Source organism: Rhamphochromis longiceps, linkage group LG15 (genome assembly GCF_057381845.1).
Source record: "Rhamphochromis longiceps isolate RC_006_pf linkage group LG15, R_longiceps_female_GT1.1, whole genome shotgun sequence".
NCBI lineage: Eukaryota > Metazoa > Chordata > Actinopteri > Cichliformes > Cichlidae > Rhamphochromis > Rhamphochromis longiceps.
Genome location: NC_140571.1, coordinates 11,802,662 through 12,787,591, shown reverse-complemented (window position 1 = coordinate 12,787,591; position 984,930 = coordinate 11,802,662). Strand labels below are relative to the sequence as shown.

Sequence of the window (984,930 nt, the reverse complement as noted above, 5' to 3'; positions counted from 1 at the left end):
TGATTCTGTCACAGTGATTTTTGTCACAGGTGATTCTTCTCTTGATCATCACCATATCTTATTTGAAAAAGTGGAGTCAGTCAGTAATGTAGAATCAGAATCAGAATCAGAATCAGAAAGGGGTTTATTGCCAAATGTTGAGCAGGTTTACAACATGTATGATCTTTCTTTACAAGGTTCAACTGCAAAGGCTGCCTGTTAACCTCTGGTCACTGATTTAATTTAAATGCAGTATCTGCAAAGTCACTGGGCATTTTAACATTAGATCTCATTCATACTTTTAAATACTTTTCTGCCTATAAACGGAATGAGCAAAAACAAACAAACAAACAAACAAACAAACAAACAAACAAACAAACAAACAAACAAACAAACAAACAAACAAACAAACCCAAAACCTAAACAATTACTTTGGCACATTTGTTTTCTTAATTTGTGATCATGTATAATATGTTGTTTTATTACACATTTATACACACCCACATTTGTATTTGACCTAAAATATGCTTCACATTATTGTGAAAAAAACAATGCAATGGAGGCTGCTTATACAGTTGCTGTATGCGTGTACTTAATATACTTAATACAGGTATATTTAATGTAGATACTTAGATGCATTCTTCTCCAAATTTGTGGGAACCTAGTTTTGAAAGGTAAACTGTTATTGGATTGACTGTTATTTGATTAAGGTGCTATTGATATGAACAATTTTAATTGGTCTGAATCACGTGCCTGTCACGTGACCCAGCAGTAGGGGCCCAGCAGTGTACAGTAGCAGGCTGCAGGCAGAGGAAGAAGCAGCGGTACGGATCCAAGGTAGGCACTCCACTGACCGCTGATGTTTCTCTGGCTTTGTTGGACTCATGGTTTATATTGTTTAGCCACTTTGTCACTACACCGCCGAGGTGTGTGGTTTTTTTTTCTCAACAGATGTGTCCTAATATTAAATAACTATTGCCATAAATCGTTTGCTAATGTGCTAACCGTAGCCTGCTAGCGAGTGCCAGCGGCGGGTGGACGGAGCCAGCCTGGCGCTGATAGCTGACCGCTTAGCCGGTTAGCTGTCTCCGGTTGTTGTTCATGGAGAAGAAGAAAAAGAAGAATCGTGACAGACAGCGTTAGTTACCCGCATTCCCCAGCATCTCGGATGGATTAGCGTTACAGCCCAGCGCCAGACTCTTGAAGGGAGGAAAGATTAATCCCGCGACTGGAATGTTTTGATGATCAGTGGAGACCACAGAGCTCTCGGTCTGGATCCAGGTTCTGGCTAGCTATTGCTAATAGGCAGGCAGCTTATGGTGATCGATGTTTTTGGCTAATTTTCCAACGTTTTACGGGCTTAAACAGTGATTATTTGGTTGTCAATAACCATTGTATCTTTCTTATGTTATTTTTACGAATTGGCGTGGTTTAATGGCAGATGGCTTTTTCGAGAGGCACCTATTATCATGGCCACTGGTTTAGATTTAGTGATACTGGAAATGGTGGGGAAATCTCGGGATCTTGTAATCACCGCTGACTTAATCTTAATGTCGAGTATATTTCCAAACAGCCATTCTCATTCAGCTATTCTTTGTTGGGCTTGATTTTTATTGTCTCTGTATTAATAAATAACGTCCCGTTGTGCCTCTTCGGTCTGTCTTGTCTGTCTGACCTGCCCGGGTTCATTTTAAAGCTGTTATTCTTTTATTTGTTCTTACCTCTCTGTTACGGTCTTTGTTGTTTACCTTTCGTCTATTTTGTTTTTTAAACGTTTGGCCGCGAGAGGCCGCCTTACTACAGCTTTGTAGCCTAATTAAATGAAAGCTAAAATGATACCTGGCTCCTATAAATTATTAAGCGGGTAGTTAAATGCCCTTCCGCTGAACAGGATAGTCCTCAAAGTAAAATTGCTGCTCGAAGAGTAAAGGCAATTTTTAGCCCAGCGCATTAATATTTAAATTAACGGCAGTGGGCAGCAAGTGAGCGCTTTTCCACAGCTTGTGTTGTGACACAATTCTCTTGATTTCTTAAATACATTTTTATTTTATTTTTCATGTTTTTCTATGTTATATATAAACGTCGTTTTGTGTATTACCCAACAGTGCTCTATGGAATCCCCGAGGCCGGTTGAAAAGGCGGGCAGGCTGACGTAATGACGTTACCGGGAGAAGCGGCTCTCCTGTGGGCTGTCAGCTGATGGAGAGGAGTCCCTGCTTCTCCTCTCTCAGACACAAACTGGGATCAGATGAGGAGGATGTGGAGCACAGAAAGGAGACAATGATGATACTTGGAATGAATACCTGCCTGTTTTATAAGTTTACAAGATAAGGCGCGTTTTTGTTTTTTCTTTTTTGGGGGGTTGATGCTTGTTTTGCTCAGCTGATAGGAGTCTCAACTTTACCCTGGTGGATATCTAAATATATTTTTAGGCACTTTCATTTGGTGCCTTCTCTCCGAAACAGCACGTACTTGGTAGCATCACATCAAAAATGACCTGAGTGCCTTTTTTTGTGTGTGTGCCACCTCATTTGGCTACATAACATCATTAATCCAGCAATGCTAAAATCCACTTGTTTTTTGACCTCACCTGTGCTTTCTGGGGAAAGTTTTTATTGATCGCCTTTAGTCACTATTCCAGATCCCCAAGTAAAAGCACCAGTACTATGCACCGTTGTCGCTGTCTCATTTCTGACACGGAACTGGTAACCTCAAAGGAGGAGACGTGCTGATAACAGTAGTTGTCCTCTCCGAAGAACCTCCCTAAGGGCACTTTTTATTCTGGGAGTGTAGAGAGCTGCAGGCATGTTCGCTGCTGTGGAGCATGGCCCACTCCTGTCCAGTGACTCCAACATCTTATGTCTGTCCTGGAAGGGCAGGGTGCCCAAGAGTGAGAAGGAGAAGCCGGTATGCAGAAAGCGTTACTATGAAGAGGGCTGGCTTGCCACCGGGAACAGCCGAGGAGTGGTTGGGGTTACGTTTACATCCAGCCACTGCAGACGAGACCGGCCCACCCCACAGAGAGTAAACTTTAACCTCAGAGGGCATAATAGTGAGGTAAGAGGTTCAAGTGCAATTGTTTTTGAATAGGACTGTTAAGATGTCTATGTTAATGCTTCATCAAACAGTCTTTGAAGCTCTTAAAGGCCACAGTCGTGTTTTGGAAGCTGTTTTAAAATGTCTTATAATCAAAAATGTATCTCAGGAATATTTAATTAGTAAATCTTCTATTTATTTATTTTTCCCACAACTTCACGCTACTCTGATATTTCTTCCTCTTCAGTTAAACTTAATAAAGCAAATTTTCAAAATCATTATTTTTAAGTGTTTAAAGCAGTATTTGAGAAGTTTCAGTAAAAGTAGACTAGTTGATCCCCTTAGAAAAGGCTGCTTAGTCCAACTTATTTTAGCTCGTGAGCCACATACAGTTATATTTGTGGGTTGTATGGAGCTCAAGTGGGTCGAACCAGTAAAATCACTACATTAAAAAACAAAAACAAAAAAAGACACCTCTTCACATTGTGGGAGGCTGAGGGTTTTGTGTTTTCCTGCAGTGGTTGATATTCATTAACCGTAAGTTGCCAGTTAGATCAACTTTTTGGTTGCAGTCAAGATATGTATACAAGATATGCATGCTCTTCCTAGTCAATACATTCTGTTACTCCAGACAGGCTTTATTCCTATCCCTCAGTATAGTAATAACCCTCAAAGATTCCCACAAAGAATGCATTGAGGCAATTTAGTTGAACCAAAAAGACTGGATGACTGTCTGAGTCAAATGTCCCAGCAATATTAAATACTAATAAGGATTTTTTTTCTCACACACACAGGACAAGTGGAGATTGAACACAGGTTGCGTTTTCTATTTAGTGGGTTTAGCTGTTTGGAGTGAGGTGCAGTGTCAGCACTCTCCAAGGCAGCTGAGGGGAGAGTGGATGAATCCCTACACGGTGTGACTGAAGCACAGCAGTAATGCCATTTAACTCTGACCACTTAAACATTCAGCTGTTATCTATATAGTCTATCTAAATAATAAGAAAAACATTTACACCAGATGTTTTTGATATTTCTGATAATCTCATTTGATGTCTGCATCTTCCTTTTCTGCACTCACGGAGTTTGGCACTGCACTATTCATTTGTGCCCACAATTTATTTCACACTTAACTCTCAGATTGCTTGCTTTTAGGATGTACATGTTTTTATTTTATTTTTTATTTATTTATTTATTTTTTGATCAAGATTTGCACATTTTTACTCTTTGACCTCATTCCAGCGCTAGTAATGAGTAGTAAAGGTCCTCTCCAGTTCCACGCTTCCACGTTCCACGCTTTGATATAAAGCAGTAAATAAATGCTTTGGGCGATGTGGAATCCATCACTCACGCACTCTATGCATAATTTGGGGTTTCTGACATTGGTGGAAATTACGCTGCTTAATGAATTCTGTCAAGTTGTGACAGATCGGTTCACTCACTTGAGTCATTTCTCATCTCAGTTGTGATGAAGAGAGGGCAGATTGCAATACATATTATAATACAAAAGAAATGACCCCCAGGAGCACGCTATATACGCTGTACTTGTTTGTTTTTTTTACTTTGCATTCCTTGCACCACTTGACTTTTTTTAATTTTATTTTTTTTACTGTCTTTCAAATTAAACTTGCAGCATTGCATTTACATATGTATTAATGTGTATTTATTTATTATCACCTTTTATTTAAAGAGGTTCATTCTTGTCAGTGCATTTGCCATAACCCTTTGTCTATAAAAGCTGCTCTTTCAGCATCAAATGCCGTTAGTCCCCTGACAGTCCTGTCCTTTAAACGTCAGCTTTGTCATTGAGAACTTGTCATTGCTGGTGACGAGTGTCCTTTCATACAAATTGGCTCAAGTCATGTTAAGAAAAGCACACGGACACAGAAATGGAATATGAACTCATCCTATAGGAGTTTAGTCCTGCCAAGATCAATACTCGTGTCAGCATCTTTAAATTTGGCCATTATTCCTGTTGATGTATAGACCTCAGTGTTCAGTGATCTTCCTAATGTAAGTGAGCGTCTGAATGGATGTGTGTTTTGGACTTGTCCCAATATGGGCATTGTAGTAAAGTAAAAGACGGATCTTAAGCTGTCAGACATCTGATAAGAAGAGGGCATGTGGATAATGGACTGTAGTGTGTGGCAGTGCCAGTGCCTGGGGTACCCTTGGATTACACCTGAGTTTACCTATAGTACAGACCTTGGCACTGCAAGCTACTTGAATTAAAAGCATCTTATGATGTGGAGAAGCTCCCCTATTGTCTTGCTGCAGCACTTTTTTTTTTCTAAGTCTGTTGTGATGTTCAGGTACTGAAAAGGTTTTCTGGGTCCTGTAATAATCCCAGTAAACATATGTCCTCCTCCACCTGCTTCACTCCCTTCCAACCAGCTTGAGAAATAATTACAACATAGCAGCTTCAAAAGGAGCAAGGTGAAAAGTGGGATCCTTTTGTTGTAACTCACAGCCACCTTTTCACAGAGGCATACCAATTTGTTTTCTGTTGAGCCATTTTTTTTATGGTGCTTGGTTGCTTAGTAAAAATGCTAATAACTATATGTGACTGTTTAGACAGCCTACAAAAGTAAAGCTTGAACATTTCAGCAGGGGTTATTAAGCATTTTGTTCCCAAGTCACATCTGTATTCATATCTGTGGAAAATGGCTTCCGTGCAATCATTCTAGGCACTTTGATAACACATTTGCAGCATCTGGAGCTTTCAAGGATCCTACTTTAAAAAAACAAACCAAATCAATTAATGTATTTTTTGGTTTGCAGTAAGCTTCATCAGCATATAGGTTCCCTCCATCACCTTATTGGACACAAATTCCAACCAGCTTTCTTCCTGCTTTCTGCCTTGGAGTCGTGTTTGGTTTCCAAGTGCCCCTTTAGTTTGTTTGGCTCCACGTTAACATGGCAGATAATGCACTTGATTAGAGGGCTGTTGACAAGATCCCCTTTTTCATATTTAAGAAAAAACCCTGACTTCCAGTACATGACAACTGACTTGCCAGCATTTAGAAGTTTAGACTGGTTTCAACTGGTTTTCACGCTTCGTTATCCTCACACTTATATATATATATATATATATATATATATATATATATATATATATATATATATATATATATATATATATATATATATATATATATATATATATATATATATATATGTATATATGTGTATATGTATATATGTGTATATGTATATATGTGTATATGTATATATGTATATATATGTATATGTATATGTATATATATGTATATGTATATGTATATATATATATATATGTATATGTATATGTATATATATATATGTATATATATATGTATATGTGTATATATATATATATATATATATATGTATATATATATATATATATATATTATTTTCAAAAGTGGTGGATTTGTACTCTGTTTTGATTATAACAGCAAAAGCCTAGATTGATTTAAACCCATTCAAAGATGAAAATGAATGCCCTTGTTCTAATGGACTTGGGTGGCTTAATATACAGGCATGTATGGCAGCAATAGGGGTGTACCATTTCTTTTCAGTATCATAAACATAAATCATCTATGTTCATCCATCTGCTTTCTTCTGTGTGTCGGTGTCGCGATGGCAGCAGTCAGACCTTGCGCCCCTTAGCTGCCTCCTCCAGCTCTTCAGTGGGGACACGATGCATTACCAAGCCAGCTGAGAGGTGTAATTTCAGTGTGTCCTGGATCTGCCCTGGGGTATCCTCCCAGTTGGACATGCCCAAAACGCCTCACCTTGGAGGCACTCATGAGACATCCAGGTCTCCTCAACTGGTACAATTCAATAGGGAGAAGTTGTGACACTTCTATTTAAAATAATGGTGAAAAAAGCAGAATTTGCCCTTGAATGTTCTGATATTATTTTTATCTAGTTATTTTAAGAGAACGCTAACCTTTAGCAGCAGCTGTGTCAGCTCCACCACTCAAAAATAAGGCTGAAAATAGATAAAAGTGCTACATTTTACATCTTTTTAGACAACTGTATTTGTGATGGTGAAAAATAATCCCTCTGGGCTTGTGTGAAAATAGATCAATGCTTCTCTTGACGATCTAATGCTTTTATCCCCCCCCCTTCTTCTCCTGGTACAGTGCATTCAGATGCTGAGCAGAGCGAGCAGCTAATCACTAGGCGTCCATTCATTCTCCATGAGAGCTGAACATCAGAGACAGGCTTGACAATGACTGTCAGCATGTTGACAAGAAAATGTTGGCCACAGCAGAGGTTTTGGGCAAATTGTCTGTCAGTGTCCTGTCATCTGCCAGCTGTGATAGTTGTCTTACGCTAGAATCATATGTGCTTAGCTGTGCGAGGAAGTTTTAAGTCTTGCATTGAGGCAGTTCCGTGTTTTGTTTTTTAACTCAAAGTATAATAGGGAATATTTAAAGTGACTAATGTTAGTCATAAGAATGTAATATATCCTAAACAATAAATTTTATGATTATTGATATCTACTGATTGTTGACTGCAGAAACTTGTTTCAAACCTCTGAACTATTCACAAGAGACTTATGGGTGTATTCTTGCCCAAACATAGGAGTCCCACCTCTTAGTTTCCCCTTGATAACAGGTGTAGACTTTTCTCTGGGGGAAAAAGTCCAACAGAGACAGAAGACACCATGACACAATCATTTGTTTACCACACTGAGCTCAGAGTGCAACGTCTGTAACTTATGTACTGATCCATACACTGATTTGTATCTGAGCAGTTGTTCCATGCTCTGGGAGTACACTATAGCAGTGCTTGGTGGTTATTTATTTGACACTTTACGCAAATGTTGAAGAAGCTATATGGAGGCATTAACCATGTATAGTTTATGTCCTGGCCAGATTGAGCTGGTTTGCGGGCCATATTCTTGCTCTTATGTGTTCTAGTTTGTCTGTGCATTGTTGTTCTGCTGGTACAGATTTTGATTGATCAACTTGGGTAAATCAATCCATTTGATTAGGCCCAGCAGTATTTGTATGTTCCTTCACTTTCTTGCATTTTCGCTCTGTGTCACATTTTCATGTGTTAAAAATTCCTCCCTGCCAAAGCCTCATAAATAAACTAGTTTATATTGCTGTTGAGGGCCTGTGGAAGAATTAACACCTCTTTTTAGATGAGCAGGAAGGATTCTGTTATTCAGTGTTTTTCTAACACTTCTGTTAAGACTTAAATGGGAACCTCACAACTTTACAACAGCTTTATTTTTGTCAGTAACTACAAGCTATAGTGTTTCCTGGTCTTGTCTCTTCCTCCTTTCATAATCACCTTCCCTGTGCTGGTCGCTACCTGACTTTATGGAGTGTGTCTTCTTCTGCTCTCTCCTTATGTGACCTCTTGACATTGAAAGGCCAGCTCAGGTTTGCCAAGTTTCACTGAATTAAAATGGTCCCTCCAAATGTGCTTAGTGGAAATGGCTTTAGTGCGCTAATCCATCCTTGGAGAGGACTTGTTGCGTAACGACTGTTTCCTCAGATCCAGGTGTACTTTTCTGTTCACTACAAATTTTCCAGCGTGGCCTGTGCAGTTCATCTTCAGCAATATTTGTAGTGAAGGATCAGACAGACAGACAGACGCAAAGTTTCGTACACTTGTCTTTGCAGAATAATAGAGCCTTATTCTGTCCTTCTGAATAACTAGGTAGGCTAAAAGATATTATACACTGTTTATATTATGTATGCTAGTTTATTAAAGCTCCTTATTACAAAAAATTTAACAGCCTATAGCAGCCTTTACCAAACGTAAGAGTGTCACAGCTCTGTTGGAAATCTGAAAACCTTCAGCCCCCACAAAAACTTGAATCACAGTAGTATTTTGTTCTGTTTTCGGGGATTCATTTTGATCCTTGTCAAATAAATGAAGAATAACACTTAAAATATAGCCTTTGTTTTATAAGGTATGATCACTTTAAAAATGTGAATATTTAAGCATAAATATTCAGTTCATTTTTCTTTGGTTTTAATTGTTTGCAGCTTGCAGTTCATTGACGCTGGCTCACACTTAGGGACTCGTCTCTCATTCAGTCATTCACCACGTTAGTAGATACACCAACAGGACAGAATAAAATCCAGTAAACTGGACTTTTACACCTTTGTAAATGTTCTGCTTTGTCTGTGTTTGTGTTATTTGTGGATTTATTGCATTAAATCCAGTCCTATTTAGTGTCTGATCTTACTCAACATTATTACCAAATTTGTCTGCATGAAATGAGATGCATGATTATCAGACTTTAAGGCCTCAAAACTACACAATGTAGAAACACCCCCAAAGAAGGAGGGTGGGTGTATCATTTAATCTCTCTGGCCCATGGAAATTAAGGCCTTTTAGTACTTGTTCAAACCTATTGTGAGGTGCCTGCAACTGGATATTTTTTGTGCCTGTTTTGGTCACTATTTTCCTTTTTATTATTCTGCCGATTGAGGAACACCAGTGGTGTGAGGGACTCTGGTATCACTCAGATTACTTATTTTCTATTATTCAATGCAGTTTCCCTAACGGTACTTTCAGGAGTCTTTACAGCACACATTAATAATAATTGTAAATGCTATTAACTTATTATTATTTATTAAGGTTTTATTACACACCTGACTTGCACATAATGAGCTCAGATTCTACCTCTTTTGATGGATTTGCAAATCACTCCTGCTAATTCTTGCCTTTGTGTCAGCACAGCACAGAGCTTTTCTTTAACTGATATTGATATCTGATTTTCTAGTCTTGGTGGGCGGGGATCGGTCCATCAGGGACTCCGCTCCTGCCCACCGCCAGGCACACATTGTACCTGGTGCCTCCTGGAGGTGGTGGGCCTGCAGGAGGATGGGCCCATGTCCCTTTTTCGGGCTGTGCCCGGCCGGGCCCCATGGACTAAGGCCTGACCACCAGACACAGGCCCGGGCACCCTCCCCGGGCCTGTCTCCAGGACGGGGCCCTGGTAATCCTATTCCGGGCAGGGTGAACTGTTCCCTTGATCCTGCACCCAGGACCAATTTGCCATGGGAGACCCTACCAGAAAAGGGGTTAACTCTACGAAACCGAACCTGCTTTTGATTGTCGTGACCATTTGCGAATAAGGGAACTGCCAAAAGTAGCTTCTCCTAGTTCTTTTTCCTCTCTCCATCCTCGATGAGCTCTGTGTTACCCATAAGTCAACTCTTCATCTGGAAGGAAAAGAGGGAAATCATAGACCTGGATGGTGCTCTTATCTTGGATGCATGAAAAAAGTAAAATAATGACTAAGTGTAATATATTAAGGCTCTCCCTTTCCTCAAACGTTTTGCAGAGACAAAGTTATTTGTGCATCAGACATGCATTGTCATGGACTTGCACTCACACCTTCACCACTATGGCATTTCGCTGTCATAGTGTCCCCTCAGTTGTGCTGACACCAGTGCCTCCTGAAGCTGTTGCTTGGTTTGATTTACTCTTCTCAGCGAAGTTGCTGTGGTCAGTTATGCTCCCTTTCCTAAAAGCATATCTGTACTTAAAAGGCATGGGATGACCATCAGCTACAATGGACCATCTATGTCTGCACAGGAAGAATTCTGGTGCAATATTAAGCCCTCAAAATGCTTTGGATGTAATTTTCACGCAACCATCTCACATATATCTGACACAACAGTAATGGGCAGCGTAACCACTTGTGTTTAGAGAAATGCATTTATGCACCAAACTCTGACTGGTCCAGTGATTGTATTTGGCTCTTAATGCTCCCAAAACTGATCCCAAAACCATCCAGATGAGCAGCATAGCAGTTATAGAAATGATCTCCATCCGAATTAACTCTAGTATTAGTTACACTTTCCACATTGCATGCTTACATGAAAAATTTCTGTAGATTGGATAAACTCTTCTGCCTGAACCAGCTAGCCAACTAATAAAATCATAGTTTCTCTTCCACTGCATCCTACAGGCTGGTCCAGACTTCCCTGCAAAGCCACTGTACTACAAGGGCCCAAACTGCACATGTATCCTCCAAACAGACAAGAGAGTAGTCTAACAACTATCCTTACTTGGTGTCTCCAGCTGTCCTTGCACAAGTCACCAAAGGAGTATGCACACCTAAAAATGCACATCGCATGGCGATTTGAGGTCACTGGGTATGCTTGTTCAGTTGCCAACAGGAGGCTGAGGGTTGGTCAGTACAATACTAGTACAGAGGAAGAACAGCAATGTCAAAAAGTCAGTTGCAGGCATGGACACTAATTTGTTTCCCATCTTGAATTAACAACTAGTCAATGTTAATGTCTTTGTTTACTTTGGGGGAAAATATCCATGTGATTGGAATGTTTTAAAGGGGTGTTGTGATTAAGATCCAATCAAGAAGTGTCTGCGTCACAGCTTTAAAAACAATCTGTTTCTATCTCATCAGACTAAAACTCAATCCCAGAGCTTTTAGTTGAATATGGGATCAGCAGCCTTTCAGAGAGTCTCTGATTTAGGGGTCCTAGAATACTGCAAGAGTGTAAAAACAGCCCTGATTGTAGTAGATATAGAGCTATTATGTATTTTTGAAACAAAAACTTGTAGGTGTTCTCTACATGATGATGCTAAAGCCTTTGAGTGATATATATATATATATATATATATATATATATATATATATATATATATATATATATATATATATATATATATATATTTTTTTTTTTTTTTACATGTCATTCCAAAGTTCTTTAATATCTCTCTGAGCTTATTGGCGCTGATTACTGTCTGTTTGAGCATATAATGCACTGTAATTAAAGAAGTTTTTTTAACTGTATGTGTTTGCACATGTTGATGTGCCTTTCCTGTGACACCTCAGGCTCCTCGTGGTCCTGCAGCTCCCAACGCTTATCCTGTCTGTCTCTATGTGATGTCTGATCTCCCTGATCGCTGCATCACATGAGGTGCTCAGCTGTCCCCCCTCGCAGGATGGCTCACCAGCTCACACTAATCTCCACACTGAGCTAAATTTACAGACAAACAGTTTATTCTCACCTCTGTGGGGCTGTGAGTGGGAACACACGTGAGACACAGCATGTGTAAATCCAATGCTAATTTATCCTTTTATGTTTTCCTTTGACCCTGCTTTGTAGTTGCATGAATGCTGTTAGCTTTATGCAAACTAGAGCTCATGCCTAATCTAAAGCCACAAGTCTCCTCCAGTTGGGACTGAATTATGTTGTATAATACCACGTGGAAAATCCCTTTTGATCGCCAGAGGTTGCAGACAGTGCATAGATGGAGGAACACCACAAATCTGTGTTTTTTTTTCCCCCCCCAATGAGATCCTTGTAATGTGTTATCTTTGACAATACTGGTGCAGAAGCCTATTAGTTTTGCACCCAGTGAATGCTGCTGCATGAATGATTGCTGTGCCAGAATGATAGATGGCAGGCTAGTTTTAATGGTCTGTGAATGCGGACATCTCAGAATGATGTGGAGACCTTCAGCTGTAGACCTGCAATAGGATGACTGTCATTGCTACAAAGACACAGAGGAAAAGGACAAACTAGAACATGCAAAATCTGGCTAAGAGGACACTTTAATGATGCATAGCAGGGACAGGACATTGATTAAAAACTACTATCTGCTCATTAAGCTTTAGGGCCATGCCTTGTATATTCATATAAATTGACTGATTTGACTTCCAGACTAATAAGTGTGACAAACAGGGTATTACTCAATAAGAAATAATTGATAAATATTGTGATGTTCCCTTGTGCATTTTATATCTTTTTTCCTGGGTTTGTAAAAAAAAAAAATATATATTTTTTTCAAAACAATTGGAGCTGCTGAGCCTCACTCATTAAATATATGCCCTGACTACATGATGTTGCTCCAATAATCTTTTTTCCTGAAGCCTGATCATCCTAATTTTTTTTTTTTTCCAATGCCTAAAATGCTGCTTGAAAAGTCCATAGACTATAGCAAGATACTGTTTGAGGAAAGTTTTGTGATTAATGATCATTTGTGTTAGATGAATTCTTAAAGAAGTTCTTAATTAATAACCTGTAAGTCAGCATTAATGGCATTAGTGCAAGAAGATAATAAAGTATTCAAGCAAGTGTAAGTATGATTGATTGTTTCTTTTCTTGATGGAATATAAAATGGGGACGCACAGTTAATAGCATCTGTTTCATTGATGGATGGAACTGTGAGTGTGTTGCACAGAGGTAAGGAAGTGTTGTTTAAGGGTTGGCAGCATTACTGGCTTATCCAACTCAGACCCGCTGATCTATTGGACTTGCAGTCAGAGAGCTTGAGCACCACTAAAACCCTGCTCGGTGCTGCGTGTGTGAACGTGTACGACCCACGTGCTTCACTTAGCGAGAGCAGAGCGGCTCCCTTCTTAGGATTACTCCTCCGGGGAATAGGCTGAGTCACGCTACAGAACAGAAGACAAATGGAGACACGAAGAGAGGAGGGGGCAGGATGGAGAGTGTGATGGGCACCTTTTAAGATGGGTGACAGAAACGTGTTATGAAGAGTGTTTTGTATACTGTGCTCCTGCAGCTCATACCCAAGCAAATTACAATCAGTCTTTACAGTACTAAACTCAGGGCAAACGGAGAGACATATGTTTGTGTCAACCTGTAAGACTCCTCTTTTATTATTTTCCTGTATACATCTCTTTTCTTCCATAAACGCAAAAATGCTGTAATGTCCCATTTTGAAATGTGCCATTCAGTTATAAGGTGACATTATAACTGAATCTCTCTGTCTGTAATATTCAAGATATTAGCGGCTCCTTTGTGACTTTTTCAAAATGAGGTTAACCCACTTTTTGAGTTATTTCCATCTTTCTTGATGCTAAATTTAGTTCATTGAAATGTGGGAACTTGGATTTTAGGCATTCAGCTGATTCTAGAGTATAATGTCTTAATTAAAGGCACTTTGTTGTTTTTCTCATGTTATCTGTAGGTAAGTTGACACAGAGCCATGGCTAAATTCACTGTCAGTGAAGGAGTGAATTAGTACATTTTCTTATGTCTTGTAAAATAATGGCTGTCAAAGGACACTGAACAGTCTTTCTGATAATTTTATCTGATTGTTTGTTTGTGTTTTTTACCTCACCTCTGCTTTCAGGTGGTATTGGTGCGTTGGAATGAGCCTTTCCAGAAACTGGCCACATGTGACACAGATGGAGGCATTTTTGTTTGGATCCAGTATGAGGGCCGCTGGTCTGTGGAGCTCGTCAATGACCGAGGAGCTCAGGTGAGAGACACAAGTAGACAAAATGTAAATCGGTCCTTTTAACTAGTTTTAAAAAATTGTAAGAAATTATTGTGTAAATAATGGGTAAAACTATATGATAGAGTTAATGGAAGCAAAGCAAGCAGTGATAATATAAAGCAATATAATGTCATTGCAATAAACCTGTAATACTTAAAGTTACAGTGTGTAAAACCCCGCCACTAGATGTCAGTAGATTTGAAATCGCACTCGACTGAGTTGTCTTTTTTAACCCCCTCCAATTCAAATGCATAATTATAGCTACGGTGGCTGCTGTAGGACAAACAACTCTGGCCACAGTTCATCTATAGTGAGTGTAGGCTGTTAAGCCGCTGTTTACCTCAGGTATTTATTGGTGCCCATTTCTGTTTACACTGGAGGAGGCTGTAAAACTTTGCGATACCGAGTTGAGTCGTTAGGAATGTCTTGAACTTTTCTGTTGGCGCTGTTGTTTTTGCTGGTGTTCGTCAGTGTTAGTCAAACTTTCTGCAATGACAGAGGGCGTATATAATCAGAGCGAAAGTGTGATTGTTAGGACACTCAAGTGTAACATTAGCTGGCATAATATTAGGTCATAAGCAGATGTTGTTGTTATTGTTGTTGGTCAGCTGTCTGGACATGTGAGGCTTGCATTTCTATTCTGCTAAGAAAAAATAAATGTGACAATATTGAGAATAAATAAGCGTATTTGTGCATGCTTATGTGTGAGGAGGGGAGGAGGAAGTGGTTAAAGTGACAATGAGGGGGGGAGAAAGAGCAGCAGTGGTGGTGGAGATGATGAGAAAGAGAATATAAAAATATTTATGTCCAAATGTTAAATGGTGGCCACATATATAAAAAGTGATTAGGTGGAACAGCAATGTCCATTTTGGCCACTGTATTGAAAATGGTGGGGCAACATGGCCGCTCACAAACTAGTGTTAAATGGATTTATTATAAATGTATGAAATTGAGTTTGTTGGAAGAAGTAATTACACGCTAATCAATGTATATTTGTTATTTTTTAAATCATTTTTATCAAACCTCAAGTGGTTTTATGTGTTTTTACTGATGCTGCACATTAATTAAAAATTAAGCCTGCCAAGCAAACATAGGTAGGTAGGCCACATCGATCAAACATTGTCATCATTCCTTGAGCTAAGACTTGACACATGTTGACAGCATCTTTTGTGATTACTTGAGTTATTATTGGAGATGACAATCTGAACAATAGCCACACTTTTATATGGTCTGTGCTTTTTAAAATGCCATCGCTGCTCTGCTTTTGTCTGAGAGGTTAAAGTTTTTTTTATATACATTATTTGAGTTGAGGGACACTGTTTTGTCATAATTAGTCTCTAGATCAATTGCATTTGAATAGAAGCAGAGCTTCAAATTTGGAACCAGAATATTTTAGAATTCTTCCTAAAAAATGATTTAAATTAAAAATATAAATCATTTACAGAATCATAAGCTGCTGCTGATTCTGTGTGCAACAGCTGAGGTATATACTATTTATTTATTTTATCTTTTTTAAATAACTCTAACATTTCTTATCTGTCCCTTCTAGGTGAGTGACTTTACCTGGTCCCATGATGGGACCCAGGCTCTTATCTCCTATCGTGATGGCTTCGTCCTGGTGGGCTCTGTCAGTGGGCAAAGACACTGGTCCTCTGAGATCAACCTGGAAAGCCACATTACCTGTGGTATCTGGACCCCAGATGATCAGCAGGTAACACACTATACAGATTTTGAACATAGGATATGTTCACCTGGCACTTACCCAGTCTTCTAATGCAAGTAGAAGTAGAAATGTTAGGTTGCCATTTGCCACTTGTAGACAGAAACCCTGAGAGCTGAATCTGTGAGTGACAGCAAGCTTCCACTGTCTTGAATGTGTTGTTGTCTTTGTAAGGCTATATTTTTGTTTTCATGCCGTTAAACTGTCAGCACAGGTTGGATGTCAGCAGACTTTCAGTCCGTGTATGTGTAACTGTCCTTGTTTATCACCATCAACCCATTTATGTCCATTTCTCGCAGTTTTTTTCTCTGTGATATGCATTTGTTTTGTTTTTCTTTCTTGCTGTTGTCTCATTTTTCTCTCCTCTTTCAAGTGTGAGTCTTTGTTCTTGTGTCAGTGTCCACATTAATATTGTTTTTTTGCACTTGCGCCAGGTGTTGTTTGGTACTGCAGATGGACAGGTGATAGTGATGGACTGCCATGGGCGCATGCTGGCCCATATACTGCTGCATGAGTCAGACGGTATTGTCAGCATGTCGTGGAACTACCCCAGCTTCCTGGTAGAGGACAGCAGTGAGAGCGACACAGATTCTGATGACTACCCCCCACCACAAGGTATTCTACTCAAAACTTCTTCTTCTACCTTCTGATCAAGAAACATACATTAAAACCAAATGTACCTGGTTAATTTCCTGCCTGATTCTCTCTGTGACACATCACATCTTTCAAAGAATAATAAACCTTTATTTAGTCACACTATTTGTCTCAAAATTTAATTAATTGAGTAGAAGTACATCTTCTTGCTTTGCCTCAACAAGAAGATCTCTATAGGGAGATATCTTACTCAGCTATGCAAGTTATCATTGCTAGCAGTCTTTAAACATGGTTTGCAAGACAAGTTTATCTAAAGCAAGAACCAACACCTAAAAAGGAGCAATGAGTCCCAAGAAGACCCAACATTCAGTATTGTCTGAATCATTGCTTGGAGAAATGTTCAGTTTGGAAACTGGCAGAAAGGCAAGGATGACAGCCAGGTCGAAATCCACTTCAGCAGGGCCACAGGTAGAATAAGCCTTCAGGTCCAGCAGTAAACCATCATTTATGCAAGCTAGAGCCCACTAAAGTAAGCTCTTACTTTATCATAGGTTTGTTCATATGAGGGTGAGCTAGGGGTCATACATACTCTGTATAAATGACCAATAAATATACTTAGATGTCACCCATTGGTTGGTTGAGTCCTCTGTTATGAAACCTCAAGCTTCATAATGGGACTCAAAATTTTTCAGGGAAAATCTGGATCTGACTGACAAACCAAGCGACACTGCATGCTCAGGCTGAAGTCACATGTCAAACAATGGGCCCACCCTAAAGGTTTTTCTGCTTTGTCCTCATTTTGTGCTCCATTTGGGACTGTAATTGACAGAACCCCATGCTGAATAAATGGTGACCCCATGTTTACTAGGGATCAGAGTCGAGAACCGGTTCCTGGGAGTACCGGGAATCAATAAGATTCTCTGTAAGAGAATCACTAATGAATCGAATCGATAATTGATATTGATAATGGAATGCACTGACATCACTTTCCAGAAGTTATGTTTTATATACAGTCTGTGCTTCGGATACCAAAAGTGGACCACTTCTCCAAAACCCCTGTAGGTATTTTCATATAAAAACAGATTTCTGCACCTGCATCTCCAAAACAAGTGAAACTGATGGTTTAATATATCCTTGTTGCAGTGCACAGCTTGACATTGCTTGACAAATGGCAGTAATTTTGCCAGTGGCACTGATTGGCTAATCATTAGCCTTCCTGTTGCGTACATTGGACTGATTGCCTTTTAATCAAGAAACCGCCACTTCATGTCACCAAGCCAGACAAATCAGTCAACTGTGGAGTGAACAAATTCAAATGTCTGGAAGTAGCCAGGTCACAAGCACTTCTGCAACCCATGCTTCAGTCTTGTCTCCTTAAATGGACCTCTGTGACCCAAAGTAGCTTTAAAAAAAATAGTTCTTGGCTTTTCTCAACATGTATAAGTGTGTTCGGTAAAAGCATTTAAACTACAGCTGTATGCTGCTGGTCCAGTGTAAGCTGTTTAACGAAGCATAAGAAGCACAAGCCAACTAAAAAACAGTTTTCCACTGGGACAGAAAATATCTAGTGCATTGGGATGTAAGCTGTCTGTCAAGGGAATTGTTGCATCTGGTCAGCCTCCTCTCCTGCTGATTTCCGTGTGCACACCAGCCAGCGTAACAAACTGTAGAGAAAAAGAGGCAAAAGAAACAAAACAGGAACCAATAAAAATTAGCTTAATTAGTCCCAGTTGCTAGGGATATATTGGTGAGGGTCTATCCTCCTCCCAGTGGTCTATTAAATTTTTTTTCCCCTCCTTCTTTCACCACAGGCCAGGCTGAAAACTGCTTACCTAAGCTGGAACACAGATCAGGCCCTAACTCACTAATTAAACCATTCAATATGAATTGATTGGCCCCAGTAGAAATGATCTCTTGAGTCAACAACTTGAGTGACGCACAAGGCTTGTCAAATCTTTGTCATGATACATGATGATAACCCATTATCATCGCACAGCACAGTACACTGCAGTTACAGCCCCATTTTGTATCTGATTTAAAGCAACACCTATTTAAAATCCTATCTGTGGGGATGTTGCAACAACAAAGCAGAAGTGGACATTTTATTTATGGTACTATTTGGGTCATTGCAGGATTACATTAAAGTACGGAGTCAAGGATATTTCAATGAAGATGTATGAGTGCTCTCTGAAGGTGTGTTATTTATAGTAATGTTAAAAATTGGTATATACTCTTGAATAATGTCCCTAAATGTCAGATGATTCAAACTGAAGTACCTTACAGTTCTGTTTTTGAACTAGTTTGTTCTGTCACTTAACGTTTTGTTTCAGTCGTTTTTGCACTTGTTTTTGATGTGAGGCTAAATTCTAGTAGTGGGTAGAAAGTTGGTTAAAGGAAAGCTGTTGTGTTGTATTATTGGAAGCTACTGAGAGCACAGACTTGTATATTTTTCACACGTTCCCCACTGATGGGCACAAATTAACATTCTTTTAAAGACCAATGTACAGACTTTAGTGGCGTCTAGTGGTGAGGTCAAAGCTAACAGCTAACACTTTCCAAATCTATCGCGGTTACACCATCCACAACCATTGTTTGGGCTTTCTTTTCTGGCTGACTCTGAAGCTCAATGGGCTCCATGGAAGAGGGCACACTCTTTATGTATATAGAAAATGCTTATTCTAAGCTACAAACACATTATTTATACTTTTAGGCAAATACATACAAATGATAAAAGAAGTGTAGTTCTCCTAAACACGTGTCTATTAAATCTAAAAAGCATTGTGATTGATAGTTCTGATGAACAGAACAGCTGTTCACAATGCCTGGCTAATATGTTTGTGAATGGGTGGATGACTGGATATGTAAAGCGCTTTGGGGTCCTTAGGGACTAGTAAAGCGCTATATAAATACAGGCCATTTACCATTTACCATTTGTGTTTTGTTTTTCTTTCTTTATTCCTAGTGCACAGCCAGAAACCACTGCTGACAGTCAGCTTCACCTCTGGAGACATCAATCTGATGAACAGCTACGACGACCTCTCCCCCATCCTCATCCACACTGCTCTGAAAGGTTTGTGTGCGTTTGTTATTAATTTTGTTAAGTCAGCAGTTCTCTAGCTGCTTTGGCCTTTGCTCGCTTCATTGTGTCCTTCATTCACTTGTGTTAATTCTTTTTTTTAAATGATGTAAAAATGTGTAAAATGATGTTGCCCTTCATAAACGTATGTGTACTACTTTGCTCTGTGTTGTAGATGTGGTGGTCCAGTGGTGCTCACAGGGGGATCTACTAGCAGTGGCAGGGATGGAGAGGACCCTCCTTTCCACTGACACCTCCTGTCCTCCACCCAGCAGGAACGCCATTGTCAAGTTCTACAATGTTCGAGGCGAACACATCTACACACTGGATACACCAGCACAGGTGACTTATGAGTGTCATCCTAGAAAAATAGTTGTTCTTATATTTAGTAATGCAGGTTGTGGTTCGAGTGGCCCTTCAGTTTGCAGAAGGGAGGACTACCATAACCAACTATAGTTTAAGTGAGTCAGTGAGCCGGGGTAGGAACAATATGAGATGGGAAGGCCAGGGCTACTTAATTAGCAGATAGTAATGACACAAGATACTACAGGGTTTGTACGGGTGCTTGAAATCCTTGAAAATGCTTGAAGTCTAATATTGTCTTTTCAAGGTTTGAAAAGTGCTTGAATTTCAGATGTGGTGCTTAAAAGTGCTTGAAACTGTATTTCATTCACCACAAATAACTATCTGACCGAATAGTTTTCTTACCAGATAGAGAAATAAAATGAGTCGCAAAGTCTAAAAGCAAAATTTCTCTGCCTGGGCTGCCTACGACCTCTGCATGTCAGTGTATTTCAATGTGTGACCCCGCCCCTCCCCCGGACAGTCGGGGATGAGTGCACTAACATGCCTGGAGATTGTTGTTTCCATCAAACACTCCTTAAAACGCCAATGGCGGAGTTTGCGCTCTCGAGTCACATGATAGGTGAGTAAATAATTTTCGAGAATGTGTACATAACACGTGCAAATTTTTAAAACTATTCTTATTATTTTGTGCTGGAAAAGCATGAAAATTGACCTTGGAAGTGTTTAAAAAGTGCTTGAATTTGACCCTGAAAAATGCGTATGAACCCTGATAATATTCTTTCCAGGATCACAATGCTTTTTCAAATTCTTCATTCCATATTAAGTGTTGACTCTAACAAAAATTGTCTCGGATTCAATTTCTGGAAACTGTGAAGTGAACTTGACTCGTGAAACAAATGTGAAAGTAGGGGGATGATGAAATGAACATACTATACAGGAAAATGTATCTTTGTTTAAAAACGGAGATGTTAATCATTGATGTATACATGACAATGTTCGTTTTGGAGATTGGCTCACCTGTTAAGGACGTCAGAGGGTACATACATTCATTTTGATCATTATAGTAAGATTTTAAGATTAAAGATTTTCATTTATTTTATTTTACGCGAATAATCAGCCTGCATGACAGACTTCGGTAAACATTCACAGATAATTTCCTTTTGTTTTCGGTTTTTATTGAATGAAATCACTGTTCTCAGGAATCACTCTGAGGATTTCACTCCAGCAAAGAAGTGTTTTGCAGTAATGACATGATTTGCTTTACATTAGCCTTGTGAAAGCATATTATTCATTCTCAGATGTGTCTTCCCCTTCATACTGTAGCGCCCCATCACTACGCTCTGCTGGGGTCACCGGGACTCTCGTCTGTTCTTGGCATCGGGCCCAGTGCTCTATGTCGTGCGAGTTGAGCACCGCGTTGCCACACTGCAGCTGCTGTGCCAGCAGGGCATTGCCACAGCGTTAAAGGAGGAAAAAGACGTTGCCAAGCTCACAATGCCTTCCCGGCTCTGTTCTTACGTCACTGCCGCTTTTGTTCCCACCATCAAGGTAACACAGGCCAGGAGGGGTTTATTTCTATTAAAACCATAAAACACCATGTGAATAGATTTAATAGTGGTTTGGGAAGAGCTGTAATTAGCATAAAAGTTTTTAAACTTAACTGTACTTTACATTTCTAGCCTCCCATCCCAGATCCAAACAACATGAGAGATTTTGTGAGTTATCCGACAGCTGGAAACGAGCGCCTGCACTGCACCATGAAGCGTACGGAGGATAACCCTGAAGTGGGAGGGCCTTGCTATACTCTGTATCTGGAGTACCTAGGAGGTCTGGTCCCTATCCTCAAGGGCCGAAGAATAAGCAAACTTCGGCCTGAGTTTGTTATTATGGATCCCAAGACAGACGGCAAAACAGGTGAGATTAGTTTTTTCATACCTGTAACGTAAAAAGAATAATTTTCCAAAGAAGACCTGAAATGTTTGTTAGCTTCTAAATGCAATAACTACATTTTTATGTTGGTTCTAAAATAAAGAATACAGTAAGATCGTAGAGATAAGAACTAAAAATGTATCTTTGATTCTGAAATTCAAGTAGAACTGCAAAAGATGAACCCCGACACAGTTCTGACATTGTCCAGTAGTTTTCCAGACGTTCTTACTTTGCGAGTTTTAGTCACATAGGGCAGACTGGACCCATGTTAATTAAAAGCTGCTTAATGGGGCCTCTTATGGCCCCTGGGTTGCTCATAAATCAACCCTCTCTCTCCCCACGCAGTGATAAATGAAGCCAGCCATGAAATGGTTCCAGACCATTCACACTTTTATGTTCATCAAATAAATTAGTTTGACCTAAACTGGAGCAGCAGCTGTGCTTTGCAGACTCCTTGTGACTGTGGAAGAGGAGACAAAGTGAGAACGACTGAAGAAATGAATGTTTGAGAAATGGTAGAAAAATGCTTTGATAGGATGATAATGATGGTGATGTTGTGGCAAAGCTATGACAATTCTTGCCTCCGGGTTGCTCAAGTAGATTTGAAAATGCTTCCTGCAGTTTCAACATACCTAAAAAGAATACCAAAAGGCATTCATATTTTATCATTCTTTATCCAGCCCATCTGAAAAAGCAACATTACTAACAGTTGAGCAGTGACTTAACTGAGAGAACAAATGACACGTTGTTTTTGGTTGTATTGATCTGAACATTTCATCAAAAGTAACATCTTAAGTGTCATTTTCATATTTTGTCTCCACAGATGAGATATACAGCAACAGTCTGATATCAGCCATGATTGACAGCTGTAACTGTTCAGACTCCAGCGACATTGAGCTGAGTGATGACTGGGTTGGCAAGAAATCGCCAAAGATATCCAGGGGTAGCAAGTCCCCCAAACTTCCCAGGTAACTAAACCCCGGCTTTGTGTGTACAGGAGCATGTTGCATCAAGCCACTTTGTCTCTTCTGTTTGACACTTGGATCTTTTCAGTGATTTAGGTGAAGCAGACAAGAGGAGATTAGTTCTCTGCAGGTTTTCAGTTTTAAACAAGCGGGAATCAAGTGATCACTGGCATGCTGAAGAGTCTGATACAAGAAGCATTTATATGACAGTGAATTCATTTCAGAAACATGTAAACAGCCACATTAATTCTGTTTAAGATTTTATGGCATTGAAACTAATTTTTTCTGAGTTTTTTTGTTTTAACTGTTAAAATTTATTTGAATGCTCCTTTTCTTTGCTGTTTGCTTTTTGGTTTCTCTGCATGCCTAAACCTTCTTCTTCTTTTTTTTATTTGCCACTTTCTCTGTAGAGACTTAGTTTGTCCCTTTACCAACAGGATCAACATTGATCCCAGAAAATCTCCCAAACTCTCCCGTGCTACGCAGGAGATCTCCAGGTCACCTCGGTTACCCATACGTAAACCCTCAATTGGGTCTCCCAGTCTAACACGGAGGGAATTTCCTCTAGATGACATCACTCAGGTAAACATCAGGTTATCGTAGCTGAGTGAGAAGCTGGTAAGGGATCACGTGCTGCCTGTGTGTGCTGTGAAGCACGACCGATGGATTTTTACATAAAATGTACTGTTGTAAATTTCGGAATGTGTCTAATATATTTATAGAAAAATGCATCGTTTTTTTTTATCTTGCAGCAAAATTACCTTGCTCAGGTCACATCCAATATTTGGGGAACAAAGTTCAAGATAGTGGGGCTGGCTACTTTTTTACCCACCAATCTCGGTGCAGGTAACAAATCAACGTGTTGGATAATTAAACATTAATTCCAGTTAAGTCTAATTTGTCTGTTGTCACTTTTCTTTTCCTAATTTATTTATTTTTATTGTGCCTCTCACTCCTTAGTTATCTACAAGACAAGCCTCCTCCATCTGCAGCCCAGACAGATGACCATCTACCTGCCAGAGGTGCGGAAAATCTCCATGGACTACATCAACCTCCCTGTCTTCAGCCCCAATGTTTTTAGCGAGGATGAAGATGACCTGCCTGTTTCAGGCCCTACTGGCGGTGCTGATGACAACCCACCCTGCACTGTCAACATCCCTATTGCCCCCATCCATAGTCCAGCCCAGGCCATGTCCCCTGCCCAAAGCATTGGTCTGGTCCAGTCACTCCTAGCCAATCAGAATGTTCAGTTGGATGTCCTAACCAATTCCACGGCAACCTCTACTGGAGGGGCTGCTGGTGGGTCAGACCAAAGCCAGGACACCATCTTGACAGCCCAGTACACAGTACCGACCAGGTACTCGAGTCCTGGTCAGGTCATATTTGGGGGACTGGAAGTAGGTCGCCTAGTGGTTGGACCGCCACCTTCTCATCATCCTTCACAACAACAACAACAGCAACAACACCCAAGTCAACATCAACAACAGCAACAACAACAGTCACTTCAACACCACCAACAACAAATTCAGCACCATCAACAGCAACTCCAACAGCAGCAGCAGCAGATGCTCCAGCACCAACACTTACAACAACAGCAGCAGCACATTCAGCAGCAGCTCCAACACATACAGCAGCAGCAGCTCCAGCAGCACATACATCTACAGCAACAGCAACAACTTCAGCAGCAACTGCAGCAACAGCATCAACTGCAGCAACAGCAGCAAATGCACCATCAGCTGCAAGCACAGCAGCAACAGCAGCACCATCAGCTTCAGCAGCTTCAAATTCAAATCCCCGTTTCCTCGATGTCTTCAGGACAGCCTTCGGGTGTACCTCTGCACCAGCTACAACCTGGGGCCTTGCATATCCAGATTCCTCATCAGTCTGCTGATTTAGTGGTTGAGAGAGCAGTAGGGGGCGAGCACGAACACTTACTGAAGATCAAAACTACTCGGTCACCTCCACAGCTGGCTGAGGGTGACACGGTGGTGTTCAGTGCCCCTCTAGAGCTAAGCAAGATGAACCCCCCACCCCCCTACCCTGGGACAGTGGCTGCTGCTGTGGCTGCTGCTGCTGCTGCCTCGGTATCAGCTTCCGCTGCATCTTCCAGTGCTGCGTCTGGATTAGGAGGGGGCGCCAGTGGAACTCCTCCCGCTGGAGACCTTTGCATGAAGAAGGGTGAGTTTCCACTTCATCCTTCAGGCCAGCAACAAGCTCAGTATCCAACACCGCTGGGCTATGAGAGGATAACGACATTTGACAGCAGTGGGAATGTGGAAGAAGTATGTCGTCCTCGAACACGCCTGGTCTGCAATCAGAATGTCTACACGCTCCAAGGACCTGGCAGCTCCGCCACTCTCAGGGTAACCTCGTCTTCATCCTCCTCCTCAACTGACAAGAAGCTGCAGCTGCCCTACACCTCTGCTACCCTGAACAGACTCACTGCACCTCGCTATTCTATACCCAGTGGAGACCCGCCTCCGTACCCTGATTCAGCTAATCAGAACAGCTCTGCTGGCAGGAATCCCGGACAGAGGCTTGACAGCAGTTTGATCCATGCCACCCTCAGGAGGAACAGCCGAGAGGCAGCCCTCAAAGTTTCCCAGATGCTGGAACCACCTAGACCACTCCCTCCCAAGGCGAAAAACAGTACTGCACTAGCAGCCTCGTTCCAGCAGAGGGTGCCAACAGCCTTATACACCTGTAGTCAGTGTAGCAGTGGATCTAGTGTTGGAGGCACTGCCCCAGGGAGTGCTAATGGAATAGCGGGAGGAACTATTATCAGACAAGATTTTCCTCCAGGCAACGGAGCACCGCACAGCACAGTCATTGTTCATTCAAACAGTGCTACTCCTCTGGCCTCCCAGTCCTCTTATAATCTGATGAGTTCACTTGAAGTGTCTGGAGCTGCAGCAGGGGTAAGCGGCAGAGATAGGGCTGATTACGTTAATTCAGCATTCACAGAGGATGAGACACTGAACCAATCATTGAGGCATCTGGCACTAGGAGGAAGTGATGCATCAGGGCTGGTGGTCAAGCGCCCACCTCCCTATCAGTGGGATCCAGCATCCACAGAGGAGGTGTGGGTTCCTCAGGAACGGACAGCGACTTTAAACTCCACTGCCCCCCCTGTACCACACAAACCACCTCCCCTTATTCTTAGCCCAGCTCAGCACTTGGATGTAACCAGGCTGCCTTTTGTCCTTTCTCCAAAGTCCCCCACAAGTCCTAGTGCTGCATCATTCCAAGCTGCTGCTGCTGCAGCAGCTACAGGCTACCAGATCTCGCTCCAGTACCCCCCAGCAACTGCCTATTCTGGAGCCCAGCTCCAACCCATCCCAGGTTCTCCACGCCCCTGCGCCTCACCAAAGGAGGTGGTGGCACCTTTGCCCTTTTCACAACAGGATGCAACCCTAGTGTTACCACCAGGTTATTCTGCAAATCTGGCCAACCTAGCCTGCTGCCCCCTCCCACCTATGTACCCAGGAGGAAGTGCTTGTGCTGGGCTTCCCATTCCTCCCATTGCCCTCCACACACCCTGGGGTACTTACAATTCTTGCCCACCTATGACCAGTCCTGCAGTGCCACTACCACCCAAAGCCTCCCACCTGGCAGTAGACAAAAATGTTCTCTCACCACCACCTCCTCTGCCACCACCACCTCCGCCACCACCAGCAGAGCTGCAGAGCCATGGGGGATTACAAGAGACCATGACAGAGGCTGGGGAGAGTTTTCAGGAGGTGCTCTCCTTGACTGAGAGCCCTGTACCGCAGCGATCGGAGAAGTTCAGTAAGAAGAACCGCAAGCGCGTGGACGGTCGGGCTGAGGAAGCTAATGTGCCGCCACTGGCCGAAGGGAGCAAATCCAAAAAAGAGGGCAGAGCCCTGGGTGATTTCAATTCTCTCATTTCCAGTCCACGGTTGGGAGGAAGAGACAAGAAGAAGATCAAGGGACAGAAGGAGCAACAGTTGAAGGCTAAGAAGCTGAGTAAAGCCACTGCCAATAGTGAGTTCCAAGATAGTTCAGAAAGTGAGCCAGAGCTATTTATCAGTGGGGACGAGCTGCTCAATCAGTGCCAGAGCAGTAAAAAGGGTTGGAAGAGTAAGAGGAACTTGAGGGCTGCCAGTGAGCTGGATGAGATCAAGTGTCGAAAAGCCAATGAGAAGGAGGACAGAGGGCTTGGCAGCCAGGGCTTTGTGTATGTCATGGCCAACAAGCAGCCACTGTGGAATGAAGCCACGCAGGTATACCAGCTGGACTTCGGTGGCCGTGTCACCCAGGAGTCCGCCAAGAACTTTCAGATTGAACTGGAGGGGAGACAGGTGATACTTTTCTTATATAACTTGCAGAAATAATAAGTACACACATTCAACATTTATTGATTTAGAGCATTTCTCCAACAGGATTGAACCTTTTTTCCTTTCAACCTGCATGAACGTTTTTTTGTTTGTTTGTTTTGTTTTTCCTGTGTAGGTGATGCAGTTTGGCAGAATTGATGGCAATGCCTACATCCTGGACTTCCAATATCCCTTCTCTGCTGTGCAGGCCTTTGCAGTAGCTTTGGCCAATGTTACTCAACGCCTCAAATGAGATGTCTCCTCCCTATTTACCCTGAGTTGTGGGCTTTAGATGCAGTCTGTTGAAGGGGGTACAGCTGTTTCATTTGAGAATCATAAACTCTTGGATTGGATTCTGGAGACGAGGACTAAAATAAGCCCTGGCCATAGAGAGAAATACAATCACGCTGCACTACACAATGCTGCCACTAGTGTTGGTGCAAAAGCATCGATTGCATTTATGAAGGATGCCGTCAGACCTGCTCCGTTCGGCAGTTGCCGGCACCCTGCAGTGCATGTAGGGCCAAAGAGCTGAGCTTTGGTAAATCATCATGCAAATAAATGCTGCTTTAGCTAGGAGAAGCTTATAGATGTGATAACCAATTGGTTAAGAGAGAGAGAGAGAGAGAGAGGAATTGCTATGGTGCAGTTTTCAAAAGAAGCAGCAGTAATACTTGAAAAACACACTCTGGAGATCAAACTTGTTATCCCTAGAGCGCACAGGTACTACTGGGCACTGAAATCCATTGCTGTACAAACCTTTAGTGAAACAGTTACCACTTTATTATACTGCTTTTGCTTTTAGGATTTTCTTAAAAGACTAAACACAGTGGAGGGTAGGAGGGTCTTTTTTTGTTTTTGCTCTCTGCCCTTTCCTTTTGTTACTGTTGCAGCCTGTCTGGGCTGGAAATGAGGTTTAGATATATGCATTATTTTGGAACACTACTAAGAGTTCATGCTTTTCACTTTTGTGAAAAGTGGGCCACTGTCACAATATCTGAAAGGTAAAGACCTGCAGTCCACGTGCTGCTTTGAAGGAAGAAGAAATGTTACTCTAATTTATATGTACATGTTGTTTATCGATTCAGATATAAATCTTAACATTATTGTCATTGTTGTGTTACATAATCCTCACACAGCTTTCTTACCTGATTTATTTGGGAGACTGAGTTTGAATATTACTGTGTAGTCAGGAGAATTCAGGTCATAGCAGTGTACAGACGTATCCTGTACTATCCTGTACTGGTGACATGGGCGCCAAAGAAGTGGCCAAGGCCGAGACTGAACAATTTAAGCTCTGGCATGAAGTGATTTGTCACCTGATGTCACTTCTGTGAAGTGAGTATGTAGTTGTTGTTGTTTTGGGGGGGCTGTCCCTTCTCTTAAAGACCACACTAAACATCCTAGTAAGGTACATGAAATATTTTTGTATATTTCACTTATGCCATTTCATACTCTTTTCAGAACTCATGTAAATACATATCAGTCAAATGTACAATGTTGTAAAGAGACTTAGGTGGCAGATTTCTGTTTACACTTGTCTCCACTGTGTGTAAGTGTAATTCCACATGTGGAGGAGAGCTGTAGTACTGTTTTAACTAAGCAGCCAGGACCATAGAGAGCAGTTAAGTTGATCTTACCATCACTGAAACTCTAAAGTCTGGTCTCCGACGGAGAATGAAGCTACGAGATCTGCCCGTTCAGTAAGCTGACTTTGAAATCTGAAAAGCTGTTTTGTTTTGGGGTTTTTGTTGTTGTTGTTGTTGTTGCTGTTTGAGGCAGGGAAGCTTTTGTTTGTGATCAGCTAAGGACAAAGAGCGAGGCCAGCTGGAAGAACTATGGGCAGCAGTAAATTATTCATTCACGGTGCAAATATGTGCATTAGATGACAGCCAAAAATCACAGAGAGAAACGGGAATGTTGAGTGCTCAGTGAAATTGGGAAGGTGTGATGGCATACCACCTCAAATATTTGTGCCAAAATATAGACTTCTGAAAATCTCAAGCTGAAACAAACAGGCCTATTGGGAAGTGTAACTTCTTTACTTTGGACCAGCTCTGCTTGGTTTGATGAGATTATTAGATTTTTTTATTTTATTTTTTCTCATATTTAAAAAAGAAAAAAACAAAACAAGCATGTCTGTTGGGAAGTGGGTTGTAGAGATGTGGACTGAGGAGAAAAATAAATGGTCTCCTGATCTTGAAAACGAGCATGTCGTAAAGAAAACTTTTTTTTTTTTGTTAGTTGTGCAATATTTTCTTTAACAAAAAAACCTTTGTCATTTCTTGTGACCACAGTTTGTTACCTTTTTACTTTAGCATCTCAGTTGCTGGTCTGTACATCTTTATTTATGAGATTGTTCCTCAATGTAGATCAAGTATACATACTGTATATTGTGAAGTTTTTTTCCCCCAAACATTTCTTTGTGTTGGGGGGGGGGTTTACAAGTATAGCCCAAGTTATGAGATGGAAATGCAGGGATTGGGTTTGAGGGATGGGAACAGGTGACTTTTTGATGTTTTGTGAAGTTTGCATTGGTGGAAAAGATGTGAATGAGTAAGTGCCCGGTTTATTGTAGTTTGTAGACTAGTTATGTAGAGTGTAAATGTCAAGTCATGGTGTGTCTGTATTCAGCTGTGCAGTCTACCAGCCCCATCAGTGTTGAATCTATCCTCTTCAACCATGTGTGGTCATGACTTCCTGCACATACACACTCATTCATTGTTCACAGGAGTTCACAAGTGTAAGCCACTGAGTTCACGTTCAGCGTTGCTAATGGACTTGGTTAAGGGTTCACTTTAAACTGATGATGACCTGTTGTAGATATTGTAGAATTTGGCTTTTCTCTAGAAAAGATCTGTGCTTTGTATTTGTAGCTGTAGACTTAAATGACAAAAAAAAAAAACTTGGGGAAAAAAGTCAGTCTGACTTGGTGACTGAACGTTTATAGTGAATGGATAGTAAGGCATGCCATGTAAATTATTTTATAATTGTATATGTCACGCATCTTTTGAATAAAATGTCATTGTTTCAGAAAAACACTGGTTTTGTCTTAAATATACATAAATATACTGCAAAGCTCCAAGGAGCCAGACTTTCTTGTAATTTTTTGTGCTCTTAAGCAATAGTCCTCCAGGTTTCTGAAGGTTCTTCCAAGTTGTTGTTGTTGTTGTTGTTGTTGTTGGGTTTTTTTGGACATAGGCTGCTTTTTCATTCATTTTCAGTCCAGTCCTTGTACCTGACAATTTTCAGAGGGATGTTTGTTTGGTTGATAAGCCACTTAACACTTATCTATGGATCATTCAAGCTCAAAACAGGAACCTAAATGGCGGGATGAACCAGTGTTGTGTCTATATAGCAAACAACTTAGAACTTAACATTTGTTCTTTGCTATCTTTAGTTACTTTGTTGCTATCAGCCTGCTGGAAAAAAAAAAAATTCTTTATTGAATCTGTAATTTACCACAAATGGTTTCCAAAGTACTATTAGCCCGAAACGTGATATATCATAGGATGGTGTGTCCTCAACACATTTAAGGAAGCTGATGAAGTGGGTGGCCTAAAAACACTCTACAGCAGATGAACGGTATCTGAAAGTCGTGTCCTTACAAGATGGGAAAGAAAATCCAGGACCTGAGCTAGCAGCTGACTCTTCAGTTGATCCATCAGTTCACTGAATCCACATTAGAAATGGTCTCAATGAAAAGGTGACTATCAAGAAGCCACACTTAAGAAATGAAAACATAGAGAAAAGGCTGCAGTGTGCCAAATTAAACAAGAACTGGACTGCTAATCAGTGGCACTGTGTATTATGAAGTGATGAATCCAAATGGTTTTGTTGAAATTATCAATATGTGCAGAAGAGTTCACGAAAGAGGTACAACAGTGAGTGTTCACAGCCTTCCATCAAACACATGCCAGACCTCAACATTGAATACTGAGGCAAACGTCCACATGGTTGAAATCAGATCTAAGCAGCTGCTGAACCAGTATATACAAGGTGGTTCTGTTATCTCAGACAGCAGACACTTTGAAAGTGGCGAGTGCGACACACCTGTACAGCCATCACTGATAGTACCAATTAATATGACTTTTACTGCTGAGAAAAGACAAAGAACATCGTAATTTTGACTAATTTAATACAGTCTGAGATTCTGCTACTGAGATGTGTATAAACCTGTGGACGTTCCCAAAGCACAGCTTCCTATAGCACAGATAAAAAAGAACTTAATTCCTCTTATTAAAGGAGACTTTATCAATATTTTAAAATAGAAGAAAAAGCCTTGAGTTTAATCGCACACTTCATTTACCGTAATTAATATTTATGCGAAAGCGCGCATAAAAATTAAGAATTTACCTCATGTTTTGTCGTATTTAGATTTGTACTTGCAGTTTTTACCTCATTTTTTGTCATATTATTTTTTTATTTTTTTTATTTTTTTTGTTGCATTTTACAGTTTTTAGAGTTTATTAAACTGTGTATGTGCTTAAATGGTTTGGCTGGTGTAATGCCAGTTTGTAGAATAAATTAAATTAGTTATTTTGTCTTTACGTTAAGGGGAAAAAACCCCTATATTATCTATATGTTTGAATCCACCCATTTTTCAGTGATTGCTCGCACCTCCTGTCAATCAGTGTGACTCAGATTGCGCTAAGACGCAATAAATTGTTTACTAATTTATTTTATGCAACCGTGGTCTATGGGGGTTGTTAGAGCTAAAAGACGGCTCCACAGACACTTCTTACTGACCAATGTAGCTTCCTGTTAACAGCCTCTGTCCATGGTGCTGAACTCTGATCATGTGACTGTCCTCTACGTTTCCGCCCCCCGCTCTTCTTTTCTTGTTTTAACAGCCCTTTTTTTTAAGCCACACAAACAAAACGGCTTGGGCTGCACTTTTAATTTACGCACGTAACAATACGTGACAGGTGACTGCGCCTTTTACTGAGGCCCCCGGATTGTTTACTCATCGCCATTTCGGGTGTGATAATAATAATAATAATGGACACCGACTACTCGTCCGGCCTGGAGAACCCTCTGTACAGCGAGCTCAAGTATTTCTGTAGGAAAATACGGGAGGCCTACAATGAGCTCAAAGAGGACCTGACACCTTATCGCGATGACCGCTTTTATAGGTAGGCGCCTCTAGCTTAAATATACACACATGCATGGTGGGTTTACTTTCATTGTGTACGTCTGCGTTTTAAATCAGAAATATCTTACATCTCTGTCGTGACGCCAGCCATCCGTCTTTTTTTCGTTTAAAAAAAATGTTATACAGAACCAGTGGTTTTCTAAACCATAAGGCAGGAGAAATTCAAATAAATGGGGAAAACGGGAAAGGCTGAGTCCTTTGCCGACATACACTTAGAGCACATATGTTAGCTAAATCCGCAATTTAAACGCGGTACGATTTCTACCAAAGGCAACAAGTGCTACCCTGTAGAAATGTATTTCTTTAGATGTATTTTAATGTCGGTTAAAAGCCATATTTAATTGTACAAAAGCAAATGGTTGGTTGTATGATTCGTGAGAGATATAATTTTCATCACTCCGGTTGTTAGAAGTCAACGCTCGACATGCGATGTGTTCCCACTACGCCTGCGCGAAACTACAATCAGCCGTCACTTTGAAGATATTTAATCACACGCCTGAATAAAATAAGGCTCTGTTACCATAGATTAAATATATCGATGTAATGTACAACACTAAATTAATTTAGTGTATGTAACGCTTTGCATAGTGTTAAGGTACTAAACGTTAGTGAGCTGATAAACAAAGGAGGCAATGGGATGCTCCTTCACTCCCAGAAGCCTCCTTTTCACGACCCCTTTCCCCTGTCTGCTGCCGTCACGAGACTCCGCCCCTCCCATTCCATGACGTTGCATTCCAGTTGTCGTGGAGTGATGTTGATACGCGGATGTGGATTCACTGCGAAATTTTCACGGGTTTTCACTTGACCAACGTCGCTAACCGACAGAAATGGACATGTACGGGTAAGATTTGTCCAGCCGAGATCCTCGAAGTACTCCACTAGTACTTACAAGCACGAAAAGTAGCGTTAGAGGCACTGTGTGGCTCTGCTGGGATCAACCACTGCTAGCATGAAGTAGCATGGGAGCTAATCACTGTTGACATATCCGTCTCTGAACAGCCTCTGAGCTAACACCGAAACCACTAAGCAAATATTCACCACCAGGTTTCGTTCGTGCTACTTTCTTCGTGTGGATGTCTTACTTAGTGTGTGATAACCCCAGTGACTGTCTCCCCGTGACAGATTGGCTCCCATGCGGCTGTACACCCTATCTAAAAGACATTTTGTGCTAGTCTTCGTGGTCTTCCTGATGTGCTTCGGCCTCACAGTCTTCATAGGAATAACAGGTATGATGACAGTGATCATTCAAATGTAGACGTTAAAATAAACCAGCCATCGCCTATCTTTTCCTGTTTGAGGTTAGGTTAGGTTTCTGGGATGTTGCACTGATTTAACAAGTGTTTTATTTTGTAGGTCCAAGGATTATTGCTGAGCAGGAGCACAATGGTGACCAGTTCCTTGCAAAAAACGTTTCTGTTAAGGTGAGGCATTTGTTAGATAGAAGGATATGCATCGGCAGTTCTGCACTAAAATATTTGAGGACCGTTGTTGAAAAGTCAAGGAAATGCCCATTACTTTGAATTTGATGGAAAATGTTGATAAGAGAGTCACTGCTTGGAGAATTAGACTCCTTTTACACAACGCTTCTTAACAATATTGATATTGTTTTGCTGTGGTGAAACTTAAATGTCCCAAAGATAGACTGCAAAAATCTAGTTTTAGATATTTTCCCTAGTGTCTTTTTATTGTGCTATTTCATGCAGTCACGGAGAACTTGGTGATTCGCTTAAATTGGAATTTTAAAGGGATAGGATTAAATGGCTTATAAAGTGAAATGATTCATCCTCTCCACTCATAATTTCTCTTCTTGCTGCAGAGATGATCTTCTTAAGGCTTTGAGATTAACCATCAGTTGGTTTGCATTAACCAGGCTTTATTATTATTATTAATTATCATTAATTAATCAGATTTCACTCTACAAATTCACTTTACTGTGTTAGTATAGGTTATAATCTTTATTTGAAGAGCTCTTTAAAAATGTATGTCAGTGCAGCACCTTGATAAGAAGCACATTTTATTACATCACCTTAATGTTCATAGTTCAACTGTGTCTTTAACAGCGTGTCGTTGAAAGTTCACAACTTATCAGAAGGTTTTAGGGGTTCAATATCTTGCCCAAGGATACTTTAGCGAAGCATGTTATTGTTATGTTTGTTTATTACATTGTCATTGATTGTAGCAGTTTATTTTGTTTTATGTTGGTCTGAGAAAAGCGTTCTCATTTGAGCGTCCCCTTTTGTGAAATTTTTTAATAATTGAAGTTTGCTGATAATAGTAATAATAATAATAAATGTATAAACAGATTGTGCCTTTCTTTATGTGTTTTCAGACTGGGCCCTTTCATCTAGTTTCTTCTCCCCTGACCACCTACAATCAGCAGCTGTGGCTCACATGTGTGATGCAGGCTGAAAACAGCAAAAGTAAGAGACCACAGATTGAGCTTTTTACAGTTTTGTGTTGGGGTGGAGACAGCTTTCTCTTTTAGTATAATATGCGTAACACCACGTAACACTACTGTTATTTGTGCTGTCAGTGAGAGATTTCAAGCAGCCCTTTGAGATCAACGTTGAGTTGAAGGGAGTGATGCAGGATGCCAGCGTGATGCACATCAACAACGGGCGCATTAAGTCACGGATGCTGCACTGCGCGGCTGCTGTAAGTATCGGTCAGCCTGCTCTCACAGCAGTGTGTGTGTCAGAGAAGACAATTTTAGATGCACATTTAAGAAGTAGTGCAGATGGTTATTGAGCATGTGTTGTTTTGCTTTTTTCTTTTTGTCTCACCTCACAGAATTGCGATGAGATCATTGTACTGCATCTGGGCTACCTGAACTACACCCAGTACCAGGTTATGGTGAGCTTCAAAGGCCTTGAAAATATCACATATGACATCAAGGTTAAGTTTGTGGTAAGTTAAAAAGATCCCAGGTTTTTTTTGTTTGTTTGTTTGTTTTTTAAATTGCTCAAGGCCTCAAGTAACTCGCATGCTTTTGAACTCCTCTCTCTCTTGCTCCCCTGTTTTTCCCTCTTCAGTGGAAAACATATAATTCCACCTTCTCACAAGTGGAAATTTGGTTCCGGTTTGTCTTTGTGGTATTGACCTTCATGGTGACCGTAAGAACATGATAATTTTTTTTCCATTCAGTTTGATCTGCACATTCTGTCCTGTTATAGCACTTAAAACCAAAACCTTTTTCCAGATGGGATAACTAATGGTACTTTTTCCTGTTTGTGCCAGTGTATGTTTGCTCACTCACTGAGGAAATTTTCCATGAGAGACTGGGGGATAGAGCAGAAGTGGATGTCTATTCTTCTCCCTTTGTTGCTGCTCTACAATGGTAAGTTTCTCTTCTCACTTGAGGACACATTTTACCTGTCACTTACACACCTGGAGCCGATTGCACCAACTCAACAAACAAAAGCTGGAGTTTCCCAGGGCTGTCTTTTGTCTTCTATTCTGTTCATAATTTTGACAGACAGCGTTTCTACATGTGCCCAAGGGGAAGGAGGGGATCGATTTCAGTGGTCTTGCATCTTATCTCTACTTTTTTGTGGATGAGCTGGTCCTGTTGGCTTCATTGTGTGACAACCTCCACCTTGCACTGGGGCAGTTTGTAGCAGGGATGAGGATGAGGACCTGCAAGTCTTGAGGCTGTGGCTCTCAGCTAGATAGGGGTGGTGGGAGATTGATAGGTGGATTGGTGCATGAGTCTGCCGTGATGCAGTATATTATGGTGACAGTAGAGATGAGTGTGATCTACCGTTCTACCTACCCTCATGTATGGTTATGTATGGTCACATGCTGTGGGTATTCAAGTACAAGTGAGGGACATGAGAATTCTCAGAGTATTGTCTGGGCTCTTCCTTAGAGATAGGGTCAGGAGCTAAGTCATTTGAGAGGAGCTAAAGAAAGAAGAGCTGTTGGAGTGGCTGGACAGAGGGTGTAAAGTGCCCCCTCTGGATAAGTGGGAGAAAATGGATATAACTAAATTAAAATACGTTTCCACTTACAAACATTATATCTGAGTTGTACAGACTAGTTGCCATTTATATATATTTTTTTTATTTATGCATGTGTATTTAAAGTTGTAGAGAGCTGACTCTTACAAACAGGTGATATGAAGCGTGGTGAACACGTCACCTGACACATTACAGAAACATAAATCATCCAATAAGAACATTTGGGTAATAATTTCTATAAGAAAACATACACCTCTCTGTGTACACACTCAACAGTTTGTTTGTTTTCATCGTTCAGATCCTTTCTTCCCGCTGTCATTCCTGGTGAACAGCTGGTTTCCAGGGACCTTGGACACCTTCTTTCAGGCACTGTTCCTGTGTGCTCTGCTGCTCTTCTGGCTTTGTGTTTATCACGGCATCAGAGTCCAGGTGGGTACAGTATTAATCTGCAGCTTCAGTGATTTCCTTCCATTTTTAGCACACCAACATGAATCTTTTATCTTGGTGTTTTGCTTCTGCAGGGTGAGAGGAAATTTCTGACTTTCTACCTGCCTAAGCTGGTTATCGTCGGTCTTCTGTGGCTGTCAGCAGTTACTCTGGGCATATGGCAAACGTAAGCACGACCTCCAGACAGAACCCAGCTCATTGAACTTGTGATTTATATGCATACCGAACAAGCAGACTAAGCTTTACTCCATCTGAATTTTCAGGGTTAATGAACTCCAAGATCCCACCTATCAGTACAAAGTGGATATAGCGAACTTTCAGGTAAGACTGTTACCGTTAGCACTTCTTTAAACAGCTTCTTATAAAGTGAAAGCTGAAGAAATTTCTTATCCAGTGTGTAATGTTTTATCTGTAATTTGTCATTTAAAAGACTAAAGTTTATAAATTTTTGTTCATTTTAATTTGATTAATGTCCTTATGGATAGATATTACATAGAAATAGCTTCAGGTCTACTTTCATTTATTTTGAGCCCTTTGTTATTTTTTTAAAGGGTATGAAAGTCTTCTTCCTGATTGTCGTCGCCCTCTACATCTTATACTTGATATTCCTGATTGTCAGAGCTTGTTCTGAACTTAAGAACATGCCTTACTCAGGTATCAGAGCACACCACAACTCTCAGCGTTCGATTCGACTTCAACTTTTAATGTAAAAGTGTTAACCAGCTGTCTCTTCTCGATCACCAGATCTCCGGCTCAAGTTTCTGACAGCGCTGACGTTTGTGGTTCTTATTATAAGGTATGTTCAACAAAGAGCAAACTTTTTTTTAAATGTTTTCACTATTTCTGTGTTTCTGATTAACCTCTCTTTCTCCCGCAGCATGGCTATTCTCTACCTGAGGTTTGGTGCTAAGGCTCTTCAAGACAACTTTGTTGCTGAATTGTCCACCCATTACCAGAACTATATCCTTTGACTTGTATTCATTTGTGCTCATTTTCATCACAACTTGGCATATTTATTGGTTCATGAGGTGGAGTGGGTTGTCCTCTAAGGCCAGTGGTTCAATTCCCGCGTCCTCTAGTCTACATGTTGAAGGATCCTTTGGCTAGATACTGAACCCTGATTTGAAAAACATGCTGGATGTGTGTGTGAATGAGGCTTGTAGTAAAGAAAGTACTATGAGTGTTCAAATAGTGCTATATAAGTACTAGTCCATTTGATCATCACTGTTCCTTAATTCAAAACATACCAGCTGAATTTTTGTCCTTCTATGGCCTGCTCAACTTTTACTTGTACACATTAGCATTTGTGTATTCTCCTTCGAAAAATGCACTTTATGGTGAGTTAGATAGAAGTTTCTTTGTTGCTCATTTATACCAGCACGCTTTTTTTTTTAAATTCAAATTTTATGTTGAATTTCCCAGACTCCCAGTTGAAGGATAATCCAGCTTTCTCCATGCTAAATGACTCAGACGACGAAGTGATATACGGGTAGGTGTTTTATCTACTCGCCTTTCAAATCCTTTTTAATTGTGCAGAGTAAACTCAGTGTAAGCATACTAGACCCCCTGATATTTTTCTTGTTTTTTTTCAGGAGTGATTATGAAGACATGCCTTTACAAAACGGGCGTGCGATCAAAGCAACTGCCAAGTACCAGGATGAGAGTGACAGTGACTGAGGTATCTCTGACTGTGTCCACGTTGGAAACTCTTGTGCACATGTACAAAAAGGATGCACATGAATTTATGTACTCCAAAGTGTACATAATTATATTTTTAAAACGGTTCATGTCTACTGAATGTACTGCTTTTGGATGGTGAGGTATGATGTAGCCACTCAGACTTTTTTTCTTAATTGAAAATAAGGGAAACAAACACTTTGTTTTAATCTATAAACCGCCTACCCTCACCTACCCATTGCCAGCCTTTTTTCTCAACTTGATGATTAAAATTATCAGGAAAAAGGACTCATATTAACCAGGGATGTTTCTGTGAAATCATCATTTCTTCATAATTTCTTTTTCCTTTAAAAAAAAAAAAAAGCCTTGTATTAAACAACCGTTGTCTTTCTTGTGTTAATGCCATTTCTTTCCACTCTGGGAACAATGGGAAGTCACTTATCTGGTCAGAGCTGAGTGACATTTACAGGTAATGCTGCATCTGCTGCACATGAGATACAGTGTGGCTCGCTTGTCCTGACACGACATGTAAACAGGGAGTCTGCTGTCTTCAAGACGCTGAATACAGAGAGCCTTAAACTCGACCGCTGGTACCACTCACTATTTCTATTTTTGGCAAAGCAGCTATATGTAAATGCACTTTTCAAGAATTTTATTTATCTTGCCAAAAAAGTGATGACACTGTATTTTGTGACACATTGCATGTATTTTCTCACAGCAGTATAATGGACTACAGACCTATCATGTTAAATGTTTCTTTATCCCAGCATGTACAGTAGTTGTTGGATTGTTTTGAAGCAAACTTTTTTCCCCCAGCAGCTTTGCCCATATTTCCTTACAATGTGGGAAACTGTGCCATTTTTTTCAGTTGCCTAAAGCTGGAGGTCAAGTTGACAAATTGGCCAAAAAAATTTATTTCTCTTCTCTGTAAATATATATTTTAACCAAGATGGTGCCTTGTCTCTACATCACCCAATTTTCTTCTAAATGGGACTGCAATCTTAAGAATTGTAAGTGCTTCAAGATTAGTGTACATGTCTGATTCTTTCGGTGCAAGTGTAGCTTTTGTTAGTTTAAGGTGGTTAAACTGGGTGGTTTTTGGTGTTTAAAAAATACCTGCAATATTTGTTGCTTCAAAAGATAAAGCTTGTACATGTAGCAGTATCATGTCATGTTGTGTAAATAAAACTATGTACATAAGGCATATCTGTTTTAATAAATCTCTCTTAACACACAAGATGAACATATCAAAATCCCAAAACAAACAGCAGGAGTTCTCAAAAATGTGGACACAATCACTGGGTTTGGTGATGTAGGTTCAGATGGCGAGCCCGAATACACTGACAATGCAGTACACAGACTTGTTCTCCCATCTCACTGTACAGCTTCCTGTTGGGTATAACATTACATTATATCAGTAAGTAGCGGAGTTAAATTTATACATTCAAACAAAATAAGGGGTTAATTTTCTCACAGAAAACTAAAAATATAAATCATGAATCAGTTATTAAGATGATCAGTTCCTCTGTATTCATCTTTACTGTTCTGAGCCCTGATTAAGCCTCTACATCAGGGGAGTCAAACTTAATTTAGATCTGAATTTGTCTTTTAATTAGCAAATCATGTGCAAAACATGATTAACAGCCTGAGATATCAGTTGTTCAGTTCTGTTTTAGTTCAAAAGTTTTAGTATTAGGACATGATAAAAATAACTGGGTCCTTAGCAGCTTCTAAAATGATGTAAATACAAGTTCAGATGAAGAACAACTGATGTGCTTCTCCATGGTATTACTGGAATTTGTCCTCCTCAACATTGTAATAACGAAACTGCCCAAACCTGCTCGGGCAGAGATTTGGGCATCACACTTGCTGATCATTGCAGTTGCTGATGATCAGTTAATGAAGTGTATTTGATTATTATACTATTGATACTATTACACTCTCTTAAAGCATAAATAAATGTATGCAGCAAATATGTACTTAGTATTTTACATTCTCCTGTTGCACTTGCGCTTAGTTTTTATTAAATCACTGTATTGCTGTTCATCTGAGGTTGTACTGAAATACAATCTAAACAGTCACACGCACAGTCTGGGACGCAAATCCTTTCATTGATAAACCAATAACTTAAAAAAAGAACACATTCTACATGAGAAATACACAAGTGTTTTTGTCTTTACCATCGGTAGAGTTGTCCCAGAAGCATGTGCTGGCTGTTTGCATACCTGCTCCATTTTTCTGCATGATGACACAGGTTACTAACAGAACAAGAGAAGATAATAAGATTTAAAAAAAAATACATTGGGAAATTCCTTTGTTGTAGCAGCATGAAATAATACTAATTTGAAATAAAAATAAAATGCATACAATAAAGTCAAATGTGTTAAAAAAAAATCCAGATAAAACTGAATTAGAAATCCAGTAAAAACATATATATTGTTTTTTAACGTCCACTGAAAACCACAAGAGACACAAGGTGGTTATTTCACGGGTAGGAGTCCACATACAAATATATTTGAAAGGCTTTCCCAGCTTGCTGAGCTGACTGAGGCACTGCTCCACTATACTGGTGGTCCACTGGTTCACTCGGTTGTGCTGGTAGGCATTTCCTCCTATGGTTGCTTCCACCGACTATACAGACATTTTTTTAATCATTAAAAAAAACAAAGTAATCAACACAGTAATCAAACAGCTTACAATAAGTCTTATACAGCTATTATTATTTTTAGAAGGTAATAAAATCAAGACTTTTAATAAAGGTTTTCCTCAAGGAGTGAATATGGTAGGGCAAATTAGTGGAGTACTGTATAACTGTTCAGCTAGAGACATTGCCTAGCAACCGCTACCGTGCCCTTAGCAACCGGTCATTCCTACACACAAATTTGAAAGCCAAGGCCCGACAGAACCTAAACTCGAGCTTTTTGGGGGTGAAACTAAAAATACCAACACTGCCAAGGGTTGTTTTTAAAAAAACAACAACTTTTTTTTTTTTTTTTTACCTCTTTTATGATTGTGCTCACGTCTTCAACGACGAACCCAGCCTGTTGAATGAAAAAAGCGCCGTTAAAGCTAGCAAGGCGACACAGCCTTCTAACCACACTTTCAGGGAAACGTAGTCTGCACGCGAATTCAAAGTATGTGACAGGAAAAACGTGCAACAACAACTAGTTTCTATGAACAAACCCACCTCTTCTTCGATCTGATAGTCCATGGCTTCGGCCTCCCGGAGCAACCTAGATATATCACTTCCGGTAGGTTTCCTTCACAATAAATGCGTATCGAGAAGAGAGAAAATTGTACAGGGAGTTATCAACAGGCGTTAATTCATCAGAAAACACAAGTATTTACAGAAATAATATCAAAGAAAGAAAGAAAAAAACCAAACATTTTTTATAAAAATGACGAAAAATGACATTATTATTATTATTATTATTATTATTATTATTATTATTAATTTTCATGATGCTTCAAGTCCATTTCTGGATGGGAGCATGTGTTACTCTAAAACCTTTTCATACCGTTCAGCGGTAATCGTACCCACAAATACATTTTCCTTGTGGCACGATATAATGGGAAAATAAACAGGTTATGCAACGGTATAAGGAAGAAAAGTTGGAAGCACGTCCTTTTGATTTTAAAGGCAGCAACAAGTCTCAAAAACGTTGGAACAAGGGCAAGGAAAGGCTGAAAAAGCAAGTGGTACTAAAGAGGAATATCTGGAGGAACATTTTACAACTAATGAGGTTAAGTGACAGGTCAGTAAAATGACTGATTATTGTGTTAACTTTACATAAACTGCTTTTGCAAACTTGTTTTCTATAGTTTTCCTATAGTTAATCCTACTTTTTTTTATTTGTTTGTTTTTTGTGTGTTTTCTAACCTAAGGGTGTTTTGCTAACTGTTAAACAAGCTAAAGTGTAAAAAATGTATTCGCTTTTCTTTTGTTTGTTTGTCATGTTTTTTTTTTTAAATAGCACTGGGGTTAGTTCGTTAAAGTAATACAAATGCAGAAAAGATAAACCAAGACTTTCAACCTCCAGCTGCAAGTTTTCTCAGACTTGGCCAACTTCACCCTTCTCAGAAATAGCCAGGAAAGCCATTACCCTGTCAGGCTTTGGGAAGAGTCATTTCACACCAAAGTTACAAAAATGCAGAAATAATTGTAATTTATTTAAGCTAGTTTTGTATGTCCACTTCCATGGTTAGAAACTGCTGCAAATCCAGTGTCAGTACTCTACAGTAGATTACTGTGGTCTAGAGTAGACTTTGTGCAGTTTTCTGTCTGTACACCTGAGGGCGGAAGTGTGTCTTTGTGTAACCTTAAACAATCATAGACGTGTTTATTTGATTTTCGTCGTTTCATTTCAACGCACGTTAATGGTATTATAATTCTTTCATCTTGTAATTATCATATTATGAAAACAATTATAACGCCAAGAAAGTTATAAAAATGAATTGAAGACGCTCCGTCTCAACGACCGCTGATTGGACTGCAGGCGACCACGTGATTTTGAATCTCATTAACCGGCATGCGCTGACCGGCGTTTCAGAAACTAAAGTGTCGTCATATATGTGGCGCCGTTTAAAAACTGAAACATGCCGACCATAGTTATATTGTGATGTTTCGGAGGTAAAACGTCAGTAAAACATCGACCTGTCCTCTACCATTTGTTAGAAGGCGACTGTGTTCTTCATTGTAACCATGAGTTAGAGTTGCAGTAAGCAGAATGAGTCGTTTCTGTCGTGCGATATGTGGGTATCGCTTCTCGGCCTTTTGGCTAAGATCAAGTGTAGTATCTGTTCTTATCAGTTACAAGGCGAGAAGCAATGTAGGATGGCGGCGACGTCGGCCAATTTTTCGGAGAGGAATACATGGTCGTATGGAACGAGGAATACCTTGAGATTCGAACTAATGGATAAAGAAAAGGATTTCCATGACAGAATTAATTTCGGACGAAGGATTCTTTATGATGCATTGAAGGTACAACCAGAGGAAATCTACTGCCTCCAGCAAAGCACGGCAAGTAAGCACTATGACGTGACTTTTTGTACGGGAGAGTACGCGGAGGAGGTGAGAAAGAGATGTGGTACAGAAGAAAATGAAGAACTAAAAAAATATATGGTAACCCCGTTATACAGGAACGATTATAGGATTTTAACGGTTTTTTTTTTTTAAATAATTTAAATAATTTAAATTCTCTATGAAAAAAAAAAAAAAAAAAAAAAAAAAAGGAAAAAACATTTAAATATTTGTTTTCCTGTTGTATTTTAAAAGGGGATGGGAGATAATAAAGAAGTAATCCTTTTAAATGGGGTGGGCTTATGAAAATAAATGGGATGATGATGATGTTGTTATATGTCTGAGTATCAATAAAAATTTTTCCAAAAGAAAAAATCTGTTCTTATCAGTTTAATATCTGATACGTCCCCTACCCGGGGACCATATATTAAATTGATTTTTGGAGCAGGGAGATGGAATAGGGGCTTGCTCCGTCCACTCCACGCATCGACCTGGTATTGCAGTATTTCTAGGAACGGTGCACCCCCTGAAGCTGTGAAAAACAAATGTCATTTGACTCAACAGTTTGTGCAAAGAAATTTCTTATACGCTAGATATATGCGTGCGTCTGCATATCTGGACATTGTCTTCGTGTAATCTTCCAAGGTTAGTCAGACTGAAATGTTGCGACTTAATATTTGTGAATGACTTACATTTAACTATTACCAGAATTACTAAATCCTGCCACTTGGACTGACACGTGGCTGGACACACACTTTCTATGGGAAATCAAAAAAATATGTCGTTTTGAACTGCAGTTACACTATTCTGGCTCCAATCCTGCAGTTACCTCTGTTGTCCACTAGAGACCAATAGAAGTCTTTAAAAACCGGAGGCTGCCATCTACAAGGACTCATGTTGATTATAGGTTTAACTCTTCTCTTTCTCTACATACTGCAGCTTTCTGTCCTCTGTGGCTGTAAATTACATCGTTTGAAAAAAAAAAAAAACACCACACAATTTTTTCTTGGCTTTTTAGCTAAAATCACCTGTATTGTCTGTTGTTTCCATTTGTGGATGGTTAATAGTGCAGAAGATTGTTTTTCTGTTTTCAGGATTACATGAAAACATTTTGGAACAGATCATTTTTGTATATAATAAATCTTAGGATAGTATTGGTTTTGATGATTTATAAAACAGCTGTGTGCCGTAGCCCTGGTAGTGTGGATCCTTAGTGTGTAAAGAGTAGATACCTCATGTAATATGTGTGAATGAAAATCCATGGACTTTATAAGAGTCCTCCATTTATGGCTATGATCCTAACAAACAAGATTAATACGTTTCTTTCTCCTACCAATCTTCCTGTTTCCTAAAGGAACACGCATGCACAATATATATGCACCAGGATGCAGTGGCGTGTCTAGAAAATTTTTGTTGGGGGGGCCAGGTAGGGGCACAGATTTGGAGAAGGGTGGCAGATGTAATTGGCAGATAATGTTAAAAACAATTCTACCAACCGTTCACCATAATTCAATAACCCTGTAAACCTAATAACCGTAACCTTATTAGAATGAGATTTTAACCACTACGGTGCAAAGTGTTTAGATACTGTGTTGATTAAGTACAAGAGATACAATCAGTCAGTGTTTATTCAGCATTCAAGGACATCAATATTTGCATAGTATTTTTACTGACATGTAGTGCACATGTGTTTTGGGCAAAAACATTTTTGAATATTAAAATACGAACATTTTTAACATACAATTGGCAAATTAGCCAATTCCAATGCAAAACCAATGCCTGTTAAAAAAAAAAAAGAAGATAATCTTCTCACAAACTGGTGTTTGATTTTGAAACAGGAAAAAAGTGGAGAAACAACTGAAAAGACTAACATTTGAATAAAACCTGAAAGCAAGTAAATACTTTATATGCTGCCTTACTTTGGTAATATTGAGAACAACACTGGCTGATGATGAAATGCAGTCAGCTGGCATGGTGACACTGCCAGTATTAACCTGCAGGGCTGGACTGGGACAAAAAATTGGGCATTTTCACTACAGATTGGCCCACCAGGTATTAAAGCCATAAAGCCTTTGAATGAAAACAAATGCTGTTGTGACAGTGATGTACAGTCTTTTTGGTATATGTATGATTTCCATACATTTTACGTCAGATAAAAACTTTCTTCACAAGATTCAGATAATTATTTAATAAAAGCTAGATATTTTAAATGAGAATAAAAAAGAAAAGTATTTCTTTGTGCCCACCTTTCCCTGTTAATGCCCTACCTGGCCCCCTGGCAACACTTTGCTAGACCCGCCCCTGCACAGTTACCAGCTGTCAGCTACATAAAAAAAGGATCCTGGTGTTATTTATCTCTCAGAAACAGTTCATAACTTCAACTCATTCCTGTCACCTAAAAGGTAAACCTGTTTCTCCATCACCTGTTCAGCTCTGATGATTCAGTAAGGACATCTCCTGGTTTCATCTTCATGTTTCCCTCTCACCACATATCCAAACCGACATCATGACCAGCAGCTTTACAGCTTTACAGCTGTGGCTCCAGCAAACATTCTAACTAAATAAATTCTAACAACAGCTGATCAAGCTTAAACGTGCTGCTGCTGTTTAGCGCGACATCTGCTGGTTTCCTCTTTCTGGCTCAAAGTGGGTGATAAACAAACAAGAGAGACGATCAGCTGATCATTGATCAGTTTCATGATTGAAGTAGCAACAGGAGAGAGAGGAGAGATAATGAGAGGAGAAGAGGCAGCTGTGCAGCGTAAAGACAGAATAACTCCAGTTTTGTGTCTTTTTCCATCCTAGCTGAAGTCCGGGACAAACTGCGTCTCTTCTCAGCTCAATACCAAACGCGTAATATTTTCTCTGAATGAGGGACCATTCCATTTTTTAAGGAGCTGTTGGCAACTCTACTAACTAACCTTATGAATAAAATAAAGTTCACTATCAGTAACATCATAGCAACCGAACATCTGTATAAACTTGTCATGCTAGCTCACACAGTATGAGGTATTGTAACTGACTGTAAAAAGTCAGCACAACGAAAATAAACTCCACCTAAACTTGGTTTATATCTGACCCAGATAGACTGCAGGTCATAACTTCTTACCTGAAGTTCAGTTCACCTGACACTCGGACTGGTGGCCGCCTCGGGGCTCTCCTCCTGCTTCCCCTTCCCTCATTCACCTGCTGGCCTCTGTGGAAGCCCTGCCATAGCCACCACCAAACAACTGAGTTATTTTTACACATCGACCTGCATCTTATAACTCATAACTCTTATGTTAAGTGGGGGAACTTGCACAATCGGTGGCTAACTAAATACTTTTTTGCCCCACTGTACACTCACTGGCCAAATTTTTGTTAGATACACCTGTTGAGCTGCTCATTAGGTCAAATACCTAATCAGCCTATCACATAGCAGCAGCTCAGTGCATTTAGGCATGTATACATTAATAAGATGACCTGCTGAAGGTCAAAGGGGATTTAAATGACTTTGAACATGCATTGTTGTTTGTGTCGGACAGGCTTGTCTGAGTATTTCAGAAACTGTACAACCATCTAACCGGTTTATAGAAAATGGTCTGAAATGGAGGAAATCTCCTGTGAGCAGCACTTCTCTGGGAAAAAATCACTTGTTGGTGCCAAAGATCAAAAGCGGAATGAGCAGATTACTTACAGCTGTAAGGAAAGCAACATGAACTCAAATACCCACTTACTTCAACCAAGTTATCAAGAAGAGCACCGCTGAAAGCACAATACGTTGAACCTCGAAGCTGATGGCCTAGTGTCACCTGCTGGATAGAGGTGAAAACACAAAGCAAACAATGTCTCTTTCATCTGTTTCACAGCATGCACGGGAACTGGAAACTCGCCGAAGGGAGGCAGAGGAGAGAGAGCGGAGGAAGCAGAGGGAGGTGCAGCTGGAACTGGAAAGACAGCTGAAAGAGGCTGTGATGGTAAAAAAAAAAGTTTTCCACTTGACACCAATTATGTACAGAGTCTTTTCTCCTTGACTTTGATCTTTGAGAACTCCAGCAAAATGTTGACTGTCATTATAAAATTCACACCTAGTCTTTAATGATTTGGAAAAATGGTTATGACAGTCCAGGAAAAGGTAATTCAGGAATAGGTCAGTTTATACCGCTCTGTTGGTGCATCTGTTTATGTAGCTGTGTGTGTGTGTGTGCATAGATAAAAGACAGCATGCAGGCTGAGATGCAGGTGAAGGAAAAGGAGGCTGAACAACAGAAGAAGAGGATCAGGGAGCTGGAGCTGACACAGCAGCAGCTGGAAGTTGCCCTTAATATGGAGATCCAGGCTCGGCTGGAGGAGGAGAGGGCCAGACTGGAGCTTGAGCGGTAACAATGGATTTCTAACTCTTATTATGGCCCTTTATTATTTTATTTGTGATGGAGATCTGAGATATCCATGAGAAGTATTAACATTTTCAGTTGCTTCTTCCCTTTTTCCCCTCCTTCAGGTTGCTGCAGGCTGAAGATGAAAAGAGGAAACATTTCCAGCTCCTCCAGGAGCAGCAACGTACAATGCAAAACCTCAGCCCCATACAGGAGCTGTCAGATGGCAGTCCCGATGAGGACACCCCCTCAGCCCTCAACTCTGCCTCTCAGGAGCTCCAGGATCTGCAGGCATCTCGCCAAAGAAGTCACCAGCGTCTGGAGGTGAACAAGTTTGTTTTGACTGGCTTTGTGAGCAGCATCTTATTTAGTGCTCTTCTAAAACAACACTGATGAAGATGCCTGCATGATTTTTGTTTCCAGGAGGTCCAGGAGAGGCTGAGGAATGCCAGTCAACAGGTACGGCACTGGAACATCCAGCTGAACCGACTGATGACCCCCATTACTCCTGCAGGTGCGGTATTCACTTTGCCTCTTTGCAGCACAGACTTCTGGAACAGAGTGTTAGTATAGTTAATAACAGTGTAGACCAGGGGTGTCAAACTCAAATACACAGTGGGCCAAAATTCAAAACTGGATCAAAGTCGCGGGCTAACTTTAATATTTATTGAAATATATTTATTCCTCCAGATATAAGAATGAATCTTTTCTTATGGACTCAAACACATTTTGCTGAAAAACTGAATATGGAACAAGCAAAGCTTAATACTAAACAATATATATTAGCTGTATAATACCAGTAGGCCAGCTCTAATAGTAATTTGGTATGGCTTCGCGGGCCAAATGTAATTAGGTTGCGGGCCAAATTTGGCCAGAGTTTGACACCTATGGTGTAGACCATATAATCTGTCAGATAATTGCATTAAAATGCTACAAAAGGCACCTACCCCCAAACATGTCAAGAGATTCATTCAGTGACTTGAATGAAAGAATCTGACTCACCTCAAGTTAATTAAAATTAAAAATAAATCTTATTATGATTTAAACACGGAAATCTTAAAACGAAAAATAACCGCATGCACAGTTGTTACAGGCTGCAAACATGTTTTATACTGCTTTGAAGTCTGGGACAGCATCATAAGAGGCATAACTGATCTCACCATAGTCCCATGAAGACTCAAGATGAGTGTTTTCACGACTGCCATCTTGGTGTTTTGAAATCAGGCATGATGAATGAAGGGAAGAACTGTCTGTTAAGGTTCTCAGTCGTTCAGGTCATCGTAGTCTAAGGAGCTTGGAAAGAAAAGCATCTGGACTTCTTTAAGTTTCTTGAAGAGCATTTCACCTCTCATTCAAGAAGCTTCTTCAGTTCTCTGAAGAAATTCTGAACTGAAGAAGCTTCTCAGATGAGAAGTGAAACATCTTCAAGAAACTTAAAGAAGTCCAGATGCTTTTCTTTCCAAGCTCCTTAGACTGTAGTTAAACTTCACACACTGGACTTGTCAGTCACACATCCTTCGCCAGTAGGCATTCCCAGAATGATCTTTCCCCTTCTGACGCTTAGAATGACCAAATATGTGCAAAATGGACAATTCCACATGCCACCATGTCAGTCTTTTATTAAATATGACATGAAACAAATGACTGAGCCATTAAATTTGTCACAAAGGTGTTCACCTAATTCCAGGCAAATGGAATAGACTTCTATGGGACCATAAGTCTTTTTGCACTTTGACATTTGTTTTACTTTTCAGATCTGTAACCTATAACTTTTATACTGTATGTGTTTTGATCATAGGAGTCTACGGGGACTTACTTACTTTTAGCACGTTTAGCAGTTGATGTTGGCTTCTTTTTTCAGTACTGGAGCTTCCTGCTCATTGAAGACTTTTCTAAAAGGAAATGCTTAATCCAAAATGGTGTTTTAAGGGCTTGGATTAATGTCAATTTCAGCAAATATTCTTTCTTATGTTAAAAGAACATGGATCTCTGTCAGTGATAACTTCTGACTTTATAACTCAAATTTTAAGAGAGAGCTTCACTGCTAAGCTCTCATCTGTGTGGGTGTCACGGTTCGCTTGAGGACTCACACGCAGGACTCAGAGGCACAGTCTGTATTTATTACAGTTCCACCAGGTGTATATACAAACAGTGCAGGGGATAGTGCTATATACAAAGCGGTGACAGGGAAAAGGCTCTGGGGAAATCCAGGTAGGGAAAAGACACTTGCTCCTCTTCTGACTCTCTCTCCAAACACCGCTCGGGGGATGCAGAGTCGGGTCCAGGGGATCTATGTACAGAAGGAAACACACGTTAGAGGTTTTGCACAGGGAAGCAAAAGAGAACTTGCTCAGAGCCGGGCTGCACTGACGCGAGTCACACACAACGATCCAGTGATGAGTAGAAGCCACTCCCTGGCTTAAATGCTGGCTGCACTGATGAGGCCCAGGTGTTTCCTCCTCAGAGGGGCGTGGGCCGAGGGCGTGAACCCACCATGAGTTCCGCCCTGGCGAGAGAGAGAGAGAGAACACTACTAGTCAGCGGCCTGCTGATCCCCTGGCCGTGACAGTGGGGTTCAAATCCCTTATTCAGATTAAGATTTTATGTGACATTACATTGGCAAAAATTAAATTTACTTGAATAATGTGAGTATTGGAGTAAGTACTTGAGTAGTTTTTGAATAACTTTAATTTTGTAATGTGCATATTTTATGAATAATGATGTTTCAATACTTTAATCTACTGAATAAGTAAGAATTAGACTTAATAATCTTTTTACTTTAAAAAGGGAAATTGTGTACAATCTTTTATTCTCCAAAATGCACATAATAAAAATGTTTTGGGGAATGTATATGCTTTTTAAAAACCAATTGCTTCTTACTTGATGCATGCTATAACTTTCAGCAAAACTGAACTAAAATTTGTTAACAAGCTTACCAAATAAGAAATGTTTTGTGAATTTTCTTTGCAGAGCGACTGGAAAGCCGGCTGTTATCAAAGCCCACATGCCCTAAAAAGGAGGACGCGCTGGCCAGTAATGAGTTCATCACTAAGTTTAAGATAAGAGTTGATCAGAATAGAGGCGATGATGAAAGTCTGGAGCATCAGTTGGAGGCTGCCAACCTGTCTGATGAATCGTTCGAGGCCCAGACAGAAGTCAACGGACAAATATGATCACAGACATTTTAAAAACGCGAGTTGAGAGTTAAGGGGGAAAATATTGTAATAAGTATATATTTGAATTGCACACTAAGATATAAAGTGATGGCAGCGAGCACAGTGTTGCAGGATTTAATTAAAAACACATCTGACTAAGACCAACTGAAATTTAGAGTTGTGTATAATAAAGTTTATTCATGATTAATAAAACAAATCTGTAATAATTTTCTTTCTCTTTTGTCCATCTGAATCTCGCTACAGCTTAAATAAAAGAAAAGAATGTGTTTTGAATATATTAAACTATTCTCTCTTTTTCTTTCTTTCTTTTTTTCTTGGTGGGTTTTCTTTTGCAATCAAACGCAACATTATACAATTATATAGTATAGTAAGAAATATCCTTTAACTTAATTTAGTATTTGTTTTTTCATTTTTGTTTTTATTGTTTCCCCTTCAGTTTTGTGCTCATAACATGTTCTAATCTGACATATTATGCAGTAAATTATTTTTGCAATAACTTAACAGGCCATTGTGGGAGCCAACATTCACTTATCAAAGACATATTTGTATATTCTGTGGGCTGCTTTATGGTTGTGTCATTTAGAAACATAAGCCACAACAGACTTCCACTGGAGAGTACTTAAAAATGTATTTTTATGTAAAGATATTTTAATAACTACTATATTAAGGGAGAACCTATTGTTACATGGATTAATTGTACAAACTGTAGAGAAATAAGTTTAAGCGTGCAACTTTTTATTCATTTTTAACTGTATTAATGTTTTTATGTTAATACAGCCGCCTCATATCTGTTTCCTCAGTGTTTTTTAAACCATGTACTCCATCTATGAGTAAGAACATGAATAAATTCCTTTCCAAATTTGTAGTTCTTTTTTCCAACACACAGATGCAGGTATTCTTTTGCACCAAGGCGTTAAAGAAATGCTAAGAAAAAATGAAAATACTACGTTGCAACCTGTGTGTGTGTGTGTTTATATATCTGTATCTATATAGATATAGATATATATGTGTATTCGTACCCTTTTTTCATCATCTAGTTTCCTGTGCCAGATCTTCTACTGATCCACTGAGGCAGACATGTAAAAAACATGAACTAAAGCATATTTCTGTATATAAACAGGACTTTAAATCTTTATCAACAGCTACTTTAGAGGAAATTCTTCAATAAACTGCAACCAAAGGCTCAACTCAGAGGACAAAACCCAACCTGTTATAAATAGTGTGACACCAAACTTTCTCTTGTGTAAAGTTACAAATAGGAGTAATTATCCACAGAAGCTTTTATACATAATGAAGTTATAATTCGTCCTGTAGAAATTGTACATTTAAGCTATATAGTTCCCTCTGTGATAACTCTGCTATGAATGCCTCTTATTAACTTTTATGCTTTTACAACCCACTATGAGCAAACACTCAGCAACAGTGGGAAGGGAAAACTCCCTTCTTGAAGGAAAAAACCTCTGGTAGAACCTGGAAATCTGTCTAAACTAGTTGGGGGTTAGAGCAACGGATGCAAGTCTTCAGATCATTTGCAGTGTGACTGTCTTTGTGCACACTTTGACCTGATTCAGTTTTCTTATTTGTCAAAATGCACCATGGGTAAAAAAAACAAAACAAAACAAAATAGTAATGAAGGAGAATCCTCAGCAAAGATGAATTAAACAAGTTTTATTTTGATCCAATTTTACTTTAAGTAAAACACATCTTTATTTGATGACTTTAATGTCATCAAATAAAGACAGTTTTGATGGAGCTCCTGACCCAGCCCAAGCTCTCTATGAAGACGAGGAAAAACTCCCCAGGGGGCCAGATCGATGGGAAGAAACCTCGGGAAAGCCCATTCAAAGAGAGATCCCCTTTCCTGGGATGGCTGGGGCGGTTACAGGAAGTCCGAAAAAGCTAATTTTTTATTTATTTATTTTTTAAGATTGACCCATTCCTGTCCAACAGAAAAAAGAAAGGAGGTTACCACAATGTATCACACTTATATGATAAGGTGTGAATTGTGTGTTTGTGTGTGCTATCTTAGCCAGGGGTGAAGCTGGAGCTCCTCCAGTGTTGGGCGCTTCTCCGGGGCTATAGTTAAACATGCCTCCAAGAAATTCTGGCATTCTTGAAAGAAAGAAAAGATCAAAAAGATGAAGATGATAGTTCTAGTGATCCAAGACATCAGTGAATCTGGAAGTGTGAAGTTTTCTTACCTGTGGACAGACGCTTTTTGATGCTCAGTTTCTTTGCGAGGAACCTCTCGGTACTAAAGTGCCGTGCATGAAGCGCTTCATACAACACCACTCCCATTTGCCACACCGTGGTGGGTCCACACCTGTAGCAGCTCCTCCTGTACCACTCGGGAGGGGTGTGAAGAGGAGTGCCTAACAAACAGACACAATTACAATTTCTTCTAAAACAAAAGACACAAATTGCTACATCTGTGAAAAGCAGGAGCAGAATATGTTACCATAGAAGACGCGATACAGAGATCGCTGTTTAACAAAGCAGCTCAGTCCAAAGTCAATGATGCGAACTCGAGGCACATCGGAGCCGGTCTCAATCAGAATGTTTTCTCCCTTGATGTCCCGATGAAAGATGTGTTTATCCTCAAGTTCCTTTACAGCATCAACTAGTTGCTTCAGAATGACCTGGAAAAGATGAAAAACACAATAATGAGTTAATGCTTTTCTGCCTTGATTGAATGCTGTACAGTCTAAGGCTCTCCCAGTCAACCTACCTTGGCCTTGTCCTCTGGTAAGGTTCTTCCATATTCTGCTTTGTATTTTTGCAGGTCCACAGCGGGGACAGGTCTCTCCAGCACCAGGATCAGCTCTTTGCCAAGGTCGAACCACTCCAGCAAGGACACAGGTGCTGATATTCCCACTGACCCTTCTGCTTCACCTGCAAGTTTAACCATAATGGCCACTTCCACCGAGAGCATCTTCCCGCTTTCATCCTGAAATATTACAACAAAGTGGATGATGAGGAACGCCGCATTCAATCCAGTAATGTAAAACTAATTCAAGTGTTGGACGCTTACCGCCACTTTGCAGTAGACTTTATTTTTGGGAATGTGTTTGATGGCAACCTAGAAGACACAGAGCATTGGTGAGCATTTCCTCAGTATGACATAATGAAAGGTGGAAACACAGCAGACGTTTCAGTTTACGATATTATCCATTATCTGCGTTACTGCCTGTCTTACTACCATCATCTGAACACTTACTGGAAAACGATCTTCTATCCGGTAGCCAGAAAACACTGCTCCGCAGCCTCCTTCTCCGAGCTGGTGCTCCTCCACATATCTGGCTTGGAATTCACCTGAACAGACAAAACAGCAAATCTTGTTTTATTACAGCTGTGACACAAATTACTCTCCTCTGTAGCCTAAATGTTCCTTTTGCCCTTCCCCTGAATATAAAACCCAAGCTGCTTGCTACTTACGTTTTTGGTCTGCCACTGATTTTTTGTCCTGGTCCACATTCCTTTTTTTTTTCTTGGGTGACTCTCTGTCGTCTCCCGTGGCCTTTCTTTTGCCATTTTTTGCGCACACCTGTTTGTTGTTCAAGTCTGGAGATGTGGAAAACACCAAAAGCATATCAGCTCACTGGATGATAGACACAAACACTAAACACCAATATCTTAAACCTAGCAACCACACTTAATCTACCCCCTTATTCAACTAATTAGCCTACCTTTACCAGAGTCCAACGAGGAGGATGCTTGCTCCTTGTCACCGCTCATATGGTCAAGAAGTTTAGCCCTCTTTGCTCTCTTTGTTGTGTCCTCTTCATCTTGCACAACCTTGCGCTTCACTCCTTTGACCACATCTGAGCTGGTGGAAGGACCAGCCTGCTCAGCGACCCTCCTCCTTTTCATTGGGGTCTTCTTTTCAGGACTGGCCTTTCTTTTAGCAGTCCTGCTCTTACAATCTATAAACGACAACAACACAGTGGTGAAAAAGAGTCCCCGACATCAAGACTGGAAGCAGTTTGATGGCAAAGAATTTGAAATTGCTTTTGCTTAAATGATCACAAGTTTAATCTTGGGATGAAAAAAATAACTGATCAGTGCGAGTTGATACTAGGTTTACTAAGTCTTAGATCTTGATGGCACTTGTTGGTCTGTTTTTACTGTTGAGTCCAAGAATAAACTTATTACATTATTTTACCAAAAGACCGGTAACCTTTCTTTGATTAGACATCTTGTATTAAAGCTATTTTCAATTAAACATATGATTCAATTGCTCCAAAAATGATTCACACAGTGTCAACATTTCTAGGATTTGGATTTTACCAGGATTTGATTTTATTATTTTACTTACCTTGATCTCCCGAATCTTTCTTATCGGCTGGAGTGGCAATTTTTCTTGTTTCCTTTTTCATTGTAATTTCGGAGACCCTTTAAAATCGAAAATGTAAACCGTAATGAGCTAAGATTGAGTTAATATTCCTTCAAATGTGCACCCTTCAAATGCTTGACTTTTCTAACTGAATTCTGTAAGTGAGCTTTATAAGTAAACTCTGGAAACTACGGCAACACAACATAGAATCTTGCCTTTCAGTGACTTCACTGACTGCCAGTAGTTCAAAGTAGTTTACAGAAAAACACTGGCAGACAAAGCCATAATATTTCTTATAATTCAATCATTTCATATCAATTAAACAGTTTCTTTCATTATCTTTCATCATTTGTATAAAGACCTCATCTATGGATGACAGTATGAAGATTTGTGGTTGACCACACACATTATAATAAACACAGTGTCAGCTACATTGTCATCTGATTTAAAGTATTTATTATGTACATTTAACTGTCATGGTAGTGAGTCTGTGACCCAGTGTTTTGTGTTTGTTCATTTATATTCATTGATTATTCTTATGTATGTTTTTGGTTCTCTTTATTGTTTTCTTCTTGTGTTATATTCTTAGGCTTTAGGTTTCTGTTACTTTGCCTTGCCCCTGTGTCCCACGTGTCATGTCTAGTCACTCTTGTTTCCATGTTCCCCAATTTCTCCCCAGTCAGTCATGTCTCTGTGTCAACTCTGTGTCTTTGTAAAAGTCTCTTGTTTGCTGTTTTACTTTGATAGTCATGTGTGCTATGTTAGTGTTTTCATGTCTGTGAAGGTTCTCAGTCATCTAGGTCATCGTAGTCTAAGGAGTTTGGAAAGAAAGCGTCTGGACTTGAAGTTGCTTGAAGATGTTTCACCTTCTCGGATGAAAAGAACTTAAACTTTGCTTGAACATCTTCAAGCAACTTAAAGAAGTCCAGACGTTTTCTTTCTAAGCTCCTTAGACTATGTTAGTGTTTTCAGTTTTCCTTCCCCATGGTCTTGTTGTTTGTGATTTCTCGCAGCTGTGCTCTCATCCTGTGTCTTATTCCCTCATTTATCCCTCTGTGTATTTAAGCCCATTGTTTTCCTCTGTTTGCTGTTGGGTTATCTGTGTATCATCCATGACAATTTAATGAAATAGCAAATGCAACTACAATTTCAATGAGATTCATTCCTGGCATTCTACTGCGGTGGCTGAAAGTAGACACCAAGCATTATCACTGTAACTGATGTAAATATTGGACTTGGAGGGGATTCGTCTGATAGACTGATGCAAACATTACTGTGAGGAAATTTTTGAATCTCCCAATTTTCTTTCTTTCTGAAAGAAAGAAAGTTGGTTACTGTATCACATTTGTATGGCAAGATGTGAATTCAGTATGCGTGTGTGTTTGTGTCAGAGAGGAGTTTATCTGAGCCAGGGGTAAAGCAGGAGGTCCTCCAGCATTGGGCACTTCTCCAGGACTTTGTTAAAACTTGTTTTCAAGACGTCTGAAATGAAAGAAGGACAAGAGATATCGAGATGATAATTCCAGTGATTCAAGCGATCACATTGATTTTCTGCAAAATTTTCGTTTTGAGAGTCATTCGGCTGGGCAGGGGGTATAACACATCTGCAATGCAGCAACATCTGCTCTCTGGGCCTGTGTGAGAGTGTTATCTCAATGGCGGGAATGAGGATGTTGGAATTTGGCATCTCAGGCACCAACTCATCTCTTTCCTTAACCGGGCTCACCAGAGATTGGTTTCAGCCTCTCTCCATGCTTTAAGGAGGTTGAGTTGATAAATCTGACTGGCCCCTCCCCTGTCTGACCCTATCTCTTCATAGTCAACACCAATGTTCTCACCGTGTGACCATGAACGGTCCTTACCACTTGGCAAGTAATTTCGAGCTAGAAGAAGGGAGTAAGACAAGCACTTTATGTCCCTGTGAAAATACAACTACATTTTATCAAATATCACTAAGCAGTCCTTACCTTTAAATACAGCCTGGTTTCTTTCTCTTTCTTTCTATATCTCTGAGTGAAGTTAGCTCTCATTCTTTCTCTTCCTGTGAAATACAGCAAGTAGAGCTTTAGATAGCAACACACTGTAACACAGTTAGTGTTTGTTGAGGTGATAGAAATGCTGCATTTGAAATTACCTGACACAACATTTTACTCCCTTTTATGTTCACTCCTTTTTTTCTGAAGTACCGCAAATTATGGGCACGTGGGGTTGTTCTGGTGTTGTGCTAAAAATAAATAAATCAACACTACAGTACATGGTTTGTTCTTTCATCTCTTTTTATGCGACATCCTCTACTGATTAAAACGCGACTGCCTTTCACTGTTTAGGCTCAAATCTCATTGTTTGAAGGCCTGCAGTGACGTGAAATATTAACTTCCCCCAAATGCGTTAAACCCAAAGTAACGAGTTTGTTTTGAAAATATACGGAGTGGAAACTACAGATATTTGTAGTTTTGCACGTCTTTCTTCCTCCACCAGAGGCCATAGGCGCTGTCGATCTTGTATGTCCTCCTGCAGCAACATCTCTGCGAAGCTGATGCCTTCTTGCTTGCAGGTTGAAGAATCTTTGGTGCGCCTCCACAATTCTTCTTTAATTCGCCTCTGTGTGAATAGAATAATGATGTTTCTGTTTCTGCCATCAACTTGTTTCCCTAAGCGGTGGACAATATCAACAGCCTCTTCTAAGTTCAAGTCAGGGGCAATCTTCTGAAGCGTTTGCAAAACCTTCACTCTAATGTTTTCGTCTTTGTCTTCCTTCACCCCTTTCAGTTTTAGGCACCACCTCATTCGGTAGCGCTCTTGTTCTCTCACTCTTCTTTTCAAGTCTTCGTTTTCTTTAAGCAGCAGTTCATTCGCATTTGCCAGTTTAACAACTTTCAGTTTGCAATCAGCTATCTCTGCAGCGTTAAACTCTACAGCCTTAGCCAAGCTGGCAACCATAGCTGCACTTTGTCTGTTTTGTTCCTTGATATCCTCCAGTTGTGCTTCAAATTTTTTGTCAAGTCCCATAATGGCTTCAAAAATAGTTTTATTGGAGATATCATCTTCCTTCGCTGAAGATTTTGTTCTTTTCTTTCCTCTGGCGGTTGTTTTCGTCTCCCTGTGAGGTGTCATGCCGAGCAGATGTCAGAATTGAGTTCAAGCAAAGTTGACTCTTTTGGTGATTACAGTTTGTCCGGGCGGGCTGTGCGTCTTATTTCATCTGCAGACACGTCGTTGGATGAGGAACAGCTCATGTTGGCATCAGTGGCAGTCAGGATGGCGGCATCTTCCAGAGGGAAGGTCAGGTCGCTGGTCTCTCTGAGCAGGACGCTGTCCACCAACAAGCCCGGTTCCACGGCTGGAGATTACCCTCCTCCGGCTGAAGCCCCCGCTTTTCCCCCGAACAGCGAGCCAGCCGCGGCGCCTCACCCAAAAGCAGCGGCTGCTCCGTGCTCCTCTTCCCCAGTCAGGGCAGCCAGTTTGTGGGCATGGGCAGAGGACTTTTGAAATACCCCAACATTAAAGAAATGTTCACCATAGCCCAGAAGATCCTGGGTTACGACCTGCTGTCTCTGTGTCTGGAGGGCCCCGAGGACGAGCTGCAGAAAACCCCAAAGTAAGTGCCAGATAAATGTCTGGAAAAGGACAATAACTGCAGGTCCTGCCTTCTTAAATGTGGCCATTTTATCTTTAAAAAAAAAAAAAAAATACTGCTACAGTAATATTAATTTATATTTAAAATGTGCGCACATTATGTATGAAGGTGTGGATGAATGATGCTTGTTGTAAGAAAGCATTTTGAGTGCCCAGTAGAAGAGCATCTTTCAAATGCAAAGTTTCTCATTTCAACTTTAATTACTGCACATGATTAAGGCGATAAGAGTAAATAAGGCTTCCAACAGTGGTTATTTCTTATTATCATATCTTATTTTTATTGGTTTTATCAGTAGATTGTTGTTTCACTCCCACCAAAAACATCACCGTAAATAATCTTCTGATTCTGAATGACCATTTAAAAAAATAAACAAATTGTTCTGAGTTAATTTCAGTTACGGATGTATCAGTGACGTAAATGATATATTGGTCATAATCGGGAGGCTGTTACATTTTTATTTTTTTTTTTACTTGTTTTGACTTGTCTTTCTGGGGCGATGAACTTTGCAGAAGGTAGAAAGATTTCTTTTTGGGGTTTTTTTGTGCATTTGTTAGCAAGAAGAGGCAGTCGCTTATTAAGCTTAACGCAGGAATGCTTTACAAACATTCAGAGATGGACTTACACACTTGCTTTACTTCTCTCGGGGATAACTTTGTCGGAGATGAAATGCCAGGTTGCTAGCGAAGCTCCAAATGCTATCCAGACCACCGACAGGTCCCGCATGCCACAGCCGCTCTATCACGTGATGCATACTGCTCCGACGTGCTAACGTTCTGAGGTGAGTTACGGCATGTTGCAAGTTTTGCGAGGTGATTTCGTGATATTTAATGGATCGGATTACATTTTTTATTTTTCTCCGATATCCGATCCAGTAATTTAGGTCAGTATCGGACCGATACCGATACGTAATATCGGATCGGTCCATCTCTAATTTATATAATGTCAATACTATCAAATTTATTCTGATTTATGTTTATTTATGTTCTTAGGGCTGCGCTCTTCTGGACAGAGATCTCTGATGTTGTTCCTGGGATCTGCTGGAGCCGCTCACCTAGCTTGGGAGTCACCAAACCGAGTGTTCCAATTACCACTGGGACCACTGTTACCTTAACCCTCCACATCTTCTCGAGCTCTTCTCTGAGCCTTTGGTATTTCTCAAGCTTCTCGTGCTCCTTTTTCCTGATGCTGTGCAGGGTGTACCCTGCCTCTCGCCCTATGACAGCTGGGATAGGCTCCAGCGCCCCCCGCGACCCTGAAAAGGATAAGCGGAAGCAAATGGATGGATGGATGGATGGATGGATGAATTTCAAATAAGCTCAATGTTTGTTTATTGTGCTTTAGTTATTTGTTGGCATTAGTTTATTTGTAAAATGATCCCATGCAATACAATTCTACTGTACTGCATTCTTTTTTGTTATTTTTATTCATCAGTCATCAACAACAAAGTTTGTTTTGTTTGTTTGGGGAATGTATTTTTTCGATCTGTTAGTTTTTGCAAATAAAAAAACTTTTAGTTTTTGTATTTCTATTTCAGATAACAGAGAAGCATATTTTTAACATAACTGCTGTGTACTGTAAACAATCGCTTTCAAGCACATTCACAGATCATTACGTTGTGGTTTATGAGCACTAGTGCTAATCATTTAAACAAGTAAATGCCCTGCATTTGTATAGCGCTTTTCTAGTCCCTAAGGACCCCAAAGCGCTTCACACTACATTCAGTCATTCACACACTGGCGATAGCAAGCTACATTGTAACCACAGCTGCCCTGGGACGCACTGACAGAGGTGGACACTGGCGCCACCGGGCCCTCTGACCACCACCAGTAGGCAAACATGGGGTTAGTATCTTGCCCAAGGATATTTGGCATGCAGCCAGGAGGCAGCCTGGGATCAAACCACCAACCATCTGATTAGTGGCTGACCTGCTCTGCCACCTGAGCTACAGCCACCCAATAGTAAAATACTTAAAACACATTCAAGTATTCTTGACAGAATTGCAGTGTGCAGAAAAGACACTGAGTAAATACTGTATATTTCCTTCCCATGAGTATTATGTCAGTCAGTTTGATCGTCATCATTTTTACAAATGATAGAAAAATATATACCATAATAATACAATAGCTACAATAAATCACACCGTGTTCTTAAAAATGGTTGTAAAAGAATCAAACATTTATCACTAGTGTCCTTATCCTCACACTTCTATATTTTCCTTCTGCCTTAAAAATATGTTTCTGAATAATCAAAACTAAATGTAAATGAAGATGGTGTAGAAGCTCTAAACTAGCTTCAGTATAGCTTTATATATATTTTTTAAACTGCATGTTAACTACACTTTTTTTTAAATGATAAGTTAAACTGCTGTTGGACAGTTAGACCTGTGAGTAGTATCTATAAAATTTCTGTTATTAAGAATAGCTTGCAGCAACATATAATACTATATGTTGGATAGTTTGGTTTATGTGATCTGTTCGGGCTGATGTGAGTAAATGAGATGTACATATTTCAGTGCTTTCCTCTTTATGCCTTTAATAATGAAGATTAAAAAGGATTTAAAAATGGAGGATTTAGTGTTTAATAGCACATTACAGGGTTTCTTTTATGGGTCTTTTTTTTTTTTGCATGTGAAAGTTTCTAAAAAAGCAGAAGTACTAATGAGGAGGTTTTTGTCACTGTCTAAATCACTGTGGTACAGCTGCACTGGCAGAGTCATCCCATGTCTGACAGTAATACACTGCAGAGTCTCCTGTCTCTGCTCGCTTGATAATGAACTGGTAATCAATGTTTGATGAGGACTTAGAGTTGAATCTGTCTGAGGAGAATCCTGTTCCAAAGCTGGGTGAGCTGCTAGAATGATAAAATCTTAGAACATACTGAGGAACCGTTCCAGGAACTTGTTTATACCATCTAACAGAATTCCCATCATCTCTCTCTATGTTACAGTTGAGAACAACTTCTTGACCTGGAGAAACTGTGTGGACAGCAGGTGTTTGGGTCAACACAATCACTGCATCAACATCTGCCAGGAAACACAGAAAAAATAGAAGTTTAAAGTTTAGCTCTAAATATGGACTAAAAAATGGAATAAGAAGATCTTACATGTTAGAGCAGTGATGAGAGTGCAGAAGGTCCACAGCATGTTGTCAGTGTGAGGTGTAAATGATCTTTACTGTTTAGAGATGTGAGTAGGAGAAGAGAGCTGGAGCTTATAAAGAGGAGAGGCAAACTAAAGGAGGAGGAGATTAAAGAAAACTACTTTCACTCATAGATTAAATGATTCATGAGCAGTTTCACATTGTTGTTCATTGTTGTTTCCGATTCATATTCATCATTCATGCTCAAGTCTGTCATAAAATAATATTCTTGAAAAAGTTGTTGTAGCTGTTAGTGTGGCTCTCATTTTGGCCTTCTGTTGCTGTAGCCCATCTGCTTCAAAGTCAGATGTACGGTGCTCCCAAACATGCTCTTCTGCATAGCTTGTTTTGAAACATTGCACCAAAAACTGCTGCTCGCTGGATATTTTCTCATTTGAGTCCTCCATCCCTGTAAACCCTATGGCCGAGTGGTTAAGGCGTTGGACTTAAGCTCCAATGAGCGCATGCTCTCATGGGTTCAAACCCCACTCCTGGTATAATTTGGAGCCTCATGACTGGTAAACTGAAATGTATCTATGGGAGCAACAATGATCAATAGGAGTTTTTAGGAATTTGCTGTGAGCAATATCCCCCCACCCAGTCACCCCCAAAAAAGCTGGGATGAAAGACAAATGAGAGTAACCATGAGTTAGAGTTGCAGTAAGCAGAATGAGTCGTTTCTGTCGTGCGATATGTGGGTATCGCTTCTCGGCCTTTTGGCTAAGATCAAGTGTAGTATCTGTTCTTATCAGTGATAAGGCGAGAAGCAATGCAGGATGGCGGCATCATCGGCCAACTTCCATGAGAGGAATGCATGGATGCAAGGTACAAGAAATACTTTGAGATTCGAGCTGATGGAGAAAGATGAGGAAATCCATGACAGAATTAATTTTGGACGGAGGATCCTATACGAGGCTTTAAAGATACAGCCTGAGGAAATCTACTGCCTTCAGCAGAGCACGGCAAGTAAACATTACGATGTAACCTTTTGCACGGGAGAATGCGCGGAGGAGGTGAGAAGGAAGTGTATTGGAGAAGAAAACGAAGAATTGAGAAAATACATGGTAACCCCTATGTACAGAAATGATTATAGGATCCTAACTGTTCATATGTACAACCCATGGGTTTCTGAAGAGACTATTAAGTATTTCTTGGGAAGGTACGTTACAGTACTACCAGGAGTGCGGAAAATAAAGGATGGCTTAGGCCTATGGACCGGAAAAAGACAATTTCGAGTCAAATTAAATGTGGATATGGCCACCGAAGACGGGTATTGCCACCCGCCCGCGGTGTTCTCTATTGGAGCGGATAGGGGCTTCCTAGTGTATGCCGGGCAGCCCCAAGCGTGCAGAAAATGTGGTAGCACCGGACACAATGCGGACAGTTGCGAACAAATGAGGTGCAGGAGTTGCGGAAAGATAGGCCATATAACAAAAGACTGCAAGGAGCCTAGAAAATGTCACTTGTGTGATTCGGAGACGCACATGGCAAGAGACTGTACTAGGCCAAGGTCATATTCTGAAGCGGCAAAATCTGGAACTAAAGACGGATATCATAGAAAAACGGACACAGAAACTGATACTGAAAGGAGAGCACAGGAGGCGCCAACGGCTGCCGAAGATCAGACTAATGAGGAGAGAGATGGGAGCAAGGAAGGTGGAGCAGAGCAGAGAAAGGAGGAGGGAGGAAATCCACGTGAACTGGATGCCGAGAGAGAGAAACAAGGGGAGGACGGACAGGTGTGGGAAGTAGTAGCGAAGCCTCGGAGAAAATCAGCTAAGAGGCGGAGAAAGGTGAGCTCGGGCGCTTCTTCAGAAGAGACTAAAATGAAAAGTAGAGAGGACAGAGAGGAACGGACCGAGGAGGTGGAAAATGTGGAGGGACATGTTCTGAGAGGTACACAGACTGAATGTATGCACACGCCTTTAAGTGACTTAACTAGTGATGGGGATACGGGGGAAGAGGCCGAAAGTGAAGAAAAGTCGGAAGATTCCTTTATAAAAAACTTGCTGGCGCAAGTTAATATGGAGAGTTAAAAATGGGGATTTCGGAATAAAAGAAGATTTTTTAGGTTACTTAATGCAGTTATTTAATTTTTTCCTCCGGACTTTAATTATAAACGTATTCCCATGTTTTTGTTTGGTAATGATTTGGTTTTGTTGTTAAGATATGGGAAAATTCCGAATAATTACTTTAAATGTAAGGGGGCTTAAAAACGCCCGAAAGAGGAAAATGGTTTATGAATTTTTGTTACATTATAATTTTGATGTTTGCCTACTGCAAGAAGTACATCTAAAGGATGAGGGGGATATTGACCTTTTTACGGAGGAATGGAGAGGAGGTGAATCGGCTTGGAGTATAGGGGGGGTACACGGGACTGGGGTCGGAGTGTTATGTGGAAACAAAAGTATAAGGATAAAGGAAAGTTACACGTTAATACAGGGAAGGGTGATGGTTGTAGATGTGGAAAAAAGTGGAATGCAAAACCGGATAATAAACGTGTACGCACATGTGGATCCAAAGTTGAGAAGAGAACTACTCTTAAAAATGGATACCTGTTTTATGACAAAAAAAAATATTCTGGTGGGAGGGGATTTCAACTGCACCTTGGAGAAGGAAAAATCCTCCCTCCCCTTCAAGACTTTCATAAAAAAATATGGTTTGATAGATGCAATGGCTACACTACAGGGGAAACAAGTGGGGCACACATGGAAGAATACAAGAGGGGTGGAAAGTAGATTAGATTATATATTGGTAGACAAAAAGTGCAAAATAAAGCAAGGAAAACTAATACCGGCACTGTTCACGGATCATCAAATGGTAGAGGTGGAAGTGGAGATAAAAGGAACAGATTATGGAAAAGGTTACTGGAAACTAAATAATGAAGTACTTATGGAAAAAGAATATAAGAAAAAATTTGCAGAGCTCTTCCCCTTATGGGCAGAGACGGAGAAGTTATACATGAATAAACTGGATTGGTGGGAGGATGTAAAAAATAAAATAAAAAAGTTCACAGTGGATTACTGTACGGAAAGGTCAAGAGCTAGGAATGAGGAATTCCGCACGCTGCAAAAAGAAATAGAATATACTTACGCACTACAAACAAAAGAAAAAAATAAAAATAAGGACGAGAAAATAGAAATTTTAAGATCGAAACAGGAAGAATTACTTGAGAGGAAGGCAAGGGCTGAAACATATAAATTAAAACAGGAGGAGTATGAGGAGAACGAGAAATGTTCCGCTTTTTTCTTCAAAAAGATGAAAAGTAGGGAAAAAAGGGGAGTCATAACAAAATTGGAGAAGGATGGGAAAATGACGGAAGGGAGAGAAGATATGTTAAAGGTGGCGAAGGAATATTATGAGGAGCTGTTCAGCAAAGAAAATCTAGAGGGAGGGAAAGGGGATTTCTTCTTGAAGAAAATAAAGAAGAGACTAACGGGAGAAGAAAGGGAAAAGCTAGAGGGGGAAGTGACGATAGAGGAGGCATATAAAGTAATAAAAGGAATGAAGGCAAATAAAGTGCCGGGAATAGATGGTTTAACAAAGGAATTTTACGAAACCCTTTGGGGGGTGGTGGGGATACATTTGGTGGGAGTTTTTAAGGAAATCATGGAGGGAGAGGCGATGACAGAGAGTATGAAGATGGGTGTGGTTTCCGTATTATTTAAGAAAGGCAACCCACATCAACTTGATAACTATAGACCGTTAACCATGTTATGTGTGGATTATAAGATCTTGAGTAGGATATTTGCAAATAGACTTGCAGGAGTAATGTCGCACATAGTGGAGAAGGATCAAACGTGCGGGGTACGGGGGAGGCAAATTACCTGGAATGTGCAATTACACAGAGATATACTTACATATGTGAGGGATAGAAACTTGGCAGCAATATGTGTGAGCTTGGATCAGCAAAAGGCCTTTGATAGGGTAGATCACGAATTTTTGTGGAGGGCAATGGAGTATATGGGGCTGGGAGGGACCTTTATAAAATGGGTAAAGAATTTATATAAGGGCATAAACTCGAAAATAAAATTAAATGGATTTCTTACAGAAAAGGTGTATCAAACAAGGGGTTTGAGACAAGGATGTCCATTATCTGTTGTGCTTTATGTACTTTATGTTGAACCTTTGGCCTGTGCAATAAGGGAAAGCCAAAGAGTGAAAGGGATAATGATGCCACGGGGGGAATGTTTAAAAATATCACAATACGCGGACGACACGATTTTATATTTGGCAGATGACGATAGTTTAAGGGATGTGATAGAAATTTTAAATGCTTATGAAAAAGCGACGGGATCTAGGATAAATAAAGAGAAGACAAAGTATAAATATTTGGGGATATGGGAGGGTAGAAGAGATAACATCTGTGATTTTACTTTGTGTGAAGGTCCAATGGATATTTTAGGAATCTCTTTTGGAAACAAGGAAGGCGATGAGTTTTGTAATTGGAGAGAAAAGATGAACGCGGTGGAAAAGAAGTTGGGTCTTTGGAAAGTAAGAAAATTATCAATCTCGGGGAAAGTTTTGGTTATAAAGAGTGAGGTAGTGCCGAAATTACTACATTTGGCCTACGTGTTCCCGATGCCACAGATATATAGAGCACAAATAATGAGGGGGATATTTAAATTCATATGGGGGGGTTACGAGTATGTAAAAAGACTACAAATGTATCAAGAAATAGAAGATGGTGGGAAGGGGGTACCAAATGTCCCGTTGAAGTTAGATACAATGTTTTATACAAATGTGTGTACATTATTGAAACAGACTTATGTGCATAAATGTCAAATATTGCTATGGTTTTGGTTGGCGATACCATACCGTTTTTTGATAGGGTGGGAAAATAAGGGACCTAAGGCGGAGTTTAGACCAAAATATTTTCAGAGGATGGTGGGATGGGGAAAGAAACATCCGGAATGCAAAGAGGTGGATACAGTATTAAACCATAAACTTCTATACAAGAAAATGGTACGGAAAGCCAACCAAAATCAGGTACCGGTGAGTCCAGAAGTGTGGAAACTCACACAGGATAAGAGTTTTAAAAATGTCATAAAGGATTTTAATTGGATGCATTTACATAAAAGGCTACCCGTGAGGGTTACTATGTACGCACATAATTTGGGAAAACAGAAAAAGTGTCCGAGGGACAATTGTATAAAAGAAGAAACAATTGAACATGTACTATGGGGATGTGAATACGCAAAAAAGGTATGGGAAGGGGTAAAGGGGAAGTATAAAGGTTTGGGGACGGTGACTTATGAAGAGATCACCTTCTTTGGGACTAAAGGTACAGAAAAAGAGAGATATAAAATACGTTGCATGTTGTTATCAATTGTTAAACTTAAGTTGTGGAGGGCAAGACAGAGTTGTATAATGGGGGGATACAAAGAGGGGGAAATTGGGACGATCAAGGCTATAGAAAGGGAATTTGAAAAGATATATTGGCATGAACTACAAAAATGGGGAATAGACACAATTAAGGACAGATGGAAAGATTTCTCTCCTTTTTTTGCTCTGAAGGTACCCAAAAGGTGGTGGTAGGTAAAGTGTAAGGAAAGGAGGAAGGGAAAAGGAGTAATGATAAGCTATACGTCAATGAAAATGTCATATGAAAATGTTAATCAGTTTGTCATGAACGAATGTGGGGAAAAATGGAAATGTAAACTTGTTATTGTAAAGGAAATGGTAAAATGTTTTTGAATGATTGTGGAAAGAAAATAAAAAGAAGAAAAAAAAAATCTGTTCTTATCAGTTTAATATCTGATATGTCCCCTACCCGGGGACCATATATTAAATTGATTTTTGGAGCAGGGAGATGGAATAGGGGCTTGCTCCGTCCACTCCACGCATCGACCTGGTATTGCAGTATTTCTAGGAACGGTGCACCCCCTGAAGCTGTGAAAAACAAATGTCATTTCACTCAACAGTTTGTGCAAAGAAATTTCTTATACGCTAGATATATGCGTGCGTCTGCATATCTGGACATTGTCTTCGTGTAATCTTCCAAGGTTAGTCAGACTGAAATGTTGCGACTTAATATTTGTGAATGACTTACATTTAACTATTACCAGAATTACTAAATCCTGCCACTTGGACTGACACGTGGCTGGACACACACTTTCTATGGGAAATCAAAAAAATATGTCGTTTTGAACTGCAGTTACACTATTCTGGCTCGAATCCTGCAGTTACCTCTGTTGTCCACTAGAGACCAATAGAAGTCTTTAAAAACCGGAGGCTGCCATCTACAAGGACTCATGTTGATTATAGGTTTAACTCTTCTCTTTCTCTACATACTGCAGCTTTCTGTCCTCTGTGGCTGTAAATTACATCGTTTGAAAAAAAAAAAAACACCACACAATTTTTTCTTGGCTTTTTAGCTAAAATCACCTGTATTGTCTGTTGTTTCCATTTGTGGATGGTTAATAGTGCAGAAGATTGTTTTTCTGTTTTCAGGATTACATGAAAACATTTTGGAACAGATCATTTTTGCATATAATAAATCTTAGGATAGTATTGGTTTTGATGATTTATAAAACAGCTGTGTGCCGTAGCCCTGGTAGTGTGGATCCTTAGTGTGTAAAGAGTAGATACCTCATGTAATATGTGTGAATGAAAATCCATGGACTTTATAAGAGTCCTCCATTTATGGCTATGATCCTAACAAACAAGATTAATACGTTTCTTTCTCCTACCAATCTTCCTGTTTCCTAAAGGAACACGCATGCACAATATATATGCACCAGGGTGGCCGAGTGGTTAAGGCGTTGGACTTAAGCTCCAATGAGCGCATGCTCTCGTAGGTTCAAACCCCACTCCTGGTATAATTTGGAGCCTCATGACTGGTAAACTGAAATGTATCTATGGGAGCAACAATGATCAATAGGAGTTTTTAGGAATTTGCTGTGAGCAATATCCCCCCACCCAGTCACCCCCAAAAAAGCTGGGATGAAAGACAAATGAGAGGTACAGTCTTACTGTACATGTTATATGTAGAACCGTTGGCTTGTGCAATTAGGGAAAGCCCAGACATAACAGGAATACAGTTACCGGGAGGAGAAACATTAAAAATTTAACAGTATGTAATTATCATATTATGAAAACAATTATAACGCCAAGAAAGTTATAAAAATGAATTGAAGACGCTCCGTCTCAACGACCGCTGATTGGACTGCAGGCGACTACGTGATTTTGAATCTCATTAACCGGCATGCGCTGACCGGCGTTTCAGAAACTAAAGTGTCGTCATATATGTGGCGCCGTTTAAAAACTGAAACATGCCGACCATAGTTATATTGTGATGTTTCGGAGGTAAAACGTCAGTAAAACATCGACCTGTCCTCTACCATTTGTTAGAAGGCGACTGTGTTCTTCATTGTAACCATGAGTTAGAGTTGCAGTAAGCAGAATGAGTCGTTTCTGTCGTGCGATATGTGGGTATCGCTTCTCGGCCTTTTGGCTAAGATCAAGTGTAGTATCTGTTCTTATCAGTTTAATATCTGATACGTCCCCTACCCGGGGACCATATATTAAATTGATTTTTGGAGCAGGGAGATGGAATAGGGGCTTGCTCCGTCCACTCCACGCATCGACCTGGTATTGCAGTATTTCTAGGAACGGTGCACCCCCTGAAGCTGTGAAAAACAAATGTCATTTCACTCAACAGTTTGTGCAAAGAAATTTCTTATACGCTAGATATATGCGTGCGTCTGCATATCTGGACATTGTCTTCGTGTAATCTTCCAAGGTTAGTCAGACTGAAATGTTGCGACTTAATATTTGTGAATGACTTACATTTAACTATTACCAGAATTACTAAATCCTGCCACTTGGACTGACACGTGGCTGGACACACACTTTCTATGGGAAATCAAAAAAATATGTCGTTTTGAACTGCAGTTACACTATTCTGGCTCCAATCCTGCAGTTACCTCTGTTGTCCACTAGAGACCAATAGAAGTCTTTAAAAACCGGAGGCTGCCATCTACAAGGACTCATGTTGATTATAGGTTTAACTCTTCTCTTTCTCTACATACTGCAGCTTTCTGTCCTCTGTGGCTGTAAATTACATCGTTTGAAAAAAAAAAATAACACCACACAATTTTTTCTTGGCTTTTTAGCTAAAATCACCTGTATTGTCTGTTGTTTCCATTTGTGGATGGTTAATAGTGCAGAAGATTGTTTTTCTGTTTTCAGGATTACATGAAAACATTTTGGAACAGATCATTTTTGCATATAATAAATCTTAGGATAGTATTGGTTTTGATGATTTATAAAACAGCTGTGTGCCGTAGCCCTGGTAGTGTGGATCCTTAGTGTGTAAAGAGTAGATACCTCATGTAATATGTGTGAATGAAAATCCATGGACTTTATAAGAGTCCTCCATTTATGGCTATGATCCTAACAAACAAGATTAATACGTTTCTTTCTCCTACCAATCTTCCTGTTTCCTAAAGGAACACGCATGCACAATATATATCCACCCGGGTGGCCGAGTGGTTAAGTCGTTGGACTTAAGCTCCAATGAGCGCATGCTCTCGTGGGTTCAAACCCCACTCCTGGTATAATTTGGAGCCTCATGACTGGTAAACTGAAATGTATCTATGGGAGCAACAATGATCAATAGGAGTTTTTAGGAATTTGCTGTGAGCAATATCCCCCCACCCAGTCACCCCCAAAAAAGCTGGGATGAAAGACAAATGAGAGGTCTGTGCCAAGGTCGCTTAGTCTTACTGTACATGTTATATGTAGAACCGTTGGCTTGTGCAATTAGGGAAAGCCCAGACATAACAGGAATACAGTTACCGGGAGGAGAAACATTAAAAATTTAACAGTATGTAATTATCATATTATGAAAACAATTATAACGCCAAGAAAGTTATAAAAATGAATTGAAGACGCTCCGTCTCAACGACCGCTGATTGGACTGCAGGCGACCACGTGATTTTGAATCTCATTAACCGGCATGCGCTGACCGGCGTTTCAGAAACTAAAGTGTCGTCATATATGTGGCGCCGTTTAAAAACTGAAACATGCCGACCATAGTTATATTGTGATGTTTCGGAGGTAAAACGTCAGTAAAACATCGACCTGTCCTCTACCATTTGTTAGAAGGCGACTGTGTTCTTCATTGTAACCATGAGTTAGAGTTGCAGTAAGCAGAATGAGTCGTTTCTGTCGTGCGATATGTGGGTATCGCTTCTCGGCCTTTTGGCTAAGATCAAGTGTAGTATCTGTTCTTATCAGTTTAATATCTGATACGTCCCCTACCCGGGGACCATATATTAAATTGATTTTTGGAGCAGGGAGATGGAATAGGGGCTTGCTCCGTCCACTCCACGCATCGACCTGGTATTGCAGTATTTCTAGGAACGGTGCAACCCCTGAAGCTGTGAAAAACAAATGTCATTTCACTCAACAGTTTGTGCAAAGAAATTTCTTATACGCTAGATATATGCGTGCGTCTGCATATCTGGACATTGTCTTCGTGTAATCTTCCAAGGTTAGTCAGACTGAAATGTTGCGACTTAATATTTGTGAATGACTTACATTTAACTATTACCAGAATTACTAAATCCTGCCACTTGGACTGACACGTGGCTGGACACACACTTTCTATGGGAAATCAAAAAAATATGTCGTTTTGAACTGCAGTTACACTATTCTGGCTCCAATCCTGCAGTTACCTCTGTTGTCCACTAGAGACCAATAGAAGTCTTTAAAAACCGGAGGCTGCCATCTACAAGGACTCATGTTGATTATAGGTTTAACTCTTCTCTTTCTCTACATACTGCAGCTTTCTGTCCTCTGTGGCTGTAAATTACATCGTTTGAAAAAAAAAAACACCACACAATTTTTTCTTGGCTTTTTAGCTAAAATCACCTGTATTGTCTGTTGTTTCCATTTGTGGATGGTTAATAGTGCAGAAGATTGTTTTTCTGTTTTCAGGATTACATGAAAACATTTTGGAACAGATCATTTTTGCATATAATAAATCTTAGGATAGTATTGGTTTTGATGATTTATAAAACAGCTGTGTGCCGTAGCCCTGGTAGTGTGGATCCTTAGTGTGTAAAGAGTAGATACCTCATGTAATATGTGTGAATGAAAATCCATGGACTTTATAAGAGTCCTCCATTTATGGCTATGATCCTAACAAACAAGATTAATACGTTTCTTTCTCCTACCAATCTTCCTGTTTCCTAAAGGAACACGCATGCACAATATATATGCACCAGGGTGGCCGAGTGGTTAAGGCGTTGGACTTAAGCTCCAATGAGCGCATGCTCTCGTAGGTTCAAACCCCACTCCTGGTATAATTTGGAGCCTCATGACTGGTAAACTGAAATGTATCTATGGGAGCAACAATGATCAATAGGAGTTTTTAGGAATTTTCTGTGAGCAATATCCCCCCACCCAGTCACCCCCAAAAAAGCTGGGATGAAAGACAAATGAGAGGTCTGTGCCAAGGTCGCTTAGTCTTACTGTACATGTTATATGTAGAACCGTTGGCTTGTGCAATTAGGGAAAGCCCAGACATAACAGGAATACAGTTACCGGGAGGAGAAACATTAAAAATTTAACAGTATGTAATTATCATATTATGAAAACAATTATAACGCCAAGAAAGTTATAAAAATGAATTGAAGACGCTCCGTCTCAACGACCGCTGATTGGACTGCAGGCGACCACGTGATTTTGAATCTCATTAACCGGCATGCGCTGACCGGCGTTTCAGAAACTAAAGTGTCGTCATATATGTGGCGCCGTTTAAAAACTGAAACATGCCGACCATAGTTATATTGTGATGTTTCGGAGGTAAAACGTCAGTAAAACATCGACCTGTCCTCTACCATTTGTTAGAAGGCGACTGTGTTCTTCATTGTAACCATGAGTTAGAGTTGCAGTAAGCAGAATGAGTCGTTTCTGTCGTGCGATATGTGGGTATCGCTTCTCGGCCTTTTGGCTAAGATCAAGTGTAGTATCTGTTCTTATCAGTTTAATATCTGATACGTCCCCTACCCGGGGACCATATATTAAATTGATTTTTGGAGCAGGGAGATGGAATAGGGGCTTGCTCCGTCCACTCCACGCATCGACCTGGTATTGCAGTATTTCTAGGAACGGTGCACCCCCTGAAGCTGTGAAAAACAAATGTCATTTCACTCAACAGTTTGTGCAAAGAAATTTCTTATACGCTAGATATATGCGTGCGTCTGCATATCTGGACATTGTCTTCGTGTAATCTTCCAAGGTTAGTCAGACTGAAATGTTGCGACTTAATATTTGTGAATGACTTACATTTAACTATTACCAGAATTACTAAATCCTGCCACTTGGACTGACACGTGGCTGGACACACACTTTCTATGGGAAATCAAAAAAATATGTCGTTTTGAACTGCAGTTACACTATTCTGGCTCCAATCCTGCAGTTACCTCTCTTGTCCACTAGAGACCAATAGAAGTCTTTAAAAACCGGAGGCTGCCATCTACAAGGACTCATGTTGATTATAGGTTTAACTCTTCTCTTTCTCTACATACTGCAGCTTTCTGTCCTCTGTGGCTGTAAATTACATCGTTTGAAAAAAAAAAAAACACCACACAATTTTTTCTTGGCTTTTTAGCTAAAATCACCTGTATTGTCTGTTGTTTCCATTTGTGGATGGTTAATAGTGCAGAAGATTGTTTTTCTGTTTTCAGGATTACATGAAAACATTTTGGAACAGATCATTTTTGCATATAATAAATCTTAGGATAGTATTGGTTTTGATGATTTATAAAACAGCTGTGTGCCGTAGCCCTGGTAGTGTGGATCCTTAGTGTGTAAAGAGTAGATACCTCATGTAATATGTGTGAATGAAAATCCATGGACTTTATAAGAGTCCTCCATTTATGGCTATGATCCTAACAAACAAGATTAATACGTTTCTTTCTCCTACCAATCTTCCTGTTTCCTAAAGGAACACGCATGCACAATATATATCCACCCGGGTGGCCGAGTGGTTAAGTCGTTGGACTTAAGCTCCAATGAGCGCATGCTCTCGTGGGTTCAAACCCCACTCCTGGTATAATTTGGAGCCTCATGACTGGTAAACTGAAATGTATCTATGGGAGCAACAATGATCAATAGGAGTTTTTAGGAATTTTCTGTGAGCAATATCCCCCCACCCAGTCACCCCCAAAAAAGCTGGGATGAAAGACAAATGAGAGGTCTGTGCCAAGGTCGCTTAGTCTTACTGTACATGTTATATGTAGAACCGTTGGCTTGTGCAATTAGGGAAAGCCCAGACATAACAGGAATACAGTTACCGGGAGGAGAAACATTAAAAATTTAACAGTATGTAATTATCATATTATGAAAACAATTATAACGCCAAGAAAGTTATAAAAATGAATTGAAGACGCTCCGTCTCAACGACCGCTGATTGGACTGCAGGCGACCACGTGATTTTGAATCTCATTAACCGGCATGCGCTGACCGGCGTTTCAGAAACTAAAGTGTCGTCATATATGTGGCGCCGTTTAAAAACTGAAACATGCCGACCATAGTTATATTGTGATGTTTCGGAGGTAAAACGTCAGTAAAACATCGACCTGTCCTCTACCATTTGTTAGAAGGCGACTGTGTTCTTCATTGTAACCATGAGTTAGAGTTGCAGTAAGCAGAATGAGTCGTTTCTGTCGTGCGATATGTGGGTATCGCTTCTCGGCCTTTTGGCTAAGATCAAGTGTAGTATCTGTTCTTATCAGTTTAATATCTGATACGTCCCCTACCCGGGGACCATATATTAAATTGATTTTTGGAGCAGGGAGATGGAATAGGGGCTTGCCCCGTCCACTCCACGCATCGACCTGGTATTGCAGTATTTCTAGGAACGGTGCACCCCCTGAAGCTGTGAAAAACAAATGTCATTTCACTCAACAGTTTGTGCAAAGAAATTTCTTATACGCTAGATATATGCGTGCGTCTGCATATCTGGACATTGTCTTCGTGTAATCTTCCAAGGTTAGTCAGACTGAAATGTTGCGACTTAATATTTGTGAATGACTTACATTTAACTATTACCAGAATTACTAAATCCTGCCACTTGGACTGACACGTGGCTGGACACACACTTTCTATGGGAAATCAAAAAAATATGTCGTTTTGAACTGCAGTTACACTATTCTGGCTCCAATCCTGCAGTTACCTCTGTTGTCCACTAGAGACCAATAGAAGTCTTTAAAAACCGGAGGCTGCCATCTACAAGGACTCATGTTGATTATAGGTTTAACTCTTCTCTTTCTCTACATACTGCAGCTTTCTGTCCTCTGTGGCTGTAAATTACATCGTTTGAAAAAAAAAAACACCACACAATTTTTTCTTGGCTTTTTAGCTAAAATCACCTGTATTGTCTGTTGTTTCCATTTGTGGATGGATAATAGTGCAGAAGATTGTTTTTCTGTTTTCAGGATTACATGAAAACATTTTGGAACAGATCATTTTTGCATATAATAAATCTTAGGATAGTATTGGTTTTGATGATTTATAAAACAGCTGTGTGCCGTAGCCCTGGTAGTGTGGATCCTTAGTGTGTAAAGAGTAGATACCTCATGTAATATGTGTGAATGAAAATCCATGGACTTTATAAGAGTCCTCCATTTATGGCTATGATCCTAACAAACAAGATTAATACGTTTCTTTCTCCTACCAATCTTCCTGTTTCCTAAAGGAACACGCATGCACAACATATATCCACCAGGGTGGCCGAGTGGTTAAGGCGTTGGACTTAAGCTCCAATGAGCGCATGCTCTCGTGGGTTCAAACCCCACTCCTGGTATAATTTGGAGCCTCATGACTGGTAAACTGAAATGTATCTATGGGAGCAACAATGATCAATAGGAGTTTTTAGGAATTTGCTGTGAGCAATATCCCCCCACCCAGTCACCCCCAAAAAAGCTGGGATGAAAGACAAATGAGAGGTCTGTGCCAAGGTCGCTTAGTCTTACTGTACATGTTATATGTAGAACCGTTGGCTTGTGCAATTAGGGAAAGCCCAGACATAACAGGAATACAGTTACCGGGAGGAGAAACATTAAAAATTTAACAGTATGTAATTATCATATTATGAAAACAATTATAACGCCAAGAAAGTTATAAAAATGAATTGAAGACGCTCCGTCTCAACGACCGCTGATTGGACTGCAGGCGACCACGTGATTTTGAATCTCATTAACCGGCATGCGCTGACCGGCGTTTCAGAAACTAAAGTGTCGTCATATATGTGGCGCCGTTTAAAAACTGAAACATGCCGACCATAGTTATATTGTGATGTTTCGGAGGTAAAACGTCAGTAAAACATCGACCTGTCCTCTACCATTTGTTAGAAGGCGACTGTGTTCTTCATTGTAACCATGAGTTAGAGTTGCAGTAAGCAGAATGAGTCGTTTCTGTCGTGCGATATGTGGGTATCGCTTCTCGGCCTTTTGGCTAAGATCAAGTGTAGTATCTGTTCTTATCAGTTTAATATCTGATACGTCCCCTACCCGGGGACCATATATTAATGTAGCCTGGCTAAATTAACCAGCCCAGAACACAGATTATCTTTGGGGTTCTTTTAATCTGAATGATAAAGTAAGTGCTCAGAAGAAAATAACAAGGTTGTAAAAATAAAGAAATAAAATTGTTACAGACAGCTCCTATCCAGTAACAGCTTTGTGCTCTGGTAACCCACTGCTACTGCAGGTTATTTCCCCAACTTTATCAGCATCTGGAACTCAAGGACATCTAGCGTCATTTCGTGTCTGATATAAACCCAAACATAAATAAAACAAAACTTGGCAGTGCAAAAATAACTGTAGTGGCTTCTCAGTGCATTAATCCAGCAGAAAACGGAATATGGATCCCTCTGAGACGAACGGCGAAGTTGGTGGCAGCTACTCCTGGTGCCTTAACTGTTGCACACTTTGCGTTCAAAACAGATCACGCAGCGAAAAAAGGCATTGCACACCCACATAACACCAATGCAAGCTAGCACTCGTGCATGTCTCCGTAGATCCCCATGATCCCTTCCGCTCTCAGAGGTACCCCAAAAGAAAAACAGTGCCATCCAGTGGCATGTCCCATAATATCGAACTTCCACCCGGCTACATACTCCCCTGCTTAAGAGTCAACGTCCCCGGTGACTCAATTGGTATATCTCAACTCATGCACTGCTTCCTTAAAGAGAGCAGTACCCAAATTAGTCAACAACTGAGACAGTACCTCAGGGCTCAAGGTGATGGCATGACATGCTGATACAGGGACATGGTAAGGGTTTGAATGCACCCGACGGGGCACTGGTGTTGGTGGAATGACCCCAATATCCCTGTTAGTTTCAGTAGCAACTGTCTCTGGTGTGGACACCTGCTCAGAGTCAGATGGTACAGTAACACGAGCATCATCAGTGTTTACAGACTCAGAAATGTCACTGCTTTGAACTGCTTCATCAGACCCCTGCTCTGCACTTGGGTATGAGGTTTCTCCGAACAACACATACTCAGGATCTGGATCTGAACAGCCTGTTTTCTCTTCTGTCCTAGGACTCACTACCACAGGGGATTCATTATTTTTCTTTTTCCTGGGTGCAGGAATTGGGCCAATACAAGGTCTAAGGTTAGCTCTGTGAACCCGTTTTACTGGCCCACCCTCCACCGGCTCCACTGCATGTGTGCTGCCCTGGACTTCGACAACCCTATAAACCACAGGGCTCCAGGCGTCCTGAATTTTGTTCCTGCCTTGGGGCCAGTGTCGCAGATAAACTAACTGACCTACTTCAACAGGGGGGCAATAGACTCGGGTTTTGTCCAGCTCAAGCCTTTCCGCTGCTTTCTGCTCCGTGTACTGCCTTGCTCTGTTATGTGCTTCATTTAAGCGCTGCTGATGCACAACCAGCCAGTCATGTCTCTTATCAAGCACCTGCTCCTGCCCCAGTAAAGCATCTACAGGAAGGTGGGGGTGCACTCCAAACATGAGGTAATACGGCGAGTGCCCTGTGGTGGCATGGGGAGTCACATTGTACGCATAGACCAATTCTGGCAAATACTCAGGCCAACGGCGTTTCTTGTCAGGTGGGAGGGTACGCAATAGGTCATGAAGTGTCCTATTGAAACGTTCACATTGTGCATTACCTTGGGGATGATGTGGTGTAGTACGGCTTTTTTTAACCTCATATAACTTGCACAGTTCCTGAATCACATCACTTTCAAAATTTCTGCCCTGATCAGAATGTAACCTCTCTGGTACGCCATACCTCATGAACCACTCTCTAAGCAAAATCTTAGCAGTTGTATCAGCTTTCTGGTCGCGTGTGGGGAAAGCTTGTGTGAACTTGGTGAAAACATCTGTAACCACCAACACATTTTCCCGTCCATCTGAGGCTGGCTCCAACATGCTAAAATCTACTGCAACCACTTCAAGAGGTCTAGTGGCCAAAGAAGGCTTGACAGGGGCATGAATCTTGGGCTGTGGCAACTTAGTAAGCACACATCTGTAGCATTTCTTAATCCACTGGTCCACTTCTTCATACATACCAACCCAAAAACATCTCTGTCTTAACAGATTCTGGGTCCGCTCCACCCCCTGATGCCCCATCTGATCATGCACACTCCCCAGTACAGCTTCCTTTAAACAAGCTGGCAAAAGGAGCTGCTGACACCTCCCCAAATGTCCATCCTCAATGACCCGATACAACAATCCCTCCAACTCCATGATACGTGACCACTGCCGGAGCAGAGAAATCACAGACTTAGCCAAACCTCTCCTCTGCTGGTGTGTGGGTTTCTTCTTTTTGTCCCAAAACTGCCTAAAGGACTTGATAGTAGGGTCAGAGCACTGAAACTGTCGCAACTCTTCCTTAGAATACCCTGGCAGAGTGGGTGTATTCCCTTGGGAATCAGTAAAATGGGTGTCTTGCTCAACTGCTGTGACCCGGGCCTGCCTCACCTGACAACATTTTACACCTGCACTTACTAAGTCCAGGCCTAGCGTTGTCCCTCTGCTGACAAGGTTACAGATGGATATGCATCCATCAAACTCCTCCTCATCTCCTGCAGGCTGGGGCTCCCCTGCTAATGGCTGTCTAGAGAGGGTATCGGCTGCTGTGTTACACCGACCAGGACGATACTGCACCTCAAAGTCAAATGGCGCTAACTGGGCTACCCAGCGCTGTTCAATGGCTCCCAGCTTTGCTGAGTTCAGGTGGCAGAGGGGGTTGTTATCTGTCACAACTGTGAATTTGGAGCCTAAGAGATACCCCCTAAACTTCTCAGACACAGCCCATTTAAGGGCGAGGAGCTCTAATTTCATGCTGCTATAGTTTCTGTCATTTCTCTCTGCATTTCTCAACCTTCGGCTGGCGTATGCTATAACACGTTTCCTGCCACCCTGCACCTGATAAAGAACTGCTCCCAGTCCTAAACTGCTGGCATCCGTCTCAACAACAAATGGCAGTGAGAAATCAGCATAAGCAAGTAGGGGGGCACTCGTGAGCTTCTCTTTCAGCTGTTCAAATGACTCTTGACAAGATGGCGTCCACACACTTTCCAGCAAGTTTTTATATTTAGCTGGACTGTCCTTCTTGCCCCATGCATTAATCAGATCATGCAAAGGACCTGCCAGCTGCGAAAATCCATGGAGAAATCTCCTGTAATAACTGCAAAAACCCAGGAAGGATCTCAGCTCTTTAACTGTGGTGGGTACTGGCCACTGCCTCACTGCAGCTATCTTGTCTGGGTCCGTACCTATCCCTTCAGCTGAGATCTGGTGACCCAAAAAGCGTACACTAGATTGGAGAAAATGACATTTCTCCACCTTAACCTTCAGCCCAGTTTCCCTGAGTCTCTGCAACACTGTCTGAAGACGTGTCAAATGGTCTTCAAAAGTTGATGAGTAGACTAATATGTCATCTAGGTACACGAGCATGATCTGAAGGATTAAGTCACTCATAGTGGCCTGCATGAGTCTTTGGAAAGTGGCTGGACCGTTACACACACCAAAGGGCAATCTGGTATATTCAAACAACCCAAATGGGGTTGTAAAAGCAGTCTTGTGCCTGTCTCTTTCGTGAACTGCCACTTGATGATAGCCACTTGCCAGGTCGATAGTCGAGAAAAACCTTGCACCATGTAATGCATCAAAGGATTCATCTATACGGGGCAAAGGAAAGGCATCACGTCTGGTCTTGGCATTTAGCCGCCTGTAATCGACACATAACCTCAAGCTGTTGTCTGTCTTCCTCACCAGCACAATGGGCGATGCATAGGCACTAGTGCTTTCTTTGATCACACCCTTTTTCAGAAGCTGGGTTATGTGTTCTCGCACCTCTTTGTACTGTGTTGGAGGTATCCGTCGGTAGGCCTGAGTGACCGGGACATCATCGACTAGGTGTATCTCATGACTGATCTTCTCTGTATAACCTAGATCTTCATCCTTGAAAGCAAAAACATCTGCATACTGAGCCAAAAGTGCAGCTAATTTGGTCTGTTCCTCTTGGGAGCCACTAATGCTCAGCTGCTCTATCAGCAATTTCAGTTCACCATCAGATTCTTTAGCCCCTTCCTTATTCAGTGACACTTCCTCGTGGTCAGCAGAGATACGATTAAACTGCACCTCAGCTGCATTTTCAACACACTCCACTACAGTAAGCATACCAAGTCTGGTCCGGGGAGCCAACCACACATCTTCCTGAGAGAAGTTCACAACTTGAACTGGAAACACGTGCCTGTCAGTTTCAACAAGAGTAGGAACAACAACCAAACCACTGGGAACGAGCGTGTTGGTTGGCTCAAGTAACATTAAGGTCTGGTCATCTGAAACTTTCCCAAGCCCTCTAGCAAATACTGTGGCCACGGATGATGCTGGCACGTGTACAGTATTTTTACCAGCTAACCGGGCGATGGATGACCTCTCTAATACTTCGCAGGCTTGCACCCTCTGAAAAGCTTCTCCCCAAGCAGCATTTAACTCTCCTCCGAGAGTTGAATCAAAACTAGCAATGGCTAGCTCCTTACATCTCTTTATTATGTTCATTCCAACAAGAACAGGGGGGGATCCCTCTAGTCTGCTGGCACCTTTTCCCACCTGCTGTTCCACATCATTTTCCTGCACCTTAACTTTAGCTGACATTAGCTCTTGGTCCTGTGGCCCTCCTGGTTCTGGGGCGGGGTCCCTGACTACCAAAAACCCACACTCCTGCGCTGTTAACCCCATGACCTGCACATCCAGCTCAATGTAACCTATATAAGGAATTGGCAATGAGTTAGCTGCAGTCAATTTAAGCCATTTAGCTGTAGGGGTTACATCATCATCTTCACCCATTAGGTGTTGTCGGAAAAATGCCTCTGAGATGGTGCTAACCTGGCTCCCTGTATCCAAAAGGGTTCTAGCCTTAATCCCTCCCACCTCAATTTCAACTTCAGGACATTTACCAACTGCTCTGTCAAAAAATCTCTCACGAGTTAGGGTCTTTGAGCCAGTAGTCTCCCCTCGAATTGCCCGGCTCTTGGCAACCGAGGTGGCTAGTTTCCCTGACCAGGTGCAGGAACAGAAACTGGAGAAGCTCCTTGCTTAAGGGTTTTGCACTCCCTAGCAATGTGTCCAACTCCCTTACACTTGAAACAGATGGGCTTCCCATCATCAGTGAACTGGAACTTTGATCTGGGAATCCCACGTTTAGGGGCCCTTTCTCCGGATGTAACACTCTCCCTAACCACACTGAGTAACTCCCCAATAGCCTTGCCCTGCTCAGAAACCACCTTAAGGATTTCATCTAGAGTTGCAGATGACCTATCTGGAGCTTCACGGGTACTCTGATCCCTTGCAACCGCACTGTCACTTAATATGGGCCTGCTCTTGGCAACTCTGGTGCCACTAGGTTTTTCTTCCATCGACCGAGCAATTGCTTCCTGACGTACATCAAAAAGCGTAGACTCTGACTTTTCCCTCACCATCTTGCGAAGCTCCCTTCGCAGAGTGGAGTCTCTTACTCCCTCCACAAACTGGTCTCTAACTGCCATCTTTGTGTCTCGTACTGCATCAGGCCTTTGTTTAAGGGCTAAGCGGAGGATCTGGGACAGAGCGTGTGAGTACTCAAAGAAATCTTCACCTTCTAGCTGGAAACGGCTAAAAAAGGTTTGCAGTAACTGTGCTACACTGCGCCTCTCACCATAAGCTTCTCTGAGAAAACAAAATATTTCTTCGGGTTCAATTTGCTCTCCCCCAGTACATAACTTGATCTCTTCAAGTGCAGAACCCCTGAGGAGGGAAAAAATGAAGTCAACCTGATCATCATTACCCAAGCCTCTAGTTCTGATACCCCTCTGTACTTCATCAATAAACTCCTCTACAGAACGTCCATCTACGGTTGCATCCCCACTAAAGGGTTGAATAGGTCGCTCTCGCGGCAGATATACATATGACCTACTTGCCCCGTCACTCAAAGCAGTTATCCTGGCCATAGCCTGGTCATGTTTGTTACTCAGTTCTGACAATTTTGCCTGAAGCTCAGTGACAGGGTCCCTTGCGGTGGCCCCCGCCAAACCCTGGTCATCGTCACTGTTTGTGTCTGACATAATGAAATGTCTGTGTCCAGATTAGTCTTTGGTCAGGATGCAGAAATTGCCTTAGCAGTCTATTCAGCTAGGTGCCACTGATGTCCTCTTCTCCTCTGGAAAGAATCCTTCCCTCGATCGAAATCACCCTCTTCTGGAAAGACTGGCCACTGCTCCTCTGCACACCTCTGGTATGGCCTCAATCGTCCGATCCTTTCCAATCCCTCGCGTCGCAGGTGACCACCACTACAGTTATTTCTTGCACCGTAAAATAACCTACTTAAACGGAAACCCATAAAAAACAAAATCGCTGAGCTGCCACTTTTGCAGATACCCCACTCCTGGTACCAAATTGTGTAGCCTGGCTAAATTAACCAGCCCAGAACACAGATTATCTTTGGGGTTCTTTTAATCTGAATGATAAAGTAAGTGCTCAGAAGAAAATAACAAGGTTGTAAAAATAAAGAAATAAAATTGTTACAGACAGCTCCTATCCAGTAACAGCTTTGTGCTCTGGTAACCCACTGCTACTGCAGGTTATTTCCCCAACTTTATCAGCATCTGGAACTCAAGGACATCTAGCGTCATTTCGTGTCTGATATAAACCCAAACATAAATAAAACAAAACTTGGCAGTGCAAAAATAACTGTAGTGGCTTCTCAGTGCATTAATCCAGCAGAAAACGGAATATGGATCCCTCTGAGACGAACGGCGAAGTTGGTGGCAGCTACTCCTGGTGCCTTAACTGTTGCACACTTTGCGTTCAAAACAGATCACGCAGCGAAAAAAGGCATTGCACACCCACATAACACCAATGCAAGCTAGCACTCGTGCATGTCTCCGTAGATCCCCATGATCCCTTCCGCTCTCAGAGGTACCCCAAAAGAAAAACAGTGCCATCCAGTGGCATGTCCCATAATATCGAACTTCCACCCGGCTACATTAAATTGATTTTTGGAGCAGGGAGATGGAATAGGGGCTTGCTCCGTCCACTCCACGCATCGACCTGGTATTGCAGTATTTCTAGGAACGGTGCACCCCCTGAAGCTGTGAAAAACAAATGTCATTTCACTCAACAGTTTGTGCAAAGAAATGTCTTATACGCTAGATATATGCGTGCGTCTGCATATCTGGACATTGTCTTCGTGTAATCTTCCAAGGTTAGTCAGACTGAAATGTTGCGACTTAATATTTGTGAATGACTTACATTTAACTATTACCAGAATTACTAAATCCTGCCACTTGGACTGACACGTGGCTGGACACACACTTTCTATGGGAAATCAAAAAAATATGTCGTTTTGAACTGCAGTTACACTATTCTGGCTCCAATCCTGCAGTTACCTCTGTTGTCCACTAGAGACCAATAGAAGTCTTTAAAAACCGGAGGCTGCCATCTACAAGGACTCATGTTGATTATAGGTTTAACTCTTCTCTTTCTCTACATACTGCAGCTTTCTGTCCTCTGTGGCTGTAAATTACATCGTTTGAAAAAAAAAAATAACACCACACAATTTTTTCTTGGCTTTTTAGCTAAAATCACCTGTATTGTCTGTTGTTTCCATTTGTGGATGGTTAATAGTGCAGAAGATTGTTTTTCTGTTTTCAGGATTACATGAAAACATTTTGGAACAGATCATTTTTGCATATAATAAATCTTAGGATAGTATTGGTTTTGATGATTTATAAAACAGCTGTGTGCCGTAGCCCTGGTAGTGTGGATCCTTAGTGTGTAAAGAGTAGATACCTCATGTAATATGTGTGAATGAAAATCCATGGACTTTATAAGAGTCCTCCATTTATGGCTATGATCCTAACAAACAAGATTAATACGTTTCTTTCTCCTACCAATCTTCCTGTTTCCTAAAGGAACACGCATGCACAATATATATCCACCCGGGTGGCCGAGTGGTTAAGTCGTTGGACTTAAGCTCCAATGAGCGCATGCTCTCGTGGGTTCAAACCCCACTCCTGGTATAATTTGGAGCCTCATGACTGGTAAACTGAAATGTATCTATGGGAGCAACAATGATCAATAGGAGTTTTTAGGAATTTGCTGTGAGCAATATCCCCCCACCCAGTCACCCCCAAAAAAGCTGGGATGAAAGACAAATGAGAGGTCTGTGCCAAGGTCGCTTAGTCTTACTGTACATGTTATATGTAGAACCGTTGGCTTGTGCAATTAGGGAAAGCCCAGACATAACAGGAATACAGTTACCGGGAGGAGAAACATTAAAAATTTAACAGTATGTAATTATCATATTATGAAAACAATTATAACGCCAAGAAAGTTATAAAAATGAATTGAAGACGCTCCGTCTCAACGACCGCTGATTGGACTGCAGGCGACCACGTGATTTTGAATCTCATTAACCGGCATGCGCTGACCGGCGTTTCAGAAACTAAAGTGTCGTCATATATGTGGCGCCGTTTAAAAACTGAAACATGCCGACCATAGTTATATTGTGATGTTTCGGAGGTAAAACGTCAGTAAAACATCGACCTGTCCTCTACCATTTGTTAGAAGGCGACTGTGTTCTTCATTGTAACCATGAGTTAGAGTTGCAGTAAGCAGAATGAGTCGTTTCTGTCGTGCGATATGTGGGTATCGCTTCTCGGCCTTTTGGCTAAGATCAAGTGTAGTATCTGTTCTTATCAGTTTAATATCTGATACGTCCCCTACCCGGGGACCATATATTAAATTGATTTTTGGAGCAGGGAGATGGAATAGGGGCTTGCTCCGTCCACTCCACGCATCGACCTGGTATTGCAGTATTTCTAGGAACGGTGCACCCCCTGAAGCTGTGAAAAACAAATGTCATTTCACTCAACAGTTTGTGCAAAGAAATTTCTTATACGCTAGATATATGCGTGCGTCTGCATATCTGGACATTGTCTTCGTGTAATCTTCCAAGGTTAGTCAGACTGAAATGTTGCGACTTAATATTTGTGAATGACTTACATTTAACTATTACCAGAATTACTAAATCCTGCCACTTGGACTGACACGTGGCTGGACACACACTTTCTATGGGAAATCAAAAAAATATGTCGTTTTGAACTGCAGTTACACTATTCTGGCTCCAATCCTGCAGTTACCTCTGTTGTCCACTAGAGACCAATAGAAGTCTTTAAAAACCGGAGGCTGCCATCTACAAGGACTCATGTTGATTATAGGTTTAACTCTTCTCTTTCTCTACATACTGCAGCTTTCTGTCCTCTGTGGCTGTAAATTACATCGTTTGAAAAAAAAAAATAACACCACACAATTTTTTCTTGGCTTTTTAGCTAAAATCACCTGTATTGTCTGTTGTTTCCATTTGTGGATGGTTAATAGTGCAGAAGATTGTTTTTCTGTTTTCAGGATTACATGAAAACATTTTGGAACAGATCATTTTTGCATATAATAAATCTTAGGATAGTATTGGTTTTGATGATTTATAAAACAGCTGTGTGCCGTAGCCCTGGTAGTGTGGATCCTTAGTGTGTAAAGAGTAGATACCTCATGTAATATGTGTGAATGAAAATCCATGGACTTTATAAGAGTCCTCCATTTATGGCTATGATCCTAACAAACAAGATTAATACGTTTCTTTCTCCTACCAATCTTTCTGTTTCCTAAAGGAACACGCATGCACAACATATATGCACCAGGGTGGCCGAGTGGTTAAGGCGTTGGACTTAAGCTCCAATGAGCGCATGCTCTCGTAGGTTCAAACCCCACTCCTGGTATAATTTGGAGCCTCATGACTGGTAAACTGAAATGTATCTATGGGAGCAACAATGATCAATAGGAGTTTTTAGGAATTTTCTGTGAGCAATATCCCCCCACCCAGTCACCCCCAAAAAAGCTGGGATGAAAGACAAATGAGAGGTCTGTGCCAAGGTCGCTTAGTCTTACTGTACATGTTATATGTAGAACCGTTGGCTTGTGCAATTAGGGAAAGCCCAGACATAACAGGAATACAGTTACCGGGAGGAGAAACATTAAAAATTTAACAGTATGTAATTATCATATTATGAAAACAATTATAACGCCAAGAAAGTTATAAAAATGAATTGAAGACGCTCCGTCTCAACGACCGCTGATTGGACTGCAGGCGACCACGTGATTTTGAATCTCATTAACCGGCATGCGCTGACCGGCGTTTCAGAAACTAAAGTGTCGTCATATATGTGGCGCCGTTTAAAAACTGAAACATGCCGACCATAGTTATATTGTGATGTTTCGGAGGTAAAACGTCAGTAAAACATCGACCTGTCCTCTACCATTTGTTAGAAGGCGACTGTGTTCTTCATTGTAACCATGAGTTAGAGTTGCAGTAAGCAGAATGAGTCGTTTCTGTCGTGCGATATGTGGGTATCGCTTCTCGGCCTTTTGGCTAAGATCAAGTGTAGTATCTGTTCTTATCAGTTTAATATCTGATACGTCCCCTACCCGGGGACCATATATTAAATTGATTTTTGGAGCAGGGAGATGGAATAGGGGCTTGCTCCGTCCACTCCACGCATCGACCTGGTATTGCAGTATTTCTAGGAACGGTGCACCCCCTGAAGCTGTGAAAAACAAATGTCATTTCACTCAACAGTTTGTGCAAAGAAATTTCTTATACGCTAGATATATGCGTGCGTCTGCATATCTGGACATTGTCTTCGTGTAATCTTCCAAGGTTAGTCAGACTGAAATGTTGCGACTTAATATTTGTGAATGACTTACATTTAACTATTACCAGAATTACTAAATCCTGCCACTTGGACTGACACGTGGCTGGACACACACTTTCTATGGGAAATCAAAAAAAATATGTCGTTTTGAACTGCAGTTACACTATTCTGGCTCCAATCCTGCAGTTACCTCTCTTGTCCACTAGAGACCAATAGAAGTCTTTAAAAACCGGAGGCTGCCATCTACAAGGACTCATGTTGATTATAGGTTTAACTCTTCTCTTTCTCTACATACTGCAGCTTTCTGTCCTCTGTGGCTGTAAATTACATCGTTTGAAAAAAAAAAAACACCACACAATTTTTTCTTGGCTTTTTAGCTAAAATCACCTGTATTGTCTGTTGTTTCCATTTGTGGATGGTTAATAGTGCAGAAGATTGTTTTTCTGTTTTCAGGATTACATGAAAACATTTTGGAACAGATCATTTTTGCATATAATAAATCTTAGGATAGTATTGGTTTTGATGATTTATAAAACAGCTGTGTGCCGTAGCCCTGGTAGTGTGGATCCTTAGTGTGTAAAGAGTAGATACCTCATGTAATATGTGTGAATGAAAATCCATGGACTTTATAAGAGTCCTCCATTTATGGCTATGATCCTAACAAACAAGATTAATACGTTTCTTTCTCCTACCAATCTTCCTGTTTCCTAAAGGAACACGCATGCACAATATATATGCACCAGGGTGGCCGAGTGGTTAAGACGTTGGACTTAAGCTCCAATGAGCGCATGCTCTCGTAGGTTCAAACCCCACTCCTGGTATAATTTGGAGCCTCATGACTGGTAAACTGAAACGTATCTATGGGAGCAACAATGATCAATAGGAGTTTTTAGGAATTTGCTGTGAGCAATATCCCCCCACCCAGTCACCCCCAAAAAAGCTGGGATGAAAGACAAATGAGAGGTACAGTCTTACTGTACATGTTATATGTAGAACCGTTGGCTTGTGCAATTAGGGAAAGCCCAGACATAACAGGAATACAGTTACCGGGAGGAGAAACATTAAAAATTTAACAGTATGTAATTATCATATTATGAAAACAATTATAACGCCAAGAAAGTTATAAAAATGAATTGAAGACGCTCCGTCTCAACGACCGCTGATTGGACTGCAGGCGACCACGTGATTTTGAATCTCATTAACCGGCATGCGCTGACCGGCGTTTCAGAAACTAAAGTGTCGTCATATATGTGGCGCCGTTTAAAAACTGAAACATGCCGACCATAGTTATATTGTGATGTTTCGGAGGTAAAACGTCAGTAAAACATCGACCTGTCCTCTACCATTTGTTAGAAGGCGACTGTGTTCTTCATTGTAACCATGAGTTAGAGTTGCAGTAAGCAGAATGAGTCGTTTCTGTCGTGCGATATGTGGGTATCGCTTCTCGGCCTTTTGGCTAAGATCAAGTGTAGTATCTGTTCTTATCAGTTTAATATCTGATACGTCCCCTACCCGGGGACCATATATTAAATTGATTTTTGGAGCAGGGAGATGGAATAGGGGCTTGCTCCGTCCACTCCACGCATCGACCTGGTATTGCAGTATTTCTAGGAACGGTGCACCCCCTGAAGCTGTGAAAAACAAATGTCATTTCACTCAACAGTTTGTGCAAAGAAATTTCTTATACGCTAGATATATGCGTGCGTCTGCATATCTGGACATTGTCTTCGTGTAATCTTCCAAGGTTAGTCAGACTGAAATGTTGCGACTTAATATTTGTGAATGACTTACATTTAACTATTACCAGAATTACTAAATCCTGCCACTTGGACTGACACGTGGCTGGACACACACTTTCTATGGGAAATCAAAAAAATATGTCGTTTTGAACTGCAGTTACACTATTCTGGCTCCAATCCTGCAGTTACCTCTCTTGTCCACTAGAGACCAATAGAAGTCTTTAAAAACCGGAGGCTGCCATCTACAAGGACTCATGTTGATTATAGGTTTAACTCTTCTCTTTCTCTACATACTGCAGCTTTCTGTCCTCTGTGGCTGTAAATTACATCGTTTGAAAAAAAAAAACACCACACAATTTTTTCTTGGCTTTTTAGCTAAAATCACCTGTATTGTCTGTTGTTTCCATTTGTGGATGGTTAATAGTGCAGAAGATTGTTTTTCTGTTTTCAGGATTACATGAAAACATTTTGGAACAGATCATTTTTGCATATAATAAATCTTAGGATAGTATTGGTTTTGATGATTTATAAAACAGCTGTGTGCCGTAGCCCTGGTAGTGTGGATCCTTAGTGTGTAAAGAGTAGATACCTCATGTAATATGTGTGAATGAAAATCCATGGACTTTATAAGAGTCCTCCATTTATGGCTATGATCCTAACAAACAAGATTAATACGTTTCTTTCTCCTACCAATCTTCCTGTTTCCTAAAGGAACACGCATGCACAATATATGTGCACCAGGGTGGCCGAGTGGTTAAGGCGTTGGACTTAAGCTCTAATGAGCGCATGCTCTCGTAGGTTCAAACCCCACTCCTGGTATAATTTGGAGCCTCATGACTGGTAAACTGAAATGTATCTATGGGAGCAACAATGATCAATAGGAGTTTTTAGGAATTTGCTGTGAGCAATATCCCCCCACCCAGTCACCCCCAAAAAAGCTGGGATGAAAGACAAATGAGAGGTACAGTCTTACTGTACATGTTATATGTAGAACCGTTGGCTTGTGCAATTAGGGAAAGCCCAGACATAACAGGAATACAGTTACCGGGAGGAGAAACATTAAAAATTTAACAGTATGTAATTATCATATTATGAAAACAATTATAACGCCAAGAAAGTTATAAAAATGAATTGAAGACGCTCCGTCTCAACGACCGCTGATTGGACTGCAGGCGACCACGTGATTTTGAATCTCATTAACCGGCATGCGCTGACCGGCGTTTCAGAAACTAAAGTGTCGTCATATATGTGGCGCCGTTTAAAAACTGAAACATGCCGACCATAGTTATATTGTGATGTTTCGGAGGTAAAACGTCAGTAAAACATCGACCTGTCCTCTACCATTTGTTAGAAGGCGACTGTGTTCTTCATTGTAACCATGAGTTAGAGTTGCAGTAAGCAGAATGAGTCGTTTCTGTCGTGCGATATGTGGGTATCGCTTCTCGGCCTTTTGGCTAAGATCAAGTGTAGTATCTGTTCTTATCAGTTTAATATCTGATACGTCCCCTACCCGGGGACCATATATTAAATTGATTTTTGGAGCAGGGAGATGGAATAGGGGCTTGCTCCGTCCACTCCACGCATCGACCTGGTATTGCAGTATTTCTAGGAACGGTGCACCCCCTGAAGCTGTGAAAAACAAATGTCATTTCACTCAACAGTTTGTGCAAAGAAATTTCTTATACGCTAGATATATGCGTGCGTCTGCATATCTGGACATTGTCTTCGTGTAATCTTCCAAGGTTAGTCAGACTGAAATGTTGCGACTTAATATTTGTGAATGACTTACATTTAACTATTACCAGAATTACTAAATCCTGCCACTTGGACTGACACGTGGCTGGACACACACTTTCTATGGGAAATCAAAAAAATATGTCGTTTTGAACTGCAGTTACACTATTCTGGCTCCAATCCTGCAGTTACCTCTCTTGTCCACTAGAGACCAATAGAAGTCTTTAAAAACCGGAGGCTGCCATCTACAAGGACTCATGTTGATTATAGGTTTAACTCTTCTCTTTCTCTACATACTGCAGCTTTCTGTCCTCTGTGGCTGTAAATTACATCGTTTGAAAAAAAAAAATAACACCACACAATTTTTTCTTGGCTTTTTAGCTAAAATCACCTGTATTGTCTGTTGTTTCCATTTGTGGATGGTTAATAGTGCAGAAGATTGTTTTTCTGTTTTCAGGATTACATGAAAACATTTTGGAACAGATCATTTTTGCATATAATAAATCTTAGGATAGTATTGGTTTTGATGATTTATAAAACAGCTGTGTGCCGTAGCCCTGGTAGTGTGGATCCTTAGTGTGTAAAGAGTAGATACCTCATGTAATATGTGTGAATGAAAATCCATGGACTTTATAAGAGTCCTCCATTTATGGCTATGATCCTAACAAACAAGATTAATACGTTTCTTTCTCCTACCAATCTTCCTGTTTCCTAAAGGAACACGCATGCACAAGATATGTGCACCAGGGTGGCCGAGTGGTTAAGGCGTTGGACTTAAGCTCCAATGAGCGCATGCTCTCGTGGGTTCAAACCCCACTCCTGGTATAATTTGGAGCCTCATGACTGGTAAACTGAAATGTATCTATGGGAGCAACAATGATCAATAGGAGTTTTTAGGAATTTGCTGTGAGCAATATCCCCCCACCCAGTCACCCCCAAAAAAGCTGGGATGAAAGACAAATGAGAGGTCTGTGCCAAGGTCGCTTAGTCTTACTGTACATGTTATATGTAGAACCGTTGGCTTGTGCAATTAGGGAAAGCCCAGACATAACAGGAATACAGTTACCGGGAGGAGAAACATTAAAAATTTAACAGTATGTAATTATCATATTATGAAAACAATTATAACGCCAAGAAAGTTATAAAAATGAATTGAAGACGCTCCGTCTCAACGACCGCTGATTGGACTGCAGGCGACCACGTGATTTTGAATCTCATTAACCGGCATGCGCTGACCGGCGTTTCAGAAACTAAAGTGTCGTCATATATGTGGCGCCGTTTAAAAACTGAAACATGCCGACCATAGTTATATTGTGATGTTTCGGAGGTAAAACGTCAGTAAAACATCGACCTGTCCTCTACCATTTGTTAGAAGGCGACTGTGTTCTTCATTGTAACCATGAGTTAGAGTTGCAGTAAGCAGAATGAGTCGTTTCTGTCGTGCGATATGTGGGTATCGCTTCTCGGCCTTTTGGCTAAGATCAAGTGTAGTATCTGTTCTTATCAGTTTAATATCTGATACGTCCCCTACCCGGGGACCATATATTAAATTGATTTTTGGAGCAGGGAGATGGAATAGGGGCTTGCTCCGTCCACTCCACGCATCGACCTGGTATTGCAGTATTTCTAGGAACGGTGCACCCCCTGAAGCTGTGAAAAACAAATGTCATTTCACTCAACAGTTTGTGCAAAGAAATTTCTTATACGCTAGATATATGCGTGCGTCTGCATATCTGGACATTGTCTTCGTGTAATCTTCCAAGGTTAGTCAGACTGAAATGTTGCGACTTAATATTTGTGAATGACTTACATTTAACTATTACCAGAATTACTAAATCCTGCCACTTGGACTGACACGTGGCTGGACACACACTTTCTATGGGAAATCAAAAAAATATGTCGTTTTGAACTGCAGTTACACTATTCTGGCTCCAATCCTGCAGTTACCTCTGTTGTCCACTAGAGACCAATAGAAGTCTTTAAAAACCGGAGGCTGCCATCTACAAGGACTCATGTTGATTATAGGTTTAACTCTTCTCTTTCTCTACATACTGCAGCTTTCTGTCCTCTGTGGCTGTAAATTACATCGTTTGAAAAAAAAAAATAACACCACACAATTTTTTCTTGGCTTTTTAGCTAAAATCACCTGTATTGTCTGTTGTTTCCATTTGTGGATGGTTAATAGTGCAGAAGATACTAAGTTGAGAGAGCAGCCGCAAAGAAGAATCGCCTCTGTGCCCATTCGGATGGAGGAGCCGGGTTCGCACATAGAAAGGTCTAAGCAGCAACAGCCTGGCTCTCCGGGAGAGGTCGGTGTGGAAGGAGCAAGTTGGGGAGAGTCCCCTCTGAGCACCGGAAGCTTGTGAAGGGATGGGATGGTTTTTTTTTAAATAATTTAAATTCTCTATGAAAAAAAAAAAAAAAAAAAAAAAAAAAAAAAGGAAAAAACATTTAAATATTTGTTTTCCTGTTGTATTTTAAAAGGGGATGGGAGATAATAAAGAAGTAATCCTTTTAAATGGGGTGGGCTTATGAAAATAAATGAGATGATGATGATGTTGTTATATGTCTGAGTATCAATAAAAATTTTTCCAAAAGAAAAAATCTGTTCTTATCAGTTACAAGGCGAGAAGCAATGTAGGATGGCGGCGACGTCGGCCAATTTTTCGGAGAGGAATACATGGTCGTATGGAACGAGGAATACCTTGAGATTCGAACTAATGGATAAAGAAAAGGATTTCCATGACAGAATTAATTTCGGACGAAGGATTCTTTATGATGCATTGAAGGTACAACCAGAGGAAATCTACTGCCTCCAGCAAAGCACGGCAAGTAAGCACTATGACGTGACTTTTTGCACGGGAGAGTACGCGGAGGAGGTGAGAAAGAGATGTGGTACAGAAGAAAATGAAGAACTAAAAAAATATATGGTAACCCCGTTATACAGGAACGATTATAGGATTTTAACGGTGCACATGTATAATCCCTGGGTTACAGAAGAGACCATTAAGTACTTCCTGGGGCGGTACGTTACAGTGCTCCCAGGGGTACGAAAAATAAAGGACGGGCTAGGCCTATGGACTGGAAAAAGACAGTTTCGGGTAAAACTTAAAATGGATATGACAACGGAAGATGGATACTGCCACCCGCCTGCAGTGTTTTCCATCGGAGCAGACAGAGGTTTTTTGGTGTATGCAGGACAGCCACAAGCATGCAGAAAATGCGGCAGTACGGGACATAATGCAGACAATTGTGAGCAGGTGAGGTGTAGGAGCTGCGGGAAAAATGGCCATATCACAAGAGACTGCAAAGAGCCTAGAAGGTGTCACTTATGTGGCTCAGATACACATATGGCAAGAGATTGCACTAGGCCCAGATCATATTCGGAAGCAGCTAAAGCAGGGACCGAGGTAGAGCGGTATGAAGAAACGGATATAGGAACAAATATTGGGGAAAGCGCACAAGAGGCGCCACCAGCAGAAAGGAATCAGACTAATGAGGAAGAAGGGGGGGGGGGGAGAGGATGGGGCCGAACAAGGAGAAGAAGAAGGCGATAAGATGGGGGAGAAAAATGGGGAGAAGCAGTGCGAAGAAGGACAAATATGGGAAGTGGCCGCTAAGCCACGAAGAAAGTCGGCCAAAAGGCGTAGGAAAGTGAGCTCGGGAGTCCCTCCAGGAGAGACTAATTTGAAAGAAGGTAAAGGAGAGCGGATGGAAGAGGGAGGGGAGATGGGAGCGTATGTGTTGAGAGGGACGCAGACTGAATGTATGCACACACCAATGAGTGATTTAACGAGTGATGGAGACGTTGAAGAAGAAGAAGTAGAAAGTGAAGAAAAATCGGAAGATTCATTTATAAAAAATTTGCTGGCGCAAGTCAACATGGACTAATAAGGGAGGGGAAAATGGACGACAGAGGTTTTTCTTTCTTTTTCTTTTTTGGCTCTAATTTTGTAAAGTTTTCCTTTTTTTCAGGGGATATGAAGATCAAAAAGACAACTAGGAGATGGTATCTGTTTTTTCTTTTGTTTCTTTGTTATAAAATTATTAAGTGCCCTCTGCTTAGGTGTATAGATACCCCTTTTTTTACTACAAAATGGTGAGGTTCCGAATAATTACGTTAAATGTAAGGGGGTTAAAAAATGCCAGAAAAAGACAAATGGTATATGAATTTCTGTTGTTTTATAATTTTGATGTATGTTTATTACAGGAGGTACATTTGAAGGACGAGAAGGATGTTGTTATTTTTTCGGAGCAGTGGAGGGGGGGTGAATCGGCATGGAGTATAGGAGGAGTATATGGGACAGGGGTGGGAGTGTTGTGTGGAAATAAAAGTATAAAAATAAAAGAAAGTTATACGGTGATACAGGGAAGAGTGATGGTGGTAGATGTAGAAAAAAACGGGGTCCAAAGCCGGATAATAAATGTGTATGCACATGTGGATCCAAAACAAAGAAGAGAACTCCTTTTGTCGATGGACACTTGTTTTATTACAAGGAAAAATATTATAGTGGGAGGGGATTTTAATGTATCTTTAGAAAAAGAAAAATTTTCTCTCCCATTAAAGACATTTATAAGACAATACGGGTTAACGGATGTTATGGGCAGACTTCTGGGGAAAAAAGTAGGGTATACATGGAGGAATACAAGGGGGGTACAGAGTAGGTTGGACTATATTTTGATAGATAAAAAGTGTAAAATTAAAGGGGGAAAAACGATTCCGGTTCTACTCACGGATCACCAGGCGGTAGAGGTGGATTTGGAGATAGAAGGGATGGAATACGGGAAGGGATATTGGAAATTAAATAATGAGGTGTTAAAGGAAAAAGATTATAGGGATAAATTTTTAGAGATCTTCCCTTTATGGGTGAAAGTAAAAGAACTTTATGGAAAAAAAGGGGATTGGTGGGAGGATGTAAAATGCAAGATAAAAAAATTTTCGATAGAATATTGTACAGATAGATCTAAACGTAGAAAAGAAGAATTTAATATGTTACAAAAAGAGATAGAACATATTTATGTTATACAAAAGGAGGGGAAGGAAAAAAATGTAGATTTGAAAATTGAAGACTTAAAGGTGAGGCAAGAAGAGTTATTAGAGAGGAAGGCAAGAGCAGAAACATATAAATTAAAACAGAAAGAGTATGAGGAAGATGAAAGGTGTTCCGCATATTTTTTTAAAAAGATGAAAAGTAGGGATAAAAGGGGGGTTATAGAGAAATTGGAAAAGGATGGGAAGGAGATTATAGGGAGGGAAAGCATGTTGGGGGTAGTAAAAGAATATTACGAGGATTTATTTAGAAAAGAAAAAGTAGGGACAGAAAAAAGAGATGTTCTTTTGGGGTCATTAAAGAGGAGATTAGTAGAGGAAGATAGGGAGTTTCTGGAAAGGGAAATAACGATGGAAGAGGCATATAAGGTGGTAAAGGGAATGAAGGTAAATAGGGTACCAGGAATAGATGGATTAACGAAAGAATTTTATGAGGTATTTTGGGGAGTGATAGGGTTACATTTGTTGGAGGTCTTTAAAGAAATATTAGAGGGGGAAGAGATGGCGGAGAGTATGAGGACGGGTGTGATTTCGTTATTATTTAAGAAAGGGAATCCTCATTTACTTGATAATTATAGACCTCTCACTATGTTATGTGTAGATTATAAGATTTTAAGTAAGATAATTGCAAATAGATTGGTAGGGGTAATGTCGGATATAGTGGGAAGTGATCAAACGTGTGGGGTGAAGGGGAGACAAATTTCATGGAATATACAATTACATAGAGACATACTTGCATATGTAAAGGATAGAAAAATGGCGGCAATCTGTGTAAGTTTAGACCAACAAAAGGCATTTGATAGGCTAGATTACGAAATGTTGTGGGAGGTAATGACTAAGATGGGCTTGGGAAAACAATTTATAAGGTGGGTGAGGATCCTTTATAAAGAGATATATTCAAAAATCAAATTGAACGGGTTCCTCACGGAAAAAGTTCATCAAGCGAGGGGGTTGAGACAAGGGTGCCCGTTATCGGTGGTACTCTATGTATTATATGTTGAACCATTGGCTTGTGCAATTCGGGAGAATAAAAGAGTGAGGGGGATAATGATGCCGGGGGGGGAATGTTTGAAAATATCTCAATATGCGGATGATACTATACTATATTTAGCGGACGACGACAGTTTAAGAGAAGTTGTGGAAATATTAAAAATATATGAAGAAGTTACAGGATCAAAAATAAATAAGGAAAAGACAAAATATAAGTACTTGGGGACGTGGGAAGGTAGGAGGGAAAATATTTGTGATTATACTTTGTGTGAAGGTCCTATGGACATTCTAGGAATTTCTTTTGGGAATAAGGAGGGCGATGCTATTTGGAACTGGAAGGGGAAGATGGCAGAGGTGGAAAGGAAATTACGACTATGGAAAATGAGGAAGCTTACAATTACTGGGAAGGTGTTAGTGATAAAGAGTGAGGTGGTGCCGAAATTATTGTATCTAGGCTATGTGTTCCCGATGCCACAAGTATTTAGAGCACAAATAATGAGGGGAATATTTAATTTTATATGGGGAGGTTACGAGTACGTAAAGAGAGTACAAATGTATCAGGAGGTTGCCGATGGGGGAAAAGGGGTACCGAACATTCCGTTAAAGTTAGATACGATTTTTTATGCAAATGTGTGTACGCTGTTAAAGAAGCCATATATTCATAAATGTCAGATATTGTTATGGTTCTGGTTAGCTATTCCATACCGGTTTTTAATTGGGTGGGAAAATCAGGGGCCGAAGGCAGAGACAAGACCAGAATACTTTCAGAGGATGGTTAAGTGGGGAAAGAGACATATAGAGTGCAGGGAGGTGGATACAATACAAAATCATAAACTTCTGTATAAAAAACTGGCGAGGAATGCTAACTACAACCAGGGGATAGTGAGTTCGGAAGTTTGGGAATACGCACAGGATAGGAGTTATAAGAATGTTTTGAAAGATTTTAATTGGATGCACCTACATAGGAAATTACCTGTAAGGACTACGATGTATGCACATAATTTGGGGAAGTTAAAAGAATGTCCGAGGGATAATTGCACAGAGGAAGAAACGATTGAACACGTCCTATGGGGGTGCAAATATGCAAAAAAGGTATGGGCTGGAATGAAGAGGAGGTATAAGGGACTAGAGGCTTTGACATATGAGGAAATAACTTATCTTAGGCCTAAGGATAAAAAGAAGGAGGAAAATAAAATACGTTGTATGTTGTTATCAATTACAAAACTTAAGATATGGAGGGCAAGACAGGGGTATATAAGGGGGGGGTATGAATGGAAAGAGATGGGAACAATAAAGGATATAGAGAGGGAATTTGAGGGGATATATCGGCATGAATTACAAAGATGGGGAATAGACACGATTAAGGACAGGTGGAAGGATTATTATGAATGATGTAAAAGATGTTTTTGTGAAATATGAAAAGTATTCAATGGAATGTTGAGCAAATGGAAATGTAAGAAAAAAAAAAAAAAAAAAAATCTGTTCTTATCAGTGATAAGGCGAGAAGCAATGCAGGATGGCGGCATCATCGGCCAACTTCCATGAGAGGAATGCATGGATGCAAGGTACAAGAAATACTTTGAGATTCGAGCTGATGGAGAAAGATGAGGAAATCCATGACAGAATTAATTTTGGACGGAGGATCCTATACGAGGCTTTAAAGATACAGCCTGAGGAAATCTACTGCCTTCAGCAGAGCACGGCAAGTAAACATTACGATGTAACCTTTTGCACGGGAGAATGCGCGGAGGAGGTGAGAAGGAAGTGTATTGGAGAAGAAAACGAAGAATTGAGAAAATACATGGTAACCCCTATGTACAGAAATGATTATAGGATCCTAACTGTTCATATGTACAACCCATGGGTTTCTGAAGAGACTATTAAGTATTTCTTGGGAAGGTACGTTACAGTACTACCAGGAGTGCGGAAAATAAAGGATGGCTTAGGCCTATGGACCGGAAAAAGACAATTTCGAGTCAAATTAAATGTGGATACGGCCACCGAAGACGGGTATTGCCACCCGCCCGCGGTGTTCTCTATTGGAGCGGATAGGGGCTTCCTAGTGTATGCCGGGCAGCCCCAAGCGTGCAGAAAATGTGGTAGCACCGGACACAATGCGGACAGTTGCGAACAAATGAGGTGCAGGAGTTGCGGAAAGATAGGCCATATAACAAAAGACTGCAAGGAGCCTAGAAAATGTCACTTGTGTGATTCGGAGACGCACATGGCAAGAGACTGTACTAGGCCAAGGTCATATTCTGAAGCGGCAAAATCTGGAACTAAAGACGGATATCATAGAAAAACGGACACAGAAACTGATACTGAAAGGAGAGCACAGGAGGCGCCAACGGCTGCCGAAGATCAGACTAATGAGGAGAGAGATGGGAGCAAGGAAGGTGGAGCAGAGCAGAGAAAGGAGGAGGGAGGAAATCCACGCGAACTGGATGCCGAGAGAGAGAAACAAGGGGAGGACGGACAGGTGTGGGAAGTAGTAGCGAAGCCTCGGAGAAAATCAGCTAAGAGGCGGAGAAAGGTGAGCTCGGGCGCTTCTTCAGAAGAGACTAAAATGAAAAGTAGAGAGGACAGAGAGGAACGGACCGAGGAGGTGGAAAATGTGGAGGGACATGTTCTGAGAGGTACACAGACTGAATGTATGCACACGCCTTTAAGTGACTTAACTAGTGATGGGGATACGGGGGAAGAGGCCGAAAGTGAAGAAAAGTCGGAAGATTCCTTTATAAAAAACTTGCTGGCGCAAGTTAATATGGAGAGTTAAAAATGGGGATTTCGGAATAAAAGAAGATTTTTTAGGTTACTTAATGCAGTTATTTAATTTTTTCCTCCGGACTTTAATTATAAACGTATTCCCATGGTTTTGTTTGGTAATGATTTGGTTTTGTTGTTAAGATATGGGAAAATTCCGAATAATTACTTTAAATGTAAGGGGGCTTAAAAACGCCCGAAAGAGGAAAATGGTTTATGAATTTTTATTACATTATAATTTTGATGTTTGCCTACTGCAAGAAGTACATCTAAAGGATGAGGGGGATATTGACCTTTTTACGGAGGAATGGAGAGGAGGTGAATCGGCTTGGAGTATAGGGGGGGTACACGGGACTGGGGTCGGAGTGTTATGTGGAAACAAAAGTATAAGGATAAAGGAAAGTTACACGTTAATACAGGGAAGGGTGATGGTTGTAGATGTGGAAAAAAGTGGAATACAAAACCGGATAATAAACGTGTACGCACATGTGGATCCAAAGTTGAGAAGAGAACTACTCTTAAAAATGGATACCTGTTTTATGACAAAAAAAAAATATTCTGGTGGGAGGGGATTTCAACTGCACCTTGGAGAAGGAAAAATCCTCCCTCCCCTTCAAGACTTTCATAAAAAAATATGGTTTGATAGATGCAATGGCTACACTACAGGGGAAACAAGTGGGGCACACATGGAAGAATACAAGAGGGGTGGAAAGTAGATTAGATTATATATTGGTAGACAAAAAGTGCAAAATAAAGCAAGGAAAACTAATACCGGCACTGTTCACGGATCATCAAATGGTAGAGGTGGAAGTGGAGATAAAAGGAACAGATTATGGAAAAGGTTACTGGAAACTAAATAATGAAGTACTTATGGAAAAAGAATATAAGAAAAAATTTGCAGAGCTCTTCCCCTTATGGGCAGAGACGGAGAAGTTATACATGAATAAACTGGATTGGTGGGAGGATGTAAAAAATAAAATAAAAAAGTTCACAGTGGATTATTGTACGGAAAGGTCAAGAGCTAGGAATGAGGAATTCCGCACGCTGCAAAAAGAAATAGAATATACTTACGCACTACAAACAAAAGAAAAAAATAAAAATAAGGACGAGAAAATAGAAATTTTAAGATCGAAACAGGAAGAATTGCTTGAGAGGAAGGCAAGGGCTGAAACATATAAATTAAAACAGGAGGAGTATGAGGAGAACGAGAAATGTTCCGCTTTTTTCTTTAAAAAGATGAAAAGTAGGGAAAAAAGGGGAGTCATAACAAAATTGGAGAAGGATGGGAAAATGACGGAAGGGAGAGAAGATATGTTAAAGGTGGCGAAGGAATATTATGAGGAGCTGTTCAGCAAAGAAAATCTAGAGGGAGGGAAAGGGGATTTCTTCTTGAAGAAAATAAAGAAGAGACTAACGGGAGAAGAAAGGGAAAGGCTAGAGGGGGAAGTGACAATAGAGGAGGCATATAAAGTAATAAAAGGAATGAAGGCAAATAAAGTGCCGGGAATAGATGGTTTAACAAAGGAATTTTACGAAACCCTTTGGGGGGTGGTGGGGATACATTTGGTGGGAGTTTTTAAGGAAATCATGGAGGGAGAGGCGATGACAGAGAGTATGAAGATGGGTGTGGTTTCCGTATTATTTAAGAAAGGCAACCCACATCAACTTGATAACTATAGACCGTTAACCATGTTATGTGTGGATTATAAGATCTTGAGTAGGATATTTGCAAATAGACTTGCAGGAGTAATGTCGCACATAGTGGAGAAGGATCAAACGTGTGGGGTACGGGGGAGGCAAATTACCTGGAATGTGCAACTACACAGAGATATACTTACATATGTGAGGGATAGAAACTTGGCAGCAATATGTGTGAGCTTGGATCAGCAAAAGGCCTTTGACAGGGTAGATCACGAATTTTTGTGGAGGGCAATGGAGTATATGGGGCTGGGAGGGACCTTTATAAAATGGGTAAAGAATTTATATAAGGGCATAAACTCGAAAATAAAATTAAATGGATTTCTTACAGAAAAGGTGTATCAAACAAGGGGTTTGAGACAAGGATGTCCATTATCTGTTGTGCTTTATGTACTTTATGTTGAACCTTTGGCCTGTGCAATAAGGGAAAGCCAAAGAGTGAAAGGGATAATGATGCCACGGGGGGAATGTTTAAAAATATCACAATACGCGGACGACACGATATTATATTTGGCAGATGATGATAGTCTAAGGGATGTGATAGAAATTTTAAATGCTTATGAAAAAGCGACGGGATCTAGGATAAATAAAGAGAAGACAAAGTATAAATATTTGGGGATATGGGAGGGTAGAAGAGATAACATCTGTGATTTTACTTTGTGTGAAGGTCCAATGGATATTTTAGGAATCTCTTTTGGAAACAAGGAAGGCGATGAGCTTTGTAATTGGAGAGAAAAGATGAACGCGGTGGAAAAGAAGTTGGGTCTTTGGAAAGTAAGAAAATTATCAATCTCGGGGAAAGTTTTGGTTATAAAGAGTGAGGTAGTGCCGAAATTACTACATTTGGCCTACGTGTTCCCGATGCCACAGATATATAGAGCACAAATAATGAGGGGGATATTTAAATTCATATGGGGGGGTTACGAGTATGTAAAAAGACTACAAATGTATCAAGAAATAGAAGATGGTGGGAAGGGGGTACCAAATGTCCCGTTGAAGTTAGATACAATGTTTTATACAAATGTGTGTACATTATTGAAACAGACTTATGTGCATAAATGTCAAATATTGCTATGGTTCTGGTTGGCGATACCATACCGTTTTTTGATAGGGTGGGAAAATAAGGGACCTAAGGCGGAGTTTAGACCAAAATATTTTCAGAGGATGGTGGGATGGGGAAAGAAACATCCGGAATGCAAAGAGGTGGATACAGTATTAAACCATAAACTTCTATACAAGAAAATGGTACGGAAAGCCAACCAAAATCAGGTACCGGTGAGCCCAGAAGTGTGGAAACTCACACAGGATAAGAGTTTTAAAAATGTCATAAAGGATTTTAATTGGATGCATTTACATAAAAGGCTACCTGTGAGGGTTACTATGTACGCACATAATTTGGGAAAACAGAAAAAGTGTCCGAGGGACAATTGTATAAAAGAAGAAACAATTGAACATGTACTATGGGGATGTGAATACGCAAAAAAGGTATGGGAAGGGGTAAAGGGGAAGTATAAAGGTTTGGGGACGGTGACTTATGAAGAGATCACCTTCTTTGGGACTAAAGGTACAGAAAAAGAGAGATATAAAATACGTTGCATGTTGTTATCAATTGTTAAACTTAAGTTGTGGAGGGCAAGACAGAGTTGTATAATGGGGGGATACAAAGAGGGGGAAATTGGGACGATCAAGGCTATAGAAAGGGAATTTGAAAAGATATATTGGCATGAACTACAAAAATGGGGAATAGACACAATTAAGGACAGATGGAAAGATTTCTCTCCTTTTTTTGCTCTGAAGGTACCCAAAAGGTGGTGGTAGGTAAAGTGTAAGGAAAGGAGGAAGGGAAAAGGAGTAATGATAAGCTATACGTCAATGAAAATGTCATATGAAAATGTTAATCAGTTTGTCATGAACGAATGTGGGGAAAAATGGAAATGTAAACTTGTTATTGTAAAGGAAATGGTAAAATGTTTTTGAATGATTGTGGAAAGAAAATAAAAAGAAGAAAAAAAAAATCTGTTCTTATCAGTTTAATATCTGATATGTCCCCTACCCGGGGACCATATATTAAATTGATTTTTGGAGCAGGGAGATGGAATAGGGGCTTGCTCCGTCCACTCCACGCATCGACCTGGTATTGCAGTATTTCTAGGAACGGTGCACCCCCTGAAGCTGTGAAAAACAAATGTCATTTCACTCAACAGTTTGTGCAAAGAAATTTCTTATACGCTAGATATATGCGTGCGTCTGCATATCTGGACATTGTCTTCGTGTAATCTTCCAAGGTTAGTCAGACTGAAATGTTGCGACTTAATATTTGTGAATGACTTACATTTAACTATTACCAGAATTACTAAATCCTGCCACTTGGACTGACACGTGGCTGGACACACACTTTCTATGGGAAATCAAAAAAATATGTCGTTTTGAACTGCAGTTACACTATTCTGGCTCGAATCCTGCAGTTACCTCTGTTGTCCACTAGAGACCAATAGAAGTCTTTAAAAACCGGAGGCTGCCATCTACAAGGACTCATGTTGATTATAGGTTTAACTCTTCTCTTTCTCTACATACTGCAGCTTTCTGTCCTCTGTGGCTGTAAATTACATCGTTTGAAAAAAAAAAACACCACACAATTTTTTCTTGGCTTTTTAGCTAAAATCACCTGTATTGTCTGTTGTTTCCATTTGTGGATGGTTAATAGTGCAGAAGATTGTTTTTCTGTTTTCAGGATTACATGAAAACATTTTGGAACAGATCATTTTTGCATATAATAAATCTTAGGATAGTATTGGTTTTGATGATTTATAAAACAGCTGTGTGCCGTAGCCCTGGTAGTGTGGATCCTTAGTGTGTAAAGAGTAGATACCTCATGTAATATGTGTGAATGAAAATCCATGGACTTTATGAGTCCTCCATTTATGGCTATGATCCTAACAAACAAGATTAATACGTTTCTTTCTCCTACCAATCTTCCTGTTTCCTAAAGGAACACGCATGCACAATATATATCCACCAGGGTGGCCGAGTGGTTAAGGCGTTGGACTTAAGCTCCAATGAGCGCATGCTCTCGTAGGTTCAAACCCCACTCCTGGTATAATTTGGAGCCTCATGACTGGTAAACTGAAATGTATCTATGGGAGCAACAATGATCAATAGGAGTTTTTAGGAATTTGCTGTGAGCAATATCCCCCCACCCAGTCACCCCCAAAAAAGCTGGGATGAAAGACAAATGAGAGGTCTGTGCCAAGGTCGCTTAGTCTTACTGTACATGTTATATGTAGAACCGTTGGCTTGTGCAATTAGGGAAAGCCCAGACATAACAGGAATACAGTTACCGGGAGGAGAAACATTAAAAATTTAACAGTATGTAATTATCATATTATGAAAACAATTATAACGCCAAGAAAGTTATAAAAATGAATTGAAGACGCTCCGTCTCAACGACCGCTGATTGGACTGCAGGCGACCACGTGATTTTGAATCTCATTAACCGGCATGCGCTGACCGGCGTTTCAGAAACTAAAGTGTCGTCATATATGTGGCGCCGTTTAAAAACTGAAACATGCCGACCATAGTTATATTGTGATGTTTCGGAGGTAAAACGTCAGTAAAACATCGACCTGTCCTCTACCATTTGTTAGAAGGCGACTGTGTTCTTCATTGTAACCATGAGTTAGAGTTGCAGTAAGCAGAATGAGTCGTTTCTGTCGTGCGATATGTGGGTATCGCTTCTCGGCCTTTTGGCTAAGATCAAGTGTAGTATCTGTTCTTATCAGTTTAATATCTGATACGTCCCCTACCCGGGGACCATATATTAAATTGATTTTTGGAGCAGGGAGATGGAATAGGGGCTTGCTCCGTCCACTCCACGCATCGACCTGGTATTGCAGTATTTCTAGGAACGGTGCAACCCCTGAAGCTGTGAAAAACAAATGTCATTTCACTCAACAGTTTGTGCAAAGAAATTTCTTATACGCTAGATATATGCGTGCGTCTGCATATCTGGACATTGTCTTCGTGTAATCTTCCAAGGTTAGTCAGACTGAAATGTTGCGACTTAATATTTGTGAATGACTTACATTTAACTATTACCAGAATTACTAAATCCTGCCACTTGGACTGACACGTGGCTGGACACACACTTTCTATGGGAAATCAAAAAAATATGTCGTTTTGAACTGCAGTTACACTATTCTGGCTCCAATCCTGCAGTTACCTCTGTTGTCCACTAGAGACCAATAGAAGTCTTTAAAAACCGGAGGCTGCCATCTACAAGGACTCATGTTGATTATAGGTTTAACTCTTCTCTTTCTCTACATACTGCAGCTTTCTGTCCTCTGTGGCTGTAAATTACATCGTTTGAAAAAAAAAAACACCACACAATTTTTTCTTGGCTTTTTAGCTAAAATCACCTGTATTGTCTGTTGTTTCCATTTGTGGATGGTTAATAGTGCAGAAGATTGTTTTTCTGTTTTCAGGATTACATGAAAACATTTTGGAACAGATCATTTTTGCATATAATAAATCTTAGGATAGTATTGGTTTTGATGATTTATAAAACAGCTGTGTGCCGTAGCCCTGGTAGTGTGGATCCTTAGTGTGTAAAGAGTAGATACCTCATGTAATATGTGTGAATGAAAATCCATGGACTTTATAAGAGTCCTCCATTTATGGCTATGATCCTAACAAACAAGATTAATACGTTTCTTTCTCCTACCAATCTTCCTGTTTCCTAAAGGAACACGCATGCACAATATATATGCACCAGGGTGGCCGAGTGGTTAAGGCGTTGGACTTAAGCTCCAATGAGCGCATGCTCTCGTAGGTTCAAACCCCACTCCTGGTATAATTTGGAGCCTCATGACTGGTAAACTGAAATGTATCTATGGGAGCAACAATGATCAATAGGAGTTTTTAGGAATTTTCTGTGAGCAATATCCCCCCACCCAGTCACCCCCAAAAAAGCTGGGATGAAAGACAAATGAGAGGTCTGTGCCAAGGTCGCTTAGTCTTACTGTACATGTTATATGTAGAACCGTTGGCTTGTGCAATTAGGGAAAGCCCAGACATAACAGGAATACAGTTACCGGGAGGAGAAACATTAAAAATTTAACAGTATGTAATTATCATATTATGAAAACAATTATAACGCCAAGAAAGTTATAAAAATGAATTGAAGACGCTCCGTCTCAACGACCGCTGATTGGACTGCAGGCGACCACGTGATTTTGAATCTCATTAACCGGCATGCGCTGACCGGCGTTTCAGAAACTAAAGTGTCGTCATATATGTGGCGCCGTTTAAAAACTGAAACATGCCGACCATAGTTATATTGTGATGTTTCGGAGGTAAAACGTCAGTAAAACATCGACCTGTCCTCTACCATTTGTTAGAAGGCGACTGTGTTCTTCATTGTAACCATGAGTTAGAGTTGCAGTAAGCAGAATGAGTCGTTTCTGTCGTGCGATATGTGGGTATCGCTTCTCGGCCTTTTGGCTAAGATCAAGTGTAGTATCTGTTCTTATCAGTTACAAGGCGAGAAGCAATGTAGGATGGCGGCGACGTCGGCCAATTTTTCGGAGAGGAATACATGGTCGTATGGAACGAGGAATACCTTGAGATTCGAACTAATGGATAAAGAAAAGGATTTCCATGACAGAATTAATTTCGGACGAAGGATTCTTTATGATGCATTGAAGGTACAACCAGAGGAAATCTACTGCCTCCAGCAAAGCACGGCAAGTAAGCACTATGACGTGACTTTTTGCACGGGAGAGTACGCAGAGGAGGTGAGAAAGAGATGTGGTACAGAAGAAAATGAAGAACTAAAAAAATATATGGTAACCCCGTTATACAGGAACGATTATAGGATTTTAACGGTGCACATGTATAATCCCTGGGTTACAGAAGAGACCATTAAGTACTTCCTGGGGCGGTACGTTACAGTGCTCCCAGGGGTACGAAAAATAAAGGACGGGCTAGGCCTATGGACTGGAAAAAGACAGTTTCGGGTAAAACTTAAAATGGATATGACAACGGAAGATGGATACTGCCACCCGCCTGCAGTGTTTTCCATCGGAGCAGACAGAGGTTTTTTGGTGTATGCAGGACAGCCACAAGCATGCAGAAAATGCGGCAGTACGGGACATAATGCAGACAATTGTGAGCAGGTGAGGTGTAGGAGCTGCGGGAAAAATGGCCATATCACAAGAGACTGCAAAGAGCCTAGAAGGTGTCACTTATGTGGCTCAGATACACATATGGCAAGAGATTGCACTAGGCCCAGATCATATTCGGAAGCAGCTAAAGCAGGGACCGAGGTAGAGCGGTATGAAGAAACGGATATAGGAACAAATATTGGGGAAAGCGCACAAGAGGCGCCACCAGCAGAAAGGAATCAGACTAATGAGGAAGAAGGGGGGGGGGGGGGGAGAGGATGGGGCCGAACAAGGAGAAGAAGAAGGCGATAAGATGGGGGAGAAAAATGGGGAGAAGCAGTGCGAAGAAGGACAAATATGGGAAGTGGCAGCTAAGCCACGAAGAAAGTCGGCCAAAAGGCGTAGGAAAGTGAGCTCGGGAGTCCCTCCAGGAGAGACTAATTTGAAAGAAGGTAAAGGAGAGCGGATGGAAGAGGGAGGGGAGATGGGAGCGTATGTGTTGAGAGGGACGCAGACTGAATGTATGCACACACCAATGAGTGATTTAACGAGTGATGGAGACGTTGAAGAAGAAGAAGTAGAAAGTGAAGAAAAATCGGAAGATTCATTTATAAAAAATTTGCTGGCGCAAGTCAACATGGACTAATAAGGGAGGGGAAAATGGACGACAGAGGTTTTTCTTTCTTTTTCTTCTTTTTCTTTTTTGGCTCTAATTTTGTAAAGTTTTCCTTTTTTTCAGGGGATATGAAGATCAAAAAGACAACTAGGAGATGGTATCTGTTTTTTCTTTTGTTTCTTTGTTATAAAATTATTAAGTGCCCGCTGCTTAGGTGTATAGATACCCCTTTTTTTACTACAAAATGGTGAGGTTCCGAATAATTACGTTAAATGTAAGGGGGTTAAAAAATGCCAGAAAAAGACAAATGGTATATGAATTTCTGTTGTTTTATAATTTTGATGTATGTTTATTACAGGAGGTACATTTGAAGGACGAGAAGGATGTTGTTATTTTTTCGGAGCAGTGGAGGGGGGGTGAATCGGCATGGAGTATAGGAGGAGTATATGGGACAGGGGTGGGAGTGTTGTGTGGAAATAAAAGTATAAAAATAAAAGAAAGTTATACGGTGATACAGGGAAGAGTGATGGTGGTAGATGTAGAAAAAAACGGGGTCCAAAGCCGGATAATAAATGTGTATGCACATGTGGATCCAAAACAAAGAAGAGAACTCCTTTTGTCGATGGACACTTGTTTTATTACAAGGAAAAATATTATAGTGGGAGGGGATTTTAATGTATCTTTAGAAAAAGAAAAATTTTCTCTCCCATTAAAGACATTTATAAGACAATACGGGTTAACGGATGTTATGGGCAGACTTCTGGGGAAAAAAGTAGGGTATACATGGAGGAATACAAGGGGGGTACAGAGTAGGTTGGACTATATTTTGATAGATAAAAAGTGTAAAATTAAAGGGGGAAAAACGATTCCGGTTCTACTCACGGATCACCAGGCGGTAGAGGTGGATTTGGAGATAGAAGGGATGGAATACGGGAAGGGATATTGGAAATTAAATAATGAGGTGTTAAAGGAAAAAGATTATAGGGATAAATTTTTAGAGATCTTCCCTTTATGGGTGAAAGTAAAAGAACTTTATGGGAAAAAAGGGGATTGGTGGGAGGATGTAAAATGCAAGATAAAAAAATTTACGATAGAATATTGTACAGATAGATCTAAACGTAGAAAAGAAGAATTTAATATGTTACAAAAAGAGATAGAACATATTTATGTTATACAAAAGGAGGGGAAGGAAAAAAATGTAGATTTGAAAATTGAAGACTTAAAGGTGAGGCAAGAAGAGTTATTAGAGAGGAAGGCAAGAGCAGAAACATATAAATTAAAACAGAAAGAGTATGAGGAAGATGAAAGGTGTTCCGCATATTTTTTTAAAAAGATGAAAAGTAGGGATAAAAGGGGGATTATAGAGAAATTGGAAAAGGATGGGAAGGAGATTATAGGGAGGGAAAGCATGTTGGGGGTAGTAAAAGAATATTACGAGGATTTATTTAGAAAAGAAAAAGTAGGGACAGAAAAAAGAGATGTTCTTTTGGGGTCATTAAAGAGGAGATTAGTAGAGGAAGATAGGGAGTTTCTGGAAAGGGAAATAACGATGGAAGAGGCATATAAGGTGGTAAAGGGAATGAAGGTAAATAGGGTACCAGGAATAGATGGATTAACGAAAGAATTTTATGAGGTATTTTGGGGAGTGATAGGGTTACATTTGTTGGAGGTCTTTAAAGAAATATTAGAGGGGGAAGAGATGGCGGAGAGTATGAGGACGGGTGTGATTTCGTTATTATTTAAGAAAGGGAATCCTCATTTACTTGATAATTATAGACCTCTCACTATGTTATGTGTAGATTATAAGATTTTAAGTAAGATAATTGCAAATAGATTGGTAGGGGTAATGTCGGATATAGTGGGAAGTGATCAAACGTGTGGGGTGAAGGGGAGACAAATTTCATGGAATATACAATTACATAGAGACATACTTGCATATGTAAAGGATAGAAAAATGGCGGCAATCTGTGTAAGTTTAGACCAACAAAAGGCATTTGATAGGCTAGATTACGAAATGTTGTGGGAGGTAATGACTAAGATGGGCTTGGGAAAACAATTTATAAGGTGGGTGAGGATCCTTTATAAAGAGATATATTCAAAAATCAAATTGAACGGGTTCCTCACGGAAAAAGTTCATCAAGCGAGGGGGTTGAGACAAGGGTGCCCGTTATCGGTGGTACTCTATGTATTATATGTTGAACCATTGGCTTGTGCAATTCGGGAGAATAAAAGAGTGAGGGGGATAATGATGCCGGGGGGGGAATGTTTGAAAATATCTCAATATGCGGATGATACTATACTATATTTAGCGGACGACGACAGTTTAAGAGAAGTTGTGGAAATATTAAAAATATATGAAGAAGTTACAGGATCAAAAATAAATAAGGAAAAGACAAAATATAAGTACTTGGGGACGTGGGAAGGTAGGAGGGAAAATATTTGTGATTATACTTTGTGTGAAGGTCCTATGGACATTCTAGGAATTTCTTTTGGGAATAAGGAGGGCGATGCTATTTGGAACTGGAAGGGGAAGATGGCAGAGGTGGAAAGGAAATTACGACTATGGAAAATGAGGAAGCTTACAATTACTGGGAAGGTGTTAGTGATAAAGAGTGAGGTGGTGCCGAAATTATTGTATCTAGGCTATGTGTTCCCGATGCCACAAGTATTTAGAGCACAAATAATGAGGGGAATATTTAATTTTATATGGGGAGGTTACGAGTACGTAAAGAGAGTACAAATGTATCAGGAGGTTGCCGATGGGGGAAAAGGGGTACCGAACATTCCGTTAAAGTTAGATACGATTTTTTATGCAAATGTGTGTACGCTGTTAAAGAAGCCATATATTCATAAATGTCAGATATTGTTATGGTTCTGGTTAGCTATTCCATACCGGTTTTTAATTGGGTGGGAAAATCAGGGGCCGAAGGCAGAGACAAGACCAGAATACTTTCAGAGGATGGTTAAGTGGGGAAAGAGACATATAGAGTGCAGGGAGGTGGATACAATACAAAATCATAAACTTCTGTATAAAAAACTGGCGAGGAATGCTAACTACAACCAGGGGATAGTGAGTTCGGAAGTTTGGGAATACGCACAGGATAGGAGTTATAAGAATGTTTTGAAAGATTTTAATTGGATGCACCTACATAGGAAATTACCTGTAAGGACTACGATGTATGCACATAATTTGGGGAAGTTAAAAGAATGTCCGAGGGATAATTGCACAGAGGAAGAAACGATTGAACACGTCCTATGGGGGTGCAAATATGCAAAAAAGGTATGGGCTGGAATGAAGAGGAGGTATAAGGGACTAGAGGCTTTGACATATGAGGAAATAACTTATCTTAGGCCTAAGGATAAAAAGAAGGAGGAAAATAAAATACGTTGTATGTTGTTATCAATTACAAAACTTAAGATATGGAGGGCAAGACAGGGGTATATAAGGGGGGGGTATGAATGGAAAGAGATGGGAACAATAAAGGATATAGAGAGGGAATTTGAGGGGATATATCGGCATGAATTACAAAGATGGGGAATAGACACGATTAAGGACAGGTGGAAGGATTATTATGAATGATGTAAAAGATGTTTTTGTGAAATATGAAAAGTATTCAATGGAATGTTGAGCAAATGGAAATGTAAGATGGTGTTGTAAGTAAAAATAAAAAAGAAAAAAAAAAATCTGTTCTTATCAGTTTAATATCTGATACGTCCCCTACCCGGGGACCATATATTAAATTGATTTTTGGAGCAGGGAGATGGAATAGGGGCTTGCTCCGTCCACTCCACGCATCGACCTGGTATTGCAGAATTTCTAGGAACGGTGCACCCCCTGAAGCTGTGAAAAACAAATGTCATTTCACTCAACAGTTTGTGCAAAGAAATTTCTTATACGCTAGATATATGCGTGCGTCTGCATATCTGGACATTGTCTTCGTGTAATCTTCCAAGGTTAGTCAGACTGAAATGTTGCGACTTAATATTTGTGAATGACTTACATTTAACTATTACCAGAATTACTAAATCCTGCCACTTGGACTGACACGTGGCTGGACACACACTTTCTATGGGAAATCAAAAAAATATGTCGTTTTGAACTGCAGTTACACTATTCTGGCTCGAATCCTGCAGTTACCTCTGTTGTCCACTAGAGACCAATAGAAGTCTTTAAAAACCGGAGGCTGCCATCTACAAGGACTCATGTTGATTATAGGTTTAACTCTTCTCTTTCTCTACATACTGCAGCTTTCTGTCCTCTGTGGCTGTAAATTACATCGTTTGAAAAAAAAAAACACCACACAATTTTTTCTTGGCTTTTTAGCTAAAATCACCTGTATTGTCTGTTGTTTCCATTTGTGGATGGTTAATAGTGCAGAAGATTGTTTTTCTGTTTTCAGGATTACATGAAAACATTTTGGAACAGATCATTTTTGCATATAATAAATCTTAGGATAGTATTGGTTTTGATGATTTATAAAACAGCTGTGTGCCGTAGCCCTGGTAGTGTGGATCCTTAGTGTGTAAAGAGTAGATACCTCATGTAATATGTGTGAATGAAAATCCATGGACTTTATAAGAGTCCTCCATTTATGGCTATGATCCTAACAAACAAGATTAATACGTTTCTTTCTCCTACCAATCTTCCTGTTTCCTAAAGGAACACGCATGCACAATATATATGCACCAGGGTGGCCGAGTGGTTAAGGCGTTGGACTTAAGCTCCAATGAGCGCATGCTCTCGTAGGTTCAAACCCCACTCCTGGTATAATTTGGAGCCTCATGACTGGTAAACTGAAATGTATCTATGGGAGCAACAATGATCAATAGGAGTTTTTAGGAATTTTCTGTGAGCAATATCCCCCCACCCAGTCACCCCCAAAAAAGCTGGGATGAAAGACAAATGAGAGGTCTGTGCCAAGGTCGCTTAGTCTTACTGTACATGTTATATGTAGAACCGTTGGCTTGTGCAATTAGGGAAAGCCCAGACATAACAGGAATACAGTTACCGGGAGGAGAAACATTAAAAATTTAACAGTATGTAATTATCATATTATGAAAACAATTATAACGCCAAGAAAGTTATAAAAATGAATTGAAGACGCTCCGTCTCAACGACCGCTGATTGGACTGCAGGCGACCACGTGATTTTGAATCTCATTAACCGGCATGCGCTGACCGGCGTTTCAGAAACTAAAGTGTCGTCATATATGTGGCGCCGTTTAAAAACTGAAACATGCCGACCATAGTTATATTGTGATGTTTCGGAGGTAAAACGTCAGTAAAACATCGACCTGTCCTCTACCATTTGTTAGAAGGCGACTGTGTTCTTCATTGTAACCATGAGTTAGAGTTGCAGTAAGCAGAATGAGTCGTTTCTGTCGTGCGATATGTGGGTATCGCTTCTCGGCCTTTTGGCTAAGATCAAGTGTAGTATCTGTTCTTATCAGTTTAATATCTGATACGTCCCCTACCCGGGGACCATATATTAAATTGATTTTTGGAGCAGGGAGATGGAATAGGGGCTTGCTCCGTCCACTCCACGCATCGACCTGGTATTGCAGTATTTCTAGGAACGGTGCAACCCCTGAAGCTGTGAAAAACAAATGTCATTTCACTCAACAGTTTGTGCAAAGAAATTTCTTATACGCTAGATATATGCGTGCGTCTGCATATCTGGACATTGTCTTCGTGTAATCTTCCAAGGTTAGTCAGACTGAAATGTTGCGACTTAATATTTGTGAATGACTTACATTTAACTATTACCAGAATTACTAAATCCTGCCACTTGGACTGACACGTGGCTGGACACACACTTTCTATGGGAAATCAAAAAAATATGTCGTTTTGAACTGCAGTTACACTATTCTGGCTCCAATCCTGCAGTTACCTCTGTTGTCCACTAGAGACCAATAGAAGTCTTTAAAAACCGGAGGCTGCCATCTACAAGGACTCATGTTGATTATAGGTTTAACTCTTCTCTTTCTCTACATACTGCAGCTTTCTGTCCTCTGTGGCTGTAAATTACATCGTTTGAAAAAAAAAAACACCACACAATTTTTTCTTGGCTTTTTAGCTAAAATCACCTGTATTGTCTGTTGTTTCCATTTGTGGATGGTTAATAGTGCAGAAGATTGTTTTTCTGTTTTCAGGATTACATGAAAACATTTTGGAACAGATCATTTTTGCATATAATAAATCTTAGGATAGTATTGGTTTTGATGATTTATAAAACAGCTGTGTGCCGTAGCCCTGGTAGTGTGGATCCTTAGTGTGTAAAGAGTAGATACCTCATGTAATATGTGTGAATGAAAATCCATGGACTTTATAAGAGTCCTCCATTTATGGCTATGATCCTAACAAACAAGATTAATACGTTTCTTTCTCCTACCAATCTTCCTGTTTCCTAAAGGAACACGCATGCACAATATATATGCACCAGGGTGGCCGAGTGGTTAAGGCGTTGGACTTAAGCTCCAATGAGCGCATGCTCTCGTAGGTTCAAACCCCACTCCTGGTATAATTTGGAGCCTCATGACTGGTAAACTGAAATGTATCTATGGGAGCAACAATGATCAATAGGAGTTTTTAGGAATTTTCTGTGAGCAATATCCCCCCACCCAGTCACCCCCAAAAAAGCTGGGATGAAAGACAAATGAGAGGTCTGTGCCAAGGTCGCTTAGTCTTACTGTACATGTTATATGTAGAACCGTTGGCTTGTGCAATTAGGGAAAGCCCAGACATAACAGGAATACAGTTACCGGGAGGAGAAACATTAAAAATTTAACAGTATGTAATTATCATATTATGAAAACAATTATAACGCCAAGAAAGTTATAAAAATGAATTGAAGACGCTCCGTCTCAACGACCGCTGATTGGACTGCAGGCGACCACGTGATTTTGAATCTCATTAACCGGCATGCGCTGACCGGCGTTTCAGAAACTAAAGTGTCGTCATATATGTGGCGCCGTTTAAAAACTGAAACATGCCGACCATAGTTATATTGTGATGTTTCGGAGGTAAAACGTCAGTAAAACATCGACCTGTCCTCTACCATTTGTTAGAAGGCGACTGTGTTCTTCATTGTAACCATGAGTTAGAGTTGCAGTAAGCAGAATGAGTCGTTTCTGTCGTGCGATATGTGGGTATCGCTTCTCGGCCTTTTGGCTAAGATCAAGTGTAGTATCTGTTCTTATCAGTTACAAGGCGAGAAGCAATGCAGGATGGCGGCGGCGTCGGCCAATTTTCATGAGAGAAATACATGGATGCAAGGTACAAGAAATACTTTGAGATTCGAGTTGATGGAGAAAGAGGACGAGATTCATGACAGAATTAACTTCGGACGAAGGATCCTTTACGAGGCTTTAAAGATAAAGCCTGAGGAAATCTACTGCCTCCAGCAGAGTACGGCAAGTAAACATTATGATGTAACCTTTTGCACGGGAGAATGTGCGGAGGAGGTGAGAAGGAGATTTCACGGAGAAGAAAACGAAGAACTAAAGAAATATACGGTAACTCCTTTGTACAGAAATGATTATAGGATTTTAACGATCCATATGTATAACCCTTGGGTTTCGGAAGAGACAATTAAGTACTTCTTAGGAAGGTACGTCACAGTACTACCAGGAGTGCGCAAAATAAAGGATGGCTTAGGACTATGGACCGGAAAAAGACAATTCCGAGTCAAATTAAATGTGGATACGTCTACCGAGGACGGATATTGCCATCCACCCGCGGTATTCTCCATAGGAGCAGATAGGGGTTTCCTAGTGTATGCTGGGCAGCCCCAAGCGTGCAGAAAATGTGGCAGTACCGGACATAATGCGGACAGGTGTGAACAAATGAGGTGCAGGAGTTGCGGGAAGATAGGCCACATAACTAAAGACTGTAAGGAACCTAGAAAATGTCATTTGTGCGATTCAGAGACCCATATGGCAAGAGACTGTACTAGACCAAGGTCATATTCTGAAGCGGCAGGAAATGAACATTACAGAAAATCGGATGCAGAAGCTGATATCGGAAAAAGAACACAGGAGGCGTCAACGGCTGCCGAAGATCACCTTAACGAGGAGAGAGCTGGGAGCAAGGAAGGCGGAGTAGAGCAGAGGAATAAGGAGGAAGGAACATTACGTGAATCGGACGCCGAGAGAGAGAAACAAGCAGAGGACGGACAGGTGTGGGCAGTAGTAGCGAAGCCGCGGAGAAAATCAGCAAAGAGGCGGAGAAAGGTGAGCTCGGGTGCTTCTCCAGAAGAGACAAAAACGGAAAATAAAGAGGATAGGGAGGAACGGATCGAGCAGGTGGAAAATACGGAGGGACATGTTTTGAGGGGTACACAGACTGAATGCATGCATACCCCCTTAAGTGACTTCACTAGTGATGGGGATACGGGGGAAGAGGCTGAAAGCGAAGAAAAATCGGAAGATTCCTTTATTAAGAACTTATTGGCGCAGGTTAATATGAAGAGTTAAAAATGGGGATACTGAAATAAAACTCCTATGGTTTTGATTTGTTTTGGTTTTGTTTTTGAGACCCCTTTTTTTTATTTTATGTTTTAAGACATGGGAAACTTTCGAATAATAACATTAAATGTAAGGGGACTTAGGAATGCTCGGAAAAGAAAAATGGTTTATGAATTTTTGTTGTATTATAATTTTGATGCCTGCTTGTTGCAGGAAGTACATTTAAAAGATGAGGGGGATGTTGATCTCTTTACGAAGGAATGGAGAGGAGGTGAATCGGTCTGGAGTATCGGGGGAGTACATGGGACTGGGGTAGGAGTGTTATGTGGAAATAAAAGTATACGAATAAAGGACAGTTATACTTTAATACAGGGAAGGGTTATGGTTGTAGATGTGGAAAAAAGTGGGACACAAAACCGTATAATAAATGTGTATGCATATGTGGATCCCAAATTAAGAAGAGAACTTCTTTCAAAAATGGACACTTGTTTTATGACAAGGAAAAATATTTTTGTGGGAGGGGATTTCAACTGTTCACTGGAGAAAATAAAAACTACGCTCCCTTTTAAGACCTTTATAAAAAAATACGGTTTAATAGATGTAATGGCCACACTACAAGGGAAAAGAGTGGGGTACACATGGAAGAATACAAGAGGAATGGAAAGTAGATTAGATTACATCTTGATAGAGAAAAAGTGTAAAATAAAACAAGGGAAAATAATACCGGCTTTGTTCACAGATCATCAAATGATAGTGGTGGATTTGGAGATAGAAGGAATAGATTATGGAAAAGGATACTGGAAACTGAATAACGAAGTACTTATGGAAAAAGAATATAAGGAAAGGTTTGCAGAGCTCTTCCCTTTATGGGAGGAGATGGAAAGCTTATATAAAAATAAATTGGATTGGTGGGAGGATGTAAAAAACAAAATAAAAAAGTTCACGGTGGATTATTGTACGGAAAGGTCCAGCGTAAGGAAAGAGGAATTTCGTATATTGCAAAAAGAAATAGAATATACTTATACACTACAAAATGAAAAAGGAAACAACAAAAACATGGACGAGAAAATGGAAAGTTTAAGATTGAAGCAGGAAGAACTACTTGAAAGGAAGGCAAGGGCTGAAACATATAAGATAAAGCAGGAGGAGTATGAGGAGAACGAGAAATGTTCGGCCTTTTTCTTTAAAAAGATGAAAAGTAAGGAAAAAAAGGGAGTTATAATAAAATTAGAGAAGGATGGGAAAATGATAGAAGGAAAGGAAAATATGCTTAAAACGGCGAAGGAGTATTATGAGGTCTTGTTTAGAAAAGAAAAATTAGAGGGAGAAAAAGGGGATTTTTTCTTAAAGAAAATAAAAAAGAGATTAACGGGAGAAGAAAGCGACAGTTTAGAAGGGGAAGTTACAATAGGGGAGGCATATAAAGTATTAAAAGGAATGAAGGCAAACAAAGTGCCAGGGATAGATGGATTAACAAAGGAATTTTACGAAACTTTCTGGGGAATGGTGGGGATACATTTGTTGGGAGTTTTTAAGGAAATCATGGAGGGAAAGGAGATGACAGAGAGTATGAAGATGGGTGTGGTTTCTATTCTATTCAAGAAAGGTAACCCACAACAACTTGATAATTATAGACCGTTAACTATGCTATGTGTGGATTATAAGATCCTGAGTAGGATATTGGCAAATAGACTCGCGGGAGTAATGATGCAAATAGTGGAGAAGGATCAGACGTGTGGGGTTAGGGGGAGGCAAATGTCTTGGAACGTGCAACTACACAGAGACATACTCACATACGTTAGAGATAGAAATTTGCCAGCACTATGTGTGAGCCTAGATCAACAAAAGGCCTTTGATAGGGTAGATTATGATTTTTTGTGGAGGGTAATGCAGTATATGGGTTTGGGAGAGAAATTTAAAAAATGGGTAAAAAATTTATACAACGGCATAAGTCTGAAAATAAAAGTAAATGGATTTCTTACAGAAAAAGTGTATCAAACAAAGGGTTTGAGGCAAGGATGTCCATTATCTGTTGTTCTTTATGTACTGTATGTTGAACCTTTGGCTTGCGCAATAAGGGAAAGCCAGAGAGTAAAAGGGATTCCGATGCCGCGGGGGGAAGTTTTAAAGATATCGCAGTATGCGGACGATACAGTATTATATCTGGCAGATGATGATAGTTTAAAGGGTGCGATAGAAATTTTAGATATTTATGAAAAAGCGACTGGATCAAAGATAAATAAAGAGAAGTCGATGTATAAATATTTGGGGACATGGGAGGGTAGAAGAGATAATATCTGTGATTTTACTTTGTGCCAAGGCCCAATGAATATTTTAGGAATCTCCTTTGGAAATAAGGAAGGAGATGAGCTTAGCAATTGGAAAAAAAGGTTAAGTGCGGTAGAAAAGAAGCTGGGCCTTTGGAAAGCAAGGAAATTAACAATTACGGGGAAGGTTCTGATTATAAAGAGTGAGGTGGTGCCGAAGCTATTACATCTGGCCTATGTGTTTTCGATGCCTCAGATCTACAGAGCGCAAATAACCAGAGCGATATTTAAATTTATTTGGGGGGGTTATGAGTATGTCAAAAGAACGCAAATGTATCAAGAAATTGAAGATGGTGGGAAAGGGGTACCAAATGTCCCTTTGAAGTTAGATACAATGTTTTATGCAAATGTATGCAAGCTATTGAAACAGAACTATGTCCATAAATGTCAAATATTGTTATGGTTTTGGTTAGCGATTCCATACCGTTTTTTGATAGGGTGGGAAAATAAGGGACCAAAGGCGGAAACTAGACCAAAATATTTTCAGAGGATGCTGGGATGGGGAAAGAAACACGCTGAATGTAAAGAGGTGGATACCGTACTAAACCATAAACTTTTATATAAGAAAATGGTATGGAAAGCTAATTATAACCAGGTACCGGTGAGTCCAGAAGTGTGGAAATGTGCACAGGATAAGACCTTTAAAAATGTTTTGAAGGATTTTAATTGGATGCATTTACACAAAAGGTTACCCGTGAGGATCATTATGTATGCACATAACTTGGGAAAACAGAAAAAGTGTCCGAGGGACAACTGCGTAGAAGAGGAAACAATAGAACACGTACTTTGGGGATGCGAATACGCAAAAAAGGTATGGGAAAGGGTAAAGGGGAAGTATAAAGGTTTGGGCATGGTGACTTATGAAGAGATTACCCTTTTCAGGGCTAACAGTATAGAAAAAGAGAGATACAAAATACGTTGTATGTTGTTAACAATTGTAAAAATGAAATTGTGGAAGGCAAGACAGAGTTGTATAACGGGAGGATATAAAGAGGGGGAAATAGGTACGACTAAAGCTGTAGAGAGGGAATTTGAAAAGACATACTGGCATGAACTACAAAAATGGGGAATAGACACGATCAAGGATAGATGGAAAGATTTCCCTTCCTTCTTTACTGCGAAGGCACCTAAAAAGTGGTGGTAGGTAAAGAGTAAGGAAGGGAGAAAGGGAAAAGGAGCAATGAAAAGCAATAAGTTATATGAATATGTTACATGAAAATGATTGTTTTGCGATGAATGAATGTGGGAAAGAAATGAAATGTAAATATGTCTTTGTAATGGAAATGGAAAAAGTTTTTTGAATTGTTGTGGAAAGAAAATAAAAGAAGTAAAAAAAAAATCTGTTCTTATCAGTTTAATATCTGATACGTCCCCTACCCGGGGACCATATATTAAATTGATTTTTGGAGCAGGGAGATGGAATAGGGGCTTGCTCCGTCCACTCCACGCATCGACCTGGTATTGCAGTATTTCTAGGAACGGTGCACCCCCTGAAGCTGTGAAAAACAAATGTCATTTCACTCAACAGTTTGTGCAAAGAAATTTCTTATACGCTAGATATATGCGTGCGTCTGCATATCTGGACATTGTCTTCGTGTAATCTTCCAAGGTTAGTCAGACTGAAATGTTGCGACTTAATATTTGTGAATGACTTACATTTAACTATTACCAGAATTACTAAATCCTGCCACTTGGACTGACACGTGGCTGGACACACACTTTCTATGGGAAATCAAAAAAATATGTCGTTTTGAACTGCAGTTACACTATTCTGGCTCGAATCCTGCAGTTACCTCTGTTGTCCACTAGAGACCAATAGAAGTCTTTAAAAACCGGAGGCTGCCATCTACAAGGACTCATGTTGATTATAGGTTTAACTCTTCTCTTTCTCTACATACTGCAGCTTTCTGTCCTCTGTGGCTGTAAATTACATCGTTTGAAAAAAAAAAAACACCACACAATTTTTTCTTGGCTTTTTAGCTAAAATCACCTGTATTGTCTGTTGTTTCCATTTGTGGATGGTTAATAGTGCAGAAGATTGTTTTTCTGTTTTCAGGATTACATGAAAACATTTTGGAACAGATCATTTTTGCATATAATAAATCTTAGGATAGTATTGGTTTTGATGATTTATAAAACAGCTGTGTGCCGTAGCCCTGGTAGTGTGGATCCTTAGTGTGTAAAGAGTAGATACCTCATGTAATATGTGTGAATGAAAATCCATGGACTTTATAAGAGTCCTCCATTTATGGCTATGATCCTAACAAACAAGATTAATACGTTTCTTTCTCCTACCAATCTTCCTGTTTCCTAAAGGAACACGCATGCACAACATATATCCACCAGGGTGGCCGAGTGGTTAAGGCGTTGGACTTAAGCTCCAATGAGCGCATGCTCTCGTGGGTTCAAACCCCACTCCTGGTATAATTTGGAGCCTCATGACTGGTAAACTGAAATGTATCTATGGGAGCAACAATGATCAATAGGAGTTTTTAGGAATTTTCTGTGAGCAATATCCCCCCACCCAGTCACCCCCAAAAAAGCTGGGATGAAAGACAAATGAGAGGTCTGTGCCAAGGTCGCTTAGTCTTACTGTACATGTTATATGTAGAACCGTTGGCTTGTGCAATTAGGGAAAGCCCAGACATAACAGGAATACAGTTACCGGGAGGAGAAACATTAAAAATTTAACAGTATGTAATTATCATATTATGAAAACAATTATAACGCCAAGAAAGTTATAAAAATGAATTGAAGACGCTCCGTCTCAACGACCGCTGATTGGACTGCAGGCGACCACGTGATTTTGAATCTCATTAACCGGCATGCGCTGACCGGCGTTTCAGAAACTAAAGTGTCGTCATATATGTGGCGCCGTTTAAAAACTGAAACATGCCGACCATAGTTATATTGTGATGTTTCGGAGGTAAAACGTCAGTAAAACATCGACCTGTCCTCTACCATTTGTTAGAAGGCGACTGTGTTCTTCATTGTAACCATGAGTTAGAGTTGCAGTAAGCAGAATGAGTCGTTTCTGTCGTGCGATATGTGGGTATCGCTTCTCGGCCTTTTGGCTAAGATCAAGTGTAGTATCTGTTCTTATCAGTTTAATATCTGATACGTCCCCTACCCGGGGACCATATATTAAATTGATTTTTGGAGCAGGGAGATGGAATAGGGGCTTGCTCCGTCCACTCCACGCATCGACCTGGTATTGCAGTATTTCTAGGAACGGTGCACCCCCTGAAGCTGTGAAAAACAAATGTCATTTCACTCAACAGTTTGTGCAAAGAAATTTCTTATACGCTAGATATATGCGTGCGTCTGCATATCTGGACATTGTCTTCGTGTAATCTTCCAAGGTTAGTCAGACTGAAATGTTGCGACTTAATATTTGTGAATGACTTACATTTAACTATTACCAGAATTACTAAATCCTGCCACTTGGACTGACACGTGGCTGGACACACACTTTCTATGGGAAATCAAAAAAATATGTCGTTTTGAACTGCAGTTACACTATTCTGGCTCCAATCCTGCAGTTACCTCTGTTGTCCACTAGAGACCAATAGAAGTCTTTAAAAACCGGAGGCTGCCATCTACAAGGACTCATGTTGATTATAGGTTTAACTCTTCTCTTTCTCTACATACTGCAGCTTTCTGTCCTCTGTGGCTGTAAATTACATCGTTTGAAAAAAAAAAACACCACACAATTTTTTCTTGGCTTTTTAGCTAAAATCACCTGTATTGTCTGTTGTTTCCATTTGTGGATGGTTAATAGTGCAGAAGATTGTTTTTCTGTTTTCAGGATTACATGAAAACATTTTGGAACAGATCATTTTTGCATATAATAAATCTTAGGATAGTATTGGTTTTGATGATTTATAAAACAGCTGTGTGCCGTAGCCCTGGTAGTGTGGATCCTTAGTGTGTAAAGAGTAGATACCTCATGTAATATGTGTGAATGAAAATCCATGGACTTTATAAGAGTCCTCCATTTATGGCTATGATCCTAACAAACAAGATTAATACGTTTCTTTCTCCTACCAATCTTCCTGTTTCCTAAAGGAACACGCATGCACAACATATATCCACCAGGGTGGCCGAGTGGTTAAGGCGTTGGACTTAAGCTCCAATGAGCGCATGCTCTCGTGGGTTCAAACCCCACTCCTGGTATAATTTGGAGCCTCATGACTGGTAAACTGAAATGTATCTATGGGAGCAACAATGATCAATAGGAGTTTTTAGGAATTTTCTGTGAGCAATATCCCCCCACCCAGTCACCCCCAAAAAAGCTGGGATGAAAGACAAATGAGAGGTCTGTGCCAAGGTCGCTTAGTCTTACTGTACATGTTATATGTAGAACCGTTGGCTTGTGCAATTAGGGAAAGCCCAGACATAACAGGAATACAGTTACCGGGAGGAGAAACATTAAAAATTTAACAGTATGTAATTATCATATTATGAAAACAATTATAACGCCAAGAAAGTTATAAAAATGAATTGAAGACGCTCCGTCTCAACGACCGCTGATTGGACTGCAGGCGACCACGTGATTTTGAATCTCATTAACCGGCATGCGCTGACCGGCGTTTCAGAAACTAAAGTGTCGTCATATATGTGGCGCCGTTTAAAAACTGAAACATGCCGACCATAGTTATATTGTGATGTTTCGGAGGTAAAACGTCAGTAAAACATCGACCTGTCCTCTACCATTTGTTAGAAGGCGACTGTGTTCTTCATTGTAACCATGAGTTAGAGTTGCAGTAAGCAGAATGAGTCGTTTCTGTCGTGCGATATGTGGGTATCGCTTCTCGGCCTTTTGGCTAAGATCAAGTGTAGTATCTGTTCTTATCAGTTTAATATCTGATACGTCCCCTACCCGGGGACCATATATTAAATTGATTTTTGGAGCAGGGAGATGGAATAGGGGCTTGCTCCGTCCACTCCACGCATCGACCTGGTATTGCAGTATTTCTAGGAACGGTGCACCCCCTGAAGCTGTGAAAAACAAATGTCATTTCACTCAACAGTTTGTGCAAAGAAATTTCTTATACGCTAGATATATGCGTGCGTCTGCATATCTGGACATTGTCTTCGTGTAATCTTCCAAGGTTAGTCAGACTGAAATGTTGCGACTTAATATTTGTGAATGACTTACATTTAACTATTACCAGAATTACTAAATCCTGCCACTTGGACTGACACGTGGCTGGACACACACTTTCTATGGGAAATCAAAAAAATATGTCGTTTTGAACTGCAGTTACACTATTCTGGCTCCAATCCTGCAGTTACCTCTGTTGTCCACTAGAGACCAATAGAAGTCTTTAAAAACCGGAGGCTGCCATCTACAAGGACTCATGTTGATTATAGGTTTAACTCTTCTCTTTCTCTACATACTGCAGCTTTCTGTCCTCTGTGGCTGTAAATTACATCGTTTGAAAAAAAAAAAACACCACACAATTTTTTCTTGGCTTTTTAGCTAAAATCACCTGTATTGTCTGTTGTTTCCATTTGTGGATGGTTAATAGTGCAGAAGATTGTTTTTCTGTTTTCAGGATTACATGAAAACATTTTGGAACAGATCATTTTTGCATATAATAAATCTTAGGATAGTATTGGTTTTGATGATTTATAAAACAGCTGTGTGCCGTAGCCCTGGTAGTGTGGATCCTTAGTGTGTAAAGAGTAGATACCTCATGTAATATGTGTGAATGAAAATCCATGGACTTTATAAGAGTCCTCCATTTATGGCTATGATCCTAACAAACAAGATTAATACGTTTCTTTCTCCTACCAATCTTCCTGTTTCCTAAAGGAACACGCATGCACAACATATATCCACCAGGGTGGCCGAGTGGTTAAGGCGTTGGACTTAAGCTCCAATGAGCGCATGCTCTCGTGGGTTCAAACCCCACTCCTGGTATAATTTGGAGCCTCATGACTGGTAAACTGAAATGTATCTATGGGAGCAACAATGATCAATAGGAGTTTTTAGGAATTTTCTGTGAGCAATATCCCCCCACCCAGTCACCCCCAAAAAAGCTGGGATGAAAGACAAATGAGAGGTCTGTGCCAAGGTCGCTTAGTCTTACTGTACATGTTATATGTAGAACCGTTGGCTTGTGCAATTAGGGAAAGCCCAGACATAACAGGAATACAGTTACCGGGAGGAGAAACATTAAAAATTTAACAGTATGTAATTATCATATTATGAAAACAATTATAACGCCAAGAAAGTTATAAAAATGAATTGAAGACGCTCCGTCTCAACGACCGCTGATTGGACTGCAGGCGACCACGTGATTTTGAATCTCATTAACCGGCATGCGCTGACCGGCGTTTCAGAAACTAAAGTGTCGTCATATATGTGGCGCCGTTTAAAAACTGAAACATGCCGACCATAGTTATATTGTGATGTTTCGGAGGTAAAACGTCAGTAAAACATCGACCTGTCCTCTACCATTTGTTAGAAGGCGACTGTGTTCTTCATTGTAACCATGAGTTAGAGTTGCAGTAAGCAGAATGAGTCGTTTCTGTCGTGCGATATGTGGGTATCGCTTCTCGGCCTTTTGGCTAAGATCAAGTGTAGTATCTGTTCTTATCAGTTTAATATCTGATACGTCCCCTACCCGGGGACCATATATTAAATTGATTTTTGGAGCAGGGAGATGGAATAGGGGCTTGCTCCGTCCACTCCACGCATCGACCTGGTATTGCAGTATTTCTAGGAACGGTGCACCCCCTGAAGCTGTGAAAAACAAATGTCATTTCACTCAACAGTTTGTGCAAAGAAATTTCTTATACGCTAGATATATGCGTGCGTCTGCATATCTGGACATTGTCTTCGTGTAATCTTCCAAGGTTAGTCAGACTGAAATGTTGCGACTTAATATTTGTGAATGACTTACATTTAACTATTACCAGAATTACTAAATCCTGCCACTTGGACTGACACGTGGCTGGACACACACTTTCTATGGGAAATCAAAAAAATATGTCGTTTTGAACTGCAGTTACACTATTCTGGCTCCAATCCTGCAGTTACCTCTGTTGTCCACTAGAGACCAATAGAAGTCTTTAAAAACCGGAGGCTGCCATCTACAAGGACTCATGTTGATTATAGGTTTAACTCTTCTCTTTCTCTACATACTGCAGCTTTCTGTCCTCTGTGGCTGTAAATTACATCGTTTGAAAAAAAAAAACACCACACAATTTTTTCTTGGCTTTTTAGCTAAAATCACCTGTATTGTCTGTTGTTTCCATTTGTGGATGGTTAATAGTGCAGAAGATTGTTTTTCTGTTTTCAGGATTACATGAAAACATTTTGGAACAGATCATTTTTGCATATAATAAATCTTAGGATAGTATTGGTTTTGATGATTTATAAAACAGCTGTGTGCCGTAGCCCTGGTAGTGTGGATCCTTAGTGTGTAAAGAGTAGATACCTCATGTAATATGTGTGAATGAAAATCCATGGACTTTATAAGAGTCCTCCATTTATGGCTATGATCCTAACAAACAAGATTAATACGTTTCTTTCTCCTACCAATCTTCCTGTTTCCTAAAGGAACACGCATGCACAATATATATGCACCAGGGTGGCCGAGTGGTTAAGGCGTTGGACTTAAGCTCCAATGAGCGCATGCTCTCGTAGGTTCAAACCCCACTCCTGGTATAATTTGGAGCCTCATGACTGGTAAACTGAAATGTATCTATGGGAGCAACAATGATCAATAGGAGCTTTTAGGAATTTTCTGTGAGCAATATCCCCCCACCCAGTCACCCCCAAAAAAGCTGGGATGAAAGACAAATGAGAGGTCTGTGCCAAGGTCGCTTAGTCTTACTGTACATGTTATATGTAGAACCGTTGGCTTGTGCAATTAGGGAAAGCCCAGACATAACAGGAATACAGTTACCGGGAGGAGAAACATTAAAAATTTAACAGTATGTAATTATCATATTATGAAAACAATTATAACGCCAAGAAAGTTATAAAAATGAATTGAAGACGCTCCGTCTCAACGACCGCTGATTGGACTGCAGGCGACCACGTGATTTTGAATCTCATTAACCGGCATGCGCTGACCGGCGTTTCAGAAACTAAAGTGTCGTCATATATGTGGCGCCGTTTAAAAACTGAAACATGCCGACCATAGTTATATTGTGATGTTTCGGAGGTAAAACGTCAGTAAAACATCGACCTGTCCTCTACCATTTGTTAGAAGGCGACTGTGTTCTTCATTGTAACCATGAGTTAGAGTTGCAGTAAGCAGAATGAGTCGTTTCTGTCGTGCGATATGTGGGTATCGCTTCTCGGCCTTTTGGCTAAGATCAAGTGTAGTATCTGTTCTTATCAGTTTAATATCTGATACGTCCCCTACCCGGGGACCATATATTAAATTGATTTTTGGAGCAGGGAGATGGAATAGGGGCTTGCTCCGTCCACTCCACGCATCGACCTGGTATTGCAGTATTTCTAGGAACGGTGCACCCCCTGAAGCTGTGAAAAACAAATGTCATTTCACTCAACAGTTTGTGCAAAGAAATTTCTTATACGCTAGATATATGCGTGCGTCTGCATATCTGGACATTGTCTTCGTGTAATCTTCCAAGGTTAGTCAGACTGAAATGTTGCGACTTAATATTTGTGAATGACTTACATTTAACTATTACCAGAATTACTAAATCCTGCCACTTGGACTGACACGTGGCTGGACACACACTTTCTATGGGAAATCAAAAAAATATGTCGTTTTGAACTGCAGTTACACTATTCTGGCTCCAATCCTGCAGTTACCTCTGTTGTCCACTAGAGACCAATAGAAGTCTTTAAAAACCGGAGGCTGCCATCTACAAGGACTCATGTTGATTATAGGTTTAACTCTTCTCTTTCTCTACATACTGCAGCTTTCTGTCCTCTGTGGCTGTAAATTACATCGTTTGAAAAAAAAAAAACACCACACAATTTTTTCTTGGCTTTTTAGCTAAAATCACCTGTATTGTCTGTTGTTTCCATTTGTGGATGGTTAATAGTGCAGAAGATTGTTTTTCTGTTTTCAGGATTACATGAAAACATTTTGGAACAGATCATTTTTGCATATAATAAATCTTAGGATAGTATTGGTTTTGATGATTTATAAAACAGCTGTGTGCCGTAGCCCTGGTAGTGTGGATCCTTAGTGTGTAAAGAGTAGATACCTCATGTAATATGTGTGAATGAAAATCCATGGACTTTATAAGAGTCCTCCATTTATGGCTATGATCCTAACAAACAAGATTAATACGTTTCTTTCTCCTACCAATCTTCCTGTTTCCTAAAGGAACACGCATGCACAACATATATCCACCAGGGTGGCCGAGTGGTTAAGGCGTTGGACTTAAGCTCCAATGAGCGCATGCTCTCGTGGGTTCAAACCCCACTCCTGGTATAATTTGGAGCCTCATGACTGGTAAACTGAAATGTATCTATGGGAGCAACAATGATCAATAGGAGTTTTTAGGAATTTGCTGTGAGCAATATCCCCCCACCCAGTCACCCCCAAAAAAGCTGGGATGAAAGACAAATGAGAGGTCTGTGCCAAGGTCGCTTAGTCTTACTGTACATGTTATATGTAGAACCGTTGGCTTGTGCAATTAGGGAAAGCCCAGACATAACAGGAATACAGTTACCGGGAGGAGAAACATTAAAAATTTAACAGTATGTAATTATCATATTATGAAAACAATTATAACGCCAAGAAAGTTATAAAAATGAATTGAAGACGCTCCGTCTCAACGACCGCTGATTGGACTGCAGGCGACCACGTGATTTTGAATCTCATTAACCGGCATGCGCTGACCGGCGTTTCAGAAACTAAAGTGTCGTCATATATGTGGCGCCGTTTAAAAACTGAAACATGCCGACCATAGTTATATTGTGATGTTTCGGAGGTAAAACGTCAGTAAAACATCGACCTGTCCTCTACCATTTGTTAGAAGGCGACTGTGTTCTTCATTGTAACCATGAGTTAGAGTTGCAGTAAGCAGAATGAGTCGTTTCTGTCGTGCGATATGTGGGTATCGCTTCTCGGCCTTTTGGCTAAGATCAAGTGTAGTATCTGTTCTTATCAGTTTAATATCTGATACGTCCCCTACCCGGGGACCATATATTAAATTGATTTTTGGAGCAGGGAGATGGAATAGGGGCTTGCTCCGTCCACTCCACGCATCGACCTGGTATTGCAGTATTTCTAGGAACGGTGCACCCCCTGAAGCTGTGAAAAACAAATGTCATTTCACTCAACAGTTTGTGCAAAGAAATTTCTTATACGCTAGATATATGCGTGCGTCTGCATATCTGGACATTGTCTTCGTGTAATCTTCCAAGGTTAGTCAGACTGAAATGTTGCGACTTAATATTTGTGAATGACTTACATTTAACTATTACCAGAATTACTAAATCCTGCCACTTGGACTGACACGTGGCTGGACACACACTTTCTATGGGAAATCAAAAAAATATGTCGTTTTGAACTGCAGTTACACTATTCTGGCTCCAATCCTGCAGTTACCTCTGTTGTCCACTAGAGACCAATAGAAGTCTTTAAAAACCGGAGGCTGCCATCTACAAGGACTCATGTTGATTATAGGTTTAACTCTTCTCTTTCTCTACATACTGCAGCTTTCTGTCCTCTGTGGCTGTAAATTACATCGTTTGAAAAAAAAAAACACCACACAATTTTTTCTTGGCTTTTTAGCTAAAATCACCTGTATTGTCTGTTGTTTCCATTTGTGGATGGTTAATAGTGCAGAAGATTGTTTTTCTGTTTTCAGGATTACATGAAAACATTTTGGAACAGATCATTTTTGCATATAATAAATCTTAGGATAGTATTGGTTTTGATGATTTATAAAACAGCTGTGTGCCGTAGCCCTGGTAGTGTGGATCCTTAGTGTGTAAAGAGTAGATACCTCATGTAATATGTGTGAATGAAAATCCATGGACTTTATAAGAGTCCTCCATTTATGGCTATGATCCTAACAAACAAGATTAATACGTTTCTTTCTCCTACCAATCTTCCTGTTTCCTAAAGGAACACGCATGCACAATATATATGCACCAGGGTGGCCGAGTGGTTAAGGCGTTGGACTTAAGCTCCAATGAGCGCATGCTCTCGTAGGTTCAAACCCCACTCCTGGTATAATTTGGAGCCTCATGACTGGTAAACTGAAATGTATCTATGGGAGCAACAATGATCAATAGGAGCTTTTAGGAATTTTCTGTGAGCAATATCCCCCCACCCAGTCACCCCCAAAAAAGCTGGGATGAAAGACAAATGAGAGGTCTGTGCCAAGGTCGCTTAGTCTTACTGTACATGTTATATGTAGAACCGTTGGCTTGTGCAATTAGGGAAAGCCCAGACATAACAGGAATACAGTTACCGGGAGGAGAAACATTAAAAATTTAACAGTATGTAATTATCATATTATGAAAACAATTATAACGCCAAGAAAGTTATAAAAATGAATTGAAGACGCTCCGTCTCAACGACCGCTGATTGGACTGCAGGCGACCACGTGATTTTGAATCTCATTAACCGGCATGCGCTGACCGGCGTTTCAGAAACTAAAGTGTCGTCATATATGTGGCGCCGTTTAAAAACTGAAACATGCCGACCATAGTTATATTGTGATGTTTCGGAGGTAAAACGTCAGTAAAACATCGACCTGTCCTCTACCATTTGTTAGAAGGCGACTGTGTTCTTCATTGTAACCATGAGTTAGAGTTGCAGTAAGCAGAATGAGTCGTTTCTGTCGTGCGATATGTGGGTATCGCTTCTCGGCCTTTTGGCTAAGATCAAGTGTAGTATCTGTTCTTATCAGTTTAATATCTGATACGTCCCCTACCCGGGGACCATATATTAAATTGATTTTTGGAGCAGGGAGATGGAATAGGGGCTTGCTCCGTCCACTCCACGCATCGACCTGGTATTGCAGTATTTCTAGGAACGGTGCACCCCCTGAAGCTGTGAAAAACAAATGTCATTTCACTCAACAGTTTGTGCAAAGAAATTTCTTATACGCTAGATATATGCGTGCGTCTGCATATCTGGACATTGTCTTCGTGTAATCTTCCAAGGTTAGTCAGACTGAAATGTTGCGACTTAATATTTGTGAATGACTTACATTTAACTATTACCAGAATTACTAAATCCTGCCACTTGGACTGACACGTGGCTGGACACACACTTTCTATGGGAAATCAAAAAAATATGTCGTTTTGAACTGCAGTTACACTATTCTGGCTCCAATCCTGCAGTTACCTCTGTTGTCCACTAGAGACCAATAGAAGTCTTTAAAAACCGGAGGCTGCCATCTACAAGGACTCATGTTGATTATAGGTTTAACTCTTCTCTTTCTCTACATACTGCAGCTTTCTGTCCTCTGTGGCTGTAAATTACATCGTTTGAAAAAAAAAAAACACCACACAATTTTTTCTTGGCTTTTTAGCTAAAATCACCTGTATTGTCTGTTGTTTCCATTTGTGGATGGTTAATAGTGCAGAAGATTGTTTTTCTGTTTTCAGGATTACATGAAAACATTTTGGAACAGATCATTTTTGCATATAATAAATCTTAGGATAGTATTGGTTTTGATGATTTATAAAACAGCTGTGTGCCGTAGCCCTGGTAGTGTGGATCCTTAGTGTGTAAAGAGTAGATACCTCATGTAATATGTGTGAATGAAAATCCATGGACTTTATAAGAGTCCTCCATTTATGGCTATGATCCTAACAAACAAGATTAATACGTTTCTTTCTCCTACCAATCTTCCTGTTTCCTAAAGGAACACGCATGCACAACATATATCCACCAGGGTGGCCGAGTGGTTAAGGCGTTGGACTTAAGCTCCAATGAGCGCATGCTCTCGTGGGTTCAAACCCCACTCCTGGTATAATTTGGAGCCTCATGACTGGTAAACTGAAATGTATCTATGGGAGCAACAATGATCAATAGGAGTTTTTAGGAATTTGCTGTGAGCAATATCCCCCCACCCAGTCACCCCCAAAAAAGCTGGGATGAAAGACAAATGAGAGGTCTGTGCCAAGGTCGCTTAGTCTTACTGTACATGTTATATGTAGAACCGTTGGCTTGTGCAATTAGGGAAAGCCCAGACATAACAGGAATACAGTTACCGGGAGGAGAAACATTAAAAATTTAACAGTATGTAATTATCATATTATGAAAACAATTATAACGCCAAGAAAGTTATAAAAATGAATTGAAGACGCTCCGTCTCAACGACCGCTGATTGGACTGCAGGCGACCACGTGATTTTGAATCTCATTAACCGGCATGCGCTGACCGGCGTTTCAGAAACTAAAGTGTCGTCATATATGTGGCGCCGTTTAAAAACTGAAACATGCCGACCATAGTTATATTGTGATGTTTCGGAGGTAAAACGTCAGTAAAACATCGACCTGTCCTCTACCATTTGTTAGAAGGCGACTGTGTTCTTCATTGTAACCATGAGTTAGAGTTGCAGTAAGCAGAATGAGTCGTTTCTGTCGTGCGATATGTGGGTATCGCTTCTCGGCCTTTTGGCTAAGATCAAGTGTAGTATCTGTTCTTATCAGTTTAATATCTGATACGTCCCCTACCCGGGGACCATATATTAAATTGATTTTTGGAGCAGGGAGATGGAATAGGGGCTTGCTCCGTCCACTCCACGCATCGACCTGGTATTGCAGTATTTCTAGGAACGGTGCACCCCCTGAAGCTGTGAAAAACAAATGTCATTTCACTCAACAGTTTGTGCAAAGAAATTTCTTATACGCTAGATATATGCGTGCGTCTGCATATCTGGACATTGTCTTCGTGTAATCTTCCAAGGTTAGTCAGACTGAAATGTTGCGACTTAATATTTGTGAATGACTTACATTTAACTATTACCAGAATTACTAAATCCTGCCACTTGGACTGACACGTGGCTGGACACACACTTTCTATGGGAAATCAAAAAAATATGTCGTTTTGAACTGCAGTTACACTATTCTGGCTCCAATCCTGCAGTTACCTCTGTTGTCCACTAGAGACCAATAGAAGTCTTTAAAAACCGGAGGCTGCCATCTACAAGGACTCATGTTGATTATAGGTTTAACTCTTCTCTTTCTCTACATACTGCAGCTTTCTGTCCTCTGTGGCTGTAAATTACATCGTTTGAAAAAAAAAAAACACCACACAATTTTTTCTTGGCTTTTTAGCTAAAATCACCTGTATTGTCTGTTGTTTCCATTTGTGGATGGTTAATAGTGCAGAAGATTGTTTTTCTGTTTTCAGGATTACATGAAAACATTTTGGAACAGATCATTTTTGCATATAATAAATCTTAGGATAGTATTGGTTTTGATGATTTATAAAACAGCTGTGTGCCGTAGCCCTGGTAGTGTGGATCCTTAGTGTGTAAAGAGTAGATACCTCATGTAATATGTGTGAATGAAAATCCATGGACTTTATAAGAGTCCTCCATTTATGGCTATGATCCTAACAAACAAGATTAATACGTTTCTTTCTCCTACCAATCTTCCTGTTTCCTAAAGGAACACGCATGCACAACATATATCCACCAGGGTGGCCGAGTGGTTAAGGCGTTGGACTTAAGCTCCAATGAGCGCATGCTCTCGTGGGTTCAAACCCCACTCCTGGTATAATTTGGAGCCTCATGACTGGTAAACTGAAATGTATCTATGGGAGCAACAATGATCAATAGGAGTTTTTAGGAATTTGCTGTGAGCAATATCCCCCCACCCAGTCACCCCCAAAAAAGCTGGGATGAAAGACAAATGAGAGGTCTGTGCCAAGGTCGCTTAGTCTTACTGTACATGTTATATGTAGAACCGTTGGCTTGTGCAATTAGGGAAAGCCCAGACATAACAGGAATACAGTTACCGGGAGGAGAAACATTAAAAATTTAACAGTATGTAATTATCATATTATGAAAACAATTATAACGCCAAGAAAGTTATAAAAATGAATTGAAGACGCTCCGTCTCAACGACCGCTGATTGGACTGCAGGCGACCACGTGATTTTGAATCTCATTAACCGGCATGCGCTGACCGGCGTTTCAGAAACTAAAGTGTCGTCATATATGTGGCGCCGTTTAAAAACTGAAACATGCCGACCATAGTTATATTGTGATGTTTCGGAGGTAAAACGTCAGTAAAACATCGACCTGTCCTCTACCATTTGTTAGAAGGCGACTGTGTTCTTCATTGTAACCATGAGTTAGAGTTGCAGTAAGCAGAATGAGTCGTTTCTGTCGTGCGATATGTGGGTATCGCTTCTCGGCCTTTTGGCTAAGATCAAGTGTAGTATCTGTTCTTATCAGTTTAATATCTGATACGTCCCCTACCCGGGGACCATATATTAAATTGATTTTTGGAGCAGGGAGATGGAATAGGGGCTTGCTCCGTCCACTCCACGCATCGACCTGGTATTGCAGTATTTCTAGGAACGGTGCACCCCCTGAAGCTGTGAAAAACAAATGTCATTTCACTCAACAGTTTGTGCAAAGAAATTTCTTATACGCTAGATATATGCGTGCGTCTGCATATCTGGACATTGTCTTCGTGTAATCTTCCAAGGTTAGTCAGACTGAAATGTTGCGACTTAATATTTGTGAATGACTTACATTTAACTATTACCAGAATTACTAAATCCTGCCACTTGGACTGACACGTGGCTGGACACACACTTTCTATGGGAAATCAAAAAAATATGTCGTTTTGAACTGCAGTTACACTATTCTGGCTCCAATCCTGCAGTTACCTCTGTTGTCCACTAGAGACCAATAGAAGTCTTTAAAAACCGGAGGCTGCCATCTACAAGGACTCATGTTGATTATAGGTTTAACTCTTCTCTTTCTCTACATACTGCAGCTTTCTGTCCTCTGTGGCTGTAAATTACATCGTTTGAAAAAAAAAAACACCACACAATTTTTTCTTGGCTTTTTAGCTAAAATCACCTGTATTGTCTGTTGTTTCCATTTGTGGATGGTTAATAGTGCAGAAGATTGTTTTTCTGTTTTCAGGATTACATGAAAACATTTTGGAACAGATCATTTTTGCATATAATAAATCTTAGGATAGTATTGGTTTTGATGATTTATAAAACAGCTGTGTGCCGTAGCCCTGGTAGTGTGGATCCTTAGTGTGTAAAGAGTAGATACCTCATGTAATATGTGTGAATGAAAATCCATGGACTTTATAAGAGTCCTCCATTTATGGCTATGATCCTAACAAACAAGATTAATACGTTTCTTTCTCCTACCAATCTTCCTGTTTCCTAAAGGAACACGCATGCACAATATATATGCACCAGGGTGGCCGAGTGGTTAAGGCGTTGGACTTAAGCTCCAATGAGCGCATGCTCTCGTAGGTTCAAACCCCACTCCTGGTATAATTTGGAGCCTCATGACTGGTAAACTGAAATGTATCTATGGGAGCAACAATGATCAATAGGAGCTTTTAGGAATTTTCTGTGAGCAATATCCCCCCACCCAGTCACCCCCAAAAAAGCTGGGATGAAAGACAAATGAGAGGTCTGTGCCAAGGTCGCTTAGTCTTACTGTACATGTTATATGTAGAACCGTTGGCTTGTGCAATTAGGGAAAGCCCAGACATAACAGGAATACAGTTACCGGGAGGAGAAACATTAAAAATTTAACAGTATGTAATTATCATATTATGAAAACAATTATAACGCCAAGAAAGTTATAAAAATGAATTGAAGACGCTCCGTCTCAACGACCGCTGATTGGACTGCAGGCGACCACGTGATTTTGAATCTCATTAACCGGCATGCGCTGACCGGCGTTTCAGAAACTAAAGTGTCGTCATATATGTGGCGCCGTTTAAAAACTGAAACATGCCGACCATAGTTATATTGTGATGTTTCGGAGGTAAAACGTCAGTAAAACATCGACCTGTCCTCTACCATTTGTTAGAAGGCGACTGTGTTCTTCATTGTAACCATGAGTTAGAGTTGCAGTAAGCAGAATGAGTCGTTTCTGTCGTGCGATATGTGGGTATCGCTTCTCGGCCTTTTGGCTAAGATCAAGTGTAGTATCTGTTCTTATCAGTTTAATATCTGATACGTCCCCTACCCGGGGACCATATATTAAATTGATTTTTGGAGCAGGGAGATGGAATAGGGGCTTGCTCCGTCCACTCCACGCATCGACCTGGTATTGCAGTATTTCTAGGAACGGTGCACCCCCTGAAGCTGTGAAAAACAAATGTCATTTCACTCAACAGTTTGTGCAAAGAAATTTCTTATACGCTAGATATATGCGTGCGTCTGCATATCTGGACATTGTCTTCGTGTAATCTTCCAAGGTTAGTCAGACTGAAATGTTGCGACTTAATATTTGTGAATGACTTACATTTAACTATTACCAGAATTACTAAATCCTGCCACTTGGACTGACACGTGGCTGGACACACACTTTCTATGGGAAATCAAAAAAATATGTCGTTTTGAACTGCAGTTACACTATTCTGGCTCCAATCCTGCAGTTACCTCTGTTGTCCACTAGAGACCAATAGAAGTCTTTAAAAACCGGAGGCTGCCATCTACAAGGACTCATGTTGATTATAGGTTTAACTCTTCTCTTTCTCTACATACTGCAGCTTTCTGTCCTCTGTGGCTGTAAATTACATCGTTTGAAAAAAAAAAAACACCACACAATTTTTTCTTGGCTTTTTAGCTAAAATCACCTGTATTGTCTGTTGTTTCCATTTGTGGATGGTTAATAGTGCAGAAGATTGTTTTTCTGTTTTCAGGATTACATGAAAACATTTTGGAACAGATCATTTTTGCATATAATAAATCTTAGGATAGTATTGGTTTTGATGATTTATAAAACAGCTGTGTGCCGTAGCCCTGGTAGTGTGGATCCTTAGTGTGTAAAGAGTAGATACCTCATGTAATATGTGTGAATGAAAATCCATGGACTTTATAAGAGTCCTCCATTTATGGCTATGATCCTAACAAACAAGATTAATACGTTTCTTTCTCCTACCAATCTTCCTGTTTCCTAAAGGAACACGCATGCACAACATATATCCACCAGGGTGGCCGAGTGGTTAAGGCGTTGGACTTAAGCTCCAATGAGCGCATGCTCTCGTGGGTTCAAACCCCACTCCTGGTATAATTTGGAGCCTCATGACTGGTAAACTGAAATGTATCTATGGGAGCAACAATGATCAATAGGAGTTTTTAGGAATTTTCTGTGAGCAATATCCCCCCACCCAGTCACCCCCAAAAAAGCTGGGATGAAAGACAAATGAGAGGTCTGTGCCAAGGTCGCTTAGTCTTACTGTACATGTTATATGTAGAACCGTTGGCTTGTGCAATTAGGGAAAGCCCAGACATAACAGGAATACAGTTACCGGGAGGAGAAACATTAAAAATTTAACAGTATGTAATTATCATATTATGAAAACAATTATAACGCCAAGAAAGTTATAAAAATGAATTGAAGACGCTCCGTCTCAACGACCGCTGATTGGACTGCAGGCGACCACGTGATTTTGAATCTCATTAACCGGCATGCGCTGACCGGCGTTTCAGAAACTAAAGTGTCGTCATATATGTGGCGCCGTTTAAAAACTGAAACATGCCGACCATAGTTATATTGTGATGTTTCGGAGGTAAAACGTCAGTAAAACATCGACCTGTCCTCTACCATTTGTTAGAAGGCGACTGTGTTCTTCATTGTAACCATGAGTTAGAGTTGCAGTAAGCAGAATGAGTCGTTTCTGTCGTGCGATATGTGGGTATCGCTTCTCGGCCTTTTGGCTAAGATCAAGTGTAGTATCTGTTCTTATCAGTTTAATATCTGATACGTCCCCTACCCGGGGACCATATATTAAATTGATTTTTGGAGCAGGGAGATGGAATAGGGGCTTGCTCCGTCCACTCCACGCATCGACCTGGTATTGCAGTATTTCTAGGAACGGTGCACCCCCTGAAGCTGTGAAAAACAAATGTCATTTCACTCAACAGTTTGTGCAAAGAAATTTCTTATACGCTAGATATATGCGTGCGTCTGCATATCTGGACATTGTCTTCGTGTAATCTTCCAAGGTTAGTCAGACTGAAATGTTGCGACTTAATATTTGTGAATGACTTACATTTAACTATTACCAGAATTACTAAATCCTGCCACTTGGACTGACACGTGGCTGGACACACACTTTCTATGGGAAATCAAAAAAATATGTCGTTTTGAACTGCAGTTACACTATTCTGGCTCCAATCCTGCAGTTACCTCTGTTGTCCACTAGAGACCAATAGAAGTCTTTAAAAACCGGAGGCTGCCATCTACAAGGACTCATGTTGATTATAGGTTTAACTCTTCTCTTTCTCTACATACTGCAGCTTTCTGTCCTCTGTGGCTGTAAATTACATCGTTTGAAAAAAAAAAAACACCACACAATTTTTTCTTGGCTTTTTAGCTAAAATCACCTGTATTGTCTGTTGTTTCCATTTGTGGATGGTTAATAGTGCAGAAGATTGTTTTTCTGTTTTCAGGATTACATGAAAACATTTTGGAACAGATCATTTTTGCATATAATAAATCTTAGGATAGTATTGGTTTTGATGATTTATAAAACAGCTGTGTGCCGTAGCCCTGGTAGTGTGGATCCTTAGTGTGTAAAGAGTAGATACCTCATGTAATATGTGTGAATGAAAATCCATGGACTTTATAAGAGTCCTCCATTTATGGCTATGATCCTAACAAACAAGATTAATACGTTTCTTTCTCCTACCAATCTTCCTGTTTCCTAAAGGAACACGCATGCACAACATATATCCACCAGGGTGGCCGAGTGGTTAAGGCGTTGGACTTAAGCTCCAATGAGCGCATGCTCTCGTGGGTTCAAACCCCACTCCTGGTATAATTTGGAGCCTCATGACTGGTAAACTGAAATGTATCTATGGGAGCAACAATGATCAATAGGAGTTTTTAGGAATTTTCTGTGAGCAATATCCCCCCACCCAGTCACCCCCAAAAAAGCTGGGATGAAAGACAAATGAGAGGTCTGTGCCAAGGTCGCTTAGTCTTACTGTACATGTTATATGTAGAACCGTTGGCTTGTGCAATTAGGGAAAGCCCAGACATAACAGGAATACAGTTACCGGGAGGAGAAACATTAAAAATTTAACAGTATGTAATTATCATATTATGAAAACAATTATAACGCCAAGAAAGTTATAAAAATGAATTGAAGACGCTCCGTCTCAACGACCGCTGATTGGACTGCAGGCGACCACGTGATTTTGAATCTCATTAACCGGCATGCGCTGACCGGCGTTTCAGAAACTAAAGTGTCGTCATATATGTGGCGCCGTTTAAAAACTGAAACATGCCGACCATAGTTATATTGTGATGTTTCGGAGGTAAAACGTCAGTAAAACATCGACCTGTCCTCTACCATTTGTTAGAAGGCGACTGTGTTCTTCATTGTAACCATGAGTTAGAGTTGCAGTAAGCAGAATGAGTCGTTTCTGTCGTGCGATATGTGGGTATCGCTTCTCGGCCTTTTGGCTAAGATCAAGTGTAGTATCTGTTCTTATCAGTTTAATATCTGATACGTCCCCTACCCGGGGACCATATATTAAATTGATTTTTGGAGCAGGGAGATGGAATAGGGGCTTGCTCCGTCCACTCCACGCATCGACCTGGTATTGCAGTATTTCTAGGAACGGTGCACCCCCTGAAGCTGTGAAAAACAAATGTCATTTCACTCAACAGTTTGTGCAAAGAAATTTCTTATACGCTAGATATATGCGTGCGTCTGCATATCTGGACATTGTCTTCGTGTAATCTTCCAAGGTTAGTCAGACTGAAATGTTGCGACTTAATATTTGTGAATGACTTACATTTAACTATTACCAGAATTACTAAATCCTGCCACTTGGACTGACACGTGGCTGGACACACACTTTCTATGGGAAATCAAAAAAATATGTCGTTTTGAACTGCAGTTACACTATTCTGGCTCCAATCCTGCAGTTACCTCTGTTGTCCACTAGAGACCAATAGAAGTCTTTAAAAACCGGAGGCTGCCATCTACAAGGACTCATGTTGATTATAGGTTTAACTCTTCTCTTTCTCTACATACTGCAGCTTTCTGTCCTCTGTGGCTGTAAATTACATCGTTTGAAAAAAAAAAACACCACACAATTTTTTCTTGGCTTTTTAGCTAAAATCACCTGTATTGTCTGTTGTTTCCATTTGTGGATGGTTAATAGTGCAGAAGATTGTTTTTCTGTTTTCAGGATTACATGAAAACATTTTGGAACAGATCATTTTTGCATATAATAAATCTTAGGATAGTATTGGTTTTGATGATTTATAAAACAGCTGTGTGCCGTAGCCCTGGTAGTGTGGATCCTTAGTGTGTAAAGAGTAGATACCTCATGTAATATGTGTGAATGAAAATCCATGGACTTTATAAGAGTCCTCCATTTATGGCTATGATCCTAACAAACAAGATTAATACGTTTCTTTCTCCTACCAATCTTCCTGTTTCCTAAAGGAACACGCATGCACAATATATATGCACCAGGGTGGCCGAGTGGTTAAGGCGTTGGACTTAAGCTCCAATGAGCGCATGCTCTCGTAGGTTCAAACCCCACTCCTGGTATAATTTGGAGCCTCATGACTGGTAAACTGAAATGTATCTATGGGAGCAACAATGATCAATAGGAGCTTTTAGGAATTTTCTGTGAGCAATATCCCCCCACCCAGTCACCCCCAAAAAAGCTGGGATGAAAGACAAATGAGAGGTCTGTGCCAAGGTCGCTTAGTCTTACTGTACATGTTATATGTAGAACCGTTGGCTTGTGCAATTAGGGAAAGCCCAGACATAACAGGAATACAGTTACCGGGAGGAGAAACATTAAAAATTTAACAGTATGTAATTATCATATTATGAAAACAATTATAACGCCAAGAAAGTTATAAAAATGAATTGAAGACGCTCCGTCTCAACGACCGCTGATTGGACTGCAGGCGACCACGTGATTTTGAATCTCATTAACCGGCATGCGCTGACCGGCGTTTCAGAAACTAAAGTGTCGTCATATATGTGGCGCCGTTTAAAAACTGAAACATGCCGACCATAGTTATATTGTGATGTTTCGGAGGTAAAACGTCAGTAAAACATCGACCTGTCCTCTACCATTTGTTAGAAGGCGACTGTGTTCTTCATTGTAACCATGAGTTAGAGTTGCAGTAAGCAGAATGAGTCGTTTCTGTCGTGCGATATGTGGGTATCGCTTCTCGGCCTTTTGGCTAAGATCAAGTGTAGTATCTGTTCTTATCAGTTTAATATCTGATACGTCCCCTACCCGGGGACCATATATTAAATTGATTTTTGGAGCAGGGAGATGGAATAGGGGCTTGCTCCGTCCACTCCACGCATCGACCTGGTATTGCAGTATTTCTAGGAACGGTGCACCCCCTGAAGCTGTGAAAAACAAATGTCATTTCACTCAACAGTTTGTGCAAAGAAATTTCTTATACGCTAGATATATGCGTGCGTCTGCATATCTGGACATTGTCTTCGTGTAATCTTCCAAGGTTAGTCAGACTGAAATGTTGCGACTTAATATTTGTGAATGACTTACATTTAACTATTACCAGAATTACTAAATCCTGCCACTTGGACTGACACGTGGCTGGACACACACTTTCTATGGGAAATCAAAAAAATATGTCGTTTTGAACTGCAGTTACACTATTCTGGCTCCAATCCTGCAGTTACCTCTGTTGTCCACTAGAGACCAATAGAAGTCTTTAAAAACCGGAGGCTGCCATCTACAAGGACTCATGTTGATTATAGGTTTAACTCTTCTCTTTCTCTACATACTGCAGCTTTCTGTCCTCTGTGGCTGTAAATTACATCGTTTGAAAAAAAAAAAACACCACACAATTTTTTCTTGGCTTTTTAGCTAAAATCACCTGTATTGTCTGTTGTTTCCATTTGTGGATGGTTAATAGTGCAGAAGATTGTTTTTCTGTTTTCAGGATTACATGAAAACATTTTGGAACAGATCATTTTTGCATATAATAAATCTTAGGATAGTATTGGTTTTGATGATTTATAAAACAGCTGTGTGCCGTAGCCCTGGTAGTGTGGATCCTTAGTGTGTAAAGAGTAGATACCTCATGTAATATGTGTGAATGAAAATCCATGGACTTTATAAGAGTCCTCCATTTATGGCTATGATCCTAACAAACAAGATTAATACGTTTCTTTCTCCTACCAATCTTCCTGTTTCCTAAAGGAACACGCATGCACAACATATATCCACCAGGGTGGCCGAGTGGTTAAGGCGTTGGACTTAAGCTCCAATGAGCGCATGCTCTCGTGGGTTCAAACCCCACTCCTGGTATAATTTGGAGCCTCATGACTGGTAAACTGAAATGTATCTATGGGAGCAACAATGATCAATAGGAGTTTTTAGGAATTTGCTGTGAGCAATATCCCCCCACCCAGTCACCCCCAAAAAAGCTGGGATGAAAGACAAATGAGAGGTCTGTGCCAAGGTCGCTTAGTCTTACTGTACATGTTATATGTAGAACCGTTGGCTTGTGCAATTAGGGAAAGCCCAGACATAACAGGAATACAGTTACCGGGAGGAGAAACATTAAAAATTTAACAGTATGTAATTATCATATTATGAAAACAATTATAACGCCAAGAAAGTTATAAAAATGAATTGAAGACGCTCCGTCTCAACGACCGCTGATTGGACTGCAGGCGACCACGTGATTTTGAATCTCATTAACCGGCATGCGCTGACCGGCGTTTCAGAAACTAAAGTGTCGTCATATATGTGGCGCCGTTTAAAAACTGAAACATGCCGACCATAGTTATATTGTGATGTTTCGGAGGTAAAACGTCAGTAAAACATCGACCTGTCCTCTACCATTTGTTAGAAGGCGACTGTGTTCTTCATTGTAACCATGAGTTAGAGTTGCAGTAAGCAGAATGAGTCGTTTCTGTCGTGCGATATGTGGGTATCGCTTCTCGGCCTTTTGGCTAAGATCAAGTGTAGTATCTGTTCTTATCAGTTTAATATCTGATACGTCCCCTACCCGGGGACCATATATTAAATTGATTTTTGGAGCAGGGAGATGGAATAGGGGCTTGCTCCGTCCACTCCACGCATCGACCTGGTATTGCAGTATTTCTAGGAACGGTGCACCCCCTGAAGCTGTGAAAAACAAATGTCATTTCACTCAACAGTTTGTGCAAAGAAATTTCTTATACGCTAGATATATGCGTGCGTCTGCATATCTGGACATTGTCTTCGTGTAATCTTCCAAGGTTAGTCAGACTGAAATGTTGCGACTTAATATTTGTGAATGACTTACATTTAACTATTACCAGAATTACTAAATCCTGCCACTTGGACTGACACGTGGCTGGACACACACTTTCTATGGGAAATCAAAAAAATATGTCGTTTTGAACTGCAGTTACACTATTCTGGCTCCAATCCTGCAGTTACCTCTGTTGTCCACTAGAGACCAATAGAAGTCTTTAAAAACCGGAGGCTGCCATCTACAAGGACTCATGTTGATTATAGGTTTAACTCTTCTCTTTCTCTACATACTGCAGCTTTCTGTCCTCTGTGGCTGTAAATTACATCGTTTGAAAAAAAAAAACACCACACAATTTTTTCTTGGCTTTTTAGCTAAAATCACCTGTATTGTCTGTTGTTTCCATTTGTGGATGGTTAATAGTGCAGAAGATTGTTTTTCTGTTTTCAGGATTACATGAAAACATTTTGGAACAGATCATTTTTGCATATAATAAATCTTAGGATAGTATTGGTTTTGATGATTTATAAAACAGCTGTGTGCCGTAGCCCTGGTAGTGTGGATCCTTAGTGTGTAAAGAGTAGATACCTCATGTAATATGTGTGAATGAAAATCCATGGACTTTATAAGAGTCCTCCATTTATGGCTATGATCCTAACAAACAAGATTAATACGTTTCTTTCTCCTACCAATCTTCCTGTTTCCTAAAGGAACACGCATGCACAATATATATGCACCAGGGTGGCCGAGTGGTTAAGGCGTTGGACTTAAGCTCCAATGAGCGCATGCTCTCGTAGGTTCAAACCCCACTCCTGGTATAATTTGGAGCCTCATGACTGGTAAACTGAAATGTATCTATGGGAGCAACAATGATCAATAGGAGCTTTTAGGAATTTTCTGTGAGCAATATCCCCCCACCCAGTCACCCCCAAAAAAGCTGGGATGAAAGACAAATGAGAGGTCTGTGCCAAGGTCGCTTAGTCTTACTGTACATGTTATATGTAGAACCGTTGGCTTGTGCAATTAGGGAAAGCCCAGACATAACAGGAATACAGTTACCGGGAGGAGAAACATTAAAAATTTAACAGTATGTAATTATCATATTATGAAAACAATTATAACGCCAAGAAAGTTATAAAAATGAATTGAAGACGCTCCGTCTCAACGACCGCTGATTGGACTGCAGGCGACCACGTGATTTTGAATCTCATTAACCGGCATGCGCTGACCGGCGTTTCAGAAACTAAAGTGTCGTCATATATGTGGCGCCGTTTAAAAACTGAAACATGCCGACCATAGTTATATTGTGATGTTTCGGAGGTAAAACGTCAGTAAAACATCGACCTGTCCTCTACCATTTGTTAGAAGGCGACTGTGTTCTTCATTGTAACCATGAGTTAGAGTTGCAGTAAGCAGAATGAGTCGTTTCTGTCGTGCGATATGTGGGTATCGCTTCTCGGCCTTTTGGCTAAGATCAAGTGTAGTATCTGTTCTTATCAGTTTAATATCTGATACGTCCCCTACCCGGGGACCATATATTAAATTGATTTTTGGAGCAGGGAGATGGAATAGGGGCTTGCTCCGTCCACTCCACGCATCGACCTGGTATTGCAGTATTTCTAGGAACGGTGCACCCCCTGAAGCTGTGAAAAACAAATGTCATTTCACTCAACAGTTTGTGCAAAGAAATTTCTTATACGCTAGATATATGCGTGCGTCTGCATATCTGGACATTGTCTTCGTGTAATCTTCCAAGGTTAGTCAGACTGAAATGTTGCGACTTAATATTTGTGAATGACTTACATTTAACTATTACCAGAATTACTAAATCCTGCCACTTGGACTGACACGTGGCTGGACACACACTTTCTATGGGAAATCAAAAAAATATGTCGTTTTGAACTGCAGTTACACTATTCTGGCTCCAATCCTGCAGTTACCTCTGTTGTCCACTAGAGACCAATAGAAGTCTTTAAAAACCGGAGGCTGCCATCTACAAGGACTCATGTTGATTATAGGTTTAACTCTTCTCTTTCTCTACATACTGCAGCTTTCTGTCCTCTGTGGCTGTAAATTACATCGTTTGAAAAAAAAAAAACACCACACAATTTTTTCTTGGCTTTTTAGCTAAAATCACCTGTATTGTCTGTTGTTTCCATTTGTGGATGGTTAATAGTGCAGAAGATTGTTTTTCTGTTTTCAGGATTACATGAAAACATTTTGGAACAGATCATTTTTGCATATAATAAATCTTAGGATAGTATTGGTTTTGATGATTTATAAAACAGCTGTGTGCCGTAGCCCTGGTAGTGTGGATCCTTAGTGTGTAAAGAGTAGATACCTCATGTAATATGTGTGAATGAAAATCCATGGACTTTATAAGAGTCCTCCATTTATGGCTATGATCCTAACAAACAAGATTAATACGTTTCTTTCTCCTACCAATCTTCCTGTTTCCTAAAGGAACACGCATGCACAACATATATCCACCAGGGTGGCCGAGTGGTTAAGGCGTTGGACTTAAGCTCCAATGAGCGCATGCTCTCGTGGGTTCAAACCCCACTCCTGGTATAATTTGGAGCCTCATGACTGGTAAACTGAAATGTATCTATGGGAGCAACAATGATCAATAGGAGTTTTTAGGAATTTGCTGTGAGCAATATCCCCCCACCCAGTCACCCCCAAAAAAGCTGGGATGAAAGACAAATGAGAGGTCTGTGCCAAGGTCGCTTAGTCTTACTGTACATGTTATATGTAGAACCGTTGGCTTGTGCAATTAGGGAAAGCCCAGACATAACAGGAATACAGTTACCGGGAGGAGAAACATTAAAAATTTAACAGTATGTAATTATCATATTATGAAAACAATTATAACGCCAAGAAAGTTATAAAAATGAATTGAAGACGCTCCGTCTCAACGACCGCTGATTGGACTGCAGGCGACCACGTGATTTTGAATCTCATTAACCGGCATGCGCTGACCGGCGTTTCAGAAACTAAAGTGTCGTCATATATGTGGCGCCGTTTAAAAACTGAAACATGCCGACCATAGTTATATTGTGATGTTTCGGAGGTAAAACGTCAGTAAAACATCGACCTGTCCTCTACCATTTGTTAGAAGGCGACTGTGTTCTTCATTGTAACCATGAGTTAGAGTTGCAGTAAGCAGAATGAGTCGTTTCTGTCGTGCGATATGTGGGTATCGCTTCTCGGCCTTTTGGCTAAGATCAAGTGTAGTATCTGTTCTTATCAGTTTAATATCTGATACGTCCCCTACCCGGGGACCATATATTAAATTGATTTTTGGAGCAGGGAGATGGAATAGGGGCTTGCTCCGTCCACTCCACGCATCGACCTGGTATTGCAGTATTTCTAGGAACGGTGCACCCCCTGAAGCTGTGAAAAACAAATGTCATTTCACTCAACAGTTTGTGCAAAGAAATTTCTTATACGCTAGATATATGCGTGCGTCTGCATATCTGGACATTGTCTTCGTGTAATCTTCCAAGGTTAGTCAGACTGAAATGTTGCGACTTAATATTTGTGAATGACTTACATTTAACTATTACCAGAATTACTAAATCCTGCCACTTGGACTGACACGTGGCTGGACACACACTTTCTATGGGAAATCAAAAAAATATGTCGTTTTGAACTGCAGTTACACTATTCTGGCTCCAATCCTGCAGTTACCTCTGTTGTCCACTAGAGACCAATAGAAGTCTTTAAAAACCGGAGGCTGCCATCTACAAGGACTCATGTTGATTATAGGTTTAACTCTTCTCTTTCTCTACATACTGCAGCTTTCTGTCCTCTGTGGCTGTAAATTACATCGTTTGAAAAAAAAAAAACACCACACAATTTTTTCTTGGCTTTTTAGCTAAAATCACCTGTATTGTCTGTTGTTTCCATTTGTGGATGGTTAATAGTGCAGAAGATTGTTTTTCTGTTTTCAGGATTACATGAAAACATTTTGGAACAGATCATTTTTGCATATAATAAATCTTAGGATAGTATTGGTTTTGATGATTTATAAAACAGCTGTGTGCCGTAGCCCTGGTAGTGTGGATCCTTAGTGTGTAAAGAGTAGATACCTCATGTAATATGTGTGAATGAAAATCCATGGACTTTATAAGAGTCCTCCATTTATGGCTATGATCCTAACAAACAAGATTAATACGTTTCTTTCTCCTACCAATCTTCCTGTTTCCTAAAGGAACACGCATGCACAACATATATCCACCAGGGTGGCCGAGTGGTTAAGGCGTTGGACTTAAGCTCCAATGAGCGCATGCTCTCGTGGGTTCAAACCCCACTCCTGGTATAATTTGGAGCCTCATGACTGGTAAACTGAAATGTATCTATGGGAGCAACAATGATCAATAGGAGTTTTTAGGAATTTGCTGTGAGCAATATCCCCCCACCCAGTCACCCCCAAAAAAGCTGGGATGAAAGACAAATGAGAGGTCTGTGCCAAGGTCGCTTAGTCTTACTGTACATGTTATATGTAGAACCGTTGGCTTGTGCAATTAGGGAAAGCCCAGACATAACAGGAATACAGTTACCGGGAGGAGAAACATTAAAAATTTAACAGTATGTAATTATCATATTATGAAAACAATTATAACGCCAAGAAAGTTATAAAAATGAATTGAAGACGCTCCGTCTCAACGACCGCTGATTGGACTGCAGGCGACCACGTGATTTTGAATCTCATTAACCGGCATGCGCTGACCGGCGTTTCAGAAACTAAAGTGTCGTCATATATGTGGCGCCGTTTAAAAACTGAAACATGCCGACCATAGTTATATTGTGATGTTTCGGAGGTAAAACGTCAGTAAAACATCGACCTGTCCTCTACCATTTGTTAGAAGGCGACTGTGTTCTTCATTGTAACCATGAGTTAGAGTTGCAGTAAGCAGAATGAGTCGTTTCTGTCGTGCGATATGTGGGTATCGCTTCTCGGCCTTTTGGCTAAGATCAAGTGTAGTATCTGTTCTTATCAGTTTAATATCTGATACGTCCCCTACCCGGGGACCATATATTAAATTGATTTTTGGAGCAGGGAGATGGAATAGGGGCTTGCTCCGTCCACTCCACGCATCGACCTGGTATTGCAGTATTTCTAGGAACGGTGCACCCCCTGAAGCTGTGAAAAACAAATGTCATTTCACTCAACAGTTTGTGCAAAGAAATTTCTTATACGCTAGATATATGCGTGCGTCTGCATATCTGGACATTGTCTTCGTGTAATCTTCCAAGGTTAGTCAGACTGAAATGTTGCGACTTAATATTTGTGAATGACTTACATTTAACTATTACCAGAATTACTAAATCCTGCCACTTGGACTGACACGTGGCTGGACACACACTTTCTATGGGAAATCAAAAAAATATGTCGTTTTGAACTGCAGTTACACTATTCTGGCTCCAATCCTGCAGTTACCTCTGTTGTCCACTAGAGACCAATAGAAGTCTTTAAAAACCGGAGGCTGCCATCTACAAGGACTCATGTTGATTATAGGTTTAACTCTTCTCTTTCTCTACATACTGCAGCTTTCTGTCCTCTGTGGCTGTAAATTACATCGTTTGAAAAAAAAAACACCACACAATTTTTTCTTGGCTTTTTAGCTAAAATCACCTGTATTGTCTGTTGTTTCCATTTGTGGATGGTTAATAGTGCAGAAGATTGTTTTTCTGTTTTCAGGATTACATGAAAACATTTTGGAACAGATCATTTTTGCATATAATAAATCTTAGGATAGTATTGGTTTTGATGATTTATAAAACAGCTGTGTGCCGTAGCCCTGGTAGTGTGGATCCTTAGTGTGTAAAGAGTAGATACCTCATGTAATATGTGTGAATGAAAATCCATGGACTTTATAAGAGTCCTCCATTTATGGCTATGATCCTAACAAACAAGATTAATACGTTTCTTTCTCCTACCAATCTTCCTGTTTCCTAAAGGAACACGCATGCACAATATATATGCACCAGGGTGGCCGAGTGGTTAAGGCGTTGGACTTAAGCTCCAATGAGCGCATGCTCTCGTAGGTTCAAACCCCACTCCTGGTATAATTTGGAGCCTCATGACTGGTAAACTGAAATGTATCTATGGGAGCAACAATGATCAATAGGAGCTTTTAGGAATTTTCTGTGAGCAATATCCCCCCACCCAGTCACCCCCAAAAAAGCTGGGATGAAAGACAAATGAGAGGTCTGTGCCAAGGTCGCTTAGTCTTACTGTACATGTTATATGTAGAACCGTTGGCTTGTGCAATTAGGGAAAGCCCAGACATAACAGGAATACAGTTACCGGGAGGAGAAACATTAAAAATTTAACAGTATGTAATTATCATATTATGAAAACAATTATAACGCCAAGAAAGTTATAAAAATGAATTGAAGACGCTCCGTCTCAACGACCGCTGATTGGACTGCAGGCGACCACGTGATTTTGAATCTCATTAACCGGCATGCGCTGACCGGCGTTTCAGAAACTAAAGTGTCGTCATATATGTGGCGCCGTTTAAAAACTGAAACATGCCGACCATAGTTATATTGTGATGTTTCGGAGGTAAAACGTCAGTAAAACATCGACCTGTCCTCTACCATTTGTTAGAAGGCGACTGTGTTCTTCATTGTAACCATGAGTTAGAGTTGCAGTAAGCAGAATGAGTCGTTTCTGTCGTGCGATATGTGGGTATCGCTTCTCGGCCTTTTGGCTAAGATCAAGTGTAGTATCTGTTCTTATCAGTTTAATATCTGATACGTCCCCTACCCGGGGACCATATATTAAATTGATTTTTGGAGCAGGGAGATGGAATAGGGGCTTGCTCCGTCCACTCCACGCATCGACCTGGTATTGCAGTATTTCTAGGAACGGTGCACCCCCTGAAGCTGTGAAAAACAAATGTCATTTCACTCAACAGTTTGTGCAAAGAAATTTCTTATACGCTAGATATATGCGTGCGTCTGCATATCTGGACATTGTCTTCGTGTAATCTTCCAAGGTTAGTCAGACTGAAATGTTGCGACTTAATATTTGTGAATGACTTACATTTAACTATTACCAGAATTACTAAATCCTGCCACTTGGACTGACACGTGGCTGGACACACACTTTCTATGGGAAATCAAAAAAATATGTCGTTTTGAACTGCAGTTACACTATTCTGGCTCCAATCCTGCAGTTACCTCTGTTGTCCACTAGAGACCAATAGAAGTCTTTAAAAACCGGAGGCTGCCATCTACAAGGACTCATGTTGATTATAGGTTTAACTCTTCTCTTTCTCTACATACTGCAGCTTTCTGTCCTCTGTGGCTGTAAATTACATCGTTTGAAAAAAAAAAAACACCACACAATTTTTTCTTGGCTTTTTAGCTAAAATCACCTGTATTGTCTGTTGTTTCCATTTGTGGATGGTTAATAGTGCAGAAGATTGTTTTTCTGTTTTCAGGATTACATGAAAACATTTTGGAACAGATCATTTTTGCATATAATAAATCTTAGGATAGTATTGGTTTTGATGATTTATAAAACAGCTGTGTGCCGTAGCCCTGGTAGTGTGGATCCTTAGTGTGTAAAGAGTAGATACCTCATGTAATATGTGTGAATGAAAATCCATGGACTTTATAAGAGTCCTCCATTTATGGCTATGATCCTAACAAACAAGATTAATACGTTTCTTTCTCCTACCAATCTTCCTGTTTCCTAAAGGAACACGCATGCACAACATATATCCACCAGGGTGGCCGAGTGGTTAAGGCGTTGGACTTAAGCTCCAATGAGCGCATGCTCTCGTGGGTTCAAACCCCACTCCTGGTATAATTTGGAGCCTCATGACTGGTAAACTGAAATGTATCTATGGGAGCAACAATGATCAATAGGAGTTTTTAGGAATTTGCTGTGAGCAATATCCCCCCACCCAGTCACCCCCAAAAAAGCTGGGATGAAAGACAAATGAGAGGTCTGTGCCAAGGTCGCTTAGTCTTACTGTACATGTTATATGTAGAACCGTTGGCTTGTGCAATTAGGGAAAGCCCAGACATAACAGGAATACAGTTACCGGGAGGAGAAACATTAAAAATTTAACAGTATGTAATTATCATATTATGAAAACAATTATAACGCCAAGAAAGTTATAAAAATGAATTGAAGACGCTCCGTCTCAACGACCGCTGATTGGACTGCAGGCGACCACGTGATTTTGAATCTCATTAACCGGCATGCGCTGACCGGCGTTTCAGAAACTAAAGTGTCGTCATATATGTGGCGCCGTTTAAAAACTGAAACATGCCGACCATAGTTATATTGTGATGTTTCGGAGGTAAAACGTCAGTAAAACATCGACCTGTCCTCTACCATTTGTTAGAAGGCGACTGTGTTCTTCATTGTAACCATGAGTTAGAGTTGCAGTAAGCAGAATGAGTCGTTTCTGTCGTGCGATATGTGGGTATCGCTTCTCGGCCTTTTGGCTAAGATCAAGTGTAGTATCTGTTCTTATCAGTTTAATATCTGATACGTCCCCTACCCGGGGACCATATATTAAATTGATTTTTGGAGCAGGGAGATGGAATAGGGGCTTGCTCCGTCCACTCCACGCATCGACCTGGTATTGCAGTATTTCTAGGAACGGTGCACCCCCTGAAGCTGTGAAAAACAAATGTCATTTCACTCAACAGTTTGTGCAAAGAAATTTCTTATACGCTAGATATATGCGTGCGTCTGCATATCTGGACATTGTCTTCGTGTAATCTTCCAAGGTTAGTCAGACTGAAATGTTGCGACTTAATATTTGTGAATGACTTACATTTAACTATTACCAGAATTACTAAATCCTGCCACTTGGACTGACACGTGGCTGGACACACACTTTCTATGGGAAATCAAAAAAATATGTCGTTTTGAACTGCAGTTACACTATTCTGGCTCCAATCCTGCAGTTACCTCTGTTGTCCACTAGAGACCAATAGAAGTCTTTAAAAACCGGAGGCTGCCATCTACAAGGACTCATGTTGATTATAGGTTTAACTCTTCTCTTTCTCTACATACTGCAGCTTTCTGTCCTCTGTGGCTGTAAATTACATCGTTTGAAAAAAAAAAAACACCACACAATTTTTTCTTGGCTTTTTAGCTAAAATCACCTGTATTGTCTGTTGTTTCCATTTGTGGATGGTTAATAGTGCAGAAGATTGTTTTTCTGTTTTCAGGATTACATGAAAACATTTTGGAACAGATCATTTTTGCATATAATAAATCTTAGGATAGTATTGGTTTTGATGATTTATAAAACAGCTGTGTGCCGTAGCCCTGGTAGTGTGGATCCTTAGTGTGTAAAGAGTAGATACCTCATGTAATATGTGTGAATGAAAATCCATGGACTTTATAAGAGTCCTCCATTTATGGCTATGATCCTAACAAACAAGATTAATACGTTTCTTTCTCCTACCAATCTTCCTGTTTCCTAAAGGAACACGCATGCACAACATATATCCACCAGGGTGGCCGAGTGGTTAAGGCGTTGGACTTAAGCTCCAATGAGCGCATGCTCTCGTGGGTTCAAACCCCACTCCTGGTATAATTTGGAGCCTCATGACTGGTAAACTGAAATGTATCTATGGGAGCAACAATGATCAATAGGAGTTTTTAGGAATTTGCTGTGAGCAATATCCCCCCACCCAGTCACCCCCAAAAAAGCTGGGATGAAAGACAAATGAGAGGTCTGTGCCAAGGTCGCTTAGTCTTACTGTACATGTTATATGTAGAACCGTTGGCTTGTGCAATTAGGGAAAGCCCAGACATAACAGGAATACAGTTACCGGGAGGAGAAACATTAAAAATTTAACAGTATGTAATTATCATATTATGAAAACAATTATAACGCCAAGAAAGTTATAAAAATGAATTGAAGACGCTCCGTCTCAACGACCGCTGATTGGACTGCAGGCGACCACGTGATTTTGAATCTCATTAACCGGCATGCGCTGACCGGCGTTTCAGAAACTAAAGTGTCGTCATATATGTGGCGCCGTTTAAAAACTGAAACATGCCGACCATAGTTATATTGTGATGTTTCGGAGGTAAAACGTCAGTAAAACATCGACCTGTCCTCTACCATTTGTTAGAAGGCGACTGTGTTCTTCATTGTAACCATGAGTTAGAGTTGCAGTAAGCAGAATGAGTCGTTTCTGTCGTGCGATATGTGGGTATCGCTTCTCGGCCTTTTGGCTAAGATCAAGTGTAGTATCTGTTCTTATCAGTTTAATATCTGATACGTCCCCTACCCGGGGACCATATATTAAATTGATTTTTGGAGCAGGGAGATGGAATAGGGGCTTGCTCCGTCCACTCCACGCATCGACCTGGTATTGCAGTATTTCTAGGAACGGTGCACCCCCTGAAGCTGTGAAAAACAAATGTCATTTCACTCAACAGTTTGTGCAAAGAAATTTCTTATACGCTAGATATATGCGTGCGTCTGCATATCTGGACATTGTCTTCGTGTAATCTTCCAAGGTTAGTCAGACTGAAATGTTGCGACTTAATATTTGTGAATGACTTACATTTAACTATTACCAGAATTACTAAATCCTGCCACTTGGACTGACACGTGGCTGGACACACACTTTCTATGGGAAATCAAAAAAATATGTCGTTTTGAACTGCAGTTACACTATTCTGGCTCCAATCCTGCAGTTACCTCTCTTGTCCACTAGAGACCAATAGAAGTCTTTAAAAACCGGAGGCTGCCATCTACAAGGACTCATGTTGATTATAGGTTTAACTCTTCTCTTTCTCTACATACTGCAGCTTTCTGTCCTCTGTGGCTGTAAATTACATCGTTTGAAAAAAAAAAACACCACACAATTTTTTCTTGGCTTTTTAGCTAAAATCACCTGTATTGTCTGTTGTTTCCATTTGTGGATGGTTAATAGTGCAGAAGATTGTTTTTCTGTTTTCAGGATTACATGAAAACATTTTGGAACAGATCATTTTTGCATATAATAAATCTTAGGATAGTATTGGTTTTGATGATTTATAAAACAGCTGTGTGCCGTAGCCCTGGTAGTGTGGATCCTTAGTGTGTAAAGAGTAGATACCTCATGTAATATGTGTGAATGAAAATCCATGGACTTTATAAGAGTCCTCCATTTATGGCTATGATCCTAACAAACAAGATTAATACGTTTCTTTCTCCTACCAATCTTCCTGTTTCCTAAAGGAACACGCATGCACAATATATATGCACCAGGGTGGCCGAGTGGTTAAGGCGTTGGACTTAAGCTCCAATGAGCGCATGCTCTCGTAGGTTCAAACCCCACTCCTGGTATAATTTGGAGCCTCATGACTGGTAAACTGAAATGTATCTATGGGAGCAACAATGATCAATAGGAGCTTTTAGGAATTTTCTGTGAGCAATATCCCCCCACCCAGTCACCCCCAAAAAAGCTGGGATGAAAGACAAATGAGAGGTCTGTGCCAAGGTCGCTTAGTCTTACTGTACATGTTATATGTAGAACCGTTGGCTTGTGCAATTAGGGAAAGCCCAGACATAACAGGAATACAGTTACCGGGAGGAGAAACATTAAAAATTTAACAGTATGTAATTATCATATTATGAAAACAATTATAACGCCAAGAAAGTTATAAAAATGAATTGAAGACGCTCCGTCTCAACGACCGCTGATTGGACTGCAGGCGACCACGTGATTTTGAATCTCATTAACCGGCATGCGCTGACCGGCGTTTCAGAAACTAAAGTGTCGTCATATATGTGGCGCCGTTTAAAAACTGAAACATGCCGACCATAGTTATATTGTGATGTTTCGGAGGTAAAACGTCAGTAAAACATCGACCTGTCCTCTACCATTTGTTAGAAGGCGACTGTGTTCTTCATTGTAACCATGAGTTAGAGTTGCAGTAAGCAGAATGAGTCGTTTCTGTCGTGCGATATGTGGGTATCGCTTCTCGGCCTTTTGGCTAAGATCAAGTGTAGTATCTGTTCTTATCAGTTTAATATCTGATACGTCCCCTACCCGGGGACCATATATTAAATTGATTTTTGGAGCAGGGAGATGGAATAGGGGCTTGCTCCGTCCACTCCACGCATCGACCTGGTATTGCAGTATTTCTAGGAACGGTGCACCCCCTGAAGCTGTGAAAAACAAATGTCATTTCACTCAACAGTTTGTGCAAAGAAATTTCTTATACGCTAGATATATGCGTGCGTCTGCATATCTGGACATTGTCTTCGTGTAATCTTCCAAGGTTAGTCAGACTGAAATGTTGCGACTTAATATTTGTGAATGACTTACATTTAACTATTACCAGAATTACTAAATCCTGCCACTTGGACTGACACGTGGCTGGACACACACTTTCTATGGGAAATCAAAAAAATATGTCGTTTTGAACTGCAGTTACACTATTCTGGCTCCAATCCTGCAGTTACCTCTGTTGTCCACTAGAGACCAATAGAAGTCTTTAAAAACCGGAGGCTGCCATCTACAAGGACTCATGTTGATTATAGGTTTAACTCTTCTCTTTCTCTACATACTGCAGCTTTCTGTCCTCTGTGGCTGTAAATTACATCGTTTGAAAAAAAAAAAACACCACACAATTTTTTCTTGGCTTTTTAGCTAAAATCACCTGTATTGTCTGTTGTTTCCATTTGTGGATGGTTAATAGTGCAGAAGATTGTTTTTCTGTTTTCAGGATTACATGAAAACATTTTGGAACAGATCATTTTTGCATATAATAAATCTTAGGATAGTATTGGTTTTGATGATTTATAAAACAGCTGTGTGCCGTAGCCCTGGTAGTGTGGATCCTTAGTGTGTAAAGAGTAGATACCTCATGTAATATGTGTGAATGAAAATCCATGGACTTTATAAGAGTCCTCCATTTATGGCTATGATCCTAACAAACAAGATTAATACGTTTCTTTCTCCTACCAATCTTCCTGTTTCCTAAAGGAACACGCATGCACAACATATATCCACCAGGGTGGCCGAGTGGTTAAGGCGTTGGACTTAAGCTCCAATGAGCGCATGCTCTCGTGGGTTCAAACCCCACTCCTGGTATAATTTGGAGCCTCATGACTGGTAAACTGAAATGTATCTATGGGAGCAACAATGATCAATAGGAGTTTTTAGGAATTTGCTGTGAGCAATATCCCCCCACCCAGTCACCCCCAAAAAAGCTGGGATGAAAGACAAATGAGAGGTCTGTGCCAAGGTCGCTTAGTCTTACTGTACATGTTATATGTAGAACCGTTGGCTTGTGCAATTAGGGAAAGCCCAGACATAACAGGAATACAGTTACCGGGAGGAGAAACATTAAAAATTTAACAGTATGTAATTATCATATTATGAAAACAATTATAACGCCAAGAAAGTTATAAAAATGAATTGAAGACGCTCCGTCTCAACGACCGCTGATTGGACTGCAGGCGACCACGTGATTTTGAATCTCATTAACCGGCATGCGCTGACCGGCGTTTCAGAAACTAAAGTGTCGTCATATATGTGGCGCCGTTTAAAAACTGAAACATGCCGACCATAGTTATATTGTGATGTTTCGGAGGTAAAACGTCAGTAAAACATCGACCTGTCCTCTACCATTTGTTAGAAGGCGACTGTGTTCTTCATTGTAACCATGAGTTAGAGTTGCAGTAAGCAGAATGAGTCGTTTCTGTCGTGCGATATGTGGGTATCGCTTCTCGGCCTTTTGGCTAAGATCAAGTGTAGTATCTGTTCTTATCAGTTTAATATCTGATACGTCCCCTACCCGGGGACCATATATTAAATTGATTTTTGGAGCAGGGAGATGGAATAGGGGCTTGCTCCGTCCACTCCACGCATCGACCTGGTATTGCAGTATTTCTAGGAACGGTGCACCCCCTGAAGCTGTGAAAAACAAATGTCATTTCACTCAACAGTTTGTGCAAAGAAATTTCTTATACGCTAGATATATGCGTGCGTCTGCATATCTGGACATTGTCTTCGTGTAATCTTCCAAGGTTAGTCAGACTGAAATGTTGCGACTTAATATTTGTGAATGACTTACATTTAACTATTACCAGAATTACTAAATCCTGCCACTTGGACTGACACGTGGCTGGACACACACTTTCTATGGGAAATCAAAAAAATATGTCGTTTTGAACTGCAGTTACACTATTCTGGCTCCAATCCTGCAGTTACCTCTGTTGTCCACTAGAGACCAATAGAAGTCTTTAAAAACCGGAGGCTGCCATCTACAAGGACTCATGTTGATTATAGGTTTAACTCTTCTCTTTCTCTACATACTGCAGCTTTCTGTCCTCTGTGGCTGTAAATTACATCGTTTGAAAAAAAAAAAACACCACACAATTTTTTCTTGGCTTTTTAGCTAAAATCACCTGTATTGTCTGTTGTTTCCATTTGTGGATGGTTAATAGTGCAGAAGATTGTTTTTCTGTTTTCAGGATTACATGAAAACATTTTGGAACAGATCATTTTTGCATATAATAAATCTTAGGATAGTATTGGTTTTGATGATTTATAAAACAGCTGTGTGCCGTAGCCCTGGTAGTGTGGATCCTTAGTGTGTAAAGAGTAGATACCTCATGTAATATGTGTGAATGAAAATCCATGGACTTTATAAGAGTCCTCCATTTATGGCTATGATCCTAACAAACAAGATTAATACGTTTCTTTCTCCTACCAATCTTCCTGTTTCCTAAAGGAACACGCATGCACAACATATATCCACCAGGGTGGCCGAGTGGTTAAGGCGTTGGACTTAAGCTCCAATGAGCGCATGCTCTCGTGGGTTCAAACCCCACTCCTGGTATAATTTGGAGCCTCATGACTGGTAAACTGAAATGTATCTATGGGAGCAACAATGATCAATAGGAGTTTTTAGGAATTTGCTGTGAGCAATATCCCCCCACCCAGTCACCCCCAAAAAAGCTGGGATGAAAGACAAATGAGAGGTCTGTGCCAAGGTCGCTTAGTCTTACTGTACATGTTATATGTAGAACCGTTGGCTTGTGCAATTAGGGAAAGCCCAGACATAACAGGAATACAGTTACCGGGAGGAGAAACATTAAAAATTTAACAGTATGTAATTATCATATTATGAAAACAATTATAACGCCAAGAAAGTTATAAAAATGAATTGAAGACGCTCCGTCTCAACGACCGCTGATTGGACTGCAGGCGACCACGTGATTTTGAATCTCATTAACCGGCATGCGCTGACCGGCGTTTCAGAAACTAAAGTGTCGTCATATATGTGGCGCCGTTTAAAAACTGAAACATGCCGACCATAGTTATATTGTGATGTTTCGGAGGTAAAACGTCAGTAAAACATCGACCTGTCCTCTACCATTTGTTAGAAGGCGACTGTGTTCTTCATTGTAACCATGAGTTAGAGTTGCAGTAAGCAGAATGAGTCGTTTCTGTCGTGCGATATGTGGGTATCGCTTCTCGGCCTTTTGGCTAAGATCAAGTGTAGTATCTGTTCTTATCAGTTTAATATCTGATACGTCCCCTACCCGGGGACCATATATTAAATTGATTTTTGGAGCAGGGAGATGGAATAGGGGCTTGCTCCGTCCACTCCACGCATCGACCTGGTATTGCAGTATTTCTAGGAACGGTGCACCCCCTGAAGCTGTGAAAAACAAATGTCATTTCACTCAACAGTTTGTGCAAAGAAATTTCTTATACGCTAGATATATGCGTGCGTCTGCATATCTGGACATTGTCTTCGTGTAATCTTCCAAGGTTAGTCAGACTGAAATGTTGCGACTTAATATTTGTGAATGACTTACATTTAACTATTACCAGAATTACTAAATCCTGCCACTTGGACTGACACGTGGCTGGACACACACTTTCTATGGGAAATCAAAAAAATATGTCGTTTTGAACTGCAGTTACACTATTCTGGCTCCAATCCTGCAGTTACCTCTCTTGTCCACTAGAGACCAATAGAAGTCTTTAAAAACCGGAGGCTGCCATCTACAAGGACTCATGTTGATTATAGGTTTAACTCTTCTCTTTCTCTACATACTGCAGCTTTCTGTCCTCTGTGGCTGTAAATTACATCGTTTGAAAAAAAAAAACACCACACAATTTTTTCTTGGCTTTTTAGCTAAAATCACCTGTATTGTCTGTTGTTTCCATTTGTGGATGGTTAATAGTGCAGAAGATTGTTTTTCTGTTTTCAGGATTACATGAAAACATTTTGGAACAGATCATTTTTGCATATAATAAATCTTAGGATAGTATTGGTTTTGATGATTTATAAAACAGCTGTGTGCCGTAGCCCTGGTAGTGTGGATCCTTAGTGTGTAAAGAGTAGATACCTCATGTAATATGTGTGAATGAAAATCCATGGACTTTATAAGAGTCCTCCATTTATGGCTATGATCCTAACAAACAAGATTAATACGTTTCTTTCTCCTACCAATCTTCCTGTTTCCTAAAGGAACACGCATGCACAATATATATGCACCAGGGTGGCCGAGTGGTTAAGGCGTTGGACTTAAGCTCCAATGAGCGCATGCTCTCGTAGGTTCAAACCCCACTCCTGGTATAATTTGGAGCCTCATGACTGGTAAACTGAAATGTATCTATGGGAGCAACAATGATCAATAGGAGCTTTTAGGAATTTTCTGTGAGCAATATCCCCCCACCCAGTCACCCCCAAAAAAGCTGGGATGAAAGACAAATGAGAGGTCTGTGCCAAGGTCGCTTAGTCTTACTGTACATGTTATATGTAGAACCGTTGGCTTGTGCAATTAGGGAAAGCCCAGACATAACAGGAATACAGTTACCGGGAGGAGAAACATTAAAAATTTAACAGTATGTAATTATCATATTATGAAAACAATTATAACGCCAAGAAAGTTATAAAAATGAATTGAAGACGCTCCGTCTCAACGACCGCTGATTGGACTGCAGGCGACCACGTGATTTTGAATCTCATTAACCGGCATGCGCTGACCGGCGTTTCAGAAACTAAAGTGTCGTCATATATGTGGCGCCGTTTAAAAACTGAAACATGCCGACCATAGTTATATTGTGATGTTTCGGAGGTAAAACGTCAGTAAAACATCGACCTGTCCTCTACCATTTGTTAGAAGGCGACTGTGTTCTTCATTGTAACCATGAGTTAGAGTTGCAGTAAGCAGAATGAGTCGTTTCTGTCGTGCGATATGTGGGTATCGCTTCTCGGCCTTTTGGCTAAGATCAAGTGTAGTATCTGTTCTTATCAGTTACAAGGCGAGAAGCAATGCAGGATGGCGGCGGCGTCGGCCAATTTTCATGAGAGAAATACATGGATGCAAGGTACAAGAAATACTTTGAGATTCGAGTTGATGGAGAAAGAGGACGAGATTCATGACAGAATTAACTTCGGACGAAGGATCCTTTACGAGGCTTTAAAGATAAAGCCTGAGGAAATCTACTGCCTCCAGCAGAGTACGGCAAGTAAACATTATGATGTAACCTTTTGCACGGGAGAATGTGCGGAGGAGGTGAGAAGGAGATTTCACGGAGAAGAAAACGAAGAACTAAAGAAATATACGGTAACTCCTTTGTACAGAAATGATTATAGGATTTTAACGATCCATATGTATAACCCTTGGGTTTCGGAAGAGACAATTAAGTACTTCTTAGGAAGGTACGTCACAGTACTACCAGGAGTGCGCAAAATAAAGGATGGCTTAGGACTATGGACCGGAAAAAGACAATTCCGAGTCAAATTAAATGTGGATACGTCTACCGAGGACGGATATTGCCATCCACCCGCGGTATTCTCCATAGGAGCAGATAGGGGTTTCCTAGTGTATGCTGGGCAGCCCCAAGCGTGCAGAAAATGTGGCAGTACCGGACATAATGCGGACAGGTGTGAACAAATGAGGTGCAGGAGTTGCGGGAAGATAGGCCACATAACTAAAGACTGTAAGGAACCTAGAAAATGTCATTTGTGCGATTCAGAGACCCATATGGCAAGAGACTGTACTAGACCAAGGTCATATTCTGAAGCGGCAGGAAATGAACAATACAGAAAATCGGATGCAGAAGCTGATATCGGAAAAAGAACACAGGAGGCGTCAACGGCTGCCGAAGATCACCTTAACGAGGAGAGAGCTGGGAGCAAGGAAGGCGGAGTAGAGCAGAGGAATAAGGAGGAAGGAACATTACGTGAATCGGACGCCGAGAGAGAGAAACAAGCAGAGGACGGACAGGTGTGGGCAGTAGTAGCGAAGCCGCGGAGAAAATCAGCAAAGAGGCGGAGAAAGGTGAGCTCAGGTGCTTCTCCAGAAGAGACAAAAACGGAAAATAAAGAGGATAGGGAGGAACGGATCGAGCAGGTGGAAAATACGGAGGGACATGTTTTGAGGGGTACACAGACTGAATGCATGCATACCCCCTTAAGTGACTTCACTAGTGATGGGGATACGGGGGAAGAGGCTGAAAGCGAAGAAAAATCGGAAGATTCCTTTATTAAGAACTTATTGGCGCAGGTTAATATGAAGAGTTAAAAATGGGGATACTGAAATAAAACTCCTATGGTTTTGATTTGTTTTGGTTTTGTTTTTGAGACCCCTTTTTTTTTATTTGATTTATGTTTTAAGACATGGGAAACTTTCGAATAATAACATTAAATGTAAGGGGACTTAGGAATGCTCGGAAAAGAAAAATGGTTTATGAATTTTTGTTGTATTATAATTTTGATGCCTGCTTGTTGCAGGAAGTACATTTAAAAGATGAGGGGGATGTTGATCTCTTTACGAAGGAATGGAGAGGAGGTGAATCGGTCTGGAGTATCGGGGGAGTACATGGGACTGGGGTAGGAGTGTTATGTGGAAATAAAAGTATACGAATAAAGGACAGTTATACTTTAATACAGGGAAGGGTTATGGTTGTAGATGTGGAAAAAAGTGGGACACAAAACCGTATAATAAATGTGTATGCATATGTGGATCCTAAATTAAGAAGAGAACTTCTTTCAAAAATGGACACTTGTTTTATGACAAGGAAAAATATTTTTGTGGGAGGGGATTTCAACTGTTCACTGGAGAAAATAAAAACTTCGCTCCCTTTTAAGACCTTTATAAAAAAATACGGTTTAATAGATGTAATGGCCACACTACAAGGGAAAAGAGTGGGGTACACATGGAAGAATACAAGAGGAATGGAAAGTAGATTAGATTACATCTTGATAGAGAAAAAGTGTAAAATAAAACAAGGGAAAAAAATACCGGCTTTGTTCACAGATCATCAAATGATAGTGGTGGATTTGGAGATAGAAGGAATAGATTATGGAAAAGGATACTGGAAACTGAATAACGAAGTACTTATGGAAAAAGAATATAAGGAAAGGTTTGCAGAGCTCTTCCCTTTATGGGAGGAGATGGAAAGCTTATATAAAAATAAATTGGATTGGTGGGAGGATGTAAAAAACAAAATAAAAAAGTTCACGGTGGATTATTGTACGGAAAGGTCCAGCGTAAGGAAAGAGGAATTTCGTATATTGCAAAAAGAAATAGAATATACTTATACACTACAAAATGAAAAAGGAAACAACAAAAACATGGACGAGAAAATGGAAAGTTTAAGATTGAAGCAGGAAGAACTACTTGAAAGGAAGGCAAGGGCTGAAACATATAAGATAAAGCAGGAGGAGTATGAGGAGAACGAGAAATGTTCGGCCTTTTTCTTTAAAAAGATGAAAAGTAAGGAAAAAAAGGGAGTTATAATAAAATTAGAGAAGGATGGGAAAATGATAGAAGGAAAGGAAAATATGCTTAAAACGGCGAAGGAGTATTATGAGGTCTTGTTTAGAAAAGAAAAATTAGAGGGAGAAAAAGGGGATTTTTTCTTAAAGAAAATAAAAAAGAGATTAACGGGAGAAGAAAGCGACAGTTTAGAAGGGGAAGTTACAATAGGGGAGGCATATAAAGTATTAAAAGGAATGAAGGCAAACAAAGTGCCAGGGATAGATGGATTAACAAAGGAATTTTACGAAACTTTCTGGGGAATGGTGGGGATACATTTGTTGGGAGTTTTTAAGGAAATCATGGAGGGAAAGGAGATGACAGAGAGTATGAAGATGGGTGTGGTTTCTATTCTATTCAAGAAAGGTAACCCACAACAACTTGATAATTATAGACCGTTAACTATGCTATGTGTGGATTATAAGATCCTGAGTAGGATATTGGCAAATAGACTCGCGGGAGTAATGATGCAAATAGTGGAGAAGGATCAGACGTGTGGGGTTAGGGGGAGGCAAATGTCTTGGAACGTGCAACTACACAGAGACATACTCACATACGTTAGAGATAGAAATTTGCCAGCACTATGTGTGAGCCTAGATCAACAAAAGGCCTTTGATAGGGTAGATTATGATTTTTTGTGGAGGGTAATGCAGTATATGGGTTTGGGAGAGAAATTTAAAAAATGGGTAAAAAATTTATACAACGGCATAAGTCTGAAAATAAAAGTAAATGGATTCCTTACAGAAAAAGTGTATCAAACAAAGGGTTTGAGGCAAGGATGTCCATTATCTGTTGTTCTTTATGTACTGTATGTTGAACCTTTGGCTTGCGCAATAAGGGAAAGCCAGAGAGTAAAAGGGATTCCGATGCCGCGGGGGGAAGTTTTAAAGATATCGCAGTATGCGGACGATACAGTATTATATCTGGCAGATGATGATAGTTTAAAGGGTGCGATAGAAATTTTAGATATTTATGAAAAAGCGACTGGATCAAAGATAAATAAAGAGAAGTCGATGTATAAATATTTGGGGACATGGGAGGGTAGAAGAGATAATATCTGTGATTTTACTTTGTGCCAAGGCCCAATGAATATTTTAGGAATCTCCTTTGGAAATAAGGAAGGAGATGAGCTTAGCAATTGGAAAAAAAGGTTAAGTGCGGTAGAAAAGAAGCTGGGCCTTTGGAAAGCAAGGAAATTAACAATTACGGGGAAGGTTCTGATTATAAAGAGTGAGGTGGTGCCGAAGCTATTACATCTGGCCTATGTGGTTTCGATGCCTCAGATCTACAGAGCGCAAATAACCAGAGCGATATTTAAATTTATTTGGGGGGGTTATGAGTATGTCAAAAGAACGCAAATGTATCAAGAAATTGAAGATGGTGGGAAAGGGGTACCAAATGTCCCTTTGAAGTTAGATACAATGTTTTATGCAAATGTATGCAAGCTATTGAAACAGAACTATGTCCATAAATGTCAAATATTGTTATGGTTTTGGTTAGCGATTCCATACCGTTTTTTGATAGGGTGGGAAAATAAGGGACCAAAGGCGGAAACTAGACCAAAATATTTTCAGAGGATGCTAGGATGGGGAAAGAAACACGCTGAATGTAAAGAGGTGGATACCGTACTAAACCATAAACTTTTATATAAGAAAATGGTATGGAAAGCTAATTATAACCAGGTACCGGTGAGTCCAGAAGTGTGGAAATGTGCACAGGATAAGACCTTTAAAAATGTTTTGAAGGATTTTAATTGGATGCATTTACACAAAAGGTTACCCGTGAGGATCATTATGTATGCACATAACTTGGGAAAACAGAAAAAGTGTCCGAGGGACAACTGCGTAGAAGAGGAAACAATAGAACACGTACTTTGGGGATGCGAATACGCAAAAAAGGTATGGGAAAGGGTAAAGGGGAAGTATAAAGGTTTGGGCACGGTGACTTATGAAGAGATTACCCTTTTCAGGGCTAACAGTATAGAAAAAGAGAGATACAAAATACGTTGTATGTTGTTAACAATTGTAAAAATGAAATTGTGGAAGGCAAGACAGAGTTGTATAACGGGAGGATATAAAGAGGGGGAAATAGGTACGACTAAAGCTGTAGAGAGGGAATTTGAAAAGACATACTGGCATGAACTACAAAAATGGGGAATAGACACGATCAAGGATAGATGGAAAGATTTCCCTTCCTTCTTTACTGCGAAGGCACCTAAAAAGTGGTGGTAGGTAAAGAGTAAGGAAGGGAGAAAGGGAAAAGGAGCAATGAAAAGCAATAAGTTATATGAATATGTTACATGAAAATGATTGGTTTGCGATGAATGAATGTGGGAAAGAAATGAAATGTAAATATGTCTTTGTAACGGAAATGGAAAAAGTTTTTTGAATTGTTGTGGAAAGAAAATAAAAGAAGTAAAAAAAAAAAAAAAAAAAAAAAAAAAATCTGTTCTTATCAGTTTAATATCTGATACGTCCCCTACCCGGGGACCATATATTAAATTGATTTTTGGAGCAGGGAGATGGAATAGGGGCTTGCTCCGTCCACTCCACGCATCGACCTGGTATTGCAGTATTTCTAGGAACGGTGCACCCCCTGAAGCTGTGAAAAACAAATGTCATTTCACTCAACAGTTTGTGCAAAGAAATTTCTTATACGCTAGATATATGCGTGCGTCTGCATATCTGGACATTGTCTTCGTGTAATCTTCCAAGGTTAGTCAGACTGAAATGTTGCGACTTAATATTTGTGAATGACTTACATTTAACTATTACCAGAATTACTAAATCCTGCCACTTGGACTGACACGTGGCTGGACACACACTTTCTATGGGAAATCAAAAAAATATGTCGTTTTGAACTGCAGTTACACTATTCTGGCTCGAATCCTGCAGTTACCTCTGTTGTCCACTAGAGACCAATAGAAGTCTTTAAAAACCGGAGGCTGCCATCTACAAGGACTCATGTTGATTATAGGTTTAACTCTTCTCTTTCTCTACATACTGCAGCTTTCTGTCCTCTGTGGCTGTAAATTACATCGTTTGAAAAAAAAAAACACCACACAATTTTTTCTTGGCTTTTTAGCTAAAATCACCTGTATTGTCTGTTGTTTCCATTTGTGGATGGTTAATAGTGCAGAAGATTGTTTTTCTGTTTTCAGGATTACATGAAAACATTTTGGAACAGATCATTTTTGTATATAATAAATCTTAGGATAGTATTGGTTTTGATGATTTATAAAACAGCTGTGTGCCGTAGCCCTGGTAGTGTGGATCCTTAGTGTGTAAAGAGTAGATACCTCATGTAATATGTGTGAATGAAAATCCATGGACTTTATAAGAGTCCTCCATTTATGGCTATGATCCTAACAAACAAGATTAATACGTTTCTTTCTCCTACCAATCTTCCTGTTTCCTAAAGGAACACGCATGCACAATATATATGCACCAGGGTGGCCGAGTGGTTAAGGCGTTGGACTTAAGCTCCAATGAGCGCATGCTCTCGTAGGTTCAAACCCCACTCCTGGTATAATTTGGAGCCTCATGACTGGTAAACTGAAATGTATCTATGGGAGCAACAATGATCAATAGGAGTTTTTAGGAATTTTCTGTGAGCAATATCCCCCCACCCAGTCACCCCCAAAAAAGCTGGGATGAAAGACAAATGAGAGGTCTGTGCCAAGGTCGCTTAGTCTTACTGTACATGTTATATGTAGAACCGTTGGCTTGTGCAATTAGGGAAAGCCCAGACATAACAGGAATACAGTTACCGGGAGGAGAAACATTAAAAATTTAACAGTATGTAATTATCATATTATGAAAACAATTATAACGCCAAGAAAGTTATAAAAATGAATTGAAGACGCTCCGTCTCAACGACCGCTGATTGGACTGCAGGCGACCACGTGATTTTGAATCTCATTAACCGGCATGCGCTGACCGGCGTTTCAGAAACTAAAGTGTCGTCATATATGTGGCGCCGTTTAAAAACTGAAACATGCCGACCATAGTTATATTGTGATGTTTCGGAGGTAAAACGTCAGTAAAACATCGACCTGTCCTCTACCATTTGTTAGAAGGCGACTGTGTTCTTCATTGTAACCATGAGTTAGAGTTGCAGTAAGCAGAATGAGTCGTTTCTGTCGTGCGATATGTGGGTATCGCTTCTCGGCCTTTTGGCTAAGATCAAGTGTAGTATCTGTTCTTATCAGTTTAATATCTGATACGTCCCCTACCCGGGGACCATATATTAAATTGATTTTTGGAGCAGGGAGATGGAATAGGGGCTTGCTCCGTCCACTCCACGCATCGACCTGGTATTGCAGTATTTCTAGGAACGGTGCACCCCCTGAAGCTGTGAAAAACAAATGTCATTTCACTCAACAGTTTGTGCAAAGAAATTTCTTATACGCTAGATATATGCGTGCGTCTGCATATCTGGACATTGTCTTCGTGTAATCTTCCAAGGTTAGTCAGACTGAAATGTTGCGACTTAATATTTGTGAATGACTTACATTTAACTATTACCAGAATTACTAAATCCTGCCACTTGGACTGACACGTGGCTGGACACACACTTTCTATGGGAAATCAAAAAAATATGTCGTTTTGAACTGCAGTTACACTATTCTGGCTCCAATCCTGCAGTTACCTCTGTTGTCCACTAGAGACCAATAGAAGTCTTTAAAAACCGGAGGCTGCCATCTACAAGGACTCATGTTGATTATAGGTTTAACTCTTCTCTTTCTCTACATACTGCAGCTTTCTGTCCTCTGTGGCTGTAAATTACATCGTTTGAAAAAAAAAAACACCACACAATTTTTTCTTGGCTTTTTAGCTAAAATCACCTGTATTGTCTGTTGTTTCCATTTGTGGATGGTTAATAGTGCAGAAGATTGTTTTTCTGTTTTCAGGATTACATGAAAACATTTTGGAACAGATCATTTTTGCATATAATAAATCTTAGGATAGTATTGGTTTTGATGATTTATAAAACAGCTGTGTGCCGTAGCCCTGGTAGTGTGGATCCTTAGTGTGTAAAGAGTAGATACCTCATGTAATATGTGTGAATGAAAATCCATGGACTTTATAAGAGTCCTCCATTTATGGCTATGATCCTAACAAACAAGATTAATACGTTTCTTTCTCCTACCAATCTTCCTGTTTCCTAAAGGAACACGCATGCACAATATATATGCACCAGGGTGGCCGAGTGGTTAAGGCGTTGGACTTAAGCTCCAATGAGCGCATGCTCTCGTAGGTTCAAACCCCACTCCTGGTATAATTTGGAGCCTCATGACTGGTAAACTGAAATGTATCTATGGGAGCAACAATGATCAATAGGAGTTTTTAGGAATTTTCTGTGAGCAATATCCCCCCACCCAGTCACCCCCAAAAAAGCTGGGATGAAAGACAAATGAGAGGTCTGTGCCAAGGTCGCTTAGTCTTACTGTACATGTTATATGTAGAACCGTTGGCTTGTGCAATTAGGGAAAGCCCAGACATAACAGGAATACAGTTACCGGGAGGAGAAACATTAAAAATTTAACAGTATGTAATTATCATATTATGAAAACAATTATAACGCCAAGAAAGTTATAAAAATGAATTGAAGACGCTCCGTCTCAACGACCGCTGATTGGACTGCAGGCGACCACGTGATTTTGAATCTCATTAACCGGCATGCGCTGACCGGCGTTTCAGAAACTAAAGTGTCGTCATATATGTGGCGCCGTTTAAAAACTGAAACATGCCGACCATAGTTATATTGTGATGTTTCGGAGGTAAAACGTCAGTAAAACATCGACCTGTCCTCTACCATTTGTTAGAAGGCGACTGTGTTCTTCATTGTAACCATGAGTTAGAGTTGCAGTAAGCAGAATGAGTCGTTTCTGTCGTGCGATATGTGGGTATCGCTTCTCGGCCTTTTGGCTAAGATCAAGTGTAGTATCTGTTCTTATCAGTTTAATATCTGATACGTCCCCTACCCGGGGACCATATATTAAATTGATTTTTGGAGCAGGGAGATGGAATAGGGGCTTGCTCCGTCCACTCCACGCATCGACCTGGTATTGCAGTATTTCTAGGAACGGTGCACCCCCTGAAGCTGTGAAAAACAAATGTCATTTCACTCAACAGTTTGTGCAAAGAAATTTCTTATACGCTAGATATATGCGTGCGTCTGCATATCTGGACATTGTCTTCGTGTAATCTTCCAAGGTTAGTCAGACTGAAATGTTGCGACTTAATATTTGTGAATGACTTACATTTAACTATTACCAGAATTACTAAATCCTGCCACTTGGACTGACACGTGGCTGGACACACACTTTCTATGGGAAATCAAAAAAATATGTCGTTTTGAACTGCAGTTACACTATTCTGGCTCCAATCCTGCAGTTACCTCTGTTGTCCACTAGAGACCAATAGAAGTCTTTAAAAACCGGAGGCTGCCATCTACAAGGACTCATGTTGATTATAGGTTTAACTCTTCTCTTTCTCTACATACTGCAGCTTTCTGTCCTCTGTGGCTGTAAATTACATCGTTTGAAAAAAAAAAAACACCACACAATTTTTTCTTGGCTTTTTAGCTAAAATCACCTGTATTGTCTGTTGTTTCCATTTGTGGATGGTTAATAGTGCAGAAGATTGTTTTTCTGTTTTCAGGATTACATGAAAACATTTTGGAACAGATCATTTTTGCATATAATAAATCTTAGGATAGTATTGGTTTTGATGATTTATAAAACAGCTGTGTGCCGTAGCCCTGGTAGTGTGGATCCTTAGTGTGTAAAGAGTAGATACCTCATGTAATATGTGTGAATGAAAATCCATGGACTTTATAAGAGTCCTCCATTTATGGCTATGATCCTAACAAACAAGATTAATACGTTTCTTTCTCCTACCAATCTTCCTGTTTCCTAAAGGAACACGCATGCACAACATATATCCACCAGGGTGGCCGAGTGGTTAAGGCGTTGGACTTAAGCTCCAATGAGCGCATGCTCTCGTGGGTTCAAACCCCACTCCTGGTATAATTTGGAGCCTCATGACTGGTAAACTGAAATGTATCTATGGGAGCAACAATGATCAATAGGAGTTTTTAGGAATTTGCTGTGAGCAATATCCCCCCACCCAGTCACCCCCAAAAAAGCTGGGATGAAAGACAAATGAGAGGTCTGTGCCAAGGTCGCTTAGTCTTACTGTACATGTTATATGTAGAACCGTTGGCTTGTGCAATTAGGGAAAGCCCAGACATAACAGGAATACAGTTACCGGGAGGAGAAACATTAAAAATTTAACAGTATGTAATTATCATATTATGAAAACAATTATAACGCCAAGAAAGTTATAAAAATGAATTGAAGACGCTCCGTCTCAACGACCGCTGATTGGACTGCAGGCGACCACGTGATTTTGAATCTCATTAACCGGCATGCGCTGACCGGCGTTTCAGAAACTAAAGTGTCGTCATATATGTGGCGCCGTTTAAAAACTGAAACATGCCGACCATAGTTATATTGTGATGTTTCGGAGGTAAAACGTCAGTAAAACATCGACCTGTCCTCTACCATTTGTTAGAAGGCGACTGTGTTCTTCATTGTAACCATGAGTTAGAGTTGCAGTAAGCAGAATGAGTCGTTTCTGTCGTGCGATATGTGGGTATCGCTTCTCGGCCTTTTGGCTAAGATCAAGTGTAGTATGTGTTCTTATCAGTTACAAGGCGAGAAGCAATGCAGGATGGCGGCGGCGTCGGCCAATTTTCATGAGAGAAATACATGGATGCAAGGTACAAGAAATACTTTGAGATTCGAGTTGATGGAGAAAGAGGACGAGATTCATGACAGAATTAACTTCGGACGAAGGATCCTTTACGAGGCTTTAAAGATAAAGCCTGAGGAAATCTACTGCCTCCAGCAGAGTACGGCAAGTAAACATTATGATGTAACCTTTTGCACGGGAGAATGTGCGGAGGAGGTGAGAAGGAGATTTCACGGAGAAGAAAACGAAGAACTAAAGAAATATACGGTAACTCCTTTGTACAGAAATGATTATAGGATTTTAACGATCCATATGTATAACCCTTGGGTTTCGGAAGAGACAATTAAGTACTTCTTAGGAAGGTACGTCACAGTACTACCAGGAGTGCGCAAAATAAAGGATGGCTTAGGACTATGGACCGGAAAAAGACAATTCCGAGTCAAATTAAATGTGGATACGTCTACCGAGGACGGATATTGCCATCCACCCGCGGTATTCTCCATAGGAGCAGATAGGGGTTTCCTAGTGTATGCTGGGCAGCCCCAAGCGTGCAGAAAATGTGGCAGTACCGGACATAATGCGGACAGGTGTGAACAAATGAGGTGCAGGAGTTGCGGGAAGATAGGCCACATAACTAAAGACTGTAAGGAACCTAGAAAATGTCATTTGTGCGATTCAGAGACCCATATGGCAAGAGACTGTACTAGACCAAGGTCATATTCTGAAGCGGCAGGAAATGAACAATACAGAAAATCGGATGCAGAAGCTGATATCGGAAAAAGAACACAGGAGGCGTCAACGGCTGCCGAAGATCACCTTAACGAGGAGAGAGCTGGGAGCAAGGAAGGCGGAGTAGAGCAGAGGAATAAGGAGGAAGGAACATTACGTGAATCGGACGCCGAGAGAGAGAAACAAGCAGAGGACGGACAGGTGTGGGCAGTAGTAGCGAAGCCGCGGAGAAAATCAGCAAAGAGGCGGAGAAAGGTGAGCTCAGGTGCTTCTCCAGAAGAGACAAAAACGGAAAATAAAGAGGATAGGGAGGAACGGATCGAGCAGGTGGAAAATACGGAGGGACATGTTTTGAGGGGTACACAGACTGAATGCATGCATACCCCCTTAAGTGACTTCACTAGTGATGGGGATACGGGGGAAGAGGCTGAAAGCGAAGAAAAATCGGAAGATTCCTTTATTAAGAACTTATTGGCGCAGGTTAATATGAAGAGTTAAAAATGGGGATACTGAAATAAAACTCCTATGGTTTTGATTTGTTTTGGTTTTGTTTTTGAGACCCCTTTTTTTTTATTTGATTTATGTTTTAAGACATGGGAAACTTTCGAATAATAACATTAAATGTAAGGGGACTTAGGAATGCTCGGAAAAGAAAAATGGTTTATGAATTTTTGTTGTATTATAATTTTGATGCCTGCTTGTTGCAGGAAGTACATTTAAAAGATGAGGGGGATGTTGATCTCTTTACGAAGGAATGGAGAGGAGGTGAATCGGTCTGGAGTATCGGGGGAGTACATGGGACTGGGGTAGGAGTGTTATGTGGAAATAAAAGTATACGAATAAAGGACAGTTATACTTTAATACAGGGAAGGGTTATGGTTGTAGATGTGGAAAAAAGTGGGACACAAAACCGTATAATAAATGTGTATGCATATGTGGATCCTAAATTAAGAAGAGAACTTCTTTCAAAAATGGACACTTGTTTTATGACAAGGAAAAATATTTTTGTGGGAGGGGATTTCAACTGTTCACTGGAGAAAATAAAAACTTCGCTCCCTTTTAAGACCTTTATAAAAAAATACGGTTTAATAGATGTAATGGCCACACTACAAGGGAAAAGAGTGGGGTACACATGGAAGAATACAAGAGGAATGGAAAGTAGATTAGATTACATCTTGATAGAGAAAAAGTGTAAAATAAAACAAGGGAAAAAAATACCGGCTTTGTTCACAGATCATCAAATGATAGTGGTGGATTTGGAGATAGAAGGAATAGATTATGGAAAAGGATACTGGAAACTGAATAACGAAGTACTTATGGAAAAAGAATATAAGGAAAGGTTTGCAGAGCTCTTCCCTTTATGGGAGGAGATGGAAAGCTTATATAAAAATAAATTGGATTGGTGGGAGGATGTAAAAAACAAAATAAAAAAGTTCACGGTGGATTATTGTACGGAAAGGTCCAGCGTAAGGAAAGAGGAATTTCGTATATTGCAAAAAGAAATAGAATATACTTATACACTACAAAATGAAAAAGGAAACAACAAAAACATGGACGAGAAAATGGAAAGTTTAAGATTGAAGCAGGAAGAACTACTTGAAAGGAAGGCAAGGGCTGAAACATATAAGATAAAGCAGGAGGAGTATGAGGAGAACGAGAAATGTTCGGCCTTTTTCTTTAAAAAGATGAAAAGTAAGGAAAAAAAGGGAGTTATAATAAAATTAGAGAAGGATGGGAAAATGATAGAAGGAAAGGAAAATATGCTTAAAACGGCGAAGGAGTATTATGAGGTCTTGTTTAGAAAAGAAAAATTAGAGGGAGAAAAAGGGGATTTTTTCTTAAAGAAAATAAAAAAGAGATTAACGGGAGAAGAAAGCGACAGTTTAGAAGGGGAAGTTACAATAGGGGAGGCATATAAAGTATTAAAAGGAATGAAGGCAAACAAAGTGCCAGGGATAGATGGATTAACAAAGGAATTTTACGAAACTTTCTGGGGAATGGTGGGGATACATTTGTTGGGAGTTTTTAAGGAAATCATGGAGGGAAAGGAGATGACAGAGAGTATGAAGATGGGTGTGGTTTCTATTCTATTCAAGAAAGGTAACCCACAACAACTTGATAATTATAGACCGTTAACTATGCTATGTGTGGATTATAAGATCCTGAGTAGGATATTGGCAAATAGACTCGCGGGAGTAATGATGCAAATAGTGGAGAAGGATCAGACGTGTGGGGTTAGGGGGAGGCAAATGTCTTGGAACGTGCAACTACACAGAGACATACTCACATACGTTAGAGATAGAAATTTGCCAGCACTATGTGTGAGCCTAGATCAACAAAAGGCCTTTGATAGGGTAGATTATGATTTTTTGTGGAGGGTAATGCAGTATATGGGTTTGGGAGAGAAATTTAAAAAATGGGTAAAAAATTTATACAACGGCATAAGTCTGAAAATAAAAGTAAATGGATTCCTTACAGAAAAAGTGTATCAAACAAAGGGTTTGAGGCAAGGATGTCCATTATCTGTTGTTCTTTATGTACTGTATGTTGAACCTTTGGCTTGCGCAATAAGGGAAAGCCAGAGAGTAAAAGGGATTCCGATGCCGCGGGGGGAAGTTTTAAAGATATCGCAGTATGCGGACGATACAGTATTATATCTGGCAGATGATGATAGTTTAAAGGGTGCGATAGAAATTTTAGATATTTATGAAAAAGCGACTGGATCAAAGATAAATAAAGAGAAGTCGATGTATAAATATTTGGGGACATGGGAGGGTAGAAGAGATAATATCTGTGATTTTACTTTGTGCCAAGGCCCAATGAATATTTTAGGAATCTCCTTTGGAAATAAGGAAGGAGATGAGCTTAGCAATTGGAAAAAAAGGTTAAGTGCGGTAGAAAAGAAGCTGGGCCTTTGGAAAGCAAGGAAATTAACAATTACGGGGAAGGTTCTGATTATAAAGAGTGAGGTGGTGCCGAAGCTATTACATCTGGCCTATGTGGTTTCGATGCCTCAGATCTACAGAGCGCAAATAACCAGAGCGATATTTAAATTTATTTGGGGGGGTTATGAGTATGTCAAAAGAACGCAAATGTATCAAGAAATTGAAGATGGTGGGAAAGGGGTACCAAATGTCCCTTTGAAGTTAGATACAATGTTTTATGCAAATGTATGCAAGCTATTGAAACAGAACTATGTCCATAAATGTCAAATATTGTTATGGTTTTGGTTAGCGATTCCATACCGTTTTTTGATAGGGTGGGAAAATAAGGGACCAAAGGCGGAAACTAGACCAAAATATTTTCAGAGGATGCTAGGATGGGGAAAGAAACACGCTGAATGTAAAGAGGTGGATACCGTACTAAACCATAAACTTTTATATAAGAAAATGGTATGGAAAGCTAATTATAACCAGGTACCGGTGAGTCCAGAAGTGTGGAAATGTGCACAGGATAAGACCTTTAAAAATGTTTTGAAGGATTTTAATTGGATGCATTTACACAAAAGGTTACCCGTGAGGATCATTATGTATGCACATAACTTGGGAAAACAGAAAAAGTGTCCGAGGGACAACTGCGTAGAAGAGGAAACAATAGAACACGTACTTTGGGGATGCGAATACGCAAAAAAGGTATGGGAAAGGGTAAAGGGGAAGTATAAAGGTTTGGGCACGGTGACTTATGAAGAGATTACCCTTTTCAGGGCTAACAGTATAGAAAAAGAGAGATACAAAATACGTTGTATGTTGTTAACAATTGTAAAAATGAAATTGTGGAAGGCAAGACAGAGTTGTATAACGGGAGGATATAAAGAGGGGGAAATAGGTACGACTAAAGCTGTAGAGAGGGAATTTGAAAAGACATACTGGCATGAACTACAAAAATGGGGAATAGACACGATCAAGGATAGATGGAAAGATTTCCCTTCCTTCTTTACTGCGAAGGCACCTAAAAAGTGGTGGTAGGTAAAGAGTAAGGAAGGGAGAAAGGGAAAAGGAGCAATGAAAAGCAATAAGTTATATGAATATGTTACATGAAAATGATTGGTTTGCGATGAATGAATGTGGGAAAGAAATGAAATGTAAATATGTCTTTGTAACGGAAATGGAAAAAGTTTTTTGAATTGTTGTGGAAAGAAAATAAAAGAAGTAAAAAAAAAAAAAAAAAAAAAAAAAAAAAATCTGTTCTTATCAGTTTAATATCTGATACGTCCCCTACCCGGGGACCATATATTAAATTGATTTTTGGAGCAGGGAGATGGAATAGGGGCTTGCTCCGTCCACTCCACGCATCGACCTGGTATTGCAGTATTTCTAGGAACGGTGCACCCCCTGAAGCTGTGAAAAACAAATGTCATTTCACTCAACAGTTTGTGCAAAGAAATTTCTTATACGCTAGATATATGCGTGCGTCTGCATATCTGGACATTGTCTTCGTGTAATCTTCCAAGGTTAGTCAGACTGAAATGTTGCGACTTAATATTTGTGAATGACTTACATTTAACTATTACCAGAATTACTAAATCCTGCCACTTGGACTGACACGTGGCTGGACACACACTTTCTATGGGAAATCAAAAAAATATGTCGTTTTGAACTGCAGTTACACTATTCTGGCTCGAATCCTGCAGTTACCTCTGTTGTCCACTAGAGACCAATAGAAGTCTTTAAAAACCGGAGGCTGCCATCTACAAGGACTCATGTTGATTATAGGTTTAACTCTTCTCTTTCTCTACATACTGCAGCTTTCTGTCCTCTGTGGCTGTAAATTACATCGTTTGAAAAAAAAAAACACCACACAATTTTTTCTTGGCTTTTTAGCTAAAATCACCTGTATTGTCTGTTGTTTCCATTTGTGGATGGTTAATAGTGCAGAAGATTGTTTTTCTGTTTTCAGGATTACATGAAAACATTTTGGAACAGATCATTTTTGTATATAATAAATCTTAGGATAGTATTGGTTTTGATGATTTATAAAACAGCTGTGTGCCGTAGCCCTGGTAGTGTGGATCCTTAGTGTGTAAAGAGTAGATACCTCATGTAATATGTGTGAATGAAAATCCATGGACTTTATAAGAGTCCTCCATTTATGGCTATGATCCTAACAAACAAGATTAATACGTTTCTTTCTCCTACCAATCTTCCTGTTTCCTAAAGGAACACGCATGCACAATATATATGCACCAGGGTGGCCGAGTGGTTAAGGCGTTGGACTTAAGCTCCAATGAGCGCATGCTCTCGTAGGTTCAAACCCCACTCCTGGTATAATTTGGAGCCTCATGACTGGTAAACTGAAATGTATCTATGGGAGCAACAATGATCAATAGGAGTTTTTAGGAATTTTCTGTGAGCAATATCCCCCCACCCAGTCACCCCCAAAAAAGCTGGGATGAAAGACAAATGAGAGGTCTGTGCCAAGGTCGCTTAGTCTTACTGTACATGTTATATGTAGAACCGTTGGCTTGTGCAATTAGGGAAAGCCCAGACATAACAGGAATACAGTTACCGGGAGGAGAAACATTAAAAATTTAACAGTATGTAATTATCATATTATGAAAACAATTATAACGCCAAGAAAGTTATAAAAATGAATTGAAGACGCTCCGTCTCAACGACCGCTGATTGGACTGCAGGCGACCACGTGATTTTGAATCTCATTAACCGGCATGCGCTGACCGGCGTTTCAGAAACTAAAGTGTCGTCATATATGTGGCGCCGTTTAAAAACTGAAACATGCCGACCATAGTTATATTGTGATGTTTCGGAGGTAAAACGTCAGTAAAACATCGACCTGTCCTCTACCATTTGTTAGAAGGCGACTGTGTTCTTCATTGTAACCATGAGTTAGAGTTGCAGTAAGCAGAATGAGTCGTTTCTGTCGTGCGATATGTGGGTATCGCTTCTCGGCCTTTTGGCTAAGATCAAGTGTAGTATCTGTTCTTATCATTTCGCACTTGATTCTTGGTCTTAGGCTAGGACTGCGACCCTCTCCTTTGGGTGTCTGGGCGGTGAAACCTTGGTTATTTATTGCAGCGCAAAGGTACGTGGTTTTTTATAGAAATTATTTGTTTGTATTGAAAACGTTTCCTTTTTAATCTTGTTGTGTGTTTGTAGCAGGTGTTTTTTCTAAGCCTTTGGTGCCTCCGCAATGGCTGGGTATGCCAGTATGCGGAGGCACCACTGTGTGCGCTTCAGTTTAATTGAGAATGTTGGAGAAGTGCCAAAGATGTCCAGGCTGGATTTCTCCAGGAAATTGATTCAACAGGTGTTGGGATTTTCACCAAACGACTTGAATTGCATTTTGACCCTCCCTTTTAACAGGGGTTTTGATGTAAGTTTCAGCTCAAGCGAATTGTTGGAAGAGTTTTGGAGAAGATTCGAAAATTTGAGACCACAATTTGAAATTTTCAATGTGGAGAAACTGACAGACAATACTATGAAAACAGTAATAGTTAAAATGTTTAATGAAACGGTGAATGCCCAAGACATTTGTGTGTGGTTGGGGAGATATTGTACGGTGAAGGGTCAGCCGAGGAAGGTGAGAGATGTGGATGGAATATGGAATTGTGTATGGAAAGTACCAATACAGCAATGGGAAGATCCCCAAGGGTTCCGGGGTTTAAAACATCTCCCGTCCATGATAGTTTTGGGAGATAATAGAGGCTATATCCATTACCAGGGCCAACCAAAGCTCTGCCGGAGGTGTGGGGAGCATGGGCATTTGATAGAGGCATGCGAGGAAATCATCTGTGGGAAATGTAAAGAGAAAGGGCATACGTATGCTGATTGTAAAAATGACCGTAAGTGTAACTTGTGTGGAGGGGAAGGTCACCTCTTTAGGGACTGTCCGCGGTCCTTTGCAAATAAACTTAAAAAAGGAAACCAGATTAATGAGGGAAACCTGATTGCAATGGTAAACGAGGATGTCTTGATTGATGCAGCTGGGACAGATATTTTAAATCAGTTCCCAGCACCTGAAGACGGAGGGGAGGAACAGGAGGAGGAGGGAAAAGGGGAGGAGCATGGAAGACCTGCCCAACCAGAACCCTCAGAGGAGGGGGAGAGAGGGCAGGAGGAGAGTGGAGTTCAGAAAGGAGTAAGTGGTGAAAGTGAAAATGCTCAAGGGCAGCCCCCCCCTGCCCCCCCTGTCCCCCCTGGCCTTCCTGATTCACAGGTGGCAAAGAGGACTGCAGCAGAACTGTCTTCTGGGACAATTGTTTCAGGAAAGAGAGGGAGGCATGAAACACCTTCAGGGAGTTCCTCAGGGGAGGACTCCAGGGTCTTCCCCTCTGACTCACCAAATGAGGTTTCCTTCCTTAACATAGTTCTGCAGTCAACGCCAAAGGAGCGGATGGTAAATGCAGCTCTGCGACAAAGGCCGTCACCTAGAGTACGAAAAGGGAATAGAGTGGCGGTCCCCCCTTCGGAACCCGGAGAGGTGAAGGAAGAGTTACACTCACAAGAAATAAATTGATGGTATGCCCCCCCAAAGTTTGGGTTGAGCCTTTGAAGAGAACAATCTTTCCTTAGTTTCATAATGACTAGCTTGTGTTCTGTATTAATCTTCATGGCTCTGACCTTCTCATCCATAAATGTCAGGAGTGTTAGGTCTAAAGTAAGAGCCCAAAGTGTTCTATCCTTCTTGAATAGTGTAACATCAGATGTTATTTTAATACAGGAATGTGCTATACCTTTCCTAAAAGCATATGGTCAGTGGCAGGATATGTGGCCACAAATGTCCATCTGGAGTGGATCAAATGAAAATAAAAATGATGGAGTAGCCATATTGGTGAAAAACCCTCTGGTGTCGGTGAAGGGAAGTACTGTAGTAAGTGATGGAAGAGCACTTGTTGTTAACCTTATTTATATGGAAAAGGAATTTAAGCTCTTGAACATTTATGGCCCAAATGACAAACACGAAAGATATGATCTTTTAGAGGCTTTGCAACCCCACTTGTTGGGAAAAGCGCCTTTAGTGTTTGGAGGGGATTTTAACTGTATTTTAAACAGGAAAGATAGAAAAAGAGCCACACAAGATGTGAAGATTGATAAGACGTCACTTTTACTACAAGGTTTAGTCAGAGACTTTAAATTGATAGATTGTTTTCCAACGGTTCATCCAATGGAGGAGGGTTTTACTTGGTATAGTGGAAACGGTGACAGGGCCTCTAGAATTGATTATATCTTTGTTAGAGACTTTTCACCAGTAGAGGCCACTTTGATGCCCGTCTTTTTTTCTGACCATCTGATGTTAACTGTTAAAATTTCCCTTGAACTAGATATAACAATGGGGAGGGGAGTGTGGAGGTTAAACTGCTCCCTACTGGAGGATCAGGATCTGCTCAGACAGTATAAGGAGAGGTATACTGAATGGCAGACTCTCCAGGATTTCTATGCAACACGGGTCTCATGGTGGGAAATGGTGAAGTGTAGGACTCGGTCCTTTTTTAAACAAGCAGGAAAGAGAAAGAAGGCCGCAAAAGACAGGTGTATGAGAGGACTACAGAAAAGGTTACAGAGGTACCATCTCTTAAATAGGTGGGGTTTACACTTCTACGAAGAAATTAGAGAGGTTAAAAAAGAAATGCAGAAAATAGCAAATGATAAAAGTATGGGAGTCATACTAAGGAGTAGAGAGAGAGCGAGAGAGGAGGGAGAAAAATGTACGAGATACTTTTTCAAAAAAATTATGAACAAACCTGGCTCTGTCTCTCAGCTAAGAAACAGAGCTGGAGAAAAAGTAGTGAGTACTGAAGGTATAATAAAAGTGATTGAAGAATATTATGAAAACCTGTATGGGGAGAAAAATGTGGAGGAAAGAGTCATTGAGCAAACCCTGGAATATATTGATAAGATTGTTGAGTCTAGTGATATGTTAAGTCAACCTTTTACTACAGCCGAGTTAGGTCAGTGTCTTAAGAGTTTTAAAACTGGAAAATCCCCTGGTTTAGATGGCCTGCCGATTGAGTTTTATCTGACATTTTGGGATATTTTAGCTACTGATTTACTTTCAATTTTTACAGATTTTAGTGAATTAGATAAGCTGCCTGAAAGTTTTAGAATGGGTTTAGTCACACTCGTTCATAAAGGGAAGGATAAAACTCTCTTGGAAAATTGGAGACCGATTACGCTTTTAAACTGTGACTGTAAATTATTCAGCAAGCTTCTAGCAGAAAGGACAAGACCGGTTTTGGACCAGATAATCCACCAAGACCAAGCATGTACTGTAAAGGGCAGGAAGATCACGGATAGTCTGGTGTTGATTAGAGACACGATTTGTTTTGCTCGAAAGAGAAACAAGCGACTGATTGTTTTGAATTTAGACTTTGAAAAAGCCTTCGATAGAATATCTCACCGGTACCTTTTTAAAGTTTTGCAGAAGATGGGTTTCCCAGAAAGGCTTATATCCTGGTAAAGTTGTTGTACACAGATATAAAGAGCAGATTTGTCATGAATGGGACCCTGACGAATGCAGTTCAGGTGAACTGTGGTTTACGACAGGGATGTCCCCTGTCCGCTCTTTTATATGTTATTTGTATTGAACCCCTGGCACAAATTTTGAGGAAAGATAAGAGTATAAACGGGATGAACATACCTGGGAGTGGGGGGCAGGTGGCAAAGTGTGTACTGTACATGGATGATATTAGCATCCTGTGTACAGACATATCCTCGATGAGAAGGACCTTTGAAGTTACGGACTGGTTCGGAAGGGCTTCGGCCTCTAGACTCAACAGGGGCAAGACTCAGGTACAATTCTACGGGCCATGGGAGACTATAGAATTGACTGGACTTGGAATAAATGTGACACAAACCGACCAAAAAATTTTAGGGGTTAGATTTGATAAGGATGGTGGAGGAAAGGCAAATTGGCCGGGAATGATAGGAAAAGTGAATCAACGATTAGGCCTATGGAGACTGAGAAAGCTGACTCTTGGAGGGAAGGTTTTAGTAATTAAGGCAGTGATTTTACCCTTGCTTCTTTTAGTCAGCGCAGTCTTTTTGCCACCAAAGGACGTATTGTTAAAACTAGAACGAGCCATCTTTTACTTTCTATGGGACTCCAAATGGGAGAGACTTAAAAGAGGGATAATGAAGAAATTAAAGGAAGATGGTGGCAAAGGAGTCCCAGATCTGTATTTATTCATGGGAAGCCTCTATACAAGTAGCCATATGAGACAGGCTACGAGTCCTAATAGTAATCCTCTGACACAGGCATGGGTTAGATTTTGGTTAGGTAGCTACCTAAGACAAAAGAAAATCCTGCCAGTAGATCTTAGAGTCCCCGTCTCCTTTGATGTTCCTGAAGCCTATGTAGAGCTGAAATCCTTTTTAACCTCCTTTAAATTGGAAGATCAGAGTTTGGACATTTTAACAAAACATCATTCTCTCATTTCAGTTGTGCAGGAGAGGGGAGAGGTGGTCCCAGTCAGAGGCCTCCCTATTGGAGAGGCCATAGAAGTGTGGCGTCTGACAAACCATCCCGTCCTTTCTAACAGGCTCCAGGATGTGTCCTGGATGGTGGCTCATGAGATTCTCCCAGTCAGGGCTGTCATGCACTCCAGAGGAATGTCGACAACAGAAATGTGTCCCCGACCGGGTTGTGGCGCGCCTGAGACGGTGAGGCACCTACTCTGGGAGTGCAGTGCTGCTATAGACCTGTGGGACATGGCCGGCTCCTTAAATTTCCCGTACTTACCAGCAAGGGAGGTCCTGACAGCAAACCTAATCCTCTATGGGGTGAGCCAAGGAGTGAAAACGCAAAGAAAAGGCTTTGAAAAGCAGTGGCTCGCCCTTGCTGCTATAAAAGACGCCATTTGGACCTCCAGAAACTTGTTGGTGAGCAAGCACACGCAGATCCCCCCCGTGGCTGCTCTCCGAATGGCAACAGCAACAGTAAAAGAGATCTGTGCCAGAAATACTAAGTTGAGAGAGCAGCCGCAAAGAAGAATCGCCTCTGTGCCCATTCGGATGGAGGAGCCGGGTTCGCACATAGAAAGGTCTAAGCAGCAACAGCCTGGCTCTCCGGGAGAGGTCGGTGTGGAAGGAGCAAGTTGGGGAGAGTCCCCTCTGAGCACCGGAAGCTTGTGAAGGGATGGGATGGGTTTTTTTTTAAATAATTTAAATTTTCTATGAAGAAAAAAAAAAAAAAAAAAAAAAAAGGAAAAAACATTTAAATATTTGTTTTCCTGTTGTATTTTAAAAGGGGATGGGAGATAATAAAGAAGTAATCCTTTTAAATGGGGTGGGCTTATGAAAATAAATGAGATGATGATGATGTTGTTATATGTCTGAGTATCAATAAAAATTTTTCCAAAAGAAAAAATCTGTTCTTATCAGTTTAATATCTGATACGTCCCCTACCCGGGGACCATATATTAAATTGATTTTTGGAGCAGGGAGATGGAATAGGGGCTTGCTCCGTCCACTCCACGCATCGACCTGGTATTGCAGTATTTCTAGGAACGGTGCACCCCCTGAAGCTGTGAAAAACAAATGTCATTTCACTCAACAGTTTGTGCAAAGAAATTTCTTATACGCTAGATATATGCGTGCGTCTGCATATCTGGACATTGTCTTCGTGTAATCTTCCAAGGTTAGTCAGACTGAAATGTTGCGACTTAATATTTGTGAATGACTTACATTTAACTATTACCAGAATTACTAAATCCTGCCACTTGGACTGACACGTGGCTGGACACACACTTTCTATGGGAAATCAAAAAAATATGTCGTTTTGAACTGCAGTTACACTATTCTGGCTCCAATCCTGCAGTTACCTCTGTTGTCCACTAGAGACCAATAGAAGTCTTTAAAAACCGGAGGCTGCCATCTACAAGGACTCATGTTGATTATAGGTTTAACTCTTCTCTTTCTCTACATACTGCAGCTTTCTGTCCTCTGTGGCTGTAAATTACATCGTTTGAAAAAAAAAAACACCACACAATTTTTTCTTGGCTTTTTAGCTAAAATCACCTGTATTGTCTGTTGTTTCCATTTGTGGATGGTTAATAGTGCAGAAGATTGTTTTTCTGTTTTCAGGATTACATGAAAACATTTTGGAACAGATCATTTTTGCATATAATAAATCTTAGGATAGTATTGGTTTTGATGATTTATAAAACAGCTGTGTGCCGTAGCCCTGGTAGTGTGGATCCTTAGTGTGTAAAGAGTAGATACCTCATGTAATATGTGTGAATGAAAATCCATGGACTTTATAAGAGTCCTCCATTTATGGCTATGATCCTAACAAACAAGATTAATACGTTTCTTTCTCCTACCAATCTTCCTGTTTCCTAAAGGAACACGCATGCACAATATATATGCACCAGGGTGGCCGAGTGGTTAAGGCGTTGGACTTAAGCTCCAATGAGCGCATGCTCTCGTAGGTTCAAACCCCACTCCTGGTATAATTTGGAGCCTCATGACTGGTAAACTGAAATGTATCTATGGGAGCAACAATGATCAATAGGAGTTTTTAGGAATTTTCTGTGAGCAATATCCCCCCACCCAGTCACCCCCAAAAAAGCTGGGATGAAAGACAAATGAGAGGTCTGTGCCAAGGTCGCTTAGTCTTACTGTACATGTTATATGTAGAACCGTTGGCTTGTGCAATTAGGGAAAGCCCAGACATAACAGGAATACAGTTACCGGGAGGAGAAACATTAAAAATTTAACAGTATGTAATTATCATATTATGAAAACAATTATAACGCCAAGAAAGTTATAAAAATGAATTGAAGACGCTCCGTCTCAACGACCGCTGATTGGACTGCAGGCGACCACGTGATTTTGAATCTCATTAACCGGCATGCGCTGACCGGCGTTTCAGAAACTAAAGTGTCGTCATATATGTGGCGCCGTTTAAAAACTGAAACATGCCGACCATAGTTATATTGTGATGTTTCGGAGGTAAAACGTCAGTAAAACATCGACCTGTCCTCTACCATTTGTTAGAAGGCGACTGTGTTCTTCATTGTAACCATGAGTTAGAGTTGCAGTAAGCAGAATGAGTCGTTTCTGTCGTGCGATATGTGGGTATCGCTTCTCGGCCTTTTGGCTAAGATCAAGTGTAGTATCTGTTCTTATCAGTTTAATATCTGATACGTCCCCTACCCGGGGACCATATATTAAATTGATTTCTGGAGCAGGGAGATGGAATAGGGGCTTGCTCCGTCCACTCCACGCATCGACCTGGTATTGCAGTATTTCTAGGAACGGTGCACCCCCTGAAGCTGTGAAAAACAAATGTCATTTCACTCAACAGTTTGTGCAAAGAAATTTCTTATACGCTAGATATATGCGTGCGTCTGCATATCTGGACATTGTCTTCGTGTAATCTTCCAAGGTTAGTCAGACTGAAATGTTGCGACTTAATATTTGTGAATGACTTACATTTAACTATTACCAGAATTACTAAATCCTGCCACTTGGACTGACACGTGGCTGGACACACACTTTCTATGGGAAATCAAAAAAATATGTCGTTTTGAACTGCAGTTACACTATTCTGGCTCCAATCCTGCAGTTACCTCTGTTGTCCACTAGAGACCAATAGAAGTCTTTAAAAACCGGAGGCTGCCATCTACAAGGACTCATGTTGATTATAGGTTTAACTCTTCTCTTTCTCTACATACTGCAGCTTTCTGTCCTCTGTGGCTGTAAATTACATCGTTTGAAAAAAAAAAACACCACACAATTTTTTCTTGGCTTTTTAGCTAAAATCACCTGTATTGTCTGTTGTTTCCATTTGTGGATGGTTAATAGTGCAGAAGATTGTTTTTCTGTTTTCAGGATTACATGAAAACATTTTGGAACAGATCATTTTTGCATATAATAAATCTTAGGATAGTATTGGTTTTGATGATTTATAAAACAGCTGTGTGCCGTAGCCCTGGTAGTGTGGATCCTTAGTGTGTAAAGAGTAGATACCTCATGTAATATGTGTGAATGAAAATCCATGGACTTTATAAGAGTCCTCCATTTATGGCTATGATCCTAACAAACAAGATTAATACGTTTCTTTCTCCTACCAATCTTCCTGTTTCCTAAAGGAACACGCATGCACAATATATATGCACCAGGGTGGCCGAGTGGTTAAGGCGTTGGACTTAAGCTCCAATGAGCGCATGCTCTCGTAGGTTCAAACCCCACTCCTGGTATAATTTGGAGCCTCATGACTGGTAAACTGAAATGTATCTATGGGAGCAACAATGATCAATAGGAGTTTTTAGGAATTTTCTGTGAGCAATATCCCCCCACCCAGTCACCCCCAAAAAAGCTGGGATGAAAGACAAATGAGAGGTCTGTGCCAAGGTCGCTTAGTCTTACTGTACATGTTATATGTAGAACCGTTGGCTTGTGCAATTAGGGAAAGCCCAGACATAACAGGAATACAGTTACCGGGAGGAGAAACATTAAAAATTTAACAGTATGTAATTATCATATTATGAAAACAATTATAACGCCAAGAAAGTTATAAAAATGAATTGAAGACGCTCCGTCTCAACGACCGCTGATTGGACTGCAGGCGACCACGTGATTTTGAATCTCATTAACCGGCATGCGCTGACCGGCGTTTCAGAAACTAAAGTGTCGTCATATATGTGGCGCCGTTTAAAAACTGAAACATGCCGACCATAGTTATATTGTGATGTTTCGGAGGTAAAACGTCAGTAAAACATCGACCTGTCCTCTACCATTTGTTAGAAGGCGACTGTGTTCTTCATTGTAACCATGAGTTAGAGTTGCAGTAAGCAGAATGAGTCGTTTCTGTCGTGCGATATGTGGGTATCGCTTCTCGGCCTTTTGGCTAAGATCAAGTGTAGTATCTGTTCTTATCAGTTTAATATCTGATACGTCCCCTACCCGGGGACCATATATTAAATTGATTTTTGGAGCAGGGAGATGGAATAGGGGCTTGCTCCGTCCACTCCACGCATCGACCTGGTATTGCAGTATTTCTAGGAACGGTGCACCCCCTGAAGCTGTGAAAAACAAATGTCATTTCACTCAACAGTTTGTGCAAAGAAATTTCTTATACGCTAGATATATGCGTGCGTCTGCATATCTGGACATTGTCTTCGTGTAATCTTCCAAGGTTAGTCAGACTGAAATGTTGCGACTTAATATTTGTGAATGACTTACATTTAACTATTACCAGAATTACTAAATCCTGCCACTTGGACTGACACGTGGCTGGACACACACTTTCTATGGGAAATCAAAAAAATATGTCGTTTTGAACTGCAGTTACACTATTCTGGCTCCAATCCTGCAGTTACCTCTGTTGTCCACTAGAGACCAATAGAAGTCTTTAAAAACCGGAGGCTGCCATCTACAAGGACTCATGTTGATTATAGGTTTAACTCTTCTCTTTCTCTACATACTGCAGCTTTCTGTCCTCTGTGGCTGTAAATTACATCGTTTGAAAAAAAAAAAAACACCACACAATTTTTTCTTGGCTTTTTAGCTAAAATCACCTGTATTGTCTGTTGTTTCCATTTGTGGATGGTTAATAGTGCAGAAGATTGTTTTTCTGTTTTCAGGATTACATGAAAACATTTTGGAACAGATCATTTTTGCATATAATAAATCTTAGGATAGTATTGGTTTTGATGATTTATAAAACAGCTGTGTGCCGTAGCCCTGGTAGTGTGGATCCTTAGTGTGTAAAGAGTAGATACCTCATGTAATATGTGTGAATGAAAATCCATGGACTTTATAAGAGTCCTCCATTTATGGCTATGATCCTAACAAACAAGATTAATACGTTTCTTTCTCCTACCAATCTTCCTGTTTCCTAAAGGAACACGCATGCACAACATATATCCACCAGGGTGGCCGAGTGGTTAAGGCGTTGGACTTAAGCTCCAATGAGCGCATGCTCTCGTGGGTTCAAACCCCACTCCTGGTATAATTTGGAGCCTCATGACTGGTAAACTGAAATGTATCTATGGGAGCAACAATGATCAATAGGAGTTTTTAGGAATTTGCTGTGAGCAATATCCCCCCACCCAGTCACCCCCAAAAAAGCTGGGATGAAAGACAAATGAGAGGTCTGTGCCAAGGTCGCTTAGTCTTACTGTACATGTTATATGTAGAACCGTTGGCTTGTGCAATTAGGGAAAGCCCAGACATAACAGGAATACAGTTACCGGGAGGAGAAACATTAAAAATTTAACAGTATGTAATTATCATATTATGAAAACAATTATAACGCCAAGAAAGTTATAAAAATGAATTGAAGACGCTCCGTCTCAACGACCGCTGATTGGACTGCAGGCGACCACGTGATTTTGAATCTCATTAACCGGCATGCGCTGACCGGCGTTTCAGAAACTAAAGTGTCGTCATATATGTGGCGCCGTTTAAAAACTGAAACATGCCGACCATAGTTATATTGTGATGTTTCGGAGGTAAAACGTCAGTAAAACATCGACCTGTCCTCTACCATTTGTTAGAAGGCGACTGTGTTCTTCATTGTAACCATGAGTTAGAGTTGCAGTAAGCAGAATGAGTCGTTTCTGTCGTGCGATATGTGGGTATCGCTTCTCGGCCTTTTGGCTAAGATCAAGTGTAGTATCTGTTCTTATCAGTTACAAGGCGAGAAGCAATGTAGGATGGCGGCGACGTCGGCCAATTTTTCGGAGAGGAATACATGGTCGTATGGAACGAGGAATACCTTGAGATTCGAACTAATGGATAAAGAAAAGGATTTCCATGACAGAATTAATTTCGGACGAAGGATTCTTTATGATGCATTGAAGGTACAACCAGAGGAAATCTACTGCCTCCAGCAAAGCACGGCAAGTAAGCACTATGACGTGACTTTTTGCACGGGAGAGTACGCGGAGGAGGTGAGAAAGAGATGTGGTACAGAAGAAAATGAAGAACTAAAAAAATATATGGTAACCCCGTTATACAGGAACGATTATAGGATTTTAACGGTGCACATGTATAATCCCTGGGTTACAGAAGAGACCATTAAGTACTTCCTGGGGCGGTACGTTACAGTGCTCCCAGGGGTACGAAAAATAAAGGACGGGCTAGGCCTATGGACTGGAAAAAGACAGTTTCGGGTAAAACTTAAAATGGATATGACAACGGAAGATGGATACTGCCACCCGCCTGCAGTGTTTTCCATCGGAGCAGACAGAGGTTTTTTGGTGTATGCAGGACAGCCACAAGCATGCAGAAAATGCGGCAGTACGGGACATAATGCAGACAATTGTGAGCAGGTGAGGTGTAGGAGCTGCGGGAAAAATGGCCATATCACAAGAGACTGCAAAGAGCCTAGAAGGTGTCACTTATGTGGCTCAGATACACATATGGCAAGAGATTGCACTAGGCCCAGATCATATTCGGAAGCAGCTAAAGCAGGGACCGAGGTAGAGCGGTATGAAGAAACGGATATAGGAACAAATATTGGGGAAAGCGCACAAGAGGCGCCACCAGCAGAAAGGAATCAGACTAATGAGGAAGAAGGGGGGGGGGGGAGAGGATGGGGCCGAACAAGGAGAAGAAGAAGGCGATAAGATGGGGGAGAAAAATGGGGAGAAGCAGTGCGAAGAAGGACAAATATGGGAAGTGGCAGCTAAGCCACGAAGAAAGTCGGCCAAAAGGCGTAGGAAAGTGAGCTCGGGAGTCCCTCCAGGAGAGACTAATTTGAAAGAAGGTAAAGGAGAGCGGATGGAAGAGGGAGGGGAGATGGGAGCGTATGTGTTGAGAGGGACGCAGACTGAATGTATGCACACACCAATGAGTGATTTAACGAGTGATGGAGACGTTGAAGAAGAAGAAGTAGAAAGTGAAGAAAAATCGGAAGATTCATTTATAAAAAATTTGCTGGCGCAAGTCAACATGGACTAATAAGGGAGGGGAAAATGGACGACAGAGGTTTTTCTTTCTTTTTCTTTTTCGGCTCTAATTTTGTAAAGTTTTCCTTTTTTTTCAGGGGATATGAAGATCAAAAAGACAACTAGGAGATGGTATCTGTTTTTTCTTTTGTTTCTTTGTTATAAAATTATTAAGTGCCCTCTGCTTAGGTGTATAGATACCCCTTTTTTTTACTACAAAATGGTGAGGTTCCGAATAATTACGTTAAATGTAAGGGGGTTAAAAAATGCCAGAAAAAGACAAATGGTATATGAATTTCTGTTGTTTTATAATTTTGATGTATGTTTATTACAGGAGGTACATTTGAAGGACGAGAAGGATGTTGTTATTTTTTCGGAGCAGTGGAGGGGGGGTGAATCGGCATGGAGTATAGGAGGAGTATATGGGACAGGGGTGGGAGTGTTGTGTGGAAATAAAAGTATAAAAATAAAAGAAAGTTATACGGTGATACAGGGAAGAGTGATGGTGGTAGATGTAGAAAAAAACGGGGTCCAAAGCCGGATAATAAATGTGTATGCACATGTGGATCCAAAACAAAGAAGAGAACTCCTTTTGTCGATGGACACTTGTTTTATTACAAGGAAAAATATTATAGTGGGAGGGGATTTTAATGTATCTTTAGAAAAAGAAAAATTTTCTCTCCCATTAAAGACATTTATAAGACAATACGGGTTAACGGATGTTATGGGCAGACTTCTGGGGAAAAAAGTAGGGTATACATGGAGGAATACAAGGGGGGTACAGAGTAGGTTGGACTATATTTTGATAGATAAAAAGTGTAAAATTAAAGGGGGAAAAACGATTCCGGTTCTACTCACGGATCACCAGGCGGTAGAGGTGGATTTGGAGATAGAAGGGATGGAATACGGGAAGGGATATTGGAAATTAAATAATGAGGTGTTAAAGGAAAAAGATTATAGGGATAAATTTTTAGAGATCTTCCCTTTATGGGTGAAAGTAAAAGAACTTTATGGAAAAAAAGGGGATTGGTGGGAGGATGTAAAATGCAAGATAAAAAAATTTACGATAGAATATTGTACAGATAGATCTAAACGTAGAAAAGAAGAATTTAATATGTTACAAAAAGAGATAGAACATATTTATGTTATACAAAAGGAGGGGAAGGAAAAAAATGTAGATTTGAAAATTGAAGACTTAAAGGTGAGGCAAGAAGAGTTATTAGAGAGGAAGGCAAGAGCAGAAACATATAAATTAAAACAGAAAGAGTATGAGGAAGATGAAAGGTGTTCCGCATATTTTTTTAAAAAGATGAAAAGTAGGGATAAAAGGGGGGTTATAGAGAAATTGGAAAAGGATGGGAAGGAGATTATAGGGAGGGAAAGCATGTTGGGGGTAGTAAAAAAATATTACGAGGATTTATTTAGAAAAGAAAAAGTAGGGACAGAAAAAAGAGATGTTCTTTTGGGGTCATTAAAGAGGAGATTAGTAGAGGAAGATAGGGAGTTTCTGGAAAGGGAAATAACGATGGAAGAGGCATATAAGGTGGTAAAGGGAATGAAGGTAAATAGGGTACCAGGAATAGATGGATTAACGAAAGAATTTTATGAGGTATTTTGGGGAGTGATAGGGTTACATTTGTTGGAGGTCTTTAAAGAAATATTAGAGGGGGAAGAGATGGCGGAGAGTATGAGGACGGGTGTGATTTCGTTATTATTTAAGAAAGGGAATCCTCATTTACTTGATAATTATAGACCTCTCACTATGTTATGTGTAGATTATAAGATTTTAAGTAAGATAATTGCAAATAGATTGGTAGGGGTAATGTCGGATATAGTGGGAAGTGATCAAACGTGTGGGGTGAAGGGGAGACAAATTTCATGGAATATACAATTACATAGAGACATACTTGCATATGTAAAGGATAGAAAAATGGCGGCAATCTGTGTAAGTTTAGACCAACAAAAGGCATTTGATAGGCTAGATTACGAAATGTTGTGGGAGGTAATGACTAAGATGGGCTTGGGAAAACAATTTATAAGGTGGGTGAGGATCCTTTATAAAGAGATATATTCAAAAATCAAATTGAACGGGTTCCTCACGGAAAAAGTTCATCAAGCGAGGGGGTTGAGACAAGGGTGCCCGTTATCGGTGGTACTCTATGTATTATATGTTGAACCATTGGCTTGTGCAATTCGGGAGAATAAAAGAGTGAGGGGGATAATGATGCCGGGGGGGGAATGTTTGAAAATATCTCAATATGCGGATGATACTATACTATATTTAGCGGACGACGACAGTTTAAGAGAAGTTGTGGAAATATTAAAAATATATGAAGAAGTTACAGGATCAAAAATAAATAAGGAAAAGACAAAATATAAGTACTTGGGGACGTGGGAAGGTAGGAGGGAAAATATTTGTGATTATACTTTGTGTGAAGGTCCTATGGACATTCTAGGAATTTCTTTTGGGAATAAGGAGGGCGATGCTATTTGGAACTGGAAGGGGAAGATGGCAGAGGTGGAAAGGAAATTACGACTATGGAAAATGAGGAAGCTTACAATTACTGGGAAGGTGTTAGTGATAAAGAGTGAGGTGGTGCCGAAATTATTGTATCTAGGCTATGTGTTCCCGATGCCACAAGTATTTAGAGCACAAATAATGAGGGGAATATTTAATTTTATATGGGGAGGTTACAAGTACGTAAAGAGAGTACAAATGTATCAGGAGGTTGCCGATGGGGGAAAAGGGGTACCGAACATTCCGTTAAAGTTAGATACGATTTTTTATGCAAATGTGTGTACGCTGTTAAAGAAGCCATATATTCATAAATGTCAGATATTGTTATGGTTCTGGTTAGCTATTCCATACCGGTTTTTAATTGGGTGGGAAAATCAGGGGCCGAAGGCAGAGACAAGACCAGAATACTTTCAGAGGATGGTTAAGTGGGGAAAGAGACATATAGAGTGCAGGGAGGTGGATACAATACAAAATCATAAACTTCTGTATAAAAAACTGGCGAGGAATGCTAACTACAACCAGGGGATAGTGAGTTCGGAAGTTTGGGAATACGCACAGGATAAGAGTTATAAGAATGTTTTGAAAGATTTTAATTGGATGCACCTACATAGGAAATTACCTGTAAGGACTACGATGTATGCACATAATTTGGGGAAGTTAAAAGAATGTCCGAGGGATAATTGCACAGAGGAAGAAACGATTGAACACGTCCTATGGGGGTGCAAATATGCAAAAAAGGTATGGGCTGGAATGAAGAGGAGGTATAAGGGACTAGAGGCTTTGACATATGAGGAAATAACTTATCTTAGGCCTAAGGATAAAAAGAAGGAGGAAAATAAAATACGTTGTATGTTGTTATCAATTACAAAACTTAAGATATGGAGGGCAAGACAGGGGTATATAAGGGGGGGGTATGAATGGAAAGAGATGGGAACAATAAAGGATATAGAGAGGGAATTTGAGGGGATATATCGGCATGAATTACAAAGATGGGGAATAGACACGATTAAGGACAGGTGGAAGGATTATTATGAATGATGTAAAAGATGTTTTTGTGAAATATGAAAAGTATTCAATGGAATGTTGAGCAAATGGAAATGTAAGATGGTGTTGTAAGTAAAAATAAAAAAGAAAAAAAAAAATCTGTTCTTATCATTTCGCACTTGATTCTTGGTCTTAGGCTAGGACTGCGACCCTCTCCTTTGGGTGTCTGGGCGGTGAAACCTTGGTTATTTATTGCAGCGCAAAGGTACGTGGTTTTTTATAGAAATTATTTGTTTGTATTGAAAACGTTTCCTTTTTAATCTTGTTGTGTGTTTGTAGCAGGTGTTTTTTCTAAGCCTTTGGTGCCTCCGCAATGGCTGGGTATGCCAGTATGCGGAGGCACCACTGTGTGCGCTTCAGTTTAATTGAGAATGTTGGAGAAGTGCCAAAGATGTCCAGGCTGGATTTCTCCAGGAAATTGATTCAACAGGTGTTGGGATTTTCACCAAATGACTTGAATTGCATTTTGACCCTCCCTTTTAACAGGGGTTTTATGTAAGTTTCAGCTCAAGCGAATTGTTGGAAGAGTTTTGGAGAAGATTCGAAAATTTGAGACCACAATTTGAAATTTTCAATGTGGAGAAACTGACAGACAATACTATGAAAACAGTAATAGTTAAAATGTTTAATGAAACGGTGAATGCCCAAGACATTTGTGTGTGGTTGGGGAGATATTGTACGGTGAAGGGTCAGCCGAGGAAGGTGAGAGATGTGGATGGAATATGGAATTGTGTATGGAAAGTACCAATACAGCAATGGGAAGATCCCCAAGGGTTCCGGGGTTTAAAACATCTCCCGTCCATGATAGTTTTGGGAGATAATAGAGGCTATATCCATTACCAGGGCCAACCAAAGCTCTGCCGGAGGTGTGGGGAGCATGGGCATTTGATAGAGGCATGCGAGGAAATCATCTGTGGGAAATGTAAAGAGAAAGGGCATACGTATGCTGATTGTAAAAATGACCGTAAGTGTAACTTGTGTGGAGGGGAAGGTCACCTCTTTAGGGACTGTCCGCGGTCCTTTGCAAATAAACTTAAAAAAGGAAACCAGATTAATGAGGGAAACCTGATTGCAATGGTAAACGAGGATGTCTTGATTGATGCAGCTGGGACAGATATTTTAAATCAGTTCCCAGCACCTGAAGACGGAGGGGAGGAACAGGAGGAGGAGGGAAAAGGGGAGGAGCATGGAAGACCTGCCCAACCAGAACCCTCAGAGGAGGGGGAGAGAGGGCAGGAGGAGAGTGGAGTTCAGAAAGGAGTAAGTGGTGAAAGTGAAAATGCTCAAGGGCAGCCCCCCCCTGCCCCCCCTGTCCCCCCTGGCCTTCCTGATTCACAGGTGGCAAAGAGGACTGCAGCAGAACTGTCTTCTGGGACAATTGTTTCAGGAAAGAGAGGGAGGCATGAAACACCTTCAGGGAGTTCCTCAGGGGAGGACTCCAGGGTCTTCCCCTCTGACTCACCAAATGAGGTTTCCTTCCTTAACATAGTTCTGCAGTCAACGCCAAAGGAGCGGATGGTAAATGCAGCTCTGCGACAAAGGCCGTCACCTAGAGTACGAAAAGGGAATAGAGTGGCGGTCCCCCCTTCGGAACCCGGAGAGGTGAAGGAAGAGTTACACTCACAAGAAATAAATTGATGGTATGCCCCCCCAAAGTTTGGGTTGAGCCTTTGAAGAGAACAATCTTTCCTTAGTTTCATAATGACTAGCTTGTGTTCTGTATTAATCTTCATGGCTCTGACCTTCTCATCCATAAATGTCAGGAGTGTTAGGTCTAAAGTAAGAGCCCAAAGTGTTCTATCCTTCTTGAATAGTGTAACATCAGATGTTATTTTAATACAGGAATGTGCTATACCTTTCCTAAAAGCATATGGTCAGTGGCAGGATATGTGGCCACAAATGTCCATCTGGAGTGGATCAAATGAAAATAAAAATGATGGAGTAGCCATATTGGTGAAAAACCCTCTGGTGTCGGTGAAGGGAAGTACTGTAGTAAGTGATGGAAGAGCACTTGTTGTTAACCTTATTTATATGGAAAAGGAATTTAAGCTCTTGAACATTTATGGCCCAAATGACAAACACGAAAGATATGATCTTTTAGAGGCTTTGCAACCCCACTTGTTGGGAAAAGCGCCTTTAGTGTTTGGAGGGGATTTTAACTGTATTTTAAACAGGAAAGATAGAAAAAGAGCCACACAAGATGTGAAGATTGATAAGACGTCACTTTTACTACAAGGTTTAGTCAGAGACTTTAAATTGATAGATTGTTTTCCAACGGTTCATCCAATGGAGGAGGGTTTTACTTGGTATAGTGGAAACGGTGACAGGGCCTCTAGAATTGATTATATCTTTGTTAGAGACTTTTCACCAGTAGAGGCCACTTTGATGCCCGTCTTTTTTTCTGACCATCTGATGTTAACTGTTAAAATTTCCCTTGAACTAGATATAACAATGGGGAGGGGAGTGTGGAGGTTAAACTGCTCCCTACTGGAGGATCAGGATCTGCTCAGACAGTATAAGGAGAGGTATACTGAATGGCAGACTCTCCAGGATTTCTATGCAACACGTGTCTCATGGTGGGAAATGGTGAAGTGTAGGACTCGGTCCTTTTTTAAACAAGCAGGAAAGAGAAAGAAGGCCGCAAAAGACAGGTGTATGAGAGGACTACAGAAAAGGTTACAGAGGTACCATCTCTTAAATAGGTGGGGTTTACACTTCTACGAAGAAATTAGAGAGGTTAAAAAAGAAATGCAGAAAATAGCAAATGATAAAAGTATGGGAGTCATACTAAGGAGTAGAGAGAGAGCGAGAGAGGAGGGAGAAAAATGTACGAGATACTTTTTCAAAAAAATTATGAACAAACCTGGCTCTGTCTCTCAGCTAAGAAACAGAGCTGGAGAAAAAGTAGTGAGTACTGAAGGTATAATAAAAGTGATTGAAGAATATTATGAAAACCTGTATGGGGAGAAAAATGTGGAGGAAAGAGTCATTGAGCAAACCCTGGAATATATTGATAAGATTGTTCGAGTCTAGTGATATGTTAAGTCAACCTTTTACTACAGCCGAGTTAGGTCAGTGTCTTAAGAGTTTTAAAACTGGAAAATCCCCTGGTTTAGATGGCCTGCCGATTGAGTTTTATCTGACATTTTGGGATATTTTAGCTACTGATTTACTTTCAATTTTTACAGATTTTAGTGAATTAGATAAGCTGCCTGAAAGTTTTAGAATGGGTTTAGTCACACTCGTTCATAAAGGGAAGGATAAAACTCTCTTGGAAAATTGGAGACCGATTACGCTTTTAAACTGTGACTGTAAATTATTCAGCAAGCTTCTAGCAGAAAGGACAAGACCGGTTTTGGACCAGATAATCCACCAAGACCAAGCATGTACTGTAAAGGGCAGGAAGATCACGGATAGTCTGGTGTTGATTAGAGACACGATTTGTTTTGCTCGAAAGAGAAACAAGCGACTGATTGTTTTGAATTTAGACTTTGAAAAAGCCTTCGATAGAATATCTCACCGGTACCTTTTTAAAGTTTTGCAGAAGATGGGTTTCCCAGAAAGGCTTATATCCTGGGTAAAGTTGTTGTACACAGATATAAAGAGCAGATTTGTCATGAATGGGACCCTGACGAATGCAGTTCAGGTGAACTGTGGTTTACGACAGGGATGTCCCCTGTCCGCTCTTTTATATGTTATTTGTATTGAACCCCTGGCACAAATTTTGAGGAAAGATAAGAGTATAAACGGGATGAACATACCTGGGAGTGGGGGGCAGGTGGCAAAGTGTGTACTGTACATGGATGATATTAGCATCCTGTGTACAGACATATCCTCGATGAGAAGGACTTTTGAAGTTACGGACTGGTTCGGAAGGGCTTCGGCCTCTAGACTCAACAGGGGCAAGACTCAGGTACAATTCTACGGGCCATGGGAGACTATAGAATTGACTGGACTTGGAATAAATGTGACACAAACCGACCAAAAAATTTTAGGGGTTAGATTTGATAAGGATGGTGGAGGAAAGGCAAATTGGCCGGGAATGATAGGAAAAGTGAATCAACGATTAGGCCTATGGAGACTGAGAAAGCTGACTCTTGGAGGGAAGGTTTTAGTAATTAAGGCAGTGATTTTACCCTTGCTTCTTTTAGTCAGCGCAGTCTTTTTGCCACCAAAGGACGTATTGTTAAAACTAGAACGAGCCATCTTTTACTTTCTATGGGACTCCAAATGGGAGAGACTTAAAAGAGGGATAATGAAGAAATTAAAGGAAGATGGTGGCAAAGGAGTCCCAGATCTGTATTTATTCATGGGAAGCCTCTATACAAGTAGCCATATGAGACAGGCTACGAGTCCTAATAGTAATCCTCTGACACAGGCATGGGTTAGATTTTGGTTAGGTAGCTACCTAAGACAAAAGAAAACCCTGCCAGTAGATCTTAGAGTCCCCGTCTCCTTTGATGTTCCTGAAGCCTATGTAGAGCTGAAATCCTTTGTAACCTCCTTTAAATTGGAAGATCAGAGTTTGGACATTTTAACAAAACATCATTCTCTCATTTCAGTTGTGCAGGAGAGGGGAGAGGTGGTCCCAGTCAGAGGCCTCCCTATTGGAGAGGCCATAGAAGTGTGGCGTCTGACAAACCATCCCGTCCTTTCTAACAGGCTCCAGGATGTGTCCTGGATGGTGGCTCATGAGATTCTCCCAGTCAGGGCTGTCATGCACTCCAGAGGAATGTCGACAACAGAAATGTGTCCCCGACCGGGTTGTGGCGCGCCTGAGACGGTGAGGCACCTACTCTGGGAGTGCAGTGCTGCTATAGACCTGTGGGACATGGCCGGCTCCTTAAATTTCCCGTACTTACCAGCAAGGGAGGTCCTGACAGCAAACCTAATCCTCTATGGGGTGAGCCAAGGAGTGAAAACGCAAAGAAAAGGCTTTGAAAAGCAGTGGCTCGCCCTTGCTGCTATAAAAGACGCCATTTGGACCTCCAGAAACTTGTTGGTGAGCAAGCACACGCAGATCCCCCCCCGTGGCTGCTCTCCGAATGGCAACAGCAACAGTAAAAGAGATCTGTGCCAGAAATACTAAGTTGAGAGAGCAGCCGCAAAGAAGAATCGCCTCTGTGCCCATTCGGATGGAGGAGCCGGGTTCGCACATAGAAAGGTCTAAGCAGCAACAGCCTGGCTCTCCGGGAGAGGTCGGTGTGGAAGGAGCAAGTTGGGGAGAGTCCCCTCTGAGCACCGGAAGCTTGTGAAGGGATGGGATGGGTTTTTTTTTTAAATAATTTAAATTCTCTATGAAAAAAAAAAAAAAAAAAGGAAAAAACATTTAAATATTTGTTTTCCTGTTGTATTTTAAAAGGGGATGGGAGATAATAAAGAAGTAATCCTTTTAAATGGGGTGGGCTTATGAAAATAAATGAGATGATGATGATGTTGTTATATGTCTGAGTATCAATAAAAATTTTTCCAAAAGAAAAAAATCTGTTCTTATCAGTTTAATATCTGATACGTCCCCTACCCGGGGACCATATATTAAATTGATTTTTGGAGCAGGGAGATGGAATAGGGGCTTGCTCCGTCCACTCCACGCATCGACCTGGTATTGCAGTATTTCTAGGAACGGTGCACCCCCTGAAGCTGTGAAAAACAAATGTCATTTCACTCAACAGTTTGTGCAAAGAAATTTCTTATACGCTAGATATATGCGTGCGTCTGCATATCTGGACATTGTCTTCGTGTAATCTTCCAAGGTTAGTCAGACTGAAATGTTGCGACTTAATATTTGTGAATGACTTACATTTAACTATTACCAGAATTACTAAATCCTGCCACTTGGACTGACACGTGGCTGGACACACACTTTCTATGGGAAATCAAAAAAATATGTCGTTTTGAACTGCAGTTACACTATTCTGGCTCGAATCCTGCAGTTACCTCTGTTGTCCACTAGAGACCAATAGAAGTCTTTAAAAACCGGAGGCTGCCATCTACAAGGACTCATGTTGATTATAGGTTTAACTCTTCTCTTTCTCTACATACTGCAGCTTTCTGTCCTCTGTGGCTGTAAATTACATCGTTTGAAAAAAAAAAAAACACCACACAATTTTTTCTTGGCTTTTTAGCTAAAATCACCTGTATTGTCTGTTGTTTCCATTTGTGGATGGTTAATAGTGCAGAAGATTGTTTTTCTGTTTTCAGGATTACATGAAAACATTTTGGAACAGATCATTTTTGCATATAATAAATCTTAGGATAGTATTGGTTTTGATGATTTATAAAACAGCTGTGTGCCGTAGCCCTGGTAGTGTGGATCCTTAGTGTGTAAAGAGTAGATACCTCATGTAATATGTGTGAATGAAAATCCATGGACTTTATAAGAGTCCTCCATTTATGGCTATGATCCTAACAAACAAGATTAATACGTTTCTTTCTCCTACCAATCTTCCTGTTTCCTAAAGGAACACGCATGCACAACATATATCCACCAGGGTGGCCGAGTGGTTAAGGCGTTGGACTTAAGCTCCAATGAGCGCATGCTCTCGTGGGTTCAAACCCCACTCCTGGTATAATTTGGAGCCTCATGACTGGTAAACTGAAATGTATCTATGGGAGCAACAATGATCAATAGGAGTTTTTAGGAATTTGCTGTGAGCAATATCCCCCCACCCAGTCACCCCCAAAAAAGCTGGGATGAAAGACAAATGAGAGGTCTGTGCCAAGGTCGCTTAGTCTTACTGTACATGTTATATGTAGAACCGTTGGCTTGTGCAATTAGGGAAAGCCCAGACATAACAGGAATACAGTTACCGGGAGGAGAAACATTAAAAATTTAACAGTATGTAATTATCATATTATGAAAACAATTATAACGCCAAGAAAGTTATAAAAATGAATTGAAGACGCTCCGTCTCAACGACCGCTGATTGGACTGCAGGCGACCACGTGATTTTGAATCTCATTAACCGGCATGCGCTGACCGGCGTTTCAGAAACTAAAGTGTCGTCATATATGTGGCGCCGTTTAAAAACTGAAACATGCCGACCATAGTTATATTGTGATGTTTCGGAGGTAAAACGTCAGTAAAACATCGACCTGTCCTCTACCATTTGTTAGAAGGCGACTGTGTTCTTCATTGTAACCATGAGTTAGAGTTGCAGTAAGCAGAATGAGTCGTTTCTGTCGTGCGATATGTGGGTATCGCTTCTCGGCCTTTTGGCTAAGATCAAGTGTAGTATCTGTTCTTATCAGTTACAAGGCGAGAAGCAATGTAGGATGGCGGCGACGTCGGCCAATTTTTCGGAGAGGAATACATGGTCGTATGGAACGAGGAATACCTTGAGATTCGAACTAATGGATAAAGAAAAGGATTTCCATGACAGAATTAATTTCGGACGAAGGATTCTTTATGATGCATTGAAGGTACAACCAGAGGAAATCTACTGCCTCCAGCAAAGCACGGCAAGTAAGCACTATGACGTGACTTTTTGCACGGGAGAGTACGCGGAGGAGGTGAGAAAGAGATGTGGTACAGAAGAAAATGAAGAACTAAAAAAATATATGGTAACCCCGTTATACAGGAACGATTATAGGATTTTAACGGTGCACATGTATAATCCCTGGGTTACAGAAGAGACCATTAAGTACTTCCTGGGGCGGTACGTTACAGTGCTCCCAGGGGTACGAAAAATAAAGGACGGGCTAGGCCTATGGACTGGAAAAAGACAGTTTCGGGTAAAACTTAAAATGGATATGACAACGGAAGATGGATACTGCCACCCGCCTGCAGTGTTTTCCATCGGAGCAGACAGAGGTTTTTTGGTGTATGCAGGACAGCCACAAGCATGCAGAAAATGCGGCAGTACGGGACATAATGCAGACAATTGTGAGCAGGTGAGGTGTAGGAGCTGCGGGAAAAATGGCCATATCACAAGAGACTGCAAAGAGCCTAGAAGGTGTCACTTATGTGGCTCAGATACACATATGGCAAGAGATTGCACTAGGCCCAGATCATATTCGGAAGCAGCTAAAGCAGGGACCGAGGTAGAGCGGTATGAAGAAACGGATATAGGAACAAATATTGGGGAAAGCGCACAAGAGGCGCCACCAGCAGAAAGGAATCAGACTAATGAGGAAGAAGGGGGGGGGGGGAGAGGATGGGGCCGAACAAGGAGAAGAAGAAGGCGATAAGATGGGGGAGAAAAATGGGGAGAAGCAGTGCGAAGAAGGACAAATATGGGAAGTGGCAGCTAAGCCACGAAGAAAGTCGGCCAAAAGGCGTAGGAAAGTGAGCTCGGGAGTCCCTCCAGGAGAGACTAATTTGAAAGAAGGTAAAGGAGAGCGGATGGAAGAGGGAGGGGAGATGGGAGCGTATGTGTTGAGAGGGACGCAGACTGAATGTATGCACACACCAATGAGTGATTTAACGAGTGATGGAGACGTTGAAGAAGAAGAAGTAGAAAGTGAAGAAAAATCGGAAGATTCATTTATAAAAAATTTGCTGGCGCAAGTCAACATGGACTAATAAGGGAGGGGAAAATGGACGACAGAGGTTTTTCTTTCTTTTTCTTTTTCGGCTCTAATTTTGTAAAGTTTTCCTTTTTTTTCAGGGGATATGAAGATCAAAAAGACAACTAGGAGATGGTATCTGTTTTTTCTTTTGTTTCTTTGTTATAAAATTATTAAGTGCCCTCTGCTTAGGTGTATAGATACCCCTTTTTTTTACTACAAAATGGGGAGGTTCCGAATAATTACGTTAAATGTAAGGGGGTTAAAAAATGCCAGAAAAAGACAAATGGTATATGAATTTCTGTTGTTTTATAATTTTGATGTATGTTTATTACAGGAGGTACATTTGAAGGACGAGAAGGATGTTGTTATTTTTTCGGAGCAGTGGAGGGGGGGTGAATCGGCATGGAGTATAGGAGGAGTATATGGGACAGGGGTGGGAGTGTTGTGTGGAAATAAAAGTATAAAAATAAAAGAAAGTTATACGGTGATACAGGGAAGAGTGATGGTGGTAGATGTAGAAAAAAACGGGGTCCAAAGCCGGATAATAAATGTGTATGCACATGTGGATCCAAAACAAAGAAGAGAACTCCTTTTGTCGATGGACACTTGTTTTATTACAAGGAAAAATATTATAGTGGGAGGGGATTTTAATGTATCTTTAGAAAAAGAAAAATTTTCTCTCCCATTAAAGACATTTATAAGACAATACGGGTTAACGGATGTTATGGGCAGACTTCTGGGGAAAAAAGTAGGGTATACATGGAGGAATACAAGGGGGGTACAGAGTAGGTTGGACTATATTTTGATAGATAAAAAGTGTAAAATTAAAGGGGGAAAAACGATTCCGGTTCTACTCACGGATCACCAGGCGGTAGAGGTGGATTTGGAGATAGAAGGGATGGAATACGGGAAGGGATATTGGAAATTAAATAATGAGGTGTTAAAGGAAAAAGATTATAGGGATAAATTTTTAGAGATCTTCCCTTTATGGGTGAAAGTAAAAGAACTTTATGGAAAAAAAGGGGATTGGTGGGAGGATGTAAAATGCAAGATAAAAAAATTTACGATAGAATATTGTACAGATAGATCTAAACGTAGAAAAGAAGAATTTAATATGTTACAAAAAGAGATAGAACATATTTATGTTATACAAAAGGAGGGGAAGGAAAAAAATGTAGATTTGAAAATTGAAGACTTAAAGGTGAGGCAAGAAGAGTTATTAGAGAGGAAGGCAAGAGCAGAAACATATAAATTAAAACAGAAAGAGTATGAGGAAGATGAAAGGTGTTCCGCATATTTTTTTAAAAAGATGAAAAGTAGGGATAAAAGGGGGGTTATAGAGAAATTGGAAAAGGATGGGAAGGAGATTATAGGGAGGGAAAGCATGTTGGGGGTAGTAAAAAAATATTACGAGGATTTATTTAGAAAAGAAAAAGTAGGGACAGAAAAAAGAGATGTTCTTTTGGGGTCATTAAAGAGGAGATTAGTAGAGGAAGATAGGGAGTTTCTGGAAAGGGAAATAACGATGGAAGAGGCATATAAGGTGGTAAAGGGAATGAAGGTAAATAGGGTACCAGGAATAGATGGATTAACGAAAGAATTTTATGAGGTATTTTGGGGAGTGATAGGGTTACATTTGTTGGAGGTCTTTAAAGAAATATTAGAGGGGGAAGAGATGGCGGAGAGTATGAGGACGGGTGTGATTTCGTTATTATTTAAGAAAGGGAATCCTCATTTACTTGATAATTATAGACCTCTCACTATGTTATGTGTAGATTATAAGATTTTAAGTAAGATAATTGCAAATAGATTGGTAGGGGTAATGTCGGATATAGTGGGAAGTGATCAAACGTGTGGGGTGAAGGGGAGACAAATTTCATGGAATATACAATTACATAGAGACATACTTGCATATGTAAAGGATAGAAAAATGGCGGCAATCTGTGTAAGTTTAGACCAACAAAAGGCATTTGATAGGCTAGATTACGAAATGTTGTGGGAGGTAATGACTAAGATGGGCTTGGGAAAACAATTTATAAGGTGGGTGAGGATCCTTTATAAAGAGATATATTCAAAAATCAAATTGAACGGGTTCCTCACGGAAAAAGTTCATCAAGCGAGGGGGTTGAGACAAGGGTGCCCGTTATCGGTGGTACTCTATGTATTATATGTTGAACCATTGGCTTGTGCAATTCGGGAGAATAAAAGAGTGAGGGGGATAATGATGCCGGGGGGGGAATGTTTGAAAATATCTCAATATGCGGATGATACTATACTATATTTAGCGGACGACGACAGTTTAAGAGAAGTTGTGGAAATATTAAAAATATATGAAGAAGTTACAGGATCAAAAATAAATAAGGAAAAGACAAAATATAAGTACTTGGGGACGTGGGAAGGTAGGAGGGAAAATATTTGTGATTATACTTTGTGTGAAGGTCCTATGGACATTCTAGGAATTTCTTTTGGGAATAAGGAGGGCGATGCTATTTGGAACTGGAAGGGGAAGATGGCAGAGGTGGAAAGGAAATTACGACTATGGAAAATGAGGAAGCTTACAATTACTGGGAAGGTGTTAGTGATAAAGAGTGAGGTGGTGCCGAAATTATTGTATCTAGGCTATGTGTTCCCGATGCCACAAGTATTTAGAGCACAAATAATGAGGGGAATATTTAATTTTATATGGGGAGGTTACGAGTACGTAAAGAGAGTACAAATGTATCAGGAGGTTGCCGATGGGGGAAAAGGGGTACCGAACATTCCGTTAAAGTTAGATACGATTTTTTATGCAAATGTGTGTACGCTGTTAAAGAAGCCATATATTCATAAATGTCAGATATTGTTATGGTTCTGGTTAGCTATTCCATACCGGTTTTTAATTGGGTGGGAAAATCAGGGGCCGAAGGCAGAGACAAGACCAGAATACTTTCAGAGGATGGTTAAGTGGGGAAAGAGACATATAGAGTGCAGGGAGGTGGATACAATACAAAATCATAAACTTCTGTATAAAAAACTGGCGAGGAATGCTAACTACAACCAGGGGATAGTGAGTTCGGAAGTTTGGGAATACGCACAGGATAAGAGTTATAAGAATGTTTTGAAAGATTTTAATTGGATGCACCTACATAGGAAATTACCTGTAAGGACTACGATGTATGCACATAATTTGGGGAAGTTAAAAGAATGTCCGAGGGATAATTGCACAGAGGAAGAAACGATTGAACACGTCCTATGGGGGTGCAAATATGCAAAAAAGGTATGGGCTGGAATGAAGAGGAGGTATAAGGGACTAGAGGCTTTGACATATGAGGAAATAACTTATCTTAGGCCTAAGGATAAAAAGAAGGAGGAAAATAAAATACGTTGTATGTTGTTATCAATTACAAAACTTAAGATATGGAGGGCAAGACAGGGGTATATAAGGGGGGGGTATGAATGGAAAGAGATGGGAACAATAAAGGATATAGAGAGGGAATTTGAGGGGATATATCGGCATGAATTACAAAGATGGGGAATAGACACGATTAAGGACAGGTGGAAGGATTATTATGAATGATGTAAAAGATGTTTTTGTGAAATATGAAAAGTATTCAATGGAATGTTGAGCAAATGGAAATGTAAGATGGTGTTGTAAGTAAAAATAAAAAAGAAAAAAAAAAATCTGTTCTTATCATTTCGCACTTGATTCTTGGTCTTAGGCTAGGACTGCGACCCTCTCCTTTGGGTGTCTGGGCGGTGAAACCTTGGTTATTTATTGCAGCGCAAAGGTACGTGGTTTTTTATAGAAATTATTTGTTTGTATTGAAAACGTTTCCTTTTTAATCTTGTTGTGTGTTTGTAGCAGGTGTTTTTTCTAAGCCTTTGGTGCCTCCGCAATGGCTGGGTATGCCAGTATGCGGAGGCACCACTGTGTGCGCTTCAGTTTAATTGAGAATGTTGGAGAAGTGCCAAAGATGTCCAGGCTGGATTTCTCCAGGAAATTGATTCAACAGGTGTTGGGATTTTCACCAAATGACTTGAATTGCATTTTGACCCTCCCTTTTAACAGGGGTTTTATGTAAGTTTCAGCTCAAGCGAATTGTTGGAAGAGTTTTGGAGAAGATTCGAAAATTTGAGACCACAATTTGAAATTTTCAATGTGGAGAAACTGACAGACAATACTATGAAAACAGTAATAGTTAAAATGTTTAATGAAACGGTGAATGCCCAAGACATTTGTGTGTGGTTGGGGAGATATTGTACGGTGAAGGGTCAGCCGAGGAAGGTGAGAGATGTGGATGGAATATGGAATTGTGTATGGAAAGTACCAATACAGCAATGGGAAGATCCCCAAGGGTTCCGGGGTTTAAAACATCTCCCGTCCATGATAGTTTTGGGAGATAATAGAGGCTATATCCATTACCAGGGCCAACCAAAGCTCTGCCGGAGGTGTGGGGAGCATGGGCATTTGATAGAGGCATGCGAGGAAATCATCTGTGGGAAATGTAAAGAGAAAGGGCATACGTATGCTGATTGTAAAAATGACCGTAAGTGTAACTTGTGTGGAGGGGAAGGTCACCTCTTTAGGGACTGTCCGCGGTCCTTTGCAAATAAACTTAAAAAAGGAAACCAGATTAATGAGGGAAACCTGATTGCAATGGTAAACGAGGATGTCTTGATTGATGCAGCTGGGACAGATATTTTAAATCAGTTCCCAGCACCTGAAGACGGAGGGGAGGAACAGGAGGAGGAGGGAAAAGGGGAGGAGCATGGAAGACCTGCCCAACCAGAACCCTCAGAGGAGGGGGAGAGAGGGCAGGAGGAGAGTGGAGTTCAGAAAGGAGTAAGTGGTGAAAGTGAAAATGCTCAAGGGCAGCCCCCCCCTGCCCCCCCTGTCCCCCCTGGCCTTCCTGATTCACAGGTGGCAAAGAGGACTGCAGCAGAACTGTCTTCTGGGACAATTGTTTCAGGAAAGAGAGGGAGGCATGAAACACCTTCAGGGAGTTCCTCAGGGGAGGACTCCAGGGTCTTCCCCTCTGACTCACCAAATGAGGTTTCCTTCCTTAACATAGTTCTGCAGTCAACGCCAAAGGAGCGGATGGTAAATGCAGCTCTGCGACAAAGGCCGTCACCTAGAGTACGAAAAGGGAATAGAGTGGCGGTCCCCCCTTCGGAACCCGGAGAGGTGAAGGAAGAGTTACACTCACAAGAAATAAATTGATGGTATGCCCCCCCAAAGTTTGGGTTGAGCCTTTGAAGAGAACAATCTTTCCTTAGTTTCATAATGACTAGCTTGTGTTCTGTATTAATCTTCATGGCTCTGACCTTCTCATCCATAAATGTCAGGAGTGTTAGGTCTAAAGTAAGAGCCCAAAGTGTTCTATCCTTCTTGAATAGTGTAACATCAGATGTTATTTTAATACAGGAATGTGCTATACCTTTCCTAAAAGCATATGGTCAGTGGCAGGATATGTGGCCACAAATGTCCATCTGGAGTGGATCAAATGAAAATAAAAATGATGGAGTAGCCATATTGGTGAAAAACCCTCTGGTGTCGGTGAAGGGAAGTACTGTAGTAAGTGATGGAAGAGCACTTGTTGTTAACCTTATTTATATGGAAAAGGAATTTAAGCTCTTGAACATTTATGGCCCAAATGACAAACACGAAAGATATGATCTTTTAGAGGCTTTGCAACCCCACTTGTTGGGAAAAGCGCCTTTAGTGTTTGGAGGGGATTTTAACTGTATTTTAAACAGGAAAGATAGAAAAAGAGCCACACAAGATGTGAAGATTGATAAGACGTCACTTTTACTACAAGGTTTAGTCAGAGACTTTAAATTGATAGATTGTTTTCCAACGGTTCATCCAATGGAGGAGGGTTTTACTTGGTATAGTGGAAACGGTGACAGGGCCTCTAGAATTGATTATATCTTTGTTAGAGACTTTTCACCAGTAGAGGCCACTTTGATGCCCGTCTTTTTTTCTGACCATCTGATGTTAACTGTTAAAATTTCCCTTGAACTAGATATAACAATGGGGAGGGGAGTGTGGAGGTTAAACTGCTCCCTACTGGAGGATCAGGATCTGCTCAGACAGTATAAGGAGAGGTATACTGAATGGCAGACTCTCCAGGATTTCTATGCAACACGTGTCTCATGGTGGGAAATGGTGAAGTGTAGGACTCGGTCCTTTTTTAAACAAGCAGGAAAGAGAAAGAAGGCCGCAAAAGACAGGTGTATGAGAGGACTACAGAAAAGGTTACAGAGGTACCATCTCTTAAATAGGTGGGGTTTACACTTCTACGAAGAAATTAGAGAGGTTAAAAAAGAAATGCAGAAAATAGCAAATGATAAAAGTATGGGAGTCATACTAAGGAGTAGAGAGAGAGCGAGAGAGGAGGGAGAAAAATGTACGAGATACTTTTTCAAAAAAATTATGAACAAACCTGGCTCTGTCTCTCAGCTAAGAAACAGAGCTGGAGAAAAAGTAGTGAGTACTGAAGGTATAATAAAAGTGATTGAAGAATATTATGAAAACCTGTATGGGGAGAAAAATGTGGAGGAAAGAGTCATTGAGCAAACCCTGGAATATATTGATAAGATTGTTCGAGTCTAGTGATATGTTAAGTCAACCTTTTACTACAGCCGAGTTAGGTCAGTGTCTTAAGAGTTTTAAAACTGGAAAATCCCCTGGTTTAGATGGCCTGCCGATTGAGTTTTATCTGACATTTTGGGATATTTTAGCTACTGATTTACTTTCAATTTTTACAGATTTTAGTGAATTAGATAAGCTGCCTGAAAGTTTTAGAATGGGTTTAGTCACACTCGTTCATAAAGGGAAGGATAAAACTCTCTTGGAAAATTGGAGACCGATTACGCTTTTAAACTGTGACTGTAAATTATTCAGCAAGCTTCTAGCAGAAAGGACAAGACCGGTTTTGGACCAGATAATCCACCAAGACCAAGCATGTACTGTAAAGGGCAGGAAGATCACGGATAGTCTGGTGTTGATTAGAGACACGATTTGTTTTGCTCGAAAGAGAAACAAGCGACTGATTGTTTTGAATTTAGACTTTGAAAAAGCCTTCGATAGAATATCTCACCGGTACCTTTTTAAAGTTTTGCAGAAGATGGGTTTCCCAGAAAGGCTTATATCCTGGGTAAAGTTGTTGTACACAGATATAAAGAGCAGATTTGTCATGAATGGGACCCTGACGAATGCAGTTCAGGTGAACTGTGGTTTACGACAGGGATGTCCCCTGTCCGCTCTTTTATATGTTATTTGTATTGAACCCCTGGCACAAATTTTGAGGAAAGATAAGAGTATAAACGGGATGAACATACCTGGGAGTGGGGGGCAGGTGGCAAAGTGTGTACTGTACATGGATGATATTAGCATCCTGTGTACAGACATATCCTCGATGAGAAGGACTTTTGAAGTTACGGACTGGTTCGGAAGGGCTTCGGCCTCTAGACTCAACAGGGGCAAGACTCAGGTACAATTCTACGGGCCATGGGAGACTATAGAATTGACTGGACTTGGAATAAATGTGACACAAACCGACCAAAAAATTTTAGGGGTTAGATTTGATAAGGATGGTGGAGGAAAGGCAAATTGGCCGGGAATGATAGGAAAAGTGAATCAACGATTAGGCCTATGGAGACTGAGAAAGCTGACTCTTGGAGGGAAGGTTTTAGTAATTAAGGCAGTGATTTTACCCTTGCTTCTTTTAGTCAGCGCAGTCTTTTTGCCACCAAAGGACGTATTGTTAAAACTAGAACGAGCCATCTTTTACTTTCTATGGGACTCCAAATGGGAGAGACTTAAAAGAGGGATAATGAAGAAATTAAAGGAAGATGGTGGCAAAGGAGTCCCAGATCTGTATTTATTCATGGGAAGCCTCTATACAAGTAGCCATATGAGACAGGCTACGAGTCCTAATAGTAATCCTCTGACACAGGCATGGGTTAGATTTTGGTTAGGTAGCTACCTAAGACAAAAGAAAACCCTGCCAGTAGATCTTAGAGTCCCCGTCTCCTTTGATGTTCCTGAAGCCTATGTAGAGCTGAAATCCTTTGTAACCTCCTTTAAATTGGAAGATCAGAGTTTGGACATTTTAACAAAACATCATTCTCTCATTTCAGTTGTGCAGGAGAGGGGAGAGGTGGTCCCAGTCAGAGGCCTCCCTATTGGAGAGGCCATAGAAGTGTGGCGTCTGACAAACCATCCCGTCCTTTCTAACAGGCTCCAGGATGTGTCCTGGATGGTGGCTCATGAGATTCTCCCAGTCAGGGCTGTCATGCACTCCAGAGGAATGTCGACAACAGAAATGTGTCCCCGACCGGGTTGTGGCGCGCCTGAGACGGTGAGGCACCTACTCTGGGAGTGCAGTGCTGCTATAGACCTGTGGGACATGGCCGGCTCCTTAAATTTCCCGTACTTACCAGCAAGGGAGGTCCTGACAGCAAACCTAATCCTCTATGGGGTGAGCCAAGGAGTGAAAACGCAAAGAAAAGGCTTTGAAAAGCAGTGGCTCGCCCTTGCTGCTATAAAAGACGCCATTTGGACCTCCAGAAACTTGTTGGTGAGCAAGCACACGCAGATCCCCCCCCGTGGCTGCTCTCCGAATGGCAACAGCAACAGTAAAAGAGATCTGTGCCAGAAATACTAAGTTGAGAGAGCAGCCGCAAAGAAGAATCGCCTCTGTGCCCATTCGGATGGAGGAGCCGGGTTCGCACATAGAAAGGTCTAAGCAGCAACAGCCTGGCTCTCCGGGAGAGGTCGGTGTGGAAGGAGCAAGTTGGGGAGAGTCCCCTCTGAGCACCGGAAGCTTGTGAAGGGATGGGATGGGTTTTTTTTTTAAATAATTTAAATTCTCTATGAAAAAAAAAAAAAAAAAAAAAAAAGGAAAAAACATTTAAATATTTGTTTTCCTGTTGTATTTTAAAAGGGGATGGGAGATAATAAAGAAGTAATCCTTTTAAATGGGGTGGGCTTATGAAAATAAATGAGATGATGATGATGTTGTTATATGTCTGAGTATCAATAAAAATTTTTCCAAAAGAAAAAAATCTGTTCTTATCAGTTTAATATCTGATACGTCCCCTACCCGGGGACCATATATTAAATTGATTTTTGGAGCAGGGAGATGGAATAGGGGCTTGCTCCGTCCACTCCACGCATCGACCTGGTATTGCAGTATTTCTAGGAACGGTGCACCCCCTGAAGCTGTGAAAAACAAATGTCATTTCACTCAACAGTTTGTGCAAAGAAATTTCTTATACGCTAGATATATGCGTGCGTCTGCATATCTGGACATTGTCTTCGTGTAATCTTCCAAGGTTAGTCAGACTGAAATGTTGCGACTTAATATTTGTGAATGACTTACATTTAACTATTACCAGAATTACTAAATCCTGCCACTTGGACTGACACGTGGCTGGACACACACTTTCTATGGGAAATCAAAAAAATATGTCGTTTTGAACTGCAGTTACACTATTCTGGCTCGAATCCTGCAGTTACCTCTGTTGTCCACTAGAGACCAATAGAAGTCTTTAAAAACCGGAGGCTGCCATCTACAAGGACTCATGTTGATTATAGGTTTAACTCTTCTCTTTCTCTACATACTGCAGCTTTCTGTCCTCTGTGGCTGTAAATTACATCGTTTGAAAAAAAAAAAAACACCACACAATTTTTTCTTGGCTTTTTAGCTAAAATCACCTGTATTGTCTGTTGTTTCCATTTGTGGATGGTTAATAGTGCAGAAGATTGTTTTTCTGTTTTCAGGATTACATGAAAACATTTTGGAACAGATCATTTTTGCATATAATAAATCTTAGGATAGTATTGGTTTTGATGATTTATAAAACAGCTGTGTGCCGTAGCCCTGGTAGTGTGGATCCTTAGTGTGTAAAGAGTAGATACCTCATGTAATATGTGTGAATGAAAATCCATGGACTTTATAAGAGTCCTCCATTTATGGCTATGATCCTAACAAACAAGATTAATACGTTTCTTTCTCCTACCAATCTTCCTGTTTCCTAAAGGAACACGCATGCACAATATATATGCACCAGGGTGGCCGAGTGGTTAAGGCGTTGGACTTAAGCTCCAATGAGCGCATGCTCTCGTAGGTTCAAACCCCACTCCTGGTATAATTTGGAGCCTCATGACTGGTAAACTGAAATGTATCTATGGGAGCAACAATGATCAATAGGAGCTTTTAGGAATTTTCTGTGAGCAATATCCCCCCACCCAGTCACCCCCAAAAAAGCTGGGATGAAAGACAAATGAGAGGTCTGTGCCAAGGTCGCTTAGTCTTACTGTACATGTTATATGTAGAACCGTTGGCTTGTGCAATTAGGGAAAGCCCAGACATAACAGGAATACAGTTACCGGGAGGAGAAACATTAAAAATTTAACAGTATGTAATTATCATATTATGAAAACAATTATAACGCCAAGAAAGTTATAAAAATGAATTGAAGACGCTCCGTCTCAACGACCGCTGATTGGACTGCAGGCGACCACGTGATTTTGAATCTCATTAACCGGCATGCGCTGACTGGCGTTTCAGAAACTAAAGTGTCGTCATATATGTGGCGCCGTTTAAAAACTGAAACATGCCGACCATAGTTATATTGTGATGTTTCGGAGGTAAAACGTCAGTAAAACATCGACCTGTCCTCTACCATTTGTTAGAAGGCGACTGTGTTCTTCATTGTAACCATGAGTTAGAGTTGCAGTAAGCAGAATGAGTCGTTTCTGTCGTGCGATATGTGGGTATCGCTTCTCGGCCTTTTGGCTAAGATCAAGTGTAGTATCTGTTCTTATCAGTGATAAGGCGAGAAGCAATGCAGGATGGCGGCATCATCGGCCAACTTCCATGAGAGGAATGCATGGATGCAAGGTACAAGAAATACTTTGAGATTCGAGCTGATGGAGAAAGATGAGGAAATCCATGACAGAATTAATTTTGGACGGAGGATCCTATACGAGGCTTTAAAGATACAGCCTGAGGAAATCTACTGCCTTCAGCAGAGCACGGCAAGTAAACATTACGATGTAACCTTTTGCACGGGAGAATGCGCGGAGGAGGTGAGAAGGAAGTGTATTGGAGAAGAAAACGAAGAATTGAGAAAATACATGGTAACCCCTATGTACAGAAATGATTATAGGATCCTAACTGTTCATATGTACAACCCATGGGTTTCTGAAGAGACTATTAAGTATTTCTTGGGAAGGTACGTTACAGTACTACCAGGAGTGCGGAAAATAAAGGATGGCTTAGGCCTATGGACCGGAAAAAGACAATTTCGAGTCAAATTAAATGTGGATACGGCCACCGAAGACGGGTATTGCCACCCGCCCGCGGTGTTCTCTATTGGAGCGGATAGGGGCTTCCTAGTGTATGCCGGGCAGCCCCAAGCGTGCAGAAAATGTGGTAGCACCGGACACAATGCGGACAGTTGCGAACAAATGAGGTGCAGGAGTTGCGGAAAGATAGGCCATATAACAAAAGACTGCAAGGAGCCTAGAAAATGTCACTTGTGTGATTCGGAGACGCACATGGCAAGAGACTGTACTAGGCCAAGGTCATATTCTGAAGCGGCAAAATCTGGAACTAAAGACGGATATCATAGAAAAACGGACACAGAAACTGATACTGAAAGGAGAGCACAGGAGGCGCCAACGGCTGCCGAAGATCAGACTAATGAGGAGAGAGATGGGAGCAAGGAAGGTGGAGCAGAGCAGAGAAAGGAGGAGGGAGGAAATCCACGTGAACTGGATGCCGAGAGAGAGAAACAAGGGGAGGACGGACAGGTGTGGGAAGTAGTAGCGAAGCCTCGGAGAAAATCAGCTAAGAGGCGGAGAAAGGTGAGCTCGGGCGCTTCTTCAGAAGAGACTAAAATGAAAAGTAGAGAGGACAGAGAGGAACGGACCGAGGAGGTGGAAAATGTGGAGGGACATGTTCTGAGAGGTACACAGACTGAATGTATGCACACGCCTTTAAGTGACTTAACTAGTGATGGGGATACGGGGGAAGAGGCCGAAAGTGAAGAAAAGTCGGAAGATTCCTTTATAAAAAACTTGCTGGCGCAAGTTAATATGGAGAGTTAAAAATGGGGATTTCGGAATAAAAGAAGATTTTTTAGGTTACTTAATGCAGTTATTTAATTTTTTCCTCCGGACTTTAATTATAAACGTATTCCCATGTTTTTGTTTGGTAATGATTTGGTTTTGTTGTTAAGATATGGGAAAATTCCGAATAATTACTTTAAATGTAAGGGGGCTTAAAAACGCCCGAAAGAGGAAAATGGTTTATGAATTTTTGTTACATTATAATTTTGATGTTTGCCTACTGCAAGAAGTACATCTAAAGGATGAGGGGGATATTGACCTTTTTACGGAGGAATGGAGAGGAGGTGAATCGGCTTGGAGTATAGGGGGGGTACACGGGACTGGGGTCGGAGTGTTATGTGGAAACAAAAGTATAAGGATAAAGGAAAGTTACACGTTAATACAGGGAAGGGTGATGGTTGTAGATGTGGAAAAAAGTGGAATGCAAAACCGGATAATAAACGTGTACGCACATGTGGATCCAAAGTTGAGAAGAGAACTACTCTTAAAAATGGATACCTGTTTTATGACAAAAAAAAAATATTCTGGTGGGAGGGGATTTCAACTGCACCTTGGAGAAGGAAAAATCCTCCCTCCCCTTCAAGACTTTCATAAAAAAATATGGTTTGATAGATGCAATGGCTACACTACAGGGGAAACAAGTGGGGCACACATGGAAGAATACAAGAGGGGTGGAAAGTAGATTAGATTATATATTGGTAGACAAAAAGTGCAAAATAAAGCAAGGAAAACTAATACCGGCACTGTTCACGGATCATCAAATGGTAGAGGTGGAAGTGGAGATAAAAGGAACAGATTATGGAAAAGGTTACTGGAAACTGAATAATGAAGTACTTATGGAAAAAGAATATAAGAAAAAATTTGCAGAGCTCTTCCCCTTATGGGCAGAGACGGAGAAGTTATACATGAATAAAGTGGATTGGTGGGAGGATGTAAAAAATAAAATAAAAAAGTTCACAGTGGATTACTGTACGGAAAGGTCAAGAGCTAGGAATGAGGAATTCCGCACGCTGCAAAAAGAAATAGAATATACTTACGCACTACAAACAAAAGAAAAAAATAAAAATAAGGACGAGAAAATAGAAATTTTAAGATCGAAACAGGAAGAATTACTTGAGAGGAAGGCAAGGGCTGAAACATATAAATTAAAACAGGAGGAGTATGAGGAGAACGAGAAATGTTCCGCTTTTTTCTTCAAAAAGATGAAAAGTAGGGAAAAAAGGGGAGTCATAACAAAATTGGAGAAGGATGGGAAAATGACGGAAGGGAGAGAAGATATGTTAAAGGTGGCGAAGGAATATTATGAGGAGCTGTTCAGCAAAGAAAATCTAGAGGGAGGGAAAGGGGATTTCTTCTTGAAGAAAATAAAGAAGAGACTAACGGGAGAAGAAAGGGAAAGGCTAGAGGGGGAAGTGACAATAGAGGAGGCATATAAAGTAATAAAAGGAATGAAGGCAAATAAAGTGCCGGGAATAGATGGTTTAACAAAGGAATTTTACGAAACCCTTTGGGGGGTGGTGGGGATACATTTGGTGGGAGTTTTTAAGGAAATCATGGAGGGAGAGGCGATGACAGAGAGTATGAAGATGGGTGTGGTTTCCGTATTATTTAAGAAAGGCAACCCACATCAACTTGATAACTATAGACCGTTAACCATGTTATGTGTGGATTATAAGATCTTGAGTAGGATATTTGCAAATAGACTTGCAGGAGTAATGTCGCACATAGTGGAGAAGGATCAAACGTGCGGGGTACGGGGGAGGCAAATTACCTGGAATGTGCAATTACACAGAGATATACTTACATATGTGAGGGATAGAAACTTGGCAGCAATATGTGTGAGCTTGGATCAGCAAAAGGCCTTTGATAGGGTAGATCACGAATTTTTGTGGAGGGCAATGGAGTATATGGGGCTGGGAGGGACCTTTATAAAATGGGTAAAGAATTTATATAAGGGCATAAACTCGAAAATAAAATTAAATGGATTTCTTACAGAAAAGGTGTATCAAACAAGGGGTTTGAGACAAGGATGTCCATTATCTGTTGTGCTTTATGTACTTTATGTTGAACCTTTGGCCTGTGCAATAAGGGAAAGCCAAAGAGTGAAAGGGATAATGATGCCACGGGGGGAATGTTTAAAAATATCACAATACGCGGACGACACGATATTATATTTGGCAGATGATGATAGTCTAAGGGATGTGATAGAAATTTTAAATGCTTATGAAAAAGCGACGGGATCTAGGATAAATAAAGAGAAGACAAAGTATAAATATTTGGGGATATGGGAGGGTAGAAGAGATAACATCTGTGATTTTACTTTGTGTGAAGGTCCAATGGATATTTTAGGAATCTCTTTTGGAAACAAGGAAGGCGATGAGCTTTGTAATTGGAGAGAAAAGATGAACGCGGTGGAAAAGAAGTTGGGTCTTTGGAAAGTAAGAAAATTATCAATCTCGGGGAAAGTTTTGGTTATAAAGAGTGAGGTAGTGCCGAAATTACTACATTTGGCCTACGTGTTCCCGATGCCACAGATATATAGAGCACAAATAATGAGGGGGATATTTAAATTCATATGGGGGGGTTACGAGTATGTAAAAAGACTACAAATGTATCAAGAAATAGAAGATGGTGGGAAGGGGGTACCAAATGTCCCGTTGAAGTTAGATACAATGTTTTATACAAATGTGTGTACATTATTGAAACAGACTTATGTGCATAAATGTCAAATATTGCTATGGTTTTGGTTGGCGATACCATACCGTTTTTTGATAGGGTGGGAAAATAAGGGACCTAAGGCGGAGTTTAGACCAAAATATTTTCAGAGGATGGTGGGATGGGGAAAGAAACATCCGGAATGCAAAGAGGTGGATACAGTATTAAACCATAAACTTTTATACAAGAAAATGGTACGGAAAGCCAACCAAAATCAGGTACCGGTGAGTCCAGAAGTGTGGAAACTCACACAGGATAAGAGTTTTAAAAATGTCATAAAGGATTTTAATTGGATGCATTTACATAAAAGGCTACCCGTGAGGGCTACTATGTACGCACATAATTTGGGAAAACAGAAAAAGTGTCCAAGGGACAATTGTGTAAAAGAAGAAACAATTGAACATGTACTATGGGGATGCGAATACGCAAAAAAGGTATGGGAAGGGGTAAAGGGGAAGTATAAAGGTTTGGGGACGGTGACTTATGAAGAGATCACCTTCTTTGGGACTAAAGGTACAGAAAAAGAGAGATATAAAATACGTTGCATGTTGTTATCAATTGTTAAACTTAAGTTGTGGAGGGCAAGACAGAGCTGTATAATGGGGGGATACAAAGAGGGGGAAATTGGGACGATCAAGGCTATAGAAAGGGAATTTGAAAAGATATATTGGCATGAACTACAAAAATGGGGAATAGACACAATTAAGGACAGATGGAAAGATTTCTCTCCTTTTTTTGCTCTGAAGGTACCCAAAAGGTGGTGGTAGGTAAAGTGTAAGGAAAGGAGGAAGGGAAAAGGAGTAATGATAAGCTACACGTCAAATGAAAATGTCATATGAAAATGTTAATCAGTTTGTCATGAACGAATGTGGGGAAAAATGGAAATGTAAACTTGTCATTGTAAAGGAAATGGTAAAATGTTTTTGAATGATTGTGGAAAGAAAATTAAAAAAAAGGAAAAAAAAAAAAAAATCTGTTCTTATCAGTTTGGGCGAGAAGCAATGAAGGATGGCGGCATCGTCGGCCAATTTCTCTGAGAGGAACGCATGGACGTATGGAACAAGAAATACGCTGAGATTCGAACTTATGGAGAAAGATACGCAATTTCATGACAGAATAACCTTCGGACGAAGAATCCTTTTTGAAGCCCTAAAGATACAGCCGGAGGAGATCTTCTGCCTTCAACAGAGTGCTGCAAGCAAGCACTATGATGTGACCTTTTGTACTGGAGAGTATGCAGAAGAAGTGAGAAAGAAGAGTATCGTGGAAGAAGATGAGGAACTGCGGAAATATACGGTGACCCCTTTGTATCGGAACGATTATAGAATTTTAACGATACATATGTATAATCCTTGGGTCACGGAAGAGACTATCAAGTACTTCCTGGGGAGATACGTTACTGTCCTCCCAGGAGTACGGAAAATAAAGGACGGCCTCGGCCTATGGACTGGAAAGAGACAATTTCGCATCAAATTGAATGCGGATATGGACAGCGAGGATGGATATTGCCATCCGCCTGCAGTATTTTCCATTGGAGCGGATAGAGGCTTCCTAGTTTACGCAGGGCAGCCTCAAGCATGTAGGAAATGCGGAAGTACTGGACATAATGCGGACAAATGTGACCAGGTGAGGTGTAGGAGTTGTGGCAAGCTTGGTCATATAACAAAGGACTGTAAGGAGCCCAGAAGATGCCACCTATGTGACTCAGACGCACATATGGCGAGAGACTGCACTAAGCCCCGGCCATATTCGGCCGTGGTGAAGACTGGACTCGTTGAGGAAGATCGCAGCGAAGTGGAAATAGACTCTGACGCCGGAGAAAGGCCACAGGAGCCGCCACCAGCTGCTGGAAATCAGGCAAACGAGGATAAAGCGGGGAGCGCGGAGGAGGGGACGGAGCGGCGAGAGGAGAAGGGGGAGAGGAGTCCCGAGCAAGACGGTGAGAAAGAGAAGCAGGGGGAGGATCCCCATTTGTGGGAAGTGGTCGCAAAGCCACGGAGAAAATCTGCAAAGAGGAGGAGAAAGGTGAGCCCGGCCGCCTCCTCGGAAGAGGTTAAGATAAGAGACCAGGAAGTTAGGGAGGAGGTTTTGGAGGAAGGTGGGAACGTGGAGGGGTATGTATGGAGAGGAACACAGACTGAGTGTATGCATACCCCGTTAAGTGACGTGACAAGTGACGGGGACATGGAAGAGGAAGGTGAGAGTGAAGAAAAGTCAGAGGACTCCTTTATAAAAAACTTATTGTTACATGTTAACATGGATAGATAAAGACTATGGGAGAAGAGCAAAAATTTATCAAGTGACTTATCGCAACCCTTTTTCTTTGTTTTTTTCTTCTTTTTTTTCTCATTCTTTTTTTGTTTAATCCTGCTCTTAGTGCTCTACTTGCCCTTCTGTTTATGGTATGGGGAAAATACGAATAATTACTTTGAATGTTAGGGGGCTAAAAAAACGCCCGAAAGAGGAAAATGGTCTACGAATTTTTACTATGTTATAATTTTGATATTTGTTTGGTACAAGAAGCCCATCTAAAGGATGAGGGGGATGTTGTTGTGTTTACTGAGGAATGGAGGGGAGGGGAAGCCTCTTGGAGCATCGGGGGGGGGGTACATGGGACTGGAGTCGGGGTGTTATGTGGGAATAAAGGTATCCGGATAATGGAGAGCTATACGGTAATACAAGGAAGGGTAATGGTGGTGGATGTTGAAAAAAAATGGGACCCAATGCCGGATAATAAATGTGTACGCACAGGTGGAGCACGGGCTACGTAGGGACCTCTTCCAAAAATTGGACACCTGTTTCTTGACTAAAAAGGACATTATTGTGGGAGGGGACTTTAACTGCTCTCTGGAAAAGGAAAAGTGCTCCCTCCCCTTTAAGACCTTTATTAAAAAATATGAATTAATAGATGTAATGGGGAAACTACAGGGAAAGCAGGTGGGGTACACATGGAAGAACTCAAGGGGGGCGAAAAGTAGGCTAGATTATATTCTTGTAGGAAAAAAGTGTAAAATAATAAACGGAAAAACTATACCGGCTCTTTTTACAGACCACCAAGCTGTGGATGTGGAGCTTGAGATAGAAGGGCCTGACTTTGGAAAAGGGTACTGGAAGTTTCACAACGATGTGCTTGCTGAAAAATCCTACAGGGAAGGTTTTATAAAAATCTTCCCTTTATGGGTAGAGATGAAAAGCTTATACAGCAATGTTGTGTTTTGGTGGGAGGACATAAAGAAAAAAATTAAAAAGTTCACGGTCGATTATTGCTCAGAGAGAGCAAAGTTTAGAAAGAAGGAGTTTGACATACTACAAAAAGAGATAGAACATATTTATGTTACGCAAAATAAGGGAAAGGAAAAAATAAAGGAAGGGTATTTGGAAAATTTAAAAATAAGACAGGAAGAATTGCTCGAGAGGAAAGCAAGGGCTGTAATATATAAACTAAAGCAGGAAGAGTATGAGGAAAATGAGAAATGCTCCTCATATTTTTTCAGAAAGATGAAGATAAGAGATAAGAGGGGGGTTATAAGGAAATTGGAGAAGGATGGAAATGTGATTAGGGGGAAGGAAAACATGTTAAAAATGGTGAAAGAATATTATGGAGAATTGTTCAAGAAGGAGAACTTGGATGAGGGAAAGGGGGAGTTTTTTATAAGATCCCTAAAGAGAAGGTTACTGGAAGATGAAAGAGGCAAGTTGGGGGGGGGAATTGACAGTAGAAGAGGCACACAATGTGATAAAGGCAATGAAGGCTAATAAGGTGCCTGGTATAGACGGCCTAACAAAAGAATTTTATGTGGCTTTCTGGGATATGGTGGGGATACACCTTTTAGGGGTTTTTAAGGAAATCATGGAGGGAGAAGAGATGTCAGATAGTATGAAAACGGGAGTGGTGTCCATACTGTTTAAGAAAGGAAATCCAAACCATCTAGATAATTATAGACCATTAACTATGTTGTGCGTGGACTATAAAATCTTGAGTAAGATTTTGGCAAACAGGCTAGCAGGAGTCATGTCACACATAGTAGAGATGGATCAAACTTGCGGGGTACAGGGGAGGCAGATCACATGGAACTTACATCTACATAGGGATGTACTCACATATGTAAAGGAGAGAAACATAGCGGCAATATGCGTTAGTTTGGACCAGCAAAAAGCGTTTGATAGAGTAGACCACGCTTTTTTGTGGAAGGTAATGGACGGATTGGGCCTAGGAGGGGTTTTTACAAAATGGGTAAAAGTCCTATATAAGGGCATAAATTCAAAAATAAAAATTAATGGTTACCTCACGGACAAAGTACAACAAACAAGAGGATTGAGGCAAGGGTGTCCACTATCGGTGGTGCTCTTCGTGCTTTACGCTGAACCCCTGGCTTGTGCAATAAGGGAGAGTCTAGTCGTAAAGGGGATAACGCTGCCACGGGGCGAGAGCTTAAAAATATCTCAATACGCGGACGATACGATATTATACCTGGCAGACGACGAAAGTTTAAGGGGAGTGATAGAAATCTTAAATGATTACGAAAAAGCAACAGGATCGAAAATAAACAAAGAGAAGACGATGTATAAATATCTTGGGAAGTGGGAAGGGAGAAAGGATAACATTTGTGATTTTATGTTGTGTGAAGGTGCTATGGACATATTAGGAATTTCTTTTGGGAACAAGGAGGGAGACGCCTTATGCAACTGGAAAAAGAAGATGACTGCAGTAGATAGAAATTTGGGATTATGGAAAACAAGAAAACTCTCAATTTCAGGGAAAGCGTTGGTCATAAAGGCTGAGGTGTTGCCAAAGTTGCTACACTTGGCCTATGTTTTTCCGATGCCGCAGAAGTATAGAGCTCAATTAATGAGGGGGATATTTAAATTCATATGGGGGGGTTATGAATACGTAAAAAGGGTGCAAATGTACCAAGAAATAGCAGATGGTGGGAAGGGGGTGACAAACGTCCCATTGAAGTTGGATGCAATATTCTATGCAAGTGTTTGTACACTATTGAAAAAGACATATATGCACAAATGTCAAATCCTGTTATGGTTCTGGTTGTCGATACCATATCGGTTCTTAATAGGGTGGGACAACAAAGGCCCTAAAGCGGAGACTAGGCCGGAGTATTTCCAGCGAATGGTAAAGTGGGGGAGGAGACATACGGAATGTAATGAGGTGGATACAATTGTAAATCACAAGCTACTATACAAAAAATTGGTACAGAAATCTAATGTCAACTTAGTAATGGTGAGCTCAGAAGTGTGGGAACGGGCTCAGGATAAGAGTTTTAAGAACGGATTAAAGGATTTTAATTGGTTGCACCTGCATAGAAGACTACCAGTAAGAGTCACAATGTCAAGCTCTCTAAGTTTGTGCAGCTTCCCCGCTTGAAAGGGATTGATGCATCTACCACAGGTGTTTAACTGGGTTTCACTCAATGACCAGGCAGATCTTTTGTTTTCCTTTTCTTCAATCTTCTTTTCGGCCACAGTCAGCCATAGGTGAAAAACCTTTAAATACAAACCAAAAAACCAAAATACAAATTATGTTTGTTATCACACATCTGCAAATATTGTAAACAATCCCAAACACATTTTCTTTTTTAAACACATCAATGCAGTGCGCAAGCTTTGTAGTACAATATTTACTTGAGTATTTTTAAATGCTCAAATTATGTAATTCACTAGCAATTGTACATACACCTTGAGAAATACTGCTTTCTATTAAAGTGCTAAATTAAATAATCAATCTGCATTAGAACTTGAGCAATAACAATAGTATTTATAACCAGCTTCTCTTAACCATATGCAAGCATTAACAGTCTTCCATATGCAGACCAACAATAAACAATGGTGCCGCTCGTAAACAGGCGACCAACTCACGGCACAGTGCTAATGCTACGTAAGCTAGCGGCAGCCGCGATTCTTTAGCAACTCGCTTCAAAGTCTTTTACCATAGTCAGCAACCATTCCCTTACCGGCTGCCTCCCTGGCTTTGTAGATACTTCAGTTCCACACAATATTCATGTTGGCAACAACTTATTGAAAGAATTATGCTGGGCTTTTCCCGAAAGTGGCAACTTCCTGTTGCTCCCCAGTTCGCCTTCTTTTCCTTCCCGACAGAAACCCAGACACAAGATTAGTTCCGCCCTCCAGTCTGTCACGTTTACTTTTTTTCCTCAGGGCTCTCCACCTCCTACTCGGTTTGACTTGACACCTCCCACTCGATCTTCCCTTGGAACACAGGAGATCGCCAAGTTCACAAGCAAACCGCAGTTTAACTCATCCCATTTAAGCATGACACTGACGACTTGGTCCCATTTTGCTCCTCCACAGGTAACAGAACAACTAGACGTCTGACGTCTCTATGAAGGATGGTAGCTTGAGCCACTGGAGTCGCTCCTCTTGAACTAGAGCTTAAGTCCTCCGCCCTCAAGGACTTAGCCACAGAACCACTGTAACTTGGGCATACCCGGACATTGACGTCCCTCACAATACCCTTTTTGTCTGGATTAGTGCTGACAACTATGCCCATTTTGAAGTGCCCTCTCAGCGCATTCTGATCACTTAACCAGACGACATCTCCAACAGTGACATTTCTGTGTGCAGTGTGCCACTTGCTCCTTACAAACAAATTAGGGCCAGCAAGTTGGCTCCAGGACCTCCAAAACTTGCTCACTTCTGCCTGGATTGCTTGAAGTCTCTTATAGGGGTAAACGGAAAAGTCAAACATCTTGAAGTCCCCACTTTGAGATGCTCGACCAAGCAAAAGACTGTTGGGTGTGACGTAATGAATGCAACCTTCCCGACTCTGTACTCTGGCATCAATCGGGCGCTCATTTGCAAGGTTAGCTGCCACATGAAGAGCTGTCTGGAACTCACTGTAACTTAGCCCAGACTCCCTTCCAAGACTCTGGAGTGCTCTCTTCACAATGCGCACAGCAGCCTCAGCAGCTCCATTTCTATGTGGGGAATCAGCCGGATTTACTTTCCACATCCACTCTGTTCCATTCTTTGCTGCAGTCTCCTCCAAGACAAACTTATTCTGACTTTCCAAGAATCCGTAAAGTTCCTTCAAGACAGACTTTGCTCCTACGAAATTAGTACCTGGGTCTGACCAGATCTTTCTTGGATGTCCTCTAATTGCTGTAAATCTCTGGTAAGCCATTAAGAAGCCTTCAGTCGACAAGGAATTTACTAACTCCGTGTGAATCGCTCTGCTGGCCATACAACAGAATACAACCCCCCAAACCTTTATCATGACTCTTTTCTTGATGTCATCCTTCACTTGGTAGGGTCCAAAGAGATCCACTGTTGTGAACTCAAAAGGTAAAGCAGGTTGAGTTCTTTCCGGAGGTAAGTCGCCCATTATTTGCCGGCAACTCTGTGCTTTTGCTTTCCGGCAAACCACACAACCATCCACAACTTTTTGAGCAATCCTTCTCCCTCTTATGACCCACGCTTTCTTCCTCATTCTGAGCAGGGTCCCAGCAACTCCCTCATGACTCTCATTGTGGGCCTCCCGAGCCAACAGTGTAGAGATCCAAGCATCATAAGCCAAGATGGGAACACTAACCTGGTCTTTCTTAAAAGCTTGCACTCGGCCGCCACAAACAAAGAGCCCAGAGCTTGGGTTTTTGTATACAACCAGTCTATCTGTAGTAGTGCTTGGGAAGACAGCGCTGTCTTGTGCTGCAAGGAAGATGTCTCTTAGGGCATCTTCACGTTCCTTCACCGAAATTACTCCTGCCAACGGGACTGCCTCCCACTTTGGGTCATTTGCAGATGGATGTCCCCCAAGAAACTTTCTAGCTGCTCTCCAAGTCCAAGCAACTGATCTAACTAATCGAGTTAGGTCACTGAACCGCTTGACATCTAAAAGGTTCTTGATGACCGACCCTGCAGGTGGTCTTCGCTGCTCTCCCTGGGCCTCAGCAGCCCAACTTCGCTTTTCTTCTTGCCCTTTTATCTCGGCCCTTGTCAAGGCAGCGACAAACGCCTTTCTTTGCAGCTTATTGACGTTTTCTTTGGCAGTGGCGGCTAACTCTTTAGCTGACCTGACTGGCCACTCGCACACCGGCAAACTCAAGAACTTTGGACCATTTTGCCATTCTGAGTCTTCATCTAGATCCCTGGGACTAGCTCCTCTTGTGACTACATCCGCAATGTTCTGAGGGCCAGGAACCCACCACCAATCTTGAATCCTTGTGCTGCTCTGTATTTCTCCAATCCTATTTGCAAAAAAGGTCTGGTACCCATAGCTCTCCCGCTGTATTGCCCCAATGACGGTTTGGCTATCGACAAAGTGATACCACCTCTCAACCTGAATCCGGCTTTGCGCCTCAAAGTATTTCTTTAGGCGTGAGCCAAACACTGCCCCACACAGCTCTGCTTTGACAACATCCCCTTTGTGGTCCAATGGTGTTAACTTAGCTTTGGACTCCACCAACCTGATGATTGGGCCCTGATCTGAATTCCACCTTAAGTACAACACTGCCCCATAGGCTTGCTCACTTCCATCGGAGAAAGTAATTGCCCAGGGTTCTTCGGTGAAGCACGGGGGAGTTAGCGCCCTTGCAAATGTGACTTTGCTGAGCTGGGCATACTCCTCAAAAAGCCTAATGGCGTCCTCCCTCAGGGCATCTGAGAGCGCCATATCCCAAGTGTCCTTGACCAAGCAGCTTTCTACTTTTGTCTCTTGGAATGCCCTGCGAACTAAGATTGCTCCTTGTTGCTTTGCAGTAGTGACCAAACCGACTGGGTCATACAACCCTGACACTTGGCTGAGAAGCTCTCTTCGCGTCAGTGGGTTTGGCGTGTGGGTCTTAATCTGCTCCTGGGCAAGGTCTTGGCCAACTCGCATCTTTTTCTTCCTCTTGGAGAAGTTGATTGCTACCATGACATGAAGCTTGTCTTCTTCCACTATGTAACCCAGACCAAGAGCTTTGTTTTCTTCGTCACGCATTTGGTTTGGTAGGACAATGGTTTTCATTCTTGTTTTCTCACCCTCGTCATTGCGCTTCCTCCTCCCACTTTGACCAGACAAGACCCAAGGTTTCAGCTCAAATCCTCCAGCCTTTAGGATCTGCTCAATGTTCTCCGTAATGACTTTTAGTTGGTTCATGTCATTGTGAGAGGTAAGGATGTCGTCGACATAGCTGTCTTGCTGGAGTACACGACGTTCCTCCTTGAGGTGGGAAAAGGTAGAAAGGCTGGCAGTTTCACGCATTGCCAGCTGTGCAATGCATCCTGCCGGTTTATCTCCAATGTTCACCCTTGTGATGGCATATTCCTCTAGCTCGTCATCCTCAGAGTCCCGCCAGAGGAACCTATGCAGATGCATCTCTTTGTCCTCTAACCAAACTGAATTGTACATCTTTTTTATGTCACCAAGGGCTCCGTACACTCCGCCCCTGAATCTGAGGAGAACTGCTCGAATCTGGTTGAGGACATCTGGACCCTTTATTAGCAGGTCGTTCAAGCTCACACCTCTAAACCTCTGGCTGCTATTCCACACAAGCCTCACTGGAGTTGTAACAGAGTGGGGATTCGGAGCAATGAGGTGGCTCACGTACCACACTGGCCCATCCCAGTTACTGATCATGTCCTTGGACAACTTGACTGCGGCTCCACGCTCCACCATGTCATGCACCTGAGCGGCATAAGCAGCTTTCCATTCAGGCTCCTTGGCCAATTGTTTCTCTGTCCGGAGGAATGTGCTCTCAACTCCTTTTTTGTTATCTGGTAAGGATACTGGATCTTCAGCCCAAGGGTATCTGGTATGCCAGTGTGGCTCGTCGCTGTGGCCATCACCCGTGACATAGGTGAGTCCTTCTCTTATTATTTCAAGCTCTCTCTCCTCGGCCAGTGTCATTTCTTTCCCACCTGGCTGGCAATTTCCGCAACGACAACCCCCACACTTTGGCTCACATGCAGCACCAATACTATCCCACTTCCACCACTCTAAGAATCCTCGACTGGTGGTTGAGGTACTTGACCTCTGAAGCTTAGCAGGAACATGCTTCCTTGTTGAAGACTGGTCCGAGGCCTCGCCAATGAGCTCCTCATACTTGACAGCTGCTGCTCTCATTGACCTGGCAAAGTGTGTCTTGGACATGTGGGCAGAGACAGTAAGCTCCTCGAAGAGCTCAGGGTGAGTTCCCCCAACTGTCTTTCCAAGTGGCCCATCCCATAACACAAGGTCACCGATGACTCTGCTCCTCTGAGGCGCTAGCCGACCTTCTTTATGACTTATAAGCAGATGAATGTCTTTCGGTCTTACAAGATCGTTGAGTGGTATATCCGGAAAGAACCTTTGTAGCTGACTCGGTGTGACATGTTTGTGGACTTCTGCTATGCTGTCGAGTCCATAGCAGACCAGTTGGTGTGACCTAAGGGTGCCTCTAGGCGTTCTGACTCGGATCTTTAAAAGATACCGCCTTGTTCTCACGTGCGTTTTCATTGCCCCTACTCCATGAACAACCAGAGTGATTTCTTCACTTCTTAGGTTAAGACTGCTTGCAGCCCTGTGGGTTATATAGTTGGTGTCAGAAGCCAGGTCAATTAATGTCCCAATCTTTTGCCCAGCATTAGCTGTGACCTCAAGGAGCATCATGATTACTGGCAGCTCTCGAAGCCCACCTCCAAATAGGAGGCTTGGCTGCTCCTTGGTGGTGCTGCATGCCCTAGATGCAGTGTTTGAGAACGCATCCCTGCATTCTCTTGCCAGTTCAGGTGACAGTTTTCTGAGGAACTCCTCCTGATCCTCCGTACATTTCCTGCTGACCTTTCCTCCCTCTGGATCAGATCTATTTTGCTTCCCTGCTGCACTTCCCTTCCTCACCTCAGCATTAGGGCATAGGTAGTAATGGTGCTCCGCAGCGTGTGCTTCTTTGCAGCCTGGGTTTTTGCACAGATAAGTGGGTTTGCAGTATGACCCTTTGTCATGAACGTCGAGACAACTCCAGCATGCGCCTAGTTTCTTAATTGCGGCCTTCTTTTCTGCAAGCTTTAATGTCTTAAATTGCCTGCAGAAGTAGAGTTTCTTTTTATGCTTTCCATCACCGCAGACCACACACCCTTCATCACTACCTGATTTGGTGAATTTGGTTCTGGAATGTTTCAGCTCCACTCTTTCTCGCTTACTTGGCTCTTCCTCTCTCAGATGATCAAGCTGTTCATATATGGTTTCTTGCTCTTTGAGGAATTCCAGAAGACTATCAAATCGTTTTTCTGGGGTGACCGTGTTTCTACTGTCAGCAACATAAATAAGCCACTCCTTTTTGAGTGTTTCCGGAAGTTTACTTTCGATTGACTTTGTCACCAGTGGGTTTTTTATGGCCCCCGTGTCACCAAGGTCAACCAGGTCTTGAAGTGCCTTCTCCACAGCTTGAATTAATTCCACTATTTTTCTTGGCTGGTGGCTCTTGACAGCTGGCATTCTCTGTAACTCCTCCACTATTTCAATAGCAATTGATGTTTGATTGCCGAACCGATTCTCCAAAACACGAAAGATGTCGTCTGCAGTGTTGTAAGTGGTGAGTCGAAGTTCTCTCGTTATTTTCTCATCCACACTATCAAGTAGCTGAAACTTTTTGATCTCTTTCGAACCAGATGGCTCCGCCTGCCCCTGAAGAACCTCCCATTCCTTCTTCCATCTGTGGAAGTCTCGTTTATTTCCAAGAAACTTAGGAAGTGCTGTTGGTTTCAGCTTGATGATTGGCATGGGGCAGCTGGAGGTAACTGGCAATGATGACAGGTGATCAGCATCCTCCTTTATTCTCATCTCCAGAAAGTCAGCTTTTCTGGAAACCAGCCTGGGGACACAGAGTTCCAGCTTCTGTATATTGCTTTGAAGATCTCTCCGAATACCTGATGGGATCCAATGCTTCCACTTGCTATACCTCTCCTTTGCCACTCCCACCAGTTCTTTCAGGTGGCCAAGAATGAAATCATACACTTCATAATTACCGTCAGGCGCAATGGCAGCAACATGTTCACACTCAGCCTCTGCTGCCTGTAGTGCTGTGGACAATTCTGCACTTCCAAAGTTGGCCCAGAGAGCCTCTCTGACTAGGGTTTTTATTTCCTTCAGTTTTAACTCACATTCACTTGCAGTCTTTGCTAAGTCGGCTCTCGGCTGTTCTGTCAGCACAGCTGCTTCACTTGTGTCAGGCTTTGCCTCTAGCTCCGTGATGAAACCGGCATCTAGATCATCATTGGCCTCCATGACTTTCTCTGCTTCCATTGTCAGTCTATTGAAACTGTCTTTGAGTTCTTCTTCAGTCATATCCTCATGCGTCCTCGTAATGCTATTAACCAGACGAGAGAATGATCTCTTGGCTGTTGCCCTCACTCCTTTGAGTTGTTCAACTGACTTTCCAGCAGCTTGGTCTGCCATTTTTGTGTGCTCAGCTTGAACTGGGGTTTATTTACTAATGGGAATGGCACATGCAACTTGAGGGATTCTCCGAATTTCCTCTTTGCACTAATTATTCCCTTATCCCAGGACTAAAGGTCATTTTTCCCAGATTTGATTTCCCGGTTTTTCACTGTCAAGCTCTCTAAGTTTGTGCAGCTTCCCCGCTTGAAAGGGATTGATGCATCTACCACAGGTGTTTAACTGGGTTTCACTCAATGACCAGGCAGATCTTTTGTTTTCCTTTTCTTTAATCTTCTTTTCGGCCACAGTCAGCCATAGGTGAAAAACCTTTAAATACAAACCAAAAAACCAAAATACAAATTATGTTTGTTATCACACATCTGCAAATATTGTAAACAATCCCAAACACATTTTCTTTTTTAAACACATCAATGCAGTGCGCAAGCTTTGTAGTACAATATTTACTTGAGTATTTTTAAATGCTCAAATTATGTAATTCACTAGCAATTGTACATACACCTTGAGAAATACTGCTTTCTATTAAAGTGCTAAATTAAATAATCAATCTGCATTAGAACTTGAGCAATAACAATAGTATTTATAACCAGCTTCTCTTAACCATATGCAAGCATTAACAGTCTTCCATATGCAGACCAACAATAAACAATGGTGCCGCTCGTAAACAGGCGACCAACTCACGGCACAGTGCTAATGCTACGTAAGCTAGCGGCAGCCGCGATTCTTTAGCAACTCGCTTCAAAGTCTTTTACCATAGTCAGCAACCATTCCCTTACCGGCTGCCTCCCTGGCTTTGTAGATACTTCAGTTCCACACAATATTCATGTTGGCAACAACTTATTGAAAGAATTATGCTGGGCTTTTCCCGAAAGTGGCAACTTCCTGTTGCTCCCCAGTTCGCCTTCTTTTCCTTCCCGACAGAAACCCAGACACAAGATTAGTTCCGCCCTCCAGTCTGTCACGTTTACTTTTTTTCCTCAGGGCTCTCCACCTCCTACTCGGTTTGACTTGACACACAATGTATGCCCACGATTTGGGGAAACAAAAAGTTTGTCCAAGGGAAAATTGTAAGGAAGATGAAACGATTGAACATGTATTATGGGGATGTGAATATGCAAAAAAAGTGTGGGACGGGGTAAAAGGGAGTTATAAGTGCTTGGAAAACGTGACATATGATGAAATCACCTCTTTCGGGGTTAAGGGAGTGGGAAAAGAGCAATATAAAGTACTTTGTATGCTGTTATCAATTGTAAAGCTTAAATTATGGAAAGCAAGACAGGGTTTCATAACGGGGGTGTATAAATGGGGAGAAATTGGAACAGTTAAGGCAATAGAGAAAGAATTTGAAGGTATATATTGGCACGAACTAGAAAAGTGGGGAAGTGACACAATTAAGGATAGGTGGAAAGCTTTTTTCTTAAACCCACCCAAAAGAAGGTGGTAAGTGACAGGGAGCGAGATAGTAGGTATGTGTTGGTTGTTATTGTTTATCAAAATGTTCTTTGCTTCGTGTGTTGGAAATCGGATTTAGCTCGGGAGAATGCTCTTTGGGATGAAAAGAAATGAAGAAATGTAAATGTTGTGAGGAAAAAAAAAAAAAAAAAAAGATGTTTGAGCTATTTGGAATATGAATGTAAAGTGTGGAGATACTTTGAAAAGAAAAAAAAAAAGGAAAAAAAAAATCTGTTCTTATCAGTTTAATATCTGATACGTCCCCTACCCGGGGACCATATATTAAATTGATTTTTGGAGCAGGGAGATGGAATAGGGGCTTGCTCCGTCCACTCCACACATCGACCTGGTATTGCAGTATTTCTAGGAACGGTGCACCCCCTGAAGCTGTGAAAAACAAATGTCATTTGACTCAACAGTTTGTGCAAAGAAATTTCTTATACGCTAGATATATGCGTGCGTCTGCATATCTGGACATTGTCTTCGTGTAATCTTCCAAGGTTAGTCAGACTGAAATGTTGCGACTTAATATTTGTGAATGACTTACATTTAACTATTACCAGAATTACTAAATCCTGCCACTTGGACTGACACGTGGCTGGACACACACTTTCTATGGGAAATCAAAAAAATATGTCGTTTTGAACTGCAGTTACACTATTCTGGCTCCAATCCTGCAGTTACCTCTGTTGTCCACTAGAGACCAATAGAAGTCTTTAAAAACCGGAGGCTGCCATCTACAAGGACTCATATTGATTATAGGTTTAACTCTTCTCTTTCTCTACATACTGCAGCTTTCTGTCCTCTGTGGCTGTAAATTACATCGTTTGAAAAAAAAAACCACACAATTTTTTCTTGGCTTTTTAGCTAAGATCGTATTGTCTGTTGTTTCCATTTGTGGATGGTTAATAGTGCAGAAGATTGTTTTTCTGTTTTCAGGATTACATGAAAACATTTTGGAACAGATCATTTTTGTATATAATAAATCTTAGGATAGTATTGGTTTTGATGATTTATAAAACAGCTGTGTGCCGTAGCCCTGGTAGTTTGGATCCTTAGTGTGTAAAGAGTAGATATCTCATGTAATATGTGTGAATGAAAATCCATGGACTTTATAAGAGTCCTCCATTTATGGCTATGATCCTAACAAACAAGATTAATACGTTTCTTTCTCCTACCAATCTTCCTGTTTCCTAAAGGAACACGCATGCCGAGTGGTTAAGGCGTTGGACTTAAGCTCCAATGAGCGCATCCTCTCGTGGGTTCAAACCCCACTCCTGGTATAATTTGGAGCCTCATGACTGGTAAACTGGATGGAATCTATGAGAGCAACAGATGTGATTTTTAGGCATTTGATGTGAGCAATATCTTTCCCACAAAAAAGCTGTGATGCTGAACCCAAAGGGAAAATTGTTAAATGGTTAATGGAAAAACTCCAAGCTTTTGGATTAATTAGTAAAATTAATGGCTATAAAAAGAAGCTCACTGTTAATAAAATGAATACATTAAAATTGGGAGGGGTCACCTCTCTGAAAGGCAGTTACACTCTTTTCAACATAACATTGCAAAGAATTTGGGTATTTCATTATGTGTGTGTATGGAATTAAACAGAAAAAGACTAAATCAATTCTTACAAAGCAGCTTGAACTCAGCCGGGCTTGTTTTTGTTAGCTGGCTTGACAAATCCTAAAACTCAGTCAGAAGTGGTTCCTCAACGTTCTTTTTAAACAGTTTTCCTGCTTCCCACTCTGTGCACAATCAGAGGGGTTTTTCTGTATGTTTCGGGGTGCAATGTATAACTAATGTAGAGAAACTTAGCTTGCGTTAATGATACTAAATAAATCTAGTTACTTCATCCAGTCACATTACAAAGAAAGAAAAATAAAGATGCCACATAGTGATAAAAGAGACTATTTACCCTCAAATTATTTTCAATTTAAAATGCTTTAAAAGGGATTATATGACCTTCAAAACACAATTGTATTATTTTGATTTACATTAGAAACAACATCCCAAAATTTTCAGAAGACAGTTTTAAATATTTTTAGACCAACTTTAATCCAAATATGGAAAAAAAAAAACCCTCAAAGTCACTGTTAAACAGCAAGCAGCTGTCAATTTATTTAACTTCGGATCCTTGCTCCTTTCATATCAATTATTAATAAGGGGGGGAAAAAATGCTGCTGCCAACACGGTAGCTTTGATCTGCAATTTAAAGAAGGCAAAGAAAAAGAAAACATATTCTGGAACCTGTTATTAAAATGTATTTAAACTCCTTGAGCATTTTCACAGTAATCCACTGTAGTCTGCAGTTAAAACACTGCAAACATTTATCCAGAGATCATGAGCAGTCCATGGCCAAAAAGTAGCACTTCTCCTGACAGTTTGCGTTTATTTCTGTGTGATGGGGAATGAATTCTGGTCCATCAACTCTCCAACTCTCTCCTGGAGTGTTTGAACCACCTCTGCAAGAATGAACACGTGCGTGTCGTCAAGATCCTTGAGGATGAATTTCTTTCCCAAGGCCATCGTTTCATCCAGGTACAGGAGAAATTGTTTCATGGCAGGATCACTGCAGGAAGAGAAAGTTAAAGTTTCGGCTACTTAAAAACAGATTTCTGTGAAGCTAACTACAAATATTTCTTGGCAAAGTTACAACCTTACCATTCAACAAGGACACCTTTGTGCACGTTGACCATATTGACAGGTGCAGAGAAATGGACAGTCGAAGCTGATTAAAGAGCTGAACACCTGCAGCACAGTAAACAAACCGACAGCTGAAGGCCTCAGGTAGAAGCAGCTTTACGGCAGCTAAACCATTATTAAGCCACCAAACAGTCAGATAAACGCGTCACATGTTTTCGGACATTTTAATAATACTTTTATTACCATTACAACAAAGAAAATACTTGTAAACGTTCCAGTACAGCGTATGCTAGCTCTTTGTTTTAGCACCGGTTAGCATTTTGCTGCTACCACTAGCTCAAAATAGCATGGCCACAGGCATGTTCTGCTACATACCACGATCTTAAATATCTAAAAGAGCAAACTTCATGTACATACCTGTCTACAGTTAAGCGAAGGATTAACATAAAGCAACAAACAGCCGTTTATCTACCCGAGATCTCCAGCTGTTCCTGTTAAGTTTTCAAGGCATTGATGGGTTATGTAAGGTGTGCGCCAAGGGACAATCTTCTGATGTCCAAATATCGCGTTAGCGTGTTTTAAAAGTTTTTGCTGCTTCTGTGCTGCTTTTCTGTGCTTGGTAAAAGGTATCATATCAATACCGTGGGTTTAAAAAACTACGCTGTGTATAGATGAGTGAGTATTATGAAAAAAATAATGCAACATTCGTACCCAAGTGCATAAAATCCATTACAAAAACTGCATCATGACATTGATGCAAAATGTAAGTTAAGATCCAGTATAAAATACAGTACTGTGCCATTTCCCTCCTTCTGTCACTAACAGGAAAACTATGACAACTTGATACATATATATATATATATATATATATATACACAAACACTCAAAACCACTTATAAGGTACAACTGCTCTGCTGCTCCTTAAGGCAAATATCCAATCAGCCAGTCACGTGGAAGTATTTTAGTGCACTTAAGCGTGTAGACATGACAACCAAGATGACCTGCTGAGGTTTAAACTGAGCATCAGAATGGAGAAGAAAGGTGATTTAGGTGACTTTGAATGTGGGCTGATTGTCGAGTACTTCAGAAATTGCTGGTCACTTGAGCTACAACCATCTCTAGGATTTATAGAGACTGATCCAAAAAGAGAGAAAATATCCAGTGAGCAGGAGTTCTCTGGGTAAAAATGCCTCAGAGGAGAATGGTCAGACTGTTTTGAGCTGACAGGAAGACAACAGTAACTCAGATAATCACTTTTTTATATTCAATGTATGCAGAAGAGCATCTATGACTGAACAAAACTTTGAACCTTGAAGCAGATGGGCTACAGCAGCAGAAGAATAAGGTAAGAATAGGAAACTAAGGTTTCCAAGGCTGGTTTAATGGTGTAGGAAATGTTTTCCTGGCACAATTTAGGCCCCTTAGTTCAACCCATTTATTGTTCTGGACCATGTCCATCCTTTTATGATAACAGTGTACCCATCTTGTGATGGCCACTTCCAGCAGGATAAGACATCATGTCACAAAGCTCATATCATGTCATACTGGTTTCTTGTAGGTGGCAATGAGTTCACTGAACTCAAATGACCTCCAGTGACCAGATGTTAATCCTCTTGAGCACCTTTGGGATGTGGTATATTCCTATCATGGATATTCAGCTGACAAATCTGCAGCACCTGTGTGATGGTATCATGTCAATATGGGCCAAAATCCCAGAGGAATGTTTCAAGTACTTTGTTGTATTTTGTACTTTGTATATAGAAATGCATAGACTCATAAACCCTCAAACGTTACACATTTATTCATTTCATTGCCAGCATTTAGGACTGCTAGTGGCAGTGGGGGCTGCAAACACATGTATTAAAATTAATTTGCTTGATCGGTCCCATACAACTGCATGTGCAATCTGAACTAAATGTATGAACTCAGGTCCACTTGAGGTAAGGCTTGGGAAAGAGTATGTTTTGGCACATAAGATGATAATCACACTATAGTTAGAGTAAAACAAATACATATAAAAATAAAGTCTTAAACCTTTGCTCTGGTCAAAAGTCGAGTTGCATGAGTAGCAACAAAATGTCAGTGCATTTTTAAGTAAATACAGTAGATAATGAGCATTGTGTATCCCATGATTAGCTGGTAATAAATCTAAAATAAAAGGAAATCTAGATAAAATTTCAATGTGCTTAATTTACTTGTAAACATAAGTTATTTTCTTTATAACTTAGCTGATGTAGCATTAAGAGACCTATCTCAGTGGATGACTTAAAAAACCCCAACAACAAAAAACGCACCCTGCTATCGTTATCACAACTGACAGGTTTCCACAAATTAGCTATACTGCAATCGCATTTGTGGTGCTTTATGTGAATGTGCAGTTATTTCTCTGTTTGGTTTGGAGTGTAGTATACATTTCAAGTATACAGCAGGTGGTCTCAGTGTCATTGTTTTCATAGATTTCTGTCAGTGGGCGATGTAGCTCTGCAGAGCGTCCAGGATGAACTGGAGGCTGCGTTTGTATAGAAACGAGTCCTTCCTCTCTGGTTTGCAGATGTTTAGGTGATCTACGTCCACTTCAATGAGCTCACCAATCCCGAGATCTGAAACCACAACACGATGAGACGCAAGACACTGCTTCAACTATGTGTTGTTGTTTTTTTAATATTTAAGCTGTACATTTCAGACATTACAGTATTTGGAGTTACATACTTGCTGACTGCGTTGGTACCACAAGTATCTTGATCATGGGTCCAATGTTTGTCGGTAGAGTCTCTGCAAAGCTCAGCACCTTGAAATCCTTTTCTTTGGCCAGGTTCAAGAAGTTGTCATTCAGGCTGCGCAGAGCTGGTGAATCTTAAAACACACACATCAATTCACATTAGATGCTGAAAGAGTTCCATAGACCGCAGAATTCATCATATTCACTGACCTTTACAGAGTTCTCTGACTTCTATGGAGGGGAAGAGAAGATATCTAACATTGACAGAGTACTCTGCCATGAAGGTGCCGTAGTGAGGAACACTATAAAACATAATCCCTTTGGTGTTCTGTAATAACCCATGCATGTCTGGGTCCTGTAAGGCATCCAGCAGCATTTTCTTTACAAGCAGTCCTGCAAGAGAAACCAAATGCAAGAGGATAGATTAGTAATTTTTGTTTTTCAAATTGGATTCAAGGGATCTGCATAAAAGTCCGACATGCTTGTGGAAGGAAAGATGTGGGAGAAATACCTCCCATACTGTGGGCTACCCAGACCACAGGCCTTTCTCCAACTCCCGCCAGCTTTAACTTCTTTAGCAGCTCCTGACTTCTGTAGGCTAGAGACTTCCTGGAGAGACAGATAGTCAACCCTTTTTAATCTGTTGGAGTAATTAATCCAAGGGTACCCGACTTTGCAAAAATATTCTATTTTACCAAGAATAGCACCTTAATCACATGTAGACCTATAAAGAAACTACAGACTTATAGTTGTTGTTTTTTTTACCTCTGATTCTCAGCAGGACACTGGGCCATCCAGTCACTTAGATGACTGTCATACTCCACCGACAGCACTCTAAGATTTGGACAGTCAGCAGCCAACCATGACTGACAATAAACAGTGATAAAACAACACGGAAGAACACTGAGATAAATCTTAAGCTGTGTGAGACCTCAGAAACACTGGAAAACACTGAAACAATCCATTAATGTAATGAGAGGAATTAGGTGCCTTTGTTACCTTTGGCCAGCACTCTGTATAGTCATCTTCGCGTTTGGCTGCCTCCTCTTCCTCTAATGCATTGCGGTCCTTCTGCCTCCACGTCTTAAAAGCTGCCCCTAGAATCCCGTGGATGAACAGCACGTCTGCTTTGATTGGCTGACTGGAAATTGAAAACATTGTCAAAGATGACGGTTGGGTTATAACAATAAAATAATATGACGTTAATGCATTATGTAATAACTGAATTTGTTTTCCTACTTGCTACGTGTTTGTGGGTGCAGGATATAGACGCCATCTGGGTATTTCTCTTTTACTGTCTCCCTGTCCAGGTTTGCAAGAGCGCGAGCTGCGTGAGACGCCTGCATGATGTGAGGGCACTGCATCATCTCAGCCAGGACAGACACCCAGCCTGCAAGTGTTTTATGGGTAAAGTAGGGGGAAAAAAACAGGAAAGTGTGAGGAGTACGATAACATTTATAAGTTGGGGTGGATAACTATAAAAGTAAACACATTTTTTGTGATGGTGAAAATCGAATCTCTAATTGAAACAAGCACAACATATATTTTAGACCTTACTTTCATAACATCTTTAGCGCACCCAGTCAGGATTACACATAATCAGAGCTGTCTCCAGTTTATTCAGATTAGTTACAGACTTACCGGACTGGGCTATGGCCTGATGGGCACCTTCATTGAGAGCCAGGTTTCCGATGATGCGAACAATGTTCCTCTGAATCTTCATAGAGTCTGTTCTGAGCTGATAAACCCTCTGGAGAAGCTGTAGACCTCCGTTGGCAACTATGTGGTCACAGTGGCTCCTTACCTGCAGATCACAAAGTATTAACCACAAGGCAACATCCAGACAGCGGGCGCATAGAATTGACCTTAATACACTGCTACAATGACCACAATGAGTAGTAAGTAAATAATCAAGCCACCGACTCCAGACTAAATCACCTTTGGATGCACAATGATGATGATTACCTTTGAGTGCTGTACCAGTGCCTGCAGACAGAAGGACTCCACCTTCTCAGAAGGAACAGAGGTAAGGCTCTGGGCATAAGGCAGCCCATTGCCACCAAAACTCCACAGACCACCCTGAACAATGAAGCGCACGTGTTAATGACAGGATATAGAAACTAGCTTCTTCTTTTTTTCTTTATCACATCCCAGTGACTGTTTTTAGTTTTAGACCTGGCCTTCCTAATGACTGTACATGTATGTGTACATCTGTGATTGTTACCCTTTGTGCTGCCAAGGACTGAGTGCTCTCTCTCAGGGCCAGTGAGGTAAAGTACCGAACACATTTGTCCACCTCAGTTTGAGGCAGAGATGCCAAAAGCTGCCTCAGTCCGTCCTCCGCTGACAAACCCTGAGAAGATCACAGCACATCTGTGAGGTAGGCATTCAAATGGTAACTATCCTAAAAAGTAGATTTGAGTACCTCCTCCAAATCAGGCAGTGCAGGTGGGTGACGGAAAAACCTCAGGTCTACCTGAGGCATCCGGGCCAAGCCCACTGCTGTCCGATGGTCTATAACCTGGGCTGCCGTCTGGTACTGGTAATCTGGATTATTCAAAACAGGTGTGATCTAAGACCAGAGCAGGTCTCTGTTGTGTATCAAATTAACGTGACAGGAAACTTTTAGGGTCCTTTACCATGCCAGTGGTGATTGTCTGCAAGCTCCTGAACAGCCTCTAGTCTGATGGCTTTGTTAGCTGACTGTGTCTTCTTCAGCAGGACCCACAATGCCACCTCATGTGGGTCAGCATCCACATGACTGAAGTGCTCTAAGACACAAAATTACGGAACAAACTGACCGTCTGAACATTTACAAAATAAAAGTGGAGACGTGTTCTACTAATTCCTCTAACTGGACCTTTTAGCAATTCTAACTACAACTAAAAGGTTAACTACTAGTGTCTACTGCACCACCTTTTAGATTACTACAAGAGCTAATGAGCTACAGTACAAACCTTGCAGGAGTGAAACTTGTGTCATCAATTTGGCAGCTATTAATTTGTAAAAGGTTAAAGTAAACAAAAGTGAATGTAACTTTTTGTCTGCGGATTTAAAACTACAGGTGGCTAAAAACAAAACAAAAAATCTCAGACTTGTTTATTCCACTCACTTTTACAAGATCCACACCACTGTAAAAGCTATGTGGCATTCAAAACAGGATGTGCATGTGCAAAGGCAGGTGTTTCCTTTGGTCTCTGTGCACATATGTCACATAAAATTGACTAAATGACTACAGTTTTCTGAGCATAAACACTTGCCCTGCTATTGGCAATAATACTTTTCAGTTCAAGAAATATTAGGGGCATTATCGTGTATCTGTCTATGTTATTGGTGAATTGGTGTTTGTTAGTTTCTTACCATCGAGTGATTGCAGTAAAAGCCTCGAGGATATTTCCACAAACCGTCTTGCTGCTTTATGAAGTTCCCTCCTTGCTTTGTGTGTAAGTCCTGGAAGAGATGCAGAAAAAAACAACTAGCCACTACTCTCTTGACAAAATTTAGAACTGCATTTCTATAACATTATAAAGACAACAGAAACCATTTAGAAATGCTTCCCTGTAGAGGTGGCTAATTAATCAAATTTGAGTCAGATTAATTTATATTTCCATTTTTATAATAAAGATTCTGTTTTTTATCTTTCACTATAAATCCATCTCATCCTTATAGCATTTGCACCTCCCCGAAAGCCTAAACACATTCCCTGCTATACTGTTGTGTGTTAAGTTCACATGTATTTATTTTAAGTTAAAAGTGAAGTAGCGCATTATGAGTGATTACTGCTTAAAATGATCATGATCATATGTTTCGGCATAGTCAAGCCGCTTATATTTGAGTTTATAAGTTGATTGTGAAAGCTTCCACTAAAAAGGTCGAGGAAGTAAAATCACCCAACACCAAATGGCCCAAAGTCCTGGCAGGAAAGGGAAGACAGGAAGAATGAAGGCAGATGTCACTGCCCCACTGAACATAAAAAACTCAACAACACTTTCTCATACAAGAACAAAATGGGGCCACTCAGCATATTTGTCAGATAATGCCCTCCCACAGTAGGGAAGAAGGAACATGTCCAAAACCCAGTAAATTTAAATTAAAAATCTAAACAGGTCTTACTACATTTATAGGCTAGTGGAAATATATAAATAATTTATACAGCAAAAGAGGTTAAAATGACAGATTTAGTACAAGAAGAAATACTGCAATGCCAAATGGGAGATGCTACATTTGACCTTGTGTATTTTCACAACAAAACGTGTAATTCGTCCCAAAATACGTCCGACACTAGATGGAGGTATGTAGAAACAGAATGTGAATATTTTGATGCAGTGAGAAAATGTAGAACTACAAACACAGTCGTACAACAGGCAAAAACATCAAATATGAGACTCCGTGATGCATTTATAAATGTACTGTTTATTCTGGGATTGTCCTACAAACACCAGCCAGGGTTTGGTGAAAAGTTGTGACTGAGTCCAGCAACAAAAGATATATAATGTGTCATGTTACCCATGAGGTTGTTTAGGATAGCATTAATTACCTCCAGTTAGGTTGTCTTTTTCATCTGAAGGAGTGGCCCTCAGATAGATGTACGACTTGTTCTTCTCCTGAAGAATTGCACTAGTGTCAATGGTCACAGCCTTATCCAAGGCTATCACCTCATAAGTAATAAAAAGACAGCCCCTGCAGAAAGGAGCATGTTTAATAAGCTATGGGACAGAGATCATTCTTCTCTCACACGCTGCATAAATCATTCTTTTAATAATGTAACTTACCCCAAGACAACTGCGCCAGTTACTTTAGCAACTTTCCCTAAATGCCAGCGAAGAGGAAAATCTTTATTTTCAACGTGTTTATTGAAATTTATTGTACAAGATTGCTGATTTGTCTAATAACTTACTTAAATCTTTCCACTGAAGCACTTTCTTCACACTAGGCGGCCCAGCTGTGCTCAGCCTCCGACAACGGATCCAGCGCAGAGCGGCTGCGGACATCCTTCCCCTGTGTGCCCTCCCAGATGTGCGTGTGTTAACCAGACTGCTGTCCAACCTATCTGACCAAGTCACAGACGTGAGGACAGTGTCTGATAAGGCACATAACGGTATGTCAACGCAAAAACGACCCGATAATTACATTTAATGTTATCATGTCAGTTTAAACACTTAGCAGTGCTAACATTTAACTCGTGACAGTGCTAATGGTGAACTAATCTAAAGCATTAATATAATCAAAGACCATTAGCTAAACGTTAGCTAGCCACACAGATGGGTGTAACTGACAGCTGGGCTAAAATTACTTGAGTAAATAACATAAACACCGGTAAGTCTCCGCCATAAAGCCAAAGCTGGCATGAACACCCAAACGTAATCCGGGTGAAGCTAAATGAAGCCTTAGCTGCCACTAACTTGGTGGAGATTAGTTAGCATTTGGCTATGATTGTTCTAGCTCTGTGCAAGGCACCCAAACGGCTAATGGAGTAACCCGGTGGACATGTAGTGGATTAATGTCCATTTCTGATAAGCGAGTTTACCGTATTTATCGATGGACACGTTTTAAAAGAACTACGATAACGTCCTCCAAGACTGCAGCCGGTGTAAATAAACACAACATAAATTTGTCCCACAAATAATACGTCATCCACTGCAACAGTTTTTTTTTTATTGACCGCTTTAGAGGTTCGGTGTGTGAACTGCAAGATTACGCAAAAACGACAGTGTAAAAAGTAAATATGTCACGGGGGGGAAGAGGAGGGGCGAGAGTAAGAGAGGCATCAAATAAAGACGGTAATACTGTTACAATGCGATATTATAAAATCAAAAATGTTTATAGCCTTCTTGTTGCGGGAAGGATAAATTGTGGTCACATAAAGTTTAATTTCCATTCATGAAAATAGGGAAGTGTGGCTTCTTATTGGAGAACTGCAATTTATGGATGTGAAATTTGGCAATATCAGCAAACTGATAAGAATAGATGGGTTAGAGGAGGGGTGTCAAATATAAGGCACAGGGGCCAGAAATAAGCTGATGAACACTCCAATCGGGCCTCACTGGACAGCTTTAGGAAATGCGAAGAGAGTCTGTTTTAGTTTGACTTTTAATATAATTTTGTATCACAGATTTATCTTTACTGCTAAATACCTCCTATGTGGCCACACCTAAGTAATTAGGTAACAGATAATAAAAAAAAATATATCAGAAAAGTTCCTTTTCTTCACTACAGAAATTAATGGGTTTTTTTTTAACAATGGATACAAATAAAGGACGTGTTCTGTGAATAAACAAAAACTTTGTGTTTTGTAATCACAGGATTGACAAAGATATAGCTACCAGAACCTTTTCTGTAATTTTACACGTTTATTTCTTACAATTTAATTCTCATACATATAGATTTCTTTCATTCACTACAGCAGTGGATGAATCTTTATTATGTAGAAAAAAACTGAGATGTTCTGTTGAAATTGTGCTTCTTTGTCAAATATTAAGATAATATTCAATAATCGAATAACCCATTATGAACGGACAGAAAGAAGAGTTTCATTGGTCTGGCCCACTTAAGATCAAAGTGTGCTGTATCTGGCTCACAGTTTAAAATGAGTTTGACCTCCTTTCTCTTTCTCAGTCAAATATGTACCAGATTTATTTAAAGTGAAAATTTGACAAAATGTTATTAGAACTAAAACCAGTAATGTCTTTTCTACAACTCTTTTCCATAAGTACAAGACAAAAATATATATAGGAGGACATCTGTGGGAAGGTCTGACAAAAAGAGCAAAATATATCTATCTAAACAGAAGTGTATTTTTTACATGCAGTAACAGTTATTACATGTTTTTTACATTTTATTTGCATTTTTAACATATCATAAAACTTTTAAAAACTTAAACACAACTCAAAACATTGTTCTTTCTTCTCAAAACTGATTTCTTTAACCAAAACAACACGCACATACCTTTACATTCCTACAGAACATCAAAAACCAAATTCAGAAATTCAGGAAACTACTATAAAAATTATTTGTGTATTTTTGGCCATGAAGCTACATATTTAAATCCATGCAAATGTGTAAGAGTAAGTTTATTTTTTCTTGTTCTGGTGAAGTGTAGGGAGTTTTGTCCAAATATAGCATTTACAGTTCTACATATATCTCAACACCAGTGTTACCTGTTTCATGTAGTATATGGCAAAACTCAGTAATTCCACCATGTAATGTTAGTACAGTGAGAAACATTGCCAAGAAAATCAGTGCAGAGATACAAAAAGGTAACAAAAGAAGTATTTATTGGTTACTATAATACAAAATGTCCCACTGAGCAGCTGCACACATTTCACTGGAAATATTGGCATGGCTGAGCCTTCCTCTTCCTCCTCGTCCACGATGGCCTCCGCTGCCTGCTAGTCTTCCTCTTCTACACTTGAGGCCTCTTTTATACTCTGACACATGACTGAATTGTTCTTCTAGTTGAGTTTGAGGAGGTGCATGACGAGTGAGAGGAACTGGTAATGATTGTGTTGCCTTTTGAAGGCCAGTGTTTTGTAGGTGAAAAAAGCGTGTTGAATAATGGATTTGTGTGTCAGAAATGTGCAAATCTTGGATTTATAATGATATTTGAGTGAGACCAGTAAAATTGTGCTAAGAGTTTGGCATTTTGGAGTCATGTTTTTAGATTTGGTTGTATAGTTCTTTTTTGTGTGTATTAAATGTGGTAAACTAATTAATTTAGTTTCCATAGTAGGTTTGTTTGTTTCGGTTTAGTTTTTAGTTTGCATTGTTTAAAATTTTTAAGTTTTAGGTTAGCTTTTATTATTATTTTTCTGTCTGGCTTTAGTCAGCTGTAAATACCTTAGCGATTATGTGTTTTGCCATTACGAGTGCTGCTCATCGTTTGGTCCTGTAAAGTTTAAGAGCTGTGTAGGGATTGTGTCCTTCACCTTTCAAACTTTACTGTTGTACACAAGTTCCTTCTTCAGGAAACAACAGTTAGGACAGTAATAAAAATGACAGCACAGCTGCACTGTAAATATAGCAGTCTAACACAGCTATTACTATTATTGTATTCTGGCTTTTTTTTACTCTAGAGTGCATTACTGTGGAACAACACTATAGTCTTGAACTGTTGGTAGCTCATATTTGAGTGAGTGCTAGGTTGAACTGCATTGTAAGGTGACTACCTTGACTTTTATGAAGTGTGCTGGAGAGGTTTCATGAAAATCAACATAGTAGCAGTTCATAGTACAATGGTTCAGACATTTGCTTGCCATGCAAAAGGTCACTGGTTCAGTTTTAGCTGGAGATTAAAAGCCCATTTGTGCTTGTACCAAGGGAGCAGCTGAAAGTAGCTATAGGTGGAGTGGTAAAGGACAGAACCCATTACATTTTGAGATTGCTCAGTATCCTTTCTTTATACCCAGAGGCCTTATTGGAAGAATTATTCACTTTTTTTAATATATTTTGTGTCAGCTTATGTGAAGAAATGGTTGTCCTGCCGAGTCCCTCCAGACCTGTTGCAGACCAAAATGTCTGCACTGAAAAGCCTTTTTGAGTCTTGCTTTATTGCATTAACTTAAGAGCAGAGTCCAGTAAAATACATTCAAAACATACAGAACAAAAATTCTTATACCTAATGCCCACATTTTCTCACATGTCACATTCGCAAGTGCTGTTCATGCAAACACATAAACAAAATCATCTTGAATATGTGATTCAGAAAATAAAAAACATCAGGTCCATTTAACCAAGTTTTCATCATGAATTTGATAAAACATCAAATAGTCTAATGCACTTTATTAACTACAGGCTTACACACACTTTTTATTTATCTTTTAAGCTTCACGTGTACAATCATTACATCTTTTCTTGCATAGTTATTATACGACCTGCACGGAGAAAGCATATGTCTTGCCTTACATTATAAATAATCACCAGTGACAGGATGCAACACCATTCAAATAACTTTTTACAATTTCTTTTTTTGTATAAAAGTATCTAATGATGAAAGGCAAATATGTTTATAAATATATAGCAGATTTGCTAAAAATTATGTAATTTCAGGAAGTTATTGTGTTAAGCAGGGCACTTAGCTGAGCTTGGCCTCTTTGTTTTCTCCACTCCAGCTCCACCTGATCATAAAAATCATTATAGATTTAGTCCAGTTTGGAAATCCATTCATCTCCCAATTAGTATCAGCCAGTGCTGCTTTCACTCCTCTTAGGTTCGGGTTTCCTGATAAGCTCTGATTATGCTCTCATAAGCTGGAGGTGGGGTCTGCGTAGCATGAAGACCTCTGACACTGTTCCCCCAAAATGACTCTGGTCTTGGTGGGGTGGCAGCTGGCTGGGCTACGCTTTGAGCTGATCCAGTTGATGTAGTCAGAGGTGGTGTACGTGGCAGTGTGGTTTGGCTCCCCTCCTCTGCCTCTCTTGCAATTTGGCTGCACTGGAGGAGCGGGTGGAAGGTGGAGCCCCTGAAGCTGGATTTATGCGCCATTGCGTCAAAGTGATCTTGAGAGGAAGTCTGGCGGTGAAAGGTGAAAGCAGCTGTCACTAAGCTGTTGTTGCTTCGCCGGTCATAGCTGCTGCTGCGGTTAAAGCCTGGACGATGGCGGGAAGAAGTGTGCGAGCGGCGATGCGGGCGGCGGGTGATGCTGGCAGAGCCTGCTTTGTGTCGGGAAAACCAAGTAAGCATCACATAAACTAGGGCGCCCAAGAGAAGGCCCACTGCCACAGAAGCACAGAAAGCTATAATCAGGTGGTCTGTGAAGAGAGAAGCATACCATTTAAAAAAGGATCATTATAAAATGATCTGTGCTGTAGTATCTTTTTTATATCGCAAATATTCCCATTACAAGTCTGTGAAAAAGTGTTTGCTCCCTTTCCTGCTTTCTTCTTTGTTTATATGCTTTAAATCATTAAATGAAATTGTAATATTAGACAAAGATAACCTGAGTAAGTATAAAATGCAGTTTTAAATTATGGTTTAATTTATTAAACCATCATTTTGTTATTAATCAGTTAATTCATGATTCCCTGTGTGAAATCATGAATGAACTGTGATTAGCCAAATTTTTTCAGAAGTTCACTTCAGTTTCACAAGCCACTCTTAGGTTTGATTACTGCCAGACCTGTTGTATCAAAGAATTACTTAAATAGAACCTGCCTGACAAAGTGAAGCAGGCTAAAAGATTTCAGAAGACAGCACATCGTGCCAAGATCTAAAGAAACAGCTGAGAATCAAAGTCATTGATATCTATCAGTCTGGAAAGGGTTATAAAGCCATTTCTAAAGCTTTAAGGCTGGGAATCTGAACTTGGAACAGCGGTGAACCTTCCTATGAGTGTCCGGCCTACCGAAATTAGTCCAAGCGCACATACATAACTTATGGAAGGAGGTCAGAAAATAACCAGGACAAAATCTAAAGAGCTGCAGGGTTCACATGTCTCAGTTACACTTAGAATTCATGACTTGGCAAAAATGGCATCCAAGAGAGAGTTCCAAGGAGAAAACCACTGGTGACCAAAAAGAACACAAAGGCTTGTCTTGCACTGCCAAAAAACATCTTGGTGATCCCCAAGATTTCTTGAAGGCTTGAGTACCTTTACATCTGGCATACAACTAACACATCATTTCATAAAAAGATCACCACACCAACAGTAAAATAAAATTCTAAAGGAGAATGTCTGGCCATCAGTTCATGCCCTAAAGCTCAAGTACACTTGGGCTATGCAGCAGAACAGTGATCTAAAACACATCAGCAGGCCCACCTCTGAATAGACAAAAACAAAAATGTAGGCTTTGGAGTGGCCTGGTCAAAGTCTTGACTTAAATCCCATTGAGTCTTTTTTGACATGACCTTAAAAAGGCCATTGATGCTGGAAAATCCTCCACTGTGGCTGAATTAAAACAATTCTGCAAAGAAGAGTTTGCCAAAATTCCACCACAGTGATGTGAAAGACTGATTACCAGGTATCACAAATACTTGCTTGCAGTTCTGTGTGGCAAGTGTGGAACAACCAGTTAATATTTCTACAAATGCATATAAAATTGACAAAAAGATACATTTAGATACATTTTTTGATGCTCTCAATACAACATCAGAAATTAATTTGGATCTAAATATCCTTCTGGATCCACACAGTCAATTAATGCACAGGTTGGAGGGTTTTTCAGCTTTGGTGAAGTTATACATCCTCACTGCTCTTATGCACATGCAGTGCATCTAAATATCCTTTATGGTCTTTTTTTTAATAATCCACTGTGAATGCAAGGGATTTAATGTGTGCTAGGAAGAAACTGAGAATTGCCAGACGTGTCTTGAAATATGGTGGCCCTTGACAAAATAATAATAGGCTTTCCTCTGCCTGTGTTTAACAGATTGAGCGTCTTGGAGAAAACAAACCAACTGAGTTTCATTTCCACACACGCACACACAGACAAAAAATGAAAAGCTGTTGACATATTCTTGCTCTGTGCTACTTTGCCTTGGATAAAGCCAACTGAGCATGCTTGAGAGAAGGAAGAGAATGTAGCAGATGAGACAAATACCACTGGACTTATGCCAGGAAAAGAAATCGGGTTCCCCTCAATAAAATGTTCAAAAAGTTTGAACCTGCTTTGTTACTAGACCACATTTCCACAAGTTTTTTTTTCTCTAATTTTGGAAAATGGAGGGCAGACGCTAGTAAAAAGTCATCTGGAAATACCATTAGGGAAAACTGAAAAAAAGAAAACATCAGCAGCAAGTATGTCTGTGAAGGTTCTCAGTCATCCAGGTTATGGTAATCTAAGGAGCTTAGAAAGAAAAGTGACTGGATTGACATTAACATTGATTCAGTAGGTCACATGATAGGGTGAGGTTTCACCTTAAAACTCAGATAATGACCTACACCTTTGTTCATTTGATGAGGCACCTGATCAATAGTGGGTCAAGTACCCTCTTAAGGGAAAACTCCCACTAGGGCTTAAATACCTGGGACTCTCCACCATTTGGTTTTAGAACAGAAGAAGATTCTCGAATGAAAGGTGAAACGTCCTCAAGAAACTTAAAGAAGTCCAGTCGCTTTTCTTTCCACGCTCCTTAGATGAGCACCAAACAGATCGAGCATTCTTAGAAGTCTGAAAAGGTTTCTTTGAATATTCAAATTTGGATGATAAAGCTTGGTTCAAAAAGGCACCAGGCCCGCATATTACATCTATTCTAGGAGGCGATTCAAGCTTGAATTCCTGAAGGCACCAATCAGAGCAACCACATGAAACACACCAGCTAAAAGAGAAAGAAAACTCAGAAAACTCAGAAAACTCACCAACGTCGGCAGGCTGAAGCATTTCCAGAAGGAAATTTGTGTTGTTCGCAGCCATGACTTAATCTGCTTTGTCAAAGGAGAGGAAGAGAGACTGAAGCTCAGTTCAGTCTGTCTGTTCCTCGTCTTCTCCCTTCTCTCCTGTCAATTCTTTCCTGTCCTTTTTTATGATGGGTTTTCCTGTCTTTCTGTCCCGTCTCTTTTCCTGTTCCCCCTACTTTCTCCCTCTTCTCCTTTGCTCACTTTCCCTGTCAGTAACGTCCGACTTCCTCAAAAGGAGACTCAGCCCAGACGCTCGCAGGGCTGGCAGCTAACTCTGACAGTCAGCTTGTTTATGGAAGCGGAAAACTACACTGTCACATTTCCTGCTTTTCTGCTGGAAATTAGCAACAGGAGGGGCTTATCTACTCAGGACAGAGATCCTGGAGGTATAGAGACGGGGTGTTTCTGTAATCACTTCCTCTCTCATCATTTCCTTCAGGTTGATTAAAGTAGAAGAAGGATCACCACTGCAGGAGTTAGTCCTTCAGCTGTTACCATATGAGAGTCTATTACAATCACAAATATTTTTCTTCCTTTCAGAAATGATAAATATTTCAATCTCTTCTTTTTTTTCTTCCGTCACAGAGACCCCAGGCGACAAGCCACCACCTTGCACCAGAAGTTACATTTCTGGGGCTGTAAGGGGCATTGAAAGGCAAATCTCCAACTGAAAATGGTGATTGTAATTTTGCACGTGTCTTTAACTGCAGCATTTGTATTGGTAAACTCAGTGTTTCTTCGGTGCCTCTCTCTCTATCAAAACCAAAGTTGCCTGAATTTGAGAGATTCATTAAAAAAATGTAATTTGATAAGAAAGAAGAGCTGCTCAGCTGCTCTTTTGATACACCAACATTTTTATTTCAAGTTCTTTTTTACCGCCTTCTCTCAACAAATCAGGATATAATGCACTGAAATGAATCTCTGTGTTTTTGATCCCACGCTAAACTAAGGAAAAAGAATAGCAGTCAAATCTGCTGCAAATTCATCAATTCAGTCAGGAAGAACGATGCCAGTAGTCACATTGGTATGCCTCTGAGGTAGACCGGCCCCTTTGCTCCAACAGCAGCTTTTTATTTTACTTCTCCGAGTTGACCCCTGATCTCAGCTTTCTCTAAACATTCACTGAGTCAATGGTTTTTTGTTTTTGTTTTTAAAATACACAATTATGAGCATTTTACTCAAAAATCTCTGAGAGTTTATTGTGTTAAGAGAGCTTTAACCTTCTTACTGGCAAAGAGAGAGTAAGGGAGAGAGACTATCCCAACCAAAGCTTGAACTTCCTTTAATTGTTGGCTCGGCTGTATGACCTGTTGAAAATAGTATGTCAGGCCATTGTTTTCTGATATAGAGAAGCTGAAGGCCAATAAACCAATATGTTGATATGTGGCGGAGACATTCTTTAAGCTTTTATAGCTTTTGTTCATGGCATTTATCAAGTGTAGCAGGGCGGAGTGGTGGGAAATAACTGTGCAGTCCTTAATGTCTTAATGTCTAAAGTAAAGAAATACACATCCAGAAGTACTTCAAAGATTTAGGTAGCAAGGAAAAATGCAGATTTTACAGATTTTTAAAAATTAATATTTTATAAACCTTCAAAGCTGTGGCTTGTATCAATGTGCTTTTCTGGAGCATGTATAAAATTAGTAAAATAAAAATAAACAGGTGATACTGTTTTGTTTTAAAGACATTGCATTGGTTAGAAATTAATGCACCAGGGAGCTACTCTCTGTGTTTCTTCTGTCCCCGCTTTGATCAGTAGATGGAGCAATACTCCAGGGTAACTTCATATCTCTTTATGTGATCTGAAAGTCAGAGAGCATGTCTGCTGCCACCCTGTAAACATTAAACATCTGTAAACATTAAACATCAGTCAAAATGGGGGGAAAGAGTTAGAAAAACATCTCTGTTAGCTAATTAGCAGACACAAATGATAAAAGGGCTGAGGTTATTTATCTTTAATATTTGCACTGTACTTTTGAATGTGTGATGCAGTCTGTTTGCAGACCTCCACATAATGATTATTCAACAGTATTGCACTCAAAAAAAGCCATGCTTTCTGCATCTTAATTAATAATGGGTGGCAGCCCTTTAAGGCAAGTACATTTTTACACAATTTTCATGAATTAATTACATAAATAATTGTGTCCTTTTTGCTACAGAAAAACATGTAAAAGGCTTCTGAGTTGAATACATAACATACATCAGTATAACTGGAAAGATTCACTCATGTTTCAAACATGTTTCGTGGTAAACAACTTTTCAGATACAATAATTCAGGACCCATAATAGATTTGCAGAACAGCGTTTCTCTCTTAGCATGTTGATTTTTGCCATGCATACAGCAAACTTTCTAATGAGATTTCAGAAAACTGCTGACTATGCATGAAAGAGATTACCATGCTATCAGTCTTGCTCCCAGCTCTCTGGCTGTGCAATGATTAGATAAGAAAACGGATCTTAAAAGGGTTACTCTTGGATGGTTTCCTATTGACCTGAGTGTTTTGTCTCTGCTCTCCTCTGCTGCAGCATTGTCGACTTTCTCTTTCGCTGAATCTGTTTTGGTCCACAGGGGCGCTGAACGGTAGAGGTCACCTCGAGCTGAGCTGTGTAAAAATGTAGGAATCAGCAGTCCATTCCTGCTGCAGAGCAGCCGGCCAATCCAGCGAAATCCCACAACATTTCAGTGCACTGACGAGTCAAACGGCTGATTCTGACACATGTACATTTATTGGGAAGGAGTTCCTATATAGCTGATACTGAATTCACCAAGGTAAATCTTTTGCCCCATATTTTCTATGGCAGTAGCAATGGCAGGCCTGTAATTTGAATGGATTATTGTTTTGTTTTGTTTTTGCCTTGTCTTACACTGTGGTTTAGAACATTTTTTAGTAGGTTTACCAGTAAAACACCAATTCATCTTGTTTGGGGGAGTTATTTTGAGGATTTCATGTTCTTCCACATCTTCTCTCCACAGCTTTTTGGCTGAAAGACAAATATTTCCCCCCAGTAAATATTATTTTTACACAGTCACTGCAGAAAACAAACAAAACAACAGCACGCAACAAAAGCTTCAAAAAGGCTGCCGAGATGTTGCAGAAATCTAGACATCCAGACCTGCAGATATACTGTGGAAGGCAAATCCTCATCCTTAAAATCAGCCCTTTTCACCTGCTGCCAATCATTTAGTGAAATCAAAGAAGCTTCAGTCGATCATTTATTAGTTTTTCTGTTTTCAAGGCGTCCTCATCTGTGTCTGCCTTTGTGGAATGACGGTCTGGACGGAGCTCTGTAGCTCCCTCTTTTAGTTTTCTAAGAGCTCTCCTGAGATGATGATGAAAGGACTTGTCTAATGGGATTACACATCGCAATAAGTGCTCAGAGCCCAGTGGTTCATCGCACCTCCCTCTTGCATTTCAAAGAGTGGCATTGATCTGTTGTTGGGTAGTATATCTTGGACATTGTGTTTTAAGGGAGATGCTTTATTGCTTGATTCACAGAGGTTTGTTCTTAATGTTCTTTGTCATTCCAGCCCCAAAATATATGTGTGATTCCTTTAAAACTACACTTAAAATGAAATGTCCTTTGGTTAGGATACAGCTCGCTTATTTTCAAGGATTTGATCTGCAAAAGACACCAATCCCCCCCACCGCCACCCGCACCCCATCCAACCTTTAACCTGAGCACACTGTAAAGGTGATGTCATGGGATAATTCACAAAGCAATGAATTAAGTAGCAACTGAAACTTCTAGTTTATATTGAAATCAAGCAGCATTATGTCATACTTTTGCACACGTGTGCACATGTTCTCTGTATGCTTATGTATATTTAGATTTTATCATGCTAGAGATGGTCTACCTCTATTAATACCAGTGAAATAACAATTTTTCTGTTAGGAAAAATGATTAATAACAGGGTTCCAGTGTATTCCTTTAAGTAAGGAGAAAAATATAGACAATATATGATCATCTAGTCATTGTATTATTTTATTTATTACAATGACTTCATATTAAAAAACTGTATTTTTAAGGTGCAACCCAACCCAAATGTGATTTATACAACAGGTTGGAGCTTGAAATTCTTTCCTTAACCATCAAACAAAGCCAACAAATTATTATACTTTCTGGATTTTTAAGTGGTAGAGCCATTTAGCTCATTTTCAAAACAACATGCTTTCAAATATGTAAGTGATTTTGTTTTCTATGCATCATTAACGCTAATTGTTTTAATCCATTTTGCCTCCATTTTATCTTCAGTAATTTAAGAGCAGTTAATCTTGGTAAATAGCATCCATTTTCCACCACTAATAAAGCAAATACATCAGTCCTTCTGTCTGGCTGAAGGCGTAGTTATCACTCTGGAGTGAGTGCACAAGTTTGGCTTTAACCATTTCAACAAATTAATGCTCAAACCAATATTACCCTCAAATTGAGTCTGATAAATTTTCAGTATCCTTAACATGTATTGGTGCTGACAGGTTTGATTCTTTAATGTCAGCCCTTTTTAAAGTGGGATTTATCTTCCATCGCACATTTTCTGTGACTCATTCTGTTTTTTCTTGTTTCTTTCTTTTGCCACTCTGCAGACACGCACATTTGCCCAGCTGAAGCCAACTTCCCATGTGGAAGAACCAGAAGGCAGGAGAAGAAGCCCTATCCTGAGGTCTGAGATGGAAGCGTATTCCTTTTGGTTGGACAGCAGGTGGCAGTACATGCAGACCACAAAGCTATACAGTCTGCAGGAGTAAAAGGCTCAGGGAAGGGAGGGGGGCCTCTAAGATGTTCAGTGCACAGACACACATGCATGCATGCTCGCATACACATCCAGTTTGCACTTACATCATCATTACCAGGGGAGGAGCTCTGCAGAATGTGAGGATTGCAGACAGCTACTGTAACAGGGATGACTTCAAAAGAAACAGCAACATTGGCATGATTCAGTCTTGACACACTGCGGTCAGTGTGAAGACTCTAAACTGCTGCAGTCCTGGTCAGAGCATGAGGATCTTGCCAGGGTGATTCACAGGAGCTGGGACGTGACTTTAGTGACCTCAGCACAGCAGCATGGCATCACCCAGGCACTACGGACACTCTGCTCGGGATATTACCAACGTGATGCAGAAGCTGCAAGGTAGGAGCCAAATGCTTACTCACAATGCTCTAACTTGGTTTTGCAGAGTGTTTAGAGGTGACCTAGAGCTTGGTATGACACAGCAGAGCAGAATGAGGTAGAGACAGCGTGGAAAAATCTGTCTTCCATCTCATCCTCATGACATGAGTGTCCTGATGTGTAATGCTGGAATTCAAGTTCATATGGCTGATAAATGTTTGGTATGAGAAGGGCATAAATCAGTGGAATGTGCAATGTCACTGCATGCAGTGTAAGAAGTACAGTAGAAATTTGGGGTTATAATCAGTTCTGTTTTATCTCACCTTCAGGCCCTATCAGTGCTTTGGTTTATTTTAAATGCTCTGAATCTTTTTTTTAAATCAAGATGGAGAAACCTGCAGCAGTTAGAGCTTATTATTTGACATATAATTTTTCTTTTTCATTGGGAAAAAAACTTGATCAAATGGTAATGAGTAAATGTGTGAGAGACAGCATTATTGCCCCATTCTTGTTTGTGTTTTGTGTTTGTTTTAATTGCCTGCTTGCTCGCTGTGTGTTTGGTCTGTCTGTGTTAGTGATTGCACACATGGAGTGCAGTGTGTGTGTGTGTTTGTGTGTATATATATGTTTCTGTATGTTGATTGACAGGGAAGCAGACAATAGCAAAGCTAATCCTCAGAGAAGCTGACAGGATGAAGTCTATTCCTCAGCCTAACTCGGCTGTAGTAGCAGGACTCCTCATAATGGACAGTTATATCCTCAGCTTGCTGGCACAGTTACATCCAACCTGGCTAATTTAAAATAATCAGCTTAAAGTATTTTTTTTTAAATCTTCTCTAACCTCTAACTTTTATTTCTTCTTTAAAATTTTATTCTCTATTCTTTAAAATTTTATTTTATTGTATTTTTTGGAGCAGATAACTAGCATTTATTCCCATTTGCTAATAATGAAACAGCATGGCTTTAACAGTTTCACAAGCTTCCAGTGGGAAACGGTGTATCTCAGTGTGCCGGGATCATGTATCCTTTGCTGACAGGATCAGATTGATGACGCTTGCAAAGTAGCAGGAAAGTCAGGTGACACTAGAGCTGAGATCCAATATGGCTGCTCACTGTAAGGCTTCTGAGGTGGCAGTTTCTGTGAAAGCCGAGAACAGCATCAGCAGCCACGTGGTTCCCCTGCATCACTGTGTGCAGGTGTGGATGCACACTTTGAATCTCAATTGTACGCTGATGGATCTAATTTTAGAAGCCTCCCCTCGAGCCGTCTCTCCAGTGCAAAGACGGATTGATGCAGACACGCATTGAGTGCGCATTTAACCATTTGCAACAATGAAAGGGTGTCATATGATCCCATTATTTATTCATACTTCTTAGAATTAAAACAAATTAATCCGCAGGGAGACACCCCGATTTCAAAGAGGTGGATAATGTTTCATCGGCATCTAAATGGTGGTGTTTCTAGATATCTGGCAAGCTTCTACTACTTATAGGTATAGGATTCTTATTGAATGCTGTAAGGATGTAAATAACATGACAGTGGTTTGTTCCAGCCACAGACTTCTGACTGGATCCTACTTTTTTTGTGTGTCAGCTCCAGTTAGTGAAACTTTTATCTCATTTTAGCAAACGGCCCTTTTACCAACTGTTGCTTTAATGGTTTCACAAATTGTAAGCATTTCAGATAAAATTGTTTCTGTTGCTGTGGGTGTCTTTACAAATGGAAAGACTGAGGGTTTGTGGGAACAATGCTGCTCTAATGTAGCCGCAGTAGCCGTTACCACAAAAATACAACGCGTAGATCATCTTTGATTCTGCTGAATTTAGTATGTGCCTATTATATTCGAGTCTGATATATTGCCTGTGGTTGGAATATGCATCGTTCTTACTAAATGTGTTGAAAAAGCAAAATCTGTACTTGATCTACATTCACCGGCCACTTTATTAGCTACACCTGTTCAGCTGCTTAACATAAATGTCTAATTTATCAAACATGGCGGCAACTAAAAGGATTTAGGCATGCAGACATGATCAGAACGACTTGCTAATGTTTAAACTGAGGATCAGAATGGGAAAGAACGGTGATTTGAGTATCTTTGAACGCAGCATGGTTGTTGGTGTTAAAAAATGGCTGATCTGAGTTCTTCAGAAAATGCTGAATTTCCCCACAAAACCATCTCAGGGGCTTACAGAGACTGGTCCAAAAAAATAGAAACTATCCAATGACTAGCAGGAGAAAATATCTTGCTGATGGCAGAGGTCAGAGGAGAAGACAGTAACTGAATACAAACAAGATATGCAGAAGAGGATTTCTGAACACCACGTTGAAGCACATGGGCTACAGCCACAGAAGAACCCAAGAGGAGCTGCTCCTATCAGCTAAGAACAGGAAGTTAAGGCAACAATTCAAACAGGCTCACTAGAATTAGACAACATATGATTGGAAAACATTACCTAGTGTGATGAACTCTGATTTCTGCTGTGATATTCAGAGGGTAGGGTCAGAATTTGGAGAAACAACACGATAGCATGGCTCCATCCTGCCTTTTACCACTGATTCAAAGTACTCTTAATATTATAATAGTGTTGGGGGATATTTTCTTGGCACTCTTTGGGGCCCTTAGTACCAACACAGAATTGTTTGAATGCTACAGCCTACCTGAGTATTGATCCGGATCATGTCTATGCCTTTATGTGTACACATCTTCTCATGCACCGTGTCACACTGCTCGATCACATCAAGTTAGTTTCTTGAATATAATAATGAGTACAATGTACTCAAATGGCCTCCACGGTCACATTTTCTCTATCAAGATGAGGGCCTTTACTGTGTGGTGGAACATACACATGCACATGCTTGCATGTGCAGCACACATATCTGCAGCAACTGTGTGATAATCAATTCAATATGGACCAAAATCTCTCAATACTAGCAAGGTATACCTAATGAAGTGGCCGGTCCCCTTTACAGTTGCCTCTGTACATGTACTTTCTCCAGATATTTAGGTTTAGTCCAAATTTAAATCAGGAGTATTGTCTTTCCTTTATAATGGGTTGAGTCATGGAACTTTTTGATTGTACTCTGTAGTTTTTTTTATTCTTTCTTTTTTCATAACATGTAGCTCTCATGTATCTCATATGTTCTCGCCTCTGAGTACAGCATCAAATTAGCTTGTTGACAGCGGGCAAGCAGAATCTAATTTCATTTGTTTGATGTGTTCTGGTTGCCGTTCATCTCCTGGGAGGCGAGAGCTAAACCTGTGATAATATAATCAAGATGTTTTGTAGGAATCAAAGAGGAGCACTTTTCTTTTTTTTTCATTAATCTGCAGATGAAAGTGAAACACAACATAAAAACGTGTTCTTTCCAGTATTATATAGTTCTGAGCTTGTACCCTAAGACAGCTGTAGATGAAATGTATGGAGCCTTTGTTCATGACAATGTGACTCTACTGGGATAATTGTTATGTTCACATGTGTTTGAGGGAAGAAAACTCGGTTAGTTGTATAAATATATCTAATCTAATGTCACTTGCATATCTTGTAAACCGCGATTAGTTTAACATATTTCCTCATCATCTCGAGGGAATATAACAATCTCAAATCGCCATGTTTTAAACCGTTCTCCCTCAAGGCTCAATTTGGCGACCGCTTGAGAAGAAAGAAACGGCTCAATGCAACATCAAAACAATCAAAACTTTTGCCCCAGTTTTGGGCTTGTGTTTTTCTCCCTTTAACCAGCTCTTTTGGTGCACCTCTCTGTCGCACACAAAAGGGAAAAAACCCCAAAAACATCGCAATTAGTGACACCATATGGCAGAGAACGGCAAGGCCGCTTTGAACACCTCCCAGCCTGAACTCATCCATATGCTGTGGAATTTGCCTGTTTGTTGTCTCTCATTAACGAGAAAAGCGATGCGCTGTTTTTGCTATTACAATTTCTCACCTGTTTTCTCTGTCGTGGGCGGAAGAGGGGTACGTCCACGCTGCCGTCTGCCGGCCCATCAAGTGGACAAGTTTGCTAAATCTCATTGAGGTGGGTGTGCACACCTGCATGAGTTTTCTCTGCATTGTGTAATTTTGGTAAAGGAAGATGCTTAGCAGGGGGAAAAAAGGCTGAGAGGGTAAAGTGCATAGGCAACAGAGAGGCAGCACATCTGGAAGATATGAGCCCCATACTGAGAGTTTCAGATGGATGAAATGGGAATGAGAGCGACAGCGGGAAAAGCAGGAAAATGAGGACTGGACCAGCAGAGTTGTTGGGGGTGGAGAGAGAGAGCGAGCCCACACACCAGCTTTTAAGCTCCTAGTTGCTAGTGGGCCTGGCACAGATCCTTGGGTTGGCACAGGGCCAGCTTGACATCCTGTTGCCAGGGGCGACATTATGATGCGGCCGCAGCCAAGGAAGGCCCGAGCAGACGGTCACCTTGAGCCATGCCAGCCTCCTGTTTAGCTGTGACACCACTATTTATCGTCTGTGACTCTGCACACCGTGGCTTCACACACACACACACGTGTCCACATTTACATAGACACCGAAATAATCGCTGTGTTAAAAATAGCTCTAGTGCAACGTTTTATTTTTGTAATTTTTTAATAAGACTGGGTGTCAGCAGTTTAACTGAGCAGTTAAACAGACCCAGAGGAAGTCTTCAAGGCCACCAGAGCAGAACTGTGGCAGAGCGTCTGCTCGGGAACAACGCTGTAGCGTGAGTTGTTGTTTGTTCTGCTGCTTCTTCTTCTCCTTGTACTTCCAGATTGTGTTTGTGACTCGTTGCCATAAACGGCAGTCGCATGACAGCCAGCACAGGGCTTTTTTTTCTCTTTTTCACCCTGTGGGCTTATGGGGCATGTCTGGTTCAGGCTCTGCTTCTGTAACAGCACGTTATGCTTGATAAAAAGGTGTGTGTGTATGTTTGTCCCTGCACTAATGGGTATCTGTGTTCAGACCATGCAAGCTTCCCAGTGGCAGCTTCTATTGCAGATCAGATCATAATCTCTTTTAACCTGACAGTCAGTGAGGTTTTGAGTGACGTATCACAAGATTAGGTCACTGAGGGTCCCTCCTGTACAATATGTACGGTGGGTCACACTCATCCACTCTAGACGCTCTTTTAAATGTCACTCTTTCACGAAGGTCAGAGTGTATTCCTGCGTTATTTAAGTGAAGAAGAAGAATTACAATATAAAAATCTTTCTCTAACTCTAACATTTTATGCAACACAGGCAGCATTAAGTGACTCTAAAGATATAATGAAAGGAGTATTTATGTTATCTCAAACTATTAGGTGCTGTAGCATGGGGCAAAATCACAGCTTTAGGCCACACCGATTCCACGATACAGTATCTTCTTTGATGCTGTCTGTCAGATTGAAGCTTCAGATAGTTTTGATGGACGTGCCAAACAATGTCTTAACAGATAAAATCCTGACACCTGAGCTTTTGACCCCGAGACACATTCAGCCTCTTTCTGTAATACTCTGAGTCTCATGCAGGCTCTTATCTCTCACCCACAGACACCTCTGTCCCCCTTTTCCCTCCATCTCATTGTGATTGGATAGTAGAAACTTTTGCCTCTGGCGGTAAATTTAGCGCTTTTAAATAGAGGTCAGATAGTGAATCCTTGACCTAGTAAAGGTCAGTCAGGCAGATAATGTGGTAATAAGTAAGTAATTTCCAAGTTTTCCTGTTTTCTGTGTCGCTCACAGAAAATTATGAAAATAAAAACACCTCATTTTGTTTTTAAGAAACAGACGCAACTCTGCCATCTGACACAACAAGCCCTTTTTGCCTGTTGCAAGAATGCGTAATAAGGAAAAAAAACAACAAAATTCAGGTGAAAGTAGAAGGAAATTAAATGTAATACCTTTACAGATATGCACTGTGAATGGGACAGATGGTTTTAGTGAAGTAAAAGGCGCTCGGACATCTGCCAGATGCAAAAAAGAATTGGTTTAGGTTCACTTTTAATAACAAAGAAAATTTGCCCAGCTGGATGGGCATAAATGCGCTCAAGTGGATATGTGCAACAGGATTTTGCAGATGATTCTGGCTCTGTGCCAGGCAGCATTTTTATTTCACAGCAAAGACGAGCATTATAACTGAATTCACTGCTCTGGCCACAGTGATTTATTTAGTGTGCTGACGCTAGTCCTTTCACTTTACTCGTCCCTGTAATGTGCGGTGAGCCACTGAACCTGGATAAAGAGCTTAGACTGTCTGACCCACTCCCGCACTCTCCCACACACACACACACACACACACACACACACACACACACACACACACACACACACACACACACACACACACACACACACACACAATCATCACATACATTCATGGAGAGCAGCAGAGAAACATCAAGCAGAAAATATTTTTTCAAAGCCAAATTGAGTCTTTCTAATGCTCTTAGTGCTGCTGAATGGTGTTTTGATACGACCCCCTGTGCCTCCAGTGGAATAGATGCTTTGTATTAGCCGCTTGTTTAGTCTGATTGTGTGTGTGATGTTAAAATTTTGTTGTGTTCACCTAAATGTATTTCGCTGTGATAAAGGCCTTGATAAAACAAGACAGAAGGCTGTAGCTCACGGACTAACACTGATTCGCTGCAGGATGTGTCTGATATTTTGCAGCTCCTCTGTCAGAAATGAATCAAATTAATATCTGAAACAAATATACTGTCTACGCTAAGAGAGATGACCTGTTTAGACTTTTTTGTCTCATTTGATTTTTACATATTTCTTTTTTAAATTCCTTTAGTTTGTTTTGCTGTATTGCATTTGCATTCTGATCTGCCTTCATTGCTGTTGTGTGTGTGTGTATGTGTGTGCGTCAGTACCGCAGGTGCTAAAATTGCTGAAATTACTGTATCAGTGGCCTGGCTTTAATGAACACTGTGATATTTGGACATTTTTGTCAAACGACAAAGTGCCTTCTCTGCACATCTGCTACTGAAAAGGGAGTGATGGTGCTTGAAAGAGGCAAGGGGTTGTTTTGATAATCACTTTGACTTGTTCCCCCCTTCTTAGTCCTTTTAATGTGGTATCATTATTACTGAAATGTAATTAGGTATGCTAATTGGCTGACATTTGGACTTCCGTCTCAGCACTTACGTCGAGTCTGGTAAAAATGTGTTGTAAATGAAGTGGGATGGCGAATGGAGAGGCTGAATGGACGTGAGGGTTGAGTGGAGGTGCTGAGAGCGTGATAGATGGTGTTATTGAGTGCTCGGGCTGAAGTACTCCAGCGGAAGTGCAGAGAAGGTTTTTTTTTTTTTTATAAATTAGGAATTGTTGGGGTGAAAGAGAAGAGCTGGAGTCAGGAAGTGGATAAATAAGCTGTTGGAAGAAGCAGGGGTAGAAAAGCCTCTAAACCCTGTGAAATCAGTGCAGTGGGATGGGTGTGCATGCAAGTGTTGCAAAATAGGTTGTGTGTGTGTGAGAAAGAGTGTGTGAAGCAATTATAGGGTACCTCTGCGGCGTACAACAAAGCCATCCATTTAGTGCACGATGGTGTTCACAGGCACGATCCATTAATGTTGTGCTGCAAGACGCACTATTTTCAGAAATCTAAAAAAGCCTCATCATATACACACACATTCATAGTGACTGTCGTTTAAGCAATTAATCCAGGTTGGTATGCAGCTGTTAGATGAATTTAAATGTCCACCAGCTTGAATAATATGAAGATAATATGATTAAATCAATGTATTACTACATTAATACTTGACATCAGAGTGTGTGACCTTGTACAGTAAGTATGTGGAGTGCCCGTCCATATGTGATCGGCCATAATCATGGCTGGTGAGTTGTGGAGTCATTAATAGATTAAAAGAGATCAGAAATGCTTTGAGTGCAGAGCGGGGTCATCTGAGAGGCTGAGGTTTAAAGCTGAGCTTGTTCTTTCTGTCCTCTTCTCTTGCTTTCTTTTGTCTGTACGTTGCCTTTTGGGTAATATGCATTCATAAGAAAAAAAACCCCATCAACTTCAAATACTTAAAGCTTTACTTATCCACAAGGTGGCGCTGTGTCTCTGTACAGTCATGAAGGGCTAAATAAGAAGTCTTGTTTGCTCAGAGAGAAAACCCAAATATCCTTAGGGTGAATGCATTATATGATGAGCAGACACGGCGTTATTCCACCTTCCAGGGGGGCGTTTGTTTTCCTTTAATGGCTGAAAAGAGACTGTTCCTCCTCTCCTCAGGAAGCATCGCACCCTGCAGGCATACCTGTGTGAGCGCTGGGCGCTGACCCACGTCCAACCTCCACAACCTCAGTGAAGGATCTGGTATTTTCTGGGGCTGCCAGGGGCTCCAACAGGGATCCAGACCAGCTGAGGTTCAGGCTGTTTCAACCCCCCCACTATCATCTTTTTTTTTTCCTCTTGGAAAGACTGAAACACTCCTGAGATCTGCAGCCTAAAGGAGTCTGTTGGTTTATTCTTGTACATACAGTATATGTGAAAGTGATTGTCTCCATTCAGCTTATTCTGTTCAACATGTGTGTGTGAGCCTGTGTGCACCTGCTCACCCTGTGGTTCTCTCAGCTCCCGTGGTGAAGTCTAATAAGTCCCATGAATCCTCACCATGTTGTTTTGGTTTTTGCCCTGGGGTTGTTTTTCTTAACAGTTTAGTTCACCAGAGAAGTTCTGCTTCCACATTTTTCACTGTTAAAAAGGAAGAATTATCTAAAAAAAACAAAACAAAACAAAAAAAACTAGAAATACTGAGCTCAAAAGACTTGGACTTTCAGCGTGGCTATAGCTGGTCATTATTTAGTGCTGGCTCTTTGTAAATTTACTGCTTTAAAGTGGATTAAAAATTGCATTAATTCTCGTTGATTGATTCTTTTTGGCGGGTTCAGCACCTCGGATAGTTCCCTCACACTTCTGAGTTCGGGTGTAGCTGTTTAGCAGCACCTTGAACTTGGCATAGAGGCTGGAGTAAATGGAAACACACTGTGCATCGGTCAATATATTCTGTTTTATTATTTACATCATTGATAATGCGTGGGCTCTCTAGAACAATAGATCTTTGCCTGGTTGCAGCGCAGCATGGGCCAAAGGATTTTCTTGCAGTAATGTTATTGAATTGGGATTGCGAGTTTGTGCAGAGTGAAACCCCCAATGGATTTTGCTTTCCACTGGCATAAATCATCTTTTCATAGTTTAGAGAAAGCTGGTAAAGGCAATGCAAATGTAAATATGAAAAAAAAAAAACAGGACTGCATGAATATTTCTTTGAACTGTCGTTTGAGCTAAAATGCCTGCACAGTCCGTCACACATACACAGCTCTCCAACTGTATGTTCAGAAATGTAAAGCGCGGCTTGACAGACACTCGTTTCAAAGAGTCATCCAGAGGGATAGGCTCACGTTATGACGGCCAGTTCCAGGGCTGTTAGAGGGAGGAGTGTCAGCGGTGTGATTATCAGCAGACAGATAGCGGATGACAGCTGCCATCGGTTATTGATGACTTTTTTAATTAAAATCCCTTATGGGGGGAACCCAAAGAACAAAAAGGGAAAATCATACAAATGATGAATGGTCCTTTCATCTTTAAGGCTGATATAAGATGCACCGGGCTCTTCAGCATGAATATTGCTTTCCAGGAAACTCTCTGAATATGGTTTCAAAAGGAACTCTGCAATTTTAATTTTGCCAGAGCTCACACTGGCTGTATGTTTTTGTGTCTGTGTGTGCGCGTGTATGCCTGTGGTTGTTGGAGGAGATGGGGAACAAACAGAAAAGGCTGAATGCAGGAGAGCAGAGGTCAGGCAGAAACTGAGATAGGAATCAGAGTGTGAAAGAAGAAGGGGTCAACATACACTGGGGACATGCACACCCAGCTTTATGCAACATCATGAGAAGATGTTAAACCATAGGGAATGGCACAAGTTAGCTTTTTGTTTAATTCCCAGTATCGTCTTGGGATTTCTCGCACTCAGGGAACATGCCTTTGTAAAATGAACTCTCAGTAGTTGGACAAACAGTGCACCCATTGTCTAATGTTTTCTTGTTGCCTTGTTTAGCAGTAAAAGTTTTACCAGCAGCAGCAGCAGTGCAGTTTCCACAGCATGACTGAATCAGAATGAAAGTGGTGGTCTTCTTTGTTCTGGACTTCGCTATATTGTTCTTGTCCGAGACGCTTTGTGGACTGTGTACATTTCATGTTCTATGACAATCCAAACCTCGTCCCAGATATTACATCCTCCTGTATTGTTTTCCACTCCTGTTCGGTAGTCGCTTACCCAGAGAGAAAACAAACAGACTGTTTGTGACTGTGGTTGAGATGAAAGTGGCTCTTTTCTTTTTTTCTTTTTTTGAAGGGAGTACAGTAGGAGATCAGACAGGATGACTGTCAGTGATAGTCTGCTCCCCTGAAGGCTCTATGGAGTAAAGAAGCAGCGTGCCTCAGAGCACCGCATGGTATCTGTATGGATGACAGAGGGGAGAGCGAGGAGGGGAATTAAGAGTGCCAGCAGCACATAGGGAATTCCTGCACGTCTGTCCCCGCGTTGCTTTAGTGTTTGTGTGTTTGTGTGTGTGGTGCTGTCACAGAAGAGCTCCCGCTTTTCCCCTGCTAACCTGCTAAATGGTCTCCTTTAACCCACCCACCACCGCTAAGTCCTCCCTTTCCACATGCGGATGGGGCTACTGTGACATCACTCATTCCCACGCACTCTGATTGGCTAGCCATTGGAGGGAAGTAATTTTTTTTCCTGCAGCCTATAGCGAAAAATTGAGAGAGAGAGAGAGAAAACGTGGGAGGGAAGGACACAGGTAGAGAGGATATGAGAGGGGAAGAGAGAGAGGGAGACTAAGCAAAAAAAGATTGATGCTGAGGCAAGCCGGCACTGCGCAGCACTCTCTCACACACATACACACACAAACAGTCATTGCATCACGCGTACTCTCGCATCACACTCCCAAGCTGCTTAACAGGCAGGAAAACCACTGAGTCTGACTGAGTCTGCAGCCCGCTACTGCAGGACAGGACAGAGGACGGCAAAACGTAAAGGGCGACAGGCGAAACAAGAGGGTGGTTCTTTCCTCCCTGTTTTACCTCAGCGCAACAGTTCCACTGCTGTCATCCCAGGAGGTCCGGTGCTTCAGGGAGCTCTTTAAAGACACCTCCCCCCGAAAAAAAGGGGGGTGGGCAACAAGGGCAGGAGCAAGGGCAAGTGTTACCTCTCCCAGAGGTGGTCGTTGATGTCCTCTCAGTGCCCCCATGAAACAAGCACAAATTGAGGCATAATCCGGGTTACAAGATGGCACGGCAAGTAGGGGGCGAAGCCTCCCCGAAAAAGAACACATCCCTCAACCTGGTGGCGGGCTTCTACCAATACCTCCGGGGTAAGTGGGGCAGTTTGTGTGCGCGGCTGTGTGCATGTGTGTGTCCTGCTGAGACAGATAGAGACTCCAAAAAGAAAGCAAGTGCACAAAATGTGTATTTTTGCATGTGTGTAGGGTGTGTGATTTAGAACGGCACTGCAGCATGGACCGTACGTGCCTGCTGGACATATGTGTATGTGTGTGTGCATAACTATGAATGATTGTGTGCATTTTGCAGTGCAGTTTTCTTCCAAAGAGTTCCCTGAAGGATGCTTTTGTTTTTTTGTCAAAGCTGTGAGTGTGTGAATAAAGTGAAATGGGCAGACGTCTGAAGGGGGCGTTTCCACACTGGCGGAGTCAGCGAGTGAGCCTGTGTGTGTGTGTGTGTGTGTGTGTGTGTGTGTGTGTGTGTGTGTGTGTGTGTGTGTGTGTGTGTGTGTGTGTGTGTGTGTGTGTGTGTGGAGGTCTACAGCTGGTGAAACAAGCATACCCAGCAGACAAGTAACAACTCACTGCAGGTGTCACAGCACAGAGGGCTGACTGTCTGACCTTATCTCTCTGTCTGACCCTGTGGCTATCTGCCTCTCTGCTCATTTGGATATCACATATTCAGCATTCTGTCTGCCAGCTTGTCTCTGGATAAATCACATTATCAGTCTATACTGTTGAGAAGAAAGGAAATACTCTGAGATGTCTGACAACTGGTCTCTTTGTTTGCACCAAGTTTGCATTCTTTTCCTTGACTATATCAATGATAATTTGTTAAGGTGATCTTCGCTGTGAGAAATCAGGGACTGTGTATGAGACAAGTGATACAGAAGGTAATCAAGTGTGTTAAAATGCTGCTGCAAAGGATGGCTGTTTCCCATTGTTATATTGAAAGAAGATGAGCGTGTGTGCTTAAGAGTGACTGCGTTTGTGCGGCAGGTTCAAAGTCACCTCGTCCCTGAGACTGAGAGGCTGGCACCACGCACATGCAGGCCTGTTCTCCGTCACGCATGTTCCTGCTCAAGAATGTGGAGGGAGGGAACATCTTTCCCCATTCTCATCCAATATTACCGCCCATCAATATTTGATTACTCTTGGACCCAATCAAAAGATTAATTTGTAGAGCAGGAAGCTGCTCAGTGGCACGTATGACTATGTGTGAGTGTATATGCATTATGTATGAAAGGTACCTTCCCTCAGACACAGACACACCTCTTCCCTTTAGCGTCTGTCCACAGCACCCAGTGACACACTAACCAACTTGAGTGCAATCAAGGCGTCAGCATATTTCATTAAGGTAGAGGAAGGCACTGTGTCAGACGTCCTTTCTCGCTGATAACGTGCTTATCTCAAGGATATTGCTCTGCAGCAAAGACGGGACACACAAAAACATCAGTTGCATGCGTGTGATGGGATGCTTTGAATCCCAGGTAGATTGTGTGGTTTTGTACACTCTAATGGTATAAGTGTAGCAGCTGCACATTAATTTCTCTGAGATAACCTCATTCATGTTCAATTTTTTTAATACATGGGTTGCACATAACATTGAATTTTGCTGACACAAGATATCACGAAGAATAAACTATACATTAGTTGGTAAAAATCCAGCAGAACACACACACTTTCATACTATAAATGCACAGAAAATTGTATATATGCTTGATTTATTAGGTTTTCTCATTAAGGTTAAGTGCCTTTTTAGGGGACATTGTCAGCAGACGTATACTATTGATTGGGTCTTTCCAAAAGGGCCTTCATTACGTTAGCTGCCATAAACAAGACCAATGCATTTGGGGTAATGTCGCGTTTGTGTATTTTGATCACAGCCCTGAACAGAGCACCAGATTTCATGTTTAAACTGTACTCAGAAATGACTAGAACGTGGCAGATAAGAGGGAGAACCACCGGCCTCCTATCATTTAAAGGGCATTTTCGAGAGCACAATTTTCTGTCCTCAGCAAGAGGAGTTCAGATAATGAAAATGCCATCTGTAAATGTCAAATGCCTTCTCTTTGTACATTAGTGTAAGGTATGATTTGGTGTGACTGACACATTAGAGAGACAGGAAGATTATCAGAAATAACAAGAGGCAGCCATCCAGCATCAGAAACCCAAGCGACTCTCACAATAAACAATGAGAAGATTGTGTTTTTAATCCTTTCTTTGTTTATTATTGCGCGTGACTAATAGTGATGCTCTGGGCTCTGATTTACAGATGAGCAGGAAGCAGTGCAGAAAAGGACATTCACAAAATGGATCAACTCCCACTTGGCAAAGGTAAGAAAGTCTGGTTGTGTTTCCCTGCTAGTGCCAGCATTGTGTTATCCATTTACACAAAAGCTGGTGCTGGTGTTTGTTTTAAAACTCCCCGATTTCCATGTTTTTCCACTGTGAGTGACTTTACTACATCCTGTGTGCATGCGCTGACATTTTCCAAGAGCTGGTCATGGGACTGCTTGTTCCAGCTCAGACCACACACGGTCCTTCATTCTTGCATGATTTTTTTGCTCCTTGTTATTCTGTCAGTTTCATATAGCTACTAGCAAGGATTTACTCTCACTCTAATTATCTATTTCATATTACAGCATTTAATACACTGTATGTCTTTTTCCCCTGCAAGCTAGAGTCATTAATTTACATTTTAGTAATCTCGCTATCTCAATATGGGCCAATTTAGATTGTTTAGGATAAGAGTTTTTCATTAAAGCATGCTCTTCATTTGTCCACTCAGTGGACAATATGTCTTTGCCTTATAGTAAACAAACACATTTGATGCTACTGCATGCTGAGGGGCCTGTAATTATTGCATTATACTACGTTAGGCTCATCAGTTTCGCTCATTAATGCTTAAATGGTATGTCAGGAATGGGCAGACAAGGCAAATATGGCACAGTGCAACACAATTAAGTGTTACTCCAATCAGTGACGCTCCTCTCAAGGTTCCCTATTTGATTACGACAGCTGTGGAGTTCTTGAACTGCGGTGACGTGGAGCTGAAAATTCATTTGAAGAGCACTCAGAAGGGAATAAACCGTGACGTAATATTAAATAAGCACGTCTCAGGACTGTGCCAGCAGAAAATTACACACACACAGCCCAATATTTAAATGCTGTGAATTTTTTATAAGATTCAAGGTATAACCACATACTTTATTTATCAAGCCTGCAGTTGACCAGAGCTGCAGTCCCTTTGTTATTTCATTGTGATTGAACATTTTGGAGAGGCATTCCCACGAAGCTTTGAGGGGGTAGTTCAACATTTTTTTGGTCAGATGAGTAAATTGAGAAAATGAACACATATCCCACATTTGCATTATAAATATGTAGATGAGTAGATCTAGTAGCTTATCTTCTTTTTTGGCTTCTCCTTTTATGGATCACCACAGATCATCTATCCTTTTTATCCTTTTCTGCCACACCAACCCTCTGCATGTCCTCCTTTACTATATCCATGAACTTTCTCTGAGGTTCCTCTTTTCCTCTTCTCTGCCAGCTCCATTCTCAGCATCCTTTGCTCAATATATCCACTATCCCTCCTCTTCAGACAGTAAAAAAAGTCCAGATATGTATCGATTCAGGGATGTGAAGCCTAGGAGACAGTGCCAAAGCAGCCAGTGTCTTAATTTTAATACATTTACAAACACAGTTAAACCAGGTGGTTTCTAAAATAAATAAATAAGTGGACGTAAAAAAAAAAACCTTAGCTGTCTAAAGCTGACCATTTTTAACACAGGAGTCCAGGGAGACTGACCTCTTTTTGCAGTTTCAAGTGGCCATTCACAGGGCTGTAATTTTTGACACTTCAGCAATGGGCTCATTTTTCATCCCCGAGGTTGTTGCTTTGTCCTACTTCTATATTTACTCTAAGAGCCAAAGATTGGCATTTATTTCCTCACATAGCTTTCAGCAAGAAGGCCGGATGTCTAACTAATCTTTTAACCTAAAGTGGAAAAAGATCATTTTTGCTATATCAACACTCATGCACTAAAAACTCAATGAACTGATCCAACAAAGATCCCGGAGACTTCATTAAAATTCCATTTAAATTTGCCTTAATTAATGGATTCGGGTAATTAATAGATTAGTCATACCATCACACTTCCACTGGAAGAGAAAACCATATTTGTTCCTCATGCTTTTCCCTCTGCCGACTTGATCAAATTACGTATGTGATGTTCTCCTCGCTCATCACGAAGCTGCTTACACTTCCACCTGATGCCTGACGTTACCATAGTGATACTGATTGGCCTATATTTGTCTTAAAAATGTCTTGGCTGTCATAGCGGCTTGGTGAATTTTCAAAGAGCGTTGTGATGAGCAGGGGGTAAAGGTTCACCAACTTAAAGGTGGTGCAAAAAATAAAGAGAGCCATTTCTGGAAGTCATCATTCTGCAGACTAGTAGAGATTATGTGGTATCTTATGGACTCACTATCACAAGAATAGCTAATCATACGCAAAAAGTAGTGTGAAAGTGAGACAGGAGGATAGAAGACAGAGAAGCTTTAACAGTTGGTTTAGCTTTACTCTCACAGGGATAAATCCTGCCCTTGGCTATGCAGATGATTAGGCCACTCCAGTTATCACAGGTCTTTAATTCACCGCCTAAAGGTATGTGATTAATCGTTAGGTGAGTTGAGCCATAGCATGAGGGCTTCCTTTTGCTATCACCGCCCTCCCCCTCACTTTACTACTCCACAGGTATAACAAAAGAAGTCTTACGGGCTCCGACAAAGACTTTCTATGAGAGGGGATGTATTGGAGCTGGTAATTTATACAGAAGATGAATGACTCTCATTAGTTCACCAGATTAACTCGCCAAAGATATGAACTATAAGAGAGCTGCAAGGTAGTATTTTTCCAGGGGGTGCATTTCATTTAGATAAAGGTTGATGTCGTTTAGACCCACACAGCAGTCACACTCAACTTGCAAAATTGCTCTCCTCACAGTGTATTTTATGTTGCACCCGGTCGTGGAGTGACACATGTGGAGGGGTTTCAGTCAGCGGACCCCAAATTTCCACTCTGACAAATCCTTTCTGAGAAGGTTAAAGCTTAATTACAGAGTGGCCAGTGTGAACTGCGGAGGTCTCGCCGTCTTTCAGGCGTTTTCCCGGGAAAACAGCTTTAGTTCAGCCATCAGTGAAGCAAGTGTTCTTTGAGATTAAAGAAGGAAGAGAAATGAAGCTCCCAGCTCCTCTCTTGGTGTTTACTCTCGGGTTAGAGCGAGGGGAGAGGGTGATACATCCCGTGCACATGAAGTTCAGAGACAGCAAATCATGGCATGTGGCATGTGCTTCAGCTAACTAAGCTGCTGTTATGTTTTTCAAAGTATTAAAAATTTCAATCAGCTAACTCTGCTTGTGGTGTCCTCTTAAATTGTTAAGTTGTGTTTATTTTTATTTTTTTAACGGCAGTGTTGCTTTCTTTCATTTCATTTCATTTCATACTTGTGTTTAGGAGTCATACAAGCTTGTTTTACATTGTGGACCACATACAACCCATTTTGATTTTAAGTGGGTCAGACAGGTAAAAAACAACAACAATTTGTATCAGTGTAAAGATGTTTAACTACACATTTAATCCCTGAGATGTCTCAATATAAAAAAGTGTTATTTCAACAGTATCTCTGTTTTTCTTCATGATAAAGAAAACTGTTGTATTAAATGCAGGAAATGTGCCAGCATGACTCTTTGGGCTTAAACTCTAAGAAGTAAATATGTAAAATTACAGAAAAATTCTGGTAACTTATTGCCTAAATTGCCCTGTAATTATAAAGTGAATCGTTTTTATTATTTATTTTTCTGTTAACACATTAAAAAAACTCCAGGCATTTAAATTAAAAAGAGACATTAATTGTTTGTCTATTACATATTAGTATGAATGGTGAAGGATGAGGTCTTTATCTGCTCGACAAGTTGTAAATTCATGAAAATATATTTAAAAGTCCAAAATGTATGTTAGTCCTTCTTTTTAGTTGTCCCACTTCCTGTTTTATTTTTAGAGCTGTCCTTTGCTTAGTTTGTTTCCATCGTCTCGTCTACTGCGATTTAGTACAGCTGTGTCCCCAGCTGTTTCCACTTCCCCGATTGCTCTTCTGTGTGTATATAGACGCTCTCTCTCCTTGTCTTTGATCAGTGTCTGTTCTCCTTGCCCCAGTGTTGGTTCAACCTTTTGTTTCTGTAGTTTATTTTTTTGATGTTCCCCTTTTTGGATTATTGCAACCAGCCAATAAACAGTTCATTTAAGATTGCTCGGTTTGCCTCCACATTTCTGCATCCTGTAAGACTCCACATGGTCAGCAGCACAGTTGATAATGACAACAAGAAAGGCCCCAGCCAATGTATTTAGACCCACAACCCCGTCGCTGTGAGATGACAGTGCTGACTTTGCACAAGTCCTGCATGATTTTAATTGAAATGTTTCTACATGAGTGATTTTATGTGCCAATAATTCCCTGTCAGAATACCATCATCCTAAAAAGACTTTGCCAATAGGCTTCAAGTTTTTATTGTCCCTTCAAATTGGATGTATTGCAGCTCAAACTGAAACCTCTAAGTGTTCTCTTTGTTTCTGCCCCCTTCTGTGTCTTTCATGCTGTTGATCTTTTGGGATCCAGTCAAATGTACCAGGGGAATAACAAGAGAGCACAGACAGACGCACATCCTCAAACTCCTCTGCTCACAATCAATTACGACCCAGACGCTCATGTGTAATTAGCTCATTAAGTTCGTGATTTATTTTTTTTACCGCATGTTGCCGAGCAAAGGGAATGAATATTACTTTCTTTTTTTGTAATTAGTCTGAAATTTCCTCATTAGCTTTGGGATTATAATGAACAAATAGGTAAATTTGGCTTCAATTAGCTCATGGTATAATTTATCCCTCTGAATGGGATCTTTTTTAAGTGCTTCTTCTGTCAGGCTATGATACGGGCACAAGTGCTGTCTGAAAACCCTAATATCCAAAGCCATGAAACGACGTTAGAAGAGGAATTAGTGAGAAGCGCTGCTGCGTTTGCTAATTAAATTTGAAAGACGTGAGGTTAGTGTCCTGTCTCTCTCTGCCTCTGTCATGTTTTTCACTGCCACTCCTTCTACTCAATTAAACCCCTCTCTCATTTTCACTTTGTTGGGGTTGTACATATATTTTCACTCTGGCTGCACACACACTCTTGCGCACATCTCTACTTTTTGCCTTCCCTCTCTTCACTCACTCCCTTTGCTGCTAATCTCCCTGTGAATGGTTCGCTCGTCTGAAAGCTCCCCCTCCCCTCTAAAGCTCTCCTCAGCCCCAGCATGTGACTGTGCTTTAAGAGAAATCCTTGATGTGGCGGCGGCGAAAAACTGAGATATGTGGATTTCCTCAAGTCTGGAAGTCTGTGTCAGGTCAGGGAGGAAGTCAATGGGAAGGATACAGTTTGAAATCATCAGCATATTTTAGGATTTGAAGAAGCCGTTCAGAGTCCTCTGAGCCGGCGCTTATGGATGAATCCAGCTGTCAGTAATACACGGCACCACCAGACTCTGTTTGGGCTCCTAGCACAGTTTTTTTATGAAGATTTCCTTTATCCATGTCCCACAAGTTTAAATGAATGTCTTACAGTTTAACATATGTATTATGTTAGGGTTATGTATGCACTATGCAGCTTTGTGGGGGATAATGTGCAGAAAAATACTTCTTACCTCAAAGTTTTCTGTACATTGCTAGACCTATTAGCTCTGTAATCCTGACTCTTTGCATTCCAAGAAAACTGGGAAAGCTTTGTGTGACATGAAACACTTATGTAAACAGTGATCCCCCCCCCCTCTTTTTTTTTTTTTTTTTTTTGCACAAACGGTTACATAAATTCAGTCGCTTGTTTAGAAATATCTTGCCTGGAAAAATTGTGTTATTATAAAGTATGCACCTGCCTTCAGACGAGTGTTTTCAAGTCTTTCTCAATGTTAAAAACCACAATGTTTCTAGTTTAAGCATTGCACTTAAGTTTACTTATTTCATATGATGTGTGTGTTTTCTTCTGTAGCATGTCCCTCCCCTGGTGATGACCGATCTCTTTGAGGACATAAAAGATGGTGTGATGCTGCTGGCCTTGCTGGAAGTCCTTTCAGGACAAAAGCTGGTGAGCCTGTGGGTCATTTCTACATCATGGGATTTGGCTACAAGCTTCAAACACGTCCTCTCCTCTGATCTCTCTGGATTATATTTTCTACTTTCTCACACTGAACCGGCTCAGGCTGATGCAATAAAAGAGAAATACAATAATTTTTGAATGTTTGTTTGTCCAGTGGGCTGCAGACTTAATGCAGTGAATGTGAAATGAGCCAGAATTATATGGAAATGCCTATTGACTGACTTTTATTAGGATGTTTGAATTGAGTGGGAAAGCCCAGATTAACAAGGACAGATCAGAGTTCACAAACACAGACAAAGACACACACGGCTTGAGGATTACATTTGACCAATACTGCCTAAGGTCTAATCTGCCTCTGTCCTATTGATCCGTTTGTTTATAGTCTTTGATTGGAATTCTGAGTCTCATTATTTCAAAAACGTTTATGCTATATTTTTTTCATCTATGCTTTATTGTCTGTTTAAACTGTGCTAATTTCTTATACATGTACTGATACATTTTACCCTCCCGTTTTCTTTCCCTCTCAATATCTCTCTTGCTTCCTTTCCATATCCATTGTTCTCCCTTCTCCTTCCAGCCATGTGAACAGGGCAAGAAGCTAAAAAGGATCCACTGGGTCGCCAACATTGGTACAGCTCTTAAATTCCTTGAGGGTAGAAAGGTAAGAGTTCGCCGCCTTCTTTCTATGTGTTTTTTTCTCTCTTTTTTTCTTAACCTTCCTGCTCCTCTCCCTGCTCATCTGGAGCCTTGTGGGCGCAAATATTGAATCTTGACCTCGTGTGACCGGCTTCTCTTTCCTTCTCGCCTCTCATTGTCTTCACATTCCCACATCCTTTGGGTATTCTGAAATTAGTAGATTCTCTCGATTTATATTTCCACAAAGACTTTGTTTGTTAAATGTAATTCTGTCTTAACTACTTCATTACATTTAATTGTTTGGCTCCCTCTAAGAGATGGAGAAGAATGTCTCTCTCTCTTCAGCTGATTACCACTACACCTACTGCACTCCATGTTATTAGCACTTAGCAAATTCCTTTTCTCTGCTTCATTGGCAGAATTGCATCAGAAAAAACGCTCAATATGGTTTTGAATGTAATCATCTAAATGCATCAACTGCCCCTCCATGAGATTAGTAAAACGTTCTCAAAGTGTCGCCTGGCTCGTCCTTGGATATACATAAATAAAGCCATGAGTATGAGCTGACGTCTGCGGGGACACTGACTTGTCTTCCTCGAGTGTGACAGGGTTAAAACTGTAAATCCTAAACCAGTAATCTGCTGTCTGGAGATGAGACATCAGTGGGCACTCTGCTGCGTAAATCGGAGAGATGAAAATTAAACGTAAATATGCTCTCTGTGTGTGAAGCTGATGTACACACAGAGCATATTTACATTTTGCTTTAGATTGCCCATGTCTGCTCCGCGATTGTGTCTCGTGTCTGTGTCATAGAAAGTAAGTGTTTGCTGGTGTAATGATGTTTACTGATGTTTGGAAACTGTTGAAACCCTGTGATGTAAAGCCTCCCTTCTGGGAAAGTAGAGAAGCTGTCTAAAATGTAAATGAAAACTGGATGCAAAATCAGACCCCAATCATCGGTGATGACCCTGAACCTATGACGATATTCCCTTCACTTCTTTTAAAACATTGTTCTTGACAGTCAGGGATAAAAAAACATATTTCTAACTGACACAGATTAGGCATTCAGATCATGTGATTAGGGTTAGTTAATAAAGTCTCTGGTTAGGGTTTAGTCATTGAAAGCTGTGGTTATGGTTAGGGAAAACGACTGGGTTGGGTTGCCAGATCCTGAAATTGTTATGTCGGCTGTAACTGTACATAGTACATACCACAGCCTGTAAGAAACTCTGAGATAGTTGCACAAGTCAGTGCATGACTCCCTTAAATTGAATTGTTAGAATGAAGAGTTAGGGTTTGGGGTCATCACTGATGGTGTAGTAAACACCACCATGGTCATTTTCTCATTTTGATTTCGATCCCAGCAACAAGTTTCACAAAACCTTGGACTGTGGCAACAAAATGCACATAGAAATAAGATTCTTAAAAAAATGTAGTAATAAATTATTATTTTAATGAGTAATAATTGGATGTAAACGAGTGCCACGGAGAGATTGAGACTTTCTAAAGTACAGACGGCGAGGAGTAAAAAAACTGAGTGTCAAATATTTAAACAATAAAAGAAGAACTCATAGTCAAATTATTAAAAAAATGGTTGAATTTGGTTTTCATGATTTAACATGTTGCCTTTGACGTGTTATTAATATAATAAATTTAGATGATTGGTTACCTGTGATGGACAGGTCACCGCTCCAGTGTTTACCCCACCTTGAATGCAAACATCTGGGGTAGGTTCCAGTTTACCTGACCCTGAACTGGATAAGCAACTTAGAAAATGGATGGATAGTTTGTTAGCGTTTTACGCAGCTTCACAACTTTTTAGTTTTGCTATTTAGAGTTTAGTACAATTTATCCAAAGAAACACAACTACTGCTACTGTATATGCTTACTGCTGTCATTTTATACTGGTGTGTTTTCAGTGTGGTCACGCTATACCTCTGTTAACCACTCCAGCCTTGCATTACTGTTTTGATTTGCCAGGATAACCTGCTGTGTTTTTTAATATAACACCATGTATTGCATATGTTCTTATCAGTCACTATCCCACGGTTCCCCACGTTGCCCTCGTCTGCCCCCAATCTCGTTTTTTATGCTTGTTCACATGTGTGGAGTGGCAGGTATTACCATTAGATGACCTGTTGTGCTGCGGCGCCTCAGTAATACAACCCTCTATGTGATAATATACAATACTTCATCATATCACAAGATACAGCCTCCTCTCTCTCTCGTTTCTTGCTCCACTCGGCCCCTTTCTCCCTTTCTCTGTGTCCATCTCTGCTGGATATAATCCCTGTTGCCTGTGTAGTAGTGATAGATCTCTCCTCTCAGCCAACCACTCAAGTTATCTCACCTCAGAGATGCTACAGTATCTGCCTTTTCACAGTCAATCAGGCGTTTGCTTTCAATCATCTCCAGTACTTATGAATTATCTTTCTCCCCCTCCTCCTCTTCCTGTTCCACCTCCATCTGCCTCCAGTCTGCGTACAGAGGATCTCCGGTCAGTATTCATAACATTGCTCTACTTTTTTCTTTGTGATGTTGATAAATTGTGTCAGAAACATCTGCATGCAGGAGTTCTGATGATTACATGTGATTTCTCTTAAAGATGCACTGAAATTAGCTTGAACCTGTGGCTGTTTTGTTCTCAATCTGGATGTTAAGTTCACCTGCTTTAATGTGTGTAACGTTAGTATTCGTGCAGCTTTTTATCTTTTACATCACTCTATTGAAAAAGAGATTCTCAATCGCAGTAGGACTTGAACATACTGCCTGGCCAAAAAGTCACGTGCTCTTTTATTTCATTTGACTTAATTGCTGTGGTATGGTTTAGATAATCTTATGAATGTCCTAATATTTATTTTTGTCCATAAATGCATTATGTTTGTGCCACGATCTTGTATTGATGTTAGAAGAGTCTGATCAGTTCTCCAGCACATCCCAAAGATTCTCAATGGGGTTAAGGTTTAAAGTCTGTGGTGATCAACCCATGTGTGAAAATGATGCTCCCTGGACAACTCTTTCACACTGGTGCCCTCTTTGAATCCTGCCATTTTGATCTTTAAAAACATTTATCTGGTCATTAAGTAGATTCTGCTGACCCCATGTATTTTTTGGCCACATAACATTCCTGAACCAGACCAACTAAAGCAACCCCAAATCATAATACTTTTTCCATTGTTCCAGAGTTCAACCCGTTTGCTCCCAACTAAACTAAAGCTACTGATAAGTGGTTTTCTTTACCCTGCACAATTGTTTAGTCCTAATCCCATCAGTTTCCTTCACATTGTGTATAAGGAAAATCTTCTACTTTCACTAGTAGACTTATTTATTCATTATATTTGATTTCACCAAATATTTAAGTGATCTCTGACCACAAACAAGATTTTTTCCAGCTACATAATTTCTTTCTTGAGGATGAATGTTTAAGTCATGAGATAGGATATCGTTGTTTATGAAACAAGAAGCTAGTCGTAGCATCAGTTACACCCGAGCAATTGGACAGCAGAGAAAGAATGTAATTGTACAGAGAAATGCTTTTTCTTGGTACACATGACAATAAACGCTTTGAATCTTCTTAAATCCTATGGATGGCGCTTACTTTTTCGGTTGGTTAAATCCAGATGTTGAGCTTTTTTTTTTTGCTTTTTTTTTGGCTGGGCAGTGTTTGTACATTACACTCTTTATTGTTAACTTTCTGAATAAAATTAGCTTATTGGGGTAATAGTAAAAAATGATAGATTAGTCTGCGATCTGGAAATATCTAGACCTTCTAATAGTGTAGTTTAATGCTGCTGCGTTTGGACACAGATCAAGTTGGTGAACATCAACTCAACAGACATCGTGGATGGACGGCCATCTATTGTCCTGGGGTTGGTGTGGACCATCATTCTCTATTTCCAGGTAACTTTTTGCAGCATTAGTGCGATTAGATCATCAGATTCAATGCACATAATTCAGCATTATTTTTTGAAAAACAGTGAGAAGAAAAACATGATGTGAATATTACTACTTGCTCACCACAAGAACCTTAACCTGACAGCTAACATGGCTGAGAATATCCAGTTTGCAGAGAGAGCAGATGTGTATTTTTCTAGTTATATATATATAAAAAATGAGCAATTTAAGTTTAAGGGACATAAAAAATAAGTTGATCTTTAAAAGTACTTACACTCAAAATAAACAGCATCTGCCTCAGGTAATTCAGACATGCAGAGAATAAATCAGAACTTAATACTCCACTCTGGTAGCAGCATCAGTACACATAAATGCCTGCTACTCCATCAGACATAAGGATATTCAATAAAGGAAATGTAGTGCACTAGTAAATGTACACTTTCACTTACTGACATATTGATTTGTTTTATTTATGGATTTTCTGAGTCTGCTGACTTTAGGGAACAGAAACTGTGGCTCATCCGCAGGCCTGATAGGATATTATCAGACTGAGCTCCCAATATAATAATTTACATGCTTGCTTAAATATGTCCGTTGACTCTATTCGTACAGATTCACAATTTTTGCTTTGTTCAATAAATAAAGTATGATATAATGATACCACAGATAAAAAATAATATTTAAGTAAAATGCGGCTGATGTATACAAGGATTAAAGCCACAGCTAATTTGCAGACACGATTCCTTATAAGGTTGTTAGGAAAAGATTCTCACTCACAAGATCTAATAATTAAGCAAACAACTTGGAGCACACCTAAACTGGGAAAAACTAAGAACCAAAGTAACAAACCTGAAGGAGCCGGAGAGCAGAGCAACACAGGGCATGATAAACAGGGAGAAACGCAGTTGAATCACTAACTGTGGCTAAGCCTGACTTTAGTTGGTATTCTGTTGCTTCCAGATTGAGGAGTTAACCAGTAGCCTACCAGCACTCCATACCGTGTCCAGCAGCACCTCCTCACTGGACAGCTCCACCAGCAGCACTGAGATCACCAGCCCACCCGTCAAAAAGAAGACTCTTCCTCCTCTGCAGGGTGGAGCCAGAAAGGCATTACTGAGATGGGTCCAGCAGACAGCCACCAAGTATGAAGTCTGATTTGATGGTCAAGTGTTGCTGCAGGTTGTAGGTTATGTTTTGTTTTTTCTCTGCTGTGACCTTGTAATTTTCTGTCCTTTCTAGAAGTCTGAGCCTTGAGGTGAGGGACTTTGGCCCCAGCTGGCGTACTGGTTTAGCATTCTTCGCGGTAATCAATGCTCTCCGGCCTAATCTTGTCGACATGGAGCGAGTATGGGGAAGGCCCAATCGGGAAAATCTTCATGAAGCCTTCTTGTTGGCCGAGACTGAGCTAGGGATTCCACAGCTTCTTGAGCCAGAGGGTAAATAACATTTCCAGTAGCATTTCAGAGTGACTCTGTCATTAAGTTTATCAAAAGCAAACTTGAGCCTGACCAGCAACAAACCTACAAGTAGGCATAAAATTACTATGTATTTTATTTCTTTTTATTGTCTTAACAGGGCTCTAGACTAACTTTTTGCCATGGTTGCACTGGTGCGCCTACATTTTTTTCTTAGGCGCACCAGTGCAAAAGTTAGGCACACCCAAATTTTTCAACCGCTTCACTTAACACCGCAGTTTCACATGTGCACTTTTTTTGGGGGGGGCGGGATTGCTGTCCATACAGACAATATTGATTTGTAAATGATTAACTAATAATCTTGTGCTTGTGCTTAAAGTGCTTTGGCACTCTTTGGCAATATTGTAGACAATGTTAAACTTAATCATCACATCGGCCTCCTCTGACGACCAGCACCTGTTTGCTGCTGCCTGCCGCTGAAAGGCAATGGGGAGAGGGGACACTTGGGCAGTGCATTTATCACGATTTGAGATGGAAAACTGTTCTTGAAGTACATAGAGAGAGAGAGAGAGAGAGCTGTGCATGAAGTGTGATTTTTTTTTATCGTGGTAAGGCAAAAAATAGCAAAAGTAAGAGAGAATTCATGACGATGTTTATCAAATGTGAAGCGTAGTTTGTTGATTCTTTTGCTGCTGGTTCAGTGAATTTTGGTTGGAGAGAGGCCGCTCAGAATCTAGTGCAGAAAAGACATAAACACAGCGCAGACCTGACACATCAGAATCAGTGAGCTGTCGGCTTTCAGCCCCGATGCCGTGTGGAGTCCGTTAACCTGCTCTCATTTGCTGTTTGGTGGTTGTTGAAATAGTTTTGTGAGCTTTAACCTGAGAAAATTACCTGGAAAAAGACATTTATATTTAAAAGTCGATTCAGGATTTAATGAATCGATATCGCTTTATTCAAGCTACTCACCTCTCTCTATCCACCTGCCCTGCACTTTCAAACATACACACGGACTACATGAATATCTGGACCACGATCAATCAGAGAGGTCCCGCCCCTGACTATCTTTGATTGGTTTAGACCACGATAGGGGCATAATGTGTGTCTGCTGTTGACCACACGGAGACGTTCGGAGTTGCAGAGTATTTATTTATTTTTTTGTTACTCAAACAGTTGGTCGCACCGGTGCAACCTAATATGTTTTTTAGTCGCACCATTAAAAAATTTGGTCGCGACCTAAAATAATATTTTAGGTCGCTGACTGGATTCTCTCTGCTACAAAATACAGATTAATGCAGTAAAGAGGCAGATAGGCAGTCCACTGAAGCCATGGTGCATTATACACCTACATATACCAAACACATCCTAAGCTGAAAAATGTCTTGTTTCTTCCTCTAACATGCTTCTTCCTCTGCTGCGTGGTGTTTCAATGTCACCACCACCCTGGCTTTCACCAGTACAAGGGGATGTTTACTCATTAAACCCAAATTTCTGTTACGATTTGCAGGAGAAGGACCCAAAAGTAGTCCTCCCCAAATGTCTAAAATATAAAACATATTCCTAAAAAGCTTCTTGAAAACAGACAGGGGGAACAGAAGGACAGGTAAACAAATGTTATGACAAAGACTAAGAAACCATACAGGACTATTTATACGCATGAAGGTAATCAAGGAGAGTAGAAACAGAAGGATACCAAAATACAGCTCAGTTAAATCAAGATGACGAGATAACAAGGGGGAAGTTAAACTAGACACAAGACTGAGGAGACAGTTGCCTACCATGGGGCATGAATACTGTCGGAAATGTTTGCAAGGCAAGTTTTAGAGAATAGAAATACTGTACAATACTGGGTCAGTCCTTGCATCAGATGTGCATCTCACTTTCACTGCCAGACACCATCTGCTCCCCTTCATGCCTGCCCTTCAAAATGTACTCCAGCAAATCAAGCTTGACATCAGCATAATTAAGGTGCATTAGGCCATGAGATCCAGCATGGCGGAACCCCCAAACAAAACTTGGACACTGATCTGAAATGGTGAAAATTGATTTTATTTGAGATGCCCGCTTGTCTCCTTCAGTCAAGCTGATTCTTATCAGCGGCTGATATTTTTCTCTATGAGAAAACTTGAAGAATTTACAGCCAGCTTATTTGACTTCTGATTTTATTTATTTGGTTCCCGTCTCAGATGTCGACGTAGAAAAGCCAGATGAGAAATCTGTCATGACATATGTAGCCCAATTCCTGAAGCATCTTCCAGAACGAAAGCAGAGCGGCTCCGAGGGACAGCTACAAGTAGAGGTAACCGGCTGTCTCGGTCTCGATAGCCTGTCATTGTGATCATCTTCTCTCTTTCTGCATAGTGAATGTTTGTCTTTTGTATATGTATTTGTATGTTTGTATGTGTATTATTTATAATCATTTTGAGCTATCAAAGTGCAATGTTCAAGGTTCAGGGGGAAAAGAAAAATCTGCTTGTCTAATTTTATATTTAATTGATTCAGAATTTAGTTAAAATCTCTTATTTAATGACTTGAAGCTATCTAGTTTTTAAAGTAGGTTGAAACGAGCTGCTGCAGTGTCTTGTCTGTTCTGTGTTTCGTTTTTGTACATCTTTCTCTCTTTGTGTTGCTCTTTGTCTTCTTCTCTGGTGCGTTTGTATGGTGACTGCTTTCCTGTGGTTGTTGTGCTGGACTCTGTTCTGCAGTATGATCTTGCACCTCGGGATATAGAGGAAATGTTGGAGGTAGGTTATTTAGCCACTTCGGTTCCCAGGGGAGAGTTTTCAATAATTTCCTCCAACACAATGCAATTACCACCCATGATCATTCATGGTTTCCATATAAATTTGATTAAAGCACATTTTTCTGCCTCCTCTATTGGATTGCTGTATCAGTCCCTACTGTACTTTGTAAGAATGGGATTAAACACTGATTTTTCATGTCAAAATAAAGCCTGTATCCTAATATTGGCTCTTTATCTAACCTGATGTGATATTCGGGCCGCGGGGTTTCTAAGCCATGATAACGGAAGGAAGTCCAATATAATAAGATGTGATATTACCATTTATGAATGCTACCACTGAGCGCTTTGGCTCTCGGTCCCATTAGCATGACAATGAAGGCCTCTGGCATCGGCAGTGTGCACTGATACAGCATATTTGATGGAAAGCTTGTGAATAGAGGTTGGCCTTTTTTATTGTTTGCTGTGTCCAGATGTATGTCACACCGTGTTTTGCTGTTTTACAGCACCGATAGGGTTTTTTGTTCTTCCTTACTGCCTGGTGTTTGCACGGGAGATTAATTAGCTGTGACAAAGCGTGAATTTAAAAAATAAACAGAAGCATAAACACTTGGGTAGAAAATATTTAGAGAATGATGGTGAGTAAAATATGGCAGACTGTTTCCTTTTAGAATTAACTTGATCTACTTCCATGTTCTGAGCTGTCATAGAGAATAAAGTTGGGGCTTCCTTCAGGAGGGGTGGTACAAGTGAATAGATTCAGACTGAACAGCTCTCAAACGGAATGGTCTATCGCACAAGCTTTTTAGCAGCATCGCATTATCGTCATGCTTATTTAAAATCCAATGAAATGTTCGTAGGGGGTCTTAGACAAAGTACCCTGTCTAAGCTGAGTGTTGTTGGCAGCTGTGGGTTTTTGACGTTTTGTCCTGCAGGGAGACACAGAGGATTAGGGGAACACATGTTTAACCGTGCATGCTCTGCTTTCTTGTTCCCTTCTTTCCTCTTTTCATCCCGGTCAATCACTTTTTCCACTCTGTCTTCTTTTCTTTCCTCCTTTTTTTGGGTGCACTGTCCTCTTTTCTTTTATTTCCCAATCTCCTACTCGTTCACTCTGCCACTCCTGCATGATCCCGGCCACCTAGAGAGAGCAGCGAAAGAGCCTGAGGGAGCTCAGGATGTGGCTCGACCAGCTGGAGAGAGATGCAATACAGGCTCAGGAGACTGAGGGCAGTCTTGCTCAGCAGTACCAGGTTAGTGTGAGTGTGTGTGTGTCTGTGGCGGGGTGTGTTTAAACTGGGCACACTGGGCACAGACGCTCCTATTATTAGCTTAATCAGTGGTATTAGACTGTGGGGATCAGGCAGCAGCCGTCATATTTTCAGTCAATCTGGCTTATTCCACCAAGCCTCGGGATACATTCCATATTCAGCAGCATGTGGGATATCCTCATTGTCATTGCATAGCTCGGAAAGTCTAAAGCCAGATAGAGGGACAGTTTTTAAAGGTAGAACATATGAGGATCTGATAAGATGCAAATGGGAAAAGGGTATGACCTGTGAGGGAGAGAACACTCATTATCATCCTTTTATCGAGGATAAAGAGCTGTGAGTCAATGATTTTTGCTTTTCAGCTGTTCAAAAGTCTGCGTGTCCAGTTGGAGATGAGGAGGAAGCAGGTGGAGGGAGCTTTGCAGTCTACTCAGAGGGATGGGATGTTGACTGTGGATCAGGCTCTGGTCAAACAGGCCTGGGAAAGGATCTCCAAAAGGGTGAGAGCAGCGGGATTACCCACTCGCCTCCTGTTCAGAATTGTACACAGAGCATTTTTTTTCCATTCAGAAAAAGTGATATCTAAAGATATTTAAAGCTACTCCTGGAGGTCGATGGAGTGTTTACAATGTTCTAATTCATACATAAGGACTTCAGAAGGCATAATTTGAATTTATTTTGTGCTTTGCCAGCAACTCTGAGAATCAGCCATTTTTTAAGCTTGTATGATGATTTATCGTTTAAGGTTATTTCCTTTTACCTTATTTGGGCTAACACAAGTTGTGTTTTTTATAAAGAGCTGATGACTTAGTGTCTCCTTCTTTTTTTTTATAGAAATTAAAAATTAAATTATTTGTGTGATGAGGTCATTATTTCAGGAGACATCGTCTGTTTTTATCCATCTTAGTTACTGGACTGGCATCTTCAGCTGGATAGGTCTCTGCCAGCTCCTCTGGACACAGTGGGAGCATGGCTGCATGAGGCCGAGGAAGCTCTGCGGCAGGAGATAACCATCCAGCAGGCACATGATATCACAGCCAGCACTGTGCATAGAGCTCTGGAGCAGCACAAGGTTAGTGCAGAGCCATACATAGCACAATAGAGTGTGAGAATCAAACATACTATTAGAATGAACACAGAATGTATAAATACATTTTTATGTCTGTTTTCATATCTTTACTCGGTGTACTCTGCACAGGATGTGTTGAAGAGCCTGGAAAGTCACCAGCAGGTCTTTCAGAGAATCCATAAAGACAGAAGTGTTGATGGAGTGCCTGTTCCCCCAGACCAGCTCCAAGACATGGCTGAGAGGTAAACAAAACTCCTGCTAGTCTCTCTTGAAAGTGCAGAATACAAAATTAATGTTCTTCGTGGTAATGTTTTTCTGATAAGAACAGATTATTTGAAAGAAATTTGGCACCTCAGTCGGTGTGTTTTTTTTCACAACCTTGCTTTTTGGGAAAGCAGCAGTATGAGAAGGTCGAGGTATAGGTCTGATGTCCCTGTATGAACTGTGTCTTTTTTAGGATGAACTTTATCTCTACATCTTCTAGCATCCACTTAGCAAAAATGGAATTTCTGGAGAACAAACATCACATGCAGGCCTTCCTCAGTCTGGCTGAGTCCAAACTAAAGTCCTGGATCATCAAATATGGTCAACAGGAATCTGTGGAACTGATGCTTCACAGCTATATCGTAAGCTCAGTCTCTGATTTGTGTAGTTTGATCTTCAGGGTTCACCTGCATGCTTATGTGGAAAGGATTTTGAATTTTGAATTAATTTTTGTATATTGTATAATAATTATTGGTTGATGAAGGATAGTTACCATTACATAGCACATGTATAAGATATTTAGTTCTGTTTCTGTGTATCTGTTAAGATGCTTTTCACATCTAATAACATTTTCTTTTGGAATCTGTCTTCATCAGTCATTTGTGGAGAAGCAGCGTTTCTTTGAAAACTATGAGATGTTGTTCCAGTCTCTGAAACTGTCTGCAGAGGCCTATGTGAGTGCTGACAGCTCAGGTGAGTAGCTCAAGGTGTAATATTTACTATATGTATATATAAGCATTTATTATCCTATCACTTTCTTATAATAAAGTAATTCAGTAATTCTCCCGGGAAGTCTGGGAAATGTTTATCAATATCCTGCCAGACAGTAATCTGAAAGGCGCTTTATTGCGATGATGTCAGAATCACATAAAATGTCCAACAATGCATTAAAGCAGTCCTGCTCATTGATTGGGAACATCATTATTATGTCACATTTCCAATGCATTCTCATCCTTTTAATGGAACTTTAATCTGAAATTGATCTGATACTTCCAGTGTATCCTGGCTGAGATCAGTATCTCTCAATTGTTCACTATATTTCAACTTTATTTCCCTTTTCAACAACTCACTAACCAATGAGGCTTTCCCTGCCAGCAGCTCAGTTTGCCCCTGACTGGTTTCACAATTTGATAGAGGAGGAGAGTCTGCAGGCTACAGCTAAATGAGGTTCCTCCACTCTCTGCTCTCAGTGGGGAATACGACCCCATTTGCTAGTTGGGGGGCTGCTCCACTTCTGCAGGTCTCTGGGCGCAAACTGAGCTAGCTTGTTGGTTTCATTAGGTTTCAGGGTTGCATTGCTTTAGGGTATGCAGAGCAGAGAAGTGAGGTGTGGTGAGAAATCAGGACATCTGAGGTTTGATTGGTCGACCCCACAAATGAAATGCAGCAGGTCCTGCTGGTACTGTAATTAGCATCGTGGTTTCTGATTGGCTGCCTGAGAAAAATAAGGAAAAGGGTTAGGGTACTGATCTGTTTTTTGTCTCCCATTTTAGAAGCATTGCGTTTATCTGATGTGCGTCTTTATGCCATTGTTTTGCACATACTCTAACAACTAGAGAGTTTGCATCTAAGAATGTAGCACAAGCACAGATGATACATCTCCTTGTAGTGAGTTTTTGGGGTCAGGGAGTTTTCTGCAAAAGCGTGTGCCTCCTTTTGCTTTATCGAGTGTTCCCCTGCCTTTGCCAAAGTGTGGTGATGTGAAACAAAGCAGTGAAAGTCATCAGGCACACACAGACATAAAAGGTACAGCTGCAGCTTCAAAACAGCTGCTTCAGTGCTTCATTTTCCATTTGACTCTTGTGAATAAGTGACATTATTAGCGGCAGCAGAATCAGAGGTAATGGTGGTGTTATCGGTAGCTGTCATTCTTGTTAAACTTTACCTCTCTTCCAGTGGATGAAGGCGAGATGGGAGTGCGCAGGTTTATGCGGGAGGTGGTGACTCAGTGGAGGAGTCTGTCCATGGAAGTGCGCAGCGTGAGGAGCATGCTGGAGGAAGTGCTGTCCAACTGGGAGAGGTACACCTCCACTGTGGCCTCTTTGCAGGCCTGGCTGGAAGATGCAGAGGAAGCCCTGAGCCAGCCAGAAAACACAAAACGGGTATGAGATTAGATCTTAATACTGTCTGAGCCTTTGATTTTTTTACTTTATTTTTTCTGTGAACAGATTAGGAGCCTGTTCATACACCCATTTATTTGATGGACTCAGATTTAATTGTAGCAATCAAGCCATTTTGAAGAATTTAGTTTTTTTATGTGGAAGCTTATTAGGAGTCTCCACTCAAGTATCAAATGATCCTTCAACAAGCCGCTGAGGATATTCCTGTTGTTGCATTGCCATGGTTACACAGACTCACATCTCCGTCTAGGATTAGACATCTAATTACCCCACTTTTTTATTGTCCTTCCTTTGTTTCTTTCTTTGAATCACTTTCTTTGTTCCTTTTTTGATTAGCTTTCTTCATCTCTTTCTTTGACACTCGCTCTTTGTTTCTCTTGATTTCTTTGTCTTCCAGGAGTTTTTCAGGGATCTCAGCCACTGGATGGATCAGCATGCGGCCATGAACGATGCAGGGAATTTTCTTATTGAAACGTGTGACGAGACAGTGTCACTTGATCTCAAGCAGCAGCTACTCATTTTAAACGGGCGATGGAGAGACCTCTTCCTCAAAGTCAAACAAGTAATGAATGAAAACATCTAAAAATACTGCCTGTCAGACAAAGACAGAATTGGGTCAAAACATATGTGCTGGCTCTGTTTGATTCATTTCTCAGTGTAAAGTGTAATTAGCTTCTTTTTTGCTGCAGTATGCCCATTCAGATGAGTTGGAGAAGTGGAGAAAAGAACACTTGAAGGCTATTTGGGCCCTGAAAGAGCTGCTGGACACTGCCGAAGCCAAACTCAATGCTCCTGTTCAAGTCTCTTTCCTCAGTGTTAGGGCTTTTCTTCAGGATGTGGAGGTGAGGAAAGCAAACTGTCAGTTTAACTATCAAATGTAAAAGATAATATAGCCTGACAGTAAAAATACAACCTGTCAGTAATGTTTTTTTAAGCTGGTGGCATTGCAGCATCATGATACTTTAGATTTTCAATGGGCACCTACACTTACATACATACAGTGGGGCAAAAAAGTATTTAGTCAGCCACCGATTGTGCAAATTCCCCCACTTAAAATGATGACAGAGGTCAGTAATTTGCACCAGAGGTACACTTCAACTGTGAGAGACAGAATGTGAAAAAAAATCCATGAATTCACATGGTAGGATTTGTAAAGAATTTATTCGTAAATTAGGGTGGAAAATAAGTATTTGGTCACCTCAAACAAGGAAAATCTCTGGCTCTCACAGACCTGTAACGTCTTCTGTAAGAAGCTTTTCTGTCCCCCACTCGTTACCTGTATGAATGGCACCTGTTTGAACTCATCATCTGTATAAAAGACACCTGTCCACAGCCTCAAACAGTCAGACTCCAAACTCCGCCATGGCCAAGACCAAAGAGCTTTCGAAGGACACCAGGAAAAGTATTGTAGACCTGCACCAGACTGGGAAGAGTGAATCTACAATAGACAAGCAGCTTGGTGTGAAAAAATCAACTGTGGGAGTAATCATCAGAAAATGGAAGACATACAAGACCACTGATAATCTCCCTCGATCTGGGGCTCCACGCAAGATCTCATCCCGTGGGGTCAAAATGATCATGAAAACGGTGAGCAAAGATCCCAGAACCACACGGGGGGACCTGGTGAATGACCTGCAGAGAGCTGGGACCAAAGTAACAAAGGTCACCATCAGTAACACACTACAACAGCAGGGAATCAAATCCCGCAGTGTCAGACGTGTTCCGCTGCTGAAGCCAGTGCATGTCCAGGCCCGTCTGAAGTTTGCCAGAGAGCACATGGATGATACAGCAGAGGATTGGGAGAATGTCATGTGGTCAGATGAAACCAAAGTAGAACTTTTTGGTATAAACTCAACTCGTCGTGTTTGGAGGAAGAAGAATACTGAGTTGCATCCCAAGAACACCATACCTACTGTGAAGCATGGGGGTGGAAACATCATGCTATGGGGCTGTTTTTCTGCCAAGGGGACAGGACGACTGATCCGTGTTAAGGACAGAATGAATGGGGCCATGTATCGTGAGATTTTGAGCCAAAACCTCCTTCCATCAGTGAGAACTTTGAAGATGAAACGAGGCTGGGTCTTCCAACATGACAATGATCCAAAACACACCGCCCGGGCAACAAAGGAGTGGCTCCGTAAGAAGCATTTGAAAGTCCTGGAGTGGCCTAGCCAGTCTCCAGACCTCAACCCCATAGAAAATCTGTGGCGGGAGTTGAAAGTCCGTGTTGCTCGGCGACAGCCCCAAAACATCACTGCTCTCGAGAAGATCTGCATGGAGGAATGGGCCAAAATACCAGCTACTGTGTGTGCAAACCTGGTAAAGACCTATAGTAAACGTTTGACCTCTGTTATTGCCAACAAAGGTTATTTTACAAAGTATTGAGTTGTATTTTTGTTATTGACCAAATACTTATTTTCCACCCTGATTTACGAATAAATTCTTTACAAATCCTACCATGTGGATTCATGGATTTTTTTTTCACATTCTGTCTCTCACAGTTGAAGTGTACCTCTGGTGCAAATTACTGACCTCTGTCATCATTTTAAGTGGGGGAACTTGCACAATCGGTGGCTGACTAAATACTTTTTTGCCCCACTGTACTTTATATTAGACCATCCCTGATCACATCGCTTAGAGTTTGTTTCAAATCTGTTCTTTCTTAAGCTGGTCGAGAATGACAAGCCTGACTCTGAAGTGGACCTAATATGCGTTTTCTTTTCTTTCTTTCTTTTCCTGTTGTGTTTATTTGCTGTTACTCATGGTGGATACTCATGTTAAACATGGCCAAAGTTTCAAATATGGAACTAGATGGAGTTTTTTTTTTTTTACTCTTAGCTTTATGTGATTTCAAAGAGAATGGTCATCACAGCTCTTTTTAGGAACACAGCTGCCCCACACACCAACAGCAGGTGAAACGTAACTGTTTCAAGTCCTTCCAAGCCATTTTCAGACATGTAAACTCTCTTTTCCATGTTAAAGAGGGACTTTTAACAGGACTCTGTGTCATCCTGTTATAAGCTAACTTTAGCAGCAATAAATTGAAGTAATTGTTTGTGGTGTGTATTTGTCGGTACACCTTTTAAGGTCCCAACACGGCATTTCAGTGGGGTTGTGTTCTGTTCCTTGGGCCATTAGAACAGTTTCTTTTTCAGTCCTTTTATTTTAGATTTGTTGCTGTGCTTGGGGATCATTGTCCTGTTGCATGAGCCAAGAATGTGTTACTCAGAGGAATTCAGGGTTGACTTAATGGCTATAAGGTGCCCAGATCCTGTGGCTGTAAAATGCACGCCCAAATCATTCCTCTTCCACCACACTTAATAGCTGGTGTCAGGTGTTTTGCTTGCAAATAAGCTGTGTTTTATGACAAACTATCTCCACTCTGGTCTCATCTGTCCAAAGCACATTGTTCATATGTAACTTTGCAAGCCTAAGCGATCCCGCCATGTTCTTTTTTAAAAGAGAAAAAGCTTTCCCCTGGCAACCCATGCAAACTTGTTCATTCTCTTTCTAACTGTACTGTCATGAACTTTAACGTTTCACATGCTAACTGAAGCTTGTAGAGACTTAGAAGCTGCTCTTGAGTTTTTCCTGTTGATATTCTTCCTTTTTGACATGACTGTATTTCAGACTTTGTCTGAGAATTAGTTACATACAACAGACCATAGTCTATTTTAGATGCATTCCCACTATGCTGGCAATGCTGTCCTTGGTCTTGGCAATGGTACTATCTGGGTAGAGCAAACAGAAGTAAGCTTGTGTGACGCCCACTCACTGTGAAATTCGGATAATTTTCTTCTCTGTACTCTAATGCATGGCACCAGATATCTGTCAGACTTTGTGGTGGTTAAAGGCAGCTAAAGATCTGATCTGAGAGCGTCCAGAATTTATGTCCCATAAATGCAGTTTCATCAGTTAATGCTTAGAAATGTTCATGACTGCAGTAAATAATGTCACTGGCTCAGGTCAACATGAATTGAAGCTCGAGCTCTCTTCCTCGCCTGAGACAAATCAGATAAAGTCACGCTTGAATCACGATAAAGTGAGATTTCACATCTGCACTCAATGTGCGAAAACGGCTTTACTCTCATACGTTTTTGATAAGGTGTTACTAAAAGCTGCAAGTCACTGCTTTATTGATGTCAGCATTTTTATTACTAAAACAGCTTTGATGGCAGTGCATTCACTTTAAGAACGTATGAAATGACCCTTTACCCTTGCACGTCACATCGCAGAATACCAAGCAAAAGGTTGTCGCTATGGAGACACAATACAAGTTGGCTGCCCGCAGCGCTCAGCTCCTTGCCAAGGATGCTCCACAGGATGAGGCAACCAGGGTCATGGCAACTATGGCAACAGTCAAAGGTCAACTAAGCAAGGTGAGTCTCATTTGAGGGTAAACACAAAGCCTTTTAAGTTAATACATTTTTTCACTGTTAAGCGGTCCGTTTTGTATCTGTTCAGGTGAGAGAGCGGTGCCCATCTCTGATGCGGGAGTGTCATGCCTTTCTGCCGCTGTTGGAGGAGATGGAGAAACACATCAACACTTTTTACCAGGCCTTGGAGCGAGCGAGTCGCATCACTTCTGCTGCGAGAGACCCAGAGTCACAGGCACAAGCCCAGCAAAAATACAAGTGGCAGGTCAGACACGAACACGTTAAATTTACAATAAGTGCTTACTAGATATGTTTTTATTCTTTTTTTCAGTTTATTTTTATTTTTTCACAGTTATTATGGATATGAGCTGCCAGCTCCATAAGCAGTGATCTGCATTTATAACACTACAGTCCTGTTGCTGTATCTTTTATGTATTATTGTTCCCTTCTTTTATATTCAAATCTGATGCACGCTGACAGAAAATAATAACTCCCCTCAAACGTCTTCAAAGCAATGAGCCTCTTATGAAAATTCAAGGAGTAGAAAGAAGAGATATTTGTGTTGAAATGTTGCTTACTTAAAATATGTGCTTACTTTACTCTGAGGAGCATTATTGTGTCATTTCTAGATGCAGTTTTCTGCAGTGAACCACTTCCCATCTTTACTTCTGGGGAACTCTGCATCTCTAAGATGCTCTTTCTATACTCAGTAATGTTACTGACCTGTTTCCAGTTAACCTAATTATAGCAAAGTGTTTCTCCAGCTGTTTCTTTTTTAACACCACTTACTTTTGTCACCCCCTTTCCCAACTTTTTTGAGATGCGTTGCTGCCATCAAATTAAAATGAGCTCATATTTTTCATGGAATGATAACATTATCTCAGGTTAAACTAATATTTTCTGTGTCCCATTGTGAATAAAATATGAGTCTATGACATTTGCAAGTCATTGCATTTTGTTTTTATTTACAATTTACACTGTGTCCAAACTTGTAAAAGTCTATCCATCCGTTTTCTTCCACTCATCCAGTTCAGGGACTGTCGGCTTGTCCAGTGTGCACGCTGCCTCGCTAAATTGGATAGCTAGATAAGAAAATGGATGGACAGATGGATGGATATTGGAAACACAAGTAATTTTTTTAAACTTCTTGTCTCCCCTTTTGTGACAGGATTTGTTAAACCATCAGCAAAGCTGTAAACGATGTTTATCGGTGATTGAGAGGAACCACCACTCTCTGCAGAGGGCGCTCTCCACCAGTAAGGTGCTCAGGAACTTCGACATATCGTTGCTGCAAAAGAGAGTTGTTGAAATTCAGGGCTCGGCACAGGTTAGTATTACAGTTATGCATTACATGCATTTGCATACCAGAATGCCAGTCAGAAACTACAATACTGATTATACTATAGAGATTACACAGACATCAGAAAAACACAAGGGATTCGTGCAGATTAGATTTACCCACCATGTGTGTTACTGTTCATTTGTTTGTAGGACAAATAATGTAATTACACTGTATTACTACTATCTAACCTCTCAGGCTTTGCTAAAGGAGGTTGGAGAATGGAGAAGGCAGGAAGAGGCCAACAACTCCCTGAGGAGGAGATTTGAGGAATCACGACAAGAGCTGGAGAGAGTGCTGAAGAAAGCTCAGGGCTGCTTGAGAGAGACTGGAGATGCTGAGGAATTATTAAAGAAACACACTGTAAGATTAAATCTCTAACCTCTAAGCATGTCTGTGAAAGCTGCGGCTAATCTGCAGAGGCATTTCTATTTTCTAATTACATTTTTAAGTGGAAACGGGTAGAGTGTTAACATTCTTGACTTAACTTTTACTCTGTCTTGTGTCGTGTTTACTCTTATTTTATTTTACATTACAGGATTTCTTTGGACAACTGGACCAGCGGGTGCTGAGCGTGTTTTTGAAAGCGTGTGATGAGCTCACGGACATCCTGCCACAGGAGGAGCAACAGGGGCTGCAGGAAACTGTCCGCAGGCTGCACAAACTCTGGAAGGTCAGAGGTCACCATGGTTTACCACTCTCACTAATTACTGTACACCTCTTGAGGCGCATAAGCACTACTTCATTAACTTAACCAGGAAAACCTTTGGCTTCAATAGAGTCCCTCCAGTCTGGTTCCAATTAACCTGGTTAGATAAAAATGCAACCCTCTCTGTGTTTATTTGCAGCCACTCCAGGGAACTTTTGATCAGTGACAGATACAATGTGACACTTAAGGGTAGCTTTCAGGTCTGCTATGTTTTGTCTCATCTCCATCTTTTTTACAGGACATGCAGAGTGAGGTACCATCTCACCTACTCCGTCTCAAGGTGGATGTGGAGCGAAGCCGAGTTGCTGTGATCCTGCAAGACTGCAGAGCAGAGCTGCACAGAGAAATGCAAGCCCTGTCTGGCACCTGCACCAGCGAGCGAGTGATCAAAGAGCACAGAGTGAGTCTCGGATTTAGTGGAAAATTGAAACAGATAGAACTGAAAATCAGAGAAAGACAAAATCACTTAATGTTGTTATCACTGACATTCGGGAGCCTCTCATATCTTAATTTTCTTTTTTTTTCTTCTTCCTCAGACTTTCTTCAGGGAACGCAAACCTTTAATTCAGAGCGAGAGGAGGATTAGAAACATGGAGGATCTGTGTTACAAGTTGCCTGACAACGACCAAGCTTATCGAATGCTTGACTGCACTAGAAGGGCCGTAGAAGAGGTTACAGAGCAGATAAAGAGCACCCACCTCAAGCTGGAGCAGCACCCTGATAAATGGAAAGAGTGGAATGAGAGGTAAAGATGGGCAAAAAGCACAGATTTAAAGTGATTTAAAGCAAATGCAGAACTCAGTGGTCCATTTTTATTTTAGGTTCTGCGAGCTTTCTGATTGGCTCTCATCTCAAAAAAGGCAAATGAGGCTCTTAAGAGGAACAGCAATAACTTCCCGTCATCAGGAGCAACTTGATGCTGCTGTTCAGGTGAGCTAGTGGGCTACATTTGCTGCTTTAGGCACTGAGATTAGGCTATACTTCAACTTCAGTTAACATCTAGTGCTTCCATCAATTCCAGGCACTACAGGAAGCAGTGGATACTCGAGAGGAGAGTCTGCTGTGGCTCAAGAGCCGCCTTGCTGTGCTGTCTGAAGTTAGCTCTGAAGTGGAAGTCCAAAGGCAAAGAGCAGCCTTGGCTAAACTCTCAACTGACCTGCGGGCAGTTTACTCTTCACTCTGTCAGGTATTCCAGGATAAGTGCTGAATATTCTCTTCCGTACTGAAAATTTTCATCAAAAAATAATCCAATGACCTTTTTGCCACAGCTGGGTGATGAGGGCTCTGCCATGTTCCAGTATGAGGAGCTGAGGGACGAGATTCATGGTGCTCTGGAGGAGGTTCTGAGGGCCCGAAAAGAGGCTGAGGAGCAGATAGGCAGAATCCTGGATGCTGAGGGTTTGGAGGAAGCCAAACAACTTTACCTTATTCACCAGGTATTTGTTTAGTACAAATGCACTTGTAACAACTTGGTTTCCATGTTTGAAAGTCTCTTTTGTATTTAATTTAACTGTTTAACAGTTTACATTATGAATGGTTTGAGCAAGGCAAAGCAAAATCAAGGTTGCTCACAAAATAGCATGTTGTTTTTGTGTCTGTGTGTTATAGCAACACCTAAAGCACCTGCATGCTAACAGGAGAGAGGCAGAGCTTCTGGTGTCCCACTGCCGCCAGCTGCAGAAAGGGGAGGGGCTCAGTCAATCTCTACGGGAGCTGGAAGGAGCTTTCAGTGAGGCTGACCACAAATCAGGGGCAAAGGAGCAAAGTCTGCAGGTAGGCAGAGCCAAGATATTTCTCATGTCGGCGCCCTGGTGTTTGCACGTGTGAGTGTCATTGATCATCCACACACATTCCCGCTGTGATAATTGATTAGCCTATTGCTGACTGTTATCCTGCACGTTAATTTTGTTTGTTACTTTGTGATTTCTTTGTACACTTGTCGTTATCCGTGAATTGATCAGAAAATTAAAAGTAAATGTCGGTGTATTTTAAGACAGCAGATCATCTGCTGTCGTAAAATACCCTATGCTTACAGATGAAATCAGGAGAATGGCAGTAAATATTACAGTGCCCATCTCCTTTGTGTAAATAGTGCATGTTATCATCAGGTCTGAATTTGTACCTACTAACGTTACTCTTTCATTTCTTTGTCACTTCAAGGCAACGCTGAGCTCCTGGGAAAGTTTCGAAGCAGAAAGAGAAACAGTTTGGAGGTTCATCAGCAATACTGACAATGAATTGCACAAGGAACTCCTTTTCAACTGCTTGGACAGCCTGAAAATTGAACTGAAGCATAACAAGGTGTGTATGTGCAAAACGTGCATGCATTCATATTCTGATTTATTAGCCTGTATTTGGTCATGTTGTGTAACTGCTTGTTTTTCGGTCTATAGGAACTCTTCACGGAGGTCGAGGAGTACTCTATACGAGCAGATCTCCTCTCAGAGAAAGCAGAAGACATTCAGCTTGGTCCGAAGACTCAGACTCTTCTCCTGCAGCAGGCGCAGTCCACCAGAGAAGCAATCGCACAACTTCAAGACCACCTCAACAAGAAGTATGTCTGACTATTTTCTTCTATTACATGCAATAAAGGTCTGAAATGTGGTACGGGCCTTAACCGGCAGTTTTACGAGTGCCCAATAATGAGCTTTAAGTGTAAAAACTAACTTGTGATATTAGTCTGAAAAAACCTAAAGTATCAAAATGTGAAATTGTATTTTGCCAACATATGATGTCTGTCTGGCATTCACCTGCAAATTGCATCCATGCTATTGTCTGGTTGTTTGTTTTCATTCCAATATTCTGACCTTGGGCTGTTGCCTAATCTCATGTGTCCCAGTGTTGTCCAGCTGGAGATGATATTTGTGTGGTGGGAGCGCTTCAGCAGTGAATCAGCGGCCTTCTTTCTTTGGATCAATCAGAAACAGAAGGAGCTGGACGCTGTCAACATTTTCTCCTCCTCTGATCCTTTAGACAAACACATCAGCGCTGTAGAGGTTTGTGCAGGTCTATATTTCTATCACAGCATTACATTGTATACCTGATCACAAGGTTTCCAATTGGAGGTCAGTCAAAGGTGAGGCAGTTCACTGCACACTTTTTACACAACTCCTTAAATATTTTTTATATCTTCACAAGTAAATACTCATCATATTTTTTGGTTGCTTCAGTTAAACTGGAGTCACATTGCTGTCTGGTCTTGTGTCTGTAGTTTACAGTATCACTGTGGCCCAAAATGATTAAGATTATGATGAAATGAGATTAAATTTTAATCTAACCCCAAGGGAAATTGGGTCAGTGCTGTAGCAGAGGCTGGAATTTAAAGGAAATAAATTGATCATATTTAATAAAATATAATCTTGGCATGCCTAATCCCAGACTTGTCACTCTCATGATGGTTTTTAGAAAAAAAAAAGGATACTGCCATCATCTGCCTTTTTTTTTCTTCTCAGTTTGAAAATAAATTTCTTCTTGAAAGAGCGATCTTTTATCGTCGTAATTTCCTGTATGCTTTCCCTCGTTGAATTCCTCTCTTATTGCATCTCTCCAGGCCGTGGGGGAAGCTTTAGAGGAGAGAAAGGCGGTTCTTGTCCTCATGGAGGCCGACTGCGAGGCTCTGTCCAGGTTTGTGACTTCTGGAGAGGCCGGTCGCATCCGGGCGCAACTTAACCAGACGAGACAATACTGGGAAGAGCTGAAGGGGAGAGCAGAGCAGCTTGGCGTGCAGCTCAACCAGAGCGCCTCCTACAGGCAGAGATGCAATGATAACCTTGAACAGGTTTAGAGCATCACACAATTTATGACTTTTATTAAAGGTATTTTATTACACAATACAAACGGACTTTTTCATTTTTATTATCAGGTTAAGAAAACAGTTAGTGATCTGAATGAAAAACTGGACTGTCTGATCACATGCTGCGTATCATCATTAGAGACCTACAAAGCCCTCCAGGATCACATTGTAAGAGCACAACTTGGCACCTCTTTGATACATGAATAAGTATCACTGGCTTCCTTTTCAGAGTGGCACCATGTTATTATGTTGTATTTTCAAGGGTTTACTTAATGTGCAGTTGATAACAAGTATTTTTGTGTTTATCCCAGGAGGTCTGCCAGACTGTTGAGCTTCTGAAGCCCAGGCTTATGGCCCTGTGTTCGGCCACAAAAAGGCTTGGAGAGGGCAGCCAGCTGGAGGAAGAAGTGGCTAACCTCCAGAAGCAGCAGAGAGAGTTGATGGAAAAGGCTTCAGAAAAGAAATCTATGTTAGAGAGCCTTCTAGCTCTGTGGCAGAGGTACAATAAACTGCAAAATGTGGTTGCTTTTGTCCTAGACCAGGGATGTCAAGCTCATTTTGTCTGGAGGGCCACATCAACTTTGTGTTAGTGTAAAGTTGATTAACTACACATTTATTTCCCTTTTATATATTAATAAAAGATAAAGAAGTGCAATTTCAACAGCATATCTTAGTTTTTCTACACGATAAAGTTTTCTGTCATTTGCTTGTTTATCTATTACTGAATATGAATGGTAATAAAAATCACTGTGGGGAGGTCTTTAACAGCAGGAAAAGCTGCAAAACATCTAAAAATACAGTTAAAAGTCTAAAAATATATCATCTCCTTCATGTTTTCCAAAGCTGTCCCAGCAGGCCAGATTGGAGAAATTGCCGGGCCAATTCTGGCCCCGGGCTCTTATGTTGATACCAGTGTCCTAGACCTTTTGGAAAAATAGCATTAGTACAGGAAAAAGTCAGTGTTTGTCTGGGATAGAAGAGACAAATGCTAGACAATGAGAAAATAGTGTTAATTGTTAAACTGAAGGCATGAGTCACTGTTCACTGTAATGTGTGAAGATTTATCCATTTAGTTTAGTGTTTAGAGTTTATTGTGCTTTGGTATGGCCCAAAGCAGGGTTTCGGGTGTATGTGTCCCTTCAACACTTTTGTATTACTGTAGGGTCTTTACATTACAATATAAAGCGCCTTGAGGCAACTGTTGTCGTGATTTGGTGCCGTATAGATAAACACCTACAACAGGCCTGTTTGAATATTTCAGATTTTGCCACATTGAAAAAAAAAAACCATAAAATCAAAAAGTACATTTATAAAAATGGAGAAATATGTTATAAGTCATTTTTTGAGAAACATCTGTAGTCTCCATTAGCACACACCTGCAGTTGAATAAGCAAATGCCATTTTCCCTTCTATTGTGCATGTGCTGTTTCTGCTTCTCTCTGTGCCAGTTTCCTCTTTATTCCTCTGAATCTGTCTCTCATCTTAGTGTGATGTGGAAGAGCGAGATCTTGTCTGTCCCCCTGTCAGCCAGTGCATTTCTATTCTAATTATATGCTTTCTTATCGCTTTCTTTTGTCACACAATAGTCCTTCACCGGAGTGATTGTTTCTTTTCTGTTTAAGCGTGAGGAGAAAATAATGATCTAGCCACATGCTGGCTGTTTAAATTGCCCAAGCTTTAGCGCTTCCTTTTATTTACCCAGCCGGTGACTCTTTTTGAAATGAACTCAATTATGTTTTTGCCACTAAACTTCAGCAGAGTTTATGTGTGTCTGTTTGTGTGTGTGTTCGGCTTAGTGTCTCTGCAGTTAGCCTCATCCTGTATCCTGCAGGTATATGTATAAGGGATTACTTCCAGCACTGGGTGCACTGGGAAGATATGGTTGCCCCATTATGACCTTGTCACTGATACTAGGGTTTGGTCAGATTTAAGAAAAAAAAAAAGTGAACTTGTAATTGTGTGTGTCCTAAGGGGATGCAACTTATATTTTCCTTGATTTTAATACATGCAACATCTGCATCTACAGATATGAAAAGGAAAATTTGTCCATGAAAAGCTGGCTGGACAGGTGTGAGTCTGTGTGCTGCCCAGACACCGAACTGCTCTCTGCAGATAAAGTAAAGCTTAGGAATGAATTACAAAATGTGCAGGTAAAATCTTTTTACTTTTCTGTATTTGTTTCTACAAGAAAGTTTTGTTATTTTATCTAATTTGCATTGATGATATGCCTATCCAGGAAATGCAGGTAGAGACGGTGTCACACGAGACTCTCCTTCAGGGTCTCGTGAATCTCGGCCTTTGCTTGTACCCCACGGCACCCGAAGCTCGTATCCAGGAGCTCAGTGATGATCTCACACAACTACAGGAGAGATGCGCTTCTGTGAAGAACAGCATATTACGCAGGTATTTTTTAGGGTGATTGATTATGATATAGCTTATTTACATCTGGGTTACAGTATGTGAATGGATCCTAGCATTTTTTTTAAATTTACATTTAAAACAGTCACTTCCATATTCTCAGTCCATGCTTTTCCCACCCTCACTTTTAGGATAAAGCGGTTGAAGCTGCAGTTGGAGCACTTGGAGCAGTTTGATCAGGCACTGCTGCCCCTTACCCAGTGGAGTGAAAACTTCCTGTCTCTCTTGAGAAGCTCTTCCCAGGTTGATATTGCTGATCTTGAGGCTGTGTTTATTAAGCTGAAGGTGAGAGATCAATAACTTGCTGTCAGCACTGATGTCCTTTATAGGCTGTATGTATATTGGAGCAGTTTTAGTAAACAAGTTTGCATCAATTGCTGTTGGAGCTCACATAAATGTGTCTAATTGAACAATCGTGTTGCAGGAGCATGAGGCACAGCTACAGGAGAATGCATCACTGAGAGAGACTCTCCATAAAAAAGAGTCCTTCCTGCTTTGCTCTTCCACCCCAGAGGCCCAAGAGCAGCTCCAGGCATGGAGAGAGGACTGCCTGCAACCTCTCAGTGAATCCCAACGTCTCCTGCTGCTTCGTAAAGAGTGCCTGACCGAGTTAAACACTTTCCTCGAGAAGCATAAAATGGCTGCTAAGGCCGTGCGTCGCCTTCATGAGGCTGTGGAGGGCAGAGGGAGCTGGGACCCTTCCAAAGCTGAAGAGCTGCATCGCGAAATAGGAGAGGTGGCTAAAGAAGTGGCCCGACTAGAGGCTGAAGCTGTCGGGTTAGATGGGCAGCTGAGCAAAGCACATCTGCACCTGTGTGGAGCAGAGTGGAGGGGATCTAAAGATGCCAGCCATCCTCAGGGAAGAACATCTTGCAGAGGACAGGCGGTGGCCCTGACAATGGCTCTGGAGGAGGTGCAGAGGGGTGTGGGGTGGAGACAAAGTGAAGCGGATGCTTTAGGGGCTTTGTGGAGCTCCTTCAGAGAGAGAAGAGAAGAAGTGATGAAGAATTTGAAGAAACTGTTGGACGATGCAAGACAGGAGGGCATCAGAGAGAGCTCTGTACAGGCCTTTCACAACAGGTTTGTTCATTTTAATTTTGACACTTCAGCCCAGTAAATATATCAGTATTCATAGTATCAGCACAGTTGGTAATGTCGGCTTTCAGTAGTAATAATGCTGTCAGTCCTTGCTTCATTCCTACTTTTTGCATTTCTACTGCCTACTATGAACCTTTGATTCAAAGATCTACTGTATGCCAGAGTCTATTGTCTATTACAGAAGCCAACATACAGGCAGACAAATTTAATCTCCTGGAAATTGAGATGTAATATGTTGGAAGCAGGCTACTAATCTCCATTGTTTTCTTCTGCATCTATTCTCCCAGGATGCGTTTCTTTGTCCAGCTGGAGGATGAGCTCCAGTCCCTGCAGCACTCGCAACGGTGGTTAGAAGAAAAGGGAAACCAGCTGGCCCAGAGAGACAGTGAGCTGGCAGGAGAAGCACTCAGGGAGGTAGCTCTGGTGAAGACAGCCTGGGATAACGTCAGGACGCTAATCATCAACAGGTAAGAGATTAATTTTCTCTCACCCATCTGTTTTTTTTTTTTCATCTTTTACCACCTGCTTTAAAAAAAATAATATATTTGACGTTTTCTGATTTGTTTTAACATGCAGTCAGGAACACAGTGGAGTTGTGTTAGATCTTCTTCGCCAGTTCCACCACCTGAAGTCGATCCTCACCACACTCATGGAGAGCGCTCAGGCCGTCGCTCACAATCTGCCCGACCACAACCACAGTGCTCAGGAAGCCAAAAGGACTTTCACGCAAGTCAGTAGTTTATGTTTATTCTCAGAAAAGTATTGAATTATTACATTTCTGTGCATCAGACTAAAAAAAATGACCATCACAGAATTGCTTGGGGAAAAATATACAAGGAAAAGTAATTTCTCTAAATAAATACAAAAGAAATAATTCAAGGGATGAGGGACATTTAAAAAATCCACTAACTAGAAAACTACTTGACCCAGGTGCTTCAATTTTTTATAGGTCTACCAATCTACTTTGTGATTAGGGATAGTTGCAAAGGCACCCAGCACACATGCTCTCTTCTTGGCCAGAAAAAAACTTGGCTGTGAAGGGTGGATAAATTGAATGAAAACATCTTGCTCTGCTTTCAAAACAGTCTTTGGCTGCTATACATAAAAATGAGTGCCTTATAAAACTCATAATGACAAAATGTGAAAAATGATCATCAGAAATTTGGGATATAATATATAATATTAAGAGAAATCTGCTTCTTCTAATTAAGTGAGTTTATATTTTGTACATGGTGTCATGGCTGAAGAAATTATACTGAAGTTGGGTCTAAATGTGGGTTTTTGTTTTGTGGTAGGGGTTTCATATTCGATCTGTAATCTCTGTAAAACCTTTCACCTGATATGGACTGGGTTTTTTTTTTTTTTTAAAAGATGTGCCCTGTATATGAGAAATTATCAACAAACATCAGTTCATCAACTCAAAATTATGATTTCCACAGATCTGGCATCGGGGATTGGAGTTACATCATTGTATGTTAGCTTAAGTTATCCTCATGTTCATAGAGCCATACTACCAGATACTTAATAACAATTGAATGCCATGCTTAAGTAGTTTTTTAATAGCACGATTTTTAAAAGGGCTACTAGGAAAAGCATTTGAAAAGATGTTTTTGAGAAGATCTATTGATTGGTGTGAGGGATTTGATGAGCTAACATGAAATGAACCTATTGTTAATTTTAAAGAATTTATACAGTAGTAATTTATATAGCAATCAAATTGGTAACTTTAATTGTGAGCCTTGTTATGGAGTCAAAAAGGACAGTATCCATTCCTCTCAAAGATTTTTTTTTTTCATTGTTATGACTTGTTGGAACTTTTGATGGTCGAAAGTGTTTATTCATTGTGATTTTACCTACTATAATGAGTTAAAATATCTACTACTGTTAAAACCGGATAGATCCAAGTATGATTTTATTTTTTGTATGAAAACTTATGTAATAATGTTTTTATGAGCTAAGAAGAAAAATCAGCTTTAGTGTCATTTTCTGGTAATTCAATGAGTTTTAAGTGAGTAATAATCTGTTTTCATCAAGGAAATTAGTCTGAAAAGTTTCACAGCTTTCTCTGTGGTTTGACTGTTTTTATTGTATATTAGAAAAAAACAGGAGGTGGAGGAAGAAGAAACTTGTCTTATATTTATTTAGCAAACCAAATCTCAGAAACTTACCTCCCCACTGAACAGTATCTCTCCCTCCTGTTGCCATTTCCCTTGCTGTGTTCTCTTCAGCATAAAGCCATAAAAGATGAACTGAGAGAAAAACAGGAAGACATGGACCAGCTCATCAGAACGGTCGAGGACCTGCAGAGGGAGCTGGAGAAGGTTCCCAACTGTGAAATGTCCTCCATCCAGAGAGACACAGAGACACTTAGAGAGCAGTGGCTGGCGGTGAGTAGTCTTTAGTAAAGATAAATGCACAATACTGACTTTCTGTTATTTCAGGTGTTTTGAAGTGAAATATTTTTGTAACATCAAAAAGTTTCCCAGAATTTTCCACATCTAAATAAAAAACTGAAAAAAAATCCATAAACTATAAATGGTGTTTTCCCCGAGTCTGGGCCTGAAGTACAATAATAACTATGAAGGGTATGAACAAATCTGTGTGAGTATAAAAAAACATTCATCTCTGCTGAACACCTGCACCGTCACTTTTTTCAATTATATTTTTTCTCTGCTTTTTCTTTTCTTTTATCTACATTTTCTCCTCTTTTGAGTTGTTGTTGTCTGCTCAGCTGTCGAAATGAGACAGAGAAATAAATAAGTCTAGACAGGTTATCTGCATCTCTGTCTCTCTCTCTCGCTTCTCACTTGCACATCTGTCAGACTAATTAGGCAGCGATTTTCTTCCATCTCCCTGTAAAGCATACATCCCCTGTTACAGAGAGAAAGCCAAACACAAAGGAGGTGGGCCTTCCTCTCCTCTTGATTGAGATGCATTATTCTCTTACATACCTCACATAGTGTCCTGGTCTCTCTTTTTCTCTTTTAAGATCGCAGAGAAAATACAAACCAATACAGAAAGATTAGGCTACTGTGTGAAACTCTGGGATGACCTCAAGGCCGCAGAGCATGACATCAACCAGTGGACCAGTGGATCCATCGCTGATCTAACTGACGCTGTCGCCAGTCTCAGTGACAAGGAGAAGACAGAGGCCCAGCTTGCGTCCTTTCAGGTCAGAGTACGCTGCGTGAAAGTGTGCGCAAATGAATGTTTGCTCAGATGACGGTGAATGTTATTTCATTGTCTTGCACTTTGATTCATAGGAGGAGGTTGAAAAGAGGGAGCACATGCTGGATGTTTTGGAGGAGAGAGTGGCAGATTTGAAGGCTCGAGCCAAACTGCAGGAAATCCCATTACAAATGCAGGTAAATGTATAGGAGAAGAGAAAAATAATGCAAGGTATTATTCATCAAAGATTAAAACCACAATATGTGGAACCCAGACTTCTTCTCTGATCATGTGCAGATTTCGCGTATAGAATAAGTAGACACTGAAACATCCAGTGCTGACAACCTTTTTTTTGCGCCTTGGTTCAGTCTTCCTGCATCCAGTAACCCTCCTCCTCTCATCTACACCTGTTGCCACTGCTGTTGTGCTCTTGTTGTGTTACCAGTAAGAGCTTCAGAGGGACATTTGAGAGTGCTAAGCAGTTATAAACGTTAGACGGTGTGCAGAAGCTCAGTGCATTAATGTACATGCAGCAAAACCGGCAGGATTATGTGACAGAGACACATCAGGAGGATTAGGTGACAGCCGTGGCAGATAAAAGGAGGGGCCATTTAATTGCTGTAGCCAAGGGGCAGTACTAGTGTGTCAGTCAAGCTCTGCTGTGTGTGTTTAGAACATGTTTTGTAGTGGTGTAAACAGCATATTTACACCCATGTACGTTACAACACAATTTATTGACTTACCTATTTATTTTTAGCTTATGACACCTGTGGTTAAAATATTTTTTTTCTCAGTTTTTTCTTGTTTATAAATAACCGTTCTATTAATTCGGGGTCTCTTTCGTGGCCGTCTCTCCTCACCATAGTACAGCACATCAGCAGAAGCCACATTTATCTTCATTATTCTTCCAATTAATTTGCTATGCTATACTGCCTCTCCCTTCCACTTTCCTCAGTCCTCTGCAGGAGTACTAATTCCCCCTGTTGCTGGCTGCCTGGAAGAGTGCATCAGTTTTTTTCCCCATTTATAGGGCCAGGGCTTTGAACAAACAAAATAGTGATAAATCCCTCTGTGATCTTGGACAAAGCCATGGTCCTTGATCCCTGTGTAATTTACTTTCATCTGATTTATGTGGTTCATGCTTTACTCCTAGAATTTCTGCTCCAAATTGCCTCTTGATTGACTTAAACTTTACAAATAAGCGCTCTCAGTTGAGCTGAAGACAAATAAAGTATCTGTACCTTCTACTCAGGAGGAACTTATAGTCACAAATCTATGAAACCGTAAATCAAATCTATGAAACCGTACTGGACCAATAATTAAACATACTCTTGTGTTGTTTAAATGTGACTAAAACTGATTCTCACACGTCAGGTCCTGCAATCAGATCTGAGGAAGAAAATGGCCCATGCTGAGGAGGTGTACAATCAGGCCAAGCACACTCTGACCTACTTCAGTTTCCAGAAAGAGCGACTGGAGGACCTCATGTCCCAGATGGCCCAGCGGCTGGAGGCAGTCGAGGGTTCCTTATCGGACCTCACCGAAACTACTTCCCCTGAAGACATTGGCACTGTTAAGGTATGGCATTATCAGTTCCTTCAGTAAGACAGAAAAACTCACAAAAAACTGTACAAAGTTTATTTTATTTACACACCTACAACTAGCTTATTACCTAATTAGTTAGAGGAACTAATCATAATGTGCTAATTATTGTTATTCTAGCAGGAAACTCCTCAAAAGTATTTCCCTAATAAAAATCTGAGCACCATAGGCGGTGTAGTAGGTGTTCTTTCCTTTAAGAAGGAAAGAAATGTTTACATCATAGAATTTTGATTCCTGAAGGAAAACGCCTGTCCTGATTAGTGATGCTTTTCTGGAGGACAGATGTCAAACCAGCAACAGATCAGCATCTGTTCTGCTAGAAGAGACTGTTGCCTTAGGACACATTTGCAGGATAGACACAGTACAACACATACAGAGCACATAGCTATAAACGTGCAGAATTATTTGCATAATTTCTCACTGTGGTCCATTTCCAGGACCTGCAGAGTGTCGTGCAGCAGCAGAGGGCAGACATGGACTCGGCTAGAGATGCCCTGACTGCTCTGTGCAGATCGCATCCCTCTGAGGAGCTGTCACGCCTCTCGTCTGATCTCACCTCCATTGCCAAACGAACCGAGACCGTTTCCCAACGCTGTGCCAAGACCAGAGGAAACCTGCAGGACGGTCTGCAGCTCCATTTCAACGGTAAGCGATCATCAGTTTTGCTCAGATTTTGTTTGTGGCGTTGATGATGTATCAGCTAATTTACAAAAGGTGCTTAATTCTTCCTCATTCTGATGCACCGAGCGATCTTATCTATCAGTAATAGTAAGTAGCCGCAATAACTTATTCCCTGATGAGGACAAATTAAAATTTTTAATAACACTTAAAATGCCATAATCACCCAATCAAACATTGCACTGTTACACGAAGCAGAGCCATTTGTTCGTGTTAGTAGTGCAACAGATTTGCTGTTGATTATCCTACATTTTCCCCAGAGCGCACTCAATCCGCCCACTACAGCCCACACTCCATTGACACACATGCTGTCAGGTACACTGGTGCACTCTCACTGCGCCGACACACACCTGTGCCTCGGAGAGTAATGTGGCTCTCGTCACATCTGCTCTCGAGGGACTCATTTTGGGCTTGTTGCCAAGGCAACCTAGCACTCCATAGCGTGGACACGCCCACACTTTCCATCTGCCTTAACACACTGCCTGCTCTCACACTTCTTCTTCAGGTTTCTTGACTTTAAAATGTTTTTTCTGCCATAATCTGCAACACATCCGTCTTCCTCGACTTGTCGCTGTATGTTTCTTCAGCTTTTAACTCATCTCTTCTTCCTGTTCCCTCAATCAGAGCTTGTCCAAGACTTCAAATCCTGGCTAGCGATTCTCAAGTTGGAGCTGAAAGAATGCTCTAACCCGTCAGGAGATGTTGTCCTCCTAGGAGCCAAGTTACAAAGGTTAAAGGTACGTTACTTGTTGCTCTTTTTCTCTGTGCAGATGTAAGGGCTATGAAGTGCATATTCCACTTAAAAGTTCTAAGGAGGTTGACTTTTTGATATGAGCATGCTACAGTATAAACAATTTGTATTTTTAGAAACATATATCTGTACCTTCCACATAATTTATTAGTATAAGTCATAAGTTACACTGGGCTTGTAAATAATAAACACTTTGAGTTGTTTAAATGGATGAAAACACACAAAAAAGTCCCGATCTGAAGATTTTGGCTCTTTATTTAGAGACGCATCCTATGTTCACAGGTATCACTTCAGCGGATTTCAGAGGGTGAGGAACGCCTCTCTCAGGTTTCTAAAGAGGCTGGGAAACTCCAGCTCCACCTACCTAAAGCTGGAGCAGTGCAGGTTCAAGAGAACCTCTCTGCCTGCCAGCGAGAGTGGAGGAGCTTTCTGGATGGTTGTTATCAGAGCAAGCTGGACTTGGAGGAGAGCGTTGGCCTTCTGAAAAAGTAACACCCTCATTTATGGTTATTTCTTGCTTTTATACAAACGAATTTGAATCAAATAGAAATATGGCTCTCATTAATTCTTTTTTTTTCTTCCTTCCCCTCTTTTCCCATAGTTTTGACGACTGCATGCAGGGTATAAGAGACTGGCTGAAGCAGATGGATCTCAGTCTTAAGGCTGAGCCAGTTCTTGGGGGAGAAAGCCAGCAAGGTGCCCCAGACACCACAGAAGAGCTGGAGAGGATGGAGCAACTCCATAAGGAACTGACAGAAAGAAGGTTTGTATATGAGGGTGTCTGTGGCCATATGCTATATATGTCACAGCATAAGTTACTGAATATTCAGAACAATAATATATCAATTTCTTTTGTAAGGGAATCTATTGAGCAACTCTGCCAGGAAGCCCAGGCTCTATCTGAGGCAGGCCGCGGGTCAGGAGGAGAGGTCAGAGTAACAGGCCAGCTACAGATGGAGCACCAGGCCCTACTGAAGGCAGCCAGGGAGAGGCTCAGAGGCTGCAAGGAGAGCCAGGCTTTTGGAGACACTCTCCAGGGGGTTTGGGCCTGGCTGGAGGAGATCCAGGAGCGACTGGGTACAGTCGACAGCACGATGGGGACCAAAGAGCAGTTAGAGCAAAGGCTGGAGACGGTGCAGGTGAGAGGACAACAAGACTACATCTGCATGTATTCTTTATTTAGGTAATTCACCTTTATTACAATCTAGTTTTTCCAGTGAACACAAGAGGGGGCTGTTTGCTTAAGATATATTTATATATTTTTTATTTTTATTTTTTACTCTGAATGTCTGTTTGCACAGGATATCCTGCTTTTGAAGGGAGAGGGTGAGGTCAAGTTAAATATGGCAATGGGTAAAGGTGAGCTCGCCCTGCGCAGCTATGGCGCCGCCGGACAGGAAGTGGTTCGCTCTCAGCTGCAGGAACTGGAGGACGCATGGGCTACACTGCTTGTGACAGCCATGAGTTGCCACAGGTACAACTACTCACTTTAACTATCACCTGCAATTTGTTATAAACTACAAATGATAATCTAATGAGTAAAGAAGCATTCCTACCTTTAACAAATTTTGCATGCAGTTATAGAATACATGTATGCTTTTGGATAAAGCACTTTGGTTAGCACGGTCACCTAACATCAAGAAGTTTCCACGTTTGAACCCTAACCGGGGCTTTTCTGTGTGGAGTTTGCATGTTCTCTCTGTGCGTGGGTGGGTTTCCTCTGAGTACTCCTCAAGGTATGCAAAAATATGCATGTTAGGCTAATTCCTGGTTCTAAATTGGCCATGGATGTGATGCAGATAAAGTGCTTAAAATTCAAAAAGCACTGTATGGATGTGTGGATAAATTTGGCTTGTAGAGTGAAGCACTTTGACTGGTCAGTGAGACTAGATGAGCTCAATATAAATGCCAGTCAATCCCCATTTCTCTGCCACTGAAACATTTGCCCATGAACATTTAAGAGAGGATGTTTCTGTTTGCCAAAAAAAAAAATTCTCTCTTAGGAACAGGTTATTTTCATCACCACAGATTGATGTGTCGGTGCTGTTAATTACCATTAGGTTAAATAAATAATGAGAAGTATGTGTCTCATTTTCCAACTGTGACTGATGTGTCTTAGTATGTGCTCTCGGGTGTGTTTGTGTGCGTGCGTGACGGCATGCATGTGCATCAGTTTGTGTGTGTATGTCTAATTGACCAATTATGGCCCCTCCTAGAAAAAAAATTGATCCCATTAGGGACTAAATGGTGGATGGCAAACAGTGGGTCACACGTGCGGTGTGTTTGTGTTGAAAGGGGAGAGGGATAACAGGAGGCGAGGGGTAGCAGGTGAATTAGAGGTGTGTGTGAGTATGTGGATATTGGCACTATTTGCACAGGCAGGGGTAACAGATGGCAAGGAAAATTATGGGTGTGTGTCTGTGTCCTTGTGTGTTTTGAACCTCCTGATAAAAGGGGAGAAAGGCTATAAGCCAGTATTACTGCCAGTTTGTGCTTCTTCTGCAATGCTGCAAATGTACAGGAGAGTAAAAAGGTGTAAAAAGATTTTTATGCACCAAGATTTAAATTAAGCAGTCTACACATGTAGTTATAAAAGATTTCATGTGTTTGTTTTTTTATTTTATTTTATTTTATTTTTTTGCACCATTTGTAAAAGTGTATGAGAGATCTACTGTTCTGTCTCCAGTCGATTAGAGTGGACTGTGTCTCAGTGGGGAGGATACCTTGAGAGTGCCGCCCAACTGCGCTGCTGGATGGAGGTTGTGGAGCGGGAGGTGTGTGCCCCTCTCACCCCTCAGCCAGGACCTAGAGAAAAAGCTTCACAGCTGGAGAGACTCCGTGCTCTGCTGGCTGATCTAGAAGACCACCAGATGGCGCTGTCCACACTGGAGGAAAAAGCCAGAGAACTCTTCAAGAAGACTGGTGATGCCAGCTTTAACCATGGTGCTCGCACCCAGCTGCAGGTGCAGTTTGACAACCTCACAGCTTTGGTGGAGGTACAAAACATCTGCCTTTATTTATTAATTTACAATGTAGATGACCATCAACCTCTTTCACCTTGATCAAGGCTTTCGGTAATATAACGTGTACACATTTTGTGTTTCTTCTATAGGAGAGAGTACGTCTGGCACAGGCAGTGGTGTTGGAGCACCAGAACTACCTGGAGGCCGTTAGAGAGCTCACTGATTGGCTAATGACTGCAGGGGAGGAGCTACAGCACTGGTCTGACACATCAGGAGACTCCACATCCATCAAAAAGAAACTGTCAGAAGTTAGGGTAAGGAAGACAAACATTTGTTAGTCACCTCAAGCATTTCCATTCTGTGCTTACGGCCCTTTTTCGGGGACAAATCATAAAGAGTTGCAGATTATTTCAGCCCACATAAATTAAGTGATAAAACTGTAGGGAAAACACAAGTACACGGATGCTAAATCAGTATCAGCTAAACAATCTAAAATTTATTTGACATAATCTGAAATCTCTTGAGCCACTCCATGTTAACAGCATGCGGTACATGTTGGTTAAATTGTCTTTTAGTTATAAACTTAGATTATTTGAGAATTAAAACTTGGCTGGACATCTTGTAGGAATTTGTTGGGATAATTGATGTGTAACAGGCACTAATTACACATCTATTAAAGAAGGATTAACTCTTTAAACCCAATATAGACATAATGATTCTCAGTGCAGTATCAGCGACTCTTGTGTGGAAGCAATGTTTAACTTATTTAAGAATACTTTGTCTTTGGCTCTTCTGCATGCTTGAAATGTGTGTGCTGTTCTTTGTTTTGTTTTGTTTTTTTTTAATCCACACCCAATTCTTGCGAAGATAACTGATTGCTGAATTATCTGAACCCATTTGATGAATACATTCTCACTATGAAGGAGAGCAAATTATGCGGGGAATTGGAATTGGTTCTCAGCTTGTTCCCATATCAGAGCCAAATATCTCAATCTCTCATGATGCATTTTACTGCCAATGCAGTATAATATGGTTTATGGTTGTGTGTAAAAGGAAAAAAGAAAAGGAGCAATGAATTTAATGCTAAATCTTTCCCTGCTCGATAACTCTGTGATTACAGAGGAGAGAAAATATGTGAGGAAAAATTGATTTGCATTTAAATTTTACACATGGGTACTAATTATCACATTATAAATGTGTGTCAGCAGAGCTATGCTGTGTGAAGCATTACAGTAGAAGAGGAGATATGATGTCTTGTGTACACAAGCTAGTTTTCATTTTTTATTTAGTGTCAAGGTTGATCTTCATAGCCATCTTCTCCCTTTTTAATCCCTCTATCAGCTCACTGCTATCGCATCACACTCAAGTGTTTTTCACATCATCTGCCTGGCTTTCCCTTAGAGAGTAAGAGGTGAAGATGGAAGGAGAGGGAAAAAAAATCACTAACAGAGCGATATTACTGATATGGAAATTAAAAATACAGCAAATCAGAATAACTGGTGCACTGACAGAATCAAAGAAGTAGATATAAACATGTAAGGTGATGAAGCAGGGGACATCTGATGAAAACACTATACGGCAGCTTTAAATAGACACCAGCACAGCCAGAGATTGCGGTTTCCTTAGCCACAGTTTCCGTAGCAACTTTGTCTCTTACCTACCTACCCTCTTTATCTCTCCAGGAGCGTGTGGAGTGTCGACTTCTGGAGGGCCGCGACCGCCTCAGCCGGGTACGTCGCAGCGCGGCGTCCACAGCGGAGCACACGGCAGCGGGAGGCTGCGAGGCCATGGATCGACAGCTGGGGGCGCTGTCCCACGCTCTGGAGCAATGGGAAGGGGCCGCTCTGAGGGCCCGGGATAGCTTGGAGGGGGCCCTGTCCGCTGCCGCGGCTTCCGAAGAGGAATATAACCGTCTGACCGCCCAGTTGGAGGAAGAGTTAAAAGTGTTTGATGGACGTCTGAGGGGGTGGAGCCAGGAGCTGGTTAAAGCTGAAGGGCAGAGTAACGGCGAGGAGGCTGTGGAGGGATGGCAGCTGGCTAAGGTACTATAGAATTTAAATAAACATAATGACAAGAGAGCCTGAATTATTATCTGTTCATTTTCTCACAATGGTGCATTTAAAAAAACAGCATCAATAATAAAAACTCGCTGGGGTGGGTGAAAGCTGACAGCGGCTATGCTGCCGTCCTATGATTAGCATTGTTTAATACAAAGTACACACACAGACACACACAGGACCCTCTGCAATTAGCCCTGCTTTCTCTGTCAGTAATTATCCATTCTATTTGTAAATCCTAAAAACAGATTAGTTTGTAAATCAGCTTTACTGGAATGATGAACAAGTGACAGCCACAATCCCATCACTTGGTTTCCTGCTCATTCTGTCTTCCGTGCTGTCCCCTCTACCCCTCCCCGCTTTGTCTTTTTTAACCATTATTTTCCACTATCTCTCCCTCCCAAACATTCCCTCATTGTTTCTCCTGCCTATACTCCAACTTGGTTGAACTGAAGTGTGCTGAGATGTCCTTCTTGGCTGCAGGGGTTCTTTCTTAGATGCTTGTGCTCCTCACCTCCCCTGCTGCTCTGTTTCTAACCTCCACAGGATGTTTACAGTGTGACAATTTCTCTGTATTGTCAAGGCCGTGCCAACACGTTCAGCCCTATATTTCCCCTCCGGGCTTCTTCAGCCATGCCTTTCTCCGGTTTTCCTCAATTTGGGGCTGTTAAAGAACAGAGGAGGAGTTGGGTTTTTTTTCTTTCCCCTCCTCCGCTTCTCGTTCTCCTCCTTCTCCAGCCTGTTTCCTGTGTCCGGCCTTGTTTTCGTTACGCGCTTGTTTGTGTGCGTTTGAACCAATTCTACATCTGTGAGGGCTGACAGCTGAATTCCACAGGGAGAGAGCGTGAGAGAGTCATCGGGAGGAAAAATGTGTGCGAGGGAATAAGTGGAGGGAGTGGGAGGAGGGAGAGAGAAAGAGGAGAGAGCGAGAGAGTGGGGTAGAGAAAGAAGTAGAACCGCCGTAGGAGGAGGGAGCGAGGAAAGGAAAGGAGAAGAGGGAGACGGGAGCAGCGAGTCCACAGGAGCAGGGAGGGAGGGTTGTTTTAATCGTCATACGTCAGAGAGTGAGTGAGAGTCACACAGCGAGAGAGAGAGAGCTTGTACATATTTCATGGGACAGGATTTCATGACTGTGTGAGTGCAGAATGTGAGGCACGCTGAGGCGAGCTGGAGACCGTTATCCACAGCTCCTTCCTGCCACACTCCGCCAGGAACAGCAATGCTTTTGTACAGGCAGCACTGTGAGTATGTGTTTGAGCGTCTGTGTGCGCGGTTTGAATGTGAGAAGAGCGAAAACGACTGAGGCAGGGTGTGAATAGGAATGCGAGCGGACTTATTGGAGGGTGTCATGCAGATCCGTTGGGTGCTTGTGTTTCCTTGTCACACACACACTGAGCTGGTGTCTGATTTGTGCCGTTTAGGATATACTGGAGGGCTTGCAGAGCGCCGAGCCGATGGCGGAGAAGTTGAAAGGCCAACTGAATGACCTGGTGCGATACTCCAGAGACCTCGGCTCACAGTCAGACCGGGTCACGGCGCTAATCAAACAGCACAACAGGTGAGAGGAACATTTCTGCTGTAGTGATGTGATGTGGGTGAGCGAGAATTACTCCTTGGAGTGTTTGTGGATGTAAAACGAAACACTGACTGATTAACTATAGTTTATTCATGATGCCTTTTGCTTCAAGTCTGTGTAATGAGGCCAAAAGCTGCTTTTTTCAAATGTAGATAGAAATGGCCCCAACTTGAACTTCCTAACCTAAAAGCCAACAAAGTTATCCAAACAAATGCTCAAGGAAAGGAAATTCAGAGTCACACTGGAGATGAAGTAAAAGGTTTTCTCAAAAGTGAAGACGTTATCACACAGATTATATGAAAACTGTGGTTTAATATAGAACAAAAATATAAATTAGAGGAAGAACCTGGAGATACTTTGGACCAGAGATGAGAAACAATGGATACCAAATGGAATAACAGCACTGTGTACAGTAAAAAAAGATGGGAATTTTATGAGTTTTCAGGAGATGGAACAAAATTTAACATTATGCAACCATTCTCCAACCATAGTAGGAATCTACAATTTAAAGAAATATAGAGTAATATCTGCATAGTACCAACAGAGGAAAGGAAATACAGCACATTATGTTAAAGCGAAATGGGCAAAAAAGAACTAGGTGTGTATATTTCTCAAGATAAATGGCTGCCTGTATGGAGAACACAGCAATCTACTACATCATCATGTAGCTTGAGAGAAAACTGTTGGAAGGGTTGAATAAAATTCTCTGTCACCCCCAATATTAAACATAAATTTCTAGTGTTCTCTAACAAAGCCATATTGAAGCCAATGTGATAAATGTAAACCATTCTCATGTCTTTTGGATCTGCCCTGGCATTGTGCAGTTTTGGGAGAGTGTTCATTTATTTATTGTTAAAATATATACAGGATCATCTCTGGTGTTGCATTTTGGTGATATAGCAGGAAATATTGTGTTGAGAGAAGACAGATGTTTGTTTAAAATTTTGGTAGGAGCCTGTGAAAAAGCCTTCCTGGAGAGATGGTACGACCCAGACCCACTATAACAAGACGAATGGCTGTAAATAGTGAGTGTAATATATGTTATGGAGTAACCGACTCATAAGATCAGACAGTGTTGAGAGATATGGACCATGTTTACACATCAATGACAGGGTGAGGACTGAAATATTAATGTCACAGGAACAAACTAGAGACAATCATTTCGGGATTTTTGTTATTTTGCTTTGTTTCACTTCTTTCTTTTGTGTATACCTGAAATGGAAAGGTGGTAACAATGTGTTTAAAAGTTAACTGATCAAAAAAAAAATGTTTTTGGAGGTTTTTTTTCAGCTAGGATGTTCAAATCAACCTCTATTGACCAATATGCTATATACATTTTAAGTAAAAAAAAATAAAATAACATAAGACAAACAAATAAACAGGAAATAATCGAAATATGTTGAGGAAACTGAATAAAAATGAATTTCATTTGTTTAATTATAGTATGCTAAAAGCAATAAGTGCAAACAAAGGCCATTGAAAAGGCATACTCTCCTTGACCCACTTGGATAGTGGAACAGTTAAAAGCAGTTGTTTTGGGGATCTGAGACCTACTGCTTGGGTAGAGGACATTAGGTTCTGAAAATCAATCTGACAGGTGGCCAGTACAGGGATTTTAGTACTGGTGTAATGTGTTTTCATTATCTGCTACCAGTTAGTCTCACTGCAGGATTCTGCAACTGCTGCATGATGAGATGAGGGCTGGTGCAGTAAAGGGTCAAAAATCCATCCTCGAGGAGAATAAACTGTTTGTAACACTCTTTATATGAGTGAGAGAAGGGATGCTTAGCTATGTCTGTCTGCCTAGTTTGCCTTTATGGGTAGCTCCCTGTGTACATAACAGACCTGGTGAGACCTTATTCAAGCAGTTGGCCTCTCTAATCATCTGATCCGAGTTTTTTGATAGACATGGCCACACTTTTTAAGCTCTTGAACTTTAGAACTACGTTCTGCAGTGGAAGCATGCATGTATGATTACGTTGAGTAAAACCAAGACACTTCCAATGTTAAAGAAATTGTGTTTTGCCTAAAAAGTCTGCATTTTCTTCTGTAGCTATCTGTTTATAGAGAACGGAAGTGAATTAATTCGATTTAGGTTTAAGTGCAAGGTCAAAGGTGATACCAAGACTTTTGCTATGGGCTTAAAGGTTTAGTGCTAATGGTCCTAAATGGCTAGCTAAAAATGATCACAGCTGTCTGTGTGTCATTTAGATGAAGACAGTTTTTCTGTAGAAATACACATCCTAAAATATTTGTGTGACATTGGATTATCATTTGAAAGATGCATTGTACTTGTGAAAAATAAAGCCTAACGGACACATAATGCAAAAAGGGACCTAAAATCAAATCCTGAGGTACTCCATAATTGATTGAGGCATTGGAGAAAGAGAAGCTTTATTAGCTATTAGTCAACAACCTAGCCAACCTTATCCTTTAGACAGTTTTTATTAAAAGCCTGTGATTAATACAGATGATCAAGTGATTATGATGCAACGTGCAACATAACGTATAAACAAGTTATTTGCTATTTATTACTGTACAAGTATGTGATTCTGCAGATACCTGACATACTTTTTAACTGGCATATTATATAAAAATGTGTCATTTTAATGATTCAATTAAACCTGTCCTCATAATTATTGTTGATGTCACACATTATTCCATATAACAGTCTTAAAAACAGCTGTTCCATAACACAATAACAAGAGCGGGAAAGGAAAGTTCTCCTTAATTACAGCTCAAAAGCCAGGGCTATGTTTTATAAGCTCTTTTGTGTGTGTGTGTGTGTGTGTGTGTGTGTGTGTGTGTGTGTGTGTGTGTGTGTGTGTGTGTGTGTGTGTGTGTGTGTGTGCGCGTGTGTGTGCGCGCGCGCGCGCGCTTGTGGCAATAACACACAGAGGTCTGACGTCCCTATCAGCCAGGTGAAGGTGGAAAGGTGACGGACAACAACAGAGTCACCAGTTGCTAAGCGACATTTAACCGTCTTCCCTCACTTCCACTTATTGACTATGTTTGTGTCCTTCCCCAGTTTAATTTTATGCAACGCCGAGTGTAATTTTTTAGGGAAATTAAAATTTGGTCTTTTTCTTCACACTGATACCCACTTTAGTCTCTTTACTGAGCTCTAATTGCCTGCTTTAAACCCTCAAGTGAGCCCGTGTTCAATGAGCACCACTTGTTTGTGAACGCACCGTGCAGTGCCTTTTCAAAAGAACAACAGTGCATACAAAAGAGCATGCACACACACAGCCATGCACATTCAACGCATTCATGTACAAGTGTAAACTTCTACCGTAGCGCAAATGATCTCCTTTATTTGCTGCTTCTCTGAAGATTTACTGGCAGACAATCTAAGTGAGGTCAGCTTTTTGGAAATGCTTTGGCAGCTAATTGGCGTCGACTGCTGATTGGCAAAACACCACCTTTCCTTATTCGTTTGGCTGTTTAGTCTGTAATAGACTTGGCCTGTGCGCTCTTTGCACCTGTCCTGCATTTAAGCGCTGCAGAAAGAAGAGTGCACAGACAGAATGAAAAAAAAAAAGGAGTCAGAGGAGAGGAGGAAAAGGCAATAACTCCCCTCCGCCCCACCTCCTCTTTATACCGCATGCCAGATTTTGTCTGTCACAGCAGAAAAAGTGCTTCTTTTACACCCGTGCTATCCCCACTGTGTTACCCTTTCATGCCCTCATCACACCGTTAAAGCTCAAGAGTGTCTGTGCCTGACTTTAATGCGTGTTTCAGTGCATTGAGATGCTACATGAGGACAATGTGTTTTTTGCCATGTTTTTCATACCTCTATTTCTGATAAGTAACCTTATTTCCCTGCTGTCATCCACGTCTCCCCCTTCCTCCTTTAACCTTCACACACTCCCCACAATGTGTGAAATCCAGTAATTGTTTTTCTTTTTTTTTTGTCTTACATCATGTTTAAATCTATTTTGAATGAAACTACATGTACATAGATTTTTTTTCTTTATCCCAGAGTTGAAAGAAAATAATTCTGCTGGTTGTACATATAGCTTATCCATATATGAACTTGTATCTATGTTGGTCATAACACACCTCACAATTTGGTTATGTAAATTTAGTGCCAGGGAGCACTGAGCAGAAGTGTGTGAAGGAGTATGGAGGTCAAGAAGACGGGTGGTTGTGTAGTGCGTCATGCTGGAGATTTGAATCTGAAATAAATTTTTTGTTGTTGCCATTTTATACTTTTAAATTGCCTAATATGGTAAAATACCTGAATTGTGTCTGGTTATAAAAACACATAACTGATTGTTGGTCTCATGATGTACTCAAAGCACCATTAACAAATTAAAAAAAATAAAAAATCTCATTGCCGATCATTTTGTAGCTGACAGCTGGTCTCCCACCCCCTCATGTGCCAATCAACAACATCCGCTCCCACTGGGCTGGTACTTTTGCTGCTGGGTCTTTTCTACTCTAAATCAACACACCAAGGCTCATTCACACATTCATAAAGATCTTTATTTTGTACCCTTAAGTGCTTTCTGACTATCATGCACACACTTAGACTGCAGTCGATGGATTGGGAGAAATTTTGGGGTTCAGTATCTTGCCCGTGGACACTTAAGCACAATTACTACAGGGGCTAGGGATCAAACCACCAACCTTCCAGTTAGTAGACGACCCAATCTACCTCCTGAGCTGCTGTAAATTTATTATCACGCTCCGTAAAGTTAGGAGTTGTCATCAAATTTCGCTGACATTTTCATTTTGTGTGTTCTGTTTGTGCATCCCTTTAGATTATTATGGTTTCTTGTGTTTTTAGCTATCCTTTAAAGCTTCAAATCTCAGTCTCATTCAACAAGTGATTTTATTATGCTTCAGTTACATACCTGCTGTACCTTGTGGTTAATATATTAATAGCAGAAAAATTCCTCTGGATGAAAAGCTTCATTCTCCTAAAATCCAAATTTGAAAGTGTACCTTTGATATTCTGTCAAGCCTCGCTGTGACCGCTTCCTCACATATCTCCTCCATCTCATCTCTTTCTTATAGCATCAAGCTGTCGTGCCTCGTTCCCTCCATCTTGTCACCCATGTGAACTCTTGCCCCAGTCATATGTTGCCTCTCAACCCCCCTCCCACACAGTGCCCCTTAGCGCCATCCCCCCGCTCTCCCTCTTTGCCCCAGCGCTCATTCCTTCCACTTCACCCACTTTGCCATTTCTCCACCTGCCCATTTCTCATCCCTGGCTCATCCTCCATGACGTGAGTACAGTCTGGACAGTATCAGAGCATCAGCACGTGTCTCCTTTGTTTTGATGGACACATGGGCAGTAAACACTTCCTCTGTTTGTAGCTTCGTTCTTTCTTTGTTCATTTCTCACGGGAGATTTCAACCCATGAACAACAACTTAAATGAGGCCTTTTCTTTCTTTTCTTCTTCTTTCCTGCAGTCTGAGTCTTCGTGCATCCAGGGAATGTCAAAATAAGGAGCGCTTGTTGGAGCAAAGGTTTCGTGCAGCCCTTAGAGACTTCCAGCAGTGGCTGGTCAATGCCAAAATCAGCACTGCCAAATGCTTTGATGTGCCACAGACTGTCACAGAGGCCTCCTCTGCTTTGCAAAGGATTCAGGTAAGGGATATAATTTGCAAAACCCTTATGTACAGCTAAAAAAAAATTTATTCTTCCTGTGTGTGTGTGTGTGTGTGTGTGTGTGTGTGTGTGTGTGTGTGTGTGTGTGTGTGTGTGTGTATGCGCATGTGTTTTTTAAGGGGACATATAACTGTAGTAAAATTGAAGTTCATTGTCTTCTTTGCACAGGTGTTTTTCCAAGACAGACTTACCTGATGCAGGAATTAATCACAGATTTAATCACATTTTTGTCATATTATTCCAGGGCAGACTGAAGTAATACCAGCATATCAAGCAGTTTTTTGGGGATGGAAACGTAACTAAATATTACTGTAGTCAAGTCTTTTGAGAAATAACATTTTCAATAACTTGTTTTGTGCTCATTCATATTGATGTCTCGGAGCTGCCAGCCAGTGTGGCCGTATGATATTTTTTCTACAGGCAGATTGCTTCTGTGAGTGTCTGTTGATAGTAGAGGTAGGGAGTGTCATTTATTCACTTACATAAACCAGACTTTTCCTGCCTCTCGGGGTGATGATATTAACAAGCTTCTTGTCATAAAAGCCATTTGTCTGCTCCTTGAGAAGCTGCAACCTTGCATCAGTTTGAGTCCACTTAAATCCACTCTTGCTAATTACAGACTGGTTCTCGCTTTTTATTTTGTTTCCATAGAGGCAGGCTAAGCAACAATATGGTACTACAAAGAAAAGCAAAAGATGTAGTAGTTAAACAATCAATCCTCTTTCATTGGATGTTTGCTCAAAGGGAAGCGTGTGTGAACATGCCCACTGTTGAGTGTCTGCTGGTGGGCTTGTTGGAGTGATGGGACCTGCAGTAGCCTGGATAAGCTAGAAATGGGCTCATAGCCAAAAGAGATAAGAGAAAGCTCCACAGTGGGGTCTCTCAGCCTTTCTCTTCAAAATATCTGTGTGTCTCTCTTTCTGAGAAGTCTCTGAGATTCTGGCAGGTCTGGCAGCCTCTTCAGAGCACCGCAGGGTTCTGGCTAATAGTCAGCTGCTTGTCTGTGAAGGTGGACATCCCCACATCCATGCACCGCATTACTATCAAGCAATGTGCTATTATTTCTAAACTCTGCATTCTCAGACCATATTTTGGAGCTCTTAGATGATCGACGAAGCAGTGAATCAACAGTTAGGTGGTCAGGGAGAGTGAGTTCAAAATGGCAAAGCAACGTGTGGTTATTTGACAAAATAATTTGCTGGAAATCCTCTGCAGGGGTTTAGCAAAGTCTGCTCCTTTAGAAGTTTCTAGTTTTTTGGATGAGAGGGATTTTCATACTTTCTGACTAGAGAGGCAATCATGTTTTATTTATTATTGACTTGGTGAGGAATGTGGAACAATGTTTCCACATGGCTGACCTCCAGGAGGGCTAGCGTGGGAGGGGCTGGGGTATCCATTGTGTCATGCTTAATTGGTGGTATACGGTTACACTGGCAGGGTGAGAAAGACAGCAAGTGTGGAAAAGAAAAAGAGCGAGCAAGTAAATGAATGTAGAACACAGAGAGCGAAACGGTGAGAGACGCAGACTTTCTTTTCTTGTGTGTGCCTTTTACTTTACCAAGTGTGTGTGTGTGTGTGTGTGTGTGTGTGTGTGTGTGTGTGTGTGTGTGTGTGTGTGTGTGTGTGTGTGTGTGTGTGTGTGTGTGTGTGTGTGTGTTTTGAGGAGGCTGAAGCTAGATAGTGTGTGTAAGTGATGTGCTGACTGCACAGATGGTGGAGTGGTCCCTGCTGCGCTACTGTCATCGGCTCAGCTCAGAGGGAGGGGTGTCTGTGTGTGTGCATGCTGCATATGCGTGTTTATCCTAATATGTGTGTGTACATTGCCGGTGGGTGTGTATGAAGGCACTTTGTAAAAAAGAAAAAAAAAAGCAGACACATTTCAGGCTCATTGACTTCCCTTATCTGTTATTGCGTCTGTGGGTCAGGCCACTTCTTCATATGCATGTAGAATTAGTAATGACTTCATCTAATGTAATTACTGCTTTTCACAATGTAGGGTCACATTCTGGGACCTTGAGAGAAAATTTGTTGACAATGTAGAGAATGGCTTTGTTACCCGTCAGGCACTGCAGCAAAAGGCAAAAAAAGAAGAAGTTTGGGATAGTCATTCAGTCTTTTTTTCCCCTCCTTTCACACCCTTCTCCCTTTGTGTGCGTGCTTCAGTTAAATAGTCACTGCTCCTTTGTCTTTGTCTGTGTACTGTATCCCCTTAGGAGTTTTTGAGTGACAGGGAGAATGGCCAGGCCAGGCTTAGTACAGTAGGAGCCAGTGGGGAGCTGCTGATGGCTGTAGTGTCCAAGGACAGGGTGGAGGGAATCAAGGCCAAGGTGGCAAATGCGAGAGAAGACTGGAAGAGCCTGATGAATAACCTGCAAATGAGAGAAGATGCTCTCAAGGTTGGTGCATTGTTTTCCGTGCTTAGCAGATGGCTGCAAAATTACATCAATGTGTATTTAATGTGCAAGAAAGCAAGCAATCATTAGTTTCATTTTTTTATCAGAGTGCTCACTTTCTCTGATATTTGTACAGTTTGTGCAAATTCAGAACCTCAAAAGGTGTATTTAACAAGTTACTTCACATTTGCAGAACCTGCAGGCCCAGATGACAGAGTTTGAGGCCAGTGCTGAGCCTCTGCAGGAATGGCTGAACAGCACAGAGGTCAGAGTTCAGGAGAGCAGTGCTCGCCTATATGACCTTCCAGCCAAGAAGCAGGAGCTCAGCAAACTACAGGTACTGTGAAGCCCACAGTCGTGCTCATGATTCTCCCTGGACATTACAGTCCTCTTACAATGACATTACTTCTGCGGTTATTGTGGCTGATGAAGGGTCAATCTGTTAGTCCACCCCTGTAGCAGTACATCAGGACATTTTAATCAATACTGTAGGGTCCATTTACTGTTAAATTGCATTACGTTAGTGAGGCTGCCCCTTTTACATTTCTCTTCTCAGCTGCTCTCACTGATGTTTTCTAATTTCCTCTCTTCACTCAAATAAACCTTGTCATTACACCGCAAATTGAATATTAAGTAGATTTTCCAAGGATACTAAATAGTCAGCTCTCCATCAGATATGGATCCCTGAAGTACAATTTCAATTCACTGGGGAGAAGAGAAGGACCTAATTACATTTTTCGAGCACCACTGGATCAAAATAGAGCTGCGTCTTGACACAATAGTCAGAAGAAAAGTCCAGAAATCTAATTAATTCTCCTTCTGTCAAAGCTGAAGCACTGCGTGGCTAAAAGGCCTTTTTCAGGATGCGATAACAGCCTCTGCCACGTCTGGCAGAGACAAAAAAGGAAGACAGGCATGAAGCGTTAAAAAAGATAAAACTGACAAAGGAAAAAAAAAAAAATCAAACCCATCTCAAAGCTCTGCTCGTATCATTGTTGCTATTTTTATATTTATTCTGTCCCCCACTGTAGCACTTCTCGTCATTGCCTTTTGTCTGGTCCCTGCAAGCAATTACATTTCTTCCCACAGCACCTGAAGTACAATAAAACACACAGGCTTCAGTCTCTGAACTCATGTAGGGAAAATCCTCCTTACCCTTTAACATGTATACAACCCGTCTTTGGATTACGTTATCAGCCGTGTCTCCTGTGCCTCTTCTTTGCTGTGGTGTCTAACCTAATAACAGCATTTATATGTAAAAGTGAACATCAGGAGAAATACTGCTGATGCTCGTGTTCCTCTGTTTTTATCCATGTATTTTGATGTGCTCTAGTGTGTACTTGTGACATGTTAATCCCATATCCCTCCTCCTCTGCGCTTCTTGTGCCTCGTGTCTCTGCTGTCATGAAAAATGTTATGTTTTCTGTTGTTTCATTTTCACCTCTAATGGTGCTCACACACAACCATACTTTCCAACCCATCACTTTTTCTGTACCCTGCGCTCACCAACATCCAATTGCTCCGTCTCTGTTTTTCCACCACTTGCCTGCTTCACATCGGCTTAGTGTGTGCTGGAGGAGATGGCGTGTCAGGAGGTAGAGCTGGGCAGGCTGAGGGAAAGAGCTCATCGACTCTGGGAGGGACAAGCAGCCGGAAAGGGCTTCGTCCACAGAGTATCTCAGCTGTCAGCACAATACCTAGCCCTCAGCAACTTAACCAAGGTAACACCGCTCACGCCTTGTAACCTTATTTCTAGCCTTTCCTCTCTTTATGCTCTGCTTCTATCACAGACTGCTACAGTGTGCTGAAATGTGCCTTGCTTAACCCATGTGCTCTTGATAAACACTAAAGAGCTTTCTGTCCAGCTGTGGTGTTCGCTGTTTTGTTGTATGATCTGCCGTGTCATGGACTGCTGCCCCCTTGCACATTAGTCATGTCTCCAAGGGAAGACCTGGTTCCCAGAGTAATTTACCTGAGCTCAGTAATCTCTCTTACCTCTAAAACGCCCTTGTGCTTGCAGCCTCATCAGCATAAAAGGGCCAAGACTGTGCAGCGTACCTTTATCCACTAAAGCACTTCTGAAATGTCACAGCTGAAATGTGTCACTGCTTGAGAAGCTGACCTTTGTGGAGCTCTCATTAAAGTGGTCGCACTCGTATGATTAATTTGATACATCACAGAACAAAATATTACGCTGACCACAGAGCACCATTCTGTTACCTCGGGACAATGAGAGTACCCCGGTGATGATGAATGGGATTTATTTACTTTGCTGGCCAGCCAGTGAAGTGCTATTTTTAGGTCCTCTTCCCTCCTAGACGTGGAAACAGGAATGAAAACACTTCAAAAATTGCCACCAGTTATTGAAGCTTTTACTTTCTGCGCTTTGCAGATCCACAGATGTTGCAGATGTATGAGTGATGACTGAAAACACAATGCGTTTTTTTTTCTTGTGCTATAACATGTGGGTGGGAGAGTCTCTAGAGATGTCTATCTGGGAAAACAAGGCTGTAATTTCAAACACGAACACAGAAAAATATGAAGAAACTGTTGTTGTTCACTGGAAACACGTGTAATGTTAAACTCTTTGGTAAGGAAAGACTTGAGGAGTATAGTCACATTACTCTACTTTAATATCTAACAGGACAAGGCATCCAGGATTGAGCGCATTGTAGGGGAACACCGCCTTTTCTCTGAAGGACTGAAAGAGCTCCAGGACTGGGTGTGTGAGGCTCAGCGGGTCCTCAACACCTGCATCTCCACCACTACAGACAAGGGCTTGTTGGAGGACCGGATGTTACAACTTGAAGTAAGGAAGGAAGACATGGATGGAGTTCTTTAAAGGGATACACAAAAAGTCCATTCATGCACATTTTCCTAGCAAGACTTTTCTTTGCTGGCCGCTAGGAACAAAAATGAGTATTCCCTATTAAGTTGGCGTGTGGTTGCTGTAGCTTGATTAAATTTGTTGCGGAGAGCTGTACAGATTGCTGTGGTCCCCTGCATGTTGCACACAAGATACCAAATTACCAGCAAACAGCTGCAACCAACAACCAAGCAGCAGTGTAATTAAAAAAAAAACAATAAGCCGTGAAAGTAATGCCTTACCGTTGAAACCAAGACAAGGTTCTCCATTTCTTGTTTGCGTCACAGGCTTCACAATTTCACAGCCACCTACCAAGAAGTTGTAGAGTGCTGGCAGATAAGTCAGTTTCCATGCAAGAAACGGAGGATTGCAGCAATCTGTTAGTGACCAAAGCAATCACAAGAAGGTTATCAGTCAGCACCGTCTTTACAAGTGATTTCACCCAGCGACAGCAGGAAACCTCCAGCTTCCACCGACTAGAATAGAGACTGGTGTTGCCCTGTTGCCGACCAGTCTCTAGGCCTGTGTGACTGAGCCCTCCCTGTAACTGAGATATTGTGTTTAAAATTTTCAGAAGTAAACATTACACAGGCTTATTTTACAAACCATGCAACTGCAGATTTCTGACTTGACACAAGTTTTATCTGTAGATATGTTGCATCTATTTTAATGGTTTAGAAAGAAACAGGGCGAGATGCATTTTACCCTTTAGAGAGTTATTTTCTGTCTGTGTGTTCACCTCTATCTGTAGGCCTTACTAACTGCCCGTCAGGAGAGGGAGATCCAGCTAAAAATGCTCTTGACGCGGGGAGAGGCAGTCCAGAGGAACACTTCAGCTGAGGGAGTCCCGGTGATTCGCAAACAGATCCAAGACCTCAAAGACTCGTGGGACTCACTGCTGTCTGCCTCAATCCAGTGTAAAAGGTGAGCATGGGGCAATTAATCTGTCAGTCTTTGATAAATGGGACTGGGAACTGCCTAGTTTCCCTTGATGGATTTCTGCTAGTTGAAAGGTTAAAGGGATTATTAGATTTAGCTGTTCAGAATCTTGTTTGTTCCCTCTGTGCTAACTTTGCCTTATTTATGGTCACAGTCAGCTGGAAGGTGCTCTGTCGCAGTGGACCAGCTATCAAGAGGACGTGGGTCAGTTTATGCAGTGGATGGATCGGGTTGAAGAGACGCTTAGCTGCTCAGACAGACAGTACTCTGAGATGAGAGACAAGACTGCTAACCTGGGAAAGACCAAGGTATCAAATGCCACTGTAGACTATCCAAACTCTGTATTTAGATTAGCCTGACTGTAATTTTAATTTAATTAAAATTTTAGCCATTTATCCGCTTTAGATTCATGCAGTTACATTTATACCTCAGAGCATCCCAGTTGCAATGATCTATGGGTTCTCCTTTCTTTCCAGCTTCTCTATGAGGAAGTACTGAGTCATAGCAGTCCTCTGGAGACTATTGCCACAAAGGGTTCCAATATGACTGAACACCACACGACACAGCAGGAGGTGCAGCAGCTGCAGTGTAGATACAACTCCCTCAAAGAAAAGGCTAAGGTGCTTACTCAGAACATACGGCTTCATTTTTTCCTCTGCAGGCATTTGAATAATAACCGAATAGTTTGAGTGTATTTCTTTAAAAGCTTGCTTCATGCTTTTTCAGAAATTAATTATTATTAATTATATTCCCCAAAATACTGAAGGGCATGAACTTGTTGAAAATTTTACTGACTTGCCTAATAATTATTGTAAAATCATTACACATATTTCTCTTTGAGCTTGAACTGCTTTCATCCATTAATGTTTGCGTCTTGTTTATTTTTTGCAGAATGCAGTCAGCAAGGCCAAGGAGCTGGTGCTGGTGCATCAAGAGTATCAAAGGGGGTTACATGTGTTTGAGGACTGGCTGGAGAAGGAGCAGGCCTCTCTGGCCTCATTGTCCCATCCAGAGGGAAACGTGGATACACTTGAGAATACACTGCAGCAGCTACAGGTAGAAACACCGTGGAGTTTTATGTCAACTCTATATGGTTATGATCAGAGAAGAGAATAGCTGCAAACTTTTAACCCTGCCTACGCATAGTCGTATTTTTCAAAAGTAAAGCACCTAACACCTAACCCTTTCTAAATGTTTTAAGTCTTCAGTGACCTCCAGTATTTACTTTGTTCTTGACTCTTCATTTTCTTCACAGAACCTGCAGGAGCACTGTTCAAATGGCCAAGCCTTACTCTCCGCTGTGCTCACCAGCAGAGAGAGAGTAATCCCCTGGGGTATACCTCAGATCGAGGACCGAGCCCTGGACACCGCTCAGCGAGAGTGGGCGGCCTATCAGAGCCGTCTAAAGGAGACTCAAGGCCAGCTGCACTCAATGCTGACCCGACTGAGGCAGATGGGACATAAATTCCTGAGCCTGGCACAGTGGCTGGAGGAGATGGAGAGGGTAGCTAATATCAGAAGTAATCGGAGGTCAGACGCAACCACCAAGCAGATTCAGCTGAAGAAACTCCAGGTGAGAAAGAGGCCTGATTGCTGCAGTCCATATAAGATACAGGCCCTTGATATTTCATGCAACTGTCAACACTGTAAAGCTCAAAAGGGAACAACATACTGTCTTATTAGAAGAATTTATTTTTGGGGGCCAGGATGTAGAGACTTCAGGAAGCTACTTCCCCCAGCCAGGAAATTGTTTAGCGATACCCATCCATCTATTTTCTTCTGCTAATCCAATTCAGGGTCGCTGGAGGGGCTGGAGCCCATCCCAGCCACCATATGGAATACCATAGTTTAATAATATTTCAACAAATGTTTTTTTTTATTTCACTGGTCACTTCAGTCAGAGGTACCTTCTGGTTATACTGAAAACCAAACAGAAGAATATCAAGCTCACAGTTTCGTGATTTACATTTCAGGACACAGAAGAAGCAAACTAACCTAAAAACACAGCCACACATGCAGTAAGCTGTGAAGCATTGTGTCACTTTATACTACAGCGCATCACTTTGTCATGTTTCAAATAAAACAGCAGTATTTCCCATACTTGGTCTCCTCCCTCTGGAGCATGCTTCCTGCCACTGTCAGGATGCCAAAGAGTCTCAGTATTTTCCTTCCTTGCATTTACACACACACACACACACACACACACACACACACACACACACACACACACACACACACACACACACACACACACGTTGGGGATTCATATCTTGTGGGACATAATGCTTTCCCTAGCCACTTACCCTAACCATCAAAAAAGAAAGTCTAAACCTAACTCTTACCCTAAACCTGACCTTAACCCAATTGCAACCCTGACACTAAGTGTCCACTAACTCCATTTTTGAGTCTCAAAAATGCCTTCAAAGTTGTGGGGACTGGGATTTTGGTCCCCATAAGGGCTGTCGGTCCCCACAAGTGTAGTAAAATTCCAATTTTTGGTCCCCATACACACACACACACCCTTCTGTCCTTCTAGGCCCTATATTGTTTTGCTTGTAATGCGTTTTCTGACACCTGGCTTTTAAATGAACTTTGCTGACATATAAATCATCTATAGCTTTGGCAGTATGTAACTAAAATATTAAAACTTATGTGTCCCTTGTGATCAGGGGTGTCTGGAGGCAGTGCTCACACGGCAGAGTGAAGTCGATGGACTTTCATCTTTAGCCCAGGAGGTTCTGGAGGAAACTTACATCAGCAGTCGTATCAGTGTTACGGCCACTCAGCTCACTGCCCGCTACCACTCCCTGCTGCTCAACATACAGGTTTGGCGCTCTTGATTATCTGCAGTTTAATATAATAATATTGCCTTTATATTCAGTTAATGGTGCTTTGCATTTTCAGAGATCCTTTATCTATTTAACAGTGAGCCACATGAGGGGTTTGTTGTGGTGTTTTCAGCGTTTGTGGTGTTGCTAACCCAGTTGTTCCTCTGTTGCTCCAAATGTACTCAGGAACAGTGTGATGTCACAGTTGTTTGTTTGTTTTTATTTAACACCATTTCACAAACACAGTCCCCTCAAGATGTTTTATATTGTAATGTAAAGGCCCTACATTCCTGCATGTATTTATATTTCTGCCTTTGGGCGCACTTTGCCAGTTCATGCATTTCTTCACTCACAGATTCTGCTTCCATCTCGGTTTCACCTGATTTACCCCGACCACTTAAGCTCCCAGCACGGTACTGCTTTTGTAGCGTGCAGGTGTTACACTGAGCTTTGCAACCCACATCAGTATGTTGTAGATGTGTGCTGTCACTTGAGGGCAGTGTAGAAAAATCAGCGTACTACAATGTGGACTGCTTTTGTTCATGTTTGTGCTAAAGTTGTTCCTTCAGTGTCGCCCTTGCAGCCATGAAATCAGAAGTCATAATAGTCAAAGAAGTTCTTTGCAGTGAACTAAAACTGAGCATCAGAAGCAACCATTGTCTGTGCTTCCATTCAGATGTTTATTACTCTGGGTTTATTATTATCACTGCCTTTCCTGTTCAAGCAGAGTTTGAACCAATCAGCATTCTGTCTACACATAGCTTCATTACCGCTGCAGAAGTATAAATCACAAATGTCTCACCTGTTCCTGTTTTCCTTATTTGTTCAATATTCATAAAGGCTCAATTTCAGCTGCTCTTTTCTCAGAGCCACCATGCCTGGTGACTGTATCTGTTACATTGCTTACCTCTAATTCTCCATTGTCATCACAGCTTTTTAAAACACTTCACCAGATTTTCTTACCTGCTTCTTTGGATCCACCCTATTGCCTACACTGCCAGCCTTGATATGTAAATGTGTAAACAAGACCTAGGTGTCATTGTGAGTTTAATAAATAAAAAGAATTAAAAACAAGCTGGCTGCAGGTTAAAAAAAAATTTGCGTTACCATCTCAATCATATATTTTAGAAAATGTGAATTTTTCATGCATTGCCTCTGGGGTCTCTTCCCACAGTGTGTTTTTCACACATGATTGTTCTCCCTCACTGTGGAATTTACTCCTGGGAGAGTTTTGACTTTGTTTCTGTAACACCCCATTGAAGTAGCTTTGAGAGTTATCCGTGTTACCCCTGCCGGGGTTGTTCTGTATACTCAGATCCAGCCTCTCTATTTGTCTTCTCCTCTGGGTTGAGGGGGGGGGGGGACTAAAGGAAAATCAATGGGGCTCTGCTGGTCTGGAGCTAAGGCTGTAATTAAACGCTACAGAAAGCAATCTCACACCCTGCACCAGGAGTGGAAAAGCTTTGCCTGCACTGCATTGATTTTTTTTTTACACCTTCAGTAACACATCTGAGTGTGCGTATGTGCGCATTTGTCCCCCTTTACTCCCTCACTTTTGTTTCTCCACCTCCGTACAGCCCACACCCTTCCTTTCCTGCTAAAATTGTCTCACATATGCATATACTTTACAGTCGTGCCTACACACATATGCAAACACATAACATCCCTCTCAAACTGTGGATGCCTGTAATTATACCGTGTGAAGTGTGGGCCATATGGGCTTGAGGTGGGAAGCTGTTACCTCTGGCTAGTCAGAAAAGGTGTGCACTCAGCACTATCAGCTAATTGGAGCTCCTCACCACAGGATTTGCAAGTTGAGTGAATAATGTGTCAAAACCTGCAAGAAACCCTCTCCATCCTCACGGTGTTATCGACTCAGAATATCAGTCAAGTGGATAATGCGTCAAAAGCATAAAAACCCACTCCTCCTTGTAGTGAAGCTATTGACACTGAGCAGATGAAAGAGTAGAGGGGAAACGGATATTTTCTGTTTTGATGGCTGATCAGAGAGCTTGTGGTCCTTGGTGACTAATGTTAGACTGCTGCTGGGGCAAAAATCACACCTTCAAAAGGAAAGGATACAGGCAGTGTTTTCTAGAATTACCCCAAAGAAATATAATGTTAGACTTTGAAGAGTCTCACCAATAATTCTGACATATGAAACACGAAATCTGTTTTGTTTGTGTTTTTGTCATTTATCCTCAATTTATATTTGACCTACAGCAGTCGACTTAATATTTCCGGGAAGGACTAATGTTGTTTATGAAAGAAAGGGAGGTTTAAGACATTTATATGACGAAAATGGGTGGTTTTAGCCTGTTGCTTGCCATGTATAATTCAACTTTTTGGGATATAAATTAGATGTTCCAATAGGATGCTTTCATAAGGTTTTAAGTCAATAAAGACTAAAAAACAGGTAATTAAAAGCCATCCATAATTCACCTTTTGTGGATATAGGGTAGATGCTGTGGTAAAAAAAAGAAAGAAGAAGAAACATACTTTAACATAACGTTATAGGTGCATGAATGGAAAAAATAGGTATTTTTAGCCCATTGCTAGGCAACATGATGGATATCATAGTATCTGATTTCGATAAGTCCCTTCAGGGGTTTCAGATCTATGTGTGTGCCAAGTTTGGTTGCTCATCTCCTGATCGTCTAGACAGAGTTTTCAGGCAGACAGAGCTTTTATGTATCATAGTAAGATATTTATCCTCCTTAAAAATCCAAACTTAACATTTCTGGAACTTTTTTCTTCTGACCTTCGATTTAATCTACTTTCAGGACACCATCAAACAGCTACAAGAGGAGCTGAGGAGCATTGAAGAGACAGAGAATCTTTGCAAGTCCTTCACCGAGTGGCTTGGCTCGACTCTGAAAAGCTTCACAGCATTAACTGACACTTCTGAACCTCTAGACCAGGCGGCCATGGAGAAGAAGATGAAAAAACTAGAGGTATGTTTATTTAGTTTCACTGTTACATTTCTAAACCTCCACGGTTTAGACCCAAAGTGATGCATTTGGATAGAAGGTGCAGTGGTGCACCTAATGCACCTCCCTGAACTGTTTATGTCAAAGAATTTGAGCACAAACTCATATGAATCCAATTTCACAAGCCAGCAAACAAATCCTTTGTGCAGTTTTCTTTGGCAGCTGCAAAATGGCCGGTAAAATATGCATAGGCTTCCTGTCCTGCGTTCATTGTTCGTATAATATTTGGACAGCGCTCTCACCTAAGAGAAAATGACTGCAGCACTTTCTCTTATGTTCATTTCATCAAATTGGCTTTTGAGGGAGGTAGCCCTGCTCAGAAATGCACACACTGTAAAAAGAGAATCACCACTATAGTTTGCCTGGCATAGTTCAAATCGAGTGTGTAGAGGATTGGGTGAGAATGTGTGTATCGATCGGCTCTTTATGAAGACAAAGCGGGTGCTGCTTTAGAGGAAGCGTGGTAGCAGGGGGAGACCTCCCACTGTGTGTAAGAGGATGAAGAAGCGCCGGTGTCAGGACCCTGCTGGCACAGACACTGTAATTGATGCAGTGCCCTTACTGCTTCAATACACACACACACACACACACACACACACACACACACACACTTCTCTCCTCAAACACTCGTTTCATATCATAAAACCCATCCAAAGTGCTAACTAACAAGCTGCAGCAAACCCATGAGTCCTCGCGCATTTTTTTTACTTCTCCATCGCTATATCTCATTTCTCTTTGTCTTCTTCACATACATCCAGAACAGCCTTAACACACACACACACCCGCACACCAAACATAGATGTTTACAATAGATCATCTGGTGCAGTCTTTGCAGTAATCCGTGTCTGGGATCGATGCTCTGTCTCTGCGTATGCACTGAAGACATGCTGCCACCACATGTGTCCTTCCAGCACTGCATATAACACACGAGCGCTTGCTCATCTCCTGCAGTGAGAGCTACAGGGCTGTTCAGTGAGCAGGGATGATTATGCATCGACACAAAGACCAGTAATCAATAGTTGTGTCAAGGGCCATTAGTTGGATTTGGACTTTATTTGATACTGTCAAAGTGTGAGTCATACAGTAATGATGGACTACCTCAGTTGTAAATGTGCTGTGAATTCATTGTACATATCGTGATCATGTAGAATGTAACATATAATTTAATTTGTCCCCTTCAACTGAAGCGTCTCTGTAGTTTTCTTTGACAAGATTTATTTTGAAATGACTGGCTCGTACAAACATGTAAACAAGGCAAAATGCAAAATAGAAAAGGGTTGGTTCTCATTAATAAGCACCCCCCCCCCTCCTTTCTCCTCCCTCCATAATTTTTAATTTCATTCGCATTTCATAAATGTTCAAGGTCATATCCTCCCCAGAGTCCCTGATGGTTTCTGATGCACACAGTCAGTTTTTTCCCCAAAGGTAAAGGTAAATCGCCCCATTTTTTAATTCCATATTTGTAACTGGGAATAATGAATGCATTTAGTTTAGCACAGAAATTGACATATGCTTCTTAATTAATTTGAACAAAATTTTGAGCTATGCAGAATTAAACATGCTCCTTCTGTTCTGTGGTTTCGCTGCTTTTCATGCACTGACGGCAGAGACTGCTAAACTGCTTAAAGGGTCATTTTTGTAATGTCCTTTCCCTTCTAGTAGGTAATGTAACTGCTAAACATGGTTGGCAGATCCATAGTAGATGCAGTGCAGTAGATAAAAGAGCCCAGGCACTGATGCAGAATCACCAGTTACAGCAGGTGGACAAGGAACTTGACTGGGATAATTGGGTTGACGTGCTATAAGACAGCTACAGCAGAAAGGGCATGATGTCTTTAAGACCTGATATACATTGTTCACAAGACTGTACTGCCTTATGCTATATGGAAGCCGTAGAATTATTAAATTATATGAGCCTATGCAAGTTTAAAACCTTACGCTGATAACTTATTTGATGCAAAGACAGATTGTGAGCACCAAATTCTGATCATTCTCTTAAGTGAAGTCACTGATTATTTCAGATTCTGGAAGAACAAAATCTTGCAACTTTAATTCAACATGTAAACAACCACCGCTGCTGCTAAGATGGAAAACTGATATTAGGTGTGAGATGAAGAGGCGATAATGAGTTTTTCAGCACTAAATCTAAAGTGCTGTAACTGCAATTACTGCAGATTTCTTCTTTTAGCTCTTGGTAAACACAGAGAACTATATGAAATTGAAATGTAGTCAGTGTCGCTCATTAAAGCCATAAAGCGTGAACGCCATTACTCGAGTGACGAGCGAGCCTGGAGCATCACATTAAGCGGGAAGCATGGACGTGTGCAGACAGACGCGGCTCTTGTTATATTATATTACCAACAGCCATAGCTGGAGATCCGGGATTGCTGAAGTGAGAGGCTACTTTCTACACAAGCAATAACAGACTGATGATGAAAGCTAGATGGCATCCCATAGAGTGGAGGTGTGAGTGTGTGTGTGTGTGGCATGTTATGGTTGCCCTGGAAACCCTGCAGCTACTTGTGCCTGTTAAGGGCCTGTTATAATTGGGTCCTCCTTTCATATTATTCACTGTGGTTTCTCCCCAACATGACCTCCCAGTCCTCTCCACATCGCACCATGCAGGTGTCAGCCTACCCGATGAGTTCAAAGCTTTTCAAATGCACTGTAAGGCTTGTCTGGGTGACTGGGACAGCACCGGAGGTGAAGGACAAGGGAATCAGTGATCTTGTATTGAATGCCAGCCTCAAAGTCAGTGAAGCTATGATATAAATCTATTTTATCCAAGAGGATGATTTACTCTTTTCTTTCATTCAGTAGTGTGTAAACTGCCTTGGCTGAAGGTCAGTTAGTAACAAGCAATGGTGATAACACAGTAGCAGGACCCATGGTGAGCTCTATTCATGCTTTCTCTTTCTCCCAGAGTCTCCAGTCTGAGCTCCAGCACGGTCACAGCTTCCTGAAATCACTTAGGGAGCGAGCAGAACAGGCGGCAGGCTTCCTGAATGAATCTGCAGCTGAAAGTTTAGGAGGAGAAGTAGAGGCGCGTCTTTCCCAGCTGGAGGAGTTAGCCGGAGGCCTCAGGCAGGAGCGCAGCTTCCTTGAGCGGGCATTACTGCTAGCTAAGGAGTTCCAGGACCGGTACAAGGCTCAGGCTCAGTGGCTGGTGGAAACCAAGGCTTTGCTTCGTACGCCAGTGGAGCCCAAGGCTGAGCTGTATCAACGCAGAGCACAGCTGACTAAGTATAAGGTATAGTATAAAAAAAGTGAGGGGGACATCTGGATTAATTTTACACTAAGTGATTTTTTTCTCTTTGGCGAATTCAGCAAGACTAATATTAGCATAATGAACCACATGAGTGACCTTGCATGTCTGAAAATTAACTTTAAAAGTAGATTTGCTTTAAATAATTGCTGACCATTTTCCAGAGTCATAATGACAGATGCTTATTGGCTGCTTTAACAGCAGTTGGCATTAATAAGTAAACCCTATTAATAGTAAACTAGATTAAAAAAAAAGCTTAACATCTAACGCCACATAGCATACCCTATTGTGCGGAAGATACTGAAGATAAAGCTTGTCTGTTTGTGTGTTTTAGGCTCTGTTGCAGATGGTTCAGTCCCATGATGGAGCCATCAAGTCAGTGCTGGAAAAGGGCGACGCTCTACTTTCCTCTGTCCACTACCCCTCCATTCGAGATAAAATAAGCAAACTACAAAAGGACTACACTGGACTTTGTAATACTGCCTTGGTGAGAAGCTGTACACAGATGACAGTAGTTCTTTTTGAAAAAGAGGACAAACTAATGTACTTTCCATGCAGGCAGAGCAGCAACTTTGGAATCAGCTTCACATAAATTAAGTGCATGTACATGCATGTGGATGTTTCTAAAAAGTTGTGTAAAACTAGCTTCTGATAAAAAACAAAACACTGTTGCTTCTCAGTGTCAAATAAGCTTTCCTGCCCAGCTGTTGCATATGCATTGTCATCAGTATAGTTTGTCTGTGAACTGTGTGGCCCAGGCTCATGTGGAGAATTTGGAAGGCCAGGTGAAGGAACAGGAAGCTTACCACAACGAACTCCAGGAAGTGGAGCGCTGGTTGCTGCAGATGTCCAGCAGGATGGTGACCCCTGATCCCAGTATTAGCGGCAGCCTGGAGGCAGCCACTCAACAGCTGGCCAGACACAAGGTACCCAAATAAAATATTTCACTTTTGCTGTTTTTGGACTTATTGGTTGTATTTAATGACAAATCGCCTTAATTGGGGGACAAAAATGATCCCCTGTGGCCTGTACTACTACTTGATGTTTGTTTTATTTGATGTTAGTGTCATCATCATTTGAAAGGGTTTTGTTGCATATAGGATGCCAGGGTTACTGTCTTCTCAATAAATTTTACTTATGCCTCTTTTACACATGGGCACATACATATACATATACATATATATATAATTCCCTTCTTACCCCAGCGGGCAGTCTTTATCCTTGAAGCTTGGGTCCTCTGCCAGAGGCCTGGGAGCTTGAGGTTCCTAGGTCTGCGCTCTTCTGGACAGAGATCTCAGACGTTGTTCCTGGGATTTGCTCAAGCCGCTTGCCTAGCTTGGAAATCACTGCACCTAGTGCTCCAATTACCACTGGGACCACTGTTGCTTTCCCCCCTACACATCTGGTCCCTTCTGGGGATCCTTGGGGTTTCCCGGATGGGACTAGTCCCTTCTGGGGAACGTCCGGCTATCCCAGTGTCTCCCATCGATATACTGCTCAGACCTCATTTTGCTGGGCATAAGTGATTGGCATGGTGTTTGGGTTTGGCAATAATAGTGAATTTTACGACAATTAATTTGGAAAAATATCAGACTTTTGCTTTGGACATGAAACCATAAGTAATATATTAATAATGAAATGTTTTCTTTTAGTAGGTTCAGTCTAAATGTTTAACAGATGCTGGATTTAGTCATCATTTAATCCAGACAGTTTAATAGCTCTTTGTGGTCACTCTGCTCAAATCACAAATGTACAAGCTCATCTGCTATTATATCTCCACTGGAGATTCTCTCATAAAATCCTACGTGGTTACTTTATCCTCCACAGGCCATCATGGAGGAAATTGCAGGGTTTGAGGATCGCTTGGCAGGCCTGAAAGAGCGAGGAGACCACCTGATGGAAGGCTGCAGTGACCGTGTGCAGAGCAGGCTGAGACAGCAGGTCCAGGCACACCAGCAAGGCACCAGAGACAGCTACTCTGCCATCTGCAGCACAGCGCAGAGAGTGAGTGAGGAGGAGGAGGAGATGGAGAGATGGAGGGAGGGAGGGAGGGAACGTGGAGGAGAAGGGAGGGAGTTGTGGGAAGCTGAGAAAGACAGATAGTCTGTCTGTCTATGGAGCAGTGAAATGGTTAATACACATTCATGAAGTAATTCTTGGATGTCCTTTGGACGAGACGTGCATGCACAGAAACGCATGGTTTAGATATCAGTTCCGTTAATATTCCAACAGATTAGACAGCAACTTAATCCTAAATCATTCTGACACTTAAACCCATCTCTTAAGACAGCCCTTTACTGCCAGCGTAGAGGGCACAACCAATTAGGGCTGCCAAAGTGGAGCTCAACAGCAGCCGTATGCGGACAGACCCCACCGGCCAAAATCACTAACTCAATCTCGCCATATTAATCTCCGTGTATCCCCTGTCAGCTCCACTTTTTCATGCTTGAGCCAAAAATGATCACACACCACCATTCAGCGAATCTGGCGAGCCCCCATAATCCAGCCCCACTCTGTCATTTTGGCATCGTCTGTTCTGTCATCATAGCTCACCTCCCAAGACACTACCTCCACCACCACTCACACATCCAATCTGGCATTGTGTGATCCAGCCACACTTTACCACTACACTGCTGGCTTCTCTACAACTGCGCCTCAAGTGTTACGATGGCTGCCAACTGTGTCCCAGCGCAGCACAGCTCTAATATCCTGCCTGCCACTTGCCACCATGCCAGCCTTCTAGCCTTTGCCAAATACATTGGGCATTTTGCCAGTAGTTGCCCCCCGTTATTCCTCTCTTTCGGGTTCTCATATTAACACTGTCAATCAGACCTTGCTGTTCCGCTCTCCCCTGGAAGGCATGGACGCCTCCACATTCAACACCTGTTAAATATAACAATGAAAAACTGCCTAATCATTTGGGTTTTAATCTGTCATTGTGTTTGGCCATAGGTTTTGACTTCAAAGCATTGTAGCACTGTGTCGTCTACCAACAGTTCGTTGTTTTCACTCCGTGTTCTTGCATGTGTTTATTCTGCTACTGTTGGTAAAACAGAAAACATTTAAATGGTTTGCCATGCAGAGGTGCGTCAATAGGAGCACTTATATTTAGCTTCTTCTGTATTACAGGTGTATCAGAGTCTGGATCATGAGTTACAGAGACATGTGAGTCTGCAGGACACACTGCAGCAGTGCCAGACGTGGTTGAACTCTGTGTCAGAAGAGCCAGAGCCTCCTACACATCCTTCTTTCAGCCTCGAGGAGGCTTTACAGCAGGTTAGTAACCATACATACATAAAGTAAGTATTAGGGATGGGTATTGATAAGATTTTCACGATTTCGATTCCATCTTCGATTCTGTTTAACGATTCGATTCTTTATCGATTCTCTTATCGATTCTTAAATTTTTAGATTTTTAAAAAAGGAGAACACTAAGGTCGATTAGCTTAGAACTTTGTTTTATATCTTCTCTTTGAACAAGATAGAAATTTAGGAGTAACATGGCCTTACAAACCCAACCGTGAGATCTTAAGAGATCCAGCCTACGGCTCTTCAATGGGGTGTCACAGGGTCCCCAGGAAAAAAAAATGTAAATGTAAAATAATAAAATAAATATTCTTCTGTAGCAATAACAAAGTATAATATAAATTATTCTGTAACAATTACACAAGAATATCCAGTAATGTCCCTGCCTACAATTAAACACATTCACTTACCGAAAATCGGAGCATCTGCTGTGCAAGCCTTTTACCACAAACTTAGTCACTGCTCGTGACATTCGTCTATCATGGCCTGAAAGGAGACGCTACCGGTAGACTGCAGCGAGAACTGCCAGCATCTGAGCCAGACTCTGTCTGTCTCTCTCATCATGGTCACCTAAATGCACAGTAATGGCAGGTTTTGTAATAAGGCAGATCGCGCTAACATAATATGCACTGTTAGTTGATTATTTACCTGCCGCATTAACGGGAGAGGACGTGCAAACGTTACTGCTGCTGCTGGGTTGAGATTCACGAGTCCGGAGCGGAATTAAAAACATGACATTCATTATCTACTTTGCAAGTATTGCAAGTTGTTTGCAAGTATTGCAAGTTGCCCGGTTGTCATCCGTTCCCGTAAAGTATAATCAAACTTTTGAGCGTTTGAGCCGCTTCGGCGCCGTGTTTCCTGCCAGGTAAATGACGCTCCGCAACGTGGTGAGAGAGGATGTAGTGAGGATATAATATGCCCAACCAGTAAAATCAATAAAATTAATAGACAGCTATATACAAACAGGTGAAGCAGGAGCGGGCTCTGCAGGAGCAGGCTGGCACTTACCTCCAGCTTGTGTGCGCCACGTGTGACCTGTGTGAGCCGAGGGTGAGGGAGACCGCAGCAGCTATCCAACAGGTCAAACTGCAGGTCAGTTCACTTTAAGAAGCTTTTAAGCAAAAGAGTACAAGTTTCAGCATGCATGTTTATAGCTCATATACCCATCGTGAAATGACTGCACTTTATTGTTGTGTCTAGATTGAGGAGCGTATGCTGCTTTGTGAAGAGGTAGCCGACAGCTGGAGAGACATCGAGGAGCAGAAGGCAGATCTGGAGACCCAGCTAATAGAGACAGAGCAGCAGCTTCAGAACCTCACCAGGAGACCTGCAGAGCTGGAGCCTAAGATTGCACAGAACCAGCTGGACAAGGCCCAGGTTAGATTTTACGATTTTACTTTTTTTACATTTTTTTTTTACATTTTTTTACATTTACATTTTTCAAAGAGTTTTCTTTTAGCTAAAATCATACAATTTGAGTTGCTGCTCAGAATAATCCCAGAAACCAACTCTTATCTTTCTTCCAGGAGTTCCTGCAGCAGATTAAGGAGAAACAATCTGAGGTAACACGTCTGCATGAAGCCATCGGCAGGTTGATGGACGGACAGGTCTCTCCTGCCCTGGAGGAGATAAGGAGACTGAAGAAAAGCTGGATGGACCTGGGCCAGCGGGCTGAAGAGCTGGAAGCCCTGCGGGGGGAGGACATGCAGCGAAGTGGAGAGTACCAGGAGAGTGTTGTTGCTGTAGAGGAACTTTTCCATCAAGTATCCAGGGAATGGGACTACCTTGCTAGGTATCAGACTTTTTTGTTTTTATCAAGGCTGTAATGTCATTCTCTGCATGGCATCCACTTATGTATATACAGAAATAGCTATATATATGAATACACAACATAGTTTCATTAGTCTTTCTACCGCAATAGAGACAAAAGTTTACATTTTTATTACTATATCCCTGATGTCCCTTAACTCATGTATATATGTTACTAGGGCTGACACAGAGAGTACAAGTGAGCATCTAGAAGCACTCAGGAAGCTCGCCAGTGACCTAGAGGAGCAAAGAGAAACTCTGGAAGACTTGAGGGACCAGAGACAAGCTATCCTGCCTCGACTTAGCCTGCTAGACAAGGAGCTGGTCAAACAACAGGTGAGGACATTATTTTTTTCTATAACTGTATGTGTCCAGCAATATGCTAATATGATCACACGGTCGAAGTAATATTGACACATTTTCTGGAAATATTGTATTTCATCAGGTGGGTCATCTGGAGCAGCGCTGGGCACAGCTGGAATCGCTGATTCAGCAGAAGATCCAGGACTCTGCGCAGATGCTAGAGGATCTTGCCCGAGTGGAAAATCAGCTGAGAGATGCCAGAGAGTGGGTGGAGGAGCAGCGGCCTGCCCTCACCTCTGCCCTGAAAACCAGCCCACCCCCCGATCTGGCCCAGAGTTTCCTGTTTGACCACCTGAGCGTATGTGTAGAGCTGGAGGCCCGTCAGCAGCTGCTCGGTCAGGCAGTGAAGGAAGCTCAAGCTGTGGCTTCCAGGCTGGGACTGAGTGAAAAGAGACGCCTGCAGGAGCTCGTTGAACAAGCCCAGACTGAAGTGGAGGCTCTCGGGGCTCGGGTTGCCCAAAGGAGGAAGTACCTTAGTAAGGTAACAGCTGGACTTATGATTTAGATTGAAAATAACATTTTAATTATGCCTTAAAGGGGCTAATTATATCCTGAGCTATTAGTCTGGTGAAAGAAAAAAAAGACCCAAAGAAAAACCAGGTAGTCCAAGAAATAAATTCTGCTTATCCTGCCAAAGTCCATTTGTAAATAAATTGTGATGTTTCTGTCTTCCTCTCAGGCCTTCACAGAGAGGACACAGTTCCTTCAAGGCCTGGGGAGAGCATTATCTTGGATACAGCAACAGGAGAGGAAGGCCTTGATAGATGACCACATAGCACTTCTTCCTGAGGACCTGGCAAAGCAGGTTGCTGGATGTCGAGGTGTTCAGAGCAGCTTACGAGCTTATCAGAGGGAGCTGGCATCTCTCTGGGTACAAGGCCGCGATCTGGAGAGAGATGCCACTGACAAAGAGAGAGCAGAAACGCTGGCAAGACTTGAGGAGCTACAGTCTGCTTTTGAAACTGCTCTCCAGAGGACTACCCAGCGTCTTGCAGCCTTAGAGAAAGCCTTGACCTCCAGGAAGTACTTCCAGGTTGACCTAGACAAGACTTGTCAGTGGCTGAGACAAGCAGATGACATAACATTTCCGGAAATCAATTTAAGCACTGCTGATGATAGCTCAGATTTGCAGTCACAGCTTTCCAATTATCAAAATGTCCTAGAACAAGCTTCCGAGTATGAGAACCTCCTTCTTATTGTCCAAAGAATAGGTCAGGAGATCCTCCCTACTCTGAATGAGATCGACCATTGCTACCTGGATGAGCGGCTCAATGCCCTGCCACAGCAGTACAATGCCATCCTAGCTCTAGCCAAAGAGAAGAAAGACAGGGTCCAACAGATTATCCTAGAACGGAAAGAGTTCTGCACTTTCTTTGATATTACTCGTAATGCACTGGAGGAGCTTCAGGAGCAGTTTGACAATCTGGAGAAGCAGACTATCAGTATTGAAGAGGAGGAAGTTGTTAGTTTAGTTAATGAATACAGAAATATAAATGAAAGTTTAGTCCATATTAGCCCTGCTGTTAGAGAACTGCACGGGAAAAATGAGGGTTTCCTCAGTAAAGGTCAGCACTACAGAGCTGAGGAGACACAGCAGCTTGTGAGTCTCCACAACACACTGAAAAGGAGAATTGATCAGAAGATCAAACACTTACATGATTGCTTGGAAATACTATCTAAACACAAAGTAGTTTTTTCCAAGTTAGACTCAGAGTTACAGTCTGCTAAAGAGGAGCTGGTGAAATTGAAATCAGACAAAGAAGTAAGTGCCATAGATAAAATCTCAAGTCTTTATTTACTGCTGGAAAATCTGGATGGAGTGAACTCTCAGGCTGAAGAATGCAACCAACAGATGCAAAACCTTTGTCTTACGACTGATGCTGCTGCCTTTCAGGAAACTAGTCTGCAGCTCCAGTCGCTGCAGTCTTTACGATGTGACGCTAAGCGTTTCGTTGAAGAAAGCGAAACGACAGTCGCAAAAAATGAAGACTTCACAAGAGCTGTTGAGAAAGTGTTCGAGTGGTTGAGGACGGTTAAAGACAAAACGAAGGATCCTTTGACCTTTTCAGAGGTCAAAATTGAGAGGATACACGAGGAAGTGCGGAAACTGAAAATCAAGGAGGAAGAAGTGAAAAGTAGACTGAGGGTCGTTGATGTCTTGGGTGCACGAGAAAAGCAAAAGTACAAAAGCAGGAAAGCAACCGTTCCTTCCCATGTAGAAGAGAAACTGCAGGAGCTGGGAAGGCTGGGAGATGAAGTCCAACAAGGAATTTGTGCAAAACAAGTATGTAATTATGTTTGTTGATTGCTTTAATTCACCTTATAGCTATTTTCTGATAGTATTGTGACGTTGCACTAAATGTAATTGATATACATTTGGAAATGACTGCCTCAGTTATTGTCCACAGTATTCCTGAGCCATCATTCATGGTTTAAAGTTCTAAATGTTACTTTCAGTGTCATGTCCTCCCTCACTGTTAATATTAATCAACTTGGGGAGGTTAAAACATTTCAAATATATCCTTAGCATCTTCTTCTATAAAAACAAGACTACTGGTAAGTTTAAAAACAGGACATTTTTACACATTAACAGCAAAAATGTGGTTTAATGTTTAAACTGTGCCCTTCTCTATCAACTCATTTACATAGATAAAATCTTGTGGGAGGCCAGAAAAAGAAGTTAATTAAATCACCTTTTGCATATTCTAGCTGGCTGTGGATCAAGCGCTTTCCTTGGTCCAGAGGCACCACTTATCTCTGCAGTCCATGCAGAAATGGCTAGACTCCGCTGCGGCTTTGCTTCAGAGGGCCACCACAGGGGTGGAGCTCGAAAACCAAGCAGACTGTGCACAGGATCTGGAAGAAATTTTAGCTAAGGAAAAAAACTTCAAAACTGGTTTACAGGAGTTCGGGACTTTAGATCCCTTGCTGGTGGATTTTCTGGAGGCAGGAGTGATGAGTGGGCTCAGAGAAAAAGTAAACACAATGCAGCTAAGAAGCACCGAAGTCAAACAGCAAGTGGATACTTACAGAGAAGTGTTGGAGAGGTGTGTGCTATATCAAGTATACATATACAGTTTATATTTATTCCATATACCTAAAATGATGTTGTGCATAGTTTCTTTATTATGTCACCCATCATTGATGTTCAATCTGAATGTTTCTTAGATGTGCAGCTCTGTGGAGCTCCTTCCAACGTGAGAAAGAGACCGTGGTTGAGCAAATGAATGATTCAGAGGGCAGGATGGCCATGTTCACTACAGCTAAAGCTGTAAGCGCCCACCAAGCAGAAGACAAGTGTCAAAGATACAAGGTGGGTCACTGTGTCAGAGAAAAAGAGATTCTGTATTAGAAATTACAGAAATGATCTAGCCTTTCCCAGGGGTTGTATCTTTTAGTTTTGCATGATATGTTTGAGGAGAACATATTTATTAAACAGCTTTGTGTCGTATCTCTTATAACCTTTTGGTTCTAGTCACTGGTGGCGCATGTTGACCTGCTGGAAATGCCTCTGAATGCTTTGAAAGAAAGAGCAGCAGAGCTGGAGCAATTAATCTCTGAATCCAGCAAAGCTATCACCAGTCACGTTGTGTCGTCGCTATGGCAACGGTGGACCCGTCTCCGCAGTGTGGCCCGAGCCCAGGAGAGGGCACTGGAGGACACTGCTAGAGAGTGGAGGAACTTCAATGAGAAAGTAAGAGACAGTTTACCCGTGGGTTTTTGTGCATGTTATTGGTGTGGTGGTCCTCACGTATTGGCCTGCTTTCTGGGGAATAAAGAGCAGGTCCCCACACTGTAAATCGCTGAAGTAAACCTTTAGGGAAAAGGTTTACTTTAAGGTCCCAAATCATGAAAATGTGTTTTTATTAGCTTGAAGATGTAAAAAGTATAAATTTCCTTGTCACCGTAATTTTTCTAGCACTCTCCACAACTAGACCACCTTCTAGTTTTATAAACCACTGAAAACTGGATGATCAATGATTATAGACATATAGCTAATAAATGCAACACATCCTACTCTCTGACTGCTCGGTTTCTTTTAGGTGAATGTGAAAGTCCTAGTTAAGCACGCAACTCAGACTCTTTTTAAGTGTGGCTGTATCAGAACCTTGTGCACGGTCGATTTATTAGCTTTAGTGGATGATAGTTTGTACTTTGCCAGGTTGGTGAAGCAGACAGGAGTAGCAAGGAAACTAACTGGATCATATAAAAAATATTATTTTCAGAGTGGGCTGTGTTTATTTTATTACTTCTTTGCTTTACGTGATATGTGATGGCCTTTGCTAAGAGAAGACTTGTTTTATTCTGCTGTCAAAGGCACCAGACTCCATTGATAAAAACACTCATACTTTGCCGAACACAGAAGAGGCTGATCTGCCTCAGCTTGATCAGTTAGGTTATTTCTGTTATTGTGTGGCTTTTATGTTGAATCACCAGAGTCCCACTCTGACGGTCCGGAAACTTGCAGAGAATATGGGACATTTTAGGTTTGGATAAAGGTTCAGGTAAGACAAGCATTAGCTATGGCTGAAGCAAAAGTCAGACCCGAGTACGTCACAAGTCTTCAGTCTGTCCCTGTGTGGTCTCTATAATCAACCCTTCACTGGCGTCCAGTTAAGTCCCTGTTTATTTTAAGAATGCTGTGGTCCACCCACTTTTTCACTTTTTGTTTTGATGTTTTAGTGTTTTGTTTTATTTATAAAGGTGCTTTGTAAATAAAATATGACTTTACTTACTAACCTTCTGCAAAAATGCGTCTGCAAATTTGGGTCAAACACAGTAACCGCTGAACACCAGTTGGTGTGCAGTGATGTAACTCCAGGCTTTAGGCCAGTTGTTTCCTTCTGCCAAAACACTGTGTCATGGAGTGTTTTCCCGCCTTTTGACCTAATTTGTGTTTGAACGCTCTCTGTTTCCCATAAATACCCACAAGACACTCTTCCTAAAAAAGGAAATGAAGTCATATTGTAAGTAACTGTCACTTCCTCATATGTGGCACATTCTTGCTGTCCACTGTTTTTCTGTGGCCCCTTTGTTCAACTGGGCATGATGTCATCCTCTTTGTCCACTGATTCCTTTGACTATCACAAAGTCTTGTCCCACATAAAGTAGACTGGCAGCAATCACAAGTGAAAACAGACAAAAATGTTAGTAATTATGTCTCCCAGCCCCTTTATTAAACCCACAAGCTCTACATGAAGCTGAATGTGGAGAATAATTCTGTAAATAAACATCTGTCCCTCAGATGGAGAAGGTACGATCGGTGTCCATAGACCTCCACGGTCGTGTCCCAGACAGCACGGTTGAGAAAGCAGCCACCAGGGCGGCGCTTCAGAGTCTCCTGGAGTACCATGACTCCTTCAGTCTGGAAGTGGAGAGGGAGCAGTCCATACTGGCTCTGCTGGGGCAACAAAGTTGCAGTCTTAGGGGAGAGGATGACAAGGTGGAAGTGATGGAGAAAAGCACTGAGAACGGACACAAGGAGACGCCGTGCTCACAGGAGATCCAGAGCATGCAGGCGCAGTATGACAGGTGAGATGACTGCTGCTGGGGCTGCTGACAGCCACTTTATACTCATAATGATTATTGCTATAATTGTTCAACTTAGGTAGGTGGATATTTAAGTTGTTTTACAGCCTCCTAGTACAAGGATAATGGGGCTACTTTTCAGTTTATCTTCATTTTTAAAAAGAGTTTCTGCTTTTTACCACTTAAATTTGTTTATAGTAAATGTAATAAATATCCCATTCAGACCAAAATGTGTTTGTTTATTTTGATCTTTTTCTTCCTTGTCTTGTCAGCCTTGTGTTGCAGGTGCGGGCTAGCAGGACTCAGGTGCATCAGGAATTGAGGGAGAGAGAGGAGGTTGAGAAAGAGCTAGGCTTAGTCAAAGGCTGGATCCAGGACACCCGAGGTTTATTGCTGAGTCCCACTGCAGACCTGGATTCACTGCTGCAAGAGCTAGAGGTAAAGGACTTACTAGTCTCACACATAAAGCAAACATAGTCTGACTTCAGTGGTGTTTTTTTTCTTGTTTAGACACAAATACAATGTATTAACATAATTAACAGATGTGATTATGTTTGAATGTGTGAGAGTAAAGCTATGGATTTACTTGTTTATCTATGTTCCTACCCTCACCTGTGGCAGCAAGCTGTTAGTAGTCATCAAAACAATGAGATAGTACATGGAAGTGGTAAAAATGAATGTCCTCTGAAGGGTCTCTGGGCTCTTCCTTAAAGTAAGAACAGTGGTCATTTGGAAGGGGCTCACAGTAGAGTCACTACTCTCCCAATTGAAAGGAGCCTGTTGAGGTGGTTCAGACATCTGAATAGGATTCCTCCTGGGCATATCCTACTAGAAGGAGGCCTCAAGGCAGACCCATGACAAGTTAGAAAGGTTATTCCTCTCGGCTGGCTTGAGGATGCCTTGGTGTCCTGCGGGGGAGCTGGAAGAGCTTAGTCTGCTACCTTGTGACCAAGAGCCAGATAAGTGGTGAAAAATAGATAGATTAATGGAAAAATGATAAAAAGGGATTTGTAGTCATTCATGTAATAATTACAAATTTAAAAAAACACCCAAACAATTTCTAAAGTGAAATCACCAATAATGAAATGTTGCTATTGGTGGATCACTGCTTTGTCTCCATGAAGTTAGTTTAACTCCCTGACAAAGATTTATACACTTAAATGAGTTAGTTAAGTTAAACAAGACCAAGCTATAACGGGAGTTTAATTTTTGATTAATTGTTGATCATTCAGCTTGATTATAACCATGTATATTTCATCAAGCGCAGCTTCTCGTATGTTACATTCATGTCATACACTTTGCCTTGTAGACGGCACACGGTGAGGTGATCAGCAGACGTCAGAGTGTGGAGCGGATGACAGAGCTGCAGCAATCAAAGTACCAGGACCTCCAAGCTGGCCTGCCCTCTGAACTCAGCATGCAGCTAGCTGAGGTGGCGCTGGCTCTCGGATCTGCTGAGGATCAGGTAAGCTCATTTTACTTATTGTATTATTTGACTCTAATAATGATGCATGTATGAATATTATCAATGAAATATGACACTGATTTGTTTAACATTCATTTAGTCTTGTCAAGAGGTTTATGTTAGTATTTGACCTATGTTTTTTTAACTGTGTATTTCTAAGGTATTATGTGGTCTAATTGTTAAGGCTCTATTACACAATCACAAAAGTTCTGTGTTGGATGTTGTCTGCAACTCTTTCTTCACACATATTCTATCTGTAACTTCTCTGCCACTAACAAAAAGCCAAAAAGGGATGTTAAACAAACATTGTGTGTGTTTCTGATATCCACTTCAGGTGCAGGCAAGGGAAAGGGAGGTGCAGCAGACCAGAGATGTGAAAGAGGACTTCAGCTCCCGACTGCAGGACATCGAGGCAAAGCTGAAGACCATTGCTCTAAAATTGGAAGACAAGGGTGCCGACCTGGAGGAGGCCAAAGAAGACACCAAAGTAATCAAACAGACAGATTGACTAATTAGCAAGCAATTAACCCCTGTTAAATCGGCTATTCATTTTGCAGATGTTGAGGTTAATGAGTGAATTGAGTTCTGGCTTCAACAGTGACCCACTTTTGAGAGGAGTATTCCAGATGGGAGTTTGAGCCCCTTGCCTCCTGTTCTTCTTCTTGTCTCCCCAGCATGTTTCTTCCCTCACTCATTTGTAGAAAAAAAACTTTGGAGTTAAAATTCATTTAAAGGAGCAGTTTGAGCACATCCCACATGCCTCTGGTTTAGTAATTAATCACTGCTCCTCGCCAGGAAAGCTATAAAACCACAACTTGTCATTCATACGCTTTTAAAGCTGTGGGTCACAATTAAGTAGTTACTGCTTTTAGGATGAGAGTGTTACTTGAAATGTATCCTGACTGTGTTCAAAATAAACTCTAAATCTAGTTTTACCTCGCTCATGAACTCCCTTTCTTTAATCTCTGCCCTCCTTACACCTCCTTTCTCCTCCGTTTTTTTTCACCCCCTCCTCTCCTCCCTTCTCCAGGCTCTTTCTGAGGAGTGTGAATCCTGCGGTTGCTCTCTGGCAGAGTTGGGAGTGGCTGTGCAGGAGTTTGGGGAGCAGAACCCTCTCCTGTGTAAGCAGCTGGGTGATGCTGTAGCCAAACTGACAGAGGTGCAGCACCACACCTCGCAGCAGGTCCAGGATAGAGCCAACAGACTGAAGAAGGTGTGGGGGGGGGCAGTCAGTTCAGTGTGCCATCCAAATGATTTGTTTCATATAATTCTCTTAAATATTATTATATTAAATGTAGTTTTTGTATTATTTGCTCTGACTTTGTGGTCTTCTGTTGAGCAGGCAGAAAGACAGGTGGAGGAATATCAGGGCATGAAGGCATTCATTTTGAGCTGGACAAAGAAAGCTGAGGCTCTGGTCACCGGTAATATCATTTGGAGCTCTGCGTCCCAGCTGCAGGAGCAAATTCGAGCACACCAGGTGAGCTTTAATGGCGCTGCCAGCAGGGATTGTGAATAGCTATAAGTTTTCCTAAAGCTGCTGTTGTGTAAGATGAATGGGTTCTATTAAAATCCATGTTTATTCTTCCTCCAAAATATTAATCCTGGAGCTGTGGATACCCCACAAAGTTGAAGCTAATTAGATGCACCGAGTTTTTAAAATTCCAGTGAAACGTCATGCTCTACACTATGTCGACCAGCCTTAATTAGTATAACTGCACACCCGAGAAGACTCCTCTCCTTGACTTATAATTTGCGTTCATTTGGTGGCAGGCCTTACTGCGTGAGTGTCGAGGTCTCCATGGTGACTTGGAGGCCATGGGGGAGAGGGAGGTGCAGCTGGCGGATGTGTTGCAGACAGAGGGGTGGAGCCAGCGGGTGAAACACCTCAGCAGACGCACAGAAGAGCTGCAGCAAACTGCCAAGACTCGCCTCCAGAGTCTGCAGGATGCAGCTAAGGTACATGACACTTTTAAGAAAGCATTACAGGAGTTATGCAGTACCCCCCTGCCTCAGTCTTCCCGTGATCACATCATCTCCATTGCTGCCAAAAAAACTGTGGCTATTCCCATTTTATAATTCCACACAGTCTGTTGCATAAGAGCATGTGCACATCCTTTCAAATTGAGTCAATTATAATTTAGCCACAACTCAACAGTGCCCCCTTATGGTCATTCACGACAGATTACTCCATCATAATGGAAGGCACTGTTTCATTTAGCGTGTGCAGCAGTAATCTGTTACGCTAATCTGATTGCCATGCAGCTGCTTCCCAGACGACAGTCTGTTGCTGATTGTTGCTAATAACACTGTGCATTGGAAATCTGTTTACAACTCCTCTTGTGAGTTAGATTTTTTTTCTGGGTCTAGATTGCAGAGCACGAGTTTAATTTGTAGCGACTTGTAATTTAGTTTCTTTCCAATGATGCACATTAAGGTCAGTTAGAATTTGCAAATGAATACATTTTAAAGCGAGAGGCACCACTATCTTCATCATTCAAACTGCACTGAGGGAAAAAAAACATTTGCAGCATTAGATATCCACAAAGGAGCTTTGATACTTTTAAAAATCTGTTTTCATGTGGGTTTGATTACTGCTGTGTACAGAAGCTACATTCTATCTTGTATCTTTGCCCACATATACTTTCCCTTGATTTGTTATGTCTGTATCTCTCCTCAGGACATGTTGCGTCTGGAAGCGGAGGTCAAGAGCCTCCATGCTGCTGTAGATCAGATACAGGCCACACTTGCTTCCCCTGAACTTAACAAGCTCAGTCTCAGAGAGCAGTTGACACAGAGACAGGTAAACACAAACATAATACTGGCAAACAGCTTGTGTCCAGTCAGTCTGCAGATGTCATTTAAATTAGCGTCCATTGATATACATCTAGCATTTCTATCTCCCGTCTTATTATCAACCTCTTTGCTTTTCAATAAGCGTCTGCTGGTGGAAATGGAGGGCTTTAAGCAGCAAGTAGCTGCTGTTCAGCAGTGTCAGAGCGCCCTCCGGCTGCCAGAGGAGGTAGTGGCCAGTCTGCCTATCTGCCGCACAGCTCAGACTCTGCAGCAAGAAGCCAGCCAAGTGCAACACACCACAATCCAGCAGTGCAACATCCTGCAGGTAAAAGGAACCCCAGAGTATTATGAAGGCTGTTGATGAGCTGTTAGATATAAAGTCATAGTGACAGAGACAAGAAACACTACATTATCAGCCTTTGTGATAAGAACCCTACTATCAAAATTATATATTTTTTCAGTTGCATTGTTTTTGTTAGTATTTTATCGCTTAAAAGTAGCACTGAAATTTCAGCTGAAATTTATTGCTTTGAAGAGTGGATGCTCTGAAACCTGGGCTCTGTAGTGTTTCAACAAGCCTTCTCAGGAATGTCTGTGTTTTCTTTAAGCCCCCATCAGAGGCCAACTGTAGTGAAGATTAGCCCTGAGGACGAAGCAAGTGACTGTCAGCCAATAAATCAGTCAATCCATTTGAACCAAATACATCATGTTTAACAAGAACTGAAACAGTTCATCTCCCATGTGGGCACATTGTTCTGGCTCAAGGTCAAATTTGTGACAGGCTGTCTAAAACATTTTGATACACAGACCTTCTGATTCGGTCATCTACTAATCGGAAGGTTGGTTCTTCAGTCCCTGGCTGATCCAGTCCAAATATCCATGAGAAAGATACTAACCCCAAGTTGCTAGATAGATAGAAAGCACATAACTAGAAAAAACATAGAAAAAAGTGCATGTGTGAATGAGGCAAGTTGTATAAAGTGATTTGAGTGCACAGATAGAGTAGAAAAATGCTATATGAGAACCAGTCCATTTACCATTTACATTCACATCTATCTTTGTAATCACAATATTCTAATCGTGGTAATTTAGCTCTCACACACCTGCATTATTTCAATATCAGCAAATGAAAAATACAGATTATTCTGTCTAATAAGAGCTTACCAACAATATAATGAGCATGCTCAGTACCAGTTACTGCGTATGGATATGAGAGTCAACGTAAAAGTTTAGAACTTGACTTCCTGCGAAGATTGGGAAGGGAAAATATAATTTCCTTCAGGGATCTATATAGTAAATACAGTTTCATTCATCTCATTTTACCTTAACGCCCTGACAGGAGGCCGTGGTGCAGTATGAGCAGTATGAACAGGAAGTGAAGAACCTCCAGAGATTAATTGAAGAAGCTCATCGGATCATTCAGGACCGGCCCGTTTCCACTAATAATATACAGGAACTTCAGGCTCAGATACACCACCACGAGGTATGAGGGTCTCCTTACTTTCTGTCATTTATCTGTTCGGTTTATTAGAACAGCAGTGTGTAGGTGATAAACATGTAACCCCCAAATCATCAACATTATTAATAAAATGCAGCTTTATGATTGTCTTATCCAAGGTTGTCAAAAATAAGGCCAGAATTGGCCCTGCAAAGATTCCCATCCGAATGGCTTTGGAAAATGTAAAGTAGAATAGAAATTTTGGCTTTTTAATATTTATATATTTCTCAGGGATTGTGTGGTTAAACTTCTGTACAGTGGTTTCACTGGCCCTCCCTACAAGATTTGCTCCTAGAACAACATTTTAGTCTTCTGCCGTAAACCAAATTGAGTGTGACTCTTAAAAAATTAGTTGATGCCTCAGACATTCAGACATTTCTATTGAGGTCAGTATTTTTAACATCAAAGAGTTAAGTGAAAGAAACAGAGAACTTGAGTCATTATGTTTCCTGTCCTATGTTTCAATGCACAGAGGCAAAAAGCAGAAGTTGTGGCACCAGTGAATGTATCATATATCTTAAATTAGCCTTAGGAAAGCCTGACTAAAATGACTCAAACTATAATTCTATCATTTCATTGCATCATTCAGTATAAGCAAAAGCTGCTTCTATAGAGCCCTGAAATTGTTGAGTAAATCTAGTGTGAGAACACAAATGTCAAAGTGGTTAGGTTGGACATGAATTGTTCTTTAATCTTCCAGCTCTTCAGTACAAATGCTTGTCTGTCTTATTACACCTGTTTGAGAATGGCACAGAGGTGTGTAGTCCAGGGAATTCACAGCATGCACATGTGCTTCCTTCTGTACGCTCCACCCAGGCAATTCCCTCAGCTAAACCAAATAGACAGGCCAGGCAGTCGACAATGCTCACATAAACACCTACAGTCAATTTAGACCAATCCTAACATGCATGTTTTTGGACTGTGGGAGTTAGATGCAAGTCAATCTGCACATTCAAACCCAAAACCTCCTTGCTGTCAGCCATCAAGGGACCCTGGTTAAAAATAAATGGTCAATTAATACCCCTTTCCATCATTCCCCCTAAATCCCAGTTTAAAAACATCTGATTTAATCTCCCTTTTAACATGATCAAAGCATGCATTTTCCCAAACAGCAATCCAGAGAAAATGTTGTGTGGTGCTTTTACAAGCCCAACTCACGCACATTCCTAGTTTTATCTGATGGTGCATGTAAATATAATCTGCATAGACAGATGCCAGAGTTAGATGGTTTTCACCTGAGCGATTTGAGCCTCTGCTGCAGTTTCACTTTGCTGAGTATGTTAGATCTCCCATGCCGAGAAGGAGATTGTGAAGGGGGAGTGCAGATGCAAAGACCTGCAGAGAAACATCGTGTCTCCCCACAGGCAACATTTTTTTCTTTTATTACGTTTTAATTTCTGCTGCACGGTTCAGGCAGATTTATATCTTACTCCAATGTTTGACTGCCTGGAAAATATTAACCCAGGTGTTGCAGATATTTGCAGATATTTTCTCAACCCTGTAATCACTTTTGTCGCAGCAGAGCAGCCTGGCATGCCAGCACTTTTATGTCTAAGTTAGATCTCTAAGCTCAGCAGAGAGTTGCAACTCCACTGTCCCCTTTAGTCACATGACCTGATTATCAGTGCAATGACCATCTGTGGGACAGAGGGTGAAAAGAGGGGTGGAGGAGGAAGGCAGAGATGGGCTGGCCCGCTGGCACATTAGCGTACTTGTAATTTGACACCGTTTCTGTCACTCTTCCTCCAGACGCCCTCCCTCTCTCCTTCAGCTCCCTTTTGTTAGAAGTAATCTGCCCAAGGGATTGGCTGAGAACGACAGTAGCAGGCAAGGGAGGGGGAGGGTACAGCTCGGTGAGATCACTTCCTGTTTTTCCTTGCCATTTGTGTATGTGTAGCAGAGGGAGTGTCTGAGGGATTTTGAAGTATTTCTGCTATGGTCTCTGCTTCAACCAAACATCCTGTCTTAGCTTCAGCGCTGATCTGAGTCACCCGCCTCTGTGCTGCTCCGATTGGCTCAGAGATACAGAGGAGAGAGAGAGTGAGAAAGACAGAGAGGAAAAAAGGAGAGTGAGGCGGTGCTATTCTCTTTCTACACTTACACCAAAGACAGCCAAAGAGAATGCGTCTGCTCCGCTTACTCCTCTCAGACCGGCACCACATTCAAGGCTGATCCAACTCAGCCACCCACTTTCACAGGATCCTATTTAAACAGGAACTATTGATCTTGTGGTGTGGACTCAGCCACACTCTCCTGATCCTGGGGGTGGTGTTTTCTGTTTGCTTGGAATGTTTTGACAGGAGTTAGCCCAGAAGATCCGTGGCTACCAGGAGCAGATCGCCTCGCTCCACTCCAAGTGCAAGATGCTGACGGTGAAGGCCAAACACGCCACTATGCTGCTGACGGTCAGCGAGGTGGAGGGCTTTTCAGACGGCATGGATGAACTGAGTGACGAGGAGCTTCCCAGCGCTGTGACAGACACCACCACAGCTGACGCCAAGCAGCTTCCAGCACACCCCTCTGTAGTCATGGTGAGTGGGAAAACCTCTGGTTTTTGGGGGGGATATACAGTCATAGACCTGTAGACATTACAAGGATGTGTGTGCATGTGTGCATAAGTTGTAGCATCTCTCCCTTTCTGCACATACCACTGACTGCCAAAGTGACTCCAAGGATCCCAGTGGGGCCTTTAAGGTTTCTATGTGCTTCATTTAACAAAACTCCAGTTAGGTTAGTTACCCTTGACTTATACCACATTAATGCATGTCTGATAATATCACTTAAGATTAGATTTTTTAGATCTGCAAACCTTTTCTTCTCCACTATTAAGGTCACGGTAACAGTTATGACTGTGCAGTTCATTTACAAGATAATAATGAGCCACACAGAAGTAGCTGAACAGCAGGCCCTCCCTCACGTGCAGCTGTTCAGGCCTACGTAACAGCTGGATAAGGATACAGTGCTACGCAACATGTTTTAAACTAGTGGCATGAATATTTTTAGTCACCAATTATGTTTTAATTCAAAGTTCAAGTTCAAAGGTCGTTGGGGCGGGTGTAAAACCTTGCCTTTTAAAACAGCACCACTTCTTGCTGGTACACTTGCACCCAGGTGGGTTCTTCCCTTATGAAGATGTTTCCACACCTGCTCTGTGGATTTAGGCTCTTTCTTCGTGTAATCCTGGAGTCACTGATGTTGAGCTCAGGGCCCTGTGAGGGCATTGCCATCTGTTGCTGACTCCTTCTTCTTGTAGGTGAAAATAGTTCTTTATAAATCCGGCCGTGTGTGGGAAGTTTTTGTCCCACTACAGCAAAGAAGTAGTACTGTAAAAGGTTTTGAATAGGTTTTTTTTTTTTTTTATTAATTCTGTATGTTATTTAGGTTCCTCTGGTGTGTCACTGGTACCTTGTTTGTCACTTAATGTTAGCCTGAGCCTGTCTGTCGCCCTCATCTTAATCATTTATTTTATTTTAGCACTAGTAACCACCCCACTTCCTTTCAGTCTGTTTCTGAATCAGGTTTCTGAGCCTTCCCGGTGTACTACTGTTGTTTGTGGTGTGTTTCGTCTCAGCAGGCCAGGAAACAGGATATTACTGCGTGTGTGTGTGTGTGTGTGTGTGTGTGTGTGTGTGTGTGTGTGTGTGTGTGTGTGTGTGTGTGTGTGTGTGTGTGTGTGTGTGTATGTTTAAACGTTGTCATTTTCCGTGTATGGTAACTGTCACGCATGGATTACTGATATTTTTAAAATTGCACGTTGTCATTGTTACAGCAGTGGTTTTACCAAGCGAACCTCACAATGTAAAACCAAACAGTTTCCCACACATACTGGTGTGCTAATGCTCTTAGTTGCCTTGCATTGCATCATAAAGCCCGCGAAACAGTCCTCCGAAGGTCCTGAGTCAGTAGACTAAGGTCTGCATCGCATTGCCAAAAAGCAGCCCAGTAGGGTTTGGCTCGCATTTCAGCTCTGCCTCTGCTGAAGCATGCAAGCACACTGACAACAGTGCTACTTCTAGGACAGCTGCTGCTGTATTCACCAGTCCCTGTCTCTGTTAGCTATCTCATGCTAACAGAGATGCTAGCCATGCTTTGTTCGAGTCTGAGCTTTGATACTGCTGGATTTTTCTGTCAGAGACCTTATTCTTACTGTCTGTAGGACTACTTTAACCTTTTCCTGTTGTATATGTGTGTACTAACTCTACAGCATGTATGGGTTCATGTGTGATGTGAGCAATCACTGTCTGTGTACATTGTGTGTGTGTGTGATTTCTCAGCTTCCTGGTGAGGGCCATTCCTTTATCCTGATGTATCCTGTAAAGAATCCAAGCAACTACTTCACTGCCAGTGGAATCTAATGTTTGTCCATTTGCTCACACAGCAAAGACTTTTACCTCTGCAATGCTCTTTAATGTTGTGTTACGGCAGAAGAATTTCAGTGAGGCATATCAGTGTCATTAATGTGAGCTAATGGGTCTCCTTTCTGTGTTATTTGATTACTCACTATGTAATTAATCAAGCAGTATGTGTTGCCACTTCAATCTGGCTAACCTGCACTTCCCCATTAATTTTTATGCTTTTTCTTCTTCTTCTCCCTCCTCATTTTTCCCTCTCTGTCTCCTCTCCCCTTTGATCTGGTTGTTTTCTTTTTTGGCTCCCCCTCCTTTTTTCTTTCACCTGCTTCTTTTGATGTGTGCGTTTCATTTCTTTGCGGCGTGTATGTGTGGTCAGATGACAGCCGGCCGCTGCCACACACTCCTCTCCCCTGTGACAGAGGAGTCAGGGGAGGAGGGTACCAACAGCGAGGTCTCCTCTCCCCCTGCCTGCCGCTCCCCCTCTCCGGGGGCTAACGCTGAAGCTGCTCTTAACCAGGTATTGCAAATCCCACCCTGGAAAACTCCAAACCGACCAGTATTACCTGATGGTCTCAACTTCCCTATTGCCACTTTGTGTTTTGCACCTTTAAACGTTCAGTCATCACCATCATTGTTAGAAGATAACACTTTAATCTTTAAAGCTTCAAATGTTGCAAAATGCAAAAGCTAAAAAATATTGAATATGTGGCAAAATTTTGATGTAAGGTAAATACATCCCCTTCTCTTCACCATCACCACCATAACAAACCAACTTACCACCCTACAGTGACCACCCCACCATCATCACTGTTAACACAGTATGTTTGAGAGAGCTGGAGATTTGCTGCGCTTATTTTACCCGCTTTTCCTTTTTTTTTTAAAAAATTGGCCTCCTGTTTGCATATTTACTTTGCTGATGGAAGTTTTGTTTGCCATTCCCATTTTTGTACACACAACTGAGGTGTCATCAAGTAGCTTTTTGTGCTGTCTGTGACCGCGAATGATGTAGAAGTGAAACAGAAACACTCGTTGTGCTGGGAGAAACAGCAAAGGTCAAATTTTTTATTTTAGCTGTAAAATCTAAAATGCTGTTTTAGTGGCCTGTTATGTGCCTCTACACTTAAATATTGAAAGAAAAAACAAGTTCAAAGACAGCTGGGAAATATGTGGGAATTTAAACTAACTGTTGCTGTGGGGGAAATGCAGCAGCAGATCTAAGTTAATCTGCCTTAGGATTGACCCATGCCCACTGTGTGGCAGGATATGATTATGGGGGCAGCCTAATTTTAAAATTAAAGAGAACTACTATTACTGTTAACTCATGACATATTGACTTCAGTTATATAATAGAATAAAAACAACCATGATCAGTGTGTTTCATACTGGGTCGAAAGCCAAAGGGTATAAATGTGTTTTAAGATGAGTTCTGAAAATGGACAATGTAGGTGACTGTTTAACATGTAAAGTCAATTTATGAGAATACATAGAACACATAAGAGACATATTTCATACAACAAATGTAATTATTTGAAATTCATCTTTTGCTATGTATAACGCACATAAATTCTCCTGTGCTAGAAAGGCGTTAATGTTGAACTTATATATGACATAAACTAAATGCTTCTCTCTTGTTGTGAGAGAGTAACATGAGAAAGGAGGGATTTTATTCTGTTCTCCCAGCAAGAACAGAAAGTAACGTCAGCTGTATCAGCAAGAGACACCCGACTCAAGGTCAACCAGTTTTATTTGCAATGTTGAATTGCATTTTAGTAGGTAAAGTAGTATCAAGTTATAACATTTAGCTGCCTCTTTTTAAGCACGTCTGGGAAAAAAACATTTTAAAAGTAAGTTTTTGTAAAACTTTCAGATTCTTAGGCCAAGTGTGCCACTAGGCTTTTTATAGACTTTATGCTGTAAATGTAAGCCCAAAGGTTTCCCAAAGAACTATTCCCATCAATAGCGTACATCACTCTGACACACTAATGAAGCCCACACTTACTTTTTCCTCATTTCACAGGGTCGAGGTACACTAAGCCGAGTACCTCTTCAGGAACTGTACGACCCATCTATGGAAAGCAGTGCTGCTAACTTGGATGACCTGCAGAGATCCTGGGAAACGCTAAAGAATGTGGTATGTCACATCTTCACTTTAATTCAACACATTTATTTATTTTTATTGTTTGTGTTACTGTTAGACAAACACAATAACAAACTCAGGATTAGTTTGTCTCCTAGCATACTGAGCGAGGCGCGAGTTGTCCCAAATTCCGACCTGAAGCTTTAGTGACCTCAGACCGACACTGCCATGTCTGACAGCTTGACTTTGTCATCATATTTTCAGATCAGTGAGAAACAGAAGAGCTTATATGAGGCTCTGGAGCGGCAGCAACACTATCAGGAGTCCCTTCAATCTATTTCCATTAAGATGGAGTCCATCGAGGGGGCGCTGAATGAGGGCTTAGAGCCCAACAAGACTCCAGAGAGCCAGATGGCTGCACACCAGGTGAGAGCTGAGTGGGGGGGTGGTATTAGGGGAAATGTGCTCATGTGTGTTCTAAAGGGATAAAGGAACCATAATGTAGTGCAGATAAAGAGTGTAAAAGTAGTAGTGTAATACATGAAGTGTAATCTGTAAGGCTCATGGGAGACATCCTCACAAAGATGGTATAGACCAGCGAGCTCTTGGGAAACAGAGTACGACTCGGGGGTTTAATATTGCACGGGGCAAGGCAATGGTTGGACAGACTGCATGGCACTGTTCTTCGTTGCTATGCCAACATCACGGCTTTAAGAGAAACAGTTTGCTTTTGCAACACTACTGTCAAGAGGTTTCTGCACACCCTCTTTCACTGCTGGCACACCATCTTCTATTCAGCCTCTTCTTCTCATTTCATTTCATTCATTTCATTTATTTATTCATTTTCAGGCACAACAAATACCTATATTGAACATAAAATACACAAAACAAAAAACAAAAATTGCCTGAAAAAGGAGTGGGACGAAGAAAACTTATTAAATCCCACCCCTATACTCACTCATCAACAAAAAAAACAATAAACTTCCCGCAGCTACGCCCATCATTGCATACAGACCCATCAACAGCTCCGGGCACATACAAGCATCTAAGCGGCAGCTCGCAACCAACAATTAGAGCCTTCATAACTGAATACAGAATATATAAATTATAAATTGCATTACCACAGGTAACAGGCAGTAATAACTACAAGTAACAAACACACATACATATACATACATATATATCTACACACACAAGTACATATATGTACATACATACGCACACTTTTTTTATTTATTTTTTATTTATTTGGAATCCATACCAGCAATGGTAAGAGAACAGACATTACAGAGCACACTAAAACCCATCATTGAGTATACTGTGACCAGACCAACTGTTTGTAGAGAAATTTAAATCTATGAATATTTTTGCATTGTTTCAATTGTAAACTCAGACTGTTCCAGATTTTCACACCACATACAGACACACAAAAACCTTTACGGGTTGTTCGAGTTCTGGGTAATTTGAATTCTCCAAAGCCTCTCACATTATAAACCTTTTCTCGAATTTCAAATCTAGTTTGTAAATTTGCCGGTAAAAGTTTAGTAAAAGCTTTATAAAAAATTATGGATGTATTGTAATTAACCAGATCCTGGAATTTAAGTAACTTTGCCTGAAGAAAGAATTTGTGAGTATGATCTAGATAACCAGGCTTGTGAATAATACGCAGTGCTCGTTTCTGTACTGTGACTAATGGATTAGTTGTATTTTTATATGTATTTCCCCACACTTCCACACAATATGTAAGATATGGAAGAACCAGGGTACAGTACAGAGTACGAAGTGCATCTTTATCAAGGAATTGTTTCACTTTGTTCAAAACTGCGAGGCTTCTAGAAATTTTGGTTTTTATGTGTCTGACGTGGGGTTTCCATGAAATTTTGTTATCAATTATAACTCCCAAAAATTTGTTTTCACTCACATTATCAATTGGTACACCTTCAATGATAATTGGTAATTCTATATTATATTTTAAATTACCAAAAAACATTGCTTTAGTTTTATTTATATTTAATGATAATTTATTTATGTCCATCCATTTTTTTTATTAATTTTAGCTCCCTGTTTACGGTCATTACAAGATCAGTATAATCATCGCTACTGAAAAATATGTTGGTGTCATCTGCGAACAGTATGAGTTTAAGTACTTGAGAAACATCAAAAATATCATTTATGTATACATTGAAAAGTTTTGGTCCCAACACTGACCCTTGGGGAACACCACATGTAATACCAAGTTTCTCTGAATGGTAATGCCCTATGCTAACATATTGTTCCCGACCCGTTAGGTAACTTTTTAACCAGTTACCAGCTTTCCCTCGAATACCATATCTTTCCAATTTATCCAGTAAAATTGAGTGATTGATTGTGTCGAAGGCCTTTTTGAGATCAACAAAAATACCAACTGCATATTTATTTTTATCCAGTGTATCAGTAATTTCTTCTACTGCCTCAATTATCGCCATTGAAGTGGTTCTTTGCGTTCTGAAACCATACTGACCAACATTTATTATTTGATGTTTTTCAAGGAATTTTTCTAATCTTGAATTAAAAAGTTTTTCTAGAACTTTTGAGAATTGAGGCAGTAGAGAAATAGGCCTATAATTGGTAAAACTGTGTTTGTCATTACTTTTATATAGTGGTATTACTTTCGCAATTTTCATTTTTTTTGGAAAACAACCGGACTGAAATGATAAATTACAGATATATGTTAATTAATTCCCATTGGCTCTTTTTTTCTTGTATATTCTCATTTTAATCCTCACACACGTCTTATTGCCGTTTATTCAGGCTTTGATGGATGAGATCCTGATGCTGCAGGATGAGATTGGTGAGCTACAGATGTGCTTCTCTGAGGAGCTGGCAGAGAGTGATGGGGATGCTGGGGAACAGCTGGCCCTGCAGTCTACTCTCACTGTACTGGGAGAAAGGATGGCCACCATTCGAATGAAGGCTTCGGGGAAACGGCAGCTGCTGGAGGTGATTTACCAAGACCTCATACTTTTTCTAGTTTATCATGTGCTTGTATATGTTATGTCTGCTCCTTATCTTTATAATTCTGGTGAGCTCACCTGAGAATTTAAGATATGCGTCGCATTGATCTCTACAGGAGAAACTAAGTGAACAACTGGAGGAGCAGCGACAGGAGCAGGCGCTGCAGCGATACCACAGCGAGGCCGAGGAGCTCGACAATTGGCTGCTCAGCACTCGCGCCACTCTCAGCTCTGCCCTTCAGCCCCAAAATGAAGACATGGACATGGAGGAGCAGCTCATCGACTGTCAGGTGAGAAGCCAAATCTGCTCTAAAGAAACAAAATTGGGGATGACAGCTTGTATGCTGCTGTGTTTTTATCAAAGGCTGAAGTATCTGGCTGCTTCACTGTCCTAGAAATGGTACTTTTTCTTGGACTCTCTGATCTTCATGCTTGCATTCACTTTCATTTCTATAGAAAAAAAAAAGCATTGTTTTTGTGTTTTTGGAGTCTTTTTATGGAAAATTGATTCAATTGGGGAAGGTGCTAACAAACCATAACTGCACTTGAGCTTAATTAATTATATATATGTATATTTTTGCAATATTATCATATGTTTATAATTAACATCATATGAGCATTTGAATTTTACGGTACCACTGTGATTAAATAATTTAAAACTAAAATCTTAGTGTCCATTATTATTAAAGGTGTATATATATAAGTGATATATTCGTACTTAGAGTTTAAAAATAATTGTTTTTAACTTCTGTCTACATGTTGTCGTACTATATCAAATATCTCAAACATTTCATCCAATATTTCCTCCATCCTGTTGCCCTGGAGATCTTCTAGCTTTTCAATCTTTTAGTTTAAATTTATAATTCATGGTTCTTTCTTATTTGTCACCATTAGATACTCTGTCCTACTTGATTTGCCCCCTGGGAATTTTCTGCATGTCAGGCTCATGATTTAATTTTTGTGGGGAGGGGAGTTATTATGTTAAAAATACTGTCACATCTAACTCCCTGCTGTGTCAAACTCAATATTTTCTTGTGGGGATTTACGGCAGAGCCTAGATGCTAAAATATTCATGTTGCACATATTCTACATTCATATTACATGTGAGCTGTGAGATGTTTACATATTTGCCTTGTGATGCTCCATAATAGGCTTCTTAGAAGTTATAATACTCGCTCTGTCCCCCAGGCAGAGAGTCAGTGTTTTAAAGAGTGTGTCTGTAGCAGCTGGGAGACAGTAAGCTGATTAAACTGTAGTTCACATATGCTTTGTGTGGTCTGCACATATAAAGGTCTGGACCATGCTGAGCTTCATGTCCAGATTAAATAATGATAAAAAATTGTGTCTTAAAATTTCAGTTTTCTGGTTAATCGTCTTTTAAATGTGGTATGATATGCAGAGACCTTAGGAAAGTATTTTGTTGAACTTACTTAACCCACTCTGTTTATTTAAATGCCTGCACACCACAATGTAAGCAGCTTAAAAACTACTCACATATGTCTTCAGTCTGTTCTCAATCGAATGCTTTCCTAACTTTAAACTTTGAGCTTTAATTGCGTCATCATAGCAGTTTCTATTATGTTGTTTACTCGGTCTGTTCATCAAAAGAAAAAAACCTGCAAAACTTTGTAACTGGTGTTTGAGAATTTTAATTAAAATGCACTATGGAGGTTTTTGCAGAAGTGGAGATAAACCAGTTTCTTTGCCTGCCTCCTGAATGACAGAGTGACGCTACAAACTAAGGGATAAGAGGCGCACTGTATTGTTGTGGAAAATTCTCTGCACATGATCACCTCCCATCTCTACTGAGGGCCCTTCTTTCCCTGTGTGAAAGAAGAGAATACAAGCTTAGAGAATACAAACTACCGCCTCTCTTCACTTCATTACAATTGTTGGCCTTTTCAAGCTCTCTCTGGACTTTTAGTCTAAAAGGGAAGACTCTTTAAAACTGTTTCTATTAAGAAACTAATCTGGGAGCTGAGGAGAGCAGCTTAAACCTATGAGAAATGCTAATGCTTGATCAACTGTAATCCTGTTTTTTTAATAGAATATGCTGTATGAGATCGAACAGAAGGTGTCGTACCTATCAGAGCTATCCGTCCATAGCGAGAGCTTGTTGTTGGAGGGCCGGGCTGAAACCAAAGGCGAGGCGGAGCAGCTCACCCTGAAACTGCGCTCCCTCAAAGACAGCCTGCTAGAGCTGCAGCAGATGCTGCAGGACAAACAAGTTGACATACAGGTGAGATCAGCAGTCATATGTTATTTCTTTACTGTCTCAACATTCATGGCTGCATCAACCCTCCACACCCCAGTGTATTTTCACTTCCCAGCTTTCCTTCCTCCATGCTTCTTTGTCTTTTCTTTTGCTCTGCTGCATTATGTTAAATTGGCCTGCGACGTCAATGCTAGCATTGTGCAAAAAGTACTAAAGGCTAATTCATGCGCTTTCATAAAAGTCCACTGTTTTCCACTGTGAAACAGCAACAGCTGTGTGTCTCACAATGGCGCTTAGACAAAAGGATGCTGACTCATCAGATGTAAACACTAAATGTATTCGATCAGGTGCGTTTCTGAGGACACAACATGAAAGTTTCACTTTGCATTTTCGCTCCTGGTCTCCTTTAACATGCCCTTTTGGTTGTTCACATTAATCCTCAGATATTTAATCACTGTATAATAAATCAGAAGGCTAGTGAAGCTTTCTAGGTACATGCTTGCAGCAATCTCTGATGAATAAATATTAGTTCATCTTTACCATTCTCAAAATAATTTAATGATAAATATCATAGATATGTGTTAGGCTGTTGGGCATATTTATTTCTGCTTACTAAAAATTGGCTTAAAAATTGGCAGCTGTTAAATACTCTTATTCCAAAATTACATCTTATACCTAATGTCCATCTTTGTCCCAGGGTTCACTGCAAGAGCAGGAGGACAGTGAGCCAGATTCGTCTCTGTCCCAGAGTCCTAACGTTCAGGACTGGCTCTCTCAGGCCCGGTCAACACGCACGCAGCAGCAACACGACAACCTGCGTCGACAGAAGGTAAGAGGAAGCTCTTTTATACTCTAATATATATTTGAAAGACCTAAGCTGACTGTCTCATATGCAATTTGTAATTATTACTCCCCTTTTATTAGAATCCACTGCAAAAAGAAAGTGCATATTTCATATAGATAAAATCGAACACAAGTGTAATATATTTTGTAGGAGCTTCAGGAGCACGTCGCTGAACAGAGGAAGCTGCTCAAGTCTGTAGCCAGCGTTGGAGAGGAGTTACTCGGCCAACAAACCACACCCAATGGGGACAGGTATTTTATCAAAGATCTTGAAAAATAATTTCCGTCCTTAAAACATTTAAAAATTGTGAGTATTTTGTTTTTTCCAGTCGGGATTTTGACCACGACACAGCTTTTGCGTTGCCTTGCTCTCTAATGACGTCCTCTCCTTCCTGCAGTGAGGTGTCTGTGTCTGGTGGAGTGCTGCTGGAGAATGAGACCTTGTCTCCTCTGGAGCAGTTGAGACAGAGATGGGAAAACCTAAATAATGATCAGAACACAAAGCTGCAGCTCTCCTTGAACTCCCTGGAGCAAGACCAGCTTAGCCCGGTATACATGCCAGAAACTGTGCATTTTTATTTTATGCATTAAATGGTTTTAAAAATCTTTAAATAAATGTGCTTACTAGAAGCTAGAAGTTTGTGTTCATACTGTTTCTTCCACTGATGAAATTTCACACTTGTATTGTTATGCATGCTGCCAGTGTGACCTTGAGCTTTCTCATATTTCGTTCTTTGTGTGCAGGTCCTCCACCGGTCCCGTCTGTCCAGTCCCAGCGTGGTGTTCAGAGGTGAGGCTACCAGCCAGGACTCTTGCTCTCCTAGAGCTTCGTTTGAGGCCTGCAGCCAGACTTTAGAAAGAATCACAGAGGAGGTGAAGCAAACATTTTCTCATGTTAATCTCTCTTTTGTGTTTCTCAAAATAAAAAATGTTTTTAACCAGTAATACAAAACTATTTTTAGTCATGCCTTTCAAAATATCAAGTGCATAATCTTTTTGCCCCTCACAGGCAGCGGGCAGTGAGAGTAAGCTTGCAGCATCTTTAGGGGGGGCAACAATCCAGCAGGACCTGTATGCTGCAGTATCAGCTGCCTCGTCCTGGTTAGATGCTGCTGAGAATCAGCTGCTCGCTGGTCCTGTGCTGCTCTCTGAGGACACAGAGACACAGCTCACACATTTGGAGGTAGGAGAAGACAAACAGCAATAAAGATGTTAAATAGTCTGACATATAAATCGCAGCAGGAGGAAAAGTACTAGCTGTTCTCGAGCATTAACAAAAAGCTTTTGTCTTACTTGAGTTCAAGGTTTTAATATAAAATAATACTAACTGAGTTTGGCTCCCCTGTATAGGGTTTGAATAAACAGCTGAAGGAGATGACCAGAGAAGTGAAAAATTGCAGAGATCTGCTGGGTGGTGGATTGGACAGGCTGTGTGGAGGTGAAGAGCGAGCTCTGATGGAAGACACGCTAGAGGGCCTGCAGGAGAGGATGGGCCTGCTGGACTCTGCATTGGAACAGCACTGTGACGCCATGAGGGACAGGCTGCAGGAACATTCAGCTTTCCAGGTGTTAAAGCTGAATAGTTTTACTGGAAACTTGGGTTGTGAAGCATCTTGTTGATGTTACAACATCATTGTTCTTATTCCCCGACTTTGTTTGTGTTATTTTTGCCAGAATGAACTGCGGTTGCTGTTCACAGCCCTGACTGAAAGCAAACACCAGTTGCTACATAAGATGGCCGGAACTGCAGACAGACCTGCATCCAAACAGATAGAGGTATGTATGCGCACCAGCAGCAAATACACAAGAATTAGATGCATATTTAAGATGCAGATTTAATATGCTAAAGGGAGTTTTTACAAACAGATTTTATAGTAAATATGTTGCATTTTCTACAGACATTATCAGAAGTGGAAGACAGCCTGAAGGAATTTGAGCAGAAAGTTACTGAGCTGAAGACGAAAGCAGAGGGACTCCAATCAGACTCATCATCCAATCAGGAGCTACTCAAACTACAAGTAATACTTTCATTCTGTTACACTGTGATCATAATGCTCCAGCACTGTAACAGGGACTGTGTCACATATTAATTTGTCTTTTTAGGATGCATACGAGGAGTTGGTGCTCATGGTGGGCTCCAGACGGAGTAGTTTGAACCATGGTTTGTCTCTGAAGGCTCAGTATGAAGCTGCACTGCACGACCTTAATGACCTGGTGGACACCGCTCAGGACAAGATGGCTGCTGACCAAAAGATGACAGTGGCTTCAGTCATAGAGGTTCAGATGTTACTAGACAAACACAAAGTAAGGAGGGGGCTTTGATTTTGTAACTTTTTAATTGGTTTTAGTTATCTTTTCTACTGTACAATCGGATTTAAAATGTTGTTTTTTTCTTTTTAATACAGGAGTTTTTCCAGGGTCTGGAATGCCATATGATACTCACCCAGACATTTTTCAGTAAAGTGTCTGGTTTGGTGTCTCAGAGGGAAAGTCAAACCCTGGAAGAGACCATGGCTTTAGCCCACAGTGTGCTCAAACAGGCCCATAGAAGAGGAGTGGAGCTGGAGGGGATTCTGGAGGTAGGAATAATAATGAGCTATTGGTTAAAAGTAACTGCAGTCTTATTCAGTTTAATCCCAAAGAGCAGTGGTTTGTGGTTTAGAAAATGAAAATAAATAGCATACACTTTCCTTTCGCTCTCACAGTCATGGAGCAGACTCGTGGAGGACTATCAGGCTCTGTGCAGACAGCTGGAGGCGGTGGAGTGTAGCATCCCCACTGTGGGTCTGGTAGAGGAAACGGAAGAGAGGCTAACCGAAAGGATCAGCCTCTACCAGGTGAATGTCTTTGCACACTTTACAGAAAGCTGTAGTCAGATATGCTTTTTTAAATAAACTGATTATTTATCTGTTCCATCCTCTTTCTTAAAGCGACTTAAAGCCAGCCTGACTGAGCACCAGCCCCAACTCTATCAGGTACTAGAGGAGGGCAAGAAGCTTTTTCTGTCTGTTGGTTGCTCAGACTTGGAGAACCAGCTGACACAGCTGGGAGAGCACTGGCTCTCCTCCACCACTAAGGTCAACAAGGAGCTGCACCGCCTTGATTCGACACTCAAACACTGGACCAGGTAAGGGTCTGTGGTTACAGTCCTCGCTCTTGGTCTCTCAGCAACCCTGTTTGTGACACTTAGAGCCTGAATGATGTTGAAAGTATCCTCTAAGTCTGTGTGTTTGTAAATCTCAGGTACCAGAGTGAGTCAGCAGAGCTGAGCCACTGGCTGCAGTCGGCCCTGGACAGACTGGAGTTCTGGACGACCCAGTCGGTGACCGTTCCTCAGGAGCTGGAGACTGTCAGAGACCACCTCTGTGCCTTCCTGGTTAGTTGTGGTTTTATTAGGGCTGTCAACATTAACTCAGGTCCTCCATCCTGACAGCAGTCAAACTGTTTAATACCAACACCCTGTTTAAAAATACATGCATATACATTATTACTCCCACTGTAATTTATGTACATATAAAAAAAATCTGTGCGTTTTACTGTAAATAGTGACCATTTTTACATACTATAGTGTTTGGGGGGGGGGGTTTTGTACACTATTTGTCTTATTTTTATTTTTCTGATGTATCTCTATTTTACTTTTTCTTCCCATCCCTTGTGCTGCTGTAAAAAGAATAATTAATAATGCTTATGTCTACATCAGCAGCAAAAATGTGTCACACACCTATTAATGACGTAAAGTTAACAAATGTGTGAAATCCAACTCCTGTTTTTCTCTTTCTTGTAGGAGTTTTCCAAAGAGGTGGACGCTAAGTCGTCTTTGCGCTCGTCAGTGCTGAGCACAGGTAACCAGCTTCTGAGACTAAAAAGGGTGGACACGGCTGGCCTGAGGACAGCGCTGGGCCAAGTCGACACTCAGTGGGCTGAGCTGCTGACTCGTATCCCTGTAGTACAAGAGAAGCTCCACCAGGTTTGAGAAAAGCAGCTGTTACAAAGTCAATATTTATCATAACTTTTTGGACATCTCTAACTTCTTTTCTTCTTTCTCTTTTCCTCAGCTGCAGATGGAGAAGTTAGCATCACGGCATGCCATCACAGAGCTGATGAGCTGGATCTCGCTCATGGAGAACATCATAGAGGAAGATCAGGACAAGATCATGGCAGCTGTGGGCTCAGCGGTGGTACAGGACTACTTGCAGAAGTATAAGGTACAGAGGTTTTCATGCCACCGGTCCTTGGATTGATATTTTTGCTCCCCATCATCTGTCTCATGATGCATCTTCTTAATTTCACAGGGCTTTCGTATAGATCTGACGTGTAAGCAGCTGACTGTGGACTTTGTAAACCAGTCAGTGCTGCAGATCAGCAGTCAGGATGTGGAGGGAAAGCGCAGTGACAAAACGGACTTTGCTGAGAAGCTAGGAGCTATGAACAGAAGATGGCAGATACTGCAGGGGCTCATTGCGGAAAAGGTAGCCCTCAACGTGTACTTAAAAGCTGCTCTTCACCATTTTCGAGTCACTTAACCATTCCACAATGTTCTGTATTTTAGATTCAGCTTTTAGAAGGACTTGTGGAAGGTTGGTTGGAGCATGAAAATGGAGTTCAAGCACTGAAAACCTGGCTCACAGTACAGGAGGAGAAATTGAAGAAGAGACAGAGGATAGAGGATGTAGCATCGGTGCAGAGTGCACTCAAAGACTGTCAGGTAGGACCACACTCACGCAAAAATCTGTTTGTTTGGTTTTGTTTTTGTTCTTTAAATAATGAGCTTAAAATAAATAAAGTTGTTTTCACAGGAGTTGGAAGAATTAGTGAAGGAAAAAGAGAAGGATCTAGAGAAAGCGGAGGAACGAGGAAATGCTCTCATCCAGGATAAGAAAGGAGCAGCTTGCTGTGTTGTAAAGGAAACTCTTAAAGGACTAAACCAGTCCTGGGCTCATTTGGACCACATGGTGAGCTTCTCACATCTCTGATGTCACTTTTAGATGGTTTCTGAATTTTCCCACACTTACGTATTTCGTCTCCCACTTTTCCTATCAGATAAGTCAGATGAAAGTGAGCCTGCGGTCGGTGCTGGAGCAGTGGACGTTGTACCGGCGAGCTTCAGAGGAGATAAATGGCTACCTGATGGAGGGGCGTTATTCTGTGTCCAGGCTACGTCTCCTTAATGGGTCTCTGGAGGCCGTGCAGCAGCAGGTGGAGAGTCTAGAGGTGAGAAGTGCAGAAAATAAACCGCACGCTGTTATTTGTGGCTAGTTTTTATTCATTGTGGGTACCTGTGCCATTTAGAGCCTTCAGGAGGAGATGGATAAACAGGAAAGTAGTTTGAGGAAGTTTGGCTCCATAACTCACCAGCTGCTAACGGAGTGCCACCCGTCGGTGGCGGAAACGCTCAACAAAGCTCTCCGGGACGTCAACATCAGGTAACAAACAACTCATCTCTGAGTGACTTCAGTCTTAAATATCAACTATACCCTCAGTTGATTTCAGAATATAACACTTTTTAAAATTTTCTCCCTCAGGTGGAATCTTCTGCTAGAGCAGATCTCAGAGCAGCTAAGGACCAGTAAGTCCTTGCTCGGACTGTGGCAGCGCTACAGGTCACTGTACAGCCAGTGCGTGACTGCAGTCCACAAACAGGAAGAACGTGCTGATCGACTTCTGAGGAGCGCCACTGACAGGGAGATAACTGAAGACGAAAGCAGTGCCTGGATTAAGGACTGCAATGTAAGCAGAGATGAGACACTGGAGCACGACATGTTAAACATTCTCTTCTGTAGTTATCGTCCAATGCCTGAGCTTAGCATTAGGTTAATACTGCATCCACATATTCTGTGGCTTAGAATATATCAGAGGATTCCTCCTGCTATCCCTCAATCTCCTTTCTGAGGAATTTGGGAATAAGCTCCTAAACTGCTTGTCAGCTCACTGTGACGGCTCACAAAGCTTCTATCCGCACTGCAGAATACCACCCTGTCCTTTTGTCCGCTTGAATGTAGATTCATGACACAACTAACAAAAGCCTTTTCAAAGGAGACTGGAAAGGGAAAGACAGGCCCCTGATTTACACTACAGGGGTCTCCCCCGGTGTCATGCTGGGTTTGTAGGACCGTACTGGGGCATGTCTAGAGACACACAGTCTTAATACTGTAAGCCGACTGTTTTTATTTTTTACTGCGGATCACTGATGCAAACCACTGCCAGACAAAGTTAAGAATTCAGAGCTGCTTACACTCTGTTTAAGAGTTTCTTCACTTTTATTGCTCACTCAAACTTGTTGTAGTCAGTGGCAAATGATACTTTAGTTTCCAAAAATTCCAATCCTTACAAATACCACAAATAAAAACCCAACACATTACCAGTTTTGGTTATAAATTCTTGCATTCAGTGATTCCTAGCTTCTTTCTCTCTCTTCCTGAAAATTATTCCTGAATTATTGCAGGATTGCCTTTGTGACCAAGACGCAGTGCAGCAGTCCCTCCAGCAGCTGCAAGCACTGGGAGAACAACTGAGGAGCCAAGTCGACTCCTCCTCTGCGGCATCCCTTCAGTCCGACCATTTGTCGCTCACTCATCGCCTAGCAGCACTAGAGCACGCCCTGCACAGGCAACAGGATGTATTGCAGGTAGGGTTGTGGGAACTAGAAGAAAAAAGACACCTTAAAGAAAGGTATGCGATTGGTAATCCATTGAGTTTGTATTTACACGGTATCACCTGTCTGTCTCTAGTGTGGATCTGTGACGTGTGGGGTTTTCAGAGAGCAGCTAGACAAGCTGATCTGCATGGCTGAGGAGGCTGAGGAAGTGTTGAAGGATTCGGACCCAGTGGGTTCACCCGACCTTAATGTGGTCCAGACGCGTATAGAAAAACTCAAGGTATTAAGAATGGTCCACATTAGAAGATTTGTTTTTAATGTGTTATTTAACATTATATTTTTATGTGTCACGTGTCCTCTAACTTACATAATACTTTTCCAGGGTCACCTGTTGAAGCTGAGCAGTCTATCTCCAGACTTGGAACGTGTTAATGAGATGGTGTACAGAATACCAGTCAGTGACAGAGACATTAAACGGCTTCAAAGTCTCAACAGAGCCTGGGCCACTCACTCTGCTCACCTCACCGAGAGGTTCAGGTACCAAAAATCCCCCTTTGGTTGCCTCAGGAAGGGACTCCAATTTAAACCTCTGCCAAATCAAACTACCTGCTGTGGGGGATCCTTTTTTATACAGTACAACTTCAGTGGGAAACCCCTAACATGGCTGAGCTCATCAGTGTCTTACTGAAAGCATTTTGGCATTTGTCTTTTTAGGTTCATGCTTCTTTGATATGAACTCTGATACATACAAAATATTTGCCACTGGGCATAAAATACAAGGGGTCAGAACTTCATTCTTACAGCATGGCAGACGGATACAAGTGTGCTAGAGTGTTTTTTCTCATGTTATTGCATTCTGGGCATTCTGAGACATGTGACACGTGCATGCTGTTTAAAGTGATCTGTAAATGTAGAACCAACCTGATGAGTTTGCTCTCAAAAGTGACCAGAGCGAGCATTTAGACATGACGCCAACCAGTTCAAACAAAGTCATATTATCGAAAGGAGTGCATGTTTGAAGGGGACGTAACAAACATGGGCGAAGTCTTTTTATTCAGACTGTTGAACTTGAGATGTTTATACTGTCTGACTTCACAGTTAGTCATTTATTAAGTGTTTATTTAAGTCTTTAACTAGTCACTTAGTCATTATTAAATAAGTGGCTGACCTGGAAAACATCTGAAATCCATAATAATGTTGATTCATGGAACAAAAGGTCCCAAAAGTCATACACTTTTAATAAAGAAGCTGATAAAAAGGAAACGATGCTACACTGACACTGATAGAGATGTGTCCTTCACTTATGCTAGATTACAACCTGCCATATCATAAAAAATCAATAGAAAACTGTAAATGTTTGATGAATTTAATAGTAGAAACATGCAGAGTTGTGACTACACAGTGCTATAGTGATCTTCTTTGTGGTGATGTAAATGTCTCTAATGAGGGCTCTATTCGTCTCCAGTAAACTGCAGTCGGTGTTGCTCCAGCAGCAGAGTTTCCTTGAGAAGTGTGAGGCCTGGATGGATTTCCTGACTCAGACTGAGAAGAAGCTAGGTGCTGAGATCTCAGGCAACTACCAGAGTCTGCTGGAGCAACAGAGAGACCATGAGGTCAGTGGTTGTCTGTATATATCAGCTTATTTGTGTTACATTAAAGGATTGCTGCTATGCTGTTTAGTGTTTTCTTTGATTGCGTGCAGTGTTTTATTGATTCATATGTGTGCATGTGCAGTTGTTCCAGGCAGAAATGTTCAGCAGACAGCAGATTCTTTACTCTATCATAAGTGACGGGCATCGTTTGTTGGACCAAGGACAAGTTGATAAGAGGTAAAAGCACGCAGACAATTGCTAAATCTCTTTAGGAGTTTCAGGGAAATTAAGGCCAGAGGGACGCTAACACGCTTTTCTTTCTCTTGCCATGCTAACAGTTACGACTTCAGTGTAAAATTGGCTTTGCTGAGCAATCAGTGGCAAGGTGTGGTGAGGCGGGCACAACAGCGGCGAGGCATCATCGATAGTCTGGTTCGGCAGTGGCAGAACTACCGGGAGATGGCAGAGAAGCTGCTCCGATGGCTACAGGAAGTGACCCGTGATCCAGATGTGCATCAGCCAGGAGAACCAGTGGCTCTGCAGCAGGCCAGAAACCTGCTAGATCAGATACAGGTAAGCTTCAGCAAGACATTTACAGCCTCATTACTTAAATCTTCTCTTTTGCTTTTTATACTAACTTTGTACTGATATTTTAAAATTTTCTTTTGAAATCTGTAAAAAAAAAAAAAAAGACTGTAAAAACAAACTTTATAGCCTGAGCCTTTCACTCTTCAAACTGCAAAACTTAATTGAGCACTAAATTAACCTAAAAACATCAAAATCCTGATCTGATAACAAAACTCTCTGCCTCATGTCTGCTCCTTCAGCTGAGGGAGCGAGTGCTTCAGCGGCAGCAAGGAGGCTACATCCTCACCGTAGAGGCCGGCAGGAGTCTGCTGCTGTCAGCGGACGCCAAGGCGGAGTCCACACTGCAGACTGAGCTGATGGAGATTCAGGAGAGGTGGAGGCATGCCCACCATCGCCTGGACCAGCAGAGGAGGCAGCTGCAGGGCTTACTGAAGGTCAGACGCCAGCTTCGAGAATAACTAATCTTCATAAAGTATACTTTTCTTTTCCTGCTCTCGTGATTGCTAGCACCATCTGGTTCATGTTTTCCTGAGTGTTATTGTTACAGTGATTTTACAGCAGTTAGTTTTTTACAACGTCAAGTCTTTCTTGTACGTAGGCTAAGCCATGTTTCCCACATACTGCAGTGTAGAAAGGTGCTGTGAAGGGTGCTGAAGGGCATTGGCCCGTCTGAGCCTTTATTGAGCATGCCCAGTTGTACATATAGGACAGTGGAGCCAGGTTGTCACATTAATTATGCAGCGTTGCACCTTAAGGCCTGAAAAGAAGCGAAGTGCAGAGATGGAGCACTCTTCTGTCCTTATATAAATAGCTGAGCCTCTCTGCTCACACACTCAGGCTCAAGCACCACAAAATGGCACCAAGATTTAAAAAAAAAAAGTGCCAGCCCAGGGCAAACACAGACACACACATACAGGCACGCACACAGACTGCAGACACTGCAGTGAGCTGTAATGATTTGAACCCAGCGAGGTGGATTTTAGAAGCTGTGATAGTGCCCTGTTTAAAACGGGACTAAGTGACGCAGTTTAAAGACACATCCGGGGTTTTGGCTCTTTCATTGAAGGTCTTCGTCATACACTCTTTCCCCTGTGATCTGTGTTGTCTTCCCTGGTTTGCTCTTAATCAGCTGCTGTAGCATTTCTAGTCTTGTTTTGGCTCTTCTCTTACTGTGACTCTTGCTTCAGGTATGCTGCCTTTCTCCACTGCTTACCAAATACTGTAATGTTTTATCCTAAACTGGACTGCTGTTTAGTCTCTAAAAATAGCTGTAATCCACGTCCTCTGGAGCAGAACCTCCCTGTTTTTTGTTAGAGAGCTGTTTATGCTGTATCACTCTTTCTCAAGCTGCTACTTGAGAGCTTCAGAGCTAAGTTGGCCATTTGTAAGTGATAGGGTCTGACTTCAGCCTTGTGATGTGTGTCCTTGTTAGTCTGTAATTGTGTATTCTGCATTTTACTGCTTGCGATGCCATTGCTATGGCTGCAAGAAGAACACACAGCAACTTCCCTGCAAATGGGAAGGTCTGCAGTTGGTGTGTGTGTGTTATGTGTGTGTCGGGGGGGGGGGGGGGGGGGGGGGGTGTGTTTTCTGCTCTAATTCTTACTGTGCGTGTGCTTGCATAGAACTGGGAGCGATGTGAGAAGGGCATAGATGTGTCTTTGGAGAAGCTGAGGGCCTTCAAGAGAAAGCTGTCTGTGCCTCTGCCTGACCACCATGAGGAGCTGCACTCAGAGCAAATCAGATGCAAGGTGAGGAGAATATGATACTTTCTCTCTTTCTCGCACACACATACACACTCTTTTAAATATTCTTCATTTTTCTGTTTTAGCTTAATGCTTTACTGAAAGTGTTGATATGTAGATTCTCTCCACTCTCCATCCTACTGGCTGTTTCTCATCAGTCACATCCCCCCTCTCTCTCTCTGTCTAAACATTCACACATCAACAAACTCGGGCATGTCCTCTCGTTACCTCTTTAATCTATCTGCGGGGATAAACGGACAAACAGACGGAGCAGGAACAAAAAAAAGAAAAAAGAAACAGAAAAAAACGCCCTTTTCTATCAGTCTGCTGTCTGATTGCGTGACCTTGTGTGCGGTAGTCAGGGTAGCTTTATTTTCCTTTGACATGTCATTTACGAAACTTTTTTTTGTTTTGTTTTGTTGTTTTTTTTAAGTGACCCTTTATCAATTTAAATACTTTTTTAATTTGACCCAGGCCCTATCTTTCTTTTTTTTTCTTTTTTCTTTTACTTCATCTCCACCCAATAGTGTATGCAGTCATGTTTCATGCATCACACGTCCTCGGCTGCTCCTCGGGGGAGGAGGTGGAGGAGGAGGAGGACCGTGTGAGTAGCTGCACATAGAATCAGCTGAGGAGAAAGGGGGTGGGGAAAGAGAACGGGAGAGAGAGAGAGAGAGGGTGCGTGCGCATGAGACAGAGAGAGAGCATCCCTGTGTGTGTGTGTGTGTGTGTGCGTGCTTCCTTTTTGTGTGTGTGTGAGTTGCGTAATGGAGACATGCTCTGGGTCTGCAAATGATTACAGTACAGCAAAACCGTCACAATGACGGAGGAGGAGATGCAAGGTTGGATGCCTCTGTTACCTTATCTGCTATTAGCCTTGAATGTAGCTGTTTTTTGCATTGAATATAATGCGCTGCTGTTATTTTAGGGATTTACAGTAAACCAATGTCGAATCATAGCATTTGGCACCGCGCCTTCCTCTAACATTCATTGTCACTTTGCTGTTTTGCATTTTCTTAGTGTTTCGGGGGATGCAGGTGCTGCAGCTCAGCTTCAGCATGCATGCTCTGTGGTGTTTCCTGCTTTAATCAACCCTCTCGACATGCTCTCTCCTGTCTTTGCATTTGAACGTGGGGACTGCTTGCCTTGCTTCTTTTTTCCTACTTAATTTCTCGTTGTCATGGATGCAGGAGCTGGAGAGCAGCGTGGAGGGCTGGACCGATGACCTTACTTCCTTATTCCTGCTGAGAGACTCTTTGGAGGGCGTGGTGAGTGCTGATGACATCACAGTTCTACAAGAACGCCTCCAGCTGCTACAGCGCCAGTGGGAGGAGGTCTGCCACCAGGTACATCCACGCAAACACACACATTGTTGTGTCTGCCATTTTTTTGTCTTTTTTTTTAAGGACTTTGCTCTAGTCTGGTTTCTGTTTTTAAAATCCTATTAATTTCTATTTAATTCATCTTCCACCAGTTATATTCTTTCTCTTGATATGCTCACTTTTGATACTGCTTTTGTCACATATTCTCACTCTCACCCCTTCTCTTGTCCCTGTCTCCACCCGTGTCCCCTCAGCTTTCCCTGCGCAGGCAGCAGGTGAGCGAGAAGTTGAATGAGTGGGCTGTGTTCAATGAGAAGAATAAGGAACTGTGTGAGTGGCTCACACAGATGGAGAGCAAAGTCTCTCAGAATGGGGACATCAGTATCGATGAGATGATTGAAAAGCTGCGCAAGGTAATTTCAAAACAGTCTAATGCACTTGTAAAGAAACTACTAAAGAGTATGCTTTGATACAGAAGTATCGAGTACAGACAAATGAAAGAGTTGAGTCTGGCTTGTTTTGAAGTCTGAAAATGGCCAGTCTTGACTTACTAAAATACAGCTAAACTACAGCACTGAACCGCTGTAGTCCTCACTGTGTTAACCTCATGTATGTTTGCACACCAGGACTACCAGGAGGAGATCAGTGTCGCTCAGGAGAACAAGCAGCAGCTGCAGGTTATGGGTGAGCGTCTGGCCAGGGCCAGCCAAGACAGCAAGGCGACGGAAATCCAGCACAAACTCAACAAAGTCAGCGAGCGCTGGCAACACCTGCTGGATCTCATTGCAGCCAGGTGGGTGTACGAGACTTGAAAGGAAGGGTCCATGTCCAAATCACAAAGTTAAATAGTAAAGGTTTCCCAAGCTGTCTTAAAGTTTGAACAGTTTTCAGTGTCAGGACAATACCAGGACATTATGTTGAATTAAATGTTTTTTAATGCTGATAAGAAGCAGGCCGGATTTACTAAATGGGGCAAACTAGCATGTGAGTACAGTCCCTAAATAGCACCCATAGGTGTGGTTAGTTTTATTGGTGATTTATAGAAGTTGTGCTGTTGTCATTTCAATATCAATTGCAAAAAAAGACATGCTTTTTTTTTTAAATATCAGTGCAATTAGTAAATTGCAAAAGTGTTACAAATGTTAGTAAATCAGTTTGCATGATTTATATGTTCTCCTTCCTATATTTTGCCCCTAAAGAAAGGAAGTCCTAAAAATACATGCAACAGGATCAGTTCCCATTGCTTTCACTCAAGCTTGTCATGTGTTTTTTGTGTAAATACCAAAAGTACAGTTTTTATGCCAAAACCCAGTTTAATGCTGTGGTAAATCTGGCCCCTAGTGGGAACAAGGAGGTACTAGTTGAACTGGAGCCTGTGGGGAATTAATTTTCCCACAGTGCTGCTGAGGAATTTCCTTACCAGCATCAGTGGGGCATTCATTTAGTGAAGCTGAGAGAGAGGTCACATTCCTCATCACTCCTCCACTATGTTTCAGTGCTGATATGAAAGGTACTAAAAAATGCACGCTGAAACTAGAACTGTAAGCAACGTAGGATTAGTGAATTGAAAGTGACCTGGCCCAAACTTTGCCTCTAGCTGCCCCGGTCTGCTGTCTTCCGGCAGTTCCCCTCTGGGACTGTACTGGGGGAGGGAGGAAAAGGAGAACTCTTTCTAACCTCACACAGACAGCTGCAGACTCTTTGTTTCTTATATCCTTCCTTTGCTAAAACAAAACACGAAGAGTGACCTTGTTCCTCTCACAGACTGAGCAGAATGTGTTGTAAGTTAACATTTTCATAGTCTTTGGATTTTGTCTTTTCAGTGGAAGCCATGTTTTATTACTATTGTCCTATTGTCCATCGAGTTGCGTGTACAAGCGCAAAGTTTACAGTCCTTACTGCTGTTCACACTCCCTCTGTGTGTCTGATATTCCAGCACAGTCCAGCTCTGCAGCACATGCCTCTGACTATAAGTCTCTTTTTAGAAACAGCAGCACTTGTCACTCCACTCGCACTTGAGCACACACACACATATCTGTTGGAGCTTCTCTTTTTTTAACCTTGGAGAGCAACAGTTGATAAGTCACAGTTGTGCCACCCTGCCACTACCTGCTGGCCCTCCCACTCTGTACACACAGAGTTGAGAGAAAGTCCCATGTGCTGCTCAGAGACGAAACAGAGCGTTTGGACTGACACTTCCTAAGGTTAAGATTGTCTTTAGGAATCCCGCACCCCCATGGTTTTGGATTTGGGTACGGATAATATGGAAGGATGCACGAGCGAGGAGGATTTGCTGGATTGCGACTGTGATGTCAGCAGGCAGGATGACCTTAAGAATTTATATTGCAATTTATATTTTATATTTATATTTTTTTTCCAAAATGTTGTTTTCTCTTGTAAATCATATGCATTATGTTGCATTTTTAACATACTCCTGCTACCGTTTGTAGAAGTGCATATAAATAATATTTTAATTAGGTCATTAGTGCCTAATATAGAGGTTTTTGTTGCCCCAAGTATTTTAGCTTCATGAGTGCACATCTGGTTTAATTTGTGCTAATAATATTTTTTAAGTCTTAGCTACTTGGTATTTTTCAGGAGGAGGCTAAAAACAAAAAGACAGTTGTGTGTTGGTGTTCATGTGAGAGCAGCATCATTTGTTGGCTCACATCTTATCTGGGCCGAATGGAAGCAGTGAAGCTGTGCAAACACATACAAAAAGCAAGTTAAACAAATGTTTACCTATTTGAATTATTTGCAGTCTGTCATTGATGAGGGTTACTTGTAAAGCTCTTCACTTTATTTCCCTGTGATGTAAAAAGTCAAGCTGTTTTATCCTATAGTATTTCAAGTGTGACGGTAGGTTTAGGAAGTGGAGATGTGGTGTGCAACTGATATCATGCAGCACCCCATGCAAAGCAAAATCCAGCTGCAGGTTGCATACCCCAGTGCAGCCAGTCGTGTAATGATGGACTTTATATGAGGTGGAGGAGACTTGCTAAATGCATCTATTTTTAGAACATTATGGGCCTCGGTATGTTTATGCAACAAAGAGCGGCCGCTCGTTCTTACTGCGTCCGTGTGGTGACATACAGACAGGGTTGCATTGCTTTGCAGGGCGAGGTGCTGAATGTTGCACTTGCTGAACAAAACTTGTAGTTGGATGCCACCTAATAAACAGCACTAGATTGCAGGGGTCAGTGTTTGAAAATGTCTGGAACTTACAGATCCAAAATGGTCCCCAGCTGTCATATGGGCTTCGAATCTGCTCACATGTGAAATAACACTCGATTTAGTCTATTATGCTAAGGTTGGTTAGTTCCTTCTTTAAAGCCTGCTTGTGTAATTTACCACCATATTCCTTTATATTCAGTTTTTTTAAATTATTTATATTATATGCTGTCACCCACCTGAGCAAACCGTTAGATTTCCCTTATTTACAGTTTACAGTCGTACCAGTACTGACACTGACTTCTTCTCTGACTTTGTTCCAGGGTGAAGAAGCTGAGGGAAACCCTGGTGGCGGTACAGCAGTTGGATAAAAACATGAGCAGCCTTCGGTCATGGCTCGCTCACATTGAGACCGAGCTGTCCAAGCCCATCGTCTACACCACCTGTGATGACCAGGAGATTCAGAGGAAGCTCAACCAACAGCAGGTGGGAACCAGACACACACGCGTAAATTTTACTAGGCTAATTTACTGATGTGTTCACGGGCCTTTTAGGTAATAAAAAAAACAGAATAAAGAAAACAAGTGCTCATCCTTTGTTTGAATTTACAGAACTTGGCCAGCATGTGGTAGGCATTGGTCATCCAAACCTACAGTGCAATGCTCAGATGTATAAGCACCTTTGCAAACACATAGAAGCAGATATGTATAATGTGTGTCTTTTTCTGCAAAGACTTAATTATAGCAGGACTGTATGACTCAAAGCAAGTTGGTGGAAAATGACACAGAAGCACATGAGGAAATCAAAGCATGACTCTAGCTGTTTGTTTACGTTCAGTACTCTGTAGGTGTCAATAGACTTCCTCCTGCCAAGACGCTTCTCTAAATCTGGTCTGGATTCTGGGACCCCACTAACCTCGTTCCTCTTCCAGAGACGTACTTATCTTACACATGGATTTACTGTAGTTTGCCTGGAGGGCTGATTCTTATCTGAATGAATTTATGGTGCCAGAGGAGCTTGCTTTCTCTCAGAAAACTTTATGAGATGGGTCCTGAAAATCAAGTAATTATTCTGAATGTTCTCCAGGAGCTGCAAAGGGACATAGAGAAACACAGCACAGGCGTGGCGTCGGTGCTGAACCTGTGCGAAGTCCTGCTGCACGACTGCGATGCTTGCTCGACTGAGACTGAGTGCGACTCCATCCAGCAGGCCACCAGAGGGCTGGACCGACGCTGGAGGAACATCTGCGCCATGTCCATGGAGAGGAGGCTCAAGTCAGTGCATCTTCTGCCTAATTTGCAACAAGATTCTGCACTGGTGTTGAAATTCAAACAAATCCTCAATCAGCTTCAGAATCATGACAATTTGCTATCACCTCTGATACAAGTAATACAGTGACAAATATTGATTTCAGAACATTTAGTGAGCTCGTTCAACCTCCCTCATACTGTAACTTGTTTCTCTGCAGGATTGAAGAAACTTGGAGGTTGTGGCAGAAGTTCCTGGATGATTACAGCAGGTTTGAGGATTGGCTCAAGACCTCGGAAAAAACAGCAGCCCTGCCTAATTCCTCTGGAGTTCTCTATACCGTCGCTAAAGAGGAGCTCAAGAAGTTTGAGGTTTGCATATTTAACATTTATTCACACAACAAAGAGTAAAGGTCAGCCTCGGCTGCACAAGTTGCATGTGTTTATACAGTTAAAATACAGTGATAGATGTGAGAAGATCGAGACAGAAGTAAGAAGAGTGTCACATTGCAGAAACTCGTTTGCTCTGGTCTGCTCAGCTGCTGCTGTCTGTCACTGTGCACGTGCACATTCCTGCTAGCTGACTCGCCTGAGCCTTCGCCAACTGTCCTACTTGTGGCTGAACAGAGAATTCATTGTAGTAGAATTGTAAAATTTTAGGATTTTAATTAGATTTGACATGTAAGAGCCTAATTAGACATAATTTCACATTTTTTAAGGATTTTGATTCAAAGTTTATTTTTGAATCAAGTCTTTAGCCGACTGCAGCGACTTTCACTTTTCAGAGTTGTTATTTTCGATATATCATCTGAACTTAAACCATATATAACCATTATAACCATCTGTAATCTTTGTGTATTTGTGTAGTGTAATATATATCCGTTTTCCTCTGGACTTATGTGTGTTGCAGGCTTTCCAGCGTCAGGTGCAGGAGTTCCTGACCCAGCTAGAGCTCATCAACAAGCAGTATCGTCGTCTGGCCCGGGAAAACCGCACAGACTCCTCCTGCCGTCTCAGGGAAATGGTCCACGATGGGAACAGGCGATGGGACAACCTGCAGAAGAGGGTGGCTGCAGTCATACGCAGGCTAAAGGTAGCTTTCTTTGAGGACAGTGAGATTTTTGAAATCACCCTTGCCATTGAGCTTATTTCTTTTCTTTCTCTGGGCACTGGCTTTATTGAAAACAAATATCCAAAATCTGAAATCATAAAGCATGGCTGTTGGTCTGTCACAGCACTTCATCAGCCAGAGGGAGGAGTTTGAGACTGCACGTGACAGCATCCTGGTGTGGCTGACTGAGATGGACCTACAGCTCACCAACATAGAGCACTTCTCTGAGTGTGACGTACAGGCCAAAATCAAACAGCTCAGGGTAAGACGATTTTTTGAGTGCATGGCAGCATACTATTGTCTTTTCTCTCTTGTTTGATGAAATCACAATACTTGAGAACTGCTTTTGACAGGTCTAGTTAATTTTGGGTAAATTAAAAAAAAACAAAACGTGTTTCTCAACAGGCGTTTCAGCAGGAGATCTACCTGAACACGGGGAAGATCGAGCTGGTGTTCAGGCAGGGTGATGCTCTGATTGAGAAGAGTGAACCTCTGGATGCAGCTGTCATCGAGGAGGAGCTGGAGGAGCTGCAAAGATACTGTCAGGAGGTCTTCGGACGAGTGGACAGATACTACAAGAAACTCACACGACTCCCTGTAAGTAAAAATAAGAAAGCTAGCCTGCCGAATTTCTGAATATCATCTAACGACAATATTTAGGAGCAGGTTAAGAATTTTCTACCCCACATGCAGAAAGCTTTCAGGGCAGATTTGAGTCAAAGGGTACGTGGCAAACAGTCTGAATGAAAGTGCAAGCAGATGTGTTTTTGTGAAGCAAATTCTGATTAATGTGAAAAACATGTCCTATTGAAATGTCAGAAATGAAGCATGAACTCTCATTGCAGTGGCAACTTCCTTTGTTTTTAGTTTTCTTGTATTTACAAGTTGCACTTCTGCTTATTTCCAGGACCTGAAGATGTTAAAATAAACACATCTTCACACTCCTGACATGGTGTAAACATGCCGGACAAAGACACTGAGCATGATTATTAGGATGTCAACATTTCAATACACATGCTCACCTACCTAGTCCTTAGAAACTGCACTCTGTCATGTTTTAGTTTGAAATTGCAACATTAACTATATCTCTCGTCTCGCCTGTCTCACTCAGCTTGCAGACGATGAGCTCGACGGTTCAGACAGAGAGCTGGACATGGAGGATGGAGGAGACCTCTCTGAAATGCAGTGGAGCGACTCCTCTTTGCCCCGGACATCAGCGCGTCCAGCCTCGGGCACTGTGGCTCTCGTCCGGGCCGACCGCTCAGGCAGAGACACCCCGGCCAGCGTGGACTCCATCCCGTTAGAGTGGGACCACGACTACGATCTGAGCAGAGGCCTGGAGAGCCCCTCAGGACGAGGCAATGGGGAAAGAAGCCAAGGGCAAGAGGACGAGGATGAGTATATGAGGACGGCTGCCACAGCACTATCAGGTTGGTCTGATGGATGATTAGCTTGATTTAACATTTCCCAGAAATAAACAGTTTTGATGGACTTGCTTAAGTACATATATACACATATACATATAATAGGATAGGATAGGACTTTAATAGAATAAATAGTTTAAAGTTTTGCAGTAGCAGCATGGATGACATCACACATTTGCCCTGTCAGCAGAGGGGTGGATGTGAAAAATTAATAAAGATTCAATTATGTCAATTAAATTCAGTGTAATAAAAATAAATAAATATCTAGAAAGTACCATGTTTTTTTTTTTTTTTTTACAGCAGAGCAGCTTAACATGTGACATTTGTCTGCAGGCAAGAACACAACCTATAATATTTTTTATAAATAAGAAAAGCACAAAATGAGCTCACACGTAAACACTTGTCATTGGAATCACTACAAATTCATTGTTAAATAGTTAAAGACTTAATTCAATCGAAGACAGAGATCCCTCAGAGATCCCTCAGAGTCGTGTGTGCATTGTAAGTAGTGTCTGTTGTATGTCTCTTCCCAGATGTAGTTATCCCAGAGAGCCCAGAGGCCTATATAAAACTGACAGAGAAAACACTGAAATCATCCTCTGGTAGGAAACAGCACGAGTTAGAAGCGCATGCCGTCAACTAAATCACGTTTGTTTTTGTTTTTTAAACAGGCTGGATGTCCAACCATCTAGATAAATCTTTGTATAGTTGCATGCAGGCATGAGTTTTCACTCACTGAATAACCACCGCATTTTTAGTAGTGTGCGTCCACATTTGTGTCACATCTAATATCATAAAACTGAGCTCTTGTTTGCGATGGCTTGCCGGTATGTTGCGTTTCAGACTAATGCATGCCATTTCAGCCCCATTCAACACCACAAGCATGCTAATAAAGATTTGTGTTATTGAAACTTTTACTTCTCTGTTTATGTAGATCTGCTTGTGCTTTTTGTGCAGGTGAGCCAGGCCAGCTGGAGGCCAGTCTCAGGCAGCTGGACCAGGCTTTGGACGCAGGGCGGTATCACCTCCAGCAGAGAGAAGCCACTGCCAACCGGGTCAGCCCCGATGTGGACTCCACTTACATGGGCTACGTGAGTCTTCCTCGTGTTTGTTTGATGTCTTAAAGCAACATAAATGATGAATAGCAGCAGTAGTAGCTTCTTTCAGCTGCTCCCTTGTTTAAAGGGGGTCACAGCAGCAGATGGGTGTGCAGACTTTTGCACTGACACAAAGCCTCCCAGGGATTTGTGTTCCCTTCTGCTCTCAAAGCAGGGATCTTCTGCACATTAGGGAAATAGTTTAACCACTAGACTGACACAAACAATGAATGGTAAAAACTATAACATTGTCATATGAAGGTTTAGATCATACATTTGGATCTTAATGATAGATTAAATGCCCTAAAAAACCCAACTAAAGTCCAGTAGTGATGTAATAGTTAATCATGATCAGTGTTACTTTAAAATGGATTGCATCTTGCTACATGCAGGATTTTTATCCCTAATTCTCTTCTTATTCTTAAACAAAGGTTTTTAAAGCGTGATGTAAATGCAGTAAATGCCATGTGGCTCATGTTCTCCTCACAGATGCGTCTGATGGGAGAGTGTCGCAGCAGCATAGACGCAGTGAAGAGAGCAGAAGGAGAGCTGACCGAAGATGAGGATGAGATGCCGGGACTCACCAACCCTACCAACACAGACACACAGAGCGCCGGTCAGTAAACACAAACACACACATACACACTGCAGATACTGTGTGGACTGTGGTTCCATCATTTGTTTTCCCTCCAGGTGTGATTGAGCGCTGGGAGCTGATCGAGGCTCAGTCTCTAAGTGAGAAGCACAAACACAAACAGAACCTGCAGCAGTGGCAGCAGCTGATCTCAGATCTGCAGACCTTGAGGGCTTGGCTCGGTCACTCGGAGGCTGAACTCAGCCAACTGCGAGACCTCGATCTCAGCACTGACATACACACCATCCAGCAGAGAATCAAGAAGCTCAAGGTGGGTGCATGCAGAGTGCAGCGTTGCAGAAAGTCCAACAAATCTGCAGTTATTTAGTCACCTGTCAAACTTCCAGTGCAGTATGCTGACATTTTCCTCCTTCCCCAAACACTCACATTTAGGTATTTCCACTAGTTTTCGATTACTAGAAAGCAGCATATCACTGTGCTATAAATACATCTTTCTCAGCTTCCTCTCTCTGATGCCTGGCTCATTGCTCCAGCACTCTATAATTAATCACCTCTCTTCCATACAGGAGCTGCAGAAGGGGATGGATGCTCACAAGGCAGAGGTCCTGTCCATCAACCTGAGCAGTGCTGACTTCCTCCAATCAGAGCCCGACTCTGAGGAGGCGTGGGAGCTGAGGGACAGGCTGAAGGAGATGAATTCGCGCTGGGACCGGCTCGGCGCCTCACTGGAGGACTGGAGGGAGGAGCTGCAGAGGGCACTGATGCAGTGCCAGGTATTAAAAGCACACACTAACTTTGGCAGCCCACTTTTAAGCTCTACAAATTTACAGCAGTAAAAATATCCGGTGCTACAGCGGTTGAGCAGGGAGCCACGTGTCTTAGAGCCAACTGCAGGAGCCTGGGTTCAATTCTGACCCGCTGCCTGTTCTGCCAATCTCTTTTCACCTGGAAGCCTATCGCTTCTTCAATGACCTATCCCCCCCCCACATATATTCACTGTGTGTACAGTGAATATATAACACACATATATTAAATATATTAAAAAATATATAAATACCAATTATCTTGTTATTGAAAAGTCTTTTATTTCCTCCTTTTGCAAAACTGGGCATGAGAGACAGCCTTAACAAAAACAACTGTTTATATTTGTCAGGAGTTCCATGAGATGAGTCACGGTCTGCTGCTATGGTTGGAGAACATTGACCGCAGGAGGAACGAGGTGGTTCCCATCCCCCAAAAAGCAAATCGCGAAACGTTACGAGCTCATCATAAAACACTTATGGTATGTCTCTCTTAAAACCGCCTCTGTGTGTAGTAGACTAACCTGGTGTGAGTTTCATACGACTGTTTTACCTTTTTACACTGATCAGTGTTACTTCACAAAGTGGGCACACGTGACTCCGTGTCTTGGTCGATTTGTTCAGACTTGTAGCACCTTTCGTGCAGATGCCCCCAAATTTTTTATATAACACAGTCAGAGGAGACAGAAAACTAGAAGTTGTCTGATTTTTTTTTTAAATAACAAGTTGAGGATGCACAATAGGTCTTAATTTCTTCCTAATGTGTGGGTGACTCCTCTGTCCGCTTTATTGTTCTGCAGCAAATCAAGTGCGAGCTGCTGGACTCGCAGCAGAAGGTGTCGTCCCTTCAGGAGCTGTCAGCTCAGCTGCTGGTCAACATTAAACCTCAGAGTCTGGCCCAGACCTCAGAGCGGACCCAGGCTCAGGGCAACGAGTGTCTGGAGGCCCAGGAGAAGGTTCACGTGATCTGGAACAGGCTAAGGCTGCTCCAGAGGGAGGTCAACTCAGATCTGGAGGGGCTGGAGAGGAGACTGGGGGCCATGGATGCAGAGCAGGTCAGATATATATTATTGCAAATATGCCTTGTACTTGTGACATTTGGAATGACAATAAAGTTGAATTCTATTCTATGATACTGAGTGCTCATTAGTTCTTTAGTGGCATTAGTTTGTTGTAGATCTGAACATCAGAGCGAATGTTGTTGTTTTGGTGTTTTCAGGATTGCTCGCCATTGCCTGTTAGCAGATCTACAGCACCTGGTTCAGATGTGACCAGCCAGACCCGCAAACGATTGGTAATGTCTCTCTTCATAATGTCCAGAAGGGAGAGGGCTGAGCTCACATTACCTTCCACTTGTTTCTTTTGCTCTGCTAACATGTTTGTGGAAGAAAATGTAGTTGACCCCTCCCACCTCCCTTTTTTTGAGATGTTTTTGCTGCCCCACATCATAATGATCTGCAAAAAAACTCACAAGAAAACCTGGCTTTTCGTTTCTGTAATTTTTAATTTATGTGTAAATACCTGAATATTAACTTTTATTGTAAATGACAGCTAAAACATTTAATCGTGTGAGGTTTTTTTTGGGCTTGACCTTTCTGGATTTAGTTTTGAGAAGCCAGATTTCTTGGTTCTAAAAGTCAATCACCGTCATTGATTATGCTGCTGCTCTTTGGTTATTGATGATGATTTCTCTAGCAATGTTATGGCTCTCTTTATGTTGTTTTTATTCTCATCTGAGGCTTTGTCTTTATTTGCCTTTGACTGAAACATTGTTTTCTTTCTTTTACCCCTCCCTGCTCATTATCTGGTTCAGCCCCGAGGCAAAAGTAGTCAGGCCCACCCAGGACACCCTGAGAGCAGCCCGCGCCACAGGTACCTCTCTCCTGGACTCTAGAAACTTGGGATGATGGTGGAACCAAACCTTTCCAACAAGCATGATTTTTATTAACTCAGTTAGGCACAATCACCTCGTCAAAGATGTGGCAGATTTATCATATTATTTCGATTGCAGCGTTTGTGATCCGCTGCTTTGAGGTTTAAACCCGGCGTTCCATGATCTTCCCTTATTCTCGAGACCATGTTGTCGGCTCTTAAACGAGAGGGGAATCGCCTCCATCAGGCCGCTCCCCTTCTCCTTTAAATGTTTTTTTTCACTGCTTCTCTTTGCCCTGCTGCTTTTTGAATGGCATCATGAAGTATTGCCTTCACACATTTTGCTTCTTCTGACTTTGTAGTACGCTCCTCGCCCACTAGATGGCACTCTCTGAGCCCCACTGTCCCCACCTACCCACCCACACCCCAGCGGTCATGCCTTTAGCTCTGTTTTTCTTTTTTGTTTTCCTTCCTCTTTCATTCCCTTCATAGTTTTCCAACAGGATATGATGCATTAACTCCTGGTCTTCCTTCCACGTTAACTCCCATTTTCTCCTCCGTTTCCTTTCCAGACCTCTTTAAACCCACCCCCTTTACACCACATAGTCTCCTAAACTCCTGAACTAATCTTCCCATGAGGGTTGTAGAGAAACTAAATGTGCTTTTTCCCCTCACAGTTTCTTTATGTTGTACATTTGAGATTTTCCAAGTAGAAATTCAGCAGAGGAGAAGGCATTGCCTGGCCAAATAATTTGAAGCACACATGCGCAGCGTGCACATGCCTACTCACAGCTGCATCACTGTACGATGGAGGTCAATGAAACTGGGATGTCAGCTTGTCTGACCCTCTGTCTCCATGATGACGGGTCGCAGTAAGAACATGCTGTTCTTCCCTTAGAGTTTTTGCTCTGTCAGTGGAAATCTCCAGAGAGGCTTTTGGCATTTCTCCTGCTTCTGTTTGAAAAGATATGTGGCATTGAACTTTCACATAGTGAGCTCTGAAGCCAGAATCCCCCCCCCCCCAAAAAAGCAAAACACACACACACATACACACAGTGATACGGTGAGACGCAGTCCATTATCTGTGAATGCTGTCTTACACGTGCAAGTGAGTGCCTGTTTTGTGTGTTTGCAAATTTCTACATGAGTGTGACTCTTTTTGTATCCTTTCTTATTTTTCCGTTCAACATAATTTTGTTTTCATGCTCTAAATGTCAGATTTACAAACTATAAAATGTAAAAAACCAGTGAAAAATGCCCGCCACAGTTCCCCCGATGTCTTGTTTTCTCTAAAAGCCTTTCAGCTAGCAACTAAAAGCTAAAAATCGACACGAGTAGAGTGTTTGACAGATGAAAAGCTTAACGAGACAATTTCCTACCATTCAGATCCTTTCCAGGCATTTTAAATGAATCTGCAATATTATTCATTAATTCATAGTCTCATGAAGTCGGAGCATTTTTCACTATAAAGCAGTTTTAGCACAAATTAAAAAAAAAAAAAAAAACAACAACTAGTGATCTGAGCCCCACTCTCTGCAGTGTTTAATTTTTGTCTGGGTCTTCCTGCAGCCGGAGCAGATCACCAGGCGCCGCTGGCTGCGTTTCCTCCCGTTCTGACCTCTCAGACGTCACTTCATCAGCTTCCTCCTCCTCCTCAAAGGATAAGTCCTTCCTGCTGCGGGTCCTCAGGGCAGCGCTCCCCGTCCACTTGCTCCTCCTGCTCCTCATCGGCCTGGCCTGTCTGGTTCCCATGACGGAGGAGGACTACAGCTGCCACCACGCCAACAACTTCGCTCGCTCCTTCCATCCCATGCTGCGCTACACCAACGGACCTCCACCCATATGAGGAGCAGCTGATTTTTGTATTTATTTTTTTTAAATCTACCTACTGCTTTGCCAAGGACTCCACTGACTCATGTGAATGTTTCCTATTCACCCTGTGCCCTAAAGGAACAAACTCTTCCCCCTTGCTGGGGATGTATTATGAAGTATTTCAGAGGTGACATGAAGACTGCTGTCACAAAACATTGCACACCCACCCACTCACCTGAGTCACCTCAACCCTTTAAAAAAACAAACAAACAACAAAAACACTCTGGATACCCCCCCCCCCAGAAAAAAAAAAGAAAAAAAATTCATGTCGTTTTAACTTAAATAAGTATTTTATTTTTAAGGTTTCTGGAGAAACCTGCGAAATCGTTGAAAAACAAAGCACTATTTATATACTGTATGTTGGGAGCCAAAGTCGACTGTGCATTTTTGTCCATTATATCAAGTGCTGCTACTATTTATTTAGTGTTCAATCTGTTACTAGATTGTTAGCATTGATTAAGCTGAAGCCCCACTGTGAGTGGGGGGGATATTGTAAATTTTAAGAGCAGGCCTGCCGTCAGAGTAGCAGATTATTTACAGCCTTGGGTCTGAAGAGATTAGTTTCAGACTCACGTTTGAACATCGACTGAGGAAAAAAAAGACCAAAACCGCACAGAATCAGGTCAGCAGAAGTATTTTTCCCCAGGATGACTCGTTTCAGAAGGACCTGCCTGTCAATTTGGAAATGAAGTCTAAAACCTGCACGTAAAGCACTGACACGAGCACTGTCTGAAGGTACTGCACTGATGCCCTCCAGCCAAGATGGCAGACTTCTTTCTCCAAAAGCCAAGGCTTGTACTTTTTTCTTTTTTTTTAAATTTTAGTATTTTATCAACTGGGACAAAAATGAAAAAAAAAAAAAGAGGATGAGCTCTCATTTGTATATCATTGTTTGAAATGCCTTTGAGTACAGGCAGTTATTTTTTTATCTTTCAGTTTGAGCATGCACTTGAAAGTCTCTCGCTTTTACGAAGGCCAAACAATCACTGGTAGTTTTAGTAGACGGCTGTGACATGAAATAGTGTGCTTTGTAATAACTGCGATTATTATTCTGCGGTGATGAGACATCTGAATCTGTTTAAAAAAAAATTAAATATGAAAATGGTTATTTATGTATGTACAGTTTGCTAATGCCAACTTCATGGAGAATACCCTCTTTGCAAGTAATAAAACATGAAATATTTACTTCTGTGGATTTTGATTTGGAGAAAATCGAGTCAGGAGAAAGGCGGTGATGAACAATGCTTGTTGTTTTTATTTGTATGCACAGTAAACAAACGACAGTCAAGGCAGGTTTGGCTGGATTTACACTTCCAAATCTGATGTTTTGATCCTGTGTGGAGGCTTTCCACACGTCTCTCAAATGACAAATCTGCAGCTGCCTCTTTTTTTAATGCTTCTCCCGTGGCAACATAAATTATAATTGCCTGCAGTTTCCACTCATCACAGGTTGCAGGTAATTTCATGTTTGGGCTGGCAGCATTTTGCATTGAAAGCACGCAGAATAGCAGCCAGACTCGTATCTATCGCTACAGAAGCTGTGTTTTGATCCCAGATTCAGTTGCTTTATTTATTTATTTATTTTTCTGGAGTCAGCTTGGCTCCTGTGTTAAAGTACTTATTTTTTGCATCAACAAACTAAAGGCTGGGTAAAAACATTTAATGTCCCCCAAATGCAACTGGATTAATAAAACAATTAGTTAAAAACGCAACTAGCAAACCATCAGTTGAGCAAAAGGTGTCAAATACGGACTCATCCCTGCTTCCCAAGTGTGACTGTGTGCAATTAATCAGATGCCGTGTGACTGCAAACAAAATTAAGAGAAAGGTACACCTAGTGAGCAGAGTGCTGTGTGCATCGGCTTTATTAACGTAGAGAGAAAAAGAGGAAGGAAGGAAGCAGGCAGAGCCGGGGCCTCATACACTGAAACAGCCAATGATGGTGCAAACAAGAAGTCACTAAAACCTCATTTGAAAAATCGTATCTCATTGTGTTTAAAAAAAAAATGTGTTGACCTGAGTTCCAGGGCATCCAAGACATTTTTACACTAATCTACAGTGTACACAAGTATTATATATATTTTGCTTCCAAGGAGCCAAACCTCCTTGTAATTTCAGTTTTCTGACCTTTCTGAAGGTCTTTCGGTTTTTCTTTGGACATTGGTTCTTTCACACCATATTTTTTTCTTTAACACTAACCCATAAATCAATTAAGCATAAAAAAAAAGGCACCTAACTCAAGAGATGGACCAGTGCTGTGTCTAAACAGTACAGACAATTTAGCAAAGCAGCACTTTTAAACTCCCCTGAGCTTTGTTGCTAGCATCCTGTTGCAAAGATTTAATCATCATTTGTTCCCATTTCTTTTGCCAAATATATCAAAAATACCAAGAATACCACAGTTTGGCAGGCAGACAATAGTATTTTGGCAACAACAAGGTGATTCCGAAAGAGCTATTTCCCAAAAACGTATCCCAGCGTATCCCAACAGGGTTTGCAAAATTCCGGAAACTTAAAAGCTGGAGGACAAAAGAAGAAGTAATATTTCTGATTAGCAGATGAACAGTAAGGGAAAGTGAAGTCCTTCTGATAAAAGAGCTGATAAACCCAAACTTTAAACTTTTGGTTCAATTCATTTTAAATATGTGCAGAGAAGGTCAGGAGAGAGGAACAACAGAGAGTGTGAGTGGACGTTCTGTCAGGGTTTTGGGGCTGCATTTCAGCCAGTGGGGTTGGAGATCTTCTCAAAATTGAAGGAATTGTGAATGCACAAAAGTAGCATAAGGGATTGATACTATCTGGAAAGCGTCTCTCCCTGAGCCCGGACCTTAATTATCAAAACAGTGTGGGGTCGTCTTCATAGACAAGAGAACAAAAAGCAGCCAACATTCAAAGAAGAGTTTTGAATGTCCTTTAATGAGCCTAGAGAACTATTCCTGAAGACTACTTAAAGAAATCACAAGAAAGTTTGCCTAAGCCAGTTAAGGCTGCTTTAAAAAATAAACGTGGTTAGAGCAAATCTTGACTTTCAAGCTCATTACATCTGTACAAACTCTGTTTTTACCTTATATACTGTATTTTTATGCTTGTTTTCACAGGTTCCAACAAATCCCTGCATCTATTTCTCATTTTCCTAGAAAAATAAAAACAAACGAGGGTCGAATCAAGACTTTTGCACAGTGCAACCAATATGTAACGTATATTGGTATACTCTATGCAGTCCAAAATGTGCATTTAATCTGATGCAAGATTTTAAGCCTAAAACATTGAGTGGCATGTTGTAGCAAATTATTCAGAGGCTAAACAACCCCCAGGCTGACTGCACTGTTGCAGCTAATCTAAAGTTGGCAAGCTGGCTGTTAAATTTGTCCTCACTGTGTGTTGAAACCATTTCAGGCTGTTAGTCAGACCCAAAAACAGTTTGAATACGTGACCTCAGGAATTTGTAAGTCAACTAAAAGAGAAAAAAAATCTGATAAACTTCCTTTTAGGTGTTTCATTTCTTCAGCTGCATCAAATTCTGCAATTTAAACAGAAATTAGGTTGACATATATTCATTTTGGAGACTTCCTTTTTAACACCGTTATTACCTGTTTCAGCGTGTAGTCTCTCTGCTAACCACACACGTGCACAGTGAACACGGACGGCCACATAAGAGAGTAAGGAAAAAGGATTTGACGTAGGTTAGCACAGAGAACAATCCTCCTGTACACAGACGTTACCCAACAAACAGCCAACTGATATTTAGGACTCGATCGCACAATTTCTGCCAACTTAAAATTCAACAGATACATCCTCTCCCACTCCTCACTTCAAAATTGCCATCACTAAAATATTTTTTCTCAGATATATCTGAGAGAAAATTGGGTGCGCTCACCCACATTACCTGATATCTATTTTTTAACAATACCGGCATCTAAGCACAACGAATTCCACGTTCATTTGAACTAGTTTTACCATCATTTCCTGCATAATTCTTTCTCTTTTATTTCCTTTATATGAAAAAATAATGCCCATCAGCCTCTTAAATCACAGAGGAAGTGCACTTTGGTCGAGGCGAATAAACAGAAAGATTAGCTGCTCATTGTTTGAAATCACCGTAGCTAACAGAGCACCACATTAAACATCTGCTGTTTTGGAAATGATAAGCGGTACTGGAAAGCTGATTGAAAATCACAGGTATCATTAAAGGCAGCGTACAAGGCTGACAGCACTGAAATTCAGACTGCTGTGCAATTCCAATGAGAAGGTTCTCACTAAACAGCTATAAAAATCACCTCATTTATAAATATTCTCTCATGCAAACTCGACTATAACCACCATCTTTAATTCACCAACCCCTTTTTTTTAAAATTCTCTGCACAAACCATCCATAAAAATGACTTTAAACCTTCATAGGATGCGGGTGCAGTCGGAATGGGACCCCCTGTACTTCAGGACACCTGGACCTGTGGGCGCTCTGCTCAGGTTCTCACGCCTCGGGCTCTCGTGGTTGCCTTGAGGTCCTGAACTGGAACCAGCCGAGGAGGTGCCTTCATCATCGCCACCACCCCCGCCGCTGCTGCTGGTGCTGCTGGTGTTGGGAGAGTCTCTGTCACCCTGGGACCAGGACTGAGATGGTTTGACTGGGCGATGGATGCGTTGAGCATCCAGCATCTCCAGCAGCAGGTCATACAGAGGCACTTTGTTCTTACACTTCATGCTGTAGAGGTGCTCCATGCCTTTGTTGCTGCAGGGAGTGTAACCAAAGAGAGATGGTGACCTCACCTGCTTTCTAACACTGCATTCTGCAACCTAGAGTCTCTGTTAGATTTTACAATGTGTTTAAAACCTTCCTCACACTGTTACCGTCATCACATTAGGGCGACTGAAACTAGAAATTTTCTCACAGTGTTTTGAGTTCTACCTCATGTGCCTGATGTGGGAGAGCAGCAGGAGCAGCTGGGCCTGTCTTCTTGACTGGTGCTGAGCCGAGCACCCCAATTGGCTGATATGAAATATGAGCGCATCGGTAATGGTGTCCAGCATGTGTTGCACTGCCGCGCTGTTGTGAAGGGGCTCCATTGTGCCAGTGCAGAAAGAAAAGGCACCTAAGAGACCAAGACATCATCAGCTCACTGCCAACTTTCTGTCTAAAGCTCGTTTTTTCTCTTGAACTAATCTTTTCAAACATGTTTTTCTTGCAATATTCACAAAAAAACACAAAAGTTTAAATAAGGATGTCACTGTAAGCTTAAATGCCCCGTTTTAGAGGTTTCGTTTTTTCTACTGTTCATTCCGTATGATGTCATCAGTGAGACAAGATATTTCTGGTCATCTCAGGCACACAGCTTTGTTTGTCTTTATCTTACAATATAAAGCACCTTAAAAGGCAACTGTTGTTGTGATTTGGCTTGATATAAATAAAACTGAATTGAAAGATAATTGCTGTGTTACCACAAACAGATTGCATATCATCGCCGACTCAACCCCATTCGGTAGCAAACTGATAGCAGACTGACTGCGTGTTGTTGAGGTTTTATTGCCGCCTTAAAAGCGACACGTCAACATCTACGAGTGGTCCAGGATCTGGACCCCAACCATTTCAAAGCCGACAAAATCATGACATCATTGCACGCCGCCACAATAATTTTGGTTACTGTGCTGCAGTCTTCATCCGCTGTTTTCCCCAGTGTGCCTGCAGCATTAAAGGAAGGTGCGCTAAAACAGCTCGTTTCAGATCAAGGCGTGGCTCCTCTAGTTGAGTCCGAGAAGAAAATTATGGAGCTTCCTTAACAATACTCAGCTTTCTTACAATGAAGAAACGTCTAAATTTTTATTTGAAAAAGGATCTGATCCACATGCTTAAGATGACGCACGGCAATCTCAGTAATCTAAAGTTCATCCCGCTCCAGCAGCTGAGCCAGTAGTGTCATTTCACTGGTATTTCAGACTTCTCTTATAGAATACCTCAATCTCCGGGGCAAACACAGCCCTCTGTGCTGTCTCATGTTGTCATGGGAACAGCTATTGGTTATTGACGGTACAGATCTCTCCAGAACGCTCTGTTCGCCTAATCTGTCTGCGCAGCACTGAGAGCTTTACCTCTGTGGGTGTAGTTTGACACTGTTCAATATTTACTCTCAGGAGCAGATACACAAACCTTTGGTGTGGCGTTCTTGTGAACAAAACGGAGTGGATATTAGAAAATAAATAAATAAATGAACTAGGGAGCGGATCCTTTTATTTGTGAAGTGTCCTTCGATGTTTTCAGGTATCAGTTTGGTCTCTCTCTCTCTTTGAAATGCTTTCACAAGGAGGTCACGTTAACACGGTGTCTTACCAGAGTTTAGCAAAATGATAGCTTTGAGACAGACAAACTCCTCAGGTTTGAGCTTGAGCATCCGGAAGCGGGACACTGTGGCCAGCAGCATGTCGAAGATCTCGGCCATGCCCTCGACGCATGTGCCTTCAGTCCTGGACAGCAGAATGAATTAATGTGTCATGCAGGAAGAAAAACAATATCAAGATCACACAAGTTACCCAAAAAGTCACATTTTAACAAAAGCAGATCACCGCTTTAGTGCAGAAGGAGAAGAGCACCATCAAACTATCAAACAAGCAACCAGATAAACAACTAATGGACTGAATGGCTGCAAGGCTCCATTTGTCCACACAGTTGAAAGGTGATGGAAAGATGGATAATGTGGCTGGAGTGCAAGTTAAAGTTGGATGGCACAGAGCTGAGGGAATTTGCCAACCCTGGTCCAACAGCATTTTAGTCATCAAGTCCAATTGGAGAGGACACTCATACAGGGACCAGGTTTTAGAGATAATACTCTCTAATACACTTTTGAATCAAATGGGACCATCAGGCACATCAGAGGGTAAAAGCTCTGTCTGCCCGCAGGTCTCCCTCATCCCTCGATCTGTCTCTGCCTCTCTCTTTTTCTCTGAGGTAGATACTGTGCTTTGGCCAGCTTGTTTACTCTTAACATGGCGGGAAATGGAGGGAACAGGCTGTGCCTGCAAAGCAGAAAACAGCCGTGTCTCCCCCGTATCTCTATTTTCTCGTCCTCTCTGTTCATCATTTAGCTCTATCTCTCTCTCACTGTCATCTCTCACTCCATCTTTCTTCATTTTCCATCATTCCTTGTATTGAGGGTTTGATTAAATCTCTTTCCTGGCTGCAAGCTCAGCACTGTAATGATGACGGGGTATTTCAGGTAGGAAAGAGGCTGCTCTCCTCTCCATGGGGAACATGTAATTAGTCTTTCACCGTGTGACAGACATGTTGGGATGGCACAATGCCTGGCAAAGTGTGAAATGGAAAATTTACAATGCTGATGTATCACCCTTAAGATGTGTCTGAGATAGAGAAAGAAAGAGAAATAGGTTGGAATAGCAGGGACAGCGAGATGAGAAAGGATACCAAGGTGAAAATTAGGGAAGTATCCCTCGCTACCTGTCCAGGATGAGGTCCTGTGCGAAGATGAGTTTGCCAGGACAGTGGATGGACCTCCAAATGAGCCCGATCATCAGCACCTCCAGCCACGAGCTCTCCAGCAGCAGCACCTGATCGTGAAGAGACAGCTGCAGAAAACCTAGAAACACAAAATACAAAGCACGTTGTGATAATTTTTGATGCCATGCAGGCAATCTCAACCACACCCAGCAGATTTAACAATTCTGAGCATTTGAAGCATCCGTCCTGAAACAAAATAAGGCCTTTAGCCAGAAGACTCACAGATAAAAGCAAAATAAAAATCTTCACTACAAATATTAGCCATTAGTAGTTTCAGCCATTATTCTGTACTCAGAAATTAAAAACAAAAAAAGTAGATAAGTCTACTCAGAATATCTGTGCTTTTTAACCAGGACAAGTAATAGAATATTAATGTCTCCTGCTCACCTTCAACTCACTCAAAAATGACTAAAACATCCACACTCTTGTTTTAAGCCAGAGAAAATCTACTTGAATATATCATCTGCAATCTCTGCTCACAAAAGAAGCTTTATTGCTGGCAATCAGCTGGGTTAAATTCATATATAATTACAGCCAATCTCCCCCATTGTGCCCCCTGTACAATGTTTGGAACCTCTTGCAATTAAAGTTGGGTATCTTTGGGCTTTTAGTGACACACAAGGTTGTAATGCCTCAAAATCTGGGTTTTAAACCTCCCTGCCAGGTTTGTGTGTGTGTGAGAGCACATGTAAAAAGGGTGATGTGTCTTATACTGCATTTAGGCTCTATGGGGTGCCTGCAGATTGACCAAACAATCCTCTCAAAGGTGATGACTGTAACTACTATTTCTGTAATGGCTCTGTATTCGTGTGGGGGGCTTATGTGTACTTTTACTACAGAGGTCTCCCATCTCTTCGCTGTTTCCTAAGAAGTCAAATTGACAACAACACACACACGACTGCAACTTCACACATTACGTCTGTGCACGATTAAGGGATTTTTTTCCAAGATTTTTTATTAGATGTCACGATGCTCCAAAGAAATGGCGCACATAATTTGCATGTGACCTCACATTTATGCACATGTTGTAGACTGATGCGCTATAACTATTTAACAATAAACAATAGGATACTGTAGCACTTGCATGATTACTGGAAACATTTTATTAAAATAGATCATAAAGGCATCACTTTGCCATACACATACAACTAAACCTGATCATTTTATGTGTGGTCATTTGTCATTTTGTGATGTAAGCCACAGTTTCAGGGCCTGTTAGACATTTAATCTATAAATTATTACAGTGCTGTAATATTTTTTCTTCGTCTTACAGAGAGGATTTTTGTTGATGAACATCACCAGATCCTTGGAATATCCTAAAGAGTCAAAGAAGACTTCAGGCTAAGATGTATCTGGTAAACTAACACAGCCATTCTATGAACACCCTCTGGATACTGTCTATTGCTGCTCTTGTCTTAATGTTTAATTGTTGCTTCTTTAAATTCTTCTTTGCTATACTTTAGATTAATTCCTACCTGGAAGCTTCTTGGCCCATGCGATCATGTGAACCAGCTCCTTGTCGGCCATGCTGGTGAGTAGGGTCATCATGGTGACCTCCGTGTAGGGTTGGTTCATCTTCTGACGAGAGCACAGGGTTGGAGGCTCAGCACCCTGGAGCAGGAGGAGCACCTGGATGACAATCAAAATTTCCCCCTAAATCAATAAAACCTGATAGTGGACTTTCATAAAAACCTGCTGTAGATGCTCACTATTTCCTCACCTGATCAGGAGGTATGCTATTTAAAGAGGATCTTCCTCCTCCACCACTTGTACTGCTGCTGCTCGTTGCATGCTTCCTTCCATCATGAGGGGGCGCCTTTGTGTGTGGCAGGTCTTTGGCTGGTTTGTCTCTGTCGCAGGCCCGTCGTTTTTCACGCCGCAAAACACGTCCGCGGTCCTTACGCATACCTTGAGGACAGACCAAGGATGAAATAACATCATGATACAAAAAAAAGAGGGAAAAAACAAACAAGTAGTCACGGTGTGTAGATAAATCACTTCACTCTTTCCCCCACATTGTTCAAAAATAACTTCATGTTTTGCCACGTCTTACCACAGATGCGCAGATTCTTTTGGACTACTGAGTGATTCAGGAAGTATGAAAACAAAAATGTGACTGAGCAGTTGTACTCCTTAAGAGGAAATCTCTTCAAGGTCATGTTAAAGTTAGTCTCAAGCTTATCTGGATCCAACAGCAGCCTCATGTTTGTGCCAAGTTTTTCCACAGCAAGACAATCAGTTTTTAAATTTATAAAGAAGAGTGTAATTTTTGTTAAAAAAAATTATTAATAGAATTTCTAGACACGATTTTACAAAAAATTAAAACGTGCAAAAGGTGGAGAATCTTTCTTCTGCTGGTGTTCACCCTCACCTCCTTTCATCATGCCCACTTCGTAGCACTTCCTAAGACGGCAAGCCTGGCAGCTCTTCCTCCGATTCTTGTCAATGGTGCACTGATTTGTCGCTGGGCACATATAGTCATTGTGACCTGAGATGAAAGAAAATCTATTACTTTCAGCTACCCACTTCAGTGTGCAGTTCAGATTTAGGTTATTTAGTAGCCAGGTGCACTCTATTCCCCATTCTAAATGAATCTGAGATGGAGCAAATTAAAACGTGGCATCTTGGCTTTGTCATTGCCATGGAGACAATTGGTTTCTTCTTGAGCGCTCTTTCATTGCACGACTTTGCATCAATGCACAAACCGCATCAAATCATAAACATGACGCAGACACCAAGCACACTGAGTTTTGGTTTGCACACATAGGGGCAACAGCACAAAGAGTTTGGAAAACAGTTGATGTCTCACAAATGAAAATAAATAAATGGACTGAAACCTAAATTGTCTCTCAGTTTCACAATGTCCACTTTCTGACATGCGTCCTCCCTCCGTCTCCTCCTTTAACCCAACAGTATTCAACTCCAATTAGGCTGCTTATTTTTCTGTAAACATTACAGGTCGTTCACTTCTGTAAAATGAGCCAACAACATCCAAACTTCCTGTCAGGAATGTTCTTTAGATTTCCCCATGTCATAAATTAACCCATATTTAATGTCTTTGGCTGAAGGACAGGACACTATGTCTTTTCTGCTTGATAGCACTCAAAGTTAAGAAGCCAATTACTTTAGTGCACTGTGTTCTTCAATACTGTTATTTTCTATGACAGACACAATAAAGCCCATGATTTAGACAGTTTCCTAATTTAATCAACTGTAGTTGATCTGTAGTGTTTCACAAAATATAGCGCAATCCTTTTATATCTACTGATGACAAACAGATAAAGCAGACAGACTACCTACCTTGGATGCTCCTCTTGAAGAAGGCCTTGCAGCCCTCACAAGACCACACCCCATAGTGGTATCCAGACGCGTAGTCACTGCACACAGCGCAGAAACGCGTCTCTTTGGTCATTTCAAACCCCCCAGCTCCAGCTCCCAACTCGCCCACGCCGTATGCCTCATCACGGGTACCACACTGGTCGTCTCTGGGAACCGGCTGATGGCTGGACCTGCAACACGCCATGAATTTTAATTTGGTAATTTCTTTTGTTTTCATAAAGATAAAGCTCAGTTGCAGAGTTAATCAAATAATACATCTGGATATTTTTGCCAAAAAATGGAACATTTTCTTTTCCCTGAAAATGTTAGGCAAGTCATTTAGTGATTAATCAAATCTTATCAGAACGACTTTAATACGACAGCAGCTGACAGGAGGAGCGGAGTTTTATTTTTCACCTGAGGCAGGAAACAAACTGTGTGTGTGCGTCTGTTGTTCTTACGTATTGTTCCCTTTTCAAGGTCCTTAACAAAGTCCTTAATCTCTGGAATTAGAGACCAGGACAAAGCTTGATCCTTTCCTCAGAGATAATAGTTATGTTTTGTATAAAGCAAGAGAATAAAAACAATGTGGTTATATAATTGTTCTGTTATAACGGCATTTACAGGACCCAACTGAATGTCACTGCCATAATTCACTAATTACAAATTCTGAATTTAGTTTTCCAGTAATATTTTGTTCTACTGTCCCCTGGTAGAACACACCAATTAAATAAATAAATGCCAGAAAACACCGGGCTTAATTCTTTTCTTTATGGTATAGTCACCTAAAATTTATAATGAAGACATGATAGAGGCAGCTACAGCTGTCGCAATGAAGCAGCATACCTGATGAACTGGTTTTGACTGTACTTATCATGTTACGCTTGCATAATCACCAGACTTTTGCACAAACACAACTGCCAAACAATCAAAACCAAGCCCTGGATGTGCCATTGCCAGACAAATAATTAAATGTGTCAGAAGGGGGTAATAATTCCATTCACTTTTTTCCTGTCACTTTTCTCCACCAGAAAAAAAAACTGCATTTCCTCACCTGTAGACGGGTGTTGAAGTGGTTTCCAGATAGTGGTGGCTGGGCGGGTGCATAAAGGGGCTCAGCCGTGGGCTGGAGGGCACAAACACAAGTGGACTGGTTGTCCCACTGCCCAGGGACTGAAGACTGCCATCGGACGGTGGTCCGTGAGCGTCCAGAGGAGCCGAGTAGCAGCCAGTGGTGGAGTGGCTGTAAAGAGGAGTCGGGGCAGGGGTGGGGGCGGCATAGTCATAAGACCCTTCCAGGAAGTCCACAGTGGCTACCCCTCCAGACCCCCGGCTCTCTTCGGGGTACATGTCGTAGAGGGGGGCACGCAGCGATGGCGAGACGCGAGTTGGAGAGTGGGGCTCCAGCTCTGAGGAGGCTGGGCTGTCCCTGGGTCTGAGTACTGGTCCGCACGGCTGTCTGCTCTGCGCTGGGCTCTGCCTGAGCAACATCACAGCACAACAGCAGTGATAAGCAACATGATTTAGACTGGCTCTCCCATTTGTTGGGAGGGGGAGTGGAGAGGAGTGTTGCTCTCCCTCTCTTTATTTTTTCCCCCTCACTTGCTCTCTGGGTCTCTTCTCTCCAACAAAGCTTGTCAGACAACTTGAAAGCTCCACTGTTATTCAGCTTTTTTGTGTCTGCCTTCAGCTTCTGGTCACTAAGCTCCAAAAGAACAAAATAAAAAGAGTTTTAAACAACTCTTCCTGTATTTTATTTATTTTTTGTCAGCAAAGCACCTCCTTCTTTTCTAATACATCTTCACCAAAGTGTGAGAGGGAGAAAGGCTGGTGGGACAGAGGGAGAAAAAATAGTCATTCACAAACAACTCGTGTCTTCTCATGCGTGCCACAGTTCCCACTCGTCATTTGTGTAATATGGAAGAATTGTCACTGGTTGCACCTGTTTTGCTGAGAAAAGTTGACTGCTTATTCATTATTTGCTCAGCCGATAGCAGCACAGGACAGATGTGATGTACTGCCAGTCTATTTGCAGTGAGATTTAAAGAAATCACTGTGGACAGTTTACAACAACAACAACAACAGCAGAGGCTGAAAGAAAACCACAATCTACCATTACTACTACTATACTACTACTCACCACTTACAAACGAAGCATCCTCCTATGTGCTGTACAATGTACTGGCTCTGCTTGCCTCACAGGCATTTAGTTGAGCTCATTGGACACAATGGGAACAGTGGAAAGGTTTGAAAAAAAGGATAAACAAATTAAAGATACAGCCAAATCGATAACCGTGGTGCGTTTAAGTGCCAGGTCACCATAACACAGCAAACAAAGCAGGAGGTCAAATCTCTTTCTGACAGCGAGTAATTACACAATCAATCCCCAATGAAGAGATTGATAATCATTTTTATGCTTCACATTTATTTCTTCTCGTTAAAAATTGCAATAAATCTGAGAGAAATTTTAAAAGATACCTTCTGAGTCACATTCCATTAAGGGAAGGTTGATATAAGTTACAGATCCACAGCATGGACCAGTTAATCATCACTTTATCCGTTCAAATCACAGGCGAAGCAGAACACTATGTGTACAAAAACAAAGCCAAGGGACCGACCAACCACTGTTGATAAAAATCAAATGTAAAAAATAACTGTTTACAGATTTCGGAGTCAATGACAGAAAGACGCACAAAAATTATTTGGGCCATTTGAATTCACGTCTTCTTGCTACTCAAGTGAGACATGTTGTAATTTATGTGAGAAATTTATAAAGTCAAACATGTTCTCATGCAATAATTAATGGCTACCACCAAGTGGGGGAGAAAACTTGACACGGAGCCCTAATTTTCCTTTCTCTGTGGTACATCTTTCTTGTGTAAACAGCCCAATTTTCAGGACATGTCAGGTCAAGTGGAAAACAAGTGGCCCTGATGATTTTTTCTATTTTCCCTAGAGTAAAATGAAGACATTGTTACACCAGGGGAAAAGAAAATGAAGGGTGAGAAATGAAACAGCTAAATCACCTAAATGATTCAAGATAAGATGCTTCCTGCAGTAATAAGGCCTCATTTTCATAAGGTACCACATTCACAAAGCATCAGAGCAGCCTAAATTATGCCAGTGTTGTTACAGCTCATTCTGAATTGTAATGCACATACTGCAGCATTTCCAGCTGTTTTGTTGGCCATTTTTCTTGGCCCAACCCGACCTGAGTAAATGAAAGGTCATCAGGAAAACACTCTTATAAATACAGACTAAAGTCACAACCCTGGTGAACCGACTACCTTATAAGAGATTGTGTGTTTACAAATGTATTTGTTCATTGTTTTAACATTAAGGTTAACTGGGTCTTTATATTTTGCTGTGTATACATGTAAATTAAACTCTCCTGTTACACTGTTACATGCAAGACCAAAAATACAGGTCAAATTTAAGATCAAATCACAACAGCAGTCACCTCAAGGTGCTTCACACTGTAAGGTAAAGGACCCTATAATAATGGTAAAGTCCTTACAATAATGTAGAGTTTAGGCAGCTACTCTGCACTGTGTTGGCACGTGGTATTCAAGAAGGTTACAGTGGAGGAATTATATCCTTAAATTTAGTTATAGCACTTTCAGAAATGCATTCATTTCAATATGGACAAATTTACAAAATAGCTATTAGTATACAAAAAAAAACAAAAAACATTTTTCTTGCTTGTAAAGTACGACAAAAGGAAAAAGAGCAGAGTCATAGTAGTGATTTATTAAATCAAAACAAATGATCAAAATAACATTTTCACCCAGCAGCACTATGGGATCCAGTTAACATCACCTGTTGATTACTAAAAGTGACAAACGACATGACAATGTGCAAAGAGACATCCACTTTTATCTATGGAGATAGAGGTCCAGGTTCCCATTTTAAGCAAAACAAGCACATGCCACTTATTGTTACACTGCTCCAACAACAATGTAATTTTCAAAAAATGTTATGATCTGCTTTTGGTGAACTTAACTCGCTGTAATCACACGGAGTAAAACAACCTGAGCTGAATAAAAAAAAAAGATAAAAAAAAGAAAGAAAAACAACAACAACAACAACAACAACAACAACAAAAAAACCCAAACAAACTATAAGTTAGATTTACATCATTCTCACAACTGCATGCAAAACTGTTTCTGCTATAGAATTCATACTCAATTTTTTCTCAGTAATTGCTCACAGCATTAACCTGTAAACAGTATGACTAAATTCATGGTTTACTACACATGTAGGATAAAATGTAGGAGGTGAAATTTTGATATGAGATGGCTTTTTATGAAATTATTACTGAGTATTAATTATTGTGCGCGTTCCTGAATCAAACTTGATGAAGTGCTAGTAAACAACATTTAACAATTCCCCTAACTTAAGTGTCTAGTGGTTTAAAGGTATCGCCTGCTTATGAAGCTTCTTTTTAAACCCATGTCATCAAAGTGAGTTCCTGATTTGAACCTTACTATTCTGACTTTGGATTGTGGAACTGAATCACAGCGTACTTGCCGCTAGTCATCCAGCTTGGATCTTGGGAGGTAAGCTTCTCCCCTTGTCCCGGTTGCAGACCAACCTGAATGTTGGCCTTGAGAGTCCTCAGGCTGCACAGCGTTGCAGGCCCAAAGCCTCGCAGTGCAGTTTCAAAGCTTACTGTGTGCTCCCAGTCCCTGTCTCCAGTCAGCTTCCTGTAGTTGAGATCGCCTTTAAACAGCACCAGGTCTGCTCCCTGCAGGGTTGTATACAGGTCAGGAGCATCGGCTGCCATGTCGCAGAACTCATGGGGCTGTGTCCAGAAAGGATGATCATGATAGCACCACATTCCCTCTTTCAAGTACCTCTGCCACTGAACACCACATTTGGAAACCCACTTGTGATTGGTTGCCATGGCCTGCCGAATGGTCCACTGAAAATCTTTAGCTGTGACGTCAGAGACAAACCACGGGATGGATTTGCCATGAAAATGAATCTGACGTGCAAGGCCAGAGGAAACCAGGAAGTCGGCTAAGACCAAGTCAGTGACCAACTCGAAGCCAGCATTGTCTAGAACAATGTCCACTCTGTCTGCATTGTTTTTCCCTGACTCCCTTGGCCTCTGCGCAGAAATAAGAGCTGACCATACCCTTTTGGTGTCATCCACCAGGATGAAGGGCAGGAGGCTGTAGAGGGAATCTAGTGGACTGGTCTTCTGGGAGTTCTCTTGGCCAGCAGATATTGACAGATCACACTTGTTTCCCCACAGAGATACCTTAAAAGAGTCACAAAATGTATTCAATAAATAGTAACTGAATACTGTAAAACATAAAATCTCCAAGAACTAATGCACCACATTTATTGCAGTTATGAAGGTCTAATCCCACTGGTATTAGTGGGTTCATTTTAAATTAGGCTACCAATCACAACAAGGATTCACAAGAGGACCATTCATCTCAGGTGTAGCCAGAATCACTCACTTTTAAATACTAAAAAGCAAAGTTTTAAATAAATAAATAAATAATTTAAATAAATACAAATGGAAAATTGAAAAAAAAGAATAGTAACTTACATACTGAGAATCTTGTAAATGTATAGCTTTAAGGACATAAATTGAACTGACCTGCATTAGTTTGCTGAAATGCTCAAACAGCGGATTCTTAGACAGCTCGTCTATGTTGTTCTTGATGCCCTCCAAGTACGTACACAAGGACATCACAGCCTGTGAAGACTCAGTAAAGCTCTGAGTCTTTCCCTCATTAAAGACATCAAAGTCACTGATGGGAGGACTGAAATAAAAGAAGAAATAAAATCATAACAGAAATCATAACAAAAACTAAACAAACACAATCTAAAAAGAAATGAGAAGGGGAATTGGAGAGCATATCCTCTGCCAAAGATAGAGCTCAGATTTTCAAAGCAACTGATCTGGATTTACACAACAACTAAGTGGATGCTTCCTTGTCTTCTATTGTACCTTTGCATAAAGTTTCATGAAATTCAGTTGTGTTAATTTTTGTCTAACCTGGCTAACAAACAAAGAGATAAATACAAGCCTTGGCAGAGGAACATATTTACTGAAGGTCCACCGGTTGTGAAACTCAAGGTTGATGTTGATGGTCAAAATCATTTATCCACTAACCAATGCCACTGTGTTTTTGTTTTTCTATGCACCACTATATCAGTCAGTACCAAGGTTTTGTCAGTATATAAAAGTATCCCTCAGTAATATACTAAAAGTTATTACAAAATTCCAGGGTTTACATCTACAGTAGCTTCCATTGTAACATATAAATGCTTCTCACTTGAGCAAGAGCGCCTCGTGTATCCTACGGTACATGTAGCACTCCACGTAAAGCCAGGGAGACTTGAACCAGCTGACAGGCTCCTGGTCACCTTGCAGTCTCTGCTGCCTCTCTAGGTATTGGTTCCAGGAATCTGTGTCCGGTAGGCCGTCTGTCAGTGCTAGCACTGGCTTGTCAGTTTGCAGCTCATTCCTCAGCTTAGATAGCAGAGATATAGCTTGCTTCTCTGCCTGGATACCCACCTGGTTGAAAATAAAGGGGAAGCACCGGCAAAATCCAACGCAAGTCTTAACGTGAACCTCATAACTGCCTCAATTGAATGAACGTGGTCTTACCTCTCCGTATTCCTCAAAAAACTTGTTTTTATTGCGATGAATTGTGTCAACAACTTTGGTCAGGATGGTGGGTAGTCTGTCTCTAACGGTCAAATAAGCAAATGACCTGCAGAGAAAACATATAACCAAGAATATCTCCCTTTTATACTGCAGCACTGATTTGCAAGTTAACTAGCTAATAAGCCATCTGTAAGCTTAGCTTTTTCCTTTGTGGAATACAAAAAGTATACTCCCTGGAGTGATATTACCTTCGCATGCTTATCTTTGTTTACCCATAAAATTTCTGGTTTGACCTAAACAACGTCCTGTGCTTGAATATCTACACACCATCACTGCCAACTTACAGCTAGCAGGAAGCTAATGCTATTGCTAGTCTGGACTCTACCGTCCCAACGTTACGAGACCATTTTCATAAGGAAACATAAATCCCCAGGTTATTAAAAATTCTGCGATAAAGTCAAGTAATCAGCTGTCAACCTACCCAACCACTCTGGCAGACAATGAAGGGGGAACTCCGTGCATAGTTTGATCCGTCGCCATGATGTTAGCAGGGGTTCAAATTCAAACTTTATCAATAAAAGCACTGGGACAGCAATAAAGTTTCTTGAATAGCTAGGAGGTTAAAGGTGACGTCTGCTTTTCTGCAGAAGTCACGTGTTGAGATAGGTTGCCCCAGGGTTCACTTCTTATTTTTGCTAAGAATATTTTTACATTTGTAAAAAATACATTTCTTCCCACTTGCGCTTTGTGCTTTTAGTGAGGGACACGATACTACCATCTAACGGTTAACACGTAAACTACAGTGCTGACAACCTGTCAAACTGTTACCGAGACTGCATTTTCAAGTCGTATCAACTGTTTCAGCAATACATATTACCTTAAATATCAAAGGTCTCAAAGCTGGTGTTATCTCAGGTGGCTCTAAGGTTGGTACGCCTGCCGCGTTGCATTGAGCTGCTGAGGTAGCACGCTGAGCATCACTTGTTGTCCAGGGAAACTATTGTCATGGAGACATTCATTCATCCTATTAGAAAAGGCCAAAGGGTTTTTGGCGGCAAAAGGGGAGGAGAAGTGGGCGGGGTTGGGTACTGCGGTTTCCATTGACTTCCTGTTTCTGACCCTTGTCAAATGTGGAAGAATAACAATGCATACAAGTGTCGTTTTTTATGTGTAATATGTTTGCTTATATTAGTAAATATAGAATGTGGGCAAAAGGAGTTATGAATGGGTTATGTTATATATTAATATGTTATATATGTTGTTTCTTCTTCCTTCTTAAATGTATGTCTGATCTTACTGTAAAGCACTTTGTGATTTTTATCTGTGAAATGTGCTATATAAATAAATTTTTTTTACTTACTTAAAACCTTTACTAAATTCTACATCAATAACAACTAGCTGTGTTTTTCATTAGTTTGCCGGCCAACATGTGAAACAAAAACACGCACATGTAAAACATCGAATCTTTTTTGGCAACTGCTACATTTCCTTTATTTAACCAGGTAAAAAACAAAACGTAATCCTTGCTCTTACAAGATAAAACTTGTTTATTTTTTTTAAAGTTTAAGTCTGAACATGAAACAATTCAACTTAATATTTTTATATGAGATGGCGTAAATGTAAAAATTTATTTTTCAAGACAGATCTGGCCAAGAAGGCAGAGGAAATTGTACAGTTCTATGAGCATACTTTAATGACCAAAAATAACTTGATTGATTATAATGTGCACAGTAACACAGAGTCGGTGTCAAATGCAGAGACTTTATTTTATCTATGTAATATCTATCTAAATCACATTCACTACGGTGTATTTACTAATGTAAATAAAGATACTAACACATGATCACATGGAAAAAATCGGAAATCACTTTTCGGCAGACAAGCATTGACCGAAAAGTTTAGAGAAAAGTTGACCTACTGACACCCTTTTTAACGACTCCTTCATGTATAGCCAAGAAGGTTACGAAAATCAACCAATCAATGATTAACGAAAATGGAAAATGTAATTGGCAAGTAACAGAAGAGCAGTCAAACTAACAGCTAAAGAATACAAAATCTAATACGTTATTTTTTAGCTTGTGATACACATGACTCTGGTATACCAAAAATAACAGGGTAACATGCACTGTATATGTCGTGTTTGATCAACTCCAGGAAAAAATACAACAAAATAAAACAAACAAAACATGGCAACAGAGTAGGCCTAATGACGTAAATTCGCGGTCGGTCCGTTTTTCTTTCTTTTTTTTGTGGGGGGGGGGGATCCGGGCTTCCCCTTTTATGAGAAACATGGCCAACTGACTCTGCTATCACGATTACTGGCCTGGAGAGATGCGCATATCAATTAATTCAGGCGGTGCTTTCCCTTCTCTCAGATCATCCCCGCGGTCACTATGGGAACACGACCGGGCGGTTGTCAGGATGTCGGGGTCCTTGGGAGTGGGAGTCCAGCTGCGTCCACCTCCGCTGTTCATCTATCGCCGGCTTCCCATCCCCCCGCCGGGCCCCAGCCTGGCCGGATCTGTTTTTCTAAACCGAGAGAGCAGTGACTCACCACTCCGGTTTCAAAACAGGCCAAGGACGGGGGCAGGGCGGCAGTTAACGTTAAAGGCCTTGTTCAGCTGGGTGTTTCAGCTCCCCACACGCAGTCACGCCATGCATTACTTAACAGCAGGATTTCGTTTGTGCGACAAGCCCCTATAAACTGCAGGGACAGGCACAAATCTCACCATTCTCGTGTTAAAAGATACGTTACTGCAGCGCAGATGAATTAACCGGTAATAACTGCAAAGAATAAGTTGTTCTGAGAAAATTTAAGACAGATTAAGTCCATATAAACAAACGTGGGAAGGAGTACATTTATCCTAATGACACAGAATAAAGCTTGAATGTATTGATCCTCATTGTAAACAGTAACAGTGATCCAGTGGTTTACAGTTTATCTACTACATTCAGTACATCCCTGCCGTGCATCTTTCAGTAATCAAATATGCTTTTGTTCTTGACGTCCTCGTGGTCTTCATCCATGTTTTGCTTGTTAAATATTTTGAACCATCCATAAATCTACATTTTTATTAACCGAGTAGCTTAAGTAATGTTATGGCCAAGATTGTTTCTCCTTTTTTTTTTAACAGGACAAAGACTTAAAAGCCCTTACGTCCCACCTAATAGCCATTTTATCCCCTCCTTTGAATAGACTCCACCCAGCCTCCTGCAAAGCAAGCATTTTCAAAGAGCCACAACTTGCTTAGGTTCATCCTCCCTTGTGAACCCTGTGTCCTTAAATGTAGCTCAGTAATGGCAGGCCTTGGGAAAAAAAAGGTGTTTACACTGGGACAGCATCCAGCAACTTGCTGATGACAACATCTGATGACAAAATATTGACATGACTCCAAAGTACACTCGTGAAAAGCTCCGCCTATACTTTCTGTGTCTCTGGTTTTGGTTAAAATTCAACTGAAACTACTTCCCCTTCACAAAACTTTTCAGAATAAGACTTCCAACATTTTGAGTTTCCCAATGCATTTGTTTTTTTTTTCTTTTCTTTTTTTTGAGCTCACAAAGTAACAGCTGTAACTTAAAGCCCCCTCCTGAACTCTATACAAATTGATGCATTTTCAGAGTTTTCACATCACATAGTTGTAGGTGGAAAGTGTCTCGCCTATAACACGAGTTTAAGGTGCACACCGGTGAGCATGTCTGGTGACATCACAACCAAACCTGTTCCAAGAAGTAACTCTGCAACATATTTTTTAGCTTGCTTTGCTGGGCAACTTTCACTGATGTAGGGGACATCTTTTTATTGAGGAATTAAACTTTTGAAAATAAAAGAAACAGAAATGTTATAGTTGGTGTCCAAGTGATTGGGTGATACAAAGTTAATGAAATATTAGACCTTAACTGTGTTTGCAACTAGGAATTTACACATATAACACTGCCAAGGCAAGTTACCACTACAGAATACAGAGTACAGCGTTGGTTTCTTTGCTACTATTTGTACTCTTTTACAGATGTGGCAGGAAATTACTTTAGTTCCACAAATAAAAAAGAAGTGACAATAAATAGCCAGAATACTGATAAAATATCTAAATATAACATTACCCAAACATGTGACATGATATAGTCATATAGGAACCAAGTAGTTACCATAAAAAGAGAGTGTAGACTTTTAAGTTGTGTTACAGATCTACTTAACGTGATTCTTGAATTCTGAAATTCTGTTTTGCTGAAAGATAAAGGGATTTGTTTAAGAAACTGGAACCAAAACAGACCAACAGTGATCACAATCAGAATCAGCTTTATCGATCAAGTATATGAAATCAAACAAGGATTTGTGCTGTTCTTTTTTCTCTTTGTTCTCAATGTACTTAACAGAATAGACAAAAAGACAACAGCAACGTAACACAAACAATAACAACGTGTACAGTGTGTTTAGATTTATATTTGCAATGCAATGGTGCAGAGTGCAATAAATTGTGGAACAAATAACAGATGGATCACTAGTTATATATACAGTATATGCATGGAATATTGACAGTATTATGTATAATATAGACATGCACAGCAAAACAATATATACACCATGCTTTAGTTCAGCAGCAGGATTGTGGATGTTTGAGTTATATATAATTCATCATCATACAGTTACGTTTTCAACTGCAATATAATTATTACTCGATTATAATCTAAACAGGTATATTAAGTATGGTGTCTTCTTCATAAAAGCGACCACTTTTCTTATTCCAAAGAACAATGCAATCTTTTAATAATCAGTGTGAATACATTTAATATTCTTATCTGATTTAAGAAATACTATAAAAATTATTTAAGTGTTAAAGTTGTAAATAAAAATAAACAAATTAGTATTTCTCCCCTAATTATTATTACTGTTAAAAACAAAAGTAAAATCATAATGACCATTTAAACCTAGATATCTTAATTCGTCTTTTGAACCGTTATTTGATGTCTGCAACAGCCCCCGACATGCACGGTTGCGTTAGCCTAGCTTAAGTATCTCTATACTGCCCTTTAACTTGTTGAAAATCTACTTTAACCTTATATGCAAACATGAGACGACTGTGAGTAACGCAGTTTGTAATGTGGCCAAAAAGTCATGGCCAACACACAGAGACACTCACTGCCACAGTTTGGTTTTATGTTTACGTGTCGTTAACGGCAGCGGCACAATTATTAACTCGCAGACTGCGTGGAGCTGCTGGCTGTTTGTGTTCAACCTCTTCGGCCGACTGTCAAAAAAAAAAAAGAAAGCTGGCAAGCGGGGGTTGATCTCGCGGCGGTTACACAGTGCGGGAAATTAACGTTAACTCAAACGCCCCCTGCTCAACGGATTTTACAACGGCTGTTTTTGGCTGGCTTTTACCCACAGTCATGTGATTGTAACGTAAAACCCCTAACCGGAAAACACCGACGGACGACCCTCTCTCCGCTGCCAACGAATGCAGCGTTTACAAGGAACAGTTGAAGCTGCTGCGAGCCCAGAGGACGGACGAGTCTCCGGTAACAAACAAACAACGGCGACACGGCAAACTCCGCCAATTTAAGGAGCGCGCAGGTACGGTTATTTTTAGCGACATACCAGCCAGTTCGTTTACTTGTATTGTAAAATTAGTGCGCTACTCGTGTGTGCTTCGGCTAATACTGTAATTGTCACGGGGAAGTTAAAAGAAACGCGTTCGTGACCAGCCCCATCCCCCTTGCGTCGCTCGCTCTCCTTCCTCGTATGTGTGTGTTGGCCGCGCGCGAGCGCGCACGTCCGTTTTCTCGCGCTAGCAATAGCAACCGAGAGAGACCTGAGGCAGGGGCAGGACTCAGTCCAAGCGCGCTTGTGTTGTACGCTCCGTCTGGGCTTCTTTATGTACTCGACGTATAATTTTCTGTTCTCTGTAATGAAATGCTTTATTTCTGTAGCGTGTTTACCTTCCTCGCATGCTTCCCTCATGGGCACTTGTACGGTGTATTTTTTTTGGAGAATCTCACTACGGAAGTAACTGTTCCACGTGTCTACATCACAGCGGGGGCGGTGCAACATTGTTACGAACAACTTAGTATTGATTAAGACGTACTCTATTGGCTTTCGAGTTGCTCGATTGCGGTTAAATAGTACTGTTATCTTACAAAATCGCGTAAGTGAAGCCCCAAATTAGAGTGCTTTAAGAAAATAGGCGGATTCGGAGGCTCACCGCGATTTCTGGTGTTGCAGAAACCCGCAGCATATAGAAATAAATACTTTTGCAGTATCTATCTATCTATCTATCTATCTATCTATCTATCTATCTATCTATCTATCTATCTATCTATCTATCTATCTATCTAAGTGAAAAGGTTATTTATTAAGAAAGAGCAGTCAATTAATGACTGAAGATTCTGATACATTAATGATTTCTGGTTCTCTTGTGGGTTTAGCAGCTATTAAGGACAACATTTGCCTCTGTCGTGTTGCTTTGTTTTCCTGTGCTGCTTTGTAAACCGAAAACTAGTGAACATAAAATTAGATATATAACATACATGATGCATGTCACTGTACTCAAAAAGCAACTATGATGTTGTGATAGAGTAGGTACCCAGGATCAGGGCAACTATTAATAAGACCATTCATTGATTGTTAGGTATATAGCAGTGCTGTAAAGAGGACACGCAGCTGTAGCACACCTAGATAAAAATAACCTAGCAGTAAAATCATAAAAATTAGGATGTTCATTTTTTTCTCCATTTATTTTAGAGACATGGTTTGGAGATGATGGCGGTTTGGAATTGTGAGGTATTCTGAATAAAAAGCACAGATCGTCACTGACATAGATGGTGTAATATTGTGAGGTTAGATATTTAAGGTAGTGGGGCCCATCTTTACAGAGAAGAGCAGAAGAAATATAAACTGGAACCACAGATTGTTCTGTACTGTTATTTTAGCTTGTTAATGTCTAATGTATGATGACCAAATTAGGGCAAAATACTTTTTAAGAAAAGTTATTATTGATTGATTGAGTGATCATTCATTTCACCTGTAATTGACTGTAAGCTGTCTGTTGTGAATGAAGAAAAGTGAGCAATTTAGCATTGGTGGAGGTTGGATTTAGTGCTGAATTGTAATTCTAGCAAGGTGTATCTACCTAGTGTATATTAATATTACGTGTGACAGAATCAAAGGTGGTCTATATTATGATTTAGTCTTCTGAGCCTTCTGTGCCAGTTTTTATTGCAGAAACTCTAGCATGTTCCTGGTGTGCTGCAATGCCAGATTCTTTGCACTCTGACCTCTGAAGCAGATGTGCGGAGGGCTTTTGAATGCTTTTTTGTGGTGCTACACATTCTGATCTGTATGAGAAGTTAAGTGGTGAGGTGTCCCTTATTGTCTGCTTGCGTGATGTGGAGAACTGTTGTAGCAAGGAGATCCACATGGTAATCTACTGAACAGGGCTAGAACCAGTTTGTCTTAGGAATGTGTGTCGACACCCATAACCCTGGTCATGTGATCGCCCAAAGCCCTCTCAGTCCTCCGGTGACCTAGGGTCAGCAAAAGCTCATCTCATTGGTTAGGTGAAGCCGCAGAGCTCAGAAATGCTCTTTGAGTTTGAATTCCCAGGACTTACCCAGAACTGAGTGCTTCAAAAAGTTAATTGTACACAGACAAGAGCTGCAGATATAGTATATAACAGTTAGTGCACTTTCACCGTAGGACACAGTTTTTAAAAGAGCTCAAATGTGTTATTCAGACCTGAAAATTATATGTGGTTGTCTCCTCCAACTTTTAAAGGCTCAAACATCGTGGAAAACATAACATTAATTTAAAAAGCATGCAATTTCTACCTACCAGGATGTCATTTGAGGCCCTTTGACTAAATTTTTTTGTGTCAATGTTTGTTTGTAGTATGGTGATATAATTTTTAATTTCTCCATTAAATATTCTGAGTGGAAACCTTTTTCAGAATTATGTATTAATTAAAAAAAGGTTTTTGTATATGTTCCTCTCTCACACATCTAGTAGATGAGTTTCCTGTTATAGGAATTTAAATGCAATTTAAAGGTGTATTTTTGTTAAAATATACCTGGATATATATATCCATCACCATAGAAACACAGCCTTTGTTAGACATTTTGCAATTTTCATGATTAGGTTTTGTTGTTTTCTCATCAGCTCAGGGTAGCGTTTTTGAGACTGCCATTAGAAGTCAGTTAGTTTGAAAACTTCAAAGGCAGCCAGTCAGTCTGGATAAAATTGATTAAAAGTGTCTGGTCTCTGAAGTTCATTCAGAACAAGAATATTTTTTCCATGCGTCTGATGTTCTGGATGAAATTTAAATAAGAAGCCGACTTGTTTTTCCCACGTCTACCAATGTACAACACTCAATATCCACAGGAGTTCAATACAGTTAGCCAATCAGATTAAGATGTTTGGATTTGCTAAATCATACCTTTGATAAGCATGCGTTTCTGTGAATTATTGCTTGAGAAATGATCTCCAGTGTCACTAAATGATTCTTTATGGTTGCGTCAAGTTAGCCTTTACAGGGTCGTTAGATCTCCACCGTCAGCCTAACTCTTTGTGGTCACAATACACTCTGGTCTGCTTCCAGACAGGAAACTTACTGTCGCTTGTGTCTGTGTGTGTTTTTGTGCGTCTTTGTGCAGGTTGAAGAATGGAGTTGGCCAACCATGGTCTTATCCTGCTGCAGCAGCTTAACGCTCAGAGAGAGTTTGGCTTCCTGTGCGATTGCACCGTGGCTATAGGAGATGTCTTCTTCAAAGCCCACAAAGCTGTCCTCGCTGCCTTCTCCAACTACTTTAGAATGCTCTTCATTCACCAAGACAGGTATAGCGGGAGAGTACTAATAGTTGTATCAGAGAAATAGCTCAGAAGTCCCTCAGTGATGACAATTTGCATTCAAACAGAATAATGCAGATGTAAAATGAAAAAACAACAACAACAAAAAAGTGATAAACAACTTGTTACAGGTTTTTAATTATTCAGACATCAGGAGTCCTCGCTTGAATCTGTTGTCTTTCCTGCTGAAAACTGAAACTTTGTTGCAGCATTTTGCTGTTGCTTTTTTTTTTTTTTTTTTTTTAATCTCAGGTATCATTTGATGTTAACTGACCATATTCTGTATGTATTTTAGTGACTGTGTGCGTCTTAAGGCTACGGACATACAGCCAGATATCTTCAGCTACCTCCTCAACCTGATGTACACAGGCAAACTTGCCCCACAGCTCATAGACCCTGCACGACTGGAGCAGGGGGTCAGATTCCTGCACGCCTATCCACTCCTGCAGGAGGCAAGCCAGTCTGTGTATTCCCACCCCGAGCAAAGCATCAACCTCTCAACCTCTCTCTATGGCATCCAGATCTCTGACCAACAGGTTGCGCTGTCGGCCAGACTGCCCAGTCGGCAGAATCTCTCTTCACCCTTTGATACCGAGCAGGGGAGCTCAGAAGGAAAGTATCCAGCCACGCCGCCTACTAGTTCATACACAAATTCCTTACCACCAAAGCAAGCTTCCTCACCCCCAGATATGGAGGCTTCAACTAGTGGTGCAAAGCCTATGGTTGAGGACGGGGTAATGGATATCCTAAGTCCGGACGGTTCGTCAGCAGGTGCCATCCTCCATGTAAAGCCCAGCATAATGAAGCGGAGTTCCTCCTTTAGGAAGCATTACTCCTGCCATCTCTGCAGGAGTCGATTTACCCAGAGAAGTCTCCTGCGAGAGCACCTCCTGCAGCACACACAGGCTCTTCAGCAGACCTCGACTGAGCCCAGCAATTCACTCTCACTTGTCATAACTAAAGAGCACGGCTTACCAGCTGAGGGAGTTCTAAAGGGAAACAAGGCTGGGTCAAGTGGCTCGGTTGCACCGACAGCGGTCGAGATCATTAGCGACAGTGAGCAAACCCCTGTTTCAGGTACCAATTCAGACTCTCCTCGAGCAGAGGTGTCCACTTCCAGCTGGGGAGTGGGAGGGTTAAATTCTCAGGCCGATACGCCTCCTCCTTCAGATATCGCAGACATCGACAACCTGGAGAACACAGACGTGGACCGGGAAGTGAAGCGACGGAAGTACGAGTGCTCCACTTGTGGCCGCAAGTTTATTCAGAAGAGCCACTGGCGCGAACACATGTACATCCACACAGGAAAGCCTTTCAAATGCAGCACTTGTGGCAAGAGCTTTTGCCGTGCCAACCAGGCAGCCCGGCACGTGTGCTTAAACCAGGGGGCCGACACATACACCATGGTGGACCGGCAGAGTATGGAGCTGTGCGCTGCAGGTGACGACAGCAACCAGATGGAGGCGATGTTTATGGGCTCATCGAAGCCTTACAAGTGTAACATTTGTGCAACTACGTTCTCTAGCCCGAATGAGGTGATCAGACATCTGTGTTTCACCCAAGGGGGATTAGTGGGGCTGCAGGGAAACTCAGGTGCAGGTGCGCTGCTCCCACGTGAAGAATTTTCCAAAGATGAAGGCTCAGATTTGTCCAACTCTGTTACCCCACTAGAACCCATAAAGACTGAGGAAATCCTCGTAGAATAGTGCCAAGGCTTGTGCTTCTGTCCTGTTTTTGAAAAAACAAACAAACAAGTGTGTTATCTAAATTATGTTCAATAGGTAAGCTAAAGGTGAAGATAGTCAGGTGACGTATGTTTGAGGCTCTCTTAAACTTTATTTTTTTAAAGGTGCAGTGTTTAGGCTCGATAAAACAATGTTTAAAGTAAATACGCTTGCTCTGTTTGGAAGAAAATCAAATACGTGACATTTGGCTTGAGGCTCGACTACCACTGTTTTGTGTTATCATTTAATTGTTAGCGCACATTGGTATTATATCTGACATGTTAGGGTGTACCACACTCTCATGAGCTACTATTGTGGTGAGGCAGTTTCTTCTCTATAAAAGGAAGAGGAAGCCGAGGCAGTTCCGGAGGAGACAGCATGTTGCAAGATGAGTTGCCTGTGCTAAATTTGTGAGAGGTGCAAAGTTCTAACAATTCCTCTGGACGTGCACAGTAGAGTCGCTTCTACATGTCCATAAATGAGAGGCTGATTTCACAGATCAGGCATAAGAATTTCCGGCTAAAAGCACACAAACCTGAGACAATCTGCGCTCTTATTTGAGTAGATTCTTAATATGCATCAAACTACATTTGTCTTCCATTAGTCTACTTGTGAGGGCTCGGCAGATTGAACACCTCGACCTGTAATCATTAATTCTCAGCAACGATTTAGTTTCCTTTCTGTTCTGCGGAGTGTGGTTGAGGTTCCTGCGTCAGTCCTGTCACGCCACATTAAAGCACAATTTCTTTTCGTAATACGTGTTTGGCCACTGAGGAAAAAGTCACAGGGAACACATTTCATCTGTCTACAGTTGTGCTGCTTTGATTCGACTCATCTTTCTTGCTGTGTGTGAGTGTGTGAGACATTGTATAACTTTTTAATAACTAGGTTCTGATTTGAAGAAGCAATATGATCCATTCAGACACGCATACCTAGATGGAAGGCTGTCCTGTACAATATTTTACATCTTGTCTTTACAGTTAGCCTGGGTCATCTTCTAAAAATCCTTATAATATTTGTTTGTAACGCTTTTATTATTATTTTATATACTCTGCTATACTTACAAAGACTACATTGTATTGAAAAGATTTATGTATACTAGTTGAAAAATCGCTTTTCAAAAACACACACATAAGGATGACCGTGATAAATATCTTTCTCCAAAAATTAGGCTGTGATTTAAAAATTAGTTTTAAGCCTCCTTAACTTGCCAACTTAGTGCTCACTGTTGATATATTTTAAAAATCATTTTGTGAAAAGGGAATTTATTTGGGAAGTTGAAGGGTTGTTTTGTTTTTTTAGTTGTTTGTTTTCTATTCTTTAGTTCTGTCCACATTAGAAAAAAGTAGTGGCACCAGCAATTGTGATTCATAGAAAAACTTTGGGCTTGTTCAAGCTGACAGTGGGATATAGGAAGAGTTTTGATTAACATGAAGTTTGCAAGATATACGAAGTAACAGGGTTATGTAATTATATGGAATTATAAAATGTGCTTTTCACTAATTCTTTGGGATATCCAAACACTTTGTATGTACTACTGATGACTGGAACTTGTGAGACATCTTTTGAATAAGTGTGGAATAAATGTGAAGCTAGGAAAAGTTTTTACTCCTTACATAATTTCTCATCCTCGAATATAATAAGCTCCACTGCTGTAAATTAAATGATAAAGTTGTTAACAAGCGTATATTTTCATTTCTCTATTTCAGAACTGAACTTTATTTTAACTGTGATTAAAAATCTACTCGTAGAAATATCTTTAATTTGTTCTTCTTTTTTTTTTTTTTTTAAGTATTGCAATGAAGTCAGTGCAGGGCGACGTGTAAACATCTCTCCAAGAGGAAATTACTTGTTACAAAATTGCGTTTTTTACTTTACTTTTAATAGAATCTGTGCTTCCAAATTTCTCCAGTTTACTCCAGTTTTTCCCGTATTCTCTTTTAAAGTATTTCCATACCATTTCTCAAGAGGGTACAAAAACAGAAGCATACTGCACGTACTGTTATCTTGCTCCATGACACAGTATAGTTGTGGTGGTAGTAGAGATGAATTTAACAATTTAGAAATATGGGGAGAAACTACAACTGCCAACTAAGGCACACAAAAGTTACACTGCCCGTGTTGTAAATGCATTATTTTAGTAATTAATGAAAATGCTAAAAATGCTCATCTCTAGTGTGTTTAACATGCTTAATCTGTTGATAGAGCAGTTTTCTTTTACCCCCAGCTTAAAATTTGCTTCCATCTGTTTTTCCTTCCTGAGTAGCAGAAAGCAGTTGTTGCTTTGATGCAGTTAGCCCACCCATGAGCTAGATGGAGCTGTTTCTCCTTGCTCAGCCTGAATGAAGGGGAACGCTTTCAAACTTAAACAGTTAATTTATACCGATCTGACTGTGTGGTTGCCAATGACATAAACGACCTATTTTGCCAGGAGTTGTCTTCATGTCAAGTTTAGTTATCATAAAAGCACAAATGTCTGTGAATATGTACTAGTGCAAATGTTCAGTCTTCTAACAGGGAGCGGTTCTTGCATGACTGTCTCAAGGGAGGCAGTTGAAATGCTGTACTACTGACTTTTATTTCTCTGAGCTACATTGATGTACAGAAAAATGCACAGCTTAAAAAAAAAAGGAGAAAAAAAGATTAACCCTCCCCAAGGTTGAAATTGTGCTTTAGACACATCGGTCTTGTAACTGAATGGATGTGTTTGTGTGTCTCAGGAAGATGAAATTTTTTGTCTTTTCCGTTTGCTGGTTTTGAGATGATAATTTCACTGAGGACTCCCCCCAACCTAACCCATGAAACCTGACTGCAAACAATGTTAGTCCCCCCCAGTGCCCATCAGACATCTACTGTGATCAATCTGTATTCTCAGGAATGTGAGTAACTTTTCTGTATAAACTTTTTTTTTTTCTGTGAAGAAAGAACAATAAAAACATTTCTTTTTGATGATTTTGTCTTGTTTTCCCCACCAGCAGAACTTCTGGATGACACATTTTATGTCACTACTACTGATTTACCAGAAATGCATAATCATCCAAGTCCCAAGAAAGGATGTGTCATTTTCAGTGAGAAACGCTTTGTGAAACATCCAAGTGATAAAACATGTCGCTCGCTGAAAACGCCACATCCAGATGAACAGAATGAACTTTCTGGGGTTCCATTGTAGAAGATTTGAATAAGAATTTTTAACTGTAGACTTGTTACCACTGATTTTAAGTCCAGTTCTTGTGTAATTTCACAAGAAATTACACAAGAAACCCAGAAATTACTGTGGCGCCTCTGTCAGTGCGCCCCAGGGCAGCTGTGGCTACAATGTAGCTGCCATCACCAGTGTGTGAATGTGTGTGTGAATGGGTGAATGACTGAATGTAGTGTAAAGCGCTTTGGGGTCCTTAGGGACTAGAAAAGCGCTATACAAATGCAGGCCATTTGATTTGAATACTTCAGTCTTTTCTCCCAGTTTTCCTTCAAAAAGGGCTTCATGCCAGCCACCTTTTTACTAAGATCACTTCTGATAAGGCTTCAATGAACATTAGAGGGATCAACTGAAGAGCCAGATGCATGTCTCAGTCGTCTAGTTTTTATATGTAGTCTTCTTTAGTCCTCTGCTTGTCAAACATCCTCATTTTTTTAAGGACATTCTGCACACCATGCTGAGATATACCACAGTTTAGCTTATAGCTCTTTGGGAATCACCTTGTTTGTGCAAACATGCTGTTTTATGTCTGTCAAACTGTGTTATATCTGGTATTTTTCACAGATTCGGGTAAAGAAATTAGACTAAAGTGTGTGGTTTTGTGACAGGCTGCTAGTAAAGTGTCTAAAGATGGAGTTTAAACTTGGTTCTTTGCCAAGTTGTCTGTTATGCCCCTTTATGATTGAATGATTGGTGGTTACTGTAAGTGGTTTGCTTAACAAACTAACTAAACCTGTGGACCTAGAATCCAGTGATCTGAATTCAAAAATTGGTGAGACCTGCTTTTTGGAGGTGAAACCATTTGGCATGTCTTCTCTGGCACACCAGAACTGTGCTACAATTGTGTTTTCAGTGAGAGGTGTATAAAATCAAGCAGATAACCATGACCTCTACTTATTTCAGAATATCCCTCTACCAGTACCTGTAGGTCTTTTTCTTAACTTAAAGAAAATTATTACCAATTTTATTTGGCAAAATCATCGCCATCGGCTTCGGTTAACTCTATTATATCTGCCATTTGACAGGGATGGGCTTAAGGGTCCTAACTTTCAGTGGTACTATTGGGCTGCACAATTGCGCATGAGGATATACTATTTCTCATCTGATCCACCTCCGGCATGGGTTTAGATGGAACCAGTCTTACTTAATTCAGAATACTTTTTGGCAGGTTGCCACGACCTGACAGTATGAGCACTACAGCAGGGATTCCATGGTGTAATGGTTAGCACTCTGGACTCTGAATCCAGCGATCCGAGTTCAAATCTCGGTGGGACCTGATATTTGCGAGGTGAAACCATACTACATGTCTTCTCTGGCACTTTGAATTTCTGTATGAATTGTGTTTTCAGTGAACGCCGTATAAAATCAAGCAGCTAACCATGACGTCTGCCTTTACAAAACACTTGTCAATCACTAAAGAGTAGTACTAAAGAGCTGTGTGAAATTCAGTTGCACACCACACAAAGTTACAGAGTAAAAGTCAACAACTGTACAGCACTAAACCTCCTCTGTCTTTAACATCAAAAAACAAACAAACATGAGCATCGTGGTATGGGTTTCCATGGCTTTTGGTTTTGTGAAGTATAATATTTATGTCTTCCAAAGTAAAGTTTTAAGCCCCACTTGTTTTAAATCTGTAACATGTGTAACAGCAGCATGCCATGAAAATTTGATGATAACACGTGCATGTTTATGGTCGCCAAACAATTATGTATGTAAACAACACTTATCTGACTAAACTACGTTGAGCTAATGCAGATTTTATTCTTATTTTATTGGTGAGGAGAGAGGATGGAACCAAAAATGCATTTATCCCCGTGTTCTGTGTTGATGAAAATCACCCAACAGGAAAGCAGCTGGGCATTCATTTGAAACCAGTTCACAGGTTGGGCTGTGGTTCCCCCTCTAGCGTCTCTGCTTGAACTTTCAACTGTGAACCTCTTAGATCCAACCTTCCCAACTGCTCATCTCGCAAAAGACAAAATGGAAGAACCCAGAATGTCTTTTTATACCTGATCACGCTTTTTCACGCTTCCCTCACAGGACGTCACATTTCACACTTTGGCCATCCAATCAAGTTGTTGACATCTAATCATTCCTGTCCACCCACACCTGATCTTTCTATTTCGATCTGACTTACAACATTTAACACAAACTTTTAAATCAATATATTTTCTTTGTAATTATTTTTTATTTGTTTTTGTTTATTACATGCACTTAACATACAAGTATATCGAATGGAAATCAGCAACTGCACGGGATTATTCAACTAGTGGGCTGTCACAATGTGTTAGGATGGCGCTGCGTTCAGGTTGCAGTCTCACCTGGAGGCCTGGGTTTGAATCCCACTTCTGACAATTGTTTCTTTGCACTTCTTTCTTACTGATACTCATGGGTCTTTGATCAGTGGTTGTTGATCAATGGTCATGAGAATTTGCATAATCATGATGAAGGAACTGACCTCCAAGCCCACTGTTCCTTCAGGGGACTGGTTTCAGTCATTATGCAAATATACAAGTTAATATATAAGTTTATAAGATTGGGGAAACCTGCAGTCAGCAGAGACTGAAGAAGTCACTTGGATGAGTGACGAGACGTTTCTCCCACTGAAAACGCTACATCCAGATGAACAGAATCAACCTTTGGAGACTTCTTACTGTTGTGACAAAATACACTTGAAACTGGCAACTATGAGAGTTGTGCACTGTTCATCCCTGACAGCAGTGGATTTTGTAATCATGCAGAATGTAACAACATTCTAGATAATTGTAATAAAATTCACTAGAGGGTGGATTTGTTCACACTGACACTGATGTGCTAAAAACCAGATTTTGTGAAGTCATAACTTTCAGCAAGTTGAAACAATCTTTATCTTTTACTCCAACTATCCCAAAATAAGGACTGGTCCTTCCGTTGTGATGGTATGAAAATATGAAAGGCTGTCATCATTTCAGATGTTTACTGTGTAAATGTTTGTTTGTTTGAATGTTTTTTTGTCTCTCTTTTTTTTTTGTTTTTTTACCTTGCCTTGCTTGGTATCATTCTTTTCAGCACAACCTCACGTGTCTGAATTTACAGTTATTTTTTCATTGACATACTGTATTAACACAACTGATCTGAAATCACACAAAAACATAAAATCCTAGTAGTAGTTATATTTTCTTCTTACTGTAAAAACCACAGACATGTGACATTAAAAATTCCAAACAGCACCTGATATCATCTTATACATTCAATTCATGTTGTTGTCACAGAATTGATATGTCAGGTATACCTGACTCTACATCCCACAGAAGCCTCATCAGCCCTTCTCTTGGGTTAACCACGAGCTTTCTAAAAACTTGCATATAACAATTGTGCACCATTCATTCCTCATCTTTGCTGCCCATCATTACAACTTTGCTAATGATGGGCAGCAGGTTAGTGTCATGATGTCACCTCAGACATAGTTAAAAGCCCTGTTAACGTAGCTGCTTCTCGCCGGGTGCGGTGGCGCGTGCCTGTAATCCAAGCTACCGGGAGGCTGAGGTTGGAGGATCGTTTGAGCTCACGAGCTCTGAGCTGCAGCAGGCTATGTCGATTAACACAAAATAATTATCCTCATTCAAAAGTCATGTAAGAACCTCATTGGCTTACGGAATGTTGATGTTATTTAAAAAATTCATACAAAAACATGACCTCATTCTAGAATGTCATGTGACAACCTCATTGGCTTATGGAATTGTGATGTCACAGGCTTCTGAATCCATAAATAGGGGTGAGGAGGTACAACTTTCAGTCCGTTATTTGCAGCACTTATGTTAGCAGCATTCAAACGTTCACCAGTAAAGCATTTTCAAACATCTGGATACTTTTCGTACTCACGGTATACAGACTCCAACATGTCTCAGAAAGAGCAAGAAAGACAAGAAGCTGACCCCAGCTCTATTCCATGGTATGAGTCCCTAGACCCTTACATCAGCTCTCTTCCTTGGGATGAACAGGTGGAATTAGAGGAAAAGCGATTGGAAGAAATGGAGAAGGAAAATCTCATGAACAGAGAAAAGATTAAGATCCTGACAGAAGAAAATGAGAGAAAGAGCGCTGAATTAGAAAAATTATCCTACCAGCTTCAGGAAAGGGAAGGTATTATTGAGGAGAAACAATGGGCTCTCCAAGATAAGAAGAATCACGAGCTCCAAGAAAAGCTTGATGAAGCTCTAGAAAAAATTCAAGATCTGCTCCAAAATGAGAAAAAAGAGAGCATTAAAGGGGATAAAATGCTCAAGAAGAATCAGGAGCTCCAAGAAAAGCTTGATGGAGCTCTGGAAAAAAATAAAGATCTGCTCCAAAAGGAGAAAAAAGAGAGCATAAAACAGGAAAACATGGTCAAGAAGAATCAGGAGCTCCAAGAGAAGCTTGACGAAGCTCTGGAAAAACTGAAGGAAATCCACCAAGAAGAGAAGCAACAGTCCACACAGCAGAGAGACATGCAGAGCAAACTCCAAGCCATGGAGGAAAAATACAAAGCGCTGCAGGTGAAACATGACAAAACTCTGCACAAAAGTCAACAGTTGCTTCAAGACAAGAAGCAAATGGAAATGAAACAGAAGGAAATTGACTCCAAGCTTGACGAGATGGAGGAAAAACACAGATCGCTCCAAATCAAGCTTGAGAAAACAGTGCACAGAAATAAAGAGTTCATTCAAGAGAGAGAGCAACAAGAAATGCTGGAGAAAGAAACAGACTCCCAGCTTGAAGTCTTGGAGGAAAAACTGAAAATGCTGCAACTAACTCTTGAGGAAACACTGCTCAAAAATAAAGAGCTGCTTCAAGAAAAAGACCAACAGAAAATACATCAGGAAGAAATGGATTGCAAGCTGAGGAACATCGAGAAACAAAATGAAGGCTTGCAAGTGATGCTTGATGAAGCTCTGGAGAGAAATAAAGAGTTTCTGCACGAGAAAGACCAACAGAAAATAAAAAAGGAAGAAATGGATTGCAAGCTGAGGCACATCAAGAAACAGAATGAAGGCTTGCAAGTGATGCTTGATGAAGCTCTGGAGAGAAATAAAGAGTTTCTTCACAAGATAGACCAACAGAAAATAAAAAAGGAAGAAATGGATTGCAAGCTGAGGAACATTGAGAAACAAAATGAAGGCTTGCGAGTAATGCTTGATGAAGCTCTGGAGAGAAATAAGGAGAACCTCCAAGAAAAGAAACAAGAGCCCGTAGAGCAGAGAGACCTGCAGAGCAAACTCCAAGCCATGGAGGAAAAATACAAAGCGCTGCAGGTGAAACATGACAAAACTCTGCACAAAAGTCAACAGTTGCTTCAAGACAAGAAGAAACTGGAAATGAAACAGAAAGAAATGGACTCCAAGCTTGACGAGATGGAGGAAAAACACAGATCGCTCCAAATCAGGCTTGATAAAAAAGTGCACAGAAATAAAGAGCTTCTTCAAGAAAAAGACCAACAGAAAATACAACAGGAAGAAGAAAAACTTCATCTCCAGAGGAAAAATCAAGCACTCCAAGAATTGTATAACGAAACAAAGTACAAATCAACTGTACTGGAAGAAGAAAAGAAAAAGCTGGAAAAACAATGCTCAGCGATGCAGAGTAGCATCAATGAGATGCTGAGAAAAAATACCGAACTTGAGGAACTTTCTAAGACCTTGAAGTACAAAAACACTGAAATCCAGGCGCAAAAGCAAGAACAACAGAAAACACATAAAGACCTGCAGTGTAGACTTCAAGAAATCCAGAAGAGAAACCAGCAGCTGGAAGACATGCACACAGATGTGCACAAGGCAAAGCGAATAGAGGAGGCAACAGTTAAAGAACTGAAAGACAAGCTTAAAGAAAAACAAGAACAATTAGAAGACATGGTGAAAAGATGCAACAAACTTGAGAAAGAAAACGCAGAAACAATCGATGAGCTGAAAACCCTCATCATTGAGAAAAAAGTGCTGGTGGAAGAGTATCTGAAAAAGAAGAAAAAACGCTTCCACTGGTTCTGGAGGAGGGGCACTGCTGCTTCTCACCTGATGTAACCTCGTCTTCCTCCACCTCTATTCCATCTTCATTTCCCCCCTTCCCCTCCCTCCTTTTTCTTTTTTCACCCTCACCCCCCGACCAGTCCCGGCAGTTGACTGCCCCCTCCTGAGCCTGGTTCTGCCATAGGTTTCTCCTTTAGGTGTCTTTCACTTTAAAAGGAGTTTTTCCTATCCACTGTCGCCTGCTGCTTGCTCAGAGGGGATTGTTGGGGTTTTCTCTCATCTCTCTCTTTCATTCTTTCTATCCTTTCCCCCCCTTCTGCCTTTTCCTTTACCCAATAAACACAATTGCCCACATTTTACATTTGTTTGAAAAATGTCTTCATTCAACAATAATTCATCTTAGGTATAAAAACAAGAAATAGGTAATAGCTGCATGTGTGTTTGTGTGTGTGCATAATATACATACTTGTTTCCCAGAAAGATTTAATACTAGATGGATAGAGACCAGGGACGTGCAGAGGGGGGGGCTAGAGGGGCTTGAGCACCCGCCCCTTTCCTGATGAGTGCCCAAAGTGCCCTTTTGTTGAGGCAACTTTTAAATTTTATTTATTTATTTATTTATTTATTTATTTTATGTGTGTGTGCGTGCGGAGTCCTGTCTGTGCCCCTCAACAATAATATTTAACTATTAATCATAGTTTTGCTAAATAAAAGGATCTGGCTTGCATCAGTCACATGATCACATTTAACCAATGATCGCCCTCGACGGCAGAACGCGCTGGTTACGAGCCGGGAACGAGCTCACAAAGAGCACGCGCATTTGTTGCGGTCCGGAGCTGTAGGAGAAACACAAGTTAACTCAGAGACACAGACTGATGCGACAAACCCAGTAAGTAGGTGTACAGCGCACACTGTAGTGTGTAGCACACAGGAGTATTAGCTTATTACATACACGTTGGTAAGCTGTCTTGTTGCAACTGACGAACTGAAACAAACGAGCGTGCTGTGTGTGCAACAGCGTGACAAACATTACCTGTCCTTTTATTAACTGCACAAGTAGTGCTGGTCATAGCTGCTGGCTACCTGTGTAAGGCTGTCATGGGTCTGTAGCTCTGTCACCGTTTTAGGGAACATATTTAGTTTTAAAGTAAGTTTCTGGGCATTTCCTGCCTTTCTGGAGGGATTATATTTCACTAAAAAACGATCTAATATGCATGTCCACATAATAATTATTATAATTATAATATATTAAAAAACACACGCTGTATTTTAAAGAACATACATTAAGAAGCAGATTATATTAGATTTATATTTTAAATAAGACAAAAGTTGGATTTTACAGCAGTAAAATGATTGTATCTCTACAGTTTAAAAATGTAATAAGCTTTGCCCTGCACAGAGTGGATAGTGAAACAAATGGAATCATCATAAATACATTATTTCATATTTATTACTTCCCCCTCCTCATTGCTTTATTATTGTAGCTCTAGTAATAAATAATAATGTAAGGATGCCCATAGTATATACAGTATTCTGAAGAAGGTCTAAAATGTCACTGTGTGTGCATGTGTGTGTTTTATTTAGCTGGATTTAAAAAAATATTACTCATGATATAACATTGTGCAGACATGGCTGGTAAGGACATGAGGAGGAAACAGTAGGAGCTGTATGAGGCTACTAAAGGCAGGGCTATAACATTTTGCTGTCATCATTTTATTATAGATTAAGTGCAAGAGTTGTTAGGTGTGGATAATTAGATTATAGTTTATTGCAATAGCAAGTTGTGCCTTGTTCTCAGATAGACAGCAAGTGGAGAGTGATATATGAAATGATGGGAAGGAAGGAAGAAGAGAAGCAAAGAGTGATTCACAGGCAGAGCCGAGTTTATGTCACAGTTTTTCGTTGCCTTATGGTTCCAAGCGCTGTCACCAATCTTTGCATTTTGTTATTATCTCATGAAACTTGTTTAATCAGCTACCATCTCTCCTGTGGACTTTTTAATGTCTACAGTCTCAGATCAACACAGCCCTGCCCTTCCCATATTAGATTCTTGATGAATGTGTGTTTTTGTTATTCAGCATGGTTCAATGTGCCCCTTTTTAACTTTGAGCACCCGCCCCTTTAAACCTCTCTGCACGTCCCTGATAGAGACAGGTTTTAAAGACTAGAAATGAAAACATGTGAGTCCTGTCTTTAAATAAAAATATATAATTCCCTATATTCCTATCTATTCTTGACATTGAAGCTTTACTCTTCTTGATATTGTGACAAAATACTCTTGGGTTAACCACGAGCTTTCTAAAAACTTGCATATAACAATTGTGCACCATTCATTCCTCATCTTTGCTGCCCATCATTACAACTTTGCTAATGATGGGCAGCAGGTTAGTGTCATGATGTCACCTCAGACATAGTTAAAAGCCCTGTTAACGTAGCTGCTTCTCGCCGGGTGCGGTGGCGCGTGCCTGTAATCCAAGCTACCGGGAGGCTGAGGTTGGAGGATCGTTTGAGCTCACGAGCTCTGAGCTGCAGCAGGCTATGTCGATTAACACAAAATAATTATCCTCATTCAAAAGTCATGTAAGAACCTCATTGGCTTACGGAATGTTGATGTTATTTAAAAAATTCATACAAAAACATGACCTCATTCTAGAATGTCATGTGACAACCTCATTGGCTTATGGAATTGTGATGTCACAGGCTTCTGAATCCATAAATAGGGGTGAGGAGGTACAACTTTCAGTCCGTTATTTGCAGCACTTATGTTAGCAGCATTCAAACGTTCACCAGTAAAGCATTTTCAAACATCTGGATACTTTTCGTACTCACGGTATACAGACTCCAACATGTCTCAGAAAGAGCAAGAAAGACAAGAAGCTGACCCCAGCTCTATTCCATGGTATGAGTCCCTAGACCCTTACATCAGCTCTCTTCCTTGGGATGAACAGGTGGAATTAGAGGAAAAGCGATTGGAAGAAATGGAGAAGGAAAATCTCATGAACAGAGAAAAGATTAAGATCCTGACAGAAGAAAATGAGAGAAAGAGCGCTGAATTAGAAAAATTATCCTACCAGCTTCAGGAAAGGGAAGGTATTATTGAGGAGAAACAATGGGCTCTCCAAGATAAGAAGAATCACGAGCTCCAAGAAAAGCTTGATGAAGCTCTAGAAAAAATTCAAGATCTGCTCCAAAATGAGAAAAAAGAGAGCATTAAAGGGGATAAAATGCTCAAGAAGAATCAGGAGCTCCAAGAAAAGCTTGATGGAGCTCTGGAAAAAAATAAAGATCTGCTCCAAAAGGAGAAAAAAGAGAGCATAAAACAGGAAAACATGGTCAAGAAGAATCAGGAGCTCCAAGAGAAGCTTGACGAAGCTCTGGAAAAACTGAAGGAAATCCACCAAGAAGAGAAGCAACAGTCCACACAGCAGAGAGACATGCAGAGCAAACTCCAAGCCATGGAGGAAAAATACAAAGCGCTGCAGGTGAAACATGACAAAACTCTGCACAAAAGTCAACAGTTGCTTCAAGACAAGAAGCAAATGGAAATGAAACAGAAGGAAATTGACTCCAAGCTTGACGAGATGGAGGAAAAACACAGATCGCTCCAAATCAAGCTTGAGAAAACAGTGCACAGAAATAAAGAGTTCATTCAAGAGAGAGAGCAACAAGAAATGCTGGAGAAAGAAACAGACTCCCAGCTTGAAGTCTTGGAGGAAAAACTGAAAATGCTGCAACTAACTCTTGAGGAAACACTGCTCAAAAATAAAGAGCTGCTTCAAGAAAAAGACCAACAGAAAATACATCAGGAAGAAATGGATTGCAAGCTGAGGAACATCGAGAAACAAAATGAAGGCTTGCAAGTGATGCTTGATGAAGCTCTGGAGAGAAATAAAGAGTTTCTGCACGAGAAAGACCAACAGAAAATAAAAAAGGAAGAAATGGATTGCAAGCTGAGGCACATCAAGAAACAGAATGAAGGCTTGCAAGTGATGCTTGATGAAGCTCTGGAGAGAAATAAAGAGTTTCTTCACAAGATAGACCAACAGAAAATAAAAAAGGAAGAAATGGATTGCAAGCTGAGGAACATTGAGAAACAAAATGAAGGCTTGCGAGTAATGCTTGATGAAGCTCTGGAGAGAAATAAGGAGAACCTCCAAGAAAAGAAACAAGAGCCCGTAGAGCAGAGAGACCTGCAGAGCAAACTCCAAGCCATGGAGGAAAAATACAAAGCGCTGCAGGTGAAACATGACAAAACTCTGCACAAAAGTCAACAGTTGCTTCAAGACAAGAAGAAACTGGAAATGAAACAGAAAGAAATGGACTCCAAGCTTGACGAGATGGAGGAAAAACACAGATCGCTCCAAATCAGGCTTGATAAAAAAGTGCACGGAAATAAAGAGCTTCTTCAAGAAAAAGACCAACAGAAAATACAACAGGAAGAAGAAAAACTTCATCTCCAGAGGAAAAATCAAGCACTCCAAGAATTGTATAACGAAACAAAGTACAAATCAACTGTACTGGAAGAAGAAAAGAAAAAGCTGGAAAAACAATGCTCAGCGATGCAGAGTAGCATCAATGAGATGCTGAGAAAAAATACCGAACTTGAGGAACTTTCTAAGACCTTGAAGTACAAAAACACTGAAATCCAGGCGCAAAAGCAAGAACAACAGAAAACACATAAAGACCTGCAGTGTAGACTTCAAGAAATCCAGAAGAGAAACCAGCAGCTGGAAGACATGCACACAGATGTGCACAAGGCAAAGCGAATAGAGGAGGCAACAGTTAAAGAACTGAAAGACAAGCTTAAAGAAAAACAAGAACAATTAGAAGACATGGTGAAAAGATGCAACAAACTTGAGAAAGAAAACGCAGAAACAATCGATGAGCTGAAAACCCTCATCATTGAGAAAAAAGTGCTGGTGGAAGAGTATCTGAAAAAGAAGAAAAAACGCTTCCACTGGTTCTGGAGGAGGGGCACTGCTGCTTCTCACCTGATGTAACCTCGTCTTCCTCCACCTCTATTCCATCTTCATTTCCCCCCTTCCCCTCCCTCCTTTTTCTTTTTTCACCCTCACCCCCCGACCAGTCCCGGCAGTTGACTGCCCCCTCCTGAGCCTGGTTCTGCCATAGGTTTCTCCTTTAGGTGTCTTTCACTTTAAAAGGAGTTTTTCCTATCCACTGTCGCCTGCTGCTTGCTCAGAGGGGATTGTTGGGGTTTTCTCTCATCTCTCTCTTTCATTCTTTCTATCCTTTCCCCCCCTTCTGCCTTTTCCTTTACCCAATAAACACAATTGCCCACATTTTACATTTGTTTGAAAAATGTCTTCATTCAACAATAATTCATCTTAGGTATAAAAACAAGAAATAGGTAATAGCTGCATGTGTGTTTGTGTGTGTGCATAATATACATACTTGTTTCCCAGAAAGATTTAATACTAGATGGATAGAGACAGGTTTTAAAGACTAGAAATCAAAACATGTGAGTCCTGTCTTTAAATAAAAATATATAATTCCCTATATTCCTATCTATTCTTGACATTGAAGCTTTACTCTTCTTGATATTGTGACAAAATACTCTTGGGTTAACCACGAGCTTTCTAAAAACTTGCATATAACAATTGTGCACCATTCATTCCTCATCTTTGCTGCCCATCATTACAACTTTGCTAATGATGGGCAGCAGGTTAGTGTCATGATGTCACCTCAGACATAGTTAAAAGCCCTGTTAAAAGCCCTGATGCCGTAATTCACCTCCTACATCGTTCCCTCGCTCACCTGGAGATCGCTGGAAGCACTGTGAGAATCATGTTCTTTGATTTCTCCAGTGCCTTCAACACCATTCTTCCCTCGGTTCTAAAGGACAAGCTGGTGAACTCTGGAGTGGACCATCACCTCACTACCTGGATCCTGGACTACCTCACCGACCAACCACAGTATGTGAGGACTCAGGGCTGTGTGTCGGACAGGGTCGTCTGCAGTACGGGGGCCCCACAGGGAACGGTTCTGGCTCCGTTCCTCTTCACCATCTACACTGCAGACTTCTCCCACAATTCCACCCAGTGCTTCCTGCAGAAGTTCTCTGATGACTCTGCAATAGTCGGCCTCATCACTGATGGGGACGACAAGGAGTACAGAGGTCTGACCCAAGACTTTGTGGACTGGTGCCAGCTGAACTACCTCCAGATCAACGCCAGTAAAACCAAGGAACTGGTGGTAGACTTCCGCAGGCACAAGCATTCTCCACTGCAACCACTGAACATCCAGGGTATGGACATTGAGGCTGTGGACAGCTACAGGTACCTTGGTGTTCATCTGAACAATAGACTGGACTGGACTCATAACTCAGACGCCCTCTACAGGAAAGGGCAGAGCAGGCTGTACCTGCTGCGGAGACGCAGGTCGTTTGGAGTGGAGGGCCCACTCCTGAAGAAATTCTATGACTCTGTTGTGGCTTCTGCTATCTTTTATGGCGTGGTCTGCTGGGGCGGCAGCATCTCTGCTGGGGACAGGACGAGACTGAACAGGGTGATCCGAAGGGCCAGCTCTGTTCTAGGATGCCCTCTGGACCCAGTGGAGGTGGTGAGTGACAGGAGAACGGCGGCTAAGCTGTCATCCCTGATGGACAACATCTCCCACCCCATGCAGCAGACTGTGACAGCACTGAGCAGCTCCTTCAGTGGGAGACTGCGGCACCCACGGTGTGGGACGGAGAGATTTCGCAGGTCTTTCCTCCCCACTGCTGTCAGACTCCATAATAAAGACTTTAACTGATCAAGCACACACATCCATACATATGCAATAATACTAAGTGCAATAATCCTTTCTGTCATCGTTGTATTTTTACTCAGTTGTATATAGTATTTGTATTTGTATTCTATTTTTATCTTATTGTATATTTATTTTATTTTATTCTATTCTGTACAGTTGTGTACTGTATTTATTCTTATTGTATTCTAATTTTTGCCTCATAACTTTTGCACTGTCCACTTCCTGCTGTGACAAAACAAATTTCCCACGTGTGGGACTAATAAAGGTTATCTTATCTTATCTTATCTTAACGTAGCTGCTTCTCGCCGGGTGCGGTGGCGCGTGCCTGTAATCCAAGCTACCGGGAAGCTGAGGTTGGAGGATCGTTTGAGCTCACGAGCTCTGAGCTGCAGCAGGCTATATCGATTAACACAAAATAATTATCCTCATTCAAAAGTCATGTAAGAACCTCATTGGCTTACGGAATGTTGATGTTATTTTAAAAAATTCATACAAAAACATGACCTCATTCTAGAATGTCATGTGACAGCCTCATTGGCTTATGGAATTGTGATGTCACAGGCTTCTGAATCCATAAATAGGGGTGAGGAGGTACAACTTTCAGTCCGTTATTTGCAGCACTTATGTTAGCAGCATTCAAACGTTCACCAGTAAAGCATTTTCAAACATCTGGATACTTTTCGTACTCACGGTATACAGACTCCAACATGTCTCAGAAAGAGCAAGAAAGACAAGAAGCTGACCCCAGCTCTATTCCATGGTATGAGTCCCTAGACCCTTACATCAGCTCTCTTCCTTGGGATGAACAGGTGGAATTAGAGGAAAAGCGATTGGAAGAAATGGAGAAGGAAAATCTCATGAACAGAGAAAAGATTAAGATCCTGAAAGAAGAAAATGAGAGAAAGAGCGCTGAATTAGAAAAATTATCCTACCAGCTTCAGGAAAGGGAAGGTATTATTGAGGAGAAACAATGGGCTCTCCAAGATAAGAAGAATCACGAGCTCCAAGAAAAGCTTGATGAAGCTCTGGAAAAACTGAAGGAAATCCACCAAGAAGAGAAGCAACAGTCCACACAGCAGAGAGACATGCAGAGCAAACTCCAAGCCATGGAGGAAAAATACAAAGCGCTGCAGGTGAAACATGACAAAACTCTGCACAAAAGTCAACAGTTGCTTCAAGACAAGAAGCAAATGGAAATGAAACAGAAGGAAATTGACTCCAAGCTTGACGAGATGGAGGAAAAACACAGATCGCTCCAAATCAAGCTTGAGAAAACAGTGCACAGAAATAAAGAGTTCATTCAAGAGAGAGAGCAACAAGAAATGCTGGAGAAAGAAACAGACTCCCAGCTTGAAGTCTTGGAGGAAAAACTGAAAATGCTGCAACTAACTCTTGAGGAAACACTGCTCAAAAATAAAGAGCTGCTTCAAGAAAAAGACCAACAGAAAATACATCAGGAAGAAATGGATTGCAAGCTGAGGAACATCGAGAAACAAAATGAAGGCTTGCAAGTGATGCTTGATGAAGCTCTGGAGAGAAATAAAGAGTTTCTGCACGAGAAAGACCAACAGAAAATAAAAAAGGAAGAAATGGATTGCAAGCTGAGGCACATCAAGAAACAGAATGAAGGCTTGCAAGTGATGCTTGATGAAGCTCTGGAGAGAAATAAAGAGTTTCTTCACAAGATAGACCAACAGAAAATAAAAAAGGAAGAAATGGATTGCAAGCTGAGGAACATTGAGAAACAAAATGAAGGCTTGCGAGTAATGCTTGATGAAGCTCTGGAGAGAAATAAGGAGAACCTCCAAGAAAAGAAACAAGAGCCCGTAGAGCAGAGAGACCTGCAGAGCAAACTCCAAGCCATGGAGGAAAAATACAAAGCGCTGCAGGTGAAACATGACAAAACTCTGCACAAAAGTCAACAGTTGCTTCAAGACAAGAAGAAACTGGAAATGAAACAGAAAGAAATGGACTCCAAGCTTGACGAGATGGAGGAAAAACACCGATCGCTCCAAATCAGGCTTGATAAAAAAGTGCACGGAAATAAAGAGCTTCTTCAAGAAAAAGACCAACAGAAAATACAACAGGAAGAAGAAAAACTTCATCTCCAGAGGAAAAATCAAGCACTCCAAGAATTGTATAACGAAACAAAGTACAAATCAACTGTACTGGAAGAAGAAAAGAAAAAGCTGGAAAAACAATGCTCAGCGATGCAGAGTAGCATCAATGAGATGCTGAGAAAAAATACCGAACTTGAGGAACTTTCTAAGACCTTGAAGTACAAAAACACTGAAATCCAGGCGCAAAAGCAAGAACAACAGAAAACACATAAAGACCTGCAGTGTAGACTTCAAGAAATCCAGAAGAGAAACCAGCAGCTGGAAGACATGCACACAGATGTGCACAAGGCAAAGCGAATAGAGGAGGCAACAGTTAAAGAACTGAAAGACAAGCTTAAAGAAAAACAAGAACAATTAGAAGACATGGTGAAAAGATGCAACAAACTTGAGAAAGAAAACGCAGAAACAATCGATGAGCTGAAAACCCTCATCATTGAGAAAAAAGTGCTGGTGGAAGAGTATCTGAAAAAGAAGAAAAAACGCTTCCACTGGTTCTGGAGGAGGGGCACTGCTGCTTCTCACCTGATGTAACCTCGTCTTCCTCCACCTCTATTCCATCTTCATTTCCCCCCTTCCCCTCCCTCCTTTTTCTTTTTTCACCCTCACCCCCCGACCAGTCCCGGCAGTTGACTGCCCCCTCCTGAGCCTGGTTCTGCCATAGGTTTCTCCTTTAGGTGTCTTTCACTTTAAAAGGAGTTTTTCCTATCCACTGTCGCCTGCTGCTTGCTCAGAGGGGATTGTTGGGGTTTTCTCTCATCTCTCTCTTTCATTCTTTCTATCCTTTCCCCCCCTTCTGCCTTTTCCTTTACCCAATAAACACAATTGCCCACATTTTACATTTGTTTGAAAAATGTCTTCATTCAACAATAATTCATCTTAGGTATAAAAACAAGAAATAGGTAATAGCTGCATGTGTGTTTGTGTGTGTGCATAATATACATACTTGTTTCCCAGAAAGATTTAATACTAGATGGATAGAGACAGGTTTTAAAGACTAGAAATCAAAACATGTGAGTCCTGTCTTTAAATAAAAATATATAATTCCCTATATTCCTATCTATTCTTGACATTGAAGCTTTACTCTTCTTGATATTGTGACAAAATACTCTTGGGTTAACCACGAGCTTTCTAAAAACTTGCATATAACAATTGTGCACCATTCATTCCTCATCTTTGCTGCCCATCATTACAACTTTGCTAATGATGGGCAGCAGGTTAGTGTCATGATGTCACCTCAGACATAGTTAAAAGCCCTGTTAAAAGCCCTGATGCCGTAATTCACCTCCTACATCGTTCCCTCGCTCACCTGGAGATCGCTGGAAGCACTGTGAGAATCATGTTCTTTGATTTCTCCAGTGCCTTCAACACCATTCTTCCCTCGGTTCTAAAGGACAAGCTGGTGAACTCTGGAGTGGACCATCACCTCACTACCTGGATCCTGGACTACCTCACCGACCAACCACAGTATGTGAGGACTCAGGGCTGTGTGTCGGACAGGGTCGTCTGCAGTACGGGGGCCCCACAGGGAACGGTTCTGGCTCCGTTCCTCTTCACCATCTACACTGCAGACTTCTCCCACAATTCCACCCAGTGCTTCCTGCAGAAGTTCTCTGATGACTCTGCAATAGTCGGCCTCATCACTGATGGGGACGACAAGGAGTACAGAGGTCTGACCCAAGACTTTGTGGACTGGTGCCAGCTGAACTACCTCCAGATCAACGCCAGTAAAACCAAGGAACTGGTGGTAGACTTCCGCAGGCACAAGCATTCTCCACTGCAACCACTGAACATCCAGGGTATGGACATTGAGGCTGTGGACAGCTACAGGTACCTTGGTGTTCATCTGAACAATAGACTGGACTGGACTCATAACTCAGACGCCCTCTACAGGAAAGGGCAGAGCAGGCTGTACCTGCTGCGGAGACGCAGGTCGTTTGGAGTGGAGGGCCCACTCCTGAAGAAATTCTATGACTCTGTTGTGGCTTCTGCTATCTTTTATGGCGTGGTCTGCTGGGGCGGCAGCATCTCTGCTGGGGACAGGACGAGACTGAACAGGGTGATCCGAAGGGCCAGCTCTGTTCTAGGATGCCCTCTGGACCCAGTGGAGGTGGTGAGTGACAGGAGAACGGCGGCTAAGCTGTCATCCCTGATGGACAACATCTCCCACCCCATGCAGCAGACTGTGACAGCACTGAGCAGCTCCTTCAGTGGGAGACTGCGGCACCCACGGTGTGGGACGGAGAGATTTCGCAGGTCTTTCCTCCCCACTGCTGTCAGACTCCATAATAAAGACTTTAACTGATCAAGCACACACATCCATACATATGCAATAATACTAAGTGCAATAATCCTTTCTGTCATCGTTGTATTTTTACTCAGTTGTATATAGTATTTGTATTTGTATTCTATTTTTATCTTATTGTATATTTATTTTATTTTATTCTATTCTGTACAGTTGTGTACTGTATTTATTCTTATTGTATTCTAATTTTTGCCTCATAACTTTTGCACTGTCCACTTCCTGCTGTGACAAAACAAATTTCCCACGTGTGGGACTAATAAAGGTTATCTTATCTTATCTTATCTTAACGTAGCTGCTTCTCGCCGGGTGCGGTGGCGCGTGCCTGTAATCCAAGCTACCGGGAAGCTGAGGTTGGAGGATCGTTTGAGCTCACGAGCTCTGAGCTGCAGCAGGCTATATCGATTAACACAAAATAATTATCCTCATTCAAAAGTCATGTAAGAACCTCATTGGCTTACGGAATGTTGATGTTATTTTAAAAAATTCATACAAAAACATGACCTCATTCTAGAATGTCATGTGACAGCCTCATTGGCTTATGGAATTGTGATGTCACAGGCTTCTGAATCCATAAATAGGGGTGAGGAGGTACAACTTTCAGTCCGTTATTTGCAGCACTTATGTTAGCAGCATTCAAACGTTCACCAGTAAAGCATTTTCAAACATCTGGATACTTTTCGTACTCACGGTATACAGACTCCAACATGTCTCAGAAAGAGCAAGAAAGACAAGAAGCTGACCCCAGCTCTATTCCATGGTATGAGTCCCTAGACCCTTACATCAGCTCTCTTCCTTGGGATGAACAGGTGGAATTAGAGGAAAAGCGATTGGAAGAAATGGAGAAGGAAAATCTCATGAACAGAGAAAAGATTAAGATCCTGAAAGAAGAAAATGAGAGAAAGAGCGCTGAATTAGAAAAATTATCCTACCAGCTTCAGGAAAGGGAAGGTATTATTGAGGAGAAACAATGGGCTCTCCAAGATAAGAAGAATCACGAGCTCCAAGAAAAGCTTGATGAAGCTCTGGAAAAACTGAAGGAAATCCACCAAGAAGAGAAGCAACAGTCCACACAGCAGAGAGACATGCAGAGCAAACTCCAAGCCATGGAGGAAAAATACAAAGCGCTGCAGGTGAAACATGACAAAACTCTGCACAAAAGTCAACAGTTGCTTCAAGACAAGAAGCAAATGGAAATGAAACAGAAGGAAATTGACTCCAAGCTTGACGAGATGGAGGAAAAACACAGATCGCTCCAAATCAAGCTTGAGAAAACAGTGCACAGAAATAAAGAGTTCATTCAAGAGAGAGAGCAACAAGAAATGCTGGAGAAAGAAACAGACTCCCAGCTTGAAGTCTTGGAGGAAAAACTGAAAATGCTGCAACTAACTCTTGAGGAAACACTGCTCAAAAATAAAGAGCTGCTTCAAGAAAAAGACCAACAGAAAATACATCAGGAAGAAATGGATTGCAAGCTGAGGAACATCGAGAAACAAAATGAAGGCTTGCAAGTGATGCTTGATGAAGCTCTGGAGAGAAATAAAGAGTTTCTGCACGAGAAAGACCAACAGAAAATAAAAAAGGAAGAAATGGATTGCAAGCTGAGGCACATCAAGAAACAGAATGAAGGCTTGCAAGTGATGCTTGATGAAGCTCTGGAGAGAAATAAAGAGTTTCTTCACAAGATAGACCAACAGAAAATAAAAAAGGAAGAAATGGATTGCAAGCTGAGGAACATTGAGAAACAAAATGAAGGCTTGCGAGTAATGCTTGATGAAGCTCTGGAGAGAAATAAGGAGAACCTCCAAGAAAAGAAACAAGAGCCCGTAGAGCAGAGAGACCTGCAGAGCAAACTCCAAGCCATGGAGGAAAAATACAAAGCGCTGCAGGTGAAACATGACAAAACTCTGCACAAAAGTCAACAGTTGCTTCAAGACAAGAAGAAACTGGAAATGAAACAGAAAGAAATGGACTCCAAGCTTGACGAGATGGAGGAAAAACACAGATCGCTCCAAATCAGGCTTGATAAAAAAGTGCACGGAAATAAAGAGCTTCTTCAAGAAAAAGACCAACAGAAAATACAACAGGAAGAAGAAAAACTTCATCTCCAGAGGAAAAATCAAGCACTCCAAGAATTGTATAACGAAACAAAGTACAAATCAACTGTACTGGAAGAAGAAAAGAAAAAGCTGGAAAAACAATGCTCAGCGATGCAGAGTAGCATCAATGAGATGCTGAGAAAAAATACCGAACTTGAGGAACTTTCTAAGACCTTGAAGTACAAAAACACTGAAATCCAGGCGCAAAAGCAAGAACAACAGAAAACACATAAAGACCTGCAGTGTAGACTTCAAGAAATCCAGAAGAGAAACCAGCAGCTGGAAGACATGCACACAGATGTGCACAAGGCAAAGCGAATAGAGGAGGCAATAGTTAAAGAACTGAAAGACAAGCTTAAAGAAAAACAAGAACAATTAGAAGACATGGTGAAAAGATGCAACAAACTTGAGAAAGAAAACGCAGAAACAATCGATGAGCTGAAAACCCTCATCATTGAGAAAAAAGTGCTGGTGGAAGAGTATCTGAAAAAGAAGAAAAAACGCTTCCACTGGTTCTGGAGGAGGGGCACTGCTGCTTCTCACCTGATGTAACCTCGTCTTCCTCCACCTCTATTCCATCTTCATTTCCCCCCTTCCCCTCCCTCCTTTTTCTTTTTTCACCCTCACCCCCCGACCAGTCCCGGCAGTTGACTGCCCCCTCCTGAGCCTGGTTCTGCCATAGGTTTCTCCTTTAGGTGTCTTTCACTTTAAAAGGAGTTTTTCCTATCCACTGTCGCCTGCTGCTTGCTCAGAGGGGATTGTTGGGGTTTTCTCTCATCTCTCTCTTTCATTCTTTCTATCCTTTCCCCCCCTTCTGCCTTTTCCTTTACCCAATAAACACAATTGCCCACATTTTACATTTGTTTGAAAAATGTCTTCATTCAACAATAATTCATCTTAGGTATAAAAACAAGAAATAGGTAATAGCTGCATGTGTGTTTGTGTGTGTGCATAATATACATACTTGTTTCCCAGAAAGATTTAATACTAGATGGATAGAGACCAGGGACGTGCAGAGGGGGGGGCTAGAGGGGCTTGAGCACCCGCCCCTTTCCTGATGAGTGCCCAAAGTGCCCTTTTGTTGAGGCAACTTTTAAATTTTATTTATTTATTTATTTATTTATTTATTTTATGTGTGTGTGCGTGCGGAGTCCTGTCTGTGCCCCTCAACAATAATATTTAACTATTAATCATAGTTTTGCTAAATAAAAGGATCTGGCTTGCATCAGTCACATGATCACATTTAACCAATGATCGCCCTCGACGGCAGAACGCGCTGGTTACGAGCCGGGAACGAGCTCACAAAGAGCACGCGCATTTGTTGCGGTCCGGAGCTGTAGGAGAAACACAAGTTAACTCAGAGACACAGACTGATGCGACAAACCCAGTAAGTAGGTGTACAGCGCACACTGTAGTGTGTAGCACACAGGAGTATTAGCTTATTACATACACGTTGGTAAGCTGTCTTGTTGCAACTGACGAACTGAAACAAACGAGCGTGCTGTGTGTGCAACAGCGTGACAAACATTACCTGTCCTTTTATTAACTGCACAAGTAGTGCTGGTCATAGCTGCTGGCTACCTGTGTAAGGCTGTCATGGGTCTGTAGCTCTGTCACCGTTTTAGGGAACATATTTAGTTTTAAAGTAAGTTTCTGGGCATTTCCTGCCTTTCTGGAGGGATTATATTTCACTAAAAAACGATCTAATATGCATGTCCACATAATAATTATTATAATTATAATATATTAAAAAACACACGCTGTATTTTAAAGAACATACATTAAGAAGCAGATTATATTAGATTTATATTTTAAATAAGACAAAAGTTGGATTTTACAGCAGTAAAATGATTGTATCTCTACAGTTTAAAAATGTAATAAGCTTTGCCCTGCACAGAGTGGATAGTGAAACAAATGGAATCATCATAAATACATTATTTCATATTTATTACTTCCCCCTCCTCATTGCTTTATTATTGTAGCTCTAGTAATAAATAATAATGTAAGGATGCCCATAGTATATACAGTATTCTGAAGAAGGTCTAAAATGTCACTGTGTGTGCATGTGTGTGTTTTATTTAGCTGGATTTAAAAAAATATTACTCATGATATAACATTGTGCAGACATGGCTGGTAAGGACATGAGGAGGAAACAGTAGGAGCTGTATGAGGCTACTAAAGGCAGGGCTATAACATTTTGCTGTCATCATTTTATTATAGATTAAGTGCAAGAGTTGTTAGGTGTGGATAATTAGATTATAGTTTATTGCAATAGCAAGTTGTGCCTTGTTCTCAGATAGACAGCAAGTGGAGAGTGATATATGAAATGATGGGAAGGAAGGAAGAAGAGAAGCAAAGAGTGATTCACAGGCAGAGCCGAGTTTATGTCACAGTTTTTCGTTGCCTTATGGTTCCAAGCGCTGTCACCAATCTTTGCATTTTGTTATTATCTCATGAAACTTGTTTAATCAGCTACCATCTCTCCTGTGGACTTTTTAATGTCTACAGTCTCAGATCAACACAGCCCTGCCCTTCCCATATTAGATTCTTGATGAATGTGTGTTGTTGTTATTCAGCATGGTTCAATGTGCCCCTTTTTAACTTTGAGCACCCGCCCCTTTAAACCTCTCTGCACGTCCCTGATAGAGACAGGTTTTAAAGACTAGAAATGAAAACATGTGAGTCCTGTCTTTAAATAAAAATATATAATTCCCTATATTCCTATCTATTCTTGACATTGAAGCTTTACTCTTCTTGATATTGTGACAAAATACTCTTGGGTTAACCACGAGCTTTCTAAAAACTTGCATATAACAATTGTGCACCATTCATTCCTCATCTTTGCTGCCCATCATTACAACTTTGCTAATGATGGGCAGCAGGTTAGTGTCATGATGTCACCTCAGACATAGTTAAAAGCCCTGTTAACGTAGCTGCTTCTCGCCGGGTGCGGTGGCGCGTGCCTGTAATCCAAGCTACCGGGAGGCTGAGGTTGGAGGATCGTTTGAGCTCACGAGCTCTGAGCTGCAGCAGGCTATGTCGATTAACACAAAATAATTATCCTCATTCAAAAGTCATGTAAGAACCTCATTGGCTTACGGAATGTTGATGTTATTTAAAAAATTCATACAAAAACATGACCTCATTCTAGAATGTCATGTGACAACCTCATTGGCTTATGGAATTGTGATGTCACAGGCTTCTGAATCCATAAATAGGGGTGAGGAGGTACAACTTTCAGTCCGTTATTTGCAGCACTTATGTTAGCAGCATTCAAACGTTCACCAGTAAAGCATTTTCAAACATCTGGATACTTTTCGTACTCACGGTATACAGACTCCAACATGTCTCAGAAAGAGCAAGAAAGACAAGAAGCTGACCCCAGCTCTATTCCATGGTATGAGTCCCTAGACCCTTACATCAGCTCTCTTCCTTGGGATGAACAGGTGGAATTAGAGGAAAAGCGATTGGAAGAAATGGAGAAGGAAAATCTCATGAACAGAGAAAAGATTAAGATCCTGACAGAAGAAAATGAGAGAAAGAGCGCTGAATTAGAAAAATTATCCTACCAGCTTCAGGAAAGGGAAGGTATTATTGAGGAGAAACAATGGGCTCTCCAAGATAAGAAGAATCACGAGCTCCAAGAAAAGCTTGATGAAGCTCTAGAAAAAATTCAAGATCTGCTCCAAAATGAGAAAAAAGAGAGCATTAAAGGGGATAAAATGCTCAAGAAGAATCAGGAGCTCCAAGAAAAGCTTGATGGAGCTCTGGAAAAAAATAAAGATCTGCTCCAAAAGGAGAAAAAAGAGAGCATAAAACAGGAAAACATGGTCAAGAAGAATCAGGAGCTCCAAGAGAAGCTTGACGAAGCTCTGGAAAAACTGAAGGAAATCCACCAAGAAGAGAAGCAACAGTCCACACAGCAGAGAGACATGCAGAGCAAACTCCAAGCCATGGAGGAAAAATACAAAGCGCTGCAGGTGAAACATGACAAAACTCTGCACAAAAGTCAACAGTTGCTTCAAGACAAGAAGCAAATGGAAATGAAACAGAAGGAAATTGACTCCAAGCTTGACGAGATGGAGGAAAAACACAGATCGCTCCAAATCAAGCTTGAGAAAACAGTGCACAGAAATAAAGAGTTCATTCAAGAGAGAGAGCAACAAGAAATGCTGGAGAAAGAAACAGACTCCCAGCTTGAAGTCTTGGAGGAAAAACTGAAAATGCTGCAACTAACTCTTGAGGAAACACTGCTCAAAAATAAAGAGCTGCTTCAAGAAAAAGACCAACAGAAAATACATCAGGAAGAAATGGATTGCAAGCTGAGGAACATCGAGAAACAAAATGAAGGCTTGCAAGTGATGCTTGATGAAGCTCTGGAGAGAAATAAAGAGTTTCTGCACGAGAAAGACCAACAGAAAATAAAAAAGGAAGAAATGGATTGCAAGCTGAGGCACATCAAGAAACAGAATGAAGGCTTGCAAGTGATGCTTGATGAAGCTCTGGAGAGAAATAAAGAGTTTCTTCACAAGATAGACCAACAGAAAATAAAAAAGGAAGAAATGGATTGCAAGCTGAGGAACATTGAGAAACAAAATGAAGGCTTGCGAGTAATGCTTGATGAAGCTCTGGAGAGAAATAAGGAGAACCTCCAAGAAAAGAAACAAGAGCCCGTAGAGCAGAGAGACCTGCAGAGCAAACTCCAAGCCATGGAGGAAAAATACAAAGCGCTGCAGGTGAAACATGACAAAACTCTGCACAAAAGTCAACAGTTGCTTCAAGACAAGAAGAAACTGGAAATGAAACAGAAAGAAATGGACTCCAAGCTTGACGAGATGGAGGAAAAACACAGATCGCTCCAAATCAGGCTTGATAAAAAAGTGCACGGAAATAAAGAGCTTCTTCAAGAAAAAGACCAACAGAAAATACAACAGGAAGAAGAAAAACTTCATCTCCAGAGGAAAAATCAAGCACTCCAAGAATTGTATAACGAAACAAAGTACAAATCAACTGTACTGGAAGAAGAAAAGAAAAAGCTGGAAAAACAATGCTCAGCGATGCAGAGTAGCATCAATGAGATGCTGAGAAAAAATACCGAACTTGAGGAACTTTCTAAGACCTTGAAGTACAAAAACACTGAAATCCAGGCGCAAAAGCAAGAACAACAGAAAACACATAAAGACCTGCAGTGTAGACTTCAAGAAATCCAGAAGAGAAACCAGCAGCTGGAAGACATGCACACAGATGTGCACAAGGCAAAGCGAATAGAGGAGGCAACAGTTAAAGAACTGAAAGACAAGCTTAAAGAAAAACAAGAACAATTAGAAGACATGGTGAAAAGATGCAACAAACTTGAGAAAGAAAACGCAGAAACAATCGATGAGCTGAAAACCCTCATCATTGAGAAAAAAGTGCTGGTGGAAGAGTATCTGAAAAAGAAGAAAAAACGCTTCCACTGGTTCTGGAGGAGGGGCACTGCTGCTTCTCACCTGATGTAACCTCGTCTTCCTCCACCTCTATTCCATCTTCATTTCCCCCCTTCCCCTCCCTCCTTTTTCTTTTTTCACCCTCACCCCCCGACCAGTCCCGGCAGTTGACTGCCCCCTCCTGAGCCTGGTTCTGCCATAGGTTTCTCCTTTAGGTGTCTTTCACTTTAAAAGGAGTTTTTCCTATCCACTGTCGCCTGCTGCTTGCTCAGAGGGGATTGTTGGGGTTTTCTCTCATCTCTCTCTTTCATTCTTTCTATCCTTTCCCCCCCTTCTGCCTTTTCCTTTACCCAATAAACACAATTGCCCACATTTTACATTTGTTTGAAAAATGTCTTCATTCAACAATAATTCATCTTAGGTATAAAAACAAGAAATAGGTAATAGCTGCATGTGTGTTTGTGTGTGTGCATAATATACATACTTGTTTCCCAGAAAGATTTAATACTAGATGGATAGAGACCAGGGACGTGCAGAGGGGGGGGCTAGAGGGGCTTGAGCACCCGCCCCTTTCCTGATGAGTGCCCAAAGTGCCCTTTTGTTGAGGCAACTTTTAAATTTTATTTATTTATTTATTTATTTATTTATTTTATGTGTGTGTGCGTGCGGAGTCCTGTCTGTGCCCCTCAACAATAATATTTAACTATTAATCATAGTTTTGCTAAATAAAAGGATCTGGCTTGCATCAGTCACATGATCACATTTAACCAATGATCGCCCTCGACGGCAGAACGCGCTGGTTACGAGCCGGGAACGAGCTCACAAAGAGCACGCGCATTTGTTGCGGTCCGGAGCTGTAGGAGAAACACAAGTTAACTCAGAGACACAGACTGATGCGACAAACCCAGTAAGTAGGTGTACAGCGCACACTGTAGTGTGTAGCACACAGGAGTATTAGCTTATTACATACACGTTGGTAAGCTGTCTTGTTGCAACTGACGAACTGAAACAAACGAGCGTGCTGTGTGTGCAACAGCGTGACAAACATTACCTGTCCTTTTATTAACTGCACAAGTAGTGCTGGTCATAGCTGCTGGCTACCTGTGTAAGGCTGTCATGGGTCTGTAGCTCTGTCACCGTTTTAGGGAACATATTTAGTTTTAAAGTAAGTTTCTGGGCATTTCCTGCCTTTCTGGAGGGATTATATTTCACTAAAAAACGATCTAATATGCATGTCCACATAATAATTATTATAATTATAATATATTAAAAAACACACGCTGTATTTTAAAGAACATACATTAAGAAGCAGATTATATTAGATTTATATTTTAAATAAGACAAAAGTTGGATTTTACAGCAGTAAAATGATTGTATCTCTACAGTTTAAAAATGTAATAAGCTTTGCCCTGCACAGAGTGGATAGTGAAACAAATGGAATCATCATAAATACATTATTTCATATTTATTACTTCCCCCTCCTCATTGCTTTATTATTGTAGCTCTAGTAATAAATAATAATGTAAGGATGCCCATAGTATATACAGTATTCTGAAGAAGCTCTAAAATGTCACTGTGTGTGCATGTGTGTGTTTTATTTAGCTGGATTTAAAAAAATATTACTCATGATATAACATTGTGCAGACATGGCTGGTAAGGACATGAGGAGGAAACAGTAGGAGCTGTATGAGGCTACTAAAGGCAGGGCTATAACATTTTGCTGTCATCATTTTATTATAGATTAAGTGCAAGAGTTGTTAGGTGTGGATAATTAGATTATAGTTTATTGCAATAGCAAGTTGTGCCTTGTTCTCAGATAGACAGCAAGTGGAGAGTGATATATGAAATGATGGGAAGGAAGGAAGAAGAGAAGCAAAGAGTGATTCACAGGCAGAGCCGAGTTTATGTCACAGTTTTTCGTTGCCTTATGGTTCCAAGCGCTGTCACCAATCTTTGCATTTTGTTATTATCTCATGAAACTTGTTTAATCAGCTACCATCTCTCCTGTGGACTTTTTAATGTCTACAGTCTCAGATCAACACAGCCCTGCCCTTCCCATATTAGATTCTTGATGAATGTGTGTTGTTGTTATTCAGCATGGTTCAATGTGCCCCTTTTTAACTTTGAGCACCCGCCCCTTTAAACCTCTCTGCACGTCCCTGATAGAGACAGGTTTTAAAGACTAGAAATGAAAACATGTGAGTCCTGTCTTTAAATAAAAATATATAATTCCCTATATTCCTATCTATTCTTGACATTGAAGCTTTACTCTTCTTGATATTGTGACAAAATACTCTTGGGTTAACCACGAGCTTTCTAAAAACTTGCATATAACAATTGTGCACCATTCATTCCTCATCTTTGCTGCCCATCATTACAACTTTGCTAATGATGGGCAGCAGGTTAGTGTCATGATGTCACCTCAGACATAGTTAAAAGCCCTGTTAACGTAGCTGCTTCTCGCCGGGTGCGGTGGCGCGTGCCTGTAATCCAAGCTACCGGGAGGCTGAGGTTGGAGGATCGTTTGAGCTCACGAGCTCTGAGCTGCAGCAGGCTATGTCGATTAACACAAAATAATTATCCTCATTCAAAAGTCATGTAAGAACCTCATTGGCTTACGGAATGTTGATGTTATTTAAAAAATTCATACAAAAACATGACCTCATTCTAGAATGTCATGTGACAACCTCATTGGCTTATGGAATTGTGATGTCACAGGCTTCTGAATCCATAAATAGGGGTGAGGAGGTACAACTTTCAGTCCGTTATTTGCAGCACTTATGTTAGCAGCATTCAAACGTTCACCAGTAAAGCATTTTCAAACATCTGGATACTTTTCGTACTCACGGTATACAGACTCCAACATGTCTCAGAAAGAGCAAGAAAGACAAGAAGCTGACCCCAGCTCTATTCCATGGTATGAGTCCCTAGACCCTTACATCAGCTCTCTTCCTTGGGATGAACAGGTGGAATTAGAGGAAAAGCGATTGGAAGAAATGGAGAAGGAAAATCTCATGAACAGAGAAAAGATTAAGATCCTGACAGAAGAAAATGAGAGAAAGAGCGCTGAATTAGAAAAATTATCCTACCAGCTTCAGGAAAGGGAAGGTATTATTGAGGAGAAACAATGGGCTCTCCAAGATAAGAAGAATCACGAGCTCCAAGAAAAGCTTGATGAAGCTCTAGAAAAAATTAAAGATCTGCTCCAAAATGAGAAAAAAGAGAGCATTAAAGGGGATAAAATGCTCAAGAAGAATCAGGAGCTCCAAGAAAAGCTTGATGGAGCTCTGGAAAAAAATAAAGATCTGCTCCAAAAGGAGAAAAAAGAGAGCATAAAACAGGAAAACATGGTCAAGAAGAATCAGGAGCTCCAAGAGAAGCTTGACGAAGCTCTGGAAAAACTGAAGGAAATCCACCAAGAAGAGAAGCAACAGTCCACACAGCAGAGAGACATGCAGAGCAAACTCCAAGCCATGGAGGAAAAATACAAAGCGCTGCAGGTGAAACATGACAAAACTCTGCACAAAAGTCAACAGTTGCTTCAAGACAAGAAGCAAATGGAAATGAAACAGAAGGAAATTGACTCCAAGCTTGACGAGATGGAGGAAAAACACAGATCGCTCCAAATCAAGCTTGAGAAAACAGTGCACAGAAATAAAGAGTTCATTCAAGAGAGAGAGCAACAAGAAATGCTGGAGAAAGAAACAGACTCCCAGCTTGAAGTCTTGGAGGAAAAACTGAAAATGCTGCAACTAACTCTTGAGGAAACACTGCTCAAAAATAAAGAGCTGCTTCAAGAAAAAGACCAACAGAAAATACATCAGGAAGAAATGGATTGCAAGCTGAGGAACATCGAGAAACAAAATGAAGGCTTGCAAGTGATGCTTGATGAAGCTCTGGAGAGAAATAAAGAGTTTCTGCACGAGAAAGACCAACAGAAAATAAAAAAGGAAGAAATGGATTGCAAGCTGAGGCACATCAAGAAACAGAATGAAGGCTTGCAAGTGATGCTTGATGAAGCTCTGGAGAGAAATAAAGAGTTTCTTCACAAGATAGACCAACAGAAAATAAAAAAGGAAGAAATGGATTGCAAGCTGAGGAACATTGAGAAACAAAATGAAGGCTTGCGAGTAATGCTTGATGAAGCTCTGGAGAGAAATAAGGAGAACCTCCAAGAAAAGAAACAAGAGCCCGTAGAGCAGAGAGACCTGCAGAGCAAACTCCAAGCCATGGAGGAAAAATACAAAGCGCTGCAGGTGAAACATGACAAAACTCTGCACAAAAGTCAACAGTTGCTTCAAGACAAGAAGAAACTGGAAATGAAACAGAAAGAAATGGACTCCAAGCTTGACGAGATGGAGGAAAAACACAGATCGCTCCAAATCAGGCTTGATAAAAAAGTGCACGGAAATAAAGAGCTTCTTCAAGAAAAAGACCAACAGAAAATACAACAGGAAGAAGAAAAACTTCATCTCCAGAGGAAAAATCAAGCACTCCAAGAATTGTATAACGAAACAAAGTACAAATCAACTGTACTGGAAGAAGAAAAGAAAAAGCTGGAAAAACAATGCTCAGCGATGCAGAGTAGCATCAATGAGATGCTGAGAAAAAATACCGAACTTGAGGAACTTTCTAAGACCTTGAAGTACAAAAACACTGAAATCCAGGCGCAAAAGCAAGAACAACAGAAAACACATAAAGACCTGCAGTGTAGACTTCAAGAAATCCAGAAGAGAAACCAGCAGCTGGAAGACATGCACACAGATGTGCACAAGGCAAAGCGAATAGAGGAGGCAACAGTTAAAGAACTGAAAGACAAGCTTAAAGAAAAACAAGAACAATTAGAAGACATGGTGAAAAGATGCAACAAACTTGAGAAAGAAAACGCAGAAACAATCGATGAGCTGAAAACCCTCATCATTGAGAAAAAAGTGCTGGTGGAAGAGTATCTGAAAAAGAAGAAAAAACGCTTCCACTGGTTCTGGAGGAGGGGCACTGCTGCTTCTCACCTGATGTAACCTCGTCTTCCTCCACCTCTATTCCATCTTCATTTCCCCCCTTCCCCTCCCTCCTTTTTCTTTTTTCACCCTCACCCCCCGACCAGTCCCGGCAGTTGACTGCCCCCTCCTGAGCCTGGTTCTGCCATAGGTTTCTCCTTTAGGTGTCTTTCACTTTAAAAGGAGTTTTTCCTATCCACTGTCGCCTGCTGCTTGCTCAGAGGGGATTGTTGGGGTTTTCTCTCATCTCTCTCTTTCATTCTTTCTATCCTTTCCCCCCCTTCTGCCTTTTCCTTTACCCAATAAACACAATTGCCCACATTTTACATTTGTTTGAAAAATGTCTTCATTCAACAATAATTCATCTTAGGTATAAAAACAAGAAATAGGTAATAGCTGCATGTGTGTTTGTGTGTGTGCATAATATACATACTTGTTTCCCAGAAAGATTTAATACTAGATGGATAGAGACCAGGGACGTGCAGAGGGGGGGGCTAGAGGGGCTTGAGCACCCGCCCCTTTCCTGATGAGTGCCCAAAGTGCCCTTTTGTTGAGGCAACTTTTAAATTTTTTTTATTTATTTATTTATTTATTTATTTTATGTGTGTGTGCGTGCGGAGTCCTGTCTGTGCCCCTCAACAATAATATTTAACTATTAATCATAGTTTTGCTAAATAAAAGGATCTGGCTTGCATCAGTCACATGATCACATTTAACCAATGATCGCCCTCGACGGCAGAACGCGCTGGTTACGAGCCGGGAACGAGCTCACAAAGAGCACGCGCATTTGTTGCGGTCCGGAGCTGTAGGAGAAACACAAGTTAACTCAGAGACACAGACTGATGCGACAAACCCAGTAAGTAGGTGTACAGCGCACACTGTAGTGTGTAGCACACAGGAGTATTAGCTTATTACATACACGTTGGTAAGCTGTCTTGTTGCAACTGACGAACTGAAACAAACGAGCGTGCTGTGTGTGCAACAGCGTGACAAACATTACCTGTCCTTTTATTAACTGCACAAGTAGTGCTGGTCATAGCTGCTGGCTACCTGTGTAAGGCTGTCATGGGTCTGTAGCTCTGTCACCGTTTTAGGGAACATATTTAGTTTTAAAGTAAGTTTCTGGGCATTTCCTGCCTTTCTGGAGGGATTATATTTCACTAAAAAACGATCTAATATGCATGTCCACATAATAATTATTATAATTATAATATATTAAAAAACACACGCTGTATTTTAAAGAACATACATTAAGAAGCAGATTATATTAGATTTATATTTTAAATAAGACAAAAGTTGGATTTTACAGCAGTAAAATGATTGTATCTCTACAGTTTAAAAATGTAATAAGCTTTGCCCTGCACAGAGTGGATAGTGAAACAAATGGAATCATCATAAATACATTATTTCATATTTATTACTTCCCCCTCCTCATTGCTTTATTATTGTAGCTCTAGTAATAAATAATAATGTAAGGATGCCCATAGTATATACAGTATTCTGAAGAAGGTCTAAAATGTCACTGTGTGTGCATGTGTGTGTTTTATTTAGCTGGATTTAAAAAAATATTACTCATGATATAACATTGTGCAGACATGGCTGGTAAGGACATGAGGAGGAAACAGTAGGAGCTGTATGAGGCTACTAAAGGCAGGGCTATAACATTTTGCTGTCATCATTTTATTATAGATTAAGTGCAAGAGTTGTTAGGTGTGGATAATTAGATTATAGTTTATTGCAATAGCAAGTTGTGCCTTGTTCTCAGATAGACAGCAAGTGGAGAGTGATATATGAAATGATGGGAAGGAAGGAAGAAGAGAAGCAAAGAGTGATTCACAGGCAGAGCCGAGTTTATGTCACAGTTTTTCGTTGCCTTATGGTTCCAAGCGCTGTCACCAATCTTTGCATTTTGTTATTATCTCATGAAACTTGTTTAATCAGCTACCATCTCTCCTGTGGACTTTTTAATGTCTACAGTCTCAGATCAACACAGCCCTGCCCTTCCCATATTAGATTCTTGATGAATGTGTGTTGTTGTTATTCAGCATGGTTCAATGTGCCCCTTTTTAACTTTGAGCACCCGCCCCTTTAAACCTCTCTGCACGTCCCTGATAGAGACAGGTTTTAAAGACTAGAAATGAAAACATGTGAGTCCTGTCTTTAAATAAAAATATATAATTCCCTATATTCCTATCTATTCTTGACATTGAAGCTTTACTCTTCTTGATATTGTGACAAAATACTCTTGGGTTAACCACGAGCTTTCTAAAAACTTGCATATAACAATTGTGCACCATTCATTCCTCATCTTTGCTGCCCATCATTACAACTTTGCTAATGATGGGCAGCAGGTTAGTGTCATGATGTCACCTCAGACATAGTTAAAAGCCCTGTTAACGTAGCTGCTTCTCGCCGGGTGCGGTGGCGCGTGCCTGTAATCCAAGCTACCGGGAGGCTGAGGTTGGAGGATCGTTTGAGCTCACGAGCTCTGAGCTGCAGCAGGCTATGTCGATTAACACAAAATAATTATCCTCATTCAAAAGTCATGTAAGAACCTCATTGGCTTACGGAATGTTGATGTTATTTAAAAAATTCATACAAAAACATGACCTCATTCTAGAATGTCATGTGACAACCTCATTGGCTTATGGAATTGTGATGTCACAGGCTTCTGAATCCATAAATAGGGGTGAGGAGGTACAACTTTCAGTCCGTTATTTGCAGCACTTATGTTAGCAGCATTCAAACGTTCACCAGTAAAGCATTTTCAAACATCTGGATACTTTTTGTACTCACGGTATACAGACTCCAACATGTCTCAGAAAGAGCAAGAAAGACAAGAAGCTGACCCCAGCTCTATTCCATGGTATGAGTCCCTAGACCCTTACATCAGCTCTCTTCCTTGGGATGAACAGGTGGAATTAGAGGAAAAGCGATTGGAAGAAATGGAGAAGGAAAATCTCATGAACAGAGAAAAGATTAAGATCCTGACAGAAGAAAATGAGAGAAAGAGCGCTGAATTAGAAAAATTATCCTACCAGCTTCAGGAAAGGGAAGGTATTATTGAGGAGAAACAATGGGCTCTCCAAGATAAGAAGAATCACGAGCTCCAAGAAAAGCTTGATGAAGCTCTAGAAAAAATTCAAGATCTGCTCCAAAATGAGAAAAAAGAGAGCATTAAAGGGGATAAAATGCTCAAGAAGAATCAGGAGCTCCAAGAGAAGCTTGACGAAGCTCTGGAAAAACTGAAGGAAATCCACCAAGAAGAGAAGCAACAGTCCACACAGCAGAGAGACATGCAGAGCAAACTCCAAGCCATGGAGGAAAAATACAAAGCGCTGCAGGTGAAACATGACAAAACTCTGCACAAAAGTCAACAGTTGCTTCAAGACAAGAAGCAAATGGAAATGAAACAGAAGGAAATTGACTCCAAGCTTGACGAGATGGAGGAAAAACACAGATCGCTCCAAATCAAGCTTGAGAAAACAGTGCACAGAAATAAAGAGTTCATTCAAGAGAGAGAGCAACAAGAAATGCTGGAGAAAGAAACAGACTCCCAGCTTGAAGTCTTGGAGGAAAAACTGAAAATGCTGCAACTAACTCTTGAGGAAACACTGCTCAAAAATAAAGAGCTGCTTCAAGAAAAAGACCAACAGAAAATACATCAGGAAGAAATGGATTGCAAGCTGAGGAACATCGAGAAACAAAATGAAGGCTTGCAAGTGATGCTTGATGAAGCTCTGGAGAGAAATAAAGAGTTTCTGCACGAGAAAGACCAACAGAAAATAAAAAAGGAAGAAATGGATTGCAAGCTGAGGCACATCAAGAAACAGAATGAAGGCTTGCAAGTGATGCTTGATGAAGCTCTGGAGAGAAATAAAGAGTTTCTTCACAAGATAGACCAACAGAAAATAAAAAAGGAAGAAATGGATTGCAAGCTGAGGAACATTGAGAAACAAAATGAAGGCTTGCGAGTAATGCTTGATGAAGCTCTGGAGAGAAATAAGGAGAACCTCCAAGAAAAGAAACAAGAGCCCGTAGAACAGAGAGACCTGCAGAGCAAACTCCAAGCCATGGAGGAAAAATACAAAGCGCTGCAGGTGAAACATGACAAAACTCTGCACAAAAGTCAACAGTTGCTTCAAGACAAGAAGAAACTGGAAATGAAACAGAAAGAAATGGACTCCAAGCTTGACGAGATGGAGGAAAAACACAGATCGCTCCAAATCAGGCTTGATAAAAAAGTGCACGGAAATAAAGAGCTTCTTCAAGAAAAAGACCAACAGAAAATACAACAGGAAGAAGAAAAACTTCATCTCCAGAGGAAAAATCAAGCACTCCAAGAATTGTATAACGAAACAAAGTACAAATCAACTGTACTGGAAGAAGAAAAGAAAAAGCTGGAAAAACAATGCTCAGCGATGCAGAGTAGCATCAATGAGATGCTGAGAAAAAATACCGAACTTGAGGAACTTTCTAAGACCTTGAAGTACAAAAACACTGAAATCCAGGCGCAAAAGCAAGAACAACAGAAAACACATAAAGACCTGCAGTGTAGACTTCAAGAAATCCAGAAGAGAAACCAGCAGCTGGAAGACATGCACACAGATGTGCACAAGGCAAAGCGAATAGAGGAGGCAACAGTTAAAGAACTGAAAGACAAGCTTAAAGAAAAACAAGAACAATTAGAAGACATGGTGAAAAGATGCAACAAACTTGAGAAAGAAAACGCAGAAACAATCGATGAGCTGAAAACCCTCATCATTGAGAAAAAAGTGCTGGTGGAAGAGTATCTGAAAAAGAAGAAAAAACGCTTCCACTGGTTCTGGAGGAGGGGCACTGCTGCTTCTCACCTGATGTAACCTCGTCTTCCTCCACCTCTATTCCATCTTCATTTCCCCCCTTCCCCTCCCTCCTTTTTCTTTTTTCACCCTCACCCCCCGACCAGTCCCGGCAGTTGACTGCCCCCTCCTGAGCCTGGTTCTGCCATAGGTTTCTCCTTTAGGTGTCTTTCACTTTAAAAGGAGTTTTTCCTATCCACTGTCGCCTGCTGCTTGCTCAGAGGGGATTGTTGGGGTTTTCTCTCATCTCTCTCTTTCATTCTTTCTATCCTTTCCCCCCCTTCTGCCTTTTCCTTTACCCAATAAACACAATTGCCCACATTTTACATTTGTTTGAAAAATGTCTTCATTCAACAATAATTCATCTTAGGTATAAAAACAAGAAATAGGTAATAGCTGCATGTGTGTTTGTGTGTGTGCATAATATACATACTTGTTTCCCAGAAAGATTTAATACTAGATGGATAGAGACCAGGGACGTGCAGAGGGGGGGGCTAGAGGGGCTTGAGCACCCGCCCCTTTCCTGATGAGTGCCCAAAGTGCCCTTTTGTTGAGGCAACTTTTAAATTTTATTTATTTATTTATTTATTTATTTATTTTATGTGTGTGTGCGTGCGGAGTCCTGTCTGTGCCCCTCAACAATAATATTTAACTATTAATCATAGTTTTGCTAAATAAAAGGATCTGGCTTGCATCAGTCACATGATCACATTTAACCAATGATCGCCCTCGACGGCAGAACGCGCTGGTTACGAGCCGGGAACGAGCTCACAAAGAGCACGCGCATTTGTTGCGGTCCGGAGCTGTAGGAGAAACACAAGTTAACTCAGAGACACAGACTGATGCGACAAACCCAGTAAGTAGGTGTACAGCGCACACTGTAGTGTGTAGCACACAGGAGTATTAGCTTATTACATACACGTTGGTAAGCTGTCTTGTTGCAACTGACGAACTGAAACAAACGAGCGTGCTGTGTGTGCAACAGCGTGACAAACATTACCTGTCCTTTTATTAACTGCACAAGTAGTGCTGGTCATAGCTGCTGGCTACCTGTGTAAGGCTGTCATGGGTCTGTAGCTCTGTCACCGTTTTAGGGAACATATTTAGTTTTAAAGTAAGTTTCTGGGCATTTCCTGCCTTTCTGGAGGGATTATATTTCACTAAAAAACGATCTAATATGCATGTCCACATAATAATTATTATAATTATAATATATTAAAAAACACACGCTGTATTTTAAAGAACATACATTAAGAAGCAGATTATATTAGATTTATATTTTAAATAAGACAAAAGTTGGATTTTACAGCAGTAAAATGATTGTATCTCTACAGTTTAAAAATGTAATAAGCTTTGCCCTGCACAGAGTGGATAGTGAAACAAATGGAATCATCATAAATACATTATTTCATATTTATTACTTCCCCCTCCTCATTGCTTTATTATTGTAGCTCTAGTAATAAATAATAATGTAAGGATGCCCATAGTATATACAGTATTCTGAAGAAGGTCTAAAATGTCACTGTGTGTGCATGTGTGTGTTTTATTTAGCTGGATTTAAAAAAATATTACTCATGATATAACATTGTGCAGACATGGCTGGTAAGGACATGAGGAGGAAACAGTAGGAGCTGTATGAGGCTACTAAAGGCAGGGCTATAACATTTTGCTGTCATCATTTTATTATAGATTAAGTGCAAGAGTTGTTAGGTGTGGATAATTAGATTATAGTTTATTGCAATAGCAAGTTGTGCCTTGTTCTCAGATAGACAGCAAGTGGAGAGTGATATATGAAATGATGGGAAGGAAGGAAGAAGAGAAGCAAAGAGTGATTCACAGGCAGAGCCGAGTTTATGTCACAGTTTTTCGTTGCCTTATGGTTCCAAGCGCTGTCACCAATCTTTGCATTTTGTTATTATCTCATGAAACTTGTTTAATCAGCTACCATCTCTCCTGTGGACTTTTTAATGTCTACAGTCTCAGATCAACACAGCCCTGCCCTTCCCATATTAGATTCTTGATGAATGTGTGTTGTTGTTATTCAGCATGGTTCAATGTGCCCCTTTTTAACTTTGAGCACCCGCCCCTTTAAACCTCTCTGCACGTCCCTGATAGAGACAGGTTTTAAAGACTAGAAATGAAAACATGTGAGTCCTGTCTTTAAATAAAAATATATAATTCCCTATATTCCTATCTATTCTTGACATTGAAGCTTTACTCTTCTTGATATTGTGACAAAATACTCTTGGGTTAACCACGAGCTTTCTAAAAACTTGCATATAACAATTGTGCACCATTCATTCCTCATCTTTGCTGCCCATCATTACAACTTTGCTAATGATGGGCAGCAGGTTAGTGTCATGATGTCACCTCAGACATAGTTAAAAGCCCTGTTAACGTAGCTGCTTCTCGCCGGGTGCGGTGGCGCGTGCCTGTAATCCAAGCTACCGGGAGGCTGAGGTTGGAGGATCGTTTGAGCTCACGAGCTCTGAGCTGCAGCAGGCTATGTCGATTAACACAAAATAATTATCCTCATTCAAAAGTCATGTAAGAACCTCATTGGCTTACGGAATGTTGATGTTATTTAAAAAATTCATACAAAAACATGACCTCATTCTAGAATGTCATGTGACAACCTCATTGGCTTATGGAATTGTGATGTCACAGGCTTCTGAATCCATAAATAGGGGTGAGGAGGTACAACTTTCAGTCCGTTATTTGCAGCACTTATGTTAGCAGCATTCAAACGTTCACCAGTAAAGCATTTTCAAACATCTGGATACTTTTCGTACTCACGGTATACAGACTCCAACATGTCTCAGAAAGAGCAAGAAAGACAAGAAGCTGACCCCAGCTCTATTCCATGGTATGAGTCCCTAGACCCTTACATCAGCTCTCTTCCTTGGGATGAACAGGTGGAATTAGAGGAAAAGCGATTGGAAGAAATGGAGAAGGAAAATCTCATGAACAGAGAAAAGATTAAGATCCTGACAGAAGAAAATGAGAGAAAGAGCGCTGAATTAGAAAAATTATCCTACCAGCTTCAGGAAAGGGAAGGTATTATTGAGGAGAAACAATGGGCTCTCCAAGATAAGAAGAATCACGAGCTCCAAGAAAAGCTTGATGAAGCTCTAGAAAAAATTCAAGATCTGCTCCAAAATGAGAAAAAAGAGAGCATTAAAGGGGATAAAATGCTCAAGAAGAATCAGGAGCTCCAAGAGAAGCTTGACGAAGCTCTGGAAAAACTGAAGGAAATCCACCAAGAAGAGAAGCAACAGTCCACACAGCAGAGAGACATGCAGAGCAAACTCCAAGCCATGGAGGAAAAATACAAAGCGCTGCAGGTGAAACATGACAAAACTCTGCACAAAAGTCAACAGTTGCTTCAAGACAAGAAGCAAATGGAAATGAAACAGAAGGAAATTGACTCCAAGCTTGACGAGATGGAGGAAAAACACAGATCGCTCCAAATCAAGCTTGAGAAAACAGTGCACAGAAATAAAGAGTTCATTCAAGAGAGAGAGCAACAAGAAATGCTGGAGAAAGAAACAGACTCCCAGCTTGAAGTCTTGGAGGAAAAACTGAAAATGCTGCAACTAACTCTTGAGGAAACACTGCTCAAAAATAAAGAGCTGCTTCAAGAAAAAGACCAACAGAAAATACATCAGGAAGAAATGGATTGCAAGCTGAGGAACATCGAGAAACAAAATGAAGGCTTGCAAGTGATGCTTGATGAAGCTCTGGAGAGAAATAAAGAGTTTCTGCACGAGAAAGACCAACAGAAAATAAAAAAGGAAGAAATGGATTGCAAGCTGAGGCACATCAAGAAACAGAATGAAGGCTTGCAAGTGATGCTTGATGAAGCTCTGGAGAGAAATAAAGAGTTTCTTCACAAGATAGACCAACAGAAAATAAAAAAGGAAGAAATGGATTGCAAGCTGAGGAACATTGAGAAACAAAATGAAGGCTTGCGAGTAATGCTTGATGAAGCTCTGGAGAGAAATAAGGAGAACCTCCAAGAAAAGAAACAAGAGCCCGTAGAGCAGAGAGACCTGCAGAGCAAACTCCAAGCCATGGAGGAAAAATACAAAGCGCTGCAGGTGAAACATGACAAAACTCTGCACAAAAGTCAACAGTTGCTTCAAGACAAGAAGAAACTGGAAATGAAACAGAAAGAAATGGACTCCAAGCTTGACGAGATGGAGGAAAAACACAGATCGCTCCAAATCAGGCTTGATAAAAAAGTGCACGGAAATAAAGAGCTTCTTCAAGAAAAAGACCAACAGAAAATACAACAGGAAGAAGAAAAACTTCATCTCCAGAGGAAAAATCAAGCACTCCAAGAATTGTATAACGAAACAAAGTACAAATCAACTGTACTGGAAGAAGAAAAGAAAAAGCTGGAAAAACAATGCTCAGCGATGCAGAGTAGCATCAATGAGATGCTGAGAAAAAATACCGAACTTGAGGAACTTTCTAAGACCTTGAAGTACAAAAACACTGAAATCCAGGCGCAAAAGCAAGAACAACAGAAAACACATAAAGACCTGCAGTGTAGACTTCAAGAAATCCAGAAGAGAAACCAGCAGCTGGAAGACATGCACACAGATGTGCACAAGGCAAAGCGAATAGAGGAGGCAACAGTTAAAGAACTGAAAGACAAGCTTAAAGAAAAACAAGAACAATTAGAAGACATGGTGAAAAGATGCAACAAACTTGAGAAAGAAAACGCAGAAACAATCGATGAGCTGAAAACCCTCATCATTGAGAAAAAAGTGCTGGTGGAAGAGTATCTGAAAAAGAAGAAAAAACGCTTCCACTGGTTCTGGAGGAGGGGCACTGCTGCTTCTCACCTGATGTAACCTCGTCTTCCTCCACCTCTATTCCATCTTCATTTCCCCCCTTCCCCTCCCTCCTTTTTCTTTTTTCACCCTCACCCCCCGACCAGTCCCGGCAGTTGACTGCCCCCTCCTGAGCCTGGTTCTGCCATAGGTTTCTCCTTTAGGTGTCTTTCACTTTAAAAGGAGTTTTTCCTATCCACTGTCGCCTGCTGCTTGCTCAGAGGGGATTGTTGGGGTTTTCTCTCATCTCTCTCTTTCATTCTTTCTATCCTTTCCCCCCCTTCTGCCTTTTCCTTTACCCAATAAACACAATTGCCCACATTTTACATTTGTTTGAAAAATGTCTTCATTCAACAATAATTCATCTTAGGTATAAAAACAAGAAATAGGTAATAGCTGCATGTGTGTTTGTGTGTGTGCATAATATACATACTTGTTTCCCAGAAAGATTTAATACTAGATGGATAGAGACAGGTTTTAAAGACTAGAAATGAAAACATGTGAGTCCTGTCTTTAAATAAAAATATATAATTCCCTATATTCCTATCTATTCTTGACATTGAAGCTTTACTCTTCTTGATATTGTGACAAAATACTCTTGGGTTAACCACGAGCTTTCTAAAAACTTGCATATAACAATTGTGCACCATTCATTCCTCATCTTTGCTGCCCATCATTACAACTTTGCTAATGATGGGCAGCAGGTTAGTGTCATGATGTCACCTCAGACATAGTTAAAAGCCCTGTTAACGTAGCTGCTTCTCGCCGGGTGCGGTGGCGCGTGTCTGTAATCCAAGCTACCGGGAGGCTGAGGTTGGAGGATCGTTTGAGCTCACGAGCTCTGAGCTGCAGCAGGCTATGTCGATTGGGTGTCCGCACTAAGTTCGGCATCGATATGGTGATCCTGGGGGAGCCTGGAACCACCAGGTCACCTAAGGAGGGGTGCCCAGGTCGGAGACGGAGCAGGTCAAAGCCCCCATGCTGCTCAGTAGTGGGATTGCACCTGTGAATAGATTTTGTAGAGCAGCCTGAGCAATACAGCGAGACCCAATCTTTATACACATCCTTATACCTGTCTCTACCTCACACAGCAGCCTCATCAGCACGTCTTGGTCTTTTTAATTCAAGTCCAAAACACTCACAAATCTGCTGCTCTGCTTGTCCTGCACCACCTCCACCTGCAGGACAGCTGCAACTACATCCTCCACCCTAAACATGCCACCGCCCAGCAGGTGGAGACAAACTCAAAGTAGGACATTTATTCAGGTGAATTTTTGGTTTCATATTTGCATCTTATAACCACAGATTTGAATGACTGTCTTGTAAAAAGGTTTATCAGGAGTTAACTGTCCACTGAGGAATTATCTTTTTTAAAGGCACAAATATAACAATATGTGATTATTATCTAACAGTATCGAGAAAATTCCAGTCAGCTCGCTCAAATATTGTATTTAAAACAAGAACTATCATAAGGTGAGGTTTTTGATCATTTCAATCAATTTCTCCCTCTTATGAGTCTTTCTTTTCTTTTGTCCTCTTATGTATTCATTTATTTCTGTTTTTTACTTTTAATTTTCTTTCCTTTTTCAAATTTAAAGTGATTTGTAGTCATTTAGTAACTATAATCTGTCTTATTTTATCCCACAATTTTTTTCTGGGTTCAGTCTGGTATGGTGCTGTCACAGTGCAACAATCTGGTAGTCATACCTTTTTTTTTCAGTAGTGCTTCCTTGGTGTAATGTACCTCAAGTAGCTTCGAGAAGTATTGCTCAAGACCACTTTAAAAAACACAGCTCCTTGGAAGCAAAATCTAAAGAAATAAGGGGTGGCTTAAGACTTTTGCACATTATTATACCAAAGTGTATTTATGCACTCTTCATAATCACTAAATATTGTTGTTACCTGATGGTGAGTCATCATGATTTAAAGTATTCACGTTACACACCGTTTTTCTCTAACTTTATTGAATGAAATATAGAAGTTTCTGAATCCTTACTATTAACAGCTTGGGAAATATAACAGACATGCTACATGAATATTATGCTAAATGCCTGCAGGTTAATCGTTAATATTACAACAATATGATTTAAGTACATACAGTAGGTATACAATCTGTACAAATGTTAACAGGTTCACAGTTAAGAGTGTTACAAAAAGCAGGGAGGACTGAAGGTGGGCGGGTGCCCCTAAATGCTTAATATACAATATGCTGCAATAGCAAAAGTCTTTAGTCTGCCTTTTTCTTTTTAAATCACTTATTTTAAATAAAGCAAATATCACTAATGTAACAGGCCCTCTGGGGTCAAAGCAAAGTGAAGTGGTGACCTAGATAATGGTCCAGACTTCCTGATCCTTGACTTGTTTGGCAATAAAGCTGAGTGAAAGGGGAGCCTTCAGAGCTACTAGCATCACCCACTAAATTAAACTGATTGGATAATAGAACTCACATCTGAAGAGGTTCCTCGTTTTACTTTTAATTCATTGTTCAGGAGTTGTGACCAATAGGAAAGCGATTACTTTGGTGGTGAAACTGCATCACAGGGATGACGCAGATATTCAGAAATCATCTGCCAATAAATCTCCAAAAGAGGCCCCGACTTTTGACTCAGTTTTGAGTTTTGATGCCCAAATCAAAGTAGCTGAGTAGAGGCTTTGGGAATCTAATTGGATGCAACTGATTTCCTATCCTGTGAGCAATGGAAACTACGACTCCCTGATTTATCCTAACTTGATTTGGCTTTTAAATTAAGAGTAAAATGAGCTATTGTTTTTAATTTATGGTACCACGCTTTATTGATCAACCTCTTGGTCCACATCCTCCCTTGTGCCAATTTGTTGACCCTGAGCGACCATGCGTGGTGAACAAGCGCAGATCAAGTCAAAACTGGACGATGATGATCTCACATTTTACTAACTTTTAGTTAACATATAGCTGAAGTTCAAAAGAAAATGACACCAATGAGTGAAGACTAATGGGCTGCAGTGCTTTTTGTAGGCAGCAGAGGGCGTTAAAATTTCATTTCAAATGTAAATATAGTGCAGCAGAGAAAGTGTTAAACTGCTTCACATCAATTAGACATATTTCACAGAGAAAGTCAGAAAACAGGGTCATTAAACACTGCAGACAAGTGCAAGTGTTTCATGAATGCGCAAAAGTGCCATCAATATTCTTTGCACTGTTTACTGCATGCCTGTGTCACAGTATCAGATGAGGTGGTTTTAATAGTATTTTATTGTATTATTACATGAAACAATGAGTAACAATGTGTTTTTACAGTAAACCAGGCAGTGATTGTTTTCTTATCGACTTTGAGCTGCATTTTGATCGGGGTGTCGAGTGGCGAAGGACAAACTGTGACAAGAGAATGTGGCAAAAGTCAAACATGTGATGCATTTCTGAAAAGTATCATCATACTCTCTGCCCCTACTGCTTGTTTTCTCTGCCAGAGGAAAAACACTTGTACCATGGCTTGCTACATGGTCCTAATAACCTTTGAAAATGACAGTTAAAGCTGTGATACACTAAGCACTTTTTATGTAACACTTTCACATTTGTTTTGGTAAATTCTGATCATCCAGATACATTTAGTAAGAAATACTGTAGACGTGGGCATCTAACTTTAAAGTCTGCTTTCTTATGTTGCTCAAAAATACCTGTTATATCACAGCTTAATATTAGAAATTAAAAAAACAGGCAACAAAGTCCATACAATAACAAAACAGAGCAAAATAAAGAAAAAAATAAAGACCTAGGAGTGAATGTAAGAATAATCAAGATATAAATACAATTTACAGGATATTAATCCATCTCGTCACTTTCTAAGACCATCTTACTCTTCCTTCTTTTCACATACACGCACACACGCACATATGCACAGAAACACACTCAGCCGGGTTGCTGACTCTTGCGGTGTGCAACAAGGGCAATGGAAAGTCACTGGGACACTGTAGATACACTGCACTGACTACAAGCCAGATGGGATGCTTCTGGGGCAGAAGACATGCATGAGTGTGTGTTTGTGAAAAGTGTGAGTGAGTGGGTGGGGTGAGGGTGCAACAGTGGGTCGTCACGTTGCGGTGACAGGGCTGCAGGACGGGGTTGGAATACAGGTGGGAGGGCAGCTGGAGAGAATGGCGGTGCTGTTGCTCTTCTCTCTGGGCGGAATGGCCGAGGTCGTTCTCAACATGTTCTCCCAGAGCAGCTTCTTTTTGTCTCTTACTGTCTCTCTCTTTCTCTCCCTCATCACTCATGTCCTGGTCCAGACAGTGCGTCTCCCAGGCATCAGTCGCCTCCTTTCTGCTGCAGTGGAGAAGCACATAAAACATATATTAGGAAGAAGAAATGGCTGGATCTTGTCTTCTGTTATATTACATTAGGAAATAAAATCTTCCGAATCTCATCTTAAAGCTGTGTTAAATGTGGCTGAATTAGCATTAGCATCATATTGAATTACTGTGTTTATCTCCCGTTTCTGTTCCTGTCCAGCCTCTCATTGCATTGCTTAATACATATTTAAGCGAACTACGCCCAGTTTCCCCCTTGTCCTCGTATCTGGTCGTATCAGGTAACATCACACTGTATTTCGAAAACTGTGCTCACTATAAGAGGATAATTCAGTTAAAACTGAAAAGAAAAATGCCTGCTCTTTGAAGCTTTGTAATTGAGTCTAGTAAATGCATACTCCGACATGGTTTCTTGACTCCATACTGAGCCTGTGATAGAAGAAAAACAGAAGGAGGGAGCGGAGGAATCATAATCAGCCTTTCAGCACAAGTTCATCTGCCCCTCACACACACACCACTTCCCTTTAAGACCCCGGCCTACAAAGAAGGGGTCAATGGCGGCATTCCTGCTTTGATATCAAAGGTCCCCTGGTTACTCATAGCCTGAACAAAAGCTTTTTCATCTGGTGAGAGTGCAAATCCCCTCCCCTACTCCCTAATAAAAGCAGGACCCATTGATGTTTTTTAAAAAAAAAAAAACACTATGAGAAGATTGTTTGATAGGCCAACACAGGAATTTTGTAAATAACTACGCTTAAAAAGAAAAAATCTCAAGTTTTGAGATACTATTAGTACAGAAGCTACTTAAAGTTCTGAGACAGTCAAACAGACAATATAACAGTGCTGAAAGATTAGCCTCACCTGCTCATGATGCTGCTGTGATCTCTGTGGACACAGGCTCGATCTCCTTCACAGCCTCCTCGATCACCTCAATCACCTGCGCCATCACTTCTGCACACTTTGACGGTGTTTTCTCGGCCTCCGATGTGCCAGCTGCATCCTCCACTGCATTTATCGCTTGAGGTTCTTCCTCCAGCACCGGGAGCTTCTCGCTTCCACTGCTCTTGGGTGGTGCGTTGGTGTCTTGAGCTGCAGGACCGTTGCTGTCGAACTCTTCAACGGCCTCTTCTTCGATTGATGGTTCCTCAACCACAAGCGCTGTCTGCAGGACCACCTGGATGGGCATGTGGACTTCAAGCACTTTCTCTTTCTTTTCCTCTGAGGAAGCTTCAGGCTTGGTTTCCTCTGATTGTGATTCCACCTTTTCAGGAGCTTCTTCCTGATCTTTGCTCTGTACCTCCTTGACCTGTGCAGGCTCTTCACTTTCCTGACTCTCTTCCTTTACCTGTCCTGCTTCTTCTGTTTTAAGCGTTTCCTCACTTACTTTAATCTCTGCATCTTGCTTCTGACCCTCTTCTGGTTTCTTTTCCACCTCTTCAAGATTCTCAGTGACCTCGATTGGGATAGCATCAATGACCTGAATGGCAACGTTGAGTGGCTGAGGTGACTTTGTTACTGGTTTTACACAGACGATGGGAACAGGGGTCTCAGTGACAACTGGTGCGTCGGCTGCGATGTCGATCTCGTTTTCTGTTGTTGCTATTGCCTGGACTGGTGTTGGGATGGCAGCTGATGGAGTGGGAGGCTTCTTTGGCTCAGGTACATCTTCTGAAACTTTATCTACAGCATCCTGAATGACAGTCTGAGCAATCGCCATGCTCTGAACCTCAATTTCACTGACCTGTTGGGCTTCCTCCTTGATTTCCTCTGTCTTCTCGCTGGCCTTGCTAGTCTTCTCGCTAGAGACAAGTGAACTGATCACTGTCTCTACTATTGGGGTGGCAGCAGCCTCTGCGGTCTTTGCAACCTCCTTCGTGGTTTCCTGCGAGTTGAACTGTTCAACATCGGCTACTTTAGACTCTGAGGCACTTTCTGTGGCCGCCGCCTTCTCTGCTTCCACACTGACTGGAGCCACAAGGACGACTGTATCTATGATAACAGGAACCGCCTCACTTGGAAGAACTACAGGAATGGGCGGGTCAGTCTCTTCTGTGATGGTGGTCTTTGTGGTTTCACATATGTCTGATGACATCTCTGCAGCTGTAGCCTGAAACACCTCTTGTACAGGGATATTTTCTTCAGTGGTAGCAAAGTGCTCCATTTCCATCTCCACTTCCTTGGTCTCTACAGTTACCTCAGAGACTTCAACACTTTGGGTGCAGATAACCGCTTCGGAGGTCAGAGCAATGGGACTGACTAGCACAGTTTTAGGGGAGTTCTCGCTTACTGTGGTGGGCTGAAGGACCTCAGACTCCTCTGTGACAGTGTTCACGACTCCAACCTTCTCAATCTCCGGTTCTTGACACAAGCTGGCAACTTGAATAGTTCCATCACTCCCTGAACTTTCAACAGCAACTTGAAGTTCAGTGGGTTCTAGTAGCTGCACTTGGGCCGTCAACACTGGGTCTTCTGTGAATACTGCTTCCACTGTAGGTGGGTCCAACTCTTCCACTGACACCTCAGAGCACAGAGAATCACGGATCACCGCCACAGTCTCTACCAGAGGCTGTGCAGGCTTCTCCAGAGCTACTTTGGCGATTTCCTTGGTGCCGAGGCCAGTGCAGATAGCCATGGCGTCATCGTGAGTATGTGGCTCGAGGATGGTATTTGTTGTGGCCTTGGCACTGTCAATCGGTGGTTCAGGCTCCATCTTTTCAGCAGCTACCTCTAATCGTACATCTTCTACAGCCACACATGTCTGGGACGGGATTTCACTGATTTGGGACTCAACACCCTGCATAACCTCTTCTGCGTTCTCTGACTTGGGTGTCTGAGGAACAGGGGTGGTTGCAGCAGCTGGAGCTGGATCGACAGGCTTGACCTCAGCGACAGAGAGTCGGCGACCTGTGCGTCCCGGGGGTTTAGGTAGCATGGCTGGGTCCTCAGTTTCATCCTCTGCGATGTCAGTATCTATAGACTTTGGTGTAGCAGCATTCTCTGCTTCCTCTGGGATATCACTCAGCTGATCGTGTTTATCAGCAGCGTCTTCAACATCGGCTGGGATCCAAGAAGGGGATCTGTCTTCAGATGACACCTTAATCTGGACAGGAGCTGGTTCTGCCTGTGCCTCGGGTTCAGCTTCGACTTGTGCATCGTACTCTGAAAGCGGAACCACAGCTGGAGTTTCAGAGTCCTCCTCTCCTGAGCTCTGGTCAGTGGAAGATTGTTTTTCAACCTTCTTCTTCTTGCGTCCTGGGAAGAATTTTCTCAGAGAGAAGGATGACTCATCTTTTGGTGCTTCACTGTCAGACTGGACTTGCTCTGCAGACTCATCAGGCTTTTCCTCACTTTTGGCCTTGTTCTTTGGCATAACCATGCGTTTTAGGGTACCCCAGGTAGACTCTCTTTCAGGAGGGCTGGGCAAAGGTTCTGGTGAAGAAACTGGTTCACCTTCAGTGTCAGTTGCAGCCTCTGTTTTACCCTCCTTTTCTACTTCTGCTGTTGCTGGTGTTTCCTCTTCAATCTTGGTCTCATCATCATCGGAATCAGAGGTCTTCCTGCCCCTCTTCTTGGGTCCACCCATACACATTAGAGCCTCCCAGGAAACAGAGGTGTCCATTTTCTTTTTGGGCTCTTCGGTGCTGCTGAGCAGCTTCTCAGTGGTTTCAGTCTTTGGCTCTTCCTCAGAGGGCTTATCTTCTTTAGCTTCTTCCTCAACACTCTTATCTGCTAATGCAGCACTCTCAGAAGAGGACAGGGTGGCCGACTTGGCTGGCTTCTCCGCAGCTGCTTCATCTTCACTCTCTGATGATCTCTTTACACGCTTCTTTGGCGTCACCAGTTTCTTGAATGAGGACCAGGCCATGATGCCCTCCTTTTTCTTTTCTCCATCAGATCCAACTTCACCTTCAGTCTCTTGGCTAGACTCATTCTGGGTCACCTCCACAGCAATAACATGCTCTCCCGACTCCTCTGGAGATGAGGGCCCACTATCAGTTTTAGGAGCTTCTGCTGGCTCTGTGGAGGCCTGGAGCTGCTCAGCCGCCTGCTCCCCAGACTCTGTGAGCTTGGCCTCAGTATCTTTCTTGGTTTTCGGTTTCTTAGTTGAGAGCTTCTTTAGGCCAGCTCCAGTGAAGAGTTTTTTCAGGGGGCTTCCTTGAGGCTTTGCCTTCTCCTGAGATGACAGCAGCTCAGCCTCAGATGTCACTTCAGTTGGAGCTTTTGCCTCCACTCCTGTGGGAGGTTCAGCTTTTTGCTCTTCTTGTTTTACCTCATCATTAGTTGTTTCTGCAACAGCAGGGGTTTCAGCTGTGACCTCGGGCTCTGGATGATCTTCTGATTTTGTTTCCTGTGGGGTAATCGCTGCCTCTTCCTTGGGCTCAGATTTTTCCTCAACAGCAGCCTCCAACACTTCCTCCTCGGTTTCCTTTTCTGTCACATCTTTGACCTCCTTTTCTTCGACAGCAGTAACAGTTTCCTCGGTCTTAGCAGTCTCCTCCTCAGTAGCCACCTCGTTGACCTCCTCCTCTTTTGGCTTCTTTATGCTCGCTTTCTTTCGCAGGTTAGAGAAAAGACCTCCACTGAAGAACTTCCTGAAAGGGGACATGGCAGCCTCCTGAGGTGGTGAAGTGCTCTCACCTTCCTTCTCAGCTCCTTCCTCCTTGACTGCTTCGTCAACAGCTTCAGCAGCAGCAGCACCTTCAGGCGTGGCTTCAGTGGTTTCAACTTTTACAGTTTCTGTAGTGACCTCAACAGCAGCTGCCTCTGCATCAGCCTCCTTTTCTTCAGCCGTGCTTTTCTCATCAACAGCAGGAGCCTTCTCTTTCTCCTTCTCCTCCTCTTCCTTCGCAGGCTCATCTGTCCCACTGCCCTCTTCTCCTTCTTTATCTTTGACTGTCAGGAGCTTCACAGGGTCTTTCTCCTCACTCTTGTCCTTCTTGAGGGTGAACTTAAAGCCCACAAAGCGGAAGATCTTCTTGAAACCAACTTCACTTGCATCATCAGGTTGTTCCTCCGGAGCCTTCTCCTCAGCAGCTGAAATATCATTTGCATCGGGGGCCTCTTTATCAACTTTTTCTCCATTTACTTGAGGGGTCACTTCATCCTGGATGGTGTCCATGGTCTCAGTAGCGTCCTCCTTCTGACCCACAGACACCCCATCTGGCTGGCCAACTGAGAGCACAAGAGAAGAGAAAGAACTTTCTGTAAGATGTTGATCAAATCTCTCACTGGACTTTACTACTTGTCTCTGTCTACAGAAAAAAATCACAAATAACATTCCCATGACATTGATATAAAGCTACAATAGGCAATATTCAATTTAACAAATTCAGGTTATGTTGAGGAAATCAAATTATTGGCTGAGACAGCATAAATTATTCAGCATTCCATAAAAATCTCTGAGGAGATGACCCAGTAAAAACAATAAAAAGTTTTATATCTTCAACAAAACTCTCACCCCCATCTGCAGAAAAAAGAAGTTAAACAGAAAGCATTTGCAGAGATCATGTTTTACTACTAAATTGCAATCTGCTCCCACTAATCCTTCGCTACGTAAACATGCCAAAGAAATGGCATTGACGTAAAAAGGAAAAGGTTTGACGTAGAAATATAAAGAACAGTGATCCCCAAATGGAAATTGATTGGAAGTGTTATGCAAGCAATCCTTCAACAATTTGCAGATTATTGTCCAGAAGTCTACAAAGCAACTCTGCTATTGTGCAACGTGTAAATAGCATCTAGTTGCCTTTGATGGTCAACGCTTTCCATTATCACGAGTGATTTCTTGGTAGCGATACACTTGCTAGGCAAATGGTGCATGATGATGTAAGAAATGAAAACCACACATGCAACACACACATACGCATACACGCCTGCCACATCTCTGTGTTTTGACAGAAGAAGGCGTGGCGGGTGGGGGGTGACGACGACCTGCCAGGGAGTCCTCAGATCTCAGTGCAGTCTGGGAAACCTCACATCTAACACCCCTAGACTCTCAAAACAAATTCCCAGAACTTTAATGCCTGGATATCAGGTTACATGATTACACAGGAGGGCAGATATGCATTCCACAATCTACGCACACTGTGGGAAATATGCCCTTTGCTTGCAAGTCACCAACAAGGCAGACTTTAAAATATGGAAGGAAAACCTTTGAAACATGAAAAATCATATTTCACAGATCAACGATTTACTTCCAAGCAGAATTCAGTTTTCCCATTTCACACAAAAATGTACAACTCTCCCTGCGCCTACATCCCTTTTTCTAAATTATAGGCATGAATTTCAAGTCATCAAATTCCTTGAATGTTTTTTGGTTTTAAAAAACCCAAACAGTTTGTGTTTTTTTGTATGCCAACTTGTTAACGAGGGCACGCCCATATCTTATGCATGAATTTGACTTGAGAGGAATGTGAGCTACGCGGTTCACCATATGTTTAGGAAAAGAATTTAGGATACGCTAAACATAACTAGAACTTAAATCCCAGCAGATTTCAAGAATGCTTATTTGTTTGTTTTTTTCTCAGCTAAACTGTGTCTTGCCTGTGCCCATATAGCATACACAAAACAAACAATACAGTCCTCTACTACCCCCCCTTAGAATAAGTCCCAATCCCCTTGACCCAAATTCCACCACAGCAGGATGGATGGGGACCCACCCCCTTCCCAAGGCACATACGCATTCAAACACAATAGTCTTCTAACCCTCTCTGGCCTCCGAAAATAAAGGAAGGGGGTTGGTCAGCTTTCCTCTTATCAAGAGACACTGGAGCCCCGAGGAAGTTTGAAAATTATTAGGATTTTGCGAACTTTACCCAGCTGATGTAAACACGAATGAAACAGGGAGAAAAAAACAAGCCTGAGTGGTTTCTTAATTACATCAGTGTCACATGGCAGTGGGCTCTCTCTTTCTCACGTAGGTGTGATTTTCAGGGTCCGATCACACCCTTGTTAAACTGGAAAGGCAACACCAAAAAACATCAAAACAGACCAGCAGAAAAAAAACCCCACCCATGTTAAACGTTTTGCAAATTCAATTTACATATGCTAGCAACAGAAAATCAGTAATAGAGCGCATAATGATGTAGTAAAGACTTTTCCGAGTAAATGTGTATAGAGGAGGGGTCAGACAGTTGGTAAGCCAGGCCAGCAACAGTAGTGTGCATCTACGTTGATAATAAAACAGGAACCATGCTGACTTAACAGACTACTGGCATCTCTCCCCTCTTTTTGATCTCTGTTTTCCAGCCCATAATTTTTCTTATTTCTTTTTTTCCCCTCTAGACACACAACTCTTATCTGGGGGGGAGGAGGAAGAGGAGGGTGTTTAAAGTAACGACTGTACTAGAAAGAATGTGAGAGCGAAGGGTGAGGTGGCTACAAGGGGTGAGGAGGAGACAGTTAAGAGATGAAGGGGCAGAAGTGTGTGTGTGTGTGTGTGTGTGTGTGTGTGTGTGTGTGTGTGTGTGTGTGTGTGTGTGTGTGAGAGAGAGAGGGGGGGGGGGGGGGGGGTGCATCCAACCCTCTAATTCACTTTAGAGGGTGTCACATATCTCAAACACACACATTCATAGCTGAAATGCTTCTCTCCACTGGAGACAGGCTTTGTTTATGTGTGAGTGTGAGAGCATGTGGCGAGGCGAGGCACTTGTATTAAATATTGTCACTACTGCAAAAAACTGGTTGTTGTTCATGTACTCCACTCTGCAGGGGGTGGGTGTGTCAGTTGGGAGGATGAATAGCAGCTATTCTTTCTATACAGTATGTAAAACGTTATAAAATATATGCAAATCCTTGTTATAATTCCTAGTCTGGACCTGAAGCCTTAAAACAAAAGAAGTCAGTTAAACCCAAGATAGGGACAACCCCGCCCCCTGTCCTCCCAACAGAGAGGAGACTAACAGACTCTGTCTTGCACCCTGCGTCTGTATGTGGTCAGAGTGTCTCAGTGTCTCCAAAGGGGGGTGGGGCACATCAACAGCTGCATAATTGCCTCTCAGGACAAACCAAAATTAAGCTGAATTAACCAGCAGCGCACAATAGAAACCAAAACCATGGGTCACCATGAAGCAAAACAGTCCAACCCTGCCCAGCCTGAAACATCTCCTGGTTAGATGTCCCAGAAGAAGGAACAGTCCTGGCATGTAATTAATTCCATAGGCCCCTTGTCTCCTCCCTCCCTATATCCTCTGTGGCTAAGTTAAATAACCCCACTGGGTATTGGGATCCCACTCTGATCTAATGAAACACTTCACATGATGGGATGCACGGAGCGCAGCTGGCTGAGATGACGACACACATTAAAAGCAAGGTTTCAAAACATATCTGTGCATGCATCGTTATACATCTCTAATCGTCAGCTGTCTGTGTGAATTATTTCCTCACTAAGAAGTTTGGCAGCTGGTGAGGGATGTATACTCTGGGATGAGGGGAAGTAGGTCAGTATTTTAACACTTAGAATATTTGTTAGAAGGACTGTAACAGTGTAACAGGATTACTTTACTTAATAAAAAACAAGGCTCTACTGTATAGTGATCAATGGAAGCACCCAAAGTGAAATCACTCATCTGTGTCGGGAAAGCTACAAACCACAATACTCACTTAACCACACCCTCAGGACAACAATGCCTCTGGCCATACTCCCTCATACAGTACAAGAAAAACATGCTTTAGGTTTCGAAATTCCCTCAAATAACAAAGTAAAGCAAAAGCATAAATCACAACATTTAACTTTTAAACATTATCTCATGCAAGCACAGTAAACCAGCAGCCACACCTCTATTTATTTACACGTTTAAGTTGATATAATTGCATCTTGTACTGAAAAAGACCGAATGTGTCCACATGCAATTGCTTATATTCCACTCAATCCTTCTCCTTACCTGTTAACGTAATTGTTCCAAGCATTGGTAGAAGTCCAAAAAATCCTTTCTCCCAAAAAACTTTTAAAAATAAATAAAGATGCAAAAAAAAAAACCTGGAGTTCAAAACTATAAAATCCTACACTATGTAGCCTTTTAGCGTTGATTTCTTTCACTGCGGACTAGGTTAACTCTCTTTCACTTGGCTCCGTCCTTATTATTAACTCAGAGGGCAGAAGCTGTGTGTGTCTCTCTCTCTTTCCTCCAGTGGTTCTCAGTCAGTATGAACAGAAATCAGGGCTCCACACACATTTCAATAGTCCCACACACATGTCATGCTAGGACCACCCCTACCTCCCTCCCACCTCCCTTTCTTCAGCTGTTCTGAATGAACCCCCCCCCCCCACACACACACACACCACCCCCACCTCTTCCTCCTCCTCATCCTTTATCCGCTCACACTCCCTCAGACCTGAGCGTCCAGCCTGAACAAGTTGAGCTCATCGTGTGACCTTTTGAGGAAGCTTTTGTCGTCCACTTCTTCAAAAAACTATTGTACATGTACAAACCACCAGCGACCCCCACCCCAGTCCCATCTATTCTCCCCACTGTCACGTAGACGCAAACTTTACACACATTGTTTCCTCGGATGGGCGCTCTACAGGTGTCCTCTCCGGCCTTTGAATACCCATGACTGTCTTTTAAGGAAAGACGTGGGTATTCATGGCTATGTTATTTCTAAAATAGCAACTGTAAAACAGTCTTGAGCGCCCCCATCCCCCCTGAATCCCCTCTACTCCACTTCTTAAGGAGGCCACCAGGCTTTCCGTGCAGTGTGTCGTGGCTCACGTCACCAATCATGTAGAGGAATGTTGATGGAGGAAACCCAGAGGGAAATCCAGGATTTAATATGGATGTTAACTGCACTGTATGGAAATTGAGACATCTTAGTACACTGACCTCAAGTATGTTCTCATTTAAAGCACCAAAATCATGAATGGGAACTGCCATCAAGTTCCAGCCTGCCCCCTGTGAATGTTAATGGGGCTCAGTTGCTCCAATACAGACACATTTAATTCGGCTTTTGTCTGTGGGGCAAGAGAGACGACAAGGAATGCAGATAAATCCTCAGGTAAATACCAACATAATCAGATCTGTCACACTTTAACATTGTCCCACAGGAATGTGTGAACTCCACCTTAGCCGGCCCCCCAAATGGGTGATAACAGTAATCAAGCACCGTCTGAAAGCGGCCGCCGAAAATGTTTATGTGCTTGAGGTTTAAAGTGTGAGAAAAAGCATTCACATAGAGGAAGTTAATCGACATAGAGTCTAGCCGAAGCAATCAAGGTAAGTGTCGGCTCCAGAAGTGAGACGATTGAAGAGTCGGCTCCGATTTTTCAGTATATGCTATGAAAAAAACATTTCTTATAGCTTTTAAACCTCCAGAATGTCAGGCTAAAAAAAAAACCAAGGCAAACCAAGGAACATGGGCAAGAGAAATATTATTTTCTCCTTATCTAACACCACTTCCTGTGAGTTTTTTATCAGCTTTACTAAACTGAGTCAGTTGTGAAGGAGTTATTGGGCTTGCAGACAATCAAATTGTAAAAAAAAAAAGACAAGAAATCAACACTGGAAAACTGTGATCTTAAAAAAGAGACATGCTTGAGCTGTAGAAATCATTGCATAGGCTCAGCAACAGAGTTCATCTTTGCAACAAAGAAAAAAAAAAACATGTGTAAAGGGACCAGTATGATTTTTATTAGATTGCCAAATACACTGCCATATAGACAACATATTTTAAAGGGAAGGCAGTAAAAGAGCCCAGATGTCTGCCTACTTGCAGCTCAGAACCTTTGCACCAACTATTGCAGCTTTCTGAACCGTCAAATCTATTACCAAGCAAGAATGAGAAAACATTTATTTTGGAAATTTGCCTCCAAAGTTCCCCAACACCTAATAAGAAACAATACAGTCACAAGAAGGCTGGAAAGTACCTGTCATCAAGCTCAATATGAGGAGATGGTTTCCAGAATTTCTCAGTTTTACTTTAGTCATTTGATTCTCTTTTATTTACTTAAATAGAGTTATAAAGCATTACACTATTATCACGTTATGGATTAAACCTTCAGATTTTTGCTGATGAATGCTATATCCATGATCTGGTTATAGTAATATAGAGACTTATTTTAACTCTAACTAAGAATATAACTTTAATCCATCTGTGCAATAACAGGTTTAGAGTGAGAAAATCTTGTCATTACAGATTAATTATTCTGATGCTGATCACCTAAAAAGAATTTCATTCAGACACACCAGTGAGTCTTTCTTTATTTGAATCATCCAAGTTATTCGGTTACTGACTCATTAAAGAGTTATTTCACTATCCGTCCCGTACAAAGTGACCGCTTTGACAGGATACTGTGCTGAGTGAACACTGAGTCAGACCGAAGGGAATTTAGATAGAGTGCCTCCAGTAGGTCAAACTACGTCTTCCTTTTCCCTGCCAGCTTCCTTCATGTGACTCATCCACATCAATCACATTCCTGGACTTCCATACATGCTGAGACGTATTGTATTTAGACTACACTGTATGGGAAACACTGAAGACAATAAAGGAAAGATCCCTATCCCCTTTAAAATGACCATTATTAAAAACAGAGCAGAGAACAATCAACTCTAAATTTGTCCTGCTGCCAAAGATGTCTACAAAATATGCTGGCCTGGCCTGACTTGATACTACTGCAATTCAAATGTACTACATATTTGCACTATTATGTTTGCCTTAATATAAACTTAAGAGCACAAAGTAATTACAATTTTGAATCCAGCTGAGCTGCCGTTGGCCAATAATTACAAACAGCAAGAAATCTGCAAGTTTGGAGCCAGAAATCCTTCAAATACACAGAATTTGATTATTTTGTTTGTTTTTTCATACAAAGAAAACCATAAAGTATTTACATTTGGGAAGCCCGGATCTGATTGTTTTACATTGCTTATTTGAACTTGAAAGGAAAGTATAAAAAGGAGTATAAAAAGATCAATTACATGTTTTAGATCATTCAATAAATGTTTAATATTAGACAAAGGTAACCTGAGTTTTTAATTTCTGATTGAATTTATTAAATCCTACCTGCCTCTGTCTGAAAAAGTAACTGCTTGAGCTTTAGAACATAAACGTATAGCTGGACATTTTCCAGTTGAGAGAAGAATTCGTGGTTGGATCAATTACAGCAAGTCATCCAGGTTGTAAAGCAACAAAGCAGCCACAGACCATCACACTACCACCACCGTGTTTGAGTCTTCGTGTGACGTTCTTTTATCAAATGCTGTGTTAGTTTTACTCTAACATGTAACGTGACTAAAACCTTCCAACTTTTGTCTCGTCAGTCCACAGAATACTTTCCTAAAACTGTTGAGGGATCTTCAAGGTGTTTTTTTGTGGGGTAAATGTGCGACGAGTCTTTGTGCTCTCTTTGGTCAGCAGTGGTTTTCTCCTTGGATCTCTCCCATGAATGCTATTTTCGCCCAGTCTCTTTCTTACTGTTGAATCATGAACTCTGACTTTAACTGAGGCAAGTGAAGGCTGCGGTTCTTTAGATGTTGTTGATGCGCTCTAGGAGTGATTTTCCTAGGCTGGCCACTCCTGAGAAGGTTCACCGCTGTTACGACTTTTCTCCATTTGTGGTTAATGGCTCTCACTGTGGTTCACTCGAGTCTCAAAGCCTTAGAAATAACTTTGTATCCCTTTCCAGACTGACTTTTTGTTTCCTGAGTTTCTTTAAATCGTTACTTTTTGATATCTTTTACTCTGCTTCACTTTTTTTTTTTAAGAAAATGTGGTCAATCATAGTTAACTTTTGATTTTACAATAGAGTCAGAGGAACAGTTACTTTTTCACAGCACTGTATTTAAATGGTGCAGTGTTTATATGCTGTGTTAGGGTTGAATATTTCATGAAATGCAAATGTTGTATAGCTTTAATGTTGGGTGAAACAACAAGTGTCTTTTCCTTTAATTAAAACTTCTATTTTTTACTACAAACAAAGACCAGTTGTGTTGTTACGTTATGCTGTGCAGTACATGCCTCGCATATCTCGATAAATCGGAAAACGTGCTGGAGTTCAGGAATGTTTGAGGAGGGGTTCTGAGTGGTTGGGCGGGTGGGGGTTTAGGGTGCTGGGTGGAGGGGCTTTTTGGTGACTGTAAATAAGTGAGTGACATCATTAGATAGCACAGAAGAAAGTGCCTCATACTCCTCCAAGGGCTGGATTGGGTGATATTGAAATAATTGGAGGAAAGGGAAACGAGGCCAACAAGTGTGTGAAACTGCCCTCAAGATCTGAGAGATTTTTTCATTCAGTGACTTTCCTGCCTTCCACATTTTTTAATTCTTCTTTCTCCTTTTCAGACTGTAGTTTATTCCCCAAATCCACACCACAATCCCCTTTAATCCTACCCCACTAGTTTCGCCTCAGTCTCTTCTATCCACTTTAAACCCCATCCCACCCCTTCCCCAGTTTGTGTGTGGGCCAGAGGGATGGATAAGAATGTTGGACAGGAAATAGTCACTTCTTGACATCACAGTTTCCTCTTCCCATTTCCTCGAGTTACAGTCATTCTGTCCTCTGCACATTCTGTCCAGCAATCTTTCCGTTTTCTTACTGAGACCGTACATTACGTGATGTCGTGTGATGAAGCGTACACCGTGACTGTGATGCCTCCCATGTTTTTGTTTAGTTTTGCTGTAAAACAATGGGACAGTCATGTTTACAGCTTTCAGTAATCAGGGAGAAGCTTCTGGCTCCACTAAATTGAATATTGACTTGCACGCAACTGGCTAATATCACATTTGAGACAATTAAGCTCACTTCCTGTACTGCTGGTCTTTCTTAAGTTTTATAAAGACAAAAAGGGGGTTATAAATCTGGGCGAGGAGAGACAGTTCTCACAAAGTAGTATGTTTAGCCAACAGCTGCCATCTGATCTACACTTTCCTCTGCATTCCTGAAATATCTGGCCCAGCAATTTGGCATTCCAGTTGTTGTTATGCATCATCTTGTCTTGCAGTACAGACTGGAATGTATAAACGGAGAAGTGGAGATCTTAAGATCTCCTCCTAGAGGTTGAAACCTGTCAACATTTACAAATGAATGGAGATGAATGGTGTTCCTTTACGTCAGCTGCCAGTTTAACAAGAATGCAGGCTTTCATGTGTGTTTTGCTTCACTTTAATCTGCATTTCAAATGAATGTGTGCATTGAAACTAACTCCAGATAAAAGCTGTGTACCAACCCCCCCACAAAAAAAGCACAATGCTGATTACTAAATGTTGCTCAACCCAAAGGTAGCTCACATGTTCAGGTTCCTTTATGATCTTTCTCGTTGCTCATCCTCCTTTCTTACTCCAGTGTCTGTTTAACATTAGCTTTTGGCAAATATTCATTTACCTGTGACTGATGTATAAAAATGCTGATCCGAACCCTACATTTACTTTCAACTGATCGTTCAAATCAAAGTTTTCTTGAGACGGCTCACAGAGGGAAATAATTCCACAACAATTTGGATTATTTGTGACTTTTGTTGATACAACTGCTGGTAGTCTCAGTTGTACAAGTATCAGGTATCCTGCACCAAGACGGTTATGCTAAATGTCTGCCAAAACACGTGAAAAACCTCGTCTCACTGGCTAATTCCTGGTACCTTTTTAAGAAGCATTTTGTTCTCAATTTTAAGGTACAAATGACTAATGATAATTTATGGATACATACTGCTTAGGAAGAGTCTCGATAATTTCATTAAAGAAGGAGGGGAGGAGGGGTCAAACATATTTTGGGCCCATTTTCAGAAGAAGGTTAGGGAGGGAGAGGGAGATTAGGTTCCCTGATGCCGGAGAAGATGAGAGAGGAGTGCCCATGGAGACGAGCAGGTCCTGTGGGGGTCTGAAAGCTCTGATGGGAGCCTACCATAAATATCTAATTATTACTGAACTGTTAGGTCCGGTGCACTGAGGACTATTACTTAAAAGCTGCTGAGCTGACAACCTAATTTAGTCATTTCATATGCTGTGGTTTGGCTCAAAAGCTCTAGTTTTTGAATATGGTGGATTTTGAAAACAACACGATTACGATTGTTTTCTTGCATGAATTTTAATAAATGATCAGGAATTTTAAGAGTTAAAAGTGTGCAGCGAGGGTTACCTTTGAGGCAAAAAAGATTCTTTCTCAGTTTCTACTCATCTGCAAGGTACATTAAGGCTACTTTAATAAATCATTTTTACATTAATTTAATCACAGATTAAAATATCTTTGTTGAATGTTAAATTAGGCATTCACAGTTTCACCATACTGATAATTAGCAGTCCAAACTGAATCCCCGATCAGCTCCACTAAGTTCTTTAGCCTCTTTTCTGTAACTCTTTAGATTTGTTTTAACGTAGTAACATAAACCCTGCTTCCAGCTATAGCACAAACATGTTTTAATGAAAAACATGAAAATAGCTGTGCACTATCCACTCAGCAGGAAGCAAACAACAGCAGGGAATAGCCAGCACACATATCTGAGCATTTAGATGCTAAAAAGAGTAGATGGAAAATATATATTAGACTAATAAACTGCTTTGGTAGATAGCCCAGATGCTGGTCACTTTCCTGTCAGCTGCATATTACACCATCATTTTTTAAACAGCCAAAAGTAATGATAAATAATAAATTTCCTCTTTGTGTGACTTTTGCAATAAGCTGTAGAAATGTAAACACAGTGAAAATTTAAAATAAAACATATTTGTCATGTTTATCAATGCTTTTTAAGCATTGATAAAGGTACCTTGATGCTGTTATCAAACAAAGCCAGCAGAATTCAAATAGGTGCTGAGTTTTCGAATCAGATATTTGTGCTTATAGAACATTAGAATTGTTGGTGGGAGCCATTGGGGGAAAAATAATGTTACATTTAAGAATTTATATTTCTTCCTCATGAACAGGGAAACACAGACATTATTTATTACCGAAGAACTTTAGACACTCCTTTAATTTGCACACAGGAGTCCGCGGGATCTTCCAGCAATGGTGATGATATTTTCCAGAGAACTGATTAGGCAGTAGGTGGCTAATCTCTAATCTAGAATATAATCAACTCCAGACCAGGTTAGGTTTACAGCATAAGCTACCATGGTGATGTGACCTGGCAAGAAGGGAATGAAAATCAAGAAAATCCTGCTTTATCTTACAGGCTTAAGGATGTTAGAGAGAAACAAAACAAAGCAAAAACAGGAACACAGAAAAATGTCACAGAAATGTCAACTTAAAGTGGCGAGTATTCAGCTGCTCACATCTCAAAGGTCATAAGATGAAGGTTTTAGTCTAGGAATCAATAATAAGGCCTGCTGCTGACATGACTGAAAGCAGGTATAGGAAATCAGAGCTTTGAATTGAATTCTGAACGTACCCACCCAAAATCCAACAAACATCGGTAGATTGGTGCTCAGCGGGGTATTGCTGTCTGTTCCTCTATTGCTGATCATGTGGACTTTTTAAAACTGAGCAAGAGTTAAACAGCTGCAACATTAAACATTTTGTTACCCCTATGAGCTGCAAGCTATGCTTGACTAGGAGGGGAAAAGCCTCCTGCCTGATCAGCAGCTGACAGCTTTCTAATAGAGTTCTCTTATTATCTCCTACCCTGAAGCACCCACTTCATACCTAAAGACTAAATAAAACATGCAGCACAAATGGACATAATTGCAGTCATAACTGCACAAAGTTAATGGATTGCAGCCTCCTCGCACTCACAGTACAAATCAAGAGCGCACGTATTCCTTCCAGTACTGTAAGGGCAGTAGAAAAAGATGCACAAAACATCTGAACCACAACTGTCGACTGTAATGAGTATTGTCAGTTGGAATGTAAAAGTAATATGGGGCAGGAATCCAAGAGGAGAAATCCAGCGGCTGGATTGTGTTAGGAACTCGAAGCTTTACTGGCAGAGATCAGACAGAGCTTAAGTGGAGGGAGAGGTCCCTTCCACAGGCATGATGAACATTTTGGCAACGCAGTCATGTATTCCCCGGAGCCAAGCCCGAGCAAGCCCATCCTGGGATGAAATCATGGCTTCACATTAAACACGATCACACACATGCCTACCAGACTGCAACACAATGTTAAAGTTTACACCTGCAACCAAAAAAGTAATAAAAATGAAGTACAGGAAGACACAAGGGAACTAGCAGGGACCAGCAGCACTTGAAAAACCTTTGCTTACTTTACTTTTCCTTGTGCGACAATCACTAAGCTCTGACGAGGAGCTGTCGGTATTTATTAGCATGTCCACTACTTTTATTGTTTAGTCTATAAGACGTCAGAACAAGCAAATGGCTTAAGCTCAGAGTGATGTCTTTCTAAACAACCTATAAACCCAGAAGTGACTCAGCCTAATGATTATAAACACATTTCAACATAATTTCTGAAGCAGCATTTCTGAAGTGAATGACAGAAAGCTTTAAATCCAGTTACATTTCTTAAAGTATCTAAAACTGATACGCACACACACGTTAATGAATGCGTTCTTTAAATTGACTTCAGTTTGGTGAACCGCACCCACCAGTCCCGTGGGTGGAATGTAACAAACAAACACGGATGATTTGACCAGCGAATGATGTCCGGTCGCACTGCAGATAAACAGGCATGTCCGAACGCATTCACACACTCACACAGTCAGCAGTGTCTTCCTTCTGAAGGCTTCCACAAAACTTAATCTGTCCTCTTTTTTTTTGAGTCTGTGAGCCATCTGGGAGGGTCTCTCAATGCTCTGGCCAGTGAATTACCTCAGCTTTCATGTCATTCTTTAGGCTCCCATTACACCCCTAACTCATCCACACCCCTGAATCACACATGCAGGCTTTTATGCACATCTAAATGGAAAACAGAGCACATAAAAATCTATCCTGTTGCTAATATAATTAAAAAGTGTACACAAAAAGCGATAGGGGAGACAAAAAAATGAAGTGATGTTGATGCATTTGGAGCTAGTTTTGTAGGGTCGAGGCCTTGCACTGGGTTACGTAATCGGTAGCTGCATCATTTATGTTGTTTCCTCTCTTTACCTATTTTTAATCTTCCTGCCTCCAAAAATTCAGAGTGCCTCTTCAGAACTTTACAAACATGCAATATTTATTGAACTCCTCTCTGTCTACCTGGGATAGTGTCATAAAACCCTTAATTTCAAAGCCTCTGGCAGCCTTAACCTCCTAGGACCTGGCGTCCACATATGTGGACATCACATTTTGGGTTGTTTAGACCAAAATACGAAATTTTGCTCTACAAGGGCCTGATATCCACTTACGAGGATGTTATACTGCCACTGTGCTATTGGAATTTTAGACCAATATCCTCATATGTGGCTCTTATTTTTCTCAGAAACAAAATTTTGGTAAAAAAAAAAAAAAAAAAGAATCGGGTAATTCTTTGTTTTTACATTCATCAGGTCCCAGTCAGCCCAAATATCAAAGAGCAATTAAAAACGAATGCCACGGAGGAGTTTGGGTCTTAGGAGGTTAAGGAAAGATTTTCAAATAGAAATGTAGAGAATTTCCTATCACATTTTGATAAAAATATAATGGCCCTATAAAATCTACACTAGACCACACATTTGCTCTTTCACAAATACTGTGCTAAGTTTTGAGTAAATTGGTACTAGGTTGAATTCAGTTATTTATATGCTATTTATTTATATACTACTTTAGTTAGTGGCTGGTTCATGCGTGTTGACTGCTGACAAAGGTACTGGAAATTGAGTTTGACATATATGCTAAACATATCATTTCTAAACATATATCCAACATATATGTTTTGCTTCTTGATCACCTACATATGGATTTTTATCATATTAGGAGGCATCTTCAACGAGGCCACTACACTACTGGCTTGTGTGTTATGTGTTTGGGGAGTTTCATGCCTGGGCTGGCCTCCTAACTATAAACACTCTGTTTTACCTGATAGAGAGAGATTATGGTTGTGGGTTTGCATGTGTGTCGGGTCTTTTGATCTACATCCAGTCTTTTGTTGTTTTTTGCTGTTATCGGAAAGATTCTGTTTCTCTTCCTGTCTCCCATAATGCATTGCTGCCTTTATCAGGCTGCGCAAGAGGAAGAGCGCTGCTGGGATGTGAAATTCTTCCATACCTTTTGCTCCTCTATCTTCTCTCTCTGTGTATTGTGTAACTCTCTTCCTTTCACTCCCCTGTACTCTTCTAATCTGTAGCCTTGAAAGTTCTTCAGAACCTCTGATGTTTTCAGTTTTTTGTCTTTTTTGTTTAGGTCCGGCTTACTGAGAACATCAGGTGGAATGGGGTCAAATAAGACATTGTTTTTTTTTGTCAAAGTCAAACAAAAGACAAATTTGATTTCTTTTTTTTAAGAAATATTATATATATGCATTGGGTTCAAGTGAATCTCCATGTAAATTTTTAACTTTCCAATTTGGAACAATTAGCAGGATGGACCACGGATCTTAAGCCTGGGTGAAGGCAGTGCTTTAAAGCAAATTTGTGTAACGGCCAGCACAAGGTGACTCCTCTGGCTTTAAAAAAGCCCAAATTTAAAGAGGTTAAGGATAAAATTACCAAGTTTTTCACTTGATCTGCGACCTTCAGTATGTACCTTCCTGATGGTCATGGTCTTAATCGCTAGTTTAAAGACTTAATTAATAAAAAAAAATCTTGAAAAAGAAGAAAAATCAGGGTATATTGTTAGAGACACCCCTCATTTATCACAGATGATTTTAAACTGACTACAGCCAAAAGTCTAAGATCGAGGGTTAGAAAATCAGGTCTTCAGAAACAAACGAGTCACTTGTGTTCAAAAAATTTAATTATTTTAACCTAAATTAAATTATTTGGTTTTCTACAAATAAATTAACTAATCAGCAGTTTCTATTTGTGCATACGACCCAAGTACATCCAATAAGGTAAACATCTGAATACCCTCTTTTCTGCTCTATAAATTTCCAAATAGTGATTAAATTAGAGTACAGGGCCACAGAAGCAACTACTTTCCCAACAGAATTACTCGCTCAAGTCTACATGCCACATCAACTCATACAATCTGTACTTCAGCACTGAGAAGAGTATTGGGTTACTCTATGGATGGACAGATTTGCTTCATTAAATACCTTATTAAATAAGTTATTTGACAGAGTAGTATGTGACATATCTCTGTGTTTTAAGTAGTGTAGGGTTACTCCTTCCCCTGGGCCATAACATATTATGAAGTGCACAGGTTGCTTTGTGCTGGGCCCTGGGTCATGGCCTGATAAATATTTAAGGAGGGCGTACGTGCCCTTGCAGCCATCCCAGACTGAGCGGGACACGATAGAGATAGCATTAAAAATAAACAAACGCAGCTTTAGTGATGGACAGGCGCTGCAGGAGATGAACAGAGCAGGTTGATGCATATGTTAAAACTAATTTACACAGTTTATTACTGTTTAATGCTTTTAAAAGATAACTGATTTACAATTTCCTTAGAATATCTTTCAAAATAAACCATTTCTCTTTAGTAGGTCTCATTTGTCAGAAAATAACAAATGAGGCTTACTTCTGTATAAAGAATCTTCTACCAATCAATATTTTTATATTTTCTTTTGGGAAATAAATGTTACTCTTAATTTTATTGAACAAAATAGTTAGATTTCTGCCATTTTTCAAGAGATATATGTATATTCACAAAAGAAGCGAATGCAAGTTCAGTTCGAATCCAGTAAACTGCTAAGCTAAAGATGAAAAAAGAGAGTAAAGGAGTATCTTGGTATGTGGGCATGTAAGAGCGAGTGTGTGCGGCTCCAGTGAGAAAAGCTCATGTAACTGTCCCTTGTGTGTTGACAAAGGGATTAGGTTAGTATCAACTAGATCATGCAAAGCCATGAAGACATTTGCACACAAGAATTCTTCACGCACACACACTGAAAGCAGACCTCACACAAACAAGCTTACCTTCTGCTGCTGCTTAAGACATAGGACAAAACCCCAGACACAAACACCCACACACATGGTCACCGCTTAACCACATTCACCAAAGAAACAGCTCCCAAAGTCACACACAGAGTAAATAAACACTCCAAGCAATACAGAAACACACACGCATACACACCTTCTGCTAGCGTGTTGTCCTCCGAGTGTCCGTTCAGGCTAGTCATGCTGGAGATTTGTCCATTCTTCTGCAAAGACTGAAAAGAACAGCAAAGAAAAACAAATAAATACATTTCACACATATAGCATAGTGCTGTTAATTCTCTTTAAAGGGAAAGTTTAACATATGTGGATACACATATATTTCCCGACTTTAAGATATCTGTTTTCCGTTTGCTAAGCATAAAGCTAGCATCGGATATAGCAGCTTAGCTTAGCACAAGCTAACATAAAAACTGGAAGAAGGGGAAGCATTTACTCAACAAGTAACACAATCAAACTTAACTTAAAGAAACTTTACAGATTCTTTAATGTTGCTTATGTTTTGTCTGTGGTCACTGTGAAGCTAGGGCAGCAAGAGACTCGTTTAGCTTTCTGTAGCTTAGCATAGAGACTGGGAATAATTGGGCATGAGGAGAAGCTCAAAGACACACCACCAAAACCTCGAAAGCTTTCTAATTATCAAGCGTTATAGTGTTTGTTTAATCTGTAAATGGGAAGAAATGTAAAACAACAACTGGCTTAGCAATAGAAATTGCTTGCTGGAAGTATTCCTTGGCAGCAGGCTGTCTGACCACCCACAACATTTGTTAAACTCCCTATAAAACCACAGACTGTAACAGTTTGTTTATAGATTAAGCAAACAATATTCAAAATGTTATTCCAAGAGCTTTCCAGGTGTTGGTATGAGAGTGTTGGAGCTGTAATTTGACCCAGCAAACTGTTTTCATTTGTTTCCTGTCTTTGTGCAAGAAAAAACCTCAAGCCAATTTAGAAATATTAAATACCAAGCTAGTTTTGCTGGTGAATTGAACAAACCAGAGTTTGTTGATGCTACTGAGCCAAATTTTTTAAGTTAACAAAAAAAAGCAAAAACTATGATTACATGCTCCTTTTTTTTATTCTTAGTGATTCATTAAAAATCGGATAGTAATGATGTAAAATTTGGGTTTGAGTCAACTAACCTAATGGCCTCTTTGCTCAATAGCCTCTCATTAAATTAAATTAACATCAAATTCACCACACTGAAGTAATTATTTTACAAAGCAAACAGTGACCAAATCTTGAAAATAGCTACAGTAATTTTTTAGTACTCAGAAAAAGAGAAAATACACCAAAATCACAGCAATAATTTACTGGGTTGTTTTTTTTTTAAAGTGGCTTTTCTTACTTGTTTTTTGTAACATGGACGAGTGTGTTAACAGAGTTAACAACACACAGCCGGGTTCACAGGACTCTTATCTGAGGATCTGAGCATTGACAGTTTTTCTGGCTGCCACCAACTCTGACTGACAGGTGGACAATTGCAGGCAGGCCCAAGCTTTTGTCCTTCACAGCCTGGGGAAAAGGAACCAGAGCCTCCCCACTGAGGTGCTAATATAACTAATGGACAAGTCGGGCTCTATTCCCGATTTCTCTAGGAAAGCCCTGAAAAATGACACCACGAAGGAAACAATCTGCTTGGGACAGGTCAGAGGGATGAACTAAAAGAAAATGGGACCAGATTAGGAGAGTGCAGGGAGACTCAATCATCACCTGGAGGGATGACCGACATGGTGGTGTAACCACTTGGTGTACAAGGACAAATGGAAAGGATGAGGACAACAAGACAGGAAAAACAGATTAACAGATTAATTCTTTTAGATTTAATTAATTCTTTTAGATTTGAAATAATGAAGCTGAAGTTTGATCAGAGAAATTTCCTGCAATGTTAAAGATCAGCCAATAGATCCTTGGCTGACATGGTTTATATTTATGGTTTTATTTGATCTGTGATCTTTTAAAGTACTAATCTTATTTTTTCTTTTCTGTTAGCAAGAACACCAACTTATGACATATGGCTTCATTATACAGAAGATCTAGATGTACAAAAGTCTCATAATTGCCTCTGAACTCTGTCAATACTGCAACCATGAACATTTCAGTACACTGAACTTTGTTGAATTGGTCAAATATCTTACTTGTTTGTATTGGCTTATAATGAGCTGTGAAATCAGTCATCTGAAAACATGTTTACTTGAAAAGCACAATGCAGTCTAAGTTTTAATCATCGCCCAGCTCGTACAGCAAAGTTCAGTACCTCATCGTGAAGTCATGAAAAATTTGATTCTTCTTTCACTCGTACTAAAACGTTCATCCATCCAGGAATGTGATACTCGAGTGAAAATTTGCCAACCGCTTGTTTGACTTCTCAATTTTCTATACTAGAAGAAAGAAAATTTCTAATCCTTATCTGATTCAAAGGCTGGTCTGATCTATTGATCAGACCCCCCACACCCTCTAGCAGATTATTACATGAAGGAACCTTTTAAAAAACAAAAAACAAGCGCGTCCATGCTCACAGGTGTACACACGGGTGATCACACCCACAAACTACACCCTTTTTGGCTCCTACCTCAAAGCACACTGTGTTCTGTTGATCTTATGTGCTGCACAATAATGTTTAACATTTAGTATTTACTGTCATATTCCCATATATCATTGTGATGTTGTTTATTCTATTACTCTTGTTCTCTTCTGCTTGCTTTCTTTTTTCTTTCTCAGCAGGTGATCCAGGTGATTGATATATGCATTTTTTTTTTCTCTGCCCGTTCTGTTGGTTTTTGTCTTTTGCCCTTCTCCCCCGTCCCTCTTCTCAGCTGTTTCTCTTTCCCTCTTTCTTTCTCCCCTTCTTTCCCCCAGTCAAGTCTGTCCCGTATTCAGTAAGTGAAAATAAAATAAACAATAAAAGGTGAATCAAATGGACCATTACGGCAAGGCTGGGATGGTCAGTTTGGTAAAGTAAATCCGTTGGGCATCTTTCTTTGCCTTTAGACAACAATTCTGATGGCAAAAGAGCCAAACGGGACAGGCCAAAAAAAAAAAAAAAAAGAGAAATAAATGACTCAAAGCCAACAAATGTGAGTTGTTTTTGGAACTGTGAGGCCTGTTTCACAATATGTGCATCATGCAAGCTGCAATTTGCTGCAAGACATCATTTTTTCCTTTAATTTTGACATCTTTCACCGATTAAAACCCTAACTACAACCAGTGCATGAGCTTTCAAACACAGCTCTCAAAAGTTCCTGGAGTTTCTGAGCAACAATGTCTGTAGGATCCCACCGTCTAGATCTGTGTCTAAGGTTCGCTCGCAAAACAGGGTAAAAAGAGCATTTATACCCCATTCATGTAAAATGAAATCTTCACTCAGTCAAATGCTTGCATGCAGGGGAGGGTGGGGCTGTCATTTTTGTCCTTTTCAAGCCATCAGGACCTGTGATCACATTTAGCACGTGAGCCATCAACTCTCCTCCAACCCTGCGACATTCCCAGGATTCCTTGTCCCCTTCACCAAAATTCCACAGGTCCACTAACACCTGACTCCACCTTCTCCAAATGTTCACGTCCCTTACCCGAACATGGTGGGCAAGGGAAAGTATCCCTAAGAATTTATGCATATTTGGAAAGAATTTGCATCTCATAATTTTGAAATGCAATGAGGGTGGTGGTTGTGGGTGCAGCGTTTCTGGTCATCACACAGGATTAACCTTGCAATTAATGTCTGGATGTCTTTTTATTATCACGTTTCTCTTTTGTTTTTATTTCTAATCACAAACGGTTCAGTTCAGTTTTTACCAAAAACTGCTAATGCTGTCTATCCTTAACTAAAAATAAGAAAGTAAAGTTGATTCATAAAGTGTTTTTCACAGACATATATCCACAAACTTATTATCAAAGTAATAAAAAGTGAGAACAGTCAAGACCCCACAGTTTAGAAAAATAGTGTTAGAGGAGAACTCAGGCTAACAAATAAATTCCTGCCAGATAAATATGTGGAAAAGCTGTTTAATGCCGAGCCAGAGATACCAGCCCTTAAGCCTATTAAGTGACATAGTATGGTCAAAGGCCAACCTGATACCATTAAAAGATCGTCACAGACCTTTAAAAGGGAAGTCTCAGTGGAATTGATGAGGATAAAAAATTGTAATTTACACAATAAGCATCTGAACTGAATTTTTCCAATAATTTGCTAATAAATAGGCTTATTATTACCACCAGAGCTGGCTTCAAGATGAGGTTTATACTGTAGTTCAGCAAAATATTTAAGAAAATTCAATTAAAAAAGTTTGCATTTGATATAATATCTAAAATATTCAAATATTGAAATTTTTCTCTGGTTGGGTATATATACACATGAATGGATGGGCATGTAAAATTTGGGAACATGTAGATTTAATGTCATACTTTATAGAGAAAACAAATGCAAATTCCTATAGAAACCGCAGCGACACTTAACAATCAATTTTAAACTTGGGTTGTCTTTAGATTGGAATTTCATCTACTTTACAAATCTCTGACCTGAACCACATGAGCAAACAGATGATATCTTAGGTTTATTTTGCATCAAATTAGTCTCAATTTTGCTGTTTATGCCTTTTTTAAATCTTACCCAACAATGATGCTAAGCAAGGATAGGGTTTCTTTTTGTCAAGGTTTTTAATGTCATATGAAAGGCAATACTATCTATGTGCATCAGCATGTGACCAGGTAAGGATAGACATTCAGTAATGTCATATTATGTCATATATACATTCTTGAAGATTGAAAATTTTCTTGGTATTAAAGGAATTTTTCTTGCATTTTATTATTGCATTGAACTGAAAGTGAACCGGCCCAAACACTGAAAAGTGGTGTGACGCCTGAGTAACTCTGAATTTCTTTTCGAGTGTTTGGACGCAATCAGTCACCGTTTCACTGCCAGTTGTGCATTTTTTGATGTCTGTCTGGTCAGCATGGTGTGCCACAAAGATCTAAAGACAGACTTCCTGCTCGGGAAAAAAAGTGCACAAGGAATGGCCACATAACGAAATGTCTGCTTATGAAAACAACAGCATGGAAAAAGTAATCTCCTTTTGTTTTTTTCCATGCTGTTGTTTTCTCTTGTCTTGTCTCCTGTGTAATATGATCAGATTTAATTTAGCCCAATGAAAAACATTTGAGAAGTCACATTTCTGTCTATGAATAGATTTGATTATTTTTGCTGTCTAGAATGAGACCGCATAAACTGACAAAACAGCAAGATAAGACACAGCACACATGAATGCATATGTTTACTTGTAGTATTCATGCGGTAGGGTAGCACAGAGTCAGAGAGAGCGAGTAGTAGTAAACACCTCCTTCCTCTCTTACAGCCCCTTTCACCACTTCTAACATGTTCCTGTCTCATGTTCATTTATCCCAAGCAGCCTAGCACTCACAGAGTGATTTCATCTTCCCCTTCCTTTTCTTCAGCCTCTTCCACTTGAGGGATTACACATGCATTAAGCACTTTTTTGTAGTACTTACCAAACCTGCTGAGTCACCATTTACACTTGCAAAAAAAAGCTGCAGTTTATTTGAATTGACCTGCACTGGCAGATGGGCATGATGTCTAACATATCAGAAACCAAAGTAGAGATCTGGTGACTGTGGAGGTCATTTGAGTACAGTGAACTCACTCTCATGCTGAAGAAAGCAGTTTGAGATCATTTAAGCTTTGTGACTGAAGTCAGGCAACCGTTTTCTATTCTTTTCTTGCCCAAATTTGGTGAGCCCATGCAAACAGAGGACAAAGGAGGGGGGAACAACTAAGCTGTAGTGCCTCTTCACCTCACTGTACAATACCTTTTGTGCAATACTTTTTGTAAATAGTCAACAGTGCAATAGACTCAATACTTGAAATGTGCAATTCACTTGTATTTTTATTTTTTATTCCTATTTATTCTATTTATCCCCTTTGTATATTTTATTTATATTTGTTTCTGTATTTATATATATGTGTGTGTGTGTGTGTGTGTGTGTGTGTGTGTGTGTGTGTGTGTGTGTGTGTGTGTGTGTGTGTGTGTATATAACAATTCTGTAACTGTAACTTCGGTCGTTGCTGTGCTTTTTTTGGAAATCGAATTTCCCAGAGGAACCCACCCGAGGGATTAATAAAGTTCTATCTTATCTTATCTTATCTCTTAACTACAGCCTCGGTTTCCTGTTCTTAGCTGACAGAAGTGATGTGGTCTTCTGCTGCTGTAGCACATCTGCGTCAAGGTTTGATATGTTGTGTCTTTAGAGCTGGCTTTCTGCATACCTTCACGGTAATTTTGAGTTACTTTTGCCATCAACAAGTCACTTCTACCCAGAAAGCTCCTGCTCATGGGATATTTTCTCGTTTTCAGACCATTCTCTATAAATCCATGAGGTTTAGTGCACCTTCATTAAAGGAATTATTTAAATTGTAATTAGTCTGTGAAAGCAAAAGGATTCAGAATAGATTTTCTTTGTGCTTTCACTTTTATCTTCATTTTATCTATTTTTTTCCTATACCTCTTATCTGGCTCTTTCATTTACTTCTTGGCTGCGCCTTTGCTCATCGGCTCCAGCATAGAGACAACCTGCTGTCTTCTAAATCACTTCACAAAGGGCAACAGAGGAGATTTATATCCTTTATACAGAAAGCAGGAGAATGGAGCTAATGGGGAAAAAAAGAGGGTGCCACCAATGGCATGTTACTTCTTAAAACCAAGCATGTAGTCTAAGATATTAAGTTCTGTAAATAAAGTTTGATGACCCTCCTTTTTCCTTTAAATCTCTAGATAAAATAGTCCAGGGATGTCTTTAGGATGTTATCTAAAAGTCTACAGTTAAATGACCCTTGAATTGTTGGTGAAATTGATTTAGGAGCTCACATGTAGAAAAACAGCAGAATCTTTTGGGTTTATAGTCTGGATTTGTTACAGTCTAATCGAAAACACCTGTTCTTTTGAAGCTCTATCGCAGACCTTCCCAAAGTGTGGGGCCCGCCCCCTAGGGGGGGCGCAGAGCCATTGCAGGGGGGGCGCGGTATGAAAGGGGAAAAAAAACCAACGCTTGAACACTGCTAGCACGGGGCGCCCACACAAACGCAAAGCAGGAGATGAAGCATAGCTGAATATGTTTCCAAACCAACTTCATTCTAAGCCAAAGACTAGAAAATATGGTGAAGCATGTCTGCCCTTTGGTTTCACCTGCACAAGTGCCAAGGTAGGCCTCCCCTGCAGAACTGGTTTTCCCTTTGTTGGGAGCACACGCTGGGCTCTTCAAATCAGGGACAAACAGTAGCCCACATTCTTGATTTTTAGTTCACAAACACTTGTTGTAATGACTAACTACTCCTGACATTTTGGAGATGTTAGCTCTTTATACAGTAAAGTTACAGTGGGATACAAATAATATCAGGCTGATCCTGCCACGATTTGTTCCCCCGGTTCAAATCACAGACTCCTACAGCTGTTTATGTTTTTAAACCCATTTTGCACAGAGAGGCATTTTTTGAAAAATGTATTGATAGCTATGTTGAATATTATTACACAGGAAAAAAAACAACTACATGTAAAATAATTACACGGTGACGCCTCTGCCTTTCTAAATGGAGCAGTGGCGTGTCCAGCGGGGTGGCCTGGGGTGATGATGATCAGGCCACCCCCTCTACCAGACTGGCCACCCCAGGTGCCACCCCAAAGCTAAAACAATAAAATTCAATCAAATATCAAATGTACGATTATGTTTTCACAGTGAAGCTCAGATATCCGAGTGTAAGTGAATACAGCATCAGCTTCTGCACTATGAGCATAAGGTTAGCAAAGGTAGGACTCGGAGAGCCAAGCACGAAAGACAGCACCGCAGAAAACAATTTTTCGGCGAAAGAAAATGAGGAGAGAATAAATGTCCCTGTAATTAATATTAAGTTTGTTGAGTTTAGTAAACTTCGGTGAAATTAGAATACCAAGGAAAAAATAACACTTAAAGAATTATTGCAACCATCGAATATTTCAGACAGTAGGCTACTGGGGGGAGCTAGCATAAGAGTTATGAGTTATAAGATATAATCCAAGTCGTAACATAGCTGTATGGAGCTGCAGATTTGGTTGCAGGTTAACCTAGCTGGACTGGCCATCGGGCATACCGGGCATTTGCCCGTGGGCTGATGACTTTTTTTTTTTTGTAACGGCATGAACAATGAGAGTGGTGGATTGGCCAGATGCTGGCCGATGTGTAAAAATAACTCAGTTGTTTGGTGGTGGCTATGGCGGAGCTTCCACAGAGGCCAGCAGGTGGATGAGGGAAGGGGAGGCAGGAGGAGAGACCCGAGGCAGCCGCCAGTCCGAGTGTCAGGTGAACTGAACTTCAGGTAAGAAGTTATGACCTGCAGTCTATCTGGGTCAGATATAAACCAAGTTTAGGGGTAGTTTATTTTCGTTGTGCTGACTTTTTACAGTCAGTTACAGTAATTCGTACTAGCTAGCATGACAGAGTTTCTATACAGCTGGGTGGGTGCTATGATGTTACTGATAGTGAACTTTATTTTATTCATAAGTTTAGTTAGTAGAGTTGCCAATGGCTCCTTAAAAATGGAATGGTCCCTCATTCAGAGACAATATTACGCGTTTCGTATTGAGCTGAGAAGAGACGCAGTTTGTCCCGGACTTTCGCTATAATGAAAAAAAGACACAAAGCTGGAGTTATTCTGTGTCTTTGCTGCACAGCTGCCTCTGCTTCTCTCATTCTCTCCCCCTCCCTCTCCTGTTCCTACTTCAATCATGAAACTGATCAATGATCAGCTGATCGGCTTTTCTGATCAGCTGGGTTCCTCTTTCTGGCGCAGAAAGAGGAACCCAGCGGATGTCGCGGTAAACAACAGCAGCACATTTAAGCTTGATCAGCTGTTGTTAGAATTTATTTAACATTAATTTCTAGTATCAGCTGATGTTTATGCCAGTTAATACTGGCAGTGTCCCCATGCCAGCTGACTGTATTTCATCATCAGCCAGTGTTGTTCTTTATCAATATTACCAAAGTTTACCATAAGGCAGCATAGAAAGTATTTACTTGCTTTCAGGTTTCATTCAAATGTTAGTCTTTTCATTTGTTTCCCCACTTTTTTCCTGTTTCAAAATCAAACACCAGTTTGTGAGAAGATTATCTTCTTTTTTTAATACGCAGATAAAGTTTTGCATTGGCACTGGCTAAAAATGTTCGTATTTTAATATTCAAAAATGTTTTGCCCAAAACATATGTGCACTATATGTCAGTAAAAATACCATGCAAATATTGCTGTCCTTGAATGCTGAATAAACACTGACAAAGCACTGATTGTATCTCTTGTACTTTATCAACGCAGTATCTAAAAACTTTGCACCGTAGTGGTTAAAATCTAATTCTAATAAGAGTTAAAAGCGCATTCGGTTATTAGGTTTATAGGGTTATTGAATTATGGTTAATGGTTGGTAGATTTTTTTTAACATTATCTGCCAATTACATCTGCCACCCTTCTCCAAATCTGTGCCCCTACCTGGCCCCCCCAACAAAAATTTTCTAGACACGCCACTGAAATGGAGGGACAGTAACTGCGTGTGTGTATGTAAGCGTGTAAAAACTGAAGATAGTCATAGTATTTTGTCTCTATCTGCCATTCTGCAATTCATCTCATGTAAACAATACACACAGCGTGACGTGAAAAAAGGCACATACCTTTGACGTTGTGTGACGAACTCTGTATTCCTCGTCCACACGTAAACACAAAAAAGGAGTTTTAAAAAACTGCGTTTTCGGTGATTCCAAACGCCATTTACATGTGGATGAAACAGCTGCGTTTTCAAAATCATCCATGTAGGTGTGGACGTAGCGTAAAAGAGTTAGTAGTTTATTTTATTACTACCTGTAATTTATTGCAGATTACTTGTATTTGCTTAATTATTTACTAAATGTTTGAGGTGTGACATAAACCGCAATGTAGCAAAATATGGGTGTGTGTGGTTGGAGGATGTGTTTGTGCGTGCGTGTGTGCGGGGGAGGGGCGCGGACATTTTTCTTGTAAAACAAAGGGGGGCCCAGCAAAAAAAGTTTGGGAACCACTGCTCTATTGCAATTTATGCAACAAGTTAATATCAAGTCGGCTTAAAACCCAGCTCATACAGCCGAGCAATGGATGAAAATAGCTTTTATTGGACTGAATACATTTTGAAATCCTTGCAGAAATAAACAGATACAGTAGGCTAATATTTTCAGTCTCGCCAGGAAAGTACCTATAAACGTCAATCATAACACACAGTAAGGATAAAGCAGAAATGGCAGTAAATTTACTCCATCCAGCCTTTATGGTCATTTTGTTGCCATTATAATGGGAATTATGCAGTAAAGAGGAAATATTAAATAGCCCAAATATTAAGAAGTCTTCTAACTGTCTGTGTAAATGGCTGTGCTGAAGTTTAGTAACACTAGCTGGGATGTCAGGATTATTCTCAGAAGGACACATGCACACAAAAGCAAACTGGGCGAATGAGATAACAGGCTTAAAGGCTCCCAGTGGACTCGTATTTTGCCCGGGATAGTTAACGCGACAACCTCTGACCTCCGAGGTGTGGAAAGGGTCTCTGAGCAAACGAAAGGGGGATGACACGGGCAGAAGGGGTGACTGGGAAACACGGAGACAGGAAAGATAAAGACAGGGGTTTAAAAATTTCCAGTACTTTTTGTGACATTTCTATCAGTTCCCACCAGGAGGTTCCTGGGGTGCCATGACACCATCATGTCTGCCGTCGCTTACGTCCTCCTTCTCTCTTCATGTTTCTTCACCCCTGCCAGCCCCCAAACTATTATCCCTGACCCCCACATTCAGTACATACCAAAGATCAAAGCCTGACAAGACCCCCCGACGAACACTCTCGCTGATTCCACATCCCATTAACTCTGCTCAGGTGCTCAAACTCAACACCTGCGCCTCTGTGTGGTTTGAGGTGAACTAGCAAAGCACTAAGTAAGTCGAATGTTTCTGGGGATTACAAGGTGGAAAGGTTTTTCTGCCCTCTTTCACTCCAGCTATCTCATCCACTTCTGCTCTATAAACAGAGCAGGTTTGCCACTTGGAGTATATTTAATGCAGCTTTCGGGAACCCATCCGTTACCATGAATCTGTCAACTTTTTCCCCCAGCAAACACACAGGCACAAGCTGTATAAGGAAATAATTCCCTGCTCCTCATGTTTGTAAGAGGCCCAGTGTGTTTTTATGTGCGATGGTGTAGCTGCCAAATGTTTTTACTCTTTTATCTTTAATGGAGGAGGGTCACATTCAGTCTTGTGTTTGGCTGAAAGTCTAAATTAAGTTTGGTAAAGACCTGCAAATTGCAAAAAATATTATTTAGACGTTCAGAATTAAGTTAGTCAAACTCAGTAATATGCTTTTAAAACTTGCTTTGGATTTCATCACCTTGAAAGACCTCACAGTGTGAGAACAAATGAGTGCATTCAGGTCAAACTTGAGTGAAAATGTGAATGTTAGACTTAATTTAAATTCTGCAAGCTAATGCTTTTAGTTTTGTTGGTTTAGTGTAGTGGTGTCCAAACCCAGGTCTCGAGGGCCGGTGTCCTGCAGGTTTTAAATGTGTCCTTGATCCATCACAGCTGATTCAAATGGCTAAATTACCTCCTCACATGCCTGGTAATGAACTAATCATTTAATTCAGGTGTGTTGACCCAGGGTGAGATCTAAAACAGCAGGACACCGTTCCTCGAGGCCTGGAGTTGGTCCAGCCTGGTTTAGTGTATGGAAGTTTTGCAGACACGTGACTGCTAACCATGTGACATTAACCTGTCAGCCACTTTGGATGTGATAATCACGGTGACAATGTAGGATCAAGTGGATTAAAGCTCCAGGTTTAAAGATCAACCTGTTACAATCTGGCAATCACAGGTCACGGGGGGAAAATGAGTATTCCTCAACTGGTTGCTGGTGGTTGATGGGAGTTGCTGAGAAAATGATTGGGGTGGGAGTCACACATTTGTTCATAAGTCATTTGGGTCATAATGGAGAAATGGGAGTAACCGACTGGTTTCTGGCACAAACCTTGTGATTGATTTGGTTGCTACTTTATTGCTGCGGACGCCTGCAGTTTGCACGTTAGTGGCAGACTTGTCTACAAACACTGGTCATCTGCTCCCCGAGGTGTAGTGAAACTGTGAAAAGTGCATCACAACCTGGAAATGCGACAATTTGCCTTCAAAGTAAAAGCTGTTTCTTTTGAAACATGCGAGATGCAGCTCAGAGGGACAACTCTCACTCTGAATACAAACCTTCACCATAGTTTGCCCCACATTTTATCAAGTCTTTGTACTACTGGGCTAGCAGTTAGTGAGGTTTGACATGTACAAAGAAAATCACTCTAACTGTGTTAGAAAAAAATCGGATCCCTGACATTTCATGGAAATTTATACAAAATTTCAGCACAATGAGCAGAAATTGTATGACAGAAAACGAGTGTTTGGGAGCTCCGGCAGCCAGGCTGGTACTTTCTTCACTTTTGGGGTCTTGGTCTGTTTGTATTGTTCTTTAGTCATCTGTGGCCAGCCTTAAGTCTGGTGGTCAGAGGACCCTGTTGCAGGATTCAAAAGCATGTGAGGGAAATAACTGAACTGCTTTTAATTTGACAAAAAAGTCAAAGTCCAAGACAGATAAACTAAACTGGGAACTAGGAATGAAGCATGAGGAACCATACAAGAGATTTAAAAAAAAAAAAAAAGAGCGGTATTCCAAATCACAAGAAACACGGGGTGCATAAATGGATGACTTGACAAGAGGAATAAACTATAAATACACAGGGGGATGAGACACAGGAGAAAGTAATAAGTGTTGCATAGACAATAAAGAAGGTAGAAGACGGGGGAAGTAAAACTAGAACAATTCACACAGGAAACAACCTTCAAAGTAAAACAGGAAGTGACAAAGAGACAAATTAAGACTCCGGCATTAAAAATAAGACGAAACCCAGCAACTATAACAAATACATTAAAAATCAGTGATAACCATACAGAAAATCAGCCCTTTTGAAGTGCTGATTTCTTACCCAGCAGTGGCTCGCCTCCTGCTCTAAGCAGCAAGATTTAAAATAAATTAAACACTATCTAATGCTTATTTTTATTTGTCTGATGACATTAATCCACAATCAGCTTATTAGAGTAATAATAGTACAGATAACGCTGCAGTCCTCCATCATGCTCTGTACTTTGTAAATAAAGTTATGTGTGGCCAAAATTTTTTGCATTTTAGTGTCGAGGGAGAAATATGTCACTTACAGCTTGCAGGCCCCACTTTACCAAAAACACAGCAAGGCTGTGGTGTCCCTGACCTCACTGTGGTAAAAAAAAAAAAATCCACTGTTTGTTTACGTAACAGAGAAAATAAAGAATTTCCACAACTCAACTGTCGTTGTTACAACCGACGATTGTCTGAAATGTATCAACAGCTGGCTCCACTTATCCTCGAGTGAGTCCTCTGTGTTGCAAACACTGCAGAGTGGGTGAGTAAGAGGACAAGCATCTTGTAATCAGGGTAAAACGTGGAGATGAAGACACCTACTGTAGCAGAAATTATACCACAAAGGCAATTTTCGAGGCTTTGACAGGTGCTTATACCGCCTGTCCCTCTGTGGCTACAGAACTCAATACTCTGAGGATTTGGGTGTGGCTGGACCATGAGGACATAATAAAGGCTTCACAGAAGATGCTCCCTTCTTCATGCTATCGTGCTCATTCATTTTAATCTGCAATTTATTTGAAACACTCCTTTATCTGTTGTGCAAACATGCAATATTTTCAAAGAAGGGTGTGGTCCTGGAGTCAGAGATGTGAATGACCTGCAATTTGTAAAATATTTAAACTATCTCTGTTGGTTTCTAGGAGCTAAAACGAATGACAACCAGACCAGCAGTGACATAAGCAGCTCATTCAGTTCATGATGCGGCACAATTCAGAGGCTGTGTTTAGTACAGAAAGACGGTTCTAAGTTTTGTTGTGATTAGCTGGCTGTATTGCACAAACTAAGCCTCCCGGAGGCTCTCAAACAGACACAAATCCAGGACAAATGAATCTCATTTCACTAAAATCTGACTAATACCCAAGGAGGAGGAGTAATTCTTCTCGTAAAAATGAAAAATGGTAAATGGCCTGTATTTGTACAGCGCTTTACGTAGTCCCTAAGGACCCCAAAGCGCTTTACACAACATTCAGTCATCCATACACACATTCACACACTGGTGATGGCAAGCTACATTGTAGCCACAGCTGCCCTGGGGCGCACTGACAGAGGCGAGGCTGCCAGACACTGGCACCACCGGGTCCTCTGACCACCACCAGTAGGCAACGGGTGAAGTGTCTTGCCCAAGGACACAACGACCGAGACTGTCAGAGCCGGGGCTCGAACCGGCAACCTTCCGATTACAAGACGAACTCCCAACTCTTGAGCCACAATCGAAAAGTGGCTGTAAATCAAGAAATATGGCCTTGACCTAGAGCTCAGTTCAGATGAAGATCTAATAAGTGATTATTATTGTGCAAATCTCCCTCAAATCTGACCAACACTCCGGAGGGAGCGGGGACTCCTGGGAAACGTGGAGGTACAGATCCCAGATGGACGCTTCACCGTCGCCTAAGCTCGGTGGTACTGATGACTTAAAAACTCTAACTATTGTTGACCATGATTACTTAACATGATTACTGATGGACTATATGAAATTATTGGATTAAAACAAACAAACAACTCTTCTTTGAACTTTAACAAAATAAACAAAATTTAAAAAAGAAAAAAGAATTAGACTATGAACTGGAATAAACATAAGACGTTTTAAGATTAAAAGACAAAATTATGCCTGAAATTTAAATTTGATTAACTGCAGAGCCATAATAAGACCACATCTCTGTTGCATATGCTGCCCGTTGCCAGTCAGCCCTGAAAACCTCATTAGTCTCTCTGTGTGACTGTCAGCTGTATTCAATTTCCGGTTCACATACATGATGTGAGAGGAGGGACCACGGGGACATTGAATTCGATTAATTAAACAAGAAAGGGATAAAAATAAACCCCCAGAACACAATCTTTTCAGTGTGTCCATGCATGCTTGTGTGTAACAGACAGAGAGAGACATGGGAAGGAGATGAAAGCGAAGAAAAACCGATGAGTGACACCAAAGCTGCAGAGACACGCACACCTGTTAGCTGCCGTTTCAGGACAACACACGAGGGCGGGATGCCCTCCTCTACCTACATCAGTGCATCGCTAACCTTTTAACCCCACGTCTCTATACCTCCCACAAATTGTCTGTTTTTCATCATCCCCACCCCCTCATCTGTGCAGCTTGCTACACTTGAACAGCAAACGGAGCCAAACAACAACAACAGCCTGGCCGCAGTTAAGACCCCCCAGGACACGATCATAATCAGGCCACACTGGCCAGTGTTTGACCCCAGGGGCCTGCCTCTCTAAATGGGTTGAAATAACAAATCCAGCCTCTTTGCTGACCCTCCTCGTCTCACGTCCGATAAGAATTTGAGCTTCAGAGTCCTGTATGAGAAGAGAGGACGACTAAGAAGCATAACATGGTTTTAATTAGCGAGGCACTTAAAGCAGACTGTTTTTTTATGGCTTTGGGCCTCAAATTACTCCTACATTATTGCCCAGTTAATATCTATAAGTTTGATCCAGGTTTTGGCTCAGAAACAACATTCAAGGTCACATCATCAGTGGGGGGCTGAAGGGCCAGACTTTTTCTGAAGGGCCAGACTTTTTCATACAGGGTGTCACTGAGAAGGAGCACAAACTTCTCCTTAAAACATAAATCTGCAAAAAATAAGATAAAATGGTGAAAACTATGGCAATATCTTCATTTATTATTCATTAAAGCACAAAAAATCATGCAGACAGAACAGTATTGTAATATGAAAAGCTGTTTGGTTGTTTCTTAATATGATGAAGTGTTTTTATTTAACACCACAAACCTGCTAACAGGACGTTTGCATTTACAGTTTATAATTTATAATTAAAAAACTGCTTTAGTCCAACTGCTCTTTTGTTTAGCCTGTAAAATCACTTTAAAACACTGAGGAATATCAGTACAGAGGAAATGAAAACCTGTTATGTCAACAGTTCTATAGCCAATGAGGAGATAGGAAGTCTGTATAAAGTTTACTTTGTGTTTGTTTCGGGGGTTTTATGTATTAAACGTCTACTGTTCTAGTCCCTTTCAGACTACTACAATTTCATTTATTTGTTTGAAACAAATTACCTACCTACCGATCTATAAATCTCCAAATATCCATGTACTGTCATAAAATAGATAAATTCCAGTTACTTGTAGTCATGTTCTGACTCTTTCCCTATAGCAATTCCTTTCTCCAAGAGGCAACACATTTTTAACAGCAGCGCTCACTGTACGGCTGACAGCTGAGGTCATTTAAAACACTGAGCTTTAAAGATGAACGAGTGACAGTTGTGGGCTTGTAATTGCGAGCTAACACCTTCCACATTACAGCCAATTGACTGATTTATTACGGCTTTAACACTAATAGGGATATTAACCCATTAGCTTGACTTGACAGAAAAATTCTTATTTGGGTCTTTTAAATGAAGTTTCCTAACATATTGCAGTGTGCCATTTGATTTAAATGCAATGAAAACACACATGTGAGAGAAATTATATGATGAGATGAGCACTGAGGGTGGACTCTGGCAAGAAAACAACCACCTCAGTGTTGGTCTCCTCATCTTGTTACGTTCATTTATCAAGGATATATTTCAATCCTCAACTCAGTGAAGCTGTGAATGGTTGTTTGTGGTTACATAGTAACACTTTGAGAGGTTTCAAGCAAAACCTTCTGCTATATGTTTCTAATCATTTAGTAACAGCATTTGTGTGTCAAGATCCCATTTAGAGCCAAGGTAAGGCAGTTTAATGTACTCAGCATATGGTTTGGGCTAACAGCACCTTTAGTTAGGCAAATAGGGTCGCCTACATTGGAGCTGGACTGTTTCATTATCCTTAGTTTGTGACATAGGCTACAAAATTGTTTTTCTTTGTCCTCTCACCCCCAACTGGTCACAGCAGATGGCTGCCTCCCCTACCTCCCAGGCTTTTTCCTGTTAAAAGGGTTTTTTTCCTTCCCACTGTCGCCAAGTCATTTACTCATAGGGGTCATCTGATTCTCTTTATAGGGTGTTTATCTTAAGATATAAAGCACCTTGAAGGTACTGTTGTTGTGATTTGGCGGTATATAAATAAAAATGAATTGCCTTGACTTAAATTTAAATAAGTGCAAGTGAAGTCTTAAATTGTTAGGCTGGACTGTCTATTTTCCCACAAAAAGAGAAACTATCCAGTGAGCGGCAGTTCTCTGGGAGAAAATGGCTTGACTAGAAGTTAGAGTAGAATGACAGCTTTGAGCTAATAGGAAGGTAACAGTAACTTAAATAGGAGTAACTTTAATAGTAACTTAAAATGAATGCAGAATAGGTCAAACCTTAAAGCAGATGGGCTACAGCAACAGATCACACCAGGTGCCACTTACGTCTAAGAACAGGAAAGACTACATATCACACGAGTGCTTCAAAAATGGATAAAAGATAATCGGAAAAATTAGGCCTGCTCTGAAAAAAGCCTCAATTTCTGCAACATTTCGTAGGGTGAGAATTTTACCTCAAATTGCTTTCTTGAACATAACAATGAGTTACTCAAAACCACAGTCACCACATCTGATGATGTGGTCTCAGAGTAATGTTTCCAGCACCTTGTCGAATCTTGGTATGAAAAATTAGGCTGTTCTATAAATATTATGAGCATTTGACAGATTTAGCACGTTAAATCTGATTGAGGCAGAGGTGTTATAAGACTACAATAAAGATAGGAGTTAATACAGTAAGCACACCTCAGCTGTGAGGATTACAGTGACCACACTGCCCCACACGAGCATCTCCGAAAAAGCAGCTGTGCACAGGCTATGACTCACTGTTTGTCCTTCAAATACCCCGACTCTCACCAGAACACACAAACACACACCGGTACCGGAAACACACATACACACACAAAACATGACCTCATACGTCTTCCACTGCGCTCCGTGATGCAGCTAGTGCTGCATCAGGACCGAAGCTGATGAAAAATGGATGTGTTAAAAAGAGCAACAGAAAGGAAGGCAGCGAGCGAGGTGAGTGAGTGCAAGAGAGGGTGTGTGGGGGGGAGCTATGAATTATACGATTTTTCTACCTCTTAAAGCCCTAAAAAAAAACAACAAAAAAAAGGACTATTTAATGAAAAAGAATGCTACTGCTTTGTTTTTTCAAAGCTAAAAACAAGGATGCCATCATCTTAAATACGTGGCTTAATTTCACACTTGTTTACACTAAGCCGCATGTAATTGTTTCCATTAGCCTCACAGCAGATCAGATGAACCTGTGTGGGGCGTGTGAAAGGACTACACATGATCATGTCTGTGGAATTTCAACATAATTGCTTGGTTATAAAATCAAAGGGAATACTCTTTTAGGGCTATTTCCACCCTTTTTGCCCATTGTGCCCCACTCTGTTTCAACAAACAGGCTGAGAGGCAGACAGCAAAATACAGAAAGCGACTGTAAGTCCACGCTGTGCAGAGCATGAGCTCAGAGGTGTGGGGAAAGATAAAATGATGACTCACGAAGCTGCGAAAGAAGAAAGCAGAGGCAAGGCTGACAAGCGAATCCAGCAAGCTCTTAATGGAGTTGAGGTGGGATGTTAACTGAATTGAGGGACTTCAAACTGTGCAAAAACCACATGACTCATGCCCGATGAGCACCACACGAAGGACACTGCTAGAAGAGCAAACGCCTTAACTAAAACTCCTCAAATCACATTCCCTGGGTCATGCAAACAGAATTGTTGGATAGGCGTGGCCCTGTAAAGCAATTATACTTTAATCATATTATGTGTACGATCGTAACCTAACTGTGAAAGGTTGTGCATACTCATCAATTTAATGTAATGTGCAAATAACATTTTGAAACCATTAAAATGAAGTGATTATTGAACCATCTGGAGTTTTTTTAAATGAAATAAATATTAAATTGCATATATGAGTTTTAATTTGCAACATGTTTGCTACATCTGGCATTATTTATTTTTATTTATTTATTTATTTTTGCAATTTATTTAGATTTTTCTGGAGGAAAACAAAATCACTCTGGTGATGTAGAAGGCTCAAAAATTTATATATCAAATATAACACACTAGGCATTCAGGGGACAATAACTCTTGAGGCTTTCCACTCTGCTTTATCTTTGCTTCCACATGAAGACACAAAACTGGGCAAAGCAGTGTTGAAAGGCTGCACATATTAGGGATGCTGATGTGGGAGAATCAGTCCAATCAAAATGATTGATTTGGACAGAGTAGCTATAACGGTCCCTGCGGGACAGTGGACAAGACAAGTCTGGCAGGGCAAACCTGAGATATTCAATAACGTATCATCACCACAAGACAACAGTTCCCAGTTCTCAAAACCTCCTCCCACCATCTCCACAGAAAAGGAGAAAAGAAAAACAGTGTAACGTCTAAAGTGAATAAAATAATTTTCTTATTTCTGGTGACGCACTTAAATTACATCACTAACAAAATAGCAAACATGTCCAACACCTGATTAGCTCCATGTCTCTTTTTTCTGTGTTTATAATGGTTACAATAATAAATGGGCGGTGTCATTATACACGCATGGGGTCAGAGGTCAAGTTTTCTGAAAATCTCGTGAATGCGATAACTCGAGGAGGAAGTCACGTAGGTTTTTCAAACTGATACTATAAGGGTATATACAAAAAAATCGCAGTGGCCTTAAGTTCAACATGGCCTAAAGGTTAGAGGTCATCTCACATGTAAAACATCCCCAGTTCCAGGGGATCCCCAAGCCTCACGGGGCATAAAGTAATGTACTCCTAGAGTCAATCCCAGGATAAAAGGGAAGGTTTTATCAGGAGGACCATGTGCCATAAAATCTGAGCCAAATCAAACATGTGGATGAATCTGCTCTGGGAAATAAGGGAGCTGCTTGTGTCTTAAAATTACTGCAAAAGCCGCAGTTTCAAGGTGTGTACTAGTTATGATCAACTTAAAATGTAAGTGTTCTTCAGTATGAGGAGCTAAAGGCTTCCAGTGTCTAAAGTAGTCTATTGCTTATCCCCAGCTGCAGAAGGCTCCATAATGTAGTGGTTATCTGCTCTGGTTATTGGCAAACAAAAGGTCACTGGTTTGATTCCAGTTAGAGACAAATCTATGGAAGCCCATTTCCGCCACTAAAAAAAGTATCCGTATTTTTCTCGAAATTTCAACTTATTAACTTTGAGAAAAGTAACTCGACATTTTGAGTTAGCTCTGCCAATCAGTAATCTACGTGAATGATGTCATTTTCTTGCTACCTGGGAGGATATAGCGCAATGCACACTCAAAACCGTACTGCAACAAATTGGCGCTTTGGAGAGTACGTTTGCTCATAGTAACGGCATGTGATTCAGCTAATAACAAAAAGATGTGATCATTTGTGAAGCCACGCTGAAAATACTCAGCAATTTGTGCATTCATGACTGGCTGGTAGCTTAGCTGTAGCATTTGTAGCTGAGCGCTTCAGCTTCCGGGTAACAAGGAAATGATGTCATTCACGTGGATTACTGATTGGCAGCTCTAACTCGAAATTTTAAGTTACTTTTCTCAAAATTTCAAGTTAATAAGTCGAAATTTCGAGAAAATAACTAAAAATTTCGATTCAGCGCTGCTAACTGTTATGGAAACTTTTGTTTGTTTGTTTTTTAGTAGCGGAAATGGGCTTCCATACATATCGCATTTAGGGTTACAGCAGGAAGGTGTATATTTTTGCTTAAAAATGCAGAGCTCCCTGCTGTTGGAACCCGTAGAAAGTATCTTTATTTGTCAGCAACTGCAGAACACATCAAGAAATAATCTCATTTTCAAGAAACAAAAAACTTTTCTTTCTCTTCTTTCGGTGGATTTTACTTCTAGCTGCATCACATTCACATACACGTACACTGCAGATTTGTAGGGAAAAATATACAGTTTTCAGTATTATGAGAAGAAGCAGACACTAACTGCATTTTAATAGAATTTGTTTCAGTTCATTTGAATCATTTCTTGATGTAAATGCTTAATGATATGCAGGGTAAACAGCTTATTGGATAATTAGGTGGAAAAAAGAGGCGGAAACACAAAAGACGCCAGTAAAAGAAAAACAAACTAAAAAACAGAAAAAAAATATTATATAATGTTTCAATGCAGTTTTTTCCCCCAAGTGCTGATGGGTAAAGAGGAACAAAAGACCCCTGGTTTTTCACATCCTCAAACACCCACGCCTGTTTTTATGGATCTGGCAGTGTATCTGAGAGATGTGTGAGCAATTAGAACAGACCAATTAGAAGTGAGACACTTCCTGTTTACCTCAACAAGAGCAGGAAAAAAAACTTTCTAAATTTGATTTCCCTTTTAGAAAAAAAAAAACCATGGGAGGTTCATTATTTGTTGTAGTTTAATTGTGCTTGCACCTATATTATAATAAAGTAATATAAAATACTTATCAGTCACTTCATTAGGTATACTCCTTAACACAAATATCTAATCAACCAAACACACTGAAGCTATTTAGTGCATTTAGCCCCCAGTGGCTGTGACAAACAAAAACTACCAAAATATTAACGTGGAAGTAAAAAAATGGCTGTTTTTGAATATTTTAATTCATTGTCATTGTTGTAATTCTGCAGATTCCTCAGTTGTAAAAATGTGATAAACCGTAGGATAACCTGTGTCTATCACCTGTAGCCTCATCCTCATTATTCTGCTCAACCTCCAAAGCTGTGGTACGAACAGGTGTTTACAAAAAAAGGTCACTAAGAAGGCTTTTATTTGACTCATATGCACAAAAACGTGGTATAAAATCATGCCTTGCATAATTTTAATGGTGTGCATCACCTTTATGATAAAACTCACTGATGTTTTATGGCTCTATAGAATTTTATTTTAAATCAAAATTTGCTCAAAATGGTTCTTTAGATAGTAGATTGCTAACCCTTCATATGACATATAAGGCACATGTCATATATAAGCTGTATGATTGTTGCATTGTTTATATTAATCACTGATTCTGTTTAGGGTTACATGAGCGTATCTCAGCTGTAATTAGGAAAGAGTTGGGGTACACCCTGTATAGGTTGCCAGTCCATCACAGTCTATTTACATCTGAATTTAACCAACAAGTATGTCTGAAGTAAAACCAACATCCAACTGGTGGACATCCCCAGGTAGTGGGGACTAGAAACTGTTCCTGAGAGTTGTTAACTCACTAAAATCTCAATCATTACATGTTACAGGTGTTTAAAAGGGCGTCATCACCGGGGCGGGGAGGTGAAACGTCTGTTTGTGCTGAAACTTTTTCTGCCTCGATGAAGCTTCTAAATTTGAAATGTTTGTGTGCCTTTGTTTTCTTCCTTAATATAAAGTTGATAAAACTGCTGAATGAAGCAGGTAGCTGTAACTGCAGAGTGGAAAGTAAATCAATGTTCATTCACTCACATTATCCTGTGATGGCAGTAACAGTCTTTAGCACGTTTCTTTCTTTCTTTCTTTTTACCTGAGCCTATTTTCATTCAACCTCTATCATCAGTGTCCTTTTAAAATCAGGCCAAAGGGAGGACTGAGAACACAATTGACTGATTCATCTGGCTTTGTGTCACACTGGCAGGCCCCCCATGTAACTCTCTCTTTCTCAAACTTTTTTCTCCCTGTGCTCCATGCTCGCCCCCTCTTCTCATTGTCCACCCAAAATGCATTTCTTCACCCCCCCTCCCCTGGTGCACAGAGGGGCTTCCTCACTTGTCTCCATGCCGGCCCATCCTCAATGGATCTTCTGTCTGACCCCCTTCCGCCTCCCTCTCATCTCTCCCTCCAAACAGGATAATCAGAGCCAGAGCAGCGTCTGATCAGCCGCAGCTCATTACACAGGAACGTACGAGCTTTAATCAGCGCACATTACATTACATAACATGACGTTGGATCATTGGAGTCACCTGCCGCTGCCTCTGCGAGGGGAGGAGGATCTGACTCCCATCCTAGGCCTCGTGTCTAGGTGGGTATTTGCAGTGCGCTTGCTCTGTTTAATCTCAAAGTCTCTGTGCATGCGACTTAAAACAATAAGAATTTACTTTTGCAACTCTGACACTGCATTGAGAGACACCTCCCATCCAACTCCAATTTAACTGGGCTGCAAAAAAGGAAACTAAAGAGAACACATGCACTGTGATACATTCTGACTGCAGGATCCCTGCATCCCTTTGCACTCCAAGCCCAGTAACGTCCTAAAGCTGAAGCAGCAACCCTACAAACACCGAAATCTTCCAGTGTGCTCAAAGAACTGAGATCCCGCAGTGCAACATTAATTTCACGAGTCCAAAGGCCTCTAAAATCCATACCCATAAATCATCATAAGACTGAAACCTTCTCCTTATGAACAATGTCCGTACTGTTTCCATGATATACACTCATAACAAGGAAACACTGTCTTCTGCAGACACCACTGTCAGGCTGTACATTAACCTAAAATGAAGGTCACAGTGCCATAATTAACTTTCCATGTAAGCAGGAGCTCTGAATGGAAGGTGCCCGTGAAAAGTGCCTAACAAATACTTGTGAATGTTCAGCTCGGGAATACATGATAAAGATTTAATCTGTAAAAGATATCATTTCACTCCAAGAGGAGTAAAATAAACCTACATCAGACTGTAACAGCCACCACTAAACGGAGGAGGCCTACAGTGCCACTGATCATCACCTTACAGTCAGTATGGTTTAGTAGCTTGTAGAATCATTTTCTGTATGACTTTATCAGGATCTCACACTGTAGTGGAGGAATTTTGGTTCACACTTCTTTACAACATTACTTCAGTTCATTGAGGTTTGTTGGCAGCTCTCTTGAGGTCCCACCACAGCATTTCAATCAGTTTGCAGTCTTTACTTTGTCTGGGCGATTGCAATGTCATGAGTCTTTTCTTTTGGAGTCATTCTTTTGTGCTTGGCATCATTTTCCTTTTGCACGGCTAAACGTTTTGTTGTCAGACCGACGGCTTCACATTTGGACTCTGGGACACGTTGGTACATGGTCAGCTCAGTGAGTGCGAGGTGTCCAGGTACTGTCTCTTCAAAACAAGCCTAAAATATTGGCCCAGCCTTACGGGGTTTATTTTGCAGTTTCTCTGAGTATTGCACAGTCTGAATTTGAGATGGATCTGCTTGGACATCCGCTCCTGAGAAGCTAATGTCATTATGTTAACACACAACTGATTAGTCCAGACCAGCAAATTTCCAGAAATCCTGCTTTTTTGCAGGTGCTCACACATGTATTCGATAATCAGCACCTGGATTTTACTTATCCTCTTAATTTCTACAGAGGCAGTAAGGATGCACTTAGTTTTTCACAGTGCCTCACACCTCAAAAACCCAAAGGTGTCACATCATGGTCACATGTTACCTCAGCCACTATCAGGGTGCTTACAATCACACAGTTAAGTTAAATGGCAGCACGCTCGATAGCTCGATAGCTTTTCAGATCAGAGCTGCAGAATAGCGATTAGGAATAATCCTCACAGTACCATCACATTAAACTTCAGCTATGCTAATATTTCATAACTTATATTTCTTTTCATACTTTTGCAAACATTATTACTTTTTTCCATGAGTATTTTGCAGGGGTCTTTCTCTGTAGAAATCCTTCCCTGCAAAGATCTGATGCTCATGACCATCCCGACCCAGGTGATGACCCCTGGAAACTTTTCCAGGCATTGCTGAATCACTCTAATCAATATTAAATAATCAGAGAGCTAAGAAGACCTTTGCTTTAAACAATTTGCTCCTATGTATTAATCATAAATGTATGCACTGACCATCAGGTAGCAAGTATTCCCAAATTTTGCAAGGTTTTATATCTTTATTCTTAAAAATTCAGGCTTAATATTTTAGGAGTTTTTCACAAGAGGAGGTTACATGTTGTGCTCCGAACAGAATCCAGTGCAGCAGATTCTATATCTATAGACTACATTCTAGCTATATTATGTATAAAAGCATTATAGAGAGACAAGAAGAAGGAGTTGTAGTACTGTGAAATCTAAATTCTTTGATTCTTCATTTTAACTATTTTTTTCATTTGTGTTGGCCAAACTTGTTTATTTTCTTATTTTGAGCCTCTAAGTTCACAGAGTATGTCATGTAAACAGCAGCAAAGCCAGCAGAGCTGGGTTAAAGAAAAACATTTTTGCGTTAAAAAGAAAAAAGTCTCGGAAACACCTACTTAAATTACAAGCGTAATGTGATCGTTTTGATACCACTGGTGAGGTCGAGGAGACAGAGAGGTATGAGCAAGGCGGGCCGTGGCGCTGGTGGAGAGGGAGACATTTCTAACATTCCTCTGTGGAGTCAGGAGGATATTTATTGACTGCGTATCAAGCACGAAGGCTCCAACCGCTACAACCAACAAAGCACTCACACGCTTCCCGCTCTCGCCCTAAAATACAACATATTATACAAATGTACGTGAAAATAGACCCTTAAAGATTACATGCTTTGTCTAACTCTGATGTTTGTTCTGAATAAATGGATTTAAAATATCTGTTTTCATCTTAGATAGACGTGTATCACTTACAGAGAAAACAGCAGTTTTCCAGCGACTCCTTTCTTTTGGTTCAAGTATAAAATACTTGGGAGCCACAGACAAGGTCATGGTTCTCCTCTGTGCTGGACGACACACAGGTTTAAAAGGAAAACAGCAAGAAAACGTCTGAAGTCCTGACTAGAGGTCAAATACCTGTCAGTTTAACTGACGTGGAAGTATTTGTTTAGTCTTTAAAATCTCACTTTCATACAAAACACAGCCAAAGCTCTAGCTTCTGGCTTCTTTTAATTAGATTATGTGTGCCCGTTGTTGAGATTTTTATTTGCTGGACAAACAAGTGATTCATTAAAAAAAAAAAAAAAAACTTTAGGAAGGTTTTAGTTTGAGGAGTTTTTTTTAAAGACATTATTAAAAAAGTAACAGATCAGGGAATGAAGAAAACAACAGAAACCAGAAAACATGTCAAAGGTTTAAACTGAGAAAATGAACTATTTTGAGAAAAAACGGGTTAATTTGGCAACAGGTGAGCAAAATGAATGGACATAACAAAAGAGCATCTTGTAGAGGCTGAGCTTCTCAGAGTTGAAGATTGGCAGAGGTTCAACAATTGTGAAGACTTTGATCATCTCATCATCTATGGTATATAATATCACAGAAAGATGGCTTCAGTTCATTTAGGCTGTTCTGTGCTCAGACAAATCGAAATGTGAAATTCTTTTAGGAAAACGTGAACACAGCAACATCTTCTACACATTAAAGAGCGTGTCATCAGCACTCAAAAGCTTAAATCTCTGATGATATGGGGGTGTGGTAGTGCCTATAGAATGGGCAGCTTGCACATCTGGAAAGGCACCATCAGTACTGAAAGGCATACAAAGGATTTAAAGCAACATATGCTCCCACCCAGGTAGGGATGGGTATTGATAAGATTTTCACGATTCTGATCCCCACTCCTCTCTGGAGGGGAGAGGGAGGGGAAACAGGAGGACAAAGGAGGGGGGAACAACTAAGCTGTAGTGCCTCTTCACCTCACTGTGCAATACCTTTTGTGCAATACTTTTGTAAACAGTCAACAGTGCAATAGACTCAATACTTGAAATGTGCAATTCACTTGTATTTTTATTTTTTATTCCTATTTACTCTATTTATCCCCTTCGTATATTTTATTTATATTGTCTCTGTATTTATATATGTGTGTGTGTGTGTGTGTGTGTGTGTGTATATATAATATTCTGTAACTCTGTAACTTCTGTCGGTGCTGTGCTTTTTTGGAAATCGAATTTCCCAGAGGAACCCACCCGAGGGATTAATAAAGTTCTATCTTATCTTATCTTATTTTCGATTCTGTTTAACAATTCGATTCTTTATCTATTCTCTTATTGATTCTTATTTTTAAAAAAGGAGAACACTAAGGTCGAATAGCTTAGAACTTTATTTTATATCTTCTCTTTGAACAAGATAGAAATTTAGGAGTAACATGGCCTTACAAACCCAACAGTGAGATCTTAAGAGATCCAGCCTACGGCTCTTCAATGGGGTGTCACAGGGTCCCCAGGAAAAAAAATGTAAATGTAAAATAATAACATAAATATTCTTCTGTAGCAATAACAAAGTATAACATAAATTATTCTGTAACAATTACACAAGAATATCCAGTAATGTCCCTGCCTACAATTAAACACATTCACTTACCGAAAATCGGAGCATCTGCTGTGCAAGCCTTTTACCACAAACTTAGTCACTGCTCGGTGACATTCGTCTATCATGGCCTGAAAGGAGACGCTACCAGTAGACTGCAGCGAGAACTGCCAGCATCTGAGCCAGCCTCTGTCTGTCTCTCTCATCATGGTCACCTAAATGCACAGTAATGGCAGGTTTTGTAATAAGGCAGATCGCGCTAACATAATACCTGCCGCATTAACGGGAGAGGACGTGCAAACGTTACCGCTGCTGCTGGGTTGAGATTCACGAATCCGGAGCGGAATTAAAAACATGACATTCATTTAAGGTCATCGCGTGTTTTGTGAGCTTTTGCATATTCGTAGTGTTTCCTCCCTTAAATGAAATATCTACTTTGTAAGTATTGCAAGTTGTCATCCGTTCTCGTAAAGTATAATCAAACTTTTGAGCGTTTGAGCCGCTTAGGCGCCATGTTTCCTGCCAGGTAAATGACGCTCCGTAACGTGTTGACGTCATTCGGGGCGACTGGAATTGATAAGGGAATCGTTTGCAAAAATGGCAAACAATTCCAAGGAATTGAAACAGTGGGAACCGGTTCTCAACATGAACCGGTTTTCGATACCCATCCTACACCCAGGTCTCCCCAACAAACTCTTGGCAAAAGAACGAATGAAGAAATTGAATGAACTGATACTTTTCTCAAAATGTTTCCTTTTCTCATTTTAGACATGTGATGGGTTTTCTTTTCAGTGGAAGTGGCGTTGAAAAGAATCAGCAGCAACATCTTCTCTGCGAGTGGTGACTCTTACTCGAGAACACGCAAACCTTGTTTTCAGTGTTGTTTCCATGCAGGTGGTATTTTCCCTTTTACTGAACCACACATACTAAACAAACCACTAGAGAAGAAAACATCCATTTACCCATGACTAGAGGCTCATGCTTGCGACAGCGTGCAAAGTCAGATCGCTCCAGCTGAGAGGAAAAGTTAGTAAATTTCACTTTTTTTCGAGGGGGTAAAAAGTCTTCTTAAAGATCCGTGACTCTGCTCCAATTAGAAATAAAGGTCTGTCCTACAAATTCTCATATTTTTCCACAAATAACTAATATTTGATACTAGCTGGTAATTACTGATGTAGAAACAGCAAAACAGCATGACTGGAAATTTACTGTCAGTGGCAGAGACGTAGACTGGGAATCACAAACTGTTCCAACCTGTCACGGTTGAAATCACAGAGAATAAAAGATGTACCTAAAACACCCCGGGACGTTTGAAATATTGCATATGACAAAGTCCCCACAGTTACTTGGAAATAAAAGTGAAAACACTGCAATCCATGATGACGCCTGAGATAAGAGCTCGAGGCTTGAGGCTAAAATGTCCAACCACCACACAGACGTTCTTTGGAAATAAACAAGAAGCAACGACCGTGATTCAAATCTGGATTAGATTCTTAATGTACCCCCGCCCCTTTCCCCCCCATCACCACCACCCCCACCAACACCTCCCACCCAAAGTATCATGTGACCTTTCTGCTGACCTTAAAGAGACTGAGATGAGCCACGAAATGTAACCTGTTGCCCTCTAATCTATAAAACACTCAATAAATCCGATGGGTTATGTGAGGCGTGAACAGAGCAGAAGGTGAAGACATAAATAGTTCTTAGTAGGCACTTTCCAAATATGCATTCACACAATACTGAGCAACTGACACATTGGTAAGAGTGCAGTGTTTGCAGGATACCTCAGGTGGTGGCAGCTGGACCCCAGCATGGTCCAGGGCTAAAGCAGTGAAAACAGCATATTAGCTTTTTGGAATAGGGATATTTTATATAATTTTAATTTCAAATGTGGAAAAAAACAAAACGAAAGTTTAAAAAAAATAAAGAAATAAAAATACATTCATTATCTTTAAATTCTCTGCTGTCTGCGCAGGCAGCGTCTTGCACTTTCAGAGGGACTCGGGAAGTGTCATCTGACTTAAATGTGACACTAGAGTTAGAAAACTGCCCGGCATATGGGAAATGTAAAGCACTTTAATGCTGTTTACTCCTAACAGCTGAGTCACGAGATCAAAGTGCTTGATTTGATTGGATTTGATTTGAAGGGAAAGGTTTAAATAATTAGCTGATCAGTGGGCCTGTTTATTTTCCCGCATCAATCATTTCTCAAGCACAAATGCCAAACCTTCTCTGATTTCCTCTGAGAGGATTTGGTGCTAGATAAAAACTGAATGTTTTCATCTTTGTGTCTAAGACTGTTAAAGTGGTGGCACCTTGGGCTTTGAGACATTATAACAGGCATTTTAACTATTTCCTGTCTTGCAAAGATAAAATAAAAACAGGTGCTTCTTCAGTGCTCTAACATCAACATTGACATTGAACTAACAACATCACCAAAAACCTCTTGAACTGTAATGCATGTAGTTTTAAAATTATGGAATGAAAATCTGAGTATCTATCAGATTTCTGTTTATTAACACATTTCATTTTCTTAGTTTTAATTGTTTGGGGGTTTGTTTGTTTGTTTTTTACGTTTTTCTGCCATCTTTAAAAAGATGTGGGAATTACAAAGAACATTGGGATTAATAGTTTATGATGAAGTATAAAAATAACTTTTGACAATTTTTGCTGTAAAGGAACATTAATTATGCAATCATCGGTCCCTGTGAGAATCACATCCGTCATTTCTCCCGGTAAAAGCTGGCCGAAAACAGTCAAATCAATCAGTTCCTATTCTATAAAGAAAAATATGCTCGTTATCCGGGACTAAACGATGGCCTGTGTGGCTGTAAACCTGGACCAAGCTGAGCTGCTGCTGGCGTTTTATTACTGCGGGACTGCAGACTCGAGCCATTACTCAGCAAAAACAGCGTCAGGCGCACATGGAGCTGGTGCGCTGCAGCACATTACTCATGCACACAGCGAAGCACATGATTTGAGGCTGGGGAGGCGGGATGGGGGGCGACAGGTATGTTTGCAAACATGTAGGTAAACTCACAATAAATGCACAAAACGACAGCTTTTACAGCTGGAAGCAGACGCAGATACAGCCCCCCGCAACCGGGTCTGTCTCTGCTCACCGTGCAGGGCTGGGGGTGGGGGGGGGGGGGTCTTGTTTACTGTGACAGAGCTAAAAAGGCGCAAGTGTCGGCTGTACCTTGCTGTCCAGGACGCTGTCTCCCTCCTGGTGCGCCTTCACTTCTGCGCTGAGATCCCCGGCGGAGGCTGAAGCTGAGGCTGAGGCATCCTCCTGGCTCTTCCCGTCCTGCTGCGCTGAGTTCTGTGCTCCCATGGCCAACTCTTTTCGTCTTTGGCTACTTACGGTCTAAAAAAGCCTCCGCAATAAACGCAGCCAGAGCAGAACTACTGTGTTTAGGGAGCAAATATCCAAAGCGTCCGATGTACGATGCAGCTCCGCCGCGGGGTGGCCTGGATCTGGAGTGATGAAGCGTCGGGACTGGCAAACTCTTTCAGGACGCCCCCACCTCCTGCATCTCCCGTCAGTATCACATGGGGGGCTCCGGTGTGCAGCGGCACGCCTTGCAGGAGCAGAGCCGGTGCTGATGGAGGATAAACAAACGAGGGAAGAGGAGGGCAAGTAATTAAAAGGATAAAGGGCCTTTTATTCACACGCCGCATTAATCCGTTAGTTTTGTTCTGTTCCTGTAAATTAAATTTGAGCAATTTTAAAAACACAGCAATGACACGAGGGCAGAAATCCGACAAGTTTGAGCAGAAGTGGCAAACATCATAAGTGCAGACTTATAATTCAAGTGGTTTAACAACAAAAATGCATTCATTTTTTTTAGGAATTAAAGACATTTTTATGCATAGAGCCCGATTTTCAGAGGTGCAGCTAAGACCTCTTCCCTTGTTGTCATGACAAATTTAATCAAAGATGCGGTTCATTCAGAATTTTGAACTTGCATTTAGTATCTTTTCACTGGAATATCTAACATGAGAAAAGAAGATAACAAAAGGTGGTTAAGAGGTGCAAACCACTGGTTACACTCTAGAACACGATTTGACTTTGCCAGATAGATAGATAGATAGATAGATAGATAGATAGATAGATAGATAGATAGATAGATAGATAGATAGATAGATAGATAGATAGATAGATAGATAGATAGATAGATAGATAGATAGATAGATAGATAGATAGATAGATAAATGTGCTTTAAAGCAACATACACTGATCTTTATTCTTGCACCAGAATGATAGGAAGAGACAAGTATAGAGAGGGAAAGAGGACAGCTTGTGATCGGTCATACATGGTGAAGGAAAGTAAATGTATGGCTGCAGAGGAACTGGCTCACTAGTGTTTTTTTGATGACAGAAATAGCAGGATGAACTGTGAAGTGTACAGAGTTACACTCTCTGCTCAGATTCAGACAAATGCTACAAAATTAGTCATACAGCATTTTACAGTCCAAATGGATAATGACCCAAAGCTCACTGCAAAAGCAACCTGAGACTTTCTCACAAAGAAATGAGAAATGGCCACGTCAGTCACTTGATCTTAACCCAAACAGAGTATGCTTTTCAGATATTTAATGCAAAACTGAATGCAGAAGAACCCACAAACAAGTGACGATGAGTGGCAGGGTGATTTGTGTCAGAGTGACGGCAGCAAAATAGTAGTTAGACATGCTGGGCAGAGCTGAAGATGCAGGATGGACAGAATTACAAGTCCATGAGAGAGACAGCTCAGGTTGATCAGTTTGGAGACAAAGTTAGAGAAGAGGATGACAGGGGTAGGGTAAGACTTCTCCTCCTGTTTAAAAAGGTTCTCCTGGCTTTACTTTGACATCCACCTTATCTTGGATCATGCATTTTAATCCCCCTCCCCATGAGGAAGTGCTTTGGCAACAGTGGGAAGGAAAAACTCCCTTTTAACAGGAAGAAAACTCATTTTGTGTTGCAGAGAGAACAATCTTTCTTGTGCTTCGTGTAAAAACACTAACACAACCTTCATAACACTTGCAACACAACAAACAGTTTCTCTGTTATTCCAGCTGAATTCGCTCCATGATGTAATCTCTCTGTCTGACATCTCTTTAGATCCTAATTTTTAATCTTGTTTACATTTTGCTGTGATTCATTGTTCTGATGAAGTCTGTGTACAGTTGCTCTGGTTTACAGAACTGGTTTGTAGGTAATTGTAATTGTAGGTTGAGCCAATGTGTCATTTTGTTTGGAATTTTTGAACACACAAATTACAGTCCAAGCATTTAAAGCCAAGTTCACACACGCCTTAGGGTCCCGACAGCTAAACCAAAACACAAACCCAAGCATGTAGTGCAACAACACAAATTAAGACTTTACACAGAGAAACACTCAGAGATAACAGGATATAACCAGTCAAACAGTAAAACACACAGGACACATTATACAACTATGAAACAATAACAGCAACATGAACTGATAGGGACTGGAGATCATCTGCTACTTACTGGTAATATAAGGGGGACTCATTTAAAGCAACATACACTGATCTTTATGACCACTCACGCTGCTTTATAAATCTTTCATTTTTTCTCCAGTAAAAATAGCTTTGTGTCATGGAGACTTCCATCTTTGAATTTTTAAAACCCTTTTGGCTTTGTAACCTGGCTTTGACTAGGATTTATTTGAGACTTCCAGAAAGATTTGATTTAAATGTATGTCTAGAAGATAAGGCAAAATGTCTGAATCTAATAAACAATGGTAACATCATTGTTCTGATGCAGCCAAAGTGATGTTTAATGTCCCTTAGCAAGGTGCACCTCGATCAGTCCAGTTTTGGTAGCCATCATCAAGCTCCTGGCATAATTCTGCTTGGATATTTGCCCACTCTTCCTGGCATAATTGGTAGAGTTCATTGATTTGATTACTTAAAAGCAGGGACCACGCCAGGAAATCATAGCCAACAAGTTTGCAGTAGGGTTTAGGTCGGGACTTTGGGAAGATTAATCGGAAACTGGTTAGGATGATCAGAAACAATCATGCACTCAAAAAAATGAATTTGTGTGGCTGATACATGTACAAGATTCAAACTTGTAATTTGAACTAAATAATTTCATGTTTCTATGGTGAAAGTAATTAAATCATGTAGCATCTGCACGAAATTCAGCAACTTAATTTGTTCTTGTTGAGATGACATGATACAATCTAGTAAAGAGTGGTTAGTTACCTGGACTCACAAAATTCACAAGATCACATTAGATGTCAAATTGCAGGAAAAATCGCTGGAGTTTTAAGAGGCAGACAGCTACACACACACACCACGTGTATGGTATCGCTATTTATTGTGGTTTAACCTGTCAAGGACAAAAAACGTACAGAAAATTCTGCATCAAGCCTTGTAATCATAGCTTTCTTACTTTTGTTAAGCCTGGTGGTGTGATGGCTAGTGCTGTTGCCTCACAGCAAGAAGGGACTGGGTTCAAATCCACAATCTGGCTGGTTTGCAGTGTGTAATTAGAGTTAGGTTAACTGGTGATTCTAAATTACCCATGAATGTAAGTGCAAATGGTTGTTTGTCTCTATGAAATCATCAACCCCCATATTGGTTCATTAAGCAAGACTACCAGCCTTGATTAACAAAGTAGTTGTTCAAACAACAAGATTTCATTGTGTTTTCCTAAAGTTTTTCACTTGTGTAGAATGAATTAAAACAAATTTCACTTTACATACTTCAACAAATTACTTCAAGTCAATGTAAGTATACTACGTTGATCCAACGTAATCTGGTTACATTAAACCACCAAATGCCAAATGTGTTGGTTTGACATGGTCAAAAATAGGTAATTGTACTTGGTTAAATCGCGTGGAAAAAGGTGCCATGATTAAATTGTGTTCATCCAACAACAGATTTTTTTGAGTGTGGAACCACTAAGGCTCAAGCTTGCCATGAAACTCTGTCCACAGTGAAGCCAGTCTACGTTGCCATTTACTGTCCACATAGACAAGCCAAAGAAAAGTTTCGGGGAGAAAAGATAGAGCTAGTGGGCCACAGTGAAAAGATGAATGTGGAGATTTCAAGAAGAGTAACTGAACACAGTATTACAATAACACTCAGATGTAAAGCAGAGCTGACAATCTTGTAAAATCTCGAACAAACTCATGAACACCAACTGAGACAGCAAGACAGAGGGTATGTCCACACAATAAATGAGCAGTAATGTAATGCTGGTGTCACATGAAAGAGGAAAAAGGAAGCATGTTCTCATTACACTGAAAGCATTACTAGATATGTCATGCTCAGAGCTCTATGAAACAGTAACGTAAGGGTACGTTAAAGGCACAAAGCAGATACTTGCCACTTTATAGTTTTCTGCAGACCGGATGGCTCTAGAATACGATAGCATATAGACCCAGGACTGCGGAGCAGCTAGAATCTAAACTAATTGGATAACTTTCAATGGAGGACCCAGTTAATGTAGCACTTTTTTAGTATAAAAGTACTGAAACAACTGAGAGTGAATTGGATGTTTGGGGACCAGGATCATTCAGCTTCAACTATTTGGACCAATTTTCCAGAAACTCTTGGAATTCCTCTCACATGAAACATTCAACAGGACACTGTCCTTGGTACTGAAATTGGAAAATCTATTAAATCTGTCCAGAAGTGCTAAAAGATGAGAGCCTAAACAATTTCTCAGATGGAGTCAAAAACTCAATGTAAACAACTCTAACCGAACAAAACAGGGATCTGTCAGCGCATTACAGTGCAATGCCAAAGTGTACAACTTATCAACACATCTTTAAATCTGTCATCAGCTCAAAACAAGAGGGTTCAGTCTCTGTCTCTCTCTCTCTCTCTCACACACACATACACACACTAAATCTGCTGTTGGGGAGCTATTGTATAAGATTCCCAGTGCCAGATACTGCCGGGTGAACACGCAGAATATCACGGAGACTTTGAAAGTGTGGAATGCCAGCTATGACACATGTGCACACATGCACACTTGGCTTCATGCTGAAAACCCAAACACCTCATAATGACAGATGTTGCACCCTGGGGTGCTGCTGGGGGGTGAGGGGGATCATCTGTTTTCAGACACCGTTCCAAAACGCATGCGAAGAAATGAAAAAAAGCACAGAAAATCTTAAAGGTTTCATCTGTGAAAGGAGGCACGATTGTATCGCGGCATCTCAAAAAGAATCGCGAGACAACAGCAAGAAAAGAGCTCATGTCTGATGCTTGACGTAAAAACAGAAATACACAGTTTTGGAGTGAAGAAAAGGTTTATTATTACTGCTATAAGGCACTTTTGATCTTTGACAAATGAAATGTTTGACATACAGCAGCTTTCAGGATTGTACCAGATGTTTTCAGAGAGTACTACCTCTGTTTGTTTTACACTCTATGGAAAAAAAGTGAAAATGAGCTGACTTTATCTTTTCTGAAGGTAACACTTAAAGAAGCTCCAGAATCTGGTTGGTTGGTATTGTCTGAAATACCTCCAAACAACATATATAACATGACAGAAGCACAGATATTCTTGTCAAACCACAAAACAAAATAATTTACTAATACTTAAAGAAAAAACTGCTTAGAAATTATGAACATAATTGACATTTGTAGTGTTTCTCAGTGTATGTAAAGCACCTTTAACATTCAGCACCACTTAACAGATTAGGAAACTCAAAGTCACATGAGGGCGTTTTGTGCGTACACCAGCATCTTAATTGACAAGTTTGCCCACTCACTGCATTTAGGTACAAAACAACAACACTGTATTAAGACATTTGATTTTCTTTCCAGAAAAACAAACAGAAGTTAGACATCCAAGGAAACAACAAAATAAAATCCAAGAAAATGGACTCTTCTATACCCAGAAAAAAGTTGACACAAGTAGAGGATGTATGATATACATATATATGGTTGTAGGGCATGGTCTTTGGCATATGACACACGTGCAAATGCAGCATAATGCTAGTCTAATGGTCCACTAATCCTCCCTCTTCTTCCATGTTGCTTTGATGCGGATCAGCTGGGAAGAGAAAGAAATTGTTTCCTGCCAGTGGCTCAGGTTTAGATGAGCCTTATGGTGAATGCATGGAGCCCATGCTCCTGAAAACAGAGCAGGGAGCCTGGGAACAAAAAAACAAAAACAAAGATGTTTGCAGGGCCTCTGAGCCTGGAGACGCAGCAAAGTCCCAGCAGCCAGTCGATGTAACGAACTGTACTGTCAATAGCTGCTTGTGAAATATGTAAAGTGAAACAATGGCAGCTTCTTCAGAAGCATTTATATGATACAGATGAGATGATACCCACGAGAATAACGTTGGGGAGCATGCTCAGAAGAGCCCAGTGATCTCCTCCGTGACCGGGTCAAGGTCAATGTCGTAGAAACAGGGTCGTGTGGGCAGGCCAGGCATTGTGCTCATCTGAGGGAAAACACATCAGAGAAGAACCCATATTTGAACTATTATAAATCTAATTTTGATCTATTTAATTTTAATTATGTCAATCATTTACTGTAATCATGTATCAAACAAAGAGTTTGATGAGAAGTCACCAAAAAAAATGCATATATGGAAATATCAGACCACAGAATTAAGAGAATAATAACACTGCTAATCAAATGCTAGAGGTGGATTTATAAGCTACTGAATTAATGGATGTACTTAAAATCCTTTTTATGTGACAATCCACGTTTGCTAGAAATCAAAAAGGTGCTCAGATGACATTAAACTCATCAACAAACAATAGAATTTGAAAAGAAAAAAAAGAATATGTCTGTTGTCTACTATTATCCTAATCTAGTCGAATTTCAAGAAAGCTTTTAATGAGTGGACATATCCGAGGAAGCACACGCAGCTGGTACAGATCTTCTCATGAAACTGTCAGTGGCCACAAAAATCAGATAAGAAGGTAAAATTACAATCTATATAATGACCTCACATTAAGGCCGTCACCACAACACAGCTGCTCTACACCAAAACACCATCTGCCAACATTTAGCATCACAACTTGTGTAAATTAGACAGAATAGGGTCATTCCACACAAGCTCGATAACTGTAATCTAGACTTAATTTAACTCAAGGTTAGCGGTGATGAATACGCCCGCAGAAAATGGCAGCTTTGTTTTTACTGTTGTCAAAATATAAACGAAAAGAGGTCCTGCAGGTACGAGACAGTTAATAAGCGCTATGTGAAGTCAGAGAGAATCACAGTTTTGATTTGGGCATTAAGAAGCTCAACTGAGATATATCTTAGAGTTTTAAAAATAGAAAAACATAAACGGAAAAATGTTTAGAGGGCCTTGTAATTATTTTACATTAAAAAGTTTTGATCCATCACATCTGCCAGAAAGACTTCGTGTTTAAGTTTCTGAATGACAATGAGTCAACAGAGGAACCGTCCTGTTAATCCTGATCATGTCTACAGTGCAACGAGAAAGCTTGTGTCAGTTACAGAGCATCACGTGGAAGTACATTGAGACTGACTCTAGAAGAAGAAAAGAAACATAAGAGGCTGGAAATGCTGCCAAAAGAAATTTGACATTATCATGGTTCACGAGATGATGACATCAAGCTATCTAAGCAACTAATTAAAAGTTATTTAGTCAGGTCTGGGTCTCTGTTACATAGTCGGGGGGGAGAAGGGCATGTTTTGCACAGTTCAATGGATCAAAGACTCCTATGTGACTCATAAACTCCTTTTACTCTCTCAAAACCCAGCCGGTTCATCCCGTCCAGACTCAAAAGTAAATTATCTTGCTCATTAGACAGACAGCGACATTCTTTGCATACCTCCCTTCTTCTGACCCAGGAGCAGTTTTATGGACCCACAAGTGGGAATTAAACAGGAGGAAGTGGGCAGTGAGCTTCCTGTCTGAGGAAACATGGCTCTGCATACTTGCAGAAGCACAAAACAAGGAGAACGTGCCTTCGCAATCTCACAGAGCGGATAACAATTCCTCAAATATGACTGCTGTGACATGGGCGTGTCCTTTAAAGTCCACCGTCAATGCTTACATCCCAAATGAATCCAACTAAGAGGTCCCAATGCTCTTTCAGTTGCCAAAATGAAACAGAGAGGGACCATTAACAAATAAAATAAGGTCAAAGTTCTTTAAAAATCCAATAACATGATCAGTGTAGCCGTTCTCCAACATATTATTAAAAGTTCTCTGTCCATGCATCCATGGGAAACAGGATCTACAAGGCTAAGAGGAGTTGGTCAGGTAGTTTGTGGCGTTCCCACTTTTGGTCAGGGAGCAGGTGCTGCCCCAAATGAGGGAGTTGAACTATCTTGAGGCCTTGTTTACGGCTGAGGGGAGAGTGAAGACTGACAATGGTTTGGTGTGGCGTCCGAAGGACACTGCACCAACGAATTGCGTTTGAGAGAGAGTGAAGCGTAGAAGAAAAGATGTCACTCTACCGATCGATCTACATTTATACCCTCACCTTTGGCCACAAGTTCTGGGTAGTAATGGAAAAAAGAAGATTACAGATAGAAGTGGTGGAAATGCAGCTTCCTTTGAAGGGTGGCCGGGGTCAGCTTTAAAGCTAGGATGAGGATTGGATTGGTTCACCAGTTGAGGTGAATGTTCTGGGAAAGACCCAGGAAAAACTGGCGAAATTACACTGAGGGAACCCCTTGGTGTCCCCTGGATGAGTTGGAGGAGGTGGCTAGGGAGAAGGAAGGCTAGGCTTCTCTAGTTAGACTTTAATCCTGGCAACTGGGCCTTGGATAAGCAGCATAAAACTGATGGATGGACAAAAAACGTACACCACTGCTATGCTACTGAGTTATGGTTAGGCTAATTAAAATACATGATCGTTCTCAATTAAATGACATGTTGGTGGTCTCTTTGCTGCCTGATTTGGATTATTGAAAAAGTTGTACAGGACTTGAATGACAATTAAATATTTTTCAGGGGTGGAGTGCGGGGGGACTTTCACTTTAACTGCAGCATTTACTGCTCCAGTCACTTCATGCCTTTCTGTTTATACCACCTCCTTTGCTTTGCTTCTAGCGCTACCAATATCTAATCTAATAAAGGAAAAGCTCCGCAAAAATCATCATGCGATATCAAAAAAATATTTTTCTGTCTACATTCCTTGCCTACATTCCTCACCAATTTGGATAATAGTTCTGGAAATCCCCCCTCCCCCTAAAAAAAATAATAATAATTTGGGTTATTGTTGGATGTTTTGATTATAACTATGTAGACTGATGAGTAGAGTTAATTGGCTAAAGAAGGAATGTTTCTCTCTGTGAACAAACATAATAGATAACAAATACTTTATTTATCCCAAAAGATTGGAATTATTGTGTTATAGCAGCCAAAACATGAAAATAACTTGTAATAACATTAATATAACATAAAAATATAAAAATGTTAAAATCTAATAGGACACACTAAGAAGCCTAAATCTAAAGGGAATGCAGGTAGTGTGACATATGTGAAACATCTGTCCTTACAATCATAAGAAAACATTTTGAAATACTTAATACTTAATGATTGGATAAATGTGCACTTTTTTTGCAGCCACAGAACATAGACGGCTTGCACTCACTGATTCAGCCTTTAACTCCTCTGTATAGAGAAGTATTGTAGGGTCAAATGTGAGGCAGCCCTCACATTTGGGTCAAACTGGGTCATGCAGCAGGACAATGATCCCAAGAACAGCAGCAAGTCTACAACAGAAGGGCTGACAAAGAAAAGGTGCTGCAGTGACCCAGACAAAGTCCAGAGCTCAACCTGACTGAAACAATGTGACAGAACCTCAGGAGAGCTGTGCATGACAGATATCTGCAAACCTCAATCAACTGAAGCAATGTTGTAAAGAAGAGTTGGCCAAAATTCTCCACAATGACATGAGAGACTGATCAAATCATACTGAACGGCTGAGCTGAAACAGAGACAGTGTTCACTCACTATGTGTTAATAGACCTCTCTGCATTGAATCATATCTGGTATTAATCTCTGTCTCTCTTCCACAGCATGTCTTTATCCAGTCTTCCTTCTCTCACCCCAACCAGTCGCAGCAGATGGCCAGGCCCCTCCCTGAGCCTGGTTCTGCTGGAGGTTTCTTCCTGTTAAAAGGGAGTTTTTCCTTCCCACTGTCGCCAAAGTGCTTGCTCATAAGGGGGTCTTATGATTACTTCGTTTTTCTCTGTATGCATTATTGTAGCGTCTACCTTACAATATAAAGCGCTTTGAGGCGACTGTTGTTGTGATTTCGAACTGTATAAAAATTTTTAATTTAACTGAATTGAATTCGGTAAGTATTCTGCACACACATTTAATTAATATTTTTTATCAGGTATGAAAAACAGAACAAACATTTGTGATGTCCAATATGTACCTTGAGGCATCGATTGCACATCTGATACTGAAATTACCATATTTCCGCACTATGAGGTGCACTTAAAATCCTTTAATTTTCTCAAAAATCGTCAGTTCCCCTTATAATCTGGTGCCCCTTATGTATGAATTCTGGTTGTGCTTACTGACCTCGAACTAATTTTATGTGCGACACGGCGCTCAAACATCTGTCAAAAATGTTTTAGTACGACTTCGTAAGCTACGAAGCCGCACCGCTTGATGGATTTTTGGAGCATTATGGCTACTGTAGTCAGGAGCCTCGCTGAGTAATCTGGGTCCAAAACTCAGTCTTCTTCACGTCCCAAACTCAAACTTACACTGCAGCATCACCGAAAGTTAAAAACTGTCAAAATTCTTTCAACTTTGATAAAATGATCAGCATTGCTGCTTTACCAGGTGCAACAATTAAGTTTAACATCCAGGCATCCACGAAAACAGAATTTATTAAATTTAACGGAGTTAGCCGTTAGCAGGAAGTTAGCTCGCTAGTTTCCACCTAAAACATGATATAGCATGTTCTGACTGAGAGATTTCTGAAAAAATTAAAACGTACAGCTCTGCTATCACTTCCAACGTAAATGAAGACAGAAAACTAAACAGCAGTGACTTTTATAGGGTTACTGAAATTGGACTAGCTGGTATATAATGATGTACTATGTGATTGCTAGCAACACCACTATGTTAGCATAACATAAACACAGTGAAGCTGGAGGATGAACTCTAACTTTTTTCCACTGATAAAAGTTAACGTGAGGGTTCGCATGGCAGGATGCTGTAAACGGACCAAACTTCAGTCAGGAGAACAACTGAGATAATCCATCCACAATATGAGGTTAGTCATTAATATACTGCAACAACATGGGAATAGAGAGAATTCAAAATTAATGAATTAATGTTACAGAAGTGGAGGAAACAAGAAGAATGAGTTGAGCAAATTTTAACTTATCTGTCTGTTTTGTTTCGCTTAATGCGCCTTATAATCCGGTTCGCCTTATGTATGAAAACAGACCCGTTTGTCGACAGTGCGCCTTATAATCCAGTGCCTTGTGGTCCAAAAAAATACGGTAGGCTTTAAAAATCAGATCCATTTGGATTTAATAGGAAGCTGTTCTTGATGTAATTTGATATTTTTGGTACTAAAATTAACCTTTTAGTGGAAACCCCCGGCCCGATAAAATCTCATTTTAACTTGTCCACCTGTAGGATTTACTCCACCACCCTCTAAACTTTATAGAAATGTGTGTGCCTACATTAAATACACTAATTATAAGGCTTATCATTGATGAATCTCACTTTAGCCATGGATCTCTGCATTAACCAGAACAAGAAGCCATGTTTTGGAAAATCGTTTTGTTCCATATTCAAATATTAAATTATTTTTCCTGCCCTAGCTAGCGTGCATGCTCCTCATGTCATAACAATCAGCTGATAAATAATGAACAGAAGCATCCGATTAAGGGCTTCCATTCAGAAAAAACAGACATATGACATGTGATTAGAAATCGTTACGGGGGAAAACTCTGTCCCTACAACTCTAGACTGCTTTTGTGATGACTTCTGTGTACAAATGCAAATGTTTTCCATTCCTGTAATAGAAAGCAAAGCTGCAAGGAATAAATTCATCCCCTTGTTCTGCAACAAAATCCCAGTTTCACTTTATTTACTTGAATGAAAGACTACAAAATGTCAGCTCACAGGAGGAGGCAAATCAAACCTTATTTAAAAATATCAATTCCGATTCACAAGTAAAAGGTCCTTTCACTTTTCTCGTCCTTGAATGAAATATTGGGCAGCACATTTAAATATAAAAAGGTAATAAAAAGTGTATGAAAACCTTTCAAAGTGATGAAAGCAACAAAAGATGTGCTGTTCTGCCAGTCCTCCTCTCAAGCCTGAGAACAAGTTGGCACTCGCAAAAACACATAACACTCCGTGGCTAAAGTTGGAAAGCCCATTCAGGCAAATAAGTCCCTTCATTATGCCCAAACACAATGTGCCTTTGTTGGGGAAAGCCCTGGAGGAGACAATGTAGCTGGTTTTTTACCCCCCACTGGTTTTGGAGAAGTGTCTCGGTCAACAAGCAGCAGAGTTTGAAAAAGTACTGAGAAGATTATGAAATCTAAAAGACCAAAAAACACTTGTGTCAATTTAAAATTAAATAAGTGAAGTCCATAACAGTAAATCTTTAAAAGTCACACAGATTCTCCACAGTTTATTTGGTTATTGAGTAATGGGGTTTTTATTAAAGCTGTTTTCATTTTAAGATTTATGGTTCATCTGTGTCTGATAGAAATCAATGGATAAAATGTGAAGAACAGATGAGATTTAACAAGTTTTAGATAGGGCTGTGTGATATGACCAAAATCTCATATCCCGATATAAGAATTCTATCGTCCCGATAACGATATAAATCACAAAACTGTAACATATTCTGTAAATTCTGTGAATCTCGGGCAGCTCGACTTGCGGGAAGTGTTTCCAGCTGCGCATCATGTACCTGGAGTCGAGTGTTTTAACCGATGCATGAAACTATACATCTAGTCTAAGTCTAAGGTTTATTTTTTAGCACCTGGCGGCTCTTTTTTTTATTTTTTTATTTTTTTTTACTTCTCATCCGTAAATAATCTGCTCTTTCACGTGATTCAGTTTATTTTGAAAAGTCTCAACAGGATCTTGAGCTTTATTGTGAAAGGTTTATGTGGAACATAAACAAGCGGACACGCGATGGTGTTACCGTCGTTGTTGCTAACGACAACGCATAAAAACAGGGGCTTGTCCGTCTGTAGTTTAGTTATATTAAATAAAGGAGAAAGAGAGAACTTGAAGAAATTAATATAGCCACTACAGTGACCATCAAAACAATGAAAAAATATTGCTGTAAACAGTTTATTTTGCAACACCACAAAACAAACAATAGTGTAAAATGAAACGATAGACGTTTTTATATCGTCATCCGATATCTATCGTTATATCGAACAGCCCTAGTTTTAGATCTAGTCTGAACTCTGAACCGTGCACTTTGGACTTCTTACGTTTTTTACGGACTACGGTGCATCCTGTTTGGGGCTAAAAAAACAGTATCACTGATTGTCAATGAATGACAAATCCTGTACAGGTTTTTTGTAAATGTGTGTGTACTTACAGGTTTTTATTTTTTCATGCCAAACTTTTTAAACTTTTAATCTTTAATTTTGAATCTTCTTCTGTGATGTACTTCAGGCTGCGTGCTTGCATAGATAAATAAAGCCAAGCTTGTAAATTGTCCTTCGTTTTGCCAAAGGTGTTCCATTGTTTGTGAACCTTTGTACATTTACTGCTTATTTGTGGTGTGTATGGTGTATTCATTCTAGGGGTGGGTTTTTAAAATCGATTCATCGATTAAAATCGATTCTGGCTTGGATAACGTAAAATCGATTCATTAAAATCCTGAATCGATTTTTTTAATATAAATTTATTTTACCCGAAATGCCAGAATCTCTGGTGAAACCTCACAAAATTTCAAGAACCACCAAACAGTTAAGACAGTAAATGAGAGCAGGTACACGGATTCTGCACATAGACTTAAACACAGCGCGACCCGAATTCGATCAGAATCAGTTAGATGTCACCTTTCTCACGGTCGGGGCTGAAAGCCGACAGCTCGCTGATTCTGATCTGTCGGCGGGTCCGCGCTTTGTGTTCACGCCCTTTATGCGCTGATTCTAAAGCTGTTAGTTTGATCTCTCTCCAAACAATATTGAATAAACATCGTCATGAATTCACTCTGACTTTTACTGTTTTGCTTCCACCACGATGCACAGCTCTCTCTCTCTCTCCCTCCCCCTCTCTCTCTTTCTCTCTCTCTCTCCCTCTCTCTCTCTCTCTCTCTCTCTGTACTTCAAGAACAGTTTCCCTTTCTTCATTATTCGCTTACTTGTTATGCACAAGTCTACTGTTGTTTACAGCGCTGTCAGCCGCTGTTTTTTTCCCTTTTACATTCTTCCGAAAAGAAAACCTCATTTCTGCTGTTCAATACTGAACAAATTTAAACTTTTTAAAATTATTCAAAATGCAAAACGCTTAGCCGTGTCTCTAATAAAACCGCTGTAACTTCAGAGGTAATGTTCATATGTTGATTAATGGTTTTCTTTCGTTTTTGATGTACTGCAGAATATTTTTATAAAATCCCAGGCCAGGAAAATCTCCTTCATGTTTTTCTGTGTTTTATCTTCAGCTACTTTGACACAAAGGCCTCTGCTGTGACGCTTACACCTGTGATAAAGTCTTGCGTGTGTCAGCTTCCTTTTTATTGATACAAAAATATGTAAATGTACTGATCTGAATTATAATATTTCTGACTGTCAAAATTTCCCAGATTTAAATCGAATCGAATCGAATTAAATCGAATCGTGGATCGAATCGATTCGGGACCTTGTGAATCGGAATTGAATCGATTCTAGAAATCAGTGACGATACCCAGGCCTAATTCATTCTAATGCTACATGTATACTACCATAGACGCATCTGTTCATGTAGGTTTGCTGCCTTGATGATGAAGAACTGAATAATGCGTTTAATGACGCTGTGCAACTTGATCAATCTCTGCCTCGTGTCTAATTTAACTTTAGTAAAGCTGCAGTTGAGGCACAGGTCAATTACCAGATAAATACATTTACTGGACCTGTTGGCCGGCAGGTCATTAAGATAACAGAGTTATCCAAAATTAATGAAAACTGAAACAGACAGCTGTTTTTTGCCATCACTGGACAAGAAAATCCATAATAATCTTTCAGCACACAGGGAATCCTGTGCCATTACTGGGCTTTTTAAAATAGAAACTCTACACTAAGATTGGAGCCAATCACAGGTTTTGTCAGGCGAGTTCAGGTAAGTTCTATGAAGTAGCAAGAAGAGCAAAAAATTCCAGATCGGAAGTAAGATGGTGTGGTGTGATTAAACAGAAGACTTTAACCTGGGAAAACAGGGTTCGATTCACAGGTGCAGCATGTATGAAGCACGTGTAGTAGGGATGTGGGCGACAAGTCAGCTGAATGCTAGATGCTGCAATTCCACCGTCCACTATCCAAGAATCCAGCCTGGACAGAAGCCTGCCCCCACCCTGAATGTTTAAGCCTGACTGTGGTCAGTTCTGGATGTTCTCCATCTTTTAAAGTAGTCTGGTCTTTTCTTCTTCCTGTTTAAACAACTAGTAAATTAGTCACCAGGAACATCCTAGTGTGTATCTAAGAAGCTGCTTTCGGTTGATACGTTATTCACATGGGGTTGCTGCAGCAAGAGGCTCCACGTATTTGGGTTGGCAGATATTTTCTTTAAATGCCAGATGCCTTTGCTGACCAAACCTCAATAGGATTTGTGGCTCCTTCCAGCATCAACCTGGGGATCTTTTGCTTGTTAGGTGAATGCGTAGACCACTACAACTACTGCTTATGGGTGGGGCTTAGAAGAGAAAAGGGGGCACTGCAGGAGATCGACTCGTATTGCATGCTGCAGCTTTAGGGCTAACTGCTATATCTGTTGCCTTTCTTAGAATTGATAAGAAATCTTTAATCATCAACCATCTTTAAAGTTTAACCAGAGAATATTCAGCCAAGGAGGGCGTTTCTATAAACCTGACTGGTTTAGGGTGTAATGATTCAGTGAAAGCAATTCTAACAGGATATGAATTCCAAAGACATCTATTGTTCCGCTTGCAACTCCTCCCATACATATCTGGAGAATCAAATCAGTGCCTTCCTGACTCTTCACCCTGCAGACCCCTAACCTACCCATCGATCTAAAACCCCGCCATCCTCCTTCTTATTATCTTGACTGAGAGCTTTTCACCTCTTTCCGTGAAGGGAGAATTGAGTTCTTAGCTGTAATCAGAGCTAAGGCATCGGAAGTCCCCTGACAGTTCTATCGAAGAAATTATCTCATGGAGGTTTCTTGACTTTTTTCTTAATAAAGCCATTTTAAACAAAATAGCACAATTTTAACTGTGCCAGAGCAACAGGTGCTAACATGAAAATCATGCAGCGATTAGAAATGGTGTAATCTTTAAACTATTAAAAGTTTCAGTCTTGGGTCAGTGTGTCAAGCAGAAGCTAAGCCAACGAGTTCAGAGGACAAACAAAGAACTTCCTTTGGGTTAGAAGTCATAGTTCAAGAGATGTCAGTGTGCCAGTGGCTCCATAGGCAGCAGCACATCAAAGGCAGGTTGTGGAAAGTGGAGAGATGCCACAACCCTACAAGATGCCTTTCCAAGCATGGCCAGCGTCTCACACCTCTGGCCCAGCCTTTCAAAGCCAGGCCCTGAGGGCACACTGGTGAAACAGCGGGAGCCAAAGCACTCAGGAAGCCGCTTCCTTCCTGCCTGCCCAGCCCATCATCAAGCAAAAGGCTCTAGCCAGCCTTGTTTGCTCTAAGTAGGACTACATGGCTCAGGGAAAGCAACAGAGAGGACCAAAATCACACACACTCTCCGGGGACGAACTCGAGGGAGGAAGGAATTAACATTGACAGATGAATTAGCACATTCAAGGAACAATAATCCTACACACCCACCGAACCCTTGAAGATCAGAATGAGCTTCAAGGGTTGGAGAATGGAGATATTAAGCTTTGGCAAGGTTAAGGAACGGTGTCATGTTAACAAAATTAAATTGAACATTCTTCAAGAAAGAAGCAGCTGCACAGGCAAACGTGTAGGCACGAGAAACAAGAAAACACTTGTGGTGTGATTTCTGTGCAGACGTCTGCTTTACAGCCTACATAAAGCTGGTCCAAGTTTTCTCTGTAAGTGACACCAAATGCACTTTCTTATCACCTCTGTGCAGTATTGTGAAGCCAATCACTTTCAAAAAGCTCTGTGACTTCGCGCTATGAGGCATGGACCAAGACGTCAACGTTAACCTGCTGCAGACCACGTACCGTTCCCACTAATGGGTAGATGAAGCCAGCTCCAATGCTGGCACGGACATCTCTGATTGGCAAAACAAATCCAGTGGGTGCCCCCTTCTTGTCGGGCATGTGGGACAGGGACAGATGGGTCTTGGCCATGCAGATGGGCAATGAACCATAACCCTTGTAAAAGGCAAAAGAGAAATAGTCATTGTGTGACCTTGTCACAGAGGAAAGAGAAATGAGATGAGTCAGTTACTGCAGCGGCAGTGAGCTCACTTGTTGATGGTAATAATCTGTCTTGGTCTTGGCCTCTGGAGACAGCTCGATGTCATCGGCCCCGTACACTCTCTGGGCTATTGTTCTGATCTTCTCCACGATTGACATCTATCGGAAGGACAGCGCATCAAATGCAGGTGAACACACAACAGCTCTACACTCAAAGGGAAGTGAGGAAATTAGATTTGGTGAAGTGAACACATATCAGCGTGACATCAGAATCAAACACAGTTCAGCAAAATGAATTAAATATTTAAACTTTGAGCTCTTATCAGACATGTGATAGCTAAGAAAGCTGCCTTTATTCCTCTGTTAAATGAATGAATGAATGAATGAATGCTTTATTGGCCATATGCAGGTTGCCCCACAGAGGAATAGGACCCCCCCCGACTTACACACACAACAACAAGACATCACATGGGAATACAGTCGGAGACCGGCAGCGTTGAGAGAATAACACTGAAAAAATTACACAACATTGGGAAAAGTACAAGAGGAAAAAAAGAGACCTCTTCCCACGCTGGGCAACCTATGGGAGGACAGCATGAGAACAGGAAACAAAAAAACTCCTCTGCACAGAGAGCACATTAATGTCCACATCACAACATCAGAGCACATGACAAGCCACAGGGGATGGATATGGGGGTGGGGGGTGATTTGAAGGAACACAGCAGTCGTCCTGCACCATGCTTCTGACCTGGAAGACTGATGGCCTAATTTCTAATGCAAAACTGCCCGAGGTGTGGTTTGTAAACAAAGCCGACACATTCAGGTGTCATTAGATTAAAAAAAGAACGTTATATCTGATTCTCACTTGACACTACAAACCTTTGTTTTTCCTTTTTGGTCAAAAACATGTAATAACAGCGGATTTGAGCACTATGGCATCAACAGCTTATTAATGAGAAACATATAAAAACCATTTATAAACACATCTTTGACTTCTTTCTTCATCTCCTAAACTGCAGCTTGTCGCAGAATATCTCATCACTAATATATTCAGAATTTCAGCATCTTCGCTATGAGACACCATCACCTGCCAGGTGTATCGAGGTGCAGTTCTTCTGTATCATCCATCCGAGCTGCTAACTTGGAACTTTAGCAGGTATGGGATATTCTCACACTACCTTCTCTTCTGGCAAACATCCAAGCCTGAGGTTTTCTGTCTGACCTTCCCTCTAACTCGTCTAGTACATGGAATAATCAAAAGATTGAACACCTTATTATACAGCAGTTAAGGTTTGATTTATTAATTTAATATCCAATAAATCCTGTTGTTGAGAGCGCTTGCATGCAGGCACATGCTTACTGCTAATGGAGCCATGCACAAAGACACAAACAGCATAACAAGGTCAGTTAATTTAAGTCACAACCTCCTAGACTCGCTAACTCAAACCAGCTGATGTTTTTTTACTTCAACCTACTCTAGCTCCCAAAATCAACATAATTTACTAATTATCCAACACTGAAACAGAAGGAACAGGGATACCGCCTATCGTAGAGCAATAACTAAATAAAATTTCCACTACATTATCTGCACTCACCTCTGTGTTGTAGAGAAACTGGTAGTCGCTGGGTTTGCTGGCAGCCTCCTTCACAGCCTGGGCGAGCTCCGAGCAGCCTCTTCCACCCTGCGCCCAGTGGTTGCACGGCAAAGCGTCGGATGCGCCACACTCTTTCGCTATCTGACATACAAGGTCGATCTCTGCCTGGGTGTCTGTCCTAAAAGATCCGAGGAAAAAAGCACCATTAGCAGCGCGAAGCTGGCGTTTATATAAAATACAAATTAATCACAATTAGTAGCTATTTTAAAAAAAAAATATAGCCGTAATATACAACTTACTTGAAGACATTAACAGCAACCACGACCGGTACCCCAAACAGATGTACAATCTGGATCTGCTTCCTGAGATTGCTACGGCAGCCGCCAGCAACCAGGCTCAGGTTCTAGAGGTGGAAGAGAAAGAGGAAAGAGAGCAGAGGTAACAAACTGTTATTAAAAAACAAAACACATCTAACCCATAAAATGTGCCATAACTTGAACCAAAACATATTATAAATGTAATAGATGAGCTACACGTCCTGTAGCTTCATAACATCTGCGCTGCACAGTTTCTTACAAGGTGGATGTGTTCATTTGGCTTCTTTAACAGAATAAACAATACACAGGGCTGTGTTATATTATCCCGCCCACGATTACACCGGTATATTATGCAATATAAAAATGTCACATTGTGTCACATCTTTTCTACACGAGTTTAAGTTCAGGGGATGCCCAAGAGCTGCACATCAGTTACTTTAACATTCCCCAACAACCTGCAAATTATGCAAGAAAACGGTTCCTGTTAAAGGTGAAATCACGGCGTGAGGGAGGAGATACTATCATCTGTGACCTAAATGTAAGCAAAATACTCCACCAAGCATCGTTGGAGCACTTCCAAGTTGCACTCCATGAGGGAGGAAGATGGTAGAATGGAATTTATTGATTCAGCTACATGGTGGAAAACCAGAGCTTTCAGCAGGTGGTTAAAAACCTGTTACACTTATATCGTGATAGAATTTCAAGGCCATATCCCTCACTCCGAGTACTATATAAGTCAGAAATAAGTACTTAAATGGTTTGCAGAAATCTTACATGCTAATTGTGTCCTGTGGATCTTTGTTCTATGAAAACACTCAGCCCCCGCCAAAAAGAAATTCCTGTCTTACTTAATACTGAAATTATTCTGTGTCATAATAAAAATACAAAAAACCCCTAAAAGATAACAAATGAGATGGAGAAAGTTTTCCTGCATCTTCAGCTCACCAGTGGAAAAAATGCTAAAGATTCTTGTGTAACTGATAAGCAGTTTACAGAGATATGATTTAAAGGGCATGACAGGAAATCTGTGATTCTAGTGGGAGCTTCATTTAAATACATTAATGTCCTATTCACCATTTTGTATAAGTTGTTCAGGCTGATATAAAATGTCTCGTTACTAACACTTGTGTGCTTTGCATGTGATTGCATCATTATACTTGATCCGGTGATGTGTGCAGCAATTCAATAGCTCATATTGAACCGCATGCTACTACGTGCACACTGTAGTAGCTTCACGATAAGCTCCTATGCGACCAAAGTAATCTAATCTAGCACTATTTGTGTGTAGCCACAGGCTAAGAAGAGTAAGGCCATACAGGTCCCATAAATTCATTTCCTGAGCTCTGCTTTCCTCAGTACTTCTGGTTCTTATTACAGGCTTTACAGTTAACCTTAATTAACTGCTTCATTATTTACTCAGCTGAACCTGCCTGAGAGACCACTGATTTTGGCCAGATACAGCCGCACATGCACACACACACACACACACACACACACACACACACACACACACACACACACACACCAAAAGAATCCCGACTCCACTTTTGCTTAAGTCTACATAGTAGAAACCGACGGCAAATGTTCTCTTAATACATCAAATGCTTCTAATCACGGTTGTTGGCAGCAGATTTATGCAGGTAGATGGAGATTTAAATGTCAGTGGGAATGCAGCTGAAAGCTTGAGGTGGACTGGTTCAGTACAATCTAGAGATGGACCGATCCGATATTACGTATCGGTATCGGTCCGATACTGACCTAAATTACTGGATCGGATATCGGAGAAAAATAAAAAATGTAATCCGATCCATTAAATATCACGAAAGCACCTCACAAAACTTGCAACACGCCATAACTCGCCTCAGAACGTTAGCACGTCGGAGCAGTATGCATCACGTGATAGAGCGGCTGTGGCATGCGGGACCTGTCGGTGGTCTGGATAGCATTTGGAGCTTCGCTAGCAACCCGGCATTTCATCTCCGACAAAGTTATCCCGAGAGAAGTAAAGCAAGTGTGTAAGTCCATCTCTGAATGTTTGTAAAGCATTCCTGCGTTAAGCTTAACAAGCGATATATGGAGCGACTGCCTCTCCTGCTGCTACTTCAATCATGAAACTGCTTAACGATCAGCTGATCGGCTTTTCTGTCGCGAGTCTGTGTCTCTAGTTTGCTTTTGGCCCACTTTGCACCAGAAAGAGGAAACCAGCGGCTGAACACCCAAAGTTTTAATTTGATGTAAAATGAATAGAAGTCAATTACTGTATATAGTGACTATTAAGTCTAATATATATACCCTAGTAAGCTATAGTACTTTTTCCTTTGGGAAGGTACCATCTGTGCCGTCTGCAATTTTGTTGAAGAAAGATGTTGAATCTATTTAATATTTCTTGAAAAATAATTGATTTCTGTGCTTTTTTTTTTTCACACTGCATCAAATTAAGGTTGATTACGTTGATTAAGCATCATGAGGTGGAGCGTGAGGGGTGGTTCCCTATTTTTTATTTATTTATTTTTGTTGTTGCTGGGAGTTGGAACCCTATTAGTTAGGTTGCTTAATATTTATGCTAAGTACTCTTTAAAATACCAGAATAGGGAGGATGGTGTAGGTTTAAGTTTATTAGATTGATCAGTATTGCTGAACTATGAAATATTTTTTTTTGCATACAGGTATAACAGAATAGCTTTAGTGTAGTTGTTGTTTTAAACTTGAGTATGAACTTATACAAAATGCAGCAAGATATTTAAAAAAGCAGTTTTGTTGATTAAAAAACACTATATCGGATTCATATCGGTATCGGCAGATATCCAAATTTATGATATCGGTATCGGACATAAAAAAGTGGTATCGTGCCATCTCTAGTACAATCTCCAAGACCCTTTATTGCATCACATAAACATCTTATAAATGCTGTCAAATGACGTCTCCCTTCCATGATTTTTCTGGTTAATATTACACATGTTTGACACAGAGGAGAGACCAAGTATACATTAATACAAAGATGATGCACTGCTCTGTAAGTAGCCCTAATGTGTACAGTAAGCCCATTAGGAGCCAGGTCACAAAACAGCTGCATGAAGAGGAAGTGGGATCACCACCCACGGTCATGCTTCACTGCCATGGTAGTTTACTCAAAACACAGCACCAAGCACATCACCAAATAGAGTTATGTTAATGAGTGTAAATAGCCTTAATTCTCCTGAAAACATCCTGAACTTTCAGACTAAATACAATAAGGACAGATACAGATAACTATTTTATCCTAATTACAAGTGATGCCACGGGCCAATAATTACCTCCCATCCCCCATTATTTTACCACACTGCCTTTTTCTTTAACTCTCTTGTAACTCAATGCATTTAGGCATGTAGATGTGGTCAAGACGAGCTGCTGGCAGCATTAGAATGGGAAAGAAAGGTACTTTAAGTGACTTTGGATGTGGGTGCATGTTTGAGTATTTCAGAAACTGCTAATCTACTGGGACTTTTCCCACACAACCATCTCCAGGATTTGCTGGTTGGGAAAAAGAGAAAATATCCAGTAGGCAGCAATTCTCTGGGTGAAAATATCTTATTGATATCAGAGGTCAGAGGAGAATGGCCAGACTGCTTTGAACTAACAGGAAAGTAATATAAACTCAAATTACCACTCGTTATAATTAAAAAACGCAGAAAAATGCACAACATGTTGAAACATTGAAGCAGATGAGTTAAAGCAGCAGAAAATTACACTGGTTGCCACTCGTGCCAGCTAAGAACAGGAAAAGTAAGCTAAAATTGCACAGGGTCACCAAAATCGAACGACAGAAAGTTGGAAAAAAGCCTTGTCTGGTCTTGTCTGAGCCTCGAATTTTGCTGCCACATTCAGACTGCTGCGTCAGGATTTGGTGGGCACAACATAAAAGCATGGATCCCTCGTGCCTTGTGTCAAATGTTTAGGCTGGTGGTGATATATTTTCTTGGCAGAATTCGGACCTCTTACTGCCGACCATGCCTATCTCTTTAAGACTACAGTGTACCCATCTTCTCGTGGCTGCTTCCAGCAGGATAACGCACCATCGTGTCAACATGGACCAAAACCTCTGAGGAATATTTCCAGTAATTTGTTAAATCTGTGCCACAAAGAATTAAGGCGGTTCTGAAGGCAAACGGGTTCCAACCCAGTACTAGCAAAGCATATACCTAACAAAGTGTTTGGTGAGTGTATATTTATGTTTGCTCATGCATATTTTTCATGGTTCCTACCTCATCGGTATACTCTCGGGGAAGCGGTGCACCTGCAGATACCTAAAACCGTACAAACAGACCAACAAATTAGACACTTCAGCATCACAGGTTTTGTCCATATGGGAGATAAACAAGAAATCAACCCTTCTAATTCTTAATATTTTCACTAGCAAGTCTATAAACACAGTTATTAATTTGGAAGATTAATTTCAGCAAACAGGATGAAGACTAATGAATACCAAGAAACTGAGATAACCCTATGAGATAGTCAGCTCATTAAATTCAATTGAGTTACAGCTCAGCACAGGATCGCAGTGCCTTTCATGACCATTAAGAGCATTTTACTATTGGAGTTTGTCAATCACAAGCTGCGCTAGATTTTCAGAGACATTTAAGTGAGTGGTTCTTTAATTCATCCACACCAGAGAAGAATTTATGGCTAGGCTATACTGTGTTATTACAACAGCGCTGTGTTGACCTACATTTGGGCCGCCGCCGTGCATCTTTAGCGCTCGAACGGTTGCGACCAGCACCACCACACTGGGCCTCAAACCTGAGGCTCGACATTTGATGTTGAAGAATTTCTCCATCCCAATGTCAGCTCCGAAACCTGCCTCGGTCACTGTGAGGAAACAGGCACAAAACGCATAAACATGTCTACCAGTGAATTATTGAATTACATATTAAAATTTATGGTCAGCAAATAAAGAATGTGAGCAGACTGCGATTCAGCCGTGTTAGAAGCTGGAGCAGCGGCGCTGGACACAGGCATTAAAGTATCATCTTGCTTGAAATAACTCATCTTCCACCTTCAAGGTTTGACCCAATTTGACCTCACAGCACCACATGTGAGCTCGATTACACGCCTGGAAGAGACATGGGAACGGTTTCTGAACAGTAGTACTGAGTAATGGGTACATTGTAGGGGCTCTGAAAAAGACAGAGGGCCTCTGATACAGACAGCTCTACGCACAGGCCTCTTGAACAGGCTCCAAACAAAGCAAATACCCCACCTGAAATGGCAGCCTTTGTCAAGATAAGGTTTCCTGCTACATGCTGGCTAGTTTTACACATTTTACAGTAAAACTAAAGTTTATTTCCCATCAAAAGTGTTTAGGCAGGTTTTAATCACCTTGGGCTGTTTGTTTAGTCTGCTCAGATGCCATTATTCTTCCCTTTCGGTACTTGAAAGGGAAGAATTCACTGCATGCTTCCAAGTCTGTTTCCTTGTGATCTCTGAAGCTTTTGGTTTGTGCTAAAGATGGGTCATGATGAATCATCACAGTTTGCAGGATAGACCGCACAATGCGCTGAAAGTCGACTACATTATTACTGCAAATATTTTAGCTTTTATTCAAGAGGACAGTGCAGAGTGTGTGCAAGAAGAAAGGGAGAAAGTGAGGGAGGAATGACATGCAAGAGATGATTTAGAGTGGCCTTCAGTCACCAGGCTCGACCAGGTGAGCTATAGTGGCATTGCCCCAACACTTTTACTGGTACTAGTAAAGACTAACGGCTTTGCTGTTTGGTTAAATGCTTTGCCTTTGTTCCAACACATATTTTACGAGAAATCTTCCAGTAAAACATTTAATCTAAATCTAAAATCCAAACAGAATAAATGCACCATAACGTGCATGGAGTCCAGTTTGTAGTTTAACGCTTCACGAACTCTTTGTGACCACGAGAAGAGAGATTAAGCCTTCAAATGCAGCATGATTTTCTGTCAGTCAAATTAATAACGTTTGTTTTGAATGTCTCCCACGGGTCCCGATAATATAGAGGACTTTGTCAATGTGACATAATGTTAACAAGTTGTGGTCCATTAGTAGCAGCTGGCCCTCGCAATATTAGTGTAAAATGTTTTTTTTTTTTTAAAGGAACCAGTCTAAACCAGCTGATCTCAGAAAACATTTATCAAAGTAGTGATAATTTAAGTATTATTAAAGGATAAAAAAAAAACATGTCAGTGATTAAAGCAAGGAAAAACTCTAATTAAGCCCAAAAGTAAATTTTTACAAATTTAAGACTGATGAAAATCACAAAACACAGAAAACTCAGTCAGAAAACCCCCACAGAATTTAGCTGAAATACAATCTTTAAATGGTACTGGAATCTACAAGGAGTACTGTCCCATGACAACCAAATATTACTAAGGAACAAAGACCAAGGCGCAGATTTGTTTTAACAGCCAAGGGTAATTATCCATATTACAGTTTTGTTATTCTAATAAAAAACAACTAACTTTTGTAATTGCCGAACCAACTGGGTGGGCAGGTCAGGACATTATTGACTAAAAACAATCACAGGGTTTAAGAGCCAAAAAAGGGATTGTTGTGAGAGAAAAGGTCACCAGATGACCAAATATAGGGCAAATTGCTCACTATGGGTATTCACGAAAAATAACATTAACAGGAGGAGTTTGCTGTTATTTTCCCATTTTTGGGGAGTTTTTTTGGAGTTAACATTTTTTTAAATTTTTTTAAATTTTTTTTAAAGAACCAATACACAACCCATAAACTTAATCATCTACAGACCCCGCTTCCCCTCTTGCTCAAACTGACCCATCCTGGATAACCTCTTTCTTCCAGTGGTGTAACATCTGTGCTCGTCAACTGCTAACCTTATTGACAGCTAATTTGATTAAAACGATTTAAAAAAAAAAAACCCAAATGGGACTCAGATGGGAAAAACAAATAACATGTTTGTGTCATTCTGATCAGTTTTACGTCTCATACAAGTTTTTGTGCGTAGGACCCTGTGCGCAGACTTGAGCTCCACAGAGACGGGCTTTGACCAGTTCCACTTCTGAACGTAGACAGTAATGACGAAGACATGGGTTTACAAATTGAAAAGGGAACGAGGGGAGGGGGGCTTGGATCTATTTCCACTTGGAGGGAAGCGTCACTGCAAATCAAATCTGAGCGGTCTCCTTCATTCTAAGATAAATCATTCCCATCCTGATGAGAGCTGTCTCCGCCAAGAGGAGTCACTGAAGTGAAGTGAATCATAAGCTATGACCTTCAACGCCTCTTTCCATCGCCGTTATTAAAAAACTAAATGATGGAATAACTTTTGGAAGATTTGAACTTTTGGAAGGCTTTTATAATTACATAAAAAAATAAATCAGGCTTTTGTACATTCTACTTTTATTACATGTAATGTCTAATATGTCAAGTCGTTTTCTTGGTTCAACTTTGAAGACTTAAAGTTTATGACAGCAAAATAATGAATCCTCACTAAATTTTATGAGCTAAACTGTGTTTAATCCAAAAAGAAATTTGCTGAAAACATTTATTGACATGCCTTTGGAAACACGAGAGTACTTTAGCTTGGCAGTACTTGTGTCTGACATTTGATGAAATAATAATAATAATAATAATGGATTGGATTTATATAGCGCTTTTCAAGGCACCCAAAGCGCTTTACAATGCCACTATTCATTCACTCTCACATTCATACACTGGTGGAGGCAAGCTACGGTTGTAGCCACAGCTGCCCTGGGGCAGACTGAAAGAAGCGAGGCTGCCATATCGCGCCATCGGCCCCTCTGGCCAACACCAGTAGGCAAGTAGGGTAAAGTGTCTTGCCCAAGGACACAACGACCAGGACAGAGAGCCCAGGGATCGAACCGGCGACCTTCCGGTTACAGATGCGATTCCCAACCCCCTGAGCCACGGTCAATCTCTCTGAGGCTTTAGAGAAAAAACAAGTGTTTGCGAGAAGAAATGCATCACTCTGCTTTGTTTGTCTTCGTTTAATGCTAGTCGCGGTGTGATTTATTTCACGAGACGCAAGCGTAAATTTACTTCAAGGAGGGAAGGCGAGAGGAGGAGAGAAAGAAGATGGAAATACGTGAGAAATGAAATTAAATCAGAAAGTTGAGAAAGTCTTTTGGAGAGCAGAAGAACTAAGTCTAACAGGACTTAGTTTCTTGGAATACCAACAACAACATTTAGCAGAAACTGTGACTTGGGGGGCCTTGGCTGCATCGCCTGCATCTTGAAAAGTCTATCTGCTCAAAGAGGAAAAAAAATAAAGCCTGCGGGAGGACTGCAAAAATGTAACTCGGCTTTCTTTTGGCCAAATAGCGCTCAGTGCAATGTTTCTCATTAGCACCACACTAGAGCTTTGGCTCTGAATACAAAAACAGCTTGCCAACAAAAATCTGATTCTTAGGTACAGTATTTGTGGATTTCCAGAAACTTTATGACAAAAAGCGAGCACAAGAGTACTCACACGACACAACGCAGCATATTGAGAGGTGAAAGAAAGAAAACAGAAAAGACAGTTTCCCCTCGATGGCATTGCATCAAGCGGGAAAGTGAACCCGGAGGATGTCCTAAGGAAACACTTGCAAGCTTCCTGTTCTGCATGACAACCCTGAACTGCCCAGAGACCGAGAGGGAAGGAAGAGGTCGATGATGTTGTGAGCAGAGTCAGAGAGAAGGAGAGAGAGAAAGATCGGGATGGTGGAACTAGATGTCAAAGCATTGGTATCAGCACAGCTGCCAATAAAAACACAAACAAGGCAGAGCAGGCTGCACGACCATCTATGTGCTGTTAGTTTTCCACAATAAGAGACTTAAAAGTAAAAAGTACTACTACTTTAATCAAATGTCAGAACACATGCCTGTCATTATTTGCCTTAAGGCTCTTTGATTTAACTTCTTTAATTTTTGTGTAATGAACAAACAAACTGAGAAAAGCTAAATCAGCTAATCCTATAACATTTCTAACTAAATGTTCAAGCGATCATAAAGAAATGTGATTTATCTCTCATCCATCTGCATTTGCTCAAAAGGTGGTGTACACCCTGGACTATTGGCCAGTGGTCTATTTGCTGGGTGACAACCATTCATGCTCACATTACCTCCTAGAGCAGCGGTCCCCAACCCCCGGGCCACGGACTGGTTGCGAGAGTTGAGGCTCAGGTGTGAAATTTATGCTTTTCAGGGTTTTTAAAATCGGTTTTTATCGTTAACTCTGTTTGCCTGGGCCTTTTCCCGTGTGTTACGAATAAATCTTCCTTTTTTTGGTACTGGTTTTATTTTGTTGTATTTTTCCGCAACACCTTAAACGCCGGTCCGTGAAAATATTGTCGGAGATAAACCAGCATACATAAACCAAAAGGTTCGGGACCGCTGTCCTAGAGCCAATTTAGAATCAAATTCTATAATGTAACCGAGTTTTCTTTTAAATTGAATTCACATAATTGTTCAAACATAATTTTCAAGCAACTGTTTGTCTATGTAGGTGATAAAAAAAAAACTCCAACATGACTGCAAAACTTTTTTTTCACGTTTTCTAATGTGATCTTTTAAACCTTATAATAAATAAGTGTCGCGGGGTTATCTGCGTTCAGGACTCCAGACGGTTAATGGTACAAGAGACGCACACATCTGTCATGTGGAATTCATCTCCCGACAGCCGCCCCTCCCCGCAAAAGCAGCATTTCTTCATGTTAAGTCCAGATTCCAGAGTGACTTGAAAAACACCACAATAATATTAAGAATGATGAAAAAGGGGGTTTAAAGTGAGCATTAGTGCCGGACCCCCCCGGAGTTCACAAAGAGTTCATGGCACAACAACAACTTTCACTCACCAAAGAGGGTCCCAGCAATTAACGAAACTTGGGCGTGTTTACTGTACATGAGTGCCAGACGTAGTTTCTTCACTCTAATTGTCCTTTAAAAAAACTTTAGCCTAATTTTTTGCAGTTTTGGTCATTAGTCATAATAGCAATAATAGTAATAATAATTTTTCAGAGCCTAAATATTTAACAGGCTCCTGCAAACATTTCAAAATATGTGTACTGTCTATCTCTCTTGTTAAACCACTACAGTAACACAAATACTAACAAGTAGTTGGCTCCTCTATTTCTGACAAAACTCTTTTATACAAGGCAATGTGATTTCCTACAAGGGTAGGGAATTCTACCTTTAATACAGTGAGTGTATATTGCTTTTACACACCTTAGTCTGCATTTACAGCATCAGGATGATGTGCGGTGACACAATGAAGGAAAACTTCATGTGTTGGCTCGCAGATGTCTTTTTTTCAATAGGTTTGGAGTTTCAAGGTGAAAAAGAATAAGACATCAGGATGATGCCAAATCCTATATTCCTTCTGTTTTCATCTTTGACCTATCATACCGTGTTATTTAAACAATTTTCTGAGAAATATGGAATTATCAACATCATCACAGTTTTACCACCTATCTGATCATCTGAAAACGGGTTTACTCTCCTGCTGGGCTTCACTGCACAAGATTGCACAAAGAAATGACTTGCTGTACCACATTACATCTGTAAAAATGTTCTTGTTTTTTCAGTGTTCCTGTTTGTTTGTAGATGGGACGAACGAGAGGAGGGCACACGCGTCCCAGCTGCCAGGTGGGGGGTTCCCGGCATACCTGAGAGTCAGGTAGCGAATATGCGGAAAGGGAAGGGAGACAGGGAACAAGACATACAGATGGTAACTAAGTGAGATGGAGAGAGGTGGAGGCTTAAAACAAATACAAGTCTCCCTGCTTTTATGCTCAGTGTTGTGAAATCCAGCTCTCTGCCCTCACATTTGTCCGACTCACAGATGATAGCTTGGACAAACGCTGGTTTTGCCCAAGCAGTCAACCTTTTTTTTTCCTTTTATACCTGTTATAGCTTTGATGGCTAAAGTATCTGTCGCCTAAACGTGAACGTACGCCTTAAGGAGATCTGCGTGTACGCCAAATGCACCTGGCAAAAACCACAGACACACACATGCATTCCAGACATATTCCTGCAGCCAAAGTAAATGAAGACAGGGAGAGAGCAGCGGGACAGATAGGCCGATAAAAATGGAAATGCTGCAGTGTGCTTTGACGTTGAAGGGATTAGTGTGGTTTACTCTAAAGCATTCCAAGGGCTCTTAAGATTATCAACTTGCTTCCTTCCTCTGCGCTGATATTTTTTCTTTCGACTAGCTTCTTAGAAAGTTATGGAGGAACAGCACCAGAGCAGAATGCTAGTCCACCAGAGGCAGGCAGAACAGATCCAGAACCAGGCTGATAATGAGTTCATGCTAAAGCCTTCAGCGGCAGGGGATCACGCTGAAGTTCATGGCTGGAATAAATTATAAGTTATAAATTTGTTTGTTCTACTAACGAAGCTTAAGCCTTCAGTTCAAACACATCTGGGACTCCTAGATCCGACAGCTGAGATCTTCTTGTCTGTCATCCCCACAAAGGTTTTGTGGTTGTGTGTGTGTGTGTGTGTGTGTGTGTGTGTGTGTGTGTGTGTGTGTGTGTGTGTGTGTGTGTGTGTGTGTGTGTGTGTGTGATCTGTATGCATGGGCCGCATGCTCTTACCCAAAAAGCCGTCCTGTCCGACCAACTTCAAAGCCAGCTTGTCTGCCAGCACCGAGGAGTTGCCATGGGCGATGTTGGCGAAGGGCCCAGCGTGGACAAACACCGGCGTACCCTACAACAATTAAGAGGGGTGCACAAACATATGGGAGGAGTTGAGAAAACTTTGCAACCCATGGCAACCAAGTTTAAATACTAACTAACCACTTCTTTCATAGAAAATTCAACATCTTTTAACCCCGGCTGCCAGGATAAATGATGACATGCTGATGCGGGGTTTGTCTAAACAGTGGGCAGAAGTTAAGAGGCCCTTCACTGGCTTGCCAGCCTGAATATGAGCCAGGCTTGTGTTGCCTGTTGATTTGGACTGCTTTGGAAAGGCTAGAAACACACCCACACGAACTAAAGGAGCACTTCAAGGCCTCAAATCTGGCAGTGCAGCTGTGCAAAGTTCACATTCGCAGCGATTAGCCCTACAAAGACACAAAGGAAACACTGAGTCAGTAAGAAATACAACAAAAATCACTCTTTTCTGTTGCTCTATGAAGTCACCCTGCACAGGTTTGCTATAGGTAAGATTGGCTGATGTCATTTAAATACCTAAGATTCCGATGATCAATTCATCTTTAAGGAGATGGCATATTCCACTGTTCGGATGCATCCTTGACTTGAATACCTGGTCTACAAGAGGGACTGTGCCCTACTGGACCAGAAACCGATGGCTCTCAAAAGGTTTCTGCCTGGCTGTGTCTGAACCAAGTTAACAAGCTGCATCTAGAGTTGGACAACCATGATTCAGCTCTCCACCACCACAGAGTAAATGCTACACCATAAGACCCCAACGACCAAAACCATAAGCAGATGTGCTCGATTTGCACTGTTTTTATTTTATTTTTTTACAAACAAAAATGATTTTCCACAGTAGCATTCAATCAGAAGTGGCCTGAATGTGAGTATTTTGTGCTGTTGCACATTTTTCACATTTGCAGATTAAAAAAATATGTATTTTGTTGTTTGATATACTTTCCTTTGATAGGAAGTAGCACTGGCATGCTACTAGAAATAAACTCTATCCAATGCCCTGGATAGTTTTTGTTATTAAGTTAATTATAATTTGGGCCTTTATTTGATTTTTTCAACTGTATTATCTACTGTACTTGAATTACATGACATTTCATACTTTTACCATTGAGTGACATCTCAACCATTTGGTAGAGATCAATATTTTAAAAACTCCAGGGTCTATTGAAAAAAAAAAGTATTGATTGTGGTGATTACTCACCCAAGTCAATAAGAAAAGCAAACAAATTTTTTCTTGGCGTGGACCTTAAAGAGTTAACACTGACACATATTCTACTAGGTGTAACTGAATATCATTGGCTTTTTTTTTTTAAGTGTAAAGAATTGTTACTGTCATGTTTCCACTATTTTTCAACATTTCTTGGACTAAATCACTTATTAAATAAAGTAAAGGAATAACTAATGACTTTTTATTTTGCTGCCTCCCAGTTAAAGTTACTTCAAATGCACAGACGCACAGCTGGTGTACTTTACAAGTAGCAGATGTATCCTCTCAGAATAATTCAGATCCGTTTTGTGGAGTGCAGCCTGCTTGCAAGAAAGGCATGAAAGACTACGGCTGCCAAGGAAAGGCCCACTCATCGAGATCAAAATCCTTCTGCCGCACTCTAGACAGGCTCTTAAAAAAAGGTCATTACTTAGAAAGAAAACTAGGGAAGGCAGCTGACCCATTGTTACACTGAATATGAATTCCTTAAGAGAGAGAGGAAAAGGGAAGGATGGGAAGGCCTAGTCTGATTTTCAAGGCTTTTGTTTGCATACCTCTCCCTCACCCAGCATAAACAGCCTCCCCTCAGAGGAGTAAATCATTTCTTTAACAAGGTCACGAGCGAAGCTGCCACTAGCAGCATTTACTGAATGAAAGAAAAAAGAAAAAAAAAGTGTATGCATAGTTAAGAATGAAAAGTAAGGGGGAAGAAGACAAAACGCAGACCGTGAGATGAAGAGAAATTGCAATTTAGTACCATTACCTAGTCAAAAACATCACATCCATTTCTGTGTTTTAGTGGAAGGACATGGACATCAAACATTACACGGATTTCCATCTGTGTTTGCAAACTTTGAGGTTTAACTTGACCCAGTGCAAAATTTTCACTCTTTCCACATCTGTCCAGGAGGAAACAACAATGGAATGAAAGTGGAAATCAATGAAAATCCATTGTGTCACCTTTCCATCTGTTGAACGCAAGGATTAGGAACATTCGGAAAGAGAGACGAATAAAAACAGGAAACCGGAGATCATGTTAATATTTCCGGGTATCGCGCATCACTTGGCCAATTTTATATGTCAACTGCAGAGCAGGGCTAAAGTGACAAAGTATCCAAAATGTATTCTGACACAGCACAACGACTCAAACTGCTCCGCATTTCCACACAACCCTTGCCCTCTATACTATAGTCTACTTCCTCTCCCCCAGGAAAGATGCATTCTGTGAACCTCCACGTAGACAGGATGTTTGGAAAACTCACACAACAACTGAAGTCTGCTTAACAGACACGTACACAGGGAGAAAAAACTATCCCCTTTCTTCTTGTGATCCAAATTGTGTCCCATCTAAAAACGACACAGAAATGCAAGCTCAGCGCCAGCGTTCGTATGCCAGCTCTATTGTCAGGAGTGCATCTGCATTCACAGCCGTGACGAGCCAAAAGGGCACAAAGGGCAAAGGCGGTCAAGCTCGGCGGAAAATTCTCATGGAGCTCTGAGGCCCGCTTGGTCCCGATACCAGTTCCCTGACCAGAATCGCAGGAAACCCACACAGGAAACAGTTTCACACAACAGGACCGCAACGCTTCCTCCCAAAAACAAAAAGTAACCAAATCTCTGCTTCGTACAACACAACCCTCACCGCACCCTTGAAAACACAGAATCCGGGACAGTCGATGTTTATTTTCTCCACCCAGCAGCCATATAATCAAGCTTTCTGCTCAAAAACCAACAAGGAACAAACAAACGAGAAACAGCCATCACGTCAAAACGAGAAACAAAAAGTCGCTATCACAAGCATGACTGCTAACATTGTGTTCACTGCAAACTTTAATTACTTAAACCAAATGGGCAGAAAAGTACCCTCAGCTTGTGTGGTAAATCTTTGGCCTTTAACTCAGTGTTTTAAGTCTGTGCACAAGAAAACTGAATCAAGTGTGATCAAAAAGTCAAAAGCAATCATCCCATTATTTTAAAAAAAACAAACAAACAAAAAAAAAACGATATCCAATCAAACACCTTAAAAAAAATCAAAAGGTGCTCAAAATAGCATCTGACCAGAACGTTTTGATCGCACCTCTTACATTCGGGAATGTGAACATTAAAGATGACACATTCTACTGTGATGCTATAACACAACACCTTTATAGAACAAGCCTAATGAATATGTTTGTCCAAACGTTGGTGAGAACTTATTAAAAATGCATAAAAGCCAATGTTCCACTTGTATACAATCCTGTTTAACAAACATATATTAGGATTGGGTTTAATGGAAGCCTGTCCAGCAGAGAGTCTCTCTGTGCATTCCCTCAACACCACCCATTTGCAGCAGATGGGTGCCCATTCCTGAGCCTGGTTTTGCCTGGGGATTCTTCCTGGTAAAAGGGAGTTTTTCCCTTCCCACTGTCACCAAGTGCTTGCTCATAGGAAAAAAAGAGAAATATATATAAATAATAATAATATCAAAAACAGGAGTACACTAGAGATAATCATCAGTGTTTACTGGATTAAAAAAAAAAAAAAGCAGAGACATTAAAGTTTTACTCTTTTATTCTCTGTGATGTCATCATCCAAAACTGAATCCTTGCTTTGGACTTTAATCACAACTTCTAAAAATGCACAAATAAACTTGGGAAAACCAAAAATATGCATCCTTCATGTTGGGTGTATTCAATTTTAAAAGTGCCCCAGCTTCCCATAGAGTTTGACTAATCATGTTGGCTGCAAGGACAAGATTTGGGCGTAGTGTCACAAATATGTTGGTGCGTATGTGCTTTCTGTCCACATGGAAGAAATATCCTTGTGGTATCACATGTCTAATTCTTCTTAAGGTAAAATCTCAAACGCCTAATAAAAGCCAGATGTTGTGAGAAGCAGAGTTTTGTTATCATCATCACAACCAAATTAAAGTGTTTCCCTAGCACAGCTGCATGAAACTGGATCAGGCGGATCTCCTGGCCGAGAGCTTCACCTGTCCACCGAGCTAAACTGCCATTAAGATAAAGAGCCCTGGGAGGAAAAAAGCCAATCCATCATCCTTTCTTTAAGGATCTCAGCGGAACGCTTTCTCCGGCAGCAGCGGAGCAAACCCATTTATTCCATAAGATATTCATCAGAAGCTGCTCAGCTGAGCGGGATAACGACTATTTAAGAGGGGCTGTGCACAGGTCTCACCTCAAGGGTCTGCATCAGCGTGGGCTTGATAGCATCTTTCATTAACACCGCCAGAGCCCCACTCACACCCTGACGGAGAGGAAGAGAGAAAAATAAGGGTGCTGGCTGGAAAACAGAGCAGGTTATCAAGATTCAGACAAAACTTTGAGCTCGTTAATACAAACAACTGATAATGTAAAGTATAGTCAAACAGCTGTCCACTTTGGATGATAAATGTTTTTACAGTCCATTTGCAAGTTTCCGTCCTGCATGCAAGTAAATCTTGCTTTGCACAAAATGCTCTGTCAGCAACGTGGACACACACACACACACACACACACACACACACACACACACACACACACACACACACACACACACACACACACACACACACACACACACACACAGCATATTTCCACTGGGCAGGCATTGATGTGTGGTTGTGTTTTCACATCCTGGCATATCAGAAATGCTAATGCAACTTTATGGAGGTTCCTCCTCCACAGCTCTGAAACATCACAGTCATGTGTGGGAAACCAGAGCCTGAAGAATCTAATATGGGTCGCTAAAACTTAAAGTTTTCCTGTGCTTGGGATCATTGACATGTCGCATGACCCAGCTTTGACCAAGCTTTAACTGTTGGATAAATGGCCTCACATTTGACTCTAGAATACTTTGGTATACAGAAGAGTTCACGGTTGCCCAAATCCTCCCTCTATTACCGTGCTTGCCACTTGGTATGATGTTTTTGTGCTGATATGCTGTGTTGGTTTGGTTGGTTGATGCAAGCTCAATCATCCAAGTAAGGAAATCTCAGAAAGTTGATTCTGAGAATACAGGCTTTCTCTTGGCAACAATTCCAAAAGAGCCACACCTGTTCAGTCCTTTTTTGTAACTAATTTCACGACCTTTAACATTTAACATGTTAACCGAGGCCTGTGAAGTCTGAGATTAACACTCGGGTTTTCTGCTTGTGTTCTCTGACCATTACACGGTTACTTCATGGTGAATTAGCTGGGACATTCACTCCTGGGAAGATTGGAGCATTGTACTAACTCACAGCTGAATGCTCCAGAGTGAAAAAAAACTTCCACTTTCTACACTACAAGTGTTTTTCTTCCACTATATACAGTTAATTTCTCAAATTAAGATTTGAAGATGTTTCGTATCACTTAAATAAATCAAAGATAGCTTGATAAGGACTAAAACCATTATCTTTCTATAACTCTTCTTTACAGTCTTAAGCACAAAAACAACTTTTTTCAGAACAAATTTTTAAAAAATCCATATTTTTGGTCTAAAATTCTCTGAGTTAGACAGCAATAATACTTCCACACTTACAAATGAGATTACAACACTAAATACATACGAGGTCCTCTGCTGTGATAGGCTGTCCAGAGCGGCTGGTCCCCACCACCATGCGTGCCAGCCTGTTCTTCATGTCCCCGAGGCTGTCAGCCAAGGCCAGGATGGCCATGATCTCACTGGCCACTGCAATGTCAAACCCAGTCTGGGGTGTGAGAAAAGAAAAATCACTTGCGACATAAACCAGGACTGTAGTTTCAGCAGTTCTTTTATACACTTGCTAGCGGAGAGCTGAAAACAAATGTTTTACCTGCAGTAAAGTTTAATGGATGAGTTTGTTTGGAGCTAGAATGCAAAATAGTAAGCTTAAGCCTTTACAATCTAATTTATCTTTCTCAGACTCAAGAATAAAAGCTTTAAGTGAATAAAATGTTTTGCACAGCGTGGGAAGAAAACTGGCAACTTTCTTCAAAACGGCAGTCACCAGGCTTATCACATGAGAAAGAGAATAAAGTCCTATGAACATGGCCTAGTTTCGGATCAGCTAATTTGATGAAGAAAACTTAAAAAAAACCTATAAACATGTTTAACTTGTTTTGATAAGAGTTTCTGTCATGATTTATGTTTAACAAAAAAAGGATGGAGAGAACAAGAAAACATGAGTAAGTAAGGTTAGGAAAAAAAAAGCATAAAACCCACAATAATCCCTCAAGGAATATAAGAATTCTATTCCTACTCCCACTGATAATAACCCGAGGGGCTATAGTATAACCAGCACTGGAGAAAGTGCAGGGCAGTGGAAACAGAATGGATTTACCAATGATCATAAATATAACCATATGGTGAACTAGCTTAGAGACTATTCCAGGTGTGTACGTGTGTGAGTGTGGATGGATGGGTGGGTCATTTTTCTCATTCTCTAAACATTTGCTTTCACTTAGGCCTGCTAGCTTCCCACTGACGTGAAATGTTTATTTAGAGAATTTCATTTAGCTGCCATTACTACAGATGTATGGTGGTGGTGGAGGGGGCTGATTACATCTGGGCTGTATCATGAACAGAGGAGCATGTGCAGAGGGGAGTGTATCAGAGTGGACATGCATGAGAAAGATTTTAGTCATGGTTTTGCTATATTAAAAAGCAAAAAATAAAACAGAGATATCCGAGGCCAGGCCATGTTAATAGTAATATGACGCTCCACCAGGTCTGTGAAGGTTCTCAGTCATCCAGGTCATCGTAGTCAAAGGAGCTTGCAAAGAAAAGCGTCTGGACTTCTTTAAGTTACTTGAAGACGTTTCACCTCTCATCCGAGAAGCTTCTTCAGTTCTAAGGTCAAATGGTGGAGAGTCCCAGATATAAACCTAGTGGGAGTAACCCCCCACAGAGGGACAAAAGGACCCCCTGATGATCCTCTAATCGCCTGAGCCAAGGTGTGAAACTGGGTGTGGGTCCCAATCAGCCAGAGTTTCGGGTGAGTTCATTGTGAAACCTGGCCCCACCTTATCATGCGAATTCCTGAGATCAGATGGCCCAGGATGTGAGTGGGCGTTAAGGCGTCTGGGAAGGGATCTCAAAAAAAAAAGGACACTCTTTCGAGGATGCCAATGTTCACATTTTGGACAGAGAGGACAGATGGTTTGAAAGAGGAGTGAAAGAAGCCATCTATGTCCACTGTGAGCGACCATCTTTGAACAGAGGCGGGGGTTTACGACACCAACTCTCTGCCATCTATAATCCAGTTTTGAGATCCCTTCCCAGACGCCTTAACGCCCACTCACATCCTGGGCCATCTGATCTCAGGAATTCGCATGATAAGGTGGGGCCAGGTTTCACAATGAACTCACCCAAAACTCTGGCTGATTGGGACCCACACCCAGTTTCACACCTTGGCTCAGGCGATTAGAGGATCATCAGGGGGTCCTTTTGTCCCTCTGTGGGGGGTTACTCCCACTAGGTTTAAATCTGGGACTCTCCACCATTTGACCTTAGAACTGAAGAAGCTTCTCGGATGAGAGGTGAAACGTCTTCAAGTAACTTAAAGAAATCCAGACGCTTTTCTTTGCAAGCTCCTTTGACGACGCCCCACCAGCTACATCTTTACAATGTAAATAAACTGCTGCACCATTGTTCTTCATTATAAAGTAAGTTCATGTGAAGTTTTCTGTTTAAATGAACAAATTACACAAATCCAGGGTGAAAAGTATGCAACATGGTTTGTTTGTTATTTTAAAGAATCATAATTTTCACAGCCTGAGTGATTCATACCACAGTTATTATACTTTAGTATATTCAACATATTTTACATTGTTACTCTTGTTTTAATTTGGTCTCATTTTGTTTTGAGAGTGGATTTGCTCAGCTCAGTTTAATTTTAGTAGAGCTTTTATTTGTTAGTCTATTTTAGTATTGTTGTATGGAGGGAATAAGCTGGAGGTAAGGAAAACAGTATAGGCATTACAATAAAAACCCTTGAAAAAAGTTGGCTCACATTCTTGTAGACGTCAAAAGTCTTAATAAACACGTCCATTACAGCCTCGTCAGGCAGGTTGTGATAACACACTGTACCAATTTAACAAAGACTAAAGCTAAATCACTTTAATTTTCCAACTTCCCAAAATTGTTTGTTAGGTAAATGGAATGCTTTTCCACTTTTATTCCACTATAATGCCATACCTCTCTGATCTGTCCTTTCTCAGAGCTTGCCTGTCCGACGGTGATCTTCCTCAAAAAACGGTCATTTGTATCAACAACTGGAAAAAAAAAGACAAAAAGAAACATTTTTTTTGGGCAAACCTTGTTATATAATCTATAACTCTGACCATGAAACATTCACCTTTTGACATGGTGCAGTTGCCTTATGTGAAACAATATGCCACAGAAAAACATTATTCACATTTCTGATTAATTTCATGTTAGATTAGATTAAAAAGCACTTTTCTTTAAAGAAAACACAAAAAAAACCCCAACAGGACTACAGTACGTGACTGTAAGAGCCCATAAACTGTGATTAATTGATCTGATACCTGAGCCACAAGGAAAATGTATGTTTTTACAGCGTTAGCCTGACACACTGTAAAAATTCATCTTTACACGTTTATAAATACTACCCCATAACGTGTGTTTATCTTAAAATGGATTAGCTAATGAAGGTTTCCTCACTCAGCACTTAAGGCTACTTTCTGATAATGCGGTTAGAAATTCACTGCGCTCAGCCAGGAAATCATTTTAGGAGACATTATTCCTGTGTTGGTTTTGTAGAATGAAAGAACATTCCCTTTCATGAAAAAAGGAAAGTGTGTCCATTAAAAAAAACAAGTTTAGGAAAAAAGTTAAGCAAGAATAAGTCCCGTGAACACATGAAACAAAGTCACACTGGGTGCTGAACCTGTTTTTAATCTCCAGAGTTTGTTTATGATGAGTGACCCCGAAGCCGACAGAGTAAAATACCACGTCGGTCAAAGCAACACCTGGCCGGCTGTCTCACAGGCAACTTTAAACGAACCCAGCTATCACTGCTGTAACTAATTCCACAGCTACCGTACCCACGTTTATAATCTTGTGACTGATGGTCTGACACTTTACATTAATTTAATATGAAGCCAGTTTTGTATTCATTATATAAGAAAGGAAATTACCTTCTATTTCAAGACTGCATGTGACATTCCTCAGGAACGGCCCAATAAGACACTTACATTGCAGAGCATGAGATGTTTGTCAGACATTTTTTATGATAATTAGATTTGTGTGATAGTCATGATATTGCTTTTTGACTGCGAGTACATCCGAGCGCAGACAATCAGACTGGTGTTCTGAAGCAGCCCCTTTGCACCAGTTTGAAATATAAGGCATCTCTGCTGCGGTGTTGTTCACATTTGGCCAGATTAAGATTGCGTGCTTTACACCGCCGCTGCTATAAAAACCACTTGACTGCATAAGCATTTGGAGATCGGTGTAGGGTTTAGTAACATGTTCCTGTAATTACGTTTTTCTCTGCAACAACACTATCGGAGATTCAGTAATCGCAATAATCAAATCAAATCAAATCAAATCAAATCAAATCACTTTTTATTGTCACATCACATGTGCAGGCACACTGGCACAGCACATGCGAGTGAAATTCTTGTGTGCGAGCCCCACAAGCAACAGAGATGTGCAAACACAACAACACAAACGAGCAAAATACAAGAATGGATGCTTACAATACAATAATGCTGCTTAGCAAAGAATTATGTTACTTATGCCATTACCTGTATTACATACACTTAGCACTTTTAATAGTAATAATAATAATAATAATAATAATAATAATAATAGATTGCATTTATATAGCGCTTTTCGAGACCCTCAAAGCGTTTTACAATGCCACTATTCATTCACTCTCACATTCACACACTGGTGGAGGCAGCTACAGTTGTAGCCACAGCTGCCCTGGGGCAGACTGACAGAAGCGAGGCTGCCATATCGCCCCATCGGCCCCTCTGGCCAACACCAGTAGCCGGTAGGTGAAGTGTCTTGCCCAAGGACACAACGACCAAGACAGACAGAGCAGGGGATCAAACCGGTAACCTTCCGGTTACAAGATGAGCTTCCCAACCCCCTGAACCAGTCGCCCATTTCTGTTATAAATGTAAAAATAAATAAATGAATCAATCAAATTTTCCTTTTTTCCTGCACATCAGCTATTTTCAGTTTATTAGCAGGGACAGGTCAGAAACAACTGATGCTAACATGACAACTTGTACCAAGGATCTGCACAGGCAGATTTAAGCTGAATGTATGCCAAGCCTGGACAAGAAGCCACAACCTGATGTCCAACAGGTAACAACTGCACTGATGAGCATTTGGACTTAGGACAGTAGCATCACTGTGAAGTGCCCCTCATTAGCACAGTGATATGTGGTGTGGGACCGCTTGCTGGTAATTATGCATCTTAGGCCATATTACCAATTTGTGCATAGGTAATGTAAAAAGTAGCGCAACAAATGACTTTCTCCTTGGAGCAGCCAAGTAATGTAAAGCAATACTTTTTCTGAGTGACAAACCTAATGCAGTTGTAGATAAAGCTGCAAAATTTACATGTAACAGTTGTTTTTCTACTCTTAATGAGCACTTAAAAACTATTTAAAAATACAAGCCATGCTTAACCACACATGCATGCAGCACTTTTATTTCATACACTTTAAATAGCTCACATTTATCTTTAATTCAGAGCCACCAATTGACCTAACATACATGTCTTTGTCAACATGTAAGCATCACACAGAAAAGCCCCAGCTGACCAGAAGATTTGAACCAGTGCTAACTCAGTTACCCCATTATACATTTAAGCGTAATTGCTCAGTGTTAAGATGTTTCCCATTATATGCGAGAACACAAAGATCCAGCTTAGTTAGAGAGAGACATTAAAAGTTCCATTTTAGTCTAACTGATTAAACTGTGCTCATGTGAAAAAAAAAAGCTGCTGGTAATTGTCTGGTGCATACGCAGCTCTACACAGGCGGTATCTTCGCCTAAAATTCTTGCCTAAGGAGTATTTCTCCTGCTGGGTGCTGCATTTGAGTTGGACAACATCTCTGTTTGAGTCTCCCGACACAGTTAGTGTGAAAACAGCTTGAATCAGCCATGCTTGCGGTACAGTTACAACCCCCCCTTAAAAAAAAAGCACACACAGAGAATGTGTCTGTTTATAAAGATACCTCTCTGCCAGGTGATTTTTGAGGGGTCAAGATCAAGACGTACGAACGCGTTGATTTCTTCAGGTGTGAGTGATGCAGGATCTGTTTTCCTGATGCCAAGGCGCTGGAAATTGAGACAGACAACAAGATTTTGTTCCACATGTTTCTGATGTTGTTTAGATTTTATTTAACATGAAAGAAGCCTGCTATGTCCACCGTAATAGGTGGGAGGTATCATTCATGTATAGGAAACAAATCCAGACTAAATAACCAGGAAATTATTAACTCACTGTCAAGATCAGGTTTAGTTGGAGTTTTCTGCTTAAAAAAAAGCCTTTTAAAAATCTTTATCTCTCCCTTCATCAATTAAGGCTAATTTCATAGTCTTTTTCTCTAAACCTGGACTTTCCTGCAACAGGACATAAACTGTACACATGTTCAAACCTTCATCTCCTGGATCAGTAACATCTGCCATGCATATTTTATCTGTTAGGACTAAATATTAGACATTCTTCATCAGCATTACATGAAGACTGAATTACTCTTTCTTCTACAAACAAGGAGTTTTATCTGGCATAAAGAAATGTTTGGTAAAGCAGCCAATGTGAAGGGTAAGATTGAAAATTTAAGATGGATTCACAGAGGCCCCCTAGTGGACAAAAAACAACAACAACAACGACAACTTTTCATGAACACCCCAGTCACAACCCTTAGTTAGTTAGTTCACGTGTGATCATGGACATCACGTGTGATTATGGAGCTGTAGTATTTAAACTTACTTGCAGCCTGGAGATCTGGATGGGTGAGAATGTTCTGACTCCATTCACAGAAGGGACTAATCTATTGAAAAGGGCCTTGGTGGTAAAGAAAACAAGAAAAACAATACTATTATTTAAAGTACATTTAACCGGTCCTTACAGGAGGAAAGGACTTTTGTTAAGCTGGAATTTAGATAACGAGATAGCATTATGTGCATGAAAAGCAGGATTACAGAAATAAATCAAATACTTAAAAAGTTACCACAGAATAATTTACAGTCACCGACTACAATAAATCTACAGCAAATCGCAAACATGACTGAGAGCAAAAGGAATCCATACTGTCATTATATTACACACGCATTTTTTAAACTAGAGTTGCTGTATGATATCTTTTCGCACAGCCACCTTGTCTGACTGCGTCGCTTCGTGGAGCATCCTGGCATCGATGGCTGCTGCCACCAGGTTATTGGCAGCTGTGATGGCATGAATGTCACCAGTCAAATGAAGGTTGAACTGAGAAGATTTTAAAAAATAGCAGAAAAAAAAAAAAGAACCCAGTGAGAGATGAAAGGATTACAGGCGAGACATCAACATGCTACTGCAGAAGTGTACACTCTGTAAGATTGATTGAATGGCCCCTAGGGAGAAAAAACCCGCTAACAATGGGGGTCAGTGGGCTGCACCCACAGCATTTGGTAGCAGATGATAAATGTGGGTTCAACTAAAGCAATCTTCTCATGGCTTGGATTTTGTCCCTTGAGTCTTTAAATATATTATGACACATTTTCTCACAGTTTGACACAAGCCCTTTGATCTCAAGACATACAAATTTATTTTTTTTTTAGTGCGCCTAAAAGAAGGAGGCGTAAAGAAAAAGGGTGAATTGAGAGAATGAGAAAAGTAGTTGGCCTTATTGTAGCCTACAAGGCTGGGGCTTAACCCCTCGTTCTGTGTGTCTTTATGGACTGTGCTTGTAGTCACAGCTCCGGGGTCATGAATGTATGCTTGTGTGTCTTTTTGTGCAAACTACTGTGAGTCTTTGCATGCCTCAGGTCTTTGAAGCCTGCGTTTGTCCTGCTAGGGAACACTCTGAGCCTGTCTGTGTGTCTTACCTCCTCCATAGGGATGACCTGGGCATACCCACCTCCTGCAGCTCCCCCTAGGCAAAGGAGGAGAGGAAACACTGTGAGAGGCAGGCAACAGGACGAGGACACACAAAGAAACAGTGCTGAGTGTTGGACTTTAAATGAACTGCTCCACCCGAGAACAAAATGTAGAGCTGACCTCACACTGACAAAGATAGCTAAACTTGTCCAAATGTCACTGTATTCAGTAGAAATATTCCCAATTTGAAACATTAAACATTGGTTCCAATGTGAAAATACACTATTCTATCAACGTTTTCTTACAAAACAGGATTTTAGAGAAAACACTCATTGTTTTTGGAGAAAATAGTTTGGAATGACCAACAGTAAAGTAAAAAAAAAAAAGTATCCAGATGAAGGAATGCAAAGGAGCACAGAGAGATGACAGCATATCTTTCAGAGAAGATAAGCCAAGTACAGTTAGCATAAAGACCCAAGTATTCATTGCTGACCTTTAACTCCAAAAGTTGGTCCCTGGGATGGCTGACGGAGACAGGCAAAAGAGTTGAGCCTAAGATGGGCGGACAACGCCTGGACCAGACCAACAGTCACTGTGCTTTTACCTTCGCCCAGTGGGGTGGGAGTTATACTGAACAAAGAGAGAATACAGAAGATTTTCAAATATCACTTTTTCTGGTGTGCACAATATGACCCTGTACTGTGGAGTCCCTCAGGGTTCTATACTAGGACCTATGTATTTTCTTTGTAATGGTAATTTTGTACTATTCAAATAAACTTTATTATTATTATTATTATTATTATTATTATTATTATTATTATTATTATGAAGCAGGAGAAAGAATAAGAGAGGATTTGGTCAGTCACTCACCCGGCAACCAGAATATATTTGCCATTAGGCTGTGACTGGAGGCGTTCCAACACAGAGAGTCGAACCTTAGCTTTGCTCCTCCCATAGGCTTCTAGCTCTTCTGGTAGCAAACCAATCTCTTCAGCCAGCTGATCTACTGGTTTTGGTATCTGAGCTCTGGATATCTCTAAATCACTGACAGAGAAAACATATAGACTATATGGATAATGGCTCTACGCACCACATCTTATTCAAATAGCATTAAAATGAGGTATACAAGAATCCGGGTAAGATTAATGAAGTTAAATTCCAGTGTTCACCACACAGTGGTCTATACCTTGGTACAGGAGTTAAGGGCTGCAGTTTGAGGCTGCTCAGATGCCAGGGTCTGTATTCCTGACCCTTGAGCCACCGACTGCAACTCTGGACAACATTCTAATGGACAAAAAAGAAAAGAAAAGAGAAGGACAGAGAAAGCTAACGAATAAGTAAGGAAGAATATAGTAAGCCAAAGAGAGGAGTCACATGGGAATATATATACCTGTGTTCTGTAAGCTGCTGTGAGGCTTTCTAATCCAGATTTTGAAGACAATCCAAAAGCATTTTCATCTAAAACAAACGACAACAGGATTAATGAACACAATAAGTACACAAATCCATACAACAACAAAAAGCATGTGATAGTGGAAGCAAACCAGTGCATCTGAAACTGCAGTTTCACTGATTTCTATTCATTTTTAAACAATAACTTTAAAAAGTGTCTCTGCAATGGAGGGCTTTAAAATCATTTCATGTTCATTATAGCACAAGTTAATTGGAAACACAACATATAATGCAATACCTTTCTCCAGAGCTGGCTTACAGTAAATGATAGCAGCCCCTGGTCTAATCCAGGTGGGTGGAACATACATATTTCCAACATCTAGCAGGACCACAGCATCAGCCTGCATAACCTGGGAAAATGGAGAATTATTAAAGAAGAAGAAATTAAAATGATAATTAAAATAATGAAATATTAATGACCTAAAAGAACCTCTGCAGAAAAATGTCTTTCAGCATCTTCCCATTAGCAAAACTGCTCCAGTGAGCTGCTGTAAAATGAGAATACTGTCTCTGTGTGGCCAGCAACTAACACTACACAAGCCCGACATGAGATTTAAACCCATGTGTGTATACAAACTTCAAACCACAATTGTACATACTGAATGTTTAGTAAACTGAACTGGTTCTTAAATTGGACACCCTCACCCGCAGTGGGCCTTAGTCTACAACTCTTCTCTCTCAAGCTCTCCCTCTCTGTTTTGGAGAAAAAAAATTTATGCATTTTAAGGATTCATTGGAACAACTTCTGGTTAACTTCTGATTAAGGAGCTGGCACTCCTTATACATTAATTCATTACTTAGGACAGTGATTTTGACATAGGTAGCTTCTAAGGCACAATGCAGATCATCTAATGTGAGTACACCCTGTCACACCTGTGCCTGCAGGCTTTTGGAGCTCCAGTGACTCTTCAGAGTGACCATTCCACTTCGTTCAATCAGGCACTGCACAGCCAGCTGAAAGGGACCCTCTCCACCAACCAGCAACACAGTTTTTCCTTCCAAAGGAGTATCTGTAGGGATGTTTAAAATGATCATTCACGAGTGGAAATGCTCCCAGCAGCCGAGTCTGTCCATGGACTCCCTGTCAGGCTCCCCATTTAAATATATCTGAAGCCAAACTATTAAATAAAGGCAAAATATAAAAAAATAACAATCTAAAAAATCTTAAACCAGATTTTTTTTTTTTTAAATGTACCTTTAGCTTATAACATTCTACACAGAAATGTTCAACGTTTTTATTAAAGAGCTTGGAAATCTTTAGTAGTTATATCAGAAGTACTGAAAATATCTAAACCCTGAAGTGTGCCTTCAACCAAAATGATCTAAGTCTGTATCTCATATGCACAGATCCCCTGTTCAGTAAATTACCAGCATTTTAAATTAAAAAGAAACATCCCAGAAATATGGTCAAATCTTACCAAATTCAATGTCTTTCCTTCACCTTTTTATAATATAGTCATTTGGACTCAAGTACATTACGTGTTCACATATTTGTTGATATTTTTCTTGCTCATGTTTTCATTGTATTTTTTTAAATAATAAATTGGAAGATATTTTCTAAAGTCACAGTTGTCTTTACAATAACCACAGCAATGGTATCTTTTCCTGTTAGGTATCAGATCTCAGTAGTTAACAGTAAAGGATACTGATGTATTTTACAGTAAATTTAAAAAAGAGAAACATCTGTCACATTTATTAGTATATCTAATTTAATTTCTAGTGTTTATATATCGTCCAGTCAGAGCACAGTGAGAATCACTTTGAGACCTCTCTGCATTATATCATACTTGTTATAAATCTCTGTCCTCATTCTCTCACCCCAACCGGTCGCAGCAGATGGCCGCTCCTCCCTGAGGCTGGTTCTACTGGAGGTTTCTTCCTGTTAAAAGCAAGTTTTTCCTTTCCACTGTCACCAAGGTGCTTGCTCATAAAGGGTCATATGATTATTAGGTTTTTCTCTGTATGTAATATTGTAGGGTCTACCTTATGATGTAAATATATGTCTGTGAAGGTTCTCAGTCTTAGTTTAGCTTCTGGAATAAGAGGTGAAACATCTTCAAGGAAACTTAAAGAAGTCCAGACACTTTTCTTACAATATAAAGCGCCTTGAGGCGACTGTTGTTGTGATTTGGCGCTGTAAAAATAAAATTCAATTGAACTGAACAGAAATGTGAAAATATTTCAAGCACACTGGCTGCATTTAATTTCTTTTTCATTCACTCTGACACTTTTGGGTCAACTGTTTATATAAACTGTAATTTTATACAGTCGATTGGTTACACACACCAATACAAATGCACTTAATCAGAACACTGACTTTCTCAAAAGTGATGATTTTTCTCACTGGCTAAAAATATGCTCCTACTCTATTTCTGGCACAAGGGGCATAAACCTGCACAATGCAGTTAAGGATGGCAGAAAGTCAGGCATATAATTGGTTTCTAAAGTATCAACTCAGTTTTAAAATTAAAATCTCACAGGAGACTTAACGTCTCACTTCTGACATGTTTCCTGTGTGCTGTGTGAACACTGTGTAAAGAGAGGAAAACCTTCAGTTTCCTTCAGCAGAAACTCACCATGGTTCTCCAGCAGATCCAAAACAGCACTAGCTAAAGGAGGTACAAAGCCTTTACTCAGATCTCCTCGTATCAGACGGCCCATATTCAAGTCTGATATGCTGCAACAAGAGAAAAACATAAAAATTTCATTTTTTTATTTAACCATCCAGTTTTACAGGCCGTAACAGACTAATAAAGTGCAATGGATAACACAATCACACATAATAAATGTTAAAGACACAGCACAGTACTAGCAAGTAACATATGAGGATATATAGTTTTCATCAGGATTAGGTTAAAAAAGTTTTCCATTAATCATCAGGAACATATATACTTTTCCTCTGGATAATCTATCCTTAACTGAACCAGATCTGATCAATTTATCGTGATTAAGAAGGGTCCCCTGCTAATTTTCTCATCACGTGTCTACACACACTGGGCACAAACGTCTTAATTGTGAGCAGTCCTTTCTGATTTGGGTCAATAGGACACGCACAGTGAGTTAATTCATTTATTTTAAATTGGAATAACAACCTTACATACATTTTTACATTTATAGAACTTATAAAATAAATGACTGAATATTTATGCCCCTGCAGGTTTTTACCCTTCGATGTCCTTCTCGGGTTTTAAGGTGTTGAGGACCCGACTGGTGATTGAAGCTGGGGGGAGGTGAAGGTAGATACCATGCACTTTGGGGTCATCATTCAACTTCAGCAATCCCTCTACAATCTACATGCATACATAAAGAGAACAAATAACAATCAGTGACACACATCTGAGAAATGTAGTGAAAAAATAGCAGACGAAACAAGTGTGAAAATATTGAAGATATACCAAATACAATCAGGTACTTTATGTGGTAGTCTACAAAAAAGTCAAGAGAGAAACAAACAGCACATGCACCTTCAAAATCTAACAAAGCAGCACTACCTAATGAGCACAGGGAAAGTGGTAGTGGAAATCCCTGAGGAGGTGAAAAACAGGAGAAAGGGGGACGAGATAATGTGTAAAAGTAGAGCAGCTGAGTTCTCCTAAGGCCAGGCATGGCACACATAGATCATCCACTGTCAGGTCAAATGTCTAAGCTATTCCCATGAATTCCTTCTGTCTACATGGTTCAAGTGGCAGGCTCCAGCTGAATGAAGAGCCAAGAAGGTTCCCCAAATCTCAGTTACATAATGCTGGAAAATATCACTAGGTAGGATAAAACCTGATGATAAACTTAGATGATAAATGAAGAATAAACTGGAAATACTGAAGACCTGAACACACAGGCACCATAATCACATGCTGCACAAACATGAGAACGGTAATCATGTAGTGACTTACTAAACTTTGAGGGGGGAGGAAGAGTTCTCTATTAAGGGGAAAATTAACTTGTGAGTCACATCGACTTACATCATCTTCACTGCACTCCTTTACCAGACAAATCTGAGTGATGTTCAAACCAATCTGCGGACGAGGAGATAGGAGATCTTTTGTAGACATTACAAAAGAACAAAATGGCCAAGCTGAAGAAGAGAAGTCAGAAAAAGGAGAAGTGGTGGCGTGGATTACCTTTACTGCCATTTTCTTATTGATCTCCAGCATGCTGTCGTCTTCACCTGCCTTTGAGATAAAATGAGCACACTGAAACAACGCACAGAACCCTGATAATATGGAAAAGCTAAGATGAAACTTCAGTAGAAACAGATACCCTCAAGGTCAGGAGAAGATTAAAGCAAATTAGGAGACTTCTAGCATCAAATGTTTAGGCTACGCTTTTTCTAAGCATTAACAACACTTACCGTAAGACTGCTTACTACAAAATAAGACGGTGTATTTGCACTCATTTTTTTGTTCTTTAACAGTATTCCCTTACAGTACCTGTAGAATGGCTAACAAGGGTTGAATTGCTGGGTTTCTTTTCTGCAGAGTCACAATTGCTTCTCTGGTGCTCTGAACCACTTTCCTACAAGAGAAGACAACCTGGTTAGAAATACCCATTAACCTATTAATGGGTACACGCAGGATAAAACACCCCCATCAGGAAAGTAGATAATACATAATTAAGTTCAAATATGTTCATTTATATAGCACCAATTCACAACAAAAACCATCTCAAGGTGCTGAATGCTGCAAGGTAAAGAAGCAGCATAACTATGGGGGGTTTATAACTACAGTGGCTTTGAGAATTCAGTGCAATGCAACAAGAAATCAGATGAAATGCGAGGAGGCGGCTCAGAAGAGAACGAACAATCGAACACATGAACACTGAGAAAGTACAGATAGTACACATACATGTGCTGAAACACTGAAAGCAGCACATGGTGTAACTAAATTTTCAAGCAATGTCTGCAGCAAACTATGGAGCTGATGAGAAGGTGGGAAGCAGTCAGGTGCTGTGTTTACTTTAATTCACAGACTAGCTTGTGAAATATGTGAGATAAGTATTGCTTAGGACCTATCAAGCCATCACTTTTTGTCTATTTGCAGGAATTTTCCTAATGAATTATGCATCAGGCTCTGTGGAGTAGAGTAGTAGTAATCCAAATATCAATAGTATCGAAACCAGAGCTTATATTGGTATTGGATCAACATTAATAAATTGTTGACCACTGCTCTCCCCTACATAAGATGCCTTTAAAAGTTAAATGTATCGGTATCAGTATTGGTATATGCAATATTGGCCCTACATTTACTTGGTATCGGATTGATACCAGAATTTGTGGTATGGAACAACCCATGGTCGTTTTCAGTGCGCATGCGGCAATATGCGGGCGGGCGGGGAAAAATGTTTACAAATACGTTAAAAGTCCAAAACTTTAAAGTTAAACTTTAACTGAATAAATCCTTTTTGCTAATTTTCTTCACACTCAATACAAGTGTTATAGATCTGATTGCATTTAAATGTTAGCAGCAAAACTAGTTAGCATCAGTCATCCACGCCTGCGTGTTTTTACTCGGTTCCTCATGTGTCGCATGTTTAGCAACAACAGAAAAGGGTTGCATCAGCTGGCTGGTGTCTCCGACACCCTAACCCGGGGACACGTGCAGAACTGGCTACTAGCCAGGGGCCAAAACGCCGGTGAGACCGGAAATGCTTACTACCTTTGTCACGTAGATAACCATCCCTCCAACGAACTTCGTTTTTTTAGCTAGCCGTTAAAACAATTTGTCATGACACACCACAATCAGACTTTTACTCTACATTGTTGTTGCTGCTGTTGTTATTTTACCTCACATGGTTGTCGTAATCAGACTCATCCCCCTTCTGAGATTGTACCCCAAAGTTACCGGTTAACTTCGGGTTGGTGCCGGTGCTGGAGGTAGCGCTTGCCGCTCGGAGGCTCAATCGACTGCTGGTAATGCCTATCGGTAGGCATCTTCGCGAAAACCCGGTGAATCTGCTACCCGGACGGACCTGATGTGCCCGGAGACTCATGTAAGCACTGCGAATAAGCGCCAACTTCATTGTAGTTTTATGTTTAAAAAAATAAACAGGACTAAAAAGTGTTTCTTCTCCTTTCGTCTCTGGCGGCGGTGATTAGCCCGGTTCCTTGAAAGGAACAAAAAGAAAGTTGAGGTTGCAACAGGGTGCTGATGGAGGTGCGCTGTCTTCACGAGCAGTCGGAAAGATGAAAAACTAGCGGTCGGTGTGCTTTGTTTCCCCCCCATTCCCCCATCCTCCCACCCACAAATGGGCAATTCCCATAGAAAGAAAGGTCTTTTAAGACAACACATTGCGTTTAGGAGTGACATATGGATACCTTGTTGTTAGTGTGTATATGCCTCCGCAATATTTTGATTATCTAATAACGTGTGTAAACGCATTTGTTTCCTTCCTCCAAAGTCACTGGTAATATGAAAGACTGTTTGAATAAGACAATAAATGCTACATTTCTTGCAAGTCTAGATGCTGTTATTAAACCAGCATTTTAAAGTCATATGTTTTCATTTGAAAATCCGGGGTACACTTGAAAGCAGCAGCCTAACAAGAAGCGAATGCTCGCGACTACGCGAGTTCACGTGCTGAAGACCCTGAGAGGAGTTAGGTCATTGGGTTCAAAATACACCTCAGTCGGTAAGTTAACATATCCATCCAACCCAATGCAATAATGTAAGTGAGTAAAACTATATTTAGTCTCAGGCTCATTAAGAATCAACGTTTCACTCACTCAAACATACCTATTCACAGGAGGCCAAACAATCAGTATTAATAATCATTGCCTCAATTCATATGTCGTATTAGAATACTTTAAAACCAGGTTCCTTATCAGCAAACGCGTGTCAATATACTCCTAAACCAGAGCTGGCACTCTTCATTTAACAGCATGTGATAAATCAGGCTTCTATACACAGCGTGGGTTGGTGGCCTAAGTTGAACTGGTACATTCCTGTTCCCTATGATTGAAGCCTAAACCCTGATTTTATCTTGAAGTCACGTACCAATCGTGCAAATTTGATGTGTGTCCGAAAGACTGCAAGTAAGGGATTTGGCAGAATATTAAAGAAAACTAATGTATCTATATATAAAGAGAATGCGTCTAATCTAATAGAAATTCCAGTGAGACCGGGTTTGCCCTTGTTGTGCAATAATAGTTCAAAAGATGGCAATAAATATACTATAGATAAGAAACAGTTAATATGCATTTTACAGCAGGAATGTTCATCCAAGTTTAAAGTTCTTATCTATGCTCGTACACCCCTTCCTACATCAACTATCCAGATAAGAAAACATAGTTTGTCTATGTGTGATCAACAAGCACCTAAGCTGTGCTTAGTTGTGGTTGATTTTGGAGCCAAAAAATGAGGACAGTGCTACAAATGCCTCCAGCAGACTTGACCTCCTCAAAATAGTAAAACCGTCGCCAAATACAGGGGTTGATTTAAACCTAACTAAATTGCTAAGGGGCATAACTAAGTGTGTAGTAGTCAGAAGAATTTAAAAAAAGAAGAAGAAGCTACTAAAATCCAAACTTGTTTGTGCATGTAGTTGTGGAAGTCATTTGGGTGTGGCTAACACACAAACTGCACAGACCTTGTTCTGCCTACTCTCATAGTGTAGGCTGCCCTCCCCTGGTGGCCGTGCAGATGAGCCGTGGCATCATTTTATTTTCCAGCCATTTAATTAATTAAATATTACAATCAAAATTTTAAAAAAGTAATTTAAAAAGAGCGGTTTAAACTGCGCATTATCTAAATTTCTCGTACCCATGTCTGATCCAGAACCATTTTATTTCTTTTGATAATTTGGGATTTGTAACTGATGGGAAATCTCATTGTGACAGAGACTCAGAGGATCAGGGGCCAGGAGAAAAGCTGCTGATGGTGAATCAACCGGTGATTCACCAGATTGTGTGTGGGAACAGAGAAAGTCTGGTGTGTTGATTTAAAGTCTAGGTCCAAGTTTATGTTTACAAAGCTGTCCTACACAACTGACGCTCCTGTGGTGCAGGTCAAGGTTGAACTGATCTGTCTTCATTCCTAAAGTCACATGACTGTGACTGAGTGTCACAATTGTGCACCCTGACAAAAAGCACAGCAGATTTTCAGTTTTTACCTCACAGCCTGCAGCACTGGTAACACGTGGGACTGTTTTTTGTGCTCACAGTCCGGATTAGTAGACTTCAGATGATGGCCAAAGTTTGATTTGTAGAGATAAAGAGCAAACGGGTGAGGATCTTTCCTTTAATCTTGTCACTGTGCGCATGATTATTTGACCTTGTTGCATATGAAATGGTAACAGTGGGATTTTGTGGTTTGACAGAAAGTATGGGTAACTTATGAAATTACATGGTGATAGATACTGAGCACAGGAGGCAGTAATTTGTATGAGATGTAAGAAAAGATCAGATATGTCTAAGTTATCATTTCTTCTAAAACATTTGGGGTTTTTCTTAGATTTTATAGCGTTGGAACCATATATTTGTTGTGTAGCGCCAACGACTGAAATGCCTCTTAATGCTATCACAAGTGTACTTTATGCATTAGAAATATTTAGGCTGTTTATCCAAGATATAACTCTAACTTATATGCAGAATCTAAAGCTCGGTTTTTAAAGTCAAAATGAATCTCTCTTTGGTGAAAAGGAACATTGTTGACTACTCTTTGGATAACCTGTTAGGCCAGTGATTGGTGGTGGGTGGATTATACTTGAAGGAAGAAGGAAAACTATTTTCATCAGATATGAGAAGCAAGCAAGGTGCCAAGTGTGTTTAAATTCAAACATAAATGGTTCACCTACTTGAATGAATTAGCTTTACTAATGTTTGTTAAGTGAATAGAAAATCATCTTGACCTCTATAACCTTCACTTGATCTCCAGATCAGCCATGAGGGACAGACTGAGCCACCTGCAGGAAGTCTCCGGCGGCCCTGTGGAGCCAGTGGAGAATGCAGACTCCACTCTCTCCAAGTCCCTCAGCAAAGTCGACCTGGACAACAGCCCTGCTCTGGCAGAAATCTTTTCCCAGGCAGAAGGGATCCATAAAGACATCCAGCTCATCCGCCTGGAGGTTAAAAGGCTTCGTGAGCAGAGCTCCTGCATGTTCCATGGCACCTCTACTATTAAAAGGGACTCTATTGGAGCTGACATAAAGATGCGGGCTGAGAATGTTCTAGCACGCCTGCGTGACATGGATGGCATGGCGTGCAAGCTAGAAGAAAAACATGGTGCCAATTCTGCTGTGACGCGTATCGCCAGAACCCAGTACGCCTGCCTCAGTAATGGCTTTCGCGATGCGATGTTTGATTACAATGAGGCCGAGATGAGCCACCGTGAAAGCTGCAAAGCCCAGATCCAGAGGCAAATGGAGATAGTTGGGTGTGAGGTGACGGGAGAGGAGGTGGAGGAGATGATTGAGAAAGGTCAGTGGAACATCTTCAGCAATAACGTGGTGACTGAAGGCAGAACGGCACGTTCAGCTCTCTTCCAGGTTGAGAAACGTCACCAGGAGCTGCTGGACCTGGAGAGACGCATCAAGGGCATCCATGAGATATTCCTGGACATCGCCGTGCTGGTAGAGGAGCAGGGCAACATGCTGGACTCCATCCAGACCAACGTTCAGAAAACCGATGAGGGCGTGCAGGATGCTCTCTTCAAAATTGGCAGGGCCAAACGCCATGACCGCAACAACCCATTCAAAAGAATATTTAAAAAGACATAGCAGCTGAAGACACTTTTTGGTTTTTAAGCTGGCTCAGTCTCATCATGTGAGGGATTTGCTATTAAAGCTAATTTTGACTCCTCCCACATTCACAAAGTGTCACCACAGCGGATGCTTGATTTGGCAATTTTTTTTTTTTTTAAATGTTTTGTTTTTTGTCGGATACGCTTCCTGTTGCAGCCCCAAGGGGATTTGTCTAATTTGTGTCTGATGTTTTTTGTTTTTTTTAAACTGTGACTTTGAGAAATATTTTTTTCCAGTTTCAGAAAAGAGATAAAACTCAATAAAATATCTGCTGTAGCTGAAGAAAGGCTGAATTATTCTTCAATTATTTGTAGTCTGACTGAACTGTTAAACTTTGGCTGGTTTTCAGAAGCCTTTCATCCAGACCCCTGAAAGGGAGGCAATAATACAGCATTTTAACAGAGATTTAATTTTATATAGGTTATGCAGGGATTACACTACTTATGCACTAATCTGTTTTACTGTCTTTTAATTACTTTTTAATATTAAACGTTTTGTTTTATTCTTGTGTTCTGTGCCTTGTCTCTAAGTAAATATATTGAAATTTTTAACATATTTGTTTAAACATATAATCCACACAAGCTCATTTAAAAATTGACTAGATCTACTACACACATGAGAGAGCTGCTCCACATCGAAAGGAGCCAGCTGAGGTGGTTCGGGCATCTGACAAGGATGCCCCCTGGGCGCCTCCTGGATGAGGTGTTCCAGGCATGTCCCACCGGGAGGAGGCCCCGGGGCAGACCCAGGACACGCTGGAGAGATTATATCTCTCGGCTGGCCTGGGAACGCCTTGGTATTCCCCCGGATAAGCTGGAGGAGGTGGCTGGGGAGAGGGAGGTCTGGGCCTCTTTGCTTAGGCTGCTGCCCCCGCGACCCGGCCCCGGACAAAGCGGATGAGGATGGATGGATACTACACACATTTTACTTTAAGTCACTCTTAAAGAGGCAGACACACTGTTTGCTTTTTCAGGCATCTCTGAAACAGTAAAACCTTTAGTAAATACTGCCTATAGATTTACATTAATAAAGCACAACGATATTGTTTATTAGTTTCGTATGTTTATTAGTGTGTGTATATATAGTGCTTGAATGTCTGGAACCTAACCAACCTGTTAATGGACATAATTTATTGTGTGTTCTAGTCAAGGTACAGTGCAAGAAGCTGGTAAAACCACACAAGTCTGATCTCTCCTGCACAAACACAAGCCGGTACTGTGTAAGTCATTTGGGCGTGGCTGGGAAAATCTTGACGTGAGCTAAAATCAGCTCAGGCTTCACTCACTCATCTCGGAAACTGTCAGGTAGCCTACCGCGGCTTTTAGATATTATGGCAGTGGTTGGCCAAGTGTCGCCAATGCGTTTTTAAGCGCAACCCCCTTAAAAAAGGTGACCTCGAAGGTTCCGTGCCAACAGTTTTGCTTAATTGTACAATAAGATAGACGCCAAGTTGCATTTGGCACTCGAGTGTTACACACCCGCTGCTCACACCTTGGCGTCACTGCAAACCAAACCGACCGGGCTTCATTCCTCAAGTCACATCTCATCGCAGTTGCATGGCGAGGCGCAGTTGGTCAACTTGACAAAAAAGAAATAACACAGTAAAATTCCAGCTTTAGTTCCAGATATAGCAGCGTTACGCGTGTAGGGCCCATTGTTGTGCTCACGGCCAGGAGCAGTCGACATCAGAGCAGGAGGATGCTGCTGAGGCACGGCGGCCACCTGACAGCAACGTACAAACTTTGATATCTGTGGACATAAAAGCGAAACAGGTGAGGATCCTTCCTTTTATTTTCACGAGATTATTTCATCTCGTTGCTCATGAACGGCGAAGGAAGATGAAGTTTAAGTTATGGCCCATCAGACAAATGAAAAGTGATTTTAAATTTGTTTTTGTTTGGGGTTTTTAGTAGTAAACGAGATTTATCGTAGTAGAAATAGACACTAGCGTGACATATACACAGCCTAAAACCATGTCCATACATTTGTGGAAAAACGTACACCTTTCTTCCACAATTGTTTAATTTATTTATTTTTACTATTATCGTTGTTATTTTACATTTTTATTGTACTTTATGATACATTGTGCCCAAATCAAAATATTTCCTAGATTAAAAAAACTCGGATTATTGAAACAAGTTAAGTGTTGAATACGTCTACCAACAAAACAACAACATGATGATAAGGACCACATGTATTTATTTATTTATAATACACATTTAATCCACTAGATTGCATCTTAACTGGAAAATTGTATAAAGGCTGTTTTGATCAATGATATAGATTATCAGTTATTCTCAACTAGAAGCAGTGACAAAATCAGACAGGGCAATCAGGACGGGAAGGGTGTAGTGGCAGTGCCAGAAATGCCTTTAAATTATGTCACCACCGTCCCTTTTTCACACTATAAAGATCTTTTACTTAGACTGCTTCTCAGACTCTGACAAATAATTCTGTCTGTGAGATTTTAAAGTCAAAATGAATTTAGCTACAGAAAGATCCTAAGTTGAAGGAACTAGTTTGGTAGGAAGGAACACCTCTTACTATTCTTTAGAGAACCTGTTAGGCCAGTGATTGGTGCCGGGTGGATTATATGTAAAGGAAGAAGGAAAATATTTTTAACCTGGTATGAAACAGGTTAAAAGACAAGGTGTGAAGGTGTTTAATTATGGAAAAAAAAAAAAAGGGGGGGGGGGTGTCTTGAGTTGCTTAGTGTTGCACTGTTGAGAAAGGCCCCTCTTTATTTAGTCAGCTTTACCATTGTATGTTAGATCAACAGCAATCAGAGAGAGAGAAAAGCATCTTGACCTCTAACCTTCACTTGTTCCCTAGACCAACCATGAGGGACAGACTAACTGACCTCCAGGAGCTGTCCAGCGGCCCCATGGAGCCAATGGAGTATGCGGAGTCCGTTGTCTCTGACTCCTTCAGTAACGTTGACCTGGAGGATGAGTTGCCTCATGAAGCAGTGGTGTTTAGCGACAACAGCCCTGCTCTGGGCGAAATCTTTACCCAGGCACAAGGTATCCACAAAGACATCCAGCTCATCCGCCTGGAGGTTAAGAGGCTTCGTGAGCAGAACTCCCGCATGTTCCAAGCCACCACCACCATGAGCACCATTAAAAAGGACTCTAACACTATTGGAGCTGATATCAAGGCGCGGGCTGAGGATGTGCTAGCACGTCTACATAAAATGGACGACATGACGCAGAAACTAGAAGAAACGCACGGCACAAATTCTGCTGTGACGCGTATCGCCAGAACCCAGTACGCCTGCCTCAGTAATGGCTTTCGCGATGCAATGTTTGACTACAATGAGGCCGAGATGAGCCACCGGGAAAGCTGCAAAGCCCAGATCCAGAGGCAAATGGAGATAATGGGGCACGAGGTGACGGGAGAGGAGGTGGAGGAGATGATTGAGAAAGGTCAGTGGAACATCTTCAACGACAACATCGTGACTGAAGGCAGAACGGCACGCTCGGCTCTGTCCCAGGTTGAGAAACGGCACCAGGAGCTGCTGGACCTGGAGAGCCGCATCAAGGGCATCCATGAGATATTCCTGGACATCGCCGTGCTGGTAGAGGAGCAGGGCCCCATGATGGACTCCATCCAGAACAACGTTCAGAAAACCGATGCTGTCATGCAGGATGTCCTCTTCAAACTTGGCAAGGCAAAACGCCACGACAGCAAGAACCCGTTTAGAAAGATGTTTTGCAGCTGTTTTCCGTGCGTCGACTAATCGGTACAACAGGATGACCCGGCAAAGACAATGTCAGCTAGTTCTTAGGATATTCAAAATGTTCGACGTGTCACGAAAATGTTAGTTTCACAATAATTTATCATCACGGTCTTTGTAGTTACTGCCTAATATTTTCTCAGAGAGTAAAATAAAGGTTTGAGGAAAAGGGTTCAAACTGCTTGGTTTAAATGTAAAAATTCTTGGGTTAAACTTCATAAAACTCTATTTATGTAATTCCTTGATTTTTAATGTCTGTAGTAAGGGTTTGAGACATAACCTGTGTCAAATAACAATGACCTAGGCACGATGCATACTTGAAAACAAACGGTACGTGAAGGTATTTTTCAGCTTGCTCAGGTTACACATTTACTAATAAGTAGCTTTCAGATATTTTTATACAATTTCTGAAAGTTCCATTAAAATAACCTTGAAGAAATGTTTGGTTTGTCACTACACATCTTAGCACTAATACCATGGATGTTGTGGTTGAAGTAAAACAGAGCGTACCGGTAACGAAGCAGTTTAACAGGGATATAATTTCTGCAGGGATTGTACTTGTGATGCACCATGCACACTACCTTATTTTGACTTCTGTATATTAAAATGTTTTTGTCTGTCTTATGTGATTTCTCTTACAAGTAAATATTAAATATATTAAATATAATATGTCTGGGTTTATTTTTTAAACATACAATTCACATTAACACTAATATTTTAGAAGGCCTGCTATGTTCTTACTCAAACACAGAAAACTGGAGAAAATCTGGACTTCCAGCTCAATGACAGCTGCTCTTTGTCATGATGCGTATAACGCCATTAACCAGTTGTTTAACCTGCACACAGGTGCCGTCACAAAACAAATAAAGCTGCTTATTACGTGTTTTTCAAGACGTCTAGTCAAATCCCTTTGTTTTCTTGTTTGTTTCCTTAAATTTTCATTAATTCTTGTTTTTGGGCATGTCATTTACCAGGAATGCCTTCTTACTTAATCCATTTGCTTGATTCGTGAGTTGAAACAGTACTTTAGGAGGTATTATGTGTCGCAGTGGGAAGGCTTAAGTGACTCACCTGTTAAGGGGCCGGCAATCACACACAATGCTGAAAAGAAAGTAGACGGCCAACTTCCTTCAGTAGATTAAACATATACTTGCTACAAAAATGTCAAATGAGACAAGCTGAAAGGATTTACTTACCTTTTCTGTAGCGTGGTGGCCGTTTAAAGAAGGTAAGATCATTTGATTTGTGAGTCTAATGATTTGGGTTTTTTCATAGGAAAAGTGTTGCCACCTGGAGGCAACTGGATAATTGACGGGACTTGCTGGCTATTTAGTTTGGGCTCCACTCTACAGGCAACTCGAGGGGAAGATATGATTTCTGAAGACTTGTTTAAGTCTTTTATTTTTAATTGAGACAACTTTTGAAGTGAATGTTGTTCATTCGAACGGTACGGAATAAGGAAATTGACTTTCTGAGCTTATGACAGGAACTTGATGAAAAGATACCTGCCATCCAAAAGCACTGCAACTTGTGGAGTTGACAGACCTAACGTAGAGAAAGTACTTGGATAAATGCAGAAACCACCATCCTATTGCAAAACCTCAATTTAAATGGAAAAGTCTGCTTTAAGGTGAGAAGGTCCTTGTTCCTGGTTTAAATTGAGAAATTCCTGTTGGTCACTTAGCTGTGACTGCTGACGGGAAAAGGCTACTGAAGATAAAACTAAACTTACGTGCATCAGTTGCATCATCAGTTTTTAAAACAATCTTTCTAGATGGCTCTTAAAGTTCCCCCCTTACTAAATTAACAAAGCACAATTTACAGCCAAGTGATCAGATTACTCTGTTTCATGTGTGTCATCACTTTGGAGAATGTTCATGATAATCATTTTGAATTATGGATTTTATTTATTATACCTTTTACTTCTTTTTTTTAATACACTAGTCTCTCAGGCAGAATGCGGGACAGGTTGGAGAGGCTGCAGACCATTAGAGAGGAGCAGGAGGAGTACGAGCCCGGATTCTATGGGTTTGAGTATGATGTAGACAAGGGAACTTTGTCTCATCAAGCGGTAATATTTGAGAGCTCCTCAGCTACTGAGGTCATCCTAAAGGAGGCTGAGTCAATACGCAAGGACATCTCCCTGCTCCACTTGGAGGTGGCACGTCTGCACGCCCACAACGAACGATTTGGCACCTCTGTGCGCCGCCTGACCCTTATTAAAAAGGATTGTGACTCCATTGCCAGAGGGATCCAACAGCGGGGGGAGGCTCTGTACGCCCGTCTACAGGTCCTGGGTAAACGGAGCAAAGAGCTTGAAGAGAAAGAGGGCCCCAACAGTGCTGTTAGTCGCATTGCCCGTGCTCAGTACGAGTCACTGACCTGCGCCTTCCACAGTGCTATGACTGACTACAGTAAGGCGGAAGAGGTTCAGAGGAATACCTGCAGGGTGAGGATCCAGAGGCAGGCCTCAATACTGGGGAAAGAAATCACTGATGAGCAGCTGGATGCGCTGGTGGACAAAGGTGGTGAGGGCTGGGCGGAGCTGTCCCAAGGCCTTCAGAATCAGAGTGTACGCTCTTGCCGCACTGCGTTGTGCGAGATCAAAGGCAGACACAAGGACCTGGTGGAGCTGGAGGCCAGGATGAAGGAGATCCACGAACTGTTCCTCCAAATGGCCATACTAGTGGAGGAGCAGGGATCCATGCTCAATAACATTGAGGCTCATGTGTGCAACACTGTGGAATATATTGAAAAAGTCCACGTTCATATGAAGAAGGCCATACAGTACAAGAGGAAAAACCCTTTCCTCCAGTGTTGCCCCTGTCTACTGTGCTGGAAAAACGACCAAACTTTTTAGGACTGTGTTTGACTTAAATGATTGAAATTCTGATTAAACATTTAACTATTTACGTAAAAGATATGGAACTAAACAAAAAGGAAAAAGTAATGTGCAATATTTTGATGAAAGACGATGGCACTAAGTGCACTGAAGACAGTTCTTCCCTGGGTAGAAACACAATGTATTTCTGTGAAAGGGAGTAATTTGTAAGCTCAAAATTTATCAAATTACAGATAATGTTATGATCACAGAATTTACCCCTGTATGTATTTGAGAGAAGTTTTAACAAATTGATGTTTTAAGTTGAGACTGTTATCGTGTTCAGTGATGCACAAAATAAACTATAGCTGTAGGAAAAAAAGATCTGCTAGTTTTTCCAGATTCTTTGAGTCTAAGTAAGCGTAAAAACATTTGACACACAAATGATCCAGACATAATCACAACTAACAAGAGCTGTACTGTGTAGCTTTTAACTAAATGTCATGTCAGACTGAGATAAAACTAAGTTATATCAGTAAGAGGTGCAGTGAGTATGATGTAGACAAGGGGACTTGTGTGTACATTTCTCTTATATTACACTGGCCCAAGATTATTTTGCGTTAATGTAACAAAATGATCTAATCCATTAAGGTTTTATTTTTGGTACTTCTGCTAATCTGTAAATTTATGTTTAGATTTAATATTTAAAATGAGCACTGGGGTGGGGAAGAAAGATGATATGGATTACTTTAAATGTGGCATGATTGTTGGTGTCAAGTAGACAGACTATTCTGTGTCTTTCAAGAACTGCTGATGTACTGGGATTTTCACACACAACTACCTCTAGGGTTTACAGAGAATGACACATGATGGAGAAAATATCCAGTGCGTGTACTTTTCTGGGTGAAAATGTCTTGCTGATCCCACAGGTCAGAGGAGAATGGCAAGACTAAGAACAGAAATTGTAAACTGAGGCTACAATCTGTACCTGCTTACTAATAGAAGATCAATAGAAGATTGGAAGAATTGTTTGGTCTGATTAACCCTCAATTTCTTCCACAATATATGGTTGGTAGGGCAGAATTTATGGTGAACAACATGAAAGATTGTTCCATCCTGCACGTATCAATTATTCAGACTGCTGCTGATGTAATCAACTAATTCCATGAAGAATTGAAGAAGTTATGAAGGAAAAAGAGGGGTTCATGTTAATACTAGCAAGGTGTACCTAAATGGTGAGTGCATATTTGACATATTCAAGCTTCCATCTATCATTTTCTTCAGCTTATCCGGTCTGTTCAGCATCCTAAGCTTTAAATGTAATATTTAGATGTACCTATTAACACTTAGTATTTCAATTTAAATTTCATTTTTGAATGTAAGATCGAACATTCGCTGTTATTTGAAAAAAAAATTGCTGGAAATCTGCTAAAAATGAGGAAAAACGCACCCTGAATCTTTGTATAATATTTGGAACTTTTTGGAATTAAATCCTGTAGTTATTTCAAGAATAGCTCAGTGCGCAAGACAAGGCAACAACAGCCATGCGAATAGATGCAGTCAGTTTCTACTCCACAAACTGTTTAACAAACTAGATGCCAAACTGAAGTTTCCTATCTCGGCCATTTGGAGTCAGACTGTGTGCACGTCTAACTGCTTTTTGCTTTTTAAAACTATGCATAATAGCTTATGTATGATCAAAATTCAAAGTTTAATTTCCGTACCAGTTAGCAGTATTTAGATTTTATTTTCAAAACAGTTTAATCTCAAAATAACATTTCGAGTTCAGTCTCGAAATTTCATCTTTATGGTCAAAATGAACAATAATATTTATTTTTTTCTTAATGTGGCCCTATACTATAGTTTTTTTGTTTTCGTTTTTTTTCGTTTTTCAAATATAGAATGAAATATCCCTGATGGCGCCTGTCCCGTTAATGCCCCACTCACTCAGATCCACATACACCTAGCAAGACTAGCTGTCATTCAGTCTCCGAAGTTTCTACGGACTTTATTTGGCAACTTATTCTCCGTGACTTCGTAATTTAGAGATTTGTTGTGCGGTATCGGTGTTTCGCTTTGCTTCGAGGTTTTGTTTGGCTGCAATGCGCAGCTAAACACGCTACTGTGTATATTTACAATATAGAAGTTGTACGCCTGCTATAACTTCTGCTACGGGTTAGCATACGCTAATGTTATTATGCGGGTTCTAATTTGAGAGAGCGGTTCACAGGAATTCGAATGGAATGGAAGCAATTAACCCAAGTATGCGAGCTGGTGTATATATATGTATGTGTGTGTGTGTGTGTATATTTTAGGTTTTTTTTTTGTAAATACAAACCACCTTAAGGATAGCGGTAGTTTTATTTCAAGCTTTTGAGGTCGGGCTTGTCGTTAGCATGATAGTAAATGACTTAGCTGCTAGCTACTAGCAGCGGTAATGTCAATTGTTTAGACCAGTATGTTTGTTTGCTATTGTTTATCTCGTCGGCTTACGCTGCTATGCATTGCTAGCTTCGTGCCAATTTAATGACTAAGTCTAGAATACATAATGATTAACGGTATTTGGATGTGTTGAGTTTTACAAGTGTGGGGATGTGTTGGGGTACGGTGTATATACCAGGATGGCCGAGTGGTTAAGGCGTTGGACTTAAGATCCAATGGACATATGTCCGCGTGGGTTCGAACCCCACTCCTGGTAAATTTATTTTGTTGATGTATTGGAAGGTTTGCGTCACATAACATAAACAAAGAAACAGTTCTGTTACATTATAAGCGAGACCGAGGCAAAACAGAGAGCACTGATGATAAAGAGCTTATAGTTGCAGATGTGGTAGCTGCGTATGCATCGTCTTGTATTATTTCCACCGAATGCAACAATTTCAGCTCCGTTTAAAATTGCACTTTTTAACAGTTCTCCCATTTTGTAATTAGTTATTTAAAAAATACACATTTTTTTTCAGCCAATTTCTTTTGATAATAACAGTTTTCCTCTAAGTTAACAGATTTGCAGCAGTCTATTGGTAATAAAACGGTGCTGAAAATCGCGGGCGCTAAAATAGTGTCGTATTACAAAGCCAGCCGCCAGCTTGCGGTTAACCCAAGTATCCAAACATTACTTGGAGAATTAGGAAGGTTGGTTTAAATTCTGATTATCCGTCTGATTATTACTTGTTTAAGGCGTAACCCGACGTGCACCACTCTAGAAATGCAGCTACACCCCCATTGACGGAACTCTTGTGACTGGCTTGTTCAGTGAGATCGTTTCCTCTTGTGAATTTCGCCGCAGTTTTTGGATTTATCAGTGAAAGAATAACAAGAATTATCTCAATATAAGGTATAATAATCATAGCGTCAATATAAAAACTCACAAAATTAGGCAAATTAATGCAAGGAGAAACTGAAACTGAGTGAGTGAATGTACAAAGTAGTGGAAAAACTGAGGGACAACAGAGGCAGCAGAAATTGCAAGAAATATAACTAAATATAATGTAGGTGCAGTTAACGCAGAGTCAAAACAGGTAATTTCTTTATAACTCAGGATTGGGAAATCCTGTTGATTACAGTCTATTTATCAATATAAGTTTAGTAGTAGTAATATAAGATATTAGACATAAAAAATTGAAACATCAGAAATAACTTTTTGGCACACCAGCATCTGTAAATTACTTAGGATATACTAAGATTATCCACAGAAGTTTAAAACTAGATCTTAGCAAAGCACATTGCATTACTAAATCTTTCAGGAGTAGTTGCGTGATTAGGACAGAAGAGGGCACTTTAACGCCTTCTTGTAGTTTCTGGGCTGGAGTTCAGCACTGGCCCAGAGGAGGCCTGCACACACTCACCCCTGTAATTTCACAGCCAGGGCGATGCCTTAGATCCATCGATACCCAGTCATCTGCATATGCCACCGGAAAGGCTTGACAGAAAATAGCTGCAAGCAGTACTCAACAGTTTGGTGCACTGTAGTCATGCAGCCTTATAAATACTTCTCAACTTCACAAACATGGTGAGTGTGTAACTATGAATCATGTTTAGCAAATTGGGGTAAATTGAGGAAGAATTACTGTGTGTAAAAATCGCTAATGGGGCCTTACATACTAAAGATTTCCTGGTCTTAGACCATATTTTGTCCCCTTCCTCCCTCTTTTTTTTCACTGACAAACGCATATGCTGTCACTTGATACGTTTTTGAGGCATTAATAGAGCACTGATTTGTGAAATTGAGCCTCTTCTTTAGGCTGCGTGAGGAAGCATCCACAAAAGAGGCCCGACAACTGAGACGCAGAGGGAGAAGGATGAGGGCATACAATGGCAGATCAACATCTCAACATCCCCCAAAGCCTCAGAGACTTTTTCTAATGGGGTCTAATCTATTATTCAGTCCCCTCAGACACGGGAAAAGTTGTTGTTTTCAGGCCGACATAACTCACTATCACAACATGAAACCTGAGACATCAGGGGTGGAGGGGTGTGTATGGTAACGATTGTTGCTGTTGTATGTATTAACTTTCTTATTATTTTTTCCATTTAAGCCGTGGCCATAAATAAGGGTTTGATTCTTATTTTACTTGTCATTATTTATGTTTTAAACTTGATTATCTGTTTGTCTTCCTGTCTTGTTTTGTTTGTAGTTGTGTATCAAAGCTGCTATATGAATAAAGTTGGTTATTGAGGAGAAACCTGTTTTGTGTGTTGATTGAAAAAAGCAACATATGTTTTGTTGGAGCTTTGCTGGTTGTAATTTTGAATTAAACTAGAAAAAACCCACACACAAACACACATTTTGGGGATTTTACACTGTACCTGGGTGCCCAGTAATTCCCAGGATTTGTTTATGGGCTGAAATACTCAAAGTGATAAGCAGCCAGGCGTGGAATGCAGTTACTCTTTCCAGGAAGTGCATCTTTGGGGTACCTGTCCATTTCTATGCATCTTATACATTCTGTCCCTCTTCCTTTTACATGACTGTACTTACTATTTCGCTGAGTCATCATTTCCTTTGTGATAAAGCTTATAGTTAGGGCTGGGTCAGGTGACCCTGAAGCATATCTTAGTTATTCTGTTCTAGACTAAGGTTGCTGGGGTACTTCCTGTGATCCATTCAGCATTTCTTCTCTAGATTTCTTTTCATTCCCCAGGTGTTTATATACCACTGCTGCAGGCTATTAATTCTTGTCCTGTCTCTTGCATAGTCTCTGTGCATCACATCTCCTTTTTCTCTTCTCTTTACCCTCACCTCTTAACCAGTATTAGCAGATGACTGAGCCTGGTTCTGCTGGAGGTCTCTTTTCTTGCAAGGGAGTTTTTCCTCCCCGCATTTGCCTAATGCTTGCTCACAGGGGGTTATCGGAGGGTTTCTCTTTAATACCGCAGGGGTCTTTACCTTACAGTGTAAGGTACAGTGTCTGATTTGTTGGTATATAAATAAAAATGAATCACTTTGCTTGATCTGCCAGTGAAATATTTAGTGTTAATAAATAAAACTACCCAAAATATAGGTCAAATGAAATGCCCCTCTTAATGCATCAATAGCAATATTATAATATGATATACAATCAAGCATTGGTACGGACCAGTTTGTAGAGACAACAAATCTGTAGGTGTCTAAATACAACCATTAATGCAGAGAGTTCAATTAATTAAATGGGTCACATTGCCCACATGCTGCAATAAAACAAATCTCTCTGATCCAGCGTCAGGCTTTAGTCAGTTTGCGTTCCCTTTAGGTGGAAAGGCGTGGAAACTGTTTTTCCACCGTCCATTATTTCTCCTGGCTTAGTGTTTCTATTAAAGTTTGTGTTTCCCCGTGAGAGTCATAGGTTTTGTTAGAATTACATCACGTGACGGCCACCGCGCCATGTTTCCATCTCAGACTCAGGAAAACTTTTACAGCCAGAGGGACACGCTACAGAGCGAAATCAAGTCACCCAGCGGGGCCAATGTAGTTCCGATATATGCCTTCAAAATAAGTCCTCGGTTGTTGCAACGTGAGTCGGTTATTAGGATTGAGTCTATTATCCGGTGAATATATCATTTTCCATCTATAAAAAGATTATTTCGTTTATTTCCGACGCCTCAGTAACAATATAACACTGCGAGGAACTGCTTTAGTTCTTTGACTATTTTATTTTGAAAGACAGCGCTACCGTTTCCGTTGCATTTAGCTTGCTGTTTGCGTCAGTGTATGTAACAGGGAGAAAGAGTGGAGAAAAGCAACAGGAACAAAAGTTGTGGACCTGAGTGAACAGCTCTGCGGTGCTCACCCGTGAAATGTTGTAACCAGCTCTCCGTTTGCAACAGACAGCTAGCCGTGTGCTTTGGTAGACGACGGTGGCCTCACCTTGCATTGCGTTGCCAAAAGGCGTCTCTTGAAGCTTTTTTGGCACATCGCGGAGACTGGATGCGCTCGGGGACGGTTCTCTTTGGTTAACGTCAGCTAAGTTTTAACGCTGGTTAGTGGGGAAAGACGCCTCGTTTCTCGTAGAAAATGCCTTAGATGAATTAGATCCACGCAGTTTTAATACATTTTACCCTGTTTGTCCATCCGTACTCGACACGTTTTGGACTTGCTCTGAGGGAACACGTCTCCTGACCCTTGGTGACAGCAGAGGTGAGTGATTGGATCCACGAAAACGCCCATGACCTGTAGTGCTCATCACTATGGTACGTTATTGTGAAGTTCGCTATCGGATTTAATTGTAAAAGGAGCCACTGAGAGAGAAAAGTTTGAAATTAAATGGGATAAGAAAAAAAATCACAGTAATCTTGCAGTGAGTTGGCTGAGGGGTGGTGCAGCACTAAACAAAAATTCCCAAACTGCCGCAGTCATACCTAAGAGATAAAACATTAACTAAAACAAGACTATCATTGATTCACTGTTTAAAAGTCACTTGGTATATTTTGTAAGGATCGCGCTAGTCCCGTCAGATTATCCATATATATGCGTGCTTTTAAGCAGTTAACATGTGCACTTTGGTCCAGTCCACTTTGGGGCAAGCTAGAAAGTTCTGCACCACACTTGTGAGTCAAAGAGATGAGATTAGAAAATATATATATATATATATATATATATATATATATATATATATATATATATATATATATATATATATATATATAATTATTATTTTTTTTAAAAATCTTCTCAGTTGTTTTGGTCTGGTTGTCAGCACTACTCCACTTACAAAAAGAGGAACTGAAATTAAAGTAAAGATAGCTGCAAGACAGATGAGGCTGACTTTTCATTGAGTTTACAGTTGTTATTTTTGGGGTCTTGCATCATCCCTCAAGAACTGTAACTCACCAAGAACTGTAAGGGGGGGAAACTGCACATGAAGTCCTTTCATGGTAAAAAAGTAAGCTATTTGGGAAGGGAAAGTGGTTGAGTTTTAATGAAAGGATACCCTGAAGTGAAACAGACCACAGGCATAAGCGAGACAAAAAAAAGGGGTCTCAAAAGCTGCAGCATGACTCAGAAATGTAAGCTAGTGAATTGAGATGACCAGCTGAAGTATTGACTGGAGCTTTTTTCTTTTGAGTTTCAAACTGAGACTTGAACAAAAAACATCTCTTCGGTCAGATTTCTTTGTTGTGTTGATGCTGATTTCAATATCTAGATTGCTTCCATGCCAAGGTTTAAGTCCACATTTTAATTGCCAGTTAAGGAGTTAAGGAGTTATTTAAAGATAAAGAAGAGCACAGCTTGGCATCCTAAGACATGGTTTAAAAAGCTTGTTTCCTCCTGAGACATCCTAGGTTGTCATGAGGTACCAGGTCTGAGACACTTGATCTGGCCATTTGTGGATTTTTGTCTTCTACTAAATGTCATATGAAAGCAATAGAGAACTAATTTGACAGTAAAAAATTTTGTTTTTGGAGGAACTGTGGAGTTTGAGTTTTCATTTTTATTCCTTACAGGTGCAGGAAGAGGGCTGCTGAGAGGCCTGGAAATTGATCACTATTTTACCTAATCTAGCACTGGATTAACTGGGCTGCAATGGCGTCACCCGGAGACGTCGCTGGGGGAGGAGCTAATGAAGAATTCAACGACAAAATCAAATCAAGATCTGGTATGTTTTGATATTTATGTCCATTGTTTGTGTTGGTATTTTGCAGCTGTCTCCAGTACTTAATGTTCCCTAACGTGAACAAATGAAGCAGAGCATGCAAGTCCAAAGGTTGTCAGAGCTTTCAGTGTTCTTTAACAGAATAAATGGCACGAGGCAACAGTTTGTTGTGCGTGAACATGTGCAGTCACTGTTAGAAAACCGTGACAGAGCCAGAAATCCTGTTGGTGTATGGTTAACCATACGTGGAGGCAGGGGAAGAGAGACACAGCACACAACACAGCGTAATGAGGACAGAGTGGGTTTGCGATCACACCTTTGCAAGGGGAAACAGAAAGGGAAAGTGTCCAGCAGCAGAAGAAGGGGAGGACAAGAATGTAGGGATGGTTTTAGAGAGAGACACACCCACTGATCACGTTCTCTGCAGATCGTTCCATTCCATAGGTTAATATTTCGTAGACACCGCCCTCAGAGGGAGAGACGCTTACAAACAAGTTGTTGTTCTAGTTAGAGGAGTGCTTTAGTTGGTCTAAATTAAGGTAATTGGAGGACAATGCCCTGATGTTGTGTACCCATCTTGATTTAGTCTATTCCTGGCTCTTTGAACAGTACATTTAGTTAGAACATGGCAAACTGGAAGAACAATATAAGCACACATTTTCCTATGTTAGAGGAGTCTAGAGTGAAACTTTGCATTGTAAGTTTATCATTATACATCCCACTAAAGAGGTTGTTAAAGGATGTCCCATTTTAAAATTGGTGCCCAGGTCAAATGGGCTGACAAGATACAAAGAAAATTGGAGTGTAAGACAGAACAGAGGAAAGCAAGCTCATCACTCTTATATCAAACACTTTACCTGTACGAGTAACTATTACACAAACACTATTGTCATATGGGGATTGTTTACTTTTGACAAAAACTGAGCTTTAAGTTAAACGTCTTGGATGTAAATTGATGTTAAAGCAGCATTTGGCTTAAGGTGCAAAATCATTGCCATGTAACTCATGAGGTTTCCATTTCCACTGATAACTGAAATGAGGATCAAAGTTAGGAATGCATTTATATACATCAGCCAACTATTGTGATCAGCTGAGCAACAGTTGTTATTCCTGTTTAGATTTTTAAAAAATAATTTACAGATTTCAATATTTATCTGTTGGCACAGACAGAAGTTTAAAACACCCCCCCAGAATCAGTCTGCCAAAGAGTTCAATCTGGCCTACTATAGGGCTTTGGAAAACATGGAAATTTCAAAGGAGAGTATAAAGTGTGGCTTTTTGACTGTATTTGGATCAGTTTTACAGGCCTCTTACTGACAATGATGTAAAACATAAGCCTATCATATACTTAAAAATAACACTTTTCTGCTTTAAACAGTAAAAAAAAAGAAAGTTTTTCTTTGAGTTCTCACATGATTTATTATTTTTAAATTACAGGATAAAGTTGTTTATTTCTTACAGTGTAGTCTCAATGAGCCGTGTCAATAGGTTTCTTTGGTGTCTTTGTGATTTGGAAAAAGTGAGATGTAATAGTAAAATTGCAGGTTTCTTTTATAAAACATCTCAGGATTAAATGTGTAGTCAAACTGCTTTAGAATGACGGTAAGGGGAAAATTTTTTGGGTATTTTCAATAGGTTATTAGGCAGTAGCCTTACTGGTCTGGCCCTCTTAAAATGAAATTGGGCTTTATGTGGCTGTTGATATAAATGAGGTTGACCCCTGTTGTACTAAAAAAATTCAGTGTCAAAAATGGAATTAATAATATGAAGAAGTGGGGAAAAAAACAGTGTCTTTCAATTGTTATTTTAACACACTGATATTGGTAATAGGATTACCCTGCTATATGTTAGGCTAAAGTGTTACTTGACCTATTTTAGGTCATTGGTAAGTAGGAGCTTCGGCCTTGGAATGTTTCTACTTTAATGTTCCTATAAAAAAGAACACATATAAATATATTTAAAGCCTGTGTTCTGGGTTTCACCATAGCCCTCCCCCCTTCTAACTCCCAATTCCTGCTGTAAACTTGTTAAATACAGTAAAAAGAGGCCAGTTCTCATGCCAGCTTTCCTCACCCACCCAGCCTCACAGCACTGGTGGATTCCATGCCAGGAATTCCACTGTGCCGATGGAGTTTGTAATTTATAATGCTTGTCTCCAGACCACAATGCTTTTCTCACAAAGATTCAGGTTTCCCTAGCAACCCTAAAAGTAATGTTTTCTTTTATGGCAACGAGGGGAAAATTTAGCACGTAGCATAGCTGCACAAAAAAACGCAACTTAGAAAATACGGCCGCTCACATGTATGTCGAGGTAACCTGGGAGCCTCGGCACAAGTGGTTCTTATCTTCTCTTTGACGATGGAAATTTGTGGTGTGTGTTTGTAGTTGGTGGATAAATATGACAGAAATTAGCTGTTCTGTTTTAGAATTCAGAGAGTACGCGCTTGCTTTGAAACCAAGGCAAATCTGGGAAATGGCTTCAAGCTAAACGCTGATAAAATATCATGTGGTCTACCCCGATCACTATAAAGTCTTCTTTCTTTCACCATGTTATAAACTAGTGAGGCTGATTGTTAACAGTGATCCTTAGACACCCACCCAAAACTGGGTTTGTTTCATGTGGTTTCTGTCATCATGAGAAAAAGTCTACACAGAGCTGAAACATGGGGTATTAGAAGAGAGTGACAAGCAGGTGAGTGTGTGTGCGTCTGTGTGTGTGTGTGTGGTGAGCAGGTGGAGGGATGTTTTTGCAGCTGTGAAGACAAGCATTAGCGCACTTGTTAATCTCCATGCCGGCCACCATGTGGGCATGTTTGAAAGGTTGGAGAATTCATAGCCAACAGCAGAGCGCGCGCTCAAACGGTAAACTCTGTTTTTTGTCACGCTTAGTGACTGTCACAAAGTTAGCGCCAGGCGTCCTGATCTTGCAGAGAGAGTGAGCACGTTCGTTATTTCAGCTGGCTCGTTTTCCATTTGGTGCTTGACTGAGATCTCACTGCAGTGTAGGTTGGAGCAGGGGTGTGTATGTGTGTTACCAAGTTTCCTATGAACTAGCTATATAGTCACTCCGTTTCACAGACAAATGCACATTAGTGTCTCTGGAGGGGCGAGGGGAGGTGGTTCAGTGTGTCAGGTTACTATCCAAGCTTACAGTGGATCAAGGAGGAAAGAAAACAGAGGAAATGGGGTGGAGGTTAAAGCTGACAGAGCAGGTAATGTATCTGCTAGGGATGCACTGATCGAACTTCTTCCATCTTAGAGTAAAATAACTTGAATATACAACAATGAATAGTTTACAGTAAGTGTATTTATTAGTAAAATAATAAATGACAGTGGGATCAAAATAATGAAACATATAATGGCTTGGTAGCACTTCATTTGGCACTGTTGTGTTTTCCCTTCCTGCAGCCCTGGGTTAGATTGTTACATATCCAGCTGCACCTGAGAGGTGGGAGTGACAGGAGTATATAAAACCCACTCACTCACTCACTCACTCACTCACTCACTCACTCACTCACTCACTCACTCACTCACTCACTCAGACAGAGAGAGAGAGAATCCGGGAGGCTGCTTGCCAACGTGGATCTCTTAGCCGCTATCCACATAAACAGACACACACACCAACTTCAAAGTGCAGAGAAGTTTGGGTACCAACTTGTGCATGCCTGGAAACATCTGCGTTGCAAGTTTTGGTTATGTGTTGAGGTACGATGTGAAACCTAGTGCTTCACAGATTGAATTTATCACAAATCTCAGCACAATGACAACATAAATTTAACACATCAATGGGGAAATTGGCTAAAAGTCGCCTTGATTGGCGAGCTGTCATCGTTAACTTTGACCATGTCTGACACCATTGTCCTTCTGCACAACCCTGTTGCTGCCATTCAGCTACGATAGGCTCGAGTCCGCTCACCAGTTGAAGATGAGTAAGCAGTTAAGAAAATGAATGAATGCATACTTGCATGCATGCATACATACCTCACATGTGAAAGAAAGGTGGGGAGCAAACAGGTCAGGCTTCTGATTGCTCTTAACACTTTCCAGAGTTTTGTCTTTTCTTGGATTAGCATGATGTCAGTAAGAGGGGCTATTGTTAATCCCAGGCACACAGCTCTGGCTATTAGCACACAAATCTTCTGTTCATGATGGACAACCAATCAGGAGAAAGGTTGGCCATGTTTCACACAGCATGAACTGAGTGGCTGAAATTGTAAATAAGGATTATGTTAAACGATGCATCATACAAAACTACTCTAACAAAGTCCAAGAATTTAAAGCTGGAATTTAGGGTAATAAGTCCCCTATAATTAAAATAAATAAATCACTAGCTGCTGCCCTCCATCTGACCTGTAGGCTGTACTGTATATGGTAAAGTGCTAATTTTGTGGTTTGCCATATTGCAAATCAGTTCTGAATGGGATAAGAGGATGGTTAGACACACTACTTGACACAGTTACAGCTGGATTACCTTATAACCGCTAAAGTCCTGCCTTTACATCCTGTCTGTGCGTGTGCTTTTCTTCTTTCCATTCCTGAGTGCATACAAATGTTAAAGGTCATATATCACTCACAGGGTTAGCGGCTGTTGTTTAACATCACACGGTAATGAGGTGAGAAACAATCACCCGATCCTTATTTGTCACTTGAGAGCTCTGTGGAGGAGCCTGCTCTAAACCTGAGTCAGTACCTGACCTGGCCTTGTTGTTCTCTATTGTTTCTGCTCTTTGTTCTGCTCTCCACTCATCAGTATTGATTTCGTATGATCCATAACAGTATCTGTATAAGTCCCAGACAATATATTTTAAGAGCTGGTGGGTGCCTTGAAATGTTGTGTAGGGTAGTGTTTTGAAATTAGCTGACGGAGTCTATCCTACTTGGTTCCCACACTTTGTTTTGGTACGTGCTTTGTGCAATATGTGTCACATGAAAGATATGAGGAAAAAGTAATTGGTTGACTGGTTGAAATGGGAAGCTTAACCATCAGCTTTATATGTGCAATGAGCCACAGACTGGATCATCTGCTTACCTTTGGGTGTGACACAATGTAAGACATATTTGTGTTTTCAACAAGAGAATGTGAATGTCACCAAATGGGTGGTGTAGAGGGTGTGTTTTGTCACCATACCCGCTCAGCTACATGTCACAGATCCTTAATTCGGGCCTTGGCTTCTTGGAGCTGGGTGTACTCAGTATTTCAGCTGTTCTGTGCGTGCCTGTGTTCAAGAGTAACTGGGTGAAACACTGAGACGATCCGGAGTTGTTATTATTCTCATTTGTTATTGTTTCATAGCTTTGCTGTTACTTTAAAAACAGATTTTCAAGCTGTCAGTGAGTGCAATGATATACATGCAAAATGCTTATAATGGGTGTGTGTTTGCATGTGTGGGTAGCATGGAATACAAATCAAAACAAAGAGGCTTTCACTGTGTGCCGCCTCTTGATGCAACGTAATGACCTGAATTGTTTCTTTGCCTCTGCTTTTTTGGAGACTCCCAGGCTTGTTTGGGTCAGTGGGAGTTTTCATGAGTTTATTCCACTTTGAGAAAGAAGTTTCCACAGGGAACACGCAGCTGGATGTATCTTCACTCTATATGGGCACACAAGCCTCTCTGTGTTTGTGTTAATGTCTTTGATTGCAGCTTAATCTGGCTGCTTGGGAAATGGGAGGAAACTTTACTTTGCAAAGTCCTGGCTGGAAATGTGGGAATGAAGGCCTGGGCCAAAGCATCTCCCCTGGGTGTGGTTGTGTGTGGGACTCTGCCTCTTTGGTGCATGTGCATGAGCAGCATTGAGACACCCCGCCCAGGCAAGATGTCAAGCTCTTCAAGACCACACTGGGAATGGCAGAAAATCATCAGTCTTAAATGTTCCTACAGTTGTTAAACACTCACAGACCACTTTTTTCCCCTCCTCCTGTGGATTTCTTATTTTCCACTGCAGGCACTTCCCATTTCATTCCTCCTTTCTTACCCCTTGTCCTAAGCTCATTACAGCTACAATCTATGTTGTCTATTCTACATTCTGACCTATCGCATCACTCCTACTTTCTTGCTACAGTACTAAATATTTTTGTTGTTTGGTGCATAAAATGATACAGATCTATTTAGTTATCATGCTAAAAATGTTATATAAAGTTGTGGCATGGTTATTTGGCAACTAGCATAGATCCATAACAACCCACTTTGTTTTTCCAGCGTTGCATAGAGAGGCTCAATAGAGATGGAAAGGACTGACTACAATGATACATGTGCTAATGAGCTGATGAAGTTCTAGGATGTAAACAAAGGAATCTACTTGAGTGGATTTAAGTGAAGGTCCAACATGTAAAAGGTTTGGATTTCCTAGTTATTCAATTTTAACTTGGTGTATGATGTGCGATGTTGTGTTGAGATATAACGATCACACAGACATTATTGTTAAAGAAGAACCTGTTTGTGGTTAAAAGAGAGAGAAAAAGCCAGAGAAGCCACGTGACAGGAGAGGCTCACAAACCTGAAATCAATGTGGAATATCAGGAAGGGAGGCTGGAGGAAACAAACACAAAGTTAATTGCACCATTTCATCACCTAACTCCTGCAACACATCAACATCAAAGAGTGACAGCAGAGTCGGAAGGTCTCTTTTGGGGATTTTCTGTCAGCGGAGAATGGATGTTGGTTGAGCTTATTTTGTGATCTGTCTGAACTGCATGCTCAATGATTGTATAGTTTCAGAATCCATAGTTTCAGAATCCAGTTTGACAAGGCAGTTGGCTAACATGGGACTTCTCAGCCACAATCAGGTAGTCTCAGTCTGTCTGTGTCTGACCCACGTGTACAGACATTTTGGAGACAAGCGAACCTGGCAAAACATTGTTGGGTTGGTGAACTAATGCCAGATGATGGAAAATTAACAGGATAAATAATAGAGGTGGGAATCACCATAAATCCCACGATACGATATTATCACAATACTTAACGCACGATACGATATTATTGCAATTTTTTAAAATTATTTTGCAATATTCAAATTCTGTACATAAAGGTAAACTTTATCAATATTCATTTTATCTAATATCAAAGTCTCACACTCAGTCTTTCTCTCATTTCAGTCAGTTTTATTGTTGACAAACTGAACGGTTTGTATTACAGTCTAGTCCAACTTAACTGAATGCAACCATCTGGTACAATTATAGCTATTCTGAACTATGCAATTTATGAAAACTATGCAGCCCATTCAGCAACTGAAGAATTTGAAAGTAAATTAAAACAAAATATAATTTTACATTAAATAAAAAAGTTTTAAGCTTAATTAAGATAAAACATGTCTTAAATTAAAATAAGTAAACTGTCATGTTTATTGCTGCCAAAAAAAAAGTTAAACACATTTGGACAGTGAAGGAATGTCAGGATTCTTGCTCAGAAAAAGGATCAACATGCTCTGAAGTCAGTTCCAGTCCACGAAAATGTTTTTGTAACAAAATATCGATTTCTGCTGTCCCTGTATCGATACATTATTAGCAAACAAAATATCACGATACTACACAGTATTGATTTTTTCCCCCACCCCTAATAAATAAGGAATGATTATAACATACCTCGACTCTTACCCTTCTTTCATTTCTCTTTACACAGTGCAGTACTTGTACTTCTCCTTTATAGAAAACATTTAAATCAGTGTTGTTGTTCTTGCCAGTGAGTCACAACACTATGGATATAAGCTAAATTGAATCTCAAAATAAAATCCAATCAGCATTTTGCTGTCTTCCTGTGATTATCTACCCCCGGAGTGCAGAGCGGAGGGCTGCACTGTACGCTGGTGACACTGTAGGCTGCAGCAGCTGAAATGCAGGATGACGCCTGGGTTACCGTTTCATGATATTAAGCATGAATATGTCTTTTCACCTCACTTTGATGTGGTTAACTCAATGTCATGTCCATGAAATCCTCCAAAACTGTGTGTGAAACACCAAATATGATGTTTATATTGATTTATGCTTTGTGTGCATTCTTCTGAGATCATTTGAGAAGGTTGTACATCTATTAGTGTGATTACTGTAAATGTAAAAATAATGGGGTGACAGTTGTGCATTAAGCTGCAGAGCGACTGCACTGTCCATGCCAGAGGGTGATGTGTGTAGATGAATCGCTGATGGGCGGTCTCATCTCTGTGCATATAGATTTCATAAGGTCCTTTGTATTATTCATAATTGAAAGGAGTTCTAGTGTTAGCTATGATGCTGAGCCAGGGAAAACTGCATGTACGCATGTTTTGCATATCTAACTTTATGTCTCACTTGCCATTTTTGACTTTTATGTTCACATACACATTTAGACTTAATATATGGCAAGAGTTAATTATATTAAGTTTTATAAGTAATTTTCTGTCTAATAATTACTGAAGCTCAAATACCAGACATCCAGGAAACCATCAACTTTGATTGTCGTGTAAACTTAGGACTGTTTGTGGTGAGACGTGGAATGAAAGGGTTTCATTCATGTCTTCCAGTCTCTAGTCAGAAGTGATATTTGGATATAAAGCGTGAGAGAGATGTTTATGTGCATATTTAAGGGGGGAGGGGGGCATTTTTGCATGGCTTCAGTGAAGCAGCTTGATGATGCTCTGGGGACGGTGTGTAAGGATGGACTGACAGGGGGAGGACGCCTGTCTCTGACTGACGCACCCTAGTGGAAAGTTCCTTTTGGTGTCTGCTTCCTTCACTCACTGCCAAAGCCAGCCTGACCCGAACCATTTCATTCCTCTGAGTTGTGACCAGACCAGCTGCCGCAGCTCCCTGTGGAAGGAAGTGGATTTAATTCAGTCAGACTCTGGAAGCTGGTCACCAAGCTGGAATCACCTCTTCTACTTCTTCTTTGTTAAGGAAAGGAAAGCAAAAAACAAAACACAGGAAAATATACTTTCTCTTTTGCCCTCACCCTCTGCCCTCCCTCTCATTTCTCTCTCTTACTCTTTTTTTTTTTTTTTTCTTTTTTTTTTCACTCTCTCTGTGTGGGAATAGAGCTGTTTGTTCAGTTGGCCCTCATTGACTAAATATATCAATGGGCAAATGGACTCTGGCTTTTTCCCTGTTCCCTGCTCCACTGCCCCGGCTGAGACCCTCGGTGAATGTCAGGACCCACGTCTCAGTTTTAACTCAGTCTGCTGTAACAGTTCTGTTTTTCTGAGAGTCAGGGACACTGATTGCTTCACTTTGATGTAAACCAAAGGCAAAAGAGGTGGCTGTCCTAACCCTAAACCGTTCTGCTAAGGCACGCTCATTCTGGGTCGCGGTTATTTGAATTAGAGCTGTTGTTTCCAGCAGTATCGTGTTTGCAGGCGAGAATCAACTGATTTCACAAAGCGTACAACACACACACACACCTCTCTAACCTTTCACTTACCTATTAATTATTTAATTAACGATCTGTTTTTCTCACTCGTGGTTTTTTCTCAGCCTTGTGTGTGCGAACATTTGTATGTTGTGACAGAGTGCCCGACCCGGCACCCCACATAAACCCACCCAGCGTCATCGATGAATGCTGTCACACCTCCACTTCCTCTTTCTCTTTTCTTTTTTTTTCTTGTTCTCTCACTCACTCACTCTCCCACCACTAACGCTGCTGCCACTACCTTGTCTTCCTGTTCCGGATTACTTGTTTTCCTTTTTCTTTTTCTCCATTGTGTGTGTGTGTGTATATATTTGTAAGGTCTGTATTGCTGTCATGAATTTGGGTAAATGGATGTCGTGGAGAAAGCGTAACTTTTTCAGAAGAAAAGGAAAGCATGAAAGTAGCCTCGATTTAGGTAAGCTTGTCTTGATTAACCTAAAAAGCAGACTAAACACACCGGCATTGATTCTGTTTTTCATAGCCGAAGGAGCGTAATTGTGAACGTTACCCATGACTTTGATCAATTGATCGATTCTTTTTCTTTTCCTCCTTGTGATTTTTATACAACTTCTCTCTTTCTGTCATATTTTAGTCGTGATGTGCATACTTTTTATTTGTGTGAATGAGATAGTTGATCATCCCTGGGTTTTATGGCTCCTTATCTAGCCAGTCAACCATCACGCAGCAGAAGACTGCTGATCAGCAGTCGTGTTGTGATTTATCTGCACAATGGAAGAGAGTGTGATGTCTCATTTTGTCACATCCACAAAACACTCATACTCTACTGAAAAAGTAACTACACGAAGCTCTGCAAATTGCACTGCAGAGCTTGCACCACCTCTTGATAAAACTGGAGTAAAGATTGCCAACATTTACACATAATTGAGTTAAGCGTTTACATTTCTTTCACTCCAGCTCCTCTGTGTTGTGTTAAAGTTGGTTGTGAATTCCTTTCCAACCTTAGTTTGAGTTGTGTAGACTTCCAGCAAATGCAGATAGGAAAGTCAACGCCTCTGCCCCACCGCATCGCCTACTCCATAATCCCGTGTTGCATCTATGTTTGTGTGCCAATCTCTGTCTGACATGCCGATTTTTGCCTTTGTTTTCCTCAAACTTGCATTTTTGTCCCATCGCATGCTGGAATGGTGCCGAACAGCGTTCATCTGTGTTCGCCCCCTATCACACGATGCATCATGACTCCCTACCCTTGGCTTGCCCTGTCCTGTTTCGCTCTGCTCCAACCACTTTCCCTTTCCCTGACAGCGTCCCTGTTTCCCTCCCCTCTCCTTTTTCTCTCTGTTGCTGCATTCTTGCGATCTGTTCCTCTCTCTGTGGTCAAGGAGTGACAGACACATGGGAGAGACAAGAAGAGGGAGGCAGGAATATCGAATTCTTCTTTGCGCAGATACTCTTGGACTATCTCCTCCGGCTCTTTACTTGACTTCTGTTGGTTCTTATGTTGAGCATTACGGTGGCCTCTGGTAAAAGATGGCTCAGCATGGACTCAGTCTTAGAGGTAGGAACTTTTGACAGGTGTGCGCGCTTGTAGTTTGGTGGCAGCTAGGACCTTGGTTTTAAATCGTGCATATTTTTAGTGTTCTTGCAATCTGATCAAGGTGTAGGCGCAAGATATGGGGTGGCTGGATTAAAAGGAGAGTGTGCCATGAAACGAGAGATTTTGTTTTCTCAAACTGTCTTTTTTCTGTTTTTCTTCTCTCATGCACTTTGTTAAATGCGCCAAAGATACTGGTGGGGTTTACCAAAGGTCAGTTTTTGGACATTTCTTTTTATTTCTACTGAAAAACTGAACATATCTGAACAAGCATAGAAAAATACAAGCTATATTTGGACTGTTGTAAATTGGGCATATGGAGTTAAAACCAGTTCGAGTTCCTTCACATTCCTTCACTGCATTTATTATATTTTTTCTCTTTCCCTCACTTTTACAAGCAGCACAGGCGATTTACACTGCTCTTGTTAAATCTCTGCCGTGTGTGGGGTGATCCGGCTTGTTGAACAAAATTCGTCACCCTGGCCTGACTTCCCCAAAGCCCCGTGCCCTCTCACCTCACTGTTTCTGCTCAGCCCTAATTACACGCACCTCTGCAGACCATGGGGGTGTTTTGAAGATTGTAAGTGGGGATATGGGTTAATCCATTTGGACGTTATGAGTGTTTTCCTTGCAAATTCCCAGATCTTGGCAAGGGTAGAGTGTCAACAAAGCTGTATGGGCTGGGGCAAGCTTAGACAAGTGACTAGTGGGGTAGGGAGGAGGAATGCATAGGAAATTATAGGAATTCTATTCATTCCTCTAAACCTACAGATTCAAAGTAATACACGTCTGCCAGCACACTTTGAGTCAGACTGAGCAGTATCCTTGTATGAGCGTGATTGTTGTAGGATTGTGTGTATTTCCTGTATACGGATTAGCGCCTTTCATTCAACCGTGGGTGGTGCTCTCCTGACAGGACAGTCCGTAGCCAAGGCTTCTTCCAAGGAGCCATCAAGGTGAAGTTCAGCATGTGATGCTTTTTTTTTTTTTTTTTTTTTTTTTTTTTTTTTTTGTGAGCTGTGTAGCAGCCAAGCCAAGAGCTCAGTTTAATGCTTCACCAATGACCTGAGAAAGGCACGCATTCAGTCTCATTATTTTTGGTGTAGCCACACTCATGCTAGTTTGTTGTTTTTCTTTCATTTACTTTTCCAGACACTTCAGCTAATGCAGGAGCTGTATTGTTGACGTGTTAGCCGTGCTCATTCATCGGTCGAACATGCATTTTAAGCCGTTCGCTGAAACGGCGAACTGGGAAAACCTTGGGCTAAGATTTTAGCTGCTGGGTATGAATTAGTTAGAGGTAACAGCTGCTCACTGGTGTGGCAAACTTTGTAAATATCTCTGTTTGGAAAAGCTCCGAGCTCCCGTGTGTTTACTGTGTGGTGCTGTCGTGGAAACCCTGATGGTTTGTTTGATTTCTCACCTCAGTGCTTTCCACATAGTTTTCCCCGTTTTCTCTACTTTGCGGTCACAGGCTCTCTCCACCTGTGAGAGCGAGGGGGAGACCGGGGCTGTATATTTTATGTGTCTGCTCTTGTGTTCCCAGCTGGCTGCTTTGAGAAACGTGTGCTTCTGTTAATTTTTTTCCTTCTTCTTTTGCTCCTTGAACATTTATGTTATATTATGTTTTTCAGGTGTGTTTGTGATTCTTTTTCTCAGGTTTGTCAGCACTGTTTAAACTTTAATTAACGTGCTGTTATCCAGCAGTTAGGGAAATGATTGCAGTTTGGCAGCTTGATGGATCTTGGCCAAATTTCAGGAAAAATAAACTTGTGTTATCACATCAGGTTCAAAGAGTGAACTGATTAGAATTTGTGCATCAAAGGTCACTGACTTCATGAAACATGCTTTGAACATAACTCAAGAATTCCTACTGTAATTGTAACAAAGTTGTTACTCTGGACAGAAATAGGTGTGAACTGTAAAGTGGGTTTGAGTTTTTTTTAGAATTTATCACCTTGGTTGTTGTCATTCTGCAAACAGGATGAAACACAACACTTTGGTCTTAAGCTGTGGTGTGGGTGCACACCCATGCATACCATGTGTTGAGAGTATGAGTTGGATCACTCTGCTGAACTCGAGATTACTCCTCCTGATGTAATCATTACTTAATTTTTTGACTGCTGGCAACCCCCCCCCCCCCCCCCCCCCCAAAAAAAAACAAAAAACAAAAACAAACAAACAAACAAAAACAAAACAATCACTTGTTTCTCAATACTATATAACAGTACTGTCTGTGCAAAGCATATACAGACTTAGACTGATGTGTTTATGTATGACTCAGTTATTAGACGTATGTTGACTGTTTGGCAAGGCTGGAATATTTTTCTCCGTGAAGGAATGTGCATGTAATTCCTTTCTTCACTGTGCTTGTGCTGTATATTTACTTCTCCTCATTTGGTTGATAGAATGTGTCAAAGCAGATTACATGAATAAGTGAAGTGAAAGTTTCCAAACTGATTGGACGAGGACCTGGTAAAAGATACTGAAACAAGAAATAATTGTGTCACATTAATAAACAATAATAAAAATGTTAAAAATAAGCTAATCAGTTTCTATTTGAGAAATTTCAGTGTTTTAATAGTTTAAAAACTATATTTGGATGCTAAATTTAAAAGTAGTTTTTAAGCGCAAACATAAGTGCATAAAAAAAGTAATCACAAATGCAGTAATGGCATATAAAACAATGTTTAAATAGAACCTAAAACGAGGCTTTGCGCTGTCTTCTTTGAAGGCTTTCCTACATTAGCAGGAAGCTTTGGTGTGTTTATGTGCATATTGAAGTGTGTAAACCTTTAAAGGTGCATATGAGCATTCTCTGAGCTTTAATTTGATGCGAAATTTCCTGCTGCAGAAATGCACGTTCTGATGGTGTAGATGTTAATAATTAATGTTAATAATAAATCAGTGTCCAACCTAACTGCCTCAGGTAAGTGGCTCAGAGTTTTACTGGCCTGCAATAAAATATTATAATTTAATTATCATAATAATTTATTTATATATTCCTTTAATCTAAATCTGATAAATAATGTTACTAAAGCTTTGAGCTAAATAGGGTCTAGTACACCCCATGTCCCACTTTTAGACTCACCCCTGCTTGCTGCAGGTATCACTGCAATAGAAAGTGGGACGGCTGCTGTCAGCTTTTAGCAAGCTGCGTGATTTAAACACGATATTTGACTAAGTTACCAGTTCATCTGCCCACATGCGCTTCTATTTTAAACTTCTGCGGCTTTTTGTACATTTTTCAGTGTAAAACCAACAGCGGTTGATGGGAGCAGCTACAATGTTTGTTTTTCCTTGACACTGGAGCTTGCTGAACAGGTGGTTTGATTTGATTAAGGACGCTCACTAGCTTTTTCCCAGTAAACTTTTTTTATGGTGATTACAGTGACAAGCGCTGCTGTTTTGAACACTAGAAGAAATGTTTATTCACTCCACCTGAGCTCACAGTCGTGAAAACAGCTCGGCCTCTTTGCTTTTTGCTGTGTGTAGACGTAAACTAGCCACGCTAAAATACTTGCATAGTGACAGCTGAGTGCTGCAGAGTCATGGGTTAATGAAGCATCAAAGCAAAAATATTTGCGTTGTGGTTTTTTCATTAGTTATTCAATTTACTCAATGAGTCTTTGCAGCCCTAGTAAAAGCTTGATTCATTGATGGATAAAAGGGTCGGTTACTCACTGAGCAACAAGAGAAAGTGCAAAAGATTTGACTGATGTGTTAAGCAGATTATTTAAAGCGTAACAAAAAGTCAATATTGTATATTTATTCTATTTATTCTATGTCTAGCATGTCTATTCTATGCTATTGTTGGTGTATTGTCAATAGAAAGCACCATATGTAGAACATAAGTCTTTAATGTTTATGCCTCCATCACGTCATCACTTAAAGACCGGATTAAACAGTCATGTTTGTAATAGCAGGTTTTAAATTCAGCTCCTTAACAGATACAAGAATTTGTGCTGAATTATTTTTGTCACACTGGATGTTCGTATCACATCAACTTACAATGAAGCGAAGCTTAAACTTGAAGCCTCCCAGCTGATTAGAGCAAACACTTATGGCTCTGGCCCAATTAAACAAAATATAAAAATAAAAGTACAATTTTTAAATGACCTAAACAAGATGTCATTGCAAGAGTTGTTGCACAAGCTGTACATTGCAACACACTGAGTGTGCACGTGTGCTTCGGGGACACTAGAAGAGTGTAAAAGGAATGTTTGTGTCCACAATCAAGCATAATACCTGCCTTGCACAAATAGGACTGTAGCTGAATTGTGTATGTGATGCTGTGACTAGCTACAAATGAGAAAACTGGCATCGGTGTACATGTGTAATGTAAAGTTGTAAACTTGTGCATACTCCCCTTTTTTATTAAATTGCTTTTTCTTGTGTTGCTCATACAAACACACTCTTGAACACACTTTCTCACACACACAGCCTGCTGCCTACTTTGATCTATCCTGCAGCGAGGCATTCCTGTGCTGCAGCGAGTAGGAGCAGCAGACAGATTGAGGGGGAGCATTGTGTATGAATCGAGTGTATTGTCCTATGAAGATGGTAAGGTAGAGAGCCTAGGAGACCTGAACCCCAAGGGACCCTCTCCCCAGGGGCCTCTACAGGGTGCCAATAACGCTGTAAGAACAGGAGGCCTGTGCATGGGCCTTTTTATAAAAGGAAAATTGATATTGTGTTGAAAGCATACCTGTCTTTGCTCCTTGTGAGCTATTTTCTCAATGTTCTTGCCAGTGATTCCTCCCCTTTTGGCTGCCTTTCTCTAGTATTTTTGGCCCACTCTGCTTGCCCCCCCCCAGCATTGTTTTTGTCTGGTGGTCCACCTATTTTTTCTTTCATCCCTTTCCTTGTCTGTTCTCCTTGTCAGAACATGTTTAACCACCTGTAAGTTATCTACTGTAATTGATCATCATCTGTTACTGGGTGCCGTGTTATGGCTCGTGGTCTTTGCCAACCATTTTGTCATTTTGTTTTTCAACATGAAACCTTCTTTGTCTCATGTATCCTTTTTCTGTCATCATCTTCATTAAACCCTTCCATCAGCTGTCTTTTCTTTAAGAATAATACAAAAAAGTAAAGAAACCCCAAGCGTTTTTGTTTTTTTTCCCGCCTCAAATTTATATGGAAGAGGGTTCAACCAACACTCGGGAGGTGTTTCTATAGCAGTCTGTGATTCGATGCACTAAAGGCAATGACACAAAGATAGCAAAGTTCAAGCGTATACCAGTCTAGGCAACAAGCCTCTTCTGGTTTGGTCCCCACCTCAAAATCTAACCTAGCCAGTTGCCTGTTTCCTCATACGCTTACTAGTCTCTTGCTACCTCGTCCTTTCCTGTGGCATTTCTGAAGAAATGTATATTATAAAACTATTGTCCATTTCCCTCATCTGCCCTTATGTATTTGGTCTTTAAGGTCTTTTAGATCACTGATTTGGGGAAAGTCAGAGGAGAAACCCTCTCTGCTACCACTGTTTATCCAGTCCCGTCACCTGTTCACCTGTTTCACCTGCTTCTACTCTACTCTTACCATGCACTTGTTTTTATGCAGTTTGTCACCCAGCCAGCCGCTACACAAACACACACACTCTACACATCCCAAACAGAGAAGCCAACCAGTGCTGAGGCTGGTGATGTTAACCTTTTGACCTTTTGTTCACTTCATGGTGCTTTGCACAGCTGCTGGTTGACCTGACCCCCACACACATAAGGCACTTTAACAGCTTTCCTAACCTTAGATTACAGTCTGATCAAGACCTCAGCCAGAGTGTTTTGAGGCAGATGTGAATACGTCTTTTTACCCGTTTCCTTGGTGGTTACACTGAAATTGACTGAGAAACGGCACATTAGAAAGAAGCCTAAGTAAAACTGAAATCAATTCTCAAGAGAAGTCCAAGGCTTTGTGCGAGCTACTCTGATCCATTACAGGAGCCAGCCATCGCCCTGGCACATCAAAGCAGCTGACCCTCTGCCTGTCACACAATGAGGCCTTATTAGAGAGCCATGTTGGAGAGAATAAAGGAGGCGCAGGAAGGGAGGGAGTCAAGTGGGAAGAGAATGTGAAATATTTGTACAGTTGGATTCAGGGGAACATTATAAATGGACAAGGGTGTGCGCACATGTGCAAAAAGGTTTGTTGGCTTTACTTGTCACACCGTGCACCTGTTGACATTTGGTACGCACGTTTAAAATACCCCTCATTTTGTTCTGGTAATTTTCTGATGTTCCAGCCACATTGATCGGGATGCTTTTAAGTCAAAAAGCCTCAGGCTGTAATTACCATTTACCTCATCAGTGTAAGTTAATTTGTGCCGAGATCAAGTCGCTCCCTGGAAAACCAGGTGGAAATGGACATCAAGTTGTAACAATGTTCGCTGCTTCTTTTAAAAGGCTGACTGTACCTGACGTCACTTTTGATCCACCTGTTCATGTTCTTGACAATCAATTCTTCTTCTTTGTTCTTTTCCTGCACAGATGAGCACGACGCAGTGCAGAAGAAAACGTTCACCAAATGGATAAATGCACAATTCTCCAAGGTAATGTGAAACATTAGAGCCAAACATTTTCAAATGGATGTCAAGCACTCTCCTTTTTTCCTCATAGTACAAAAATATCTTCATCTGCCTAATAATGTTGTAAAATGTTAAATCTGCAGTTAGTGAGTCAGCAGAGCATTTGCATCTTTTTCGTACTATGTGACTAAGCACTCAGCAATCCCACTCTGTAAATTTACGTTGTCCGTGTTGCTGTGTGGTTCCTAAACACTTCCTCTTTGCAATAATACCACTTCCAGTTGATCGTGGAATATCTGGGAGAGAAAAATTTCACAGTGAGCCGAGTAATGTTGACTTCCTGTTACAGTACTACACTCAAATGCAGTGAGCTCTTTAAATGACCATTCTTGCACAAAAGTTTTTAAAGATAGACTGGATGTCTAGGTGCTTGATTTTATACACCAATGAGACTGAAGATTAACAGGTGTGGCCCAGTATTTTTTTTTTTTTCCATACAGTGCAGCTGCACAAACTGATGGATGACATCTTTCTTGTGCTAAAGAGACATGAGGGGTACTTCCCACAGTCTGACCTGCATAGACCTGCTCCAGAGTTAGTCTTCTAAACAACTGTTAACTGAATAATTAACTTGAACTTGAGCTGCAGCGACTTATCAGCGAAGTGGGTGTTTAACCTTTTCATTACCAAGCTGCATCATTAGACTAAAGCTCAGGGGGGCACAGTGACCTCAAGACCCATCCATGATACCAGCGCTGCCATACTATTGTTTCTATTATTTCTTAAGCTAAAAACTAAATAATAAATTAAAAAAGGTTAATGTTAATGTCTTTTAGTTTATGTCAGAGCGTTAATAGTCTATGTGTGTGGTCCTTGTATATATTTTTTATTCTTATAAAACAACAATCAGAGAATGATATTAAATATTTTTGGCTGATTTTTTTTTTTTTTTCTAGTTGGTCTACCTGAGCTAATTACTGTCCTCACACTGTTTTCTCCTAAATACTTTGAGTTTCATTCTTACACTTGTTTCATTTGGATAGTTTCAGATTTGTTGACTGTCTGTGCCTTTTAACACTGGTTGTTACAATGTGCCAAACTTTCTCTTCTTCTTTCTGCATAACACTGTGACATGTGAGGTTATTCTCAGTGACGCTTGAAGTGTTTGAATTAAATGTAAATGCCTGTCTCTCCAAAGCTACAGCCACACTCAGGGCCTCTTATCACTGGTATTGACTGTTCTAATCCAGTCTTATGATAAATCTAATGCAGAAATTGTGATGTTTCCAGACAGGGAAGACGCCCATCAAAGACATGTTCACCGATTTGAGAGACGGGAGGAAGCTGCTGGACCTTCTGGAGGGTCTCACTGGCAGTGTCCTGGTGGGTTTTTGTATACGTACATTAACATTCGTGAGACTTTTTTTTTGTTGTTGTTGTTTTTATTCAAATTTGACATTTTAAAAAAGTTTGCTGTTTGAATGCATGAAGTTCTAGATTTGATTTCAAGGAGGCACGTTCAAGCCACAGAAATGCTCATGAAAGGTTTGGCAGTGCATGCAGTCAAATTATAGTAGTGCAGTGTTTTGTTTTGTTTCTTTTCCCCCCTTTCCTCCTCCTCTTAAGTGAAAGTCATGCCAGTACAAGCACATGCACGATGTGATGTAAACACACAGGTTAAATCTAATGTAAACATCTGAGCCACTCTGGAGTGCCGTGCTTGGCTTTTGCTTCCTAAATTAAAACACGTATTTTACGCTTATGTTATTTCTTATTTAATTTTGGTAAATACATGTTATGTTATTTGAATTTCTGCAGCTTTCAGCAAACTATCACTTTACTCACCTAAAACTTTATTCAAAAAGAGGTTGGCATAATGGATAAAGAAGTACTATGGGAAAGGAGACTAAAGATATGCATGTCCTCTATGACTGGCTTTGTGCTTGTATATGCAATTTTAATTTTACTGTTTTCTTTTCTTTCTTTTTCTTTTTTTCTGTACCACCCTTCAGCAGCATATCATATTTCTAACACCTGCAGCCGTATATTGAGTGCCAACTGTCTTTGTGCCATATATGTTGGCACACACATGTTCACAAAGGCTTTTTCACTGATACCAGAATACTAATTCTATAATTGGGTGCTAATGAGTGGTTGACGTATGTGAAGACTTAAAAGGGATTAGCAGTTGGCAGCCATTCACCGAGCCATTCTTTCCATAAGTTCTTGTGGACGCTGCTGAGAGCGTAATAGCTGTGATAATGTATGGTGTGAAACACTGTGTGGAGTGATGGCATACCTTATCTACATTTAACCCCCAAGCTTTGGCTTGAAGTTGGGGAACAAGTCGTCAAGGTGACTTGTTCGCAAATGAGAATATATTTATTTATTTATTAACCCGCAGAAACTCATTTGAATAAATGAGTTACAGGAAACGAGAGCCAAAACTGTTGACTTGCATGATTTTTAGCCTTGATTGGCTGGTGAACCGTGAACGTGTCAGCTGATTTATGCTGCATTTCCTCTTCCTCAGAGCAAAGAGCGAGGTTCCACCAGAGTGCACTCTCTGAACAACGTCAACAAAGTACTTCAAGTCCTACATCAAAACAATGTGAGTACTTCCTGTTTGGTGGCAAAACTGTTGTGCATTTGTCATTTTCTGCCACGTGCCGTTAAAGAAGAGTCTGTTTCATTTCAGCCTCATAAGATAATCAGAAATAAGGAGCTATATTAAACTGTGAAATGATGTCATGTTGTATTTTGTTGAAGTAGAAACTCCCAAACCCTATGTCCACACTGCACATTTACAGTCATGGTTGCACTGTTTTTGATTCAAACCAGTAACTCTTCCTCTAATTATACAAAACTCCTTAATCTCCTGTGGCCTCTGAATTCATTTCATACACAAGTCATTTTCTTGTGTATTTTTCTTTGTCCTTCTGCCTCCTTCGCTGCTTCATTTCATCATCCCTCCTCCTACTTTCTGTGTACAACAGTTGGTCATAATGCCTTGACCTCAGCAGTGGGAGATAAGGGGCAGGGCAGACTCATGGGAAGCAGCAGAGACTGAAGTTTGCATGCAAATCCTGCTGCTTTCACTCTTGCAAGAGGCAAAATAAGTGTCAACTGGCCAAAGTTTCCACAAGCCTGAACAGTGGAAACATATTTGAAAACAATTAAAAATTTTCCCATGGAAGACACAACTCTGCAATTGGATTTAGTCAGTTCATGTTATTATTATTATTATTATTATTATTATTTTTCGGATGGAGGGTACTTCAGGAGACAATACTGCGAGTTTTGGAGTGGGTGATGACTGTATTTGTGTGTGTCTGCTCTGATGCATATGTGAGGCTTTGTTTCATGATGTGGAGAAGTAATGGTGTGGCAGCATGAGGCTAATTGGTACTAGATGGGTCAGAGGCCAGCTCTGCATAGAACAAGAAAGGACACTTCATAACTTGACCAGACACATGACCTCATGTTCCACCCTGTGCCTTGATCCTCTCCACAATATTTATATATAATCAGTTCACACTTGGCCTTAGTTCATATGATACATGTCTGATGAACCTGCAGACCTCACTTCACCACTGGGAGGCTGTAATTAGGGTGGCATAATCTGCTTTGTGGAGACAGTTGACTGGGTGGAAGTGTTCAGCTTTAACACTGATGGCTCATTAAGATGTAAAGTAATATTACTCAGCTGCATAAGAAAACTCGAATCCCATTTCAAAGGAGAGCTCCTCTGGTTTTACTCAGCAAGTGTGTTTACAGGTTCTGCCGAGTGTTACTGAGCATAACGACTCGCAGCAAGCTTTTTATGGTCCCACAGATATCTTTGGGAAAGCTGATTAATTTCTTCAAGTCACTCAGTAGAAGTATTTCAGAGCAATAGCTTCAATTTTTAGGATTAATATGTTCCCCATAAGAACACATTTCCATTAGGGGTGGGTTTTTATAATCGATTCATCGATTAAAATCGATTCTGGCTTGGATAACGTAAAATCGATTCATTAAAATCCTGAATCGATTTTTTTAATATAAATTTATTTTGTCCGAAATGCCAGAATCTCTGGTGACATCTCACAAAATTTCAAGAACCACCAAACAGTAAATGAGAGCAGGTACAGGGATTCTGCACATAGACTTAAAGACACAGCGCGACCCGCGGATCAGAATCAGTTAGATGTCGCCTTTCTCACAGTCGGGGCTGAAAGCCGACAGCTCGCTGATCCGGGTCCGCGCTTTGTGTTCACGCCCTTTATGCGCTGATTCTAAAGCTGTTAGTTTGATCTCTCTCCAAACAATATTGACCGAACCAGCAGCAAAAGAAGATCCAAACGCTTCACATAAACATTGTCATGAATTCACTCTTTTACTGTTTTGCTTCCATTGCGATGCGCAGCTCTCTCTCTCTCCCTCTCTCCCTCCCCCCCCTCTCTCTCTCTCGAACAGTTTCGCTTTCTTCATTATTCGCTTGCTTGTTACGCACAAGTCTACTGTTGTTTACAGCGCTGTCGGCCGCTGTTTTTTTCCCTTTTACATTCTTCCGAAAAGAAAGCCTCATTTCTGCTGTTCAATACTGAACAAATTTAAACTTTTTAATATTATTCAAAATGCAAAATGCTTAGCCGTGTGTCTAATAAAACCGCTGTAACGTCAGAGGTAATGTTCATTAATTAATGGTTTTCTTTCGTTTTTGATGTACTGCAGAATATTTTTATAAAATCCCAGGCCAGGAAAATCACCTTCATGTTTTTCTGTGTTTTATCTTCAGCTACTTTGACACAAAGGCCTCTGCTGTGATGCTCACACCTTGGATAAAGTCTTGCGAGTGTCAGCTTCCTTTTTATAGATACAAAAATATGTAAATGTTCTGATCTGAATTATACTTCTGACTGTCAAAATTTCCCAGATTTAAATCGAATCGAATTAAATCGAATCGTGGATCGAATCGATTTGGGACCTTGTGAATCGGAATTGAATCGATTCTAGAAATCAGTGACGATACCCAGCCCTAATTTCCATATATTTGAACGTTAATAACCTGCAAGCTCAGAAAGTAGAAATCACAAATGTTTATTTGGTTGCTTGTGATATTTTTAACAACTTGGTCTGTCCTCCTTTCAGGTGGATCTGGTAAACATAGGAGGGACAGATATTGTGGATGGGAACCACAAGCTGACCTTGGGCCTCATCTGGAGTATTATCCTTCATTGGCAGGTGAGCAGGGTGCACGCACACACATACACACTTCTGTTTGCTAACCCTGGGATCAAAAAAACAGATGATGGAAAATCAGTATTGATGTTCACACATGCGTGTATGCATGTAAACATGTATATCATCCAGTGCTTTGTGTGCTCAACCTGCTGGCGTAAAACGGCTCATGAGGTTCTTTCATAAGGTTTGAACCTTACCATTTTTTTTTTTTCAACATTTGTTTTTCATTACTTTCATTATTGTTAGTTAATGTAACAGATGCCACGTGCATTTTTTTTGTCTTTGTTTGGGTGTTAGACATGGTGTCGGTTTTATTAACTGCATTATATTTTATAACTACAGGAATCCTTATCCTTTTAGGATAAAAAAATATGGCTAATTTAATGTGCATAGAGTTATTGAGAAAGAGGTTTTCATTGCTGATGCTCCTATTCAATGTGCCCACCTGCTAATAAGAGAATCAATACAATGATTCTGCTGACTTTCAATACAAGGAGAAGTGATCTATTCAGCCAGAATATAGAAACTACTGTTTTGTATCAAAATGTGGGCGTACAGGTTTTTGCTCTTCATTAATCATCCACATTAAAACTCCTCTTTCAATGTACATGTCTCTCTTTAGGTGAAAGACGTCATGAAGGATGTTATGTCCAACCTACAGCAGACCAACAGTGAAAAGCTCTTACTGAGTTGGGTACGACAGTGCACCCGCTCTTACCCGCAAATCAATGTGTTGAATTTCACCACCAGCTGGGTGGATGGCCTAGCTCTAAACGGCATACTTCACCACTTCAGGTGAGGAATAAGGGGACGCTCAGCAGGTACTTTAGCAATAAGTGTGGACATACTGCTATTACCTGACTGGTACAAACAAAGGAGCATTGGGACCACATTAAGAAAAAAAATATGTAGCTGTTCGTTTTAAGAATAAAGTAAAAAGAAACACGCAGACTTGGAGGAGTCAGCACAGATACTGATGGTCACAGCCTTGTGCTGCAGAGAGGATGTATGTTGTATCACAAGACGCAATAAGATCGCTGATAAAGTTGTCTCATGTTGTAACTCAACTTCACAAAGCATTTTGTAAAGAGTATAGCAGCTGTGGCAGTTGCCTGACTTGAAATGACAACTTTAATCCCCAGATCTCAGCTTTATTCTCAAAACGAACATTATATACATATATAATACTCATCGTAGGTAAAAGCCTGCAAGTCCAGGTCATGCAATTGTGTTTTGTTACATTAAGTCTAAATTATATTGATGACCAATTTTTGCGTGATTGCATTGTTTTCCACACTTGCAAGCGTGCAGCAGCCTTCTGTTGTAGTATGTGTTGCTGTGAGGTGAATTTACTGTTGAAGTTAACGTAGTATGGCATGTACCCTTTAGATACAAAGTTGTGAAGAAATCAAGGACATTAAAAAAAAAAAAGTTTAGGACCTTTTTTGTGCATGTATATGAGAGAGAGAGAGAGATGCTGTGAGGATACCCAAGCTGTACATGTGGGTGAAGATCAGGTTGATAGGTCAGCGCCTGCAGGGTGTGTTGATACTGCTTAGCGTGTTCGTTTACACCTGCCATGTCACTGTTTGCATGTGTGTGTGTGTGCGTAAAAGAAAGAGGGAAAGAATTGTCTGGGGTGTTTCCCCCTTTCTTGTAACCCCTTGTTCTTACTAGTGACATGAACACACACACATACAGTCCAGTGTTGGTTTAGACCTTGGGCTAGGGTTTAAAGACATTCCACACACGGCTGGCCTCAATGCACAGATCAGGGAAGACCTTTGCCTATACACAGGGTTTGTAAATGTTTCAGATATCTATGAGCTAGTTTCTACATTAGGTGTATAGAAAATCAATGTACTATCAAAAAAATAAATCAAATCTTTACCCCTGGCAAACAGAGAACGAGTTTTGAATTGTCTCAGGGTGTGCAGCTACCCTTGGAAAACCCAGAAACGACTCTAATCGTCATAAAACCTCGTCTTTATTGATATGTACTGAGGTTTCAAAACGTATCACTACGGGTAAAGGGGAGGTCATCAAATGTTGTCTTTATGGGGGAAATGGTAAAAAAAACAATGTTGCACTCAGAAGAATGCATATGTTTCTGAACATGTGTGCGCTTTCAAAAGATGAAAACGTCAGCAGCACCTGGCTTCAGGTTTTGGATTTCGTCTGCATCATTCTACTTCAAGTGTTGCTCAAGTTCTGACCTCTTCTGACCTTTAAAGCAGATGAAGTTGTGCCACTAGGCTCTTCACTGCTTCTGCACGTTTGTAGTTTCTGATGTATAAAGTAGCCATGATATAAAACTGTGTTGGTGTGGTTCTGTGTGTGACTTCAGGCCAGACGCTTTTAGCTGGGATAAGGTGGTCACGATGAACCCTGTGCAGAGACTGGACCACGCCTTCACTTTCGCCAAAGACCAGCTGGGTATTGAGAAGCTGCTGGATCCTGAAGGTACTGTTGTTCCGAGCTATTCTGAGCACATTTGTGACTCAGGTAAATATTATAGGAATGTTTTTAGATGTAAGTCTAAGAATTGGCACCTGCATCTGCTTTTTATAGCACCTGGTTATGGATTGACATAAATCTTACTGGCCAAAATTCCCACATAGTAAAATACAGTCTGCATTCACAAACCTTCCCTTCATGTCCTGCCAGCAGTTGGATAAGCTCAGAGTGAAGAAGGATCTTGATGTTGCTTTGGCTGAACATCTGTAACAAGCTGGACCCTTACTTACTTGCTTGAGCTGTCCAAGTCAGACGCCTGTTTTTATGTCATGACTGAGGAGCAGTCACTCCTGACCTGTACTGAAAGCATATTTAATTAGTACATCTTGTCTTAACCTGGCATTTTGTTTGTCTCTCTCACCGTCCTTCCCATCTAATCTCCTTCTGTCACCCTTAACGGCTATCGCGCCACGCTTCTGTTCTACTCATGCAATTTTCACCTCTGTATCCTCCCCTCTTTCTCTCTCCACTCTCTCCCTCCTGCCTGTCACGCACAGTTTGTATCTCTGATCTTTCTGCCTTAAATCCCTCTCCCTAACGCCGTCTTGCTCTCTTTATCATTCACAGACGTGGCAGTGCAAGTACCAGATAAGAAGTCCATCCTCATGTATATAACATCGCTTTTTGCCGTGCTGCCTAAAGACGTGAGCATGGAGGCCATCAAAGAAGTGGAGACCCTCCCACGCAAATATAAAGTGGAGTCAGAAGACTCAGGTCCAGGACTCGGTGCCCAGGTAAAATCTAGAGTAGAGCTGTCGTGACATGTAGGAACAGGAAGGTGCAAGACAAGCTATTAGGTTTAGGGCAGAGGTGTTGGACATGTCAGGTTTGACCTAAACATAAAAAGAAATTGAGAAAGTATTTTTCAGAGCAAAACACTCATAAGTTTCAAAGAATGTAAATTTGGAGTTTAGCAAAATCAAAACTCAAACCAGATTCAGTTTCAGAAACGGGCCCTGCATGCATTTCAGTCAAACAGCTTCAATTATGTAGCACCCGTTCACATCAGCGGTCCCTCAAGGCAATTAATATTATTAAGATGCTACAACTTTAGAGGGCGAAGCCCAGCAAATCAACAAATCTCTTTGAGCACTTGGCACAGCGGAGAGGGGAAAAAAAGAAGCCCTCTTTAAGAGCAAGAACTTTCTGAGCGGCTCAGAGATGGTGGATCTTTGTGTTTAAGTAAGCTAGTACCATTCACTGTTTCTTTGACCTCACGTCAGTCTACAGAGAAGGAATTTACCTCCTTGTTTTATCTTATGATCATAAAACAAGAATCCCTGAAGGTGCTTCAAAGTAGCTGGTTATTGCTATATTATCTCCAGACGTTGCCTGTCTGAACCTTGATGAACTATGATGATATAAACAACTGTTATCTTTTTTTTCTTTTCTATGAATGCAGGAATGATAGTCCAGCACCTTTTTTTTTTTTTTTTTTAAAAACAACTGAAAATCTTGAGTTGCAAAAACTGAACAGCTCCAGCTTTTGCTTTGCTGCTGTGCTCCATTTCTGATCATCATGTTTAGTTTGAAGGCAGCAGATGTTGCTACGTGCAAGCATGAGGAATATTGTCATAAGGAATAGTGTCTTATTGTATGTTGCCAGATACAGTGAGTCACTCTGAAAAAGCAGCCTCCTTCATTCTCTCCGGCACCGCTCATGAAAGGCGCAGCAAGCGCAGAGAAATGGGGAGCAGAGCCATGACTCACCCCTCTGACATTATCCAACAGGCCGAGCTGGATGGTGGAAGCGCAGAGCTGTAAAAGGATGGAAGGAAATAGGGGAGTAAATTGGTGAGAATGGGAGTGCAGATAGCTGAGAGAAAAGGAAAAGGTTGTTACAACATTAAAGTCGGGGTGCAGTGCAGTGCAGTGTCACCGTGAATTCAGTAGTTTTTCTTCAGCATTTCACAAACTAGTGATTGGAATCTGTTTATAATTTGCTTTATCCTGTTAACTGTGATTTGACAACTCCAGGTACTTTATTATTATAATTATTATTATTAGTTTTTAATCTTTGTGTTTTGAAAAGGAGTTTGCTGACATTAATTAAAAGTTAAGTATGCATTTTCGTCTTGTTAGCTTTTCATCCCCTCCCAGCTTGCTGGATTGGTCAATCACATATAGCTCTGGGGCATCTCTCATTTAAGAGGGTTTTTTGTTTTTTGGTCAAAAGTCAGAAAACCCCCAAACCACCTCTTAGGTTGTTTTATTGCCCATGGGCACATACTTCACACGCCCCTGGAATGAGTCCTGGAACAGTCTTTTTTTTAAAATAGTGTTCTGATTGGTCCAACAAAGGGTTTACTTTCCTGGCTCGCTTCCTCTCTGCATAGGAACCAATGTGTAATACTGTTGCTGCTGGGAGACTGAGTGTAGTTAAAATAAAGGGCTGTTTGTATTTCATAACTTCAATATGGTTTCCCACTTTTCTTTTACATTCATAATTTTAATCGTATTTGTTATGACAGTAGTTTTCGGTATTGATGATACTTTGAAACATACTGAGAGATCCTCCCACGATCGCCTTCCTTTTGTAATATCATTGATAATTAGAGAGCTGCTGGTGTGTGGTAGCGAATTACATGCTCTGCGGCTACAACTGTAAACGCGATGAATGCATAGACAGTTGAGCAAATCATGTAGTGATAATAAAGTGTTCTGTTGAGCCAGACCACAGCTATTTTACAGCCATTCAACTCAATAAATGCAGCAAGGCTGCAGTTTTCCCTTCTCTCTCACTCTCTCTCCTCTTTATTTCTCTCCCTGTCGCCCTTCTTTGCCAGCCCTCATTGATGTAACATAAGGGCTTACAGTTCTTTTGTCACTTATTCCAAAAATATCCAAAAGGTCATTGAATATTTTCAGCAGGTGACCTTTCCTGAGTTTGTTGCACAGGCATTACCACTGTATAATTTCAGCCTGGAAAACAAAAGTCTGTTTGATTTGTTACTGCACACCCATTACCATTTCTGCCATCTTTCACTGCCATTGTGGAGATTTTATCTGGAGTTCAGCTTCATTCAGATTTGTTGAGCACCTTTGAGCCGTTTCTTTACAAAACTAGAAGCCTGGAATAGTTTTGTCTGTGCAGTCGGTTATAAAGGTGTTGATTTTGTTGAAGTGTAGGTTTTTTTTTAGTGATGGTTCAGTTTGATAAAGGTTGGTAAAGTTGATGGAGACTGCTGCTTCTTCTTTTAAAGTGTAGACTTAATGTAATTTTCCCAGTCCTTCTGCACTGCACATCCAACTTTATCTTGGTTAATGCTGTTTCAGACTTACTGCTGTTCCCAAAATAAGATTTGACCTGCCCACTTCCCACCATCCCATAATTGGCTTGCAGTCTTTCTTTTTTTCCCCCCCTTTGCTGAACAGGGCAGGTCGCACTGCGTGCTCAAGAGCAGCACAACCCCCTTCTAGATGTCTGGGTCTATTTTAAAACTTGCCAGCTGATGTTTGCAGATGAGCACAGAAGACAAACCAAAGTCTTGCTTCGACTTGTTATGTTTCATAGGCGTCTTGGTCTTATGAATGTGGCACATTGGGAAATTAAAAAAAACAAAAAAACCTTCCTTTTTATTTTTACTGTACACTTTGGCCTGTATACTTACAAAATATAAGCCAGTTCTTTCAATCAAGTGTTGTACTGCTTTCAGTATTATTTTCCTACTTATTAAGTAATGATCTTGTTTATAACTTGGTCAAACCTTGCCTAATGTTTCTTAGACTGTACAGACAGAGGAGGCAGGCAGCAGTCCTCGGCCCGAGACCCCCAGCACCATGACGGAGACAGAGGGTGAGATGAAGGGCGGCCTGCTGGAGGGGGACCTTGACACCTACCAGACTACGCTAGAGGAGGTTCTGACTTGGCTGCTGATGGCTGAGGATGATCTACAGGGTCAGGACGACGTCTCGGACGATGTGGAAGAAGTGAAAGAGCAGTTTCACACACATGAGGTAAGAAGACACAACAGTGCTGTTATTTTCTTTTTGGAATTCATTTGTCAGTTCTGAAACAGTAAAAAAACAAAAATGGATTGGACTGAGACGTCACATTCAGGAGCATCAATTTTACAATAACTGGTGACACATTTAGGCTGTCGCTCTCCAGAGAGACTGAGAAAAGTATCCCACAGACAGAGGCCTCCCACAAACAGCAGTGCATGCCTTTAACATGTTGAGAATGGCAGGAATTCCATGGCTAACAGTGACACACTGCACTCCATGGTGCCCTGGCCCACAGCTTACTTCCTTGCTCGACAAGGCTTAGTTACATCGTCTCTCTCGGTGCATGTGTGTAAAGGGGCTTTGGCTGGATTCCCTCGGCTGAACTGTGAATATTTGTGAAGTTGAATGCCTGGAATCCAGGTCAAAGCTGAAATCTGCTATGGAGACAGAAAGCAACAGGATTGAAAGCTGCGTTAACAGCCAGGCTTTTCAGAAAGTCTACAAAAATCAATCCAGTTTGTTTCGGCCTTGTTTCCCTGACTTACTCCAGTTTCGCCAGTAAAGCTTAGTCAAAAAACAAAGGCGTTAGAGGCGCAGTTGAAAATGCTTACTCATCCAGAGAGCTCCCTGTAATGGACAGCAACTCAGTTCACTGGCTTCTCCACAGCTACAATGAAATAAAAACAACCAAACATTAGCTTTTGCATTTCTCCTTCAAACCTTTTACGCTTCTTTTTGTTTTGGATGGCTTTGGTTTGCTAATTGACAGCCCACCCCTCGATTTGTGCTCACGCTTTGTGTTGTTGCTACAGCAGCACTTAAATATGAGGGTGCTACGGTACTGCTCAGTACTTCTGCAGGGCATTATTAACATTAAACCTAATGACAGAAGCGCATCCAGATGTTAGCATGTGTCTGCCAAGTGCTAACAAACAGGCTCAGATTATAAAGGCCTTATTATGAGTGCTGCGTGTTCATGTTCCCAGGATGCAAACTGTTTCATAGACAGAGATTTTTCTGTTTATTGTTTAAAATTGTAACCACTTACTACTCTTTCCTTTCAAGACATTTATGATGAAACTGACAGCGCGTCAGAGCAGTGTGGGTTATGTGCTGCAAGCGGGTAACCAACTGATTGCTCAAGGCAACCTAACAGATGAGGAAGAAGATGAAATCCAGGAACAGATGACCCTCCTCAATGCCCGCTGGGAGGCTCTTAGAGTGGAAAGCATGGACCGTCAGGCCAGGTAAACAGAGACATACCTGAATTGGTCTTCTGGAGTTGTTTAAATGTCCCTTACTGATTCATCTCAGAAACAGGTAAAGGACATTTCTATTTCAGGACAAATATGACTATAAACCTGAACATTTTATGGTCTAGTGTGCAGTGTTATCAAGCCATCAGTTTGTGCTGTAAAGAATGGACAGGGGTGCAAGTTGCCAGACATGACACATGCTGAGCGTTGAGCCACCCAAGGTCTTACGATTTGCACTCTCAGCTTGTGTCATCAAGGTTTACGACACACACACACAAACTGCACACAAGTTGTGTTCATGATGTACGCTACATTTGTTGACCCTGAGCTTTTTTAGCCACAGCGTTTGTCTTCCTGTGTTGTTGCAGTTAAATCTTAGTCCTAAAGTTTATGAAATTTATGGCTTACATATCCTTTCTACCTTTATGTGCTCACTTTACTGCCCTTCTGCCTTCGCTTTCTTTCTCTCCAGGCTCCATGAAGTCCTGATGGATCTTCAGCAGCAGCAGCTGCAGCAGCTTTCTGACTGGCTGACACAGACAGAGGAGCGAATCAGGAGGATAGAGACACAGCCAGCAGCAAAGGACATGGAGGCCTATAAAGAACAGATAGAGCAACACAAAGTGAGGACAGTTTACCGTTAACACTTAATATTAAAACACTTTTGCATGGGTAAATGCTTCATTGTTGACAGTGTCAAGTAAAATGCCAAAAAAGTGCCAGTGCATGCATGCAGCTCTTGCTCTAAAACAGGCTGGTCTTGTGATCACTCCTTCCCGTTTGATTGTAATCTTTCATGAGTCACGATAAGGCTGAGTAGCTTCTCTGCCTGCTTAGTTAATTGCAACATATGACTGAATTCGTCGTTTGTGTTCCTGCACAGGAACTCCAGAATGACTTGGAGGCGGAGCAAGTAAAGGTCAATTCTTTAACACACATGGTGGTTGTGGTGGATGAGAATAGCGGTGAGAGTGCCACTGCTGCCCTGGAGGAGCAATTACAAGTAAGTTTTCAGGCTTTGAAGCTGATTGGCCAGCAATTTGTCATTTATCAAATAGTTTTCTTCCATTATGTTCAGAACATACGAATTTGTGTTCAGTATCTTTTAATTGCTTCCTTATGTGGATGCACTTGAGTATAAAATGCTTTGTCATTAATGAGCTACTGCTTTCATTCATTTTTTGTTCATCTTGAATTCAGTCTTTGGGTGAACGTTGGGGAGCCGTGTGCCGCTGGACTGAGGAAAGGTGGCACAAGTTGCAGGAAGTCTTTATGGTTTGGCAACAGCTTCTATCAGACCAGGTAACATATTTATGTCCTTATGCAGTACATTCATATCTTGCACAGGTTTTTCTTCCCTCCTGTTTAAATGCACATCTATAACAAACTACTTCAGGAGAGAAAAATTAAACTGTATTGAGATGATTTAAAAAATGAATCACTTGTGTCTCCACTTGGGATGAAAAGCATCAGACTTTTTAAAATAAAAACAGATTAACCCAGGCACGAGTCTCTGTGTGTAATTACAATACATTTTTTACTTCTCTGCAGAGCTTGTTTAGTATATGGTTGGTTGAAAAAGAGGAGGCCTTGAATGAAGTAAAGACGAGCAACTTTAAAGACTCCGCTGAAATCAATATGAACGTGCGCCAGTTAGCTGTAAGTATTACGCCTGTTTGTTTTGGTTGTTGGCATTTACTCTGGAAAAATATGTTGCAAATTTGAATTTCTGGCGTTGTAAATGTCAGTACAGCTTTCACTGTAATGAATGACCTTTCCATCTTTATGTATTTACTTAATTTTTTTGTCTTCCGCTCTTATAGATTTTAAAGGAAGACATGGAAAAGAAAAGGAGGGCTCTGGACAAGCTGTCTGATGCAGGACAGGATGTGATTCAGCTGCTGCGAAGTCCTGAGGCAGGAGCGAAGATCGAGGCAGACACAGAGGAGCTGACACAGCGATGGGACAGCTTGGTACAGAAGTTAGAAGACTGCTCGTTTCAGGTGTGTGACTCTATCTCAGGTGGTAAAACATGATTCTCACATGGTTAATGCTTCAAATGTATGAGCATTTACTGTTTCACCATTTTTGCAAGGGAGTCATCATATATAATATGTGTTAATGTGCTAATGATGGACCTCTTGATTGAAGTAAAACTCATGCTTGTTGTCTGTGTAGGTTCTCAGTCATCAAGGTCATGGTCTCAAGTGCAGTTGCCTTCATTTGCGTTAGTTTGAAACTTTACAAATGAGGTTAAGCCACAACAGAGTCTAAGATTAGATCAAAACATGGTTAAAAATAAAAATGAAAGCAGTGTCTTTCAAAACTGTCCACACTGCCCAACTGCTCGGCATTGCAAGCATCTTTATTTAAAAAAAATGCTTTGTATACACTACCAGTCAAAGGTTTGTTCCTACCTTCTCATTGAATATTTTTTCTTTATTTTCTTGACTATTTACATTGTAGATTCTCACCGAAGGCATCAAAACTATGAATGAACACACATAGAATTATGTAGTAAACAAAAAAAGTGTGAAGTAACTAAAAAAACATGTTTTAGATTTTAGATTTTTCAAAACAGCCACCCTTTGCTTTGATTACAACTTTGCGCACTCTTGGCATTTTCTCGATGAGCTTCACGAGGTCGTCATCTAAAATGGTTTTGCAACAGTCTTGAAGGAGTTCCCAGAGATGCTGAGCACTTGTTGGACCTTTTGCCTTTACTCTGTGCTCCATCTCATCCCAAACCATCTCGATTGGGTTTAAGTCAGGTGACTGTGGAGGCCATCTGGCGCAGCAATCCATCACTCTTCTTCTTGGTCAAATAGCCCTTACACAGGCTGGAGGTGTGTTTGGGGGTTATTGTCCTGAAACCGGATGGGATGGCATATTGCTGCAGGATGCTCTGGTATCCATGCTGGTTCGTTTCGCTGCTTCAGTTTTGAATCAATCCCTGACAATGTTACCTGCAAAGCACTCCCCACCCCATCCTCCATGCATGTAGAGACCGTCTGTTTACCTTTTCTGTGTCACACAATGACACAGCGGGTGGAACTAAAGATCTCAAATTTGGACTCATCAGACCAATGTACAGATTTCCACTGGTCTAATGCCCATTCCTTGTGTTTTTTTGGAACAAATACATCTCTTCTGCTTGTTGCTATCCTTAGTGCTGTCTTCTTAGCAGCTATTTGACCATAAAGGCCTGATTGGCACAGTCTCCTCTAAACAGTTGATGTAGAGATTTGTCTTCGACTTGGAACTGTGTGGCATTTATCTGGGCTCTAATCTGAGGTGCTGTTAACTTGCGATTTCTGAGGCTGGTGACTCGGATGAAGTTAGGCAATGAAAACCAAGTGAAGTAAAAACCATTTCAGGTGACTGCAACATGAAGCTGAGTGAGAGAAAGCCAAGGGTTTGCAGCGCTGTCAACAAAGCAAAGGGTGGCTGCTTTCAGGAATCTAAACTATAAGACATATTTAGTCTTTTTCATCTTTTTTTTTCTTTGCTACATTATTCCTTATATTTTGCTTCATATATTTGACATCTTCATTATGTATCTACAATGTAGAAAGTAGTAAATATAAAGAAAAAACATAAATGAGAAGGTTTGTCCAAACTTTTGACTGGTAGTGTACTTTTATTTCTTTTTCTTAGCTTAGATTGATTTATCTTCCTTTCTTTTTCACTAATACTTTAACTCACTCCTCACAGCTAATGGAAGCTGTGACGGATGCTGGGATGACTCAGGTGGAAGAACAGGTCGTTGTGGATACAGTTGCCGTGGATTCGGTCACTTCAATTGACGATCAGGACCTGGCCCCACCTGCTCCCCCAAAGAAACGTCTGATGGAGACGGATGCAGAAGTCATAAGAATGTAAGAATGGGGCCATAAACAGACAGAATAAATCTCTCTACCCTACCCCACACACACACACACACACACACACACACACACACACAGAGCAGTGTGTACATAGTGTGCATGTCTTTTGTGTTCTGCAGGTTTGAAAACAAAATTTCTGAGCTTTTGAGCTGGATAAAAACGTGGAAGATGTCCACTCAGGCACTGGCCACCACACATCCTGAGACTACACCTGATACTCCAGACCTTCAGGAGAATCTAAAGGTAGACCTGCAGACATTTAACATAATTTCAACTTCAATTTAACAAAATATATTTTGTAGGCATAAACTTTAATATGTGTTAAACAACCACTTTAGGATTTGGAAGCAGAACTTAAAGCAAAAGAAGCCACAGTGAGTCAGATGATCCAGGGGGGAAGAGCCCTGATGGACCAGCTAGAGAGAGGTATGAAACATAGAGTAAAGGTTCCTCTTTCTGTATAAACCACCAAATTATTAAAAACAAATCATCCAAGTTTTGTCACGTATGTTCTTCTAAAGTGTGTAAAGATCTTGACTTCTATTTATTGCCTTAAGGCAGCTCAAACAACAATCTTCCATCTCCTTGTTAAACTGTGTTTTCCTCATAAGATTTTACCACTTTTCTGCAGCGGTCTGGTATTTTCTGGGTATTTACGAGCCTACGTATTTTTATTGTTATTTATTTTTAAATGCCAGAACTCTAAACATGTGTTTGTGTATTTGGAGTTTGAGTAATAAAACCCTGTCAGTCTGCAGGGTTGCTGATTTCATATAACCACTCAATGAAATGAAGAGGCACTCAGGGTTTTTACGTGTTTACACTGCTCTGGAGGCAGTGGGAGGTGGCGGCGTGGCTAAGTTGGAGCCGACTTTTTTTTTTTTTTTTTTTTTTTTTTTTTTAAACGTCAAAATTTCCATTAAACAGTTTTATTCCATCAGTTGCTTTTTCATCTATTTTGCCTTCTCTCCACTATTTTATCCTCTGGTGTTATTACAATTATTACTTGCTAGGAGCTCCCACATAAAATCTAGAACAAAAGCTGTGACACATTCAAACATTCAAAGGCTTAAAATCAGTTAACTGTTAAGTGCATTTGATGTGAGCCGGTGTCTTTGTTTCTATCTATAGAGGCTGTGAGTGTGGATCTGGTGAGGGCAAACATAGAGCAGCTCCAGACTGAGTGGGATGTCTGTGCGAGGGAGCTGCAGGCAGCCCGTGAGCGGGTTCTCACGCAGACCCGGCTGAGAGCGGTTTCTAATGAACTTGCAGGCTTGGACCGGGTCTTGCAGGAACAGGACCAGTGGCTGGACTCGACCGCGCCTGTAGAAAAGTGCAACAAGATGGAGCTCGGAAACCTGAAGGGGGAATGCCAGGTAAGATTTACCGTCTCACTCGCAGACACTTCAATGTCCTTTGTGTGACTTTAACCCTAAACGTCACTTGTTAAATTCCTCTCATTCAACTGCAGTTTCTTTACAAGTATTACAATTTTTACAGCAAAGATAAATCACCATTAAAATCACTGATCAGAAACCACGAGGCCACAGCAGGGATGCAGTAAATCAAGTTGAAATGCATTCAAAAGCTTGTAGAGTAGAGTAAGACACATGAAACCTCCCTCCAGTGTGTCATAATTTGAGCTTAACTTACTTGCCTGTCACTGGAAACAATGACTCCATCTGGTAAATTCCAGACCAGTCAGCTAACTCACTGCAGCAGTGTGAGTAAGATGTTTTGTAATTATTTTAGATAAATGTATGTAATTGCACAATAAAGAATCAAATGTAAATGTTTCTAATTCTCTTCAACAAACATGAGAAGTCTGAAAGCTAATTGAATGAAGTGTGGTCATGTGATCACTCCTCATTTCAAGCACTGAACACTTTTGTTTTCTTTTGTGCTTGTCAGTCTCGAATCGCTCAGGTCACCGCCTTCAGTCCACGACTGGAGCAGCTGTCTGCAGAGGCAGGGTCAATGGGAGCCCTGCCTTCTCTAAAAGACAACATGGTGGTGGTTTCTGCACATCATGCCTCCACCCTGCAGAAGCTGCAGAGCAGAGAAAAGGAAGTCAATGAAGGTACTGCTTAAGTGCATTGAAATAATTTCGTAAATCAATACAGTAGAAATGAAGTCCGAAACTCTGAGCAGGTCCACCTGCTTTTCCAGTGACCTGAGAGCTTTCAGATATCCTCTTATTCCTGAGACCTGCAGGGCAGAGATTTAAACCGCCCTTAAAACAAATGCCTTTATCTCTCTCGTTGCTTGTGGTGCAAAGCTTTCAGGTTTATGGGAGACTGAATGAGTAATGGTTACGATCAGCAGAGCCCTGTTCCACACGGGCTGTGTAAATTTGACATGAGCTTTTATACGAATCCTTGGCCAGCCACAAGTAATAGATGATGCCCTTATATGGCCTCCAAAAGCTCACGGAGATGCGAGTGTGTACGTGAGCGATCGTGCGTAAGATCGTACCTCTGTGCCAGCTCCGTCTCTACCTGAGGACCTGACTTGGACCTGGACGAGTTCTGAAAATAAGTCACCGTTTTACCTCTGGAATTTACGTGTGCTGATCCTGGCCAAAAAATATCCGTAAAGGGAGGCTTGAATGCTCTGCTGACTGTAGGGGGATGTGGGTGGGTGTTGTGTTTGCATGCCTGTTTTGCTGTACCTCTAGGGCTTTTATGACACTGAGGGTTTGGATGGGATCCAAGGAAAACCTTTTTGTTTCTGCCTGAGGGCGGTTTGATTCTTGCTGGGGCCCTCTCTATCACCACCCCCACCCCACACTTACACTCCAGGTTTGCTCCTTGTGTATATGAACATAGCCAGATTACGTAAGCATTAAATCACCTGGTAGTTAACAGAGAAGGGGACACAGGGGAAGGAAGACAGGAGTGGAAGTATAGAAAAATGTGCAGAGGAATAAGAGTAAAATGAAAGGTAATTGAACTAATTAAAATAAATTGGTCACTTGTGAACCTTTTGGAGGTTTGGATTTGCTATTTTGGAAATAGTTTAACACACAGTGCAATGTTTGGGAACCTCTTAGTGTATGGAAAACACAAGCATCTCCAACTGTAAAGAGGGAGAATCCCAAACTTGCTCACTACCCCCTTGTGGCAGAAGCTTGATGCTTAAGCCTGAATGCTAAAGTTATATTTCACAGTTTTTCCTGTCTTTTCTTCTCTGTTATTTTCTAAAAACAGCTTCTCTTCTTTGCCTTATTTCAGCCCTGGCTAATCTGGAAGCCACGCAGCTGGTACAGTCTGTGGTGGAGGGTCTAGAAGCCAGACTGGCCACTCTGAGGAACGGGATGGTTGACATGCCTACAACACAAGAGGCAGTGGAGCGGGCACAGGTGAGTTTGAATACCTCCAGATGAGTTTAAATACAGATATTCTGCTAACTGACAAGCAGACAGCTAGGACAAAAATGTGAATTCGACTGAGGAGGATATAGCTGCATTAATTAGTTGGATAGTTAGTATTTTTGATGATCTGAGGTACTCGTTAGCACTTTAGGTTTGCTTTTTGTGCAACACGGTGTTGCAGCGGTTAGCACAGTCTCTTCTCAGCAAGAAAGATCCTGGTTCGATCATGTGCTTAAGTGGGTTTCCTCTGGGTTCTCCAGTTTCCTCCCACAGCGAGTCAGATAAAGTGCTTAAATCGTATAGAATAAAGGGGTTTATTAATGTGTGGTTAAATGTGGCTTGTATTCTAAAGCACAATGAAACTATATAAATATATAAATGTTAAATGTTATTTTGAGCCTGCTGAAAAGTTTAGCTGCTGTCATATGTGCCCTTTGACCCAAGTAATTTATTCTCATCATTCACTTTGGTTGTTTCTGTGTCCTTGTACGTACATTATCTCAGTTTTTGCTGTCCTCTTTTCCTCTGAAAGAATAACAGATCCTTGTATCAGCCAGTCACTTCCCTCTGCACTGTATTAAACCTTTGTGTAAGAGGGAAGGGTGTGTAGATTTGTTATCTGTGCATTGTTGTGCTTTGTGTGTTGCTGTGTGTGCTGGTCTCCTCCTCCATCCTTCAGTGGAATGTGGCTCCGTCTGCGCTCCTGTTATCATGGCAGATAGGGCACGGTGCCGGGGAGGGGGGCGGGGACTACGCGCATTCTGGGCAGCATGCCCGTGCATGCAGCGCGGAGCTCCTAACAGCTCAGTGTGGAGCCGCTGAACCTGTCAGTCAGTTTGTTGACCGCAACATGCAATACCATAGCAGCATGTGCGAGTTCAGGTTCCCTTTAGTCAAATGAGGCAAGGTGATAATCACCATATTGGCTCTGGTTTCTCTCTGTGTTAATGTATGACAGCACACAGTTTTTTGTAATATAGATATTTTATGTTGATGACATAAAATTAACAGCAGCACTTTTCAGTGTTTAAGCTTTGGATCCACAGTTAAACCTCACTAGTTTACTGCTGGTTTTAACCTGTTTTCCTCCTATCAAACCCCAGCTGATGGCTGCCACTCCCTGAACCTGGCTCTACAGGATGTTTCTTTCTGTTAAAAGGCAGTTTTTCCTTCCCATGGTCGCTAAGCGCTAGCTGATAAGGGGTCATTTGATTGATGTTTTTTTTTTTTTTTTTTCAGTGTTATTATATGGTCTTTAACTTGCAGCACCTTGAGGCTTAAAATTGAATTGAATTGCTAGGAGTGTTTATGAATAATGAGTAATTCAATTAATTTACACACTATTTAACTAAAGAGTTGAACATTTAATGAGGAACAAACCACATGCTTGTTAGGCCTTCAGTACACATGCAAATTACAATCATACCTATATTTGTTTTTGTTTTTTTGTTTTTTTTGTTTTTTGTGTCCCGTTTGGATCTTTAGCCATCAGAATTGTTGTCTTAAGGCCAAGAAAGATGCCAAGCGGATTTATTTTACCAAGTGGATCATCATGGCCTTGCCATATTGGTCCATTTGATTGACCTTTATTATAATTATGAATTAATTTTATTTTCAGTTGCTACAAACGGGACAGACATGACTGGGTGATAGGACAGGGAGAAAGAATGAAAGAAAGAGAGGGAGAGAAAGAAAACCAAAGGGGAGAAGAGACGGTGAGAAGGGGGGGGGAAGAAAGAGAAAAAAACAAAAAAAACAAACAAAAAAAAAACAAAACACCTGGGTCACCTGTATGGAGAAAAAAAAACAGAAGAGAAAGCAAACAACAAAGAGCAACATAATAAAAAAAAAAAACGGCACCATCACAATAAACTAGCTAGCAGTAGATATCAGTAGATACTAAATAATAAACGATATTGTGCAGCACGCAAGGTAGACAGCGCACAATGTGCTTTGAGGCAGCAGCCAAGAAAGCTGTAGTCCGCGTCTGTGAATACCCATGTGTACACCTGTGTGCATACCTGTGTGGATCAGCATGCTTGCATTCCAAAGGTTTCTCCATGTAACGATCTGCTAGGGAGTGTGGGGGAGCCCCAGCCCCGTCCTCCAGGGTATGAAGCAGGTATGGAGGAGATCAAAACTCCAGACATCCAGAGGCCCCCAGAACACAAGAGACCAAGGAAGACCAACAGAGGGGCAGCCGCGCCACTGTCCCAGTAAGAGCTGAGGAGAGTCTCAGATGAGGGCTCACTCAGCAGCCGCGGAGCAGAAGCCAGGGGGAGTTGCAGTGACGCGCCCGTGAGCTCCGCCGGCAGCCAGCTGTGCCTGAGTGACCGAGCCCCAGGCCGAGAGGCCGGGGGCACCCCACCTCCGAAGTGGCCCGAGCGAGCCCCAGGCCCCAGGCTCCAGGCCCCGATAAGCGGCCGCCAAGGAGTGAGCCGGTGTGTACCCGGACGCCCACCCCCAGACACAAAGAACCACCAACGCATCGACACCTGAGGGAGTGCGCCACTGGCAGGGGAAGTGGTGGTGGGGGGAGATAGGCCTCCAAACCTTGGAGGGCCTGAGATGTCCCCAGAGAGGTGGCGTCTGATACCCAACCTGACATATAGACACAGACATACAGGCACACACAGATACAAACATCCATTCCCACCCTCATGCTCTCATATGCACTCACTCCACACTCAACCAACGTGGAGACAGACATAAAGAGACGCTGTACACACAATCACACACCCCAAGCGTACTCTACGAACCGGGTCTAGGTACCCTTGCCCCTGGAGGGGGGGAACTGCACCCAGACCCAGGTGGTGTTACCCTTTTCCCTGCGGTGGGGAGAGGCAGACCGCCCCGACTCCGCAGCAGCAGGGAGGCCCCACACTCCAGGCCGCAGTCGGACGGCCAACTCCTCCTAGCCCCCCCGCTCCAGCAAGCCGCAGAGAACGGGGGTGAGAGAAGACTCCAAACCTCCCTCCACCCGCTCATTGTAGTGTTGATGCATGTGTGTTTTAAGGTGCAATTAAAACCCAGGAGGGCATGGAGCTACCTGCCAGAGAGAAGCAGGTAAGCGCATAGTCCCTCCTGCTAGCCCTCAATGTCTACGTGTATTGAGGGGTGGGCAACGACGCCAGGGGTGAGGTGTACACCCTGATGGTAATTTGGACTCCGTGTATCGTGCCCACCCCCAAGATCCTATATGTATGTGTAATGAGAGTGTGAGTAATGTGAATGTCTAAGTTGTGGGATAAAATTGAGGCAGAGGCAGCCAGAAGGGGACGGGGGGGGGGGTAGCCTCCTCTGCACCCTGGTGACATACCCCTACTCCAAGGCCCTGCATGTGTGGGTGGTTGTGGTGGAGCGGGAAGAGGGAGGCAGCTGGAGATGGGGAGGGAAGGAAGGGAGGGGCAGGTGACCCCTCCCTGGGGCCAGCTCCCCCGCTGACCCCAGTAGGCACTCCCATACTCCGCGACCCGCCAGGGAAAGGGGGCCCAGGCCCATCCAGACCGGGGCCCAGCGCAGCAGCGCCCCCCGGCCCCACAGAGCCCGGGACAGTCCACCCAACCCCACCACAGAGAAAACTGCACCCACCCCACCATCCATTCATCTTCCAGACTACATGAGACAATAGACGCCCAGGCTGAGATCTTTCTCCACCTCTCCTGTATCTCCCCCTCCTGCAGAGAGTTCCTGAGGAGAGGAAAGCTCCTGCAAGGTGTTACAATCTCCCCCACCAGTTGAAGAGCCCCCCAGGCGGCTCGACGCACCGGCGGCACCCTGCGCCAGGGATGGGCCCCCATGCACCCACCCGCCCACAACCCCTATATTTGTTTTCAAGAAGCTACATTTTGCAGGGTGTATAATATATGATCAATATCTAATGACTTTATAACTTACCGCAATATGATGTACGGTGTTAGTTATTTGCAGACATACTGCATTATAAGAGCCAGGTAATTTTAAATTAAAGAAAAGACACCAGAAACACGCTTCAACCATCTTATTGATGCTGCCACTTCCCTGTTGGCAATATGCGTTTGGAGCCTCAAACACAACAACCAGATGATCCCTGCAGAGTCGGGCAGAGTGTAAACAAGTAATCCATGACCTAATAAAACAAGGTTACTTTTAAACTGCATTGTTATGCCTGCAATTGTATCTGAGTAAAGATACAGATAATATTTTTTTTAGGGAAATTTTTCCGTTGTGTGACCCTGAAAGAAGAACAAATGTTTGCTGATATACTGGATTTTTAAATCGCCAAATATCATATTGGTCTTTAAATTCCTGTCAGACTCAACTTTTTGTTTTTTGTTAAACTCTGGAATAATCTCAAGTTGTTGTTGTTGTTTTTTTAAATGTTTCTTTTACAAATGCAAAAATGTTTAAGAGATGTTTTCCACTCCAGGCGGTCAAATTTGTTTTCCAAGAATTCCAAGATTGATTGATTGTTTCTCAGAAATGTCATTTCAATTCTGTACTTGTGTTCACGTCAGGTCCTGTGTCTGGATATTGAGCAAACACAGCAAGCCTCTGACCCTGCAGAACTACAAAAATGGAGTCAGCTGTCCTCCCGGGCCCGTGAGGAGCTTGGCACTTTGCAGTGCATTCTGGGTAGCATGAAGGACAATCAGGTAGAGCAGCTGTCAGGGAGAATAAAGAGTCTGTTTCTGCTTAAATTATGGCTGTAGTTTACACTGTGGTTTTGCTCTTGTGCTGCATTCAGGTTCGTTTGGAGCAAGTGGAACGTTGGCTAGATGCAGTTCAGGAGCTGTTGTCTCGGGATGCCACAGGGATGGGTGACACAGAGAGTCTAAGGGAAGAACTGAATCAGTGCAAGGTGAGAGAAAAATGCAACAAAAAACAAACACTGGTGGTAATGACGCACAAACTGCTCAGAAATCAACTTGAACAATATGCTGAAGTAGGGTTTTTTGTGGGGGGCTTGGCTTGAATGAACTTTTTATTTTTTAAAAGATTTCCTTTCATGTTCCTATAAACAGGAGCATGTGAATGAGATGGAGCAGGTGGAAGGTTCACTGAAGCATATGGGCGAGAATGTGAATTCGGTACAGGCAGCTGCACTACCAGGACTGGCCAGGTGGGGGCAGGACAAATTGGATGAGTGCCAGGCTCGGTGGACTTCTCTCAGCAAACAGGTGAGTTTGTTTTATTGCTTATAATTTATTTAGTGGCTGATTTATGTCATGGAAAAATAAACTGAACGCTGAAACCAAACCAGCAGCACAGCACGAACAGTCTTCATAGCAGCACAGAACAGAAGAATAACAGCTCCTTTATGCTCTTTGTGTGGATACAAACTCTGCTCAGCTGTAAGGAGCTTGTTTCTCACAGTCATGTAGGAACCTGTCTGATAACAGAGACATGGAAAGTGCATCATTACCTTGAACACAGCTAACTGTTAGTTTTGGGCATTTTGTTTGCAGTCTTCACACAAACTATTTGTATAATAAAGTTACAATCACATATCAGTAGTACACAGAGGCTAAATAAGTTAAAACACTAATTTTACATTATAAATTACAATAACAAATTATGCATGCACAACTAACCTTAATGTTTTAATGTTAAGGTTTCATAACATGTGGTCTCACCTGTGTCCTGTACCTTTTGTTTTGTACATCATAAGTAACAGGAAGATGAAGTCCACTTCATTTCACTAATATGCTGTACTGTATATATCATTGCATAATTGCTTAATCATGAATGTAAACCATTAAAAGATCAATTAAAATGCGATTTTCAAAGCAATATTAGAATTTCTAAAATTCTAAAAATGTGATGCCAGCTCGTTACAAACCTGATGAAATGCATTTTCCTTCCAGTTGCTGAGCCATCAGGAGCGCGTGGCAGAGAGTCAGGAGAAGCATGTGAATTTGAGGAAAGACCTGGCAGAGATGCAGGAGTGGATGGCCCAAGTTGACGAGGAGTTTCTCATGAGGGATTTTGAATACAAAAGTCCAGAGGAGCTGGAGGCATCGCTGGAAGAGATGAAGGTTGGACTGGAAGGGCGGTCAAAGAAAGCGGTGTTGAGTAATTCTTTGTGTTTGAATCTAACTCTTGCTCTCTCTCATCTTGGGTGGCCTCGGCTCTCGCAGCGGGCTAAAGAGGATGTTGTACAGAAAGAGGTGAAAGTGAAGATCCTGAAAGACAGCATCAACTTGCTGGTGTCCCGAACATCACCCACAGGTGGAGGCAGCAGGCAAGAACTGACCTCAGAGCTAGAGGGGGTACTAGCCAACTACCACAAGCTCTGTGACCGCCTCAACAGCAAGTGTCACACCCTGGAGGTAATGTAATCAATTTATTAATGTAATATATGTTGGTGGTGAATAAAAATGTAATAAATGAGCTCTACTCACATAATATATTGATTAATCTCATTATTATGAGCTTTTATTGCTTGAAACCTGTACTTAACTAAGTAAATTATAAAAAGTGGCATTTCCCCCTATTGTGTTGCATTTAAATTACCTTGAAGCTTAAGTGAAAGCTGCTATGACACATTAACATGAAGTTAATTCATGGTTTTCTGCTTGAGTGGCACGATTTTGTCGATCAGCTCAGAAGTCCCGTAGTTCAGTAGAGGAATGACATGTCGGGTTATGCAATGTGTCATTTCTTGGGCCCTCGTTTGTTAATTTTCGTGCAAAGACCAAAAGAAGCTTGAAGGGAAAATGGTGATTCTTGTTTTCAGAGCTAATCTGTAAGTGTAAAGTCCTACTTAAGGGCTCCTTTTTTGATTAAACACTGCAGAGTAAAGGTCAGGCATGTCAGAAAGCTGTGTTTATGCTTGTGTCTGCTTTTTGCCTGCAGCCTGTTTGTCACAACCTCCTCTTTGTCCGTAGAATTTGGCTGTTTAGTCTTGCTATAAAGAAGAAAATAAGCATTAAAATGTTTTATATTGTTCTTTAAGCGCCTGAACAGGGGCATGCTCATGAGTGTGGTCACCTCATAGTAACATAAAGAATTTCCCTTTTAATAGTTTTTGTGTTGCTCTGTGCTCTGTAGGAGGTTTGGTCTTGTTGGCTGGAGCTGCTTCAATACCTGGACATGGAGCAGAGCTGGCTCAACACTCTGGAGGAGAAGCTCCAAGCTACTGAAAACCTGCCAGAGAGCACCGAGGCCGTTAATGAAGCCTTGGAGGTAAAAACGCACACCTGTAATCAAATTCAATGTAATTCAGTGCCACATTCCAACTTCTGTCTCATTTTTCTTTTAAACCGGCAAGCCTGTCCTAATATCCTCATCATCTAAGGGGCGGTTGACATAAAATGAGAACAATGCACCATTCTTCGTCTCAAAGTGGGAAATCTTAATATTATACATCCAACTACATAATTTTAGGAAACATGTTGATGTCAAAAGCAAATGTGGAAACAGTTTTAAAGTACACACAAGCATTTTCGACAGCTGAAGGCATGTGTCAGGAGCAAGTGTGTAAGAAATCTGATATAATTAGTTACATCTTTAATATATAAACAGAGAAGACATGAATCTTTGAATGGATTTTATCTTTTATCTTTTAATCTGCGATACAACACCATAACCTCACAAATAAACAGAGTTGTGGTCTAAACTATATTCAAACTTGTGCTTTGGATACTTGTTTTTAACATCATTAAAGATGTAAGCTGTACAATCATTCCACCTCGGAAAAAGAACAGTTCAAATAAATCATTTAAAAGCCTCAAATTACCATGACAATTATGCCTGTGATGACTGTATGTAAAGTTCTGATCACTTCTGGTTCTGTATGCATGAAGCGGCAACATTTAACAAACTAATTCTTCCATTACACGTTGAACTGGATGTTAATAACCTCATTTGTCTTTGATTTGTCTTCCAAATTTCTTCTGCTTTGCCTTGATCTGCTGCTATATCTGTAGACCGCCTGCGGCACGACTGTCAGAGTCAATTTAATCACAGTGCTGCTTCTGTAACATTGCATAGTGATGAAGGAAGTTGAAGACCCTTGAAGACAATGTTTCCCCGCTCTAGTCTGTGTCCTTATATTTTTTTGACTTTTCTTTTCTCCTCCAACAAGTCCTTCTCTTTCTCTCTTCCTCTTCACTCTTTTAAATCCTGTTTCATCACCCGGCACTCGTTCCTGGCCTCTCGGTTTCCTAATCAGACCCACCCCTCTGGTGGGGGCTGTCTTTCTCTGTGTCTGTTACCTCCGGGGAAGGAAAAGCAAATTTAATGACCCCACATAAACAGTGACTGTTGGGTCCAAACCGGTGCCGTCACTATTCAAGCTCGCTCTCTCACTCGTCTCTCATTTCTCATTCAGTTATCATCTTTGTTTTGGTTTGCCGCTGTCTGACACACCCAGCCCAGCGAAATTCTGCATCTGGACTGCATCTGTTTGCTCAGCTTTTTTTGTTTTTTTGTTGTTTTTTTGTTTCTCTCTCTTTCATTCACACATACGCTTATGTACCGGAATTCATTTTTCACCCTGATGTTTTGCGCTTTTTGATCGTTTGGTTACAAGGTTAGCTCTGCTCTTCTTTTTCTTTTTAATTCATTCATGCTTTGCAAGTTTCTGTTGCAAATTTTTGGAACTGTAAAGCTTCATCATTGTTTCAGCATCCTCAAAGGATTTGCTTTCCTCCCCTTTTTGCTTCATTCTTATTTATTCATTTTTTTCCTGATTCTTTGCGAATGTATTTATGTTTCTCTCCATCTCTTTTGTCACCACCAGTCTTTGGAGGGTGTGCTCCGCCACCCTGGGGACAACCGGACACAAATCAGAGAGCTGGGTCAGACGCTGATAGACGGGGGCATACTTGATGAGCTCATTAGTGAAAAACTAGAGGCCTTTAATTCCCGCTACGAGCAACTGAACCACCAGGTCAGGACCTTGTCTCTGTCTGTGTGTGTGTGTGTGTGTGTGTGTGTGTGTGTGTGTGTGCGCGCGCGCGCATGTTCTACATTTGTTCCTGCATAAACAGGAATGTTGCAAATTACATCTCAGTTCCTTTTTCTACGGAGAATCTGTGCTTATTCTTTTTGGGGAATTTATATCTGATTCTGTCTATTGCAAACTAGAACATGTCCATATCTATACAGAGTTCATGCATTGACATTTCATACAGTATTTATGGAGTGCTCCTTTACTGTATCAGCTATGCTACATGGAGAAATATGCCTCAATGTATTGTCAAATGTAATTGAGTGCAGCTAAAAGTAGAAATAATTAAGAGGCTTACAGCGAGTGTAACACTGTGTATATTAGCTATTATTTTCAGTCTTTTTCTTAGCCAATTGCACATGCATGATAAGAATAAATATAATATCTGTCTACACTAAAATCTGTGATTATAACAGATTCAAATGTGTGTCTCGGTGTCTGTGTCCTCGTCCAGGCAGTGAACCGGCAGATCAGCCTCGAGCAGCAGCTGCAGACACTGAGAGAAAACGAACAGGTGCTCCAAGCGCTGCAGGAGTCTCTGAGCCAGCTGGACCACACGCTCACCTCCTACCTCACTGATCGCATAGACGCCTTCCAGCTTCCACAGGAAGCACAGGTACAGCGCACGTGAACATAAAACACTTCTGTGTTGGTAAGACTCACCTAATGAGATCTGACACTCAGAGAAGCCTCGGAGCGTAAAGGCCCTTCATCTAACACTAATAAACTGCATATGCAATGAAATATGCTTGAACTTCAAATTGTCGTCTTAAACATAAAACCACCATAATAATGCATACTTGAATGTTCCATGTGCATTAAAAAAAAACCCTCGGTGTATAAGGGTTGTTTTGAATTTTTCGTTAGACTATTGGAGCAGAGATCGCAGCTCACGAGGTGACAGTGGAAGAGATGAGGAGAAGAAATGTGGCCAACTTGCCTCCTAACACCGCTGATGGCAAAGCTGGCCGTGGTGGGACAATGCTGGATCACCTACAGGTAACACTGACCCCTGCTGGACAATGTTAGGAGTTGTCATGCCACCACCACTTATCATATAGCTTTAATACCTTTTACATACATTTTCTTTACTATGTGTTGGGCTAATATTACCAATAAGACATAGTAGATTTCTTCTCTTCCATTTTTACTTGTATAAAGGTTTCTGTAATCCTGAAGATGCATTTAAATTTCATTCAAAGTTTCATACTTTCTTTAACATTTTGCTGGGTAAACATTGGCTATTTTTTCGGCGATCTTTGACTTTGTTTGCCTTCTGAATTGCTCTCCGCAGAGGAAACTGAGGGAGATCTCCACAAAATATCAGCTTTTCCAGAAGCCTGCTAACTTTGAGCAGCGCATGCTGGACTGTAAGAGGGTCCTGGATGGTGCTAAAGCTGAGCTTCACATCCTGGATGTTAAAGATGTGGAACCGGAAAAAATTCAGTCTCATCTTGCTGGTTGTCTGGTAAGAAACCGACCTTTTCTTCTCTTTTCTTTCTCTCTCTCCAGTCAATCCACACAGCTACTTATTTCATGTCTTTTTCTTGGATAGAAATTGTACAAGTTGCTGAGTGAGGTGAAGCTGGAGGTGGAGACGGTGATAAAAACAGGCCGCCAGATTGTGCAGAAACAGCAGACAGAGAACCCCAAGGCCATGGACGAGCAGCTTACTGCTCTTAAATTGCTCTACAATGAACTCGGGGCGCAGGTACCTCATTCTGGGCGAATTAACACTTCCACAAAATCTAGCTTTTAACATTGAGTACTTCTGTCATAGCTCTGAGCCCTTTTTAAAGATGCCATTGTATTAATTGTCCTTACAGGTAACAGAGGGCAAACAGGACCTGGAAAAAGCTTTGTCTCTATCCCAAAAGTTCCAGAAGGAAAGTGCTGTCCTGCAGGACTGGCTGAACACAAACGAGGCCGAGCTCCAGCAGAAAAATGGCTGCGGAGACATGCCAGCTGACATCGACGCTGAGATTGCATGGGCTAATGTGAGTAGCTGTATCAGTATGTGGAAAGCTTTTTTTGTTTTTTAAACAGACATTTATTAAGAAAAAAGTGTGCTGTGAAAGTTTTAGTGAAAACAAAACCTTTCAAAACAATAGCGGTCAGTCTGTTTCTTGCCAGTAGATGGCACAGAGGGACAGTTTCTTGCCCCTAAACACATGAATCTGATTCTCTTTCTAATATGGTAATCAACATTATGAGCGGTGTGAATTATGTGTGGCTTCGTATATAATTGATGAGCTCTTCTCTGATCCCACTTTGGTAAAAAGGACTGAAAGATTTATGATTACATACACAGAACCAGGAAAAAAAAATGACCCTGTTTATCCAAAAATACCCAGAAACGACATTAAAACTGAAATGCTATGAATTAATAATAGTTCACTAGTTTACATAAAGTCATTAAAAGTGCTTTAGTCCAGTAGGGTGTAGAAAGTGTTTTTGTTGTTTTTCAGCTGTGCTTGTTTTGAAACATTTATGCAGTGAAATATCTGAAAATGTTCTTCATATCTTGGTGAAGGCAGGCTGTTGTTTTAGTAACATCAGCATTATTTTTTCTTTTATATAGCAGTGTGTCAGTGTGTACATGTGCCTGTGTGATAATATTAAGACAGGTAGCTGAGGTGGCGCTGAATTATTGAAACATGGTGGTCATAACATGATCTTGTTGAATATTTTGAACTGGATGTGCTTAACCAGGGTCTGCTGAAGGAGTCGGAGCGTCGGAAGGCGGAGCTATCTGGCCTGACGGAGATCAGCACTGGTTTGCAGACTCTGGTGGAGGGAAGTGACGCTCAGCTGGAGGACAAACTCTGTGGTCTTAATGAAGCCTGGGAACGTGTTCACACTTTGACTGAGGACTGGCTTAGCACTGTTCTTGTGAGTGCAAATACTGCATATAGAAAGACTAATAAAAGGCCGTATTGGTCACAAGATGTCATATTTTGGTTTCTTAATGAAGTCGAGCCTTCCAGCTGCTTAAATTTCATTTCATTTCTTTGCATAATTTGCAAATGCATAAAGGCTACTCTTGAGTAGATATATTTAAGGTAAAGGCAATTACCCATGTCAGCTATTACTGCATATGCATACTTTATAATGCATATCAGTAGTACAGGATTATTTAGTTGGACATGGTGAGTTTAGAAATTCTAAGAAATGTATTTAAAAGTTGCATATTCTGCTCAGTGCAAAGTGCATTACAAGATTATATTTATTAAGGATTCACAACTCACATGAAACATGCTCTTTTTGTGCTCTTTTACTCACCTGATTGCAGGAAATAAATAAATGTCAAAACCAAAAAAAAGACTTCAAATCACCTCTTTAGTGCACTGCAGCAAGTCTATGATAAAGTACAAAATGGTGAATATGTAGAACTTTTAATTGCCTAAATATCCATTTTTGGGTTGTCTAGAGTCACCAGAATGAGGTGGAAATTTTGGATGAAAACTTGGCTCACATCAGCACCTGGCTCTACCAGACCCAGATCCACCTGGATGAGGCTGAACGGCTGGCTCCAGCAGAAAGAGAAAAAGTAATAAAGGTAAGGCAGCGCAGGTTATTAGTGTGACTGGTAAAGCAACAGTAGAGCGTGAAGCTAATGTGTAGATTCTGCCTGAGTGATTCTAAAACCTGAGTTTTTTTTAGAAAGCTCCCAGTGAATAAGATTCTGAGAAGGTGCATTAAAAATAAATGGCTGGGCCACTGATGCACATTGCAAATTAGCTCACATAGACACATTAGTTGTGCTGCTTCTTAATGATGGTATCTTTGCTAACAACCCCAATTACCAGATTCAACTTGTAATTGACTAAAAATCACTTGGCCTACCGGTGAGAGGGACATTGCTTGCTGGCAGTTTTTTCAAGCGATGTTGAAATTTCCGCATTCCAACACTTCAAATGCTTCAGGAGCCGTCTGCTTAGCGCAGCATCAGCACCATGGAAATACACACAAATACAATACTGTACTATGCCAACATGTGCGAACAAATATAGTTCTATAAAGTTGTTCTATATACAGTGGGGCAAAAAAGTATTTAGTCAGCCACCGATTGTGCAAGTTCCCCCACTTAAAATGATGACAGAGGTCAGTAATTTGCACCAGAGGTACACTTCAACTGTGAGAGACAGAATGTGAAAAAAAATATCCATGAATCCACATGGTAGGATTTGTAAAGAATTTATTCGTAAATCAGGGTGGAAAATAAGTATTTGGTCACCTCAAACAAGGAAAATCTCTGGCTCTCACAGACCTGTAACGTCTTCTGTAAGAAGCTTTTCTGTCCCCCACTCGTTACCTGTATGAATGGCACCTGTTTGAACTCATCATCTGTATAAAAGACACCTGTCCACAGCCTCAAACAGTCAGACTCCAAACTCCGCCATGGCCAAGACCAAAGAGCTTTCGAGGGACACCAGGAAAAGTATTGTAGACCTGCACCAGACTGGGAAGAGTGAATCTACAATAGGCAAGCAGCTTGGTGTGAAAAAATCAACTGTGGGAGCAATCATCAGAAAATGGAAGACATACAAGACCACTGAAAATCTCCCTCGATCTGGGGCTCCACGCAAGATCTCATCCCGTGGGGTCAAAATGATCATGAGAACGGTGAGCAAAGATCCCAGAACCACACGGGGGGACCTGGTGAATGACCTGCAGAGAGCTGAGACCAAAGTAACAAAGGTCACCATCAGTAACACACTACAACGGCAGGGAATCAAATCCCGCAGTGCCAGACGTGTTCCGCTGCTGAAGCCAGTGCATGTCCAGGCCCGTCTGAAGTTTGCCAGAGAGCACATGGATGATACAGCAGAGGATTGGGAGAATGTCATGTGGTCAGATGAAACCAAAGTAGAACTTTTTGGTATAAACTCAACTCGTCGTGTTTGGAGGAAGAAGAATACTGAGTTGCATCCCAAGAACACCATACCTACTGTGAAGCATGGGGGTGGAAACATCATGCTATGGGGCTGTTTTTCTGCCAAGGGGACAGGACGACTGATCCGTGTTAAGGACAGAATGAATGGGGCCATGTATCGTGAGATTTTGAGCCAAAACCTCCTTCCATCAGTGAGAACTTTGAAGATGAAACGAGGCTGGGTCTTCCAACATGACAATGATCCAAAACACACCGCCCGGGCAACAAAGGAGTGGCTCCGTAAGAAGCATTTGAAAGTCCTGGAGTGGCCTAGCCAGTCTCCAGACCTCAACCCCATAGAAAATCTGTGGCAGGAGTTGAAAGTCCGTGTTGCTCGGCGACAGCCCCAAAACATCACTGCTCTCGAGAAGATCTGCATGGAGGAATGGGCCAAAATACCAGCTACTGTGTGTGCAAACCTGGTAAAGACCTATAGTAAACGTTTGACCTCTGTTATTGCCAACAAAGGTTATGTTACAAAGTATTGAGTTGTATTTTTGTTATTGACCAAATACTTATTTTCCACCCTGATTTACGAATAAATTCTTTACAAATCCTACCATGTGGATTCATGGATTTTTTTTTTCACATTCTGTCTCTCACAGTTGAAGTGTACCTCTGGTGCAAATTACTGACCTCTGTCATCATTTTAGGTGGGGGAACTTGCACAATCGGTGGCTGACTAAATACTTTTTTGCCCCACTGTAGTGTGTAACTGTTGATATAGAGCGTTATTACATTTATTGCTATTGCAATGGTTGGTATGGCACATTGACTTCTGTGGAAATTTTCGATGGCACTCATCATCAGAAAGGTTGCCGACCCCTGGGCTACACCATTCAAAATAAAAAGGTTCATGCCGGGGTCTCCAAGGCCAAAATATCGGCAGAGGACCCCTACAAAGGTTCCATTAACAAATACAACACTTCATCAAAATAGCAGATCAATTGGATCCCTCAAGATTGCCACTTTTTCTTCCAATATCACTAAACAAACCGGTGGCCACACACTTCTGAGCCGAGTGGCCAAAATTGGAGCTGCAGGAGCTGCAAATGAAGTTCCACACAAAACTTGAATGATGTTCAGCTTTTGCAGTCAGGTGTGGGAGAGCTGGAACTGAAAGGGAGCGACAGAGCATCTTTCTTTCAGAAAAAGGCCAAAAGCTCAGTGAACGTAACAGGATGCCTCTCATCACTTGCAATAGCATTTGCCTCGCTCCTAATTCGCTTCTGTACTCGCCAGCAGTTTGCTGTCTGGTGTTGCTATCTTTCTAACACTTTCCCTGGGTCTCAGAAGTGTTTCCAAACCAACAAATGATCCAAAAACTCAGAACAATTTCAATAAGAGCACAGGAACATTTTGTCTGCAGTCAAGGAAAAAAGTGTTTTCTTTGTTGTGCCTCTGTGCTCAGACACTCAGTCCAGGACTCTCATTTCAGTCTGTAGTGAGCTACAACCCCAAGGTACATATATAAGGTTGCACACTGCAGTTCTCAATTAATGAAAGTGGGTGGATTGTTGCCTCCTAAAATCAGCAATTTCTTTAGTATTTGCAGTGTCTATTCATCTGTAGGTAGCGTTGTAAAATACTTTTAAGGCTTTAGAAAATGATTATCATCTCTCATCTGTCCGTCTCCATTTTACGAGTGCCTGTTGCACAAAGAGATATGCACAGTGAAATAAGAGCAGCAAAACGGCAGCAGAGACCTCGAAACGCGTTTATCTAAAGCAGATAAAGTGAATGAAAGCACCATCTTTAATCTTTGTTTGTTTAGAGGCCAACTGAAGAATCCTTTATTGTGTCTGTTGTGTCTATAAATGCTAGGATGGCGTCATACAGCTGCATTAATTTCTTAACTCTCCTTTTGCCAAGAAGAGTGAAGGTCCCCACTACATATCAGCTGAGCTTAAGGCCTCCTAACCTTGATCAGTACATGATGTCCCGAGCTCTTTAATCTGACCCAAGGCTACACTGCCAGCCGGTCTGAGGGAGGATGACTGATGGCATCAACTGATAATTCAATGACCAGCTACTCTGCGGTCTGTCCTTAGAGCATGCTGGAGGAGCTGGAGGATATCGGTCTGCGCGTGGACAACGTCAGAGATCAAGCTGTCATCCTGATGACCAGCAGGGGGCCCGCATGTCGAGATGTGGTGGAGCCCAAACTGGCTGAGCTTAACTGCAACTTTGACAAAGTCTCCCAGCACATAAAAACAGCCAAGGTATTAAAAACAGAACAAAAGAGAGATTAATTACTGCCTTGATGCAGTGTGGAATTAAATCTCACTATATCCACAGAAGGTTACACTGTCAAATAGATGCAGTCTGTTCAGCCAGTCTGTTTCTTTTCTTTTTGGCAACACAGATGCTGACGAGTCTGGAGTCAGGCACTGCTGAGGTGAACCAGCAGGTAAAGAATCTATCCTTGGTATTAAATGCAAGGGTGAAACACACCATATCTTACCAGGAGATATAATATCACAGGCAATAGGCTTATAATTAATTTTATGTAAGTTACAAATGCTGCTGCCAAGTGTTTTAAGACAAAAACACGGCCCTATTCCGTGTGTCTCTATGAATTGCAGCACAGCTGAACTCTCTTTAAGAAAGTGGTCAGATAATTAGATTGACGTGAGCAGCTCTGACTGTGTTGCCTGAGGTTTGTTGTTTGTTTTTTTTTCCCCATTTTCTTCTAATCAGGTCATTCACAGTCAGGAGATGCAAGTTGAAAGTCGGAGTCAGAGTCTCCCTGACCAGGCTGCAGTCCCAGGTGAAGTGAAGGACCTTCAGGCAGAGCTCCAGGACACACTGAAGGCTCTGCAGCAGCATCAGCATGACCCAGTAAACACCTTGGATGATGATAAGGTACAGAGAATTACCTTTCAGTTAGACTTTTTCTTTTAATATTATTAAATAAGGTCCATTTATTTAAAAGTAGCAGTACTGATTGTGATAGTAATGGTAATAGAAAAGTAGCTTCAACTACTGTACAGAGGAAAGAAGACTCCGTCTATTGCCTGGTCAAAGGTTTACCATGTCTATCAGTTCTCAGGAGGAATTGGAGCTCACAGAGTACTCACCCAGGTTATTCTGAAATTTCAGTGAAATGTTCTGAATATGCCAGGTTGCAGATTGTGTAATGTAAAGCTCTCACTTGATAAGATGAGGTTTGATTGGCTTAATAGTCCTGGAATTCAGTCTGACTTATCAGAGTTTATGATGTTAAACAAACTGACTGATGAAAAAAGACCAATCACAAGCAAGGTCACTGTGCCAGTCAGGGAGTTCTTGCTGTGTTTTAAACAGTATTTCCTGAGTGGTGTATACTTAGCTAAACAGGCAACATGTTGCTCAGGCTTCTAAAGAGGCAGAGTTTATGTCAGATGGTGGTATAAATGTTTTCTTCATGTTTATTGAATAGAAGATGCTTGATTTAAGATCCATCGAGGACTGTTGGGGGGGGGGAATAACTATTCGCATAACTTTTGAACTCTTGAATGCTCAGTTTGCCCTTTTACCCTGTGTCTCTCTGTACCAGATGGATGAGGAAAAAGCCAGTGTGGAGGACTTGCTGAGAAGAGGAGAAGAACTGCTGCAGCAAACTTCAGATGAGGGCCAGAGGGAGGAGCTGAGACTTCTGTTGCTCCGGCTGCAAAGTCAATACTCTGCTCACAGGGTGAGATGCATATCATGTGTCCTCTGTAGAGTTTTTCTTTTTCCTCTCCTAGAAAAACACGGGATATTCTTATATTGTGTTTTCTGCTGTGCGCCGATGCAGTACACTGAAAGTGTGTGTTTGTGTCTGCTTGTCTCAGGAGCTTAAGGTGCTGCAAATCAGGCGAGCCGAAGTCTCCGTGCAAACGTCGTCTTCTCACACCTTCAGAGAGGAGACAGCTGAGTTTACAGCTGAGGTGAGAGACGAATGCAAGCATACACATCTAAGAAAGGGGAGGAATAAATACTTTGCAGTCCTTGATGAGAAACTATAGGGAGGGCTTAATGCGTGTGCCTCATGATGCTGCAGCTCATTTACGAGTCAAGTTTAACATTCTTTGCTTAAAGTCGGTTGAGGTAGCAGCATCAGAACCAGTGAGACCAGCAAAGTGAATAGGAAGGATAGCTCTAAGAGAATAATTCAGCTTAAACTGCCAACCATCATGGAGAGGGTGCTGCATCCCCTCTGTGACCTGATGATCATCCAGTAGAGGGCTAAAAGCAGGGAGTGTCAGCTGGCATCACATTTACACTGTTTTTCCTCTTTGTCAGAGAGTGCTGTAGTTTTTCAGTGGATTTGAGTTCTGTATTAGAGTTTGATTCTCATCTTTTAGTGTTTTTTTGCCCCTCTAGTTACATTAAGTGTAGTTGTTTCTGATTTGCTCTCATTTAGATCTGTACTATTATAATATCAGCTCTCAGTGTAGCCGAAGGTCTTCTTAGCTTCCGGTTTTCTTTTGTAATATCAATATTTTTTATTTAATTTACACTGTATTTCGTCTTTTATGGTTATTATACGCATTTATCCTTAAATAGTGTTATTATTCATCCACCCTCTTTCTTTTTGTGGTTCATTTAATTTGGTTGCTGTAACAACGAATAAGTACTTTAAATACCTAGTGTGCCACTTAATTCTTCTCATCTGTCTTGTAGGAGATGTCTGCAGTGGGGCGCAGCACTGCTCCTTCGCTGACTCCATCTGACTACCTTTTAGACATCAATAAAGTTCTTCTCGCCATGGCTGACAACGAGTTGCTGCTGAACTCCTCTGAGCTCAGCGGGGGCCTTTATGAAGACTTTTCTAGCCAGGAAGACACACTGAGAGTGAGCCATACCCAGCCTTTGAAATGAGTCTCTCTACTGTAGAAATCGTGGAGAAAGTTCTGTTTTTTTTTTTTGTTTTTTTGTTTTTTTTTTTATAAATGTGGTTTGGTTTTGTGGAGCAGTCTTGAAAAAGTTTAACCAAATTAAAGAATAGAAGAGACACAAGACTCTCCCCCCCCCCCCCAAGTAAAACTTATTTTGCACCAATAACAGCTAGGGCTGCCACAAATGATTATTTTGATAGTCGACTAGTCACCGATTATTTTTGTGATTAGTCGACTAATCAGATCATGCATCCATTGGAGGTACAACGTACAGCTTATTGCACCAGCATGCATCTGCTCTTATATAACTATAATTAGCTTACAGCTTTAAGTGTTTAAGGTATGTGCAAACTAAAAGTAAAGACAAGATGACAGTTTATTCAATTTTAATGAAGTTTGCAGATTGTTTCGGTGAAGTTTAATAAGCTCCTTGCTATCGAAAATATAACGGGACACCGGAGTATATTCTCCAGCATCTCACACTTCTGATAATCAGCTGTCTGCTTGACGTTTATTCAGCTGTGTAAAAACTTTAACTTTAATCTCAGCCAAACAGACTTACTCAGGAATAAATAAAACACACACAAAAAAGCCAAACAATATAATTTTTAAGTTGTCTAAGTGACTTATATATCATGTTTAACCTGAGTAGCGAAAGACCGCGGTGGGTTTGAAAATGATTTGCCAGGAGTCCGGTGCTCTCACGGGCTCCAGTGAGCCTTGCCCCCGGCTAGCTATCGAGCTGGTGGGTAACAGACGTCTCCGAAAACGTCGGAGCACTTTTGAAAATATGTGGTGTCTTGATAAACTGAGCAGATATTTGAGGTTTACACAGCTACATTCTCGCCTGAAAATATGTTAAACGTTTATTTTGTGACCCAGAAAGAATAATAAGAGTAATATTAAAACTAACTAGCTGCCGCCATTGTTGACAACTGAGCAGGGCGCTATGGATTCCTGGGACACAGCTTCTTCTTCTTCGGGGTTTAATGGCAGCTGGCATCGTTGTACATGCAGTGCTGCCATCTTCTGTTTCAGTCCGTTATTACACTCTTAAATCCTACTACTTATTCCTGCGTCTTTTGGGATCTTACAAAGCCTCAAACGACGCGTCAACTATTAAATCAGTCGTCGACGTAATCGTGACTAGTCGACTAATCGTGGCAGCCCTAATAACAGTTTAAATTAGAGGTTCATCAAGGGTTTTATTTTGAAATGTACGTTTTCTGGTGGTTTGGTGTGTTCCATCATGGTTGATCTGTTGAAGAAAGCTTTACAGTTTAATTGATCCCCTCATCAGTACACTTAACAGACCAATTACAGAATTCATTCAGACTTCTTAAAAAGTCACACTGGCTGTTCTGTCTATTAAAAATAAATAAATATGTAATTCACTGATTATCTTGTATACTGCCCATCACCACTGAACCCATAAGCTTCATAAGACTGGGGGTGGAATTGTTGACGTTAATTGGTGTCAGATAACCAGCGACCACATTTGCAGTTCTGCAATCTGCCTGCTGCATTAACTTCCTCTTCTTTTATTATTCCGTTTTCATGTCACAGAATATCAAAGACAATCTGGAGCGTCTGAGCGAGCAGGTCACAGGGATCCACGAGCGCCAGCCTGACGCCATCTGGGACGCTTCGCCTGCTGAGGTGGCGCAAATGGCAGACGCCCTGACACAGCTCAATGCCGAGTGGGACCGCCTCAACCGCATGTACAACCAGAGGAAAGGGTGCGTGCACCAGCTTCCTATAATATAACAGATAAAGGTGTATTTATATTCATTATCTAGATTTAAGGTTTTAAATCAAACCTTTAAACGCAACAAAGGAGAACAGTGAACAAGCTGCTATTTTTACTTGTGGTGTATTTGTGTGAGTAAGAATATGCATGTCAGGATGTTTAGTAGCTGCAGGGACAATATATGCCAGCTGTCCACTAGTCAAGAGAGACAGCAGGACCAGATAAAGAGAGACCAGCACACATGGTAAAGAACACACACACGTACACGCTGACCTTAGTTAATGTCAAAAACAATTCCTTGGGCATAAACAGTCTCATGCCAATTCACGCAGTCTTACAGTCATTCACTCATTCACACACATGCACAGTGCATGACCCTCAGTGCCATCAGCACAGTTCATTGGGCATAAACAGTCTTCACATTTGCTGAGTGCAGTGTGTGCAAAGACACTGTAGTAAACTAGTAAGCTAATTTTGAGATTGCACACAAACTCTGCAGCACTGCATCTGTAATCACAATAACCTCTGGGCATCATTAAGTATCAAAAGAATAGAGTACATGTTGTAAAATTACTCATCCAGAACTCATTTCCTCAGCTTGTCCCTCTGATCAGATTTGTTCTTTTCAGAGCGATGCTCTGAAAGGAAATAGCCGTTGAGCAGACCACCGTTGTGATAGAGATCTGTTTTTTTTTAAGTAATCATCCTTTCGCTCTCTATTTCTTTTTATTCAGTAGTTGTGCTGTGATCTTCACGGTGTTGTCAGAGGTTCCTGATTGTTGCAGCGTTTTTAATAGAGGTCAACTGTTCAGTTTTCCCTTATCATTTCCCGATGGTAGAACATGATGAATTCATTCATTTTTCCGTAGCTGTAGCATATTAACAAGCGGATATGATTCCAACCAACACAACGGATAAACTATGCAGACTGTTTTCTCACTACTATACTCTTACTCACTACAGATACAGTAGATTAGGTATGCTTTTTGAACAGTGGATGCGTAATTGAAAATGAGAGAGAAAGTCAAAGGAATGGGAATTGGATCACAGTGATTTTATGGTATCAATGCAGCTGAAAACACTTCACTCAGTTTGGCTACTGTTCTCAATAAAAGTGGCAGCGGAAATGACAGTTTGAGTCACAATCGAGAGGATTTACAGCCATAGAGATAACATCGATGTTAGTGATATACACAATATGACTGTTTTATTGGTGATGTATTACATTTATATAATTTATAGCCCAGTGCTTCACAGAGCCTTTGCTGTGCACCACACTTTTGAGTTCAGCTGTGTTAAAAGGGTCTGAAGCGACGGCAGAAAGTTGGACAGATTGTCGGTGTGTCCTTCCTCTTTTTACAGATTATCTCCAGATTTCAGCTTTGATGCATGTGCGTTTCCTTTTTGTGCTGCAGGAGTTTCGACCGTGCTGTAGAGGAGTGGGGGCAGTTTCACTGTGACTTGAAAGACATCAGTCAGTGGCTGACTGACACAGAAAACCTGCTGTCTGAGAGCGTTAGCCCTGATGGACAGCTGGACCTGGAATCTGCACGACAATACCAAGAGGTCAGTGGAGGGTGGTGAATCGTTGGTCTGTGTTAAGTTTTTTGTTTTGTTTTTTCTCTCCTAATCGGTTTTGGTTTCTTTACCCCAGAGACAGAATAAATATGTATTTTTTGTGACAAAAGGCCTGTCAGGTCTCTTTCTTTTATTGTTATGGAGACTAATTAGATTAATTTGGCAATATCACATCATCAGCGTGTGTTTACAAGTTTAAATCAAGATTATTAACTCCCAAGGATGCTGTAGTAATATTAGGGCTGGGTATCGTCACTGATTTCTAGAATCGATTCAATTCCGATTCACAAGGTCCCGAATCGATTCGATCCACGATTCGATTTAATTCGATTTGATTCGATTCGATTCTGGGAAATTTTGACAGTCAGAAATATTATAATTCAGATCAGTACATTTACATATTTTTGTATCTATTAAAAGGAAGCTGACACATGCAAGACTTTATCAAAGGTGTAAGCGTCACAGCAGATGCCTTTGTGTCAAAGTAGCTGAAGATAAAACACAGAAAAACATGAAGGTGATTTTCCTGTTCTGGGATTTTATAAAAATATTCTGCAGTACATCAAAAACGAAAGAAAACCATTAATCAACATATGAACATCACCTCTGAAGTTACAGCGGTTTTATTAGAGACACGGCTAAGCGTTTTGCATTTTGCTTAATTTTAAAAAGTTTAAATTTGTTCAATATTGAACGGCAGAAATTAGGTTTACTTTTCGGAAGTAAGTAAAAGGGGAAAAAAAACGTCGGCCGACAGCGCTGTAAACAACGGTAGACTTGTGTGTAACAAGCAAGCGAATAATGCAGAAAAGAGAGAGAGAGAGAGAGAGCTGTGCATGAAGTGTGATTTTTATCCTGAAAAGTCAGCAAAAGTGGTTTGGATCTTCTTTTGCTGCTGGTTCAGTCAATATTGTTTGGAGAGAGATAAAACTAACAGCCATATGATCAGCGCAAAAAGGGCGTAAACACACAGCGCGGACCCGCGGATCAGAATCAGCGAGCTGTTGGCTTTCAGCCCCGACCGTCAGCTGAGAAAAGCGACATCTAACTGATCCTGATCCGTCGGCGCTGTGTGTTTACGTCTTTGTGCAGAAGCCGTGCACCTGCTCTCATTTACTGTCTTAGCTGTTTGGTGGTTGTTGAAATTTTGTGATCTTTCACCAGAGATTCTGGCATTTCGGGCAAAATAAATTAATATTAAAAAATCGATTCAGGATTTTAATGAATCGATTTTACGTTATCCAAGCCAGAATCGATTTTAATCGATAAATCGATTATAAAAACCCACCCCTAAGTAATATGTTCACGCTATAGGCAGCTTGATGGTTCGATGTGTTAGACAGAAGATAATTGCATTTGGCTCCCCCAGGGGAAAATGGGTGCTATACTGTATCTAATAAATACACCACACATCTGACTGTTCATTATGCAGAGTGGAAATGGAGAGAAGTGAACTGAAGAGTAAGATTAGAAGGGGACTTAAATTTCGCTTTGTTTGATTGCTAAAGCGGTAATTTCATTTCCAAGGGGAATTAAATTCTCTGAAGCTGTTGCATTATCGCTGACGGCGCCGGTGCCATTAACACCTTTATCGGCGTGATTTGCAAAAGCTCGAGCCGCAGTCCAGTGCGTCTGTCTTTTTTACGTTTTCACAGACTGAGAATGAGACGAGGGATCAAGTGGATGGGAATTGAGAGATCAATTAGCTGAGTCACCCTTTAGCGGACTTTACAATCACTCACTCTACTTTACGAGTCTGTCTTGGCAGGTTAAATCTCTCTCGGTGGAAACAGATATTTGGCAGCTTAAGTCGTGACTCGCTACAAATCATGCCTATGTGTCAATAAGAGATTTGCCTGGAGAGATGGACCTGAGCTCGGGATTTCAGCACTAGTAGATCAGATTATGCTGTTTGACTGAAGCCTTTTTCCCCCCCTTTCTTTTTCTCCTTTTGTCTCTTCCTTTGTTCGGCATGCATTTTAGGAGTTGGAAGAAGGCATTGCCAGTCATAAGCCCGTCCTGGTTGGACTCAGCCACACTGGAGAGCAGATAATTGGCAAGCTCTCCTCTCCTGATGGGCCCCTGCTTGAAGAGAAGCTGGAAACTCTGGGTCGGCGTTGGAGAGCGGTAAACCGCCAAGTCCTAGACAGACAGCGGAGGTAAAAATGACCTTGTACAAAAGAGGGGGGAAAGATTGAGGATTTGGCGTTTGACATTCTTGTGTGTTGACATATAACATCTTAGTTCTAGAATACAATGTAGCATAGAGGTTGGTGCTCATTCTCCGTTACCATCAGTCTGTTTCTTTATCAGTGTTTGTCAGGTTAACGTTATCAATGCGGTCAGTCAGCCTATAACAGCAATTTAAATGTAAATTTTTAGGATCAGGCCTGCAACCTGGAGGAAATGGAGATCCTAATCTAAGGTGTGTGTGTGTGCAGGTTGGCTGGAGGGGATCCGGCCCTGTCAGAGCTGGTGAGGAGGCGCGAGGAGCTCGCTGTGTGGCTCGAGCAGGCAGAAAACGCTGTTAGCTCCCTGCCTGTCACTGCCACTGACAGAAATCTCAAAGAACTGAAGGTAAAGCAAAACTCAAAACATGCTCGAGTTAGTCTGATTCATGGGAGCTCAGAGATTTCTATTCCTGCTCAGGAGCTGCTGGGGAAGTGCTATTTTTATGGTCAGCTCTGACTGTGTTGTGTTGTCCTTTGTTCTTCTTTCCCCTCTATGCTGTACTGTGAGCACAAGTTGCCCAGAGTGTCTCAGTTAGTCACAAGCAGAACCAGTCTCACCCAGCAAACGTAAACAGAAAGAGCACTGACACTTCCTGTTTTTAATATTCCTGTTTACATCCCCCAAGCCCTCAAACTCAGACTTGTACCTTATGGAAATACACTGCAGAGTAGAATCATTCACACTACATATCTCTGTGCAACAGGAGTTTGCTTCTTTGTTTCCCATTCCTTTGACTTTATCTCTCATTTTCGATCACACGGTGAAATTAAGCCTCGGTGCATCTTTCCTTGCAGGCCCTTGCTGAGGAAATGGATTTACAGAACGAGCGTCTTGGCTGGCTTAACAAGCACGCTCCTCAGATCCTGTCCAGTCCCAGTGTTAGCCCGCAGAACAGAGAACAGCATGTTGCCAAACTCAGAGGCATAAACCTCAACTGGAGCAAGGTATGAAACAAACCGAGCGGGCGGCATGCACACCCAAGTTTGTGAATGCAGAACCTCAAATGAGGCGATGTAGGATTTTGAAATTAATACCATATGTCCATCTACTAAAAATCTTGAGCGGGTTTGAATCTCTGTGACCTCGACCTCATAGTCAACCTTTCTGAAAATCACCTAGAATTTTCAATTTTATACCATAGGTGCATCTACCAGGAGGCTGAGGGCTAGCAGTAGCTATAGCTGGCTTCTTAGCCTTGTAGTCAAAGTGGTTGGTGTGAAACGTTGAGTTCCCTTTCATCTGCTGCTTCATCCCTGATTCTACCACTCCTGCAGGTGACCAATGAGCTGTTGGACAAAGTGGGTGAAGTGGAGACCAACCTGCAAAGTCACGCCCAGTTTCAAGACCGGATGAACAGACTGACTGACTGGGCCGTCATCACGCACCAGACGGTCACGACCCGCGGCCTGAATCCTGGCCAGGCACTGGTAGGTGGACTAAACAGAACTCAGAAAACTAATACACTGGTGCTCACTGAAAATCCATCAATTCTATGCAGGCCTGTTCTCTTATATGATTTTTAAATACGCTGTAGGATCTGGAGGCTTCCATGAAGGACAGAAAGAAGGAGCTGGAGGACCTGTTAGCTCATTCAATAGAGCTGCAGAGACGACAGCAGCTGTTGCCTCAAGAAAAGGTTTCCATAGTAATATAATTTAATAACAAAGTACTAGTGATTGTGGCATATAATTACACAAAAAGATACAATTTCCTGTAATTTCTTAGTTTAATTAGCTCTTTATCTGGTTACACACCATTTCTAATGCTATTATTTTGTACTAAGTCTATATATATGTTTGTGTGTGTGTCTCCTTATGCGCTATCATGTGTATAGGCTAAGGTTGAGCAGCTGGCAGCTGACTGGAAAGCCTTGGATGGCCGGCTGAGGGAATCTCTTGAGCCACCTCTGTCTCCATGGACACATCACCAACATGTAGTCCAACACCAGCAGCTGGGTAAAAAAAAAAAAAAAAAATCCAAGAAATGCAATTATTTCTCTCTTTATGTATCGCTGCCTCTGTTTTTATGGTGCATCAAGGGCATAAGGAAGAAGGCATCCAAAACTTGCCCCAGTGAAGTATTTAAAAATGAGATGCTTGTGGATCATTAGCAGGGCATGACAAAAATAAGTAATAAGTTCTTAAATTTGCAATTCCCCTTTGTCCTGCCTTAATCTGGAGCATGAAATGCTTGATTAAAAATAACAAGAGGTGAGCGGCAAAGGTTGTAGCAAACTAAAACAGTCCCCGATGGCTCGTTCGTCATGATTTGGTATGGTGCTACTATCCTCTGAGAGCCTTTTGACAACACCACCTCCCTCCTTCTAACATCTTTAATGTTTGTTGCATCATTTCCTTTTAAAGGAGCTCTATATGTCAAACCTTGCTTGGATCAAGATTTCTTCCTTTTTTTTTTCTTTTCCTCTCCCCGCCCCTGCTTCAGTGTCTGCCGTCCCTTCAGCCGTGCAGATGGCCAGCTTGGTGAGCGAGGACCCACACCACCAAACCCCGCACACACCGGACACCGTGGCGCCCACTGATCTTAACGAGACTGCCACTGAGCTTGCAGACTGGCTAGTCCTCATCACCCAGATGCTCAAGTCTAATATTGTCACCGTGGGGGACACGCAGGAGATCAGGACCACTATGGGACGTCTTCAGGTGAGAAATTGGTTGATTTTTTTTTTTTTTTTTTTATGTGTGTGATTCATTTGTTTTTGTTTTTTTTTTAAACTGAACTTTCACTAAACTTTCCTTGTATGTTTCTTCACTTGACAGGTGACAAAGAATGACCTGGAGCAGCGTCACCCTCAGCTAGAGGACATTTTCACACTGGCGCAGAACATCAAAAACAAAACCTCCAACCTTGATGTTCGCACATCCATTACTGAGAAATGTAAGAAAAAAGTTGTCAGGGGAAAGAAAAAAAAATAGTAGCAAATATGTATGTTGTGCTTTAGCCTTTGTTTGTCCATATAACCACATCTGTCTCTGGCTTTAGTGGAGAAGGTGCGCAGCCAGTGGGACAGCACTCAGCATGGTGTCGAGGCACGGCTCCAGCAGCTGGATAATATGATTGGTCACAGCAACCAGTGGGAGGAGCGGAGGAAGGAGGTGATGGGCCTTATTGGGCACCACGAAGGATGTTTCCATAACCTTCTTCAGCGTCAGTCCAGAGATCCCCTGACTGAACAGCTTAAAGACAATAAGGTTAGCGAGGAAAAAAACACTGCTAAACTTTCTCTCTGTGACCTCAGTACGCCTCATCTGTCCTCTTGAGGTCATTTACTGTGATTCTGTAGCAAGCTTGTCTACTCATATTCCTCACGGAGAGAAAAAAAAAATGGATCAAAGCGAACTTTATAACATATTAGAGGTCCTTTATACAGTCGTGTAAGTTTATACAAGGCGAGAATGAATAAATCACCTCTCTGAAGTATCACTTTGAACTTTAATAACGTTCGTACACCCACATCATCCATCATTTTAATTTGAGATTATGTCTTGGCCAATGATTTCTGGCACCAAATCCTGCCTCTTCTGACAGATTACAGGGACCGAACACTAGAGGGCAACTGAGTTTAACAGAATCCAGGATGCTGTATACACAGCTGTTTGCTCCTGGTGTGTGGTCTTGTAATAATGAGTAATTATGTATTTAAAATAGTGAAGTACACTTTTTTTTTGTTAAAAGAAAAGGAGCCCAGCAGTCTTATATGGATGACTTACTTCCAAATGCTGAATTTGGAGTCTTAATCACCAGGGTCTAATGTAACATGCTTGATTAAGCAGAGGTTAAACAAACAATGTCAAAGAGCCGAGCAGCAGAATAACAAATTTGTGTGTGTGTGTGTGTGTGTGTGCATGTTGTTGTTTTTTTGTTGTTAGTTTAATATTTATTTTTTCATCTTAGAGAATGAGTCATTAATATCCTCACACGGCAGTTTTTCATATACCAGGCCGCAACAGTATACAGCAAACGGCACAGGAAGATGGATAACTCCAATAATGATAAACAATGCCCTTCACAGTGACTTGCAGTATTCACGCTGACTCACATCTGTCACATCCTCAGAGTCGCAGTCCAGTGTCACGAATATCAAAGCGCTGCATTGTTTTACAGGAGTTTCTCCAAGCTCTGGGCCGAGGCCAAGCTACAGTCGCAGCCTTCAACGAGTTGTCTAATCACCTTTTACGAGAGTATTCTACCGATGACACCAGGAGGATCAAAGAGGTCGCAGATAAACACAATGCTGCCTGGAACAGCCTCAACAATAGGTGCATACAAGTTGGCCCGCTCACCCTCTCACTGTGCTTCAAGGCAGATACCCTTTAACAGTATTAAATGTTTTTGAAGTTATTGCTATATCTCATATATAGCTATGCGTTTGTCTCAATCATATTAATGGACAGGGCCAATGACCGTCACACGCAGCTGGACAGTGACCTGAAGGGCGTGCAAGTGTCTCTCAGGGAGCTCGAGTCCTTCCTCAAATGGCTCCAGGAGGCTGAGACTACGGTCAACGTTCTCGCCGATGCCTCCCAGAGGGAAGATGTGTCGCAGGACTCCGCCCACGCGAAGGAGCTGAGGCGACAACTGGAGGTAGGGGCCGTAAATTGATAGAGAAACCGCGAGTATGTGAGGAATATATGCACAGGTGCCAGCCTATTATCTCACTGTCATCCTTCATTAACGCATCCTTCAGCTACCGAACAGGGGCTGGGGTGTGTGTATGCTGCTGGTTAAAGGTGTGTGTGAATCAGAGGGCGTGTGAATGCTTTTACACCTTGAACGTAGCTCAGTGATCTCCTTGTTCTGTCCCGCTTACGAAGTGTGTGTGTGTGTGTGTGTGTGTGTGTGTGTGTGTGTGTTTGCCCTCAGCTTGCTTGTCATTTACTCAGATGTTCCCTCCAGGATCAGTTGACGCACATCATCCTATACTCTCTATGTAATGATTTAATCCCAAAATCACCTCACCTCAGCCTTCCAGCAGATACAACAGGCGCTAATCTTCTTTCATTTATTTATTTATTTTTTACTTCTTGCTGAAGTTGAAAAGGTGTTTTTAAAAATGTCTTGTGGTCATCTCTTTTGGCTTCTACATTGAGCGACGTTTTAACAATCTCATTGCTTTTTCAGAGGAACTCCTTGTCCCTGAAAAAGCGCTGCAGTGTCATCCATCTTTCAGAATCGAAATCACCAGTCCAATAAAAATTCTGTGTTTTCTTGTCTTGAACGCTACATTGCCATCACTCCCGCTTCCATTTTCCGATCATTTAAAAAGAGGCCAAGGTTATAGAGAAAAATGACGCTGAATCACCGCATGAATGGCTGCAAAGATTTCTGATTCATCAACTTGATGCGAATCTGATGGTCACAGACTTTTGTAACCCGTTTGTTGAACCCTTGCCGGATTTGGAAGTAATGAATGCTATTATCACATTTACCTGCCCATTACAGTCATCTATATTTGTTGTACTGAACATAATCCATCATTATATAAACCTTTTCAAACTTACGTCCTGCATATTATTACAATTTAGTCCTGCAAAGGTCGTGTGTCTTACTAGAACACCAGAAACTGTCTGTATAAACTCCTCTTATACGATGAGTTGGGATGCCAAAATTGGCACAAAGGTAGATCTTAGGGCTCTGAAGGTTATCAGCTATATTACGTTTTAGCACATTATCATGTTGCAACCTAGCAACCACCAACCAATGGGCTAAAATTAGCCATTTGTAGCATTTTGCACCAAGAACACTTTAGACAAGCATTGGACAAGTTTATTTTCACAAACCTTAACTTATACATGTATTGTAATGTCATCGTGTTGCCTAGCAACCACCTATCAACCTACTGTAGTGAGTTCAGTAAATGTGTTAAAATAGTAACTAAGGGTAGTTTCTAGGGGTGGGTTTTTATAATCGATTCATTGATTAAAATCGATTATGGCTTGGATAACGTAAAATCGATTAATTAAAATCCTGAATCGATTTTTTTTAATATAAATTTATTTTGCCCGAAATGCCAGAATCTCTGGTGACATCTCACAAAATTTCAAGAACCACCAAACAGCTAAGACAGTAAATGAGAGCAGGAACACGGATTCTGCACAAAGACTTAAACACACAGCACGACCCGCGGATCAGAATCATTTAGATGTCGCCTTTCTCACCCGACGGCACGGACACGGTCGGGGCTGAAAGCCGACAGCTCACTGATTCTGATCTGTCGGTGGGTCCGCGCTTTGTGTTCACGCCCTTTATGCGCTGATTCTAAAGCTGTTAGTTTGATCTCTTTCCAAACAATATTGACCGAACCAGCAGCAAAAGAAGATTCACATAAACATCGTCATGAATTCACTCTGACTTTTACTGTTTTGCTTCCACCGCGATGCACAGCTCTCTCTCTCTGTCTCTCTGTCTCTCTCTCTCGCCCTCTCTCTCTCTCTGTCTCTCTCTCTCTCTCTCTCTCTCTCTCTCTCTCTCTCTCTCTCTCTCTCTCTCTCTCTCTCTCTGTCTCTCTCTCTCTCTCTCTCTCTCTGTCTCTCTCTCTCTCTCTCTCTCTCTCTCTGTACTTCAAGAACAGTTTCCCTTTCTTCATTATTCGCTTGCTTGTTATGCACAAGTCTACCGTTGTTTACAGCGCTGTCGGCCGCTGTTTTTTTCCCTTTTACATTCTTCCGAAAAGAAAACCTCATTTCTGCCGTTCAATACTGAACAAATTTAAACTTTTTAAAATTATTCAAAATGCAAAACGCTTAACCGTGTCTCTAATAAAACCTCTGTAACTTCAGAGGTAATGTTCATATGTTGATTAATGGTTTTCTTTCGTTTTTGATGTACTGCAGAATATTTTTATAAAATCCCAGGCCAGGAAAACCACCTTCATGTTTTTCTGTGTTTTATCTTCAGCTACTTTGACACAAAGGCATCTGCTGTGATGCTTACACCTTTGATAAAGTCTTGCGTGTGTCAGCTTCCTTTTTATTGATACAAAAATATGTAAATGTACTGATCTGAATTATAATATTTCTGACTGTCAAAATTTCCCAGATTTAAATTGAATCGAATTAAATCGAATCGTGGATCGAATCGATTCGGGACCTTGTGAATCGGAATTGAATCGATTCTAGAAATCAGTGACGATACCCAGCCCTAGTAGTTTCCACCTGACTCCATTATGTTTGTGCTTAAGAGCAAACATATTGGTGTAGCTTTCCTAATTTGTTATCACCCGCCGCCTGTCTTTATCTTCTGTTGTCATTTCATTACCAGTTGGAGTCGAGATTGATGGATGGTCCTCGCCCAGAAAGTGGGTTTACATAACACAGACAGGCTTCAAGCCTTTGATGTTGTGGCTTTACTGAGTGTTGTTCCCCACAAACCCTTTCATTAGGTCACAATGACTGCTCTGCCACTGTTCGGTGCTTAGTTACTTTAATGACAATTTGTAGCCGCAGGCGGTTGTCATTCTCACTGCTGTTTTCATATTAAGCCCGCAGTTGGTGACTGGTCAGACTCGGTGACAAATACAAATTGGTGCATTAACTGATATTTCATGAAAATGTGAGGCTTAATGGCATAAGACCGAAAAACAACTGATGCTGTTGCGTGTGATGCAGTAATGACAGTCATGGCCACAGGAATCAACATACCGGGAAACAAACTTGTTTGTTCTCTTGCCGAGTTGGATTAGAATTGATCGTGACTGTCTGATAAATTGGGGAATTATGTGATCAGTCTGGTTAGTCTCCTGCGGATTTTTGTGGGCTTCCAATGTAGCCAGGAAATCGGGGATAAAGAATAATGGATTTCCAGTTCAAAAATTCCTGTTCTCTTCATTGGTCATTGGTTACGAAAAGAAAAAAGCTAATTAAAGCTTAATCGTTGTCAGATGACAGCTATCGTTTCAGGTTTGCTCAGTAGAGCAAACTTTGTGCCAGAAATCTTGTCCCTTTGCTACAGATTCCCCATAATCACAAGCAGATATCTGATGTCTTTACTCGGCTCAGCCACTATAAAAAAAAGTCCTTGTTTTATTTATTTATTTATTTTTCTGGGTTTTTTTTATGAATTTATAAAATTCCTTAAATAGTTTTTGCTTCACTGAGTGGAAGAAGTACCAGTTTTATTTCTTTTTGAATTAACAGACACTAAAACTTTGCAGAAAATAAGGTCGCCTGACTACATTTTGAAGCGTCGGTAATTAATTACAAAAATAAATTTTGATCCAGTTCAGTGCGCTTTCATTATCTTGGCACTGGAAGGCAGGCTGTGCATGAGCCATTATAGAGATATATGTAACTTTATATTATTTTATCTACATGCACTATATTTTCAATAGTTAATTTTCTGGACATTTAACTCTATAAATTGTGCCTTTTTATAACAAACTCCCTCTCATTAATTTGCACTGGACCAGTAGAGACAAAAACTTCAAAGGGATAATTACCACCATGTTATGTAATTGCATATTGTCTTACTGGAGCATACAGGAAGTCACTTGTTTACATCACAAATCTGCACATTTGGTGGAATAATGTGCAGATTTATTCCATCATGAAGGTGCAAAGATGTACACAGCCTGATGATCTGCTTATATCTCGCTTGCCTTGTGCATGTTTAGCTGTGGGCTTTAGATTTATGTGGGTTTGTGCATGATTGTACTGTGGTGTAAGCAGATGAGTCGCACATGCTTTCTACAACCTCTTTCTTTGAAAAATGGTTCATAGTTTTATTAACCCAGAGCCAACAAAACACTCAGTGTCTCTTGTAATTCCCCGTGAAGCAGAGTCAATACTCTGTGGAATGACTGAAATGGATGCTGTAGCCAGTTAAACCTTGTCTAAACACAGCTCTTCAGTGAGCTCATCATGCCATCTCTCATTGTGTGTGTGTGTGTGTGTGTGTGTGTGTGTGTGTGTGTGTGTGTGTGTGTGTGTGTGTGTGTGTGTGTGTGTGTGTGTGTGTGTGTGTGTGTGCGCCTGTTGGTGAATGATGATTACTCTAGTTGGCTGCATCTTTTTCTTCCTTTCCACTGTCAAGTTACTGTCATTTAAATAAACTTACCGGTAATCAGGGACCAAAAAACAAAACAGTTTTTGTTTTGTGCGTCAATTTGTGTCACATCTTTTAAAAAAAAAAAAAAAATGATGGAGAGGCGGCTGGTCTTGGGTTTTCATCCTCAATTCAAATTAGTGCCTCTTGTGGTTGGGAGAAAGAAGGGTGTTTTTCATCACTTTAAATGAAAGTCAAACATTAACAGAGGGCATGAAAAGGGTTAAAATATCCACTCTATGGTTTATACTTTGTTATACAGCGTGGTTAGGAGTTCAGGAGGAAGTGAGCGGCTGCTTTTCTCTGCTCTTTTTCTTCTCTAAATGTCATCTCTCTGCTGCCTGGTGCCTCCAGCAGATACATTCTCTAAACATTCAGCTGTTTTCTGCACTGATAAAAGATACTTAAAAGCCTTTTATCTTTTATTTTTGACCTTGCCCTCCTACCCTATCTTCTGATGCTCTGCTTTCCACCCACTTTTTATTTTCCTCATTTTTTGGTTTTATCTGCAGTTTACCAGCATGTCCTCCCTCTTTTCTTCTCAGTTAATCGCTTAAAAAAATAGTATTTTTTTTTATTTTTTTTGGCGACAAAAACATGGCTCTTAATTAAAGACACATGCACCGTATCTCTCCCACACACTTGTTTGTGTCTGGAAATATTTTTCTGTAACATATTTGGCTTTTTAAAGAGATATATTATCAGTTATAAACACCGAAAAACAGAATTTTCTGTTTTTGGTAGGTGTTAGAGCTGGGCGATATATCGAGTTTTTAAAACATATCGATATATTTTTATACGAGATATAAGATGTGACAATATCCTTTATATCGATATAGTCTATGTTACGTTATAATTATAGTTGTGGAGCCGCAAGTTTGCCTCTCTTTCGTCCACTTTTGTCTCTACGCAACGTTACTCCGCCTCGCCTTCACTGAAGACAACTCCCCCTCCTCCCCCATCGCTTCACATGCAGGCAGCGACAAGACGGACACGGCAAATCTCCGTTAACGAGTTACTGCGCATCGCCCCATGCGTGGGGCTGGACGGCGTCAACGTGCTAACGAGCTAAACATGCTAACGAGCTAACAGCGCTAACCCTAAAATCCTTTCATTCTCTCAAAAGTTGATAGCGCGCCTTATGTATGAATTCTGGTTGTGCTTGATGGCCGCGAACTGATTTTATGTGGTACACGGCGCTCAGCAATCTGTCAAAAATGTTTGAGTACGACTTTGGTAAGCTATGGAGCTGCACCGCTTGATAGATTGTCGGCGCATTACGGCTACCGAGGAGCTTCGCGGAGTGATACGTACTTTGCATCAACGTAATATTACCGTATTGTGTGTGTATAAGGACCATAAATGGCACCTGTAAGAGACGTGGTTATGAAGCGGATTTCAAACTCCAGGCTGTCAGTCACACAGCAAAACTTGGGAACAGAGCAGCTGTAAAATCTGTCTGTCTTTGTTATTACGCTCAGCGTCTTTTAGTTTACATTTTGACTGCACAATTGTGAGCTCTTTGTTTAGCACAAAAACAACCTTGTTTTCTTTTATTTATGGAGCATTATTATTTAATGAATGCTCATAATTTAATTTTGAGTAATTTTTCATGTACATCTGTGCTGTATGTTAATAAAAGTGCCTGTGTGACATCTGGGACACAGCTTTGACTAAGAACTCTCTTTTTGTTCTTACTTTATGGCTTAAAAAAAATATCGAGATATATATCTTATATCGCCATCCAGCTAAAAAATATCGAGATATGAATTTTGGGTCATATCGCCCAGCCCTAGTAGGTGTACTGTAGTTTTTGGCCTTTAGTTTTAAATACTTAATTTTTTTGGACTGCTAGTGGTTTTATTAGATAAGCGGCAGCAAAGAGACAGCAAGGAAGGCAGGAGGAGACACCACATGGGTAACGACAGAAGTCTGGTCTGATGCAGCCTGTGTTTGGCACCACAGATAAAAACTAAATCAAAAACAGTCACTTAATGGCTTTTTCGGGAGATTTTAAGTGCATTTGGCATTTCCTGATGTAATTTGTTCCACGATCATATCTCAGGTGTCTGAAACTGAGACAACAAAAATGGCTTCCTTAATGGAAGAGGAGAACTAGAGCTAAAAAAGTAGACTGTTATTTTTTTTGCATTGAAAAATTACTGTCTGAAACTAAAGTTTCTCAACAAACCTTTTTTTCTTTAATAAAAACCTTACCAATGGTTGTCAGCTACCCTAATGGAGAAAAAAGTCTGTCGCAAATTGCATTAAGAAGTTGCGTAGGTGTAGTAACAAATTGGCTCAGTGTAGTTTGAAGGCATTCAGAATTGACCTTTAACCTGTATGGTGCATTATTGTATCTCTAGAAGCATTGTTTTTGGGTTCATGCAATCCTATGTGTTCTCAGATTTGCTGGATCCACCTGAGTGCACTACAGAGTAGGGCTGTGCGATATGACCAAAATCTCATATCCCAATATAAGAATTCTATCATCCTGATAACGATATAAATCACAAAAATGTAACATTTTCTGTAAATTCTGTGAATCTCGGGCAGCTCGACTTGCGGGAAGTGTTTCCAGCTGCGCGTCATGTACCTGGAGTCGAGTGTTTTAACCGATGCATGAAACTATACATTTTTAGACATAAGTTGTAATGGCCGCCGTTTTCTTTGTGAGTATTTATTACACAGCGTCCTGCGGGGAAAAGCCTGTTCTAATGTTTGAGTCTAAGGTTTATTTTTTTAGCACCTGGCGGCTCTTTTTTACTTCTCATCCGTAAATAATCTGCTCTTTCACGTGATTCAGTTTATTTTGAAAAGTCTCAAGTGGATCTTGAGCTTTATTGTGAAAGGTTTATGTGGAACATAAACAAGCGGACACGCGATGGTGTTACCGTCGTTGTTGCTAACCACAACGCATAAAAACAGGCGCTTGTCCGTCCGTAGTGTGGTTATATTAAATATAAGAGAAAGAAGAAATTAATATAGCCACTACAGTGACCATCAAAACGATGAAAAAATATTGCTGTAAACAGTTTATTTTGCGACACCACGAAACAAGCGATAGCGTACAATAAAAAACGATAGACGTTTTTATATCGTCACCCGATATATATCGTTATATCGAACAGCCCTACTACAGAGCATCAGTAACGCTTAAGAACAAGCACTCAACAGTGTTGTCTGCAAGTATGAATGGTACCAGCCTTCTTGGCATAGTGTCTCGAGTGCTTGACAAGTGAGGATGTCTTGCTTCTTCAGTTTTAAGCAACTGACAGAGCCCGAGGTAATGTGGGGGTTGTGTAGTGGTGTGAGGTGTGAAACCTCTGTAAGATGTAGCCTCACCCACCATCATAAGGCAAGGTGAGAATGGGGGATTGAAGACTGCTGACTCAAGGTGGCTGGTAGCTGGTGCTGTAAACCATCACCTCTGTTCAACTATGGTTGATCACAGCGGATGTAGATGGCCTCCTTTACTCCTTCCAAACTATCTGTCTTCTCGGTCCAGAATGTGAACACTGGCATCCTTGACGGAATGCCCTCTCTCCTGTAGGTGTACAGCAGAGTCTATCAAGCACTCGACTACCATGACACGGATGACTGTGAACCGACACAGACTTCTTGGCGCTCACGTCACACATTCGAGCTGCGATACTACAGTTCTTACTTATTTTTGACCTCTGCACATGTGCAAAGATGTATTTTTCTTTTTGTCATCAAAATGAAAAATATGTTTTTGACTACTCATGTTTAACATTCATGAGTCAGCCACCAGCTTCACGGGCACCTAAGCCGTGGAAGTGCTCCAGCTAAGATTGCCAGTGCAGAAAATGAATGGGACCGCTACTTCCCAGAATCCTGGATGCCTGAAATAACCCCTCCTTCTCTATATCTCTATTGTGTGTGGTTCTCATTTGTCCTCCAAGTTCTTGCACAATCTCTATCTCTCTCTGTCGCTCTCTCTCTCTCTCGTCTGATTGTCTCTCGCTCATTGATTTGTTTCTTTCCTGGCATAATGTCATTCAGCCTTCACAACAGATGCATTGTTTGTCTTCCCTCAGTGGTGCTTTTCATCCGTCTCCCTCTTTCTTAGTCTCTCACTCTATTTTGCTCTCTCTCTCTTTCGCTCTCTCTCTCTCTCTCTCCCTCCTGCTCTCTCTCTCTCTGTCACTCCTTCCCTCTCTTTCTCCTCTCCGGATCGGCAGCAGTAAAAAGTAAGCCGCGTACGGACAGCTTCTCTTCTCGTCCAGTGCAACTCGTGCCGTCCTCTCTCCCTTCCCTCTCATCTCTGCCAGCACTTTGCGCTCTTTCTCTCCCCGTTTATCTTTTTCTTCTTCTTTGTTTCTTCTTCTTCTTCTTCTTCTTCATCATTTCCCTCTTCTCTGTCACTCTCTTGACTCTGCAGGGTGCCGTCACGAGTGATTTGTTTGATTCTCTTCTGGCTCTGCGGTCGAGGTGCGCGTGTGAATGTCCGCGTGGAGGAGAAAGTGAGTGTCTCGTCTTGTCCGGCTCTTTTGCATCATCGCGCGCATGTGTGAGTGCATGCTAAGAGCTGCGTGAGTGACTATTTATAAAGAGAGAGAGAGAGGGGGGGGGGGAGAAAGCAAACTGAGGCTGCGCTCACTATGTTTATTGTGTGTGCGTGCGTGTATGTGACAAAACGTGGGTGCATGCTGAGCTGAGTACGCCTGCGAGTGAGTGAGTGTGTGTGGGGTTTTTTTCCCCCTTCTCTCTCTCTCTGTGTACATGTGTGTGTGCGCATCACGTCAGCTTGGCTGGGGTCTGGTCGGCTGGAGAGGGAGAGGGAGAACAATATGAGCGGGGTAGGGCAGTGCTAGCATGCGGACCAGGAGCAGGCTGCTGCAGACTTGTAGCAGTCTTAAGATGATGGCCATGGTCCGGACCTCCCTCCAGAAAGTGGTGGTCTTCTTACACAGGCTCCAGAGGATGGCCATCTCCTCGCCGCGCTACCAGAAACTCTGCAAGGTACGTGGAGACACGGAGCTGGAGAGCAGAGAGTTCATGTTTTTCTTTTTTTCTACTTTTCTTTTCCTAATTTAATTGGATTTTCTTTTTAAACTTTTACGATTGCACTCGTATGTGTCATTTAAATGATTATTTTTTGATTCTTTGGGATTTGTTTGGAGTCTATATTTATCAGATGCTCGGTTTGTGTCAGCAAGCAGCCATAAAGTTTTTGCTGCACATGTGTATTTGTATTTCCCCCACCCCCAGTGTAAATGCTCTTGCTTTTCAGAAATCTGGAGCTTATCACCAAGTTGCCCGTCTTTGCCTCATCCATAGCTTCTCCTCTATTTTTGGCCTTTTTATTCATGAGTCATTCGGTTGTCAAGACATTCAGTTCCTGCTGAAGTTGTTTTGAGGACTCCAGTCACCTCCACAGCCTGTCGTTTTAAATATATATGTGCATATATACATCAGCAGCTTTAGGAACTTTTGGCACTTCTTTCACATATCAAAGAAGAATTCAAACTGTGCGTCCCTGCCGTAGAGTGAGGTTGTGTGTGCACGCTTTGTATTTTTGTCAGCTTTTAAAGTGAGTGCAGGCATACACAGGGATTGTGGTGAAGAGTGTGTTGTATTTGTTTTTGGTACACAACTATTTTTGCTTGTTTGGGATTTTCAGAGACATTGTGACAGGTGGGACTGATGGGACGCTGTTCTGTAACCTAATTTAATTCGATCTCTTGATTAAAGTTTTTAGCTGATCTCATTATGTTGACAGGACACACCGGTTAACAGGTTGGCGCCACACACACATTCATTCGAAAAGTGCATAAGAGAAACATGAGGAGAGTGTATTTGGTTAAAAAAAGAAAATCAAAGTCAGCTTTATTGATTTTACTTGAGAGAAAACGACCGCTGATGTGCACCGGACTCGATGTCATTTTGTACCCCTGTTGATCATTATTGATCGCTGATCTTCATTGCCGTCTCTCTTGCGCTGCACAGCACTGACCTGCTCTCGCTCAGAGGGTAAGGGTGGGGGTGGAGAGGGGAGACCAGCTGTTGAGATTTGACAGTACTGTGCGTGTGTGACTGTTGGAGAGCGACAGACTAATGCAGTTTTGGATCAGTTTCCAGCTTCAATCATGGCTCGACAAACATGTGGTGGCTCAGTTTAATCCATCCTGAAAATTCGTTACGCTTTAGAGCTGCATGTTTTTGCCTTTTTTTTCCCTACTCACCAAGTGTGTGGTTATTTATTTATTTTTTTTGTCTCTACAGAAGAAAAGCCAAAAATTATCACGAGAAAGTCTATTTATATGTATTTTTTCCCTGTTTTTTTTCTAGCCTGTCTTGTTTCTCTGGGAACAAAACAAGAAACAAAAAGCAATAGTGACGACTCAAGGATTAGACCTTGTTAAAAAATAAAAAAATTATGGGAGAGTGATAAACAGAGCATTAGGCATTTGGGATTAGGCATTTATTTCCTGCTCTTTCTCAGCTTATCTTGCAGATGCTTGACTTATGTTTGTTTGTTTTTAAACAGTTCTTGGCAAAAACAATTAAAACTAGATCTGTGGTAGCAACTCTACCCCTCTTGAGTTGATTTGTGGGAGGAATCAGTCATTCCACAGCCGATTACCCTCCCCTGGGTTGCATCAGTCATTCCAGCTTCGTTTGGCCTTCCCTTGGGGGACTGTAATGCCAGGGTAGTCCTGCCTCCCTGGGGTGCGCTCACTGGCCGGCAGACTGGAACAATGACATCCTGATGATAGATTCGAAATGGGCTCACCCTCCGGCTCTGGTCATTCTTTCTTTTTTGGAGGCAGACCACGGCCTGTTTATCGTCTGACACGCGTTATTAAGTGCAAAAATAATGGGAGCTGGTTCATTTAAATTTAATAATTTTAACATTTCTAATTATTCTCAGAGGAAATAACTGATTTCATATATTGTATTCCTTAGTTTCCTGAAGAACATGTTGTTTATGTTTTCGTACCACTCTTAAAATCGTAAGAAAAATAAATCCCACCAACACTTTCAATTTGATCACACTAACTCAAGTCAACAGTTCGTGTTTTCGTCTGACTCACTGTCACAAAGGCTGCTTTTTACCCTTGGAAAACCAATTAGACGGCAATATCAAGCTTACCTCTTGAAAAGCACGGACTTGCATCATGTTTGTCGTCACTACCTCTAACAGAGTACCAGTGCAGGGCACGGTGACCACTGACTCGCCGTGCTGTGATGGATGGGAAGAGTATGAAATGTACAGAGTCATATCTTTTTATCTGTTAATCATATTTTTCTGGGAGCTTTTGGGTTTATGCAGAGCACCAGTTATTTTGATGTATAATAGCGAGCTTAGCTGTGTTTGCAAACGGCAGCCATTTAACGTTTTTAAAATTTCATCTGTTATTTGGAGAGTAAATTATCTTTTCCAGTTCAAAGCAATAACATTTAATTTTTATTTAACCTTTATTTAACCAGGAATGTCCCGTTGAGATCAAAGACCTCTTTTTCAAGGGAGTCCTGGCCAAGAGGCAGCACATTTCAAGACAAATACATACGAACAAACAAAGTTAAAATTACACAAAACAATTACACATTATTGAGGCAGCCTGTAGGCCTTTGAGTTTAGTTTTAAAAACATTTAAAGACAACAATTCAGTTAGTTTCCAGTCTTTCTGTAACATGTTCCATGAAAAAGGCGCAGAGTGGACAAAGGCTTTCTTACCCAGCTCTGTGCTGGGTAAGGTTGTATGAGGTTGTATGCTCTGGGAAATTTTCTTTAATCTATACGGCGTTCCCCTGAGGCTGCATTCGATGCATTCATTCTGTACTCATTAAAAACATCGGCTAAATGCCTTAAATGTAAATGCGAGCTTCGCTGCATCCCGATTGTTCCTCTTGACCGGCCTTTCACCTGGCGCTCTCGCTCTGTAGCGTTCTCTCTTGAAAATTGCTTGCAAGCATGTGACATATAGTTTACTGGTGAATAGAAGCTCTGAGTGGCATGCCTGGTTCATTTATAGTGAGGCATACAGAGGGGCCCTTGTGGCTCATTTCATCTCCTCACTTTTGCTGTGCTCTGTCTCTCCGTGTGTAATCTCTAGCTGAGAATTGGGTGAAGGGCCCACCTCTCTCCAGAGGAGCGTCCTCCTACTCTCATTACTGTAGCGTTGGCTGCTATTTCGTGTGTGCGTGTGTCTGTGTTAAACCAAAGCCTACTTTAGAAACAGCCCTAAAGCAGCAAAAATGTGCAGTCATGCCTTGTCTGTCTCTGTTTCTCTGGAAAATGCTTTGGCCTTTGGGCTCCACACTCGATCCACCTTTGCTCCTGGCTCACTGCTACCCCAGGACAGGTGACTCAGGCGTGGGCATGGAGCCCAGCTGTCTGACCTCCCTGTCCTTGAGCTCCACAGGGGTCCTATGGGTTATTAGCAAGTGTTAGCATTAGCAGTTAGAGCCTCAGGTGCAGTCAGATTACACCCCACCCCCCACAATCCTCTCCCCCCAGTAACCTGGCTCACGCTCAGATTGTGGATAATTTATTTCTTTATTTTTTTCATGCATCCTTAGACACAGTTAGCTTACGGACACTCATGCATTCAGTTCTCCAACACATATGTGGATGAACACATTTAAAATACAAGCATACCCACACACTCACACACTCACTCACTCCTCAACTCCTCTGTGAGTGATGAGTCACAGGCGGGAGATTTATGTGGTAACAGATTCATAAATGCAGGTCATTTAAATTCATCAAGACCGTATTGGGAACGAGCAGGGACAATAAAAGAAAATGAAGATGGGTTTTTCTCTCCCAATCAACATTACATGTAAATCACCACAGATGGACTTTCTATTGGGAGTGGACTGAGGTGAAATAGCACTTAAATCACTGATACAGCCCCGAGTTAAGCTGCTCTCCTTTTCTCGATTGCCATTACGGCAGAAAGTGACCGTTCCATTATGATAAGATGAGATGAAGAGGACAGAAAAACTGGTCTTGAGATTGAAAATCAACACCCCAGGATTAGATGGAATCCACAATATACTATATTTGCTTCAAATATAAACAGAGAAAGGGGGGGGGGAGACCCTCAACCTCCTCGCCTTTCTCCTCCCTTTGTCTACATCCCATTTTGTCTCTCGCACATCCAGTAAACCCATTTATCGAGCCAGTAATGCATGCGTGTGTCCGGTTTGTGTTTATGTGCACTTCCATTAGTGGCTTTCAGGCACTTCCTAACACCAAGCTAAAGCTGCTAATGCCTGTGTAGTTTGTCATCACGTATACTTTATGGTGCTGGAAAGCTCTGTATTCACCCAGCACTTCAACATGTGATATCCAGAGTAAATAACAAGGAAGAAAGGGAAAGATATTGATGGAGAGATGTGCGCAATTACCTCTGTAACTGTGTACTGGTTAACTGTCGTGATCAGTTTTCAAAGGAGTTGTTTTTCTCTTGTGATGACTGCATCTTTGCACTGGGGCTGGAAACGGGAGGAAAAATAGCTTAACCATGAGAAGCACCTACAAAATTCACTCTTAAAAGTCTGTATACAAACAGAGAGAGAGGTAGTTAGGTATTGTGTAACTCCTAAAGGGACAATGCACATTAGTTAGCATGACTACTTGGACCCATCATTTTGCCGTGGCATGCATAAGTATTAAAAGGAATCACTGATACAAAAGCATCAAAGCCCAGTTAAAAGTTAATAAATTAAACACACCGAGCACAGAACAATGACATAACCATGTGACATATAACAGAAAAATCTGAACTAACATTACATTTTAGTGTCAAAGTTACTAACAACTTGATCACATTTTACAGTCTTGATACAAATTTGATCTAACGTTTCTACAGTCTTTTTTTCCCCACCTGTCTGTCCAGCTATTAAGAAAGTAGATGATGTGATAGATCTGAGGTCCAGTACTCAGGTTTACTAGAGGACATGTTTGTTTTCAGACAGCAGACTTGGCCAAAACTCACTGGCCCACCTGACACCGTGATCTATGGCCGGCCCAAAAATGGCCTGAGCCGAATCACGGCAAGCAGAGGGAGAGATAGAGATCTCAAGGTTTTTGCCTTTTCGTTGTTCTCCCTTATGGCATGGCAATCTCTCAATACGTGCTTAAAGTGCTTAAAGATTTGTAGAAACTAACCCGTAAGAGAGGGGAAAAAAGGGAAATATTGACCTGAAGGCAGTGAGGAGGCAGTCATTTTTGTTGCCATCTAGAGGTCCCTATGACCTTCCAGCTCTCTTATCATCCTTTCACTGTCTCATGTACCGCTTGCCCGACTGAGTCGGGGTGCGATCCAGGGGGCACCCTAAGTGCGGGAAATAAAATGAAGCATGCAATCATTTTTCCTTTGCTGTTCCTTCTATTCTTGTGCTGACAATCAATCTGCGGGGACAAGGCCTGCGCTCTGCACCTTGCCAGAGTCCCACCTTGCCAATATCTATGGTGAGCACACAAACAGTGCTGACTCACCGTCCATATTTTGCTTTCTCTCAGTGTGTATATGTGAGCGCCTGCACCTTTTTGTGGTGCTGACAAATACCACAGTTTCAAGTTGAAGAAGAGATTGTGTTTATACAAATGTGCTGATAACATAAGGTCAGAATAATCAGAAGGTGATTGAGCCAATTAGTATTCAACAGATTAGAAAGTGTATCGATTGATCCTGTTCTCACTACCCTCTGTTACTTCTCTCCTCTTTGACCCTTCCCTCCTATCTCCCCCCCCTCCCCCTATTTACCTGCATCAGCTTCAGTTCTCATTCTTTCTCCTCTGTGAATCTCTTCTACCTTCGGACAGTTTCCCTCTCTTGTCAAGGATAATTAATTCTTTAAGAAGGAGTGGAACATTCGCTCCACGATAACGTCTGTTCCTGCTACGTTTCAACGCCTCTGTGTGTTATTTCCACAGTGCTCTGAGCCCAAATGATTTTGTATTTCATCATTTTTTTTTTTTTTAAAAACATCTATCAAAAACACGGTGTGCATTTGCAGTGATTTATCACTTCTAGAAATCTCTTTTGAAAGGTGAAACATTGACGTATGAGCAAGCGTCTTTGTCTTGATGCCATTCTTTCTCCGAATCTTGTCCTTGCTGTAGAGATAAACATTTAATTGATCTATTCACCTGTCTTTTAGGCTTTTTGTACAACCACTCAAAAAAGGGGGGAAAACACTTAGATGGAACTACAAATTATTTTTAGCAGAGAAATACAAAGACACACTTCATTCCCTTTCTTCTTGATCTACTATCACCATTTCACTCAGTAGCAATTTTCCTAATATCACCATAATATGCAGCATATGCACCGGCTCACCTCGCCCTCTTTCTATTTATGCCATCATCTGCTCTTTGCACACCGCTTCTAAATCATTCATGCTTTCTGTCTTTTCCCTCCCATCCTCCAAAAACATTCTGCCCATCTTCCTCAACTCTTAGATGGCTTACTAGATGCTACTTGAGCCTTCATTCATGCACCCTTTACAAACCAGATACTTGCATTCTGCGAGTTTCCAACACTGAAACTATACTTGCGTGGATGTCATATATGAGTCGCCTCAAGGTTTATCATCCAGGTAGCTCATCTTAACATTTTTCCAATTGGTTAAATCAGCGGATGTTTACTTCACCTGTGTTATTTTGTCTGAATGTCCCTGACTTGGGGCTTTCAGTGGCCTAAATTAAAAAAAGGAGTGGAGGTTAAAAAGAACAAGAACCCCAAGAAAATAGCAGTGGAAGAAAAAGTGGGAAAGACAAGAGGAAAAGAAATTAGCCCCAGTGTAGAAGGTACTGCGATGAAGGAAATGGAGCATTGAGCATCCTCTCAGAGATAACACAAAGAGGAGCTGAAAATGGTTTTCACTGTTATATCACAGGAGATTAAAGATAAATCAAGCTATATATAGTCTGTAATCTGCAGGCTGTTCCTGCCTGCAAGAGTCAAAAGCCACTATGGGGGGGGGGGGAAGGAGTTTGATGGGTAGTCACAATCACGTCACAGAAGTGTTGAGCAGAGTTTTTGTAAAGTCTTAAGTTTGCCCAGAGGAGCTCTCACTGTTGGCGTGCAGTTTCTGCTCTGACAAGCTTTTGAAAGGTAAAACTCTTCTTAAATTAGAAATGTCCTCTCCGTACTACATGGTTAAAAGATTAGACACGAGACGGAACCATGTGATACTCGAGAAAGTTGAGAGAGGGATCAGAGATGACGGGAGCGGATCAGCGTGAGCAATGAAAATGTTTGTGAAAGACAGCTCGACGTAAGCTTTAACTCCATCTCAGTGGTGCCTTCACACGTCGGACCGCAGACATCAAAGAAAATCCAGAGCTGTTAGGTGAGACAAGGAATCAAATTAGATGTACTACAGTGCTACAAAAAAAGGTTTGACTCAAAAAGCAGAAGAGGAAGAAAAACATGTCATGAGAGAAAAGATGGCTGCCAAGTATGTTTTATTTTTTGTAAGAAGGACGAAATTGAAGTGAGGAAAGAGCTATCTAAACATGACACCGGGACGATGGAAACTGGGAAAAGTTGGATATGGTGACAAGATCAAGTAGGAACCTGGAAATGGAAAAAGGGTGCAAAGATGGGAAAAGAGAGACCAGTGCCTGAAAGGAGGAGAAGGGATTGAAGAAGAAAGGGTCGATAGAAGTGTGCGATTGCCTTTTCCATCTCTGGGGTTTGCAGGGCTTATTTCAGGGTCACCGGAGAGACGATCGCACACACAAACACGCACACAAACGGACAGACGGGGAGAGAGAGAGAGAGTTCAGAATCGACCCGAGTACTCGTTTTCAGCCTAAAGGATATTCTCAGATTGGGCAGGGGGTGAGAATTCATTTATTGCCTCAGTACATGAGTGACTTCATTTTCACTGGCTGCCTTGCTTCCCACTGTGGACAAAAGAGAAATGCCAACAAAGCCTATTACACATTTGTCCAGTTTACAGCCAAGTATGTCTTGTTGAACGTCTCCCTCTTTTAGCCTGTCCCCCTTGTGTGTGTGTGTGTGTGTGTGTGTGTGTGCGCGCGCGCGCGCCAATTCGTGCCCGCTAAATATCATTGGGATTAGCGCCGGAGGCTTAATTAAAAAGCAATTACCTTTGGTCGCTGCGGGCGACGCTTGGCGGAGGGTAGCTCGACTAATCTGGTGAATGTTGTGAGGGACCCTCAGCATGTAGCGCGCACACAGATGTGTGCAGTTGTCTGCAGAATTAAAGGGGGATTAAAACAATTGTTAATTAGCGAAGTGGGGTGGGGGCTGAAAGGGTAGAAGAGGGACTGCAGGGCCAGACGCACAGTTTCCTCTGCATCTCACGGCCTCTGTGAGTTTATTTATGAGGTTAAGTGGGCAAATGATATACCCCACATCCAATTCATTTTGGAGCTCCTAAGCATGTGTACTCTTTCCCATTGTACCTCTCTTCTTGCGCTTTCAAACACTAAAATAGGTTAGCAGAGTTAGCGCCTGGGCTAATCTTTTAATTTTAAAGCTCCAATTAGATGTCGCTAATGACAGTAATTAGATCATCTCTCTGAGACTCACTCTGTTGTGCCCTTGAAAACCCCCAGTATGCTCGATACAATAGAGGCGAATCTGCCAAAAAAAGTGTGGGGTGGGTCATTTCCTGAAATGATGAAGCTGTCTGAATACAAAGCAATGCTTTGTGTACACCTAAAATCAAAGATTATCTATGGGGATATTGAGAATTTAGCCTAAGTTGAACTTTGGATAGATCTAATTTTAGTGTCTGAAGCCACTCTAAGGTTAGTCTGTTTTTGGATAGGTGGGATAATATCAGATATTAGCCCCTCCCCTGCCCCAAATGATATATCTGTAAATAATATAGTATTTACCCATGCCATTGGACCATGTTGTGTTTCATCAGTTTTGTACTGGCAGATTACTTGGCGTCCTTGGCCAAAGGGGCGAATAAATGACCCAATGGCCCTCTCCTCCACCAATAAAACAAGCCAAAATTATCTGTATTGGCTCTCAGCTGAAATTTAGTTTTAAACATTGGTGTTGGTATTGGCCCAGTATTGCGTTATTCAGAATGGGTGCATCCCTAGAGCATATAGGAAGAGAATTTGCGTTAAAATTGTGGTTTTGGTTGCCACAGAGACAAAGTTTTCACTCCTGTGCATTTTTAAGTTGTGTGTGTGTTTGTAATCTGTTTGTGCCCTCAGGTTTGACGATTTGTTGTAGTTCATCAAGATTTAATTTTGGATTGATGTTTTTTCATCCCTGAGAGAGACCAGTAATTACCACTAAACGCTGCATGAAAAGTGCTCATGCACACACAATCACAACACACACGCGCACACGCGCAAGAACACCCCTCACTACCCCCGGCTGATGTATCATAATTGTCCTCTGTCCTCTTCCCAGCTTGCTTTGCTCTATTTATAGCTCGTTTTAGGCCCCACCCTCCGAGACAGCACTATGGCAACTACATGATTGACAGGCCAATTGTCAAGTGCGCTTGATCCTTTTGAGTCTACTGTCTTTCCTCCCGTTGACCTTCTCTCTGACATCACCGCCGTCTGACTGTCTCGCTTCAGTCCGTACTGTCTGCGTGTGATCATAACTCAGTTTGGATGGCCCTGCACCCCGCTGCTAAATGTCCCCCTCACACAGAGATAGATACGCAGCTCAGAGAGGAAGAGCGGGTCATAAAACGCACACTCGTACACATACTACCTTAACTGCATATGACTACATCCATTAATCACCTTTTTAACCTCAACCTTTGTGCCTGTGTATCAACTGTGTGTCTACTTTTTATTCACAATTGTAGACACCGCCTAAAAACTGTAAATGCAGCAGGCTTCCTACTTCAGCAGGGGTGATCCGTATGAAAGGCAGGGTTTATTATGAGTTATTACATGCAATTAAAAATGCTTCTTGGGTAAGGAGGCGGGGCAGACCTCGATGCCCAGTTTGTACAAACATGCTGCAATCTGAGAGATACTGAATGACACACAAGGGCACATGATGTGCTTTAAACACTGTAAATTATTAATGCATAAATCAGTTTTCCTGTTATATAATACATTAATATCGTTGTTGTTGTTGTTGTTCTTTATTGCATATTCTGATGCCTTCGCAATATTGTGAAGCCAATAAAGCCGCTTGAGTTGAATTACAAAGAGTAATTTTGGCTGTCACTCAACTGAGGCAAAAGTGGCAGCATGAATCAAGCAGTAGTGCTCGTGGTTAGGTAGAGGTTAAGAAAATTATCACTCAGGATGCATCAGATTCATGAAAGCCTCACCCTTAATCTCCAGGAGATAAAGTATTGTATATTTTGAATAACTTTACATATAAATTGTGGTAAAATAAGTAGCAGCAGCCATGCTTCTGTACTACTGGCAGATTAAAAGTAATTAAAACAAAAACACCTTCAACAGATACGGAAAGATTTGTGGCCACCTACCAAAGTGGTATATTCCATAAATAAATCAAGGAAAAATGCTAAAATGTGCTTTGAGGGAGGACTAAGACTCACATTTTCATATATTATTACTGGGTGAAGCTTGAATGTCACCTTCTGTATCACATGCCCAAACGCACTTAATTTCACCCTGTAGTTTAACTGAACCTCTTCACTTATGCAGACCTCTCAGAAATCCTCCAAGGTGTTATGTTCAAACCGTTTCATTTGAGTGTTGCTGCCTGCGACCTATTTCTTTCCATGCCTGTTGTTTTTCTCTTGTCCTGCAGTTTAGCTGTACCTACTACTAACTTTACACAGTGCCCTGTTATCACCATAAGAAGCTGCAATTCTGTTTTTTTTGTTTTAATGTTTGTTGACAGCATGGGAAACGTACAGTCTCCATATCGGCATAGGCACAACCCTGGACGGTTCTGAGAGTGCATGCTTTGGGAATCGAGCTGATATTTTTTTGCCCATGCTTAGCCGTTTTGCTCTCTGCGGATATGCATTTCATTCAAGTGCTGCCTTTCTCCTTCTGTCTTATCAACTAACTCTATTTTGGAGCTTTGCAATCTTTCCAAGTGTTTACATATTTTTATATTTCAATATTTGTTTGCTTGTTTTGTGCATGAGTGGTTTAGTCGAGTCTTTTGCTCCCCCTAGCAAAAAAAGCGAAGTAGGTCAAATGTCTTTCTCTCCAACCATGCCCTTCAGCTCCTCTTGGAGGAAGTGTTTCCAGGCCAGATGGAGTTCTTCCACCGTGCTTTGGCTCTGCTTGAGGTTTTACCGCGGTTGAATGTACCCACTGCTATCCATGTAAATCCTAGAGGAATATGCTCAAAGAAGTAGCCTTGGTACTATTACTGTGTGCGAAGGATGAGGGGAAAAGAAAAAAAGCATGGGCAGAGAGGGTGATGGCTTGTGTGACACAGGAGGATGTTAAGGATAGCGTGAGATAGCTGTACATCTGCACTTAAAGAATAAAGGTCACTCATTCGAGGATTCTGATGTTCAGATTTTGGACTGAGAAGACAGATGATTTGAAAGAGGAGTAAAAGAAGCCATCTAGTTCTCTGTGAACAACCTTTGAACAGAGGGGCGGCTCACGACACTGTCAGCCAGCTACACTGCTGTCTTAAGATCCCTTCCCAGGCACTTCAACCCCCTACTCGCATCTTGCGTCAGGTGACCTCAGTAGGTCACCCTATAGAGTGAGGTAAGGTCTCACAGTAGTTTCAGCTGAAACATCTGTTGGTAATGACCCACAGCTTTCACACCTTGGCTCACACCTGCAGGCTTGGCTCACGTGATGACACACATGATTAATAGTGGGTCAACGACCACCTTCTAAGGGACGACTCCCACTTGGGTTTAAATACCTGGGACTCTCCACTTTTTGGTTATAGACTTTTTTTCCCTTCAAATGCTAAGACTAGCATTGTTCTTTCTGTACACCAAATTTGGCCACTCATCTCAGATTTGAGGTCATGACTCAGATGTCAGGAGAAACTCGCCACCTGTAAAGAAGCTTTTTCTGATAGCATCAAGTCTCTCTTTACCTCAACACACTATTTAAGATCCATGTGACTGTGGAAGGTGCAGAAACCCGACTGTTGACCTGATCCAAATTTCTCCACTTTTTTAAAAGGGTAGCTCACTCTGGGTGTCTGCCCCTTTCCATTCCAATAATCCTGTGGGTTTCACTTAGTACAATCCTATATAGCTAGCAAGCGTGATCTCCAAATTCTGGTTGCCATGACAGTGTCACTGGCAGATGGTTCGAGGAGAAAAGGGGTCCAGTGCACAGACGGGTGAGAGGAAATGAAAAAGAAATGTAATGAAGGAACATGAAATGTCATTTCTCCCTTCCCTACACATGCAGCAGAGATGGGCTTTGGTAGTTTGGTCACAGCTAAAGAAGTGCCAGAGACGGCCCGCTTTAAAGGTTGCAGACGACAGAGCGAGGCCGACCGCAGAAAACTGCTGCGACTCGAGCTGAGCCTCTCGCCACCTCGCTGGTGCATTATGACACAAACTCACCCTGTTCACCTGTCCCTTTGGGAGGGCACATGTTTGTATACTCCTCTTCCTAATTACCTAAGTAATTTCCTTTTTATATAATAAAAGAACATCACAATCATAAACATCCTTGATTTGTATACTGCTCTATTATTTAAACAGTCCTTCTCATTATTGGCTTAGCCAGCCGGTCCCGAGCAGCAGAAGCACTCAGAGATATCTGTGAGTCATGATGTGGGAGGCAATAATGCTCAGGAAAGAAGTGACCTGAATGTATAAAGTCAATCTAGGTTAAGTGATTTATGAGCTTAAAAATGATGAGAAAGTTTCCATTTAGATGACAAATATCAATCAGGTGACGAAAAAGAGCCACGGTGCCAGTAAAGTGTTTTCGATAAAAGAGACAACGTTTATACTCATTTGTAGTCTGGTGTGAGGAGGCTGTTCATTGTATACTCAAACCACTGGTTCAGATATTTTAATGGCTTCAATTATGATAAAACTATCTTCCACTAAATGGCATGCATTAGAGTAATTGTATCTGGCTTCAGTAGTTGTCCCTGCTCTTCCTCAAAGCTGTGCGAATATGCCCAAGAAGATGAACCAGTCCGACTGAGTAGAGGCTCAAACCCTGACCGTCTCTGATGGTATTTGTGTGTCTGTTACAATAATCCAATAATACAAGAGTTATAAAATAATCACAGCTTAGCGACAATCATTTACAAAGTAGTCAGATGTGAATTCGTATCGAATATCTAATAACGTCCAGCTGAAGCTCTCTCGGGCATTGTTGGCTACATTGTTGCCTCGGTGCCATTTCATCATATAAAACTGTTGCTAGTCTGACTGGATGGCTCCAACCATAGTTTGATATTTTCCCAGTAGAATGGAAGATATTGAGGTGATGTGCCGTGTTGCTGAATTGCTTCAGGAAACCGAATGTTTTAAGTGACAGAATTGGGCACAGATGGTCTCCGTAATGGAAGATGGCTTTCGGCATTGTCTGTGGAATAACGAGGTTTTTTCCACAGGTTTAGTGGGTATTATTCACTTCTGTTCTCCAATTTCAGCACACTGTTATCATAGACGGCGTAGTTTTTCTCAATTTCATCTGTGTACTTTTTTCATTTCTTTTCTTGTTCTTTTTTCAACCCCTTCCTTTTCTTTTATACACCTCGGTAGAAAACTGTGACACTGTAACTTTTCCTCTTGTCTGCGCTGGTTTGTTTCCATTTATAAACTTGGACTGGCGTGCTTGGCCCCGAGGCAGGAAGTAAATCAACTTAGAGGCTTTAACCTTTCCATAAATATGTCACTCATCACCTAATTGCTCAGTTCACTAGTTCACTTTAATTAACTAACGCCTGCACACACACACACACACACTGAGCATCTAGACGTGCAGACACAGCAGCCGTGCCACACTTTCTACTTTTTTCTACACAAAGCAGACTGGATTGATAAATTGCTCTAACGCTGGAGGTGCTGGCTGGCGCTTGTTGATCTAATGCTGACTGGCTGTTCAGTTAAGACGTCACACGCTCTATTTCCATCTTTTTGTTTTATAATCTCTCCAGCGTCCGCCTCACTCTCTCGGTCTGTCAGTGGGTAGAGTGCACCGAGTGCCTTGTTAATGCTCAGCTGACATTTATAAGTGTCTGCTTTCTTTGTAATGACGAAGTTGTTTCAGGCCATAATATCGATGATTCACCAAAGCTAGAGTTCTATTATGTAAACCAGTCGCTTAAATGGCTTTACGCACAGTGTGCTTTAGAGATAAATGGATTGTAGGCTTAAAAACTTGGACTTTACTTTTTCTTTTAAATAGTTTTTTTTTTAACAAACTCCTTCTTATAAATGAGATTTGCTTTTTATTTTCTTTGCATTTACATCGTGTTCTTTACTAAACGTGTGATTTCCTTTGTGCCGTCTGCATTGACTTCGAAATGTTCCTCTTTCTTTTTATGCGTGCATAAAAAATTTCTTTCCCAGTTACTAATGGTCCAAGAATGCTTTGATCTCGAAATCAGACTCATTGGTAGAAAAATGTTATAACTCAATAACTCGATATTCCCCCCCGCTTTTTAGGTTGAAGTTTTTTGATCAGTCACAGTCTGTATCCGTCAAAAGCTCATTTTGTCCACAAAAAGCACAACTCATTGTTGCTGCGTTCCTATCATAGAATATATAACAGTGTATGCAAACCTAAAGTGCAAGAAAAGACCAATTTCCTTCTCTCGCTTGTAGTTTTTTTTTTTTCTTCACCTTTTTTGGCTGCTCTGATGACTTTCATCAAGTGCTCATCTTCTAGCTATTTCACTGAGGTGTCTGACTTACAGGTTGTTGTTGTAATTGTTCTATCAATGAGAGAAAATCTGAATAGACTCTGTTATATATTGTCTTACAGTCTGTGTAGCTCTCATTTTTCATTGATACTGAAGGTTGGGTCAGCTTGGATTGTTTGTCATGCTGCCTTTCGGTGACATTTGGCTTTATTGATGCAGTCTAGTTTTATGAGATGACCTTTATGATAGCATGATGTGTTGCATTTTTCTGATAGCGGGTGACTTGTCGACTTGCTGATTTTCATATTTTCAGATCAGTCAAACCTGATGGAGAATTTCTGGAGATATATCTTGGATTTAAAAAAACACATCTGGTAATAAATGAAACTAGTTTACACTTTGATTTGACTTGAACTCTGTGAGCGCAAACCAACACTTATGGTTCGTGTGTCTCTTCTGTTGACTAAACCTGTGTTCAGACTATTCAAATGTAAACTCTATTTGAGACCAAATGGATAAAATGCAATTATTTTATGCAAAAAAATGTTCAAATGCTTGTTGTTTTGATGTTGATGGATTGAAGATGACGCTGCATTGTTCAGTTAATTATTGAAAATAAAGCAGATTTGAATCACTGGAAAAAAACATGTTTTGGGAGGCTTTAAGACAAATTAAAAGTAGCAGCACACTATGCTAATGATGGCATTGCACAAAGTAGACGCTGCCTAATGGCTTATCTTTAGCTTTCTTTGAAATATGTTTCTGCAGGTAGAAATGAGGACTTGAGATGTTTGCTGCAGTGGTGAATTGCCTCTGCAGGGCCACAGTATGTAAATAAAAAAAAAACCCCAAAACAAGTAAACAAGCTGAGGGAGAGTGAGAGGAGCTTCACTGCACTTGTCCTAAAGCTTTTAAAGCATCTCTTTCGAGTTTGAATCAATACTGGCTACCCTGGATGAGAAGCTCCGCAACACTAGCCATTACTCTTGACCACTGCAGTTGGTACATTTGTCTGCGGGCTGCGTGCTTGACTGCGTGTTCGTCCGTGATGGAGCATGAGCTCTCATTATGGGCTGCTATTAGTGTCTTGTCAGTATTAAAACCTCGGAGCATCCTAATGCGTCTAAAGTGTGCTCCGTCAGGGAGAAGTGCACAAAGCGGAGAAAATGGTCAATGACTAGGCGTGTGATTTCTGAGCGTTTTCTTGCAATGTGATTTAGAGATTGGGCTTTAAGTCAAGCCCATTACTGCATCGCAGCGATCCTCCTCAGGGTTAAACGGTTTATTAGAGAAACATGGACCTTAAACTGCATCACGGCATCAGACTCCAAATGGGTTTGATCACAGTCTTGGATGGGGGGGAAGAATAGTAAATAAAAAGAAAATAGAAAAATAAATAACTGCTGAGAATTGGAACATCAATTTTGGTTTAAAAAAATATAATCCACTTTCCTTTAATCAGATAAAGTGAGTATAGCTTTGAAGTCAATAGTAACCAAGTTGTGTTTTTCCTTTTTCCACTTTCAGTAACGTATTTTTGCACCTACTGTTTTGTCTGCATTAAGCCAACTCTGTCAAGGCCATCACTAAATTTCAAAAGTGTCTGAGTGTGTTTGGAAGATTGTGATGGTAAACATCTATCACCAGGGTGTCCTGGATTCTTCAAAGCATGTTATTATTTTATTATTTTTCAGCCTTGAAAATCGGATCTCAGCCACATCCTAACTTCAATTACTGAGGCTGTTATCGACAGAGAGAACAGCTCAGCAGTTCAGGCTTCATTAAAAAAGGGAAAGTGTATTATTATTATTTATTTATTTTTAATGCTGCCAAACCGAAACACGCATATGCTAATATACATTACACAGTTGCGAGAAGAGTGGTTGTGCTGCAAGGAACTATGTGCTGAGTGAATGAATTGACTTCTGAAGAGCCTCTGTAATTGCGCTACAGACCAGTATGGCCTGAGTTTTAATTAACACGTCACGTTATAAATCTGTTTTACGTAACGTGCAGTCAAACACTTTCATTTGCTCAGCAATAGCAGACTCTGGGAGACCTCCTACAGATGAGTAATTACCTCGTGTCACTCGGTATATCTGGACCTCTCTCTTCCATTTACTGCGCTGATTAGGAGTATGATGAAATGAATTTCACAGGTCTGTTGCAATCACTGCAGCTTCAGTGCTTTAGACTTTTACTTTGTTCCTGTTTTTGTTTGTTGGAACGAAGTTATTATTTCTCATCTTCCCCGCGGCCGACTTCTGTTTTCTCCTACCAAATTTTCAACAAAAAGCCAACAAACAAAAATTAAACTTTTTTTTTTTTCCTGGTTTCAATCAGTCGTGCTCTTTTCTTTTTCTTTTTCTTAACACAGCCGCTAAAAGTACACGAGGTCAGAGGAGGGTTAATTGGGTATCAAAAGGTGAGCAGCAGCTGACACCAGTTATAGCCTAAAGCACAAAATACATGCAAATGGGGCACACATTAAAATGGATCTCGGCGGTCATCTCCGACTTATCCCAGACATTTATTACTGCCACTTAAAATGACCCACATTAAGCACTGATGCATTAGTATGTTTGCCGTTAAAAGGTTTAGCATGATTGTAGCAGAGGATGTTTGATATGAAAGGTTAATTCATTTTTGGACTTTTTTTTTTTTTTTTTTAACCAATTGAAAGAAATGGAAAGTCTTGAGTGCCTTGAGTATAACAACTACAAACCAGTTAAGCAGTTTAATTTCCTTTTTTATTTTGTTGGTCCACCAGTTAAGTCCAAACTAGAGTGAGTGAGCTGCCATCAAAATTGGTCCCAAAAATGAAGTGTTTATAAATTTTGTTCCCAGTAGGAGCGAAACGAGGTACAACACATACAATACATGTTGGACTGATGGAAAGGGAACATGATCCATAGGGACTTCTGACTACTTGCCGCCACCAACATGTCATTGTTTTCATGCAGCCATCCATTTTCTTCCACTTATCCAATTCAGGGTCATGAGGGCGGTGGTCATAGGGCGAGAGGCAGGGGTACGACCTGGACAGATTACCGGGCTGTCACGGGGCTGACTCGGAGAGACAGATGACCATTCATTGACCAGCTAACCTAAACCCCACTCATGTCTTTGTACAGTGGAAGGAAGCTGGAGTACTCGGAGAAAACCCACAGAGGCACAGGGAGAGCATGCAAACTCTTCAGCCGGCTGTAAAATATGTAACTTTATTTTTGTTGTGTATATTCATGTCTCCCTCAGGATGATGTGTAATATATTTGTGGATCCTTTTTTAATTTTTATATAGTGCCTTTATTATGTCTTAAATTTAATTTGCCCAAAGCTTACACATGTCTGCAAAACCGTCATATTTATATAAGCGCCAGCTGTCCCTTTAACATGCTAAATAAAAAACCTAGCACGCTAACATGCTGCACTAATGTGCCTTGCATTGGTACATCAGTATTGTTGTTTTTAACAGCAGCCCTCATGGAAATGCAATGCATGACTGCAGATTAACAGTCTTGGTGCGTGTCAGATGCTATTTACAGTTAAAGTAAAATAAATTCTGTTGAACATGATGTGTTACGTGCCGCATCGGTAATTTGTTATATCACTTCTGCATTACCAGCTGCAAAATGAACTTTAAATATAGAGCAGAGTCATCTGCTTTTGGCGTGTCAGCTTTTTGCTCCACTTCAAGCATCTGCATGTTAAAGCTGTAATATCAGAAGCCTTGTGATTAGACAAGCCTTTGAAACAAACCATGAAATTGATGACAAGCTAACAAGTAATCCACAGAAATCCATTCATCCAAAGAACAATCCATTCAGATTGAGCATAAAATTGGTGCCATGCCACCAATAGAAAGCTAACTACATACAATACTCTTAAAAAGTCGTTTAGTTACACTGTTGTATCTTTTTTTATTCAGCTTTTCACTTGAGAGTTTGTTTATATCATTAAGTCTGTCCTGGTAATTGATTGCTTGGTAGGATGGAGCCTAATGAAGGAGATTACAGAGTGACTAGAGGATTATAGTTGCTGTGATGAATAAATATAGACAATGTGTATAGACTGTACAATGGTACACTACAGACTGAAAATCCAAAATACTGTCAGTAGGTTTTTAGAATATAAGACACTCGAGTTAGTCACAGAATCACCTGGTTGTCGTCTAGTTTATTAACGAATTATTTCTGTGTTGTATTTCTAATGACCTTATTTGCATCCTTACAGCTCTATTCTAACAGTTTTGTCTTATTTTTCTTTGCCGTTGATGTGTTTTGTTGTAATTATCTGTCAGGTTATGCCCTCTCTCTGTTTGAATGATTAGCAGGATTAATTTATGTATTCAAAATGATCTGTTACCTCCGCAGAGCAGTAAATATGTTAGCGTATGGACTTTTCGCAGCGTATCAAACTAATGTGTACAAGTGTTTATGAACAGCTGCATATTTCGGGAGTCGCTTTACTTCACCATAATTGGAAAGGCCTTTCATCTCCCGCTCTCGCTGCCTTTGAATATGCGTTTCCTCATCGAGGCAGATCAAAGGCACCACTTACAGATTAAAAAGAAGAGAGTATAAGTGTGTGTGCGCGCAGATATATGCGTGTGTCTGCAAATACTCATCACAAAAAAGGAAATCTGAGGGAACATTGATATCAGCCCCCTCTTTTCCATGTTTATCACTGTTTATCTGTTTTTCTTAATCCTCGTCTGGCTCTGCTGCTCAGCAAAGAGCTGCTATTATGACGAAGCGGAAACTCTAATTTATCAGCAGGATAGAAAATCGAACTTTGGCTTTTAGGTATTTAAAATTGCGATTGGGAATTTTGCCCAATGGGGCTCCTGCGAATTGGGAATTTGGTTAGATTTTGAATACGCTTCTTCGGCTTTTTTCACTCGCTAATTTGGCTTTAGTTGGTTTTATTCCAGATTGTCATTTTGTGTTAGCCTGTGTAATTTCAGTTTCTTAAAGTCTTGTTAATCATGTTTTTTTGTTTGTTTGTTTTTAAATTGTAGCCTCTTAGTCCTTCTGTTAACACATTTCTAACTTTCTCGTTTGTTCTATTTGTCAAGCCGCGTTTTACTCGGGACTAAATAAATGTACTTCCTGTAAACACTCGCACGCTGCTTGACAGTCGAGCAGTAACAGAAAATCAATATTTTTTTCAGATGCAATAATGATTAAAAAGTTTGCCCCTGGTGCACCTATTAGCAGATTGTTTCCTAGCGGAATCTGGGAAACTGACCAAGAACATCGACCCAAAGTGATGAGTTATGTGCACAAGTGTAAATATGAAACATGCTGGTTTCTCCAGTAAAGTTAAATTTGAAGACACTGGATGGCCAGTGAGTCATATTTCATTTAGGCTGATTTAGCCTCTCATTTTTCTGAAGGTATCTTATTAACACGTTCTCTCTGTGTGGTCATCTGATTGATTCCCAAAGTCCCCGCTTTGTGATTTTGCACACTTGTGACAGTAATGCTGACTAACTCATTACTCTCCTATCACTTTAGATGTAATATGGTTGGTCTCACTTTGTCATGTCCTTGGCTCATCTTATGACCCTGCATGACTCAGACAGATCTCCCTGGGAAGGCAGAAGGATGTTTAACATGCATCCATCTGTGGCTTTGAAGTCACAAGGCATACTTACATAACATTTGTGCCTCCTTCAGTGCTGCTTGAGAAACGTGCGCCGGAGCCTCCACGGGGCTGGCCCTATCTGTGTGTGTGTGTGTCACTGTTCCCGCCCTACCTACACTCTCCCATCTTCATTTGAAGTACTGAGGCACAGCTCGCACACACCACAGAGGCCCAGATGAGCACAAGTAGTCTTCCTATCCTTTTCTCCTCATCTTGCTCATTTTCCTCCCACTCGTCGTGCTCCTGCTCCTCAGCGATGGAAGCAGTTGTTGTTTGTTCATTAACTTCTTTTAGGTTTAGCACACACATCCAACAGTGTTTCAGCGACGTGCTCGTGCAGTCACACACTCCCAGACATTCACCCTCTCACACAGACCCGCTGCAAAAGGCACACGGTGTTTTTCTTTTAGCACACCTCTCTCTGTCTTGCTGTTGCACGCTGATTGTTTGTGTCTTTCCATCTAATTAGACTAATTGAGTTTTCTTTGCTCTGAAGACTCTAGCTCGTCTTACGACGCCACTGTAGAGAGCCTGGGTTTTGTTTGATCAGCTAGAAAGTCAGGGGAAGAGAAAAGGCGCAGACAGATCAGACTGGGGGATGTGTATATTTTCGCACAGGCTGAAAACGATTTCCCTCTGTACGAATCAAGGCAAAAAGGAAATGTCAGTCTTTTTTCAGGGCCGCCGCTGTCTTTTTGATCTCCCCCACCTCCCCTGTCCCTCGCATGGATTCATTTGAATAACCCTCTGGTGTACTTGTGAGTACAAGTTCAGAGCTGTGTCACCATGTCCTCTCTACATATATTTGACTGAAAGCAGATTACATCTGCCCTGATTTCCTCAGTGAGGACACATTAGTGTAATGCATGCAGAAAAACAAAGTTAGAAGGGCTTCCGTTTCCTTTCTTTTCTGTCATATGGTGTTGTGATCGGATCGGCACAAACTTTGTCGGGGCAAGAGAGCAAACTTTTCTATTTGATTGATCTTAAGGGGGGGTTTAGTGACTTCTCAGTAAAAGCCGAGTAACATACAGAACAGATTTGTGTACCCCAATCAATCTTTTTGGGCCTACACACAGACTAGACAAATCCTCTATAATTGGCCCTGTCAAACAATGCATGTCCTCTAGAGAGCTCATTTAAAGTCTGCCAATATTTCGAAAATAAATAAATAAATTTGACACTTTACACTGGTTTTAAACTTACTACTGAACAAGGATGTGCTGATTGGGTGTGGGCTGTTGCAAATCGCACGGCCCATATCCGCTATATTGAAGCCACATCAATGCCATTGCTACTTGCGACTAGCGCTAACTATAAACCGTCTTAATTTTTTTTTCTCCCATGTCCCCTGCGGGGCTCCATAAGCTGTCACTCTTATTGGCTTTGTGTTTTTCACAGGAGGAGTTCTGTGGAGACGACCACATAACATGGAACATGATGTTCCTTCATAATAGTGGCATGGTGCATTACGGCTATTTACTTGAGCGACCCTGGTAATAAATGCATTCATGCTCCCATATTCATCTAACATCCACTACATGGGTGTCTGTACTGTCGTTCATCCTAAAGTGACCCTGTTTCGACAGGAAATAGTGAGAGATTGAGTTTTATCATATCATCCCCGGTCCCATCAGTAGGGACGTGATAAACTGTGTGCGCTTTGTGTGTGTTTGTGAGTGTCATGAAATGTCAGTGAAAGGAATGATAAAAGCGCACAGAATAGAGTGTGTGACTTCCATGTAGTTTGTTATGGGAGATCAAAGAGCAGCAGCAATTAATGGCTTTCAGTTTTTAGTTCCCTGAAACAATGTCACATCAGCGTGATGTGCCGAGAGACAACCGTTTGACCCATTAAAAGTTAACTTCATGTATAATACTGTGCAGAAGTCTTGAGTCACCTCTCATCTCTTTATATTTTGCTTCCAAGAGCCAGACTTTATCACCATCTTCTTTCTGAAATCTTTGAGTTTTTCTTTAGACATTGGCTGCTTTTTCTCTCCTCTTCAGTCCAGTCCTTGTACCTGAGCATTTTCACATAACAGACAACTTAGGAAAGCAATGAATGGCATCTTTTTAGCACTTTATTAGCAGCCTGTTGCAAAAACATTATATGTTCCCATAAAATAGATAAAATTGCCATGAAATAGTATGCACTGACAGGGTGACTCCCAAAGAGTTATAAGCTGAAAACATATCAACATTGTGTGCAGTGTATTCTTAAAGACATTTGACAATTGAAGGACAAAAGTAAAAATGGCTGACTGACCTAAAAATATCTACAGCAGATGAAGCAAAAGCCTGACAGAGGACCTGAGAGATGCATTTGGTCCTTCAGTTGATCTGCTGTTCGATAAAGCCTCACCAGAAATGGTCTCAGGGGAACGTTGGCTGTCAAAAACACATTCCTTAAGGAAGGGAAGTACAAAATTCAAAACTTAAATTGATGGCAGCCAGTCTTAAATAGTGCAGAGGTTATCTAATTTTTAATTAATTTATTTTTTTTGGTTTGAGTCATGGAGGAGGTTAGGCGAGAGGTACAACAATGAGTGTCTGCATCCATCTGTAAAACACAGCGGAGGTGCTCTCATGGTTTGGGGCTGCATTTCAGCAATTGGGGTTGGGGAACTTGTTGAAATTGATGGAATTATGAAAGCAGAACAGTATCAATCAATCAATAAATCTATAAGCACATTTAAAAACAACAGAAGTTGAGCAAAGTGCTGTACATAGTTTAAAAAGTAGAACAAACACACACAAAGCACAAAACAAAAACTCAGTCACAATTAAAAGCTAGTGAGTAAAAGGGTTTTAAAGATGGCAAGTTTTGGACTGATCCTGATCCTGAAGAGACAGACTGTTCCAAGGTTTGGGCGCAGCAATCGCAAAGGCCTGGTCTCCTCTGTGGTTTAGCCTGCTACTAGAGACAATCAGAAGGAACTTATCAGCTGACCCGAGAGTTCTATTTGGAGTATTTTTTGTTAAAAGATCAGAGAGGAATGACAGCAGTACCATCAGATTTTGATCCACCATGCAATACCGTCAGGAAAGCGTTTGATTAGCAACAGTTTCATTTTTTAGCATGACAGGGATTCCCAACGAAGTGCAGTTAAACCACACCCAGATAGTGTTCCATTGTGTGTTTTTCTATCAGTCATAGATTGGCCTCCCCATAGCCCAGACCGTAACAATATTTAAGGAGTGTGGGATCATCTTGACAGGGAACAAAGCAAAAGGCAGGAAACATTCAAAGAAGAGCTTTGAATGTCCTTCAAGAAGCCTTTAGAACTATTCCTGGAGCCTACTTAAAGAAATTACAAGAATGTTTGCAAGAGAATGCAGAACGTGTTGAAGAATAAAGGTAGCCATCGGCAGGCTGTCTGGTTTCACGGTCTTGATGTCTTGATTCCCACATTGATCTTTAGTTTAAACAGCACTTTGTTACTTCTGCTTCCTCTAACGCAGTGAAAAACCTACTGGTTGTCGGACTGATGATACCTTTCCTGCCACTCTATTTTTGGTTAAATAATCTCAGTGCCCCAGATGGTCTGCAGTTTGCCTAAATTACTGCATGTTCTTCTCCTCCCCTCGATTGGACTATCCAAGTGGTTATTTTTCTGTTTCAGGGGGCATCAAATACAAAACAGCACTGAGGTTAGGATGTTATTCCAGCTCAGTAAATCCTTAGAATTCGGTTTGCGCCTCAGTTATCGTCTGACAGAATATGTCTCATTAGTAGCAGGAAGAAGTTGTCTTTGGAGCCGAATGTGTAGCTTATTAGTGTGACGAATTATTGGTTGGGATTATTGTTAAGTATTATGTGAAGCAGTAAAGCGTGTAATCTGCTGACAGTTGTCTCTGCATGACCCTGTATGTCAGTCAGACAGAAGGAAGCTGTGCAGTTGAGTTTTCGTTTAAGGAGCGCTGATGCATTGTGATATATTTGAAGTATTTGGGCAGCTGGTTAAACTTTTCGGATCCTTGCTCATACTTAACTTTTGAATGCAGTGTTTTTTTGCTTGTTGCTGGTTGACATCACTGTTCAGAGTGCAAAAAACTGCCGAATGACACTAGTGACAGCAGAGCCTCAAAGTTATCTGGCGTTGGCAGCTGATTTCTCTCAAACTCTAGCAGAATTGCACTTGCTTAAAAGTTTCTTATAGTGGTCCTTATTCATCCTCTGGGGTGAGCAGCAGCACATGTAGGGTTGGAGACGTGTGATGTCCTGGCTTTATAGCTTAGAACTGGACCCGATCCCTGGAGAGAAGCTTGATAAAGCCATGAAGAGACAAATCATTGATCATGTGAAAGTCAACAGGGAAATGTCAGTGAGATGAGAGAAAATGAGGGGGGGGGAAAGGTTATTCAGTTAGGAATAAGATCTTTGTGGTTGACTGCAGAATATTGCTTTTGTCACTGATGGAAAAGATCCATGTGTCTCTGGAGATGAAGAAGTTTGGGAGAAAAACCATGCGGTCACAGAACGCACTCATTTTTTTTAGTTCTTTTATTTTCACCTTGTACCCAGCGGAGCGTAAAAAGTGGCTCAGTGCTCATCCGTGGGACGAAAATTGAGTCCACAGCTTATATTAAGTTGTTGCACTGTGCAGGACGTCTTAAGTAAGTAAAGTTGCTGCTGTATGCTGATGGCATTCATCACAACTTGTAATGGAGTCTCGGTGGGAGACGGAATATTAAACTTCAGGCATGTACATGACAATTGAAGCTGTTTAAACCAGGGTAAAAAACTTGCCCCTGCTGAGATGACACAGAGTCAGATCTTCCTTAAATCCGATGGGTAAACTGGATATCAGGGCACGGAGGATTACACACCATCAAACAAGTCATTTCAGTCTAGCAGCAGCAAATGGTTCCCGACTCGTGGTCTGAAATAGCAACATGTAGTGACTGTTAGGACAGTAGGCAATTTATGGAAGGGAAGAAGACAAATGAAGGCAGGGACTCCAGACAGAGTCATGCTTGAGTGATGGGTAAAGTAATTTAGCACAGCACGACAGAAGACGCGTCAATGATGCGGACTGAGACAGCTTCCCTACAGTAAACATTCCAGGAAGTAATAAGCCAACCATCAGCCCGGCCTGTTGTTGTGGTGATGGGAGCTCAGCAAGAGGCCGGCTTGTGGGGGTTGGATATCTCACTCACCTCCCCTGGGCAGTAAACTAACTAGGAGGTGGAGATGACAGAAAATAAAAAGATAAATAGGGTGGAACAAAGGTTCTGAAAGTAGGAGATAGAGGTTGAGAAGGAGGATAAAAAAGAGGAGTTGGAGTTAACAGGAGCAGTGGAGAAAGATAAATATGGCCAAGAAATGGGATGAAAAGTTTATATGAAGGGGTAGGATGGAGAAGCCGGGGTGTAGAGGGAGCCCACAGGCTGTATAACCAGAAAACTGCATTGCAATAAAAAGAACTCATCATACACTTAGGCGCCCACTATGTCAGTGTCATCGCTTCCTCCGCGGGGCCTTTATATCCTCGGCACAGGTTTTTTTGACTCGCGTCTTATTTTGTATTCAGTAAACACTTCCATTTTTGTTTTCAACTTGACACGGGTCTAATAGTGTTTTTGCAAAGAAATCTTAGTATTTGTTTAAATCTCACTAGGGTGTGACTTACAAAACCAGGAAGTACACGCAGTAAGGAGTTGTAAGAGAATGAAAGGTTGGGCGTATTTTTGCTGAGCCGCAAACTTTTACAGCGCTTGTCAGAGCAGTTATGCAAAAATATCAGTCTGTTTGGATGCTCAGAGGCTGTGGAAAGACTTCACCGCTTCAGTTTCCAGCACCATATGCAGGATGTATTATTACATATTTATGGTTTTATCCCCATTTTCGCTCTTTTATTGGACACCGACTTCTTGCCTCCCAGGATTTTTGTCAGTGTTTTGGGGGGTGGAGGTTCTTATTAGCATCTTTGCTGCCAGGCCAAACATTCATTATGTAGCTTGGCTGAAATACTTTCAAAAATCCAATTCCCTTGTTGAATTATTCTCCTTCTTGACATTTCCTTTTTTTTTTTTTTTTAAATTTTTTTTTTTAAGCTCTTTCTTTGTGGTGTTAATTATCACTCATGTCTTCTCCAATACAAAACAATAAGAAGGCATCTAGCTGAATTATTTTATTTTAGAAAATCTACAGAAAGTGGATGTACCACTTTGTTACGTATAGATGCTTGAAGGCTGGTGTGTGTAGGTTTTTATCCCTTTATGGTGCTTTTTCATAAACATGTTCAGGAGTTAATCAAATGGAAATCTGTGGTGTTTTTTGTTTCTCATGAAATTTCACGGCTGTACGGTGTAGGGTTTGGCCTTTGGAAACTCTGTGGTCTTATCTTTCCTCTGAACTGAAGCTCTGTTGTGAGTCCCACCCAGCAGTTCATCCCCGAGGGGTTAGACAGGAACTGTGTCTGTAGGCGGTTAGACCCCTACACCGTGAGATTTCATGGAAATGTGCAACATCAATCATCAACTCTGTTCTTGTTCCCTGTTTGCTGTTTCAGTGGTTGATGACAGTGTTGTCATTAAATTTGGAGTAGAGAATGGATTGTGGTTATTGATCCTTTTTTTTTTTTTCTTACTGTAATGAAGCTCTAATTCTTACACTGACATCATTTTGAAATCCTAGCTTGGCTATCCGTATGATCGATGCATCAGTTATTTGAAGATACACAGAAGCTGTCAAATTGTTTTCTGTGCAGCCTCAAAGCTGGACGCCAACCAGCTCGGCCACCCCAATTTGGAAATCCTTCCTCTTCACTGAACGATGTGGGCTCTAAATAAAATAGCTTCAGACAGATGGGAAAGTAAATGTCACACCAAAGCTGAATGCCGTGTTTCAAACTTCAATAAAAAGGCAATTGTAAACAATATGTGAAGAATCAGTCAGTTTCTATGAGTTCACTGTCTAAAGATTGAGTATCTTTGAAGGGTGTTTTCTTTAGTCGTCGATAATATTTGAAGTTGATGGCTGAAAAAAGCGAGGCACAACTGTTATATGAAGCAAATGTCGGCGATTTTCTTTCTCTTAAAAACAATATGTATAGCAGTTGGTTTGCTTGGCGAGGATGGTGTGAGAGGGTGAGTAGGAGGTAGTGTTGATTTGCGTAATTATGCAATTCACTGAAAAGTAAAGAATCGCCAAGTAAATTTTTAAGACTGTTACCAGAAACTCGATAATGTTTTTATTTTAAGGTGGAGGATATGAAGGCAGGCTTTCCCACACTACCCATTATTCATGTGTCTATTTTCTCTGGTGAAAACAAATTATTCCCTTCATGCCTTTGTTGCTAAATGTGTCACTTTGTGCACATTTGTCTCTGTTCTTGCTTTCTTCAAGGCGCTCTCATTCTTCCATTCTTTTGATATTAAAGCATTTGCTGATTGTTTTCCAACTTTCTCTTCCTTCATCGACATAAGTATGCAATAATTTATCATCATCACCATTTCCTTTATCCATCAGTTCCTTTCTTGTGTGGTTTGTTGCTCCAGGCCAGCCCCACAGAGTGTGACAATGTGCTGCTTTTAAGCCATTATCATAATGCTTTTCATTTTCTTTGAGAATATCAATGTGTTTGAGATGTAATTTGAATGTATGTTAGTGGGCTCATTGCATAACACAATATTTTTGTTCTCGCTTTTCTACCATTACACTTTCATTGCCTACTTATAACCTGTACTCACCCACTGTTTTGACACCGGCTCCATAGCGCCACAGGACAGTCCTTCACACAGTGGTCTCCTACTGTTCATTATTGGAGCACACTAATTGGTCCAGTCACCTAACCTTCTGAGGCCTCTTTCCTCCCCACCAAACACAGCAGGTGTCAGGCTCATGTTCAAAGCGTATTTCTCCGGCAGCCCGCCGTGGAGGCGACAGCCGCCTCAGAAGCAATCACGTCACATCGACTTTCTTCTTCTTCTTCCTTTTAAAAATAATTTCTGTTGTGATATGATGCGGTGACTTGCTGGCAGACCACCCACAAAGGTCAAGATCTTCTGTTCCTAGATGCCTTTACCTAGATGGCTTCACTTCAAATAGTGGCCAAGAGTGGAGATAAAGTAAAAGAGATGGGCCGCTGGAGGAAAATAGTGATGAAAAGGAAGGATGGAGAGGGAGAAGCCTTTGAATGCTAGGGAAAAGCAGGGTGATAAAACCCCTTTTTTTTTTTTTTTTTTTTTTTTTTTTAATCCAATAAATTGAGTAAGTTAATAGTGCTCACAATTCAATGACTTCTTGTTCATTATTTTACTTCCAAAGGTCTGCTATCCAAGGATTCATTGATTTCTATTAATAAGTGAGACCTCTGCTTTAGTTAAACTGTTCTAGAACTATAATCTTACTGACATAAAACAGTCAGACCTTGTTTTTGTCTTTTAATACTGTGTAGCCAACACACACCTAGAAGCTATTGACATATTCTGTTGTACAATTACTACTCTGTATTTTATTTTTATTGTTTGTTGCAAGCTTGCCTTCACCTTGTTAGATTTAAAATGCACAAGTGGCTTACAGGGAACAATGCTATTACCGTTTATTTGATTTGTTTGATGTCTGCCTTGCTGCTTAGTCTTTATGGCAATGCGGGCGGTATATTAAGTTGCTGTTAATCGAAAATAAACATTTTCTACTACTTGCTGGTCACATTTTAAATGATCTGACCTACCACGAGACAAGGATGGCTTTTAATTGTTAATCAGACACCAGGAAAGAGGCACACTCGTTGGACACACAACCCCGGAGGCACAAGATTAGCATCTAAGAACCACTGCATTTTACCTCAATCTTCAGGTCATCTCCCAAGAGTCTTGTAGACACACTGCAAGACAAAAAGCCTCTCCACAATCAATAGCTGATTACCAGGTAACAGCACACAGGCTCTTCTAATCAATTTCCACTCCCTGTGTTAAGGAGCTTGCATACGAATTTCAGGATGTCCTTTTTTTCTTGGTTATTACGATGGCTATGTAGAGTGTCTGCTATTATTGAATCCCCAGAATAAGTTATTATTCTTCTCCATGACCTTTGACTCCAGTTGTCTTCTCTAATGGCAGCTCTGTCACATCACTGAAGGTTAGCTGTCAATTGAATGTCGGATTGTGGCTTTTTAATGTGCGTGTTAGCTGGAACATGCTTTATTACTTTGTCAGCTTGTAAGTGTAGCCCATATATAACTTCTGTGAGCAGATACGCCAGATAATTGTTTTCTTGGAAGAGACTCTGTATAATAAGAGCATGTGATGCAACAATGTCATCATTCTTATGTTGGTTATTCTTCTTTTATCTGCCAGTCTTTTTATTCACGCTCCTTCACAGTAGTCACATTGGGAACCGCATTAACCTTGTGTTTACTAAGTACGGTGCAGAATTCGATAGCTGAAACTGCTGTCAACTCTGCGATCGTATTCTCTGAGAAATTTAAGCCTAAACGAGTTCGAGAAGTGGCCTTCAAGTTTACAGAACTATTTCTGCTGCACAATTGCACATTTGTTCGATGAGAAGGGTTTACACATCTGAAAGCAGAGTACTTTAAAATACTGCAAGAGTTCTTTCATCTGTGCACACCCACAACACTTTGTTCCAAAACTTGACACATTTGTTATACTGCCAAATGAGCCACAACGAAGACGCACTCACTTTGCCCGCTTTACGCACAGATACACACACACACATACGCACACACACACACACTCTCTCTCTTCAGGGCTCAGATCTCCCCAAAGGGCTGCTGCCCTCCTAACAGGAAGAGGAGTGTCAGTGATAACCCGAGGCACAGGAAGTGACTTCACTAGATGTGAATTTAAGAGGCTGCGAATTATAGTGGAATGCTGCAGCTGCATTGATTTTTCAGCAGATGCTGCACATTGTAAAGACAGAGCCTGGATTAGATAGGTTTGTGTGAATTTTAACTGATCTGACAGGGAATGGTTACTGGTGGATGGGTCTGCTGTTAGAATTGCGTTGTGTGTGCTTGTGTGTTTTGGTTTACGTGCCCACATTTGTGTTTATTCATTTGCTCTGTTTGGCAACCATATCACAGGATCACAATCTTTATTTGGACAATATGGCCCCGGCTCCCTCTTGACATCATCCGAGATGGTAAATTGCCCTGCTTCTGTCTCCTGTCCTTCAGCAGTTGCTCTTTAACGCTTTCATATCCTTTTCGGTGGTCTTCTGTGTAGATATTGAGACGAGGTTTTTGTTGGATAATTTTGATTAAATATGCTTTGGATTTGTCATTCCTGTCCTAATATTTATAGTTCCTTTGGTCCAGATATTTCTGTATAGGTTCTTTCTTTTGTCTTAAATCTTTGATGACGCGTTGGCGTAATTTTAGAAAGCTTTAGAAATTGGTTTTTCAATATTTTTTTTCCATTTTCAACTGAAGTCTTTGTGGAAAAAAACAGTTTAGAAATTTAGAAATAAGCAAACACTTAGCCATCTGTGAAACTTTGTGTACGTATAATCATGACACACTCAAGAATAACACACAAAATGTACTTTTTTTTTTTTTTTTTTAAACGTATAAAACAACAAATCAGTCACATGGAAAAAGTTGGTATAAACCTACATGAATCACCTTCACATTCCAAAAATGCATTAAAGAGAGATAAAAGCATCCATATATCCATCCTGATTCATCCCTCCCAATCAGTCGGACAGCAGTCTAAGCAGGGAAACTCATTCCTTGCCGTCCCTCACTGCCACCTCTACCTCATCCAGGGAACATCAAGGTGTTTCTAAGTCAGCTGAGCGATATAGTTGGTACAGCATGTCCTGAGTCTGCCCCAGGGGCATCATCTGGTTGGACATCCTGAAAATACATCATCTTGGAGGTGGAGGAGGCCCACCCTAGTCAGATGCCTGAACCACCTCAACTAGATTCATTCGATGTGGTCGGCGAGGGGCAAAACAAATTCAGAAAACCCATATGACGACAAAGAGACCAGACAAGGGACCAGTTCACCCTGGGAGAGGGTTACCAGGGTCCCAGTCTGGCATTGGCTCAAGGCTGGGTGTCTTAGCCTGAGAGCTACATGGGGTCTGCCCTCCTATGGGGCCACCACCTGCAGGAAGTGCTGTAAGGGTTTGGTACATTGTCAATTGGCCTTTTAACACATATTGAATAATATGTAAACTGTTAGAAAAAAATAAAATCCTTCGCTTGGTTGTGAAAGTAAAAAAGTAAAAGTATAACAACTAAAGCTTATGCGGAAGAAAAAACAGGATTTGAGACATATGGCGTGTGCACTGTAATATTTAATTTCTGACTCACTCAGCTTATTTTATCAAATATAAATCTTTTAGTTTACAGTTAAGTGCTTCGAGTTTTTTTTTTTCCCATTCTTTTTTTCTTTAAGCAAAAGTTGGAAACGTTTGGGAATCTATTACGGGGTTTTTTCTAAATCCTTTTTTTGCCTTTCCTCGCATTTTCTCTGCTTTGCTCACCTTCATGTTATTACTCCGTAAGTTTGTGTTACTCTTTGCTCATTCACTGAACTTTATTTTTCTTTCCTCTCCTCTTTTCGCCCGAGGGATTAGAAGCGTTACATTCTTACCCCTGTAATGGTTCTAATCCGCTTACTTTAGTAATGTAGCCCAACATTAACCCCGACGTGCCTCGCTTTAGGCTTCATCCATCTCTGTTTTTGCATTCTTAATAAATGTCTGCTTTTGTAAACCGCACTCCTTAAGTTGATTGCACAAAGTTAAAGCATTAAAAGCCTCGGTGAGCCAAAATCATCAAACAAGTTTTAGCGTTTTTTTTCTTCTTTTCTCCCAGCTTCCACCCATTGTTGAATTAGTTATGCTTGTCAAATGTACCAATTCGCTGCAGTTAATTTTACATCTTTCACTAGAAACCCCTCAAACGGCATATATTTGTCAGCATAACTCACAAGTGCGATTTAATGGCCTCGAGTATGTAAATATTTTTAATTAGCTAAGTGCACTTCAAAGTCTTTGTCTTATGAATATGCAAGGTTGTATTGTATTTTTTCTTCCCCCTCACTTGACAGCCATCTGTCTGCATGTCTTTGATGCACACCACATGTCTACCCTGCTGTTCAAAATGCCAGCACACACTCGAGGAGTCAGGCTATCACTTCCACACTCACACACAGGTTTAATATATGGAATCAATTTTAATGCTTGCACCTCTTTAACATAGCCCTATATAACACAGCTCCTATCCGAGCCTCTTCAAAGCATTTAGCCTTTACACTATAGTAGGAATTTCAGGCCTCACTTAATTCAGTCCTCTGCAGAGTGATGATATTCAAATTGTGGGATCTGAACAGTAACGGCCTTTAGTAGTTGGGTAGTTCTAGTAATTTGAATAAGGGCTGTCAAGGAAAGGTGCTGTTCACTGATTAAAATACATAAGAAATGAAAAAGGTTCTTTGTGGAGCAGATTATATCGGCCCCTGTCCTGACACCCCACCATCCCAAATTCCCATTACTTTCCTTTTTCTCATCTATGAACAAAACATCCACGTTTTCATCCCTTTTGCACCAGACGGGTAGAAGATTCCACCTGCACTGTTGGCCCTCTCCCCTCGCTTTCTCTCTTAACCCTCACAGACATCCTTTCTTCTATTAATATTCTTCCTCTCTGCCCATTTTCTCACTGACATCTCTTTTTTTTTCCTTTTATCCACTTTTTATTTTGCTTCTACTGAATTCTGGTCTGTATTTTCTTTCTTGGCAGAAAGCCTTACTTTTCTCATGAACTGCCTAGCTCTATGCCCATGCAGGCCTCAGGAAGTGGGTGTGTAGTGTGTTGAATGGGTTTAGGGGGGAGAGAGAAAGAGAGAGAGGTAGGGAGAGGAGGGGAAAGGGAGGATACTGATTAAAATAATAAACAGCTGTGTGATAGAGCGAGGCTAGTGGCCAGAAAGAAAGAGCAACAGAGGAAGAGAGAGGAATGGGGATACCAGCTATGGAGTTTGTATGACCCCCGCCCCCCGCTAAAAAATCAAGCAGAGAGCTGGAGAATTCAGGTAACTTTTTAAAAAGTTTCTTCTTCTCGAAGAGGGAGAGAGGACGGAATGGCAAATAGGTCCCGCTCATCTCTTTCACCTTCCCAAGAGACAAGGGGATAACCGGCAGAGCTCCAACTCAAAAGAGGGGCCAAAGTGTCAGACTCGCTGTTCAGGATCTAGACGCAGAACCTCGAGGCAGCTCTCTGCGAACATGTGGCTCCAACAAAAAGAAGGCGGCATTCTTTGACTAAGTGGCCCAGTCATGGCAGTGATTAGGAGGGTGTCATAGAGCGACCAAACTGGGGCTGGTAGCAAGTCGGACGCTGAGGGGGACTCTGTCTCTTTGAGCCCAAGTTACCTTTAGCAAGGGTAAATCACATGCCTCCGTCTGCTGTGGTCTCTCCTCTTGGTGTGTGTGAGACTGGATGAGAGAAAGTGCTTTTTATTTAACTAATTGAGAGCAAACGTCCCGGCCCTGCCCAGGGTTGGACTACTGGACACGGTGAACAAAGCTTCCTTCATACTTTGAAGGGAAGTGGTAGAAGGAAAGCAAAGCAAACCCGAAGGAGAGCGCAGACCTGTCCTCAACCACACCAGTCGTCCCTCAAGACACAAACCGTTATCTCCACTTTGCAGACCTCCACCCAAGATTTGTCGGATTTCTGTCGCGGTTTAGGTGCTCCATTCCTGGCCCGAGGAACTCAACAATCAGCCTACAGCTGCTACTCTGTCAAACCTCCAGTGGCACCACTTGTCCCTAAATCCTTGTCTCAGCTCTGAAGCATGACTGCAGGGTAACTGTCACCTTCCCTATGCAGTCTGGCTGCCTTTCAAAGGAGGATGCTACCAACATTTGGCGGGATTAGGCGAGCACACGCACCGGCATGCATGTTCGAATGCTGCCAAGGGGTGTGTAAATTGCCTGTTTTGGGATTGCAACCTGGTTTTGACCCTTTTGTGTCTGGATTTTTTGCAAGAGCTGGGTTTTTCAGTTGCCAGATTCGAGATTCTTCAAATTCTGGATTTATTATTGATCTGAACGCTGACCTTGAATGTTCTGGTTTTGACCATAACCACTGGAGGACTTGTCTACTTGCTCTAAACCTGAAACATCCTTTCATCTGTATGAAAGTAGAGAAGATGTAGGGACACAAGGGAGTAGGAGGAGTCAGAATGATTGGTTTCAACTTCAGCTTGCAGGAGCTGCTCAGAAAGTTTGAAAAGGTATATTATAAGTCTGTTCTGTCATAGCTTGACTTCTTTTAGTTTTTGAATGATGCAAACGATCAGTACAAACACAACCATCTTTCATTCTTCTTTTCCCCCTATCTTTGTTGTTGTGGTCCAAATTTAGTCAGCTTTATGAAGTCTAAGCAGTCCTTATTGGACTCATTAAAGTGGAATGAATGGTTCTGAGAGACGATACTGTGCAGAGAGCGAATTAGTATAGAATGAGACCCACAGCCATGAAATCAGCATCATTTGTCAAAGCGGACCTTTACGCTAATTGCTTTATTAAGATCTAAAGGCTAACATGGCTTAGCCAAGTAAGGGTCATTGTTGTTTTGTTAATGTAAACAAGTTCCTTTAGGTGAGAGTTTCACCGATTGGCGAGCACGTCTGGGTGTTTTGTTCTTTTTGCCCTTCAGCCATAGCTTAACAGCATGTTTAATGCTTTTATCCTTCATAAAGCTTTAAGCAGTAGTTGTTGCTTCAGTTTCCAGGGAGACTCGGTCGAATCGCTTCTCCAGCTCCAACAAGCTCACAGCCAGCAAATCTCTATCACTCATTACAGTGTGCATGAGATCCAGAACCATTAACCTTTCTGCTGCTTTTCTTCCCACTCGCACATAAATCAGTGTTTGTGTGTATGGTGAGTGCGAATTTATAGATCGAGGAGAGGAGGCATATTTGAGGTCCTTTGCCAGGACCTAAAATGGTCCATTTTTAGTCAATAATTCATAAATAAAACATAGAAGAAAAGTAAACACAGGCCGGTGGTTACTCTCATGGTGACCTGTGGCATACAAATGGTTTTTTATGTGTGTGTTTGGGTATGTCTGTGTTGACGAGAGGGAGAAAATGATCCGTCGCTACACTTATACATCAACATATACAATCCTCTGGCTGCAAGCAGTCTTTCATTAGTTGAAATGCACCCTAAAAGGGGGTTTTTGTAAATGAATATATGTGCCGTTGTATGTCCGTTCAATGTATGCTTTCTGTGTTATATGTGAATGTGCTAGTGTGTGCAAACTATTTCCACTGGAAGTAGAAGCGCTAAAGGAAAATATAAGGGAAGCACTTGGGTAATGACTTGAAACACAGCCAGCTGGCTCAGAAGCCAAATGTGTCTCTGTCTTTTATTCTTGGTGTTACTCTTTCTTTCTGTCTTTATCTCCATATCCTCTCCCTCTGCCCGTCTCTCCCTGGCTTTCCTTCTTTCTTCTGTAACCTTTAAGAAGGATTTTATTTGTGCCTTAAAAAAAATGCAGTGGATCATTATCCTTGCAGATCACAGCAGAGGCATTTGCTTCGGCCTTCAGTGAAATGCCCATTGGCATTAACTAACTGCGGCATATTGCCACAGGTGTAGCCGTTTCATGTGCAGTCTGGTCGCACTGTGGCTGAAATTTACTTTTTGAAATGTATTTTTTGTTTTTCATCAGCGCACTTTGCAGAGTATTTAAACTCTACTATAAACTATTCAAAACATATACACAGGTCATGTCTTTTCATACTCGTCTAACATACATCCACTCTGAGTCTCCTGTATTGTTTATACCCATTCAGCGTCTTCCCTCTGTTTATATTGGAGTGTGTATTTGGAACCACGGCTGATTTTTGTCAGTGGATTTTTTCTGTGTACAAAAAATGCACACACTTGGCATCGCTACATGTAGGTCATGGTAGTTGGACAGTTGAAAACTCTTCATTTTTTCACCTTAGTGTGATGGACTTTCATTCAATGTTTTCACACGCTACTCATGTTTTGACCTGTTGCACTTGTGGCAATGAGTGTACTGTAAGTGTCGACTCTGGCCAAGTGAATCCATCACTTTGGAGAGTTTCATTTTCTCCTCAGTCCTCACTAAGACCAGAGTCTGTGGATGTGTGCATGATGTGTGCGCCTGAAGCCTTGTTTATACTCTGTTGCTGACACAGACACGGACAGCTGGAGACACAATGGCCGGATAGTTATTCCTGTTAAGCCTTGATTATACTTTCTGCAGCCGCTTGGGTTCAAGTGATGCAAATTTTGTTGGTAAATGGGGATTACCTGTCTTTTTTTTTTCTTTTCTTTTTTTTTTTTTTTTTTTGGTGACCGCGGACTCATCCTGAGAATTTACATTACACCCACCCCAACTGGACTTGCATCCCAGATGGTGGACTTGAGGTGAGCTTCAAGGAAGTATGAAATGGGTTCTGAACCTGTGTTTCCAGCTGTCCGTGTCTACAACAGACTTCAGTCAAGTCGAGCGAGAGGAGTTATCTTCAGGATATTGAATAGCAAATTATTAAGGAAACTGGGCAGGAAAAATGAAACTAGAATATGACTGCATTCTTTTTTCTTAAGCAATCCAGTACCGAAACCAATTCCAATAATGTTGTAGGTTACTAATACTCTAATCTTTTAATAATTTCGCTCCGGAGCCTGTTTAATACCAGGTTTCTGTGCCCATTCCCTACTCACTGGGGAACGGCAGGATGATGGAACAATGGGGGACATCGCCAAATCCCTAATCATTTTTGACAAACCAGTGAGAAACTTAACACAAATACATTGCTTAACTGCTCAGTTATGATGTATAATTTACAAATATAATAGTGTAATATTAAAAAGTTTCATATCTAGAAACATTTTGAAGATATGTTCATTAATTCATCTGTAATAGGCCAAAATTAGCACGGGGTGATCCGTGTATCCGTTAGGCTCTAGTTAGTGTAGTAGCACATTAATGGCAGTACAGACCATTTCCATTACTGCACACAGTTATTATAGTGATGCAGAGGATAGGAAAGCAATTCCGCAACAATGGCCTTTTCCAAGATTTTCCTGTGTTTTTATAATTAGAATAAATGTAAAATATTACATTTCCAGTGCAAATGATACACAATTAACTACTTAAGCTGCTGAAGATGTGTAATTTTATACACCATGTCTTGTATTATTTTACGTTCCTGCACTGTTGTAGGCTATATGTCTTATTACACTTTTATTAGCTACAGCAATTTTGCCCCATTTGCACACCTCTGTGCTCCAAGCAGTGTTACACTTACACACATGGTATTCTTTGGAGTCTTTTCTTTATGTGCAGTTGAAAAAGGTTGAACTGAGGGGAGTCCCAGTAGAGAGAGTGCGCGAGAGAAGAACACGGAACAGTTTTATACATCTAAAAATAAAACATTTGACAGGATCCTCTGCTTGCGTCAGCGCCCCTTGTGGTTTAACCCTCACACACAGACGTTCACACATGCCCTTTGAGATGGGGTTCTGTAATAGAGCCACTGAGTTAAGAACACAGACGCACAAAATCTTGCTTCATCATAATATTGAATTTGGTCCTGTAAACATACACACATCCATACACAGAGCATTTTTGAGTCACACTGCAGTGCATTAGAACTTTATACCAGCATAAAATGAGAAATTCTTGCTGTCATTCAGACCTGGTGTAATGTAATGGTGGTCCAGCATTAATATGAAGGCTGATATTGCTCGGGAACTTGCTTCTGGATGGCGTGGGCCTTCCAAGTCGGCAAAAGGATAGAAGTTCAAATCTTTTTAGTCAAAGTACCTTGAGGATATTCCAGAAAATATAAACTTTTCTGCCCTCTGGTAAATTTGTTTGCAGTACGCTGTGATGTCCCTCAAGAAAAGTCTTTGTGACACAATCCGAAGAAATTTTAGGTTCACTTGTAGTCAGCTGTCTCATCCATTTTTTGTGATAAGAATGATGTGAAACTACTATATTGCTGCCCTTGACTGTACTTTAATTTTCCGCTGATAAAACCATGTTCTCTGTTCGTATTTTTAGGACATCCAGGCTGAGATCGATGCCCACAATGACATCTACAAGAGCGTCGACGGGAACAAGTCGAAGATGGTTAAAGCGCTGGGCAGCTCAGAGGAGGCCGTGTTCCTCCAGCACAGGCTGGATGACATGAATCAACGATGGAGCGACCTGAAGACCAAATCTGCCAACATCAGGTCAGTAAAAGCTCTCAACTTAACTTGTTAACTTTTGCTTTCTCGAGTCTTTTGGGTCATGGATGTCAGATTGCAGTTTTTTGCCTTTTTGCTGCTCTCAAACTTGGAAGAAAAAAGATATCTTGGCATAAGGTCTCAAGGCAATGGTTCAAGTAGGTCTCAGCTTGAGTGTACTCCTTTTTTTTAATCAGCTAGTGTGTCATAACATTGCAGAAGTTTTGATTAACTATTAAATGTAGTGCATTGGGAGATGTGCTATTTCCTGATCAGAAAATTTCCTTTTCCCCAACATGTGGAATTCTGGAGCCCAGGAAGTTGATAAATGAAAACAATCCAATCAGAAAATGCTTTCATTTAAAAATGAAATAACAATGTCAGTAAAATGGTCTGCATTTGGACCTGCTTTGTACTCAGTGAAAATCCTAAACACTGCGCCTTTAAACACAGTGTCCATAGTGTCTACTTTGATTATTTTACACAAATTACACCAGGCTTCTACACAGTAACTACATCAGGCGGGTCAGACTTAACTCAGTAATCTACTCATTCCAGAAACAAGCTCATTAATTCAGTCATTACTCTTATGCATCACAGCCTCCATCCCAGGCTGCTGCCAATGTTGTTTTCTTAAAATGCTTTAGAAATTTTGGAGGAGGAAGAACAATAGCTACTGCGTGATATTTTTATATGTGATGTGACCGTTTACAGCATCAAATACTGCAGAATAAAATGTCAGGTCGATGCAGGATAGCCACAAAACAGTGGTGCTGTCTGTTTGCATCGTGCCTCTCTCTGCGCTATTGACACTACGACAGAACATCCTGCAGCAACCAATTTATAGCTCGTTGAGCTTTTGTCATCCTATTTCTTTGTGATTGGTACTGCAGTTTCAGAGAAGTGAAGGTAGTTCTTTGACTGACTTGCAGCAGTCAGCCCAACTTTGGGCTGCTACACATGCAATCCCGAAGGCAAGAAGTTGAAGCTGATGAATATTCAAGAAATTTGTGCATGTTTTAAATTTGAAGTGTCCCATTTTGGGGGGAATTCAGGTGGTACTTTAATTTAAAAACAAAAAAGAGAGAGATGGATTGATTTTTCTGATTGCATGATTGAAATTGGTCTCAAGGTTGCTCCTATTGTAGTCATGATTTAAAAACATTCTTCGTATATGAAAATATTCATTTGCATACAGTATTTTAGGAAATATTCATTTGAGTTGTTTATAACAGCCTTACACTGCCTCCTGTTTTCTGCATGTCCATCGTGAAGCAGAGGGATGACGTATAGCACAAAAAATACCCGAGAGCAACCACGGTAGGACATAAACTTCACACACGTAGTGCCTCGTCAGCCACAACCTTGGCATAAATAAAAAAGATTGGTGATGAGTAGGGACGCGGACGGTGAAGAAAGTGAAGGCAGAAGTGAAGGTGACAGGGCCAGATGGAGATGTTCAAAGAGGAAGAGGGGAGGGTGAATAAAGCCATGCCAGGAGAACAAAGTGAGGTTGGGATATCAATACAAATGATGAAATGATTCTGAATTTATAATGGTTTATTTTAGTGGGAGAAATGGGACTTAGTCAAGCTGAAGCATTGCACAGAAAGGATAGAACGGGGGAAATAGACAGCAAGAAAACTGTGTGTGTGTGTGTGTGTGTGTGTGTGTGTGTGCGTGCGTGTGGGAGATGGGATACGGTATGATGATTGCATGCAGGCCATTATGCCTTAATTGCAGTACATGTGTAATTAAGGCTAACTCGGTAAGTGGCATTAGGAGGTCTCTGTACACCGTGTTCAGATACATTTTGCCCAGAGGAGAAGAGAAAAATAAGTGATTATCAACACACATTGCACTCAAGCTGCCACCCACACCGTTAGCAGCCAACTGCATCCACCTTCTTCAAATAACGTCCACTCCAGAAGGCCAGCGACCTCTTTTTGAGTGGTTAGCAATCTGGTTTTTACAGGGTTTTGTAAGGATATGTCTTTTTACGTGTTGAAATACAGTCATAGCTAGAATGTAGCAGGAAGAATTCAAAAGTTGTTGAACCTTACTATGTGATTTAAACGCTATAATTTAAGAGAATAACAAATTTGAGACTGTAATATGTGCGCATGTATAGAATAAAGTGTAAAGTAAGGAGTACAGTTTGAAAGGATTTACTGCGATACTGTCACAGGGATCTGGTGGTACTAGTTTAAGTGGATGCTTCATCTTGGCAGAGCACATCTGGAGGTGAGTGCTGAGCGCTGGTCTCGACTGCTGGGCCTTTTGGAGGAGCTGTGGAGGTGGATCTGCATGAAGGATGAGGAGCTGGCGAAGCAGATGCCCATCGGAGGAGATGTGCCCACTCTGCTGCAGCAGCAGAATCACTGCACGGTATGAATTGTTGCCACAGGCGATGTTCCTGCCACACTCTGAAAGATTTATCCATACCTTGTCCTTTCCTTATTGATTTTTCTTTAAGTTTTCAGAGAGAAGCTTCAAGAAAGTAACTTTTTTTCCCTAAAATAAACGTTCCTTCTGAACATTTTAAGCATTTGTAACCATACTCTCAGCTTGATATAGCCAGCCCCATGTTATCAAGCTTTTTTCCCCTTCTTAAAGCAAATGCCTCATTAGTTGTCCTCTCTCTCTCTTTCTGTGTGCGCAGATGGTTTCCTTGCGTTTGACTAACATCTCCCTCACTGTCCTAATCATTTTCTCCTGTTAGGGTACAGAGGGTTAAGATTTCTTTTATTTCGTGAAATTTGCTAATGTTATATCGTAGCAGCCTAACTCCTCCCTCCTTATCCTGAGCAGACGTCTAATTAACTAGAATAAAGATATTAAATTGCACAAGATGCGTTGTTGTTGTCATAAAGATAAACAAACGTGTTATTAAAAATATAACCGTGCTAACGATGATTGTTTTTCAAGCGTTAAGCCCAGCAGCCGTGTGGCTATGGTACATTTATTCGTTTCCAAATCCTGCATTGGTAGAGTTTTAAAGGCCAGGTTCGACATCATTGCCGTACAGTGAGTAGTGTCCTTTCTCGTGTTTTATCATTGCACTTATTGATGTTTTTACACTACACAGAATCAGTTTTTCTAACAAGCAGTCAATACCTTTATTGTGCTGACCCATTCGTACCTTTGCCATCAGTGCCGTTTGTCAGCAGTGTTCCCCACTGTATTATTTATTGTAACCACTGGTTATTGTGATAGTGCACCGGAGTGTAATTGCTTTCAGATAAATGACTCAGCCCGTGGCTACTGTTTACTCCGAGCCTGCCGGCCGCTCTTGACATCATAATGCGTTTCTCGGCATCCCGTTCGCCACACTATTATTTTGTTCCCCAAAACGCCTTGAGAGTAAACACGTGTGCAGTCATGTGTCACAGACGCAAGGATCACAGACACGCTGACAGATCAGCTGGCACACGCGCACACGGAGCTCAGTACTCCTGCGTTGCGACACCTTAGCATACGCGAAGCGCATTTGTATCTGAATGCCTTCTCTGATCTGCTACATCTTTGTGTAACTTTTCAATGAAGTTTGACAAACTATATTTTGAAATGTCATTTTGTAATTTTAGATGGCAATTTGTTAGATACAATACTGTTTGAGGCTAATGAAGCAATCATGCACATAGAAAAGAAAGGAGTTTCAATTTTGTGAAGCATTTCTGTAATAATTTGTAGAAAGAAATATGAAAGAGAGGGAAAAAATAAGACAAATTACACACGCACACATAATAAAGTGTGTAATACTTAAAGCACTAATTCCAAACTTCAAAAGAAAAAAATCATTAGAGCAATGTGCTCAGTGCTTTCCCTTTTTTGAAAGAAAATGGAGAAGGAAAAAAAAGACATAACTGATCGACCACAGAGACTAAGAGTGGGCTCTTCCAGTGGCACACAATCAATTTCTTGGCTGCTGTAATGTCTGCTAAATATAGTCTTTTAATGACTTAATGAAGAGTCGTTACTCAGAAAGCAGAGCAGATTATGTAAAAACTATATATTATGGGAAAAGAGAGACACTCTTCCACACTTTGCCTGGTTGACAGTCCAAACTTGGAGCCTTTATGGGAATCTTGTTTCTGATTTTAATTGAGATGGGTTCATCAGAGTATGCTCTCAGTGATCTGAGATGAGGCTTGCTCCACGTGTCTGCTGAACACCTTACAGAGAGAAGAGAAAGGCATTACCCCAGCTGATCAGATGAGCTCCATTATATAAGCGATGAGTCTGAGAGCACACGCAGTAACCACAGAGTTTAATCTACCTTCATGTCCACTTCTACTTTCCTTTTCTCATTACCCTCTCTCAGCCCTTTTATCTCATTTTCTGTCATCCTTTGCTGTGGTTCCTGTCTCTAGCCTTTTTGTCTCTTTTCTTTACACTCCTCCTCTCTATTTCTTTCACATTTTCTCCTCTCTGCTTTCCCTTGTTCATCTCCAGGTATTCAGCTTTGAGAATACTCAAAAAAGGAAATAATGAAACTGGCGTGTTGAAAGTGCGGGAGTCTCACTTACCATTTTTTCCCTGTGTTATGTTTTTCCCTCACTTCCTCTGTGTTCTTAGTAGATTGGCCTGGAGGTCTTGGTGACCCTAAAAAGGATGAGGGGAGGTGGCTGAGCAGAACAAAAAGCTGGGGCTTTGAACATGTCATGCTCTATTACTTGCTTACACTGACAGACACACACTTGCAAGTCCCCTGTGCTCACACATACATACGCAGACACAGTTGGTGAGCAGTGCATGTACCAGCTGCTCTGCCGGAGAGATTGGGGGAATGTGCATGGATATAAATATATGGAAATTGGTGTCTCTGAGGTAGGGAAGGCTTAGAGTGAGGGTTTTTTTTCCATTCTCTTTTTGTTTTGGGAGACTTTGCGAGATAAAAGATGAAGGCTAAGCCACTTAGCCCAGCAGAGAGCAACGGATATTGCCGTTATTAAAGAATCGGAAGGAAGAAAAATATGAAAGAGCAGTGGTCCAAGCAGAAAGTGATAGACAGGAAGTGGCAAACAGAAGCAAAATTAAATGAGGAGAAAAGAGAAAGATGTTATGTACAGTAGATGAGAACCCAGGTTAGTGGAAGTAGGAAAAGTATACATAGTACATCTTTTTATATTCATAATATTTAGGTTTCCAACACATCAGCTGCATTCAGATCTAGCTCAACAAGCTGATTGTTGAAGTGCTGAAAGTGTGAGGCGACTGAGTGGGTATTGTCTGTGCTAACTTGAGTTACTTCTCCCGCCCTCCTCTGTGTATTGATCAGTGTCTGTGTTTTTCTCTTCTAAAATGGCCATAATAGCGTTTATTAATTGCACATTCAATTACCCAGTAAAAATGCCTTTGTTAGCATCAAGCCGATTAAACTCATCAGTCTCTTCTATTAAATTAGCAGCTTTTAGATCAAGGAGTGGGAACGAGGGACCAGAGGCTTGTGGGCATCTTTAACGACTCTTATCTTTCAGCAACAGTTGGTTTCTTGTCTGCATTGTTACGCAAGTTCAATCTGGTTCTTTCAAAAGCTCATTCGACTCATTCAGAATCAATACAGGCAACAGGCAATATACTTTAAATTTAGTTAAACCCCCCTTCCCCATATCTTCTAAATATGCTTAAGTAGCATACCATTACTCAAACTAAAGTGGGGAGAGTCTAATAATTTGCCACAGGACTCATCTTAATCATTGTGCCTGAATGATTGATTAGCACCATTTACTCTTGAATGGACAGGTAGTAAAGGAGAATGAAATGGATTTAAGTGCTGTGCTGGACTTTACCTCAGGGTGTCTTTGGAGACACAGGGCTTTTGTTAGAACTAACCACTGGGGTTTTTTCTGAGGAACTTTAAATTGTTTTTGTCTGCTTCATTTACACTTGCAGTTTAATGAAATTGCTAGACGTGTGTGTTGATGGTCTAAAGCACTGCTGGCAAAAACCAGCCCTTATCTGCTGGGGGTCCTATGGGTTTGTCCTGCAGTATTGAAACATTGGCCTCAAATCCTTTGGGTCCTGTCAGCTCCGGGGTGGGGCATCCTTAGATCCGGTATGTTTCAGCACATTCCATGGATGCAGATTTAGCTAGAATCAAAGGAATTTGCAATTGCAAACCAGGTCAACGCCATGGGTCCTTTATTGTCTCTTTTGTGCCAAAGGGCAGTGCCATGTGTATGCATGGTCTGCAGCAGTGATTAGGTGGATCAAGATGCTAGGATCCAGCAGAACATTGATCATCTAGGTACAATTTAAAGTTTTTCACTTCGCCTGTCATTTGGTTTTTAATGTGAAGTTGTTGTTTTTTTTAACCATGGAAATAATTCTGTGATCATCCACCTCAGTTTTATTATGTGGTGTTTCAGACCTTTTGGGGTTGCTGAGCAGGTCAGTGTGTTCATTCTTTTTAAAAATGTACCAAATTTTTGGCCACTCTCATAGTGTTTGTGATCACTCTATGGGTTTACTTTGGTTTATTGGTCTAATGGCCGCTTCCCTCACTCACGTCAGAATCTCTGCCGACATCATATTGAGAGATCCGGTGAAAACACAACTTATACACTTGGAGTCAAATACAGATGTTTTTATTGGTTTAATTTGTCATGGAACATCAAGGGAACAGACTGCATCTGGCCACAAAGCTGCTTGTCAATTAATTACTTTTGAGCCTTTGAATATGATGCACTGTTAACCGTTAATGCAATACTTTATTGAACCGCAATACTTTTACTATTACTATTTAATATTTACTATTAAACCCCTTGAATTAAAGCTGAAAGTCTGCATTTTAATCTCGTCTTAATTGTGTAATTTAAAATCCACTGTTGGTTATGTCTAAAAACACAAGTTAATGTGTTTAAGTGCATATTTAAGCAATTATTATCACTACTATTAATGCACCAAACAGCGGACGGATTGCTACATAGATGGTTAGTATAGTCGAGCATTTATGAGCTGAAGAGAGAGGTTTGGGAGTTAATCAAAACCAAAACAGATTACTAAAAAGAGACTGCATATTTGGACTGTGTTAGGAGATGAATCCTCTAAATTAATGCTAATATTATTCTGGTAAGTGTGCAATAAACCTTTTAAAGGCTATGATAGCTTAAAGAAGCAAAGAAGTATATGAACAATGCTGCTGTTAGCAGTTATAATTATCGGTGACAGCAAACCTCATTAAGTACTGCAAAACTATGCTAAAGAGTGATGCAGTGACGATTCAAAAAACAAAGGTTCTAAATTGACCTCAAACTTGTAAATTATTGCAGTTGCACTAACACAACAATGTAAAATATACATATGTTTTACATGGAAAAAAATTATATTTTTATTTCGGCAACTGCGAATTTGTCACATATAGGTTTCTTGTACATCCACAGGCATTTCACAGCCTGTGGGTATTGGTACTAAATTAACAATGGCCAAGGTTGGATGCATTAGTTAAGTGGAGCATTTGTTTTCAAACTACTAGCAGCTATCACTAGCTTTCAGCTATTCTGAGATAACAGCAAATGTTGGGAGGGCAAAGGAGCAATTAATTTTTTTTCCCAGTTGAATCACTCTGTGGCTCCTTTATGAACTGTGCAACTGTATGCAACTGTAAAATCTAATTTGGCCCAGACGACACAAGTTCAAATTCTGGCCTCAACTAAAAATAGTTTTTGCTAGAGAAAAATAAGAAGTCATCAGTATTGTGACTTTCTCCCCCTTCTCCCGCAGTGTGATTGAACCCTTATTGCAAAGGCGCCTGAAAATTCCTGCCTTGTGCCTCTCTTATGTTGAGAGATGGTATATTGTATAGTTTGTATATTGTATTGTTTGTATAGTCTGTATAGTTTTTCATATTTATATCCTGTTCATATCCTGTACATAGCTTGTACTCACTACAGCCTGTACATACTTATAGTTATAGAATATTCACAACATACTTCATACCGTGTACATTATAACGTACCATAATAGACCCATTTCTGTAATATACTCACATATCTATATTATTGCTAATATATATTGTAATATATCTATATCACTAAAGCACTTCTGGATGGATGCAAACTGCATTTCGTTGCCCTGTACCTGTGCATGTGCAATGACAATAAAGTTGTATTCTATTCTATTCTATTCTATATTGTATCAGTCCTTTTTGGGAGGCTTATTTCTTCTAGAAGATGAGGGCTACGGTAATATTGTGGACGAGATAGCAGGGTTTTGAGAGCAGGAAGAGGGATGTTTGGCAGAGCTCTGAAAGAAGCTGTGTTGTGATGTTATCTCATTGGCGCCACAGCACAGGGCACTTAGTGATAAGAGTCTGCTGTGCTGCTACAGCCACAAACTACACTCTTACACAGACCTGGGCACAAGCACTTGCCCACAGACATAATCACACACTCACAGCCAAGGTCACGGTCACTCGTAGCTTCAAGGTAGATGCCAGAAGCATTGTGAAAGTGACAAGAGTCCCCTCTTGCTCTAGTCTCCATAAATCACAGCTCATATTCTGATGTGCCAGAGCCTGGAAATTGTTGAAAAAGAGCAAAGAGAAGACCTGTCCTGTTTTATCTTTGACTTAGATGTCTATGTCTCATCACTCAAAGGCTGTCTGGGATTTGCTTGGGGAAAAAGAGCTTTTTTTGTTAACTTAAAAGCGGCGAATGTGTTTGATATCCGCCTTTCAAAAAAGCGTGAAAAGTGTGTCCCTGTGTGAAACTCTGATAATGTGCGCGTGCTGAGGTTTCACTAAAAAGATTTGGTTGAGTGTTGGGTGAAAGTGTTTTGTGCTGTCACCTGCCTGAACTGTAAGGATACCCAGTGGCTGGATAACAGACGGCGAGGCTGTATCTAACAAAGAGGATTACTTGGCGCTGCTCACGTTGCAGATATTAAAGCCTTCTGTGGCTCATTTCTTTGGAGCCAGTTTACATTAGAAGATAATATTACATTTATTGTATTACTCAAACTATGCCTGTGTGACATGATTATTAATATGGGTATTATTATAGTAAATATGTCTGAGACGCAGAGTTCACTTTTGACCACAGTGGCCTTACTGCAGGCTGTTCTTGAGCTTTTGAGCCACATGATCTTTATCAACAGTTTTTTTTTTTTCCCAGCTTGTATTTGAATTTATTCTCACACACAGTGTAAGTAAACAGTGCAGCAACAACACAGCACTGCATTTCACTTCACAGAAGTGATATTACACAACAGACATGGCAAACAGAATACAGTATCTCAGAAATTATGAGTGTGTGAGAAATGAGATACATGTTCAAACAAGAGAAGGAGAAAAATCAAACGTTCAGTAAGAAATCGGTAGGCGTTATCTTAGAAGTGACTCGAAATTAATTCCTGACAATATAACCCCAATTCTTAAAAAGGTGAGACGCTGTGTGTTATGAAAGAAAACACCAGAAAAAATGATGTGCGCGTGTCATAAACACATTTTTAGCAGAATGTTTAAAGTGAAACATTAATACTTCGTTAAAAAAAAAAGGGGGGGGGGGGGTTCATTTTGAAATTGATGGCTTGCAACATGTCTCAAAAAAGTTGGGACTGGGAGTTACCGAAGGTTAGAAAAGTAAATGTTCTATAAAGAAATGGAGGCAGGGACATTTTGCAACTAATTGGGTTAATTGTCATCAAAATAAAATGATTGGGTATAAAAAGAGCATCTTAGAGAGGCAGAGCTCCTCAGAAGTAAAGATCGGCAGAGGCTCAGCAATCTGCAAAAAAACCCCTGCAAATTTCAGAGTAATGATGTTCAACATAAAATAAAGAACACTTTGAATACCTCATCATCTATACGGCCTAATATTTAATGATTCAGAGAATTTAGAGAAATCTCTGTGCACAAGGGACAGTGCTTGCCTGCCTGTCCTGACCTTTCACCAACTGAAAACATTTGGCACATCATGAAATGCAAAAATAAGACAAAGAAGGCCCAGAACTGTAGAGCAGCTAGAATCCTGTATTGGCCAAGAATTGGACAACATTCATCTCACAGTATCGCCCCAGTAAAACGTTTTGCTCTCAGACTGTTGGCAGACCCTGTTGAAGCTTTCTTCATTTTCTCTGTCATTGTATGGTCTTTACTTTACAACATAAAGCGACTTGAGGCAACTGTTGAATTGAATAAACGTGTCACTGTTCCAACTTTTTTTTTGATGTTGCTTCCATCACATTCAAAATGAATGGATATTTCTTAATTTTCTGAGGTTAAGTATTTGTTTTCTGTCTTCTATTGTGAATAACATGGGTTTATCAGACTTGCAAATATTTGCTGACGGATCTTTGGAGATGTTAAAAGTGTAATACATGAAGTCAAACTTCACATATCTATAAACAAGCCAGTTCTACAAATGGCTTCAACAAGCCATTTGCTGCTTTGATGCTGTATATATGTTGGTTCCTTCTACATCTGGCTGTAATCAGACTTCCCTGAATTATTCAACCAGGTGCAATTTGTTTCCACCAGGATGCTGTTCATCGACCTGAGCTGTTATCTGTGATTAACACATTACAAAACTGACATCGGAATATTTTACTGGCGTCACTCCGAGTAACATGCAACAAACTTTGAAAATAAACAGCCTCTTTACCCTCATTTCATTTCCTAATTTAAACCACCACTCTACATCTGACAGCAAAAACAAAAGGAAATATATGGAAAACTAATGGTGCTGGTATCAACTGGGAGTTGTCCTCGCTGCTCAGCTCCTCATCCTCTTTTTCTTATCTCTGCTCACACCCCTTTCCCTCTTCCTCAAGCCCCTCTCATTTACGTTCTATCTCTCAAGGTCCCCTCTCTGCGCTACCTGCCTATTATGCTTCCTCTGTGTGAACGGGGAGGAAATCATTGGAACGAAGCAAACCATTTATTAGCAGGGATGATCTAATTTGTGTTCAGCAGGATGCTTCATTTCAGGATGAGAGTACATTTGTCTGCAGGAGGCTGTGTGAAATTGTCATTGCATTGGTCTAAATCCAACTTTTACAAGAACTTACTTCCAGAATTTAAATTTTTTATTTTTAAATGCTTCCACAGCAGCCGTGTGTGAACTGTGAAATAGAATTGAAAGAAGTGGTGAGAGGGTTAAGGTCACTCAGGAAATTATAGGCTAATTATGGCAAATCTTCACACAAATGTCTAAAAGGATGAAATTAGATTGTGATGACATTGTATAATGAAGGTCACACAGAAGGTGCGAGTTCAGGTATGTGCGTATATGGATGTAAGCTGCTGGAGTGGTGGGGTGTTCTCATACATATGGATTGGATAGTTTCTCTTCTAGGCGATTCTTATTGTTCTTGTCTTACGTCTTCAAATGTTGCCGGTAATACGATTGCACCCAAGCCAGCATCTTGTCGTCAATCTTTTGCATCTCATTTTTGCTGCAGTCGACTGTTTGATCAGTCTGATAAGTGTGAGACTTTATCAGAGCGGGTCAACCAGCTTCACAGTGTCTTCAACTACATCGCCTCTTCACAAAGCAATCACACACTCCGATAGGCAATGAAGTCCTTCGGGGTGTCACATGTATATTCAGACAAGAACAATTATGCCGTTACATACCGATCTCACCCCCTTTATGTAGTTCCATCGCCTGCCGTGCACTCTGCTGAGGCAGAACTCTTGACATAAGGTTAAGAGCATTTGTCAGATTGCTTCATGAACTTCATGAACTAGAGCCTGGAGTGTGTGGTGCACTATGCTCATTTCAATATGAGCGGCGCTGTGAGAGGATGTGCAGGATGTGTGGTGTTACTAGCAAGCTCTATAATGATTATTCCTGCAGGGTTACAGTGACTCGCTTTATTCTGTGCCTTGCTCAGCTAATTTCACACAGACCCAGAGGAGAAGCCCAGTTTGACCCAGTACTCGCACTTCAATCGCTGCTCTGTTCTCAGAGCTTTCAATACCGCTGACACTCCTTACATAGCCTCTCTCTCACACTCTCTCTCTTACCTCTTGATTCCTTCTTAATAGGCAAAGACTGAGCAGGGAAACTGTTTTGTTGTGCTGCAATCACCTAATTAGCCATTGAATGTGTTGGTTATCTTGCCGATAGGCAGAACGTAAACATCTGCGTTTGTTCATTGGGCTGATGTGAGTGTTTTAATCACAAGAACTCTAAGAACTGGTTGATTAGTATGTATATTATTTCAAAAACTAGGACCTGCAAGAACTGTTTGAAAATTAAACTCAAACACTTTTTTAATATATAGATCATAACAAAGTTACAAAAAATTTGTGGTTGATATTAGTAACATTTTTATATACATCAAGTCCCCTCTAAGCCATTGCTCTGTGCTTTTCCCGCAGGCGCTACGGTCAGAACTGAAGGAGCGTGAGCACTTGGTAATCAGCACTTTGGACCAGGCGAGGACGTTTCTTGCTGATCAGCCCATTGAGGGTCCTGGAGAGCCACGCAAGAACCTGCAGCCAAAGACTGGTTTGTTCCTTTTCATTAAAAAAAATATATCTCTAACAGAATATATAAACTTTCAGTCCTGGAAACAGGTTTGAAAAGATAATTGCAGCTTAAAAATACTGCACACCACTACCGAGTCCATTAAAGCCATGCTATGCAGTTTTTTCCACCTCCTGAGTAAATTGTGGTAAAATCAGAGCTCATAATGAGGCTTAGGAAGTTTTATCTTTTAGGTATAGTAAGTATCTGGAGATAATGACATAATGAAAAACTATTAGAAACTCACAGTTCTCTGTGTCTCTAGTTAGTCTAGTCTGTTTTCAACAGATTTTAAATCACTAATCGCCTATTTTTGTAATTCACATATCATTTTTTTCCCTTGTGCGATATGACAAAAATCTCATCGTCCTGACAATGATATAAATCACAAAAATGTAATATTTTCTGTAAATTCTGTGAATCTCGGGCAACTCGACTTGCATTTAGTTTTTCCATCTCGGCGTCCTTTACCTGGATTCGAGTGTTTTAACCAATGCATGAAACTATACATTTTTAGACACAAGTTGTAACGGCAACCATTTTCTTTCAAAGTTTGAGTCTAAGGTTTATTTTTTTAGCACCTGACGGCTCTTTTTTTTTGCTTCTCTGCATACTCTTTCACGTGATTCAGTTTATTTTGAAAAGTCTCAACAGGATCTTGAGCTTTAATGTGAAAGGTTTACGTGGAAAACAAACAAGCGGACAGCGGAGCCACGCGATGGTTTTACCGTCATTGTTGCTAACGACAACACATAAAAACAGGCGCTTGTCCGTCCATAGTGTGATTATATTAAATATGAGTGAAAGAGAGAACTTTAATACATTAATATAGCCACTACAGTGACCATCAAAACGATGAAAAAATATTGCCGTAAACAGTTAATTTTGACGTTTGACGATAGACGTTTTTATATCGTCATCCGATATATATCGTTATATCGAACAGCCCTACCCTTACATGGCCAGAATCTTGTAGAAACATAATTTCCCACTCTAAAATTGTACTGTATGACAATAGTAGATGGGTAACAACAATGCATTGATTTTGGACGCAGCCCGTGGTAATAAACTGCAGACTGTAAACACTTAAAAAGACAAAATTGCTTTGTAAAGCCCTGTTTTGAAGCCATCCACAATTAATACTGCCACACCACTAAATTTAATGCAATTTAGGCTGTTGAGTTATCAAAAAAGATCACCCATATATACATTAGCTACACAAAAATGTCTTTGTTGAAGCAGTTTCCATGTTTGCTTCTGTTGTAAAGTTGGACCTTTGGCCCCTGAAAGAACTCTAGTTTTTGGCACCTATACCTTGTCTTCATTTTTCAGGCATAGTGACAGAAGGATAGCAGCAGCACTGAAAAGGAAGGTTGTTAACACTGTTGTGAAACCCTCTATGATGTATGGTTTGGAGATGGTAGGTCTGACTCAAAGAGAGGAGGTGGATGAAGATGAAAATGTTTGGGAGTGACCTGGAGGGACAGATTTAGTGTCACAGTATGTCAGTGGGACAGTGCCAGCTAAGCATTTTGGAGACAGTGTAAGCAAAGCAAGAGGAGATGGTTTGGACATGTGTAACGGGGGGGATAGTGCATACACTGGACAAAGGATGTGAAATATGGAGCTGGCGGTAAGGATGAGAAAGACCTCAGAGAAAGTTCTAGAGAAGGTAGTGATGGAGGACATGCAGAGGGTTGATGTGATGCAAAAGAGAGGGTGAGGTGGTTGCAGATGACGTGCTGTGGTGCCCCCGAACGCGAGCCACAATATAAAAAAAGGAGCTGGAAAAGGTTGCAGCTTGCATCCTACAAAGTCATTTGCTAAAGGTTTTTAGTTGGATTTAAGATACCTGGTGGTGCGGGTGTCTGGAAGGGCAGCATTCAAATCTGTGCAAAATCAAATATATGGATCCATCCGCTGTGATAACCTGATGTAAATGGGAGAACTGCCAGAAGAAACTTCTTCTTTTCTGCTCCACAAGGGTTTTGTTTTGGGTACCTTAACCTGTCATCAATCACAAGAATGTCTGCTTTTCAGCCAGTTTGAAGAACCAGAATCTAAGGTCTTATTTGCCTCACTTCTGAGGTTAAAATCATTCAAGCTGTTACCTCTGTTGAAGTTGGTATAAATAGACAAGGAGCTGGGCTTACAAATACACCAACTCATTCAGTATTCCCTCTCTGTCTCTTTTTGGGTGCAGCAGGGAAATCTTCGTTAGGTCAGCATATTTCCCTTCTAACTAAACCCCTACTGTGTAAATAATTAAACCGACCCAAGGGAATGTGTAGGGGTGTGGCGAGACTTCAGAGCGCAGACGGATAGGCTTGTTGTCTGTGGTCTTTGATGCAGATATCAAAGTGTCATCTCATTGTATACAGTAAATATTGTTCCCTGATTGCACCGTATTTGAATTACTGTGCAGAGGTTTGGGGCAATACTTACAAATGTTCGCTATCATCAATCTTTATATTACAAAAAAGGGCCATAAGGATAATCCATAAAACTGGTTACAGAGATCATACAAATCCACTATTCTTAAAATCAAAAATTCTAAAATTCACAGATCTGGTTCATTTTCTCACAGCACAAATTATATATAAAGCAATAAATAACCTGCTTCCTGACAATATTCTAAAAATGTTTTCTAAAAGGGAACGGGGATACAATTTGAGGGGGGAATTAAATTTAAAACATCCTCGTATCCGTACAACATTAAAAAGTTTTTGCATCTCTGTGTGTGGAGTGAAGCTGTGGAACAGACTAAGTAAAGATATGAAGCAATGTCCAAGCATGGCGCAGTTTAAAAAGCGGTTTAAGGATATGGTTTTTACAGGGTACAGGGAAAAGGTAGAGATTTGATAGGGTGTTCTTGTCTAATATTTTCATGTGTGTGCGCATGCACGGGTTTGTTGGTATGGATATATATATATAATTGTAGGCTGTGTATCCTTGAGGTGTTAATGGGGTTATTGAAAATGTGTATATGTGCGTATGTGTGTATATACGTATGTATGGATAGATAGAAACATATATGTGTATATATTTAAAAAAAAAAAAAAAAAAAAAAAAAATTACACATAACATATAATGTAATTGCAAGGAGGTATTTCTGTAGTCTATTGATACTAGATAGTGGAAAAGGGGTGGGATTAAATAAGCTTATGCTTCTTCCTGCTCCTTTTTGAACATGGACGTTATTTGGAGTTGTGGTTGCTCGTTTTTCTTTTGTTTGCTTTGTTCATTTGTCTCTTTTAATTCTATTTTTTTTTATACTTTTTCAACATGTTCAAAATAAAGATTCAATCAATCAATCAATCAATCAAATAGATTTTTTTTAAAACGAGCTAATTTAAGATCAGAAGCTGTGCTTGTGGTGTAATGAGAGGATATTGAATGTGTCAGAGTAACACTCTGATAGTGTATTAGTATAGTAATGCTTTGTAAAGACAATCAAACGAGCTTACATTACTTTGCCTGTGTACATCATTCTTCTTTATAAACTACAGACACCATCAGTATCAGCAATGACATGAGGCTTCCTGCAGTGTCAGGCGTTTTTGTATGCCGGGAGCAAGATGAGAAAAAGCGAGATTGCAGAGGTGCAACAGGTGAAGATGGTAATTCAGTCACTACCCTGGAGATAAGACCTAAGAACTCCTGAGAGCTGCTCATCTTTTTTGCAGTTAAAATGATTATCTGGGGAGCAGTTTTCTCCTATACCTGCTCTTTCTTTTTTTTTTTTTATTCCCTCCTCTTCTCTAACCGCATCCTCAGATATGCCACAGTCGTCATGTCTTCTCACCTTCTGACTTCTTAGACTTCTGTCACTTCTTAGACCCTCAGTCTCTCTCATTTTTTTCCTGTCTTTCTCTTTGATCAAGCCTTGACTTTAGTTAAAGCTTCAGCGTCCTACCTTCTTTTCTTATTTTTCTGCCCTCCTGTTCTCCTTTGCTCCTCCATTCTCCTCGTGTTGAGTGTCGCTCATTTACCTAGTATGGGATCAAAGCTTTAACTGAAGAAGTGAGGACTCAAAAGCTGAATTCAGGGACAACAGTGAATAGTTCAGCAGGTCGTATTTGTGACTTGAATGCAGCTGAATTTGGCAGATAGCGTGTCAGAGAGCAGGTCAAGGCTGGCGAGAGTGATGGAGAAGAGGCGCGTGTGCAGTTTGGATTAGTTCAGGTTGTTACTGGAAAGAAGTTAGTAGACCTGAGACACAAAGGGACAAAAGAATTAGTTCTAAGGGTCAGAAAATTCTACATATCAGTTCTGACAAGACTGTAGTTTTTCTACCAGGCAGTACAAAGTCAGAAAGAGGATCGAAGGGCTGGGGTTTATATTGTCCTGGAGCTTGATTTGTCGATGGGTGTCAGGTTTGCAGATGAGTCATAGAAGGGTCAGACTTAGACATGAAAGATGTGCAACTACTGAAGGAATGTGCAATAAAAGAAAAAATGATCACAAAGGGCTTATTCAGCTGTATAATTATAGTAAAATTTGCAGATAAATGGCTCGTAGTTCTTCAGAATCTTCTGCCACATCATGTTAGGAAGAGAAAAGAAGAGACTTTAATAAAAATGTATACAGGTCTCTTCAGTGTTTTTGTTGTAGAAGTACGTATTTAATTAAATGTTGAAGATGGTAAAGGTTGTTTTTAGGAAGCTCTAGCACTGAAACGTCACAAGCATGTGTATTTTTGCAAGTGAAGCAGTGTGGGGGAGCCTGTTTGCAGCGCTGGAAAGAAGTCAAGGACTGTGAAATAAAAGAAAAGATCCGGTTCAGTGCAAGGATGTGAACACATTACAAATGCATTTCTATCATTTCTTCCATTTTATAGAAGTAGTCTTGAAATAAATGCCTTTCATTACCATATTGTGAAGAAATAACTGAACAAAATATGAAATAATAATGAAGGCCATGAGCATTTCTCCACAAAATGGCGTGCTTCTTTATTTCCCGTATTTTCTTTTTTTTATCTTTCAGATCTCACACCAGAGGAGAAGGCCCGAGGTTTGGCCCGGGCTATCCGAAAGCAATCTGGTGAAGTGAGGGAGCGGTGGGAGCGTCTGAAAGGGCACGTGGGCGGTTGGCAGAGTCAGATGGAGCGAGCCTTGGAGCGACTCCAAGAGCTGCAGAGCTCCATGGACCAGCTTGACCTGCGGCTGACTCGGGCAGAGGAGGCCAAAGCTACCTGGCAGCCTGTGGGCGATCTGCTGATCGACTCTCTGCAGGATCACATCGATAGAACCACGGTGAGTCAGAGGGTCAGATTTTTGCTAATGCACCATAACCATCCCTCTTATACTGTCAGATATGCTCAGTTTGAGTGCTGTTTAACAAATCTTGTTGTTTTCTGTTATAAAATCTTTGAAAATCCTGATTTAAAAAAAGAAGAAGAAATGTTTGATGCTTCACATGGTTTCCCTGGTTCTTTATTTACTTTGTGTGTGTGTGTGTGTTTTTTTTAAAGAAAGTGCTACTTCATTTGAGGATATATTCAGTATAGTCTTATTTGTTTACACATCATATTTGAGGATGTCTCGTTTTGCCAAGGAGAACTGGCCGAGAAACAAGCAACAAATTTAACAAGCAAGAGAAATGAGAGCATCTTCTTGTAAACTGTAAACAACAAATGAAAGAGTCGAGAAGCGGAGGACAAAAGGGCACTGAAAATAGCCAAGTCACGATTCACAGCCTGCATGAGGAAATTCAGCTGTTGCACTCATTTCTCTCTCTGCTGCACCTCAGATCTTAATCACCTGAGGTACAGCCAGTCCGGGCACTCGTATTTCTTTATATCCGTGTCATTTAGCGATCCACTTTAGATCAAATGGTCTATTGATAGATTAGATTGCAACCAGAGCAGCACTTGTCTCTAATATGGGAGACAGGTAGGACAGTACACGGAGGAGACTTTTTAAATGCAAATTTTAAAGCTGAAGCTGCAAACTTCATCTCCTGTTAGATTTTAGGTGGTCAAACAAGAAAGGGATAAACAAACAGCAGTCAGCAGTTTGGACTAAAGCATATTTATTTTAGGCTAATCTCACAACTATAATACAAATACGCTATCATCTTTTTCCCAGGCCTTCAGAGAGGAGATTGCCCCGTTGCGTCAGGACGTTCGAATTGTCAATGAGCTTTCTGCTGAGCTGACACCATTGGACATTCAGCTGTCATCCACAGCCTCGAGACAGCTGGACCAGCTCAACATGAGGTGGAAACTTTTGCAGGTACTTTAAATCCCCCTGAAACAGCTACAGATTTCGGAGCAGGAGTAGGGTTTTTTGTGTGTGTGTGTGCGCGCGCATTTTTTCCTCTATATTTTGTCACAGTTGTCTAAATGACTTCAAAGGAGACTGCGCTGTCTCGATGTTTTTGTTTTTTGTGTCTCCCTCGCTTTTTTTCACTGTATACCAATTTTACTTTGTCAGCTGAACACACGGGGATTTGGAGCCGTCCCTCTCCCTGTTTACTTGTTTTAGTTGAACGCAGCTTTATGTTCAGTGCGACACTTTGTCACTACACATCACTGGCCACTATTCTCGCAGCGCACCGGTCATATCCTTGGCTCTCTGCACGCTTGATAGTCACAGCTAGACAGTCACGAGTGTTTCTCAGAGTTGAACATGTCTCAGACCTCGAGGAGAAGTCGTGAAAAAGTCTCTTAACAAGTTATTACAAGGAGATAGAGGAGTGGGTTTTGAGCATGAGCGCTGGAGTTGTGTTGATATCCTTTAGACAAGTTTCAGTCATTTTTGTATTCTAATTGGGGATTTTTAAACTTAAAGGTGCACTGTTAGTCAGTTTTTAATCTCTAGATTGCTATGCCAAAGTAGCTTTTCTGTCATGTCTCTTAGATTTAGGGTCCTTGGCATTGATACCCAGTGATGCTTGAGATCTGCAGTGGTAGAGTGCGGTGGGACTTGACCTAAGCGGCTAAGAATGGCAGGAGACAGGTGCTGTCCAGTGTAGCGAGTGATTTATTCACCATTTTGTGATCAAACCATATTTACAAAAAGAAGAAGAAGAAGCTCAACTCCATAGTTAACTCAGTTCAAATAAACATAACTGAACTTAAATCAGTGGAAATTAAGGTCAAACTGCACACAGCTACACTGACCTGGTCCTTTCCCCCCTGAACACCTGCATTCATCTGCTTAAATAGTCCACTCGCCCCTGGACTATTCCATTCAGTAGGTAAGATGAACATTATCATACTCAAACCTATACTGCTACTCTTTACTAGCAATAAAATCGCTACGGTGTAATCAATACATATTGCACCAATAAATCCATTTCTGTATAAACACAGTCTAAAATTCTCCGACTTCTTCACCTGGTCTCTTCCTGTGACCTCAGATTAGCTATAAGCTATTAGCTATAAAGCTATAAATACAGGAAGTAAAGCTATAATTTCCTCCTTTTGTTCCTGGAACACAGGTAAGTAAGGTGAGTTCAAACTACACCAATTAACAGTTGAAATAAATAACATGTTAACTTGACAAACTTGTCAGAATTGATTTAAACCAAGATGTTATTGTACATAATCTGTAAAAGTGCAAAACATAAACAATAGTAGATGTTTGCCTATTGCAGACTACATATGAAATATGGTTAAATCAAAACAAGAATGTTAACTAAGAATATGGACAAATGGTGTTCTCACCCACTTTGTCACATAGAGGAACTGAATACAGGTTAGATGCTCAGCTGTGGACATGAGACAGATGTAGAGTTTTTTTCCAGTGCAATGTTTTTGAAGCTTCCTTTATAATTGAGGCACACAGTGTGGTTGCATTATTCGGGAATTTAAGCAGGAAAAGAAATGTGGCCCCCCTTCCCCGCTCAGCAAAACTGGTTAGCTGTGCTAATTTGTAGCCCTGTGATATTTTTTTTTTCCAGTGCACTGCACAGATACCCACTAACAGTCTTGTTGCCTGGAATATGACTATAATTTAGATTGTGAGTCAGAGAAGGGCTTAGTTTCATTCTGTCTCTCTCTGTTGTCCGCTCTTTTCATTTCTTTCAGTCTGCAGGACGGCTTCAGCTTCACTAATAAGCCAGATCTGGCTGTGTAGTTTGATGGTTTGGTTTTCATTTCCAGACAGCTACCATCTTCCTTGCTGCGGGAGAGTGAGGATAATAGTCACTAAGTGGCCAAAAAAGAAACTGAGCTACTGGTCTTTCTGTACCCATTTCCAGGATCCCTCTGTGATCTGGCTGACTTAATACCCGAGGCTCATGTGTGAATGTGCGAGTCTCAGTATTATAGGCTGCCAATACTGTCCAGCTAGTCAGAATGATGGAGCAAAGCAAATCATGTGTGGCAGGGCACAGGTGCAGTGCCTGAGAGGTCAATACACGGCTCTCAAAGGAGCGCGGGAGTAAGAGTCTGAGTGATTGATAACTTAAATGCTTTTCACACAAGTTTTTTTTTTATTTTTTGTAAGCAAGCTGAAGTAGTAGTAGAGATAATAACATGGAGTAAACAGCAGTGTTTTAGCATTGATTTTGAAAGTATATACGATTTTATGTTAACACACAAATAGGCACAGTGTGATTCTGGTGCTATGTTACGTTTCTGATCTTTGCAGGAGCATGTTTCTGATCGCCCCATATTGATATATATTTGTTGTTTTTGTGGGATTAGCTCAAAAGTAGAGATTTAGGAAACTTAGTGTTCTTGTGTGCTGCCTGATTTAGCTTCTTATGTGTTTCCCCGTTGAGTTTCTCTCTTCATTTTTCAATTTAAAAAAAAAACTTCCATTAATTCTCTGTTTCCCATTACGGTCACATATACCATCAAAGTTGAGAATGCACATGGCACACTTCCATGAAATCTGGATAATGGGTTTCCCTCTGGCCCCAGCACCATGTGTCTACACTAGATGGTGGATTTGTGACCTGCAAGTCTATTTTGGTCCACAGTTACCTGTAATTGTCACTGCAGTGATTTGCTATGGGCTTTGAGCTCATTGTGTGCGAGCGTACAGCCGTACTGTGATTGACTGCATCCGGTGTAGATACTTATTAGCTGACACGTGCATGTAAGCACTCAGTTACCTGCTGTTTGTGGGTTTGACATGTGCTCAGCTAATTGAAGCTGCTTTATAATTTCCAGACAATGCTAAATGTCCTGAAATTGACACCAAGTGCCTGTGAGTCGAGTCAAGACGTGATACTGTGTATATGTATACCTCTATTGGAAATAAAATTTCTTGAGTTGGGGTCTTACAGAAAATCCACTTGTAACTTAATTGCACTGAAATTGAATTCTTTCCAACCATGACGCCAAGTCTAGCCACTGTAAAGTTCTGTCTGTGCGAGCAGAGCCTGCCAGCCCACAGCTGACTGTCTGTGTGTGTGTGTGTGTGTGTGTGTGTGTGTGGTCATCATACAGGTGGCAGTGGATGACAGACTGAAGCTCCTTCAAGAAGCCCACAGAGACTTTGGCCCCTCCTCCCAACATTTCCTCTCCAGTGAGTACCGAGCCTATTACTTCTCTAAGGAAATTATAGATTTGGGGTGACTTGGTTTGATTCCACTCAGTTACACAGTTTCACATCGTCCAATTTCTCTCCCATGCCCCGTCTTTTCATCCTCAGCCATATGCTTCGCCGTCGCGGATGCTCAGTGGACGCGTGCACGCGCATACACATAGCGTGCAGACGTGCCACTTCACTCATGAATAATGCAAGGCTTAATTACAGCTCTGCACTGACTCCTTCCTCTCCCTCCCTCTTTAGAGTGGTCATTAGCAGAGCATAGAGAGTTAGAGACAAAGCTGGAGAGAAAAGACAAATGCAGAAGCGTGAACATTAAACAGAGCAGCCAGACTCCGGCTCCCTGTGCCTCTGTCGCGCTCTCCCTCACTCTCTGACTTTCGTCATTTTCTATAATCATACAGCCATTAGTGTTCTCCCCGTTCCACCTGATTTGCTTTGCTGGCTGTCAGACACGGAGACAAAATGGACGGTGTGCGATTCAGAGCAGGTGGCATGCTCAGCCGGCATGCTGTGTCACCAACAGACACGAGTTTACAAAGTAAGCGCTGCTGAGAGCTCAGCAACTGCACCCAGACAAAACACCACTGTCTCTTCTTTCATCTTCCTGGCACTATGACACTATCTTCTCCATCACACATTCGCTCTCATTACACTAGTAGCTTAATATTCCCCGAGGGATCAATAAAGTAGTGCGTTCTTATCGTCCCCTATCCATCTCGTATATCTCCCAATCTCGCCTAATCTCTTTCTCTTACTGTCTTTTCATCTTTATATCGGAGTGTAGAGCTGTGTCAAGGAGGAGGGAAAGTGGGAGGGCGATAAATCAAGCAGCATTTCTGCTTATTGCTTTTGAGAACATCTCAAGAGTTATATTTGTCTGGTTTTAACACTTTATCAGCTTGTCATTTTTAAGATTTCCCTTGCTTGTCTGTGTTTTTTGTCTTGTTTTGTGCCCCCCGTTTTTTCTTCCTCTATTTAAAAAAAAAAAAAAAAAAATCTTTTCTTTCATGTCCCATTGTCTCCCTCCTCCGGATTTTCTGCCAAGAAAACAATATCCATTTACCCAACCCCCCCCCCCCCACCCCCCCCACCCCAATTTCATGCTCCGTGAGAGTCTTCCTTATACATCTAGACTGTGTTATAATGGAAGCATTACATGTAAAAATTATTTCAAGTCAAGGTCCAAACACTAAATGGATTATTTCACTGCTTGGTGGAATTGTGCAGCATTTATTAAGATGGCGTTTGGATTTTAGTTGCCCGACTTTTTGTCTTTCCCCTCATCTCACTGCTCTCTTTATCTTTGTCTCTCTCTGTCTGCAGCATCTGTACAGCTCCCCTGGCAACGTGCAGTTTCTCAGAATAAGGTTCCTTATTACATCAAGTAAGTGGCGAGAAATGGCTTCGATAGCACTCACTGTGCCTGTATAAACTGTATGCATGCGTCTGTCTGTGTGCTGTAGTAGGTTAGAAAAAAATGCTATTTGAAATGGAATGATTGTGTGTGAGTGATTTTTTTAAATGTCTTTTTTTCCAATCAAATTTGAGTTTGCTTTAATTTTTTGCTTTAATTTTCATTCTTGGGATTTCTTTGTCCACTGGTAGTCTCAAGCACCTGAATTTTATTACATGACCTTTTGCGGCATATGACCATAGTAGAATATTTCAAGTCTAGACTGTGCAACTTTGTAAAGTAATCTCCTAAAGAACCTCTAAGGCTTTTAAGGGAGTATTTATAGGGCATGACCCTTTTGTAATTTTGCAATAACTTCTTCCTTTAAAACGGTCAGTTCCCCAAAGTTAAGTCCGTGCAAAGTTCATTTGTACTTATCTGAGAATAATGTAGGCAACTGTCTGTTGAAGTGACAGTGAGCAGGCTGGTGCCATGTGTCATGTCTCTTGGACGCTCTACTCAGGCAGCATCATTGTCTAAACCCTTTCAGCAGGTCATCCACAAATCAGAAGGTTGGTGGTTCGACACCTTGGTGATTAAAGCCGATTAGATAGTAGGTGCAGAAAATGACTGGTGTTGACTGATGATAATGGTATGATGGGGTTTGAATGGGTGAACGAGGCATGCTGTATAAAGTGCTGTGAGTGCTCAAGTAGACTATGCATTCACACTCAAGTGATCAGGAGCAACTGCTACTTTTGACCGTCTCCTACCTCCTGAGTGCTTTGAGCGTGGAATCGAAAAGCTCTATATAGAACCGGTCTATTTACCATTTACATTTATTTAATGTCCTGATTTGAATCTCCTGACATTGTGTTCGTTTCAGGTGTGAAAACAGTCTTTACTGTCATACGATCTTTTCTGCCTTTTAAGTAACAGATTTGGTAGAAAAGTTGAAGTTTGCACATTTATGACATCTTTATTCATCTCAAGGTAGATTCAGATGCGGGCAGTATGGTGCAGACCGAAATGATCTGCATTTTGAAAATGCTGAGAGCTGATTGTGAAATGGCTCATTATTATCTGATCTTTTCAGTTTTTTCTTTTGTGCGTCAGAGCTGTAACCTCTTGTGACCTCCGGTAAACACCGCCTGGTCATGGATCTTAGTAGCTATTTGTTTTTCCTTTGTATTTTCTGTGCATTTTCTTTGTCGTCCAATTAAGAACTTCTTTCTCTCGCGATTGGTTTTTGTCTGTAAATTACCATTCAGGCTGTTTCACCTGCACATTTCACATTCAGTTCAACAGTAGCACTTCCTTTTGAATAGATAATATTTGGCTGAATCCCAGGACTGCTTCCCATATTCTTCTAACAGTGGCTGTAATGACTTTAGCTAGACATCTCGCTTCCCATTCTAATTTTTTGCCAAATCACTCCAAACTGCAGGTTTTTGCTTAAACGGGCAGAAATGGCGTCCAGGACAGCTTTTCTACTGCTTAGGAGATGTCAGTTTTGAAAGTATAAAGGACCTCATTATCCAAAAAACATCTAACTGTACGTCAGTAAATTGCTGCCTTAACCAGATCTACACTTATTTTTGTGTAGCGGTTAGAAAACTCTATTTCAGCTATCATTTATCAGTTCTGCTGCTCTCTGGTTTCTTTTATAACGCTGTTACTGCCTGTATTTATTTTTAGGATGATAAAGTGGTAGCGTTTTTTCAGGTTGCCCTCCTAAATCATCCTGTGCCCTGAGTGGAAATGTCACCGTCTCAGTTAAAATTGTCAAATGGCCATTTACACAAGGGAAAAACCCCACTTGTTCACTGTCCACAGAACAGTCCACAATAAAAGCTACAGCTATGAAGATTTAAAGATACAGTCATGTTTCGGTAACTAGTTAAATGTCTTCAAAAAAAGTTTGATGAATCCATTTTCCAAAAGATTCTATATTATTAAGTGTGGTCACAATCTCAGCTTCTATAGTTTTATTTTTATGTAGCAAATCTGTCTGTTGTTGTTTATTTGGTGATGCGTTTGTGTGCATATAGGCAGTAATGAAGAAAAACAAAATTTCATAATAATCTTTTTTGCTGGACGGTATTAAGAGGCTTAAGTGTTAAATCATGTTAATAATACAATGTTTATGTACAGCCTTGTGAATGGTGTCTAAAAGCCTTGTGTTTTTAGAGGAAGAGGCATGTAAAGCCATTTTTAGATTGAATAACAAGACAACACCGTTTTCTGCCTGACTTTCAGTCTCTGACACTATTGTGGAGACATTTTGAACCAATCTTTTTTACAACGTGGCTTCACTTCGTTGAGGTTTGTAGGTATTTGTTTATGCACCGCTCTCTTGAGGTCCCGCCACAGCATTTCAGTCACTATTTAGCTGTCAGCCTCATATTTGTTACACAGAGGAGTTTATGGCTGTGAGGTTCCCTGTGGCTGTCAAACAAGCTCAAATCATCACCCCTCCGCCACCGTGCTTAATAGTTGGTGTGAGGTGTTAGAGCTGATATGCTGTTTGCCAAACGCATTATAGTCAAAGGGCATTGTTCCAGAAGTCTTGTGCTTTGTTTTTTGTTTTTCAGAGAGGATTTCTCTCTTTATCTTCAAACAATCCATGCTTGTTAAGTTCTTTTCTCTTTGTACTCTCATGAACTTTAACATTTTTAACATTTAAGCTGCCGATTGAGGTCTGTAGTCTGAGATGTAGCTCTTGGGGCATTTCATGGTGTGAATTTGCTGGGATGTCCATACCTGGGAAGTCTGGCATTGTATTCACACACCCACTTTCTCCAGAACAGTAAACTGCCAAAGCTTCTGCTTTTATAGAGGTGCTCACACTTACTGGTGCTGAGGTGCACTTGATTAGCATTTGATTAGCAGCACCTGGCTGCTTCTTACCCTCTTAATTTGGATGTCAACAGTAAGGGCGTCTGAAAAAAATCTTTGTTTTATATGATAGGTCCCCTTTAAAGAGCTAGGTAATGTCTAGACGAAGACAAACATGGGATTTATATATATAGAGAGAGGGGAGGGACACCTGCTTTGGGTTTGGGCCTGCATCTTGGCACTAGAAAGGGTTCAGATGTGAAAGCCAGTGACTCGGAGGACAGGCTTTATAACTTTAGAGTCAACAACAGCCTGTGATCACAGATGTGGCCAGCCAATGAACCTGCGTCCACCCACTCATACAAACACACAAACAAAACACAGGGGTATTTAAGTACCTGGGACACATAAATAAAGTGTCCCAGGTACTTAAATTTAATAATCGAAATTTTAATCATATACGTAATAATTTAAATATGAATGTTGCAAAAACTTATTTTTACTCAATGATCATCTCTCATATGGACTATTGTTTGACGTCCTGGTCACTTGCTTGTCCAACAACACTTAAAACTATTGAAAACATTTATAAAAGAAGTTTAAAACTACTTGACAAAAACCGACTTCCCACCACCACTGTCATGTGTTAAAAAAACATAAATTACTGAACTTCAATAACTTAGTGAAACTTAAAAGAGTGAGTTTAATATATAAAGTCTTACACTCCCTTGCTCCACCACCACTAAAGCAGTTCATTAGGCATAAAGAAAGCTCAGACAGGACCACTCGAGCTACAATCCGAGGAGACTTGTTTATACCCCACAGACGGACAGCATTTGGGCAGAACGTCCTTTCTGTCCAGGGTGGCCATCTGTGGAACAGTCTTCCTCAACCCATTAGAGAATGCTCTACACTCAATTTGTTTAAGGCAAAGGTTAAAAAGTGGTTATGGACAAATCAAGTGTGTGATCGTGTATGAGTTGTATAGTTTTAATGTTTTATTTGGGAACAGAATGGTGTGTATGTGTAAGTTTGGTGATGGAGTTTTTATTATGAATGAATGATGAATTTTTATGAATTATTATGTCTATTTTTATGCTTAAGGACAACAGATGGAAATTAGCCCTTGGCTATAATCTGGTATGTTTACATTCATGTAAATTTTTTTTTACATTTATGTTCATTAACATGCACTGTCCTAACTAAATAAATATATAAAGTATTCACAGAAAACTGTACACAGAAATGTATTTAGAGACACAAGCAGTGATATATATTTTTTCTATTTCAAATTGAAGCTAGTCTACAGCAGTATCCTCCTCTCTCACATCCACACATTCGGCCTTGGAGGCAGTTTTAAAATTCCACCTAATTTGTTGTTTGAATTCAAGTCTAAATCCATCTCCAGGACTAATCACAGGTCGCTTTTTGTGCCGTGACATCCTTGGGACATCAGTGCCTCTCTCTGAAACATTCATTTCCCCAAACTCCTCCCCATCTCGTCTCCCATCTCCTTTCATACTCTGCCTCTTTTCTCCGGGCTGACAAAGGGCCTCTGATTAAAACTGTGTCTTTGTCCACCCCCTGTAGTGAGCAGTTCCAGTGACATTTTGTGGGGAAACTGAAATGGCTTCACATAAGTTCGGTGTATTTATTGCATCATGCTGGCAACCTCATATGCTTTCCCATTTCACCACTGGCACCCTCTCGACATTCGAAGAAATCTTTGGTTGTGCTGTCTGTCTGTGTTTGTGTTAGGAGACATTTGGCACTGTGAAATGGTGCCAAACGGTTATGGTGGGGTTGAGCCTAGCAATAACACCCCCCCCCCCCCAAAAAAAAAAAAAAAAAACAGCCACTCTGCTCACTGTGACAGTGTGCTCCTCAGGATGTCTAGTTTAGGAAGTTTTAATAGGAATCCTAAACTATTTGAACCGTAACTCAAAAGCCCAAAAAAGGGGGATGCTATTATAGGAAAGATGGGGGTGGCTTTTTAAGGGAGGGTGGAGGTGGAGCGGTGAGAGACAGAAGATGTCAGGTGGTGAATGCAGGCACTTATCACCTGTCACAGACACTTGGTGATAAGCCTGGCAGGCTGCTGTCAGTGGGGGGGAAAAATAGTTCTTGAAATCTTCCTCGTGCTTACTCAGATATTTCCCTGATTCTGTGTCTTTGAATATCCAGATATGCTACTAATCATTCAAGTGCACGCTCATGATTATTCATGGAAGTCTCTGAGCGTGTGACAGTGACAAATTCCCACCACCCACCAGCAAAGCGACTGCAGACGTGTTTGGCCACACTGTTGCCGTTTTTAGTTTTTAGGGAATCGTCTCCGGCCGTGCTGTGATTGTAGATCTATCCAAGAAGGATTTTGGCTTTTCCCTCAGGAAATATGAAACGTCTAGGTTACTTCTAGGGTAGAGGGAAAGAGTAGGAGGTTGTTGTGGTTATAATTTATTTTTAAGAAGCACCAATGAAGACGTAGTAATTAGCAGAACCACTTTAACCTTCAATGAGACTCTAAGTAGCTGGAAATTGTAAAGCTACACAAGCTTGATAAGCTAAACTGCTATTATTATTATGATCAGTTAATCTAAGAGGGTCAGATCGTATCACTTATGTCATAACTTCAGCTGCCTATTATGCTGACTTGGTGAGACAGAAATCTCATTAAAACATCTTGTAAAAGGTTATTTTCCCCTCACAGTACCCTTGTGGATACGTAAATATCATCCTTTTCTTTGTGCCTGCTGCTGCATCCCCTTTCTGTGACGCCGTTCGACTTGTAGATGGTTATTCTGAGATGTCATTTAATGACTTTTATGAGGGAAAATGTCACATGCATTAAACAAGACCCAAGAGGATTCATCTCCAGAACTCCTGTCTCACAGCTATCTGCTGCCTGACGAATCGGCAAAACCACTACGTGTCATCAGTGGCCGCTTTAATTGCCTTGTTTCTAATTGAATTTCCTTTTAATTTGATGCATATGAGAAGTCATTTTCCACTGTGGAAATCAATGTCGAGGAATTTGGAGAAGTGTTCAATATCTATCACGCTAATCCTTGAGTTTGAAAAGCTCGAGATATTGGAATGAAATAACTTCAGACGCTCAACTCGATTGAAATTGGCAGCCTTGCATCATGGTGTGCTTTTGGAGTGTTTTTGAACTTTGTGGTGCATTCAAATGCTTCTTGAAAGTTAGTAAAGGACAATTATCCATCGTAAAATCACCAATTAAACAATTAAAAGTAGCTTAGTTAATTTATTGACTCATAACCTGGCTTAATTTCATGAGGTAATAAAAGATTTTCGCTCAGACAACAGCATGGAGATAAATAGGATTTGGAGCGTAGGAAGAGAAGGAGTGACAGCTGTGCTGTGTTTGCACCTGCTGCTGGCGACACTAAACAGGAATCAGTGATAAAAGCCAGAATGAACAACAATGCTGAGGACAGGCTTATGACTTACAAGTCAACGACATCCCGTGATCACTGATATGCCCAGTCAATGAAACATTCAAGAATGCTTCTATGTTCAACCATTTGGATTAGTCAAGCTGGTGTGAAAGCTATTTGTTGACTACAGTGTGAGCTAAACAATATTCCTGAAAAAGGAGGGTCTGAATTTACATTACAATGCGCTAAACACGTATGAGCCAAAGCAGCAGACTTCAAAGAAGCATAATGGGCATGACTACTCGGCCGTCTGGTCTCCAGTTGTCCATCTAGGCTCAAGTCCACTCCTAAATTTTGTCGGTTTACCTTTCAAGGTTTTCTGGATCATGACCGTTAAACTTGGATTGAATTTTAGGGAAGTGAATAAAAAAACTTGGGCATGCACCAAAGTTTGGGGCACGAAAACTCAGGATGTTATAGTAGATGTTTTGACCCTGTGGGATAAATTTACAGTGCACAATCCAGTGGAAAAAAAGGAGGGAAAACCCAAACAAAAATAACAAGCATGCTCCTAGTGTTACTCCCAGCCTGACGCACTGCCTTTCAGCTTTTCCACTGAAAGCTGCTGTTTCCAGTCAGGTAAAAACAGCTGAGACACAGTGATCATCTCTGGGGATAATTGTCAACACAAAAGTCCAGCCAGTGTGAAATAGACACAGATTTTTTGCTCTTTAGCAAAGTTAGCCATCCATGGTAAAACGTTGTAAAGGTTTAGTTCTAATGTGTGTTTACTGAATCAAGCCGTCAAGCCTGATTTGTTTGTATAAAGCCAACCTTACCCTGAATTTTACTGTGGATGAATGTTTCACACTGCGCCATCTAAACTGTAACAGCTTTGTCATAAGTGTGCCATCACTTCACTTAGCTTTCTTTTTCCCCCCCCCTGCCTTCCTACAGGACAACAAAAGGACTGACATTGCAAAGGGAATATTTTGAGGGGAAAGAAGTGAAGACTGTTAAATTTGACAATTCAGTTGTCCCCATCATGGCATTCATGAGCTGTGGATATGAGCACAAGCTGTCTAATCTCTCTGGTGATGGAAATACTGGCTGCCGTGTGTGTGTGTGTGTGTGTGTGTGTGTGTGTGTGTGTACAGAAGTCTGATTTTTGATGTTTTGTGAGTTCATGTGTATCCTATCAGTGTACTAGTTCTGTCTCGTCTGCGATGTACCATTCGACACGTCGGTGTAAAAAAACATTTTATTGGTGATAGCTGCTTGCGAATGTGGTCTGCATAGAGATCATGCTCTTTCTCCTAGTGTTTGTTTGTGTGGAGCAAATATCAGCGAATCCCCTACCAGCCTTTGACAATTTAGGCAAATGTTTCGCAGGTCCTTAGTGCAGGAATGTCCCGGCATTAAATATGCCTGCTCAGGTGTGAAAAGGGTCACCAGTCTGCGTAGCCGTTGAATAGCGATGAACATCTGCGCAAGAGGAGGGCTTATGCCATCCACTTCGCCGCTGCGCTTCTCTGTCAGCACTCGGCTTTACTTCCTGCCGACTGTCAGCAGAGAGCGAGCCATCGCAGAATCCACAGGGGAGCCTCTGCATTCTGAAGCAGACTTTTATTTAAAAAAAAAAAGATCTTCCAGAAAACTCCTCAAACATCCCACGCAGATCTGAGTGTGGCTTCTGACAGCCAGGTGCCTCCTTGAAATATTATGCAGGCGTGCGCACACACGCACACACATACACACATACACACACGTAAGGCCACATCATGGCCAGAATAGCTCAAATAAAAGAAGTGATTGGCAGGCGAAACAGCTATGTTTGATCATTCTTTTTAAATGTTTTTTTTTCCTTCTCCTACTGTTGGTTTTCCGACTGCTTTTATTTGTGTGTGTGTGTGTGTGTGTGTGTGTGTGTGTGTGCGTGCGTGTGCGTGTGCGTGCGTGTGCGTGTGTGTGCGTGCATGCATGCTGTGGCTTCTACCTGAAGCAGAAATGTAAACAGAAGGTTTAGACTTGGTCCCCTCATGTTTATTATGGTATTTGAAAGGAAAGGTGGGTGTGTGTGTCTGTGTTGTTTCATTAAGAGTTCTGTGATTTATGATGTATTCGTAGCCTCTGTCTCCATTTCAGGGGTGATAACAAAAGAGATGCCAATATGAGCGTCCACAGTGTCTGTACTGTTCCAGTGATGATGATAAAAGTAATGTTAGCTTCTGTGTAATTCCACTTGTTTATCCTTTTGCTCAGTTTCTCTGTATGATTTTTGCATACCTTTCTTATTCAGTGTTTTTTTTCTTGTTTTTTTGTGATAAGCCTTGAAAGTGTAGAAAGTATTTATGAGTGTGTGTGTGTGTGTGTGTCTGTGTTTAGACATCAGCAGTTGTTCTGTTTATGTGTCAGCTCATGATTTTGTGTATTTTGCACTCTTAAGTTTTCTCTTCTGTGTTTCCATTTTTAGTCATCAGACACAAACGACGTGCTGGGACCATCCAAAGATGACAGAGCTCTACCAATCACTAGGTATAGAACATAGTATTATGTATGAGGACTTAGGCTCCCGACTTATTTTTCAAAATAAATGTCGCTTCAGAAAATTGCTAAGAATAAACTTATTTCCAACTTTATATAGTGTTATTTAGCTGGGGTTTCTTTGCCCAGGTAATAAGATACTGACGGAGAAATGTACAATGGAGATATTAAAAATTCAATTTAAAAACATTTCCATACCAAAAAAAGACTGTCACGCAAGATAATCCACAGAATTCACTGTCAGCTTTTTTTCCCCCTCAGCATTTCTTTGGGGGAAAGTTGTTCCAATGCGAACTTTTCACAGTCTGTACTTCATATTATCCAAAGTACTGAGGTTGCTGATCCTGAAAAGAGATGCTGCTGTTAAATATTTCAAATGTAATCTGTCATTCCTCTGTGCTTCACATAACGCAATTTGTCTGTATGATGCTAGGGTCCAAAAACTGTTTTTCTGGTCTTTAGTCCTGTCACAGGGCTTAAGGCGGGGTACCCCATGGACGGGTCGACAGCTCACACAGAGACAGACTCATATTCACAACTATGGGCAATTTACCTCATCTTTGTACTGTGAGAGGAAGCCGGAGTACACAGAAAATGCACACCAGCACAGGGAGAACATGCAGATGCCACGCAGAAATGTCCACTGAGTCAAACCCAGCACTTATTAACCACACTAACACAAGGCTGGTTTTGGTTTTGTGAACTAAAGTTTACTTAAAGTATGAATTAAGTGTTAATTTACTGAATGTGATTTGTAAGTCAGGTAAAATTGTCATTAGGTGTCAGCTGATCGTGACGTATCATAGCTGATACGTTCCCTGACTTCGTCCAACTCTGGCATCTCTAAGAAACTGATTGAGAATCTCAAATAAAGCCGATGCATGCCTACAAAGCAGCGGAAGGCTATAAAAAGATAGCAAAGTGCTCCCTGTCAGAAATGCAGTGAAGGTGAAGAAGAAGAATACTTTAAGACTGAAATGTACATCTGCTGGACCGGGAGGCAAAGTAAAGCTTCACATGACTGCAAAGTAGCTGCAGAAAGGTTTAAAGGCTCTGCAGCTTCCCATCAGGGTGTGGGCTGAAGCATCATCACTGTGATCTCAACTTCTGCACAGCAATATCTGCATGAACAAGATCACCTTTTAAACAAGTGATGTGGCTCTTTGAAGCAGACGTCTTGTTTCTGATCAGGGATCAGCACAGCGCTGTTGACCCATTCTCACTTGTCTGGTTCATTTACTCTTTAGATTTGACTACATGAAGCTGACACCCTGATCTTTTCCCTCTCTCCCCCTCCCTGATAATATCCATATGCGTGCCTGTGTCCCTTCAGGATCACCCGTATGACTGTGGTATTTTTTTTAATGAGCTGCCAGATAAGTAATAACCTGTGAAACTTTGGGAGTGTATTCTGTAGGCCAGGAGCTCAACAAATAGCACCAGACTCCACTGAGATAGAACTCACTAACCTAATTACACAGTCCATATTAGCAGCCTCTCGCCTCAGCCGTCTCCACAGACAATAACTAACAGAAGTCAGATTTCACTGAAGACAGAGGTTGCTTGTGTTGCCCAGAAGGCAGATTTCTGCTGCATTTTGTTTTCCAATTTTCTGCCTCTGTTTTCCTTTTTGTCCGTTTACCTTTTATCTCTCTGTCTCCTTTCCTGCCTGTAGCGGACTTGAACAATGTGAGATTCTCAGCATACCGAACAGCCATGAAGATTCGCAGACTACAGAAAGCACTGTGCTGTAAGTAAGATGAACACACGCGCGCGCGCACACACACCCACAGACACCTTAATACCTACAGCCGCGGTCTGCTTCTTTTGATGTTTGGGCTCAACAAGGGGATGCAGTAATGATTTGAAGCTTTGCCAGATGCTGTGCCAGAACAGCATAGGAACCAAGCATATTTTTGGCTTTAAAATTACCCACTCTGCATGAATTTGTGTGCGTGTATGTGCATGATTCTTTGCATACAGAGTCACAGCTGGTGCTTGTGTTAAGCCTGTTGAGCGTAAGCCTCATTTGGTGAGCACAGGTGGAGTTTTTTTAAAAATAAATAAATAACTAAATACATTCTCAGAATGAGAGAGTGATGGTTTTTGTGTTTATAATGTAATCTTCGATAGGAAGTTGCCATTACTTAGAGTCTCAGGTGGCTATAAACACCATATATATACACAAATACACACACACATTACAGGTGCATGTAGACTCCTCCATGTGGGGTTTCAACCAGCATGGCAGTAGCTACTTGGGCTCAGCTCAACGTAATAATGGTGACAAATGTTAACCATTATCCAGCTGTTGACATTATTAGTGCACCTCACACTGTGAGCCTACACTGTTTATTTACATCCTGCTGTTTGTAGGAAGTTTGGAGTGTGTACGAGTGTAACAAATACCACACATCAAAACCGTACCGTTACCTCAGACGGTTGTGTGCATGTGCAGCATGCCCAGCAGGGTATGTCAAAGTGTGTTATTGTGTGTGTTGGTTGTCAATGAGTTTGAATGATTCAGGCGTTTTAGTTTGCTATCTCATATTGCTTCTGTGTGTGCGTGTGATTGTGACGATAATGCATTAGGCTGAGTGAGTTCGACTTGGGGCACTGCGATTCAATTTCATTCATTAGATTGGAGCAGTCACAGTATACAAACACACACTGACATGCACACACACACATGCACATGGAGGCACAGAAGGATCAGTAGTTATTAGTTATTAGCCTGGATTCATGTGGAATCTTTGCTTGGAGATCCATGTGTCTGACTGTTTGTGATTGTGTGTGTGTGTGAGAGAGAATTTGACACACACGTGACGGGGATACTATAAAACGGCTAATTGGGTTAAGTCTGTGCCAGGGGGGTGGAGAAGCACAAATGAGCTTGCATGGCATCCACTAATGTGCCACAGCCTTTCAGCTCCATACCAGAGTGTGTAATGACAAAGCTGCAGAGAAGGAAAGTTTTGCTTTCTGATAGCACAGCTGCCCTGCTGCGTCCACTCTGTGTGGATTACTCCAGTAATTAGTGCTGTCTTTGAGGGCAGGAGGGTGAGAGAGATGTGCAGTGTGGAAGTTTTTAAATATTTATAGAAAATTCATTAAAGGTCAGAAGAGTAATGCAGAGAGAGGAGTTTACAACTGTGGTTTATGTTCCTGTATACCTGTGAAATAGATTTGAACCTCCCATGTATTGAAATCTTTTGATAAATCTGAAACAAGATGCCGTGACCATAAAGTACGGTAGATTTTTAAATGTTAAAGATTCTTTCTGTGGTAATTATCCCACTGTCTGCATTTTACCTCCTGGTTGGTTGACCTGCCAGTGGATCTAAGCAAAGCACTAATTAAAAATCCCTTTGGTATCTGAGCTTCATCCTCACCTATTAATATATTCTTGTACTATGTAACTAGATCCTGACTCTTGTCATGTATTTATTAAGCAGTACATGTGCTGTAGAAAACAAAGAAGGAGATGCTTTAACATTTAGAGAAAACTACTTATCTACTTTTTTTTTTTGCTGACAAAACCAAATGAGATATAATTTGTTAATTAGTGAGCTTGAAAGGTGCTGGTCGGCACTTCGGGCAGAGACAGCCAGCTGTTCGATCCAGTGTCATATTAAAGAGCAGGATATTAGCGCAGTTTTGATTATCTTATTAACTCATTAGTGGGTTGTGTCATGGTTTAATGTCAGATATTTAACAGATTTAAAGGACCAAACCGGCTGTTGGTTTCTTGAAAATGGAGACAATATCTTTACTGTGGAAGCATTTTTGTTTAATAATGTTATGTTATATGTTTCTTAGTCTGAGCTTTTTTTAAAAAAAAAAAATCTCAATACAACAGTATGACTTCACAGTGACACTCAAAGTTTAATATACTTCCCTAGATTATCAGTATATTGTAATGAAAATAGGCTGACGTCATCATAGTGTAATTAAAACATCATAGAACAGATATTTAGTATAACCCTTGTCCTTCGAGAGGCGTTACGCTCTATGAGTGCTTTTATATTTCCTTATTCTAAAAGAAGTACTGCACTGTTACAGTTAAAGGCCTCCTATGATGGGGAGTTCATGCTCAAGCACTATAAATACAGCAGCTTTTGTTGTATTTATTTATATTTTAGGTACTTTGTCTCAATGCACTGGCTTTTTTATTCAATTATCCTCTTCCGTTCGATTTTCCGTCTTTTTTGCCATCTCTCTTGCGCTTCAGATGCGTAAGTGAAGGGGACAGTATGATGGAGGCATAATTGAAATTCTATATAAAAAATATGGTTACATTTTTGTTTTTGTCATTCTAGAGCCAAGACTCCAGAGAGACTGCTCTGTCTGATTCATTTCATCTCTGTTCCTCGTTTGTCTTTTTTTAGTTCACATTTCTCCTCAATGGATCCGTCTATTTTCTGTCTGTAATTCTGGCCTACCCCTGCACTTATTTTTTTTTTATGAACCTATTTTGATAAAATATCAGTCAAGTCTGTAGTTTAGACGTTCTTCTATAAGTAGCCTGTGCCATTTTCAGCTCCTTGTCCTTTTCTGATATCTTGACATTTGTTGAAAAAATCAGAGCAGCTGCTGAAAGCTCAGTGAGCAAGCTGGAAAGGTTACTAATGGTCCTGTGTTTCTTTGTCCCTTTCTTCCATTTTCCTCCCGCCTCCTTCTCCTCGCTGTTTCTCTCCTTCTATATCTCGACCGCCCCATTCATCTGCAGTGGACTTGCTGGACCTCAGCGTTGCCCAGAACACCTTTGAGCAGCATAAACTCACCAATAACAATCAGCTGCTTACCGTTCCCGACGTCATCAACTGCCTAACCTCTATCTACGACGGCCTGGAACAGGAGCACAAAGACCTGGTTAACGTGCCTCTCTGCGTTGACATGTGTCTCAACTGGCTGCTTAATGTTTATGACACGTACGTATGCCCTCTGCGATACATGTTGCCGTACATATTTGTAGCAATGCTTACTACTTCATGCTGTTGCATGCACATGAATGATGCACTTGTTTAAAATTAGACTGCATTAAAGGAGCTGTCATGTCAACAATGCACATATTCATGCTGTCATCATGTCATATGCATAAGTCGGCAAGTGCCTCAGTGGGCGTGTTACGCATTGGGCTAATTTAGGAGCAAATTTCATGTGTCAATATAATCTGCTCTCGCCAGAACATACAGTACTCTCTGCATAATCATGTGTGCACTCATACACTGTAAACCAACCATCTCCGCACTCTAAATACCATTTGTGCGCATTCAGGGGAAAAAAGCACAAACAACTCACAGCGTCCTGCACGCAATCCTTTCCTTTCCAGGCACATAATGGTTTTATGTCTCTGTTGTTGCATGTAATTCAAATCTGAAATGATCTCGCTACACTTAAATTGAATGTATACTCAGAAACACACAGCAACAGTAAATGTAACTAATTTTCACTGTCTGCTTGGTGTCTCCGTGGTGCTGTCTGCAGTGGTCGCAGTGGGAAGATCCGGGTACTGTCTATGAAGATCGGCCTGCTCTCTCTCTCCAAGGGACACCTGGAGGAGAAATACAAATGTAAGTGTCAGCGAGTTGGTGTGACGTTTGATTCTGTACACGTGCATCTAAACCCACTCGCGTCCCTTTCATAAGAGACCAGCCTGTCTCCGATTTCAAGTGATACTGCTGCACGATGGCTGTACTCCCAGCAGTATTAATCAAACTCGAGACGGAGAGGAGTTAGAAATCGGGTCGTCTAATTGGATGAGAGACCTCCTCCGCGTTTCTCTTGTTCTTTATTTAATTTTCTATTCTCCCTTATTTTTTAGGATTAGGGAGCGTGAATATAGGCTTGCTGCACTGGGAGGAGAATGTCATCCTAGCTTCCTGCTCTTTGTTTTTGCTGCTTTATCTCTCTCTCGCTCCCTGTCTTCCTTTGCTGTCACTGCTCACGCCACTGTTCATCCATCTAACAGTTCCACTTTATCTTTTGTCCTGTCTTACTTAGTCTTGCTTCCATCCTCGTTCCTTTCTTACTCTTTCGCCTCCTTTTCTCTTCCCATGGCATGGACTCCATCCCTGAGCCTATTCGTTCCACTGGCAGTTTCTATTAGCCTGAGAAGGGTATCTAGCATGGTTGATTGCGTCCTTCCTCCTTTACTCTTTTAGGGTCTCATTGACTGTCAGTCCCTTGCAGATAGCTGCACTGCATTGCGCACGCACCTAACTAGGTGTCCTGTTATTTGACACCCATTTTTGACAGTTGCAAATGTCAGATGTATATCTGTACTGGACTGATTTCATAAGAGATGTGTACGTGGGGGGGGGATGGGGTCAGAGACATGTAATTGCTGTCTCTCTTTTTTTTTTTGCATGTGCAATCCATGAACACCCACACACAGTCATGGCAGGAGCTGGCATCAGGACCAGGCTTCATAGAGAGATCAAAGACAGTGGCAAGCGGAGCAGAAAGACCTGTCATGCCCTCTGTTTTTTCCTCTCCTCTTTTTCTCTGGATTACACTCTCTGCCTTCTTTGCTCATTTTGTGCATGTGCTCCAGCGATGTTTCGTAACCTCATCTGGGGGGGTGTTGCCAACATGCAGAGTAGCTTAGATAGTGTTTCATTGGGCAGGCATCCATATCCAGTACGGAGCTTTGTCAATCTCCGTGAGAAGGGATGGAAAGATGGAGACGGGGAGGGAAAGATTAGAGAAAAAAAGCCTGCTGTGGAAAAACTAAATGCATCTGTTCTCTGATTCTTTTTGTCCTCCCTCTCACCCACATATACACTAACGCTTTTCCCTCCCACTCTCTGCTATATTGTCACTCTTTCCTTCTCTACATCTTTTCTATTTATACTTATTTTTATTTTAAATATCACCCACATGCTCTAACTTTCTCCCTTATTCCTTCTCTTTTACCTCACCGCTCCTCCCTGTCCTCTCTCTGCAGACCTCTTCAGCCAGGTGGCGTCAGCAGGTGACACGTGCGACCAGCGGCAGCTTGGACTGCTGCTTCATGAAGCCATCCAGATCCCAAGACAGCTGGGCGAGGTGGCTGCCTTTGGAGGCTCCAACATTGAACCCAGTGTTCGCAGCTGCTTCCAGCATGTATGTTCACACAGAAACACACAAACATGTGCATTTAACACATCACATTAGTGTACACCTACACACATCTGAAGAATACAGAAGCACATAAGCTGTTCATGCCATAGTCTTTTAGTGTTCTTACCACTGGATGGATTATAAGCATGGGGGGAAAATCCATTTAAATTCCATTTAAATTCTTTTTTTCCCCACATGTTAATGAATAACAAGTTCAGGGTTTTTGTTTGTAACAAATCTATAACCTCAATCTGATTAATCAGTGATTTTTCTCCGTGTTTAAACTATTGATTTCACTGGTTTTACCTCTAATACATAAGCTGAAAATGATTTTCTTGTTTTGCTTTGTTTTTGTTCTGTTTCGTTTGACAAAAACAGTCTGAATGTGAAATTGTGATTGCTTAACTGGTGGGGGAAATCAGATGGCATATTAATGACTAATTAAAATAAAGGTTTGAAAATGTGTGCTGGGCAGATAGAATAGAAATGCTAGGACAAAATGAGCCCAAAACTAGTCGACTCAAAATGACCTCTTTATTGCTGTACACAATATGTACACATATTGTGTACAGTTAACTGGTAGTCTGGTGCTCATGCGTAAGCAGAAGCTTTAAATCTCTTCTTAAGATAATATATGTCCTGTTAGCTACAGGGTTCATGTTATGCTTTATATTTTTATATAACTCATAACGCCGATTAGGCAATCGATCCCTGGGGATTTTTCTGTTAATATATTATTCATGTCTTCCTCTTGAACCTACTCCACCGTATCATATTTATTTCTATCTTAAGAGACATCTTCTTGTTTGTCACAAGCACATTTTGTCTCTGCCATCTGTCACTGCTTGTGAATACTTGTAAAAGAAAAGTCTGATTTTCCAATTATCCAACAAAGATTTCTTGCGTGGACACTGCTTTGACACTCTTTTGATTCAGCTTTCTGCTACAGAATCTAAAAAAGCTGAAAGGTATGAGCTTAAAAAGCGCTGCCAAAAAAAGTTGATTCCGTTCATCTTGACGTAGCGTTTTCAGTGCAAGAAACTACCTTTGCACAACGAGGGAAAGTAGCCCACTGAATGAACAATGGGCTGTAAGGTCAGTTTCTTGATCATTAAAATGCACATTGTCATGACCACTGATCAATGGCCATGAGTACCATTCACAGAGAGTTGGGGAATGGCTGCAATCACAGCATTTTAGGATGGTGAAAGATGTACCCTTAGGCCCCTTGACTCCCCACTCAAACCAGCGTTCCTCCCTGTCCAGGATGTGTACATCCTCATCATTGAAAGAGTGTGCACTGGCCTGTAGGTGTAAATAGACTGCAGAGTCCTGGCCTGACGAGGTAGCTCTTCTGTGTTGTGCCGTCCACTTAGCCAGAGGTTGTTTGGTTTCCCCGATGTATAAATCATCCAGTCCTCCTGGCACTTAACAGCGTGCACTATATTACTCTGTTTGTGCCGGGTGATCGGATATTTGGGGTGGGCCAATTTTTGGCACAGCGTGGGGTTTAAAAGCCACAGAGTCCACAGTGTTTAGAGGAAATGCGTCTCAGCTTATTCCGATACTCCTGACACATACAGGATCTCTATAGGTTTTCGCTAAGGCAGCAGTTGTCCATGTCTCCTGAATGGCCTGGAGCATTCTTTGGGTGCCTTCTTAGCTTTGACAAATGTCCAGCTGGGATAACCACATTAACTCAGGGCCTTCTTGATATCATCTTCTCCTTCCATGGCTGCTTTATCAGTGGGGTGTGCTATATGACATTATTATTCAGTGCATCTTCCAAAGGCTGATTATCATCGAGCATCTGAGCTTTTTTCACCTTCTCCAGCCACCTAACACCAGATCCTGAGAAAAGTACTTGAGTGTTTGAGCTCTGCTAACCAACCACAAAGCCTCAAATGGCCTCCGGTGCTCTGCTGGCTGTCCTCTAGTGTTTTACTGCAGTCAGCTAACCATTTTTTGCGAGTTTACCTCTGGACATTACTGGCATTTAATGATGTCCTTATCCCCCCCAGAATCACTGTTTCATTTCTCTCACTCTTCCTCCCCCTGGCTCGTGCTTCGGTGGTCATAAATGGGAGCCAAACATTAAAATTAGGAAGCTATAAAATTCACTGATTTCCTGCCGCGCGCCTCCCAAAATAGCAGAGGGAGGCAGTTTTAAACTTTATCTCTCCCTCTGTTTTCTTCTCGAAATCTTGCAAAGAGGCAAACACCTTGCTGCCTCGCCTTGATGTCATAATAATACGCACATATCCACAAGGAGATATATACATGCATGAGTGCACACACTAGCTTATATGGACATAAATTGCTCACAAACTTGGTCGTGAATTGCTGTGCCAGCTGTAGTCCAGTTGCTCATTAATCATTCAATCATCCAGCCGGGTTGGCAAGTGGAAACCAGGCAGACATAAACTCTCACACTCTCTCTTTTATTTACACATGCATACACATGGACGAGCAAAGCCCCATGCCACCTGTGTGTCAGTCAGCCCCATCAGTGACAGGGCAGTCGCTTATTCCATTTCCTTTAATGGGGTCTGTGATAAATGAGTTGCGCCGCCATAAATATAGCCTCTTTCGCCATTCCTTTGTTACTCTCCTTCATTTATCCATCCGTCCATCTATCTAGTCATCCTTCGAGACACCCAGCAATTAATCTGTAAGTGCTATAATTCTGCCGTTAGATGGTAAGTAGGAGGGAGAGAAGGTGCAGATCAGACTAATGTATGGGAAAGGAGAGATGGAGAGGTGGTGCATGGGAAGATCAAATGAAAGAGTGGAGGAGCGTTAAAGACCATTTGAGAAGTCATAAAGGTGAGGAATTAATTGGATGTGTTCTCATTTATGAATCTGAATCTTAAAAGCTGCCTTCAATTAAAAAAACCCCAAAAAACCCAAACCTGCCTCAGAAACATTAAGTTACCAAACCCAAGGTTAATTTTTTTTAAAGTTAAACCTCACTTTAGTACTTTAAAGACAATGTCAGTGTAAAACCAGAGTTTCATAAAGAATACCAAAATATAGCTTTCTTTGATTACCTGCAGTTAATGATATATATGTTACATGGAGCATGTTATTATTTACAAGATTATAATTGAGTAAAAAGAGCCACCGATACAATGCATTTAAACTAGAGCTTCACCAATATCCAGTGTAGATATTTGCTGATTTACAGTATCGTCGTCTGCATTTATGACACAGTTAGGATAAATGGGAAAGGCTGAGAGTAAATGAGTACACCATGGCTTTTTGGGATAATTTGAAGGCAGTTTTGATTGATAAAATCAATGATGCCACATGTCAATATGTCCTGTCTTTGATCAGTGAGCTAAGTATTCAGCTGTTTTCCCTTTAAAGGTTATCAACCACATATTTAGATAATATTAAGGGGTTTTAAGGCCCGCAGACATATTTACAAGAGTCAGGAAGGATAGGGTTTTTCTCTGTCACCACACTCCTATAAACAGTGCAAATATTTCCCTTTTAGATTGGCATTTGAAGCAGAAAACGGGGATATTTGGCTTTTTGTTTGTTGAAATTTATCCTTTTTCTATCTGTTCCACAGATAATTTTAAATTAAGTGTTACTGTTCCACAATACCTTTATTTTGTTAGTTTAAACTTTGGGATGGTGAAGGAAAAAAAGCTTAGAAACCTGACTTTGATTTGAGTAGAAGTAAAAAAAAAATATATATTCTGTTCAGTAAAACAAAAGCTTTGAAAGAAGGTAAAGACATCCTGACACTGCTTACATTGAGAGTCCAGCCAGAACAGGATTTCTTTGGTTTAAATTTGAGCTGGAATTTATTTTCAGAAGTATATGTAAATGAAGTCGAGATGCCGTATCCGGTTGTTCAGTCTGACGTCACTAGCCGTGTCTGGGTCTAAACTCCGCTGCAGGTCCATATATCAAACTATCACTATGGCATTACTGAGAGTTGAAAAACTGTCTAAAGTCTTTCATCTTTAATAAAATGATCAGCGTTCTGCTCTACCAGGTGTAAGAATTGAGTTTAACATCCAGGCATCCATGAAAACGGAATTTATGACATTTAACGGAGTTAGAAGTTAGCAGGGAGTTAGCTCGCTAGCTTCTATCTAAATACAATATAGCATGTCCTGACTGCGGGGTTTTGGAAACAAATTAAAACGTACAGCTCTGTTATCACTTCCAGCATAAATGAAGACGGAAAACTAAACAGCAGTGACGTTTGTAGGGTTACTTAAGTTGGGCTAGCTGGTATATAATGATGTGCTAGGTGACCGCTAGCGACACAGCTATGTTAGCATAATATAAACAAGCTAACTTTTTTTCCACTCGATAAAAGTTACCGTGAGTGTTCTCGGTGGTCAGGAACAAATGTAATCGCATGGCAGGATGCTGTAAAAGGACCAAACTTCAGCCAGGAGAACAACTGAGATAATCCATCCACAATACGAGGTTAGTCATTCATATACTGCTGCATAGGCTGGGCTGTAGTTACATCCTAAGGTTTTAAAGACTGAGCTTAAATAAATGATTAGCGGTAATAAAAGCCGAGGGAGGTCAACAGGGATCACTGACTGTTTTAGGAGCTTTTTGAGATCAAATAGAAGAAAATACATAACATTAAACATGTTAACAACACAAAAGCCATATTAAACGCAGACTACTTTAGACCCGGAAGTAGGATTCGTCGCGTCATCACTGAACAACCGGATAGTCCTGCACACCATAAGCCTTGAAAAGGGATCAGGAGGAAACACACAAAGACATTTACTAATGTTATTCCTTTTGATTGTTTGCTCTTCTTGTTGCAAATGCATTCTGCCCTTTGCTGCCCTTTTGTGTGTCAGGCATGATGGAAAGGTTGCCTTTGATTTGTTTTGCAGTAATAGCAGCCATGTCAAAGCTTTGCTTCATGTGTTGACTTTTCCATTGGGTTCATTATTTTCTGCAGATGAGCAAAGATCCAGCTGAAAAACATGTTGTGAACATTCCTGTGTTGGATTACGGCACTTGTTGGAATCATTTAAAACATTTGATTAAGTTCTTTTAAGCTAATAAAGAACTTAAGTTATTGAAACAGGAGATAAGCAGACTGTTTACTCTGCAGTTTTCATGCATAGCACTGTACACGTTACACCCCCAAAAGTATAAAGCAGCACTTATGAGTAGGAGTTTAAGAGCATTTTTCAAAGGTATCTGCACAGAGCAACAATGCTGTTATCTAACAGTGCAACTATGGGGTATGTAGGGCAGAGAGGGTGTTAAAATCAATCATTGTTTACTGTAAGATATTTCAACCAATAAACACGAATAAAGAGCTCATAAAAGTTATTTAGTCTTGGTTCACAATTCAAGGCCTTAACGAGCCGCAGGGACTCATCACTTTAATATGTACGGTCATCTTAAATTTGTCTGCGTCTTTATTGCGTGTTTGGTAACAAGTCAGAAGTTATTGCCTGTTAGTTATTTCTGGTCTGCGTGTTTTTCTCCCATGCTGCAGAGAGTGCCTTTTATATTTTATCAGCTCTCATTGCTGAACCTTTATTGAACTGTAAATCATATGATTGATAAACCTTTGATTTAAAAGCCTAATTCTTAATCCTGCCCCCTTGTTTTTTTAAATGTCCAGGTAAACAATAAGGTAGAGCTAAAGCCCAGAGAGTTCATTGACTGGATGCGTCTGGAGCCTCAGTCCATGGTTTGGCTTCCTGTCCTGCACAGAGTGGCTGCTGCAGAAACGGCGAAACATCAGGCCAAGTGTAACATCTGCAAGGAGTGTCCTATTGTTGGCTTCAGGTAAATACACATATTCCTATTTAGCATTCAGGTCGGCATTTGCATAACATGCCAAATAAATAAAGGTGATAAAGTCTGCAACTTGTAACAGGCTCCACACACACACAGCAAATCTAGAAGTGTTCTGCATTGTTTTCTCCTGGTTGAGCATAAAGGGCAGGTCTACTCTGGAGGGCAGGCATTTATCTAAATGTCAGCAGCTGATACACCACTGACTAAATACCATCCGGAGGTTTGCAGTGGAGCTTGCACAAGTACTCACAAACAAAATGACATCCTCATACACACAAACAGGTAGCACACAAACAGGTAGCTCACCACCAGATTCTCAAAAATTTTAAACAGCTGATCACCCAGCTAACAACTGGCAGTGATCCTGTGCAGTACTGACACACACAAACACGTGCTGTAAATATTGCCTGTCTTTTATTTGGCTACTGCTCTTACTGAGTAATCACAGGTAGCGAAAGATCAACAGGTTTATTTATTTCAAAACAAAATTCAGGTTTTCCACTGGCCAGCATGATGGAAATGCTTTTTGTGTGGCCGGAGATGGTAATAACCCCACCTTTCTAAGTAAGGTTAGGTGGCAGGATTGCCTCCTTCGGATACCTTGCTTTGCCAGCAGAAAGAGAAATACGCTCAGGCATTTGATGAAGCACACATCTCCCAAGTTGTGTCATTGATCGATGAGAGAGCGCGATAGTGGGAAGGAAAGGCAGGGAGCAGGAATGAAAGGGGAGGAAAAATGCATAGCAGGCATTTTGTGTGGTCTTGAGACATGGCACCAACTGGGTTTCAAGTACTTTTCATGTTCTTCAGAATATCAGTAGGTTTAAAATTAGCCTCGGATGAGGAGGGTCGACATATACGTTTGATTTGACTGGGTGTATGTTAACTCAATTCTGCAAATTAGTGAGATAGGTTATATGCCACTGAGTCGTATTTGCACTCTTGGTACTTTGCATGTATTTTTTTTTTCTTGCACTGTTGATTCTGACAGCAGTCATCACACTTTGTTACAGCAAAATCCTTGGGAGCCCAAAGGCTTTACATATTTTGTGGGGCTAAAAATTCAAAATGTAATAATAAGAATCGGAATGAATCGTAAACTAATTAGTTTATAGATGGATGGTTTGATTAAATTAATATATTTGTGGTTAAGTGGAAAATAGTTATTCACATTGGTTTTCTAAGTACTTTTCTTTTTCCCCAAAAAGAAGATAACAACTTGATAACAACCTTAATACCAAAGGTATTAACAGAACACCCCCCCCCCCCCCAAAGAAAGAAAACAACAACAAAAAAACGGCAATTAACTTAGATAAACCTGTGAAAATTACAGATTTATTCCTGTCTACAAACACAGAAATTTACATTAATTACCTGCATACAGAGACCAGGCGGAACTTCATGGATTAAAGCCGAAATTCCACAATTAGTGACAAAGTTGCTGCAGGACAGCAGTTTATCTGCAAGCGACAGAGTTGTGCTCTGTTTGTAATGTGTGTTTATAATTTAGATGTCAGTTACTTGGGAACCTTTGCCACGCTGTCTTTGAGTGATTAGCCACTGAGCTGGACTGAGTTTGGAGACAATTTGTCTCCCACTAGGGTGACCTGTGCAATATCCTTCAATCCAAAGTGCAAAACCCCCAACATCTGTCCGACCAGCCAGTCACTGCAACTACTTGGAATAAGTCGGCAGTTGCAAAAACCTAAATGCAGTCTTTTTTTCCCCCCTAATTTGAAGGAGGTTACCGTCCTACTTTAACCTCCTAAGACCCGAACTCTTCCACGGCATGCATTTTTAATTTCTCTTTGATATTTGGGCATATTGGGGCCCGATGAATGTAAAAACAAAGAATTACCAGATTATTTTAGTTTTTATGAAAAATAAGAGCCACATATGAGGATATTTGTTTAAAATTCTGATAGAACAGTAGCAGTATAATGTCCTCGTAAGTGGATATCAGGCCCAAAATTGAGTATTTTGGTCTAAATAACCCAAAATGTGATGTCCACATATGTGGACGCCAGGTCCTAGGAGGTTAATGTTTTGAGACTGAGCCATTAATCGGCCATTCAAGGAACATTTACAACCAAGAGCATGGGCTTAAAATTACCAGTACGTAACTGAAGAGGCAATAATGCTAAACGCTAATCAGTTATCACCAAGGCTGCTGTTGCTGTTGGGTTTTTGTGGGGGGGGGGGGGGTTTCCCACCGCTTGAGTTGATCCTACATTGATCAATAGCAAAAAGGAGATCACCAAACAATACAAGTTTGCTGGTTACCCAAAGTTGGCGAATTAAATGAGGGCCATCTCAACACCTTCTAAGTGAAGGTGACTCAAACCCCACCCCCATCCCCTTAACAGTAATATGCTATGTGTCAGTACATAATGGCAAATTTGACTTGGAGGTGTCATGCGCACTGTTGCATCCTTTGATATATAGCTCTCTTTCGTAGCTCATCAGTCAGCTAACCTTGGGAGAGCTGGAAAGGAGAGAAAGATAAAAGACTTAAGCTATTATGTCTGAATGGCTCCTGTCTCAATTTAGCTGTTAAATGGCCTTCTGGCTACAGCTGCTGCTGAGGACAACATCCCAACAGTTGTTGTCACATTGTTGTGCTTTGGTGAAAATCCAACTGTCTGTCGCTCTGTCAGCACATTTTGTGTGTGTGTGTGTGTGTGTGTGTGTGTGTGTGTGTGTGTGTATGTGCACGTGAATGTACTTTTGTGTGCACATAAACATATTCATGCAGCAAAGGTTGATGGAGTGACTCTGGAAAACAGCAGCTCTCCAGGTGACTCCGGAGTAGCCTGGAGAGGAGTCGTGTTGTAGTGGTGTATATGTGCCCACACACCCAGAAACATATCCTGAAGACATGAAAGTGACACACACACACACACACACACACACACACACACACACACACACACACACACACACACACACACACACACACACCGTCCCATCTCAACTTATCTCACTTTTCACCTCGCCCTCTCTCTGTCTCTAGGTATCGCAGTCTGAAGCATTTCAACTACGACGTGTGTCAGAGCTGCTTCTTTTCTGGGCGCACCGCCAAGGGTCACAAGCTTAACTACCCAATGGTGGAGTACTGCACACCGGTAAGAAAGTAACACACACACAGACGTTGCTCACTAACTCATCTCATATCTCTTTTCCACATGCTCACACATTCCACTCATCCATTTAATGAAAGCACACGAATTCGGGGTTCAGACAGACTTCAGGCTTTGGTTACCTCCTAACCCATCTTTCATTAAAACCGTTCCGTGCCTGATGTCATAAATCACTGACTCACACTCTTCCCACTCCTTGAATATTCATGTCCTTTTTTTAATACCCGTTAAGGGAAATCCGAAGTATTACAGCAGCACATTCATACATATTTTCATTTCCAATTTCTTTGCACTTAATGCATGCTGTTATTTTAATCTTCTAGTCATGTCTTACTCTCTGGTTTTCTTTGTCTGGGTTCAACCAGAGTTATTTATTAAACGTGCATTGTTTGAAAGTCATTTGCATTCATCTGCAGCTAAAGTAGACTGCACTCTTCTGGGAGGAAATTTTTTTGAACTTTGCTGGGAGTTTCTCTCTGACGTTCACAGCAGCCTCAGTGAGAAATTGTGATAGATCAAGCTGTAGACTCAGGATAGGTTCACTTCTAAAGTATTGGGTAGGGTTTAGGGCAGGAGGAGTCTAGAGTTAAAAAGTATGAAAATGCATCAGTTCCTAAATCTTTATATGATACCGCATATACATGAGGAGAATGGTAACGTAGCATGATTAATGGAAGTTACTGGTAAGTATTTAGTGTATGAATTTTCTAATGAAACTGACAGACAGCATTTAATGTGCATAATACCTTGGCAGTCACCCAACGTGCTGAAGGTGGTTGGCATTTTACAGAGAAATCAGAAACTGCGTGTATCAGAGGGCACAACAAGAGGCAAACGTATCGGATGTAACGTAGATTTGAAACAGCCCGAATCAAAACACAAACAGACTTGTTCACATCACGTTATACTGACGACACATTTAGTGAATCTGAAGCATCTAGGCTTTAACTAACCTCTTTTTTTTCCCTTTAAACTAGGTTCTGTCAACTGCAGAATTTCTTGTCGCCTCACATGCTGTTAAATTCCTTTGTCTTGTTTCTCAATCAGCCCTCCCGAAACACCCCTGGCTTAATTCCGAACGTACAAATGGTAAAATACTCAAGGTTATATTTTTATCCTTCCAAGCCAAAAATATTTCACTTCACAGCTAGAGATGAATATTGGAAAAACGGGAGCTTGGCAAAATTGAACGTTGCTCTTCTCCTCAATTAGGATCTAACACTTGTGGGCTGACTCTTTTCAGTATTGCTTAACGTCATACTTTGAGTGACTCGAGTTTCTCTCGACATTTCTCATTTCTGTCTTTTAATTTGCTTTTTCAATTTCCTAAATGGGATAGATATTGACTTTGGAGGAGTAGCTGTAGGGAGCAGTGATCACTCTTCCCTGAGTTAAAATGCCCAGCAGCTGCCTGACAGACTTGACTTTGAAAAAACATTATTTTATTTTATTTTTTTACTTTCAGCTGTGCTGCAGCAACAAACACTTAATCTGTTGGTTAATTATTAGTACTCAGCTACCGGGTAATCACTCAAGAGGTTACTGATTCCCTTCACTGAAAATAAAAATGGGGGGGGGGGGGAAGGCTTTTTCCCTTTTCACTTTTCTTATTTTTTCTTAACATCAAAGGAGATTTTATTGAGGTCTTTCTCGGCCATTTGCACACATGTAAATGAAATGCAAATCAAATACAGCAAAGATAATTGAAACTCTGACTAAGATTGATCTGTGGATATCCACCTCTACCTCTGTTGGAGCCAAAGCGAAGGGAGGTACTTCACGGGTTGCCCAACAACCCATGCAGTGGAACAAGACAGACTTAGATATGATTGTGAACTCAAGGGGGCCACGCTCATGCAAGAGATATGATGGCAGATCTTGCCAGAGGGACAGTAATCAGTGTTGCAGAGATCTCTTTTCATGACAGCAGCCTGAAAAGTGCAATAACAAAACAAAAAACAAAGATTAAATGAATATTTTAAGTTGTCAGCCAGAGTATTCAGATTCGTGTCTGCTATAACAGCTGCAACTTTCAGTTTGCGTGCATGTGTCTGAAAGGATGTGACAGCAGCATAGTATCCACAGGTTTTTCAGCAAGGGAAATGTGTGAGGAGAAAGAAAGAAAGAGTGGATGGGGCTAAGTACAAGAACAACACAACATGGTGAAGCTGTGTTTTGCTCAAACACTGACGTAAAGCTTACAGCCAGATCAATAAAAGATCACGAAGAGAAACTTTGAAAGTTTTGACTCAAATCCCCGTGTAAAGCCCCAAAACTCAACTCCAGGTTCATAAACGCTACATATCCATCTCCACAGAGCTTTATTGAACCTCAGCACAGTGAGGACTGAGAGGAAATCACCCAGATCTTGCTGTTTCAACCTGAGAGATATAGATCTCTGACAAAATAATAAGTTGTGGATCACCTTATTGTCTCATTTTAAATCTCACAGTTCAGCGTAGCTTTATCTGCACCTGTGTAGTAAAAGTCAGACTTTTTTTAATTGTTTTTTTCTTTATTTCCCTCAAAAAAAACAAACACAAAAAACCATCAGCATGATATGTAATTATACTTGTGTGTCTCCCCATGCTCGAACCAAATTGTGTTTCAGTTTTATGCTTTTGAAAATATTAAGTCCATATTGAATAATAAACGCATTTTGCAGAGAGTTACAGATTTATAGCGGCTTTGGTGAGACTCACTGCGGTCATTTAATAAGATTGTTTTCTCATCTTTGTCATACTGTTTATTTTATGGCCACAATATTGTATTTTTTTTATTAGCTTATGATTTTTATGGGAGTGCTGTCTTCATATTTCTCATTGTCTTTGTCAGGGATATTAAACAACTTTGGGGCGTGATGTATTGATTACCGTAATTTCAAAGTTTTGAACTGTCCTAAGAGAATATTGTGTTTCAGTTTGACTGCGATTGCCTGTCTGGTCATGTTATTGAAACGTCTTGACTCGTTTCCAACTGGGGTCTTATATCCCCCCCCCCAATGTAATAGAGGCAGTAGAATAAAAAATGCATGTCTCTCAATCCTCACAGGAAGGAGCTTACACACATGCACAAATTTTTCTCCAGCTTTAGTATAACTCTTCTGTAATTGCTGTTGGTTTGCTCAGGCTACCATCCTAAATTGTGTGGATTAGTCAATAAGCCGAGTGAACTCAATAGAGTCTGTTCATTTATGCATATCTGTCAACTGTAGGAGCTGTGTATTTGCCTGCCTGCGTGTGTGTGTGCGCGCGCGCGTGCCCCTGTGTGTGTGTTTAGCAGTGGTTGTCTGCATCTTTTGGAAGGGATTTTCTCTCCCTGTGGTCAAACCCGTTTGGTAATTTACTGGTTGCTTGCGTGGCGGAAAGCGCACCTCTGCTAAGTATCTAATTAGCAAACACATTCTCTTACACGCAAATGCTTATGTGTGCAGAAGAGACTGTAGAAATCTTTGAACTCATTGCACACTACAATAAATAATAAGCGACCCCCTGCCCATCTATGTTTTTTCCTCTTACAGACGACATCAGGTGAGGACATGCGTGATTTCACCAAAGTGCTGAAGAACAAATTCCGATCTAAGAAGTACTTCGCCAAACATCCACGGCTAGGTTACCTACCAGTACAGACGGTTTTAGAGGGCGACAACATGGAAACGTAAGTAACCCATAAGGTTTTTTATACGTGCTTTTGGATCACAAAAACTTTTCCATAGTTGCTATAACCCTTAAAGGATGTTTTGTGTGTCCACACTGTTGTTAAGGACTATTAAGCAGCAAGTTAACCCTCCACGCGCGATGCAATATCCTCACGCTGGCATTTCTATTTGTGCTACCATTAAGGTGTAGGAAGGCATAAGAAGACACACTGACAATTCCACCACATAAGCACTGATATAGTCTCAAGTTTTCAAACTGTTGCAACATGTCCCAGTGTATATCTGTATATCTCTGAGCTTCAGTGCTGGAGTAACATTAAAATGGTGATAAAACCTGATACCGACTGTACCCTCAACTCAGCTGCAGCAGCTTGATTTTTGTAATCTGGTGCATGACTAGCCAAAGTGTCCCAAATATGGTGGCACGCATAGAGTTTGACGGCACATCATGTAGTAGACGCCGCAAGCATAAAAACACCATTAAAGTTCTTAGAGTCTTGTTTTGAGGGCATTGAGCCCCCCAGCATTTCTTTATATTTTGCTTTCAAGGAGACAGACTTTCTTTCACTTTCATTATAGTGGTCTTGAGTATCAGTTCTCCAGGGTTCTGAAGCTCTTTGAAAGTTTTTCTTTGACACTGGCTGCCTTTTGCTTATTTCACTCATTTTCAGTCCAGTCCTGCAACCTGGCCATTTTCAATGTTTTGGTTTTTCTGTTTGATTTAGGTGCCTTTTTAATGCTTGAATGATTCATATGTCAGTGCTGAGTGGCTTAACAAACAAAGGATGAAACACTGAGGCGCCTACACACAACTTAGAATTTAAAATTGGTACTTTTCTATCTTTAAGCACTTTTTCACTTGCAGCCTGTCATGAAAACATATAATTTGTTCCCATTTCTTTAGTTCGTTTTATGAAAAATGGCAAAGATAACAGAGTTTGACAGGAATAAAATAGTATTTTTGCACCAACAAAGTGATTCCCAAAGAGCTATCGGCATAGTGTGAACTGTGTCTGTGGAAAAAAATAAATAAATTAAGGACACCGGACAAGTGGGAGACAAAAGCAGGGCTGAAAAGCAATCTTCAAAAGATGAACAGTCACTGAAAGTCATGTCCTTAAGAAATATGAAAAAATCCAGCAAAGACTTAACTCAAAGCTCAAACATGCATTTAGTCTTTCACTCCATTCATCTAAATTTGGGATTATTTGCTCAGATAGTCAACAACATGTTCAAAGGAGGACAGGGGACAGCTACAGCAGCAGTGCGTGTCTGCAGTTATCTGCATCTTATCAAAATTGATAGAATTATGAATTCACAAAGATGTGCAAAAGACAGCCAACCTCCACAGAGCTTTGGACTATCCTTCAGTAAGGGACAGAACTGTGGTGTTCGCTGCATAAGCAACAGTTAGCACTAACACTCTTTTTCTTAATTCTTAGAAATGGACCAATTGAATTCAAGCGGGTGCACTGTGGATCCTTTGTCTGCAGCACTGGCCCAGTGATTATGTCTAATTTATGTCCCTTCTGCTACCAGCCTTAAATCCTACTGAAAAGAGCCATTTAATTAGGCCCATATTATGTAGATACCCTACGTCATACCTTCCAGGAGGCTGTCTGAGTTACTGCCCCTTCAAACAAGAGACTCACAATAAAATAAAACGTCCCCCCGTTGTTTCCTTTGTTTTTCTTTGTTAGTATTTTTTTAATGTGCCATCACTCACTCACTCCTAATGCAACATTCATTTCCGTTGAACCATGTAGTTTTTTGCATCTTTTAAAGCAAAACAACTCTCGGCGCTGTTCACGTATGCACACACAATGAGTCACTTGTTCTCTCTCAATAAATTTTTCCCCGACTCGTGCGCAGTCACCGTTCAGATGGATTGCCGTACCGCTTTCATCCCTCCCATCCTTGCCTGTCCTCCTCACCTCCCACCTCGCTCCATTTTCACTTCTCTTCCTCTCTGACAAATGACTCCTGCAGAGCTTCTGGTTTGATAAATGTCTCTAAAAGGTAGTGAAATTACAGCGAAATGCAGGGAACTTTTCAAAATATGGCAGAAGCGAATGGAGACTTAAAGAAATTTAGGGCTATTTCATGCTCATCATTTTGTCTCTCTTACAGCATTAGGTCTCATCTGTGATCAGCGGGCCATCCACGTATCGCCACAGGCAAAGAAAGCAGCTTTTGAACCGCCTGTAAGATCTGGCCCAAACATAGCCAGTGTTAAGAAATGCTCCTGTTCATTTTAGCTCTGTATTGTCACAGTCTGGTGGCTTCTGCCATCTCTGCGTCATAAAAATGAATACCGTGACCTAAATTGAAATGGATTTTTCTGTAATTGGAACAAGGTCTGGGTTCCTGCTTTATAAGAGCTTTAATACAGATTAGGTAAACACCAGAACAATTGCAGTCATGTTTGTTGCAGTAAGATAATGCTTGTTTACAATTTTAAAATATACAGTTTTTAATTTCCAATTTGTTTTGTTTTGCAAAATTAGATTGTCTGCTGAATAATCGCCCTCACTAATGCACTCGCTCTCTCGCGTTCCCTCTTCTCCACTCGTGTAACATTGTTTCTTTTTTGTTTTTTTGTTTAATTCCACCCACTCTCTCCACCTTGAGAGTGAGCAAAACACCACCTACTCTCACCTCCCACTTATATCTTTGCTTCATTTCACAGCAGATAGGATTTTTGATTCGTCGCAGCTATATTTGATAATGTGAAAGAACCATTCAAATGGTATTCCACTCAGTGTTAGGTTTTTTTGCTTTTCACCCAACCTTACTAGATGGAGCAGATGAGTCTCTGTTGTATTAGGTCTCGCAGGAAGGTTAATGGTTTTGAATGTGGATTTGAAAGCTTGTGGGAGAATTTTCTTATATAACTAAAAGTTTTAATGGAATGATTTGACAAGGATAAATCAATAGCAGACTTTTAAAAGGAAAAGTTTTCTATTGTCATATGGCAGTAAAATAGTTTTTATATTAATTACATTAAGAAAAAAACTGTTTTATTATATATATGTTTGCTATTTTTAAATACTCAGTGGCCACTCAGTGGGAAGGGGGATAGCTCAGTAGGTAAAGTGGTTGCCCCATGATCGGAAGGTCGGGGGTTTGAATCCACTGAACGTACCCCTGAGGAAGGAACCATCCCTACACACTGCTCCCCGGGCGCTGCACTGGTGGCCACTGGTGGCACTGGTGCCCACTGCTTCACTGGGTGAATGGGTTAAATGCAGAGGAGTAATTTCCCTACGGTGACTAACACATACACATTATACTTTGTTAGGTACAACTGTTCAAACTCTTGTTAGTTCACATATATAGACAAGATGACCTGCTGATGTTTAAACTGAGGAAAAGAACAAACTAAAGGTGATTTACATGACTTTGAATTAGACTTGTAGTCGAGACCGCCTAAACCGAGACCAAGATCAGAGGGTATCGAGACAAAGACCGAGACGAAAAAAGTCAGCCAGATGCTGCTTCGTTTACGGGTGTCAGGCATATTTGTGTTTTTGCTTTCGCACAGCACAGGAGGGATTGGAGCATAGCTGAGCCACTGTGTGAGAGCTGAGCAGCGAAAGGAAATTAAGTGAGGGTAGAAATGACTGAAAGATTAATAGGCTCTGTTTTGAGTTTTGTTAAAAAAAGAATGACTTCACATAGGAAAAAAATATATATCACATATGCAGGACACCTTAAACTAGGTTTTTAATTAAGCAGCAAGGCAGAACAAAGTCGGGGCTGTATCAAGACACATGGACTAAACCCCAATTCAACCAGACCCAGAACTGATCCGGAATTAAAACAGGACTACAACAGTTCAAAATCAGGACTACTTAGGACTTAACCAAGACAGAACCAGAATCAGAACTACATGATAGTAGCACTAAAAATCATCACAGACCTGCACTACACTCATTTTTTAATTTACCAAAGTCCACTATTTAGATTGAGAAAAGTTTATGTAATTATTTAGCCTTGTTGTGCAAACAAGCCTGCATAACTTAATAAATATAGAATTTGAAAAGTAACAAATGGTATCTAAGAAGAAACACTAGGTACTGGATACATGTTCTCATGAGTTTTGGTAAACAACCATTTGACTAACAGGTCTGTCTCACCTGGTTCTTGTTCCATCTCTGTTCTGTCCTCATTCTCCTCTCTCTCCCTCTGTGTGCTGACAATCAAGCCAAACACCAACATCATCAAATATACAGTTAAAACCAGATATTTACATACTCTTCAGCTAAAAACACAAACACTTTTTTTTAATTGTAACATCAAATCAGACTAAATGTTTAGTTTTTTAGTTTGATAAATATAAAAACATTTGTTAAATTTAAGAGTAAAGAGAGAAATTGTCTGTATTTCTTAATTGTAAATGGCACCAAATTGTATTCAAAATGATTTGCTTTGGTACCTGGTCAAACTTAAGCTCTCCTCTGTCTGCAGCAAACTCGCAGGCAGCAGCTTCTCCCCCCCTTGTTTTCTTTATTTCCAGAGTTCATCTAAAGAGTGAAGTTTTCTCACTGAATAGAGGTTGCAGAGATATGTATGAAAGGAAACACATCTGCAATCTGCAAAGCTATCTATCTTTGCAGAGCTAAAGACTAATGTCGGTCTCCTGAAAGGCGAGATGAGCACAACGAGTATTCCTCCAGGCAAAGATTTAGGCGGGGGTGTGTAAAATGCTGCAGCACTGCCTCCAAGAAGTTAGCTCAGCCTGCCATACCGACCCCCATCTCGTCTTTTTTCTCTCTCTCCTCTCCTCTGTCTGAATCTCCTGTTACATTTTGAATTCTCCTCACAGCTACAGAAGTGTGACTACGCTGGCTGCCCCGCTGTGAGAAACATAACCACCGTGCCTCACGTCTCCCTCTGATTTTCTTTGCTTTAATGTGGGAACAAAAGCGCAAGGCAACAGAACGTCAACCTCAACTGTTATCTTAACAATTTCTAGCCAGCCTCCTTTGTGAAAACGGCACATTTCTTTGTGTTCTTGGGATTAGAAGGTGTCCCGTTTGTTTACAAATGACAATTTTGTGTTCTGGGTCGCTAAAAATAGCAGCAGTTATTGTGGGCTGGAAAGCAGAAACTTTAAAAGACTTGCATCAGTGTTTTATTAGCAAAACTCGATGACCCGTATCTTCGTTTGTGTGCTTATTGCACTGTTTTTTTTAGTTCTCCTTATATAACATATTGTATTGGACTCAATAGCAGATTAACCAGGAAATAGGTTCTACTGTACTGATTTTTTTTTTTTCCTGGCTTGCTATTTCTGTAAATCCTGCAGGAAATAAATGAGAAAAGGGAATGAATTTAGGCCATATCATTCTGTATGCAGGAGCAACTGTGAAACCAATTTAATGAGATGTGTGTGACTGCAGCAAAATCAACTTGCATCATTAACCCGTTGTGTGTGAGATCTTTCAGACACACACAACCATTGTTTGTGTTACAGGGTGTTACTGACAGATCCAGCTGCCCATTTTCACTTTTTCCAAACTGTTTCCAAGTCTAGTTCTGAAACAGATTGAAGATAACTCCACGAGAGATAGTCTCGGCCACATTCGGTGTATATTTAGATATGTTGGTCACTGTTTTACACGCCTTTCCTGTGTGCACACGGGGGAAGTTTGCGCTCAGTGCTTTCTATCAGTCAGACTCTGTAGATATGGTTGACAGTTTTGAAAGGATGTATTTGATTTTGATTTTGATTTACCCAGAGCTAAACAAGTATTTTTGCTGAGTAAAACTAACCAAACAGTGACAGAATCTGAAAGTCGAAGAAAGCCCTAAAGGCAAACTTCTCGTGTGCTGAATCCAGGCGCTCAGCAGCTGGACATACTTTTTCCTTCCACTTCTTCCTCTACCTGCTGTGTGTTTTGTTTCTGACCCGCTCAGTGGTTTTTGACCCTGAAATGATTTGTGGTTCCTTTACTTCCCTTCCCTCTCCCCTCCCGATTCTCTTACAGTCCCGTCACCCTCATCAGCATGTGTCCGGAGCAGTATGAGTGAGTATCTACGCCACCAGTAAACACCACCTCGTCTCCAGCCTGGAATGCCTTTAAAACACCGCCTCTTTTACTCCCTTGTTCACTTACTCATCTCCCCCCATCATCCTCACACCAACTAAGCCATGACTGCTCTGCATGTTGCCTGCCCACCTGCCTGCCTGAGTCACTGGCTGAGCATGGGACCAAAAAAACTCTCCCCCTGTCTCCTCACCCTCACTTTTTTCTCCTTGTTAGAGCACCCAGCTAGCATTCAGTTGCTGATCCCAGCAGGCCTGTCAAAAACCATCCAGTCGCTCTTTAGATAATCCTGCTCTCCTATTTCTCTGTCTAGGACCATGAGATTTGTTTTCTAGGTGATGTTATGAGGGGCTGTTAGGCTGTCCATGAACATGTGTGTGTGTGTGCGCGCATGTGAATATCAGTGTGTTAATGAGCTTATGTGGGCTTGCTGAATCTCATTCATCTCCATTACCCCGTTCATTTTCAGGCTGTCCCAGTCACCTCAGCTCTCTCATGACGACACCCATTCCAGGATAGGGCACTATGCCAGCAGGTAGGCACTGGATTCTCCAGTCACCATCCTCTCATTGCAAATGCCACGAAGCATGTGTGTAAAGAATCGATAATTGCATTTAAATGTTGAACAGCTTCTTTTTTGAGGACCATTTTAAAAAGTTTTCTATGAATTCTTGTAACTGCGGACCCTTATCTAATGGACATCAGCGTTTAAGTAGATGCTTTTCCCTCCCCCCAGGCCGCACTTCCCTTCAGTCTGCACTAAAATAATGATCTGAAAGGGGCAACAACAAATGCAGATGTGACAACCAAATTAAATCTCTCCAAGCTAAAGAAATGGAATAAATCGGAAACAGTCGGTGCTTGGAAGCTAGGGAAAACATTCAATTGTGGTTTCTTAAATGTATAATTTATCTAATGTAATTTCCAGTAAATGGGATCTAATTAAGTAAATAATGTGTTTTTAGTACCATAAGATGCATGTGTAGTGCAGGCGTTCATAAGTAATGGAACAGCTTTTCTTTTCTTTTTGTATTTTAGTGTCATTACACAGCAAAACATGTCTCAAATGGCTCTTCAGTTTCGGAAACAAACACAAAAAAAGTAAATTCTGCATCTATCAAAGTACCCCGTTGCTTATTTTAGGAAATTGAGCTGGCTCTATTGTCAGGGACATTAAATGTCTCCTACTAGCTGAGACAAAAGAAAAGAAAGGGAGGCAAAAAAGCCCAGAAAGATGGAAATGGCATGGTTCCAACTAAACTGGAGACGAAAATAAGCATTTCGCCTTCATTTATGTGCTGAAAGTGTCATTTTAAAACTTGCTTCATACAAATTAGAGAAACCGGAATACTGTTTGCCAGTTTTCTTCTCAGACGGCACCAAAGCATCTGATTAAAATCGATAACGTTTGGATTTTTCATTGTTACTTTAAAAATAGAAAAAAATAATTGACCTGAACCTTTCAAGAGATCCATAATAGAAAAATACAACATTTATTGATGTTTTCCAAATCTTGATTAAAGTGAGGGAAATGCGTTTGTGGTAGAGGGAGATTATGCTTGGGTGCCAGGGAAGGCACAAACAATCCTAATATGCTCTTTTTGAACTTTGTGACAATCCATCACAGTGTTGACATACATTAAATATCAGCTTGATGCCGATGTCTGCTTGCTGAGTGGATTTAGTGGCATGCAGCCACCCACCACATGAGCTGGTGACATTATAGATGTGTTGCTAAAATCAGTCTAGTAACAGATTGGCCTGATAGCTGCTTTTAACCGCCTGCTTCAAATTATCTTGCTGTGTACATCAGCACATCTGTATGCACAGTGTGTGAGCTGCAGTTAATCATTAACAGCATCAACAAACTGATGTTTTTAGTAGTTTTTTTTTTTTTTTTTTGCACTTGGACTGAATTTCTGTCGTGTTCTTTTAAAAATCATTTTAATACTAAGATCCACTGATATACTTGCTATATCCTATCTGTGCCATTAAAAAGATTTTCTAATTGGTCCAAATCTCATCTCCTGTATCAAAACCCAACCGCAGTTTTCCGGGACTTCTGCAGAAAGCTTTACTCATTATGACTCTCGTGACGCAGCCCTGTAACCTTCCATTAGCTACACATCATTAACCTTCGCTCACTGTTTCTGGTGGTATCGTTTCACTGAAGAAGTGACACCAGAATTACAATTTCAGCTGTAATAAAAACACACAAGAGATTAGATTGGAGCGTACGGATGCGCATGAAGATATGCACACTTTGATGAGATTTCATATTAGAATTATAGCTTCTCCTTTTAATGTATATTCTGTCAGAGATCAACTTCTTAATATTGTGGGTTATATTTTTAATCTGCCCCTTTTACACTGGTGTAAGACAGGCTTTGATGTGGGGAACCAGCCTCATTAGCATGGCTGCTTTGACTGCATATGTCATCAAGAAAACAAACGTTTTCCCCATAGCATGTCGTACATATTCATCCAAACATTGATCCCATACATTCGGATATAAACTGTGCATGCATAAAGTAGAATCACTCAATGATGTAATCCATTTCCTCCCTTAAAAACAAAAAGCACCAAAAAAAAGCCCAAACAAACTGTGGCATCTTTATCATTAACATGCTTGTGGACTCCACGAGATGCTTTAAATTTTAATTGGTCTGCTACTGTGGCATTAATATAATTTGTTGACGCTGTTGCTCTAATGCTCTGTTGCATTTAAATGAGATGTTGACAGCTTTCAAATGGTTTAGTTTCAGCTGGTAATTTCCCTGATGGTGTTTTTTTTGTTTTGTTTTGTTTTTTTCCTCAGGTTGGCTCAGATGGAACGCTCCAACGGCTCTCTACCCACAGACAGCAGCTCAGCCACAGGAAGCATGTGAGTCACTGCTGGTCATTTTCAGCATTTTTCTACATGGTTACGTGTTTTCCATTCAACTATGTTGGACAGATTTCAATTTCCAGTGTCTGGGACTTGAGATTTGTCTAATAATATATTGTAACACCCATTTTAATGTTCATGAAGCTGATAATTCACAAGTGAATATGTTCCAGATATCCATATTAGATATTTGGTTTCATTATAATCCTCAGTGAAAACTGTTCACCTTGCTTTGCCTAGCACTTTTTTAAATAAATAAATAAATAAATACCAGGTAGCTTTTGACATCTTTGCACCGAGATCTGGAGACACAAAAAAATTAGAAAGGTTTCTTGGAGAGTAAAAGAAGTGAGAAATGAGGGGGAAAAGACAATGTGGTTGATTAGTGTGAAGTAGAGGACTTTAGAAAGAACGTACCGGATTAGAGTGCCAACAATGACAAAGTGAGAGTGTTTGCTTTCAGGATCTGCGATAACAACAGCGCTATCGTTAATCAAAGGAGATGAGAACATGGCAAACCGTGAAAAGAAAATCACAAGAAATGGGAGAAAAGCTGATGAGGAGCATGCGCGCAGAGGATCCCGATTGTGTTCGTGCTTCTGTCTGCAGGCCTTTCAAGTTGAAGGACGTATTGGTTCCCAACTAAGATCCCAATCGCGGGAATGAGCTGCTCTTGCGGCTCAAATGCCCTCCGAGCTCAAATAGAAACACACACACTCATCATTGCGGAGGGAATTACTTCTGGGTTTTGCATCGTTTTTGGTAAGACATTTGTAGATCTTTAAGATTTTCCAAATCATAGGTTTGGATACGTGCATGGAAAGATTTAAGCTGTTTTTGTTTTTTTTAAATTTTCAAAAACAATTTGAAGTGGCAGGAAAAAAAACCTTATACAAACGTGTTTTTGGAGGTTTTGGAAGTGGAGAGCAAAGAGATTCCCTAGACGCTGTGTGAACAGAAGCGAATATAGTTTGGGGATTTCTAAAAGGAAATTCTTCTTTAAAAAACAAAGAGTATTTACAGCATTTACAGCACAACAGAGGAAGGGCACACGGGGTGGATGGTTAAAACCTTTGAGAATCTGCAGTAAAGATAAAGCAACTTCGCTGTGTTGTAGGTTGTATCCCCTGCTGATGTGCTTGCATCATGTGGACCACTGCTCCCACACTTCACCTTCAACCAACCTTGATGCTTAGAATAACAGTTTCAGACGAAGACAAAACGCTATTGAAGACTCCCAAAAGCTGCATTTGTCCGCTCTCAATAGGAGGACCGAAGAATGGAAAGACAAAAACTGTTGGCGAGCAGGGCAAAGTAGAAACAGAGGTGGATTTATTTTCGCTCAAAGCTTTCGTAATGCGGGACAAACATATTATCATTACTCCTCCTCACTCTCTCTTTTGTGCTTTGCGCTCGGGCTTATTTAAGAGAAGAAGCCATTATCGTTTCCAACTCTAAAACAAACTGGAAAGAATGCAGATGTTAGACACAGAATGTATGCAGGGCATTAATGAAGTGAGGAAGATGGTGGTTCGATGAAAGGCTAATGGGTTTAACAGCAGAAAGGGAACATTTAGTGCATAGTCAAAGTTGGGCTTTCTCTTACTTTTACACTTTCACTGCAAAGCAACAGATGCAAACTACATATACAAACAGCACAGGGACATTTAAATGCCTTTAGATCAATAGAAGTAATGTATTATCAACTATACATTGTTATTTGATTGGTTAGTGTTTTATATTCATGGTGCACCATAAAGCCATCTTCTATATATATCCAATTTCAGCAGGGTCATGTACGTAATATGCTTTTTAATGCAGTAAAACCTTGCTCTAGTTACTGTGCTTTAAATAAATAACCTGGCCCTGAATGGGGAACATTTGTGCCTGCTGTAAATTGAATAACAGTTTACAGCAGGCACTGTTATATTTCAGCCTAAAGGGTATCGCTAATTGACTGGGAAAATTACCTACATTTAGTCTGTCTGCTGTTACATTTGACTATTGGCTAAACAATCCTGAATTCATCCCTGATGGGAATTGTTACACGTGAAAAGCATAATCATTAGAGCCAGCCTACTTGCCCTGAAATTGACTTTAGACTAAACGTCATGAGTGTCCACTTAAGTGCTTCAGTTCTGCAGCTGAATGCCATTCACAGTAGTTCTAGCAGCTGTTTTGCACATCAGTGGGCCCGTTAGTAACTTTGAATCAAATAAATTTTTTTAAAGGCATTGTTATATAGACCACTACAGTGAAGCAGCCCACTCAGCCACGCGTCCCTCTCTGCAACGAATTAACTCTCATTCCCCTTCCTTTCAAAGCTTTGAGTTTTGAGTGGTTTATTGTTCCCCCTCTTTCTTTTTGCGAGATTTACTTTTTTCTGCCTACAGCTGATTTCACCAAAGCCTCTTTGTCTATCACTGCACTCCATCTGGTGATTTGTAAGGACACACAGTCACAGAAATTATCCCAACTGCTGTAGGAGGCAGCGGTGTCGGCGCTTCCGTAACACGGGTGACTGCGATTGCCCGTTAAATGCGCGTGTTTGGCTTTTGGCTGGTATTTTCAGTACATCCACTCATCTTTAGCTTTGCATTGACTTCAATAATTATTACGTGCGCGTGCATGCACGTGTGCTTCTTTGTTTCGCGTCACTTTTATGTAAAAGGGAATTCTTAATTAGAAACCTAGCGTTGCCTATTTTTATTTCTGACCCTCAACCGAAGCGCAGCGTTGTCATCGGCGCCGTAGGACACCACCGAGGAGCGAGACTCTCCAATTCCCCTTTTGTTGCCGGGCTTTATTGTTTGGTTATCTCTCGCTTTCCAGTCTTTCCCCGAGCACTGTCCCTTTTTCTTGTCTTTCATATTTTGCCCTTTTATTCCTGTTCCTCTCCCTTTTTATTTTTCCAGCCCTTTACTTTTTGAAACCACCTTTCATCCTACCCGATTGTCCCCTTTTTCTCTTTTCCTTCTTTCATCAGTTTTTGTTCTAGTCTAATCATGCTTTACCTTTGGGCCCAGGCAACCTTCAGATTAAACACTGCAGGGTGTTAAACACTGAAATAATGTTTTAGAGCCCTGCGTGCAGTGCAGAACAGTAACTCTAATAAATGAAGGACTTTACACACAGAAATCAAGGATTATAAATGTTTCTCGCCGGGGGAGAAGAATAAAAGATTTTTGCCTTTGACCGTCTTTGATCCCCCCCTTTTTTCCCTGTTTCCTCTGGTATTCCTGATTTCGTTGTTTCTCTTTCTTTATATTTTCATCCGTCTTCATCTCTCACTGTTTCTCTCTGAGCTTAGACTACTCAGTTGATCGTGGCATTCAGCTTGAGAGGAGATGCTTGCTTTGTGATATGTTAGGTAGACTTTGAGCCTGGAGATCACTGTTGTAGCGGAATAAACTGTAAAAGTCCCCTCGGGCATGTCCTACGCCTTCCCGCGTACCAAGCATGGAATTCATATTCAAGTTGTAGCTACAGTGAACTAACAGCCTTGGTATTCATCACTATTATTCACATTTAAATCTTCTGCCACACTGATCCTGTGTTCCTCTGTCATCTCTATAATTTCTGGGTCTCTTTCTCTTCAGCCGCCCCCACGCTGTGTAAGCCTGCAGGAGGAAGTGCACTGAAAGGGCACTTCCTCCTTCTCTCAGGATTTCAGAGCAGGTGGTCTGTGAGACTACTCTACCGCCTCTAGTCCCCATTTTCGCACGTAATGATCCCCTTCCTGCAGTCCTCTGGGTTCCTCCTGCCAGCTATAATGTCCTGCTGCAGCTTTCCGTTGTCGGGGACCTTCCCTAATTGGTCACTCGGTTTGTGCAGGACCCCGGTCCTAGTTTCTCTGTAGCGAGTAGCTCCATCTCCATCATGAGCGTCTGCCCTGTCACAGCAGAGTGATAATTCAAAGAGAGAAATGTGATTGTGTGTGTGCCTGCTGGTGTATTGCTGCTTGTTGCAACAACAGCTGTGTCGACTTCCCGTCTCTTTCTGCTTTCTTTGTGCCGTTTTTCAACAACTGGTTTCAGCATCTTCAGCCTTCAATTATTTAGTGAAATTGATGAATAACTACAGATACTTTGTGTTCATGCATATGCCAGAATCTCCATAAAAGTTTCAGAAAGTCTAGGAAAGTTAAGTTTGTGAAGAGTGTGTGAAAGTTAAAGCAGTCATCACACAAACTATATTTGGAAGAAGTGGTATGCAAGAAGAGGCCAAGAGGAGCTGCTAGTTACAGGAGTTCGTGTTTTTTTTTTTTAAGCTATGGAATGTGTTTGTTCTTCTCTGAGAGTGCGGAAAGGTTTAAGCATTACATTCACCACTTAGAAAGTTTATTTCATGTCCCTTTTATGACTGGCACCTAAAATCTTTACCGAAATACAGGGAAGGTTGAACTAGACCCGAATTGAATTCCTAAAGAAAAGGATGCTCTGAACTCATCATATAAGCTGCTTAGGCCGGTTAATCATAAAAAGCTTTTTTTTCCTGTGTTCATGCAAGGCTGGGCATATTGTTTCTTTTATGTTAAAAAGAGATAAAAAAGACTATTTTGAGCTCCCTTTCATAAGCGTTTCACTCAGCCCATACCTTGGTCATGAAATAGTATAATTACTGTCGTCTCCAGAAAAAAAGGCGTCCTTTTCGGTAACCTCTGTCTGTGGTTATACATGTGACCATAATGGATTCTGAATTTCTGCTCACTATTCTTAAGTGAAATGGAAAACCTGAGACATTTTAGTTCACCAGATTGTTCTTCAGGGTTATTGTGTTAACTTTTTCTTGATAGCCAAGTATTAGGGACTCATTTCATAGTCTCCTTTGCGTATAGAGAAAGCACCTGCCTAATGTCACTGAGTCAGCTTTGCAGGGTTTTCAGCTCACAGACTCAATTTCACCTCAAGCACAGTATTATGTTCTGTGAGTCAGATAATGTGCATTTACTTTTCATACATAAAACTTATCCATGCTAATAATCTTACACTCACCAGGTTAATTGCTGAGATCTGGGAACACGGATTTAAGCAATTAACGTGTGGCACAGACGCTACAGGAAGTGTGAGCAGGTTAATGTTAATGTAAAATAGCATAGAATAATAGCATAAATAAAATAAATATTTATCTTTAACACAGATGTTAAATACTTAAGTTCTACAGATGACGTTAGACTGAAATTTTCCTTAAAATTTATTCACGTAAATTTATAAACATTATAGGACAACAGCCGGAGAAAGGATTTTTAAGTTATAGTGTAACTTTTCGTGTGAGTGTGTCAGGGCTTCGGCTTCAGCGCAGGCTGTGTTTCAGAATGAAGGTGACAGGTGGGCTTTGGCACTACTCGCATCACTGAGATGGCACATAAAGAGAGAGGCGGATAACCACACATGCAGGTATAGAGCAGCAGCTGTTTCTTCCTCCATATCTTTTCGCTGTCTGCCGGGCTCTTTCTCCTCTCTGCTCCCTCCATCTCCTCACAGCCTCCCCTCATTTCAGTTATCTGATGGTAACGACTGACACATCTGTGTTTTAAACCCGGGTTTGTGGAGATTACAGCGTGGCACACCTACTGTGTCTAAGGATCAAGACGTCAGCTAACACAATCCTTGTTTAGATCGGGTGCTTGGAAGCTGCCATTCATGTTTCTTCTGTTCTTCTGTTAAAACTCGTATTTTGAAACATTAAGTCGAGAGTTATCGATAAAGTTGTTACATAGTTGTTATATACTTTTATATAACATACAGTGCTTAAGAAATGTATTAGACCACTATCCAGTCAAAGGGTTATACCGCATCTGCCATAAATTCAGACTTTATAATTGGTAAACTTTTTTTTTTCTTTTTGTAATGGCTAATTTACTGCTTTTTTACACTAAACTCTTTAATCAAAATTATTTTTCTAATGTTTAAGTATAATTATTGTTTTTTCCAAAGCAGATTAAAGTAGCAAAGCACTTTTTTAAAAAATTATTTACTTGCATTCCTGAACAGAAGCGGTTTGATGTTGTGCTTGATTCATTTCTGAGAGAAGTCAAGTGTTTTGACTCAAATTTGGACAGAAAAATGTAAAATAAATAAATAATAATAAATAGATAAATAAATTGTTTGAAACTGGTGTCTTTTTTAGCAGTGGTCTCAGAATTTGATTACTGCATGTATGAAGTTTGGGTCTGCTAATGGTGAAAGAGGAAAATAATAACACAAACTAAATTTATTATTGATTTAAATTAACTATACATGCTATCAATACACAGAGACTAATCAACGGAGTGTACTGTACATTTAGCTATGGAATATATAAAGTGTTAAATGTAATCAAAAAAATCAAAACAGACAAACAAGAGAATAGATGCGAACTGGCTTAAATAGGGGAAAAGCATTCCCGTCTGTGTGTATAGCATCGATTGCTAGACAAGGAGGGGTGGGCAATTCATTTTCCCAAGCGGCTAAATGAGAAATTGGGATTGTTGTGGAGGGACCAATAATCTTATAAAGAGATTAAAAAAATTAAATAAATAAATAAAAATATTGAGCAGAACTGAGAACCTTAGCCTTGTTTACAAATAGCCTGAAAAGGTATTTCTGCAGTAGTCAAGAAATATGCGCAATAGTTAGCATAACTAACATGAAATACAAATTACAGCTGTTTAAAAAAAAAAATTTATAGATTTGCACATGTTTAAGCAGACAAGTAAAGAGTTGACTAAAGTGAACAAAGAGTAGAAATAGACCATCAGAAGATAATCATGACTGAAGAGGTGAAATTTAAGTGCCAGTTGCAATTGTAAGCTAACAGCATGCGTAGCTGAACCTTACTGTCAGCTAGATGTAATGAGAACACAGTTAAGAGTTAATAAAACGGATCAATTGAAAGTCAGAAAACATAATAAAAATATGAAAAGACAAAATTATTATGCATAGCTGGTAAACGGATTAAAATTCACTGTTAAAGCTCAGTTTGTAGTTGATAAATGGGTTCTTGGGCTTTTGGGCTGTTTTTGGTGAAACATTTAGGAACCACTGTTTTATACAGTTTGCTGGCTGGCATGAAAAACCCTTCAACCTCCACTTTCCTTCTGCTGCCTTTATAGAGCAGCACTGTGTCATGGTAATCACCCAGGGTTCATTCAAAGCCATTTTCAAGCGTACTGATTTGATACAAGTAGTTACCATAATTCTTTCAAATGGCAAAAGTAAATAGCTCGTCTCTAACTGAACAGAAGGTGAATTGAACTGAATAGCAGGGACAGGATGTGTGGGTCTCGTCACTCATCATAAGCTCTACACTTTCCACAGGGATGATGAGCATGCCCTGATCCTGCAGTACTGCCAAACACTGGGGGGGGAGGCCTCTCCTTGCAGCCAGCCTCAGAGTCCTGCCCAAATCTTACAGGCTGTGGAGAAGGAAGAGCGCGGCGAATTGGAAAAGATCATAGCGCGTCTGGAGGAGGAGCAGAGGTAGGAGACAAACATCAAAACTGGCTAATCTTATTAAAATTGATAATCACGTCTTTGCTGATAGTGATTACAAGCTATTGATTAATTTTATGAAAAGTGACATTCTCAAAATGCATAAAAATGGGGTTTATCTGTTTGCCTTTGTTACGCTAAGTGTTTATTGACAGCTTCTTCTTTCAAGTACACGTGTACGCTCGAGTCACACTACAGCACACAGACACTTACCGTACCACCAGTGCATCTCACCCGCCAGCTCCTTCCCCGTTTTGATTTGTAAATGGAGTTGGTATAGACACAGAGTGACTGTGCAATCTATTGTTGTCGAGATGCTTTTTCCAGCATCTCGACTGGAGTGATTTAACACTGATTACACACACACATACACAGGCAGAGGGGAGCGGGTGAGAGCTTTACAGCTGGTCTCATAAATGCCAACTTAAGTAAAGTACTGCAGCTTATAATTCTGCACTGAGAGGGTGAAGAGGAAGTGAGGCGAGAGATTTGGTAGGGGGCCTTATGTTTGGTTATCCACTGTGGATAGGATTTCACACAGAATGAAGAGGTAAACACGAGTGTGGTGTTTTGTGTGGCATCCCACTGTGGAGGTTCAGAACTGGCTTTTTGAATGTTTTAAGAATATTAAAACATTATATATTTACACGGGAAACACCAGGCAGAAGAACATATTCCCGTTATTTGTCCAATTTCCCAGCTGTTCAGCTGCCACAGCTTCTGCGTCAATTTCACATTCATCCATGTGTATGGACACATTTCTTGTTTCTTCACTTATTTGTTCTCAATTTTTCTTCAGGACACTGCAGAGGGAGTATGAGCAACTTAAGGAGCAACATGGACAGCGAGGCACGCCTACAGGAAGCCCCTGGGAGACGGAGGGCCCCTCGGTCCACCCCGATGAGGCAGATCTTTTAGCTGAAGCCAGGCTGCTACGACAACACAAAGGCCGGCTGGAGACCCGCATGCACATCTTGGAGGAACACAACAAACAGCTGGAATCTCAGCTTCATCGCCTCCGACAGCTACTGCACCAGGTGACGTATCATGTACACATTTTATCCCCGACTTGGGGTTATGTTTTGTTCCCGTTACCGACTGTAGTTTTGGTGCTTTGCAGACAGAAAACATGCAGTTTCTCTGAAAATAATTTAAAACCTGAAGTAACATTGTTATTGTTAATACAGCAAGTTCATACAGCACATGATTACTGTCTTATGGCTAGTAGGACCAATTTGCAGCAGAGCAGAGGAATTATGGTTTTCTCCTTTGAGTACAGCACATACACAACTGCGATATAAAGTTTATTTTCCACATTAGCTTCCTTTCCGTTCAGTTCATTAGGCTTGTTGTTGAGGAGCAGCAGGGCAGTAATCACGGTTCACAGACTCACTCACGCACACCAGCTGGCAGGGCTGTTTCAGACGGCTCAGGAAAAAAATAATTTAAGCAGACGTAAAAGTAAAATGCTGATACAGAAAGCTTCCAGTAAATTAAAGGGATTCGTTCAAAGTCGAGCTCCATCATGAGCTTGCAGTTATTAATCCCGAAATCCACATGATAACCCACTTTTATCACAATTTTTAAAAAACTGCTCATCATTCAGATTAGATCCTAATCACATCATTTCCATTCCACCCAGCATCCATCTCCGATCTCCGTATTAATAACTTCCAGATTTGTTTATACCCGGCCTAATTGCTCACTGAGGTTGGATTGTTTGTGCCAAGTGAGAAATTCACAAGCCTCAAGCCAAACAAGCAGCAATCCTCATAAAGCAAACTGAGGGGAGGGGGGGGGAGGTATTGGCTCTCTGGAAGCTGAGAAGCTGTGAGCATGGGCAATAACTCATAACAACAGGCGGCAGCTGACGTGACTCAGCAGATATTTAATGGCAGATGATTAACATTTGGACAGAAACAGTTTTAGTATTGCACTCTCACAAAATTTAAATTTGTCCTTCAGCAGAAGTACAGTAGATAAAATAAAATATTAAATAGCTGTTAGGACACTGATTTCTACTTTCTCTTAGAATGCAGTTAATGATGCAAGGTTTCCAGATACTGGTAGTGTTATTAGGACATACAGACACTATAACCCACATTTGCTCATTGATTCAATTTGTCAATTTTAACTCTACAAGCATCATTTTACCACCAGATTGTAGGAAATGTTTTGTTTTTTTTTTTAATCTGTAGTATTTAAGTGAAAGGAGTGATATCTGGGTGGCCCGTTATAATTTGATCAAGGAAAAACTAGAAATAAGCACCATTTTTATGTAGCTTCCATGACCATGTTTTTAAAAGTAAAATCACAAAAACAAAATGCAGATCTGTTAGTGAACTTTTTGGGGCGCTCGTGCTTTTTAAAGCTGGTGAATATGAGCCGCGGTTTGCAGGATGAAAGCAATTTTTTTTGAGAGGAGCGCCAAGCCCATTTCAGGAATGCCATCGCCATGGTAACTAACAGCTTATCTGATACAGGTGGATGCAGTTGACAGCTTATGACTTATGATGAATTTGAAATTCTGAATCTCTGATTGGTGGATTTCTTCTCACTTTCTTGACATCAAGTGTGGGAAACAAGATGTATATGTAGGTTTTTTTTTCCAGTCAGTCATCTAAAACGAGCTAAGGTCATACTGCAGTTTGAAGGCAGTTTGAAGTATTTTGGCTGTCATTCACAATTTAAAGCTGCCCCTCTCATCGTCCGTCTCACACACAATGTTAGATAACAGTCCTACACCCTGACAGTGGCAGTGACCTGCACGGGTTTGTCAGATTTTCTAAATAAAAGTCCTTAGTTTCTAAATGGAAGACCAGTATGCTTCAAATTCAGTGTGTTTTCTTAATAAATAAAAGGTTAAATGTGTTATTATTAATCTGTCAATGAGAAGAAAAGCATCAGAATAGTTGCAGGAACTGAACAGGATTCTTTAAAAATTTCATTATGGCTTCAGTTATTTATCGGATGTTATTAAGGTGCTTTGATGCTGTGAAATTTTCAAAAATAAAAGCTCCCAATTTATATTTATAACCTGAAGAGAATGCTTAAAAAAATTCATAATTAAAAAAAAGCATCAGTTATAGTTTGCCAGCATCCTTAAGGTGCCACATTTCCAAAATAAAAGCCTCAAATTTAGTGTTTTTCCCCCTAACTTTTAATGATACAAGTATCAAAAGCAATCTCCCTTCAGCTTCATTAGCTCACCAAATCAATTCAAATCTTTTAGCAACAAGCCACAGAGCAGCCAGCAGCAGCAACACTTGCACTGCAGTGTTTTCAGTGTTTTTTCTTTAAGTGCCTGTATTATTGTAGGGTCTTTAACTTACAATTCAATGCACCTTGTGGAGACTTTTTTTGTAATTTGCCACTGCATTAAATAAAACAGAATTGGGGGGAAAAAATAAAATTGAAGTTTAACTGAATATTTTATGACTTCCCATGGTGTCTAATTAATGATGGCAAACCGAAAGTCATTTGGCAATTCTCATCCCTATACTACACACAGAACTAAAGAAGTAAAGCGAATCAAGGACTGTGTCGCTCATGTTTATTTTGAATGCTAAAACGTTTGCTATAACTGTCAATTATAGCGATGAGGAAGTAAAATCTCAAAGTAGAAATGCTTGAAAAACCTGGGCTGAAAGGCGATTCTTAATTTGGTTTATACAGCAGACTGTCAGGTTGCAATGTGCTGTAGTGTTGTATACTGTCTAAGCTACTGCATTTCTACCTCCGCTGAGTTAGCCTTGTTTAGACTTTCCATCAATGCTGCCGCATGCTGCAGTGGATTTATTCTGACGCTGATTGCAACAGACAGAAAATCCAAACATAAACGGCGCACACAGCTACCTGCACACATGGAAACGTCCAAACACTTAAGTAAGAACTACAGTTCTCAGAGAGTCCCCGGAGACCTGACGATGTGTCAACACGTCTTTCCATCAAGTGCTGTGTTACTGCCAAGCTTCAGAGTAATAAACCCAGCCTTCCTGATGGCACGCATTAAATTCACACTCCCGAAGGGTGACCAAAACCCTGACCTGAGCTATTCTAAGACGAGCCTCGAGACACTTGGTTGTGCTCCAGAGACGTTTCCAACATGTTAGCCTTCGCTAGCGCTAGGGGCACGAGGAGATGAAGGAGGAGAGGAAGAAGGAGGGTATATGAGAGAGGGGAGGGAGCATTGATTTACTTTCTTGAACTTGAAAAGCCAAAGGGAATGGGAGATTGTGCCGTGAATGTCACTGGATATGAAGTGTTCACTTCTGAGCATCTGAGAAATTGGTTTTTCAACAGACTTTTGACATATTCTGCAGTGTGTGTGTGTGTGTGTGTGTGTGTGTGTGTGTGTAATATATTAATTTATTTGTGAATCTTTAGATCTTGAGAACACAGCACACTGGAGGGCAAATAATTATTTGTTATATCAAGATGAGGCTAGAGGTTACAGAGTGGCAAGAAGCAGAGAAAAATCCTAAATATGAGCGCTGTTGTTTAGATTTAAGTATGTACTATCATCTGTTTTAACCATTTTCTACTTCAGTTATATTTAAGAGCATGTGCACATATTTTTTACCTTTCCACTCACTGAAGACCATCAGGGTAAAGCATTTGAGCTAAAACAAAACAAAAAACTGGGCTAATTTTAATTGAGGGCTTGAAATGTGATTGATACTGTAGTGTGTTAAACTCAGTTTTGGCTTGTTTGGGGAAATTGTACACATGACAAGAGCCTCGTTGTGCTGCCCTTTGGTTGTTTCTTGTCTCCGCCTGCTGCTGTGAAGCAGGGCAAATTTTGAAGTTGTCAAGCAGCCACCAAGTGGAATAATTGTGTTATAATGACTAAATGTTCTTTTGTTTTGTTTTGTTTTCATGTCTGACTCTCCATCAGCCCGATGTGGACTCGAGGGTAAATGGATTGTCCTCCCCCATCGTGCAAGATCGAGGGCCACTTACTGAAAACTCAGGTGAGACACTCAAGCTGAAAAAGGCTTAATGTACTGTTGTTTATTTAAATAGGAAGATATCAGTCCATTGCTCACAACAGAGAAAAAATATTCGCTTTTCTGTAAATGTAAACTGTTCCTCGCTGTGGTGCAGTATTAAAGTGTGAGTGCGTGTGGTAACTGAAAATCAACCTCTCTGTGCTTTGCGTGCATGTGTGTTCAGATGAGCTGTTGGACTCCCATAACAGCAGCTCTGACCTGGCAGATGTAATGGAGCAGATTAACAACTCCTTCCCTGCATGCAGTCGTAAGTTTCCCAATCCTCCTCCTCGAATTTCCCACCGTGTCTTCCCAGCCTCCTGCAGCAGATTTTTTTTTGTCTCACCATAAGGTCGAAGGTCAGCAGAGGAAAAAGTACAGTTTGCTTAACCGGAAAAGCCCTTCACAGAAAAACTGATGTAGCATGTGCAAGATACAGTGCTGTGATCATTTCTTACTTTTTTACTTATTTGTCACACTGAAATCTTTCAGATCGTCAAAAAATGTTTAATATTAGACACAGATAACCTGAGTAATTGCAAAATAAAGTTATTCAATGACTATTTCATTTATGAAGAGAAAGGAGCTACCTGCACCTATCTGGCCCTGTGTGAGAAAGTAATTAATCTCCTCCTCGTTAAACGATGAATTAACTGTGATTAACCACATTTTTTGGAATGCTGAGCTCAATTTCACTACCCACACTCAGGCATGATTACTGCCAGACTGGCTGAATCAAGAAATCATCTAAACAGAAGCTGTCTGAGGTAGGCTAAAAGATCTCAGAAAGCAGCGTGCCACGATCTAAAGAAGCAGCTGAGAAACAAAGTCATTGACATCTATCAGCCTGGAAAGGGTTAGAAAGCCATTTCTTAAGCTTCGGGACTCCTGTGAACCACGGTGAGAGCCATTAGTTGCACATGGAGAAAACTTGGAGCAGCAGTGAACCTTCTCAGGAGTAACCGGCCTACCAAAATTATCCCAAGAGCACAGCGACGACTCATCCAGGAGGTCACAAAATAACTCAGAACAACATCATCTGCAGGCTTCACCTGCCTCAGTTAAGGTCAGAGTTCATGATTGAACAACAAAAAAGAGACTGGCAAAAATGGTATCAATGAGAGAGTTCCAAGGAGAAAAGAACACAAAGACTGGTCTCACATTTGCTAAAAAAAACCCAACGCTTTTGGGAAAAAATATTCTGTGTACTGACGAGACAAACGTTACATCTGGCACAAAACTAACACAGCATTTTAGAAAAGAACATCATAGCCAAAGTCAAACGTGGTGGTAGTGTGATGGTCTCGGGCTGTTTTGCTGTAATTGGAGGAAGCATGAACTTTGCTTTCTACCAGAAAATCCTGAATCCTGACCATCAATCAGCTCATGTCCTGAACCTCAAGCACACTTTGGATGTAAACACTGGGTTATCTGGACTTAAATCTGATTGATATGCTTTGGCATGACCTTGAGCAGGCTGTTCATGCTGGAAAATCCTCCACTGTGGCTGAATTGAGACAATTCTGCAAAGAAGAGTGAGCCACAATTCCTCCACATTGATGTGGAAAGCTCATTTCTAGTTATCACAAACTGCTCGATTGCAGGTCTTGAAGCCAAGGGTGCCACATTAGTTTATTAGCAATCGCTTTTTCACTTAGGACCAGGTACTCTAGGTTTGGACAGCTTTGTCACTTACTTAAAAGAAATCGTCATTTAAAAACTGCAGTTTGTATTAACTCGGGTTATCTTTGTCTAATATTTAAATTTGTTTGATCTGAAATATGTGTTTGCGACTGAGATAAATTTGCCAAAACAGACTGTTGAATTGCTGGGACAGGAGAATATTTGGCAGTTTAGCTTCAATCACGTCTGGAACAACGAAGAGTTTTTAAAAATAGTTGCTATTTACAGTAATTGTCTGTCATCTTACTTATTAAATACCACCTTTTACATTTCAGCTACACAAATGGTTTTGTAACATTCCCCTCTTTTATCATACTATTTTACATATTATTGCATTGAATGTTTATAAGCAGTATTTAACTTGAACTCAAAGTAGATCCGAAATTACACATGCATGGCATGAAAGTCAATGATTCCCAGTATGTTCACAGCACAACACTGACTTTAGACATCTCTGAGGTATTTTTTCTGCTAAAAAGGTGCACGCTTGAGCCTGTGGAGAAACGGTGGTACTTTTCTGATGTAATCATCATAATCTACAATATCAACCAAACTCATCATCCGCCTTCCGATTTTTTTTTTTTACCACCTCTCAGTGCTCTTATCGATCCTCGTGTCTTCTTCCTCTTTCAGCCCCTCGCACACTCCTGCTGTGTATCCTTCCTTTTTATTTCCTCATCTCTCACGCTGCCACTCGGCTTTGTGCCTGTTTCCCGTGTCTTTGTGTGCACAGCAAAGTGTCAAGTATTGTAATCCTGAACTCAGATGGTCTCGTCCTGCACGGCGCTGAAATTTTCTGTTTTCGGATGGTTTGCTCAGTGCGGTCCAGGTTCCTCTGCACCCATTTGTGACTTTGTGCCTTCGATTCTGATGTCTGCTCAGATGCACAGAGTTTAAATACAGGCCTAATTGTTTCAGCCATCATCATTTAAATTTGGTATTTGATCAAATTGGGAAGAAAACGTTATAGGTCATTACTCCTAATAGCTGAATCTGAAACAATATTCACCTTTGGGAACGTTAATCAAATAGCAAAATAAATTAGAACGCTAAAATATCGAGCTCTGTGATTTTTAAATTGTATTCCATTATTGGAGAGTCGAAACTCCTGCGAGGGCTTTACTTATAAATCCATTGTAATCTGGCACACGTTCCAGCGTTATTAGAATTTGGTTACTGCATAGCTCAGAGGCACCGGGACTCAGCCGCTCAGTGTGCGCACAAGTACGTGGGAGGTACCCAGAGGCTGACAATTTTGTGTAGACTCATAAATGCTGAAATGAACTGGGGAGTTCAAGTGTTAAACTGCTCTAATTTTTCTTTGTTTTGCCTCCTGCAGCCTCAAGCCTCTCCTCGAGACCACAGGTAAGACGTTCTCCCATAAATTTAAAGACGCAACAGGGGATGTTAATTTGTCTTTTAGCAGTGGGTTGTTTTTTTGTTCTTACGCCGTATTGTTTGTATTGAGGGATTGGTATTTTGGTAATTGGCAAAGGTGAGAGAAGTTGGAAGAGAGCACGTTTTAGAGGTAATTACAGCTGCTGCCACAAAAGCAGTCCCCTCCACGAAGCCTTCACCTGCCTCAACCCTCCACATTCTGTGAGAAAGCGGCTGCTAATGGATCCCAGGGGAGTGCCATTAACGGCTCCTCTCTTTCTCTCAGTCTGAGGCCAAGGTGCATTTTGGGACAGAGGTATTGTGAAAGCTGTTGCCGCTGACCTCTTCCCACTGTAATTATTTACCCCGCTCCGGTGTCCCTTGGTTCTGCTTCACACCTCTTTTCCCCTCAGGGTCTTTTTAAGCTGCTCAGCTTGTCTCCCTGCACAATAAGCAGTACTTTTACATGTCAGTTAAACTGCCTATTTTCTGAGAGTCAGACATTTCTACTTTTCTCTCTGTTGACCAGAACAATACAGCCCGTCCTTTCAAGCAGTTTGCAACTCAAAATTTACATCGCTGTTAAAAACTTTGTCCTCTTCCTGATTTCTTGGTTTGCTTGTTTTTTTGTTTATTTGATAAACATACATGTTTGAGATCGAAGATATTAGACAAAGATGCCCAGAGTAAATACAAAATGCAGTTTGTTATCCAAACCTACCTGGTAATTCCCCCCTATGTCTAATAACTGGTTGTGCCACCTTTGGCAGCAAGAACGACTGGCTATGAGTATTTCACATCCCTGTGCAGGAATTTTTGTCCAATTGTTTTAATTCAGCCACACTGGAGGGTTTTCATGCATGAATGACCTGATTAAGGTCGTGTCAAAAAGTCTCATTTGGTGCAGACGTTGACAAGGTCAATCCAAAACCTTCATTTTGTTTGTTTTTTTGTATTTTTTGAGTCATTCAGAGCTGGACTTGCTGGTGTGTTTCGGATCATTGCCCTGCTGCAAATGCTCTTGAGCTTCAGGGCATGAACTAGTGACAGAGTAATTTTCTTTAGGATCTTCTGGTGAAAGGTAGAATTGTTGTCAGGATGTTGGTGCAATAATCATTTTATAAAAATGCCGTGTTAGATTTACTCCACATGTAATTCATGTAATTCAAACCTTCCAAAGAGTTCAGCTTTTGTCTCCTCAGTCCACAGAATATCTTCCCCAAAGTCTTGGGGATCATCTTAGACGAGCCTTTGTGTTGGATCCACGAATGTCATTTTTGCCCAGTCGTTTTCTTGTTTAATCACGAACTCTGACCTTAACTGAGTCAGGTGAAGCCTGCAGTTCTTCAGATGTTGTTCTGGGTTCTTTTGTGACCTCCTGAATGAGTCTTTGATGCTCTCTCGCTTTATTTGTGGTAGGCCGGTTTACCATGTTCTCACACTGGTTCATTGGAGGCCCAAAGCTTTAGAAATGGCTTTGTAATGCTTTCCAGACTGATAGATATTAATGACTGTTTCTCCGCCCTTTCTTTCGATCGTGGCATGATGTGTTGCTTCCTGAGATCAGACAGTAATCAGGCCTGAGTGTGGGTACTGAAACTGAACTCAGCTTTCCACAGTTAATTTATCATTTAGCAATAAGTTTTTCACACATAACCAGGCAGGTGTAGCTTCCCCCCCCTTAATAAATGAAATTATCACCTAAAAACTGAATTTTGTATTTACTCGGGTTATCTTAGTCTAATATTAGAATTTGATAGACCTGAAACATAATGTAAAAAAAACTAAGAAATCAGGAAGACTGCAAATACTTTTTTACAGCACTGTGAGTTTATGACTTGTATTCATTATCTACATATGCACTTTGACTACAAACACTATGTGAACCACAGGTCTCCTCATTCTTCTGTTCTCCTGCAGGTTCCATGTTAATGATGTGTTTATTTACCACCTGCTTTGGAGTACGTTCCTCTGTACAATAATGCAACCTCATCTGACTCATCTGCAGCAGTGTTACACAACACATGCATTACCACATCAATTGAATATTAAATCTAATGAGTTCATTTCCCAAACATCTTCCACTCCTGGCTTTTTATAGTCCTTGGCGGACAGCGCTCCATGCACTCTCCTTTAACTTCAGCGCAAAGCTTTAGTTTGAGTGCCTAATTTCATTTCTGAGGAGAGCTCTGATTTGTAAAATCTTCCCAGATTCATCCATGCCCACCTCCCACTTTCCCCCCTCTGCGCTCCTAATGGACTCTAACTGGCTTGAGGGACTGCAGTCCATTTGCCAGCTCTCAAACCCGATTACTTTGTTTGAACTTCTGACGTTTCCACACGGTGATGTCTTGATGAAGAGAAATGAGGCGGGTTCACCTGCAGCGCTCGGGACTAACCAAAGAGACTCATAAATCCGAGCTTTTCTGTGGCTGTATGTGAACTGGCGCTGTCGTGTTTCAAGATTCTTGCTTTTTGTCGTCTGATCCAAAGCGTTTTCTCTCTGTGTGTTTTCAGATGATGTGAGGACTGACTGGACGATGGAGAGACCATTCCCACACAAACAAAATCCCCTGCCCCTAAATCCCAAAGATGCACAGGAGCAGACAACTTAACTACTTTTACCACCTTGTCTTGTACTATGCAAACTGTATATTTTATGAACTGTAGATTGTACCGAATTGAACATTTGTCAGTGATTTATTTAGGTATGCAGATGAGTATATGGACACGGGGCTTTGTATAGATTTTTTTGTTTTGTTTTTCAGAGGGTGGTTGGGATTTTGTTTGAATTCTGTTGACTTAACTGGGAATCAAACTGTTCCATTTTTATTTGTCATTCCACTGCTTTGTACCATCGAGCCCCGAATAGCCCCAGACTTTTGTTAAATGCTTGGGGAGCGCACACACTGCTCCCGGTGGCTGAAAGGATCATTTCCAAAATGTAAACTATCACCTCTCGGATCATCTGGTTTGTTTTCCTATCTATCTCGTAGCATGCTTGATGTCAAGTTCCCCTTTATAAAGCATCGATATGCCGGCAGACTTTGTCTCAGCTGCGATTTTGTTAAAGTAAACTTTTACCCCTTCTGTGCCTACAAAGTTTGTCGTTCCACACGTGGAAGACGGAGGTGAGAGTCGATGTATTATTGTGGGATTGTGTAAAAATGGTTTTGGAAGTTACAGATTTAAATCTAAAGTTGTTTTGAATCTGGGTTTATGAGAGGCCCGCCGTTATCATGTAGAATAGGTTTGGTTTGTTTTTTTAAAAGAGATATATGTTCAGAAATCAGAGGAAAGCCATGATTGCCTTGCTACCTCAGACTCATAGACACAGTTTTGTTTTTGTGGTTCGTAAACTCGTCAAACAGTTGTGTGTTCATTTACAACCATGAGCAACCTGGTATAGATTTCTAAGCTTTAGCTCAATGTATTGGTGTACACTGCAATGAGGAGTTACCAAGTTTAAAAAAAGGAAAAAAAACAAGTTACTATTACTGTACCACGATGGGTCTGTGGCCTGCTGAAGCTAGCCTCCCGTTATGATGAGTAGTATTTTATCTGTTGCTGGGTTGTTTTGGGGGGGTTTTCCACTGGCCTTCTAGCACTGGTCCCTCACTGCGTCGTGTTGTTGTGCTATATGCTACCCTGTAAAACTTGTGAGATTGAACAACACTACTATAACCTCTGACTGTAAACTGATGGTGATGATGATTTTAATGATCATGATGAACCGTACCATGGCAGAACTGTGTCGCTTCTCCTGAGGTATGTAAAATAGATGGACCACACTACATGTAATATGGCTACGTTGTTTTATTCAAAATAAAATTTTTATAACAAGTACACGTCCCCCATGTGCTTTCGTTATTACCTCCACCACAGGAGGTTATGTTTTTGGCAACGTCTGCGTTTAAAGTTGAAAATGATGTCGTGTTGTCGAAGTTTGTGAATGCGTTAACCCGAGAACAAAGCGATGTAGGAGTTTTAAATTTACACCATAGGTATATCTACTAAAAAATCTTGGGCTAGTTGGAATCTACCTCAAAGTTGAGGTCAGAGGTCAAGCTTTCTGAAAGTCTTGTGAATGCGATAATTCGAGATGGAAGTCACCTATGATTTTGAAACTGAAACCATCGGTGTATCTACTGGAAGGCCGAGTGGCGCCACTGCCAGCTTGAAAAATTAGAAATGAATTCTGATAAAACTTTGTAGAGCTGTAAAGTCGGGTCGTGCTAACAAGTCGTTAAAATTTGGCTTATATCCAGTAAGGTTTTCAAGGTCCACTTGATTATCCTTTAAGTCCTGTAAGTTGCGAGATGGGGCCTCCATGGATCACACTTGTTTTCCCAGCACATCCCACAGATTAAGATGCTCCTTTCTATCAGATCCAAGGTTAACTTTTTGAGCAATTTGACCTACAGTAGCTCATCTGTTGTCCACCAGCCCGTTCTCACTCCTGAGGTGTAACATCCCGACGATTTGTCACATCCCCCGGCGTTCCTGAGGAGTGCAAAAGGTGACCTTCCGTGTTCTTATGCTACGCACCAGGTTATGGGTGAAATCCAGTAAAATGACGTTCTAGCCATGTATTCCAGCCCTAAACCTAACCTTATCCCTTAACGATAACCTTAACCAGCACTTTAACAATGTTAAATATTGTTTTCCAAAGCGATTTAAGTCAAATGAACAAACATGTAGATTGATTCCAAACAATTCTCACGTCTCCTCGTTTTTTTTTCTCGTCATTTAGGGACGTGTTCGGTGCTCTGAAGCGTAATATGTTTACCATTTGTCACCTAGCATGAAATATTACGTTTTGGTAGTGCGAATGTGTTTTGCCTACACAAGCCAGTCTTAACTCCCCATGTGCATCAGTGAGCCTTGGCTCCCCATGACCCTGTCACTGGTTACTTCCTTGGACCACTTTTGATAGATGCTGACCACTGCAGACCAAGGACATCCCACAAGAACTACAGCTTTGGACATGCTCTGACCTAGTCGCGTAGCCATGACAATTTAACACTTGTCAAACTCACTCAAATCCCATTTTTCCTGCTTCTAATGCGTCAATTTTACAGACAAAATGTTCACTTGCTTCCTTATACATCGCACCCACTAACAGGTGCCAGATGAAGGATGACGAGATAATCATTGTAATTCACTCACCTGATCAGTGTATAGAAAGTACCATATAAAAATTTAAAGTATCATGTCACATGTGACCTCTGACCTCTCCTTCAAGGTCAATAGATTGATCTGAAGGTCATAGTGATAAACAGCTCTACATAGCTTCATTAATACTGTTTCTTACTGCCATTGTTTATACTGACAAACACATATGTTGATATATGTTATGGGGATTGTAAATGTTACGTTACTTTGGACCTCCAACCTCTTCAAGATCAAATGAGGTCAAACTTAAGGCTTAAGTCAAGTTTATTAAAATGAGTTTCAGCCGGGCAAATAACAAAAGCCTGCACTTTGCACTGCTCGTTACTCTTCTATTAAAAGTGAGAGAGCGAGCTGCCTTGGCGCATGTTTGTGCACTTGAAGGTTGTTTAACGCTCCAAATTTTATTAATGTAATGCAGATTAATAACTCTACAGACTCAATCTCTAATCAGATTCAAAGCACACCTGTTTTAAGGACTATAGGGCTTATTACAGCCAACTCCCTCAGCTGTCATCCAGCCACAGGAGTCATTATTTATCAAAGGAATTGATCACGCAGTGAGAGGTTGTATCATTATTGCATGTTTGCAGTGAGCATGCTGAGCTGTAGCTGAGAACTCAAAATGAATAATGAAGCGCAATTAGCTTTTTCATAATTTACTTAATAAACCCTTCAGATGGTTTTTTTTCTTCTTCTTCACTGGAGCAGCATTAGTGGTGCTGCACGCATTAATTATTTCACTTTTCTCAGCGATTGCACGATGTTTTGACTAAAGACATCTACCTTCATCTTGCTTGGCTGTTCCTTGATGGTGGCTATGAATGAAAATCTGACGGGACCTGTGATGTCACGGTGATGGAAAATCAGCTCATTTTATCAACCTGTCCGACTAAATTGTCTCCCAGCAGGAGACCGTCAGCACTCTATTAGACCGTGCCAAACCTAAATTGCTTGTTTTTCAGTTTAACTGCTCCTTCCTAAACTTGCAGCACTTCCTGTCATTCTTGCCTCATCGCATCAAACCTGTATAATCTTGTGCTCTCCAGGAGAAAAATTAACTACATTAAGTTTTATTTTATTAAGTTGTAACACCTGTACAGATTCAACAAACCAGGCAAGGAAAGTAGTTGATTTCCCCCACCCTGTATTCTTAATGGCGTTCCCCATCATTCAAGGTCCAGCAATTCCATACTTAATAATGCAAGAGTAGCCAAATGGTGGTGCACCCTAATTGGATCTGAGGCTACTACATATTCTGGCTCTGCTCACATCCTTCAGCACCCCTGAGGTGCTTTAATTAGTCCACCACTCCCATATCTGTAATATGCTGCAAGAGTCGGCCCATATATGCAGAGGCAAAGGACGTTTTAAGCTGTAAAGTACTAGAGTGAGGGAGATGTGCTAATGTGATTTACTATATCCTATAATGAAATGATACTGTTGTTGTTAATATTAATCTTACAAGTGAAATTTGATTTTGACTTCTGATGGCCTCATATAAAACTCAGTTGAACTAAGATTGCAGGAATTATTAGAAATCTTATACACATTTTAATCCTGTCTGGTTGGAGCCGAGCTCTCGGTGCATCAGGCTGTCAAATTCGAGTGAGGTGCAGTGTTTTTGCTAGACTGAGCAGAAACGTCAGTTTGTCATTACGTGATATCAATTTAAGCAAAGTTCAGGCTAGATCTGGGAAAGAAAATGAATAATTCAGTCTAGACTGGAACTCCCTATAACAGCGTCCTGTGGTTGTAATCTTTATTTCCCAAAGGACCCTGTTGAATAGATGGTGGTGAAGCTGCTTTACTGTGAGGTTTGGCCATAGGGTGCAGTGAGATGTGCTGAAATGACAATATATTTACAGACTAGATGTTTAACTGTCCCTTCCACTCACTCCTGTGAGTTTACTCCTTAAGTGGTATAGCTGGAGCTCCCACACCACTCCATGATATCAAACTTGTATTAAAACCAGTCATTTATTTGTGAATAGAATTTAAACCCTGAACCGTGTAAAACACAGGTGTCAGACTCAGTTTGCCTTGTGGTCCAGATAGATCCCACTCTGATATTAAGTGGGCCAGACAAGTGGAGCCCCTCTTTCTTTCGGTATAAGAAAAAGTTGATTTGATCAAATTTAATCCTAATCTATGAGAAAGAGTTCAATTTCAACATTAACAGATTTTTTTCTACATGACAAAGAAATTCTGCTGTAGTAAATGGAAGAGGGTTGACTCTTTGGGCTTAAATCGCAAGAAATAAACATGTAAAACTACAGAAAGCATACTAGTAGCTGTAGCTCATTGACTGTCCTGTAATTATAAAACTGAGTTTTTCTTAATTCACAGAAATTCCTAAAGTAGAGTGTGAAAAAACTAAAACTCTCCTGTCATTAAAAAAAAATATATATACATATATATATTACTTGATCTGACCTATCTCCACTAACCTCATGTCTTTGGACTGTTGGATGCCGGAGTACCCAGTAAACTAATCTTAATTAAACAAATTAGTTTAACCCTATCATGCATGAATTATGACAACCTCAATCAGGATTTTTTTTTCTTAAGTATTTTTATTCATCTCAGGCATGAAAAGATGAATAAAAATACTTAAGAAAACAATAACACTAATTACAAAGAAACACGTCATACATCTATAGTAACATTAAACCACCAGTGGGTGGCAGGGTATGGAGTGACAGATGTGCAAGTGTACCATCAACACTGACACAATTACAAGAAAGCAGCCTTTGAATAGCTTTCTACTGTAGTGACCGCTATGCGTGAAAGGGTTAAATGTAATTTAAATTTAATATTAAAAATACACAAGTATTATTATTATTATTATAATTATTACTGAAGTTTTGAGTCTGTGCTGCCAAACATTAATAACACTTAATGCCATATCCAGCACTTATTTACTGCTCCATACTGTAGTGGTTAACACTTTCACTTACCAAGCCAAAGACCCGTCGTTTGATCCCGGGAGGAGATGCAAAATGTTACTAGTGTAAAAAATGATGCCTGCTGGGGTTTGCAAACAACCCTGAAAAATCTCAAGTACAAACATTATAGTCAGACATTTATTTATGTACTTTAACAAGTACAACACCATGAGGTTGCAGCCCTTCAAATTTCATACACACATGACATTTTGGCATACATGCACTGCTAATTTGGACACCATAGTTGTGTAATACCGCTACTTTTTGCATCATGTAAGTGACTGCTTTTCCCCCCGATCTGCTTTGTGTGAACGAACTGAACCTATTTGATGGATTTGTTGAACTCTCAAGCACTCTGTTTGCTCATTTTGCTCAGAGCTTTACTGAAAAGCGGTCTGTGTGAAGAAGGCAAGTGCCTGCAGGTTCATTTAATTTCATTCAAATACAGCCGAGCAGTTTGAAAGACAGCACTTTCTTTCATCTCCGAAAACTTCAAACAACACTGATTTTGCTGCGAGGTGTTGAAGATGGGGTCAAATACGCACTGATGCGGAGTCACGTGATGGAGCATTTGGGAATGGCCGCGCCATAGAGAGTCTCTGACCCCCGTCGACCCTACATTAGTTTTAAAACAAGGTAAACGCTCCCAAATAATATATTTCCTCACTGCGGTGACTTGCTAGATCAGTGTCCTCGAACTTACTGAGAGACATGGCCACAGGAACTAAGAAGAAGAGCGTGCAAACCCGAATCTCCACGGTGGCAGCGGGGGAAAGTAATGCTAGCAGTGCCAAGGTTAGCCCTGCTAGCCAAGAAGAAGGGCCAAAGATGGATATAAGCGGCCTGTTTGCCGAAATGACTAAGCTTGGAACTATCCTAACTAGTGTTGCGGCCGATGTATCTCACATTAAGTCAGATATGGTGGAACTTAAAAACGCTATAAGTGCAATCCAAATACGGATGACCGAAGCTGAGGGCCGCATTTCAGATGTGGAAGACAAAATGAGGAGCATAACAGAAGATAATGGCAAAAACGCTAAAAAGCTTGAACAACTTTGGGCCCGAGTAGACGACCAGGAAAACAGAAACCGCAGAAAGAATGTTCGGCTTATCGGTCTGGAAGAGGGTCTGGAAAGTGGTGGCAGCATAAATGATTATGTGATGAAGATACTCGCGGATGGCCTAGGTCTACGAGGGGAGGAATATGAGCTGGAAAGATGCCACAGAAGTACGAGACCACACCTGGGACCTGGTCAGCCACCTCGAATCGTGCTGGTGAGATTTCTCCGTTACACTGCACGACAAAAAGTTATCATGACCGCTAAACAGAAGAAAGGAATACTGTGGGAGAACTGTCGTTTGTCATTTTATGAAGATATGACCGCGGAGCGAGCGGCGCAGAGGAAGCTTTTCTCCCCAGTAATGAAGAAGCTATGGCAGCATCAGATAAAGCACACTCTGGCACATCCAGCAAAACTTCGATTAACATGGAAAGGCCAGCAGAAGAGCTTTGACAGCGTTGAGGAGGCAGAGAAATTCGTGCGTGAGAACTTTCAGGAAGTGGTGGAGTAAGGGGTTAATAAGCTAAATTACGTGCATGGGAGCGCATCGTTAATAATTTCATAAGACGGGGGCGGGCTCCCTGGGGTGTCGACGGGACAGGAGGAGGACAGCAGTTCACTGTCCACGGGACCATCACGGACCAGAGACAGTTTTGCCCACGGGGCTTTTGCGCTGTCATGTTCCTTTTTTGGACGGCGCTATTTCTTTTTTTTATGTTCGTTGTTTTTTGTTTTTTATTTTTTTGGTAGAGATTCTATAGGTGAGGTACTGTTCTTGTTTAAACTTATGTTTTGGTTCAAGCAGGGTTATCAGCACAGGTTAAATGGTTATGGGTTGGAAGATATAAGGCTTATAGATACCTTAACATGGCATAGTCATGGGGAATGTGGACGTTAATATTGTGTCATGGAATATAAATGGCTGTGGCACACCAGTCAAAAGAAAAAAAGTGCTTAGCTACCTCAAGTCTCATAATGCTGATATTGCATACATCCAGGAGACGCATTTTGCGAATGAAAATGAAGCATTGAAATTAAAAAGGGATTGGGTTGGGAAAGTATTTCATAACTCAAGATCAAGCAAGAGTCGTGGTGTCATGATACTCATTAATAAAAAACTAAACTTTGTGTTATTGAAGGAAAGCCGGGATGAAGACGGGCGAGTGTTGGCTCTGCAGGCTCTCATTAATGGAGTTCAGGTTGTTCTGTGCAATATTTACGCCCCAAATAGGGATGAACCTAATTTTATGGATGAGGTTAACAAGATGCTAGGGAACATGAAGGGCCAGATCTTGTTAGGTGGAGACTTTAATAATGTGATGGATGAATATATTGATAGAAGTGCCATTAATGCAACTTCAAGTACTAGAACTGGGACAGCGATAGATGCTTTAAAAGAAGATCTCAGTGTGGTAGATATTTGGAGGCTTGTTCACCCTATGGAAAGAGAATATACCTTTTACTCTTATTCGCATAAGACATATTCCCGAATAGATTATTTTTTGATTTCTAAATCATGTGTCAATTTAGTAGTAAACTGTGACATTGGTGTGATTGCTTTAACAGATCACGCACCAGTAGAATTGCACATAAATCTAAATGTCGAAAAGAACAGAACGGGTAGGTGGAGACTAAACTCAAGCATATTGCAGGACGAAAAATTTGTATCAACCCTAAAAGAGGATATAAGATATTTTTTAGAGGTGAATGTTGGATCTACGGACAGGCTGGCTATTGTATGGGATGCGTTGAAGGCATTTATTCGTGGAAAGTGCATAGGCTATAGTTCTAAGAAAAATAGAGAAGATAAGGAAAAGATAAAAACTTTGGAGGAAAATATAAGTAAATTGGAAAAACAATTAGCAGGAAAATTTGATGATAATAAATTTAAAGAGATTTGCCAGCTTAAATATAATCTTCATAAAATTTATAACAAAAAAGCAGAGTATGCCCTCTTTCGTCTTAAAACTAATTTCTATGAGAATGGTGAAAAGACAGGCAGGCTATTAGCCAGACAACTTAAGCAAATGGACAATCAGAATGTTATTACGGCAGTTAAAAAGGATGATAAATTAGTTACATCTTCTTCAGAGATTAACACAATTTTTCAAATATTTTATCAAGATTTATATACGTCCGATAACAAAGTAAGTATGGATCTGCTGAGTACATACTTTGATAAAATGAAAATACCAAAAATCTCACAAGAGGGTAGGGACAAATTGGAAACTCCACTAACTGAGGTAGAAGTAAAAGAAGCTATCTGTGCAATGAAAGCTGGGAAGTCACCAGGAATAGATGGATTCCCAGCAGAATTTTACCATAAATTTATAGATTTGCTATGTCCTTTTCTAACTGAAGTATTACATGAAGCCTTTGAATTTGGACGACTCCCTGCAAGTTTTAATCAGGCAGTAATATCACTAATTCCAAAAGGCGACAAGGATTTAACTGATCCAGGTAATTACAGACCAATAAGTTTAATCAATGTGGATTGCAAAATTCTATCCAAAGTTTTAGCAACAAGGTTGGAGGTTGTGATACCACAAATTATTCATCAAGATCAAGTAGGGTTTATCAAGAATAGATCTGCTTCTGATAATATGAGGAGATTACTACACCTGCTGTGGCTGAATAGAAATAACACAAATCCTGTATTGGCTATATCTTTAGATGCACAGAAAGCTTTTGATAGGGTGGAGTGGAACTTTCTGTTCACAGCCCTGGAAAAGTTTGGAATAGGTGACAATTTTTGCAGATGGATTAGAACCATGTATTCTGGTCCAGAAGCAGCTGTATTTACAAATGGGGTACTTTCTCCTTTTTTTAGTATTTCCAGATCAACACGTCAAGGATGCAATTTAAGCCCATTGCTATTTATAATATTTTTAGAGCCATTAGCTATTCAAATCAGAGAAAATGCAGAGATTAAAGGTGTATTTGGGGGAGGCAGAGAACACAAATTATTCCTGTATGCAGATGATGTGCTGATATTAAACCAAGACCCAACTAATTCTATCACAAAACTATTAGAGGTGATTAATACATACTCAATGTTTTCGGGGTACAAAATTAATTGGCATAAATCAGAGGCGATGCCAGTTTCCCAGGCTTGCAGTCATAACTTAATATCGGGCTTTAACTTTAAGTGGGTGGACAAGGGAATGAAATATCTTGGAATTGAATTGGACCCCAATATTGAGGATATTATGGCTAACAGTATGGGAAAATTATTAAACAAGATCAATAAAAACTTGGGTAAATGGAGTAAACTAAATTTGACATTGTGGGGAAAAGTGAACACAGTTAAAATGGTTGTGGCACCGCTCATCAACTATTATACAGGAATGCTGCCTATGTGTATCCCGCGACGGATGTTGCAAAGCTACAATAATATGATAAAAGATTTTCTTTGGAAGGGTGGTAAACCCCGTATTAACATAAATCGACTGTCCCAATCTAAGAAAGAAGGGGGACTAGCCCTGCCCAATATAGAGTATTATAGTATCTCTTTTGAAATGGCTAGATTAGGCAAACATTGGGCAGGGAAAAATAATGTAGACTGGATTTTAATAGAACAAGAGCTTGCATCTCCATTCACACCAATTGATATTTTATCACAAAAAGTGAATAATCACGGTAAGACGCAAAACCCTATTTTGAAATTTTCGAAAATGGTATGGTTGGAGGTGCATAAGAAATACAAACTTGTGCCATATGTACAGAAGTATGCCCCCTTGTGGTATAATCCTAAAATTAAAATTGGTAAGCAGACTGTTTACTGGACACAATGGCTGAGAAGAGGTATTAGAACTGTTAGTGACCTATTTGAAGGGGGTGTTTTCATGTCGTATGAGGATATTAAAAAAAAGTTTTGTTTAGAGGGTAACAGTCATTTCTGGAAGTATTTGCAAATAAGAAACTGTTTAAAAGGAGGAGTTACAATAACATGTGAAAGTAACTCGATAGAGAATTTCATGCTACTACCCCCATTTCTGTGCACAGCTGCGAAATGGTATAATATTTGCCCATGGATTAAAAACAATATAAATAAGAGCCTGAAAAAAGTATGGGAAAGGGATCTAGGGCGTACAATGGATGAAGAAACATGGGATTCTATATTGTCGAACAATGGATTATACATTAGGGAAGCCAGGGGAAAATTTATTCAATACAAAATTCTTAACAGATACTATTATACTCCTTCAAGGCTGTATAGAATGGGGATTGGTAGAGATGACTTGTGTTGGAAATGCCAAAAAGCCAAAGGTACTCTGATACATGCCCTCTGGGAATGCCCGCTGGTTTTTCCAGTTTGGAACACTGTACTGAATTATTTGCAGGGGTGGACACTTTGTAACCTACCCAGATCACCTAAATTATGTTTACTAGGAGACAAAGGAGAGGTGCCGCAATTAAGTAAACACCAGTTTAGAGTGTTAAGTACTGCATTGGTAACATGTGCCCGTGTCATTTTGGAACACTGGAAGGACTCTCATATTCCAACGCTTAAAATGTGGAAAGACAGAATGATTGGGAATGTTGCATGCGAAAAGATGCTGGGAAAAATACATCATGTGACAGAAGCTGCGCTGGAACAGTGGGACAATTTTTGCACCTACATGTCTACCTGACTTGGACATTTGAGTTTAATACAACATATGTTAAAACCTCACTTGTTTTGTTTTGTTTTGTTTCGTTGTTTTTTTGTTTTGTTTTTTGTTTTGTTTTTTAATTTATTTTGTTTGTTTTTGTTTGTTTGCTTCTTGCTTTTGGTTGTTGCATCTCTGTATTTGCTGTTATAAAATGCAAAATCTAATAAATACTTGAATTATAAAAAAATACGCACTGATGCAAAGGGAAGTAACCGAGCAATTTACCTCACTGAAGAACGGGGCCCTCATAAATGTCACAGCTTCCTCTGTTTCTTTGTTGGTTCATGCAGGGTTTCCCCTGTCCTGTGCATACGAGCCTCTCACAGGGTCCTAGGTAGTGTCTAATCTAGTTAATTTTCTTGTCCCCTTGTCCATTTTCTCCTCTAAGCAACACCATCTGTGATCTGCGAATTCTCTTTGCTGTGGGCAAAAACAGACCACGGCGCCTCCAGGCTTTGGCCGTATGGCCTCAGCAGTCCCCTAACTAGCCAGCCCATTTTTTAGGATGCTGGTGCCGCTGATGATGCTGGATGTTTATTTTTATTTATTTTTTTCCTCCCCTGCACATTTTTCATTCATAAAGCAATGCTGGCTTGCAGATCAGTTCGACAGCTGTCCTCTTTGATCAGATGCTTGGCAGGCAGCGGCATAGCTGGTATGGGTGTCTTGGTGGGTATAGCTGCCCCTGGCACAAGGCAAGGACAGGGAACAGATGTTGAGGGGGAGGCAGGACCTGTGTGGGGTGTAGGATACAAGCTAGACCTCAGACAGATGAAGTCAGAGAGAGTGGGGAATGGATGAGCACGAGGCAGGCAAACTAGATGGGAGACTCAAAAACGGATTAAAGAGGAGAGCTGCTGTAATTTCTGTTTTCATTATCGGTATCATGTCAGCAGTGGAATCTCTTTTATGCTGACACAGTTGCCCTGCATGTAAAAGCTCCATCACACACAAACTTGAGTTAAACTTGTATCCTAATGATCCTCCTGACTTTAACAGTTCCTTCGCAGTACTTATCTGCTGAAGTTTATTGTCCTCGGTGCACTTCAGACCCACAGAATATGCTGAGCGCACATGGTGAGTTAGCATTAGCTGCATATTATCTCTCTGTCTGACAATTAATTTTAAGTAGCTAACTGCAGCGGACCCTTTGGCAGGGCGTCGACCTAGACTTTTCATTTTGGATGCTTTTGGGAATATTCTGGGCATTTGGCCCATGTCAGCATTTTTACATGTTGGCAAAAAGAAATAGAGAGCCTGATATATCAAGCATGCTTTCTTATAGCACTTGTCTGTTTTTTAAGGAGTCAGCATTACATGTCACCCTCTCCTGCTCTTGTCTTTTGTTGAAAATTTTCCCCTTACATTAATTTTCACTCATTTCTCTTTGCTTTCACCTCTTCTTGAGAATAATGTCATCCAGCGCTATTAGCCGCCTGTCTCCATGGTGCTCGTGTTTCAAGGCAGTCATTACATTGTTCTTTACACTCGTATGGCTGTAATAGATGCAAAGGCTGTTTTCCCCCACTTTCCTTTTCAGTCATGCCACTGTAACGTGCTTTCTGAGGCTATTTAAGCTCCCTCATCTCTTTGTAACAGGCTCATCCATGATGCCCAGTCAGGGCTAATTGAGGGAGACGAACCCAAACTGGTCTGTCTCAAATGGAAGCAGTGGGAGGTATGCATAGAATTGGTCAGTGTCTTCTCACTTTTATTACAGCATGGACAATTAGCTGCAGGCAGGTCATTGACATTCCCTCTCTTGGTTTTTAGAGCTCTGCTGCCATCACACCAGTATAAACCAATCAGGCCTCTTGTAAACACAGAAGACCGGGCTCTAATGAAATTTGATAGGCATTTTGTATCGCTTCACCGGAACATCTGGAAAGTACGAAGTGGACCGTTGTTGCTATGATTATTAAGACAAAATAATCATAGCACCCAATCTGATCTGTGCAGACTGATAGCAGTTTGATTTCTGTGTGTGTGTGTGTGTGTGTGTGTGTGTGTGTGTGTGTGTGTGTGTGTGTTAGTCGCAAAATGTCTCAGGTGTTTGCCGCCTCCCTTTTCTTTCATAACCCACCATCCTGCCAGGGGCACCTCTGTGGCTGACAGGGGTTTGGTTGATGTGTCACAACACTTGTGCCACAATCCTGCAGGATTGTGAATGAGAAACATGCTGAATTATTAAAAGATTGCTCTTGGTCATGGTGCACAGACACACTAGCATATTGATGAGCGTAATACTGAATGTGGATGCCACCATGTCATATTCCACGGTCCATATTTTGAAATTGGAGCAGCGAAGGGCTTCTGTGAAGTTGCACAAAGCAGAAGTTACCGAAGGCGCTGTGATTTTAATTAGTCTCGCGCAGTGATTTGTTGGTGTTTGATATGCAGATGATGTTCTGAATTTTAAATGGGACAAAAAAAACCAACCTTGGGCGTGCTTAACGCGCTCTCAGGTGTTTTGCTCATTGTCACGTTCGTAAAATGCTTTAAAGAAGAGAATTGGAAGAATTTAGAATTTACACAATGTTCCCCATGTTTGTAAAACAAAATGTGTCTGCCGGAAGCAAATTCAGTGCTGATTACACTGCCATGCAGGACAGGTTCACTTCTTATCCTGAGGATGTGTTTTTGAAATTATGTTTCGTCTGTCTTTGTAACAGCTCTCTGTTTTTCATCAACCAACTTCATGCTTTACAGACAGCTAGGTGAAAACATGCAGATAACAGCAAGGGACAAGGATGGAGGTTAGGCTGGGGCAATCGCTGTTTACCACCATGTTGCAGTCAGATACGATTATCTACTAGTGTATAATAAAAAATAATGACGGCAGAACTCTATGCGGAGTCCATGCTGACTCCCTTTTCCTCTGGCTTACACTCCACATCTATCTATCCAGCCATTGTCACTGGTAACAACTTTGGTTCGTGCATTATGGAAGCTCTGGAAATAAGCTCAGTGTGATGATGCAGTCACATCAGATGATAAAGTCCGCACAGCACGACAGCTCAGCTTTCTTTTATCTGCTGTAGACATTAATATTTCTTCCGGCGTGGCGGGAGCTGAGGCGAGGAGGTGTCATTTGTATGTCTGTCACAGAGATTACCCAAAACTACAAAGGCAAGTTTCATGAATCACGTTGTAGAAGTGGGGCAAGAGCAAATGAGGAATTTGTTGCGGATCCGGACTAATTTATTCAGAATTACACAGCGTGGCTTTGTCCTTGGCGTGACCTTCTAGTTCAAGATCAGATCCCTTTTCTCAGTGCAAAATCTGTTCCTGCCAATTAACATCCATCCATCCTCTTCCACTTATCCAATTCAGGATGGATGCCTGGATTAACATTGATTGATTGATTGATTGAATCTTTATTTTGAACATGTTGAAAAAGTATAAAAAAAAAATAGAATTAAAAGAGACAAATGAACAAAGCAAACAAAAGGAAAACGAGCAACCACAACTCCAAATAACGTCCATGTTCAAAAAGGAGCAGGAAGAAGCATAAGCTTATTTAATCCCACCCCTTTTCCACTATCTAGTATCAATAGACTACAGAAATACCTCCTTGTAATTACATTATATGTTATGTGTAATTTATTTATTTTTTTTTAATATATACACATATATGTTTCTATCTATCCATACCTACGTATATACACACATACGCACATATACACATTTTCAATAACCCCATTAACACCTGAAGGATACACAACCTACAATTTTATATATATTTTATATATATATATATATACATACATACACACACATATATACATATATATATATATATATATATATATATATATACATATACATATACACATATATATACATACATACATACATATACACATACATATATACCCATACCAACAAACCCGTGCATGCGCACACACATGAAAATATTAGACAAGAACACCCTATCAAATCTCTACCTTTTCCCTGTACCCTGTAAAAACCATATCCTTAAACCGCTTTTTAAACTGCGCCATGCTTGGACATTGCTTCATATCTTTACTTAGTCTGTTCCACAGCTTCACTCCACACACAGAGATGCAAAAACTTTTTAATGTTGTACGGATACGAGGATGTTTTAAATTTAATTCCCCCCTCAAATTGTATCCCCGTTCCCTTTTAGAAAACATTTTTAGAATATTGTCAGGAAGCAGGTTATTTATTGCTTTATATATAATTTGTGCTGTGAGAAAATGAACCAGATCTGTGAATTTTAGAATTTTTGATTTTAAGAATAGTGGATTTGTATGATCTCTGTAACCAGTTTTATGGATTATCCTTATGGCCCTTTTTTGTAATATAAAGATTGATGATAGCGAACATTTGTAAGTATTGCCCCAAACCTCTGCACAGTAATTCAAATACGGTGCAATCAGGGAACAATAGAGAATGTGGAGTGATTTGTGGTCCAGAATGTGTTTTATTTTACTCAAGATTGAGACACTTCTTGAAATTTTGTTATGTATATGATTTATATGAGACTTCCAGTTTAATTTATCATCTATAATCACACCAAGAAACTTATGTTCAAGTACTCTTTCAATTTCACACCATCTACATGAATCTGCACTTGTGCATTTCTAAGGGAATTCCCAAATAAGATAATTTTAGTTTTACTTAGATTTAGCGATAGTTTGTTCCTGTTAAACCATTTTTTAATTTTGCACATTTCTGAAGTAATTGTATCCAGCAGCTCCTTTAGATTCCCCCCAGAACAAAAAATATTTGTGTCATCTGCAAATAATACTAATTTTAATATATCAGATGCCTTACAAATATCATTTATATAAATAATAAATAATTTTGGACCCAGTACAGAGCCTTGTGGAACACCACAAGCAATGTCCAAGCATGATGAGGAATGGACACCCAGCTTCACAAATTGTTTCCGGTCACTTAAATAATTTTTCACCCATTGCAGTACAACCCCCCTAATCCCATACTGTTCCAGTTTATTAATTAATATGTCATGATTGATTGTGTCGAATGCTTTCTTGAGATCCAGAAATACTCCAGCTGCATACTGTTTCTGATCTATAGCATTCGTAATCTCCTCAATTGATTCGATTAATGCCAGAGATGTTGATCTTTTTGATCTGAATCCATATTGACTGTCAGAGAGTAATTTATATTTATCTAAGAATTTGTCTAATCGTTTATTAAACAGGTTTTCTAGGATTTTGGAGAATTGTGGTAGTAAAGAAACAGGCCTGTAATTTGTGAAGTGGCGTCTATCCCCGGTTTTATACAGCGGCACAACTTTAGCTATTTTCATTTTGTTTGGCACTTTTCCCGTCTGAAATGATAAGTTGCAAATATATGTTAGAGGTCCTACAATTCCTTCAATGACCTTCTTGACGATTTTCATGTCAATATCATTACAATCAGTAGATGTTTTATATTTACACATGTGTACAATGTCAATTATTTCTTTTTCCTCCACTGATGTGAGGAACATTGAGTTAGGGTTCCTATCAATCAGGTTTTCACTACATTCTACTGATGGCAGTGACTCAGGAATTTGTTCTGCCAGTTTTGGTCCAATATTTACAAAATAATGATTAAAGCTGTTGACCTTATCAGCAGTGTTTTCCATAATATTGCCATTATCGATAAAGTATTGTGGATAACTTTGTTGTCCAGAATTATTTTTAATGATACCGTTTAAAACATCCCATATTCCTTTCATATTATGTTTATTGTTGTTCAATATTTTACTATAATACTCCTTTCTACATACACGTATAATATTGGTCAACTTATTTTTGTATTTTTTATATTTATTTTCAGCATCTTTTGTTCTTTGTTTTAGGTATTCCCTATAGAGTGTATTTTTCTTTTTACATGCATTTTGTAAACCCTTAGTGAGCCATGGTCTATTTGAATATTTGTGCTTTCTGTTGTATTTTATTGTTGGACAGTTTTTATCGTACAACTCCATGAATATTCTTAAAAATATGCAATATCAATATCAGCTTCTTTGTACACATTGTCCCAGTCCTGATTTAATAGATCGTTCTTAAATGCAGTCATCGTTTCTTCCGTCCTTACACGTCTGTATCTCAGTTGTTCTTCATGCTGATTTTTCTTATAATTAGTGTCATAAACTGCAAAAACTGGTAGGTGATCACTGATGTCATTAATTAATAATCCGCTCACAATGTTGTTTTCCATATTGTTAGTGAAAATATTGTCAAGTAAGGTGGCACAATGTGGTGTAATTCTGCTAGGCCTGGTTATTTTAGGATGTAAACTCAAACTGTACATAGTGTTTAGGAATTCGTCGCTCATTTTATGCTTTTTTGGATTCAACAGGTCAATATTAAAATCACCACAGATAAACATAACTTTTTGATTTGTTTTAGAGAATATTTCCTCTATGAAGTCATTAAATACTTGAATACTAGAGCCAGGTGTTCTATATATACAGCTAATTATTACATTTTTTTCTTTTTCCTTATAAATTTCAATTGTTATACATTCTAGTAAATTATCAATTACAGTTGTCATACTTTCTACCACCTTGTAGTTTAGGTTTTTATCCACATACACAGCTACTCCCCCTCCACTCTTGTTCCTTCTATTTACAAAATTCACTTCATATCCCTCCAGTCCAAAGTCCATTCCTTTCTCCGCATTGATCCATGTTTCAGAAATGGCAATAATTCCAAATGGATTTGTCAACTCATTTAGATATTCCTTTATATTGTTGAAGTTGGCATACAGACTTCTGCTATTAAAATGGATTATTGATAATTTATTTTCCGTGTTGATGGTGTGCTTAAACTGTTCATCAGTGAAGTAGCAGCAGTTACAGCTGATGTTGTAGAAGAAATTATTTTCCGGGTCTATATCCTTTTCTAAGTCTAGAACATTATGGTCTGTGTATCGAAATGTTCTCAGTTCCAGATTATCATAAAGAGAATTCCAATGAGTTATGTTGATATTGTTGCCGGATGCAGATGAAGTTCTTTTGGACTGTGCCATGTGTTGTGTTGTGTGTCACGTCACATGTGTATTCATACCTCCAGAGTAAGTTGACCTCAGTATTTGTCCAGCTCTTCCATATTTCTGATGACCAACACTTTGGCTTGTTCCGGTGTTCCATTGAGTTTAATGAATACTTTGCAGTTGGTGGTCCATGTATTTTGAATTTTTCCCTGTTTCTTCAAGTAACGTGCTTTCCTGGCAATGTCCGCATTTCTTTTTATCAGATGTTCGTTCATGAAGACATCGGATCCTTTCAGTTTCTTTCCTTGTTTTAACAGTGCTGTTTTCTGTTTGCAAATCTCACAATGATGGCTGGTTTGTCACTGTCATTTTTTCGGGGTAGAGGGTGGCAAGCCTCAATGTTGTTATAATCCACTTCCACACCTTTGGACCGTAGAAAGGTAACCACTTGATGCTCCGTGGAGTTGACATCTTCCTCTCCTGGCCCTCCTACATTGTCAGTGGCGACCGCCCGGGCGTATGACCGGGGTTTGATGCGAAGCCCCGTGATGATAACATCGTTCATCCGGGTGTACTGCTCCAAATCCGCCACTCTGTTCTCCAGGTACGCCAGCCGCCGATCCTTCTCGGCGTTCTGGATGCGGAGAGCCTTAACTTCCTCGACCAGGTCCAGGATGGCTTTCTGCTGCAGTTTGACAGTAGAAATCTCCTCTGTCATAAACTCCAGCGACTTCTTAATATCGTCTCCTTCCTCGGCTGACAGAACTTTTTTCGGGCCCATGCTGAGAGACGCTCTTGTAGCTTTGCCGTGACGACCGGCTAGCTAGTTGATGCTAGCGTCCTTCCTCTCACTCACCGCTGAATGCCAATCTACCCTGATCTTCTTGTTAACACTGAGATCGCAGATACACGCAGAGGAAATTAGTTTCCTGAGAGGTCACATCACATTCATAATTGATGGTTTGCCCGTTAACTATTCCACTGAATAAACTTGACTTCCCAACTGTGGAAACTTTTCAACAGTAGAGCAGACAGAGGTGATTGACAGCTGCAGCTGACAGATGTTTGAATGTAACAGCACAGTGAAGATGCACAGGTTTTTGAACTATACCCTGTATTGTGGGTTATTGTATAATAGTATACATATACCCACACTGTCAGGATGTTACCAACTAATCCAAGAATAATTGGGATTTTCATACAGATCATAAATACATAAATAAGAAACACTTGGTTAGGGCTGGGCGATATATCAAAAATTTATCGTTACCGAAATTTATGACTCTCATCGACGTCATTTTGCCCATGTCGGTAAATTCGGTATTTAAAAAAAAAAAGAAAAGGCATGTGCAGGTTGGCGATGTTCATGTCCCTTTAAGAAGCTGTGCTACGTTACAGACTTGACGGGGTGGAGTCACATGACTCTACTACCTGTAACAAGACGAGACACGGGTGAACAAATGGAGGACGATTTAAATGTTGAAGCAGCAGCGACGGAGGTAGAGCTGGTGGAGGAGGAAGAGGAGACGCTTGTTAACAAAAAAAATGTTCAAGCCCTGCTTAATTTTAACTATCAGTGTTCTATTGAAGTTTTTTGCAAACAGCACTATTTAATGTTTTTGTTTAAGAGTTTATAGTTTTCACTAGTCACATGGCAGTGCTTAGTATTTATTATAGTTTTTTCTGTGTTCAATTGACATTTGTGTTTGTGACATTATTTGTTTACAAGTTATAGTACCTCAAGGCCTTAGCAGAGATAGGCCTTTGTCCATGATGGCATTACATTTGCACAATCATTGTTTACTTTGTGAATAGCCAATGTGAAACATATTTATTATTAAACTATTTTGTTTACAAGGGATCAGAGATGGGCAGTAACGCGTTACTTGTAACGCGTTACTGTAATCCGATTACTTTTTTCAAGTAACTAGTAAAGTAAGGGATTACTATTGCAAAAACGGTAATTAGATTACCGTTACTTTCCCGTAGGAACGCTGCGTTACTGCGTTACTAAAACCGTGATTTTTTTGCGAGAATGTCTCATGACAGTGACGTAAGCGAGTGCGACGTTCGTGACAACAGCTGTGTGCAGATCAACAATGGATCATATATCGAGTGCGGGAGAGAGTATGAGCGTGCAGCGTTTAAAGCGTGGAAGTACTGACCTTACTTTGAGTTTGATTCCATAAAAAGTGACAAAAACATTAGTGTCCATTAGCATTGTGCGTGGGAAGAAAACATCTTTTTACAGCGAAAAAAACCCCTAAACTTCCAAGCAAGCTCCGAGTGCGCTATGACGTAATGGAAAATTCACAGAGAAACTGCCGTATCCTTCCACTGACCGCTGCGGCACACCTGCACCAGGGTAAACCTCCGCCTACCCAACTCCTGCTGTACAGGTGAAAATAGAGCAACAGGACCGCTAGTCTTTGATTTTATTTATTTTCTGCTGTGTTTTACTTGCATCTATTTGAAAGAGTGAGTGTAAACACAAAAAAAAAAAAAAATTTTATGTGCTGGAATGTGCAGAAAATAGGTTTAAATATTAAACAAATTTCTTCCAGTCAGAGAATGTTGCATATAATTAAATTTTTGCTTGATGCATAAAGTTAAAAGATTAAAATTAATAAAACTATAAAAGTTTTAAAAAGAGACTTTTCCATTTGATTACATTTTGTATGATGGATTATGCAGAAAAAGTAGAATTGGGCTGAAAGATCTATCGCTTTATCACCTATTCAGGTTGTAAATCGTGTTTTTAAAAAGTAACTAAGTAACTAAGTAAGTAATTACTTTTGAAAATAAGTAATCAGTAAAGTAACGGGATTACTTTTTGGGGGAAGTAATCAGTAATTAGTTACTGATTACTTTTTTCAAGTAACTTGACCAACACTGCAAGGGATACACATTTTTTAGAGAGCATGGTTACATATTGTATCCTACACTTTTTATTTTGTTCAGTTAATAAATCTTAACCACTAAAAGTACTTACTACTATTGTCTTCATTTATTTTCAGTGACATTTTACAGTCCTTTAAAGTGGTAATAATATAATTGCAATGAATAGGTCTAGGGGGAATAATATTATCAAAATAACTGGAGGAACTATGCTGCTTGCCACAGCCCCATCAAATGAACCCCCCGCCCCCCCCCCCCAAAAAAAAACGTTTGTTTTTTTTGGCACTTGGGGTGGTTATCGTCCATTTATCGTTATCGAGGTTAACTGCTCAATTTATCGTGATATTGATTTTGGGCCATATCGCCCAGCCCTACACTTGGTGTTTCTTAGCAAAAGCAGACTCAGCTCAACTGGTTGCATCCTGGTTAAATTCAGTATAACAGCTGCAGGAATTTTGATCATGCATCTGTCTCCAAGCACTGTTTTCCCTAGTCTGACCAGTGTTGGTCAAGTTACTTGAAAAAAGTAATCAGTAACTAATTACTGATTACTCCCCGAAAATAGTAATCCCGTTATTTTACTGATTACTTATTTTCAAAAGTAATTAATTACTTAGTTACTTAGTTACTTTTTAAAAACACGATTTGCAACCTGAATAGGTGATAAAGTGATAGATCTTTCAGCCCAATTCTACTTTTTCTGCATAATCCATCATACAAAATGTAATCAAATGGAAAAGTCTCTTTTTAAAACTTGTTTTATTAGTTTTAACTTTATGCATCAAGCAAAAATGTAATTATATGCAACATTCTCTGACTGGAAGAAATTTGTTTAACATTTAAACTTATTTTCTGCACATTCCAGCACATAAAATATTTTTTGTGTTTACACTCACTCTTTCAAATAGATGCAAGTAAAACACAGCAGAAAATAAATAACATCAAAGACTAGCAGTCCTGTTGCTCTATTTTCACCTGTAAAGCAGGAGTAGGGTAGGCGGAGGTGTGCTCTGGTGCAGGTGTGCCGCAGCGGTCAGTGGAAGAATCCACGAGTTTCTCTGTGAGTTTCCCATTACGTGGTAGCGCACTCCCGGTGCTTGCTTGGAAGTTTAGGGGTTTTTTTTTTCACTTTAAAAAGAAGTTTCCTTCCCACGCACAACGGACACAAATGTTTTTGTCACTTTTTATGGAATCAAACTCAAAGTAAGGTCAGTACTTCCACCCTTTAAACGCTCATACTCTCTCCCGCACTCTATATATAATGCACTGTTGATCTGCACACAGCTGTTGTCACGAACGTCGCACTGTCATGAGACATTCTCGCAAAAAATCACGGTTTTAGTAACGCAGTAACGCAGCGTTCCTACGGGAAAGTAACGGTAATCTAATTACCGTTTTTGCAATAGTAATCCCTTACTTTACTCGTTACCTGAAAAACGTAATCAGATTACAGTAACGCATAACGCGTTACTGCCCATCTCTGAGTCTGACTAACAGGAGTGAGGTGCTGGGCCAGAACAGCTGCTGGTGCACTTCCCATACAAGTCTCTGGAATTCTATTGGAGAGATGGAATATATTCCAAAAGATATTCCCTCAACTGGTAATTTGATGATGTTTGTCTAATACATCGGTCCAAAATCTCCAGTTTAATTCAGTTAAATTCAGTTTTATTTTTTTTAGCACCAAATCAGAACAACAGTCACCTCAATGATCTTTACTGTATATTCAAAGGGAGAGACCGGACTATAATAATAATAATACACTTGTAGGTGTTCATCTGGGGTGATGAACTGAGGATGTAACAAAATTTATTCAATATGCCCTTCTGCTGACTGACGTTCTCGAAGACACCATCCCCCTCTGGATAAAATAAAAATCTTACCAGTGAATAAAGCTGAACTATTGATTTGCAGTGATCCTAACATAACACAGGCTCCTGGTCCTCCCACTGCAGGAGTTTTTCTTTAGCCTATCATGTCTGCCCAAAGAGTAAGTAAATAGACAGGGAAATTGCTCCTTAATTACCATCAACAGTTGATGATGATTAAGCCCTGAAAGCGTGATAAAGCTTTGACAGTGCAAACCCATGGACTCGTGAAAGCCATTTATGTGAAAATTAACAGACCTTGTAGCAGCTCCACGTATCTGCTTCGCCAACAACAGCAAAAAAGTTGCTCCACAGAGAGGAAGCTTCATCACATACAGCTTCTTTTTTTTCTTTTTTAAATAATATGCATCCTCTTTATGACAAATGGGGAGCTAATGATCAAAACGCAATTCACTGAAGCTTTTAAAGAGCCTGTCAAATTCAGCATCCAGGCTGATGTGAGGAGAGGGAGCTGTCACGCGTCAAAGGAACAGGTATCTACGCTACCAGCCGAGGAACAAGGGAGATGTCAGTGAATTATGTAGGTAGGAGCTTGTCAGAGATGTGCTCATCCGACTTGTCACTAACGAGAGAGAGAAAGTGTGTGTGTATTTACAAAAAACCTCAAAGCTGCAATTTTCCTTTTTTTCCTTTTACATTTTAACTACTTGCAATCCAGTTTCTCAATAAGCTCCTGTGACAAACCTACAGACAAAGCTGTTGGGTTACAACTTTTCCCATCTACAGCAATGAAAGGACGAGACTGTTAAAGTAAAAACAAACTCTGAGAAAACTGAAGAAAAAGAGATACAGGAAGGACACTGGCAATGGTTCTTCAACGTAAGCAGAGATCATAAAGTAACCGAAGCTTAAGAGAAAGACAGAATCAAGCTGGCAGCTGGTGGCAGCCGTCTCTGATTCAGCCCATTTTAATCAGTTCTTTTATGAATAACTGAATACCAAATTACTTGTGGTTCATCTTTGTATTACGGTGTGTGTGTGGCACTGTGTTTTCTTTATGTGGATGAGTAATGCTTTCATCAGTCCGTGAGTACAGGAGCTACTGACGCCGACCGACCTTCGGTGTTTTGGTTTTTTGGGGGGCATTTCTACTTAGAGGTGATCCTGCCATTTGTCTGCAGCTGCACTTGCTATTCTGTATTGCCAGGGTGAATCACTCTATTCAGTTCAATGGATATTAACCCACATTCACATACAAAATACTGGACTTTACGTCATCGAATTTAACGATGAGAAAAGGAGTGAAAATACAAACATGATACTGCTACTATAGTATAGTAATGTGTGTAGCGTAATGCAGTGGGTTGCAAATTATGTTCTAAGTAAGCCTAATGAGCTACTAACAGTAGGAAATAATGATGCAATTTCATTTATTTTACAGCATAATTCTTTCGTAATAGGCCAAAAAATACTGTCTTAACAAGGTTTGAGTGTTTGATGATGGAAAATTCAGAGCTAGTGGTGGTTTACCAGGGCTTTCTTCAGTATAAGGCTTCTGGGTTTGAATAATGAAATAGCATATCTCAACCCATATCTGAGCAAAGTGCTGAGGAATTACTGTCTACAAACTCTGCAAACATCATCCAGGCTATGACGGATCATTTGACCATTTGACCTTGCTCTTTTATAACTGAGGTTTATGGTACAGTTTCCTTCAAATGAACAAATGACCTTTATAACACAATTAAAACGATGTTCCAAGACAATCTTTCGGGTCATTCCATCATGCATCTCTGATTCAAGAAAAATATAACAATTGCTTTTAACCTGAAATCAAATACCTTTTGAACATGTGTTCTGTTGTTCAAAAGATTGTCTGTTGACCCACTTTTAGCACACTTTTTCACATTTTGTGAAGCCAAGACTAGTTAATTGTCTAGTTAAAATATTTTTTTTTACAAAAAAATTAAAGAAGTCTTATTAAGTCCCATATTTAATTTCAAAAATAATTGCAGATAACATTGCAAAATGTATGGGAAATAGCTGTATTTCACAATACTGCAAAATAAAACACAGAATACTTTTTTTCAGGAAATTCTGAGTCACAGACATGAAGAAAATCCCCCACTCTGTTTTTAATGTGGCCTTCTACTTCGTGGCTGGGTTGCAGTCATTCCCAGTCACTTCCACTCTTAAAATACAGTTATAGTACTGAGGAAATTTCACGACTGGACTTGCCCAGGTGCTTGATTCTATACACCTGTGTCCATGGAAGTGATTGGAACAATTCAATGCTTTGGATAGGTGAGTGAATACTTTTGGCAATATAGTGTAGCTCCAAGCAGTCTGGCCATACTCCTGTGACCACTGGCAGCAAAGCATTTTCTCCTGACTGGATATTTTCACTTTTTTTTAGACCTGTAAATCCCACAGCTGGTTGTTCAGGAAAATCCCAGCCGTTTCTGAAATACTCAGACCTGTCTGGCACCAGCAACCTCGTCACATTCAAAGTCGCTTAAAACACTGTTCTTCCCCATTCTGATGCTCGTTTGAACTTCAGCAGGTCGTCTTGACCATGTCTACATAAACCGCCTCAATATATTGAGTTGCTGCCATGTAACTGGCTGATTGGATATTTACATTAATGACCAGTTGAATACACGTGTGCCAAACAAAGTTCTGACTCTGAATCGGGCTCGCGGCAGCTTTTACATGAAATTGTTTTTTGGGGGCTAACACTGTGCGCTTTATAAGTCCACGACCTCAGCAAATCAATACTGCACAATAGATTTACACCTCAGAGAAGTTATGGTGAAGTTGTGGACAACCCTAACACTTGCTTCCACTCCACTACAAATTTCCCCAACTCTCATTACAAGAATCAGGGGAGAAGCTGCAGCATGACAGCCCTCAAAATAAACCAAAAGCCTCATGGCTGCAATACCAGTTTCTCAGTTTCACCCCCTGCTCCCTCTACATGTCTGTATTCCATTATTCATGGATGACAAGCTTGCCAGGGAAAGCATTGCCCCACTTTTCCCTCCCCTCCCCTCTTTCTTCTTTACCATGTGAAGTGAAACTGAAACCAATCCAGCTTAGGGCCCATCGTAACCTCTTTCCATTGCTGTAGTCGCAATGAGAATTTAGCTGGAAATCCAGCTTAGATTGCAGTTGGAAAGCAGGTTATCCTTTCATAGTAAGGGGCCTGGAATGACACAACACAACACCTTGTCTTTTTTTGTTCACAAATCCGCAGGTGAACAATAGAAGCTGTGAACTGGCATCGCCTGAACCGAAGCTGCCAACCTTGTATTTGCTGGTTTCTGCTGATGAGGGACGAGCAAAAGTGCAGAAGTGGAGCAAAACTAGGGTTGCCAACCGTCCCTTAAAATACGGAATCGTCCCGTATTTAGAAACAAAAGTACACGTCCCGTATTGAGCTAATAAGGGACGCACTTTGTCCCGTAATACAGTGAGAATCAAAAGTAGTCTATAAATGTTAATGGAATTAACGCTTTGTTTGAAAACATAATTCCCAGCCCCTCTCCTGCTTTGTGACCAATGCGCTGACAGCACACTTATGACAATTCGAGTATGACAAGTCAGAATATCGCTTATCTCATTGGTCGAGGAAAGGTCGCTTACGGAGAAAATACCGGAAGACAACAGATGACCACAACAAGAAGCATGGCCAACAGGGAAACAAACGCCGTCACTGCGGTGCAAGTCTCGGACGACAGTACACCTAAAGCTGGGCAAACACTGTGCGATTTTTTCAGTCGCGTTATTCAGCTCCTGCTCAAACTGCACGATTGACTCGCAGGGGTTAGAAGTTGGTAGGTCACGATGCAGGTCTCACACTATACCGCCCGATGCTCTGATGCGACCTGAGTGCTCACACTGTGCGTCCATAACATGAAGGTTATAACAGAAAATCTGTCGCTCGCTCTCTCTGTCTCTCACTCACACAGACACACCACCACCACCATCAACTTTGCTAAATTGCTAATGAAAAACATGATCAGGCAGCTGTGATTTAGCAGCGATGTAAATCCAACTATTTTCACGGTTGTTGTGGTCGTGATAATTTTGTGAGGCCACATCGAAAAGGCTCGGATGAGCTTTTCAAAGTTCTACAAGTTGTGCCTCCATCGCTTGTGTCCAGATCACACGCTGCACAGCCGTGCTGCTCCGTCTTTTTCACGGCGTTTACGTGTTTGCGCGCGAGCAGTGTGAGCGGCTCACGAGCGATTGATGATCGGGAGCTGGTCGTGAGGTGTTAATCACTTCTCGTTACCCCACGTATACTACACGACGCACGATGAAGGCCAAAATCGGTCCGATCACTCAAAAATCGGCTCAAAATGGGCCTAAAACCGCACAGTGTGAGCCCAGCATTAGAGCAGCAATGTTTGTTCCCCCTCAGAGAAAGGGAAGAATGGGAAAAGGAAAACACCTGGCTGGAAAACGTTAATATGGGCATGTGCAGTGAATATCAGCGCTATGTGGCCAGAAGTGTGATAATATAATTTATTTTGTGTAATAAACAACTGCAAGGATAGATGATTACAACAAATAGATGACTAATACATAAAAGTAATACATAGATGAATAATGATGATGAGTTAAGATGCGTAATCATGGGAACAAGCGGGTTTACAAACAGGAGCAGCTGATTAGCATTAGAAAAGCTGAAATAATACCTCAGCTGAAGCCAATTGTACTAAATGCACTAAATGTGCACTGTTACAAGAATATTTTTCTTTCTATTGTTTTCTATAATTTTAAGTTAAGCAGGACAGAGTTCTTTTAAAGAAAGATTTACTTATATTCTCAAAAGTTAAGCATGACAGGCTTCTGTTTAAGAAAGAGACCTGTTTTACTGTGTTAATGTTGTCATTGTGAGCTAAAAATAAATGGCTAAATGATCATTTGTTTCACATGTGTTCATATCACAAAGAATACACATCTACTTAAATCAAATTCAAGTCAAAGGGTTAAAAAAAATAATTTCACACACAAAAAAAGAGCTAGAAAATTCACCACACTGGGAAGGGTGAAGACAACTGGGTCGCCCGGCCCTGGCCACGAGGTGTCCCTTATTTATTTTTCAGGGAGTTGGCAACCCTAAGCAAAACAGGAAAACACTCCTCTGAGATCTGCAACGCGGCCTCGTGCGAATCCACTAGTGTCGAATTAATATATAGACAGACACAGTTGTATTGGTTTATATGAGCTTTGATGTGGGAGCTTTGTTTAGTTGTGCGCAGCTGTCAGCCTGAAGGTTGTTTACGTGTAACTCTTAATACTTTGGGGTTGTATGAGTGGAAGATATGTGTTCATCCTTTGCATTAATAATTGACAGCAACATCTGCTTCAGAGAGTTCCTTGTCAAGCGCTGGAGCTTAAAGCAGCAGAGGTTTGAAGAGCTGTTTAATGTGGGCACCACTTATAGCCTTGGGAGTAATACAAAAAAAAAAAATACCAAAGGAAAAAAGGTGTTCCTGGTTCCCCTTCCAGGAGATTTTTAATTTTAACTCAAAATTTTTTAGTTCCCTCGTAGGAACTAAGAAAAAAAAATGTGTGGATGGATTCAATTTGCACATTAGCTGATAGTCTTCATGGAGAACTTCGATACAGATTTCTAGGGAGGGCTCTCGGAACATAATTTCAGCTTTGTAATTAAAATTTCATCAAGTAATGAAGCGAACCAAAGGCTAAATGAGCATAAAGGTTAATCATCTGTTCAATAGCTAGAAGGTCAGACTTTGTGTATCTTGGATTATGTGTGATATTAAGCGTGCGTGTGTGCGTGTGTCTGTGTGGGATGCTAATATCGGACGTTCTCTGACATGAAACTAATGGACATGTTAAGTTTGAGCTCTGACAAGCATTGTCGATTAAAGGTTAATCGTTAATTATTACAGCGTGCGGAAGAAACGCCGCTGGCACAGCAGGAGGGAAACAACGGTTGTTTTTGACCTTGAGAGAGCGTGACTGCGTTTGTCAGAGACTCGGAGAGGAAAAGAGAAAGTGCCGGCGCCGTCATCTTACCGTCCACGCGTCTCTGCATAGAGGCAGTCTTATTTGGTCTCCAGAATGCAATGCATCCACAGGGCCTGCATTCAAACCTTATTGTGTAAGGGAAACATTGCAGCAATCACCTAATGGTGCATGTCCATCCCCTACAGATAATGACTCTCTCTCTCCGTTCTCCTTGCTTTTGCTTCCCTTCACTCGCAACACTGATGCTGAAATTGTGTTCATCTCCCATGTATCCGATCACTCTCTTCAACTAATTTCTTCCATTTCTCTCTTTTCTGCTTCTCTCTTGCTCGTATTGTCTTCCTGCCTTCCTTTCGCTCTTACGTGCAGAAACAAAATGCTGACGGTAATATCTCAGTGTGCTAGGCTGGCCCGTTCTCATTCCCAGGGCGTCCCATTCTGACATTTTGTCAAAAACCATTGGTGTCTCACAGATACCCACAAGGTGTGCTGTGACACATGGGGATACGGGCACCAGTGAGGTGGATCGTTCATTTCCAGCTTTCACATATAGATGCTTCCCAAGGACCCCTTGGCATCACATTTAAATGCTCTGGACAAACATTTTCCATGCGCACAGCCTGTGTTATCCAAAACCTTTACCTTCAGCTGACCATGCAGCTGTTATGAACGACCTAATCAAGTAGTTTTTGGTGCCTAATTCTAGCCATTGAAAAGTGAACATCGAGGCTCCCAGATGGGATGTAAACTGCCTTACTCCACTGGCACCAAAAGTAATAGCAGCTATTTTTTTGTTTTTCAGTGGTCGAAAGCACATTGCGATCCAAGTAGCAATTTTAAAAGCCATTAAATATTCACACTGCCCTGACCAAACAAGGCATCAACAAACTTGAAATCTTACTTGAAATAGTCCAAATAAGAAAAAACCCAAATGTAAACTCCTCTGTGGGTATCTTTTCCCCTCCTTTTTCTGGTGCTTACAGGTGATTCTCCTGAGTGGAAAAGCCTCCACATGTGGACCGCTACTCCTCTGATGCAAGAGGAGAGTTTTTGACTGACAAGTTCATCGATTAGTTGGCATGGAAGACTTGGCCGTAGAGGTTTTGCGTTGAGTAAATGTGAATGCTTTTGCTTCACTTAACAAAAACAGGGCACGCATTACCTGAAAGCATTCATTTTTTTAGATAACAGCAAATCTGTTCGTTTCACTTCAAATGGAAGAAAACCGATTTACTGCACAAATTCTGGTGTCAGAGAATGTGAGCTCTTCTGTTAGTAATCTCCTCAATTGTTACATAATAATCCACAGATTTACCTCCCTGTCCCGAAAGCTAATTACTCCCCCTGATTTCCAAAACAAAACCTGGGCAATTGCACCCGGACAGCTCAGGAAAGGGAGATGCCAGTCGCCTTAACATGCTCACAGTGTGGGGTCATTATTGATTTGGGGCTAATCCCTCCCCGTGTGGAGGATTATCTCCCCGCCTGACACTCTGCTAAACTACTGTTTACCAAAGACAACAGAACGTATCAGAAAGCCCAGGTGAATTCAGTCACACCGGCAGCTAACACTGATCCTCACTAATCCAGCCAATGACAGGGTCTGTCAGAGAAGATTGCCACGGCAACGGCTAATATTCTGGGATGGAGAGAATGGCTTTTGTTAGAAGGGAACGACCGGCTGTTTGCAGATAATATTTTAGGCCATTTCGCATTCGGTCCAATATTCTCCCGATCACTTTCTGAGGGGAGACGCATTGAAAAAGAGCCCGAGAAATCCACGTATTTGCACGCACACACAGACACACAATTACATATGGTAGTAATTAAATTCAGGGTGAATTGTCACACACAAACATATAGCACCTCCACTGTTTCCCTCTTGGCAGCTGCCACCAAAAGAGAAATAGTTTTTCCTCTGGCTCCCCTGATGAAGTCGAGTACATTTCAGGTGCTGCCTCCGCCCATGTCTTTGTGTTGGTGTCCACTGTGATGTAAAAACCTGCACACTGTGCTGTTTTGTTTTCCAGCCAAGCTGTTGAATAGCACGGGACTAACCCCAATGTGTGTTGGGCGCTGGGATGCCGGGAGCCCGCTGCTTTATTTCAGTGATTTTGTCGACAACTGTTTCATGCTAATGTGATGGGCTCGGGCCTCTTTACTGCCCATTTCGCTGTGAGAGGATAAATTGATGTTGCACATCTGCATCGCAAACGTAATTGATTCCTCTCCAGTACAGGGGCGCCCTTGAACTAATTAGTCATTGCTGAGCTTTTCTTTCTTTGTGAGTGTAATGTATGGGTTTATTATACATGAGCAGGTAGACCTGTGCTTTGTTTTCTACACCTGTGTGTGTGTGTGTGTGGTTATGAGTGCTGAAAGCTACATAAAAATAACGAATTATTGTCATTTTTCCTGCTTCATTTCACAACAATGGAGAATAGTGTTTTTGTTTGTGTTGGAGAAAAATATACTGCACACTGAGGTCTATAATTCATAATAATATCTCACTGTTCCCGTCTAATCACAGGGTAGAGCATGGGCCTCGGGTGAATTAACACCGGCATCCAACACATGCACGAGGAAATAATTGCTAATTTAAAATGGATCTTGTTTCTGTGCAAATTTTGATTTTACAGGTGGGATTTCTGTGTAATAACCTGATGCTGAGATTTGGAAAGCCTCTGTGCAAGCTTACTTCTTAAAAGAGGACAAGAAAAAAGTTATAAAATTGCTGTAAAATGTCGTTTTTCCATGTGCTGCCATGCGCTCATTTGAATCGCATTCTGTGGAAGGTGTTGAATTAAGAGCAAACCTTAGATAGAAATATGTATCTAAAGATTACCCACTTCATTAGGCACCCGCTCAAGTGTCCGTTAATGCAAATACCTTATCAGCCAATCACATAGAGACATGGTGACCTGCTGAAGTTCAAACAAAGCATCAAAATGGAGAAGAAAGGGGATTTAAGTGGCTTTGAACATGACAGGTTCTGATCTGCTGGGATTTCAGCAATTTATAGGATTTACAGAGAGAAAAAAATAAAAGAAAATGGCCAGTGAGTAGTGGGCTACTGGCTGAGAATACCTTGTTGATTCCAGAGGTCAAAAATACCAGGCTGCTTTGAGCTGATAGGAAGGCGACAGTAACTCAAATAACAACTCGTTACAGCCAAGGTATGCTGAAGAACATCTCTGAATGCTCAAAACAGCACAACAGCACAACACAGGGTACCTTGAAGCACACGGGCTATGAGCAAAGAGCAGGAAACCGAGGCTACAATAAACACGGGATCAGCAAAGTTGATGATTGGAAGAATGTTGCCATGTCTGTGGAGTCTTAATGTCTGCTGCTACATTCAGAAGGAAGCGTCAGAATTTGGTTTAAAAAACATGAAAGCATGTTTACCTATGTGTATGTACAATTCAGGCTGTTGGTGGTGGTTGTGTAACAATGTTGGGGATATTTTCTCGACACACACAGGGCCCTTAAATACCACAGCCTACCCGAGTGTTGTGGCTGACATCTCCATCCCTTTATGACTACAGTGTACCCATATTCTACAGGGTGGGCCATTTATATGGATACACCGTAATAAAATGGGAATGGCTGGTGATATTAAAGTCCTGTTTGTGGCACATTAGTATATGTGAGGGGGCAAACTCCTCAAGATGGGTGGTGACCATGGTGGCCATTTAGAAGTTGGCCATCTTGGATACAACTTTTGTTTTTTCAATAGGAAGAGGGCCATGTGACACATCAAACTTATTGGTAATGTCACAAGAAAAACAATGGTGTGCTTGGTTTCAACGTAACTTTATTCTTTCATGAGTTATTTACAAGTTTCTGACCACTTATAAAATGGGTTCAATATGCTGCCCATTGTGTTGGATTGTCAATGCAACCCTCTTCTCCCACTCTTCGCACACTGATAGCAACACCACAGGAGAAATGCCAGCACAGGCATCCAGTATCTGTAGTTTCAGGTGCTGCACATCTCGTATCTTCACACCACAGACAATTGCCTTCAGATGACCCCAAAGATAAAAGTCTAAGGGGGTCAGATCGGGAGACCTTGGGGGCCATTCAACTGGCCCACGACGACCAATCCACTTTCCAGGAAACTGTTCATCTAGGAATGCTCGGACCTGGCACCCATAATGTGGCGGTGCACCATCTTGATGGAAAAACTCAGGGAACGTGTCAGCTTCAGTGCATAAATTCTGTGCGCCGATCTGGGTCGTCCTCGTTAAGATGCTGCAGTAGCTGGAGTTTGTAAGGGTGCCATTTGTGAGTAGCTAATATCCGCCGAAGGGATGTTCGACTAATGCCACTCTCCAGTGACATGCGGCGAGTGCTACGCTGTGGGCTCTTGCTGAATGAAGCTAGGACAGCCACTGATGTTTCTTCATTAGTGACAGTTTTCTTGCGTCCACATTTTGGCAAATCCAACACTGAACCAGTTTCACGAAACGTAGCAAGCAGTTTGCTAACTGTAGCATGGGAGATGGGTGGTCTCGTAGGGTGTCTTGCATTGAAATCTGCTGCAATGACCCGGTTACTGCGTTCACCAGGACATGACAATGACTTCACTGTACTCTGCTGGCCTCCACAGTCACCAGATCTCAATCCAATAGAGCATCTTTGCGATGTGGTGAAACCTGAGACCACAACAACATATCGCTGAATCAGTGCCATGAAGAATTAAAGCAGTTCTGATGATAAAACAGGGGTCTAACTCAAAGTGTAACTAATGACTAAGTAGTAAATAAATAATAATACATGAATAATAACATAAGTTTCTTACAATGACTTAGAGAAAAGACATTTTATTGCGCCTTTCTCAGCAGGGTGATGCAGGATTGAGGGTCTCCATGCTCAGTGAAGCCTTTGGGTCTCCTTTATACCAACGTGACCAAATTTATTTCTCATCTTCATATTTACACAAAGTTTCAGTGCAGAGCCACATTGAATGGCCCTTTCTTTGCTCTCCCAAGATTACCTGTCAGGCTCGTCATGGTTGGCTGGAGTGGACATTGTTTCAATTCTTTCTTTGAGTGCGGTATGCGTGTGTGTGTGTGTTCGTGCACTGCTGCAGTCATAGCTAGGTCACATTCTTTATCTACATCTTCAGACAAGTAGCTTGGAGCTCCCTCAGTTATAGGCCATGAATAGATCCTCCCACAGTAAATCCTACCCTGGTTACATTGCACTGCAACTTGTGGGCTGTATAAATAATGGGATTCTACTTCTGTTTATCCCCCAAGTCAGACTATCTTGTGCTTGAATGCACAAGAAACTAGAGACCATCTTGTGATGGGATCACACCACCGTAACGGCAATGAGTTCTCGGACACATCCATCTTTTTGGAAATATCACAAACTTATACGCCACATTCCTCATATGGGGAATTGCAAATACATTAACAATTAAAAAGACTGTGTGACACTATGAAAGAGTTGCACATATATACAGAATGTTTCGGTTTCCTGAGGCCCGGCATCACTCAAGCTGAAATTCACTTTTCAAGAGAGAATAAAGCAGAAACAGGTGACATGGCTGAGTTTTGCATTTCCATTGTAGAAACTATAATGGCACACTTATCTGTTTCCTCTGTTTGGGAAAGAATTCAGTTTATCACTTTGAAAAACAGGAGATTAGGCTGATTAGCTAATAGTGTTTCAAGGATAGGACAGTCGCAGTATAACAGATCATCCATTTTAGGGCCCACAATACAAGTGTATATGGCAGTGGCAGCCCTTTCAATTGGGGACATTCGGTACCACTGGCTTCCCTTAACAGTCCAATTTACTCCAGTGGAAGAATGCCAGATTACATCACTTTATCTTTTTTAGAATCCCCTGCCTCTTTGCCTTAATGGACAATTTATCTGCAGTGTAGCCATTTCAGGCTCTCATGATGTTGGACTGCTATTTTATTTAAAAATGAAAGGAAAAAAAATATTTGCAAACATTGCAATGATCATTTATTTACATATTTGGCACATTTATTCTTAATTTGGTGGCACGTATAATGATAGGATGCCAGGAGTAAATTTGCCTTAATCACACAAGTATTTGAAGCAATGTTGAAAGGGGACATTCAGCATTTTTGTGTTAGGTAAAATTATAATCAATAAAAGAACAGAAAGTGGGAATTTTGCTGTCACACATCACCAAAACTGCCACACTATATCCGGTAACTGGATACCAGATTAAATACTTGAAAATTTTAAGTAGTATAAATAGATACAATCTATCCAGAAAGTTAAAATAAAGATTGCAAATTAAAAAAATAAAATATAAAATGTATATGAGTACTCACTGCCTTTGCTCAAAGCAGCTTTAGCAGGAATTACAGCCTCAAGTTACTACTAAAAGCTACTACTGGAGGTACACAAATGATGCACTTGACCATGGCATTTGGAGATAAAGTTATATGTGAGGTGTGTAGCAATGAAGACCCACAGTTCTTAGTCTGTGGTATTCATAGAAAACCATTCCTCTGTTTTGAAAGCCGTTTGTCTGGGTTAACTTTTGGAAAACCTCAGGTTTGAAATAGCTTATCATGACTGGCCACGCTAATGCTGGTAATCCACGATAGCAGAGTAGAGACACAGCATGAAAAATAGGCTAATTTCTCTCCTGTGGGAGGCTATAGATAACTCTGTTACAGTTTCCCGAGCTTTTCAGGTTTTAACACACACTAACAAGGACATTAGATCATTACTACAGTGAGTGGTTACACGTTCTCTTTATATTCCCAACCATGGGAGTGAAAACAGAAGCCTGAAAAAGAACAAAAAGAAGACAACCACCACTTTTGATTGGTCTGCCATATTGGATGCAATTCAACTACTGCTTGGAGACTGGGGGCCACTGACTGGTCTCTAGGCCTGCCTAACTGGGACTTGGGCAGTTTAAAAAAAAAAAATTTTCCCAGCAAAAGCCACCAATCAACAGCAACCACTGGGGCCTTATTTGCACGCTCAGAATGGAAGACAAGTGAACGTCTCATGTGTCTGCATAGCCTCAATACGCTGAGGGCTGATTGGGACTGAGAAACAGGAGGGCAATGAGACACAACTGGAAGTAATTACACACACTTGAAAACGATCAGGATAATTACAAAGGAGGAAGTGAAACTCCAAAAAGCACGAAACAAAAACCAACCTTCAAAAGAGCAAACAAAAGAGAGACAAGTGCACAATAGCACACAGATGAAACACGGACACTAACACTGAACAAGATGGCAGATTTTAATGAGCCCAGGAGGACAAAGGCACTGACACCGAAACACAAGACAGAGGAATGAACAGCGAAGAAGAAAAGCTCGAAACTGAAAGTGAATCTTAAATTTAGAAACCCCCCGACAATAACACGATGATGAAATCAAAAAAGGAGTCAAACTAACAACAATCAATAATAATTACAATAATTTCAATACTGAAAGTTCATAAAATATTAACAAAAACGCAACTACACAAAACGCCATAAGACAGAGGTCACGGATCTGCGACTCTGAATGAATATTTGATATGAGAGTCAACATTTGTTTACTTTGCATTTCCAGTTTTGTATTTGTTTACAGGTCTGAAAAAAGGAAAGAGAAGAAGACTGCTTCATTCTGAGCTGACTTTACCAACCTCTTACAAATTTCTATTACTATTAGCTCCATAACTTCACTGATGCAATAAACCATGGTCTTATTAGTTTCTTATTAGAGTCCCAAATAACAGCCTACACTGTAGCAGTAAATACTTTTAATTATTTATACCTATTACTTATGTTGATGTCCTCATTTATATTTAACAGGCTGTGCCACCTTCGTTGTAGGGCTCCATTATGTAGTATCAGTGGCTAACACTTCCCACAGAACAAGTCTAAAGTAGGAGTCTCACCCATAGTGTTTGCAGTATAGTCCACCCTGCACACACTTGTTACTATTAAATGGATAAAAAGCACTGAATTTTATTGAAGGTCAAGGCAATTTGCACGGTGCACAGTGACTTTTCTTTGCGACATTTTCATCCTCTAAAACAAAGAATCTTTTCAAATGTATTTCATGCAATCACCCAGCACAGAGGCTGGTTTGCTGCCAAAATAGCTGCGTTGATTGTTTCCTCTCATTTCCATTAAAAATGCCACTGCCTGTTATAAAAAAAAAAGGCATGCAGAAACAGGTTGAGGTTAAAAGCCACCGTGAATTGTTTACACTCAAATAAATGGCTTGAAGCTTTGTTATTACTTTAGAGTTTAGAGTTTAAGGAACTGAAAGAAAACCAACGCAGACGTGTTTAATACAGTAGTGAGTTTTTGAAAAGAGCATCATGTTTGTTTAATTCATCCTCGCACGAAGCCCAAATAGTCACTTTAACCACTTTAGAGTCAGACAGATTGCCTCCATTAAATGTCATGAAATTGGATTTCTGCCACTGTTATGGTTGAAATTATGAACAAATTAAATTAGACTTAAGTGGCACAAATGAAACTTGCATATTTTTAATTACATCTATCTACTGTGTCTGAGTCATCAGTCATCCTATAGGCCACATGAGGGAAATGTGATTGGTCTTTTGTCTCATCCACCTACTATTGCCCTGTGAAGACGGGATAGAGCTATTTATTACAATTGCTTTGGAGCACTCGCTCTAGACATTACAGTGGCCGATAATGGCATTTCTCAAACCCGCAACAACCACTAAAGGCTGGATACAACAACAGCCGGCATCCACCCCATTAACAGCCACAAATAGGTTACCAATGCCACTTTTGGACAATTTAATGAGATTTTGTCAGCCTGGGCCAAACAGCCACCCGCCTTCACTTTGTGTCTCCACTGAGATGAAGCGAGGCGGCAAAATAATGGCTGGTAAAGGTTTCGCAAATAGAATGAAGCATTTTCGCTGCAAACAGGAACCACTGGTAAGAGCACGACTAAATTACAATGCCAAACCATGCTCTAATAAAGTGCTCTCATCCTCACAGATGTCCTTTTCCCCTCTAGCTCTAAATAAAAGTTAGTTCCACCCACTGTATGAATCATTTTAGGGATGCTTTCACACCTACCGATCCATATTGTGCTAAAACAGTCTTCTGAGAAATGATGCGGGAGGAACATTAAGTGCCAGCAAGCTGCTGCTGCAGTTTGCCAAAGTGGTTGAGTCAATAATGACCTAAGCTTTTGTCAAGTGTAACAGCTAATATTTGTTACTGAGGCGTTCTGTGTAACTTTTATCAAAGCAGATGAAACATATACGCAAGTTATTACGTCTCATCATCATCAGTGTGCCTTTATGGGTATTTTCTACAAACTAAGGGATTAAAAAGGTAAGTGTAGGTGGGGGAAAATAGAGGCTTATTGACCTGAAAGTAAAAAAAAAAAAAAATCAAAAAAAAAATCAATATAGCTTTTTTAATGATTTGATGATCACATGTTATTTTTCCTACTCTCCAAAAAGGACAATTTTCTGCATGTAGCCACCCTTAGGAATATTAACCCTACTCTACCAACTCCTTGTATTCACCGAATCAAACTTTCAAACTTTAATTCTGAGGACAAACATAATGGGGGTGCACCTACAATTCTAATTTTCTTTGTCACTCTGTACAATGAAAACCAGTAGTTATAGTTCACTAGGCCAGGAAATGTAGTATTTTTGCATCATTTTGGTCCACAGACTGCACATGCATAGTGTTCAGGCCTGGCTGCACAGAAATCACCTGGTGCCCCAAGTTCATGTTTTCCTAGAGAGTAAAAGTAGATTTAAAGTAAAATTTTAAGTTTGCTTCATTGCAACTGACTGGCTGAATTGCTTATCCCTGCCTGCCCTGAGAAAAGGAATGCATTTATTGTAAAGGTCATTTAATACCAGCACAGCTATTGGATTTCCCCGAACCTTGCCCCTTTCCTCCTCCTCTCTCACAACAAACACAACACAATGTACACACTCGCGCATACACATGCCTCAAACTGAAAACCATAAATGCATCCTGTCCGCTATGCAGTCACAGCTGGAACACGTAGAAGTTTGCAAGTACAATGTCAGTGATGAAAAGAGGTAGCCTGGGCCTTTCGCTGATGAATACACAAGCAGCCCGGGATGGGAAGTGGGCAGGTACAGCTTTGGTTGTAAACACTGACAAGCACAAAATGAGGAACCAAAGAAAACATTTCACGCAGGAAGTATCTGGAGGTTCTGATTATACAGAAGAGAGGAGTTTATGTCTCTATAAGCAGCACCAAAGCTGGGCAGTAAGTACGACTTAAAAGACCTGCAAAGAATCACGGCATTTCTTCATGACCCCGCTTCTTGTCTGCTCCTGTTACTTTTTGCATGGCGTCGTAAATCTGAATCACCGCTAATCCTGTCATAGTAAATTGGAGCAACGTGTTGCAGTAATAACCGAGTGAAACCGAAAAGAAACAAGACAGACGTGCGCTTGTCTGACATTTCACACTGAGCACCTTGTCTGGGTGTGTGAAGGGGTATAACCTCTGCACTCATCACTTAACCTCCTTCCCAGAGCTTATCTACTTGTAATGAACACAGCTACTTGTTAATTCTTGACAAATGGACACAGGGTCGCCTAACAAGCGCAGAGCCGCATATTCACCCGGCTAATGATAATAGGAAGAGCGCTCTAATGAGGGTTGTCTTGACTTACAGAAAGTTCTGGTGAATCTGCTACCTGGTGCAGAATTCATAACAAGTTTGATTCTTCACTCGCACGCTTTCTCTGTTCCTGTCTATTGTGTTCGTGATAAATATGACGCACCTCTTCATGCTTCTCCGTTTTCGACATTCTCTCCTTTGGATACAATAATGAGTTGCATGCCTGCTTGAATAATGTTAAACGGGCCTTGGTGATGTAACAGGGGTAATACAGGTTCAATTACTGCATGAGGTGCTCAAACTGAATACTAACCAGACACCTTATTCACGAGTTGAACGAGAAATACTTTGGAAGACGGAAAAATCAATGTGTCATTTATATCCAGACCGAGACCCTATCTGCCACATGCAGCAATTCCAAATGAACCAATTTACCTCGATATTTGAAGCTGAAGCCAAAGACGCATGTCAAACCATTTTCAAACTCTGCACCTCCGCACTGAGCTTTGACCTGTGCAATTATTCAAGGTGGAATGGATTCAAATTGCCCTCTGATGAAAGTGGCACAGGCTTTAAGCAGAGAGGGCGATTGTAGGCAAAGAATGAGAAACCCAAGTAGGGTGGCAGCTGCCTGCGAAGAGAAGAGGATCCAAGCGGAATAAAGAGATCCTGCTCGAGCCTGAGGGCGAGAGCAGAGCCACTGTCCTGGAACAAAGAGGCGCTATGAGGATGCTAACACGTTCACGTCTGCTTTGATTACTCCATGGTTGGGGAGACGGGTCATGCACGTTCATAATCAGACACTTGTGGAACAATTAGCAGTAGCCTTCACTCTACTTTTTTATATTACTGGCCTGTGTTCATTTTTCCTTCTTTGTGTGCAAACTGGAGATTTGTTTTTAAGTTTTATTTTTACAAGTTGTGATTTCTTTTAGTTTCTAAAATGTTAATTAAAAAAAAAAAAAAAAAGCACATTTACAAGTGATCTGGTGTATTTATGTGGGAATTTTAAGTTCTTCTTGTGTTAGTTGAGTAATTTGTGTTTCTTTTATAATTGAAGGGAATGCTTACTTTGGCTTGTAGTATAAATAGTCAAAGATAATAAAAATCAATATTGAAAAATAGCTTTGAATGGATGTGATTGCATGTATCCAAGATGTGTGCTGTGTAACGGATGGATACCACACAAGTGGACAAGTTTTACTCTCAAGGTGGAGGACACAAAAGATAACTTTAATAAACTTACTGGAAGTAATAACCGAAGCAAGCTGGGCTTGGCAGGATCACTAAAGGCAGCTGGGGAGCCCAGACTGCATCCAGCAAACAATAATAAGAACAACACAACGCAAAAAAATCAAAGAGAAAAAAAAATCCAGCAGTCCCACGTATGAACAAAGAAGGAAACATAAAGTGACAAAAGAAAAACACAGGAGAAGAGACCTAATGACGTACACAAACACACAAAGACAGATGACGGATAAGGACAGAAAGGTAAATACAAAGGGACTAACAGACTGAGGGAAAACAGGTGAAAGTAGGCAATCACAAAGGAAGGAAAACTCACAAAGCAGCAGAGACACAAACATCAAAGTCAAACAGGAAAAAGCTTACTAGCGAGAGAGGTATATGGACAGAGAAACAGACATACACAATGGAATGGAAAAAACAGGATATGGAGGAAGCTGTATGGAAGCTGAGATGATACAAACGTGACACTTATTAGTCTAGGAAAAAAGAAACATGAATAACTACAACATTATTAAAAATCACATGCACACATGACTCCAAGCAGTCAAAAAAAAACATTAAGACTGATGTAAAAGGCTGAATATGTGAACAAAGCCAACATGTATATTCATTGTATATCAATAAGATATAAAGCAACAGATTTTCTCCATATTAGAACTGAGAGACTTTTCCTGATTTTGATTCTGATTAAATTTAACATCACAGAATTGCTCGACACAGATAGCATAAGAATTTGTTGGAAAAAAAGTAAACTCTGGATCCAGTCCGCGACGATATGAGATAAATATGGCTTTCCGCTGATAATGGCGAGCAACCATTGCTTAAGCTTCACAACTGCCAGATCAGTGCCTCGCTGGCTTCAGATTCCTGCTGTTTGCTTTCACTGTGGTGCATGAGCTGATGTCCTCTCATTAAAAGGAAAGATACGAGATGTCTACTGCCAGTATAACAGCGGCATCCAACATCAATTCCTGGAACATATTCAGAATCGGGTCTGATTTCCTTGTTGGAAACCATAAAATATGATTTGTCATATCTATTTTTTCTCTTCCACCCTGGTCGCTGCAGAACATGATTGAGTATTTAAAGAGCCTGGGGATAAACAACAGGCTTGACAAAGACATCAAGAACATGCATTGCCGCAGAGCTCTGACTGATAGGATGCACCGAGGGGTGATTTATCCCAGATGCCAAGACGTAGACCGTCTGCCAAAATAAATTTCTTTGTCACATCCTTTAGAGGAATGTAAATGTTAAAATATGGAAGCATTAAAACTGGCAGCACATTTTAACAGGCTGCACATGTAGGCCGTTATCGTTCCGGTTTTCGCAGAACGAGAGAAGGCACAAATATTTGTGTTTGATTTTTTCCACCTCGTTATTTTCCTTAAAGGATTTTAAAGCAACTATTCGAAGCATTTGGATCTTAACAATATTGAACTTTACAGAAGTTAAAGTTCAATATTGAAAATGTCTTTTGAAATGTCTTTTTTCTAAAGACTATATCTGAAGCCTTTTCTTCTCCTCCAAGGTTTAGCTGTTGTATAGTCCCGGTGAACACTCCTATTCAGACTATATGCCAACCACTCATAATAATAATAATAATAATAATGAAATTTTTTTATGTAGAGTTTGACAGGCAGGTAAAAGCTGAATACTCTGAACATAAACCAAACAGGAAGCAAAAAAACAATCATACAAAATGGATAGAATGAAAGAAAAGAAAAACCCAAAGACAATTACGTTTTCATTCCTGCGTTTAACTGCTGGAACCACCTGGAATATATAGAAAAATGTACAAGATAAGAGCATTAGTCTTACTCCTGTTGTAAGGTAATTTTTTCCCCTATCATAACAAGATGCTCCTGCATGTGTGGGTGGTTGTGGAGGAGCGGGAAGAGGGAGGCAGCTGGAGATGGGGAGGGAAGGAAGGGAGGGGCAGGTAACCCCTCCCTGGGGCCAGCTCCCCCGCTGACCCCAGTAGGCACTCCCACCCTCCGCGACCCGCCAGGGAAGGGGGGCCCAGGCCAATCAGACCGGGGCCCAGTGCAGTAGCGCCCTCCGGCTCCACAGAGCCCTGGACAGTCCACCCAACCCCACCACAGAGAAAACTGCACCCACCCCACCATCCACACATCTTCCAGACTACATAAGACGGTAGACGCCCAGGCTGAGATCTTCCTCCACCTCTCCTGTATCTCCCCCTCCTGCAGAGAGTTCCTGAAGAGAAGAAAGCTCCTGCAAGATGTGACCATCCCCCCCACCAGTTGAAGAGCCCCCCAGGCGGCTCGACACACCGGCGGCACCCTGCTCCAGGGCCGGGCCCCCATGCACCCACCCGCCCACAACCCCGGCAACACACCAACCAGGACCCAAGCCCCCGAGGCCCGGCCCGGGCCCCAGCCCAGAGACAGAGCGCCCCCAGAACCTCACGCCCATCCCGGACCCACCCAGGGGCAGCCAGGTTGCCAGGTCAGTAACCCACGTCCGTCAGCACAGACCCTCCCCTAGCCCCGCTGCACGCAGCCGCGAGGAAACAGTCACCTGAGAGCCAACAGAGCCCCCAACCGGACGTGACCACCCACACATGCAGGGCCTTGGAGTGGGGGTATGTCACCAGGGTGCAGAGGAGGCTACCCCCCCCCGTCCCCTTCTGGCTGCCTCTGCCTCAATTTTATCCCACAACTTAGACATTCACATTATTCACACTCTCATTACACATACATATAGGATCTTGGGGGTGGGCACAATCACGGAGTCCAAATTACCATCAGGGTGTATACCTCACCCCTGACGTCGTTGCCCACCTCTCAATTTTAAATACACTTAGTCATTGAGGGCTAGCAGGAGGGACTATGCGCTTACCTGCTGCTCTCTGGCAGGTAGCTCCATGCCCTCCTGGGTTTTAATTGCACCTTAGAACACATATGCATCAACACTACAATGAGCGGGTGGAGGGAGGTTTGGAGTCTTCTCCCACCCCCATTCTCTGCGGCCTGCTGGAGCGGGAGGGCTAGTAGGAGGAGTTGGCCGTCCGACTGCGGTCTGGGGTGTGGGGCCTCCCTGCTGCTGCGGAGTCGGGGTGGTCTGCCTCTCCCCACCGCAGGGAAAAGGGTAACACCACCTGGGTCTGGGTGCAATTCCCCCCTCCAGGGGCAAGGGTACCTAGACCCGGTTTGTAGAGTACGCTTGGGGAGTGTGATTGTGTGTACAGCGTCTCTTTATGTCTATCTCCACGTTGGTTGAGTGTGGAGTGAGTGCATATGAGAGCATGAGGGTGGGAATGGATGTTTGTATCTGTGTGTGCCTGTATGTCTGTGTCTATATGTCAGGTTGGGTATCAGACGCCACCTCTCTGGGGACACCTCAGGTCCTCCAAGGTTTGGAGGCCTATCTCCGCCCACCACCACTTCCCCTGCCGGTGGCGGACTCCCTCAGGTGTCGGTGTGTTGGTGGTTCTTTGTGTCTGGGGGTGGGCGTCCGGGTACACACCGGCTCACTCCTTGGCGGCCGCTTGTCGGGGCCTGGGGCTCGCTCGGGCCCCTTTGGAGGTGGGGTGCCCCCGGCCTCTCGGCCTGGGGCTCGGTCACTCAGGCACAGCTGGGGGCCGGCGGAGCTCACAGGCGCGTCACTGCAACTCCCCCTGACTTCTGCTCCGCGGCTGCTGGGCGAGCCCTCATCTGGGACTCTCCTCAGCTCTTACTGGAACAGTGGCGCGGCTGCCCCTCTGTTGGTCTTCCATGGTCTCTTGTGTTCTGGGGGCCTCTGGATGTCTGGAGTTTTGATCTCCTCCATACCTGCTTCACACCCTGGAGGACGGGGCTGTGGCCCCCCCACACTCCCTAGCAGATCATTACATGGAGAAACCTTTGGAATGCAAGCATGCTGATCCACACAGGTATGCACACATGGGTATTCACAGACGCGGACTAAAGCTTTCTTGGCTGCTACCTCAAAGCACACTGTGCGCTGTCTATCTTGCGTGCTGCACAATATCGTTTATTATTTAGTAAATATTGATATCTATGACTAGCTAGTTTATTGTGATGGTGCTTTGTTTTCTCTATTATTATGTTGCTCTTTGTTGTTTGCTGTCTCCTCTGTTTGTTTTTTTTTGTTTTTTTTTGTTTTTTCTCCATACAGGTGACCCAGGAGTTCTTTTTTTTTTTCTCTCTCTTCCCCCCCCCTTCTCACCGTCTCTTCTCCCCTTTGGTTTTCTTTCTTTCTCTCCCCCTCTTTCTCTCATTCATTCCCCCTGTCCTATTTATTTAAAAAAAAAAAAAAAAAAAAAAAATGACAAAGGATGAACTGAAGCTCTGCCATCACGTAATGTCGCATACTGCTGTTTCTGATGTCATTTAGAAAGAAAAAAATAAATAAATAAAATAACAAGATGCTCCTTTGCTCCTGGTTTGTTTTGTTGTTCCTGGTGGGTTGCCTCAGGTCTGTGTAATACTTATTGTAAAGAGCCAAGTGTAACAGCCAAAAGTAAATGCAATTAGAAGGATCTTGAACTGAGTAATCTACACTGGCTGGTTGTTTTGTGCTAGAAATCAAAGTCTGAAAAATGAATGAATAAAAAATAAATAATTAACTAGACAAAAACAAAACAAGCCATCCCAGCCTCATGCTGTGCCAAATGCTTGCATTAATATGGTGACCTTCCTCAAAGCAACAAATAAATGAATGAATGAATGAATTGCTATGATAAATATTGCCCAAAGCAAAAAGAATTGTTCCATTTTTTTTAAAGCTTTAGTTTCACAGCATGTACACCCTCACTGAGAATTTGTTTAGGAACACCTGGGTACCCTCTAATATATACTATAATCCAATCAGCCAGTATGTGACAACAATGCAAGTCCCTTATTTTCAAAAGAAAACATCTGGGATATTTCTGTCCTTACCCCATGACAGAAGAAAGAGCATCAATATCAATTGACACCAGTTAATTAAGCACACAGTAAAAATGAAGTTGGTGGTGGGTTGCAATGTGGTTTGCAGATGTGCAGTAATGGAAGGCGAGCTAAAGCATCTTAAATGTTATCCCTATATGATATTTTCCAATTGGATGTATCCTATCAGGTGGAAGAGACACATTTCTAATGAGAGTGGTTAGTCTTTTTAAAGTCCTCAGTAAGTGTAGTGGCAGTATCCAACAATAACAATTCCCTGTCCCATGTAGTTAGGAAATTATGTTCACGAATTAAATAAAATAAAATAATTTATATAACACCAATATCTAGCTAGCTTATGTTGTTCAGATTGTAATGCAACATGTAATGGAAGAAGTAAATAGTAATGGGCATCTCACAAACACACACACGCACACAGTGGAGACCACCCATATACCCAAAATACCAATGCTGTAAAAGGAGCATGTTACAATGGAGTTGGTAGACCATGGAGGGAAGATTGAAATTGGATTCAGGCTGCACTCAGGAAAAAACAACTTAAGACTACACTTGAGGTATTTTATTATATTTCTGTCATCTGGACCTGCAGTGAATTGGTGTATCTTTCCTCTATTTTGAAGGTAAAAAAACAGCTTTGAAGAGCAATAAAGTGTAAAGATGCAAAAATGTATTCTTCCACAGGGTTTCTTCCATCTATTTATTATTATTATTGATCATAGTCCTACTATTTGAAATTACATTCTGATAAAACCGCTCTTGAGAGAAAAAGTCAGCTATCGCGTCAAATATTTCATTAAACATAATTTCCCTATGTCCATAATAAATGGTTGTACTCGATTCTTGTCAGGCTCACAAGCTGCTGAAAACTAATAACCAAATTACAGGCAATTTGTCATCTAAAAAACACATTATCTAGGAGAAGATTTTACTGCTGCTCCTCATGTTTGACATAATATATCTGCTCTAACGTTAAAAAAAAAATCTTGATGCAGAGATTGTGAAGTCAATTTTCAGCTAATTTGTATATTATCAGTCTGAGTGAGATGCTTCTGTCTGCTTCAAAGTTTAACTTTCCTTAAGTTTAACTACTTCAAAGTTTGAAGGGTTACTTTAGCACACCGATCGGCAACAACAGTAAGTCCACTGACAGGCGAAGAAAATAACATTCGGCTCTGGTTTTCACGTGGATGTTAATTTGACACACACAGACCCCCGGGGTGTTGGTCTCCAAGTCCCCCATATCACATTCAGATTGAACAGCAAGCGTGATGTGGAGAGACCCACAGGACCCTCATCCCAGCATGCAATGGACAGTCACCCTGCACATCACTGGGCTAAAGAACTTCCCAAATATGGGATGAATAATCATCTCTTATCAAACACAACAAAATTATAAATATACATTATATGGTACAAAGTAGCAATGTGCTCAACTCAACATCTTAAACATGTCTCAGGTGCCTGATCCTGACAAATATGTTTATACGTTAGTTTGCAGCACAGTGGGTGATTTATATGAAAAGTTGTCAGATTTTTGACATTTCACGGGTCACCAGCAGCTCTATAGAGTGACTATGATGTATGACCAGTTTTGCGTTTTCTAAATCACAAAGCATGAGCTCTGGTGCCTCTCAGCTCATTTATTCCCCCGTCCTCATTGCCTTATTGCTAAAAGATAGAGACAGCACACAGTCATGCATTCATGACTGCAGGGGACAGCTTAGCATATTTTGCAAAAGTCTGAAGCCACCTTTCTTTTCTTTATATTTTGTTTTCAAGGAGACAGATTTTCCTGTAATTTAAAAAAAAATCTGGTCTTGAGCACGGTTGGTAATAACAGAATACATGGTTACGTATTTAAAACAGAAAATATGAGTATCTATATTCCGTTACAGTTACCGTTTAAAAAGGTGATAATTAGAATACAGTTACCTTGTTGAAATAAAAGGATTACACTGCGGTCTTTTCCTGTTTTATACGTTAGGCTATCCCCTCTTTAATTTTGGTAATTCCACGCATTGCCAGAAACCCAAACGAAACACATAATAAGAGGCTCTAATGTAAGCGTCCTGTTAATGTTAGCGGCATCAGTTCCACAATGGACCTGGAGCCAGGATGAAAGAGCCAGCAGTGCATGGACAGGAATGCATTTCATACTTGGAAATTCCGACACCACTTCACATTTAAAGAAGAAAGGGATTGGGCGAAATCTGAGCGTGCAATGCAAACTCTGTTTGCCAGCAACCAAGCTGTTCTCAGCCAAAAGATTCCAGCTCCAACCTAAAGAAACATCTGGAAGTGAGTTCTTTTAAAAAAAAGACTAACATTAGCCCCCTGCAACTACCTTGTTTTAGTTGTGGTAGCTACCTGGGTTATGTACCACTTCAGAGTCTTTGATGTACTGTTGCTGTGTCATTTATTACTATTACTGAAGGCTGCATTACAACCTGCTAGCTGCAGTCTATGAACCAAGCTCAGCTAACGCCAGCTAACAATGTTAGCTTGGTGGCGAGTAACCTTCAGTAATTATAATAAATCACAGCGCAATAGTACATGCACGTATTTGTAGGAAGCATTACAATATATCAAGTAATCCAAAGTATTCAGAATACGTTACTCACATTGAGTAACTTAGCGGAATGCATTATGAACAACAATTTGGGCCACCTATTCTGTAATCTGTAGTGGAATACATTTTAAAAGTAACCTGGTCTTGAGCAATACTTTTCCAAGCTTGGGGTGTTGTGTCTGCCAACCACTGTTGTGTCCACATATAACTACAACTTAGCACAGAACCAATTTTAAACTGTATCATTCGGTACTGTGTTACTACAAGCCTGTCACAAAAACACATTTTTTTCTCTTCACATTTCTTTAGTTGATTGTATGAAAAATTCCAACGATAACACAGTTTGACAGGCATAAAATCTTTTTTTTTTTTGCACCAAGAAAGTGCAAAGCAAAGAGCTATTAGCTGAACGCATTGCTGTGCAGTGTGCAGTTGGACAAGAAGAAGAAGTGGGAGGCCTAAAAGACTATCTACAGCAGACGAACAATATCTAAAGATACAGGAAAAAAACCCGAGCAAAAACATGAAACAGGACCTCAGAGATGCATTGACCCTACTGCTGATCATCCACTCATCTGCTCATCAGAAATGGTGTCAGTGGAAGGGTGGTTGTCAAGAAGCCATTCCTAAGGAAGGGAAACTGGGAAAAAAAAAGGCTGTAACCAAGTTACACAAGAACAGGACTGAAAATCAGTCACAGTCTTATGGAGTGACAAGTCCATATTCAAAATCCCTGGTTCAACGTTTAATATCTACAGAGGAGGTCAGGAGAGAGGTACATCAGTGGGTGTTTCCAGCCATTTGTAGAACATGGTGGAGCCTCTGTCATTGTTTTTAGCTGCATCTCAGCAAGTGGTGTTTGGTATCTTGTCACAACTGATGGAATTATAAATGCAGAAAAGTACCATCATGATTTTGATCAACCACGGAGTTTCATCTGGAAAGTATTTGAATGGCAACAGCTTTATTTTTCAGCATGACAGTGATGCCAAAAGCACTGCCAATGCAGTAAAAACAAACCTGGATAGAAAAAAATGGAGAGTGGAACACTGTCAGTCATGGATTGGAAAACTGGAAAACTATTCCTGAAGACTACTAAAAGAAATGACAGGAAGAGAAAAGAGACTTCTTTGAAGAATAAAGGTGGTCATACCAAATATTGACTTTCAAGGTCATTAGAATTGTAAAAACACTGATTCTTCATGCATGTTTGAACATTTTAATAAATCACATTTAATATTGATATGTGGCTTTAGACATCATAAGGGAAAGACAATCCTATACTATGTGGGTCACACCCACACACACATCCCCTCCGTTACATTTGATCGCAGTGATTAGAGAAATTCATCGAGCTGTTGTCTAAAGTGGTGTATTAGCTATGGGAACTGGATGCTGATAAAAAAGGAGATAGACGCTCACCTTCTTTGGACACTCAGTATCACCACTCTCTCATCTATTGTGCTCTGTTGATGAAAATGGCCACTAGATAGATACTGAAGCCTGATGCAATCACTGCAAGCCTTAGCCATCACATCCTAAGAGGGCTGAAAACAGAACGACACAGGTGGAAGGGATGCTAAAATACTGGCAACAAAGAGGAACATTTAAGCTGTGTGGTTGTTACTAAGATTACTAGGACAGCAGCGCTTTTCAATCAAAGAAGCTTAAAAAGACTTTCTGTGTGTAAATAAAAACAAAAATGAATGTATTTATAGCGAGCAGAAGTAATTAAACATAAGTGGGCATACTGAATACAACAAACTTATAACAGCAAAGTTGGAAAGGGAAGATCCTGAGCTTGTAGATGTAGATTTAAGTGCCTTTGTGTTTGTGACTTTGCTTACCTTCTGAGAATAACAGATCTGGGTGATACACATATCAACATTAATATGATTGCCTGGCTATTTAGGGATTTCTAGCAATTACAGTCATCTGAATATTATGTAAAGACTTTCCAACTTCTTTTGTCACTAGTGTGCCTTTGCAAATGTATTTCCTTCTTTCACTCTTCCTACTTTCTATTTCGAAACTTGTGCCAGATATCAGGATCTTCATTTCGATGGAATTGGCCGACAGCTTCGGGACCGAGCACAATCGCTATTAAATCAGCCCACTCTTCTCACTCGTACATCTCTTCATTTCCTCCCTCTCGATCTTTTGTCTCCTTGCCTCCTGGCAATCAGTGCCTAACATCTTCCCTACCCCCACATTACAGATCTCAAACCAGGGACACTTTTATGGCGAACTCCTGAGTCGATCTCTCTTTTTGAGCTCCATGCAAATAGATAAAGCCAGTCTCACGTCACTATGATGCAAACACAGTGACCATCCTTAACGCGAATCATTCTACGAACTGCATTTGAAAAGTGAAGTATGTGGTTTTAGAGAATATTACTAGCTTTTTCGGATACATTTACCACTTTAATCTCAGGAAGCGTCAGAATTGTTTTCATATCTTTCTTGCTTAAATCTGTGAGTTTTCTCCCTCCACAATATTACCACTCCTCCCCTGCCTCCTTTATTTATTTATCTTTTCTCAACAATGGCTCTAACACACCCTTGTAGATACCACCCTTGTCTTCCCCCAGTTTCCTGTGCAGAGATTACATTATCCCATATACAGTTATCTTCATTTTAGGAACTATCCTAAAGTACTTTCAGAGTTCCCGTAACTAACTTTCTGATGGGCCTTAATGAATATGTATGCAGTTTTCCTGTGGTGATTACTTTTCTACGCAACCCCACATAATTAGTTATACAACCATTAATCTTTCAAATTAAACTCCAGTAGGCTCTCAGAAATTGCAGTCATGAAAGGGCTGTTGTTGTCTACAAATCACACCAATCCAATGTTAATAATGATTTTGCAGAAGAGACAATATTTTCTTGGAATGGAGGCGATGAAGCTACTATTAGAGACCAAAGAAAAAAATCCTCTTTGCAACAGAAAGCAACTGGGTTTCCCCTAATTTGCCTAAACAGAAGTCAGTGAACAAATCACCTAATGTGAGCTTTTTCATAAAACAAGAATAACTGTTTAATGACCAAGGTTGTTTTTTTTCACCGGCATATACGGATACGATCTGCATAAAGCCTCCTCTCCTTGCAACCGAAGCTGGAGGGAGAGGAAAGTTAATTTAAATTAATTTACACTGCATTATATAGAATACTAGTCTTGTTTCTGTGCAGCAGTTCTGATTAATGACCACGTTCATGATCCCAAACAGCTCTCTGTGTTCTTAAAGAGTGCCAGAACTGCAACTATTTAGAGAAATTCACTCAAACTTGCTTTGTTTGCCTGCAGGATATTTTCAAGGCTGCCACTCAAGACTGTTTATTTAATGAAGCATGAGACGAATGAGAATTGTTACGTAAGAACACAAAGCTCTGAAGCCGCTATTGACATGCTCAAGGTGATAAAAGTGTGTGTTTGATAGTTATTTGATGTAACGACTGTGAAATATGTGTCGAGACTATACTGTATTCAAATCCCTCAGCGCTCTGCGCTTACTTGCTCATCTCTCTCTCTGGGTCTTTTCGGCCAAACAGCTTCCTTTCTGGTGTTGAAATGGGGGAAGTGTTTGCCAGTGTGCACCAAGTAAGCAAGCACAGAGATGGAGACACGGTACCAGTATGAGGGCTTAAGTGGCAAACCTTCTTCTCAGGTCGGTGAGGTGGCTGACGGTGAGAGTGAATGTTAGGGCCAAGTATCCATGACAACCTAATGCAAGGACAGGACTTCATCCCAGGCTTTTAAGGTTGACCCACCAAACATGACGCCCTAAGAGCCCTCACAGTGATGGATGCTCTGTAGCTAGGTGCAATTACACGCAGTTTAGCTTTTGATGTAAACCTTTCGGGTTTAAATCAAAAGAAATAATCACAAAAGTAAGGGGAGGATATTTCTACTGTGTGGAAATGAGAGATTGTTCAGCGAGCACAACTTTTGAATGACATGTGATTTGCTTCGGAAGTTTGAAATACAGAACAGCGTACACACCTTGGGGCGTGAAAAATCTTCAGAGAAAACACAACCGTACCTACTGGTAAGATGAATGCTGTCTATTTATTTTTACTTGTCAAGGACTTTTCAAAAATGATGCAGTTGGTTTTCAACAACACTGGCCAAACATTTGTCAAGACAAGTTAAATGTACCTGTAAATGTTGTTTTCAGACAGAATTAATTGAGTTAATACTGTTTTTACAATGCACTGCATATATTAACACATTCACTCCCTATTAGGTGGAGGCGGAGTAATTTAATCTTGCCATATTTCTATGTTCTTTATGAAGAAACCATGTGGCTTAAAGCCATTGTGGTGAATTATTTTCTCCCCATTTATTTTTCTCTTCTCCTTACCACTGTGCAAGTTCAAAGCATTCCCACTTTTCCTGATTAAATGAAACAAATACCACGGCCATGTTCGTATCGAAGAGTAACGTGCTTGAATTTTTACGTCAGTAATTGTGTGTTTCAGATGGCAGTGCGGGGTTTTGAAGGAAAGGATGGCAAAAAATGTCATATTAGACATTTCCAATTTTCGACCTGTCAAGATGCCAAACTAATTTAAAGCAGACCAAAACAATGCGTCAGTGTTGTCAGTCCTCACCTCCCTTGTTACTCTTTAATGCTTGAATAAGAACAAGGCCTTGATAACCACCCAGTGTGGTAGGGGCATAACTACAGGAGAGATGCAGGATATGAGGAAATGTAAAGGTGGTGGAATAGAATATGAGGAACACAGGCTGCAGGCAGCTCAGATTAGATCACAAAACTCTTTACTTCTAAACAAGAAATCTAAAAAAGACCAGCAAAAAAAGAGACAAAAACAAATTCTAAACTCTTTTGAAGAGAACAAAGGATGGAAGAAAGTTCAGAAAGTGTGCAAAAATGATGCATTACTGTTTCCTCCTTCTTCTTATATCCGCTGTTCCCTTTAGGGGTCGCCACAGTGGATTATCTGCCTCCCACTCATCTCATCCCTAATATCCTCCTTTGACACGCCAACCCTCTGCATGTCCTCCTTCACTACATCCACAAATCTTCTCTGTGGTCTTTCTCTTTTCCTCCTGCCTGGCAGCTCCATCTTCAGCATCCATTGTCTAATATATCCATTATCTGTTATCCTTTGCACATGTCCAAACTATCTCAGCCTCTCCTTTCTAACTTTATCTCCAAACTGCTCAACCCGAGCTGTCTCTCTAATCTTCAACTCTCACAACTCCAGCTCCACCTCCTGCGCCATCATCTCCAGACCATACATCATGGCGGATCTCACTACCATCTTGTAAACTTTCCCTTTCACTCTGGCTTTATCCCTCTGTAGTAGCTACAGCTCTGCACATCACCCTCGTTGCTGAAATCTGTCACCACATTTGTGTTTCTTAAAACTGATGCAGGTATTCTCTAATAGTATAGACAACCATTAGAGACATTTAATGGCACCTGACAGCAAGAGGACATAGGACGACATTGTTATAGCTCAGCAAAAACTAATGGCAGGTTCGGGATTGTGGATTATTCAAAAGAAATGTATGTTCCTGTCTCACACCAGCAGCAAAATGCTAATATTTCACAGCATGTTGATAAAGCTTCACATTTGCTTTTATTATTCGAGCAGTGCTGAATAAAGTCTGCTGCTGCTGTTAATAGTTCAGAAGCGTACGTTTCATTTTTAGGTCTGTTAGTTTTACACAAATGTATTTGGAACAGGTAAAGAAGTCCTGTTAGACATCCTCAGATTTCAGTAGAGAAGACTGGTGTGGAGATCTTGCAGCTTAAATCAAGTAATTTTATTCCCTGATCTAGTTCCTAAGATAAGTTAGCTGCTAGTTTTCACTTCTGGTTGGGAAATAGAGAAATCCCAATCCATTTTATCTGGTTCCAAATCTATCCAAAATATCTACCCTGTCTCTGTTGCAAACACACAGTCATAGGCTTAGATACAGAATATCTAAGTGGTGGTGGGAAGAGATAGCATATAAACTCTTTTTGAAATTCAGAACATTTGCATTTCCCTGCCTCATTCCTATCAATAAAAGCACAGGAAGATGGAGATGACTTTTGTTTTGAAAAATTGCTTCTTTTTTTTTTTTTCTCTCAAAATGAAAGCGGAGATATGTGTGTTATGTTTTGAACTGGAAGAAAGTATTAGGGGACCCAAATGAAGGAAACACTGCGGAGCAGAGCGAAAGAAAGAACAAAACAATAATCCATAGGAAGCAGGTGGAGCAGCAGGAATGATAAATGCCGAGAGAAAAACAGGAGCAAAAGCAGGCGATCGGACAAAGTAAAAGACAAGAGTGCTTTTAAATAGTGGGCTGACTAAACTCCGAGACACAGGTGGAAACGATTAAGCCACAGATAATGGTCATAAAGGAGGCAAGACAAGACAGGAAGTAAAAGCACCGGAGACACAGAAGGAAAAGCAATTACTAAAATAAAAAGGCAGTGAGAATCGGAAAGATAAAGATCATAGAAGGCACTGACATTGCGAAAACACTGGGAACTCTGGGACTGTAAGATATTTGAAACACTAAAAGAACATCACAGAATACAAAATACAGAAAGAGTGGTCCATGCTTTTATTACTTCACGGCTAGACTACTGCAATTCCCTCTATGCTGGCCTAGATCGTTCCTGTCTACATCGCCTTCAACTGGTGCAGAACGCTGCCGCTCGCCTGTTGACCGGTTCAAAAAAAAGAGACCACATCACTCCGGTTCTCTGCTCTCTCCACTGGCTCCCAGTTGCCTTTAGGATTGATTTTAAAATCTTATTGCTGGCTTTTAAGGTTTTAAATGGCACTGCACCTTCTTACCTGTCAGAACTCCTTAGTACTTATTGCCCCAGGAGATCTTTGAGGTCAGCCGACCTGATGCTTTTAGATGTTCCCAGGTATAAATTAAAGACAAAGGGAGAGAGGGCGTTTGCTGTGGCTGCACCCAGACTGTGGAACAGTTTACCTCCTCACGTCAGATTCTCCAAAAGCCTAGAAACTTTTAAAACCGCTCTTAAAACTCACCTCTTTTCATTGGCTTTTAGAAAGGTTTAATTTATTTGTTTTATATATTTTTATTTTATTTTTATCAGCGAGGTGTTATTACTAAATTGTGTTCTATTGTATTTTTATCTGTATTTACTGTACAGCACTTTGGTCAGCCTTGGTTGTTTTTAAATGTGCTCTATAAATAAACTTGACTTGACTTGACTTGACAAAACAGGAACCAAACCCCGCGAAATACTAAACAAGAACTCGATTAAAAATGAACTACTAAAACAAACAGGGCTTTATGAATTACATAAAGCAAACAACCCACTAGTGATGTGAATAGGTGTGACGTGCACATATAAAGAGGTTACGTGCCAAACAAAATATAAAAAAGAGGATAGAAGTTGTTTGGATGCCTTGGTTGTTTTTTAGGCTCCTCACGTACCACTTTCAGTATATTATTAGCCGAGGCACTAAAACCAGGGAAGCAGTATTCAGGGAAGCAACCAATTTTTATGTGCCTATGCTAATTTATAAATGTGGAAAATTCCTCCTCGGAAAAATCTTCATAAAACCGTCTCTGGAAAACTATTTGATGAAAAGGTGCACTGTGACTTTGCCTTTTCTGTCAGCGCGTGCTGTAGGCTATTATCCGTCCAAAGAGACATTCGTTTGCTGGAAATGTGACATGAAATTACCCACAATCCCCTCCTGCCTTCCCATCAGATTGGCAGTTTCACAGGCCCCCAGAGTTGCAGCATAATTTAGGTAGGGATTTCAAGTGAAATTGTGTATACTTGTGTGTGTATCTGCATGCAAGTGTGTGTGTGAGAGCGAAGGAGTGAGAAAGCGACACGTTGTATACTCAGGTTGAAAGATTGACAGTGAATTCCACTTTCTTTTCTGAAGATAAAGAAATATAGATGAAGTCAAACAGTGCAAACCTCTTTCCGTTGATGCTTCATTTGCAAATTCATTAGAAGGTAGTCTTAGTGTGCATGATTTGACTGTGCGAGTAAATTCTTCAAATGGCTCATTAACTAACTATATGAACTTCACTGAAATTCCCCCTTTAATCTGTCTCTTTTTTCTAACAGTATATGACAACTTGCGGTATAATATTAGCCTTCATTTCAAAACTAATTTGCCTCTGAATATTGCCTCAAGGTTTTGCAATCATATTCGGACTCAACAACCAGACACTGATGCCTCCAAGGTGCTGCATAGAGGCCCTTACTAATATCTTCTGGGATTTGGTAGCAAGAATCTATTCCTGAAGTAAGTTCGGAACACCTGGCTAAATCCCCGGACTAGAGACAGGACTCATCTACTAACCATCTGTCTGGCTACTGTGGCCAGATGTGCTGAGAACACTAGATCAGTAATGAAGGCAAAGCAGAGTGAGGAAAAATCTGGAAAAGAATATGCAAAATGCAGAAAGTGGAATAATACAAGTAGATGTGCATTATATTAAAATAAAGATGTGTTTGCAAGTTTTTTAGTCTGTGTTTGTGCTTGTTGGGGCAGCATGTTGTACTTTAGCTGACAGTGTTTGCTATCCTGGTCTTTGCCTATCCATGCTGCCACACGTAGCTCATGTTGAACACTGATTTTCTTGTAAATATAAATTCTGCCATTACTTTAGAGAGCGTATATACAGATGGGCAAACCAATCTTCTCTGATGGGCCTGCATTCATTATCCATTGTCACTGGTGATTTATGAGTCTGGCGGACCTGCGCACTGGCAGCCATATGTCTCCACATTCCTCCACACACAGGACCGTCCTATTAATGATTTTCAGATTCATCATCCAAAGCCACAATGAACACACCGAATGAACTGTTGATGATACTGACAGCACCTGGGCTTTCCCGCCTTTCACCTCCCACCTCGGCTTAACAAGCATAACTGCGGACTTTCATCCGGGGAAAGAAAAAGCTCCACAAAGCAATTTTGGTTTTCACCGAAGGGTGCTGTTACCAAACATAGACAGAGAAATTACCCTGTAAGAGTTATCCATCAGGCCACATGGCGTAATGTTGAGAAGGAGGAAATAACATCAGGTCCAAAAATGGCCCATTAGCTGATGGGTAATCTTAATTTGCTTCCCATTGTGAGGAGTGAGTCATTATCTAGTTAGCCTCCTAATACCATGTTAACGATAAGATGCACATCATCAGCTTTCAGCACACTGAAAACCCCAACTTTATACAATCAGTTTGCCTCCCAGCCTAGTAAATGCTTATTTACCACAGGGAAAGACCAAAACCCCAAGCAATAAACAATATTTATTGGTAATGAAGACTGATAAATGAGTAACCAGGCTTGAGGCTTCAGTTTTTGAGGCCTCACTGAGGATTTCAGCAGCTTTCAGGCATGGAACCTAAGAAATGACAAACAGGAAGAGAGGAGGAGGCTGGGGCATGGAAATGACAACATGTATGAAGAGCAGGTTAACATTTATTGATGTATATCAGCTGATGTATATTGAGCTTTGGTCTATTAGATCCCTGTGACCCCTGGACCTATTTAAAGGGCTTGGATCTCTCCTCCTAAAGAGTATTACCCCAGGAGTGTCAAAGAGATTGCGAACCCTGGGCTTATCTTTACGCTAAAGTGGAATAAAAGGTCTTAACATCCATCCTTTTAATAGGAAAGTGGTACAGAGTGCTAAAGCAGAGTTTATTTATATGCCATTTTGCTAATTGTTACTCATGCTTTATTGTAATCAATGTATAATCAAGAACCGAAAATGTAGTTTGAGTAATGGAATGATTTTGCTGCCTGACCGTTTCACCTATTCTGGGAGAATTGATATAACTACGGTGCGTCCTTGGCTCTGTCTGTGTGAGTGAAAGCACCAAGTCAACAGAGCGTGTGTGCATCCATGGTGAGAGACAGAGAAATGTGAGAATGTCTGACTTTACCATGTATGGTTTTGAATAAAAGAAGATATATTGAATATGCTGTGATTCATAAACACAGGGCATGTATATGTAACTGAGCTAAAAAGAAGTAATGAAAAAGAAGCAGCATGGTAACTGAAGTACACAGAGTAATAATATTCATGTGTGATTGAGCTAATGATAAAGCCTGTTGAAGGACAGCATATAAATATACAATTATGTACAGTATATGGATTAGAAAATGTAAACATTGTAATGAATAACTGAACTTTGCCCTAGTTATTGGGTGTGAAAGGTTTTAGAAAGAGAACAACAGGGTGGATGTCACATCGGGTGTTAAGGATGGAAGGTGGGGGTAAGAAAAACATGTATAAAACACGTGTTAATGGCAGCTCTCCTCTATATCTGTACACCTGGTGAATTGCTTGGTTTTTACTTAAGTGATGAGGAACATAGACACCAAGGACCTTTTATCTATGCATCTTAAAACAACCTGAAAAAAACTTAATCTTTAACCTTAACTGTTAAACGAAGAACCCACAAATTAAAGGATTTAAGCAGGGGCAAAGCATGAGGCTCAATCACGTTAAAACCTTAAATTATGAGTGCCATGAGTGCACAAATCACTTCATAAATCACTAAAGATATTCAAAAGCTGCTGCTGGATGACTACGACTGATTTTGTAGAGAGAAAAACGAAGATAGTTGTCTGGCCAATCTCTATATTTCTTCTCCATCAGTGATGGTTGAAGACCGGATGAGGAAGTAGCAAGTCCACTAGGTTCTGTAACGTCCGTAATCCAACACGACAGAACGAGCACAGAAGAAAAGTCTCATAAATCCAATTTTCATATCGCATTTGTTTGGCTATAGCTAATCCTCCCGTACTCCTCATTTTATAATCCAACTGTGAACCTTTCGTATAATCCTTTCTTCAAGATGGTTCGTCAGCTTACAGTGAGGTCTGGGGGAATAACAGGCCTTTATTACAGAAACATCACTTTTTAATACGACTCCTCCTGAGATCACATGACTCACATTTACTGTGTTTATTGAGCAGTAAACTAGAATTAACTGAGAGGTGGTGAGTGTCACATTCTACTCTCTGGCTTTAGAGAGGACAGACGTATTAGCAGTGGCCGAGGTGAGCTCGGATGGATTGTTGTGGTCTGCTTCAACAACCTCACTTGTTTGTGGAGCAGGAGCAGGAGCACGGGAGAGGTTACAGACAAATATCCAGAGTGGCAAGGTGAGCGGAGGCAGAGTGTGTGTAGGCCGGTAACTTCATGTGAGACTAGAGATAGACTGGAAAGAGCAAAATCCAAGCCTGCCTTGACCATAACAATTTGTATGTACAATGGTAACCTCAATGACTTCCTGTGCATAAGGTCTTGAACTTATTACAATTATATTACAGAATGATGACTTTTTATTATATTGGTTAATTCTAACTTCTGCATCTCAAATAAAATTACCATTAGCACAATCACATGTGTATATATTTCTACAAATCTGTACTCTATCAACTGTACTAGAGCTTGATATAATTTAAATACTCCCCAGTGGATGAGACATTGGCGATCTTAACCTCTTTGGCAGCTCTTGCTCCTGAATTTTAAACAACTTATCTCCAGTTTTAATGGTACAGTATGTAAAATGGCACCACTAGATGTAAGTACTTTGCAGATTCTAGTCGTGGTTGTTGTCTGATTTCTTTGCTCTTTCAATTTAAGTGCATAATCCTAGCTAAGGTGGATGCCATAGGACAAACAACTCTGGCTGCAGTAGTGTATCTGTAGTGAGTGCAGACTGTCAGTCCGCTGTTAACCTCAGCTGTCAATATGACTGCAGGGTCATTATGGTGGGTGTCCACATCTATTAACTCTGCAGGACACTGTAAAACTTTGTGAAAGGAGTTGATAAGTCAGTGAAGCCCACTTCTGTCCCACTACAGGGATACCGAGGTGAGCTCTGAACTTCTCTGTTTGCGTTTCTGTTTTTGCCTCTGTTAGCTGCTTTTATCCACTGTTAGCTGCTGTTAGTTGGCATTAGTGAAACATTTCTTTGTAGTGGGTCCAACAGTGTTGGACACTTGTGACAATGTAATTAAACTGTTTATTAGAAGGAAGTTTGGTTTTTAAGACACTTAAGTCTAACATTAGCTTGCATAATGTTAGCTTAGAACGAGCTGTTGTTATTGTTTAGCTGGCGGTTGCCGCTGTGGAATTGGATCGGATGTCTAATCTGCTGACAATAAGTGACTGTGACAATATCAGGAATAAACAAGCATGTTTATGTACATTTTAATGTATTAAGGTATTTAGGTTTGAGTCGAAGAGGAAGGGAAGGAGATGGAAATAAGGACGAGAGCGAGTAAAGTGGTGGAGTAGGAGAAAGATACAATGAGAAGGGGATAATGAAAAAATACTCGTGCTGTCAAAATGAACGTATTAACCCAAATTAATCCGCCATCATGGTCAACGCGATTACAATTTTTAACGCAATTAACGTATCTGGAGTGCAGAATGACTCAAAATCCCTGAAATGTTTCTGTCAACACATTTTGGGCAGTTTGTCCAAGTAGAGTTACCTTCGCACAAACGCAAATGGGCAGTAGATCTGGTAGTGACAGGCAGCTGAACCAATAAACTGAGTATGGAAGATGATAAATGCACATTGGCCCTCTCTATGGGAAATTTGAGTATTAAAAAAATAACAAGACGGAACAGTCGACCGGCATAAAGTATTATGTACGTTGTGCAAGAAGGAATTTTCTTTTCACCGAAGCACTTGCAGCTTAAAATATCACATTGACGTAAAGCATACATTAGCTGTGGATGCTAGGACTTTGACTAACGCGTCACCCAGCTTGCAACAAACCGCTCACGCAGCATCGGGGACTCAGTAAGTCTACCTCGGAAATATTAACTGACACAATTGCCAAGTGGGTTGCAACAAACTGCAGACCTATTAATAATGTTGTGCTTTACATAGCTTTGGTTCCTCGTTTCAAGGACTTGAAGTGCCTCCCCAAGAGTGACAGAGAGAGAGTGGATAAATGTTTACAGAGTTTTTTGTTAAAGATGTTCAGTAAACATGTTAAGTGTGTATATTTTCCCTTTTTTCTCGAGTCTGTGTGCTCATGCAAAATGAAATGCGATTAATAGAATAAAAATGAATGATATTTGATCGTGATTAATCAAAATTAATCCACAGTAACCCTGTGATGAATCTGATTAAACATGTTAATTGTTTGACAGCACTAATATATATAATATATTAGTGTCTACTTACCTATTAGTATATAGGGTTTTTTTAAAAGTTGTATTGTTAAAAGATTGAAGAAAACTATTCAAATTCTCTTTGAATTTAAGCATACATTCTTTGTGTTTATTCTGCATTTACTTAATTATATTGCATGAATGTCAGTTACAAGCTTAAATATAAAGTTGAAAAAATGTAATTGCAACCAGGCTACTGATCAAGTAATTGTGATTAATCACGATTAATTACAGAAAATTGTGAGATTAATTAGTTAATTTTTTTTAAATCTATTAACAGCACTAAAAAATACATGTACAAATTTTACTATAGCGTGGTTCATCTGGCACATTACTTCTCTGCTCTGTGGTTAGTGTTATCTGTTCTGGCAGAGAGTCCATGTCAAATAGTGGGAAGATGTGCAGTGTGACAAAGCATACTAGAGTCACACTCTGTCCCCTGTCAGCTCACTTTAGGTCACCCTCTTTCCCCCAGTGGCCTTCTGGGGCTCTATGATTACGACTAACACGGTGGGATCAGGGGAGCCATAGCTGATGTGTTTCCCTTAGTGTATTAGCAGTCCCTTGTAAGATCAGTAATATATTCACAGTCATGGTTAAGTCAGCGCTTCTGTTACACTGTAAATAACATGTTGTAAAAACTGTGCACGGAGATTAACTTGGTTCTATTGCAAAATTTAAATTTGAATAAGTTCAAATATATATATGAAATCAACAATACATACTTTTAGTAAGGTGCAGACCAAATTGTTCGATGACAGAAATTAAGGAATATTTCAGTCTGCTATCTGAAAAATTACCCTCATGAACAACCAAAAACAAATGTGAAAACAGACTACGAATGCGCATCACATGCTAGCCTTCTCCCTGCAGAGATGTGCTAAGATGATGGGCATGTCTTTCACTGGATCATTTACCACTCATTGATCTTATGATTATCATGCTAACTGAGTTGTCAGCTAGGGCATCTGGCATCACTGATTCAGGCATGGCGATAGAGCAAGGAGGCAGGCCTATTTATTATGCATGGTCACACAATCTCTAGTTTCTTTCTCCAAAGGCTTAATTATGTGCTCAAACAAGCTCCTTTCACATAGTAACTTATACCTGTCCAGTCTTATTTAGTTCAAAAGCTGACAAATATGTATGGTACAGTTTCTACAGACACACCAAACAGGACATTAGTTTCTGTCATGTCAGCGCTGCTGTTTATTGCTAAATCATAGGATGGATTAGTGTCTCAAAAACACAATTTATCAAAATAAATGAAAGGAAAAGCATTAAAGCTCATTTGATAGCATAAATAGCATTACTGTTTTGCCAAACTGTCAACGATGTCCCTCTACCTCGAGACTCAGATGGAGAAAAATAGTTGCGAGCTGTTTTGAATACGACTACAAACAACGGTTTAATGATACTGTATCAGCCAGTCTGAGGCTCTGATTTGTTATGCCATAAATCTGCTTCTGAGTATTGAAAAAAACTAAATAAATAAAACTTCATGAATCATTTTTGCAAAAGTATTTTCACAGGTCTCCATTTGCATTGATATTCTAATCAAAATCCTTTTAGTCTGATTAGAAAATAGATATTAGTTAAGCAAGTCAAAACATAAACCCACTCAATTTGAAAAGTGCGTTGGAGTACAGTTTAATGCACTGCTAAAGACTATTCTAGCAGCTGCCCACAACAGTGAAGCATTTTTTAAGTTGTCAGGTTTTTGCGCTCACGAGCAGCACATTTGTACTTCTTAGGTAATTCATTCAAGACCGGTGTCGTTGTGGTCCTTAACTTGTGTTCTTGTTGCACTTATGAAGAAAAAGTGCAGGCTTTCTTGTGCCATGTGTAAGATATTTAGTTGTAGGCTATTCCTGAATATTGGACCACATCGTGGTTATCTGCTCTTATGAGTGCTGAACTTGTTATTTCTCATCTCATTTCTGCTTTCTATCTGATGACTAGAATGTCCAGATCATCTCACCTTACTTCAGTCTGCTGCCTGCTGTTCTTGTCCAGCTGCAGGCTGCATCGTGACACCACGGACACATAGTCTACCTATGAGCACTTTCTGACTTACCGTCATAAGACTCACAGTGACTCCCACGCAATAGAAGAGGGCTGCAATTTTATGTGTAGCATCAACCACCTGTAACGCTGCACACATGCACATACACAGCGGGTAGCTTAATAAATTAGAAAAAAATAACTGTTGTGCCATTTCTCTGTATTGTTTTTCAGTTTTACTACTAACTGTTGTTTGCAAAGCTGATGTTTGAATTGATTGTTTGCCTATATGCCCTTTCCCCCCCCCCACATTCTTTAACCTGAAAATATCTAGACTCACTTCTTTCACTCAGTGGTTCCTCTCATCCTGGACTGTCCTACACTCAAAATTATCCCCCCAAAAATGTGATTCACAGAAATTTAATAGTCCCAAATTCTTTCAGTGCAGATTTTCCCAAAAAGTTACACAAACTCATGAACTGTATATCTTTGACAGAACGTCAAAGGTGTCTAAAGTGTTTCATTTACTTCTTCATCAGTTTTAGATAAAAAATAAACTTAACCACTATCAGTTATACTACAATGCAGCTGTAGTGTACTGTGTTTAATAAAGGGGGTATAGAGAAGAAGAAAACTAGAGCGCACCTTTATCTTTCAACACAAGGGAAGCACTCTTAACACAACTGTTAAAAACAGCCATATTAACCATCTTTACTATCAAATATACATTGGTTATGCATGATTTCATGTGATAATTATCCTTAAAAATACTTAAATACTTTAATGAAAAGACAATATTTGCCTTTTAAATGATCATCTAAGACATAAAAGTAAAATATAGGCTACACACTTTCAGTGGCTCACATGTGGCTAACAAAATAAACAGTAGTAAAATGGCAACGACCCAAAGCCTGCCTGCAAAGCCATAATACCTGCATAAATTTTCTTTTTAGAGCACTGAGTGGGGAGCACTTCAGTTCATCTACACTGTTATTCAGACTGATCTCAAAGGCACAGGAAATACACAACCATTACACATGAGATGCTATGCATTGGGTGCTGAAGAAAAAGATTCTCTAAATATCTTGTAACAAGAGCATCCACAACTCAAGGGCATCAAATCATCTGCTAAGAGGAGAAACACCAATGAACACAAAAGTTGAAAAATAATCAGGGAATCGGGGGAGGACAGACAGAAATAAAAACCCAGGACACTGAAGAGAACAGCCATTCAAATTAAGACAGCAAGTAATAAAGGAAGACGTAAATGCAACACTAAACATCTACGAGACAAGGGAACAAAAGGGAACAGGCATAAACAGAATGAGGCAACACAAGGAAACAAAGTGAAGATGAAGACAACAACTACCAATTATAAAAGCAACCATTAGAGACTAAGTTAGAGTAAGAAGTAACAAGTAAATACTAAAAAACAAGGGCTTAATATCACCACAAAATAATCCAGAAATAAAATCAAGTATATGAAACATAAAACCTGAGCAGGAACTCAAACTATATCTAAATATCTAAATTAAGAATTCAAAACAGGAAACGAGAAACAAATAACAAATACATGCCTCTTTCCAGCAATTAGTTACCTGAGGTACCTGGATAAATCTTTTTTTCACTTTTTTCACAGACCTTTTTTTTTAGGTCAGGTTAAAAGAGCTTAGAGATAGAAAAAGTCTTTGAGGTCAAATGTCTGTGTAGGCCAGCGGTGGGCAACTCCAGGCCTCGAGGGCCGGTGTCCCTGCAGGTTTTAGATGTGTCCTTGAACCAACACAGCTGATTTAAATGGCTAAATTAGCTCCTGCAGTTCTCCAGAGGCCTGGTAACGAACTAATCTTGTGATTCAGGTGTGTTGACCCAAGGTGTGATCTAAAACCTGCCGGATACCGGTCCTCGGGGCCTGGAATTGCCCACCCCTGGTGTAGGGTCTCGGTCATCCAGGTCATGGTACTCTAAGGAGTTTGGAAAGAAAAGCGACTGAACTGAGTTTCTTGAAGTCCAATAAGCTTCCTTGGTTCTAAGAACAAATGGTGGCGAGTCCAGAGTCTTTAAGCTCTACTGGGAGGTGTCCCTTAAGTGTATAATTGACCCACTTTTGATCATGTACCTCGCCACGTGAACCAAGGTGTGTGAAAAGGGGTGCGGGTCATTATCAGCAGAGGTTTCAGGTGAAACCATTGGGAGACCCTGCCTTACCCTATATGTGACTTATTGGGATCAACTGACGCAAGACGTGAGTGGGCATTGAGGCACATGGGAAGGGAGCTCAAAACTGAAATATAGGTGGCAGACAGACATGGTGTTGTAAGCAACCCCCTCTGTTTAAAGACGGTCGCTCACATTGGAGATAGATGGCTTCTTTTACTCCTCCGTTAAAACTGTCTTCTCTGTCCAAAATGTGAACAATGACATCCTCGACAGAGTGACCTTTATCCTTTAGAGGCAGATGTACAGCTTGTGCACTCAGTGTCTACAGCACAGTCAACAAATGGCAAACTATTATCCTTTGTATCTTCCCAGTGAACTTTATGTTTCTATCCACTGAGTTGATGTGAACAGTAAAGGCTTCTACTTTTTTGAGATTTAAAAAAAATGCTCTGGGTACTCAAATAGAGTAATAAGGTGCTATATAACTACAAATCTGTTTGTCATTTACAGCACTCTGGGGCCTTACCAAACCTATTGTGCCTAATGTACTTTTAAAACCTGACCGAAATAAATTTAAAATCACTAGAATGGGCAAGGAGGTAGGGTGAAGAGGTAGGTTGTTGCAAGCACCTGGGGTGTAGTGCAGACCAATGCTGTTTGAAAAATAGCTCGTCTGGCTGCAGCTCATTTCTGTGTTTCCTTCTAATCACACTGCAAAAAAACATTTCAAATGATTCACTCCAGTTCATGAGTTGGCGACTCTTTTCAGGGAACTAGTTTCTTTTGCTACCATCATGTTTTGTTACCAGCAGCTGATCATTGATGTGAGACATAAGTTGACCATGCCCTCTCCAAAATGCTGTGCTTCAAGACCTACAATAAATTCATTCATATTTATTTTCAGAGTGGTGCAGCGACCATGACATTCTTTTTTCAGTTGTGATGGTCCATAGCTCTTTTGTCAATACCAGTTGTGAGATTTTTCTTCTGCTTCCTTCTTTTCAGGTCCTGATCAATGGCCCCTCTGACCTCAGACAAAGGGGCAATGTTGGGAGAGCAATCTCAGGGATGGAAAACACATGAGGGCAGGAAGTAGAGCATGTGAAACAAGAAAACAAGGTTAAGCAACAAAAAGCAGCAGGAAATGAGAGACATAGTTCAGACTGTTTGTTCAAAACCTCCCCTTTTAATTTTCTGTGGCCTGTGACGTATCTCTAGAGCTGCGTAACCTCTGAAGAATAGTTGAGGTGCACCATTTGTCACTTTCTCATAGCAAAGGAGGTTTTAATAGAGCAATTTAGTTCTTGTCCTTGCAGCTGCAGAATGTCCTCTATATTGAGCAGAAGCTCTTGGAAAACAATGTCTTTCCTTTCCTTTTTCATCCTCCTCAAACTCAGTAGCATCTTAAAATCAAAAGGAGACCAAAAATGCGAAAGACCTTAACAATTTGGACACAAGTAAGTGTTTCCTACAAGGCTGGGTCGTAGTGAACATTGTGAGCTCCTGGTCCTGTCATAACAGTCACCAGGTTCAGAGGGACGGGATGAGATCTTCTTTCAAAAACACACGCAACCACAGAGTTACAGCGTGAAAGTACTACCACAGTAAAATGTTGTTTGTTTGATTTTCTGTGTAAGAAAAAAGATATATTAAAAGAGATTGAAATTCAGGTCCCAGGCGGGTTTGTGACTCAGAGTGGAGCTGCAGGTAACAGATGGGATTTATTGACTCGGGAAACATCTCTATCAGCCAAGTCCAAGGTCGATAAACGTAGTGTCTACCTGTGAAGAGCTGTCAGTCTTTTCTGAGCATGACAAATGGCGTCTCATCTATATAAACCTGCAGAATTTGACATATTCCTGCAACATTTCATGACAGAGTACATATATAAACACCAGTATTTGGTCAGCGTTGTGCACCACACACAACTCAATCACTCATTCCCCCCCCCCCCTTTTTTTTGTTTTTCTGTGACACACCATTCTTTTTGTTTTCCATTATGGCACAACAGCTTTGTTTCCCTTTTACATGTTCACATCGCAATCTGTCCAGCTGACACTGATCAATGGCAGCGGCAGTGTAACAGACCGCAAGAACAACAGGGGTATTGACAGCAAGAATGGATTTTACAGAAAGCGAGATTGGCACCAACAGTCATTTCGATCGCCTTTTATTTTTTTTCCAGGAGCGCATTTCATAAAATGCACACTATCGACCACGCCCAAAAAGTGCTATAAAAAATTTATATATTAATATTTTATTCCACTTTAAATTAGCCAATCTTTTAGACCTACTTCTCCTTGAAATATTCATGTCAAGTTTTAATTACATTTCGCGGATTTTAACCCTTTATATCCCGGTTTCGTCACATGAGCGCACTGCTTTTTTTGCCCCAAAAACATCATTTGTTGTGATGTGTTGTAACTCTGAACATGACTTGGTTCATTTCATTCTGCATGAACTGAACTTTGAGCTGGCTTTTGCAAAGTGTGAACTTGACAAACATCTGCCAGGGTTGTTGGACTTCTGCCTGGGGGAAAGTGAATACCAAATTCTTCATTGCTGGATTTTTCTCAAGAAAATGGAGCCCAGACCATGCAAATGATGGACTAGGAATATATTAAGTAAATTTACTAGGGGTACCCACACTGATGCAATGAATATAAATCATTTGTGGCTTTATGCGTGTGTGACTTGTAGGCTTTCTTGGACATTTGGAACAGCTTTTCCTCTTGATGGTGAGTGAACATTCAACCTAATAGAACTGCACTGAAAATGAATCGTGTACTTTTTCAAAGGACAAAGTTCACATTCAAAATATAAGAACCAAAGTATTATTGGAAAAAACAAATTCAGCTTATTTCTATTTGATAATAACATTTATATTTAAATATGGAAAATAACTGTGCTCATCATATCTAAGAAACACAAAAGCAAGAATTAGGAGACTTTTAATTATCCCTTTTAAGATATGGTATGAGTGTCTGGCACGTTACTGAAAACAGCCTTGTTATAAAATCTTTGGAAAGTGACAAACATTTGTCTTTGAATGTAGAACTTGATTTGTGTTTAATCTACAGTACTGTGCAAAAATCTGAAAACTTACACATGAGCATGGTGTGTAAAGTGTCCTTAAAAATTTTGAGGAAACTAGACAAGAAGAGTACAAAAGAAGAAGTTGCAGGCCTAAAAAGATATCTACAGCAGATGAGAAACGGGGAAAAATCAAGCAAAGACCTGACAAGACTTTCTGATTTTGATCCATCATATTTTCCAACACCATCTCAAAAATGTCTAACCACTATCACTATCTGTCAATGATTGATAAAGATCTCTGTCTGAATGATCATAATCAACCATGGATTGGCCTTTCTAGAAGGAACAGTGCAACTCCATCAACACTCTCAACATAAACATTGAACCTATAGTGCTCTTTCTCAGCAGGAAGCCATATTTCTGCCTGCTGATTGCGTCTCAATTTAGCTTCAACAACTCTTTCCCATCCACAACACCCAAAATGGGGGCGCCCATGGACGGTGTGGCTCAGTGCTCTGTATCATAGTTTTTGTTTGGAAGTGTGTGATAATTTTGCTTCTGATCCTATTTACCTTTTGCCATGCAAACATCCACAGTTGGATATATACATCTTTTTAAAATTATAAAATGTTATAGTTTTTCTTAGTCTGTACTATTCAAGATTGATATTTGGGTTATCAGTTAGAGTGAATTGGTGATCATAAATGGAAGTTATTCAACTAATTGTGAACTCTGAAGTGCCTCAAAGGAACTGTCTCGGCTGTCTCATGTACATTTTTTGTATAGTTTTTATTAATTATTTTCTCTTAGCATTAAAAAAGCTTTGACTCGATTGTATGCTGATTATACTTCAATAACATCAATTTTTAAAAATATACTTTAAAGGAGGATTTCTTTAGATTCAGTACTTTTTGGTGTAAAAGGTTTTTTAATAACTATTTCCCTATAAGTTGTGACATTTATGTGTTAGAATGTGATAGATTTAGTCTGCTCTGTCATCTTCTTTGCATAATTTGAACCATGTCAGTTATAGTTATTTCAAAACCATGGCGTGACAAGAAGCATAGTGCATCAAAACTCACCAGAAACCAGTATGATCAAACACCTACAGGATTTGCCCAAACAAACCAAGACCCCAACTCTGTTACCAGCATCCTGGAGCAAACCCCTGACTGACCTGAATGTATCCTTGTGGATCCAAGCTGTTTTGACCACACATTAGGTGGGTAGTTTTAATGTTGTAGCTGATATCAGTGTATTTGACCAGAGGCGTAAACTGTGCCTGCACTCAATCAGTACTGCGTCTCAAGTCATGGATTGCCCTTTTCAAAATTCACAATGAATTAGAACTATTGAACTGATCTGAAACAGCCTGATTTCGAGCTGTTATAAAGTATTGAATTTAACACTTAATCTTTTCCAGTTTAATTTCTTTTTTCACCTGTGGCACAGCTCAGGTCATTGAGAAAATTACAGGATCAGTCTATAGTCTTTAATATCTGTCTACAGTTTAGGTGGATGTTTTATAACTCGCTGCAGGGGTGTGTTGTGAAAGTTGTCTGAAGTTCTGATTTGGATCCTTCCGGCATTACAAGAGATATCGGGGTAATTTCTCTCTTTGATACACTGCTGGGATTCAGCGTCCATGCAAACAATGATGGGATTCAGTCTTCACAGCTGGGAAGATCATTTCAAAGTACCTGAGCACAGCTAAGATATTTTGTTTTCATCTTACAGGCATTTCTCCTATTTCAGAATGTGGCGTTTTCTCCAACTAATTAGATTTCACCAGTTGTGAAAGTCTTCGATGTGTAGAAAACTTAGGATGTGAAGAAATTCAGTTTTGGCTGTTAAAAGTCAAAATATTATAATGTGTGTCCAATTAGTTTAAATACGGGCCCATCCGCTGATCTGCCTGGCCTTTTGAAGCTGTGGGGGGTATACTTAAGATTAACTGTATCCTTTAATGCTTAATTCAAGTTTACAAGGTTAAAACTGTGTTGGTGCTCATTATTTTTCACAGTTTAGCATCATATAGTAAATCCTTTTTTATTTAGTTTACATAGTGAACATGAATGCTGAGGACTGCACTGAAGTACAAAGTGTACTCTGTTAGATTTTAATTGAAGTCAGTGAACGCTATCCACCTTTTACACCAATGCATTATCAACACCAAGCCAAGAGCTTACTCACAGGGGGGAGATGTGAATGCTTAGATGTGTCTGAACATTTGAACCCAACACTAAATGGCTGCAAAAGTCATTTTGAGGCGTTGTATACTGTGAAGTCAAGACCCTACAACATTAGAGATGGAAACTATCCATCTAAATGAATAAGCTCTTTGCAACAGTGGGTGGGGGGGGGGGAAGAGTTTCACACAGAACCACGCTCAGGGTGGGAGGGCCACCTGCTGCTGCTAATTGGAGTGACGAGAAAGAGAGAAAAGCAGAGGACAGAAAAATGACAAACAGCATAAAGCGCAATGTGGCTCAAACTCTAAGATGATGTTACTTCTAAATGACTGCTCAGTTTTATTATTAATGTTTCAATTTACAGTAAAGATAAAATAGAAGACATTGTCGGTCTCAGTTGATCCATGAAGGCATAAAAAACAGAGGGTAAACTGCAGAAGGAAATGAAAAGCAATGATCTGTGACACTTTCAGCATGAAGTGGATCTAGAAGACCGAGCAAAGAGAGTATATACAAGCTGATGCCATGCACAGCTATTGCAGGGCAAAATAATAGACACAACACAAGTGTTGGTGCACTGGCGGGGTTTTTTTCTTTCATTTTTTAAATGTTCTGTGTCAGTTGCAAGTCGTCTCTGCACTTGAATTTGAATGCAACTTCATGCAACAGCAAATCATATGGGGTTCAGATGCTTTGTGATCAATCATTGACAGTAATCCATTTCAATAATTACAGCATGTTTATCAGCTACTTTGATATCTAAGACACGGCAAGCCCAACACTACTAATATACTGTTCATACAATAAGATGCACACAAACATAACACATGATTTTCTGTCAAATCAATGTTGATACCTTAGAAAACAAAAAAACTGAAAATAAATATAGAAAAGCATTTTCCTTCATGTTCAGTTTTGTGAATATTTTTAGATCTTTAGAAAACCGTGATGATTCACTTTGAATAGCACAGGTGCTTAGCTCTATCCACCCACCCATCCCCGCTGATCCCCTCATAATGGTGCTGCCTTCTGCAGAGACTCACAGAAACTAATAAAAAAAGTATACAGATTTGTGCTAGAGGGAAGAAATCTTTGATATTCTAATTCACTAATTTTCTTAACAAAAACATCTTCTGAAGAAAAGCAAATGCAGCATCGTCACAATAACAGTGTAGTCAAATGTTCAGAAATGACAACAAATAATGCTCCGTGTCTTAATGGGCTGTTATGTATGCATTAAAACGGTCTAGAAGAGATGTTTTTTCTTATTCAGCAGATGATTGGAAGAGCATCTGTCAGGTAAATAAAACATGAAATGCTATCAAGCGCTCAGAGTGAGAGAGAGAACGAGCTATATTCTTTGATGCCCGAGAGCTGAGTTCCTCTCATACACACAGGGAGAGACATTATTGATATATTAGTTTTAAATTTTCATTTGTAGCTTTGGCACAGAGTCATTTTCATGCAGCATTAAGTTCCATCTCTAAAACCTGGGAAATTACAAATTTCCTTTCTGAAAAGAAAGAAGAGATTCTCAGAAATGACAAAAAAAACAAACAAACACAAAACAACACAGAAAATGTATGTTTCTCTTAATAATTGACCTATTTCCTGCATGCAGGAAATGAGAAATATCAACCTGCATAGTTCCTGCGATTTAGTTGCAGTAAACTTTTAAAAGAGAACCTAATGTTTGCTCAAAACATCAGCTTTGTTTGTTCATTAAAACTTCGAAAAGCATTAAAAGAAAAGGCCTTTACAAGCACCCATGTGGACATGTGTATATTTTTAAAGGCTGAGTTAAGGCCCTGAATGAGGGGGAGCCAGATTTTTTTTTAAAAGCCACATCTCCTCCTGCAGCTGTCATCTCTCTCCAATCCCCTCCAACCAGATGAGCATGGGTGTATGCACGATATTCATACAGCAGAAGATTAGTCAGTGGTATAAAAAGTACCCACTGAACCGCCACACTTTGATTCCTATTAAGACTTTATAACCTTTCTGCTTTTTTTTAAGGTCCCATAACAGACTAGATGTTTTTGAAGCCTGAAAAAAGAGCCCAGTGGAGGAGCAGGAGTCGAGTACCTCTTAAGAACATTTAAAATACAATACGCCGAAAGCCTAGATGGGATTATTTGCCCAGTGACGCCAAAAACATGCTGCCTACCCCAGCTTTTAAAAGCTCACACACCAGTTGGATTGATTGACATTTCTGCTGCCAGAACACTCTCAGATACTTGGGCTGAAGTGAGTCATTTACATACATTGGATTAAAGTCGAGATACAGATTTTAATTTTTAAAATTTTGCACATCAAGAATTGTTTTGAGTTTTCAATCATTTTATTTCTCAGAAAGTCCAAAGGATTCAGCTTCAGATTTCAAGCACAAAGCCACTCGGATCTCATGTTTCAGGGTCAGACATAGATGAGCGCAGCCGGCCAAACTTTTGAAGGAAGTCTGCCTCAGCTTTGACTAAAGCTTCCTCATCGATGTACACTGCTGGTCTCCTTGCTGCTACAAAGTACTGCACCTTCCTCAGGGTCCACCCGAGGACATACATGAGCAGGCCACACACAGCTGCAGTCGACCTCCCCACTCCAGCGTTACAGTGGACATAGACTGTGTGGCCATTCTCTAGGAGACCATGAAGCAAGAATACAGCCTGAGGAAGCATCCTGATCCGGCCTGCAGAAGAAGACGGCAACTCATAAAAGAGATACTGAGTATTTGTGTATTTTTCTTATCCTACTTATTTCAATTAAAGGACTGAAACCTCTTCCCCTCTCCATAATTTCTGTCTTTACTGCAGTCTGTGGCATGCAGCAACAGGTCAGTTAATTCCTGATGGATTAAATCTTTACATTTTTTCGAGCTCAGTAATGCTCCTGTGCTGCAGGCTGTGGTTTTTATACTGACATTACTCAAACAGAAATAAACAGTGCATTTGCTGGGGGCAGTTACCTGTAGCTGTAATTACTCTAGGTAAGAAAGACTGAATGCATTCCCATAGCTCAAATGTGTTTTTTAAAGTTTCTGGCCAACGAGATTGGTAATAAATGGAAAAAAAAAACCCCAACAAAATTTGCTATTAAAGTGTTTGGCCACAGCATCGTGCCAGAACAGTTCCAGTGTGCTTGCAACTCTAATGGAGGGATAGATGGCCATTTTTCCAAAAGATAGTCTCTCATTTGATGTTTTGATGATGGTCATAAAGAAACATACCAAAATGCTGAAAATCCATCATTGGTGTTCAATTAGGTAGGAATGTGATGACTTTGAGGTCATTTTCCCCCTCATCCAAGCATACAGTGATCACTTATTCCATATGAATAGATCCTTGGACAGACCGCTCCCATCATATTGGAAATAATTCATCATGGGATAAAAATGACCTCACAGAACAAACCAGCATCTTAGACATGTACCAGTGTCTAAGATTAAGAATATGCTGATAATTTATCTAATCATAACACTTTTTTCTACTTGCAGGCCACAGGTACAGTTTTTGTCCCACTGCACTCAAACAAATCTGCATCTTTATTTGTAATGAATGGTTCCTTCTATAATATCCTGCTCTGTGTAATTGCTGATGGAATATAATTGCTGATACAGGCTGTTCTCATCCCTTACTCACACTCTCAGTCATCTGTGGAAGAATTGCTATCAAATGGGCATTTCTGTCTTGATGAATATCCAAATTAAATTGATCTAAGGCATAGGGCCTGCTTTTCTCACACATGGAATAAACCTAGACTATAAAACTTTTTTTTTTCTGGACATCTTCAATTTGTTTTTCTATTACTGTCCATCGGGCTTTACCCTCCGAACAGAATTCCCAGTCTCATGTTGAACCTTTGAATAGCTCTAAGTTCATAATGTTTTATGAGCGCTAGATGGAAATCGGAAATGGGGTTAAACACATTTAAGAGGTTCTACTAGAAATTAAAAAGGGGTTTTTCTTCAACCTTGTATGACCAGAAAATCATCCTTACCCTCAGTGCTCATGTCCAGTGTGGGCAGCCACACATACACAAGGCCACAGTCTCTGTACAAATGCATCATGGTCTCTGGGGTCATGGTTTCGTCGGGGTTACGCCGGCAGCCGTAGGAATTGTTCACCACATCCCACTCTGTCTGGAAGTTCATCACTGCAGTGATTCCCAGTTCATACTTCATCTTTACTGTCACGTGTTCCACCTGTCGAGGGCAGCTGCCCAGCCAAATACGTGGCAGCACCCTGGGGTCAATAAAAAGACGTGTACACTGATTATTTACTTGTATGTTAAAGTGATGATTATGTGCTAAATGTTCTAACCTTCTAACAAGGCATTTTCATCTCAATTTTTTTTAGATCCTACCAGCCAGACCATCCATTAAAAAACTTTCAAGTGTCACAGTCTCTAACTATGTGTTTATCAAGTATATAATATGCATAATAAAGAATAAAGAAGAATGAAATGTGAAAACACATTTAAAATCCATAAAGAGAGCCTAAAACTCTCAGTGGGTAACAAATAAAATAGGTAACACAGAGGCTGATGGAATAGCTAGGACTTTCAAGGTGCTCCTATAAGCAAAGCAATGATGACAGAGCTATCAGAACAAAGCTGACCATTATAGGTCAACAGTAAGCAAAAGTGGTTCACTTATGTGTCATTGTCTTACCTTCTTCACACTGTTCCTCATAGCAGTGATGCTTTATTGACCCCCTCATCCCCCTAATTTTCTTCCCGACCACTCTGGTTTGAGGCAGACTCCACTGGTGTTCATTAGCATGCATAAAGTCAGCGACTAGGACCTGACAGGCAAAACAAAGGCGACGCCTTTAATACCTGATGTCCCAGAGCAGCTCTGCAGTGGAAGTATCTGGAGCTTAACTTCACCTCTGTTTTTCCCTCCCCACAAACCTCATCATATCACAGTTTAGTGATATGTCATATGTGGATGAATTGTGTGGAGTCTTGTTGTTTCCACTGTGCCTTCCTCCCATAGTACTGGTTATGGTACAAATTCTAAATTCTAAATGCATAAATTGCCCCTCTCTATCATCCCTGTGTTGGACTGGTTACCAGTTGACAATTGCTGAGATAGGCTGGAGCCCTCCTATGACCCTTGATAAGTGGTTAAGAAAATGGATGGATGGAAGGACTCTTATTATATGAACCAAGCAGCCAATATAAACCGAAAAACAACAAGTTGTGTGTAACCGTAACCTGATTTCTTGTTACCTTTCGAATGTGTGTAGCATTTTTTCCTACTAGTTTATTTTAAAATGGAAACAAAAGATGCACTGGACGATTCTAAGAGTTTATTTTTTTCCTTTTCATGAGCTCATACACTTAGAAGTGCAGTAATATCCTATCTTATGAGAAAGATGCCTTTTTTGTCTCTGGTCTTTAGTTGTGAATCAAACTGAAAAACAAATGTCTCAATCTGTTGAAATAAAAATGATAAACATCATAAAAAAAGGCTGAGTAAGCCTTGGGCCTTCTCTCTAAATATGAGCTTGATAGATGACTTACCAGCTACAAAGTGAGTGGTCTCCCTGCGAATGTTATAATGACTTACTGCAGAGTGTGTGTAACACTTTGGGCTATATGGATGCAAGGTCTGAGAGACTAATTTAAAAAGCTATTAACAGGGAAGATACAAAGGCACAGTGCTTCCTATTGAACACAGGTCCTTGACATAAGCCTTGTAAGGTCTTTGGACACAAATTAAAACCTGATGGCACAAGCCAAGCCAGCTCATTCTTATGCAAGTTATGTGCTTGCTGCCTCAGGGGTCTGGGGCTAATTTCTGAAGTGCCTGGTATGCCATGGCACCGAGTCTGTGCCTTACAAACGGAGGGCATGCACCGGTAACTACTTGATCTCTGCCAGTTAAGACCAATATGTAGCGCTCATTGAAACATGAACATACGGTGGGAAATGATTGCGGAGATTTATTGAAATGCTAAACATACGTGGAAATACAGCATATAAGGCAGAAACAGAGTTTGGATTTTATGGATGTGGCAGCCTTTTATTCCATTCTCTGTCAAGATGATTCAAGACTGTTCCAGTTATGTGGAGATGCAGGCTCTGGGGAGGCCAATCCATGGCTGATAGTCTTTTTTTGGGTCTCTTTCTACCCAGCTATGCTTTTACTGCATTGGCAGTGTGGTTGGGATCATTTTCATGCTGAAAAATGAAGCTGCTGCTCATTAGATGCTTTCCAGATGATATTGTATGATGGATAAAAATCTGATGGTAGTTTTCTGCATTCATAATTCCATCAATGTTGATAAGATTCCCAACAACCAACAAAGAAAACCATTTCACATTTGGATCCATCACTCCACGGGACCTGTTGCCATTGACTGTAATTTGCCATATCTCAGCTTTAACGTCATTTTCCCGTCTTGATGGCCACCCTTCTATTAAGACCATCTTTAAGAAGCCTTCAGTTAACAGTAGATAGATCAACTGTTGGCCCTTGTGCATTTCTTAGGGCCTTTGACAGGTCTGTGCTGGATTTTTCTTAATACATGACTTTCAGATACTGTTCATCAGGGGGTTTTTTTTTGGGGTTTTTTTTTTTAATTTTGTAGGTCTTCCACTTGTTTTTTTCATCATTTTCTAATCCAGTTTCCTTAGATTTTGGAAGGAGACATACAGGACTGGTTCATCCCCTGAGTTAGGTTCCCTTTTTATGGTTGAATGATTCATAGGTCAGTGTTAAGAGGCTTAACACTGACCTATGAAGACAGAAAATGTTCTGACAACAGGTGTTGGGATCTTATTTTTACACTTTATTTGACCCAAGAAAGGATAGTAACAACACTACGAGATTAACTTTCTTAATATCCATATGTTTAACAATACACTTGTACTTAAAAGTTCATCTTTTCTCACGTTCACAGTTTTAAACCATCTTGAAATCCAATGTAAGCAATGCAAGAGAATAACGTATCAGTCAAGTAACCAGCGCTGTATGAATTGCCTTAGAAATCCAAATGAATTCTGAACGATGCCATCTCCTCTCTCTTAAGAACCCAAGCAAGGTTAAGGAGGTGATAATACAACTGCTAGTGGTCTACCTTTTTTATGGGTAATCATTTTAAAAGTGACAGAGGAGTTATAACTAAATGAGGAACGGCAAGGTTAAAAAACAAAGACGAGAACCAGGCTTTGTCTGTCCTGTAAAGAATGAAGGTTTTTAAACTCAATGACTATCAGGAAGAAAGGACACGGTGACACGACTAATGCTTGAAGTACTTCGCAGAAATCTTCTCTGACGTTTTAGTGTCAGAACGGAGAAGAAATTAGGCGTTCATGGACAATACAGATGAAAGCACAAGGCTCGTTACTGAATATGCTTAAGTTTGAAAACTGTAAGAAAAGTGTAAGAAGACAGGGTGATGCAATTCTCAAGGTTGTTCAAGTAACTATTTGGAGGCATAATTTTTAAGACACATGCCACATAGTGATAATATCCAAGGCTCAGTTTCCAGCAGAGGAACCTCCCACCTTCTTCTTTTTGGCCTTGTTTTGGTCTCTCTTAAAACTGCAGACCGACAAAAGAAGGCAACATTACCAAAACTTAATTCTGAAATAAAGAAACAATCATATAGATATTAATTCCCCCCAGAGGAGCTAACTAATTTTTATAGCATTATTAGGCAAATATTGCAGAAAAGATTCAAAAATCATTGCATTTCATTATTACGTCTATGCATGTGTGTGCGCGTATCTGGCTGAAGAGGAAGTGTGGTGTTGGGAGTGAGCGGTGGTGTGGATCTCCATTTGTATATACTCCAGGCTACAACACGAGTAGCAATCTGGAAGTTTTAGACATGGTGTAAAGAATATATTAATGTCCAAATGGCTAAAAATCACAAAGAACCCCCCAAAGGAATACTTCTATATTTCTGAGAAGATTTTTTTATCCACTTACTTGCAGAGAGTTTGCAGAGCAAATATATAAATCATTCCCACGTCTGTATATTAAACATGGAGCTACTTTCAGTGAGGTGAGACTTGTTTGAAACGCAGATGGACCACAGGTGACTCTCAGGCTCTGTCTGAGGGTAACAAGATGTGCGTACTAGCACCTCTACACCTCAGGTTATTAAGTTATAAACTACACCCTATTTTCCACTAGGTTGCCAGATTGACTTTGCTATCCTTTTTTTTCTTTACTGCTGGCTTGAGCTGGCTTTTGCCTCATGAGGTATATAGTTGGATCAACATTTGCTGTCATCCCAATAACACCATTTTCAGAGAAGGAAGCTCCGTATCAAAAGGGTCTGGGGCGCTAAACTAACCTACCTGCAGCCCAGACCTGTCACCCACTGACAACCATGAAAGTATCCAACAGGCTTGTTCTTTAGCTCCTCAGACAGAAACCTGTTAACTGTTCTCACCTTATGCTTAAAGACAAAGGAGGTGTTTGCGGTTAGAGCTCCTCAGAAGTGGAATGACCTGAGGAAATACGCATCGCCTCATCTGTGTCTTCTTTAAATCACTGTTCCATTCATATTGTGAGGATTGTTTTTTAAAATTTTGTTTGACCATCTTCTAATATAGATTCAGAGTTTTTGTCATTCTAAGCTCAACTTATATCGTTAATTTTTATGTCAACGATATAATTACAATGGAATCACATTGCTTCTTAATCTTAGTTTGACGTTGCACTTGAGTCATGTGGGTTATTTTAATAGAAATGCCCATTTTTGTGCTTTACAAATATAATTTATTATTAATTTAAGCTGTCACAGTTGATTTCTCAGATGTAACAATTATAGAGAAAATATGCAACACAGAGTAAAGGAAATGTGTTGTAAAATGGTGATTAAAGAGCTATTTATTAGCTTCTTGCTTAATAATTAACATTTAGATATACTACTGGTTAATAGTTCCTCCAGATGGACCAATTGTGTCCATCTGACCTTATTGCTAGCATCCTTCGCCTTTACTTCAACATCTCTGGTCTTCCTCTTTTTCACCAGATTGGCAGCCCCATATTCACCATCCTTTGTCCAATACGCACACTATCCCTCGTCTGCTCACGTCCAAACCACCTCAGCCTTGCCTCTCTAGCTTTGTGTTCAAACTGCTTAACCAGAGCTGACCCTCTGATATACTGATTTCGACTTCTGTCCATCCTGGTCACTCTTAATGAAAATCTTAGTATCTTCATCTTTGCCACCTCCAGCTTGGCCTCCTGTCAATCTGTCAGAGCGACCATCTCTAAACCATACATCACAGCAGGTCTCACTACCATCTTTTAAATGTTCCCTTTCAGTCTCGCTGCTATCCTTCTATCACAAATCACAAACCTCAATCACCAAAACAAATAAATAAAATAAAATAAAACCAGCCTTTCCTAACCCACTGAACTGTGATCATCATAGAATTACTTAGTAAAAGTGCAAAAAACTGTCTTTACATACCGAAATTGTAAGAAGTGTACGAACACATAACACTGCAAATTATCCTATACTAAGGCTCCCTTGATTAGAACATCATGTAGAAAGCGTGTATATGTACTGTATTACCTGGAGAAATGCATGGCCTTCTGACCAGCCACACTAAAGTAAAAGTTGGTGGTGTGCCTCATCTCATCTGTGTGCCCCGTTTCTTCTATCCAGTGGCCGATCGGGTGGCAGTACACGCCATCCACCACATTCTTATCATCATATGTACACCATCTGTCATGGCTCGGCCCGCTTCCTGGTGACAAAGATGACAAGCACGTTAATGCATATAAATCAGGGACGTCAAACTGATTTTCCACGGTGTGTCACATGCGGCCCAGATCTCGAGTGTAAAGTGTAAAGAGGTTAAACTACACATTTAGCTGAGATGTCTTGAAATAAGAAACAGATTTCAACAGTATTTCTCAGTTTTTCTACATGATAAAGAGATGGTGTTGTAGTAAACGAAGAAGAAATGTGTCAGCATGATTTAAACTGTATGACAAAAATATGTCAAATTACATAAAAATAGAAATGAGTTTCAGTTTTCTGGGCCCACTGTAAAAAGCATACATTTCTATAGTGATTGTAAAAAAACAAACAAAAAACAGGCACTTTTCTGTTATTTAACTGTTAAATAACTTAATTTCTGTGATGCACTATAAATAGCCACTGGGGGGAATTCTTTATCAACAGGAGAAGTTGTAAAACTTCTTATATTCTAAAGCTATCCAGTGTGGCAGATTGGAGTAATCCCTGGGACGGGGGCTGATTCTGGCCTCAGGGCCTTATGTTTGACACCCTTGTTATAAACTGTCCAACCATCGGCGTAACTTTGTGCTGAACATTGGGGGGGGGGGGGGGGGGGGGTCAAGATCTATGTCTAAATAAATAAATAAATTCCTAGATGATTAAACATGTAACTATTTTGCTGGTAATACCTGAAATGCGTAAAGAAAATCAACAGCCTATTTATGCAAGATAATTCATAATTTTATTTGGGGGGGGGGGGGGTATATTGGTTGGGTCTGATTATTGGGGGGGGGGGGTCATAACCCCCCTTACCCCCCTGGAAATTACGCCCCTGTGTCCAACAGTAGGACCATATGACTAATTTCAAATGAGAAATATCCATTTATCCATCCTACCTGTTAAAGAAACTTTCAGAGGAATCCAGTATTGCATTACTGTGCATTCATTCCTGGGTGCAGATGATGAAGTATAAATGCTGAACTCTATCTGTAAACCGTTATATTCACATGCTGAATTTCAACTGTTAATTTAAACTAAAAGACTCAATAGTTTTTTCGGATGTTTTTCAGAAATTTTAAACTTTTTTAGGTTTGCAGATTCAATGCAATTTGTTAGCCACTGAACATTTAGTGTCACTTACCGCCATCATGTGGCACTATGAAAACATTGCACAATAGCAACCAAACATGGCGCAGTCATATTTATGTCTCTCCCCGCTAACCTTACAGTAATTACAGCAAATCTGTGAGACGTCTGGAAAACCGTCTACATGTGAACCAGATGTGATGCGCATTAAACCAGAAGTGCACAGGTACCTTCCCAGATAAAGGTGCCTCTGACTCTTTGGATGAACTTGAACCACAGTGTGTCTCTGTGGGGCTCGGCCAGGTGCACCTCACCGATCCACAGACACGGTTCTGCGGGTGACGGGAGTTTCTGTGTGGCTTTCATCCGAACCGCTCTGTTCGGGTCCCAGTTCCCCATTTCAGCACGCGAACCCAAAACAAAGACGTCGACCTCCGAGGACTCCGGAGTGAGAATGACGCCGAATCTAAATAACATGACCGCAGGCTTGCCTAAATCTGTTCAGCCGATTATGGTATGGCGACCTTATGGGTTATTATGGCTTATAATGTTATAGCAGCTATTGCGTTACATTCGCGACGGTGTGACTGTATGGTGTAGCCTAAAAATAACCGGGTGTAGTTGGACAGTTCAGTTTGCAGCAAAGACAAGAAAAAGAGAATGAGGTCCCACTCTGCCAGGATTATCGGGCACCTTGCAGAAGCCACGTAAGACTGGACGGCTCAAAGTACTGCGCTTCAGAAATCGCATTACTCTGTGGGCAGCATCTACTCTTAAGGGAAAAGTATTGTATTTTCAATACATTCATTTTCTTTTCTTTGTTTTTTGTTTTTAACGTACTTCTGTAGTGCAATAAAAAAAGGAAGCGTGACAGATGGATAACATTTATTGCTTTATAAATAACTGGACACCAATAACTTGAGTTTATTATATAATATTATATTACAGTGCATTTCTAACTACTGTAGGCAGCAAACAATACTTTTAACTAAAGATTTTTAGAATTTGAAAGAAAGGCAGACGTGAAGTGCGAAAGTGAGATCAGAGGTCAAATGTGACATGATTTTTTTTTGCAAACTATAACGTGATATTTAGAATACCCAGATACCAGTATAATTTTCTAATTGTGGCATTTGAATTTTAAGTACAGCTTTAAAAACAAAAGAACAGGTACAAAAAAAGCACAAAGTAATGTGATATTTAAAAACATTATTTAGAATAGGATTCCCTCTATGCTTGTAGTTTGTCAACACGAACAATGGCAGTGAGAAACGTAGTTTTAAATAGCTATACGTAGCTTTATCATCACTTTGGCCTTCAGATCAGCTGTTGACCTAGAACAAGCCAGAGGTCAAACTTGACACAATATTTAACATTTTTATATAGTACATTTTATGTGTAGACAAAACCACCACACTGGTAATGGTATCTAAGTTCTCAGGGGTTTTTTTTGTCAATTTTTAATCCATAAATTATTAAGTTGACCTTCAACTTTGGTGGATATTTATTGTGTGCTTACATTTAAACATGTAGTGCTTCTAGAGGCAACAAATGCAACAAAATAGCATTTAAATAAATCCTACAAACACAATGAACTAAATTTGCCATCCATAATTTACTACAAAAGATCCTTTTTAACACAGAATAGAACATCTTAAGCTGTGTGGTGTGGTTGTGATTGTTGCCATCAGGCGTTTTCATTTATTTGGAATGAGAGAAGGTATTACCAGAACAAGCACATAATTGCTTTGGGTGGCCGAGTGCCAAAACTTGGGCTCTGTCCTCTAATCCTTCACAATCACCCTGCATGTATAGGGCTAACATCCAAATATTTCTGGTCCTCAGTAATAATAACAATAATAATAACAATGACAAAATGCTGGTTTTATACAGAGTAGAAGTAATGTGGTGCACGAGAAGGAGGAGAATCCAAAGAAAAGCAAGGATGCGTGTTAGGCAGCCAAGTTCTGTGTTGCAGTGAGCCGATAGGTTTGCAGTGCTTCAGGGTTTTAATCACATTTCTACTCAGAGATTAGGCAATAACAGAAACTTTAACAAATCCTGCAGCAGAAAACGACACCAGCAATGTGTGGATTAATCACAAGGCACAGTAACTTAATTAATAGAGGTATGCTCAGGACCTGACTCGACCCTAAATGGTGATTTGTGTTCTTCTACACACATCTTTTAAAGTAGAAGCATTTTAATAAAGCAGCACTTTTCTAGATGAATCCTGCCCTTTATCAGCCTCTAGAGAACAGCTGCCTCTAAGACTGCACAACTAGCTTCGATTTCAAATAAAGGGGGTCAACCTTATAAACTGTATTGATTCTTCTTTAGCCGTCTCTTGAGCATGTGTAAAATCTGCACTTACATAGTATTCATTTTGTTAGATTACTTGTTTTTCCCTTATTAGATCTGCTCATTTTTGACTTATGGATGTGCTCTCTTGTCGGTAGAATTTAGGCCATCATGCACAGAATTTGCCACTCATCTGACCGGATGAAATTATGATCCGTACATGCAGTTCACCATTTGATCAGTTAAAGCTGAATAATTGTTGTACACTGCCACCGTGCATGCTATATGCTGTACATGGACTATTTCTAATACTGTGCTTTAGAAGTGACCAACTCCTCTAATGTGAGCATCCGCAGTATATGGACATGCGTGCAATTGGTGGCAAGGATCAGTTTGTATAATCAAGAGACTCTAAACACAATCCCTTTGGAGAGTTCATGTTTTTTACTATACCTGTCATGGCTTTTGTGTTTAAGTTATATACCATTATTATTTGTTATTCATGGCTTTGGTTTTGCTGATGGTTTTCTGTTCATTTTATATTTGTAGTTCTAGCTCCTGGTTTCAGTAACTGTGTCTTCCCTGTGTTCTATGTTTCATATCCAGTCAGTCATGTCAAGTCTGGGTCTCTGAGTCTGCGAATGTCTTGTGCTTCCTGTTTTACTTTGAAAGTCCTTTCCTTAAGTCTGGGTATTCTGCTTTGCATCCTTTGTCTTGTTATGTGTGATTTGTCCTGGCTTTGTTGTAGGGCTGAACGATTATGGAAAATAATCTAATTGCGATTTTTTGCCCCAATATTGCGATTGCGATGCGATATGCGATTATTTTTTAAGGTCTTTGTCTTCTGTATTATTAAACAAAGACAAGCAATACATCATATAGTATGGCCAATACTATATTACATTAATTTTAAACTGTTCTTTCCTGGAAGACAGACCTCTGTTATGATGACATGAGGTGATGCATGAATTGATGACTGACATTTTTATTTAACTTCTTCAATCACAACAGTATATTTGAACATACACAATAGTTTATTTTTAGCTTACAAACATCTGAGCATAAAGTGCTGACAAGGAACCCTGGTGTAAACATTAAAATGAAAGTCAGTACAATGTGCAGATTGCAGAAATATACATAAACAAAATCAGTGGCTTTACCACAGTCAGTTTTTCGACATCTGTGAACTACTAGACAGTCATTCAATTAAAAAATAATATTAAATAAATAAAACTAATAAATAAAAAATACACACATCTTACTGATCTCTGCAGTCAGTAACATTACACATAAAGTGCAAACATAATAGAAATTGTATAAACACACACACAAACACGCCTTTAAAATTTAAAGGCGTGAAATTGGACGGTCTAGTTCTGATTAGCGTCACCGCTGTCTCGGTGGAGTTTAATAAACTCGGCCGTCTGCTTCTTGCTATCTAAAATATAACCAGACACTGGTGTAAATTCTCGACTGTCTCATACTTCTGTTTAATAAGTTTTCTGTTTGACGTTTAGTCAGCTGTGTGAAAACCAAGGAGGAACCCACCCGGGGGATTAATAAAGTTTTCTTTTATCTAATCTAATAACTTTAATCTCAGCCAAACCGATTTACTCACGAACAAACAAAACACTGAAAAAAGCCCAACAATAACATTTTTAGGTTGTCTAAGTGACTTATATATTACGTTTAACCCGAGCAGCGAAACTCCGCGGTGATCTGAAAATGATGTGCCGGGAGTTGTGCCGTTCTCGGCCGCATCAGTAATCCTCGAGCTCCCGGCTAGCTGTCGAGCTGGTGGGTAGCAGACGCCTCTGAAAACGTCGAAGCACTTTTGCAAATATGGGATATCTTGATAAACCGAGCAGAAATTGATGTTTACACAACTACTTTCTCGCCTGAAAATATGTTAAAAGTTTATTTTGTGACCCAGAAAGATTAGTATGAGTAATTTTAAAACTTAGTAGCGGCCGCCATTGTTGGAAACTGGAGTTTGGCTGGGCCGCGCTATGAATTCTGGGATATGGTAGTAATTTGGACAGCCTTCGGCGCGTCGCTGTGACGTAATCGGTCTACAAATGCGGCCTCAGGAGGATGCAGCCCATGAATTTGGACATGTCCAGAGTATAATCGCAGCCTTTGCGGTTAGAAAATTGCACTTGATCATGTCGCGATATTATCGCAAATGCGATATATCGTTCAGCCCTACTTTGTTGCCACCTTGTTCCCCAATCGCTCGTTGTCCTGCCTGTGTATTTAAGCCCTGTGTCTTCCTCTGTCTCAGGTTTTTATGTTTCATGTCCTGGGTTTCTAGTCCCAGACTTTTGTTCCTTTGTATCATATTTTAGTTTCACCCAGTTTTGGTTTTGTTTTAGTTTAGCCGCTGCCATGTTCAGCACTTGCTTGTATTTCATTTCCCCCACTGTAAATAAAGCTCACGTGTCAGTCATTCATCAGTGCCTGCACTTGGGTCCTTTCTCTCACCACTCCACATGTCTGCTTCCGCAGCCATGACAATACCACATTAGAGTAATCCACCTACCACAAATCAGTTGCTCTTCTTTCCACATGAATGTAAGGTTTCAAAAAAGTGTATAATCCTGTTACTACTAAATAAAAACACTATAAGCTTTTCGGTTACAACCAAAAAAACTGTTCTAGCATGAAAATACCTTGTCAGGCATGTATGAATTAACCTCCTACCATGTAAGTTAGCCTGGTGGTGCCAGTTGACGCCTTTCTTAAATAATTATGCTGATCTCTATTTTAATCAGGTTCAGATATGTGGAGGGTACTTCAAGCTGAGAGTTTCTTCCTGTAATTGCTTCACTGAGTTTTGACAGCTGGGCTAGAAACTCCTTAATCATTTGCTTTAAGGCAAACTCATCAAATTGCTCTTCAGCGCACTGACCCACAAGAACCTGCAAAGTAATGAAAAAATGTCAACCGATTTAGTGATATGATCTTTAAAAACCTGAATTACAAAACCTTTTTGTTACATCTGGCCATTGTCTACTTCACAGTTTTGGCCTTTGATCAAGGACCTCAGTTTGTAGAAATACCAAACATCTGGTCTTACCTTCATGTCTGGGCTTATTAGTGAAAACAATAAGCTTTCACAATAAGCAGTAAGTGTCCATGGCTGATGGAGTTTCAGGTAAGGATTGTGACCAGAACCATTATTAAAAAACAAATATATGTATATATATTTATGTTGCTTTATTTTTTTTTTCTTTGGTGGTGATTTTTGGGGGGAGGGGCTAGTGAGGGTTGTGCATCATGAATTGATAAAATGTAAAACTTAATACATTAGTGCACTTCTGAGAGAGATGTCGAGCCATTCCTGCAAACTCCACTGTCTCTCAAAACATTTGGGAGAGTCTCCAAATTTGTCTGAACCATTTAGTGGTTGGAGAAGGTTTTCTCAGCAGGAGCGAGCCATTGGGCACCCAGGAGTGGTAGTCAAACTAGATACAAGAGTTTCGAGTAAATTAGCTTCACAGCTGTGCACACAGCTTCCTCTGGAAATCATCAGGAAATCTCTGGACTTTAAATTTAGCTTACTATAAAATGTGATCTAAAATTGACACCCTATATATAAAAGATGTTTTAATTGAAACACTTTATGCATTTCATTGCCTCACCAGTCTGTTTGCAGCATGTTGAACTGTCACTGTAAAGATCAGGATTGTGATGAACTTGATCACTCAACAGTATAAGTATGTTGGAAACCCTGTTAACAGCACAGTCATGACTCACAAGAAAATGTAATAGTGTGTGATTTTATGTATACAAAATAAAACTTGGAGCATTTACATCTTACCAGAGAGTTTGTTTTCCAAGAAGAAGATGATCCACATGAATATCTTGTGGATCATCTTTTGAAGCTATCTGACAGATAGTATTAATCCACTATATTCCTCACAAAGCTGGCAAAAACATGACAGTTTGACTTTCAATGAATCTGACATCACTGCAACATTTTTAAATGAAGAATTAATCACCACACTTCCAACGATGTGCAAGACTGTTTATTAATAAATTAATTTGTAGACATTTATGTAATGCTTGAATGGATTTCCTGAATTACATGGCCTCCAGTATTACTGTGAATTGCCAAAATGAAGACATCCTGCCTCTGAGTGACAAAGTAGTTTATTACTCCTTTGCTACTCTATTATAATTCTTCAGAGTCAGGCTGTCCTAAAAATGCTCTGAAAAACCTTTAGCTGATCCAAAACACTGCACTGAGAGCACTGAGAGTACAGTCTTTGGCTCTCGGAGGAGGCGGATGCACTTTTTCTCCTCTCCCTTGTGTTTTTTGTATTACTTTTCCCTGGAACACTCTCTCACAGTCTGTTTCTAAAACCTAAAAGAGAATTATGGATTTGATCAACTGGTCTCTGAATGCTATTGACACCCTTTTCTCAACGAGAAGTCTGGGCTCGGGAGAGCCCGAGTGCCCTGGAGGGACTTTCCCTGCCGGATACACGATGGACGGGTGGCAGACATGGAGGATCGTGTGCCTGGCGGGACTGTCAATCGAGGACGCTGAAGATATCTACCTATTTGGAACCATGATAACAGGGTTCTTGCTGATCGGAGCTGGCTTGGCCCTGGCTTATCGGAGAATTGAGAAAGCGGAAACGGCTGTTCAAAACCCCCCAAGGCTTCCCGCTGGGATTGAAAGGATGCGACGAGGCGCGACTTCTCAGAATGGGCTCACTGAGTGCAGCATGGTTAAGATCTTGGAGAAGCTTATGGCTGCCGTGAATACTCAGAATAAGACCTCTGAGCGAAAGTTGGATCACATCTTGGAGCCGCTCACTGCGGTCGTGACGTCTCAGAATCTGCTCTTTGAGCACAAGAATGACAAGACCACGGAGCGCAAGTTTGATAACATCATGGAGAAGCTTGCTGCTCTCCAACGGGAGATTAAGAGTCCAGTGTCAAAGAACAGCTTTGAAATTCTCATGAGTTGTTCGCATAAACGAAAAACCACCATCATAATGCGGCTATCCCTTCAGCGCCAGCTGTGGGCTCAAGGCTGGAGCCGAACAAAAACTCCCTGATAACGACTGTGTTTAGACTGTTCATTCCCATTCCATGCAAGGCCACCTGGGTTGGCTGGAAGACTGTTTACTTAGCCTGCCAGGGCGAAGGACACTGTCTCAGCTGAACTATGGCCACGCACACATATACATATACACTGATAAGCACTCACTCATCACCCCTCCACATGGACACGCACGAAACACGTACACTGATACGCCCCCGCTATCACCCTCCCTACCCCGGATCCAACACCTCCTCTCATGCTCACCTCGCATCCGATGTGGACACCGGATCAGCTGGAGGCGCAATCGAAGACTGCAGCGGTCCCAGATCAGCTGTACACACTGGAATACTCTCCCATGTTGTTTGTCTGTGTTTATTGTGCTATGGTGTGTTGATATCTGCGCATTCCTGTATTCTGTGTTACACATTTCAATGTTTTTTTCCCCCCTTGCTACCTAGCCTGACCTGTCTCCCCAATGTGATGTTTGTGTATTGTATGTACGGTTGGCTAGGTCTGTCATCTCGGTTGTGGGCAACTGCAACTGACAAATAAAGGCTATCTCATCTCTCATCTCATCATCACCGAGACTCCCATATTAGCTTCTACTCATTGGCTTCCAGTTAAATCCAGAATTTATTTGTTTGCCAGAGTTTGCAAAAGAATAATGGCAGGCAGACCTTTTAGCTATTAGATCCCTCTCCTATGGAACCAGCTCTCACTTTGGGTTTCGATGTCTTTTAAGACCAAGCTTTCTTTTTTGATTAAACTTAATATAACAGTTATGCTTCTATGTGCTTGAGCACCTCCCGTTTCTTTACTCCTCATGCATTTGTCACAAATTACCTTTTGTCTACTTTCTCTTGTAGCCCATCACCCTATACCACCCCATTTATGGTTCTCTTTATGATCCATTTATTTCTTTCCCTACCAAGTGACACCATATTATTGCCCTTTCTAAATTTAGTCTTTCATCAAGTTCATACTTCTCTACTTCTCCCTCGCTTCTTTACAATATAAAAGTGCCTATAGACAACTGTTGTTGTTAAATATATAATGATTGAAAAAAAAGTTCATACTGTAGCAGTTTTCATACTCTTAACTTAATGCTGAGGTGTAATAGAAGTTGGGGATCGACTGCAGTCTTCATGCAGTGATGTTCTCTGTCAGGCAGAGGGAGCTGCAGGAAGCGAGACCCCATCTCATGAGCTCTTTTATCCCCTCATATCCAAGTGAACTTTGTTGGTAATCAGATAGGTGTTAGTTGAAATTTCTAAATATATTGCATAAAAAAAGAGAATCCACACATTGCTTAAAGTCCCATCAGGTCCAAAAAATAGAGTTGTACACAGCATTGATGTGCAGGGTGTACCAGAAGTGTGGGATCAGTAGCTGTACACATAGAAGGTAATTATCAAAGTAAAAATTTGAATAAAGATCAGAATAAAGTCCTCTATATGATATAAAATGATTTAAGTAATATAGAAACATCACTATAGAAGGGTTTTATAGTGTATCTCACCAAATTTCACCTTGTAGAGAGGATGGATCTCAGGGAAGGTGCGGAAAGTAGCAATAGCAAAGACCTCTGCCAGATAGTGAGTGCTCATGAGGTGATAGACTGCTTGATGTTCCAATAGATCTGCACTTTTAATAAACAGCTTGGCTAGCAGCCATTCTGCCTCTGAGTCACTGGGCAGAAAGATGTGGTTCTGCTCAGAAGGCTGTTGATGCAGCTGTAATAGAAAATATATTGAAAGATATTGTACTGATGCTTCTGAATAAAACCCCAACCCATTTATAATGCAGATTTCCAATGGTACCAACTTCTATTACACCTCTGTATTTACAGTCCTGTTGGAAGTCATCTAAAAAGCAGTAACCGTGCATTACCACACCCTGAACTGCCCCTCTTCCTAATCTTTGACACATGACACGTTCCCGCCACGACGTTCTGTGCACCTCTTGATCCCATTTGGGATTTTATATCAGGAAGAAGGAACACGAGAAACTGGAGAAACACCAAGGGCTCAGAGAAGAGCTCGAGAGGATGTGGAGGGTGAAGGTAACGGTGGTCCCCGTGGTAATAGGAGCACTAGGTGCGGTGACTCCCAAGCTAGGCGAGTTGCTCCAGCAGATCCCGGGAACAACATCGGAGATCTCTGTCCAGAAGAGCGCAGTCCTGGGAACAGCTAAGATACTATGCAGGACCCTCAAGCTCCCAGGCCTCTGGTAGAGGACCCGAGCTTGAAGGATAAACCGCCCGCAGGGGCGTGCTGGGTGTTTTTTTTTATTTTTTATATATGAGGGATATATATATATATATATATATATATATATATATATATATATATATATATATATTGCGATCCTCTGTTCCAAAGGCGTGGTTAAACTACACGCCTTTGGAACAGAGGATCGCAAGTTCGATTCCTGCCTGGGGCGTCTGTATCCAGTAAGGGTCCTAAGGCTAGACCCCCTATGCTAAGCAAGCCTACCGCAGACATGAGCGAGACAGATAAATATGAAGGCATGCCGGCTCGGACGTCGCCCGGATCAACAAGGTCCGCGTCAGGTGTTGAGGAACCAGGGCACCCTGACGAAAAGTGGGCTACTGGAACAAGAAGGCATCGGTGGGCAAGGGACGAAAACAGGGCGTTGTTGGAATGCTACTACGCAAGTAACCCCGGCGGAAGGGGCTACATGAATAGGATGAGGGACCTATGGATTCTTCGATACCCAACATCCACAATGACGGCGAAACAACTAGTAGCTCAGTGTTCCAACATTCGAAAGAAGGGACCATTGGGAAGATGGCCCCAACTGACCGAGTGCTCAGTGAATACCTCAGGCAGCAGAAACCCAAGAAAGAGGAGGGAGACGAGGAACCATCATGGAAGGACAGGCCCCTGCACGGTATGTACCACCGGCAGATAGAGGAGGTGGCTGATATCCAGAAATCCTACCAGTGGCTGGACAAAGCTGGACTGAAAGACAGCACAGAGGCACTAATCATGGCAGCACAAGAACAAGCTCTGAGTACAAGATCCATAGAGGCTGGGGTCTATCACACCAGGCAAGACCCCAGGTGCAGGCTATGTAAAGATGCCCCAGAGACAATCCAGCACATAACAGCAGGGTGCAAGATGCTAGCAGGCAAGGCATACATGGAACGCCATAACCAAGTGGCCGGCATAGTGTACAGGAACATCTGTGCCGAGTATAACCTAGAAGTCCCGAGGTCAAAATGGGAGATGCCCCCAAGGGTGGTGGAGAATGACCGAGCTAAGATCCTGTGGGACTTCCAGATACAGACGGACAAAATGGTGGTGGCTAACCAACCGGACATAGTGGTGGTAGACAAACAGAAGAAGACGGCCGTAGTGATCGATGTAGCGGTTCCGAATGACAGCAATATCAGGAAGAAGGAACACGAGAAGCTGGAGAAATACCAAGGGCTCAGAGAAGAGCTCGAGAGGATGTGGAGGGTGAAGGTAACGGTGGTCCCCGTGGTAATCGGAGCACTAGGTGCGGTGACTCCCAAGCTAGGCGAGTGGCTCCAGCAGATCCCGGGAATAACATCGGAGATCTCTGTCCAGAAGAGCGCAGTCCTGGGAACAGCTAAGATACTGCGCAGGACCCTCAAGCTCCCAGGCCTCTGGTAGAGGACCCGAGCTTGAAGGATAAACCGCCCGCAGGGGCGCGCTGGGTGTTTTTTTTTTTATATATATATATATATATATATATATATATACCTCTTATATATATAAAAAAATTTGTCCCCTTAAATTAACTTGACTTTGTACATATTAACATACATACATACAGACACACACACACATGTATGTATATATATATATATATATATATATATATATATATATATATATATATATATATATATACTCAACAAAAATATAAACGCAACACTTTTGTTTTTGCTCCCATTCCCCATGGGATGGACGTAGAGACCTAAAATTCATTCCAGATACACAATATAACCATCCCTCCCAAACAGTGGTCACAAATCAGTCCAAATGTGTGGTAGTGGGCACATCTGCCATATTGAGATAATCCATCCCACCTCACAGGTGTGCCACATCAGGATGCTGATCTGACATCATGAGTAGTGCACAGGTGTACCTCAGACTGCCCACAACAAAAGGCCACCCTGGAATGTGCAGTTTTGTCTCACAGCAAAATGCCACAAGCAATGAGGGAGCGTGCAATTGGCATGCTGACAGCAGGAATGTCAACCAGATCTGTCGCCCGTGCATTGAATGTTCATTTCTCAACCATAAGCCGTCTCCACAGGCGTTTCAGAGAATATGGCAGCACATCCAACCGGCCTCACAACCGCAGACCTCGTGTAACCACACCAGCCCAGGACCTCCACATCCAGCAGGTTCACCTCCAAGATCGTCTGAGACCAGCCACCCAGACAGCTGCTGGAACAATTGGTTTGCACAACCAAACAATTTCTGCACAAACTGTCAGAAACTGTCTCAGGGACGCTCAACTGCATGCCCGTCGTCCTCATCGGGGTCTTGACCTGACTCCAGCTCGTCGCCGTAACAGACTTGTGTGGGCAAATGCTCACATTCGATGGTGTCTGGCACGTTGGAGAGGTGTGCGCTTCACAAATGAATCATGGTTCACATTGTTCAGGGCAGATGGCAGCTGAGAATGTCCCAGTTCTTGCATGGCCAGCATACTCACCGGACATGTCACCCATTGAGCATGTTCGGGATGTGCTTGACCGGCGTATACGAAAGCGTGTACCAGTTCCCACGAATATCCAACAACCTCGCACAGCCATTGAAGTGGAGTGGACCAACATTCCACAGGCCGCAATTGACAATCTGATAGACTCCATGCGACGATGTGTTGCACTGCATGAGGCAAATGGTGGTCACACCAGATACTGACCGGTTCTGGGTCCCCAGACCCCCAATAGCGCAAAAAACTGCACATTCCAGGGTGGCCTTTTGTTGTGGGCAGTCTGAGGTACACCTGTGCACTACTCATGATGTCAGATCAGCATCCTGATGTGGCACACCTGTGAGGTGGGATGGATTATCTCAATATAGCAGATGTGCCCACTACCACACATTTGGACTGATTTGTGACCACTGTTTGGGAGGGATGGTTATATTGTGTATCTGGAATGAATTTTAGGTCTCTACGTCCATCCCATGGGGAATGGGAGCAGTAACAAAGGTGTTGCGTTTATATTTTTGTTGAGTATATATATATATACATACATATATATATATACATATATATATATATATATACATACATAGATTAATGTCAGGTATATATATATATAGCGGCGTATATTTTAAAGTAAAGGTTTTAAAACCCAGTTAGTACTAACATCGCTAATGGCACATAACTTTGCCGGCATGTAGGTATGTAAAGTTAGGGTATTATTGCTTTTAGCGTTGCTTTAATGAATTTTGTATATTACAGCAACTTGTTGTGGTATGAGGCCACTTGTATGTGACCGTTTGTGTGGTGGAACCACAGATCACTTGTGAATGTGATTATTCGTGGCTGCTCTGATTTTGTGTTGTAGCAGGTTGAATAATCATTTTGGATTTGACCTTTGTACCCCTTTATGTTGGTCACATGTTAGTCTTTATGCATTCAGTGTGGCAACTTTAAATCCTAATGCAGGTGCATCCTTGCTTAAAGATGCCAAGTTAAGAAATGCAAGTATTTAGTTTTGTGTCAGGAGAGCAGGTAATAAACTGCTCAAGTTTTGGCTTTGGCTTAATAAATTTAGGGGTCCTAGAGGAACCCTTTGAGTGAGGTGGTGTTACGCCCCTCTGCAGCCCCTAATCTCCTCAATATGTTCAGCTGTTGCTAATTGGCCACACCTAGTAAGGTATAAATAAACGCATACCTGTGGCAGGCTATTCAGGAAGCTCACTAGTCTTTGCCTTTGTGGCAACAGCCATTTGAGCCAACCTGGGATGTCATTTTAAGCTAAAACCTCTTCTCACTTACACTCTGATATTCGTCTCATTTTTTATGTTGCAGCCTCGAGCCGGGTCATAACACCTCCCCTTAAGTTTTCCAAAAAAAACAGATAGATGATCCTCAAGTACTTAGGGAAAATATTCTGTGGAGTCATGAGACAGTTTGCGGATAGTTTGAATTCTGTTATTTGTGGTAGTGAGATCATAAAGCTAAAACAGTATTTCATAAAATGAACATCAAACAATTGATGGAACCATGATTCTGCTCTGTCTGAAAATCCTGAATGCTTTTCTGGGTTCTCCATTAGGTCATAGTAGTTCACAGCCCGGGATTCCAAGCATTCTGATCAGGTACTACACTGTGACGTCGTCAGACTACATGCCACCGATTGGCTGATAAGTAGCGCCAGTTAATGAGTCATTGAGCGCCATTTGCGAAAATTAAAACCGCAATTTTTGAATTTCGGTGATTATATTTGAATCAGGGAAATTTTGCCCCATACAGTCAGAAATATTGTATTTCTGATCACTTATCAGTACATATCCTTATTTTTACATCTATAAAAACAAAGCTGACACTCAGCAGATGCCTTTGTGTCAAAGTAACTGAGGATAAAACAGAAAAACATGAAGGAGATTTTCCTTGCCTGGGATTTTATAGCAGATAACCTTAAAAATATTCTGCAGTAGATACATTTGTTCAGTATTGAAGTGAAGAAATTAGGCTTTCGTGTTGGAAATTTAAAAAACAAAAAGCAGTGGCAGACAGCGCTGTAAACAACGGTAGCCTGGTGGGTAATAAGCAAGCGAATAACGCAGAAAACAGACTTTCTTATGGGAATCTATTCCTGAGAGAGAAAGACGGAGAGCTCTGCATGACGTGTGATTTTTTATCATGGTGGAGTTAAAACAGCAAAAGTAAGAGGGAATTTAAGGTGTTTATTTAATGTTGATGTGAAGCGAAACATGAAGCTAGTTTGGATCTTCTTTTGCTGCTGGTTCAGTCAATGTTGTTTGAAGATAGATCAAACCTACAGCTTCAGAATCTAGCGCAAAAAAGACAAACACAAAGAGCGGAGCCGCCGAAGTGTGAAAATGTTTCACTCAGTACAGTGCGCTCCAGCTGTGAGGCTCCAGCTGCTGTTATGCAGCTGATGAATTGGTAATTGTGCACTGACTGGTCCTGGCATTCTCCTAACCCCAAAGCTGTTGCTGCTGAGAAAAATGTAATTTACACAGCTGGAGAAGCAATGTACAGGAAGTACCTCCCCACTCTTTTTCTGATTTCACAGTAATCCTCCAGTCTGTCTCCCAGTCATTCTCACACATCTCCATAATGATGTTGGTGGTACAGGACCACTGTTTTATCTACTCAGACAATCACTATCAGACAAGTAGTAGTAAACAAAACTAAAGTAAACAAAATCAAACATCAACATTTTTATGTATTTCAAGATTTTTATTATTTGTATTGTAATGGCTGATGGATGGTGAAGACTTTGCAATATAACTGTTGTTGTGAATATTTTCACAACAACAGTTATATTTTCACAACAACAGTTGTGAATATTTTCACAACTGTTGTTGTGAAAAAAAAACCCCAACAATCAAATGATCCCCTATGAGCAAGCGCATGGCGACAGTGGGGAGGAAAAACTCCCTTTGAACAGGAAGAAACCTCCAGCAGATCCAGGCTCAGGGAGGGGCGGCTATCTGCTGAAACCGGTTGGGGGGGGGGTGTAATTTATATTTTACTGCTGTTAATATTTCCATGTCTCTTATAAGTGTGGTGCCCAAGATGCAATAATCTTGTGTTGTTTTTTAATAATGGGGGCACGCTGTGTTTTCTGTGGTTTAACAGCAATAGGAGGCAGGGGTGGGAGTAAATTCTTATTCGTATTTATGTCCGACTTCTCTAACATGCTTGTTGCGTAAGGTGCCAGAACCTTGTGTTGCTTTGTAATAATGGGGGCACGCTGTGTTTTCTGTGGTTTAACAGCAATAGGAGGCAGGGGTGGGAGTAAATTCTTATTCGTATTTATGTCCGACTTCTCTAACATGCTTGTTGCGTAAGGTGCCAGAACCTTGTGTTGCTTTGTAATAATGGGGGCACGCTGTGTTTTCTGTGGTTTAACAGGAAGAGGAGGCAGGGGTGGGAGTAAATTCTTATTCGTATTTATGTCCCACTGCTCTAAGCTTTGTGCGTAAGGTGCCAGAACCTTGTGTTGCTTTGTAATAATGGGGGCACGCTGTGTTTTCTGTGGTTTAAAAGGAAGAGGAGGCAGGGGTGGGAGTAAATTCTTAGCTGGTGAGTCTTTAGCTACAGACACCACCCTATTTGATTTATTAACAAACAGGCATTCCGTTTTAGGTGCTGTTTGTTCCGAGCTGCTCCGTTGCTGACAACGGAAGAAACCAACCCGATCAGTACTGCCAGCCTCACCCCACTCCCAACTTACCCTTTGTTCGTCCTGCACTGCAAACCTGACGCGTTTTTTCTCTTTTTTTGTGGCTTCTTTTTCAGCCCGCAACTCTTCAGTTGTGCGAACCTTTTTAATAATGGGGGCACGCTGTGTTTTCTGTGGTTTAACAGGAAGAGGAGGCAGGGGTGGGATTAAATTCTTAGCTGGTGAGTCTTTAGCTACAGACACCACCCTATTTGATTTATTAACAAACAGGCATTCCGTTTTAGGTGCTGTTTGTTCCGAGCTGCTCCGTTGCTGACAACGGAAGAAACCAACCCGATCAGTACTGCCAGCCTGACCCCACTCCGGACTTACCCTTTGTTCATCCTGCACTCTCTCTCTCTTTAGTCGGATTGTGTGCTCCCAGCACACACTCCCGTGGAGTGACGGGAGCGTTGCAAACCTGACGCGTTTTTTCTCTTTTTTTGTGGCTTCTTTTTCAGCCGACAACTCTTCAGTTGTGCGAACCTTTGCACGGGAAACGCGATCGTTAGCTCTAGCATAAACGTGAGACATATTTAATAAAGGTTGACTTTCAGCGGTATTTTAGACTCAGCGATACTTTAGACGGACCAACTTTGGAGTTCACTGGTGTAGAGTGTCGCCAAGGCTCTATTTATGCTATTTGGAAGCTCCTTCGAAGCACCTTTGTTGTGACGTTGCAAAGGCCTTTGATCTGTCCGAGCTTAAGCCCCGCCCCCGACTCTGTTGTCTGTGATGGTTCTCAGGCTGTGGCAGGGTCTGCACGCTTGAAGTACGCGCACTACGCGTACTACGTACTACGAGAAGTGCGGAAGTGAGAGGCTTGTGAAATGGGACGGTCTAGTCTCCGTCGCGCTTCCCAGGTTGCCTAGCAACCATGATACTAACCGCTGGAAACGTGTCATACAACTTTGTTTGACAGAAATGAAGGAGAACATATTTTGTTCATTTGTTTGTTTCTACAAGAGCTTTGTGTGATTTGATAAGTATCTGAGGCTGAGACCACAGGACAGTAAAACATGATTTTTGGGCTTCATTTCTGTACTGAACAGTCATTTAAGATTAGTTAGTAAATAACAATTAGCTAATGTTGTTCATGAGACTAAAGTCATATCACTTTGGTAATGTAAGTATAATATGGCCAATATTATAGTTATTATATTAATCATTATTAGCTATTACAGCAGTGAACATGAACTGTGTCAAATACTGAGCCTCAGTACAGATTCAAGTTGCAGTTATTTATATGTCTTATCACCTTAAATCTTCACTCAAAGACAAGTATCTTTGACAGTGCATATATAGGTGTATCATATATAGGAGACAAATGTTGTTCCTTCAGTATCAGAATCAGAATACTTTATTGATCCCTGGGGGAAATTATTTTTTTGTTACAGTGCACATGTTAGTCTTTGTGCATTCAGTGTGGCAACTTTAAATCCTAATGCAGGTGCATCCTTGCTTAAAGATGCCAAGTTAAGAAATGCGAGCATTTCACTACATATCGTACTGTGTATGACTGTGTACGTGACAAATAAAATTTGAATTTGAGTATTTAGTTTTGTGTCAGGAGAGCAGGTAATAAACTGCTCAAGTTTTGGCTTTGGCTTAACAAATTTAGGGGTCCTAGAGGAACCCTTTTGAGTGAGGTGGTGTTACGCCCCTCTGCAGCCCCTAATCTCCTCAATGTGTTCAGCTGTTGCTAATTGGCCACACCTAGTAAGGTATAAATAAACGCATACCTGTGGCAGGCTATTCAGGAAGCTCACTAGTCTTTGCCTTTGTGGCAACAGCCATTTGAGCCAACCTGGGATGTCACTTTAGCCCTTTGACTGCCTCAAAGGGATATGAGGGAGATATATATATATATATATATATATATATATATATATATATATATATATATATATATATATATATATATATATATATATATATGTGTGTGTGTGTGTGTGTGTGTGTGCGTGTGTCTGTATGTATGTATGTTAATATCTACAAAGTCAAGTTAAAATATAGGGGAAAAAAAATCAAAGTACACATAGTGACAGCCATTCCTACAATTCCTAAAATGATATTAAACAAATGTATGATACAGTGTACAATAGATAACCGTGACTTATTTAACACGAGTTCAGATGATTTAACTTGAAAGTGTTGTCAAAGTTTAAATGTAAGTTTGGTATTGGAACATAAAATCTGTTTCTCATTACTGGAAAACAGTACTGGTCAGGCAAGATGTTTGTTTCGGGTGTGTTTTTCTTCTCTTCCAAGATATCCACCTCCCTCAGGCATCACCAGGAAAATAATCTGATTCGTGATAAAAGTCAGATAATGATTAACATCTTAAAAATCTACAGGCTTTAAAGTCACAGTCCTTATTTACAAAGAATAACATTTACATATAAAAGTTTATTTTCCAAGATTTATTTTGAGAATCACTGTCTGAATGTTCGGCTGAAATTGTCCACTCCCCTTTCTGTTCCACATAAAGTGATGTACTGTATATGTGGTCTAGTGACAACAGCTCACATGCGTAATGTGTGCGAGCTGTTGTCACCTTTAGCTTTTATTTACCCATGATTGCATTGTGGAAACTACAGAAAAAGAAATCAGAGATGCAAAGAGATTTTTAATGCTTGAATTTGCTGCGCCTCATTAGTATTTCTTTATTGGTATTTAATGTCACAGCAAGATGAAAATTAAAACATACAGCTTTACACAAAGAGTGATTGTTCCCACCGTTCTGTCATGAATAAATTTCCTCCTTTCAAAAGAAAGTGAAAAAAATGTATATTGTACATTGCTTAACATATTTGTTAGGCCATCTGTCATGAAAACACAAAATAAATATTTTAGAAATTTCCCAAAAAGTTGTTTAAAATTAAGAATTATATTGTTATTAGCAGTGTTGGGTAAGTTACTTTAAAATAGTAACTTAGTTACATTACTAGTTACTTCTCTCAAAAGTAACTCAGTTACTTCAAGTTACTCGTTACTTTCAAAGTAACTAGTTACTAGGGAAAGTAACTTTGGTTTTACTCAGAATTCTCTTGTTAATGTGTTTCTTCCATAACTTTGCCAGTCTTCTAGCTTGCTTACTTGCCACAAGTGCACTGTGCCACCGACAAATAGAAAGGAAAAGATAATGTGCATATTTCCACGAGAGAAATCCCACGCCTGGACCGTCATTGACTGCTGCCATGATTCTAGCCTACGTCACAGCGTCATGTGCGCCTTTTACATCCAACACAAAAACTGCTGTCGTGGTGCTTTGATTGTACTCAGAACTCGGAAATTCTGCCTTCTGAATAGGAAGATGTAGGCAACACCAGACTGCAGATGAGCTGCATACAGAGCTGGACTGGGACAAAAAAATCGTCCTGGGCATTTTGACTAGAGACCAGCCCACCATTATAGGAAAAATCATAAAGCCTTTGAATGAAAACAAACGCTGTTGTGACAGTGATGTACACTGTTTTGATGGTATATATGCATCAATCTATCAATCGTTTGTTGTAAGATTCAGATAATTATTTTTTAAAAGCTAGACATTTTAAATGAGAATAAGAAAGAAAAGTATTTCTTTGTGCCCCCCTTTCCCTGTTAATGCCCTACCTGGCCCCCCTGGCAACACTTTGCTAGATCCGCCCCTGCACAGTTACCAGCTGTCAGCTACCTAAAAAAGGATCCTGGGGTTATTTGTCTCTCAGAAACAGTTCATAACTTCCCTTCAACTCATTCATGTCACCTAAAAGGTAAACCTGTTTCTCCATCACCTGTTCAGCTCTGATGATCCAGTAAGGACATCTCCTGGTTTCATCTTCATGTTTCCCTCTCACCAGATAACCAAACCATATCATGACCAGCAGCTTTTTTGCAGCTGTGGCTCCAGCAAACATCAGCTGATACTAGAAATTAATATTAAATAAATTCTAACAACAGCTGATCAAGCTTAAACGTGCTGCTGTTGTTTAGCGCAACATCCGCTGGTTTCCTCTTTCGGCGCAAAGTGAGCGATAAACAAACAAGAGAGAAAAGCCGATCAGCTGATCATTGATCAGTTTCATGATTGAAGTAGAAACGGGAGAGGGAGGGGGAGAGAATGAGAGGCAGATGTGCAGCGTAAACACAGAATAACTCCAGCTTTGTGCCTTTTTCATTGTAGCTGAAGTCCGGGACAAACTGTTCCTTTTCACCCCAATAAGAAACGCGTAATATTTTCTCTGAATACCAGACGGGACAGTTGGCAACTCTAATAACTTATGAACAAAATAAAGTTCAACATCATTAACTTCATAGCACCACCCAGCTGTATAGAAACTCCGTCATGCTAGCTAGCACGCAGTACGGAAAAAGTCAGAATAACGAAAATAAACTCCACCTAAACTTGGTTTATATCTGACCCAGAGAGACTGCAGGTCATAACTTCTTACCTGAAGTTCAGTTCACACTTGGACCGGAGGCCGCCTCGGGTCTCTTTTCCTTCTGCGTCCCTTTTCCTTCATCCACCTGCTGGCCTCCACCACTTGCTAATGTTATTGAATCTGTGGAAGCTCCGTGATAGCCACCACACGTAGTAACGAGTAACGAGCCTATCTAAATCCCAGTAACGAGTAACGCGTTCCTAGTTTTGGCATAATAACTAGTTACCGTGCTCGTTACCACAATAATAACGTAGTTACTGTAACGCGTTACTTAATAACGCGTTAGTCCCAACACTGGTTATTAGGGAAATAAAGTGAGTTCACATTTTTATACCCAAATTTTAGCCAACACGTTGGACTTGAACCAAGCATATATTTTTTTCTGTTCAGGAATGCAAGTAAATAATAAAATTTGGTATCTTAATTAAAAAATAATGAGCTTTACTATTTCTTCTTCTTTTTTTTATAAAACAGTAAATTTGAAAATTAATGGATAACAATACTTACAATGCAGCTCGTGCATACTGCTGCACTAACCATTACAGAAACATAAAAAATGATTTTGGTAATTACCAGTGCTTTTTATTTTAGACAACTGTGCTATAAACCTTACATTGGCTCACAGTCTAAATCTTCAGCATTGTAAAAGAAGAACTAACCTTTACATATCCTTGGTAACATTAGCTATGCACACACTATGTGTCAATCATGTGCCTCCTACAACCAAAAAAAAAGGAGTGATAGTCTCAGATGTGCATGCTACTTTTAGGCGTATAGGAACAAACTATTTTAATTGTATGTATATTCTTTAAAAAGCATGAAATTCTAACAAATTAAAAACCATTTTATCATTTTATTGTAAAAAAAAAAAGTCCCCCAATGTCCCCAAACTAATCTCTTAATCTATGTAATACACAGTAGATACAAAAAATGAACATGCCTATTTATCATGATACAACTAACATATAAAACCTGAGAAGCTGCCAGCGTCACCTCACTTGGTACTATATGTACCAGAATTATAGACAAAGAAAGCAGGATACCATGTATTGTTGACTAAATGGTTACACTGTTCTCTATTTCAGTCGGGTTCAGATATGTGTAGGGTACTTCAAGCCGAGAATTTCTTGCTGTAATTTCTTCACTGAGGTAGGACAGCTCTGCTTGAAACTCTTTAATCATTTGTTTCGGGGTAGGTTCATCGAATCGTTCTTCAGGGTACTGACCCAACAGAACCTGCAGAAGCAAAGTTAGTTAGTCAGACTAAAAATATTTTATTTGTGATACTCTTTTTTTTTTAAAGGAATATAAATAAAGCATGAAAAGCAAAAAAAAGATACATACCACATCTGTATACTTGTGGGAAAGTACCCAAAGCATTCCTGCAAACTTTACTGTCTCCCCAATATTTGGAAGAGTCTCCAATAATGTCGTCATGCTTGACTGCCCCTTTGTGGTTGGAGCAGGTTTGTGAAGCAAGCCTGAGCCATAGGGCATCCAGGAGCTGTAGTCAAACTAGAATGAAACAAGTTTTTATAAATGACTTGCTTTATTTTTCAAACAAAGGACATAGCTATTGTATCTATGTAAATAAGGGTAGATATCTGTTCTCATGTTAAACATTATCTATCAATATCTTCAGAGCTACAGCAAATTCTATTATTCTTCTATTATGTTTTTCTGATACATAAAGCAAAGGGAATTATAGTCGGAGAGAATAACTGACAAAGAAGATTTTACTAAATGTTTTATATAGTTATATAAATGATAAATGTGGTCCAAGATTTTGCGTGCCATAATGTGTGTTTTTTGATTTTTGCTTCACCTTATGATAACATTAGGTGAAAGTTGAATATCTGGAAAATGTAGTTGGTTTCAGAATGTCAGAATTTGACAACATTCACATGTTTGCATAAAATCTGATAACTCAGCTTATCCCAGCATGATGGGACAATGATCCAAAGAACTGGGTGCAGTAACTTGGAATGACTTGACTCAGCCAAATGCTCCTAAATTTCTTGTTAAATTATGAGGTGTTTCTCTGGATCTGCTGCAGTATGTATCCTTTACAAAAATGCAAACCAGGGAAACATGGAATAGAATAGAGACACTTCTCTGTGGCCAAAAGGCAGTTGAATCAATTCCTTAATGGAGATGCAAAGACTCACTGTACTTGATCAAACATAATTACATAGCGTGCTGTTATACCTGTCCATTATTGAGTGCAGCATGTTGAACTGACACTGTGAAGATCACCATGGTGATAAACTTGATCACCTCCTCAACAGTATTAAAGGATGCCGGAAACCCTGTTAACAGAACGCTCACTGTCAGTCACTATATTTTTCATTATAACCTAGGCTTTATGTGACAAATATAATTAAGGGTATTTATTATTTACCAGAGAGTTTGTTTCCTAAGACGCCGTGTGTAAATATCTCATTGATCCATTCCTGCAGCTCGGTGTCCTTGCACACATCGGATAATAGTGCTATATACTTAACAAAGCTGGTAAAAATATCTACTACTAGCCGAGGGGGGTCTATAACAACCCACAATGGTAATAAAATAGCCCTTGAAAAGTTGGAGCTTGAGGGCAAGAAGTTCAAACTGTTTACGAACAGATACCGATGAATCGACAGTAACATGGAATTTGCTTTTTACATAAATTGCAACACCGCCATCCTTTCTGGGGCGGTCGCAACGGAAAAGATTATAGCCCGTTATGCCTTTGTCAGTAATCAATTTTGTAAGCCAGGTTTCTAATAATATGAGAATATCGGTATCTAACTCTCTCATCCAAATTTTCACAAAATCAAGTTTGGGAAGAAGACTTCTGACATTTCAATGAATGATACCAAGACCTGTTCGAGTTTTAAAATCACAAGGAGTACTTAAGCATTTGCAATCTGGACCGGGATTAGGTTGCACATTTCCAGATAAAAGAAGCAGAAGAACAATAAAACATTTTCTTTTTACACATATTGGAATAAATAAATCAGTTGAGATGAGATCTCTGCTGATGATCACGTTTGAGAAGCTTCTAAAAGATGTAAAATCCCACCTTGTTCCCTTTGAGAGGAGTAAGAAGTATGGTTTCTCTTGCTCCACAGACTGTTTCTGCACCTCATGTAGACAAAAAGCTGTCAATAAAAGCAATAAAGGAAAAAAGACTACCGAGGATAACATGCTGACTGACGGATAGACCTGGTAGACCTGTGGTAGAGCCTGGTTGTGGCCTGCTAGGTGATGGTGGAGCCTGGCTGTGGGCTGCTGGCTGGACCTGCTAGCTGATGGTGGAGGCTGGCTGTGGGCTGATGGTGGAGCCTGGCTGTGGGCTGCTGGCTGGACCAGCTAGATGATTGGTTGGCTTGTTCTGCTTATTCTGTTAATTTAATCTTCACTTGCTAATGATGTTTCACTATATGATCCCGGGAGGAGAAACAAATCCCTTTGGGGTTGCATTAGGAAGTGCATCCGGCAAAAAAAAACCCTGCTAAATTAAACATGTAAAGCTACCCACTGTGACAACCTCTTGTGAATAAGGAAGCAGCATTTAGTATATTATATCTCTGTAGTAGAAGTTGGGGATTGAGTCCAGACTTTGCAGTGATGTTATCTGGCCAACAGATGGAGCTGTAGCTCATTTTAGTCAGACTTCTTTCCCATACCTGCAAGTAGGTAGGATGAGCAGCTGTACAGACTCTGAGGAAACATGTTTTTCATGAACCGTTTGATCCTGTCAGACCCAAAAGAGAATAATTATTATTAGTTAAATATAATTAATAATCAAAAACATTAGTAGTAGATGTACTTTTTGAATTAAGAATAATCTAAATGCAAATGTAAAATATAAATACACTGATGCTAAATCTAGTACTAGACGCAATAGAAATATTTTCACACAATTATAAAATGTAGATGATTTTTATCACTGAGTAAATACCACAGTTTTCCTGTATTTTCACCAGGAGAATATAAATACTGTTGTATTTGTTTATGAATATTTTAATGCTGATATTTGACTAGAAAAAGAAGTGGTGAAAATGTTTTATAATTAATTTAGCTGAGGTTAATCTAAATTATACCATAAATGTTATTCTAGAGTTGATGACAATAATAGATGTAGCTATAGTTTTTAAATGCACTGTTTTTTTCATAGATTGCAATAATGGCCAAAAAAATCTGCAAACTGCTGCAGATTTATTGGCAGCACAGCCAGGATGAAACCTCCTGTTCCACCACATGCCAAAGCTGCTGTACTGGGTTGAGGTCTGGTGACTGTGAAGGACATTTGAGTACAACGACCTCATTTCCACGTTCAAGACACCAGTTTGGGATGAAATCGGCTTCGTGACATTAGCGTTATCCTGCTGGAAGCAGCCATCGGAAGATGGGTACACTATTTAAATAATGCTCAATCAGTACCAAGAGGCCCAAAGTGTCCCAAGAAACTGTCCCACACACTATCACACCACTAGCAGTGGTCTGAGTTGTTGATACAAGTCAGGATGAATCATGCTTTCATGTTTACAGACATGTATTGCAGCAGAAATAGAGACTCGTGAGACGTTTTTCCAATATTATGTCCAATTTTGGTGAGCCTCTGCAAATTGTAGCCTCAGTTTTCAGTTTGTACCTGACTGGAGTAACACCCGGTGGCGTCATCTGATACTATAGTTCATCTGTTTCAAAATTTGCCATGTGTTTAGGGAACACATGGCAAACACATGTCCAGGGAACTGATGCTCACTTGATATTTTGAAGACCATCCTCTTTAAACTCAAGAGATGGTTCTGCAGGAAATACCAGTAAATCAACAGTTTCTGAAATACTAGTTTTAGAAAGACAGCTATGCAATTTTAATTAATAATTTAACTGTGATTTAACTATACTAGCCTAGTTACAGTAGTAGAAATAAATAAATAAATGAAACAAACCCTCCAAAAATAAGAAATAACTTTACAAAAATTGTAAAGACTTTATTAAACTGTATTAAAGCACATGCATTTCTGTGTTATCCATCTGTTTACACTCACATTCGGACATCCTACACACCCAGACAACAAGTTTGCACTTGGCTGACACTTAAAGAGATCAGAGCTATATCATTTAGGGTCACTGAAGAGGGAATAGCAAATATTATATAAAGTGCTAGCATACCTTCTGACAGACAGAAATTATGCAAACAAACAAAAACAACAATCTGCTTTTCCCCATGGCTACTACTGAAAGGCAAGAGTGTGAAAACATTTAAATTCCTGTTAATATAGATATCATATCACATAGAATAATATAAATCCACTGTGCATATCTGTACTCAAGAAAATATAGTTCATCTTATCAGAATAAGTGCGTATTTTCAGATCATATCCATGCGAAGTGAAATGTTTGTTTTATTTCTCTCTCTCCACAGGGACCTCAAACACACACACACAACAAACCTGGCAAGTGAAGTGTTTTCATTAAGGCTTCTTCATAATCTAGTGTGATGCAGGAAGAGATTTTTTTTTAGTTGCAGCATTCACAGATTACGGCAGTGAATCTCATGCAGCTTTGACTGGTCGGTTGTGTTTGGTCAGATGTTAACATGGCGTAGGACGCGACGGAGTGAGTGTCCATCCCGTGCGGTGCACATGGCAGGAAGGGGTACAGGCTCGGTCTTGTGCTCCACATTGTTGAAGTGGCACTTCTTAAGGTGGTTCGACATGCTGGGGACATCAGTGAAGCCCCACGCTAACACCGGGCTGAAGGCAGTGCTGAATCGCCAAACCTGGGGTAGTAAATAAAAAAAGTAGTTTTTGATTTATTATCTTTAAAATCTGGCCTTTTATATATTACTTTGCATTTAATATAGGTAGTACGATAGCTATATACATTGGTGCTAACAAGAAATTTTAATAACTATTTTAGAGAAATAGTTAAACACCAGTATACAGTACAGTACACTGGATTTCTGCTTACTTTATTTTTCGTCTGCCATGACACAGTGCCATGAGGACCAGGGCTTTGTCTTCGCTCCCACTGCAGGTCCACTACACCCCTGGTCTGAAGGAGGCTGGCACACACTTCCCTCATAGTCCTTGATACCAATGACAGCTGGCACAAGCTGAAACTGTCCAGGAATCCAGCTATGTGCCACAGTATCTCAATAGGAAGCCCACTAAACTGGTCTGACTGGGAGTCACCTGGAAGTTTTGCTTTAGGGCAAGGCTGGACTCCAAAGGATTTGAGGTGCCTGTCATGAATGACCTTTGCCCCCTGGACAGATGGGTAAAATCTTCTTTGGGAAAACGTGCAGCCATAATATGCCAGGGGGCAGCGTTGCTCCATCCAACCATTGAGACCAGCGTGAATGTCACCGTGGACATTTGTGAAATGGGATGAAAACTGGTCCCGGCGGAATGACTGACCACAGACAAAGGGGAACATATGCTGGTAGCGGGGGTTAGGGGGGAGGTAACGGTTATGGGGGACTGCCTCGACCTCCAGAGCTTCCAGGACGAGACCTAAGCGGAGGGTACGGAAAGGGCTGGGGTAGGAGATCTGTGGGGCAGCATGGTCGCAGGCAGAAGCAGAGGCCATGTCACCCACTCTGGTGTTAGTTACTAAGATTGCAGCAGGAAAGGTGAAAGTCTGTGTGCCAAAGTTAACATGGTAACCATCAATATAGACTGTATCAGAGATCCTTCTGCACTCTCTAGACTCCTCTAAACAGAAGAGCAGGGCTGCTGTGATCAGATCGATCTCTCCTAGACCCATGGGGTCGTCATCCTGCTCTAGCTCTGAAGTATCCACTGCCTTGTCCTCCATTACGGGTTGGAACCTAGACAATGACCTGCCTGGAGTGATACCCATCTGACCATTAGAAAATGAAGATTGGCTTGGGCCCCTAAAGGTCTGGTAGTTCCTCTTGACCCCATGGTTTTCTGAAAGAAAGAGCCCTCTATCTTCTAGAACGATATGACCAGCCCTCTGTGCCACAGGCTTTCTGACATGGAGTGGAGGTGCCATTTGACGGGCAAGTAATTCTTGAGAGTCATCAGCATGCAAGTTATCTTGAACCTCAATGGGACAGGCCGTCTCAAGACAAGCCTCAGGTGCCCCTAAAAATGGTCCATTGGCTGTATTCACAATCATTACGTCTGTTTCGTTTAGAGACCCATTTCCACTCAAGCAGCTTGAACAAACACTTTCCTCCTCAATGCCGCTTTTATGCAAACTATCTGAAGCTGCAGGTGTTTCGTCTTCCAGTCCATTCTGAAAGTCTCCATTGTTGCTCAATCTACTTTTCTGTACAGCAGCTTCTTTGGTCACACGCTCTGCGCTGGTTTCACCAGAGCTGGCACTGCTAACAAAGTCTAAAGCAGCAGCTAAGCTTCTTGCAGTCTCAACTGTGGCCTCATACAGTTTACCAAAGTGCTCTTCATTCAAGCCATTAATTCCACTGAAAATTTTCTCCTTTGCTGAGCCTGGTGGGTGTGGCTGTGCTTGATGCGTGGCTGGCAGCGGGGAAGGTGACTGAATAAATGAGGAGGCCTTAGGAGCACATGTTTGTAAAGTGGAGTGTGTCGCTCTGTTCTCTTTACTAACACTGACAAGTGGCTCTCCTTGTGCAGTAGGTGCCATGGCAATCACCTTGAGGGACTCCAGCAGTGTACGCTGGTCCTGAAGGGCAAGTGCCATGTCCAGCTGCTCCACCTCTTCCACACCACGGCTCAGGCTTTCATAGGAAGTATAATCCAGGCAGCTAACAGGCCATCTGTTCCACTCCATAGTACAGCACACAAGTCCAGCTGGACACACTTCCAGGTGAGCATACATCTGGTTGCGCACCAGGGTGGCGGGGCAACCATATCCACTGTTTAGGCAAGGAATCCTCATCAGTGGGCACATAAGTTGATGTTCATCCACTTTGCAGGAGTGAAAAACAGCCCCACAAACCAAAGGACACGTTATAAGCTCGCAAGAAACTCCTGTTTCAGCTTTGACCGTGCACCTCTGGTTAAAACAGGAAATACAGTGAACATGGTCCTCTTCCATCTTCAGACCAGAGTGATGGGGAGTGACTCTGGAAGAAGACAGTCCACAGTCCTGCCAAAAGATCAAATGCAGTAAGTGTAGGGCGACGACACATTAGCAACAAAGTCTGCTCGACTGCTTTAATACAGTATCGGAGCTCGAGTCAAAAAGCAACAGAATGCAGTGTGATATTATTACAATACAGTAAATGACGAAACCAAGATTTTTTTTATTTTTTGCTATATTTTGCGTTTTACAATTAGAATAAATAGCATCATCTTGAAAAGACAGGTCACAATGGTCACTGGGAATATACCTGCTAACAACAATAACTGACATGTACGCCATCTCGGCACCACATGAAGTATGCTGCACATTGCATATCTGCATTTACTACAGCTGTTCTTTCTAAATGAGAAATATTAAAGATAAAAGAATTAAAAAAAAAAAAAAAAGTAGCCGTCTGAGCCCTTCCTTGTACACATAAAATAAAGGAAACTATAAAATCAGTATTATGCTGTCCTAGAGTTTTAGTCAAGTCTTGAAAGGTTGTTACAACTACAACAAACCAGTAGATGTCACACATGAGAGCCATGCCTCAGTACTAAAGATCTTTATTTCAACCAAATAGCATGTAAGCAAAGCATCAAAGCTTCTTAAAAGTGCAACAAGAAAAGTAGGTAATACAACAGAAATGATATTTCTAGGTAGCAGAAACTGCATTTAAAAGAGACTTTTACTGTAGTTCATTGCAGTATATTTCAAAAGAAGTGTACGAACCGTTTTAATTTATTGTCACATATTATTTCATGAAAGAGCGGCGCATTATACTTGCCCCCTCTGCATACAACATAACATGCCTCATATGAATGCACTGGGGAAAAAAATCAGTAGTTACAAAGCAAACCTAAATATTCTGCAGTTTTCTTCTTTCCATGAATGAAGCCTGCATGGCAACTGTGAAACAGTGCCCTCTCTGCTAAAGAATAACAAACTCAGCTGCAGTCACGTGACACACCTAAAAGGCTGTCTCATGCAGTACCTTATTAGGAAAATTCCCTGGTCAGTGCAGGACGCTAAAACGTTTTCTTTTTCACATTTTGGACAGGAGAATAACATATCTCCCTAATTTTGTGCATGATTTGAGTCGGCAGTGTGTTCTGTTTATAACATGTTACAAATGAACTTATACTGAAAAACAGCATACTCGTTTTGAGTATAATAAACACATTGCTGTATCTATTATGTCATTCACTGGCAAGGCTCCAAAAAAATCTTACAAAACAAATAAATTGTATTAAAGCAAATTTAGGAGCAAAATAAATCTTCATCTTTAAGAATCTACATAGCCAGTGTAATTCCACTGTTGCACTAGCATTTGATAGTGCACTTAAAGTTTAACTTCCTACGGGCATAAAATGCAAAAGTGTGTTGGCTCATAATGAATGATTCTAGATTATATTAAAGACTTTAACAGAAGTTGTGAACAGAACACATTAAATAAAGTTATTTTGTAGCCAGAGATCAGCTAGTGACATCTTTAAGAGTAGGAAACACGTCTAAAATGTATCCAACGAAGCTGGACATGTAGAAAGGACACTTACTGTGCAGCCATTTTTAAATCTCACGTGTAAAAAGATTAAAAGCAAAGCAAAACAAAACAAAAAAAAAACCCTGATGCCAGTGGCAAGTTACTCAGAGCATCTGTTTCTGTAACCACTTCAGGCAAACGAGTGAATGCAAACAAATCCATTGGAAAGTTAAACGCTACCCCGTCATTTCTAAACCTTGCAGTATGTATAAATACATAACCAAACACGCGACTAACATCCACAATATTTTAACAAAACAATACTAGTTACTTTTTTTTTTTTTAACCAGCATCTCTTTTCAGATGTCTGACCCAAATAAAGCGCATTCACTGACAACAAACGTAACACAAAAACACAGCGTGGCTAGATTAATGTTCCTCGCTAAGTTTACTTAAAACAAGAGCAAAAAAAGACGAGAAGCTTTCACTACCGTGTACAGTAGTATATTACGAGTCCAGTGCTGCAAGCTTGTTTGCTGTCATCAGCTCCTTCACCATCAAATCAACTTGTTTTTGTAACAATGGCAGGCAGGCTCATACTCTTAGCTAACAACAGCTAGCTAGCTCGGAAGTTGAACGGTTCAAAACAACAGCGGTATAAACCCGGGCTAGCATGCAGGGCACTTCTTACCTGATCGTAATGTTGGCAGCAAAAAGTCCGATCAAAAGTATTAAAAAAAATTACAACAAACCCAGCTGTTAACTGCAGTTACGGCTATAGAGAAAGTGCTAATGATAGCCAGTAGCTAGCTACATATCCTCTCAGCCTTTCTCTTTTTTTGTGTTCAAAACTTTATTGACCAAAGCGCACATCTGTTTTACACGGGGTAAAAGAAAAAAAAAAGCTGAGAATAATTACGGGAGTTGCCTACATAGGCGAAGACATGGAGTTTTGCAACGATGTTAAAAGCAAACAATACTGAAAAACTGGTGTTTTTAACTGAACAATTAATCTAAACTTTTTAAAAAAGGACACATTATGGTCATTGTTTAGTTCCACTTATACATCATGACATCTATAATAACTATGACAGGATAAACCTGTACTGTTATGTCATGGGTTATTTTGACATTGTAGCATTAAAATTTGTAAAACCTATAAAAATATATTTGGAAGCACAAACATATATCATAGGAACACACAAATGTTACTTCAGTAATGTGTGTATATCACTTTAATGATGTGTTTAATAATGTGATTAGAGAGAGAGAGAGAGATAAATTGTTTGGAGTACAATATTTACAACAATTGTAAATAGAAGGAGAAAGTAACAACATACAATTACACTGAAACAATACTTTAGTAAAGTTTCTGATGGAATGTACTGAGTTACATCCCACTGCTGATTCTATACGTGCTGCCATCCAATGGTGTTGGGTTCTGTAAGATTAACAGGATTTTCGTCCAACACCAGTGGATAAGGATGGACAAGAGGGTCCAATAATTAAGTTAAGTTCAGCTTCAATTCATTATAAACTGCAAGTCTAACTAACAAAACTGGCATATTACATCATACAAACCTGATTATTTTATATAGATTAAACCATTAGTGAAAAAAGATTTTTTCCAATAATAACTTGTATTCCTTGTTTGCTTCTGTTCAGCAATTTCTGGATACCTTACAATGCTGTGTATGAACTGATGACGGAAGCTCCTTAATGTGTACCGGATATTTATTTTATTTGTTCATTTTATTATGTCTGCGTGCAAAAAAATAGCTTACAAATAAATTTGCTGGCCTTAAGTCCACAAAACATTACAAATATGACTTAAACGATCATTAGAAAGAAGATTACTGATTTTCCCATGTGCTGGTGATTCTAACTTTTTCGAAAAAGTAAGAAAATGAATAACCTGCTAAACTGAAAATTGCTCCTCTTTAAAAACAGAAGTAATATAAACTTTTGAGTCTAATATGTCCAAGAGAATGCAGCTTTACAAACATTTTTCAACTAACGTGCAGTAATTGCTAACAAACAGGAGAGGTCACTGTTGCACCGTTGTTTTTGTTAAGCCTCCTCCTAGGTGGAAAAAGATGGACTGTGCCTCACTTTATTGCTGTTAACAGAAGGACGTGCCACGTTTAGAGGTCGAGGCCACCTACATAACAGCACCACAGGACCCGGGGGAGCTGACTCACGGACACATCAAAGCTGAGCAGAACTGAATACACCTGTCACGAGGTGCTGAAACAAACCCATGCAGTGGGAATATTGCTGTTTTACATCATATCAACATCATATCAACCGAAGTCTCACTGTCATTCAATTTAAAGAACTAAATAAAACAAACAAAATGCATTCAGGTCCACTCAGGTTGAGGTCTGGACTTTGACTGGGTTATTGCAACATCTTGTTTCTTTTGTTTTTTTTAACTATTCTGTTGCAGATTTACTGCTGTATTTGGGATCATTGTCCAGTTGCATAATCCAGTTTAGGCCAAGATCTAGTTGTTGGACAGATGGCCTCGCATCTGACTCTAGAGGAGTTTATGGTTGACTCAGTGACTGCAAGGTGCACAAGCCCTTTGACTGCAAAACAAACCCAAATCATTGCCAGTCTGCCACCGTGCTTAAGGGATGAGTTGAGGTGTTTGTGCTGATATGCCTTGTCTGATTTTCTCCAAATGTGGTTCTGTGCATTAAAGACAAACATCTCCATTTTGATCTTTTCTGTCCAAAGGATTTTATTCCAGAAGTCTTGTGGGTTGTTCAGATGCAACTTGACAAACCAAGGCTGTACTGCGATCTTCTTTTCACTTCCAAACAAGCGACACTTGTCCTGTCTTTTTCTAATTGTGACCTTTAACATTAAACATACTAACTGACGCTTGTAGATTCTGAGATGTAGCTCATGGGTTTTTGCACCTTAATGCTCTAGACCAGCAAACTGCCAAAATGTTGGCTTTTATAAAAGTGCTCACACTTATTGATGATCGATTAATTGAGTCCATTTAATTTTAATTTTATAGAGGGTTGTAGTCTATACTACGTAGTTTTTCACAGAACTGTGAAAACTTTCTTGGTCTTTGTAGATTATTTTTAATTCTCACTTCACCCACCCCCACCAACCTGAAAACCATGTCTATCTGTGCACATTCACGAGGGGGTTAATGTAAAATATTTCAACAAGAAAACAGATATTTATGTATCATCTTTTCACCGTTGCTTATTAAGCAGTTCTTATTTTCTGTCTTTAAGAGAGGCTATCAATCGTCTGCTCTGGATGAGAAGGGCAGACATTGCTGCAAGCGGAACAAAATAAGGACTAGTAACATAAGACTTTTCAAAACGTTGATTGATGACAGTAAGGTTTTGAAGATGTAAAATAGCTAGGTAAGAGTGTTTTGTGGGTGATTTATCTATTTTTTTTGTAATGTCTCTTTTTGCAAGCATAAGCAGCCACTGTATTAATAGCAGAAGGTGGAAACAATGCAAACTCTAAATCAGGAATGTCAAACTCATTTTGCATCATAGGTGACTTTAATCTTAAGTGGGCCGGACCCATAAAAAACATGATAAATGTGTAAAATTACAGAAAAGGTTCCAGCAAATATTTTTCCCAGACTGTCTTATAATTATAAACTATAAAGTTTTCATTTTCACAGAAAATGTCCTTTTTTTGGACTCAGTGTAAGAAGCGACGTATATATGTGGTATGAATCCAACTAAAGGGAAAGGATATAATTTGAAAAGCTGTAAAATACAATTAAAAGTTCACATTTTCTAAAGCTGTCCTGTCTTGGCCTTGCCGATTTTGGCCTTATGTATGACACCCCTGATCTAAATGGATATCAAACATACAATACCCAGTTTATAAAATAAATTTAAGGGTTTTTTTTCTTATCTGTTTTCACTAATATTGCATAATCTAAATAATATCACTCTTAAGTGGTTGCTACAAAGCCTTGCGGTCCACCCACTCAGGCTGAAGTCCCCGCCCACAGCTGGCCGTAGTATCCAGCAGTGTCTCCTTCTTAAACATGTCACTTCTATTCAGGTTCAATATCAGATGCTCGCTCCCGGAGCCCCGGGCACCAGGAATGGCAGTAGTGACGCCTTTGTATAAGTTTATTTTTGATTCATACCGCCTGGCGTGAGTCACGACAAGGGCCCACTACTTGAGAATACATGCCTCTCGGGAGGGAAACCTTTGCTTATCATAATGGATGGGTAAAGATGAAACAATTACTAAATTCACTCGCAATTTCGCCAGATTTGAGCGAAATTATTTCAGATTCCTCTCTGTAATCATAACTCACAGGGAATAATTATTTAAAAATACATAAAAAATTGATCTTACGTCCTAATGGCAGCTCTTTGAATCTGCTTAAGGGTCGAAAAGCTGAGATCCGTGGCCGGTTTTGTTGACCTAATGACTGATAAGTCATCGAGCTCCTTCAACCGAACGCTAGGTGGCGCAGCAGACTCTACTCCGTGCTAAAAACATCCAGGGCTTATTTTTCGTGCTGGAGCCAGAGGCCTCAAGTAAACTCAAGTGAGTGGAGATATGAGAAGCAGGCTCCTCTCTGTTTGTTGTTTGCACTTCTCAGCTCAACGTCCTAAAACTCTCTTCAGCTGTCAAATGACTCAAAATGGTGTGTAACGCCAGACTTCAGACTAATCTGATGTTCTTTCTCCCTTTCAAAATAAAGCAAGTGACAAAATACAAGTTAATTGAAATAATGATATACAAAAGCCTGTATCCAACATAAACATCCACACACACATGAACAACTACAGAATAGATTTTTAGTGCCCTGCTCACCTGACGTCACAAAATGCTCAGAATATGAAATTTTTTTGTGCGTTGTGTTTAAATACAGATTTTGCTCATATGCTCGTATTCTTATCTCTCATAAAACATTGCAAGATTTATGGGCTTAGACACGGGGAGGGGGAGGGGGAAGGGGTGACACTTGCAGAGGGGATGTTCATTTTCATGTTTGGAGTCGAGAGAGCAAGCAAGAAATACGAGAGAGAGAGAGAGAGAGACGGAGAGAAAGAGAGAGAGGGGGAAGAGAGAGACTCAAGTCTAATACCGCCGAAGACCACGCGCTACAGAAGACGGATGAAGGCACGCGACATGTCTCAAGGATTCAGGTAAGTTTTAACACACCAGGAAAAAAACATGTTTGAATGTGCATGGTGTTTGTAGCAGAATGGGAAACATGGACTGATTAAAGGTGACAATAAGAACATGTCATGTCATGCTTCCTATTATAAAGGTAACAGCTTAGTTTGTTTATTATTATTATTATTATTATTATTATTATTATTATTATTATTATTATTATTATTATTATTCATTTAAACCTAGAGGTACCTTAGGCTGCACGACGGATAATAATAATATGTTTATATGTATATCGTCTATCTTGTAGGCTTCCTCGTATTAAACTCACATAGATTCGTATAATAGTTTCTATTGATGAGTAAAATCGTGAAGAATGCGTCTGTGAGGGGATGACGAGTGCAGCCAGTAGTCCCAAAGACGTCCTTGTACCGTGTTTGGAAAACGCGCTGTCCACGGTCCTGAAATCGGCAGCCTGCCTGATCTTGTGGATGGCTGAGCCAGCATCCGCACAAAATAGCAAGCGATCATTTGCAATGAAAACACCGTATTGTCTGAGAGGTTTTGAAGTAACGGACTGTCTCCGCACGTGTTAAATAGACGTAGAGGCTTGGCGGACCAGACAGTAGTACTGTTGAACCACTGTTGGCCATAGACCAGCTGGGTGTCCGTTTTGAATGCCTTGCTCAATGGCATCTCGCGTCTGGTGGTTGATAATAGCGGGATAAGGAGGGCTGCCAGCTGTAGGAATGTGAAGCAGGGCGTTGATGTAAAGGAGCATGCGTGCTTAGTCAACTCTTTATACATAAACGTTTGGCACATCTGTCCTCGTTTCTCCTAGCTTGCACGTCACAGCAGTTTGTCTTGTTTCTTAGCAGGTGTGCGTGGATGCCTCCCAGGTGTCGTGCTCGCAGGTCATGGATGGGATAAGCGTGGAAGTACTGGCAGACAGCAGATGATATGCCTGCACAGTTGGCACGGCTCACGCGATGTGGCGCAACATGGCATGCGTAAAGATGGGTCTCTTAGCTCTCTTGTGTCTCCCCGCGTGTCTCTTTCGGGTTCTCGTGCTCTCCCACAGCAGCAGCATCTATGAGCGGTCGGTGGTCCCACGTGCTGTTTCCCGCTCCGTGGCTCGCATGGACGGAGACGTGATCATCGGCGCACTCTTCTCTGTCCACCACCAGCCGTCTGCTGAGAAGGTGGCCGAGCGGAAGTGCGGGGACGTGCGCGAGCAGTACGGCATACAGAGGGTCGAGGCCATGTTCCACACTTTGGACCGAATTAACGCCGATCCCAACCTGCTCCCCAACATCAGTCTTGGCTGTGAGATCCGGGACTCCTGCTGGCACTCGTCTGTCGCCCTGGAGCAGAGCATCGAGTTCATCCGGGACTCCCTCATCTCCATCCGGGATGATAAGGACGGGTCCAAATGGTGCATTGACGGTACCCCATCCAACCAGCCACCACCTTCCAAGAAACCTATCGCTGGTGTGATCGGACCTGGATCCAGCTCTGTAGCTATTCAGGTGCAAAACCTGTTGCAGCTTTTCAACATCCCCCAGATTGCCTACTCTGCCACCAGCATCGACCTGAGTGACAAGACTTTGTTCAAGTACTTCCTGAGGGTCGTTCCTTCAGACACTCTTCAGGCTCGGGCCATGCTGGACATTGTCAAGCATTACAATTGGACCTATGTGTCTGCAGTGCACACTGAGGGTGAGAGCCCATTACTGCTTGTCTCTAACACCACCACAACAGTAGAATAATTCACCCCTAGTCTTGCAGCCTATTAGTGGACAACATAGTGAAGCATCACAGCAAGGCTGTAATTGATCACAGAGTTTGGAGCTTGACAGTGACACATGTCCAGCTTTTATATAAGATGTTGTGCCAATCCTGGGTGTTTGATTGTCCAAGTGTGAAGGGCTACTACATATATTTTTATATTTATATATAAAAATAGCTTCACGTGTATGTTTTTTTAAAATTCAAGGTAGCTGGTCTAAGACATTTGATTACTATTTTACTTCTCTTTGAATATCACGTTGCACCTTCCTGTCAGTCTCTTGCTTTTTTGGCAAATGCATCCACATCTCTGTATTAAGTGTAGACCCTCATTAGTTTGGAGGGTTGTATTGGCCTCATGTACAGCAAAACATCTCATATACACTAAAACAGAGTTATGGGTGCCTTGCTCGCAAAAAATAAACAAACAAACATGCGCAACTGTGTAAGGTGACTACACATCAGGTCGTCTGATGTTCTTTTTTCTTCATATTGGCATGATGTTACAGTATTGGGATCCAAAGCTGGACTTTCTCATCAGTGTTATTAAAGTCATCATTACAAGTTGAAAAAGTAGAAATCTAGCAGGCCCTTTATTAACATTAAAACTGTAGGTGTTCTTGTGGAAATTTTCAAACTGTTAAGTGTGAAGGGTGAGACTGCACTGAAAAATGACGTTAGTTCTTAAAATTCCTCTCAGTGCATATAAATTAAAATGAATATCATGTCTCACACAGCGGGGCTCACTTTTGTCTCAAGAAGTCTTGCCAGTGCATTATGGTGGAGACGGGAGGTAAAAAGGAGAGACAGGTTGGGAAGACAAAGTAATTACTATGACATGAATTATGTCCATGGGTTTTCATTAAAGTCTTGGTGAACACACAGTCATCGACTGTGTGCCCAAATTATGAGTGACAGGCTACATTACCCAGGATCCCCCCCTGAGGAACTGCATACTCATGGGGAGTGTAAAACATCTTTGGAAAGTCCTATTATAGTCAGGTGTTGCAGATGGGCTTTGACACAGGTTGCTTTCAGATAGATGAAGATAGGGAGCTAGGGAGGTGTAGTACCTGGAGGCACATCTAGGTGGCGTCAGCTGTCTGACCTTCAATATACCTACAGCAGGATCCTGTGGGACTGAAGTCATAATTTAAGAGTGATGAGAGCACAGTCAGGGGAGGGTGAATTTCATTGCGTACAGTTATTATTACAGTAATATACTTTTGCACAATATAAACTTTTAAGATTTAATTAACTGTAGGCATTCTATTTTTTAGTCTATTCAGACTTAATATATTTTGCCATATGGCGACCTTACTCGACCTTTGAGAAGTCCAGTGTAAATCCACTAATTTGTTTTGAGCTATCTTTATTTATCTCTGAAACTGTGGTCACGACTGTCTTAAGCCCACGAGTTCCTATTCCCTGCCACCTTATTCAAGTTATAATTGCAGCTTGTTGCCAGTAGCAACAGCTAGGGCTGTGAAATTGCATAAATTACCTGTCCCGATTATCATCCGTCTGGTTGCAATGCTCCGAGTGGGTTTTTGGTGGTCATTGTCAAAAGGCCTGTCAACTAATGCACCACCGCCCACCTGTCTCACAGCTGAGATGGAAAGAGTAAAATAATTGGATATCATTATTTCCATTTACCAGTGGAAGAATGAAACGAGGCAATTGAAAATATCATCAAAGGGCTATCGGAAAACCAACACATGGCCACATTGTGTCAGAATAAATGCTTTAGTGTGATGCCTGTGTCAGCTGCTGTCTTCCTCGCTCTGTAAAGCCATGCCATGCACAGAGAGAATACTTTTTCTCCATCACCCATGTTTGGGAGGGAGGGGGGTGGGGGCAGTGAAGCCAATCACACAGCCCAATGTTTACACATTTTTATTTAAAGGTGCTTTTAATTCCCTTTTGATAACAAGCACAATCAAATGCAAGTTCGTGTTCCTGCATGCACAGCTGATTGACTTGTCTGTACAATCCAGGTATCTTGCTAAAGATCCGTTGGCTTCATCCGAAATCCAGCTCTTCACACATTAGTCAAGAAAAGTAGTTCACATGAAAAGAGAAGGTTTAGGCTCAACAGCTTTGCCGGGCTCTTGATTGGGATAGCATGCTGTTAAGCAAGGACAACGATCTTTACCCCTCTTGGCTTTGATTGCAATCACTAGCCGGCCAACTCTCACACTCATTATCAGTGGATCAGAGCTTCAACTCGGTCAGGGCTTGTTACAGTGAACAACTGGTGGGAAGGGTGGGGGGTGGGGTGCTTTAAACACTTGTTGTCCATCAGCACAATAATTAGAGATGTGTGGTTAAAAGCAATTACTCATATTTAATGATGCCAGTGTGTTATTGCATATAAAAAGGCATGTAATGCAAAACACCAAGATGTGGATTGTATTCCAATCACAGATGAAAGCTTCATCTTTTAAGCTCTCAATGACTGAAAATGGACCCATCATTAAGAAATGGGATTCCAAGACGCTGAAGATACATTTTATGGGACGCCATTTAAAATTTCGCTATTCTCACTGTCTCTTTTGTTGCGTCACCTGCAGGAAACTATGGGGAGAGTGGCATGGAGGCTTTCAAGGAGCTGGCCTCTCAAGAAGGCTTGTGCATTGCTCACTCGGACAAGATCTACAGTAACGCAGGGGAGAAACATTACGACCGCCTTTTGAGGAAATTACGGGAGCGACTACCCAAAGCTCGTGTGGTGGTGTGTTTCTGCGAGGGCATGACTGTCCGAGGTCTGCTGATGGCCATGAGGCGGCTCGGGGTTTATGGAGAGTTCCTCCTTGTTGGCAGGTGTGTGGGTATTTTACATTTTTTTGCCTTTTATTGAACAATTTAGAGCCTGCCTTTGGAAGGCTGCGAGATGCTGCGTTGTCCTCCTGATGTGCATGTCGCCAAGGCAACTGAGAAGAATTAGACCACATACCAATAGCACTGAATAGAAATGTTCTCCAACAATGAATAATTGGCATTTGTGTTGCCAAAAAAGCTGCAAACAATGCCTCAAGTCCATACTCTCTGTGTCCATGCTTCGTCATATTTGTCTTTATTTTAAGGCAGTAGCAGTCATTTCTTATATTCAAATGTGATTATACACGAAGATCATACTGAATCCACCTTCTTTATAAGAATCAATCCCTTTTATTATTAAACATCCTTCTCAGATATTCACCCAGTCCTTTCTTTTCCATATTTCTTCTCTTCCTTACTGTCCCTGTCATTTCTGGTGGTGGCTTAGTCACTGGAAAAGGGCAAGTAGAGTTGTCTCACACACTTATAGTGTCACATTACACCATGAAATCATCCTCAAGGAACATTCACAGTTGTCAATAAAAGTCACAGCGTATTTAATGCTAATTTTCAGTTCATTCCTGCAGCATCTTTCACTCTTCATTTCAGAGAAGGAAGAGGTTTTTTGGCACTTCTCTATTGTAGACTATTTCAGCCATATGCACAGTACTGTTAATATGTATTTTGATACATATGGCAAAACATATCCACATTAAATGTAATATTTTACATATACTGTTAAGTTACTTAAATGGCTAAATGGCTGGCTAAGGAAGCCTGTGCTCACAGAGTCCTTACTGATGATGATTAGACTGCTGAATCCTGAATGAATGCAAATCAAACTCATAAGCCTAGAAAAACAATACAGTACAGTGACTTCCTTCATTTTTGTATGTTCACTCATATCAAAAGGTAGTTCTCACAGACTAAAACCGTTATTGTTCTACACTTACAAAAATGTACGAACCAATTCAACACTGGATGTTAAATGGGTTAATTGCACGTGAAAATCCTTTTGCAGTTAACAGCCATTGGCTCTTTGCGTGTTGCACGCTCTTGTCACAAACTCTGCGACGCACATTTAATCTGGAATCAAAGCTCTGTGCATGAAACATGTTTTAAAGGAGGACTGAAGGTGCATTTCAGTGCTTACCTCACACGTGTCAGTCAGCAGCTGAAGTTTAAAAATCTTGTGTGTTCCGTTATATTTGTTGACATCAGTTAACTGTTCCTCTTAACTAGATTGTGGTTTTCATTACAGAGTAGTGTGTTTAGACAGAATCACTTCCTCTTTGTTACCATTGATGTTCAAGTGTTGCATCAGTCTCAACTGAAGCCGATAAGGTGCATTAGCATACGTTTTTTCTGTCGACAAATTATAATAATGCTGTTTATCGTACACATATCAATCTAATATAAGTTTTATTTGTGTAGCCAAAGCCTCACCTATCATTGCTTTAGACCCCAGCTGCTTCAATTGAATTGAAACACTGTGTTAGTGGATTTCCATAGACACTGTTTGTTCTGGTGCTGAGAACCACTTTACAAGGGAGGGAAGTTAAAAATATTTAAGACACATTCTATACTTCTGCTGGTCTTGTCATGAGATTTGGACATTTTCCCTTCATTACTTAGCAGTATGTAGAAACCTAAAGAAAAAGGTGACAAGTAGCAGGAGAATGATATGAAGTAAAGCTCTGATTGACTTGCAAATGAATTTGGGGCAAACTGTTGATGGCATTTGCACTCATGTGGTATGATCACTAACCATCTCTATTACAAGTTGTCACCAAGAAAAATGCTTAAACTTTAAACTTTAAGTTGTCTTTAGGTTGTGAATAAAAAACTGCTATTGCGTTAGATAAAATCTGTCAGTGACTGTTTGCCGAATCGAATTCTCTTGCACACACTTAAAGATTTGCTGGTGTGATTAGAGCATTTGTTTCCTGTCATTGCCCTTAGACACCTTTCTGACTTCCTGTTCCATGTTTTGCGTCGGTATATGAAGAGAAAACAAGTGGTGCTCTCATCACGAGCATCTCTTTTGATTGAATATGCCATGTTCAATGCACACATGCATATTTAGGTTCATAGCAGAGGATGGCACTCTTTCTTTTTTCACAAGGCTTTTAAATTATCTATTATAATGACACTCTGGGCCGGCTGCATTGCTTCCCATATCTTTACTTTTCTCTTTCCTCCATAGGAGACGGGAAAAGTGTGTCTTTTTTTAGCTTCTGTGAAAGTCTCGATGGGCAGAAGAAATGCTTCTGGGTCAAAGAGAGACAGAGAGAGATGGAGAGAGTGAGGGCCAACACATGCAAAGCCATGTGTGTGAATGAATGAAGCTGGCACACAGGTATTAGCTTATCAAAGAGAAGCTTGTTTTCGTAGTTTATGCTTTCACCTCTGAGGAAGCTTTTACAATTTGCGTGTGCGTCTGTTTATGTTCGTGCTTTATTTGTGTGTGCATGTGTGCGAGTTCTAATAAAAGTGGTAATCTACCACAGAAAGCAAAAAAAGGGCCAGTAAAAAGAAAAGAAAAGAAATAAAGAAGTCCTCTGCACATTTTTAGATGACTTTGCATGCCGTGATCAATTTTTTGGCACTATGCAATATTTGGGAAAGTAGGTCACTTGTAATGAAGAGCTGACAATAACTCAGCGCACTGTTTTAGTTTTACAGCCCCGCATTGTTTGTAGTGGCAGCAGGTAGCTGATTTCAGTGGAAAGAGCCACAAAAAACCCAGTACCAGCACCAAATGGTAGGCAGACAAAGTTAACAAGTGGCTTTTGAACATAACTGAGCACAAAAACATGACAAATGTTGCTCCATGCCTGCTGGGTGTGTAAATAAACATCTCATAATATCAAGTTAAACCTGGTAATATGGTAATAATCTTCTTTCTGCCTTATATACTGAGACACCAGTTCAAGAAGAACCGAACATGATTATTGAGATACAGAATTCAATTAATCTATTTGGCGATTGCACACTTTACATCCACTCCACACAGCAGAACATAATCCTGGTGATAGAAATTAGGACAGATCTGAGTGACCACGGTGGGAGGAAGTGGGCTGAGCGGACAAGAGCGTGAAAACTGTTGAGCTGTGAGATTTAAAGCACGTGGAGTGGTGGCTGATTGGTTCGAAGAAGGTGGACAAAAAGATGATTCGACTAGTGTCAGCATTGGTGTCAACGCTGAGTTCAACAGCATGGGAAAGTGGAAGTGGTGTAAATAATAGACCAACGACCGAACACCCAGGAAAGCAGGCAGATTGTAATCCTTCCTTATTGAACTTCCTCATTAACTTCAGTAACCAGTCAAAAAAGCTTCTCTGTATTACCGCAAAAATGTCCGTCCAATGGTCTACACCAGGGAAGTTCATTCAAGGTCTCAAGTTCAACTATATAGATGGTAAATGGCCTGTATTTGTATAGCGCTTTTACTAGTCCCCCCAGGGACCCCAAAGCGCTTTACACACCCAGTCATCCACCCATTCACACACTGGTGGAGGCAAGCTACAGTTGCAGCCACAGCTGCCCTGGGGCAGACTGACAGAAGCGAGGCTGCCATATCGCGCCATCGGCCCTTCTGGCCAACACCAGTAGGCGGTAGGTGAAGTGTCTTGCCCAAGGACACAACGACCGAGACTGTCCGAGCCGGGGCTCGAACCGGCAACCTTCCGATTACGAGGCAAACTCCCAACTCTTGAGCCACAATCACCCCCAAAATCACCACAAAATGCTTAATATCAGATAAGTTAAAACAGGAAATATACAGGAATAATATCAGCAACAGTCAGGATGGAATAGGAGCATAATGTTCTTTAAAAATCACACAGGCACACTTGAGGCTTTCACTGCTTTTTTCACCAAAATAATAAAACTTCCAAATACTGTCCTCATCAGGCCAATCAGTGTACTAATTAAAATGTAAGTGCGAGTAAAAAGCATTACACTTCATCACAATTATCCCATTGTTTTTGTGGTAAGGGTACAACTGAGAATATTTGAGTTTAAAATATGACACCAATTTAACATAGTTGGTGTATTTTTTTAAGGATAATGAAGCAAAACCAGTGAGGCAGATACTGCGACCAATTTCTTTTGAAGCTTTATGCACGTCCTCATTTCATTTTACTTGGCATTAAAAATAATAAAGGAGCGTAAGTGGTGCACCAGACCTAAATGTTTGCAGTGTTCAAAAGCAGGGAACGCTGCGGTTTTCTTTTCCTTGTCTCGTATTTTACAGTGATCACAGAGCAGCACAGAAGCAGACACAAACACAATACCGCAGTGGCTGCATAAACTACAAGTGGGCATTCGGGGATGTTTGAATCTGAGAGCCTTTGTTGTTCTGTGCAGCTAACCTGCTCTTCAGACGAGGGCCAGGTGTGGCGACGTGCTCGACCCACTTCATCCCTTATCTGCGGTCGCTGCTCTGCATTACTTCCACACTTTACATCCACTCCACTCTCGTATTGTCAGTCAGAGGGCCTCTTGTTTTTCTCTCTCTGTTGTCAATCATGATTTTGCCAATCATTTGCTTCCATTACTTTGTTGCTGCAGGCATATGTTACACACACACATTGCATAAAGGGACAATATTTATTCCATCCATATATTCTGTCAGGGAGCTGCCGAGGCACAGTGGCAACATAGATTATCTACTTCATTCCAATCAAGAAAACACTGATGTCCATCTTCTTGTTGTGTTTCAAGTACATTTCAAATTTCTTCTCTTCTATTAGGTAATAATATGTTCCGCAGAAGATGAGACAGAGTGAAATATAAAAGCATAAGAGTAAGTGCAGCTTAGTCAGACGTTTATGGAGACACATAAGGGAGGAGAAGAAGAAGAGGTAACAAACTTAAATGTAAGAGGGGACAGGCTTCGTTAGTTTATTATCATAATACTGCAACTGGTCCAGTTTTTTGTTGCTTCTCAATAGTTTGAGTAATTCCTCTCATTTTTGATCTCACAGGGAAAACAGCAGCATCATTTACTCAAATCTATGTTAAACAAAGGACTCCTTGGAGGATGGCAAGTAAATTAACAAAATGACAAATGAATTAATCTAATTTGGACGTATCATTGTACACTGAACCTTTCTATCCAGTCCCATATATTTAAAAGCTGCAAATTCTGATGGAACTGCAAGTCTGCAGCTGAGTCGCTTACACCTCTTGTCTAACTCGAGAACAGGCTCTCTTAACTTTTAATGTGCACAGTGCCCGCTTTCAAAAACACAGAAAAAGTGAAGCATCATGTAATGGAAACTCTCATCAGTACATCTGAAAATGTAGACTTTTATGTAAGCTGTAGTGGTAACTTCCACAATCAAAAACATGATTCTGCACCCTCAATAAACATGAAGTCATAACTTTTATTAAATGCACCTGAAAAACATCAAATCAAAGTTTAATTTATTTAAAAACTCATCAAGGAAAATGTGCTTGGTATGGTCGGAATGGATATCAAAGCAAGTAAATTTGATTTGACCAAGTTGTATTATGTAACGTTTTACATTGTCCATACATAACAAAATTACATGGAAAATATACATTTAATTAAATTAGTTAGTCAGGAATTTGCTGTAAAAATACTGGAAATTGCTTTTTGACAATAGAGCTGAATTAAGTAGGATTACAAAGGCATAACAGGGGAAAACAGGGGAAATATTAGAAGTAAAATAATTGAGTAAGGGATTAAAGTTAATATATTCAAAATAAAGTTGAAGTACCAATTTCAGAGTAATATCTAATTACAGAATAAAGATGACACTCCTTTATAAAAAGCCTTGTGCTGGTGGGTTCATCATATTTTATACTTTAAAACTGCTTTTATTAACAAGCAAATTGCTCCTTTTCCAGGACATTAGTGGCCTGAGTGGCCTCATCGATGTTTAAATCTTTGTGTAGTACAGGCTAGGTTGCATCATAATGCACAATAGGACACTTGTTCAAGTTGTTTAGCCGTGAAGGTGTAGAGTTTAGGTAGGTGAGGCATCTGGGATGAAGGCGTTGCCTCGACACACAGATTAGTCCAATAAACTGCAGCCATGTAACACTGACTTCACTGGTTTTAGCGTCTGCGTTTTGCAAACTGAAGCTGACTTCACTTTATTCTTTAGAAAGCATGCCAGCCTTGATCTTAAAGGTGGATTTTACTCTCACAAGTACAACGTTTTTCCTCAAATTTCAACTTTATTCTCAAAATGTGACAAGTTGAAAAAGACATCCTCGTCTTTTTCAGATACTGCTACAGTTTACACAGAGCGATATATAATATATTGAGTTATATTTTACAGTCGGATCAGCATAATGGCAGCCAAACAGCTGACAGTATTCTACTGTAAAGCTTATATTCCGTATAACACAGCAGCATGTTTCGCAGTATTTGTTGCAGATTGCAGATGTGACAGAAATGCATCATTAACGAATCTGACAGTGTAGTGAGCGTGTGTGTGTTTGTGTGCCGTGTGTGTTTAACTGAGGGCTCCTCGGGGACCATTAGACTCTCTCACAGTCTCAGGAAACCTCTGAATCTGGAATGTTAATTTCAGTTCAGCTCTGTCTGCTGAGCTGTAGTTCCTGAAATGTTCGAAAGCTGGATGCACATTTACTGTACGGTGTCATTATCGTTGCCTCTAAAGTCTCTTCCCCAGTAGGCCTACCGTGCTTGGTTTCTGAATGGCAGCATGGAGCGCATCCACCTACTCATTTGCTTGCCTGCTTGCTCTCTTGCAATTAGCATCATTCGTTTTCTCTCTCCCGCTAATGCTGCTTGAATGCTGTTATTACTAAACATCATTTGCATAAGCTGCTTTTCCACATGTAACGCTCATTTCTGTCCCTGTCTTACAAACACAGTTTCGGTCCGGGTCCCATTTTGACTTCTCAGTTCTTGTTTGTGTTTTATTCCTGACAAAATGGACACTGACACAGGAATGCGGATGTTCTGCCTCTGTAATAGCTTGGCACCGGTCATTAACGCAGTATGACTGCATCTTTTAAGACGGCACTGAGGTGCGAAGAAAGCTGCAAGCCCGTATTGTGTGCGTCACATGCATTTCTGCATTTGCCTGTCCTGTTCCATTTTAAGGGGACGCTGAGCCGGAATAAATGAAATGTTTAAGGCAGGAATGAGAGACAGAGAGACTGAGAGAGAAGGGTTGTGGTGGGACACATTTAAAGTGTTTTTTCCATCATCTCTAAGGCTCTCATCTCCTCCACATCTCAGGAAGGAAAGCGTGGAGGATGTGGAATTTTGCCTATTGACTTCTCCTTGCGAGTAATTTGGCAAATTGCAGGGTTTCAGCGAAGAGCGATGTTATCTCTGGCAATATAGCACTGAAAACACCACCAAAATAAACGGGTATATTTGCCATCCAGAACTGTAGATCCAGAAAGGGTTAGGGCTAAATTTCTGATTTATTCTGCTTGGGTGTAACCCATAGTAGCTCTCACTGAGTCAAATCTTTAAAAAAAAATATGTTTAAGGTAAAGGAAACTCTTTGGATATCAAGTTTAAGGAGTTAAAATCTTTTTTTCCAATTTGGTGATGGTTTCAAACTGAAATCCAACACTTCAGAAGAGTGCGTTTCATGTACTGCATTCGTGTTTTCACCATCTTAGATTCTCCTCTTTATTGGTGATGTGCTTCATGTTTGCTTTCAAGCAACGGCTTCCTTTTGTTAGACTTCCAGTTTCCAGCAAAGTCGTGACTGATGAATCAGTTCTGAATGCAAAGATTCGAGATAGAGAGAGAAGGTGTGGAAGGCAACACGAGGCCTGGGAGAGAAACCTCCTTCTCACATTATCCTCAGTCTGTGATGTGACCCTCTATTTTCTGACCCCCCTGCTCTAAGGAAAGTTTAGAGTTTCATGAATTAAGGGCAGTATGTTTGTTTGTTAGGAGAACAGGGCTTACAGTACCGCTGGAACAAAAGGCTCGTGTGCTGCTTGTGCTGCAGTCACCATGGAGATTTTGTTTGGCCTCGAGATGGAGTTGGTATGATCGTCTCGCTGCAGATCTGTCACTCAGTCTGTCAGCGGGGGCTCCACAGAATACAGCACAATAGTCCCTTCTCAGAAAATATGGCTGACATCTGAAAAATTCATCCCAGCAACAACAGTAACAAAGATGGTAATTATAAGATAAGAAAACATTGGCGATGATCATTCAGTAATGGAGCCTGGCTCGCGAACACTTGTGGCTCCGAAAGTATATTCAAGTTGAGTCAGAATTCACGATTACATCTGTTTGTGTTCCACTGTGCAAGGGAGCACAATGAGCTCCATTTGAATATTTATAACACGCCTCTGATGTTAATTGAAAGCAGCCACACTTTGTCAAGGACATCTCCCTCTCTGCAATTGAAGCCCGGTGCTCCCAAAGTGCACAGCGACGGGTGAATGACATTGGAGCGATCAAAAATAGCACTCGGGCTTTGCATCTGGACACAGTTGTCAGATCCAGATTAGTAGAAGCTGAGAAGCTTTCTGCTGCAGACAGCTAACAGTGGACCAACAGAGTAGCGAAAGATGCCACAGAAAATCTGAACCTCCACTCAAAACATCACAGAAAAAAGAAAAGCAATCAATAGCAATGTTTTTTACAACGGTTTGCAATTTAAATAGCAAACATTGTTTTTCCAGCTTTTTAGAATCGCTGCCAGTCGGACTGCCTCAAGTGTTGGACGGTTTCTCAGATGAAATAAGCGACTGGAATTCATCATCCTGGGCTCTGAGTTATTCTCACGTAACGCTGGATAGTGCTCGCCCCAACCCCGGCTGGGTAAAGCAGCGGGCTGAGTAAAAGGAGAGGCAATCGGCATTGAATTGAAAAAAGAGTAGAAGAAAAAAAAGTCTTTTACCTAAAAGGCCTTTGTGAAGCAAATGGATCCAGACCTACCTCGCTGGCTTAGTTTCCCATAACCTATAAATATTTATTACTTTTACAGTATTTCTTTTCTCATGGGCAGTTAATATGGTACAAAACCATCCCCATAAAATAGTGTATTATGTAAATAAATATTACGTAAGGCTACAGTTTGTCTTTAGGAGAGAATGAGGCTTTTTGCCCTTTCTGTTAACATTTAAAGCAAAAATATTGCATTATTAGATTTTTGGGGTACATGTGGCATAATGATAGTTTTCTAACATGTTACTTGTACAGTTGTACAAGAAAAATCTCAAACTTACACCATCCATCCATCCAGTCGCTTCCGCTTATCCTTTTCAGGGTCGCAGGGGGCGCCGGAGCCTATCCCAGCTTTCATAGGGCGAGCGGCGGGGTACACCCTGGACAGGTCGCCAGTATGTCGCAGGGCTAACACACAGGGACAGACAACCATTTGCGCTCACATTCACTCCCACATTTACACCTATGGGCAATTTGGATTAATCAATTAACCTGCATGTCTTTGGACGGTGGGAGGAAGCCCAAGTAAGTCAAACATACACCTTAATCAAAATGATACTGGTTAATAAGTCCTATAGTTATATAGTAATAATGTAACAAAATATGCTGAGAATGGAAAGAAAAACATCTAAAAGAGCATTCTCCTCGCACTTTAATAGAAATTCTGCATTAACTTTATCAAGTATTCATAAAATATCATTGAGATTTTTGTGATGAGATTTTTTATTGAACTGACGTCTCTTGGCAGTAAAAAGCAAACGCTATTTTTTCCCAGCAGTGTTTCCTGTCATTGTGGAGGACAGTGATCTCCCAACTCAAACTGGAGCATGATGAATAAATAAAAGCAGCCTGGATAGGCTTTAAAGGCTTCCCAGCAAACCCAGGGCCTCTGCGTCTCGCTGTTATACCGCCAAGTAGCTAACAAGCCACCACTTCTGTTTTAACTCAGAAGAACGCAGATTGAGAGAAATAAGAGAAAATGAGGAGAATGGAAGAGCGGGGAGACAGAATTTGGTAGACAGAGGATTAGTGCTTAGCTGAGAAGACTAGCGTTGGTGTGATGAGATCTTCATCCGCCTGAACAGTTTCAAATGAATTAAGAGTGTTGTGGGATCGGGATGAAGATGGAGAACTGAGACCTGAAAAAAAAAAACAAAGATAGCAGCATTGAAAATGTATAAAACATTTACTTAAATACTGCTCTTAAGAAAATATATGAGACTCTTTTTTTATTTATTGGAATATTTAAATTCATTATGTTTTGACTCAGTGTGTTCACTACTTTCCTACAAGTCATATGTTCACCTTATAACATGTGATGCTTGTGTTTTTATTCAGGTGAGGTTTGTAATAGAAATGCTGTACTATGCTATCAGTCACCATAACAAAAGTCCTTGTAAGGATAATAAGCTGCTGGGTTATTTGTAACATCTCAGCATGCGTTTTTATGGTATGGTGCGGAGGTATGTTACTAGCCTGTATGTCCATCGGCTTGGTTGTCCTTGAGTTTAGAAATTGTAAAGAGTTTCATGAATAGCTGTTATTTACAGGCTGAGGCGCTTGGGTGCAGTTTATTTCATCAGTTTTCATTTCATTTAGGGGTCTTGAGGTTTTTGGTTGCAGTAGTAGTATACTGCAGTATATACTAGTTCTCCAGTAAGTTCTCCAGCACTCCTGAAGGGCTTTTAAAGTTGTTGTTTTTTTGGGATGTTGACTTCTTTATGACTTCAAAATGCTTTGAATGTCCTTCAAGAAGCCTGAAGTACAATTCCTGAAAACTATTCAAAGAAATGACAAGAACATTTGCCTAGGAGAGTTCAGGCTGTGCTGAAGAACAAAGGTGGTCATACCAACTACTTACTCACAAGCTCGTTAAAATTAGATAAATATGAAAAAGTATATTTTTGCCTTTCCGTGTTTTTCTGATTCAATACAACTTTGTACCCATTTCCCATTTTCAAACCAAAAGAAATGAGGCATTGTAATTACACTATTTCCAATGCTAAGCACAAAAATTGCATTCACTTGTATGTAGATCACTAAATTTAACTGGAGAATGTGCAAAAAGATAAATGACACCAAAATAAGATATAAAAGAGAAACAGTATGAGGTTTAAACCTTGAAAGGGAGAACTTTTGTCCATCATCCTCTGCTACACCCTAAAGGGCTATTAGGGTGGAGAAATTAGGGTTAGTGTAAGGCAAGCATTTAGATTAGCTTGGAAATGCAATATGCCCATAAACACAAATGTTCAAACATGTGGGTTTAACATGACGATGAAACATTAAAAAGACAATTTTATTGACTTTTATTACTTTTAGAACAAATAAACGTTGGCATTTTAAATTTGTGTGAAGCAGACAGATTAAAAGTTTTTTTTTCTATTAACTAACTGAACTTTTTGTACAGAGCAATTAGGAAACTCTTGACTCCCCTATCCCCCCTTCTTCTTTTTAAAGTAACTCTTCTCATTCATCCTCCAGGGGAAACAGTGCATGTGATTAAATCTCTGCCCTGCCAATTAATTCATGCCTTCATAAATATACAAATGTGCTATCAAACTGGAACTAGATCATCCGGCAGAGCGAACAGAGCTCTCGGCCTGCTCTCTGTTGTGTACACTTCTATTAATTATACAGCTGTCGACACACTGTGCTCCTCTAAACAATGCCACACATCATCGAGCCTTAGTATGTTATCAAAATGCGCTCGTCTTAATGCTAAGCATATGCCGTTGAAGGGATAGCAGCTTGCTGACTTTACTCGCCGAGATAAATACTGACTTAGATTTATTAGATTTCAGTAGATTTTTTGGGGAAAGTATGGAATAAAGGGGAAGTGAAATTTTATTATTTTATTCTAAAAGCTTTTATTGATCTGTGAACGTAGGCATACACTCATGGACCACACGATAGAGCGGTGTTTATCAAGTCCTGCCTATAAGATGAGCATCAGTGTAATCTTATATCACTATAACACTGTGAAACCTCTAAGCATCTTAATCTTAGATCCTACAGCTTTTTTCAAATCATTATCTCGATTTTTTTTCGAGTCTGGCTTCCTGTCAGATTTGGAATTTAGTTCCAAATTCTTTTAATTACTTTTACATAACATCATAACTGATCCAATATAGAAAATCGGCAGCTTATTTTGCCATAATCACTGACTTTGAACTCAAATATTAAGCCCAGTGCCTTCCCAGTTTGTTCTAATTCTTTAACAAATCATGGATGTGGATTAATATTTCTTGGACAGGTTTCCGGTGGCTGCTTTGTAAAGAGACAAAAAGAGATACATGAATAAAGACTCACATCATAACTGCTTAATATCACCATAATGCTATTTACAATGTTGTCCATGGTTCATCTTCAGAATTCGCCCATACGATCACCTCTGAAAGAGTCACATGGATCATTTATGGATGGTGAAATAGACGCTTTTCAGGTATTATTAATAATATTATTTCATCAGCCAAGAATTATTTTTGCAATACTTTATAAACGTGTTAGTCTGTGTTCGTTCTTACTGGCGCTTAGTGGGAAAACTACAAAACTAACACTCTTGAACAACAGCGACTCCTTAATCTGCTTAAACAGGTGTTCCTGTAGTATATCTAACCCAGGTTATGTAATAATGGGCCTTCCGATATGCGGTGTGAACATTGAGGTGACATTAAATCAGATTTGATCCCATTAGGCATCCCTCTGGTGGCCCGAGAGTTTTGATGAGCTGTTTGGAGCCCTGCCAGACGACGCCATCCTGAGAGAGGCGAGCGAGAAAAGAGAATGTCATTTTACCTCATCACAAACTCCACTGTGAGAAACAGTCGAGCACGTCTTCTGCGCGTTGTGCATTATTCATGTCGCGTGTTGAACAGCACTTCTGTCTCTCCATCTATCTCTTCTTCTACGCCCCTCCTGTCTTTTTATCCGCGAACAGTCGGCTTTTCTCTCACATAAAACCTGAAGTGTACTGACCACATTAGGACGCGTTAAATGCAGTTAGCCTCCAACGTATGTGTGACTCGGAACATCGAAATGGAAATCTGCAGGCTAGTGTATGAGTCTTTGTGCCTCTCCCTGTACTACATGTACTGAAATGGAGGGTAAAGGACAAGGACTGTATTCACTTAGACTAAATGAAGTAAACGTGACCAGGACTAATGCAGTTCACGTTTCTCCAACTCTTGACTTAATTACAAGGAAGAAAATAATGAGTCGGCTGAATTATGATCTCCAAATATACGACAGAAAATACTGTAAACATGTTGAAACATGTTAGGCAAATATATACTGCAGTAGTTACCCACATAAAACAGATGTTATGTTGTGTTATTTTGCCCACTCACAATTACCTAACACTGTTGCTGTCTTTAGCAATATTAGCTGCATGCAGCAGAGGATTTTTAATGAATTTTGGAGCCTTGGAGAACAACATTCATTAGAAGCTATCAAAAAAATGCTACATAAAGCATACCTTTGTCAACCTATCATGCATTGCAATATGTCAATACAATTGATATCAAATTGATTAATTAATTATGCAAATATGCAAACCTGTTCTTCCTAGATACACCACTCTGACTAAAGCATACTTGAATGGCACTGACTGAGCTGTTCTTAAACAAAAAGAAAAATGACCAGCGATTAAAGTCAGGGAGCCAAACAAGATGAGAAAAGCTTTTCTAACTTTTTTTTTTTTTTACATTTACATTTTCCAAAGCTGCTGAATTGGAATCCATCCATCCATCTTCTTATGTTCATCAGTTTCAGGGTCGTGGTGCTGGAGACTAGCCAAGCTGTCTTGGGGTGAGAGGTGGGAGTACACCTTGGACAGGTTGTCAGTCTATCACGGGGCTCACACATGGAGACAGCCAACCATTCACGCTCATATTCACACCTACAGCCAATTTAGAATTGACACTTAACCTGACATGCATGTTTTTGGACTGTGGGAGGAAGCCAGAGTAAAAGGAGGGAACGCACGCAGTCACGGGGAGAAAAGTCCACAAAGACCTTTTTGTTGTGTTTCAACATCAGGCTTTGGAATGGAGTGCTGTAATGTACAGTACTTCTGGAGGTTTCTTGCCTAAAAATAAACAATTAAAGTAACCTACAGCATGCACATTATTGCAAAGATGGTACTGAGGAATATTAGCATAATATTAAATTATTAACTATCATTTGAAAGTATTGAATATACCTTATTTATCTTCTCATTTCACCTCTTATATAGACTGGCGCTATTATGCCCTTTTCTTATTTGAGCCTTCTTGCCCAAGACTGGGCAGGTTTTTGGACGGGACCATTTATCCAACCCAGAACTCTCAGAACTGTTTGGATTGTGTTGTAAGAAAAGAAAACCCCCAAGCCTCTGCAGCAGGTGATTAAAGCAGAACATCGCCAGTACTCATCGACTGAGCATCAGCGACATCGTCAAGGTGCAGGGCCCAAATTATATTAAAAGACAATATCCAGCCCAGTCACAGCCTGTTCACCCTTCTGCTGTTTGGCGAGCAGTACAAAAGAATTAGTATCAGACTTCAACACGCTATTTTCCCTTAGGCTGTGAAACTTGGGAACTTATCTTGCGCAAGCAACAACAACAGTTAGTTATTTATTCATTAAGTTTTAATTGTTTTTTTATCCCCTGGACTATGAATTTTGTAATTCAAGAGCATACACCCATTGCACAATGCTTCATCATACTGTGCATATAAAATGCCTTTTATTTTTATCAGTATGGTTACACATCACCTGGTGCTGAATGTGCCAGTTGAGTATTCATAGGATTGATTAATCAATCGATTATCATTCCATCATAATTCTTTGAGTTTCCAGCTCCTGGTCAGTAAGTTGATCATGGTGTGGTTTTCTTTTAGGACACAAAGCCTGTAGAGAGGTGATGGGATCGAAAGGTTGGACATTAGGGTCAGCTGGAGCTACTTTAACAACGTCTGGATTACATGGGGTTTATTTTTAGGATGTTTTTTTAGTTCCCTGCTGGCTGAAGGAACCCACGTGGATTTTACCACGAGAAGGGTGGAATAGCTCAACCATAAATTCTCACAAATTAGTTTCAATGTCTCCTTTTTCTTGACTGGCAGTAATTGTTGAGGAAAAGGTCAGAGACTTCGACCTGCACCTACATGAACAGGCACACGTCCTTATCCATCATCCAGCGCATCCTGTGTGTGAGGTGCCTAATTGGTTCCGCGGTGAATCATATCTAATTGGCGTGTAGCTGTCTATAGCGAAGGTACGTTGAATCAGTAGACTGAATCCCACATAAAAGTGTAGAAGAGTGTAAAAGAGAGTAAAAGCTGAAGAGCAGTGCTGCTGGAAGCTTTCAATGGGACAGAGAGAAAGAGCAAGTTCATTGTGGTGTTATTTATCTGTTAATTTGTTTTTTCAGTGTCCCCATCACTGGTGTTTTCCATCTCTCTTAGAGCCCAAATCAAATTAGCTCAGTAGGCTAGAAATTCTTGCGCACAGGGTTACAAAAGTAAACAAACAGGCAAGCTGACTTGATTGTGTAAAGTCTGCATTTATTGTTGAGGCACTATTGCTGAGATGATTACGGTCTTCTTAAATTGAGGCTTGCTGCAGGGGACGTGAGATACAGTGGGGCAAAAAAGTATTTAGTCAGCCACCGATTGTGCATGTTCCCCCACTTAAAATGATGACAGAGGTCAGTAATTTGCACCAGAGGTACACTTCAACTGTGAGAGACAGAATGTGAAAAAAAAATCCATGAATTCACATGGTAGGATTTGTAAAGAATTTATTCGTAAATCAGGGTGGAAAATAAGTATTTGGTCACCTCAAACATGGAAAATCTCTGGCTCTCACAGACCTGTAACGTCTTCTGTAAGAAGCTTTTCTGTCCCCCACTCGTTACCTGTTTGAATGGCACCTGTTTGAACTCATCATCTGTATAAAAGACACCTGTCCACAGCCTCAAACAGTCAGACTCCAAACTCCGCCATGGCCAAGACCAAAGAGCTTTCGAAGGACACCAGGAAAAGTATTGTAGACCTGCACCAGACTGGGAAGAGTGAATCTACAATAGGCAAGCAGCTTGGTGTGAAAAAATCAACTGTGGGAGCAATCATCAGAAAATGGAAGACATACAAGACCACTGATAATCTCCCTCGATCTGGGGCTCCACGCAAGATCTCATCCCGTGGGGTCAAAATGATCATGAGAACGGTGAGCAAAGATCCCAGAACCACACGGGGGGACCTGGTGAATGACCTGCAGAGAGCTGGGACCAAAGTAACAAAGGTCACCATCAGTAACACACTACAACGGCAGGGAATCAAATCCCGCAGTGCCAGACGTGTTCCGCTGCTGAAGCCAGTGCATGTCCAGGCCCGTCTGAAGTTTGCCAGAGAGCACATGGATGATACAGCAGAGGATTGGGAGAATGTCATGTGGTCAGATGAAACCAAAGTAGAACTTTTTGGTATCAACTCAACTCGTCGTGTTTGGAGGACGAAGAATACTGAGTTGCATCCCAAGAACACCATACCTACTGTGAAGCATGGGGGTGGAAACATCATGCTATGGGGCTGTTTTTCTGCCAAGGGGACAGGACGACTGATCCGTGTTAAGGACAGAATGAATGGGGCCATGTATCGTGAGATTTTGAGCCAAAACCTCCTTCCATCAGTGAGAACTTTGAAGATGAAATGAGGCTGGGTCTTCCAACATGACAATGATCCAAACCACACCGCCCGGGCAACAAAGGAGTGGCTCCGTAAGAAGCATTTGAAAGTCCTGGAGTGGCCTAGCCAGTCTCCAGACCTCAACCCCATAGAAAATCTGTGGCGGGAGTTGAAAGTCCGTGTTGCTCGGCGACAGCCCCAAAACATCACTGCTCTCGAGAAGATCTGCATGGAGGAATGGGCCAAAATACCAGCTACTGTGTGTGCAAACCTGGTAAAGACCTATAGTAAACGTTTGACCTCTGTTATTGCCAACAAAGGTTATGTTACAAAGTATTGAGTTGTATTTTTGTTATTGACCAAATACTTATTTTCCGCCCTGATTTACCAATAAATTCTTTACAAATCCTACCATGTGGATTCATGGATTTTTTTTTCACATTCTGTCTCTCACAGTTGAAGTGTACCTCTGGTGCAAATTACTGACCTCTGTCATCATTTTAGGTGGGGGAACTTGCACAATCGGTGGCTGACTAAATACTTTTTTGCCCCACTGTAATGCCCCAAGCCGCCATGCTAATTTAGCGCTGCACAAGAGCCGAGGCTGCAGTCTACCTACTTGTGATGGAATATTATTTAAATAAAAGCAACGCCTGACTTAAAGTTTTGACTTGTGCTATGATACTCTTCTGTCATCGTTTTTGCTTTGTTAAAGGATATTTATTCTACAGCCCAAGCAGAGAAATCCATAAGATTTGGACCACTGCTGAAGTTTAACACTGCTTTGTTGCTAGTTAGGCCTCCAGTATTAATAGCATACCAGCCACCATAAGCCTCATTATTTTTCTGTCTTTAAAAACACTTTTATTAAGGTAATAAAAATGTAGGGGAGACTGGGGATAGTTGTAACGTGGGTCAGTTGTAACACTTCCAATTTCTCCAATCAGGGCTAAGTTTCAAATGATGTGACTCATCCTGTGCATGCCCAATTCAGTTCTGCTATCACATGTGAAAAATCAGCACATTTTGTCAAAAACAGACAATTTAACACCAAAAAAAGTAATTTGTATGCCAAAAAGTAAGTTTTTCTACTTTATTTCAATTTATAATAGCATTATCAGCTTTGCAGTTAAAGTCATCAAGCTTAAATTATGTTATTTGTATGTCTATGGGGATATATTCTGTGTAGGTCTTTAGTGCTAATGTTTTAGCCGTTAGCTGTAATGTTAGCTAGTTCATGGCTATAGGAGTCTGGGTCAGTTGTAATAATAATGTACGTTACAACTTACCGCACTATTACTTTAACTTATATTAAACAAGTTGGGGCAACGACATCAGCAGAGAGAGGTTCACTGGTCGCTTTTGTATATGCGGTTAATGCCATTGGCAACACAATTCCTCCACTGTTTGTGTTCCCACACATACATTATGCAGACCACTGTATCAGAGATGGACCAGTAGGAAGTACTGGTAGTGGAAATAAATCAGGATGGGTGCAAGAAACAGATTTCCTCATCTTTCTGAAGCACTTTGCAAACCACACCAAGGTAAGCCATGATAAAAAGTAATGTTATTGCGATGCTGGTGAACAACTACATTTTTTCAGCTTCATTGTTATGTTCAAAATTGGTGCAAGAGTTGTAGGTTATAATGCCCACTGAGCCAATGAGGCCAAACTCAAGGAAGACCAACCAAAATTAATGAAATATTCAGTTGCAGAAAATTCCATAATTTGTCTTTTTGGAGGGTTGGAATAAGTTCAAAAGCTAGATTTCTGCATTCTGTCACACACACACACACACACACACACACACACACACACACACACACACACACACACACACACAGAGCTACATAAATGGCTCTAAGTGCATTCATGTGTTGAATAAACAAAGATTACATGTTAATGTTTTGTTAGTACCCTTATTTCATTGTGTTACATTTCACCCCAGGATATGTTACAACTAACCCAGACTATGGGGTCAATTGTAACATTTCACTCTTTGTGTTTGAGGCCATACCATGCAATGGGTAATTGTGCTGCAGAGAAAATAGCTGCACTATTTAATAGCCGAGACATGTAAATACTTTGCATTACATTTTGAATCCACTACCTTAAAAGAGCTCCAATTTACAGACAGAAATGTCAAAAATGTTACAACTATCCCCGGTCTCCCCTACTTTGGCTCTGAGAGAAGTTTCATTGTTAAAAGTTACAGGGATAACAGTGATTTAGCACAGTGCTTCAGTTTAAAGATTTGGTGTAACTAATATCTTTGTGCTTGTGCTAAACACCTATCCTCTCCTGACTAATGTGATTATGATCAAAGCGAACAATCTGTCCTCTCGTACAGTGATACTCAATTTACAGCCTGTAAGACAAATGAGTCCCACCACAGGATGACAGCTGGCCTGTCAACCACTTTCTAATTCATTTTAAAACACAGTCAGACACATCTGCAACTAAAATGCATGTACAGCCTTTGATCACAGTAAAATATTTCCTCACTATATTTGGAGTTAAGGCTCTGTTTTGGGACCCCACCACCTTCGCAGACACATACATATAAAGCTTGAGCAGCAACACGGCTTTTCATAAAAAGACATAGCAGGCAACAGTAGCAAAAGATACAGCGTGATACATGTGATCGGAGAAGAAGAAGAAGCTGGAGTGAAGGTTGCAAGATATCCAGCAACTGTAGGCAGGTTAAAGCAATTTAAATGCTTTTATGAGATTTCCTAGCTGGGTATTCATGGAGCACGTGCAAAGGAATCAGCTGAGCCATCAGCTGATAGGGGCTGACATTAAGATCAGCTGATCTGCTATGCCCTTTGACCTTGTGGCCTACCTGAACTAACCCTATGGTTGATTGATGATGTATGAGTTTGATGATTTATTTTATAGCCTTAATGTGAAACCTTCTACTAAGTTCATGTAGTTCATGTCAGTTGAAAGAAACAGGACACTAAAGTTTACCTTACGATAATATTATTAATAATAGTTCATTTTTTTAATTAAATCAAATTAAATGTAACTTTTTTTACTACTTGGTCTCTGACATCCATCCATTCAGCAAGTGTCTCAAACCCTCGTTGTTTACATCGTGTTGAATGAATGAACAAAGCAGCTTTTGTTAACAGCTTTTTGGGTTTGTCAGTCTGAATTAATAGTTGAGTACTAATTACAATAATAACAATCCTTTATAAAACAACTATGCACAGAATATCATCAGTGTCTAACAGTACCTCTTATTACTATGATGTTTTGTCCTTCCTCAAATCTTCTTTATCTTCTAGTCTTTTATTGTCCACCCTTTGACCATAAGATCATAGTCTCCTCTTTTTCTTCTGTCTGTCTGTAGCGATGGATGGGCAGACCGTTACGAAGTTGTGGAGGGTTATGAGCAGGAAGCAGAGGGAGGCATCACAATGAAGCTCCAATCAGCGGTGGTCAGGTCCTTTGACGACTATTACCTAAAGCTACGTCTGGACAGCAATACCAGGAACCCTTGGTTTCCAGAGTTCTGGCAGTATCGTTTTCAGTGCCGCCTCCCAGGCCATCCCCAGGAAAAGAAGAACTACAAAAAAGTCTGCTCCGGTAGGACATAACAAAATTTTTGACGTTCATAAGTAGGAGTGGATATTTTTTCAAACAAATGACTAGTCACAGAGTTTAGTTTTTCAGGCACTGTCTTCTTTTCTTCTGACCATAGGGTTAAATATGATCATGAATATAAGAACAGAACTCGTGAATATTAATAAAACCTGTGATTTATTTTTTCCCCCCTGTGTTTTCCTCCATGAATATTCTCTCCATTTGCTCGCAAAAGGTGATCACGGTAAATTGTGTTCTTGACTTGTTGATAGCTTTTCAACCACAATTCAAAAACTGCTCCAAACAAATCCACCCTGCAGAATGGCATTAAGACGAATTGCATGCTTCTAAATTCAAACGATCAATAAAAATCAACAAGTGGTTTGTGATGACACTCAGAGCTGTAAGGTTATGGACGCTTTTCTACTTTGTATCACACGTTTACAAACCTCTTATGTTCCATAGATCTTCGAGGTGGTAAGTGTATCTTTCTAGACACGATTATTACAACAACTGTCTGAATTTCATCTGCACTTTGTTTGCATTTGACTCCTCCAAGACAGGATGAGTTTGACTGATGCTTTTTTAAACCCAGCGCTCTCTGTAATATCTGCGATTTAGTCAAATAAAGTAGATGGGTAGATGTCTTCATCCTGGCAGGCTTAGAGTGCGAAATTCATCAGTCAAACTCTGATGCAAAGCACTTGCTTGTTTGGTCTGTACGAGGAAAAGGAAAGAAAACAAAAGTTGACATATACGTTGGAAAGCTGCACAAATGAATGGCTCACTCAGCACACGCTGCTGACACAAACACCTGAAAAATATGTTGTATGGTGAGAAGTTGCATCCCTTTCCCCCCCCACTGCGTGTGCATGTTGATATCACAAGCAAAACATATCAGTATTTTAAATGCACTGTCAAAGGAGGCAACAATAAATGTAGTTTTGAAGAGATCATTCCCCCCTCCTTCTGCCAAACACTGTGACTGTGGGACAGTGCCTTTAGATGACTGAAGTACCGCTTGCACAAACAGTGAGGATTTTCCCAGGCACTGGCTGTTCTCCTCATCTGTTTCCTATTGAGCTTTTGGGCATCAATGCTAATATATTTTGTTGCTGCACAAAAAAAAGAGTTGTCTTTGTTTCTATATTCTTCATGTGTTCTTCGAATTTCATCATACTTCTAATGCTGTCATTCACACAGAGTAATAAATCTTTTAATACAGCAGCACAAAAAAATAGTTTAAGGAATAGTTGCATTTAAAACTCTTCCTTATGAATGTTTTTTTAATCTTCTGCCCTTTGTGATCAAGGTTAAGAAGAGGGGAAGAGATTGACAGAACTAAAAAAAAATGAATTGAGGTTAACACGGTGATTTGAGTTGTACAGTTAATTTCTCTATCTCTCTTTCTGCCTTGAAGCAGATTTTCTACACTTGCAGTTTGGAATTCTTTCGACTGTTTGACGACCTCTCCTTTCATCTCTAACAGGAAATGAAAGTCTGCAAGAGAACTATGTGCAGGATAGTAAGATGGGCTTTGTCATCAATGCCATCTACGCCATGGCTCATGGCCTTCATGATATGCACAAGGAGCTATGTCCGGGACAGACAGGGCTCTGTGAGGCGATGGATCCCATTGATGGCAGCAAGCTTCTGGACTACCTGCTCAAAACATCCTTCAGAGGAGTCTCGGGAGAGGAGATTTACTTTGACGAAAATGGAGACACCCCAGGAAGGTAAGAGGAAGAAGAAGCTAATAAAAAATTAAGAAAAGCCAAGAAATGAACATAGAGATTTGATATCACCATCTGGGTCACAAAGTGCATTTCCCCTTCTCCCACTCTCCAACTCATTAGCACACATGTGTGTCCCAGTCTTGAGCATGAGAGGATGTAATTAGTCTGGACTGGAACAGATTTAGTGGATTGTCCACTGCGGCAGTCACTTTCATGTCTTTACAGTCCAACGGACAACATTTGACAGTCAGAAAACACAGCCGTGTCATTCCTCTGTCAGCTGGAGGTTAGGTGCAGCGCATCCTGGTTCAGTATAAAAATGAGGGCACACTGTGCACTGGTATGAGCGCTTGATGTCACATAACAGAGTTGTAAGCAGTTTGCGGCTTCAGATAAGAGGAAAGGCTTAAGCTGTGGAGTTGTTATCATTAAATTACCTTTCACTCTGATTCTCTCCTTTCCCACTCCCTCTCAAATCCTTCCCTTTCTCACTTAATAAGTGTGTTAATACGCAGTCCTCCGTCTCTCCTCAAACATCCAGGTATGACATCATGAATTTACAGAGCGTGGGTGATGATCGCTATGACTACATAAACGTGGGGTCGTGGAGCGAGGGCATCTTGAGCATCGATGACAACAAACTGTGGATGAACAGCAGCGACATGGTTCGCTCAGTCTGTAGTGAGCCCTGTTCCAAAGGACAGATAAAGGTAGGGATTCAGATCCTCCTTAAAGTAAATTCCCATACGAACTCATCCGTATCCTTCTCTGAGATATCACCTCGGCACATTTCACACTCTTCCAGAGCGACCTAATAATCATTTAATGTTTGAGAAAAATGCAAAATTTTTCACATTTTAGAAGACAAAGAACAATTAAGAAGCCTTTATAGAATTTAGCTGAGGTTTAGTTGACAACCAGAGCTTTATGCGATGACGTAAAGGGCTGTCCTATGGATTTCTCAATCTTGTTTTTACCTCGCCTTAATAAAAATAGACTTAGCAGGATAACTGAGCTGGAAAATACTTTGATCCAGCTTCAGGCACAACAAGAAGTCGGATTCTCTGAGGCTTTACAGGAAAGAATAACTTAACTCTTTGTTGCGATGCATAAAGGTGTTCTTATTTCACAAAGCCGGAAGAACGTAAAGCTTTAAAAGACCCAGACACAGTCCTCTATCAGCTTGAAGGCTGAAAAACTGTAAAGAATACTCCAGTATCATTGCTTTTTAAACACTTCTTAGTTTTATAGACTCTTGTAATACACAGTGCAGCATTCAAAATGTTTGCATTTTCTTCAAGAACTCAATCTGCCTTCTCTGTCTGATAATGAATCCGAGTCAGTCTACTTGCTTGCTACTTTATTAGAGGTACACCGAATGAAGGTGATCCACACTGATTAAATCAATTTTATTAAAACGTGTTAATCTATCACACATCATTTTGTGGCAGAGGGTGAATATTCCTGCTTGTTAGACTGGGACAATATTGGTACAGATACAGGCTGGCTGGAGAATACGATTCATCATTATGATAAAGCACTTATAGACAAATTGTCAGTGTTCAGCACAGGAAATAGTTATTCTCTGTGTATAGGGATCAACTAGAGTTGACCCCTTTTAACAATCCTATTCTTTCTCTTCCTCAAAACACTGGATCAGAAAATCAGAGATTATCATTGTATGCTGATAATACCCTTCTTTGTGTAGGTAGTGCAGTTTCCTCTTTACCACATGTTTCCACTTTTGAGTTGTTCCGCTTATTATGTGAATATAAAATCAAATGGACAGCAATTAAAAGCATTCTGCCCTCCCGTATACCAGAATCTTCACGTTGACGTGTCCTCTTGTACGTCATCCACTGTAACACAAAATTGTCAAGGTAAATACAGGCACATTTGAAACCTAATGTAATTTCCCACACTAACTCAACGCTTTTATATCAATATTTAAAATGGACATACTCACTTGGGTCGATATTTACTCTTTTATGATCCCTTTTGCTTCTTCTGGCTATTTCCAAATTTTAGTATGCACTTCTAGTTCTCTCTCTTGGTTTGATTATGCTCCTTCCGTCTCTTGGAGATGAATAATATGGAATATTTTGCTGCCTCACAGATTGCAGGACCTAGTAATTAAATTTGGAAGGTGTAATTAAATTTCTTTTGCTACTTGCTATACTGGTAACAAAAAAAAGTGCATGCAGATCTTAAAGGGCACAACCATTTGCCATTTTCTAAATTCCAAATGCAGTATGTTTTCTTTGTTGTTTCTGCAGTACAGTTATGGGGAAGTGATGTTTGAGTTTGAAAGAAAGGTCTCTGTGTTTAATGGAATTTTGAGATTTACAAGCAGAATGTAATCTACCGTGATAATCTTTTTTTTCTATCGCAAATTAGGATTAATCATGTGGGCATGCAATGTCCCATCGGGATCAGCACTCCCTACAAACCCATCTTAAAAATTATTTGCCTCATCAGATCAATACTAGGACAAAGTGTGAAAAACTTTGCGTGGACTTCAGCACTCCACCTACTTCGTATGTGTTCATGTGCATGAAGGTTGCGGATGGAAATGGGGGAGGTCAAGTAAAGACATCAATATAATCATTAGGATTAAGCATTGGGGGAACCACAAATGTCTAACTTTCCAATTAATCTCTACTGTAATTAAAAAGAGAAATGTTTTAAGAGCTGAACCGGTGCCCTTACTGTACATCTGTTCCCAGTAAATATGTCATTGATTTTTCTTGCAGTGAATCTTAATCCTTTATTTGCTTAAATCACATGCTGGCAAGAAGGCTGCTGATGCTACACTGTCCTACATTTTTAAATCCTCCTCCCATTACAAATGATTTAAAGAAGGGATAATGAAGGAAAAGAGAAGTCTATGTAAATATGACAAACACGGATAAGTTCTGATGTCACATAAAAAGTTTAGGTTTGCACCATAAACTCACGGGACTTGCGCTCTACCTGAGCGAGGAGATGGACCGTTTGGGACAGTAAGCAATAAAACTGGTTTTGAGCAAAGGCTGAATAAATGCCCTCATTTCCTTCATTTGGGGACAATTGTTTTCAGACTGGCTATGCACCAAGTTGCCTCGAGGGAGGGTGCATCCTCTCTCCTAGCTGCTCATGCTTCCCCCCTCTATCTGCTTTGTTTCGTGCCCCACTTATCACCCTGCTTTACATATCACAGTGCTGGTAACAGCTTCTTTGGGAGCAGAATGTAAAAGCAGCCGGCCTTGTTTTCTAAACACTCTGTCTGGGGCTCAAAAAACGCACAAACAAATCCTCATTTTGATATCCCCTCTGTGCTGATTAATTATTTAGGTTGCTTAAGGTGAGATGTGCTTTTTTCCCACGGCTCAGTGTAGTGACTTGCTACCGAGCTTTCTTTGGCATGTTGTTGACTGTGTGTTGTTTCTCTGCGTGCAGGTGATTAGGAAGGGTGAGGTGAGCTGCTGCTGGATTTGCACCACATGCAAGGATAACGAATATGTCCAGGATGAATTTACCTGCAAGGCGTGTGAGCTGGGATGGTGGCCGGATGATGACCTGGCAGGTAGGAGAAACAAAAACAGAAACTGTGTTTGTTTTTATTACATCGTTCATCCACACTCCTTGTCCATTACCCCTGAAACGGTTCACACTTATTATTTTGCCCATTTCATGCGTTTACCCTTAGCTCAACCACAGTACTTTTAGTGGGGCTGACTCCCCTGTTCTCTCAATAGTCATCTTCCCCCACCGTAAGGCTATTCACACAGCACCTCAGTGGTCTAACAACACCTTTTTCACCATGCAGGTCCTATGCCCTTGCTTTCTTCATTTCCTCAAACCTTAACACCACTCCCTCAAAAAAATGCTGCTGCTCATTTCCTTCCTCTCTGCTCTTGTTGTGACCCGGTGCTTGTTCTGACAGCGATTTATAAAGTTGAGAGGAGCCCTCAATTCCCAGGTGTAAAATCCTATTACTGCCATGAGAGGCTTGAGGATACATTTCAGCAGTCTGTCAAGAAAGAAAAGTTTCCTTCAGTCTCATTACATTTGAAAAATACTAATAGAGAGAGGTAATATGCTATTCACTGAACAAGGGTTTACAATTGTGAATGTGTATTTTTGAAAATATGCAGCAGAAGAGTAAATTTCAAAGGTCTTCCCAGAGCTTAGAAACACAAATAAGCGATTTGAGGATTGTGTTAGATAAGTGAATGCAGATACATTTCATCTTTGCCACCCGTGTCTGTTTGCATGCATAAGGGGAAAATCATCTGCAAGCTGAGCTGGGTGTGTGGCCAAAAGGTAACAAGCAACAGTTCTCTGTCCCCACTTCCCCCTGCATTTAAATGAAACCATGCTATAAGAGCTGGTTTACACCTTGAGATGCTCATTACTACCTTTCTGATTAGAATCCCCAGAGGACGACAATTTTGTTTATTTTAAAATTTCATATGTCTTATGATTTGGCATATTAGGATTTAGCATGCAGACCAGAACTGGGTTCCTCCGTGAAGTCACTGTAATGCTATTAGCAGAAGCATGTAATTTATGAAGTGTTAAGCTGGGGAAGTCTAGGGATGTCATTTTTCTCCAATTAAGCTCTCCAGACTTCTTCTCTGTGTTGGATGATGAGTATGCAGGGCATCATGACAGAAGAGAAATAGAGCTTTGGGGTGTGTAGGATGAAAAATGCAAATGAGTTCCTGTCAGTGCCATAGCGCAAATGTTGGGGGCACATGTATGGGCAGCTATAGGTGTACAAGGAACTACATAAATAAGAAAAAACACATCTATTAATATGGTCATCAGCATTTAAATATTGTCAAATACATTTAGGACAGTCTAAGAAATCCAGAATCTAAAAATTTCAAACCTTTTTTTCCAGCGTGTTGTTATTGCTGTGTGAGGCTTTGGCTCTGAGGTTATACAACATTATTTCCAACACAGATTTTTCGTTCTCTTTATACCTTGAACATAACACAAAGACTTACCATAAGAAGTATTTAACATATATCAAGGTTATTAAACTTTTCTGATGCTGCTGAAAGTTCATTTTTATTATCATATAGAAAATGATGTCATCATGTCAAATTATTCACTGAGTGTAGTTTAATACTGTAAGTGTTAAAATAAAATTCCGAAAACCAAAATGTATTTAAAAAATTGCCTTACCAGTGAAGTCTATTTTCAGTGTACAACCATTAACTGTTACCCAAAAAGACCGAATGCAACAATTAAAATACTGCAGTATATATATATATATATATATATATATATATATATATATATATATATATATACATATATATACACAATAATATGTGCATGTGGAAGGCACTAAAATCAGGCCATTGCCAACACTCTGATTTGCTTTGCCCACTCTTTCATTCTCCTTGACTAACTGCTTCCCACCATCTTTTAATGCACCTTTCATTCAGTAAAACTAACCGCAGGATGAATTAAAAAATTGACCGAACACTGTTTCCTCTACTGTTTCCAGGTTGCCAGCCCCTGCCGTTGAAGTATCTTGACTGGGCAGATGTGGAATCTATAGTTGCTGTGGTTTTCTCCTGCGTGGGCATCCTGATCACCTCCTTTGTTACCTTTGTGTTCATCCAGTACCGTGATACACCTGTGGTTAAATCCTCCAGCAGAGAACTCTGTTACATCATCTTGGCAGGCATTTTCCTAGGCTACATCTGTCCATTCACATTAATCGCCCGTCCCACAGTGGCCTCCTGCTATTTGCAGCGGCTCCTAGTGGGCCTTTCATCTGCCATGTGCTACTCTGCCCTGGTGACCAAAACTAACCGCATTGCACGCATTCTGGCTGGCAGCAAGAAAAAGATCTGCACCAGGAAACCCCGTTTCATGAGCGCCTGGGCCCAAGTGATCATTGCCTTTATGCTTATTAGTGTGCAGCTAACTCTGGAGATTACACTCATCATTCTAGAGCCCCCCGAGCCCATCAAGTCATACCCCAGCATACGTGAGGTCTACCTCATCTGTAACACCAGCAACGTAGGCATGGTAGCGCCGCTGGGCTACAATGGCCTCCTAATCATGAGCTGCACATACTATGCCTTCAAGACGCGGAACGTGCCCGCCAATTTTAATGAGGCTAAATACATTGCCTTTACCATGTACACTACCTGCATCATCTGGTTGGCCTTCGTGCCAATCTACTTTGGCTCTAATTACAAGATCATAACCACATCCTTCTCCGTCAGCCTGAGTGTAACAGTGGCACTGGGCTGCATGTTCACACCCAAGATGTACATAATCATCGCCAAACCAGAGAGGAACGTCCGAAGCGCCTTCACCACATCTGACGTGGTGCGAATGCACGTCGGAGATGGGAAGTCTGCGGCTCAATCAACAAGCAACAGCTTCCTGAATATGTTCCGCCGGAAGAAGACTGTAACAGGCAATGCCAAGTGAGTAACCTTTTGTGCTTTTTCATCTTTCTGTTTGGATTTCATTTCTGGGGTCACTGGTTAGAGACCAAAAAGGTGACTAAACTCTCAAATTGGAAAAAAAAAATCATATCAAGCTATCACTTTTTTATGATGTGTTTGCATGTCAGTGGTCTGTTTTCATCTTTCCAGTACCCCAATGAGTGTTTGTATTTATGTAGTAAAAACTGGTTTTTAGGCACATCCCCCTCCCCCTGAGAATGAAATATCATCAGCGAAATTTAATAGGAAAGTCAAGATGGGACGTTTGCTGTTATTGATTTAAAGCTGAAAGGCCATTCAAACGTGTCAGGGATAATGAAAGTAGAGATTTCATGTGGCGATTCTAGATGTAAGACTTGCATATAACTTTTTTGAGATCCACAGCAGTGGCACATGGACAAGTGACTAAAGTAAGGAGCGGGGCAGAGAAGGAGAGTGATCCCAATATGTTTAAGTGTTGTCTCTTACCCTTGCTATGCAGCCTATCTAATCTTCTAACCCTTCAACCTTCTATACTGAGGAGCGCACTGTCAAGTGTCAAGGCTGGCAAATGTTTTGGAGTCATTCAACCTCTTTCTTGGAGAGCTGCACTGCCAGTTTGTCTATTTTATAATACAGTCTGGGGAATAATTAAAGTATCCACCATTCAGATAATCACAGCAACAAGACAGCTGAAAAGTGTTAAAGCTGAAATCAATTTTTTCTACAAGCTTTTTCCCCAATACACTATGACACTAAAAAAATCTTTAGGTCAAAAAGATGTGCTGAAAGTAATTGTTTTTTTATTGATTGGTTCTCATCTTTTGGATCATTTGTTGCCAACCTGCCTGGATTCTAGATCTCATTTAAAGACATCATTTGATAGTGTGATCCTGGCACTCCTGAGCTGGCAGGGCAAAAATATTTTTGACTATGCAGCCCTCCAAGAGGGTGATCTGCCACCCTGCTGCTTTCGGTTTATCCTGAATTAACCTCACATTTAACTTTTCTCAGCATGAACACCCTCCCCTCACCACCTCCCCGACTAATCACATTAGAGCCAGTCCTAGCTCATTCTCCGCTAAACACTGTGTCGTCATCAGGCCAGTCCGGGCAAAACCCGAAATACTTTGCAAATGCATGCACCCCTCTTTAACAATAAAATTAGACAGTCAGGAAGAAGACAAAAATAAATGAGATGGATGGCTCTTAAATCTGTTATTTCAATGTCTGACAAAAATGTATGATCATAATGCTGTCTGCAGCACATTATGAATCACTGTTTGTGAGGCTGATAAATGTGACGCTCTTTAGAGGTCATGAGTGAACACTTTAGCCAAGCTCTTAATGTCAAGTCACGTACTTCAAAAGTATTTTAACATGCAATGAAATGTTGAAATGCTGCTGCTCTGTTGTCTTACGTTGCTGCTATGTTGATGTTGTTTTTCTGCCTTCACCTCCTGGTTTCCTGTGATAGTAACTTGGGTTTTTATCTCGTTCATAGTTCTAATGGCAAGTCTGTGTCATGGTCTGAATCAGGTCCAAGACACCCTCCGAGGGGGGGGAATGTGTGGCACAGACTGTCTGTGCATGTGAGGAAACAGGAAGCCGGCTTGAATCAGACGGCGGTCATCAGGCCCCTAACTAACACCCCCGACCCCCACAGCTGTGAGCCCTCCACCTGCAACACTGGCACCGCCTCCCAAGATCCCCCCCCAGAACCACCTGGCACTAAACCTCTGTACAACCTGACGGAGGAAGACGACGAGGGCGACGCGCAGCGCCCCCTTTGGACTCCAACTAGCACTGATCGGCTGCGAGGGCGGGAGTCGGATTTGGATGAGCCAGCTTCTCTTTTGCCCTCCCACTTGACAGGCCACACCACAGATCGCTTGCACAGGGATGTGGTGGACACGCACAGCTCCCATGCACCTGCACTGAATGACCGCACTGCCAAGGAGGCAATGCCTGCCAACGAGCCTTTGAGCTTGACACCCTCTCACCTTCCTTCAGCTCCACAACACGGGGCATTTGCAGAAGAGGGGCTTGAGGATGAGGAACTGGACCTCTTACACGGCTACATTTATGACGCCAAGGAGGAAGGGGAGAGGGAGGATGGGGAAGGTGAGGATTTAATTCAAAACAAGGCAACACTGGAGGATTCCCTAGCTCTGTCTCCCCCCTCCCCTTTCAGAGACTCTGTGTATTCAGGGGACTCTGTCACCGGCTCCCCCATCATCGATTCGATGCTCGGTAGCCCCTCGGTCTACACCGCCGACATCCTCCGAGACTACGCACACAGCTCCTCAACACTGTGAGAGCAAAAACCAACGCTGGCACAGCGGCTGTCAGCAGACTTGAGCATCACACAGAGTGCATTACACCGACACACACCGACACACAACACGTGCAACGATACGATTTAACATTTCGAGTTTTTAACATTTGTTTATTTGCTCTGACATTTGCTTGCTTAACTGTATTTATTACTCTGCTGTTATCAGTAAGTGGTTAATCGAAAATACAGGTAGACCACAAATTATCTACGAGTGCTTACGTTTCTGAGGGGCCGTGAGTGCACAAAGCCTTCCTGAAAAATGTAAAACTGGGACGCGTGCCAAAACTAGTCAGCTCTCACGCCAAATTTTTTAATGAATGAAGTAACACAGAGAGTCATAATAGAAGATGTAGCTGTGTTTTTTTTTGTTTTTTTGTTTTAATAGAGACAGTGCAATTGTAGAGTCTGCAAAAAAGAAAACACGTCAAGAGAAACACAGTAGTGTTTGCGCAGCGCGCTTACACATCACAGACCAAACTTTCTCTAAAGACTGCAATAGCTTAAGTGCATTTCATGCCAGTTTTGATTAGCTCTGCTCTTCTGCTGCAGCACATGCACAGGTCTGTTCATGTGTATAGCAGTCAAAGCTTCATTCAAGAAAATCAACTTTTCATTGAGTATTCATTAAGTAACTGCACTCTTTCTCTAATCAAACCTCATTGCAGTTTATATATTACAAATTAACAAGAAAAGTGAAGTATGTTGTTTGAGTATTACATTTATGTGCCGCAAGGTGTGCTCATCACAAAAGTAGTATCAACGAACTCAGATCCTGCTGAAGACTCGCGCTGTATGATATGTGACTATGGTTACAATGTGCCAAGCAAAGTTGTTATCAGCCTACAGCCCCCGCTTTCTGTTTTATTTATTTATTTATTTTTATGACGTAGCTGGTAAACAGGTAAATAGGGTGATTGTAGATGATGGCAATGCTGTTTATTTCGTTTACACTAAAACCATAACCCTGAGAATTTTTACGCGCGTGGGAAATGACAACAGAAAAAGATTTTGCTTTCCATGCTGTGTGGATATTTCCCACATTTTCTGAGTTTGCTGTGTCATTGTAATGGAAAAACACAGTAAGTTGTACAAGTTATCAAAGTTTGTAATACTGTTAAGCCATCTCTTGTTTTTCACGCAGGTGGTATGTTTGTAATACTAATAAATGTTTCTATATTTAGAATGTCGACAGAAAAACAAAGTTTATACATTTTGCAACTGTCCTCGGATACTCGTCAAAAAGCAGTGTGTTTGTTTTTTTGGGGTAAATTTTAAGTTGAGCCAGTTGTATCCTCTTGAACACATTTGGTTGTAAAAGTAACCAATGATTGATTGCTTCTTGTAACGAGATGATACATGTTTCAATTTTGTTTAAATCTTGCATTATAAAGTTAAGTAATTTAATTGAGGTTAAGTTTCTTAGTTCTTTTATCTATAAGAATGCAAATAATTTCAAAGTACGAGACTACACAGTACGTAGTGCAATTGTATTGTATTTCCAAATGTTTTTAGTCTATTATAGTGTAAGTTGTTAAATGATCTTAACCAGTGTAAAATATATCAGGTGCCACCTGAAAAACACTGTCAAATCTAGAACGAAATAGGCCTTTATGTTTTGGGTGAGCTGAACATGAAAGATGCTGTAAAATAAAAACAAAACTTATATTAAAAAGACTGATTACTGCCTATATTAGCTGAAAAAACCAAACAAACTAAAACTAAAGTTATATTAGTGAGTCAAACATATATCCTGACACCCCCCAAATGATTCTTTAAAATGTTCCAATCTGGCCGGCCTGCAAAATGTGAACACTGTAGGGAAAGAGGGCATGCATTTTGGACCTCATAATTGCACCGCATAATGCACTGTGTTGTAAGATGTTAATAATTGCATGAAGAAAATAATTATTCAAATTGGCCAAAGATTTCAATTGTCATCACTTTTACAAGCCTCTTATTGACTGCCCTTTCATATCACACAAATAATATGTTTGAGCCAGTGTGTCATAAGTTATATTATATAGTAAGTTGCATGATATATTAGCCATGCAGTCTGCTTTTACAAACACTTGTCATTCTAAAGAGCTCCCTTGTTTGACTTTGGTACTGTAATAGAATGCTATCAATGCAACAAGTCTGTTAAATTTCGTTCTACCTAGATGCCAGGGGCATGTCTAGACGGGGGTCATGGGGTGGCACCATACCCCCATTGATATTTTCTTGAATACTTTACTGAACTTCAGGTTTAATATACTTGTACTTAATGTACGTATTTCTGTGTTATCCTTTTTCCTGCTTATATGCCACTATATTTTAGATGCAAATGTTATATCTTTAGGTTTTTTATTTTTTGAAGATAATTTCTATTATTAAACCTATAGGTCAGGGGTGTCAAACTCCAGGCCTGCAGGTTTTAGATCTCACCCTGGGTCTACACACCTGAATCAAATGATTAGTTCATTCCCAGGCCTCTGGAGAACTTCAAGACATATTGAGGAGGTCATTTTAGCCATTTAATCAGCTGTGATGGATCAAGGACACATCTAAAACCTGCAGGACACCGGCCCTCGAGGCCTGGAGTTTGACACCTGTGCTATAGGTCAAGCAAACAAAAAATATGGAAGAAATTAAATACATCAACAGCTGGAACATACATCAATGGACCAGTAATTGTAATATATAGTTATTGTAGTTGTTTGGGCTAAACACATTCAGAAATTCTAATCCGATTCTATATAATGTGTACCCTTACTTTAGGGTTGTTTTTTTTCCAAAATATATTTTGATTATGAAACGAGTGCACTATTAAGTTGCTTGAATAGGATGATAACTTTCACTTGTGTAAAAATCCTACATGCAAAACATTTATCCAACACAATTTCCTGACCTGTACCACCGCATTTAAAAAACCTGGGATCATGCTTGCTCCTCTGGCATTAACATCAGCACAAACCTGTGCACTGGGAGCTTCATAGTATGGGTTTCTACAACCTAGTATCTCCTGTAGGTGTAAACTGTACGTTTTTTCCATGTAGTTAAAGTGGAAAAACCGAGATCTTTTTTTTTTTTTTTTTTTAAAGATTTCTATGTCTATTAACTTGATTTGAAATGGAATATCCTTGAACTTCTTTACATCACAAGAAAACAAGAATTTTGAGGTGTTTTTTGAGCTATTGTGCAATGGTTTTATTATTTTTGGCTCAACTGAGATAGTATGGGATGTGCAGAGCACCTTTACTAGAGAGCCATGTTTTTCAAATTAGAGGTTTGGTTCCACTGAGGATTCCTGAGGATTTTTTTTCACTGTTTGTTTTGTTCTTTCACTTAGATGTGCTAAAATGACCCCCGCCCCGGCAATTTCCTGAATTTAGCACGCAAAATATTTTTTTTATTTTTTATTTTTTTTCGAATACGAAACCAGAAACCATGATTTCCGCATGAAAAGCTTTATGTACTCGCACTAGAGGGAGAAGCATACTGTATCAAGATTTGCATTTCCGCCTGAGTCCTGTGACTTATCAGGTGGTTGTTGAGCGTCAAGAGGAGGAGGGGGAGGAGGAGTAAAAAGGAGAATTAGAAAGTTGGGGGGAAACTCGAGTACTTTCTATCGCATCTGGTCTTCAGCTGTAACACCGGCCTAGTCCTCCGTCGCTCCTCGCAGGACATCTATATGAGCGAGAAAGCAGAGGTTGCCTGAGTTTGAGAACAGCTGTCAGTCTCAGCATGGCCGGGGGCTCGGTGTCCGAGTGCAAGGAGTACTTGTTTAAAGTGCTGGTGATCGGAGAACTAGGTGTGGGCAAGACCAGCATCATCAAACGCTACGTTCACCAACTTTTCTCGCAACACTACAGGGCGACGATCGGGGTCGACTTTGCACTCAAAGTTATCAACTGGGACAGCAAAACGCTGGTCAGGTTACAGCTGTGGGACATCGCAGGTAAGGACACGCTCGCTGACGTCATTATAATTACGTTTCAATAATGGATCCGGTGATTTTGGAGCCACGAGATACCAAATCTAACTTTTCCGTGCGTCACGTGTCACATTGGGGAAGTTTCACTTGAGCACGCCACATCGAGACTTCAGAGATATGTTTTATCAGAAAATGATTTAAGATGATGATGGTGATAATAATAATCAACCAGAAAGGCAGATTTTATTTATCTATTTTGCAAAGAGTAAATTTTTAAACCCGCAGATGGCCACGAATTCAACGGCGCACGGGGGGAATTTCCAGTACAAAAGACCAGTTGATCACGTCTGCTGTTCTCTTGCCCACTTTATGATCACAGCAGCTCATAATTGTCAGTGGAATGTAGGTCACGTTGTTATTATCGACTAAGCCCCGCCTCGCTAAACTCGCCGTCATATTGTGGTGTAATTCTCACCACGGCTTACAAGTATCTTTTGTTAAACTGGTCACGATATCCTATCACTGTTACCGTCCTGTGATTCAAACGGCCTGGCTCTGTTTCCGAGAAGATTTCAGTAAACTTAAGTAACTTGGCACACAGGCCAACCTGTGCATTCCAGCAGCTTGAGTAAGCAAGCTGAGAGGAATCAGAGCAGTGTAAATACAAGTTTCCTGCATGCAGGCGGCACTGCTCAGACTCCCAGTGTTTGTCATCTCCAGGCCCAGAAATATCACACTGTAAACAAAAGAGTCTGAGAATGACGCGCTTGAGAGGACAGGTGAGAGAGAGGAAGTGAGCAAAGATGAGAAGTGAGCAAAAAAGACCGACCTTCAAAACGCAAGCAGGAGCCAGGCTGCCAGACACGGTCTACGCTGCTCTTCAGTCAGAGGGAATGAGGGTGTGATGTGACGTGGGTGAGGGGTCTCTGCACTGTCCCATTAGCCTCTATCTTTTCATGTTTGATCCCAGTGCCAAAAATCCATCTGACACCGGGGCTTTTGAAATTCAGAACTGTGCTGACTGCGTTGCAACTCCCAGCTCTAATTTGTGATGGTTATCTTTGTGTTGAACATAATGAGATCATGTGACTTAAGGGCCATTAGGAGTGTGACCTCGTGGAAATCGTTGTGGAACTGTCAAATTTTAGGGCATATTTTAGAAATTTTACAGTATTTATAAAAGGCAAAGTATAAACTGAGGCAGTTTACAAAACGGAAAAATAATAATTTGTCTCTTTTTTTGTATCAGTAGTGAAACATATATTACACTTTTCAAAAATGGCAAGGTGAATAGGACTGCAGTTATTTTGTGTGTTTTCTTTTCTTTATTCAAATGAATTGACTATTTATTGGGAAAAATAAATACTTGATTAAAAAACTGTCCAAAGAATGCGACAAAATTAGGTTTTATTAAATTTTAAGCCCAAATCATCACCAGAAAGGTTTAAAAAAGCAAACAAGTACTTAACAGCCTGAGCCGCTGCTGCCTGAGAAATAATTTCAGTATCCATCAAAGTGGCAAATTGTGTTCCTGACATTTTTAAGTTAGATAAGATTGCAGCTTTTGGCATTTCTGACAGTCTTGTTGCTAAAATGCCGTTTCAAAGTTGTTGTTTTCTTAAGGCTAATAACAGAGCTTTTAAAGACTAGAATAAGGTGAGCTCTATAAAGTAGCCTAAAGAGACAAAAATTCCATGTGCTGTGGGTAAAGCAGAGAATTTTCAATGAGAAAAGTCTATATGCCAGGAGGTTTGAAGTGGGACAAATTCTGGGCGTAAGTCTTTCTACTACTATTCTGATAGTCTTGGATAAAAAAGGTTGTTGGCTTCTGATCTAACTGTGTTTTTACTGTTGTTGTCAGTCTGAAGTTAGATGCAATGGGTTAAAGCCATTGTGGTTTGATTACAGATGTTTAAAGAAGTGAAAAACAGGACTTCTATAACCTATACCTCAAAGGAATTTTTGGTCACTGTGTTTGTTCCTCATCTTGGTTCTTGGTTCACAGCCTGTCGTACCGCTTTGGTGATCTTAAGTGCTGGATTAGTATCACATTGTTGGATTAGTCAAGTTATAGTGAACAATAAGACAAAACTACAATCATAATTTTAGAGACCAAACAGGGTTTCAAGGGTTTTAAAAATGTCTGTCTGGCTATTATATAAATTTTTCATGAGTTAAAAAACCCCCAACAAAAACAATCCCTGCCTCTAGATATGTTCTATTCTTACTTTTTGGCGGGGTTGAGCAGGTCCTTCCTCTCCCTCAATCAAACAAAGCTCATATGCTGAGACAGATCAGGACAGATGGTTAGAAGACTGCTGTTTTTCTTTTATTTATTCCACCGCTTACAGCAGTGACAGAAAGGGGGCGAACATTTGGGTGTCGGGGGGGGAGTCATCACAACAACTTGCATGTCTGTCACAGAGTGAGTGGCAGTGCGGGCTCAAGTTCCCCACCATCACTTTGGCCCTGGCAGCACAAGCTCAGTGTGCAGGAGCATCTGTGACTGAGCGCCAGGAAGTGCTGTCTGCCTGTCACAGACCGACAGCACTTGATTAGAGGATCTGCGAGGGTAAATAAAAGCCTGACACACACACACACACACACACACACACACACACACACACACACACACACACACACACACACACACACACACACACACACACACACTTTGATAGGCTGATATCATTAATTAAGACAGGGGAACATGCTAGTATAGATTAGGGAAGTTGTGTGGATCTGGATGGTCTCACCAGGTAGGACGACTCTGTTATTAAACTGCGTTATTCACACCTACATCAAGGCCTGCCTTGAGGACACTTTGAGGATAAAATAAGTAACGACACGTGGGTGTAAAGGCTAAAAGTTCGAGGTGTAGTTGCCAAGTCATTAAGACCATTAATGAATGGCCATTAAGCCATTTAATGAACAGAAAAGGAGGAGGAATAATCATCTTGGCAACACTGAAAGCAACTTCAGAGCTTCTTTGTCTTTTACCGACCTCACCAGTGATTACAGTCTAGGAGGAATAACAGTAATCAGAGGACTGTACAACATCGGGGAAGTCAGTGTGAAGCATGCAGGTTTCCCACCCCTTTTCCACTCTCTCCTGGATTTACTCAAGCCAGTGGACACAATGATTACCGCTATGGCATAGAGTGAAAAGGCCTGCACCTTTTGGGCTCAAACATAGAAGTGATGAACGGTTTCACATTAATGGGATGTGTGCAGTGACTCCTATTGCGGTCCAAACTTTTTGTCCCATTAGGATCCCTCATTTCACCTGAACTTATTATACCTCAATGATAAACTTCTCTTTATCTCATAGCGCTGCCGCTTTCTAACAGGGTTTGAAAAAGTAGATGCTACCCAGGACGAGGTTTCCAACACAGGTAAACTAAGGAGGAAGGAGAAGTCTAATTTTTAATTACTTTTGCAAAAATACCCCAAAACTGAAGTGTTCTGTACAAAGAGGCTCTTATCTATTTGTTTGCACAAGAGCCAAAAAGGCTGGCGAGGAGCTGTAACCGATTTGATGATTTGATGCCGAATGTTTATGTTATCAGTAATCTGAAGAAACAGTCACTCATTTCGATTACAAATAACAAGAAAACAGGGAAAACAAATCAGTTTTCCGTTACTAGAAGGGATTTTTTTCAGTCGCCCATTGTGTTTGATTTGACACTCTAAAAACTTAATGGTATGACATTAAGCATATTGAGAAAAACATATACCCGTGATCAAAATATGTAATGTTCTCAAACATTTACACAACTGATTCATTTGCTATCAAAACAGTTGCTGATTAATTTTCTGTCAGTGGTCTGAAAGATTCATCTTCTTGCTGTTTGTGCTCTACTCGTAAACGACCGAATGAAGCCAAATCACTGCCAAGCAATTTAGCTCCTTTTGCCAAGTATGACAGTGCATACTAAATGTGACACTGAGACGTTTTCAAGCGCACAGTGTGGCAAGCAGTGCAGCCATCGACGGAAATGGAAGCGAAGGCAGAAAACACAATGTACCGGTCGGTGCGAAATGAAAGGAAATACCAAATGTAAGTATCTTTGTAAGGTGTTGGACAACCTCAAGGTGCCAGAACAGCTTTGGTGGTTTTCGGCATATATTCACACATCTGAAGTCTAAACTCTCTTGGACAAGCTGAGCACCATTCTTCCAATTCTCTCATTTGGTGATGATGAAGACCAGTGCCTCACACCTAAAGCTTTTCGTTTCCAATTGGGCGTCCAGATGCAAATCCTGTAATGTGTGATTCACCTTTATTTTCACACTCTTTGCCTCTCTGCTTTCGGACATCTGGATTTGTTGTTGTTTGCCCAGGTTGTCCTTTAATATGCCACTTATCTGTTTGTATATAACGGGAATAAATCTGATGCTTGTCATCAAATGTATATCTTAAGTAGATCATCAGTCCTTAGATTGATTAAGGATTCAGTCACCTGGGCCTAGAGGCCAGTCATTGACACCCAGGCAATCGCTGGTTGATAGGGAACAGTGCGTGCTCCGGGATCAGAGAAAGACTTCCTAACCACTTGCCAAGTGGAAGTGACTTAATTTGTGACGTACAACCCAAACGGAAACAAAGACCATTAACCTTCAAAGTATAAAATGAGCCTTTTGAAGTATTTGGTTGCAGCAGTAGGGCACAACTTTTACCTAAAAGGTGAAAGTTCTCTGTTTCCAGCACTTTTTCAAGTTTCAGGAAAACTCGTAGACTAAACTCAGGCAAGTCAGTGTCTTTTATTCAAACTACAGGGAACTGTGCTAATGTGCTAACAACCAAAGGAATCACAAGGAGATTTTTAATACAGCACCCTCTTTGTAACCAGTCCCCTTTGGCGTTGTGTCAGGAAGGTCATCCGGTTGCCGTATTACCTCATAAGTTACCTGATTTAATGGTAGAGTGGTTGTGTTCTTTTGGCTGTTATCGGCAGTTGTAGTAGTAGTAGTAGTTACTGACATTTTGGTCACTTTTTGGTGTATTCTTACCACCAACAATAGAGGTTAAGACCAAGAAACCTCTCCCTACCCGTTCTATAAAGTTGCACAGATTCCCACTGGGCTGTCAGCGGCAGTAGCACTGTAATTATGAATTAAATTTCTAAATTAAGGTGCACACAAAAACCTCTTAGCACAAAGTGAGGAGGGAAAAAAGGCTGTGGATTCAGTTCAGACTGTTCAGCGGTAAAGGCTGTAGTAAGCTGTAGTAAGTCATGTCTCACATGCTGCTCTGAGGAATTTGAACGTGCCAGTCATGTGTTACGCTCTTTTGAAACTCATGCTGAAGACTACCTTCGTGACTGGGCCCAATGTTGCTACTTTAGTGTTGATGGGGGGAGTGTGCGGGGAAGTTTTTCAGCCAGTTGCTTCCTAACAGCAGACGGTGACTGCTGCTGTTGTTACTGCCATGTCTGGCTTGGACAGTTTCTATGGTAACCCACCCACAGGATAGCAATATCTACGAACGAAGAGGAAACTAGGGTTGCTAGGGCTTTGGATAATGATGAGACTTCGCTTTATTTCAGTCTCTCCCACACAGCAAACAGAGATGATACAGTGAATCTAACTAAACCATTTCAATTTCATCAAGTACTTCTGTAACTGAAAATTTATGAAGATTTCATAAGCAGAGTGTCTAACTGCACTTGAGGTCATGCATCCGTGTTTATCAGTGTGGTCGACTGAATTAGAACAACCCTGTTTAAAGCCCTTGAAATTCAACAAAGTTGGTTTTCTCTCTGGGTAGATTTAGTTTTCCACTTCTTTAGTTTTCGATGCTGTTGCCTAATATTGTGCTTTTAATGCAGAAGCACACACCTTTGTACTTTCCTGATATCTCATGCTTCTCTGTGGCATGCTCTGAGTAAATACGCAATTCTTGCTCAATCCATTCCCATGTTTTTCTGCTGATTGGGTTAGGAGCATATGACACTCGTTACTGCTTTTAATGTAATTAAATTTGTTCTTTCTTTTTTTTTAAATAGTAAAATGTCCTTGAAAATTGCTTTTACAGGAAAGTAAAGCAGCTTGATAGATGGATCTCAGATAGAAAATCTGTAGTCTGTATCCATTTAGAATTTTATTTCCTATGAAAATCCATACAGTGAAAACTTTTTTTAAGCTGTAAACGCGCGAAGCAGAATAATTTAAAAGAACTGCAACACAACAAAGGCCAGGCATCGCAGGATTTGCATTTAACTTAAGGTTTGTGACTTTTAGTGGTTCCACAGTGTAGTGGTTTACACATTTGCCAGACAAGTGGAAAGAAAAGATGGGAAAGAGCCTGGAAGGAGACACAAACCTCTTGAATCATGAAGGGCATCTGATGTAGAAATCTGCCAAATCAAATACGTGGAGCAGCTGAAACTACCTAAGGTTACCTAAGGTCAGTGACTCACATGGGAAAAACCACAGCAACTTGGGAATGCCCTGAAAAGCAAACAAAAAAAACCCAAACAAACCCTTAGACAATCGTATAGCAGCCAGGTATGTGGAGCAACCACAGCAGTCGGAGTATCTGAAAGGTTAGTGAGTGATATATGGAAACCTTGCGAATACCCGAAAAACTTCTAATCCAGTTTTTGACAGTTCAGCAACTTATTGCTTATTGTGCAATGTTTTTTTCCCCCCAAATTCAAGATAGAATCATAAAACATAAATTCTTCAGGACAGTGTTACAATTCTCGCCAGCAAGCAGGCACAAAGAATGTTTTCAGGATTTGTTTTTCCAGATCTTGTCTGTTTTTGGACCTTTTGGAGAAGATTGGATTGATTTTAAATATGCTGTTGTTATACTGTTCCCTAATCCAATTTTTTTTTTTACTAATCTGAATAAAACATGCTCTACTATATTTTAAATCAACTAATACAAGTGAAAATATTTGTAAATATCAAAACTAATCAGTGGTCAGCATTGTTCTGTCACTCCATTTGGGCAAAATCATATGTCGTCCTATAATACCTTGCAATGAATGAAAAGAAAAGAGGCCTTAAAAATTATTAAGACAGTACTTCCATCTATATTCTGCCCTTGCCTTCGCTATCCTGGATGTATGAGCTTTACAAGGCTTGGAAATGAAAGCCTTATTTCAGTCTATCGGCTCTTTATCCCACTGTGTCGTGTCTCTGGTGAATTCACCTGGGGTTATATCAGCTAAAATTAGACTCTCAATTATGAGCAATTACCGTCAGGCCTGTGGGCCCCACAGTGTATTCACTCTCTTGCTCACACCCGCACTGTGCCACGCCACTCCAGTTTATTGCGTGACTGGGTAAGTACAGTAAAGTGAAAGTGCGCTGGGTAAAGCTTTGCTCGCACTTCCTCAATCTCATTTTTGCTTCATTATTTGTTTGTGACTCAATAATAGTAAAGACTGCAAATTATCTAACACGCTGAATACTTGGAACTTTCCCTGGAGCAGTGTAGCATAAATATGTGCTAAATCCATCACATGTTATCTCAAGCTTATCGTGGCCTGCTGTAATTGCAGACACTCGATCTAAATATGATAAACGAGCAGGTGCTTTAAAGGCTTCATTTGTGGTAATATGCTAAGTAACTATACCTCTGGGGGTGACCCAATATTTGAATAGTTAGTTAAGCATAGCATATGGACTAAAATGTCCTCAGCAGCACCAGCAGCAGTCTTAATCATGTGATTACAAAGGCAAGTTCAAACTGGATGCTGTTGTAAATTTGTCCCCATTAGAAAATTAAAAGACCCATGTTTTTCTTACATGCAAGGGCATTTAAGAGCCAGGACCTCTTAGAGGAGCTGATGTTGCCTTACAACTAGGAACCATATGCAAGAGAGCATATGTCCGAGAAACTGTTCCCATAGAGATAAGATGGATATGATTTAAAAAGTAGAAAAGCAAACATCCTTATCTAAGTTTTGACGTTAAAGTGCTTTTGTTATATCTGGTAAATTTAAACCACTGGCTCTTGACAGGAAAAAGATTAAATCTGTGGAGGAATCTCCAAAGCTGTATGTCTAAAAAGGAGCTCATGCTTGTGCTCAGTCCTACTAGCTACTAGTGGTTTTAGGTTGGCGCAGTACTGACACACTGCACTGAAATATTTAGACTGGCCCATTTAATGAGTGCGAGCTAAAGCCTTGTAACATTATAAAAAAGTGTAATCAAGTAACCTAATAAGTCAAATATATGCATATATAAATTGACAGAGTAAGTTTTATTTTGAATGTGATGTAGTGATGCTGGTATTTAACTCATCTCTGCTCTATTGCTCTGCTGAACAAGGATACTTGCCTGCTGAAACATCAGTGGCTTCCATGCATAAACAATTCAAATAGAGCTGTGTCCTACTTTCATTTCTTTTATTGTTGCCAACAATTGTCTGAGCCTACTAACAACCCAGCACCTGATACAGTTCACTGCAATCGGTATATTCCTGGCCTATCGGGACTGTCCAGAGATATGAAGTATCACAAGTTCCAAAGCTGTTGCTACTGCTACCTTCTGGATGTTGCTTTGCTTACAAGCTTGCAGTATTTAAAAAAAAAAAAAATGGGTGCCCTTCATCCATCACTTGCATCAAAGTATCAACTGCTTGACTTCCCATCAAAGACCATAAAGATGAACCATTAATGATGCGGCAACCCCTTAATTCTTACAGAGACATTTTGGGAAAGTAATTAAGACCTAAGGTTATGTAGTTCCTAAGACAGTTTTGGTATTTCAGCTGCCTGATAAATCTGCACACTATGGATGTGTAACACTTGCATGTTCCCTGGAAAAAGCCTTTTCCTTTGTACACCTTTGGAGATGTGGTTTAAACACATTTTAGAGTGTACAAGTGCATTGCATGTGCTGAACTCCCTGCACACATGAACTAAAGTGAAATAACACAGGAAGGTTAAAGCATGTAATTCAGTTCTTAGTATTATTTACTTACCCCCAGGGAGTATTTCCTCTTTAAAGTTTCATTTTAAAAGTGCAAATAAGAAAATGGAAGTACTCAAGTACTGAGGTTTCAGTTATAATTACAGTTATTCTATGAAACTGTAAGCATTTCCATGATGTTTTGGCATTCAAAAAGCATTTACTGCACTGAGTATAAAATCTGTATTCTTAATAGTTGGTTGATTTAAGGATCCATATGTAACAAAACCAAAGGAAGCAATTGGTCTTCACTGGTTGTAAAACTCTTAATGAACTGGGGTGAAAAACTGCCTTAAAGTGATTCAGATTGAAAGTGACACACCTTATACTGCTGATAATTTCCCTTGCTTTGGCTTGGTGAAATATCACCTCAGATTTTCTTAGAGAATAACTTCAGAGAGTAGGCTTATTATAGTGGCAGATTACTCCCGTCATTCATAGTGTGTGTGGATTAAGCCCGTGGCAAATGAGAAAAATAGGTCAAATAGTAACCATCTCTATCCTCGTCATTTTTGGCCACATTTAGAGGCGAAATTATTTCATTTCTCACCAAGTTGTTACAAATTGGAGTAAGAAATGACAAGTCCGAGTACTAAATATTTATTTCTTCAGATACTGTTCTGTTCATTTCAGGTGAATTATCACGTCTTTGCAGGGTCCATGATTTTTTATTTTATTTTTTTCCTCTCTCACAAACTCCAAATCATATTATTTAGCTTTTAGTTGCTTTTAGCTGTTTTGTAAAAACTGTGCATTTACCGCTGCATCCTTTTCCCACCCCTCAGGTCAAGAGCGATTTGGGAACATGACGCGGGTGTACTACAAAGAAGCCGTGGGGGCATTTGTGGTGTTCGATGTAACAAGGGGCTCCACATTTGACGCCGTGTCTAAGTGGAAGCATGACCTAGACAGTAAGGTGAAGCTGGCTAACGGCAACCCCATCCCCTCAGTGCTGCTCGCCAATAAATGTGACCAGAAGAAAGAGAACTCCAACAGCACAGCTCTAATGGACAATTTCTGCAAAGAAACTGGCTTTCTGGGCTGGTTTGAAACCTCGGCTAAGGTGAGAAAGTGCCAGTGGACAAAAGCCGTTTAATTTTATATGCATTCCTCTTTAGAGCTGGGTGACGCTCTTCTTTTTAAACTTGTGTCCTCTCATATTTATTCTGCACTTTAAAACATCCTACAGCAGCATGAAATGAAAAGTTAAGGCAGGCTGAAATATTTCCTTTAAAGTCAGCAGAGTCATTGTTAAACATGATTAGTGCTGGATTCAAATCACGTTTTACACGTGAATGTGACTTGTGTTCAATAACAGCTTTGTGCTCAGTGCTCATGTAGCAAAGTCAGAATAAAAGGAGATACTTATTCTTTTACTAAACAGATTTTTAAAGACAGGAAATCCTCAAAAGTTAATCCAAAGAGAAGTGAGACATCTTCTGTGTGGCATAATCACGTTAGGTTGACTGTAGTTATTGTGAAATTGTTACACGTTCTTGTTTTTTTTTTTTAGTCAGAAGCCGATTCAGCAGTTGTTCATGTTAGCATTTTTGATTCAGAATTCAGTGTTACATATGGAGGCTTGTAAGTAATTTGCATTAGATTAAAGGGCTGCAATCTGTTTAATGACTTAAATTAAATTACCAAATACATTGGAACAATGAAATTTCTTTTTAAAAAGACAAGCATCAATCCAGCTGTCTTTGGCATGCATGCATGCATGCACAATATCTGGTAAAAAAAATTTGTTGGACAGCTGGTGTGATAAGGTATCACATGACAGTGATGGATGTTACAGCCCAGAGCTGCAAGGATTAGAGGGATAAAGGTTTGAATGATAATGTTTTGTAGTGTTTCTTTTCAACTTGCATCATGATGTCACTGGTTTGCTATTACTATCTTGAGATTGCTGCCATCTTGCACTTGCTTTGTAAGCTAATTCTCATCTCTCTCTTCCACACACTTTCATTTAAAGGTCCCACATCCTACTGCTTGGAGATATATTAATGTTAATGTTGTTTGTTCTCTACGCCCTTTTAAGGGACTGTTATCCACGTAGAAAGAAGGGAAATTCAGATACGCTCGTACTTTACAAAGTTTAGAAAAATCTTATAACTCTTTGAGAGTGGATTGGAAATAGGGCCTTTAAAAGGTAATTAATTAACTTATAAAATGTTCCGATAGGTATAATATTTCCATCTGAAATAAAGTGTAGTGCTAAACTTAGTTGTGCTAAAAGTTCTGTGCCTCAGTTGTTAGTACATGTTGTAGAACTTTGTTTTGTGATCATGAATATTCTACATTTTAAGACTCCAGGGAGACCTCTTTTTTTTTTTCTCCCTCAGTGAGCCTCTTCCTTTTTGGAAACTTCAAAATGACAAGCCGATAAACCGGGAAATGCCTACAGTCACGCACATGTACATTTCAAATAACAAACATCCATTATGTTTCCATGTTGTGGAATGCTTTGATGACTCTGGAATCAGCTGTTCCCATTTAGCTCATTCTAAATAACTGTTGTTCCTGGAGCTGTGCTACGTACCGAGTCATGTGACGTGTCTACGTGGGCGTGTGATGAGTGCAGAGCCAGTTCCTTTCTGTGGGTTAATGTTTTGTGTGCCTGTCACACTTGCACTAAACTCAACCCACAACAACCTGCGACTGGGATTCTGTTAATAAGTGCCAAACTTTCATGCTGATTTAAATGACGAAGAGCATATTTTCCCTAATACAGTACAAGGGGAAAATGCAATGTCACGGTGAACTATGAGTTATAATGTCGTCAACAACCACATGCCATTACAATTTATTAAAAGAAATTACTTTAAGACTGGCTTGATTGAGCTAGCATACCAGTAAGTACTGTTTTTAGCTCAGTAGTCTTTAATAGAGTAAATACTACAAACCAGTTTATTTCATTATATTTTAAATCTTTATTTTATTTCTGTTTGCCTTTTTTGAAAACATCTTTGCTACTGTAGAGTCTGAGCAAAATCCATAAATATTCATTACCTCTTCAACCCATGCTATGACAGCTTTTGGGCCACAGTGTGAAGGACAAAGGCAAACAGTGATTTTCAGCCTGTCTCTGCTGGTCTCACTTTTGCCTTCTGTTACCCAGCTAAACAGGCTGGTTCACATAAAGGGCTTTCGTGAACTTCTGAAACTGCTCTGAGGACCATAGTGCAGGCCAAGGCAGAGGAAATTTCCAGTCTCCATACATACTGTGCTGCAAATGACTTTTTGTTTTAATTATGATTTTTTTTTTTATCACCTCTCTAATATATGCTTTGACCTTTCTATAGGACAACATCAATGTGGATGAAGCTGCTCGATTCCTGGTAGAGAACATCTTGGCTAACGACAAAGGTTTGCCATATGAGGAGAGCAATGGAGACAGGATCAAACTGGACCAGGAGACTGTGGCTGCTGAGAGCAAGTCAGGCTGCTGCTAACACTCAATCCATTCACATTAGCCTCCCTTTGGCACCCATCCAGCCTGTGGCTTCTGCTCTCTATTGCAGCCTTGGAGAGGAATATATTTTTTGGGGTTGTTTTATTTTTTTTGTGTCTTCAAAGCTCCAGGAACTTCTCTCTTCACTGATGCCCATTTGACCTCTGTATCCGTAGTTTTTACACAGATACATTTTATTTAGATTTGCCTTAACCGTTCCCCTTCTTGTATCTACACGACTCTTTCAGGATCTTCGGTGCTGTCTTCATGTTAGGGTGCATTTCACCACCACCAGCAAACCTCGCCTCACTCACTCACCCCTTGTTGTTCTGACAGCCTCTGAAGGCTCGAGACTGTATCACACTGAAGAAGGGTTCAATCTAAGCAAAAGGCTGAGAAACCCAAGCTCTAAAATAACCTGTAGCCTTTCAAAGTCTGTGTGTTTTCTTTGCTGTACTTTCTCTCAGCCTCCTTCTGTTTATTTTTGTCACCCAGCAACAAAAAAGTGTCTCAGAACCAACGCAGGTGGACTTTAATGGCCCTTAATTTTTCATCTTACAGCAGCAAATCATGTTTGTGTCTGTAGCTTTTCTCTTTTTTTTAGAGTACCGTGTAAAAAAGCAAGTAAATGGGCATCTTAGTTAAGTATTATCTTATTAGAAATGTGTTGTCTTAATGCCATATTTTCTCTAAAAGTGCCTTAATTGATTCATATTTTAGTGAGGCAATGGATCGCGCATTTACTTTACACAGAAGTATACAGCCGGACAATGAAGTATTTCAGTAATATGAGTAATAATAAAAACTTTAATGATGATACTAAATGAGACAATAGGAAACCTTTCTTTGATTGTCTCTCCACTGGTACGATAGTATGTTCATGTATGTTTCAGTATGCATTTTTAAATTGTGTTGGATTATGTATTGTATAACTTTGGAATTTGTGAAAAGCAGAAACGGACTACAAGGACTACGCTCAATCTGTTGAACTGTTCAGATGAAATGCAAAGGATTTTTTTTTAAACACGTTTACATGTAGAAATACTTAAACAAAAAAACAAAAAAAAAACTCAAGACCAAAACTAGAATAAACATTCGAACAGGTTTGTGCTGTCCACTTGTGATTAACTTGTCTGCTCAACTGTATGAATTGATTAAATGTGTTTATCGGAACTCTATACATATGTAACAAGAAAAGGACAGTGTACATTACCAATCTTTTATAACCAATCAATCAATCATGTTGCATAATCTGCTGGTAGATTGTATGAATTAGTAAACGTATGCCGATCCGTATACCTAAAAGATCATAGCAGTATAACTATTCCTTATTATATTAATACCCTGCTTTTATTGGCATGTAGAAATTCAAACATGGCTGAGCTGGGAATATTCTCCTAGTAACAAATTTCATATTAGCATTATGAGCACAAGCACTAATGCTTGTGAGGACTTGGATCTCTTCATAGGAAATACACACTGCAATTGTTGATCAGAAGTGCTTTATTAACACTAATTTTGAAAACTATATATACCACATTTTAGAAAACACTATACCCATTGTGTTAAACTTACCTTTAAGTAATTCAAAGCACTGACGACAGCTGTATTTGTGAAAACTACAGTGTGTGTGTGTGTGCGTGCGTGCGTGCAGGGTGCTCCATGTGACTCCTCTCACGAAACAGTGTGTGATAGTCATCAGACAGGGTTCTCTCACTACTAGAGCTTGTGCTCTTCCACACACCTAGCACAGAGATCTGCCAGCTGTTAAGCCTACAAGCACTAGTGTAACTTTTTTCATTGTTGGTACTCCAGTCTGCTTCCTCTTATGAAACTCTGCGGCATATTCTGTAGTTTTAGGTAGTAATGCTTTTAATTTCATTTTATGTTAAGGAATTCTTCTAATATATCAAATATACACCGCTTTCTTGTGGTAGATGGGAAGATGCTTAAAATTTAAATATGTCCATCCTTCACTATAGCAACAAGAGACGCAACTGTTCAAGGCCTCTCCCTCCCGCGTTACAGCTCGGTTGCGTAGCAACGCATAAACTTTCAAGAGCAGTTTGACAAGGACAGAGAGACGATGATAAACAAAGGCCGCCTCTAGAGGTTCCTTCTCTTACTGTGTGAGTTGCCCGCGTCTTTGCCACAATAATGTCCAAGGCACATCCAAAGAAAAAGGAGTCATCTTCCAGCAAAGTGTCTTTATCCGACCGGCAGACGGAGTGAGTTCAGTGTAATGAAAGGAGAGACATAGTTAGCTTTAGCGTTAGCTACCATTAAGCCACTTAAGAAGAGATGTACTTTAGTATTTACAGTATTTCTTTCGCTGTCTGAGGGTAAAAGGGAACTGGTTGGGTTTATGTAATAAATCGTGGAGCTGGTTAACTGTGTTGTTAAAAACTCGCACAGAACAAATGAAGTATGTCATAATTTCAGAGCAGCGTCTCTAGCAGCCACTTCCTCTGAGAGCCTAGGAGGTGTGGGGAAATACAGGGTCCCCATTTGGCCCGAGTGGAATGATGCAGACGTCAACAGGGAGAAATGGGACTCAAACAGAGGTCCTGAGGATGGCAAGCCAACCAAGAGTCCTAGTGCTGTAAATATGAAGAGGACAATATTTACTTTTTTAAAATAATCAGTTAATTTATCATTACCCAAACTACCCTGTAAAGAATATATGTAATATGTGTAGCTAGGGTTACGTAAATTGTAAAGTTGTGTTAATTTATGGTTTCTGTACTTCACATTCACTTTGTTCCCTTTTGTATGCAGCCATTTTTTGAGGATCCCGAAGGAAAGCTTCTTCTGCCTCCGTGTTTGAAAGTTCACACCTGGAAGCGCCCAGCAGAGTTTATTGTTGACAAGGTAACCTTCATGCTTCTGTTACCTGCCCGCCTCGATTTTGCACTGAAGACTGCTGTTATACAAAAGGGCTTTCCACCTAGACATCGGCAGTTCATTTCATGTTTATATACCTTGCAAGGTTAACAATGATATACAGGGTCCAGAATATGCGTGCAATAGGTTTACACATGAAATTTTAAGACAATTCCTACTTCCTTTAGCCTTTTCGGCCATTTGTCATTATTGGATACTTTCTAGACTACAGGATAGATCTACTAATAAAAAAGGCAGGCTAAACCTGTTTTAACTTTCTGTGTTTCTTTGCCACACAGTGTGAAATATAGTTATGGAAACATGCTCTCTAGTCACCTCCAATGAAGTTTTAATTGCATCACTCCACTTTTCTGTTACCCCCTTCTTAGTGCAGTATTGAGCAATTACTGCAGGCTTCCTGTTTTTTGTATTAGTCCTTGCCAGGTCACATGCTGCCTTTTCACTCAAGATGTCAAAATCATTTAATTAATTTCATAAAAGAGGAGCAGAGCCGAATCACAAAAGCCATCAGCCATGCAGATGGAGGCAGCAGCTCTTCTACAGCATTCTGTCTTCAGTCTGTTTCCACAGAAAGTATTACTAGATTAGCAACGTTGTTTTTGGATATGGTTTAAATTTGGTTCTTGCTTAGAGTTGCTTGCAATTGTACAAAACGTTTTTTTTTTAATCTTGCAGCCTGCCTCATAGTCAGCTGACCCATTTATCCATATTTAATTAGTAATATGGTAGAAGCTATGAACTTGGTTGTCAAATATTCAGTGCAGACACAGTTCTGGGAGTGTCATAGTAAGGTTACACCAGTTTAGGCCCTGGGTTGAGCTGACTGTGTAGGTCCCTCATTCTTGTGTACTTTAAATTGGTGACCTTTGACAGCAGTATTGTAATGCTGATATGTTATTATAATGAATGCTATGCACACATGCTACTATACACTTTATACTGACTGCAGCTTTTTCTGTGAGTTTTCTGTGACGATTCTCAAGCGAATAAATGTCTTTTATAATTTACCTACAGTGAAAACTCTTTTGCTTTATTTCAGACTCCCACTGTCGTTGACAATCAAATGACATTTGACCTAGTCTCCCCTAATTGTCATCTGCTTTGTAGTGAGGTTAGTATTCAATATTTGTTTTCTACTTTACACTGACTTGTTGTTAGCTGTCATCCATCAGTGCTCAGATAGTCTAATTCCAATGTCAGCAGAGTGATGTCTGACTGACAGAAACAAATTATATGGGGGAAAATGTAATGCCCTTTGTGAATTAAAAATCAGATGATTGAGGGTTTCGCTAACGGATGCAGACCGATTTTCCTCTCTCTTCTCCATCCTGTCTCTGCTCCATGCTCCATGAAGCTGATGAGGTGGATTGTCAGCGAGATCCACATTCTTTGGATGCAGTTTAACTGCCCATCTACAGAGCACGAGGGATGGAGACCTTGGGGGCACATCTACTCTATGTGTAAGGTGGTGAATGGTCATGTGCCACTTTTCAACAGCTATGGCAAATACATCATCAGACTTTACTGGATGGTAAGGATCCAGACAGAATGCAAACACATACTCAGACATGAGTATGGTTCGGAAGAAGCCCTTTTTACTAGTGAGAATTGCTTTGGTTTGACGTTTATGCAGAACTAGAAAATTCTCTTATCGCTGCTTAGGAAGTCGCAGCTTTACAGCAACTGTTTATTAATGAATCTTTTAAAAATAGGCATAGCTGGATTGCAAAACATTGTCATACATTCTTCAACAGACTGCAGGATGTAGCACATGAGTAGGGAGTGGTAGCGGACTGATGGGGGATGTAGGGGGGGAAGGGATGAGAAAGCCTTATCCTCTCAGAGCTCAAATCAATCAGTCTCGCTGCTGTGCCAAAAGTGGTTGGGCTTCATACATTGCCTGATGAATAGATAAGGCTTAACAGGAGTCAGCTGCTTCTCACAGAGCAAAGCTCAAGTTTTATAACTACACTTAGTAAAACCCTGAGAGCAGGCACAGCCTATGAGGATGATAGCGTCGTTCAGTTTGATTATGTGTAAGTGTAAAGACTTCACAGGTTTAAAAACATCGCACAGGAACACAGTCTGAGGGCTTGCATTAGAATCTCTGTATGGCAGACCTTGCATCTTTGTGTCTTTTCAGAGGGAGAGACAATTTGGGTCAACAAGAGAGTGAAAAAGACAGAGTGATATTGTTCTGTGACTGTGACACTGTGACTCTTGCCTTGACAAACAAGACTGACATGGTTGTAGGCAGCCGTCCCCGTGCCAACCTTAGCACGCTAGCAGATGGTTGTTGAGATGGCATTAAGCACCCAGCCCCCATCACCCTCTTCCCATTTCCTTCTCTGTTTTTCCTTAAAGGCTGCTCCTTTTCTCTCAGTCACTTGATTCTTTGTGGTTCCGTGCCTATATTTTTCCGTATGGATCCTGTCAACACTGTGTTCCCATTCCTGCTTTTCTTGATCTGTCCTATAATTTCCCCAATTGCACTGTATTTTCATCCACCGGTCCTTATCTGGGCAGTGGTTTGACGAGAAAAGGGTAGAGCAAGTGAGAAATGGAATATTCGTTCGACCTCTGTGTGGGTTTGCATTACTTGGGTACACTGTTCTGATAGATAAGGAGAACTGCGGATGTGATTATTACCTGCTTTGCTGCGTTTCCTTAAGCAGCGTGAAACTCCCTCAGATGGCCTCCAGATAGACCACAACACAGATAATGGCTTAAGACACAAGCATAATCATGGCAAATGCTAAGGAGAAATGTGGGACAGCAATACCAAAAGGCTGTCCTATCCTGAAGATGCAACCCCAGTTCCAAAAAAGTTGGAACTCCAAACTCCAAAATAATCTGCCAGATAATCATCTAAACAACACAAATCAATTGTTTAGCCCTCTTTTTTGTGGAGCACTCATTTTTTTTACGTCGTTTTATTTTTCACTGTCTTTTCTTTCCTTCCTTTTTTTCAGGGTTGTTGGAGGAAGATATTAGTGGATGATTTTATGCCATTTGATGAGGACAATAACCTGCTTCTCCCTGCCTCTACCTGTCAGTCAGAGTTATGGCCAATGCTGCTGGCTAAAGCTCTAATTAAAGTGGCAAACACAAAGTGAGTTAACATATGTTCAGACAGAAACTTTATAAGTATTTTAGCACTACCCCAAGGAGCTGGGGAAATAATTTATAATCCTAATGTAATGCTGCTTTAGAACAGACCTCGAGTTTTTTGTAAGTAGCAGCGAATAAGGCCACAGTAAAAATACATCACACAGTATGCACCCCAAGACTGTACACTAAACCTAATTTCAGCAGGGTTACTGTACAGTGTTAAATTTTAATTTATTTCAATAAATATATATGGGGATAAACTATATATGCGTGAAAAACGGAGCAAGTCATTAAATCTGCTCACTTTGTTTTTTGTTATTTCCTCCCCGTCTAAGTGCATTGTAGATGTTTTCATGTTTCCAATTTTCACCGTGAAACTTAGTTTCAGGACGTTAATCTCTAAGCTGGCAAACATATGTGTGTTGCCCACATTTGTTGAAAAAATTTGAAGCTTACACACATGCACAAGAACCCCTGCGGAGTGCCATTTGCTGACTTGGCTGTACCTTCCCAGGACTTATCCTGTGTATTTGCCATGGGTGTAATTTGACAGTGTAATTTGGTGGCAGATAGACAATGTTCATGCCTCTGATGGGGCTGTTCTGTTGTCGCTTGAAGGTTGAGACATAGATGTTTCAGCTAGGGCAGAAAATAAAGAGTCTTCCTCATAATAATAATAATAATTTATAAGACATACGTTTTAATATAATAAATGTCTAATTTACCTGTTCAGGTGTTCGCTACTGCTTTTCAGAAAAACTTTTTGTCATTTTTTTGTGAAAGCTGAATATGAGGTCTCGTTCACTTTGGTGCTGAGCAGGATTTTTGGCAGGATTAAAGACTATGGCATTACCATGTAAGTTTTATGAATTTCACTTACTCAAACATAGCATGAACGTGGACTGGACTCCCAAAAGGACCAATTAAAGCAAGGGCAGCTGTCTCTTTCAAGCGAAAATTGTGTGAGAAGGATACCTAATATAGACATTCTTGCACACACACTCCTCAGAATTATTTGAGCAGTTACAAGGTTTACCAACTAATGCAAATTCAACAATGCTGAATGTAGCCTGAACCTAAATTTTTGGTGTTCTTGATATGTATTAAAAAAAAAACTATACTATAAAAATGCCCAAGTCAGGATAATGTGACTCTTAGAATACTACTAGGTATCAATGACCTTTGTTGTCCTATTAGCTGTAATTCAAAAGCATGACCGGAAATTAATGACACAATCTAAACACACAGTTCTTTACTATGTTTGAAAACAGAAAGACACATTCAATATTTCTTCTCAGTTAACAGCATTCTCATGATTTAACCACCCTGTCACCAATCACATTAAACACTTATTTCCCGCGTTGAAACAGTCACCTCACATGATCTGTTTGAGAACAGTGCCAGTGCTAAAAACGGTAGTTTGAGTGCTGTATCTGGTATGTTGCATATTTTGAACAAAAGAAAAAAAAAAGTTCTTATGTGTTTGTTTCTCAGTTTGTCAGATGTCTGCGGGGGGATGGACCAGTTCACTTTTATCCACACCCTCACCAGCTGGATTCCAGAAACTCGTCCTATAAAGTAAGGACTTTAATGGTTGACCATACTTTTTGATCTATTGTATGATATGTGCTTTGTATGTTCTATGTCACTTTCTGTTCAATAAATTATACACTGACGGGATGCTTCATTAGTACACCTGTTCAACTGCTCATTAACACAGGTATGTCAGCCAATCACATGGCAGCCACTCATTGCATTTAAGGATGTCAATATGGTCATGATGACCTGATTTAGCTCAAAATGAGCATCAGAATGAGGAAGAAAGGTTATTTAAATGACTTTGAACGTGGTGTATTTGTTGGTGCCAAATGAGCTGGTCTAAGTATTTCAAAAACTGCTGATCTACTGGAATTTTCCCACACAACCATGTGCTCCAAAAAAGAGAAACTATCCAGTGTGGAGGATATTGTCTTGGCAAACTTTAAGCCCCCTAGACATTCAAGCACAACAGCCACCTGAGTATTGCTGTTGACTACATCGATGACTTTATGTAATGTGCCATGACTCAAACCTCGCATCATCTCAAACTGGTTTTGTGAACATGACAGTTAGTTCACTTCACTCAAATGGCCTCCACAGTCACCAGATGTCAATAGATCCAATAGAGCACCTTTGGGAGTGTGGTGGAACTGGAGATTCAGATCATGGATGAGCAGCCAGTAAATCTGTAGCAACTGTGTGATGCTGTGATGTAAATACCAAAATCTCAGAGGAATGTTTGAAGGCAATCGGGGAATCCAGTACTGGCAAAGTGTACTAATAAGGTATCCAGTGGATATACATGGAATATATGTTCCGTTTACTGTGTGTCTTTGTTAACAGGGCTGATATTTTTAATTTTTTTATATAGTTTAAGGTCTGTGGCAAAAATAATGCAGAAAATTGCATCTGTCCTCAGAGATGGAAGGAGATATGTTGTATACTGGAGGGAGAGTAATATCAGTGTAGAACTGCAGCTCATCAGTGATAGAGCTTTAATGGGGCAACAGTATTTGTTGGTGGACCCAGGGAGTGTTATTCTCTGTAGCTCAGCAGGTTAGCTGTTGTTAGTGGGTCGCCTGGGGAATCTTATCAGCACGTGCAATAAATGAGCATGACATTTGTTTGTGTTTCAGACTGATTAATGAAACATGAAGTTGTAGTTACTTATGCACTTGCCCACACAGAATACGCAGGATCTAATATACCTCAGTTACTGCAAGGTAGAAGTTCTGACAATATAAACATAGTAAATAAATATATCATTATGTTAAATATTATGTGACACTGTAAAGTACCCTTAGGATGCTTCTTTCTTTTGCTTGTAATATTCAATTAGACTGCTAAACACAAAGACGGTCAAAAACGCTAAAATAAATAACACATTTACATCCTCTCTGCCTGTACTAATAACAAGTAACTGTATATTAGTGCAGCTAATACTGCCACTTAGCAATATTAGCTCAAGTTGTTTTTATTCATGCACTGCAGCCCTAACCTTTCTAGACATTACCATACTGAGTTATGCATGAGAACTTCAGAATCGTTCGGACCGGACATTAAAGGACTTGGCTTTTCCTTTAAGCTCCACAGTACAAAGTCGATGTAATGTCCGATTGAGCTCATGCAAGAATAGAGAAATTGATTGCATGGAGAAGTCAAATGAAATGAGTTGGTGACACATGTTCATCTCCTGGATGCTCTGTCCAGTCATCACCTGTTTCCAAACCTTTGAAAGTGCAGACTGGTGAAGCTGGTATACCTGAACGACACTACAGACTTTTATTTTTGCTCATTCATTTCTTTGTGAGATGTTCAGGGGGTTTCTTGCATGTACTGGCTGTAGTATCAAGTCCACCTCCCCCACCCGTCCACCTCCACCCCCGAATCAGTGAAAAAGTCAATAATTTCCTTTGGATGCATGCTTGCTTTTTCACATGACTGTGTATACAACAGCCTTTTGTATTGCAAACAAAGGGACAGTATAGGAAGAGGAACTGAAATTGCAGTTGTCACAAAGACACTAAGCAAAAGTGTACTTCATTTGACATCAGACACACTTAAAGTTGGAATGAGTTACAAATAAAAAGGGTTTAACTCACAACTACTAGGGTTAAGCCTTGTTTCACTTTTCTGAGCTGAGCAGTTTCAGACCTGCTTTCCATTCATTCAGGCCTGCTTTCAGAACAAAATGACTGGGTGTGCATCAGAAATTAGTGAAAATGATCTATACCTATAGACCTTACAAAGGATAACCTTGGAAAAACACGGGAGCATGGTATAATGGTTGTCAAACAACATCTTTATTGATATATACTCTGGTGTCAAAACTCATCATCAAGGGTACTGGTGACATTGTGAAATGTTTTCTATTTGGGGCAGATAGTTAACAAGTGATTACAGTGAAACTAATATAACCTGCTGTAGCCTGATAATGTTGTCTTTATCTCTCTTTCAGGTCAGTGTACTTGAGAGAAATTTGGGATTTCTTACAACACTCCATTCCTACATTTAAACACCTGGATGACAGTTTGCCAGTGACGAAGCCTGAGCCCACAGATGCAGCTCAAGTGAAGGATTCCACCCTAAGTAGCAGCAAGAATCAGCTACTGGAGTCAGAGCAATGTAAAGGTAGATATTGTGCCTCAGTTAGACACAACAAGTAAGACACAAAGTCACAAAGAGGCAAATAATTATGCAATTATACATACTTGCAAACTTTTGTCTCAATTACACACTCTGCTTGCACATTTAATTGAGTGAGTAAGTCAATGCAGTCAGCCATTACTGTCATAATTTGTATGCACAGAATTGCTTTGCTGCTCAGTTAATTAATTTATCAGCAGAAGGTTTTAGAATCATTTCTGTGTCCTGTGTCTTTGTAACTGTGCTGTATTAATGGATTTATATGTCATGTCTACATTTCCTTTGGTGAATTAACAGCTATATGCAATATATATTTCCTTTCCCAAGGCACACCAGAAGCCAGTCTGTTTCTCACCACAATGACATAAAAAGGACAAAACTGAATTACGTGAAACTTGGTAGAGAGGTAGAGGAAGGTCTGCTTAATTTAAATACGGAGGTCCTGCTTAAAAGTTCACAAGTATAGAGTTAATGCTTATAGAGCTAAAGAAATCCAACTTGTAGCAATCACAGTTTTGGTCTAGGGATTTACTTTAGGACAGGACAGGCTTAAGACCTAAAGTCACTACTTTGCTGTACTTCAAAATGCCAAACTTTCTGAACTCCGTTGTCAGCCCTGGGGCCTCTTTCATGTTACATCAAGAATAACTTCCTGTCTTTTGTGAGGTCTGCCGCCCATATATTATGGAGTGCAGAGGGTTAATGTGTGTATGGTGGACCATGAATAAACCAGCAGAGGGAGCTTTAGAAGGGTAAATTATTTGGTGCTCCCGCAGGGCAGGAGAGCTTCCCCGGTCAACTGTGGGAAGATAAAAGTGAAACGTCCTCACAAATGTATTTGTTGCTTGGAGTTGTTTCAGGCCATAGCAGAAATACAATGCTTTTTAAGGCTGTACAGTTCATTTAAATCCTTTGCTCAAAATGCTAATTGCGTGGATAAATTAGCTAAGGTCTTGGTGTTGCATATTAAAGGTGAAGGGGCAAAACAGGTAATTATGAGGTAATTATGTGGAAGAAAAGCTTCCTCTTGTATTAAAACCTGCATATGTAATATTCAGAGTATTGAATTCAGAAATCCTTTTGTGATGTTTTGCTATTTTCAACTTCTATATAAATTAAAATCTATCTTTGTTTTGCTCTCACATTCACCCACCTGCTCTTTCTGACAGTAGACTGTTCCCTGTGCTCTGCTACAGTCTCACTTGTTTGGAATAACTCAAGTGTTGCATATTAACATAATGTAATGTCATGCATGTGAAGGTGGTATTACTTCACAAAACATTTTCTGCTTGAGGGAAATCTGCTGCATTGTCCTTTTCTACGTATGCAAACACTAAAAGACCCTACACGTTTCTTCTATTTCGCTGTTTTGGTGCTTACTGTGAAATTCCAGTGAAATGCAGAAATTAGTAGTCAATGTGACAACAACTTCTCTTTTCAATTTTTAATGTGTAGCCTTTATATTAGCCTGGCGGTGTTCCCATCACTCTTCACCATGGTCGGCCAAATTGATTTTCCATGTCTCCTGGCCCATGTGCTCTTATATGATATACTTTTAAGATGCACTAAAGGGGGAAGAACTCCCTAAAGAACCTAAATATAGCCTCATTGTTTATACCCGTGGAGGACAATAGTGTTTTTTAATGTAATCTTTCTAGTCTGGGAAAATAGGGGTAAATGTAATAAAAGGATAGAGTGCAAATAGAAATACACAATGTATCGCCAACTGCTGCACCTCTAAGAAAAAACAAACATACAGCACGTGGAACACAAAAATTAGAAAATACACAGATATATAGGTCAACAATCTTCTTATAGTGTGAATGTGAGAGAGAGAGGGTGGGAGTATCTGTGTCTTTGTCTCAGATGTACTTGATAGTGAAGGTGTAAAGCCGCAATAACGCCCCCAGGAGCCAGAGGCAGACTGGCTTGATACCAGGACAACCGTGCAATCCACAGCTCCCAAGAGTACCGTAGACTTAAGGTCACACTTCTCTGCGACATCCCCGGAGGAAGGCCACACGACCAAAGGGTGAGAGGACCAGAGGCAACGGGAAGTTGACCCTGCTAGAGGCGGGCCACCCTTGCACGAGTTGAGATCCAGGTCCCAAGGAGGAGGTCCAAGCCAGGAAGTCGGCCAACGACCACACCAGAACATCCAGCCATGCACCGTGGAACCAACAAACAGAGAAGCCTCCAGTGGGGAGCGTTGACCATGTCCCACAGGGGCAAAGGCTCAGCGAGCTCCAGCCATGCACACACACACTCATACAGGCCGTTCGCTCACTCACTCTCACCTAGCAGTAGGTTTAAAAAATTATTTTCCGATTCAAATCGATTTTAGCTTGAATAACGTGATATTGATTAATTAAATCCTGAATCGATTTTTAAATATAAATGTATTTTGCCAGAAACGCCAGAATCTCAGGTTAAAGCTCACAAAACTATTTGAGAGCAGGTAAACACATTCGGCACAAAGATGTAAACACGGATCGTGCACCCAACAGCACATAAACAGACACGCCATCGGGTGGTGAAAGCTGACATCTCAGAGATTCTGATGCCGACAGGTTTCGTCACTCTCTGACCAAAATTCACGTCACCAGCAGCAAAAGAAGATCAAAGCTACACTTCACATTTAATAAACATTGTCATTAATTCCCTCTTGCTTTTGCTGTTTAAACACACGATAAAATCACACTTCCTGCACAGCTCTTTCTCTCTCTCATTGTACTGAATAGAATAGTTTGCCATCTCAAATCTCTGTTTTCTTCATTATTCACTTGCTTATTAAACATCAGTCTAGTGTTGTGTACAGTGCTATCGGCCTGTTGTTTTTTTTTCTTTTTCCAACAAGAAAGCCTAATTTTGACTGTTTAATACCAAAGAAATTTAAACTTTGTAAAATCATGGCAAATTGCAAAACGCTTGGCTGTGTCTCTAATAAAACCTCTGTAACTTCGCTCTGCTTCACTTCAGCAGCATCAGGTAATGTTCATATGTTGATTCATGGTTTTCTTCTGTTTTTGATGCACTGCAGAATATTTTTAAGGGGGTTATCTGCTATAAAAAGCCAGACCAGGGAAATTTCCTTCATGTTTTTCTGTGTTTTATCCTCAGTTACTTTGACACAAAGGCATCTGCTGTGATGAAGTCTCACACGTGTCAGCTTTGTTTTTATACATAGATATAAAAATATGGATATGTACTGATAAATGATCAGAATTATAATATTTCTAACAGTCTGAATCAAAATTGAATCGAATCGGGACCTTGTGAATCGGAATCGAATCAATTATAGAAATCAGTGACGATAACCAGCCCTACACTCACCGACCCACTAATGACACATAGACATAAAGACACATGTACACATATTGACCCCCTCCCCTTAGAGGTGTTGGCGAGAAGGTGCTGCCGCGAACCAGCAGCAAACTGGGACAAAGCCAAAGCGTACCACAAACTGCCTGTACGACCCCCATTCCAGGCAGGGGGTGTGAAACAGGTTGTAGGAAGCTATTTTGTGTATGGTATTTTTTGTCAGCTCTGCTTTCTCTTTTGTTGGATTTAATTTAATTGTTGTGTGGCGCTTTCACTATATTGATGTTACTATTTAGAATCAATCACATTTAGTCTAAAATTAGTTGTATATTAACACTTATGACAATGCAGTTTAACTGTACCTGTTATTCTTCATTGCGTGTGTTTCTCAGCAGACCCTGACATAGTGGTTTGTGCTGCCTGCTACCCTTTTCAACTACATAACGGTTCCTTTGGGTTTCGCCAAATGGTATGTCTTTTTAATATTCCTCCTAAAATGTTGACCACGTATATATGTTGACTCATAATGTGCAATTTTTAGTCTTCAGACTTTTGGAACTATGAAATTTCGATTTCACTTGCTAGAGATTGTAGTTAGGTATTTAGTGCAAATTTGCGAGGATACAAATTCACATTTTGATGTAACTGTAACATGCACATCGTGACAGGTTTAAAGTATATATACACAAATTTTATGTAATGATTTCATATACTGTACTGTGTCTTGAGTCAAGACTCATTTCTTTATATTTATTTAACTGTAATTTTCTAAAGGCTCCTGAGAAATAGTTCTGCAGGCTCTCCAAAGGTTTTTTGTATGTTAACCCACTTAACATGTAACTATGAATCATCCAAGCATTAATAAAATCACCTAATTCACAGAATGAACCAGTGTTGTATCCACACAACTTAGCAAAGAACCAGTTTCAAATGGTATCTTTAGGCACTTTGTTACAAGTGGTCTGTTACAAAAACACATAATTTGTTCCCATTTCCTGAGCTTAATCTTTGAAAAATGTGAATGATAACAGAGTTTGACAGGCATAAAACAAATAAATAAAAAATCTGACATATTTCAGCATAATTAGCAGTTTATCCTTAAAAAAATCTGAGGCCTGAAAAATGTTTATAGCAAATGAACAGTATCTGAAAGTCTTGTGCTTAAGTAATATCCAGCAAAGATCTGGCACAGGACCTGAGAGACACACTAGACCCTTTACTTGAGCCATCTACTGTTCGTTGAAAGCTCATCAGAAATGGTCTCGGTGGAAAGCTGGCTGTCAAGAAGCCATTCTCTAGAAAGGGAAACAGCACAAAGGGCTGAGGTATGCCAAATTACACAAGAACTGGACTGAAATTCAGTAGCAACAGGTCTGATGGAAAATTTCCAAGTTTTACATTTTTGATTTAAAATGCCACCAGTATGTATGGTGGGGTTCATGACAGTGAGTGTCTACAGTTATCTGTAAAACATACTGACACACTGGAGTCTCTGTCATGGTTTGGGCCAGTTGTGTCGGAGATCTTTTCAAAATTGATGGTAAATGGACTGGTGCTTATATAGCTCATTGGCAGGGGTTCCAATTGTCAACAGGACAGTAATCACAAGCACACTGCCACTGCAGTAATTATACCTGGGTGGAAAAACACACAATGAAACTCAGTCAGGGATTGGCCTCCCCAGAGCCTGTACCTCCACATTATTGAAGCAGTGTGGGATCATCTTGACAGAGAAAGGAGCAAAACACATGCAAAGAAGAGCTTTAAACGTCCTTCAAGAAGCCTGGAGAACTATTCCTGAAAAGAAATTTTTCCCAAGAGAGTTCAGGCTATGATGTTTAAAAAAGTGATCATACCAAATATTGACTTTAAAGCTCATTAGAATTGTGCAATTGCTGTTTTTGCCTTACATACTGTATTTTCATGTATTTTGGCAGATGTGTCTGAACTTATTGCCTGAATGATTCTGTCCTCCATGCTAATATGTCGCTATGTTTTTAAACTAACACCTTAGATAATCACACAATATTGTTAAAATGCAGTGGGTGTTAAAGATTAAAAAAACCTAAACCTGATTGGAGAACAGTTTCTAATTATCTGCCAGAGTATTTTTTAAATATTAATGGTTGACTCCTGCATGCATGATTTCTGTGTATGTGTGTCGGTTATGCAGGCTAATTCCTCTGAATTTCTACGTCGTTATGGCCTCTCCTTGCTACACAGCCATGCTGTCCTGTTGACTCGTACCCGCGCATGCCCGCTAGAGTCACCACCCAAACCTCCACCTGTGCCCCGTTGGAAACTCATCCGTCAGCCCAAGGAGCTCTTGGTCACTGCTGAACCAAAGAGTAAGTTAGAGGAAGATTGAAACAGGAAATGAAAGATGTTAAAATTAAGTTTGGAAAAAAGGCGGTGAAGGAGAATCAGGAGGAGTATGCAGGGGAGGATATCAAACAAATAGAAAAGCACAAATTATGCGATAGCGTGTAGGTGAATGTCATAAATAAATATGACTCCAACGAAAAGTGAGTGTTAATGCAGGAGATTTAGAACCTGCACTAGAGAGGGCATGCAGCACCGCATGCTGAAATGAAAATAGGAGTAGGGCAGCTACATTATTTCAGTTTTGAAAATAGCTGCTGGCTCAGGCATATCTGACATCAGCTGATCTCTGAGTGAAAAACAGAAAATGAAGTAAAAAGAGTCCGAGTGTGAAAAATCGGTGCTGGCATGATATGTAAAGGTTTTTTTTCTCTCCCTTTTTTTGTAGAGATCCCTTTGTCAAAACCAGAGCAGTTCATTGAGGTTGCCAGCCCTTTTCTCTCCTACCGTACCAGGAGCAGCGGGGGCTCAGTTCCAGAGCCGTGCGTACACTGAAACTGATAAATTTATAAATAACATTTTCTTCTCTCCTTTCTGATGTCTTTCAGTAGTCTATAGGTAACCTGAGCCTGACCTCTTTATAGAAAAAGGAAAGCATGATAACAGCTTCCATATGGAGGTCAACAAAGTACATCACCATTATCATAATACACCATTATCACCTGTTTTTTTTTACGATCTTACTTAACCACCATCTCGACTCTCTGTTATGAATGCATTCGTAGTAATTGAGAAATGTGAACTATGGGAATTTTGCTTTTGTGTTTTACAACCCACAGTGGAGTAAAGATTAGAGATTTGCTCCTTTTGCTACCGTAATACTATATATTTTTGTATCAACAAAGAAAAATGGCAGATTATAGAATGCAATGAGATCTGTGCATGGTATGATTATGATATGTTACATTTGCACACAACTTGGTGCTTGAATACGTGTCTTTATGTGTCAGAGAGACCAAGCAAAACACTCCCAGGAAGTGTTCCCACAGATCCCCTCTGGTCTCCATTACTGAGGAAGAGGAGACTGAATGTCAAGAAGGCCTTGAGCTTGACGCGGCTGAATGCACCACTAACTCACCAAACTGCACTGACAAAATGGAGGTATATAGCATTATGGTCCACGAGGGCGAAATATTTTCAGATTTCACAAATATTTGCAAACAAAGCATCGTTGTAGAACCGCTGTTATCCCTCAAATAGAATTTAAGCATCTGTGACCTGTTGGAATGCCAAAAAAGGAATGAATGAAGACATTATTTTATTTCTGCAAAAAGATTTGTTGCCCTTTGTCATGTCTTCATTTCATTGCTTTCCTGTTGCCTCACTCGTCTCTCTGCCCTGCATGTATGCGGTCAAAGGCTATTCAGAGTAGTTCTGTGTGTCAGTGACAACACGGCTGCCATCCCCCAGTCTCAAAGTCACTTCTGTTGTCTCCCAGCCAGGCCACTACTGACCAGGGGCACATCTGCACTAAAGAGAGAACCAGCTAGAAAAGGGAAATAACAGGGGGTGGGGATTCATTGTAGCAGACACATGCAGACAAAGAGAAGAGGGCAGAAACAAAGATAACAAAGACTAAAAAAAAGGGTGGACAACTCTATTGTTCAATTAAAATTTTTTTTAGGGGAACTAAAAAAAATAAGAAAATATAAACAGAGTCACATTTGCACTGAAATAGATGAAAGCGGGGCAAGAAACTGGGAAGCGGGGAAGAGAGAATCTCTGGTGTGTGGTGGTGGTGAGCTGAATGCGTGGGTTTCATGCAGGGAGAGGTCATGTACTGTGCTGATGAAAAAAGCAGCGCAATTAGATGATGAGCCATCAGTGTCTGCGTCTCCTGGGGGCTTCATTATTACACTTCACTCCTAGCATAGGGGAAAAAATAGAGTTCATATTAATCGCCCTCTTGTGTAACTGTGACCAGTTATAGAGCGGTTAGGTTAGGGCAGTGTGGACATGCTAATTTGATGTGTCGTTTGATGTGTGTGCAGGCGTGTGTGTGTGTGTGTCACATGGGCCACATTTATCTAAAGTGTGTGTTCCTGCTCTTGACAAGCACATGGCAGGGTCACGTGTTGACAGACTATAAATGACATGAGAGGGGTTTTTTCTTTTGGTTTTTTTTTTGATCCAGCTCTATATTTCTATGAGAGAAGAAGGTGCCTTCACATGATGTGCGTAATACCCTAAATGCCCCACTCTCTCAACCGTAGTGTGGGTTAGAGCATTATGTTTCAACTTCTAATATGAGTATGGTAGTCATTAAACAACCAAGCACCTGCATAGTTTCAGTTTGCATCACTAATTACAGTTTATCTCAGGGGGAGAATGTTAAATTAGTTAAGAGTACATTGGAAATGCTTTAATTTGTCTGTGCAAAAATAAAACGGTGGGGTGGCTTTTGATAATGCCATCTTTCTCCCATCATGACTGTGATTTCTTTTGTGGAAAATTGCTGAAAAGCCAAAAGCAGCAGCTAAACTCCTAGGAGCCCTGTGTGTAAATTAAAGTTAAAGTTTTATGCACACAAGACACGTTGACATACGCGCTGACATTTTTGCAGCAGGAAAGTGTTGCTATACAGTGATGAAGAGGAGGTCAAGTGTGCCTCCCAATCACAATGCCTCTTTCCGTCTGTCTGGGTCTCTGGGTACTTATTCAAATATGCGGTGACTCACATACAGAGACACACACACTCACTCTGACTCATCAGAGAGTCTTGGCAGGGGTTGCTTTGAAGTTACACGACATGAAGATATATAATTCTTCTTCGGAGCTGAGTAAACTGTTGGACGTTCACCAGAATTTTCCCAGAGGGGAGCATTGTTTGAAATACATTTAAAAAAAAAATTCTTTTAAGGAGGTGGGGAGGCTGGAGGAAAGTTGGAGCCAGCTGATATTGGTGTACTAATTCTTGCACTTCTCTTTGATAGCTCTAATGCTCTTTTAAAGACCGCAGCATCTTCCTTCTTGCTCACACCAAACATAATGCTACTTGAAGCATATGATAATAACTAATTAGCTATGTTTCTTTATTGTGCTGGCCAGATAAGCATGAAATCAGGACTGTTTAGTAAATCCCCTCTCAGAGAAGCAACACACTAAACAACATTATAACTCCTCATCTGTCACTGACAGTCGGGGTAAATTAGAGCTGGTATTCCCTGTTGGTGTTTTTAGCAGGGGGAGGGGCAGACCCTGTCACATTAAACCGTGTCTCAGTGTTGGGTGAGAATGGCCCAACACCACAGCTGGCATGGAATCACTAGAGGGTGGAGGCGTATCTCTGCCAGTGCTACTCTGTCAGCAACACACAGTTCATGCCTCTCTCACTTTCTCTTTTTTCACTCTCTCGTTGTCCCTTTAGGTTACTGCAGAGGACAAGAAGAACAGTGATGACATCTCCAATGGTAAAAGCTGTTCCTTTGCAACACCAGGCCCCTAATGCGAGCTGTCTTTGAATCCCAACATAAGATGGCTTTACCCGAGGTCAAATATTAGACTGCCACAAATAACAAATGCCCCTTATTTTCAGTTTTTTCTGGATTTTTTATGCAGTTGACATATGTTATGGAGGTCTTCATTACTGTTTGACTCGAACGGCATCCGTGCATCATAGTCCCAATTAATGTAATTAGACGTATTTTTATCTCTTGCCTCCAATCCAACCATCGTCCTCTCCGTGCTTGTAGCGGTTGGTCGAGACGTTTTGAAAAAGATAGGACTGAAATTATGCTTTGTGACAACCGGCCAATTCCCTGCCTCCTCTCTGCCCCCGTTTAGTTGCTTAGTAACACCTGCAGTTTGAGTTAACGGACCACCATTGCTCAACAGCAGAGACGGTGGCCCTCGCCACCTCAGCTTTCTGATCAGACTCTCGCTTTAAGTAGAGCTCGGGGGCAGACTGTTTGTATGTGTATGGGTGTGCATGTGTGTGTTTTTTGGGGATGTGTGCATATGTCTATGAGATGCATTGAGATAGTGGGAGTCGGTGAGTGGGAGTGAGGATGTGCATGTGCGCTTACACTGTGCCATTATGTGGGAGTTTGGCCAATTCGGCTCGCTGTGTTTAAGATAATGATTTGAGTCTAGGATAACTTGCTATGAGTCACAAAAGGAAAAGCGTTTAGTTACTGAATTTTGACAAAGAGGATATCAAGAATTTTACCCAGTGGCTCCACTTTCAGCTAGGTGTCTATATTCTACATGCATACTACGTTATACCAAATGACTAACACAAGAAAATGCATGTATATAAATGTATTATTACTCAGGAACGGTGCCACCTTATGTTCAATTTAAACTTTATTTGCAGATAGGCCCCAAACTGAAATCAAAGAGCCTGTAACTGAGGAATCCTACTATGCGACTAACAAGCCAGTCCTACAGAAGACCTGGGTTGACCTGGAGGACTTTGATAAATGCTTTCAGTGAGACACATATACATACATGCAGAAATAGGTTCTGATTAATATCATAATCGCTCATGCTAAAAAATAAAATAAAGTAAGCGGGGTTATTTGTATTCTAATTTCAGGACTCTCTTGGTGTTTCATAAGCCACAGACTTACCAGCATCATATTCAGAAATCACATTTTAAGGTACAGACTGTGCAAGTTCTATCTACGGGACTAAACTTTGGTTTTATTTTCCCACGTAACTGAATGTGCTTTGACATACAATTAGTAATTGTACGGGACATATTGTGATTAACTAAGCTGGTTTTATCTGCAGAATACTGTCCTCTCCAAAACAACAGTAGCCGTCAAATGCAGTGGATCATCCACACAGACACTTAGCTCCGGATCCCTTGCTGTAGCAAGCCCTGAAGTAAGCATGTAAACAACAGCAACACTCCAATATGCATACTAAGAATTGTCTCGACTTGTTATTCTGAAATTCATACTTTCTGACCCTTTTGGTCTCTGTCAGTCTTCCCCTCTCTTTGTCTCCTGCTTTGCCTTTCTCAGCAGCTGCTTTTTCTGACATTACTTAAGTCTTTGTCTCTGTATCTCTCATTTAGGTGCCAACTATGAAGCCTCCACCTGTTTTTTGTTTTTACTTCTGTTTATTTGAATCCCCCACTGCAACCATGCTCCCTTCTCTTCTCTGAATTTTCCTTCAACTGCTCCTCCACTAAGCCACCGTTCTATTAGTTTATCTTCCATGTCTCCCGACGGCTTTCTGCTCTTTCTCTCTTCCACTTGTCCTTCTCCGTGTTTGTGTTTCTTCCAGCAGTGTCCAGAGGTGAGAGGCACTTATTACCTGTGTGTGGACAGCCTGCAACCTTCCCAGATCCTCATCAGCTTCTCTTCTCTTCTTCTCTGGGGACATGCAGCTGAGGAGAGTAAGGGCTTATCAGTGCACAGACACAGACACACATACATGGAAACACAAACACTAACTTTCCTCGCAGGTACAAACCGTGCATCAAAGACATATTTAATCTACATTTTGGGTTATTTTTATTTTTATTTTGTGAAACCACTGTAATTTTGTTCCCTGCAGAGTGCCACCAGTGCATTTATTTTTTTACTCCACTTTCACAGAACAGGAAATGTCAGCAGCACGTAGGTCTGCAGTTCTCATCGCCATGCCACACTCCTGGACAAGTCTGCAGTCTCAGCTGCCAGTTCTCTCCATCAAGACCACCTCCACAAAGGCAGCTGTGTTAAACTTGCCCTCGGGGTAGGACAGCACTGATTTATATTAAGAACTGTAGAGTATTTTGATCAAAATGATAGTCTTAGATTAAATTTGCAGCAATGCCTTTGTAGTATCATCGTACTGTACTTATTATGCTCCATTGTTTCTTTTGCCTAGGATTTTGGTGATGCTATGATTTCCTAATAACACATTACACTCAACACACAATACTAAGTAAAAGCATTACAATTGTATCCATTCTAATCTCATCCTTATGTAGCTTTAAACCTTATCTTCTGACTTCATTGTCAAGTTATGTATTGAAACAAAAAATCAGCTGTTTTAGCATTTCTTAACACTTCAATTCTCCTCCTTCACATTTACTCTCATAATCCTAAATTACCCTAAGCGGTATGTAATTGTCATCACGGGAACTTGTTCTAATAATGGTGAATTTTTCCTTTTTTGTACAGCACCTGTGAGATCTTTTGACAAAGAAAAGAAAATGTTCATGTTTCACACTTGTTGGGATTTATACAGCTGAGCAAAGATCTGTTCTGCATAGCTGTAGAGCATCCTGCAGAGGGTACCCTGCAGAGGATATCTTGCCTACCTCAGATGCTCTGAAAAGCAGTAAAAAGCATCTGTCCTAGTCTCTATTATTGGGTGTGACTTGGCCTAGAAGCAGAGGGCCTAGTTTCTGGGGTCAGGTGCAGGTATGGAGGAGTGCAATTACCACTGAGCCATAATCACACACATAGCACTCAACTAACCATGCCCATAAACCTCATAGTATTAGCTCTCCAAGACATAATATCTGATCTTGCTTCTGGGCAGCAATCATTTTAAAGCTCTCTTTGTATGCCCATTTTCATATGTTAAACTTTATGGTCTCGCCATTCACATGCTGATCTGTGCTAATCTGTTAATGTTAAAGAGGTTTTTTTCCATTATAATCTTGTTTTTAAGTCTCTTTTGTCTCAGTTTCTGTTTTAGTTTCTTCTCACTGTCTTCTCTCCCATACGCCTTATCTTCTTTTGTCTCGCTCGCATTTATTTCCCTTTTGAATGTTTCCACAGTACTAGCCCAGCTCTGCCTCAGTGCTCATCCATCTAGTTAGGGCTGTAATGGCTAAATTATGTAAAGCTAATGGGGCCAAGAAAGTGGAGCTCCACTCTCTCATGCCTGACCAGGCCTTGTGAACTCAGTTTGGTATTTGGTGGAGAGGACATTAGGCTACTGCACATCTGACTGTCTGACCTAGTCAGTATTATTTGACAGGAACATAGCTCCTCTAATGCAAAAAAAAGAAAAGGAATTTCTCTTTGATTTTGTAGCTTCTGTTAACAACTGCATGAATTACAGGACCCACGTTTTTGCACCAGACCATCACATTGTAACTAGTTAATGAGTGCTATTCACGTTCTCTGTCAGTAGCTTTAATTGTTAAATACAGCAAAATGTAAATAAAAACAAAATGCAGAAACACATTTTTTTTGAAATGTGGTTGTAGGACAAAAATAGTTGGTGATTCTACACAAATAGTTTGATTTTCTTTTGATTTCTTTATCCTAGATAGTTTTATAGTTGAATCTAAGAAGGAAACGTCACTCTGTGGTTGAACTAATGGCAACACGTCAGGCCCGGTGTGGACAGACTGAAGGTCACAAGCCAAATAGGCTGGAAACCACAGGTTTTAGGAAAGTGCAATGAATGAGTGATTGCTTTCAGAATGCAAATTTTTTTTTGTGCTCTTCCCATCAGGCGGCATGTGCTGTGCATCCACATAAATGCAGCATTGGGTTACCATGTCCACCTCTGCAGCAAGACACCATTTATCTTTGGAGAAGAAGAAACCATCATGCCACACCTTACAAAGGTGCCTTTATTTATGACAATGATGGTAATTCCATTGTAGTAAATGGGTGGCTTTCTGAGCGGTGGCGCTCCTTTCAGAATATTATCCTGCAGCCGTATTCTGCCACATGCTGCTACTAAATAGATGCACATTCACATTTCTGATATAAGATTTGACATGTAAATGGCTTTCTTTCTTTCTTTCTTTCTTTCTTTCTTTCTTTCTTTCTTTCTTTCTTTCTTTCTTTCTTTCTTTCTTTCTTTCTTTCTTTCTTTCTTTCTTTTTTATCTCCAGGAAAATTTTCACAAAAATAGAAGTGATCGCTTTGATGATACAGTATATGTAAATAGAAAGGGTCAAAGGGGCGCATACTGACTAAGAAATATAAGGGGTGGTTAAACACATGGAGAAACTAGCCCTCATGGTGTTCAATTTAAGCACATCTGTCATGATATTTTGTGGTGAAATCACTGGAACAGAATAAAATAAAGGGAAACTAAAGAGAATATGTGCTTTTTATCCTACCTCATGACATTTTTTTTTTTTTTTTTAAAAGCAGAGCTTTTTGGAACATAGTGACAAAGAGGATAACATTGCCCTTGTTGCAATCTCCTCACTGTGGCATTTTGAAACTGGGCTTACTCCAGCTTCAATTTAAAAAATCACATCATGTTAGTGACTCTGCTCTCACACATTTTCTCTTACCTTTGTATAGCTGAATTTATATTTTTCATCTTTCTTTTGTCGATTGTGTAGCCTTAGCCCATCACTGTTTATGTGCATATAGCAAATGTTCTATAAGCAATTCTGATTTGATCACCATGGAAGTGCACCAGATTGTAGCATGATACACTGTCCTTGTTTACTTTCTGTCTGTGTAAACTCCCAACACTAAATAAAACTGAGATGCCTCCCAACTGTTCTTCTCTTTTAATAGGAAAGTGCCCATTTCACTGAGCAGGCCTCTTCCATCTTTAGGGCCCTGTCCAGATTGGTGGCTTCTTTTAGTGATAAGCAGCAGCAGCCAGCACTAAGAAAGGGTCTGGAAGAAACTCACTGTCCCAGAAACATCAGCACCACCCAGGAAAAATGGGAGCACTGCAAGGTAGTTTGCTCATAGGTACACACAGATTCTATGTAGAGTGCATAGCTCAGCATCCTTTATACCTTTGGCAAGTCATTGACAGTTGACAGCTGCTAAATCTATATGTTGAAAAATTCGTTTTACAGTTGTTAGGCCATGTCTTTAATTTAGATTAGATAAATTACATTGATTTATGACTTTGAATGACCAGAAACTTAATTTATTATTGAACAAATATGTTTGGCTGTTATAGAAAATTAGTGTTGCTTAATTGACATTGATTTACAATAGCTCTGAGGAATAATCATTTCTGACTGGTCAGAATTTCTGAATTGCCTCAATGGAGTCCATATTTATGCGACTGTGGTGTCTTTTACTTGGAACCGAATGCATTTTTCACAAGCCTTACAAAGATACCAATGGAAGAAAAGGTTTTCATTTAAAGAATTTAGGTAGTGGTAATGACTGATGTGGGGTCTAACAACCCTCCTACACATGAAAGGCTATTGGTCATAGGAGCTATGGATTCACATAGTTACAATTTTGCAAAATGTGCAACCACAACAAAATGACCGTACATCCTCTTTAATTTGGTCATTGCTGCTGTCTTTCCTCCTTGGCCTTGTGTTACACACACCCAAATGGTCACATTTGCTGATGATCAATTAATTAAGTCTATTTGATTAGCAGGTCCTGGCTGCTACCTACCCTCCTAATTCAAATGGAAGCAGTAAAGGTGTACTTGGTTTTTCACACACTCCTATATTTTAAATAAATGACACATTGTAATGACACATTGTAATATGCCATATATTGGTGTTCATCTCAGGTTGTATTTAGGTGATTTTAAGACCTGCTCAGGCTTGCTTGCTTGTTATGTCCTGGTATGTAAAACCTTAGAATTGACAGAAGGTGTGTTTTCTTTTTACCATGACTGCATGTGTTCTGGTGTTTGTAGGTGTTTAACTTGGCAGTTTACCACATGCTGCGTGAGGCTCTGGGGAGGAAGCTGAAAGCAGACGAGCAGTTTGCTGTACAAGCTCTCACTGCTGACCCTTCACTGTTCCCTGAAGAATACCCCCCTATATGTAGGTGCCACTTATTTGTTTGGAGATATTGTATGCTATCATGTTATATACATAACATTAGAAGCTCATAGATGTAATCAGTTGTGCTAAGCTTATAAAAGTCTGTATACCTAAATATATATACTAAATATATATACATATATATATATATATTTATATATGTGTACTAAACTCAGTAGCTTTAAACACTTTAGGGCACTGACTCATCCTAAGTAATTGTTCACATTAGAAATATCATAAGATTGCAACTACACATTAAATCAAAAGAATATTAATAAATGTGTCTTTGTTTACATGCAGTGTCGCTCTTTTCATTAATTCATATTCACCCACAATTTGCTGTTTTATGCCCTCATTCTGTTTGTTAAGTAAATGCAGATTTGGAGCCCCCAGAAATGTGGAGAGACAGGGAGCCAACAGACAGAGAGGTCAAGGCAGTGACCGTTCTGCAGGCTGGATTCAGAGGGCACTTAGTGCGCGAGATCCTTGATGCCTCAAAACCTGGTAAACAACTGAATGTACACGCGCACACACAGAGAATATAATATTTCAAGGAAAGTGGTGTGATTCAAAGCTCATCTTTCAAATCAATAATAAAAAAATACTGGCTTTTGAGTAGACAGCGCCAGTGAATACTTTATTTTCTGTGCTCTGTGAAGGAGAAGAGAGACACAGCAACTACAGCAATTTAAGTAAAAATAGAAAATGTGCAAAAAGACCCACAAAAACACAGGATGGCCTGTTTTTCATTCCTAGATTTATTATCCAAAAAACCCCTCACATACAAAACACCTGTTAGTTCTGCATTCACTGTATAATTTAGCCTGCTGGCGTACATCGAGCTCCTGAGCAGCAACGCAAATATGTATTGATGAGACTGCCACTCTTACTAATAAATCCTGACCGATGGAGGCTAACCACATCGGGGATACACAGACGAGAGGAAACATGCGCATCATATACATGTGCAAACAGCGTTCCTGCATCACTGACTGATGTTCATTAGTGACATCAACAGAAAGATAGGGAAGAGAAGACGGGGAAGCAGTGGACACTTTCTAGGAAAAATGAGAGATTACATAGAGACAGTGTTGTGCAGCTATTCCAGTCTGGCTTTGGAATAATATACTGTTTTAGTATCAGTGTTGCTTTTGAACAGTTTTCTGGTAAATTAGAAATTTCCCTCAGTTTTAGTGAAAATATTTGGATGTGTTTTTAGAGATAATGTAACAGTAATCGTCTTAATGTGAAGGTCCATCACTGTTTGTTGATTCCCAAGGAATCGCTGAAGGCGATGTACTGCACAGCCATCCTCTGTTTATTGCTGTGCCTTCTCCAGGCAACAACACATGACACTGTGACCCCTCTGAGTAACTTGTACATATGGGGGTATGGACAGTTTCATTAGTGTGGGGTTTGCCTAAAGCAGCACTGTAATACACCAGAAATGAGAGAGTGCCTAATTTCCCATGGCTTGAAAATGTAGCTTGAGCATCTCAGACATCTAAAATACCCACATCATTAGAGTCAGTCTGCCGGCATCTCGAAATTATTATGCTGGTGGTCGTGTGACATTAGTATGAGCACATGTACATGCACACACTGAACAGCTTGACTTTTTTATGAAATTGGCCTAACATAGTTAAGTTCTTTCAAATCAAAGCACAAAGTGCAGCCTTTAGAGTTCCACTCAGAGTGATACTGACTGTCTAACAGCACTTTAAAAAACCATTCACTCAAAACATGCCACAATGTCCACATTGCCCAGGATAGTACTTGTTAATGACATGGTCCCCTTCAAGCACCTCAGTAGTTCCCCGGTATTTATGCGCACTGCTTTTGCTTTATTTTCTTCCACTCTATTAGCTCCATTTGTAAATCTCATTTGCCAGTCTTACATTATGCTGGTCAGTTTGAAGTGCCACTTAGAAAAGAGAGCTGAGGGCAAGGATGTGTGGCGGGAAAAACTGGGGATACCTTTTGCCACATGTGAATATGTGAAAAAAAAAACAGCATTAAACAATCTCTTCTGAGCATTTCTGTGCACACGCACACATTTACTAATACATGCATACTTGCAAGTATGCAGGATTTCTTGTCAAAAATTGCGTTCTGTCAGAGGGCTTACCTCTCAGGTGAGATGAGTGTGAAAATTAAGTGTCAAGGTGAGAATAATCTTCTCCTATCAGCCTATCGCTGGATGAAGTAAAAATGCACTTTGCAATATCTGCTTCCCACTCTGAACTAGGTCAACTTCAATGATTTTTTCATGCGTTTGACAGCAACATGGGTTTTTCTTTCATCTTTAATGGAGGCTACTTTTCTGTGCGTGTGCTCATGTCGTTCAGGAACGAAGGAGAACCTCAATGCGTCCAGGATCCTTTCATCCGTGTGGTCGACAATTGAATGTGATGCACACAAACATGCAGCTTTCTTGCTGAGGTAAATGAACAACTGAGGTCTATCAAAGTGTATGACAGAGGTGACTAAGTAATAAAAATGTACTGACTGTGTGCGCTTACATGGTGAGTCTAGCAATCGTAGTGGGTTTTTTTGTCAACACAAATATTTGAAAGTATATGAAAGCGCTGCAAATGCGTTCCAGTGCCAATGCTGTGTATATTGCATGGCATGCGTTTAGCCTCTCTGTTGCACTGCATGTCCAGAATCTGCTCCCTCTCCTGGTTGTGGCAGCCTGTGGGGGACATGCAGGGAGCATTTTCCACATTGTGTTCCATCTTTTCCCAGTGGTACCATCTGCTGTTTATACTCTCCCCGTTCCAATCAGCTACCAGCGTCTGCCGAATGACCTGCTGCCTGGGGATGCATGTGTGTGTGCATGAGCAATAAAAGCTCGGTCAATGTGTGTACGGCGGATGAAGAGGTGGTTTTCTTAGCTGACATAAATAATCACTTAAGTCAAAGATCACACTGAAAAGCAAAGTGCATCCTGGTTCTTTCTTATGAAAGAGGCATAGATTGTTTTCTGGGACTTTGTAATGAATACTTAAATTAACTACTTAAATTAAAACTGTATTCATGACATAGTTTTTGCTTAAGCTGAAATTTCTAAATGTGCTCTGAACTTTCTGTTTCTTGCACAGGCATATCATCAACAATTCTAAGAGGAAAGCGGACCTCTACCCATGTCTACGAGATGAATCGACTAAAATCGCCTTTGCTGATTACACTGTCTCTCTTCCAGACACAGCCAACTCATGGGTCTTGGTCTTTAGGTCAGAGAACATTATAAACTCAGTGAAAGAGAATTCCTAGGCTGTCTTGGAAAACCCTGGTGGAAATGCATGATGTCCTCTTATAACCTTGCTACCTAGCCGTGCTAGATATATTATATATATTGATATATTATCGGCTTGATCTTTTTACTGGTTCACAGAGAGATTTTCCTGGTTTCTGAGGAGGTGCTGGTGATACCAAAGGTCTACTCTCCAATCCCTAATTGTCTCCTGCACGTCATAAATAATGACACAGGAGAGGAGGTAAACACGGTCTTCAACAGAGTAGCACCCCATGTCTATCAACCCAATAAGGTGTGTGGATATAACATGAATTTTTTGCGTGGTGCTTTTTTTGAACTTTTCTAGTATTATATATAGAAAAATCCTTTTAAAACTCTTTATTATAGTATTTGGTATTGATATTTTCTTTCCAATATACCTCCCTTCTAAAATAAAATTATAATTTTATGATGAACTTTCTATCCCCTGGCCCAGCTTGGTTATACCTTTGTAGCGGAAGCTATCACACCTGAATTACCCCCTTCTGGTGCAAAGTGGAGGATGTGCTTGATCGGCTCAAAGGAACCACTTCCAAAGCTGTCCCGCGACACCCCAGTTAGTGAATTCTCAGTAGAGGAATTACGGGATTATTACATTCCAAATAACAAAAATCTCATTTGTTGGTAAGAGAATTATATGGCATACAGTGTTGTTTTTTAATGTTAATAAAATGGAAAAAGCAGGGATGCTCTGAGAATTTAATGCTATAATGTGAAATGTTTTATAGTTACAGAGTACATGTAACAACAGACACTGTAGCAACCGTTCAGCTTCAGACTTCCCACCCAGATGTATTGATACGTCTATCCATTCTGGACCATGAGAAACAAGTAGCTGGCAAAACCGGGAAGGGCCATGTGGTGATTCCTGTTTTTTTCTTCCTGGTGAACAAAGGTGAGGTGTCATTGGGTGCAGTAACCAAAGCTTGTGATGATCTGTGTTTCATAATTTAACACTCGACATATGAAACCAATTTAACTGTCTCACAGTTTTACTGTTTCTTTCAGTAAATTTTTGTGACCGTAGTTGTTCAGTAGTTCTTGAAATTCCACCTTGCAGTTTTAATTGGTGAGAGCTACTGCAGTCTGCCAACAGCAAACCTGAATCTTTATTCTGCTTACAGTAACATTTGTAGTGTAGTGTAAGACAATCACACACAAGACACGTCAAATTTATGAGGAAGGTGGTATGCTACTAATGTTAAAACGGATTCAGCAGTCAACACTGCTAATATTAGGGTTTGGGGGGTTTTAAACATATGCTGCACTTAAAAAAAAAAAGAGGATTATCTTTCCTCCTACTCTTTTATTTCGTTTTTCTTTTCATCTTCTAGCTGTCCAACAATCCACAGCTGGCCAGCAACTTCTACAAAATCCTTCTTAAAAGAGTTCCATGTTCCTCCCGACCTTTTGAGTATGATTTTCGTTTTGCAGAAAACATTTTAAATGTGGCACTTTTTGTTCTCTCATATGCTGAGAGAAAGCTCTGCTGTTGTATGCTCATTTTAAAACCAAATTGTACACAAAACCGCCCTTGAACCACTTCGGAAAGCACGAGCAAGCGTTCTTAATGTGCTGGAACTCTACCTGTTATTCAGAGTTAATTTTAAATGTTAAAATAATAGGAGAAGAGCTTTAGAATTTTGCACTTATTTGGACCAGATGCTAGAGTGTTTATAAAATGTTTCCTAGTATATTTATTATTCTTGTCTTTTATCAGCATTAATAGATTTCTCTTTCTGTTACAGACACCGAAGAAAATAAACAGGAGCAGTCTCCTTCGGAGAACACTTTCCAGCAAAATGAAGGGGAAGACAGCGCAGTTAAAAAATCTATCTCCTCATCTGACCAGTACCAGCCTCCCACAGAGACTATGGTATCACTGACAACTGTCTGCGTGGTATCTGCTATTGCTCAAACACTTAACTATTCTCACTTTCATGGGCATCTCACTTTCCCTCTCTGTCTCTCTCACCCACGTGCTTGCTGCCTGTTGATATCATTTTTTTCTGCCAGATTACGCCTGTAAGCACACACACACACACACACACACACACACACACACACACACGCAAATTTAGTCTCACCCACACTCACATTCTCAGAGACACAATTTGACAAGAAGAGGAGAGTTGCAGAAACTGGAGGGGTGTTGTTTTTTTACTGTCTGACTTATCAGTGCTTGTCAGGGAGCCATGATTTGTGCATGATTTATGACTCACTGTAATGTCTGAAGACCCCCCATCTAACACACCTGTTGTCTTAGTTTAAGGGTTGCAAAAGCATATGTTATGCTCTGTAGGTGTGTATCATCACATATTCACATGCACAGGCATACAGTGGAAAATGAAAAATAGTTATTGTCATTCATTATTATTATTATTATTCATTCTTTTCTGTGGTGATTTTTTTTACAGTGATGCATCTGGTGAATAATAGTTGCTTTTCCTCAGCAAATACTCACAAATACACACAGCAAATTTTTACAAATACACACAGTTAATGCCGCAGTTAAAGCAGTGAATTAAGGCTACAAAAACATGTATTTTTACAGACCTGTTAAGACGTTCGCTTCGGATACGCCATGTGTGTTTTTAAATCTTTTTTTGGGAACACAGTGAGTCAGTAGCACTAAGACAGATAATGTCGGATGACACTGATAGCAGCTATTGATTAGAGCTTAGAGCAGATAAAGACTTAAAGCAGAGGGTGAGTGAATAGAGTGGCGTTGTTTGCCACAGGGACTCACAACACACACAATGATGCATCGTAATGGTGGAATAATTGTAAAGACTTGTGTAGGGTGAGTTGGGGGGGGACTCAAAGATATATGTAAGCGAATGGGAAAAAAATTAAATATATGCCACTTTTATTTTTTGTAGTGCTTTTTCTGTTTCTTTATACGCTTGATTTACTTCTTGGAATTTTGTCTGAATTCTGTCCTTTCTGTTCAGTGTGATGGACGTGGGTGTTACGTGAGATAACCTTGGCTAACCAGCCCTCTGCCTTCACTTAGTTTTTGTGGTGAACATGCACTTTAATTGTTTACCACAGCAGCAAAGTGGGTTCTAGGTCTTTTTTGTCTCCCTGTGTCATGAACACTGATGCAGATGTTTATAGTATATTGTCAGGTTGTGTTGGCTTTAGTTCATAGTTTTGATTCCTGCATAAATCATGTCGTATATGCCTTTTTTTGTATGTGTGTAATGCGTTATATTGTACTCTGATGCAGGTGTTTTACATTGTTCATCCATGTTTCACAGGTTCACAAGTACGTGGTGCAGGCAGAGGTGCTTTATAAGACTTGGAATCTGAGTGAATCCCAGTTGGCTTTTGCTTGTTCAGTCAAAGACTTGGAGAACAATGAGACAAGAGGTACATACTCAAGGCATTTACTATTACCACATCAGTTTCCAAGGGGGCAGCCAGGAAAGAAACCCTGTTTGCATCTTTTTCCTGGAAAACATACACATATGATTGGATTGTTCACTATAGTGCCATGAATCTTCTCACAGATAGGACTGTAATGGGCCATAAAGCAGTTCATTTTTATTATTCTATCAAAACTTTGTCAGCATTTAAGCACTTGGTTCTGAATGGATTTTCTACTAAGCCCTTAATGTTTGTTTTCGCACAGTTTATTTTGTGTTCAGTCTGAAATGTGAGTGATACTCAGTAGGCAGTGTCAGGGGCCAAGGCAGGCACAGTTTATTCTTTGCTTCCACTTGCCATGGGCCTGTAATCACAACTGTAATGAAAGCCAAATGAATGCAGCTGCTTTTGCAGATCATAGAGTGTGATTTCTTGTGCCCAGTGGTCGCTGGCTGTGGCAGTAATCCCGTCCTCTGCCACCAGCTCTTGGTTCTCTGCCTTTAATCATGCTATACAAATTGGATCAATTGAAAAATCACGTCTTTGAAATTGGTTGAAGCTTCTTAAAAAAAAATAAAAAATTGAAGGGGATAAAATAATCGCAGCATCTGTCGATGCTGATTTGAACGGGTTGCTGCATGGGGAGAGCGTGCATGAATGCCTGGAGAGGAAAGCAAGCTTGCTATCACCGAATTTCTGTTGTGTTTTCACCAGAGCTGATGCCAAGGTTCCCCGTACTTAACCATTCGGTTATTCCATTTGCATGATATGAAATCTACAGGTGACATGTGTGTTTGGGTGTGTGTGCGTGTCAGTGTGTAAAATGAACACTGTCATTTGAGACTGCCATAAATAGACAGTGTTTTTCTGTCTTTTTAAATGTCGTTTTTCCTGCATGTTAAGATTTTTTTTGCCAGTTTATGCTCACATTAGCCCACATATCTATCTATATGCCAGTGTCCATACAAAACCGTCTATGTTTTCCCTAAGCTTATGAAAATGGGTCAGTGGGATGTCAAATGAAGCAGGCTCTTGCCCCCTGGTGTCCTGGGAAATATCTCAGCAGGAAAGTGAATTAATTTCATCCAGTTTAACTCCGTCTCAGTGGTGAGCCTCTGCCCTTGATCATGCTCCCTGCATGCTACATGGATACGCACGCACTACATGGCACGCCAAGCCTCAAAACCTCTTTAACAAGCTGTTTAACAATCTGTAGTTAACACAAAAACTGCACTGCTTATGTTTTTGAATGCATGCACATTTTCACATATTTACCTAAAGTCCTACTGTTGGAGGAGTCAGCCTCAGTTCTTTGCACCGTTACCATGAGAACACACAACAGTCTTTTCTTACAATTTCTTCAAGCATGTCCAACTTAAATCAGTTTTCAGGATCCTTTTGGGATAAATTCCAACAGCACAGATTGATATTTACATCCAGTTTTAGCATTGATTTTTTTTTTTTTTATGTCTTGAGATAGGAGTAAGTCATTGAGTATTCACCAAAGCTCTTCAGGCAGAATGGCAGGGTGTCAGCTAAATGATGGATTATTACGCCTTTATATCAGAGAAGTGAGACTCATAGTTAATACTTCATCTAAGCTGGGGATTGAATCTGACTCAGTTTTTAAAGTGCAACAGTGCCATCTAGCATACATTCAGCCGCACAGCACCTTTGCTGTTTGTGTGGCAGTCCCCATCTTTAATTGTTTAAGTAGAATGTGAATATCTGATACTGTTGAATGTCTATAGACATGGCATGCATTCAAAACTGAAGCATTCTAACATTTCACATTAGAATTTTTTTTTAAAAATCTAAAATTTTAGCATTTCCCAATAAGGACATTAAATAACTTAAATCTAGATCTAATGTAAAGTGAACACCGTAGTTAAAGTATTTATGAAGCTAAATGCACAGCAGGTTTTCTGAAGACAACAGAAAATGTTAATGTTCTTAATCTCTGCTTCATAATGCAGTAAATAAGCTTGAGGATGTAAAGCGTTCATCTACCACTAGCACACCAAATCGTGATGGCCTCAAGTCTGATGCAACCAAAACCCAGCGCAAAACCAAAGGAGACAAGGGGAAGCCAGCTGTCGCTAATGAAACGGTAATGTATTACAACAGTATGGTACAGGAAAGACAAAACACCGCAACTCTGCAAGTCTGTCAACTGCACATAAGGAGTAGAAATATAAAAGCGCTTATAGAAAGGTATATGCATGCATTCACATGTATATACCCATGTTTATACAGTCACCCACTCAGATTGAAGGCCATGTTTACCTAAATGTATTTTTCACAGCGACTTTTAAGTTAAGAGAAGGTGCTAAGATATGTCACAGAGGTCTTGTTGTAGCTTGAGGAGTACAGGATGGAGGCATTTGTTTTGACAGTGTAGTTCACGTCTCTCCAAAGATGTTCATCCAGCTATGAAATGCTAGGCAATGCATATCAGGGTGAACCAAATCTCTGGCCTGCCTGTATACAGGATGTCTGAAACACATTCACCATTCATGATAACATAATCTGCATGGTGAGTGTGAATAATAGTCTCAGATAAGAACTTGGTTCATCAGTCAGAACCACTCAATAAACCTATGATCCACATAATAGCAGCATTTTGATCAAAGCTGTGCCACACATTAAATTCACACATTAAGCACGGTGACATTTAAACGTTTTTCTAATACTGACCTCCTTCGTTTTTCATTTAAAATTTGATGGTAAGTGCAACTTTAATGGAGAAAAGACACTAAGCGATCTCCAAATAAACTAAAAGTTATCTGTTGTGTAAAACAAAGGCAAAAAAACTAAGTTTGAAGTAGACATGCGCACTTTAGCAAACCGACCTTCCGCTCTAGTGTTTGTGTGTCTCAGCATGTGTTATTTTTTTTCTGTGGGTTCTTTGCACTCTGTGTGCAAATGTCTGTGCAGAGCCTTGACCTAACTAAACCAAACTGGATGCTACGTGTTGTCACGGACAACAGCAAAGCAAAAGGCATCGACGTTAAGAGAGACACAGAAAGAATAGACCAGATTAAAACCATTAAAAAAGCATGGGAAATGGCCGAGCCGGGACGCTCTGCCAAGGTAACCCTTTTAATTTAATATATTCTGTCTTCTTTTAGAATATATAATGTACTCTAATTTATTTATTTTTATGTATTTATTTAAGTGGGCTACACTGAAACATACGCTTCAGACAGAATGATTTACTATGTCTTGCTTTTAGGCTTTTCAGTCTCGTCTCCATTTTCTTAAACAAGTGCAGCAAAAAGAGTGTGGTGATGCTGCTACAGAGGAAAACAATGGTATGAATCTTTAAAAATGGAAACATATTTATGTGAACTCATATGGTTTATGGTAATGTGAGCTTGTCCTATTGGTACTTCTATAGATGCTTCAAGACCTGGTCAAGACATCTCTCAGAGTGCATCCAATCAGAAGTTGACTGACACCCCCTGCTCCTTTCCTCACATGGACTACAGTCACTTTACCAGGTTCTCCATTGCTATACTTTTCCGTCTCTGTCCCTTTTCACTCTTTCACTATCTATTTGATTGTTCAGCTTGTCCCAGCATGCAAGCTTAGACGATATAGATGGGAAATGACACACAGCCAACAAAGAAAGTTACATCATCTCATTGTATTTTAAAACAGATGCTTGCATTTTCCTCCCCCTGTTGAGGTCCTGTGGCTAATATGCAGGATGCAGTCTAGTTACCTAATGTAGATTTGTGGACCTGAATTAAGAGCTGGAAGGTTGGTGAATATGTCGGTGTTCTTGTTCTCAGGAACAGATTGGTTCATACAATATCTGCAGAACATTATTAGTAATTTCCTGTCTTTATGACCTTTGCTCTCATTGGTCCAGTGTGAACAGCAGTGTTACATTGTATACTTAACAGGGCCTGAAAGGGCAATGCAAGGACTTCAAGCTACAGCAGTGTGTGTAATGTATGGAGATAAGGTGGATGCTATTTAGTACGGCTACTGGCATAATGTTTTTTAAGCTGTACCTTTCATTTTTAAGAATGTAATGAAATTATTTACATAATAAGCATTATATTATTTTGCTGTTTATTTCTTCTTTATCCTTTTAAACTCTCCCTTCTCTGTCTGGGTTTATTCTGGGTACTTGGACTTCCCCCCATAGACCAAAGACATGCATCTCAGGTTAACTGGTGATTCTAAATTCTAACCCGCAGCCCTAAATAGGATAAATAGTTAGGAATATGGATGAATTGATAGCTTTGCACTTAATCATTCATATTCTAGTGTTTGATAGTAACTTGATTTGAGTGGGTACTTTGAACATCAGGGTGATTAGTACATGACACAGCAAAAACAGTAAGTAGTTTATTGTTTTGAAATCTCTAAACATTTGGATTTACAGGCTATTCATGCATTAAAAATATACACAAATGTAACATTTGTGAGCCTGCCATTCCTCCTCTTATATAGCTGACTTCAGTTTCTAACAGCACAGCTAAATGTGCCTCAGCCCTCAGAATGACAATACAGCAGCTCCACTACTGACATCAGTTACTGAAGGACTGATAGTAACAGTCACCGAGAGTTTTTACTGCAGCTACATTTTTGTTGTTGTTTATATTTTAGGTTCTGATTTCTATATTTTGAGGCTGGCATTATTGTGTGGGTTAATCTTTGGTTCTGATTTCTACTTTAATGTTACTCTGGTTTCCTTTAAAGGCTAGTTAGCATATTTTTCCTCCTTATATTCTGTGTTATTTAACCTTCCCTGTGTCCTTAACTTAGAATTTCGAGTTCTTCGTCATCTTCAGGGGTTTTATGTTTGGTTGATTTGTGCTTTTTGTGCCTTGTTCTTGTTCTTGTTGCATTTGAGTTCTAGTTACTGTTTATGGAGTCTGTTTGTGATTAGTGACTCTTAGTTATTTCCCGTTTTACTTTTCCCCCAACCTCATTGTCTTGATTGTGTACAACTGTGTCTAGCTTTCCTCAGCTGTCTTTCCTTGCCTGTTCTCCCCATGTGTATAAATAATTCTGTCTTCGTGTTAACTTCCCCGTGTGTTTTCTTTCTGTGATCTGCTGGGCTAATTTAGAGTTTGGGTTTCTAGTTTTCATTGTTAGTTTGAACTGTGAAACAAAGGCTTACCTTCTGTTTTATCCCTCTGCCTCCAGAGTATACATTTGGGTCCTTTAACCTGCAATTCATGACGATTACCAAGAGATTAATTTTTAAATATCTTTGATATCAATGCACATCTAGGATTACAAGCAACTATGAGTTTGCTGCCCATCTATGTGTACCCATCGTAAACAACTATTTGCACTTAATTTTGAGCATCAATAGGGAAAGGGCTTTTTGGTTTTCGTATAAGTCGCTTAGCAATTGACCAATCACATTTCACTTAACCTTGGTTGCATATAGATACATACTGTACAGTGTAAACTGATCGAGTATAGTTAGGAAACAGTTTCACCATAATCCCCCCCAAATTCCACGTTGAGCACCAAAGGTTAAGCCAACAGACTAGCCAACGGCTTTCCAAATTGGTCTATGTCCTGTGTGTGACTGTATTGTCAGAGTAAGAGTTTTAAAGGGAAGAATCTCCCTCCACAGTCCCCCCTGGGTTTCCCATTACTCTCCCTGACACCATCTCTTGTTCCCTCCCTCCATCTCTCCCTCTGTCCATCCCTCTCCAGGATAAATGAGATGATATTTGGGTCTTTTAATTAGAGAGCTATTTCAGGGACACTATGAGCTCGTTACTCCAATGAGATGTGCCCCTCTCCCATCACCTCTCCATCCTCTCCTGCTGTGAGCGTGCGCATGTGCGTGCCAACACGTGTGTCCAGCTAATGGTGGCTGTCGACACTGGCCTGCAATATGAGCAGAGAAAGAGATGTGTTAAGTTTATTAAAGGGTGTCAGGCACATCAAGATTCACACTTATGTACACACAGGCGTGTCTATATCCTCAGTTTCCCTCTCCAAAAATTTGTTTAACACCTGATCCTGACACAGTAGCTACAGTGCATGTAATGACACTGTGCTATAGTACAAAGTACTTGAACATATCTTCAGATTTCTATTCATTCTCATTAGATGGGTATACATTCATGTGACAGAAAAATGCTGTGCACACCGTATACATTTAGTTCTTGTGCATACATGTAGACACCAAAAGGATTCTCCAGTGGTGATGGACTCATACATAGAAGAGGCCCAGCAGAGGGAGCGCACTGAAAAGATCCAGACTTACCGGTTGGTCCGAGAGCATGTGTTGGAGTGCAGAAAACAGGAGGCGTTCAAAAGGAAGGAGCTAATGAAATGTCAGCTGGAGATGTATCAAAACATGCAGGTAAGGGACAGAGAGGGAGAAGAATGTAATGAAACAGAAAGAAATGAGCCACTGTGGCTATCAAAGTTAAAAGGAGTCAGCTGCCTTTCCCTCTAATTCTTTAACTACTTTCTCGCTGCCATTTCTCTTGTCTCCAGGCAGCCTTTGAGCAGCGCTGTAAGAACTTTCACAATACGTGCGAAGCATTTAATAGCCGTCATCGCGCAAGCATCAAAAAGGAACAAGAAGAGAAGGAGGCTCTGGAGGAGGCCCAGTCCGCAGCTCTGGAAAAACAAGCAGCCTTCACCTCTGCTTCCGCACAGCCACCCAACAAGCAAGACAAGAAAGCTGGCAAGAAGAAATGATAGTCTTTAGCACCAACATCCAGTCTCAATTCTCCTCAGTAGACATCTCAGAAGTAGTCACACTGAATTATCGTCATTGTGTCCCAGCATTGTTTACGTGCGCCTTACGAAACAACATCAGATGGGAAGTTTATTTGTTCACGATTCAGTGCGTTCGCCTTTTCACTACACCTTTAACTTTGAAACAACTAGTTGCTCTAACTATAGTGTTTATTAAATGTTCTAGTTTGATAGTAGTTTAACAAAGATGTTCACACAATTATAATATTTAGATCATATCCCATGAGATATTTAATGTGTTCTTTACCTATACTGTTCATTAATAGCTATGAAAGCAGGATTTGTAGTTTTTATTCATTTGAATCTAAAGTGAATGTTCACTGTCCATGTTTTCTCTTTGCTCTACACAAGAATAAAACACGTTTCAAATTCTCTTGCTGAAACTGTAAAAATATTGCTGAGCTAACCTTAAAACTGAATTGGAGGTCTGAAGGATTTTTTTTTAATGGCAAAGCTAGTTTTTAGTTTAAGTTAAGATAAGATAACTCTTTATTGTCATTGCACAGTCATACATACAACGACACGATACGACACATCACAATGCAACACAAACAACACAACACAGTAACTTAACTTAGTAATAAAAAATGAAGAATAAGG

General features: G+C 40.8%; 29 protein-coding genes, 3 long non-coding RNA genes, 90 other non-coding genes and 22 pseudogenes across 146 annotated transcripts; 128 read left to right on the top strand and 16 right to left on the bottom strand.

The window, feature by feature from the left end:
* Positions 1–750: 750 nt before the first annotated feature.
* tulp4a (TUB like protein 4a) lies at positions 751–30,206 on the top strand. Of its 3 annotated transcripts, none has more exons than XM_085381553.1 (14): positions 751–816; positions 2,085–3,036; positions 14,104–14,232; positions 15,800–15,961; positions 16,405–16,585; positions 19,527–19,634; positions 19,816–19,982; positions 21,270–21,494; positions 21,626–21,860; positions 22,699–22,843; positions 23,251–23,422; positions 23,593–23,686; positions 23,801–27,162; positions 27,314–30,206. In XM_085381553.1, the coding sequence occupies exons 2-14, from the start codon at positions 2,785–2,787 to the stop codon at positions 27,428–27,430; spliced, it is 5,349 nt and encodes a 1,782-aa protein (XP_085237679.1). In that variant the 5' UTR covers positions 751–816; positions 2,085–2,784; the 3' UTR covers positions 27,431–30,206. The 3 variants fall into 3 exon arrangements, with proteins under 3 accessions (XP_085237679.1, XP_085237681.1, XP_085237680.1); XM_085381555.1 differs by having other exon boundaries at positions 23,278–23,422; positions 27,314–30,205; XM_085381554.1 differs by lacking the exon at positions 751–816 and adding an exon at positions 884–905.
* Positions 30,207–32,030: 1,824 nt separating this feature from the next.
* tmem181 (transmembrane protein 181) lies at positions 32,031–38,791 on the top strand. Of its 2 annotated transcripts, none has more exons than XM_085381629.1 (17): positions 32,031–32,312; positions 33,455–33,558; positions 33,686–33,753; positions 34,662–34,752; positions 34,866–34,987; positions 35,123–35,239; positions 35,365–35,445; positions 35,570–35,669; positions 36,590–36,720; positions 36,813–36,904; positions 37,002–37,059; positions 37,290–37,392; positions 37,483–37,534; positions 37,616–37,698; positions 37,986–38,075; positions 38,161–38,227; positions 38,331–38,791. In XM_085381629.1, the coding sequence occupies exons 1-17, from the start codon at positions 32,179–32,181 to the stop codon at positions 38,413–38,415; spliced, it is 1,578 nt and encodes a 525-aa protein (XP_085237755.1). In that variant the 5' UTR covers positions 32,031–32,178; the 3' UTR covers positions 38,416–38,791. The 2 variants fall into 2 exon arrangements, with proteins under 2 accessions (XP_085237755.1, XP_085237756.1); XM_085381630.1 differs by lacking the exon at positions 32,031–32,312 and adding an exon at positions 33,045–33,173.
* An 821-nt stretch (positions 38,792–39,612) lies between these two features.
* On the bottom strand, positions 39,613–41,653 carry dynlt1b (dynein light chain Tctex-type 1b). The gene is made up of 5 exons (XM_085381632.1): positions 41,603–41,653; positions 41,415–41,456; positions 40,923–41,046; positions 40,596–40,673; positions 39,613–39,804 (listed from the first exon to the last, which is right to left on the bottom strand). The coding sequence occupies exons 1-5, from the start codon at positions 41,624–41,626 to the stop codon at positions 39,734–39,736; spliced, it is 339 nt and encodes a 112-aa protein (XP_085237758.1). The 5' UTR covers positions 41,627–41,653; the 3' UTR covers positions 39,613–39,733.
* A 1,520-nt stretch (positions 41,654–43,173) lies between these two features.
* Positions 43,174–43,289, top strand: LOC146652316 (U2 spliceosomal RNA; annotated as a pseudogene).
* Positions 43,290–43,788: 499 nt separating this feature from the next.
* Positions 43,789–43,963, top strand: LOC146652315 (U2 spliceosomal RNA; annotated as a pseudogene).
* A 3,281-nt stretch (positions 43,964–47,244) lies between these two features.
* On the top strand, positions 47,245–51,033 carry LOC146652313 (uncharacterized). The gene is made up of 5 exons (XM_085381631.1): positions 47,245–47,391; positions 47,627–47,793; positions 47,916–48,114; positions 48,214–48,304; positions 50,761–51,033. The coding sequence occupies exons 1-5, from the start codon at positions 47,260–47,262 to the stop codon at positions 50,961–50,963; spliced, it is 792 nt and encodes a 263-aa protein (XP_085237757.1). The 5' UTR covers positions 47,245–47,259; the 3' UTR covers positions 50,964–51,033.
* LOC146652314 (uncharacterized) lies at positions 49,890–50,835 on the bottom strand. The gene is made up of 2 exons (XR_014907543.1): positions 50,162–50,835; positions 49,890–50,080 (listed from the first exon to the last, which is right to left on the bottom strand). It is a non-coding gene; the product is annotated as an uncharacterized LOC146652314 (long non-coding RNA).
* A 1,930-nt stretch (positions 51,034–52,963) lies between the features above and the next one.
* On the bottom strand, positions 52,964–57,376 carry LOC146652312 (serine/threonine-protein kinase pim-1-like). The gene is made up of 10 exons (XM_085381633.1): positions 57,267–57,376; positions 55,282–56,781; positions 54,653–54,889; positions 54,402–54,527; positions 54,184–54,278; positions 53,998–54,045; positions 53,695–53,913; positions 53,425–53,605; positions 53,168–53,338; positions 52,964–53,078 (listed from the first exon to the last, which is right to left on the bottom strand). Exons 2-10 carry the CDS (start codon positions 55,340–55,342, stop codon positions 52,987–52,989), a joined length of 1,230 nt encoding a protein of 409 aa, XP_085237759.1. The 5' UTR covers positions 55,343–56,781; positions 57,267–57,376; the 3' UTR covers positions 52,964–52,986.
* Positions 57,377–62,773: 5,397 nt separating this feature from the next.
* On the top strand, positions 62,774–62,874 carry LOC146652311 (U2 spliceosomal RNA; annotated as a pseudogene).
* Positions 62,875–67,759: 4,885 nt separating this feature from the next.
* LOC146652310 (U2 spliceosomal RNA) lies at positions 67,760–67,961 on the top strand (annotated as a pseudogene).
* Positions 67,962–68,811: 850 nt separating this feature from the next.
* On the top strand, positions 68,812–68,894 carry trnal-uaa (transfer RNA leucine (anticodon UAA)). Its single transcript has one exon. It is a non-coding gene; the product is annotated as a tRNA-Leu (tRNA).
* Positions 68,895–69,509: 615 nt separating this feature from the next.
* Positions 69,510–69,700, top strand: LOC146652308 (U2 spliceosomal RNA). Its single transcript, XR_014907817.1, has one exon. It is a non-coding gene; the product is annotated as a U2 spliceosomal RNA (small nuclear RNA).
* An 851-nt stretch (positions 69,701–70,551) lies between these two features.
* trnal-uaa (transfer RNA leucine (anticodon UAA)) lies at positions 70,552–70,634 on the top strand. Its single transcript has one exon. It is a non-coding gene; the product is annotated as a tRNA-Leu (tRNA).
* A 630-nt stretch (positions 70,635–71,264) lies between these two features.
* Positions 71,265–71,455, top strand: LOC146652306 (U2 spliceosomal RNA). The gene has a single exon (XR_014907820.1). It is a non-coding gene; the product is annotated as a U2 spliceosomal RNA (small nuclear RNA).
* Positions 71,456–72,303: 848 nt separating this feature from the next.
* trnal-uaa (transfer RNA leucine (anticodon UAA)) lies at positions 72,304–72,386 on the top strand. The gene has a single exon. It is a non-coding gene; the product is annotated as a tRNA-Leu (tRNA).
* A 630-nt stretch (positions 72,387–73,016) lies between these two features.
* LOC146652304 (U2 spliceosomal RNA) lies at positions 73,017–73,207 on the top strand. The gene has a single exon (XR_014907816.1). It is a non-coding gene; the product is annotated as a U2 spliceosomal RNA (small nuclear RNA).
* An 850-nt stretch (positions 73,208–74,057) lies between these two features.
* On the top strand, positions 74,058–74,140 carry trnal-uaa (transfer RNA leucine (anticodon UAA)). The gene has a single exon. It is a non-coding gene; the product is annotated as a tRNA-Leu (tRNA).
* Positions 74,141–74,770: 630 nt separating this feature from the next.
* On the top strand, positions 74,771–74,961 carry LOC146652302 (U2 spliceosomal RNA). The gene has a single exon (XR_014907743.1). It is a non-coding gene; the product is annotated as a U2 spliceosomal RNA (small nuclear RNA).
* An 848-nt stretch (positions 74,962–75,809) lies between these two features.
* trnal-uaa (transfer RNA leucine (anticodon UAA)) lies at positions 75,810–75,892 on the top strand. Its single transcript has one exon. It is a non-coding gene; the product is annotated as a tRNA-Leu (tRNA).
* A 630-nt stretch (positions 75,893–76,522) lies between these two features.
* On the top strand, positions 76,523–76,636 carry LOC146652300 (U2 spliceosomal RNA; annotated as a pseudogene).
* Positions 76,637–83,558: 6,922 nt separating this feature from the next.
* Positions 83,559–83,683, top strand: LOC146652299 (U2 spliceosomal RNA; annotated as a pseudogene).
* Positions 83,684–84,534: 851 nt separating this feature from the next.
* Positions 84,535–84,617, top strand: trnal-uaa (transfer RNA leucine (anticodon UAA)). Its single transcript has one exon. It is a non-coding gene; the product is annotated as a tRNA-Leu (tRNA).
* A 630-nt stretch (positions 84,618–85,247) lies between these two features.
* Positions 85,248–85,438, top strand: LOC146652297 (U2 spliceosomal RNA). The gene has a single exon (XR_014907815.1). It is a non-coding gene; the product is annotated as a U2 spliceosomal RNA (small nuclear RNA).
* An 851-nt stretch (positions 85,439–86,289) lies between these two features.
* On the top strand, positions 86,290–86,372 carry trnal-uaa (transfer RNA leucine (anticodon UAA)). Its single transcript has one exon. It is a non-coding gene; the product is annotated as a tRNA-Leu (tRNA).
* Positions 86,373–87,002: 630 nt separating this feature from the next.
* On the top strand, positions 87,003–87,193 carry LOC146652295 (U2 spliceosomal RNA). Its single transcript, XR_014907814.1, has one exon. It is a non-coding gene; the product is annotated as a U2 spliceosomal RNA (small nuclear RNA).
* Positions 87,194–88,043: 850 nt separating this feature from the next.
* On the top strand, positions 88,044–88,126 carry trnal-uaa (transfer RNA leucine (anticodon UAA)). Its single transcript has one exon. It is a non-coding gene; the product is annotated as a tRNA-Leu (tRNA).
* Positions 88,127–88,741: 615 nt separating this feature from the next.
* On the top strand, positions 88,742–88,932 carry LOC146652293 (U2 spliceosomal RNA). Its single transcript, XR_014907812.1, has one exon. It is a non-coding gene; the product is annotated as a U2 spliceosomal RNA (small nuclear RNA).
* An 848-nt stretch (positions 88,933–89,780) lies between these two features.
* trnal-uaa (transfer RNA leucine (anticodon UAA)) lies at positions 89,781–89,863 on the top strand. The gene has a single exon. It is a non-coding gene; the product is annotated as a tRNA-Leu (tRNA).
* A 615-nt stretch (positions 89,864–90,478) lies between these two features.
* LOC146652291 (U2 spliceosomal RNA) lies at positions 90,479–90,669 on the top strand. Its single transcript, XR_014907811.1, has one exon. It is a non-coding gene; the product is annotated as a U2 spliceosomal RNA (small nuclear RNA).
* An 851-nt stretch (positions 90,670–91,520) lies between these two features.
* trnal-uaa (transfer RNA leucine (anticodon UAA)) lies at positions 91,521–91,603 on the top strand. Its single transcript has one exon. It is a non-coding gene; the product is annotated as a tRNA-Leu (tRNA).
* A 630-nt stretch (positions 91,604–92,233) lies between these two features.
* On the top strand, positions 92,234–92,424 carry LOC146652289 (U2 spliceosomal RNA). Its single transcript, XR_014907810.1, has one exon. It is a non-coding gene; the product is annotated as a U2 spliceosomal RNA (small nuclear RNA).
* A 10,821-nt stretch (positions 92,425–103,245) lies between these two features.
* Positions 103,246–103,447, top strand: LOC146652288 (U2 spliceosomal RNA; annotated as a pseudogene).
* An 846-nt stretch (positions 103,448–104,293) lies between these two features.
* On the top strand, positions 104,294–104,376 carry trnal-uaa (transfer RNA leucine (anticodon UAA)). The gene has a single exon. It is a non-coding gene; the product is annotated as a tRNA-Leu (tRNA).
* A 630-nt stretch (positions 104,377–105,006) lies between these two features.
* On the top strand, positions 105,007–105,197 carry LOC146652286 (U2 spliceosomal RNA). The gene has a single exon (XR_014907819.1). It is a non-coding gene; the product is annotated as a U2 spliceosomal RNA (small nuclear RNA).
* An 848-nt stretch (positions 105,198–106,045) lies between these two features.
* Positions 106,046–106,128, top strand: trnal-uaa (transfer RNA leucine (anticodon UAA)). Its single transcript has one exon. It is a non-coding gene; the product is annotated as a tRNA-Leu (tRNA).
* A 630-nt stretch (positions 106,129–106,758) lies between these two features.
* LOC146652284 (U2 spliceosomal RNA) lies at positions 106,759–106,874 on the top strand (annotated as a pseudogene).
* A 4,828-nt stretch (positions 106,875–111,702) lies between these two features.
* Positions 111,703–111,893, top strand: LOC146652283 (U2 spliceosomal RNA). The gene has a single exon (XR_014907742.1). It is a non-coding gene; the product is annotated as a U2 spliceosomal RNA (small nuclear RNA).
* Positions 111,894–112,741: 848 nt separating this feature from the next.
* On the top strand, positions 112,742–112,824 carry trnal-uaa (transfer RNA leucine (anticodon UAA)). Its single transcript has one exon. It is a non-coding gene; the product is annotated as a tRNA-Leu (tRNA).
* A 630-nt stretch (positions 112,825–113,454) lies between these two features.
* On the top strand, positions 113,455–113,645 carry LOC146652281 (U2 spliceosomal RNA). The gene has a single exon (XR_014907818.1). It is a non-coding gene; the product is annotated as a U2 spliceosomal RNA (small nuclear RNA).
* Positions 113,646–114,493: 848 nt separating this feature from the next.
* Positions 114,494–114,576, top strand: trnal-uaa (transfer RNA leucine (anticodon UAA)). Its single transcript has one exon. It is a non-coding gene; the product is annotated as a tRNA-Leu (tRNA).
* A 630-nt stretch (positions 114,577–115,206) lies between these two features.
* On the top strand, positions 115,207–115,347 carry LOC146652279 (U2 spliceosomal RNA; annotated as a pseudogene).
* A 4,790-nt stretch (positions 115,348–120,137) lies between these two features.
* LOC146652278 (U2 spliceosomal RNA) lies at positions 120,138–120,340 on the top strand (annotated as a pseudogene).
* Positions 120,341–121,189: 849 nt separating this feature from the next.
* On the top strand, positions 121,190–121,272 carry trnal-uaa (transfer RNA leucine (anticodon UAA)). Its single transcript has one exon. It is a non-coding gene; the product is annotated as a tRNA-Leu (tRNA).
* Positions 121,273–121,902: 630 nt separating this feature from the next.
* LOC146652276 (U2 spliceosomal RNA) lies at positions 121,903–122,093 on the top strand. Its single transcript, XR_014907809.1, has one exon. It is a non-coding gene; the product is annotated as a U2 spliceosomal RNA (small nuclear RNA).
* An 848-nt stretch (positions 122,094–122,941) lies between these two features.
* On the top strand, positions 122,942–123,024 carry trnal-uaa (transfer RNA leucine (anticodon UAA)). The gene has a single exon. It is a non-coding gene; the product is annotated as a tRNA-Leu (tRNA).
* Positions 123,025–123,654: 630 nt separating this feature from the next.
* LOC146652274 (U2 spliceosomal RNA) lies at positions 123,655–123,845 on the top strand. Its single transcript, XR_014907808.1, has one exon. It is a non-coding gene; the product is annotated as a U2 spliceosomal RNA (small nuclear RNA).
* Positions 123,846–124,694: 849 nt separating this feature from the next.
* trnal-uaa (transfer RNA leucine (anticodon UAA)) lies at positions 124,695–124,777 on the top strand. The gene has a single exon. It is a non-coding gene; the product is annotated as a tRNA-Leu (tRNA).
* Positions 124,778–125,407: 630 nt separating this feature from the next.
* Positions 125,408–125,598, top strand: LOC146652272 (U2 spliceosomal RNA). Its single transcript, XR_014907807.1, has one exon. It is a non-coding gene; the product is annotated as a U2 spliceosomal RNA (small nuclear RNA).
* An 848-nt stretch (positions 125,599–126,446) lies between these two features.
* On the top strand, positions 126,447–126,529 carry trnal-uaa (transfer RNA leucine (anticodon UAA)). Its single transcript has one exon. It is a non-coding gene; the product is annotated as a tRNA-Leu (tRNA).
* Positions 126,530–127,159: 630 nt separating this feature from the next.
* LOC146652270 (U2 spliceosomal RNA) lies at positions 127,160–127,350 on the top strand. Its single transcript, XR_014907806.1, has one exon. It is a non-coding gene; the product is annotated as a U2 spliceosomal RNA (small nuclear RNA).
* An 849-nt stretch (positions 127,351–128,199) lies between these two features.
* Positions 128,200–128,282, top strand: trnal-uaa (transfer RNA leucine (anticodon UAA)). Its single transcript has one exon. It is a non-coding gene; the product is annotated as a tRNA-Leu (tRNA).
* Positions 128,283–128,912: 630 nt separating this feature from the next.
* LOC146652268 (U2 spliceosomal RNA) lies at positions 128,913–129,103 on the top strand. The gene has a single exon (XR_014907805.1). It is a non-coding gene; the product is annotated as a U2 spliceosomal RNA (small nuclear RNA).
* Positions 129,104–129,951: 848 nt separating this feature from the next.
* On the top strand, positions 129,952–130,034 carry trnal-uaa (transfer RNA leucine (anticodon UAA)). Its single transcript has one exon. It is a non-coding gene; the product is annotated as a tRNA-Leu (tRNA).
* Positions 130,035–130,664: 630 nt separating this feature from the next.
* On the top strand, positions 130,665–130,855 carry LOC146652266 (U2 spliceosomal RNA). Its single transcript, XR_014907804.1, has one exon. It is a non-coding gene; the product is annotated as a U2 spliceosomal RNA (small nuclear RNA).
* Positions 130,856–131,704: 849 nt separating this feature from the next.
* On the top strand, positions 131,705–131,787 carry trnal-uaa (transfer RNA leucine (anticodon UAA)). Its single transcript has one exon. It is a non-coding gene; the product is annotated as a tRNA-Leu (tRNA).
* A 630-nt stretch (positions 131,788–132,417) lies between these two features.
* LOC146652264 (U2 spliceosomal RNA) lies at positions 132,418–132,608 on the top strand. Its single transcript, XR_014907803.1, has one exon. It is a non-coding gene; the product is annotated as a U2 spliceosomal RNA (small nuclear RNA).
* Positions 132,609–133,457: 849 nt separating this feature from the next.
* trnal-uaa (transfer RNA leucine (anticodon UAA)) lies at positions 133,458–133,540 on the top strand. Its single transcript has one exon. It is a non-coding gene; the product is annotated as a tRNA-Leu (tRNA).
* Positions 133,541–134,170: 630 nt separating this feature from the next.
* On the top strand, positions 134,171–134,361 carry LOC146652262 (U2 spliceosomal RNA). Its single transcript, XR_014907801.1, has one exon. It is a non-coding gene; the product is annotated as a U2 spliceosomal RNA (small nuclear RNA).
* An 848-nt stretch (positions 134,362–135,209) lies between these two features.
* trnal-uaa (transfer RNA leucine (anticodon UAA)) lies at positions 135,210–135,292 on the top strand. The gene has a single exon. It is a non-coding gene; the product is annotated as a tRNA-Leu (tRNA).
* Positions 135,293–135,922: 630 nt separating this feature from the next.
* On the top strand, positions 135,923–136,113 carry LOC146652260 (U2 spliceosomal RNA). Its single transcript, XR_014907800.1, has one exon. It is a non-coding gene; the product is annotated as a U2 spliceosomal RNA (small nuclear RNA).
* An 849-nt stretch (positions 136,114–136,962) lies between these two features.
* trnal-uaa (transfer RNA leucine (anticodon UAA)) lies at positions 136,963–137,045 on the top strand. Its single transcript has one exon. It is a non-coding gene; the product is annotated as a tRNA-Leu (tRNA).
* Positions 137,046–137,675: 630 nt separating this feature from the next.
* LOC146652258 (U2 spliceosomal RNA) lies at positions 137,676–137,866 on the top strand. Its single transcript, XR_014907799.1, has one exon. It is a non-coding gene; the product is annotated as a U2 spliceosomal RNA (small nuclear RNA).
* Positions 137,867–138,715: 849 nt separating this feature from the next.
* Positions 138,716–138,798, top strand: trnal-uaa (transfer RNA leucine (anticodon UAA)). The gene has a single exon. It is a non-coding gene; the product is annotated as a tRNA-Leu (tRNA).
* A 630-nt stretch (positions 138,799–139,428) lies between these two features.
* On the top strand, positions 139,429–139,619 carry LOC146652256 (U2 spliceosomal RNA). Its single transcript, XR_014907798.1, has one exon. It is a non-coding gene; the product is annotated as a U2 spliceosomal RNA (small nuclear RNA).
* An 848-nt stretch (positions 139,620–140,467) lies between these two features.
* Positions 140,468–140,550, top strand: trnal-uaa (transfer RNA leucine (anticodon UAA)). The gene has a single exon. It is a non-coding gene; the product is annotated as a tRNA-Leu (tRNA).
* Positions 140,551–141,180: 630 nt separating this feature from the next.
* LOC146652254 (U2 spliceosomal RNA) lies at positions 141,181–141,371 on the top strand. The gene has a single exon (XR_014907797.1). It is a non-coding gene; the product is annotated as a U2 spliceosomal RNA (small nuclear RNA).
* An 849-nt stretch (positions 141,372–142,220) lies between these two features.
* On the top strand, positions 142,221–142,303 carry trnal-uaa (transfer RNA leucine (anticodon UAA)). The gene has a single exon. It is a non-coding gene; the product is annotated as a tRNA-Leu (tRNA).
* Positions 142,304–142,933: 630 nt separating this feature from the next.
* Positions 142,934–143,124, top strand: LOC146652252 (U2 spliceosomal RNA). The gene has a single exon (XR_014907796.1). It is a non-coding gene; the product is annotated as a U2 spliceosomal RNA (small nuclear RNA).
* Positions 143,125–143,972: 848 nt separating this feature from the next.
* Positions 143,973–144,055, top strand: trnal-uaa (transfer RNA leucine (anticodon UAA)). Its single transcript has one exon. It is a non-coding gene; the product is annotated as a tRNA-Leu (tRNA).
* A 630-nt stretch (positions 144,056–144,685) lies between these two features.
* On the top strand, positions 144,686–144,876 carry LOC146652250 (U2 spliceosomal RNA). The gene has a single exon (XR_014907795.1). It is a non-coding gene; the product is annotated as a U2 spliceosomal RNA (small nuclear RNA).
* An 849-nt stretch (positions 144,877–145,725) lies between these two features.
* Positions 145,726–145,808, top strand: trnal-uaa (transfer RNA leucine (anticodon UAA)). The gene has a single exon. It is a non-coding gene; the product is annotated as a tRNA-Leu (tRNA).
* Positions 145,809–146,438: 630 nt separating this feature from the next.
* LOC146652248 (U2 spliceosomal RNA) lies at positions 146,439–146,629 on the top strand. The gene has a single exon (XR_014907794.1). It is a non-coding gene; the product is annotated as a U2 spliceosomal RNA (small nuclear RNA).
* Positions 146,630–147,478: 849 nt separating this feature from the next.
* On the top strand, positions 147,479–147,561 carry trnal-uaa (transfer RNA leucine (anticodon UAA)). Its single transcript has one exon. It is a non-coding gene; the product is annotated as a tRNA-Leu (tRNA).
* A 630-nt stretch (positions 147,562–148,191) lies between these two features.
* Positions 148,192–148,382, top strand: LOC146652246 (U2 spliceosomal RNA). The gene has a single exon (XR_014907793.1). It is a non-coding gene; the product is annotated as a U2 spliceosomal RNA (small nuclear RNA).
* An 847-nt stretch (positions 148,383–149,229) lies between these two features.
* trnal-uaa (transfer RNA leucine (anticodon UAA)) lies at positions 149,230–149,312 on the top strand. The gene has a single exon. It is a non-coding gene; the product is annotated as a tRNA-Leu (tRNA).
* A 630-nt stretch (positions 149,313–149,942) lies between these two features.
* On the top strand, positions 149,943–150,133 carry LOC146652244 (U2 spliceosomal RNA). Its single transcript, XR_014907792.1, has one exon. It is a non-coding gene; the product is annotated as a U2 spliceosomal RNA (small nuclear RNA).
* An 849-nt stretch (positions 150,134–150,982) lies between these two features.
* On the top strand, positions 150,983–151,065 carry trnal-uaa (transfer RNA leucine (anticodon UAA)). Its single transcript has one exon. It is a non-coding gene; the product is annotated as a tRNA-Leu (tRNA).
* Positions 151,066–151,695: 630 nt separating this feature from the next.
* On the top strand, positions 151,696–151,886 carry LOC146652242 (U2 spliceosomal RNA). The gene has a single exon (XR_014907791.1). It is a non-coding gene; the product is annotated as a U2 spliceosomal RNA (small nuclear RNA).
* Positions 151,887–152,735: 849 nt separating this feature from the next.
* On the top strand, positions 152,736–152,818 carry trnal-uaa (transfer RNA leucine (anticodon UAA)). The gene has a single exon. It is a non-coding gene; the product is annotated as a tRNA-Leu (tRNA).
* Positions 152,819–153,448: 630 nt separating this feature from the next.
* On the top strand, positions 153,449–153,639 carry LOC146652240 (U2 spliceosomal RNA). Its single transcript, XR_014907786.1, has one exon. It is a non-coding gene; the product is annotated as a U2 spliceosomal RNA (small nuclear RNA).
* An 848-nt stretch (positions 153,640–154,487) lies between these two features.
* On the top strand, positions 154,488–154,570 carry trnal-uaa (transfer RNA leucine (anticodon UAA)). Its single transcript has one exon. It is a non-coding gene; the product is annotated as a tRNA-Leu (tRNA).
* Positions 154,571–155,200: 630 nt separating this feature from the next.
* LOC146652238 (U2 spliceosomal RNA) lies at positions 155,201–155,391 on the top strand. The gene has a single exon (XR_014907781.1). It is a non-coding gene; the product is annotated as a U2 spliceosomal RNA (small nuclear RNA).
* Positions 155,392–156,240: 849 nt separating this feature from the next.
* trnal-uaa (transfer RNA leucine (anticodon UAA)) lies at positions 156,241–156,323 on the top strand. Its single transcript has one exon. It is a non-coding gene; the product is annotated as a tRNA-Leu (tRNA).
* Positions 156,324–156,953: 630 nt separating this feature from the next.
* LOC146652236 (U2 spliceosomal RNA) lies at positions 156,954–157,144 on the top strand. Its single transcript, XR_014907780.1, has one exon. It is a non-coding gene; the product is annotated as a U2 spliceosomal RNA (small nuclear RNA).
* Positions 157,145–157,993: 849 nt separating this feature from the next.
* Positions 157,994–158,076, top strand: trnal-uaa (transfer RNA leucine (anticodon UAA)). Its single transcript has one exon. It is a non-coding gene; the product is annotated as a tRNA-Leu (tRNA).
* Positions 158,077–158,706: 630 nt separating this feature from the next.
* Positions 158,707–158,897, top strand: LOC146652234 (U2 spliceosomal RNA). The gene has a single exon (XR_014907779.1). It is a non-coding gene; the product is annotated as a U2 spliceosomal RNA (small nuclear RNA).
* An 848-nt stretch (positions 158,898–159,745) lies between these two features.
* On the top strand, positions 159,746–159,828 carry trnal-uaa (transfer RNA leucine (anticodon UAA)). Its single transcript has one exon. It is a non-coding gene; the product is annotated as a tRNA-Leu (tRNA).
* Positions 159,829–160,458: 630 nt separating this feature from the next.
* On the top strand, positions 160,459–160,599 carry LOC146652232 (U2 spliceosomal RNA; annotated as a pseudogene).
* A 4,795-nt stretch (positions 160,600–165,394) lies between these two features.
* On the top strand, positions 165,395–165,615 carry LOC146652231 (U2 spliceosomal RNA; annotated as a pseudogene).
* Positions 165,616–166,463: 848 nt separating this feature from the next.
* Positions 166,464–166,546, top strand: trnal-uaa (transfer RNA leucine (anticodon UAA)). Its single transcript has one exon. It is a non-coding gene; the product is annotated as a tRNA-Leu (tRNA).
* Positions 166,547–167,176: 630 nt separating this feature from the next.
* On the top strand, positions 167,177–167,367 carry LOC146652229 (U2 spliceosomal RNA). Its single transcript, XR_014907775.1, has one exon. It is a non-coding gene; the product is annotated as a U2 spliceosomal RNA (small nuclear RNA).
* Positions 167,368–168,215: 848 nt separating this feature from the next.
* On the top strand, positions 168,216–168,298 carry trnal-uaa (transfer RNA leucine (anticodon UAA)). Its single transcript has one exon. It is a non-coding gene; the product is annotated as a tRNA-Leu (tRNA).
* A 630-nt stretch (positions 168,299–168,928) lies between these two features.
* LOC146652227 (U2 spliceosomal RNA) lies at positions 168,929–169,119 on the top strand. The gene has a single exon (XR_014907764.1). It is a non-coding gene; the product is annotated as a U2 spliceosomal RNA (small nuclear RNA).
* Positions 169,120–169,968: 849 nt separating this feature from the next.
* On the top strand, positions 169,969–170,051 carry trnal-uaa (transfer RNA leucine (anticodon UAA)). Its single transcript has one exon. It is a non-coding gene; the product is annotated as a tRNA-Leu (tRNA).
* A 630-nt stretch (positions 170,052–170,681) lies between these two features.
* Positions 170,682–170,822, top strand: LOC146652225 (U2 spliceosomal RNA; annotated as a pseudogene).
* A 4,795-nt stretch (positions 170,823–175,617) lies between these two features.
* On the top strand, positions 175,618–175,840 carry LOC146652224 (U2 spliceosomal RNA; annotated as a pseudogene).
* Positions 175,841–176,688: 848 nt separating this feature from the next.
* On the top strand, positions 176,689–176,771 carry trnal-uaa (transfer RNA leucine (anticodon UAA)). The gene has a single exon. It is a non-coding gene; the product is annotated as a tRNA-Leu (tRNA).
* A 630-nt stretch (positions 176,772–177,401) lies between these two features.
* On the top strand, positions 177,402–177,496 carry LOC146652222 (U2 spliceosomal RNA; annotated as a pseudogene).
* A 3,758-nt stretch (positions 177,497–181,254) lies between these two features.
* LOC146652221 (uncharacterized) lies at positions 181,255–182,469 on the top strand (annotated as a pseudogene).
* A 338-nt stretch (positions 182,470–182,807) lies between these two features.
* LOC146652220 (U2 spliceosomal RNA) lies at positions 182,808–182,982 on the top strand (annotated as a pseudogene).
* Positions 182,983–183,830: 848 nt separating this feature from the next.
* On the top strand, positions 183,831–183,913 carry trnal-uaa (transfer RNA leucine (anticodon UAA)). The gene has a single exon. It is a non-coding gene; the product is annotated as a tRNA-Leu (tRNA).
* Positions 183,914–184,543: 630 nt separating this feature from the next.
* LOC146652218 (U2 spliceosomal RNA) lies at positions 184,544–184,734 on the top strand. Its single transcript, XR_014907821.1, has one exon. It is a non-coding gene; the product is annotated as a U2 spliceosomal RNA (small nuclear RNA).
* Positions 184,735–185,582: 848 nt separating this feature from the next.
* On the top strand, positions 185,583–185,665 carry trnal-uaa (transfer RNA leucine (anticodon UAA)). The gene has a single exon. It is a non-coding gene; the product is annotated as a tRNA-Leu (tRNA).
* Positions 185,666–186,295: 630 nt separating this feature from the next.
* LOC146652216 (U2 spliceosomal RNA) lies at positions 186,296–186,486 on the top strand. The gene has a single exon (XR_014907753.1). It is a non-coding gene; the product is annotated as a U2 spliceosomal RNA (small nuclear RNA).
* Positions 186,487–187,336: 850 nt separating this feature from the next.
* Positions 187,337–187,419, top strand: trnal-uaa (transfer RNA leucine (anticodon UAA)). The gene has a single exon. It is a non-coding gene; the product is annotated as a tRNA-Leu (tRNA).
* Positions 187,420–188,049: 630 nt separating this feature from the next.
* LOC146652214 (U2 spliceosomal RNA) lies at positions 188,050–188,165 on the top strand (annotated as a pseudogene).
* Positions 188,166–193,997: 5,832 nt separating this feature from the next.
* Positions 193,998–198,322, top strand: LOC146652213 (uncharacterized; annotated as a pseudogene).
* A 54-nt stretch (positions 198,323–198,376) lies between these two features.
* LOC146652212 (U2 spliceosomal RNA) lies at positions 198,377–198,559 on the top strand. The gene has a single exon (XR_014907823.1). It is a non-coding gene; the product is annotated as a U2 spliceosomal RNA (small nuclear RNA).
* An 850-nt stretch (positions 198,560–199,409) lies between these two features.
* trnal-uaa (transfer RNA leucine (anticodon UAA)) lies at positions 199,410–199,492 on the top strand. Its single transcript has one exon. It is a non-coding gene; the product is annotated as a tRNA-Leu (tRNA).
* Positions 199,493–200,122: 630 nt separating this feature from the next.
* LOC146652210 (U2 spliceosomal RNA) lies at positions 200,123–200,238 on the top strand (annotated as a pseudogene).
* Positions 200,239–206,070: 5,832 nt separating this feature from the next.
* On the top strand, positions 206,071–210,251 carry LOC146652209 (uncharacterized; annotated as a pseudogene).
* A 204-nt stretch (positions 210,252–210,455) lies between these two features.
* LOC146652208 (U2 spliceosomal RNA) lies at positions 210,456–210,638 on the top strand. The gene has a single exon (XR_014907822.1). It is a non-coding gene; the product is annotated as a U2 spliceosomal RNA (small nuclear RNA).
* An 850-nt stretch (positions 210,639–211,488) lies between these two features.
* Positions 211,489–211,571, top strand: trnal-uaa (transfer RNA leucine (anticodon UAA)). Its single transcript has one exon. It is a non-coding gene; the product is annotated as a tRNA-Leu (tRNA).
* Positions 211,572–212,201: 630 nt separating this feature from the next.
* Positions 212,202–212,302, top strand: LOC146652206 (U2 spliceosomal RNA; annotated as a pseudogene).
* Positions 212,303–221,498: 9,196 nt separating this feature from the next.
* On the bottom strand, positions 221,499–229,681 carry LOC146652205 (uncharacterized). Its single transcript, XM_085382581.1, has 2 exons — positions 229,438–229,681; positions 221,499–228,970 (listed from the first exon to the last, which is right to left on the bottom strand). Exon 2 carries the CDS (start codon positions 228,659–228,661, stop codon positions 222,539–222,541), a length of 6,123 nt encoding a protein of 2,040 aa, XP_085238707.1. The 5' UTR covers positions 228,662–228,970; positions 229,438–229,681; the 3' UTR covers positions 221,499–222,538.
* Positions 229,682–230,307: 626 nt separating this feature from the next.
* LOC146652204 (U2 spliceosomal RNA) lies at positions 230,308–230,496 on the top strand. The gene has a single exon (XR_014907741.1). It is a non-coding gene; the product is annotated as a U2 spliceosomal RNA (small nuclear RNA).
* Positions 230,497–232,203: 1,707 nt separating this feature from the next.
* On the bottom strand, positions 232,204–233,327 carry gtf2h5 (general transcription factor IIH, polypeptide 5). Of its 2 annotated transcripts, none has more exons than XM_085382072.1 (3): positions 233,177–233,327; positions 232,778–232,864; positions 232,204–232,685 (listed from the first exon to the last, which is right to left on the bottom strand). In XM_085382072.1, the coding sequence occupies exons 2-3, from the start codon at positions 232,810–232,812 to the stop codon at positions 232,505–232,507; spliced, it is 216 nt and encodes a 71-aa protein (XP_085238198.1). In that variant the 5' UTR covers positions 232,813–232,864; positions 233,177–233,327; the 3' UTR covers positions 232,204–232,504. The 2 variants fall into 2 exon arrangements, with proteins under 2 accessions (XP_085238198.1, XP_085238199.1); XM_085382073.1 differs by having other exon boundaries at positions 233,232–233,297.
* Positions 233,328–233,995: 668 nt separating this feature from the next.
* Positions 233,996–241,130, bottom strand: serac1 (serine active site containing 1). Of its 3 annotated transcripts, none has more exons than XM_085382862.1 (17): positions 241,006–241,130; positions 240,376–240,524; positions 240,251–240,287; positions 240,016–240,158; positions 238,839–238,928; positions 238,118–238,249; positions 237,904–238,025; positions 237,703–237,831; positions 237,444–237,557; positions 237,120–237,282; positions 236,718–236,868; positions 236,478–236,619; positions 236,244–236,344; positions 235,990–236,087; positions 235,689–235,871; positions 235,469–235,612; positions 233,996–235,390 (listed from the first exon to the last, which is right to left on the bottom strand). In XM_085382862.1, exons 2-17 carry the CDS (start codon positions 240,467–240,469, stop codon positions 235,344–235,346), a joined length of 1,890 nt encoding a protein of 629 aa, XP_085238988.1. In that variant the 5' UTR covers positions 240,470–240,524; positions 241,006–241,130; the 3' UTR covers positions 233,996–235,343. The 3 variants fall into 3 exon arrangements, with proteins under 3 accessions (XP_085238988.1, XP_085238987.1, XP_085238986.1); XM_085382861.1 differs by having other exon boundaries at positions 234,029–235,359; positions 240,376–240,528; positions 241,006–241,088; XM_085382860.1 differs by having other exon boundaries at positions 234,031–235,359.
* Positions 241,131–244,005: 2,875 nt separating this feature from the next.
* On the bottom strand, positions 244,006–248,050 carry myct1a (myc target 1a). The gene is made up of 2 exons (XM_085382932.1): positions 247,771–248,050; positions 244,006–245,224 (listed from the first exon to the last, which is right to left on the bottom strand). The coding sequence occupies exons 1-2, from the start codon at positions 247,823–247,825 to the stop codon at positions 244,680–244,682; spliced, it is 600 nt and encodes a 199-aa protein (XP_085239058.1). The 5' UTR covers positions 247,826–248,050; the 3' UTR covers positions 244,006–244,679.
* Positions 248,051–264,139: 16,089 nt separating this feature from the next.
* Positions 264,140–388,356, top strand: syne1a (spectrin repeat containing, nuclear envelope 1a). Its single transcript, XM_085383127.1, has 147 exons — positions 264,140–264,270; positions 266,453–266,514; positions 272,262–272,357; positions 272,947–273,030; positions 275,482–275,502; positions 276,813–276,905; positions 277,860–278,041; positions 278,139–278,335; positions 280,501–280,613; positions 282,200–282,307; positions 282,688–282,825; positions 283,233–283,397; positions 283,524–283,636; positions 283,852–284,020; positions 284,255–284,351; positions 285,555–285,760; positions 286,176–286,340; positions 286,468–286,620; positions 290,014–290,157; positions 290,243–290,419; positions 291,323–291,481; positions 291,692–291,856; positions 292,032–292,166; positions 292,441–292,602; positions 292,739–292,947; positions 293,024–293,132; positions 293,224–293,388; positions 293,471–293,638; positions 293,811–293,975; positions 294,363–294,503; positions 294,596–294,756; positions 295,042–295,198; positions 295,753–295,980; positions 296,065–296,163; positions 296,307–296,494; positions 298,022–298,145; positions 298,232–298,398; positions 298,545–298,698; positions 298,838–299,493; positions 299,799–299,978; positions 300,088–300,241; positions 301,740–301,898; positions 302,501–302,683; positions 302,775–302,876; positions 304,054–304,257; positions 304,719–304,926; positions 305,584–305,696; positions 305,993–306,198; positions 306,312–306,473; positions 306,570–306,849; positions 307,012–307,184; positions 308,397–308,706; positions 308,823–308,987; positions 310,356–310,715; positions 312,152–312,288; positions 317,729–317,906; positions 320,141–320,323; positions 320,514–320,657; positions 321,886–322,041; positions 322,965–323,129; positions 323,938–324,110; positions 324,280–324,433; positions 324,602–324,745; positions 325,017–325,181; positions 325,381–325,698; positions 326,795–326,950; positions 329,737–329,907; positions 332,867–333,193; positions 333,543–333,695; positions 333,967–334,134; positions 335,036–335,212; positions 336,338–336,484; positions 337,484–337,609; positions 337,718–337,894; positions 338,044–338,309; positions 338,506–338,662; positions 338,772–339,170; positions 339,369–340,973; positions 341,399–341,736; positions 341,858–342,002; positions 342,165–342,383; positions 343,935–344,221; positions 344,491–344,656; positions 345,528–345,683; positions 346,018–346,170; positions 346,714–346,896; positions 347,026–347,163; positions 347,457–347,642; positions 348,364–348,486; positions 348,622–348,804; positions 349,819–349,962; positions 352,278–352,508; positions 354,706–354,846; positions 356,347–356,460; positions 356,671–356,832; positions 359,197–359,385; positions 359,516–359,689; positions 361,447–361,638; positions 362,312–362,443; positions 362,609–362,709; positions 362,856–363,006; positions 363,202–363,330; positions 363,467–363,640; positions 363,808–364,023; positions 364,132–364,233; positions 364,356–364,475; positions 364,561–364,761; positions 364,863–365,036; positions 365,163–365,294; positions 365,388–365,584; positions 365,701–365,833; positions 366,242–366,424; positions 366,513–366,662; positions 366,750–366,926; positions 367,007–367,162; positions 367,254–367,409; positions 367,498–367,668; positions 367,747–367,880; positions 367,980–368,184; positions 368,900–369,082; positions 369,186–369,332; positions 369,435–369,589; positions 370,518–370,665; positions 370,787–370,881; positions 370,983–371,217; positions 371,472–371,666; positions 372,858–372,983; positions 374,168–374,323; positions 374,554–374,712; positions 374,926–375,092; positions 377,794–377,956; positions 378,557–378,744; positions 378,939–379,089; positions 379,628–379,810; positions 379,953–380,090; positions 380,234–380,425; positions 380,940–381,258; positions 381,786–381,854; positions 382,210–382,343; positions 382,839–382,965; positions 383,043–383,254; positions 383,511–383,717; positions 384,098–384,226; positions 384,545–384,799; positions 384,964–385,038; positions 385,558–385,616; positions 387,186–388,356. Exons 1-147 carry the CDS (start codon positions 264,186–264,188, stop codon positions 387,460–387,462), a joined length of 26,547 nt encoding a protein of 8,848 aa, XP_085239253.1. The 5' UTR covers positions 264,140–264,185; the 3' UTR covers positions 387,463–388,356.
* Positions 361,087–362,421, bottom strand: LOC146652200 (uncharacterized). Its single transcript, XR_014907705.1, has 3 exons — positions 362,290–362,421; positions 361,483–361,611; positions 361,087–361,222 (listed from the first exon to the last, which is right to left on the bottom strand). It is a non-coding gene; the product is annotated as an uncharacterized LOC146652200 (long non-coding RNA).
* A 140-nt stretch (positions 388,357–388,496) lies between the features above and the next one.
* Positions 388,497–399,822, bottom strand: esr1 (estrogen receptor 1). Of its 2 annotated transcripts, XM_085383129.1 has the most exons (10): positions 399,365–399,822; positions 398,293–398,501; positions 397,364–397,480; positions 396,713–396,900; positions 396,468–396,621; positions 394,933–395,071; positions 393,811–393,944; positions 392,395–392,578; positions 391,879–392,217; positions 388,497–391,102 (listed from the first exon to the last, which is right to left on the bottom strand). In XM_085383129.1, the coding sequence occupies exons 1-9, from the start codon at positions 399,799–399,801 to the stop codon at positions 391,881–391,883; spliced, it is 1,899 nt and encodes a 632-aa protein (XP_085239255.1). In that variant the 5' UTR covers positions 399,802–399,822; the 3' UTR covers positions 388,497–391,102; positions 391,879–391,880. The 2 variants fall into 2 exon arrangements, with proteins under 2 accessions (XP_085239255.1, XP_085239254.1); XM_085383128.1 differs by having other exon boundaries at positions 388,497–392,217.
* Positions 399,823–402,297: 2,475 nt separating this feature from the next.
* On the bottom strand, positions 402,298–405,799 carry dcph1 (damage control phosphatase 1). The gene is made up of 5 exons (XM_085383131.1): positions 405,423–405,799; positions 404,942–405,047; positions 404,607–404,848; positions 403,925–404,090; positions 402,298–403,576 (listed from the first exon to the last, which is right to left on the bottom strand). The coding sequence occupies exons 1-5, from the start codon at positions 405,479–405,481 to the stop codon at positions 402,797–402,799; spliced, it is 1,353 nt and encodes a 450-aa protein (XP_085239257.1). The 5' UTR covers positions 405,482–405,799; the 3' UTR covers positions 402,298–402,796.
* A 4,409-nt stretch (positions 405,800–410,208) lies between these two features.
* On the top strand, positions 410,209–415,997 carry zbtb2b (zinc finger and BTB domain containing 2b). The gene is made up of 3 exons (XM_085383130.1): positions 410,209–410,513; positions 413,588–413,768; positions 414,076–415,997. The coding sequence occupies exons 2-3, from the start codon at positions 413,596–413,598 to the stop codon at positions 415,484–415,486; spliced, it is 1,584 nt and encodes a 527-aa protein (XP_085239256.1). The 5' UTR covers positions 410,209–410,513; positions 413,588–413,595; the 3' UTR covers positions 415,487–415,997.
* A 3,909-nt stretch (positions 415,998–419,906) lies between these two features.
* On the top strand, positions 419,907–419,979 carry trnaq-cug (transfer RNA glutamine (anticodon CUG)). Its single transcript has one exon. It is a non-coding gene; the product is annotated as a tRNA-Gln (tRNA).
* Positions 419,980–422,492: 2,513 nt separating this feature from the next.
* LOC146652194 (uncharacterized) lies at positions 422,493–429,684 on the top strand. The gene is made up of 3 exons (XM_085382680.1): positions 422,493–424,156; positions 427,540–428,342; positions 428,721–429,684. The coding sequence occupies exons 1-3, from the start codon at positions 422,501–422,503 to the stop codon at positions 429,682–429,684; spliced, it is 3,423 nt and encodes a 1,140-aa protein (XP_085238806.1). The 5' UTR covers positions 422,493–422,500.
* A 2,475-nt stretch (positions 429,685–432,159) lies between these two features.
* LOC146652193 (uncharacterized) lies at positions 432,160–438,522 on the top strand. The gene is made up of 3 exons (XM_085382678.1): positions 432,160–433,521; positions 436,588–437,180; positions 437,559–438,522. The coding sequence occupies exons 1-3, from the start codon at positions 432,160–432,162 to the stop codon at positions 438,520–438,522; spliced, it is 2,919 nt and encodes a 972-aa protein (XP_085238804.1).
* A 2,700-nt stretch (positions 438,523–441,222) lies between these two features.
* Positions 441,223–448,414, top strand: LOC146652192 (uncharacterized). The gene is made up of 4 exons (XM_085382677.1): positions 441,223–443,034; positions 446,253–446,504; positions 446,619–447,072; positions 447,451–448,414. The coding sequence occupies exons 1-4, from the start codon at positions 441,231–441,233 to the stop codon at positions 448,412–448,414; spliced, it is 3,474 nt and encodes a 1,157-aa protein (XP_085238803.1). The 5' UTR covers positions 441,223–441,230.
* A 2,708-nt stretch (positions 448,415–451,122) lies between these two features.
* On the top strand, positions 451,123–458,096 carry LOC146652191 (uncharacterized). The gene is made up of 4 exons (XM_085382676.1): positions 451,123–452,673; positions 452,947–453,251; positions 455,945–456,754; positions 457,133–458,096. The coding sequence occupies exons 1-4, from the start codon at positions 451,123–451,125 to the stop codon at positions 458,094–458,096; spliced, it is 3,630 nt and encodes a 1,209-aa protein (XP_085238802.1).
* Positions 458,097–458,839: 743 nt separating this feature from the next.
* LOC146652190 (signal recognition particle RNA) lies at positions 458,840–459,132 on the top strand. The gene has a single exon (XR_014907777.1).
* Positions 459,133–461,289: 2,157 nt separating this feature from the next.
* Positions 461,290–513,993, bottom strand: akap12b (A kinase (PRKA) anchor protein 12b). Of its 2 annotated transcripts, XM_085381256.1 has the most exons (4): positions 513,739–513,993; positions 483,366–483,441; positions 463,221–467,531; positions 461,290–462,375 (listed from the first exon to the last, which is right to left on the bottom strand). In XM_085381256.1, the coding sequence occupies exons 1-3, from the start codon at positions 513,871–513,873 to the stop codon at positions 463,225–463,227; spliced, it is 4,518 nt and encodes a 1,505-aa protein (XP_085237382.1). In that variant the 5' UTR covers positions 513,874–513,993; the 3' UTR covers positions 461,290–462,375; positions 463,221–463,224. The 2 variants fall into 2 exon arrangements, with proteins under 2 accessions (XP_085237382.1, XP_085237383.1); XM_085381257.1 differs by lacking the exons at positions 483,366–483,441; positions 513,739–513,993 and adding an exon at positions 471,242–471,514.
* A 4,812-nt stretch (positions 513,994–518,805) lies between these two features.
* mthfd1l (methylenetetrahydrofolate dehydrogenase (NADP+ dependent) 1 like) lies at positions 518,806–565,256 on the bottom strand. The gene is made up of 28 exons (XM_085383076.1): positions 565,021–565,256; positions 563,669–563,753; positions 563,360–563,410; positions 563,201–563,254; positions 562,407–562,531; positions 561,818–561,918; positions 560,115–560,251; positions 559,480–559,591; positions 559,180–559,247; positions 558,976–559,073; positions 558,660–558,833; positions 558,283–558,419; positions 557,798–557,844; positions 557,091–557,198; positions 556,704–556,778; positions 555,946–556,048; positions 552,923–552,999; positions 550,314–550,454; positions 548,963–549,031; positions 544,504–544,615; positions 537,641–537,780; positions 537,177–537,218; positions 532,918–533,021; positions 532,619–532,796; positions 531,075–531,182; positions 530,826–530,978; positions 519,851–519,963; positions 518,806–519,666 (listed from the first exon to the last, which is right to left on the bottom strand). The coding sequence occupies exons 1-27, from the start codon at positions 565,254–565,256 to the stop codon at positions 519,874–519,876; spliced, it is 2,925 nt and encodes a 974-aa protein (XP_085239202.1). The 3' UTR covers positions 518,806–519,666; positions 519,851–519,873.
* Positions 565,087–569,433, top strand: LOC146652187 (syntaxin-11-like). 4 transcript variants are annotated; one of them, XM_085383077.1, is made up of 2 exons: positions 565,087–565,226; positions 568,109–569,433. In XM_085383077.1, the coding sequence occupies exon 2, from the start codon at positions 568,116–568,118 to the stop codon at positions 568,947–568,949; it is 834 nt and encodes a 277-aa protein (XP_085239203.1). In that variant the 5' UTR covers positions 565,087–565,226; positions 568,109–568,115; the 3' UTR covers positions 568,950–569,433. The 4 variants fall into 4 exon arrangements, with proteins under 4 accessions (XP_085239203.1, XP_085239206.1, XP_085239205.1 ...); XM_085383080.1 differs by lacking the exon at positions 565,087–565,226 and adding an exon at positions 565,333–565,433; XM_085383079.1 differs by lacking the exon at positions 565,087–565,226 and adding an exon at positions 565,456–565,865.
* A 711-nt stretch (positions 569,434–570,144) lies between these two features.
* stx11b.1 (syntaxin 11b, tandem duplicate 1) lies at positions 570,145–573,376 on the top strand. Its single transcript, XM_085382830.1, has 2 exons — positions 570,145–570,745; positions 571,806–573,376. Exon 2 carries the CDS (start codon positions 571,813–571,815, stop codon positions 572,710–572,712), a length of 900 nt encoding a protein of 299 aa, XP_085238956.1. The 5' UTR covers positions 570,145–570,745; positions 571,806–571,812; the 3' UTR covers positions 572,713–573,376.
* Positions 573,377–573,434: 58 nt separating this feature from the next.
* Positions 573,435–575,890, top strand: LOC146652185 (syntaxin-11-like). The gene is made up of 2 exons (XM_085382829.1): positions 573,435–574,339; positions 574,654–575,890. The coding sequence occupies exons 1-2, from the start codon at positions 574,320–574,322 to the stop codon at positions 575,567–575,569; spliced, it is 936 nt and encodes a 311-aa protein (XP_085238955.1). The 5' UTR covers positions 573,435–574,319; the 3' UTR covers positions 575,570–575,890.
* Positions 575,891–578,145: 2,255 nt separating this feature from the next.
* trnal-uaa (transfer RNA leucine (anticodon UAA)) lies at positions 578,146–578,228 on the top strand. Its single transcript has one exon. It is a non-coding gene; the product is annotated as a tRNA-Leu (tRNA).
* A 3,481-nt stretch (positions 578,229–581,709) lies between these two features.
* utrn (utrophin) lies at positions 581,710–778,390 on the top strand. 5 transcript variants are annotated; one of them, XM_085383072.1, is made up of 79 exons: positions 581,710–582,143; positions 583,451–583,602; positions 601,011–601,072; positions 602,339–602,431; positions 603,582–603,659; positions 606,182–606,274; positions 606,897–607,069; positions 608,622–608,737; positions 609,359–609,525; positions 612,518–612,748; positions 613,805–613,986; positions 614,468–614,618; positions 614,879–614,998; positions 615,196–615,297; positions 615,547–615,654; positions 615,819–615,998; positions 617,710–617,873; positions 618,002–618,125; positions 618,221–618,308; positions 619,014–619,258; positions 619,794–619,962; positions 621,116–621,243; positions 625,752–625,889; positions 625,982–626,095; positions 626,259–626,414; positions 627,102–627,272; positions 627,375–627,566; positions 628,288–628,422; positions 629,981–630,130; positions 630,645–630,806; positions 631,058–631,189; positions 631,485–631,658; positions 631,746–631,901; positions 632,017–632,187; positions 632,903–633,082; positions 633,621–633,749; positions 637,178–637,348; positions 637,492–637,536; positions 637,827–637,991; positions 638,665–638,802; positions 638,942–639,037; positions 639,774–639,944; positions 641,555–641,727; positions 643,154–643,304; positions 645,300–645,475; positions 645,758–645,893; positions 646,343–646,492; positions 646,823–646,975; positions 647,083–647,184; positions 647,383–647,503; positions 647,991–648,208; positions 648,326–648,443; positions 648,549–648,757; positions 649,671–649,825; positions 649,961–650,150; positions 698,041–698,213; positions 700,439–700,595; positions 710,536–710,665; positions 715,670–715,938; positions 716,773–716,919; positions 720,090–720,168; positions 721,519–721,579; positions 730,301–730,362; positions 732,047–732,121; positions 735,101–735,302; positions 735,859–735,944; positions 737,321–737,478; positions 743,105–743,271; positions 746,297–746,408; positions 749,944–750,080; positions 756,075–756,113; positions 756,604–756,669; positions 758,953–759,018; positions 766,320–766,481; positions 767,293–767,530; positions 771,391–771,466; positions 771,669–771,752; positions 774,507–774,532; positions 777,062–778,390. In XM_085383072.1, exons 2-79 carry the CDS (start codon positions 583,530–583,532, stop codon positions 777,068–777,070), a joined length of 10,626 nt encoding a protein of 3,541 aa, XP_085239198.1. In that variant the 5' UTR covers positions 581,710–582,143; positions 583,451–583,529; the 3' UTR covers positions 777,071–778,390. The 5 variants fall into 5 exon arrangements, with proteins under 5 accessions (XP_085239198.1, XP_085239199.1, XP_085239201.1 ...); XM_085383071.1 differs by lacking the exons at positions 581,710–582,143; positions 583,451–583,602 and adding an exon at positions 593,250–593,385; XM_085383074.1 differs by lacking the exons at positions 581,710–582,143; positions 583,451–583,602 and adding an exon at positions 594,350–594,486.
* Positions 778,391–849,854: 71,464 nt separating this feature from the next.
* On the bottom strand, positions 849,855–859,423 carry epm2a (EPM2A glucan phosphatase, laforin). Its single transcript, XM_085383136.1, has 4 exons — positions 859,044–859,423; positions 857,557–857,731; positions 852,008–852,252; positions 849,855–850,700 (listed from the first exon to the last, which is right to left on the bottom strand). Exons 1-4 carry the CDS (start codon positions 859,288–859,290, stop codon positions 850,417–850,419), a joined length of 951 nt encoding a protein of 316 aa, XP_085239262.1. The 5' UTR covers positions 859,291–859,423; the 3' UTR covers positions 849,855–850,416.
* Positions 859,424–879,806: 20,383 nt separating this feature from the next.
* Positions 879,807–881,503, bottom strand: LOC146652181 (hydroperoxide isomerase ALOXE3-like). Its single transcript, XM_085382526.1, has 4 exons — positions 881,430–881,503; positions 881,237–881,337; positions 880,373–880,543; positions 879,807–880,264 (listed from the first exon to the last, which is right to left on the bottom strand). Exons 2-4 carry the CDS (start codon positions 881,285–881,287, stop codon positions 880,085–880,087), a joined length of 402 nt encoding a protein of 133 aa, XP_085238652.1. The 5' UTR covers positions 881,288–881,337; positions 881,430–881,503; the 3' UTR covers positions 879,807–880,084.
* A 2,510-nt stretch (positions 881,504–884,013) lies between these two features.
* LOC146652180 (F-box only protein 30-like) lies at positions 884,014–889,415 on the bottom strand. Of its 2 annotated transcripts, none has more exons than XM_085382838.1 (3): positions 889,273–889,415; positions 884,993–887,122; positions 884,014–884,801 (listed from the first exon to the last, which is right to left on the bottom strand). In XM_085382838.1, exons 2-3 carry the CDS (start codon positions 887,069–887,071, stop codon positions 884,607–884,609), a joined length of 2,274 nt encoding a protein of 757 aa, XP_085238964.1. In that variant the 5' UTR covers positions 887,072–887,122; positions 889,273–889,415; the 3' UTR covers positions 884,014–884,606. The 2 variants fall into 2 exon arrangements, with proteins under 2 accessions (XP_085238964.1, XP_085238966.1); XM_085382840.1 differs by lacking the exon at positions 889,273–889,415 and adding an exon at positions 889,073–889,235.
* A 5,288-nt stretch (positions 889,416–894,703) lies between these two features.
* Positions 894,704–929,865, top strand: grm1a (glutamate receptor, metabotropic 1a). 2 transcript variants are annotated; one of them, XM_085381655.1, is made up of 10 exons: positions 894,704–895,433; positions 898,076–898,325; positions 918,287–918,522; positions 918,755–918,763; positions 918,985–918,996; positions 920,009–920,255; positions 920,797–920,965; positions 923,694–923,820; positions 925,759–926,695; positions 928,200–929,865. In XM_085381655.1, exons 1-10 carry the CDS (start codon positions 894,704–894,706, stop codon positions 929,011–929,013), a joined length of 3,531 nt encoding a protein of 1,176 aa, XP_085237781.1. In that variant the 3' UTR covers positions 929,014–929,865. The 2 variants fall into 2 exon arrangements, with proteins under 2 accessions (XP_085237781.1, XP_085237780.1); XM_085381654.1 differs by lacking the exons at positions 918,755–918,763; positions 918,985–918,996.
* On the bottom strand, positions 921,512–933,890 carry LOC146652178 (uncharacterized). The gene is made up of 4 exons (XR_014907548.1): positions 933,776–933,890; positions 923,774–923,813; positions 922,222–922,381; positions 921,512–922,114 (listed from the first exon to the last, which is right to left on the bottom strand). It is a non-coding gene; the product is annotated as an uncharacterized LOC146652178 (long non-coding RNA).
* rab32a (RAB32a, member RAS oncogene family) lies at positions 932,574–946,432 on the top strand. The gene is made up of 3 exons (XM_085381656.1): positions 932,574–932,970; positions 942,660–942,937; positions 945,180–946,432. Exons 1-3 carry the CDS (start codon positions 932,757–932,759, stop codon positions 945,327–945,329), a joined length of 642 nt encoding a protein of 213 aa, XP_085237782.1. The 5' UTR covers positions 932,574–932,756; the 3' UTR covers positions 945,330–946,432.
* Positions 946,433–947,302: 870 nt separating this feature from the next.
* Positions 947,303–984,683, top strand: adgb (androglobin). Of its 8 annotated transcripts, none has more exons than XM_085382779.1 (35): positions 947,303–947,457; positions 947,771–947,892; positions 948,107–948,199; positions 949,272–949,343; positions 949,587–949,763; positions 951,205–951,344; positions 952,838–952,921; positions 955,341–955,513; positions 959,242–959,318; positions 961,023–961,197; positions 961,620–961,713; positions 962,182–962,332; positions 964,599–964,641; positions 965,547–965,661; positions 965,769–965,832; positions 965,966–966,061; positions 966,467–966,578; positions 966,781–966,919; positions 968,642–968,756; positions 969,673–969,840; positions 970,778–970,907; positions 971,277–971,411; positions 973,256–973,349; positions 974,012–974,143; positions 974,305–974,458; positions 974,642–974,829; positions 974,934–975,100; positions 975,954–976,081; positions 977,469–977,580; positions 979,554–979,687; positions 980,515–980,670; positions 980,813–980,891; positions 980,978–981,080; positions 983,743–983,926; positions 984,064–984,683. In XM_085382779.1, the coding sequence occupies exons 2-35, from the start codon at positions 947,851–947,853 to the stop codon at positions 984,268–984,270; spliced, it is 4,233 nt and encodes a 1,410-aa protein (XP_085238905.1). In that variant the 5' UTR covers positions 947,303–947,457; positions 947,771–947,850; the 3' UTR covers positions 984,271–984,683. The 8 variants fall into 8 exon arrangements, with proteins under 8 accessions (XP_085238905.1, XP_085238904.1, XP_085238901.1 ...); XM_085382778.1 differs by having other exon boundaries at positions 947,303–947,556; XM_085382775.1 differs by having other exon boundaries at positions 947,303–947,556; positions 947,771–947,930; positions 959,245–959,318.
* Positions 984,684–984,930: the final 247 nt, after the last annotated feature.

Bases quoted from the DNA above. Each gene is read 5' to 3' on its own strand.
- tulp4a (XM_085381553.1), top strand. From the start codon at position 2,785: ATGTTCGCTGCTGTGGAGCATGGCCCACTCCTGTCCAGTGACTCCAAC. The intron at 14,233-15,799 runs GTGAGAGACACA...TGTCCCTTCTAG, and splicing joins TCAATGACCGAGGAGCTCAG to GTGAGTGACTTTACCTGGTC. The intron at 15,962-16,404 runs GTAACACACTAT...CACTTGCGCCAG, and splicing joins GGACCCCAGATGATCAGCAG to GTGTTGTTTGGTACTGCAGA.
- tmem181 (XM_085381629.1), top strand. From the start codon at position 32,179: ATGGACACCGACTACTCGTCCGGCCTGGAGAACCCTCTGTACAGCGAG. The intron at 34,988-35,122 runs GTAAGTATCGGT...CTCACCTCACAG, and splicing joins TGCTGCACTGCGCGGCTGCT to AATTGCGATGAGATCATTGT. The intron at 37,535-37,615 runs GTATGTTCAACA...TTTCTCCCGCAG, and splicing joins TTTGTGGTTCTTATTATAAG to CATGGCTATTCTCTACCTGA.
- dynlt1b (XM_085381632.1), bottom strand. From the start codon at position 41,626: ATGGACTATCAGATCGAAGAAGAG. The intron at 41,047-41,414 runs GTAAAAAAAAAA...ATGTCTGTATAG, and splicing joins TGAGCACAATCATAAAAGAG to TCGGTGGAAGCAACCATAGG. The intron at 39,805-40,595 runs GTAAAGACAAAA...TATACCCAACAG, and splicing joins CTGGGACAACTCTACCGATG to GAAGCTGTACAGTGAGATGG.
- LOC146652313 (XM_085381631.1), top strand. From the start codon at position 47,260: ATGTCTCTTTCATCTGTTTCACAGCATGCACGGGAACTGGAAACTCGC. The intron at 47,794-47,915 runs GTAACAATGGAT...CCCCTCCTTCAG, and splicing joins GCCAGACTGGAGCTTGAGCG to GTTGCTGCAGGCTGAAGATG. The intron at 48,115-48,213 runs GTGAACAAGTTT...TTTTGTTTCCAG, and splicing joins GAAGTCACCAGCGTCTGGAG to GAGGTCCAGGAGAGGCTGAG.
- LOC146652312 (XM_085381633.1), bottom strand. From the start codon at position 55,342: ATGAAAAAGGAAACAAGAAAAATTGCCACTCCAGCCGATAAGAAAGAT. The intron at 54,046-54,183 runs GTAAGTGTTCAG...TGTGTCTTCTAG, and splicing joins GGATAGAAGATCGTTTTCCA to GTTGCCATCAAACACATTCC. The intron at 53,606-53,694 runs GTAGGTTGACTG...CATCTTTTCCAG, and splicing joins TACCAGAGGACAAGGCCAAG to GTCATTCTGAAGCAACTAGT.
- LOC146652205 (XM_085382581.1), bottom strand. From the start codon at position 228,661: ATGGCAGACCAAGCTGCTGGAAAGTCAGTTGAACAACTCAAAGGAGTG.
- gtf2h5 (XM_085382072.1), bottom strand. From the start codon at position 232,812: ATGGTCAACGTGCACAAAGGTGTCCTTGTTGAATG. The intron at 232,686-232,777 runs GTAAGGTTGTAA...CTCTTCCTGCAG, and splicing joins AAAGGTGTCCTTGTTGAATG to TGATCCTGCCATGAAACAAT.
- serac1 (XM_085382860.1), bottom strand. From the start codon at position 240,469: ATGTCCGCAGCCGCTCTGCGCTGGATCCGTTGTCGGAGGCTGAGCACA. The intron at 240,288-240,375 runs GTAAGTTATTAG...GCTGGCATTTAG, and splicing joins GCTTCAGTGGAAAGATTTAA to GGAAAGTTGCTAAAGTAACT. The intron at 236,088-236,243 runs GTAAAAAAAACA...CTGTCTCTCCAG, and splicing joins TGTCCTGCTGAGAATCAGAG to GAAGTCTCTAGCCTACAGAA.
- myct1a (XM_085382932.1), bottom strand. From the start codon at position 247,825: ATGGCTGCGAACAACACAAATTTCCTTCTGGAAATGCTTCAGCCTGCC. The intron at 245,225-247,770 runs GTGAGTTTTCTG...CTCTCTTCACAG, and splicing joins GCTTCAGCCTGCCGACGTTG to ACCACCTGATTATAGCTTTC.
- syne1a (XM_085383127.1), top strand. From the start codon at position 264,186: ATGGCACGGCAAGTAGGGGGCGAAGCCTCCCCGAAAAAGAACACATCC. The intron at 302,877-304,053 runs GTAAATGTATAG...CTCACACGTCAG, and splicing joins AAATCCCATTACAAATGCAG to GTCCTGCAATCAGATCTGAG. The intron at 344,657-345,527 runs GTAAAGGACTTA...TTTGCCTTGTAG, and splicing joins CACTGCTGCAAGAGCTAGAG to ACGGCACACGGTGAGGTGAT.
- esr1 (XM_085383128.1), bottom strand. From the start codon at position 399,801: ATGTTGCTCAGGCAGAGCCCAGCGCAGAGCAGACAGCCGTGCGGACCA. The intron at 396,622-396,712 runs GTGAGGAAATAG...ATTGTCATCCAG, and splicing joins ATAGCATACCTCCTGATCAG to GTGCTCCTCCTGCTCCAGGG. The intron at 395,072-396,467 runs GTAGGAATTAAT...TTGTGTTTCTAG, and splicing joins ATGGGCCAAGAAGCTTCCAG to GTTTTCTGCAGCTGTCTCTT.
- dcph1 (XM_085383131.1), bottom strand. From the start codon at position 405,481: ATGGCGACGGATCAAACTATGCACGGAGTTCCCCCTTCATTGTCTGCC. The intron at 404,849-404,941 runs GTAAGACCACGT...ATTTTCAACCAG, and splicing joins TTTTTGAGGAATACGGAGAG to GTGGGTATCCAGGCAGAGAA. The intron at 404,091-404,606 runs GTGAGAAGCATT...CTTTTATTTCAG, and splicing joins CACGAGGCGCTCTTGCTCAA to TCCTCCCATCAGTGACTTTG.
- zbtb2b (XM_085383130.1), top strand. From the start codon at position 413,596: ATGGAGTTGGCCAACCATGGTCTTATCCTGCTGCAGCAGCTTAACGCT. The intron at 413,769-414,075 runs GTATAGCGGGAG...TATGTATTTTAG, and splicing joins CTCTTCATTCACCAAGACAG to TGACTGTGTGCGTCTTAAGG.
- LOC146652194 (XM_085382680.1), top strand. From the start codon at position 422,501: ATGTTAGCAGCATTCAAACGTTCACCAGTAAAGCATTTTCAAACATCT. The intron at 424,157-427,539 runs CAACAGAAAATA...AACATGTCTCAG, and splicing joins AGCTTCTTCAAGAAAAAGAC to AAAGAGCAAGAAAGACAAGA. The intron at 428,343-428,720 runs AGAGCAACAAGA...TCTTCACAAGAT, and splicing joins AAAGAGTTCATTCAAGAGAG to AGACCAACAGAAAATAAAAA.
- LOC146652193 (XM_085382678.1), top strand. From the start codon at position 432,160: ATGTCTCAGAAAGAGCAAGAAAGACAAGAAGCTGACCCCAGCTCTATT. The intron at 433,522-436,587 runs CAACAGAAAATA...AACATGTCTCAG, and splicing joins AGCTTCTTCAAGAAAAAGAC to AAAGAGCAAGAAAGACAAGA. The intron at 437,181-437,558 runs AGAGCAACAAGA...TCTTCACAAGAT, and splicing joins AAAGAGTTCATTCAAGAGAG to AGACCAACAGAAAATAAAAA.
- LOC146652192 (XM_085382677.1), top strand. From the start codon at position 441,231: ATGTTAGCAGCATTCAAACGTTCACCAGTAAAGCATTTTCAAACATCT. The intron at 446,505-446,618 runs GTATTATTGAGG...ATGAGAAAAAAG, and splicing joins CCAGCTTCAGGAAAGGGAAG to AGAGCATTAAAGGGGATAAA. The intron at 447,073-447,450 runs AGAGCAACAAGA...TCTTCACAAGAT, and splicing joins AAAGAGTTCATTCAAGAGAG to AGACCAACAGAAAATAAAAA.
- LOC146652191 (XM_085382676.1), top strand. From the start codon at position 451,123: ATGTTAGCAGCATTCAAACGTTCACCAGTAAAGCATTTTCAAACATCT. The intron at 452,674-452,946 runs CAACAGAAAATA...AAAGACCTGCAG, and splicing joins AGCTTCTTCAAGAAAAAGAC to TGTAGACTTCAAGAAATCCA. The intron at 456,755-457,132 runs AGAGCAACAAGA...TCTTCACAAGAT, and splicing joins AAAGAGTTCATTCAAGAGAG to AGACCAACAGAAAATAAAAA.
- akap12b (XM_085381256.1), bottom strand. From the start codon at position 513,873: ATGGGAGCACAGAACTCAGCGCAGCAGGACGGGAAGAGCCAGGAGGAT. The intron at 483,442-513,738 runs GTACAGCCGACA...TGTTCTTTTCAG, and splicing joins ACAGCGTCCTGGACAGCAAG to TCTTTGCAGAAGAATGGACA. The intron at 467,532-483,365 runs GTGTGTATGCGT...TTGTGCTCTCAG, and splicing joins GGACAACACGCTAGCAGAAG to TTGGCCAGCCAGATGGGGTG.
- mthfd1l (XM_085383076.1), bottom strand. From the start codon at position 565,256: ATGAAGTTGGCGCTTATTCGCAGTGCTTACATGAGTCTCCGGGCACAT. The intron at 563,754-565,020 runs GTAAAATAACAA...CTTCTCTTGTAG, and splicing joins GATTACGACAACCATGTGAG to GAAAGTGGTTCAGAGCACCA. The intron at 562,532-563,200 runs GTAAGTCGATGT...GTATGCATGTAG, and splicing joins AGGAGTGCAGTGAAGATGAT to ATTGTAGAGGGATTGCTGAA.
- LOC146652187 (XM_085383077.1), top strand. From the start codon at position 568,116: ATGAGGGACAGACTGAGCCACCTGCAGGAAGTCTCCGGCGGCCCTGTG.
- stx11b.1 (XM_085382830.1), top strand. From the start codon at position 571,813: ATGAGGGACAGACTAACTGACCTCCAGGAGCTGTCCAGCGGCCCCATG.
- LOC146652185 (XM_085382829.1), top strand. From the start codon at position 574,320: ATGGAAAAGTCTGCTTTAAG. The intron at 574,340-574,653 runs GTGAGAAGGTCC...TTAATACACTAG, and splicing joins ATGGAAAAGTCTGCTTTAAG to TCTCTCAGGCAGAATGCGGG.
- utrn (XM_085383071.1), top strand. From the start codon at position 593,304: ATGAATTTGGGTAAATGGATGTCGTGGAGAAAGCGTAACTTTTTCAGA. The intron at 614,999-615,195 runs GTAAGTTTTCAG...TCTTGAATTCAG, and splicing joins CCCTGGAGGAGCAATTACAA to TCTTTGGGTGAACGTTGGGG. The intron at 647,185-647,382 runs GTTTCCATAGTA...TCATGTGTATAG, and splicing joins AGCTGTTGCCTCAAGAAAAG to GCTAAGGTTGAGCAGCTGGC.
- epm2a (XM_085383136.1), bottom strand. From the start codon at position 859,290: ATGTTATTTAGATTCGGCGTCATTCTCACTCCGGAGTCCTCGGAGGTC. The intron at 852,253-857,556 runs GTAATACAGTAC...TATTGACCCCAG, and splicing joins AAGGCCATGCATTTCTCCAG to GGTGCTGCCACGTATTTGGC. The intron at 850,701-852,007 runs GTAAGGATGATT...CTTCTTCTGCAG, and splicing joins ACTGGACATGAGCACTGAGG to GCCGGATCAGGATGCTTCCT.
- LOC146652181 (XM_085382526.1), bottom strand. From the start codon at position 881,287: ATGGTGATCTTCACAGTGTCAGTTCAACATGCTGCACTCAATAATGGA. The intron at 880,544-881,236 runs GTATAACAGCAC...GTTTCATTCTAG, and splicing joins CTGCACTCAATAATGGACAG to TTTGACTACAGCTCCTGGAT. The intron at 880,265-880,372 runs GTATGTATCTTT...TTGCTTCTGCAG, and splicing joins CCCACAAGTATACAGATGTG to GTTCTGTTGGGTCAGTACCC.
- LOC146652180 (XM_085382838.1), bottom strand. From the start codon at position 887,071: ATGGAAGAGGACCATGTTCACTGTATTTCCTGTTTTAACCAGAGGTGC. The intron at 884,802-884,992 runs GTAAGCAGAAAT...TTACTACCCCAG, and splicing joins CATGGCAGACGAAAAATAAA to GTTTGGCGATTCAGCACTGC.
- grm1a (XM_085381655.1), top strand. From the start codon at position 894,704: ATGTGGCGCAACATGGCATGCGTAAAGATGGGTCTCTTAGCTCTCTTG. The intron at 895,434-898,075 runs GTGAGAGCCCAT...CGTCACCTGCAG, and splicing joins GTCTGCAGTGCACACTGAGG to GAAACTATGGGGAGAGTGGC. The intron at 898,326-918,286 runs GTGTGTGGGTAT...GTCTGTCTGTAG, and splicing joins GAGTTCCTCCTTGTTGGCAG to CGATGGATGGGCAGACCGTT.
- rab32a (XM_085381656.1), top strand. From the start codon at position 932,757: ATGGCCGGGGGCTCGGTGTCCGAGTGCAAGGAGTACTTGTTTAAAGTG. The intron at 932,971-942,659 runs GTAAGGACACGC...CCCACCCCTCAG, and splicing joins ACAGCTGTGGGACATCGCAG to GTCAAGAGCGATTTGGGAAC. The intron at 942,938-945,179 runs GTGAGAAAGTGC...ACCTTTCTATAG, and splicing joins GGTTTGAAACCTCGGCTAAG to GACAACATCAATGTGGATGA.
- adgb (XM_085382774.1), top strand. From the start codon at position 947,486: ATGTCCAAGGCACATCCAAAGAAAAAGGAGTCATCTTCCAGCAAAGTG. The intron at 947,557-947,770 runs GTGAGTTCAGTG...TCATAATTTCAG, and splicing joins TTATCCGACCGGCAGACGGA to AGCAGCGTCTCTAGCAGCCA. The intron at 971,412-973,255 runs GTAAACAACTGA...CATGTCGTTCAG, and splicing joins CCTTGATGCCTCAAAACCTG to GAACGAAGGAGAACCTCAAT.